This window comes from Osmia bicornis, chromosome 8, assembly GCF_907164935.1.
Source record: "Osmia bicornis bicornis chromosome 8, iOsmBic2.1, whole genome shotgun sequence".
In the NCBI taxonomy this organism is placed as follows: Eukaryota; Metazoa; Arthropoda; class Insecta; order Hymenoptera; family Megachilidae; genus Osmia; species Osmia bicornis.
Window position 1 is genome coordinate 8277473 of NC_060223.1, and position 816731 is coordinate 9094203.

The following is an 816731-nucleotide window of genomic DNA, read 5'->3' on the forward strand; positions in this document are numbered from 1 at the left end:
CAATGAGGGTGCAGCAAAACCTCGCTTTGCGCTAATATATGTATGTGCGTGTACATGTATGTTACGTGACGACCATTTGCAAAGGGAATCGAATGAAAGTGAGAAAATATAGAGAAAGATGAAGGAGGAGAGAACCGACGAGACAAGGATCAAGCGTGTTTTGTACGCGTGCAACAATGTCACTAGTTACGAATAACGAATAATTAGCGCGCGCCTAAAATTAATTCCGCGAGGCGTTCCGTTCGCGACCGAGGAGGATCACGACGTATCTCGTTGGAACGGCGATTAAGAACAAAAAAAAAAAAACGATTTAAAAAAGTGAATGTAAAAAGGAAAACGTTACGCAACAGTGACGACAAAAAAAAAAAGATATGGGAAACAGATACACATACACGCGAGAAACAAAATGTAACATTAGTAGGAAACCGTAATTTTTCATGCTCGTTTCTTGATCACACTACTCTAATTACCCAGATGTAATTTGTACTGTGTAACTATTACTATTTTTATGAATTTTTGTACATTTTTCTAATTATTTTGTATGATAATCCTTAGCGGAAAGAATGGCGAGTCTGGCACCCAGCTTCCCCCGATAGAAAACAAAAAAAAAAAGTGTTCAAATGATAAACGAGAGAAAAGAAAAGTGGAAAGGAGATAATGAAAGGGAAAATTAGCGGTAAGGGTAGTCGATACGCGAGACAAGTGTTGTTACGCGACGGTACTCGAACGCGATTGCGTTTTGGGGTTGATCAAGGGTGTCAGAGCAGAACGGATTTCAAATTCGATTTATATATAAAGCAAGGGGAAGCGAAAGAAGATTTTATTGCGCGTAGATCGTGACATTCAAAGAAAAGCCACAGTTATTGGATAGCGTAGTCCACCATTTGTCCATGTAGTTTATCTGCTCGCCTGTCTGTCTGTCTGTCTGTCTGTCTGTCTGTCTGTCTGTCTGTCTGTCTGTCTGTCTGTCTGTCTACCTCTTTGTGTATCTACCTGTAATGTATTATTTTTCATTACTTTTATACGCATTGCGTTACTTTGAACAAATGATAAAAAATCAAAAATACAAACTCGTTTTCCTGTTATTTATTTATTAGGGAAATCGAAAGAAATGATATTCGTTTGCAAACATAGAAAAGTTAAGGATGGAAAATAAAATGTCGATATTTTACGACTAGGGAGGAAGGAAGAGAGAGAGGGTGAGAGAGGGAGAGGGAAGAGAGGGAGAGACAGACGGTCAAAAAGAAAAACACAGTGGCAGAGAAAACCGAAAGACTCGCGTGTAAACGCGTAAGTTGAATGTGTGAACCTTCTTCGTGAGTTGACGACATGTTTGTTATTAATTATAAGAATCACCTTTTCTTTTTGTCTTGAATTTGAAATGCTATCAAATAGATCAATTCTTTCATGGAAATATGACTTTATGCTTTTACCCTTTCCTTTAAGAACATTGCTGCGTTACAAAGTAATCCTATTAATTATTGATAATATATAGTTTTTGATTTCACAGAGAAGTTCATTCGGAATTCTCCATCTTCTAATACTTACAAATTGCAAAATTAAATATTCTTAAAAATTGATAGTCGGTACACTGAATATAATTCAAATCGTCTACCATCTGTTAGGGAACGACGGAAACTACACGAAAACTTATCGACCGGAACTTAATCCCCGATGCATCGGGGTCCCAGACACCACGGATGCTATGTCGGTATCCAGTGTCACCGGTGCTTTGGGGTACCAGAAACCTCGGATGCCATATCGGTACGCAGTGTTTCGGTGCTTTGGGGTACCAGAAACCTCGGATGCCATATCGGTATGTAGCGTCCCTGGTGCTTCGGGGTCCTTAACACCCCAAGAGGATAGCAGCTCAGTATATAGAAAGCGCCAGCGATGTCTCGGGGTCCTTGACACCCCGGCTGCCATAATGCGGTAAGTAAAGAGTGTTTCCGGCGCTTCGGGGTCCCTGACACCCCAAGATATATTAGGTCAGTACACAGAAAGCGCTAGCGATGTATTGGGGTCCTTGACACCCCCGGCTGCCATAATGTCGATAAGCAAAGAGTGTCATCGGTGCTTCGGGGTCCCTGGCACCCCGGATGGTATAACACTGGTATGCAGAGATACTCACCCCTGGATAATATCAGGTCCGTATGAAGAGGGCACAACCTGTATAATTCTTTTCCAGAGTTTATTTAATTTACTTCATTTATTTTTTTTTGTTTATTAAATAAGCTTATCGAAGGGGAATAAAATTTATGATTATATCCCTCTTCCAGGACCCCATTTATTTTACTTTTTCCAGTTATTTATACAATTTTATCCCTCATTATAGGCCAAAGCCATCTCGGTATCCCTTACATCACTGCATTCCTTCCATCCCAACATTTCTTACATTCCAGCAACCCTTAAGAAACCATTTTTTTTTTTTTTTTTTTTTTTAACGTGGTGGAAATCTTCAGAAAGACACCTTCAGCCCCCCTGGGGAGGGGCCGGAGGTAGTGTGGGATTTTTACCCACTAAAACCACCACGGTGGCCTGCACTAGGGTGGAAGGGAGGGTGATTTGTCCCTCCGCCATGTGCCAAACTCCGCCGACATCGGGGGCCACACCCGATGTCGACACTCCTCGGGCCGCGTGCAGTGGAGACCGGGGCCCCAGCCCCGGACCCCTACGGAATTCCTTTACATCCCTCGTTCCCTTATATCTATGCATCCCTTACATCCGTGCATTCTTTTTATCCCTACATTCTTTTCATCCCTACATTCCTTTCATCTCTATATTCTTTTCATCCCTACATTCCTTACATCTCTTCATCCCTTAAATACCTAGATTCTTATCATCCCTTAAATCCCTACATTATTATCATCCCTACATTCTTTTCATCCCTACATTCCTTACATCTCTGCACTCCTTATAATAAATATATTATAAAGGCTGCTTCGAGTAAAGGTAAGTAAAGGTAAGTAAAGGTAAGTTAGAATTTCGCGAAAATTTCGAAAAAACAGCGCCCCCTAGCGGCAAAAATGCGAACTAAAATTTCGATGTCGAATCAGCGCCATCTGGATTTGAAAAAAGGAACTAAAACAAGTCGAAATTTTGGCCCTCTAGCGGCAAAAATGTGAACTAAAATTTCGATGTCGAATCAGCGCCATCTGGTTTTGAAAAAAGGAACTAAAACAAGTCGAAATTTTGGCCCTCTAGCGGCAAAAATGTGAACTAAAATTTCGATGTCGAATCAGCGCCATCTGGTTTTGAAAAAAGGAACTAAAACAGGTCGAAATTTTGGCCCTCTAGCGGCAAAAATGTGAACTAAAATTTCGATGTCGAATCAGCGCCATCTGGTTTTGAAAAAAGGAACTAAAACAAGTCGAAATTTTGGCCCTCTAGCGGCAAAAATGTGAACTAAATTTTCGATGCCGAATCAGCGCCCTCTGGTGGCGAAAAAAGGAACTAAATTTGTACAAAATCGCAGGCCTTATAGCCGCAAAAATGATATATATAAGTGATACAAGGATATAAAGGATACAGGTATGTAAGGGATGCAGGGATGTAAGGGACGTTGGGATATAAAGAAGACAGGAATGTGAGGAATGTAGAGATGTAAGGGATGTAGAGATGTGAGGAATACAGGGATGTAAGGGATGCAGAGATGTAAGGGATGCAGAGATGTAAGGGATGAAGAGATGTATGGAATGTCAGGATGAAAAGAATGCAGGGATGTAAGGAATGTAGGGATATAAGGGATGGAGCGATGTAAGGAATGTAGGGATGAAAAGAATGTAGAGATGAAAAGAATGAAGAGATGTAAGGGTTGCTGAGATGTAACGAATGCAGTGATATAAGGGTGCAGAGATATAGTGGAATCAGAGATATAAAGGGTGCGGACGGAAGTAATAAAATCAACACGTTTGTCCTAAGGAGTTTACTCAATAAGCTTAGAATATAATTACAGCAAATTAATGAACGCAGAAAATAAAATAAGGGTATATGTATACCTTTAGCTACCTACATGAAACTAGCCGGAAGGAATAAATGGGTCCTTGACACCCCGGATGTCACAATGTCTATAAGCAAAGAGTGTCAGTGGTGTTTCGGGGTCCCTGACACCCCAAGATGTATTAGGTAAGTATACTGAAAGCGCCAGCGATGTATCGGGGTCCCTGATACCCCAGATAATGTCAGGTCGGCATGCAGAGAACACCACTGGATGAAATCAGGTCCGTACGAACATTTTAATTAAGAATCCAGACTTAAAAAGAGGAGATCATGTAGCTAAAGGAGTAATTTAATTATAAAAACGCCATAATTTATGTAGATTTGTCGCATAAAAATAAATTAGTTCCCCGAAAACAAGTTTCACTTTAATTTACCATTGATTTATGTTAACGATCTCTAGTCGCCAGGCAAGGTACAATGTTCGCAATCATTAAATTGGTTTAAATCTATCGTTCAAATGAAACGCACATCAAACATAGGATCCATGAGCAAAGATTCGAATATCATTTTTTTATTAACGTTTTGTCAGTTACAATTTTGATTACATACATATAATGTGGATTCATCTTTAAACACATGTCGCTATGATACAAATGACGAGGATAAAAATTTGGAGTGCGTAAAAATGTAATTAGATGACAATTTTTTTTTTGTTTTCTTTTGCTTTGTTTCTTGCATTTCTTTCCTTCTTTCATTCTTATTTCTCCCCCATTATTACTTCATTGGTCATGGCGATGGGCCAACTTTGAATGTATATTAATATAATATACCTTAGCTGGCCCATGTCCACTTAGGGTAAACTTGTAATTACTCCTTTCGATCGCATTTTAAATCGTCCCTAATTCGCTAATATTTTGTTTTGTGTTTTTTTTTCTTTTTTGTTAATCTCCCCCTTTTCTTTTATACACTATGAATCGGTGCACGTTCGTCGCCCAAGACTGGTCCAGTAATAGCGATTGACCGACGCGTTGATCGAGAATCTCAAATATCTTTCACACCGACCACACAGGCACGGATTAGTGCCAAATTCAGAGGACAGAATATTTACAGATGAACAAACGGCTTGGCCAAGCATATTTCCGGTCTCTTGTGGACGTCACGCTTATGTACACGTTTTCTCGTCTCTCTTCAATTCATTCATCATTTCTTTCTCGTCGTTGATCCCTCGAATCTCTATCTTACTCTCGAACTTATCAAACGAAAATTTTATTAAAATTTAGAAAATGGGAACTACCAGTTAGAAAATAATTAAAAATTGAATGGAAACAGAGGATCGAATACTAATCAATCAATATTCTACTTTCGTTTAGACGCCGATCTTCCGAGGATCCGAAAATTTTGATGAAAGAAACAAGAATGTTTCTTCTTCGTGTTTGTAATTCGGCTGCTCAGTCCAAAAGGCCGCAAATAACACTTTCGAGTACGATACTTCTTGCTTATCCCTGAGCCAAAATCTACTTGGGACCTTTCTGACTCAGGACCGAAGTTTTCCCTTCTTTCTTTTTAGTCTCTTGTCGAATGAAATTCGCTTCAGTTGCTGTGGACGGAAAAGGAACGATCCTTCTTTCTGACAAATTTTTCTTAAACGTGAGTGAGGAGAAAGAAATCTTTTCGAAAGAAGAAACAGCGTCTCGACGACGAGATACACGATATAAAATCATAGAAATTCGATTTACGAAGGATTACCTTTCTATAAGTCACGATAATAAAATTGTAAATACGTTGTTTTATGAATAGGAACTGTTAAAAATAAAAAGAAAAATTTTCTCAGATATCTTTTGTGTTTCAAATTAAATGATAATGCGTTCTTAACCCTTTCGCTGCGGTACCTGATGCATAAGAATGGAAAATCGATGAAACCTGATAAATAATTTATTATTTAACTCGACGTTCAGCATCTCCATTGATGGTCGCATTAAATTCTAATGTGACGCGCAACGAAAGGATTTAGTTATTTCTTTTTTTTATCAAACGATATAAGAAGAGAGGGAGATCGATTATGATCGAGAAATCAACGAGGAACACAGATGCTACGAGCCATTTTCTACTTGTACGATCGATACTTTCACAGAGAGACGTCGTCGATCGCCCCGTCGTGTCCTCTCCCTTTTTTCCCACGAAATTTTAAAAACTAATTTGTATGATTCTTCTCAACCGGCCGAATAAAAAAGGCCGAGCGATGGCGAGGCTTCGAATTTCATTAAAAGAATAAAATAATTAGTAAAATCGTTTGGAATCGAGCGCATAAAAGGGTCGCTCGTAAATGGGTAATTAGATTAATTAATCGTAGAAATTCACGCATCACCCAAATACGAGCGGAGTGGCTATTCAAAGTGTTAAAATTCGAATCACCTTTGATCCTCGCCATCGCTTGGCTGCTTTGCGTGATTCGTTAAAATGCATCATCAAGATCTAACGCGTGATCCATATTTTTTTAAAATTCATGAAAAGCCTTGAAACACTTTGTACATGCTTCTGGGTCATCGATAGGAAACGAGAAATGAAAAGCTAGAAAAAAATAGAAAAAGAAAAGTTTGAAAATCTATGGAAACTTGATCGATGCACTTTATCATTGGTGACAAAGCGTGTCGCGTTGATTTTTCAAAATTTTACCCTCGACAGCGTCACGAGGCTGATCTGATCGGCCCGCATTCAGAGCTTCGCAACCCAAGCTGTTCTGTTTTTTTTTTTTTCTTCTATTTTATATAAATCCGGCTCCGTGTTTTATGTGTATTTCGTTAACAATTAAAAATTCATTATCTTTTGCTTCCTATTTTTTACTTATCGTTTCTCCTGTTGCATCACCTATTCCCACATCTTCGATCCTTCCTCTGTCGTTTAAATTCAATTCGCATTATTAGGGTATAATAATTAATTAATTGATGAATTAATTAATTATAATAGTGTCATTATAATTCGTAATAATATACAACATTTGTCAATAGATCATTTATCCTAAAACCCACCGCATGCTCGTGTCGAAATAATCGTTTGCATCTATTCTCCTTTTCTCGCACACCCACACACACACACGTACGTACATTTTTTCCTAACACATTCTTACATGGAAACACGCAGAGGCATACTTTCTTCGATTCTTCATCTTCATTTCTTTTACGAAACACCCTTTTCTCGTTTTCTTCGCACACTCTCACACGCCGTGGGACTGTACTGGCTTCACGCGTATCTTACCTATCTAATTCAATGATTTGTATTCGTTAGTGTTCGTGTATGTGTGTACGCGCGTGTCAAAAGCTTTTTTACTCGCACGTTTTTACCCGCTTTTCCTACCCCGTTCACCGCTCCATTTTTCCGAACGAGTTTCAAATTTTATTTCTACCGATCTTTTCGTCTAAAATTGAATACTAATCGAATTACAGTAAAAGAACGAAATGGAGCAGAGAACGGAGAGGAAGGAAGGATGGAAATTTCGGCGAGAAACAAACGGCGACGACCTCTTGCTCCTCGTACTGGATCACCGTATTCCCCCGTGGAAACAGAAAAAAAAGAGAACCCCTTTCTACAGTTCGTTCTCCGTTTTGTCACCTAAATGCGTGTGTGTCTGTCTGTCTGTCTGCGTGTGTGAACGATGCCTGTGCTCGATGAAGAAAAAGGCGATCGTGCGAAGTGGAAGCAACTACCCCCGGATAGCGCAGAGTTTATGGACGTGATGAAACGCCGACGTTCGTGCCCTCTTCCCCCACACAGTAATTGTCAATTAATTAACCAAATGGATTTTCCATCGAGTTTTCTCGCGGACCGTTTGTATCCCTGTCCGACGCGTCATTAATTAATTAATGGAAGAATAAATCTCCTGCGGTCGTTCTTAGCCGCGCTTTGAAAATTTTCACGCAACTCCGCTTCGAAGGGTACTTTGGTAGGTAAACATTTCTATAAATCCCCGCTTCGAAGGGCACTTCTTCGATCGGTAAAACTTAGCACGACTTCCGGAGGATGCAATGAACGTCGATCGTCGAATATTGAGACAAGAAAATGCCGGAAGAAATCGTGTATTCGCGGTGACACCAGTCGGGAGAGGTGAAGCCTAATAAATATACGCGAATAAAAACTAAAACGATGTTCCTTTCTTAAGAGAAACTATGATGTGCGAACAGGACGATCGTGACGGATCTGTAAATGACGATTGTACGCAACAGAGAAGAAGGCGAACAGCAGAAGAACGTGGACTTTGTTAGATTCAAAATGTCGCTATGTTTCACGCATTTTCGAATATATCCTCTCGGTATATGTAATGCCCCGTTATGCTTGTGCTCGAGAGCTTAAAACAGCGAAGGAAGAGAACACAACGAATCACGATGATTAATACAAAAAAATAGGAACAAACAGTGTAAGCATACAGTGTGAGGAACATATATATATATACACACATATATATATATATATATATCGTGTACAAACGTAACGCGCAAGGAACTTTATGCTAGAATGATTCACATTGTGTCGTACGCAATCCTGCTGTGTTAATGTTTCATTTTGAAAATCTTTCTTTTCTGTTCTCGATACGCGTGCCGTGTTACGAACGAAGGTAGATGGTCGCGGGGGTATTAAGTAACGATTGTCTCGCTGAACATCCGAAGCAAACGCATCATCCACACCGATGAACATGCTGTTCCCGACGATGTATCCTCCGCAAGGATCGCGCGAACCATTGGCTAAGAAAAAATGAAATAAGACGATAAAACCTGACAGCCTCGGCCGATCAACGTATCGACGACGAACTGGAAAATATTTTCATCAGCTATCCTGTCTGCACCTGGTCACACACGCGTAACGACGATAAAGGAAAGGACGAAAAGTTCGACAAGATTCGATACACGGGGCAATCAGGGCCTGTGCGTTGGCGTTCGATCGGGCTCCGCGCTTGTTAGAAATCTTTCAGCCTAACGTATGATCCGGTCTTCCTCTTACACACCCATATCCTCTCACATCCTACCGTTATGTACTCCACGCCGTATCCTCGCAACCACACTCTCCTACCTCGCATACGCTTGCACAATACGTACTTACGATATACCTCTTACAATATTTTTTTTTTTATATTCATTTATTCTATTAATTATATCAATACTGTTGACGGATAGAGATTCATTCACAGCTCGCACCAGAGCGAATGATCGTCTCTGCCGTGCGCGGCGTACCGTTTCATTTTCTTTTCTCAATAAACATTTACTTGCGTTCTATCTTGCATTTCTTCTTCTGTTTCCTCTTCTATGTCCCCTATCTCCCCCCCTACCCCCCACCCCCAAGAAAGCGTTTCACCGATACTTAAACTTCCTTCTACATTTTCTTACATACTTTGTTTTCTTTCGACGTAACGTCTTATCACACGCAAAACGCTTGGCCTCAGCGGCAAAACCAGAGGCCGTCACGGTTCTCGTCACGGCGCGTCGTTTCCGTCGATCCACCGCGAAGCGTACGAGCTTACGATACAGCCGATCCCTCGCCTTCCGGTATCCTGATTCACCCATCGAACTCGACGAACTCGGAAACACCGTGCACGCCTCCCCGTATACCGCCCGTTCGACAGGCGATCCGCCTCGAACGGGCACACGCGTGCGTCCATCTTCAGCCCCGAAATCGGGGTCGGTCACAGCACGAGACTAAAACTGCGAACAATGCGAACGACGCGTAAAAGCTAGTAAACGAAACGCGCACTTCTCTCTTTTGTACCGAGTCCTTCGCGTTCGTCGCGTTCGCCGTCGCGGGTCTGGATCCTCGGGAAGCAGAGCTGGTCCTCTAGGAGGAGGAGGAGGATCACTTGTGGCCACGCTGCGCGAGGAAGTATTCGATCTGTTGCAAACAGATCAGCTGCTGCATCAGGCTCTGCAACGGATCCTGGCCCTGGGACTGAGGTTGCTGCGCTTGCTGCAACGGTTGCGGCAATGTTCCAACCGGTGGTTGACCAACCGGCGGCAGCATAGCGCCAGCAGCCGACTGCTGCTCGGCCAACAATTGTCGCTGAAGCTGTTGCGCCTGGTAGTGAGCGACCGCGACCAATTCCGAGGATTCCATCCCCATGGATGCCGCAGCAGCGGCCGCGGCCGCGGCGTGACCCAGTTGAACGTGCTGTTCCGAACGATGATGGCTGGCCAGGGCGGCCGGATGACAGGCTGCCAACGGGTGTACACCGACGTGCGACAGTCTGCCGGCCGAACAACCGGACGAGGCCAGGTACGCGCCGGGGAGGTTGGGGTTCTCGCCCCGCTAGGGAGCCATGTTCTTGGGCCTGCGCCCCCGTCGCCCCCTGGTAGGGGGGCGCGGGGACTCCTGGCCTCACTGGCTCACCGCAGGGCTCTTCTTGTCTTGTTGCTGTTGACTGGCATCCTGAGACCCCTGTACACCCGTCGCTGCACCGCCTTGCCCGCCTTGTACTCCCTGGAACAGGTACGCGAGACCAGGGAACGCTTCAGTTTCGAGATCGGCCAGCGTGTATCCTGCATGGAAATTCACGAGACAGTGGAACGGTTACTACCTGACTACCAGGTCCTCCCTGTGGCGGGCCGGGACCACGGTCTGGCGGCCAAGAGTTGCCCGGTGTTGGTTCCGAATGGAACTGGTGGGGATGAGGTGGCGGTCCACCCTGAGTGTCGTGACTGTGAGGGTCCAGGCTGTTCGCCGCGTCGTACTGCGTGTTCTCCAGCCTTGTAATCAACCGCTCGTCCTCGTCGCCGAAGTCGCCACCCATCAGGGATGGTTCACCCACCACCATCACGTCCTGCGGAGAAAAATTTCGCGGATGAAGTAAACGTATTTCAGTATAGACGTGGACAGTTTCGTCCGGCGGACTCACCTGAGACGCTAGGGAAAAATTTGGACCGGGTGATCTCTTCTTGCTAGGTGCCGGAGGCGCGTTGTTGCCCGGCCCCGAGGTGCTACCCTTTCGCTTTCTTCGTTTACTAGCCGGCCTCTGCGATTCTGCAAGAACAGGTCCCGGATCAGGTCGTTAGATCGTGCAGGGGGAGGATATGCTAGCCATGTAGCAGCGCGCTAAGAAACTTCAGACCGCTACCCAGCTTTGGACCTTTATTTCGCGTCAAAGGTCTCTGACACACAGAAGCATGCATGCATCGATGGACGAACAGATAGACAGACGTATGTCTCTCGCGTCTCTGTCGTCCCTTTTTCCAACGAAAGCTACTCAAAAGAAGTCAGCACTCACGTCGAAGTGTCTTTTTACAGAGAAACACGCATCGCATCGCATCGCATCGATACGATCCTATATACGCTTGTTAACGCTCTCGGTTCCGTGATTTCGTCGACCTTGAAGAGAGGCAGGGCCGCGCAGGATGATCCGACGGGGGGATCGCGGGCTAAAAAGGAAGAGGAAACGCGGTGCACGCATACGCATGATAAAAAGGCTCGATAAGTGTTCGAGAAGAGGCGGTTTACGAGTCCAAGTGGCACGCAACGCGGGCGAACGAATCGGGGAAACATTGGAAAGCACTACGTTATCTACCGGCAACCATCGACCGTGAGACTCAAAGTTGCTCGATTCCGCGGAAACAGAAGCTTTTCATCCAAGCAGATACGATTCAAGGTTAACCCATTCAACCGATCGCTGAATCGTGGAAACAAACCGTAGCTTGTTTCCATGCTACTTTGCGAATTCGTATGCAACCACGATCGAGTCGTGCCGCAACATCGTGACCGGTAACGGTTGAGCGAAAAAAAACGGCAGGAAACTGGAATGCTCCCCCTGTTTCAACTACGTTAGCAACAACAGCAATTAGCAAGTGAAAGAAGAAGAAAGATACAAGAGGATCGATCGAGGAAAGGGAAATAGTTCTGGTCTTCGAAAGCAACTGGAACCGAGATTCGTAACGCGGCAAACGTTGGCCGACGACAAATTTCCGTCGTATCGCGATCGAAAAACGAATCCTGCGGTAGACTGGTCGGCCGTTTGGCTCCACTGGCTGGTGCTTCTCATGTAAAGCAACTGTTCGTCTACCTCTCTTACCCGGCGGGGCAATCATCCTCTGCCATTTCTGGAACAAGGTCGTCTTCAAGCAATCCCGTGGTGACAACGCGTACGCCTTGTGCCTCGACATTAGCTCCTGCATCGGTTCCAAGATCACGCATAACTGAAAACGGAAAAGAGAAAGATATTCTACGATTAAAAAAAGAAACCGTTCGGTATAGGGAGCGTATGAAAAAGGGTGTTAATACATCGTTAGGAGTAAATCGTGATAAAATGATATTCATCTAAAAGGGAAACGAAAATATTCGCTGGATACGGAGAAACGAAATAAACGCGAGAGCGTTATTTAATCCGACCCGACTTCGACAGGGAACTTATGCGAGCTATTAATATGAAAATTATCGTATACATCGTGTATAGCCCGGTTGAAAATAAACTTCCTAAAATATATTTCCACGGTGCGTAGCACACGCGAGTGCTGCGAGCAAATTAAATTTGGTTTATGTTTGCCGTGATAAAACTGAAATCCATTTTACATTATTATCGTGAGCGCGTAATTTCCTGTCTGCCTTTATATCATAATGACGACAATTAAAATAATCGATAACTCAGGGCGATTGGACGGAGAGGCGACGCGTTTCGAATTTATTTCAAATTACCAAATACCAAAATGAAAAAAAGGAAAAAAGAGAATTTTCCTAATTAAACAAAATATACAGAACTGATATTAAAAAACAAAGGGTACGAGTCGCGGATAAAAGAAACGTTTAAAGCGCGTTCCTAATTAGCCGAGTCTTTCTCAATCCCGTAACGAAGAACAACCGGACGTGGGTAGATTTTCTCTGACAGCTTTCGATCAACGACACAACAATCGTTTCAGCGAACAGAGAGTAACGATACGCGCGAGTGAAAGCGCTTCCGAGCGTGCAAAGAAGGTGGATCGTAAACCCGGATATACTGTCTGATACTTTCGCGAGACGATCACCTCGCGATACTTGGCCCATTTAGCCCTTTGCTTTCCATGTTTACATTTCACCTCGCCAACTGTTGTTCCGGCACAAATTTCACCGTGAGAATGTTCGCTATTTTATCGGGTACGAATTCACCAGGTTACAAGACACGGAGGAACTCGTAAAGCCGACGACACGGTTGACACGCCCGATGGCAAGGAGGTTTAGTTATACTTACCCTAAGGTAGTTCAGGGTAGAATTGGTGATGCCCTGCCTGGTAATGTTTTTGCTAAGCTGTTCGAGCATCGTCGGGTCCTGTTGCATACCGACCACAGACCTAGGCACCAGCTCCTTGTGCGTCCTCACAGCCATATGCCACGACTTTATCCTCATAAGGTCGTCAAACGTGAATTCCAATATTAATCTACCCTCCGTGCATACCTGGGAAACGAACATACACGTTTAAATGCCATCGAAACAATGGATGTTGTAGCAAAGTAACCTGTTCACCGGCAGAATGAATCGAGATCGAACGATTTACCTTCGTGAACATCGGTTTTCCGTGATGCGTGACCATTACGCAGTGATCACAGTCGAGGGTTATGCTTGTATTATGAAATGACTCCTTGGGGTGCTTCAAATTGTAGTAAAGTTCCGTCACTCCGCCCTCGAATATCGAGCGGAAGTACCTAGGTATTAACGTCCTACCTATCGCTGCAAGGATGAACAAACAGCTCGTTAGTTGACCGAAGGGTTAACATGTCTACCGATTGTCGGAATTTTTTCATAACTTTCTCGCTAACAAACGCGCCAGAGGGAAAAGTTGGGAAGTCGAGGTATTTCAAGAGAAAATTCAGTGAAAAGCTGTTGGAACTCGGTGGCTGACACTTACTGTATCTCTTGGGACCATCCTCCAAGCAAAACGAGAGGGTTAAGGTTGCGTCGTCCTCGAAGAATTCGGTCGCGAATGCGTCCCACCAGAGATTATCGCTCTCCTGTAACAAAAAAAGCAAACGGAAAGATTGTAATATCGAACACATCCGGTCAAACGATATCGAAGTTCCATAACAGCGGTTACTATCGAAAAGGTAAACAGAAACTAGATTCTCGACTCGGTGTTCGCCACTTCCGTTACAATTTTCCCTCATAATAGGAAAAGTTTACAAACGAACGCGTTTCAACTTCCTTTAAGAGAAAATTCATCGTCGTGGCGATGAGTTTCGAATGAAATTCAGGTGTGAATTATACCTGGTGAAAAGCATGATCGACAGACGTCGAAAACGTGAAACCGTTTCGGGACCGACGACATTATGACCGGCTCGGTACAACTATGTCCCTTCAACATATTCGTGTTACTCTACATATATATTGACGCGTTCGTCGCGGCATGAATATTTATAACGTCGATACGAAACGCTTGAAATTTTTACGTCGTAACCTCGTGAAAAATCGACCGGCTATGAACACGGAGGTTCGCTCGTCTCGTTTTCGAATCGCGCGAATAAGAGCGGATAAACACGCGGCACGTCTAAGTAGTCGGTTAAAGAAACAAAGTTGGACACGATATCGATCAGCTGTGACAACTGTACATCCTCTGTCGGACTTATAGAAGCGCTCTATAATTAATAAATTTTAAATGATCCATGGTAAATTGAATGGAAAAAATTAAGTTCAAGTTGAACGACCTGTTCTAACAACAACTGCAACAGTTTGATATCGTGACACGAAATCGAATGACAGGACTATCGGCGAGGGCTAAGTGACGGCATTAAACGTCGCGATTTACCGTCAGATGAAAACGTAGGGTAAGGGTTGCGGGCGAAGAAAAGACGTCGGGAGCGAGGCCACGCGCGGGAAAATAATAATAAGAGCGAAGGGAGAGAACGGTGTGGGTGGAAGCTGGATGCATAATTGAATGAAAGCGCAGCGAACAAGCGCGGCCAAGAGCCAAGGGGTAGTTCCTGCGACTAAGAGGGGGGGTGAAAATGCTATAATTTCAAGCCAGACAGTCATGCGTTATTCAGCAACGACCATAGGCTGGCTCTGTCTTCGCCTCGTCCTTTCCTCCACCCTCGTCCGCTTCTCCTATTCTCCTTTTCATTCCGATCCCCATGGACTTTCGCGTCTTCGAAGCGCACCCCCCTATCGGTATCCAGAAATGATTTCGTGTTCTCTAAATCGACGCTCGATCGATCCCGATGATTCGCGAAACACGAATCCGAGCGGACAATAGGAAGAGGCGCGTGGCCAGCCGAGATTTATTTCGGCCGCGTAAACCGCGCCGTGCCAAATCAAGCAAACTGTTGCCACTCTCGCGCAAATTGATATTTCTGGCAAGCGTACTGTTCCGTAGCGAGACGGAATCCGGTAGAGGGGAATAAAGACGAGGAGCAGTCGATCGGGATCGAGAAATAGATCGAACAGTGCTGGAAGTAACCCGCTGAGCACGGAAGACGAATGCCAAACGTTAAGTAATATCTCGAGCACGCTTCGCGAGAAGTTTCAACGAGATGAACGCTGATCGCGAGTAGAGTATACAGTCGTTCGGAGAGCTACTCGAGTTTCTAGATTTCTTCTTCCCGATTGGTTTGTTCGTTTAGAAGGAACGAACTTCAGGCTGGTTCACCTGTTAATGCCTTTGTAAAAATTTTCCATTCGTACAACCGCGAACGGTTCGATTCTCTCGTATCGCTATCGGCCTCTACGATCGTCATTATTTCAGTGATTGGTACTGCATTAATCATAATTACACGTGTCGCGGTTATTCGCGATATTCGTGTCGCTATCGTTGCCAGAAATTCCTAGCGCCTATAATTTAGTATATAATTATCGTTAACCTTCGATGGTATCCTAGAAAAATATTAGCTCGCAGGATCCTAGGGTAATTTATATCGCGAACGTGGGTACACAGAGAAAGCAATCCCTCGTTAATATGCAATTTTCGACTCGTCTCCGGTATCATTCTCGCGTTTCTTCATTGTCGTTACCTGGTAAAAACCGAGCACGACTTTGTAGCGGAAAACTTTCGAAACTTTTAATCAAACTGGCGCACTTCGAAGACACTAGCTCCGTGTACACGGAAGCTTGAATCGATACCAGCTAGTGTTCCTACGAATCAAGCAAACTGTTCGTTACCGGTGCGAATTCGTCGGAAAAAAGGAAACTGTAATTTGTAATTAATTAAAAATCTTTCTCCTTCCGATTGAAAATTGGAGGAATATTTCGATTTCTCGAATCACGTACGAGCGTTGTCCATGTACAGCGAGTAAAAAAGAAATCGGTACGGGCGATCGGCGGAGAAAAGCGCGAACGACACGCAAGAAATTCAATCTGGATTCTCTGCGACGCGAGACGGGCAGGGAAAAAGGCGGGGGTGAAAAAAGGGAAGGGAGGAAAATCCGTCGCGGCGCCGGAGACACACAAATCATCGCTGATTTCCACGATGTGCCCGGACAAAGCGGCGAAATACGCGCTCTTTCGGCCGGCGTATTAGCCAGAGTTAAATTCAATTTGTTCAGGCCGAAGTAGTCCTGCCGCAGACTGTATGTACACGTATACGCGCGAGATAGAGAGAGGAAAAACGGAAAAATCCAGGAACTGCATCGTAATAAGTGAAGCTGGAGCAGAAATGAATCAGGCGAATCAAAAATATCAATAAATTAAGATGAAATCTGATTTCTACTTTTCTGCTCGACACCCCTTTTTAGGACCTCGAGTTAAAATTAATCGGAAATTTATTTTAGGAAGATTCTACCCTTTTCTCTTACCCTTAGTTGAAGGAAGCCTAAGTTACTACCGAATAGAATATTAAAAAACCAACACATAATTTTCTGCTATTAATTCTCCAGGGTCCGTTGCCAATTTTTTTGCTAGCTTTCTACAAGAATTTGATGCTGGTAATAGGGGATTCTTTTTTTTCCAATCGTTGGCTCGTTTTCAGATCTTAAGGGTGGAATCGTGCCATCTCCTCCTCGGCTAAGATCTTGGAAGGAAGAACAGAAAAACACTGTTGAAATAAGAGTTTGATCATTCCGTTATGTTTCATAGAATGTGTAAGAGCGTTGTGCGACTAGGTGTAGATTCAAAGGGTGGTGGTAAAGCTGATCGAATCGTTGGAATCTATCTAAAGACTGATCGATATTCATACACAGTTTCTAATTTGATGCGCACAGTTCTGCCTTCTGTCGCCGATACAACTTATTGTTGAATCAGTATGATACGCTCGCAAATGTCTACACAAAAGTTAGAGAATGGTCGATTTTAGATATTTCGGGAACAATGTATCCTTTTCCTGTTACCGAGTAAAGTGAAACGATTTGTACGAATTTCAGAAATATTTCACAGGTGACGTAATTATAGAACAAAGATGAAATATAAATTAAAAGTAACTGAACGAACACAATAAAAGATGAAAGAAATCCAAATGTTTCCAAGTTTCGTCGTTCAATAAAGTCCAAATTAGAATAAGAATCGCTCAAGTATCTCAATTACACTAAATAATAAAAGTAATTCAACATTTATGAAATATGACCACTTGAATTTTCCAATGTTTCTTCTTGGATGAACAAGAAAGACACAGGTAGAAAACTAAGCCAAAAAACGAGATCATAAAGAAGAAAAAGAAGGAACACAATGGCAGGAGAGTCGTCAGCATCGTCGTGTGCTCGAGCCTCCCCGATTCCGGTTCGATTCCAGCGACAGAAAAGGAAAAAACGACGCGAAGAACCCGGCATATTTCCAACGTTAGCAGGTACTACCAACGTTCCACTCCGAAACTACTATTTCACCACGAATAAATATTTCTTCTGTCATCGATCCTACGATCCATCTCTCGCCGAACGTGTCTCGTCTTCGTCACTTTCATATCGGATAAATAATTTTATCAAAAATCGAAAAAGAATTGTATCTCTTCGTCATTTGTCAATACTTTGTCACCTTTAATTTTTCTCTATTAATTATTAATAAATTTAATTAAAATAAAGGAACACTGTCTTGTCTTTCTTCCCTGTCAATTCTTCGTCACCTTTGTTGCAGCTGCATCGATTCTCAAAAAAAAAAAAAAAAGAAAAATCAAACAACAACAACAAAAGGACTTGAAAAACAGAAGAGAAAAATGTATTATCAGAATTGTTCCCGGTCCTCGTCCCAGAAACGATTCACCGCCAATAATTTCATCCCTCTTCCTGTCCTTATCAACCCTCTCTCTTTCTTTCATTCCTCTCTGCAACTGCATTTTTTTCCCTTCCATTTTTCACCCCGGCTGGGCGTCGGTCTTTGTGCTGGCTGTACCAGTGCCGGGGTTGCCGTCGGCTTTTCACCAGGACTGTACCACCCTACTGTTGTTAGGGGGGTGTGGGGAGACTAGGGGTGGTATATGATCGTGTATATACGCCGGCGAGAAAGTATTGTCGCTGCGCTCCACCTCTCGATTTTCTTACGAAAATCATTTCGATCCGGTTAATCATCATCGATCCGGATAATTAGTATATGGAAAAATCGAGAAAATTCCTGGTAACACAACCATCATTTTTCAGAAATTTTCGTGAACGGTAAGGGTGGCGGATAGCAAGGAAGAGATTTCTCTCTGGACAGTCGAGCCAGGACAAAACTGTTCCGGCCGATCGGAGTATATACGGCCAGGGGCGGCGGCGAGAGGGGCGAGCCTGGGTGGGAGAACCAGGGGTTGGGGGGTACAATATGGGTTATCGAGGGGGCCCCACCCCCGGGGGAGAGCAGGGGCCCTCATTTTATTACCCAGGCTCCCATAGAGGTTCTCAACCGACCCTTACGCTTCTCTTCTCTCGACTTTCTCGTGCCGTCACTCTTCTACCACAGTGACTCGCATATTCCTTCAAATATTTTCTAATTCAAAAATCACTTTTCAAAACGATACTCCTCTATCTTGAGAAGCTTTTTCACACAGATTAATCAATTTATCAGAAATCTTTTAACACTTACGATATATCAAATTGAAGCCTAAAGTTTTATGAAAGTTTCATTGATATTCTTTCGCAGCTTGAGAATAAAATATTTTCGACATCTGAAAATGAATAAGAAATACTTTGCTTCTGAACTTGGAATGAAATAATTATTCGTCTTTGATAATATTACCCTAACTATCCATTTATACTTATTCTTCGTTCTCCGTTCTAGTCTCGATACGTTCTTTCCAGCTTCTTGGTATCGTTGATCGATGCGAATATTTCGTCGAGATATTTTTCAAAATGAACACGAACAACGCGGTAGAGGCACACCCCGACCGGATGCGTCGATGAATAATTCCATGAATTTCTCGGCATGCGTTATTTTTGCTCGCTCGAGTCGCGGTCGACACCGAAAACGCACGATGGGGTTGTTGTTTCGCGATTGAAAATTTTCCTCGCGTTGCGAATAATGTCATGGAACCGATTGGTCACTGACCGGACTCCTCGTTTCGCGTTCGCGACTAAGTGTTGGAAAATATATCGAGCTTACTTAAAAGTTGACATTTTGAAAAATGAATAGTAGAATAGTGAAAAGCTGTTCTCGGACAATCGACAAAATATTTTCGTCAGCTGTGGAACCACATTACAAAGTAATTTTCCAGATAACTTGGAGAGAAAAATTTGCAAATCTGACCTTCTCGCATCATCTTACTTCCTTCTTCTTCTTCTTCTTCTTCTTGTGTTTCGTTGTTCTTCCACGTTGTTTCGCGTTTCCACCCCCACGGCTTACGGCATACCGAGGAAACTTTTACGTAAACATCGGGACCGCCCTTTGCTCGCGTGTACCTGACGATATTGTGCGAAGGAAAAACAGCATCGTTCGAAGGATACGCTTCAGGAAGAACAGCCAGGATAATGTTTGTCTCCGTGGTCTGTTTCCGTGTTCTTTTCGACCGCGGAACACGCGATTCAATCCGCGATTAAACAGGATCTTTTATTCAAGCTTTGCTCGATACCGTATTGGGTCATAATATTGACTTACATTTGTCAAATAAAAATATCCAGACTTTTACGATTGGAATTATCAACTGGGAAATTTTATATTTTAATATTTTACAAATTGTAAACTAAGGGATGATAAATTAATGTAAGTACTGTTAATTTTAATTTTTCTCTAATTAAGCATTGCAATATCATTTTTCGACATTGTTCCGAGCAATGTCGACGATGTTGTTCACTTAGGTCCGACGTAAAATTACTCGATTCTGGGACAAGCATGATCGTTCGACGGACCGGGCCGAGTAATTGAGCAGGGAATTTCTCATCAGCGCTTTATTATCGGGGATTTACGCGATTTCGACTGTTTCGAAGCGAGTCAGGGAGGAGGATGTAGCGCGCGCAGCAAAGGCAGAAAAATTGCGAGGCTGTGCAATATAGATTTTCGCGATGAATACTCGCGGCGTCGGTGAATGTTCACAGCGGCGTACGACAGCTCGTCCCGAGCTTGTTTTCAAAATTAGAACTTTTCGAGCCACGACTTGCACGTTATTAAAAACTTTCCCTCCCTCTTTCAGCCCTCCCCGTTGCCCCTCGCTATTCTCTACATTACGAGACCGCGTTCTCTCAAAGTTGCAAAAAAGATTGGCAAGAAAATGTCGCGATACACCGAGAAATAATTACGCTTTCGCGTTCTCCCTACGAAATTACTCCTTCGAATTTAGATTTTTATTACGTCCTAACCCTTTCGCAACCTACCCTCATGATTTAACGCGATAAATCGCACGGATTTCGGTATAAAACCCCCCTTTTTTTTCCACTGAACACTATTATGGTAAAAAATTGAAGAACGAAAGATAACGAACGAAATAATTTTTCTGTCTGATTAGCCAGGTCTTAAGGGATCACGCCATCGCGAGGAAATACGATTATTTCGTCGTGGACAAAAATATGGGGAAGTGGCACGACTTTCGGTTACGAAACCCAGCCAAGGTAAATGAGATGTCGTCTGTCACGATGAGAATGCATCCTGTACATTTTCATATTCTTCAAAGTGCAACGATGAAAATGAGACTCTCCGCAGGAATTGCAGAGATTCTGAGGAATAAATTTTCGACGTGAATGAAAATGATTAGATGACAATGAACGGAGAAGCCGTCATGCGTACACCGGTCAACAAATGAATTTTATCCACAAACAATTAAACAATCAATCGGAACGCGACGACTTGCGTATGGATTTTCAGAAAATATACAGTGCCACGGGACAATGGGAATTCTATTTAATTATAGTTTCAATTTGCTGTTCGTTTAAACCGAATTGAATCGAATTTGCTTTCATTTCCTTGGAAAGAAAAAAAGACCCGGGAAAGTTGGTCGAAATAGCGGAAGAGCTATTTCTGGTGGAAAATTTCCGAATAACGAATCTTGATAATGATTATTATCTTCGAAAATTGAGCAGAAAGAGAAGAGAAAAAAAAATTGAATCGCTAATAAATCGATTGTTTCGTTTAATTCGACGAAGAAGACAGGTTGTCGAGAAAGCATGTGGTACTTCCGGTACCGAGTAACAAAACAACGCTTGGAATCTTTACCTTTCGATCGATGCGATCGTTTTGAAACATCCATTTCGCGTTCGCTACACCGAATCAAAAATATTAAACCGGATAACAAAAAGGAAACTGAATCCTCTCGTTTGCAATTTGTGATTACTGAAAAATATATTTTTTTCTAAGTATCGAATGAATCAATGTATGAAGAAAAGATTGCAACTTTGACGTCTCGTTAACGAAGAGAAAAGACTTCGGATGCATTTGATTCCGTGGAACGTGACGAAGCTCGGTGGAAAGAAACGGGCGTGCAGTTTCGGCTCGGTGAAGCGGAACGCGTGCCAGTATTTCTTTCTATGTATGTTGCAAAATCGCAGCCTAAACCTTGTCGAACCTACACCGATTTTCGCAATCCCCGCGTTCGAGCGGATTTCGCGGAAATTCGACTGCCTCTGATTTACAAGTTGGACGGGGCGCGATCGAACCGCGGAAATATCAGCGTTATTCGAAAGTATATCATTCCTTTTCTTTCCTCGGGAACACAGAAAAATTTTTCATTTTCCCCTGCAACAAATCAAATTCACGGAACCAAGTTTCCGCGGCGAGCAACTCCGTTCTAGCGAAAGGAACGAAAATTAAAACAAAAACGACGAAATAACCGAGTCAGCGTGTTCCCTGATTTTAATTCCCCTCTCGTCACCCCTTGTCTATCGCTCTCTTTCGCTTTGTTACCAGCCAGTTCCTTCTTGCACCGCGCAAACCAACCCCCGGGCACCCCCTCGACACGAACGTAACCCCAACGTAGGCAAAACTACGGCAAACTTCGCAGTAACGTACACGTAGACGTTCAAGAGTCTCTCCTCGCGACCGCAATGTAAAGATCCGCCATCGAATGCTGCTGTTCTCTCAATCGTTAATAATCCTTTCATCCCCCTCTACGACCCTCGTGAAATTCGATTTCCTATCTTTTTTTTCTTATTTTTCTCGACGTTGGATACCAAAAAAAAACCGGGAAACAAAATTTGTTAAATGAATTTGAGAACCACGAAAGAGGAAGCAAGGTAATTAGATGTCTTTATCGGTGTAATTTAGGGTGTATCGAAAGTGTTGGGTAGCAATTTCATTAACGCGAATTAAATTCCCCTTTTACAACGACTTACGTTCGACATCGTTGCCGGGATTCGAAGACATTGTTCATGCAAGAGGTACGATTTGTTCGAGCAGATTTGACCGGCTGAACTGCGGGGGCGAACCTAAATCGTAGTTATGCACTTAAGATCGGGCCGCAATCCTTCGGAATTATTCAGAATCGCTGGAGGAGCCATGAATCGAACAAGACCACCCAGGGACAGAAACAAAGTCTCCGAATGAATTGTTGAAAAGCACTCGAGGCGCTCGAGGGCTGGTCCCGAGAGGTCCGTGTCCGCTTGACGAATGCGTCGTGTCGCGTCGCGTCGCTTCGAAGCAGAACGAGCGCGAAGCGGGCGAGCTCGGTGTTCGCGCGGTTCTGACGGAAGTCGTCGAAGGAACAGCGGTGAACCGTGCACACGCACGCTGACAACCCGCAGATTCGACGATACGCCGGGCAAAAGATGATTTATGACCCGCGGACACGCCACGTCGTTTGCTCGACTCCTGCGAATCGTTCGCCGAGAGTGAACAACGAAACGGATCGAAGCAGAAGGGTTGAAAAAAGAAGAAAAAAATTAAAAGAGGGAAACTAAACGTCCGCCGATGTGAAATTTTTAAATATTTCACTAACTCGAAGAAATTAGCTTGGCCGTGTTAAAAGCCAGGATGAAACTTTGTTCGAAAGAAAATAAAAGGGTTAGAGAAGAGGATTAGCGGAGGCGCGGGGTCAAAAGTCGGTCGAAATTATCCGGCGAGGTTAATAAATGATACATAAACGATTCGGCAGGCTGGACGCGCGTGCTGGCAATAATGACCGAGTTCTCGAGTGACTAATGATTTCCCTCGACCCGATGACGGTCTGATACACTACTGTCGATATTTTATTTTCACTCTGGACGGTCAAGGTCGCCTATGAAACGAGTATGGCATTTCTTACCAGATGAAATTGATTGCGATCTTAATGGGTCGTTCTATAAATAACGTCGTTTGAAATTCAATCGATAGGATAATTATTCCGAAACCGATACGTAAGGATATGCGAAAATTCTTGTATTTGTAGGTTCGAACGATCCAGACCAGGACACAATGCTCGGACGACGAAGAAAGGATCCTGCAGGAGGAATTGAAAAAGAAGGAGTGAAAAAAGCGGTTCGAGACGGAAAGAAAGTAATAAGAGAAAAATAGACGGAGGAACGGAGAGGGTGCAAGGACAAAGGATGAGGTAGATGAAACGAAAACGAGCCTACACGGATTCGTGGAGGGTTCCGACGACGGATTTTCGATGGTTGTGTGCCTTTTCTGTTTCATAGCTCGTTAGCGACTCGACGCGTGCACAGTGCACTCGTTGCACTTGGAAATGCAGGTCAGTGCATCGCTTTCCGCGTGACCTAATCGCGATGCACGATATTTAGCAAGTATTTATTAGATTCGTTTCCAAGGATTTATTCTGTGTCACCAGAGTTATCCGGATAAAACTTGCTCCATTTCGTTTTAACAAATATGTTTCTAATTGCAATTAGAATAATTTTGCCTCAACAAATTATCGCGCAGCTTCCAAGGAAAGAAATGAAACGATGGCTCGATCTATGGCAGAGGGTTAATTGCAGGGTAACTTTTTACACGAATGTTCGCCACGTGACAAATGTAAACGAGCAAGTAGGCTGATAATATCGAGATCGCGAAGACCGGTTGTCCATCTGGCCCAGCGAGATTAATGAACGCGTTGCTTAGGTATCGGAGGCTCATTAAGACACATTAACCCCGGCCTCTTTTACCCTCCTCCCTTTTTTTTCGCGTTACCTTGTCCTAATGGCACATTGATCACTGTTGCCTCTAAGAAAAACGGGCAACTTTAGACCGAACCAGGAACAAGAATATTCGCGCGGCTGTTAGCGCAACAAATGCGCCGAAATCGATTCGTCGCGCTCCGTTAATTGATTCGAGGACGCTGTAATATGATTTCTTACGATTAAAATTCATGAATAATTTGTACGTTACTTATTCTGACACTCTAAAAAATGATAAACGTTCAAGTGCCACGTGAAAATCCTAGAAAATCCTTTTAGTTATTTTATATCCAATAAATTTACCATACCGTTATCCCGTTAAAATAAGCGAAAGATTATAATGAAAATGAATTTCAAGTACGTATCAAAAGGAATTAAGGTTTTTCGTAGATTCTGCGAAAGTCACAGGAAATCTATTAATCCCAGCTTGGCTGAAATCGACGGAACACTCGATAGTCGATAGTCCAGGGGAACGAGACGACATGTGCGCGAACGATAATCCGTTCCCGTGGATTGTATCTTATCGCTATTATCAGGAATCCCTGAAAGGAGAGCAAGTTTATCTAGCCGTTGTATATGGGCCAGATAATTTTACAATGCGCGGAATCGGGCGACTTTCGATTCCCTACGACTTTCATAACTCCTAATAAATCCGGTGTTAAATCGATCGCGAAGGAAAACACGAAACAGCGTAAAAATTAATTTTCTAACATTCGTAATTAAGAATCAATAGTCTTCTAATTACCGCGAGTACACCTGTTGAAAATATCGATGCAAAGTTACGCAACGAATACTTCGATTCTATCGACTTTATCTTTCGAGCGTATCGAAGAGAACCTAGTTTTGTAGAAAATAAATAATTTCCATTCCAAGTGTCGCGATTTCAAGGTGTCACCACCCCATCATCACTCCTAACGATCGTTTATTTCGTGACACTTAGAAAAGAAATGGTACATAGAAAAAAAGAAGGCGAAACGTTGGAAAATGAAATAATGTACTCACCTCGGTGCGCTGCTGTAACCTCTTGTTCAACTCGTAGAGCCTGTAGTCCGGTTGGCCAAAGTACGGAGTGTGCCTCCTGGGGACAGGCAACGATCTGTCAGATCAGACCGATCGGTCATGTTAGGTGTGCTGTGTACAGTGTGTTCTCTGGTGTGGGTCGCGTGTCGCATGCATGTAAACCGAAGGGGGTTCAACGTGCAAACGCGGACTTTCGTAAGCCGCCTCGAGCAATGCAACGAAATCGACGAAACGTGGCACAGATTCGCGAACACGAAACTTACGACTTTCACCGAGGAAACAACGATCGCTAACATACTCAATCTAGCTTGCTTCATGGGAATTTTCCTTCGAATTCCATTGAAATCTAACACCTTGACTTAGGATCTTCGTTCGCGATTCTGTGGAACCGATCCACTGGAAATTCTAAAATGATTTGCAACGGTATTTAATTTTTTCACCAGCAATTTATCCTTTCCGTCTTCCATTAACGCGAAGAACAAATTTTGTAGTAATAATGTCAGAGCGAAATGAATCCATCGGATCTATCGAAACGCGTACACGGCACACCCCTCCGTATCGTCGAACGACAGACTAATTCTTGAAAATTGGATTTGCGCTGTAATGCGTGCTCGTAATACGGACAATTGATTGGTGGCATCAAAATATTAGCGTTCGACTGACCGTTGGCAGGCAGCTGACAACCGGCTCCACCGTTCTCCGGAATTGTTATCGATTTTAATATCGACACCGGTCCATTAACGGTGTTCGAGCGCGTTCGATCGCGAAACTTACACGTGCCAACCGCGATACACCTTGACGCGTGCCGTGTCGCGATCCGACTGGTTCGATGATTATCCTGTTTTTCGTCCGAAGAGTCGGCGACCCACGGTACTTAGTTCCCTTTATCGTTGTTTACGTTTATAGGGAGAAACCTTGCAACCTTTTACCTTTAGCTATATAATCGAACAATGAAACGTAGGTTTGAACGAGATTTCACTGTTACGAACACGATAAAACGAGAATGGTGCATGTCGTTGGAAAGATCGATCGTGCCAGAAAGAACTTGGCCTTTCTAGTCTCCGGAGAATCACCGCTGTGGGACCTGACGACACGTCACTGCCGTTCCTGCGTGTGTGTACACTCAGCGGGGTGAATTTACCAGGGAAGGGTCGAGGCTCAAGGGTTGCAAGGGTAACCTACTGTCGTACATGGTTCACCAGGGACGAGCTCGACAAATTTCTCCTCCCATTCGTGTTCTGATTCATCTTGATCCTGAGCGATTCACCGAAAATCTACTGCTTTATTTCTTTCTATTTCTCGTTTCTTTTCCAACCCCTAGTTTCCCTCGTTCATTCAATTTTTTAATACCAACGAGAGAGTCGACATTTGACGAAGCGGAAACAAAGTTGATTATTAACCGGCTCGAATTACGTTAACTTTTTCATCGGTCGGTTAGCGCGTCGAAACAAAGGTTAACACACGTTCGTTTATAATTAATCGGCTTATTTTAGTTCGAAACGCGTGAATGTGGTATCGATCGAGTGCTACGTATGAAAAATTTTTAGGTCGCCTGTTTATTTATAAATAAGCAAACGAAGGATTAATAATAAACGAGGTATTATTGGTCACCGATCGAACCTCGGCCTGATAATTATAATTAATCATTTTCCAAATCGAGACAAATATTTTCTTTTTTTTTTTTTTTTCAATTTCGATCACTGGTGAAACTGTCATATAGGAAAAGAGACACGAGCGCTGGTTGACAGATCGAGCGTGTGGCGTAACATAAAACAGAATGGAAACGCGCTAATTTAGCCGACAACGTAATTTCACGTGAGGCACGTACGCGGCGTGTAGCCGCGTGCAATAATCCGAAACCGGCTCGCGTGGTACTCACCAAGTATCTCTCTCTCGTTCAAGACGTGCTCGCCACGATCGAACTAATTAATTCGTCGCACGGCAGAGCGGCGGGTTCGGTTGCACGCTCCCCAGAATTTTTTCCTTCTTCTCTGCCGTTCCCCGCGAAAGATCGTGACAGATCGTTCCTCCCGATACGGAACTAATCCCGATGAATGAAAAACTTTCAGCCGCGAGCAGCGCGTGTCACAGTTTCGCTGACCGATCTCGCATCGCTAAGAAGCATCGTCCCGATGAAAAGTGGACTTTTCAAACACGAAACTTTTCTTTCGTCGCTTCTCGACTCGATCTTCCGTCGATCGTGTCCGAATCCGCGAGAAACGCTTAGAAAGCACGGGGCAAGAGTGTCGCCGCGGGATTTTCGATGAGGTTCGCTCACCGGGTACACGGTCGTTATCAACTCGTGGGAGTTAATAGGTTTAGTTCGGCCGGCTAATGGGTGTCCCCGGTGCGGCGGGTCGCGTCGCGTCGGCAGGAAATCAGCTGACCGGCCAGCTGGTCATGGAAGAAGGTGCAGGAACCCGCTGGTTGAGAGCCGTCGCCTGCAGGGGTCTCAGATTGGGTTAGCAAAGGGCGCAGTTCAGACTGGAGGAGGGTGGCTGGTCGAGGGTGAGTCTGGTGCGCGGAGGGAGGAACGGGGTGTTATTAGGGGTTGCTCATGGGGTGGCACTGCGATCAATGCTGGGGAGTCATGCTAACCCCCCTTTCGAAGTCTATATATAGAAGAATCGCGCGCGCACACACACGTAAAGACCGACACACGGAGGCTACACAACCGATGTTGAGTAGCGATGGCCATTCGAATTCCTGTCTCGCGAGTTTCCGAGCGATTTGCTAGCACGCACCCCGCTTTCAAGTCGCTTCGAATATTATTCGGATTGATACGAGGCGAGGAGGAACCGGCCAGCAACGTGATTGCCGAAACGTGTTCCTTCGTCACCTAAGAGTTAATATTACTTGATTCTTTGTTCTATCATCCCCTTTGCCTTTCGTTCATTCTCAAAGGAGAAGTATACGCGTTTAGATTTCTATGGAAATGATTTTACACCCATTTGTTCGGGATGTTACTTGTTATCGCAGATCGACCGATAGACAATGTCCGACTCGGTTGATTAATCGAGGAATCTAGCGGAAGTTTTCAAGGTAAGCTGAAAGCGATTGAAAGAGCGTTAAAGCCATCGCTAGGGACGAAAGCGTCGGTGTGAATACGTAAGCCCAGGGGATGAGCGTCGGTCTTGCGGGAGAGACCCTCGGGAAGGGGGCTAACGAAACGCGACGTACACGTGTAAGCTTCATGGCCTCAAGTGGGATTTTTCCGAGCAACTTTGCTCTAATTTTCTAATCGTTAAAACCATTGATTCCGCAAGGGGGATATATTAAAAGATTATGAATACGAGTTTCGTACGTTGATTACTATTAAATTCATTATTTTTTACAGAAGTCTTTGTTTTTTGTTTAAGAAAATTTCATCGATAGATTTGTTCGACAAATTTTTATTCCGCTACCTACTCGATTTTCCAGAATGCCGCTGATGCCGAGGAACGGTTTAAGGAATGTTTACGAAGGTTGTTTTAAGGAAAAGCGGAACCACCGTGACAAGCGGCAAGGAACGTCTCTATAAAAACGCAAGAGAGCTCGTTACTTTAGGATTTATCGGCTCGTTGCTTTTATGCAGCGCCTTAAACGCGCGACAGGTCGCGTTCCCGCGCGAAACTATCGCAAATTGAACGGCAATCTATCCGAGGAACCCTTTAGCTACAGAAATTGTCCAGTTTACGAGGAAGAATTTGCATCGCGCCGATACAAGAATCCTCTTCATTCGCCGGCCGTGATAGTGGCTCGTAAAAATTTACTCGAAAAGAAAAGAAAAACGTCTTACACAATCGTAGAATGGATCGTTTTATTAGTTCCGCTTCTTCCTGCGGGTACTGGCCGAAGAAACCATCTCAATTATTGGCCCTACGTGTTATAAAACGTAGAAAAACACACGGCACGGCTTATCAGAGGAATACGTCGTTACGTAACATTCCTGCCCGATAAGAGCGTGCATTTATCGATCTTTGACACGAGCCGAGTAATCGTGTCGATAATTGAAACTACAGTTTCATTGAACGTGGAAAAGAAAAGGAAAGGCGTGCCGATACTTTCGTCTATAATTGACTTTCTCGATCTTTCAATGACCGAGATGCTTATCTATACGATTTTCGACCAGTCGAGAGGAGGAACTTTTGAAATTCGACTACTCGAAAAGTCGATCCAGTTTTAGCGAGAAATTATATTCAGCAGGTAAACGAAGCTCTTCCGTTATCGTTCATAGAGTTGTTAATCGATTTATCTACTTCGGAAGAATCTCAATTGAAGTTGAACGATCGAAACCCTCGAGAACCTGTTGCTGAGCGAAAAATCATTTCTATTATTTTTAATCGTAATTAAAATAAGGCAATCGCGAACTCTTCCATTAGATTACACGCAGAAAGTAAAGAGCGAGTCAGCTTTCCAACAGCAAGTCCCTTATACTTTCGTCGCTGGCGCAGCAGTAATCGCACCGTCGCTCTCGCGATTTATGTTCACCAGCAACGATACTTTATCCTCGATTCATCCTTCTATCATACTTTTTTCTCTTTTTTTCTTCGTCTGTTAATTAAACGCGAGTCGACTCTCCGCGTCTTCTATATTTCCGAAAGAAATTCAAAGGATCGAATGAATGAAAAATCGATTAGACTATTGATAAATCTTCCTCGAGATCGCTGGTGTACACCGAGTTCTGGAATTCGTCCGAAGTTTGCTCGTGGGAACAGAAAGCGATCCGACTTGTTAAGCGAACCGGAGAAAACCACGTTGGTCGTACGATGTGTGCCAGCCATAAAAGAGCAATAATCAGCGTGCCACGCCGGTTAGCGTTCAACTCGGCCAGTGGCCATTGCTGGAAAAGTGAACGGTGGTGCGCCTCTCCGTGACGAAATGCCGAGCAAAACGTACCTCGAATCGTGGCTTCTCTTCTCGCGATTATACTCGATTTAATTCACGTACCTTCTCTCGTCGTTCCTTAAACCAAGGAATTTTCAAACGATCCCCATCGGACCGGGAAAAGTTTACCGCTCTAGCAACGATAGCCAGAGTTGATCAACGTTCAACCCTTTCGTTACGCGTCCAGACTGGCCAAAAAGCGGTGTGTACGGTAGAACGAGTTTGAGGGTTTGCACTTTACCACGAATCGAGTTTACGTCTATTTGCTGCTTCACGCAATTTATCGCCCCTGCACGACAGTTACTTAATCCTTTACCCTCCGACCTGCACGATAAAACACATCGTTGGCAACAATTTCCGCGCTTTGCCGTAAGGTGGAAAAATTCGAATCGGAATCAAACTATTTAACGAAATTCATTCATTTCGCTTGCACGCTCCTTAAATTGCATTTCTCTCGAATATTCTAAGTAATTAAAATTATATTCAATATTTTGACCAACTCTTGGTAACGACAGAATCTTAATTGAAATGCAACACGAGAAATCAATGAGGGCGGAGTGTTCGAATTTTCCGACTAAAAATAAAACTCACCGTTCAGGTGTTTCGTTCTCGTGAAAATGTCACGTTGTCAGAATTTTTCCGATCAGAAATCAATGAAGTAACGTACACTGGGAGGAAATTTTCCATGCCGGTCGTGGTTAAACAAAGAGACGATATTTTCTGGAAAAGCTAAGAGAATGGGAAAAGATCGATAAAGGCCGCGACTTGGTGCAGCCTCCTCTCTTCCTGGATCCATCCATTTATTTGTTCGCGCTAAACGCGAGATCATTTCACCGCGGAGCGTGTTGGTTGCGTCGAGAGGAGACTAGCATGTGGCGTTTCACCGTTCTCTATGACGAAATCGCAGGCCAAGCCAGGCCAGGCCAGGCGAAACGGCCGTCTAGAATAGAAAGAAAAGAGATTCTCATTTCGCCATCGATACGGAACGAACCGCGAAATACGCATTCGCGGTTGGTCCCCGCTTTTGCATCAGAAACGCGCCGTTTCGCTGCTTTCGCTCTTCTGAAAATTCGAAAAGCACCCGTTTCTACTAAAATACAAAGGGCGTTTCATTCCTCATTTTTTCTCTTTATCTTCTTCTCTGTTTCGCAGCCGATTTATTATTAGTCGTTTCGTCAGTGTGACGCAAGGACGACGTTCGCCAGGCGAACACCGAGACTGCGTCGAAACTCTCCAGCTTATTTATCACTGTTCGTTGCGATTCGACGATGACAGTCTTACCGTGAATTTAACGCACGTTTATTGTCACAGGGGTCATCGGTAGCCGACATCTCGCGGTGTAATCAAATGTAACCTTTGGTATTTTGTTAATGATAAAGGGTAGAAAATTGATATAAATTAATGAATGAATTTCATTATGATTTGCGTATCGCTTCCGAAGAACGATGCGAAAAAAGTCAACGAATCGTTGTTGTTGTTTTTCTCAAAAGATTCAACGAAATATTAACAAATATTGCGTCTTTGCGCGTCGCGGGCAATAAAAGAAAAAATGTAAAATTCAGCGAGGTTCACGGTTTGGTCGCTAGTTCGTTCCGCCTGGCCTCTGACCCTAATGATTACGGGTATCAATTAGCGGTGCATGCCTCCTGGTAATGAGAGAGTCCAAAAGGCACACAAGCATAGCTGATAATTAACAACGTACGATAACGAAACGATCGACAGAACGAAAGTTCGGTAGGAAAGCGCGTACTCTTGACGGAAAACAGAAGATTGTAACAACGAAACGTTACAAAACGATGACACATCTGTTCCAGTTAAATTGCCGTGGGATTATTGGACTCGAAGATGTTACACGAACTTGAGGAACCGGTTTCGAAGAGTTCTAAAGACTAAAAAAGAAAAAGAATAAGAAAACTCGCGGGTCCAGCGTCGATCATTTACCCTTCTTCTTTCTTTTTTTTTTCGTGTGTCATCCATTCGACGTTTCCTTACAGTTTCCTCTTTTTCCTCTCGCGTACACGTGAAATTCTAACAAACGCGACAGCTACAACAATTTATTCATCGGTTAAGAAGTAAAAGAAAGTTTAACGGTGATGTTTGACCCGTCGAATTCCAAAGAGGACATCAGCCATCTGTTGAGCGAGAAAGATGAGTGATCTCTTGTCACTCGAGAGATCTTTTGTAATTGGAATCACGCCAGGCTTTAATAGTTACACTCGTTCGAACAACGTTACATAAAATGCCATTTGTTGTTGCTTCGGGTTGGCAATTTCTTTTAACGATCGTTTTAATAACCGGCTATCCCGTGTCGACAACCCTTGCACGGCTCTCTATCGTTTTTCACCATATCAAAATACAAATTTCAATTAAGTTTCTTAAAAATATAACACAATTTATTAACGCGATCTCGATGATTTTGAACGAAGGATGAAAGGGTGCCGTTTATGGCGTCACGTTAGGAGTATTTATACGGAAGTGACGGCACGATAAATCGGTAGTGTCACGGTCCATCGTTGTCCACGGGGTTGGAACGCTTATACCGGTTTACGAGCCGCGTCTGAAAGCTCCGCGGCCCACCTCCTCCAGCGGGTTTATTCGACGTACCTCGCTGATTTAGGGGAGAATCGATCGATCGAAAATTATCCCCGATCCCTGTTTTCTCTCCCTCTAAACATCCGCGAAATCTGGCCACCATTGAAAGGAACGTCGCACGACAAGAAATGGGACGCTGCTAAATATTTCTGAGGGAATTGCTGGATGATTATTATTTAATCACTCGAGTGCAGAAATACCTTCAAAATATAATTCTATAACTTTGTTTCACATCAGAGACTGGTTTCTATTATCGCGCTCTTATCGATCACCTACCTAGCAATGAATCACCGATAAAGGTGTAAATCACCGATGCGTGAATCAATCCGGAAAAATGTGCTCGATAATCAAGGAAACAAAGAAAGTGTTCAACGAAATCCCATGAGTTTTCCATGAGACTAAGACGTCGAAGAGGTAAGCCGAGCGGTGTTGCTGGTAAGCCGCGTGTGGGAGGCCGCTAATTTATTGTGCATTAACGTCACTTGTCTCTGACCACGCACCAGACGGCTCGTGGCTGTCCAGCGTGTATCGTCGCTTAACTTTCGGTCGTGAAACTAACAACCGTTTTAATTAGATAACGAGTGTAAAAAAATGTCGATAAGATTTCTCAAAGCGAAAATCATAGACGATGGACGTCGAAGAGAAGCGAAAGATTTGCGGGCAAGGAATGCGGTACATCCGCGGGAGAGGAAGCGGATCGGATTGACAGGTTCGTGACTTTCGAAGAGATGAGGCGAGAAACAGCGAGCGAGTAGAGCGGGGTCCAAGCATGCAACACGCGACGAGAAATCCTCGGCTTCCTCGCTCGCTCGTCCTTAATTGGGTTCGTGCCACCGCGTTAATAAATGCGGCCAGGCAAGTGCATTCTGCGCATTGCCAAGTCCGGCCACGCGTACCCCAGGCCCTTATAAAGGCTCAATCAGCCTGATCCCGATTGAGTCGTTAATTGCCTTAAAGAGGGCAAGGCCTTGTCTACGTTGCTAAAATGCAAAGCTGCTCTGACCATGCTCTGCCGCGCCGGTCGATCTCGCGGATTTCATTCAAGAAGAATCGAAGTTGATACGCGTACTTTTTGGTATCTTGAATTCTAATTGATTCTAATCTAACGGGAAAGCAAAAGGCATTTAGCAAACTTTGATATCCTGGAACGACCCATCGTATACCTGGTGCCAGGTATTTTCCTCGTGATACAAGGAATGTCGTCGTTTGCAAAAAAGAAAGAAGGGAAATAACGGACGCAGCGCCAAAGGCGTCTAGCCTTGCTTGGTGCATTACGAGGAAGGATGCATTTCCTTCCACCTTCGCCATTCCATTTTTACACGACCCGACCGAGATATATCTCCAATGACCCACCTACCTACCTACCCTAATGCAACCGTTCGCCGTTTAATAACCCGCTCGTAAAGGCACCGAAATGAATCATTCCGGCTCGTATCTTCTTTTACGCGTCTAATCCAGCCGCACGGACGGATTTACGGAAGAGATCGAAGGAGAAATCATTAGCCGAGTGGTAGGCTTTTAAGGAAGAGGACGTTCGTCAACGGGGAATAAAGATTTCGTAGAAGCTTTCTGGATCCTTAAGCACCGCGATAAACGAGGCACCGATCGAGCTTCGCGGTTTATAATCTATCAAGGGGGGGAAGCCAGAGAAATAAGTAGAAGCAAATAGAGAAGCCAGAAATGTCCCGTTTGATTCTCACCGAAGAATCCGTGTATCTAAGTTGAAAGAAGAATAAATAAATTATAAACCCTTTTCACTGAACGTATATTATTTCTCGTAAAGTGTTCTTGTTTTTTTAAAAAGTATTTTCCTTTTCCCTTCATCAAGGATTAATTTGAAGATGAGAGATCCAGGACACGGCGCATCGAGCACTTGACTCTCTGTCGCGTGAAGTAGGATGATTCCAGGACGAAGGACGTCGTTAGGTGGCACGCCGACAATGCAACGCTGAAGGCAGCAGGCATCGTTTCATGCATTATGAGAAAGGAAGCACTTCCCTCTACCAGCATCCCTCTATTCTCGGGCCAACGTGGCCCCCAGGCGCTTCCATAACTTCCTTCTTACCCCTTACTCTCTCTGCAACCCCGTAGATTTCCTCGTTGCCCGTCTAGTTTCCCTCTTTTCCCGTCTTTCTTTCCTCTCGCATCCCTTGATACGTTATACCGATCGCAAACTTTATTTTTTCATAAACCAACGGGACGAATTTCGGCCGTTCTTTGATCACTTTTAAATGAAATTCTATTTTCAGAATCAAAATATCAGCACCCAGGTGAAATTAAAATATTTTAGAATCGTATGTACTGAAAAGTTTCGAACGTTAGTTGCAGAGGACAAACGTTTCTTCCTGTTGCTGTTACCCCTTCTAGCTAAACACCCTGTCCCTCCCCTTTCAACCCTCTTTTTGGCACGGTGCGCTCGTTTTTACGGCACAGCCTCGGAAGTTTGCTCTCTCCCCTCGGTTTCGTTCAATGAAACTGGTGGATGGTTTTTTGGGGGGCTGGAACCCTGGCGCTCGATTTCAGCCAAATTTTCACGGTACTCTTCTAACGTAGGGTGTAAAAAATACAACACGGTATTAAACGATTTGTTATTACACAAGGCACGTCTTATTACACGTGTTAAGAAACCACGTTACAATGTCAACACGGGGAAAGATGTATTTATATATGATTCTAACCTTTATTGGCCTAACGTCGTAACAGATTCCTGACACTCTGAAATACCTTTCGGAAGACTCGACGGCTTGCGCGGGCTCTAAATAAACCCCGAACGCTATAAAACACAACGTCCAAGTCGACGTAGAACCAAAGAGTGAACATTCATTCGGGCCGTGCCAAGTTTTCCTCTTGCCAGAAAGAAACAATATCGAAGTCAAAGTCTCGCTGCCCGATTTCCTAGCTCGATCACGAAAAACTATAAAATTATTAATTATTATAATAAACGTTTTGGTATATTCATAATTCGACGTCTAATATTTTGCAATCCTATCCTTTGCATAATTTTTAAATCGCAATTAGAAGATCAATAATTTCATAGTGCTCGAGGTTCTCAAATATAATATAATTAAGAAGATTTTTCAATTTAAATGGGAAAATGTTCTAAAGAAAGTGAAATGTACATTCAAGGCACAATACGTGAATTCGTGGATCGCAACCGAGTTCGTGCATTGCGTAAGCAGAAGGAGAACACCGCGTTTGTTTGCACGCACGTGCGAGGACGGAATTAGCCAAGACCCGGTTGTCCCTCGGCGAACGGAGGAGAAGACTGGCCGGTCCGTTGTACTCCTGACCGAGGAGACTTCCTGACTGATCCAAGCACCCTTTCTCTCCTTCGTCCTGTGCCGCCTTACTGACGCGACCCGAACACATCGACGGAGTCTCTTCTGTAAACATGGCGCGACGCCTTGGCAGGCCAATTTTAGAATGTGTGCGCGTATACACAGGCACGCCGCCACCGAGACGTCTCCATTAATCGGGCGTCCAGAAATTTTCGTCGATACAGCCTTCTCTTGATCGAGAGAAATTTGACAGGATGATAAAAAAGGACGTTTAAAAATAGCGTAGAAAATTTCGGTTCGATTCAAACCGAGCGACAGAGGAATGTATTTTTAACCCGACTGTTTCTCGATCCCACGCATCGAGCGGAATAATTAAGACACATTTCGCAATTAATTCGAGCGCGATCCGGTAACGATAAGGTGAACCGGGAGTCGAGTCTCGGAGAACAGCAGCAAGTGGAACATGAGACGCGGATGAAGGAGCGACGGATGCGGTGAGAGGCACGTGCCTTCCTTGAACACGTGTAGCAAGTGCACAGCTTTCGTCGATACTTTCGCCACTCCTCCACCCTCGTCCCGGACAATTGTCCGAGTCTCAACGAGCTTTCAACCCTTCCTATGCGACAGCATTTGCACACAGCTACTTTTAATACTCGAGATGAGATCTGTTAGAGAATCGTCTAAAGCTAAATTGGTCGATTTGAAAGTAAAGCCTCTTTGAAAGAATCGAGAAAAATCCACATCGATCGAATCGATCGCACAGCGCGTCGAATTTAAATCCAACCCGTAGCTCGAGGAACGTGGGATCGTTTGAGATGCGAGCTGTACATTATCCGCGGCTGAGCGTGCCGTAGCGAGTCATGACAAGCGTGAAGAAGCGCGATCCGTTAAGGTGAGACGAGGTGTCGTCTGAACCGACACGAACCGCTGTTACAATATCGCGTGGCACGTGCCCTGTCCCCGGCCATCGGCTCCACCTTTTCCCTCTTCCGATCGTTGTTCGAGCAGATTTTAAATCGCCTGTCCGAGTGACAGTTTGACGCGTGCAAAACACTCCGAGCTGAATGTTTAAACTGGAAAAAACAAGCAGACGGACGGATGGTTTGCAAGTGAAATGAACCCTTTCGCTCCGAACGGCGTGTAAAAATATCATAAGTACGGAGAAAGGGTTGAAATATCCCTTTCGGATTACGAACGGGATACAAAGAGGACTGAGAAGTTTGTTTCGAAGAGGAATTTGCTGGCCGTTTCTCGTGACTCGTCAGGGTCTGAGAAATCCGTCCGGACTAATTCTGATGCGGCAAAGGGCAGTGGCCTTCGATTAATTTATTTCCGCCACGCGGGTGAGACGGCTCTTCGTTGCGGAGAAAAGGGAAGGAAAGTTATGATTTAGCGGGGAATAATCGGTCGGACGGTCGAGCGGATCTAAAAATACATCCGCGCGCGGTTTGATCTACTCGGGCTGGCGCAAGACCGATGCCAAGATAGGCTCGTCCTATGCTTCTTCATGGTTCCCGAGTTGACTGTGATGAATGTCTTGAAATTTCGCGACCACCTTCCTCCCGACCGTTCCGTCTTTCCATCGGCATCCGCGAACTCGTATTATCAGCGTTAAACGTTACACTGTCATTTGTAAAATAATAAAAATAAAATGCAATCGTTGAGAAACTTTTCCGTGTTGAATTATTTTTCTGTGCAAAGCAACCTATTTCTCATCGGACGCGTGCTAGCTGTTAAACCTATGAGCGAGATTTTACGCGGCGGCAATATTTCAAATCGAGTGGGCTGCTTGTGACAAGCCATTGAAAGGATCGGATATCTCCAGACAACCACTGCGAGAAATCTTATTAAGCTACTGATTCTAGCGCGATAAATTATGACGTAGTTATTATGACGATTATACACGGTAAGCAGTCGGAACAGGTGTGAATGAAAATTATAGAGAAGTATCTTTCGATGATCGGTATTCTAGATGTTTTTAAAGAATGAAAATCTAGCTGGATACAGTTGAAATTTGTAGACGATGGAACAAGAAAATCTACTCGACTGGTTACTAGACGATAAACCTAACGTGGAAAGTAAAGTCACGTACGATCTCCAAAAATAGTTCCACCCCAGGAAGTCGATGTTCGAGCTACGCATACGGTCTCCAAAAGTAGATTCCAGATGATTCGACTAATCGTCCTTCGCTTTAAACAATTTTACTAAATTCCACGAGGAATATCCTTTATAAAGAAAATTATCCAACGAAGGTGTCTCTTTAATTTCATGTTTCTAGTAGGTTATTAACAAAGCACAAAGTGTCGGGAGGGCCAAAGAACGTTCAACCACCTGCGTCCCCCTTGTTTCCCTGTTTCTCTCGATCCGCAAAGCCAGTGTAAACGCGGTTTGCAAAATGTCGCGCAACACTATGGACACGTCAGTGAATTATTCCTGGGATCCACGGTTTGTAGTGTCACCAGTTCGACGATACACCCACACATACCGAGCGATAGTGAATTTACGCATGAAACGAGGCCGACTCTCCGTGGAAGGCAGAGAATCCGCGAGACGCATAAATTGAGCCCTCCCTCTCTAATTTCCCTCATGAATATTCCCTCGTTATATCAATTAAAATCGCAGCGACGCCTGAATATTTATCGTGGCCACATAAATTTATTAGAGACCGCGTAACGAAGCATGGGAACCACCGATCGACCGCCGCGAACTTCGTCTTCTTTCGTTTGACCTGGCCAGAAGGAAAATACATTTTTTCTTTTTCTCTCCACGGTTTTCAACGCTTCTAAGCTCGTTTAACCGTTTCAAAATGGGTGTCGGAGGCGAAGAAGAAGAAAAAAAAAACACGAGGAGATTACGCTAGAAAAGAGTCATGTCCATTGGCGAAGAGCGCGACTCGTTAGAAGTCTCCTCCCCCACCAGAAGCGACGAAGCAACACCTAGCTGAACCTCGACTAATTACGCAACTGCTCACCTGCACTACCTGTCACGACGACTGATTCTCCCTCTCTTCTTTCCATTTTTTCGCTCTTTTCCGCGCCGAAGCAGAGTTTAGTTACGTCCGACACACGCGCCTTATCTCTGCGCCGAAACTAAGCAGCGTGATATTTAATAATAGAACGTTCCACTGACAGGGATAGCCTGCCAATCTCTTTAACCCGTTCCTTCTTATCTCATACTCCGCGAAATCACTGAGTACACACACGTTCCTTGAAATTTTTTCAATGACGATTTTTAAACAGCCGTGTGCAACACGCGTTGCAACGAGAAAGGAATTATGCCGATCGAAGGCACGTTCGATTATCACACCCTTAATAACTATTATTAAGTGTCTCGGTACACGTGTTCGTTTTCAACGTGCCACTTAACGCGTTATCTTTATTCCTGAATTTCGTATGGAAAATTCAAACAAATCAGAAAATTCCAGTATTGTATACCGCGAGATTAGATAATTAAGTACAACAGGTTTGATTCTGTTTTTCTATCGGGGACAGGGCAGAAGGGTTAACGCGAATTTCTTGAAGAAAATTTGCAAGAAGCGTGAAAAAGCATCGTTCGAGGCCCGCGATGTTATTATCGCAGTGTTGTTGTCATTGAAGTCTTTGTCATCGTTATCATTGCGCAACGAAGACCACCGAGGACGTAGTTAGCTCATAACCGCGCCAGTCAGACATTCAGGAACGTCCAATCGAATGGCTAGATTTTCATCTGACTGGCAATTATGAAAGAAAAAAAGGAAAGAAAAAAAGAAACAGAAAAAACCTGTGATCATCCTTCGTTTTGTGCGATTTGAACCCTTTGACTCTCGCATGATTCGACTGGAAATTATCTATGCGTTCCCTCGCGTGAAAGCATACGTGTACGACTTTCCTATCGGTGCGTCGAGTCTTGAGTTATGTTGATTTCCTCAAGGAAAATTACTCGAATGAAGTAATTTTATTTCAGCGCGGTTACAAGTACGTATTAATTTTCGAGATACCGTCGAAACTGATAAAGTAGGCAAATAGTGACATTGAATTGTCAAGAAATGAAGCGCTTCGATATTCAACCGTTACATCAGAGCTACGCTGTTAATTGATAACGTCGTGAGTAATAAAGAGAGTCATTGTTTGACTGGTTGGCGATCGGGAAAAATAATCTGTCGTTCCACTTACGTTTGAAAATAACGGGAGGCAAACTCGTGCATAATCGCAACGATTATATACGTTGAGAATGCGTTAAGAATCGACGGACGAACCAGGAAATATGAAATTATTTCATTTCAAACAGTCGGAATAAAAATTGGTAAAGAATTCTATTCGAGGGAATACCGAAATAATCTCGCGGTTATTCGAGAGGAGGTTCGTTATCGGTTCGATAAGGCATCGTCGATTCGCGAGAACGATGATCGCGTGGAAGCGGTCGCCGTTTCGTTTCGGGACTCGGTAGAAGTTTAAATCGGGAATGGCGGGCCAGGAGGCCGTCATGCGGGAGGCGCGATGGTATTTTTATCGGGCTAAATATAGGTAAACCTCCTATACGGAACGCCATAGCAGCGTGGAGGAACCGCAGAGGGTCGGCCCGTAACTACTCGTTAACCACGTACCCCGGGGTGTCCCGTGACCGCAAAAGAGCTTCCGCGAAAGAAAAAGAAAATAAACACCGAGGGAAAAAAGAAGGAAAAAGAGCCCGACCGCCCTGGGGCTTGATTAATTTTTAATCGAGGGACACGCGCGCTTGGTGTCGTGAATCGCGACCGAGCTCTTTCACGCCTAAGCGTTCACTGCATTTCCCTCAACAAACTCCCGTCCTCTTTCCAATTTACTCGTTTATCAATTGCAGTATTCGTTATTGGTTTAAGGAGCTCGTAATTTCTTCGTTTAATCGCTCAAGTAGTACGAACGTTATATACGTCCGACGAAAGGTAATTGTAAATCTAAAACTGTGTCGGAGAACGATTACTCGTTTATGAATTAGCTGAACCCTCGCGGCGAAAGGGTTAGGAAAAAAGGAAGAGATCACGGCGCGAAGGGGATGATTCGCGTGTCATTTACAGCACATTATCCAGCCCCGTAGGTGACCGCCGATTCTCGTTCTTGTCGTTCACGCGTCCACAGGCCGCGGTGGGGATTTTTGGAAACGGGATAGAAGTGACCGTAAACGGGCCACAGTGTGTAATCGTGCCGTCATAGGGTGGTGTCCCGCGACCGCAGAAGAGCCTGCACAAAGGGTGGACATGTAATTCGAGCCCCGATCCGAAGCGTCGCGTGGCCATCGAAACTGCAATTTTTTTTTTCCTATTTTCCCTCCCTCGCTCTCTTTGTTTTTTGTTTTTTTTTTTTCCTACCTCCACCCTGCATCTCGTTCGTTCACGCGGACGTTTTATTTTTCAGCTGGTTCGCGGCGATATTGACACGAGTGTCGACGATAAAAACTGATCGACACCGCGCGTCCACTTCTACCAGTTCGATGATTGATGGCCAACCCGGTCGCGTGCTTCTTTCCCTCTCGTTCTACTGATTCTATGACTTATAGAAATCCTCGATGAAAATCTTTGAGCAGTTTTGACCCTAAATAAATTTAACCCTCGACCTTCGAAAAATAATTCCATATCGCAATGATTTCCTATTGACCGATTTTCCCGTAAAACCGTGCAAACCGATTTTCAGGTGGAAACTACGATATCGGTTGAAAGTTCAGGTTGCTCGGTGAACTGGAGGTGGTTCGTTCTACCGGATAGCAGACTCCTTTAGCGGTTTAATCCACGCTCGCGAAACTACGCGCAACTTTTGTCGAACTTCTCTGCTCGAGGCGAGTGTCTCGAATTAAGGGCGCAGACGTCGTAACGAGAAACTTTCACCGAGCCACGCGACAGCCTGACGTTCCTCTCTTCGATATCTCGAAGGAAAATCGCTCCTGATTTTTCCGGCCGAGAAAAATAAGAAGAGTGCAACAGGTTCGAGGGGATCTTTTCCGCGATCGACAGGGAGTATCGCGATTTTTCAAGGGTCCCGTGGAAACGGAGAAAGAGGTAGAGACCGATCGTTGATGCAGGAAAGTATCTCGACTTTCGATCGCGTCGACCACGGGCGAGGGACTTTCAAAAGTAAAAGTTACCCGTTTCTGCTTCAATTTCTACTCTCCAATAATGAACACCTCGTTGCTCCGACGTTCTTCCGTTTCTTTGCTAATTTTTCTGTATCTTCGTGGTCCGTTCGCAGGACCAAATAGGGAACTGGGTTAGTCGAGTGGTACCAAAGTGTTTCGAGTTCCGTTCACGATTTCGTAGGTCGAATATGAAATACAATAAAATTCGATATAGGGGCTGGTGGGCGTAGATAATGGACGGGCACGGCGATTCGCTCCACTTTTCGTCGACTCGAGAATCGAGCATCCTCGCGGTTGGCCGCGATTCCAGGAGAAATCGAGAGAGCAACTCTTCTCGACTGACTCGAACGTTTGTTTCTAACGAAGACATTTCGCTAAAGAATCCTACTCGCGTTTAGAACACACCCGAATTACTCAGAAATTTAAAAAAAGAAATCATTTAACGCTAACTTAATGATATCGCATTCGTGTTCCTCTTTCTGGCAACACGTTTCGCACACGATTCGAGCATTTTCCCGAGCAACAGAACCCAGTTACAACTCGAAGAAACACGGGACGAATCGTTGCAAGAGTATCCTAGCACGAGCCAGTGTTTCGTCTCTTTCTCGAAGGAGCGGTGTAAAAACGCGGCCTTGCTCGGCACGCGGTACATGCGAACTCGCCCATCCAAGCTGATTCATTCCAAGGCGCTAGAAACAACTCGAGCACGGTGCACCGAGAAAGACTGGGACGGGAACGCGGAAAAAACGCGAATCAGAAACACAAAGTAGAACAGAAGGATACTCGCGACGCTGAACCATGGATTACGAGCGGGGGAACGCGACATGAATGAACAAAAAACGATTCCAGGAGATTACGAAGGGAGGGAAAAAAGGGATTACGGTGGGCCAGCAACCGATAAGTCGAGAGAAAACCCCGTAGGAACGGAAGCTACCGAGAAAGATGGGAAATAGGAGAAAGAAAGAAAGAAAGGTGGACGCGTATCGGTTCGAAATTCTTCAAGGTCCGTGCATCGTGTCTGCACGTGGGTTTCGTGGAACGACCAGCTAATAGGAAAAGCCTTTGCTACTATTGCTGTTGTGCAGGACGACGAACTCGAGCATGGTTCTGGCGATGGAAAGAACGTCGTTGCTACCGCCTCGTCCTTCGTCGACGAGTCGCGCGACTGCGCCGTTATAAATGCGGCTTGCGGTCGGAAATACGTGGGAACCTGCGGGAGAGGAGGCTCTTTTCCTTCGAATGTATTGGCGTGTTCGTGGGCTTCCTAGTGTGGGACCGAACGGAGCTGCCCGTTCCAACCTACTTTTCCAAGTTCCTTTATTCCTTTGCTATCAGTAACGTTTGTAACCGTTAAGCGTACCAAGAAATGGCACAGTTGAAATATTTTCCAAATTAAAAGGGAACGATGTTTAATTAATTTTATAATAAATCTGGGTGGAGGAGTGCTATTAGATATTAATCTTTGGAAAAGCTAATTGGAAGCGATCGGAAGGAAAGTTTGTTGTACAAATGAAATTGACTTATAGCTTTCGCTAGTGTCAGCCGTGAGACGGTGTTGTGTGCGCAACGTCCCGTGGGAATCCATACCCGACCGCGCCAAGTGCGATACAAAGGCGATCCTCCCGCCTGCCCTATGAATCCCTTCCGTGTTTTTCCACCCCAGACCACGTTGTTCCTGATTCGAAGAGGAATCGGAGAGAAATCCTGGCCCGGTATTCGACATATGGCGTCGTCGACAGAAGTGTTGCTCGATTTAGAAACTCTCGCTCCGTCCTTACAATCCTAAACCTTTCTCTTTCATTGTAAGCGGCCGACTGTTACAAGACGAATAAATGCAAATACCATTCGGCGTACACGGAACGACAATGGGAAAGCGATCTAGAAATTCAAAGAAAATACAAAATTTCTAAAGGATCTAAAAATAGTAGCCTCCTTATGAAATCGCGTTCGAGGTTTGTTCAACGACTTTCTCGAACTTCACCGCCATTCGCAACTTCGCGAACGTAAACGTCCTATACAGGACGGTGAAAGTTTTCCTTCGCTGCGAAACAACTAGAATACCACTTACGCAATCCGAGGCACGAGTATCGATTCGAAAAATGTAAACGAAAGACTTGCTAAGAGACATCGGAACGAAACAATGGTTAATTTTCGAATGTATCCAGAAAGGGATTGAGAAATTTCGATCCGAGCCCCGTCCGATGAATTCATTTTACCTTTCTTCGAGCAGTCCCGAAAGATCCGGACCGAAAATGAAATCATCGTGGAATGAAGACGCCGTTCCCGGTGACCTCGGGCACATTAGTGAGATCAGTTCTCGGTAGGTGATCACAGCGAGAAGGCACAAGCAGATTTGGCCCCGTGTGGACCACTCGAAACTGGTTCCTAAAAATGGTCCAGAGGTGTTCCACGCGCGACACACCGTACAGTCCGAGATAAAACGTCGCTGACGGAAGCACGAGGGACGATGGTTGGAAAGGTGGAGTCTACCTCCCACCGTTTCCATCGTCATCGTACCATGTGACTGGGTTACGGTAGCGCGTCTACGTTGCTCGGCATCCTTCCATGGATAAAAGAGGCCGAACAAATCCGGATTATGCCGCGAACTTGGACCATCCATTTCGACGGTTCACCCACGTGGCCCACTTCTAACGCGCGAAAATTCACGCTGACAGGAGAATTTTCAAAGATACGTTGATAATAGGAAAAATAATTCAACTATTCACCTTCCGATCTGTTCTATACTATGAATCTTTTGTCTGTTATCGAATTACGAAAAATATGTTGCATGTTAAACGAACGAGCTATCACGACAGGAAGTTTACAACTACACGGTCGAGAGACGATTACATTTTCAACAGATTAAACGTTGCCGATGGTGACCTTCCGGTGACGTAACGTCGGATGTCGATCTTACATCAACTGAAATTCAAATTCCTCTGACGCGATACGACGATTCCGACCTTAAAATAATACTGTATCAAGAGATCTTTTCTTTATCAGGGAAACGAAATATGGTTTTCAAGTTGGCCGCCAATAATTTGCACCCTCCGTTCGAATCTTCCACGCCGTGGAGAAGGGATTTATAAGCTATCAATTTATGGCGATTTTTATTGGCGAAAGGATTGAAAAATTCTGGTAAAATCGTCGAGTCTCTCGAAAAAGTTTCACGTGGAATCTCGAGACGAAAATTCGAAGAGCGCGAGAGAGGATGGCTTTTCGTAGTTTCCTGCGGCTTGAAGGGCTCATTCGAGAACTGCTTGACGACGAGCCACGCGACGTACCTTTCAAGGTGAACGGGATTCGTCTTTCGAAAAAAAAAAGGGAAAAAAAATAAAAATCCGTCCGAGGAATAAAGTGGAGGTGCTCTTTCTTCTCCTTCTTCTTCTCCCTCTCGCTCTTCCTCGCGCATGTTCCGAGAGCAGTCGGCTGTACGCGTTTCATCGACACGCGGGAAAATTAAAATCAATGGGAAAAATTTCGAAAATCGAAAGATTTTGGTCCCTGCCTCGTTTCTTATTTCTATCTGCTCGATGCTTTCTGCCAAAATATAAATTCCCCGTGTCGTGTAACAGCCGAATGATGCGTAACCAATTAACACTTTGAACGCCAAGCTAAATTTCTCGAAAAGCACATAACTTTATCCCCGATAAATCTCACCTAGATTGGGCGTACATCCAAGCATTTAACAAACATATTCCTGCGACAGTTAAACACCGATGAATTTCCAAAAACAAAGCGGAAGCCCAGCACCGACCATAACCTTCCTCATCGGGCAACCTTCTTTCACCGGTGGCCGGTCGGCCAGCAGTCTGAATCTCGCGTCGGAAAAAAGGAAGGAATCGCGATCGTGGCTGAAGGGACCACATCATGGCAACCGGACCTAAACGCCTCGGAGAAACTGGTCGAACGACATTTCCCGCGTCTCTCACAAGGTGCCGTGTGGTCAATTTCACCGGCAGGATTCCGCTTTCCAACTTCTTTCCTCGACTTTTCTTCGTCCACGCGTTGAGAGATACCCTACTGAACGAGGAGGCGCGAAAGGTACAGAAAGTGGATCTCTAAAAGAGAAATCTAAATACGCCTGTACAATTATCGATATCGAAATAAAGAATTTCTTTTCGAAATTACTCGAAGAGTTCGATTATTCAAAGTTTCCTATCCCTAGTACGAAGTCCAAGAGGAAGGAGAGTCGACAACAGCTCGAGGTAAGAATGCCTGCTGCGAGCTGAGGCGAGAGAGGTCCGAGCGGAAAGAGGAGAAATTCGAAGAGGTGGGAGATAGAGAGGAGAGGGGCGATACAGTAGGGGCGGGAGAGCAAAGAGAGAGAGGGGAAGAAGAGGAGGCGGCCTTGAGAACGCGGAGAGAGCAGAACGCGGGTCTAAGAAGAAGAACCAGAAGAAGAAGAAGAAGAAGAAGAGAGAAAGGAGAGACTAGCTGAGCCAACTCCAACGCCAACGAACTGCTTCACTGGCAAATCACTGACGGTTCTCATCCCAGCTTCGATTCTTCATCGGTGAATTAATGAACCGAGGACACGTAGGAGCGGCGCTCCACAGAGGCGCGGCTTTCTCAGCTCCAAGGAACTCTATACTTCGCCACACGCACAATGACACTTTTCCCAAAATCGTGGATAAAAGTCATTTGGTCTAATTAATTTATGAAGTGAAACGTAAACTTTTGATCCTACGATGATCCTTGCAATTCCCCGGACGAAATTCGAAAATCATTTGATCACACAGAGATTTAGACGATTTAAACGGTGTTGCTAGAGGCTGTTGTAACGTTGCACAGGTCGCAGATGCGAAGCATTATGCAACGACGATGATGTAAGGATCGCGACGTAAAACTGGGAGATCCGGAGACGCGAGTGCGACCAGTACGCTACGGAGCACGATTTCTTTGGTCCTACCTTCGTTCAACGTTTTCTCATCTCGATTTCATTTCACTGGCGCGCGTTGGAAACGATCTAGAGAAGAGGGAATTCGTATTTGGAGTAGGAGCGTGGCTCGCGGGATCGAAAACTAAAACGGAACACCTTGAGATCTCCGGAATTAGCTGGCAACAATCGACCGCGCGAACGATCGGATCCAAATTCTGAAATTCTGGCAAAGTAAATTATCAACCACGCGGAAAGCTCCATCTGCTGGATAGAACGATGCGAACGTAAAGATTCCAAAGGTAAATTTTTCAACGTACGCTGCGCGAAGTTAGATAATTATTCCGGTGACTTATCGCGGAAGCCAAGGAAACGGAACGTTCGCAAACGCAATCGTCGTAACGTCTCGGATCGGTGGAGCACTGTTTTATGTAACGGATAGGAAATATTTCGAAGAATACATTTCCTCCAATTACGCGACTCTTAATGCACCACTGTTCGCGGTAATGCAACGACGAGCTGCCGGAACTGATGTTGAAATTGGAGGTTTTCGAAAATGGTACCTAATAAAGTATCGTCGTTTAATGATGGGTATCGCGTGAATCAATATCGAGACGGGATGAAAATGAAGATGCAAATTCCATCGAGCTAAGATGCCGAAGAATTGGTAGAAAGATCGCGTTGAGATCCACTGGGTCGTGAGTGTGCGCGGCGCAGGTAGGTCGGTTGAACCCACGGCTCTCTACGGAATATACAGACACTTGGCGAGATTCGCGAGGTCACGTGCTGCATTTGGACAGCCAGTGCTAATTTCATTATTTATAGCTTTAAAGCTTTCGATTTGCCGATCGACCATTATTCCACCTCGCGATTTCTACGATTTTATCGCACAGAAGGAAAATGTCCAAAAAATGGACCCTGCCCCTATTTTGAGAAGAAGATCGAAAGTTTCGAAATTAACGCGTATCGAGTTAAAAAGCTCGACGACGACCGGTTGAAATCGATGATCGTTCGCGCGGATTCGAGCGATAACAATTTCATAGTTGGATAAACGACTAGCGTTATCACGCCTGGACGAGAAACTAGCAGAGATTCGAAGATAATTGGCCCCGATTCCCTCTGTTCCCCCGTTTGTTCCTTCGCGACGAGCGTCGTCGTTTCAATGGATTACCGATCGACGAAGGCTCGCGGTTCCTTGATTGAAAGCGGATTCTCTCGGTGTTGTATCCACTCGAAAAGTTGCAGACACTGCGGCGCGTCCGAGGTGTTAACAGCTGGTTTCGACGATAAGGATCTTCGCGGTCTGATAAACGACCGAGCAATCCTCTCTGTCTCTTTCCCGCTTCATCCTCTTGCGGCCTCTCGATGTCCCTAAGGGATTTCGCGTTACGAATACAAGAGGATTCGATTGACGTATCCGTGGATTGAAACGATCGGTATTTACAGGAAGAAATTCCTCCGAGTGCTCTCTCGTTTGCTTTGAATTTTAATTTACATACTCTTTAGACGATAAAAAAACTGGAGTAACCCGTTCAAGTGAGATCATCTTTGTAAGGAAAAACTTTCTTAATAAAAATATCTTGAAAATCGTATCTCGAAGTTCCATTTACCGGTCTGTCAAAGACTATCGACCAAATTGCACCTGTCGCCAAACACCTGTACATCCAAGTTCCTAAGGTAACCCATTGACTAAACGAGTCCTTTCTACCTCTCATTGTCACCTTGTCATCTTCTTAAGTTCATCCCTGTTACGCTCCCTCTCTTCATTTGACCAGCTTCCTACTGTTTTCTGAACACGCTCGGATACGCATACCTAAACCTGAACCTGGGGATTAGGTTCATCCGCTTCCTGAGCCGTCAGGCCGAAGGTTTGAAAGTAATTGGAATGGACGGAAGATGCTACTGCCCGTTAAATATCAAACTAGTCTCGATCTTACTTGAATCGTAATGAAATAAAAATCTGAACGTTCGTCGTTAGAAGGACGAGCGTGTGCACGCACGTGCATTCCACTTTTCAGGATTGCCTTGAACCTGGCCGGTTGCTCGAACAGTTTCACGTGAAACTGGAACCGTCCGACGATACGGCTTGATACGCTACCTGCACACGACTTTATGCGCTCAGCCCGCCAGGTATCTCCTCCTCGCGTGCCTTCCTTTTCCTTTCTCTCCGCTTCTTCCATCGTTCATCGATTCCTCGAGCACCGCGGCGTTTACACGAACCGCAAAAACCTCGCCAATTGCACGTTTGATCGTTCGAACCACTTTTGGTCCGTTGCTTGAGGTTTGATTGATCGGAAAACGCGCGGCAACTCGCGGCAAGACACTTGGAAAGTTTCGTTTCTCGATCCACCGGGTGCATCCTGCATTTTCATCGCACTTTGCACGAAAGATTCGTTGTTTCGGGTTATCGCTACGCTCGTAGAAAGGTTGAATAATATTTGGAGCGCAGAAATTGACGACGCTCGCGATACGAGGGCCTCGCAACGAGCCAAGGTGTCGATTCAGTTTGTCGCAAAGCGATCAAGGTCCTTCTTATCCTACCGAGAGGCCGCGATAAGATAAGCTCGGTGACGCCGTTCGACTTCCGACTGCATGCTCAGTCTCTCTTTCCCTCCTGTTATTTCTCCATCTGTTTCGTCAACTTTTGCTCTAATTTATCGTAAACGCTTATTTTTCACGATATTCCCTTCGACCATCTTTCGAGGGTGTTTGGAACGAAACGTTTCGACGAATCGTGCGAATGTACCAGCGTGGAACGCTTTATGTTAATGAACCCTGGCGATTACCCAGACGGGGCCAGCGAACAGGGAGATGATGTCGAGCCGATAGAGACGTCCAGACCGGATACGAGGAAGGTCGAAGGAGAAGAACCGGATAATCGTCACCGTGCTAGCCCGTGCACCGGCTTTTCTCTTATCGTCTCTGACCCTACCAGTCCGGTCGAAGCGTTCTCCAGACGAGGAAGGAAGTCGCGTTTTGCCAGCGTACACCTGCGTCAAAAGAGGCGCCTCCCACCTGCGGGCCACCTGAACTTACCGATAGAAACCCAGTCCGCGAGACTTTCAGAATGCACCTGACTCTCGCGAACCGTGCTCCTTTTTCGCCTGTCCACCGCGATAATTGGACGATAATACACTGATCGATCGTCGCTCCCAAAAATGGAGCTACTACTTTGAAATTCATCGATGGCCCCGGCGAAAGTTTCCAACAACCGTTATCCTCGATAGCCACGCGAACTGGAGTAACTGCTCTGGATATCATTTCGGAACGAAAGTTGAAAATAATCGTAAGGTTAGAAGCGAGGATCACTTTGTTAAAAATTCAAGAGGGTATCGCGCTGAACGCTTTCATTGAAAAATGATTAACGTCGATGTTAACGAGACAATTCGGTGTTGAACGAGAGAACAATTCAGCGGTGGCCAGGTTTCGAGACACGTTCGACCGCGCAACGGTCACCAGAAAGATCCTGGTCGAGCTATGATAACGGATTCTCCGGGTATACTGTTACTACGCCTGAGAGAGCGTACTAGCGAGAGATTGCTGAACGATTGGCACGGAACGAGAAGTATTAGGCTGTAAAAGAACCGTCTGAATCCGGTTGCGGCGAAAAATTTCAAACCTTCCTAACCGTTCATATCGCGTTTATTTCTTATTATTCAAGAACCACAGTGCGGCGCCTCCGTAAAATTTTCCCGCCCAAAAGTGTTCGTTCGAGTGAGTATCGCAGTTTGAGAATCCGCAAGTCTCAGCGAAGTAGACAGAAAGCAAACGTCGCGTTTCGCACGGAAATTTCTTCGTCCACGCGATACGCTTTCTTCAGGGTGGTCGCGTGACCCTTTTCTCAAAAGAAAGCACCGCCACACCGTTCGGTAAGCTCTTGCACGATCGCACGACCGGTGCTTCGCGTGATAAAAAGTTGTTACGCTCGATGTAATGGCGGATTACTTATTTATATCGGGGGGCTTGATCCCCCTAATCGTGCTAAGATTGATCTGAACCGTTGTCGTCGAACGGTAAGAGGGTTGTCGCGACCGCGTCCAATGTAAATTCGTCACAATGCGAGCCTATTTTTCTCCCTCCCATTGAGTATTGCACAGCTTGTACTTGATGAAAAAGCTTGAAGAAATCCGTGAAGGCTAAATTGCCGGCTACGTCAAACTTACGACAGAGGGAACAGACTTTACACCAGCCGTGAAAATGAGAGGTTACACGCGGATCTATGTAGATTTGCATAAATAAGCAAGCGAAGTTTACCGTTCTCCATTTCGAACACGCACACTGTTCGGGATAAAAGCTTTGTCTGTAAGCGACCACGTGAAATGTCCACGCGACCCTTTCGCGTAACAAAGTAAAAAGATCCGTCATTTAAGTCATGCCTATTAAATCGCACACTTTCTTGTTGAAAACCTTGCTACGACACGCGATCGACTGATTTTAACCGATAAGCATTAACCCACCGACGACCGTAAGCGTACTGATACGCCAAATGATTTATCAGAGATTTTCGTCGAGCCGACGCGTAACGAGGTTAATCGTCAGTGGGTCAAAGCGAAGAATAAGAAAGGTGGCGATGATGTTTTTACCTGAAGTAGTGCGATCCAAATGGCGAGCAATAAAAAGGGTCGTTGTGCATATGCGGTTGTCCGGGTACACCGGGTCCTTGGGGATGAGCATGCGGGCCCATCGGGCCGGTTGGTCCCGGACCGCACATCCCGGGTGCACCTTGCGGCTGCATACTAGCCGGGCCCATCATGCCTGCGGCTGGACCCATGGGATGCGGTCCAGGATGATGGGGCGAGCCAACCATGTGAGGACCAGGATGATGAGGATGCGGCGACGGTCCACCACCGCCCATGTGCGGATGAGGCGCGTGAGGGGAACCGGTCATCATACCGTGAGGTGGCATAGGGTGAGGACTCGGAGAGGCTCCGTTCAAATGGGGCCCACCAGTGACACCGCCGTGAGGCGTCGGTGGACCCCCGTGGGTCGGCGTGGTAGCCGGTTGCGGTGGCGGTAAACTAGGCGGTCCGGTAGGTCCTGAGGCCGCTAGTGGCGGCAGCGGGCCATTCGCCATATTGTTTAGCTGCGTCAGCGAAGCCGCCGCCGACGCCATCGCCTGCAAAGGATTCGTGGCGCCGTTCGTCGTGTTGACACCTAGTCCGCTGCTGTTGATACCCTGACCAGTGTTGTTGTTGTTGTTGTTGTTGTTGCTGTTGCCGTTGGTGGCGGAGCCAGCGGTGTTGGTGGCGTTGCTCACACCGCCGCCGAGAGATTGCAAGGAGGGCGGCAGCGGCGGCGAGCCGGCGGGGGGCGCTGCCGGGCCCCCGAGGCACCGGCCCGACGGACCGGGGGCGGTTACGCTGCTGGGCGCTACCGGCACGCCGGCGTGCAGTGGTATTCCACCTGGGGGGCGCTGTGCCACCCTTACCGGCATCACTCCCCCCTCCACGACGCCGTTCACCCTCTCCTCGAACTCCCGCCGGCTTGATGACTGAGGCTACGAGCGCGGGAATCTCTTCTCTACTACTCGATGCCGTGCAACTTCTCCTTCGCTGATAGTCCCGCTCAGAGATTTAGGCGCGCTGCCACCGAATCCTTTTTTTTTCCCCCCTTTCAATTCCTTTTCTTCAAATTGATCGACGCTCGACGACTCGTGTACACGATCAACGATCGAATACCAATCTTATTTAGAAACTCATCGATCACTCTGAGTAATCACTGCGAGCGGAGGTTCACCGTGGTCGATAAATCACTGCACTTCGCGCGTATACTTTTCCTGACGTGAACTCGAGCAACCACGTGCCCTTGGTACAGGCGCTTCGGACGGAAGGGACGGCCACCTCGTTTCAAGTTTCTCGATATACTCCTACTAGCAACACTTCGAATCAACATTCCTCGGACGAGTCCATCGTTGAACGCCGGTGTACTTTTCTTTCACTGGCAGGATTCGTTTTGTCTTGTATTTTTATCGCAGCCCACCCACACCAGGGTACACTCTTTCGATTCCTTCGATTCTGAATCGAGAAACGGCACGGTAACGCGTGCCACCTGTTCGCGTCTATCTAATCACCTATGTGCGGTTCCACCACCGAAACTTCAACATCTATGAAATCTGCGCGGAAACGACGCGTATCCTCGTCGAGAGACACGGTGCACTATTTCAAGCAATATATCGTCGACGCACTGGAAAACTCCGTTTACCATGGAATCACACACTTTGGTCAGCCTGTTTTTTTCCCGCACAATGACGCTGAACGCGAAATATCGACGATCACGGTTGCTCGTTTCGCTCGACTAAACTATTCTACGGGCGAGTAACTAAGAGCTAAGCAGCGGTAGTTAATGGCAGCGGTCAGCTAGGGATCCGCGGGGGCACGTGGCCGTCACGTCGTCGGCGTCGCGGTGCGCACCTACGTCGCGGACCAACGCTCCTCGTCTCCCGCCGCCCATCCTGCCGGCCTTCTTCTCCTCCTTCGGGCAACGCTTGCCACCGATTCCCCGCGGGAAGCTTAGCATCCCGTGTTGCCCGTTGATCTCTCAGTCGCCGCTTGCCGAGCCGAACGCTAAGCCCGCCTGAGCACGCTGCTGCTTTCCAACCGGATCGCCGCGTTCCCGCATAGTCCGCGCGACGAAAGCTTACTTACGAAAAATAATCGAGCCCACTTTTCTCGTCGATTACGCGAACGCCCCCGGCCACGATTTCCACTCCTACAAACGAAATTGCCGCCAGACGACTATCACAGACTAAGAACACTGCAAGCACCGCGATCACGCGCGCGCGCGCGCTCCTCTACACAAGATTACCACCAAAAGTGAACAAGAGAAGGCGAAGAAGAAGACGAAGAGGCTTGGAGGAAGGTACCGAGTGAAAGAGAGATAGGCATAGGTGGAAGAGGAACGCGGGACAACACACGTAGCAGCGTGTCACGATACAAGAAACGACACCGTCCGCGAATGCCTGTACACTCGACGAGAGCAATCGCGTTACTGCGGAGCAGCAGGCGTGGAGGCGCTGCGGTCGTTTTCGAGCTTTCGAGGACAGACACGACGCTTTGGAAGGGGAGAGCCACGCGAGGACAGAGGGTGGGGGAAAGTGAAGCGGAGCCACGGCGAAAGGAGCGTCGGAAGAGGGAGGCAGGCTCACGCACGCTTCGAAAGGTGGGGAGCCACGTGAGCGTCCGATGCCCGATGCCCGACGATGCCCGCCGTGTCCACGGAACCGACGCGACCAGACGCGAGACACGACGTGCCACCCCTTGCTACCTTTCAACCCCTTTTTTTTATTTCTTCCCTCGCCTTCACCCTTGCTTCGAATTCTTCGACCAACTCTCTTCAATTACCTCGCGAGATCCCTGATAATTTCCTTATTCTTATATCAAACCATTTGCAATTATCATAGAATGCATATATTGAGAAATTATTGGAGTAAAGACTGTGTGGTAAATCTGAAAGAAAAGAAAACGATAGCTGCCCCAAGGGATAAGCTTTTCTATTTGGCAAACGATCGGCGATTGAACGAGAAGCCGTACGTTCGTCAAAGTCCACTAAAAGGCGGTTTCACTTTCCGTGTGATCCAAATCGCCGGTGGTCCCGAGAAAACTGCGGAGGATTGATTCCGTTAAGATCACAGAAGCCCAGAAATCCGATTTATCGTGTTCGGGGTCAAGTTGAACGCATTTGTACGGGCGTGATGAAGAAGAATGGTCTACTGCCTTGACGCGCGGCGCGTGCGAAAACGACGACCATCGCTCCTACAACGTTCCACCTTATCAACCTTTTTCTTTCTCCAAATTGAATCATTCGAATTTCATTTTCCGACTGCCCAAGGCTTTCGAAAAGTCTGCAATTATAATTCGATCGATCAAAGAATTAACAGCGTCAAAATTAGAGTACTTTCTATTCGAAAGACTCGAAATTTTCGCAATAGACTTTCCCTGCTTTTTTCCTCGCGACCATTTTTCTTCATCCGGTTAATCTTCTCTCCGGTGCAACCGACTCGCGAGACCGTAGGATATTTCCTTACCGGACAGAACGATATCGAGTCGATTACTTTTTAATCCTAAGTTACTTCTCCGGTAATCCGGTTATTAAGTCGTCCCGGTCTTTTTCGAAACTAGATTTACGAAAAAAATGGCTCGTTGAAAGCTCAGGAATCCCTTCGTTCTCGGCCCTGAATTTTAGTCGAATAATAATAAGTTTAGTCGTAGGATATTGCTCGCTGCTCATTTCATTCGGATGCATTGAAAATTCTTTTCAGAAGCGGGAATAGAAGCTACTCCAGATCGTGAAGAGCGCGTGGAACAGGTTCGAAACGGTACAAAGCTAATAACGAGGCCCTAACCGCGACCTAAGGAACAGGACAGACTCAGGTAACTCGGTACTCCGGCTCGCAGGTAGAGTTTGAGACAACAGGTATCATTGTCCGAGGGCTAGCAGTGCCGCAAGGCGAACGTTTTACAAAGCACTGGAAATTCCAGGTACCCTCCCTCTGTCCTTTCACGGAAAATAAACTTTCCCTCCCCCTTGGTCGCCTCTTTTATCGAGAATCATCCAACCGGCTGATACACTTTCCACGATATACACGTTTCCTTCTTCGTTTACTTTCTTCGATTCGCGATACTCGTGCAGTTTCACTCGTACGTTCCACGAAGATGGCAAACTTCGACGAATAAGAGAAAAGGTACTTAGTCTAGTGTGTACCTTTTACTTTCAAGGTTCGTCATTGAAAGTTTTATTGTAGGTCTATTAATTTTCAGAGTACCGTTAGGTAGGGTCAGTCGTTTTTCGGGTGGTTTTCGAGTAGAGGAATTGAACTTAGTTTTGCAACTGAAAATATCATAGACTTCTAACGAAATTTCCTATTTCTACGCGTGGGTGGTTTCTGGTCTACGCGACGACCTTCTAGCAGAGTTCGGTCCTCCGATAGACTACCAAGAATTCCCTGGGACCATTAATCTGCTGCCTGCGACACCCAGGGCCCGAGTCTCGTTCCCTCCCCCTTTTTTCCCTTCAGTCACCCCCTCCATTTCGGGCCAGGTAAGCGTGGCCCAGACCGAACCGTGGCATTGTCCGAGAAACGTTGGTGAAACGAGTCAGGTTGTTGCACCGATCAGAAACCACTATCGCGACCGGAAGCTACCACGATCTTCCAGTTAAACGAAGGTAGGGGGTTAATCGGTCCGACGAGAGGGCGAGGTGCGTCGATTGTCCAGTAGAATACGAGAATAAATTAATGTCGTGAACGATTGCTTTCTGTCGTCTTTTTTAAAATGAAAATAGGGGAATGGTTATGGTGAAAGTACTTGGGATTATTTAGGGTGATTTGGGTTACGGTTCGCTCAAGGGTACTTAAACCTTTCAGGACAAGGGACAATGGATTTTCTAAGTAACATTGAACAGTACTTAGAACGGATTTAGTTTATGGGGAGTGATTTTATAGTACCTGAAGAAAACTGTACTTCAAGAAACTTAGATTCCTCGATAATGATAAATCAATCACTAATCAAGTGTCCCATCAAAATATCTTAACGAAAGGTGGTAGTTGGACGATCCAAGCAATTTTCCATAGGACAGGTTGATCCAGACGGTCCAGCAATGAACGTTCAGGTGACTGGTGAAAAGTTCGTCAGGCAAGAGAAGAGAAGAGAAGGTAAGGCGAGCAGACCGACAGGCGTCGCGCAAGAAGGAACAATTAGAGGCCAAATAAAGACGAAGAAGCGAGTCACAGTCGAGCGGGTTCGCAACGAGCGTGTGTGTGATTTCGGTCACGCCGTGCGCCTGTACGTTGACCCCCGTAGAACCAGAGGAGAGAACGGAAAAAAAACGAAGAAACACGGGTGCAGGCAGCTGAAAAAGGGAGAGAAAAAGAGCGGGATCGCGGCGGAAGGGAGAGAAAGAGGGAACTGAAGAAAGGTGAAGTAAGAAGGGGGGAATGTACGAAGGAACGAAGAGAGCATTTGCTCCTCACCGTTCCTTCTTTCTTCCTTCTCTGCACGGAGAGGGTTCCTCGACTCGCCTCGCGGTTCCAACTTGCTCGTTGCCACCACCGTGCGGAGAAGCCGAAGTAACCGAGCAAGATGGAACCACGATGGTGCAACGAGGAGAAACCATGCCGCGAAGAAGCTGGTAGGAAGAAAGAGAGCCTAAGCCCGAGGAGAAACGTTCAGAAGGCTGAGAACTCATTCGGAGAGCAATCGAGGTGTACACCGCACTGGATCGCCCGATCCTAGGTCATTCGGACCCAGCGTTAGATCCAATTCAAAACTGTCACGCTTTAGGTCAATTCAGAAATGTTAAGAAACTACCCCTTCGCGTACAAAATGCAAATTTCTGAAGGGATTGCGACAAAGGTTTCGATATCAAGGAATCATCGAACGGTATCGAAAACAGTACAAAGTGGCTTCTTTAAAGTAGAGTATCCTGTCGCGGCCGATAAGTAATCTTGTACCGGAACACTGGAGGCGTGGATACGAGCCCTTTAAGGGCAGTTCACGTGTATTCGACATGCGTATTACGCGTGCTCCACGGGATTTGTCACGCGCCGGCTAAACCTGCTCTCGCGATTACAAAGACCGCTCGAAATCGCTTTGTATTTCAATTTTAATTCTAATTCATGCGAACCACTTGTACTCTATGTAATTTTCATCGAGAATAAATCTAAATGAACCTAAGATACAGGGTGTTAGGAATTTACAGAGTATCGGGTGCGAAGACGCAATCTCGAGTCTCTGTGAATCAGATCGAATGGAAAGTTTGCTAGATCTCGATGAGACTGGTGTTCAAGCTGTGGCGACGATGTCGCCAAGGAGTTAGCGGACAGCTACGGGTTAGATTGAGGCTGATCGGGTAACCGCTAAGTATATCGAGCTTAGAGTACTTGAACGAGAGCCATCGATGGCCAAGGGTGCGATGCTTGTTTGCTCAATGACGCTGGGCTACCGAGGCGTTTACCGATCTACAGGTGACTTTCCTTATTCCTTCGGCCTGTCTCCTTTCCTTCGACGATTAATTGGCTTTTTAGGGCTGTTACGAACCGCAACGACGACTCGAGTACAAGACAAGCTTGTAGGGTGAAATTGAAATTCATTGTGCGTCGAGAAGAGAGCGTAAACGATGGGATAAGGAAAACGAGTTAACCTCGGTTTCCTCTGGAACTAAGTACCACTTTCTACTTTAATTCATCCTATTTTTCTTTATCTCCCAGGATAGAGGGATAAAGAAATTGTTTAGGGAGGGGAACGTATCGAAAGAACGTCGCGGAGGAGTAAACCGGTAATCTTTAGAGGTCATCTAATTATGCGGTAAAACAGCGTTAATTCGCGGTTAATTTCTTAACGAGATAACTCGTTGGCAAGGGAAAGGGTGGCGTGGTTAGAGCCTCTAATGGCTCCGCGTGGCTACGTCCGGCTAAATGAAAAAAAAAAAAAGGGAGAAAAAAATAAAACGACGAAAGAGGGAGAGGAGTGGATGAGAAAAGAAACGGCGAGAGCGGTGTGTTAATTAATTGGCGCGTAATTAAAAGCCACAGCGATACACCGTTAGTTAGCTTGTCCCCCGAGTCGATACACTTCAAAGAATCCGTGAAGCTGAAAGATATCGGTTTAGCAGGCGCTACCCCGCGACAAGTAGACTTCCTTTTTTCCTTCTGACACAGAACGTGAAACGGTGCGCGTGAAAAATCAGAGTAATTAAAAGAGAGAGGACAGGATGAAGATGATCGAGTGGACGGATCAAAGGGTGCGCGGATGATTCGAAAAAATTTTTGCCTCTGATCAAACACTCGACACTTTCCGTCGAGCACCGACTCTCTTTCCTGGACACAGTTTCATGTTCTGTTGCTTTTCGTCCTGAATGTCGTTGCTCTTCGACGATCTTGAAACTTCGAGATCTGTATTTTCGATAATATTTGAAAATCGTACTAAATCACACTATATTTCTATTGCCAGAGATATATGCATTGAATTAACTAAACTTTGTACGAAATTGTTGAATAAATGAAAAAGTACAAAATACGAGTCTTCAATTTTTTTTTTTACTACCTATCAATGTTTGAGCACAGGTAGAAAAGTGGAAGGGTTGCAGAATCTTCCATCAAAATTCCCGCTGTTTCTTCCGCATCGATGCCCATCGAAATAATCGATGTTAAGCCGTGCGTGGGCGGGATAATCCGCGTTTACAAAGCGCGAAACCGCGCCGAACGTAAAGATCAAAATAATTAAATGTCGCGATGACGTTACATCCGTCGTCACAACGGTCCTCGAGACGATACTCCGAAGCGTTCTCTTCTCGGAGATCATTAAAGGGACGAGCCTGACGAAGATCCACTCGACAGAAGCACAGGTGAAGAAGTTTTTTCTTCTTTTTTTTTATTACAAATATAGAAGAGAATCGCTTCACACTTTCAATCGGGGTCGCTTGAAAAAAATTGATGCGGTACGATCAAGATAACGATTACGAATCGATAGGCGTGAAATATTCATTTCGATAAATGATTTCGAAGAACGATGGTTGAACAAATTTTCGAATTCGAGTTTATTATTTGAATAGGAAAAAATAGAATCGTTTGCGAGAGGAAAAGCGTGATTTAGAGTTTGGTCCAGGCGTCATAAATAAGATTCATAAGCCATGCTCGTATCTATTACTTTTACCGCTTCCCTCAGCGGCCGTACGAGAAAAAACGACGGAAAACACGTGGGATCGAGGATTCCTCCGCGGAAAAGTTTCCCCCTTGCTTTTCGCTCCACTTTTGGCCTCCGAGATTATTCCCAGCCGACTTTGAAAGTGGCTACGAAGTTTTTACGAGCACGTCTTCTTTGATACTCTCAGCCGTCCCCTGTTTTCTAATTATACACCGATCCTAATTACATCGAACGGTTTGAAATCAGATACAAACTGTACGCGTTTAAATAATTTTTCGAATTAATTACCTTAGCTGAAAAAAACTAAATAAATCTCATCTATGAACCCAGGACTCGTGTATTAAACATAAAGAATATCAATCAGGTACGATGCTACTGTTAAATCATCCCTCGTGAAACAGTCAATTCATTTGTCTCGTCAAGAGAGGAGAACCTCTTGCAGTTTTCGAAATTCACAGCTGAGAACCACTGGCTACGCTCGGTCGAGTCTAGCGAGGGGGTGAGGAATGAAGGAAGGTGTGGGTAGGGGTGGGTAGACCAAGAGAGCAAGAGAAAGAGAAAAGGGAGAGAACGAAGCAGAGTGAGATAGAGATGAAGAGAGAGAGAGAGAGAACGAGAAATAGAGAGAAGGGTGCCGTAAGGGGGTTGGATGGAGTAAGAGGGGGGGAGCAGAGGTTGGTGCCAGGGTAGGTTTTGATCAATATCTCGCCCCCACCCCACACCACCCTTCGTGACGGTACACCATACCCCCACCAGAACCCCATCACCCGACCACCATGAATAACCAAGACCATATAGCGGCCTGCAGATTAAATACATCGTGGTACCATACGATCAAACCACCCTCGACCACCCAACCCTCCCCCTCTCGTACGTGCCCACCGCCTTCACCGCCACCTCCACCCACCCTCGACAACCCAACGACCCTCCTCTTTAACAGCTACCACCGCTTTCAACGTCGTCGACCATCGTGTTCCCGTAAGAACGACTGATTTGCCGCACCACCGAGCCGAAAGGGGTGGCCGTGAAGCGACGCAAGAGAGGTGGCCAGGGTGTGGTGTGTCCTACGTCTACCTACGTGTACGCCTGTATACGTATGGGATACGCACTAGCTACGGAAACCCCTTTTCCTCCGCATTCCGATCTCTCGCGTTTTCCCACGGGACTTTGCCCGTGCAAACGTACGCGGCAAGGACAACGTCCCTCGGGGGACAGTTTTGCGACACCAGCGGATCGCGAAACGACGGAAAAAGAACAACGTGTCCACGTGTTTCGAGAAAACTATCCGTGACTACGAGAGGAATGTAATCGACACTTTTCAGCTGAATTTCGCGACAGACGTGTCTTTGGTTAAAAATAATTATCAGTATCCGAGAATAATGAAATTTAGAGAGTAGAAGGGTGGGGAAGCAGGCTCGGTGGTTTGCTATTAGGCGCTAATTTAGTTGTAAGCTGTAGGGTTGTCAGGAATGAAAGGGGTCCTCGGGGACGATGTTCACCCTGATGGAGAAGCGTTCCTCCTGTTTCTTTAAGGAACGCGCATTAAAAGGGGATGGAAACGGACACGAAAGTGTAAAGAAATTCTTGAAATTTGATCTACACCGTCCCTCTTTCGTCCTGTCGACCCTTTTCTTTAAAAGTCACCACGACAAACTTTGCCAGACTTATACAGACGTTATCTCCTGTACAAGTCGAACCTTTCGCTTCTTCACCCTCGACAAATTGTGCCCGGCTCTATTTCCAGTGAAATTCGAAAGGATGGCACGATTAGTTTGACACCTTTCCGTCCCTAAACGCTACTCAACGTTGTACATACATGCTTTCGAGTATGTTTTAGCAGCCGAAAGGGTTGCAGCGATGTAATCGCGTTCGAAAACCTGTAGCTTTGCAGCAACCCGATTCGAGATACGGCGAGCGTACGTTGCCGCGCGTCAATGCTCGCGTATAAATCAAGTATAAACAATGTACGACAAGTATTAGCATTTCAATGAACGGTAGCGAGCGGCGGTAACGTTAATTTATCAGACGACGATATGCTTTTTACTATAACGCGTTACGATATCGCGTTGCTCACGTGGCCCGGTGCGTTGCGTCGCCACTTGTGTGATAACCGACCTCTTCGTTATCCACCGGTGGGTCGGTGCGTTAAGCGATAACGCTGTTTATTATCATCTTCGTAACTAATGCTCCGCAGTTAACCGTCTAATCTGCGACCAACGTATATCTCGCGCCATTAGAGAGCACATTTTGCAATGACCGCGCCATCTGTCACGAGTATTTTTCAACGACGAACGGTATCCTTATCGGTGATCCGTACGCGGACAGGTGTAAAACACACACCTTACTTTTCGATCATTCTACAGAGAGTTCGAGTCTCTAGAATTAGAAGTATTCGCACCTGATCGTCCATGCCGGTGATTACCTACACCTTCTCATCGAGTAAAAGTTTCACGCGCGATAAAGTCCGCTGATCCGATTAACACGTAATTGGTTAAGTTTCGACACGGTGAGTTTCCATCGGGAATTAGCGACAAGTTCATTTGCCATCGGTGTACCGCGCGTAAAAGCGCGACCTTGTTGGTCGTACGTTTCGTTAAAAATCATTAGGGACAAGGCGGAGATGTTCGAAACGACGAAGGGCAAAGAATTTTCACAGGGAACAGACGCGTCGAGACGCGGCCACGTCGCTTTTCCAGCCGCGATCGCCTCCGCTTCTAAGCGCATCACCGCCGACCGGTCTGTACGCTGTTATTGAAATACTTGCTTAGTACTTATTCGTACAAGTATTCGCGATCGAGCAGAGATGATAGGGCGGGATGAATAATTCGAGGTATAGTTCGCGGGAAACTATCGAAAAATCGATCTGACCGAAGTAACCGGGCGATCACGGAACTCAAGAACCCGTACAACTTCAAAAGCGGCTGTTTGTTGTTTCTCGCAGATTAGCAAACAGGTTTCCTCTCTGACAGACCATCCTCGCCGCGGATCTCTGTTTATTCGATGCACCGGCCGTGTGCAAGAAAGGAATTACCGGATTCAATCGAACTTGCTACGTTTTCATCGATTAGTGCCAAGATGCACCGTAGGAACCATCTACCTCTGCTTCTTCCTCGCCAAGCAATCGCCAAGTTTCGCGGCATCGAGGAAGGCGGTCATTTGTATAAACAGCTACGTCATCATGGTTCCGAGAGTTCTAGCGACGTTCACGCTTCGAAAATAGTACCGTGCACGCTATGGAATCAATTATTCCCTAGTGACCGGCGTTCCTGTGCCAATCAAATGTCCCTAGGTATCTCGAGACGTCCTTCGGACACGCAACAACAACAGGTACGGAGAAATGACTGGGAACCACTTCAGGGTATCGGTCTCTGGACATTTTTTGCAAAGTTACGCATTCGCTGATGAAATTGTTGGAAAACAGTGGGTGTATCCAGGAACGTAGAGGATGAAAAATGAAAGGAGCCCGTTTAATTTGGCAGAGTTGGAGCGAAAAGTGTTCACCAGGCAGCGTTTGGTAGCGGTAAAGCCAAGTCGTCGGTGACCGGCAACCCGAAGTGATCCATCGCTTTAAGGTTGAGCCCAGGTTCGTTGGTTCGCGGCTACGCCGTTGCTACTCAGGATTCCAGTTCCCTCCCCCTTCCCTCTGCCCCTCACCCAGGCCATCGTTCGTTCCAGCTCGGATTCCCGCACCCTCCGGCAAACCCAACCCAACGCGCCGGGAACCTGTTCCGCCCTTCCTCTCTCTTGTCGTTGTCTTCCTCTCTCCTCCTCCTCCTTCTCTCTTCTTTCCTTCTCTACAAACTACCTTTCTTTCTCTCGCCCTCTCTCTCTCTACCCAACACAAACACACGCACACCACTCCTGTTCGTTCTCTCTTTCGCTCCTACGCGTTCTCTAGCGTCGTGCTGCTGCACGTCTACAACCGTGGATATTACTGTTGCGTGTGGGACGAGGAGGGAGAGAACGAAACCCGGAGAGGGACGCCGGTGGAACAAGAAGAACGAAAAAGTGGGAGCGGGAGAGAAGGAAACAAAGTTCCGTGCACGTGCGTGTGCAAGAAAAGAAGAGCACCAGAGGAGTAAAGAGGGAAAAAGAGAGTAGATCCTACTGGAGAGAGCGAGCTGAGAGGAGAGAAAGAAACTCCGTGCACGCGCTGCCATTGTTTGCAGCGTGTGTCTTTCTAGCATTTTCTCTCTTCTCTTTCTCTCTCCTCTCCGCACCTCCGCGTTGCTTCGTTCTTTTTACCGTTTTTTTCTCTCTCCCCCCCCCCCCCCTTGCCCCTTGGACTCTGTTTTTCTCCTTTTTCTTCCAGTCGTTCGCTCTTGTTCCCTCTTTTCGAGGGGCTCTCCCCCGTTGCAGCTTCTTTTTTTCCCGGTTTCTGCCACGATTTTTGCCTATCGGAGTAAGCTAACCAACCGAATGGACTGTCGCAGCGACGAGGTGGCGCGAAAAGGATAGAGGAGGTGGAAAAATCGACGGAGGACGCAAGGTTACTGGAAGAAGGACGTAACTGGGCCGATGATCCTGGCGGAGAAAAAGAGGGAGAGACAGTGGGAGCCTCATCGACCTTTCTTTTCAGGTGCTGCGCTTTTTGTCTCGAACAAACGTGTCTCTTCTCTCCTACTACTCTCTCTCTTCTTGTACAACACATTTCTCTCGCTCTATGCTCGAGTGTTTCTAACGCCACGGGAGATCGGAGAGAAGACGTTACGAGGACGATGATCCCCGCGAGAACCGTGTTTCCCGCGCGCAACCAACCACGCTTTTGGCGGGAGATTCGAGCCCCGTCGTTCCCCGCGACTTCCAACTGCAAGCTAGCATCCCCCACCCGTCGAACGTTGAAATTTTCCGATCGACCTTCGACGAACGATGTATAAATTAAAGTTTAAACGTACTGCACGTCGAAGGAGCATCGAAGCGAAGGCAGCGTACTGCACCGAGCATGCAACAACACTACTGCACTCGCTCCATCGTGAAAAGGACGGACGAAGATTTTTCGAGCTTACCACTTCTAAACCAGTTTCCGTATACGCGTTCCCTTCCCTCCGAGCCCTCATCGTAGATACTCTTCTTCTTCTTTTCTACGACGCACAGCGTTTTGCACGGTTGTGTCGGTGCGAGGAGCAAGAGCAACAACGAGAGAGGGAACCAGGGAGATGCAACACTCGGACACTCGGTTTTTTCTGTCGCCTTTCAAACAGGTTTTACATTCGGCCAATATTGTCGTAGTAAAGTGTTCTTGTTTACCGTGTCGATAAGCTTGTCGCGTATCTTTTAAGCGGGTGCGCTTGTTGGGCGCCAATGGGAGCGAAGAAACCCGGGCCCGAAGGGGAAAAAGGACGGACCGCGCGTTCGAAGGGAGACGCAGGGTGACTCTTCAAGAAGAGTCCGAACGTGGAACGAAGAAACTGATAAAGAAGAAGTGCAAGAGGAAGGGACAACGAGGTCTCCACGCAGGAAGAAGGGAAAGAAGAAAAGTGGCAGGCCTACATTTCGGGATGTACACCGGACGGGGAGGAGTTCTTGTTATTTTTTTCCCCTTTCGTTCCTTTTCTCTTCCAACGATTGCTTTTCATTTTCTTCTTTTTCAACTCGTCTCCGATGTACCTTTCCTTTTTCTCGCCGCTTCCTCGCTACCGTCCAGCATTTTTCTTCCACGAGATCTTCGTCCTTCCTTTTTGCGTCACGCCACCCCTCTTTCTTTTTCTTGCCCTTCTTTCGCTGTGTAACCTGAAGAATGGTTGCGTCACTCGTCGTCGAGAGCGCCCCGTTAACGAAACGTGTCGACGACGCTCGTTCGTTTAACAACACGATTAATATGCAAACTCGTGTAGATGAGATCGCTCGTCTATAGGATTTAGAACGAGTCGACGATGAATAAAAGTAGTCGAGATTTATAAACGAACGAGAGAAAAAAAATTTAACCCCGTTTCTCAGCAGATCGAACTAGAGGATTAAGAAAAATGAACGAGAATAATTTTCCAAAATTTTCTGCCAATCGCGCTCGGATGTCTCGCGAATGCAAACTGATCCATAGATCGGTGTGCAGAAGTTGAACACAGAGATCGCTTTCTACATCGAATTCCCTCCCGTAAAGCTGGACCACAAATATCGGAGGAATTGGAAACTCGTCGATGGCGTTCCAGTCAGGGAATGCTACTTTCGTCAAAAGTGGAAGAATACGCGTAGCGAGGGGAGAATTCGAAGGCCTAGGGTGAGGACGCAGGATCAATTGAAACGCGCCATTACGCGAGAGAACTAAATAACCATGAAGAAGTATTTCCAGAGAATCGAAACGAATGTAATTGAAAATCAATTTTATCAACGTTTATAAATGTTTTTCAACTTATCCAAAGGGTGAAACTTTTCGTCAACAGATTCTCCCGGGAAGAAATAATGTAAGGTATGCATAAAGTCGGGTTTATAAGGAAAAACAGAAGCAGAGAACATCACCGAAACAACGGCGGAACGATGTCAGCGGGGCAAGCACGTGAATTAAGCGACGTTGGAAATTAACCCCCTTAAGCCACCCTCTAGATTTACCCCAGGTGCTCGTCAGTGTCCGACCCTGAAACCGTGAGCGTCGTAAACTCGCTGGCTCGTTCGTTTTACTGTCGTAAGAGGACTGGCCTCTGGAATCCCGTATGGCATTCGAACAGCAAGAATCGTGATTAAACATTAACAGGCTACCCTCTTAGGATTCTTCCAGCCTCTACGTCTCTGATTCTTCGCTTCCAAGGACCGTCATTAAAATCTATTAACCGGTACTCGAAAAAATCTTTGTCTTCCAGGTATACCAGTACTCTTTTTTCGCTATACAAATTAGCACCTTGATGATCGCTTCATTTTATTATAAAATAGAGCCTATAAACAAAGCCCGTTGGATAAGATTGTCTTTGAACAGTTTCACTATAGATAGTAAAGCTTAAACCTATAAATTTCCTAGTTACGACTGATAACTGCTACGCTAGCTAGAAGTGGGCCGAGGAACCGATTATCAAAGTCACGAATACGCGACAGTGGCCATCAAAGCGTTAACATCGAACGATAAATAAATTTACAACGAAACTTCTGCCCGGTATCGGAGAAGCTATCTTGGAGAAAAACAAGTTTACGCCGAAGCAACACGATCACCTGGAGAAGTCCAAGCGACCACTTAACCCTGATCGAGTAAGATTCTACCATAATGTAGAACGATAGGGTTGACTCCTCTTCGAGGAAACTCGAGCAACTTTCTCGGATCACCAGACGGACGAACCGGATCGACATCGATCGCTTATGATCTCGGCTACCTTCGAAGAAGCGTGAGACTTTAACCGAAGGTTACACGCCACGCAAGAGGGGGTTGGCTTGTTGTTGCTTGGCACGTGCACAGACAGGGTGAGAAGTGGAAGGACAAGAAGCGAGGAGACAACGTAGAGGATAGAAAGAGATAGGCTCTCGTGAAAATTACCGGGCCGACTATACGGCCCTGAAGAGCGCGTCATCCCCTTTAACTGGGGGATTGAATTTTTCCCCGACGTGGAGCTCCTGGCACAGGGTGCGCACGACTCTGCCGGCCTGAACCCACCCCAACTCGCCCACTCATCCTCCTGGTCCCTGACGGAGAAAGAGAAAAAGGGGTGGTGGCAGGAGTGTACGTGTACAGTCTGTCTCACAAGACCATACCCGTGATATTTACGAAATTCGGTATATAAAATAAAAGATCTTGATGTAACATTGTTCAATAAATTGTTATTTATATCGTACGTTTCGTCTTCCTTATTTCAATTATCCTAACTTACATTTTATTTTTTAATTGAACACGTTATCATTGATTATCGTCATTATAAAATTCAATGTAACCGAGTAATTAGAGAGAGGAAAAATTTTAAGTGCTATTGGGCAGAGTATTGGGAAGCTTAAATTGACCCGGTGACCCCCACGGCATGCATCGCCTTAGCGCGTTGACTGGCGCAGTAGAAATAGTACGGGGTAAGAAAGTTAAGATCACAGACCCTGAAGAGTGGACCTATTATTAGTGTTTTATATCTAATTCTGATTTCTATATAACATTTAACGGGAGAGATAAATTTTCATGAAGATGTCCTGGCTGCGCTCTTGTGAGACAGACTGTATGCGTGCGCGAGAGAAAGAGAGAAGAAGGGAGGAGGACCCATCCCCTTCTCCGCGGACAATAATTCTGCAGTGGTCGCAGAGGGTTGCCCGTGGCAACTCTTCAGCATTCTGTAGACGAGCTGACGAGACGAACGCGATGAAATTGTCTCTTGCTAAACCACCCGAAACCCTCGCCACCCGCACCATCATCCCTTTCTATCTCTCTCTTTCTATCTCGATACCGGTTGTACGTGGTTGTAGGAGGCAAAAAATGCAAGAGCAAAGAGGGTGGCGAGGGAACAGGCGGGTGAAAAAAATAGAGAGAGGGTGGACGGAGCGGAGAGGACGAGGGAGTGCAAAGTAACGGGGAACAGGGGTGGATTCGTTGGGAATTTCGCGTATCTTCGACGCCGGGGGTGGCCGCGTTTAATCCCTCGGGCTGTATGCGAGAAGAAAGAGTCCTGCGGGGGCTGCGATTAAGAATCGGAGGCCCTACTTTGGCCAATGTTTTTTTACTGCCGTCTTCAAAGCAACGAATATTCCGAGGGAGGGATGACGATGACGAAGGACGAGGAAAAGGGTGGATTTTTTTCATGGGATTGTTCGTTACGATCGATGATTCGTGGATATACAAAAAGCATGAATGAACATAAAAGATGAGTAACGCAATTGATAAACAAATCGAAGAGGAGTAAAGGGTGCGAAAAGTAAGAATTCCGGCGTCAAGTAGTACAACATGTAATATGTCGGACAATAATGCAATTTATACCCAAATCTCATTAAACTGAAACGAATCTTCCTTAATTCATTCACCTGTTTATCGACACGATAAATTCCTCCTCGTAGAAAATAAAAAACAATTCAAGCCCCGGGATCAATGGGGTCCTAGGATTCGAAAAAAAGAAGAGCGAGGAAATAAATTTGAAAAAACAAAAAGAAAATAGGAAAAGGAACGAGGAGAGACAGATAGAAGGGAGATCTTGAAAAGGTAGCCGATGTGTTCGCTTTGACGGATCTCCTCGCGTCGCCTCAACGACCAAGCGGATTAGCAGCGGATCGTATGCGTCCGTCCGTAAGGAACCGCTTCACGAAACTTGCACGGTAGCCAGAAAAAAGAAAGCTCGACTCGAAGAAGCGAGAACGGTAGCCGAAAGAAGGACCAGATTTATGTATAATAATTCGATCAACGATCCGCTAATCCGATGGAATATTTTGACACCAGACGACGGGAGACATCTTCTCCCGAATTAATTAATTACCTGACCGGTATTGCAGATACCGATACCTATCAATAACAATCGAACAAGTTAATATTAAATCACCCCATTCATTGTTTGGTAGCAAAATTTGCAAGAGTATCGAATGTTATCAGTGGCAAAGGATCCGGTGGGCTAAACGGTTTCACCGGTTTATCCTAAACGCTCCTAGAAACCGATTAATCCAAGCTGCCCGCGGCAAAGCTCCTTAATTTCACCGCAAATGATTATATGGAAACGAGTCACCACCGTTACGGTGTTCTTCCATATATCCATTTCGTATAAAGAGCTTAACGAGCGGATTACACGCGTACCATCGGATCGCGATAAAAGGAAGCCGCGTTGTCGTCGATTTGATACGGAACGCCCAGAGAAGCAACGTGTACCAGCAAAAGCGGAACCACGTGTGACCCGACAGTCTGCGCACAGTTTCCTCTACGCCGCGTTTGCGCCCTGATCACGGACTTGCCGCTACAACCAGCTCTCCATCCCCCTGCACGATTCGCGATCTGGAAACTAGCCCCAACGTCGTACGATCGTCTGAAATCTCGTCCAGCTGGCTGAACGAAAGTCTCAATTAAGAGGACGATCAAGATGCACCTCCTCATTAACACCCTAGCTTACAACTTCTGAAGCTAAGTTCAACTATTTGTTCTTTGGACACCTGGACATATTTTATACGTCCCTTTCAGAGTAAAACTATTGACGGCACTTTTTGCAAATGGACACTATGTGTGAAAGTGAAAATTTAAGAAAAATGAACAAATCTCCCGAACGTTCCAGTTTTGTTAACGATTGAACGAGATAGTTTCACGTCGTCATCTCTTCCTTCTCACCCTCTCCTCTTCGTCCCTGCCCGCCATAGCCAGCAGCAGGCCGAATCGCGTCTGCGGACGAGGTGGAATCATAGGGTGGTTCGAAAAGCTCGTGGAGAGGGAGCGAGCTGCTCCAGGGGAATCAGAGGACAATACTATCCCCGCTGACTCAGTTTATGGCTGATCATTCGACCCTGGCTCTTTCCGTCCCTCTCGCACCACCCTTCTGTCCAAGTACTACTATCTTTCTCTCCTCCCTCTTTTCCTCCTGTTTCCATCTACCCACATCTTCTAGTTCTCCTCTTCTCCTCTCCTCTTCTATGTACATAGAGATATGTATACTAGCGTACACACCGTTGCATGTGGTACGAGAAATGATCGCTTGTGTGCAGAAATATGTAGACACCCTCCGCGTACATATGTATAACGCGCATGTAAGATCATCTACAGGGTGAAGTGTTCGAACGGGAACCGTTTCAATGAATTTTGGAAAAAATCATTCTGCGTTTTTCATTCTTCACCTCCTTTCTGCTTTATGTTCCTCGTGAAGACGTTAATTTACTTAATTTCCCTGTGAGCCAACGACAGGTGTCCGCAGTGCCCCGCTTCCTCTTACACGATATTAAAGCATCGTATTTAAATAGGCGCGTGCATAATTCATGATCACGCGCAAATATCGCGAGAGTCCCAGCCTTTAAGGTCGTCCGAACGTGGACAGAAGGAATTATGGTCTACGTCTGGGTGCATATGGTCCGTCTAACTTTAGCGAATCATAAGGTTCGATGCAATTGTCGTTTCGAGAAACGATACTTTTAAGAAGGTTGGTGAAATAAAGAATCTCGCCGGTGTAGGACGCGAAAGGGAAAGTGTTAACGTTTCTTAAGGGTGTCGGAAGGTATCGGGAAGCCAGGTTACGAGCGATCGAAGCGGATGTTTGCGAGTGGAGCAAACGCGTGGTGGACGCGGCTTAAATCGATCAGCGTGAGTCAGAAGCAGCCTAAGAAACACGACTGGTGCATAGCCCGAGGGACGGTGAGCAGTGGCATGCAACAGGCCACTAGCTTCGTAGAAAGAGAAGCCCCTGTAGAAAGACTGTTCGGATCAAAGCACTTACCACGGTATTTATGCCCGTTCCTTGAACGCTCCTTACCGTCACAGGATAAAAACACGTTTCATTCATCGAGCCTGCTCGGGATCCTTAATTATCCTCGTTTCCTAATTAAAATTTCTCCCGGTTACGTGGAAACTTTTCAGCCGGAAAGGTGAAACGCTTGTTGCGATTTAAAACGGGAAGAACGGTTCGAAATACCTATTTGTAATTTATCGATTTTATCGCGAAACGAAAGACGACAATGTTATCATTTTCCTCGGTACTTTGCGAAGACACTCTTAACCCAATAACGCGGAATACGTTCGACCGATGTCATCGAGCGTGTATGCCCTTTTCATCCACGTTACAGGTAATTGCGAGGGTTAACGTAGTTAGCGGTTCGCGGTTGCGATAATGTGAACATCACGAGACCAACGGAGGAACGATCGCATCTATCTTTGTCACCGGGTGTTCTTGAAAATCACCTCAAAGGAAGAATTTATCGGTACGGAACATTTTCCTCGTGCCCGGTTGACACGTCCACTTAATTCATCCCTCGAAATGGCTAGTCAATGAAACACGACGCCTCGATCAATCATCCGTTATTTGTCTAAAAGACTGAAATCATTAACCGAGAATTTCGAACCGCTGTAACTCATCATCCGAGGCAGCGGAGATCCAAACTATCCGTTCGCTTCAAACACGAATACTTTTAGCAACGGCAATACGAACGAACGCGGACCTATTTTTAACGAACAAACTCCGAAGGAACCTCCGCTAAACCGGCGGGAAGCAAAAAGAAAAGAGGAGAAACGAAGGAACAAAACCAACATACCCTCGAAAGACAATTCCTCTATGCTCGTGGAAAGGTCCGAACGAAGAATCGCGGTGATAATTTATCGAATCCGTCATAACCGTGCAATAATTTACAGCGAAATTATGCAAACCGCGTGGGCGTGGCGTTCGATCGTGGAACAGTTGGGAAAAAGAAGAAGAAAGGAGAAGAAAAAAAATAATGGAAAGAGAAACGAGCAGAGTAACAGAGCTGGAATATGTGTGTGTCGAGTGGTCGACGCGTTCAGGGCACACAACATACAACGCTGAAACCACAACCGGCTTCGTGAAACGAATGTATTTATACGGTTTTATAACTTGTCCGGGTTACACCCACTTCTTAGTCGATAGATTTTTCCGCTGAATGCCTCTGTTATCCCGTGATATGTACGACGGATTCGAGACGTCCCTACGGGGGGAAAAAAGGACGAGGGACAAGAATGGGTAGAGGGTCTGGGCCAAGGGGTGGAAGATGAAACGTAGACGCGTGTATTATTTCCAACGGAAACGTTCTCATCAAGATTGTTCGACGGTGAACAAGGAGATTCTTCGCTCGCGACTCGAAACACCATTCGTAACTGTTTTGTCGTTCAGACAGAGAATATTTTCGGAGAATACCATTTATCCTCCCTCTACCGTCTTTCTATTATTCCCATTCCTCTACCACCAGTGTTTTCTCATTTCTTATACAAACATAGATTAAATTGTAACGAGTGATGAGAATTTGCTAAAGCGTTGAATTACTACTGTGCACCGGGAGAAAATTTTGCACAACTTAATTTTCATAACAGCGACGGGGGTGAACTGCCAGAAGACGTCAGAGTTGAGAGGGTAGCATGGGGGTTGAAAATAATTCGACAGACCAGCTTATTAAGATGGTTAACATTCATAATTCGAGGTGTGGGTGGAAAATAATAAAACTTTGCGCTCTGCCAGTATCGTTTTCGATATCGAAGCTCGAACTGCAGAAGAAGAAAATCGCGGAAATATTTTATGCGGTGATATTGACCCGTGCGAATACTCGAGCGTTGTCAAAGCACGGCTCCAAGGGGGCGAAATATTTTTTCGGGCTCGCTGCCAATTGCTGACGTGACCATCCACTGTGTCAGCAGTGCACGTCAGCGGCTTACGTAGCACGTACGTAAAAGGAGAACAGGAAATTTTTCTCGCTGACAAGAGAGAGAACCTAGCCTAGTCTTTGCCTCTTTACGATCCTCCTAAAAATAGAATCCATTGACAAGTTTACAGACCGTACGTGATTGATCAGTCTACGTGAAATTTCGTACGCGACCTCTATGTAATAAAGAAACAGATGGAAAAACTGGAAAAAATTCTAGATATTCTCTCGAACTGAAAATCTTATATACCTTCTGTCTGTCTCTACGAAACCGTAAGCGATATTCCTTAACGAAGCTTAATGAATTCGCAAGAAACGCGGTTTACCGAGGAAATCATCGATAGTCTAACATCCTCGTTCGCTGCTGGAAACGCCTAACGAGGCCCGTGCCACGGGGCGCTAATGACATTAGCAAAACTGTCAGCGGCAAGAGATAGAGGCTGTAACGGGCCCGCTCATTGCCGGTGTAAATATTTATTCACGTTGCTGCCGGGTAAAATTGAAAATCTTCATAATGCGGTGCCACCGCGGCGCATACTAAGTCTCGTATTAGCATATATCGCTTAAATCTTGATTCCTCTTTACGGTGTGATCGCGCAAGGAAAAAGGCTGCCTTTGAAGGTAACCATTAGGCAAGAAGAGGGAAAACGCGAGGAATTTCGTCTAATGAAATCACCTAACATTCTTCTTTCATCGTTTCGTCCTATACATCTAACTAGACTTCTCGCGTCTGTCTATGCAAAATACATTAGATAACATTTTCTCCTCAATCGAGAGCCAATTATAAAAATATCCTTCGACAAATATGATACTTTGCAAATGTATCTATCGACAAATGTTTTGAATTAAAGAAGAAGCTGCATTGAGAGTCACTGGCGGTCGCGTTGCACGACAAGTGCATCGTTGCACATGTATGAGTGACACGTTTACATGCACACGTATCCCTGACGATGTTCCATGCACGTACAGGGAACATTGCAGCGGCCGTTGGTGTGCACAGTGTCGATCCGAATGTAGAGTCACCGACACTCCTCGTCCTTTCATCCTGTACAAGGTGTTTCAAAAGCAGCTGATCGAATTCTAATTACACTCTACTTAGGTCTTTGTGAATTTTCTATCGTAATGATTAATTAATTAAAGGGCTATTAAAATTCCCTACTTCTACTCGATTCAGATTCGCATCAATTTCAATTTACTCTCATCGTCACTTTAATGATAAACTTTTGTTTGAAAAGGGTTTCGATGAACCCTTTACGTGGTTACGTTTAATCGAATTAAGCTTATTAATTGATTTATCAAGTGAAAATTTATTAAATGGATATCAAGGTCCCTCGTCTTAGAAAGATACATGAACGATGTGCTCTAAAAAGACAATGGCAGAAAAATGAAGAATCATGGTACGAAGCAACGCCTACGCAACGGCAAAGAATTACCTTCGAAAGAGAGAATATAAATGTGCGATCGATAAATTCTCCGAACGTGCATCAACGACTCCATTTTGCACAAATAACGTATATTTCCATTAATGAAGTGCCTTCGCCAGGCTGCCCTCCCTTGTTCCCCTGTAAAACATTAATGTATGCCGCAGTAAAACGTTCCCCTCGTCGCGAGAGGTGGAACAGGGATGGCAAAAAAAAAAATAAAAAATAAAAAATGGAAAGAAAAAAACAGGTGAATGCAACGCACCTACTACGATGAGTAAATACACGGTTTTTCGAAACGAAAATTGTTCCCGTCGTCCGCTGTTACGAGCATGCAATTAAATTTCATCAGAAACGGGAAGATTCTTCTCGGTAGCTTTTGAACGAGACTTGGATATTAAGGGATGTTTGCATTCTTCACCGGCGTGTATATTATTTTTCGTAAATACTCGAGTAAAGCGGACCATCGGTATAATTGAAGTAGGTAGCATCCGAACGAGACTACCCCGAGGAGTGGATAATTTAATATGATTAATATGCTTTTTAATAAATAATTTGATAGATCCATCAGAAAATTTTTCTCTGATAAGTTCGTTTCCTATCGATCCGAAGTAACCTTTCCATAGAATGATTTTCAACCTCGGCACCGCAAGATCCACCCTAAAAAACCTTATTCCAAATTCCAGAAACCCTTCCTGATAAACTAATATACTCGTTGAAACGACAAGCGATTCTCGCTTTCTCCGAAAGGAACCAGCTCGTAAATCCTCGGCTGCTATAAAAATTCCTGTTACCGGTATCGCGAACAACTCGTGCCGAACAAGAAAAGAGATTGATAGTTTACAAAATATTTCAACTTCCACTGTTAGGTGACTCACCCTGTACATGTACCAGGAATAAACGCGTGTATACATAGAGGCAGAGATAGGTGGACCAACACACGTGTCTCCGTACATAATGAGATATAACACGTACAGGTTCGCCAGCTATCCGGTGCGTGTGTGTAGGAGGTGAGGCAAGAGAAAGGGCAACGGGGTGTAGAAGGGGAAGAAGAGGTGGGAAAGGAAGAAGGTGGAGGTCGACGAAGGGTGGGATAAAAGGGGGGAAATGGAGGAGGTGGTGGTGCACGGCGAAAAGCCGCGGCGAAACTATTGTCCGACGATGTATTAACGAGCAGCGATGCTATTGACGTGGAATCGGTTCGAGCGCGTTGGAAAAAACGGAATGAACAAAAAGAAAAAAGCCAGCCGAGGAAAAAACGCAGCCGGTGAATATGCACGTGTCGGGTTGGACACGTCACTGCTGGACCTACAGACCGTGGATGTTAAAGATAAAAAAATAAAAAAATATAGAAAAACCATGGATCGACGACAGTTCTTTTTTTGCCTGTACCTTTATCCTATTCCCACACGAGGCTAATTTAACATTTGGATCGTTTAGAGAAAAAGAAGATGTTTCGACATCTTTTTAAGCTAACGCTTGTCCTTGATTCCAGTCTTCTCGAACTTGGTTGGAGATTTAGCATCTCGTTGCCAACCAGTCATTCAACGCGAATTCATGACGTGGAACTAGATTTTCGGGATCGAATCTTAAAATAGAAGATATATACGCGGGCTGTGCAACAGAACGATTCCATCGAGAACAGAAGAGAATCGAGAAGGCAACGGAGCTCTGTGAAAATATTAATAAACATTTTCTTTTTCCTCCTTTTCCTACGCGTTTTTTACGCTTTTGCTGGACGCGCAATTCAGCGTCGCGCAGCCCTTTCGAGAGGGTAAAATATTGCACCGAACGAACGACAGAAAAACGGAAAGACGGACAATAATTGTCCTTGGTAGAACGGGTCCAGGTTTCTGGCAAGGTGGACCAATTCATTGCCACCTAGTTGGGAAACTTCGACGTTCCCTGTTTCTTCTAACGATTTTCCATATTTTCCGACGGCGACATCGAACGGTTAGAACTGTCTCGAATTTTATATTATAGCCTCTACGGTTCTCTTTGAAAATTTTCTCCGGGAAAGGATAAAAGAAAAGTGAAAAGCACGTTTCCGTAACCGTGTTATCTGTTACGTTTGATAATTTCGATTTTCCTGGCAGAATTTTCACCGAAAACATGTTTATCCAGTGGCTACTTGCGCAAGGAATCGAAAAGATCGATACCGAAGTTCGATAGCGGGCATCGTCGACCGTCTAAAAATACAACGAATTCATAAAACTCGTCTCTCTCATCGAATGCGTATCCGCGTCGATTTTACCAGTCACGTTCTAAAAATTCGCTCCAGCCTTTCGTAATCCGATGCCAACTCTACTTACAGAATATTTCTTCGCCGGCGATTAGAATGGCAAAGCAGTTTCCTCAAAAATCTCGATTCGATGTCGCGTTATCGCCGATCGCGACATCGAACGCGATTTCTAATCATTTCCAAACGTTGAAGGTTCCCCGAAAATCGAAGACAAATAATAGGAACCTTCACCGTTATCAGAGTTTCGCGAATCGATGGTGAAATCGCGGGAATAATCGCGCGACTTCGTAACGTCGTTACGTCTCTGTCGAAGGACGGAATTTGTTAAAGATCGTAGAAACAAATAACCGCGAACACACGCCGCAAAGGATAGAAAGAAGAAGCAGGAGACTGAAACGGTAGCCGAAGAAGAGTTGGAGAGGAAAGGAAGGATACAACAATGGACAATTGTTGTTCATCCAGGAGCAACGTGAACTTTTGCGCCACAGGACAATGCTATTGCCGCGGGCTACGATGGACTAAACCTTGCCAGCTTTTACATCAGGATCGAGCTCGTCCTCCGTGAGTTTCTCCCTTCTCTCTTCGCGCGCACACCTTGCCAACCACCTCTACTTCTGGTTCACCTGGCTGGCAGAGGCGAGGCTCGAGCCCGCTTCCCAGAACGCATCTACATCTCGAGAAACCGGCCGAATTTTTATACTTCTAGACGGCGCGGGCCCGAAAACAAAACTACCTGTTTTCTGCCAATTACTGCCAGAGAGGTCCGACTGACCGGCAGAAGCTGATGTGTCGCTAACTGGACAACAGGGTATGGAAAAAAGGAGCGACAACGTTCCGTCGCTGAATAGAGCTTAAATTTAGATTTACCAATAATACTATTACCAGTTGTTAATTATCCCTACGTTGTGACAAATTTTTTTTCCAATTTTTCCACGACAATCTAATCTTTCATAAAACCGAACAAAAATTCATCTCCTCGCCACCTGAAACGCGATTAATTTCCTGTCCCTCCTCCCTCTCCGTACAGTTGAAAAATATTACGAATTTTCTGTTTGAAACGAGTTCAATTTATTTGCAAAGCAAAGCGTTTCCCTCTCGCCCGACCGGTGCGGATTTTATTAAAATTAGATCGTTCGAATTGAAACGGCAATGTTTGTTAATTAATTGCGATACGAGCAAGTGTCACGGATTGGTTTTAGTTTCCGTTTAGAAACAGAAACCAGACGGGGAGCGTGGTGTCCCTACGTCATTAATTTGACAGACGACCCCGGGACAACACAGTAGATGTCCAGCTCGTTCTACGTACGAACCGCTTCTGCTACTCGGTTAATTGACGCTTAATTGGCCGTAATTAAGTTAACTTCGCGAGCACGTGGCCCCCATCGCTGCTCGCTCCACGGAGATTGGCCACGCGCAAACAACACGGTTTAAGCAATTGCTCGGAGGAGAATTTAGAGTGCGCGATTTGTTAACGATCCGGCACGCTTATCCTCTACTTTCCGTAGAAATTATTTTCGATAAAGTATCTCGAAACTATCCGCGATATTGTCATTCGACTAGCTCGACTGTTCGTCCGGTAACGGAGTTGCTGATTGGCATGCAAAGGTCGAGTCGAAACCCAACAGACGTCTTGTTTGTTTCTTGCATTCTACGCTCATTCGAACATTGTTGCAATTTCCATGTTCTTATCGAAGTAGACAGAAGAGGCATGCGATGAATGCATAAAACCGAGTATATCGAACGGTTGCAATTAATTCATTAGCTCTTACCGTGCTGTACTATGCACGGATGCTTCTACCATGGCGCCAAAGAATTCTCGAATCATTCTTGAAAGAAGAAGAATCGTAATCGTGTAAGAAAACCAGTGGTCAGTGGACACGTGAAATCGGTCGAAGGCAGGTTGGCGCACGCGTTACCATCGATCAAGGATACCTGAACGAAGACGAAGGATACGAGTAGACCTCGAGTCAGGGTCAACCGAGAAGGTGGCGACCTAACCTCAAATCCCAGCCAGGTAATTCACCTCCACCTTGAATTCCGGCGTCTCGTGCGTATATGTAATCACCTGTCGCCGATGGAGACTGACCTTCTCCGCACACTTTCGCCCGCTTCACTTCACCGTGAAGCGAATACATTTGCATCTCGTTTCCTTCCAATATATTTTTCTCTCTTTTCCTCCTTCCTCCGCCACCATACTCCCACCAACTTTTCCCATTTTTTTCCCTCTCTTTTCGTGTTCGTTCGACAAAAGACGGGATGTTCGACGTCCTTGGAAACTGACTTGCCTCTCACGGTGTATAGCAGCACGGAATGGATCCCTTGTCCTTGCGGGTGCCGCGTCCGTTTTTAGATCGAGTTTCCTCTTCTATTTTTCAAGTCGCCTCTGAAAACCCGGCAGCCGGGTTCCTTCGTTTAATTGAATTTTCCATTTGCGGCAGTAATTAACGCTTCGACGATCGAATAGCTTATAGAATCGCTGTTTTGAAATGGTAGTGACAACTGTTCGATGGTATCGAGTTCCTGGTTCCAGAGTACCGGGTGTTAAATGGAGAACGGGAACCCGGGTTCCAGGCACCAGGAAATAAAGTCGTTCGACAGCGGTCGGCGTTCTCGCTCCCGTTTCTTTTTTGCACCGGCCGAGATCACTGACACTCACGGGATGAGAGGTCGACGCAATAATTAATCATTCGTCTCCGAAGCGGCGGCAAAAAAAGCGACAGCGGTAACGTGAACGGGGTACGAAAACATCGACACGCGGCAAACGAACCGTCTCCTACGAACGGCGATCTCGTATTCCACATCAACGCGACAAAGTATCGCCTTCCAAAGAAAGTAAAAAAGTCAGGAAACAAAAGCGCTTACGCCTGCTCGCGTGAAAAAAAAGGAACCGATACAACACGAGATTCGTGTCACCGCAACCAGATCGTTCTCCTTTTTTTTTTTTCTTCCTTCGTTTCTTCTCAATGGATCAGGAAAAAAGTGAGAACAGATTTTTTTCTTCTTGTTCTCCCTTGTAACACGTTTTTTTTTTCCTTTTTATCTCTACGGCTTGTTAAAAAGATAGAGGTAACCGGATAGCAGTAGCGACGAGTATATCGCCGCCTCTATTCATTCGGAATTTCTTATCTCGTCGAGCCGAGTCGCGTCAATAAAAACTGTTGTATCCTTAAAGGGTAACATGACACCGTGTTTGGAATTCTGTGCAACACACCGATGAATGAAATGTAAATACGTTCGCGGACCGTGTTGGTTGATGACTTCTTGCAAACTGCACTGGCGCTATCCCCTCCAATTTCATGGAACAACCCGTTCAACCATCGCTCAACTACTCACGAGTCGTTGAAAAGGGAAACGTTGATTTTTAAGGAGAGCTGTGAGAAAATTAACAGAAGATGCGGAGAACGGACGAGAGACCAAGTGATCCTTTCTTTCAACGAACCAGACCCGAGGACAAAGATTCCCCGGGAAATCAATTAACCTAACCGAGGATACGAGTCGTCGCCACTCGGATATCGAGCATCTCTTCCTTCTTTTTACGGCTAACTTCCTTGATTCCGTTTCCACCACGTGCTGGGTTAATGAAGCGGCGCCGAAAGGAACCGGAAAGAATTCAGCTGCACGGAGGAAGAGAGACGAGAGGGCTCGAGGCATAGAAAAGGAAGCTGTTCAGGGTTGACTGAGAGCGGGAACACGCGAGAAGAGAGCTTTAAAAGGCAATGGGGGCGACAAAAGTCAGCTAAAAGCGCCGCGGACCGCCGGTAGGCGCATGAATAATAATCTCTGATTAATAGAGCGCTAAGCTGCCGGTGACTCGGTGCATGAATGGACGTAGTACTATTAAGCGGCGCGTATATCATACCTGTGGCGATACCATGTAGTTTCGTGTTATTACATCAGACTTTCCCACCAGAATTCAGACACCCATCTCTTCGAGAATACGCGAACGATTTGAACGTCTAGAATTTTTTAAAAGGAAAACTATCGAATTTTCTGTGTTTCCTTTCATTTGGAAACTCGTGAAATTCTAGGCTAACATATTTGCTCCATTATTCTATAATTTACTTGCTACAATACCGAGGAACGCACCGGTGAAAACGGCGAGGGAGGAAATTTTGAATTTACGATAGAAATTTGATGTGTTACCTCAAAGTTGCACGAGCTCATAGAGGATTAATACTGTTTGAAGCTTTCGCAAGCGGTCTCCAAAAGGAAACTATTTCTATGATCATATCCGGAACATGAATACGGGTTCTCTGTAAAGAGTGTACCGATGAAGCCAGCTCCGATGTTATATTTCAAATGTAATTTACTTATATTTTAAATAGTGTTAAGTGTAATTCCATTGTTTTAGAATTTCGAATCGCTTTGATATTAGAAGTAAAAATAGAATGTGGAAAGACGGAGTGTAATTCGCGATTATAAAACACGATACCTCGGTCGGGTAATTCGTGAACAGTGTGGACGAACCTAAACGTGGTTATCATTGCAATAACAATAGCAAACAGACGGGCTGGTCATTAAGTTATAATTACGTCTAAATGCCGTGGCAAATTGTGCCGTTTTATTGGGCGATTTGCAACACGCGACAAATGTTTGTCAAAATAATGCACGATAATGTAATTTGCACTTTGCGATGACTGTTGCACGCGGAAACTTCTGTCACTAAATCTGTCAACTTTTCTACCTTACCATTCTATTTCTGTATTCTGTGAAATAATAAATTAATAGAAGACAATTTTCTTTTTATTTATACATCTTTTCACTGTTGAATGTATCCCGCAAAAACCTTTTCAATCTTTCCATACAATTTCCAACGAAATCACCCTGCATTACCGCAATCATCATCAAGAAAACACAGAGAACATTCAAAGACTTGCAGTTTCGAGTAAACTACCTGACTCGGGATTGAAGGGATAAAAATGAAGAATCAAAGAAACGCATTCAATCGCAACATTATTCAGCTAGGAAAAACAACGAGAACATTAACCCCGCTGGTTAATCGCGTCATCAGTCATTCCACGTCATCGTTTCAGGCGCCACCTAATTGGCACTCCGGCCTTTTCGCTCCCAGCCTCGATTCGCTTCACATTACGTTTATTCATTCGCGAAACGTTAACGTACTCGATAAGATTGCGAATCAACGCACTTTGATATCGGTATCGCTTCATTTCTAAACCTAACTCGAGATACTTATTCTAACCAGCTTTATTAACGACGAATTATAAAAACTAGCGTAGATAAGTGTCACAACTCATTACTGTTAAATTCGTCTAAAGTTTCACCCTACAATTTCGTCCCCGGTAAACCTACCCTATTATTTTGATGATACTTAGACTTCTTCTACTGTGAATGATTTCGAATGCCTGTTAATTAAGATTATACTTAAGTTTTCGAGCGTGCGACGTCGGAAAGGAAGACACCGGAAGGAAGTGCATACGGAAGCGGGGTAATTTCGGTTCTAACCGTGACCACGGTCATCGGCTGGTGGTTCGCCTACGTAATACGTAGTAGTACGTATAAGTGGTAGGTAGGTAGGTAGGTAGGTAGGTAGGTAGGTAGGTAGGTATGCGCAAACAGCAAACAAGAAGTAGCTACCGGCTGCTTCCACAGGTGGTCGTGTCACGAACTGACCCCACTCCAACCCTCTGTTACCCTCTCTTGCTCGCACTCCTACTTCCTTTCCCTTCTCTATCTCTCGCGATTCTCCAGAGTCCTGCTTGACCCGTGGCACGTCAGGTTAGCTGTGTAGGTCGCTAGTAGGTCGAGCTCGTGGTGGAAGGTAAGGGAGAAGGTGAGTTCGCGAGTGGCCACGTCGATTCGCAACGCTGTCCTACACTCTTCACCTAGTCAATTTTCTTCCCACCCTCTCTTATTTCCCTGCCCATGTTTTATTTTGTATGCTCGGATCTTGATACGTGTCTTCGGGATAGGGAAATTCATCTTGGACATCCCGGTATCGCGCGATGTCACTGTAAAATTTACACGTCCTCGTCTGGGGAGAATTTACGATCACCGCGGAGCCGTAAAATTCCCTAAGTGGCCGAGTTACGTAACTGAGACCCGAGGTCCAGTAAACTTTAATGGGAAGTCAAGGTCGGGGTGGGTGAATCTTTATACTTGCTAATCTTTCCATAAAAATGTAATCATTCGATGGAATTTAGAAACGAGAAAAATTGTAATTAGGGCGTCTGCTGGCTCTGCTCGCAGCCGGAGCTACCAGAATTGATCTAACACAGTGTCCCTTGTTGGGAGGATTATCCTAATCAGCTGAAATTAGAATGACGCAATTCGAAGTGGACGTTAACGATGAGATGCAATTGAAAGCATTATTCCACGCGTATTCAAACGAAAGAAGCTACTTCCTCGGTAGCAGCATTTAAAAGCAGAAAATGAAATTACAAAGCAACCTTCTCCCAGTAATTTTCCCCTAAACACTCTCTGGTTACTAAATAAACGCCGTACCTCCCACGGGTCGCCCTTTTATTAAACAATGTTTCTACTAATTTCAGTGCATAACCAGCAACAGCTTAACCACGCTGAAATAACAATAAACACTCGTTACCAGCTTGCTGTTACCCCAAATCAATTTTCCCTTTAACAACCTGCTGTAATAAGTATTTTATTCACACCTTCTGCTATTAAGATTATTACTTTCAATCATTCATGATCTTGTATAATAAAAACTGAAATTGCATTGCTCGAACGCGGTATAGAAAAATGTTCGATTCGAGTATCGTTGAAGACGACGAACGAAGGAGATAGAGTTATTGTGTTGATAAAATTATTATGTTCTCGGATTGATAATACGCGATGTATCGTTTGTTCGATTCACCATTCGGGGTTGCCGGCGTTGAAACGCAAATGGTCCAAGGGAAACGTTTCGAGTTGGTAGGAAGTCTGAGGGCAAAGGGAGAGAACCGGGTTGCATCGCACGGTTGCCCGGTTGCTTTCACTCGTAGGATGCTGAAGGCACTGCGGTTGCCATGGCAACCCACCACCACCGCAGCCCGATGTAATTATTTGAAAAACGCCCGCCGCAGCCCCATCCACCTTCGCCTACCACCCCCGCGGGGGTTGCTTGGTACAGGACGATGCAAAAGTAGCCGCGATCTTTTGCATCGAAACCACCCCCCGAAACGAACAATACATCCTAGCGTTAACCCTTTCAAGACGACGAACAAATCAATTCCTGGCATATCAAAATCAACCATTTGATATAATAAATTGATCTTCGATAGTTAATCACTGCCTCGTTAAGCCTTTCCGTTCGATAAAGTATCAGCTGACGATTGGAATACTTGTTCGAATAAATAATCAGAATCCTAATCGTATTTTACTTAATGATCGCGATCGTTCAGGTGACAGGTTCTTCCTGAGTTAGCGAACACCAACCACGTGTCCATGGTACGATTTAATTGATACGTATCTGTTTCCGGAAGCCGTATCCTACGTTATTGGTGCGTGGCGATCGCGTGGCACGCGTCACGAATTCATTAACTCGCCTCGAGATATAATTCCATCGGATATATGTACCCCCCTGGTCGTGTAACATTATTATCTTGCACCTACCAGTTTTATCAGGCGACGATGCCGGCTCGACAAAACCACGACAGCCACTTAAAATCTTGTTCGCCGTGGTGTCCATCACTCTTTCTCGGTCGCCGCTTTAATTGCCGGCATTTTAATCGCGGTACGTCATTCCGTTATTGCGGAACAAATTGCGCCACGATTGGCTGCCATTTGCCACCCTCTCCACCAGACAAATCTAACGTCGAATATCTCGGGAATTTCAAGGGAATATCGCGAAAAATAGCAGCGTTTTTCTTCAATGCCGGAAGTGACACAATTTTGTTGGCAAAAAGGGATGCACTCGGTCGAGAAAAAAAAAGGAAAAAAAGGTACGTGTAACGAGGATGTGTAGCTATTGTAACAAGTAGTCAATAGAACAACAGGCAGAAAGCTGCAAAATTGCTCTTGATAGAGAGTGTACGCGTGTTGCATCCCCTTTTCCTACCCTTCCTGTCTACCTGAATGCTCAACGGTGTACATAATACCGGCTGTCGAAGTCAAAAATCGCAGATAAACCGCGGAAAATTGATCACGAGCAACTTCGAGTTAAAATTCACAGGATTACGGTAGATCAGCAGAACTGGCAAACCTTCCAGATGTTTTCTTTCTAAATCACCGAAATTCTACCCTAAATATGACGCTCGATTTAACTACGATTGAAATAATTAAAAACGCGATGGGTCGCGAATTTAATCGTAAATCTAATAGGCTCTTGAAACAAACTTAACGACTCCACTATAATTAAAATCCTAAATTCCGAGGGGGTGAGACGGAGAAAACAATGTTCGCACGCGTACAACGTAATTTCACGGGTTTGATTGCTACGACAAAAGAATGAAAATATAACGAGGGAAACTTATCAATTTAATTGCTTCATTGATTCTCGCGCTTGGCAGAGAACGACCCTGGCGCAACATCATTATTTTTAATGCAACCGTCTAGTGGTCATAAATAATGAGAGGGGAGTTGTGTTTGTTTAAAATTTCGTTCGTCGGGATTATTCGTTTGTCGTTGGAATAACCGGTAAAAATGAATGTTTTCGCCTGTGACACGGTAATTCGAGGTAGAAAGGATTTATCTATCTCTGGAGAAATCGATTTTAATAAACACCAACCTTTTAATATTTTAATGCCGCGCGGATCTCCTCTAAAATTGAACACTGGTCAGATTGGGTACCGAAAATTAGCAAGATTGAATCTGGAGAATCTCCTCTTTTTTTTTTAAGTCTTCGACACTCGCGTAACTCGCAATTACAACGGTACATCCAACTACGGACGTGTTAATGAGTCCCAAGTGAAATCAGGCAGGAAAGACAGGATTAGTTCTCTCGATCGGTGATCGAAAAAGGTGCTTGAAAATGGTAATTAGTATTAACACTTCGAAGACCGCGCGGTTCCCTGGCATTTCAGACTCTTGTAACTCTAGATTACTTAGGAACTGAGTAACAGGTTTATGTTTCATAAAAATTAGCACGCGATACGACGGATATTAACAGAGTAGAAAAAAAGAAATGGTAATGTGAAATGTTAAAACCATGACATCAGTCGTCAAGGTGTTAGGGAAAAAATAAGTCCTCCAAGTATTACACCACGGACTCGACGGAATGAATGAAAATCTCCGGGCAATTCGAGACACAGCTCGGAAGAATGGAAGAAAATCGAAGGTGCATCGGTAAGCCTGTCTCCAGCAACGTGACGAAGGTGTTCGCGGATGAAGAGCGAGAGGTGAACCGAGAAGGTGGTCGAAAGAGAAGACGAAGAAGGAACAAGAGGAAGAGAGAGAAAGTTAGAGAGGTCCGTGGCGATGCTCACTTGTTGCTCGCTCGACTAATTGCCAAGTAATTGGCCCCGTACCCCGGGCTCGTATAAAGTTTGCTTCATTGTCTTTAATAACGCCGTGACCTGCGCTAATGGCTCACGTCGCATTCGTTGGCCGTGGAAGGGGGATGAAAAGAGGAGGCCAGGGAGGGTAAGCAAGCTTTCCACCAGAAGGATCGAGTAACTTGCGAAGAAAGAGCCGGAAATTGTTGAAGAAATGGAAAACGCGGCGGGAAACGCGCAAAGCCGAACGAAATAATCATTTCGCGTGGAATTCGATCCTCGTTGCGCTCGATTTCCTATTCTTTCTTTCCACGAGCTGCCGTTAATTGTTTCACCCCGCGAGTCTTCCGAAAGTTCCTCGCTATGACTTTAAATTGAACGTTTAACATAAACCAACTATACCGAGAAACTCTGATTGCTGTTCTTTCGGATCGCCTATGAAATCAGTGCACCAACTGCAATCCTTGCAATGCTATTCGAAAAACTTGGAGAACCTCGAGTATTTCACGTTCGTTCAAAGCGAACGGTCAAAAATCGTTTTGTCAACGTTCTACGAATTTGTATATTTTTTAAAAATTTAAGCTGATTGTAGTGGGAAGAGGGAGCCAGGTTACAGCATCCACGAGCCCCGGGAACGAGGACAATCCGTCTATGACCAGATGTGCGATTGTGCCAAGAATTGAGAGTGACTCATTCCCCGGTGGTACGTAAGGGAGGCAGAAACGTTCGAGGACCGATGCAGATGCACCGACAACACGCTGCATTCTAGCTAATTGTTTCTACGTGCCCACTCACCACGTGTCCATTATTTTTCAAACAACTTTGAAACCGACTTGCCCGTTCAACCGTAAACGCTATTTTTACGAAGAAAGCGAAGCCCGACCACGTCTTTCCGTTTTATCGAATCAAATGAATTTAGATGTTTTGAATATTCGTCGAAACTCGTCGATCCAGCTGTATTTTATCGATCAAGAATTCCTGAATATCGCGAACCTTGGAACGACGCCGATAAATTCGATCGACGAACAGGACGGAGAAAAGCATCGTTTAAAATCATCGTGGGCGGTCTGAGAAATGAATGTCCGCGCCGTTTTAGAATCACAGCTCAATGGGAAGGATTAGAACCGAATTGATAAAAGAATACTTGAAACATCTGAACGAAGATTTGAAGGAAAATTTAATTAGAAGAAAATATTTATCTTTCATGCTGGATGGATAGAAACGTTTCGAAACGGTGTTACACGGTCGATGAATAAAGAAGAATCGCAGGGAAAAGTCGTTCTAATGTAACGAATAGCAAAAGCGAGCAGATAGGTTCGTGGGTCGCTGACCATAGGCAACATTTAACGCTGGTGTACCGTTACACGCGGTCTGCGGGGTGCCAATCGTTTCTTATCCGGATTAAAACTCGTTAAGGCACCCTGTGCACACCCTCCGGGGTCAAAACACTTTATGATGCATAATTTATTCTGACCGAGGCGGGGTTCAGGTAACCAAAGACGCAAACCCGACCGCCGCTACTCGTCCTAATTTTTGTTTACTTCATGAAATACTAATCAGAATTAACCCCTTCGCGTATGATCCGCAACGGGAAATCGTGCACGCGAAGGTCCTTACGTGGCCAGGACATGACACCGAGGGCAAAGGATAAAATAGGAAGGAAGGAGAAGGAGCAGGAGACAGAGAATCTCAGCGACGCGCCGGCTAGACGGCATCGTAAACTTTCGTCGTGGAACTTTTGAATTTTAGTAAGAGCCGCTCTCTTTCTCTATCTCCGTTCCTTCCTCCGCTAAAGCTCATCCTGGTCTTATAAATTAGAGGTTCCCATTCTCCGTTACCGCATCGGACCCGCCGAATCCCGTTCAGCGTCGATTACGAACGAATCCTGGAACTTGCTACCCGTACCGGAAGATCGAAGCCTTGGAAGTAGCGATTCTAAGGGAGGATGGACAGAGGTCGCCAGGAGTGTCGAAAAAAAAGGACACGGGGTTTGCTTCCTGACCGAGCAATAACGAAAAAATGCATGGGGTCGGTCGTTGGAAAGTTTGCCGAGTTGACGACCAGGTGAGCGTGTACCTCGCTAGTCAATTCGTTCTTCATTCAAGTTTTCGAATAGAGATTTTATTAGGGTCATTCTAGAGAGCGACGAACGAAAGGGGTGAAAATTCAGGGACGATAAACTGATTCAAGACGGTGCTCGTTGCACCGCGATTTAACAAAATCATTTTTCACCTTATCGATCATTCGGAATGATCATCAGTGACGGACAACTGGCTTGCACGGAAACCTGACCGTCTGATCGTTGCTCACCGTGTACTTAGCATAGAAACGGCCTTCCGGGTCATAGGTATTCAGATTTTCTGTTTCTCGGCACCCAGTTTCCTCGAGGATTCGCGAAGGGTGCCCGGTAGCTTGGGCTGGGTGGCTCAGAGGGGGACAAGGATGAAGCAGCTACATGGTAGGAAGGGGTTTGAGACGAGAAGAGGTAGATCGTGGCAGTAAAGGAAGCACAGACAGACGGGTGTATAGAGAGAAAGAGCTGTAACGGAAAGAGTGGAAGAAAAAGGGACACGAAGAGAGAGAAAGAGAGAGGGTGAGAGGGGATAATTCCACGGCTAAATATCGGTAAAAATCAATACTATCTCTTTCCTCGGTGCACCGCCATCGCGGCTAATAATGCACGAGGAGAATATGGATCCTCCAGGAAAAAAGAAATTACGTATCTTTTTTTCGAACTTTCAATCGTTCTTTCTTAATTATGCATTTCCGTATCATGGCCGGAGAAAGTTTAGCAGGACATCAATCGTCGATTAACACTTCGACTACCATGCTCAAGTCACTGAGTTTCATCGAGTACCGCTTTTATTTATAAGAAATCTTATCGACTACTTTCATAGTATCTTCCTACTCCTATTATCTATTATTTCAATCACCTAATACGAATGCTTCTAATTAGGTAAACAAAAGAATTCCTCGAGGCGTGGGTGATGAACTCCCATGGAGAGAGTTCCGATAGGGAGATTTTCGAAACATAATCGTAATCATGGGCAAAGTCATAAATGAATTTTCTCTACCAACTGATGTGTTTTATAACATCGCAACACGGTTGGTAATTGTTGTTTGATATTAATTAAACAAATCCTTTTTCTCGAGGAAACAATGCAAAATGCAGGACTGCAAATGAGGACCACTCGGATAACAAATTAATTAACAATTAATTAATAATAGTATTTCCAAGCGCAACGAACTGAACCAAAGTTACAAATATTAATTTAACCCGTACGCGAGCTACGATTCGTACGCGTCAACTTTAATTACACCCTGTATTTTTCACGCGAAAGTTACTTATTGGATACTAATAATCAAATATTGATAAGGTATACAAAATATAAAATATTATTAAACATCTTAAGCTTCAATTTGCCGGCCTCTACCACGTGGAAACCGCGTTTCCTATCGTTTGAAGGCGAAAATCGAGAAACGATCAATGTTTTCAAGCACTGATTAAGAAGGTAAGTGCAGAGCTGACCTAAAACCGAAATACAGTATGGGGTAGCGATCAATTACCATGGCCCGTTGCGAGAACGCGGTATAAACAGACCCAGCTTGCGGCCAGAAGACCGCTATAAAGCGATACGAATTTCTGCTGCTCGTTTTCTCAAACGTTACCAGGAGTAACAGCGTGGAACCACGGCCTCGACCACGACCTGAGACAAACGGTAAGGAAACGCACGCCGTCGATGGGCAACGCTCACGAGGATCCCTTTTACACACGCGAACGGTGTAAACGCTTTGCTGGACGGACGCAGCCAGAGGAGCTGCTAGGGCCCAGACCGACGACGGATCGCCACCCCATCCTCGATTTTATACCTACACCTATAGCACCCCGTCCCGTTCCATCCCTTCTGCCCTCCCCTCCTCCAACCTCTACCTTGCGCTCGCTACCCAAACCCCTAGAAGCAAGGAACACTGGGAGAGGGTAGGTAGAGGATTCAAGTGGTTCTCAACGAAATTTTTTTTCCCCTGCATTTCGAAATTTAGGATAATCGTAAGACGTCGATTTATGAAATATTGTCCTTATGAAAGGTTTAATTTATTCTTTTTTATATCTGCATTATTCGTATGTTTCGAATGAAAAAAAAACCTCGAATCTCAAGATAGATAATTTGCAAAAGGAGATTGATGATCAAAATAAGAACGAAGCAAGAAAATAATTTACAGGTAATGTATGATATCTGTGAGAAATTAAAAGACAAAATATGAGAACCTTCGTACCACCCTTGCACCCCTCGAGCTCCCTCCACTCGTTGGTTCACCCGCCCTCCGTAACACAGGGTGGCTAGGAGGCTTTAGGGAGAAAAGGGGAGGTGGGTCGCGTACTACCTCCTACAAAAGTATACCGTCACCTCCCGCGGTACAATCCCTGCCAAGATTCTGACACGCCGTTATTTTATTCTCCGACTCTGCCCTCCCGCTCTCTACTTACCCCTTTTCAAACAATACGCGTCGCTGGTTACAATGCAATAAAAACAAAGAGAGAGAGAGAAAAAATGAGAGAGAGCAGGGAAAGAAGAAAAACGAGGAGAAGGAACAGACTACAAAAGTCCACTTCATTCTCGTTAATTTATCTTACTGCAATTCCTTCGTCGTGGAGTGAACTTGCCGCAAAGAATGGAAGGGGAAAGTGCGAACTAAGTTGCGACAGGTAGACAATTATTCAACGTCGAGAAAATTATAGGGCTACCGGGGGTTAATTAAACCGTGACAGAAATTAAAATTCATATTAACAGCGCCCGATACTCTCTCCACTTTTCCTAACAAATACGGATGGTACAGTAATCAAAGAAACACCACCGGAAAGCCACTTTCGACCATCAAACATTGCAGCAATTCAAATTAGAGCGCTAATGTTGGAACCAGGAAAACCTAACTTTCGATCACGCGGGATAAACATAGCAAAGACTGAAACTACCATTAGCAATGCATCAGTTTTCTCTCAACAGTTTACACGGATTCAAAGCACTTATAAACTTGCTACCGGTACGTGCCCACGCATTACAGAGCTTCCATACGAGAAAAGAGTATTACACGGTTAAAAAATGATATTCAGCGATCTTGCGAGAGAAGCTATTAAACAAGTTTTATTTTACTCAGGTCTAAAAAATTACTCGTTTAACGCGTTCGTTTCAACTCGAGACATTCGTCACAAAACTATTCGGAAAAACTGGTTCACGGTGTTTTAACTGGACCAGTCAACCCTCCGGATAAATTATAGACCGCGTTACAGTTTCGTCGAACTGTATGCACGATTTTCCGCCGAGGTTCGGACAGCAAGAACGCGGATAACGCGAATTTTTCGAACGCATCGATAATCTAGATCACAGATAAGCGAATCAGCGACACGGCTGCCAAGTTTAGCACGGAGAAATTTCACTGCCGGCGCCGTTCATTACAGGTTTCTTCGTCTGCGCGCGGCCAATTCTGGCTCGTACTGTTCGCAAAAACGATACTTAACAACGGGACAATATGTTTTCGCACGGTCTGGCAACGAGGGAGGAAAAAGTTTGGCAAACGGCTAAGAAAAATGCACTTGCAATCTCGATTTCATAGAATCGGATTTATCCAACCAGTGTTTCTCAGCTCGAGAAACTTTCATTGAACAACTGTTAACCCTTTCTATTAATATTCGCTCGATACTAAATTGAAGATTAGCTGCAACTCTTTTAAACGCTGGGTAAATTGTTGAAACATTTGTACCTGTTATCGTATGAAATAAAATGGAAAAGAAATTTCTTGTCTCGAATGTAACCGACTTCAAGAACGAGTTTCTCTGGTAAGAGAAGCATCGAGGACGATGCAACCGATCCAGGATCATTTCCAGAGGGCAAGAACGTAGCCCTGTCGAAGCAGGATTATCAGGCAAGAATGCGGACTAACCGGGACGCGAGTGATAAATAATGGTGGCTACCTGTGAACCGCGTTATCTAGGAATGTTTAGCAGCCTGACAACGCTCGACACGTTGCTTTACACGTTAATGGTGACGAGTTTTCGAGTATGCCGTTCGAAGCGACGATAGCTCGTCGATGATATCGCGTTTAAGAAATAAGAATATACGGATTCGTTTGCATATTCAATTCAAGACTTCTCTTTGATACGCGCTGTATCAATGCTGCGTGCAAACATTTCAAGCGCACACGCTTCGTTTTCGCTCGGGATTTAACGCAGAAACGATTGATTAGCATGCACTAATTAGATACTTTTTTCCATCGATTCGTTGCATTATACGATGGGTTACTGATTAGCTACGAAACTTGATTGCTTACCAATTAAGGACAACTTATTGACTGTCTTCTGGGTCTTAGAAATACCCATTTCTACATTTTCTTTAATAATTTTATATTTATATTAATAGTAATTATATACGTGAGTCCTTAATTGATAAGAAACGCATGCAAGAAATAAAATTTCCAAGACTCACCCTTGGTCCATCCTATCCACGGGTCCACCAGGTCCCATCATCGCTGGGTGGCCCGGTCCAATAGGTCCTGTCATCGGATGTCCAGGTCCAAACGGGCTTCCTGGTGGCATACCGTACTGAGGCCCACCGAACGGCTGTCCGTGCGAAGGAAAGTGCGGATTTCCTGCTCCAGGAGGTACGAAAGGTGGTCCCGAGGAGCCAGGTCGACCCACGAATTGAGGTGGTCCACCGGAGGGCGAGCCAAACGGGCTTGGTCCGGGCCCATTGTAAGGAGGCCCGGAATTGTTTGGCGGTGGAGGGAAGCCCGATGAATTCGGCGGTGGTCCTGGACCAGGGGTCGAGGAACCGCTTGGTGCTGGCGAGGCAGTGTACTGAGGTGTCGCTGAACCAGGAGGTGGTCCTTGGTAAGGTGGTGCGCCCGCTGGACTACCGGCACCACCGGGGAAAGGACTCGGTCCTTGAAATGCTGCATTGCTTGGTGGACCACCTGAACTATTGTACGGACCGGAGCCAGGGCCACCACCCTGGCCAACCGAGTTCGGTGTAAAGGGTGATGCCTCCGAGCCCGGTGGCGGGCCCTTCCACGAGGCTGGTGTTCCCGGATCCTCCAGTGTGGTAGTGGCTGCCAATGGCGTGTTTAGGCGGCTACAGCCTGAAATCATACGAATTTTCGGTTAGATACGGATTAATACTTATAATCAACTACCTAAAACAGTCAGTAAAATAATTTATTATACTTTGGTACTGTTTACACATTACTGACATACCTATTATATGTGAGAGTACAAGAATTAGTACAAGAATGTTGTAAAAATATTAATTCATAGACTGTATTTAATAATAAACTTGATTTTCCTTAAGCTACATACTGTTATAAGGCCAAAATTATTATTACTCAGTATTAAGCACTACGGTAATACTAAGATATTTCTGAGATATTACGTAACTGTTTTCTTATATATACTACAAGGTTTATATATAAAACATTATTCAGTTCCTTTATCTAAGCTTAGCATAACAATGCTTAATTCAGCTTTCTTGCGCTATGAATTACAAATAGAATCTGTCAATTCAATGTAAACAATAACCACAGTAATCATTATGCTCGCAACAAGAACTCATTCTAGTCCGACACAATATAATACATTGTACAAGATTAGTAAAAAAATTGTAGGTATACTAAGGAGCAAACAGAAATTACCATTGTTTGTTCCATTGGCCTTCATTGTCCTGTGATCATCCAGCTCATTCCATTGCACCGATCACCCACTGTGGTAGGAATCAGCACGCAGCAGAAACAGTTAATCTTTGTCAGTACACTGCACGCAACCGATCGAGCTCATGAAAATGTTGCGTATCAATTCCTCCGTAAACAGCGATTAATAGATTGCTTGAGAGTCACTTTAAGGTTATGTGCCGGTAACCTAACCTCTAACGTTGTTGGAACGCGATTCGCGAGTCCTACCGCCGCGAGAACACTTAAAACGCACGATGCACGATTCACGAAACTCTCGAAGAACAATGATTTGCAGTTTTTCGATAAAAGGTCTCGTGGAAGACCATGAAACCGATTGATAACAATAAGCACCTGTACGGTCGCGTTGCCGGCATTTTCACGGTGATATTTGACCTGTTTCAAGACGTTCCGCCAGTTTTCCAGTCGAGATCCAGGCGCGCACCCACTGTTAGGCGCGTGCACAGGTCCGACATCACACTAATCTTGATTCATTTTGCCGTCACATTGCAAAAAATTCGCGATCGTCCAAACACAAATGACCCGGTGCAAGAGAGAGAGAAGAGGCAAGCGCGAATAAACACCACCAGAGTCAACAGACGACCCTTGCCAGGGACGTAACGCGCAGGTGGCGCCACGTGACTCGCCTTCGTATATTTACCGAATACTCTTCGTATGATCACTAAATTCACCTCGTACAAACGACGATAATCACGCGAATCACGGGCTTGATTAATTTTTCATTAGCACAGAAACGTTTCTTCGCTTTTTTCAACTTCATCCCTTAACTTGATCGTAAACATTTGACGGTCGAAAGGTGTCGACACCGAAGCTCCGAAACGTCAAGTTTCTGTTGTCACGACAAGTTTTCGCGTGGTAAAATATCGAAAGCCCGTGAGGAGAGCGTGAAAATACGAAAAAAAATGTCACTAGCCTCCGACACTTTCACTCGCGATTTGTCACTCACACGTGCACCGTACGCAACGACTCGTGGAAGTACGCGTACGCACGTGCGCCAGGGGCGTAGCTAGCCGAGTACACGCACAACGGCTAGTAAACCGGACGAATAGCTCCCTCACGGACCACGTGTTCGCCCTTACTCTCCGTTCTACCTAGCTTACCCGCGCCCGGGTGTCAACTGGATTTCTTCCTCGGTCGTAGCCAGTAATTGTTATTCCACGGGTGAAAACCGAACGACGCTGCCATTTTTAGAAAACTAGCTGCATAAGCCGATGCGGCACCGACTGCCTGACACCCCGCCCAAACACACTGAAAGCACACCCCATCAAGGCACACACGTAGCAGCTTGATACTCGTTTTTTTTTTCAGGGTCGTTTGATCCGTTCACTGTATCTCTTAATTTCTCACGAACTAACCTCGACCGTTCGATACGCGTGTTACACGAGTATGCACCTGGTTTTGTTTTCACGGTTTTTTTTTTGTTTTTTTTTTTTAAGTCAAAACACCGGTTCAAGTAATCCGTTCGTATTGATTCCAAGCCGGGCTCTACCTTTCGCGTAATTACACGACTGATATTCCTTGCGCGTGCACCCGCAAACTTATCAACAGATTTTTTCCCTAGAAACTAGCACGGCTTTTTAGGCTATGTACGCCGATGCGTCTACGCGTTTCTTCGGCCCTCCCTGATTTGTGCGTCTACCGTCGGTGGACCGCGCGCGATTAATTCGAATCGCCGAGAGAGAGGAGTTATCGCTCTCGGACTGGCCGTAATTTCCGATCGATTAATCAAGAGGAAACTTTGGCAACGCGGTGTCGCCTGTTGCATGCGAGCAAAGCTGTGTGTACACGATGTGCAGCAACGTAATAGCGTTGATTTGTAAACAACGCGAGACGCTGTCTCGTACGCAAAGAGCGGTGCATCGCTGGTCGAAACCAGACGAGAAAGCAATCAACACCGAAAAGACACGACGCCACCCGTTTGTTATTTACCGCGACCAGCTTCCTTTGATTTTCGAATCGAGACCTCTCACCCCCTGCTAGAGAACCCGACTACTAACGGCGAGAAAAGACCGGTGCGTTCCTCGGAATCCCTGCAGGCGCACGGTCGAAAGTTGCGACTTTCTATGCAAGACGGGCAAGAAAGCGTGGCGCACAAAGAACACGCGTCACCAGGCGAGGATACGTCGAAGGAGCGATCAGGTAGGAAAGGCAATTACTGAAAACACACGCGTCACTCGCTGCCCATTCATGGACGACTCACAACACGCCGAGTTGCGTTTCAACGAACCGACTAAAAACTACGGATCGCGGATTGAAAGTAGCCCGAGATGATTGTTTCGCGAGAGGTATGCTCCGATTCACGGCTAAGACGTTGCTGAAACATGCAAGAACGACGCGAACAAGGCAGCTGTTCCACGTGGAGCGTCGCCCACGGATGCGTACGGCCCTGCGCCGAGAGCTGAACCCCCGACCGCAACGGGACTGCGCCTCGCCACAGTTACTCTTTTCTGTCACCGCCGCCGCCGCCGCCACCGCCGCCACCACCGCACTCGCCACTTTTACACGAGGAGAAAAAACAAAAAATGCTTCGTGGTTCGCGTTGGACCAAGGATCAAACGGTCCTGAACTCCTTCGCGTGACGGGGGGATCTCGAATGAGACGTAAGACCGCGATTGATCAAAGGACAAGCCGGAGGTGCGAAGAAGGATTCTTTTCAGAGGTGCAATGGCGCATTGGCCGCCACATTTTTTTTCTCGCTCCTCGCCGTTTCAAAGTCCCTCCCGTCGTGGGAGAGACTCAACACTCGCCAGTTGACAGTGTCACCCTAAAAATCAATAAGGGGTTCACCCTCGACCCTGCCCACCCTCTTCCTCCTCCTGCACCTTTCTCCACCTCCACCTCCTCCTCTTACGTCTCTTACTCTCTACGTTTATCCCAGGAACGTATAGCAGGGGGTCGATGGGTCGGCGAGGTTATGCTGGTCAGACGACCAGTCATTCTATTAGGCTGCGATGCGGCGTCAGGAGGCTTGCTAACCTTCAGACGCCACGTTCCACGAGAATCGTCCCTAAGATGGTCAGATATACCGAGTCGATTTTAGGAAATCTGTCTTTCCCACTTTTTTATAAATCGACCCAATCTGTTAAATGGATTTCAACGACGAGTCCTTTCTTTTAACTTTCTAGGATACCTAGGGTCGTTCACCCGACTGTTTTGCTTCCACTTTACTCATTAGAGTTTTCAACTTTGAATGTTCCTAGCTTTAATAAAAAATGGACGAATTTGAAAGAAAAGAATATCGAGCGAAGCCAGAAACGACCGAGTTGAAGCGAAAACCATTTACGTTTCCAAGCAACGTGAATTCATTTTTCCATTCGTTTCGTTGATACGAGCGCGTTCAAACAGCTATCGCGTTATGCTTCCTTGTTTCTTGGCGAGTCGTTCGAATAGAAAGGCGGCATCAACGGGAAACTATGCCGACCTACCTCACCATCGTGCGCCAACTACCAGAAAACGGAGGAGGATCGGTCCAGGGGGCCGGAAGTTACGCGTACCGGAGCACTTTCTAAAATTTTACGAGGCTAGATTGTTGTTTCTAGCGGTTGACTGCTATCATCGGCACCTGACACGAATTCGACAAGTAAATTGTGGCCTCGAATCACGAAACTAGCTCGATCGGTGGCGAAAGCATGCCTGCGAAGATTCTTCGGTAGCTAGGTGCTACCTTTCTCCGATTTTCTTCTCGATCTTACTAATGAACTAAAAATATTAATAAAAATATACCTGAAAGAAAAACGTTGCTCAGTTCCATCCTCCTTTTCTCCCATCGTACTCCCTCGTTGTTCTTCCGTCGTTCTTCGGATCCCAATTTCTTTAAATCACTTGCCTTCGCTAAAGAGACCTTTAACCCGACGCGGAATCACAAAGTGAATTTTCGGCTGATAAACGAGCGAAGGTCGTGGCTACCAGTCGAGGAGAAAGCCTCGAGCGTAAAGGCACGCTTCGCTCGCTGTCACGCGAGCAAGCCTGGCACACTGTAACGTCAGTACGCACGGCATCTCGATGTCTATCTGTTCGGTGAAGGCACGATTCGATAACCCGCGATTCGGGGTCAGTATGGCCGTCTTTTATATCCCGGAGACGGTGAAAAGTCGCCTTCAGTGACAGCTGATGTGTCGTAGTCGTTCAAAGCGAGGGACGCGTCAGTCCGAGCAAGAGGATAAAGAGAAGAAAAAAAGAACTTGGGTCCGTGCTTCGACTAACGAGGCCAGCTTTTCACGCGAAAGCTCAATGAGCGATACGCGTGTAATTAGAGACGCGAATGGCCACTAGAGAGTCTGGCAAATTACGTATCGACGGAGGTGTCCTTTTTTCTTCTCTGCTTGTTTCCACGTCAAATGCGACGCCTTTGATGGCAGACAGTGGGGATGCGTTCGTCGTTACGAAACACCGTGAAAGCGATGTCTGAAGTTTCTGGATTCGTTACTTCCTATGTATACGCGCGATATACTAAACGTACGATAAAAGGTTTCAAAGTTTTCTAGGTATATCGTGAATGTTTCGAGGATTCTGCAGCCATTGTTGCGTCTGTAGTTTCTGTACTCGCCGCTAGAGGAATCATAGCGGACCAACTTTCTCGCTAGTACTCGCTGCGCTGTCCATCCAAAGTCCATTTATCCAGTCTTTTGGCAGACCTGAAAAAAAGAAACAAATTGTTAGGAAAAATAAGGAAAAATACCGAGTATATCCCGGTTAATGTGTGACACCGATTTTTTTCGCACGATGCTAACTTCTTTCCCCGCAAAACCATACGGAAATATCTGCCACGAACGCGTGGCGAGTCGCGAGGTGAATGACAGCTGCGGACAGTTCGTACACAAGCATGTTCCACTGACCCTGGCTAAAACGATCCGAACGAACGAACTGAAACACCACCACGACCCTTGGCTGCACGTGTTCCCTCTCTCTTTCTCTTCCTCTCTTTCCCTGTTTCTCTGTTTCCCCTCGGAAGTGGACTTTCTGCACTTTTGCTCGACGCTATTCCCAACCCAGAACTGTCCGAAGGAAGCCGCACCGCTGTTCACCAAGATATTAGGATAAGTTTCATTCATACAAACTTTGGAACAAATCTCGACCTTCGGAAACCGCAAACTAGTAATGTCTACGAGCGGCGATCGAATTCGAGCAAATAAAAAATAACGTTTCTAGAATAATAATCGCCCATGACACCCAAACGATTAAGTCCCAGATTGTTCCAAGTTCCCTATCATGAATTCCCCCTTTCGTCACGATCACGTAAAACTGGTAGTTGATCACAAGAGATGTATGCATAAGACTACCAACCGAGGTGTTGGACTAGTATCATGTCAAAGCGATGAATAAATTATTTACCGAGTTCTAGCGACCACCCCATAATGTCCTAGCAAAAGAGTGAAGCACGAACTTCGCTTCCCTGTACAAAACTCTGAATTGCTTTTTCTTTTCAATTTTCATCTATGTGACATTCGTTGATCATCCAAAATGTTTGGCAAACAATAATTTAACAAGAAGATAGAGGCTGTAACTAGGACAACATGAAATGCAAAGTATGGCAACATCTCGTGAACAGTTCGCAGCTGTTCCTAAGTGGAGTCGGAAGCTTGGGAGTTCACGGCACTCAGAAACAAGTTGGATCTGCGGAAAGGCACGAAGGGAAGGCCAGAAGAGCAAGTTCGTGGTTGGCTGGAGCGGGGTGGCACGAGAAGGTGGATGGGAACGAGGTGCGGGGAAGAAGAGGTCGCGTATGAAAGAGGAAGGAGAATAGGTCGATACGGTAAACTATTGTTTGCTGGCTGAAGTGTTCACGAGAACTGGGCGGAAGACAGCCTCGGGTTGGTTACGTGTATTCCTCCAGTTCCCATGAAACGCAAAGATACGACATGCTCGTCGTTGCAACGATATTCAAACGCGTCTAAGAACCCCGACGCATCGTACCGATATTCGGGGATAAAAGAGAGACGCATATGACGTCACGTTTTAGTTCTTACGATCGACGGTGGACGTCGGTGACGTCATGGATTAGTTCTTACGGCTTGCGACGGATGGCGTTCGTGTGGATTATGCACACCAGCACCAGTGATTACAGATCCAAAAGACTGGACATGCCTTTATTTTCAAGGAGTTATGATTTTACAGGATCCCAGAGTCGTGTCATTTATCCTAGCTTAATGTGCGCCAGGCATAGGGACAAAACGAGATATTTCATGACGTCACTGGTCCCGATTTGCGTCCCCAAATATCGCAACACCGTCACAGGAAGCTATATATGCTAATGCGACTTCTATATACTACTTCTACCCATCATCATGCGACGCTAAAAAATAAGAGCGCTTATTTTTCCCTCTTCCCAAATCAAATAACTCGTAAAAAGTAGTTCGAAAAGTAGACCCCTATGCCATCTGGTAGAAAACAGCGGAAACTACTGGATAACCTACCGACCAATTTTCCGAAACGAGTGAACTAATGGCGCTATCTATTGAAAAGCATTGGAAACTATACTTAAATTCACTTGCATGGAACTTATCGAGGATAGAGAAGAAAAATACTTACTTACCTAAAACAAAAAATCAGCAGTAAGAAAAGCAGAGTGGAAATGATTTTACCGTCTGTTCATTACCTGCCATTATCGAACTGGTTAAACAAGTTAACACTTTACAGCCAGCGTAAAGAAATTTTAAATTTCGCGGCATTGGATCGTACATTCCGCGTCATCATTTGATTTTCTTTTCTTTTCTCATCGCTTTACCGAGTACCACGTGAGACGCGTAAACCGTAGAAATTGATATTGCTTTTTGCTTGTTAAGGCGATGCAACCGTTGAATACTTTACCAATCGAACCTAAAAACAACCAGCGTACAATGTTGCGATATTCGGCGACAAGACGGAACATTTCATTAGACGTCATAAGTAAGTAAGCACGTCCCTTTTTTATGACCCCGAATAACGCGTCGTTGGGCCCGGGTAGCAGTTCCATCCCTACCACCGGACCCTTGATCGTGATCGTCGGACACGGTGACATCCTAACCCGGCAGTTGAATTTCGAAACCCGTCCACGTTGGGTCGGTAGTCTTCGCTTGAGATCCTTGCAATATTTTACATTTTCGCGTCTTTTCCACCGAGTCTTTTCTTTAAAGACCGGTACGTGATTTTGGTGATATTTTAGAAGAAACGCGATACACATCCATCACGATGATGCATGTCTCGCTCATGCAACAACTTCCGATGCAAGTTCCACTGGTGCATCAACTTCCAATAATTCCGATGCCACAGGTGTCGCACTTCTTTTATCCGTACAACCCTAGTTTGGAAGACGAAATGAAGAGATTGTTTCATTTCAAGGTCGATGTACCAACCTCTCCGCCTGTCCAAAATGGTAAGTCATTTTTTTTTATAATTAATATCGTATCAGTTGAACGCGGAATTTGCTGGAGAAAAAACAGCTGAGGATCGATGACAAAGATCGACCCAGTTAAAATGTTTCATTATTTTCGGTTCAACTTCTAAGACTGTAATGTTCCGAGTGCAATATAGTGAAGCATAAAGCAATCACCTATTACGGTTTAAATTATTCTACGAATTATTTTGTTTCTATTACGAACAAAAATATCTTTTAAATTTGCAAAATCTATTATTTTATTTTAAAAAATTAACGCTGCTATACGCGTTTTAATTTTGAACCGTACATTCTGATGATATGTCATTATGCGTCATCAAATCGTGGTTTGATTGGCAAGTACCTTCTACAGTTTGTAAACAAACGAATCGATAAGAGGAATTCAGTATTCTAAAACGTGCCAGGGTTATAACTCGCCGTTAAAGATTCCTACAATTGTTTTTGCATCGTTCGATACTTCTAACTAAATTCTAATATTTTTCAAATGTAAATAATAATATTATTTTGATACGTGTTTGTCAGTGATGTTATTATTTCGAAACATACGTAACGAAAAAAGGGATTAACATTGTCGAATGACACCGAAGCTCTTCACATTTTACGAATGGATTTTAAACGAAACAACGTTGACGTACGGGTACTTTTATTATTTATTTTCTATCGAGATATCTAACGTCGTTTCTGCGTCGTTCGAAAAATTAGGACGAATTCTGTTTACATACCGTGAAACCTAATACTTTCGAGTCCGTTATTTTCTCTATTTGCGCGTCGCGAAACCGTCTTTGAAAAAGCCGAAATGGAATAAACGATATACGATTATTCGATGTCGTATATCTGTTTATTCATCATTCTTCGAATACCTTCGATGATATTCCGTTTCAAAGTACGCTAGTTATTGCTTGAAATATTACGTTTACAATTTTATTTAATAACTTCGTTAATGATACATTTCGGTTAATTAAAATCCTTGGAATTTTATTCGATGATTCTAGTGGAGGCTGTGATGGAAGAGTTTCGCCACAATGGACGAGATTTTGAATATTGCCCGGATGGGGACAATGCAGTATCAGAGATAACACCGCGTCGCAAGAAAAATAAGAAACCCGCGGCTACAGAATGCGTTTTCTGTAAAAACAATGGAGAAATGGAGTCTTACTACCGACAGCACACGTTGAAATACGAGGACGGTCGTGTATCGTGTCCAGTTTTAAGGTAAATTAAAATTCCAATTAAATCCTGTACGATTGAAACGAAAATCTCTAAATGATGTAAATTAATTTTTAAGAATTTTTGTATGCTTCTAAGAAACACGATATCTATTATACGCGTGTTCAGAATGTGCTAAGAGGGGCTGCCAGAGGAGTCATGTTATTTACACCTCTTTTTCTATGTGTTTTTAGGGCCTACAAGTGTCCAATTTGTGGTACGTGTGGCGATGATGCCCACACCATCAAGTACTGTCCCAAGAGGCCGAAGGGCCTAATCGACACGTACCAAACGGTGAACACCTTCAAGTTTCTGAAAAACTCGATTGGCAAACGACGTTCAAAGTAAGAACGCGCGTGGGCCTCTCGTGGGTGACGAGAAGCACCCAGGTGCCATAAGAAACTCTGCTTTTTCTCAAAGTCCTCGAAATGCAGATCTTTAGAGAATATTCGACTTCGAGCGTCTTTGCGTCATCGGCTGGCAGGTAACGCTGTTCGATGTGAACGAACCAAAGATAATAATCGTGCCAGGAATAAACGTATTCCTAACAGTTCGTGCAATTAAGTAAAATTAGTTTTCAAAACTAGAGACAAAGGATAGATCGATCGATATCTTACTATTCGTAGTAAGCGTTCAGATTTAACATCTTGAAAGACGAATTGTTGAGAGTATCTCAAATAGAGGCTGTATCCAAAGATCTTTGCTTAGATTCGTAAGTTAATTATTTATATCGAGTGTGCCATATAATAGTCTCGTTTGTTCCTGAACAAACTCATCATCGTTACGAAGAGAAATCATTTCGTATACCGCCAGTGCCTTGAGAAAAGAAATATGTTTGATAATTCAAAGATCTGATTTTTTAAACAAAATTCGTTTATGTACATTTACATCCATTGACCTTAGTATAACTTACTTGAATGTTACCCAATAATTCGTGAAAATCTTTACATTTCTTAAAGTATTTTCTTTTTGGAAAGATTTTTTTTTTAAATGTCTACGAGTACTGTGATAATGCGAATAAAGACTATCCATTTTTTATACAACAGCCATAGAGATTTGTCGTTCGTGGAAGTAAACTTTTTCGAGGAGAAGAGCGACGAACGTCCCTCGATTTGAGACAGTAAAATCACGTTTTTTTGATTTTAAGTTTTACACAAAGAACGTTTTTGAAAATTCGTTCGAACTATGTTCCGTGTTCTTGTCGTTCATTGATCCGTAACAGGGGTTAATTTTTCTTTTTCCTTTCATCGAGCAGTTCCAGTGAATTACACTTGATTAAGTTAAAAATTGTATTCTTACGGTAGACGATAATGCCATTGAACTTTGAAAATGACGTTTATAGAAAACGCGGTTCCCTGCCTTTTTTGTGGTTTGCTAAAATTTCTTTTGTACCTTGCAAGATTTACGGACGGAAAAGGTTCTTTCAATTGTGTCTTAAACGGACGACGAATGACCAACGACATGAAGTTCCTTTTAAAATTGCTACTCTTAACCCTTTGTAGGGTTCAAAGTAGGTCTCCTATATTCAAGCCTAATTTTTCACTATTTTAAACTTTCAAAAATCTAGAAAAATTCTATTTCTTAAAAAAATATAAAATTTCGCTTGTGCCTTCGACAACCCCAATTTTCTATTATAAAGGGTTCACTTTATACAAGTTTGCAGCTTTTTCCTTCAATTTTTTTTTAATTATTTCGACTCGGTGCTGCTTGTATTCGAGCAATAATTATGAAATAAATTTAACATCAATTCGAAGGCAACATTTTATGGAATTGTGAACGTGTGAAATCTCTCTTGTTCCTGCGTATTCGACCATGAGTTTTATCGAAGGTTATCGCAACAATGATACAACATATACATATTACATCTCTGTGCCCTTTTTTTTTTTGTTCGTTACTTCGATGACTGATGGCCGAATCGTTGCTCTTTCCAGGCAGAGGGTTTCTTTGTTCACAGTTGAAATGTAATTAACTGTGATTGCTGAAATTGAACGAAGAACAGAGCACCGTACATCGATTGGCAAATAAAAGCATGCAAACGTGTATTTTTTTGTTGGTCATTTTTCAATTAGTACTTAGTTCAGCATCATTAGTACGTCGTTCGAGAGAAGTGGGTAAAAAATCTTCATTAAGAAATCATACATAGTAGACGAACATATTTTCTCAGATTAACTGTAGGGATAGTACAGTAGGTTTAAGATGGAACAGTATTTTCAGATAATTTTGTATTGAAAAGAATTTGATGTTGAAATGAACCGTAGGTAAAGTTCAGTTCGATTTTCGGTATTCGTGTAACGTGTTCTAAAGCGTTTACACGTTTATTAAAAATAATCAACCAAATCTATAACAAAAACAGTACTGGTACACGGTATGTGAGTTGCTCAATTTATGAATTTGTTTTTTTATTCATAACCGAATTTCATATTATAAAGGGTTAAATTATGAGAGATAACAAACCCACGAATGTGCGTGTATTAATTGTTTGTTCGTACGGCTACGTTCCTATATACGTATAATAATTAGTAGTTTCATATTAGAATATATATGTGTGTTGAATAAGAGTACCACTTTTTGTTTCTTACGCAAATGTTTCCTTTTTCTTTTGTACAGTTCGTTTTTGAAAATTTCAATATTCGTTTATTAGGAATTATAGACTGCTGTTATTATAATAATTTTTTATAAAAATCTTTGTATCTAGAATATTTATATACTTGTATCTAGTAATCGTAAATAGTATTATTGTTCCAAAGAAACAATTGAGAATCTATATATATATATATATACGTAGAAGAAGAAGAAAGAAACATGTATTATGTAAGCATGAACTGACTGAAGATTATATTTTGCATCAACGTGTAAATTATAAGAGGGTGTGTAATTTTCCACTGGCGAGTGGAAAATTGACACAGAAGTAACGAGGCTACAATTTTCCTTCAGTAAAAATTCACATCGTCACCATTTTTTTAAATGATGGAAACTTCTGCCAAAAATATTTTTAAAAAATCAGTCTCGTTATTTTTCTGACATAGATTGTTGTGTTGTACGGTTGTTTGCAGTGAACTGCTGGCCTCGTATTAGGCACGCACACACGATGTAGATGATTCACAATTAAAAGCGAGATGACGTTACCGTAATCTGATGCCAGCACGGTTTACGATTAACACTGGCAATTGATAACGTAATAATAGCAGTTACAGAGAGCAGTTAAGGTTATTAATTTAATGTATTTCATGCTCATTCCATACTTGTTTCACCCCCGATATTATTACTGGCACAACCTTCGGGTTTGCTCCGTAGCAAGAATTGTACAAATGTTTCGTTTCAATTTCTAACAAGAGATAAATAAGATGCTTCATCACATTATACTCTACTCCATACATCAGTGGCGAATTATTGAATGACAATAATTGAACGGCAGATATTTTCAGTGTTATTGTTAGCTGAAAATTGATTTTTCAATTTCATAATTCTTTTTTTTTTTATTTACTTTAATCAGAGATACTTAATTATATTTTGATTTTGATCTTATTATCGCCGTTTACGTATTGTTAGTTTATATGCATCTTGAGTAGTATTGGCATAACATATAAATATATATTTATATAAATGTATACATATTTTTTTGTATCTGATTAATATTATTTCTTATCATTCATGTTATTATTATTGTATTATTGATAATATTATTGATGTGTTGCTATTTAAGTGTATATAATGTAATAATTTGTATTTTGTACGATTATAAATGTTTAAAAAAAAATTGCAACTTAAACCAAATTTTTTCATTTCTCCTATACATACCGTTTTTTTTTTTTTTTTAATATTAAGCTAACCAATCCTTTGTAACGTAATGGTAAAACGAGGTCATTTGTTTAAAGTCGAGCAAAAGCAATTTAGAATGTAATATCGTTTGGAATCAGCTGAATCGATCAAGAGGAAAATGTCAGAAAGATACCGCACTTTGTAAATGACCATAAAACATCACGTGACTACATATTTCATAGAAAATGTTCCCATTTTATACGCGTCGTCGACCACAAACCATTACTGTTTGATAAACGGAATTGTACACTAGTGCTTTTAAACATTATTCGTATGTTCTACTTTTTATTCCAAAAATTGATATCGGAAGTGATTTCATAAATAAATTAATTGCCAACGTTTTAATGCCATTTATCAAGTAAGTAGGTCACTCGTTATTCGAATAATTCTTTTGTACTATTCAATGGATACTCCTCAAGAATTTCATCTACCAAAGAGTCATACAAGGCAAGAACATTTTTATCTTCTTAGATCTTTGAGTCTGCAGGCAAACTGATGCGTTATCATTTGGAAAATTGACAATTGGTCCACGAGCGACAAAAGCAACGATTAAGCCTCGTATCTGAATCTGGATATTCCCCGTATGTTAGGAAATACCGTCGCATCCTGTATACATAAAACGTCGACTGGTGTAAAAAATCGTTCAATAGGGAACGAGCTACCGCTTAGAAAACAAGTCATGTTGCGGTTCTTTGGACTATTCATCATTCTAATAGTTTCTAACACGGTGTTACCGAAAGATCCGGATGAAATGGCAACAAGAAGGGTCGACCGCTCGTTTCACAGAGAATCACCCTCTTTATTTCTGTTCCACTTGCTGAAACTGAAAAAGGTTCAACAGATAGAGAAGGTTCCAACAACCCCGCCACCCACGGATTGCATCTGCGTACCCTATTACCTGTGCGACGCTAATCGTACCATAATCACGAATGGTGTTATAATAATCGACGTTAGGTGAGTTTTCCTAAATTGCAATCAATCGTATCCCTGAAAGCTATCATAGATCTTCGATTCAGGTATCGAAGATGCACAGGAGACTTGGAAGTGTGCTGTCGTCTACCAAACACCACGACCACGACCACAACTACTACCACTACTACTACCACTACCACTACAACAACAACTACGCCAAAACCCACAACAACTACTACAACTACGCCAAAACCCACAACAACTACTACAACTACTACAACTACTCCAAGACCCACCACAACCACCTCAACCCTTCCGCCTGTAATCTTCCCTTCATCAGAATCCCCGACTACATCGGTTTGCGTTTGCGTTCTGCCATCGCAATGCTATCCAGCTGGAACTATTGGTTCATCCGGAGAAGGTGTGATCAACCCCCGTTTGCAGAACGTTCAGTGTCCTAGTATCAATCAAGTGTGCTGCAGGCCAGAGAGTGTAATTCAGTACACTAATCCCACACAGACTTGTACATTGTGTGGGAACACGATCCAGTGCAGCAACGGGGTCGTTGTACCTGTGAACGTAGGGTCCGTTAATACCGTGGTGACTTCTGGTCAGTGTCCGGTGCCAACCGCCTGCTGTCAGGGGGTGAACCCTACATACGGGAACGGGATCCCAGTGGCGATAGGACCCGTTAGAAACCCTGGCACATCTCAAGAATGTTACTGCATGGCGAGCTGGCTATGCACGCCTGGAAACGCGGTCAGCATTGACGGAGCTGGCATCATCGACCCCAGGTTCACCGTTTGTGGTACCGCGGACCAGGTTTGTTGTCGAGCCAGCACAGTGAGCGCCCCAAGGACCCTCGATCTCCAGGGCCGAGGAGAAAGCATACTAAACGGAGAGACATCGTTTTCTCAAGTGGGATGCGGTGTTCAAAATAAGACGTACGCGCCAGGTAGAAAGTGAACCGTTTCATTGCACTTTATGGTGTTCGATAATTAGAACCAGATGTTTCTTTCGCAGCACAGCCTTACCCTGTGGACACAGGTAAGACCTATTTCGCCGAGTTCCCCTGGATGGTTGCCCTCCTAACATTACAATCGGACGGCAGGTACCTGTTCCAGTGCGGCGGATCCATGATTACCAATAAAGCTATTCTTACGGCTGCTCATTGTGTCGATAAGTAGGTCATATTAACGCTTCACTTTGTTACAACTCTTTGTGTATTATTTGTAATATGTAAAATTGTTAGTGAACGGAATGCACGATGGGTGGCACGATTCGGTCAGTGGGACTTGGAGTATCAACCCAGCGATCAACCAGTTCCCTATCAAACTGCCAACGTGAAAACTATAGTGATTCATCCTCAGTTTTACAGCAGCGCTTTGTTCAATGACATAGCAGTGGTCATTCTACATGACCCTGTTAAACAGAGTGTAAACGTTGCCCCGATTTGTGTGCCACAGCAGGGACTGATCTTTCCTACTGGCACGAGATGCATTGGAATCGGTTGGGGGAAAAATTCGTTTGGTAAAATAATTATTTTTCATCATTTTTTTTAATTAAATACGAGTTCGATTGTTAATCATTGATAATGATAGGTGGAACGTATCAGACCGGGCTAAGGAAAGTGGAACTTCCGATCGTCGATCGAAACGACTGTCAAAATCGTCTTCGAACAACGAAATTGGGACAGTATTTTCAATTGCACGGCTCGTTCATGTGTGCAGGTGGTGAAGAAAACAAGGACACGTGTCGCGGGGACGGTGGCGGACCTTTGGTCTGCCCTACAGCTACGGGACAATTCTTCCAGGTAATCGGATTAGTTACCTGATTTACCTTTTCCTAACTCCAAGTCAAGGTCGCCATATGCTTGCACGAAAAAATCAATCCCTCTATAAAAGAAGGCACAGTAACCCGAAAGTAAAGGGCCACTCGAAGAAAAAGTGTTCCAGCAGAAGCGTAAAAGGCTAACAATAAGACCATGCAGTAAACCAGTAAACCTGAATGCTTCTAATCAATAGAAACCTTTTTCGAAAAATTTGTAAGCATATGCACGATGTGCAATATAATAAGCTAAAAATGTGTTCACAATCTGTTTCAGGCTGGAATAGTGTCCTGGGGAATTGGCTGTGGCACATCGAATGTCCCTGCTGTTTATACAAACGTGGCGCAGTATATACAATGGATCGAACAACAATTAGCAACCTATGGAGCGTAACGAATAGAATAAATATATTTAACAAATTTCATCTAGTCGTTTTTGTTAATCTACGATACTGTATTTACTTTTGTAAAAATGAGTAAAATGAAATTGTTTTTCATTATAATCAATTATTATGAAGTATACTTCATTTTTATATCAATTCTATGGAAAAGTAACGTTCCAGTTTCAAGTCTTCCAATAGCCGTGATCGTCTAGTGGTTAGGACCCTACGTTGTGGCCGTAGTAACCCAGGTTCGAATCCTGGTCACGGCAATGTTGTACAGTTACATTGTCACGGTGGAAGTTTTCTTTTTTTATTATTCATTAACATAGGATTTTATTACACTAGAATTTATACGTATTGATTATTATTTATTTTTAAAAATGAATTTATTAATCAACTACGTGATTAAATTAATTATCCACGTACATATGTATTCATGATGCGAAGATCGCGATATAAATTATCGCGAAATCTACTTGTATTGTTAATAACTATTAGCGTAACGTTTATTTTACTATGCAATACATGTTTCTTTCTTTTTTTTAAAGCATGTTACTTTATTGTACTATATTATCACTGCTATTGACCCGACATCTGGTGAAAGACACACAAATGGTTATCAGACTAGTGATTAAAAAATTCTAAATAAGGAAAATGTGTATTTTCCAATGATATCAGCAGAATAAATTATTGCTTTATAATTTAATCATTCATTTGTTGTTTATTACCCTACTTTCTTTTATATGGAAGTAGATTCTTACTAGTTTTCTGACCCGTACGTTCTTAGAATTCAGGACTATGTTTGACCTTAGCATGAAACACATTCCGAGAAGGTATAGGAGGTATAGAATTTCCATGTTATCAAGTTTGAAATGAACCGTAGATGTAATTGAAAACACATCAGGTGTTTCATGACGTTAGGGAGAGGACGTCATAGGAAAAGGACGTCAGTGAAAAGGGAATTCTAGCTGTTCCGAAAAACCTTCCGAGAAATCTGTACCATAGTTGACTGAGATTTATGCGGGGAATTCCACCTGATTTGAATCGGTGAGGTCAGTACGCTGTTGGGCAAGTAAAAAGGCAAGTTACATACGTTCACCACTGAAACGTAGACACAAGAAATCCGAATTGGTAGGGGGAATTCTCGTAAATGCTGCCGCTGTGTATATGTATGTAAACGAAGATATCGCGGCTTCAGCGTCCAGCAAGTCGCAATCGAGCGCTGTTCTCTGAAGAAAGAAGTCTTTGCCTCACGCTTGGAATCAATTTGCGGTGAGTCTTTCATCTTTTCCGACATCACTCAACAATTGCAATGAAATTGTTTCATTTCTTCTGTCACCGTCGTGAAATTTGATCTCTTGATCGTTATATTTATGTTAGCAACTCCAAAGAATAATATATTTTTTTTAATTCTTATCCTTTTTAATCTTCGATAAAGAACATAATTATACATAACTCTTTTTTAGATAGCTTTTAGATTTTTTAAAGAATCTATAGTTTTTATAAAACTAGACACATCAAACGTGATTTTCAATTTGAAAATTATTTATAGAGCTGACGAACGTGTTCCAGAGATTTAACAGGTTTTTTGCACGTGTCCAAAATTTGGCTTTTGCGTGACAGAACTGTGTAATGTAATCAACGCATAAATTTACTTTAGGGTTTTCGTCCTTTTCAAGGGCCACTTATGGTGTTCGAGCCTCTTCCTCTCGAAAAGAAGAAATATCGTTCCAACGAAATTGTCCAAATTTTAAGTGCCTTTCGCGGGTATTATACTGATTATCGCGATTTATACTTGTTTATTATGATTCAATGTGTTCTCGAGTTCATCGTGTCACATAAATCTCATCAACAATCTTCTAATTCGTTTCCATGTTAGAAATATGAAGCGTTATCTAATTTTCTTCAGTTTGAACTTCGTGACCGTATGCTAAATTAGCAATTTTGTAGTATAACGGAATTAATCGACGTTATTCGGTGTGATCGCAGGTTTTAGCATCGTTCACCGAAAGATTGTATCGATATACCGGTTTAACGATCGGGCAACCAGTTCTCAGTTGAGGTCAGTGTCAAGAATTTTCAATTTGATTATAGCCCAAGATGCTTATGTAATTTGTGTTAAATACCGATTCATTCGATATTTATCGCTGCTTTTTTTCATTTAATTACGTGCAATTTAAATTGTATAAATGTACGGATAAAATAATTTCATTTCTGTAAATCATTTTGCAATATTTAATTCATAATTTAAAGAATAACCTTGCCAGAACGAAGTTCTTCGTGGTCGAACATTCAAATTTTCTAAGAACACGTCACGATGCTATTTATGGGATAAATGATTTTCGTTTTATTGTTTGTTTTTTATTTGACACTCTCGGAATGATTGCGATAGATCACGGAAACTCCGTACAGGAAAATTCTTGGAATTATCTCGGATAGACCTTTGCTCAACTATCTGTAAGGTTTACATGATCCACTGCTACAGTTTGATTATTTGTTTTCGATACGATACTGTGAAATATGTGTTTGAAGCGTACAAGCTGACGGAAGTGTTTTCCTTTTTCATCATTCTTTTATGCGGAGACAATGATCATTTTTTATTCTACGTTTACATAACGTTTATTAAGCATTAGCATAATATGACGACAAGTCTCATCATTCACGCGGTTCTATTTGAAATATTGTACAAACTGCCAGAAGGGAAACATACGTCGGTTTCTGCTTTTATATCCTTGTTGAAGCATTTCCGCGTTTCCGCGTCACTGGTTTCATTCGTGGCACTCTGAGGTCATCTTTATTTATGAGCAAAAAATTACTATAGTCAGCTAATAATTTCTCGCGATATGCTAGATGAAGATGCACATTAAAACGGGTAACCTTGATTGTTTTACGCTGTCTTGATACGCATATACGATATATCCGGTTTAAGTTTATATAATTCAGTGGTATCAGCGTAAACGACAAGCGACGTCGTTCGACCATTTCGTTCTTTGTCACCTCGTCCTCTTAAAATCGAACACGAAAAATCCACTTATGAAACCTAAAATACCGATTCGATTATTTTCAGAACCTCGAACGCAGCGATGCGAAGAATACTATTGACGCTAGCTTTGGCTGGCTATTGTTTAGCCGTGCCAGCCCCTCAAAAAGACAATTTGGACAGCTTGATACAAAGCGTGTTCGGACCAGGACCACAAAATCAAACGAACCCCCCGTCGATTCCAAATTCACAGAATCTCAACCAACAAAACAATACCGGCGATTTGAACTCTTTGATATCGAGTGTTTTCAACAGCGGAGGATCTACAACCCCAGGAACAATCCTAGGAACGCAGAACAACCCTAAACCACAGACAGATGATTGCCAATGCGTGCCGTACTATCAATGCCGGGAAGGTACCATTTTGGAAAATGGTGTGGGACTGATAGATATCAGGTCCGGTTTTGATGACAATATCGATAATCAGCCCAAATTGGGGTGAGTTCCAAAGAATAGTCTCAACGACGGGGAGAGAGTGTATTGGTTTCAGGTTGGAATGACAAGGGTTAAATTGATCATACCGACGTGTCGACTCGTCCTTGATTCATTGGTTTTCTTATATGTACAAGGGAGGTCAAGGTTTATTAATGCATGCTTAATTGTTTGAATTCAATGGCTAATTGCAAGAATGCATTCAAAAATTTGCAAACAGCTAACATTCCAGAAATGTTCTTGGTTTCTTAAATGATCGAACGTGTACGCCGTTTGAGACTGTCTTTGGATAATACCCTTCTGTATGTAAAGTAATATTTATCTCGCAATAAGCAACAAATAGTAACAATAAAAAGGAGAAAAAAATTTTGGTGCATGCTTAGCATGTTAACATTTCTATAGAAGCAGACGTTAAAGAGCAAGTAATTTATGAGCCTTCTTAATTTGTCCTTCGGAAACAGAGCTTTTGGGCCATGTGACAACTATTTGGACGTATGCTGTAAACCACCAGACAGGACAGATCCCGGAGAAAATGTTACACCACCACCCGTGACGAGAAAGGGCTGTGGACAAAGGAACGCCCAGGGTGTTGGTTTCAGGATCACTGGTGATAAAGACAACGAAGCTCAATTTGGCGAATTCCCATGGATGGTGGCAATTTTGAAAGAAGAAACTGTCGGCGAGGATAATCAGAAATTGAACGTTTATCAATGCGGAGGTTCATTGATTCACCCCCAAGCCGTTTTAACAGCCGCCCATTGCGTACAAGGGTAAGCAATCGATTATTTTATTCTTCCCCTCTTTCCTAACAAGTAATTTTGTTATAGTAAAAAGCCATCAGAATTGAGAATCCGTGCGGGAGAATGGGACACGCAAACCAAGAATGAAATTTTCCCTCATCAAGACCGCAACGTGCAAAACGTGGTAGTTCACGAAAAATTTCATTCCGGTGCTCTTTATAACGACTTTGCCATTTTGATATTGGCCGAGCCGGTAACTTTAGCGGAAAACGTGGATATCGTTTGTCTACCGGAACGTAACACGGTATTTGATAATGCTAGGTGCTTTGCCAGTGGCTGGGGAAAGGATATATTCGGTAAACATGTTAATTACTCCACCAATAGTATAGATTTCTTAAGGCTTTTAAAACCTTATTACCATTAAGTTCATCTGTTCAATTGTATACTGAATGTTTCAGGTAAAGAGGGTCATTATCAGGTAATATTAAAGAAAGTAGATCTACCTGTGGTCCCGCGTAACAGTTGTCAGAATAGCCTACGAAACACCAGATTGGGAAAGTACTTTACTTTGCACGAAAGTTTCATTTGCGCTGGCGGAGAGTCTGGTAAAGATACCTGCAAGGTAAAAATTTATTACACCTTAAGTCGAACAGTTAAAAGTGTCTTTAGATAATTAAAAAGTTACTTGGTGGTTTATTTTTCTGCTAATTGGGGTAATTTAATCTTTTCAGGGTGACGGAGGAAGTCCTCTTGTATGTCCGACTATAATGGATCCGAGCAGGTATTTGCAAGCAGGTATCGTGGCATGGGGTATCGGTTGTGGCGAGGACAGAACTCCAGGTGTCTATGCAAATATTGCCTATGTACGAGATTGGGTCGACGAACAAATGGCTTATTATAATCTAGATAATACTATTTATAGATATACGCCATAAACATAGACTGACTCCTTTTACGTATAGTTTTGTAAACTTTTATCGATCAAAATCATAGATGTTTTTTTTTCTTCACGGAAAGACTGCTCTATTATTCGTATGTGACTTTGAAAATTATAATAAATATGACAATAATTATTTTTACATTACTCGATAATAAAAAGAATCGACTAGTTTAACCTAAACTTGGATGGCATAGATCATTTTTCCTTCCCTTCCCTTTATGGTGAATGTGAATAACTTATAGAAAATTATTCAAAGGATAATAAAATTAAATTCAGCATTTAATAATGGTAATAAAAATGAAAATCTCTAGTAGGCATTTAGAAACTTAAAGTTTGCACGTGGTTACCAAATGAAACGGTTTATGGTCCCGCTATATGTACGAATGTTTTCCAGACCCGCTAAGAAACGGTACGATGTATTGTGTTTTAAAACTTCGATGCTTGAACTGTAAAAGCAAGCGTGTCTGGTTGTTTTCATTTTTAGAAAGTCATTGTGAACAATCTTTCGCTAAAATTGTCCACACGTGCTAGACACTTCTATAAGTTCGTCTCATAATAACAATCCTGATCTTTTAACCTTTTAACATCTGCGTTTCAAGAGGCTTATTTAGAAAAAGCCTTGTTGATTTGCTTCGAAGGTCGTCTAAATTACATTACGCATTTCATTTACAGTCCCATACGTGAATGTAAAAGTTTACAAATATCGCAATCTTAAATTAATTTTTATTTTAACCCTTTGCACTCGTATTTATATTTGAGAAGGCTACCGTTATTTATTTCTTTCATTTTATATATTCACACACATTTAAGCAGAAACTAAAAGAAAACATTGTAACAAGGGTCTCTAGAATGAAATACTAATGTAAATATATGTATAATAATAAAATGTCGGATGGCGATCATATGGTGACATACGAGTGGAAAGGGTTAATACTGTAGTATTAAAGTTCCCTCCAAGTACTTACCTTTGAGTAGCTATTATTAATTGTTTAGATAATGTAGGTAATCATTAGATGAGATTCAAGCTCATGGCGATTTCCGCAGGAAAAAATCGCGGAAAATGGACGCTTTACTGACACTTAATAACCCCCCGATCCGTAGAAAGACTCCGCCTCTAAAGTCCCAAAAGCGGGGGGCGAAAGCGTTGGGACTTCTAAGCTTCTCAGTTTCTTCCTCTCTGCCAATATCGATATATCGATGGTAGGTTGTTAGTCGCGCTAGTTACCCGTATAACTTAAACGTTTTTGCGCCGTGACGTAGAAAACAAGTACAGTTGTGTGTATATACGTTAATTAAATATATGTATATTTTATGATACATAGCATCGAAGGTGTAGAAATACATTCGGTGAAATTTCTTTTGTTTCTTTTTAATGGAATCAAAGGCGGTAAGTACAATCACGCGGCATATGTATAGTTGCACTACCTACATGTGCGCGTTCTTTGTGTGTTACTAAACACGTGTTACGTTTCATTGAAAAGTTGAAAGCGAAATATATAATGCAATAATTAATGTAATCCCAACATCCGAATAATGACTACATTATAATAGCATTCTGATTTTTACATCATCAGGATATTATATATATTTTTATATAAAACGTATCTTAGAAAGTAATATAATTCATAAAACAATCGCAATGGGGAGAAAAAGGAGACGAAATCATTGGCGCCGGCAATGGAAATCTATTACACAGATTAAACAAGATATATCTGTTAATGAGAACTCATTAAAGAAGGGATATATCAAAAATAAATATAAAGAAATCCTAGGTTCCAAAGAACCTATTGTTCTTCTAAAGAAACTACCAATAAAAGAGATATTATTGCCTAGACTTATAAATCAAAATTCACAAAATAATATCATTAAGCAAAATTATGAACAGAAACCAGAACATAGCAACCAAAAATTAAACAGTGTCAAGCCTATGCCTCATACACCAGACACAAGTAGATCTAAAAATCTATCCAGTTCATGGGGAATACTACATGGTAAGTATTATACTTTTTATCTTTTTTATGTTTCTTTTTTTTTTTTTTTTAATATTTTGATATTTAAATGTTTCAGATACAGATTTAAAAGAAAAAGCATTAAAAAATGATACAAAATTAAAGATTTGTTTAAATAAGATTAAACTGTGTGATAGAAATTTAAATGTTATAAGCCCTTCTGATAAATTAAAAACTGTTCATAAAAATGATTTGAAACAGAAAGTTCAACATACCCAGGTTGGAAGAAAGCCTAAGACTATTATAAATAATAAATTTAAGAGTAAGCAAAACCAAAAGACTTACAGAAATCTTGATATAAATGAAAATGAGAGCCTACATGGAAGTTCATTTTTTAATTTTGATAGTTTGTCACATAGTGATGTAGACCTTTCAGATAGAATTTTTGTTAAAAACTATATAATGAATAGATATTTGGCAGATTTAGAAAGATCAAGCACTCTTAATAATATTGTCAAAGAAACAAATGAATGTTGTATGAACAGTGAAAAAGAAAATTTATCATTGAAAAATGTAGAAAAAGATGTAACAAATTCTGTATGTGATACTCTTGATCAAAATGTGAAAAAAGTAAAGAAATTACCAACCATTATTAGGGAAGATATATTACCAAAATACTCTGTTAAACTCAGATTATCAAAGCAGGAAGTAAATCAGCCTTGTAATGAGGGTGCTAAATTTCATAGCAATGATATAAGTAATGAAATAAATTTTCAAGATTCTGGTTGTTCTACAGTTGTTCCAAAGAAGAGTAACATTACACATATAACTGAATGTTTGGAGATTAATAAAAAACAAAGTTTAAATTTAAAAAGAAAATTTGTTATACCCAAAATGCAGAAAAAAAATGCAGATTTTGATAAAGATGATAAAGAAGTTGATAAAGAAAACAATAAAAATACCTTATTTTACAAAAATACTTTAACAGATTTATTTAAACAAAATTGTTTAAACTTTGATCAAGACACTAATAGTCAGCCTTCAAAAAAAATAAAATTGGATAACAATAAGTGGCTTCAAAATTCTATTAATTTTGAATTGAATAATAATGGAATAATCCCTCAAATGACAACATCAAGTGGTTTAAATAATGTTGAATTAAATAGTGAGGAGGTAGTTACAGAAATTGATGAAACAAAGTCGAAAACGGATAAAGGTATTCCAGATTTTATGAAACAGAATCAAATTGAAAGTGTTGTGGGTATTCAGGATTGTAATTCACTACAGAATACAAAGGAACCTGAAGAAGTAGCATCAAATGCTTGTGAATTACCTAAGAAGAAGCAGTATCCAACCTCAGTAGAAGAGGATGATGATGATGATGACCGTATTTCTTTGTTTGCAGATTCAGAAATAATAAAAGAGTAATTATTTATATTTATTATTGTGTTTCTTAATAACTGGTTTCAATACTTTAAAAACTTTATAATATTTTCTATTAATTTTTTTAGGTATGGTTGTTCAACTCCCTCTCCAGCGCACGAAAAACCATATTATATGACTGATAAGTCGTTTGATAATTATTATAAAAGTAACAAATCTGAATTCAATGAAATGTACGAAAATAATAATGTAAGTAATACTACAAACGAAATAAAATTTCAACCAAGACTAAAATCAACAAACTCAAGGAAGAATACAGTAAACCAAAACTATTTACTCAGGACTGTATTTGCAGGAAGCTGTTATAAAATGATACAGACTGGCACATGTTATAATAATATGTGTCAGTTTAGTCACGGTGTATGTATCCGGTCATTTTTTTTATTACTTATTTTTTGAAGCAATATTGTTTAAATATTTTTTCCATTATGTATAATAACGCATGTTTTTGTTTATGTTATGCAGTTTCTGTATACTATGAACTTATTATATCGTAACGAGGAGCAAACGTTCTTTCTCGTGTTAGAGGAATTAGTATCAAACGGTCATATACGTTTTATTCAAAGAATATTTAAGGAGCTAGCACATAATTGTGCTTCTGACATTTTTTACGTGATAAAAATAGCAAAAAGGTTATTTGAATTAAACAGTATAACTAATGAAATAACAACTGATATCACTCAGTGCTTAAGAACAACGAGAAGATCTTTAAACATAATTAGCGATCGATTAGCCACTCTTGTAAACGAGTATGATTTCAAATTTATAAATTGGATCCTGAGTATTTCACAAAGTTTTATCGAATTTGGTACATACTGGGATACTTTTAGAAGTTTACTGCTGAAAACAACATATTTGGAACCACGGATTGTAGAGATTATTTTACAAGAATGTATCGTTACAAGAAGACATCTTCGCGATATAAATATCAACATTATATGTAAACTCGAAACCAATGTTTATTCTAAAATAAATGAACAATTATTATTAAATTTTAATAATTTAATCAAATGTAATGAGAATAATTCGGGGATAAAGCAAAATGTTACAGCAGAAACAAAAACATTACAGCAGAAAGATATTTCTTCCAAAACGAACAAAGAAGATAATAATAATAATAATAATAAAAATACAGGAAATGATCAAAATGTAATAATTCGTGTTAATACAAATTTTGAAACAGTTCATAAGACACCTATTTCTTTCGAAGCAAATAATGAAGATGCAGAAAATGGAAATACTTCTTTAACATTACACCCGATAGGTAAAAATTTAACCGAATAATTTACATTTTTATTTTTTTATATTTTATGTACCTACATATAATGTTATTCAAATTATCATATGCATTTTTCAGATGGTTTAGCAGAGCCTTCTTCTGCACTAGGAAGGCGAAAATTTTTTCCTTTTTATCAAGAAGTTCACAGGCTTCAGGAAGGACTTGAGAATAATGATTATGATCGTGTTATGAAAATCCTTAATTCAGTTCAAAAAAATCAAGGAACGCTTTTTGCAAATGCATGTTACCAAATTTTATCCAAAAAAATAATCCGTTCTCACCACCATCTGAGTAAACTGATTCCATACACAGGTAATGAAGAGTATGCTAAAAATTTTCGACTTCAATAAAATAAATGGCTAACTATACACGTATTTCGTATTCCCCTTTTTTCTTATTTTTATGTTTTGACATTTTGTTCATATTGACATATCATAATTGAACAATCGAAACAATTTATCATTTAAAAATATTCGTCAAAGCATACATTCATTAGTTTATTTTAAATGACAAATATTACATTTGTATTCATTCGTACATTTCTATTTGACTGACATAAGTTTAGGTGTATATAATGAATGTAATTTAATTTGTATGTTTTTATAAATTAACTTTTCTTCCTGAATAATCAGGAAAGTATAATCATTTGTATTCAAGAAAATATGAATAAAATAAAATTACTGAAATAAGTTACCGATGTTTATTTGAAAATATACCTAACTTAATGATTTTCTGGACATTACAGTCCGAACTGGGGCAACAAAAGTACTGTACAAAATACTGCTTGAAGTAGCAATTTCCATTTTGGCCCATCTGACTGCAGAAAATTACTGGGTGCTAGCATATACATTGCTTAAAAATGTATATGTTTTGTTAAAATACAAGATTAATGTACATCGATTAGATGCGACAACTATTATGCTATTTGCGGAGATTTATTTAGCAAATCAACAACCCATAAAAGCTTTAAAATTACTCAAACGTGAGTGAATTCTAGTATCAATTTAGACTGATAAACATATTAAATGAATTTGTTTTAACATGATTTATTTTTTCAGAGAGTAATATTATTCTCAGTTGCCGTTCCCAGTGGAATGTACGAAGTACAGAACAGGATAGTTATTTGAGAACACAAGTAATATCTTTACTATTAGATGAACTTTGTGAACTGTTTCCAGAACATGGATTTACTCTTTTTAGGATTCTAATCACGGAGCAGTTCAGTAACTTCTATCCAATAGGTGAGAAAATTATACAAGCCTACGATAAGTATAAATATTTAAACACATGTTATTTGTTTCAGACCTTGCGAGTTTCGCAAATAAAATCGTGTCGGTACTCATACAAAAAGAATATTACGAATACGTTATAGATGCTGGAATATTAGTTGATGATCAATCATTTACATTAAATACAATTACATTTCGGGCACTGATTGCTATATTAGTTAATCTGGATATGCAATTAGCTAAACAATTGTACCGAAAAGCAATGAATTTAGGGATATATTCTAGACCTCGGGTATGTTACGGAACCTGTAATTATTTATTTTAACATATTAACATATGTATTATACTTCTTATTGTTTGCGATTAGTTTCAGCCAATAACATTCCTCATCATAGATTCGGACTGGACAAGCGAAGAAATGTATCTTGGGATTTTTAATTTAATGAAACAACTCTTATTAAATATTGGACATGCAATTGAGCGTGTTTCTCCGAGACAGCTGTCGGTATATCTTATTTTTGAAGTAAGTTACAATTTTTTCTAGTACTTTGTTTTAAAAATACCATTAGTTCCATTAACTTTTATTTTATCCATAGAGCATCCCCTTAGAAAATCAGCTTAATTATGATACCGGAAAAAATCAGTGTAATAAAACGGTCGAAGCAAGCAGGTTGCTAATGCAACAAATGTTAAAACAAAAATTTGATCCGCCTATTTTAATGATGAAAACAAATAAAGACAAAGTATGTAGACTGAATAATAAAAGCGTTTTAGCGTATTTGCAAACTGAGCATTATGAATAATGTAACTCTGCATCTTTGTTTGTAATTTATAATCGGGTGTTTGATCACGACTAATAAAGGTGTTATAATTATATAACTCTTAATATTTTGGATAAAATGTTTAAATTTTACTTTTTGAAACTTGTAGTATGTAGTCTATCTACGTATAATACTCCAATTATTATTTAATTTTAAGTATAATTTTAATTCTTTACATTTAAATGTAATAATTGACAGATACAATTATATTTACATTATACATTGCTTATTACAAATTATAAAACATATGACGCAGTTTTTAGTTGAATATTCCGTGAAATAATAATGAATATTTTTCGTAGTATATGTAAAATATATTTAAAGGTGTATAGCTATCCATGCAATAAAATAGTTTTAAATAATAGTATTATAATTATCTTTCAGTGTATTTTGTACCTGTTCTTAATATTATGTGTGACATTTAAAAGCTCTGACCATACAGTTTATACCAATATGGTGTTATTACTTCGAAAATAAATTCTTAACACATTGGTATGAATATTCTGTATATGTTTTCATAGTATGCAATTAAACTCACTATTCATTTGCATAAAGCAAATATTATAATATAATACTGCATTACATTGTCCTACATTTCTTTCAAGGATTATTTATAACCGGTTAAAGTACCACAAAAATATAAATATGGGTAATGTAACATCTATAAAACTTTGTGTAAATTCAACAGATAATGTGTTAATAAAGAAGAATTAGAATTTCTAATTAATTTTACATAAACAGATAGCATTTGATTAATCAAATTCTGGTATATCATCAAAGGAATAACCAGGCACTTTCTGATAAGCTAAAACAGCCACCCTCATATGATAAGCCCCTGGTATAAACATTAAAATTCCTAAAATAATAACTGGCCACATACGGTCTGAATACTGTAAAAGATAAAAGTAATCATTAAACATGTGTTGTATCAACCAAGGTTTAGCACATTTTTGGCAGTTTGGGATGTCCTTTTAATAAGTCTTACCTTAGAATCAAAGTGTCCACTCACAATTAGGCTTCCCATGATAAGCATGATGGTACCTCCAATAAAAAGAAGAGCTGCTAATGTAATAGCTTTCCATGGTATTTTGACAGGTGGATTCACAAACTGTAAAAATTTTCAAACATTTTACCTTATAGAAAGTATAAAAAACTATATAAATAATATCTAACCTGAGAATCAATGAAACCATTATCTGTTTCGGTAAGCTGAGTATAATCCACGTTGCTAAATTGTTTGTCACCACCAAGTTTCCTTCTGGACATACTCAGTTTATGAATGTGATCTAAAAATTAACCAGAACAATTGCATTATCTTAATTATTATAATACAACAGTATGAATACGTACTGTTTTCCGGTTGTCCGAAAATAATGATTGTTCTACACTCAGTTAACTCTTATAACATTAAAATGTCATGGGTAATAATTTTATGCTACAATGAAATTTTGTTCTGTTATTTTTTTCTTTATTTTTTAAATGAGAAATAAATATAAATATGTATATAAGGTTATGTATTTATTGGCATTTACATAAAAGCACCACAGACGAGATATGAGATAGACTGATTACCAATAGAAATCTATATTCTACGGGCTACTTTATAAGAAAAGTTACATCGCATGAAGTCTATCGTATACCTTCTCTGTGTTAAAATTTAAGGTGAACACATTTCGAGGGACAATTGAAATAACTTATTCCTATGATTTCATAACTAATTTCCTATCGTTTGTTACTAAATATTATAACAAAAGTAGAGAAGGACATTTACCTGCACCAAAGCAGTTCGTCCACATATCAAGTCACAATTGTTATGCACTTATGACCAGAATATCATTCAATTCTTTTTCTTTTCTCAATTTCGATAATGCCAGATGATTTTTGAAAAGAACCATGCATATTTCAAGTTTATTGGGAACAACAGTATTAGTCTAATCTTTTACATGATTAAACAAATTCTAAAAGTACTTTGTACTGTGATTAGTGTATGTCGTTCACTGGTTGCGCGTCTTGATTTACAATTGACGAAAAACACTTGTTCGACAATTTACCACACGAAATGTTTCATCTGAATCTTTTAAACTTGAAATTTTTTATTACGATGCTCGTCAGTTAGCTGAATCGATCTGCAGGAATAAAGAGGTGGAGGAAGCTGGATTCTCCTGCGTTGCGACGTTCTACACAGTACCGTATAGCAATAAGGGGTTGTAAGTAGTAAGGATTTTTCAAGATAAACATTTAGAAAGAGGGCAGTGAAAGAAACATATATGTAAATATGAGAAATAGAAATTAATAATCCTAAATTTGATGAGAAAGTTAAGTAAAGAAAAGGAGAAAAATATACAGGATGTTGCCGATCTGGTGGCACAATTGAAAAGGGGATGAAGCTATACCGAAAAGTAGGTCCAAAGCTAGAGAGATATTTCTTGGTTTGAGGGTCTGTTTCTCAATAAACAGATAATGAAAATGCATCGACATTTTTACGTTATAAAAAGCGCCGAAAAATCGAAAAACATGTGGCGTCATCTACTGTTTGGTACTAACAGTGATTACAGATTCAAGAAGGGGTTATTGTGGGGTCTCAGATACCCCCAGCTAAAAATGAACTGTTTGTTATCGCCGATAGGGAGCGCAAAAAATACTTTGACTTTTAGTTCTCTTCGTTAACACCAGAGGGAACAACTGCAGCGTTTGTGCATCTCACAGTAGACCCAAAATGCACTTTTCTCTTCTAGTTTCTCCCTCTACCACCGGATGACTGCACCTGCATTGTTTTAAGGCGCGCTTCAATATAAAATCAAAATCAAAATACATGATGGTATTTAACGTAAAATAACATGCATTTTCTCCCTTTGATGAACTTTCTTATTAAATTTAGGATATATAATTGTTAGTTCCTGAGGTTCTAATCTTAAAAATAGGTGTTTTTTTATTACTCTTTGTGTTTTACTTAACAAACATCCCTGTATCATTAACAAAAACAATTAGTTTGTGCACCCTGTATATTCAAACTGTATTACCCTTTGCATGCTCGGCGTATTGGAGCAAACATGCTGTGTGCAGTACGATTACGAATATTTTGCACAATAGGGACGAAAGATTAAGGAAACGATGGGAAGAGACGATACGTCCTTCTGAATGTAAACTGCTAGATACAGTGTGAAGAAATAGCTCGATAAATGCGGTCACGTTTCGCTGGTATCTCTGCAAAAATATCGATTTCCACCTGCAAGGTCTAGTTAACCCCTTTTTAGGTTAACAAATCTAATAGTGTCACCTACCAACACATTTCATATCGTAATGGTATTTAATAAACATGTATAAACATTTCTATTTTATCTCGTTTTTAAGTAGACCTCATTAGTAATGATGAATTTCAATAGTTATGAAGTATTTATAGCTATTCACTATCGCTTATTAAAAGCCATTGGTTACAATGCTGTTAAAGAAAATTAAAATTCCTTCCATGAACTTTGATTTGACGCAAAAATTGGGTGGTTTCTGGTATCGGAGGATGACGATACGGCACTGCATCGATTATTGCACCTGCGCGAAGAGTACCGCGGCAGCGTTGGGTGCATGGAGGGTAACGGTGGCTCAGGGGTGGCAGTGCGGGTTCAGGGGGCAGCGAGGGCGGGTGCCTCCGTTGAAACTACCCCTTGACAACAGCCCACAACTGTTTCTCGCCGTTCTGACCGAATTTCACGCCGCGTAACTTTTATTTATTCTCGTATCTCGACTCACCCGGAGGAAGCAAGGATCACGCGACTCGTTCGTCCAGGTAAATCAGCCTTGTCCGAAAACCTTGCTCCGGTAAAACCAAGTGATTTCTCCACTTCGTGTCCATCCCCTTCACGCATCTTGTGGGTCTGCGTAGCACATCTAGAACGTCGGTAATAGTCGGTAAGTACGATTTCTCAAGATACAGTCACGTAATGAGGGTAATTACTGTTTATACATGACATCAGATCATGTCTCACGTATCGATGTACATCATTTATTGCATAGAAACTCGGACATTGCATGGGCTCACGGATGTAACGAATAATTATATTTGTCAGGTGACTGTATCTCGGGAAATCATGATCGCTGACGATTACTGACTTCGTACGCAGACCACAATCCGCATGAGGGGTATGTTCACAGAGTGGGGGAGAATCACTCGGTATACTGAAGCAACGTTTGGGCATCTTCGAGGTAAATCGACGCAACACGATGATGGTGTACGTGAAATAAGGGTTGGAGGTGGATACACGTATATCAGTGCAAAGGTGTCCACGAGTAATCGTTTCAGAAGACGATCCTTTCGCGGTGGTGTGCCCTTGTCTACTTGTTTGTCGCGCGTCGACTTGGGTCGCATAGTGCTTCCTGTTGTGACGTATACGTGACACCGGTGCGTGAGACTGTGCAAACAGTTGCTGCGAACTCGATGACTCTTCGAATGATCACGCTTGACACGCACCCGGGGATGCTGTGAACCTCTAACACGTATGGATTTACACTCGCGTTCATAAGTATCTGGATACTTGACCATCGAGACGATAGTACACATCATTTGCATTTACGTATCCGTACATTGCGTGTACTCGATGAACATTGTATCACGCGTAGAGTATAATGTACATTGATGAATGGTAATTGTTAATCAAGTACGATTTACATATAGAACAGACGATTATGTACATTATACGTTATCTGCGATATGCATAAACAGGATATCCACGTAAATGTCAGTGAATAGAAATTGGTCGAGCAGTAAATTGATTACTGCAAGAATGACATTTTCTTAATATAAAAGCATCTAGGTACTTCTGAAATGTCAGTGTATTTCGAATTGTTAGTATAATTTTAGTGTTCCTTCTATCTTCAATTATTTGATCAAGTTCGCACTTGGCCACTGGAGGCCTATCGTCCTTTAAGTTACGTCAGTCAGATACGGTAATACCTTTCCAGGACACAAACAGTTTTAGCTACTATTTTAATTATTAATGAAGAAAGTAAATTTTGCAGGGAGAAATAATTTATTGATCGTAGCTGGTTTGTTTGCGTGTATCAAACTTGGTAAACATCGAAGGCTTTTGTCAAAAACTTGTATCTGACGTTTATTCGTATAACTAATCGATATTGCTTGTATACGTTTTCTCTTCGGCTCAGGATTAATTAATCCCTTATATCGAAGGTTGCAACGTTGCTAGTATTTCTAATCTTCTCTTTCTCAATAAACTGCCCGTAATCTAATATTTCACGACCAAATATCTCGATAGATTTGTTCGAAATAAAAAGGGGGAACGAAAAGATGATAGAAGAAAGTAAATGCGCGTATGAGGATATGCCTAGGAGAAAACAGAGAAGACGAGTTATCTTAATTTCAATCAATGTCAGCTTCTTGTCATACTATTGATCACAATGATGTACCCCTTGTAGCGCGATGTTCGAACACACGTCGCGTTCACCGCAACAGAAGATTACCATTATCGGATAATAACGAGGAAAATATAGATCGCATCGATAGCTTAGATTTTGTTGACGATGCTCGTCGAATTAAATCATGTTAGACATTACACTGATAACGGTACTCGACCGATAATGCGTTTCAAACCCGTTGAAATGGATCCTTAACTTTCAAACTCACGATTACAAGCGTATAATTAAAATGATAATTTTTGAAAAAAAAAAAAATAATCAGGTTAATAATAAATATTATTAAATCTTAATAATGCGGAACAGTTCAAGGTGAAAACTATTCTAGATTTTTGTCCATCTTCGTACAATTTCCTCGACAGATTAAAGTAAATATAGTTTCTGTGTTTATAATTATCTCAATAATAATTATTTCCTTAGGAAATTCGTAATTCTTCCACTCTCTCCTCTATCGGGCACGATTGCAGGAAAGTTATTTCAGAGAATCAAGGGGGAGAAAAGGTAATTTGGTAGCGGGCGTACGCGTAGAGTCACGTGTTTTATGGGGTTTGAAAGTTTCTACCACTCATACAATGATCTCTCGGTAATTAGTTTCAGCATGGAGTGCCCCGAAGCGATGGAACGAGGACGGAACTTTCGTCTGCTAGCCGAGGAGGAGTTGCCTCGACTCTTAGACTTCCTTGCCGGCTATTTGCCTGAATCCTTAAAGGTGCGTGCAATTTTCCCTCCTGACTTTTATCCACCTTGCCTAGTGCTTACTTTTCAAAGTGTCAAATGTTTGGAATGAAAACATTTTTTCTTTCTTTTTCTTTTAAACTTGCAAGGAGTTTGCTTTTCGCAAGTTGCTTCTTCTCTAAGTTTCATCGCATGCGACAATATTAATGCTTATGACGATTGCAACATCAAATTTTGCTTCTCCTCTGATAAAAGAAGAAACGCAAAATCAACGAATCTTCCGCGATAGGGGTAGAGAAATTGTGTCATTCGCGGTGGCAGGATATCGTAGCGAAGTTCCCCTGGGAATATATCCCCGGTATATCGAGGGAATAAGATTACCGACGCAGAGGAAACGATCCTCTCGCAGTATTTCCGCCGTAACCCGGTCTAAGTGGTCGACCGTTGGGCTAGGTTAGTGTCAAGGTCGCAGCTGGTACACGCTGTTTTCTGCAGCGACCTTCTCCCAGCGATATTTGCACGCTGCGTCCTCGTAAATCCGCGCAAACGAACCTGCTGATCTCCTTTTTTTCTTTTTTTTAAAGAACCCCTCCGCTGGCGTTATAAAAGTACGATTCTAAAATGGATACACTTTTCATCTTGGATAACCAACGATTTTATGACATTCGCTTTGGATCAGTTTCAAGTATTATCGAGTCGTTCGGAGAATCTATGTAGAATCAAATGCGGTGTTGTTTCATGTTCGTTGAATTTACGGAAATTTATTCAGTCACACAAAATATCTAAAGATTTTTCATTCTTCTCGTGTGTTGATTCGATTCAAGTGTAATTTACTCTGCTGTGAACATACTTTGGCGTTTCTCGGACGAACTATAATCCCTTTACCGATACGTTTCAATGGGTCAGATGTGTGTGCACCGATTACGCGATACCAAAGCGTACACTCGCGTTTGTTACGACACACTCAACGATGTGTATAAAAGCTGATATTTTTTTTTTCTTCTTCTTTTTTATCGCTTTCACCGTCGTTCCGCCCCGTAGAACGGGTTGCCGTTTATTTTCACGCTGTTTGCAAGAAACTTTCTTACACACGTAACGACACCTTCTGTTTCAACTTTATTGTTGATGTTTATGTCCGTTCTTTATTGAGTGAATTCTTGCTTGATTTAAGTGGCTTAATCAAGTGGCTTTTATACTGGAAATTCGATTCAGGTGACATTTAAACCGTGAACTATTCCATGCAACGATCACAGAAATAACGAAAAAGTATATCACAATAATTGCTTTCGTTATTGATTCGTTACACGGATTCACGCGTCACTTGGTTTTTACTTTGTTAGTCGGTCAAATAAAATTTCAACATTTTCACGCGATTCGAAACACTGCAGTCTTGGATAGGTGTATGCATATACGTGACAGACACCTGTTAACACAAACGATACTCAGCCGGTAGAGTGTGATAATCGGTCGTCGAACACGTTTACGGGAGAAAGTTCGCAATAAACTTTGCCCACCTCTCCATCCGTAATTCATTTAACGCTAATGAAACTGTTCATCCGAAACGCTTTTTAAAACTTCACCGCGCAATTTTTAAGCTCCAATATTAAAGCGTACTTTGAACTTTCTAGATTCAAACTGTTTCCAATAATTTCTAGGGTTCCCTAGAAAAATCGACATTTCGAAATCGACCAGTTGATATGCAATCACCTAATAGTTAATGATTCTTCGGCTTTTTATACGCGATGAAAATGTTGCGAATTTTATTACCAGCAGATTCTTTTGGCCCCGATTTCTCCCTCTTTCACGGCTTTCACTCTCGAGCCAGCGAGTTTATCGATCTAAAAGAGTTTTGTTTCCTGCTCGTCGAGCGCCGTGAGGCTACCGGTGTTACAACCGTCAGCCACGCCACCTTGATTCTGGTACCGATGTGCAAGGTGTACCAGAGTCAAGGCCACGGTCGTGTTTCCGTCATTAATAACTTGCCGTCGATCTCGTAATCAGTCTATCATATCAACCAGCAGATTCCTTCCTGTCACTCGATGTTGTAATTCTTTAACGTTATCAAACTTCGATTGCTTATCAACGATCCCGCTGTATATCCTCTTTACGAATTATCTCGGTCGTTGAGATAACGTTTGCGAATGTTTGTAACTTCCTCCCGGTGCGCAAACTTTGAATGAATTGTCATTTTCAAAACTTTCGGAGCGTCTCCTGAGAAAGGACTCCTAATGTCTTTCTACTGAATTTCCAATTGTCAGAAACTGAATAGAGATTTGCTTGTACACGCTCGCAGACAGGATTTCCCTGTTCCTTTTGCCAATTCCATTTCGTGTTAGCAGTTTGCGCGTGATTCGGAAGATTTAACGATGCCCGTTGGTACTCGTGTTGCGAGCCATAATGCTTGGCAGGCACGAAACGATGCCGCATACCGAACGCGTCGTTTATCCCGGAATAAAGCTCCGGTGTAGCCGGCAAAAAGACAGGGTCAAGGCCGTGTCCACACGTGACGACGTATCGCACGTACTTCAGTACACATGTATTTTCGAATCCGCATTCGAATCGATGCTTCTTGCGCGTCATGCAATTCTCACGGCGATGCTTAACGAGCCGCGGCAATCAGACTGCGACATTCTTGACAATAGATCGAACAGCATTCGTGCAGCTGTTACAGAACCTCTGTCTTTCTTTTCTATGTTTCCGGCGAAGGGTTGGGAGAAGCGCAGGGGATGATACGCGTCCTTTCTTTCTTCTTTTCTTTTCTTTTACGGTGGAAAGTTACAGGGCGATAAAAGTACTCGTGCTTTTGAACAGGAGTTAGAAGATAGTTCTTTTTGTTCAAATAAATAAAGGTAAATTCGAAGGTTTACGAATTTCGATCATAAAAATAAAATTTTCTAAATTTTATCCTCCTCTTAGTTTTAGAATCACGATAAATTGACCAGCAACGGAAGTCTATATATTGAAAGTAATAAAGCTGCTGGATCTTGAAAATCCACAGCCATCGCGTTTACATACCCCGTTCTATTATTAACCTTAAGGCAAGTAAATTAGGTTGCATGACTCTTAACTCGTTTCAAACTTGCCATCAAGTTTGTTCAATCCTATTAAGTAGAATTTACGAAGGTGACTCTTGGCTCTTGCGAGAAGCTAAGTAATAAACCATCTTTACTTCATAAAAATAAATATCAAGAAGAGTCGAGGAAGAGAAGCAACGGAGGAAGTTTTAATAAACATCATTCGGTCGATTTTAAGCGAACGAGTCTGGCAGAAAGTTTAATATAAATTTAACTTTATCATTACAGTTAACTTTGATAGGGAATCAAATTGAACGAGCTAAGGTATCTTTAAATATTATTCCCAATATTGCTATTTAACTTTCATTTTGAAACGAATCGTTACCCTGCGTCTCGGTTGAAACGGTCTCCTTTTGGAGGCACATTTTTTCTCAAAGACATCAAATAAATTCGGACAATTCGTGCGGCCTTTCTCATTCGCCTTGTCGTTCCCGCTGCTTCTCGAGATCAAACCGGAGATATGTAAATTTCAAGCTGGTTATGCTTCACGTGCCGCGTGCGAAACACTTTATTACGGGACGACACATCTGTGACTTTGAATATTTCAAAAAAAAAAAACACGAAAGCACGCTTCTACTTTATACCTTCCGGAAGAACGATCGAACGATACGCGTACATCAACGTTTCCTTTATCGAAAAAATTCACGCATTCAAATGGAGGAGCACTTTCGATTTTCCTTTAAAAATATTTCAACGAGAAGGTCTTAGCCCGTTTGCTGGGCAAACACGGCAGTTTTTTGGTAAATGGGAAAGAAAATTTAATATGCAAGAGTATCAAAGGTAGCACGTGGTAGTTATTTCACGGGACAACGTCTGGAGCGTCGCCCTCGGCTAGATTCCTCTTCATCTAGCAACTTCTTCGTAAATATCTACCTTTTCATTTCGCGCGTTGCCTTCGAAATGAAAGAAACTTCCCCTTTAACCACCCCCGACACCTTGTGTTCTCCCAATTCTATCGTGAGATTAAAAGATTTTCAAGATTTCAAAGAGTTTAATTCTTCCTTTGTTTGCTAGACAATCGTCCATTTGGTAAATATGTAAGAAAATGTTGAAATTTCTATTTTATTCCAAGTTTCCATCGTAATGTCGTCTGTCTGTGTCACAGTTCCATCAAACACTGTTGACCTACATGCGGGACAGAGTATGGGACTTTCATTTCTACGTGGCTAACAACTGGCCCGAAGATGCTATCTGTTTACATTTTCCAGGCATGACACTATCTGTGAGTATATAAAATAAGTACTTATTCATTCGTTATTTTTTTTCTTCGATTACGATTAAACAGCGATCAATAACGCCAACACAATTGCTATTTTCTGTTGTCGAAGGATTCGTTTCCGTCACGAACATTGCGGAGAAATTTTTCGAAATAAATGTTACTACGATTTCTCTTTGGTTACAATTTTTTACAAGCTTCGAGAAAGCGGATTTAATTGTCAGACGGTTCCTGTGCTTCGAAAACGTGCATCGACGTGCAACAATCAAATACAATGCCAGTTTCATTGAATTTAAGAGAAGAAAATAAAGGAATAGGTAAATGGTCAATTTGTGACGAGAAAATTGAAGAGAAGAGGTAGTTTGCGTGTCTACTGCAAATTTATCTTGTTTCCTGTCGTATCGAGAAGGGGGTGCAGAAAAGTTGGCCCACATCCTTTCTTGGCTAACGTCCAATCTTTTTGTTTCACAGCCTTGCCAGTCCATTTCCTGACCTATCCCGCGACTCCTCTAATCTAGCTGATCCTATCCTCTTTAGTTAATTAACGTGTCCGCGATCCTGTGCGTTCGACGTGAATTGTTACCGTCACACGCTCCAACCAGTGTCCTTCCACCAAGTTACTCGATTCACAAATCAGAACGGGGATGAACTTTGATATTTCGAAATGAATTTACCGTTTCTACCGATTTCGAAGCTAGTAAATAAATCAAAGATTCGAGTTTAAAATAAATGAATATAAATCGAAGATTAATTAAGGTCACGGCAGTGAACCTAAATTTGTCGCTATAAATAATTTACGTAACGAACGATCTTTCGCAACTTTTCTTACTTCCAGCCTGAAGGATAATTAATAAAATAACCATTTCGTCCATTTTCAGCCACACGGTTTGCTGTTCGAGAGCGTGGGCGTGTTCTGCCCCAACGATCGACTGGAACTACTCAAGCTGTTAAGGGAGGAGGACATTCTGATCGACTGGTCGAAGCCTCTTTATATTAATTTCGTTCATTACGACATCGCCGAGGAGTTGACGCGTCTGTACGAGGGTACAGGTACCATCGACACCGTCGTAGGTGACGTCTACGTGTGCAAGGATTACGAAACCCTGAACAACGTCGGGGAGAGTGAAGAAGATACCGATCCCGACGTTCAGGTTCAACCCCTGAAGGCCGAACACGCGGAGGGTATCTACGAATTGTATCCAGCGAACGACATGGAGTGCCACGAGGTCTTCCTACGATTGATTAGGACCCTTCCAGCCGCTGGAGTGTTTGCGAAGGGTAGTCTGGCTGCTTGGATGGTTCAGTCTTATTACGGGGCTATGTTTTCCATGCAGACTAAACCAGAGTATCGGAGAAAGGGTTACGGTACGAAATTAGCAAGGTAAGCAAGATTTTTCTCTGGTATTGTACGAAGAATTGGGGTTCTTCAAAATAGATGTACCGATTTCATAATGAAAATAATCGTAGGTATTTGACGAAACGGGTGGTCGAGAAAGGTTATCAACCGTTCGTGGTGATTCGTCCTGAAAACGAAGCTAGTCAGAGCCTGTACAAGAAGCTGGGCTTCTGGAGGCTCTACCAAATAGTCCGTATGACGTTTATGCCCACCGAGTGGCAGGACGACGAAACCGAAACGAATCGTATCATGAGGGAGAACCTGGAGAACGCTGTCAGGCAGTTAACTATCGAACAGAAAGTGGTGGACGCGTTGAGAAGCGAAGAAGAGATTTCTATCAACGAGGAAATTATAGAAAACAAAGACGAGGTGGTGGAATCTTTGAACGACGAAGAGAATATCGAAATGATCGTCGAGGAACCCGAAGACAAAACGGAGAGTCAACAAGAGGAGATTATCGGGTCTGTTGAAGAAGGAGAAAGAATAGACATTACAGAATTGTCGGTGGAGGAAGAAACTAGCGGCGATGTTGTACCAGAAGACGAAGGAACTTCTGGTAACGATGACGGTAGTAATCAAGACGATGGGGGAACAGATGCCGGGGACTTGGATAATTAAATTATACGATTGGATTATTCGAGCAGAGGTCCATGATTTGTATCGCGTCGGTCGCTCGAGGGTGCGTTCTTCTCTTCAAGATCGACCCGGAGAAAGATTTGCCTCGCACGAGAATAGGAGAACGAGTTTCACCAGCGTTCGGAATATTATTATTTCAAATTCAATTTATATCTGTCGAAGAACGATTCGAGATGTATGCTAAAGTAGACGCAGTTACCTATTATTTTCGGGAGATTTATCGTCGATCGCTGACGAAACTCTAACCGAATAGTTTGTCACGAAGAAGAACTCTCGAGCGACGCCGTTTAACGGGTGACAGAGAAGAGATAAAAAAAGTTATTTTACGAAATTTAAACGATATATTACGGCACCGCGTTCGTGCGAGGCTTCGATTCGCGTACGAAGAGGCACGATTCTACGTACGGGTTCCTCATATCAGACTGTTCGAAGAATGTCGTGAAGGTCTCAGGAATCATCTAGACGTATCCTTTGAATTGCCAAGGTTATATTGTTTCAAAGTCTATCCGTACCGTGTCTGGTATCTTCTTGTTATATACGTATGTGTATATATTTCGGGATAAAAGCTGATTAATCCCAAGAATTTGAATCCGGAATCGAATATTTCTTCAAAAGTTACTCGAATGTTTTGTTAATTGTTTCTCTTATACTTTAATGGGAATTTGTATAAATACCCAATTTGTTGTCCATTGAATTAAAAAAAAAAAAATGTAACAGTACAAAGTTCAACGCGTTGATTCGACTTCTTGTTGCACAAAGAAAGTTAAAAATTTTAAACTATGAATACGTTAATTTATTTAGTGACCGAACTCTACGATAGACTTTGAGTAACAAAATGTTCGTATCCAAACGATAAATTGTTTGTTATATGTGTCATGAAAGATAAAGAAAAAAGAAGAAACAAACCGTGTGTGACGATAGAATATCAGCCACGAAATGCGCGACCGTTGTTAGAAAACTTTCGCGCTGAATCAGTCTGTGATTATAATTTCCTTATGTAAAGTAGCGTTTCGAGCAAAAATTCAGAAGCCTCGTGCGACCTCGACACGCTTTCCTTAATACAAGTAGAAGCCAATTACTGTGCCGGCGCCGTTCGACCCGTAGTAGTCAATTTTCTGCCACGTTCGATTATAACGATAACAGCTTCGATTTCAGCAACACGTTTCGATCATACAGGGTGTAGAGAAGAAAGTTTTCCTTCCGACCTTTCTTTTTTTCTATGGCTTTTCAAGCACACTTCTACAGGGTGTTACAAAATCGACCGACTCAACTTTACAATGTTCTTGTTATAATTTTACACTACTTACTATTTATTTTTATTAATAGAATATAATAGAAAATTAATGTTAGACTTTGCAACACCTTGTATATTTGATTGTATCTTCAATAAGAAAAAAAAAAATATATATATATTTAAATAATCGAGAATTTTGTCCAATCTCGATATTTCTTGTACTTCTACGCTTAAAATTTCGCAAGAATAATTGTTCGATCGATACGCACCGACGCAGCAATTGGTGTAGCGTGCGAGCCAATGATAATAAAATTATGAATAGCGACTATCATATAATTAATATTACAATTAGTTACAAAATATACGTTGTATGATATGGAAATATACCGCGCAAAAGGAAGCCTGGTCAGCCCGGCTACGCTTACCGAACGAGAACCATCTCTAGTGTCTAAGTATGTACGTAGTTAACACTATTTGTATCATTTTTTCTACGTTTCATAGGACGAGGATTAAATCGGTGCCGATATTAGAGGCGGGTAACGCGTAACCAGGAGAACACAGATTTTTGAGAACAAAGAATAAGAGGTCGAAGCTGGGACGTCCGGGCGATTCCTCGAAGGCCCTCAAAGACCCTCGTTTATTTTGGATTTTCGACGTTTCCGGGGGCCAGCTGTGATATTTTCCCCATTCCACTTACGCTATGGTCGCGGTACCAAGCTTAGATCTTAGGTAAGAATTGGTTGTCGTTGATGGGACACACCCGAAAATGCTCCTTGAATTCCATTGATGTTTTGCCATCGATATGCATCGCGTATCGTACAAAATTTCTACTTTCGTGTCCGTTACATTAACTGATAGTTGGAGGACCAACGGTATCGGGAATAATAACGCGAACAATTAACGACGAGCTTGTTGCGTATCAAATAGTCGATTTCGAAACGTAGAAAGTCCAATATAAATTGATGACATAAAACTATTGCGAAATAGCTCTTATGGCATATCAATTTAAAGCTAAAAGTTTCACGAAAATAACATTTGATATGCAACAATAACATAAGAAATGATTTACGTTTTGACCATCAAAGAATTTTAAAATTAATTGAAAGTACGGCAACATCAAAATCGTCCTCTGAGCATAAAGTATTTTAAAATACAAATTAATCGCACACGTTACCTCGACCTCGTTTCCAAATAGCGTGATATACACTGAAGTTCGTCATACAAGTTGTATTTAAAAAGAAGAAGAACAGTTTAAACGATTAGTTGATAAGAATTTGTGAAAATTGGAAACGATCGATCGGTTTAAACGTACGCGAAAAATCACCGTAATTTCCAGAATCGCTTTTGAATCGATAATTTTAGCTATTCCGAATCGTAACTGCGATTTAACCTGAGCCATATTCCCATTATTATTTCGTACACTTCCATCTATTATGCACAAGCTGGAATGGAATTCGCGAGTACAATTAACGACTAACCGGAACGGTTATTACGAGAGACACGGGAATCTCTTAATCGACCCAGCGAAACGAAAAGTGCATCGGGTGTCGTAGAATCGCGGATGCAAAACAGTCGAAAAACTGATCATAGTTCCTACAATTTTAATTATTTCTACCTTCAGAATTCTTTGTTGTAATCAATCGGTGCACTTTTCGATTCCGTCTCACCATGTCAATTACAAGCGTCATTTTTTGCGTCGCATCGTCGTTCATTAACACCAGAACATCGGTACAATTTAGATCAAATTAACGTTTCATAGCATGTACAGTATTTGTGTTTCGAAAATAATTTTAATTTCAGGTTTATATGTTCATAAATGTTTAAATGTCTTGTAGGTAATGTGAGTTCCATAAATACCGATCGTTCTAGTGTTAATGTACACTTAATGATCTATGACGAGTGCGTAGCTCGCACAAAACGATTTCTCGTAATGACCGGACGACATTTCATTCCGTTGCATAGGTTTCAATGGATTAATTATAAAATCTTAATTTGCTCTGAATTTCTCGCATCTGTTTAACAAACGATGACTAAAAACCTGTTAAGCAATTATATATTCTTTGTTACAAATACAGTATTTTAAAATAATAGAAACACGTATTTGCTAGCTTATTTTTGTTTTAATTTATATTTACATTAATTGAACAATTTTTGCTTCGATTCTGATCTGAAAAGAGAAAACACACAATCGGGAAATAGTTTCTTTTTTTTTTAAATTAAACTTTTGCAACGGATCGTAATGAAAAAAGTGTCTGAATGAAAGAGGTCTCGAACAGAAAGCAACAACGAACTAATTACTACCATGAAATTAATATGGATCCCGCATCTAGTTTGCTAATTCTAGCGCAACACAAGTCAATGTCTCGCGAAATAGGCCTAAAATCCGTCTGTTGACACCTAAACAGCACACTTTCTTCTACAATTATTGTAAATATATTATAATATACGTATATATATATATATATCCTTCCTATTTCCTCGTGCACGTTGCCTTCCGCTACAACAAACTCTTTGTCTGGAGCAACACTTAAACCTCTGTCGTGCGACATATGAAAGTTACACAAAACAAAGAAAATAATACTAAATAAATGGGAAAAGAAAGAAATTATATCAGAAATACAATAATGATCGCAGGTCTATCCCGTTGTAAACAGCGAGGGAACAGAGAGTTAACCTATGAAATGTCGATGTGCGCATATAAGTGCGTACAACGATTTGTATGTTGATAAAGGCGAATAATTCGCAGCGTGAAACGCGCTAGTTTTGTGACAATTGGACATTGGAAAAGAGCTTTGGGTAATAAATCGAACAAACAAATGATTTTTCAACGACTGTCTCATTTATTGTATACTCCCCACTATCGACACGCTTCTTCGGCGTACCTCGACCCATTAACGATTGTTTTCATTTCGTTCGAGTCAAATATCAATCGTTGAATTGTTTACCAAACCATTTGCAAATTTATTCGTCTGCGTATATCTAATGTCCGTTTCTCTCACTTACTTTAGTACAACTACAAGTTGACGGTGTCATTTTGCTTATACTACGGTTCGGTAAAAACACCATACGAATATCATCAGTTAATGAAATAAATCACACTTACGTTTAACGTAAAAACTAAGGGGAGTTCGCAAAACGCAATGGATGTACGGTTACGTTTCACCAACGTTGTATCTTGTTCTTCGTAAACACATAATACTTTATTTTAGGGTTAAGGTAATCGTGAACAACGATGCTTCTTCGTTGTTCGATACTTAATACTCGAAACTGTCAGTACTCACAAAACTGTTCATGATATATCACAATCTCTTGGAATTGGAGTAATAACTAGTATCGTCCTAACAATGAAACGTAAATCTCCCATGAAAATGCACAACCACTACAATCCTGTTAATTATTAGCGAAAATAGTTCACGAACTGCACAAATCTACACATCGTCGAGTGTAAGGTTAGAGCACAAAAATTTATTGCGTAGTCGTTTACTCGCAACGTTCGTCACAAATCAGTATCAAACCAATGTAATACTAGCCCGTATAAAACGTAATTATAATTGTGATAAAGTACTCATGTAAAAGACGCACTGAAGATCCAGCAGGAAACGAAGCACAGTAGAGATCTCGCAACGGTCCACCATGAACAGCTCGGAACGGAGAAACGTGAACGATAAGAGACGACAGGTGACTGGAAGCTGCGCCATGCGCGTTTCTCGCTCAACCTCGGCACCGCTCGAGCGCGGTCGTCGCCACTCGGGCGCCTCCGGCGGCGCGTGGTGGGGCGAGCAGTGTATCCGTGACGTCACATAATTAGAGTAAATACAAAGTAGTCTTGATGGGACAGCGGCGTGCGCCGCACCGTGAGTCGCTGGTCCGCGCGCGTCAAACGTATATCGTTTCGATACACGCACACCGCGTTTGTGTAGCTCGTGATATATCGCGCTATGTGCCGTCAGTGTGTGTGTGCCAAAGGATCCTAGATGACTGTGGGAATAGTGAGTGACAGTCGTGCAGCAAAGAAATGGAAAAGATAGAGGTGAGTTAATTATTATTTTGGTTAATGCGTGGTAATTATTAAAAAAAAAAGTTGTACGTGCCGGGTTAGTGTACGGATTCCGCGCGTCTCAGTTCTTTTTTCTTTCCCCGTTCGCTGTCGAATTCACCCGACGTGGGTTCTCGCTCTCGTCCGTAATGCAGAAGTGACAGCGTGGTGACGAGTGGGGGAAGGGGTAGTCAATGGAGGGGAGATGATCGTGTAGTTAGACATCTGGCAACGAATGCAATTGTGTGTATCTTCAATGTGCCACACTATTAGACGGACTGATTACTTCTCCCTTCTCCTACCTTATCAATCGCGTCGTCTTTCTCTGTTTCATTTTCATTTCTCTCTGTCAACTTTGTGATTCGACTTTTATCTCTCTCGCACGTTTCTTACCCGACCTCCCCCTCCCCCGTCGCTCTTATACTCCTCCTCCCCCAACTTCTACCCTACTCTCTGCTCTTTTTCTCTCTCGCTCGTTCATATGCTTGCTTACTTTTTCTCTCCGTTTACATATCTCACTCGCTCCTTCTCTTTCTCTCTCTCTCTCTTTATCTCGCTTATTCTACATCCATCTTTCTCGCTCTTCTGTTAGTACACTTTGTGCCTTTTTCTCTCTTTCCCTCTTTCGTGTTCTCTCATTCTCAGTTAGTGAGGTATTTATAGATGTGCCTTAACCCGATTTAACACAGCCACCTCGACTCGCATTGTCCTAACAACGATTTAATGAGGAATTACATTTTTTTTCCCGAATTCTTTCACCCTCGTGTATTTTAATCAAATATTTTTTCTGTGTCTATTTTTTTTTTTTCTCGTTCTCTTATGAATTATTTTAGTTTTAAATGCAAAACGAGGGTCAAAGGGGAAACACAACAGCACTATTCGTGCACATGTTCGAGAGTCGAATCGATAAGTACGTCCGTTATTATTAGGATGAAATATTATGGTACACCGGCAGATAAATAGAGCGTCGCTTGTTTAAAGGAAATTTTAACAACGTGTGCGTTTGGCTGTGTGAGAAAAATATATTTAGGAATAGGATTTCGTGGAAAGGATGTACAGTCGGATGAAAGGTTTTATGACAGGTTTTATTATCGACTATTTTTCTTTTTCGCCTTTCCTCTTTTGTTTATACTATGAAACCGATTAAATTGGTGTTATTTATTTACCACTCAAAGCACAGCAATAATTAACCCGTATGTTCCGATGATTCAATTACTGATTTGCTGAGAACAGTTTTTTTTTCCCCTGTTATTTTCTCGTATCTCCTGTGTGCTTTTCTCTTTTTATTTTCCCCACCGCTTCACTGATTCTCGTTCTCTCTCCCTCTCTTTCCATCTGGTATTCATTCGTTCTGGCTATCTTTGCTAGCAAACGAATTGAAAGTATATGTACATTTGAGAACTAAATCGATAATGTTGGGTCGCGAGTCACGGTTGGTAATTATATTGTATCAGTGCTGAAGCGGTGAATGTTATTTTTGTTATCATAACTCAGCTAAGTACATGATACACGCAAAGCGTTCTCTATTGTATTTTTTTTTTTTTTTTTTTATTTTCTTTCGTAACAAGTAGGCAACAAAACTTGTGCAGTTTTCGTCGCTTTTGTCCTCCGTATATAGTAACTTAAAATATTCTCTCTGGCTTTCGCGAATAAAGTGTGCTTTTTTCCGACGAGCTATTTAGCGTCCGTAGAAATTTCTATATCCTTTTTATTTTTTTCTTCTCTCTCTCGTCGCTTGCTGAAACGAGAAATACAAACTGTAAGAAATGTTACTGGCAAATGCAATAATAATCAGTGCGCCAACGAAAATTTCCATCCCCCTGCGACCTATATTCGGCCGTCTATGACGTAATAAAATTATATATTTACACGACACGATGCTATTTGGAGTATAAGTGAGCTACCGTAAAATCATGTTATTATACAATATTGAACGATCGTTTTATAAACTAGGTGTAACGTTTTGTGATAATATTAACCGTCATAGAGTCGTAAAATGTAGGTTAGTAATTATCCATCGTAGTTTACATTTAATATTTAACACTTACAACGTAGTTTAATGCGCGCTAATATTTGTTAACCTATATTTTAGTGTATAAGCGTATAAGATACAATCGCATATTAAAATATAGGTTATTAAATGTTAATGGATATTGAATACGTTTTATTTAATTTTAATCAATTCTGTTCAAACGATTCGCGTTTAATTAAATATTTCAATTGATGAATTAAATTTAAATAAACAGACAAATGAAAATAATTTAATAATTCGACAAAATTGATAATATACGTTTCAGAGAATGGCACGATTTAATTAAAGGGTTAAATGGAAATTTTTTTATGAACGATATTACGTCGGTTCTATTTATTAATTCCGCGCGTTGGATTAAATAATACGTGAATTGCGATTAAAATAATGCTCCGTCCTTGTGACAAACAAATACACCTATATTATTGTGTTTGTGTACGCGCGCGCGATTCAGAAGTCATAAAAAATAACAAAACATTTGTTTTACCTTGACTGTAATTTCCAACGCGATTCGTTTGGTATTGCAAAGCCGTTCAATATCTGCTTTAAATATAAACGCATTATCTTTCTACGATTTTTTTTTTTTATGATTCGTTCGCTCGAGAATCAAGGCTCTATTCGTAAAATTGCATTAAAATTGTTTCGAATAAAAGATCCATTTTTGCCATCGTGGAAATTGCGTCATTTGCTTGACATAGCAGCATTTACGTTTAAGGATTTCAATATTACACAAACGTATGACATCTCTAAAGAGATTAAACTCGGAATTTAGTGCGCGAGCTGTAATTCACGTCGTCGATAACTTCATAGCATTCGCCCAGGCCCGTATACACAACACGTAAAAACCTTTCTCACGGCCAATCAGTTTCTCGCTTGGATTTATGTAATATAATATTCGTTCTTGGTTGTTCTTGATTCTCTATTCGTGAACCACCGCCACGAACGCAAATATAGCTCCGATAAAAATACTGTTCGTGCTCGTAAGATAATTATCTCGTGATTCACCGAGCGTTGTTTCTTTTCTCGTTACGAGTCCTTAATAAATTTCGTAGTCGGTTACAGCCATGTTTTCATTCCTCCCTTTCTCTCTTTCTCTCTCTACATCTAAATAATATTTGAATTCGTCACGCACGCAAGTTCTTTCTTGCCATTATTTTTCATATACTATTTGTATTTTGTATTATACCTCATCCAGCAAAATTCTGAATTCCTGCTTTACATTTGTAATTATAATTTGTTTCGAGGTAGACACATGTTCCCACATACGTTCTAACCAGCTTTGATACAGGATATTCTAAACGGAAAACTATTCGAGAGGCGGAACACGTATAATTTCTTATCTTATTATTTTCCATGTATATTATATGTATCTTTTTTTCTCCTTCTTTTCCTTTCATTAATTTACTCGGTAATCGGCCGTGCATACATACGTATAATATCGCATACAGCCTGTGTTTACATGTCTCTCTCTCTCTTTCTCTCGCCTGACTCTTCCCCACTTCGGGCAACTTCGGGCGCATTCGTGTTGATACGCGTGACACGATGCGCACGCACGCCACCTCGTACAGCACGAGTCAAATTCAACGAACCGAGCGGGACAGGTGCTTCACTAACAATAGTGGTGTACTCCTTTGAAAATATACTTCAAATAATGATCGCGTCGCTAAGCGTACTTCCAGTTATCGCGTAAAGTTACTTGCCGTGCACGATACATGAACACACACACACATCCCTCGCATACCACAAAAACGGTAAGTTGAATAAATTTTATGATCTTTCAACGGCAAAGGAAATTAGCCGATAATTCATCCGCGTGCATGCGCTTGCTCCCGTTTGCCGGAATTCAATTGGTGATTCATAATTAAAATTTGTGTACACGCGACCGAGCATGTATTTATTCTTGCTCACGTTTGCCTATCGAATGCGTATCGAAAATCGTATAGATTTTCACGCGTTCTACCCGATCGAATATTCATGATCCCCGAGAAATGAAATTTAGGTTAGGTTATGTACTGTATTGGTTTAATGCTGTCCGATAAAGATGTTGTTTGATTGATTAGCTCATCGATTATCTTAGCATACTTGTTTCTTTTTCTACCAGATCGATATGTTTTAAAGATATTAGTACATAAAGATAAAAATATTAGTAGTTTTATAAATCTTGCTCGTCGAGTTGGCGTTGTTCGTTTCTTACTCCGATCCTAGTATGGCCCCACGGAAAACCTCCCGCTCTTTTCTGCTAACGACATTAAAGGAAAGTACCCCGTTGCTGCCTTAATGGAATTTACTTTTGTAGCTTCACGGAGCTCGCTCATACTTCGCAGAGTAAATTGCACCGCGAGGGTGGATCACGAAAAACAAGTGTCTCGATTTGACGCGAACAATGCGACGTTACTTTCCCCTAAAATTATTTCGCAAATTGGAAATTCAAAATATCTATCTAGGCAAATTAAAAAATCTCGACTGTTAGCATCAATTCAGTTAATTTTTACAAAATGAAGCTATTGTCCCGCCCCCTTGGCAGTAGGAGTTTAGGTCTAACTATAAATATGAAATTTTAAATGAAACATGGTTTTATCAATCTGCCTTTTCTCACTTGATAAATTGTTACACCGACTAACGCGTTTAGATTTGTTTGATCGCGTGCGCTGGGCACTCATCAAAATAAAGAGCTGATAAGAAGCTTTTCATACGATTCGAGATAACGCTATGAACAAGGAAACGGTTCTGTTGAATAGAATAATACCGGCATATGGTATGTGTTTACAACGCTGTATGATTTATCCTGGAAAATGGAAGCTTTATAAAATTATTTCATTAATAAGAAATTGACCGTACAGGTGTCGCAAATGAATTCATAACAACAATGCTAATTAAAAATATTACCCTATCGATAATTCATCGATATCATTTTATTTACAACGATATCCAATATTTTGATTACAAATATTCTACCATCTATAAAATTAAAAGTAATGGAAAATTTTGCATACTTTTAATTTGTTGTCGTTTTCTCGTTCAATTACCGGTTTCATGGAGTAAATGGTTAGTAAATTAACCGAACGTCGTCCTCGTTCGGTGAAATCCATGAAAAGCCGTTAGCGAAATTAATATTAATGAGTTGTTAATGATCATTGTTGCCCATCGACTCTTCTTTTTTTCTCCCTCTCCCTCTCTTCGTTCATAGTATATTTACTTGCTTTCCATCGGATTCATCGCTTCCAGCAAGAATTTCCGAACGATGTGAAAGTTTTAATTAACCCGTATTTTATAATTGTAATTTCCTTGCTATATAATATCGTATTATATATTGTCGTGTTCTTTCTGATGTATCAGCAATTGAAGCATTCCTAATTATACGGGAACTTGTGTTTATTGAGATCAATTGAATACGCGAGATAATGCGGTGCTCGTTTCCATCCGATTATTAAAACTCAATTAAATCGATATACACGTCGAGTTTGTCGCTTAAAAAACACCGGATAGAAATATCTACGTATCAGGAAATTTAATACCACCAATTGATTTAATGCTAAACCGGTTCGAAATTCTATCAATTCGTGATCGATTAAACGCATATTTCTAAATGAATCAATGTACAGGATGTTTCAAAAAGAAAGATACGTACTATAGTTTTGTTAAGTAGAATAAATTTCATTTTCAACAAGTTTACAGTACGATAAAACAGATCGATTTCTCTATGGAAATACGAATGCTATTTACTCGAAAACCGTATCGCAATAACAAAGGTAATTGCAACAAGGAATTGTAAATAGAAAAATCAATTTTATCTTAATTTATTTTAATTGTTAGCAAAATACAATTATGATAAAAGTTCACAAATTTTCAGATCATTTATACATTTTGTTTATTTTTTTCATTTTTACTTTGTTGTTTAAAATACTCCGTGACAAGCATTACTTCCATTATTTATGCACGATAACAGTACGATAACAGACTGCACCTGTCGTTATCGTTTTCAATTGTTCAAACGATTCACACATTGACTAACGTATAATGTATCTAGTACCTTTGTTATTGCATGTTTTCACAATATAATTTTTAGTTTTAAAATCAATGTTCCATTATTCTGTTTAATAAATTTAATTTTTTTTTGGGAGTGGTTGATGAATTCTTAAGAAAAATTTATGTTTCATTTGTGCACATTGGTAGAATAACGCTTGAAATTGTTAAAATAAGTAAAAATATTTGTTATAAGCGCGAGGAGAAAAGAAGCACTGAAAAATAACTCAGTTAACAGGTTCAATTGATTTCATAACTTTGACTAGTTGGAAACGCGGTCAGCCAGACTTTCCTTCGAGACTGTACTCTCCTCTCGACTAATTTTGCCGATTAGAATTTTAGCATGATGTACACTCTGCTACAAAAGTAACAACTCATACATTTTTCTTAGCAAATTACTACGCGCGCATTGTATCTTTTAATTATCGTTGCAAAATTTTCAACGAAGTTAAAATTTCATTTCAGAATATTTATTCGCAATATTTATCAGTGCAATTCGTAGAATCAATATTTCCATATCGTTCAATTTTATAATTTCTATCCACCAATTTTTTCAAAATGCTTGAAGCATGGAGGGTTACCGAAAAAAAAACCTTACAATTTACGGGGACATGTCAATACAAAAGGATTAATGGAAAAAACGAGCTGCCCTTCGAGGCATACGGTGTCGAATAATGGAGAATTTACGAGTCTATCGACGGTGGTTTGATATTCGAATCGCTGATAAAAGCACACGGTAGAAATACAGAAATAAATATAGAAAAAAAAGAGAGAGAGGAATAGGAAAATGAAAATGAAAAGGTACATTCCAATACACGTGTATACACACAAGATCCAAGCCCGGCAACTGTTCCCCTTTTTCAGGAAGTTGCCACAATAATAGAATGCATTTTCCATTTGTCCAATTCCCAGCAGTCATTACGTTCCGCCTCTCTATCGAGTTCCATCCCCCTGCCACCCTTTACACACACGTGAAATTACCAGTCGATGCACAAATATCGAGGTAAAAATTGCCTGTGTACAAATTTTTCACGAATTTACCCAGTTGGCTCGTGGCCTAACATCGAAGATAGGCTCGGACACGGATGAGAACATAGCAAGAAACATTGAGTGTAAACAGAGACACGATAGCTAATAAATCTATTCTGAAATTTATTAGACGGAATTACCAAATAGATCAATTTCAGTATTATAATTATCCATGATTTCTGAACAAATTGGGAGAGAAGTTAGGATGAGACAGAGAAAGGGATAATAATATACCTCCGCTGATGATTACTTGGACGAAATCGTCCTTGTATCTCGAATATACAAGAATTTCTGATTACACGTTGGGATAATTGAAAGTGGGAATATGAAATGGTAAACAGGGCGAATCTAGGACAGGCGAATGAATCATTCTTAATTGAACGTATTGTTGAACGAAAGCATGCTCTTCTTTCCCTTTATACATATTATATTTTTATGTTAAAATCATTGCTGTCATTTGCAATTTTATTAGACTGTCAAAGGGTTCAGAAAGGATATAAGAGGGTTGAACAGGTTATCGTCGTTACGTTCGATCTTCGATCGTCGCGATCGATCAAAACCGATCCACCTGCCTATGTCCTGTAATCGCGATCGACCATAAGGGAAGAGTATTATTTAAACACACCTGTGTGTGTGTGTGTGTGTGTATTTCTAGATAAATACTTGTGTCTCGACCTCTAGCATAATCGCAAGACACCTGGGGTTCGTTGCTGGTTAGCTGGTTGCTGAGAAACCGGTTCTCTACGATCGAAAAGAAAATTTCAATAATGATTATCACGTGTCTGTTTGGACGTTTCCTAGGCGAATGTTGTTTGTTCGATTAATTCGAAATTCCACGATTCAACGATTGATAACACCAAACTATGTTATTCTTCTTCTTTTTTTTTGAAATCATTGTATAATTTGAAAATAAAATGGTTAAGAATAGTAATTTTATTTCTACCAGCTATTTTGACCAGCTTTAATTTGAAGTTTACCGGAGATTTTTAGCCCGCCACCTATAACTTGTTAGATTTAGGTCAACCGTGTCCGTGCGCGTATTCTTGAAAGTTTCTTGGAGGAAAATTAAAACGAACACATCCAAATATTACCAGGATGGGTAACTGGAACTTTTAATTACATTTTATAGACCGTCGATAATTTATCTTAAGTTATTAAGCGTCTCGGTTTGCGAAACTTTCGCCGCTTCTAACGGATATGATTTTACGAACGTGTCGGATCAATAAGTCACAGCAACTTGTCTTGGATTACCAACTTTTCCAATTCCAAAAAACCCTTTCGGGTCTCCCTTGTGTATAATTCTCGAGCACTCTCAATCTTATAAAATTTAATCAGTCGTAAAATTTCGAATCGGATAAGTGGTTCGAATTGCTTTCCAAAATGAAAAAGAAAGGAAGGAAAAATATGTGGGTATTTACTTGATAAAGAGATGAAATGAAAAATTCATTTTGTCCCACTATTTTCGTGTTCTCTTGAAACGAGAAGCTGTTCGATCCCGAGCTAGCTGCGTCACGATTAATTTCTCGAAACCATGCTTTAAAGTTATTACAAAAGCTCCCCGAGGGATTTTGTGATTTCGCTCGCGCGACTCCCTTCGAACTGTCAGCCACCCACTTTTTGAGTGTCAGCTTATTTAACAGACCGTCCCAAGTGTGTACACACGTACACGCGTACACACGCTCTCCCTTTTACTCTCTGTTCCATCCTCTTTGCTTCTCATCGTCTTTACCATTTCTCCCTTTTCATCCGCTATTTTCTTGTTTTCCCAGCCACCTTGCTTTTGATCTTCTCGAATCTGTTGGAAAATCTTTGCCAGATGCTTGCCAGTTTATCACCTCGATTAAATTTCATTAGATTCTCCTAAGTTTTTTATATTCTATCGACAAATAGAGGATGGAATAGAAAGAGTACAACGGAGGTTAAATGAAAAATTCATCGCAATCGGATGCTCCCGTTTCATTTTCCGACCGGTGTAATGTAAAATCAGCTCGACCGAGGCAGCCTGTTTAGAGAGAACGTTGCAAATAATGGTGAACAGAGAGAACACTTTTGAAAGAGAAACGAACTGAATGCGATACGTGGGTGGCGAAAGATGCAGGAGGTATACCGTGCGCGGGGCAAGGGGGCTGAGATTAATCTGTATGCTAGAGAAAAAGATAGACGGACAGATAGATAAATAGACGGACGGAGGCAGAGTGAAAGAAAAGGAATGAAAAATAACGAATGATTATATAAATTAAGCCCGACACAACGGTACGAAGGGACTCTGAAACGGTCGAATGAAATCATCGTCGATTGTGTAATAATAGGCGAGCGTTGCCTGCAGGAAGCTGAATTTATGCGATTCAAACAATCTCGCGGGACAATTCTCGTGTAATTCGAATATAAAGTAATATCGTGCCATGAATAACACACTTTAATCGACGAAACTATGATTAATGCTGACTATTCAGTGTTCAGTTTTTTTCTTTTCCCCCTTTTTTTGCAAGTTTAAACAATTCGAAACCTTTTGAAAATTTAATAACACGTTAATTGTCGCTTTGAGTCACCCCGTATATTCAAAGTGATTACTAATCCATCCATGAGTCGATCGTTTCGTGGTATTTTAATAAATAACCGTTTTGATGTGAAATCACGACGTAGGAATGTGTAGACGAAATTCCTCGATGAAAAAAACGCGTTTTATTTCGCGAACAATGAAAGAAAATTTTTTATAAATTATACCTAAGTTCAGTCTAACGCATTCGGAATTAATTATTATCGAATAGTGTCGTTGCATAATTGACCAGATTGATTGTATTGTGTTGCAAATGTTTCCTGTATCGAGCCCGCGTTCACGTGAAATCGAATCGAACGGATAAACAATCTCGATTGATATCGATTTTCTATTTGTATAATACACCGTGTTTCCCCTACAATGTTTCATAACGTGCACACAAGAAACTTGGCTGCAAAATTTAACGTGTTTTCCCCCTTCTGGAAACTGAATAATTCCATCGCGACACGTAATCATTGTTTAAATAATTAATGAACCTATTGCTGATCTGACTAGAAAACGTTCGGTCGAGTTTGTTCGTTGGGGGGAAAAAAAAGTAGAAAACTCCGAGCTGATGCATCATTTCCTTTTTTTTTTCATTCCATAAAAAGAAAAGATAATGAAAGTATAATCAAATATTGAATTTATAAGTCGATCGAAAAGAAAAAAAAAAGGTCTCCGGTGACAATGTGCAATGTCGAAAACGTCTATAAACAAACGAAACGAGTGCATTAAAGTTGCTCGTCACGGAATAACCTAGATTCCTTTGAAACGTTTACCAGTTGTACATGTATGAGTGTTTTATTTCTTTCGTTGGTGATTTAATAACAAGTAAATGGAAAGGGAGACGTGAAGGGGAAGGGAAAGATGATCAGAATTTCAATTTACCTAGAGAATCCATTAAGAGTTGATAACAATTACGATTGTAATGTTGCAACGTACAGGGAACTAGAATCGTATGCAATGTCGCGGAACGATGTTCGTTTCTTGCAAAAGGTTAATTAATGTTTTACGTACTTGTCTATTACTTGTCTGTGCTAGCTACGGACAATCCGTGTGCATGCGCGACTGTATCCCCTGTTATTTCGTGTAAACGTTTAACGTGTGTAGGAAAAGAAAGTATAAACGCAAGCGGACAGGGAGAAAATTGCAATAATTAAGTATACAACGTTTACAATTAACAATTTCTGTTTATCGCTCGTTATTATATAGTATTTCCGAGGGTTTAATACATAGAAAAGATCACGAACGTCAGTGGATAGAGAAATTCCAATAATGAAGTCTACAGCGTTATAATTAATCGAGTTCGATGACCCGTGGACCCGAGCGGTTGCCAGCATAATTGATCGCGGTCTTTAAATTAACTGTATGTTAATTTTCAAGGTGATCAGAATTGGAAAATTAAAAAAAATGAAACATATTATCGTGCATGTTTTTTCACGTGCCTGTAAGAATAATCGTCGATCGATAAGATAAAATGAATGAAAGTAGGAGGTAGAAAAATATCAAGAAAATTAAATTAATTTTTCTTAATCGTTTGCAAACACCTGCTTAGTATAATTAAAAGAAGAAGGATAATCCTCGCGGTTGTATAGTTATTATTCATTTGTAATAAACGGAAAAGTGGTTGATTTAAGAGAGAGAAAGGAGGAAAGAAAAAAGGGACACTATTACTGATAAACGAAGTGAATAAATTAAAATGGAACGTTGCGAAATAACCTGGATTCTTTCAGCGTTCGGCAATATATTTCTTGCGCCAGGATTTAATAATAATACGATATCGGATCTATAAACGCGAATGCATTGCTCGTCGACACATGTGTGCATGCGTGTGTGTTGGTGCATTTGCGCGTGCGCTTTTGCCCCCCTACTGTGCCCCCCCCCCTCATCCCCACTTCATTGCAAACCACCACCGATTGCGCCCGATTGAGAAACAGAAACTGTCGTTGCGTTATCTATCTATGCGAAACTGCGTGTAGGTGCGGAAACAGTTTTCGCGATGCCTTTCGACGTGAATGAATCAAATTGCACAAGAATATCACCTTGCAAATCTTTCATTCTGAATTTTCAATTCTACGTTTTCACCTTTCGGTTGTCTGTTTTAAAATTTTTTAAATTGAAACTTTGTACCTTGAATCTTTTACCTTGAGACAGGAAGGAATATTGAAATAATTTTTTATTTATTATTTTGAAAGCAATATTCAGCCTGAAATGCTAAAGCGCATTAAATTCGAAGTTTTTATTAAACTGGTGCTGAACGGTACGACGGTACTGTTACCAAATAATAACGCGATATCTATTATTAGCATATAAACAATAGAAAACGCGATTATTGTTCCAGTGGTTGTATTTGCAAGCGAGTTATGTTGCAGCATCACTATTTCTATGGCGTATTATTACTCACACACGTACAATTGCATCATTAAGATACTATTTAACCGGCTTCACCGTTTAAAATTAATTACCTGGAAAGTTTCTTTTAGAAGAAGAAAAAACAAACGTGGAACTCGTTTCTTGCATTCTTCTGTATCAGCTTACCTCCTTTCGATGTGTCTGTACGATCTATTCGCTCGTCTTTTTGAATAATTCATTTTTTTTTTTTTTTTTTTTTCATTATCGGTGTAATAATAATGATCATGATTAATTGCAAAACACCTTCATAACTGTCCTAATCTAGCTGATACGATCACGTTTAGCTGATAATCGTTTATCAGCCAATAGTGTCGGAATGTTATCATCAATTGCTTTCAAAAATAAAACAAATTCTCTTCGTTAAGATAACACTTTGTAGCACATATTATTGTTTCTCTTTTTTCGTTTCAAAACATTATGCAATTAACGATTTCCTTTGTCAGATATGTTGGTTCTGTTTTTTTTTGTATTAAATTGTTGTTCAATTTACTGCTAGAAAGCTTTAGAAAATGTTATATTGTTTCATTGTAATTGAAACAAAGTGCGATTTCTTTATTTGCCAGCTTTTTGTCAGCGTTTGCATTTTCAGCCGGGCGTTTATCAAATATGTATCCTCCCGTCTGTTTTTACAAATCGGGCTGGCAGGGCTTTTCGAAATTCACTGAATTTTCCGCGCTTACGTTGACTAATCTGTTCGCTGGTCGAATTCGTTCGTTCATTATTTTTCGATTGTTGTTCGATTTCAACAGACTAATTTGTCGAGCCGTAATATCTGCTTCTTTCGCAACCATTCCCACTGTAATTTTGTAAATTTCGTTTAGATTAAATATTATTTTTCGTCTTGCGAAGAAGAAAGGAACAAGCTTCCATTCACCGACGAAATTTAGACATTAAAACGGCCAACAAACGGCGAGATTTTAAATGAAAAAATACGCGACATGAAAAAGAAAAAAAAAATCTCTAATTAAAACATAGAACTCTCCAGTTTCTCTCACAGTTTATAACATTAATAGAAATTACGTCAGACAGTTTCTACGGGCGAGACCATCAAAAAGACTTATTAAAGAGGCGTTTCAATCCGACTGGTAATTTCACGTTTCACAGGTTCCCAGTGAAAGAGGAAAAACAGGACAGCTTGCTGTGCTCGCTTTATTCGATAGAAATAATTCGACTAGCGAGTTTTGGTGCGCTCGAGTAATTAACCAGAGAAAATAAAAAGAAAAGAAGGAAAAAAAGAAATATATGAAAAGATAGAAAAAGATTAATGCTACATCTTTGAACGAGACGCGCGTAAATTATTTGAAATTCAGTTTGAAACGTAATCTGGTTCCATGGCGTAGAGTTGCAAGAAGTGGTTATCAAACTTTCATCACAAGATAATAATTTATGATTTGTAAACTCTCTTGATTATTCGAAGCTACGTTTGCCTTAAAAATTTAAACACTCACCTCGGCTCGTTCGCGCTACGCTGAAACGAATTAATTTGTGAAACTTTTCGAAATTTAAAATTCGTAACAAATGATTGTGCTGAAAATTAAATGTAAATTTGAAACACGAATATTACATTAAATTTTGTATAATCGAGTTTAGTTATTTTCATCAGAAGTTAATTACTTTAATTAAATTCTCGGTTTAAACAAGAATTTTCTTTTCCATTCTAATTAACCACACCTGATGGTTGATTAAAATTTTCAAGAAAAGACATAGGATCTTTTTCTTACTTTTCGAGCTGGTGTAATTTCAATCGGAGAAGGTCGAAACGAAAGAAAATAAGAGGAAATTAGAAAAAGAGAAGAAAAATGGAATACTTGTTTCCAAGCGTTCTAGTAAAAAGGATTAAATATTCTCGAGTGAATAAAACGTTTTTCATGGAATATCGCGAGATTTTTACCGGTGAAAAAGGGGAATGAGAAAAATTGTGTTTGCCCGTGTAATATGTTTTCATTGAAACCGCGTATGATTTAAAAATGTATTTGCTTCGCGCTCGTCCATCTCCTACTGCTCCAATATTTATTTATCAATATGGACGAATAAAATACAGGAGGAACGTGAAAGCGTGTATAATGTGAAAATAAAAGCTTTCCTTTTGGCGAATGTTTGATAACAACGTGGCATCCTTGTATAGGCTCTCCTTTTTATTTCTGTTTGAATGAAGTCGCTGGGCCATTCGTCATGTATCTTGAGTACCATTCGTTCTATAGCTTACAGGACTTTTCTTTACCTTAAAAAGAATACCTTGTTCTGCAACTCTTATGGCATTCAAGTTTTCTTATTTTTTTTTTTTTACATCGAGCCTTGATTTACATTGATGAGTTGGCATAATGAGAGGAGTTTTTTCATTTCTTTTTTCCTTCACTCGCAACTACTCTTAATTCATGCCGTATTGATACAAGAAAATATTCAGCAGCAAATGAGGATTCTGATAAATTAGAAAAATATTTCAAATTTTCAATTGAAATTATTATCGATTCCTCCTACCGGAAGTGGAACGGCATATTCTTAGCAAATTAAAAGAGAAGAGATGGCGAGTTGGCTGACACCCGGGGTTCGCGCGCTAAACGGCCAAATGAACGTTGATTATTCTCAAAAGAGGGCCCGGTTAGAGCAGGACCCAATTATATGAACTGAGAACCGGTTCCATTTTCGGAGCCATCTCACCCAAGGTGACTTCTGATCTCTCTCTGGTGTAGCAAGCCCCTAGGTATTGTGTGTCGACAGCTGAAAGAAGGAGGAAGGAAAAATCAAGGACCTTTACGGCCCCCGAATATCTTTCATTATCTATAAACTTCCGTTGTCTCTTCTCTGGAATGATAATGACGAGTCGGAACGGGTTGAGTTTCGCGAGAGAAACGAGTAACAAGATGCGAAAGCAAAGGTAGAAATAAAAAGAAGAAAAGTGATACGCGAGAATGCGAATGAGGAAAAAAGAAGAGAGGATATGTTGAAGATGTCACTTTTACCTTGGTGTATTTAGGTGCAGAATTTAGGTGCATTTCAATGTCTATCAAATTATATTTGAATTCTTTTCAATGCGGTTTTTCTTTCAAATATTTTCAAATATTAAATTTATGATAAGAACATTTAAAAATTAGGAGCCTATTTAAAGGCTAATGATTGACAGAAAACATTTCACACCGCGGTTCTTTTTCCTCAGGGATTGATACAAATTGCTCGATGCCAAATAGGAAAGATAGTTGGTACCGCAAAGGGTTAAATGCCTCGGCAAATGTTGCGTGAGGTGATGCGTTGACGAGTCAAGTGTGCCTATTCGTTGATTCGTGTTACAGAGAAAGTCGTGTGCGTGCACGGGTACCTGAGTCAAATTCCCCGTATATCGTGTATCGAGTGTGCATACACGTGTCTTTCCTCGTGTGTGTATTCCCCCCTCAATGTTGATTCACTCCTGTACACACACGCTACTCTACCGAGTCGTACGTGAGCTCGCGATAACGATGGATTTAATACGCTCTCAATCAGATCAAGTATCTTGAATCGCTTTTCATTTTAATCGAACGATTACAAATTAAGAATTTTTATAACATAGTTGTTACATTTAAAAAGAAAATTATTTTTGATTATTTATTGCTCTGAAACAAATACCTGCATATTTCAATTGTATTCTTTTTAAAAAAAGTCAATATTGTGTCTTCAACCTTTTGCATTTTATCTGAAATTAAATTAATTGAAAAATTTAGGATATTGCTATCGTTTAAATAAAAATGATAACTCATAACCATCGCTACCGGTAGAATCTGTGTGTGCGAATATAGCCTAAAGGCTGTTTCACAAACAGCGCTCGTCTCGCAATGGGGATCTAAATCCAAATGAAAATAGGAACACGTGTGTGAACGTTGTATATCGATTTCGGTGTAATACATAGGGCAGCGTGAATAAATTTCGAAACATACCGTGCAACGGTAAATACGAAGCTAGAAAATTGCTTCATTTTTTCATTTTTCTTTTTCCCCCTCGTAAATGATTGTAACGGATAAACGTTAAATAAATTTTCGAGAAAAAATGCTTGGGTGTTTTTGATGCAGTTTTGAAGCAAATATCGATCAATGAAATGGAATAAATTATTCGAGTAACAGAATATTTGCACAAGAAAAGCTTGTTTGTCTGTGTAATAAACGAGGAACTTCTTTTTAACAGACTGTCTACCGTGAATTTGCATCTAATAATTTAAATTTCAAAACCACTTAAATACTGAGTCAACCAGATCGCATTTACAACGCTAATCCATTTAGCTGAATGTAAAAACAAGAAATCGAGAACATATTTCATTTTATTTTCATCGTTACTCATTAGTTTTATATTAGTATCATATCATTTCGAAAGAAATTAATTAATCTGTATTCGTGGTTTCACCTTAATCTCAGGATTAAATAAAATTATTAATAACATTTCCTAATGAATTATTAATAATAATTAAGAAAGATGTCAGTTTTTATTTAAACGCTTATCTCTTATCATTGCTGTGCAACAAAGGCTTCAAATCGCCATTGTAAAGAAACTAATTAACTGCTATTGTTTTTCTTCTCATTATAGTTGATCGATAAACAAAAGTAAACAATCTATTTTTGCCTATATTTTTATCAATCTCCGAGTGGAGTCAAGGATACCAAAGCCGGCACACATTGTGCCTCATGATTATTAAACAGTCCTCGATCGTGTCTTTCTGTCCGCCGGCCAATCTGCATATTAGCTTTATTTATAACAGCTGCTGCGATTAATCACGAAATAAAATGTACGATGCACGGTTATAAGCACCGTGCGCCTATGTATTTACCGGACAAATCGATATTTTCGTTTCTATGTTCGAGCAACAACATCTGGATAATAATCAACTAAATAGAAAATGTAATATCCATTAGTAGCTATTTTAAAGGGGTTCTGTTTTATATTTCATTATAAATTAACGTTTCAATTCTTGATTAAAATCCTTCTTAAGGTAATTAAAATAAAAACATTTTATTTATCAAAATTTCGCTTCCCATTTAAAATATCATTTTAAGATAATTTGTTTTCCCTCTATATTTTACCCAACTCCGTTCGTAATCCGCGAATAATTCTTTTGTTATCTTCTCATCCGGTTGACGAATGAGCGCCACTGAGCATGACTGACAACGAGCATAAATAATAAACCGATCGTAACGTTTCGCGTGTGTACACGAATAAAATGTACTCGAACGAGGCATCGACAAGCAGTGTTGAATAATACATGGCGTTGTCGCTATATTCCACGATGCGACGACGAAATATTTGGCTGGGTCGGTACCCGATGGTAATTGGAGTGTGTGAGGGTAAATAATGAAGGCAGAAACGCTTCACGAAAATCCATGCACACCGGGCCAAGTGGACTACTACTGTGAACGGGTAATGGTAGCGGGGAATAGTTAAAAAGAAGTAGGGATAGGAGAAAGAGGAGAAAGAAAAAAAAAAAATATGTGAGGAGAGTCGGTAGATGCAATTGCGATATCAATGGCGTTGGGGTTTCGCAGACGATGCAGCTGTAGCAGAGAAACGAGATTAACGCTATAAATACCATTGGTGGTCGAGCCAGGCCGGATCGTGTCTTCTTGACCAACGCCGGAAACTTTTGGCCCCGACTGTACTCTTAAAACATTGGAAATAGTTATGGCAGCGGTGCTCATTCCACGGCAGCTATACTTTACGTTTATTGATTCAATTATGTAACGCGGACTCTCCTCGATTGATGCAGAGAGAGCATGTGCCTTCGATTAAGAGAAAATATATATATTTTTTTTATTCATCATTGATCGAATCAAACGCACTTTCTATCCGGTGTGCTATTAATTTAATTTAATTTTTTGTTCCATTTAACAATTTATTCATAAAGAATTTTTTTGTTGCAAATGAAAAATCATTTTTATGAAAATAAATTTGAATTCAATTTCAATTGGAACGTTACACAGGGAAATATTATTATTTCTCGTTATTATGATTATTTGCGAAGGGAATATAAAAAAGAAAAGATGGTTAAGTGGATGGTAGCATGTCTGGAGGAACGGATTATTACAGGCCTGACTTGGCGGACAATTAAACTCGATGCAATCGCAGTAGGAAATAGCCGTGCTATTGAAGTATTAGAGTTAACGAAGTAATTGTGCTTTTTTTTGCGAGCATCCCGCGATGTTTGTGTATCCTGAATCAGAATTGAAGAACCGTGACCATTATTTCCCGTCTGTATTTGAGCATTTAATCGTACCATCTTCCTTTTTCTCGACACAATAGAAAAATGATAATTTTGCATTGCAATTAAGAGAAGAGTGTATTTGAGGAAAGGTAAAAAGGGGGTTAGAATGTAAATCGTAGAACCTTTCCGTAGCTTTACCATCGACGATTCGTTCGATTTCAAATCGACCGTGATAAATAAAGCAAAAGAAGAAGAATTGGACAAGTTCTGGCTGCAAAAGTAGACGGTTCTATGGAGTCAGTCCGAAGCAATAAGATAAAGAGAGACAGGATACGAAAGGTGTTTTTCTTTTTCACTCGGTTCCTATTGGATATTCCGAATTACGATGGCAATCTTTTTCATTGCCGTGAAAGCTCGGGACATCGCATTTGCAATTCGATACGACGCGGTGTTTGAACTCGTATTAACTCACAGCTGCATGAAAAAGGTGAATACACCTTTTTTTGTTCATGAAAATTAAAATGGGGTTGGAAGTTTTACATTTTAGCTAAATTAAGAAATACTGCTGTAAATAAAAATAAAACTCACACTATAACGGTTCGAGTCTAAAGTACAGTTCTAAAATAGCGCTGGATTGAAAATTAAAATCGAATAGATTAGATAAGAATATCTAATAGTAACTTGATACTTATCTGTCTGTACACACGACACCTTGAATACGTATAGAATTTCAATATCGTGGAATTATATACTTTTTCTTAATATTCCAAACAATTCGATTTTGCCGCGCGGGTACTGAGTATGCGCAGTGTGCAGCGCGCGATGCGCTCTTGCATTCGAAATTGCATATAACGGATCGTTTATCCCCTTCTTCGTTTTCCTATGAGATAATAAACTTTTTTTCTTTCTTGAACAAACAACACGATAAATGAAAATCGGTGCTTGTACATTCGTCGTCAAAAATATCGAATTGAGTGAAAATGATATTTTCAACGACCTGATAAAACGTTTGCTGTATTACTTGAAGAAAACGTGAGCTACTTCTTATCTAAGCATAGCTGATTTTAAAGAGGCTCGTTTTTTAAATGTCACCACTCGATTATAAATAGCCGAGGCATAATCGTATCGATAATCCATAATTCTCGAAAGTTGACACGAAATTTGTATTAAAAGCATAAAATTGATACGTTTTATTTTTCAGCAGAACTGCCGCGGGAGAACCGCTTTTAAATGTACCTTGGAAAATTTATTGCTTTACCTTCATTAGTTTCCACGTTATCTGAATTTAAACACGCCGTGTGTCGTTTTTATTCACACTCTTAAACGAGCTCAAGGTTTATCAATCAATATCAACAGTCGGTTAAATATAATTTTTTTAAATATTCTCGAGGAGAGTGGAATGGATTCAATGTAAATAAGATATTCGAAATTCTTTATAGATGACTAAAAATTTGAAACTTATTTTTATTTTTACACAAAATAATATCGTGGAATTTGATTTAAATATTAATTTAATGAATATCAGAAAACGGTCGGTCATAATTTATAACACTTATTAAGAAACAATAGTGTTAGCGATAAATACGTCAGCTAAAAAGAGTACATTGTTACAAATGAGACCCTCTTGGCATGGGATATGAGTCATCTAACGACTTGTTTCACTCGACGAACATCCATAAAACCAAACTGACAGCCTACAAATAAGCATGCTCGACGGTCAGCCTTAAATGTTCTTTGCCGTTTCGCTGACAACGAAACGTTGCCTTATTTTTGCTCCTCGAATACCGCGTGAAACGAACAATAATTACTATTTACCGAGAAACGTTCAGCGAAACGGTTGCTTGGATCGCCTGCCAAGCAACTGTACTTACGTGTGTCTGTAAGAAATACGGAAAACTGGAAGAACGATAATGCTAATGAATGTTATTTATAACTTTCTAAGGATTTCAACCTTATAACAGATATACGGGTTATTAGTAAAATACCAGGAAATGATACTCAAACGAAGTCCAAATTAAATTTATAATTGTAGAAAGTGGTATTCGCGCTGATTTATCAATAATTTAATTTTAATTATTTTTGTTCCAGTTATTGGGCAGTGCTTGCTTCAGCCACGGCCCGTATACGTTTTACAAAGCGGTGAGGATAGGAAACGGTCGCGTCCTACGTTTAGGCAGCTTCTTTCTGACGAAATTGTGGAGCGATGCCGACTTGGTTAGCATCGGGGAACTTCAGCTTTTATGGATGGACAGTCGGGGGCCAAATCAACCTCTGGCATCTTTACGGCTCTACTTCTTGCCGGAGAACACCCCGGATGGTCGAAGGGACACGCACGGAGAGGTGAGTGATACCATCACCTTTATCTTATTCTTATTTTCTTCAATTTCGTCCATCTACTTTACATCGTCTTAGAACAAAAGATATAATTTATTTAGAACGAATTAATTCTTATAAAGAAAGAAAAAAAAAATCGTAGCTTCGATTCGACAAACAACTGGTCTTGATCCTAATTGAAAAACATACAACGCGAATAATTGTAAATTAACCGGTAATCTGCGAATAGCAGAGCGTGTCGTTTCACGAGGAGGAAATGTTCTTTCAACGTTGTAAACCGGTTTACGAGTTTTGTTTTCTATGTTGTTCGACCATTTCATCCGTAAAAATTTCCTCGAACTCGACTACTCCTTTTATTCGTCATTTTTTTTTGTCCCCATACGTTTTTCATTCGATCGATTAGTTAATTTTCTAATAATTAAATGATTAGAAGCGTGCGTTTTAATGTACCGGTTTTCCGCATTAGATACAAAAACAATTTATCGATTGTTGACATTAAAATGAAAAAAAAAAATATATTGAATTAAGAACAAGATCAGTTGCAAAAGATTGCATGAATATTAACGTTCGATGTTTTGTGCGATCGTCAAAAGCTGGATAAACGAGTTTTATGTAATTAAGCGAATTCATGTTATCGTGAAACGTGCATCAATAGAGAAACGGATTAACGTTCATCAGCACGTGGCCTGTACGTGTATTGCGTTTCATAAAACTAACATTTAAACCGGAGAATGCATTATTCATTACGTCATTTCTGCGGACAGTATTAGAACGTAACCTTGTCCGGCTCGTAGATACTTGTATTTCTGCATACAGTTACATAGTATAACAGAGTGTTGTTTTAAACACTTGAAACGATCGTGTTTCCACTGATTTTGCAACATATTTTTAATTGGAATTATTTTTTACAATCTACCACAGATTATCATATTTTGATGTATTTTTCCACTTTAAGGATGATTTCTACTTTTCAACAAATAATTATTATTCCTTTTTTCGAATACGAATGTCAGATTTGATTTCCTGCCACAGTGAAATTTTTTCTGTTCAACCAAAAAGGGGGAAAAAAAATTGTGATCGCTTTTTTCCTGCTATGCTATTCATTTTCTTTTTCGATTTCAACAACAATTTGGCAAACCACGTGAAAGAATCGCACGGGCGGTTTTTCGTTTGATTTTCATTAACAATAGTTGTAAAACCGACTCAACCGAAGGCGATAAAAATAGTGTTCCCATTTGAAGGTATAGATTCCACTTTATTACTAAATATTAACAAAATTTTGTAACTCTCGAGTGAATGATGCAAAATACCGTAGCATATTCCTTCATCAGAAATATCTGTTGCAATTAGCGAAATACCTTGCCAAACTTTACCCAAGTTTTCGAACGACCCTATGAATTTCATTGCTCGTCGTTTGTATAGTTACATCGTTCAAGTAATTGCTAGAACTTGCTAATTAACCAGATAATAATTGATAAAAGTTATATTAAATATTAGTAGAATAATACTGACTAACGATGAGGTTTACTTAAATATAAGTTCTGCAAACGCATTCATGAATTTAAAAAACAAAAAACGTGTTCAATTTCAATGATATTATTCGACTGCACGCTTGCGCTCTCGGTGGAAAAAAGAAAAATTCGATAACCACCGATACCTCGTTTTCACGTTCCTCTATTAGCAACCAGGATATAAATCTATATTTTGTTTTGTGAGTACCACCATGGAATTTCATGCATTTTTCAGCTCCACCATTCCAACTCCTGTTATTTTTTCCTCGTCCCAAGCATTATGCCTTGATTGGTTTATTTGATGAATTTTATTTTATTTTCCTTTAAAGCAAGAATTTTTTCATTCCGTTTTCGATAAATAATTGCACATCCGATTCCTGGATATTCGTCGAATTATTAATTAATATTTTGCTTGGATTCGTTCCACTGTAATTGCTAATTGTTACACGTTCGTGTTATCTCTGCCTCGCGCTAACGTTCATCAAAGATCAACACTGACACCGCAAATATTTATACACATCTTACACGATGATACAACGCAAACATACCATTCAAACTTCGAGTAAAGTTCCCTCGAAATTCCAAATGTTTCTTTTTTTTTCACCTTTTCTTTTTTTAATTATACCAAATGTTGAATTTCGTAATTAACACGTTAACTGCTTCATTAATATTGTAATTTCGAACGGGAATTCTTTATTCGAATAATTCGAGTAGTTGAGCTATTCAAGTCGTACAGCCCTATTAGAGGCCACTAGTCGGATGAAGAAAAGAAGGACTAGTGGAATAATCAAAAGCAGACTGTCGCGAAAGGAAACGGTCGTTAAAGAAGGAGACCATTAGCATGTCGTTAGCATAATACAAGGTGAATTTGATTCGGAGTATACGAATGTGCCCTGGACAATATCGTGCTAGCGGTAATCGTGTTATTATAAGACAGATTAATTCTAGTTTAAACGAGTACCATCGAACCTTTAACCCTTTTGCGGTCTACCGCGAATTCAACGTTTCGTTCCAGCAAAATGATAATTCAATGAATAATTAGGAATGTTATAATATCGTTGAAAAGAAAAAGAAGAAAAATTATTTATTACTCATCAAAATGTCATGCGCTTTATTTTTCATTTCATTATTGTTTCATCAAAAAAGGATGCACAGGAATTTTTAAATCGATTATCCGGTCGTAAAATAGAAGGGAGAAATAGAAAAAAGAATGAGAAGAGTTGAAAAAAGATAGGCGTGCCGTGCGGTATTGTTGAATATAACGTAAATATGAACTGCAAAGAGAAAATAGCAAAGAAGAGCGGGCAAAGTGTTGTTTTGCATGCGTTCCATCGCGATCGAACATACACGTGGCGAATATTTCATTGCACTCTGTCAGAAAACACTTTACGCTCGTTTATTTCCTCCCTGCTGAAGAAAAACGATAGAAAGAAATATAATAATTTGTTCCGGGAACGATAAAATTTATTTGCGCTAGTTTCTTCTGATATTTCGATATTTTCTTACCCTTTTTCGAACATTTCTTTCTGTTTTATTCGTTTGTCAAAGAGAATCTTAACACTCAATTTCCTTGGGAGTGTACCGGTACTTGAATATTAGGTTCACAAGCACTCAACCTGAGTTCTCGAGGTCTGAGTAGCTGAAAAGTGTGCTAGTACCAGAGTATTCAGCTCGACACAAAGTTTTAGAAGAAACAAACACTGGAAAGAAAATTTATTTTAAACGCGAATATTTAATACTAGGACTAAATACCGTGCGTCGCCGACTTTCCGGACGAATTCTTGGTATTTATAGGGGGGACATGGTGTCAGGAATACATTGAGAAAACAATTTTTAAGTCCTAATTTTATCAGTCTGATTTACTAAAGCTAGAAAAAATGATTAAAACTGCAGAAAATACATAAATTGTATTTCTAGTAATTTTGTAACGTTATAAACATAAAAATATTGCTTTCCCGAGGAACACTTCGTATGAAAATGCACGCAATTAACGTTTGCGACGCGAACTAAAGAAAACAAGAGAGAGTAAAAGAAAATTTCATTTAAACAGCGAGCCAACTAGTAGTGTAAACTTTTCCATTTTCTGTTCTTTAGAAATATTTTTCATTAAAAAAGAAAATTTGCTTACTCTGAATTTTTTTTTTCATTATAAAATATTGTAATACCGTTAATAAAAAGGAAAGAGAGAGAAAATATTCACTTTAATTTAAATTGATAATATGCATTCATAAAGGGAATTATTAATGGCTTTCATTGTGCGTTGAATGGGAACGCGAATATACAAAAATATAATTATTCGTTGCATTTGAATACAAATCAAATTGTTTTCAAGCCAGTACATAGAACGAACAATAAATTATTCGTGAAAAGCAACGAGAAATTAATGTACATGAAACGTGGAACGATCATCTAATGCAACTTTGTATTCGGGTTTGTACATACATGCATAAGTAGCAACGCACAAAAATCAATGCACTGTTTGCAAAGGCTCTTATTCAGAAGCGTGACTTACATAACGCATTCAGTGCAGTGGCAATGTTTCATACAAATATGACTTCGGTAAAGCCTTGTGCAAACTGGCGGAATAGTTCTCCACCACGACGATTACGCTTCTTTCGTCAGAATCTGAAATCCTTTTCTTCTTTTTCATTCGTACGATGAAATTGACAGGGACTCTTACATATGACCTCTTTTTTGCGTATAAGAAAGCTGAATTATTGAATTTTTATAGTTCCGGCGTTTTATATTAAATTAACCTTTCCTCTATCTCAAATAATTTATCATATAAATGGCTAGATTAACAGCTTGATGGATTGAATTAATTTAACAGGCGGTTTTCAGTGGCCGTATTTTAAAATGCAATCAAACCCTATTGATAAAATATTGGACGAACTGAATTGCGAGAATTAAAATTAAAATTTCAGAAAAAGTAAGTCTCAATTATTTTTTCTATGAAATCATATATTTTGTAATCGATGCAGTTTGTTATTCATTATTAAATTTTCCAACTTTCAAAAAAAATAATATCGAATGTTTCTCTTCGTTGAATATTATTATTATTCGAAATTTAATTATCATTTGAGCCAGTTTCGATTCTACAATGTACGGGATCGAATCTGTGAAACGAAATAATTAGGGAAATATTTAATTAAATTGTTAGTCTGCCCATTAACCCGTGCGAATCGATGAAACATTCAACTATGAACGCACGAATCCCGTGTATTAATTAAATTTAATTTCCACTGACTTTTTGTTTTCTCAGCGATACAAATAGCGAAGTCAGTATGAATTATAATTCTATTCGTATGACGCTGAGGATTACCGAATGCAATATTTCATCAACTCGGGAATTCCCGATTCTTCTATTTTTCTTCTTCTTCTCTGTACTCAATCAACGGTCGATTTTCCGCAAAATCTCGAAAACGATTTCCCCGCGAACAAGTACATTCCAATCACACATTCCGTGAAACGAATGATTCACTCTCGAAAGTGGTATTAAATCCACCAAACGTTTATACCGTGAAATTAGAATTGCCCTTTTTTTTTTCCTTTCCATTTGGAACGATTTTCTTCTACAATTTCTCAATGAAAGACACGTAATATCACATTTGTTTGTTTTGTGATTCTTCGGGTATTTATCGTTAACATCGTTATCGTTGATAGCCAGCGATATCAATTTAATTTTTCCTACACGAATATCAAGAATTTAATTTGGGTCAGTTGAATAAAAAAAAATGCAAATAGAAAAGAGAGAATTGAAAGGGTGCAGGGATGAATCAATTGTTAACGCGTTGAATAATCCATGTTATCGTTATTCCTATTACGTCGGTTAACGCGTTAAAACACATTGGACCGGATGAGAAGCCAGCATCAGGCTCGTAATACATTTCGCAGAGAATTTCGAGGAAGCATGGATGCCATTCGAGTCAGGTTTATTCCCATCTCTAGTGGTAGGGTGTTAGTACGTTGTTGCTGCAGCATGGTTCGTATGGTGTGGCCTGGAGGGTTAGATGGGGGTGGACCACCACAGGGGTGCCGAATGGAGGCTATGTACAAGGCTGTAGAGCTACTCTATATAGGTAAATGGAGAGAGAGTGAGAGAGAGAGATAGAGTCAGTGTTATTGGTTTTTGTTGCGCATGCCTACTGCTGGCGCCAATCTGGCGAATTATTAGGCAAGTTTAACTGGCCAGAGGTGAGATAGATTATGACAGGGAGTTGGTAATTTAATGGTCCCGTTACTCTCTCTCTCTCACTCTCTCTCCCCCACCCTAGTCCTTTCTCTCTCGCGTATTAATTGATTAATGTCTTTTTTTTTAGCTGACCAGGGTTATCGATTGAAAATCAATCGTCCTGTTATTGTAGATCAATTTGACATCGTATCGTGGAAATATTTTTATTTGCTCGAATAGGAGACCGAGTAAAAATACATCGTGTGCGTGGGTGGGTGAAAACTAAAGCTATTGATTTATGGAATAGCCGGGTAGATGGAAATTACCTAGAATTGTGATTCAGTTAAATTTTAATTAATAATTCTGCATATTGACCAACGTTAATAAAATAAAACAGAACACGTTATAAATTCCAATAAAATATCTCGTGTATGATGAAAAGTTCTGCGTATATCTAATATGTACATATTTTTTCTTTCATATTAATTAAAAATATGATTTTATTTTTTAATATTTCCCACGCTTTGCGTTTGCTAGAATTTCTCTTCGGGAAAATGTCCTGTACAGACGAGGGACGTTCGGTTCTCTGTCTTTTTCGTGAAGTGCAAAGACAAGAAAGAAATTGACCAATAAGTAGTCGATAGTAGGATCGAATCCGTGATGACCGTCAATTCTCTGGTCTTACGTCCCGTTTTATTGCTTTCTGTCGGGCTGCCAAGGAACTCGGTCGATGGCACAAAATGGATTTTGATGGGTAATCAAAGAGAACGATTTGAGGGCTCGTTGGAACGAACGCAAAGATTTATGAGCAGCGGTAAACGCGGGTTGCGTTTAATCTTATATACTACACGTTTACCTCTCGTCCCTTTTTTTTTCCTTTTCAACTCGAAGAAATTTTCTTTCCATTTCTTTTTTAACAATCCTCTTTCCAAAATTGCTCGCCCCGTTATCTCAGCTTCTGCTCGCTGTCCATCGTTTTCTCCTCTTCATCGTGGCCGTGCACTCGGGAGATCCTGAAAAGCCAATTCCACAGATAAGCAAACACCTGCAGCTCTCCCTGGCCGGTTCGAAACACGAAATTAGTGTATGCGAAACGCGTAACATCAACCAGATGCGAATTCATCGGTGAAACGAACGAACGAGAGGGAAAGTTTGCGTGTTGCCCAAGGGTGATTATCACTGTTAATTTTCATTACCATAAAGAATTTCAACAATTACAGATTTATTAAATTTAATATCGAAAAGAAAAATGAAAAATTTTGAATTAATTATGCAAAGATGTATCTCGAACGTGTCTAGAATAATGAGAATCGCTCGGCGAGAAGAAACTTCGATTAAAAGCACGAAAAAAAAAATAGGGAAAGAAAAGAAAAAGAGGGTAAAAAGTCGATTCCCCTCTGACGGAGGAGAATACAAAGATAATTCTTCTTGAAATATTTCCCTTTGGTGAAACGATTTTATATTATGTCAAGTCGCCTATTCAGCTCGTTGGCCAGTGTCGAGCAGTTACAGTCGTCTTTCTTCAAGGTCCTCCTCCTCCACCTCTTCTTCTTCCTCTTCTTTCTTCATGACCTCGTGCACGCTCATTCGCGTTGCTTTTACATCGGTGCTGCACGGTAATTGAATATTTGACGAGCGGCAAAAAAATCTGACACGTTTGGATCAATGTTAACCCTTTCACCGTTACAGAAAAAATTCACTGTAAAACAGGGGTTGAAATAAAAATGGATACTCTAATACCGTTATCACCTTTGAAATGAGTTTATTTAAATTTTCCTACATGGATATTTAACGAAGGGTGCTACTGGGAAAAGAAGTCAAGGTGGAAAGTAATTTTGTCCTTTACTGTACACATTACGTGTTTAGCCTGCATAGTTCTGGGTGGGATTGGATAATTCTAAACACAGTTGCACGAGTTGGTTGTGTAGTAACCTTTGACCAACTCCACAACTGTGTATGAACTCTCCCTAACCGAGAATGGAAGGGGTTCTCCAACCCTCTTCTTTCCCTTTTTCTTTCTTTATTTCTCTTTCAATCTCGCCTCTCTTTTCCTCCTAATTCGTTGCCTTTGCTTCTCTTTCACTCTCTCTCCCTTTCGCTCCGTCCCTTTTTCTCTCTCTGTCTTTTATTTCACCATTTAACTGTTTCTTTGTCGTACAACTTTGTATCTCGTTGTTTCCTTCTTGCTCGTTTACCCAGACAATTCCACTTTGTAAAATTTTCCTCTCTCCTTGTTCATCCTTCGACATTGATCCTTGCGTTTCATTTGCCGGGGATTGCTTCTTCTCGTTGTGTGTTTTCTAATAACGTTAGGTGCTCTTAAGTATGTACTTCTTTGTTCGTGAAAATATCCCGGCAATTTCATAAAGCTCGTTTTGAAAAGTTTCAAATAAACATGCACCTCGAGTGTTTTATTTTATTTACCGGGCAGAAAATTGCTTGCTTACAATCACGGACGTTTCATTATCGTTCTTCAACAAGCTTATTATTTATTTTTTCATAAATATCTCGTCGGAAAATTACCAACGTTCTATGCAAATGAATCGATCCGCCATTATTTTTGTATCCCTTTTTCCCTTCAAAAATCCACGGCAAACGAGTAGAATAACTGGAACGACAAACGTGACAATGCAAATAACATTCATGTCGAACGTTCAAGCGCAATACAGAGAATGTATCGATTAATAAACCGCTAAATGTCAGTAACAGAATGCCTGCTGCCCACCCCGTTGCTCGCACCCTTTCACCCTCTGACTAATAATATTGCAGTTCATACAGCATAACGCTGTATGTTTTGATACACAAGGCGATTGTAGGAAATACGGTAACGGAGTTTATGTAATAACACCATGTTGTATTATTGAATTACATGAAAGAGGTAAGAGAGAGTGGGATGCAGAGAGGTTCGGGTCTAGGGAAGATCGATAGCGAGTTAAAAGTAACAAACGCCACCTTCTATGGCTCATATTTTTATCGTTTACACCGAATGGTAGGATATTCCAACAGGAAGAAGGGAATCGTGGTGTATCACAATTCACGTACATAGCTAGATATTACGTTACTCGGATAAAGCTGATCAAACAACAACGAGAGAAGAAAGATTGATGAACTCTGTCGAAATTGAAACAGAGAAAAAGAAACGAACAGTCATCTGTTATTTTATTTATTTTTCTTCTTTTCAACGTGTTATTGCAAATTTTAAATTTTAATTTAACAAAAAAAAAGAGAAGATACAAATGAAGGTGTTAAATATTTTTATTTAAAATATTCTCTTGCAGAGTCTTTATTAAGCCGCAGAACTTATGCAGCAACCTAATATTATTCCTGTAATAGTGGGGCTTCGCGTAAGGGGAATTCATTGGTAGGTGAATGGTAAGGGGGTTGAATGAGAGAAAGAGAGAAATATAGAGGAAAGAAAAGAAGAAAATCGTCGGAGGTCTCTCATCGAAAGCAGCAAAGGCTTTTTTCTTATCGTGTTCTCATCATCGGAGTAGATGGAATATTAGACCCTCGACGGGAATACAATCGCGGTTTACGCCTATGGGGCTCGCCCTGTCGTCCATTAAAAGTCGTCGGCCCTTGTCTCCCTCCGTGAGGAGCACAAAAACCAGAAAACGTAAAAGGCATGGCACTCGTTCGAAACCAGTTCACGCTCCGGGGGAAGCTCCGCATGCCAAGAAAAATAGATCGTTAACGAATGAAAGAAAGTAGAAAACAAAAAAAAAAAAAAAACAAAAAAAAAAGAAATAGAGAAAAGAAAATATGAATCGAGCCTCGTCAGAAGGGGTTGCGAGGGAGGAGTCTAATAAAATTAACCTGTCCGCGTAATAATGAACGCGATAATGGCACACTCGCACTCGCGTGTGACACGTACGAAATTGTCAGCCGCGATAATCAACTGCCGTGTGTCCCTGTTTTGTCGAGAATCGTCAAACTAAAATCTAAATGGAAAAATTTCCATTTTTTTAATCGTTACGAATCTTTTTACCGAACGTGATTTACTCGAAACAAAAATGCTAGTTACGCCAATGGTTTTCAATAGAGTATTCTTTCCTTATATTACTTGTTTTCTTTATCATCGAACTGTGGAGGATCGATACATATACATATACATCGTGCATTGAATGGATTCGAATATTATCGAAACCTTTTACAAGTGTATTAGTGCAGCTGTGCGGAGGGTAAAAGAGGTGAAAGAGGGGCGAGTAAATATTTGACGTTAAGTATCGAGCTAAATTCACTCGAATTTGCCTTATCATTCTGTAAATTACCGTTAAACGATTAATAATTATCGATTTAGAAAATCCTCTGGTACTTGTACGTCGCTTATAACAAGGAAGGAAGGAAATGTTAGGGTAAACGTTCCGATAAATATTTCCGATTTCTTATTTAAAGCGCATTCGGAGAGATGAAAAAAAGAAAGGAAGAAAGTATTTGAAACACTTTGAATATTACACTGTGAAGTTTCTCGTGAAATCTCAGCTTCTGTTTTACCCACGACAGCTCGACGTGTTTCGTGTTACGAGTATAAACGGCGGGTTCGTAATAAAAGTAAAAAAGCTGCAGGTTTCGCTCGCATAGTCGCGTGCAAGTCATTTCAGTTTCCGGTGATTAGTTTTCACACGTGTTTGAATTTCATAAATTCTTCTTTTTTATAATCTAATATACTTAGATGTTTAGAAAGCTATAATAATTTTTATGAAAATAAAATTTCTATTGAATCAGAGGGATTAATTTCATAATTTATTTATTTTTTTAATTTTTATTTAATTTCATTTTTTTTTTTTTTTCGTTTATTATTATTATAATGAATGTAAACATTGATAAGGAAACTGTCAGGGTTTTCAATTTGCAGCAAGAAACATCGGTAATTAACAGAAGAGATAAAACGGTTTCATAATCTGTTCGAATTATGTAACATGATTATTATTCAAATCCATGCAGATATGTATGGGTGTATGTGTGTTTGGTTGGTGAGAGAGCTTCCCACGTGATCACTTGAAAACCTGCTTTATTGGAATTCTATTTCTGTTTGGCGCTACTCTACGCCAATGTGCCCTCCCGGACTCCAACTCTGTTGGCGAGAGGGGAGCGAAGAGTATTTCTAAAGTATCTCTAAGGCCTCATTGACCCATGAATCGTTCATCTTTGCATACCTTGTTCCTGATTTTCGCCTTTGACGGTGTAAATAGGGAGCCAATCGGATTGATCTAAATTTATGCGACTGTTTCAAAGCAATAAATCATTTTATATTTTCAAACGCGTATTCATATACGCTTGTTTGATACGAAATACATTTTTCTGTCTCTTTTTTTTTACATCGTTTCAGATATACGTATTTGCTTTTTCCAAAGGTTACATAATTTTGCCGCGAATATCGATGCATATTTTATGCTCAAAAGGAATATTTTAAATATTATCTGTATTTTCAGTAAATTGAATTTTCCTCGTAATTAAAATACGTTTAATTTCGTATTCAACGAATGCCTCTTTAATGCGTTTGAAAAATTGAAATTAATTAAAAATCGCGATATTTTTTTTTCGATATCTCCGCTTCAACCGCTAAAATGATTAGTTATTAGGAATTAAATGCATTCGCTAGACGTATGATTTCATTTATCCAGCGGATAATGAAATTATTAAATTATCGTATTATATACAAATTCAGCTTTCAAGATGCACTGCATTGCGACGTGCAGAAAGAGCGAGAAGGAGCGAGTAAAAAAGAGGAAATCGACTTACAAATTACGGCTCTTCTCGTACGAGTATCTTGTACATGTGCCGTATAATACTATAATGTATGTATCTAATGTAGGTATGTAAACACATATACTATATACCTATATATCGTATCTTGAGCTGGTTGGGAGTACGACGCGTTTCCATGGTAACCCATCCCTCCTATCAAATCTACCCCCACTATCCAACAAAATTTACCGTCTTCCTTTCTCTTTGATAGTTTCATCCCTTTCTATCCTGTTTCCGTTCCCGCTTGTCCTCTTGTTCTGTCACTCTGTCATCCACCCTTTCTGTTTCTCTTTCGCTCTCCCTCCCCCATCTGCCATTCTGTCTCTCCCATGTGTCTTTATCTCTCTATATTTCTGTTTTCCCTCTCCATCGAGTCACTAACTGTGTCTTTCTTACAGCTATCCGTTCCTGTTACACGTTCTCTTTCTCTCTTCTTTTCACTCAAGTGCACGTGTTTCTCTCTTTCTTTCTGTTTCATTCTCTTCCCCTTTTCTATCCCCCCTCTCGCCGTACTTCGCGCAGCCGGCCTTTTGCCACGGAAGAAAACTATTCATTGTCAATACTGGAGACCCCGACTCCCGACCATGAAACCAACTTTTTTTTTTTTTTTCACAAGGGGTGAATTCCCATTGCCGAGCCATATATACGTATCCTTTTTACTTTTTCCAAGGGACGATAATGACTTCAGGGATGATCTTTTAGGGCTGTAACCACCCCCCACCTTCGCTGTTAGGGGTGTATTAATAAGATGATTTGATATCTGTGCTTAAGATTACGTTTCCATACGTCTTTTTCGGGTGGACTTTTTTTTAAATTTGTGATCAATGATATTTTTGATTAATATTCTTAATTAATTAAGGGGAAGAATAATTTTCAATAGAAATATTTTGACACCGTATCAGTGGAAGATAAATGAAACCTTGGACTTGATTCACGACTTGTTATCAAACCGCGCAGGAGAGTCGTATGAATTGAAAACACTAATGACAACGTGGCCGTTGTTAATCGTGATTAATCCGCCTCGCGTCGTGATTTCCTGTCGTCGATGAATCATAAATCGTTCTACCCATGTTCACTTTATTGATAGATTCAGCACGAGGCTCCATTACAAGTGGTAATATTTCTTCGGTAACAAATTAAAATACTTATAAGGCGAGCGTTTTAAATAAATTAAACGAATAGATGAAAAATTTAATTTTCAATAGCTTACTCTTGGAAATTGTAAATTCTAGAATTTAGCGAGGAGAAGATTGATTTATGTTCGAATACGGGAACGTTGAAATTGCGCTTTAATACTGTACGGTGTAAGTAAAGTTTAATTGAATGAATGTTGTAATTTGTGCCTGGAGTTTCTCTTTCGAGAGGTAGTCAGGCAAACAAGAATAACTTTGCATGAAATCGATGAACGGAGGAACAGTCTAACTTCTCTTCTTGGTATTAAAAATTTCTGCGCTTCTGTATCGTTGAAATTTACGAGCAAATAAGTTTGCATTGTTAAAAAGAAGAAGAAGCAAAAAAAAAGGGGAGAAAACATTGAAATTGGAAGGAACGCTTTTGCCATTTTATCTGACAAACTTTAAATCACTCGATTCGATGGCAATTTAAATTTCATTTCAGTGGCAATCAGGCTCGATTAAAATATATTTTAATTAAAAAATTACTCGCTTATGAAAGGCATTGAAATAATGAACGCTTCACTGTTTAAGTTTTATCTAAAAATCAATAGCGTGCCGGGTAAGTTTCATAAATGAAAATCGTCCTAATTCAACGTTGCAAACCACAGCGCAGCACCAATTAAAGCAGCACTATTTTACATTCGTGTGCACCTGATTTTATCGCCGCTGTCAGGTAAGCACCGTCATTGCAATGGACTGTGCTGAAGAAGGAAGAAAAAGTGGAGGGGGCGCGCGTAGGTAGGGGAGATATTTATTAACCTTCCAAGTAATTGTAGATTCCGAATAATATACAGTCAAAGGAACGCGCAGGTGCTAGCGTAAGAGAAATGTTTCCACTCTCAGAACGAATCAAAATTGCGGCCTGAAAATTGACGAATCTAATTTCTTTTTAATCGAGCTTGTTTGCAAATTATATTTAATTAAGGGGCTAAATTGTTTGATAAAGACTTAGAAATTGCATTTAAAGAAAAAAAAAAAGGGAAAGGAGAAGGAGAATAACAAAACGGAGGTGCGTACGCGTCCTCATCGCGTTTGGAGCACCGCAAATTAATTACGACTCGCGGGAAAGAGTATCAAGAGAGACTGACAAAGACAGAGGGTGGGACTAGCTAGAGAAAAAAGAAAGAGAGAAGGGTGACGGAGAGACGGAGACAAAGTACGGTCTCGAATTCCATGTACCCACGTAATTCACGTTAATTGGTATTCAGAGGGGTTACCCGTAGCGAGTGTGTCTTTTGAAAACAAGCTGGATCCAACCCATCCAATGGCGAAAGCTCTTAAACCCAGTTCCTTTTCCTTCGGTAACTCGCTACACTTTTTCCACCCCCGCGCCTCCATCCATTTTTTCTTTCAACAGTCAGAAATCTTTTGTCCCAATAACTCTAGCACGGTGGAATAAGTCGTTTGTATCGTTTATACGACGTTTAAAAGGATAATTTTCGGAATCGAAAGATTTATAGGATCGTTGAATCGTGCGAAAGACTCGGCTCGGAATCAAAGCGCCATTCGGTTTGGTCGTTAAATCACGATTCCCATCGTACAGCAGAACGATTAGTTACTGTGGCGAAGTTCCTTGTGCGAAACATGCATTTGATCGCCGGCCTCACGTCGGTAATTCGCAACTATGACGGTAAAGTGCAGAACACACAGTTGCAAGTTCGCATTGAACGCACTAATATTGACCTGACACGATTTAATATGACACTCAAACTTCTGACAACACGTGTCGCGCATTATCCTTCCTATTATCATTATCGAGCAGAGAACCTGCATTAGAATCAACAATTTTGTTGTGGTAATCATTTCCATGCATTTTTCATTGCGCAAGTAACCGCGGCGATAGAGGGGAGCGAGAAAAAAAAAAACACGATTAATAGAGCAAAGAAAATCATCGTCTAGAATTATGCAATTCTCGATGAGAGGAATTGTTTTTTACAGAAGAGAAACTACTCGAGTCAGTGTTATTCACGGTACGGTTACTCATAATGTTCCGCGTTGATTTCGTTTACATATTTCTTTCTTTTTTTTTTTTCTTTATTGTCCTCGCGATCTTGATTATCCATGATTTGCCAAGATTACCTCTTTCTTTCGCCGCGTCTTCGTCCCTCCAATCGGCGACGTGCGAATTACTTGGCCAAGTACGTTCGCCGCGCGTTTATCCTCGAGTTTCAGATATTCTCGTGCGTTTTGCGATACTGTTAATTATCGAACCGCCTTAAAACGCCCCGCTAAGCGTTGACTTAACGGTACGATTAATTTACGAACGAAACGCTGGCAGCTTAAGAACAGAAATGTGAATGTTTATTTTAGGTGAGCTAGCAGTTAGCGTAATCAAAGACACACGGATGGGATAGGCGTAGAATTAAATTACATTTCATTTATTCGGCCTTGTTCGTGGTAATCAAACGGAATCGTACAATTCCTTGTACCGTGGATCGTTTTAAAGTAGTTTAAAGTAGACGTTGAAACCGACGCGGCGGGGTTGCCGAGAGAAAAAGGGTCGGAGGAAAAGAGGGAAGAAGGATGGAATTCGAGTTGATACAGGTCCTGGACGAGGAGGGAAAACAAAAGCAGCATTATTTGGGAATTTAGCTGTGCTGCGGCCTCGATCGATAATAATTCTTGCGCAACCGTACACCCAGCAAAAGTGTTACACAAAGCTTCCTTTTGCTTATCACTAGCTATCAGCAGGAAACACTTTCAACGTCGATCAGAATTTCTATTATAATTTCCCCAACGCTAAAGCAAACAAACGTATCAAAATGACGGTACGAAATAAGAGCGTTGTTCAAACAACTTAATAAAATATTAAAATCACATTCATTTTTATCTGTTAAATGTCATTAATCAGTTTCATGTATAAAAAGTTGATTTGCTTGTTTTTTACTTATTACAAGCAAAGATACGAGCAAGGTTTTACTGTTATCAAACAGTACTGTGTAAAAAAATTTATTTACTTGTTTTTTAATCGACGTAAGCGAGATTCAAAGTATTAGAAAAATGTATATAATGCAAACCAATTAAAAAAGAAAAATAACGATGAGATACACCAGACTGCTGATTTATTTGCTTTTAAAAAATCTGGTTAGTTTAAGTATAATGAATAGTAAGCCTGTTGAAATAAAATTGCGTTATTTTTCAACAGTTTAATCGCGAAGATAACTCTACAGTTCCCACGCCTAATTGTATTCATCAATTTTAATTAATTCGTCGTTCGTTAAAATTTGATCTTTTTCCTCTTTTTCACCCTCCCTCTGTCCCTCGTCGAAATTGCTGAAGCTGCCTCGAGAAATAATTTATTCGGAATGAAATTTATTAAACGCCTGTGAATTAGTGTATAATTCATGCATTTCGCGTGCATTTACTAATAATCCGCTTTAACATTCGACTTTTTTAAGGAATATTTGAAAAATGATTGAACGCTGTTTTCAGAACAAACAGGAAAAGAAAACATCCATTGAAATGTAGGAAATATGTTTTAATTAAATTGTTTTCGAAGAATCAAATTTCATTTTTAACAAATTTTCTTATTCGCCGACGAAAAAATGTTTTCATATTTTTACATTTTAAGGGGGCAAACGAAAAAGTTGAAATACGTTGGCAAAATTGAGAATATTTTTCATAGCTGACATAATCTAGCGTTTATTGTTCCAGAAAATGAAATATGACTCGAACGTAACGGAATTACGACGTTTTCCTGTAATAAAATTCTCTGTTTGTTAAAGAACTTTGTACCCAAGGCAAACACGAGTGCAGAAATTATTGAATTTACTATTGAAACATAGAAAATTCGCGGTAGGAAATTAATTAAATGTTTTAATTGCGCTGAGTGGATTGTGGAGTGAATAGAATCGAAATAACGTGCATAATACATGAGAATGATCGTTATAATTTTGCGAAAATCATAGGTAATGGTGGTACGAGGTTCGATGCACGTTAACACGCTACTCGAAGCTGCGAAACGTTATTTGTCTAGGGTCGATTATTCGCGCGAACTGCCTCTCCCTAATTACTTCGCCCGTAATGGACTTCAAAGAGTGTTTCCCGCGCGATGAACTCGTGAAACGTCGTTAACCCTTCGACAGGGTGCGCTGCCCTTTTTCGAGCACTTCTTTTCTTTCATTCTCTCCTTCTCTCTTTTCTTTTCTTTTCGAACTTGAGAGATAATTAAGTCGGTTAACTGGTTTACAATCTGAAACAGCACTTAATTGATATCGTCAACTTTCGATGGATCTATAAATCGATAAATTATCAACATTGTTTATTAAATCTCTTTGATATTGATAAGATGTTGTTCGAGCAAACTCGAGGCAATCGTAATCGAATTAAAGGAATCCAAACGGTGCTCTCGAGTAACAAGTTTCTTGTTACTTTTCTTCGGGGTGGTTGAGAAATTCGTGAGTTTTTCCTCGTGAACGAAATTGAATTCTAACTCGAGAAGATGTACGCGATAGAAGAAAGGGGGGAGAACCAGTCCGAGGGACGAATAAAAGCAGGTTGATAAACGTTTATCAGGGTGTATTATAAGTAGAAGGGAAGAGAGAAGATTGCAATTATCGTGAACCACGTTAAAATTAAATAAAATAAAATCAAGTAGACGAAAAAAGAGGAAGACACAAAAAAAAGAGTTGGTAGAAGAATAAAAGCTCGTTTCAAATAAATTTTGCTTCAGATGCTGCCGCGAGCTTTTGATGATCCTTCCCTTTTCTTCGTAAAAGGAGATTGGATTCCATCATGGTCGAGAATTTTACGAATAATAAAAGCTGCTTGTTGAAAATAATTCTTCAAGTAATAACCGACCGGCGAATAATAACAAGCAGCTTGAAAGTTACTATTTAAGAGAGAAATTTTAATTAATTCGCATTCGTTTATCTTGAGAAATAAAACGAGTTCGTCCGTTTGTGAGTATTCATTTGTTCGATGAATATTTTTAATGAAATACATATAGAAACGCTTTCTTTTTTCTCTCTCTCTCTCTCTCTCTTGTTTTAAGCGCAAATGTTTATACATTTTTGTTCAAATTCGTTGAATAACTTTATCGCCGACGCGTTGAATTAAAACAGGCAACGTTGAGTATAACGAAGCTTTAGTATTCACGTAATATACGTTCAAACACACACGCACACGTACGTAGCGTGCATTTCTCTTTATGAGTTCTGCATAGTCGTGAACTTAACGATTTTCCTGCGCGAAACAGATTCCAACGTTGAGAAATTCGTAGACACTCGACTCGTTGAAAATTCTCTCTATTTTCATCAAATAAATCTCTTGATACTCTTTCTTTATCATTATTTTCCTCTGAGTGGCATTTGAAAATTTCATATTTCCCACAAAAGATTATAATTCCATCTTTTTTCTTTTTCTCAAATAAAATTGTAAAAATCACCTCGGTGCATAAAAATGTCAGAATATTGCTCTCTTTTTTTTTTTTTAGAAAAGGGAAGTAATTAAAATTTGATATTAATTTAGTCGAAATGAAATTTTAATGAAAATAGAATCACGAATGATTCGCTGCTCAAAATAGATACGAAACGTTGAAACAATTGCTCTTTAATTACATTGTTAGCGTATTTCCTTCGAAAATCATTCGATCAGCCAGATAACGTATTACGTTGACAAACATAGTGGCGATTAGTGGGACGTTATACGCCAATGGTGATACAGGCGAGCCTGCAGTCTGTTTAAACTCATTGGCGTAACGTGGCATCGTGTTTCGCAGTGGTGCCCGTATGTAAATCCTGAAATTGTCTGCACGATTTGTGACTTACAGGTTGACAAATCGCCTCGGGCAAAATCACTCTGTACACCGTGCGCATTTCTTTTTTTATTATCCCCGCATAAATATCATTTTCGTTACGTAAACATTCTATTTAATTATACCTCTCCGATTGATAATTAATTTTCTCATTAAAATTTAATAATGAGAAAATAAATCAAATAATATATCTTCGCGGTGTAATTCATAAAATAAAGATTTCTCTTTATTTCCATTATTCATTTAATTTGCATTTCGATTGAATTCAATAATTACGTCACGATAGAGTTGCGAACGAACACTTTGTCCCACGATAAATGATGCATCGATTCGAAATTGTGGAATAAACTTTCAGCGAAGAAAGTGGAGGGGGAAAGAAAAATATTAAATTCGAGGTGAATCAAGGTTGCCTTTTCGACTTTTCTTTTTTATTTACGATTCTTTTTATTTTCCCCCGTACAATGTGACGGAATAACGGAGAAAGGTGCAGGGAATGCAACCACCAGTGCAGACGCCTATGTACCGTCCTTGGCAGTTTGCCGTGCTGTGAAATAATTGTCTGGCATCGCTTGGTTACACGCTTCCTTGTACCGACAATATTTACCCTGCCTGCTCGGAGAGGGTTTCACAATAATAGGAAAAAAGGTGACCCTCGCTATTCAGGCCCAAAGCGGTTATTTCTCACTATAATTTAATAACGGCTTGTATTTTGATAACGTTATTATTTCATGCGATTTCAAAGAGAATCACCTCCTTCCTTCTCAACGATTTGCACGCATCGAAATAGTTGGAAGGAAATTAGCGTTTGAATAACGCTACCGCTATGCACACACATGCGCGCCATCGTTATTACTGTTATTATTATCTAGGTTTATTTTAACGTGGTCGCATTTAACGGTACACCCATTAATGATCAATTAACCTTAAATTTCGAATGAAATATACGTACCTATTAATTTAGTAAATTGCACGCGTCTATTAATTTGACAAATGAATATAAATATTCATAAGCATAAAAATGAAAAATTTTAAAAATAATTAAATGAAATGCAGCGATAGTAATTTTTAAATAATTCGTTTATTTTTGTATTTAAATAAAATCAAAAATACAAGTTCGTTTTCAAAAACATTTTTCCATTCGTTAATGAAACACTGCACCGTTGTATTTGCCTGTTTGTCGAAGGATTTTCGAGGGTTTTCACGGCATGCGGGTGGTAAGCTATCAAATCAATGTTAGAAACACAGGAGGGAAGTAGAGAGCGGTGCGTTCTCTGAACAGTCGGGTCTCGCACAATACTTGAACACCTTCGTCTGCTTTAGTTCGTCTATTGCCTATTCTAGCCCGGCTGTCTCGTGAATTTTCAATCGAAAGCCGCGGCTTTCGAAGTTACTTGAATATTAACCAACCCGACGAGGGAATGACGAGTATGGATATTCGAAATGTTAGACATTGGAAAATCGATTGATTCGATAGGCCAGTCGATTCGCTGGAGCAATAAGAAAAACTTTGAAACGTGTTTTCGTCCTTCCAATGGTCTCGTCACATCATGGGTGGTCGGTTGGTTGGTTTGGTGCGCGCGCGCGTCTTCTTCTCCTCTCGCATTGCTTCTTGCAATGTGTGCCCGTGTTTACTCGAACGTTATAAATTTAAACTTCAAGCTAGCTGTAAATATTTATGAACGCTCGAGTCGCAAACGGTAATAGAACGCGAGGTAAAACATGATTAAAGTACAATAAACGTTTGCAATTGTCGTTAAGGTGAAATTTTACCGACAAGCGACAGCTTGACAACTGCTTGATCCTTTTAAATATTGGAAATTTTTCTTTAATTACTATCATTTTCTTCTGTATTCAATACCCATTATTTTTACGCAAGATGATTTTCATCATGCTTCCTCCAGTTCGAATTCGAACGATTTCGCATAAGATTCTCTTTCTAGACTGATTTATTTCTCTAATTTTTCTAATCCCTCTAATGATGTATTTCATCATTAAAACTGGGGTAAAACTAACGCCATCCCTTCGCTCGGAGGGTGGAAAACAAGGTGGGAAAAAAGAATTTGAAATAATAGTTAGTTAAAATTACAACGAGCGAGAATAACAATGGACGTGGATTTTCAAGGACCTTAAACAGTTTTAAACCTTCGACAGATTTTATTCAGATGTATGCGGAATATTCCATTGTATATTTTATACTACTCGAGTCGCTTTATTCCCATCACTGAGTCATAACGTGCTTGGTTGTAAAAAAAAAAAAATTCAATATTCCGTGGAAAGGTGTAGTGGTGGGCAAAAAGGGGAAGAAAAAAATAAGATACGAGTTCTAAAATACGCTCTGCGTGGGAATAAGGAGCAATGGGTTGTACGATGCTTTCACGATAATAAATAACTCTGCTATTAAAGTGCACTTTTATTGCAATTTTCTATGCTAGCCTCGAATATATATACTGTTACTTCAAGTTATTCTTATCGTTATTGGTGTATAATTCTTCATCCTTTTAAAATTATCATTTCTTCTATTAAAATTCTCCGTAAATTGAAATGAAATTTTTATTGAATTCGTTTAGTTTCCTTTGCAAGAGATCCAATCTATAGTATCATCTATGTGTACTTGGAATTTCAAACGTGTTATTAATGCTAGAGGGCACCGCTTTCCGTTGCATTAAATCAATCTCGAGCGTTATCATTGAATTATCATGGGTTCTCTATGATCCCCGGTTATACGTTTCAAATACCTTGAGTCTTTTTATATACCCATTACTATTTGACGATGTATACAGGTGTTGCTGCTTTTCTTAACCGCTTCACTGCCTACGAATACGCACCTAATTACACGCGACGACAATGACGAAATAAACAATGACGCGTTCTTGTACTGTAATACGCGTTGATATATTGTACTTCTTTGTCGTTACAGATTCGAGATAAGAGAAGGAATTTATGGAAAAAAATATGAAAACAAATTTTAAACGACGATAAAGATATAAAAATGATTAATGAACGAATAATTTGTACATTTCGTAATTAGTTCTGAACAATTACATTTAATTCGTAAGCAAGTTTGTTGAATATGTAACGCTTTGAGGGCGAAGTGAATTTGTTTGAAATTATAATTTAGTATAATGTAAGGGGAGCAGTTAATTTACAAAGAAACAGGCCAGTAGCCCTTTATTATCCGCAGGAAAATAATTAATTAGCGATGCGCTTTCGTGTCGGTTGTACAGCTGGTGCAATCATTCTTTGGCTGACTCAGCTGCTACGTAGCTGAAAGCGTTGCGAAGAAAAACATCAGTCGTATTAAAGATAGGCAACAAAAAAAAAAAAAAAATAAAGAAGAAGAAGAAAATACGACGGGCAAATGGATATTGTTTGGCATCAATTTGAAAGAATTTCTCTTTTAATTTTGTCTGTTGCTGTACGTGTGTTTCGATGGCCGCCAGCGGTCTGGCAATTCCTTCTACAATATTATTCCGATGACTTTTAAAATTGTTTTTCCAATTCAACGAAAAACTCGCTGATATCTGTGGAAATAAACATTAACATGGCGATTGAAAAATGTTTATTATCTTAGATATTATTTCGTTAATTTTTTAGATTTTTAATTTAAAAAATTTTAAAAATCTTAATTTTCTCAGCTTTTCTAATTCCCAAATGCTTGAACCTCTGGAACGAAAAATTATTCAGGTTACGCTCGTTTCCCCCAGCATTTCAGCCATTTAATGTCTCTTAAACTCCAACTCCGCTAAACCAACAAACGGCTGGCGTTTACTTGAAATTCAGATCGTAGATTCCAAATAATCTCGCGTTTGTTTCGTACGATATGACGCATATAGTTATAATTAATTACATCGGTATGACGTTCACGCGTGATAAAATATACTGCACAAACCGTGAGATAATCGAAAGCATAACTAAAAGGCCAGTAGAAAAGCGATAAAGTAGAGATACTAACCGGAAGTATCTTTTACATATCTTATCGTAAAAAAATCCACAAGAATTTTCATTTTCCTATCTTTCCCTTCCACCCATGGGAATTTTAATTTCAATCAAATTTCTCAATGTTACACCTAATATTTCCAAGAAAGATTTCGTCAACTTTTTAAACGTACTGTACTACCGGGCAAAGCTTCTTCGAGTAGAATTGCATGCGCGCGTGCATCCAGTGTACACACATACACGTTTGTGCAACGAGTATCCTTAAAGCGGAAAAGATTAACAAGCAAGAACAACCGGTGAGCGTATTGAATCGAACACATCGAGCTAGGTCGCGTAAAAATTCACGTACACATTAATAACCGAAGCATGCGAGGAAGCAAACAGGAACAAATGGAGCCTCGACGGATCGAAGAATTTCATTATCTCGAAGGGGTTATCTCGGGTCACCAAATAGCCTATCGTCGTTCATTCAGAGACCCATTTAATTACCAGAATTCCATTCAGCTTATGCCGTCACTTGGTTGCCGATTTACCGTCGTTTATTGCTCGTACGTGTACTTCTCCGTTTGTGTCCGCACGTAAACACGGGCATAGAGAGCAAACTGTTTCGGTGGGACATGGGGGAGGAGGTAGAGAGATGAGAAAGAGAGACAGAGAAATGCCGTGGGATCGGAATTTCTCGAGAACATTATTATCATTTGAAATTACGCGAGCGATTCGATTCGCTGTAATGCAGTCGCATAATTTTCTGCCGAGTGTACAGCTCCTATCGTTTATGTACTTACTTGCTCTGTGACGTACCGTACCTACACGTAAATAAAAGCATAGAAATTTATTAAATGGAGTGCAACGTCGTGGACGAGACACGAGCAACCAGAAGAAGAAACAAGTGTACGAATTTAATGTATTTTCATCGGTGTTTATATTCACCGGAGTTTTTGGAGTGGACAGGGAAATGGCTGGTAATTATTTAAATTCAGATTTCGATTACCATTAGACCGAATATCTTCGTCACTGATATTTATAATTATTTATCACTTCAATGCTCATTAATAATCTATACAAAAAAAAATAAATAAAATTTTTTAAATTAGAATGTGTTAAATTGTTCGTAAAACGTGTATTTAAATTTTTTGTGAAACGACGAAAGGTTTAATATATATTATTACTATTATCGCGGTTAAATTTTTTTTAGAAACTTATTAACGATCGTAACACGCCTACTCTCGACGTTTCATAAGGAATTCATAATTTTCGTCGAGCATGTATGTGTACGGTGTAAAGTTGTGTGCAGCTTCAAGTGGATACACATCACGATACACTGAAAGTTATTTATAATGCGCCGTTGGTCGTGGCCGAGGTTCAGACGCGAATTGTATATGATGGAATCGTGTGTATGATAGCTACCACTCGGGTACAGTACCGTGCAAAAGCTACCAGTTAACAATAAAATACAAACACACCAATATTATTCATTCGAATAATTAATGCAATTAACGTAAATGACTAATTATTTTTAATTATCGTTCCTTTTTTTTTTTTATTCATCGCCACTAGTTCGGACTAGTTTCAGATTTTCTTAATTCGAAATTCACTGTTGTAATTAAAATATACCGCTCGTTTTATTCAATCGTACAGTTCGATTAGTTTGCTGTACGATCTTGTCTTGGCCTCGTTACCCATCTGCTGTTATTATTGACGTTACTAATCCCTCTCTCTTCTTTCTCCTCTCTTCCTTCGCTTCTCCCTACTCTTCGTCTCTCTCTTCCTCCCTCGTTCAACTTGTCTGTCGTTAACCTCATCGTATTCATTTTATTACCGTGCTCGAGCGTTGTTATTTCATGTCTGCTAATTGTACTAATAAGTAGCGATAGGATCGAGCTCGTTACGTAGCCACGAATCCGATTCAATTCGAATAGAAAATTTTATTTCCTGCTATCGAAATAATTGCAAGTGGCTCGAAACGGGTTAGCTGGATTCTTTCACGGTGGTTGTCAACAAATTTTTTGATCGATGTGTACACGGTTCGAATAGCATGTCGAGAGGACGGTGTAATGTTTTCGAAATCGAGAGGCATCTTAACTGGACAACCGGGGACGACATTTCAGATACTGCAACGCCAATAACCATGTTTCTTTTTAATATGGTCCTTTAAAAAAAGAAATAAAAAGAAATTACTTTCCTTCTTCTGTTTACTTTCCGCGGACATTTTTATCGAATTCCTTTCTGTCCTCAACTTTTATTCGCGTTGAAAATAATTAGCTAAGTTTTCGCGCATCCGCGTAGTCATTAAACAGGAAGACGCGATGTTTAAGGTGAAAAAGAAAATTTTTATGACGTGACTAACACGCGATGATAGCTTAACGTCTTCTTTCCTTACTGTCCGGTTTTATATATCTTAATTATTCTAAAAATGAAATTTTACTAATCATTTTTTATCTCTTCTGTTTCAGGTACGGTGAACTTTCAGTTACTTACAGTGCGCTATGCTCGAGTTTCCCGACAGGTGAGATTTTTAACAGCAGCAATTTCATTTTTACGTACAATCGTTTGTTCTTATCTTCGCGTTGGTATCGAAACAAGTTGCTTTTAAAGCGAAATGAAAGAAGAAGAGGAAGAGAAAAGAAAGAATGTCTTGCTTCTCGATTAAAAAGTTTCAACAAAAATGGATTCGTTGCGGGCAGCGTAGAGAATTCAATTAAATTCTTATGAGTTCTTGTTTGAAGGATAAAAATCGAACGTTCCCTCTGTTCTCTATCGAGTCTCTCTGTTCCGGAAACGGGTCAGGCAAGTTTGCATAAACTTGATAAAGTCGAGGAATCTAACTCTCCTTGCCGTGTTAAAAATTTCAGTGAACTCATGGAACAGATAGAATTCAAGCTAGGAAAGAAGGTTGTGTTCTGGAATAATAATAAATCTGCCTTAATAAAACACTTCCGTTATTCAGCCGGCAAGTTTGCTTTAAAAAGAAACGAGAGACAAGCTGGATACAGAGAGCGAAGTGAAGAACTTGAAACCCTGTTTCTTGCTTGTTCGCAAAGACTCGTGAAATCCTTCTTACTCGAGATATTATTAAAATCGCGAACAAAATAATTTCGGGACTAAAAAATATTTGTTATTGCCCTTAACTTTAAAAATATAACATGTAGGATCTGGCAGGGTTAAAAATTTATCTTAGACCTTTTTTTTTTTTTTATAAATAGTTTCATCATTTTTATTTTTAATTATTTATTGCCCTAAAAAGAGTCAGATTTGACCTTACCGTGATACTCGAATTGTTTTCAACTTTGATTCCTCTTTTTCATTGGTATTAAAAGTTAACCGTTTCGTTTGTTTTATAGCGGAACAATGCAATAAGCAACTCGTTTCGTGTTTATTACTTAACGTATAGTACGGAATAACACAATTGAACGAGCGATGAGTCATAAAATTCTGATTCGATTACGCTTCGTGACTTTCTCTCCCAGTGGTCGGTCGCTCGTAACACCGCATATAAAGGATTTATTAAATTGTCATCGAGATCGTACGAGAAAATGGAAATGATTTTATAATTGGCTCGAAATTTAACCTTGGAAAAATATCAGAATCCCGTCGACGTTGCCGCGATGTTCGGCTCGAACAATTTCGGTTTCATAAAATTTTGCAAAATTTCTCTTTAAAATATTCCGATCATTTTTCTAGCCTTTTTTTTTTTATTTAACCATTCCATCGTTTTGACGTCTCGACGAGTAATCTACTTTCACGAGAATATTCGGCTCGCTGGAGGACTTGTTACCCGCTGCACGTTCAATGGGATACTTAACCCTTTTATATTCAAATTACTTCGCTTGTTGGGGAATGGTTTTTCTTGTTACGCGTTGACTTGATATGCAAAAGTGGATATAAATATGTTTTTTTTTTCTTTTCATATTGTAACTTTTTTTTTTACAAAAAATTGTGTATCTTTTTCTCTATTACTTTTTATTAAAATCAATACTCAATATTTGGGAACGTTGGTACGTTTCAAGCTTCGGACGAGATATTTATTTATTTCCGTTTTGCAAATTATTTTCGGTAACTCTCTGCGAAAAGCGTAATATTTCAACGAATTAAATGTTACAAAGGCTCGCAACTATTTGGGCTGAGTATAAATAGAATTGCAACATTCTATATCGTGTCTAGTGAAAAACAGCTGACACCAAATTGGCCGTGTGTCTTCATTGAATGTAACATCGCGTATAATAGGAACTGGGAGATTTTATTTCGCGAAATCGGAATAAACCCGAACGTTTCATCATCGGGCATCGTTATTAAACAACGGATTAACGAATGTATGGTAATAAAATGGCACGAATTTTCCGAAAGCGCGGCGGGCAAAGCTTGCGCCGTATAAAAGTGTTGGCTGTTGTGTTGGCTGCAATTTAATTACCGATCGATACGGCAATAAAACAGGAAATTAACTGTCACCGACGACGGGCTATGCTTGTGTGCGTCGTATAATTTATAGTCGATTGAATTGCATTTTTAGAATCCGACCGGTTATGAATAATTGTAGAAACAATTAACGTCTCTGTCCGTGGAAACTTACCTTGTTTTACGATCCATTTGCCGAATAATTTTCATTTTAATGCTGCATATACTTGCAACGTGCATTGAAATAATGTATTGAACCTATAATGGAAAGGAAATTTCAGATCCGGTTGAAATTTATTGCATCTTCTCATTTTCTGAACGTTGCAACTTCCAAATACGTGGCTGTAGGGATCGCTTATCTCTGTTTGCTATAAAATATTGCAAGTCCCATCAAAAAATTTTTTTTTTTTTTGGCATTGGAACTATCCATAAAAAATCACTCGATATTCTACCAATTCGTGGACAATTTCATCCATACTTCTTCGATCAACATCCGAAATTGCCTGCGCCTGTTATTAACGTGTTTGAATAATACCGGGTACATAGCGTTGGATCAATTTTCCGCTGGAAAATAGTGGAAACAATTGTCCATTTATCGCGACGAAATGTTCGCTGCGGTGCAAACAGAAATACGAGCTCGTCGAGTGCACAATAGCGTTGATTAGATAATCAAGTATTTATTACAACGATCAGAATAACACACGGTCCGGTCAGAGGCATAATGCACCTGGAAACGTGCGATTTGTGTCGAGGGAATGGGAAAAATCTTCGACGCCAATGGACAATGATTTATCATGTCTCCATTTACGCAATTATCGTCGCACGGGCAGACACGACACATCAGTGTGTGTGTGCGCGTGTGCGTAGACATCGCATAACGCGTATTCGTTTGTACGCGCGCTCTGAAACGAGGCGTAAAGTGAAGCGTAGACGAGGTATACCTGTTTCCACGGCTGTAAACATGCTAATTATGCAAGAGAGTTATGGTTTTGAGGTGGATTCGGATCAAAATCGTGTCACGCGATACGGTAGGAAGCGATGAAAAGCGTCAGGTGTTACACCTATGAAAAGAAAAAAAAAGAAAGGTATCTTGGAAGAATACTAAAAGTAAGATCGTTTCGTGTCAAAATAACAGAAAATATAGAAGAAAATTCCTTGAAAGAGACTGACACACGATTCAAGAAATAATCCGAGTGGAAAAGGAAAATAAGGAAAAAATTCTGAAGAAAAGATGAGAACGTAATGGACACACGGAGAGTCTTCGTTTACCTCTCATATTTTTCTCATTTTTCTTATCATCTGTGTATTTTTTTCTTTCTCTCTTTGTCATCTCGTAACCAAGCAAGCGATGAAAAATCACAATTACACTCGAGATTTATAACCGATGGCAACAATGTACCTTCTGCTCAAACATCGTATTTTCAATTACGAGGCTGTTTCATAAACTGGCAACCAGAGAGGAAGAACGTATCGTGTCAAGGACATAAACTATGAACGATTTAGTAGTACCACATTGGCGCTGTCTGCTTCAGTCTGCCGTTAATAGATTTAAATTAGATATCCTTAACTCGCTTCTTCTCTGCTAGATAATGTTCGACGAACGTTGTCGTATCCCTTCGCAATATTTAACTCTAGGAAACCGAAGGTAGAAACCTGTACGCACAGGGTGCGTCATCCGTGTTGAAAGCAATTGAGAAGAACGTTCAAAGGTTGACGGAGCATTAGTGTGTCAACCGGAGTCCGATGAGGTAAACTACAATTGCGACACGTCGGGACGAGAATTTCTGCATTCTTTAAAGTCGAACCCTCCGACAGTCAGAACCGGTAACAATGAAACAGGTTTCACCATATTTCGTCTAACGCATCAACTAGGCAAGTCGAAGTAACGAAAGCTATAATTATAACAAAAAGAAATTCTTTGATTAGCGAACAGTTATACGAGCACTCGCGAGAAAGTTACCGCGAATTATCCATCTGACGGCGAGAATGGAAAACATCGACGCGAAACGGTATATCTGAACGCTTTGATGCAAGATAATCGAAGAGATAGAGCATTATGAACGCATACGGAATAACGTTTAATTATCAGAAGGGGAACATTGAATCTGTTGCGTGTCGGGAGCAAATCGAATCTCGATGTCACGATTCACGATCAATTTAATGCTGGCCTGGACCGTGTGTTTCCAGAGATAAAATTCGTGCTTCCCGATAAGAGCACCGATCAGTAAATTCGGTGAATTTCATTGTTCTCCGATGGAGGACACTGAAATTAGGGGAGAGGAATAAATCCTTCTGTTGAGGGCTGACCGATTGATAAAAAAAAAAAGGGGAAAAATAAAAATTGCAGAAGCAATTAATTGAAACACTAAAAGTATTGAAAAAAAATTGTATAGAAAGAAAAATCTGTTACACATTTGTTCGCGGTGTACAATCGTATACAGGTTTCGTAGAGAACAGGAAATCGGAGTTAGGAGAGGGGACAAGCATAAGCGAGGCTGTTGCACGGAAATTACAGTGAATTACGGTTAATCAGATGGCGTGCATCTCACGCGTTTACGAGAAGGAAAGAAAGTAACGTTATTCACGGACACGGCCCATTAACCAAACGTTTGTTAATCGATCGACGTATGTTTCACCCGTGTACAGTTGCATTGAACATTAGGCGTCTCATTAGGACTCGGAGAAATTAACACTTCCGCTGTCATCAAGATTTTCACGATCCATACGTTATCATTTTCTTTTTTCGTTTCCATTATCAATTCCCATGGTCGATTTTTGAAATACGAGGGTGTTTCGTTGAAAAATGTTGCCGGGTGAAGTTGATCATCTGGACAACGCATCAACGAAATTAGTTTTAACGATTCGTTAGAAGCCTGAGGCTTTCGTACGTGCGCCCTATTGATTGGTTATCGGAATAATGGCTGGTCAGTGCGGGTAATTCGCGTAGCCAGTGTTGGTAATTCGTGGTTGTGGTGTTGGTAATTCGGTAGTATCGGCGTATCGGTGCCCCCGGCGACAACCCGACGCAGAATGTGCTCGTGAAAAGCGTTGTTAATACCGCATAAATTCCTCCGAACGATATTTATAACATTGAAAATCTTTAACTCGAGTCTTCCACTTCTTCCGTGATTCTTTTTCACGATCGCGACCGATGTTACGCGCGTGTCGCGAAAATAAACATTCGGTGGAATCGTTCGAAGTTTAAATTCAGCGCCAGGGAAGTTGATCACCCGTACCAGTAATTCTCTTTCCATCGCTTAAAAAAAGATTCATAAAAATTTTTATAAAAATTTCGGTAGCCGGTAATTTGTTAACCGAATAAAGGGAAGGATTTTATAACAGCAGGTTAACGCAAAAGTGCACTCGCGATTTAGGTACACGGATGACTAAGTCGAAATGCGATTTAACCATCGCGTAAATGGATGGTAATTGTTCCAATGAAGGGACACAGTGTACCGGAGCGTGTTCGTGATCAGGCAAATATTGGGTATACAAGCTAGATTATTATTTGTTTTATCGGCTGTCCCAACGAATTTGTATTGTACTCCACCCCCCCACCCTCCAATGAGTGCACGTGCCCGATGACATGCACCTATGCACACGTCAAACACAGGGATACGGAAAGAGTCGGTGAATCGTTTTTACCAGCGTACTATTCTTCGCCCCTCACCCCCTGCAACCCCTATAAAATGTGTCATTTACTGGACACGCAATCGACGTAATTGATAGAATATATTTTTTTTTCAAACTTACATAAATCAATTAAAGAGAAATACCTTATAGCTGATCATTTATATAGTAGCAAACAAGATGCTCATTTAGAATGTTCGAAGGAAGGATACCGCAAGAGTAATTCATATTAATCATGATGATATAAAGAAATAAAAAAAAAAGAAATTCTAAATGCACCAACGAATCGACTTCTGTAAATTCAAATCAGCATACAAAGTACAGGTTTAATGGGGAGAGAACATAAAAGACAGGAAGACCTTTAATGACAGCTGGAAATCTGGTCCCTCGATGTCCGCAGGAGAAGCGATAGCATCGTCGATATTCCCAATGCCTACGGTGAACTCGATAAACAGGTTTGCGTACGACGATGCAGATCGTTAAGGCACCATTGAAATCTGTATCTCATTGTTACTCACCGTTTATGTATCCCTTCCTTTCCGATCAACGTGGCTCGAATTCGATCAGGGATATTATTCAATCGGATGCATTAACTGATGTGCACCTCGTTGCACATTTTTCTAGGATTCTTATTTTAACCCTTTCACTTCGTATATAGGTTGCCCTTTAACCCGGATAAAGCGCTTGATGTAGAAAATTTATTAAATTTAATATTAAATTTTCAAGCGGGTCAATTTTTAAAATTTATTTTATTAAAGAAAATTAATAACGATAGAAGGGGAGAAGCAGAAGGCTACTGTATTGAAATTTTCGAAACAGTGTTTCCTCGACGGTCTAATAAAGTTTCACGGGTTCACTATTAACGGACGAAAATGCAAATAGCCGTGCAGCTTGATTCGCGTTTACGATAATTATTTTGCGTTGTATGCATAATAACGAAGCGACTGCGTGCATGCGTGCACTCGAAAAGTTGCCTGAGTGGAACGTATACCGAGTGACACGGTACAACTGAATGCATGATTCATGTGCCAATTATCGTTCGCACAGTTAAACGTGTTTTAGTATGTAACTTCTATACAGGGTGTTGAAAAATTACAATTTAACGAGTCGATCTAAATTAATTAATTACCGTACGTGACAGAAATATCGTTAACGCATAATTATCGGCTCGAGGAATTAAGAAGCTTAAGACACTCGATACCTTTCAATAAAAGGTAGAATACCTAGTCCTGGTAGAGAATAAACCTGGCTACGCCAATGTAACGAAGAAGGGGAAAGAGATGTGTAAACCAAAGAAAAAGATAGACTGTGACCCGAAAGAAGATACTAAATGGGCTAGTAGGAGGGGAAACGAAGGGGGATAGATAGAGACAGGTATAGAAAAGGTAAGAGAGATGAAGAGAGAGGATCAGATAGAGTAAATAAATAGATGAAGAAGGATGAAGTGAACAGATGGAGTGAATGACGGAACAAGAGGGGTGGCAAGTGATGCTAGGGATAGTGAAAGAGGCAAGAAGAGTACAAAAAAAAATGAAGACAAATAGACGTAAATTCAGACAAGGTGAACGAAAGAGAAAGACGACGAAACAATGAGCAACACTTCATTAAAGTGTGCGGGTGTACGAATATACTAGGTGTTCAAAAAATTTCGAATTAATTAAAAAAAATTTATTATCACTTTCAATTTATTTGATACATATTACATGGTAATTACACTATTCGTTTCTCTTACTCTTTAATTTCACCAGCTTACAATATCTTCCTCGGTCTTCTATTTTTTATCCTGTTTCCACTTTCGACCAGCTCTGATTTCTTCGTCTTGTTTCCTCGGGAAGAACATATGTGTGCCTGTCGTTCATGATGCGTGCATGTAACAGAGAACAGAAGGCATACACGATGAATATCATACTCGGTAAACGACTTGCACAAAAACCTCTGTAAACGGCGTTGCGTGCGCAGGAATATTGGAATTTTTCGCTGTCGATGGTATCTCCTTTAAGAAGGTCCCCGGATGGTGGGGAAATTCGCTGGAGAAAATTACTTTGGGATTTCTGCTGATACACTCTTCCCTTGAATTACGGAGATATGGACTTTATAGGGAGAGAGGATAAACTATTATGGAGGATCGCTGCTTTATTGTTTATTCAATAATTTGTCTCGATGATGGGTACTTTTTCTTTTCTTTTTCCCTTTAGCCCTTGATAAATATTGATATTACTTAATTTTTTTTTTTAGGTCTTATTCTTTTTTATTCGGTCATACGAAAGGAATACAAATTTTAAGAGATTATGTAAATTTAGATTTTAATATTTTTAGCATCTGTTTTTTAATTAAAAATTGGGGTAATTATTTACACTTCCGATTATTATCTTTGCACATCCGGTCAATGCTTTGTGGGTAACTAGTTCCTTTGATTTGCTGCCATACCGACAGTAGATATACTGGGTCGAATTCTGAACACTTTGAATACCGCGCTGATGTCATAACAAATCCTTTCTATTAATAATATCATTTCCGGTAAATATAGTATACTATTTTTATGATATGTAGTACGAACTTTCAAGTTTTTATTATTGATTAAGTAAGATCGTTTTCGCTAAAATAGATAATGAATTCTGATTAAAATTCATGGGCGAAAGCGTAAAAATTTTAATGAAAGTAATTAATTTCTTTTTCGTAATTTATCCGAGCGGTTTTAATTCACGGCTTGCAGTGAAAATATAGTGAAAAAGTATCAATTTTATGCACGGAACATAAATTTTATCGAACGGTCCTTCTATTATCTGGAATATCGTCAATAACGTTGGTCTTATTGTCGCCTTTGATCCCTTGATCCGATTCGATTCCTAAGGAGAAAGCGATTTTATGGTACGTTCCTAATTTATCGAACGTTTTATAATTCAGAAGCTGCTTCTTTTTTCACCCTTTCCCGTCCGGTTATTAACGTGATTTCATTCGATTTGTAGCCCGATTTAAAAATAGTCCGAGGTGTGCAGGTTAAATATTGAAATTCCACCAGAGGCTATATGTTTTAGTCAGAATAACATTCTGAGTGACATTAAACGCCGGCCAGATCAATATCTGCATTACGCTCTCTACAGAGAACGGGCTCGTAAAATAAATCTCCTGTCTGAAATGTTATTATTACTCACTCGAAGATAGATATTACAGAGTTAATACTTAGCGATCATTGTGATATCTTTGATCCACGCGTATCGTAATTGCAAATAACCATAGCCGAAATTGAAAATATGTAATTAAATCCAGGGAATACTTGCTTGATTGGGGATATTAACAATCAACAATCTTATTTTCTTTATAAATTCGTGGTTATGAAATTTAATCAATTTCCTTCCGGTTGATGCGCGAATAACATTTATAAAAGCCCACGTTTTTATTTATGCGGGAAATGGAATGAAAATAATTTTTTAATATTGCAGCATGAAATATTTTCGTCCAACGATTCTATATTCTGAGAATTATACGAGATTTATCGTTACAAAAACTCGTTATTCAAAATTTTATTACCACCCCCGCGTGTGGGTGAATGCATTTAAAAAGCACCATTTTTATTTACAAAGGAAATTAAATTGCAATAGTTTTTTAATATTACATCACGAGATATCCCCTTCATCACGATTTTATATTTTAAGAATTATATGAGATTTACTGTAATAAAAATTCGTTATTAAAAATTTTCACCGTACACTGCTTTCGCTGAAATTAAATATGAACATTTTTAATCGTACATTTTCACTTGCACGTAAAGAATAATCTAAAATGTGGAAAATGAAAAATGTTGGATTGATGCAACCGTTTGAAAAGTAATATTTTTATTTGCAAAGAACATGAAATTCCGGTTGATACTCTTTTAGCTGCAGTAACAAATTGAGTTTTAACCTTTGCACGGCTAAATTGTTTGAAAACTTGCAACTGAGAGGGAATTAGTGTCCATCAGCGCATAACTACTGTATATACTGCATGATGCATTCGAGCTTCTCCCACCCTTGTCTACGTTGGTGTTAGTAGGACGATGGTTGGGGGAGGTGGATACGACGATACAGGGCATCTGTTTTGTATGTGCAGCGTGAATTTGAACACGTGTTTCATTTAAATATTTGTACCTGAAACTCGAACGTCGCCAATTTACACGAAATACTATCCACAATCAGTAGACGACAATGGTATGTAAAAATTTCATTCTGAGCAATGGGTTCGAGGCGCATAAAATTTAAAAAAATTTTTAAATATAGAAAATTCTGTATTTATTTAACTGTAGAACAGGAACGCAGGTCACGTTGGAAACATGGCCAACATTCAACTAATCAATAACGTTACATTTAAGTTCATGCGTTATTCATGAACTCAAATATGATAATAAATATACAAATAATAATATCTCGTGATTAACATACCAAAGCATCGTTGATTATAAATATTTCCTCTAATTTAAAGATTAATTTATTTTCTCTTTTGTTTTTAATATATGTTTTAATATTCATAACAAAGATAGCGGAAAAATTGAATTCGCGATGTAATTAAAATTCAGAAAAATAACCCGGTAATGGTTGGGTTCGCGATCTGTTTAATTAAAGCTTTAATTAAGAGCATTCGAAATACACGCGACCGAATAATGAGATCGTGAAAAATCATTTTTCCCTGTTACGAAAAGTAGTCGAACGTAGGTGAAATAATGTAATCGTAAAATAAGAAGATTATATTGTTTCTCCAAAGTATTATCAAATGATTTTTCATTCCCTCTTGAAGCAACGTTAATGGAAAATTCGTGTGTACGTCGCAATATTCCATCCCTCCCCTTGTTTTAATGCAATATCGTATTCGAAATGCGTTGCAACTTCATTATGCATCTCCGTTCTCAATTATGCAACTTTGTCACAGAAATTTACAGACGAGCCAGATGACAGTGTTGAATTTTCATTGTACATTAAAATCCACTGGCGCTTTACAGAAACGAGAACAAAAAAAAAAAATGTGGAATTGTTTTAACGTTAATTAAATTTTATTACAATGTACCAACCTGGTTGTTTATACAATTGAATATATACATCACCGGTTTGGTTGGAGTGGCTCTAAACAACACGGTGTCCTCGACTAAATCGAAAATGTGTTACGTTAAAGCGTAACAGAGGGATACAAATCAATCATGTTAACGTTTACCAAATTAATTACACAACCGTGTAATTCTGTTGCGTTTTGGAGGGGCTTGAAAATTTCCATTCGATCTCTAGGATTTCGAGTTCGCGTTCAAATACGAATTCGTGAAAAGTTCATTTAATCGTTCGATTTTCATAGGGTTATTTTTCTCAAAATAGAAAGTTTTTAGAGGAAAACTTTCTCGACTCTTTTCAACGCGTTACATGTCAAAAAGGCTCGCTATTTCAATACGTACTCTAGCTTCTGTTCGAGAAATAGGCCAAGCAAATAACTTTGCATAAAATCGATGAGCACAACGAAACAACCTAACTTTGCCGTAGAGCGTACATTTTTATTTTTTTTTATTTTTCATGTACGCGTTCCTTGCAAATGGAATGTACAATGGGTGAAAAAGGAGCATAGCCGTACATCTAAATAACAGCGGGTATAAAGCTTAGAAAATATCGAATATTGTGGAAAATAAATTTTCATTCGAATAATGCTCCGCGTGATCCTCTTGAAATATCGTTCCATATCTAAAATTACATCGACGATGCGTATACAGTTTGTTTATTCAAGTTCACCGTTCGAAGCGAACTTAATTTCCACGTCATTGTGTGTTGCTCTAGAAAAGAAAGAGGAGCAAGCGACGTGAAACGAAATAAAATTGGAACAAGCTTTTCAGAAATAACATCGCGAAAAACAAGTGTTTGCAAACCGAGTCGTACGGGAGAGCGAACGTAGAAACATACGGAAAGAAATGGAGTCGAAACGATAAAGGGATTAAAAGCTGCGAAATTCGACGTACAGGACGTTTCAAAACACGCGGGATGTGTTTTTGATTTCACGATCACGCGTTTTGAATCACCTTGTACACCTCTGTCGAGGAAAAATACAGGTACGAGCGGAGGTATGCGTATATTCGGTTCATTTTATCAGCTCACGTGTAACTACCTGTCCGAGCTGCGGTCAAAACGTACAAATTCCTTCCCCACCCTTGATCGCTGGCTACCTCTGTTAATTTATTGTCTCCGTCAATGACAACTGGCCCTAAATAATAACTGCCTCGACTTTCTGCTCCTCGTTGTCCCTTTCTTTCATGCATACTTAAGATTATAAACGTTCGAGCAAGAAGGTGATCGTACACAGAGAGGGTTAAGAAAGGGACAACGAAACAGCTGAGAGAGACGAGCTGATAGGATGAACCCGAGTGCATAAGGGAGATGGATAACGGAAAAGAGAAGGAGATGGAGAACGGTCGAGCAAGCATATCCGGTCGTTGCCACGTCTAGAGCTCGTTCACTTGTTTTGTCTCTCCCCACTTGCTGCATCCACGTGTTAGGATGCATTCACACGGAAAGGCTGCTTTTGCTCGTAAAACCTGCTTTCCAGTTTCTCTGTTTGTTGCGGAGGGTTAATTGATGTTAGACACAGGATTAAGTCGAGATACCGCCGAAGTGTCGGTACTTGTACTCGTCTAATCGTGTCAAAATTAACGACTCCGTTTCATTGAAATTTTTTCTAGAATCATTACTTTCAGAGTTATCGAAATGATTTTTTTAAAGAATAAGATTGTATCGCTTTTACTTGGTTTCACTTTGCGTTTCAAATTAACAGCATAAATCCTTGAAGAGTCAAGGAAAGATAGTAGGTCGAGGATAAATTGAAACTCATCCAAACTTTGCTCGTCTTCAATCTTTTTACTACTGTTGAAAGTTGAAAAAGTACTAAAATACATTTTTATGAATTTCAACAAAAATATTTACCCGTACGTGTTTGTTAATACAAATTTAATATCCACTGTCAGACATGAAATATTAACTTTGAAATATTAATAAATATGTACATCCAATTTGATTTTTGACACGATATTGAGATTGATACGTAACGCAAACATTTGCTTACATTTTTTGTTAATGAAAATTTAATATCCCCCCGGGGGTCGGAAATATGACAATGTACTCTGACGATAATATTTCGTGAATTCATTTCTTCCATGGAACGCGTACCCTCCACTGGCTACGGACAATACTAAAACCGTTTCGTTAAACTAAGGTATTTAAGTGGAAACCCTGGGTCACAGGCAGGGGGGAAAATAGTGAAATTACTCCGGAGGTAATGTTACACGAGGCATTCTAAAAAATGGAAATTAAACCTTACAAGGGTATTACAATTATCAAGTTATTTTTATCTCGGACCCTTTCGTGTACTTAGCTCTTTACAAACTACCAGCGAAATTTTCATAATTAATAAGAATCACTGATTTTCCTTTTTTCCTTCTTTTTCCACGATGTTACTCGTGTCGATGACAAAAGGAAAATCAATTTCGATGTAGTTTCAGGTTAGGTAGGTAAATTCAAATTCAACAATCCGACATTCATGAACAGAAATTACATTCAGTTTCGTTTCACCGTGTAACAGCGTGGTTCATTAAAAAGCTATTGTGAAATAATGAATCGCTAAAGTACGGTTTCAACCTTTAATTACAATCCATAATACGTGCTGATGATCGTAAAATTGAAATAACGTTGATGAAATGAATGGAGAACAAAAGATGTTTAATGGAATATTGAATTATGTTTAATTGGAATTAAAGAAAAAGAAGTGTACGATAATTCGTTAATTATTATATTAATTTTAATAAAATTTTATTAACTTTATGTATTAATAAAAACATATGAAATTTAGCCAGAAACAATTTACAAAATTTTGTACCACGGTACACGTCACTTTTCTTTTTTCATGTTATTTTCATATTTTTCTTTTTGTGTATTTTTCTTTCCCGTTGTTCTTTTTCAACGCCCTCTTGCTAAAGCCTGTGTCCTCTAACCACTCTTCTTCCCATTTTATTTCTCCATTTTGCTTCTTCCAGTTCTCTTCTTCTTCACCTTTGCTTTTTCCCTACTTCTTCGTTCCTAGACAATATTTTACCAGCTTCCAGGTTGCTATAGTAACCACTCACGACTTGCAAGCTCTCGAAAGCCCGCGTGCTTCTCTTTTCATCTACAAACCTATATCCCTTCGCGATTTCTTTTGACCATTATGCAACGATTTGTCCCTGTTCCCTTCGCTACCCTCTCCCTCTTCTTCAGACTTCTACTAGAAAATTTCTATAACGGAAGTACGAAATTGTTGAAATTTTTCTACATATTTTTCCCCCCCTGACAAATGAATATATCTATCTTGTAGCGGAGAGAAAGAGGGAGAGGAAATGAACGATAGAGACCATAATGCATTACGTTCCACGTATTCTTATATGCTATATACCTTAATACGATGGGAATTGAAAAGATCCAATGGAATGTGTGTACAGGTTGTCTCAAAGAAAATGTACAGCTGGCCTTCCCCGTAGCTTTATTAATATTATTAAAATTAAGATTTGGAGAATTTCTGCTTCCCGTTAAGTCTGAAATTAATTTGCGAGAAAAGTAACCTGGTTTCGAATCTCATTGACTTCTTTTTTTGTAATGTACAAAATTGCAAATATACAAGGGCTTTGCATTTAGGAAATTGCTTTTCCACGAAGAACCGAGACAATTCCGTACGGTGAAATGAACTTTTATAGTAATTAATGCAAATTACTTTCGTTATGGTATAATTTATTTTATCTTTTACCTACTGAGAAATAATTGCAATTTTAGGCGATGCATTTTCCTTTCCTTCGCGATAAAGAAATATTTTTGATTGATATTTTCTAAATATTTTTAATTAAGATCAGGATATTTGAACTTTTAATTATCTGACCTCGACGAGAAAAATCCTTTTAATCGCGTAATTATGTACGCTTCATCGGATTAATAATTTCATTTTCAGACGTTCGTTTTCGTTGCAGCGCGAACAAAAACGCGCTGAGAAAGGGGATTAATTATCTTAATTAAAATTGCGACAGGCGACATTTAATGTTCGTTACTGTGAATGTTATTCTAATAAACTGCGCCAAGTAATGAGAAACTTTGAAATTAATAATAACACGTACCAGTTTATTCATTAATTCTTTTCTCTTTCAAAGTACAAGTTTGCATAAAATTTTTATGTTGGTTTTTTAACAAACTGAAGTTTATTATTTTACATCGTGCTTTTAAAATATAAATCTCTGGTATATCAATGAAATTATCATAACGATCATCACGCTGAAAATTTTATATCGACCGAAACACGTGCTCTGTTGCACTTTGTCGGTGCTGCAGCTTAATATAACTCTTCACGATAAATATAGCGTTGAATACCACCTCCGTGTGGTCGTTTCACATCCTACCACCAACAAATTTTATTTATAAATTTTCATCAACCCAATAGAGAAGTTGGAAAATAGAAGAGATTCTGAAAAGGTTGAAAAAGGAGAATGGTGTTTGTTTAAAAGCGTAGGAGCAATTTCATCGAACGATATTTATTATTCGGCCAGTTTTGTTGGATGATTGAAAAACAGAAGGGATGTTAATAACGTGCAATTGAAATCGAGCAGACGAGGAGGAAGAGAGAAGTACAGCTTTTCCATGGATCGATCGAAGCGTTGAGTGGTGGTTAAAATACGTTTGTTCATCGGGGCTATTCTACTACTGTCTCTCTTTATTCAGCCACCGGGTGCATTTCGCTATCTTACAGAATGGCCAATAGATGCATTCGATTCGACCGCAATGCTCTCTAGTCCTGTTCGTCGTTACTTTATACAACTTGAATCGAATTAAATCGGAGCGCCGAGGGGTCCTAACGAGGCGAACGTTTCCTTTAATTCACTCAAAATCAAATTCTCTATTGTTCTGTCGATAGAAAAGTTCGGTTTCGTTGTTGCAACAAAGTGGCACAAGATACTCTTCATTTTTAATTCGATTACCCTACCACATTTATTAATAATTCTAATTTTCTATTCAGATTGAATTTAATATTCGATACATTGTTTCATTTTAATAACATGCTATCGGTTTTAATTAGAATACATAATAAATTGATAAGCTAATAATAGATGTGGTAGGGATGCAGTTAACTCTGTACAGAGACCGAATTAGACCCCGAACAATTTCAAGTACATTATGCAAATTGTAACCCATGTCGCTGATCATTTATAACTGCAATTTATGAAATTGAATTTCCAGCGCAACAATGTTGTACTCAATTTGATATATTTGAGCTGTAGTAGTTCTTTAAATTAAATTGAATAGCTCGTTCGCGATTGGTAATCGTGTTTCAAAACTCATTTCACGGGATGTATAATGAGTTAAGCACGATTATTGAATAGGTAGCTTTTAATTACTTTTCAATTGAGTGAATAAATTTTTTACCAATGTAATTTTCTTAAATTATAAAATTGTTAAGATTCGGGACTTTTAATGGGACGCGTTGTTTTTGGGACAGCCTGTATTCGTAAAAGGACGCTCGTAAAAAGTTTTTTCCTTTCCAAAATGAAGCGACACTTAAACGTGAAAAGGCTCTTTTAAAGCAGCCTGAAGTTTGTTCGTATTTACGAGATTTCAGGCTGGACGTCATGCGGAATGAAAGATTGAGAGCACGAACAAAGTAAAGGGGTAATGTAAGAAGAGGAAAGGGAAAACGGTCTTGAAGAACGAAGAAGAGGGAAAGAAAACACGTTGAAGAGGGGAATGAGGAAGCGCGTTGAAACTTTTCTGGTCAACTGATCGTTGATTTAATCGAATTAATAGTGGAACAGAGAGTAAACTTACAAGGAGAACTCGATTAACGTCCTGATAGTATTTAAATGAACTCGATATTTTTCAATCTTTTTTACACATACCATAAAAGAGACCATGAATTATTATTTATATTTTACGAGCGTCTCAATTGATTCAACGCTCTTTCGTTTATCGTTTCGATAATATTTTTCTCTTTTATTAAGCAACATAAAATAATACATAAGAACGTTTCAGTAATTCAGGTATTACTTGCGATATTCCCTGGCGAGAAAATAAAATTCTATATTTTATCGGGAAAGTAAATTAAACTCGAACTCTGCTGCGAATACTTTTTCCACTTTCCCAAGTTTTCAACTTCTCTAAAAATCCCAGGGAACATTGAGAACGCGATATAAATTTCAATCGAATACTTTTCGTGTTACGCCTCTCCCGACCCCCTCAACTTTTGCTTCGAACTGTACATTTATAACTTAACTCTTGCCGCTCCTACATTTCATAGTGTTCAAATAACGCGAGAAAAGTTTTTGTATTTCGATAACAATGTAGAAATACGTACAGGTCGGTCCGTTAACAGGGGTCATAGAAAATCTTGATGATTTTAAACCCCAAGTACATTGAATAAATGCAAATTTGTCATTTCGAAAGTAACAAGAAGAAAAAAACTAGAGTCCAGCGTGTTTCTGGAAAAACACGTTGTTCTTCTGTTCCGTTGTACCACGAGGCACGCGCCAAAAGCATTGTTCCTTTTTTTTTTTTTTTTTTCTACCGGCCGGGAAACAAGAGTGGCTTTTCTTCCACGTGTAAACGGGACTTTATGCGTCGGTTATTCATACCGTCTCGTGTGTATACGTATATACGAGTCAGTGTCGTCGTACATTTACGCCTCTCATTCATACAGGGATAGAAGAGTATAAATACGCAGGCGCGTTCGCGAACACGTGCACGCAAACATTCAACGGGGACACGTAACGACCGTGTAAAATCTCTCCTCTTCTTTCTCACAGTACCCCACCATTCCCACCCATAATACCCCTTCTTCTTTTCATCCATTGCCATCCCTCCTCGTCATCGTTGCCTTTTTATTTATTTATGGAATACATTCCGAGATTCAATTTTGTCCTCGTCTATACTCCTACTCCCTCGACCCCCGTGTTTGTTCATTTCGTTTTATATTTTTCATGTTCATGCTGTTTCCTGCATTTTCTTGCTCCCTTTTTGCGGTACCTGCCTATGTATACGCTCTCTTATTTGTCCCGAGTAAGACACGTCGCTTTGTCGATGCTCTTGTTTGCCGAGTGTGTACCATCGTTTGGTAAACAGTTTTAAGGAATGCCTGGCAAACGTGTCTATAGGGAGTTTCAAAAGGGAGGCATCGAAGGGAGGAGCTAGGGAAATCCCGAAAAATTATTTAAAATTTTGTATATTAAAAAATAAATTTCATCAAGCAGAAATTGTAGAGAGGATACGATTAATAATCAGGTATAACAGTATTTTCGTTTGGTGCTTGGAAGCTTGAAGGTTTGAATTTTGGTGGCCGCATACGTAAGCGGATGCAGCACGATTAAACTTTAAAATGCAATTATCTCAAAATAACTGTGCACGGCAGTTAGCAAGTCTACGCTCAGTAGGGCAACGTAGCCCTTATAATTGCTCTGAATTAATACATCAAACAGCTGTATTATCTACTAGCAAGTGCTCTATATTATACAATACTGCTTGTAGTTGTAATTTCGTATTCCGTTTGAGAGTCTAACAAAATTCTCGTCTATTGTACTGAAAGTAATTTTAACTCAGTAATGTTTCAAGACACCATTAAGTCTCTCGAAACTTTCCAAATTTCTCATCAAAATTTTCGAAATATTAATTGAATGAATTGAAAACTTTTGCGACAGAGGGTATCGAATAATCATCACTAGTCGCGTGATGGTGTACCGTCTATTTCGAGAATTTCGTGTTCTGACAGAGCCGTTGAAGAGGTGGAATGAGCAATAACGAAATGGAAGTCGCTCATCTCGATTTTCGCGACCCGACATTCGCCGAGTATAACCATTCTCGATACGTGGCCATTTTCCCTTGTTCCTTCGTAAAAATTGTCCCGAATCTCATCGACTCAATGTAGCACCACATGTAGAAATATAAAAAATTCTCAGTTTCTAAATTTAATCCTTTCAACAATTAATTTTTCAAATTTTTTTTTTTTATATTCCATGGTTTAAAAAATTTCATATCTCCGAAGTTGAGCCAGTTGGACGACTTTCTCTGTCGAATAGTTTCGTCGCGAATTTTTCGCGTTTCTGTAAAATTCCCGGAAGTATTCGAGCTTCGTGTTCCGATACGCTTCGATTTCGAACTTTATTAATTAACTAGACTTCAGCTTTTCTTTCCGGCTCGCTCGAACAAAACAGAATGGATTTGTAACTGCATTAAACGAAAAAATTACCGTTTTCTATTGGGGGGTTTGCTTTCACCGTTTCTCAAGTTAGTAAATAACAAAAACGGGATTGAATGCAATTTCACAATCCAGATCGCAACAACTTCGACAAAGAGTTGTTTGTTATGCCTGAAAACTGTTCGAATCGTATCGAGTGGTTGCAAATTTTTAATGGCCTATCCGGCGTTCTTTTAATAATAACTTTGAACGTTCTACGCTTATTAAATAAGCACGAAGAATAAGAAGAAGGAGAATAAGATGGAAAAATTTGATTTCACCTTGGTAAGGATTTCGATGGCCAATGCGAACCGGGAACGTAATTAAAGTCCCTTTTCCGTAGGCTCGAATCTCCTTTAATATGTAAAACGAGTCAATTAGAATATCAAACGTGACCTCAAACGAGAGCATGCGCTGCTCTACTAAAATAGCCTGGATACACCACTTTACCAACTGTGTCTCCTTCTGACGAAAATCGTTTCACCTTCTGCAATCCTTCTCCGATTGCACCAAATTAAATTGCTTCTCACAATTAACAATCCTTTCACCTTGTTGTTTTTCTGCTTTCTGTTTCAGGTATGTCTTACATTTACTCGGTTAACATGCAACCGTGGGTAACCTTCATAGGCGAGAAAATGAAACGAGGTATCACGGTGTTGCTGCTCATTAGTAAGTTACAAATGAATGCTTATTAGTTGCTTAACAATGCGATCGAAACGAATTCAACGCGACTAGACTACTAGTAGTAGAAACGGGAACCGATAAGATGGTAGTAAAGTTGCTTAAACGTGGGAATAAATCGTTCTATGGGAGATTTAACGCTAAACACGTACGTACGAGCCGTAATTTGCATGCTTTTATGCGGTCTGAAGTTTACAACAACCGTACACGTGCCACTGTGCCGGAAAAGCTTGTTGTTTTTCTTACAAACGCTCGTTCGCGCCGATCGAAACGGATAAATTACCTCGTCGCTCAGCTGTTTCCCGTAATGAAAAAGTACTCACCGTATCGAATACCGGCACGATTTCATTTACAATCTCTATTCAGCACTCCGACTATCGAAGAACGGTCTTAATTACTCAGCTACAAAGAATGTTGCTGAATATTAGATCGTTGCATATCAAATGACCGATTTCGAAACGTGGAAAGCCTGCCACGATTTCATGAGACAAAAGTATCAGAAATTAAAGCTTAAGCGAAGATGGAATGAATAATGGAGCAATCAATTTACAGGGTGTTTCAAATATATCGTAATTACTGTTTTGTAATACTTTTGTGTCATTGTATCGTATCGAAAGTGAAATCGCTACACAATGGAATTTGTAAGCAACAAAACTGATACGTGCAATTTAAAAATGACGAGAAGAGCTTTTGAAAGATGGAGGCGTGGCTAGAATAAGTGGTGGGAAGAAGGTGGAAGAGTGGTAGGGATAGGGGCGACGTAAGGTGGAAAAGAAGTTGCAGTAAAATAAATTATGCAAAATACTTTCCTTCGTTGGAATATGAAATCATGCCGCGGAGTTCTCGTCACACGAGGCGGAAGAATTTACTTTTCTCGGACGAGTCGGGAATCGTGTAAGAAAAAAATCAATTCAATAAAGTTTCAATGATGGTTTATACACATCCTGAAATATTGATTGTATCGTTCGATAGAAAATACGTATTTCTAGTTAAGATAGAAGAGGAAATGAACTTGAGGTAAAATATTAGTTTCTCCTTCGAGTTCATCGTGGTTTCGTGTTATTCTTTGGCCTGTCGGAACTTTTGAATAGCATGCAGTGAGACACAAGTTTTATTTACTTTTGACGGGCGTAGGGTGAAGTTCCAGATTCTGTCCCGCCCCTTTCGATACGCCCCGGGAAATAAAACCTATTTGTCATCGTATACGTGTCATGATTTCGTGAAATGCTTTCACTGGATTCTACAAAGGTTATCTGATCGTTTTTCAACGTAATCTGATTGAATTTTAACCTTGTCAATCTTTTTCCTTGCCTTTGGGAAACTTTTCTTGCGATTAACCCTCTGAAAAATGAATTTTTCCTCATTTTTAATAAAAAGAAATAAAATTTAAAAAAATTTTCCATTACTTAAAAATAATAGAAAATAGGATTCGATAACAGAGTGTAGGATAGTTGGAGGATTGATTTCTTAAAACAAAGTAGATATATTATGAAACGTAAAAGGGGAAAGAAATTGTAGGAAGAGTGAGCGTATCGTGTAACAGGGACTGATGTGAGAGAGAGAGAACGACCAGTCACAGGGAATATAAACGGATTACATGCCTCGAATGCATTTCATTCGCCCCTCTGCCTTGTCCTCTTCACTTGAAACAGAAATACTCGGTCCTTTTCTACGAATACCTGCGGCCACGGATTTCTCGGACGATAATTAATGCGGAACGAGACACGTTCTTCTCCCTCTCACCCTGTTGGATTTTTGAATGAGTCACGTTTTTTGACAGCCACTAAATGAACCCCGTTAAACAAGTACTACGATGCTCGACTTCTGTCCTCTGATTTAATTGATTTCTTGCCAAAACGACGTTCAACCGGGACGTTTGTGAATATATCTCTTTGACTCTTGGCAATTCGTCTATTTTATATTTATAAATTTTTTAAGAGGCTAAATTTGATTTTTTATTAAAATTTTCTCAATATCTTTTAATCGATCGGCTCCACGAGTTTCCCACCCTACCTTCGAATGACATCAAACACACTGTACAGCGATGTAAACTGAGACCAAGTGTGGGTGGTGAACACACTGGCACACAAACACGTAGAAACTTAACGGTCAAAGCTTGTTACACTGTCACACAAATATGACACCGGGATCGAACGGAATTCAATACTGGTTTGAAATTTGTAATCAGATTGACGGCGAATTTCCGATGAATCGTGACAACATCATCTACATATATGGAGAGGACGGAGATATTCGGATGACAGATGCAAATGTAATCCGGCTTGCATTCCGTATATTATTTCACTTATACCCATGCATACGTGTTTGCCCGGTATATATTTGTCCGTACCCGTAGTGACACGATGAACATTATTGCACTGTAATTTTGCTACAATGCACTTTTCAACGTTTCCACGGCGTTTTATCGGAAACCGATAAGATTGAAATTATGGCTGGCAATATTAACCTTTCAACTAATATTACCCCGGGATCACGGTAATAGTTTTATTAAAAAAAGAAAAGGAAAATATAAAAGCGTGTATATAATCGATACTTCGAAGGGGGAGGATAAAAGTTTTTATCGAAAATGAAATGGGACTAAGATACGTCGAAAAAAAAAAAATAAATGAATGGATATTGAAATTTCATAAGTAAAATTTAGTATTATAATATTCGTTCTATATGGAAATTAATTGTAATTGTTATCGTTAATTAGCTATTAAAATTAATTTTTCTGTACACAAAATTAAAGGATTTCGAGGGTTAATCGACCAGTCGGATAAAAAATTTTAATCCATTGCTGTCCAATATTAAATTATCGCATTTTATCGAGACAAAAACCTGGTGCTTCTGGCATACAAGCGTTTTTAAAATGAAAGATAATGCCCTCGTGTCCGACCATTTATAAAACAGGCCGGTTTTTATTTTCCCTGAAAAATCTCATAGTGTGCGGAGATTCCTCGTCTCCCTGTTCACGATATTCTCCTTACTATCATTCCGAAAGGCGACACACGAGTAAGTGAATAGAATGATATATGTATCGTAGCGATAAAGTGTCTCCGTTTCATATACCGCAATATTTTCTCCGTAGCATGTCAAGCGTATTTTTCTTCGAGGAACAATTTCTTCTTTCGAACGAAAGTATCAAGCTGAGCAAAAAAACAAAAAAAAAAAAAAAAAATACGAGGGTATGTGTTCGCTATTAATCGTTTAACAGTGATAATCTTGGAAATAAATTCTTAATATATTTTTATCCCTCGCTTGATTAAGGAGATCCAATCATTTTTATTTTTATTTTTGCTGATTGTCCTACTCTTGGACATAACTTGATCCTCTGCATACCCTCGACTTATTTATCTCAGTAATTCTCAATAAACTACTCGCTTCCCTTGTCTCTTGCTTACTCATGAAGCAATAAAATGAATTTACTCCAATCTACAACCTCTTTCAGTGACCGACTCGTTTTATACATTAGTATTGCGCATTCATTTTTTCTCTCCTTTCGTATGCATTGTGATACGTGAATCTTCGACACAGAAAGTTAACAATAACCTTCTATCAAGGAAGGTTCTCGGATTATCACAAAGCGATGTGAAGAGAGGAAAACGAAAGCGTCGAAGGCCCTTTAAATTTTCATTATCGATATCCGATAACGGAGTGGTACTGTGATACGCGACTATCCAGATAATTTTCTCATTTGAAAATCCTTCTTTAAAAGAACGAATAATTAATTATTTATCAGGTATTATTTTCACTTTCGATAATTCAATCATAAAAATGTTGTCTTAAAATTCGATGTTTTATGCTTTTCAATGTGAAATTTTTCAAAGACTTAATTAATTCATTAATTAATTAAGCAGAATATCTGATATTATAATATCGTATTGCGATAGATGGAAATATTCTATAAACTTTTACGGTATCTCGCTTATCTAAATGATGGGGAATGCTGCAAAGCATTCTCGGTTAATTGCTATTGTAGAAGTAATCAGGAAGGAATTACGGCAACTAATTCAGGGATATTGCGTTTTCGTGAATCGCGGAGCTAATATGCGTCACGAGATACGATTCATCATTGTAAACTGGAATGCGATCATAGGTATTGTCGTCATTACCGTCATAGATGAACACGTTAACGTTGCTTTAATGTGAAATGAGTCACGGGGAAAGAGATATCGATATGCCACATAATCTATGATAACACGTATGTACACTTGACGTTTATATTCAAGATAAGCTCATGAAACATACACGGGATTATGTAGGAATTCGCTTGATAACAAACGATTGTGTCGGTCGTCGATAAAGAAGAATTTACATCTCATTTACAGTTTTCATTACTTTTTTTTCTTTTTTTAACATGATCTTAAGAACATACCGGGTGTTTGAAATTACAGAATCTCTCGACCGTACTTTAATTAATTTTTGTATAATTACTACTGTATACAAAGGGACATGATTTGAAGATCGCTAGATGTATTCAGTAGCTCGTTGGTGAAACGTAGCAATAACCGAGAGTGGTGAATTTTCATTTACTCAGCACCGTTACTTCCATTCCTGTATGCAGCAAGTATCATTTTGAATAGGAAACGAGCAAAGCGAGCCTCGTGCACACGTTTATCGCGTTTTACACGCCTTTTAAATAGTTGCATGAACGCATTTATAGAACGAGGATACGTATTTTCTTTTCAAAGTGAACGTTCAGCTGGTAAGTTCTTATTAACAAATGATATTTAATCTATAAATAATCGTGACCGTGTCCTATCGTAACTCGTGCTCGTTTTATAATATTAACTTTGCTCGTTTCTAACGCTGGTGTTAATTAATCGTTTCGCGATAACGCGAACAGAGCAACGTTTCGCAATTCAAGGCTGATTTAAATTAAAAGTCATTATCGTTCTCGATTGCTACACCGAAAGAATCTTCAGGAATATTGCGTCGCAAAACTTTGATCAATCACGGGTGTATAATATAATTGAATTAATCGCATCGTATTTCTTTTTCATTCCGTGTCGGAACGGATTAGTTGAAAATTAATTATTATTTTCGAGACGGTTCGTTAAAGTTATTAATTTTCATAGCCGATCCCGGACTATGGTATCCGTTTATTCCTGGCTTACTTTCACCTCGCCTGCTTTACCACATTCTTTGTTATTATTGAGAAAATTTACATTCATCAACGTCGTTTCACTTTATTGTTTCACGAGAATACAGTTTTCGGTAGTCCTGCTCGTTTGTTCTTAAACAACTTCGATGTAATAGTCCCTAACGAGCTATCTTCGAGGTGAACGGGTCGATCCATTAATTATCACGATTATTAGAATTTTAATCGGTATTAAACGGATATTTTTCCCGTCATTTTTTTGATATTTAATTCACTATGTTCGTAACGTTATTTACATATATTCGTATACGAACACATTCCAACATTTTCATCTCCGAATGTTAATAAATAACACACACGTGTTGGACTTCCGTTTTCAATATAATTAAATAATTTGTTAACAATTTTGGTACACAAAGGCTATCGGTGATTTCGCAAATGAATTTCGCGTATTGATTTTCATAAAGGTTCGATGCACAGGATCGATAGGAATTGGACTTTGACATATCGACGTGTAAGAGATTTAATGCAAAAACTGGCGTGATTTTCGAGAAATTGAAGTTGAACATTCGAGTCCATTTCGAAATTGGAACCGGTCAAAAACGGATACACACGGTGAATACGAGATAAATCAATTGAAACTGTATAAACGTACGTGCGTCGGATATAACACATGGAAACGAATAAAATGTTTAATGAAAATGACGTGAAATACACAGATTTTATTTCTCTATTTTACTGGTAAAATAATGTTAACAATTCACTGGGTCCTTTATGAGCGTGTCAGTTGCGCAACGTTTATTTATGCATTGCATTTTCCAACAGATGAAAAATACTTTGTAGAAGTTGTGTAACGTGATGTGGATAATTAAAATACAATGTAAAAGCCCGAACGCGTATCGAATTATGCAAACGGGCAAACAGTGTTCGTGCTTATTCAGAAACAAAACACGCCAGCTCGTACAATGCATTATTATTTGGAATTTACGACGGTACTCATGAGAACGATGGAAAAGGATGGAGTCGTATTCCTCTACACTTGTTATCTTATCGTGATCTCTAAAAGGGTTTCCAGCTCGGGAGGTGATCAAATATTGGGACGAGTTGAATCTCTTTGGGCAACGAATCGATTAAAAATTCCAATTCAGATCGAATCCACTGTAAACATTTATTTATTTATTTATTTATTTTTTCTGCTTTCCTCTTTTCGCAGAAATTATTAAAATCAAACTGTGGATATTTATAGAGGAATAATGCATCAAAAAATTGTATCTTTTTTTTCTGTGTCTTCTGATGTGTTATTAATTTATATATAAAGTTTCGTAGTCTAGTAATGAGTACGATGAAAAGAAGTAATTGGAAAAGAAAATAGTATTCGAATGGTATGAGAACCACTGCTTCGAGCAGGTTGACTGCCCCCTTCCTCTCCTCACCCCCTTACCCCGTTGATTTCATGCTATAGCGAAGCTCGTGTTACACGATGCAGCCCTATCTTCCGGCCAATCGATACGTACTTAATTAATTAACCCCTCCGTACGTATTTCGCATTATTGCTAATTGCAAATCCAACGAAATATACATTATTATAATTATTATGATAAGGCTTTACATAACGTTTATGTTTGCGTGAAGAGTGTACTTCTAGTTTATTTAGGGTTACTTATAGTCTACTTAGAATTATTTATAATCCAGTTAGAGTTATTACATTTTTTAGTCGATTTAAAATCTCCTTCCTTGCATCATATTATTTATATTAATATTTATTTTAATTTCCTTCGTTAACGAAGCTGTCGAGATAGCCATAATTAAAATTAAAATTAAAATTAAAATTAAAATTTCATTTTTATTTTCTAAATTTCAAGCTTAGATATTATATTCTATCGTTGAAAAATTTGACTGTCTAATTTTAGTCGAAGCACGGTTACACAAAATTCGTACGACTGGGTCACGATTGACCCAGTTTCGTGGTCGGTGAATTAAGAAATATTTTGTGCCGTTCTGCGGGGAGCGAAAGAGAAAATAAATAATAATGGTAACACGCGGCCGCCATTCTAGAGAATGTTTTTAATTAAAAGCGCTTTGAGCGTTGAATTTCGTTTTCCAATTACGAGAATAATTTTTCAGTAATAACGAAATTAGCGACGAAGAGAGGAAATATACAATTTTGTATATTTATGTTTGGGTAACTTAAATTATGTTTGTTTTTTGCCAAGTTAATTTCTTCGATTCGACGGGTAATAACGCGAATTTGTTTGCTCACAAGGTGGACACGCGATATTACCTTTGAGGTGAATGAATATTTATAAAATATTTCCCTACTAGAAAACTCTCCCCCGGTTCTTTGTTTTTTTTTTTTTCTTTTTTTTTCGAGAAAACAAATGGACAGGCGCGCGAGGGGAATATTAAACGGAATCCGTGGCGGTGCTCCACGAGAACGGAGGTACGGTTCAATTTTTCAAAAGTTCCAATTCACTTTGTTTGAATGGAGCCAGCTGAATGCACGTAAGATTACATTCTTAAAGTAATTTAAAGTTCGTGCCAAGTTTCTCGGGGTTCTCGTTGTTAAACAGCATTAACTCGGTATTGGAGTTGATTTTACGTAAAAAGAAACGAAAGAGGTGTATCTATAGAATTAAAGAGCTTCGACTCACCGGTAAATCTTGCTTACGTTCCTTCCTCCTTTTTCTTTTCTTTTTTTTTATACAATATATTCCTTGAGAACCACGGTTACACTGTTCTCTATCTCTCTCGGCTGGAAAGCGAACGTTTACGAGTCACTTTCTTAATTAACCCTTATCGTTACATACGATACTAGCGCGCATATAATATGTTTCAAAAAAGAATCTATTTATTTTCTATGTACCTCGCGTGTGCTTACAAAATACGTGTACACAGGCAATTACGGTAACATCGCGTATCATATTTCTCGACAAAATTTCCAATGGCGATTTCCATGTAATTAGAATAAGCATCCTCGTGTTAATACAGTGTCTAGGGGTTAGAGGAGGTTTTAGTAAACACCTAGTACATTATTACCCGTTAACACGCACGAACATGTCAAGAATTATGTAGATTTATTAGAAATTATTTAATAGGGATACGTTGGGTCGTGGTTCTCAACCGGTGGAGATAATTTAATAAAAAATGGTGGGTTATTAATAAAAATGAATAATTAATTTTTACATTTTTATTTTTATTATTATTGAATGGATAAAAGGATTAATCGAGGACATGTAGCATGGATTTCTATGAGGATGGTAAGAAAAAAGAGAGAACAGGTCGAATGAAAATGAATGTTCCCCCTCGATTCACTGACGAAAAAGCGAAACTTCTTCCAGCATAGCGGGGATTGTAATATTTATAGTGGAACATTAGGCAGGTATGGGAATCGTCCGTGTACAGTGGCTCGTAAAAGTTCGAACGAGGTCGTGGCTAGTATCCCCGTACATATACTCGGCTAGCCTTATTCGGGTCACTTCGTAACCCTTCGTGTGTCACTCGTGTTGTATTTTGTGGTTAGGTTAGTAACCGGAGAGCTGTCGGACTTTTGGTGAAATAATTTCGCCCTCCGCGTCTAATAATTACACCGCTCGCTTAGCTTAGGGAATTCTCCCGTTGGAAATTTTATGTCTTTCAAACTATTCGACGCTTCTTTTTCATTTTTCTACCGGTTAATATACTTTATTACATTTAGTCCATTGAAGTTTAATTAATTTCATTTTTAACCGGTTTTAAGCAGAAACTATCTTTTTATTCGTTCACGCGAAGGAATAAAAAGATATGTTTCAAGGATGCCTTTTTCTTTTTAAATAAATGATCTTCGGTTTACGAAGTTTTCCTTACGTGCTTCAAGGAATCAAGCAGCCTGTTCCGTTTCATTGAATTTGAATAAGCTTTGAGTAAGCTTAGCGATTATTTAAATGAAATTTCAATGAAGTCGACGAAAATATTGGATTTAAAGATAATTGCGAAGAGGAGAACGGAGAGAGCAGAGTTATTGATCCGAGGAGAGAGTCGGTGCATTTATGAAATTGCATTCATGAAACAGATAATATATATATATATATATTTTATAATCAAATAGAAAGGATACAAATTTCTAAAAGGACACACCCACGCTCCACTTTTGAATCAGAGGTCAAAGTTACTTCGACGAATTCGAGCAATAACTTCAAATCATTTTATCGAGAGCACAGAATCGAGAGTTATTCAAATATAACAGAATGGTATTGAAATAAAAGAATTTTCTGGAAACAACATTCAAAGCTCTATGGTTACCGAATTCCGATTTAAAAAATCCTTTTCTATACAAATTTTAAAACCATCGAGTATCAAATATAAAAAAGTAAATGAAAATTTTATACCATTCGTGTGGTAAGGGGTTAATAATTACTGGGATTAATTAAAATTTTCATACATCAAAAATGTTGGAAAAGTATCGTAGGATATATTTGTCGCGCGAAAATTACGAGTGGGCGGAGTCAAAGCGATGGTAGGAGGTGGCAGTGGCGGTGGTGGGGGCACGGCACGACCAATAATGACTTTTAATAAATTCAACTTGCAGAGCGTGAATGAAAATTCGTATTTTTCGCTGGGCCACGAATGAAACGATAATAATTGTTTAAGCTAATTGAGTCGAGGCTGAAAAATGATTTAACGGCCAACGGAATTTGAATTCATCATTCGACCAACGCATCCATATTTATCGAGCACTTTTATCGAGAAACTTTCCCCGTTCGAGGACAACCGGGGGGAAATTAATTCAATTTAGTTGCCGCGAGACAAAAGAATAATGGACCACGATTTAAATGCTATTGCAGATCTTGTCGTGAGTAATCAAATGGCTAAATTTAACTTTGTCATTAAAGAAGTCGAATATTTTCTTTTCTTATTTATTTTATATAAAATCAAGTCGATCGATACGCGAGATATATTATCTAAATAAAAATAGGTAAACTGTATTAAAATTTCTTAATTAATCTACAGCTCACAAAGATAGGTAAGCTCATAAAGATAAGCTAACTTATCAAAGCACAAGTAATATAAATAATATTTTTATGACTCACTTAACAATAAATCTACAAAAGGGGTTAAAATGACTTGTTTGGCGTCTCTTTAGTTGCGTTAGAAAATATTGATTTCTCTTGTATCTATAAATAATGCTTGTCATGTGATAAAATTTATATCCAGAGGCAGATTCCAACGTTCGCTTTTATTTAACCATCGTTTCGATTTTAATTCGTATAAATACATCATTTCTGTGAAAGAAGATATTAATTTTCCCATGTGCCGTATACGAAATTCGTTCGAAGAAATTCAATTAAATTCAACAAACATTACTGAAACATATTTCGTCGGAAAGTTAATATTTCTTATCGTTATATCTTTTTGCCATTTTCACGAGTTCTTGATTTTCCAAGAGAACTTTTCCAACGGTATTATTAAGCATTAAAGCGTGGCTTCTGTATCGATAAAGAAGGTACGTTTCACGATAACAGCCATACATAAAGCACGGATATTCCCGCAAGATTTCTGAAAAACGAAACAGAAGAGAACCAGGGGAACTCGTTTCCGTCGTAATTGAGATACAAGAAATCGTATTTTTATCTGTCCCGCTGTTTCAACTTAACTTTTTATTATATTCCAAAAGAAAAAAACAAACGAAAGCAATAATACTATTATTCTGAATATTACTAATGGACTGTATAAAATATTAGAGGAAAAAATTTCATTACTATATCCTTTCAGACTGGTATAAAGTCATCGTTATTTAATCAAATGAATAATATTAATTAAAAAACATGCAATTATTCTTGACATTTTTCTCTCCCTGAATTGCAACAGTTTTGTGATTAACAATGATTATTTTAGCGGTATAATGAAGCAAAATGTTGCTCAAGGGTAAAGTGACGTATCAGTTATTAAAACTTTAATCATTTCTATTTCAAAGTACAGACAAAGCTTAGCAAGCAGGCTGAGTACAGTCGATGGGAAAAGTTTTCCTCGAGAGGGAAAACTGGATCGATGCCTGTTTCGCTCGTGAACTGGTCGCTTTACGTAATATTAAAACTATTTCGGGACTTTGTTTCATATAATGAAGCAATTTGTAAAAAAGAAAAATTATTAGCAGAAATATCATTTTATAAAATATGAAATTCATTTTAAAACCGTATTTTATCACGGTGATTTATGGTGAATTTATTTTAATCCGTTTTTTAAAATTTGCTGCAGGATATTGTAAATTTATGATCCCATTTTAAAAGTATTTTTAGATTCTTGTGTTTCGATGTTTATCGTTCCACTGAAATTCTTTTTCTTGTTAATTTTTTTAGATCATGGAGAGAAAAAACGGAATGAATTTAAAAAAGGAAAAAAAGGAATAAGGGTTGTTTTCGAAGCGGGAAAACAATTTTGACAACTTTCCTCTACGAAGCTAAATAAAAGGGGGAAAAAACAATTCGCAATCGAACTGTTATTTACCAATTGAAATTGATTCACTTTTTATGTTTAAACCTCCATAGTTTTTTTTTTTACATGGGTACATGATTTTATGTATTTATAAATTAAAATCGATTCGTTTCTCTGTTGTTTTTTTAAATATATTTTTTCCAGTTTATTGCACGCGATCCTGGCGAATTGAACAAAATGAATATTTGAAACGTGTTACATGCATTTCTCGCGTAATTAAAATTAATACGATTAAAGGGTTATAATGGACATATAATGAATGCATGACTGCTGCCATTGGCAAACAAGACACGCTCGGTGCGGATTGAATAGAATCGTTGTAAATCAATTAATTAGTAATAATAGCAATTGTAAATGTAATTATCCGTTCCAAAAGCTAATATCATAATGACATTATTTGTTTCGTATCACCTGGATCAATACCGTGCGCCATTCGATGATACAAATTTTCCATTAATCATAGCTTCAGAAATTACCATCTTTTTCTTTATAATTACATTCCAAATTCACAGATTTCAAGGTTGAAAAACGAAGCAAAAAAAAAAATGAAAGCTAATTTACTCCGAAATTCTCTTGGTATAACGAAATGTTATTTCTAGATTACACGGTAAAGTGATGTTTCGAAAGAAATAGAGGCAGGAAAGGAAGAGATACAGCTAATTAAACGATACAATTAAGCACAAACTCGAAGATCCCCTGGAGAGATTCAATGTAATTCAATGTACTCTCCGTTGAATAAATTTTACGGGAACGTTTTCGAAATGATATGTTACAGGTCTTTGTTCTTGCTAGTGTATCGAACGTGGTGCCCATGGAAATGGTGAAATTCCATCGGAATAATTAAATAAAAGGACGTGTCGAGTGATAAAACTCGTTTCACGATGTTAACCAACGAATCGAACAAGTTTTATAGTGGCGAAGTAAGAGACAGAGACAAGTTCCTCTGAAATCACGTACTACCCCGTAATGGATGTGTTCTCCTCTCTCTGTATATACTTTTCTCTACGTGTACACCCGTTCTATGTAGCTACATACAACAGCTACATTTTGTTCGTGATTTCCATGGAGAGTTAACGTACTATATGTTCTTAGGTAGTTGGAGTATTATTGAAGTTTCTATACGTTCTCTAACGACCGAACAATGTTAAGAAACTTAGCGACAATATCGACAAACGGGGCTCAACTATGGGTGGAAGGGAATGAAAAATAGAGGCTTTTGTTATTTCCCCGCGTGCGCTCGTTTCGTTGGATAAATTCGTTTTAGAACCGATCGGACCGGTTAGTCTACTTAAAACGAAACATTCCTTCTCTCACGGAATAGAATTTTTCCTTTGCATTATTATATCTTTCATTACTATTCCTCGAAGATTCGGACTTTTATCGTAAAAAGGTCGAGCCACGAATTTTTCACGAGCTTTATCTTGCCTGACGGCAATAAACTTACTCTTTCTTTTTACTCGAGCAAATTGCATCGCGTACAATGTTGCCTTTTTTTCAAACAGTGAGATCATAAAATTCTTAGATAATTTATACAATTATCAGAAAGCGAATTAATTAATTACATCCAAGTATTTCTACGTAATCATCTGGGTGTCATCAGTGTCGTCGAATAATCGTTATTTGCAATAACACGAACCTCGCAATTCTTATTTTCAAAACAAAATTGTTCTAATATCTATTTTATTCTCCGTCGAATAAACTACGTTTCCCGGAAAATTCCCCGACGCGAAATATTAATAGGAAAAGTTATATTTTTAGGTGAATTATCATTCCGCTTGAACTTTAACCAGTAAATGCCGCGGAAATAATTTCGTTTCATTGTTTCCGGTGAGAAGTTGCGAATCTGTTGTAGAGTTTCTCTAATAATAATCGAGAGGTGCAACTCTTAAGTAGTCGCTGTTTAAATTATCGTGCAATTTGTTACTTTTCGTTGATTCCCCTCCGGGTCATTTATCTATTTTACTTAACCACCTCTCGAACGGTGCTTTTATGGCAATAAAACATTAGCAATTTATGGCGCGTCGAACGGGCTTAAAACCTTCCTGTTCATTACTGGAAGCTGGTGGAATCTTTTATGCGGTTGCATTTCTTTCATCAATCAACGTCTTGAAAGAATAACCCTGAAAGGGTATGAAAAATGACGAAAGAGAGGAGCCAGGTATCTACTTTACCTACAGATCCTTTCGTCGATCATCGCAATTGTCGACTGATAACGAGATGATCCTCTTAACAATCGTTTTTTTTCATAATAAAATACAAGTCAGTGGATACGGTTAATCGATATTTTTGATCAATGAGAATCTAACGTTTGATAACGCGCGAATCTAACAGTTAGTAAATTGAATGAGATTTTCGAAGTTTGTTGAAAAGTATTCCCAATAGAATAGTAGAAGTGCACTCTAGTGTAAAATCAATATTCAGTTTTTAGCAAGAATTCGGATGGTGAAAGCAACCGGAACGTGCTCGAGCGCAAACTCGAGCGAAGTGCACTACTTTCAAGATTTCTCAGGGGTTGTCCGATTTAAATCGAAAAAATGATTGATCGGGCAAACGTTTCTTGATCGTTTCGCCTTGTACTTCGAATATACACTGTTTCATTTTTCATTCGCGATAGATCAAGGAATTCTTGTTCCACGGTTTACAGATTATTAACACGTTTCTCTATCATTTTCAAATGATAAAATATAAATGAAAATAAATTTTTTCAACTCTAGTCGAACGGAATTTATATTGAAACGAAAGAAATTTTTAAAATTGTCTGAATAAAAGTACATTTTATTACGAGGGGGAAAATATCTTAAAGCCTTTGTCGAGAAAAGCCTTTGTAAACGCGAATAAATACTCTTGTACTTTATGTAGGTAATAGCAAGTGGATTGAGAACCACTGACGGTAAGTCATACCGCAGGAATAGCTTCCCCTCTAAAGTTGCATGACTCTGTTATGTATGTGGTCTATTATGTTTGCGACTTATAGAATAGCTTTCAGCTTGAGTAGCGTAAAGGTCCTATCACAACTGCAGTTTACTTTGCCTTCAAACTTTCCTCTTTAATACGCGTACGTTGTACCCGAGTATTGATCGACTCTACAAATTTATTATTTTCATATAATTAGTGTTCCCTAGTGTTTCCGGATAAAGGTAATTAATTATTCGACTGAACAATGATGAAATTAATTAATTACGATAATTAACGACGGGGTCGATGGAAAAATTTGAACAAGCAAGAATTGCTTTTTAACCGTTTCTAATTTTATCTACGTAGACGAAGAAGAAACGACGGTAAAAAGCAAATCGATTTAGAATTTATTCGCCGATACACCCGCGACGATCGACGAAATTTACGAGAGTGTACGGCGATATAATAGTCGCGGTAAAATTACACGTATAAATTCAAATTCATTTCGTACGGGGGTGGTGCTTTACGACGAAACGATTTTCGCGGCACGTACTTCAACGGGAATAAACATTTTATCACTGTCATCATTTATCTCGCTGGCTGACGGAGTTCCATCATTCCCGCCGCGTTTCTTTTCTTCTCTCTGTGTATCGAGCCTGTCTTATAGAATTTCAGACCCCGTGGCTTGCTTATACAACACGGAAAGTTATTGGAAAACTATTCGGGACGGAGCACCGAATATTACGGAATAAAGGGGGGAAACGATGGTGGTGGTGATGGGGATGGTGTATCGATGCTTCCATCAGGGAACCAGGATAAAATTCTTTTTCCACGAAACGTTACGTTTTTCATCCCAAATCGTTCGTCCGTTTATTTATTACCGATTCATGAGTAATAACTATTCGATAAACACTCGAGGAATCAAGGGACATTTTTGATCCGATCTCATCGGTTCGGTTAAGTTTCACCAGGCTGTTTAAGTTACCGGTCATTGCCGCGTCTATTAAAACGCCCTCTAGAGAGGTTTCCCGGTAAAAAATGAAACAGCTACTCACGAAGTCCCGATGAAACCAGTTCTCGATGGCCTCACACAATGTGCGGTGCATCGTAGAGCAAGATGAATTCCACGGTCGACGAAACTCCGTAGACTTTTCTCTCCTACCCTTGTTGTATGCACCGTACATACCGTGTATTATTATGCGCGTTCACCAACGTGTATGTAATACCGGTTTTAACGTGTACGCGTTAGAAGGTTTATCGAGTTGCAGTTTTCGCCGGGAATACATCGGCCGATGCAGAAGGAATGTTTTTCTTTTACTTGCCTCCGCGGTTTTCTTTTATTCCTTGCTGTCGTTTCACCGGCGAACGATATTGGAATAACTGTACGGTCATCCTCGGTCAATGATCGTTTTATCACATTTCCAGGCAAAATTTGTTTATTTATAGTAAACGGAACTAGTTTCTCGTGTATCTCCGTTTAAATATAATTTAATCAGCTCGAAATGATGGAAGGTAAAAGATAAATTTATTTATGTATATTAAAAGAGATTAGCTCGTTCGTGTTTTTTTTCCCCCCCTCTTTTAGATCCAATTCGAGTTTGGAATTGGCATTACATCACGTTTCACCATTCAGTTATCTCGCATAATTTATGTTTAATAGCCGGCTTTAATAATATGCTTTTACAAAGCACGCTTTACCATATTAATTTCGTTTCGCTTGTACGATTCCCAGCCCGTTAATTAATGTAATATATTATTAATTGTTGCCCGCTACGAGTTTCAATCACACATTGTGTTTCGTGGATTTATTTACGTGCAAAATAATTCCCGGTGCAATCGAATTATCATCGAAACTTGTTATTCGAACGGAAACGTATCGGTACCCCCTTTGTGCTTACGAAGTTTCAGTTACAGGATTTTTCCCTTTGTTTGCAAATATTATTGTAATAAATATTATCTCTTTAAATGGTACAATTCGACGTTACTTAGAAAGGTACATTTAAATCTCACTGTTCCTTCAACTCGTCACGTTTCACCTTTGTTTCCTTATCAAAAGATATCGCGAAGAATTAAGGAAAAACTTTGTTATCTTCGTTGCGTAACGGTTGCAAATAATAGATGCAAAGTTTGTCGAGAGTTTTTACTGAAACGAAACAAGCAACTTTAATCCCCTCTTTCTCTACCTTTCTCTCATTTATTCTGGAAAATGTAAACGTCACTTTATTATTATTATTATTATGCTCGCGTTGAGAATGTATGCTTTTATGAGCGTGCATTATATAACGTAGCCGGCAGGCAGGAGAGGAAAAGGGTTGGAAAAGTTTTCTGTAAGTAGTCTAGGACGTTCGTTTTAGTTGGTTTCACCTTACTCCCCTCTGCTGTTTCATTGAATTGCACCGAGAGAAACTAGCCGAGTTTCGGTGCTGTCCAAAATAATAAAATTGTTCGCCGGTATTTTAATTAGAAATTCGCGATGGTCGACGCGTATGCTCGTGCCGGGCGTTATCAAGGAATTAAGGGAATTAGATTATCGAGTGAAGTTAAGTGAAAATTACAGTATTCTCTTCGTTGCGTTCCTGCTAATTCAGTTTTCGTATGTAATTGAAACGCGTGCACGCAACGACCTTCTTTAAAGATACTTCGCGTGGAAGGATAGAGTAACCGGGTAATTTTATAAATTGCACCGCAATTATTTTTACCTCGATAAACGAGATAAAAAGAGTGCCGAATTCGCGTGAGATAATAATTCAAAATCAACGGGAAAACGAGTCGCGTTATCAGCGGCGAAATAGTTTTGACCACAACGGGATTCGGCGTGTCGACAGCACGAAATCCCTAAAAGGGGATTTCCTGACGCTTTTAACCAGTCAGTGAAGGCATTCCGCGAAAATGAACTCCCCAGGCCGGCGATTTATTTACGCAACCGAGTGGCGCGGCATTTTGTTTATCCAATAAATTTATCGTTTCACAGGACTCGTTTCGAGAGTTTCAAGTTTGCGAAATACAAAGAGCGCTATGCGAAGTCCATGGAAATGCGTTTGATCGATGATAAAAAAAAAAGAGAAAAAGAGAATGAAAAATAATCGCTCGCTGCTGGAGGCGACTAATTTTTGTAATAAATTGAAAAACATCTGGGAGATATTTGGAGAAGGACCGGTGGAAAATTGCTGAGCGCGTTAAAAGATAAAATTTGCATCGGTCCGGTGAAAACCGGCATTGGAATAATGAATAGAAATGAAACATAAAACGCGAGTTCCTCAGAACTTAGTCGAAAAGTAACTTTTTCTTTGCATGGAATTATAAGTTTTAAGTACGATGTTTAACTTCCGTGAAACTGTTCGAAGATTTCAAGCCACTGTAAAAACTAAAATATTGAGAAGTCAGCTCGCGGACTCCACGATAATTCGAAGTTTCATGATAACTTCAAGATTTTGTTTAATCTCGTTTTCCTTCATTTTTTATTTCAGGAAAATTAAAAGTGTTATAACGAGATTATTGTAAGAGAAAACTTTAAGTTCTTCAGTAAAAAAGTAACTAATTAAAAATTGCGAAATTTCCAAATATGATCATCGTTAATTTAAACAAAGGGAAGTTCTGTAATTTCGAGAGAGAAAATTCTTTCAAGAAATTCCGAGAAGACGTAATATTACCAGAGATAAAATTACGTAAATCGACGTACAATTCATGTCGAAATCTTATCTTTGGCACAGTTAATGGAATACAAGGAGCAACAGGCCATTCATCGAGATTTCATTGGACAGACGAAGAATAGAAGGCGTCCATTGTCGACGAAGAGTTATTAGTCATTATTATGAAGTCGTTCTGGCGTGTACACGAATTCTTCTTCATGGGGTTACTATATAATTTTGAGCGGCGAAAAAGAGGAGCCATTATGGCAAGTAGGGCGCGGCGGTAGAACGAACCGCTTAAAACGATTAAAAAGAACCCTTAATTGCTTTCCATTGACACAGCTCCAGAAGAGGGTTCAGCTCTGCTTATTTCCTTATCCTTTCCGATGCAACGGCTAATGATGTACCGTTTTAGTTATCCTCTCTATAACGGTGTATAATTAAGAAATTAGAGAATTGCTTAAAAAAAGATACTTAAAATAAATCTATGTCCCGATATGAGATAATACAACCAAAATGATGGGAACATACGTCGGGTTTATTTCTTTTTGAAAAGTAATTCTCATTCGTCGCACATGACCCCGACAGAAGCAAGCACGAAGACGTGGAAACACGAACAGAGAATGTGTACTAGACAGATAAAGAGGGTAAAAGGAGCAGAAAGAGAAGAGGAACAAGCCGGTAAAGGGATGAGAGAGAGAGAGGTGGGAGAAACAGAGGGTGGCTCGATCGATCCAGAAACACCGTGTGTAAACTACCAAGCATAATCAAATTCCTTTTACCTTCAATCCTCGCATACCGCTCTCGAGGTGCTACTGTTTTCATTCAAAACGAGCGAATTCAGTAAAAACTTGTTTCTCTATGACACGAAAGAGGTTGGAGGAGGAAAAAAATGGGGTATTCGGGGGGTTGACTTTGGTCGCGAAGAGGCCTTCACATTACGCGCGCTAATTACCAGCCCGGTTAATTGCGGCTGTTTACCACTAATTTCGGATCTCGCAATACGTACTCCCCCTTCGGAGCGCTACAAAAGTTTCCTCCTCTTTGCTTATTTGGCGATTTCTCGAGGATCGTCGTGGAAAAATCTCCGAGGTAAATTGAATCTATCTACTCAATGATGAAACGTGTTTGAATAAGTAAATTTGTAAAATGCCCAAAAGACGTTGATAAAAATTTTCAATAAAAATGAAATCTGTAATTGTACACGTGTAGCATAGAAGAGAATCACTGTAAATTTCATCGAGGATTTCCTAAGGGCAGATAAACGCGCAGCAATAGTTCATCAATTAGCCTAGTTTCGGTTACCATTGTTCCGCGTCGATCTGTACATGACCCGATGAAATATAGATCGGAACTTTTGGGTCACCCTATATTTCCTGAAAGCGCGCCATTCGCCCATCTACTACTACCGCGTGCTCCAGGGTTTAATCTAACAATGATTTATGCTTCACAGTGGCTCTCATGCTTATCGATTTTCAACCTGTCACGGCCGCTCGAAATTGATCCTGTTCCTAGTATTCTTCTGTCCAACCAACTTATTCGTTCCTTTTTTTTTAATTTTTTTATTTCCACTCTCAACTGGGACTGGTTCGCGGAATTTTATCCCCCTTTTTTCCCGTCCATTCTCTATGCGAATCGTTTTGTTACTCGTAGAATTGAAACAAAATGTTTCTTCGATGGTCCTCCGGATGGCTCTGTGATAGCACAGAGTGAAGAATTTGATTGTAGAATTGATATTTTTTTGAAACAAAAATTTTTTATACTTTCAACGTGGATATAATTTCTAAATTAATATTCGGAGAATGTAATTTACAAGGAAAGATGAGCGTCACTAGGAACCAACACGCTACATATTCCACTCTATGATTGTATTCCCCGCCTCCTTCATCCCCTCCGTCGACCTCTTCATCCCTTCTACAATTCCGCCCCATGAATGTATTATGTACGCTTGGCGAATATGTCAACTGCAGGATTGCGTATTTATACGATGAATTCTCTTGGATCTTTTTTACCCTCCTCCCTAATTTTCGGTTCTTCGAAATTAACCCTATTCTGCGCAAACGGGGGCGTTTTAATCGACGAATTTTCAACTTTACGATGTACGTTCGTCAGTTCCCAGGCAGATTCCAGACAATCAATTCAACCTTTTCGTTTCTGAATAACGTGTATATACGTAATTGAAAACCGACTGTCACTTGCCAAAGATATAATCGAGACTTCGAATTGATATCGAGCCACAATGGAAATATCCAAGAATTGAGCGTCGAAACAAATATTAAATAATTCATTTGTACGGGACAATGGATGTAACGGTGAAAGAGTTAACCCTTTGGATGACGAAAAATAATGAGAAATACTCTTGTCTCCTTTGGCTCGTTAAATTGGGTTTCAAATGATCCGCGTTCCTCTTTCGTTCGAGGGTTAAACGCGACAAATAATCAGTAGAAAGGAAGGATTTCTTTCCTTCTGTCGGTTTCGTGTCGTCGACGGGAGAACGTTTCCTAACGTCTATTTTAATTTAAGTTACAAAAGACTACTTTACGAAGTTGAGTGAAAGACGAGAGATAAAGGAGGTGGCTGGCACCGAGATGAGATTACCCAGATAGATAGAAAGTTTTCGCAGCTACGATAATAATATCACGAGCACGCTCGCGGAGTACACAAGTCGTTTATTACGTTTAATGCAATAAATTGTAGGTGGTAAATGGACGCGGGATCGTAGCGCGTTACACGAGACGAGGATGAGCCGGCATTAAGGGTCCGCCCTTGTCGCGGGGATACATCGTTATTAAAACGATGCGCGCGTTTCGGTGCCCTCGAAACAAACAAATCGAACGACGCATACATTATTGATCCTGCTACCTGGCGAAAATTCATACACCAGCTGAAAACACAATTTCCACGGTTATTTATTATTTTGTTCGCCAGGGAATTAATCAAAAACGGCTGGACAAGCGTGTCCAGCACGAATAGAGACGTAGGAGGATGACTTTTGCTTGTAACATTTAATTGAATTCCCAGCTGCAAATCATTTTACCAACGATAATGCGAAATTTATGTCGGTACGTCAATGATGAAGCTTTTCAATAATAATAATAACAATCGATTAGTATTACGAAGGTTCGTGAAAAATTGTGTGTTTGAAGAGCGAATAAAAAACGGACGATTAGTCGATTAAAAATTGAACGTTACCTCGAGATCCTACAGGGGTTGTATGAGAGAGAAGAGGAGTTGCGCAAACTTCAAATTACTTCCGCTGATACACCCAGCAGAAGTTCATTAACAATTCTTAGTGTTCTCTCTTGAGCCACAAACATCATTTGGACTTCTGCCATAAAACATTCCCCGAGTCGTCTTACCCTATCTTTTCGCTGGTTTAGCAGTTAACTGTGAACCCTTTTCATCCCGTCCCTTGATATTGGTTGTTAACCCCACCCAGGACTCGACTTAATCCATCCACGCCACTCTTTAATAGCCTCTTTGGAGACACGAGATCCACGCGAAACGAGAACAATTTTCTTCCCTTGACAAATATCGCGGTCGAATGTTCGTATAATTTTCCCATTCGATTTTTCACCCTCTTTCTAATTCACTCGACGCTAATTTTAATCAATTAAAATTTTACAATATTTTCGTAACAACGATTGAAATACACGCGTAAAAGCGAACCCGATCGTTCGAACTGATCACTTCGTATCCGCCACGACGGTAAACGTATACAATGTACATAACGAACGAGTTACGTGGTCTCGATAAAATCTTAATCAAACGCGCGTAATAACCGTGATCCACGATAAACTGGTTACTCGAGCGAAGCCAGTGTCGTCCACCGATGATTAGTAACGAAATCACTGATAGAAGAAAAAAAAGTCCCTGTCCATTATAATGTTCCATTTATCATGAGACATTATCGGCTGTTATACTTTGCCTGGGTCGTTCGGCGTCGGTGAATTGATAGGTTATCGGTGTGTTTAGGGTGGCAATGAATCCCCATAGCAACGTCGGAATACATTTCCACGTGATTCCGTGCATACTGTCCATGTCGTGAGTTTGGGGTTAGATCTGGCTCTGTGTCCGTGCCAACATTGCACTACCTTCTGGCGCATTGTTGCCCTTACACATGTGCACTGCTTTCCCTCTACCTTTCCCCCCTTCGATCCTACGAACATCTCCTCTCTTTCCCTCTGCTGACCCTTTAATCCCTCTATCGCTTTGTCTCTACCTAGCACACCCCAGCACTCCTCCCCCGAATCTCCCTACCTCTCCTGGCTCTCCCTCTTCTAGATACACATCTCGGATATGTGCAGTCAAGGGGAATGCACGGGTGTATAGAGCGAGTTTGTCTCATCTTCTGGATGCACAGACGACGGAAGTTGAGCAAATTTTCAGAGGGGTGCAAAATGAGATCGCGACTACCGTGCTCCGAACATTGCGACAACAGTTTTCGTTCGTTCCTTGATTGATTATCGTCCAATCGGGCCACGATTTTCCTCGACGTTTAAATTAATTAATTTGAAAACGAACAATATGAATATTTGAAGGAATTGCAAATTTTCCTTGGCGGAGGTCTCTTTGAGGAAAGTTTGCGCTTCAAACAGTAGGTCGATGGGTGTGTTAAATTGAATTTTGCAAAGTGCATACTTTGTCGAGGGGTTAGGTCCGGGCAGGGTTTCAGGGGTTGTTTGAAATATGCGCGTTTGAACGTTCCACCGCGAGATTTATTGAAATATCCATTGAGCCATTAATAAAACGTAACTTGGACTGCCTTTCCGCGTTGGTTTCATTAAAAATTTAAATGGACCGTGGACAAGCGAGATTTACTTATGCATACGAGAAGAGGTTGTACAACATTTTCACGGCGCGAATCACCGTCGGCCGATGGGCTGGCTAACAGCCCGGACAGAAAACAAACGTCTGCCGCTTAATACGAGGACAATTAATCGAATCGCTCCAATTGCCGGCGATCAATCGGACAGCAGAGGGGCATCGATGATGCAAAAGTGGCTTACGACTCGGAGCTGACTTCGATCGATCGCCGGCCCGTTTTCCAAAATTCACGGTCTTCTAATTGGATTTCGGTTAAGCACGTCGACCTCCGAACGATTGAAAAGCAAGAGATTACCAATTTCGGCGAAAGTTCCCGGACAAGTTTAAAACTGCATTTAAATATTTAAATAGAATCGAGTTGCGAGCTGAAACTGCCGCCATCAGTTTCACTACCGGCTTTAACGTGATTACAAAGTTTTCGCAGTTTACTCGCTCTCCCACCCCCGCCGAAACAACGCCGCCGAATGTAATACACGAATAATCAGCTACGATTCTCTGGCCGATAACAAACGAACAGAGGATGCCGGTATGTTAAAAATGACGCGAGAATTGACGGTGGTTTAATTAAAAACAATGCACGGGGAGAAAGAAGCAAGAGAATCGTGTTATCAGACGGACAGAAGGAGTCGATGCAAGATGCAGCGACCCTCTTAGGAAATCACGACAATAAATACGTGAAAAGGCGAACAGGACAAAGGAAGAGAAAGAAGAAGAAAAAGAAGAAGAAGGGGTTAAAGGAAAAAATAAAGAAGCATACGCGTCAGAAGATTCTTCTTTGTGCCACGATACCTCCTCTCGGTTACTATTCTGCTTCATCGTTTTTCGCGTGTCCCCGCGATTAAGACGAAGGGTTTGTTTTCAGAGCCGTGATTCAGGGGGTTGGCGAACGGGGAAAAGAGCGAGGCAAGCCTACCGAGCGAACCGGAAGCTCGACGAAGACGGGGAAATAGGACGGATGCGGTAACATGAAAGAGAGACGGAAGATCTTCTGTGAGACTGACAATGAGAGGAAACTAGCAGCAATGTACGTGACCGAGAGAGCCAGAAAGGGAGAGAATCCATGGCCAAGTGCTCGAGTAGCGATGGGAACAACGTGTTCTCGAACAGGCTTGGTAAAACAAGTTGTGCCCGCTGAAAGTTTTCAGAATAGATTCTAAATCATCCAAATTTCTCCTTCCACCTTCTTGCTTGATTAAAATAAATGAATGGGAAGATAAATAAAGTAGGAAAGGGGTTAATAATCGTTTCGTTTCATTTGTACAAAAGAGAGTAAGGATAGAGACATGTGCATTGTTTGCGTTGCCAAAAGAGACATCATTAATTCCATCGGTGATTCTCTGTTCAACTTCAGTTAGCCAAGTCAGCTGGCAATTGCAAAGCTATATAGGGGTTAAAACCTGGCCAGGTCGTATCGCTTGGCTCGAGGCTCTTCTCGCCGCTGGTAAATGGATTTGCCCGCGGAGCCATCGGGTTCAAGTGCATCCTCACAATTGCTCGTTGAATCTCAATTCTTTTCCGCGCGATTCGATTCTACGCTAACGAATCTTGCAGTTATATAACCTAATTGCGGTTCAACTACGCCGGCAAGTTTGCGACGTTAATTAAATGTAACAGCAAACTTGGCGTTGTACGCGAGCAAATATGATTACTATTTCGGTGCCGTTATACTCTATCTTACTAAAATTCATTTTAATCTATATCAATATCTTCTGAAAGAATTTTCTGAAAAATCAAATATCACAATTAAAAAGCTAGACGAACGACGAGCAGAAGAATTTATTTAGCATTCACTTTTCTTCAGTGATTTATGCTAGCTCGCACCGCTCGTACGAGATATATCCTCGCGGTGAACATTCGCGCAATAAATTTTATGCGATTCGACGGTCGGTACGCGAGTCATTACGAGTGTTACTCAATCTGGAAGGAATATACGAAGAGGGCAAATTGCATCTATCATTTTTTCAGTCTATTGTGCTCGCAGAGTTGTTTATTGCCGTTGTAATTCCACCCCCACCGTATGAATATTATTTTCTAGCATTCCCAAGTTATTCAAGCATCGTCGCGGCAACGTGGAATACTATAGAGGAATTAAATCGCATGAATCAGCAGAGGTCCAAGAGTTGGGTTAAACTTGGTGAAAATGACGTAGCCGCTAGCATCCAGCGGACAATTAAATTATCGTCGAAGCAGAGTAGATAATGATGCACTCGAGGACAACATAAACCACGAGTTACGTTCGCTGGATTATATGTGTATACATAACGAATACATAGGTGTTTTAGCTGCTACCCTCCCAGCGGATCTATGTAGGGTGGAACGGGTTGGAATTTATTAGGGGGGTTGTTTCACCGCTTCGAGGCAAACGTGTCTCCACCTGTCGGTAAAACAACTGTTCCAAGATTAGTCGGAACGGTAAAATAGGTTTCTACCTGGCAGGAGCAAGGGTGAAACTTTCGAACTCTATCAAAATGGGTAAACTCAATTATCGTCGGTTCTTTGCGTTCCATTTAGAGAACTTTGATTCAAACGGTAATTCCGTCTAGTACGAGCATACTGTTTCAACGTGGCCCAAAAAGTTTTTCCATAAAGAAAACAAGCCCGCGTATCGAAGTTGTACGACGAAACACGCGTAAAGAACTTTCTGTCCCACTTTCAAAGATGTAGGGAAGAAATACATATTTATAGCATTCGTAAGAGACGAGTTTACAGAAGATGTTTAGGAAGGAAAGATATTTTTTCATTTGAACAAAGAATAAAACATGGGGCGACTCTGAAGATTTATTATTAAGAAAATTATTTTCTTTTTGATTTCAGGACGAGGTGCTGACGATATCCGAGAAGGTGGTAGTCCGTGTTCACGACCTGGTTACCTGGTTATCACCGACCTTGGAATGGTCGTGGGGTCGGGAGGTGTCTTATCCACCGACACCCTCGTCTTCTCCGGAGAACAGCCCGTTGAGGTACGAGATACCTCAGCCCCAGGTGCTCACCGATCCTGGAATCGATTTCTCGGATGTCGAGAAGCAACAGAAGGAGTTCGAGAGCAACCATAACACGAGGAAGACGGAATGCGGTGCCCAAACGAAAGTGGTCGTGCTATCGTACCCGAGGTATTGCCGATATCGAGCCCTTCTACGTAGGCTCGAAGGTGCCGAACCGTCCTGGCTTTGCTCGTCCGTAGCAGCCGCCCTCGGCGGGTTCACCGCCACCCCGGGCACCAGGGTGCTCTTCTGCAGGGACACCTTTGACTACCCGGATCTAGAAACTCACGAACTCCTCTGCAATCATTTAGGTAGGTCGATGCACCTCTTCCTACTTTGCATTGGTAAATGAATGGGGGATAAAGTTTTTTATATAGATATGTAGGTGTTTTTCAGAGGACAGGTTTACCATCTTTGATTTTAATCAGAGAACTATTAAGAAAGTAACATCTATCTAAAATACATATTCTCAGGTCTCTCGAAACACTACTCCCGGGAAGCCCCGAAAATTTATACGTCAGTTTATATGATTCCTATTTAAAAAAATATTTGCTCTCTTTTTTTTAAATAGAGAATGTATTGATTTACATAACTCCTTATCGTCGCAAGTGTTTTAACGCTGATAACGGATAATCCAGGAAAGGAATTATATAATTATGAATTTCATTTGAATTTAAAGAAAATTCTTGGCAAAAAAAATATTTTATTGCACTTATCAAGAATTATACAGAATCAATTTAAATAATATGAGGGCTATAAAATAGAAACAATAGCGCATCTAGATTGGCCGGTGCGGAAAACGGTTGAGGACATTGACGATCGTGCTTTTTCGAACGCGAACATTACGTGGTGCGTTATTTTGTCGGCGAGACAGCTTTTAACAGTATCAGAATACAGTCGTGATCCGAAAGGAACGCATGTCCTCCGCCTTTAAATTTCCATCAGTCTCCTGCGTCTCAGCATTTTCATTTAAATCCGTTCTCTTTGCTATACTGTAAGAGGGAAACCGTTGATTACGTGATTGAAGTATTAATTATCGTGATTGTGATTTAATTAGCCTCAGTGATCGTACAGATTTTAATTGCTTGTAATGACAATAGTGATGAAGATCAAAAACAATAAAGTGGTATATTTCAATATAGGTGAGTGCTATCGAATGTTCAAAAGTATTTTTCATATTTTTTGTAAAAAAATCGGTTCATTTCTTTTTGGTGAAACGTGACACGTGCACGTGGAACACGCATGGACAAGTGTACAATGTATGCGAACTTGAATTGTGCATAACGTGATACAGATTCAATGATTTATTTTTCTTTTCTCTCACTGATGCAGAGATTTCATTTCAATTGCATTTAGTGAAATATTGCATTCTACAAAGGTTATTTTTTTTTTCATCGTCGATGAAATTTCATAAATTGTATAAAATGCAATTTCTACGATAACGAGACGGGATAAAAACGATAGAGTTCAGATAACACACACATACACACTGTTCGTGATCGTGTCGTAATCATAAGCGGATCGTCGTTTCGTGGTTTCGTCAAAATCTGCCTAACGCGTCGCGGCCGCGTCCTTATATCGTCGTAACAATCGAATATTCTCGACGTTTCTTTTTTTTTAATTTTACTCATTAGGGTAAACAGATTTTTACGCCCGTTGCTCGTTTTTGCAGACGCTGACGTTGCCTATTTGGCAACGATACGTGTAAATATTTCCGCGATCACACCGTTGTTGTCTCTCATGCATGGGTGGAGGAGAGTTCACGAACATCGATCAGCTGTTTCGAATTTAACATATCCGTGAACATTATTAACGCCTGCCTCCTACACTATTTATTTGTTAATATAACATAATGGAAGGATACATTTTATTATTAAATAATTATGTTAATAAATGAATGTATTATTTAAATACTAATTAGATTTCGTAAGTTCCTCTCGAAACTTCATTTTTCAATTCAAAGGAACAAACGAATGGTTGAAACATAAGTAAATGTATAATAAAACTGACTATTTTATGTCCAATTACGAGAGAATTAAGAGGGAACATGCAATCGTGATGCCGGTCTTTTAAACAGAAACGGAAATCGTGCGGGACACGAGTTATCGTGTTATTTAATCCCAATGGGGATCGTTTAGTTTCTTGGTACGATCTTGAAACAAACAATTCTCGTAACCGTCGATGGCAAACTATAAACTTGAATGTTTTATACCATTTTGTACCGTTTTCTATCTCTGTTTGCCCAAGGATTATTTGAACTCGTTAACTAAATCGCTTTTCAACCAGATAAAAGTTACAATAAAATTTGAGTAAAATAAAAATCGTCGAAGAGAGAAAATGGAACGTAGCAATTATGTATGAAAGCCATTGTAAAGCCATTTAAATTAATAAGTTGCGCATAACCATTGACGTTGTACAAGTTGAACGATTTTAATTTACCAATGCAAATATCTCTTGAATTTTACACCTTCCTCCCCGTATTACTAATTAATATTAATTACTAATAACGTTCGCGATCGTTTATTCGTATATTCAGCGCCGAAATTAAAAGGGCGACCAAGGAGGAAGCGTAAAAAGCGCAGCGCATCGCCTGGCGAGTCGAGCAACGAAAGCGAAGCCTCAGTTGCGTCTACCTCGAAGAGTGCACCATCGACGAATTCGAGCATGGTGGTGCAGGGCGTTGGTAGGCCACCATCGTCGGCTGTTCGACGTAGCGAGCGGAAAACAAGCGCGGAGGAGAAGAAGTTCCTGACGGACGTCCAGACTTTCATGAACTCGCGGGGTACGCCTGTCGGAACGATGCCACTGCTGGGCTACAGGCAGAGTCAGTATCTGAGTCATTTTTTTTTTTTTTACAAACCAATTGGCCACCACCTGTAGACGCGCTTTTCTTAACACTTTGCTTGAATCTGATTAAATTTAAACGACGATCGCAATCGGTACTGCTTCGAAGCTGACATACAGCAGTGTTTCCTTTTGACTGACACGCTTCTCACGATAATCGTATCGCTAGAACGACTACACAGAAGCGTCCAAGTAACGATGATAATGTTACTTTTGCAGTCGACCTCTTCCTGTTTTACACGAAGGTGCAACAGTTGGGTGGTTACGACTCGGTCAGCGCGGGCCGGTTATGGAAGACCGTCTACGACGATATCGGTGGTAACACGGGATCCACCAGTGCCGCGACAATCACTCGTCGGCATTACGAAAGGTAAGAACTCGATTACGAAAGGGGTAGCTAAGGTAAATAAATAATGTTCGATAATTGGGTTTGATCGGTGTACTTTGTGCGAACAGGTTACTGTTGCCTTACGAGAGGTACCAAAAGGGCGACGATGCAAAAGTTAAATTGACTCATGTAAGACGCGCGAAAAGTAACAGCGGGTCCGAAGAGTCCGAGGAGGTGAAGCAAGAACCGGGCGAACCGTATCCACCGGAAACGCCTCCGCCTATGGAAACGAACCTTCCCGCTGTAACTTCTCCTCTTCAACCAATTATATCTGCAACGGTAAGTATCGCGAGTTGGGATAATTAACCGGGCGATCGAATGTAAGTGAAAAATAAATTTCATTGTTGCAGCCCTTCCTTCCGGGTGAGAAACCGAAGACGGAAACTAGCAAGACGTCGTCGTTACGTAGCGTACGAGTGAAACCAGAACGATTGAAGTCGTTAAACACGATAATCGCGAACAGTACGTCGTCGCCCAGCCAGCAAACGAACCAACTGCCAAGCCCGCCACCTTCCTCGAACACGTCGATCTCGACGCCGAACAGTACACCCTCCACTACGCCGACGAACGGTACCGGAGGTCAGAGCGTTCTAGAGAGGCAATTGAACAGCCCTCTGATATCGCAACAAGTACCACCGTCGTGTTCTCCACCGGGTCTACCGGTCACCACGGTAGCGACAAATGCCTCTACGGTCGTTACCTTGACTCCGCCACCCGAGAAGGATATGAAGGAACTGAAATTAGACTCTAAACAAACCACCCTGCTGGCACAGGGTAAGGAGAACATACCGTTATTCGGTGAGAAGTCTATATTCGCCGAGAAGGCGATAGTGCCTCCTAGATCGCCAGAGGTGATCGATCTCGAGACGGAGAGCGACACTAGTAGGGACAAAATAATCATTCCCAGTTTCAAGAAACGCAAGCTCGAGATACTTCGCGAGGGTGGTCTCGAAGTCACTGCCGTTGACTTGGACACGCGGCCGAGCGTGATCCAAAGCAATCCTCCGGCTCCAGCGACCATGAAGTCCGAGGAAAAGCCGCCAATATCTTATCCGCTTCCAGTCACGCCTAACTCCATTCCCAAATTGATTTCCGTCACCGTGACACCGGACATCGGGCACATGTTGTCGTCGCCCCAAGAGCATCAGCATTCTCATCACCAAGCACGATTACAGACGCAGAGCAAACCGCCCCCTGTTCATCACAGTAATAATAATAATGTAACGACGAATAATAATAACAAGAATAATAACGCGGTGAACAGTCGCGTGATAAATCTCGGCACTTCAAACAACTCGGCGTTGTTGCAATTGTACGCGAACGCGAACGTACCACCACCTAGGTCGTCGACGGTGCCTCGTCGATTCGCGTGGCCGAGTCACCTCAGCCACGACGTCGTTCCACCCAGGGTGACACAGTCCAGGTCGATATTCGCACACAACGAAAAGATGGTTTACGGTGACCCGAAAGATATTCTCATCCCTCCAAAGTATCGTCCATCGTTGCAGCGTTTGCAACTCCAGCTGCAACAGATGCACGTGAACCACGAGTCAACGCACACCGGGGTCCTCGACCTGACCCAGAGGTCGAACGACAAGCCGGTATTCCCGAGGCCGAGCCTAGAAATAGTGAAAGTACCTGTAGTGCCGAGGCCTAATCCGTTGAACTTGGAGATGAGGAACTCGTCGGCGATCAAAGAGAAACCAACAGACTACTCGAAACGAAGTACCTTCCCCGGTTACCAGAACGTGCTTGATGGTCGAACGATGGCTTCGAACAACCTGGAGATCACGATCGTCAGTCCGAAACAGAAACATAGTCATATGAACGGGCCGACGTCGCACATGCGGGTACCGAGTCCGTCTAGGAACAACGTGGTACCCGCTCAGAGAAGGCAACACGCGAACGGCAAGTATACGACGAGGAGCGAGCCAGTTTCACCGTACACGCCGAGGAAACCGAGTCACCCCGTTATACCTAACGTACCTAATCTGAACCATTTGAACTGCGTCAATTCGTATCCAAGGATGGCGACGATGCAACAGCAGAACACCATCGACAGGAGAAAAAACGCGGATATGAGCGGTAGTAGAGAGCATCATCAGCATCAGCACCAGTACCAGCATCAGCATCATCAGCAGCGTCGAATCAGCGAAGGCGACAAGGCGTTGATGAATCAGCAGCAACAACAACAACAACACCAGCAACAGCACCAACCACAGCAACAGCAACCGGATGTCAGGCAATCGGATGCCGGCAGACGGCACAGTGTTCCAAGCATACCGTCGGGTTTCGTTCCTGCTGTACCGCAAAACAATCATCCAGCCTACGTTCCCCAACTGCCAAACACACCCGGCAAGTTCCTACCGATTCTTGACCCAATGTACTATTCCGCCTTCTACAACGGTTTGTTCCCGCCGCCGCCGATTCCGCCCACGGCTGCTACCTCCGCCTTTCTACCGCCAGAGTTCAGCGCGTACTACAAAGAACTACTTGCTTCCTCGCAACCAAGACTGGGGATGACGGGACAGCATCAGCCGGCTGTACCGACGTCTAAATAGACAATTGTGCGATCTCATGCGTGTTTTAGGGTGTCCACCTCTGCGTTTTAGCCAAGTAACGGTGGTTTAATTACACAATTTCTAAAGACATAAGATCCGTCGGATTTCCTCGCTACGAATTCGTATTTTCCGAGGACTTGTTCGTTCTTGCGTCGAGACGGATCGGTGAAACGACACGAGTGGATCCTCCGTGTATTTACGTGATCGTTTTAAGGATCTTTCGGTTTGAATCTTTAATCCTTGCGCACCGTTCGGGTCAAACATTTAATCTACCAGAAATCTATTAACACGTTCGCTACTCTAGCACCCGATACCGAGTGTGCTGATTTTAATTCAAAGGTCTTTTTTTGTGATACGAGTGTAAGAAACATTTGAGCGGTACCCAAGGGTTAATCGAATTCCAATGAAATTCGATTAGCGTACACGCGCATATCTGACTACGCTGTCGCCTATGCTGTTTTTCTAGTTTCGTAGGTTTCTTTTTGTTCTTGTGTTATTTTTTGATACTATCGCGACAGTGTTTGTTCTTTTTTTTCTTTTTTTTTTTTTTTGTTTCACATTCCTAGTAGCTGCAATAGAGGCACGTGCTCTGTTATGTATCATCGACATCAGGCGCTAAATTTTGTTCAACTGTATCATTCTTGCGGCTAATTGACATGCCCATGGAAATTAGTCAGCCTCCTGGGTGAAAAATCGTCGACCCGGCAGTATGTGATCACGACTAATGCACCGCTGATTCTAAGTCAATGTTTATTGCAACAATATTGATATCCATTCAGTATTCAATTTCTCTTCGATTTCATTCACAGTTTATATACAGGGGGTTGGGTTAGGGATGGGCATATTTGAGGAGGTGGTGGTCGAGATTATCCCGAACAATTTTCTCCTTTATCAAAATTTTCTGTGAGTCTTAGTTTTTGAATTATTATTGAAAAACATCGAGTGATCAAAGGCGTGTGCCATTCGCGCTGTGATTGATCAATGTTTTTTCACTAATAACTCGGAAACCAAATCTTTTCGAGAATTTTGGTAAAGAAGAAAATTGTTCAGGATAATCCCCTTCAAAGGACACCCACCCAGAACCGAACTCCGTGCATACAAGAAAAAGTACACTGATTGTCGTTGCGTGCTACTGCTGCCGTGATTATGCAATAAATTAGGTGATAATTTTTTATACGTAACAATAATACACGATGCTTCGTCGTAAGTCGAAACGAACGAGCGACTTTTTTCGCGTGTAACTTTCGTTCTTTTCTTTCTTTTTTTTTTTATATACATTTCGAAGAGAGATATTCGACGCTGTTAGAGAGAATAAAAAAAAACAATGAACGTACTAAAGCACTGTGATAACGATCAAGAAAAAAAGGGAAGAATACAGTTGACTTCTTTTTTTTCATACGTAAAGGAAAAAATACGACTTTTTTTCTACGTTTGTTCTTCACGAACCTTACGCGTATAGCCGCAACGTCGAATACAAGGGAATAATCGAATCGAAATAATAATTTTTTTTTTATATTTCTTTGTTTTTTAATTTTTAAAAAAAGTCTACGAGAGAAGTTGATCCGTTTCACCGTCGTAGGTCAGAATTCCTTCGTTTCGAACGTGCGATGTGATAACTAAAATAAAAATATATATATATACATAAAGAATAAATAAATAAAGAAAATATATATATGTATATGTGTATATGCGAGATCTTTAGCCGACGGATCGTAAAAACGTATAATTGTTTATTGTATAACGATCACACAATTCTTACGTAGTAATGATCGCGAAAACCCTAATTCTATTGTAATAAGTTTAGTTAAAACAATCAACAAAAAACCATTTTCATCGTACCAACACGTACATACACCACTACAAGAAAAGTACACACTGATCTTTAGTAGTCAGCTGTTAAACGAAATAAGTGCACGCAGAAAAAAAAAACGGTGTAATAGCAACGAGACACATTGTACATAATGTATATAATCAACGTATTCGTTAAGCTAGATAAATCCACCCCCACACACCCTCAACACACCCTTACTACGAATTCCTCTTGCATTATATCTTTCAACATTACGATAAAGAAAAGCGTTTAAGATTTAGTGAAATGTGTACAGGCTGTCTTATTTGAATGGCCAACGATGATCGCATTGCTGAGTCAAGTTTCTTGAGGTGCAAACTTGATATTTTCTACCAATATTTCTAAGACACCTTGTACATTCAATCTTCCTTAGGTAGATTGGGACATTTACATCCAAGTATAATTTTTGCACTGTTTAATTTTTCAAAAAATCAAGTGTTTCTTTTTTTTTAAACTATCTGCATCTAATATAGAGGGTGTTTCATTTGTCATCACCTTGAGTATCTCTGTTGTTGTTGAACGTATTAAAAATATTATTAGTAACAATTATATGATTCTAAGAGGTACGCGAAGTGTTATAAAACTACAAAGATATTCAAAGTGACCACCATAAATAAAACCCTTGCGAATAAAAGATTTCTTTTTCTAAACAGTGATCGAACATCGTTGGCCATCGACGATTCTGGTATGAAATAAATAAGAAAACTAAAAATGACGTGAGAGAAGAAACACCGATGGGTGTATCGATGTTAAGCGTAGACATATTCATAGAATTTGTTCGTTTTAGGATACTCTGATAACAGGAAAATCACAAAAATAAAATGTCAGATAACGTTTCAAGCATTCGTAATCCTAAGACGTGTACAAGAGTGTGAAAGATGGGAGGAGATCCTTCGCTGGGATCGTTCTTAGTAAAATCAGATTTCTAATATCGATGTCTTTCAAAAAAAATAAGTTGTTCATGTTTGGAGGTTCATTTACGAAAGAAAAAGAAGAGAAAGAAAGGGAGAGGAACGTGTGTGTGAAGTGTAGAGTTGTTTGCTAACTTATGATCGCGGTTTTTCATAAAGAGCTCCTCACCCGGCGCGTTCAAAAATTTCAAGTTAATTTAATTTTTCATTTGAATTTTTGGTGCTGATACCAGGCATTTGCGTCATTCTTAATTAGAAATATTATTGATATTCATATCATTATTAATAGTATTTGTATTCATTTCAACGCGTTAATTTGATCGTTTCAATATGAAAGAAGAAAAATGATTGATTACAGAAAAATTTCTTTTTCTTTTCTTTTCAAATATTCCATCGATCGTATGGTGCTATGTTGTAAAATATATCTAACGAAGCTTTTCCGTTTTATTTTTGTGCTTTTACTTTCGTTGACAAAAGAAAAACCGTCGGGAATCAGCGGAGACCGTGAACGATACGAAAGAACTACGATCTTAAGGTGTAGATCATCACGTCCAAGTCTGATGAATCGTAAAAGAAAAAAAGACTTCTGATTTTAAAACGTATGCGTGTAAACGTCGTGGTTCGTTGTGTGAAAATCGCGGGAAAAAGGAAGAGTTTCTTTTTCTCTTCGAAACGCGGCAAAGACGAACGAAAAAAAAAAGGGTGGAAGACAACAAAGTGAAGGGCTTGTGCGAGAATACGTGCCATAAAACTGCTTAGATAGTGACTTTGAAAATCGAACGATAACGATGGTCGTTTGTATGTGCTTTTAAACGAGCCCTTTATCGACTAGAAGAGACTCTAATAATGTGTAGTAAAAAAATTTCAGCGAGAAATGAAACAAAAAAAAAAAGAAAAAAAGAAAGAAAGCAACCATCGCAAGTGCAAAATTCCAATACGGAAGTTTTAATTTCTTTTTTTTTTGTTTTGTTACCGTGAATTGTTTATTTTGACGTCGAAAATAGAGCGAAGTATATTGGACGAAATGAGTGTGAACGAGTGTACGTGTACGGATGCGCGACTGTGTAAGAAAAAAAAGTAATTACAGAATGATTAATATTCGATGAAAGAAAGAAAAAGTTTATGTTCGTTTATTTTTTCTTTTGTTCTTCTTTGTGCGAGTTTCTCTTCATTTTTTGTACGTATAGAAGTGACTTTTTAGCGTAACCTTCGTTTCCCGATTTAATGATAATGATAATAATAATAATAATGATAATAATAATGATTATTATTACGATACAAATATTTTTTATTATATGGGCATTTCAGTTCCTAACATTGGAAATAAAACATCTACTATGAACGATTTTCTTATTGTTCGAACTCGAGCAAGCGTAAAAATGCGATACATATCGAAAGATTCGCGTGGTTATAAGATCGCTACCATTCTAGGTAAGTAAATTTTAAACAAAAAGGAAATAATTAGCGTGCTTATTTAAAAATGCATTTTAAGGCGATGTAAGCGTCAGTGATTACAGATCTAACAAGATCAGAGATTTCTTTGCTTTCAAGAGGTTTTCTTGCAACCCCTGTAACCCTTATAATAAATATATTATAAAACATATATTTATGGCAACTGGTTCGAGTAAAGGATAGTCTCGTGAGCTTATTTAGTAAGCAAAAAAAAATTAATAAGGTAAGTTAAATAACCACCGGAAATAAATTAGAGGACAATTATTATACTGGTTGTGCCTTCTAGGTACGGGTCTGATTTCATTCTGGGGTGTCTGGGACCCCGAAGCACTGGTAGCGCTCCGTGTATACCCACCTGTTTCTATCCAGGGGTGTCTAGGACCCCGAAGCACTACTGATGGCGCTCTGTGCATATCAAGGCATACATATACACTTATTTTATTTTCTGCGTTCATTTAATTTGCTGTAATTATCTTCTTAGCTTATTGAATAAACACCTGAAGCGAACGAACGTGTTGATTTTATTACTTCCGTCTGCACCCTTATATCACTGCATTCCTTACATCCCCGTAACCCTTTCTTCTCAGTATTCCTAACATCTCTGCATTCTTTTCATCCCTACATTCTTTTCATCTCCACATTCTTCTCATCCCTACATTCTTTTCATCCCTACATTCCTTACATCGCTTCATCCCCTATATCCCTACATACCTTACATCTCTTTATCTCTTATATCCCGACATTCCTTACATCTCTTCATCCCTTACATCCCTACATTCCTTACATCTCTTCATCCCTTACATCCCTGCATTCCTCACATCTCTACATCCCTTACATCTCTGCATTCCTCACATTCCTGCCTTCTTTATATCCCAACATCTCTTACATCCCTGCATCCCTTACATGCCTGTATCCTTTACATCCTTGTATCACTTATATATATAATTTTTGCGGCTATAAGGCATGCGATTTTATACAAATTTAGTTCCTTTGTTTGCCACCAGAGGGCGCTGATTCAACATCGAAATTTTAGTTCACATTTTTGCCGCCAGAGGGCCAAAATTTCGACTTGTTTTAGTTCCTTTTTCCAAAACCAGATGGCGCTGATTCGACATCGAAATTTTAGTTCACATTTTTGCCGCTAGAGGGCCAAAATTTCGACCTGTTTTAGTTCCTTTTTCCAAAACCAGATGGCGCTGATTCGACATCGAAATTTTAGTTCACATTTTTGCCGCCAGATGGCCAAAATTTCGACTTGTTTTAGTTCCTTTTTCCAAAACCAGATGGCGCTGAATCGACATCGAAGTTTTAGTTCAAATTTTTGCCGCTAGGGGGCGCTATTTTTCGAAATTTTCGCGAAATTCTAACTTACCTTTACTTACCTTTACTTACCTTTACTCCAAGCAGTCTTTATAATATATTTATTATAAGGGATGCAGAGATGTAAGGAATATAGGGATGAAAAGAAGGTAGGGATGGAAAGAATGTAGGGATGAAAAGAATGTAGGGATGTAAGGGATGGAAAGAATGTAGGGATGAAAAGAATGTAGGGATGTAAGGGATGAAGCGATGTAAGGAATGTAGGGATGAAAAGAATATGGGGATGTAAGGGATGAAGAGATGTAAGGAATGTAGGGATGAAACGAAAGTAGAGATGAAACGAATGTAGGGATCAAAGGAATGTAGGGATAAAAAGAATGCAAGATGTAAACGAATTTCGTAGGGGTTCGGGGCTGGGGCCCCGGTCTCCACGGCTCACGGCCCGTGGAGTGTCGGCATCGGGTGTGGCCCCTGATGTCAGCGGAGTTTGGCACATGACGGAGGGTCTTGGCACCCTCCCTAGCGCCCTAGTGCAGGCCACCGTGGTGGTTTTAGTGGGTAAGAATCCCACACTACCTCCGGCCCCTCCCCAGGGGGGCTGAAGGTGTCTTTCTGAAGATTTCCACCACGTTAAAAAAAAAAAAAAAAAAAAATATGGTACTTAGGGTTGCAGGAATGTAAAGAATTCTGGGATGGAAGGCATTCAGGGATGTAAGGAATACCGAGATGGTCTTGGTCTATAATAAGGGATAAAATTATATAAATAACTGGAAAAAGTAAAATAAATGGGGTTCTGGGCTGAGACCCAGAAGGGGGATATAATCATAAATTTTATTTCCCTTCGATAAGCATATTTAATAAGCAAAAAAAAATAAATGAAGTAAATTAAATAAACTCTGGAAAAAAATTATACAGGTTCTTCATACGGCCCTGATATTATCCAGGGGTGAGTATCTCTGCGTACCGACCTGATATCATAATGGGGTATTAAGGACCCCAAACGCCAGGGAGTATCACTATACCAATAGTATACCATCCGGGGTTCCAAGGACCCCGAAGCAACAGGGACTATCTTTACATGCCGCCATAATTTCATATTGGGGTCTCAGAAACCCCGAAGCACTACTTGTGGCGCTCTGTGCATACCTACCCGATTCCATCGTGGGGTGTCTGCAGAAGTTTATGCGGTTTTTAAAGATTGAATGTAGGACTACTTTTTACGAAGTATTTAATTTTGCATTTAAATTAATGTATAATGCTTTAATGTCACTTTATTAACTACAGACATACTTAAACCGAAATACTGTTAACCAATCTATCCACACCCTCCATAAACTTTTCAATATTCTCTACATTCAGAACACGTTTTTCTTATGCTGCCAGGGTATATAACTATAAAATAAATTAAAAAGTTTGCAGCACCATATAGTTTGCGGCACATAATCGATGCGCCAAAAAGGCTTAATAATTACAAAGAACAAAGCCCGAACAGTATTGAGATACCGTAGGAGTTCAAGAATTTTCTTTCCTCCCATTAAATATGGGCAAAGAATCTTAATTGAGCATATTCTCTTATTCGTTTCTTCTTTCTTTCACTCTTTCACTTTCTTTCATAATTTTTCATACACTTGCATTCACACTCAAATATCAAGGTAGCTAAGGATTAACGATACATGTAAATTGCAATTAATTAGCTTTCTCTGGCGAGCTTTAAATATCAAGGTCTTATGAAAAAAAAATGCAGCAAATGCTAAAAGACCTTTGCGAATGTTCTGATCTTAGAGTCAAAGCTTTGATTGCTTCCTTTCAAATTCTGAAAGAAAAATTAATTCCTCGCATCAGCTGCATTTTTTCCTAATCATTTACAGTCGTGAATATTTTACAGAATGTGCAATGATAAAAACAACAATTATACAATAACAGATCCCTAAATGATATATATGAACGAATTCATTAACATTCGTAATTAAATATTTTGCCGCTTCTACTTTGAAATAGTTGCAGCGCTTGTGCGTAAATCCTCCGCACGATAATCGTGCATCCAAATAAAAATATGAACAGCTGCAATTACGAGAGTAATATGCACTAGATCCAAGCGAGGGTTCAAGGATCAAATTGGTTACGAACAAATTAAGTTTCGCGATATTAATATACATCACCATGGTAAAAATGAACAAAACTTAGACTTTAAAGGAAGTGCAAGTTAATCTTTCTTGAAAGTAGAAAACGCAAGGTACGTCTCCTTCATCTCTGCTCCGTTCTAGTTTGAACCCTCTCTAATAGAAGCATATAAAATCGAAGAATTATCACACGCTAATGTTCAACAGCGTTTCGGATAAATTTGTCGTTACCGGGACCTTACAATTATCACCTACTGTTTTTACAAATATGCGCAGCAATTCGTTTTCTAATTCCTGTGAAAAATACCCAATTCGTACGATAGTTTCTGGTTTAATCTTTACGGTTCTCGTTAAACAATCGCTAACTAAGAAAATTTCAAGTGGCACTAGTCGACAGCTGCCTGAGTAAGTATCGTTTGCTGACTAGAATTCATTTCTTTCTCATTAAACGCAACCTCCTCCTTGTTTCATCACGCGCCCCTGACAAATCGCCTTACAAAACATCGAGACTACATTATAGAAAAGCTTAGAAACAGAATTCCATGCGATTTTCCTGGATATATCGGAGACACATCGCGTGTCTTTGTCGGTGAAATCTACGCTTGATCCTAAGCAACGCATTGATCGAGTGCAATAAGCACACTGCTTCCTTCCTCTCCTCTGATATCGTTCACCATTCCGTTATCATATACATATAAAAACTCGGTTCGAATCTTACTTGATGACCCGAATAACGTTATGCAATCGAAAGCAATTAGGTGAAACCACGAATCCTTTGGATGACCGTGAACAACGGTGCTATTTATGACAAACCATCGATTATTTAACAATTATTCATTTTGTCTTTTAAAGCCGATACTTTGAAATTCGATATACAGCTAGTATTAAAATAATAAAATACCAATGGCAAATAGAAAGAAACGTTAATTAAATTGTTAAAACTGCATATAAATCCTTTGGAGCAGAAGGTTTTAATATTTAATAAGGATACTCGAACGTAAATCGAGAAGAATTTCGTATCACGAGGCAAATATGTACAAACGATCCGAGTAATGCTAGTGCTAGCACACAACGTCGTTAGATGCATTATGCATTTATACGCGTTCCGTGAGATTTCGCTGCTGATCATGTATCGTTGCACTTCGTAGTGCGAGGACGATGTTCGCTCTTATTCCTTGATGCGATCAGCAGCCGTTCCTAAATTTCATGCCACCTTCTTCTTGCTTGTCTTCTTGCTGCGGGGGAGGGTAGCGAAGCTGGTTATCTGAAAAAATAAAACACAATGTTAGAAAAGAATATTTATCAAATAAATTGAACTTGAAAGTAGAAGCGTTAAAACACCTCACACGCCACGCTAGCTTTAAAGAAAGTTGCTTTCACGAGAAAACCAATTTTGTTGTGAAAGCAACGACTAACTTACAGGCACACGAAAGTATTCAAAATTTATATATATATTTTCTTTTCTAATAATAATCTACTCTATCTGTAATCCTTCGTCAACCTGTTGCTACTGTTCTGTTAGCGATGTCACAACATGCACACCCAGGGAACACAATAGGGAGTACCACTCGTTAAGCGATTAGTGATTTATCAAAGTAATCACAAAACACTCTAGAAATCATTTTCATACGATCTGAACGAATCGATCCGTTTCTCTTCTCCAGATATCCAGTATGGTAACGTGATTACAAAGAGTGAGGAGGGTGTGGAAGGATCAATGACAAGGGGTTTATTTAATTTGCCTATAGAAAACCAGTCAAACAGACCCGTCTAACTCTTAATTCTTACACTCGAAACATCAACGAAAGCTTCTTAATAAATATCTGATTCCAATCTTTTCCCAGCTTTAGGTGAACGAGACATCTCTCTGATCTGTGATTCCGAACTCATCGTCGCAGATGGTTTATCCTCGTTAATCTCAGTTTCCTTAGTTTCTTCTTTAACTTCGTTCACTTCATCTGCATCGTTGTTCGCCGCCAGAACATAACTGTCCGAACTGTTCGACGTATCATCAGTTTGCAAGTTTATCTCTCGATTCGAGCTCGAAAGCTTCGGCGCTAATTCGATGATCGTATCCTGCGAATCGATGCTGTTCGATCTGGATTCGGAAGCGCTGATATCTGAGACGGAATCCTCGGACTTGGCCGAGCCCTTCTGTTCTTTAGAAAAAGCACTGTGAAAGATATTTTTCGGGATCGTCAACAGTTTCGAGAAACCATCCTTGGTACGTTGTTTCTTCGACTTCTTCCCTTTCGGCTTCGCATCTGTGGCGTGAGCAATGAACACGTCCTTCGTTGAGCTAGTATTCGAGAACGTCTTTAAAGTCCCAGTTTTGATGACCAAAGTGGCTTTTAACGCGTTCTGGGAATCAGTTTCCTCCAGATCTTCTTCGCTTTTCGCGAGGGGAGCCTTCGGCGCCGGTTTCTTCTTGTATTTCCCTGCTCTACTCGCGTTCGAGGATGTCCAATCGTCCACGCACGAGGCGTTCTCGTTCTCTGAAACGTCCTTAATAACTATTAAATCTGTTGTCTCTGTAGATACCTTAACGTCTTCGGTATTCTCCACTTCCTTGATGTCCACATTCGACGACGAATCTTTTTCAGGTACGGTTATCTCCGTGACACTCGATTCTTGAGTGTGCACGATACTGTTAACAGCTTTGCGAGCATCACTGAGAAGCTGCTTCAGTTCGTCGAATTTATTCTGACACAGCTCGTCGCTTACCGTGCGATTCGAATCATCGACGGAATCTTCAGGGGCTGTCGATGGAACGTCTGTAATCTTTGCTTCAATTTCTTCGTCTTTTAATTTAATTTGTTCTACCTGTGCATCGTTATTTATGCTACTTATAGGCAACGGATGTTCAGCGACAGTTTTCGTTTCTATACTCTGAATAATTTGCACCTCCGCGACTGAAACGGGCTCGATTGATTCCGATTCCTTTCCACATGACTGCGGGCCTGATTGACTGGTATTTTCGTGCGAATGATCGTTGTTACCTGCGAGAAAGAGGCCACGATCGAGTTTGATATAATCAGCAACATTGCTGTTTTGCGAGAGCAGAAGCAAGATCTCGAGAGCTTGTTCAGGAGTCACGCGAGTCAAAGGTGACGGAAATGAGATGTTTGTGGAGGAATGAGGATCGTTGCCGTCGGTATCCTCTCCTGAGTCCTTCGGATCCCATAGAAAACCGATAAATATATTATTGAAATCGACGAGAAGCGACGAATCCGCGAAAAAAAAACGATCGAGTTTGAACGTCGAATCAAAGTTTAATAAGAAGCACTATTTTTAACATGAATTTACAAACGTCTGATTAAACCTTGATTCGCGTTTTTGTAGGAATTAAGCTGGTCGAATTTTTACTACCTCTGTGGTCTTCTTCGTGGCAGAGCGAGGTTTTGCCCGTGTTCTTGCACCGACGCTCGACGTTCGTACTAACGAGTCACCCTGCAACGTACGAGTGGATTGCAACGCTTCTCCGCTACTGTAACCGCTGGAAATATCGTCCGAGGACCTTATATTACTGGAATGAAACGAACGTGAATTTCTAACAATTACTTCTCGAAAGATTTACACCGATACAACAGGGGAAATGACGAAATCTACGTACGTTAAGCTAGCCGTTGGTTCCCTGGATCTCGGCTGTCTGACATCCACATCCACCTCGGAGAAGTACATCTCCACGCGGTTGCTACTCGACTGCGTGCGACGAGGACTGTAACTTCTTCTCCCGACGTGTTCTCTTCGACGAGGCTCCACTGGAAAACGTAAACGATCAATGCGGGTCTTAAAACGCTAACGTAAGATCGTGGTATCGTTTCGAAACGCATGAAAGACAAAGACGTTTCGAAATTTTCAAGAATTGGCAAGCGGTATAATCGGCCAATAACCTTCCATGTCCGTCTCGTCGTGCATGTGCGGCGTGTTTCTATTCTCGTCCTCCTTCTCGCCAGTCAGATCGCTCAGGCTGTAGCTTTTCTTCAGATGCTGCACCAAACCGCCACCACCCTGAAAAATTAATTCTCGGTATCTTTCAAGGTGTCCAAGAAACGCGATCGTTCGATTTTTATAGTTGCGTCGTTTGTTTAGCCCCTTCGTTACGGTTTGCATTATTCCGAGGAAACTTTGGTGCCTGCTGTAGCGGCTACAGTCTCGAGGAAGGGTTGCTACATTAACGATACTAATAGCTTTTACTATAGTTTACTAACCGTCTCGGTAAACGGTTTCGTAACGAAAGGGTTAAACAGCGAGAGTGCGAATTGACATCGACGGAGCGCAGCGTAGAAGTAGAACGAAAAAAGGAAAGCGCCTAGAGAATGGTAAAAAAGAAAAAGAAAAAACTGAAACTCTTACCAACCCGGAAAAAGGGTGTTAATGTGTTATCAGCCGTCAGTGGAGCGCGTGTACGATCTGTCCTATGTGTAGTTAGCGATCGAGCTAGGACTTCCGTGTTCGGCAATTCATACACGTTTTCTCGTCTCTCTTGTCTATCCGGATGCGATTCTTCCCTTTTTTTTTGCACACACTCTGGCCACCGAGTCAATTAGCTAGCGTTCAACGATAGAGCTGGGTTCTCTCTATCGACTGGAGCAACTCGTTCGACAGCATTTTGCCCGACACGAAGAGAAGAGGAATCGATAATCCCGCGTTTTCCCGCGAAAACGGAGAAAAGGGAGCAAATTTTGATCGGTAGGATACGTTTATTCGAAAAGAAAGAAAAAAAAATGAAACATATCGTCGTGCTATTATCTTATAAAATCTTTGGGATCGGATATAAAATCGTCTTACTTATATAATCTAAGATGTTCTTTCATCCGGTACGAAACTTTGGTTCCACTGGAACTGTTCCTCTTCCCGTGCTAACGTTAAACAAAAGTGTTCTATTCAAATTAAAAAACAAACGAAAAATGATCTGATCTTCGAAGTGTATTATGAACGGGAGAACAGTTTCCTCGTGTTACATCTCTCAGTGGTCGTTTCTTTCGAGTACCTTGGAAACACTACAGATTTGTGCGCAAAGGTAAGATCATACATTTCGTAAGCAGAACGCGTGACGAGATAACAGGTGTGCCATTACAAATTCTTTGTGAAAAATTATTTTATATCCATGCTATCGTATCAATAAGTCATCCAGTTATCTCAGCACACTACAGTCTTCAACTCTTTCTTTCGACTTTCAGCGCAATCGTAATTCGCATTAAAGATTGTCCTTAACTATTTCCTAGCCCTTTACCTACTATAAAACAGAAGTGCTCGACAGTTTATTTAAAGCTGAAAAGGCTGAACGATCCAGGCGCTAGAAATCGGCGACTATATAAAATACAAGTTCGTAAAAAGTTATATATAAAACTAAGAAAACATCATCGTACAAAGAAAATAATTTCTTGCATTAATACGAAAAAGAAATTATAAAAAAAAGAATTGTTTGATAAATTTATTCCGTCAAAATGTATGTCGATAGACTAAGATTTGTCGAGTCAACGATACGCAACGGAATTTCTGTTCCTCGTTAGAAATCCCGTCAAAAGGCACTGAGTTTCATTCGCATTCGCTAAAACTACTTTGAGCTCGCAGCAGTAGAAACGCATTAGACTACCCTTAAAACTATCAACGTAATCCTAAATAGTATAACAAAGTATATAAATCGCAGACATTGCGGAAAGACACACAGTTATTAATTTGATAAGATTCATCTAAACGCTATTCAAGAATTCAACCACCAAGCTTTGTTTCCTTCTTTTAAACTCGCCAAGTTGTTCCTCGTGAATCCTACTGATAAAAGAAAAGAAAAAGAAACTCACTTCACTAATTTTCAAATAATTAAAAAGAAAGGGATCCACCCAGGAAAACACCATCTTTTATGGTGGTGCTATTTTGATATTCCAGTAGAATCTCTTAATAATAAATTTGTTACCAATTACGATCAAGGGAATCTACGGCTTAAAAACAAACCCACACACTGGATATTAATCTTTTGTCTATCCAAAAATAATTAAAAAAAAAGAAATAAAGTAAGGAACGTTGCGTTGATTATTATAACGGGTCGTTTCGAGGAAAGTAATCAATCATCATCGTCGCTGTATTTAAAGTACACCATGGTGCTCTGGTGTGTCTTAGATCTGAGCCATTTGTCGTGAGACGAGGCAGAGTGGTGTCTTGCCAAGCGCGTCCGCTTCTGTTGCCCCTGCCTTTCCTGCATTTCCTCTCTTTCCTCCTCTTCGAACAATCTTAACTCTATCATATCCTCGTCGCAGTCCGTGCTGCTGTCCGATGCGTTCAGCATCTCTCCATCGAGAAGAAGATCGTGATGGCTAGTGGTGGAGCTCTGATCGGAGTTCGCGATTTCGTCCAGCTGACCGTCCAGCTGATCCGCTACCCTCTGCGAGGTCGAGGCTGGTACAGGTCTGGCCGAGCTAGAAACCCCCGAGGCCAATTGAGCGCCGCTCGTTGATGGTTCGTTTGGCACGTTTGCATTCAACTGCCGAAAAGGCTGAATCGCCCGGGATGCAATCGTTGACATTGTATTGATTTTTTTTTTTTTTTGTATTTTTTGTTTGTACATGTATGTGACCGTCGTGGAGCGTTTGTTTGATATATACAGATTGAACACACACGATGGACAGACGGATGGAAGACGCACGCGCGCACACACAGCCACGCATACGTACAACGGTGATGGTATTATAATTTTACTAAGCGACGATGTTTGTTAAAGGGACCCGAGATGACGGTCGTCGATGGTTAACGGATGTTTCGTGATGATGTCGACGTCGGTGTTTTTTTTATTTTATTTTTTGTTTTTGGTTTTGATTAGACGGCGTGCAGGATAGGCGTGCGGGGTGAACGAAAACATAAAATCAAGAAAAAAAACATCGAATGATTAGCTAGCTGGTGGTGGGGGACGATTGTCAAAAGCTGTTATTGAAGCGAGTTTACGATTTGTGAGATCAATGGATTTTTTGATATCGATCGTTTTGTTCGTGGAATAAAGAAAGTGTCGTCGGATGGAAACGAACGTACAAGACGATCGATTTCATTGTTACTGCACCGTTGTATGGATGGGTGTTTAGGTTCGAAAAATTTGGAACTTACCTTGATGGCGGTTTGCATTAGCACGGTGGTGGCGTAATTGACACCCTTGGTGCCGAGGTGTAACACCGCCGTGTAACCTTGCTCGGTTGCGCGAGCCAAAGCGTCGTCGATCTCAGCTTCGCGCCGGATCAAGGCTGGGTGAACGAACCGCCGATACAGGATGCTCGAACCTTTCGTCGCTGGGCTTAACAGCCATACTACTAGGATCGTCTTAATTTCATAATAAAAGGGGAACCTAGGGGAGAAAGAAGGAGAAAGCGTCGTTACGCGTCGAATCCTTCGGGGACCATTTCTTCTGTCGTTAGAATACAATGTCCTCTTTTTTTCGAACCAGGAAACAGGCGTGAAACGAGTGACGCACCGGTGAACCGCGAAGAAGGAAGAGGAAGGGGAGCAGGGAAAAAAGGGAAAAAAGAGAAAATCGTGACCATTGGGGTAGTCGGAGTGTTCAGGTAACGACAGATAGGAAAGGAGAAGGGAGGAGAGGAAAACAGCAGGGTATTCCCGGCTAGAAATACACGAGGAACCGTGGTGCTCTCTTTTTTGGTCGTAACCCGAGTATGAAGGGAGAGAATCTGGCACAGCAGGGAGGAACAGCAGAGACGGAAGACGAAAATGCTGGCAGAATCCTCAGAAGTGCATGTAAGCCAATATCCATCCAGGCCGAAATTAGACTTTCGGAATTCCCGATGGTGAGCCACGGACCGCGCGAGCGGGTTCGCCGCGGTTTATTGGCCCCGGCCAGCCCGAAATTTCACTCGCTTCCGGCGAGAAAAGGGTACCACGACCGATCCGCCGGCGCGAATTTCAACCCCTTCACCCTCGGGCTACGATGGAAACGAAATTCTACGATTCATTGTTCTCGCGGGGGCATGCTATTATCGCGGATCCACTTTGGAAAGATAACAATTAGGAGCATTTTAATATGCATCGCTCACCAAAAGCTGAAGAATACGTCTGTGAAGGTTTCCGCGCAAGTGAACAGCGCGAATACGATCCAATACATCATCCATTTCACCTGAAAATGTAAAAATACCAAATGCTCAACACGTGGGTTCTATGTGATTATGTAAAGAGCAACGTTCTTCCAAACGAACGTTTCAATTTTTAATCAAAAAGCCTCGATAAACATTTGCCGAGCAAAGTTTGCGTAGGAAACGATGTTCGATCGGGACGATGTTATCGGTTACATCGAACTTGCTCGAGCTAAACTCCCCTATTAATTAGGGATCGTCAAACATAATCGTTTCTAATGGAATGGAATATCAGTACTTTTCTCAGCGTGTGCTGTGTCGGTTCTGCATCGACGCTATCTCGGTATACTCACGTATTCCTTTACATTCTTCGTTCTAACCGCCTTGTAGGATGCGTAGGCCGGGTATAAATTGCCGAAGACTAATCTGAAAATTGGATATAACAGAATGTAAGTTAGAGGTCTGGGCATAAGGATAACCAGCAACGCGGCCAGGATTCGCAGCCGATCCAGGGTCATTCTCTTTGGGACTTGGTTCGCGCAGTATCGAACGCAAGAGAGCAAGCTTTCGGCGAATATTCGACGGGCACCGCTTTTACAGATCATCCAATCGAACGGATTTTCATCGAGATCGCCCATTCGAGGCTCGTCCGTTTTCGTTTCCATTCCACTTCGAACCACTCCTCTCTGCCTAGGATCTCCTCTTGGATTCGCTAACGATTCGCGATTTATCGAGTCGCTTCGAACGCTTTTCGATGCTCGTCGTCGTCGTGGTCGATACAATTCGACGCATCAAACTGTAACATCGAACGATAAATTTCCTTGAATATCAATCTTATTATCTTTGAGTCTTCTTTGAAAGAATTGCTTACAGATTCGAAGAAAAGATCGAGCCTGAGAGAGGTCGAATTCGGAAAGGCCACCGTCTGCTCGTGACTCGTTGGAAGATCGTGCAACGATCGATCGAATCAGGAATTTTCACTCGATCGAGGAAAATTCCACGCATCGGCTCCGATTCGATGCACTTGTTGCATCGTTCCTCGACCGACTGAATTGATTCGTTTCGACGAAAGAATCGCACTGACTATCTCGGCACTGTTCGATCGAAAGATGAGTACGAGGAGGTGGCTTGTTCCGCACGCGGATGCTTCCAGTTAAAGACTAAACTCGTATAGCTACGTTCTGCCGGCGTCGCGTCGCCTGCATCGGCGATCTACAGACTCTATTTTCGCGTCTTAAGGCGCTGTCGCGTGATGGAGCCACGAAATCGAGCCAACTTACAGCCTGGAAGTGATAACAACGAACCGCTTCGCTTCTGGTTCAACGAACCAATTCTGAAGAATTATTATTTAAGCGTCTAGGCTATGTTTCTAAACGTCTGGCTGACTGTGTTCTACTCTTTCAAGTTCAAGATCGCACATTGAATATACCCGCGAGACTGTTTGAAACGGATAGATGAAGGATCGGATCGCGGAACGAGCTTCTTCCAACGAGAATCGCGCGAAACTACAGTCGATTGCGCTTAGCAGGTAATTCAATGATTGTCACCAATGTCATTGTCATAGATTGCGTAACAGGGCGTCCTTTATGCGCAGTCGGTGGATACTATTCGCGTGTTAACAAGCGTTACGCGTTGAAATTCTTTTTTTACATCCATTTCGCGTAGATTCTGCGGTCGATCGACATTTGATAAGTCCTTGGCAGAGGACGAGTAGGCAAACAGCTGTTTAACCTTCCTATTACGATTGTGTAACCTTAGGTTAATCAAGTAATTCAATTAAAAGCATGTGGAAGAGACCTCTTCAGGGAGAAACGCTAACGGCCCGGATACTTCGGTGAACCTACGAGCACTAGTCACGAAATTAGAATACATACCGGGTCAACCAGTTCAGAACCACTACACGCAGCTGTGTTTATAAATACCAGAGGCTACGAAAGTTTGTCGGAATTTGTAACGAGTAATCTTAATCCATACATTGATTACCGTTCGATTAACAGAAATTTCTCGTTGGGTATGAACAGAGAAAGGTTCGCAACGGAAGTCGAAGAACAGTTATTGTTTTACAGATTGTCGAAAGGAAATTTACCTCCCCATTGTATTCTCGCGAGAGGTCTCGATGTCGTCGGGTTACGACCATTGTACCCCGATTAAATTCGAAAACGAACAGCCACGTTCGATGCAAACTCCCCTCCCGATTCCAACGTTTAATCAATGAATTTCTAAAACGTTTCACCACGAACAAAACCAAAAAACAGACCGGCACAGTGTTTTCTTTTCATAACAAAATGCATTCATACGGGGATTAAAAAAATAAGAGAAAGGCGGAAAATCTGGAACGAGTATTTTCATCTCGCGGAACGCAATTATTTCCCGTTCTATTTTTCAAACGTTCCGCGCGGAAATATGAAAAAAGCCCCATTCGAAATGATTACTTTCGTTTCAACAAACTTTCCTGGAATCCCCGTCGGTCGATAGAGAAAATCCTTGCTCTTGGTGCGCGAAAAAAAATGCGTCCATTCTGGCGCCGATCCGTATGCACTTTTCTAATTAAAGCAGCCTCCGAAAAAGAAAAAAAAAAAAATAAACAAGAAAGAGGAGAGAAGAAGTAAAGATGCGACGTGTTTCATTCGAAATAGGGTTCGATAACGGGAATACGTGTTCGATACTCGCGGCAAGAGGCAGCAACTTTTCATCTGGCTTCAGGGTCGACCCAGTTTTCTATTTTAATCGTGGCCCTTCGCCGGAGCCACAATTTCCCTCGGGTCCCTCTTTATTATCTCTTCTCCATTAATTAAAACTCCAACGGATAGGAGGATCACGATTAACGTTTTTTCTCCCCTCGTCTCGTTGAAACGTATCGGTTCGCGTATTCGAACGGAACTCGTGATCTGTCGCTATCGTATCGAGAACGGTTCTACGTTAATTTTTCACGAGCAAACGAGCGATGGCTAGCGTGCACGCGGTATAGCTGGCGAGCTAGACCGATTCATTTGGAGCGCTAATGAGCGAGGGACCGACGAAAACATCGTAACGAGGGCGTGTCCGGTTATTTTCAGACGAGGACGAGGAGCATCAACCCGATCCCGAGCTATCTAACGTCAGATTGCTATGTACCTGATAAAGAACGAGCTCGACGCTTGAAAAACTGCAACAACGCGATATATTTAGCTCGACGTTAATCTGCAGCTTCTTTAGACCGATATTTTCGGCGATTCCGTGCCAAAACACACTCGACGAGTCTCAACGTTAATGCGCTTTATTCGAGCGAGAGATCTCTTTCTTCGGGGGTGGCCGAGAAATGTAGCCTCAACTCCATTGTCTTTGGAACTTTTCCAAATTCACCGAGTGTCGTTTGACCGAGGATCTTTGAAATTGCAACGAAACACAGCGAACGATGTGTTCTACCGAGCCTGCCAGCTCATCATCCTTCAAGATGTCCCGTTTATCCGATCCTTTGTTTCTAGCGGTTGATTGAAACTTTTTCTCGACGCTGTTAATTAACTCGAAAGGTCTGCGAGACATTTTTAATAGGAAAAAGCAGAATCGTAAAACTCTTATTCAGAATGATACTGCTTCTAATCTCAAAAATTGGCCGGATCTTACGTTATTGCTAGTATTAAAAACACTTAATAACTTTCACCTTCGTGGCGATGATTTATGTACATGCGCGAGATATTGCCACGTCGCATGTAAACGGTCGCTTAATTACGAAGATTAATGGGCGCGACAAGGAGTCATGCGGGTAATCCATAACGGTGACGCGATGAAATCGACGTCGAAGGACTCGAGGAACTTGGACGAACGAGGGACAAAAGAAAGTCGAAAATATAATAATTCTCCCCGTTTGATTCACCGTTTCGATCGATTTATTGCTGCTTTCGATACAGTAGATCCCCCGTGTAACATGATGCAAAAATTGTGGCAGTGTACATATGTATAATACCCAGGAGTGTCCTAATAATTCATTAAATGTATACACTTATTAGTTAATGTATCCGCATATTAATTTCATAGATAAATGTAGGAAACTTTTACACCTTCGCTAACGAATTCGCTGGATACATTGATTATTAAACGTATACATTTATTCAATTATTACTCTTACATGTTATTATATGTTTTACGAATAAAAATCAACGATAAAATAGCGTGATACATAAATGACGTACATGACTTTCTAATTGAGACGCTGGTAGCGAAATTGTCGCGATATTCTCAGTTGATTAGCAAATGGTTATTTATCTTTAGCAACGTGAAATTCTTACGCAATGAAATCTTCTAAAATTACGAGCAACACGTGTACCGCCTCCGTTTTACCTTACGTCGAGACAAATGGATAGAAACGATAACATATTCGCTAACACTGAAAATTATAGTATCGTCTTGACTGTGTATAATGAAATTTATACGACTGCTCATTCTTACGTTCCCGTCGCGATCTTTAAAGGAGATGGCAAAAATACCACAGACACGGTGTTCACTGTCGAGACGCGTTTAAAAACTGGCAAATGAAAATTTCGGGAATAGTAACTCACCACCGTGGGCACGGCCACTGGTGTGGTACCTTTCAAAGGGCAAGTCATAATGAAACTTTAAATTTGAAATCAAAAATCAATTTGTACAGATACGAGATCTATCTTACGTAATCGACTTTCGCTTACTGGATCGGTAGTTAACCTTTGCAACAAAACTAATGGACAGAAGAGTTCGATAATCACGACGGAACGATAATGGGTTAAATTGTATGTCTCGTACACAATAACGATCGCTATTGTAACAGCGTTTCTTGCTTCCTTTCGAATGAAACGATTGAAACGTTGCCTTGCAACTGGTACAACATTGGCCTCAATCGCGAGAACCGTTCATCAGCTGATCGATAGATTAGTCACTGTACAAAAGATGTTCTTGCGATCTTGCAGATATCTTTAACCAGCTCTTCGAAATATCTCGCAAGCTTTGGAAACGAATACTTCCAGACAAATTTGTCGAGTTGGTGTTTTTGGCTTCGCTTTAGGACACGAATCGCTTTCTCTCGACCAGGTCGATCGGTTTTTCTGATTCTAAGCTTGCACGTACGACCGGTCCCTCGTGATTGTCACGCAGACCGACGTCGTTCCGGTGCAACGACCAGCTAAGCGATTCAACTAACGTTTTCTAAGTGGCGGACTCGAAGGAGCGGTTCCTTTCTTGCCGTGGTTGTCTCCCTTTCCGACTATTTTTCTCCGATCCCTCGGGATCTTCGCTCGTCTTTCGTCCCTTGACAAAGATGAATGGCGCACGGTATTCCGCTCGCGAACGAATTAATCAGTCGCCACCGTCGAGTTTCGGAAACTTTGAACCAGAGAAAAAAGAGAACAGGAAGGATTTCGTCCGAACGGTTCGTGGAATAAAGGAGAATCTTCCGTGAAGTATGAAATGTTGGTGAAATTCAGATGTAAAACACGATGACCCCGTCGCTGAGGTAGATCGTAATGCGATATCTTTGTCTTACGTTCGAAGACATATTCTGCACGAAACAACTAAAACGTTCCTATAAACACCTTTTTATAAACCGATCGACTATTCTTAAATCGACGGCAAGAACATTCGTTGAGAAATCGCAAGGAAAATCAAAGTTATCGAATATCCAGTCTCTTCGCAGGCTCTTCTCGTGTTTTCTGATGAAACTTCTTGAAAAACTTTTTACTCCCCCGGGTGATAATCAAAGCCTCTTGCTACATCGCGAAAACACGAGCTCCGATTTCTACTTGCTGCTATACAGACTTCTCCGGATCGAGTTGGCTGAACTTTTGGATGAGTTTCGAACTATAACCACCCTGAGTGCCGATTGAAAATTTCCCACCACCTTCTCGTTGGGAAGGTTCAAAAAAAAAAATCTCTGATACTCCAATTAAACTCTCTCGATTCAGGGATTCCGCGTCGATTGTCTTAAACGGTGAAACCATTCGGAAATTTCCAATCGTTTAAACGCTGCTCCTTTTAGCACCGATCCACTCGATTCTTCTCACAAATGATTTACGACTTTATAATTCTCGATTCTGCTCCAAGGTGTTTAGGAAACGGATCCCTGGCCAAATTCCACCTCGAAAATCGTCGAAATGCTGGGATGATGGACGATCCACGAGAACTGAACTCGCGTTCGTTTAAGCACGAGGAGATCTTTCTAGCTAGCCTTTCGTCGGATGTATGTTCCACGAGCGTCGCGACGCCCGAACTGGAAGCTGGCCACTTCTGCGCTTCGGTTTATATTTAAACAGCGGAGAGTAGCGGACGACTACAACGTCGAAGCGCCGTTCTTTCGACGGAGAGAAAAAGATCGTCGGCGAAAGAAGGCGAAAATCCAAAGGGAACAGTCATACAGAAATACCAGACGAAAAAATAAAGAAAAGAAAGAAACGGAAGGAGAAAAAAATTTAGCACCACTCGAGACGAAAACATCGACGGACAAAAGTTTCAGATTTACCAAAAGCGCTTCCCTTTGTGATTGAAAAATTCAAACAAAGGAAGAGTTTTCATCGCAATAATTGTTAACATTTATCTCTAAGGTTTCAAAATATTTAACCAAACTTCTACCGAGATGAAATATAAAGCTTCGAAGTGGAAGAAGAAAGCACACGCGTGTTGTTAGGAATGTTGGGAAATCCGTGCTATAAAAGACCCGCGAAACATGGATGGCGGTGAATCGCGGACCTCCCACGCGGTTCGCGCTCAACTTTCTCGAACGTGGCCAGCTTGCATATGCAAACCGAACTTTTAAGAACGCGTATCCGGTGAAAAGAGATTTCAATTCAAAGAATAAATTTGCAACCTACGAATTTTCTCTCGCGTCCCTGAAACAACCCGTTACAGAACAAAAAGCTCTTTCTCCCTTACTCTCGTTTGAATCCTCTTTCCGTTGGGTCATCTAACCAGCTCGAGGCTCGCCATCAGCCACCCAGAAAACGGATAAAAAAGGGAGTGCAGAGGGGCAAGGTGCGTCGGTAGAAAAAAAAAAGGAGAAAGACAAGGGACGAAAGAGGTAAGAAAAGAGTATTCATAGGGGGAGAAAAGGAGTGATAGAAGGAGGTAGGGATATATATCGCGGCGATACCAGGAGCGTAAAGGTCTCGAGGTACGCCCAAAGGGTCATCACCCCGACGAACCTCACGATGCCTCGGGTTCTGGCCGCCGCCAACCCTCCTCCGCTCTACCAAGCCTCCTGCTCTTTACCACACCCTCGTGACGTGCACTTTTGCTCCCTGGCGCGTCTCCAGGGACGAAGAAATATGGGCTGGCCTGCGAGAAAATGGCGTAATTATATACGAGGGCGGGAAAAAGGAGGGTGTAAATCAAAACCGCTCGCTCTTCTACTCTCCTTTACGCGATGCTTTCGGAGTCTCGAACCAAAAGAAATTGCGGAACGAGAGACGAACCGCCGACTCTCGTTATCTACCTGTGCGAACCAAGGGAAACGATCCTTGGTTCGATTGGCAAAAGCTATCGCATTTTCTTCCCCCTAAGGAATCGTTCGCTTTCGATGAAGTTTCAGACGAAAAATTGATGAGATTTTATAGGAGAAGAGTTATCAACGAAGGATTTACATAGTCATTTTCGGGAAATTTTAAGCTACAAATTGATATGCCACAAGTGCTGTTTCGCATTACTTTTATGTCACGAAATCGTGTTAGACTTTATAATCGTTCGCTCGGCAAATGGACACGATTACACCAGCGATTCTTCGTGATTCAAAGCGATCGCTTCCCTCGATATTTGACGTCAACGGGTTCTATGTTCCGTCGTGTTATTACGTTGCGTTCCGCTGAGCGTACGACACGGGGAGCCTCGACGAGTAGAAATCCGCGTAAAGAGGCCTCGAGCATTTCAAAAGGCTGCCAGGGCAACTGGGGACGGAAAAAAAACGTGAGAGGAAGAGAGAAGTTGCGTCGGTGTTGCGGTAATATGCTCGAGTACTTAGGATCCTCGACCCCGTGACGTCATTGCCCTCATTAGAATAATTAAGAATGCCGTTCGCTAATTACGATGCGGCTCGTTCGTCGTACTTTTTCATCCTCTGGCTCGCCAGTTCCGTCCTTCTTCACGGATCAACATAAAATGTCTGAGTGACCGACCGACGTCTTCCGACAATTTATTAAAATAAAAATCTCTGTCCCGGTTCTCTCTCGGCTCGGAGACAGGCAACTTTTCAACATATTTCAAACGCGATTCTATGCAAATGCCTGGCAACGAGCTGGTCGCGGTTCGAATCAGTCACCAACACCGATTACAACCACGAAAGAAGCATTTGTATCCATAGAAAGCCAGATACCTTTCAATAACATCGGGAATATAGGTCACAAAGTGAAACAGAGAAGCTAGGTAAACAGATTGAGCGCGTACACGTGTTGCACGAACGGACAAAGAAAGAGGAAAACAGACAGTCGATAGGTTTTATCTCGACCTGGTTGACGTAGCGTTCGGAAAATGAATCGTTGCACGTGGATTCGTTCCGCCTTTTACCGAGGTTTACTTTCCACGTTTCAACGTTCTTCACGAGAAAAATCATTCTGGACATGAACAAGAAAAGCAACCAAGCTGTACACAGCTGATTGGATGCTGAAGAGCGCGGTGCTGAGCTCTTCTGGAACGAAATATCGATTCATGGCGAACCGTCAGAGAACCATGCCACCCTTACAGCTGTAACAGGAGAACCAGAACAGAGAGGGAGGTGAAATAAAGAATATACGTCCTTGTCGAACCACCCTTTTATTGCCAACCACCGGGCCATCGATCCAACGACAGACCACGTTCCTCTGTTCTACCAAGAAATTATCCCTCAAAGTATTTTCCTCTTCGTCGAGATGACAGAGAATTATTTTGATGAAAAAATTCCGTTCGAATCGATCTAGGTCGAAACGATCGCTATTTAACCCGTCTTTGCACTTTCCGTATTGATCGTTCCTTTCAAAGTGCAAAGGGTTAACGTTTGATTTTTCTTTCAAGTCGTCGAACCCGATGAAACAGGGTTTCGCTCTTTCTCTCCCAATGGACAGAAGGAGTGTAGATAAACGAGAAGGAAGAAGCGAACGCTTTTAAACGTTCACACGTGGTCAGGATAGAACATATTGACGAAGTGAAAGGAAAATGGACTTGGGTAGCTTGAGCACACCGACCAGACAATGCTAAGCGGCATACAAAGACCGTGTCGAATACACGTGACTCATTGGCACTTAAACAATATAATAAAGAGTGGGATAACGTTGACATTATTGAGAGACAAAACATCAGGACACGGATGACCCGTTTTTCCCCTTTAATCTTAAAGTGAATAGGTACCATCTATAGTATTCCTTACTTATTTCTATGATATTAACACAAATTCGTAGACTATTACAAGGTTGTTCGAAGTAAAAAAAGATACGTTCGAACAGTCGAAGCCGACCTCGAACTGATCTATCCTAAGCCCTAATTATCGACTCGGCCGTAGTTGGCACGGTAACTAGTTGGATCAGCAAGCATTTCAGAGGTGGCCGTTATGTCCGATTTGGAATCAGCGTTTCTCCGTCTGTTCCAGTTTATTTTCAAGTGCAACCGGCATGAGTCACTAGCCTGCACGCGCCTGTTATCGGGGATTGTGAGTTTGCCAACAAAGCGTGTGCTTCCTAACGAGAGAATGCGCAACGCCACTTCACCATCGTGACGTAAAACTCTGCCGATCAGCTGATATCGAACCAACCCACATACACCCAGGGGAACCTTCGAAAAAGAAAGGTTTCGTGACCGCCGGCTGATATCTCTTACATTTTTCATCGTACCCTTTAAATAACAACGGTTTAAGTCTGTTGCTTAATTCCTGGCCCCGTTTGAGCTTGTTACTCGAATAGAGGACCTAGTTGAATTCTCCTTACACACACGTGTTTCGAACGTCTAAGAAATGACTAACGAAACGTTATTCCTGACAGATAAGATAAAACGTGTATATATTTCGTTATCGGTGACGCGACGGCACGTATGCGATCAGCTGACGGTGTCAACGGTCATCGAGAAAACAATGGCCATTATACCACGAAGGTCTCGCATTATGATTCTTCCTGTTTCGAACGAAGGGAGCGAGTTTTATCCTTCTTCAAGCGTGACCGAGTATTTTTAAACTGTCGGTATGCCCCGTATAGAAAACAAGTACGAGGAATAAAGAGCGAGTGACTGGGTGGACGTATGTGTGAACGTACACTAATCCAGACTATGGAACACGTCCAAACGTATTCGAATAAGTTCCATTGTGCCATTGAGCTAGTGTTCGCGATGGTGTGACATAGAGAAAAAAATGGATATTTCTGTGCTTAGGAAACTGTGGATTTTGTATAGTCATCTGAAGAAAACCCTGCCATAAATTGGGCCACGGTTTAGGATTTTTTACGATCGCGAGGAAGTAATGAAAAAGCGAAAAAAGAAGATAAAAACCCATATTCATCCAAGGAACAGCGAAGGACATCGCCCAACTTAGCAACAACGTCTTTCTCCTAAAACTCGTTTTGGTTTTAATTTTCATTTCAAAAGGCACCGCTGATCTAAAAACCTTATTTATTACCTACAATATGAAAGATAAGGAATAAAAATATAACTACCTTAAGAAAAATAAAAATATTTAAAATTATATCTACGACTTATTTTTGAAATTTATGCACAAATTTGTATATTTACATTGTGCGTTATAGATTCTCAACTAGAGATAAAAGTCACGGATTATGCGCAGGGTGTCGTAACACGAGTGTACGTCCGCAATGGTGGGGGTAGGCGCCTGGTGTTGAGACCCGAAAGTCAGAAGTTAGGTTAGGTTCGCGAGGAAATATAATGAAAGAAAATGCACTTTCACCGGTGTATGAAAAATCGGTATTGCATCGACGTTACTTATGCAAACACAGCGAAAGGGAACGTTTTGTTTGTATATCATAAGTATTCTTGTAACGCAACTTGACGCGTCCTAATTAAACTCGCGAATCTTTGTTTACCGTTCGCTTTCCTAATATGGAAATTGTACAGATTTTCTCTTACCTTTGTCAATCGAGATTTCGAAACGCCTCTCGACGCAGAAGCAATTAGCGTTTCGTCGTGGACTTTTAGTTTCGTCGATAAATCGATAGCTCGTACGGGTCGACCGTTAGCTATTTTCAAATGTAATTGTAACCAATGTTAGACGTCGCAGTGGAACTTGTAACCAAACATGGAAATCTTTCTTCGAATCGTGCTGCGACGACGCGATGACATAATTCCTTCACATCGAAACAGCTTCGTAAAGCTGATATCGTTTGATTTTTTTATCTTTCACTCGAAACACTGCACATTCGATCCGATACGCGTTATTCCACAAGCACACCGACTCGATGACACCCTTTTATTATTTCTTTGTCGAAAAGGGATAAAACAAAAAAGGACGGCAACTGCTGAACGATTTCGATGACTGTACGATGTTGATCCAAGAGACGCGGATAGACGAAAATATATTTGTAAAGAGTAAAATTATTCACGGGAGAGAGAAATGAAGGAAATCGGGACGTAAATTGGTAAACAGAATCGAAGAACCCTGGATTAACGATGGCGAGAATCCCAGACGCAGTTAACGTTTTCATCGTACTATTTTACGTCGTTCCCGGTAATATAGGATTGAAATACTCACATGACAAGTCGCGAGACGACAGAAGATATCATATTCACTGTTTTTTGGCGTTAACAAAGCGCGTTTGGTCGAAAGAAACGTACAATTAATGCGGACGGCCGTTAGTAGCACCGATCTTCACAGGTCAACCATGTTCGACTGGCAGTTGGCCGCTACTGCGCGTGTGGCGTCGCGTCGTGTTTTCGTCACGTGACTGCAGGGACGTGACTACCTGAAGCGTTCGGGCGCGAAATTCAAAACCCTAAAAGTACTGTTCGGATTTTCAATCTCTTCAAGTTTCTTTAAAGCGTTACAACGAAACCATAATTAAATTGTTATCAACTTTGTAATTAAAAAATACTAAACTTTAAGTCAATGTGTTAAGCTTTGCTATATCATTGTGATAGTTTACAATAAAGCACAATGATATCGATTTTCCTAAAATAAAATAAATTATAATAAACCTACAAATGCGCCTCTGGTTCCCGATGGTTTTTTGTGTTCAAACAATAGTCGAAGGGTATAAAAAGTGTAAGAAAAAGAGAATCGAACAGCCTTGGCTATCGGCAACTATAGAAGGCGCCTGATCACCCTCCGAGTCCGCCCCCATAACCCGATCCTCGCGTCGACACTTCACCCCTCTCCACCCGGAATTGCTGCCCCGCGTGCGTCTCGCTCGCGGTCGGTTCTACGGCCCTAGAGTTTCTCACCCCACGGTGATCGTGCGATGGGTGGCAGCAATGCGAGAGAACAGGCGCCGAGACGCCGGCGACGAGGTGAAGGGAGAAATGAACGCGAAGAGAAGAGAAGAGAAGAGAAGAAGCGAAAACACGATGATAGGAGAGAAGAGAAGAAAGGAGAAGAGATGAGTGGAAGGCGCCGAGAGGGAAGGGTGAGATGTGTGGCTAGAAGGGAGAGTAATAGTGGGTGAGGGGGGAGAGTATTGGTGGCGGCGCGGCGCGGCGCGGCTTACTTGGTTCGGGAGGTTCGGGTGGGGTGGAAGAGGCGGCCGAGGCGGCCGTGGCGGCGGATGAAGGGAAGAGGTGGTGCACTAGGAGGCGTGGGAGGGGGCACGAGCCGCGGGAAGGAGCCGTGCCTCCCTGCCGTCCGCCCGCAGTGCGCGCTACGCGATATCACTGGCCGGTCATGTGTGTGTCACTCTCACGTTTACACTGGTACCGTTCGGAGTGCTTGGTTACCGCGCTGCCGCCGCTGTTACCGTCAACCGAACAGTGTGTGCCCAGTATACACGGTGTGCGGCCGGAAGTTTAAAGTGTCTCCCGTTCCGTGTCCTGGACGTGGCGAGAGCTGGCGAAATCCTGTTGGTGCGGGCATCATCAACGGAGAGACGACGGAGCGCGCTGTAAAAGGGAAAGATCGGCTGCGTGGTGCGCGACGGAGGAAAAGGAAAAAAAAGAACGAAACGTCAACGGCGCGAGGGGGGGGTGGGGAGAACGAAGTGCATAGAAACACGGTTTCGGAGTTTTCGCTGTCTCTTCTCGTCCTCTCTTTATACGTACGTACGTGTATTCAGAGGAGCAAGGAGTGGCTGCTGTTGGTGGCCGATCGTCCAAACAACAGAGGAGAAGAGAAGAGAAAGAAGAGAGAGAAAGGAGAAAGATCGTGCGCGCCTCATGGCCCTGTTGTTTGTTGGTCCGACGTGATCACGAGGAGAAAGAGAAAAGGAGAGAGAGAGAGAGAGAGAGGAGAAGAGAGAAAGGTCCGAGTGACTGTGCTTGGTGTTTTGGTGGAAAAATAACGAAGTGGTGATCGGTGCTCGGTTTTTCTTCAACGCGATTCAGTGCTATAACGTGGGGTTTTTCTTTTTTGGGGGAGAGGCACGCTGGTTGGAGGTTCGGGATAGAAGAAAATAGAAGACTCTAAATAGACGAATAGGAGGAGAAAGAGGAGGTGGAGAAAGGGTGATTGGAAGACCCGGCTGGCGATCCGAATTCGCGGATTCGACACGCCGTGGTTGCCGATCCATAATATGGCGTACAAGTTTCGCGAAGAGATCGTGGGAAAGAGGTTTCTCTCGGTGAGTGGTTTCACCAAGCTAAAGGTGAATAAAATCAGTGAGTGGGGGTGGCGTGCAGGGGTGATTCGTGCTGCCAGTCACAGGGATAACAGCTGTCACGATCTTCAGGTGAGTTAATTGCGGAAAAATTCAACTCATTTCCTTGTTTAACAAACTCGACGACCAATTGTTGTCCGCGACACGTCGAGTCTACGCGGAGAATAACCTCGGTACGATGCATGCCGCCTATCTGGCATCGCGCGCGCGACACGCCGTTTCTGTTTACATTAGCGACCGACCTTTCGAATATTCGAACCTTACCTTCTACCTCGCCTCAACTCCGTTTCGATTCAACAAACTCTCTGTTCCTTTCTTTCGAACTTTATACGAACCTCATCCACCGTTAATTCGCGAGTTTGAACAATTAAACATTTCAATTAATTATATTGAAAAGACGAAAGATTTTCTTTCGTCAGGCTATCCAAATTTCGAATTGGAAGGAACACGGTTACATAAACATCGTATATTTTCGTTCCAAATGTACGTTTACATTTAATATGCATAGAACCATTTTTACAGACATTAATATTAATACTTACTTGACTTCTGACGGATTATTTGCTATTCAAATTCAGGAAAAAAAATTTCGTAACGTGGTCATTTCCATGCTAACTGTTATTATTTCAAGATTGTAAGCAAAATCATTCGAATTTCAGTTCACTTTAAATCGTCAAGAAATCGTTTGAAACATTATTCCACGTTTCACGTTGGAACTTGGTTCTTGTTATCAATCGAATACATATTTGTCGAGTCGAATATCGAAGTTGATCGAGAAACCGCGCGGCCGTTTTGATTCATAAAGCAGAAATAATTTGTTTTCGTCCAAAGAAAGTCAAGTCATTTTTAACTTTTACGAATCTTCGCTTCCACACATGTTTCTCATGCTGCAGACTCGATAAATATTTGGTAGACTGGTCGATTATCGGTAAAAAACAATTGGATAGGTGGCATCGAAATTTCAATAAGATTCTCTTCTTTGCATTATACGTGTTTCGAGTTGGGACACGATGAAGGCAAGGTTAATGGGTCGTGCGATTCATTGCTCGATAATGGAGCAAAACGTTTTTGTATGTTAATAACGACGTTTTCGTTCAGGCGAGATTAAAACAGAAAGAAAGCACAATCTATGGTGTCGATGAATCTCGAGACCATGTGACTTTAATGAAATTCAACATCAATTATGTCTAATTACCTTTTCGCCCAAAACTACGGGGGCCACTGTCTCGTTTATACGCGGTAAATGGTGCTCTCGTATCGGCACTTGTTGATTCTGATATTTTAAGGATGTCCTTACTAGAGTTGCTTACGAAGGGCGAAACTTGCGAAGTGGCTCTAGAGCATCTCTTCAAAGTATTTGCTATTGTAGAATCTATTCATTAATTTAGCGCGACCGAAGGTGTTACCATTTACAGAGGCGACATCGTAAGTGGAACGATACCATGGTGCGTTCACGATTCATTGAGAAGCAGGTTGGTCGAACTTGATCGGCGATAAGCAAGGTTAAACGGCCGCGAAGTTGTTGCCAAAACGCGAAGTGGGCCAAAGCTGGGCAGAGCGGCGCCGAATTTCGAGAAGCGAGCGTTAAGCATCGTGGCTTCTGCTAGATTATATAAGCTATCGCGCGGGAGCCGCTTACCTGAGAAATCCTCTCTCTCTCTCTCTCTCTCTTTTTTTTTGCTTTATCGCGACATCAAGTCATAACTATTTCAGTTTTCGAGGACGTTCCCGGTGCACGTACACGTGTATGCATACAGACGCGTGTACACGCGCCGCGAAACGCAAGCAGCTCGCATTACGCGGCTGGTATTTGTCAATTATATTTAAGCGTGGCCAAAGGCCACGATTGTGTCACTCTAAATATCACTGTCGGACGGTATCTCTATTTGTGATTCTTTTTAATCCTTTCACCGCCTCGTTCTTTGTAATTATTGCAAATCAGACGTTACGACAAAAAGGTTCTAAATTAGTATCCCGAGGTGGTTCTTCCAAAATAAATGTTCGTTAAATTTGAAATGAAATTTCAACATTAAGATTAATATTTATAACAGTGCAACGGGAACGTTAATATTCCATTTCGAGTAAGAGGCGAATCGTGTACACAGCAATGGAAATTATGGGACCGATAAAATTGTTTTGTTTCGAGGGAAAAGCAACATTAATTTCCCCTGTCATTCAGTTCGAATTATTTAAATATAATTCAAGTAGAACCTTTGGAACCGAAGTGCTTCCTATAAGTTACATTCGAGTATTAAATGTCCTATATAAATATTCTGATGGTGTTAATTACCCTTGCACTATCGACATTAATTGTTCCATCATATTTTCTGGAATATTTACTTTTTACTTGCCTGTACTCTACTTGGCATTGCAAGAGCTCTAGGTACTCTAAATGTTTTAGGCATCGCGTCGATCGTGGGGTAGTCCAGGTATTCTCGATGCTATAGGTGGTCTAAATATTGTACGTACTCCAGATTGACCGAGCTATTCTTGGTGTTTCAGGCATTGTGATTGCTATAATTTGAATATTCAGCCGGTACAAGGTATTTGGCACTGTTGGGCTACTCGGTGCTCTAGACATTGAACTTTTTGTCAAGTAATTTCAATGATTACATCACCGAAGGAAGAAAAACGCTTCCCACGCATGTACAATTTGGAAGGTTTCTTTGTATAAAGTCGGAGCGAACGAAGGGCCGATGTTCTCATGGATAATTTGCGGGAACGAAAGGTCCAAACGGTAGGAAATTACGCGAAAGTGTTAGGTTCAGGGCGCGTACGTAACTTCCCGACCGCAAATTTCGGGTTCCATAGTTGCCAATCATTTCGAGCAGAGGACTATCGTCTTCCTTGGCCCCCCCAGTCTCTTTTCTCGCTCGTGTTGGTGCAGCACGTTTCCTCGAGGATCCATGGGCACGTCGATGCACCTCGTACGTGCCGCATAACGGTGCTTCCCCATGGACACGGCTGGCAGGTGCACGAAAAAGGTGCTCCCCTTCGATTCTGTCACGAGAAAAGAACCCAGAGAGGGACCTTTGTCGTTTTCTTCCATCGAAGGAGCATCGATATTCGTTCTAGTTAAAAAGATCGGTACTAATTGAAAATAATAAAAGGTTAACAAGAGTATTGCTTGCGAGGTATGTGACACACGGTCGAAGTGCAACCTCACCCACGAGATTACGTCCTCCGTGGTAAAAGAAGCAGCCAGGAGGCCGAGGTCTTTCGTAATTTATGCTCCATTTGCTAAGAGGAATTCGAAGGAAAGCCAAGAGAATCCCGCCTGTGGAAAGACTGAGATTTCCTTCGTCCTTCCACTCTACTCCCCTACCTCTTCCCGCATCTATATATTCCCCTCTACTTCCACTCTTTTCTATCCAGCTTACTCTGTATAGACGAATTCCATTCACCTTAAGCTGTAATAAAACTGAGCACAGTGGCCGACGTCTTTGCGTCGCGTAAAGTGGAGCGTCGCGACGCTGATTCATTCGTGTAAAGGTAAAGGTAAAAGAGGCATGCGTTCTTTGCTTTCTGGAGACGTTTCATAGGTTCAAACGGTTCTTTTTGATCATGAAATCAATTTTCAATTTCTGTTGATATATCTTCTTATCTTCTACCCCTTAGGGGTTCAAAAAACTCTGTTCCCGTCGTTAAATACAGGGTTCAAAGACGCACTTTGTTACGGAATCCTTTTCTCGGTTATTGTTCCAGTTGTCCCTTACACCCTGTTGCTTTGAGGATCGACTCACAGCCGAACGATTCCAAAACTCTGAGTAGGAAAGGAACTCTCGTAGACGTAGTAACGTGGCTCGCTTAGGTCGTTAACTTGACTAACCGTTCGGTCGAGTCGAGTTAACGAGCTTTATTTGGTAAGTAGGAAAGCAGGGTCTTTCTTCCACGCGTGTTACGTTTTTATCTCGATGCTTTCCTACGGTTTGTTCTAATTCCATGGAACGATACACTTTCTACGATGATTGATCGAATTGCCATTCATCTTTCACGAGGTACGTGTACGTCAGAAGAGAAACGGTAGTCGTTATCATAATTTAAAAGAACCGAAATTGCTAGACTGACCAAGAAGGGTAACGGATTTCGTCACTTAACGGAGCGAGCTAGCTAACCGACTAAAACTGTTTCCTGCCCGAAATAGTTAATTGGCCAGATGGGGCGGATAGTCTAAGCACCGTGTGTCGCCTACTCTATTTTCTTTCACTCGAATTTGACCGTGCCTATGTTCGTTCGGTGCAAGGTCGCTTTCTTTAGTGATGTTACAAATTTGTACCTCGTGGGAATAGGACTTGAGCGAATTACATCGCGCGAAGGACCGAAATGTCGGGTTAGATATCCCAAGTGGTGCTATAAATTTGCAGAAAGTCGTCTGGAAAACAGAGTCGTACGTTACCTCCGCGCTCTTTGCCGTCGTAAGAATATTAGTTCGAGCGGAGGGTAATGTTTCAAAGCCGTGACAAGAGTGAATTGTTCGACGCAACAACGAACGAATCGACGAATCGGAAACGCATCGGTTCAACGACCTCTCGATCGAACCACGAAACCGCGTGAAATCCCGCGCCACGTTTCGCCGGCAGGGTATCAATTTCGTTGTGCAAATATACCTGCCCGATAATGACAGTAGTATTGTAATATTAAAATCCAGGTGCAATGGCCGTTGGAAGATGATCTTTACCCCAGCTCTTCCAACAAATCATTCATATTTTCCTTCAAAAGGTTGCCTACACGAGTCGTCGGTCGATCTCGAATTTATAAAAACAATATTAGCATAATAATCAACGAGGTCGTTAGCGAGATATCACACGTTGTTTATAAACAGTCGAAGAAGAGGTCAGTTTCTGAGAAGAACTGCTGAAAGGGTGAAATGTCGGAAACAAGGTCAGATTATTTATTATTTACGTGTGCCGAATTCGGTAGCGATGCTATTGCAGAATCCTGTATAGAAGAAAGATTTCGGTCCTGTTTGCTCGTCGATGTCGCGTTATGCAAGCTCCAGCACCCACGCGACCGGACACGCTTGCTCGCGCGACTTTCTACCGCGCGAAAACCGCAGCTGCGGTTCCTTACCACTGACTCACGGCTCTCCCTGACAGATTCCGGCGAAACGTGCCCGAAGGAACGCTCGTGGATCGCTAATGCGACCAATTTTTCATCGATAATCATCTCGTGAACCCGTCTCGTAGGGAAAGGGTTAAAAGTAGAAATCACGTTGAAAAGGTAGACGCGAGACTTGCCGCGCGGACACAGTCGGGCCGGATTTCCCGTTCGCGGTCAGACGAAAATTTCACGATGAAAAATAGCGGGCTCTTTCGGCCGGTGAACTGTAACGCGCGCAGACAATGCGCTTCGCGTTACATTTTGCTCGTTTTCCTCGTTCGGCTCCCATAGTTTCGCGACTACTTTGTCTCCGCGGGACAAAAGCGCTGCTGGACAATTCCCTGCTATTCGTCACGCTTTGGTTTTAACTTTTAAACGATCGCGAGATGTTCCGCGAACGTGTATCGTTTCGAAAAATGGACAATTTTATTAATCTTTGCTTGGATTACCAAATGTCAGACTCCAGTAGTAGAGCGTTAATTAAGGAGTACGGTAGGGAATTCAATCGAGTGTCCATTGTGTTGCTTCCCTTGTTGGAAATAAATAAACATACGGAAGAAGGGAGTCGAAGGTATCGCCATTCATTCGGGCTGGAAGTCTCGATAGACTCACCGCTCCGTCACATAGCATCAACCCACCTATTCAACGCCGACTCGTTGTAAACAATGACTTCGTGTCCGACCCAGATTCTAAGCCCACGTAGAAAGCGGACTCGCTTGCATAATCCGAACGAGCGGTGTATACATATACATATGCACGATGCTGGCTGCGTTCGTTCGTTCGTTCGTATGCCGACCTCACGACTCCAGACGAGTCTTACACCTGTACAGAACACCCACATTGCGTGAGCGTTACCCATCCACGAACCCTATCATTCTTATTTCATCGATCGTCACGAGTTTTCCGTTTACCTCATTCGCATCGAAGTTGATCTTTCGCGCCCTTCTATTTCGTGTAAGTATACAGGAAGATCTACGGTTCCGAGAGTTTCGCCACCTGGTCTCTCAGAATAAACACTCTGAATTGCCAGAGGAATACTTTGTCGTTAGATGAAAGCTTACGCCCGAATGCCTGGAATATGTATTTACATGAAACGTCGAGTTTCCTCGGCAAATGCCAGGAAAATGACGTCAAGCTAGATCTAGGTGAAAGAGAGGAGCGTGTAGCGAAGAAAGAAGCGTCACAGTTCTATCGGTATCGTCTGGCAGTGAAGCAGTCGTTCCCGTTAGCGCACCACTTTCACCCGGATCATCACGACCCGGATGATCGTGTCCCTCTAACGGAGGCCCCTCTTTTCACCTGCGATCGAAACGCGAATCTGCATCCGCGTACGAGGTCCAGGTATCCTCTTGTCTCGCGGCGAAACAATGGCTCGCGCGAAATGCTTGGCCGAGTCGCTCGGTTTTCGAGCGTGTTCCTCGGCCAGAGGGCACTGAAAAGAAGAGGAAGATGGCCTGGTGAACGGAGAGAAAGAGGGACAGTCGGACAATGAAAGACGAAAAGAGAAGAGACGGTCAAGAGAACAGGTTCCTGGCAGACCAGGCGACTAACCGCCAGAGACCCAGGTCACTCACCCAGATTCTACAAACAACCAAACACTCTCGGACCTCTCCTCGCTTTGCCTTCTTCTTCTTCTTCTCCGCTCCTTCTCGTTGTCTGTGCCTCTTCTTTAGATCTTCCTTTTGGAAAGCCAAGAACGTTCTGATGCACCAGGTCAAAGTCACTGTTCGGGCTCTTCTGTCTCGCAGACGGCTTGTTGTGCTGGACTATGGAACTAAAGTGGTTTCAACTGAACCTCTGAATTGCTCTGATATCTTTTATTTAAAAATTTAAAAAAGTGATTTGACTGACATTTAACCTTTAAAAAGACGAATACGAACCGTGCCTCCGTTCTTATGTAATTTCAATCTGATTCCTTTTTTTTTACCTTGATGGCAAATAGTAGAGCGATCGCGTGCGTGCACTTAAGACGAGTCAGTGCGCATTAACCGTTCGTGTATTTGACAAAGCTGAAACGAGATAAAAGTAGGAGACTTAGAAGACGGTCTTGCGCGTTGCGTCTCTTCAAGGTTGCCAGGAATCCATCTTCTTTATCTATTTTCACGCACGTTGAATTTCCTCTCGTCTAAGCTTACCTTAAAGACGAAAGTCTGATAGCAAATCTTCGGTGCTACCATTAAAATCATTTTACAAAAACATATTCAACACCGAGGGTTCAATTCTATCTAGACAGACTTGGCAGGCAATCGACCATAATCGACTCGCGTGCTATCGATCAAGGGTTAAGTAGATTCATGAGAATTGATCAGATCGTCTGGCGCACGGTTTCTCGCCGACTGGAACCTGCTGGAAATTTTCTTCTGCTGTCCATGAATGACGTTTGATCGATTCTGTCGTGACATTTGGCCGCGGCTCGAGACCTTTACTATCGTTCACGACCTGAACTCTCCACACTCCACGTTCCACGCTCGCTCTCTGTCGAGGGTAACACGCGTGCACTGTGGCACTGTGCACGAACGAGACGGCGTGAACCGGGGATGCTACTGTAATTGCATCACGTCCATTGCGCGCGGTGCATGCGCTGCACTCGCGGCCTCCGGTATAGATTTATTGCCCTTCTAATTATACCGTGTTATTCTCGCGAGCAAACGACACGGATCCGTACGACCTTTTCGACATTAGAAAACTTTTATCGCGATCCCGTGGACACGATACTGTACGCCCTCCAAAAACGAAAAGCATATTGCCATGAAATTTGTGAAAGAGTAAGAAATATCATTTATCTAAGAAAAGGTAACCGGACGAATCGTGAATCTACTTGAACGACATACTTTCTTTATCTACCCCGTTTGATTGGCTCCGAAGTGGTCGCGATGCTTCTCGTTATCGGTCGAGTGTACCGTTTTCACGCTTCGAACGAACGTGGCAGAAGAGTTAACGCCTGTCGGAACGAACTCTCGTGTCGCTTCCTCGAAAAGAAGGGTTACTCGATTTCGTTTGTTTCTTTATCTGTACGCGTGCCAAATACCGCACCGACCTGCTGCGATAACGATGACTTATCATCAGTTGCTTAACTTATCTCGACGACCTTTTTGCCCTCGTCGCTTCAGACGACTTCTGTTCGTCTTCGACGTTCACGCGAAGATCTGTCCCGTATTGCGAGTTCCGAAAATTTGGATGAAACGTCTCTTCTTTGTTCGATAATAGTCTTCCGTATGAATGACGTCGTTGGTGAAGTGTTTGATAGTAAAAAAAATAATTTCTAAAATTACAATTAAAATAAAAATTTTTTAATAACACCGATATTGTAATATGTAACAAGGCAAGTAGAGGCGTTGTAGTGGTGAAGGAATATGTAGGTTCAGCTCGGTGCAGCGAACGCAAGCGGCAGCAAACACGCACGTAGAAACACCTGGAGATATCCAGGATATACAGTTAGTCGACCTTGTCTGGATAACGTTAAAAAATAAAAACGTCACGCCGACGCGCGGTATTTATTGGCTTGCGCCATGGGGCCAGTGTGCTCGTTGACCACCGACGAAGCGGAAGAAAGGTAGAACGAGGGGATTTCAGTGAGGGAACCGAGGGGAAGTGAAGCGAGAAGCAGAGGTATACGGTGAAAGAATGCAGTTCTCGGTGCATTCCAAGTCACGTGCCGGACTCGACGGCCTGTAATTTTATTGTCGCGCGAAATATACAGTCGCAGGCCACTTAAATGGCCGGCTGTCCTCTTCGTTGTCTGCCACTCGCGATTCCTCGCAGGACTCGAGCTGCTAAATTACCAGTCTCGGTACAAACGGTTTTCTCTAATGCAACCAAGCGTTCTCGTTGCTACAGGAAACAGGAACACGGCCTTATTCTCCGCGTCAGAGAAACGCTTCCAGTCTCGATGAAACGTTAATTCCTACCTGCATTAATTTTTAAATTAACGTTCTTGAATTTTCTTTTTCCTTTTTTTTTTTTTAAATTGAAACCTTTCCTCGTGTCATGCCTCGCAAGAAGCGTTAAATGCAACGTGGCAAAAACTCGCGAACACGCTATAGTTTTCTTACCTTTTTGCCGCCTGGTTCGCGTGCAAGGGTGCGTTTAAAGGGATGTGTCCCAGCCCTTCGCGAACGCGTGCACGTGTGCCCTGTATCGTGTTATGTCACAGAAAACTGACCGTGTGTGAAGGCGCGCTCGTGCGAGTGGATCGAGGTCAATGACCCTGACGTGTGCACGGAACGTGGCGACGACCCTCGAATTTCCATACGTTGCCACCGGTCACCGTGACACCGGCAAAAATTCGAACGCCACGCGTTACCGTGCGGCTATCTTTCGGTTTTATCGATCTACATCGAGCGTATGCTCGCAATTACGTGGCGCGCGACCGAGAAGGCTTACGGAATTCGCACGGAAGCAAATTAACGTGGATACAAGTGACTGGTATGACGTTTTCTCGATTGCGGAATATCTTCATCCTTGGTAGGTTTATTTGTCAACGTCTGGATCGCAGTACAATTTTGTTTTCTTGAATACCGCGCAATGCAGGAATTGCTGCAATTCTTTGAATCCGTAAAGAATCTGGAAATAGATTTTAACTAGCGAAGAAGTGGAATATTCATTCTTTTTTCCTTATAGTAGTCGTATTATCGACCATATCCCAGGATGACAGGATATTTTGTAATTAAATTTCTTCTCGTAAGAAGAAATAAGCTACCACCCGCGGCAGAAAATTCCGCTTGATAAATGTCAGCTTGAAAGGGATAATAATTTCAGAAGAAGCATGGAAAACGTAATTTGCCAGTAACATTCATTGCTCGCATTTAGTAGCGTTCCATGCTACCTTTCTCGGCTTTATCCGAGTTTCTTCGTGAATAAAAACGGGAAGTACTTTTAACGAGCTTAATATTTTAAGCACGCTAGAGTGCATCGGTTTCGTTAGAAAAGTGCACGTTCTATCAAGAATTACAGATCGAAATTAACTGTTTAAGATAGAAATTTATCTTTCGCTCCACTTTGATCAGAGTCTTGAACTTCAGTCTAAATTTACACGGAAATTGTATTATTTATTTCCACAGTGAACGAATAAAACTTGCAGAATTTCCTGTTGGTGTTAAAAATCCTAAGGAGAACGTAAGCAATCGACTGACGTTCAAAGCGTTCGCTAAGTTTATTCGTGTTCGGTGTTCCCGTCAAGTTAATACGGGGAATTCGGTGTTTGCAACTCGCATCGAGCACCGCAAACGGAGTAGTACCCTTTGAAAAGTCGGCGAACAGCTTCCTCCCGCGAACAAAAACGGAATATCTAAAGTGGCCGCGTGTTAAAAGTGCACGCTCCAGTTTCTTTCGCGCTTTTTTGCACGGCTTTCGAACGTTTCACCGAGAAACTAGGCCTCGTATGTAATTTAAAAAAAAAAGACTCTCACGATACTCTCCTTTTCCTTCAAAATAAAAAAGACCAATATTTATTTTAAACGAACCGAAGCGAGAAAAATTCAGCGCTACGTTTGCTCTGCCGCTTTATTCCTGTTCTCTTTCGTTCTAAAATATTTCTCTTCCTTTCGTTTCTGAAAATCTATCACCGTTCTTCTTTTAACACCATTCGTCTATCTAGCGATTCAAACCGACAATTGATTTCATTTTAATTTTACGCTGAAACTCGGCTCCAAAATTGTTTATAAACCTGGCTGAGATGTCGAAGGAAAGCAAACGAATGGTTCGTTTCCAATGCTCGCGAGATCGTAACGATCGAACGAGAGCAACCAGGCCGGAGGACATTCGAGCGTGCACCTCTCTACGTATGCTCATTAGTTACTCGCTTTTGCGATCATTTGCAATTCAGCGACTCTCGATGCACGCTCGATCGGGCTCTCGTTTCTGCCATAGCTTTCGCGGAATTGTTGTTTCTTTAATGTTTCTTTAACTCGTTGATAACGTTGACTGGAATGAACATTTTTTCCTGGATGATTGGAATTCAATTTAGCCGAGGAAAATGAAAATTAATCGAATGATCGTTTAACGATCCGTATTATCGCGTGCCACGCTAAGCACGGAAGGCGTACCTGCCTGGTAAACTGATCGGACTCGGTTACCGACCTTAGACTTATCGTTAATTACACGGTCTTCCTCATTTTATCCTGATACGAAATAAAATCGATTCGATCGTTGAACGGTCGTATGTTTCTTTCACCGGTCCGATGTCCTATTATTAATCAGCGCTTCCCTGTACGTCCATCTATTATTATAACGATATCGTTCAACTGTCATTAATCGTTGGCAAGCAGGCGTTCGTTACGTAATGTCGGCTTAATATTAAACCAGCGTAGAAACCTGCAGCGTGCTAGTCACTTTCGCTTATTCGAACGGTCGAAGGTGTTGATGAAAGTGTCAGAACGAGCGAGTTCGCCACGCTTCGCGTGACAGCTGATTTTCCCTCGATCTCAGCGATTCGAAACTACCCTCCTAATGATGCACCGAGAAATCTTTTCGTTTAGTGAAATTTCAGGCAAAAGGAGGTTCAAAAATTTCTAGTTTCGCTGTAATCCGTAAATATGTAATAATAAAGTACGAACTCGCGTTTGGAGTTTCTACGCTCTGAATTTGAACGAACAAGTCGAGGAAGTTTCGCGCGAATACGAGTGGAAACAGTCGCCGTAAATATTAGACGAAATTACGAAGGATCTCTCTGGCGAAACAGTCCCACCGACGACGACGACTACGACGTCGTGGTCGTTCTCCAGGTGAATAGAAGTCGGACAAAAGGAGGCGGCTGCTAGGAAGGAGAGCAGAAAGGGGGCCAGGAAAGAAAGCTTGGAAGAAGAACAGAGAGGAGATCGTTATGGAAGCATAAAAAGCTTCGCGACGAGATAATAGCTCGCGAGAACGACGGAGAACCGGGCTTCGTGATGCATGCAAGAACGACGACAGAGAAAAGAGGGCCGAGAGAAGATGTGTACACGGACAAAAAAGTCCGGGAAGAAAGAGAACGAAACGAGGGAGATACAATTTTCCTATGTAGGCCAAAGGGCTGTGCCGTGATCAATAAAATTCATCTTGTCCTCTCCTGCTCCCTCTTTCTACCTGCCTCAGATTTGCTAATTTTCGCTTGATCTTGAAAATCTCTGTTGAAATTCACGCGTGACGAGATCCCGTTTCATTGATACTGGCGATGGTCCAGAATTCTGATTTATACAATTACCTTTTGTCAAGATTTACAGAAACGAGCAGAGATGAAAACTGAATTAGACGTTTCATAAACATTCTACGTGCAATCTTCTTTGAAGGTACAAGGGGATGTTCGGTTCGGCTATCCTCCTTGGCCCGATTTTCTTTCTCCATCGTGCCCTTGTGTCGCGTTACCTCTTTGTCCGACTTCACTTTCTTCCACGGGCAACTAGGCTAGCCGTAACACACGGCAGAAAAGTTTCCTCGCCGCCAGACCGAACTTCTTTCCTTTAATTCTCGCTCAGCTGACTACGACTCGCTTTCACCGTTCTTCGACCAACGACCACGCACGTGTTTCCCTCGCTCCGATACTCTGCGATGCTTTTAACACCACCTTCCGTGTTTTTCTACTTTATGATTTTTTTTTTTTTTTTTTTTAATAAAGCATCCCCTCGCAAAGAAGTTTCCGTATCGAGGAGCGAACGTCCTCGGGGCGTAATCGCGCCTGTGCCATGAACTCCCTCCGTCTGGGTGAAAACATAGGGAGGGACCTAGGTCAATTGTAGAGTGGCGTGTCTCGTCGGGAACGGTCGTAAAAATTTACGAGCAACGTATACAGCATTCGGCGGACACCGGCTAGACCAAGACTAGTACGTGTGTACATCTAGAGAAGATTGGAGTCTGACAAGAAGAAAAGAGAGCAACGAAAGAACACGGTGAAGAAGCAACACGCGAAAAAGGAGAAGGCTAAGGGAGCCACGAAGCAAGAGGAGGCGAGTTGCCATGGTGACCATCAAAGGCGCCGATCAGACACGAAGGGATGAAGTCCCCTTTTACCGTCGACTTTGTTACACAGAAGCTACCACCAGCCGGAAAATAGGTTCTGCACCGACCTCCGATAGTCTTCGCGAACCATTTCCCTCCTCCTCGAAACTGCCGCTGGGGCGGAAACTATTTTTCAAATCGAAAGAACCCTGAAAGATTATTCTCCCGTTCACTCTGGAAGATAGAATTCCGTTCGGACCTTTTTCTCTCGAATCGCCGGCGAATGTTCCATCCACGATTGCCGACTTGTTTCATAACTCGCCTGGTCAACTTTTCAAAATCAGTCGGCTTTCTGTAACGAATGGCATCTCGGAGGAATCCGTTCTCCGGCTAACGATCGATCAAGCGCTTTTAACGAGAGAACCGGCGTGCCAACACTTTCATCGGCAAGTTTCCAACGAGAAAATTGACGCGATAGAATGCGAGTGTCCTGCCCCTGGCTCTAAACTCGCTCACCTTCGTGTAATTGAACTTTACGAGGAGCGAACGAGCGGAGCAGATGTTTCAGACTCGAAATTCAATTACAACTTTGCTCTTCGTCGTGCGTCGATTGAATTCGATCGAAACCGGCGAACGATCGCGTTCAAACGAAAGCGGGTCACCGTCAGCGTTTCCTCGTGTTAGAACGAAGGATATTACAGGATACCTTGATAGGTGGTGGCTTTTTTTCTGGCGGACAAGACGCGATGAACCTGAAAAAAGTGCACCGACTCCCACGTAGCTCGCGGAGGGCCATCTCGAAAGAGTTGTACATAAAAATAGAGCCGGACAGTGCACGTGTGCCAACCCCTTCGCCTTTCCTTATACTTTCACGACTATTCTCGTCCCGCTCGACGACATTTTTCTCTCCAACTTTCAAAGAAAAACGTCTTTGCTTCTTTTCGAACGTACGTGTCGTTTCCTTTCGTCGACTCTTTCTCGAATATTTTTATGATAAAATAAACTTTGATATGGCAAAGCGTACGTCACTGAGGAAAAACCGTCGTCGTAAAGAAGACGTCGTTGTCCTAAATACGTCGAATGCCGTAGGGGTCACGGATGACCGGCACTCGACTCGTCAGTGACGCTATCATCGTCTACCAGTTAGAAATAAGCCACCAGGTGTGTCCTCTTTGACACACCGGTCGGCCGATCGTCTCTTTCTTGGAACAATCCTTTCGCAGGAACTTAGCCTTGACTTTTCGGCCACGACTAAAAAAAAAATCGTCGACCGCAAACGTACGACGGTTGAATAGCAATGCCCAATTGAGTCACTGGCAGTCTGGAACCGATGCAGTGCTCATGACTAACGGCTTGTTTACAACGCCGCGACCCTGTTCCTTTTTTCCCTGTGGCCCGGTGAACGAGGTCCAATAACGGAGCTTCTGCCACCGTTTACAGCAAACCCGTCGTCGCGTTGCTCTGGTATTTCTGCGATCTCGTTTCACGCGCGCTTCTCGCGATAACGATAAGCGTTCGACTTAATTTTTATTTCTATTTACTGATAATCTTATGGATCATCATTTCGAGGATGCTCCGAGCACGAATCTCTCCTCGCCTTGGCTTAGAAGCAGCCACGGTTTCCTGGAACTTTGTCCTGTATCCTCCGGCAAAGCCACCTTTCATCCCCCACATTAATCACATAAATCAGCTGTGAAAGTAGAAAGAAGAGGGAAGAGATTGGCGAGCAACGATGTCAGCGGAAGATGAAAATATAGAAACGTAAAAATAGCGACGCGACCGTAGGCTGTGTAGGGGTGGATGACACAGTGCGACGCGGCGGGGGTGGAGATTCGATATTTCGAGCCCTATCTGGGCGTTGCCCGGTAAAGCTTGTCCTGGAGGTGGACTCGATGAGAAAAGGGGGTGTGGAAGGGGGGGAGGATTTCAAGGGTGCTGAGTAACCATGGGTGCGCTGGAAAGGGGTGTGCTTCGGCCAAAGGCGGCTGGATTCGTTTTAATCAAACCCCTCGCACCCCGGCTACCCTCTCTGTTTCGAGGTGAGACTGGTCAGAGCCACGATGTCGCAACTACCACGAAAAAACCATGTCCTGTTTTTACCGCCTCTGTCTCCGACAACTCCCACTTTTGTCACAAACTTTTTTACCCGACCCTCTTTAATTTGGTATTGGTAAAAAATTCGTTGCGGGCGTGCTGGCTTCGAAAGACGAATTAATTTGCCTGATCAAGTTAAAGGGGATTTTAAATAATAGTTTTTCATTTCTGTGTTCGAATAAAAGCGTGCGAACAAGAAATCGAAATGAATTTTCGAAAGAATAGGACCGCGAACACGAACGATCGTGTTTCCGATAGAGGAATTCCGTTGCATCCCCTTTAAGGCAGGTCTCTCCATCCCCCGCAAATACCGGCTCGTCCATTCACTCTTGCCGCCCCACCGTGACGACCTCTGTCACGGGAAGTACTGTACAGGGGGTAATTTATTAAAGATACGTCATTGGAAAACTCATTAGGCACATCAGCCTCCTTCAGCCGCACCTCGCACACCTGGTAAAAATGAAATATATAAAACAAATCATCAATTTCGTCAGTGATCGATTTGCGATTATCTTGATACTGAAATCGTAAAAGATTAATCAGAATTATTTGCGTTCGAGCGACAGCAAAACAGTAGTTTAGGAAGTTTACTGATTGGAGAGCTGCGAAATGTTAACGAGAGTCATCGTATGTCAGATAATACCTGAGTCGAATAACGCGATAAGATTAGAAGACGGGACGTAATAAAGATATAGTTATTAAATTCTTTATCGTATGATTATCATTCGACGTTCAATTAAAGGCTGTTTTTGTCAGGCGTTTTATACTCTTGTTTGTGTCGCATTAATTTTGCTGATTCGTTTATGTCGAAGACAACCGTTAATTACAACAGTTTTTATAATTCCGTGTGTTTTCAGTCGCACGAACGCTGAAGAAATATTGTACTATCGGCTTGAATGGCCTATATTACACAGTATTCAGCCTGTTAAAGGGGTCCATATCCGATCTTCGAAGGCTGGCTATGTTTTGTCTCCGTTTCATTGTTCGAGGAAATATTATTGACGGTATCGACTCCAGGGATATTTGCTACAACAGATTCGTCCCACCTAACTTATTAATTGCAACACTCAAACTTAAGCATTTAGTGGTCAAAATGGTTATTTAATTCAATGAATCACTGCTGTGTTTAGCAAAGTTTGCGATAACCCTGATAGTTTATAGTTAAATTATTAGCAAATAGAGCAACGAATAGTCGATATTGCAAAGTGAATTTAATCGAAGACTTTTAAAAACTTTCTCATATTTGAACGTTCATTTATTTATTCACCTGCTCTCTGTAGTATTTTTCTTTCGATCGAGAGTTTTAACGAGTGAATTCCATTGAATCGACGGTGAAACGATCGGTTCATCCAAATTCATGAGACACCCAGTACATATAATCGAGTGTTGAACGGGGCTGCTAGTCGGAGTTGGAACCGACCGACCGCTGCAAGGTCAGGCGGTGGCCTCCAACTTCCGGTGGTGGTATTCTCACACATAGATAGAACGTACGTACGCAGCATAAAACTGGGTATTCCCCTTCCCCTCTCTTTCTTCTTCGCAACACCCACACCTCCCCCATCTTCCTTCTCGATCCTCCATCTCTTCCTCCTTTTCCTTTCCTTTTCCTTTTCTTTCAAGTCTCAACCATACTCTTCGTTCTCTAGCCATCCGAGTAACTAGCTTTCTTTATCCTCAACTTATCTCTTTGCGCTTGATGAACGTTTCACTTTCTCCGTCCAAGAGGTAGCTTGCTCCTTTCTTGCCGTTCGATTCGGTTACCAGCTCTCTCACGATTATTAATATTCCTCTTTTTCGAAACGGAATGCATAATGTACCGTGTAACAGCGTTTTTAAATCGAATCGTTTCGATAGAATCTATTTTTATACGAGCAAGGATTTACGCAAGCAACAGTTGTTCCTCTTTCTCGTCGCAAACGATGCGAAAGAACGCAGCTGGTCGTTGCACCTGTTCGCGTTTAACCTGTTAATCCTGTCGCGTTTCGATCGAGTGAATGGAAAGGAACGAGATCAATGTTTATATTTGAATAAAAATAGTTATAATTATTTGTCACGAAGAGGATGTTTCAAAGGATATTCAACACATATGTTGGCAATGATAATGATTCCCTATAGAACCGCGATCGATAGAGATTTTTTCTTCGGTCGGTTTCAATGGTTCCCTCGACGGCGAGAGAAAGCAACACCGAGGGGTTGGAAAGAAGTAGCCCTTTGTAACACCTGCCAGGCGTCTCTGGCTTGGTTCGATCGACCAACGAACCAACCAACCAACCATCTAGCCAGCCAACGCTAGGTAGCCGGAAAGAGGTCACCGCAAGCAGAGCCGCCACTCTTTTTCCCTTCTTCTCGGTGGTTCGCTCTCTTCGTCCAGCCTGTTCCTCTTCACGCGGCCTATTTTCGCGAAAATACACGGAGCGCCGCATGAAAAGCGGCCGTTGCAGCGAAACAGGGACAAAGAGGAACGAGAAACATAGGCTGGATGAGGATGAGGTGGGCGAAGAGGGAAGAAAGGTGCAGCAGGGGTCGATGCGAGCCAGCCTGTTGGAAAGAGAAGCTGATACCTAACGACCGCGCCACGAGGAATGGAAAAAAGATCTTTTGTCGAGAAGTGCGCGCCTCCCCCTCGTGTAACCATCCAGCACACGTATACACACCCTCTAACCACCACCCCCCCGGACCCACTCGTAATTCCCGGGGAAATAGGGTTCACGTTTCGACGAGAGCTCGTCCGCGCACATATCTCGTTTCTACCGTGCGTATTACTGCGCACTCTTCTACCCTTTACCCTCTGCCCTCTCGCCTCTGCAACCCTTCTTCTTCTTCTTCTTCTTCCTCTTCCTTCCAACGCGCACCATTCTGTTTTCGCGAATTTTCCCTGGAATCTCGGTCGATGACGATGCACACGTACACACGTTAATTTTCTTTTCTCCTATCTCTCCGATCGTATCGTATATCGCGCGATTAAAAAGGTATCGCGAAAACGCCGTTCGTCACGCTGGTAGATTTCTATTCGAGTTAAATAACAGTAATGACACGGCAACGAAGGAAGCAAATAATTTTAGAGCCGTTCAAGTGAGACACTTTTCTCTCTTGCGAGAGTTTCTACCCAGATCCAGGTGTCAGGGAAAAAATTGAATACGTCGTTGCATCGAAATCGAACGTCACACGGGTTGAAGAAAAATCTGTCCTTCGGTCACGGTGTGTTTTGCAGGGAAATCTTCTTCGAAAGAAGCCTTGAAACTCTTGGTCGCTCCAATTACCTTTACTTCGTTTACGCTTGGCCTAATTACCTTTATTTCGATTACGATCACTCCACTTACAACGGCCGATGAAAATTCACAGGATTTCGTTCCACTTTCGTTTGCGTATTTTTAATTTGAAAACGCGCGAAAATACGCAAGTCGCTGAAAATCGTGATTACGGTTTGCTGTTGCTACGTTCGTTGCTGGTATTCAGAGGTTCAGCAATACATCGAAATGCAACGAGAGATTTGCACGCATTGTACGCGTAGTACATCTTCCATTCTCCAGGACGAGGGAAGCCTCGTGTTTCCAACGCGTTTTCCAGCATTGTACGGGCGCATGGAACTCAGCCGCGAGCACGTGCGATGAATAATGGCAAAACTAATGACACACTGAGGGATTCGGGACAGCAACGGCACGAAATAAAGCCCGGGTACCATGGATGAGAATGGACCGTGACTTTTCTTTTACCTTCTTCTCCTCCGTCTCTTCGCGTCTGCTCGTATTCGCGGGGGACGTTGTTAACGCGGAAGGGTTGAAACAATACGAGACGTATTCTTTCTTTCTTTCGTTCGGCGAAGTTGAAGTACTCGGTGTTTTTTTCATCAGCGGACCCCGTCCTCGACGTGGTTGCTTTTTGTTCGTCGGACAGGATCATGGAATAACGAACGGGAATGCTCGAATACCGGCGGCTTATCTTTTCTTTCTTCTAAATCTCGATTTAAAGTCTGTATCGTATTGTTATTCTTTATTCATAAAAGCGGGGTTGACTGAAAGGAACCAGATTTATTTTACTTTCCCCTTCCAACCGAAAATTCAAGTACTATAACGAGTTCATCTCGACGAATGTTCGATTCTCGATCGGTGTCGCGAGCAGGAGGAAAATTGAAGCATTAATGCGGCTAAAATCGTACACACAATTGAGCCGAGTTTTCCGTAGTCGAGGTGCTCTCATTTCCACTGTTCGACACGAATTGATTCGATATTCGATCGACAGACGTCGCGCGATGACGCAAGCCACCCTTTGAAAGTGCTTTTCACGCAAGTGAAACGCCTGGCTGCCTGTTTGTCGCTGGAAGCCAACTTTCCCCCGTCCCTATTTTCCGGTGAACGCCTTTTCATTCTTCTCCTCTTTCGCCCCATTTTCCCGGTACCAAAACTTTCAACTTTTCGAGAAGTTTGTTGGCGAAACGATCGAGCGATCCAACGGAGCGCGCACTTTTTCTTTTTTGCCTTCGGAGAGGGAAACTCTTTTCTTCTTTCCAATTTTCCAAGGGTAAAGACTAATCGTTTTATTTTAATTCGTTCAGGCAACAACCTAACGGCACTCTTGTCATAATCGCGAGCAAGTTCATTCTCAACTATCAATCTCGATGGAGTAAAAAATGCGCGAGGTGTTCGGTAAAGGGCATCGCAAGGAAAAGTGAACGCTAGCACTTGAAACGATCGAGAAACGGTGTATATAAACTCGAGAGAACTAGCTCTAACGTAATCTTTAATGGTCCCTTACGCAACGAGGCGTCGAGGAACGGTCAATTCGATTTGATTCGATTCCGATTCCACACGGTGCAAAAGCATTTTTTTTTTTCTCCCCTCTCGTCACGAAATTCTTCGCACCTTTGCGCTCCGCTGGCGCAAAATCGTCGCGATTATCAGCTCGTGAACCGTGACGAAACGCGTCATCGTTCTTTCGCGCGTTCAAACGTGCACCACTGAACTGGAACACACACAGCAATACGTGTTTCCTATGGTGTATATTAAAAACGATTTATACGCGATGGAATTGAACGAAAAAGCTGTATCTCAACGTCTCCTCGCCGTACAATTTCTCTTCTTTAACGATTTACCAGCTTAGAATTTGTTGCGTACCGTTCGAATGTTAGAAAAGACGAGGCAAACAAAGTAATATAAAATTTTACTGGCTGAAGATAAAAAAAGGATTTTCACAATTTATAGAATTACCTTGAATAACCTTGGAAAATCTGCTATCAGGTCATCGTTCTTGCTCCTCATCGAGCTAAAATCCTGGGTAAAAAAGATTCATGATGCACAGGTTAAAAATGTTGCCAGTAACCTTGAAATGCCTCTGTTACGCCCACACTCGTTGAAGAAGGCAGAGCTCGCTGTTGGTTCTTTCGAAATCTTACGAAATTCGCTTGAATCGTTTCAGTTTCTTTTTTCTATTTTTAAGCAATCTCTATAGATAACGCTTGTTTTTAATGTTTCTCTCTTTTTCACCGTACAATTTGAAACACTACCGTCGGCCATAAGTAAAATATTCAGGTTTCTATTTAAGAAACGCGATCGTTACGATTTCGAATTTGATAACGACCTTTTTCCACGCCCCCGGGCATTGTTACACGGCTAGAGCGTGGATATGATAACGGTTAGAGTCACGAAAGGTTCGAAGGAACATCCGGTCAATGACCTCTATTTTGGGTTCGCTTTAAACTCCCCTCGGAAGAATGGGTATTCGATGCAAAGCTATGGTGCACTCAGATCAACCGGTAGCTCGAGTAACATGCAAATTTATTGAAATATCTTTTCGAACAGGCGTTTGGTAACTGTCCTGAAAAAACAAAGAAAAAAATTCACGAATGAAGAAGAAGAACGATTTTTGATTTTACGTTTGAGTTCGCTGTAATCTACTCTAACTCCTTATCAGTAGGGTATAATGAATTTTAATTAAACAATTATAAAATTTGAAATATGAATTTCATCATTGTTTGAACGGAGGGAAGAATAAACGCGCGTGTATCGTTCCGTCGTTCAAAGACGATAGGAACGAGATGAAACGGACCGCGGCGGCGCGGCGCGCGTTTCAAGAGTAGGTGGTGTGCAGGAGGTGGAGGTGGAGGCGGAGGTTAAAATCGTGGTCGAAGTCGGAGGTCGTGGTAGGGGAAGGTACGCGTAGGTAGTAGGAGAAGGTTGTGGTAGGTCGCGGGAACAAAATGGCCGATAGATGGTTGCCATGGTAACTTGACGGGCGGTGCCGAGAAGTTTCTTAGAGGCGGAGCTTTTCAAACTCGGCGGCCATTACTGGTCCCCACTCTGACAAGTATCGCCGTCTGCCGGTTCAATTTCAAACTGGTGAGCCTCGTTTCCCCGCGCTTTTACAACTTAGGATGCGCTACGAAGCTATTCGAATCGCTGGGAAACAATTTTATTTTTAATCAATTTGGTGTACCATTTTTATGACACACGTATCTGTTTTGTTAGCTAGATTTTCAATCATTTAAATGATTTCATTTTTAAGTATAAAATTTTGAAAGTAACAAGGGAATGGGAAAGTATGCGAAGTGAATTGGTGATGAAAAGTCGCGGTCGCTTTTATCGGGAGCAATCGACACATTGATCGCATTTATTAGGCCGACCTTCAATTAGCGATCACTCGCGGTCGCGCTCGTTCCCGGCTCCCTGGCGTCGAATTTATCGCGTTAACGAAGCCCCGAAGTAAACCGACCGCGAGAATCCACCCTTCCCTCCTCTGACCACCCTTTCGACACCGTTACTACTCCTGATTTATGAATAATGGATATTATTAATCAGCCTTCCTTTTCCATATGCGACGATTTAAACATAGAACGAAATTTTCCAATATAGAATCTTATGCCCCGTAACTTAATCTTTTCGCGATTCAAATTCGAATGTAGGTCGCCCATTGGAATCGGTTGCGAACCGAAAAATAAGGTTGAAAATAAGGACGAAGGGGTCAGAGGACTGTCGTGAATATCGTTTAAGAAGCGAAGAACAAAGCGCGATCGAATGTTGGCGGGGGCGGCAAAAGTCATCGAACCCATCGCAGTCGCTTAAACGAGTAAACGTGTTTGTTGCAGATCCTCGTAGAATACGACGACGTAGAGTGGCAAAGGAGAGAATGGTTGTCGCCACACAGGGACGCAGTGTTCTCCTTCTTTCTGGTGGAAAAAGGACTATATTGGGCCGAGCGACCTGACCCCAGGCATGCCAGTCTCATCGCCATCGATCACCACAATCACTCGAATAACAACCTCCATCACCACCATCACCACCATCATCATCGTATCAACGGGAAACCCCTGAGGGGTGCCACCGCTGTCGCAAATACTGTCGCCTGGCCTGCTCTTGTAAGTGTGTCAAATACTCTTCTCTTCTAATATGCAAAATATCGTGTCCGAAAGAAATCGAAACTCTCTGTACACGCGTGTATAACGTGTAACGTACGTGGGTAGCGACAGACTTGAATGAACAGCTTCTTATTTTTAGACGAGCAGCCGTTTAACGTTAGTCCTCGTAACGTTTAATTTTAGATGACCGGCCTTTGCTGCGTTCAAAGTTTATTCAAAGTTAAAATACAAAATATATATATCCGTGCAGCATAACCGTATTGTTTGGATACAAATGGAGAGAATGAATTATGCTTTGACATTACTTGCAGACGTTTTATCCCCTGGTGGCGCGTGCAGAATTGCCAGAAGACGCGATGCCTCTCGAATTCATGCAAGACAGGAGGTTGGACTTTGTCGATTACTCGAAACTGAAGCCGTTCACCGTGAGTATCCCATTTATGTAAATAGTAAAAAGATAGAATTTCGTTGGAACTGGTTCAATTTTTCTTTCGACGATTGACTAACCGATAAGGCGCGATGAGATCGTTAGCCGATTAAGTAGCACGCAAGTTTTCCGGCAAACCCGAGCAAAGCCACTTGACAACTAGAAACTTAGTTCGTTAGAGCAGGAAGGAAACTTGGGAGCAAGTTTCGAGGCTGTTGACCTATCCGACAGCCCTCGGGGAACTGTTGCCCTGTCTGCGAGCAAACCGTGCTCGAACGATGGTGGTTTTGTTCGGTGATGGAAACTCTTCGTGTATAGGTCATCTAAAACTCTCTTCCATCCTGATGATTTATTCATTTATTATTCTGGCTCGTTACAAAACTTTCGAGATTGCATTTATAATAGCTCGATACGCTTTCTCGATCGATTTTCCTGCAAAACTAAAAAGGTGGACGCGGTCGTGGAAGAGGTAGGCATGAAAAACGATATAATCGATCGAGTGGATGGTTGTTCGTTCGTCGGCAGGAACGATTCACCGTGCTGGAAAAAGTTTTTACGTTCGACCGGGTGGGCGAGGATGCGGGGAATTGTTTCCAAGTAATTAAACTAGCGGAACTTTTACCGTTAAAAGTTTTCCTAGCTGGCGGGGGATTGTAAGTCGTTCAAGCTATACAAGTTTCACGAACACTGTGGTCAGCTGGTTAGGTATTAACTCTTTCGATGCTATAAACTGCTCGACGAATGGGTATCGTTCTATACGTAACATTGTTGCGATAGATTCCTTAACGGGTTAACTTTTATGGAGGTCACCGACGATCGTTGGAAAATTATAAGTAGACAGCAAATTGAAAGCCTCAATTTAAAAATTAACCATTCGCGTCACGGGTTGACGACGATTCGTTTCGTCGATAACATTGGGGTCAGTAGAGATTGCCGTTGCACGGTCATCGCTCTTCACGCGTTTCATTATCGATTTCCTGATAACTGCAGCTGCACTTTCCCTTCGCTGTAAAGAAGCGGCTGGGAAAAAGAAAGAGAACGGTGACGAAGAAGCGCACCGAAAGAAACGGGATAGCAAAAAGAAGACGTAGGAAGGTTTCGAGAAAAAGAAAGAAAAGGGAGGGATGGCGAAGAAGTAACAATGGCTGAAAGGTGTTGTGCAGCGATAGAAGAAAGGCTAAAGGGTAAAAAGAAATATTCGCGGGCGCGTTAGAAAAATAAAGAAAGAAGGAGAAGAAAGTAGTGGTAGGAGTAGAAGAGTGGCGGGTCGAAATTGGTCGGTCGAGGCGCAAAAGAGCGACGAGTCTGCTGACCCTGAACTATAAATGCAACGGGTTCTTTCTGCCGGCTGTTTCGGGGCGCATAGCAATCTACTCGCATACCGAAGGAGGCGTGTAGACGCGTCGCGACGCCACGAGAAAGAAGCGAACACGTGGATTCGTTCGCGATTCCTACGGAGCCTCGTCGTTTCTTCCTACCTTTTGCTCTTGTTCCACCCTGGCCAGCTGCCGGTTTGTCGACGACTCACCAGCGTGCTCCAACATTGGCGAACGTTGGAGAACGGCCAACGCGAGGCGCCAACATATTCCCGTTCTGCCTAACGGTCCTTGGCAAACCTTGCGAGACAAGCGACACCGGCCTTTACATCAGTCTTTCTCCTCTCTCTTCTAACCCTTTCCTTCGTCGACATCTTCCCAATCCTATCGCTAGGGGTTAAAATTTCAACGAAGAACAAAGCTGCTTCTTAAACGACGATATTGCGTACACGTAACGTCGAGGAAATCGTCGACGGTCCTCGTAGAGACCGTTAAGTGCTGCCGACGTCTTCGGTAACAGCGTTATAATTGCCGTTATATGACTGCCATTATCGTGCATCACCGTCGTCATGCCTCGGATCGTGATTGCACAACGTGTCTGACGTAACGACGCGATCCTGACGTAAGGGAAACACTGACGCAACGTTTCCTCGCATGTTCGTACATTGTCTTCCCGTGGAATATCAGCGGGAATCAAGTCAATGGAACAATGCGTTCGCAACGATTCTATCGATTACCGAACCACTCTTGTTCCGCTAATTTATAATTGTGTTAAAAAATTGTTCATCGTCGCATTTTTCCTTTCGCGCGTTAAAGTTAACTCGTCAATTATTTCATCGACGCTTTGTTCCACGTCGTTTGTCAAGTCGGATCGATCGAACCAGAGAGAATAGTCGGGGAGATAAAATTCATTCCGTCGATGAAACGCAGAACTGTAACGAACCGCTGTCGAGGAAGAATTAATCGTTCAATTAGAATGCAAAATATCGCCTCGAGCAAGACCGATTTATTGGTGGAGAGCGATAGATATCGGCGTATCTTTCGTTTCGAAGAATGAAATGTGGTTAAAAATTCAGGAAATATATTGTTGTTCTAATTGTTTCAAGAAATATATCTCTCAGTTGATTATTCATCATATGATAACGAGGCTTCAACCGAGTGGTCGTTTTTGCAGCAGGACTGGGAGCTGACAAAGGGCTCGGTACCTTGGGCGAGCGCTGTCAGACGATGGGCAGAGATGCAGGATGGACAGAGGATCTTGCTGACCACGCCGAGTGTCCTGGTTGGTTTCAGGGTCGAGGTTTATCGGGCCGAGGGCACCACACAATGGTACACTGCCGTCATTGTCGGCTACAACGAGTCCACCAAGGTGAGATTCGCCCTCCGAATTCTCTTTTCATTAACTAAGGCCTTTGTTTCAATTATGAACTGGTTAGTCGATCCTCTTTCTCTATCAGACTACCTCGGTCAGGTATTCAAAGTAATACCATATAATGGGAATAGATAATAGAATCTCGAGGTAACTTTCACTCGTAATGAAAAGGAGTCGATCGAACGATTAACGAACGAACAAGAGGTTGGTTGGTTAAATTTTACGCAAGATACGCCGTCGTCGATCGGTCAAAGGCGTTGACAGAGAAGGCTGCGATCGTGACACTTCTTAACGAGCAGTCGTTCCATCGGATGCGATGGCTGGGACGACCTTTTAACCCTTAAATTGGCAGATACGCCACGACAGAGATTGCCAGGTTCCTGCCGTTGGGAGCGAACCATCTGCCTGCGCGATCTATAAATTGCTCGTGAAAAAGATTTATCGCCGTTCGGAAGTGGCTTGATGTTTCAATCGATCGCCCTCGAGTATTCGGGTCGACGGCAAAACGAACGATGCTTTCCCTGTTAACGTATCGTCCGTAGACGTCTCCTGCTAAAAATAAACCAAGCTTCTTTAACATTCGACAACTTTGCTATAATCGTCGGAGAATTCGTCACAGGCAGCTGGTCCTAACGAATCAATGTATGGTTTAATTGATTCGATGTAAAATAAATCGTTCGAACGACAACGCGAACGCGTTCGACCCATTTAATTATTGCTCATTCACGCTGGCTGCGATGCAATTTCAGGACTTGACTGTCACCGACGACACAGTTCTCGAGGATCACAACGAGGACCCCGGTTTAGTACAAATGCGGCTGATTGGCGACGGAGGTGAGTCACGAATGACCTTCGCGATGAATATTAATCCAGAATCGCGAATCATTCTCTCCACGATGGGATAGATAGAATGATTTTTCTGTCTCGATATCCTCTGAAGGATAGCTCGTTCTGACAGGCGATCTTCCTTAACTTTCATTAACCCTTTCGTTGCAAACGACCTATAAACTGATTGTAAAAATCTTGATCGCGTCAAATAATTAAAGGTCAATTTCTCTTCAATTTTTTTCTCATATTGGAATTCGATAGTATCGCGTGTCCCTTTGATAAAAAATAAAAAGGAAAACGAGAAAGTTCGAATAACGGTGTCAACTGAATCCTGTCCCTTTTTCTCACTTTTTGCAGTGGTGGAGAGCATCATGAGAGGCGAGGTCGTCGGCATGACACCGAGGAGGTCGAGGTCATCGACTGCTCTGACGCACGCGCTTGTTGTGGTGAGTGAAATGCAATTCCGTTCTATTATTAAATCGCTATGCAGTTTACGACAATAAACGGTCGGAACAGTGTGTCATACCGCAATTTTCGTTTTCTCTGTCGACACTGTTTTCGAGTTCGGGAACACTAAATCTCTGTTGACCGCGATATTGGTATCGGGCGAGAGAAATTTCCAAACTGGCTAAAATTTGAGGACAGAAATTAATAAAACCGCTGCTCGTCGACCGATGACTTGTTAACCGGTCTTCTACGGTTAACGGGTTAATACCTGTTCGACGATCGTGACGATCGACGGTTTCGAGTCACGAATCGAACGGTGCGATAACCCCGCGCAAGTAAACATGTAACTCGTGTAAAGATAACTTCCTCCCACTTAGGCTACCGTCTCTTTACTATATTTTATTCTAACGTATTCCTAGGATAAAAACTAGTTCGTAGACTTTGAATGTTCTATCTTTAGCCGGTGATTTAATTTTGCAAAAGGTATCAGTAAAACTTTGGACGAGTGGAACTTAGTAAAAAAGTCCTTGGCTTGACGGTTTCGCGCCTATAAGATAATGAGCAAGGTAACTTTCGACGTGTCGGACCACGTGTTATCACCTTATCGTTCGTTACCCGTGAACTCGCGATGTCTTTATTTATTCATTTCGTCATTAAGTATTTTGCTATGTACATACAGACGAATCCTAACAGGCTAGGATTAAAAACAGAAACATTGGAGAGCTAGTAGCAGGGGTGGCAAACGAATCGAGTGTTTCCCTTTAATGCGGGAAATCAATAAAGTCGTGTTTGCGGCACCCTCGAGCTTTCAGGAATCGGGAATAGAGTCCGTTGCTACCTTTGCGGCCGACTTCCGTTCGACGCGAACACGATTGCCCCACCTTCTTCGTGTCCTCTTCGCTCGATTTCCTGGCCAGACGCTAGTCGAACATACCAGACAGAATCTTTTCGATCCACACGATATCCGTCAACGGTAAATTCATGTTTTCATTGATTCTTGCATTTCTTTCCCTCTCTCTCTCTCTTTATAATTAAACGAAGCAATTGATGCAAATGTAAACTCGTTAAATTGTGCCTCGAATAGGATAACGAATCTGACTGGTGGAAAGTTGGTTGAAGGGATTAATTTAGAAAATTTGAAGAAATTTGTACGGGGTTCGCAATCATGCTAATTGCAGGAACGATCGCGGAATCGGTCGAGAAGTTGCCGATTGAACTGGAAAGCGGAGCTTTGGAAATGGTAATCAGAAGTCAGTTTTCAAAGTAACTTTGGTCTCGGTCGCAACAAGAGCGAAGCGTTAACCCCGGTTCCCTCCTTCTATCCTGCGCCCATCGTTTCGACAACTCGAAACTTTCTATCGTTAGCGAAGTAATTCTCTGAAAGTTTCGAATCCGACGTTGGCCGGAGTCGCCGGCGTCTGCACATACAGTTATTCCTTCTTTGAAATTTCTTCGTGTCCCGGGAAGAAACTTTCACGAAGAACTTCCCGAATTCTCTTCGTTCGGGTCGACCTTACAATCTCGTTAATGCGAGAGAAACCTCATCCAACCCCGAAACGCCCTCTCCGCCGGTCCTGTCGTTCATAAATCATTTTCTTTCCTTGAAACCCGTGGCCAGCTTACGATTATAACGAAACCTTAACCCTAACTTCGTAAAGTTTCAAACGTTTCTTCTTGTCTAATTCTCGCGGGACGAGAGAAAAAAAAAACAGAAGAGATTCAGAGAAATAGACGAAAGTCTGGAGCATGTTCGTTGGTAACACAGTCTTTAAAGTGGCTCTAATGGGCGTTTCGAAGAAGCATCTCGAAACTGGAGAGAGCAAGTTCCATTACGAGCGAGCAGTCGCTGGCTTAATCCCTTTCGGCGAGTTTTCGAACTCCTATAAGCCAGCTCGGAAACTTGCCGACTTACGGCTGTCACGAATTCCGCCAACTTTCCACGCACTCTTCGAACCAACTTCCGACAGCCGACTCGTTAGGATAGCACCAAGATCTTGAAAATTTACCAAAGAAACTTGCCTACCGTTGTTCGACCACCTTAACTCGCTTGTAAACCTCTAACGATAGTTTAACACGCGCCAGCTTCGTAACATTGAAAAATTTATCTCGATAAAGCGTAAAACGAGATTAGCGTTAATTGAACGAGAAGTCGATAATTGAAAAAAATATTTTGTCTTTCAAGTGTACCGTATCTGGTCGAATCGGTAGAGTTGGGAGATAAGCAGAGGAATTTATAGAATCGCTTATCCGAGGAAGACGCTGTTATTTTATCGGTTCGATTAATTTCTCAAGGAGAAGTATTTCATTTTCTTGGAAGGAAAGAAAAAGAAACGAGCTACGCGATGACAGATGTAATTTTTATCACGAACAAGTATTCTCGAAGGTTGCACAACGTATCATCGGATTGTTATCTGTAGTAAAGTGTAAAAATTATACAAGATAAGAAAATGATTACGCGGTTAGTCATAATTAAACCCTCGGAGTCTACGAATTCACCGAAGGACGTTCAACCATCGTTCTTTCACGATCGCAACAGTAGAATACAATCTTCTTCCCTTGCATTTCCGCCCTCGACAATATCGAACCCCGTGAAGGAACTCGGTCTACGGAAACACTCGCATTCCCTGTACGTGAGAAAAGGGGATAAGAGAGATCGGTAGTTCCCCTAGCAGTGGCTCGTTCCTCGTGTTTCTCATTAAATTCACCAACAGCTTCTTTAAAAAGAGGCCTCGAAGCGAGACCTGGCGTCGTTAATAAAACACGTTGCGAAGGGAAACGCGACGCTTGTTTTCCTAATCGGGAATTCGTTCGTTCAATTGAACCGCATCGCTCTAAAGACCGAATCACCGAAACACCGTCGATGAACGGATCGATTGGTCCGAATGTAAATATCGGGCAAACGGGTCCCATTGGAGAAAATTTGGCCGGTCGCCAATATATCTGTCGGACTCGCTCAAGTTCACCTGGAATGTCCGGCTCGTAAACTTTCCTCTTGTTTCTATCCGGTCGTTCGTCCCTTATCCCGTTCCTCGCTGCCATTTTCATCGGCCTCGTCTCATCTTTATACTCGGCTGGATATCTAGCCGCTGCGAAGGGTCGTTCAGCCAATAGGGGTGGTTGGCCGAGTGTACGACGAGCCGGCAGCTCTCGAAGAAAAGGATCGGAGCCTCGTGGCACGTGGGAGGACGAGCTGACAGGGGTTGGTCCGCGCGTGAGCGAGAACGATCAGGACATCGGCGAAAGGGAGAAAGATGGTCGAGGCTGGAAGAGAATGAAACGGGGATGGGAGGGAGGGAGGTAACGAAAGGAGGGGAGAATGCAGGCCTGGGGGTTAGAGTGGCAGAAAGAGAAAGGCGTAGAGGAGAAATGGTAACTCGAGGGATGAAAAGAGAGAGACGGGTTGAAGCTGCGAACCCAGAATGGGAATCGGCACTCGAGAATGGTAAAAGGGGGTGCGTAGCGTGGAAAGTAGGTGGGGCAGGGGTGGGTGGCTGGCTGGCTGGATGGGGTTGGGGCGGCGGTCGGTAGCTGTATTGATTCTCGGGCAGGTCATGCTGGTGGGGGTGTTGTCGACAGTGGGGGGGTGGCTGGTGGTTGGCGCGAAACACATCCCTGCCCGGCCAGAGCTAACGCAAAACATCAGCCTGTAAATTGGTTAATTTCGTTCCCGAACTATCTGAAATTCCGGCAAGTTTCGTTTCGCCTGTCTACGCTGAAGCTTGCATCCTTTGCTATTCAACTGTACACATTGCCCGATGTTCGTTCAATTTGCTAACCCATGGAACAACTTCCTCTTCGACGTTTTATTCTGTTTACGTTAGGGTGCGACGATCGCGATACAATTCAGGTTGAAAGGGGCACGGTGCACGCGAACGATCGTGCAGTCTGCCGGCTGTGAATCGTTGATCACCACGTCCAGGAACCACTTGGTTTTACCATTTATTACGTATCGACGGATATATCGCCGCTTATTAACACATCGAAGGTCGGACGTCTAAAATTAGACGCTACCAAGGCTGATGCTAGACGATTCATCGTTTAAACAAATTTTCAAGTGGAAATAAAAAAGATACAAGTACGAGGCGTTATAGCCTGATAGGCTATAGATTTTTAAACATCGATTACCCCTTTTCGAACATAGAATCGAGCTGGAATTCGGCCTGGAATTCCTCGAATCTATCAAACTGCCGACGATGCCTCCGTTCCTTTGTGTGCGACTCAATTTCGCGGTAATTAAATTTGCATCGGAAGTTTCATGAAAGTTTAATCGCGACTACGGGCCCGGGAGATGTCGGCTTCTACTAACGTTCGACTATTACGCTCGAGGAGAAGAAGTAATTCATTAAAATTCGTCGATACAAGAGGTGGAAAGAAAAGAAAAAAAGTAAAAAAACATTCGATGGAAAGACTCGGTAGAAAATTGCATTAATCGCGATACCAACTACCTTACCCTCAGTCCAGCACGCGTTTACGAATAAATTATTCAGGCCAAAGTGCCCCGGAGAATTTCGGTGCCGCGTCTCGCCAACTTTTCACCGATTATATTTGCGTTTCAAAACGCTTATCGTTTTCTGAGCGTTCCTAATTAACGGAGCAGCTAGCACGGCGCGGAAGTTTTGCGTAAAAGTTTCAAGAACCGCTTCGCATAAGATTGTTCTTGTAAACAATCGAAAACACTTTGTTCGAGCGAGTATAGAATTTTCAAATTGGTATTTCCATCGAGCGAAATTGCTTCTGAGACGGATAGTTAAACGAGACAAGTGAAATAGTGCTTCGAAAAGCGTGCACTCGAGAACTTTGTCTCGATTATTAGTTCTGCTCGTCTTAAGGAGTTACACGAAACGTTTCGCGCGAATTAACCCTGCAGGAGAGTCTTAACGATTCGATCCAGCCACGTCGGAGCTGACGGAGCGAATCACGTCACAGCCGATCTTCCGCGTTTCCACGAATCCAGCGTTATTTTCGAAGAGCGGAGATGGTAATGCCGGAGGTAGGATCATTTATTCCGTAGCATCCCGCGATAGATGGGGTTGACCCTGGCAATTTCTCCTTGAATCTCTCGTGGCGGAGGGTTGTTTGTCGCCCCTCCCTCGCGCCGACTCTCTCAATATTGTTGACGCGCGCGGAGGGTTGGAATTGCACGTGTACGTTGGTCGTCGGTGTGCTCTCGTGCAGCAGTCTGCTTGATTCTGTGTAGGTTACGTGTAGGTGTGCGCGCGTGTACACACACATTGATAACGGTAAGCACGTAGCATTGGCTGGCGCCAGAAGGCCTTCATCGCCCGTTCCACCTGTTTGTGCTGGAGTTTCCCCGCTTGGAAACTTTCAGTTCCCAACAACAAAGTTCCCGACTGGCCAAACTACTCCCGAATGACGTGCCGGATCGATACTTTGTAAGCCGCATAAATAAAGCCGGCACGCTCGTTCGCCGTACCTTCCGCGTTTCATCGTCTATGCATAGCAGTCTCAGTCTCATTCTCCTCGCGCACCACTGCCTAACCAATTTGCCGTTTTATCCATCCTGGAGAAATCTGAATTTCGGCTGAGTTTGCCACACACGATTCAACCGCGCGACCGCTAATTAGCGTCGAATAATCGTCGAAAAAGCAACTTGTTCTTTATCAAATAATGTTGTAATATATTGGATCGTGCTTTCGGTGGTCTCGGAAACGTAGGGTTTAGAATTCAAAGAATTCGAGAGACGAGGGTCAATGACTTTCGAGATACCGGAGGAAGTGGAGGCATCCTGGCGCGCATAAACATAAGGTGCCGTCGATACTTGACGATTGCACGCGTCCAGAGGATCGTTCTCGTAATATTTAAACGGAAAGCAACCGAGTGCTTTCACTTTTTATATTCTTCACGCGTTTTCTCGCGATTATGTCAGAAATGTAAACGTCAAGGTAGCAGCGGTGAGAATTCGAGAGGTTGAGGTCAACGACCGTTTCTAGATGTGGGACAAAGTAAAGGCGCGAGTTCCTCGAGGGCACGACTTACACCAGGAAGTCTGAAACGACGTCAAATATAAGGGGGTTAAGTGTGACAAATCTTTCTTATCGTTGCCCCGATGAACGATAAAGTGCGATCGATCGACGAGTTTTCTCGTTGCACGATCGAAGAGTTTGGCGAACGTTGGTCGGCCGAAAATAGCGGGGCTCCTGAACGGTATCGATTGCCAATAAATTCCGCGCGCACCCGTGCCCGGCAAAGCGTAAAGGTAGCCGTTTCGTTCACGGTCCGCCAGTTCACAATGGGTTTCCGCGTGCAATCTCGACTTCTGTTCGTCGCGTGCACCCGTACATACACGCTACTCGTAGATTAGCGTGCGGCAGTTTCTCGCAGGCCAGATTCGAAAGGAGGAGACGCGGTTCGTTCGAGCTCGAACGATGCGAACTTGCTCCAGATACCATCATCGATTCGTGAGATCTCGGAACAGCCAACCACAAAAGATCCTCTTCATTCTCCACTCTCTTCTTCTTTCCTCGCTGCTGCGCCGGGGACAGAAAGCTTAATAAATCTTCCGTCCGATTCCGACTGTGGGCGTAATGTTATGCAAACGATCGTGACGTTAGCTCGACGCGAAAAATTATACTATCAAATCGCTTGCCCCGTTCAATTCGACGTTCGAACGGTATTTTGATAAATAAAGTCGATCGCGTTAGACCATGGAATTGGTGATTTTCGCCAACGTTTGCAATCGTTATACGATGAGTAAATATTTATAAAACAACAGAACGGTCACGAATCGTTCTCGTGATCGTTTCCGGTGGTGCTCTCGAATCGAATCGGAGCGGAGCATCCTAGAGAGGGCGAAGATTGCGAGTAAACAAGGTTGCCGGAAAGAGAAAGCAGGATGGCAATAACGGAGGCGTACGAGGGCGAGAGAGAAAGAGCCCCGACAGTTTATCGGGTATGCATCAACGAGCCACGTTTGCAATATTATCGTCGCTCGCGTGACGCTCCCGGTTTTCGAAGGCGGCTGCTCGTTGCCTAGGGTCTCGAGATGGGGGTCGCGGCAACGGATAAGAGGGGAAAGGGTAGAGTATATCGGCTGGATAGTCCCGGCGAGAAGAGTAGAGGGGAGCGGTGTGTGGCTGGGCGGACGATGCGAGGCGCGCGGAGTGGTGGATCGTCGAAGCGGCGAGTGGTGGGGGGGAAAGGACGTGAACGTAGCTCGGAGGCTCCAGTAGACGGCAGCACTGCGGGGCGCGCGTATCGTACTTCGTGTCTGATCGTCTGCGCGTTTTTGTCTTTACACTTGTCGACTCACCGTCGTCGTCGTCTCGAGGGTGAAGGTGCCCCCACCCTCGCGGCTCACCCCACCTGGAAAGATTTGTCTATTGTTGCCGTCGTGCCGTGCCGTGTCGTATCGGCGCGTACGAGTAAGTGACGCTTCGTGCCGGTGTTTTATCCGGTGGGTTCGGTGCTTTTTTTCCCGTTCGATTTTCGAGTACCGAGTGCTCCACGTTCAGGAACACACGCGAGAAGGGTGCACGAAAGGGTTGGAAAATAGAAAGTAATAGAAAGAGAGAGAGAGAGCTAGAGGGGAGGTGGAGAAAGAAGAAGGTGATATTTTGTGATAATACCATCGGAGCTGGACCACGAAAAGATCGACGATTCGAGATGTGGCGATCGCGGCGGTTCGCTCTGAAGTTTGCTGCGCGTCGCTTCAACGCAAAGATTGCCGGGAGTTTCTTTGCTAATTTGACCAGTTCGTCGGACGGTAGCGGTGTTGGGCGGGGGCTGAGGTGTCAAAACCGAGGCTTTTGCTCGAACGTTTACGTTTAAATCAACTCGGATTGTCATCTTTGAATTCGTTTTTCACGCGAGTTGTGCGTTTTCGCGGATTTCGCGCGAGCCAGCCATATTTGACGCGCGTACGATCCGATCAGACCGCGGTGGAGTAGTTTGAGGTTATACGACTCGTGTTCGCTGTGTGATTTCGAATCGCGGAAAGAAATTGTGATTTACCGGGATATGTATACCGAGTCGCGAGTGAAATGCCCTCTGAATTGGCAACATTCCCGTATGTAGTGCTCTCGAAAAGACGCCACCGCGTTCCTAAGCGACCAGAGTACGGTACATCGTGTCGAGCGTGTCGAAAAGAAATAATCCGTTACGTTTCATCGTCCATCGGTATTGGCCGTTGTCGAACGGCAATTCAACTATCGATAAAACCTCGATCGTCGCGAGAATCGTTCGATCGATTTCGGGAAGGTCCTCTTCGAGAGGTCAGTGGATATCGAAGATGATTGTTGCAGTGAAGGAGTGAAGGGAAACGCGTCGTCTCAGGAAGATTCTCTAAGATTAATTTCGTGAAAAACATATGTTCGTATCGGTTTACTCGTGGCGCGTATCTAAATCGAAGCCGGCGCTCGGCAAAATGGTTGTGTGCTGTGTCAAGTAAGTGAAAGTCAAGCGCGACGGACCGCCATATTTTTCATGGATAAACGTGCACCACGGTGACCGGCTCGAACTGGTTTCACTCCCACCACCTCCAGCGCCACGAGACGTAAGTGTTTCATCGTTTCAAAGATTCTTCTCTGATTGCCACCTCCGCCTTTAATGGCGGATTTCACGCGATTACCTTATCAAGCCATTCGGGAAAATGGAACGTGATCGCAATAGAACATTGAATTACCCCGTTTAGAATTTTCCTTTGCATCCCCGCCATCGCGTGGCATGCCGTGCATCGCGAAACCAGACGCGCCGCTTAATTACCACGCGATGCTTATCGCTCGACCGCGTCAATTATAGCAGCGATATTAAAACACGGCCCGCTCGACAACGATACATGCCTCCCGAGGAATTCTAATCGCCTCAGGTTTCTCGAACAATGGGAATGCGTAATTACTCGCCAGCTCGTTTACCGGTTCAAGGAAAATTGGTAATTTACAATTAGCAGTTTTGCACTTTCAAAAATCGTTCCGAATCGTGCGTGATCTCGATTCATAATTATGATCAAATCGAAATAACTTGAAAAACACTCGTGACACGTTGGAAGTCTCCATCGTTTACCCGGATAATGTATGCAAAAGCATAGCTTGTTGTAACTCAAGAAAACCGGTGTGTAGTAAGAGAACATACCACTTCCGCGTCGATTGAAAACAGCATTAAGGCGACACTCGAGATAACACCGAGCTACAATTTCTCACTTGCAACAAGAAAAATAGACTTAACTTATTTCACACTCCTCCCAGTCGATAATTATTATCCACGAATCGAGTAATATAATCCTTTCGGTTCTAAACAGTAGACACTGGTTGCAATGAAAAACTGAAAAAGGAAAAAATTTTGACTTTTCCTCCTATCTGGTGGGATTCTGCCCCACTGTGCGTTACGTTGAAACTTTGTAGCCATACCGTGGATCCATTATACACGCGTGATAGGGAGGAGAGTGAAACGGGCGAAAGAGGAACAAAGAGGAAAGGCGAACGAGTCGGTGGAATGGGAGAAGAGGGAGACGGAACTATATGGTATAGAACGGAAGGAGCAAAAGGGTGGATGGGTTAGGTGGGTGGATGTATGGGTGCGCAACGGGTAAGGGAGAAAGATAGGAGAGTTTGGTGGAAGAGAACGAGAAGGACGAATGGTAGGGAAAATGAATTCTCGTTGGCAGTCAGATAACCCGGGTACGATCGATCGGAATATCTGCCGGTCTGTTGGCGTTACACACTCCGCTTACATAGAAACGCCGCTTATATATAGAACATCGGCCATGTGCCACTCGTGCATACGTATGTATGTACATATGTACGTATGGATGTCTACATAAACGCGTCTGCGACTCTTTGCGAACGTCGGGAACGCATGTACTATGCATGAATGCGTATACTGGGTGGCTCGATTTAGCCGCTACTTTTTTTCTTTCTTTTTCAAGGAAGCACGGAAACGAAACTTTTACCTGCCTCTTTGCTGAATTATTTTTTTTCCCCTCTTTGTTTTTCTTTCTTCCTTTTTTCCGCGTCTCGTTTTCTTTGACACGTTGACTGAGCCGAGAGTCGCCGGTGATTAAACCCTCGGCTACTTCACCGGTCATTTTCACTCAATCAGTAAACGAGTTTTTCCTGCTTTGCTCGACGGTAATAATTGCGATAAAAATGACCGGAAATGTGACTGATAAAGATGCGATCGATTAATAGATTAAGCTCGTTTTCTTTCTATCAATTTTTCACTCGCGAGTTCTTACTAATAGTTCTTCAACTGTTTCATTCGTCAAGAATTCTTGTTTGCCGTCTTATCGAATCACACCGTTTACCTGCGAATTGAAACGTGTTCAGTCATATTTAATCGCCGCTTTTACTAGCACGACGTAGCTCGTATTCCCAGAAGTCTCGTTTGCTCGCTGCTTGTTTGACAATTATTCATAAGTGGAAAACTTGTTTCGGGGGAAACTCGAATCGCAGTTAACCCTTTCGCAGACCGTAAGAAACGTATACAATTGTGATTGAATCAATTGAAATCGGTTCGCTCGTTCGAATAGAATTCTCCAAGGTTTCGTTGGAATAGGCTCGGCTAGCAAACGGTGTGTTAATGAGCGTGAATAAACGTGCCGTTATCAGTCGTTGTCACTTATCGTGCGTCAAGGTACACGAACCGAACAGACGGATCCCTCTTGACTGTCAATACCTCGCCGAGATACTTGACTTGTATGTGAGTCAAGTATGCGCATAGATAAAACCAGTCACGTCGACTGTTGTCGCATATCAGAAACGGGCAAACGATACGCCAGTTATGCGAATTCGCTCCGTATAATGCCTTTCCGAATACCTGTCTCGATCGTCTATTCATTTTTCGATGATCCTAGAATTCTTGGTTCGCCACGCGGTTAGATTCGGAATCCCGCGAGGGAGAATCGGGGGAAAAAGAGGAACGAACGCGTGGGCAACAAAGAAAAACGGGCTTGAAATATTCGTAGTCGTTTCTGGGCAGGGTGAAATGGCGAGGATACAGGGGCGAAGGGGTAAGAGGGTTCGTTGTGCATGGGTGGACCAGTTCACAGGCAGAAAAGAGCAACCGGTATCCGAGGAGAACCGGTATACTGGTTGGCCGCAAAGGTAGGCGGTAAAAATCGGTGAACAAGCGAGTTGGCCAGCTTTATCGTGTCACCCTTCGTGCCTGCATACACTATCGATCAAAAGTTTGGCTGCAAACGAGCGCGTTCGCGTGTAGCGAATCGACGACAAATGTGTCTATAACTCTTTTTTGCAGAATCAAGTTTTTCTTCGATTCCCAAATCATTTAAAAATCACTTTCACCATCGACCACTTGCTCGTTGATCATTAACAATTAGCGGGTAATCGATTAACCAAAAACTCTTGTTCCTTCTGTTGCACGCACCAGCGTTCAACTGTCTCGATTTATCGTGCGTCCATTAATTAAATTAACATATGCCGGGAAAAGGTGGTATCCGACTATATCCATCAGTAACTACGACATCGCTGCTAACGTACAACTTGGTCGATGCTTTAATGGCATTATAGGATCATCCGTGAGGGATTGTAACATTGCACCAGCTAGACAATACATATCTTTTAACCATTACGCTACCCTGTTACGTTTCCTACGATGCACGTTTATCAATTGCTGATATCATTCGTGTCGACGGATGATCGATAGTCTCTTTTATATTTCACGAGTGATTTCGACGCAAAGTATTATCGGTTCAAATGGAGGGTATGATTCATAGTCGACTCGTGCTAGTTCTCCTTGACCCTTTTCTTCTTGATTTAAATCTAACGGTGGTCGTCGGATACCGTGTTCTCTTCGTTTTAACTTGTAACGTCATACAAGTTAGCGACTTTTAACGACCATCCTTCGGACGAGGATAATATCCGGCGTTCAGGATTCTGCGCTCGGCCCACTTATTCCGCATTCCTGATGCAGAGGGGCTGAAAGTTGTGTCGTTGAGCATCGAGCCACGGTTCCGCCAATAGGCAGGGCGAACGAGAACGAAAGAGAGGGATGATGTAAGGGACACAAAGCCAAGAGCGACAGGGCGAACTATTTATTTCATGGGCTTCCCTCGTGTAGACGGGAGAGCCTCCCCTTTTAATGCTCGACTCTGTGTACACGAGTCGTACATCAGCGAGCGTAGCTACATAAGGGGAAGCGACGTCGGTATTCGAGGAAGGCACACACGAGGAGGCTACATAAGGGCCACATAATGTGCGTGGCCATGTGCATCCGGCGGAATGCTACGGCCTAGGTGAAATGCCTGGTCCCGTGCCAGAGACTTTAACCTCGATTCACAATAAAACAGGCTGGAGTCTTCTTTTCTGGCACTACGGCCAGGAGCAGGTCGTGACCCGGACTAGCGCCTTTTCAACCGTATCGCCAACGAGACGCGTTCGAATCGCGGATAAAGAGAACACGGTTAAAATTACGCCGGGAAATTGTAGTTTATTCCTTTTCTCCATGTTCCATGATAATATCTGAGTTTCATTCAGATTTCTGTTCAACGCCACCGAAGGCGAAAAATCTAACTTGTGAAACGCTTCTGCTGCGTTTATCTCCGGCACTGTCCACGCTGTCGCGTTTATCTACGGTAATAAATGCGCCAGTTGAACAAAGGCGCGAACCGCCCTATACCCCGTTTATCCGCAACCCTGTCCAGTCCCGTGTCGTAACTTTACGAGCGACAACAAAGAGACTAGACTGACGTGTTACGATCATCCATCCAGCCAGGGGGATATACGCGTACGGTAACAAAGGAGAGCGTTGTTCGATCGATCGAACCAACTCGAACGATATACACCCACGACAAAGTCTTGTTCTGACCTTTTCTAAAAGTATCCCCAGACGCAACCAACGAGAAATGATAAAAGTCGAGAGAGTAAAATTGAAAGAACTCCTTGTGTTTTTTTTTTTCTTTCGAAAGTAGCGAACTTTTGAACGAGTTGTAAAATAGCTGTTTGTCTTTCGCGAATCGCGTTCGAAACAGGAATCGCGAATCGTGCGGTATTTTTAGAGATTGCGATAGTTAAATAAACGAGTCTCTTTGGTATTTCAGCCACGACCTGGAAGGAGGCCCCGAGGACGTCCTGGAAACGCAGCACAGCTACAGACTACGCCCAGGATACAGAGCCCCATTTCGCAGCAGCTTGAAAAAGGTAGGACTTTCTCCGTCTATGAAAATTTAAACAGTTGCCTTGGATATTTGTCTCTGTCGCTCCATGACCAACACTTTCTTTCTAACAAATATTGATTCAATCTAATAGACTATTGCTATGATCGAACTGATTATCATATCGATCAGATAATGATACAGTAACGCGTACTATGTGCGTCATTTCTAGTTCAGCTGAAGAAATAATGATTACGTTAATGATGTGTCGTTCCAAGGCAACTGGTTAACACCTTGAAATGTTGTCGAATGATTTTGTGACCGAACAAATTATCATATTGATCCTGTATAGACAGAATCCGCGTCATTTCCAGTTCAGATAGATACCATGACGCAAATGATCCGTCATTTTAAGTCATCAAAGCTATTTGCGAATCCAAGAATCGAATCGATACTTTGACCTGGTTTACTCGCGGTAACATCTAACCTTTCCTCTGATCGTTTCGCAATTAATCGAGAAGGTAGTCGAGCAAAAGGAAAAGGTAGATTCCGTTTGCCAAACGCTGTTCTATAACTAAGTCTTCCGCATGGTTGACGAAGCGAGGTCAAGTAGGGGTTGTCGTCGTCGTCGAATCGAATCGAATCGAGTCGAAGCGAGGCCACGATCGACCCACCTACTCGAAGGTCAGACAAAGAGCTTTTAGGGCGACAGGGGAGCTGGTTCATTGATTAAGCCGATCCGAGGGACCGGTGTGGAATTAGGGCCGCCTTAAAATGCATCGCCTCGAGGGACAGAGAGGAAAGGCAAGGTATAAGAAGAGGGAAAGATAGGGATAGAGATAGGGAAGGGCTAAAGAAAGCTTGTCAGGGTGGGATAGAAAGATCTGTGTAGAGGCAGGGAGGCGTACCGAGGGGAATAAATGATTCGAAGAAGCGAGTAGGACCGGTCCACAAACAAAAGACTCGTTGCCAGGTCTGGCTGAATCTCTGGTCTGGTTTAAGGAGAGGGAGGGCTTCGAGAGGAGAAGAAAAGAATCCGTAGGAGAGATTTCAGACAGGAAGGAAGTGCTGACTCCGAACCAAGGGAAAGAGGGTGCTGATGTTGATGGAACGAACTCCGGGATTCTTAAGTCTTTGTGTCCGGAACGAACGCTTCTTAATCCCGCGTGTACCAACGTTTTCTATTTGTTGCTCCTTTTTTTTTTCTCCCCCTTTCATTCAGTTTGTCGCGATTCCTTCCTCTTCTTCTTCGACTTAATCGAACTTTCTTTCTTCCCTCGTGATATTAAATTTCGTATTCGTTCAGTGAACTTGTCGATCGATAGAAGATTTTCTTTAACGTGAATTTACAAAATTTCCATAACGGGAACAGTATAAAATTTAAGCGTACAGAAGTGACAAGGAGAGGAGGAAATTTCAACGTAATCCGATTTTCTTGGCGACACAACGAAGCAGCTTCAATTACGGAAGCTAGTGTATAGTCCCCGCTGGAAGTTTGCTACCACAATAGTATTCGCTCGGTAAAATTGATAAAAGACAATCACGTGATCCGACACAAGCAGATCGTTCTCGGTTGTGCTCTTAAATAGACCCACCATTGGGAAACTTTATTTCCAACTAGCTTCTCTTCTGATAGCCTTTGAATCAGCGAAGTTAATTGGCAGAACTAATTTAATCGTCAATTAGAGATATTCTTAGGTGTATAAACGGCATTAAACCTTTCTTCCGCTGAATTTCCTTTTCTACCTCGATTGTCTGCTCGTCAAACCTTTTCGATAGCTGCGAATGTCACTTCCCTCTTTTTTTTCGCTATAATTTTAGCAGCTAGCTATTGCTTTTGGCAATCGGAAATTTCCTTTTGTGCGCCTGAAAACTCGAATTAATTCTGCTCGAGTTATATAGACTCGATGCCAAGAAGTATACGTATAAGCGAATAAATATTTCTGAAAATACTTCCTCAATCTATGATTTTATGAAATTTTCTTGTCTCGTGACTCGAGTTCGTCATCTTTAAATGGACGTAGCCCGTCCGAGTTAGAAACCGTGACTGCACCCTTTCCCTCCTTTCCTCTTTTCCGTACGGAGAAACAAGCAAGCAAGCAGCAGGAAGTGAAGAGAGGAGCGAACGCATCGCAAAAGTCCCCTTACGTCAGCGGGCAAATATAACCGGCACGATTGCTCCTCTATTTCTTCGTCCTCGTTTCCTCCGCGTCCACTCCAACCTCTAGAGTACTTGACCACCTCGAAACCTCTCCGAAGCGTAAGCATCGGTCGCTCCTCTCTCCATTTACTTTTTACAATTTTTCAACCATTTTATTCTCGACGTATCGTCGATGCCGATAAACGAAATTTAAGAAATTTATCTCATTTAAATTTTGCTCATCGATCGTCGCCGGTAAATTCTCGAGTTTATCGATCTCGCGCGTGCAACCTAGAATCGCGGCAGGAATCTTCTATCGGATCGAGAAACGGAGTCTCTTTCTCTTTCTGGATGATCTCCGGGTCGCGTAGAAAGCAAAGAAATTTATACGTTCGTTCTGGGAAGGCTGTCCACTCTTTCACGAGGAAAGATTCAAAGGCGCGATCTTTCTTTCCGCGAGACTTCGGTGCAGGCGGACGGGCAGACCAGCCACGAGAGCGCGGGCATGCGCTAATAAAGTAACGAGGCCTCCTTTGAAGTGGGCTTGCGTCGCTGTAATTCCTCGCTTCGTCTCGGCTTTCTTCTCTTTTCTCCCCCTTTTTCGCCCTCTGTTTCCCCTACGAAAATAAACGCGACGCGTAAAACGCAAACCGGATGACACGTTGCTGAAAATACAACCGCGGACCACTAACGTATCCTCCTCAACCTCCTCCACTTCGTTACCCGATGATATTTCCTAGTAATTACGGAGGGAAACAGAGAAGACCAGCGACGGAGAAGAATTCTTTTCTATCCGAGGGAAAAGCCCTCGTTGCGTGAATATTTCAAACAGAAAGAACCACGCTGAGGGAGAATTAAATGGACGCTCGTTGAAAGTACTAAGCGTTAATTAGGGAAACGCGCGTTCATAGTTTTCCCCGTGGCCGTTGCTAATTAAACCAGTCGTCGTCGTTGCTTGTTTTTTAATTATTTGAACATCGAAAGAATGAAATTGAAAGGGAAAGAATTTCGAGACGAATTTCACCGGGCTTTCGAACTTTTCCGACAAATGACTAAAAGAATGTATCGAAGCGACAGTCGTTTCTGTAAGGTTTCGTGCAGTTGACGGTACAAGTTGAAAGAAGGTGATTCTACGTGAGAAGATAAGTCGACAAATGTAGGCTTCACTTTCGAGAAGATCGATCTGGAAAGCTCGTGTACTACGTTTAAACTCGATAGGAAGAAACGTTGTTCGATAATAATTTTGTTCGGTTACACAACGGCCTGTACGCGTAATAAACAGAATCGTTCGAACATTGTCGCGAAACGGGGGGATGCGGAGACTGATGAAGCGAAAGAGAGAAATGGGTGCAAGTGCAGCGATCTAAATAGCAGGGAAAAACGATGGTAGAGAAAGAGCGATAGGAAAGGGAGATTGGCCGGGAAACGAGATTGATAGCGGTTGCTGGTCGTGTGCACGGGTTTGCTTGGCAGTGTACCAATCCTGCTCGCGAGTCGTCGACACTCGTGTTCCCTCTTTCCTCTTGGCTGGCAACTTTTCAAAGTCGAGTAGTCGTCGTCGTCGTCGTCGTCGTCGTCGTCGTCGCCAGCGCTGCTTCTCGTGCTCGTTTCACGAAACGAAACGAAACGAAACTCCTGGTGCCTACCTGCCGTCAGCGTTCGAACGGCACACCGTGAGAACCGAGAGGCACTCGCGAGAACGGTAAATCGAGAGATTTATTGGAAATCTCGGCGAAAGGTGGCTCTTCGTGTTCGTTAAGATCCCTCGTGGAGCAATTCTGTCGAGCATAGCCGGTTCGTTCGTCGAGTTTCAACGGAAAAGTAGTGCTTTTCGATCCGTGACGATCGTTCTGATCTGATTCGTGGCCTGTTTAATGGAGTCGCTCGATGCTCTCGTTTCGTGATACGTACGTGTAACGGTCAGACGCGTCCCAGCCTCGATGCGAAGCGAAATCCCGAGACGATCCTCGAATAATTACCCGTTCTACCTGTTCAGCTGTGTCCGCGTGACGTAACCACGTAGAAAATAGTGAACAACCGCTTTCAAAGTTGTTTGCGATGCTAATGTTGGCTGGCACACGTGTGCTACGCGGATTAAAGCGTCTCGTTGAACAGCCTGTCGGATTCCCCTGTAATATATGCATTTAACATTAGATACATTTGCAACGTACGCTCGAATTGCAGGCTAGATAGCCACATGTCGACGCGAACGCATCTGGCGACCAATGACCGTCGTGTGTCATGTGAAAGCTGCTTATCAATGAATGAATGGGTTGTAAAAACGATGGGATTGAACCCGTTCGTGGTGAAAAATTATATTTAGAAGAACAAGTCAGCTGTTGTTCAGAGTAGTCGTTGATTGCTGAACGCGTTAATTGGTCGAACGAGCTGCGCTAATAATCTAGTGCCGCGATCGCGTTATCTTGAACCTCGTCGATAAAATGCAAAACACGTGACCATTGTCTAAAAGTCTCTTTGGACGATAAAAAACGAGGAAAATTGGACGTCTGTCGTGTTTCGATTCGTAGTTTCGCAGCGAAAAATCGGCGAGTTAAGGCTGTTCGCTCGTCGAAAACGTCCGGCGAATGCATAATTTCGAAGATCGATATCGGCCGTGTTGGAATACGCGTGTTCACGTATGCGCAGTTGCGCAATACCGTGACCAGACGGCATGCAACTGCAGGGAAAAGGGGGTCGAAGTTTTCCATTCCTCGGCTCGAACGTTCGCAGCATCGTCACGGTGTAAATGCCTATCCAGACGACAAGCAGCGACTTTTGAATGAACCCCGAACACTTCGGTGAGTCATTGCCCTATCGATCTACCTTGCTCCGAGTTGCAATTCGAATTGCTTAACCGTCGCTGGGTTGCATAATGGACGGTTGCGTGTCACGGTTAATGAAATCGAGGGAAACGCGTTTGACGACGGACGCGCGACGTCCGTCGAGGGAGAAGGAATTTCCGACCCGATCGATGAATTAATCTGGTTTCGCGTCGTCGAGCGAAAAAACGGGATGAGAGGACGCAAATGGAACGTGTAAACAGCGCCGTGTGTGTTCACCTTGCGAATCAATACTCGGCCGTGTCATTAAATTTGGACCTTTGATTCAAGCGGCGTGGAATTGCTCGCTCAGCCGAGACTTCGGCGTTTTTCGATGTTTCATGGATGGTATTCGGGTCAGTGAAAATCCACTAACACGATTTAACATAGGTCGCTTTCTACCCTCTCTAAGATTTCATTAAGGGGATCTTTTTTTTATTGTTTCCGCTAAGTCGCGCATCGATGTAATTTTTCAGGCAAGCACCAGGGTTCGATATTTCGGGAGACGCACAAATTTGCCGGAATTCCAGGTAACGGCAGAGGGAATTTTGAGGAAGTAGGAGGGGTGAAGGGTGGCGGGCGCGTTGCTGACGGGAGCGCGAGACGGAATCGAGCTAACTGAAAGTTAGTTTGCAACAATAATTATCCGAGTTCTGCAACTAGTGGGCGAAACGAGCGAGCCAAGTTTAAACCGGAACGAATATAACCGTCTAATTACCTAGGGATCGCCATCCACTTGTGTACAAAAACAAATTCGCCGACGACTTTCCCAACGAGTCAGTTTTCCACGTAATACTGTTCTTCGTCAGATCGTTCGTCAAGATTAAGTTACAAATTTTACTAAATCGTTGTTCGATTCCTGTCGCGATCTTGGAAACAGTTTCACGTGGATGTAGAAGCATCGATCTTACGGATTTTACGAGCCATCGCGGGATCCGTTGGTCTTTGAAGAACCAAGAAAGATCTGCTTTTAAGGGATCGTAAAGATCCTCGGCTATTCTATCCCCTTCGGCTCCGTTGGTCCAGCTTTTCTGTCGGAGAACTTTATCGCGTACGATCGCAAAGAGCAGCTTTGCGTTACGAATATTGATGACGTACAGACGGTTTGAGATCATCCCTGTAAGAAATACCCCCTGGACGAGCTTGTTCCTCGATCGATCAGTTTCCTGGAAACCGAGCTATCTTTGTAGAGATTCCGACGTGTAAAATTATTTAATTTATATCGTATATCGCGGAAAACTTTGACGCAGACGAAAAGAAAAGCGTTTTCAAGGAAACTTTGTCGAAGGAATCTCGTATGTTACGACTTCTCGATCCCCGGGGCACACCACTCCCTGAGAGGAACGCGCATTCGATCCTCGCACGTACAAACTTTACGAGAAACTTTGCCCGAGTAGTTTCTTCCTCCGTCTGGAAATCCTGGAATGCGCTTCGCAAACTTTCCCTCAGCTCTTATGAAACATTCTTCCCTTGCAGTCGTGTTGTCTGGCACGTTGAAAACGATTCGATTGGTTCACTTGGAAAACCTGATCACGAAAATTACAGAGCGATACTAGAGATTTCAATCAAATTACTAGCCATCGCTCGGGTACAGAGGGGTAAACTTGTACCCCACTAATCTTTCCTTCCATACAACTCGAAGTTTCTATGACAAACCATGAAAATGTCATTTTCAACGCTAACGTCGCCAAATATGTTCCTTTCTGTTGCTCGAGGGAACTCCTCGAGAAACACATAGTTTATTTTCTCTGTCTCCGCCCACTTGTCGGAAGTTTCTGCATTAAGAACTCCGTAGACGCGATTGCGCGTACCATCCGGAACAAACTTTCAGATGCTCGACTCCGTGCTTTCGATTGCTTCTCTTGTTTAGTTTTCCCTCTGTGCTGGCAATTTATCCGATTAGTCGCTCGAATCTTTGCAGCCGAGCATTTTGGACGAAATATTCTGGTACGTCTTCGTAATAGAAATATCACCTTCCTTAGGTTTTTACTTCACCCTTGAAAAATTACACCTACCTTTCGGTCGTTCCCAAGGAAATTGGACAACGTCCTTTTTTACGGTCGTTTGATTTGTTCTCGTTTCTGAACCGTAATGAGCTCTTTCCCGAAAAGGACAGAGGGAAACGAGGATACACGGTAAAAACGCTTGATCCTCCTCCTCTGTTATTCGAACGGATGACAAATGAAGCAGCTATCCATCTTTCGCCTTCGAATGATCAATCTATCGACCCTCCTAGAAAAATTTCCCGGCTTCTCGATAAGAATGGAAAAAGGAGCTGTTCACCCGCTACGCGTCGTTAATTCTGTTCGTGGCATAATCGAGGCCCGCGATAACGCATGTGGCACTTGAACGCATCGGCATGTAGGGCTCCCTTTAAATGACGCATCTGTGTGCAGGTTCGCTTCCCTCTGTTCCCCTCGATTCCCACCAGTGGTTGCATAATCGCTCGAAGCAGCCAAAGGCGGTCCCCGAGAGCAGCTGTTCATCGTTGAATTCCAGCGGACGTGCACCTTCCGTCCTCGCGCCCTAGCGCGTGTTGCCAGGGGTTGAGGTGCACGCAGGTGCAATCTGACGATGGCTGAGGCGAGTAGCAGGTGGTGCATGGCAGATATCGATGAGAGTATGCGTACGGGAATCTCTACCGATTTCTCCACTCTCCCGACAGTTAGGAGATTATCGAGGGTTAGACCTCGAAACAGGAGACCCTTTCTATTCGCCTGCGAGTCATCTAATTTCCTCTTCGTGATCCTTGATTCTAATCCTGACAGGACGATAATTCCCCTTAACTCTCGCATTATTATTAAAACAACCATTTCGATGAATAATTGAACCTCCATAAATGGCGAATCGTTTCAAGAGGCGATACTCGATTAATTATCTCGTTACCAGTACTCACGCGACAGGTGATTTTTGATCGCATTACGAACGAATGGGGGCTCGTTGCAGCTCGTTAAATCCGTCGTCTAAAGCGTATCGGATCTGAATTTCATCAAGAGGGGGCGGAGGCGAGGGGCAAAAAGGCGATAGAGCAGCAGTGAAGAAAATCGATGCGGGCCAGGATCGAATTCCAATTTGCACAGGTGGGCAGAGGAGAGTGGGTGGCATGGGTGTCGTGGGTGCAGACTGGGGGTCTGTGTTCGGCAAAACCGAAAGTGAGATTAGCTTCGTTCCGGCTGGCAGACCGCCAACTTCTCCCGTGCTCGGTGCTCCCGGTTTTATTGGGCTCCCGCACGCATGCACGCACGCAGACACGGTCCGGATTTCGCGCGACCCGCTATTCCCGTACATCCGGGTCCTGCTCCGACGGATATATCGGAGCGAAACCTTCTCTCTTTCTCTCCGTGTGCCTGGTGTCGCTTTATTCTTATAGATGGTCACATTTCGCCCCGGATTTATCGGCGTTTCTGTGGACACACTCGCGCCCGATTTTTCTCTACCTCTTCGTACCGGTAATTGGATCTACCGCTTGATTTAAGCCTTTCAACGCGCGAAATTTTGTCATCTAGGTCTTCGATTGTGTTGCGAAAATACGATCCCTAATTGCCCAATTCTTTCCTTGAAATAAAATTATATCGCCCGATATAGAATCAGCCCGAGGCAGTTGTCTTTGTTCCGCGCGAGCATCTTTCGATTTGGATCAAGTGAAAAAGCTTAGTGCTTTTCTCGACCTCGAGTTTCTTTGAGGACGGTAAAATTGCGGGCAGAGTAATCGCCCGGGGGTCAGCGTTCCGAGAGTAAAATCGTCCCTGGAGGCGAAAGCGTGCCGCTCGTAAAATCACGCGCGAGGTTAAACTTACGCCGGGAGCAATTACTTTCGGCGCCGCGGAGAGCGAGAATATTTTACGAGGTCGGCGAACGGAGAACTTGCAGAGAGATAGGCCGAACGAGAGCAAAGAGAAAGAGAGAGGCAGAGAAGAGGGTCGTTAAACGACGAGAACGTAAGGTTTCTCGTGGGTTTTGTGTTTTGCTCGTGTACCCTGTTTCCCTTTTCATTTTCCTTTTCCACTCTGCCCCTTTCTTGGGAACGCGAATCGCCGAATAACTGGTTACTCGAGTCATCAGGCATCCCTTGGGTTCAGCATCTTTCCCAGTATTTTCTTGAAATAGACGAACGAGTTTCGGGAATGCAACGAAAAGGGATTCGCGCGAATTTCCTATCTTTTCTTTTGCTACCTTTTCACCGGTACCCGATGATAAAATATTGAACCTTGAAAAGTGAGACGGCGTATGAAATAATAAAACATGCTTGACCGAATGACTAAGTGCATTGAAATTTCGCAGTTGTAGATTTAGGTAAATTCCAGCGATATACAAAGTGATTCACATATTTGTCCGCTTCGTAAATCTTACGAAACTCGGTGACATCATATTCCTCTTCTGAAACGGAGCGTCACTGTCCAGTCTGTTGCCTTTTTTTCCCTGTCTCGTTTTAACGAATATTCTCGTTATGTGTCATTAAAGCAACAGAATATGATTATTTTACGTGAATAAAATGAAGTCAGCTTCGTTTTTCGTTTTGGAAGGTTGTAAACAGCCACCTACGTGTAAGTCCATTTATGGTAGGAAAGAAACGGACAGAAAGCATTCCGATGACACAAGTTTCGATTACAAACAGACATAACGTTTCGCAAAACAAGACAAAGTTATCGCGCGCATAGAAATCCACCGTATAATCGAGTTTTGACGCGGATAAACCTTTTAATAGAAGGTGTTGGCGAATCGAGCGGGGTAACGGTTGATCGAAGTTGAAAATTGATCGGACAGCACATGATTGCAACTCGTTAAAGGGCTAAATGCATCTGCACGCGCGTCTCGCAGCTGCGCACGCTTTCGCGTGCATTATGCATGCACAATGCACGCGTTGCCGGGCGACGATGCGAGCCAGCCGAGTCAGGCACGCCCACCGTTTTCAACCTCGCACCGGCTCTCTCTCTCAACCTGGGATCGACTTTTATCTTCCGTTCCCGGCTGTTTAGCCTCTCCAACGAAGATCCGACATTCTAAAGACCCCACCCTAACGTTATTCCTTTGCATTTCCGATCGATCAAACAAATTAATTGGAATTCATCTGTTTGGAATCACGGGTCGATGATAAAATCTAAATTGAACACACCGTATTGAAGCTGCTCGGTTAATTAAGCTGTTTTTTTTTTTTATTCCGTCAGTCGCATCTTCGCCTCGCGATTCGGCTTTCACGGAAGCTTGGTTCATTTCCGTCTGTCCATCGAAATTCTACCCTCTGACGGGCAGGGAAAAAAAATATCTCTCGTTTATCCCGCCCCGTGTGGTTTAGACGATAGTCGAACAAAATTGCGTTCTACCCCTTCCCCGTCTGAACGAACGAATGAAAAAATAAAAAAAGGAAGGATGAGAAAATACACGCCACGCGTGGACAGAACCATCAACGAATAGCGAGCTAAACTAACGCGCGGAAAAACGATTGATCCTTAATGGAACGCGAGCTCCGCTAAAAATCACGGATTTTTTATCAATTTTTTTCGGTGTTGAAAATTGTTTAGCCAGGGAAGTTTGAATAAAATAAATATCTAGGCTCTGTAGACTGGTACTTCGTTCGAACGAACGCTTTAAACATAGATCGGCGTTAATTTATTTTAAAACCGCTGAAAATTATCCGATTTCGAAGCTTACGCTGCCTCGGTTATGGAGCTCAACGGAAATCCTGCTGGCGTAAACAACGTTGCAATTAATTCGATATTCTCGCGATAATTTAACGCTAGTTGCATTATTTTGCCTCTCGTTTAATTCGTCCCACGCTCTCGGCTTCTCTCTGCGTTCCTTCTTTGTTCGATGAACGAACGAATGGAAACGATAGCATCTGTTTCTTAAATAATAGAAAGAACGCGAATTCATAAGGATATATCAAACGATACGAAAGTATGTCGTTGAAACTCGAAAGAGCGGAGAACGAAGAGGAGATGGAAATCAGAATGCAAAATTCCATCGTGTGGGCTGTTTCTCACCCACACAGCAACGTGCTGTACTTATCGTTCCTCGACTCGGGATAGGAAAGCCCCTGCACGAGACACAGGAAAGGCTGTCCTAATTGCCAAGATCGACGTGAGTCAGCCCATTGTCATGTAGATTGTTCCCCGTAGACTGTAGACAAGCCAGAGAGACGGAATAGATTTTTTATTCTGACCAAAAGCAAGGAGAAGTGTGAAAAGATGTCGCAAAGCGCAGAGTCGAGGAAGTAAAATTCCTTAGATAACTTTAAGAGTGTTCTTCTTAAAGAGTACATAGACGTTCGTAGAATGAAATTTTGCCTACAATTTCGAATATCATTCGAATGAAATATTTCTTGCGCGTAGGTGGATATTGTATTCGTATTAACATACAATGGATAACACGATCGATAATAGAGAAATTGTATGCAATAAAGAAAGTACGGAACGAAACGTTTTCACCATGAGTTTTCGTTTCCACGAAAAGCGAGCTTGACAGTGTAACCAATTAATAACGAGAATATATCCTACGATCCCGACGTAAATTACGAGATTTTAATTTAAAACACGATGCAGAAATACTCTTTGATTTTCTAACAATGTGTACCGTCCTGTTATTAGTTAATTAATTTGCTCGGCTCGCGCTCTCCCTCGTTTCATTCGATTCCGTGCAGGGAAAGAGAAAAATTCGAAACGACGCTCTGTAATTTATAAATGAAAACCGCGTACAATGGAACAATTCGTATTGTTGCAGCGAAGGAATTATTTATTCTTCCCAACGGGCGGTGGCGGGCGATAAATGCATATTTAACTCGGGTGTCGAGGTGAAATTGTGTGTGCGAACGACACCCGTTGCACAACCGTCTCTCTCGCCACCTATCGCGTATCGTTCTTCGCTCTTCCTTCGCGAACAATGAGCCGTTTGTAATAGTTTTGTTCATTGATCTTAGATACCTGATGCTCGAACGAGATAATACATATTTTAAATTTCAATTAGCAATTGGTGTTTCTTCTTCTTCCGGGTCGTATTAAACTCGAATTAAAAGACTATCGCGGTAACTGCACGTGTTTTTATTAAAGAGTAAAGAAATTAGAAGAAATTAGATCGAAGGAACATCAAAAGAGGACGTTGTAGAATTATTAAAGGGCGGCGGGTTGGTATATTTACGATGGATCCTCTTTAAGGCAGCCACGGGGTTGAGAAAACGGGTCGATAACGCCGTCTCGAAACAACCCCCTTCCGGCAACCCCTCGTGCATTGTAACTACCGCCACAGCCTTGCCACGCGAGCCTACAAAGGAGAACGAGAGAGGAGGGAGCGGCTTGGCGCAGAGAAGGGGGATGCTCATTCAGAGTGGGCGCTGTGTTTATCGAGAGGGGTTGCTCGCGACCCTGCAAACACTGCCAAACGGACGAGACACGCGGCGTTCCTTTCTTCGTATTTGTTTTTGGCGTTGAGTTGCGCGCAAACATACTATCATTCTCTCTTTCTCTATTTCCTTTGTGTAAATTGCGTCAGAAGGATTTTTCTCGTCACGATAACGCTTCGAAATTTAAATTTAATTTAAAGCACGATCGTATATTGGCTCTTCTTCTAGTAGGAACGAGTTTCCGGGGGAATCTCGATGGTAGGGAAACGTTTGAGTAGACGGAATTCGTGGTTCGATCGCGGAGTTGAAATTACGGAGTAAACGGCGAATTATCGAAGTCGCCGGTTCAGCGTCCGCGGTTGACCGCCAATCTCGCTTCGCTTCTCGATCGGGCACGAAATTCTGTAGCAGGCTCGACTTGTTCCATCAGAAAATCGAGTTTAGATCTTTCTCTTCTCTCGTCGCAGGCGCCCGTAATCAACTTCCCTTTTAAGCGTTCGGCATTCGTCGGTTCTCTGATTACAGCAAAAAGCAAATTTCGTGTAGATAGCTCAAGCCAAGCTGCTCGTAAAACGCGAAACACCGCCATTTCGATCGGGAGGCATAAAATCGAAAACCGGATCCGCGTTATGGAACGCGAACAACCTGCAAGCAGGATCAACCTGTCGCCGGCACGTTGCATGTCGCCGTTTCAACTTTTTTCCTTTCCCTCTAGCCGTATGATTTTTCTTCATCTCGCGTTCGAGTAGGTAAACTCATCGTCCAACCGATTTCCACTCCATTACGACCCGGGGTAGTTGCAGTCTAACTGCAATAATAGACCGTGGCCTTTTTTCTTCCTCGCATGCGTCGAATGGTTGGCGCGTTTGTTGGTGGTTAGCCAAACATACGTATTTGCCGGAAGTTTTCTTAGCAGGACAAGCAGATTCTTAAAATAGCGGATATTTATTCATCGATCGATTTGCGACGATCACACGATAGGATACTTTTGCATTCCTGTTACGTGGCGCTAAATAAAAGACGAGGATTCCTGTAACAGCAACAGTCACGTCACCGATAAAAAGGGGTAAAGTGGCAGGAAATCTCCATGAATATCGGTGCGGCACGCTCGGCAAACATTTGTCGGCGAACGTTTCAACCGATTCGTGTTTCCTCTTCCTTACCTTCCATGCTTTCTCTCGCGTTACGTTTTTCCTCTTGTTCACATATTCCATTTCGAGATCGAGAGCTAGAATTTGTAATTTAATTAAATATGAAACTATCGTCTAGAAAAAACGTGGTTAACCCATTGAATCGATAACACGTTCATCGACGTTTATTTTTCGAGAAGCTCGAAAGGGTTGCCCGCCAACGATTCCCCTTGACTTTTATACCTCTTTTTCTCGGGTCGTTTCGTTTCTCTCGCTTGTTCGTTTCTCCGCTCGTTTTTTCCTCTTTGTCAGCGAAGAAAAACCGTGACGGCTGATTTATGCGGCTCTTCTTGGATTACCATGTTGAAGTTTTCTCCTTGGCCTTGTTTGGAACGCTTCGAGACACACAGCTGGACTTTAGCATTTGGGACAGGAAGCTGAGAAATTTCCAAACGTCCTTTGACCTTTCGGAATGGGAAACGATGAGACGGTGTCCTGTTTCTCATGATATTTTTTATTGATCGACTGTGTGAAATCGAATTTTTTCTTCTCATTCACCGGAAAGTAATGCTATTCAAAATTATTTTTTTACGCAATTTTGCACAGCCTTGAATTGTCCACGAATAAGCTCTTAATGACCTTGTTATCCACTTCCGTTCGCTCGTTCTAATTGCTCGACTCGATGCTGTAATGAATCGCGTGGTTAAAGCAGCGCAAACATGGAGATCGAATCGTTGTCTGCACGATTCCTTCCTTTTCCTATCTTTTGTTTTTTTTTAGCAGAGTTGGAATTGTAAACAGGATTAATCGAGCAATAACTGTTTAAGCATCGTAGAGTCGGAATATTAATGCGGGTCACTGTAACTCGGTTCACAGAGTTCGTCGATGTTTTCCTCGATCAATTTCGACGGATAAGAAATAATTGATAGAATCGCGTTTCTAATCGCGTGGAAACGAGTCACGAGGATCGATTTCCAAAGCATCGTGGCTCGATTGAATGAGAGATGGAAAGGAGAGCGAGGAGAGCGTGAGAGAGTCGCGGCGTGGTATCGCAGCTGCGACAGCAACCGGTTTGATAATGACGTGTTGAACGAGTAAACGAGATATCCTCGAGAATGGTGGCGGGCTGGTCGACGTGGAAGGCTCAAGGGAGAGCCAGCGAAAAAACAGACTCCTTTGCTCTTCGTCGATGCATTTACAAGTGGAATGGACCACGACCGTTAACCCTTTCATCGGTGAATTTTCGTAATGCGAGCCGGCCACCTGGAGAAACCTTCTTTTCTCGAGTTTCAACAAACTCTCCACAGCCCTGTTTGCATTGAAAGCTTTGTCCAGTGTCCTTTATAATCCTTCTTCCTTGAAAGGTCAATAAGTTATCCTGAAAATTGATCACAGGAAACGTTATCTCCGTTTTTCGTCGACAACTTCGTACCAAGATTCTTGCAAATTATATAACGCACTCGGGGTAATTACGTAACACACAAAACTGGCCGGCAACGTGTAAACTGCTAGTAAAGTGTAAATTGCTAGTAAAAATAATTGGTCGTTAAAGCAACAGTCGTCAAGGTCTTCGCGAGTATCCTCTATGCTCAGTTGATAGAGGAATTCAAATCAGCGAGCAACGAGGTCGTTGATTAAATTATTAATCGGTATCTACGCGAGTGATCGATAATGCTAATTGCACGAGCGACAATATCGCGTCGTTGCGACGCGGACGATCAGCCTTCGATTAAATTTGGAATCAGCGAGCATTTCGAACGAACCTCGAAGACGTTTCGATGTTCGAGAAAAGGTTTGTTGATAGGCGTTTAACGCTTCTGTAACGTATCAACGAGAGATTTCGAGGCACGAAATTCGATTCGCGTTTAAAAATAGCGCGGTAAACACGGCGCAGAGAGGACAGGTGTTTAAACATCTGGAGCTTCATACCACGAGCACAGTTTATACTTTGAAACTCTTACTTATCGAGGTATTCCTGGCATTCGAGTGTTACCGCGAATCCTTGACCGCCTTTGAGCAAGCTCATTCCATATTCCCTTCGTTGTTCCTTTTCATTTTGTTTATCGATTTCCATCGCTCCGCTCGTGCGGATAAGGTGCAGCTTTTAGACCCGCGTCTACATCGAGATTTAATTAGAATTTACGTCGATGAGGTAAATGGTAGTAAACGAGCAAGTGTTTAGCGGAGTAGTAATGGCAGTAAAGTAGGGCTTTACAATCTGCTTCAATATTTCCAAGCTTTCCTAAAGCACGACTTGTTCGTGAAACATGTGTGAATCGCGTGACTCACGTGTTCCACCTTGAACAAATTATTCTTTGCGTAACGCTAGCCGCGAATAATTGCCGTACGATAAGAATGCCGCGTATCGATCCTCCTCGTAATTGCTCCTCCTCAAAGATCGTGTCCAACTCGATTTATGCAACAAAGTAACAAAGTGAAAATTGATTTGTAACGTTTACAAGTCGAGGCTGTCGCTTAGTTTGCAAAACTCGCGCGGATCAAAGGTAAAGGCGGTAATTAACGAGTTGTTCGTTCGCGAAACAAGGAGAGAACGTTCGTTTACGACGAAACGATTCTTACGAAGGCCTTGAAGATCGAGAGACACCGGTTCGCTCGCAAATGGTTTCCTGTCGTTCTCGAAAGAAACACCTGGCGTTGGCTGAGGGAATAAATTGACCAGAATTTTTTAAATCGAACACCTTTTTCGATCGTGATCGTTCTTTTACTTGACTAACGTGAATGATTTTCTGTTTCAGGTAAATATCCATGATTGTTTCATTGCTTCCTAAGAGCCGTGCAATTTTCCCGAGTCGGTAAGTCGAATCAGTTTATCCTCCTCATGATAGATCAGGTTGTTACGAGTTATTTACCGCTACTACATCCAGGATGTAGTTTAGATAAAGCCTTTTTGCTTGGAAATCTATATGAAGGGATATATGAGCAACGAGATAAGGGCAGGAATATAAATAATTTTTTTATCCGTACGATCGCTCTCCTCGAGTTTTCCAATCAATTAATCGGACTGTGTTGCTGCTTTCGCGAACACATTATCCCAAGAAAATTTATCGGCGTCATCGAGCTCAGCCACGTCGTAACTTTCAATCTTATCGCCGTGGCGATTCATAAAATCCAGGCAATCACGTCACGTTACTCGTCGCGAACGTCCTCGTTTCATCGACGGCCTCGTAAAACGTAGAAAGCACAGAATACGCTATCCGTTCAAAGTCCAAAGTAGATAAATGCCCGCGTATCGTCGATAGACACAATAAAACAATGTTTATTTATAAAGCCAAGAGAAGCTTCGACTTGCGAACTGGTTTTCAACTTTAAACTATTCAAAGAGCGAACTGCATCGTTTATAATTTATCGCTCCGATTCGATATCTTGAATTACGCGTTGAAGAATTCAAATCTACGCGATTCTCCTCCGAAGAAGAATCTTACGTCCACCGAGACGAAAGAAAATAAACAAAGCTCGCGGATAAGAACCGAAACGATTCGATGCCACGGAATATTTTACGGCACCGGAATGGCTCGTGAATCAATTAATGTATATAAAAGTTGTATCATTTTTTTCATCTTGCTTGTACGGTCCCGACAAGGTTCTGGGGTGCGATGAACCGAGCGTATCGTCGCGATAACCCTGCCTTTCTCCCCGTAAATAGCTCGACTCCTCGGGGTTATCGGTTTCACCGCGAGCATGCAACGAAATCGCTGGTTTCCGGGTAACGCGATGACCGACGATCGCGTTGCTAAAAACCCCACTCTATATTTCGTCTTTTCTCACAGATGCACGAATGTGCTGAACACGTTGAACATCGTAAATACAATAAATAAAATATCGTGGCACGAGAGCGTGGTAGGTCGGAATCGTTTGAGAAAATCGCTTTCTCAGGCTTGGTTGAGGTTCGTTGCTGGATCGATCGTGGAGGATCGATCCCTCCCTCGGGGTTCTTCAGCTTTGCAAAGCAAGTTGTCGGACCAGATTTCGGTAGAGCCTCGATGAAGGCAGGTCCGGGACGGGTTTCGACGTTGACGAAGCAAAACCCGTCCCTCGTTCGTTCGATCCTCGATTCTCCATCGGGAGCCCTTTATTCCCTCGGGTAGAACGTGGCGAGGAGAAGAGGTCAATGCACAGAGGAACCTGTTCTTCGTAACAGGTACCGAATCGAGTTTTCCTTCTTCCTCGGCAGCGAATCGTTGAACCTTCCAAGTGCATCGTTCAATTTTTTAATACCAGAACAACCTACTTGAATTTACACCTGCTTTTAGATTGAAAATAAATTGAAAGTAAATTCATTTGAAACAAAGGATCTATAATCCGTCGATTCGAGAGGGTCGGTAGTTGGAGTGTTGAACGGAAACCTAGAAGGGTGTATTCCTATCGTTAGGCAGCTGTGCTTGTACGTTGCTCCGTTCGGGTCATTGAAGCTGCGATTAAAATTGTTTTCAATGAAACGAATCGAGAAAGGAGATAAAGAGCACGCTCTCTCGAGTATACGCGCTGTTATTTTGAAGTCGAAACACGATTAAAACGGTGAGATTAAAAGAAAGAAAATGGTGTTGTTAAATAGAGAGGCGTTATCGAAAAATGCGATGAATGTATTCAATACAACGTAGAATTACGGGTAGAACGCGTCGGAATAAAGGAGGAGAAGGGAAAAGAAGGTTAGAAGGGAAACGGTGAGGTAAAATGGTCTTGGTTGAAGAACGACCGCAAGAAGCGTGTGCGAGTCGGGGCAATTTCGATAATTGTATTCAACTGCCGTGTTTGGCTCGGAGAGGATCCTTTCTTCGTGTTTGGTCCCGCTAGAAAGAAAGCATTGGTTGGTTCTCCGGTGCAAAAAGAAGGCGAACGAGCGGCTCGTTCACAATGCAGCCGGAAACAGGTTTCGGGACTCTTAAATGGCTGGCAACTCGCCAGCCTGCTCGTAATACGTCTGCGACTAATGCTTCTCTCCCGCTCGGTTCTTCGTCTTCTCCCTTTCCGTTTCTTTTAACAGCCCCGGCTCTCTATCCGGTCGGCCTGTGTGTTAATTCTCCTCGTGGCATCGCCAGAGAGACCCCTCTCGTAAACAGCTCGTTTTTATCGCCTTGGCCCCCCGACGAGGCTCGATGAGTTGACGACCTTGACGATGGTTGCGACCAGTTGATCTCTCTTCCAGACCGTTCCTCGCCATATTAACCCTTTCGATATGGACGACGTGCATACAGGCGCACGGTGTAACGTAATACGTGCGATTCGCTTCAGGGATTCGCGTTAAAAATCTTTATTCGTGCCGGAGCTAATCAAACACCTTGTACACCTTAGCGTTCTCCTACGAGAGAGAACGAATCACGAGTTTCCACTTTATCGCTTTGATGCACGTTTACGATATTCTTCTGGCAAATTAGTTCAACGCGGGCACGCTTCGTATGCGCGAGCCGTTTAAGAGATTCCGCGAGGAAGCCAAGGAAGAAACGAAGAGTTTTGATCTGCCGCGCCGGCTGCTTAACGATGTAATTCGTGGTGGCCGATAACGACCACCCTTACGCAACGCGCGGTGCTTCGAGTGGCGGCAATTAGGGTAATTGCATTCCGCGTAGAAGAACGTGGGCGAACGAGGAAAACAGGCGAACGCCGAGAAACTGTACGGGAGGGGAACTCGAAGCGATTTGCAAGTCAAACGACCCCACCCTTTTTCCTCCCGTACTCTCTCCACCTTTCAAACCTTCCTTTACCGTCTTCCTCCTATACACCCCCTCGCCTCGCGTGCACGCCGAGCGGAAAAAGCACGGAAAATCCGTGGAACGAGACGAGAGTTTTGTAACGAGCCCGGCCGAGGCTCGGTCTCTTCTGAAAAACGACTCGACGGGATTATTTCTGCTCGACGTCGTTCAGGAAACGAGTCTCCTCCGATCTCCACCTTCGTCTACGTTTCTTTCGTTGTTCGGATAATCTGTAAATAATCTGTAATTGTATAATCGGAGAATTTCGTCGGAGAATCGGGCACGTTTTACCGTAAAATAAAGATAAAACGTCGGTTTCTGTGCATCGAGGTTGGTAGATTCGATGCTGAATATATCGGAGCAAGGAAGTTCCTTGAAATTCCTCCGAAGCTGAATTTCACGTAAGCACCCACGATCCCGAGTGGCTTTGTGCGATTTCTCTGTTGCCCACCTTCTCGCCCTTTCCTCCGTTCCCTTGATGGTCGGTGCGTCGAGTGGCGGGTCGGGCGGCTCTCGTCAAAGGACGAAAAAGGCGAAGGTCGAGACGCGGGGAGAGAAACCGGTTTTTAAATGGGCGCCGTAATTATTTCCCTCCGGTCGAACCGGAGGAATACCGCAGGATTTCTGGTCGATGTGTAACCGGCTGGCTAGAGGCCATTAAAGCTATGCAAAAGGATGAGCCGGTGCCGTTGTCCTTCTCCCCTGCTCTGCAGCTCTATCCAGTTACATAGAAGGCTCGTTCGAAAAGGTTTTGATCGATGCACTCGCTCTTCAAACGGAAAAGTTTCTTTCTTCCATGCATTTTTATCGCGATTCGAGAAGCACAAAACAACGCTTAATCGGTGTTATTATTCAGGCAACGCACTCGAAACGGAACGTGCCGATCTTCTGAAAACTTTGTCCCCGTACCGTGTCACGTTCCTTTCGAAAACGTGGAGATTCCTAGGAACCTCGTGTCCATGCATCGAGATACGGTATTAAAGAGATTCGAAATAGTCATTGAAGCAGACGAGTGAAAACCGAGCGAATCCGCGGCGAACAGATAATAAGAGCATGTGCATCCTCTACGTTTCCGCCGTTGCATTTTAATGCACTCCACGTTCCGGTGACTTTGCTGGGGATATTCAAGATTATTGCCCTCCGTTCCCTTTACACGAGGAAGGGACATTCGAGTCGGGTCGAGCTGCCGGGGATTGTGTTTCTCGCACGTGTGTACCAGACACGACCGGGACGTGTGTCCCCCAGGCTGCTCTCCCCTCGAATTCTTTAGCGAAACAATCGTTAATGCGACGACACGGAAGCACCGTGCTTGCATTTTGTACTGGGGATCGATCGAGCTTCCACACGCGAGCCTATAATAAAAACTTGACGAGTAGAATTTCATCTGTCACGCGTGCATCGTTGGACAAGTGTTTGCGTGTGCTGTTAAAGGAGGGAATTGCCTAGGTCTGATCTATACTTTGCAAACGGATCTTTGGATCGCAAATTGATGGATGTTTCGATCTTTTGTTTTTTGCATACGAATAATTTGTTACGTTCGATTGTGCGTTCTATTTGAGACAGGCTGTGTTTAACGATCGATCGGAGCATGGTGCTCGGTCATTTTTCTCCCTGTCCCTCTGCGTTGCTCCCACCCTCGAGAAAACGAGACTGCTATCCAGATCGCGGGCACGGATATCTGACTAAAGTCACGCGATCGTAATGCGGTGCCATTAACCCAGAATTCCTGGGGCACGAGGACGTAGGAAGAACGCCGTCTCTTCTTCTCTTTCCCTCAGTCGGGTCGCGTCGTTTTCTCCTCCTTGCCATTAGTCTTTCCTTCTCTTTCTACACTGTATTTCCCTGGTTGGCCTGCTCGACCGCTTGGCGAACCTATTTTGCCGTGGATGGAATTTCAAGACGGAACGGGAGGTAACCTTGAAGAGGTATGCCGACTCCACTGACCGAGGAGGGTTTAGAATTACCTCTCCACTTTCTGACGGTCGTCGGAGGGCGGAGACACTGCTGCGTGAAGCTTCTCCTCCCTAGGGACGTATCCAGATCGCGAGGCTTGTCTCTTCCCTTTCTGGTCCGGGCTTCGTGCTGCTCGCTCGTTCCATTCGTTCAGACCGTACTTGGAAATGAGTCAATTCTTGGACGTTAAAGGCTGGAAATCGCCGAAAGGCATCGTTACAATTTCTCATGGCAGATAACGATCGATCGAGTTTGAAATCTTGCGACAACCGAAAACAGAGGAAACGTTGTTGAAACGCCACCGTTCGCCTTTTATTTCCTTCCATCGACGATCGACCTCTTCGACCCTCGCGTTTCCCGTTCAATCTATTTCCACTCGGTTACCCTTTGTCCTCGCTTCTCGACACGATGAATTACAGAGTACCCTTTTTATCGAAACCTCTCCGGCGAAATGAGCAGCAAGGAAAAAGCTTGCGCTCCAAAACAACCGCATTCGTTCTACTTCCCAATTCCACGCCGAAGCCCCGAGCAAACGAACGAATACTTTTCTCAGCCCCCGGTGTACGTGAGAACATCTTCTTGTCGGCGATGAAAATAACAGAGAGAGGGAACAAGGTCGATTCGGGCCACGGTCGTTAAAGCTCCCTCGAGAGGAGAGAACGGCTGACCGAACGAACTAAGAAACTAAGGAACGAACGAACGAACCACTGCAGGCACCGTGTCGGTCCTCTCGTCCCTTATGGGATCTCTGGATCTGGTCGTTGGTTCGCAACCCACTCGCGGAATCACGATCGATCGGATCGTGGGCGGTCTGCATCCGGCTGAGGGAGAAACACGGTGTGCAGCAGAGTCGAGCGGAGATTCGGCGAAAACGGGTCCGCCAGGATGCAACTGCAGCGGTAAAAAAAACCGGTTTGTACGCGCCGGCTGATACACGAGGACTCTGGTCGCGAAAGAAGAACCCTCGTGCACCTCTCGCGGTCGTGTACCTGCCGCGAGCGGCCAGGAAAAAGCAAAACAAACGCATCCGTGATGTCCAGTCACGAAGTCTGGGGTGGGAGAAAAAAAAAAAATGTAATTGATTGGGTTCCTCGTGTACCGTACCGACCATTACGAGTCGTTAACGCGGACGATGGAGATGCTACGTCGTGTCGACTACCTCTGCTCCGTTTTATTGTTTTACTTCTCCTTTTTTCTCCTCTCTTTTAGTCGCCGCGCGATGGTTCGTGCTGGCCAACCAGCGAAACGAGGTTAATTCTTCTGGTTGCATAACTCGCGCGAGTAATAACCGGTGAAATTCTATGTCTCGTCGTCTTGTTTTCCCGTCCGGATTCTTATCGAAGCATAAACTGTAAACTTTTGGGCAAAATTCTTCGAAGTTCGATAACTTTGTTCGCTTTTACACGGACGGTGTATTTCGGGAAAGCTCGTACACCTTGGCGAGTTTGTGATACCGTTAATATACGACGGCAGGATCGTTGCATGCTCCGCCCACGCTAATCCCCGAAAATTATGACCGTTCTCGCGAGATCCGAGAGGCGTCTCGCGAACGCCTCCGCCAGATGCAAACGGTAATTTACTGTATTTATCGCAGTTTCGATTTCACGCAGTCGTGATTCGATAAGCGTTCTCAGGATTTTGCATGCTTCTTTCCGAGAGACTACAAAAGTCTATGCATCCAAAGATCCGTACTCGCTTTTCAGCTTTTGAACGTAAAAAAGAAATTACCCTCTCTCGATTATAATGAGAAAGTCTGTTAGCAACCGGTGCACTGACGTTTTTCATGCTATGCCGGTTACAAGGCACCGTTGCCTCCAAAGAAGCTTTTGGAGCTGAAAGAGCAATATCGCTTTTAATGGAAGATCGCTCCTGCTATCAGCGTCTTGGCGTAACGTTTAATCCGTAAAAAGCGCGATAACGGATACCTCCTTATCCGACGAGCAGCCGTGTGCCACGGCGACCTTCGCCACGCCAGGCCACGTAAACGAGCCGTATGTACTATCTTGTTCCAGCGTAGCTCGTAAAGCTTACGGTATCGGTTCGCTGTTACAGAGTTACAGCGTTACAAGGCGTCCGGTGCCGCATCGGATATCGCAAAACCAGCGCATAGTTCAATTAGGACAGCAATTACGGGCCAACCCTGTTAGCCCTGCAATTTGCTCGCTGAATCATTCGCATCGGTTCCGGTGTATCGTTTTAACCTCGATTCTACAACGCTCTTCTTTTTTAACTCTTTCGAACGTTACGTTACCTATCTTTCGGATGAAAAATAAAAATAATAAAAACATGAAAATGTTACTACCCGAGACGATATATCGGGCTGATCGATAATACATTATCGTCGACCTTCTGTTTGAAACAGGAACTGTCGGGCGCAATTAACGACGCGGATAGAATTGCAAATGATTTTCTTCGTATTCAATTATCGAGCAGTTTTTACGGGTATCGCCGGGAGGGGTGACGGCGAAGAACGTCGAGATCTCGGTACTTGTCGATTGAATTCCAAATCATTTGCATTTTAAATCGTCGGGACGTCGCTGTCCTTTACGGTCTATATTTTCTATGAAATGCAAAGTTTATTTTTATTCCATCATTCCGACGCGGAATCGATTAGATTTGCTGCACGTCGCGAGGAGTTAAAAAAGAAGGCTCTCGCTTGAATTCCTCGCGAGACGGTCTCTCGTGCAGGTATGTTTCGATTATTTTCGACTTGTTGCTGCAACACAATCTGATACCGGCAAAGATTAATCGGGTGGGTCGAAAATGAAAAACGACGAAAAGGTAGCGGTCCGTACGATCAATCTTCAGTCAACGGACATTGTTTCCATTCGCGTTCACGCGACTGTAGTTGCGCACCGATCTTTGCGCAGAAGCAAACACCGACTCGTGGCACGCTGGAAGCCGGTTCGCCTCCTTCAGTTGACCGCGCGATTATCTGCAGGCGTTTTCCTCTTTCGGTTCGATTCGTTTGCGGTGTCGTTGTCCTCCTGCGAGTGAAAAACTCGATCGTTGACCTGGAGTCGCGCGAACTCCACCTAGAACCACTTTCGCCGTTGACCCGTTTTCTCAGCTCGAATTACCTGGACGATTCTTCGAAAGAGCTCGATTATCGAGCGTTCGCATAACAGACTCGATGTATCGCGGATATGTTAATCACACACCGTTGCTTTTGCTTTAGTTACAATGAAACATTCTTTTGATTGTTTGAACACGCCGGTATTTTAGTACAGAGTAAAGTCGGACGCGATGTAGCGACGAAAGGCAGACGCAAAGCGTAAACGGAGCGATGAAATATCGTGTTAAAAAACAATTTCCGAACTCGATAAAATATACGAATTTGGAAAGGTGGTTCCTCGTTCGTGGCTTCGTCGCTCGGAGCCGCTCGGTCGTATTCGCGTACGCTCGTCCAGCCTCGGAACTCTCCGCGAGTAGATCGTATTCACGCGCGAACCTGCTTTCCGTCCGGCGTTTCTTGAAAATAGGGGATCATCTGGTGGTGTGTGCTTCGAACAAATGTGTAGTGAATCGGCATTGAACGTGTATCGACGGTGTCGAGATCGCGCTAAGTGGAAACAACCGTATTTTGTGACGTGATGATTACTGCAACTAAGCGGGATTACCTTCGAGTGAAAACCTAGTCTGGATTCTCAGGTAATGTGCTGCACAACTCTTAATACCGTTCGATCCGATTAAAGTCAGCGCGAAGCCTTTCAAGTGACAGCAGCTACGAGACAAGTGACAAGTTGCTGGCTCTCGTTGTTCAAAATGCCTTGCCGGCCATCATTGTTTTCCTCGATTATCCAATCTTTAAGTTTCAGATTATAGCGCATCTTTCGAGCATCGAATCAAACGCTTTTGCGTCGCGATCGAATCACCCGATGATTCACGAGCGAGAAGGAAAAAAATGTCGATTCTGATCGTTATCGCGAATTTCTATCGTCAAGGTGAGCCAGCCGATCGAAACCTCGTGTTACCTGTTATTATACGGATCATCGAACGAACTCGTTTTCCATCGAGCCGTGTAGAATGTAAAACGGTATCGTTGTCTCGTGTTTCGGTCGCGTATCGGCAACACGATAACGCACACACGTTAACTTTAATCGCGTACGATCTCGAAATGTTCGATTCGAAAGTAACCGAATTACTCGGCCGAAGGTTCAACCTCGAATTAAAGTGTACGTGCTCGATGATACACGAAATGAAAACAACCCTCAGGGATACGAAGTGAAATCAACCCCTCCTTCCCCGCTGTAGCGCGTGCAAAGAAACGGGGAAAAGCAGCAGGTGGTGCTTGGAATTTAAACACGGCCAGGCTTGCTCGAATTCCAAAGACGGAGTCGAAATTTCAAACACGATTTCAAGTTTGAAGAGCCAGTCGATCCTCGTCCACGGTATTAAATATTCCAGCGGATGGATCGAGAGGCAATCGAGAATGCATTAAAAGTTCGTCTGAAACGATTCCCCCTGTATCGTTTTCATTATTCATAAACCTTTGTCTTATAAAGGCATTAATAGCCTCGAAGCTTACAATTTAAATAGATAGGCGTTTTTCAAAATGAATCCCGTTTTATTCCCAGACCGTGTACACGATGGTTTCATCATTTCATCCACGTACAAGCGTATAAATCGTCGCGTTTCAAAGCGGAGTGATTCCTCGAGTCAATTAACCGAGTTCGATTCCGATCGAATCGTAAAACCAATTATCCAACGACCCGTCGTTCGTCGACGAGGGTTTTCTTATGAAGACATTAACTCTTTGGTTCGCATAGGCGCATTCAGAGCTTTTTTCACTCAAGGAGGGAACTCGAAGAGTGGCGTGCAGGTTGCGTGCGTGGTCGCGTCAGAAAAGACACACGCATACCGACGCATGGGTGCACGAACACATAGAAAAACATGCAGGGAAGGAGAAGACCCCCGGGGAACCCAGAAGCGGTCGTCCTTCGACGAAATAATTGCGGAACACGAGCCAGCTCACGCGCGTTTGCTCGCTCGCTCTCTTGCCGTTTAATGGCGGTATTCGCCTCGCGTACACTGTGCAGTCGTTATCCTCGATTTATGACCAGACCTGGCCTGAATCCTTATGCGGCGTTCGGTTAGGTACAGGTCCGCTGGAAAGGATAGTGGACGGTTTAAAGGAAGAGCTGGAGGAAGCTGTAAGTTCGGTATGGCCGTTACTCTCCATTTAGAGTGGCGCCTGCGAGTCGATCGATCGAGCCTCTATCGTCTCAACTCGAAGCTTTTCATCCCCTCGAAGTGCACTTTCATTAAAAATAATTATCCATTTAAACGTAGACGGTGCATTTGTCCCGGGTAAAAGTTCGCTTCACTTCTTGGAATCTCGCAATCCACTTTGGCATAAGAAACACGTGACGTTTCATGAAAAATATTTGACGAGTAAACAGAAATAATTTTTATCCCACGACACGTTTCGCAGCGTTATTCGATCCACCCTTCCAAAAGCGTGTAGAATCGAGACACACCACACGCGTACCGGCAAAACCTTTGGTTTCGGGTTAGCGGTGTTTAAAACCGGAGCAACGGTGGCAAGAAAAAGTTTGGATGCGACCCAAGTTAGAACGCTTTATGTTTTTTAGACACGGGGATTATTTTAGGGAGCCGGTGAATTCTATTCTCTGTCCTTTCCCCTTTTTTTCGCCTTTCTAAATCGTCGCGCTCTCGTTATTCTTTTTTCTTCTTTACCGGAATGCGCCGGTTCGCTGAAAAACAGCCGGCAGAGTTAACAGCGCTTCCAAGAAAATTTATTCGTTTAGTTTGCCAGTGCAGCGATTCGCAGGGAAATGTATCCCACGGGGAAGCGAGTCTTAAATCGTGGTGGCAATAATTTTAAAGGGAAATATTCCGTCCCTTTGACGAACGGAGGAAACCTCTTCACCTTTTCTCAACATCTGGGATCCAAACTTCTGCTCCAAAATTGTCAGCTCGTGAAACACGAAACCTCGAGATCACGGATCGTCTGTCGCGAAGGAACCTTGAACTCGAATGTCGGTTCTCAAGGACACGCGGGTATGCATATCAGAGCCAGATCCACGCAACAACGAGCCTTCTGTTCTCGCATGCACGTGTCCCTTTGTGCAACGTGTCTCGATGGGAATAAACATCGGGGCGTTTAAACTTTCCTTCGGATGTAACGTGCTTGCGCAACCTCTACCGCAATACAATCGGTACCAGCCAACATGAATATGTAATCAGCTACGTTATTGGCACGTGTGTGTCGCTGTTCGCTCGATAATTCAGCTGACCCTTCAATTACCGTAGAGAGGTAAGGACAGGTTTTTCTTTAAAGCTTGCGAAGGGTTGAAATTTACGAGCTGACTAGTTTCTCGGTCGAAATGTTGCCTCTTAATCAGACAATAGACGCGGTGTTTCGCGAGGGAAGCAGGTCCCTGCGCTAGTCGTCGAGGAGAAAGTTCTCCCTCTAATCCGAGGAGAATCGGTGTTAAGCCCTGGCGAATTAGTTTCTTCTCGAAACACGAATAGAGAGACGACTTAGGGATTGGAAGGTTGATGCGCGCGTGTGTGTGCAACAGCCCTCGTGCAGGGCCGTGCGGACATTCTGCAAACACGATGAGCTCTTCGAAGCAAGAGCAGAATGGTTTCACGGTCGATTCCCGAGAAAGCCGAGATAGGAGAAATAACAATGACGGGCAGGTAAGTCCGTGGTAAATGTTTACCTTTCCTAATTAAATGAAACCCCACCCACCTCTTTGCTCGGCGTAGTGCTTCCTTTCAACAGAGTACACCGTGTCTGCGTGTAGAATAGAAAGGATGTGCCCTGGCGAAATCATCGAGGGAGCAGAAAGAGATTAAGGGAATAAATAAAGGACGACTGGAAAAGCTTCGAGACACGTTGAATCATTCCTCGCGGAATTTCCTGTTGTAATTTTTGCCATTTAAGACTATTTTATTCGACTCTTGCAAAAGGTTTCATTCGCGGTGAAGGTGGCCATCGGTCGATCGTTTCTGAATGAGTCACACTTAGCTTATCGTGCAGAAAGTAAACCACCTCGTCGCACACTTTCCTGATAGTCGCCGCGCGTATTTTTACACCTTTTCAAAGCGTTACCACGAAAGTCGAACAAGATTATCTGCTTATTAAAAATTAGAACATACTCGTGATCGTTAGTGGCGGAAACGAGCTGAAGGTAAGAGAGTGAGGAAAAGGCTATTCCGGTCACGGTACGATGAGATCGACGTTACCTGCAAATTTTACACGCGTGTCCAGCACATGCACGCAAGTGCGTGTTTTCATGCGCAGCCAAAGCGTGTAACGCTCGTGTAGCGCCGTGATTAGACACGCCACGGGCTTCGTAGAACCGGTTCTCTCATTTTTCTTCATCTTCTTCTTCCTCTTCTCTCTATCAGTCGACCAGATGCTCGTCTCTTCTCCTTTCTCTTCGTCCGGTCGGGCTCGATTCTGGGTCGACATGAAAGAGGAGAGAAGATGGCGAGAAGCAGACTCGCAAAAAGGTTCGCGTTTCGTTCGTTTCGCCGTCGCGACTTTCTCCTTGCGTAATCGAACGCGAGACTTTCTTCTTCCTCTCTGGAAAACTAGGAACAAACTTGTCGTCGTCGTCTATCGTAGAAGTAGTTCGTTGCTCGGAGTTGTTGCCGAAAGTTGTGCTCGAGAAACATACTTATTTATCAAGGAAACTTTTACGAATTAATTGTTCCAAAGTTTTTCCAACCCCGATGAATTATTGATGAACCGATTCGCGTAATGAGTCCATATTTAGAATTGCTGTAAAAGTACTTATTTGATTCTTTTGTCTGTTAGTCGAGAAAACGGAGCGTGCTTTATGGCTCGTAGGAATTGAAGCGATTATACGAGGCCGCGAAGCGGATAAACAGAGAGATAGAGGCTTACATAACAATTCGACTTGGTCGTTTTTCTTTCAATTTACAAGTCGATAGAGAGGTGATTTCCGAGAAAGTTTACAGTTAGAGGTGACGCGTAAACTGTGCAACAACTGTGCAAATAGGCGCAAGAAGGCGTAGAAAGGGAAGATATAAAATAATTCGTTCTGTTATCGAACGAAAATATTGACTTGTCCCGATAAGATAGAGAAGCGCTGGTGCTCGATCGTTGCCAGCGTTCCTCAGATAATATTATAGCTCGCTCATTAACGAATATCGCGTCGCAACGATTCAACGTAATTTTCCATTCACGACGTTTCAATTCCGATGACACATCGTGTAACGAGTTGAACGGTAAAAACGTCGTCAAGGTGAAAACAACGATATCTGACATGACACTAATCATTAACCTTTTAACGTGTAATTAAATTACAAATAATTCCTTATCAACAATTCAACACTTCTTGAGAAAGATATCAAATCGTTGAATTATTAGAACTTTGATAAAATTTTAATCCCGACTGCATTCGATTTATTAATCATTGAACTATAGTTATCTGTAAAATATAGATAGCACGATATCGCGAAGCTTTCGTATAACAAGCAATATACAACGTTTTTACGTTTAGTTTTCTATTTGATCAGACTCCAAAAACAAAAGAAACAGTCGAGTTTTTCCACGGCGTTGGACAGTGTACGTAAAGTTACTAATTTGTCGAAAAACTTTGCCCAGGGAGTTTGTGTCGCTTCTGTAACGTCGCGACAGGAATTCATAATTTGTTTTAATTAATTGCCCTCTCTGCTCTATAACGATTCAAATTTCGCTTCGCGAGACAAACTTCCTCGTCATCGAGACGACGAATAATCGTCAACATAAACTTTGCACAACCTTCGAGATCGAAACTTTGAATTCGATCCGATCGATACGACAGGGATTATCGATGGAAATTGAAACGAAAGAATAGCGTGCCAAGTGTTTCCTATTAGTTTGACGAAAAGTAGGAAGAAATTACAGAATACGGTATATGCCGTAAATAACGTCGGTACAAGTTCGACGTAATGTCCCGTAATTGCAATCCACGTTTTACGTTAAGTGTACCCCACTGTAGGAATCAAGGTGAAAGTGTATTATTAGTTGCAGCACTAAATATACGCGGCACCCGCTGGAAGTATGTATTTTCCGTAATAGTACAACAATAGGATCATGTATAGGCGAACAAGCGAATCGAATTGGCCACGATGCAGCATTCGAATTTTACGACCGCGTTTCCTTTTCGTTTTATATCGGTTTTTATAGCTCCGAACGGATCGAACGAGCGAATGCGGTTCTTGTTTCCGAGGAAACGTTTCACATTTCTCCAAAGGATTTCAATTTTTCATCGTTTTTGGATCGTAAATAGATCGCTGGTAGCTCGACGCCCGGAAAGTAAAATGCTCGCTGGACAACTAGAACGATTCCATTGAAACAGTCATTAATAATCTTTTATTCATCGCTGTAACTTTGTGGCGACGCGCCAAATTGCTATTTTAAATTCATAGTTTACGTATCCTAATCACCTTTTCAATTTATAATACGTCCGAAAAATTTGAGTTACCAAGGAATGAAAAAGGGGGAAATGTTGGCAGGGTTAACGACAGAGGAAAAGAGTCGGTCAAAACGTGCTCATTAGCTTAATTAAGCCGACTCTTTGCGTAATGGCGAAAATACGGCGCGGATATGTGCAGACGAAAGGTAGACGATGCACAATGGTATAAATACACGTTGCATCAGGTCTCTTTTTTTCAAACTCGTTGTCGGTTAATTTACGAGTCGGCCGAACGTGTAACAAAAACTCGCTGGAATTATAATTAGCGAATCAACGAGTAGCACGAACAGAATCTACGGATTCCACGATCGTTACCGCTTGCATTAAAACCACGGGAATAGTTTTCACGGCCGTTGGGTGTAATCGGATGAGATTCAGCCAGCTAAAATCCGGTGCAAACTTTCAGCATTCAAGCTATTTCCTCGAACGTAAACAGATTCTCGGGAAGAAAAGTTTGCAGTTCGAGTATGCCTTTTGGGCACGGTTAGCCTTTCAATTCCAATACCTTTCGAATAATTTACGCAATGTAGTAGGTACGATCGTTGCCTGGCTAAAGTCAAAATGCAAAGAGTGAAAGACAAGAGCGAGAAAAGTGGTTAGGAGAAAAGCGTGGATTCGCAAAGGCTCAATCTCGTAAGCAGCATTGTAGGAAATTTGTGTTGGCCGTGTGGCATGATCTCCGTTCTCGAGAAGGGGAGAAGAATCGCGCTGGTAGATTCAGAGTCAGAGTCGGGGCCAGGAGCCGGGTTCAGCTTGCGACTACTTCGTGAATAATGCATGCCAGCCGCGAGCCCACGCCACCACGCTATATACGAAGATGCCAGACACGCTACTTGGAACCGGGCTTGTATCTGTATAGACACATAGAGAGACGGGGAGGGGCTTTCTATACAGGGTGTTTCATTGAAAATCAGTGCCCTCAAACGCTCACGAAACTCTCGCTCGACGTCGAAAGAATTTCAGATCACAGTTGAATGGCTTCTAGGAGCACGTAATTAAAAGAAATATGTAGTTCTATTTAAAAAATACATAGATTCGTTGATATTTAAAGGGACTGATTGAAATGGGACACTTTGTATAGCCGGGCTTATGTCCTCGCACATGTTCAACCAGCTCTCTCGACTATTTGTGTGTCGAGGCTCGTCGAAGCGTGTGCGAGAGGAAAGCAGGTAAAACGAGAAAGAGAGAGGAGAAACGTAAGTGCCATTGGGATTTACCAGCATTGTCCCTCCGTTGGGACACGTGCACACGGGAAGAGCTATCTCTCTGCCACGTTTTGGCTTTACACGAGATTGCGAAGGAAAATGCACGACACGTGTGCCAGTTTCCGGCACTGGACAATGATCGTACGCTCCGCGGTATCGAGCAGCTTCTTTTTGTTCCCGATTCATGGCAACTGGAATAGTAGTCCATCTCTTCGCCACGTGTTGTTATTTCGTAACTTCAGCACCTTGTTTCGGAGAATTCGAGAAAAGAAAAATAAAAAAGAAATTCACAGTGAATTTAAACGCTCCAAGCGTGTCGCGCTAAGCACGCATTGCTAACTTGTGCCAACGTGGCTTTCGTGGAAACGCAAAGTTCACGGTTTGGAGAGGTGCATGGAATTTCAAAGGACTCTAGCAACTTTGAAGTTCACGGATAAACTGACGTTAACTCGTCCAACAACGCGCCGGAATACCTAGTCGTCGCAGTTTCGCTCGATTACAGGAAGGGGAACGTGTTTTTCGCCGCTCGAAACATGAACAGGCTGTTCCGTGAAGTTGTGTACCAGTTTCGTCGAACAAACTCTATGCGAGTCGCGCCACGCCGCGTCTAAAGTTTCCCTGGTATCGTGCAACTTTTCCGATTGGTCACGTTCCTCGCGTTGAATCTCGCCGAGTCGTTGAAATTCAGATACCCGCGATTTTTGTTTTCACCTTCGGCTTAAAGCAGCTACAACTTTCTCCGAAAAATTGTCGGCGAAAAGTTTCCTCGTCGATACTTGCTTCTATCGTGTTTCAATTACAGATATGTATGTCATCATTTGACGTCTTGTACATATATTCTTTGGCTGACGCAGTTGCATCGTAGTTGTACGTGTTGTGTGTTATCTCGTTGCGCGATCGAGCATCCTCTCTCGCAATTTCCTCGGGAAAATCTGCGCTGTCTACAGCACGATACACGAGTTGATCTCGAAAGTCCTTTATAGCCTGGAATATTGGAATTGGTGATAAAAACATAGTCTTCGCGGAAGCGTGTTGTTTCGATCAAATCTAAATAAATCCGATTGGCTTTGAAGTTGATGTTTCATGCAACCAGTTTCCAGGGAAATCATGAAAATTCGAATAGAATATCGAGCGTGACGTTGAGAAAGAGGAGATTACGTTGCAGCGAATTAAATCATGGTCGGTGTAAAAAGGCTTTTTCCCAGGGCATGGTAATCGAAGCTTTATAAAGGAAAACGCACACAAGATCGACATTGTTTTCCCGCGGGTGTAATTTCTGTGACGGTGAAAATGCATAGAAGGGTGAAAGAGAAGCGCCACGATAGAGGGAAGAGGGAGAAAGAGATAGAGGGATGAGAAATGACTAAATAAAATCAATTAAAAAGTTTCGCCGCTTCGTCCAGGAGTCGGGGAGTTTTCATGAAGTTTTCCACCGTGCCCACTCCTCCGTGTATATAACGTCACAGTAGCATGCGAAACTTCTGCTATAAACTGACTATACACCAACACCAACGACCGATTCGTGGTAGTTTCGCTAACTTTCCGACTTTCGTGTCGAACTTGTTAATGGCTTTCTGTGGCGGCTCTCTGTTACCATCGCTTCGATGTTCTTTCAGCCCTCCCCTCTTCCTCTGTTTCTCTCGCTTTTCGATGAAACTATCTATGAATTTATCTACTCACCTATCGATATACTTACCTAACCGTACGGTTATAATAAATTTTCTGTCCCCATCGGTTGCGATAACAAATTCGTCCCTGTCCGTTTCGCGTAATCGAGCACAAGCCGTGTAGCCAGCAGCAGGCTTTCACCGCGATCGTTTCTCCTCGAAGTTCGAGAGCAAGAGTACAATTACCCGGCAGTTAAGTTGACGGTTATTAGCGGGGATTAGATCTTGGCCCGATTACGCTTCTCCCGTTTATCGTTCGATGCTAACCTCGATTTTCCGGGCTACCTCACGCGTCTGTTACGATAAAACAACCTTATTACGATTTTTAATAGAATATTCTTTGTTTGTTGCAGGTAAGGAGAGAAACATTCGTACAAGATCTAATTGTAAGTTAGGAAGTTGAAGCGCTTCATCGAAAGGTACTAGTAAGTCGACAAAAGAATGTAGTTAAATTTAGAGCAGACATTTTCTAGACTATATTTTTGCCCGCGACGCTTCGGTTCGTTTTAACAGAGACACCTTGAATTTCTATGAAGTGCAAGCCTATCCGATTACCCGTGCAAAGTCCGTGTAAAGCGAAACCGTATAGATGCTGCCGCGCCATCGTTCTTTCCCTCCTCCTTTCTCTTTTTCCCTGGCAAAATCGCTTCGCCAAGGCTTGGACGAGCGTCCAGGAAGCAACGAAGAACGCGATAACAGTTTCGGTTATCACGGTGAAACGCGATAACGCGCCACGTTCCTCGATAACAGCCTCCCTTCGTAAGCGAAAGATTAAACGCGATTTCGTGCACCTTTTCTCCTCGTTCCATTGTCACGTGTCTCTGAAGGAAATCCTATTAGAGAAGACTCTCCAAAATTTCTTTCAAACTCTTTATTTTATTTCACATTTTGTTCATTTCGTTGAAACGCGAGGGAGAAAGGCCCGTCTGAGAGCATCGCAGAAACTCGATCCGTTCGTGTAATTAAGAGCAGAACTTGTTTCGGACTTTGACTGGTAATCTTAATTACGATCTCGCGGCGACGTTATTAGCGCAAACGCTGCACTGTGCTCTCGTTATAATTTTTCGTTATCGTTTTACGAGACTGTGATAAAAGGTTCGTGTCAAACAGCAGCGTTAGCCGTTGCTTTGTTCCGATTTTAGAGATCAAAACCAGGTCATCTCCGGTATGGTTTTCACATACTGCTCGAAATTCGTGACAGGCTGTCGTCAACGCTGAATCGTGACGTTCTTCCTATCGATGGAAATTCGTTGCAATTAGAAACATGGGTTAATCTTAAAAAAGTAAAAACTTTTCTCTCCAAAGTGAGCAGAGGAAATTCGTTCCTCGCTGCTCGGAAAATCTGAATACAATTTTCCGCGTGTCCATCTGGTTGTGTATGTCCGCATGGAAATATCGCGTTCAGGGACGCCGCGCGTCGTTTTATCTCGAACAGATCCTCGGAGTGGTGTTGAATTTAAATAACAGGATTATCCGCGCGATAAATCTGCCTTGGCTATTTCCATTTTAATATCACGCTTATCTTGGCCGCGAGATCGTGACGAGACGTTTTAATTATCGAGTCGTGGAGGGACACCACGTGTGTTTTACCAACTCCTTCCTTCTTTGTTTCTCGCCTCCAAATGCCCAAGGAATTCGACGAAAGCTGAATCAATATTGACTTAAGCTACATTACGTCTACCAAACGAGACACTTAACCCAGATTTCCCCGAAAGATAATAGGAAGCCCCTTATGCGAATCGATAGATCGGTTCGAATTTTTTCTTCCCCGATCCGATTCCATTAGCCCGCACCGAATTCAACGGTCAACTGCAAATAAACTCCGCGCAAGTTTAACCCGATGGAATCAGGGTAGAGAAACGAGAGCGTTTATTTGCCGCTACCAAAGATTCCAAACACCTTCGATCAAAGATAGAATTCGGTACGTACAAACAATTTCGAAGCTCTAGGACAAATCGAACGACGGACAAATGTCTGAGGAAACGCCAGAAAACGATCATTCAGTTTTACCAGGACAATATAACACGTTCGTGTAATTTTACGAGCTTCATTCACCGAGGCTAATTCGCGCGTCAAGTGAAACAGAAATATTTTGTCGCTGCAAGGGAGGAATGTTTCCGATAATACTGACATTCCAACGATTACTTTTGGCATCGTGGGCATTGTGGCATGTATCGCCGAGTGGTATGCGTAATGGTTCGAAAGGAAACGAGAGGAGAAAGTGGACAATGACGAATAAGCATAGTCGTGCGATGCGGTTCAACCAGCTGGCCCGGTCTATCACGTTTACACGAAGCTGATAAATTATTTATCTCGCGACGTCTGGCCAACGGCCAAGATTTTCCGTCGCCTTCGGCTTCCATCGTTTCTTCGTCTATTTATACGCGTATGCGTTTGTCTTCTTCCCCTGTATCGTATTCGCATCAGCTGTCCTTCCTATCATTTTTTTTTTCGCTCTTCGACTCATCTTCTGTTCCCGTTTCTTCTTTCCTTCCTCAGCGATCTCGCTCGCTCTCGCGGCGCGTAACCTAAATTCACGCTCCTTGTCTCGGAAACAAAGACGCGAAAAAACCAGTTTATGGCTGAGCAGAAGAAACCGGTGTAGCCGGGCTGAAAAAAAGAAACACGAGAATTAGATAAAGAAGTCACACTATACCGGAACCGTGTTAGCGCCAAGTCCGAGCCGGTGATTCATCGTTTTTTTCCTTCGCTCGCAACCTCAACTGGTTCGAGAGGCGCCCAGTGTTTTTTTTTTCTGCTATCGTTATATTGCTTGTAACCGAGATATCGTGAAAAAACACGTTTGGTCGTCGACGTGGAAGGAAATACCGGTTTTTTCCGAGAATTCGTGGCGCTTCGGCTTTAACTGATCGCCGCGGCCTTTCTTGAATGAAACAAAAGGGTTTCTTTAAAGGGAATCGCTCGAAACGAACGCTTCGAAATCATTTAACCCCGTCTTGTCTAACATCTTTCTAATGAAATTAAACGAACAATTCGTGCGCTTTGTAATGATTTATCGGGTGAAAAGCGGGGGTTAAGTTCACCGCCATTATCTTTCTTCTTTGGAAACGGTTGAACGTTTCAAGCAATTTCGCGTGGATAATGTTGCAGCAGCGTTGTAGAAACAGTTTCCCGTGGATATTAAGGGAAACGCGAGAAACGAGCTGAAACGGAAGGAAGTGTGCGAATAGCAGAGGAAATGTGTACATAGCAAGAGGGAGGAAGAGGTTTAGAGAGAAACGAAATCGCTATCTTGATTGAAACATCGCGTTTGAATGATTCGCGCGATATCTCCGTGCATATCGACGCGTTTTCATGGGTTACGAGCAAGATAGAGAGGAAGAGATGGAGGAGGTTTGGAGATTGGAGGTGAAGGTGGAGAGAGGGGCTCCTTACGCTCCCTCCGATATGGCTGCTGCCCACGGACGTTACACCGCAATTACTCGACGGCGTATTGATCCGACGGCTTGCAGTCCCACGGTTCGCAGAATCCCTCGTTCGAGCAACCCTCCCTTTCTAGCCCGCTTTTCCTCTCGTTCCTGCTCCCACCGAGAAGAACACCCTTTCGTTTCGAGACGATGAACAAACGAGACGCGGGAAGAGGGCAGGCTAGGGAAGAGATGGACACGATTCGCCTAAATAATTCAAGCGAACGTTGGACAACTATCTTTTTGGCTATCTTGTAATTGAAAGAATTCGCTATTAAGGAAGCTGCAAGAAAGGATGATCGATTGGACAAACATGGAATCCTCAGCTTGCTATCCTACAAAGAGAAGAAAAAGAAGAGCGTAGTAGCAGAGGAATGGGAAGATTTCAACGGTGTGTAGGCATTACGGGACCGTGGCAATTATCCGGGACTTTCCTTTTGCACCTTGCCCCTTTCTAGTCCCACCGCCGTGTGTAGGGGGGGTCTGGTATACGTGTGTAGAGCAGCGTGCAGAGGGACGACAAATCGACTCGGGTCGGAGAACAAAACGAGCCACGGAACGGCTTTTCAGCCTCGCTGGTGCGTGCTGCACAGGCCACGAGACGATGGAAAGAGCCGGGGTCCAGTGAAGGAGGAGAAGCTGGAGAAGGAGGCGGTGGAGGAAAGGGTTATAACCGGGGTTTAATGAAACCAGTCGAGGTCCGTCAAACCGGTTCGGCTAGTTCTCCGTTTGCCACGTCCTCCCCTTTACCCTGGTTCTCCTGCTGGTTCGCTCAAAAGGAATCCCGGAGAGCAAGGCGGAACAGATATCGACCTCTCTCTTTCTCTCTGTTCAACAACTCCCTGCTTCCCTTGTCCTCCCCCCCCTTTCGCCCCCCTGACGGACTGCATATCTCAGACACAGATCGCCGCCAGTGACTCCTGCACTCGTCTGCCCGGTTGTGTGTAACCTTGCCTGCTCTGGGAGCGTTCGTCTGTGTGCATAGTGCATCCACACCAACATACTCGCGTCCGACTGCGTGAAATCCCCTTAACCGAGAGAGAGTACACCCACGACGACTGGGTCGAGAATTATGGCGCGGGGAGATCTCCGTATCCGCCCCTGTTTGATAGTCCCGTCGCGCGATATAAACCTCGCCGAGTTACCTCCTTCTCTTTTTCTCATCGTTTTCCCGCTGCTCACGTTATCGCCTTCTCTCTTTCCTCTCCATCCTTCGAAAGAAGAAAGAGGAACATGTATAGAACTCTTCCGGTACTCTCCGCGTAGGTGTTCCCCGAAGTGCGAACCAGCATCGAGAGTGGTTCGAGAAATCGTAACCGTCTCCTGACCCACTCCACCATTCGATCAGAGGTCGTTGATGCATCGAGGTCAACTGGTTTTCCTCCAATTTACGGCTGATATTTATATTCTTCGGATGACCCGGTGGAATTATCAAATAGGGCAAGAATCGATTAAAATAGGAATGCTTGGTAACGCGATAATTCCGACGAACGATCGAACGAACGGATTCGATGAATTATTTCAGTAATTAATCCTTTCCACGCTTTACACGACGGTTCCACGTTTAATCGCACATCGGCAGAATCGCTAATTATCAGTTGTATCCTGTAATTGAGTGCGTCGTTAACCGGTGACTGTGAGCGCACAGAAAATATTTCTCAACGACGCCGACGCGCGTTGTTTTACGCGTCGAGGGCATATTCGAAAGCGGCCGTGCATACAATGTTATCGGTTGGAAACTTTCATCTCGCTGTTTGCTCTAATTGCTGGCTCAGCCAGAAAGATTGGCAAACGTTATTTTCCCCCGTTAATGAGTAAACGCACGCGGCCGCCCACGTAATGACTGTTTTTAATAGGACCAACTTTCTGCCTGGCGAATGAAGCGCGCGAGTAATGACGGGTGGTAGCGGTGGCTGGCTCTTCGTGCAGCGTAACGCAATTATTTCTGTGGATACAGCGTCTGCCACCTGTTCTATTCGAATCCATGTCCCGACGCTTATTAACTGAATTAATTAGCTGCCGGAACGAGACGAGGGTGTAACAATAGTTACACAATCCGAACGATCGACGAGACCTTGTAACTTTGTACAAACGGCACGTGTCTTTCGTTTCACTCGCGTTTTTCTATTCTTTCATTCCGTTCAAAATCGTTCAAATTTACGATTCTTGATCCGATTTCAACGGAAAGGAATGCATTTGCGAATAGATTACGCACGCAGCTCGTTGCCTGTTCGCTTGTCGAAGAGGGTCGTGATTTACCGAGTTCAGGTATCCTCTACACGTTCACAGCCCACCTAGAGACGACCGTTCAATGACTCATCCTTCCTGGCGAGCCAGAAATCAGAGGTCAGCGTTCCTCTTTGACCATTTCCACCTAGCTAGTACGAGCATTGAAATGCTGATTCATTACCGACTCTGTCGGTGTAAGTTGTATAAAATTTGATGAAACTCGAAATTAAGGATTTTTAGATCAGTCGCATTGAATCGCTTGGTACGTCGATGTAGGTGTGTTCGCGATAAGTGTTTTTTTTTATATTTAAGCGGTAACCGATACGATAAAACCCCTATCGTCGCGTCGTATCAGTAGGCATATCAATACGGGTGTTGCGCAAATGTAAAGTCAGATTGGCGAGAACGTGGAAAAGTGGCGTTAAAATGGGTCAGTCTTTCGAAGAACAATAGAAGTGCAAAGATATTCATACGCACAGATTTCCGCTGCTTCTTCGAATCTGCGGAAAGTCTGGGGAAATTGCTGTTCGTTCTGGCATGCTCGCGAATCTCATTGGAATAACAGTATAACCGATACACAGTCGACAGGAAGTATCGAAAAACGAATCGAACCGTATCGAACGGCAGACAGAGGAGAGAAAGAGAGGGATCGGAGCTGGTTCCCTCGAAGTGCTCGTAAAAAACGTATTACCGCTCTCTTGAATCCCCATTTCCACGCACCCAGGGTCCCTGCCAAAAGCTACACTTTGCCCGACCGTTTGCGTCCGATACCGAGAAGCCTTTGAACCTAACGACGTTGTCTCTCCTCTCCTCTCCTCTCTCGGTCGTCGAAGTCACGTCGGCGCAGTTCCAGAAAAAACAAGGGAGACTTTCCGGCGTCGAGACGCGACATTAAAGTGGCCCATGACTCTGCTCTTTCCCTCTCGTTTCGTCTCTCTATACATCTCTTTCTCTTCTGCTCCGTTTCTGTGTCGAGAGAAAGAACGAGCAAGAGCACACACATCAGAAACTGTCTCGTCCAGGAATAACGACCGCCGCGTACATGCACGACCCCCGAAGCCATTGGCTGGCGTTAAACTCACTGAGTGTGGCCTCAGGGGAGGTCAATTGGTCGTGACGTCACTGGCGCAACACAATAAAATATAATGGCCGAGGCAGGCTAAGCAAAACACGCGACCGGTTCGTGACCCGAACAAGACTCCGTTTAGACCCTCTTTCTCCATCTCTGATGCTGCTTCTTCTTCCGTTCCTTGACTCGACTAAGCACCATCTTCTCCTTCAGGGGAACTAAATTCTCCCCGCCTGTTTCTCGATCAAGCCGAAAACTAGTTTACGCCCCCTTTTCTTTGGCGAAATTATGAGCGAGATCGGGACCTGCAGACCCCTGGTACCCAGGGGAATCAAGCAAATGGGGAATGTTGGCCAGTTCATGGTGGTAGAGCGGATAAAAACGCGAATCTTGTTAATTACAACGTGATAGCCTTTTCTCTTCGAGAAGAAATCGTGCCCTTCGAAGGTACGCATACCTGCTCGGAATCTATTCCTCAGGGTCTCGATAAGGGATCGTTTCAGAGTCGTAGATGGTCGGTATAACGTAGCTAACCCTTTTCAAGGTCTCGCCACGAATTTGAAGGGAAGGAAACAGAGAGGCATGTATAGCGAATCGCGAACATTTTACGCATACTTGTCGTTCATTCGTGCTCGTTAATGACCCCTTCGACGAGAGCAAACAGTTGTATTTGTCCTGCTGGTCTGACGAGATGGATAGGCTGGTTCTTGGAAACGCTGATCCGACTGCAACGCCTGTGTAATTAGCATGACGGCAAGGCGTACACGATCGTTGTCCGATAACCGTGCTTCGTGGAACGGTTATATCACGTCGATTCTCTTTGTGCTGTCATGCGTTTCGTTTTTCTTTTTTTCTTTCCTTTTTTCCTTTCTTTAATGAATCGTCGTATCACCAGACGTTGGCGTACGAGTCGAACAGATTCATTGGCGAAGGATCGATCGAGGGAAATTGCTTCGCTGAGAAACACGTATTTCATTTATTCGAAGCTGTTGCAATTTTCGAAGACTTTACGCGTCGTTTTCGTAATTAAATTGTTATTCCGTCGCGAGTCGTTGGAAATTGTCGAGATTGCCGGGCGCTTATCGATCGCGGGACAGTTATTAAAGCGAACGCGTGGCGTGGTTCGTAGGTAGCAGGAAACGATAAAGTCGAGGACACCCTGTAGATCGATCCGAGCCCCGGAGAGAGCTATTCGCAGGGGTTAGGTCAGGCCACAGGTACGTAGCTGGAAGCCGATGCGCCCGGTGCTCTTGCCAGTTCTCTCGCCAGTTCTACCGTTTACGACCTCCCATAAAGCCGAGAGCTAATAATGACTGACGATGGAACGTTTGCGATTCTCTCCACGGCACGAGCAATTAAACGGCCCTACGCTTCTCAAAGCTTACGAGCTCTGGAACGCGGGAGTAAAATCCTAACGCATCGACGAACTTTTCCCGAATGGAAACACGCTTGCAATTTTTACTCGCGAACGCCCGCGAGATCTAGTAGTGCACGTCAGATATTTATCGGTCTGTCGCAACTGGCCGTCTTCGATGTAATTATCGTTGGAGATATATCGGCGCAGCGGCCAGAAAGACAACGATAATTTATTAATAGAATATTACTCGTGAATCGTGTTTCAGTGACGCGGGAGCTCGATTTACCGCTGAACGCGCATTTGTCAGCGGTACGGATCGAACCGACGATAGCATTTGTAGAATCTGATTTGTAGCGAGCATAGGTGAGAGGTAGTTTTCGTTGGCGTTGCAAAAATCCTGGAACTGTCTAAGCGTGACCGTCGTTGTAGAATTATTTGTATCCTCGTTATGCTTCAAGGCCGAGTCGACGGTTAGACATTTGAAATTGAGAGTTTTAAGGTTTTCACGACACGGTTGACGATTTGTCACAGTTAATACCGTTTAAGGCAAACGTGTCCCAACCACTCTGGAGTCGCGTCTTATTAAGACGTACACGTCCCATTGGTCACGAAAGGGTAATAATTCAAACGGTATATACCGTACTCGTTATTTGTGCCTAGGAGGCAGCCTTCTAAATCGAGGATGCAACAGCGCGTGCGATAGTATACGGCGTGGATGGATGGGTTTGGCTAAAATCCGACAATAACCAGTGACAAAGCCATCGAATTGCATCGAAGTGTCCCCTGTACGGTTGCATCCATGTCGAGGGCCGTGCTCGTGACATTTTGTGTACGCACCAAACACGCTCACCAATCTCTCCCTTTCTCTGTCTCTGTTGCCCGTCCAGTTTACTCTCTGCTGCGGGTTTCGAGCATAGGTGCACTCTGTGGCCCGTGTAGGAGGTGGGGCATTCAGGCTTTATCGGTCGTAAACACGCGAGTAATTATCGTAGCCGGCCATCTTGGCCCGCTGGGCACGTCACATCCGGTCACTGACCATTCAATCGTTGCGATCCGAGCTACGGCTAATAAATAATTCAGAAACAATGGGGACATCTCTCGCCTTCGCCTCCGTTGAAAATCCAACCAGATCGTCCCGCCTCGTCCCTCGCCGCTTCTCATCGCATCGGCCATGGCCGTTAACCCCCTCGTACACTGGAATTACTGAATGAGAATTAACTGCCGCTTTCCGGCTCTTTGGCAAGTTCAAGGTTTTCTACGAGTTAAACAGCCGACGCGGCGTTGCTCGTTGCATGGATAAATCCGTGACATTTTCGCGTAAGTTACGCCTTGCCGTGTAATGGAACTGCTTGTCACGACAAGGACGCGAAAGTTAGAGAATCGTACGGTATTCTAATAGTGTGCAGGTACAACGAGTTGGCATTCGAATGGAATGCGGCTCCGATTGGTCGTGATATAATCTCCTTTCTATGGGCCTACCATTCCTCGACACGATCGTAAAGGCAGGCCATGCTTCTGTTTGTTATTTAAATGACACAGCTGTCTCTTATTATTCAAACGGAGTTTTTTCGAGTTTCTAAAAGGAAGAAAATCAGCCATCAGTGTCACGAATTCTATCGGAACTGGAATCGATCTGTCGTTCGCAGTGTGTCAAATGTTATCCAACTGGCTGTTTCGTAACGTGGGTTACGTTACGCGGAGTAAATAAGCCGGATAAGAAGGAAAGTTTTCGTCGGAGCATAAAACAACGATGATATAATTGAACGCTGACCGTGGTTCGTTAATCCGCCTTTCCTTCCCCGAAGTTCAACGTTGCGTGTTTCGGGTTTTTCTACTATGTCGTGGGGAGACAAAAGCGGCCAAGGGAAAAAGTAACCCCTAGGGAACCGGAAAAAATAAAACGAATAGAAGAAGAAACGAGACAAGATCCCTCTGGTTTGGAATTGCTTGGAATTCGTCACGTGTTGGCCATACGGAATCGGTTTTTATTTTTCTTTTCGAGGACCTCTCGCCGCTCTCGTAACTTTTCGACCTCGACGCGGTGTCACGTGGACGAGAAAAATGTCGTCGAGCAAGATGCACGATGTCGACGAACCGACTTGACCAGTGATTCTCAATCTTTTCTTACCATTTTACAACGAGTTCTTTTTTCGATGCAGACGATGCACGCGCACCTGCCATACGTAGACTCGAACGAACGTGTACGAGCCATTTAAGATGCAGGTGAAAGAAATCGAACTTGCTCGCTCGGATTGACCTAGTTCGTTTCCGCCGGCAATCGACGATCCCTTTATAAAAGACGTTCTACTTTAATTCGAGCGACGCCAGCTGAAACGTATCTACGAGGTCGATCGCGTTTGATCCTCGCGCTTTATTTTTGTTCTTCTTACCTTTCGTTTTTCTCAGCCGTTCGTATTACTCTTACGAACCAAACAGATCCAACTATCCATCCGAATTTTGGCCGTTTATTCGTTAGATTTATTCGACGAGAGGTCAGTACCACGCTCGAACGTTGGTAGAATTTGGCACGACAAGAGAAAGCGTTAGTAATGGTCGATAAAGCACAAGAAATCTGATACAACGGCGAGGGTATTCACCTCGAATTATTTGAAAAACACTAAATGTCATTGTACCATGGTGTCTTTGTTTAAAATCATCGATTTCGAGCGTCAGTTTCTTAAAACTAACATTCAAAATTCGATTTCTCGCGTTTCAGCAACGTCGATAAATCGGTCGATAGGAGATCGAGGCTGGTCGTTTTACGAGTAAATTAGGTAGTCGGTGCTCGGCTTGGCATGGGGCCTACGAGTCTCGGAAGAAGAATAAGAAAAGATGGAAGGAGGTCTTTGGCGAGTGTCCAACGCTTTTATTTTTATACCCGGTCCCCGGTGTCGTTCTCGCCGTCTTCACCCCTGATCGCCATTTTCTCTCGCTTTCGCAGCAGAATCGCTCCTTCTTCTTCTCGGTCCCGTTCGAAATAAGTTTATCAACAAACGCGCGCGGGAGATCCTCGCTCGTTGCAGGGAGCCCCGGCAGAAATAGAGCGTCTCTAAAATAAGCGTGCAAGAGGAGACTCTCGAACGTTTTCCGATCCCTTTCGCGTTGCCTTCGAGAAATCCCATTTCTTCATTCATTCCGCTATCGTTTCTCGTTTCCCCAACTTTACCCTCCCTCTATCTCGAACGGCTATTTCGTTCGATAGATTCGTAAAGCTGTCGCAAAGATTTACAACCGGCCGAAAATCTAGGAGAATCGCGTGTCGCTCGATTTAAAACGAGCAACTCCGCCGGATTAAGGGTAATCGAATTTCGAACGAACGATATCCCGATTAGAGACACTGCAAGGGCAAAGGGGATGATCGATAAAAGACGAAGGATAGATCGTTGCCAGGATTGAAAGACGAAGGGACCAGCTACCTGCGCGAAGTTTAGATTTTAACAAAGCGTTTAAATGGCCGGCAGGCTCGGTCAGCCGTGTCTAATTTCATCTGGACGAAAGCTGGCTAGGGACGAGTCGATATTCATCCTGGTATAGGGGCTGCTTTGTCCGTTTCGACAAAGAGAACCTATATAGTTAATGATGTTGTTGTTTGTTCTGAACTCTACCCTTCTGAAAAGGCCAGTTGCCTGAAGGTTTACAGTCGAACGAGGTCACGTTATTCCACGCTCGCAAATAATGCTACTTAGATTTTTAAACTTTTTAACCTCCACGCAATTTCGACCATCGTCCGAAACTGTCGCGATAAAATATGGCCTCCCGGTGGTCACCGATTTTTTTTTACGCTGACAAAATTCGCGACAGCCAGGAAGCATGCGACGAACTCGAAACGCGGATAAAAATTTCACCGGAATGAAAACTCGCATCCTGTTGGTCCCTTGGTGGCCAGAATCTTGGACAGACTTTTTGTTTCTTGCCGAATTTATAAAAATTTTCACCCGGAATAACAATCAGAGAACCGTTCCTTTGTTTGTTTTTTTTGGCATCGCGTACAACGATCGTGTCCGGAGTACGTTTCCTCCCGTGGTCCCCGTTTCTACGATGTCCGTGTCACGAGAATAACGGCGAGGCGAATTAAAATGTAAAGCAAAGTACGTTGGCGCTGTTCAATTACGCGCGAGCGTGTAATGCATGCAGAAGCGAGACGGGACATGAGGACAAACCGCAGCAGTCGCTAGGAAACGCGGTGCCGGAGCGGAGCAGCGTGGAGTTTGCGAACGCAGCCATCCGCGTTACACGCGCCTACTCTCCGCTACATAGAAGCACACGAGGCGCTCTGCGCATATCGGATAAACGCACCCCACGTATGCAACGCCGTTGCCCGCTCGAGTGCATCTCCCCCTCCGGGTAATAACAGTAAATCCTGAGTAATAAATCCCTCCCCTCTGTCCTCCGTGCCCCCTTGCTGCGCCGTCTCTCAACCTCTCGGCCTCTGCCTCCTCCACCTGTCCGTACCTACATACATACCGCCTCTCTCCTCTTCTCTCCTCGCGAGCGATTACTTGCCCGTCTAGTTCCCTTGCCGCCCAAAGCGTTTCTTCCCTGTTGACTCGTAACCTTGCAACTCATCCTCTTCCCACGTATCTCCGCGATTTTATTTATGGATTTATCGCTGAAACCCCGGAATAGAAATTTGGAAATTGAATAAAAATGAGACGAAATGCTTTTTCGCAAAGTTAGCAAGCAAGCGGCAAGAAGTTTTGCAAGGTCGCGAGAAGCCTCCGGCGTAGTCGTTAATACGCGATAAACAGGGCAGGTGCAGCGACCATTCACGTCCAATCAATCGACCTTAATCGGCAAGGTTGAACAAGGCTGCGCGAAATAGCCTGTCGGTTGCCGATAGGTGATCGATACCGCGTTCTAGACGACGCGCTTCGTGCTGTTTTTATTCTTTGGCCGAGCGTAGTCGACAGCCGATTCAATTAGAACACACTGCTAGTATATGTGGCTGACCCCGATGTTTAATCGTTGTGTTTCAGAGAAGAACACCGCGCGCAACAGTCGACGGACACGCGTTAGCGAGGGCGGTAATCGCGACAAGTTAGAGAAAGAGGGTGAGAGGAATTTGTCGACGCGATTAGAGGATCGGGAGAACAAGGGTCCACCGTCGGGCAGGCCCAACAATCGCATACCACGAAGCGTGTTGGAGGAGGCGAACAGTGGTTCGAGCAGCGCGTCGAAGCTGCGAAAACGGGGTACGACCGTGAAGAGTCCGGTCGAGAGCGCGTCGCAGAGGCCGGTACGACGAAGACCCAGGCCAGCCGGTCCGGAAACGAAAACAGACTCGGACGATCTAGAACGAAGCACGAGCGACGCGAAATCTCTCGAAAAAGAGGACCGTCTAAGCGGCAGATCCGAGGAAGAGGACCGAAGCGAGGAACAAGAGGAAGAGGAGAATCAGGAGGATCGTTGCGACCCACTGATCAAGAGGCTGAGGACGAGTCCGATCGCTAGAAAGCTTAGATCGGATCAGAAAGAAAAGAGTAGCGAAGACAACGCGCCGTCAGATCTAGAGGAAACGTCGGAAGAGGAAGAGAGAAATCGACAAAACGCGGAGAGCGGAAAGGTCGAAAAGCTCGAAGAGAACGAGGAAAGTCAGTCGAGAGAACGGGACAGAGAACCAGAGCCTCCGCCTCCGAACAAAGTAGATCCCGGAGGCGACACGGTTCTCGATCAGAAGCGGCAACTGGACGCGGAAAAGGAGGCTGGAACAGAGAATCGAGAGGACGGCAAGGAACAGGTGTTCGTGAATGGATCGCTGGTCGAGTCATCGTCGGTGGTCGGTGACAAAGCGAGCGTCCTCCTCGATGCCGAGCAGACGCTGCTGAAACCTGCGAGCGAGTCGAAAGTCAAAGGCATCGAGGAAGGAGGAGTGGAGGAGAGGAAAGAAGAGGAGGAAAAAGAGGAGCAGCGACGGGCAGAGGAGGAAGAGGAAGAGGATCGGTGCTCTCGGAAGAGCGGCGAGCTGACCACCGAGCTAGGCACGGAGGATAGCGTGGGTAGCGTAAGCGGTGCGAGGGCGGCAAGCGTCGAATCGGTCGTCGAACTGCTGGAGTCGAGTAGTCAGGACTCAGGCTCCGTGCTGGAGAGGCTGAGTCCGCTTAATAGCAGCGGCGGCGGCGGCTCTGCCAGGCAGAGCCTGCTCCTGGAGCAGCAACGGGAGCAGGAGCGAAACCGGCATAACGAGAGCCCCGTCATTCTAGCCGAGAGATTGAACAAGCCGCCACCGCCGGTCGCTGGTCATCATCATCATCACCTTCAGCAATACCATCAGCATCACCATCAACAGCCGCCGCCGCACCACCATCAGCAACAACGCTACTCCACCGACAGCCCGGTGATACACCATCATTCTCAGCCTCAGCATCAACAGCAGCTCCAACAGCAGCAACATCAGCATCAACAACAACACCAACAGCAACAGTTCCAGCATCAACATCAGCAGCAACAGCAGCTCCACCAGCAGCAGCAGCAGCAGCAGCATCGGGTAGCGAGCAGTCCGCATCAACACCAGGCGCAGCATCATCATCAGCTGGCCTCGTCAAGCCTCCTCGAGGTGCAACAGCAGTCTCACACATCGAGGGGCGGCGATGAGGCCAGCCTCATGGAAGTGGAGGCCGGGGCGGGTATACCTGGAAGCGGAGTGCTCTCTGGTGTACCGTCGGCGATCGGCATCCGAGCGATCGGAGCCGGGAGTGGCGCCGCGACTGGAACCTATGGAGACAGCGGCTCCGACAGCGGGGTAAGCTCGCTTAGGAGCGCCGGCTCCGGCGACGAGAGGAGCGGCAGCAGGAGCTCGGCGCTCAGCGTCGACGAGACCACCACCTCGTCGACGCCTACCGCGGCCGCGACGCCGGCCAGGGTCTGGCACGTGCAGAGCGTCCAGCACACCTCCTTACTGATGGCTCATCCCCAGGCACCGCCTAGCGCTGGACCGAGTTCAGCAGCCGCTGCAGCCACCGCACCACCGGTCGGATACCAGAGTCCGGCACCACCTGGACATCATCATCCCGCCGTCGCGTCCGAGATGCTCTGGAGGTCTCCTAGGTACCCGCCACTACCCCATTCGCTGCTAGCGCCTACACAGCCCAGTCCCGAGGAGGTGGTCGAGAGGGAGAGGATGATTCGGTGAGTCCATTTTATTTTCTTCTGCTTGCCTAACGAGGCCTTTGCTTTCTCAACGACTTATAGGTAATCCAGATAAGCGTTCGAAGAGATTCGCTTATGTCAGCGGCTCGTAAAACTCGGTTGCGTTCTATCAGTTAACCGCGAATACCGGTTGCTCGACCGTTTACTAATTAACGACCATTTTCTCGTTCCCGCGGACGAACAAAACCTCCGCTTCTTCGAGCTGCAGCTGCGTGTCGCGTTTCTTGCGCGACCTCAGCCTTTCGAGTATCCTTTGTTTGCTCTCGCGTGACTGTCGACTGTAAAAAAATGTCGGGGACGAAAAGGTGGCCAAGGTGGAAGGAGACGGACGTGGCCGCGCGTATTACCTGCCTGTGTTTCCGGACGACAGCTGTTGGACACCGTTGCCAACTTCCGTCGAGAATTATTGCGATAGACTAACTCGCTATCATACCGATGACCCGAAACTCGCCGCTTTCGGACGTAAATAAGTCTAACCACTTCCGTCGTCGTTCGAATCGGGTGTCGATGAAGTTATCTCGAAATTGACCTGTTCCGAAGACAAGCTTGCTCTTCTTTCCGAGAATATCTTAATCGGTGAAGTCACTTTTAGACGCGGGGTTTGTATTTTGGCTGCTCGGTGTGAATCATCGTTTTATTAGGAGCAGAAGTAAGAATTGCACGGTCGACTTGCGGTTCGTTCAGTAGATGCACTGTTGCAGCTCGATTACGCCCGCGACATTGGTATTGAACAGCAGCTCCGTTTGTTAGCTTCAACCGTGACGACTGCGGCGAAAATAAACCCCGTGCTTATTTGGCCCCGCGAGAACCCCGTGAAATATTCCGCGAGACGATGAAGAAGAACCGAGCAGACGGAATTGCCGTGGCGTAAATTCGTTTCATCAGGGAAATCGTGTCGACCATCCTACGCGCTCTTTTTGCCGGTTATCATTGACTTAACGACGAACATCAGCGAGTAAATTGCGACGTGGTCGTCGGTCATAGGTTCGGCTAATTTCGAACCATCAGATAGACACGTGCGTTTGGGCAAGTGTGTTTCGAACGGCAAAACTTTATTTATTTAGGGGACGTAAACCCATTATGTAACACGAAGGATGTGAAACTTTGAAGGGGAGGATGATGTATAAAATAATGGAACGCGTCTAACAGAATGAGTAGGGTGCATCGAAATTTTGGAGCTCCGTTAACGAGGAATTTGACACTATCTTGGCGCATAATCGGAACATAGTTGTGATTATTAAACGATACAGGGTGCCATTTTTATCATCCAGATTTTATCAAAATATTTTAATGTTTGTTTTATGATTTTTATTACAATTAAATATACATACATAAATTCTACTTTTAAACGGTAAGAAGGTTGGCACGTTGAAACTTTTGGTGAAGAACTTCCGTTTCCTCGAGTGGACGTTAGAAATCGTTCCAAGTAGGATCGAGCCAAACTGCGCGTATCTCGATCGATTAAAGACTGGCAATTTCGTGCTTGTTCTTCGAAAGAAATCCAGCTGCTATTATTCTGCTCCAAATACGAGCGATTACGTGGCCTGTCCGTGTAACGAGCACGATTTAACGCTTATGCAAGCTCCCTCGTAGACATTTTCGCGTGGAGAGATAACCACGGCAACAGAAACTGGCATTTGGGCACAAGGTCAGCCCCCGTTTCTTTTTCTTCTCTCTTCTCGTTGGAGGACCTCGTCCAAGATCGTTCCGAGACCGATACGAGGAGGAAAACGAATGGGCAGGAATGCTCTTGCAGGAAGCTATAAAAATACGTTAGTCGGTTCGAGTGGCAAGAAAAGATTGCCGTTCCCCTGTGTTAGAGAAGCAGCAACCTCGTCAAGGACCGCATCTGCATAGAAATATGGTCCCGCCACAGGCGGTTCCCAGTTTTTCCTAAATTGCTTTCTGCCCTTCTCTTCCTTCTTCATCTTCTCTTCTCCTCTTCTATTCTTTCGTACAATTCGCGCGGATGAAACGCGTTCGTCCGTTCAATTTTCAACGAGACCGTGTTCACTTTAGATTAGAAGGGAGGTGCTCGTTGAACGATTCATTTTTTATGGCGTTCGTTCCTTCAAGTGTTTGATCCTACTTTAGTTTAACAGAAGATGTATTTGATTTCTATCGAGTTATATCCGTCTCGAACTCCTTTTTTCACTCGTTTGACAATTCGAACGAGTTCGTTACGCAACCAATTGGTATCCATCTGGCGCGGACTTTCTTCGCAGGCCGTTTCAGTAGGGATGCCATTGAACAGAGCCCCGAGTACGAGTAATTTATCTCGAGGTCATCGCGTTATCGTCTCACGGGGGACGCGTTCAAAGGCCGAGTGGGCGAAACGCAGCCAATGATCGCCGCTCGTTATGCGGTTCACGTGGCACACGTCCATCAGCGTTCGCTATTTTACACGCTGGTCACGCACACGCGTGCAAAATCTGTCTGACACTCTGTTCCCTCTTCTCCTCTTGCTCCTTTCTCTCGACCTGTAATTACCTATCGTCTTCCAAATCTATTAAACGAGATCATATCAAAAACGCACCTGATACGGCGATACAAGTTGAGTTGCTACTTGAAAAAACAGAAAAGTACTCTTGTAACTATTCGATCGGAAAGATTTTGGAGTATCCTAGTGCTTGAAACGATGCCAACAAAATGTATTGTTGGGTTTGAAAAAAGGTCGTGAGAAAAAGGCAAGGGAAAGAGGAGTAGACAGAGAGGGAGACAGAGACCCATCATCAAGTTAATAGATTGAACGCGAAGGGAAAGAGGAAATTCAGCGTGTAACCGATTCCGAAGGTTCGTTCAGCTTCATTGAAGCTCTCCCGTGTCGGGAAAAAAATCAGCGTTGCGTCAATGACTTCCTATTTCCTCCTTACGTGGGCTTTATTCGGGTCACTGACTTAACGAGTGGAATCCAAAAGCCGAGAGCACATCGTATTCTCGGCTCGAAATCCTGTACACAAATAGCCCGGGGTATAATAACGCGCGAGATATAGCCCGTCTGCTATAATTGAAGCGACGTTCTGCTTAGGAACGCGCCGGATCAGACGTAAATATTTGATCCTGAAACGTTCCCTCGGCCCTCCACCCGGCTTCCGAAGAGTATGACGGTAACGCGATTAAGAATTCTCGCCGCGTCTGACCCGATGAATTTTAATTCGCTGCTTGATTAATTAATCGAAAGCCTCGATATATCGCGTCGTGCTCGAAATTGACACACTTGACGTGTTTCCGCTTGATCGTTCGTTACGTAACGAACAAGAAACGCTGACAGAAATCTTATGAAAAATTTCATGAAAATTAGCGAAATTCCGATTTCGTCCTGAGGTAACGAGATGGCAAGAAACGAACTCCAATTAAGCTTTCTAGAATTATTAACGGCGGTGTTAATGAACCGTAACTTCGTCAACGAGTAACGATGTATTTCCGTTTAGAAAGTTTAATCAGCTCGGTAGATTTCCTCGGTTTTAGCAGGATTCCTCTTCGAAACGGAAGAAGGAGATCCTCAGGAGTATCCTCGAGGCAGAAAAGGAAAATGAATCGGTCGCTTCTAATTCGAGAGACCATTAGAAAGGATGAGCATAGCTCGCAACCCTTTTTCTTTAGCAAAGGGGGGAGGAGGGCTAGGTCGAGGCTTTTCACGAGTGAAAGAACGCGCAACGAGATTTGCGTGGTCGAGAGCCATCAAATGCGTGACGCGCGCGTGCTTGCTATAGGCTGTAAGTGTAGGTGTGCGTGTACGTGCAAGTGGTTGAAGTGGCGAGCCCATTAGCGTGGATCATAAAGGTCCTCAACCTAGTGAGTCACTGCGGGTTAATAATCACTAGCTAGAACCACGCGAACATCCCCTCTCTCTCTCTCTCTATCTTCTTTTCTCTCCGTCTTGCAGTAACGCGTTCAAAGCGATTCACATCAATAGCGAAACGAAACGAAACGAACCTGCCTCGATTACGATGTCGCTTACACGTAACCTTACTTTCATCACCGCAATTTCACGGATGCGTCCACGGAAATTTATAATCGAACGGGAAACGTTCGATCGATGTAAAAACATTCGAAAAATTCGACCTTGCGCCATCTGGCAAAAAGAAACGACAGTTTCGTGGTAATACGAGGCAGCAGGTGTCCCGTGAAAAACGACAAACGAACGAGTTATGTTTTGAAACCGTGTGTTCCCCTTCTGTCGCTGCTATTATTTTAGAAACTTTGTGTGAGGCGTAAGATGACGATTGCAACATCTTTTTCCCCCGTTGTTTTTATATTAATACGATCTCCGAGAAAAAGAAATTTTCGCGTTTCGATCCGGCTTCTCGAAGACGAGCAACGACGAGTCGGGGTGATTTTTTACGAGGAAAGTAAAACGAAACGATCCATAAAACTGCGCGGCTGCAGTTCCATCTCTTTTCAGCCCGGTGCTGAAATCGCATAAACTTTGCAACAAACTTCCTCATCTCTAGTATCCGTTTTCCCGTCTGTGTGCTAGCCGGACAAAGTTAACGAAACGATCGTTGTCCGGGAACGTGGAATGGAACGCAGTTTAACGGCGGTTCCTTTTTACGATTCGGGGGAGTCTGGAATTTTTCTTCAACAATGAATGCGAATCGTGCGTATTTTCACGATCGACGACGTAGTATTTTGCCTGCTAAATCGTAAACTTTGCTCGAGTGTTAAAGCGTATCGTGGGTGACCGATTCCAGGACTTTCGATATGAAATCCGACCAAGATTGCGGACAAAAAGCCGCAACGATCGATCCTTCTATTTTACCAGGAATCGGGGAATCGCAGAATTCATCACGTGTCCTATATTCGACCTCGCCCCCATCCCTGCGGAGGATACGTGTCTGGTTTACAAACGCGACACACATACGGCCTGACCATAACCTGCTTCCAATCCTCGGATCGTGGCGCGATGATCGAACTTTTCCTTCTTCTTCTTCTTCTTTTTTTTCTGTTATTTTCGCTAGAACGCCGCGGACGTGAACGTCGTCGTCTCGTCTCTAAAAATACTCGGTAACCTAAGGTGGAGGTCGCGAGTGACGAGCAACGCGTCGGGAGGAGAGTCGATCGAAGAGCGAACACGAGGGAAAAACGTTGCGAGGGAGCCGCAGTGAAAGAGAGGGAGGAAGTCTTCGCGTAGGTGGTGAATCGGATTCGGATAAGTAGAAGGTCGGTCGGAGGGAAGGAAAAACCTTTGCGTCCGCAAAGTAAATCTAGAATCGCAGCCAAGGACGTTGCTCGATCCCTCGATGATTCCCCTCGAATTTATAGGAACGATTCGTGTCGCTTGATAAAGTCCGGGAAACCTTCCTCGAAGATGCTGGATCATGGAAGAGTGGAAAGAAAACGGTTAAACGAGAATCGTTGTTGGTCGTGATTAGAAAGAAACAACCAGTTGAAATGATAGGGGAAATGCGGTGAATCGTGACTGTGCGACAGAGTTGGAATCGATTCGCGGTTTAGTTGGTCGTGACGGTGTCGCCAAACCGCACTCTGCCGTGGCGGAAGAAGAACGTGGAACGCGTGTAAAGGACGGGAAGGGAACTCGATTTCGAGATCGACAGTGCGCGTCGGTTGTTTATCTCTCGTGAAAGGAGATTTAAAGCTCAGTCTGTGTTAATTTTAATTATCTTTCATCTTCCGTCGAGTGACATCTTTATTCCGGTCGCAATTATACGAGACGCGACTGGAAACACGACTGTTCACCGATTTGAATACCGGTCGTCGCGTTCCTGGTCCCGGAGGAGAGCAGGGAGTACGCGGTGTTAAACGTAACGCTAGAAACTAGAACAACCAGTTATCCGACTTGCTTCACGACTCGTCTCTGCGAACTTTCCTCCCTCCCTATCTCTGTTTCTTGCTCGAACACGCTAACCGCCTCGTCGTGACTGGATCTGGACGAGTGGGTATTCTAGGTTACAGATGCAGGCCGCTCGCTTCGTAAACTACCATGCTGTCCTCGTAAAATCCGTCTGTCCGTCGTCGTAATTATTCGCGGGGCTGAAACTTGTCGCGTAACGTGCTCGTTTTTCCTACGGGTATAACGTATTCGTCGCCGTAAATCTGGTATCGTGGATTGTAAAGATCATCGAACGGCAAACTTGGAGGAATTCACTTAGCGGCGCGAGTACCGAAACTGGCGGAAGTTCCGCCGATGGCGAAGCTAGCTCATCCGGTCGCCCTCGTCCTCGCGATCCCTTCCCCTATTTCAAGGAGCCGCGACGGGACACGCGTTCAGAATCCAGAATTTGTTCGCACAAGTGTCGAAGCGAGCGACACGGTGCCGAGAGGCCGATGCCTAGCACGTTCCAGCGGAATGCCTACGCGCGAGCGCCGTTCTTGCTCCGCCGAGTGGAATACCAAGTGGCGTGTCTCTCGCGCGACTCCGCTTCGACCGGCTTGCCCGTGTCTGCTGCCTGGCCTCTGGCTGCCGTTTAAATCGGCACACCAGGATCCTCGAAATTCTCCATTCCTTCCAACGGAACCTTCGCAAACAATCGAAACATGGCGATCCACTTTTCCAGTGATTACGTCGCGTCGTCTGCGAGAAATATGAAAGAAACCATTGAAGAAACGGCGCGAGCGATAGCCATCGATGACTGTCTGGCGGCTCCAAGAACGGGTTAAAATTGCACGTTTCTAATCGCAACGAATCATGGCGCTACTGGATGATACGGTAATTGACGCGCCGATCCTATCTTTCTGGGGTAAATTAATCTCGGGACGCAAGACGGGCTAGCTTGCGGGTCAATTAACATAACGGTGCTTTATCGCTCTGCTTCATCTATCCACCGGCGAAGAAACGATTTTACTCGGGAAAGTAGGCCTCCTCTGCTGGATCACGATTTCGATTTCGATTTCGATGAACGTACGCGTTATTCCACGAATGATGTTTACAATTTTCTTACGCGATGCGTTATCGTTTCAATTACGACTTTCTCTTCCAACTAACCGATTCGTGTCATCTCGTACGCATCGCTTCAAGTATAGTCCAAGGTGAATCGCTTCGAATCAGGTTTATCATCGATCTATTATTTTCTCTCTAGTGATTTTCTTGCGTTCTTGTTCGACACGAAACGGTAAATATCTCCAGCACGATGATGATGATGATGACCGTGGTGGTAGCGATGGGTACGTGAATGATTCTGGACACGGTGTAAGATCGAACGTAGCTGGACGAGAGTGAAGATCAGCCCGGAGGTCAGGTACGGCCCGCTTTCATCGTGCGGCACGAACCTTTGCGGTCTGGCCTCTTCCTTTTCTTCCCTTTCTTCCCTTTCTCTCGTTCCCGCTCCTCGCCGCTTCCTTTTTCTTCGTCTCTCGCCGGATACACAGCGTAGTTATGCGTTACACATACAGCCAGCCTGCATAATACATAACGTCTGAACGTAGGTAGGCGCTACATGGTCGGGTAAATGGGAGTCGAACCTGTCGAACCGGTTTCACCTTCCCTTCTACCTTCTTTTTACCTTCTTCTACCTTCTCCACCTCCTCCTACCTCTTTGCTCTTCGTGTTCTCCTGGCTGGAACGTTTTTCCCCTACCTCCTTCCGTTTCGTGCCGTGCTGTGCCGCCTCTTCAGGACAGACCATCGGCATCGGCAATCAGACCCTCTACCCACGATGGATATCGCTGCCTTTCCTCCTCGATTCTCCTGCCGTTGCAACCGGTTTAAATTTAGTGCGATGATTGCTCGGATCGCTTCGATTCCAACGTTTTTCCAGCACCGTGGTGCAGCCCCTTGCAGAATTCCAGCCCGAAGGATTTCTGACACTCCTTTTTTCATAGCGTTACAATTTCGTGTTCGATCCTAATAAATTCCAATCGACTGGAAGCCCTCGTCGCGTGTTCGATTTCCATTACGTTTCGTAATCGAGGGAGGAGCGACGAAAGTCCGAAACTGCCGAGGCGAGTAGCATTTCCGAGCTGTGATCGAGCCCGAGGGTTTACGGTCCGCCGTTGATCGGCAGGTTGCAGAAACCCAACGACGGGTTTGCGCGAGTGTGCGGGTAAGTGTGTTTACACGGTGTCGAGAAATTTGGAGAACGCTCTGCCTGTAATTTGACCGTGGTAAATGGACGGGGTGAAATTAGGGTCTGGTTATTACCGAGAACGAGGCTCTGATCGTCGGTGCGATTTTTGCAATTATATAACCCAGTCATCTTCCCTTTTCTCTTTCTCTCTGCATATGATTGCGAGCCATTAGGAACGCGGTGAACTACACCCGACAGAGAGCTGCCTCGATATGCACCGTTCAAACGAACACAATGGGATCAGTCTGGACGCAATAGTAATCTCGTTTGCTAACCGAGCTTTTCCAGTTCCACTTTCTGAAAACCGCCCCTCGAACCATTTCTTGTCTCGTGCAGCTTGCTTTGCCAATGGCTCCGACCCTCTTTTCCGCTTACCAACACGCGTACGCGCTCACAAAGCGCATAAAACTCGAGCGTGCGCGTTTCAACCACGTTTCCTCTTCTTTGTACAACGGCAATCTTTATTTGCTCTTGCACGAACTTTGCAGTTTCCATCGATCCGGTATTCGGAAGATCGGTTGTCGAAAAAGGTGGCGTTACGAAACGAAGAGAAAAGGGGCAAATGGAGGTCAGGTCGTGGATCGTATGCAAATTGCATCGGTTCCGAGTCGCGAAGAGGAGGGAGGGAAGCAAGCTGGTATCGCATCGTCGTCATCGGCGTGCATGACTAGTCGTAGACGAACGTAAAAGTACGCGCAACCCTGCCTTGGCCGAGTTTAGTGAAAATGGAACGATCGACGGCATCGCGAACCGAGACGGTGTTCTCTGTCGGCTGCGCGTGTGCCGTTTTCGAAATACGGAAGAACCTCGATCCGCTTTTGCGAAAAGTAAAAGTTTCCACTTGTTTTCTGTTTATCGCTAACAGCACCGCTAATAGATCACAGCTCCGAATTGCATGACCCTGTTTCTCACCTACTGAAATATAGAACAAACCGCGAACCGTATAAAGTGGTCGGATAAAAACTAGTTGGCAAAAGAAGAAAAAAGTTAGTTGGCCGTGTCAAGGTTCTTCGGTACGTCGTCCAAGTTGCCTTCGATAGGTGCGATAGAAACTCGCATTGGTCGATTTCAGATTGCGATGGAGTTTCAAGGTCTTCCCAGTGGACGATACTGGAAGAAACCCGGCGTGAAACTTTCGACTCGTTTATTCCATTTCGAACAGAGATGTTGCGAGGATCCGAATATTCGGTGTACCTCGAACACGGGATAGAATTTCCATGTTTTTTATACCATTTCGTTCTTGTTCCGTTGACGTCAGAATATCATCAGCGTGGAATTACACCTGACTTACGACCACGAACCGTTTAAAAAATCACTCGGACGGGTTCGTTTAGTCGAGGCCGAAAAAATTTCCTGGTATCCTCGGCAAATAGCTTTTTACGAGCGTAGTCGATCGAAGCGTCACTCGTTCCGGCTTTCTGGAACGGGTTTACGCGTTATAAAACGAGATTCGTGTAGCAGAGAGCCGGAGAGAGGAGGGTCACGAGAGAGGAGAGAGGGTTTTGTCGACAGACCCCGATGGTGGTTAGTTGCGCAAGCAACGTTCGAAGTTGCTTCCACGACGGGAACAGCAATCTTTTCTTTTTCTCTCTTTCTATCTTCCCGTTGCCCTCGTATCGTTAGCTTTCTCTCGGTCTCTGCTTCGCCACGCTGTGCAGCCTCGGCTGACTCAGTGTACCTGGGGCTTTTTATCGCGGCCCTCTCTTGGCATCCTTGGAATCGAGCGTAATTATCGAATTTTTGTCTAGAGGTATTTTTAGATGAGTCAACTCGTCTTCACCGGTCTGTGAATCAGTCGATTAAATGCAACGTGTCTATTTTATTATCGTCGTCGATCAGCCCACTTAAGACGACGAATTGTCCCATATTAATAAGGATGAGTCATTTGAATTTGTTTCTTATTATTCGTTACTTAGAAAAATCGCTTATTTTTCAAACGATTCGATGAGATGTTCCTCGTAAAATACCCGTGTTCCTCGAAATGCTACCCTCTGAAGGGTAGCAGGTAGCCGTGACCGTCAGCATAGAAACCCGACCGAAAGGGAAGGGAAGGGATTTGGTGAAAAAGAGAACGAAGAGAAACGTTCACGGACGCACACGTGAATCTCTCCACCCTCGGTCCCTGGAATGTATCGCGTCATCGCATCGAACTCGTTGGGGCGCCCAAACCTTTTCCCCTCCTCCTGTGCTCCTCCCTTTGCACCAGGTCGTTTCGTGCCACCCTTCGGTTGTTCCATCGTGTACACACAGCTTCATCGTCACAGCCGGCACAGCTGGTCTCGTGTTTCCGATGCTTTGTACGAAGGGGACATTTAATTTTTTCCAATCTAATCTTAAATTCTGTCCTTTTTTTCACTTTTAATAGACAGCGGAAGCAAGTTCGATCACGATAAAAGTCGTAATCGACCGATAAAACGCGAGTTCTCTTATTTATTACTTGTTTTTCTTTTTTCCGCGAGAACCGAGTCGATGCAAAGTAAAGATCGCTAGTGCAACGATTCTCAGCGGTTTTGTAACCGTTGTCCTTTTTTATCAGTTTTATCGTTCGGCGGGCTGTTCGCGGGGACAGCTGCCGTTATCGGGCGTACACTTTGGAATGTCACGCGCCGCCCGATACGTACGGTGCCGATAATGACACAAACGCAACGGTCGTCTGCCTTCCGCAAGCTTCACAGCCGGCCTTAAAACGCAGCTTTGCAACTGGACGCTGTTTATATCCTTTTCTGATTTCTCTCGTCGCAAAAATCGCCGTCCTTGGTATTCAAATGCAGGGCCGCGTATTTTTAAACATCGCGTAAACTCGAAGAATACGCAGAAGCTTTCTTCTCTTGCGTGTTTCATTTCTATTCCACCGACGTTTGTGTTCTTTCCCCTTCGTCTTTTAAACAAATCGTTTTGCGAGATATATTATTAATCGAAGACTATCGAAAAAAGTAGCGCATTCGTTGCAACGTGGTCAAAGTCATCGATTTAGATCAGTGACACAATACAAACGTACTCATACGGGCACCAGCATCATCCCGTTGCTCTTCGTGGCTCACGTTCGTGTTCTGTACACGATATTCCGTTCGTTATCTTCGTTTCTGAGAAAACAATTTTTTTCGCGGCTCTGATTAAAGACAGAGCAGGATGTGGGTGAAAGGTCGCGTACGCGTCGCAACGATAATGCGAAAAGTGTGTCGCTGATAGAACGAATCTTCATAGAATCATCGAAAATTGTCGCGTTCCAACGTAGAGAAAGTTTTCAGAAGAATTCGTTTCATTCTCCTTTCGCGAGATGAAGCTGGAAATAAAGTTTTCGGTCGTTGCGTTTAAGTTCTTGCCTTGCGAAAACTTTTCTTTGAAAATCTTCGCTTTTCTCGTTTAACTTTAGAATTTTAATTAAAACCTCACCGTTCTACGAACTCCAGTTACCTTTTATCGCGTTCAGAATAGAATCTATGGTACGAGCGTGACTCGATATTACGAGACAAAAAGTTAATATCGTCGTAAAAAGAAAACGGCGAAGGTTAACACTGAACACTGGTGTATTTCTCGTCCTCGATCGACAGCTTCGTTACGGTATCGAGTTGATCTAGGAACCGAATTAGATAGGCAAGAAATTTAATTTTCAATCACGCCGTGAATCACGTCCTTTGTCCGCCTGTTATATTTTACGTTTTGATATTACCGGATATCGAGCGAGTTCGATAGAACTGTTCGCAAATAGCAAGCGGTGATAACCTTTCCGCGATTATAACGGGGTTAGCATTTTATTTTTGGTCGTCACGGAGGAAAGTCGAGAGACCTCGTCGACGCTGCCAAGATGGTTCCCCATTCGCGTTCCAACGAAAGATAACGAAGGAAAACGTGGATGGATGACGAACAAATCGTCCGGCGGATCGAGCTAGAAACTTGGCATCAATTTTTTCTTTTCTCGGAACAATAGCAAACGCGGCGTTTGTGTTCATTACAATTCACCCGTTGATCGTTTCGTAATGATCCCGTTGAGAGGGCATACTTTATTAACGACGTCGATTAGGCAATTGTGTTTGAGCCGCGTTGCGTAACGCGGGTATAATTAAACGATACGTGCGAGTAGTTGACGGGTGCGTAACAGCAAGCATTACTCTCTTAACGGCTCGATAAATCGCGCCATTATCGCGTGCACGCGTTTGCTCTTGCCTTCGAAGTACCTAGACGACTCTTCCGATCATCTCGGATCGAGATTCATTCAAGCTCGCGTACCTACGAGAACACGTTTTCTGTCGACCGGGTATACAGTTACCTCCCTCTATCTTTTTCTCCCTGTCTCCATTTTCGTTTTTACTTTTTCGTCGCGCGGCAACGCGACGAGAGATAGCATCCTCGGGATAATCGGTTCACGATATTCAAATCGAACCTGTTCGATGGAGAAAAAAAAAGCACGAGGCCGTTTTTCAGCCGTCGAACCAGTGGAACGGGTTTCGGTTCGGGTCTCGTCCAGAACCTGTTTCTCGTGCCGTCGCCGTCGCTGACAGGTCTTGCCGGTTTTCACACCACTTCGTAATGTTCCGTCATCGGCCTGGATCGCGTACAAGTATCACGAAGCTCGCGATCTTAAGCTGTCCATCGATAACTGTTATTAAATGGCGTTAAATGGAACGGTCGACGTAGGTGATCACGATTATTGGCGCCATTCTCTTTACTCTGGTTATGTTTGAACAAATTTTTATTTTTTTTTTATTACATCGAATAACGAGACTACAATTCGTATGCCCTGAAAATTCTACTCCTTTGTAGATAAATGTTGTATCTTTCGGGTTTGGTCGAATATTACGCTTTCACCTAGGTGGCTACGCTTCCTCGAAGCGATCGGTTGCGGTGCTGGTCGGTTGGTGTACGGATAAAAAAGATCCCCCGGTGGAAGGCGCCGGTCCTCTGGGAGGATCTGGGTCGTTGGCTGTTATCCTAACGGTATAGGTGTACCGAGAGAGAAAGAGAATGAACGGGAGAGAAGGAGGCGCGTTTGCCAGCCAGCCAGCCAAGCAGTTAGCTTGTTGGTACACTGTAGGTGTATGAACGCGTGTACGTACGTATCGAGGGAAAGGATATTCGTAGCTAGAAACGAGATTCTGCCGTCGTTCGAACGATTCCTATCTAACGACCGCAGGACAGATATAGCCGGTTGAATAATTTATATCGAGGCTGGAAACCGCGGACGTGGCCGCGTTTGTTTGCAAATGTGGAAAAGGAAGATATTTAAATGGGCTACGACCGGTTGAAATGCCGCGTCGTTCGGCTACCGTTCGACCAATCTTGTTTAAATTCACCTACGTGCCCTCGCCAGCCGGTGCTTTAACCACGGATCGATGCATCGACCATCGAGCTTTTCATAGAAATCGTGTGCCATCTGTTCCGTTCGAATCGTGGAAAACGATAGCCAGACTTTGTCTCCCGTTGCGTTTCCAGTTAAACGAGAACGAGTCATATTCGAGGCGATTTAAATCTTATCGATACGGAGCCAGCTCGTACGTTCTCATCACGAGTACGGTCAGTGTTTCGTGCTCGTTTCTTCGAGCGTTTCGAGGATCGTTCGTCCATCGTCGAGTATCGTTAGCCTCCGACCTTCTCTCGCCATTATTCATCGGCATGCGCGTCTCTTTCGTGCCCGATACCGTTGACCTTCTACAGAAAACACTCTTGCCTTCGTTCTTGCTCGCTGGGTCGAGACACGCATTATTTTCTCCCTCTTCGAGCTGCTCCGCTTCGGCCACCGGCTCCTAACGCGACTACACGGCTGGATACCATACGAGCTTCGTAAATGCACCTACACGCGTATACGATGTAAAAGTGCGTGTGCCCCGGCGATGCGGCGGGTGCATGGTCCCCGGGAGACGCTTAAATGCGCTCCCAAGCGTGCAAACGCGCATGCGTATTCCTCTCCTCGGGTCGACGAGGTGCTGCTACTCCCCGCGACGTCTCGCTCTTCCCCCTTTTCTCTCTTTTCCCGCGATACGCTCTCCCAGTCCTGGCTGCGTGGAACCCGAACGATGGGAACGAAACTGTATCCTCGAAGTTGCGAAAAATCATTCGCATTCTGCGGCTGTGCGCCTAACTACCTTCATCGTATTATCTGCAATTGAGCAAATCATGTTTAGTTGGAAGATCGGTCAGGAAAAAAACGGCAGGGTGCGATAAACGCGTCAGGCAGGTTAGGCCGGTGGAGAATTTCGAGACTATCGGTCGAATCGGTCCCAGCAGTGGATAGATACGCGTTAACTGGTTTCTCGTCTAGCGATGCATGCAAGGTACACGCGTGTGTTCGTATCAAAGGCATACGTTATCTAGAAGAGGAAGGGTTAGGAGGGGATTGTGCAGCGGTAGTAGTGCGGCGATGCTTGTGGAGCGGCTCAGCCGGTGGTTACTCATGGCACATTGGCGCTGCACGGAGGCCTTTGACCTCCCGTTTCTCTCTACTTCTCCCTTGTGCTCGCTTGTCCACCCTCTCTATTCTCGTCTCGGTTTCTCTTTCCTCTTTCTCTCCTTCCTTCTCTCTCTCTTTCTCTTTCTGCTCCCTTCTTCCCGGTTCTCCATCGTATTACAGAGTGCGCACGGCAGTTCATCGTCGCTATTCCTCTCTTTTCTCCCGAGTGGAGTGACTAACACGTACACACGTATACAGAGAGAGAGAGAGAGAAAGAGGGCCGGGGGCGCGAGCGCGGGCAAACGTTCCCCTCCATCAGCTTCCCCTAACGGGCTAGCAAGTCTACTCGTCTCGTTTCCGCTCCTCTCTCGCCACGCACCCGCGGACGATTCTGCCGTCAGCCATTCCCCTTCCGTTCCATTCCGTTCCTTCGACTCGACCCGACTCGACTCGGCTCGAGTCTAGTCGAATCGAGTCGAGCGAGCACGGCCCGCTACGACCTGCATTCATCGCGCAACAAAACCTCCACGACTGCTCTCGACGATAAACGAAACCGTGCACTAAGTGTATTATAACCTCCCACGTTCCCTCCGCCGCTAAAGGTCATGCCTTAACGAGCCGCTTTTTTCCTACCTTTTCTTCTTCCTTCACCTTCTCCGCTGCGGTTCTCCTTCTCTTCCTGCCTGCCTCCTCCTCCTCTTTGTTGCTTCGCCAGACTGTCTCTCCTCTCTCGTTTCGGACGGCAAACGCCTCCGCTTCGCTCCGCGTCTCGTCGCGTCGCGTCGTGCTTTCTTCTCGTGGACGGCGACGCCTGGCAATTGCCATCCTTCGACGGCGACACGCCTCGACTTCGGGCCACCGTGTAGTTTCCTGAACGTGATCGATTTCGATTTCGGTGTGCGTGTCAGCGCGTCTCGCTTCGCCTCCTCGCGTTTCATTCGGAATGTATATGCTTTACCGAGTGCTTCTCAACCGGCTCCGGTCTCGGTGACCTCGGGGAAAAAGTATGCTTTTCAAGCTGCAGGTGATTGCACCGCGGCAGAAATTGTTAACGGTGCAAGCAGGTACACTTATCGAGTACGTGTGTTGCGTGACTTCCACACCCGCAAACGTACACCTGCCGACGCGACCCAACGTGTAATCTTCCCTCGAGCTATCTTATCTTCTGCCCGCCATACGACCTGACCTATCTTTTGCCTCCGATAAACGACGTTCCTTTCAAAGCTCCGCGGACTCGTTTCTAGTTCATAAAATTCTCTCGCGATAACCTTGAGCTACTTTCCACGCTTCTCAGTTCTTCGCTTTAATTTTCTATTAGCTACGATGAAAGTTTCGCCCCTGCGTTTCGTAGAAAGACAACTATTTTCAACGGAACGGCTTTGCAATTGCAACCGGTCCAAATCGTTGAAGGAATTCTATTGGAAGCGACGACCTCTCGTTAGCAGCACCCTGAACCAAGTCCAGACTAATGCGCCCTGTTAAGATCCCTCTCGCTCTGCTGGAAACTCGAGATCCATCCACTTTGGCGGAGGTATCCTGAAACACGGTTCTCGAGTTTCGAAAAGTGACAGGAATATAAAGAGCGGGGAGCGGTGTGTTCGATCAGGAGCAACCTGTCGCAACCGGTTGCTCCCAGGAAACGTTCGCTCCCGGTAAATACAGGGGGGACGCGTTCGAGCGACAACGTTTCCTCTGCTCTCTTCCTCAATGGCGAATCCGCGCTAAGGAATTCTTTTGTTCCGTCATTCATTGTGCCGTCAGCCTCGTTATTATGTAATCTCGGTACAAGAACGTACACTTCCGACGAGCTTATCGATTGGAACGCGCGCCGTTGCTGGACGTGCATTCACACGGAAACCAGAAAAACGTACGGGCAAAAGGAGTTAATTGATCGCGTTGCACAAAAACCTGTCTGCAAACTGTAACTGTGTGTACCGCTCACCTCCCCTTCGGACTTTTGAAACGTCGTTGCTTTCCCACAGGGCGTTTGCACGCCAGGAGAAGGGAGAAAACTCGTGTAAAACATCGATTTTCTCGACGGGCCAGACGGGCATCCGTGCTCGTGCACGGGAAATATGCTGCACGACCGGTTCGAAAAAGAAAGAGAAAATATAAACTGGGGGACAGGAGAGTTTTTTTTTTTTTTTTTTTGTCGAGTTTGATAATACTCCGCCGGTAATCCGGGTGTAACGAAATCTTCACCCTCGATAAATAAAAGCGTAACGCGGTGGTCCGCGTTATTTTTCCGTAACGTTCCAAGGGAATATATGGGTCATTTCGTATGGACGGCGCCGCGCATACGTCGGTGAAAAGCAGGAAGACGAACGGGGAATGAGAAAAAGGGAGAAGCAAGAACGAAAGCCGTGAGAGAGGAGAGGAGAGGAGAGGTTAGCTTTATGCTCGGGAGCGTGCATGCATGCGTGCGTGTTAGCGACGTAGCAGGAAACACGTACGCGACAACAAATGGTAATAATAAAAGGGGCTCGTTCGCCGGCGATCCATACCAAGTGACGATGCAGGAAGCGTGTGCGTGAGAGGCTGCACACACGAGCTGCGTTCCTCCGACAGCTCACGGAATGAGCTTTTATTTTTTTCCCTCGCTCGCACTGCCTACCGTTGCCGCTGTTGCACCGACACTTCGATCGCGAAAGTTTTTTCCGCGGATCGTTTCTTCTCTGGCAACCATTTGATCGACTTTACTCTTCAACGCACTGCGGTCAACTCTGCGCGTTGCACAGCCAGAGAGGTAGATTTTATTGGCACGTTTTCAACATCGAGGTAACTGGGATAGAATATAGAGTCGGCTGGTGGTAATCTCACCGAGGTCGCAACGTGTGAGACACCAGTGTTCCGTGCAAAACGAAACGCATTCTATGGGAAACGTTCAGGACTTGAATTTTGGAAATGCCACGAGAATTGAACGTGCTTGTGATAAAATTTCCAAAGTACCGGGTCTTGCACGGCCCTGCAGAAATCACTCGTCTGTGACGTGCAAGAAGGTATACACGCATTGGGGTCGCATGGCGAGTGTACCGGCCATCTTGGAAATAACGATCCCTGCATCTGCCCTACCACAGTGCAACCGGAATGCATTCGGAGCTCGTTGCCTTTCGGTGATACCTCGCATACCCTGTCGATCCTAAAACGGAGGGAATCGTGTCGGCGAGGTCGTGGCACGGTCCCGGGTAACAATATAACAGAGGATCGAGCTTCTCCCTGCTGTAGTTGTCCCGCAACTTTCCTACAACTTTAGTCTCGCGGATCGACCTTTTCAAGGTCGTGCTCCGACAGATTCCAAGGCCCGTGAAATTTCCAAGAAGCTCGGAATATCGTCGAGAAACTCGTCGTGGAAATTGGAAGCGCGTTTAACGAGTTCCGTAACTTTCTATCCAGGCTAACGAGGCCCGGGAGAGAATTCAGTTCCTCGAATTCCATTAACTTTCCTATATTCTCGATAGGAGAACAGGATTCAAATTTTTCACGTTGTTCAGACGAATTCCTAGTGCACGGATGATTTCTTTCAGTTGGTTCGGCGAACTCGCGATTGGAAGAGTGTGCCTGCGCCAGCTCATCAAAGTTGGCGACCGACGTAACGTTCTACTCATGCATAAGCGATCATGCGCTGAAACTTAATACGATCGTGTCGATAATACTCCTTGGTGGTGGCCAGAGAGACGTTCGTCAACTCTACAATTACCGTCGAAGGTTGTGGAAGTTAATCCTACGGGTAGCCGTGTCGAGCCATTGTAATATTTCCTCGCCATTCGTATTAGAACACGTCACTGACTCTTAAACTCGGTCTATAGAGTCTCTTTCGCCTGGCAATACGCCTGCATATCGGCTATAAATTACGGAAAAAGTTTATCGTCTGTTGCATCGAGGGTTTGTCAAATTCTTGAACGTGGAAACGGGCGAAAGCCGGGCGTGCCGCGATAGAAAGTGCATTAAACAAGAGGGAAAAAAAGGGAGCAGAAACGGGGTGAAACGGCTAGGTGGAGCATGGTCGCGTTCTCGTCCACCCACGGAAGAGCCGACACTAGATCGAATCGATAGTCACCGGTCTGAACGCGTACAAAGGGCTTTTGTGCTCGATGCACACGTGAGCACTGCGAACCAGTGTGCGCTTGTTGGCGCGCACGCGTCCACAGATATTCACCCTGTACGTGTGATCAGGGCTCAACCTCGATCAAGGCCATTTGTCCTTTATTGCGACAAAATCGAACCATTCGGAATTTACTTATTCCCTTTCCCCCCTTGTCCAATGTACGTCGGGATCCATTTCTGTGTCACGTGAACGATTTGCGCGGTAAATAGAATGTTTGATTAACTTTGTTGAAATGCTAGTTGTTAACTCTTCGGGCACTGCACTTTCGTGGCTTCCTCTGGTGTACTGCAGTTCCTCCGATACGCTGCACTGCTTTTCTCGACGTTAGAAAGATCAAAGGTTCTGTTTACCTAAAAGGACCGACCGGGTCATGTTGACTCGCATGATTTTCTTATCTCCGTACATGCTGAAGAAAATTAATAATTACTACTCGATGAGAATTACTTAACGCAATCGAAAAATTTATCTCGTATCGATACAAATGCAAGTAAACAAAGTCAGAATGTTACGGACGATAATACTTATCGGTATCGAAAATATACTTTTGGAAAGTTACGAGTGAGTCATTTTGACCCTACCCGGTCCTTTCGCCTATTAATTTTCCTTACCGATGGGATATCTCTCGTCTTTGTCAGCAATTTCTTCCATTCAAATGATATCATTTTATATTAAAGTTGATATTTCTATCAACTTTACAGTATAATCCGTGGAAAATAGGGATTCCGTTGGGAATCGAAGCCGAGGTCCTTCGCGTTGTAGTCACTCGCCTTATCTACTTCGCCAGTGCCAGCCCGCCATCGTCTACTCCCATAATTCCTCCTATTATTAGGGTCTGGAGGTCCCGATCCCACAATCGGCAGAGGCGATCGCGTTTTTTTTGTTAAATCGGCAAACCGGGCCAAGAGGATGCCGTCAGAAATTTGACGCGGGCTCGTTCGATTCTTCTTTTCATTGCCTTCCACTTGATGAATAATTGAACGGATCCGGCGGAGCAAAGATTGCAACAAGCTTTTTGCTAAACTCGTAGCCTACATTCATCGGGAATTATTGCATGAAATATGCATCGATTCTCGGAGAACGTGACGAGTCTGACTACTCGGTAAGCTTCCTCGTCGTCCGGGAATACGAGCAAGAAATATGCGAGCAGTTTATCGATCCCCGGTTGTTGGACATTATAACCCGTCACCACGAATGTGTGTGCACACTGCACGTGTAGATGGGAGCGCGTGTATGCGTGTTTGTGCATGCGTGCCTGATATACCTGAAGCGACAAGGTCAGCCGTGACACCGGCATAAAAATGCCGCTGTTGCACATTCTCCCGATAAGCTATCGTACGTGTCCAATGCGTGAAGAGTGTCAATGAAGGGGACAGCATATTTTCGACTCCTTTTTTTTCCCCCTCCTTTAACACGATCGCACCGAGAGCGTGCAATTTAACACCTCGTTTCGCGTAATTCGATATTCGTATCATCAACTCTACGAGCTATTAATTAACGTGCACGGGCTGGAATTATTTTTGTCGCGACTTTTAAACGCGAATCGATTTTCGCTCATCTCCCGTTCCATTTTTATATTTCATTTCCGCCATTAAATTTTAAAGCGACGTACATAATTGACGAAGTTTCGAACGATCGATTAGCGTAATGCGGCGAAAAAGATGGATTTCGAACACGAAATGCGGGCTTACTCGTGCAAATCTTTGTCCTTGAACGGTTGCAGAGTGCGTTCGCATGCGAACAGAGTGCGTGTGCGTGCGAGTGACGCGGCAGAACGATGCAACGCATGCGGGTGCAGGGTGCACATGCAAAACGCAGGCAGCTGCCGGGAATGCAGGAGACAGCAGACACTCGAAACGGGCACATTAATGTTCCCCTTCGGGCGTGTTACATAAACCAGCAGCAACCTCCTCTCTCTCTTTCTCTCTCTCTCTCTCTCTCTCTCTTTGCCCAGCTACTTACTACAAAGCCCACTGGAACATAGCTATTCCGCCGGTTTCCCGCGTGCCATTATTTACCAGTGGCAGGGAGATCCTGTTTGTTCCTCCGATTAAATAGGTCTGCTGGAATATTCCGTACGGTCTTCCATGTAGTTAATTCGCGACTAATGCGAGAATAATTCTTCTCTTCGGGTTTACGTGTATGCGTGTAAGCGCGCCTTGTTTTCCGCTTTGTCGAGTTTGCCGTGTCTCGTCTCGAGATTCGTGATTAATTAATACGCAACCTTCGAGCCGATAATGGTTACACGGGGTTCGAAGTCAAACGATTTCGATTTACATGAATCGTCACGCTCGAACGAGCCTCTAATTATTACTTATAGAGATTATTTTGCGCGACAAGCGTGTCTCTCTTTCTCTCTCTCTCTCGCAAGCTCCGTTCGGCATTTGAAATTCATGGAGATCCATTTATTCATTCGCGATACACGCTCTTCGATGGACTTGCATTCTACGATCAGATATTCTGGCAATTATGTAAAAATCTGGATGAATCTTTGTAATGGAAATGAAAGTCGACTCAGAAGTACGCTACGTTTGGTCGAGAATTTTCTTCGGACATCGATGTACGCGTTTTCGAGTCGTTCGAGCTCCCGAAGGAAAGGGTTCGAGACGGGATTAGTCATCGAGGAACGCTGACGCTTAATGCGTCGATTCGGAGGGATCGTCAAATACGCATGGACCAACGTTCGAGCAACGTCGTGGTCTGTATAGAGGATATTTATTGGCCAAGGTGGCGCAAATTGCGTCCGGGACGGACATAACGAGCCGTGTACCGGTACACGGTGATAAATTGTCGGGTCGAAGCACGGCCGCGCTCGGATAAGAAAAGATTCTTTCGCAAGCCCAAGGCGTAAAAAGTCGCGTAAACTCGCGCGCTATTAAGAAACTGCAGGCGCACGCGTGTGTGTCGGATTTTTCACGCGGAACAGCGTGACCGATACACGAGCAGCGGCGTTTTAACACAGAGATACCGTTCGAAACGGCATGTAAATATAGCCTCGCCGTTGACTTCCGATAAGAGCCAGCCTCATCTTATCTTTACGAGCGTCGAAGTTGACGAAGTTGATTCGATATGAATGTGAATATACATATACGTATAGCTCGCTCGTGGCATCGTGTTGGATTATAAGCGGAGATAACGGGCAGATTAGAGCGAGTGAAAATGGGAGACATCTGCGGCTGTACGGAATCGAAAGGACGTTTTTACGAGATACGAAGACGAAGAGCGGTTAATTTAAGAGGAACGTCGCACACTTCGCTTCGCTTCGCTCGATTCCGAATGGGAAGTTGGCAGATCGGGTCGCACGATTACTCGTCGTGCCTATGTACGTAACTCCCACGTTTCATCGTCCCGATAAAATCGGCCGGAGCGTGTACCGTCAAACGCGTGATACACACCGTGCGATACCTGTTTAAAGCACACCCGTGTGTCCGTGGAAAATAATTTCGCTTTACGTAATACCCCGAGCATAGTTCGAGCGGTGTATGAGATGGAAGGCGGAAACACGCGGCGTAAATGTAAACGAGATGCGTGGATCGAGCACGAATCTCGAGCCGTCTTTTCCTCGCCGCCATCGTACAGAGCAAGGACACTGTAAATAAAACCGTGCGATGCACAATGGAACGCATAGCGATGCACGGTGAATCGAGGTACAGAGCACCGATTCCACGCAGAGAGAAAGGCACGACAGATATAACTCGCGTCCATTTCGAGGACGTTCGCACGTGTGTGCGAACGTTACACGGTCGCCGAGTCCGCGGTAGAGGACTTTGCATAATAAAGGAGCAGGTTCGGTGGAAAAAGGTAAAAAAGCACAAAGAGGAACGGCAGAGGTTCGCCGTTGCGCGACCGAACGTCATTTCGCTTGGTCAGAGAGACTGAAAAGAAAGAAAAAAGGGTGAAAAAGCGAAGGAGAGCGCAAAACGGAGCAGAGCACGGTAGTGCAGCGGCAGCAACACGCGCGAGCACGTGTGCGTGAATGCACGCGGAATATTTTTTGCAGCAGTCAGAGCGGAGAGCCAGTCGTGCTCGAGTTGGCCGCGCTCGGTCGGTCGCCTTCGGTCACACACGTAGAAAGAGAAACGTGGCTCGAGGGAGAAAACATGGGAGAAGGAGATGAAGCGATAAAACGAGACGGCGGAGACGGGTTCGAAATAGGAGAGAGCAGGAGAGAAAGGATGTTAGGTGGAACCGTGGGTGTCGACGGGTCGGGAGAGACGGGAGAGACGGGAGAACCGGGAGTGACTGGGGCGGCGGGGTGGGCGCAGAGGGGCAGAGCAGGGCGACGTGGAGGCGCGGGCGCCCGCAGTGGGGCGAACGTCGGGGAAGTCTGGTCTGGCCGAGGGTGTGGTGGGGGGCAAGCTTTCCTCGGTGCCGCAGTAGAGTAGCGGCCTTCGACGCGATCTGATCTTGGTCCGCGTCGTGTTCTCTTTGCTTGTGTCAAGCTCTGTGTGCGTGTGTATGTGTGTGTGAGAACGGTGTACGCTGGCCATTTTCACTCCGTCGGAAATTACTTTTACCGTTTTACGCCAATTATCTTTCTACGCGAATTTCGAAGGAGGAGAGTGATCCAGTGCAAGGAAGAATCCATCGCGTCGCCTCTCTGCCTCTTCCTACGGAATATTACATAGATTGGATTTACTGTGCGATTGTGCGCGTTATCGAAATGTACCCGGTGACTGGAGGTGCAGCATCGGGCTAAAGAAGCCGTCGCCCTATCGTTTTCGCGTAGCGTGAAAAAGGAAATTCGTCGTGGCCGGTAGGAGTCACGTCGTTCCATTGTTCGTAGAGGAACACGGAGGGAGAGTAGCATCGGCGTATCGAACTGGTTCGCAGGAAAGCGTTACTCACGATTTTTCTTCTTCTCACCCGTAAAAAGGATTGCTCTTTCTCTTTTTCGATCGTGTGTTTTTTTTCCCCCGAGCGAGCGAGGGGCTCTCGTGGCAGATCCGGTGTTCTTCGAGATGGTGGTGCGGTAAAAGCGAAGCGCATCGAGTGCAGCAGTGCAGCCGCCGCGCGAAAGTAAGAAAAGAGAAAAGAAACGAATATCGCGGGTACCCATTGTTCGTCGGTCGATCAACGTCTGTTGCCAGCGCTTCGTAGCTGTTCGGCAAGCTTCGTAACCGATCGTATCCTGTGGCTACTCGGTACGGTTCTCTACTCGCGCGACGAGTGAGCTCATCGTCGCACGCAGTGCACGCCAGGGTGCTGCCGGTGTCTACGAAGAAGTTGGTGGTGTTTCTTGTTTTTTTTATTTCTTTTTCTTTACACGGTGATCATCGTTGTCGATAAGGTATCGTAAGCTAACCAAGAGGATACGAAGAAGAAACGGGTTGTGGCCGAGGCAGTGTGAAAATCGCGTGGTGCGTGCTATCTATCGTTGGATAAATAGTATTCAGTGAGGAAGATTGGTGCCCGGCCAAGTGACGCGCGCGTGATAAACGAGAATCGAAGGATATAGGAGAGGAGAGGAGATTTGATGAAACAGATAAGATCGAGAAAGTGATCGCTCCCGTTTAGAAGAAAGTCTCAGGGTGCGAGCGGTTCGAGAAGGAACGGGCTTCTCGTTCTCGTGAGACGGACTCGGCCGTCCCGAGAGATGAGCCGCACCGCAACAGAGTGTGCGGCTCGTACGATGAAGAGTGGCGCGACGAGGACGGGTGCGGTGATCGAGAACGAAAAATATGCGAGGACTATCAAGGTAGAAGCATGCCACCGGTGCTAGGAGGCGCGGCAATGGCGGTCCTTCCGGTAAGCCCGCAGACGGCCACGCAGGGTAACCCGCACCACCATCATAATCATCACGTACACCAGGGACAAACGCAAGTTTTACTCGCGGCCGCTGGCGTAGCCACGCAGGCCCAGCCGCAGCTGCTCTATCAGCCGTATAATTTGATGCCGGCGGGCAATTCACCCTCCCACCAAACCGCCTTCCAGCATCATCCGCATCACCATCATCATCATCATCATCAACAGCCGCAGCCGCAACAGCAGCAGCAGCAGCAGCAGCAGCAACAACAACAACAGCAACATCATCACCATCATCACCACCAACACCATCAACCACCGAGCCAGCAAACGAACTTTTTGCCAGGAGATATCGGTAACGCCGCCACCACGCTTACGCTGTAAGTCATTTTTCTCCCACTGGTCTCGACGTACAAAAGCGTCGCGCGAACTAGGTATATCGTTGAAATTTTCAAAGGAAATATCGTACAGCTCGATATTGTAAGCCGATGTAAGTTAATGACACGGTAAAAAGAAAAATTAGCTAACGAAAGAGCAACGAGCCGGTTGCGGTCGGGGTGTATCGACCGGTTACAGGTGCAATCGCCGTTCAGGTTCACCGAGTAGGTCATTCTCCGATAGGCTATGGAACGCTCGGCGAGAAAGAACCTCCTGGGAAAACGCGATCGCTTAGCCAGTAAAACTGGAAACGCGAATCCCATCGTGCCGTGACGCGTTACGCCGCGCCGACAGAAGGGATAATGGGAAACTTTGTATTCGACCGCGGTTTCGCCTGAATTACGATCCGCTTCTATTTTACCTACGAGTTTTATGCACGCTTCGAAACTTTCCGAACGATTGTACGCTGAATATAAATGCTCCTCGGCTGTTTATGGAAACACCGTTATGTTTTTAGGATCCACGACAGCGGGGCCGAAATTTTGGACTCTCGCGCGTTAAACGTTCCTCGAGGCGTGATCCGCAAGCGATGAATCGTAATTCCTCGGAAGCGGACAGATAACGTTCTAGATTAGAACGCGTCGATAAAATAATCAAGGAAGTAACGAATGCGTTCGCGGAATGGTGTTTTAATCGGCCAGCCCGGTCACGTTCAGTGAAATCGTTGAATTCTCAGCTTATTAAACTTCCCAGTAATTCGGAAAAACAGTGATAACCGGATCCGAATCGAAAAAATTAGCATAGCCTTTATATTTCTTCTGGCGTTTCAAGGTGAATTTTTCAAAGAAAACGAACGTTGTTCCGTGCAGTTCCGTTTGTCTTTCTTTCGCTCACGATCGAGGTATATATTCACTTTTGCTGAATATTCAGTCGGTCGCGATCGTAATCGCGTACAGCTGTTTCTTTGCGTTCGGGTAACGGTACCCGGTTTTGCTGGCGAGTAGTTCGAAAGAATCGCCGGTCGACGAGCCAGCACAGCGGATCTCCTCGATCTTCTCTTGTAAATCCTGTGAATGTAAGAAGCATGGTCGCTGTGCTAGTCTACACGCGAAACAACGAAAGGCTAGATGTTTGCAAACTGGTTTCACTCGCAATGTCGACGCCGTGGAGTTGCGTAATGTCCGGTACAACCTGAGCCTGATTTGTAATCCATGCTATTCGACGCGCGTCATTGCGCGTAATTAATTGGAATTCGTTCCATCGTGTCGTGTCTTGCGACGCGCAAACGATGTCTTTCGAACCTTACTAATAGCACGAAATTCGCTTGACCTTTTCGCTGTGAAATATTCTACCCACGTCTCGGGAATTCCTCGAAACTCGTTCAGAATTTTTCTCACTTTCCTCTTGGAAACGTGGGATCGAATTAAAGCGACGGTGTATTTCTTCGAATTCGTTCGATTCCCAGAACGACTGAATTTCCGTAGTTGAAACAGATGGCAATACTACTTAGTTTCCTCGACGTTCAACCTTCCTTCGAGACACTAGTTTTTCCTGGATGGTTTTTCCTTCGAAGGTGTGCGTAGGTAGGAGGTGGCGCGGTGATCGGTAGGTCGTAATCCTGTTGGAAAGAATCTCGATGGTAATCGATCGGAACGAGCCCCTCTCGATCGGCTCAACCCTGAACCGGAACACGGAGAAAACGTTTGATGGTCGAGTAGTCGAGCGAAACCGGGACTGGTTCAGCCGGGCACGGTTAATTAACCAGCCAGCCAGACAGCCGCCTTTCGTTTTCGAGCCATCGAGTTATTAAGTTGACGTGGCGCAAAAGCCGCCTTTTTTTTTCTCCTTACAGATAAATGAGTTTATCGAATTTTCCGAGCTTCCGTGCATAATCCAGCCAGTAAATTAAACAGCTTTGAAAGCCTTCTGTTCGCTCGACGAAACGATGCAGTACCATCGAACGATGCGATTTAATTGAAATACTTCAAACGTTCGTGAAAAGCTTTTCACAATTACGAAGGATCGTGTTTTTCAACGTGAAACTCGATGTTTCAGCTCGAGTTTATATCTCGAAACGGTCGGAACAGAGGAAATTCTTCTGGCTCGAAGCAACACCTCGGGGTTAAAAGACAGAGAAGAGTTTCTCGTTGCGTTTTGCCATCCCGACAGTAGGAATTCCGGTCTTGTCTTGTCAGTTAGCGGCGCAGACGATTTTTGCGAAGGCCGTTTGTCCCGGGGCTACGTTGACGGGAACGAAAGAGTGAAACGGGAGCAAGAGGAAGAGAAAAAAATAGAAGAAGACGGTGCTATAAACTGTGCGCGCCGTAATGGGCTCTGGGAAAAAGGTAACAATGCGGTTAATCGGGCGCCTGGCTCCTTCCTGAGGACCTGCAGGAAGCAAAGGGGGTGGCGATGGTAGGGGGGTTAGCCTTGGACGAGGGAGAGGAAAAAATTTCGAGACGCCAGCCATTTCTCCCTTTGTTAACGCGTACCAGAGGGGGGCCTCAGGTAAAGAGAAAGAAAGACGGAGAGGTTAAGGGAGAGGGAGAAATCACGAAAGTCTGCTGCCGCATTCTATGGAAATACACAAAGGCACGACTGGTCCTTTTGTTATCCCGAGGGTTTCTACCTGCCCTTCTCGACCGAGCCTCGGCTCGCGAACAATGTAACGCTTCGTGGAAAAAAAATCGGACGAGAGATAGAGAGGAGAGAGAAACACGGTCCATGAGAGGGAGGGAGGAGTTCGGAGAGACGGTTGTCCGACGATGCGTGCATATGTATTCTTCGAGGTCATCCGAGGTTATTCGAGGTCATTCGAGGTCGAACATAAGAGTTCCGAGAGGATGTCCCGTAATCGATACTGCTCGGGGTAAATCGTGAAACCCTCGCGCAGCATTGCGACTCTCTGTTAATTACGCTTTGCAGTCTGTTACGTTGCACAATCTTCGACTCTACCATGTCACTGACTTCGCTTTTCACTTTTTTCTCTTCTCGATCATTTGATTCACGAGTTGGAAGAAGCAGTTGGGAAATCCTTGAATTACCTAACGCTAATTGCACTTTCATCAAATCATTCATCGCGTCTCATAGCTGAATTCCTGGCGAGAGGTACGGGGCAATTCTGGCCCGCCAAGTTTAACCCACGGTAGTGCGTTCTCGACCTTCGATGAATGAAAATACTCGCCGGAGAGAGACCGGGTTCCTTTTCGATTTTATTTTTTCCTCGAGCCAATTCGCGGATAGAGGGAGGGAGAAGAGATCACGCATCGAATTCACTGAGAAAATAGAGGTTCGAACGAGCGGCAACTAACTTTGGCCTAATTTTGGCCCGCCCCTTTGATATTATTATTACTGCGTCGTTGGTCGAGTGTCGTCCGTGGCACAAAAGTATCCAGTTTATTTTTACTCGATCGTGAGAAAAATTTATTTCGCCTCGCCCTCGGGCACGTGTTCGTGTTTCGACAAACCGTGAATTCACCTGCGAATAATTCCCTGAAATTCGAGAGAATTTTCACGCAGAAAATCGCGTTTCTCTCGCATTGAATCAGCAGTTACATCGACACCCTGTATATCCGGCGGATCGTTGCGGTCGACGGTTTTCTTTCTCGATTTTCTGGCCAGTCCTCTTCCCCTTGCCTCCACCTCTGTGGCTGTTCCGCAGGCTGAATCACAACCGCAAATATCCTTCTCCGGGCAACTGGCTGTTACCAGTTGTGCCTCTCGCCGAAAGAGAAGCTTCGGCTGCGAGCAGAGCAACGAATCGGCAAAGAGAGAGGAGATCGTGCTGTACGAGTTGTCAGGAAAGAGAGGGATACAGATTATACAGCATAGTTAACGAGCACGGTCAGTCCATATATTTTACAATCGTTCTGCACTCGGCTGAGGCCACGATCTAGGTCAATAGAGAGCTCTCGATCTCTCTGGAACGTTTTATCGTCGTCTTACGTGGCTTAGCGAATCTAATTTTGTGGCTCGTTAAGGATCGCGTAAGAACGCGTACAGCGTGTGTCGAGTAGCGTTCAACGATCAAGCCTCGTTGCGATATTAGGCCAACTATCGATTAGAGATGTCTGTCTGGTCTGCTGCTCGAGGTCAGTTCCTCGTTCCAATTTCTGTCGCGCAAAGTTCCTGCACTTTTAGTTCGTTGCAAGTTTCGAATGCAGTCGAACGAGTTCGAGAGAATCGATGCTTCGATTCTTGTTTCGACACGTTCGGAAGAGACGATTCAGCAATTAACACTATTTCAGTGGTTCGCGAGCGTGATTCAGAAACGCGATAAACTTCTTCTCTGCGTGTTTCGTAATTCGAACGTCGGAAAGTGTCTCTGTCGCTAAATCCGACCGCGTTATCTCACGCTTCCGTATCTCGTGAAGCTTCTTCGAGCATTGTCAACCTTACGACTCGAGTCCGAAGGTCGCCACGCCATCGCTTCTTTACCCTTTTATACGTACGTCGTTATACACACACAAACGTGCTCCGTATCTCGAGCACACTCTCGACGCTATCGCGTGATGTTCATATTTCGCATCGTTCTTCCTTATCCCCGGTCCCGACGTCCTCGTGGACAAAATCGGTATTGTCAGTGGTATCGTGAACGGCGTATCTTATCAGCGTTACGCGCAGGTTGCGTTATCACTGTCAGAGGCAACGGGTCGAGGAGATATACCCTCGTCGCTCGGACTCTCCTCCGTCCGTTCTCTTTCACGCGTTTGTCGACGATTTCAAATTATTTCGTTTTCGAAAATTCAGATACGCGAGGTATCGCTAAAATTTCCAACGAAACGCTTTTGCGTCGAGTGGATAATGATTTAAATTTAATTTAAACTAATTATAGTTATAATTAGTCACGTGGAGGATTTACATCGAACGATAGTAAACCATATCGAACAGAATTGAATTGCAAAAAAAAAAGACGATACGCGTGATAATTTTGTCGCTCGGTTCAACAGATATAAGTTGTTTTCCCATGGTGGCGCTTATCGATTGCGTCTTCGTTCAAGAAGAATGTTTGTCGTATCGCGTAAGTAACGTGGCCCCTATCCATTTGACTTTCGGGGCTAGTTTTATCTCGACGGTAACGTAATAATACATATGGATTCGCGAGAATTCATCCTGTTTACGCATGGCCGACTCGCTCTTGACGTTACGAAACCCGCCGAGCAAGCAAACGTGTTATGAAATTCTCCGCGTCCCGTGAGTTTCTGTTTGCTCGAAAATAAAAAAAGAATATCCGTCGTGGTCGCGGATTCGTTCCACTCTTGCCGTTTCGTTCGAGACCGGAGCAAATATTGCGTCTGAGAATTCCAGCTCCAAATTGCGTATTTTCCTTGGCGGAAACGTTTGTCTAACGATCGCGCGCACTGAAATTCTTAGTTACATTTTTAATCACAGAGGACAAGCGTGAATTTTCAGAGACGCAACGGCGACGGGATAAAATTTGCACAGAGGTCTGCCGTGAATTTCGAACGAACAAATTGCAAATCGAGAGATCTATCGGAATCAAGGTGACGCTGTTTGAATTGCAGATAGCAGTTTCCGTTGCGTGGCAGGAATTCGCTCTTTTTTTTTTTTGTTCTTCCTGCGCAAACACTCGTCAATCTTCCCTTTCAGTGGACACGGGGAAAAATCGTTTTCCATTCGTTCGCGTCCTGCGATAGGAAAAAACGTATCCCGGATCATCCATCATCCCTAGGCTCTCTGTAAATATTTCCTGGTTGTTTTGCCACGCGTAAACGGGGACAAGTTTCTATCGGTTACACTCGGTTTTTGAAATCTTTGCCTTGGCTCGAACGGCAACGGCGTTGTTCCTCGAGTCGAAACAAGAAGCAGACATAAATTTCAGGGAGGAGGGAAAAACTGGGAGCGAGATTGCTTAGAAACTTCCGGGAAGTATGCAGAATTGCGGGGAAAAAGTTATTGCACTTGTTTCGCAAGTTTTTTGCCCGTCAGCCAGCGTATAATTCAAGTAGAAACACTCGTTGCCTTACTTTCAAGGCGGGAGAAACAGGATCGCAAGAGCAGACTTTAGATAATTTCCATAATACCGGTCCAGTAGTCTAGATCGCCGTTAACGCCGCCGCGCCGCGGTGAAATTACCGTGCTCTTGTTTCCAAGCTTAGCGGGTCGTAAAATTATTTCCGAAACGTTATCCATCATCGGTTGTCATTGCGTCGTTCCCGCGTTATCGCTTATCAGTCGGCGAAAACACTTTCGTGCACGACGACGCATAGGCGATTAACGCAGCCAACGACGAACAAATCGCTCGTTCCACGAGCATGTGAAATCTATTCTCGATGCTTCAGACGCGTCTAACGCGATCCTGTAACGCGTGTAATCGCGAGCTAAGCGAGTTGGTTAGCGATCGGATCGCGTGGAATTCGAGGAAGAAGATGGAAGTGGCTTCTCTTGGTTGGCTCGATTCCCAGCTGGCTTCGCGTGAGTAAGCGGGGGCGAAATGATTTCGCGTTTGGAATATCCAACGCGACGAGAACGTGCCGAGCAGGAGGAAAGAGAGAAACGAAGGAACGGTAAATTCCAAGGAACTCTTGGATTATTTTCGATATTCGGGTCAGTCGTTTTATTGCCAGTCATCCTGAGGTTCATCTTTTCCAACGAGACCAGTCTCTATCTCTATCTTTCTCTCTCTTGTTTGAATGATTCGATTGTTACACGATACTTACGTAAATCTCGAGCCATCAATTAAGTTCTTCGTACCGAAGAGCGTGTATACGCCTCCTCGAAATATTATCTGTATTTCTGAGATAAGAAGTAGAGAGTGAAATTCATAAAAAACAAAAAAGAAAAGGAAGACAAAGGTCGATCCAATTTCTGGATCGCCTTGATTTTTCGTTAACCATCCAACCTTCGTCGAATTGACTTGGATGCGCGAGAGTGTAACGTATTTTATGGGAGCTGACGTGGTTTGTACGTGTTCGTGATAGTCGGTAATAAAAGTCCGAGGTTACGAAGGTGCGCTTGATTGGCGAGTAAGGAGAGACAGAGAGAGAGGGAGAACAAGGTAGCTCGTAAAAGCCCGACAACAAGAACGAAGTTTCATACGATATATTCCCTGGTGGAAAGGTCAAAGGCTGTGGTTGTAATGCACCGATAGAAACTGGTTGATCGGCTGTGCACGTTCAACAACCTGGTGACCTTCCTCGGGCTATTCCACGCGAATATATATCTTGCTCTATTTTCGAACGGCGTGCTTACGCAAGTGTCGTTAAACGATCTCTACGTTTATATTTCGCACACTTACGTACCGTGCCAACGTCGACGCGTGTTTAACCGCATAACGGATCGAAAGTCTGTCGATTATGCTGTTTGCTGTTCTAAATGGGTCAATCGAATGTTTTCTCTGCGTCACATATCTGACTCAACGGGTTTCCTTAGTTTTCACGTTTATCGCGTGTTTAATTTGCGATCAAAACGAGACCTGTTTATACAGGGATTTCGTCTAACTGTTTCGAGAACAGTTCGAAGAAATCTTTGGAAATTAAAAAAAAAAAATGAATTGAATGGGGTTAAATCAGTGATGGGTATTTTGGAGCGCGTTGATTCGACGAAACAATTCGATTACTCGCTCGTGCAACGATACCACGCTCCGTTGGCACTCGTTTTGCCATTGCGATTTCTAAAATCGTGTATTTCATTCCGCGTTGGCCGTACGCCAGGCGTGTGTTTACGGAAATCTCGCGATGTACAGGCGCACAGAGTAAGATAAGGAGTCTGTAGTTCATCGAAAGACCGATTCTATTTACGGATGCAGAGAGAAAGCTGGCAGACAAAAGAGATTTCGCGGGGCTATCTTCGATGTATAAATGGCAACTTGTTTATAGAAACGCGATACTCGTGGCCTGTCTCGAAAAGAAGATCCCCTAGCTCCAAAGCGGATTCCATCGTTAATAGTTGCTGGTTCCGGTTCCCGTAACAGATTATCCGAATTTCGTGGAACGAGTTGTTCTTCGCTAATCCCGACTCATTATTCCGCCACGTGTTCCGTGAAATTTCTCTAAATGAAATCTCGCGGATCCTTTTGATTCTATCGCGAAACGCGTTCTTCTTTATTCCCAGATAGCTGTTATCCAACGCTGATCATCTGGATAATTAAAAATCGGATGGTCAATTGAGGATCCAGAATATTTTCCTTCTATATTCGGGGATTATATTCGAGTTCTTGGAATAGCATTAATTTTATTTTAACGAGACGAGCCATCAAACGACGTGCAAATGTTCGATTTCAATTGTCTCTTAATAATAGTACCTTTTGCGGTCTCGTCAAGTATTTAAAGACTATCGATGGTTTTATCTATAACAGGCGAGTGAGTTGCAAGATCGCCTCGTAATCTGTTCAAGAAAATTAACGGCAATTATTTCTAAATATACATAACCCGTTGAATATTTGAAGCGTTACGTCAAAATTAACTCGTCAAAGTCAAGTCTGTCTGGGAAAAACTTGTCCAAGGCTCGTCATTTCGAACTCGAGGGAAGACAAACTCAATTTGTCGGATTATTTTTTGGTCTTCGAGTTCGTTGACACGGAAAGGAGAAAGGCTGGCAATGGAAAGGGTGAAAACGGGCGCATATGTCGAATCTCTTCTTCTCTGTTCTTCCTCTATCAACCCTCGGGTGAACGATTACCAGCGTATGGATGTCGGAAACCCGACCTCATCCCCCTTAGAACCCCGTCATTATTCGATTTTACGTCGTTTCCAGTCTCTATTCAAGCCCCCGCTCTCTGTATTTCCCTGTGTGTGAAATCACCCTCCGATCGATCAACCGTATCAACCCTTGGAACCCACCCTCCCCCAACCGTTCGACCTTTTATGCCGGGTTTCGCTGGATTTATTGATCGTTCTTGGGCTTTCGCTGAAATATCCATGTCGAGAGACCAAACCTCCCCTTCTGCTGTACCCCTTTCATTTCACCCCAGGCCTCTCTTCCTTTCTCTCTGTTTTTTTTTTCACGTGGTATTTAAACGTTGGCAAAATTTTAGTTAGTCTCGGAAGAGGGTACGATCGGTTAAGCGGTGTTGGTGTTTCCAATTTTATTTCTTCGCAGATTATGGAAAATTTAATGCGACACAACTCGTCGATAAAATTGTGAGGATAAAGGTGTTCTCATGGACACAGGATTTTCCACCGTACATGTATAATTAGAAGACACGTATTTATGTAATGTCAGGAAGGAACACTCCGCTGTCTTATTTGTGGCTACTGCCTTTGAATTATTTTTAGACGTTTACGATTTCCGTGAACACGTTCACTGTCACGAGGATTATCAATGACCATCTGTTTCCATTAATTCGATATAGTGATTTTTAATATTAATGATTTTCACCAAATTTTGCAACGCCATTGAACGAGTTACCAGTGACGATGACTCGATTCTTGGATATAATCGATCGTCGTCATTGTGTGTCATGTGCATGAATATTTAACGGCTCTTGAATCAGCCCGTCTGAAACGTCATTAACGAATGCCAATTACGTGCCCTGTAAAACGTGTATTTATAATCGATTACTCCGTCTCGTTTATGCAACTCTGGTCTAGGAAAAGAAAAAAAAAAAGTTATTCCGAACAGGCGACCGCGAGGCACGCACGTCGATGCAGCCGGTATGAAATTGTAATGAAGCTGATGCATAAACCATTATCTCGTGATTTGCATTGAAGTGAAAGCAGTAAAAATCCAAACGCGTACGTTCTCTTTGGCATACCGAAGCTGCAATCGACGCCATCGATTTAATTTCGATCGAAAGAAACAAACTGTTAGCGTGGAAACTTGAACAATTAAACGGCATAAGATTAAGGAAACGCCACGAAATAATTTGAAAGAAACAATTGTAAATCACAATGTGGAGGGTGTTTTATAGGGCAGAAAATATATCGGTCTCGTTTTCCCAGGCTCCCGTGGGGCCAAACGAGCATTCTCCTATTCTCTGCGTTAAAAATAGAGCGAAAATAGTAAGACATTTTGGCACGTTTTGATCCCAGCGGAACCAATTTCGCGATCCTCGGCCACTCGTCAAAGCCTAAGCGGCGAATCTCATCGCGTATTCCGGGTTACCGGCATTGCCAACAACAATTTGACTCTGTTCCATTGCCAGTTGTCGCCTTTCCACGTCTCTAATATTGTGCTTAGGAGTGTTTAAACTCGGGTTTCATCTCTAAAGATAGCAACGGGCTAGCAATTATAAGCATTGCCCAGTTGGCCCGATCGTGAATAATTGTTGCGTTCTTTGCCGTCTCTGTAGCCAAAGGATGAACATTGTCGTTTGTTTATTACCACGCTTGTCTCTTTGAATTAATTGACAAATTTCCCTTCATCCCGATACGTTGCGATTACTATTTTTCTACGAACAACGCGGAAGAAAAAGAAGCCATCGTGACAATCAACGGGTTGTTAATCTTGCGTAACATTAACGCGACGAGTCTCAATTACGGTCTCGCGATAAAACGTCGAGTCAATGCGGCAACTGGTTACGCGTTTTCCCGCTCTCGTGCAAAGGTAAATCTGATTCGTGTTATTAAGGAGGATCGTGATCGTTCTGCCGTTTCCCGTTGCTTCTGAACACGTTAATGGATTCCCAGCAAACCGTGTAGTCAATGGCAGCCTGTCTTTTGCAAGGTTAGCGACATTTACAGAGACCGCCCGCGGCTCCTCGCACAGAACGAACTTTGTTAATTATAAAATTAAGGAATCGGACGTTGTCAACGCGGTCGGCCTTTGTAAATATCGAGAAACCTTCGCAAGGATGAGACGTAAAAGGCACTTTTGTTTTAATGGAAAACGAGCATGGTCTTTCCAGATTGCTGAACCGAACGAACGAATCGAGTTACTTCTTTGCCAGCGGTTGAAGTTCATTAATCGTTGAGCCGTTAATCCCGGCTTAAAAGCAGAACCGTACCTCGACACGGTAAATTGCTTTACATCAGGATCGTAATGGATAATGGCTGTTCGACCTCGCTGACTTCGCGATCCTTAATTTCGTTTATGATTCCTATAATCGAAACCGTTAACCCGATTACGTGATTCCAGCGTAGATTCCGTAGGTGTTCGTTTAAATTTAAACGACGACAGGTGTACCGTTTTAAACAAGAACATTGTTGCCCGGATAAACCAGTCGTTGGCGTTTTTATGTCGAGCTCGTCCGCAGAAACTATTTCCACAAGAGAGACAGGATATGGGAAAAGCTAGAACGAGGACACACACTAAATAATTAACTTCCATAGAATCGATGATTAATGTCTTCCGCATAGTACGCAAGAAATATCCGTGGAATCGATACGCACCTCGTGAAACTTTAATTGCAAGTAATTTCTGTCCATTTTTCCAAGGTCCTCGGTTCGAATCCCGGCGAGTCCAAAAAATTTTTTTTAACAATTTTTCGCTACAATTTAAAGGAATTTCATAGAAGATACCATTAAACCTTTTCTCCGAGATATATCTGCACCGAGGGAATAGAATTTCTCTAAATTGCATACTGATGCGATATCCCGCACAAAGGGGCTCGAGCGTGTGTGTCGCGTATCTGTTACATGAAAACTCGTCGGGTACGTGTGTTAGAGGTCCGTGTTGCTGGTAAACCCCAACCTGTCCGAATGATACATCGGTCGGCTGCAAACGTGTATTATCGTGTCCGTGAGACAACGAGCACTCCACCGGCAAAGATGGACGTGTTGCGTTTGTATGCGGCACGAAAACTCGTTTCGCGTCTCTTTCTCGTTTTTCTTCACCCGTCGTGCGCGTTTCCCGTCGTCTGTTATATTTGTTGCCGCGTTTCGGTCTGCGGTGAAATTACGTCACGTAGAAATCATGGTAATCACACAGTGGGTGCAGAAAGCGTAGGAATGCGAGCGCTAATTTGGCTCGCGCGATGTACTCGGACAGGCAAACCGTGCATTATGACTGTTATAAAAATGATACGAACGTGTGGATTTTTTTTTTATTAATCATATTCAAAATATGTCTTTCCTTAACGCAATTGCTGGATTGAAACGAACAGAAAAGAAGAATGCAACGTATGCGAGTAATAATCCAGTGACCTTTGGCAAGCTCGTTTTCCAGTCCAATTACGCCATAAAGAAAAGGCTGAGAAACACGTCAGTTAGGAAAGAATTTCATCCGGGCAAACGTTCATTCGTAATTCGCGTTAGGCGATTTCAAGGATACCAATCGTAGCCGAATGATACGAAGCTCGTAGTAGAAGAAGTTATTACGCAAGCGAATTCGCTTTCGAGCCGTAATACAAATTTAGTAAGAATTTGCATTCGACTTTGGATCGCGCTATTCATGCAATAAACGCTGCCTCGTCATCGCTGTTTTCATACGGTTATCTCGACACTTTGAAAAGAAGGTCACTGAATTTCAATGTATTATCTACGGAACTGTTTTGTGCCGCGCGCACGCTTATTTTAGCAATCCTTCCCTGTGGTAACCCAGAAGAGAACCCAGTGGACACTGCTCGTCGTGTGTTCTAACTTTGTCGAAGCATCGAGTCGAGGCGAAGTGGAGTCGAGTCACGTAAAACGAAAGCAAAAATAGGCTCGCAGCATTTCTAGTTGGTGAGCAAAGCGAGAGAGATAGAGAGAGGGAGATGGAAGGTGGTCAGGTCGCTCCGTTCCCCACAGGCGAGCAGCTCAGGTAAAATGGAAGGGAGGAAGAAGGTGAACAGACAGGTGTCTGGAAGCCATGTTGCTCGTCTCGTGCGCCTTCAGAATGTCAGCCTGACTAAGGTCGAATAAGGCGCACGAAGAAAGCGGTATTCAGCACATCCTACAAAATTCATGAGCCGTAAAATTCGAGCCTCGAGAGCACCCTCCCATCCTATTCTGTCTGGATAAGAGTGAAACGTATCGTTTTTCATCTTATCTCTCCTTTAACCGAAACACTTTCGATAATATCAAAATGCGTTACAGGATATTGTATTAATTCTTTATGCATAAGGCTTGATTCACGCTATAAATGCAAATCAAACTGACAGAAATGGTAACAGAAAACGCGTTTGCCTTCTCTTAAATGGTCTCGGCTACGTTTCGAACGGTGGCTTGATTCGAGGCAGAATATCGATACCGAGTATTATACAATTCGAGTCACGATCCGTAAACAACAGTGTCAACCGATCAATGGCCTCTTCAGGAAATTCGTCTTCTATGTTTCACCGAGTAACTCGAATAGATGTGCCTCTCGCTGACGTTACATTTATGAAAATAAATTACCTTAGTTTGGCCGAGAAAAGGGAAAGCGGGAAGGTCGAGACACATATTCGTGCCGATAAACGAAACAATCAACGAGAGCTGTCCACGTGGTACGCGTTTTAGAATCCTCTGTGAATTCGATCGTTAATCATTCTACTCGAATTCGTTTTCCTTTGGATATTTGCCAGCCGATCTGACCGTCTGGACCATTGAAAGAGCAGGTAACGTTTGTGTTTTCTCATAGTTTCCTCGAGGTACTAAATCGTTTAGCTGATTCTCCGTCTACCTTTATGTACCTTCCAAGTAATATATCAAGATTTCTCTCTCGAGTTCTCTTTCTTACCTGGCTCCCTAGTGACCTAGAAATTACCTAGAACCTATCTTACTTATTATCAGTATTTTAATGAGGCTTCGTAATCGAGTCGGAAGAAATTTCAAATATAGAGTATATTTCTTACTCTTCCAGGCTGGTTGCTCGAAACGGAATATCTCCTTGAATCTCGTTGCATAACGCGGGCATATCGAAGGCACAAAAAGAGGTCCTTGTAGGACCTGTCTCTCCTTCGTTCTCTCCCTCTGCTCGTTTCATACGTTTTCGCAAAAAGATGATGGTGTGTCGGTGGTGTGATACGAAAGGGGAACGAAAGAGGAACGATTCACTCGGGAACGAGGAGAGGCTCGAAGGAGCAAAAGAAAAAGAGGCCGCGAGGCAAGGATGCGTAAGGCCTTTTTTGGCGATATTCGCGTGGTGTGTTCTGGTTGCTTCGCCAGAGCCGGTCTTCCTCTCTCTGGTCAGTCCGGTCTCTCGAGCGACCGGATTTTTCAAAGGTTGCCCGCAACTCGAACCTGTCCTGTTCCCATACCGGACTGGTTTATCGACCGGCGACAACCAACGCGAAGACGTTGGCTCCCTTCTCGATCTGCTCGATTTTCTGACCAACCAGAAAAGAAAAGGAACGATGGAGAAGGAATTCCTGTCCCGTCGTCCTTCGAGCATCTCTCCACCGCACTGATTAATCCTCCAACTCTCGGACAAATAATTACGTACCCGCGTAATTAGGATTCCGTTGACGCGATAGGCGAGATTACGAGCGGTTTCGCGAACTCGCGTTAGCCTCGATATTTGATTAATCGTTCGCATATGGAATAAACATGCACGATGCACGCGGGTGCGTGCGTTCCAATCTCCGGCGTTTACTTTTGACCTTCGTACATTGCTTTCGATCGTTTTATCAAACAGTGAAAGCATTCTTCTCCGCGAAGAAATATCGTAGCTGTAAGACTTTCTCCGCTTCTAGTGGTTGTCACAAATACCAGCTGCAGTTTATTCGGTTATCGATAAAATAGTCGCGTTCGCGGTTGCCGATGAATGCAACCGACGGCCGAATAAGTCAGCCGCACGGTTGTTTTAGAGATGCAAATCGTACGGATGCAGAAACTGGTTTTCCGGTAGGTCTCCGAAGCGTGCAAATAATAAAACAGTGCGCTGATTCTCGGAACGGGTACGAGTCTCGCCGTTTCTCGTCTCCTCGTGGAAAATCCATCGGTCCGTTTCTCTTTTCTCCAACGGATGCAGTTCCTCCAGATGCATTTAGATCGCGGGCTCATTGTGCACGCGTGTTTGCGCGACAACAATACCGTCTGCTTTGCCATCGAGAATTCTACTGTGAAACCCGTGCGACCACTTTTGCGCCTTTTCCCAACAGACGGAATTTTTCCACGAGCCGTCTATGAAACTATTCGAACGGAGCAATGTCCCATCGTCTAAAAATTGATTTTTTTTTTTTTTTTGTTTCATTTCAAAAAAAGCAACGGTAAATTGTAAGAGATTATGTTTCGTCGGTCGAGTCAGGAAAGCAAACACGAGTAACAGATAACAGATAACCTCTCTTCGTACTTAAAAGAAGTAGATGGGGAAAAAAAGAAACGAGGGGAGAGGAGAACGTACGTTTCCCACCTGGTGTTGTCTGGCTAACGAGACGTTACGAGAAATCGTCGTTTTCTGTCTGAGCCCGTGTGTACGTGTGTTTTTGCCAATAACACGCGAAAAACAGCCGCGAAGCACGGCGAACGCGCACGAAACCCGCAAATATGTATTTATCGCGCGAATCCAACGCGAGTATTGTAAGGTCCGCCGAGCGAAAAGCGAGATAAACACGCGTGTTGCGCACGTAACAGTATAAATAACTTGCGCAAGCATTAATGAATGCTTATCTGGCTGAGTCTGTTAAAAAAAAAAAGTCACGATATATACGCCAGCCACCGTCGGCGTTTTATTATCGCGGTTCTCTTTTAATATCAGCCAGCGGGAGAGTACGTGTACGGAAACCTACGTACACTTGCGAAGCTCGGAAAATAATTGTATACGATCGTTCGGACTTTCCAGTTCACACGTTTCTTTGTGGCTGGTTTAACCCGTTCATTGCCGCGGGGGTCATCGACGATCGGCGTTAGGAATCTAACGAATGCTCGAGAGAGAAAAAAAATGAAGAAAATTACACAGGATCATTTCCATTATGATGATTGACGTCCGATATCTTGTTTCATAAAAGTTGATTTTGTTCGACGATCGAGAACAGCTGTGACTCTCGATCATTGTTGGTCATCGGTTCGTGATTCATAGGCTTTTCTTTTATGTAACCCCCTTTCCGACTGCGTTTCTCGTTGCATCGACGTAAATACTTGGAATTGCCTGCATATTCTACCCCTTTCGTGGATCGATTCGTCCTTCCTTGAACCTCGGTTACCTCGGTTTATAACACCTACACTATAAACCTGCACAATAGATAATGAGCATCGAGGAAAAGGGATAGGGTCTCGTTAGTAATAAACCCAATTGCTGTTATATTGGAGCAGCGCTATTTATTGAAAGGAACTTTTCGTACGGTATACATAATATAATAATAATACAGAAAATTTCTTTCTTAGGTTAGCTGAAAATTTGCGGCTAGGATGTACGAAGAGAAATATTCGGGAAGTTGCTGCATATGGTGTAACCTTGAAACTTTTCTGCTGGTGTTGCAGTGAGCGGCGAGAAGCGGAAGCGAAGCGTGAACGGGAGGCCAACATGGAAAGGGAGAGGCTGGAGAAGCAAAGGGCCGAACAGGCGGTTCACAAGCACTTCGAGGAGTCCTTCAGGCTGGCACAACAAAAGGTTAGTCAGCCTTTGCTTTACTGCCTGTTTTTCTCTTCGCCGCGCGTGTTTTTAATGAGCTCTACGGCCTCTGGTCCGCGTCTTTTGGAGCAGCGTGTCGAACAGATGCTCGACAAGAAAAAGAGAATCTCGACCTAGCATTATGCGCGTCGTCTTTAACCTTTTGCATGACAAGGAAGACAGGCTCGTTTCAGGCCTGCTATACACCGATAACGCGAACAACCGAGCCATCTGTTTATTTTACCAGTATGTAGTTCGAAGATCGTCTTTGTTATTACCTCTCGTCTGCGGCTGTTAAAAAACTAAGCGAACCGTTCGATGATTTCATTTGGCAGATCAATTGCATCTCGTTAATTTGAATTTGTATATATTTTACGTAGACGTTAATTAAACGTGCCTTCAGGAAGTTGAGTTTCGGGGTCAGGAGAAGTCCGTCAAGTTTAAAGCAGTCTCGTCTATTAGCAAGGACATCGCGATGCGTCATTACACTCCGCTTCTTCTATCGCGATCGAACGACAGGAGAAATATTTTCATCGCGTTCCAGCGAAGAATCGCCGTGAAACGTGTTTAACGATGCAGTTGGATTATGCAAGCAAAACGTCGGTCCAAGGGCGACGTCTCCGACGGTTCCGAGAAACCGGCTGCCACTTGTTTGCACCGGCATTCCTTGGAAGTTGTTGCAAATTTCCAAGTAGAATCTCGGAACCCGAGGCGATTCTCTCGTCGATCATTCTAATAGCAGTTGAAACGCCTGGAAAATCGATCTTATCGATCACGAAACCCGTTTGTATAGGCAATGCGACTAGTTTTAAAGCAGAACTTTTCCAACCGAATATTCCTCTACCAAATTCCCAGGACGGCGGTAACTCCTGAAACTTCCCTTTCCGGAATTTTACCCGGAAACTTTTGCAGGAACCTCGTCCTGTGGTAACGGGAAATTTTCCAAAGCTGAAACCGCTATTATCCCCCTCGTAAATTAAATTGAAGTTGCTAATTGTACAAATTCCATCGTGTTCTCGTGGCAGAATTGTAACCGTTGCTTTCGAAATAGATTGAAAACACGTAAGTACGAACGGAAAGTAAAATGGAACAGCGGAGGGAAGAAAACAAGAGAGGTTGTCGTGGTGGCGGTCGATCAACGGAGAGGCCACCACCCTCGTACCGAGAAAACAGGGATAATCCGAGAGAGAGAGAGAGCAAGAAAGAGATATCCTGTCCTCCCGGGGTTTTTCAGGCTCTGCTGCGTTTCCCTGGGAGAGAAGGGTGGGTTCCCAGAGCAGATACGGGTAGGGACACAGGATGCTGAGAGAGGAAGGGGAACAGAGAGGCAATCAATGCATTCCAGCACCTGCCTTTTGTGCGTGTTACAGCCCTGACAGTCACCCAAAACCTGCCCTGCTCTCTTGTGTACTTTGCTGCTGCTGTTGCCTGCCTGCCTGCCTGCCTGCCAGCCTCGTCCTCAGCGTTTCTCATTTTATTACCCCTCTTAATCTTCCTTTTTGCTTCTTTCAGACTTTTTTTTTCGTACAACCTCCACGTGTTTTTGTACTTGGCTGGAATTATAATTGGTGTCTGATGACGAGAGATTGTTTTTCAAACAGCTGTTGAACGTTATTCGTGTTTCCTATGGCGTGAGCAAATCTTACGCAACGAAGATAATCGCAAGTGGTAGAACTTTTGTAAACGAATCTTATCTCGACCCGATGGGAACCCGTATCATTGTTCATCGAAAACATCGTGTAAGATTACGTAGTTTCTCGCTTTCGGCTCCGACTGAAATTAGATATGGAAATTTTCAAACGAAATTATAATTATGTTAATTTGAACGAAGCGAAAACGTGGTAAATTGTTTTGTAAAAGAGGGAAATACGAAAAGTTGAGCACCACTGCGACCACGTTGCGACCACGTATGGGTGTATAAACCAGGCAAAGGGAGAGAGAGAGAGAAAGAAGGATCCTTTCACGCAGTGGCCCGAGAGCCCTACCTGCCCTTCCACCCTACGAAAATGTGTCCCGCCAGTCCTTCCCGAGCTCTCGTCCCGACCAGACGAATCGTATACACAAAGCCGAAATCGTGCCACTCGACTCGACGTATTCCCCCCAGTGTGTCGCGTTTTCAGTTCGTCACGACACAACTCGTCAGATAATTGCTGATAACTGTGCTTATTGGGCCGAGTGTTTTCCATTTCGCGGTTCAGATAAAGCGTGACCGAGTGTCTCAACGATAGGTCGATTCGTCGCAGCGTTCGAGAAAAACTCGAACGATTTCTACGTTTCGAATTTTCTCGCCGCGTTTGATTCTACGGAATTTCGTCGTGCGCAAAGTGTTACATCGGTAGATCAGTGAAATATACATGTTACTTTATTAAACATGTTTGAAAAGCATTTGGACTTTGGAATTACGATCTGAAAGGCAAAGGCGACAGGTCAGTTTTTATCGTTTTTAACGAACTAAATAACTATTATCGTTTCGTCGATCTAATAGTATTAAAGATTAATATTTCTGTCGAGTCACAGACGAATGATTGTTTCATTTTTAATAACGAAATTACTATGTCGACGCTACGGTTATTATTTTAAATAGAAGAAAGCGGAATGAAGCAAAGTTAGATATTGATGAGCTATTTCAAAAGTTTGTTTAGAATCTCGTGTGTTTATGCGATGACCTTGAAAAATTTGCAAGAGACAGAAGAGAAGCTCGATGATGGTGTTATGTTTGCAACGCGATAACGTCTATCCGGTATCCTCGATAACAATGTCACGGCAACTGTACGTTGTGTACAGAGCAACGGGCAGCGATAAATTCTTTTCCCCGTCGTCGGATCTCTCGAAATCGTTGAAAAGCTGCTCGATTCTTTTTCCACGATGGCATGTGTGTACATATATCTTATACGTTTCGCAAGGACGGACGTGAGACGAGAGAAAAGAAATACGTTTCTAGAGCGGTTTGAAGGCTGCGAGAGACGATGGAAAACTTGGCCTGATTTATGCGCGCCGCCTGGCTTTTATGCTCGCCTCCGTTTCGTGGAAGCTTCGAAAATTCTCTCTCTTTTTCTCCGCAAATTTAGCCAGTTTTATTTTCAGTTTGATAGAAGGAACGAGGCCCTCTCCTGCCCCTCCAGACAGGTTTCTTCGAATTTTTCCAACCGTTCCCGTGATTTTTCCATCTGTCTTGTTTAAGTAGTTGATCGGTTTTCAAGATTGTTTACACGCTCAAGTGCGCTCCTCGAAGTAAACCTTCGTATTTTAAATTCCTGATATTTTTCCAAAAGATTTTGTAGCGTTCGAGGGAAGGAAATAAATTGAATTTTTACGAGCAACTTTAACTTCGATCAGGTTACGAGTGGTTTTTAACGCTGCGGTACAGAGTGTCTCAATAAAATTTGCGCACACTTTATTACCCTTTATTTCAAAGTAGGACGTTGTATTTGTTTCGTTGAAACAATATCATTTCAGACAGAAATTCGGTATTTAACTCTTCGTACTCGGTATCGTATATTATGTCGCGTTCTAAAATGTTTGCTTTAGTACTCGGCGTATTAATCCCAATGATAAGTTAAATCTAATGTACAGAGCAAACAGACTGCAACGAGTCACCGTACAAGTTAAGATTGTCGCGCGGAAGATTAACAGAAAGTTGAAGCACCTACGTAGGAAAGATAGGCAGTCGAGATACAGTTCTCTGAAACTTGGATCGTTAACGTTTTTATCGGCGCCTATTACGTAAATACTTGATTTTATTTTTCTCGCGTAGAAATCCTTTAAACGTCGCTAACAATCGATTTTAGATGTCGCCGGCAGAGAACGAATTAGTCCTGACTTTGCGGTGAGCCGAGTGCATCGCTTTCCTCGATGCACAAATGTTTCACGGTGTTTATTCTAGCGACGAGCAAACAACGGGTCGGTTCCGATGCACATGCACGCTGCGCCCGTTTATTTATGTGACGAGGGCCGCGTGTGCGCGACCGTTTCCAGCTGACATTTGCAATGCAAAACTCGACCGGCACGAAGGTCATTAATTATGCACTTCATGGTACGCAACAATAGAGCTCTCTCGACGGTGTTTCGTTTCGTTTCGTTTCGTCTCGTCTCGTCTGCTCTCTTCTCCTCTCCTCTCCGTTCTTTTAGCATCGTCGTTTTCACGTCGATAGCTTTAAAGCGAATTAAAGCCGATATTACCGAAGAGAAATTCTACTTAAACCGTGATTCACTTTTATGAAATTCATTTTTCATTCTTCGACGAGGATATTCCTTGAATTTTGTTTCGATTTTCTAAAAGTTTCAAGCTTCAACACGGTGGAAAGGTGAAAATCGAGTTCCTTGGAACGTTTCCATCGACCTTTTACGAGTTCGTCGAACCGAACTGCAATTTTCCAAGTTTCTTTCCCCGGGAAGTTTCAGTTGCATTGCTGAAGCAAGCTTCAACTCGAGTCTCTGGTTTCGCGAAAAGTTTCTTGCTAAGAATATATAAACCATTTATAAACAGCGGACCGTTGCGGTAAACAAAGAATTAATTAAGAATCTCGATTCGCTTCGAGAGAGTCAGAAGTTGACGTGTTCAGCTGGGTAATCTTAGCCCGTTATGGCGTTAACTTAACGCGAGATGCGAAACTTCTAATTGGAACGTATTATTTATAAATGCACGATATACTCAAACGCACTTCCTCGTAAATTATGCCGACTAATTAGCCAGAGGGTTATCGTGGCGGTAATTAGTCGAGGTTACACATGCTCGTTACGCTACCTGACGCCTAAAGAAAGCTTCGTCTCTCACTTTCTTACGGAGTGATTCTAGTTCTGAATAATCGAAGCGGAGGTGAAAATTCTTTTCCGAAGATGGAACGCGAAGGAAAATCGACTCGTAATTCCGATGTAATTCTTCGGGCAACAGTGTGTCGGGACTTTCTTTTTCATTCTCTCAATGAATGACACTTTATCCGGCAGCAACAGAGGGAAGGCGTGTTCGAGTGATTCATGGCGTTCATTCAACGGCGTAAAGTTAGAAACCGTAACGAGCGTACGCGGTTCGTCGACTCCGTTTAATCCGTTCAACCGTGTTCCACATTGATCAGGCGTGAAAGTAAAAACGAACGATTATCCGGATCGAGAGAAACTATCGTGCTTGCTATTCGCGTGCCGCGCTCGTCCGCGTTGTGCAACGCGACGAGTCTTTCGGCATGTGAGAAGTCGGATAAATTAAAATGCACCGGATCGCTCAGAGCTGTCGCGGCTGACATTCGAGCACGTTTTTCCGCCCGGGGGGAATGCCTCGCGTTGCACCTGCCTTTTTTCTTCTTCTCCCTTGTTCTCTCCTGTCTGCACGAGTATCGAGGCAGTTCGTTGCTCCGTGCAGCTTTAAAGACAGGCTTTTGTCTTTTCTAAAGTCTCGAGTTAAAATTGCGTCGAGCGTATTTCGTGAAAGAAGCATGTTTACAGAACCACTCCCAAGGAATGAAATAAAGTATAAGCTCGGTTGGAGATTGAAAAGAAGAACGAAGGGAACCACCTGCCTTCCTCCTAACGTCTCTCGGCTCTAAGCAGAGCTTCCTCCGCCAGTTGCTCGTAAATTCGTTCTGTACCCACGCCTTCTAATCCCGTGCAAAGTTAATTACCGCGTGTCCTGGCCTCGTGGAAACTCCTACGATATTCCTTTCTCTCTCCCTCCCCTCGCTCTTCTCTCTGCATACGTGCATAAATCCTGCTTGTCTGCGCGTACACGCGTGCATCCCTTTACGATCAGCTTTGCTGCTCGGGTACAGTTACTCCCATGAAGCGTATATACCGGGCGTGTTCGAGAAACGATCCATTCTAGCTATTTATTAACGCTTTACCGAGTGGAATCCTCTTGCTGCGCCTTTTTTTTAATGTCAAGGGTTTGTTGGCTGAGAATCGATTGAAATATTTGAAATTATAAACGCGACGCACTGGGAATAAGATTTCCCTTTTGATTCGACGTGATTATATAGTTGAGAGATAAAAGCATGGTTCCGCTTTCGCGAAAGAAACCTTAGGGTGGGCAATTTTCGTGTCTCGACCCTGAAAGAAGAAGAACACATCCGGTGGAAATAATGGATCAGGTCAAAGCCCTGCCGAACAAACGGTCGAGAGGATTGAAAGGTATCAAGAATGGAGTTGCGGTGGTAAGAGATGGCAGCGATCTCGGGAATATCTTTTCGGTAGCATCCTTTTGTGTCTGGCTTTCGGTTAGCCCTATCCCTTGCCGGGGATCCTCATAATTGGGAAATAAATCGTGCCGCGGGGCAGGACACACGTTGCACCCATTCGGCAACCGCGTGGAATGATCTCGTTTCTAAAAGCACACCACACGCAGCCAGGCACGCACGAAACCGGCGTGGAAGTAATAACAGACGTCGAAATGGCGGGGAATGCGAGAGAAAGAGAGAAAGAGAATTGGCCGCGTGCACGGCATCGAATAAATAATTCATGAAACGATAAACACGCGCGGACGGATGCGTTATCCGGCCGCGCACGGTACAGTCACCTGCGTGTAATTTCGTCAATGATTTTATTAGTCGCCTCTCACTTCTCTCCTAGCGCGTTACCTTGTAATCGACGTTTCGAAATCGTGCGGATAATAAAGTCATTTCGATTTGTTTAAAACAAAAGTGGGATAATGAAACTTAGCGGTTGGAATAGTTGAAAAGACGTTTGCTCTGCTTCCCGGGAATGCAATTTCCCATTCCGTTTCTCTCGCAGCGACAACGATAAAATTGGTGGAAAGCCGAAAGGAAGGAATTTCGAAATTACGGGGAAGAAGAATGCCTGTCTCTAGTCTTTCCCCGTCCACTTTGTTTTCCAAGCGTTACCTTTCAATTCGACAGAGCGAAACGCGGTTACGGCCGAGTCCTGTCGCGAGAGGAGGGACAGAAAATGCGAACAGTCAGCAAGTACCCGGGTCTCGTCTGTGCTGACCGGGCACGTACATAGGAAACCTCGAGAGTAGTTTCTCCGCAGCTTCGTCAGCAACTTCTATCCTCGCTCTCTTACAGTCGTTTCGCTTGTGGAACCCGTCTGAAATTTAATGCGCCACGCCGTCCTCGCCACTCCGCTTTTACCTACCTTCTTCAAGCTTTCAAAACTTCGTTTTCAGCTCGAATTTAGACACGCTCGATTACCACCAGCCAACCCGATTTAATACACATTTCCTTTGGCTTTACTTTCCAAAGTTCCTCGTTAATTGTAAAATTGAGGTCGTTAGCCTCTTTTAAGTACGCGAATCGAATTTGACCTCGAAATTCCAGTCGATCGATCTAATATCGAATTCGATCGATGTCCTTCTCGTAAACAACCGGAGGGGTTTTGGTTTACTCAAAAATTCCCGTACAGTTATCGATCGAATAAATTCACGAATGTACAGCTGGCGAGTCACGTGATCGTTATCGAGTACGTGTTCGATCGGGAAACGGTGTGAATCGATCGATCAAACGGTGTTACGAAAGATTAGCAGACGCGTCGCTATTGGCGGCCGCGAGCGTGTCGAGTATAGGTGTAAAAAGAATCCCGGGGCTCCGGTTCCTTCTCCTCTTATCACCTATTATCTCACTAGCTATCTGTTTGCTGGAAGTATAAATATCCTATCTTGCGCCGTCTGTCGCGATAAGATAACACCTCTTTATATTATTCGCAAACAGTCGACGTAGCTTCGAATTCGATTCCATTTCCACCTCATCCTCCTCGACACCTTCTTTAACCCGTTAACTGATTCGTTTCTATTTTAACGAAGAAAATGATAGGAAAGGTGTTTATTCATTTCGAACAGTAATTATGAAGAAAAAGAGTTTATTCTAAATTGTGGAAAAATCATGTAGTTTTTTTTACAATCTGCTCATTTATCTTATCGCGATTTTTTGCTCTTTTCATTTCGCGATAATGTTTTGTCAGTTGGACTGATAAGACGGAATGAGATCAGAGCTGGTAAGCCGTTAAGTGGGTTCATGTATTTTGATTAAGTCGTTGCTATATCGAAGTTGGTGCTTTTGTCAATTATCGACGTTTCGTCATCCACCGGGAAACGAGACGGTTGTTACTTATTCGCGAAACGTACACGTAGCACGCTACTTGTTGGGAAAGACAGGAACTAGGTGTCTAGTTATATCTGTTGGAAGTTGAGGCAAAAGTTTGTTACCGAATCGATAAGGTCTGTGTAAAGTTGCAGTCATCCTTTGTCCTCGACGTCGTGACTCGTCGCCGTACGCTGTAAATGGAGATAAATCAACGCGATAACGCGTCTTATTTTCTGTTACTCGATAAGACACTCTCCGTAGGACTATCGCGAACAATAAATGTTTGTAATGTTTTTGTCGATATTGCCGTTGGAATCGTTCGATGACCGATTACCAGCGCGCATTGCATCCCGCTGACGCACCCGAGTAATTGAACCCTTTTGTCGTGCTATAAATAGCCGCAGATGTACATTTTTCCGTAACGATGACTTGGAAAAACTTTTGCAACTACTGGCAGCAGGGAAATAACGTAATCGTTTGTGTTTTTGTGATAGAGCAAAATAGCGTCGAATTTTTCCGAGGTTTTTCGAGGGAAAGCCAGCAGTCGAATCCGTGCCATTAAAATTTAAATAGACCGTAAGAGAGGGAAAGAGAAAGAGTTCCTTTTGCGGCTGGGGTGGGTAGAATCGACGAATAGATTAATTGAAGCGAGAGAGGGTGAAGCACGGTAGGGGATGATTTACTTTGGTACACGACGAACAACGAGAGTCACTCTTTTGTTTCAACCACCCCCGCATTAACGTGTCCCCTTTTCACGTTGCTCGTGCCTCGGTAAATAATGAATGGCCGAATATTATTGCGCAGCCAGACAGCGAATCGAGAACTGCACGGGGAAAAAGAAGAAGGGAAGGAAATGCCATGAGATATTCTGAAAATGTCAGCTCAGATACGAAGATACTTTTCGATTTTCTTTGCGATTTAGAAATTTCATCTGCTATTTTCGTCGCGTATCATCGGTCGAGAAATAGCAGCTTACGAAGAGGATTCGTAGCTGCGATTTCGATTTAGCCTTTTATCAGTACACTCTTCTTTTTCCCGGGAACAGCCGCGTTTCCGAACGATCGAAAACTTTCTTCTGCCGTCATTCACCCTGCGGCCGGATATTTTGGTCGCGTGTTATAAGCGGAATATTCCACGTTGGTCTTCCACTTTCCATTATATTTAACGCTCTCTGATCTCCGTCATGTTTCGAACCGACACGATGTTGTGTCTACGCTGCGCGTAGTGGAATTTCAAGCGTCAATTCGACGTTCGTGCCTCGTTAACGTTGTTATCTTGTCATTTCTGATACTATTCGCTTGCACACGTAATTCGTTCAGATGAAATTAAATCTAGGTCATTATTCGATAGATGTCGAGCTATTAAAATAGACGTGCATTTAATAAATCTTCTCTCTAACATCGATAACACTAATATCGTTGATATCGGACGATTTCGTTTCAAAGTTGCTTCGCGATGAGTCAAAGCAGGTTAGATTAGATTCGTTCGCGCTCGTTAGAAACGGCGGTGTTCGCGATACAACAGCCGTCTTTGGCTGATTATTGCGAAATACGAGTAAATTGATGCACGTTTAAAAAGCGTGACGACGAGAAGTGCCAAGTCCGTGTGCGTAGGCATCGTTCTGATCAATAAAACGAGCACGTTTTTCATTCGTGTGCGAGCCAGACGAAAATAGCCCGACCGATGCGGATCAAATATTTATCGGGTCCTTTTTAACCAGGCAATTATTAACGCGTAAGAAAGGTTACGAGTAAAGGGGCGAGAGGGGGGCTATCGTAATAAATATCTCGCCGTCGGTTAAAAATAATTAAACAGAGAAGAAGATCGGATACTTTGCCGAGGAGGTAATTTACGCATCGAAAGTCAGCTATAGGTAATTATATGGAGCAACAACGCGTAAGAGGCGAAAAAGGTGACGGAGGGAGAATCGCGCGAACGTCACGGTCGGGAACAAAAAGCAGATTAAGCGAACGTCACGGGTTAAGAGTTCAGGAAGAGAAAGTCAACGAACCAATGGCAGCCGGTGGTCCCTGATTGAGCCTGAATACCGTGTTCTGGCTTTTATTACGCGCGATCGTTCGCTCAGGGATTCGGGTTCGCGCACCGCGTGTCTCTCGCGCTTTTAACGAGCGTTTTACGAGCTTTTGTCCGAACCTCCTCTCTCAGCCCGGTTACCCCGCACCTTTTGTCGGGAATGCAATACGCGGACAAAACGCGCGCGTACATAATGCGGTACGCGGACAAAACACGCGTGCAATCTCGGCTGATACGCCGCACGGAGACAGGCTTGCAACGATTAAAAGAATACCGTCAGGGAAGTGGTTTATCTTCTTCGTCCTATTCTCTTTGTATTCTCGCTCTGTTTTCTCGCTGTTTAGCCGTTGCCTCGACTAGCGAGAACTCGTTTCCCAGCGAGCGCCGCTTCCTCGAGCGTGAATCTTGAATAGCGTCGGGAAAGGTAAACGGCTTTTCATATTTTCCCACTCTCAATCTCTGTAGGACTCGTCGTTGGTTAGACTCGATGTTCGTGCTTTGAAAAGGCATACGAGTTTCTGAATTTTATCCATTAGGCGAAGGGAACTTTGGAAAATGGTACGAGAGATACGTATCGAAGAATGATGCTAGCCGGGTAAACAGAGCACGTTGCTTGACATTTACTCACGGCTCGATTAGCATAGCGAACCTTCTCGGACGAGACTATAATTAGGCTGGTGGTCTGCTCTCGTCAGGCTGCTTAAAGCCTTCCTCTTTCCTTCTCTGTCTCCGTACGAGCCGTTACTTCTTCTCTTACTCCTTGTCGACGGATTTTCTCGGTACTCCGACCTTGACACAATCCTCTCTCGAACGCAGGTACTGTGTTTCCTCGTGAAAAATAGACGATCGTAATTATCGATACGTTTTAAGGGAAAATTCTCAGCAAGCCAGAAGCGAAAGCACGGTTCAGCGCGTGCGGTTAAGCGAGTCGTTGCACCGGTTGTCCGTTGCGGAACGGTTAAAAATAAACGCGCTTAAAATAAACATATTTTACCATCGAAACGCTAACGAAATGTTCGCGTCAACGCGAACCAACTGCTTTCTCTCGTCGTCACGGGCACGTTTCGAGCCGAAACTCGCGGGTACAACGAGAAATAACGTGACAGGAGAAACAGCAAACGGGCGTGACGATTCGGCAAATCGATTGGCAGTATTTATTGAAGTAGGTGCCTTATGCTCCACAGAAGAACATGCAGTCGACCTCGATGGCGTGGAACACGTTCATACCGTTGCCGCCACCAGGAAGCAGGCCTCACGGTGCCCCGCATTCCGGCATGACCGCTCACGTGGGTCACCATCATCCGGGACCAGGTGCGACCAGTGCGCATCCAGTGACGGTGGCGCAGCAACAGCAACGAGAACGAGAGGAACGGGAGAGAGAGCGAGAAAGAGAGAGGGAACGAGAGGCGAGAGAAAGAGACGCGAGGGAGCAAAGGCAACGAGAATCGGAGAATTTGGGGATAAGGGAACACCTGGCTGCGGCCGAGAGACTGCACAGGCAGGCAGAGGCTAGGGACCACATCGCGGCTCAACAGAGGGCCGCTTATTACGCGGCCACCGCACCTCCGACTCAACAGGTACGTTCATTTTTCTTTTCGATTCGATCCGAATACCGTCTTAACGATCATCGTCTCCGTTCCGATCGTTTCAGGTGTCTCGACCGTCGAGCGTACCCGTTAAAGACTATCCGCCTCCACCGGCGCACTCGAGGACCTCCAAGTCGTCGTTGCCCGTTGGTAGTATGCACGAGAAACCGCCGTCGGTGGTCGGTCCATCTCACAGTTCGCTACCGAAAGTCGAGCCGAACGTCGGTCTGTTCAGTTACTCGACGTACCAGCCGCAGACTTCGTACGCGATGCACGACATGAAGGTTAAAAGCGACGTGGGACAACCGCATAAGTCGATGACGAGTAAAAGCGGTATGGGCAGCGGTCTCGAGAGGGACCATCACGGCAGGGAAGTGTTACAGAATCCTCCGACGATGATGTCGGATCACAAGAGCTCGGTGATAGTGAAGAACGAGGGTCGGGAACTTCCGAAAGCACCGTCGTCGCAGCAACACTCGCCGAGCCCGAAAATCATGCCTTATTTGAACGTGCAGTCGGTACCGCCGCAACACAAACCGTACGAGTATAGGAGCCCAACGCAAAGTCCTCACCACCTTCACCACCTGGACGGTCTACAGGCGGCGAAGAGTATACCTCAGGGTCACCATAGAAGCAGTAGCGGGTCGACAACCACCACGCAATTACCCAGCCCTCACGGGCATCCACCGCCGCATTCGCACAATCGACAGTCACCGCATGCTCAGCATCCTCATCAGCCACCGCATCCGTCGCCACCCGAGCCGCGTTATCTCACCAGGCCGGAACCTGGCCTACCTTACGCTACTGCCAAGTCCTCGTATCCGTATCCGCATCCGCATCCGCCCACGGCATCGCCGACCTCGCATTACGCAGCGCCGGCGGGTTCGAAGCCGAAAGTAAGCAGCCCCGCGCCCCAACATATATACGGGAGACCGAATTCGGGCATCATGACCGGCACCCCGGTGTGTAGAGCCTCCGAACCGGCGGTCGCGGCACCGATACCTCTCACCTCGAAAGCCGGCAGCTCGCCTTACCAGCAAGTGCCTCACCATCACGGGGCGGCGCCTCCACCTTTGCCGCCACCGGCTCACAGTAGATCCGTCTACGATTCGAGAGGTTATCCCGGATCATTGCCGGCCGCGAAATTACCACCACCGCCGCTTCACAGTTCGCCACCGACCGCCACATCGGCGCCCCTCTCCAGGCCGATCGTGCATCCGGCTCATCACACCAGCCCTCATCAGCAACCACCCGGCCAGACGATACAGCACGCGCAACCTCAAATGCAAAACACCACCTTCCAGACGCAACCGTTGAATCTCGGCGTCGAGAGATCCGGTTCGCCCAAGAGGAAGGCGCCTACACCCTCGTTGACCGAGAATCCCGGTCAACCGGTGTCCCTCGAGGTCTGCAAGAAACGCAGAACCGAGGAGCCATCGCAACCGTTGTCCCTGCAGTGCGTAGGTCCACCGGTTCTTTCTCGAGTTAGCGAACCGAGCCCGCTGATCGCATCGGCCGCCACCTCGATCACCACCGTGGTCAACACCGCGGCGTTACTCGCCCAACCGAACAGTCAAAGCCAACAGGAACGAACCGCGACGGCGGTCAGTCCGGCGCCAAGAACCGCCAGCGGGGACGGTTCCGTACGACCGGCGAGCGCGGGAAGCGCGAGCTCGTTGAACCCTGCCACGGTCAGCGCCGCACCCAGCCCGGCACCCATACCTAGTCCGGCGCCCTCCACGGCGCCGAGTCCAGCGCCTAGCGCGCCCGGCACACCGGCCAAAGCCAATCCTACGATCGACAGCGAAAAGTCGAACAGTCCGGCACCGAGGCCGCCGAGCAGCACCAGCTATCCCGTTCACAAGCTGAAGAAGGCCTGGCTGCAGAGGCATTCCGGCGAGGATGGCACCGAGGACACCACCGGTGTCGTTGGTAGCGGTTCTTGCCTCACCTTGCCTTTGAACATCTCTCAAGCACCCTCTCAACCCTTGAACAACAAGGAACGCGACGCTACGTCGAACGTGACCAGCAACGCGACCACCACTTGCCTACCAAGCGCCGTCAATTCGATTCACAATATCGGTAGCATGGCGGTGAACAGCATCAACAAGAGCAAAGTGTCCGCCAAGAGCGGTCGAAAAACGACCAACAAGGAATCCCTGAACGGACACGCGACGGATACAAAAAATTTACAAGAAGACTCGTCCAGCAGCGACCCGGAGAGAAAGTCGCCGCCAAAAAGAAAGCCACCCAAGGTATCTATATGGATCGTACCTATATTTTCTGATCGTTTTCTTAGTATATCGCACTTTTTAGTATGTGTTTATCCGTACGGAAGAGCTGATTTCACCGTTGCACGTATTATCCTTACTTTTTGCATGCGCAAATAGATTACGTATCATTAACCAGCTGGAATTGGTTTCGTATATAGGTCATGTGTGTGCTCGATACCATTACTCTTCCTACCTATTCCCTCCCCCCTTTTAATTCTCTTCTCTGTTTATGCGTTTTTTTCCTCGTAATTACACTGGGAAATCATAAATCATTTATGAGTAACGGCACTTAATTATTGTTCGGTAATTGGTATTTAATGCTGCTGCTGGATATGGAATATGTAATGACTTTTTTCGTTTCGCGTTCAACGTCTATTTGTTTTCTATTATATACGGCATTATAACGATGTTAGTGATTTCGCCGTTCGCATTTCATCGCATACGTAACGATTAATGAATAATGTTAATTGATTCAATGGTAATCGTGAAGGAAAATAATTTCGCAAACAATTTCTGTTGCTCCTTTTTCTTTAACGCAAACTATTTATTTCGTCGTTTCTATCCTTTTTAAATCCACGATTCGAATTAGTGCATGCAGTGATATTTATTCGAATATCGAAAAATGTTGAATTGGCTGGTGAATAAAACGACACGTACCTATGTTGGTGTATAAGAATGTTGTCGTAGGACTTCTAAAATAGACGCAAAGCAGACGCACACGCGAGTTGGTAGTTCTTTTTTTGACAGTAGTTTCGGCAAGAGCATGAACTTCCTGACTACTTAATAATCTGTGCCCTGTGGTAGGTAAAACGAAAGAAAGGCGCCGCACGGAGGCAGCAAACCACCGCGGAAGATCAGCGGAGACGAAAGGAAGATAAACAAAGCGGAGGAGGAGGAGGAGGAGGAGGAGGTGGTGGCGGAGGTGGTGGAAATGGCGGAGGAAATGGAGCAGCAGCAGGAGGAGGAGGTGGCGGCGGTGGAGGAGCTGAAAGAGGAACAGGAGGAGCTGGTGCAGGAAGCGAGTCTAGTAACGAAAGCGAGGCCGGTTCCGCTAGCGATACTAGCGAACAGTTGGGTTCCATTCAACCAGCGTCCAGGGTTCGCCATACCACGGCCAATTCCAACAATTCCTCGGGAAACGGTTAGTTGACGTAGCTTCTTGTAAATGGACTTCCCGTCAGGTGAACTAACTATTCACTTGCAGGGTAAGTGATCCGCGTTCCATGGTCAGTACACTTAAACCTTTTTATAGAGCTGTGCGAGAACTCGAGATGTTCAGGAATAGACTTGAACCGGAAGCGATGTACATAAAATTTACCTTTATCTTCTTTTTGACCATTCAATTTTCTTTTTTTGACGATCCACGATTTCCTGACACTCTTTAGATTCGCCAAGCTCTCTAGAAATCTTTCTATAAACTTTTCTCTCGCACACTTACCCTGTTTTTATAATAGTAACAACGTTCACTTATCGCTGAAATGATGACATATCCGAGGATTGAAAATCCGTGATAGATAACTATATTATCGAGCTTTTTAACACTGAATCGCGTCGTTCGCGTAAACGCGTTCAAGTTCGACGCCGGTGGATGCCGTTCAAATAGATGGGAATCCTTTGTTCGATAGGAAATAACAAGGAACCGAGGAAACGGGGCAGAAGACCAAAGACTACAAAGGGTGGCAATGAATTGGGCGGGGAGGATCAACAGCCACGGCAAAAGAAAGAACGCAGAGACGACAGCGCGAGCGGCGGTAACAACGGGCCAGGTGGAAGCGGCGGAAGGGGTGATCCCTTTCGTCGACCTTCGATATCTCAGCTGAAAAAGACCGGTGATAGTTGGTTGCAAGACGGGGCTTGTTTCGAGGTCGCCCCGAAATTGGCGAAATGTCGTGAGTGCAGATGGACACCGCACCAACGCTCCAAAAATCTTCCACAAAACATTTTCTGCAGATTCTATGCATTCCGTAGATTACGGTATACCAAAAACGGACAATTGGCTATAGCTGGATTCAGTGATCCTCATAAAGATGCATCCGAGGTACGTTCGTCGACCTCTTTCCTTTTCACGTTAACCCTTTGACAATTCTATTAAAAGCAATCGTTTTTGCTTTTTTTTTTTATTGCAGGTGGATCTTCGATTATGGTTGCCTGGAAAGGATAATTCTGACACGAAGAAAGATGAGAAGTCTGACAAAAGCGATAAAGAGAAGGGAGACAAAGAAGACTTAGATCTGGAAATGGCTCACAGATTGCTTTGTCAAGTCGGTGATCAGCTTTGCGATCTGTTGCATCAGGAGAAGGATGCTCTTCAGCAACACATGGCAGAAGGTAAGTTCTTATTCTCTTCTCGATGTACATGGATATCGAATCTATATTTTTATGCCGTCAATTCTGAAACGCATAATACGCATTGGTATTTGTGTATCTTCGTGCATGTTTGATAATATCGTTGTTAACACCTTCGACTGCCATTATGAATTTCGCCAATGATCTTTTATTTACCCCTTCGTGAATTAAATTATTTAAGTGTTATACTTGTGTGAAATCCAAGCAAATGAGCAAAGAAAGCTGCTGCACTTTTCACGATTAATTTATTTGATTTCTTTTTCGTTACTTTATCCGAAAGATGAACTTCCTTTTCTCTTCACGCATGTTTCATTGTAATTGTAGATAGAAAGTTTCGCTTTGTCGAGTTCTCCCTTTGTTCGCATGATTTAACGCTTTGCGTATCGATTGTTTCTTCACCTTGACAGCAAGTTCGGGACTTGTAGACGGAACTGTGGCGTGGAAGAGAGTGGTCCAGGGTGTTCGAGAGATGTGCGACGTCTGCGAGACAACCCTATTCAATTACCACTGGGCTTGCGGTAAATGCGGTTTCGTTGTTTGCATCGATTGCTACAAGGTAAGAACATTTCTTCCTTCCAGTCAGACAGAACTTCCCTTTTTTTCTCTCTTCAAAGAATTCAATGATGAAAGTTATATTCGATTGAAAACTTGATGATAAGAATTATAGAAAAATCGAGCTTTTTAACACTGATACGATTCTCGATATCTTAATAATATAGAAAACTTGAATTTCATACCTAGAAAAGTCTCACGTGTAAATGTAATGATCATTAGGGACGCAAGAATGGAACGATCAAGATTTGGGGGGAAAGCGGAAAGGACAGGGATGACTTTTCCTGGCTGTTGTGCACGAATAGACAAGTACACGAACCAGAACGACTGATGCTCACGCAAATAATCGCTGGCGATAGCCTGATACACCTTGGACAACGATTGCACGAATGTAGAGCGGAATGGGGAATACCTCAGCACTGTGGTTGTTCGCTGATCGTACAAACTCCTGCAAACGATTATCTTCGAAATCTGATAAAAGGTGATTCGGTACCGGTTCTGAACGGTAATATTAAACAAGAAGTAAAGGAAGAGAAGAAGGTGAACGAATCGAACGGGTCGTCGGAGAGTAAGACGAACGGAGAAGACAAAAATTCACCGTTGAATTGGTTGGCGGATGTCGCGTTACAGAATCAAGATAAAAACGAAAGCGCTTCCAGTTCGGATTCCGACGAGGATCGGGACGGTAATTATTCCACGTTGAGGGAGCTGCTCATCCGACCGTCCCACAAGTCGAACGGCAGTGGATCTAGATCGAATTCACCGACGAACAATAGCAGCAACGCGAACGCTACCGCGGGAAATAACACGCAGAACAACGTATCGAAATCCGGTAAGAAGTCGAAAATGGACACGTTGGACGAGGTGATATCGAGCGTGATAGAGCACAGCGTGAAGAAGGAGAGGGAAGCTGGACTGGACGATGAGAAACCGAGGGAATTGAAGCATTTTGTAAGAAGATACAAATGGACACAGAAAGGAAGGGAACCATTGCCAATTCGAATTATGACGTTGACGGAAAGCAAGAGTTTATACCCGGATGTGCCGCACTCTTGGCTCTGCGATGGAAAGCTCCTCAGGTTAAACGATCCGAACAACCCGAACAACTACAGAATATTTCAAGATCAGTGGAAACGCGGACAACCGGTCATCGTGTCCGACGTTGCGAAGGCTTTAGACATGAACCTCTGGCATCCGGACTCGTTTGCCAGAGACTTCGGCGATGAAAAGAACGATCTGATCAATTGCATGACCGGGAATCTGGTTCCTAATCAGCCGATGCGCAAGTTCTGGGAAGGATTCGAGCATTTCTCGAAACGATTGAAGGACGAGCGTGGAAATCCGATGTTGCTGAAGCTAAAGGATTGGCCACCCGGCGAAGATTTCGCGGAACTGTTGCCATCGAGATTCGCGGATCTCATGAAAGTTTTACCCTTATCGGAATACACTCATCGAAACGGACGATTGAATTTAGCCAGTCGTCTACCGGACTGCTTCGTGAGACCAGATTTGGGACCTAAGATGTACAATGCTTACGGTTCGGCTCTTCATCCTAACAAAGGCACAACCAATCTTCATCTGGATATTTCCGACGCAGTGAACGTGATGGTTTACGTAGGCATTCCAAAGGATGCTGACAACGATGAACACGTTAAAGGTACTTGTTACTTTAGATTATATTTTATCCTAAATACTAGATAATACTTTCGCGGAATTAACAGTAAGGAAATTTATTAACTTTTACAGAAGCACTGAGAGCGATAGACGAAGCCGGCTGTGATATCCTGACACGGCGACGTGTTCGCGAACGTGGCGAAGCACCCGGTGCTTTATGGCACATTTACGCAGCTAGGGATGCTGATAAAATTCGTGATCTATTGAACGCGGTCGCGTTGGAACGTGGTGCTCGTTTGGAACCGCATCACGATCCGATTCACGATCAAAGCTGCTATCTCGATGGACCCCTACGAGAACGCTTGTATCGCGAATACGGTGTCGAAGGGTAGGCATTCACTTTTCTTCTCTCTTTTGCGATACGTAAAAATTGATATATTTTATTACACGAATTTTTGTCTTGCGCTATTACAGATACGCAATCGTGCAGTGTCTAGGCGACGCAGTATTCGTGCCAGCCGGCGCGCCGCATCAAGTCCGTAATCTTCACAATTGTATCAAAGTAGCCGAGGATTTTGTATCCCCAGAAAATGTATCGCACTGCTTCCATCTTACCCAAGAGTTCCGTGCATTATCGGACACCCACACCAACCACGAGGACAAGCTGCAAATTAAAAACATTATCTATCACGCTGTGAAGGATTCCTTGACCGTTCTGTCCAACATCAAGGAGGATACTCTTGCCAAACTGAAGACGAATAACGAGATAAAGAAGGAAGAGACGTAGCCCTAGGCCCCCTGTCGCGGTCGCAAGTACCGTTGATGATCATTGTTCGATTTAAAATCTCGCTGTCAACCGGCGAGTGATAACCTGTTGCCGCCCCTCGTTCGCTTTCCCGAACGGCGAATCAGCTGATCAGACCGGGAGGAATGGAGGATTTTTTCATCTAGGATGCTGTTCCGAAACCTGTTCCGAGGTGCAAGAATTTGTTGTGATATTTGACGAGTAACTCAAAAAGTTTGATTTTTTCGGTATTGGCTGAGCCAATGGAGATTATTCGTTGTTTCATTTGAATATTTCCTTTTTTCGTACAATATATATATCGTTTCCTTTGTCGAGCAACGTGCTGCTGGCGGACATGAAGTCCGCGAGTCTGTTTTATTTTTCTTTTTATTTTTCTCTCTTTTTTTCTTTTTTTTTTTTTTTTCTTCAATCGAGAAATACGATGGAGTCGTCGGTGCCATCGCGAACGCACCACGTCCATTACCATTGTGATACCAGAAGGGAGGACTTTGGATCATACATTATTTGTAATTACTTATATCGTGCCTGTATTCAGTACATACTGTCTATATTATATAAATGTAGATAATGGATTACTGTGTAATGAATTCTTACTAGCAACTATGAGAGGATTGTCTAGAGGTACCTTTGTGCAATTAGATGTCGATTTAAATTGTTAGCTGGATCAGTGATAATTGTCGATCCGCGTTACGTGCTCTCGTGATCTGGTGCTTTTGGTCTATAGAGCAAGGAAAGAAAGAAAGATAGAAAGCAACAAAGAAATTTGGCTTTGTCAGATGGCCGATATATATTTCTTATCAGATTCTTGTGTTCAACGCGACAAAGAACACAAGAGGATAACACTGCCTGTTTGTTCGCGCATCGATCCAGTGAAACGGATCGAACAGTTTGATTTTTACGCGTCCAGTACGTTCGTTGTAATATATAATATAATTGCAGTTCAGCTTTCTCGAGAGTATTTTTCCGTTCGTCATTTACCTCCGAAACATATATCGGCTATTAACGAACAAAGTCTGTTCGAAGGTTCGTATGACTGTGTCGTTTTGAAAAAGGCATCGGAACAAGAAAGAGTTAAAGAAATCTTTCGACGTTATTATGTCTATACGGGATGCAAGATCGATTTGAGAATAGACTTTATTGAATTTAATGTTTTTTATGATAGATTGAATTGACGTTGTGGCCCAGTGATGACCCAGTAATAAGGGTGAAAAGAAAACGAGAAAACAAACAAAAAAAAAGTAAGAAGAAACAAAGTAAAATGAGAATCATATTATTTTTGTCAAATCACGCAAAACCGTCTATCCGATAGAGCAGCGATATTCTAATTGTATTATAATTAATAATTAATAACTATGGTAACATTATTTAACGCGAAGTAATGCCTGTAATTTGACTTTCGAAGTGCCAATGTTTCGAACGACGCGGAACATCCTCGAGTGTTGTTCGCGCGTTTTGTATCGTACGGGCGTAAGAGTAAGTAAACGCGAGAGGAAGAGTAACAAATTCGAAATGAGGGAACAGAGTACAGATCAGTCGTGCAGAATTCGGTGATCAATTGAGAGGGAAATAGAGAGAGATCGAGTTCCTATCGTTCAACTTTTCTCGCAATCAAACGAACCGCTGCTATTCGCGACGCGTCCGGAGCTTCTCGAAACTCGTAGTCGTCCTCGATCGCCTTTCGATTTCCACGATTTTACGTTTCTTACTCCCGCAAGTTGGCTCATATCCCGCGATTCGATCAAATTTTCCGATGAAAAGAAAAAAGAAGAAGAAGATGAAGAAGAGAGGAGGGCAACGATTTTCGAGGACAATGGACTTACACACATAGATCCAAACACACCACGCGTATTACATATGTAGTTTAACGTCTCGATCGTCGGACGCGTTCTTTACGGCTGATATCCGTGCACGGGTGAAAAAGAAAGGAAAAATAACAAGAAGAAAAGAAATCTTTCACTGGAATCCTGGAAACCGCAATTTCTTTGATCTCAACGTTCGTCTAGCATACAACGACTTGATTAAAATAAATATTTAACGAGTAAATTTTTAAATATCTTATTAGATAAGAAGTAAGGTTTAACGCTACGGAAATTATTAAGTAACAAACGCAGTAAACAAAATGGCAAAAAAAGAAATACCCTTATTATTCACACAAGCGACACATGTTGGATAACCGATGATTAATTAAAAAGAAAAAAAAAAAATTATGTACATAAAGTTATTTAGATGAAAAAAAAAAAAACGGAAAAACTCGCGCATACTCTGTGTGTATTATTGCTACAGACGAAGCTATTATTATTTGTTCTCCCGCTAAACGTGTATGTAAATAACATTATTATACATATATAAATACGATGAAGCTTAGGTTTATAAGGGACAACACACGCTCCACGAACATGGACAAAAAAAATACACTTTACACTTGCGTAGGTAGATAGTTTATTATACCATTATTAATTATTATTATTATTATTAATAATTATTATTATTACTACGATTTAATTATTACGAGGAATATCGATATTTAAATGTTGCTGAATACGCGGCGAGGAAGAACACGATTAAACGATCGTGTCTCTTGTTGTATAAATGATAGCGTTTCGAAAGATTGCTTGTTGTGCGTGTGCTTGTATTTGCGTGAACGCGCGACGGTGTGCATGGTTGTTTTTTCTGAACGAAAAAATCCGAAAGGATGAGCGTGAGAACAAGGGGCCGTGTATTGGGGGCGGAGTGGAATGGATGAGACAATTGTACAGCCCTTAAACCTCCTACAAAACGAAAGAATATCCACCCCCAAAATAAGTCCCGCACTACCCCACCACCAGCCGCCCCCAGTCATAGCAATTATGAACCGCGGGCCGGCAGGTCTGAGTATAATTTTTTGTACTGTGTAAATGTAAGAACATACGTTTGAATAAGAAAAATGTTTATATTACAAAAAAAAAAAAAAAAAATTTCGTATTTCGTTATTTCCAGTGTTCGCTGCGCCCCCGAGAGGATCTTCGGTGACCATCAAGGGTGTAACGTTAGGATTGAAAGTTGGAGATTATTATAGAAGACTTGTTGCTTCTAGACGAGACGTTAACTTGTTGCTCCCTGGCAAAGATTCAATATTACACTAACTTTTACCTCGTGATACTTTCGCTAAGATGCTCAAACACCGTAGGATTTCCGACCTACATACGTTGAGCTACATGCTCGTGAAACTCCGAAATTAATAACACTGATTATTCATGGAAAGGTAATGTAGCTTAAATAATTGAACCAAAATCAATTTCCTTTGATATCTTTTATTTTAATAATAGATACAGTACATCGAACAATTGAGCCAGTTAAATACTATTCTTTCAAAGGTACCTGGATCTTTCGCGATCTTTTAAAATCATACCTAATTCCAATCTAGGTATTCGATCGATCGCATTGAAACACGTATCGATACGTGCCCGGATTTGAATATACATACATTACCAAGAGCGCTCTGCTTTCCGTTATACATAGGCGGAGTACGCACCTGTCCCGTTTCCGGCGTTTAATTCCCGCGGAATTCTATAAGAACCGGAAGGCTGGCGCAGTCTTTTTGATAGTTGCTATACTCGTCCAATGATACCATATCCGCCGCGAGAAGGACAGACAGAGCCGATAAACTATTGTAGAAAATCTCTGGTTAATGTCTATAGTACGGTAAGAGTGTTCGCCTACACAGTCACGCTCCCAAGATGGCGCTGAACCCGCGGGATAGAAAGAGAATCGAGCGTCCGTACGAGTCAGAACGGTTCTGCTATAGTTGAGCGTCGGACAATGAACGAGTGCCGGATCGATCTACTTGTTTTCGACGTGACTCGGATAAGTGAATCGTAGGGATCGCGTTGTGTGCGCTAGGTGGTCGAACAAAATGTGTAATCATAGACAGAGGATGGTTAGGCTAGACACGAAAATAATTACGTGCCAGTGCTGATTCTTCGGTTATGTCAGTGCGTTAAGTCAAAATGGCAGCCACGTTAACCGTCGAGCAAGAACAGGTAAGCGGTTTATCAATCGTTCCCTTCGACGTCTATCCATCGACGGGATAATTTTTCATCGTTTCGCGGGCTATGCGAAACAATAGTTCGTTCTTCATCTTTTCTTCCGTAATCTTTGCTACACCAGGTACGTGAGCGCGTAATATAAACATCGTTCGCTCTCTTTCATCTTCGAATCCTTCGAATTCTTTCCCGATGAATTTCAACGGAAATCGCTAGATAGAAATATGTACCATTCAATGGGCATTCACGAGAGCCAATTACCATCGTTTTCAGGGACGATTACTTTATTCGACGATGCATCGGTTAAACGAGCGCGATAGCTTCGCGTGTGTACTCCGAACTTTAATCGTCGATGTTTGTGCAACTAGATATACTGTCATCTCGAGAATAACATTCCGATTCTAAACGGCGCGGGATTTTTCTTCATTCGGGGAATGATTTATTTTTATTCGAATATCGTGTGGTAAGATAATAAATTAAATAATAATGATAAATAAAAAAGAAAAGTTTCTTCGCTCCGTAAGTAGCGATCAGGCACGCAAAAAGAGAAAGGTTAACTTTTCCTCCGTTTCAAAGTCGTCGGTAATTAAAAATGCAGAAAAATTGATCGACGTGATACTCGTTGTACTGGTTTCCATAAATACGACGATGCAAACTAGAAACTCCTATTCATGAGAAGTTTTATGAAAGTATCGATTCGCGATATTAAATTTCTTGACCCTGGAACGAACCTATCCATTTACCGTGCCGGACCCCGGCGAGCGTACTATGGCGGAAGTTGCCGGTGGGGAGGTAGCCGGGCACCGGAAGTTATATCGGTACTCAGGGCATGTACACAAATCATTGACGAATGACTCTTACACGTTTCGAAAGTAGAAATGGTGTGAGACTATTCGATTATTTAAAACGTCGCGAATGGCCTTCCTATCGATTAACTATCCTTCTCATAGTGTGTAATTAACGTTAATTACACGCGTGCGTAAGACCGGTCGAGTTGAAGAAAAAAGGAAACGATTCGATAATCTGTTCGTTTGGAAATCGCGTTTAATCGAACCGATGGATTCTACTCGCTCCTTTTGTATTTACATCCTCGATGTATTTTTCCTCTATTTCAATTACACATCAGAGTTCTCCTTTTGTCAATCGTACTAACAATCGTTGTTTTCATTTTCAGGCTACGAAAGAGTTTATCGAAGCTGTGAACAAGTGTAGAGCTGGTAGAAGAACCGGTCCGGTATCCTGGAGTACAGCAGTGAAATTTTTGACCGCAAGGAAATTTGAAGTCGCAAGAGCATTAGCCCTTTACGAACAGCACGAAGCTACCAGAAGGAGAGAAGGTCTTGCATTATTGTATCCGACTCAGGAACCTTTGCTCAGCGAATTACGCACAGGAAAATTTACTGTATTAGTAAGCGTCCTTAATTGATTGAACCGATTCAGTTTACTTGCCGTTTCTTCAATAGCATACCTGGCGGAAATGTTTCAGCCTTCAAGGGATGCTACAGGGGCAGCCATAGCTATTTTTACAGCACATTTGCACCTACCACAAAACACAACCCATCAAACGACGCTACAGGTATGTAGAATCATTGATACATCATAATATTATATACTTTACGTTCGACGCGCGGACGGAATGATTCATGCACGATTCAATGGCATATAATAAGATATGATACAATAGTTTCTTAATGGTTTCCTTATGAGAAAAGCATTTCTAATAATAGAACTTTCTTTGTCACGTTCCAGGGTGTTGTGTATCAATTGGATGCAGCTCTCGAAAGTGTAGAGACTCAAAAGCATGGTCTGGTATTTATTTATGACATGTCGGACAGCAAATATCAGAATTTCGACTATGATCTTTCACAAAAAATTCTTACTCTTCTAAAGGTAAGTCTCCCCACGTCTCTTCGTATCTTTATTCCAAGTAGAACAGGAAAAAAAAAACAGTATCATTCCGAATCGTTAAATTTAATTTGGTCTTTATAAATCGCTGTTAAAGCTCGAATAAATAAAAAGCGTTATTCTTAGCGGGGAAGGTTTACGTTTACCAGTGTACGAAAAATTCAACGGTCTTGATTCATTATCCGTTTCCGTGGATTTACATCTGTATTTGACGGAGTTCCGAGAAACAGAGGTTTTGTTGCTACTAGTGGATCGCTCCGAATACAGGCTATTATCTTTACACAGGAAATTTAATCAACATCTTTGCCTTTTATCCTTACCACGAACGAAATCAAATCGTGTAACGTAGACGCCGTTGTCGGTGCACGGCAAGATTATCACGTAAGAGCGCAGAGCGTAGGTGATATTTTTCAAGATATTTAAATGCTTTTTATACCATCGAATATTCGATTATGTAACATGCCGAGCAGCGTGCGTGTATGCAAAGTAAGTTCGAACCGTCTCGTACATAGAGGGGTGCATCTCAAAGAACCGGAAAGCTTAAGGGGTTGTTAACGCTCGACGAAAACCCGTTCGCAATTGCCCAGTGAACCGCACGGTACGCGTAGAACAAGGGAATTTCAAAGGTTTCATCCAGAATGACGCAATTATAGGATATTTATGAAAACTATATATAACAAGATTTCAACGTCATCGAATGCGAGATGAAAATAAACGTCATGTGTGGTCGATTGTTTACCAGGAAGCGAGGATAAAGTTGAAATTCTATTCTGGAACGGATAAAGCGCGCCTGATTTATAAAAAAAAAGACGCTCATTCAATTTTCACTTTATTACGCGTATTTATAGTTCTCAATGATAAATTTGATCCGTTCGTCGAGCTATCGCGATAAGCTATATCTCGAACTCGTCCCGTTCTCCAGAGAGTAAGTTTTGATTAAAATAAAAATTCGAGATAGGAATTACGACAAGCAATATTTTGTTTAAGTTCCCGGATTCTCGGTTAAAAATACTCTGTCGTTTTTATTCGCAACGAGTTGTTACAGGTTGATAACCTTCTCGTACGTAACGCAAGTTTTCCCGCGGTTACGGTTGCATTCAGCCAGGTGAATCCCGATGCATTTTCGGCTGACGCCGATGCACCGGCGCGCGCTTACAGTTGAGAGACACTGCGGTAATACGTCAGTGCATGTACGATTGCACCTTTGTCGTGGGGGGAAAAAGAAATTCGCGTAGGGGATGTTGGAGCCAGGCAGCGGTGGTAAAAAGAAGGAAGGGGTCGTCGGCGCGCATGCGCCTCTACGCGGGATAACGTCGCGACGCTCGCGGTCAGTAATCATCGTGACCCCTTTGCGGCATTATCGTGCATGGATCGGAAGAAGTTACAACCTGATTCCGCCGTCGGACCAGTGCGTATAATTCTCATCGAATCGTTCACGTCTGCCCGCACCTCCCGTACGTTCGTGCACATTTTACGACCGACCGATCACGTTGGCCAAGTAAAACGAAACATACAAGTTCAACGAGACTCTCCAAGTTCGCTTCGATCCGTGTCAACCGTGCGAAAACGGTTATACTAATTTCGCGTTATCGATTGACTGACCGAGTGCCGGCACTGATTTTACTTCCACCTCGTCTCGACGCCAACATACCATCCTGCTGATTAAACGGATTTCCATCGAGAGTGCTCAATTTTTTTTTTTTTCTCGCCGTTTTATCCGGATAAAATCTGAATTATGCTCGTTCGAGCTCTACGCTCCTAGAGAGCTTGATCGTCGAACGAGCTCGTGTCACCGATGCTCGAGAAAGAATTCGCTTACGTTGCACCTACTCACGATTTACGGTAAATGAAAAATTTTTATTTATCGATTGATTATTAAAATTCTCAGATACGATCCCTAACGATCCCTTGAAATGATTTCTACCGATCATTCGTATCGTTCGATTCAACCCCTTACCATCGGGGATACTTTGAAATCGTATCGATACGGTTGATAGTGTGAATATTCTGTTCGGTGGTGATTTCGCGGGGTTTCTATGCAGTAGGGTTTGGGCGCTCAACCTGGCAAAGGTGTAGTAGTACTGCTGACGTCGTTGCCGTTACGGTACTTCCGCCCTCTATACACACCACCGAGGGTACGGAGAGGGTTAAGTTACCGTGTTTCCTGTATTTTACATGCTCGAAAGCGAGACAGATTTTTCGCTCGTTACAACGGCTCTTCTAAATAGGCTGAAATCTTCGATGATAATCGAGCACGTACCACGAGATACTTCTGCCCTAGTTTTATCGAGTTCTACAACTGTTTAGATTAACTTAACACACGAGAGTAGCCTGTGTAATACGGTGCTTCGACGGTAAATTGGATCGAAAGTTCCGCCACGTATAACGTATAATCCTATGATTTTCCTCTAAAACGAATAAACTGTACGTACGTTAAACATAAATATACATATATACATATGTATTTGAGAATTGGCTGCAGTTGGCACTAAACAGGCTTCGGGTTTATATACCATTCTATTATTGCGCACTGTCTTTCAGAGGTCGGTTTTGAAAGTCGCTCCGTTTCGAAAATAAATTATGCAGTCACCTGACGCGAACGCTTTTTTAACAGCCTTCCTTTTGTGCTGGAGACAAGCGGTATTGTCCTACAGGAACGAAAGAATATGTTTCTGCAAACGAGATCTATATCTATCTCTCATACCTCTTATGTAACCTTGATTTATAAAAATATACACTGTATCGTGTAAATATCGATTATTTTCTATCTCTTTCTTTCTTTCCTTTCTGTTTACAATGCCTCCTGTTTGTTTAGCTTGGTAATAAACGCACGTGATCTCGTATGTGCCTTGCCTGGCAAGCCTATGTGCATGTACCATTACATAGTAGCTCGTCGTAAAGATTACCGATACTTGGTGTTAATTTTTAAATCCTCATTTAACATGTTTCAATGCATCGTTTAAAAAAAGAATCCCACTACTGTTTCAGGGTGGTTACCCGGCAAAATTGAAGAAAGTTTTAATAGTGACCGCGCCGTTATGGTTCAAGGCGCCGTTTAAGATCCTTCGATTATTCGTTCGTGAAAAATTGAGGGACAGAGTATTCACCGTATCCATTCCTCAATTAACGTTACACATCCCACGGGAATCATTACCGCATCGTTTGGGTGGCACGTTGGAGGTACAGCATGAGGCATGGCTGCTCCACTGTCTTAAATCCATGACAAACAGGGGCGGGGGTGAACTTTGCGAGGTTCGTCTTTAAAAATAAAAGAAGCACCTTTAATTTCATCGTCCTTATTCGTCATCGATGATACAAGATTGCTTTATGTTTCCAGGTTACCCCCAAAGTGGGTACTCCTCTTTCGCCCACATCGAAAAATCACACGGTTCATCAGAACCCGAATGGAACAACGGTTAGTAGCTCGACTAGTCCTATAATCGATAAGAGTAAAGTGAAAAATGGTATCTCGAATATCGGCGATATCGAGATCACGAATGGTGATGTATGGATGGGAAACGACGAAGCACCGTCTCCAGTTCAGCCTCCGTCCTCGGCTAGTTCAGGTTTTAGCGACGACGACAGCCTCCACGGTGATCTTGGCCTCCAGGCTGTTACCATGGAGCAACTTATCGAGGAGATACATTCGAGGGGACGCGCTGGACTCATAGCAGAGTACGCGGAAATTAGGCAAAGACCGCCGGAAGGTTCCTTCAACAACGCAAAGTACGTGGCAAGGTTTTTTATCCGATTAGAATTCACCGCAAACAAATAATTGAAATATCCTTTCAGATTAAGGTCTAATCAACCGAAGAATCGGTACACCGACGTACTTTGCTACGATCACAGTAGAGTTTGCCTGTCGCAAGTAGACGGTGACGCCACATCCGATTATATAAATGCTAATTTTGTTGATGGTTATAAGCAAAAGAATGCGTTTATCAGCACTCAGGGTCCCCTTCCGAAAACTTGTGGTGATTTTTGGAGGATGGTTTGGGAACAGCAAACGCTTGTCGTTGTTATGACTACTAGGTACATCGTCTTGTTACAACGCGTTCCCATATGATCCTTGATTGGAAAAGTTAGAGAAAATTTAATTCAGAGTGTTAAATTTAATTCGGGTTTCAGAGTGGTAGAACGAGGACGCACGAAATGTGCACAGTATTGGGGTCCAGAACCGGGCGACGAAGTACAAGCGGGTGGTTTCACGGTAACTACCCTCGAAGTCGATACCAATCCCGATTATACGATATCCATGCTTCTCCTTACAAACAACAAGGTACAGTAGAACCTTTGGATGAAACGAAAACCAAATCACTCGGTTTTTGAAAAGCAGCTACATCGTAGCGAACATGCGCGTCATAAATACGTTTTCTGTTTCAGACTGATGAGGCAAGAGAGGTTTGCCATATGCTGTACACAGCGTGGCCGGATTATGGTGTTCCACAGTCGGCCAGAGCTTTGCTACAGTTTCTAGCCTTAGTAAGACAACAACAAAATAAGTTACTAGCGAGCAGAGGTGATACATGGGCCGGACATCCCCGAGGACCACCGATAGTGGTGCACTGTAGTGCTGGCATAGGAAGGACAGGTATTTAGAGTGCACTTGGAGCGAACGCAGGTCTCGAAAGAATACCTGAACATGGCTTTACTAATGTGGGTATCGTGTCATTTGTTTATAGGAACGTTTTGTACGTTAGACATTTGCATATCGCGGCTAGAGGACACTGGGACCGTAGACATTCGCGGGACGGTGGAAAAAATTCGAGCACAGAGGGCCTACAGTATTCAAATGCCAGACCAATACGTGTTTTGTCATCGTGCTCTGGCGGAGTACGCGCTTTCCAGAGGGATGCTTAGCCCGCAACATCTTGCTATGTTACCTCCAACCATAGAAGAAGATTCTGACTAGAGTATTAAGCTCTATTATCATGTACCAGATTGATGTTCTTCCCGAGTATGCATAATAGTCTCCTCAAATAGCCTGTTTCTAGCTTAAATAACTGAAAGTTATTTTTTGCTATCATCTCCATCGATGTAATATTTCAGGTTTCTATTCTTCTGTTAGGCTATACGTTTAGAGAATAATCGAAAGAAGATGGACTAGTTTTTTCAAGGCCAAATCCGTGAACAGAAATTCGTCGTTTCTGTTCCTTGATATATATATTTTGCTCTGTGAGAAAAATTCGATGGTAAACGAGCGATGCGAAAGTTGCATCGTTCGAATCTCCTATTTTAACCCTCTCATATGTAAATTTTATTGTACATTCTGAAAGGTAACTACAAGTTATTTAAAACGCGTAAACTATAAATCGCCTTACTTTATAAACATTCCATTAAAAAAAAAAATGAAGAAAAAAGAAAAAAAAACAAATACTATGTCAATTAAATTAATATATATCTGTATGTATGTATGTATACAAGTGCGAATTATCCTATTTCATAGGTTTACAGGATCTTTCTTGTACTCTGTGTTACACGTATGAGGAGCAAAGTTGCAAGGCTTAACGCTCCCGGTCGATTGATACAATTTTATTAAAGCAAAGTAAACTTTTAAAATAATTGTTTAAAGGACATTATTTATTAGATTATTACCATAGAAGTTAGTATCTGTTGTCCGTACTGTTTCGTTCTCCTTCCGCTGTCGCTAAATATTTATTTTACATTTTATTGCTGTTCAAACTTTTACAAAGTGTAACGATTATATATATAGTTTTTCCTTTTTTTTTTTATTTTTATTATTATTAAATTAAACTCGCACCAAACAGCTATGAAGAGGGCAAAATGCTAATTGAATTGTTACTTCGCGATAGGTCTTTCATGCTTTCAACGTTTGTCACCAACTTAAATTACCAAGTACAAACTCGTAAGAATACATTGTTATAGAATCTTTATATGAGAGGGTTAAACTGGTAACCTTATCGAATCTGAAGACCTGTAAGTGTAACGAATCTAACAAAGATTTAATGAAATATAAATGTTAGAAGGAGTCACAAACTATGGGGAAAATGTGATCGAACGGTGGCCAATGGACAGTGTCACGGATATTTAAGAATCTACGAATATATTGTAACGCGTGGCAACGGCTTCAGCCATACAAAACGCTAAAATTAATCGACAATTGTATTAAGTAGGCATTTTTTTGGGGGTAACCAAAGATTAATCTCTCCTATATCATCTCAGATCATTGCAATTTAATTGGTTAACAGGGATTTCTAATCAGGGATCATCGTATAGATTAAAAACTACTTCCAATTCGATTAAGCATTAAGAAAATTAGAAATATTATAACGGAGTTGAAGTTTCAAAGGAAATAAATCGAATAACTTGCTATAGTTTACCTCGATAATCAAACGTGCTTCGTTATGGCAATGATAGAATTTTTTCCTCTTCACAATTTTAGCAAAGATACATTTGCAAATTTCTAAGTACGCTCTTCCATGAAAGTCTTCGTGTACTGTACGAATATAAGAGAAGGAACGATTGTAATTTATTATTTAGACTTCGTAGGATGCTGACGATCCTTTTAAACTCTGATGTAATTGCGTCGTGGGATGTGTACGTTTGATTTTAAGCGATTTTAGTTCATCGTGAGATCATTTTTTCTTTTACGCGAATCAGCCACTACTGAACATTGATGTCCGCGCAAGCAATCCGATGTCGTCGAACCCGTGTCTAAATTGTCCGGTTTCTAATCATCGCTGTCTAAACGTCTATTTGTTAAATATGCATAAATATATATACATATATATATATATTAAATAGTTACAGAGGCATAGTAATACTAAATTGTTGTTACGAAGACGATGTTGTGTATTTCGTGCGTCGTGAATTCAATGTATAATCGCGAATCTTAACACCTTACCTGCCATTCAGAATTGTAATTAAAAAAAACAGAAATCCGATATCTCGGTCAATATTAATTGCGTCTATCAGAAGGTTCATTAATGAATTTCCGGTTGGTAAGGTGTTAACGGAGACAACGTGAATTAATGATCGCGATGTCCGATATGTGATAGCCGTTAGAATTTCCTCGGCTCGTTTTTCCGTAATGTTTGTTCTTACGAACGCTGCCATGATAGCGTGAAGTTTTAATTACGATTTAATTGCGTTTCGTTTAAACGTCATAATCCTAAGATTTACCGTTCGACTTGTAATTAATAATTTAATAATCGCTTCGTTTTGCCATAACGCGTTACACGATGCCAAGAAATTCATTGGAACAAGGATCTTTTTAAAATAGAGAGAAGCATTCGCTTCCTCTTCTTGAGAAAATGAGAGAGAAAAAAAAAAAAGAAAAAGAAGCACTCGATGCGCGCGTATTTTGTGTACAGTCTTGTAATATTGCGCGCAAAGTTTAGCGTTTCAATTTTGATCAAAGTCTATCGATAGCGAACTGTTTTTGTTAGGACTATCTTCGAATTTTATATAACGAAAAAGCACTGTTGTACTAAATGCTTAGTCAGATTTAAAATAACTTTGAAAATTTTCAATGTATGCACGTTCCTCCTACTCTTGGGTTACCTTTTTAAAGGGCATGTTATCGGTACAATCACGTTTATTACTATTATTATTACTATTATTACTATTATAGTCATCAAGCATTAGTGTCATCGTCGTTATCATCGCAACTATTATATTTCTCATCGTATTACTATATTATATTTCTCTAACATTTGTAATTAGTCCACAATGCCCTTTTATATTATCTATATATTTATTAAAAAACAAAAGTTTATCTTCAAGTATTCGTACGATGTATATATACGCACATACTGTCACGAAATTTTAAACTTTACTTGGAACCTCCATGTTCTCAGGGCTTCAAATACAAAAGTGAAAGCGAAGAGAGTTGCTGAAGATTCTTTGATCGCACTTTTCTTGAAAATGTTACGTGTACCTTTCTTTTTTCATTTGAAAAAAAAAAACCAGATTATAATAACAATGTAGTCTGCGAATACGGAGGTTTTATCGCGGTTCTTTCGATTTTCTTGAATGCACGAAAGGAAAGGAGAATCGATGTTTTCGTAGTTTCTCTCTTTTTCACCCTCCAACCACCCTCTCTTTGATTAAGCGTGAATGTAACGTGTGATTTTATAGAAATTTGTGTGTGTCTATTTCATAATATTCTCAGGCGTGTGTCGGTACACGGAGAAAAGTGTGTTAACGAAAATAGAAATGAAAAGAAACCACCGGAACAGGTACCAAAGTTTTTGTAAGACAATTTCGAAAGGACGAATAACGTGTACTACTCTAGACCCATTTAGGATTAATTTCCCCTGTACGTTACTGAGAGCGATTAGTAACCGATTTAACAGTATTACATTATTCACAGTTTTACATTCGCAAAGTTTGTCCACGAAGAATGAGCTAAAGGTTTTCTTTTCCCTCCCGTAAGCTTTAAGGTACTTCGAGTATCCTCATCACTGACTAAATAAAGAGAAAATGAATAATCTGACGTTACGCATCTCTTCGAACGACTAGAGATCATTTAATGAAATATACCTGAAAAGTCGTTTTAATTTTTATATGACGAGACAAAGTAAGAAAGAACAAGAGTTAGGCGTGAAAGTTAGAGGAAGAAAATAATATCAAAATATTTTCTGGATAAACGAAAGAAAGGAAACGCAGTCTTTGTCGTTTAGTTGATCGACTATAACATTAGATAGCAAAACGTACTGAGATATTACAAAGAACAGAGATTTAAATTAAGATGGAAAGGAAAAAATTGTACATAAGAGTGACGTGACTTTAAAATGACTACCGCACATAAATGTATCTAATAATTATTTAATATATTGCAGATATAAATGGCAGTGGTCAATGTGTTTTTTGTCATCATTAAATTCCTACAATCATGCATACATTATCGAAGAGTGAAGGGTTGGAAATTCAAATTAAATCGACGCGCCTCCACGCGATGCGTATATGTTATTCCCCGTTATTCTAGTGATTTTATCGAGGATGTAGTGTCAGTCCTGCTCGGCGTCCCTCTGTTTGGAACTGTTATGTTGGCAGAGCTGTATAATTTAGACAGTTTAATTTTCAAAAGAGATCGTGTTGTTTTAAGTTTGGGATCGTAACGCGATGAAAGGATTTTCTTAATGTTATGATTATATTTTTAATAATCACCTAAGGTAGGCTTCATCATAAAATTCTTTACAATATCAAAGAAGAATTAAGTTCCAGGTGTTTATTTAGCAAGTTTTAAATATCTCTAAACATTCAAGTCCGTTATTTAAATACCGTTGATATAAAGGATCTCGAGTTTGACTTACCTGTTTATTAAAACTCAATGTGCTACATATTACATGAGAAAGTAATAGAATAATTTCCATAATGGGAAATTACGTTTCCAAGTTTTTTCCTTATAACCATATTATGGAAAAAGAAGAAATAAGAAATGCAACTTCTGAATTCAAAGATGAAATAAATGCTGAACATGAAATTATGCTCACTCCGCCATTAATTCCAAAAACACTACCAATTGATCCAAGATCAATAACAACTGGAATAGAAAGAACACCGATAGAGGTAGTCAATTGCACTCCAGTTGGATTAAATAGAAGAATATCGGCGATTCCAAAACACTTACAGAGTAAACCATATTTAGAAACAGATATGGATAAAATAATGGCATGTTTGACTCCAAAGAAACATTATCCATCAAAAATCTTAGAAAGTACAAAATTACAGTTTCCAGATATGGTAAGTTATTCGTGCCATATTTTTTTTTAGGATATATTGGTGTAAATGAGATGATACATTATTACTGTAAAATTTAATTCATTTATTTTAGCCAAATATGAATGAAATAAACCTTTTAACACCGGTACTTAATAATGCAAATAGTAAACAGAAAATTTCACCTATTCAGAAGGAAAGGTACAAAATTTTAGGGATCGATCCTAGATCTCCAGCTGCAAGTTTTGATAGAACTCCGATATTAATGCCAAAATCTATGGCACGTTTAAAAGCAAGGTCTAGAGAAGATCTGCACAGACAAGGCAGCTATGATACAGATATGTTTTATCCAAAATTCTCGTATTGTGAAATGTCATCAGAATACAGTGTCCCTGAAATACAAGCTTTACCTGATCTGACTACATGTACAGTAAAATCTTTAGATCTAAATGAAACTGAGCACGAGGGTACATCAAGCGAATCTGAATCATCAGATTCTATTTGTTCATTTGAAATTGAAACAGTTCCTGAAAATGGTAAGTAAACTAATGAAATCACATCATAATCTTATCTCAGTTAATTAACACACACTTGCAGTAGGAGAGGAACCATTAGAAAATCAAAGTGAAATTCAAATCACTTTAAAACAGAATAATAGCAGTGATGTATATATTAAAAAAGATGTAGAATCTAAAGAATTGAGCGTTAATGATAATGATACCATTGAAATATGGGAAGATACAGTGGTATTAGATAATGAAGATGTAATTATAACATTTGATGATAATAGCATCACCAAGGATATGCTATCATTGAAACTGTCTAAATCTGAAAATGCTACAGTAAAAGGAGATGCAGCTGTGAAAAGGAAGAAAGTCAAATCAGATATTAAAATGGATGAAAAGAAAGTTTTCAGTTCTAATGATAAAAATGATAATGAATCTATAAAGGTATTTTTATAATTTAATAATTATATTATGGGAAATCGATGTGTTATGAAAATATTCTTATTTTTAGACTCGAACTCCTCTCGGAAATCGTTCGAATAATGAGCAAATGCAAACATTGCTAACGAAATCTCCGCAACAGATATTCAGAAATAAAGGCATAACTCCAAAAATGTTACAGGAAAATACGCCACCCCATAAAAAGTATGTTACAAAATCTAAATTGAATGGTATGCAATGGGATCCAGATTCAACAGTTGTTATTTAATCGCTATCATTATAGGTAATAAAAAATTAAAATATAGCCTGTCCTTTTTATACGAATTTTTAACAAGGGTTTAGGTAATTGTAAAAAAAAGTGAATTAATTATAATTAATGTATTTATTAAATATAAAATAGTTTTTACAGTAAAATTTTCTTTATCATATTATACGGTTATTTCATTTGCATAGCCATGCGTATTTGAGACTTGGCTTCTTTAATTGAAACTTGAAGATCTTCGCTTGGTTGTATTAAATGTGATACACTAAACAATTATAAATGAAAGTTAATAATAATTTTGTATAACGAAATGTTTAAAAGTAATATGTGACATACCTTGGATTTTTTATTACAATCTTCTTTTTATCGTTATTATTTGATATTAATTTAATAGTGATACTATTCTGACCCTTTTTTGGATTGGAAAAAATATTCTTTGTAGAAGTATCCCACTTTACCACAGTACTTGTGTCTATAAGTTGAGGTCTAACAACTCTAACTTTGGCATTAGTATTAACAGGCTGTCCTTTATAATTTTTTCTTTTATTGCTTGTATGATCAGATTTTATTACAATTTCTTTAGATTCAGCTGTTTTAATAATAGTTTCAGTTGGATGGTATGGAGCATTCTCTTGATAACCCCATGATGTAGAAGGTAAACTAGGTTCAGACACAGGTCTTGGATCTATATTTTGTGGTATTCCATTATAAATAGATAATAATGTTTCTCCAGGATAATGTTGAGCTAGTCGTTCCTCTGTAAGTGGTAAAGCTGGTGTTCTTTTTTTTCTATGAAACTGTTCCCTGCAATTTATCATTTAATGTTTTAGAAATATGTATTCCTCTCATTATTGTGATAAATCTTTTATAACATACTTAGGAATAAATTTGTCAATATTTGGATTTTTTATATCCTGTTGATTTCTTTTTATGCGGATAAGCACATCCCGGCGACGTTGAGTCAATTTCGCTTTAGTTTCTGTTAAAGTTTCAAGCTCAGGTGCATAAAAAACATGTAGGGAACCTCCATAAAAATTTTTACCATCAATGAAACGTTTAGCTATTCTAAATTATATGCAACATAATTCACAAATATAAACTCAATTATTTGACTGAACAGTATATCAATAACATTATGGGTAAAATATAAACCTTGCACTCTGTATACGAGCATATTTTATATAATAAGCTTCTGTAAATTCTTCTGTGGGATATTCAGCCAATACATGTATTTTTTTAATACATCCATAAGGTTCAACAAGTTTCTTTACTTCTTCACCTAATTGGAGCTTAGGTACTCCACATACCATCAAATGTATTGATTCATCATTTATTGTATAAACCTGTTACACAGAGCTAGTGTGTCAAGGAAATATTACACAGAACAAGATTTTTACATACTGCAATCTATTATTAATTGACTATAAAATTATAAGAATTTCTAAAAACTTTATTTTATGGTATTTAATTGTACAACTAAATTACACAATACAACTTAAAGTTTAATTCTTAACACCTAAAACTTATGTAGAATAGGATACAAGTCCACAATGCTACCTTCACGGATGTTAATCTTTTTCCTTGTCTATAGGGTGGTCTTGTGTGACACAATTTTTGCTGAATGTGATGAGGAAGCTTTGTTATTATACATTTTTCATCCATAATGAGTATACTATTTATTGAAAACTTATTGTTTTATACCACTAGCTGAGGTTATATCTACATCAATGACCAGAGATGTAGAAGACTGGACATGGCTTGGACATGATTTAGGGGGTCCCAGACTACAGCCAGTATGATAATCATGCCTGTTTTAAGGCTGAATTATTATTGTAATTGTTTGACAAACTTATACTTACTTCATGCACTTTGGTAAATAAATCATTTGAAAAAAGCAACTGAGTTATTATTTAATTTACATAATTGCATTACTGAGTTATTTATTTAATGCTCGCAATTTCTTTTCTCAGCCATTTATTTAATTGACATAAATTTTTCTATCACATTCAATGTATGTAATTACTTAATTTCGTTCGGGGGTCCCTGATACCCCAGATGCCATAATATCGGCAGGCAGAGTGCTTCGGGGTCCCCAACACCCCAAGATGATTTTGGTCGGTATGCAGAAAGCGCCACTGATGCTTCGGGGTCCTTGGCACCCCGGATGGTATAATATTGGTATGCAGAGGTACTCATCCCTGGATAATATCAGGCCCGTATGAAGAGGGCACAACCTGTATAATTGTTTTTCAGAGTTTATTTAATTTACTTCATTTATTTTTTTTTGCTTATTAAATAAGCTCATCGAAGGGGAATAACATTTATGATTATATCCCTCTTCTGGGTCTCAGCCCAGCACCCCATTTATTTTACTTTTTCCAGTTATTTATATAATTTTATCCCTCATTACAGGCCAAGGCCATCTCGGTATCCCTTACATCCCTGCATTCCTTACATTCCTGCAACCCTTAAGCACCATTTTTTTTTTTTTTTTTTTTTTAACGTGGTGGAAATCTTCAGAAAGACACCTTCAGCCCCCCTGGGGAGGGGCCGAAGGTAGTGTGGGATTTTTACCCACTAAAACCACCACGGTGGCCTGCACTAGGGTGGAAGGGAGGGTGCTTCGTCCCTCCGCCATGTGCTAAACTCCGCCGACATCGGGGGCCACACCCGATGCCGAGACTCCTCTGCAGTGGAGATCGGGGCCCCAGCCCCGGACCCCTATGGAATTCCTTTACATCCCTCGTTTCGTTACATCTATGCATCGCTTACATCCTGGCATTCTTTTTATTCCTACATTCTTTTCATCCCTTAAATCTCTACATTATTATCGTCCCTACATTCTTTTCATCCCTACACTCTTCTCATCCGTACACTCTTTTCATCCCTACATTCCTAACATCTCTTCATCCCTATATTCTTTTCATCCCTACATTCCTTACATCGCTTCATCCCTTACATCCCTACATTCTTATCATCCCTACGCTCTTTCCATCCCTGCATTCCTTACATCTATGCATCCCTTATAATAATTATATTATGAAGACTGCTTCGAGTAAAGGTAAGTAAAGGTAAGTAAAGGTAAGTTAGAATTTCGCAAAAATTTCGAAAAATAGCGCCCCCTAGCGGCAAAAATGTGAACTAAAATTTCGATGTCGATTCAGCGCCATCTGGTTTTGGAAAAAGGAACTAAAACAAGTCGAAATTTTGGCCCTCTGGCGGCAAAAATGTGAACTAAAATTTCGATGTCGAATCAGCGCCATCTGGTTTTGGAAAAAGGAACTAAAACAAGTCGAAATTTTGGCCCTCTGGCGGCAAAAATGTGAACTAAAATTTCGATGTCGAATCAGCGCCATCTGGTTTTGGAAAAAGGAACTAAAACAAGTCGAAATTTTGGCCCTCTGGCGGCAAAAATGTGAACTAAAATTTCGATGTCGAATCAGCGCCATCTGGTTTTGGAAAAAGGAACTAAAACAAGTCAAAATTTTGGCCCTCTGGCGGCAAAAATGTGAACTAAAATTTCGATGTCGGATCAGCGCCCTCTGGTGGCGACCAAAGGAACTAAATTTGTATAAAATCGCAGGCCTTATAGCCGCGAAAATTATATATATAAGTGATACAAGGATGTAAAGGATACAGGCATGTAAGGGATGCAGGGATGTATGGGATGTTGGGACATAAAGAAGGCAGGAATGTGAGGAATGGAGAGATGTAAGGGATGTAGAGATGTTAGGAATGCAGGGATGTAAGGGATAAAGCGATGTAAGGAATGTAGGGAAGGAAAGAATGTATGGATGAAAAGAATGTGTGGATGAAAAGAATGTAAAGATGAAAAGAATGTAGGGATGAAAAGAATGTAGGGCTGAAGAGAATGTACGGATGAAAAGAATGCAGGGATGTAAGGGATGAAGAGATGTAAGGAATGTTGGGATGTAAGGGATAAAGATATGTAAGGAATGTCGGGATATAAGGGATGAAGCGATGTAAGGAATGTAGGGATGAAAAGAATGTCGAGATATAAGGGACGCAGAGATGTTAGGAATACTGAGATGTAAGGGTTGCTGGGATGTATGGAATGCAGTGATATAAGGGTGCAGACGTAATGAAGTCAACACGTTCTTCCTCCTAAGGAGTTTGTTCAATAAGCTAAGAAGATAATCACAGCAAATTAAATGAACGCAGAAAATAAAATATGGGTATATGTATGCCTTTAGCTACCTACATGTAGCTAGCCGGAAGGAATAAGAGAAAGAAAGGAACTTGGTTTACAATATTTATAAATAATATATAATATATAAAAATATATGAAATCATTTATCTTGTTATTTTTTTTATTTTATTATAAAAGAACTTCAGCATAATGACAGTTGCTCCAAAAAATTAAAAGAATGTTTGCCCATAGAATATGAAACATAGAAAATTTAAACGATTTCCGCTATACGTAACGCGCCGATACGCTCTCTTTTGGCAAGAGTCCTGAGTATACAGAGAGTGCCACCGATGCATCGGGGTCCCTGACACCCCGGATACCATAATGTCGGAATGGAAACAGTATCATAGGCGCTTCGGGGTCTCCGACACCCCGGATGCCATAATATCGGTATGGATAGAGCATACGATTATGATTACGAGGTTCATATGTACAAGGTGAACTAATTAATAAGTATGGGGTCTTTAATTATTTTCAAAACAAGACCATTAATTTTGTTGTCTTTTATTACGAATATTATACAATTTTACTTATATTTAAAAATTCTTACGCTCTTCTCAGATTTTTATTATTTTCATTAAACATACTGGAGTTCTGATGCCAGGAACCATTTCTTTCATTCACAATGCCATCCTGCAGTGAATCAATAATGGGATGCAACAATGCTAAACTGGGAATGTAGAAATCCGGACGGATTTCTTCGTTCAATTCTGCGTCCTTGATATTATCAAGGCCAGTTCCAACCATCAACTTTTGAAATCCGCACATCGTTCCAAATTTCATGTCGTAATTGATTCTGAAATGATGAGAAACCAGAGAAACAAATTTTTGTTCGTAATATCCAATAATCGCTCGATAATTTCCTGCCTCTGGGGCTCTCCTTACTTACGTATCACCGATGAACAAGCACCTCTTTGAATCCTTCACATTGCAGAGATCGAAAAGATAGCTCTTTAATACTTCGCTGGGTTTAGCACACTCGATGGGCGTTCTACCACTTTGTTTGGTAATTATTTCAATTAAAGGACCTGGGCCTGAACGAGAAAACAGCATGAATGGGACCTACCCTAACCCATAGTACAATAAAAAACTGTAAAATAAGTTTTAGAATTACCTAATATTTTTTTATCGATGTCATAAGTGATCCACTCGTCTTGAGCTCCGCAAAGATAAAGAACATCGTTCCTTTTCAAGCAAGATATCGCGAACGCTATTTTAGCCCAATTAAAGACTACAGAAAAATCAACAACAACGGCTTTGATCGATGGTCGATCTTCTAGACTCTTTATAGACGCGAACACGTCATCTTCGTCAACCTCGAGCTAATTCCCCAAAGAAGATACATAAATATAAATAATTTAATAAAGTAAATCTACATTTGCTTACATTTTCTGGAGACAATTTGATACCAGCGTCGATCAAAGTTTGTCGAAATGGTGTCGAAGCGATAACAAACGCCTCCTCTGTAAAATGAATCTTCTTCAGGTACCAGGAGACTACTTTTCCTGGAGTTATTACCTGTTCCTGCAAAAAATGTAGTATTAGAAATTAGAAATCCAAGAGAAAATACATAAACTTTTCTATCCTACTTTTGGCCCCAATAGGTTTCCTGTACTTAAATAAAATAATCAAACGACTCACCGGTTTCACTTCCAGTCGGTTCAACTTTAATGTCTCACAATACTTGTCGATGCTATTGGTGCCATTGTTGGTCACAAGGTACAGACTCTTCCCTAGTTCCTGTAGCCTCTTCAGGGTGTCAATGGCACCCGGTATCGGCTTCTGTAGGTACCAAATGACACCTGTTCCAACAACCAGAGCAGCCGAACGTCAAGTAATCAAGTATTAATTACGACTGTAATCTATAGAAATTAACTCACCATCGCAGTCCGACATGACGACGTCAAACGAACTCAAGAAATCCTGCGCCTGTTTCCTGCTCAGAAATTCTAGGTTCTTCGTGATGGACATGGTGATCAGCTGTTAAATAATGTTTCAATTTTCACGATCCAGCACTGGTGTACCATGTAGATTGATCGATGCGAGCAGACTAATGCTGACTAATGCTTCCAACTACGACCTACCACCATCGAAGTCACCGAGTCATTAAAGACCGATTACGTTACTGATAAGCGATTTTCACAACACTTTTTGCCTGACGAGGCATGATTCGACTGCCGCATATGACTGCGGCAAGGCTAAGGTCGGTATTATACTGGGCGCATGCCTGGAATGCTCGTTTTTATTTTTTAGAATCATAAGGAACGTTGATTTCGCGTGTGAATGTCACGAGACATACCGAGACACATGGTTACCGGAATCTCTAAGAACTGAAGGCTCGAACAAGTATCAGTCAGTTTAAGACGGAAAAGATATTTAAAGTTTAACAAACGAGATTCTAAATGCCAGCCACAAAAGAACGGATGTCGTGACCTTATAGAATTTACGAATCCGAGGCTTTTTGCAGCCGAACAATGGGTCAGAATATTGTCGATAACCTGGACCGATAGCAGCCGAGTGAGAGGATGATAATAGATTCGTTTCACATTTTCATAGATTAGAAGATAAGAAGATTATTAAATATTCTTTCAACTCATGGGTAACAGTTCAATTTTCAAGATAATAGAACGAAGATTTTCAATTATCTCTCTGTTCAGAGAAAAATAAACGGGAAGAGATACCGGTATGAATGATTGAACGCGTTTGGGTTAATAGAATTTCAATTTATTAAGTTTCTTCCCTAGCCGTCAGTGTCTTGATTCTCATTTACAAAGGTATTATATGACTGTAGTGATAGTAACTAATAATCGTTGATGGTAGTAATCAATAATAACCATAATCGTAATCAACGCAATAATAATAATAAGAATAATAATAAGAAGAATTACAATAATGATCGATTCGTAATTAATATATCAATCGAAATTCGTATCTTATAATCGTCGTCATCGCTCACGACGCGTATTTAATTAATTTCGCTCGTCCCTTGACGACGGGCCGTCGAAAATCATAAAGAAAGAGAGAATAAGGAGAAACATCTTACATAGTCACAGCGATGTAAAAAAAACTTTACCCGGCTGTTTAACGTAAAATTATTTATAATCGTATCTGACTAGAAAAAATCAACTCCCTTACGTTTCTTAACACGACGATACCGTACAATAATTCGTAGGCAAGCACGGATCCAGCTAAGACGGTGGTGGGGGAAAGGCGGGAAACGCCAAGTCGTCGAAAACGTGAAATAAAATTTGTCGACTTAAAAAGAAATGAATAATCGTTTCGTAGAGATGAAAATTATGCAGTTTTGGAATTCGATGTTGATCGAACGGTTTATAACTTTCCCCCATCATTTTGTTTCGAGAACCTGGATTCGTCCCTATTCGTAGGCTATCAAGTTAAACTTGTACACGTACATAGAAACATTCGTCGCACAACAAGCATGGGAACATGATGGACGTCGCCGTGGAATTTTTATCAATTTTCTTTCTATAAGAAAAAAGGAACGAATTAAATCAGTTGAAATCGTGATGAAAGTCGTGAATAACATGAATAAGGACAAATAAGTTGAAGATTTAATAACCATCGTTTAATCGTCTGACGACAGTCGAAACACGCTTTCGTTATAGCATCCTGAATCATACTAATCCGTGGTTCACGGATCTCGACTTTTAATGCTTCGAATATTCGTTACGCGCAGTTACAAACAATTTCATGACCAGTTAAAAACGATTCGATCCAATAATCTTTCGCTTCGATCGATTAACCCTTTATAGACTTAACAGACGGTTCTGGGTTAAGTCGAGAGCCGAGTTTCAGTTGGATTGAAAGTTAAATTGGATCAAAGTAAATCAGACAAATATTCCACTTAAGATCTAAAACTAGATTAGGCCGAAGTTAAAATTTCTGTTAAGTAAAATAATTGAAATTTAAGTCTGCGTCGAGATGAAGTTAAAGTCGACTAGGGTTGAAAGTTCTGTATAGGAACCGTGCTCTATAAAGGGTTAACTGGAATCATTCAGTCAGTGAATCGTTCTGGATTCTCGAATCGTTATAATGGTCAACAGTCTCATGATTACGTGGATTAATCGTGAGCGATTTGGTAGAAAGAAATAAAATTCGATTAGAGAGCATGTCGTTTGCTCGAGGAGACTCGGTATCAGCGATTTTAAGGAAGAATGGAGGAAAGGAGGAAGGACAAGATAGGTGGAAATGGTGGAGTAGCGCGATATTAGTGACATGACATCGTGAAGTCGGTAAAGTGTTTGGAATTTGACGAAAAATTACAGTTTTCGATCCTTGAAGAGTCTGAATCGTTGCCAAAAGTGTGTAAAATTAACAAGGAACTTAAGGAAAGTTCGCCTCTTACGGGGGGAACTACCAAAGTGTTACGCTCACTTATTAATGAAACTCTACCCCATTTTGGGGGCAGACGGTTAATTGTTTAAAAGACACGAACAATTAAAGTTAGTCACTCCTTACATTCTGAAGAATAACAAACTCACACAGAAATGGTTAGCCCTGTGGTTGAACACGACTCTAAAACTAGAGGTCCCCGGTTCAAATCCTTGACTTCTAATATTTCTTTTTAATGACAGTTTCTTTCGTCTTGAGTATCTTTTACAGCTGTGCTTTAGTCGTTGCATTTATTAATAATTCATTACATACGCTGCACTTTTTATAGAATTTAAATAATATTTACGATCCCGGTTCATACATTAACATCGCTACGGCATCATAAAACACGCGCTTATTTTTTATTACAACAGCAAATTTGTATATAACATGAAGATATATAAATAATATCAAAACTCAAATTGTAAGAAATAATTGTGTGCAATGTTAAGAAAGTATACGATGCTGTAACGATGTTAATGTATGTATTCAATGGAAAACATAATTTAAATTCTATAAAAAGTGCAGCGTATATAATGAATTATAATATGTAGTTAAAAAGAAACAAACTACCATTTAAAAAAAAATGTTAGGAATCAAGGATTTAAACCCTGCACCTTCAGATTGCAGGTCATGCGTTTAACCACGGAACTAACCATTTCCACCTGAGTTTTTTAAACTTCGCAATGTAAGGAGTAACTAATTTTCATTGTTAATATCTTTTAAACAATTAGCCGCCTATCCCCAACATAGGGTATAGACGTATTCAGCTCGACGAGCGTAACACTTGGGTAGTTTCCCTCGTTAGAAAGTTAAAAAGTTTCCTTACGACGTATGAATTCGACAAGATAGCGACGAAGGTTCTAAAGTACGGCAGTCGAAGGGTGATAAGATACACTGGAAGAGCGAGATTCCACGTTTCTCGTTGTTTCCAAAATAATTAAACCGACATCACATCACCAGGTAGCGGTACACCTACGCGAAGGGCGGCGGAGACGCAAGCATTCGGTTCGTCTACTTGCCAGTTTCGTCGGTTCGAAGCCTCAAAGCCACGATTAGGTGACGATTGTGTACGAAAACGACCATACGACGTGGTATCCGCGAGGATTAATAACGCTCCACGATAGAGTTAATAATTAGTTTACAACGGTTAGCAGCGCGTGGTTAACAATTAGAAACTCGACGTGCACGAGTGTCGGCCGCCTGTACCCTGATCGAAATGATCGAATGAAGGAAGATGACAATGATAGTCCCGGCAGTGACGATTTGCGCCAGCCACTAGCATGTGTATCAAGACAATAAACACTAGCAGCACTTCGCTTGATTCGTCTGGTATCGCGATCGACGGTGCTGCGATCGTTCCTCCTGGCCCCTGTGCCATAATCGCCAGATCAAACGAAACTACGATGCCAGATTTCAAAATAAAATAATTTCTTAGACATTTTAGTCAACTAATATTGATGATATCTTTACTCCAAGCTAAGAGAACCGTCATGGATCACCATCGATCGCGTTTAACGACGAATACGAACGAAACGGTGACGATGACGGTAACATTAGTGCCAGTAGTTAGTAACGGTAGTAACGTCTACGGTTAGCACAGATTAAACTGGGACTAGGCTGGCTGTAGTTAGATCCTCGTTAATCTCGTTTAATTTAAAGCGCTTACTAGTTTAGTCGTTGTTAGTTAATTACCTTGGTAAATAAGTAATTAGGCGTTAACTAGCGGTAGTCAGGAGTAACGTGGTAAAACTGTTATTAATATTAGGTAACACACTATAAAAGAAGTCTTTCTGGGTTGATCTCGGTGTTTCCTTAATTACAGTTTTTATAGTCCTCATACAAGTTTCTCCTTTCAATATTTTGTTCTTCCTGTTTTTGCCTTCCAGCCCGGTAGGTCCGTCAACTTATCGCCTCTCCAAGCAAGGTTTTATACGATCATCTCGTTCGGTCTTATTCAAAAAAGTACGAAGTAACCAGTGAACACTATACAGTTAGATCCGCTATTGATACGCGACATTGGCTCTGCCTATCGCCGCCCTGCTTTCAGGTATTCTACCTATCTACCGACCTACCTATCCTACCTACCTGATTACGAGACCTGTCTTGTCTATCTTGTCTAATCGGACGACGAACGACGCATGGATGATGCCTTGCGAACGACTCATTGCCAGATCAGTTGTTGGTGACTCGAAAAATAATACATTAGACCACTTTAAAATGCTACAAAATGAAGTTTAAACACTTAGGCCAGATAGGTTCCTGTCATCCTACTTTACAGGGTGATATAATTCAACGAATAAGAGTTTCTTGAGCAAAGAGTTCTAGATTTATGACAAATCAAGAAATAGAAGGCCATTTTTCTAGGCCAATTTTCCCACAGCTTTTCGTTGCAAATATAAATAATCTTTAAAAAGATCTTAAGCTAGGCGTAAAATCTGGCACCAAGGCATTCTACTTGTCTCCTCTCCTCTCCTCGTTCTAGACGCGACAACGCGTGTTACATCTAATGTACATTTTTAATTAGTATGTCCGCTAATCACCGACGTTTCTCGTTTTCTTTGTGCCAAACGCGTGCCTTTCCTCGAGATTAGTCGTCGTAAATGCTTAACACGATATCGATAATACAATAGGTAATACGATTCTATTTTATTTATCGTTAAATTGTATGCTAGTTTATACGATACGACGCGCCGATCTCTTCGTCCGACGAAGAACGAAAGAGAGGGAGAAAAGAGTTGATCATAATCTGAAATCGAACATGCCATTATCATCGTCATCATCATCCTTACACGTCGTTCGTCAATAAATTCATGTTACACGTTTTTTTTGTTCTTGTTGGTGTCGTTTTATGTTGTTCATTCGTTTGTTAAGTAATCAAAATCGCACGGCGAATAGTCTCGTTTTGTATAATATGTGTAATGTATGTATGTATAATACGTACGCCCTGTTAATTAGGTTGTCACTATATAACACGTTACACGTTCCTATATACAATCATAGCAACACAGCGTATCTGTCGATCAATGGCTTAATCAATGGCTTAATTAATTTACGATTTGCTCAGGCCGATGCACGCATTTTTCATCGATATCCTTTTTATACACAACATGCATATGTAAATATGTGTAATACATATGTGATGCACCTACGGAGTGCTCAAATGGTTTCTTATAGCTTCTTTGCTTCTTTCTTTGTTCGAGGAACTACGTTCTTTTTTTTTTTTTATCCATTGTCGACGCCTCGCATCACGAAGAATATAGATTCTGATCGAAAGTTTTGTCTTTGGGAAGATTCTTGGAGTGAAATTCCATTCTCAATATGATGAAAAGTTACAATTCGTGTGTATAGAATCATCGCCACTTCGCACCCATGTCTGAACACTTGGGTCGCGTGGCTGGTTGCTACTATGAAGGGGCCAACATTGGGATAAGTTCAATTAAAGTGAAAAGTAACATCGAGGACAGAGATTAATTCTCAAAATTGTGTCAAAGTTAGAGTTGAAATTATTTCCAGAATTGAAGTAAAGTGTGAAGAAAATTAATTGACAAAGAAAACAGCCACGAGACTCAAGAGAAACATTGTTCCTTCAAGTTAAATGAAATTCACCATCGGATGTGAAGCAGCACTGGTATCCACGCGACTAATAGGAGTTTTCTTTACAAATTAAGCCGTTACCGTTTAATTATTGCACATTGAACAAACGATTACGAATGCACATTATACATGTCCCTTTTTTCACGCTTCAGTTTTCTTTTTTTCAGAAGTATATTCACTCGTGTGTGCTTCACCGTTTCATTTGTTTATATATATATATATATTTATATGTTTCTCTCATTTTTAGTGCCTACTTATTGTTAATCAAGGAGGAATGTAGTCGTAGTGGTCGCATTGGGTTGAGCGAGATAAAGAATCGTTCGAGCGAGCCGGCACGTTCATCGTCCGGTGTACAACTAATAATTGAACAGGAGACTTAATTGCTCCGATGAAAGTTCGGACATGCTAACGATTATTTAACAATTCGTTTCACTGACATTAACTGAACGAAATTATTCGTTGAATAAATCTCTTCGCCTTGTCTCGCGACTCTGATGTCATTAAATCAACGTTAACTTTAATAATGTTCCAACGAAATTAAAACGATAAATACGTCCGTTTTTTCATCGAAAGCAAGAAGAGTCCGAGGGCCAGTGAAAGGCCTCGTTGTCCTCGGAGGCACAGGTTGCACGTTCGATGATTCGATTACAAATCTGGATCAAGCATAAACCAGTCAGCGTTTTCAATCAGAGAAACTGAACCAACCGTTTGGTACTTCCCTATTCTTAATCCTGCCTATACATATATCTCTTTTCTCATTCTCCCGAAACCCTCACACGAGAATAATTTAACCGCGTTATCCTAAAATAACGATCCTTAAACGTTACGACTTCCAAAGCGTACACTAATTACGTTTAATCATTTTTTTCCTTTCACAGAGCTACAATGCCGCGTGTCCGTGTTACGGCCACCCGTTATTATCGCGCGTTTACCTATATTGTTAGCGAGATATGATCATCCACGATAGAACGATACTTTTCTTTTTAATATAATATAATAATAAAGATCGTCTGAATAAATGACTCGTCAATATTTCACGCGTGATCCGTATCGAATATACATCATATATATATATACATATATAATATACATATATATATTTGCGTGTATAATAATAAGTTATATATATATATTTTTAGTACGGAGCTCTATGTATAACGATTTTCGTCCTTCATGTTGGGGATATTCAATTCCTTACGATAATTACTCTATTTATATCGTTTCTCGCGTGGTCCGCCATTGATGGAACAGGGGCATTATCGTTCACGATTACGGATTTCACTGGTACTGCCCCTTCCGATTAAAGACGGCAAGGACCACGGCAAAAATTTTATAATTTTATAAGGCCCAAATATTGTGCGCTACCTTTAGTTCGACGATGGAAAGTACGCGAAGTGATCGCGAAAGCTTGGAACGCTTGGACGCGCGTCTGGGCTCAGTTTCTCCGATTTATTCTGTTGGCCGAGCGGAAGTCTGGCGTTCAAGATTGCGACTAACTCATGCTTGACCCATTACCACACGCGGACAAAACACGACGTTGTTCTTCGTCGGAACGATCAAGTCTATAGTGGCTGCAAGATGCTGTCCCCGGTTGGTCGGCGTTGGCAGGCTCGTATTTGGCACACCCTAAACTCTCCGCTACGTTCACCGACGATACACCAGGCCAGTCGGTAGATCTATCTCGCTGAACACCAGCCTCGAAGCCTTCTGGCTATCCGGTAGGCGGACTAGAGGTTAGAATCCGACTCGAAATCTTTTCAAATACACACGTGTCCTTGCTTCAGTCGGTTAGCACAGACCACGGACGACGAAAAGCGCGACGATTCGACAAACGGTTGATCGTCAACCGGTAGCTCCTCTTTTCGGTCCTGCTCGCGTTTCTCTTCTCAGCACTCGACTCCCTAGGCGACACCCCCTAAGGGATGACCATAGAGAACAACGCCTGTCCGGTCAGGCTACTACGCCGGCCCGTGGGCCAGTCTTCGTGCTACACCCTCTGGAATGCCTTGCCAATGCAGAATTTCTGTCTCTTCTAGCTCTCCACGGAAGCAACGGGCTCAGGTAGCGCTGCCCCGCGCCATAGAGTCGTTGTCGTCGCTCCTCCGATGACGATTGTTCGACGACCGACGGTATCCGTCGGTCCCGACCACGTTGTCGCTGTTGCTGGTGGTGCTGCTGACAGATACAGTGTCTTCCGTGTCTGGGTCCGCCCCAGAGGGCACCAGCATGGTAAGTGGCGACGAAGACGACGAGGAGGAGGAGGATGAGGACGAGGTTGAGGGAGGAGAGGAGAAGGATGCGTTGCCTCGATGGTTGGTGAGGTTGCCCGCCGCTTTAGGGCGCTGTCGTCGTGGTGTAAGCGTAGGCGTTTGAGACTTGCCCGGAGCTTTGCCCGTCGTCGGCGACGACGTCGACGTGGATGCAACGCGCTCGTACGTCGACGACGACGCCGTCGTTGTTCCAGAGGGCAGCTGGTACCTGTCTGTAGGCACAGCTTGTTGTAGTTGCATTCCGACACGGAGGTCGTCCCTCTGTCGTTGTACTGGCTGCTGGGATTTTTGCAGGCTCCGTTGTGCTTTCCTGGCCACGTTGGACCCGCTTCTGGTGTTGGCGGACGAGGAAGAAGACGAGGATGACAGGGGGTAGGCGGTGCTGGTGACCGTTGCACCAGCTGAGCTGGTAGTTGTAACCGCTGATAGAGCTGCTTCCGGTGCACCGTCAGCCATCGGTGACCCCGCAGCGCTCGATAGGCCGCGTAGGTGAGACTCAGGAACAACGACTGGAGGACGTTGCTGCTCGTTGCTGCCCAAATCGCCAGCGCAGCCGTAATCGTAGCTGCAGCATAGCTGCCCGTCCTACGGAGAGGTTCGTTGGACACTGGGTTAGCCAACGACGGAACCAACGAACCAACCGGCTTTTGTTGTTCGTTTTGTTTTCTTTCGCCTTCTTCCGTATTCACGGGACACTCGTCCTCTCTCGAAACGAAAAGTCTTGGCGTTGCGATTGCGTGCATATCTTTTTTTTTTTTTTTTGGGTGCGTTGTGCGGTACATGAGGGGGCAAGAGATGACCAGAAGCGAAACATTGATACAGTGCCCAATTATACGAAACACCCTCTACTGTTCGTAGTGGAATAGTATTTAATCGAATTTAATGTGTTTTTTCATAAATTTTGAAAAGAGACAAGTATTCAAATTTGGCAACTATCTGAAACACCGTATCTAAAGGTGTACAAGTGTCGTTTGAAAAAATTGGATGCACCATTTTTGCGTGAAATTGTACCTTTGAACGTGCACAGCCGTACAGCGATTCTAGTGACTGAAAGTGACCGATATGTTGGTAAATTTGAACGAGAAAACTAAACAGGTCATCCTTATCGGAACGCAACGTGACTCCAAGACTTTTCGCGTCGCGGAAGGGTTAATTTAGGTAATCCTCCACATAGTATGTAATTCATTGTTTCGTTGAAACAGCACACGGTGTGTTCCGCAGTGGAGATAGGATATCCACGTGAAAATCCGTCGTTCGCCCGTTTCCTTTCTTCATGTCCGGTACGATACCTTTCTCTTTTCATCGTGACGATCGATAATGCATTGCTTTACGATCACAATTACAAGAAATCGACTCATGACAATCATGCTCTGACATTCGGGGGACAAAACAATGAATTTCCATAGTATGTATCTGACACCTGAATACAACGTGTCTGGGTTTCCACTACTTTCCGTCACGATTCTGGTAATATAATCGAATTTCAATCATTACACTACAAATTTTCAAAATTATGCTAACGCATTGACTGCTGTTGAATGTCAGCGGTGACCAGTACTATCAATTATAATCAAATAAAATTTTATATATGTATATTACATGTTAATTTTATGAATCTTACATGTTAAGTTGAAAGATAAAATAATTGTATTCTGCATATAGTAGACTTTTTATATTATTATCTGATGGACTTAAGCTTCGTATCTGAATAAATATGTAACTTTCAATATTTTTTACAATGCTTTATGCCAGAATCGTTGACGGACAATATTCGATAGACAGAGAGAAAGAGACTCTTGGTGCTTCTATCGAATCTCGAATGCAGATCAGAGGAGGGTGCAAAAGAGGCTCAAGTGTAACGAAACCATAATTGAAATAAAAAAGAAGATCGAAATAAAAGAGAAACGAACCAAAATGCAATCTGTGTGTTCGCTCGTGTGCGTGTGCGTGCGTCTGTCACCACGTGCGCCGTGCGCCCCGACCGATACCAATTTCAAATCCTTATATTTTTTTTTCCTCTCATATTTTATCATCAATGACGGTGTATCATCGAATGTGCCCGAATCAAATGACCCGTGTTGCTTGAAATTACTTGAATCGTTTAGCCAGAAGAGCGTGAGGTGAGTCGGTGCATGCGAATCTTTGTAAACGTGCAGTCAGCCATTAAGTACCAAGATGGAGGATCGTAAGTATCTTGATCGATCGATCGACAATCGTTTAATTACATTCGAAATAAAAATGAACAGATTATCGGTCGATGAAAGAAAGCGTAATTTTTGTATTACTGAAAATAATACAAAAATCCAGCGAATAGCAGTGTTATTCAAATTAAAAATGCAATTGAACAATTGTTGATACGTCGATCAAGAACAGTTTTTGTAAGATTTCAATGAAACATGCGACGTGCTCGCGTGACCCACAAATTGGGAAACCGGGGTCAATACAGTCTGGTGACCAGCGTGCGGCGAATAACGAACGCCAGAGACTTTTCTACGTATCAGGTTACACGCAGATCACTACTATGTAGAATCTAAATCAACGGTACACAGAATAAAGTAAAACTAAAAGAAAAATAAGATAGAATCAAGCACCAGTAGGGTGATTCATGGACGTAAGAATCTATGGACGAAGCCCAAAGTCTATCTCTATTAGAAGACGAGTGGAAGGTGGCTCCATCTACGCCACCGTAACTCCGGAGAAGCCAGTGGCTCCATCTACGCCACCGTAACTCCGGAGAAGCCAGTGGCTCCACCTACGCCACCGTAACTCGAAGAAGCCGATGGCTCCACCTACGCCACCTTAACTCCTGCTATACCAGAAGCAGATAGCAAATCCTCCGAATGCCTTACGAACACTGGCTCTGTTCACATATTCTTACGTTCATGGGGTGGCTTCGAAGAGCTAAGGCCACCCGAAGCAGGCAAAAGGAAAACGAAAGCACTCGAGCTCGTGATTTAGTCATGGACAATAAACAATAACAGTAAGAAGAGAGACATTAATTAAAAAAGAAGAATAGGCGGGTAGAAGAGATTATAGGTGAGGTAGAAGTGACGTGATTACCGATGCACACAACACGCGCTATTGCTCACCAATTGGGCGCAGTACGGCACCTGCAAGGATACCCATCGTTAGGCTAGTCAGGTTAGTCGTTCACGAGCAATGTGTCAATGTAAATATGTGTATATATATTATATATGTGTGTGTGTGTGTATGTATGTGTGTGTATAGTGATGGGGTTAAACAATTTCGCAGCATGTTTGTACAGCACTCGTTTCGCTCTTTCGTGTTTGCGTAGCACATTGACCCATTTCGTCTGGTCGATCCATTTAAATCATTTTTGTTAATCATACTTTCAGTTCAAAATTAGAAATTAATGATTCAATTTTTAAATCTAGTAAAATACTTCTAGGTATCCCTAGACGTGATTCAAGTAACTTCTCGGAAATCTTGTTTCATGTAACAGATTGTTTAAAGCTTTTTTCTTTTGTTACTCAATAATAGCGAATGGATCGACGAAAACGAGGGTATGTTACACGCTATGAAGTTGCTTTCGCTTTTGTTACGAGGCAAATGCGTATATGTAGAATACGATCCATGCAGGGCCGACCCGAAGCAGTGAGAGATTTTCAACATTGAGCCATAGTTCTTGTGGAGATCGATTGAAATTGATCAGAGTTTCGTTCTCTTTCTTTTTTTTTTTTGACGTTCGATCGTCTACATTTTTCGCGGCAGTGTTCAATCAGCCCGTTAATTTCAGTACGAAGTATTGGTTCCTTTGATTAACAAAAGAAAGCCCTTCAAGAAGGCTTCTCTAGGAAAAATGGCAATATGGTGGAAAGAGACCCCGCCTTCCTCTATCGACTTTCTCCCTAGGGAAGTCTACCATGCTCGACACTGTACAATTCTATTTTAACGATGGTACAAAGTCATCGATGCTGTCCAAGAAACCAATAAATCGCATCGATCGATCAAGATGCATCGAAAACAAATTGGTCGCGAAAGCTGTATTGTTTTCGTCCAAGCTATTTAACACCTGGTTCATACAGTGAGCGAGGGTCAAATAAAAAAAAAAAAGAACAGACTGTACGATTGGTTAAATCAATCACTACAGAAATAATAATAACGACAATAATAATGATTCTCGTTTCTACGTTACGGAAGAGAGTGTAATTACTCTGATCATTGGAGAGACATGCAAAACAGTACGTATATATATATATATACGGTGCTGAGCTTAAAATCTTCTTTTTCTCCGTACAGTATACGTGAAATACTAATAAATAATATGAACACTGCCGCGTGCAAGGCAGCCAACGAAATAAAATAGTACACATAATCTAAAGAAAAATATTAAGGCTAGCTTAGGGACGCCCCCGAACGTGTCGCTGAACGCTAGTACCTCCAGAACAAAGATTTTGGAATAATTTACATGTGGTGAGTACAGCTTCAGGTCGCATTATGACAAAGACTAGCATCACGCAATGGTAGTTCGTGCTGAGAGAATAATTTTTTTTGTTCAGATTATGTTTGATCTAAGTTAGTCTGGGTGAGGATAAGTTTAAGATGAGCTAAATGATACTAATTAGGATAGCGTCAATCAATTTTTCTCTCAACGTACGAAATACCAAAAATTGAACGCAAATAGCTTCGCAATGTTGACTCGCGTTATACACACCGCAAAAATAAATGGCATACTGAAAACAAAATCACAGTCAGCACGGTAAATACCTTGTAATTGTACAAGGATTACCTAGTGACATGGTAAAAAAAAAATGGCAGATAGACGAAAAAAGATAGAAAGAAAGAAAGAGCGAGAGAGAGAGAACAACGGTATACATATGGCTAAGTGGTGTGTGGCTTCCTTGTACACGTGGCGGACGAATCATTTTGTAAATGTTAAGATAAGTGCGATGACTAGTCCATTGTCCTAACATAATCTGATAAAAAAAGAAATTATTGGTATTATAAACACCTTTCGATTCTCTGGAACTCGTTGCAAATAAAAATGTTAAAATTGAGTATCCGAACTCCTTTACACATAATAGAAAAATATTTATGATTATTGTTTGATCAAGTTAGTTACACGAATGGTTCACTGCTGCCCATGCAACACGCAAGCGATGTTAATTAAAATTCGTTACAAAGAAAGCATGTACGCAAAACGGGGAATAGAAATATAGAAAGAAAGTTAAAGATGAAGAAAAAGGATATTGAATGATCCGCCACGTGTAACAGAATGTACACTGATTTTCATTTTTCACGATGGACGCCTGCCGCACAGCAACTGGTCGCACCTCGACGTGACACAGTGAGCGCAACTGTTCAAATACATGTATGTACATCACAGATTCACGGCTAAATAAAGGCGATACTTAACATTTCTTTGTTTTTCTTCATTTACTGACCTTGAGCTCTTGATTTCGCGCGAAAAGAGAGCGCGACGAGAAGAAACGCGTGGCTAGAATTTTTCTATAATGAGTGGAGGATCGGGCCATCGTTTATTCTCCGTCATTCGCCTCTCTCTTCCCTCACGAACCCCCCTATCCTATCCGAATCCTGTGAGACCGACGACTCTTCGGCCCCTCGACGCGTCGAGACCTGACGCCCTCCTTACCTTGCACTCGCACGTGGTGCACTTGTCATGGGGATCCTGCCAGGAGCTGCCACTGTCATGAACGATGCCGGAGTAACTGCAAGGCCTTGGACGTGTCAACATTGAGAGAGAAGTACCATTTCCGGGTAGTTCTCTCGCGCATGGATCGTCCTCGCAACGCGGACAACAGTCCCCGTCCTCCGTAACGGGATTCGAACAGCTAACCGGTGGACACTCCATCTGCCAGCAGTCTATTTCACCGTACTGTAACCAGCCAGAGGGGTGATCGTCACCGAAATTCAAATAAAACATGATTTGAAACTTAAATTGTCGAGGTTTATCATCGTTACCAGGCATTCGCAAGTCTGACACTGGTATATCCATCGTTCACCGCTCCTGAAGACTAGGTGATGAAGCTCCTGATGCCTGCAAGAGGCTGCAGGATCGCACTGAGGACAGCATTTGTCCCTGTGACTTCCAGGGGCGCTGCAGTCGCAAACGGGATCCCTACAGGTGATGACCCCGTCCTTGCAAGTACATCTTCTGCAAGGATTACCGGCTGGTGCCAGAGTCTCACCGTTTTTAACCTCTTGATTTTCGAACAAACAACCTGTGTAAATCAATGCAAACGTCCATTACTACATAACGATTCGTTTTACGATAAGTATCGACGAGAAACAAAAGTACACTCACTCAATCTACACTCTTCCGCGGTGTGATTGTCCTCCTGAGGCGGGCATACGCACTCGTATCCACCCTCGGTGTTGACGCACTTAGCGCTAGGGTGACACGTGTGCCTCCTCTCGATCGTTTGATCGTTACACTCGTCGATATCGAGACACTGGGTGCCTTGGGTGCTGTCGTGAAGGGCGCTTCTGTAACCGGGTTTGCAGCGGCAATAATACCATCCAGGCATATTGAAACAAGTTGACGACTGATGACAACGATGAAGATCGCTCGCGCACTCGTCCAGATCGAGCTCGCAACTGTTGCCTATGTAACCACGGCGACATGAACATTTTCCTGGCGCCACGCATTCGCCACCGTTCTGACAGGTCTGATTGCAGACCGCTGAAGAAAGCGGAAAAGAAGAGAAGAGGTTTTTAGTTGAAGCTTTGTCGATGCGAACCATTAGGACGGACGGTAGTAGTAGTAGTAGTAAAAGGAACGAGCAAGTGATAAAAAATGAAGCAAGGAAATGGAATACTGTACGTTTGCAGGTGTAGCCATCGCCAGTGTAGCCGTCCTTGCAGATGCAATAGTAACTGCCCGCGGTGTTCACACAGGTCGCGTGTTGGTCGCACGTGTGGTGGCCAGTCGCACACTCGTCGAGTTCGGCGCAGTTGAATTTGTCCACTCTATGGTAGCCCGGAAGACACTCGCACGTGTACGAGCCGATCACGTTCACGCATTTTGTATTAGCGTTGCAGTGATGACCTTCCGAGCCACCTTGTTGTTTACACTCGTCTATGTCTGTGGTGTCAACAGGTTAACCAGATCAGCATTGGTCGTTGGTTAATTTGTACGGTGCCATACAGGATGCTTCATTTTGTTCGCGTGAACTATGGGGGACAATTGCTTTTTGATACTTTCAATAATTTGAATCTATCTTGTCCGCGAGCAGGAATCCAACAGACTCGTTTTTAACCGGTGAGACAGGGATGATCATTTAGATTGAGGATTACAGGATCTAATTTAACTCTGACCGACGTATATCAGACCCCAGCTCACCGCAACTACACCGATCAACTCACAGGGCACCTGTGGATCCCACTCTTGGACTCTGCGACAGCACTCAAGCGATTAACATGCTCCAAGCAGTTAATAATAATGAAACACCCTGTATAAGCATTGAAACACCTTGGTTAGGTTACAGAGTTGCGATTGTCGCTGATTCAGGCGATTCGCAATTTGTTTAACAAGAAACACGAGGCATGTAATCGCAACTATGTAACCGCGTTCCTTGACAAGAAATGGCAAGAAAATCGATCCGGTGGCGCACCATTCGATCGGATACATAGATTTGTTAATTGCACAGGTAGAGAAAAAGTTAGAGATCAATTAGGTACCGTGACAGTTATGACCGTCCCCTTGGAAACCAATATCGCAGTGGCAGGCGTACGTTGTCTGCAGGTTCAGGCAGGATGCATTAGCGTGACACTTGTGGCCCTTCGCGCAGTAGTCCACCCCTGGTTAAATTTGGTTAGCAAAGGCGAATGCAGAGACAGTTAGAACATTCTATTAGCGATTTAGTAGTTTTGTTCAGCGGTAAAAGGCGATCGGAGTCGCTTTTCAGCAATCGCCCCTTTTTTTAGTTAAGTAGTAAACTGGCATGCTTGCCATTCGGTGAGGGGATCAGTCGAGAAACAGAGTAGGGAATAGTTTATTCAGAGGACATTTTGATACAACCAAATGACATAGAATGACATGCATCGATTTTTTTTTTGTTCGATATTTAATGAACTCTATTTGGGTCTAAACGCTACAACCCTTTATTAGCTTTCTTTAAATGAAAATGTTATGAGAGTTATGACGAAGCAATGAACGTACCTGGGCAGAATTTGCAGCATTCCTCGGCTACGCTGATCTGTTCGCTAGGAGGACAAGGCAATGGCGGACATCTGGTTTCCGTGTCAAATCTCTGGCAAGTGAAACTTCCGTCGAAACAGTCGCACTCGACGCACTGTTTCGGCGAGACTTTCTCGCCGTGATCGTAAATCACGCCATGCAAGTAACATTGTTCTGCAGACAACGAGCAATGTTCGAAATTAATTGGAATCGAGAGAAATGTTGGTTTTAGCGAAACACATAAATATTTAGAATTTCAATTCCCAAGTTTCCCCGCGAATCCATTTGTCATTATCATTAATTAATTATTTAATCGTCATTTGTTCGACCTAACTCTACAGTCGCTTCGAGTAGCGAAAATGTTAATCTCCTTAGAGCCCCAAATTCTAAAACCGCTATGAAGCTTATAAGCATATTCCAAGCAACGTTTCATGATTCTGTATTAGTGATGAGCTTACTCAAACAGATCGGACAGCACTGTCCTTGAGGAATGACAGGATTCTTGCAAGTGACAGCAGCACAGGGCGTTGGTCGGCACTCGATTTCACCATGGACACAGGAACACTGTTGGCAACCCTTTTCCCATGTGGCGCCGTCCTCGTGTACCGTGCCGTTTGCCCTGCACGATTTTTGGCACTCGCACTCCTCCACTCTGCTTATTCTGCCCTCTGCAGCGGCTAGCTAAAAGGAATGATGTCAGTGAGCTGGAAGGAACCCCAGGCTACGCGTCTACCGTGCACGTTGTACTCACTCTACGCGATAGTTCGTTCAGATTATGCATCAGCTGGTCGATCGTGTTTTGCAGTATAGAAAATTGACCGCAGGTGGGACAGGACGAATCGAGTTGGGGACACTGTGAAAGATAGCCATGGGGGCCGGGTATCAACTTCACATCCTGTAGAGCACCCTATGAAAATCGTATAAACTTGTCTCACTCGACGGTAAATGACCGCTTTACGATAGGATAAGCGATACATAAATAATATACATATATGAAATAATTGATGAGAAACCAAGAATATACCGTTGGTTAGCCTTTTTTAATATTTAAGTAAGTTAAGGAAAGGAAAAAAAGAAGACGTTTGACAAGACGAGGCAGGCCGTAATTGCAGATGTCCTCGTGAAAAATCATCGTTGACACTGCACCAGATAAAATTGGGTAAAGGGGATAGGGAAGAGGCAGTCGTACCTTGAAGAGAAAGTGCTTGACGTTTCTCTGTCCTACCCAGAGCTGAAGTTCAGGCAGAGTGAAATTTGTGTCAGGTGGTCCAGGCCTGAGCAACCGCCTGTACAATGGATGACAGTCGACGAGCAGCTCGACCTGCGAGCCGCTTACACTTAGGGCGACCCTGTGCCAGGTCCCGTCGGCCAGTCGGAAAGGAAACGTCTCCTCGTGGACCTTCCCGTCGCGACGGGATACGTAATGAAGTCGAAGCTCGTTCTTACGACCGCTGCTCTGCAGCTCCAAATATCTACAAAATAATTGTGTTTGTCCATATTATCCTAACAAATGTCCTACTTATTCCCTTTTTTTTTTCTAACTTTCTACGTAATAGTTTCGCTTATTGGGATCTACCGGTACGCATCCTGGTGACACAATTAGGCGGATAATTAACTGCATGAATTACTGTATAACTACATAATCGAATAACTTAACAGACCGTGCAATTCAATAACGCGGTTACAGAGTGTGGTACACGTTTGTAGATCGATTAGAACCGGTTTCGAGCTGTTAATTGAAACGTGTATATGGTATTAAATAGATTACGTGATTGAATCAGAAGGGAGTGGGATTGCGTGTAAGCATCGCGATATCAATTTTAAGCTTAACATAGATCACCCGCTAACCCTAACACGAAACTGAGCGAGATTATTCGATTGTCCTCGTTAATAAACGATACTGAAATTCCAATAGGTCATTATCATGCGTACATATGTGAATCGGTAATTTAATCTAACGCTTCGTTCGAAAATGGTAATAATCTCTGTGGCATGATTTATGGATGTGAAAAAGCACTAAATAAACATTTAATTCCGCTTAAACTGGCCGTGGTTTCTGCTCAGCGGAGCGTGTTAATTACCGTCTAATACGCGGACACGTAGATGCATGCATCCAATTTGTGTCAGCCAGGTCAAAACGACTAGACTGCTCTACTCACGTGGCAGCAGAGGGTGCGACTACTTTCGGGTTAAGTGTTCTCCTTTCGTCCCGGCTCAACAATTGACACAGTAACTTCCTTAACGTTACCTTTCTTACCTTTTTCACTTCGTTCGTACCTTTAAAGCCTTCGGTAATTCGTTTCCCGATCGTAATTACGTTCGACGACGCTCGATACGCTTTTACCTATCTTTTCAAAGACACTTGGAAGTCTAAGATTGTGACGCTATCAAGAAGCAGGGACAGAGTGGGAAAATTTTCAACCAGGATAAGGAATTTAACGTCGCATTTCTATTCGCGGATAGTTACAGAATTACGGTGTTGTTCGTGGCGGACGAGGAATGAAATTACACGTGGTCCATACTTATTGTTTCCATGCGAAAAGGCGACGATCGTCCCGGAATTGGTCTCCTCTTGTTTCAAAGCGGCTGCTATAGTGAATTCCGGAACCCGCCGGAGTAGCGTGACCGCACGTTCGAAGCTCGTCTGGTTCAGTCGCAGCTCCCTCTCCTCGCCTGAAGTAGTAAAACTCCATCATTTCTCCGCCCGGAGCATTTTTTATTACGTTACATCGTTATAGGCAGAAATTTTCCTACGTTTACGTTTCTAACCGTAAGCTGCACGAGCATTGTGATCATTACACTAAGAAAATTACTGGAAAAATATTTTTTATTATACTATAATAAAAAGCTGAATTAATATAATCGTCAGAATCAAATCGATTCCGTGAAATTCCAGAACATTGTTCTACTCGACGACAAAACAATTCTCGTGGATGTAGGTCAACCGAAATTTTTGCTGGGTCGCATCGATTTGTCCGATTCACGGTTCGTGCTCGCACGGTTACGTAATCGTAGCCACATGGAAATTCGATTGGCCACAGTGCCTGGCTTTATTACGTTCCTAACAATTCCAACAGATTTTGATACTATCTCGAAATATTTTGCCGTTGAATAAAAGGCAATGACACAAATCTAGGTAACCTAACTAAAAAGGACCTAATAAATGTCCAACAAATCCCAATTTATTTCTTCGAAAAACAGAGACCTAACTTAACTTAAGGAATCATAACCCAACCCGACAGTCGTAACAAAGGTAAGAAGGTCCCGCAAAAGTAACACTACACCCGGTGTATGCAACAAACTGTGCGCCATTAGGTCGCATCAAACACAGGCGATAAAGTTTCTCCTTGTCCTTCGATTAAGCACGCACGTCGCGACATTAATTGCTTCGACTTGTCGCGCCACTGAACCGTGTAATCCACGAGCATGATCCTGCTGCAACTGCAGCCAAGGAGAAAAAAAAGGTGGTACGCCAAAGGTGCACACGTTCCTTGCGCTGGCCAGGCTTCTCCTCGCGAGCCTCGAGTTTCAGCCACGCCGCGAGCTTAATAAAGTAACTGGAAACCATCGGAAGGGTCCACAACGAGCCGCCCAACGTGACTTCGAGGACCATCGAACACGTTCAACGCTAATTATCCACGTCCACGCTTCGTTAGGATGTAATGGACGAAACGGAAACCGTCCACAACCACCAGCCGTGTCGTAATCGTTCTTCGTCAAGTGGCACACGTATCGAAATTTCTTTTTAACCGGGAGGATACGATGGAGGGATGGGGGAAATGTCGAAGGGAAATTCGAGTGCTTAACGATGAAAAGAAAATGTTGCAGCTTTGTTAACCATGAAACTGAACTCAATAAATAGTTGGTATAGAAAATACAATTTTGTTATCATTCACAACTGCGAACCGTTCCCCATAGATTTCTATTTTCTCAGTGATGCATTACCAATAAATAAATATCGTCCCTGACAGATGATCAATGGAAAAGGAAACATGTTGAAATTGCTAGAGGCTCGCGATAGAAGCCATTGTAATTCTCCTCGAACAAAGGACGAGTATATACATTGGACACGTGTCCAGACTTTTCTCCGTACATGGAAAACAAGATTTCGCGATCCCCTTTTGTAGTTGGATAGGGAAACAGCACCGTTGGTCCTGAAATTGGGTGACCCCTTGGCTCTTCTCCCTCTCTTTAGGGGATTGCTTGATTTCATCTATAGGCTGTTTATTTCCAAAACGAATAACTTTCTACCCGACCATCTTCCCAGATGGTAAATTAATGTCGGTTCGAAAAGGTTCCTCTCTTTGATCATCCATCCGTGATCTAATTTCTAGAAACCACCCCTCCGGTGGAATAAATATCTTTCTCTTTGAATTTCTCTAAATTATGTCTTTTTCATGGATATTGGATTAATTTTTCTCTGATCGTGTGATCGCAATTTTTATTTTTCACACTTATTTTGCAAATATTAAATATTCATTGAATTCAAATAAATATTTCCGTAGGAAAAGAATTTGTAATTTGAATCCAATAGAATGTTCTGTAACTTCTATGAAACCATCGACAGAGGGTGTGCAGGGTGGTCTGGGTTAGGTAATTGAAATTTCGTTCGGGGAAAGCCCTGCTGACGATTACCCTTGGGCCAACCACCCCCGTATTCTCGTCGCTTTTCGCGGACGTTGCACCGTCGCCCACGCTTTTGCAACCCCCTGTTCATCGTCACGGTAGAGTGCAACGTTTACGGGGGTTGAAGCTAAATTGGATACACGATGCTACGCGGTGAATACCTTTTATTTTGCACGCGTTGCAATCTATTTATTGGATTCTATCCCTCGACACATATTAAATTGAAGAATCTCAAAGAAATATCTGAGCGACGGGTGGCACGATCAATTGTAAATTTCATTTTAATTTTTATCTCGCAAAAATGCTGTCAGTTTGCGAAACTGGAAAAGACAGGCAATAAAACTGGGGAATTCCCTCTGGTCTACCAATAGAGACAGGGCTATAAAACTGACCTTTCACAATATCGATTAATCGGTCGTTATGTAACCATCGTGTACCGTGATAAGCGCCAATTGTTTTTCTAGTTGATCACTTTCATGGTTCGAACAACGAAACGTTATTTGTGGCGGCTTTACCGAGAGAAGTGACTCTTTCGAGAGCCATTAAAAAAGGATTTATTGGATCCGATCGAATGGAAAGAGAACCGATGGTGAAATTTCGAGAGGGATCAAACATTCGAGCCGATAAAATACTTTTTATTTCTCTCGAGTGTTTATCGAACAACACTTGAATTTACGAGTCGAGATTCGTTCAAAAAGAATTGCACGTTTCATTGAATATTCCGTCCCCTCTATTTCGTCCCCAGCAGACTCATCGAAATTCCAATATGTTTCGTGCACACATATGTTATTTCGTGTCTCGATATACGAAACAAAAAATTGATGGCGATTTACGAAAAGCAATAATCGAGCTTATTGCCAGCAATGATTACCAGTCACCGCGGTTAGGAAAGATAGCTGGCGTTAGAAACGACCCTCTCTGATATGCAAATAAGGCTATATTCGGGTTAAGAGAACCCTCGCGAAGTGCTTTTCGGTTCTGCGCTCGTCACGAAATTTACTGCCCCCCGGTATAATCTGCACGCAATACCAGTGTAAATTGTACGAAATGATTTATCATCGTGTATCATCACCACCCCTTCACCCCCAGAGGGTAATATGAGTAATGTCGGTACAGCAACCGGGTAATTCGAACCGTTGAAATTTTATTTATTTCGTTTTATCATTTCAGAAATGAAATTATTAATCGCTTCGTTGAAAAGTGATAAACGTTATTGAATAAAATATTTTGACAAACGACTCACCATGAAGATAATAGGCTGGCTTTAACGTATTTAGGCCTTTCACCAGTGTAATATCCGTTGTATTGTGCAGCTGTAACGCTGCCAACAGGTCTATACATCCTCCAGGATCGCTGCCAGTTCTGGGCCTCGTGGCCGGGACACCGGAAGTCTCTTTTGTGACGCCAACATTGGCCCCCACCTCCGCCGCCGCTTCCTCTTTCTTGTTTGTCGTGCCAGACACTGAAAGCAAACCACATCGTAGCTTGTTAAACAATTGTCTAATTATCGTAGCGTTGATAGGATTATTTTAACCCTATATTAATAAATAACGAGGAGAGTTGGGTGAAAATTACACGCGTACAAAAATCGCCGACATCTCGAGATTCCATCATGTCAGATTGGCAAACGATTTGCCAAAGCCCACTTTTCACCCCTTTCCCTGGCTCGAGCCAGCTCGAGTGAACAGAGTCCCCACTCGAACAGCAATAAAGTTCAATGGCGTATTTCCACTCTCTGTCCCCCTGAAAAATGCTAAGAGCCATTCGAGCAGGAGCATCCATCATCGACTATCGTCGAGAGAATAGCAGAGGGTAGAGACGAAAGAAACGAAGATAAGGAAAGAAAAAAGAAGAGGCAGCAGAGGTAGTCCTCTCGAAACGTGCTACTATCGATCGACTCTACTCAGTCGACGCTCGTTATCGGTCTTTCCTCACTTTTCCTTCTTTCCCTGAAACTCCTTCCTCGATTCTTTATCCCCTACAAAACCCCCTCGTAAACACTTCGATTATTCGAAGATTGTTCTGAAAATATAAGTTTAATTCCGTTGAAAAATTAATGTTCCTAAATGTATTTCATTCGGGCTAACTCGGGATAATAGAATCGAAGAGTCAAAGCAAAGAATCGAAAGCTGAAAATAGCATTAACCCCTCGCGGAGCTGTGAAAGCTTCGAGAGAGAAGCCTTTTACCCCTTTCGATTTGTTCCAACGAACGGAAGAAAAGGAAAAGGATGACGAGCACTTCGTTAAAATGCGAATTCCAGAGACACTTGAATGCTAATTGACTGCGATTCAGTTGTTGCTCGGTGACGAATCAAGCGGACCATTGAAGAGCCGCGAAGGTAACTGCAACAACAAGGCGTAAACAACGCAGCCAGCCGCTTCTAAAACGGTCCGTGAATCGGTTTCCTCGGGTTGAAACGGTCGAGAAGAGAGGATCGAGGGTTCCTTTTTAATTGCGTAACGAGCAAGCCGCAAAAAACAAACACCGTGGAATATCTCTGTACCGTTTTCGAGCTGGAGAACAATCGCGGGATTTTGCGAGCGGGCATTAATCGGGCCAAATAGTCCGGTAAATTAATGGCGGTGGGCACGCTCGCTTTCCCGGCTAAAAGCGTTCTGCAACGAACGCGAGCTTCTCGCATCTTTGATCCATCGACGTAGCTGTTTTATTGGGTGCCCTGTGGTAAATCTTTCTCTTTGACCGCTAATTCCCCGGCTGTTCCATTGAACGTACCGAGAGAAGATTATTTTAGCGTTCGTGTCTTCGTTTTGCAACTTTCAAATGCGAACGACTATCGGTGGAAGAATTTCGATTACCTCCTCTCTTTCCTTTGCGATATTACCAGTCAAAGTTCATGGGCGTCGCTCGGTCGTCGGATCTGAGGGGTTAACGAACCGTCTTCGAATTTCCGAAAGGCGTCGCCTATGCTCATCTAAGACCGTCGTGCGCCACCGTACACGCTTTCTTGCGTCCGAAAACTCTCTTTCCCTGTGTTCGTACGTACGTCTGTGTGCGCGACGACGAACGAAACAGGATGGAACGAAACGGTGGCAGACTGCCGGGCGTCGCGACGCCCGCTATTGAACCGTACGCGGTATTATCGTTCGGTTAGACGGGCGACGAAGACGAAGGGTGGAGCACGATGTACATCTCTGAAAATGATTCTCGGCAATTGATCGATGCGACGTCTGCAAATGATGATGATTAATGAGCTTGAATAGATTCTTAAGATCCTTCGATGTACCAGGTGTTTGTCCAATGGATCGCTTCCGGCTGAGGATTGACTGAAACGACTGCTGACACCGGTGTCAAGTTCATCGTGGGCTGACGAGCATGACTGAATACGAAAGTCTTGTGTCATTTGATTGGTTGCCCTTTTGGGGTGATCTTTAGGTGGTCTTTTACGGTTGATTGCAACCTTGGAAAATATGACAACGGGAGGAGTATGTTTTTTAAAAAGATACTTTTAAAAATTGAAGATTACTATAGCGACTCGATACTGATCGCCTGTTGCATATGAAAAAAAATACTAAGCAAAAGGAAAATGAATACAGTAATCGTAGATGTACGAGTCGAAAGGTTTTGCAATGACCGTACATCCCTACAGAGCACTTTATCATCGAACGTTGTCCTGGCGGAAGGGTTAAAAGGGCGGCGTACGCGAGGGTGGTGAGCAATTTTCATTCACAGAGAGAGCAAGTAAATAGAAACGAAAGAAACGATTCGCGTGGACGAATGCCAGGAACTGCGGTCGAATCGATATTGCGCGACGGTCAAGCCGCGTGTGTCCAGCATAGGGAAAGCCATGCTCGTGTTGCACGACCCCATCGATCCACGGAGTTGAAAGCGTTCCACGCACACAGCCCGTTGAAACAACCCCCGGAAACGTCGATGAATTTCGTTAGATACGCACGTAAACCGAAGAGCCAGACGCGGTCGTTGGGACTTCCCGGAAGAAATGCCCGTTTCCCTCAGGCGGGGGTGGAAATTTCGTCTGCATCACGCGACAGACATACGGACAGACGTCGCCGATTATTGTCTCGGTGGCGAATAGAAACGAATGCAAGAAAAATTTCGGTTCGCGTGGTAATTGGTCTGGTTCGTTGGATCGATCGAAGGGTGGCGAAGGCTCATTCATGGAACGTTTTCTACAGAAAGAACCTTGCTGAAACACGTGATTCGCGATTTACAGAAGTTTCTTACGGACTACTGAACTTCCTGGAAAGTTCAATCGAAGCTATTCATATTTAATTAGATCGGTAATGGCTCGGTGCCAGTTTCTAAATATTTCACGACAGGTGTACATATTAATGTTGTTGGAGTTTCTTTCATGCAATCGGTAATAATGATCGGAGAAAGAGTAATGTATTATTTGGAAGTTCTAATGGACACGAAAGTTCCTAGAAAAATAAGCCAAACGTAAACTCGACCGATCGTACTTAAGTAGTAGGTCGCTTGTTCTACACGCAACGCTTCCAAAATTCAATTATAATTATTAGACACGATAATTATCAAAATCACTAATTACGAAACTCATTTATAAATAAAAAGTAATTTCAATTTCAATCTGTATTACTTCGTTACCTTGATACCCTCTCATCATCAATTGTGAAATTTGACAAAATCGAGCCAACTCACAGCACTCTAATTCTTTTTTAATTACGTTACACCACAATCGATATTTTATCACAACTTTCATCGCACGTAAGCCGTTTCCATTCAAGCGGAAACATAGAATTGATGAGAATCGTAAATGTACTCACTGGTGGGAAGTGTGTTTTTCGTTTGGGAGCCGGTGAAGGTGAGGCTGATCGGTAGGAGGAACAGCCAACAGAGTAGAACGGAGATGAAGGAGACGAATGAAATCGACATAACCGAAAAGCGATCGTTCCCGTGGCCAACGCGACACTAGGAGAACGAACAGCCCTATCGACGTAAAACCGTGCCGCGTTCGACTGGCATGCGTCGCTTTTTCGATTCACGCGCCGCCACCGGCCACTCACGATCGGATTTCGAAGCGTGCGGACGCGGCGGGTGGCGTGACCGATAGCGCCGAATTTCGCGAGATCATTGAAATTTCCTCGCCGATCGTGGAAGGGGGGAAAACGAACACGTGAGAAACAACCGACCGGCCATCGGATATCTCTCGTAGATCGAATTTCTACGATTGGAATTCCGTCGTGCCGACAGAAAATCTCGCCACGATCATTCGCTCGTCACCAGGGTCAAGGTTCTTTCAAGTTATTCTTCGAAAAGAAGATTTACACCACTTCGCGTTCCCAGGGAATCTGCAAGGATTCTTGAAAAGAATTTAACACTTCTTATTCAAACAACAGAGAGACAACAGTGAACATCCCACGAGTCAAAGAAACTCAAACATCATAAAAAAAAAAACAGAAAGAAAAGAAGGCGTTATCAACGGTTCTTATCCGACAGGTAGAACCAGTCGGCGAGAGAAGAACGTCGATTCAAGATCTTTCAAGATAGAGGGAGAAAAATGTGCCGAGATAAGAGGAAACAGGAAGAGACGGTGAACGTTTCTCGGGGCTGTTTTCACCGGTCAGACGAGCGCGACCGTTAACGTAACGCGTCAATATTTGGCGATAGTCGGCACTCTGCACACACGTTTGCCCAAAGAGATTAAGCCTATTTTACCCGCGCGTGCGTGCGTCAGGTGCTCAGCACGGCGAAGGCCCTCACGGATATTTAAGTCCACCTTGTGCTATTCTTAATGGACGTGTCGCTCGATCGGCCAGTCGCGAGAGAATTTCACCGTCGTTACTTTAGCATTGGGCTCCATGGCATTTAGAGCCATGTTTCTTTATCGCTTCACCTCAGCTTCCATAAGAGACATAAGAGTTTATAGAGATCGGGTAATTTCGTATCACTATAAGATTTAGAGTATTCTAGCCTTTGCTTTTATAGAGTTCCAAGGTGTGTCCTATAGAATTTGAAACTCCTAAGAAAATTGAACATCCGTGTTTCGCGTTAACGATAGAAGAAAAGAGTTCGGAGGCAAGGCCAGCCGGTATAGTACGTCCAAGTCAAATTTTTATCGTGCAATCCACTCGGTGGTCGCGTGCCACCTTTACGTTACGGAATAACACGAAAAGTCTTGATGAAAAATTTATGATAACAACCGTCGTTACGTAAATCCAACCGTGTATTTATATCCACGATCAATGAAATACCCATACAAGAGTATCCCTTTTCGAGGATTACGAACAATCGACTGTATATCGAAAAGAAAAATGATTTAGAAATTCTTATGAATTGTTCGAGAAGAGGGGGTTGAAAGGTCAAAGTCATCGACGGAGTGGCGATGGCGCCGATGGGTAAGAGACGTTGTTGGTCGACGGACAGACAGAAAAGAAAGGAGACGAGAGAAGACGAAAAGCCCGGGGACGAGGATGAGAATGCGACGTTTCGCGGTCGCAACAAAAGACTTTACGAGCCCGGCTACTATTTTCGAGGCGTGTTTCGCGAGTCCGCTTGAACGACGGCCGTTTTACAAGGGACAGGAGAAGCGTTATCCTCCTCCTCGTTCCTCTTCATCGTGGAACTTGAAGGTGTTCCCTTCGCGTTCCAGACCGCAAGAAAACACCGCCCCTTTCTCGTTTCATTCTGTACTATTAATGGTACCGTCGCGATTGCTGGCAACCTTTGATCTATATATTGCCTCGAACCGTCCATTGCTGGACGATCTATGAACGAGGTTGTTGTTTGTACACGGACGATTCGTTTAATGGAAGGGTTAATTTGGAACTTTGGATGATGATCCTCGAAGAGCTTGACATTCGACCATCATACAAGATGTCTAATAATAAGATTATAAATTTGTGAAATAGTGGAAGAAATTTAATGGATTTATTAAACGTTCGATTACCGGAGAAGAGAAATATGAATAGGAAGCAGTTCCATTGGAATCGTCATTTTTGCTCCATCAGGATCAGACGAAGCCCAACGATCCGTAAGGCGTCAGGTGCACGCGCCGTTGCAATTCGCTTGCGTTTGCACTCTGTCACCGACACAGCAACGAAATATCGTAAAGCAAAGCGTGTCACTGACAACCAGCAATCTATCCGTAATCTCGTTTGCGTTTCTCCTTTCTATTACGCAACGTTAGTTTCGTCAAATGTATATCAAATTCGTAAGAACGAAGGAGATGGAATAACAGTATCACGTGTTTACATTTATTTTATCGCAAGCATTACCAGCAAACTGTTAAACGATCGAACGTAATCAAGGGACGATTTTAAAGGAATCCTGTACTTCAATTTCCAAGCATGCTTTTAGCAAGCTTCCGGATTGACTCGTTCCCCGGAAGTGCTTTCCTTTTACTCACGAACGAATTCCAAATGGCCGTACTTCAGGGAACTACTTTAGAACACACGAGCCTTTTCATGCAACGAGTACACTTGCAGGAAAAGTGTACCATCGGCGCCACCGGGTGTAATCGTTCGAGAAGAAAGTAACCCCGGTGTTCGGTGTTTAACAAATCCTAACGCGTTTCGTTAACTAATCAGATTTTATAAAACGTCGAGAAGTAAAGAAACGTTTTTAAGAACATCTAAAAATTGACGAAATGATCTGAATTCGTGAAATAAAAGATCACGAGCTGAGACAAACGATGAATTGTTACCGACCAGAAAATATTTATCACAAAGGGCTGCTATTAATAAAAGCGATAACCTTGATCATTTTAAATACAATGAACCCGTTATGATCTCTCTAAAAGGCCAGCTTTTTTCATGGCCTTGCTCGTCCAATAAACGAAGATAGTTTGATCGATAGCCACCCCTTTATGATCAACGATATTATTAAATTCTTTGTTCTTTATGTCTCCTGAAAATCATTTCTTTCTACGGTTCACAGACCGTACAACGATAAGAAGCAATGTGGGGTAATTTATTAAAGAAAAAAGTCACAGACAATCTTAACTTCCTCTTCTCAAATACCCACTCTAAGAAAGTACATCCACGTCAAATCACTTCAAAGACCATCAATCAAGACCATCTTACCAATACCAGACCAGCATTACCCAGTGGTAGACCGAGGGTAAAAGGGGGATGAAACCGTTCGCGAAGGGGTGGCGCGAGAGATCCATCGAGTTTCATTCGTAAATTCGTACGAATCACTTCCGTTAGCCAGCCCTAAGCATTCAGCTAGTGGAAAGGACGAGGAGAAAACGAGGAGGGGGTTCCAGCTCGATTGATCCTGCGGGAAGAACAAAGAGGAGCGCAAAGTCCTACCTCTCGAATAAACGTGGTCGCTTAAAGGTTCCAACAAGAAGGCCGAAAATCCGTAGGGAGAAAGGCAGCTGCGAGGAGAAAAGGGAGCCAGGAGAGACAATTTTCGCGCGATTCATTCCAGCCCTCTTCTCTACCACGTCTCGTACCCGAAGCAGAGCTTTTCATCCCTTAGGAACGAACAGGAACGCACACCCCTGATGCTGGCCACTCGATAATGAGCAATTCGCTTTCCATTTCCCAGCCTTTTGTGCCGCCCTTTGTTGACGCGTGCCACAGACACACACCCCTCCTTCTCCCCCTACGCCCTTTTACTCCTCCTTCGGGACACACGGTGCGTTCGTTAACTTGCCGTTTCGTTAAGGGTGAAAAGGACGAAATTTCGGCGGATCAACGGGATTTCAGGGACCTTGGACGACACGCTGAAACGGGATTAGAGCTTCCTGATGGAGACGCGTGTCCGTCATGGGGGTGGTTGGATTTTTCGACGGGAACAGCTGGTTGTTTAACCATACAGGGGTGGTTTGATGCACAAAGAAAATCGATCAGAAGTTCGAAGGCGGAGGGTAAACCTACAAGTATGTTTCTCTAACGAAATAAAAGAAGAAATATTATATAGAAATTCCTGTGTATTTTAAACATTTCCTGTGTCTATGATGGGGTGATTGGGTCTTTGGATGGGTATCGATAATCAAGTAGTCTATTACAATTTCACGAGGACACTTTTAGTCGACTGATTCACTTTCTATAAACATTTTCAACTGGTGTATACAACGGGAATGGGCATCGATTATTTAAAGAACGGTGGCGTCGTCCACGATAGTGATTGATGGTTTACAGAAGAAATGTAGGTAAACACTATGACAAGTACTGAATAAATAATAGTTATTCGATTGTTGTGCGCAACTACTAGTGAATTTTTTCCAATTGTCAACTCGATGTAGGTTACTCCATTCTTGTTTTATGATTCTTCAAATGTTTGCCAAGCGTTCCAACTCTTTTTCCGATAGGCCAACAAAATTTCCGTTTCACGAACGTTTATCAACTCTTTACCAAAAATTCTACCAAGGTAACGAGATTTTTAACGAGCAAATCTGTCGTTCCCGAGGCTGAAAAGGGTTCGTGAGCATAATTATCGAGAATCGTTCGAATTCTTTTCATCACGAACACCCGTTTTAACCAATTACTTCGACCTTGACCCAGGCTCAGGTTACCGGTACTCGAATTATTCAGCGTTAAAGTGGTGTGCTTGAATTTTCATCGCTAATAACTTTAAATTCACTTCACCCTGAATCTCGCGTTAATCGTTCGTACCTCCATCCGATGAGAACTTCTTAATTTATCGTAGAAAAAAAGAAAATTTGCTGACGAATAAAATAAAATAGAAGCGTTAGGATATTCTATCTTTCATCCGAGTTACTAGCTTTCGAGTTTCTCATCACGTACGAAAGGGTAATTAAGGCGCGTGAACACCCCGTTTAACATCTGTTTCGAATTAGTAGCGGCGTTTTATAAGGAGAATTCGTGACAGGAAGGGAACGAAGGGTCTCATCAGGCACGTGCCAAGGAAGAAAGGTACTTGAAAGGTAGCGGTGCGTGAAGCTGAATCCCCTCGTGGTTACGATCCACCGTCAAATTAATTCTCTCCAAAAATGGAAACGAAAATGAAAAAGAATACGAAATGGCGAAATTTAATTAAAATTGTTTCTCCGTGGTACCGGCGTTCGAGGGTTAAATTTAATTCCAAGATTGTGTAGCACGATTTATGCCTGATATTTTCAACCCTAAACGATCTTGTTTTCCTTCACCGTCACGAATGCTTCGCTGTATTTCTCGCGTGAGCTATGGCGGAGATAGTTTTGCGAAAAGGGTATCGAGTGAAAGATACGGGTGGCCGGGTTGTGTCCGGGATTTTGCCGAGTTCACTGGCGCAATGCGGGGCAGCCAGACAACATGGCGCACCCTTCCCTTCACACGTACAATCGCACACACATGTAGCCTGTTACGTTCGTTTTCAGTCGACGTACCCTCGATTGCTTCTTCGGTCGTTCGAGTTACAGGAAAGTTTCTGCAAGTTCTCTTTCCTACGTTAACAATGAGAGGATTGTAATTAACGCTCTAATTCCCGTAACTCAAATCCCACAGACAATTTTATCCATCCCTGTCTTTCATTAATAAAATGATTCTAAGAGTCTTTGTTATAAAAAAAAATTCTTGATTGTTTAATGAACGACATTTGCAGAAATTGAAATTAATAACAATAGGAATTATGTTAAAAAGAGAAGAAAACTCGTACCACTACTTTAGCGTCACTTACGTAATCTCGAAATTACATGTCTCCGATCGACTGCACCTATTGTCTAACTCTTTCCTCTCTCCCAAATGGATGCAGACTTCTCTCCAGGACTCGTCCTCGTTTTCATCCAACTTCAGCCTACTTCCGAGCGATGCGGATCGGATTTTAGGGCAAATTCTCGTGAAAAACACAGTCCGAATGGATTTCTGACGCGGATCAACCGGGGTGCCGCTACAGCGGATGCAGCTCGACTGAAACGGTTTTCGTGGCACGGCTCGAGGTTACGCTAATGGGGTCTAGAGTCCTGCAGAGATCCTTGCCTTCTCGTCCTTGTTACCGCAGTCGATGAGAACGAAGATACGTGGCCGATTACAACTTCTATGAATTATTAACACGAAACTGTTGCGCATAAATCATTGGGGAATAGTTTTCCGGATTTTTTTCGTAATTAGTTCTTTAACGAGACAGAAATGGTAGTTCCTGTTATGTTTAACAGTAAGAGGGAGGACCGTTTGCGTTGTCATATGGGGAATGTATGGGACGCCAGGTGTTGCAAGGCGATCTGCTTATGTAACACCTGCCTCGCGGGAGGTATATCCATGGAATTCGCATAAATTATATGTCTCGTATATTCCTTTCTTGGTAAACAAATTTATGCTCCTTTCAAATCTGTCCGAGTAATTTATAATAAATGTTTCAATACTTAAATAAAATATAATTTATATAACGCTATAAGAAGTTGCTTGAAAAATTAATTAAAATACAATTCGAACTACAGAAATTTACCCCAAGGCTGTTCGATCTATTTCCACTTACGAAAATATCTCATGAACCCTCTGGAAAATTTATCATAGTTGAAAGGTGTCGAAAATAAGGGTCCTAAAAAAAGAATCCTCAAGAGAAAAACAAACAGCAACAAGATTTCGTAAAGAATCAAACTGAGTCTATTTTAAGGGAGTCCTAGACTTATGTACACTTCCAGAGACACATAAAGCAGGGAAGGAACAAACAATCTAAAGTAGATCGTGGAAGATCAGACGATCCTCGATGAATTTACAAGTCTGGGCCCATCTATCGAAACCCAGAACCAACAGACAAGAGCCAAAAATAATGTTCTCTTGAATTTATTCGATGCCGGTGTTTTTCTTTCTCGAGAAAAAGATAAAAGAAATATGGAGTAATATTACAAGTAAAACAAGATTAAAGTGAATTTACAAGTGTGGGCCCATCCATCGAAACCCAGAACCAACGAAATGATGCCAAAAATAATGTTCTCTTGAATTTATTCGATGCCAGTATTTTTCTTTCTCGAGAAGAAGATAAAAATATGGTGTAATATTACAAGTAAAACAAGATTAAAGAAAAAATTGTTTGAAATTTTCAATTTGTCAAGAAACAACGATAAATGTGTTGAAACGTGAAGAGTCTACGTAGAGGAAGATCGAAGTAGGTCATAGCTTCCAGATTCGGAATAATCTCTCGCCTTTTTCCCTTCTGTCGAGCCGCGCACCCCCTCGAATCCCCCCGGGAGCAGCGGCAGAAACGGGGCTTGAATTCATTATTTCCCGTTTCCACGGCCTCCCGGGGTAATTGCATTCGCTTTCGTCCGACCGTAATTTCGTGGCAGCCATCTTCGTGTTTTCCTTCAGCTACGAAGCTCCCCTTAGTTATCGAGCACCACCTGCAGCCTGTTTCTCTTTCTCCTTCAGGGTTACAGTACAGGGTTACAGGGAAAAACAGTAACGCATGGGATAAATGGCTTCTATTTATGGATTAGTTGCGTTTCCTATTGATAACAGAAGGGATAGGCTCGGTAATAAATTTCTACAACCCTAGAAATAATCTCCGAGGAACATACATTCCATTTTAAGGCTTCCAATCATGGAAGTATTAAAATTTAATTCCTCTGAACGGAAGTAATTATTACAAATCAATTCTTGTTCATAAACAGAACCTACCCTTAACTTTCCACCATCATTCACGTATAAAAGAGAAAATCACTAATGACACCAAGCTAGACAAGATGATCGAAGTATTCGTCCAGTAATCATCAACGATGATCCTGCAGAAAATATAGTGTTCATCGAATGTTAAGAAGATGAAACATCGTAGAACGTCTCACGACAGGATCAATCCAAGGAACGATTGCATGAAATTCGCGGCAATCTGTCGTCCCTTAGCGCTGAAATTTTCCCAGTGGTCGTGATCCTGTCCACAATACGCGACAATCATCGTATCCTCGAGGGGAACAGGCTCGATGACCTTGAACAGCGAAGACGAAGAGAAAGAAAGTCGACTCGATGGGAAATTGTCGTTGACGAGGGTGCTCCATTTGCTCGGGGTATCCTGTCGACTCATCGCGGGCTTCTTTTTTTTTATTCTCTTTCGTTTTTCTTCAACGATCCTACGACACTAGCGAAAATCCTTCGCGATTATTACCGCGATAGGGAACACGTCCTTGATGAGTCGAGGTCACCCTCGAGGATGCTGCTATAGCCCGTGAAAAGGAGATACCCCAGGGGTGCTCGTTGCGTCCTGGGCTAATCACGTCCACTTCTCGAAAGGATTCCAAACTGAAGAAGTCGCAATGAGTTCCAACGAATGGTTTTTTTTCTGCTGATAACAGGAGGTACGAGGAGAGGAACAGGACGAATGTCAAGGCTAGCTTTCAATTGCTTATCAAGCGGTTTCAGATTCTCCTTCATTGCATTTGATTAACTCGAAAGAGTTTCTTTTTTTCTATTTACTTATCAGATTGTTGCATGTCTAACCGAGTTCGAAATAATATCTCGGCTGTGAACCAACAGAATTCTGTTGGAACTTTCGATGGTTCCTCGCGTTGGAGAACACGATTTAAGTTCAGCCCCGTGTTTTCGCGGCCGATCGTCGACAAAATGTGCCGCAAATTTATTCGGCGAAGAGAACACTTTGAGACGAGACGAACCGTCCTTGATGCGACGCGACAAACACATTCGGTTATTCGAAATCGAGAGAAAAAACTTGGTCCCCGCCATCGATCCTCGTGTTTCGTCTCGACGGCCATTACATGCTTTATTTCGGCAAGAACATTCGAAGCGAAATAGAAACTTTCGTTTCGTATACTTTATTTTATAAAGAATTATTCTTGACCGAATATTTTTTCGTCTGTCGTTGAAGCAAGGCGCCATCAAAGAAGAGGAGACTCATAAATAACGAGCGAAAGGGAAGAGAGAAAAAGGTGACGATGAATCTGTTTATTGCCAGACGGAATAAAAATCATGACGATCGACGCGTGGAAGCAACGTGGTAATGTCAACGGCTCTCGCTATCACGCTAAAGAACCACTCGTCCTTCTACCGCCTGTCTTCTTCTTTCCATTCTCCCCCTTCGAACTTCTCTCATCAATTATAACAACTTTGCAATTCCCTTTTTGTCGTTCACTCGAACTCGTCGCTCTTTATCGCCTCTCATTTTTTCCTTCCCGCGAACGTCTGACGATTTAAATTTGGCGCGCGCGGCAATACGAGCGGGGCTCGTTAACTTTACTTTGCATCGTTAACGGGGCAATTAAAAGCGATTTGATTTATACGAAGTGGAAACGATGCGCGAACAGTAGGAAAGTGCCAAAACATTTCTAGATTGTTATCCTGTTCTTTATTATTCGATATTCTACTTTTCATTTTATAAATCTACAAAGGTTTCCAACTGAAAAAATTGCAGTCGATGATATTCAATTTTTTATTTTAAACCGAATCAACTGCCGCGTGAAATTTAAGAAAAGAAGAAGAGTACGGCGTCGTGAACGTTTAATTTACCATGAAAATTCTGAGTGGTCCGTGGTCCAAAATCGTACAGAGACTGGACGCCGTATTTTTAAACAAAGTCAGTCGTCTGGGTGGTTCTACTAGTAGCAAATAATTCTTTTTCTTTTTTCTTTTACGCTTTTGTGACACGGCGCCGTTTCAACGGGGGCGTAGGCGAGCTAGATTTATTCGCGCCGAACAACTCGCGGCGTCTGCACGGCGTCTGGAGTCGCGTCTCGCTCGTAAAATCATCGATCCCGAGCGGAATTGGCCGGCGCGAAAACGATTACGCGCATTTTTACGAGCCTCGACTTTTCGGTCTGTCTCGTTTGCACCATCTTCATTCTAACTCACGATCTCTGGATCATCGATGCCCGGCTACCGAGTTGATTGAAATACTCGCGTGAACGTTGCCCACCCGTGGGTCAACGAGCTGTCGACAGGATAATTTATGATTTTCACGATGAACGATAATTATCTAAACCGTGGAGGATTTTGATTTTGCGAAAAGCATATCGTGATATTTCAATGACTCCCTTGAATGAACTAATAAAATAAAAACATAGAGCATAAAGGAAGGATACAAAAATATAAACTGCAAGTAGACACGCAACATCTCCTATCACAGTCTACCTGGTCGTCTCGAAGAAACGGAAACGTCCATTCCACTTTCGTCCGAAACATCTTTATCGTCGGATCAGCGTGAGTAGATACGGTCGAGAAAAAGTCCTCGTCTCGACGACTATCGAGACTATTTACGAGAGAAAATCGAGAAGGCGGTGATGCTAGTCGGGCCAGTGGAAGAAGACATCGAGCAATGAAGATCCGGAGTCGGACGAGGTGTGTCGCGTGTGCGGGTGTACGTGTAACATAGTGGTCTATCAATTTCGCGGAGCTGGACGTTTACGAGGAGATCGTAAAGGCGACGTAATAGGCGTGCACGGTCGTATAGGCCTCCGTCGGGTGACCAGGAAATTCGATCGAGCGCGAAGGGTTTTACGTAAGTCGAGGTCCTTCGATCGGACACCGAGTTGCATCGTTTGTCGCAAACGATGGAATTCAACGTACGACCTCGAAATATCTATCGAATGTATTCCCCGTCGATGTTGTTTGATCGAAAGATATCGGCAGCTTGTATTTTCAGTCCATCGAAATCGCGACGTGTCTTATCCGAATAGCGTGGAAATAAATTATTGTTAAAATCGTTATACTCTAATGTTGCCGTATCAGCGGTAACGCGAAGAATACGTTGGTACGAAAAAGTTTGGTCTGGTACCAAAAACAACGGGTTGATATTGAAACGAAAATAATAGATCCATAAATTTCTGGAAGAAATCTTAAAAACAGTTGGCAATTCAAAATTATTCCATCGGCTCTATCCTCTCGCTGCTAATATTTCAAACGTTTCGGACAACGTTTTCACGCTGATTTCATTTGCATCGCTTTCGTTCGCTTTTCCTGAAATTGCAGCCAGGGTGGCAAACAGAGAGCGGGGGAGAAAAAAAAGGAAGAACTATGGCATAATCCTCTCGTATTTTCTCCAGCATACTACTCTTTATTCATTGCCTCTACATCTCGTACCGAGATTATTCAAGTGTTTTCCCCCTATCGAATTGTAAGCGAAAGTGATAAAGGAAAATTGAAAAATTTCCATTTTCCCTTGATACGTTAATCGTTGAATGGAACGGGAGTGAGAAAATTATTTATTAATTTCCATTCGGTCGATCATTATTTCGAAACGAAAATGCGACAAAGGCGGGAAATACGACGCGTGTCCTTCGAAATAATATTTCGAGAAACGTCATACGGTGGCCAGCTCTATTATCAGGCTACTTTATTAGTCTAGCTGGAAACCACGTGGGCTGAAATAGTATGCTAGCTAGAATATTTTTCTCGATGGTTTGCACGCGCGAGCACGGAACGACCGTGCCAGAAGTCCAATATACGGCTTGCCGGCATTTTCCAGGGAATTGTTACAACATGTCATGGATTACGATCGAAATTTCCGGTAGGAGGACGGTACCATAACTCATATTCCAAACAAACACCTTCAGGCCGGTGTAAAATCGGATACGTACGGGCGTTTGTTGTTGAAACGTACCCGCAAAATGCTGTGCAAGCCCACGTGAAATACGGCTTTCAATCGAACTTGAAGGGTCAGCTTTTCAAATAATCCAACATAAAACTCTGAAACTATGCAAATTAGGTTGAACAATTAGAAACAATTTTTATGTGTCATCTAGCGAAACACGATGGGAACAGTGAAATGTCTGTTAATTTAAGAATCCTCGTTAGTAAAAGGGGATTCCTTTGTTCCGTCGCGAATTTCTAAGAGGAAGCGGTTATCATAGGGTTAGAGGGAAGATGGTGGCCGTTTCAAAGGCATCCGGCCACCTGCGGAGCTTCATCACAGGCGTGGGTAGCCAAGTGCTAAAGGAAGAGCTGTCAAGAGAGATTCTGAAAAGCATTCAACGCATATGGAAACGAGATATCGTCGATAAACCTTCGTTTCACTTTCATTAACAACTACGAACCTCGGGTAACAGGTGCATCTTAAATGGTCATAAAAATTCTTTCGACAAGAAGTTATTCGTGTTCTCTTTCCTAATTAGCGATGGTACCTCAAAGTAACAAACGCGGTTCTGTTGAAGAGGAAATAAAGAAAGACAGAGAAAGAGGAATTGCAGATCGTTCTCTTTCCAGGGAACGTCGGAAATTCGCTAATTATAGATCGACTAGCAACCGAGGTGAACGCGTTTACCGTCGACGCCGACGGCCGCGACGACCACTCGCTTGGACTTGAACCAATCCTGACCTTCCCTGCTGCGTCGTGTCGACCTAGAAAATTGCGTGCGTCGTATCCGTCGCAACGTGACAGACCGCTAGGCCATATACAGTGCCGCGTCCCGCCGAATACCGCGACCGGAAGTACCAGCACGTCGTCCGCCGGTGATTCGAAATTCGATTATGTATAACCAGTGGACTTCTACCTGTTCCCCTTATCCATACACAGATAAATTCTATAAATTCTTCCGACATTAGACGCGTGAAATGTATGCGTACGGCATATCTAATGTTACTCTAAATATGTAAATTAGTCACCCTCATTCGCGTCATGGTGGTAGCAGGTTCGCATCGAAAATATTACTTATCGCGGCAGCGTTACGCTTCCGGTTCTCAATTTTCTTGGATTCAGTTTTATGCGATCGCGTTTCGGTTTCAATTACTACGCGACTTTCGGAACCGAACGGCTTAAATGTCGCGCTTGCATAATTTTTCCTTTTTTTTTTTCGTTACGAATTCGACCTTCGCGTTGCGTATACGGGAAAGAGTGCATAAAACGAGTGAGAAACGGAGAAAACGGATGAATCGAGTCGATTAAAAATGAAAATTATTCGAATCCATGAAACAATGCTGTACGTCATTAGATAATACCCAGGAGAATGTACCAAGACGACGGTAAATATAACCGCAAGGAATCTGACAAATTATTCACGAAATCTTCTATTTATATCGGTTATTAATCACCTAGACCTCTATGTCATCTCGTTCAAATGAATTTGGTGGGCCGTTTGGAAATCATCCAGGCGGTCGAGAAGGTTATGAAAGAAAAGTAACTGGGTTGGAATGGAGTAGCCGGCAGGCAAGTAGGCAGGCAGCAGTGAAATTTCTGAAGCTGAGCTTGCTGCGACCGTGACCTTACCGAATGCGTGTGGGCCGAAGCGTGTTGAAGCACGGTGGCGAAGGGTGGCGCAGAGACGAGGCTCAATCAAGAGAGGATGCGTGCCGCTAATTAGCAGCAATTGCCCTCACCGTCGCTGCAGGCATTAATATTCGGGCCTCATCGATATCCCCGTGACCCCGTTCAACCATCGGTCCCTTTTGCATCGATTGATCGCAATTTCAGCGCGGTACGATTCGTAGAATTCCACTTCTCCTTTTTTCCAACCGTATTCAAGTATTTTTATTGAGGGCAAGAGCATCATACGCAGGATGGGATTTCTTTCGTGACATCAGACAGCCAGCCTTTTTACTAGCGAGATTTTATTAAAACCTATTTACCAGAAGAAACGAGTAATTATTAATTCAAGCACGTTTCAAACAGATTGAAGTGGAACGAAGCGAGGAAAGAGAGACGGATAGAGGACGAATAAACGTTTGCTTTTCTCACCGTTAGAGCGCGAACAATCTGGAAGGAAAAACTAATTTCGATGGAAAGTAAGATAGAGTGACGGGTCGAGCCGATACCGGAAATGGAATAAGGCATGAGGAGAGAACAAAGCCGTGAAATGAAACTTTACTGTTTGAGCAAGATAAAGAGACCAACCGAGGTTTGCCTTCTCAAAGGACTGAAAGAATGCGGAGAATGGAAACATTGGAACAAAAGATAGCACCGAGTGCCAATTAAAATCGCGGCCAACGATTATTTCTTTCTAAAAGATTTGTGTGATGTTAAAGAAAGAGAGAGATACACGTGTAGAAGAAAGCTTGCAAAGCTGAAAGAAGAGAATCGAAAATTTTAAGAGTTGAATTAACTTAAAAACGTAACCTAATTTCAGATATCTTGATCGGTAACAATATCGGTTAACAGAATTTTAATGAAAGACACCGAGCCCCAATTTCAGCCTCTAACGAAGAGAAGAAGAAACAAGAGAGGAAAAGACATTGTAGAAAAAAGTTTCCAAGATTGAAAAGCAGTCCGATAAAAGAATTTCCCGTGGCTGAAGAAAGAATCAAGAAAAGGAGACGCGAGTGTCGAGGTAAAGAAAGCTTTCGGGGTTTTAAGGGGATAGAGAGGCAAGATGGCAGGTGTGGGTGATTGGGGGCGATCGATGAACCCCCGAGAAAAAGCTGGGCTTGCGGCGGTGGTGAAAGGGGTAAGAGGGCGACAGTAGGGGGTGGAGAGGGGCGTGTGCCACGAGGGTGCCACGAGGAGAACGGTGGATGTAAGGGGTGATAGGCCGGGGGCAGGAGGTCACTCGACTCTAGCTACCTCGCCTATGCGATTCCTTTATTTCTCTCTTCGACTAATATTAATCTATTAATCGAATACTTAAAATCTAACCCCTTCAAACGAAAGATGGTATCAGGAATTTTAAATAAACTGAAAATCTTATCTTATTCGTATTCGAATAAAATCAATTCGAACGAGAGGGAGTGGAATTTTTATTAATGTCTGAAGAATCTCTTGTGTTGACACATTTTCCAACAACGAAAGATCGTTGTCGTTGTTAAAAAATCGGCTGTTGTTTCCAGCTGACAGTTTCGATCGATTGAACAAACGTCGTAGAATTAAACTCACGATAAACTGCAGTTAGGAGGAAAAATCGATGCGATGAATTGCATTTACCAGGAAGAGATCAATACACGCTAAGGTTGAACAGAAGGCATGCCAAGATAAGGAACGTTAATATATAAAATCAAATTTAATACCATCGTTGATTCGAATACTACACCCCTCGATGCTTCGTTAAAATTTGAAACGCGAGCAAAATGTTTGTCTCGCAAAAGGAAAAGAAAAAAATGGATGGATCGTTTCGTACGATCGACCTCTACATGGGTCCGTGACCTCGGTATATACGGCACTATGTCCTCGCTGGATGTCATATTACTTATCGATACGAGTAGAATTCGACGCATGTAGAATTGCGGGCCGATCACTCTGGCCGTTGACGTTCTTAAATGGAAGTAATATTGGCCGGTTGATTTGGCAATAGATCAAACGTTGACTGGCGTTGAATCAAGACAACCACCTCTTTGTGTCGGTGTCAAGCATCGACACTTTCGATAGCCGAATTCCCCCTGGATGATGTCACGATCGATGCGGGCGATTTCGCGCCGCCAAATCGTGAGAACACCCGAATCGACTATACTGGCAGAGGTGTTACCCTTTTAACCCGTTGCCAATTTCTGATCGATTTAAATTCGTGGATGCTTGTTACAAACCGGTATTTCTATTTTTCTTTCGATAAGGAGGATCCTCCGCATAGATGGCGCGGCAATCGTAGCGCTGGTAACCCGATAAGGTTACCACTTTTCCAAGGAACGGGGTTGTGGCAACGTAATCGGAAGGGCATTGACTTCGTCGAGCTTGCAAATCGCCTCTGAGCCTGTAAATCGACCGTGTGATATCACGTTTCGCAAGCCGTGGCTCTGCTGCGCGAATAAGCTCGCCCACTGAACCGATCGGACAGACGAATCGTATCGATCCCTTCGCGATTCGATTGCTCGATATATCGAGGAAATTTCAGAATTTGTAGATAGCAAATAGGTATAGCAATTTGTAGAATTTCAAGCGTTACTTTAAGGTTTCCATAGCTTTAGGTTAAAGTGTTAACACCTTGACGGTCATGTACTAGTGACTTCCTTTTATTCTTTATACCAATATTTCTTACTGTATTGTATATTAATTATAATTTGAAAACAGGAATTTCGCAAATCATTCACTGTTCTACTTAACAATGCATTCTACTTTCGTCGAATTGCAGTAGTTCCGGAATGAGGTAAGCATTTCTTCTCCACTAACGGGGATAAAAATTGACAGATTATGCTTATGAACTGACACTGGCATTAGCGAGACCTAGAGGATTCAGATCATCGCGTGATAAAAGAAAACACAACGTCATCGTCGATCGATCAACTCGAATTCATCTAGAGAAAGAAATCGCCATTCTAAAAGAAACGAAGACTTTCATAGTTAAACTAACGAAGAACTGAAAGTTTAATCCCATTCATCGAATATTGATTGTCTGTTGGCGTTAAAATCGCTTCTCTCGTTTTCAGGCTAATTCCATTGCAAACAATTTAATTCCAAAGCAATTAACCCTCCCGCGAAGGGTCATTCCAATTTTTCCTTTTTCCACTCTCCAGAAAAAAAATGACCCGAATTGCCGGAAGAATATTAGCTTCCTTCTTTTTCCTCGTCGTAAATTCGAATGACCCCACTCAGTGCAATCATAGATATACGTGTTTTCGCAATTGCTAAGTGCATTAAAGGGTGTGCAAACAGAAAAAGAAGGGTTAGAGGGAAACGAATGAACAAACAGAAACACGATGAAAGCTTATTGCCAGTTGAACAACCCCTGCTCGAGAAACAATCTCATTATTCATTGTCACCCTTTCGTGATGTAACTTCGTTGAAATTGAAACAAACACCAGCTTTTTCTAGCTTTTTACGGATTACGAAAAACTTTCGTATGTTGAAAATAGAATAAAATTTAAATTGTTACCACCTCAATTGAATACAGTATTCTAACTTGCAATTATCAAATTCTACTGAAAATCGGAATCAGAAACAATTTAAAATCGCGTACAGTGGTTAGCTAGCCATACGATTGAAGCATAGCTGAAGTTGCTGGAGGCAATGGTGGTAATGCTTCCGGTGGTGTGGTGGTGGTGGTTGTAGTGGTGGTGGAAAGCGCTTCGACTGGTCGTTCTGGGAGGGTTGCATAATACAGCGAGCATCGAGCTGCCAGGGCGTTGACTTTGCAAGGCATTACGTTTCTTACGCTTTGCTTCTCCCCCATTGCTAATATCGCGCCCGTTGCTCCTCTTTTGCTTCGAACCCTCCGGATTACTCGGCCGACCCTGCCTTTTCCCGCCGATTATTATTACGCTGGTGATTTACAAAATAAAGTTGGAAATTGGAAAAATTGTGCTAATGTCCGTTCGTCAATCAAGACAGGGTAATTCGAGGGGGAAATTGTAAGGAACGTTATTGCTCTTTCTCGAAGAACAGAGGGTAGAATGAAGAATGGTAAATTGTCTTCACTGAAGGATACAGGACAACCTTAAGAATTTCAACTATACTATGACGAATATAGGGATACAAAGTACAACCAAGCACATGGTCGAAGCATCAACCGTGACAGCAGCTGTCATACACCGCTGCAACCATAACCACCACCATGCAACATTCACTAACATTTTTTCTGGACGCGTTTTCGCAGGTGTCTGCTTCCCTGCACCCTTGTACAACTACCCTATGCGATCTAGCTCCATCTCTCCCCTTCAAGCTGGTGCTCGTTTAATTAATAGCGACAGAGATAAGGTTCAAGGGCATTTCGCGTGAATCACTGGCTAATTGGGATCTAGTAATACCCTAGCGTCGATAAGCACTGTCACGTATCTATTGGGGTGGAAAATAATTCTTCGGGGTGCAGATGAGGTACTATGGGTCATTGATTGAATGAACCTTCAACGTGGTGCAACGATGGCACACGATGCTAAGGATTTATGGATCCTATAGGATTCTTATTTTGGGAGAAATTATTTAACGAAACAGTGTAAATTATCGTGTAATTAATTAAAAAATTCTAATATTTTCTACCAATACGATGCGCGTTCGCATTTCGAGGTCACGTGAACCTACGAACCGAGCGTCGAATTTGGGTCGCTGTCTTTTGTACGGGCAGAAAGGGTTGCCCTTTATTATTTTGAAACCAGTTCAGAGGGAACCCGAGCAAAGCGACAATGGAAGAATCGTATCCCTTTCGAATAGAATGAAAACCGCGGTGACAGGTACGATAATGCCTCTTTCAGAGAAAGTGCTCACCCTTCTACGGCACGGCAAAAGTTACGCGCTTTTATTCGACCGATTGAAATCTTATAGCGATGGTATTTCAATTGTCAGGGGTAAAGGGGGGAGTTGATTGTTTAAGCGATCGCAATAAAAGTAATTCAGTTCTCCCTGTGTATCTTATATTATTTGCATATCCTAATTCCTCTACGATCTATCTCAAATACTACAATGATCTTATTCAGATAAATTTCGCGAATGTTGGTGTTTGCAATTAAGTCTTATTCACACTTTCAGTCTCCTATCTAATCTTACTCATTATTGCTTGCTATATCACGCTAGTCTAGCGATTCAGTGGCGCCCATTTTTGCACGAAATGGAGGCACGAACGGGAAAGAGTACAACGATCATACTGTAAATGCACGAGACCATTACAATAAAACAGCCCCATTGGTTGGTCTGGCGCCTAGCCCCGCACAAAGGAAACCCTTCAGCTTTGTCACTGCGACTCGAAGAACAAGGAACATTCGTTGTTTACCGCGAACGTCTAATTTGCATAACGAGCACGATAACACTTTGAATAATTTATTATGAAAATGTTGGAAATCGTTGAGAAATTTTCTAATAAAAATTGTTCGAAGTAAGAATAAACGAGTTCGTTTTCGTTTACTTTTTATCAAGATTTCGTAAACGAAATTACAACAGGACTCGCCCTTCGATAAATGCAAAGCTCTAAGAAAAACCGAGAATTTTCTATGAGAACCAGACCATTCGACGCTCGTAATTCATTCTCACCGAGGGGTGAGTCAGAGACTATCAGTGTTCCCCTGTCTCGCAAGACACAGGCCAATCTCTCGATTTTACTTGATCGTAAATTAGATCTTCTCTTCGATTCTGGATGTCGGTATATTTGACAAAATTTCCGAACAATTTTTTCCAAAAATAACGCATGCCGCCTAAAGCCTTGGTTCCTTGGCTTGGAAATAAGTGAGAAAATAAAAGATAAATGCGCGAGCCAAAATGCAACATTTAACGCAACGCGTTCCAACGAGAAATTCTAATTAAACCGATGATGATAATTAATTATACCCTATTTATTTCATCGGCCGTCGGACACGGTTCCAAGTGTAGACAGCCGATATAGTTTAAAAGATATTTAAACGGTTTCTAAATGCTCTTTATTTACCGTAGGGTAACAGCTGCTTTCAAGTAAAAGCACGTTTGTCAGCGAATATCTAAATTTAAGAAGTGAGACCGCCATCGGTTCCTTGTAAATCGTGGAAAAACGTGTTGTTACCAACGGGCAAGAACGACGAGGAGGAAGAAGAAGGGAAGGTTGAACGCGAGACAAGATACACAAAGATTAGGATAGAAATAGATGAATAGACGAATAGAAGACAGACAGAGGGACAGCAGGAGGAATAAGTAGAGGGGGTTCAGCAGAGGGAGGTGTGGTATGCGAAAAAATACGTTGTTGGCACTTGGCTTCGGCAGACGACGAGATAAATAGCGCGCGTGGGTGCGGCTCGCCGATGTCTACGGGCCACACGCCACGTTTCCACCGGAACCAGTCAGCCACGGATCCCTCTGGCAAACCAGAGGGAGAAAAACATCGTGGTGGGAGACAAGGTGATTCCACACAGAACCTACTATTTCACTTCGAATTCTCTCAACTCCAATTTCCTACGAATCTTATAAAATAAAATCAGTTCTATTATTACCCACCCCCACCGAAACGCCTTGTCCAGAAAATTTCAATTAAGTAAAAATATTGAAATACAATTTATGATGCTGGATGAAATAATTCAGAGAGAAAAAGAAAAAGATGTCGAGGCTGAAGATGTGAAATTGTAACAGGACCCAGCGATCTTATTAATCGACGGAGAGGGAAAAAGTGGAAGACGATTCGGGGATGATAGTCACGAACGATTCGGGGCTGGAGTGCTAGGTGTGCATTCAGCGTTTTTTAGGTCGACGGTTTTTTTTTTCTCTCTTTTTTCTTCGAAGAACAGTAAAGTGGCGAGCAGTGACAGTAACCATATGACGCATTGCGTCAAAATCCAGTGTCGAGGAAACTGTTGCGCGAGATTCACTCTGCTCGACGGTTTTAACGCCTTCGATCGATCCGCGAGAACGTGTTAATCGAGCGATTAAAATAAAAACAAGATGTACTTGGAATAATTTCTCGAAAATATTTCTGTTCAAAGAGGTAGCGGAAAGTTGGAGTGGTAAAAGCAGGATCTTAGTAACACGCGTACCCTGTATAAACGCTCGAGTTAAACACGCTGCTAATTCTCTTATTTCCCCGGCGGGCAGACTACCCTGTTTACCTTTCGCGTTTCTCGCGGGCCGACAGCGTGTCTCGCGTTTCTGCAAATGCCAAAACTACGAGACAAATTGAGCTATCTAAACCGATCCCGTAATCCTTACCATTCCCACAGAACAGACATGTGTTTTATCGAACGCGTGGAATGTTTCCTTTAATCTTTCCTTTGGAAATTCTGAGCCTTTACTTTAAATCAACTCGGTAAAATGGTACCGCGTTGGGCTCGGAAATATCCGTTTGCATAATTAAGAGATAACTCATCGTACATTGAAAGAAAAATGAATATAATCGCAGAACGGTACTCGTTTGACAATGCAATCAAGGGTGAATGATAAAAGGTATAAAACTCACCGGGAGAAACAGCAATTGCAAGGAAGGCTGCGAGAGCGGCAAGCAGGAATATCCTAATCGCATTTCCGCCTGTTCGTCTTCTGGCTGGCCTTTGACCCGCGTGACAGGAGGCGGCGGCGCAGCCTGGCCTTGGCTGAACATCGAGTACCACGTAAGCCGGTTCTTCCCGCTGGAACAGCAGTTCCTGATCGGCGTCGACGTCCTTCGGGACGCCGGACGTCGTAGTAGCAGCGCGTCGTCGTGGTGATCGCGGCTGCTGAAGGTCGCTGGGACTGCAGCTACTGCCGGTACGGTCGATTACCGAACCGTAATACATGGCCTGCAGGGGCGACCACTGCCGTGCCACCGGGGGCTGCGCTCGTCAGCGAATCCTCACCGCCCCGCCTTGCGCAGGCGGGACTGTACCTTCGAAAGCACCTGCGGCGTCCACCACGACGACACAGAGCAACGAAGGACAGCCGCTGCAGCAAGGCATCACCACGACCCGGCTAAGAATCTAAGTCGTTACCACCAGAACACTCAGCACCAACCACCAACGACCAATTCTTCTCTCTTTCAGACGATCTATCTTCTCACCTCCAATCGTCGATTGGAGGAACGGTTGCATTCGATCTTGTTCGTACGGGACACTGTTACGTTCGTTCGTGATAAAACGGTTCGAATAACGACGGTGTAACATCAAGTTTAAAGGATAGTTGTGCAGCGAGGCGGTCCGCGTCGATTCCTCGCCTATGCACCGGGATCGTTTAATCACGCGCGTTCTTTCAAATTACCGTCAAGATTTAGCTACGCTGACGGCGTACTCTCGGAGCGACGGGTTACTCTAGAAACAACCGCTTGTTTCCGATATTTTCATTCTCTCCCCTTTGCTTCATCTTTCCGAGCGGCGAAAATGCACCAAGGACGACGACAACATACGACGGAGTTTGTTTTCGCCGCGTGTGCGTTGGTGGTACCCGCGAGTAGAACTCGCCGACAGACAGCAGACACCGATACGTATCTTCTCACCCCGACGGGCAACTCGACTTTGAAGAGGAACCACCGCGTGCGCTTACGGCACTCCTACGCCGCCTCGTCGGAGGGAAGAAACCCTTTAAACGAATAGCGTACACGCTATATTACCGGCGACGCGTCGCGTCGCGTCGCTACGTGTACGAGTGTGTGTTCCCCGTGCGTGTCAGGGGGACCAGGGGTTCGTCGCACTCCTTTTTTCTTCTTCTCTTCCTCTCCTCCTCTTTTAACCCCTTTTTGTTTTCTACCCGGTCCTCACGAATCGCTCCCGTTTGATCGAAGAAAGCGACGACACGTCCGGTTCTCTCGTCTCTCACTACCGCTCTTCACCACCGTGTGTCACACCTTCTTCTTCCTTCTCCTTCTCTTTCTTGCCCGACTGCTCGTACCTCTTTTAATCTTTATGCTCGATGAACAACGGCAGCAGCAGCGGCGACCGGCTGCAACTCGTCGTGTGTCCAGCGCGCCTGGACACTACCACCGTCCGGTAGGAAGTGTCGACTGCCACGAGGTGGACAGCTCTGCGAACCTCTGCCAACGGTAGCAGCACCAGCGACGACGACGTCGGCGGTGGCGGTGGCGGCGGCGGCGGTGACGGCGGTGACGGCGGTGGCGGTGGCAGTAGCAGCACCGACGGTGCTGGTATCAGTGGCGGTAGTAGAAGCACTGGCAGCTGCAGCTGGTGGTGCACCGGCGCATCCGCCTGCACCTCGCATTCGTGCTTGCACCTAGTCTCAACGAACAAAATATTCTCCCCGAAAAAAAGAGTGTCCTTTCCGTCTCCTTTATCCCCCTTTTCGTTGTCCTCCCCGGTAACAACTCTTTACACGACTCTAACGCCTGTCTGTTTACTAAGGGGATCGAATTGAACCGGTTGGATCCGTCCTCGTGGACTCTTCGACGTGTACTGACTACCCAAGCTCGTACCGGGTCTTCGCTTAACGCGTGTCGCGTTCGTTGGTGGATGCGTGCGTACACGCCGGCGTGTTGGTCAGCCAGTGAAGAGCGGCTCTGTTACGTACGACGAGGTGCTCGCTCGTCGCGCGACTGCTAGCGACCGGTGTTGTTCGGCTAGCTTCGGTGTCAAGCTCGCAACACTCTTCGCACACGCACGATTCGCGCGCAGCCTGTGTTATCGCTTGGCTAGTCCTATTTACGCTCGTTGTCGCTCTTTCAAAAGAGAGGACGAGTTGAAAAGCGGCTTTGCCTACAGCTAGACAACCTCTAGGATCGTTTGATTTCGAGGAACGGTCTATCGTCGTTCTGCCAGTACCAGCAGCGCCGCGACGTGCTTCGGCAGAACGTCGGGGACGCCCCTCGATACCCCACCGATGCCATCGGCCTGGCCCGAAATCGATGCCCCGCAACGCGACGTCTCGAAACCACCCCCTTTGCCCGACCTGTGCCATCAACGAAGCAACGCTATACTCCCCTCTCTATCTTTCCCTCTTTCGTTACCACCCTCTCCCTCTTTCTTCCTATTCCGACCATCCCCTTCTGTCTATACATCCCTCTCTCTCTTATCTATCTCTGTCTTCGTTTCTCGTGTTTTACCCTATAGTAGGCTGGCCGTTCCTACGCGTCCCACCGGGGCGAGTTTTCTTCGTGGATGAACGGATACGTATTCTCTTTTTACAGTCCGCTGCATGAATGGTGTCCCGTGAACGGTGGTATCGTATGACACGGATCGATCCCGGTAACTAATAGCCTCCATCGATTAAGAAACTTATACTTAAATTGGCGTTTGTAAAATACCCAACTTCCATCTCGATGACAATTTTTCAATTATTCCTACCATCTGCATTAAATTGATGAGATGTGCAATTCCCCTTTACCCGAAGGAGTTGGCCAATATATAATAGCTGGACGGGAGCACGTTACAAAAGGTTATTGCTGCGGCGCATCCGTAATTCGTAAAGTTGAACCGCGACCCATAAAGACTCACCCACAGTTTTTGCTGCTTTCATCCCGGTTGGCAAGCGATGCAAAAATCCTTTTATATCGAAATGGTCTGCGACGAATTTTCGGCTCCATACAAAATGGCTCCTCCCGGTGCACCTGCAAATAAACAAATGAATTAGCAAAAATATTCGTAAAATCGTCGATCTTAAACTACCCTCCCTCCTGTAATCGTGTGCCTATGCCCCGAAAACAGTGACCGAATAAAAAGGGACGATTACGTAACGAATAAGAGGGATCAAAAGGTGGAGCAGCGCAAAGAATTGAATAGTTCACGGGCGGTGCGCTCTTTCTATGGCCAATATCGCGTAACATCTCGGAAACGGTTCCAGTCAGCCGTAAAAGCTTAGGGTACCGATAAAACGTGCGGTCGCCAGCTTCACGGGAACACACGTCCTTCGAAATTTCGTGGAAAGCAGGACACGCCGCGCGTTCCATCCTCAGTCGCCTTGGAGATACTCCCAGCAGTCAGAGAGAGAGAGAAGAAGAGAGAGGAAGAGAGAGAGAGAAAGAGGAGTCAATAGACTCTACGTTGCGGCAGATGTACGTATCGATTTTGGAACGTTGATTCGCGCGTGTTCCAGAACGATACCGTTGCCCTCAACGCGGACACGTAGAGATGCTGGCGGTGGCAAGACGCTTCTTCAGATCGGACATTGCTTTTTCAGGTTCACTGTGGACGTGTCGCCGTTGGCAGCAGGCATACGGGACGAGCCAGGGGGTTTCGAGCACCTGGAGGCCACTGGGTGGCCGGCATTACCCTCGCCAGGTGGTTGCAACTTGTTGTTGCGAGCCCCCGCGAGCCGATTCTCTTGCGTACTTTTTTTTTCTTCTCTACGATTGTATCTATGATGTAACATTCAATAAATCTTGCACTGTTTTCAATATCTGTCTTGTTCAATTAATCGATACCTCTTAAATGAATCATCAGAAATTCAAGATTTCTAAGATTCTTGATAGAGAAGCTTATTTCGTACACCATTGGGTCGCTAGATAGAACTTTGCCCTCGATTCCACTGGACTCGCGTATAAATCCTATCATTCGGTCGATCAATAAGATCACCTTCGTGGAGCCTACGAATTTCGATTCGAACAGGGTTCAAGTTAGACGAGTTTCTCGGAAGTGAAAATTTACCATATCCATGAGAAAAAGTCGACCAATTTGCTGCGAAGGGTGTTACAGAAGCAAAACGCAATACCAGGAAGCGAGGACTAACGGTGAATGGTAAAAGGACAATCGTTCGAAAGCAGAACGAATCCGTCGGGGGATGGTATTGCATTATGCTGCATGGCCCTAAGGGAAATAGCAGAGTGGGCGATTCGCGCATTCGAAGGAAGAAAGTTCGTGGAAAGACACACGCAGCTGCGTTCATGGATCATTTACGATGCCCGTTACCCTTGGCGAGTTGATTGTTCACGGCTGAAAAGGAATACGTGGACGATCTTCCACAAAATAAAGGAACCTCCGTGTGGTCACCCTACGCCTGGCACGCGCCACGATCTACCTTTCTTTCCCTTTTTTTTTTTATTCCGTACGACCAGCCGTCGCCTTTCAGATCCGCAGGATAAGGAATCCTGTCTCTCCCTATGCAGCCAGGAAAATTTTTCAGAATGTTACAGTTCGTTACGAATCGCTTTGATATTCGATACAATTAAATCAGCGAAAATAAAATATCTAGACTTATAATTTCGAATAACAAAAAGTTGTTTAAAAAATTACACGAATACAGGGAGAAAAGAAGAGTTCTTTTTACGAATAAGTAAATAAACCAGGAATGAAGCAAGAGGAGAAAAAGAAACAATGCGTGTATTATTCTATGATGCACCCTACTGGTTAAACATATCGCTATTTCACCGGGGGGTGTTTTCTGAAGCTACCCTTGAGGATTTAAAGAAGCTGGGATAAATGGCACCCGGGGTTGCGCCGATTGCGCCACACGGATCACGATTCGAACGTCGATGATTACGGTCACAAAGAAGATGAAAAAACTGTACCGATCGGTTGTCATAATTAGTAAGAAAATCTACCGTATATCAGTTTCCAGAATCTCAATGTTTAATTGAAAAGGGAATCAATTGCATGGGGGGATTCATTAATAGAAAATGTTTAACAGTGAAAGGGTTAAATGAAAGAAAGATACGAAAGGGTTGTAAGTTGGGGGCTGACCGATACAAGTGGGACATTCAAGAAAGGGGTTAGGTCCCATACGATGACAACGGCAAAACTCGAAACGACGTCGTCGGACTTGGCTTCCGGCCATTTCCCAGCTATCGATCCACGAAGCGTTACGACGAAGCTGCCCTACGTGCAATTATAGGTGTATCGTGTGTATAATACGACCCTGGTACGTGCATAGCCAGAAGGGGTAGGTAAATCGTCGTCGGCGCACAAGGACGATCCCCAAAATTTGGCCGCGAAACTGGGATCGCGAAATTCCCCGATGGCCATTCGCGGAACGCGCTATTAAGGGCAACTGGGTTTATCGTTTAATGGATAATATCAAAAAAAAATCTTGAAAACGGGTCAGACTTTATTTTTCTACATTAACTCTCATGCATGATTCAAATTTAAATTGTCTCAAAATAAAAATGAAATATTTAATATCGCTCCACTAAGATAACGACAATTTAAACGTTTCATTTTCATTTCTCAAACTTTCATTACTTCTTCGAAAGATTACAAATTGCGCATACTTCAGACTCTACGAGTTTCTCAAATTACGTAAATGAACATTTGCATAGAAATGAAGATGATATTATTAATACCTGTCTCGAAGAATTCATTTGTGATTCTACAAACGATGCGACCAAAGAATTCTGGTTCCAGTGAAAATTTCTTCTAATATATTTCGGTGAAGTGGCGTGTAAGATACGGTCCACCCATCCTACGAATGTAACACACAAGGTGCGTTTCCACGTATGCGTGGAATCGATAACTGCGAATTAGTCTGACAGGCTGTCTGCCAGAACCATGTATACATGCATCTAAACGAAAAACCGTACCAATCGTATTAAAGTAATTATATCTCTAGTTTAATCAAATTAGACATTCGTATGAACTTACTGAGATAGAAAATTGTTGACTCATTACTTTCCAATTCTTCTGAATCTCTTCTAACTGTATTTTCTTCAATACGATGCTGTCACTAAATCTTGACTAAACTGTTAGCCCCCACCCCTCCAATGTACATCTATCGATACTGTACTGAATCGATTTGTATTGATCTCTTTTCAATTATCGATTACATTAAAAAATTAAAGATAGAATTAAATACACAAATATTTCTGAAGTCAATATTTAAATACAATACATTTCTTAGAAATATAAACATGTATAAATATAATTTTTTATTTACACAGATATTATTTATACATATTTTATTACTATACACTTTGACTTTTTAATTCAAATAAACAGAGTATCAATTTTTCACTTATAAATCAATAAATTTTTCCAATATAAATATTTATTATTATAATTTTTAATAAATTTAAACAATCAACCGTTTTTATTCGATACTATAGATCGAATCGATTCACCACCAATGGCGCTGAAAGCAGTACGACGAAACCGCGCCTTTTTACGCGAACGTTCCAAGTTTGAGATTCGAAATTGTTAAATTTTCCGCATTTCTGTACTGGAAGAATCGTGTTCTCTTACACACAAGTTGATATTAATATCTGAACACGTACTGAATAAGAGTGCAGTGTACTTTTCTACGAAGAACGTGTATTCACAACTCGTAATAACAAGAAAGAAACCATCCGACCTCCACGCCACGCTACCGCCATTCCATGCTCTTCTCATCGTAATGAAGAATTATACAAAGGCACTTCGGAAACAAACTGGTAAGTAGTTTTTAACACACAATATGTATATAGCAACAGTTTTTTTGAATAGTTCTTGTCAAACGTTTTAATTACATACAAACTTCTAACCGACAATCGTCGTTAATATAGTACAAAGCAAATTTTTAAATTACGTTTAAAAGTACAAATTCAAATACAAAATATAAAACTTACCACTATATCTTCTTCATTATCAGTTATACTGTGCTGTACAGAATAAATTTCTTGAGTCTGGTATAAAATTGAAGTATGAAAGTTTATGTTAGTTTAATAACAAAAATGGTAATGTTGATCCAACAGTGGCAAATGTGTGACTATTTAATATATTGTAGCACCACATTAAGCAAACTGTTATCATAAATCGCAATATGAATATAAATTGTTCAATATATCACAATATGAAAAGAATTTTCTTTTAACCAGCCTATAAATATTTGTGGTTTGTTATTAAAATACATAGAATTACAAATAATTTCTTTTTTGAAATCCAGTATCTTAGCTTTCTTTCTTCCACTGTGTAACTTTCTATAGTAATATGATTTCAATAACAATCTATTTACCATGGAAATATTACAATTTCTTAAAATATGATGTAGTTTAAATTATATTTCAATTAAAGAAATCAGCTACCTCTGCTAACTCCCTTGCTCTTGCTTGCTGGTGGGCCCAACGTGCCTCTGCAAGTTTATCAGTTAGTCCCCATTTTTCATGATAAATACGTTGTTTACAAGTTGGACACTTTTTACCACCTATAAACAAAAACAATCTTTTATTAATATCACAGAAATATAAATTGAATATATAAAAAATGTTACCATGGAATGGTGGAGTCTTCATATATGTCACAAGACAATGCAAATGAAATAAGTGTCCACAATATAGTCTTTCTATATGCATATCTGCATTTTCATTGGTTTCTGCATTTTCTGGGTTTGGTGGTAAACACATTTGCCTACATGATTGACAATGTTCTTGTGGCAAGGTCTTTACAGACCTAGATGAAGTAAATTAGATTTAGACTATAAAATCAATTATACACGATAAATACCAGTAATTTCACATACTTTACAAGAAAAGAAGTTACAGTATTTAGAGATGGTGATGGGGTGAAAGGAGCTTGAGATTTCTTTTTAAGGGGTGGTTCTACGCATTTTCTAGCTAACTCCTTTCCTTGTGCCAGAAAGTAGCGTCTAAAAAGTGGTGGAAAATTTGTATCTGCATCTTCCAATCTAAACATAAAAGAGTCATAGTATGAAAATAGTTTTCCTAGTTTAGCCTTCATCTATACATACTTCACACAAGCTGTTGGATAATTGTCCGGTACTTCAATCTTAGCTTTGAAATAATATAAACCTCGTTGGACTTTCAGGCCAATACAAGAATATTTCTGTTTCAATTTTAATTCATCCTCATTCTCCAAAGTCTTTTTTATGGTAGAAATTTCATCGTAACAACAAATTAAGGGATTTTCATCTATGAAATTACGAACAAATTTCAGTATTTGTAGTACCTATAATGATAACTTTTATGTAGTAAAATCATATAAAAAAGAAAAATGTTTATCCTTGGAAGATCAAAGTAATTCTCACCTGAGCTTTGCCTAGAAATTTCTTGCACTCCTTTTCACAAACTTCAGCCAGACCATCAAGTAACTTTACAGAGAGTGTCTTGCTTTTTAATTCAATTAATAGTGGTGTACGAGGATAGTCTTCTGAGAATTGAATACACACAATAATTGTCTTAAATTTTGTTTTTCTGTAAAGTATACCATTAATATGAGTAAACAATAAATTGAATACAATCAATGCTCAATGAATAGAATCTCTATGAAGAAACTTACGTTATTTCCACTCGCACCATTGTACGCACACAAGAGACGAGACGGCTACCTTCGACAACATTATGACAAAGTTTTGACACTTCTTGTAATTCATCATCGATAAAGCCCATGAGAAAACACAAATCAATTTTATCTTCTAATATAACAGCTACGATTATGTTAGAAAATCGAACCGAATTGATTAGAAAAATGGTACGGGAGCACTATCGCGTCCAGTTTCGCTCCTGTAAATTAGAATTATGTCATGCAATCACGATCAAGGTCAGTCAAAGAACCTAAACTCGTCTTACTCATCCCTGTTTTGAATCAACTACCTGTCAATACTGTACCTTTAAATATTTCAATAACACAGTGCAGTAAAAATCAGCGGAATAAGAAAAAAAACAACTTTAATTCATAATCAACGTTACTTTTTAATTTTCTTTTAAATACGATGCATCAAAGAGCTACGGAAATAATTTTAATGCGATAACTGCATCCAATCATCGCGTTGCGTAAAGTAGGAATGCAACAACTGTTTGCTCGTTTATTTAACAACCAACGGATTACATAATGTTTTATACATTATTGCCATATAATTACTTGTTGTTTATTTATCGTACTTATCTTCATAAGATCAAAACGATAATTCTATTATCTTTAGATTCAATTGGTCAATGCGTCCAATATGCGAAAGTATGGAGAGGTCGCTCTAGCCTTACCATACTCTATGCTCGATACCTAACCTATTTTGACGCACATGTTTACGGGAAATTCAAACGTGCTCCCGGAGGAATCATTCGTTAGTTCAAGAAATCATGTAAATGACTATAGTGACAGTAGTTTTTCCGTTACGGTAAGCTGAAAACATAACATAATGTCACGAATCGCCAACACAAGGGAGGTGATATTGACGAGCGACAGCACAGGTGAGCATTGGAGTGCCGCCTTGTGGGACCCGCGAACTGGTTCACTTTTATCGACCTACAAGCATGCCGGAGCCCTGACGCATCATACTCTGCAGCTTTTAAGCGACAGTTACGTGATCGGCGCCGATTTAACGAAGCCTCGCATCCACGTTTGGCCTTTGAACAGCCACAACCCGGTACCTAACCTCCGACTAACGACGCCAGGAAAGGTGACCGCCTTGTGCTCCACGCCGAATGGCGCTTACATTGTCGCAGCGATATCAGAGAAGCTGTTTTTATGGCAAGTGTGCAACGGACGCTTGCTAGGGAATTTATCGCAGCACTATCAGACAGTGAGCTGCTTGTCGTTCAGCAAAGACGGTTCGATTTTCGCCAGTGGCGCTGAAGATGGTTTGGTCTTCGTCTGGTCGTTGTACCGGGTGCTAAACGACGAGCGACCCACGGCGTTGCACGCCTTCTCGCATCATTCTTTACCGGTGAAGGATCTACAATTTGGGCACGCAGGTTCTCGAGCAAGATTATGCTCGGTGTCCTTGGATCGCACATGCAACGTCTACGATCCTGGCAGCGGATTACTACTCCTCACCCTAGTCTTCAACGTGCCACTCACTTCCGTTTGCCTGAACACAAAGGAAAGCGATCTATTCGTCGGCTGCACAGATGGAAGCATATACAGATTCAATCTGCACGAACCACCCCGAGGAATAGAGCATCACGTGCAAATTCGAAAGGACGATGACGCAGGACAGGCGGTGATTTTTCAAGGGCACAAATCGAGCGTAGTCACCCTATCCGTATCGATCGATTGCCGATACTTGCTGTCCGGTTCGATCAGCGGCGAAGTTCATCTCTGGGATATCGCTAGCCATCAGATTCTTAGAACCATCGATCACAAAGGACCGATCACCGCCGCCTTCTTCGCGAAACACTACGAGAACTTCCGGGTGACGGATCTTAAGCCCCGTTTGCAAGTTTCAAACCTGCAGCGAGTGGCTGACGAGGCGGGAAAGGAGAGTCTAATCGAGGTGGTATCACGAGATCAAAATCATGGGGAATTATTGGATTTCGAGTCGTATGTTGAGAACAGAGGCGATTCGAGGGGATCGGAGGATCGATCCTCTAGGAAGATTCTCGAGATGAGGGAGGAGATCGATAGACTGAAAGAAATTAACGCCGCCATTTATCAGTACAGCGTGAAACGGATCTTGAATAAAACGAACGGTACCAGTTCGTGAAAAGCCTGGATTACGTTCTACTTTATGGATAAGATTATCTCGAACCTACATTATTGAATTGTATCAACATTTTGTATGATAATTGATTATAATAAAGAGTACCTGTTGTTACGCTACATTTCTTTACCCCTTTTGATATTTAATATTTCTCTGAACATATCATATTGCGTCTTTTACGGCTAAATAATTCACGGCCATTTCATCCAAGTATCCGGCCATCGCGATACGGAACGTTGGAAAATGGAGGCTACCGCGATTTCATTTTACATTAAATTCGAATGGAAATCATAAAGATGCGCGCGAATGTTTGCGTGACACGTTCCAATAACTAAAGTGTGCAGATTTTACGATACGATAATATTAAAAAGTAAACGAGAAATCAGCTTTCAATAATTCGCTTTTAGAATTAAAATTTCAACCCCGAATTTCATCAATCTGTAATTTCTTAGTTAATTATTGCGAGTGCAAACAACAAGAGCAAACTGTTTGGCCGAAGTTATTTTTTCTCTCTCAAAATTCAGAGAAAATTCAGAGTAAAAACATACATAAAATAACTCACAGGATGAAAAAAGTAAATCGAAACACTCGAATACATAAAACGGGGATTTTCTCTTTTCCCAGCTTTATAAGCTACCGCAAATATTCCAGCTTTTAACATCGTTCGTATTAATTATACAAATGTGATGTTAAAAGAATTTGAATATAAATGAAAAATTTTAAGATAACTGTTAAACGCGGCTTCATTTTTGTTCGCATTAAATAGTTCATGTTCGTCGATTCTTTATGGTACATTTTCCGATGAAATAATTCGTCCATCGAAAACAGGATAAACCTGAATTTCAATCTCAATTTTTATTACAATTTCTCTTCCTTGTATTTTGTTGTGTTCCTCTTGTTATTGCCTAGTCTTTGTTCCTGAAAATCTTATTTTCGTCCACTAATTCGCAAAGCTGCAAACCTGTAAACAGTCACAATTTAATTACCCACAAATTCACAAGTTGTCAGTTCGATAACACATTAAATCCTCTGCTCCGCGGACCCAGAAATACCCCATAATCCATAACATAGTTGTAATAATAAGGCTTAATTGTTAATCCGTCATTAGTCATTTCCATAATCTTGCATCGCGCGAGGGATCACGAGATTCTCTCGTATTTTTCACTATGGCGGCTCCACCATAAACAGCGTTTTACCGTGGACGTAATTACGCTTGGAAAAACGGTACAACCGTGGAGCGACGTGATTTTAGCGACTGATCAATTCTGTCTGTTCTCTCGCCTGTACTCTCTGGCGGCTCGTGAACGCCGGGTCAAAATTACTTCGATCCAGGTGATAACTTTTAACGGCGAATTGTTAATTTCCCCGCGAAATGGTCCGCTACGTTACACGCCGAGATTATTTCAGTCGACTACGATGTTGTAAATTGAATCGAGAAGTCTTTTTCGTTTTTCAATTGGTTTGTTCTTTTTTATAATGCTGCGTATGAAACTGAGATTTGTTATCGTTATCGATTGCAAAATGAAAAAAGAAAATCTTCCATTTTATTATTGCAAACAAATATTTTGATTAATACTCTGAAAATACTGAGAATTTCATGTTGCACGTATTTCATTAAGAAGAATCGAATTTACAATTCGTCATTTTGCTCCGTTTCGCTACCGTGAGTTGCGTGAATCCTTTTATAGGATCCTTTCCCAACAATAACGAAACTCTTTCATTATTCGTTGCACAATGACCGGCAAGCATCGACGCAGTTTCACAGAAGAAAAAGGAGAAGAAAGTTTAAACGAAAGGCAGGCTCGCTGCCACGGGAATGAGAGAGGAAAAACAAGCAGCATGCCTGATTTCATCGCGTTCGCCAAATGAAAACTGCCTGTATTTCATCGACACGTATCCGAGGAACTCGTCGATAACGTTTTGCGGGTCTTCGCGTGGAATCGAAGAAAACTTATGTCGATATTAATGAGAACGAGTCAATGGGAGGAGTTAATATCACTTCGGAAGCTTCGTAAGCGTGTTCACTGCTGAAGAGACACTCTCAGTCTGGTCCCAGCCTCCTTGCCCAACATGAAAATTTTTCTTTCCTCCTTCATTCTTTAATTATCCGATTGAATTAAACCGTGCACCGGTGAACCCCATGGTAGCCGACGCGTTAAACGCTAAATATGGACCCATCCTGCTGTCTGCTTTGTATTCAAATGAGACGTAGCCGTGTGTAGGCGCGTGAGCAGATGCAAACGAGCATCCGACGAAATTAAATTAGGGCTAACGTAGCTACCTTAAGATAGAAAAGTTTGCATGGGAATGGCTGGCCACGGTTAGCGAACGAATCGATTCCAACGCGACCTCGATGAATCCAACCTCCGTGCCTCTATCCTCTTTGTTTCCTTGTGCTACGAGATCGATCGTCCGATTTTTCTATTCTTATTATGCTCGAGAAAGCCAGGGATATCTGAGGAGGCTGATAAAGAATCGGCTTGGTATCGGGCAAAACTATGGAACCGAGTTCGAATCGATACCATTTTTACTCTCGATTCTACTCCGCGAAGGTGTCTTCGCGAATCTATCGTATGCGAAATGAAAATGGCAACGATATCGTCTTTATACTTAGGATAAAATATTTCATTGTTCAAAGAGATTAAAGTATCCTCGTATGTTCCGCACAGCAGGAGCACGGGATATATCACGATCGGTTGAGTAATGCACCATAATCTGCGCCATTATGATCATATCACGCATTTATAAATCTTTATGCGATCCTATGCATACACCAGAGCTGTGCTACGCGTGCTAATGTGTATTTGGATTATAGCGAATAATCGTTACAATTATTTGCCTCTAAATAGATCGTGTCATCGTTCACATCATTCGAGTACTATTGTCCAGATCATCGACGTTAATTAACAAAAGAATTTAGTTTTACTTCGGAATTAAATCTGGATTATTAATGTAAGCAGAGTCTTGGAAGAAGAATTTTTTCTGATTTTTTTAAAAGCTTAAAATTAAGCTCTCTTACGGAGAGTTAAATAAACTTTGAAAATTAATTTTTCGTCTGTGAAAATATGAAATAGTGAAGAATATGTTTGCCTACAGAGGGTTAAATTAATTTTAGAAATTTTTTATTCATACGAGCAACATAACGAATTCGCTACGTTCGAGTTATTTTTGCATGAAAAGAAAGTTATTCCAAATATTTGCCCGAATTTTGCGATTAGCCCTTTGTGTTTTCCAGACCGTATTTTTACAGCGAAAAGATCCAAATTGCTTTCACTAAAAGAATGAAATCGAATCGCCAAGTAACTTATCAACTTTCTAACTTGAAATTTTTCAACCTTCCTATTCCACACTGCCAAGAGTTTCCTTCACGATTAAATTTACTGTTCGACTTAAAATAGTTGGTAAATAGGGTTTCTATTGCGCGAACAGTTAACGAAAGGCAGACTTTTTCTTTACGCTGCCTCAGAAATAATTGTATCGAAACTTTTTAACGGTTTGCAAACGGCCAGAACTGCTGGCCGTAGTAACGTATTGTTTCCGACTTTTACATGCATTTCCCAGGGGAGTTTTCCGGGAATTAAGAATCACGTTTGCCGGTTGAAACGGGCTGTTTGATAGTTCGTTGGACGCTGGTAACGAAATTGTTAGCCCAGAATTCGATTTTACGCTCTTTGATTTCTAAAGGTTATTCGTTGGACACTGGTTAGATTTCTACCACTGGTCACCCGTTCGATCAAACTAGAGCCTTTTAAACAAATTTTCAAGAGAATATCGAAAGAAAACAAATTTTAATCGATTTAAAATTTAGGTCGATTCACAGTTTCCTGAAACAACACTTTTTGCGTAAAAACTGGTTCGCGTTACGCATGTATGTCACATCAGAGACTTATAACAATTTTAACACGGTTGTATCCTTTTATGGTGATGTAGCCACAAGAGTTTTAACCGTGTAATCGTTGGCAATTTTGATTAAAGCGATTTTAACTTTAATTCAATTCTCCATTTTTCTCTTTCCCTCCACGCTTTCGTATAATCTGCCGGAATTTTATTATCCGCCTATTTTTTTTTTCGGCAACAATGTTATCGCGAATATTAAATGAAATTTCAACCCAAAAATCAATTCCACTTTATCTTGTAATTTCTGGTTGGAAATGAAAAACTCGCCCCTTTCGTTTTGTATCGTTGAATTAAATACAAGTGTGGTAAAACGGTTTCTGTTAATTGCAGAATACGATTCACGGGATATACATCGAACAGTATTAATTTTAATTGTTTCACAGTACATTTACGCATACCTTTGTTTGGGATTTAAGCTTTATACGCGTAGTCTGATCATTTCATAATTTGGAATAAATAGAAATTTATGAATCAGCTGTTATTTAATTTTTCAACAAGCAAATATTTGTAAAGGGTGTAACCATATTCAGCAAAAAAATATTAATATTTCTCTTCAAAATATTTTCATATTTGCTTCCACCCGGAGACCTAAAAAATGGTTATAAATGTTAATACCATTCCCTGAATCAAATGATTTACCTCGTCGTCTGGAAAACGAACGAAATCCGCTTCAGATTTTTTTTCTCGTCCCTAATGAGGAACAGGGTCTATGGTCTAAAGTTCAATCACCAACGAACGAACGTTCAAATAATGGTGACGGTGGTTGGTAGTGGAACGACACAGGGTGGTAGAATGCAAAACGAGGGGGGTTGAAGTTTCCGTGGGATCGGGGTGGTAAACCCCCGTTGGCTGGTCGTGGCGCAAGGTATAAAATCAGACGGCAACTACCTGGAGGTATTCAGTGTCGACGAGATCTTCTGCTCTGCCACGTCGCTTCATCGAATTTCGATCTGAAAGACCCGGGTATCGGTGCTGTAGCAATGAGAAATCACCTATTTGTAGTACTGATCGTTCTAATATTTTCTACTTCTCTCAACCGTAAGTGTACAAATCGATCGATCGATCCGACCGACGTCATTTTCTTTCCTTTTTTTTATCAATTTTCGTCTACCCTTATCGCAACAAGACTTTTTCCTATTTTTCATCGCTACGCGCTGATGAACTTGGTTGTACAACCTGATGCTTTCACGTTTTTCTTCGTCTTCTCGATGGTTTCTCTTGATTGATCAATTATTCTATGCTGGAACTTTCGTCGTTTACTTGGTGATCGGTGTTACGGGGCTGAAAGAAAGGATATCGTTGATTAATACCTCCCTTCGTATTGTTTTTGTCGAGTTAATTCGCGTGTCTTCGTGGCTGATAAAAAGTTAAATTATGGGGAATCGTGCAGAAAGGAATATTCTTGATTAGTATTTCCATTGCTGCCTTTTCTCACGTGATATTTCTTTTTTCCGCTAATTATTGGAAACTGGACGTGTCTCTTTGATGACCAGTTCAAACAGTCTCCATATATTACGTCCACGTATCCTTTGGACTGTTCTCCCTTTTTCTCTTTTAATTATTGGACGCCGGATGGCAAATGCATTCAATGAAATGAAATATTTTTTTTTCTTTACCATACTGCGATCTCGTTTACCTGAAATAATATAAATCGCGTTAATTGGATAATTTTGCAGATGGAGAGAAACTGAAGGCGAACGACCGAAGGGCGTCTGGGTTGATGGCCTATCCAAGGGTTGGCCGGTCCGATCAGCCGGTCTCAAACGTTAATTATAATCGGCATCGTGAAATGGAACCGGATACGGAAATGCAGTTTTACAACACACACGATTCGGATTTGGATTCTGCCTCGGAAAAGGATTACGAAGGTAAAACGCGGCCGTTGTAGCCGAAACAAGCTTGACATGCTTTTAAGCTTTCGTGTTTGGATCCAGTGAACTATAGCGAACTTTTCGCACCGTTTGGCCTTGGTACATTCTGGCCAATATTTCAAGTATTTTTGAGGAATTGAAACAATTTAACTGAAACATCCTGTATCTGATATTTCGATTAATCGATCAAAGAGATTCATTTACATATTTTTCCTTTGCCCGTAATACAAAGCAGGAAAGTGCAGTGTACAACTTACGTAGCCACATAAATTACCGTTTAATTCGTAGATTCACGCAACGTCATGTCGGTATTCAACGGAAGATCGATGAATCCGAAGCATTCTGATAAAATTCCAAAAGACTCGTCATGGTTGATCACCAAGGAGTATCGGCCCTGGCAGAAGATCGACGACGGTAGATCCCATTTCTCCAACTCCTTACTTCTGGCTCGAGGTAGGAAATTTTATTTAAAAAAAAAGAAGAGCATGCAGTTTCAATCGAACCCTTTCGTTGCGACCTAAAAATTGGGTCCATGTTAATATAAAAATGAAAAGAAGAACAGTGAATTGCATTCCTATTATGCTAACAGTGCATCTTGCTATACGTATCCATTTTCACTGCGCCAGTGATATAAATCAATAACGAACGAACCAAGAATTTTAATTGGAAATTCATAAAATATCCTCTGTACGTCGTACAACGGAAGGGTGAACTAAAAACAATTGAGTGGTTTCAAAGTTTGATTTTTCAACTTTAACCCTCGGTGAAAATAATCTGTCTTTATTCGATTGTTTACTACCGATTTGCTGGCAGCTTTTTCGAACGAATCTCCAGCAAAAAAAGAACCACACCACGTATTGCGAAACATTTTTGGCATTCGCGAAAATCCATCGCCATCGATACGTGAGCCGAGAACAAAACCGTGAGCCGCGTATCGTGAATGTTCTGTTGATTCCAATTTAATTTCTCGCCTCGTACGAATACTATTTCATTTCTCCTTCTATTATGGCGAACGCGTTACAAATGAATTTGCGATAAATAAAATCCTGTTAATGATTTATTTATTGAATCGGATATTTTTATATTCGAGAAATAGAATTTTTTTTACTTTCTTCTAAAAATTGTTAGGTTGAAGTTTTTTTCTAGGGTTGAAGTTTTATGATTTTTTCTTTCGTGTTGTTTGTGTTTGATTGTGAATTTCTTTCTGTATTATTTTGATAGAATATTTTATTTCTCTTTGGAGGCTTGTTTCTTCTCTGTGTATTGTGAAGATTTTGAAGTTATCGACTTGATTTCGTTTTTCGTTTCGTCGTCGATTTTTTCCTCATTTTGAATTATCGTCTTTAACATCCTGGTTTGTCCTCGAAAACGAAGCAACGTCTTCGTTTTTCTCACTTGTAGTTTCGTTTATTGGTTGATTCCAGGGTTTAGGAACAGCCAGATGAATGGATACACGCCGAGACTAGGACGTGAAAGCGACGCGGATCGAACATTCTGCAAATGATCTCGAAACGTGAACTTCGACCCCGGCCGGAAGTTGCACGATCTAACTTAATAATCTATCCTTAACTCGTGCCACTAAGTTTCGACATTGTTTCATCCCTTGCCTTACTCAAACTTTACCATAACTTAAGATAAAAAGAAAAGTGAAACCATATTTGAAGAATGAACTGTTGAATATTCATGACAATAAAGCTTTGAAATTCAATTTTGAATAATGAAGTGTGTTAGCATTAATATAATACAAACATCCTACTATTAATTTAGTATAATATACTTTGCTACATTTCCTGTATGAAGTACTAATTAATTTAGAAGTTTGATATTTTGCGAAGCTTAGATCACAGAAACTTTCCAAATTTAACCCTTATCGATCCAAAGTGTCTACGTAAACTTCTATTCGTAAAATTATCTAAAGGGCAAGGGATGAAATATACGTATGGAAAGCTTCAGGTCGAACGGTGAATCGATTCCATAGCCAAAAACGTGCTCGAGTACCATTTATCTGTATTTATTTCGATCATTGTGAAGTTATTGGCATGTAGATCGTTCAAAGAGTATTCGCTGACAGACGAAAGAAGGTAATAAAGCTGGTGAAATTACGTTCCTCGTTCAACAGCAACCTCCTCCTCCTGTTCGTCGAATGTATGTGCACCCATTCCATGTCTCTCCCAAACATATTGATCACGAATTTCCATTGAGTATTTTTTTTCTCTCCGATCGAATGATCGTTCAGATTCAGGGAATTAAATCTTCTGGAATTTTTCTTTCTTAACATCGTTCTCATTATCGTAACGTTAATGTTAATGGAATACAGAATTTCTATATAGAATGCTATTTATTTCAAGCATTGACTTGGTATATTATTATTCAAATTGTACACCGAGTGGTATAATTGGCGAGCAGATTGCAATAATTTAGCAAACACTGCTTCTGTTGTTTCCGTAAGACCAGATTTCCAATTACCACGGATCTGTTTCTCCCGTAACAGTGATAATCATCGCGTTGGTCAAATAAAACGTTTCGAATTTAGTTTAATGATTCGAGATGTGGCAATTAGTTGCTTGTTAAATGATTCAATGAATGGTAACGTTTTCAGTATATATCTAGGTGTGTTTCGTTGCCGAAGTTTAATTGATTATTACATGAAATTCAGGAGTTGCATAAAAGATAGTTTCGAAACTGACGAAAAATTCGAACGCGCGGATTTCAACCGATACTTGAAGAAAATAACTCGATCTGTGTAAAATTCAATCGTTTTATTAATTGACAAAGTGTTCATAATGGGCGGCGACGCTGTACACGCCAGCCACTCTATTTTTAATACGTGTACTGCGATAACAAATATGTACACACGTAGAGTACGTAACAAACTAGTGATACACCTCGAGAATGATTAGGGAGGGGAAGGTAACTCGGTAACTTTACTTCGTTTCTGTTTCCGCCACACGGAAAGAACCTCGATTTCTTTCATTTTCATTTCCATCGTTTCTTTATGTACAAACCACCCACAATTGGTGTGTATGTTGGCAACTAGAAGAGACTTAAGGTCTAACCGTCACGCACGCACTCACCATCGTCACCGTACACGCTTCTTTTCTCTGCGAGCAGCCATTTTGTACGTCGACCAAGCATGCAAGCCAGGCAGACAAGCGAACATACAGACACAAGGGGGTCGTCTTCGAAACTGTACGTGTCCATCCATCTATGCGAATTGCATCAAGAGAACTTGAAGAGAACTTACATTGGGGAGAAAGTCTTTGAAAATAAAGAAGGCATGAAAATTATTCGTTTGAGTATTTAACCCTTTCGTTGCTTAATATCCACTGTACCCTAAGAGCGACCTACAGTCACCCATTGCTAAGCACCCACTGCGTGCCAAGGATAACCATAGCCAGCTGCTGTGGTGAATACTGTTAAGTATTCATCACTGCGTGCATGGTAAAAGAATAAATGAAATGAATTGTATATAAAGGAAACCTGTTGTACGTAGCCACAAAAATGACTGGCGTCTGGTGTGCCCATATAGCGTATTAGTCTTCTGATAGAACACTGCTCTAGCAAGAGGGTTAACAAACGTATGGCTTCTGATGCGATAGAACGAAGTGCTAATAAGGGTTCGAATGTGAAAAATGTCTATGAGATTTGTGGATTGAATGGACAAACAAAAGATCAATATTATAATCCTTTGATACTCGTGATCGTTGGTATAATAAGAAAAGCTAAATGACAAATGAATGACTGATGAAACTTTGCCTTCTCGAAGTTTTGAGCTAACGAACAAGTTTGTCTTGCGATGATGATTTTGACTGAACGAACTTGCGATTCGAAAATGATTTTCATAGAGGTTGGAACGTGCAGTTTCGACACTCCATGTCTTATATAATCGAATAGACTGGACAGACATAACTGGATTGGATTCGATCAAATATTCTGTGTATACTACTTTCGTTAACCTGTCGGACGTCTTTAATATACGCACGAGATACAAACTTTCTAGGTCCCTGTATGCATACAACCTTACTCAAATGTACGCTCGAGGAATGGTATTTTGTTGATTAAAAATATGAGCCATTCGCTTACCAAGTGGCGATAACGAACGTTTCCTGGAAGCGAAGTTCTGAGCAAATTTAATGGGTCAGTCGTAAAAATGCGTTTTCATTTCATCTTCATTCAAACCTGGCAGTTATTATTTATTTATATCGCGTGAAAGTTCCGTTTCTTTTTTTTTCTCAGGATTAAATTAACTTTTCAACGTGTAGCTTTGTTGCGTCATTAAAATGTCACTCTTTATTCAAAAAGAAATAAAAGTGAATAACGTTTGACCATCTTAAAAATGTATACGTTCATCTTCGAATGATCGCTGTTGTACAACTACGATAACGATTGAAAATAAACGAATTACAAAAATCTCAACCATAATCCTCACGCCTCTGAAAGACTCGTCGATTATCAGAACAATTTTATCACACCGAAGAAACATCGAGGTCACTGTACGAGGTTCTTGGAAACTAAAAAAACATCACAGCCCATGAAACTCAAGAATTGTCCACGATGAAAAACGATGAAAGAAAAATGAACGATCAGAGTCAAGTTTTCACGCATAGTCTCTTGGTAGTCTCACCTGGTAGGCCCATGGCTCACCGTATAAAATGCGGGGTACACACCGTGTGGAAATACTGTCGACGACGAACACAATAATGAAGAAGACACCGTTTAAGGGAGGACGCGACTGAACGTTGAGGGAAGAAAAGCGACGGACGAGCTTTGAACAAGTATAACCGACTAGCCGGCACCCTCTACCCACTCCGACGTGTCTCAGAGGGATACGAACTCGTGCGGCGGTTGAATAATTCGGGGTGGCGGTGGAGGTGATAATCGTAGGTCCACGTCCGTCAATGAGAACGCGGAGCTCCCGTTAGCGGTCACACGGGGCCCCATATTGTCGTAAGGGGAACAGAGGTCGCTCGACCGTAATGCTCGTCGCGGTAGCGTCGCAAAACTGGACACGCTGCTTGCGGATGGTAAGGCTGAGGTGGTTTTGTTCATCGCACTGCTCGTGCCGTGAACCGGGATATCTAGCAAGTCGGGATAACAACGATCCGAAGAGTCCTGTGGCATCGACACAGAAATAAATATATTTCCGAAGATTCCAGCTGGCAGAACGCCACTGGTGAATTCAGGTGGCGGTGGCGGAAACATCGCGGTGCAGGGAACAGCCCTCATAGCGTTCACGGAACCACTTGTGACTTCCGGACGCAGTCTCTCGACAGTGACGGTAGCTGCGCTCATTGGATCGCAGATCGAGCCGCGTTCCGCAAGTTCCAAGTCACCTGTGCTGCAAGCCTCCACCAAACTACCGTGGCCACTACCTCGATCGTTGCTGTTTCCTGGAGTCGTGGTAGTCACGGAAAGATCGAGCAGCTTCTTTTCTTGGTCACCGAAGCTAGTACTACCTTGCAGTTTCACCTTCTCGCGGGCACTGTGTCGACGAGTCCCACCGCACACGCAAAGTGCTAACAATACCGCGGAAATGGAGGCGCACAATGCAGCGGCACCACCGCCAGCCAAACTGACCCATAACAACCAATTATCGCTTTGGGAAAGCGTGGGCGCTGTGTACACTCGCGGAATCGCCACACTGACCGTGTCCCTGGCTAGCCCGGCAATGTTCTTCGCGAAACAAGAATATTCTCCAGCGTCACCGTCACTTGCGTTGTAGACCGTCAGGTTATTCCACCTGTCCGTTATCCTCGCCGACGTAGACCGTTCGTTGTAGACTGTGCCGGCGTCCGAGGTCGCGTACGCAACGTAAGTTCCTGAATAAGTTTGCTCGGTCAGTTTCGTCGCGTTCACCGGGCCACCGTTCAATTGCCACCAGACTTCGGGTTCCGGATCTCCCGTAGCCAAACAAGCCAGGCTTAGATTGCCATTCGTCTCCTCCTGGATGCTACTAGCCAGCACAAACACTTCCGGCTCGCAAGCGAACTCAACGGGTTTCACATCCTCCCACTTGCGACCTTTCAGTCGTATCGGTGATGAACACACTTGAGGCACGGAGTACAATTTGCTGGGTCCGTCAGGTATCAACCAACTACGAAAGTCCCGAAGCCTACAATCGCAGCTCCACTGATTACCGTCCAACGTAAGAGTCTTTAAACGTGGCAAACTGGATATCACTGACGCCTCCAGATATTCCAGCTCGTTCTGATCCAACCTCAACGACTCCAGTCCAGTCAGATGAACGAACGCCTCCCCGTGGATCTCGGACAACGAACACCTCTGTAACTCTAGATTCCGCAAATGCTGCAGAATCGGGAACTGGTGGCTCCTCAGGTTGCCGAGAGGATTGCCGCTTAAAATTAGGATTCTCAGTCTTTCGTTGCCCAAGAACGTGCCCGGCTCCAGGCTCTTAACATGGTTGTCCGATAAGTCAATCTCAACCAAGATTCTCATGTCCCTGAAGGAATCTGAATGGATCTGGTGTATACCGGCATTCCTCAGGAACACCCTTTGTAAATTCAACAAACCGGAACGTTTGAAGACTTCTGCTTGCAACGCGGGAATCTTGTTCCCGGAGAGATCCAGCACCTGCATGTCGGGATCCAACGAGGCCGGAAGAGACGTTAAACCAGCGTCAGGACAGAGAGCAGACTTCTTGCCAGAAGTCCACTTGCATCGACACACTGCCGGGCAGTCGGTCCAATCCGGAAACGCGGCTGCTCGTGACAGTAAGGCGAACGTGCCCAGTAAAAAGAAGAGGGCTAACAGGATACGCCCTCGCAGAGGGTGCTGCTTTGGCCCTAACATGCCACAGATTCAGTTTCTCTTCTGCAGCTGTTATTTGTTCCTCTGGATCCTTCCCCTGCCGTTTAGAGATCTGTAAAGACAGAGGAAATCATTGACAGAACTCTATTGAAAATAAACACGGTGAACATGCAGGAGGACAAAGGCGAGTGCTAAACCCAAATTCCCTATGACTCGAAGTATGATTCGATTGTGCTCTGTTCAAGTGAAATACTACGTTAACTATAAAGATTACGTTTGGTGATGATAACTTTCCTCGATGCACACAGGCTGACCCAATTTAATTGTAACCCCGAGCGGTACCGATCCTCAGAACTTCTCAAACAGCGACCTACACGCACGTAATACTTTTATACATCGATTCTGGCTGTACTGCCGCTTTTTTAAAATTCCTCTTCTTCCTCGCTGTAAGCGTGCTTTGAACGTCACCGAATAATCGATGAACATGATAGATGGATATTTTTGGAAATTCGAATGGAACTGTTGTGTATATTGTGTTGAGTTGGAAGAAAAAGTGGAAGCATTGTGGTCGAAATGGAGAATGGTGGATCTTTTTAAAAAATCTCACGATCCCATGACTCAAAATCCATTCCCCCCCTTCTTTTTACATGTTACAATTTTGTCAATCGTACTACCATTTTCTCTTTGTTATACACAAGTTTTGATGGCACAAAAGCCGCTGCTGTTGCATTATTCTGCATCCTAGAACGTTTCAAACAAACCGAACTAAACTTTTCGAACAAAGAAACGGAACAAGCGTGCTGCGGAAAGCTTGTTTTCTCTTTCCTTTTTTTTTCTCGGTTGGAAACAAGGAAGCTAATTAACGAATTTTTTCGATACAAAGTAACGAATCACGTTCGAAAGTTCGGTGAATTAAACGGACATTCCCACCGATTCATAGATGACGGAATACTTTTGGCGATTCTAGTTAAATGTTTTGAAACTTCTGCCATATATAATTTGAATTGTTCCCGTTAGCGTGTAAAATTACGCGTGATAATTTCCGGATTAACACGCTCTCTGACACTGTTCCCTCGTTAGAGACAAAACGTCGCTACTTAACACGTTATTGTACGCCATTGGTTGAACCAACACTCGTATTCGTTAAATTTTAACGCCTCTACGCGACGAAACAATTAAGTAAACAGCAACGAAAATCCGGCTTTTATACGTGCAACCACGTACGGGTTAAATTCGGTTATTCATACATTTTTTTTTTAATTATAATCTAAGTTAAGATTTTAATTACGAACGTTTTTTATTCTTTAACGGTTTATATTTGAGGTCGTATAAACAAAGGTATTTTAGTGAAAGTTTATATTAAAATTTTCAATTTTTTCTTTGGAGAAATTTAATAAATTCGTAACATTTTACGAAGTATCTGTTCGTACAGAAGAAATTAAAATTAATGCTCTTAGATTGTGGCTGTTTCTTGGATGAAAAATTATTCCCTCGAATGTTTGAACGAAGTTGGTGAACTGAAATGAAGGATAATACAGAGTTATGATTAAAAGCAACCGTTTAAACGAAGAACAATAGACGAAAATGCTGATAATGTGTTGGACGAAGGAAACTATAACGTTCGTTACACAATTTCCATTCACCTAGTAGCCTGATATAATTAATCAGTGGGTTATAAACAGTACCCCTTAATAAATACTTTGAGTCTGTAACGGCACGATAATTTATTTACACAATTACGGATATTAATGACGCGCAATCGAAATGAAAGTTCGCGTTTGTGAAACGTGAAACGTTTTCAACTATATTTCGCGGTTCGAGTGAACCATATTAAGTGGACGTAAATAACCAAAATATCGATAAATTATCGGTTAAATTAGGGTTTACACGTGTTGTTCGAAACAGCAAAGATCAAAGTATCGAATTTATGGAGGATAAAAGTTGTAGCTCCTGTACTCTGCACCTTATGCATGGATCGATAACCGTTGTGCAAATATTTTTCATATAGTGGCCACTTTTAACGTTGTTTTCGTCGAAGGAAGTTAAATTAAAATTCAACGTAAAAAAAGAAAGAAATTTTGGAGCAGAGAAGCTATTATGATGAGAGAGAAATGTGTATTTTTCGAATTGAAAAATTGCATCGTTCTAAAATGATTAAAAAATAAATTCATAATGCATTTAACACAGTAACACGTATAATTAACGATCCCTTACTTCGTGTATTTAATAATTTACTAAATCCTTTTACTCGAAACATTGATTATTAAAGTGCGGAAGTTTATGAATTTATAACACATCAGAGGATACAAAAAGCATGCTACGAGTCTATAAAATATGCAAATCCTACGAATTATGGTAATACTTTCAATCAGCTGGAGAAAGAAGATAATTGATAAAAACATAAATTTGCATATTATGTTTAGAAAAATTAGATAAATTGCAAATAAGCAATAACCTTATATTCGTACAAGATTTCTTTTTCAACCTTCCTCTCCCTAAAGAGATTACCGAAGAACCAACGAACCAATACTTTACACCCCATCACACCATTACCCATCACCGCTCAGATTTCCTTCCAAACAAGAAAACATATTTATAATTTACCGAAAGGATATTTCTAGCATTGTTCGAGCGTCGCTATCGTGGATAAATATTGCAAGAAGTGCAAAAACATAGGAATTGAAGCAAGAAGAAAGAAAGAAAAGCAAGAGTATCTAAGTAAGAATAATGCTGTGCTTACACTTACTTGAGCGTCTGCTTTGGCCGCCACTAAGCATGCCGTCTGCGAATCTGAATGGAGCCGTCATGCTTGCGTGGACGCTTCCATTGTTTCTCGGGGACTTTCATTTCGCCGACCAGGCTCCTTGGTGCATCACAAAGCCATTGTTGCCCGTGACTTCTTAGATTTCATTCTGATTAAGTGCACTGGCCGTGCACGTTGGCCCACTTGTCGACCCGTTCCTCTTCCACCATTAATCTGCAACAAAAACAACGATCCTGCTGTAGTTGAAAAATTATGTAACCTCGGTACACTAGCTTCCTTCGTTAGTCTCGGACGTTTCATCAAAGTTAGACTAGATTGTTTGTATCGGTAGAATTCTTTTTTTTTTTTTTTTTTCGAGCATCCGGAAACAACGTGGCGTAAACGCCAGCCATACTTTTCCTACCAGCTTCCGGCTGCTCTCCGTGTTAAGGTATATTAATTGCTGACGTCTGCTAATGGTATGCTCGCGTAACGCCCGGTGAAATTTATATCGATCATAAATTAGCGAGAAAGTCGGCCGGGAGCGTGGCCAATAACTCTCGATGTCCCCGAATCTTCGGTAAGAGGACGCGACCGGAAATCTTTGGATCCGTTATCAATGAGAGGGATACCGGTGTGACTGAAAATTTCAGGGGGGGAGTATGTGTAGAGAAAATTGAGTAGATCGTTGAATTAAAGAACGAAGGGATTTTTAGGTAAGATTGTTAGAATTGAACGGTCGATTCGAGGCCGGCACGATTCTCGTTGCATCGTGTAGTACGCGTCACTCGACTCCCCCCAGAGCGAGGGAGCGAGCGAGCGAGCTTTCGAGTGCATCGACCGCGGCAAATTCGCTTATACACGTACTTGCATGAATCTGCGGATGCGACGAAAAATCCGTACGCTCGCTTCGCCGACCAATCCGCGGCGACGCTTAGTGGCTCGTTGAAATGTTAAACGCAAGAGAGCACACCGTTTCACTGTCTGTCTCTTCCTGGTTTATCCGTCTTCTTTCTTCATCCTACGAGTTTGTCTTCATTTCCTCTTACGATTCAATTATCTCCTGTTCGTCCTTTTTCCTTTGTTTATTCTACCCGTGGGAGTCGGCTTGTCACCTTGTACCTCGTTGGTGGATCAGTACGAACAGCACGTACGAGAGGACACCACTCGAGATTACGCAGGGGAGGCGGTCAGGTCGCGTGATATCGCGAAACGATGCGAACGGGTAAGAAACGTGGTAGCAACCCAGAGTAACGTCACCGATGCACTTGTCAGCTTCCTATCCACGCGTGTAGTCTCAGGCGTGCGAACGTGTGTTTGCCCGTTCTCACGAGAGGACATCCCCCACCTGAGCCGCGGGGTCGTCGACTGGCATCGACGAGTACTTTTCTATTATCCTCTCGGCCCGATCAATCAATCTCGTCGCACGAGACTCGACGACGATAAGAAGCTTTCGCACCGACCACCGACACCCTTCTCGCCGACCAGTCGAACGTCGAGGAAACGCGAACGTCGAGGATGCTGCGACCGCGTCGCTCCATCGAAGACTTTCATCCCCCCGGATAGCGTTCCTCTCGTTCAACTATCCCGAGAACAATCGCACGCACAGGGACACAGGCGCGTTGAACATATAGCTGGTACGCGAAACAGATTCACAGATTTCGAACGAGCCACCTTTCTACCAACGAGACAAAACTTCCGGCTGATTATTAATCCCCGCGATCGTGTCACGCACACGCCACAGAAACCTGCAGATATGCCGCAGAGGCCAGCGACACGATGCCACCTCCGTATCCCCGTGTCTGTTCCTCTCACTACCCCCTCCCACACCCTGTTGCCCCTCTACGATCAGAGCTCACCCTCCCGGTGGTCGTTTCGCCGCCCTCTCACTCGCTCGTTACCCCTTGCTGTCCCTTTTCGGCTCCCTTGCCGCAGACCCGTTCGCGGGCAGCACCGTCGAATTCTGGTTCAATGAAACTTATTCCCCTTTGCTGACACCCGCCACCACCAATCCCCCCCTCTCGCTACAGCCAACCTTTCGACCCTCCTCTGCCCTTTGGCGGTCGTAATCGCGCTCGTACCAACCCCTAAGATCCTACGGACCTTCTACCATCGCATCTGGACATCTTTGAATCTTACCCGTGATAACGTTTCCGGGTGGAATACGAAGGTTCTATGGGTACAAAACTGAAATTCGATGGGGGTAGAAGCTTTAATCAAGAGTTAGGACAAAGCGAAGATGCCGATGACTCGATCGATCGTGCCAGGCAGAAGAGACAACCAAGGGTTGCTTCCATTACTTCAGATATCTAACTTATCAACAGAAACGACAAGTTGAACTTCGTGGAAAGTACCACAGTTTTGGTTCGTGTCGCTACTACCATTAGTTAGGGAACCCTATAGATCAGTGGATATACTTCCAGGGAAATTTTGCGGATCTACATTCTCCCCTACTTGTTCTTCTTTTGTGTATGTACTCGTTAACTTATCATAAACTCTACGAATGATTGTTAGTGATGGAATAGCAAGAATCAGGTAGTCGCAGGGTTTATCTGTACTATAGAGACCCATGGAAAGTGGTAGATGACCGAAAGGTGGATGGTAGAGCCTAGGTCACATTGCTAGAGTAAGTAGTAGAGTATACTAGCGCCAGTAGGAACAGTCCCTTAGCTCTTACTTGTGTAAAGTCAGATAGCACCATAATCCCTCCATATCAGTCCAATGTTCTAGAGCTAGTATACTCTACTAATGTAACCATCCCTATCAATATCCTTCCCCAAACATGTCTAACCTGCTAGTAGCTTTACTGCTATAATCCTAAGATCCCTTACTCTTGCCCTTATTGCTCCCCTCGAGTTCCTTAAAATAAACACACTAATTGAGCACTCCTAATCACGACGTACACCATTGCTGTCCAAAATTTCCCCCTTGAGACAGTGGTCTTATCAGCTAGTCTTCCTCTACTTATATCACCATTTCTGACCCCGAAGCTTATCTCGTGACAAACCTTAACACCCTGCAGTTACAGTAGGGCATCTCATAGCCAGGTCTGACGATAGGGTCGCGCGAAAAAGAGGATGTGGAGCAGAGAATCAATGGGATTATTCACGTAGTCTCACGTGTACAGAAAATAGGGTTTCGATGTCGCCACTTCCTTCTACGTTTTCAGCATTTTATTACAAGAATATAGTATAAACTTTCGCTCGATAGTGTGTATGTGTATACGTATGCATGTGGATGTCAACATGTACCTGTATGCATGTAGGTAGATATGTATGCGCGTGTTTGTGATTTTGGTGTGTACGCGTGCTTTCATCACGCGTGAATCTTGTTTCATTTTTTTTTTCCTTTTTTTTTTTATACATATAGAATCTCGCGTTACTATTTCTTACTGTTCCTGTGGAAACCCACCCCCTCCGTAGCATCACCATCGACCCCCGGACGCAGGCCACGATAGTCATAGCTTTCTTCGATAGTTGATCGATATACGTATAATAATATATCTTGCGTTTAATTCTTACGTTTACCTTATCTCCGCTAAATTGTTACTCTATATATATGTATATATATAGGTATATCTTCTGTGTCTGTTTTGTATGTCTGTGTCTGGGTTTTTCATTTTTTTTGTTTTTTCTTTTTTCTTTTGTTCACGTTACTGGAAACATACTTGGCAAATTCACGTCTAATAGTTACAACGAAGCAGTGTTTTTTTTTTATCTTGTTCTTCTCTTTTACCTTTCTCGTTTTTTTTTTTTGTTCCGTTCATTCATCCTCTGTCTCGTTCACTCGTTCTCTTGCACTCATTCTATCTCTCTTTCGATCTTAAAGATCTGCTCGAATCGATCATATTTTTTTTCTTTCTTTTTTTAATTGATATGTCAGTGAGTTCTTATCCTCTTAACAGCGTAGTTCCAACTCGTCCCAGGGAAAGCGTAGTTAAATGCGAACGCCAATCGTCCCCGTCGTTCGCCACGGGGTTATTTCCAGCTATTAGCTGTAAAAATCGGTTAGAAAATCGTCAGTTTTGGAAGGATATTCTTAACGTTTCGCTATTTGGGAAATGGGTTAAGTCCACGTTCGAATATATTTTTCATCTTCACATAGAGAAACTTGATCTTGAAATTTTTCGAAATTATTGGAGGTTCCTAAAATAATAATTTCGCCAAATTACGACAGTCTACCATTGTAGTTGCGACTACAACCGTAGAGGTATAAAATTAGTCTCTGTACAACATCAAAGCACTGTACCCAATGGACTTTCCCGTTTCCCTTAGAAAGCAACGCGAACACCCTTTCATACCTTTGTAATATATGTCTCTATTCATCGTCGGGCAGTTCTTCGGTCCCTGAAGAGCAAGAAGTTCGACACAATTAGCACCTGATTGTACAGTTCAAAGCTCACGGTCTCTTTCTCTCGTGTCGGTTCTTTTATTTTTTCATCTATGCGCATTTGTATATCGTACCTGAACATTAAAGTCGATGTTCGTTCGAACGGGACGATGATGAAGCGGTTGCGGAGGTCTGAAGTTATTCCCAAGCGGCGCGTTCGGATGATCCTTGTCCCCTTGCATTAATTGTCGCAGAGCGAGAAGCTGAAATGATAAACAAGAGAACGAATTCGATGAATAAGTGATTTGTTTTTTTTCATCTTTTCACGTTTTCATCGTATATTTAGATTCTTCGTTTCGTCTTCGAATTAAATTACATCAATCAAATGGTGCTAAATACAGAAGGTTTGTTAGCAGTTTTCATTTTTAGTTTCAACGGAAAAGCAATCAATTTTCGTGAAACTTTCAAGCGAACCGACAAAACGAGCGCAAACAATGAATCAAAAAGTTTCACGAACGAAACTGATTTATCCCAAGCGGTATCGATTACTTTTTGATCGATGATTTCGTCGAGTTTCTGGCGGTGAAACGCAACCATAGGGATGCATTTTTAATAAATTTAGCTAGGAAAGCAACGGTGGCGTGCGAGGAATTATACTTGCTAAAGCGGAGATTTCGTGGCTAGTATTTTTCGGGACCGACTAGCCTGAACGACATCAAAGGGATGCAAAATAAGCGAGCACACAATGTGTTGTTCGTTACGTCGAGAAAAAAGAGAGAAATAAAAAATAAAAGTCCGCGAGGGAAACCACGATGCTGCGGTGCGACGCGTGTATCGAATATTTTAAAGCTTATCGCACCCTGTTTAAAGTGAAAACACATTCAGAGTGATCCATATTTATGCAAGATTTTCTTCCAACTGCAATCTCGTTAGAGAAAAAAGGAACTTATATACATTTTAACGTGGAATGCAAAATTCTCTCCAACATTTTTAAAAAAATTCTAATTCGTTATTTCTAGCGGAAATCAATATTTTTCATCCCTTTTTCCATTCGATAAAATAACATTAAATATTATCCGATATTCGGCGGATAAAACACGTCCGGTCTCTGTTCGATTCGAGTAATATTAAAATAGGAAGGCAGAATCGTAAATAAGCGACGACGTGGTACGACAGGGTTTTTTGATTTTCGAGAACGCGAGCGGAAATCGGACGCATGTAAACGATCCATTTGGCTGATTGATCCGCTGCCAGATATCCATTATGCCGCGAATGAAAATGCCATCCGTCCACCGGCTGAAACGTTTTGAAAAATCATGCTCGAGATGCAATTGAGATTGCAGCCGCGTCATTTCCGCGAACGATGGATCGCTGGGACCGGCAAACGACAGCCGGCGCATCGTTCAAAAAATCGTTTACACTGCCAGTAAATTATTTTTCCATTTCGGTGTTTACGGTATTTCCTTTTGTCAGATTGTAAAAAAAAATTTTCAATTACCACGCTGAATATCCCAGAAACACGATCAATTATTTCGCATAGCAACAGCAGGAAAGTTATTTGAAAACAAAATTGCTATCGATTCGATTAATTTACTGAACTCGATCGTTGTTTCATCGACTGTAATTCGGGGAAACGGTGAAAATGAACGAGGAATGAGGAGAGAAAAAAAAACGCATTAAGACATCAAGAGCACGTGATCCCGTGACGATAAAGAACCCACGTAAACCAATTTCCTCGGGGCCGTGCGTGCTAGCGAGATTCTAACTTGCCCCTGGCCACGCGAAATCGTTAAAAGAACATCAGAAAGTACTTTCGTGCGTGAGCAACCGCGATTCTTCGCGTCCTCCATGGCCAGATACGATCCTCGTTAGTAACGTTTCAACGGAAACGAAATAAAAAGAATTCCAGGCTGAAGGACCAACTTCGTATTGCATCCACCTGACAGATGCACCAATTCTCCAAATGGAACTTGCATTCTTTCTTTCCATGCGTCAACTTGTATCTTAATAGCGAAACGATTTCACGGCGCGAATTAGGGGGACTTATGATTGACCTATTCTACTTAAAAAAATGAGGATTTCATTTCTACGCGTTTCGATTGGCAAGGCGAGAACTAAACTTACATACGGTATTCGATACGGTAGAAACCGTGGCGTGGATTAATGAAATAGGCATGATTGATTCCTCACCTGCTGCTTGGTGATGTATATCGGCTTGTTCAGGATGATCCACGTGGTGGTCTCGTGGCAGGCCGGCATAGTTGTGGAGCCGTCGTACGTCATGTAATATTTCGTGTCCGGCAAGAGTTCCCGCACCACGAAACGCTTAATCTCCATCGCCTGGCCTGCGTGCAAATCAGTTCGATCGATAACGTTTTAGATCCGACACGAGCACCGTGACGCGCATACCTATCCAATTAACATGGACGTTCCTATGCACATGCTTAATATCTACACTCGCGTGCAACGATGATTTTTTCTGTTTAAAAGAAAATCTGAAAGAATAGGAGAACTTTCTGTTGTTCTCTTACCAGGAAAAGACATCATTGCATCGCGGTGCTATTATTTTTATTATTTAAATTGGTATTAAGAATTTTAATTTCCTTAAATCACGTTCCGTTATCAGATTTTTAATTAACCGACGTAATTAATAGAACTTTTCAGGGACTAAAAAATGACACGATTTTCATTTCTTTATCTCTGTCGTTATTTTCATCGAAGCCCTTTCGCTCAGCAATTGAAACCAATTACTCGCAATTAATTTCAGTTCGTAGAGGAAGACGGTCGTGCAAACGATTTCAATTGAAATTTAACCCCCGAGTAGAATTTAATATCTGGAATCCTTTAACTTATTAACGTTCAATTTTCTTCTTAAATGCTTCCCTTTTTTGAGGCACATTGAAAGCTTGAAATTTGGAATTTGGCATTGCCTCACCTCCGTATCTGATTTTATCCAGCTGTTCAGTGAATATTCGTAGCTCAGGGTTCGAGAGATCTCCAACCTGAAAGGCAACCAGCAGATATCGCTTTCGATCTTTTTTTTTTCTCTCGTGAAAACTGACGTGAAAGATTAGTCGTGTACCTGAAGGAGAAGGGACACCGCCACGATGCCCTGCGCCCTGTGCAACGCATCCGAGAAATTGTTATACAGCTGCGAGTTGAATCCGAATATTTGTAGCTGTTAAAAGAAATCATTATAAATCATTTTTTTTATATATCCCATATAAAATTAGTACGGATATCCTGTATAAAGATAGGCACGTCGAGGAAAATGTTAGTGTGGTCGGTTACGAAGGTGTGGCCGTGTCTATAAATCGTCTTAGGGGATGAAATAGGGTATGTGAAGGGTGGTGGATACTAAGGGTGTAAAACATATTGCGTGATTTCAGACACCCTATCATTGGCCCCTTGAAATTTTAATAAAATTTTGTTGGCTTGTTCAAGGGTTGATGTAAGGGTTGAACGATCAGATCTTTCGTGAAAATTATAACTTGATGTATTTTAAATTTAATAATTGCATGTGATGGTTTTTAAAAAATCTAATCTTAGTTTATCGCGAAAGAAAAATTCAACTGTAAGATTTTCCACCGCGTCCGTGAAGCTTTTGTTTCATTTCTTTGTTCTTTCTGACAGCTTCGTGATATGATTAATTTTGCAGAATTATCAAGCATACATATCCACGCGTGAACTTTACACGTGTGTCGGTGTGTGTCCCACTTTACCCTAAAGCGTTCAAACTTTCGGCTATTAATAAATTTCTAGCAGGCAAATATCGCAAAATGAGGCTGATGGAAGATTGGAAATTTCACGTTGAAAATATCTTCAAATAAGGTCGATCGAATACGAAAAGTGAATTAGTAACAAAATGATGATAAATCGATCAATTTCACTTTCGGTTACGAATACCTTAAAATTATTTCAGACGATTAACAGACATCAAAATTATTCCCTTGAAACGAATTTAAAACGAGAAAGTTGCTTATCGATTATCAGAAGAAACTTTTCATATTGGCAAAGTTTCATGTATATGTAATTTTTCTTTTTTCAAGGCAACTTTTTCTTCCCCTTGGTTGCACTCAACACACTGTATCAGCTCAGAAAAACTATTAAAGGCTATACGTTTCACGCCACATATATCTCAAATTCTATACTAGTAACCTAGTTCGCTAGTCTGACCTAGTTAAGAGATTAATACCTGAAACTGGTGGAAAAATAGAAACGGCACGGCTTTCACGTTAATCAGCTACGCTTACGTGATCGAGTAAATAAAAATCGTTCGTTCTTTTAATGAAACCGGCACAGGAATCCGGATAGATTTCCTATCTGGGAGTATTTGGATGGATATAGTCGAAAGGATCAATAATCGTACTTCTATCAGGGTTGCTTTTAGATAGAAGGGTGATTATCTTGAGTAGCTGATTTAAAGATTACCTGAAATTACAACCCTCGAAGATCTTCTTTGTACAATGTGCTAATTTTACCTTTATCAGACACCTATCAAATTCTTCGTCTATTATAAATTTTGCTTCTTAAAATGAAAATCTTTTTAAAAGATAAAGCGATTCTCAGAATAGAAATTTTGTTAGAATAAATCAATTTTCCAAGATGCAGACGAAGTTAAATAATTCAAAGTTCTGTAAAGATAGGAATTCTTGTTGGATGGATCATCTGCAATACCATCTTTCTCACAAGTTTTCGTATAACTTATTCGTCTAAATGTATATGTACACTTTCTCATCTGAATCACGATAAAATTATTCGACAACCATGCTCGCGTTCGATACGAGAATAAATATAACGTACCTCCGCCGGAAAGGCATGCCCATCGACGGTATGCTCGCTACCGGTCCGATCGTCCAGTCCAAAGTGCAGATGGATCTCGTGGAACTGATAACGATAACTGAGAGGTCCCCCAGATATGTTAACCGGATGTCGCGTATCGTTGTCCACCGCGAACACCACACTGTGACCTGTGTTGGCGAGAACACCACCGACCCTGTGCTTGTCCAGGTGAAGGGGTTGTAGATTCGGGTCGAAGAGTAGCCTGGATGGTTCCAGGTTCACCGGTGATTGTCGTCTGCCCTTGTGACACAGCCACCATTCCGGATTGATGAGACCCCAGAAGCCAGGACCTTTCGAACCGAGCCGATTAAACAGTCGAACGCGGCTTTCGAGCATCGATTAACGCGCCCACCCTTGAGACTACTAACAAGTTCGAAACGAAGTTTCCAGCAGACTAAACCCCGGGATTAGCAGGCAAAGGAGACGGCCCGGTGGGTGGCATGAAATTATTCAAGAAGGGAAGTAAGTTCGAGATGCAAGTTTACGATTCAACGAAACGGGACACGATTAGGAGACTGGCAGGGTTGAAACGTATTTTGCTGGATGCTTCAATTTGAAACACACTGGTTGATGATCTCTTAACTTCGATGTTATCTGCTTAGGCTACTTGATAATGAAATAAATAAAAGAAGCTGGGATGGCCAGCGAATTTATCACCCCTCTGCTCGGTGGTCTGATAAACCATCCCATAATAATTAATATGTAATCTGTACATCGATACATAATTAAGGGGAGAAAGTATGGGATTCCTTACCGGAAATACCGTCATAGGTCCACCATTCTTCCCAGCTGACGGGCCTAGATTCTGCAAATAGTTCATTATCAAGAATCCGTGCAACATCATTTAGGCGACAGCAGTCCTTAACCCAGAACTAGTTGCCGCAAGTCAAGTGGCAAGGATATTCGGCCACACTTCACCGAATAACGAGCTACTCGTCTCAATTATACACTTTCTTACAACAGTCCGCTCGAAAGCAATTGGCCCACTCAAGGTCATCTTCCCATTCTACCCTTAGAGACAATATCACGCGAATGAATCCTCCCTTAATCATCTTCCTTTATGCTTTTCTGCATGTACGTCAAATTAAAAGTTATTTTAAAAAATGATGAAGCATTTCGACCCGAATCCCTTGAAAGGACTCTAAACCATTTGTACCAAGTTTATTCCTTGATAACGGAGAGAGTCAGTCAGTTAACTTCAAGCAGACTGTACCTATTTCTGATGGGAATTTTTTAAAACCTGGCGTATAAAAGCAAAGAAGGTTAAGGACCACTGGTACAAAGTACGAAAGGTAACCATAAAAGTACCTTGTATCAAAACGATCACAAACACTCCCCAGACGCCCAGGAAGACGGAACTGAATGGGGCCATTCCTTGCGCTGCGCGATCTTCGTCAATTGCACATCATTCGGCTCAATTCTACAAAGCAAAGAAACGAAAAACACGATTCTAGTCGATCCTCGAAGACACGTGTTCGCGAATCATCCACGTGACCGTACAACCCTGTTCCGAAGTTGGGTCTTTGTAGCGTAAGATCGATCAACCGCGGAGACAACAGTGGGGATCAACGTGATCCGAACTCCGCGAGAACTTTTCCACCCCCGCAAAGACAAAGAAAGAAAGTTTCGTAGAAACGACAACGACAACGGAGTAAGGACGATCGATCGACGAGCACGCAGGAATGCCAGGACGAGTAGACTTTTAATTATCAACGGTCACGCGAACCTGTTCGATCCGAGGATCGCAACAGTAGGAACGATAGGCTACTGAACCTAGGCCAACCGTACTACTCGAGGCCGACATGTGTAGCAGCCGATAAGGGTGACTCTTCTAGAAGAAAGAAAAGACAAATCTGCAGTCATCTTTGTCGTGGAGGACGCTCGAAAGGGGGCGGGGTTGCTCCTCGACTACCCCCTCTACTCTGGCCCATTCTGTGTGAAGTCCACTCCACCCCATTGCACGCCGCGGCTGTATTCTTAGGTCAGGAAAACTCGAGTAGACACCCTTGGAAAGTCGATCGATCGATACGATCCGATCCGATCTTTGTGGATATCGTAGCCACCGGATCGGCAGAACGTGGCGAGTGTCTCTAACCTACACTGGCGTACAAGATAAGAGGCACTCCGAGTGCGATGACTCGGCTCTCCAACATCTGCTCCCTCGTTTTTCTTTCGCTAGAACACCATTCCGTCACGTTTCTTCCTCGAATTCGACCGTCTAGTTAAGTTTCACCGCGTGCAAATTGCTTCTTTCCTTTACACGGATCTCTACTCTGAACGCGCTTTGACGAATCTCGCGTGAAGAAGTGCGGTAACGCCGGTGAACCGCGTCTCTCTCCTCGCGTCTAGTCGCTTCGGTTTTTAATTAGACTCGATTCGGAACCATCGATCGATCTCATCGGATTTATTACCAACTTTCGCGTCCCCGTCTCGTCGACGGTGTCTAATCGAGCGAGAAGGCATCAACGAGCCTTCCTCTCTCTTCGATCGTTTCACTCGAAAGCAATTATAGAACCGGCAGGATTTTCGATTTCGATGGAGCTTCAATCGTGCTCGAAATAGCATCGTTTGATTCCCGATTACTTTCGGACCTGAGGGTTAACACTACTTTAGATTCTTTTTTTTTTCATCGTTCGTCGAGATGAATTTAAGCGTGCGATCGAAAGAACGAAAGAGAATAATTATTCCATCTTACCACTAGCAGAGTGCAACGACTCGACTCACGGTTCCCGCTCCTGCGTCGACTCGTCCCATGGACACCGTCTAGATGCTTCAGTTCGATCCTTAATCCTTCTACCTATCCTAATCCTTGACCAACCCGTAGAATTATCACCGAATCGAAGGTACACATTAGCCCCGTACACACACTCCCGCATATACACAAGTTTCGGAGGGTGACAGTGTCCTGTCAGAGCGGAGATGAGCCGAGTCGGTGCCGTTCGAGCGTGACGATACCCTAGAAGGGGGATATACGTTGCTGGTACTAGAACCGAGTTGACCCCGATCGAATAGTTGCTGCTGTCCTATCCCCTGGCTTGACCAGGAATCGCGCGAACGTAACGGAAGCGGAAAAAGCGCGAACGAGCCGCCAGGAGGAGAGACAGAGGCGAGCCGCGTAGGGTCGGTCGGCCGCGAGTGACTGGTGGGAGAGGACGAGCGTGCGAATCGATCGGCAAAACGCGCGATGCGATGGTGCGGCCAAAATTTCGCGTGACAAGTAAACGGGTATGGCTCCTGCGCGAAATCAATAAACGACGATCGACGAAGGACCTGAAGCAACTGGACAGAAATCCTGGCACACCGGGATGCCGTGTTGCCTGTGGCGTGCAACCCCTAGCCAGCCGGAAGCGTTTCTTTCGGCCGATACTGACCGTGGACGACGAAAAGGACCACGTCGCCTTGCTTCTCCTTCCTTCTTCTTCTTCTTATTCTTCTTCAACCGCCTCCTCCTCTCGCTTCTTCGCCGGCAGCACACCACTTAGCCACCACTTGTACGTTACGCCAGCAGACACCACCGAATCCCGGAACGAACGGACCACGCGAGTCAGTCAATGCGCCTCCACCAACGGCAGCAGCCTGATGACAGGCGAAACGCGAGCCAAGCAGCCTATTTTTTTTTTTTTTTTTCTCCTCTCCCTCACGGGATATACAGAATAATTTTGTTAAAAAGCGGTCTGCGCCTTGCGAAGGAACGACGAAGGAGGAACGACTGCCCTATGAGACCAGTGTATACGTTCCTCCTTCTCCCTCTCTCCTCCACCCTCCGTCTGTCCTTCTCTGTCCCTCCCGTCACAAGCCGATCCGTACTCCATCTAGATCTCTGTCAGCCGTGTTCCGGAGGCTGATGGAACGCATGCGCGACCGCGTATCCTTTTCTCTCGCTCTTCCACCCTTCGTGAGCGGGCTAGTTCGAGCTCGTTCTCTCCTCCGGCCTCCGGCCCTCCTCGACGTTCACCAAGAGCCCACATCGATGCTTCCGGACACGGGCAACCAGCGTTTCGCGCCTCCACGCGCGCTTCCTCCGACTCCGACCATCCTCGTCCACCGGCAGGACGTCTGCGCACTTCTCGGCCCAGGACGAAGCGAAGCAAGGATGGTTCCTCGCCTCCTTCGGGACGAGGTACACCTGTGCCTCGCTAACTACTAGCGACCTACTCCAGACATTCTTTCGACCTAACGTTTCGCTTTCCAACCGTACGATTTTATTTATTTATATACCCTTGTTACGTTGTTATTTCAGAGAGGATAAAAAGAACAGAAATTTAACAAAAGCATCAATGGATGTTACAGTAATTGGATAATTAGAGTTGTTTGTTTCGAATCGACTGACCTAGTCTTTTCCCTAGCCACTCTGCGATGATCAGAGATTCTCTTTGAGGGAAATTAAATTGCTTACGAAACATTTTTCAACCCTCCTTTTACTTCGAGGGAAATGCTTCGAGTAGTTTATCCCGGAATTTGGTCAGACGTACCCCGTTTCACTCTTGTTTGGAATAATTAGCAATTTGATCGTTTAATTTAACTTCCGCGGGACGTTTCTACTTGAAGTAATTAACAACGTTATCGATCAAATCAATCGGGGGAACTGTTTTTTTATTTTACTCGACCGTTTGAAACAACGAAGTTAGGATAGTCGGAAACACGGAGTTGGAGAGAGTTACAGCTCGGAACAATTAACAACCTTGCTGTTAAATTTAGCCAGCTATTTTCTATTCCGCCTCTCATGTCGGCACAAAGGATTTTAAATAATTAACCAGGCTGATTGAACGTAGCCGGTTGAATTTCATTTGGAAACCCGAAGATCCGAGGTGATCGGTATACCAGTTACCGATCTCTTCGTTCCAGAGGCTATTCTAAGTTTCCTAGCTTCCACTTATTGTGTCACGGCTATTACTGTTCACCGACGTTCGAACAGTCGGGCTGATTAATTCGATCAATCGTCTCGCGTCATCCGATAGATGCAATTAATTACAGCCTCTTTAATCGCACGTTTTAATCTCAACAGCTCGGAATATAATTAAATGAAAACTTTCAGAACTTCCAACTCGAAGCCGTAAGTCTAAAGTCGTAAGTCGTAGATAAAAGGTAAAAGAAGAAAATGGTAATACGAGCAATCTAAAATATTATTTTACAAAATTGAACGAATCAAGCGACCATAAGGAAGAGATAAATTGACGAAAGGAATTTAAGTCAAAGTTAGTCCTGGCTTAGATCAATGATGTCCCTGATCTTTCGGAAAGGTCTATCGACGAGCGTGTCACGATATTAGGGTGTAATTTTAAGCTGATGCTTGGTGTTTCGCCAACGTAAGCAGCGCCACGTGACCAGGCAGGATCTCCAGCACGGATACACCGAAAAGCTCCTGACTGGTCGACTACGCGGAGCCGCTTATCGATTTTCAAAGCGGCATTGCCCGAAACGCCGCTTTCCAGGCCTCGTCGTTCCTCCGGTTCACCGTGCACCGACGTGAAATAGAAGAACCCTAACTCGATCATGCCCTTGGAATACCATGATACACCAACGTTCTTGAAGAGACTTCGAAATTGGTCAAAAAATGGTATACCCTGAGGAACGACGAATTTTTGGTACTTGAAGCTGATTTGATTAAGAAATTGATCGATTGATTATTCAGAATGATGATAGTCAACGAAGGATTCATTTTACTCTTCTCTTTTTTTTTTAATTCTGTGAGATGCATTTGCATAAAATGCAGGATGAATGTAAATGTGAAAAGCTGGTCGAAAAAAATCGATCGCACATAAGCCCTGCGAGAAAATCGTTGCGCCCCCTTAATCAGGAGCTCGTAGCCCCAATTACAAATGTCAGCACGTGACAGGGTAGGTGGTGACTAAAAGACTTCGCCCGTGTTTTTCAGCTTCATTAGAGATCGACATTTGCTCTGCCACAGGTTCAGACTTGTCTCAGTGACAGCAAAAAAGAATCTAGATTTTTCTTGATAATTGCAAATAACATACATCGAGTACGGTATTGTACTCGATAAAATGAAATAATTTTTGCAAGTTTTTGCATTTTTATCAAAGTTTCTATCATTAAATCAGGGCCAGGATTTTTTAATCCCCGATGAATCGGGAATAAGTTGGTGAAATGTAAAGAAATTGGTGGGCAGAAAAACGTTGGCATTTTCCAGAAGGAAAATCCTCGTTCCGACGTGAAACTTCGTCAATTTTAGCGAATCCCCAGGCATCGAGTTGAAGCAAGCAGTCGGTCGCGATAGCCATGCATCCGAATGTCTATGCACGCGGCTGCAACTGATTGCTCCCCCCCCCCCTTACTCTCACCCTCCCCATCCTTCCATCACTCCAGCACGAAGCTTGCTTGCTTGCTTGCTGGCCGACTAGATATTGAATTCACTGCGAAAACTTATGTTTGTTTTATTCATGCCGATGCGACGGGACAGCAATGATTATGGGTTATCGATGCTGTTCGACGTGACGGTCGCTTATGGCTATGCAAAAACCTCTGGCTAAATATTCTCACACGGGGAAGAAAAATTCGATGTTTGCCCAGCCATGGCGTTTTCCTGTCACGCCTTCGACATTCTGGCAATCGTAGGAGTGATGCAAACATTTCCATCCCGTATGAATAGTGTTACGAGGTATCTTAAAATACACGGTGAAATACGTATCTTCTCATAGCGAAGGGACATTCTACTTTTGTGTCGAGATTCTTCAACGAGGAAATATTTAAACTGGGATGGGAAAGGCACGAGATTCGAGGGGGTGGTATTGGATGTATTTGGAAAATTGATTGATCGGTACAGGGGTGTTTGGCAGGCTTTCAATACCGATAGACGGAGAAAGGAAATGCCTTTTTTTAACTTTACAAGGTTGGTTTAACAATGTTCTTGTTGGTCGTGTAAAATCAATGTTAAATCTCTCCACTATTTTAGTTGATATTATTATTTTCTAAACACGGAACGTACGTTGTTATGGCGCTCTTTAACATTTTACAAATACCTGAACGAAACTGTTATATACCGTACCGCTCCTCAAATTCCAGTAAATTTACAATAAAATTCTACCTCGATACGATACAACCGTCCTTTCTAGAATTTCCACGAACCAACAATTCATTGTTTTCGTATAAAAATCGAAGGAAGAGCGGCTGAAATCCGACGATAAAGTAAAAAAGAGGAAACTGAAAAGCAACGAGTTTCAGCTGAGACGGCAAAGGAAATTCCTCTTTGTTGAGAAGGTAAAAATAAAAATATCATCGTGTCCGATGGGAAAAACGAAGACTAGGTTCAATGTAAAGGCTTTCGGCGACAATAATGCGCTCTGTAACGAAGTAATGACAACGGATTATTGGCCGCGAAGGCAATATCCTGTCATCTGTTTCTGTTTCTCGCCACGAAATGGACGTACATTTTCCCCGGGCGTATCTTACAGGCAATATATCACGAGCTATCGACAACGCAGGCCCCGTGTAATTAAAGGGACGTCACTGCTTTTGGAAACACGCCCCAACTTTCCGCCCAAGGCATTTCCTCTTTTCTTTCTTTCCTTTTTTTCAACTACGGTTCCGAGGAAATTGTAAGTTTCGTTTTACCTCTTTGCCACTATTGGTTTTTCTTATTCTGTCATTGAAAAATAATCATTTTAAAATGGCAAAATTAATAACAGAATCATTAAAAAAATTAGTAAAGTATAAAAAATTTGCATATACATCTATACTTCCATGCTTTTATAAAGAATCCAAGAAGAGTAAGAAACTTTTGACGATTCTCTATCGCAAACCACGCTTTAGGCTGTTTTAATCTGATTCTCGGTTTCCCATCTCCCTTTTCTCTCGTCGCTGTACCACTAAGAACGGTCTAAAAAGAAAGTGAAAAAAAAGAAACGAGGAAAATTTGTTTTGACGAAGGAGATGCATTAGTGATGCAAATGTAGTTACGTCCGGAATTTTGACGTGACTTTCCGACAGAGAAAATTTTGGCTCGCTTTCAAATTGATCTATCTTTCATAGCGCATTGCAATAACTAAAAAAGAAGAAATACAGAATTTCGTCGAAGTGAATTTGATTTCCATCCAAATCACCATTTTGTGATTCGATAAACGTCACATGACAAAAGTTACATTCTTTTTTTTTTTGTTTTTTAAATCGACGTTTGAATTCGACGAACGTTTCCGCCGGAACTCGACCGGAACCATATATTTTTCCAACGAATTTCACCGGATCGACTTGACAGACTCTTGAATAAGGGACGGCGATCGTTAATTAGCGTTTCTATGGGTTGGCAGAAGTTGCCACTGAATAGATTTTAAGGTGCGGTTAATTTACCATGAATCTAATTTCAAGTTCTAATCGGATTTGAATTTAATTCACTCTTAATTTATATCTAATCCGCAGCTGTTCTAATTTCAATTTAATCCATAGACGCCGTGCTTATCGTCAACTCTAACTCCATATTAGTTTCATTTCAGAGACACCGTAAGTTAAGCTTTACCTAAGTCAAGTCTTCTCTTTAAACTTGCTATCAAGACCAAGGGGATGTCTATGAAAGGTTGCAACCCTAGATCCCACTTTCCAAAGTTCTCCCTTCTAAGACTTCCATTTACAATTAAAAATATTACATGAAATTCTTTTATCGTGACTCTTTTTCTTTACAATTGAAATTAACGTTTTGGATAGAGCTAAGTCACCATTGACCATACGTCGTCGAACAATTAAATGAAACCCAACGATCGTTACCAATGAACGAAACTCACCCTCTGATTTCTTTCACGAGGTACCATCTCTCCGTGTATTATGCAAAAGTTTTCAATGGTATACGACGTACATGGCCGCGCACAATCGTTAGTAGGGAAACTCAATACCAGCCAGCTCGTATTATCAACTCTATCCTCCGCGTATGTACGTACGTGTGTGTATATACACGTGTAACTTGACAAAGAATGCAACCACGAAAGCGAAATGCACAGGGCGCATAGAACGGCGGGCCGCAGACAAATGTCGATGGCGAGCAACAAGTGTCGAGGGGTCTTACTTCTGACAATGAGCAGAAAATCTGGCCGACTGGAATATACGAGGCGACCGACACGAGAAGTAACGAGAATTCGTCGTTAAATCTTACCACGTCCAGAATGAACCCAATTGTTCTCAAAGCACGAGAATAGATTATTCTTCGCAAGACAGTAATGTCGTAAATGGCAAATTATCCTTGGGCCAGTGAATTACAATGGACTCTCGTTATATCGCCACCAACGAGAGTGTAAAAGTGAAAAATTCTACCGTAAGGAGTCGTTCTTTTTTTTTCTCTCTCTCTCTCTCTCTCCTCTCGTTTTCATTTGAAAAAGTAGAACACAGTAATATCACGCGAGAGTATCATGAATCAACATACCGGTATCGTAATTGATAATTTGATAAGTGTCGCGCTTTCCGGCGAACCGTTTTGTCGTTTTTTCCGCTCGGTTACGCCGCGAATTTCGACCCCGTTTCTTATTACGTGCCTCCGTCACGTTTCCTAAGGAACCTCGATTGCTATCGCGATCAGATATCACGCTCCTCCAGCTGGTCGACATGAAACCATGGAACGTTGAATTTCTTTGCTGGACGATGAAGATTGGGGGGATATCAATGAGGTAATTGAGGCGTAGGAGGTCACCGATCACCAGAATCACGAATTTAATCTAATTGAGCGATTTAAACGGCAAAGAAGCTGCTTTTTCTTCTTTCTTTAAAGAACCCTTGATCAGCGTTTAATACATTAGAAAAATTTGTAAAATTTCATTAGTTTTTGAATCACGTCGCGTTCAATTATCCAGAGAAAGACCATTCGAAACGTAATCAATAAAATGAAAGATCCGACGACTTTAACGAAACTTGAAGAGTCTGGTAGGAAATAAAACCAGAAGGGAAGAATTATTGAATGGATGTCCCGACGGAAGTAACTTTACGAGAGCCGATGAATCTTGTGTCAAATGAAATGTGAAAAACTTGTCGAATAAAGGTCTCGCGTAATTTTACGAGAGCCAACGAGTTCTCCATCAAATGAAATGTGAAATAATCTCTGAATGAAACTGTTCTGCTCGAACGAGGCTTGATTTACGTGCAATACTGAAAGCACCCAGTTCTGGATAACCCAAGATGAGTAAAATATGAAAGAGAAAGCAGGTACATTTTTATAGAGTCATTTTGGAGTACACGAAACCCTTCAAATATCAGCACAAGAATATTAGGATCCATACTGATAATTTTACACCTTCTGTAACAACTTGTATTATAAATAGGAAGCAGTCAACGAAGTTTTCTACGACATCTTCCTCTCGCGTAGTCATGATTAGGAGGACACCTGATGGGTGCCATGATGATCTGCCTCTCTTCCCCGATACCAGCTTCAACATCGGTATCCATATCAAGTTCCTCGGTGGTCGTGGTACTCGTGGTGGTCGTTTGCACCCACGGTGGCTCGAGGATAAAGTTCAGTTTCTCCCTGACCGTGTCACCGATTTTTTCTCCCATGTCCTTCAACCTCTCCTCGAACGTCCTAAAGAGCAGAGGCTTCTCCGGTAGGAAGAATCCTTCGGACAGAGGCATCGACGCGACCAGCAGAAGGCAGGCTAGATAAAAGCAGTGAACTTGAAGTCCCATTCTCGTCGTTTCCCCACGGACCTTGAAACGGGAAGAAATTATTGTCAAAGACGCACAGTCGATGAGAAAGAGGAGGGAACGAACGATATTTCACGACCATGCTCAACGACCGACCGAGATATCTCGTATGGTATGGCTTGTATCAGGAGTTAGTAGCTGTATTCGAGGCAAGTGTGAGAGATAAAGTTCTTCCACGGTGCCCTTTCGTTGACGAACGACGCCAGGAAACTTTCCGGGAGACAAAAAAAAACTTTTTCTGGGATAGAAGCCTTTAATGGGCTCTGAGAAAGTTACGACTCTGGTATATTTCTACCTTTAGCGCTAATATTTTTACGTATTATAGTCAGTGACTTCGTTTTAATGAAACATTATGAGAAGAGCCTACCTTTCACTGAAATTTCGAAACGAAGATCCTTCCTGTGAACAAACTTCTCTTCTATGTTTCGTCAAATCAATATCACAACCTGTAGAAACGAGTCAGAGAAACACAATTGACAAATCCTCTGGTGGAACAAAGCGTACGGAGGTTGTTGAACAATTATTCAACGATTTATTAGCCGGGGTCGGATGCTTTTTCTCGTTGCCAGGTCGACGACACCAGCGTATCTCCCGCGAACCCCCGGAAGACTATAAGACCCCGTACCCCATAACTTTTCACCACCGTACAATGAAATAAAGCAGTGGAACAGGGTGCAGTCCGGCGTTCACGGCTCGAGTAACTCGTACAAACAGCACGATCGTTCTGAAAGCAACGACAATGACAGTGTAGAGAGAGAAGAAGAAGCTAGGCCAGCAATTTCTGTCGTCACGGCGTATCATTTCTTTTTTTATCGGGGTCAAGAGTGCACTCCGTTATCTGTGCCGGGAATTTGTATCGGGATAAATTGTTTTTACCAGATATATCTACCGGCCCCGTTTCTAGATCGTTGTTATCTATCGTGGCCTAGATCGTTCTCCGCTTCTTCCTCGACGCGTTAATCCTTTTGTTCCAGCTACCTGTTCGTTTTTACCTCTTTAGAGCTAATCTTTGCTCGTTACCATCTTCCTCCAGTTTCTCCTTGAATATTCTAATACTCGAAAATTCAGAAACTTCGACAGGAAGCGTCTTTTCAGATTCTCGCCATCGCCGCGCACAATTTCATCCAAATTATCGCGTTTAATTGGACTCGAGGTGGAAAAAGAGCCGCGAGTTTTGTCGCTGAGGAATTCAAAGGCTCGCCTTTCCTAAAGTTTACCACGTTCTTTAAATACACGAAGGTGGTCCGCTTCAAGAGATCCGCTGAAGTACTGGGCTTTTCTCTGGTCGTTAAGTCCTCCCCCTCGCGTGCTAGGATCGACGCCGATGTCGATCCTGGGCCGTTTCCGACCTCGGCAAGTGTAGACTCCCGAGTGTATGAAGATCAGAACGTGAATTCCAAAGACGATGTTTATTTTGGACGCTGAGCTACCGACGAAACCGGAAGACTCGGTATCGCGCTCGAGAGAGAGATAATCCCTTTGCATCAACACTCAATGAATAAGCCGTGACAAGCGATTCATGCGTTGCAATTTACGACGAATTTCTAGAATTTTAATAATTATCATTGATCATGCATCAGGCGATCCCGTGTTTTTTTCTATCTCCTCGCGATGCAAGCAGTACTTATCAATTATGACGTTCGCGATGCATAAACATGATGAATAATGATGTGAAATAACTTTCCCAGTTCTGTACACTCTTCACAATTGGCTAAAAATTCTGAAAAAGAGAAAAATTAAAAAATGTTGATAAAGAGTTTAGATGATGGTTGAAAATCTCCGGTTGGTTGGCTGAAAGTGTAAAGACACGTTTCACAAGCGAGATAGAGGATGGGAGAAAAATTGACCAGGGGAATTTGTAGTTGGAAGAATACAAGAGATATCTTCGGTATAGATCTGGCCGCGGGTGACAATGGCGGCCACAGCTATTGGCCCGTTTCACAAGCACGGCCCATATCAATACCCTTTTGTTGCACATGACTGAGTCCGGGATAAAATCCCTCTTGCCCGTTTTCTCTGGTCATGCCGGCAGAAAGCCGAGAAATAATGCGCAAACTTCTACTCAGACGAAATCCTTTGGAAAAATATTTCTTACGCTTCTATGGAACACCTCGAGCGTGGTCGAAACGCTTTTTGTCTGAGAAACGTTATATATATATATATTGTTTCAGCCAGCCAAGAGTATTCAACAAACTTTTCAACCAACCATTTAAATATCTGTTCAAACGAACAATTAAAAATATAATTCTATAAAAAGAATTAACTTCGTTTTACAATTTCTTTATATTTTCACTTGATAATCAAGTGCATACAGATGTTCATTGATCTGTCGAATCAATATGGTATCACCGGTATCAGAGTAATTCGTAGTGCAATGAATCTAATAATCGGGATGAATGATCAATCTGTTAAATCTGTTATCAGTATCAACGATCTGAATTATCATAACGAAATCCGTGCAAAAGTGGATGTTGTTACGTCCGTGACATGGTATTCAAATGATGAACAGATTGTAGGTCAGCGTTGAATATTGTATGAGTTGTTTGGATGGCAAAGTTGAATTTATTACGTAAACTTCACACACCAGAGGCCTACGACACGATGCTTGAACCGTGGGGTGATAATACGGTTCGTTAAATCTTGAAAAATTTATAACCATCTTGATTGCAAAAATATTCCACCGGAATAATGATTAAACAACGCGGCTACTTTATTAGAGCAACACTTTTGTTCGTCGTTGTTCCTTTACCCGTTACTTTTCATCGAACTTTCCTCTTTTTCTTTTCCGACTTTTCAAGTTCTTTCAACTTTTTCATCTTTCGAAACTTTTCACTGTTTGACAAACATTCATCAATTGATGAACATCAATTAATCGTCAGTGATAGGCAATTAAAACATCAAATTTTCTTTATCGAGAAACGATCCTCCGGCGCGATTTGAAGTTCGATCAAAATTCCTGATACGAATTTTGTACACGTACGTGAGTGATGGATTTTCGTGTCAGCGTTTTCAAACTTTACATTGCAAAAATATTGTTGAATTTTGCATGATCGACTATCGGCGAGTTATTACAACAACGTTTGTATCGAATATTCTCTATAACGCAAAGTACACACGGTTGTATGCAATCTTCCATGCATACCCGTCCCTCCTCTTCCCTCCACCTTTCGGTAACTTCAAAGTTGCAGGAGTTTGTAAGGTAGCAAACAACGGTGAATCAATGATTAAACACCGTTTATTACCAGAGTACACTGTCGTGTTGCTTTGAAATATTTATGGAACTCGGGAGATTGGATGCAAAACCATTGATTCGCACTACTTTACTGCAACTTCAAAGGTGCAGTTTAGTGAAACAACAAACGACAGTGGGTTAATGACTGTAATGTTTAGTTTCAAAGCATTTCGTTAGATAGTATCAAAATATTTGAGGAGAAGAAGGTGGCTGCATAACCGTTGACTTGTACTACTTGCACAGGACTTCAAAGCTGTCGGAGCTTGTAAAACAACAAACAACGATGAACTTATAATTATAATATATGTTCTCAAAGCGTACTATCGTGTAATATTGTGATATTTTGAAAAAATTGAAATTGGATGCGAAAGCATTGATCTATACTACTTGCAGTATCACTATTGAGCTTCATTTTCAATTTTATCATGAAATTATGGAAAATTCTGTTGAATATAGAAAAAAATCTTGATGAAATATCGGTTTATAATCCAACTGCAAATTCTGAAGACGTTTCTCGACAGATTTATTGCTCCACCTTCGATGTCTCCATAATCTTCATACTTGTCTCAACGTCCCTTTCTTTCTTCCTCCCTCTTCCCACGGAATTGCTTTCGTATCCGGGTTTCATTTTCTATTCCCTTATATTTCCGTAGCTTGAAGACTTTTTATTTCCCCTTGTACACGACAAATCTTTCCTCTTTCCTTCTATATTTCCGTTTTTCGTGTATCTTCCCGCACCTGAGCCTCGGGCATTAACGCTTCACCTCTCTGTTTTCGGTCATTTTTCAATTTCATTCCGTGTAAACTTACGTTTCCTATAATTTTACTAATTTTCACCGAGTACAAGTTTCATTCGATGAACGATAGGGGGGCATAAAAGGGCACGGATCAAAAGGAAAGGTTAGACGAAATCTATTTACGAGAAAATGGATTCGTTTATTACCAGAGATTACGTAAACCCTATTACGAGGAAGATCTAGAAAAGAGGTTATCCAGTGACTATAGAGCTCTGCTCCTCGGACTGTAAATAACTTGATTGCGAATGCCAGCGTTCGACAAAAGATACGTTCAAGTGATATTCGATTTAACCCTACGGGGGGTGGTACACTTCCCTCTTTATACGAACGCTTTTCGATGCATTTTCGATGAAACACTGGCTGACTCAAATTAATTTCCTCCGAGTTATTGTTTCGGCTCCCGTGTTCCAGTTACCGACTCGAAAACTTTCCACCCTCTGAAATGTGCCTGTGTACCGTAATAATATTAACTTTTGAACGGAAAATAGGAAATAATAATAATTTCAACAGAATTAAGTATTTCAAAAATTACAATCCGACAATAATATATTGTCGCCATCGAAAAGTGAATGGCACTCGACAGAAAAGAATCCCTTCCGGGGAAAAAAAAAAACATTCTACGTTGGAACTTTGTTGAGGCACAGTAATTTTACCCCCGTTTTAATGATCCTGCCGCGATGTTACTACAGCCTCGAAGTAGTTTCCGATGCGAAGTCGTGGCCCTAATAAACGCCATTCAAAAGTCCCGCGATGAGAGAGAAAAAAAAAAGAAGAAAACGCGAGGGGAAAAAAGTGGAGGAGAAGCAGCGCCTCTTCAACTTGCTCGAATAAGAAGATTTAATGAGCTTATTATACGCGAATTAATGTACACTAATAACACGTTCCTCGAGCCACTCGACACGATGAACACTCGGTAACGATTCCTCGAGCAACGACGCTGTTTTATTTGCACATCGACCTGTCAACTATCTCAAGTGAGGAGGAGGACGTGCTATCACCTTTGAAGTTTCCATCACCGTCTTAAACTAGATTATTCGGCTAACATCAACAGCATTTACTAGAACTAGCTTTCAACCGGATACGTGGATATTTTCTTTACGAAATGGATATCATTCCGTGATTTGAATAAAATTTTGTGGATTCTCGAGGACCCACTGTCGCGAAATTAAAATCATCAAAGAAGACTGATTCGATTGGGTAACCCCGCTGTGTACCACAGGTTTTATCCTCTTTTTTCCACGAATATCAACGTCTTGTCGATCACGAGGCAAACTCGTCGAACCAGCTGTAAGCATCGTTTGAGATGCAAAACAACGTTTGACATTAACGAGCGTGTGTACACGTGTACCCGGCACCTGTGCAAAACGAATGAAAATGTCCCGTGGATGAAGAGGTCTCAGGCTAGCGCACAATAGAGGGCTGGATATTGAAAATTTATCGGTGGCAGAATGAGTGGATGAACCTTAGCCAGGGCTATTTGTCGGAAATTGAAATATCGAATTTTAGATAGTACAAAGACGAGCTGCCGCTTTAATACTCAATCACACGCGAAACATTGAAAGATTTCTTCTTTTTTTTTATTCTTTTTAAATTTCGAAGCTTACTGATTTTTCAAGGATGCTCGATAAAGCCGGTTTTCGATGAGATACAAGTATAATTAATTTCAATTGTCATTGTCTGAAAATTCAGGAGAATAGAAATTCAAGGTAGCAATATGGGAATGCAAAGGATACGATAATTTCTTCGCGAAACTTTCGACATTTCTAGTCGACTGATCAAATTCCAAGGTGAAAAGTTCAGTTTGGCCAGCGTTGACCTAGAATATCTGACGGAAGAAACGGGACGAAAGCGAACAGGTACCCGCAGAGAAGGCGAGGCGATAACAAAGCTCTCGCGAAGAACGGAATTGTCGTGAAATCCTTTGAAATACGACCGCACACCGTCTCGATGTGTTCTTTGCTGGTTGGCTGCGAGATTTCCGTTAGCTTCGCGAATCTTTTTCAACGGCATGGCTACTCGACCCTTTCGAATTATCGATCTTCATTGTTGGGGCCACGGATGGGAGCGGATTATTATGCGCCACGGAGAGGAGTCTCTCTCCTTCGTACCTTTTTCTCTTGCTACACCATCTTTCCTTCTTTTTTCATCTTCTCGCGCCAGAAATCGCGTAAACGAACGCCGGGAATTATTAAGCACCAACCCTGAATAAAAAAATTTTCAATTAATTCTATTGTCATTGAAAAGAATTCATTTCCGTTCGCACTTTAGAAAATCAAATGCTTTCTTTTTGACAGTTAGTCGAATTTCCCGATTATATTTCATTTCAGTACAGATATTCAACGTTTTTAACGTAGATTGGAATTCCTTTTTTTTTGAAATTTTAATCAACCGTTTCTAAATGGAGCTGATGAATAGAAATATAAAAAGTTCACGCACACGGTGAATTCGCAGAACGTTTATAAACGTTATTTAGAAGGTAGCCAGCTGGTTTTTCAATAAAAACGCTCGCTCGAAACGGGAACCGATTAACGATACGTCAGAGGAACTTTACGAGCTGTTGAAATATTGCCTTCTAAAAGCGATATTGTTCCTGAACTCTATACCCTGTAAAACTTCCTCCATTATTTCATTTGCCGTATTTAACGATCGTAGCAACGGGAAGTTTCGCGGTTACCTTGAGAGCTCGTAATCGCTTCTGATCGATAACCATTCCGCCGACTGGATCGAATTTATGTTCAACAGAAAAGGAAAAAAATAAAAGAAAAATCTTTCTCGACACCTTTGGCGCAATTAAGGAGATCAGAAGAGCCCTTGTTAAGGAATCAAAAGAATTCTACTGGTGCTACTTTTACAGAATAAAATTTCCATGTTTCGCGGCTGGCTAATCAAAACATCGCTACTGAACATTTTCAAACGGATGGCAAAACAGTTTTCGCTCGCATTAAATAGTCTCGTCGTCCCATTCAATTATCAGCGTCGCGTCGCAACGAAAAGTAAATATCTCGCGAAAGTTTCGCGGAATCAGCAAAATTGTACGAGCGCAAACATCTGCGCCCGTCGACGCTCGGACATCGTATTTGTCCATCAAGTTTATTTCCGCGTGAACTCGGTAATTTATTCCCATGCACATTCAATTTCATCATTTCACCGAGAAATTCACCGCGCGGAAAAACTCCCTGCCAAAGCGATATCATTGTTTAACGTGTAATTTCATGTACTTCCATGATTAAAACTCTTTATCCGGCATTTTAAAAGAAAATGAAAGGAATAATCTTCTTGGATATTTGAAACGTATAGTATAGTTTGATCTTCGTTTGTACGTTCTTAAAGAGATCGTTGAAATAAAGGGGTCGAATTAAAACAGCGTCGATCCGCGAATGGATCCAGGAAAATTCCAAGTTTACAGGGACAAGAATGAATGTATTCGTTCGACGAAAGTTGGCCATCTTAAGAACGCGATGCTGGCAGCTGTACATAATCAAAAAATGGAACAAAAGGATGCTCCACTTTCGACTGATTGTCCGGAGTTTGAAAGAAAGTAATGTTGTAGAAAATCAGGCCATAATGCGGCCGCTAAAGGGAAACGCGGAAGGATCCATTCGGAAATTGTGTTTCTAATCTACAGCTTTACCTTTGCCATTAACACAGGGGGAAAAGTAAACCTTTCTTTTTCGTTTTCACATTTCTTTGAAAGCGAATCTTTGCGAATTACACTATTTATTATTTTATAAAAGTGGTATTCTTCCTTGATAACTTTTCAAATGTAAAAGTTCCACCCTTAGAAAAAGTAGCGATATCTTCAAAATATATAATTCTAAGTATCCAAGGTTGTAATTTAAAGAAGAAAATGGTAATTGATTAAGCACCACCGAGAAAAGGCTTCCTTTCATTTTCTGCTTTTGTTGATAATAAAGTAATAACCCTTTTGAAATGATTCCGCCACAAAGTGGCACTACTAGCCCCATCTACTAACAAGTCGTTGAAACCTAATAAATGGCATCGAATCTGTAATACCGACCCCAATCGATATAGTAGAATGCGATAAGAAAATGCATCATTTGATTGCGTAGCATCTACTTATCTTATCGCTGGAAGGTATAGATTCTTAGAATATTCATTAGTAGCATTTGTTCATTGTATGCTAGACATTCTCTTGCTAACAAACAGTGTACGCAAAAGCAGCACGCTCGATGAGTTAACGCGTTTCATGTGAATTTACACGTGTCATTGTTAATATTTCACGCAGTTTAATTATGGATAAGAGTTTACAACAATGCTTGGAACTGTTGAAAGAAAACGAGAACCAGATACGAAACGATGCCGAGGGTGCATTGTTAACTATCTGTCAAAATATTTTGTCACATCCAAATGACAAACAATATAGAAAGGTGTTGCTCGACGATCCTTTAGTTATACAGAAATTACTTCCTGCCACTGGTGCTATGGAATGTCTGTTTGATATTGGTTTCGTTGAGGTAATTGTATTAGGCTGATTAATGACAAACAAGGAAATTTGCTATATAAATTTTTATTTTAAAGGCCACTGACTGTCTCTCCTTACCGCAAGAAGTACCTCTAACAAAGCTACAAGCTTTGGAAAGTCTGCTTGCCAAAAATGCGATCAAAGCAAATTCTTCAAAAGTCCATACCGATAAATCTGCAGCCTATGATTTGTTACCTCAAACGTGTAGTAAAAGAGAGAAAGAATTTTTAACAGGGATTATAGTACGTTCTAAAAGTGTTCTGAGATACGAAGATGAAAGACTTCAGGAAAAGGCAAGAAAAATAATACCATTTGCAGAGCTTGAACTTGCAACAATGAAAAGGATGAGAGAACTACAAAAGTAATAACTCTTTACAGATGAAACACTATAGTTGATAATGTATTTCATACATTAAATCTTCTCTTATAGGCATATGAAATTAACTGAAAAGGAAAAGACTACCAAAAAGGAATACACTGAAGATGACATAGAGGATGTAAAAGAGTTGTTTCTAATGGAACTTTTGCATTGGTTTAAATATGAATTTTTTTCATGGGTGGAGGGTCTAAAGTGTTCTACATGTTCCTCAGAATGTAAATATGAGATGGTAGTAGAGTCTCATGATCCTAGATGTTCGCGGATAGAAATACAAAAGTAAATCAATATATTCCGACATTCAATTAATTTGATATGATTATTATTACTTAAATAATAATAAGCATAATCAATATTACTTTAGATGTCCTAATTGTGGAACGATGGTTAAATTTCCGCGCTATTGTGATCCAGAACCATTGTTAATTTCACGACGCGGACGTTGCGGAGAATGGGCTAATGTATTCACACTATTCTGTAGAGCATTAGGATACGATGCAAGATTTGTACATGATGAAACAGATCACGTTTGGACAGAGGTGTGTAATGACCACTGCCCTTATATTAATGAAAAATATATTGAAAGGTACTCTATGATAAACAAATTCTTAATGCAGAAATTTTCGTCGTCCTGATACTCATCAATGACTACACCCATGAAAAAATTATATTGACAATAGGATGTTGATATTTTAGGTGTGGTCCATGCGTGAAAAACGATGGATTCACGTAGATCCATGCGAGGACGTCATGGATCGGCCATTGATGTATGAAAAAGGTTGGAAAAAGAAATTAACGTATGTTATCGCATTTTCAAAAGATGAGATACAAGATGTTACTTGGCGTTATACACGCGATCTACCAGGTGTATTGAAAAGAAGAAAACTCTGTTCTGAAACTAAATTACTAGAATTTATTGAATCGTTAAATAAATATCGTCAATCTTCCCACAATTATAGTCCTTCTCGTAGACAGTACGTAATAAAACGAAGGCTCATGGAACTCGTGGAATTGTTACATGTGCCCAAAGGACAAAATTCTGATGACGATGATAATAATTATCAAGGACGATCCACTGGTTCTTACGAGTGGAAATTAGCGCGAGGAGAGATTTCCCAAGTATGAAATTAGAAATTAAATATTTGGTTTAATTAAAACATGGTAATATTTACCGCATCTTTCAGGCAAACGTGACGGCTAATTATTCTTGGGATGTTTCAAAGTACGGCGATACATTCCACTTATGCTATTTTGTCGTTCAAGATGAATACAGGGTAATAAATAATGATTGTGAAGTAATAGAAAATATATCTGGTTGGCAGCATGGGGTGTACGAAACACAAGGTGGAATATTCCGTAAATTAGAACACGATTGGAAAATGGTATATTTAGCTCGTTCTCCAGGAACTGGTTGTGGCAAAGTAGAATGGAATTTAGTAGTATCGAATCAAAATTTATGCATTAAGACCGTTAGTTTAAAAGCTTTAGTAAAAGTATTTCACGAGGCTAGTATATCCTGGGAAATAGAAGGGTTTTTTGATAAAACGGACCAAACTAAATCAACTATATTTCCTATCAATGATTGTACCAACTATTATACAGAAGAGTTGAAGGGATCGATAAAACTGATTATTAGGGCGAAAGTTTCCGGTGGTCAAGGTGATTCCGCATGGCAACATGCACAACTTTTTCGGCAAAGTTTAAAAAGCGAAGGAGAACCGTCTCTGTTAATTGACATTCAATTGGAAAATCGGTAATCATAAAATCAATTTATTAGAAATGGTATTTAATACGAGAACTTTCCTTATACACATTATAATAGCAGTATATATTAATAACATGGACCTGAATAATTATGATTCTCCTATGAAGAATACAAAATAAATAAAAATATTTCACATTTGAAATTGTTTCTCCTCAAAAGAAAAATGATGTATTTAGTTGCAAATAAAGACAAGTCTTTGTGACTTGACAACTTTGAAAATGTTTATTTCGTGTACAAAATAAACAGACTAGTGATGGCACTTTATAAAGGGATTCGAGTTCGGATAACATTGTTTAACATTGATTTCGTAAGCTCTAACAATATCTGAACACAACATCTGTTGTCACATGAAGTTAGAAATTTGTTTCGAAATCATCAATATTTTCTAATGAAATTATTCGTTTTTCTTTAGTTTATAATATATTTATATATGTCGTTGTGTTGCATTTAATACAGAATATTCAAGTTGCAAAGTTGCAAAATACTAACGTTAAAATATCAGTGTGCTTTTCCTTGATATAACTTGAAAAATCCCAAGTTATACGATATACGAATCAGCAAAAATAGTGACATACGAGTTGTCGATAAAGAAGTAGCATTAGAGAAAATTTATTGCGTTCGTACGCAAAAATGCATAAATAACAGAAAAATATTATATATCACAACGTATAAAGATACAGAATGGAACATTGTTACTGAAATCTATACCTTGCAGAATGCAGCGTGAGCTAGATATATTTTTGCAATACATTTGTTGAAATAAATCTCTCATCTACCGTGCAATATATTTTTCAAATAAAAGTACCGGAACACTATCCCGGCCTAATGTTTATGTATTTACATATCTTTAGCGTATATCCCAGCACCAATGAAGTCTCTTAATACCGTCATAGTTTTATGCGTACGTCGCATATAATAATATATTCCGTACATACAAAAAATATTTAATATCTACATTGTTACAGAACATTAACGACTATTTAAGTAATGAATTTTCGTCCCAGTCATGTTCAATGACCCATTCAATTAATACTAAATAATATTGCTGGAAAATGATGTATAAAATAACAAATAGGCACTGGTATTCTGAGACCGTACATGATTCACTGTAACTTCTGTAACTGTTTGGTCATCGTATTTGTACCATCTGAATGAACAATACATTAATGCTGTTAATATATGTTCAAAATAGAAAATATTATTTACTTACTTGTTTTGAGCAGCATTTTTACAGAAAGCCGTGTAATGACCACCTTCCATGGTTCCATAATGATTCGACATTGCATAGAGACTGTAACTGTAATTACGCATATTCGAAATGGTGTTGCTGTCCGCCACCAAATACGGTTTTAAATTGAAGCCCGTAAGAGGGAAATCGACAGCGGTGCTTCTTTTCTCGAGCCACCCACCGCTTTCAGCGAAACGATTTAAATGTATTACTATGATAGGCGCTAATTTAACGAAATCGAATTTCTTCGTTGCTTCTCGAGACGTCTGACATTTCGGGCATTTCCATCCAACTACCTTTTGCCCGCTTACAAATTTCAAAATACAGTCCTATAAATCAAATCAATCAGTGAATTGAATAACTATTTGCAATAATAAATTGCAAATGAAAGTTTACGTTTAATGTACACCGGTTAGCATGAGGTAACGATGTAGTCAAACTATTAAAAGTTTCATAAGTAGTACTGCTTTGCTTGCAAATGCTACACGTAATGGTAGATCTTAGCTGCCCAAAGAATAAATCGGATATGATGGATCTTTTCGATTCCATGGCTTTGTCCCACGCTTTTTCGGCAATCGTCATTTCGGATGGTATCTTAGAGTTCTAGATATAAAATGAAAATTAGAAACTCGATCTAGTGATTAAAAGTATATGAAATTTTACCTTCTTCAGATCATTGTGCATCCAGTCCAAAAGGAACGTAAGGAACTCGTGGGAATCTTGTTGCTCGTAACTTTCAAACTGTAATTTGTACTGTCCCACGACGATCTAATTCAGAGTTTAATTAAGAACGACATCGTCAAAAGAAAAATTCATTTGCACAAAATGATTACCTTGAGGTCAAGCGGAGATATACTCTTATATTGTCCTCTCCAAAGAGCTTTGATCACTTGAGCTACCTCTTCAACAACCTGTCCCTGGGTGGTGTTATCGTTATTTGTATTAAGATCGTCGACGTACAAATTATCCATTAAATAATTGGCTAGATGCGTGGTATTACTTAAACATTGTATAATACTGTTCATGTAACACGAGTTTCCCAAGTTCTTTAATCCTGTAATACCTGGATGCTGTAATAGAAGTAAAAACACTGAATACTTCATATACTTTCATTGTATAAGATCAAATACTTTTAAATATCATACATTGAGTGCATTAGTTGATCACTGAACATATTATATTCGGAGTAACATTAATTTCTTTTTATGCAATGAAGCTTACAAAAAATGCTGTCTCTTCCCTATGCTCGCAGATTACCTTTTTAAAATAGTAAACTTTAAAATTTGGCCCAAATTTTCTGGACAAGTTAACCATCATTTGTTCACAACTTATTTAATCATAAAATAGGAGATTCGCGTTCATTCACGTGCTTTAAGGATACATTATCCACAGGTTGAGTATCATTCAACATTCTATAATACAATAAACATAAACGTATTCACGAATTCGATATTGATTTTTTTTTTTCACCAGCTTCTAATTAAAAAGTTACGCCAAGTAACGGCGTACATTGACAACATTTAGTGACGATAGTCGGATAAATACTGATGCATATATCGCGATGCATTGTTCCGGAAAGGTTCGGATAAATTGGATTGAGAAGCCATATAGGTACAATATGTTTCTTTCTTCCTATATGTACCCCCTACGCAGGATTGATAAATAATGCGTCTTTAGTTTTTCTTTTAGCTTTTCTTGATTTTTAACATTTATATATTAAACATAGGTATATACTATACGTTAGATTAATTAGGAATTACAATTGTCGATTACTGGGCATTTGATAGGTGTTATTTTCATTCATACACGTGGATTGCAAGCACGTGGATGTCAGCGATTACCGATTAAATACGCAGAAGCTTCTAACGACGAACCGATCAATTTTTATGTTATTAAGAATTACCAGCACAATGACACTTACGACACTTCCATGAACAGGTGTCATTCTTTCTTCGCGATTCGCCCAACTGAGATGAGACAGTTTATTATCGGTATAAGTTCCACTTTGATACGGGGATGGTTGTGGCTTCGAACTTCTGTCTATCTGTGGTGCTTTGCGATCTATTAACTATTTGATGAAAATAATATCTTTGAAATACGATATCCTTTGTAATATATTTTTATAATAGTAAATTTACATACCTGTAACAAATTTGGACTGGAATACGATCGTTCCAAACCACCTATTGATGAATTATTATTCATTTTCAAGGGTTCTTTGTGAGTGTTACTTTCATTTTCTTTCGATGATAAGTCTTTGTAATTAATTTTTGAAGCTTTCCTGAAAAATTAACCGATATCATTATAAATAATCATTTAATCTTGATGTCATACTTGAAACTTACTCGCGTATTTTCGATCGCTCCGCGGATATATCTCTCGTACGATGTTTAAATACAGCAAGACTAAGCTTAAGCTTGTCCTGTTCATTTTCTTCTGTAAAATTCAATTTGATTGGATCCGCTAATACGTTATACTTGGTAAGATCATCTTCCAGTTTTTTATATTCATTTTGCTATTGGATCAAATGAAAGCTATTTCAGTTTCGAGCATGATACACTCGATACAAAGATAAATTAGTGATCAATATTTCTCACCTTCTCTTTCAATTTCAACTGAAGAGTCTTTAAATTATCGCGAATATATTCTTCTTCGTTTAAACTTTTGTGTTTGGTACCATCTTGCATACACAAAGCACGTTCCTCTTCTAAAATTTCTTCTTCCAACACTTGCTTGCTTTTAGCGAGTTCTTTCAATCGTCTCATTAATTTCAACACTACTTTCGATTCCAACGTGCTCGTGTTCAAAGAAACTGGTTTATTGCTTCTGTCCACAGTCGGTTTTGCAGATACATCATTCTTTTTCGTAATACTTAACGATCTTCTGTGTTGCAGTTTTGATGAATTATTATCATGCTGTCTCAAAATTGGATTACTTTTAGGAATTTTCTCTACATCAACAGTGGAATTCGTAAAGTTGCTAGACTGCATAGAAACGTTATCGCCATCTGTATCCATATGTTCGTGCCAAATTTCTTCGTCTGATACGTTACTTTTATTTGTAACATTTTCTTTATTCGCGACTTTTGGATTTGTTTTGCTATCGCGCATTTTAATATTTTCTTCCTCGTCCAAATGTATCCATTCGGGGTATTCTATATTATCTAATATCTCGTCTGGAACGTTACTTGATGCAGGCTCTGTTACATTTGGGTTTGTCGTGAACGCTGGATAACGCGTCAACCATTCTGCATAGCCACCATTCAAAATTGTAATCTTCTTATACTTTATACCAGGATCCCAATCTTCTAAAATTTTTCTTAGTATGTTTAAATGATTATCCGATGTCAATGTCTTACTTGATGTATTCCAATCAAGTAGAATTATAACATCAACATACTGAGCTCCTCTGTGTCTAAATAAACTTAAAGATTTTTTATCTTTATGAATATAATTTTCGAAATGCGACGTTAACGCACTGAAATAAAAATTCTAGATAATTATATTTGGACAAACGGAATGCTAAAACATTATTTCCTATGCATTTTACCTACCCAGGTTTAATTATAGTGTTTGGAATGTTAACAGATTTATCAGACATTATCCTAGAAACTTCATATTGAGACTTGGGTCTGATATCAATGATTAAATATCTACCATCATCTTTATGCATTAATTGAAACAACTGATCACAGTTTATAATCTCTTCATTATCACCAACCAATGGATCTCTGGTTGGTGTTTCAGGTAATTTTAAAGGGCCATCAACTGTAGACATAGGAGAATCAATTCCTGTTTCATTGTCTATGTCCATTTTTTCTATGCTGCTACTTTTTTCTGATTTCTGTTTTATCTGTTTATATCTTGCATTTAATCTTTCATCCAAGTCTTTAAGTATTTTCCTTGCCTCGTTGATCTACAAGAAACATTAATATGTTTTATTTGCTCACGCAAAGTATTGAGTATCAGCTTTAAAGTAACACCTCAAAACTTCACATTTAGAATACCTTTATCTGTGAATGATAAGTTTAATAAAGCATACGCCACTTCCCACCTGATTGAAATGCATATTCGATAAGGAGAATGTTTTGCCATCTTTATATTCCTGTGTACTTTTCAACCATTCTATGCAATTTAGCCATCTCTTTAACATGATGAACTGGTTTTCCTTATCCCCCTGTATCCTTGCAGTTTCAGCTAAATTATACATTTCAGGTAACCTTTTGAAAATATCAGATGGCCTCTTGTCTTTGAAATTGATCGCAGCCTTTAGCAACAAATCTTTTATGCTTGTGTAACGTAAAGATCCTCTGTCAGACATGTTTATCACAATGCTGCAATGGGTTTTCAGTAAATGGGTTTAGTGTGCTGAACACTGTTCTCTTTGTATTCTGTTTCAACCTCCAAAATAAGAGAGAAGTCATTTACTGCCTTGAATCATACTCAAAATCATAAATACGTACGATTTCGATACAAAAATGTTATTCCGTTGCTACTACTCAGAATAATGTGTAAGCAGCACCTCAATGTGACATTTTTAACAATTAACAGAAACGTCAGGTTTTTATAAACACTTTTAATTAATGAAATTTTCAGGTTGAAGCGATGTTCTACCGCTTTCAGTGATTATAGATAATAGAAAACTGGACATGCCTTTGTTTTCGAGGGGTCATGATTTAGGGGATCCCAGACACCCCCAGATGAGATTAGAGCCAGTATGATAATCGTGCCTGTTTTACCAGTCCCTCTTTTACGGCACCTCGAACTGACAATTGAAAAGACACAATTTTTACTTCCATAGATTCCATTTTTTTTTTAAATTATTCAAAATCCGAACAAAACATACTAAAATATTATTAAAATAATTGACAACCCCTGTTTCGAAAAATCGATCGGTAAGTTGTTGTGTAGTTTCCATCGTTTCTGAACAGATGACGCAGGAGTCGAATTCTGATCATTTTACCGATCATTGATCCTTAAAAAATATTTAATTTTTCAATTTGTATGCATTAGAACAGATAAAGGTTTCATAATGAAGCCTTTGATAACATCGCACCAACATATATGGAGAAGTATATATGCTAATACGACTTGTGCACTTCGTGCGGTGTAACCAACGTAGCATCGGTCATAAATGACCCACGGGATTCATAGCTTTCTGTCCTTTCCTCTCTAGCGATTCCTATGGTTCAAGTTTTAATCTACACGGCCATTTTTGCCCTACCTCTGGCACCGTTGATCGCTAGTCGGAAATGAGAGAGGGACACGGCTGAACCGACTAAGCCGCGCATCGGTCAAGATCATCGTTCTGCAGGTGCGCGAGGATTATGCAAGCACATTCGGTAGGATTTTATTTTCTATCTTATTCTAACTCATTAATCGCTTCATTTTGCCGCATTTTAGTCAAAAATCATCCATAGAATAGTATTTAAACTTTGATGCTTGAAATTTTTAGTGACATTTACTAAAAACATAGTTGTATTTCAAATTCCAATTTGGATGATTTTAGATGATTCTCTGTCAATTATAGTTGCGCTAGTACTATATATGTCAAATTACTTTAATTGCTGATTAAAGTGTAATAAAACAAGTGATATTATATTCTAAATGTATAATGTTAAGTAATAAACTTGAGGAGGGTAATAGATAGTGGTTGGAGGGAGAGATCGTTAAGTGTCTCAGAGTGACAAAAAAAGCTTCGAAAGACACGCGTGGGTGTGTATTCGTGGAATTTTCCAATTTTTCGAAACGTGTTTAGAATTATAAGTCGGATCAGGGGTATTTGAAGTTGCACCTTGATATTGATAAAACGTCGAGTGATAGCGTGCTGATAGATGATATAGTGAAATTTGTACAATCAGGGCGAAGATTAAAGAATGCACATTAAAAATCTGATCCGTGAATAATCAAAATTTTTTAATTATACTTCTGTCAATTTTCTTTGAACTTCGATAACAAATTGACAAGCATTACTGGCTATCTAGATAGATTTAAATAAATGCTATATTTTAAAGCATTCGTGCTCTTTGGACTATTGAAAACAGGGACGAAATATAAATAATTTAACTTAAGCCTCTACCGGGGAATTCGATTAAGAAACAATGGCACAATACTCTATTGTGGTGTCACGTGTTCAGAAGCTAAGCTTCTCAGATAACAAGTTAACAAAATCAAAAGATTTGCCACCTTTATTTCGAATGTCACGAAAGAGTTAAAAGAAAAATGGTATAAAGTTGCAGGTGAATACTATATCAATAAAGTTAACCGAAAAGTAATTAAATTAAAAATATTTCTAAAAGTATAAAGTATTTATTTTAAGTTAGCAAAATTATGTCACTTGTTAAAATTCTAAAAATATAGTAGCTAATAATCACGGCTTATCTAATCTCTATTACAAAAGATACGAGATAACGTCACAACAAATTAGCAATTCATATTTTAATTTAATTAAACGTCTACCGTTGATCTTTATTCTTACTTACTAATAAATAATTTACACCTGCCGATACATTTTTCAATGAAAAATCGGCTGATCCTCAGGATTGGCGCTCGACGATAATCGTAACATGCAGTTTCGCGATCGTTTTCGTGGCGTTCGTCTGGAGCGTGAGGAAAAATTCATCGGAAAAAGAGAAACAACCGAAGAAAGACGAAAAAGAGAAACAACCGAAGAAAGTCGAAAAAGAGAAAGCGGATATCGTTAACGGAACTATCAGTCACGGAAACGACGCGAACGATGAACCGGAAGAAGAGGAACAGACCGAGGATGACACGATTTCCGAACTACCCGATCCTAATTGGGTAAAAGTGGGTCAAGTTAGAGAACTGTATATATATCCATTGAAATCTGGGCGTGGAAAAGAATTGAGGGATAGCAATTTCACGGAATACGGAATTTCCGTGGAAAATCAGGGGTTCACCCTCCGAGACAGGTAATTAATTGATCTCACCCCCTGCTTCGCGCACATTTAATGTTAAAACAATTTGAAAACTTGATATCTTCTGTTGTTTCACGTGTACCGTTGTTCCATTGAAATTTTATCTCTCATTCATTATCTTTTAATTATCACCAGCATACACACCAGTGATTCACACTTGTTTGCGTTAAATAATTTTTCTTTTCGACCTACTTTATTATAATTTGCAGGTCCGTTTCTACCCTAAATAAAACATAAGATTAACCAATGGAATTTAAAAGGCGAATCTTTCACTGTTCATCAGAATGTTTCTAGTGTACAACGAGGAGACTGGTCGTTTTCAAACTGGCAGACAATATCCTACATTGATTCTCGTCAGTCTATCAGCTGTCGATGAATCGAGGGTGAAATTGGAAGCGGTAGGGATGCCCAGGGTGATCTTCACCGTGCCAAAGTCTTTGGAGAACAGTATCGAAGCCGTTCAATGCAAAATGTGGTGGGGCGAGCCGGTAAAATGTATCGATTGTGGACAAGAACCTGCTGAATGGATATCAAGGTTTGCAAACCTTTGCTTATTTCTCCGATAACTAATATCTAGGAAGAGATAAGTCTGGCAAAAAGTAAATATAACGAGAGAAGGACTAAGTAGAATAATGGCAAAATAAAATATAACAAAGTATATTAAAAATAATCGAAACGATTCTTTTCAGGTTCTTAACCGGAACGAATTCAGGTCTCCGTTTAGGGTACACGATGATGGACAAAAGAGACCTATTCAAAGAGCCCTGGAAAAAGTACACCGAGGTGTACCAAACGATCAGAAACGAGGATACTGTAACTACATTTCTTAAACCAAATGTCAAATTTATTTCTTTATTAATTAAGAAAGAAACAATTATCCTGTAGGGGTTGTTCTGCGACCTAGCGAGTTACATGTTGATGACCGTGCAATCTGTGGACAAGTTGAATGAGAAATTAGAGACACCAGTGCCGGCGTTACAATTCCGTCCAAATATTTTACTCTACACGAAGGAAGCATTCTCGGAAGACGATTGGGAATGGATAAAAATCGGCGAACGAGCTGTTGTTAGAAACGTCAAACCATGTACACGGTATAGTAGAAGATTTTGAGAGACAGCGATGTGGCAAAGTGTGATGTTGTAATTAAAAGAATCGAGATTCCTGCGCTTTGTATAAATCGGCAAACTCATCTACTTGTTAATTACAAAATAATCATTCATGTCAAGCACTGTATCTGTAAACGTCCTGTCTGATCCAGGTGTAAGTTTGTGCTTGTGAATCCAGATAATGGAGTAATGGACGACGAAGAGCCATTGAAGACTTTAAAAACGTACGGTTTTTTTAATCTTTTTTTTTATTGAATTTTTCACAGAAACGGGGAACCTTGATCGCAAAAATACCCTACTATAGTCTAATTTACCATTAATCTTCTTTCATCGTTACATTTATCATTTTTCTATTTATCGAAGCTTAAGATTTTAAAACAGGCTTTAAATAATTGTTAGTTGTTAAAACGAAAAATCTGTTGCTTCTATGCTATGTGATGTTGATCCAGTTTTCTGTGCTTGGTTGTTACTTAATTTTTCTATTTTATGAATTCTAGATTTAGGCAATTAACAGATCCAAAACGCCTTGCTTTGGAAGGAACCGCACCCAAGATGGGAATCTACTGTGGATTATACGTCCCTGGAAAAGTGAAAATCGACGATGATGTCTTCGTTCACATTCCTAATAAATCATCGATCGAATCGAATCATCGTGAAACGAAATAGAAGTTAAAAAGTACGAACAGTAACTTGCTTCCAAAGGCCTTTCTTTTTATGAAAGTAGATCAATTAAAATTGTTGAATTTTTGCAAGTATATAATAAGAAATAGTACCTTCAGAGGAACAATTTGTGAATAGTTCCTGAAAGGAAGACAATACGATATACGATTTTTATGATGAATTATTGCTGACAAAAAGCTTTATAATATACACTGGGTGTCTCAAAAATATACAACGAAAAGTTATTCTTAAAGAAACTTCCAATAATCTTCTAATACTTCAAGACACCCTATAGACACGTAAAAGAATTGTTACATCAAATAAAGTTCCAATTGTTACAAATATGTTGTTAAATAATTTTCTTCTTATTTCTTTATCCTAACTTCTTGTTCCTTACATACTTTTATTCTTTTTCACTATTTGCCACTTAGAAATTTTAATAAACGCAACCTGTGTCGTTCTTGATTTCTCCTCCAAGTTTTGCTTTCAGATATACGATCGTGAAAGAGGACCCTGGAGCAAATGATGATCTCGTTGGAAACGCAATTGCATCGTAAACTGACACAGAGTGGTCAGAGGCCGGATTAGATAAGAAGAAATGAGTAAAGAGTAGGGGAACACGTATAACGTTCACGATCCTCGTCTCTTTCAGTCGTTTCATTCTTTGAGACGCGTTACGTTCACTCACGATGCTGTTCCATTCATTGTTAGCTTCTATCGTTACGACTTTCTGGCTCGTCGATGTATCCTGTCAGGATGGTAAGAGAAAATTCTATTTAAAATCATTTTCTTGCTTTTCTTAAAGGGGTACGTCCACTGTGAAGGGTGATCTTTAGGAATTTCTGTTAGAAATACTTTTCTTTCCATTTTCATATTCAGAATGATTTCATCTTGTACATGTAATTGTAAAGAAAAAGATTAAGAAGAAAGGTGAAAACTTGCACAGCTTTTCAGGCTACTCTGGGCCACGTGAAACCCCGGATTTCACCGGAAGTGCAGGCTGAAGCGGCTAAGGGTGTCGCTGAAAGGCTTCTGGGCATCGAACGGGCACGATTGTTCGCGATGACTGTAGATCCTAACTGTGGACCCATTGGAAAAGATACCTTTGTGGTAACATGCATAAGAAACGTCCCACTTTACTGATCTCTCATTTTTTCACATCTCTATTATATCTTAAATTTGTCTTTCAGATAAGGAAAAATTCCCTCGAGCAAATTGAGATTGTTGGTACTTCCGGTGTGGCTGTGACTTGGGGTTTGCATTACTACTTGAAACGCTATTGCAACATTCATGTATCATGGGAGGGCAACCAACTGAATCTCCCAAACACTCTGCCAAATGTTAATGTAAATGTCACATCGAACGACAGGTAGAAAAAAATCATTTTTCTCTTACATTTTTTTCAATTTATTTCTTCGTTTACTCGAAGTTTGATCTGTACAGGTTCAGGTACTATCAGAACGTGTGCACCCTTGGGTACAGTTCTGCATGGTGGAAATGGGACGATTGGGAAAGGAACATCGACTGGATGGTCCTTAATGGAATCAATTTGGCTCTTGCTTTTAATGGACAAGAGGCTATCTGGGAGAGAGTATACCTCCAATTGAATTTCACTCGAGACGAGATTAACGATCACTTTGGAGGACCTGCGTTTTTGCCTTGGTAATAGAGATCTCTCTGCTTCGACGGTATTTCGAACGGCAAATATTGAAATCAAGGTTTTATGTATTACACCATGTATCCACATACATATTAATTTGTTGCTGATAGACTTAGGAATATTTATCTCTTTCACTTGATGATAAGACACTTGTTCTCGCGTGTATCAGACATTGCATCTCAATGGAAAATATTTCTTTATGTAATACACAGGGTATTAGTTAATTTTCTTCGCAATATCGAATCTTAGAATTAAAGTTCAATAAATTTGATAATAGGTAATTTGGTAATTTAATATCTTTTTGTTAAGATATAGGATAGGAAATCCTAGGGAACCCTAGAATCTCTCACCACTCGTTACACGATGAAATTTCGAAGTGAAATTATAAAATAAATTTCTGTAGGTCTAGAATGGGCAATATTCGTGGTTTCGGCGGTCCATTAACCCCTACTTGGCACGAACAATCGATTCGCCTGCAACATCAAATCCTTCAAAGGATGAGGAGCCTAGGAATGACACCTGTTCTACCTGCATTCGCAGGACACGTGCCCAGAGCATTTCCCAGATTGTTCCCCAAAGCGAATGTCACCAAGCTTTCATCTTGGAATCAATTTTCAGATAAATATTGTTGGTGAGCAGTATCAATCAATTGTTTCTAGTAAGATAAGTTATCAGGAAATGATAATCTTGCTGTTTAGCAAACTCCTGAAGATGAAGTATATAAGATATATATTGACCCAAAAATAAGCACAATGTTAGAAAGTTTAATTTTGTTGCAGCCCTTATCTTCTGACACCCACAGATCCACTGTTTCAACAAATTGGACAACAGTTTCTGAAAACTGTAAGTGAAATTTTCAAATTTGGAAATAATGTATTTACTTTTGCGATTCGTATTTTGTAGTACATCGAGGAGTTTGGTACCGATCATGTGTACAATTGCGATACTTTCAATGAAAACGAGCCGTACACCAGTGAACTGAAGTTCTTAAAAAATGTTGGACACTCGATTTTCGCGGCTATGAACAATGTTGATCCAAACGCGATATGGTAATACTTGAATTTTTAATTTAATTCTTTCGTCTAACAATTCTCTGATATGTAATTATTATTAAAGGCTGATGCAAGGCTGGTTGTTCTTCCACGATTTATTGTTCTGGACAGAACCTAGGGTCGAAGCTTTCTTAACTTCAGTACCGGTGGTGAGAAGCAGGATAAAATAATTCTAAATTATTTCTTCTTTTGAAATTTCTTCGTTGAAACGTTATTCTTCTTGTTCCAGGGAAGACTGATAGTGTTGGACCTTCAATCCGAACAATTTCCTCAGTACACTAGATTGAAATCGTATTATGGGCAGCCATTCATTTGGTGCATGTTGCACAACTTTGGTGGCACTCTTGGAATGTTTGGTTCAGCTCAAATTATTAATTACGTAGGTTTATTTATTAATTTTAAGCTGATTTCTGGGGAATCATTTAAATTGCTTCTGGTAATCGTGGACGTTGTTAAATTAAAATTACCCCTTTCATAGCGAGTCTTCGAAGGAAGAAGTATGAAGAACAGTACAATGATTGGAACAGGTTTAACGCCAGAGGGTATCAATCAAAATTATGTTATCTACGAATTGATGAATGAGATGGCTTATCGTCGGAAACCGGTCAATTTAGACAACTGGTAAAATAAAATATTTCTGAATCTTTTACGATAAGAATAAATCAATGTATATATAATTCCCAGGTTCGAGAACTATGCTAGTAGAAGATACGGTGTTTGGAACGAGTATGCTGTGATAGCATGGAAGAATTTAGGGAAGACCGTGTATAATTATAATGGTTACCAAAAAATTCGAGGGAAATATGTAATTAGTCAACGACCAAGCTTAAATCTCTCACCTTGGGTAAGTGAAAAGCTTTTGATGCGGAGTTTGCGAAAGATTTTTAATTATTTATACAGAAATATGATTGTAGACGTGGTACAAACGTGAGACATTCTACAACACGTGGTACGTCTTTCTTCAAGCAAGGCATGGAAGAAGAAATAGCACCCTGTATAGACACGATGTGGTTGATTTAACGAGACAAGCCCTTCAATTAAAAGCAGACGAAATCTACCCTGCTTTGGTTGATTCGTTTAAAAAGAAGAACGTTACTGGGTTCAAGTAAGTTCTATGTTCTAGTTTAAATTTAAACTCAAACACGAATTCATTGTAAATTTTTTATTCTATTTGTATAGATACCATGCTGATTCACTCCTGGAATTATTCGACGACTTAGAATTAATATTAGCATCCGGGAAGAACTTCCTGTTGGGTAGATGGATAGAATCAGCCAAAAGTCTGGCTGGCAACGATGAGGAACTACGTCTCTACGAATACAATGCAAGAAACCAGATTACATTATGGGGACCACGAGGAGAGATAAGAGACTATGCGAACAAACAATGGTCCGGAATTGCTGCGGATTACTTCAAACGACGTTGGGCCATTTTCCTCGATAGTCTTGAGAACGTTCTGACTAAAGGGACGACGTTAAATACCACAAGAATCAACGAGCGAATATTTCAAGAAGTAGAGGAGCCATTCACTCTTTCCACTAAACTTTATCCAACGGATGAGATAGGTATTGTTTTTAATTTTCTTTTGATAAAGTTTCAATGTTCCAAACATTTGTTTGCTGCAGGTGACTGTATTGATATAGCAACGAATCTTCTGTCCAAATGGTATAAAACATCGTACAAAGACAGTAAAACGTTAACAATGAATAGGAGACGAGAATGGGAAAGAGTATAAGGACTGCTGTTAAGAATTATAATTGGCTCTAGTTAATTTGAGATCATCCTACTAGTCACGTCGATTACAAATATTTTTAAATGTTTACAAAAATGCTCAAACATTATATAATTAAGAAAAAAGTGTAATTTTCATTGAATTATTATATTTAAGAAAATAAAGAACTATCAAAATAAACGCTTGACAAACTTGTATTTTAAAAAGACCGCCATAAATTAAATATTTTTAAAATTCGATCCTAGCGCCATCTATGCAGAAACGGTGAAAACGGCGGGGGTCCTTAGAACCCCAAGATACAATTTTGGTGTGCAGAATCGATAGTGCCTTGGGGCCCTTAGAACCCCGAGCGGATATGATTTTGGTATGCAGAATCGATAGTGCTTCGGGGTCCTTAGAACCCCGAGAGGATATAATTTTGGTATACAGAATCTAAGGTACTCGGGGTCCTTAGAACCCCACGATACAATTTTGGTATACAGCATCTAAGGCACTCGGGGTCCTTAGAACCCCACGATACAATTTTGGTATGCAGAATCATTTGCGCTTCGGGGTCTTCAGTACCCCGAGAGGATATAATTTTGGTATACAGAATCTAAGGTACTCGGGGTCCTTAGAACCCCACGATACAATTTTGGTATACAGAATCTAACGCACTCGGGGTCCTTAGAACCCCACGATACAATTTTGGTATGCAGAATCATTTGCGCTTTGGGGTCTTCAGTACCCCGTGAGGATATAATTTTGGTATACAGAATCTAAGGTACTCGGGGTCCTTAGAACCCCCCGATACAATTTAGGTATGCAGAATCATTTGCGCTTCGGGGTCTTCAGTACCCCAAGAGGATATAATTTTGGTATGCAGAATCATTTGCGCTTCGGGGTCTTCGGTACCCCGAGAGGATATAATTTTGGTATACAGAATCTAAGGTACTCGGGGTCCTTAGAACCCCATGATGTAATTTCGGTATGCAGAATCATTTGCGCTTCGGGGTCTTCGGTACCCCGAGAGAATATAATTTTGGTATACAGAATCAAAGGTACTCGGGGTCCTCAGAACCCCATGATGTAATTTCGGTACGCAGAATCATTCGCGCTTCGGGGTCTTCGGTACCCCGAGAGGATATAATTTTGGTATACAGAATCAAAGGTACTCGGGGTCCTCAGAACCCCATGATGTAATTTCGGTACGCAGAATCATTCGCGCTTCGGGGTCTTCGGTACCCCGAGAGAATATAATTTTGGTATACAGAATCAAAGGTACTCGGGGTCCTCAGAACCCCATGATGTAATTTCGGTATGCAGAATCATTTGCGCTTCGGGGTCTTCAGTACCCCGTGAGGATATAATTTTGGTATACAGAATCTAAGGTGCTCGGGGTCCTTAGAACCCCATGGTATAACTTTAGTATGCAGAATCACTTGTGCATCGGGTTCCTTAGAACCCCATGATACAATTTTGGTGTGCAGAACCATTTGTGCTTCGGGGTCTTCAGTACCCCGAGAGGTTATAATTTTGGTATACAGAATCGTTGGTGTTTCGGGGTCCTTAGAACCCCAAAATGATGTCAGGTCGGTATCTAGAAAGCGTGAAACAGTAGGAAACAGTAGATGGCACCACTGGTATTTCAAGAAAAAAATTTTATGAAATTTAATTCTTCCATACCTAAGGCGAAATTATTATAAATTATTTATTTGAATAGAACTTTATAAGTACTAAATGCATTTTCCTGTTTTGAATGTGTGTATAATTAATTATTTTGTGAATAGTGGTCCAGCCACACTTCCGGTATGGCGCTATTTTTAAAATATGAAATTCAAATATTCCTGCAGGACAATAATTGACACGCATGCACGAGTTACTTTGTAAAGATCATTATTATTGATAAAAGGACACTCTACAACTGTCGAATAAAATTACAAGAATGGAAACAACAAGAGGACGAAGGGAGAAGTCAAAAGTTATTTCTACAATTTGTAAAAAAAAGAAGTAGAGGAATTACATATAGTACACGGTTCGTGTTCAAAGTTTAATTAGTGAAATATTGGGCAAGAAAGTACTTCGCTCCTTATCAAAGTTCGTCTTCACTGGTCGAAGAATATTGGCAGTATAGAGGATTAAACGGAACCTCATTCGACTGCCTTTTATTCGAAGTGAAAATAATAAAGGAAATTTTGTCTATTTATTTGATTGTCGAGAAAATGAATTTACGATTCGAAAGATGGACTCGACAGTTCGAGTTTGATTAGGTTCATACTTTTTGGTCGTCTAGTCCAGTCAACGACCTCTTAACAATCACGATTCGACGATCTCTTCTTCATTAATCATTCAATAATGGACCCTCGATTGATCAATCTTGGACAATCTATCGTTCGAGTGGAAAATTTGGAGTCTAAATTCCATTGCCACCTTGCATTTTGAATTCAATTGTTGCCTTTCTTAGCTCAATTACCCTACTTAACATTTCAAAAGACCCAGATTATCAAGATTTTATTACCTTCCTTGTGCCCCCCTTATTTTTATTTATTGAATTTGAACAAATTTCAACAAGTGTATCAATCGAAAGTCCCATCAACTTATCCATAATTCGTCTGATTGCTAGTAGATTAAGAAAAGGGTGCATATCTAGTACGAGGTACAAAATATCTTGTGCATTTCGTAAGAGCATTCCGTAACGTGAGGATACACCTATTACTATTAATGGTGCATTATTAATTGTGTACATAAATGATTTATCACATTAAGTCATTCCATAAATTCACCTACGTCTTATTATAATGTTCACCCTATTTGTCTGTCAGACACAATTTTGAATTTTCCTATTAAAATATATTGTTAAATTTATAATTAAATAACTTTGGATAAAATTTACATTTGGAATGACTTAATACTTCGAACACCCTTGTACACAATTTTAGTCTGTAAAGAGTACTTCTGGAGATACGTAATATATTTTTTTTTGGAGATTAGGAAAAACTTTGCACATATTCCTTAGATTATGTTACGAACATTTTGAGCATCATAAATTTCAAAAATACAGTTAGTTTTTTATGTGTTAAAATTCGAAAAAGTACTTAGAATACTCTGAGATTTTAAGAATAGAGAAGAAATTTTTATTTTTTAGAGAAGAAACGTTACTATTAGATAGTTGATAGTAAAACTTGTTAAAGTATTCGAGAAAAGCTTACTCTTTGATACATAGAAAGCAATATAGAAAGACAGCAAGATAGAAAGATTATAGCTATAGTGCCTGAAAATTGATTTTTATGCCATTTCGAAAGGAATAATATTATGTACCTTCAGAAATATCGTAAATGTAAGATTCTAGTCTTTTTTATAACATACATACCCGTAACGATTAAACGCAAATAATCTATCAATAGGCAATCATGTACTTTGCCAATTAAATGAGAATTAAATTAGGGAACACCAGGAAATTCTTGGATTCTGAACAAATTTTAATGTTAAACATTAAAGGCACTTCTTTTAACACCTTTGCAATTCTACACGAAGAATTTGCTAATTAATTGCAAATGCAGGAAGTAAAAATAATCAGCTGAAGTTAGAGAAAAATTCAAAGATCACCCATCGATAGAGAATCTGTGGATTTTCAGAAAAGTATTCTTACAATTACCGATCGATAGTCGATAATAAACATTCATTAATACCTTTGAAATCGGATGTCCGCTTTTTATTTTTATTCTGTTTCCTGTAAGGACCCGTAATTCTGTGCAGTTCCAAAGGAATTCGTGAGGTCAGGACGTGATATGATCGTCGAACGTATCCGGTCGCGAGGTTCGACGAAAATCGGTTAAATTCAATACGCGCTTATGGTCCCCGGATATAAATTAAGGTCCAACGAAATCACGAATTTTAACTTTGGTTTGCGTTCGCTTGGTCGCGTGCTTCGCACTGAACAAATCTACCAATAATTAAAACTTTTATATATTTATTACATGCTACTTTTATGTACACGCCACTCGATTTCGTCGGCGGCTTCGATTTCGCGCGGTTCGAGAAAGGCGATCACTCGATTGAAAGCAAATAGAAAATTTCTAGTCTCCTTGAAATTTTCAATTACTCGAAACATTTAGATTCGAAATTTCCCGAGTTGTTACAAGCTGTATTTTCCCTGAGTCTTAACATCAACAACTGGCTTCGTTTCCGCTGTTCCTTTAGCTCAAACAAAGCTTCCTTTGTTCAAACAATTCTACAGATGGCGAAGCGAATTTAAGACGAGCTTGTTACTTGTAACGCGACGGTAAACTTCCCTTGAAATTAACTGAGCGAATTTCGTGGGACGTTAATGCATTTTAAGTTGTATACATTACCGTCTTGGAAATTTATACGGTACGATAATCATCTAAATTCGGTGATCGTCTTTGACGAACCACTTTCTGGACCACTTAAAAACCGTATATGAAATCAAGTTTAAGTTGCTTGAAAATTAAACAGAATTTCTTGAAAAGGAATCAGTTACACCTTTATCGTTACAATTGGAAATTAGGAAATTTTCAAAGCGTCAAGTTTTTGATTTTATATTGCAATTTTGCTGACGTTCGAAGAACCCTTTGATGTTTTCAATATTTTAAAATAAAACTACTTCGCGTGAATTCAATACGCTTTCATTCAACGTAAATTGAATCAAAAGCAACGCGTAATCACGTGAGAGCTTCCTTTTGGAAAAAAGTAAACTGAAATAGTGGACTTTTAATTTTTATACAAATTGGAATCGGTTTGGATTTTTACGATAAAGGTTGGAACGATTGATAAATAAAAATTTACAGAACGTGGACACGCGAAACCCACGAAATATCATTGTTTAATGTAAAAGTACGAAATTGTTGGTTTGATCGCATCACAGAATGATCGAGAAAGAATCGATAAATATTTTTCTGCAAACGACGTCGTTGTCTCAACAGGCTTTGTCTTCTCTAGCCTCTTTTATTTCACCAAGTACTCGCTAAAGTGCATATAAAATACATCTACGATCTTTCGATCTCTAATTATCGCTAATTTACGCTAAAATTCGTAAGTAAAATGCCGTACCGGTAATTCCAGTCGACTTTCGAATGCCCTGTCAATTATTTCTAAATTTTATTTTTCGCAGAAACTTCATGGAAAATGAAGTCTTCTCGAAAAATAAAGTGTAAAAGGATTAACTAGCACGATCGAAAGTGTCTTTATCCTATCTAAACCATCTTCAGAATGTACATTAAATTACTTTTTACAGCTGTTTCTCGTTTCACCGAAACGATTTCACTCGAAAACCTCCGCTGACATTCAAAAAACTTCTGTAAAATTCGTTACCTTCGAGTCTCGGTAATCGTGGAAATAGCTGGCGACGCGTACAAAGTCGAATTTTCAACAGCGAGGCGCGCAATCAGATCGCATGTCAGTTAGAAACACGACATGGTAATTATCGCACGACACCAGCATGAAAAATTATTCCGCGTGTGTGATTTAACGACGATTATCATTCGGTAGTCTCGAACATTCACGAAAATCTGTGCACATTTTATAAAAATTCTTGTACGAAATTGAAACTGAATAAATTAAAATTAAAATTCGTTAATGCCTTGATTTCCGGACCCACGATTTCTTCCCCGAGCGTTGCAAAAATTGATTACACCTGTCGGATTATCGATTACGAATTCGGCTCATACCGTGTCGAGCAATCGTATTGCTCGTTGTTCTTTCTGTATTCATCCGAGTTTCTCAATAGTATCACCGTTTCTCGATTTCCGCTTCTTGATGGGACGCCTCCGTGACCGGTGGTAGAGGAGTGTCTATGGATATTTGTCTGGAAATGATTGAAAGAAAAATTTGTTCCAAAGACTCTTTTAACTATTAGCACAACCCAGAGTCCCTACAGTTACTGCATCAATCGACGTAATCGAATCGTGAAGAATCAATGCCTCGAGATTGTTTACCTGCCGTTTGTTTGCCAGTCATAAGAATCCGGAGCGGAATTGCTTCTGCCTGTCCTGTGAAATCGTTCCGTCTTCGAGTTCCTGATCCTCTCTCTGGATGCCCCGTTCTCGTCCGACCTCCCCGAGGGGGATAATTCGATGCTATCAGTCGGGGTATCGACGCACGCTGTTTTCCCGCTCTTCTTCGACAGAAAAGGATTCTGGGGACGAGAAAATCATTCGTCGTTTCATACTATTCTAATTCGAATCTCAACGAATTCCGGCAAAAATCATACGACCCTTGGGAAAAGAAGATGAAGGAAGAGGGATGAAAGAAACAAAAAAAGGGAGGAAATGATGGTTCGAGCTTTATGACGCTACGAACCACAGAGTTATTGCCGTGTTTACGGAGCCGTCAACCTTCCTTGAACCCGACTGATATTGACTGGCTGCTCATCAAATAATAAGGCCAGAGACGTGGCGCCGTGGCGAGAGCGTCAGGCAGCTTTTCCACGCGATGAGATCGTCTACGAGAGAGGATGGTGGCCGCGTCATAAACAGAGAGACCGAGGCTTGACCTCTTGTTCAGGCTCGACGGGACGAGAGATCAAATATCGGTCGCAATTGGAATTCAATGGTCGTGGAACCATGCCGTGATGATACTGCTATCAATTATTCTCTCTATCGTATTTGTCGTGAAACTTTTAAATTAAGATATTTCTTTATCACCCAATTAGACAAGAGTCAAAATGATCCTCGTCCAGGTGTTCAAGTTTAAACGTTAATTTATTTTCGAACAAACTCAGGATTTCCTACCCTCTATCGCTTCATTTTCGGTTGGAAAGGTTTGTTCAATCGACGAACATTCTGTTAGCTATTCAAAGAATCAGGAATCAAGTGGATTTTTATAGCTGACTGCACTTTATTCCCCTTTTACCGTCTTCGTAGTAAAGGGCGAATAATCTTACATGAATGTGAAGCACCACCTTCGCATACACTGTAATTATATTCCAGGTAACTATTGAAACTTTGACGATACGAAAGGATCTTTAATGACTTGGAGCATTAAGAGCAGTGTTCGTCAGTTTGAGAGAAGACTTCTTTACTTGAAATATTTAACGCGCGAAAACGACGTTTTACTCGCGGAACGAACTAATACGTCCGACACGTGACGGGATTATTAATTAAAGTCCAGTAGATATCGTAGAAATTTCGTCGGCTATTTCGAGAGTTTTCAGCCAGCGAGCCAGGATTAATCGAAGGTCTATCGGATACCGATAATTGCCGTTCGCAATTCGCAGTTGAACTTTGAAGCGACGCGACGAAATGGAAAGTAAAATCGAGCGGAAGAAACAATTGGAATTGTCTTACTTGAAAGCTGTGCTGCTTCAGCATAGTTTTGATGAGGATCAGAGTGTCCAGCTTTGGTATCCTCGTGACGACACGTTCGACTTCCTCGTCGGTAACAGTGACCGGAAGCCGGCAATTATCAGCCTCGCTCGGCAGTGGTTCAGCACCGTCGTTGGTCAGCCATGGGTGTTCCTTCACCTCTGACAAGCTGATCCTTTTCTCAGGATCTTTGTCTAACATTTTTGAGATCAATTCGCGAAGATTCTTAGAGAGTACGGGTTTCTCAGGAAATTTCAATGGTTCCGTACGAACTGCCGCTTGCACGCCGATTATACTTCCGGCACCGTCCCATGGCACCCTTCCGGTCACTAGGGAGTACAGCGTCGCACCCATCGACCAGATATCGCACGGCTGGAAAATGATCACCAAATTTCTTATCGATTAAAAATCAACCTTTCATAGAAAAATTTGTAACTCGGTCGAAATGATAAAAATTTTAATGTAGAATCTTTTTTCTCTCAAGAGAAAGGAATCATAAAAATAATAATATTCAGGTGGGCTGTGATTATTGGAACGTTAGAAATAGAAAAGAAGACGAGCATTAACCCGATTCCTTGAACAGACAAGTTTCCGTACTTCAAGTTCACTTGCATATTTCACGAGAACGCGAGAAATCGATGTCGACTGGCGAGCGACGCGGCTCGTTTCCGGTGACGCGTTCCGTTTCTTCGCGTGTGTACCTTGACGTTAAACGTGCCCTCAAACTTTTCGATAAGAAACTTGGATTCGTTGGTTCACCGTTCCTCGCGGCCAACCTTGACCCTATCGACTGCTGAATCTCTTTTCACGATTACGTAAACTGAACGTACGACAGGCAATATCGGTTTACGAAATTTTTCTGTCGAATAAAATTTTCTCATTTTAATGTAAATTTTGTAAATGAGTGAATATATCATAATAACTCGTTTTTATTTACCCTATTTCACGAAAAAGAAGTGACGAAAGACTGTCCATTCCCAGTCTGAAAACCAGTGCCTGAATAGATTAATCCTTTAATTAACAGACGGATTTTATAGCTTATGAATATTAACTCTAGTAATTACAACATTTTTCAAAGCGTATAAAAACGTAGAAGAAATTTTTAACGATATTCATCGCTAATGGGACTTCGATCAAGGCTGACGCTTTGCTGGCTTTTTTTTATCGCGAAATATATGCAAACGAATGGTGGCACTGGTGTTTAATATTCTGGAATTTTTGGGAAAATTTCAGGTAGAAACATTTCAACGATAATTTCACGTTAAAAAGAAGTAAATGCAAATTAGAAGATATCTCCCTCAAAAAAAAAAATAAATTTCATTTTTGAAGATTAAAACCTATCACCCTGTAAATAAATGACCTTGAAACCTCGATAGGTAACCTTGAGGGAAAACCATCAACGTATGAAGACATCGAACACGATTGAACGAGCCGCGTCATAATTCGTCATCGTTCATAAATACGGGGTGAAATCGAAAATCGATAGGTCGAACAACCCATCGATATTACCGGCCGTGCTACTTACAGTTCCGGAATAATGGGCGCCAGGTGTGGTCGTTTCGGGTGCCGCGAATGCCGGGGTACCAGCTGGCCCGGATAACAATTCACCGGAAGCTCTCAGTTCCGCGCTGACGCCCAGGTCGGCGATCTTAATGCGACCGTCGCTGTCCACCAACAAGTTACTCGGTTTTATATCCCGATGAACAATCCTCTGGTAGTGTACTGTAAAAAGAAAACTTTGAATTTAAACGAAAGTTCAACCCTCGGACGGCGGACCATGGAGAAAGACTTACGATATTCCACCCCCATGACAACGTCGCGAAATTTCTTCCTAGCTGTTTCTTCGTCCAGGGGTTTATCAGCGGGTATCTGTAGAATTTCACCCCTCTGGACTAGTTCGAAAACAAGGTAAAGATTGTCTTCGTCCGGGTCGTCGAGCACCTCCACCAGCTTCACGACATTAGGGTGATCCAATTTCTTCAGCAAAGCAATTTCCCTGTAGACCTTCGCCAAAGGGTTAGCGGCACCCTTCCTACCAGGTGCCATTCTACCAAATATTCCAGCTTTCTTCATCAGCTTCTTCTTACTGAGAATCTTCATCGCGTAGTGGGTATCGTCCTCCTCGTTGTAAGCCAGCTTTACGATCCCATAGGAACCCTGCACCGTGGAATAAGAAAACGTTTCATTTTAAAGAAGAAGCCGTTGTCTCGCATTTCGATGTCTCGGACGAGTAGTTCACCAGAGTTGCGATAATACGTTTCAATCGATAACTCCTTGCAGAATTCCGTTCACGTGGAACTACTTCGAGCAAGAACGTTGGGAAAATTAACGGAAAGAAGGAGAAGAAGGTAGAAGGAAACGTGGCTAACTTTGAAAGTTTCTTTGGTCGCGGAACGTATACGAGAAGTTGTTTCGACAGGAAAGAAAGAGCAAAAAGAAGAGTCTCTTATATCTTGTTCTGAAGAACGAACTTTTCAATTCGATTCCTTCTTTTCAATTGTAGATTAAATTGATTAACTAATGAGATAATAAATTTACAGACATTTTTGTTTAGAAAAGAAATACATCCCATAATACATTCCTGTTGAAACAAACAAAAATGTTCTATCTCACCTGTCCAATGTTATCCAACAGCTTATACTGGTTCAGCTGTAAAGCTCCTTGCCTATTATCAATGGAGACCCTTCTACTCTCCCTGAGGGGTCTCCTTCTGTTTCGGGGTGATCCCTGTGGGCTACCATACGGCGAATACGGACAGTAAGGATAAATGGGTCTCACTGTCACGTTGGATGTGTCCCCAAGGTATCTCTGACTCGTGCCCACCTCACCGGACGAGCAAACAGTCCTGATGGATGAATCCTCGCCGACTTCCGTCGATGCCAACGCTTGGATATCGCTGGACACGCTACTTTTCAACATCGAGACATTCGTAGATCGATTCGGCGATCTTGAAGACAAATCCCTAGGGTCTTTAGACGATGCTGTTACGTCGTTCTGCTTGCTCATCTGAAAGGATATCCTCCTGTTCAATTGCAATTCGCAATCGATCCTGTCTTCGGATTGAGTAGACATTAACCGATACATTTTGATCGATCGAGGAAGGACACTCAACTGAAGGTCCTGTTTCTGGATAGATTTTTCTTTGGTTCGATGCGTCGGAGGTTCGCGGATTGATTTATCTTCGATATCGGTACCGATAGGTCTGTGCTGTTCGATAGCGATCACTTTTGATCGATCGATAGACTGATCAGGTTTATCGGAGAGTTTGCTGCTCGATAGGGACGAGGATAGTAATCGATGAACCTGCTGATTAGACGCAGTTCTCGATGGAGATGTCGAGAGGTGACTGATCGATTGGCTGAGAGAGGAAACGTCGAAGATACTCGAAGACACATCCTGGTGCCTCGATATCGATACGTCTTCGGTTAGGTCGTTTAGACCGTACAGGTTATCCGAACTTTCTTGTCTGGAGTGCATTTCATCCCTAGGGATTTCCTTCGCCTCTTCGATGTTCGGCATTTCGAGTCCCGCGCCGGACGCCTTCCTGTGGATCTCCGTGGTAGGCATCCTTTCACAGTCCACCACTTCCTCGGTTAGGCTCTCCTCGGCTCTCCCAATGATCACCCTAGAGTTCAAGCGTTTCGGACCCGCGGATGATCTCCTTCGCTCCTTCAGAAACGAAGACAAGTCTTGGAGAACGTCTACGGACGACGAGTTCCTTCTGTCCTCGTCGAAGGTGCCCAGGTTACTCGCGTATCCGCTGCTCTCTCTTCTTGGTCTGATGATCCTAGGTGCCCTGGCCCTCAGGATCTCCCGGAGAGCGGGTAGTCCTTCCGCTTCCTCTAAGAACAGGGCGCTGTCCTTGCGAACCTCGACGATCTCCTGGTCCGAGTTGTCTTCAGGGCTGGACGGAATCCTGGTTGAATCCTCGCGATTACTGAACTTTAGGAGCGTCGATTCTTTGACAACGGGTAATTTAATACTCGCTTTGCCCTCGAAATCGATAGGTCTGTCTGGCTCTTGGTCTTTCGGGCTTGGCGACTTCCTGGTTAGATCCTCCTGGACGAAATACTTGGAATCCCGGCTTTTGATAGGGAGATTCAAAGGTTGAGACTCCGCTACGGTCGAATAGCGAAATCGAAGAGCTTCTTTGCTGCTTTTAGATTTCCCTTCGATTTTTCGAAGCTGACCGAACTGCTCGGCAGACGTGCCCGAGTCTAATGGAAAGACTATGTTCCCGGAAGTGTCCAGAGATAAATTTAAGTCTCTCGAATCTGCGGGAGCTGTGAGTGACTTTGAAATGCACCCTGGCGATTCTTCGTCGATCGCGCTGTGTCTGTAATAAAAAATCAACGATCGACGTTAACGTTTACACTTTAGATTTCTAGCCGGAAAATTGATTCTTCGAACGGTACTCGGAAATGGAGATTTATACAGATGTCGAAGCGTTTTTATGGGTACGCGAGTTTGAAAGGATTCGGTATGGATGCATTTCGGGAGAATAACCCGACGAATGTCAGAGAAACGGATTCGCGAATCCGCGGGAGCGAATTGAATTTCCCTGGAAAACAAGCTGAACTTTTCGAGAGCCGTAGCGAGCTCGAAAGTCGACAGAAACAACAGTTCAATCTGTGTTTGACATTCAATCGACGTTTCTCGCTCGACTTCGTCACGCTTCGCATCACTGCCTCTGTTCAGAATCATCCATCCACCGTGAATCATTTTAAAGAACGTCTCTTATTTCCTTCAAAGGTTGCGAGAGGGTGAGTGTCATTTAAATATCATATTTTCGTCGTTCTAATTGACGCGATCTCAATTGCAAATCAGCATTAAGACGCGTACGATCGCGGCTCGTTTCGTTGAGGATTTAATGAGCTTCGCTCCCCGGAGGCTGAAACTTCCGGTCGGATTGCTCACGAAATCCCTGCTTAATCGTAAATCTGCCTCTGGCTACTGATATTCTCACTGGCACACCGATTCTTTATCGTTCCACCTTTCTTTTCCCTCCAACGCCACGCGAGTTATCGATATTTATCAACGGTACTAATTACGACTAATTACGTCGCGCGTCGAGGAGGGAAATAATTGAAACGAAAACATGTGAAACGAGGATTTTTCAACGAGCCACGATAAGGGTTCGATTTGACTTGGAAATAACGCTTGCTACGCGGATCAATTGTTCGACTAGAACTAGGCCAACGAATATACCAGAGAATCTACATTCAGTCAGTCTCGCACGAGTTTCAGCAGCTTCCTCGTTTGTCATCCGCGTATCTGACCGAATTAGAGCCCCGGTACAATTAGTAACACTAGCTCATTGAAATTCTACGAACATCTCCGGCTGGATTCTTTGAAGAATATCACCGATTCAAGTAGCGGAACTCTGGGGAACAGCGAACGTGTTAACTCGTTTTGGCAAAGTTTCGTAGCTTCGTTACAGCAACTAGAACGCGGATGCACGGGTTTAATAAAACTCGAAGGGAAGTTACCTAATTAAATGAAGTGGTGGTGCAACAACTCTAAACAAAAATTAATATTCTTTCGCGCAAATATTTTACAATTTCATCGGAATCTGGGTGAAATATTAATTACCGTCGGTAACCGAGTTAATTACCATTAACGCGCAGAGTTTCAATTCAGCAGAGGTAAATTACTTCATTTTCTATCCAGGCTACAATCGAGGCGCGAACCATTTCGTTTCTCGTTTCGAAAACAAACCGCTCGAAATTTCGCGGTTCGATTCGGTTAATGGAATTCACTGTACTAAAAAAAAGAAGAAAACGTATCTGAAAACTCGTGCAGTTTTTTCTGTTAGGTGAATGTTACGTTCGCGCGCGTACGTGAGTAGCATTCGCGAGTCGGACAGGTGCAAACGCGATGCACATTCCGTTTTGTTACGTGCTTGTCATATGTAATTTAGAAGAACAGAGAGTACTATCCATGATTTTCCCCAGTTATTCTAAAGATTAATTATCAAAGATATTTTGAAAGATATTTTTAACGAAAAAAGGGGTGGTTCTGTCGAGTACGTATTACGATGAAAAGCCTAAAATCTTAGACGCGGCGTGATTGATGGAAAGAAGCTACGAAACACGAACTACGCGCTGGGATAACCGGGCGTCGCGACGCCAATTCGGAAATTGGATCGCTTCGCGATAATTTACGAGACCCTTAGGAAATTCAGTCGGTGAGTTCGACGCGTGTACGCGACGGAACGCGTCCTCGTCTCCCGTGAGAAATACGATCGCAAACTTTGCTCCACGTTCGAAAGGTACGTGATGCATCTCCCACGAAGACTCTCCCGTATCCTTCGACGCGAACAAGTGTCATTTTCTAACGAACCGTCTTAATTAAAGGAAAAATCATGTTACATGCAGCTTTGATGAAAGATAAGGATGACAGTCGACAAAGATCGCTAATTTAATTAATTTCAGTAAGGTAATGAGAGGTGTAGAAAAAATCTGTTACGTTACCTGAAACTGATTAGGAATTCTTAATGAAACGACAGCCACAAAGAGAGGAGCAACCACGTTTGGCAACTTCTATTTACCAAATGTTTCCTCGCCAATGGTACACGTAAGCAGATAATAGCCGACGATAATTAGTATCGAGGTTGACAGTAGCGTTCAATGTTCTGACCTCACTTTTGACGTGTAGATAAACGAGGCGAACAAACAAGGCAACGCGTCCGACATCGTTTCGCGCGTGGGATAAACACAACGCAATTTCGATCGAAAAGAATCCCGCCTGAGGCTCATCGTCTAGAAATGTCACCGTTTAATTAACTGTCGCGAACGTGGGCGACGAGATTGTGATTAAGAAGCTGCCAGCATGCGGTTGGGAAAAGGTATCGACGGAGAAACGCGCGAGGGAATTCCTAATGATGATCTGTCAGCGACCAAGTTCCAAGTTTTCGAACTTCGAAACTTATAGTCTGCCAATTTTGAAACTTTTCAACTTTCGAAGTTTGCAATTTTCGGATTTTAGTATTCTAAACTCTTAGTCGATTTTCAAATGAAAGCTTGCAAATTTTCGATCCTTAAAATTTAGGAAGTTTGCAATTTTCTAACTTGCAATCTCGAATAATGGAACTTTAGAAATTTGCAAATTTAGAACTCGAGAATCTTAAGGGAAATATTTTTGTTACATTATCTTTCACATTGTTTCGAATCACGGTTACGACACGAATTTATCCATATAATGGCAACAAGGTCGTCGATAACGTAACATGCCCAAAATGTGCTTTGCTCAAGGATCCCCGTCAACGTCGACAATAGGCTCTTTCGTTCACAAAGTTGTGATTAAGAAACGTTTATAAAAACGATATCGACGATTTAATGGAACTGAAGCAATGTCCGGAGGTTATCGTTTTAGGTACGTAGTCATAACAGGATTAATCATTCTGCATTCCATTATTTAGCCTATCGTCTGATATATTATGATTTAGAATTATCAACTAGGTTAACCGACGATATAATTCAGTATAGTTGAAAACAGAACGTTTGAAGCAATGAAATAATTGAAACATAAATTAACTTGTACCTCTGAGATTATTATAGAAAATAAATAAAATGCAGATGGACTTTGGCATTGACCTGATAATGACACCCAACAGGAATTTAATAGCTTTAGCAAAAGCTTCGAAGAAGCATATGCAACTTTACACCGAATGTTGAACGATTATCCGCTTTCCGTCGTTTCAACAGAATTTCTATCCTTCTATTGTTAAGAACTTGATGTACAGCCATTGAAGAGATCGTTTGGGATGATAGAATCCCTTGAAGTATTGAGATTCTCTGAACTTTTCGAACTCCTATTCCCTGTTCGCGACTGCTATTGTGTTCTCATCATCCTGTTCCCAAACTTTGCTAATATTATTGCCATTCAATCGATTCAGGAAAATTAGAGAATAAACAAAAGGGCGACGGAAGAACGTGTTTCAACGGGAATAAAACTTTCTTTCGAATGGAAATCGAATCAAAGAGTTTTAAATCTCTATGAATAGACTTCTAGAAGCTCTTTTCGAACTTTCCATTTACCGAATGCTTATTTCAGCGCAAGTGACCGACGCGACGGATTAGAGGCGACTTGTAATGCGCTTATCGTTCGATCAACTTGAGGGTTGAGATTTAGAGCCAACAGGCTGAAACACTCGAAATCGCGATTGCTCAGATCGCGAGGATGGTTTCGTTCCAATTTCGTGCTATTCCTAGCACTTTGGATCGTGAAACTCTAAAACTCCACAGTTCTAAGAATCTTGAAATTTTAGAGCATCAGGATTCCAAAAATTCTACGAATTATGGAACTCTAGTGGACCGAAACATTTAAAATTCCAAGATTTCTAAAACTTCAGAAATCATGGAACTCCAGGAATTCAGAAACTAGGACTTTAGAATTAGGTAATTCTAAAATTATAAGATTATACGAAGTTTGGTACTCAACAGAATTTTAATATACCTTCTTTCACCTGCGTTTCACCTTGTACACTCGATTAGGAATGAACTCTAGCGGAATTTTGCACGATTCATTGGTCGATGAACGATCAATCGCTTTGTATGTTGCAGTCTATTTTATTGGTGCCGTAATAAATTACGGAATGCGATGAGTAGCACTGGCAGAACGACGCGTATCGATTACGCATGACACCATTTGTCTTTTCTCATGGCAGATTCAATAAAGTTCTGTCGATGCACCGATTAAACTAATACCGATATGTTCGCAACGTCTACAAATATGACGAATTGAAATTTTCCCTCGCCTTTTCTCTGATCGAAAACTCCTGATATTCCGTCCAGTTCTTTCTTAAATTCGAATACAATTTTATTCTTGAATTGTGATCGTCGTTTCCACTTATTTTCCATAATGCCTTATTTTAAAGTATGATCGTTAAAAGTTATTCCTATGCACTTGAAATATATCTGAAAATAAAATACGAAACCGAAATAAAACATTTTTCGCGTCATATGTATAAATCATGAGAGTCGAATGGAAGAAATCAAAATCTTTTTTTTTCCTCGTTCTTCCACATTGAAATACGATTTATTTATTGCAGAGAAAAATACGAGACTAGAAAGAAGGAAAGGTTAAACGAGAATACGAAAGATGTAAATACTTTCAGAAAGATATCGTATTATCTTGCGATTACGGTTTCGCATTCTGCATTAATTAAACTTCGAAAAGTTTTACAGCTGCCGATCTTTCCTAACTAATTTACTTAGGCTTATTTATATGTATACCATCGCTGTATGCAAAAATATTCGCCCATCTTATTGAACGTTCAATCTCTCACATCCGTGGAAAGTTCGTATTGCTTTCCAACGACAACATTGAAATGTTTTAAGATAATACGTAAAAGGTTCTATAAATACATCCTACTCTGTGGGACTTATTCATCTGAATAACTGAATAAGAATATCTGAGAAGTTGGAAAAGTTGCAAATTTCAATTTTAGGAAGGTAACGTCATAGGATTTCTGCAGGAATTCTAAAATTTAGGAAACTTTAGGAAACAAGCTTTGGAACTTTGGGGCTTGGAAATTTTAGTGCTATGCAAGGATTGGAAATTTTGGAATTTTAGAATTTTAGAATTTTAGAATTAGACAAAGCTTAGAACTTTGGAACTTTAGAACTATAGATCTTTAGTGATCTAGAGCTCTGGAGCTTCGAAATTTTAGAGTCTTCGGATCCATGGAGCTATAAAACTTTCGAACCCTGAAGCCTCCAAATTTCGAAACTGTAAAATTTCATAAGAGAACATTGAAACCCTAGAATTCCAGAACGACAGAATTGCGTTTCACGTTACCCGCTTAACTGTGCACGACACGTACTTAACATTTAACTTTTCAAGCGTAACTGTTAGCACCGCTTGCATGGTTTCATTATCTGTAACACTTGTGTAAACATATGCGTCACATGTACCAGGCACAAACACGTGAAAGTTAAGTAAACCGTACACAATACCGCGGCATCAATTACTGACGTGAATTGATTCGCTTGTTAAGGATGATCCTTCGTCAGATTTTTTTTTTAATTACTCGTCTCGGTGGTCAACCATATCAAACAATGTTTTGCCTCCATATAAAATCAAACAGAAATTTGTGACGTTGACTAGATACAATTTTGAAAGGGAGCGATATTTTTTAATTATCGCATATCAGATCGTTGTATTAATAAATATTTTGACGCGGGTGCTGCAAACAGTGATTGCGTAATGGGAATGCAATCAGTTGGAAATTTCGAAAGAAGAATAAATATTTGAGAAATCTGCGCAATCTCGTTCGTTCGCGCTTCATATTTTGCCTTGAAACTGTTTAACAATTTATACGATCGGTAAAATATTGAAAATTTATCAGCAAGGTGATTAACATTCGAATGAAAAGAAAAATTAAATAACGTTCGAAGGCTTTACTTCCCGTAGAAAATTTTAAAATATTGATTTTCAGCAAGTTGTCATCTGGAAATCTCGTTACTGTCAAATCGAGAACTTTTCCTGAAGAATTTCAAGAGGAAAGAAGATCAACGTTCTCTTACCAAAGTTCATCTTTTCAAATTCAAACAGGTTGGCATTAGCATAGCTGAAGAGAAAGAATCGCTGGTCGAACTTTGGTATTCAGAATAGAAATAAACGCTATTTCAATTCTTCCAATTTCACCAAAACCTTCACAAAGGAGACAGAGAAGCACGTGCGACGATTCAAAAGTCTAAGTTCACCGGTATTCGGGTCAAACTATATCGTATTTAATTCTAAAAATCAAAAATAAAACGATCCTCGAATACTTTAATTAAAACAATTCTTCATCACCATCAGTAGAAACAATCACTTAACTCAAAAACTAACAATGAAGATTCGAAGTGTCTCGCCTTTTATTAAATTTTCACTGTAATAAAAAATAAATCATTTTTCCTTTTTCAGTGTCTATCCATAGTTTCAATCGTCTCCATCTCACCATTTTCCCCTGACCAATAGAAACATATAAACACTAGTCTGAAGGCAGAGCTCACCGTTTTTAATCAAACATTCAACAGAACCGCTAGGAACAGATGGACACTGATATACACACTACCTGCCAAGTCAGAACTGCGGGGATTTCTATATTTCGACACTGCGTATCAGAAGATCCTCGATGGCACAAGTCTCTACTTCCGGCCAGCAGCCGCATCAGAGACAGACTCACGGTGTTCCTCTGTCTCGTACGTGGCAGACTGTCCGCGTCGACCGCGTGTTAGTCCCACCACTGCTTCTTGTTCATCGTATCGTGTACAATATTTCTAGCCTATCGTAGCCTCCTAACCTTTGCTAGCCTCCTAGGGACCATTGCGCAACGACGAAAAAAAGAACGATGGCAATCCCTTTCTCTTCGTGCCTGAAAGGTTGCTCCACGATAATTGGTACGCTGTACTCTGATTTCGGAAGCTTGGTATTTTGGAGCTTTGGATCTTCGAACCTTGGGATCTTGAAAACATCTGGTATCCTCCTAGGTACCATTTTCAAAATAATCAAAATTCTGATTTTGAAAGCTCGGTACTTTGGAGCTTTGGATCTTGGAACCTTGGAATCTTGAAAACATCTGGTACCCTCCTAGGTACCATTTTCAAAATAATCAAAATTCTGATTTTGAAAGCTCGGTACTTTGGAGCTTTGGATCTTGGAACCTTGGAATCTTGAAAACATCTGGTACCCTCCTAGGTACCATTTTCAAAATAATCAAAATTCTGATTTTGAAAGCTCGGTACTTTGGAGCTTTGGATCTTGGAACCTTGGAATTTTTGAACTTGAAAGCATTTGGAACTCTCTTAGGTACCATTTTCGAAATAACCAAAGTTCTCCGCGACCACAAATTAAATCGTAAAGATTCTAAGCATTACAGCCGACATTATCGTAAATTCAACCAGTAGTTAATGTTTCGCAAAACTGCACCGGAAGGTTTACAGGAAATTATAACCACGCCAAAGGAATTAACTACTTCGACTTGTCGTAAATTATCATCGTGGCAAAAAAGGGTAGAAATTTAGAGTTTCGACCATGCTGGCCTCGTGCCATTGTCTCGTTTTGGCTTCTATCAACGAAGTTATCGGACCATGCGACACTCGTTTCTGTTCCATAGAAAGTATTTCGTTCGATGCTGCGGCAAAGTTGGTTAGAGAAGAATATATAAAATAAAATTTATAAAATCTGCAGCTGCATACAGATCTAACGGGGTCATTACAAGACCGTTTTGTAACAAAGTCCATGGACCATCAACGAACTGACACGCGTCAGTTAATGACAGTCGGTGTGACTTTTTGAGCACAACCATTAATCTTACGTTTTTATGAGCTCAATAATAGTTACCTAGAATTAGAATCTGTTTTCTCGCGTTTAATGAAGACGGACTAGATTTCCTCTGACGACTTATAACAGACTGTAACCATTTTTTAATACTGTTTTACCATTCTATTTAACTTCGAAGCCTTTGGAACTGTGAAACTTTAGAGATTCGATAAGCGTAAAATTCTGAGAGAATCCTAAATTAATCTCGTTTCAGAAGTACAGAGCTACGTTTCCTAGTATTACTATCTATACAAATCCTTGGTCCTTGTTGAGGATATCCACGGTAGTACTGATCAGAGATGGAACTAAAGCAGCTTGATCCTTCTCTACGCTCCATGGAAACGGAGGAATCAACAGATTCACGTGGGAAGCAATCACTGATCATGCAATACACGTTTCTATCGTATGTGAAACACTAAACTAACCATGTTGCAGTAATGAAAGCGTAATAAAGGATGCTATATAATCCTGGGAATTTAGCACAGATTAAAGACGAGTTAACGAGTCATTTGCATGACTAACAATTTATGGGGTAATCACATATTTATCGAAAGATCTTTGCCTTGAATCGTGACATCCTTAAAATGACAATGTAATAATGTATGTACTTTGATGAAAAATACAGTAGTTAATACTTAAAGAAACCGAGACCATTAATCATAAGTATTAAAGGAAGTTGTTAAACGTTTAAATAATTGTACAAATGCGATACGCAACATTAAATCAACTAAGTAGTCGCGATAACGCCAAGGTAATGGAAAAAAAAAAGAAATGAGATGGAATTCCTAGGTGGGTCACGCAATATGTAAATTTGCCAGACACCATATATTATTCTCGACGTATTGTGTCCGAGCATGACTTAGAAACACGTAGACTCATAAATTTCGATGAATTATGCGAATTCGCATTACTCATTTACTCGAATAAGCGAGCTTTCAGATACGAACAGTACTTACCAACGTATCACGCATAGTATCGCGTGAAACACGGTAGTTATATCAAAGTCAGAAATGTAGAAAACCATTTGAAATGAAACATGAAATATGTTGAAATGTTACACGGGAGATGAATTGGCAATAATGATATTTTTGATTAAATTTCAGAGGCCTTTCCCGAACAGCAACGCCTACACTCTACGGACACCTTAGGGTACCACTACGCAATTTTATTATGAAAGCTTTAGACCTCTGAAAATTTGGGTCATCGACGTCACAGATACTTTAGAGCTGTGAAACTTTAAAGTTTTCGACATTCTCAGCGTTAGATCTTTCAAAGTTTGCAATTCTGGAACTTCGGAGCCTTGGAACCCCGGAAAAAATTTAAAAACCACGGAAACGAGATGATATAAAAAAAATTTATCGTTAAAATCATCTATCGGCCGATCGTGCCAGGCAGCTGGTACCCGTAGGTTAGAAACGAGAGTTAGAAAGATGAAACGGCGACGTGTCGGCGTGGCTGAAATGGGATTACCTCGCGTATATGGGCGAGCACGTTCGTGAAAAGCTCGTTTTAACGCGCTCCATCGAACCGGAAGCATTGCGAAGGCTGACTGAAAAGTGAAACACAGAGGAAACGGGCATAGTCGCATCCCCCGCACGCGGTTAACCCTTTCCTTCTATACGTTCATTTTAGTCGGTAACAAAGCGAGAGAATTTTGTGATTGAAAGCGATCTCGTTTGGTTAGCTACGATTCCGGATGATTGAAACTCGAAACCTTAGAGCTCGATAACTTTGCCACTATGCGAGGGTTGGAACTTTGAAACTTTGAAATCTCGAAGCTCTGGAATATCAGGGCTTTAGAATAACTTTGGAATGTTGCCACTTTGGAATTTCTGAACTCTCTTTCTACTCGCCCATTTCGGTCGTTATCTATGATTGAAAATTGCAACCACATCAATTAGCTAGGTACGATTAACTGTTGATTTATCGCGTAATGTACTATCTCCGTCGAGGCTGCGTAGCATGGCCGTAGTAAGAAGGGAAATCCTTGAAGCAAAAATGGAAATACTCTGCTGGTTGTGTACACGCGCTCGGTTAGGTAACGAAAGCGCCGGTAAATCCGGGTCAAACGAAGAAACGCGTTTGATTGTGCGGTGAGAAAAATAGAGTAGCTGATAGGGACATCCTTTCGGAGACAGGTCTCCATTTATTTTCTCCCATAAAAACGAACGGTAGTTCAATCAAGTAATTCTGGTCTGAATTCTTCATTTATTTGTTCAGTGGAAAATCGAAACCGTACTCAATGTTCTATAAATTACTCTACTATTTTACGTTTCGAAAAAGATACGAATTCAAATGGTCATTCAGAAATTCGAATATTTTCCCTCTCTAGATCATCCTAGCTACCGATCTTATCGTCCGGAGTCGCGTCGGAGGTGGCAGAATTTGACAAATATGCGGCACGAATGCGGGCCATCTCGTGCTACGTGTAACCGGGGACGATATTAATCATCACGGCCCGATAATTCACACTACGTGCCGTAGACAAAATGCATCGCGTCCCGTGCAGGAAACAGAGAATAGAATAGAAATTCCAGCCGCGCGATGCATCGCGTTTGCAAACGATAATTCAACCTAGCTGGCGTTGATTCTCTTTCGCGCGTATGTAAGGTGCTTTTACCGAGTCCAAGGTGAAAACGTTATCAATTCACGAAAAAAAAAGAAGGCTGAATGTCCTTGACGGATAACAAAGGGAATGAAAAAACATCCGAATGCCTAGGTAGACGAAGCGTTCTGTGGCTGACGTCGGGAAGGAGCAATTATTTAGACGAGCTCCGTGCCGCCTTCGCGACTATCGATCGTCTTCGAAACAAGGTTAAAAATATCTATTTGCATGTCGAGATGCATTATGGTACATTAGAGGCGTGCTTCTTGATTCCGGACACCGTCGAGACTTTTTTTTTTTCGACCACCAACCGATCCAACGAAGGTCGGGGTCAGTCGAAACGAAATTTATCGCTTGGGAAACGAACCTCTTTGCGGTCCGCGATCAACGATCCAACGATTAGGCGCGCCCGACACGCGAGGGCTTAATGTGTTATCGCACTGACAGCTCGAGACTATGGGGGTGGTCGCAAACTTGGGGGTTTCTGGGCTCCTCGATTCCGAGTTCGCTCGACCGAATGTTTACAGACTTGCGGTTTTGTCTGACTTTGCGACTTACAAATGATAGATCGTAGGATGTTACGTGTTGAAAAATGTACTCACTTTGGTATATCGCCGATCTTTGGTGGACGACACTTCCGCGGAGGGACATCTCCCCATATATTGTACGCTGAAAAATAATTAAAAAAAAAAAACACTTTGTTAATTTAATTATCGTGATTCAAGTATCGTCTAACATTCGATCGTTTCCATAAAATCATATAAATATCATCGTTCTATTAAATGAAAAACCACCGATAATTAAACCTTCCGCCACGTGCCATCCAGATCCAATTTATTGCAAGTAATTGGATCGTAAATGAAATCAAGCCAATGATTAAAAACGGATACGGAGATCGTGTCTAATGAACCGAGCGCTCTTTGAGACTCGACCATATCGATTAGCAAACTCGTTAGAAGTTCGCGAAGACGGAAGAGATGGACAGGGGAAAGTGAATGACTTTTGCTAATTCGAAACTCGGAAGTCGAAGATTCAACCCTGAACCTTTGCTTTCCGAGGAACTTCGTTGCCACGTTATTGAACACGCTGAGTGATAATTGATTGAAAAGGGGTCGGTGATCAAAGCTAGACAACCCCTTCATCCCCTTAGATCGACACCGTGTAAAGTCCGTTTAATCCTTCAACGACAAACACAAGTGAATTGTAAATTTTTTATCAAACGAAATTTCTGATCTGTGCCACGATCTGATTTCCAGAAAATTGAACGGATTAATTCAATTTTTCTCTCCATGAAATTTACCATCGTCCTTCGACTCGAACGAATTCACCCTACGGCGATATTCATTAACTAACCCAATTACAAAAACTTCTCACCGACTGGTCGGCGTCGATCGTGTCTCGAAGGTTACCTGTTAACCCCTTTCGCCCCTTTTCCACCCACCTACTCTCGGTGTTAGAAATTTCGTTAGCGCCTTGATGTAGCCACCAGACGATAATTATACGATAATTAATCCCCCGGAGGATCGGTGATGCTATAGCTTTCGCGTTTTCCGTCACGCCACTCCGTGAAAATCTCTACGCTTGTAAAAGCAACGATCAACGATATGTACAGGGTGTCCACGAAATAACGACAGAGGAAATTTTTTAACTAATTTCAAAACTACTCGGAAATCGCTTCCTTTTTTCTGTTTAACGAAGCGCACAGAGCAACAAAGGCTAAGAAATCTGTTAAATACACGATTGTAACAGAGAAACGAGATCGTGACAGTATGGGTCAGTTGCAATTACTCCGCAGACGACTCCTAGGCACAAGTCAATTGTTAAATCGCCAAGGGACCACGAATCGTTTGAAGCCGGACCCGTGTCCGCATTATCTCGGTCATATCCTCTTTTCCGTCTATAACCAGCGTTGGTTAACTTCAACCGGACCGTTGGAATCGTTTCAGTGACAGACACACACACAGAGATATCGATCCGAATGACGATGGAAAAATAATTGCCGAGATTGCGATCGCTCTACTTCATATCGAGTGCTTCTGTTCGCGAAACAACGGACATCCTTTGAGAAACAGATACCTGACTGTTTACCTGCTCGTTTTAGTTTCTTCGGGATGAACAGAAGCTTGCAATTAAATTTCTTTCTACCGATCCTGAGATTACTATATCGCTATATTGTGTTAGCAACACTGGGTTCTTGAATTATTCAATTTTTACATTTGCAACGTAGAACAATAATTCTCTTCCTGTACTTTCAACGATATTAATTCTTGTAAATCAAACAGGAGGATGTACGACTGTACGTGTGTATTACCTTGACACACTTCCGGAATTAAAGGGATGCGTATGCGCGAGCATATACACAGAGTTGCTAATCATCCCCGCTACCCGATGCGATATATCATAGAAAATATTCCACGAAAATGAGCTACATCGAAATTTCGAACTTTCCAAACGAGGTTGAGCGAAATTTCAAACTCTCCTAAAAACTGAATCGTTAAGTAACCCGCAAACTTTGAAACCTCTTCAATTTCCGCCTCAAAGCTTTCTGTAAGTACTTTAAAGAGTGAAATATCAGTTTTTTTTTTTTTATATTTAAGATAAAATACTTTTTCGTCGAGGGATTGAAATATAGGAAGCACGTGTTCGATAGAAATAAGAAGCAGACAAGTAGCGTATTAAAGTGAACGTCAGCCAGGGTTAATCGATTAAGAGGTCGACATTTGAAGCGACTAGCTTTCGTGTATCGACCATGAAGAGTGTTTGACAAGCTCGATCCTATCGCGAACAAGTGGATATTCAAATATTCGAACACGTCATCGATCGTTCTTAACGCGTTCACGAGGATCTAAGGAGGGAATAATGTTGACGCAAAGCCATTAATATTAACTGTATCCTTGCGTCTTTTATAAATCATTCGTGACGAAAGTACGTCCTCTCGGTTGTTCGTGAAACTTTAACAAACCTTGAATAAAAGATAGATCAACCCGAGGTAAGCATCTCGGAGTCTTGAAATGCTAAAATGTACAACAGTAAGTTTCGTTCGTTTTAAATAAAAATATTACCATATTGTTACGTTTCTCTATTGTTTCTCGTTCGTTAAAGTTCAAGATACCCCATAACATCCCTTTCACCTCGTAATCGATAGGAACACGAGTGTATCAAATCGTCAACGTTGTTTACACATCATAGGTGTACCGAAGCTCGTCTGCGATCGACAAGCAACTTCATTAATCAATGTAAACTCGATTAAGAATCACGAAACACCTCCTCTCCCTTTCGATCTGTCGACCTTCTGACCTATTTGCTTCCACCCTGCCAGAGTTGTAGGCACCTTAAGAGGGTAAGAACACAGGGATCAGGGGTGGCTAATTGATATCTACAAATTTTCCCTTGGCATGGATTTACCTTCGAACATCGATACCGTACCAATTCTGGTCTCGTTGTCGGTTGTTCGTCGAATAACAATCAGAGAAATTGTACAACAGAAATTTCAGGGGATTGCTGTTTGTTTGACTTACCGGAATATCAATTAAAATTTTAGAGTTGGCAGTATTTAATTAGAGAGAGAATATTGTTGTTGTTGCAGCATTTCGTGTTTCGGTTAATTACAATGTTGTAATTATAACTGCAGGGTATTTTTTCTGCAGGGACGCGTTTAAAGTAGGCAATTTAAATTCTGCGGAAGGCTAAGTTACCGAAAGGAACCGTTTTAATTACGGTCTTCTGAAATAAAAAAAAAGTCGCCTCGGAAGAGAATCGTTGCGAACGAAGACAACTTAATTGTTTTCTCTTTATTGATTCGAAGAACGTAGCCAGGTTTTCTCGTCGACACTTCGCAAACAGTACAGTTTCCCTCATTAGATTTCGTTCGTTGTCCGGATATTCAAATAAACTCTAACGAAGCGAATTGCAGTGTTTACGAAACGTTGGAAAATACATCGGAATACGTGACGACCATACGAATATTCGTAAGACAGGAAAACTTGAACCCTCCAAGATCTGGGTCACGATTCACTCACCGTCGCTCAACGGTTACCGCTTTACCCGCGTTTTAATTCAACTTGCCAAACTTTCGTTTCGTTAATTATCATTTTCGAGTAGAGATCTAAACCATTCGTTAAACACAAATTATTTCGTTCATGTTTAAAGACGGTCGATCGGCTCGATTCCCTAAAGGTTTTAGATTAATTAATATCATTTAATTGACTTGCCGACGAGTAATATGCGCGACCGATTGGATTGCGGATAATCAATAACGTCGTTTCATTGCGTACGAGTACGCGGTGCATATTCACGAACCTCCGCACAGCGGATCCAACCGGTTGCAGTTGATTATTTTCTGGTAATTTCCCAATCATGATACCGTTTGAAAGCCGTGGGTGGAATAGAAACAACGTCCTTTCCAATCGTGTATGTTTCGATTTACTTGCTAAATACGAACCGTACACGGTCTTTGGGAATAAATCTATTAATCGTTTCACGGCTAAAGGTAAATTACGGATCGTCAGATTTCTACGGCTACGTGGATTAAAGGATTTAACGGATTATCGAGGTGATAATTAGCGAATTTGCGGAAAATAGAAAATAGTTTCACTAACCTTCCATAGTCATATTATCGCCCAGCTTCATTTCGATGCTTCTAATGGTCCCACGTTATCCCAGCGTCTGGTAAAACGATCTTTCTTCGATGGAAATGAAAGCGTTTCAACGTGTCAACGTCACTCGCTTCAGAATTGCCTTTAAATCAGGGCTATCCAATTAGCTGATGCCGATTTCCGATCTCTACGCCGTTCGTTTTTTCGCCCAACGAGCTTTCTTCACCCTCGTTAGACGATCCGTCGCTGTAGCAGCGATCGAACGCTCGTACCGAACCATAATTAACGTCGTTCCTGGTTGACCAATCGAATTATCAAGCGATCGAACGTTCCACTTGGCCATTGACAGTCGAACGAAACGATAAATCGTCATTTCCCTCGATCGAGGCTACCTTTGAATCGCGAAAGGTCATCGTGACGAGACATTTTTATCGAAATTTCAATTCCTTCCTTTTATTCGAACTGATTTATTCGTCGGACGGAGAGTCCTTCGTGAAGACGGCGATCGCGAACCTGTTGGCAAAACAATTAATTGTCTTGAAGATGTGTTACAATGTTTTGAAGCATATAATATTATTAACATTTTAGAACATTTCACTGGATGTGAAAGTTTCGTTATTATAATGGAATTTTATCTTTTTTTCTTGCGAATGCAGCGTCGAGAAATATATTTCACGTTCTCGTAACAACACTTTGCTGTAAAAGCACTTCTGTCTACGCGATATTTCATAATTTGGTCAGGTGGTTGTAAAAAGCATTCTAATCTTAAGGTATGACGAGATTGTTTAGGAAAAAAAGGAAAATATAAAACAAAACGTGTTTTAACGAGAACCTCAGAGCCATTTATTGCGATACTTGGAGCGATTCACGAGTGTTTCTGTAAACAGAAAATCGCTCGTTTGCATAAAATTCAAAAAGAATTCGAGAGCCAGCATCGTAAAAATAAATCATGATAAGGAAAGATATTCTCGGTGGTATACGGGTGATAACGTTGAACGTTATCGTTCAAAGGAAACTCGCGAGCTTTAATATTACATCTCCTGACGTTGGGAAACGTTTTAATTTCTCATGAATAAACGTTAGACACGAATTAAAAAAGAAAAACTGTAACGTAGAATATTCTCGTGAAGAAGCATTGCTCAAAAACAATTCTAAATATTCCAAATTCGTAAGCTTGCGTGTCATAATCGAACGGAATTAAGACCAAATTCGTCGAATTGTCGCTTCTCGTTGCTACAAAACTGGGTTAGGTCACGTTAATTGAACCGATATTTATTTTTAATTGACCCCGATGCTTCGTCGTTTTCTTTTTCATCTTGACTATGACGTAGAAATTTCTGAAAACCTGTTTACACGAGAATCTCACTCGACAATTTCGAGCAATCAAACTTTCAACGAGGCAACTATCGATAAAAATAGAATAAAGTACAAAATACCGCGAAGAGATTGAAAAGTTACCCCGATACCTGAAAATTCCGACACGCCATGCGAATGAAAGTTTCGCAAATATAGAGTAACAAAGAAAGCATAGACGAATGTATGCACGACGATTTCTGGTAATGTTTTTCTCCGTCGGTGTTTCGTGGAAAACTTTTCCGAGCTTTTCGCTCGCGGTTTCCTTCAGGGTTAAGCCGCGAGGTAAAGGCAAGAGACAAGTTCACCGGAAGCCCAAGGGGTTGCTTTTCGTCCGCGGCTTCCTTTTCCAGCGAGTTTATACGTGCGCGATAAGCGCGTATCGTGGCACGCCCTTTCGTATTCCGGGAACGTTTCCGACTTCCTCGTAAATTTCGACCGTGAGAAGCTTAGTAAGTAAGGCGAACAGCATACTGTACCTACTTCAACTACATCGAATCACTGGGAAAGGGGTGTGTATCGCGATCTAAGGAAGACCGATGAGAACGATATTGGTTTCTTTAAAACATTCATCGACTCAGCGGAGATGGACTTATCAATTTTCTCTAAAATTTTACCTCGCTAGTTAAAGTAAAAAATGAACGATTTCGTATGCCTTATATAGCCCTATCTACCCCTTATTAAAAATGAAAGATTCCAAAAAGTTTCCGAAAATAAGGAATAAGAAACTCATAAAAAAAATCGACGTATAACAGGGATTGTAGACATCCTTTAACCTCGGCCTCATTGCTATTCCTCGTGTTTGACAGTATTGTACGCAGTGAAAAAAAAGGATACGAGGGTTCGAATGTATTGAAGAAAGATAAATTCAGCCGGCTCAACGGGAAGATGAATAAAGACAGGGATGATGAAGCGGGAGGAAAACGGAGCACGGAAACAAAAGACGATGCGATAAAGGAAAGGAAAGAAGAGAAATTGCAGGATATAAAAGGGGAAAATGAATGTAGGTGTTACATCTGAGGACAGCCTTTTGTTTTCCTGGCACCGATTGGTTCGTCGCTCACCCCCTAGGACGATTTACCAAAATCCTAGCCAAGTCGAAATGAAGTTGCTTGATTTTCAATTTAGAAAAACGCCTCCAGATATTAAATTCAAAAGGGTGATTCTGATTTTTCGAGGGTTGGAAAATGAAATTCGCAGAAATTATAGGAGCGAGATTGTCCGGGATAAAAGCAGCACTAAATGAAGGAATTAAGTATAAGAGGCGACTACTTAGGGCCCCTTTCTAATCTTACGTTTAGAAAACATGCAAAATATTTGGAAAATATGTACATGAATAAGAAACATTTTCCGTCTGTTTTGACATGAAACTCGTACAGAGAGGCAAGTGAAAAATACGAATAGAAGTCTGATGGAGAATAAACAAACCTAGTACCCACTTTGCCGGCTGAGAAAGAGAGACGGCACTGTTTATTTGAATTTCTTTCGTCGAATGCATAAAGTCGACGAGCTGCCGTAGCCACTTGAGAGATTTTCATGAATTTTAATGCTGTTTAGCTGTGCAAATCGGACTGGTTACGAGCATGCATGTCGTGTACTACAAATGAAAGTAGATTGCCTGACGAGTTGTCTTCTGGCTTGTTAAAAACGTTCTTCTTTTACGCGACACTATTCCATCGTCTGTTTATCTCAAAAAATAATGTTCGTATTTGCGTTAGCCGGAGTATAGTAGCTTCTTTAAATCATCTTTTAATATAACGAACCGTCTGTGCTCCTTCATGAAAATACGAGATAATAAATGTAACGACTAACATCGCTTTCTTTACTCTCTCCTTCTCTTTCTTCTTATTTTTTCACTTGAAACTCTAAATTACAAGGCGAAAATCTTGTAATTTAAAAATCCTAAGTTGCAACGTGTAAATTTTGCAATTACAGATTTTCATATATTTGAAAAATAAATATCTCCACAGTCTGAAATTACATTTTAATCCAAGGATTAAATTGAACATGAAATCGTTAATAATTCTCATCGTCAAATATTTCAATTTTCATCTAAAAAATCATTCTTTCGGTACATTTCTCAACCAGCAAAGAATCGAGGCAGCAGCTCGATATTATACAAGGAACGCGTATCATCCGACGGAATAATAGAGCAAACGGAAACGCAAGAAGAGAATTGTTGATGTATATCATGCTCTATAGGGGGGATCCGATCGAATACCGTTCAATTATCAATGAATTACGTCACTGGGTCGTTTATTTGTCGTGGCAAATGTCAAAAACAAGAAGGCACAAGTCGGCCTGGTGACGCAAGTACACGCGAGTACCAAAAAGGTCACTGTCCACCACCCATCGCGAAACAAAAGGGAGAATCAAAGGATAGAGACCCTGAAGAACCCTCGTTCGCCGCTTCCGCCTCGAGGCTAGTAGTTTCATCCATGCAAGGTCAGCCGCGATTCAATAAGTACCAAATACAAGAGCTCAAAGGTCAAGTATTTTAGGCAGCTCCTTTTATAATTGAATGGACACTAAACTGCATGGTAAAAAGGGGTGAGTCATGAACCAAGGGATGAGAATTTTTTTTTTTTTAAGAACAGGCAGAATTCTTTTGGATAAAATTAAACTGGAATACAGTGGTAAATTCGTGGTATTAACTAGGACAATGGTGAATTAACACATCAGCTGTTCAAATTCACAGATTTAATTTCCAAGGAAATGGGTACCTGAATTCTCCAACAGACGATTATTTCAGAGTTCATCCAGTTTGGAAGAAACAGTCGTGAAAGCATTTCAAGTATCGATCGATCAAACCTATCTCGAAATATAACTCGTTTTATTACGAACCGATACATCATGTAAGAGGGAGGCAAAGGGAAAAGGAACGAAGGAAGATTCACCGAATGGATGAGTTTTCCCTTTGAAGGGCCAGCAATCTCTAAAGACGGCAACGATTGCAAACAATCCTTCGGTTACACAAACGGAAATGGAGACAAAATAAATCCTCCCCCTTCCCGATATTACTTCTCCATTATATTGAATTGCCAATTAAAGCTACAATCTGTAGATTTGTAATATAATAAAGGCTATAATATGTTATATAGACGCAGTTTTACAAGCTTTATCAAGCATTCTAATATAAGCACAAATTCAATATCTTTTTCTTTTTGCAGCTATTCAAAGTTTACGAAGGAAAAATCGTTTATCGCTCAAGGCGAAACTCGTTTCACCCACGTTATCGCGTTCAAGAACCGGAAGTCCTCGGGATTAAAGACGGTCACGTGAGGCAGCGGCGCGATCCTGACTAACATTTCAAATCCTTTTCAAATAGATCGATTTTAGAATAATTTCAGTTTAATTATTACACATCAATCGAGTACCTTGGCAATTTTTATTAACTTTAATAGATATCTTCGAGGATTATTAGGTGGATAAAAAATCATCCGGTTCCTGTTATCGAAATTCCTACCAATAATATTTTTCTCGATAAATCTCACGTTTCTCTGATCACGTTACCGATCGCAATATCGACTTGCATACAACAGGAAAGTTGGAAAAGAATAGGCGAAGAAAGAGAGGGAAAGATAAAATTGTTTGCCGAGTAAATTTGAATGGTCCAAAATTTAATTTCGATGGTAGTCGAACGAATAAATGTTCAAAGCTCTTCTACAATGGGAACCGTTCGTATCGATTCGTCGAACCAACTCGTAAAACAAACTTTTTCCAATTTGCATTATCCCAGTGGCGAATGTTGAATAGTTTCGCGTTATTTTGCATAAAACATTTCCTTTATCACCCGGAAAGGATGCATCTTATCAAATAATCATAACTATAAAATCTACGATACTACGATTGTACCGCTAAACAAATAAGAATATTTATTCTGTACATGTATTAATAATAACGTTCTATCGTGGAAAGGGAAGAAAATTTTGCTGCAGTGAAAGAGAAGAATACAATTGAACAACTTCCAAAAATAATGCTACGATCCTTGCCAAATATTTCAGGAAGCTGGAACCGTATCCCGGAAGTTGTTCGATTGTCACAGTTAACAATGAAATTTCCGTTCGATTGTCGATTCAATTTGTAGGAAAAACGAACGGATTATAATATATAGCTATTATAAATCAACGAAACGATAGCATTAATTCAACAAATAAACAATAGATAAATAATCATAACAAATTGAGGGCTGCATTTATATTTTGATTTATTTATAATAGCTATAATTTGGAATAATATTTTGCATTATATTATACAGAGAATATTAATATTATAAAAAACAGATATTGTTCAGTAGTATAAAATAAAATTGTCTATAGGAGTTGAAGTCAGTGATAAGTGCCAAGCGATGGCAGTCTCAACCTAACCTAACTGAAATCTCAAAAACCCGCGCATTTCACTTGGACGCCATATTGCTTTTCAAACCACCTATATCGTTTCCCTCGCCGAGTGGTTAGAATAAAATATCTATTCTAAGTTCTATACCGTTTATTGTACGCATATAATATAATTATGTACGCTTATAAACATTAATAAAGAGAAGACTAATTAAGAATGAAATCCTGCTTTACTTACTCGACAGGAAGAAAGCAATCCACAATCAACTCCTTCCGGGCTGACCTCCCTGTACTTTCTTTCTCTTTCATCCCTCCTGGACGAATAAAGGCGATATCCCTTCTTCCCGAGACGAAAGGGAAAGGGATTGTTCCAGTAGCACGGTCGATTAACCGAGTTTCAATTCGAAGGGAACACACGCAGTAGTATAGAACGAATAAAACAAAACGAAACACAACACGCGAGGACAAAGTTGGAAAACTTCGTTACATGCGAAATATTCTGTTCGACAGACTGTTACTCGAATGATGTTTCTGTTTATATACCGATCGCGTCTCGCTTTCGTACACGTTGTTTATCACGCGTCCGAACCAAGAGCAACGATACACATCTACCTCGGTCGACTGACGAGCCTCGACTGCCGCCCCTCGCGCTTCAGCTATATCCCCACTACTACTCTTTCCCCCACCACTTTTCCCGGTATATGTATTATATGTACGAATTTGTCAACCCTTTCGCATCCCCGAAGATGGAACGAAGGGGTTGATAATACGGACTTCTTTTTCTGTATGATAAAAATAAAGACAAACGGTGTTTTGTTATTTATGATGAAACACTTTAATCGCAATAATTTGCATACCTTTCATATTTTCTTGTTACGGTAAGCGGTAAATTTTAATGTACGTTTTAACGAATTATAACCCTTGTAATTTATTAGCTTTTTTTCGTAATGGGAAATGCAAACTTTGAATATAATAGTTTGATAATCACAGGCTTCATGGTTTCTATGGATTAAGCAAAACCTACTTACAGGATTACATTACAAGGGCTCCTCTAATATATCCTGTAATATTAATTTTCTAAGCTACAACTGATCATTGCTGTATTACATAGAAATGGACCAGAGGATAAGGGTTTTATACACAAGATAATAATATAAAGTATCAAATGAAATTGCTTACCCTTTAAAGGGTTGACTAACCACGTGTTCCACTTTACGTGTGCATCGTCGAAAGAACAAGAACCGTGGAACTTTCTTGCCGTTCAATTTGTGCAATAATTACACCGTTAATTACACTCCATCACAGAGGAGAATCGACGAGACTGGCACTCGAGGGAACTTCATCCCACCGAGACATCGGCTAATTGTCTAATCTCCCTGTTAATTCCTCGCGATAACGACAGGCGTGGCTAATCCGGCAACCTTCTTCCTGGTTTAAGCAGCGAAACAGATGCCGTGAGGCAAGCAACTTCCGCTGTATTATGAGCGAAGCATGCTAAACTCGCGGGACCACCCTGGAATTCTGACGCAAACTTAAGATTTCTAGACCTAAGGTGCTTAGGTCTTGAAAATGGACGAGCTAGAAGCCGGTGTCCCATCTTTTCCCGATGTGGTTTATCGATTGACGCCTACGTTATTAAAGCCCCGACACGGCTGTTTGCCGTGTTTTTAAGCGAGCTTTCACGCTAAAGGTGCAGCGAACGTGCAGCTAAGCTATCTGTTCAAAACAATTCCGTTCGCACCTTCTTTTTCACTTTTTATCTGATCGTACACGCTACAAACGAATCGTCTGGACACAAGATTTCTATGTTCAACCCTTTTACTAGTGATATATTTTTACTGAATTTTTAATACTATGTTTGCATTCGTACGAGTCTGTAATTATCAAACTAGTTCGTTTCTAAAGAGAGCGGAATGGCTTTTAAGTCAATGAATTCTTCATCAATGAAAGATGAAACCATACGAGTAAATGAATCCCTGGATTGGTTTAAACTTCCTTTCTTTTGCCCTCGTGAATCACCACCGACCGATACACCCACGGGATATATTTGTTCTGTAATTAAATGTCATTTCAACGTGTCCACCCTCAAAACGGGTTTTACGTGGAAATTGAAAGCTCATAATTTGTCGACAAAGGGAGCTGTACTTAAACATTTTGTTTTCGAATTTCGAAATCGGAAAATACCGATTCCCGGAACTGGATATGTTTGACAAATAAATGTCGATCTGATTTTCTGGGTTCGTTAACGAAACAGCGACAGAATTGTTAATTTTTCAGACTGCCATTGGTTTTTGAAAGGAAAAAAAGTTGATATGATCGAAAAACGGTATACCGTGTGAGAAAGAATTTCTTTTCAGCTCGAAAGCTGCTTATTTATTGAAAGCTTTCTCCTGCGTCTTCACCTAAACCTAAAAGACACGAACAACCCAGAATATTTCCACTTTTTCCCTCACACGTTCCACGAGAATTATCCGCTTACTTTATTTGCTCTCGAAATTTGCTTTCTTCTTTTCACCCCCTTTCAACCGTTCAGTTTATTCACCATCTTCGAATCGTCTTTAGTTAATAGAAAAATTTCGATTAACCTCTCTTTATTGAAGCCCTTATTAAACAATCAGATTTAATTCATTTAATTTCACACTCTTCAGAATAAACCTAACGCTATCTGACCACCGTACATCTATCTCAGAGATATCTACCTCTATCTCAACGAACCCACTTCCGGAAGTGGGTCTACTTCCTCCTGTACGCCACAGGATAATCAGTGAGCAGGCTTCCTGTCGAAAGGATCGTCCCAGAAGCTGCTGGAATTCCTCCCTTACTCTCTACCCAACCATTATTACCATCAAAAAATCCCGCAGGTTCTAATCTGTTAGCGTAAAATCCTGGCTCGTTTATACCCTCGACGTGTAGCAAATTATTCCCGCCGGTCAATTGTCTGGCTTTGATATCCTGACGAGTCTTCAAGCCAAGATTATTCAGTGTTTCTTTCAATTGAAGCACCCCGTTTTGCAAGAGAGACTGAGGGTTGATTTGAGACAACGGTGCCAGAAGCCAGGTGAGGAAGCCTGGTTTCACGGTGGTAGATCCTTCAGACTGTAAATTCCAAGGATTTCCACGTTATTTAAATTCTGAAACCGTGTTAAATATAAAATAGAAGAAACGTAAAAGACGATGCTTCCAGTTTAATGTTATTGGATTAGAGAGGGCAGAACGTGTGATTAAAGTATAAATAAGTTCCCCTTTATGGTTCGTGCCGTGTCAAACATAAAGTAGAATATATAGTTGTCGCGGAATGAACCGAATTCCAGTTTTATTATATTTTATTACCACGAATAAAAGCTTGCTCCTGGATTTTATTACGCGTTTCCGAGGTGTTTCGTTGAAACTTTCCACCGTCTCGACTTTCTTTCAATAATTCTTACACGTGTTACTTACGTTTTGAACAGTTACGTTTGCCAGAGTTAACGTAGTATCCCCATCCGAGTTTCTTAATTCTATCGAACCATGATCGATCCTGTTGATCGAATCGCCAATCGATCGATCCATGGGTTTCGTATACACTCCAAAAATCTGTATATTTATTATTAAACAATTGAAATTATTAACGTTAATAATAAACGAGAGAAATTATTACCATCAAGATCAACAGGAAAACTGCATCGAATTGCATGGTTTCCAAAAATTGTACCACTGTTCTAAGAATAAGAACACGTCGATGGATTTCCACGAAAAGCAATATTCGAAATGCAACTGCATGAAGCATTGCCCTAACAGCGAGGCTTCAATATATAGCATTTCCTACTCATATGATTCCCTTTATCGAATGCTGGTACCCTCATGCCTCTCAGATAAGAACGCAATTACCAAATGCTGAAAGATCTTTTCTATAGGGGTTACTAACCTTATTGGTATTACGAAATTTTAATACATATCCAGTGAGAAGAGTTCAGGAAGTGAAAAATTGAAATAAAGGAGGCTCTTATCGAAGGCCTTCGACTTTGGAAGAAGCCATGGTGAATCTAAGAAGAAAGTTAATTCCTCCCTTAGGAGGATTTTAGGAACATCCTAAGAACCTAATCTCATTTTCCCCTACGATTCCTCGTTAACAGACTCTACACTGCACTCGAGTGTACAGAATTGACCGACACACGTGTTGAGAACCGGTTGCCGATCTTTCCGATTCCATTCTATGGACACCCATAACCGAATCGCCTTGAAGGTCCACCTCCGCTCGTTCTTTTTCACTACTAAAGAAATCCTCAGCAACGGCCTTGTGCAAGGTCGCGGTCTACCGAGAACGAAAGTCTGGATCACCCGCTACCGAATTCACTTTCGATCGTGTCCATGGGAACGATGCTTTTGAACGAGACCGGTGGAAAAAGGTAAACGAGGTAAATGGTTCTCGAGTTTGTGGAATTATCGTAAAGCTACCGTATCATCGGCGATCTCTCGATCGCGGAATGAGTCGCACGCATAGCGGAAAAAGGATCGGCCGGTTCACGGACACGCGATGCATACCGATCGCAACTTAATTTAAGTGTCACGATGCCCGGCTACGACTCGTTCTTCCTCGTCCAAAGCGATCGTCGACACACTCCTGCGAACCTACGTACGTTCGCGTGTGCGACCAGGTATGATTGTAGGTGTGCGACCAGCCGAGGACGAGCTGAAACCGTTACCAGCCTTTTCGAGACCAGTCTCGTGGCGTCGCTCGATCGCGAACCTTGATCCGAGGAAGGAAAACAGAAGAATCCGAGGACCCTGTGCTTTTTCTCAAACGACCTACCGTTGCTACTCGCGATTCCACGACGAACTGGCGCAGTCTGATCGCGCTTTAAAGACCGACGGGTCGATAATGGGACCAAGTTGCCGCCTCCTTTGATATTCATCATTTTCGTGATCGTCCAACTACCGATTTTTCAACGGCCGAGCAAATTTCGGAGGGAAAACATGAAGGCAATTTGCGGTTTCATCCTGATTCTATTGTTTCGACAGGTAAAAAATTGCAGTAATGTGAATTTTATTTCGCGGAAGATACGATTAACATAATCGTAGCAAAGATTCTTGTCACCTCTATAAATAAAATGAAGAAGTATGATTATGTTGAACGGTTATTCGAACGTTTTTGCGATCCATTTTTTTCTGTCTTTAACGTCATAGCTCGTCTTAATAAGAAAGAAACGGTTTCTCGGAAAGAAGAACTTCGTTAGAATAATTAATGCTCAGTTATAGCTCAGTTTGCTTGAATCCAACCTTGAAGCAATTATACAAAATTTTGTCGTTTCAGGCAATCAGCGGAATCATTAGAAATCCACCAGCATTTTCGAAGCCCGTTTACTCAGACTCGTATCTTCCTGCAGCCATGCAGGTGAGTATCATTAATTAGATAAAAAACTGTTCAAGTATGCTTCGTACATGAATAAAGGATCATTTTGGCCTCAGGTGATATTTCATGCCGTCGAGCAACTGAAACTTCTGCAATCGGAAGAGACTTCGGAAGTCTCAATCGTAACGAGCAGCTCGAAACCACCCATCAATGATCCGATACAAAATGAGCAATCAACCACTGAAAAATTTCAAACTACACCCACGAGTACGTCAACGATCCCACAGGAGGGGATAAACAGCGACGAAGAAGAATCAAACGTGAATGAAACGTCTAAAGGGATGGAAAATTCGACGAAGACGATCGAAGTTAAAGAAGAATACATTAAGGCTACGTCGAGCCAACCCATCGAGGATTCCAGTCATCAAGAGTTGCCTGAGATTAACCAAGAAACGCCAGAAGCGAACTACGCGACCCCAGAGACGAATTACGAAGCTTCGGAACAGGTGCATAATGTCCAAGAGTCGAATCAAGAAGTTCCTGAAGAAAATCACGAATCGACCGTCTCCTCCGAGGTTACAAAAACTTCGTTGATCAAAGAAGCGACTGCCAATTCTTCTGGTTCCTCTTTGGAAGAGGATGGTAACAAAGAAGATAAAAAGAAACCGACCATCGAGAGTGTGGTACAAGGTGTCTACGAAATTTTGAAACCAACCACGTCAAAATTTCTAGACGAAGACGGTGATGTTTCTGGGGAATCGAAGATGTTAGGAGTCAGTGTGGAGAAACTGGAGGGCATAGAAGATGAAGAGGATGAGAACAGGTGAAATATTATTTCATATTCCACTTTGAATAGATCAACGAAAAGAAACAAAAAATCTAATGATGCATCTTAATTGTCTTTTTACAGATTTACGCGTCTGGGTGAAAAGGTGACCCAAGTTCCAAGGCCAAGCTTAAGCAGCTACTTGCGACGCTCCAATGTGAGACCAAGCGCGACTCTTCAGCAACTGGCGAACCTTTACGACTCCCTCAGCAAAGACGCGAGGAAGCAAGGATTCGGCAAATACACAGGATACTCCGACGAGGTTCTGAACACCCTCGAAACATCGGCAGAGGGTGGAATCGGGTCGCAGTTAAAAAAAATCCTGGACAAAGTGTTAGAAAGAAACGAGTTGACGAGGGACGACGCTAAGACCAGGACTCATCAAGCTGTTCGCGATCTTAATAATCCTTCGAGCACCCTCAATAAGGAACTGAGACCTATATTGCCTTTACGATACTCGCCCTAACTTCAGAGTATATTTCAATTTGTCTTCTTTCCGAGGACATCGAAAAATAATAATTAAGAAGAAAATTATTTATATTGTTTCTTTCCCCTTTTTAATTCTTACTGAAGATCTCACCGTTCGTTAGCGATATTAAAATCAATACTATAAATGTGATGTAACCGAGATTACTATTCATGTATAATTAATACTGAATAAAAATTTCAAATATGATTAGTTGACTCATTAAACCGCAATGCTGATTAATGAATAATAATGATACTGACTCATGCTCGATTTTTTGGCAATGAAAAAGCAATGATTCATACATTTCTTTAGAAAAATTCTATAATATTGTTATTAAAATTAGGCTCTGAAAGTTATTACAAAATACTTTCGTATAACGTTGCAAATAGAACTTACCTAACAACATCCCAATATTTCGCAACGTTTTAATTAACGAAGTCTCCCTTGAAACACCATGTTTCACTTGCAAAATACCAAACAGTTCCACGGTCAAAATTCCGCTGTTACCCATCCGTAATCCGTGAAATTGATTTTTTCTTTCAATCCGCCTTGACCCAAGGGACGATATTGTTTATTGGTCGGGCAATATGAGCTGGCAGAGTCCACGGAATAGTGTTACGTGCTTCGGGTAAGAATATCGTTGGGCAACATCGTGTCAATGGTTTGTTCACAGGGCAACGACGTAGGCAGAAGACAATAGAAACAAGTGCTTCATTGAATTAGGTGTATCGAAACTCTACGCCATTGTATTGCGCGATGGTATAAATGGGTTTTGAAATCAATGGGTCCTCCAGTCGTTGCTTCGCTTCGTCCGAAAGGAATCATTGAAAGAGAACAGCTGATCGTGCCATCCTAAGGGTACCATGAAAATTATTCTTCTGGCATTTTGCTTTCTTTGCGTGAGTTATTGTTTTCTGATATTCCTCGGTGTTAGGTGAAGTGGATTATATTGAAGCTTTCATTTTACAAAATTTCATTTCTACCGGGAGTCTAACGTCAAACTGAAACATTACCGTGTGATATTAATGTTAATAAAAATACAAAGAAATTGTTACATGTTTTCAGCTCTCCGCGATGAGAGTGCGATCGAAGCCACAGATAACTAGACTCTATCCGATCCAAGAAATGATCGAACGTGAGCAAACGAACACCGAGACGAAGCCTCTGGACAAATTATTAGGAAAATTGCGAGCCACGTACAACTTCGTGTTTCGAAAGCCAGAGAACACGAGTAACGTGGAGAAAATTTTGGCCAAGGATGCGCCTGACCCCGACGTTCAAACGTTGAAATCGATTTGGCTGAATCGAATGGAACAATACCGGAGGATTAACCAGGACGCGGAGAAATCACGTGAACCAGAAAGGACATATTTGTCCGACGACGATTGGGTGAACGATATTCAACCGTTGGATCGTTTGGAACCATTGGAGTTTGACGAGGAAGATATGGAAGATAAAAATCGGGACGTGGAGTTTGTTACCCCGAGGAATGGCTTTCAACTTCCGGTCACCCTGAGCCGCCATCTCGTCGAATGGCTTGGCTCGCTTTTGGGAATTACTTATGGAGTTTACTCGAAATTGGCTAGAGTCATTTATACTAATAATACCGTGACAAATAATTAGGAACTCATTTTATATACGTATCTAAGTTTGGACAAAGAACATTATTATCTGCTGTAACCTATGGTCTTTCAATAAAATTTAAGTAAAAATATTTTTGTTGTCTTTTTAAAACATTCGTTGCTTGTTTTATCACGCGAATTCAATATATAATTAAACACAGAACGAATGTTTTCTTGACACTTATTTTATTCAAAAATATCTTGGTCTGAAAAATACATGTGTTACCTCTTGTTCGTTCATTTTCATTTTCTTTTTTCTTTCTTTTGGTATATCATTGTATCATACAATAACAATCGCTCGTCGAGTAACACGTAGTTGCAAATGCAATGTATCCATTGTTAAAATAATTCATCATTGTATCGTCTTAACTATGATGCTCGTGCGAATGGCCACACGCACAAGCATCCTTACGCTAATCAATTAACATTCGTGGAAAGATCAAACGCCGTTTTCTTAACCCAGGACAGTAAGATAGAAATGATTTTTCTCTTAAAAATTCATCGAGTTTTAAGAAATTATTCGATTGTTACCATCCTGGGTTAAGGAGATCGGGTGGTTGAAAGAAGTTCAGAAGGAAGAGATAAAATACTGCTATTTTCACGAACATTCAAAGTCTTTGGTTCTATGATAACGCGGTAAAAGCCTTATCTTAGTGCAGGCCTGCACAGCAAGTTGCCCCACGGGGCATTTATCCTTTCGTTTGAGCCTATGGATAATCAAATGACGGGAGAGACAGACGAGAATTGGGAATAGAGGACGAAATTTCCACTGGAGGCATTTAATTTGCTAACCAAATCTATGGGAAATCATATGATGAAAATTCGATCATAACAATGAATAGTAGGAAAGGAAAGAAGTTGCCCCAAGGGCACCTAATTTGGACAATCCTCAAACCTATTATGTATTAATTACGTTGCTTCTGCCCATGGATGCCATCAATGCCCGACACCACACTTGCTGTGCAGGCCTGGCTTAGTGCCATCCGCAATTACTCTTGTTCTAATCTCAAACATTCAAACATTTGAAAAAATCTTGAACAATCGCAGATGGAAGGGGTTCAACGAGGATACCGTCGTCCATCGTTGATTTAGGTTGTCAAGAAATTAGTATGAATAATTTCATACTACAATATAGAATTTTTCTATAGATTCAATATTTAACGAAGTAATTAATTTCTCCATAGGTTGATTAAAATAACTATTTTATCTGAAGGAAGGGATAAAGTTTCAATAGTTTCATTTTGTAACATTAGCCCTCGTCGTTAAATGGCATGACTAATAAAGAATATTTAGTGTGTTTTATGCGAGACTGCATACGTTAACCCGTAAAAAATTATTTAAAATTCTAATTTTTCGACAACCGTTCGATTTTAAGATCGTTTCCTTGAGCAATATTATCTACCTCCGCTCGCATTCGTAAGACTATTAAGAATAAATATTAGAAAAAAATGTCTGGCGGAAAGATTTCGATTTCGATTTTGGAACCTTAACTCTTTCATGCATTATAGTTGTCTGCGATAAAAAAAATCCCAAAATAATACTTTTCGCTCTAATTCGATCGTTTCTATTCTTTGGTACATGGGAATAGAAAAGATTCCATAAAATTCAGTAAAATCATCTGTAAAACCTTTGTAAAACAATAAAAGTTCCATTTACTGATAAATTAATCTAAAAAAAGGTATCAATGAAAAGTGATTATAAAAAAATTAAAAATTTCTTCCGCATGAAAAAGTTAAAAACGAAATTCATCGTGACGAGTGAAGAAGCCTAATATTCTTCAAATATCCGGTTATGATAAATGAACACGGACGAATCAGAGATCAAAGAGAGTTCAAACAACGCACCTATCAAGTCTTTGTCAGGTAAAATTTGTAATAGCACTTATATACACGAAATTATCCTATTAATTTCATAACATTTATCGGCAGTATTCTATTATTTTCTATTGGTACTCGTTCAGAGACATTGTTTATCCTAATGGCAGATTGGCTTTTTATTACCATTGCTAATAAAAAAGAAAACTGCACTCGAAATTCGTACTCGCGGAGAAGAAAAACAAGAAAAAAATGTCTTTGTACGAAACTCGAGTTTCATCCCCATTGTTGTCATCGTCATAGACTAGAACCAGTAAACAAACTATTTTCTTTAAAGCTAGTTTACACGAGACAGTCACGGTGTGCACTTAAAAGTTACTTCACCCCCTATTTTTTTTTCCTCTTTTATGTATTTCTTATAACGCGTTTACTAATTTAGACTCTCTCAGGCTCTATTACTGTTTAGCGGACGATCCCGAAGAATGAAATATTGATATTTCATTCAAGCAATGGAACTTAACTATAGTTCATAGCTCTTCAACGCGTGTCCGCTTTGAATACAAATATAAGGTACTGCTTGCTTGCATACTAATTGCTAAATCGTGATCGAAAGTTTCATGAATTCTCCCTTCTCGGAATGAGAACCTGACTAATCCTTTAAGTTAATTTTTATGAAAAAATTCAGATCAATACATACCAATTAGAAACTCAACTTAATTGCACCTGAATACCTTCAGCTAGCTCAATTACCATTTCTTCCTTTTTTTTTTACCTTTTGTATTTCTTCAAGTTCTAGAATATACTCCAATTCCTAGTACACGTCTAACACGTAATTTTCTATTTTGTGCTAACTCCAACGCCCCTCGTTAAACAGCCTTTATTGCTTTGGATTTTAGACGAGTTTTGTCTACGACTAAGATGGCATTAAGTACCTTGTATTCTGAGGCAGAATCTCGTTCATATTAACAGCCTGTTGCTGCAACACGTTCGCCTCCTTCATCGCTTGTTCTTTAAACGTCGAGAAGGTGTGCAACAAATTCTGATCTTTTTGAAGGTTCTGAATGTACTGAAGGAAATTAGGCTCTTGTTTGATAAAGCTACCATCCTTCAATACGAAACTAACTTCCTGTTTAGGCATATTGGAAACTTCGGGAGCCTTATCAAAGGATTCCTTCTGCTCGACGAAAAATGGCTCCTTCTTCATTCTATTTCTTCTGATTCCTAAATGCGTTTGAGTATGTTTATTCAAGTGATCCTTCCTGGAGAAGGCCTTTTGGCACACTGAGCAGGAGAAATTCTTGTCGCCAGAATGTATAACGTAATGCCTCGTTAAATGTTCGTTCCTCTTGAACGCTTTTTGACACACCGGACATTTGAACGGTCTCTCGTCCGAATGGCCACGCATGTGTTGATCTAGATGCTCTTTTCGTTTCAACATAGCGCCACACTCTTTGCATTGATACTTACGTTCCTGAAAAATTAAATTCACGTTGATTTAACACGTCTACATTTGTGACTGAACATGTTTGGGATAATAGATACATACTTGTATGTGAACTTGTATGTGTTGCTCGATTTCCGTCTTATCCGGAAATGCTAAATTGCACTCTGGACAACAATAGAGAGTCGAACCATCTAACCCAACGCTAATTTTTATTTCACCGGTTTTTGCCCGGAATTTCATTTTCTTCTCAGTTTTTGGAGAATCCGTTTGTATCTGCTGTTCAACCTTAATAGTTTGTACCGTATTTTCGTTCTCTTGTGGGCTCTCTATGTGCACATTCAGATCATTTGGATTAATAGACACCATCATCTGATCCGAATTCATGTAAGTGTTCCCATTTTGCAACTGAGTATTTCTGAACACAGGAACACTGGGAATGTTGAGAATGTTGTTTTGAGAGTGTTCCACCTTCTCCTCCTCTGTTTTTTCCTTCTTCACTTGCTCTGTTTGCAACTTAATTAATTGCTGCAATGTTAGTGGAAGAGTAGTGGCTTGTAATTTTTGGAAGTACTCTGCCATGGCACTTTGTTGCTGTAGTTGAACTTGAGAATCTTGCTGAAATATTATATCTTTAATTTAACAGATGCATGTACAACTTTCTAAACATTTAAGCTACTAAAGTAAAGCCATCTACCATAGTTGGGGGTTTCATCTCATTTTCACTCCTCGTATCTAAATCTTGTTTTATATTCTCAGGTTGAGATGTCGATGGCAAATACATATTAGGTATGATCCTTACTGGCAAATTATTTGACTGAACGCTAAGTATTGAATTATTTTGATTGTAATTAGGAATGTTGATAGTTTGAATGCCCTGCTTTTCACAAAGTTGCATCAAAGTGTTTGGATCTGGCCATGCAAGTATTGGTCCTGCATATTTGTTAGTTGAATTCACCTGAAATAAAAAATCTTATTAGTACATATAAGAATCGATTAAAAACAATAGATGTTTCATTCATTAAGATCATCAATCTTACAAATAAACTCTGTTTTGCGTGATTTACTGGGGCGGTCGTATAAACAAGCGTTTGTTCGATTTGAGTATGATCACCGCTTGTAAATTTCGACAAGGGAATTACGTTTGAACGGGATGTTAATTCCGAAAATTGCGGGAGGGATCCATGGACAAGATTGTTCCCCGAAAAATCCATTTTGCCGCTGATGAACGTGATAAAATACGCGCGCCTTTGTGATTAAAACATGCGAACGTTTCTAACCTATATCTACCGCGAGTAACAAACACAAGCGATGGCTATTATCACGTTTTCAGTCTCATATTTCTCGAGCCGCGTGAAAATACACAGGATACCGTCGAGACGAAACATCGGTGGATAAACACGAGACGACTAATTAAATTAAAAATTTCTTGAGGAGCGACGATACATTACAACGTACGCCGCGTCCTACGCGATGCTCCAACATGGCTGCAATAAAGCACTATCTCTGAAACTGCATCTACCATCTTTCAATATGCCAAAAATCCTTCTGAAACTATCAATTGGGACACACCCACCTTTGCACCAGTTAATCATACATATATCTTTTAGAAAAATAATGTAAAACAATGAAACATTTTTATTTACTTTCAAAAAAAATGTGCAAGGAAAAAAATGAGTTTATTACTTTGGCAAGACTGAGATGCATCTTTCTGTTTACAAAAGACGCCTGACATACTTCAATTACTAGAAAACCAAAATAAACACTTCATCGTAGGTTTTTCTCCCCGAGACAAAATAAGAAAATACATAAAATTAATAATTAAAAATGGTATTAACTTATGGATGAGAGTTTGAATGAGCGAATAAATAGGTTACGAGAGAGAAGTCGATTTTTCTTAGCACAGGTAGAGGCGAATTCTAAAAAGGTTAAGGAACTTAGAGAACTATATTCACAAAGTTTGTGAGTATTAATTATAATTATGTATCATTCGAATATTGTTCATGACCTTAACTATTCTGTCACTTACAGGTCATCAAGAGAAGGCTATAAAACTTGTACAGATGAACCTAGCTTACTCAATAAAAGAAGTATTAAATCATGGAAACTAAGAAATGATTCCAAAGGAGTTGGAGCTGCTTTATGTTCAGATTACTTCTGTAATAGTCCAAGACAGCCATCTGCATCAATGCCTAATATACCAACAACCAAAAGATTGTTAACATCCACAAAAAAACATTCTGAAAATCAATGCTGCTTAGAGCACATTAACAGAAAGCCAGTAAAAGAATGTTACTGCAATCCTAATAACAGAAAAATTCAGTTAAGATCAGGGAGAACCCAACATAAGCAACGTTCACCTTGCAAATACCATAAAAGTCACACATATACTAGTGCAGTGACTATAGAAGATAATGAGAAACAACTCTTAACATCACCAATTAGTTGTGAAACTTTAAGAAGGTTACAGAAAATAGACTATGCACCCAGGTCTCAATTCTTGCAAAATGTCCAGAGCAAAGTTTCTCTCTTACAATCAACAGCTGCTAAAGGAGATTGCCCAGAAATATGCTCCAGATCGCAATACTATCATGAATTTATGTCTAAACAAGCCAAACCTCAGGATGAAAAGTCAGAAAGAAAGAATCACTTGACAAACTCTGAATCATTACCTAAAATGTCCATAACTTTGGATCCTAGTAAAAGTAAAAGTTCTGAACTGGAGAATGTAGATAGGCTTAGCAAAGGAATTCAAGTGTCTTTGAAGAAACAACCAAAACCAAAGGCTGTGGTCAAAAGAACACTCTCCTCTAAGAAATCTGTACCTGATTTAAAAAAGTCAAGTTCGAAATTATCGACTAAGAGTAAAAGGATATCTATTAACAAGGACTGCCCGTGTTGCCATAATAATAAGTCACACTATTCTAAAACTACTCCTGAAAATCACGTCGTTCCAGGAGATTACCAACCTACGGTCTGCATAAATAAAGACCAAGAAGAAATTGATAAAGAATATCTTTCCGACCAAGAGATCAGAGAATTAAGAAAATTTCGAGAACAGAATTACTTCGATACCCATGGATCGAATCATACTTTAGTCTCGTCTAAGTCCTCTGGTTCGCTAGAACAATATTTTCTAAACGACAGACTGTTTCCGGAAGCCGCGAAGAGGATCCACAAGAAGGACTTGGTTGTAACAATGCCAGCTTGTGCCACCGTGCAACGAAAACGAATACACTATTTTCCTCGCTACATTGTTCGTCAAGAGAAAAACAATTTCAATAGCAATTGCAAGAAGAAGCGCTACCAATCGTGTCCTTTAACCGGTCATGCTATTGATCTTGGGATCACAAAAATTAGGTCCCCTTTAAACAGCTTAGCTCTTAAGTACCAGAAACGACTGCCTTGATTAAATTTATAGAAAATACTTAGATCGATCGTGTTCGGTAGCACGTGAATTTTGTATAGAACTTTGAATGTAAATTGTATTTATAAAATCATGTATGTACGTAGAATCTTGTAGAATCTACTGTTTTTCGTGGCCATGATGGATTCGTGACCTGTAACGAGTTCAAGCTCGCGGAATGTAAATTTTTATTGAATAAAAGATGCCCAATGAAGATGCTGTTCTTTTACTCGTAATGTGTCAATAGTTAGACTCTGTGCTCTTAAATTTAAGTACTCTGGAACTTTTCCCTTCTCTATACTTCTCTATAGACACCAAGGATGTTACGTATTTATCTATTCATCTGTAAGACGAATTGTTTCATTATGCGCATAGCGGAAAAGGAAAAAAGATTCCATCTTTGCATGCAGCTCGAGCACGAGAAGAAAAAGAAGCATGAAGAATTGTTCTTTGGTAAATTATAAGTACGTGATGACCATGACTAAATAGTCTAACCAGTGTGTGCACCTTCTGTGACCTTCATTCTTTGAGACGAAAATTTGTTTCTTCGAAAAGACATTTTTATTTTTTTTTATTTTAAAAAGTGGCATCTTTTTTAGAGGATAGATCACGTACTTTAACTTTCCGTCTGAAACTTTCTAGAATCAGGATTTTTCGGGATTAATAATGAACGGGCTTGTTAATTGATTTTTGGTCAAGAACGTCGATTATGTAATTAAATATTCGTTTATGGAACATTGAACCTATAGGACGTCGAGCTCATTAAATACCGATACGTCGTGTTAAGGAGCAACATCGTTAATGAAATACTTGGTACAAACGAAAACTGGTTTCTTGGTTTCTCAACGAAACAGAAAAATGATTGAGAAATAATCCAACGATCAAGAGTGTAATAAAGGGTTTATAATAAATGAGAAGGGGGCAAGGATATTTAGATTTACGTAGAAACAAAAGAGTTTCTTATTCGCGAAGAAGGTGTTGCTGAAAAACAATGCTGGTTAATGCATTTCGTTGTTGAATAAATTAAAGCTGGAACAGGACATCAGTATTTACTTCTATGTGATTCATTCCTATATCGCGCGTTATCTGGTGTTAAATGTTGAAGAGAAAATGCGATTGCACTTTAAGCTTTTAACATCCAGAAAACCTGTCGCCCTTGCGAGGTGATTTACTGATGCGGCTTCGCTTGTGATGGAAAACAACTCGATTAGGTTCCATTTGTCACATTGTAAAGTTAGCATTCAGTTTTGCGAACGGAGGTTTTTATGGTGTTTCGTAACCATCATTTAACTATTTAATTGCTCGGTTTCGCGGTTACCTTGTTATCCCTTCTTCTTCATTTTGTTGATTTCAGACAAAGAAGAAGAATTATATATCCTTTTTCTAATTTTTGAAGAGATTTCATCTTCGTCTTTCCTCTTTGCAATTTCCAACTCAAGGAATTTCATTTTCATATCGCACATACTTTATGCAACAAACATCAATTTGTAATTATAGTTTGGTTTCACAGTTGCCTTGATATTTATTCTTCCTTGATACCATTTCGCGCTTTTTGTCTTGTTAAATTACACTTGTAGATACAGAACGATTCAAATGAAAGTATAGAGTTTCTGATGATATATCAATTAGCAGACATTGTTGATGAATGTCATTAAGAGGAAAACCTCATTAAGAGGTTTCTAGAATGTTAGAAGTCCTAAGACCATGAACTGAGTTTGGTGAAGGGCCAAAGACGGTCAGAAAAGCTAAAAAACAAGGTTGCAGACCGGTCGATGACATTTGACAAGGCAAAATCCGTCATTTTTACGATGATGACCGTGAACGATCGTGGGACAACAACTTTCGCGTCATCCACCGGAAATTTTTGATCACCTTTCGATCAGAATTCTTCCATTTGAATGAACAGAATAATTTATGTAATATTTAAAATATTAATTCACTTAATAATAAATTATACTGATTTCTGATCACTTCTATCTACGAAGATTTCATCATTAAAATAATTGGATCTGAGCGAATAACAATCATCGTCTGAAATTTATGTAAATCAGTCACGAGTATTCAATTTTCTTGCACTGGTCTTATCTTGTTATTTTTCTGGCATCTGATGCCTTTATTTAAGCGAAAATCTCTTACATCATCATATCATTTCATTGATGCAAATTGTTAAAAGTGTAAATGAAAAATAATTGCAATCAATGATTCTTGCACAATTGTTGCACTCAATGGAAATTTTGTAAAAAATATTATAACATCGGATTGTCATAAAAAAATAAACTCAATGGTATTCGCAGTGATCGATTTAAATTTCAAATTCATCGATCAATAATTATTGACACGGTGTTACTCATTGCTAACGTCTATCATTAGCTACAAAAAACAGATATCGTCTTTTTTAGCAAAGACTTTGTGCAACTTCGTATTGGATTAACATTGTTTGAGATCAATGAACCTTGAAGGAGCCCTCGATGACCGTGAATTAATAACCTTGCTCATTTTCGAACCAGGGAAAGCTATGCATATTTAATCGAGCGTTCATAGTCTATCAAGGTAATAAATCGATGATGTATCAATTTTACATCAATTACCGAAGGATCGATCCTACTGACTCTTGGCGAACGCACTCTGCGATAGGATTTAGGCCTTGATGATGTCGATTTCAAAATATAATTTTCCCTAATTATTAGTTAATGCCGCACTACCATAAGAACTCTAATTAAGTGTTGGTAATGAGTTCTCGAAACTTCATTAAAGTTACAATACAATAGATTTATTTAAACACGCGTGATTTCCCTCAAATCGTTTTTTCGATATTTTGCATCCTTTTGTTTTTATCGTATTGAATCATCTTTATGTATCAATAACCATACAAAACTCCTTCTACCACTTTTTCTATCCTTTTTAATGGACAGATGACACTTTACATATCTTAGTTGACCGCAGACAGATGTTTGTTAAGTTTTTTCTACTTAAAATATTTATATCTATAGCAAAATAATTATTGCTCGTTTTTCAAGTTGATTAATGAAAAAACATTTAGTCACTAAATATTTAATACCTACTGTTTTTCATATAGTTCCTATGACGCGCAAGCGACCTTTCAGTAGAAGAAAAATAATAACTAATCAGGTGTATAATAAACAACTTGTCTGGATAACATCAGACGATGCAATTTATCGTACCTAGGACTTGCATAATTGCTTCAACTGGAATGAAACAGAGTATGCACTTGTGTGTCTTTTACGAAATCATTTCTTAAAGAAATTCTAATTAACTAAGAACGTAATTAATTATCCAGCAGCAATTTTAACATCCACTTTCCTGATAAAAATAATGGAAATAGTAATTTTTTAAGTACACACGATTACCGAATAATTTGTCGTGATCTAATTTCGAAGATGTTCACGTTTCACCAAGAAAATCATGATTAAATGAAATCACTGTACAAATACAGGGACGGAAATTAATTCGGTCAATAAATGTCTCGAGGAGTTGGCTCGCGACGTTCAAAAGGGAGAAAAAGCAAAAGGAGCAACGAGCAAACTCGTGTGCATGCAAAGCACTTTTACTTTCAAAGTGAATACTTTCAACAGAGGATAAAGGAACCACCGAAAAAGAAAAACAACTAGTTTTTCTCCTTCGTTTGAACCCCTTCATTGTAATATCTACCAAGCAATAATTGCCTAATGTCGTATCATTCGATGTAAAAAGTTAAACATCAGAATCACCGGTATAAACATGTAGATAATAATTTCTATTTTATTATTTAAGAATGAAAATTTCAGGAAATAATGAAAGATTATATATTACAACATTAAATTGGAGCCTAACTGGAAGTCGTGAATGGAAGCACGTATAACAAAAAAAATTTTCCATTTTTTAAGTGAATCATCTCGAGTGACCATGTATTAATCCGTTTTAAATATAATATGAAATGGTTATTTTTTTATTTTTTTCATAATCTTGTAAGAAAGACGCAAAAGTTTCCTGTTAGCCCGATGGTGGGGTGATGGTGCTGCTTAAATAGACTGCATCAATGAACGTTTCTTTCAGTCCACATTCAACTGTCCGAAGGAATTATCATCGGGAAGAAGCTACAGAAATCGTGAATTGTTTATCGAGGAGATTAAAGGACCGATTTAACAATGAAGAGGATTTCTATAACTTTGATCGTTGCGACGGTCCTGTTGTCGATGGTCCTTGCAGTTGATTTACGTGAGTTACTTATTTCTCTATTTCTAATCAACAATGAAAATCAATAGATTTTCTTATAACTTAGCTTTTTGTTTCTTGAGTGATACTGTTAACGACACCCTTGATTATTATCATTTTTATCGATTCCAATAGAAAATCGAATTCTTTCAACTGGGGTGCAGTGCAAGTGCACATGCATCAACATCAAAACAATGAACAAATTAAATTCATGGAAAATCCTTTTCACTGTCGATAAATCAAATCTATTATTTTCTGACATCTGAGTTTTGTTTACTGGACATACAAAAAATGTTCTCTATCTTTCATTTATTAAGAATCAATTTAAGAGCCACGTGTTGCACACGAATCTCTGGATTAAGGTCAATGTCGTGAAACGAAACGAAAATGGCCCACGAGATTTTAGGATAAAAAAGTAGTAAAAAGTGTAAAGTGGTAGGTAATGGTATCCCAGTGAAACGGTCAATTGATTTTTCGCGACTCGATCGAAAAGTTATTAGACCACTTAAAGAGAAAGTCAATTCCGAGCTTCAGTTCGGCTTCTCGTAACTGGTGCTGCACTTTATTGGATCCACTGCAACCCGTTTACGTAACCCTTGTTCGCGACATTTTTGTCATTTATTTCTTTTTTTTTTCCAGCGAGCACCTTCAAGATATGCAATAGAACGCTACCAGAAAAGGAGTACTACGAATGCATCAGTAATTCGGCGAAAAATGCCATTGTTTCATTGGCTGGAGGTAAGTGCATTTATTTTTTTTTGTGGGATGAAGAAATCACAGTAATGCATTTTGTAAACATGAGAAACGAAGGATACTAATGATTTTGCAATCCTTCAAATTGATTAAAATTAATGAACTGTAGAATTTAGATTCACACGAGATAAATCTGTGCTGAATAATTTATGCAATTAGCTATTTAATATCGAGGTGAGAAAGATACAAGTGGAATTTTTTTAACTATCACTATTTCCTAAACTCTTCAAAATCAATTTTGAGTCTACGTTGACAAAAAGATTCCTAAGATCCTGAACGAAAATGCGTGATTGCTTAATCGTTCGGTGTACCATTAAATGAACTATTGAACTTTATGAACGGTCAAACAACCACTCGAATAATAGTCATTATCGCGGTACTATATAGTTACCGTCGAGTTGTCATTATGCCACCGGTTACATAACTATTTCACCTGACCGATCGTGTTCTCCACTGTATCGTGGAATTTTCATTGAGAAACAGGTATCTCCGTTGCTTTTACTATCAAACGTGTACTTTTCATTTAATCGTATTTTTAATGTTTGATTATTATTAAATAATCATCACACTCACAATTAGTGTTCTTCTAATGCAAACTTTCTAATGCAAAATTCATTAGTTTTCAATTTTCTTTAGAAATCAAAGCAATTCCAAGTGAAACTCATTCCTTCTTCTTTCAACATCAACACATGCTACTTTTTACACACATTTTCTTTCTCCTTTCATGATCGATTATGCGATCCTATGAACCGATTTCTGCGTTGATTTCACCGGAGCAATGCATTTCCTCAAAACGGGCATTAGTTTCTCCGACATAATCGCGAGTAGCAATTTGCAGATGTTCTCATTTTTCTGAGCCTTTGACAAAAGCTGAACCACAAGGAGTCTCCCAGTACGTATTAACATAATGTTTTATCGTTGCAGGTTTGAAAAGTTTCAAGATCCTTCCGATAGAACCGCTGGCTGTGGACAGCGTGAAAATTGGTGAATCCCAAGGATCTGTCACGCTTAAGCAAGAATACAAAAACATCAAACTGTATGGCCTCACGAAGCAGCTTCAAATTCAGAACTACCAGTAAGTTGTTAAAATCCTTTCTCCTATTCTTAAGCTTTAATTAGGAAGCTTATGATGGGAGTTGGGAGATCTCCTTGGGTTTCTCTACTTGTAAGCTTACGAGTTGCAAGTCGAAACTCTCCTCATTAGGTTTCTCTGCTCATAGCTTCACAATGATGTATTACATTCCTCAATTACACTGCCTCAAATGCAAGTATGAAAATGAGGCAGCTAGTATATACCGAGTCAGTTATTTACGGTCCGAGGCGGAATCATGAAGATTACAAAAACGGCTCGTAAATAAAATTAATCCAATACGAATGGTCTACTCGTTAGAACTTATGCAATCATTCGCGAAAGAACTTCATGATGTGCATCGATGATCATGTTTGTAAAAGACCACCAAATATGACTGCGACGACACGTCGGTTTATAGTTGTCAACAATATGTAGCATATGATCGTTCGTGTTATTGTATTAAAAATAGACGTCATTTGCGTAGAAACAACGAAAGTAAAAACTAATTCGTTGAATTGTTACGTAGTAATTAAATCCAAGGTATTGCAATGATTAATTCTTCTTCTTCCTGTTTATTCCTTTTTTCTTCAGCATCGACTGGGACAAGTGTATACTGTCGTCGGATTCTTTAAATCCTCAGGTGGACTTTGTCGCTGATTACAAAGTCGATGGTAGAATATTACTGTTGCCCATCAGAGGTTCTGGCAAATCTAACATCACCATGTGTGGGTATATTCGGTAGTAGCTTAAGAAAATTTTGGTGTAACAATTTTTACCTGGATTATCTATTTTTCAGACGATCTAAAGACTCACAACACCATATACTGTGAGAAATATCAGAAGAACGGAGAGACTTATTTGAGAGTGAAGAAATTCGGGGTGAAATTCTCCCCTGCTCGCGTGACATTACGGTTCGAAAATCTTTTCGACGGTGACAGTGTCTTAGGTAAATAAAATCATGTAACGCTCTTTTTTACGGAATATAAATAGCATTAAAATAGCTTTTACATTAAATTTAAATCTAAATTAATAAACTGCATTATCATGTTTTCAAACTTGTCAAAGGTATCACTACAGAAGATATGTAATTTCTGTTTTCTTTCATAAATTCATAAATATTTGAAGCTACTAATTTAATATGCACGTCGAGCAGTAATAACAATTATCTTTTTTCCATTTGCACTGAGAAATATTATCCTAGTTATTCATCGAGGTTATCGTTAAGATTGAAAAAAACGACGATGCGTTTAACATTTCAATCTTTCTATTATACTGACTGTATATAAAATGTTTAAAACATGACTGATACGTTTAATTAAGTCTAATGTATTCATACCTTTCTTTTCCATTCTAGGTGAGCAAATGAATCGTTTCATCAACGAGAACTCTGACTTGCTCTTCAAGGAACTCCAGGCGCCTTACGAAGAAACTTTCGGTTTAGTTTTCGCAAAAATTACAAACGAAATATACAGTCGTATACCATTCAACAAAATCTTCCCCCCACCGTAAATTTAATACTCATCAATTTTGTACATGTGTAAAACTCATTGAGACTTATTTTGTAAAATAAATCTGAATAAAATATTTTCACGTGCCAAAAATGTAATATATTTATGTTATATGAATAAGTATCAGGATTAAAATAAAGAAACTGTTTAAATATTCCCATGAAAATTATTACAGTTTATATTCTTTACAGTGTAATTATATTATTTTATAATTACAGTGTAATTACTTACCGACTGCCGCAGAGTTAGTCGGATAAGTCGTCGAGTAGTTTTTGTCAATGTAAGATAAATGAAACTTATCCAATATGTATAAAATAAACGACATTGTTTATTTTTTTTAGCTATTAAAAAAATGTATAACGAATTCAGATACAATCTTATTAACTAAATCGTGGAATTATTTAAAAAAATGTTACGTCAACGTGTATTACTAAGAGATGAAGTATTGTTCCGGATTTTAAAAAGTAAAAGTCCAACTGCAAACAGGATTTGTAGCAAACTGGTATCTATCAATGCAAAATTTACTTTAAGCTATAATTTATATATGTATTTTCATACATTATACATAGTATTTGTGATAACCTTTGTATCAAATTTTTAAACGGTTAGGTTTCTTTTACTGTTTATATGATGTTATAAATTGTTATTCTAGAACCACAATGTGAAAAACATTGTCTTATTATCAGAAGATGAACTTTGTGAACTTTGGCAACACGTGAAAAGTATATTGTTTGAAGCTAAAAAGTTGTACACACGGTCATCAAACAATGATAGGTATACAAAAGTAAGTTCATTTATATAAATTTAATAAAGTCATCATCATTTTAAGTCATATTTCATCCTAATATTTCTATTATAATTTTAGGAATATAGTGTGATGATCAAATTAATCCGTTCAATAACTGCCATAACACTTGAGACAATTACACAACGAATGTTTATACCTAATCTTCTATTACAAAATGTAATGTTGTTACATTCCATTATATTTCCTAATATAAAAAATGAACAGGTTGGTATTTTATGACCATGCTTCTTATCTCTAACAAATTTCAAGTAACAACATTTTTCTAGGTCAAAAATGAAATATCGTGTCTTTTGGAAAACTGGTGGAAATTAGACATGATATGGAAAGAGAAAGTGATAACAAATGCTTTAATATACCTCATCCAAAACTGTAAATCTTCATTGGTAATTCTACATTAAGCAAATCATATAACATATGTGTAAATTGCTGATGTTAACATGATTCACTTTGGTTTTAGTTACATGTAAAACGTTTATACGAGATAAAGTCTAGTATTATATTATTAAAATCTACTAAAGATGTACAAGAATTACTTAAACTTGTTAGAGAGAATACTGTAATGTCATTTGAAGAAGGTCGGATGTTGTTACTACACTTGTTTACACTTGGGGAGCAATATATCTTGGTACATACTCTAATAATGCAATGACATATCAATTTATATGAGATTTAATGTTAACTTTTCTAGGGAATCCATAATAATGTGAAGGTAGTACTACAAGATATTGGACGTAATTATATTACCAGATATGCAGACTTATATGTTGCAGCGTGGTTGAATACGTCGAGAAAATTGAAAAAATTTATTGTTGAAAATTGTTTTCAAGATATTATTTTTCATTGTTTTCATACGCATAGAGATTCCAGGGGAAGGGGGAAACTCGGGAAAAATCTGCTTTCATTTTTGACTGCTATTCATCATAATAAAAATCAAACAGTAAGACTAATGATTCATAGTCAATGTAAACCTTTACTTTGGAAGCATTTAAAGGTATTAATAAAAAGAAATATATGTACGCATACACGTATGTACATGTTTTTGCATGAATTCTGGATATAATTATTTTCACAGGGACCTGGTTCTTACACTAGATGTAATGCAATAGAAATTCTTTTCATTACAAGTTCTATACATTTTACGTATGCTATACAAGCTAGATATAGAACTTATCTTGAAAAATATTATGAGATGATAACTGATCTTCTAAATGATTCCGATTATGAAGTTTGTAATATTACCATGACCGTAAGCTTTATATCGACAATTTGATACCCCAAACGTTTCAATTAAAATTGTACCTAATTATTAATATCCTATAATTTTAAACGTTCTCAGGGTCTTTTCAAAATGTTAGAAAAGTATTGGAATCATGTTCCAAACAGCTACATTCACAATTGGTTAAACATTTTACTACGTTATACAAAATATTCCAGCAATTCTGAAATGAGAGCAAATGTTTTCATTGGTTTAAAAAATTTATTAGTTCATAAACGATCGCATAAGATAATTAAGGATTTTCTACGAAATTTTTCATACAGCATTTACGATGAAGATAGCGCGGTACTAGATGCGCTAATCAAACTTCTTTGGCACGTACAAAATCAATTTGAAATGCCGTTTTGGAATGTAATACCTTTAACATACATTCTTGATCGCTTAGAGGTGCCTAACATAATTATAGTAACATGTGCATTGTTGGAAACACGATGTTATAATATTATGATTTTCAGACTACTCAAAATATATTTTTATTGCGTGAATTAATAAAACTCATTTGGTCATGTATATCGTTAAATAATGCAGATTATAGTTACATGACAGATGAAATCACACACGTAGGAATGACAAATTTAAATGCTATTAGAAGGTTTTGTCTTCACTCTACATCTGTTATAAACTGCAATCAGTCAGTGAAAATTATTGAAACCATTTTATCTATAATGAAAGAGGAAATGCAATGCTTAACTTTAAAAAAAATATCGGAGAAAGATTGCAATAAAAAATTGAAACTCAATAATGAAGAAAGCAATTGCAAAGATGGTAAAAATTTATATGATTGAATTACATATTCAGATGAAACACTAACAGTTTAATTTTTAGTGAAATATATAAACGATTTCGAAGAAGATCTCGGTTATAAAGAAATGCAAATATATGTCGATGTTATTGCTATATTGTTACTAAATAACGTTGAGAACATAGAAAAAGGGAATTTCAACACAGAGAAAACAAATATTTTGCAAATAACTGCAAGTATATTGCCGGAATTTTTTAAGTATTTTGAGGTGGGTGATTTAAAGATTATTCCCATTGTTTAAATTATACAACTATAAGTAATTTTCTTTTTAGGGAACTTCAATAAATCAATCGATAATATTTTTATTCTCTGTCATACCTCCAAAGTTTTTCCTAAACTGCAATGAAATCGCAGAAATGTTAGTACAACAACTGTATGATCCCAATACTTGTGATGATACAGTTCTTACAATTATATATGGTCTCATAAAGTGGAATAAAGGAGACACAATCTTATTTGCATTGACGAATGTTTTTGCGAAATCTTTAGATATAAATCCGCAACATAACGAGGTACAAATAATGCTTCACAAATATTTATAATAATAAATTTAAAAAATTATTATTGTTCCAGAACCCTATTGACTCAGCTGTGTTTAAAATAGATGAGCAAGGTTTGGAATTAAGTTTACGTATTTTCAAACATTTGCTACATATCGAGCATCGATCGGTTCTAATAAATAAGTATCATGAAAATCTACTCAGGTTTTGGAAAAATTTAGATAGATTAAAAATTTTCATTGAAAAAGAATTAAGCAACGACTCCAATATGCATGGCGTGAAATCCAAAGATTTAATTGTATCATATTTTAAAGAGTATGTATCGATGACCTCTTTGTTACATAAAGAAGATGTGTTTGATGCATCACAACATTTCTCAGAAATTTTGTTATGGGTTAAAAGGTATGAAAACTAATTGGATATTTTTATTACTTTTTGTTGTAATATAATAATTTAAATGTTATTTTCAATATAGGATACTGATACCACATATATCGCACATAGACGTGGATGCTATAGAGAACTACTCCACTTGTATGGATTTAATAAAAATTACTTTTGATATCTCAAATTTATTACTAAAAGGGTGTAATAGTACCCCAAAATTATGTTGCGATATCGTACTTTTATACTGCCGTTGTTTATCTACCGAAATCGGCGTTGCTTTCCTGAATAATGCATTTGATGCAATAATGATTGCATTAGATTTTAGTAAAATAGCTTACGAAAATCAAGAACCAAATTTAATAAATATAGTTGTACCAAATTTTGTATATGTTACAATGATTACTTTATCTAAATGTAAGAAAGATATTCTAATTAAATATACGAACGTAAGTACACTTGAAATAATTTTTAAAAATATTACCCCTATTAAATTATCTGATTTATTGATTGCAGAATTTGATAGTATTGCGCGAATTGACACAGAAGTACTTTTCTATAATTAAAAGTATTTTTAACGATCAAGACATGTGTCTCCCATATATAACCATTATGCTTAATGTTGCAATTAGCAGCATAAGCACAGAGATGACTCGTCTACTTCAAAGTACAACTACTGTAGAAAAAAGTATTTTAACTATGACTTTCCCTTATTTAGCGAAGAAAATATTAAAAATTATTTTAGACATAAAAAAATACCAAAAACTAAGTATACAGGTATTAACGGGAGCAATAACTAATTATACGAAAGTAAGTATCTTTAGATAGACTATGTAATAGCCTACATATTACTGATAATATATTTTCGTATATTTCAGATTGACATGCTTTCCGCGTTAGTTGTGATACATCGGATGCTTAAATCATCTCATAAAAAAGTTATCAATAAACTTAAAAATATAACACTAGCATCCAAAGCACACAACCAGAATCAGTCTTATTACACTTCATTTGATAGGTACCATTAATTTTCATTTATCGTAACAATATTATATTATGTTACCGATGATTATATTATAAAAATAAAAAATCTTACCTTTTCAGATCCATATGTGATGCAACGAATATAGTTATAGATGCTATACTAAACCGATGATAAATAATGCATTATTTATTTAACAAGAGGCGTATTTTTAATATATATAAGATATGTATATGTTATGTAATTAACAATTTAAGCAGATGATATAACTTCCGTGATATTTTTTTACATTTTATAGAATGCATTTAATTATTCATTTACATAACATAAAAAAGATATTTTTATACGAAAACTAAAAGTACAAACTTTATAAAATTAGTTCTTATAAATCGAATCTTTTGTGTTATATACTGATAAAATAACAATACTAAGGAGATTTTATCATTTCCACGTTGTAAAAATATATTCTATTTATAGAAATGCAGTTTTTATACAATAATTAAAACATACTTACCTTTTTACATATTCACTACCCAGAAAACGTGATATTTCGCATTTGCCTCACCGCAGCTACAACTCTGGCGTTACATCCGGAACTTCCGGTTTGATAATCTTCCGGCGATAATCTCAATAAAAGGGACATATGTTGCAAATTTTCTGACAAAGATAAACCAAGTTCTTCTAGCACATTACCAAGGTAATCTATAAAATATATTATGTGGATAATGTGAAATATTTTAAGCCTCTTTTTAAATAGTTTGGTACAATAGCCGATATACCTATGTCCGTAGCAAGTTGTTTGCAGGCGGCAGAGCTTAGAAATTGACAAATTCCTAGAGTCTGATCCAGAAACATCTGACATGTTCCTTTAGCAATAATATCCAACAAGATACCCGTAAATCCGGATTCAGTTGTACCCTGCGCATACTGAGGATCTGCTGCTTTTAGCGCTTGATTGAGACTCGGATTTTCTCTAAGCAAGAACGGTTCCAAATGTTGCGGTAACGTCATCAAATACTGCCCAACCTGTGTTATATATTCTTGAGGTGCAAAACTATAATCAGGTAAGTCTGCGCTTAAATGAGTCATTTTATTTGTTTCGGTCGACCATGCGGGCGCCTTTTGTACTAATAATAACTGAGTAAAAATAGGAGCAAATATCACTTCGTATGTCGCACGATGTAAATCCGAGCACAATTTGTGAATAGATTTTATTATAGCATCAAGAATTGTTTCTTCCTCTGCAAGAGAAAATGATTATATCAAGTATGAAACAGTAGTTTTATGCTGTTCGAGGCTTCCGGGTGTAGTTTTATTCTCGTACAGGAGTTCGTTATTACCTTTTTGGAAAGATGAAACCAAATTTTCTAGGTCTGTTTGATTCGATGTATTCAAAAGTAATTTTTTGTATTGATTGAAAACACTATCAGTCGTACTTTGTAATTTATTATTAGCCTCGGTTATATCGATTACCAAACACTTTTCAAACTGTTGTACTTGGCCCAAAAGATCGCCTATTTAAATCAAGATATAAGAATTTTGTGACAAAAAAAAATTACGGCAAACAATGATATATATGCTACCTATAGTTTGCATCAAAGTGAGACACATTTGAAACAAGTTCCAATCCTCGTGTTTCACTTTCTTGCGTTCCAATTGCCGTATGGTTGCTTGATACTTATCAAGGTATTTATTAAAGTAAGTCTACAAACACGAATAAAATGTTACTACTTATTCGATAAAAGTGATTAACTTGCCCTAGAATCTTTGGCCGAGTAACGTACATTTAAAGATTTTAGTAAACCAGGATATCCACAACCATCTGTAAACAGTTTACATCTTTTATTTGCTTCATTGGCATACTCCATTACTCTCGAAATGCTAAGGGAAAGAGTACTGATTGTATCACTTAAATCATCTTGGGTACAATCGATAGATTGTAACTGATGTTCTAGTTGTGCAGTTTCATAAACATGATACTTAACAACATATGGAACATAAGGTGAATATATTGCTTGCGCTAATGACAACAATTTCGAATTCTGTAATTTTCCGTGCGAAGATGATTCGATAACACCCTGTAGGTTCACTACAAAATGTCTTGTGATTTGTTTAAGTTCGAGCAATAGCGACAATTGCATAGCATTTGAATGCTGTTTCAAAACTGATTCTATACATTCTGGAATGCCTGGATCTAAACTTCTTAGAAGATCAGCATACACTTCGACTATAATGTCAACTGAAGTATTTGGAAATACTTGATGGCACCATTTCACTTGATCATTCCAAGTGGACAACAGCTTATCATAATAAGTATGTAACCAGTAGGAAACATTTTCATCTTGAGCTAACTCGATAGTTCTACGCCATTCTTGTCCCAACGAGATTTTCAAACAGTTGTGATAATACTTAAGGAGTTGTGGTAACCGGTCCATTTTACTAAATATGTCCACATAAACTTTAGACTCTTCTAAATTTGCAGCAGTAAATGCTTGTACCAATCTTGGACTAGCCATTGCTTCTAAACGATTTTTTAAACCTTCCAGTTGCAACTTTTTATCTTCATAATCAACAACATTCACAAGCATTGCCAGTGATTTTTGCATACTGAACAATTTGTTTGCAATAGCTTCTATATCACCTGATTCAAATACCTATAACATTGAAATTAATATAAGGAAAAATCCGTTTATCCTATTTCTACTATGTAATATACCTCCTCAACATCATTGGCCAATACAGTCCAATTATCAGCCTCGTGTAAACCTTGTTTGGCAGTCTGTAAATCTGTTTTTATCTTATCTATCCTTTCTAATGTTGCCATTGATGATGCAGTGTCTTTTTCAACCTAGAAAGAAGAAACAAATATTAATGTTATAAGAATTTTAGCTATATAGGTAGTTTTCCAAGGAAAATCCTTTTTATTAAACAGTAAAACCTTTTCTATTTCTTGTTTAACAGCAACCATTTTTTCACTTAAAGCTATGGCTTCTTGCTGTAAAAGTTGAGTATCCCTTAGAACCCTTGGTAAACTTGAGAGTACAGACTGACTGGTCTCTTCCAAAGCACCATTGACTTGTTGCACATATAATTGTAACTTCATTACTAGGGATGAAACAAATGCCTATAATATTCAAAAAAATATTATTTCAAATGACCTATAATTTCATTATCAAATGAAGTCATATATTAGTTGTGCAAAGTTGTTGGATTATCTGAAAAATCATTTTTATAATTCTCTAAAAGTATCAAACAAACTAGAAACTAAAATACATTTTTTCTTTGCAATATGGTAAAAAAAAATCATCAAAAAAGAAACACGGTGTCATTGACCGCGGTGCACTAGAAGCCGTCAGTTTAGTTACTGACTGTACTGGTGCAACTGAAATTTAAAAACACGAAGAGAATCGGCGCAATCCAGAACACCATCATTGAACACAACTTACATCCTTATTTTCTTGTGCCTCGGCGGATTTGAAAGTTTTGTTAATCCATTCTTTGACATCAAAAGTATCTTCGGAAAACGCGGACACATCCTGAAAGCATCGATTTAAGGTTAGGAATTATTTCATTTTTTATTTTCAAGAATTTTCTAAGATTTTACAAGAAATATCATAATCGTTTTAAAATCTTTGCGTTCGCATGACATAATAACAGTCCGAAGTAGATGTTCTTGCTTGGAAGTTTTTAATCTAAATAACATAAATTAACGAACGAAAAATATAAAAAAAAGGTTAAAGATGCACTGGCTTCGTGCTGCTTACCATTGTTTTAATTTTTAATTGCAACAAACTCGGTATATTATTGAAAAATAACAAATTATAAACGGTGCAACGTAGACGATGACGTTTTTAAGTATAGGGATGAAGTTTATTTTCTGTACGTTCTACTACTTTTTCCCTACCGCCGCATAGCGCAGAAGTAACTTGATTGCAGTTGGATCTCTTTGCTGCACTTTGTGCGTTTCGTGATACCGGGACCCAGATACGAGCTCTTATATTTTATAACGGATTACAACAAATTAGACTGTTTCTCGTTCCGTTACATCTGTATTGCAAATTATGTTTATAAATTATTCAGAAGCAGTGTTTGCAGAATACAACTACTCGACGGATCGATCGTGCAAATGTCGTGCAATATATGCTGCGGTTACGATACGCGATTCTAGGTTATCGTATTTCGTTCAATCAATGACTAAATACGAGAGAATCGCGAGAAATTTTTGATCGTTGTGCTCGCCGTACGATAGATTATTGATGATAATACTAGAAAATGAACGTTAAAGTAACAATGGTTCATGATAAAAATAAAAAACAACGATTAAATCGAGTGTTGTTCTTTTTTTTTATGAAAATTGTGACAAAATGACTTTTGTATCTCGGATTCCAGACGGATACTACTTATGCGGAAAAGGTCTTTCACTTCCTGAAAGACGCACTACTCTTTCACCCCGTCGCGATCATCACCGCTGTTTCCTCGGAACTCACAAGTTCGCGTTTGGGGATTCTGACTGGCTACCAAGATGCGGCAAATCGAAGAGGAAAAGGGAGAGAAAATGGAGAACAGCATGTTATCGGCCGCTTCCGGGCCCTTTGTTGATTGCCACGCCTCCGAGACTGCGTTTGCGCGTGACGATTTGCGCAACAGTTGGAAGTTGGAATTTTGCCTCGAAATAGCCTTAGCCTCGACGAAAATAAGGAGAGCTAGCTGAGCGGAACTGCAACACAACTGTACTTTGCCCTTTTCTTTGCGAGCGTTGAACGCATCGTCCCGATGAGCAAAGGCTACCTCTCAGGTTCAGCTATACACCTCGCATGTGTGTTCGTTTTTATACGTTACCGCGGACCTAATATGTACGTCATTAGATTATTCGAAGCATTCGCGATATTCGATTCGATACCTTATTTGCACTTGCCTCGAGATTATACGCGAATGAAATGTCAATAACTTGCGGCTTTTTTTCCTTTTCTTTTCATTTTCTTTCTTATATCGCAGATTTGAAATAATATCACGAAATTTGACGCTCTCTCAACGTGTAACGAGGAAATTATTCTTTCGCATAAAGTTGAACTTTATTACGGACGACAATCAGACTCAATCAGTAGAGTATATTAGAACCGTATGCATTTAATGTCGCATATAAAGTGCGTCGATCAGAAGTCCAATTTTGTAATCTCGCTGTGCATACGAATGCGTGCCGCTGATAAATTGCCCTTCAATTCGACTAGACTGGAACAATTTCAAAATCCTCCATCTTGATTTACCCTGTTACATCATCGAAAATAATGTTATCGTTCTTTTAATTATACGCCAACGTTAATCCTTTCTTTTTCTTAACGCATACGTTTAAAGAAAGCTTGCAATTATTTCATAACCTACGTATTGGTTCCATAATTTTGTTACAAGATTCTCCTTTGTAAATGCGAAGTAACAAGAATCGAGGGTAGAACAGAACCTTGCCTTTTGCAAAGCGTAAAAATTATGGAACCATTACCTTTCTACGGAAAAACCATTGTACCTGGTCCCAGGACGAGTACGCGATACAACGGCCCGTAGGAAGGGTAAGAGGTATCCTCGGCCTTGAAGCTTTACCAGCCAATCCCAAGCCTGTATTTGCAGACACAGGCCACGGGATTGGCTAAACGTTCTCCACGATACCAACCAACCTCCCAAGTGCTTCCGGTTGGGACAACAGACAGATTTCCCAAAAACCAGAGAATCGGTGAGTTCAGAGAACAGGTAACGTTGATTCTCTTTTTTACCTTCTCTTTCTCACTTCCAGACCAAGCACTCGTGTTTACGTCGATGCACTAACAGTCAAACAACGTGAAAACACTGCAAGTGGTTACCGACGCGCGATAAACGAACCACTCGACGAATTTACATCATTTTTTCTGCACGAAACTCTCCGATACTCCTCTGTCCTGTCGTCACCTATGCAGCACAGGGAACCGATTTTTTTTATCGATCAGCGAGCGTCTACGTTGCAATTCGGCCCGAATTGGTCCACCAACGTGCATTTCTGTGAAATACTGTCGACCTTTAGTCTATGGTACTGGGATTACATCTGGCTGCGATACAATACACTGGACCAGCCAATTATTTTTTTCTTTCTTATCTTAATTTCTAAAACACACCAATGCTTAAGCTCTTCAAGCTTCGATCCTGGTTTTTCTGCTTGACGAACCCTCAGACAATTACTCATAAAATTCAGGGCGAGTATTTGTGCTTAGGGTGAATGACTCCCTAATGCACGAATTCCGTAAGCACCACCTCCCGCTGTATAACCCCTCCCATATAGCGCTTTGTATTCATCGCTACTTATTGTTCGCTGTCATTTTAAATTACAACGATCCGACTCTTCGTTAAGTTTTTCGATCGAGAGAATCCAACGGTCAAACGTGTAACTTCATTTCATTCTCGTGGCTCGCTAAAACTTTTCAAAAACAATCAACGCTATCGTCTGGCACTTTGCAAAGTAAACGGAGCGAGGATGCTGCCGAATGAAATTAATGATCTTTCTTTCCAATTTAGTTCGGATACGATCGCTATAGAACTTGTTTCTATTCCATCATACACAACTATACCTCGGTAATTCTTTTCGAACGTACAAGATGGTGAGGTACGTTTCGTTCATCTAGTATACCATACAAGATCGACCGTTCCAAGGTAACAGGTCCTTAACCCATGGAACGACGATCTCGTTGAAAATCTTTCGTTAGGAGTAAGATTCGAATCTGTTTCGTGATGTTTGATTATCGCGTTCAATGGCAGAGACCTACGCTCATTTATGCGAGCGTGTGCTGGAGGAAGAAATTATTCAGCTGGTAACGACAGAGACTGTACCGAGTCCGCGCTACACTTCTGAGAAAATAAACTCTCCCGCGCTTCCTTCGTTGGCCGTAGGTTCGCGCAGCCACCTCGTGAATTCTGTTCCTCGAAGATCGAGTTGATTCGAATAGCCATGCTTCCCCCTGGGGACCCGTAAGGGGACGAGGCGAGCCTCTCGACTGCGCAATTCGCGTTGCAGGGAGAGGGAGAGAGAGAAAAGATGAAAAAAAGAAAAAAAAGAAAACGTAGAGACGATAAAAAGGTAAAAAGGAACGAGGCGAACGGGATATCGAATTTTTTTGCGGCCCCTCCTCGCTTTGCGCCTATATTGATTTTTAGAAATTCCTCGCGAGACGGCCGAACGAATGTATATAACGAACGAACATAGTAAAACGGATCGTAAGAGAGAAGAGAAAGAAACGAATTAAAACGAAACGAAACGAAGTGGACCGGAAAGAAACACACGGGTCTCGAGTCATCGCGTCGTAGGGCGGGTGTTAGGCGCCGTTACATAAAACCTTTTAATCGACTAACGTTTCGTATAAACGGCGAGGAGAACCAAACTCGGTTATTAAACCGTAGAGAATCGCGTAATTTTTTTTTCCACGAAACTTTTGAACCCAATCGTCCTTATAAGAGGTCTCTTCTGGTTGGTTTCAAATCAAACCGGAACACTTTTCTGTCTTTTTGTAAGGTGACGATGCGAATATTCGTTGCGTGATTTTATTAACGGATGTCCCGTTTTTCATAAGTTCCTTTACTGATTCATTGTGTACGATATGAATCCAGTCGTATTTTGATACGTTGAATACATTGTCTATTGCAAAATCCTGTGTGTATTTAAGATACTTGTTTTCGAACGGTAGGGAACAATTGAAAAACATGTTGCCCCTTAATTTGAAACAATGAAAGTAGAGATAATAGGAAATCGTGTAAACTATATTATCGATGCAGTAGTTCATTTTCTGTGTTTACATATGTCAATATTCGATAAAAACACAAGGCAAGAATCTTAACGTGTATCGTGGTATTTTAAAGGAAGCGTTGAGAATTTTATCGAATAAAAGACGTGAAATAATATCAAAGAGGGTGCTGTGAGCGTATTTAAAGGTATTAGCAAGATTTGTAAGAGTGTGTTTACAGCATTTGTTTCTAACAGCGGGAAAATTCCCACCCGCATTAGACATAATACGAGACGGTCCTGCTTATAGTCGAAAGCAATCGAAGGTAGTCGAAGTCATCCGAGGACAGTGGAAAATAGTGGGATGTTCCCCCTCCTTCGCTTCTAACCATCCCTCAGTCCCCCCCACCACTGGTCGTATCCCTTCTTTTACTCTCGACTCTCGGTAGTCTCGCTCTAGTGCTCTCTCTCCTTGTTTAACTCGTGTACGTTGACGGTTTTCTCAGTCGCTTCCTCCTCCCTCTCTGTCTTGCTGTGACTGGCTGTCTCCGTCTCTCATCCTTTCCGTCTTTGTCCGTCTCTGTTTCTCTTTCTTGCTCGTTCAGCTCGTTCTTAACGTCAAACCACTTAGGGCCGCGGACCTCGGCAGTCAGTCGATCTTTCCTAGCAGCAGCATTCCGGCATTTTCCACCTGATCGCGCGCGGGCGGTCCGGCAAACGCCATTTTGTTCGTCACGTCTCTTCGTCACGTCTCCTCGTTAGAGAGGATCCTCGTGCGTAAAACGTTTGTATGTGCCGCGCACCCTTCCACGCCCCGTGGGACACCTGCGTTATCAAAAACAACAAACGAACGCGACGCACTTTGTAACACACGCGCGTTGTTGTGTGGTGCTGGTGGTTTACTTCGATCGTTCCGTGTCAGGCAACAAGGAAAGGGACACATAGCAAACGAGAAAGGACGCCGGGTATTGTTTTTCCGTTGACGAGACCCGCACGGAACGGAGTGCGTGACCCCGCGTGGTGTTCTCTTCTTCGGTGCACGTTCTTCTTCGTTCTTCCTTCGACCACTGTAAGAACGACGCAGGAAAACAACACACGAGAAACGTGAGTACACAACAAATACATTTCATGCAAGCACGCGTCTTTACTGTCTTTCAGTTTGTCACACCCTCGAACATTAGATCTCTTGTTTTTTTCTGCCTGCATGGCATCGTCTGCCATGTTAGACCGGCGTCTCTTTCTCTTTCTCCCTCCTTTTCTCTCTCCTTCTCTTTTCACTCTCTCCCTTCTCGCGTTCTTCCCCTTCCTCGTCGCGCTTTTAAACCGCGCTCATTCCCCTCCGCCGCCTCGTCCAAACAGAAGCGTCGACACGAATTTTCCGATTGCAAATTTTAACGATAACGACGATGACGATGACAGTCCCGGTGAGAAACGATGAGGACGCCGCCTGTCAAGCCGACCCCTCGCCTTCATTGACGCGGCCGCGTGTTTTCGCGTAACTCGTTACATGTGTGCGCACGCTTATGTGTGCGCGCTGTCGAGCCTCGTCCGACCAAGCGGCGAGAGGGAGAATCTAGACGAGAGAAGGGAGCTGGAGGAAAGAGAGAAAGAGACGAAACGAGAACACGCTTGTAGAATGACACGAGTCAAAACGAAACGTCGTGCTTCGCGATTTTTACGCGAATGCGTATAACAGACGATTTCTTTTCCACGTCTTTTTCCCGTCAGCCTTTGCCTTTGCCTTTGCCTTTCCTGTCTTCGAACGACAGACATAACCTTAAAAAGCTCCGTAATTCATTCGAATCGCGCGTACGTACTCCTACGTAGGCGGGGTTCTTGACACTTGAACGTTACCGACGATTCAGCACGTGCACGCGTTCGATGCTCGAGAGATAGCGCATCAAAGTGTGTAACCGATCGAAGTATAATCGGAGCTTTGTTTATTTTTCGCGGTGCTAGCGAACTTAACACGAGAGATGAACGATCAAAGCCCGCGAAATTTCTTAAACTCGCTTCTGTTAGCGGGAAACACGTGGTCGAAATAAAAAGAGTTACATTCGTATCAAGAAATTGTGTACTGCGTCTCTTTGAGTTGCGAAATTTTTTGAATCGTTATGATTTCAAAGTGACTCATCGTTACGAATCAGATTAAGGAAGGAGCTTTCCATGAATACCGCCACGCAGTAAACGACGATGATAGTTAACTGTGCGCTGCTTATCACGTGGAAATTTTTTATTCTAGGAAAACCTTTAATCGGTTTTGTCGTTTTTGCGAAACGACTCGCAAACTACCAGAATAATTTACATAATAATTTAACGTATTACGTTGCGAGTCATTTACGTTTTCCGTTTTTTCTTTTCTTCGCGCGATCGTAACTCCGCGTTTTCTCGTCGGAACCAACATACACACAGGTTAGAAAATATTTTTCGCGCGCTATATTTGTGTTTATCGACGAATATCGCGAGTTACCATTGGCTCGAATAAAATCTTTATCGAAGGAACAACAACGTTACGTTGCTCGATTCTCTTTGTAGTATCTCTAATGATATACGTTGGACGATTTTGAAATTGTTATCTCGAAAGGAGAAAAATCACTCCGTACACAGGGTGTACTTTTCATTCGTTTTTTCCTTAAGAATTATCTCGTCCGTATCTTTTATAGTGGTTCCGTGGACGCGATGCGTCACAGCAAATTATTAAACTGTTCGAAAAAGAGCAACTACTTGACGTCATCGCAGACCACTTGCCTTATACGCAATTTTCTCTAACACGTGCAGCCGGTTACTTTAGTCGTCGGTGCGGTAATTTATGTCATCGGCGAGGCGACAACGGGTTTTTCCAAAAATAAAATGCGACCCGAACGATCGCCGTTACCGACACGTCGGAAAATTACCGATCGACATCACACGCGATCGCGTTACAAGCTTTTTCGTGGTTGACCATGGGAAATCGACACTTTCCACGTCCTGGTTATTTTTCATAGATTCTTTTTTTCTCCCCTCGCAGAAAAGAGAAAAACAGAAAATAAGTCACGCCATCGATCGGCAACGGCGGGATAAAAGCGAGAGGAGCGTGGATAGAGACGTTGAAACGCTTCTTGATCATTCTAGATTGTAAAGAGCCCCGCGATTACGCAATCGGCGTCGCCAGCATCAAACTTGAAATTTTCCAAATAAAAATTACAAATCTACGTTCTCTTTCACGTTTGGAAGAAAATAGAAGATATCGTTCGAAAGCTCGTGGGACGGTTGAATTTTACACGACCGTGAGTTTACTTAACTTTTCCTTTCATCTCGTATCAAATACCTTGTTAGGTGTCTAAGATTTGGTACTTTAACGCGTTACCGCAAGTTATGCCGCAAATAGGCGGTAAAATAGTTGTCGAGAAGTAAAGTTGCTACCACGCGGCGTGAAACGTGGTCTCTCGTTGTAACGATAGAGAAAAAGAAGAGTAGGAACTCGACTAATAAGTTGCAGCGACGATGACGACGACACGGCGACAATCGAAAGAGAGATCGATGTTTCGGATTGATCAGGAGGAGCAGCAGAGTGTACGAGCAAAACAAGTCGTCGCGTCGGGTCGATCGAGAAAAATAACACGACGATGTGGAGGAGAGCTCACGCAGCCATGCGGTTCCGAAGCATGCCGCGGCATATTACGGCTTGCCCGTCACGGTGCGAACGACCTCTTCTCTCCACTTGCCCGTTATCAACTAGTCTATCATTTAACTATGAAAATTATTTTTCCAACTCGTTCGCTTTCAACGTACCATCCACGTTTATCAGCGATTCGAAATTTATATTTCATATTTCGTTCGAGTTTCGAAAACAGCCAATTGCGCAATCGGAGGAAAAGATACGACACGTACGAGAGCGCACTGAACTCCGCGACGTTCCCGCCAAAAAATTCAGCGTTGCAACCGGAAATTACAATCGACCGGTGTCGGGTAGGTGGGGCTGGTTTTCAGCCTCTCTTCGAATCGCAATGAAAAACCGTTGATTCCAGACTTTATTCCCCCGCGAATAACAAATTGCGTATTTATCGAGGGCTTCTCGAATACACCATTGAATCGTACGGTACGCTAGTATGAACGCACACCAGCGTACAGACTGGATGCAGCAAACGATGGAGGTTTGGCGCGGAGCGACGCGACGCGGAGAGGCAAAAACTTGGTGGGGATTCGAGTCAATATCGAAGATAACCGTGCGAACGTCTTGACTCCGGCCCCGTTCAATCTTTTTCCGTGCCGTTGAAAAATGCGCGCTCTCCGTTGTGCGGCGTGTGCTGCTCCTATTCCCCTCTCGCTCATTCGTCCCGTTCCGTTCCGTTCCGTTCCGTTCCGTTCCGTTCCGTTCCGTTCCGTTCCGTTCCGCGCGTATTTCTGTAACGCGGGATAGTGACCCGCGTAAACGTTCGAAACGCTTGATATTATTTGCGTCGCCGTTACCGCTTCTCTTCGTCCCATTGTTGCAAACAGAGCGCGAGTATTAACAGAGAGAGAGAGAAACAGATAATTAGCTGTATCGTTTCTGTTATCGTTTTTATTCGTCGCCACCAGCAGCACGCTCTGTTTCGCGTGTAAATATTAAACGAAACGCTATAAGCGATTATGTACGCGTACGTACGTTACCTAGGCCTACACTTGGCCTAGGGAATTTTTCTTTCTTACTATTAATCTTTGTCTCTAAGCCAGAAAATAATACTGCAACTTTTTCTAACGCTCTTTTTTTTACTTCAAGTCTGTCTAACGAAGGTTTTTTCAGCTTTGTGTATAGGAGATTATATTTAATGACGAATCTTTCTTTTACCAAGGAATATTGTCGTTATTTTTTTTCCGTGTATCTCTAATCTAAACTTGTGAGGATGATTTATAACGTCATCGTTACTAGCACGTTTTTCCTAGTAAACAGTAATAAATAGGTCGTGACGAGTACCAGTTCCTTGGTTTATTTCTAAGCCCCCGGGAGGAGTACGAAGTTTATACTATTTTCGTTTTATTTTTATTTTTAACGGTAGTTTCTGCTTATGAAGAAATTTGGGTCTCGTAGAAAATAGATCAGAGAAAAAATTGTACGAAATTCGAAAGATTGCAAAAGCGGAGAGTGATGAAATTGAGCAAAGTAGATCGAATTTCAAAACACAGCCACTGTCTATCGATGTTCGGCTTTCTCTCCCTCTCGGCTCGTCTGGGCAAAAACTTTAAATTCCGTGGCGGGAATAATGCCGCGGGCGAAATTGCGAGTATGATTAATACCGTCCGAGGCAAAACTAAACGTTGACGTGGGCACCTATGGAAAAGTCGATAACTAACAAAAAAGAAAAAGAAAAAAATAGGCACACCAGCGGAATTAAGAGAAATTCCATGAGTCGTTCCTCAATTTATGTACCCGTGAAAGTTACTAGCGCGTGCGCGCACAACCACTAACGCTTTTTTCGCTATCGCGAAACTTGTGAAACGATTTTCAATTCATTTCACAGATTTCTCTGTGACTCGTTTCAGAAATATCATCCTACGAATAACCGCTAAACATTCCTACTTCTCTTTGTTTTTCGGAGTAAAAGTTCATCTTATCGTTTTTCTTTTGGTTAACATTCAGTTAGCGGAAAAGTAGGATGCCCGACGCGACGATTTCTCGATTTTCCATCAAATTATTCGCCCCGGTACGAGTTGCGTTTTCCCACGCGTTTCATGGCACACACCGCTTTCGCACGGTATAATTTCGCGAAACGATAGCCGTGCGTGTTGAACGAGTAAGTAGAAGAAGCAACCGCGGGGACAATTAAACGTCGATAGGATTGCGAGCAAGAGGTGTCGAACCGTATGCCGCAGAGGAAGGTTACTAATCTGCGGAAAAGGAAAAGAGGTGAATCTCTTGGTTTGTTGCACGATGCGCCACGGTGAAATCTCTTTGATTTTCACACGTTACGTCCAAAACAGTATTCAAGCGACGTTCACACGTCGCGACCGCAAACCGAATTGATTTTCAATGCTTCGTGAAAGATACCACCACTTTCGACACTTTCGAAACCATCAAAAACTTTCAAACATTTCTAATTTCGAACACCATCGCTATCCCCGATTTATGTTTTATTCGAATTCGTTCCACTTTAACAACCGTTCACTTTATGATTAGTAATTGATATTTCTTGACTGATGAAAAACAGATCCATGGATTTATAAAATTCCACTTTTGTGCATGACTTATTTCACTTCGCGTCATTGACGATACCTTATCAGGTATCGAGAAAATTTCCCGGTTAGATTCGCTGAAAATTCTTAGAACACGATCGCTTCGAAAAAGGTTGTATATTACTTGTTTCGTTGAAAAGTAGTTAGATTCGCGCTCGTTTCATTCCTTTTTCGAGAAACGAGTACAGCCTGGAAATTGTTTCCGCCGATAAGAGTGATTCATAAGGTCGTAAAATATAAATTATCGAGCAGACCTTCGTTGAAAAACAAAACAAAATTTGATACCGGTCTGCGATGCATCGCGTACAGTAATCGTTGCAAAGTCACAGAAACGTATCGTAGATTATTCGTATTTTTGCGAACGAACAAACAGGGAAAAATAGAAACTGCGTTCGCGTTGGCAAGTTTCGCGATTCCATCGCATCGGGGCAAAAGAGATAGAAGGAGGCCACTTTAGAATATATAAAGCTTCTCTTCGCGAGAAGAATAATCGTTCTTTGCGTTCCCCATGGCGTGCCATAAAGCGAGACCTCTTGGATCTCTGCCTGTTCGTTTTGCACGCGTTTCACCCGTGGAAGAAGCGTGTTTTTCCAAGAGGCTCCGGCGAATCCTCTTCGATCCGCGAAACGGCACTCTTTTCCTTTTCAAAGAGAAAAAAGTAACGGCAAGAGAAACTTGTTGTTGTTACTTATTCTCGTAGCATTGTTGCGTTCATCGAAGTAGCAAGGAAAAGAGTAGCGTTTGAATTTCACCGAGAAGAAAAGTTCCTTCTGTGAAACTGAATTAGTCGGATTTCCATGATTTAAGGGCCACTGGATAATCCGAAACGGAGAAGGAAATTACATCTTTCCTTTTACGTGCCTCTGAAGTAGCTGCGTTACCCGGCTGATAAGATATTCGAAAAAGAGATTCTTCGAGCTAAGATCTTTTCTTCGACCGATGCTTATTAACAAGCCTCAAGATACTCTTTACATTTCTTCCTCGAATATACAAGAGAAGAATGAGCTCGATTCGTGCAAATCCTTGGCACAGAATAGAGAAGAAAAAACGAAACAACAGTAAGAGTCCCGTGCAAAAAGGTGTTCTTCCTGAAAGTAGTCAGTTCACCGAGTCTGGGATACCGGAAGTAGCGGAACAAACCGCGAATGGTAGCTACGTGTCCTTCTCGGAGCAGTGAAATTTTCCTATCTGAAAGAGATACCGAGCTCCTCCTTTTCTACAGAAAAATACGATTCTGTTCTGCTGCTCTGTTGTTCAACAATAGAAAAAGCAAGTGTTGCGAGCGACGTGGTACACATTTTTCCCCCACCGAATTCCTCATTATGGAAATGAATTATGAATAATATATTCTTCCGGTTGTATCGTCAATTACGTATCGCTTCGTAATCCGTTCCGAATTCGATGCTTAAAAAAGGAAACGTAAGAAATAAATCGTGTCGCGGTCGGTTCGGTTTTTTCGACCGGTTAAATGGAACACACGCGTCGCAAATAGCGTCGATGCGATTTTTCCGGAAAAGGAAAGACGACGACGATGACGAGGAGGTGGGTTGCGTCGAAAATGCCACGGTTTTCTGCATATTTCAGCATGACGCCTCGTGTTTCGATCGATGGAAACGTCCATCGAGCGTGTTCCGCCTTAATTAAACCGCTCGATGGACGCGGTGTTTCGCGTCCTGTATCATCGGTGCCGTTGGAAACGCGTGTATCGTGACTTTTATCGCGAGCCGAAATTGAAACGACACCGAGCGCGCGATTATACGCGGTAAATTGAATCCTCGGATTTTTCGAAAACGGACAGCGAGCAATCGACAGGTGTGCTCGTTCAAATGAATTCCACGGGAACCCGATAAACACGTCGATCGTCCTGATTTTCGCGTTCCCGTTCGCCTTTTATTTATTTGTTTGTTTGAACATTCGGCCAGAAAGAGCCGTGTCGGTTACAGTAAAGTAACAGCGATTCGGAAAATCGTGGTTCGATAAAGCGATGCTCGTTCTCGATTAATTGACGAGTGTTTTTATACATAAATCAAAATGATTTTAAGTAACATCATAACGATCGAGTAGATGCTCGATTTATTAATCTTTTCCTCCGAATTCGTCTACTCGAAAGTTGCAGATTTTCCATTTTTAAACGACATCGACAGTCGAGCAGGGTAATTTTCTCTTTTCCCCGGTGCGAAGCAACCGCGAGCCAGCTCGCTAAAAGCAAAACTTTTCCCATTTAACCGGTACCACCTCTCACCGACCCGTGAGAGGAACGTAATGCCGTAAGATTTATAGAAAAACCGCGTCGAGGCTGATTTTTCCAGATAATAACTTTTCTCCCCTTCGTACCGCCTTCGTTACGGAAACGTTTCCCTTTCTTGCCAGTCTCGAGGGTTGCTTCAGGAAAAAAAAAGGAAAAACATAGACATTCCGAGATCTCCCGCAGTTTAAATCAAAACCGGTATCTAAATTTTCTTCTCCGGATCTCATTAAAATTCGAAAAGAAAATCAAATTCTACGAGTTTTCGTTCTACGAAGGAGAAGAAACTTGGAACAATCGCGCACGGTTCCGAAGAAAGTAGCAGTTTCTAATTAAATTCGATAATTATTCGTCGAAAATGACAAAACCGAATCGCCGAAGGTGGAGGCAAGCCGAGCGGAGACAAAAGTCGCCGGTTATTAAAAGACACAGCACGGAAGGAGCTGTCGCGAAATAACTTTCATTACAGAATCAAGTACGGAGAAACTTGGTAATCCTGAGTAAACAGAGGGTTAAGGGTCGTGTTTCACGCAGAGAAAGGGCGGAAGAAGAGTGGTGGACGGGTGAAAGTGTGTATTAGGGAGGAGGGATGAACGGATAGAGAGGAGGAAGAAGTGTTTGTGCGCGTAAGAGGGTGTTCTGGTGGGTGTCACGAGGGGTTGCAGAGGGAAGAAAACAGAGGGGGGAGGGGTTGCATAGGCTTCGATGGCTAAGGGAGGTATACAAAAGTATGATAAAGGGGCTGGCAGGAGAGGTGGATCGCGAAAGGGGTGTCCGTTGGTAACTCGTCAGGGGTAAAAGGAAAGGTGGGAGGTTGACGGCGGTGGCGGTGGTGGTGGCAAGCAACGAGGGTGGTGGAAGTGGAGAAAAGGGATTGTTTGAGAGCATCGACGACCAGACGGGGCCACTTGCCTCCGTTCGACACCCTCTTACGCGCCTACCACCCCACTACGCTGACGTCACGGACCAGCACACTTTTAAACGAATAATGCAAATTGATTTTGCGATTCCTGTCGTCGTCTACGCGCCTAGATGGCGACCGCCAATGCCTTTGTCGCGTTCAAAGACAACCTTTGTTCTACGACCAGTTGAAGAAAACTGGCTCTTCTCTCTCTCTCAATGATGCGCTTCGTTGACTTTGCACAGAAATCCTTACTTTTTTACTTTGAATTCGAACCGCTCGCTAATGGATTTCCCGCTTACAAAAATAGCAACCGATTTTGCGTTGTCAGTTCGATCTGATCGATCAACAATCGATCAGTGAAATTAAAATTTATTTAACGCGTTCTTCTTCCTCATTTTTTTCCTGCTACCTCGTCGGATTTACGCATCCTGCACGAACGATTGCAAGGTTACGAAGCCGGAAAAGTACCATGAAAGGGTGAAGAAACTTTGTATCGTCGATCCGAGCGTTGTTAGTTAACCTTTCGATATTTTTCGAGGAAATTCGCGTGGGCCTCGTTCGTTGGCCGACGCGTCTCCGAGAGTTTCTTGTTTTTCAAGGAATTTTTCACGCGTCGCGGTTATTGTTCATTCGTGACCTTCGATCGGCCCTAATGCATTCGCTGACTGGATTCGACGCGGCAAAAGAGAGGAGAACATGGAAAATGCTCGTTCGCGGCGCCATTATCTTTTCCCCGTCGCGTCGAAATTAAAATTTATACGGTGTGCACGGCGAAATGGAGCGATGCATCACTTCGGGTTCGTGCTATGGTGGTCGGATAAAAAACAAAAAAAAAGAAGTAAAAGACAGTTGGAATTTTCTCCTCCGCCCCCGTTTGTTAAGTTCGAAACTGTGTACCGATCGTTGTGTAGGGCATTTCGCTTTGAAAACCCTTCGAATCTCGTCGCGTTGCACTTTGTCCCGGCAAGCCGAAGTAATGATAGGTTTAATAGAGTTTCGATCGGTTAAGTGTTAAGAGCGGCACCGCGTGTACCGGTTCGATGAATTTGACGAAAACGAACGTTCAGTTGGCCGTTGCACAAGTACTGCTCGTTCAGAAATCAATTTAGCAGAAGTTAGAGCCGCACTCGTGGCTGTACGCTTTCGTTTCAGCGCCGTGGAATAATTTTGCAGAAAGTTGCTACGCGTTCGGCTCAGCCGAGCTGAAAACGAGACCGACCAACGCCGCGTGGAGGGTCGCGATTGAAGGGCGGAAAAACTTTTTCACGAGATGACGAGTGTCAATGCGACGAGTGTCATCGAGCATCCTGATCCCTGTGAACGGAATTGAAGTAAATTGTGCGCGTACACTCGTATCGAGCACGGTTCCATCGACTTTCGAATAATCGTTTAACCCTTTCACGCGGTAAGCCCTATCCGTTACACGGACATCGTTAACATTTTTTTCACCTAGCTATAGAAAATAATAATGGTACATTAAAACGGTGGATTAAAAGGTTAACAACCGTGCGGTCTCGTGTCGAAAATTGTTTTAAAATCAGCCTTTTTCCTCTCTGTCGAACAACGACACGCTGGCCGATTAACTACACGTATGTATAAACCGCGCCTGTGTTAACGCGACGTGAAAAGCGTTTATTATCGCGTCGGTTAATTAATTGATCGCGAAAAGACAGCGGCGATCAACGTGCCAACAGAAATAGCCACGGTTCGAGCGATTCAATGAAGCAGCTCGATTCCATCAACGAACGGCTAGCTGCAAGTCGAGAACATTGTAAAGCGACACCGTGATGCGTGTAGCCCGATATTGTTGCATGCAAATAATTGTTATACAGGGTGTCCCAACGAAAATAGAAAATTGAAACTAGAGCTGTTCAACATGGAATAAGAAGTTGGTGTAATTCTGATTATTTTGTTGAAAATTCTAGCAGGAATTCTTACGATTCTACGTTAATTTTCTCATGATACTGTCTCACGACGGTGCACACCAGTGACGCAACGCACCAATGAGATTCGAGTCTAAACGTTACACGAAACTGCGGTGCTCTCGTGTTCGGTGAAAAGTAATCCCCTTATAATCATTACACCATGTGTCTCTCGTTTCTCTCCCCCTTTCCTCCCTTTCTAACGTTCATTTCGCAATTCCACGAACGTCGTATAGCCATCCAACGTCGCTCGCAGTTTCCTCGATCCCTTTGGAATTTCAAGTATGCAATAATTTAATCCATCGTCTTTCCTTTAGTCCCGGCGCGGCAGCGTAGAAAGGTTAAATAGATTAATTGCTTAGGTCAGATCGATCGAGTATGACAGGGTGGGTAGTTCTCTCTCTCTCTCTCTCTCTCTCGGTCTCACTCTTTCGCCAGTGCTCACCCTCTCCCTCTCCTCCTCTGGATCCTCTTTATTCCTTTTTTCCTGCGCCTGGAAATTGCTATCGCTTTGAGAATTAAACCTGGACTCGGTTCACTCGCTTCGAACGAACAAAGGTGGTAGTGGGGGGGTGGTTGGTAGGAAAAGGCGGAAAGAAGAGAGGGATAGGGTGGTGATAGTAGGAGGTTGTGGGTGGTGGGGAAGAGCCATAACGATGATGCTCGTTATTCGAAAAAAGAAAGAAGAAAATATATCGCTGCCGAGGACTGTGATGAACGAGAAAGCAGAAGGCCGCGCCTGATATCGTTTTTTCGCTTTAATAAATCCCTCCTCCTTTTCTTCTTTCTCCTACGCTACCAACCCCTCTCCCCCCGTACTCTATGTACTTTTTATATTTTCTACGATTTTATTCCCGATGGCTTTCAAACGAACGCCGTTTCTTTCTCTCGTTGACTCGTAGACGGTATTGCAGAATCCCTGGCTAAGAAACGAGCTGCCTTCCTAATCAAAATTCCTTCCCGCGACGCGATAAGATACGTCGGGCGGTTTCGGTGAACGCGTTCTACCGGCCAAACGGGATGCAGTCCACCCCTTTCCGCTGACGTCGTCGTTTCACGAAAATCAAAATCATTTTAATAACGTATCATTTTCGTTTTGCGTCTTAGCGACGTATTTGAAGTATTCACGAAACCCCCTCCTCTGAATTTCGCATCTTTTTCCTTGATAATTAGATTTACAATGTGTTACGTGCCAACGGGATTGTTCGCCGATGAAAAGCTACACGTGAATAGGAGCAAAGTTAGACGGAAGTAAAAGGGGGACTGCCTTAATTAGACAGAATGGTCCGGTTCACATAACGCATCCTTTCGTGGTAGAAATAGACGTAGTACTCGCGGCCTGTCAACTTTTGTATGGATAACAAAACAGCCGTCAAATCGATCGCGCGACCCCGATGGTTGGTTTTATACTTGGACTCTACGTAGTTTCGTTTTCCTTCTACAATCCACGATGGGGCTTCTTGGTTCACGCACGAAAAGCCCGGGGACGGGTTACTACGACGAAATATAATCCCACGGCGGAGTTTCTTTTTCCTGCACTTCCACCCGGAAGTCGCACGCGTGCCCGGAAACGGGATTCGAACGGGGGATAGGTGTTTAAATTGAATACTTGGTATTTACAAGAACGTTTCGTTGAATTCTAAATGAAATCCAAGAAACGTCCTCGATTCGATCGAAAAAGACAAAGTTCCCGCGTTACGGGCAAAGAGCGACAAAGTTTCGCGTGTGATGGTAACGGGCGCAAAGTGTAACGTTACAGACCGGTGTACAGAGTTACACGGCCCGCGCAACCTACACAGATCGCGGGTGGCTGGTGTAACACGAAACTACGAGAGTTTCTCTCCGCGAGTGGTTGCACGATTAATCGTCGCCGAGCAGCGCGCACCACACCTACCTATCGATGATTAACGAGCAAGCAATTAGTCGATCCGTAGGCTTGTTTATGAGCCGAAAATTAGCCGTGTACGCGTCTTATCGTGGCGATCGTTGCGACGCGACGCGACGCGACGCGTCGGTGATTCGGCAATTACGAGGCCCATGGAATTTTCACCCCCCGTCCCTCTTCCCGTTCGTCGGTGCAGTCCTCTCGAAACGAAGAATCGATCCGTCGTTCGCGTCCCTCGGTTCGCTCCCCCTGAAAAAAGGCGAGGCAAAAGAATCGAAGTAAAAAAAAGAAAAAGGAAAAGAGAAAAAAGGAAAAAGGAAAGAGAAAGAGAAAAAGAGAGGAACCGACGGAGGATGAGGAGTAGGAGGAAGAGTGGCTGTAGTAGGAGGTGGGGGCGGGAGGGTGATGCGGGGGAAATGGCGAGATGGGGGAGAAAGCGAACGAACGAGGGAGAAGGCGGTTACGTACTCCTTCGAGGCAACGCAAGATGGATTTCCGCGAACTTCGAGCGGGCCTTAACTCGTGAAAAATGTCAAAGCGAGTAGAAGAATAGGCGGCTGGCAGGAGTACAGGGCACGGGACGGGAGGGGGTCTGACTGAAAAGGGTGACTGGTTGGCGAGGCAAAAGGGGTGCAAGACGAAGCATCGTCGTCGTCGTCGTTGAATCTCCGTGTGCCCGTTGTCCGTTCGCCGCGTATATACATGTATCCCCGCGTACTTAAGATCCAAAAGCGCGGCGCGGTAGTTGGAGAGGGGATAGCCTCGTGGGGAAGAAGGCTGTGCGAACAGTAGGAGGGGGGAATTGCATGACGGAGGGGTACCATCGCGTCGTTGGTAGGGATGATTGTCAAAACAGGGCTGCAAGACGCTACGAAAAATGTTCGTATTTATGGCACTATTTCCGCCGCTTCAAACTCCGATCCCCCCGTCCCTAAGGATCGTCCACCCCCGTCGTACCTCGCCTTGTCTCGACCCCTCGCGAAACTCTCCTTCCTTCCTCACCCCCTCTTTCTCTTTCTCTCTCGCTCTTTTTTTTTTTAACTTCCTCCCTTCTGCCTTCGTTTTCCAGAGTGCGCCGCGCGCTCGTTCTTACTTTTCTTGCTTTTCTCGTCTACTCCTCCACCGCCCTCATCGTCGGCCCACTCCCACCACGTCTTCCCGCGCCTCGATTCCCCTTCCTGTACGTTATATATCGCGTACCTCTCTACCCTACCTTCGCTCACCATCTCCCACTCCGTACGATTTCTCCCCACTCGCGGGCAACGACTTACCGGCGGGAGCACTCCCACCTCCGCGGCGCCACTTTAATGTACATTAATAAAAAGCAACAATCAATATCTTCCCCGTAAAAAATTTTAATCTATAACAGAGAGAATTCCGGCCCCTCCCGCATCTCCTACCACGATTCTTCTCTCTCTCTCTCTTTCTGTGACGTTCTTCCTCGCTCGCGCTCTCTTTTACTCTCTCTCCCCGTAGTTCCTGCTCGCTTTCTCTTTCTATCTCTTTCTCCTACCTCCCGCCCTCTTGAGGAAAGCGCCGCTACGAGTCGAGTCGAGCCCTCAGTATCGTATCTAGGCTCTACCGGTACCCCGTTCACGGAGTCAACGACGCGCCAAGTGCGTGTTGTCATTTCACTTTTCACACCGCCACGCGAACCCGCCCTTCGCGACTTCGTACACGTGCCCTTTTTCGCGCGCCCTTCGGAGCGCGTTTCCTCCGCGCACCACCCACTCGCTCCGCGCCGCTACTCTCACTCAATCCGTCTGTCCGTCCCTCTCTCCCTCGCTCCTCGGGTGCTTCTTTTCCGTCGCTCGGAAGTTAGACCCATCTTCTTTTATCTACCTCTTTTTTTTTTTTTTCACTCTCTCCTCGTCTCCCCCTGGTTCCTCTGCAAAGTCTGCCCCGTTACACGCCGACGGTACACACGCGTCGTATTCGGTGGGGAGCGGTTGTGCGTGCTGCTCGTTGTATATACACAGAACGCGCGGAAGTCGAAAATGTGACGAGGTAGGAGAGCGATGTACGTGCTCGTCGCGGATGTACGCGTAGTAAGGAAAAACATGCTTTTATAGCGTTTCCTTTTTAGTGATCGAGTGCGATTCTAACAGTGGAATAAAAAAAATAAAGAGAGATAATTAACGAGCGTTGTTGCCGTTTTTGCGTAATAAAATTGAGTCTTTGTTAATTCGGAGCATCGACCATAAACAGTTTCGATCGAACCTATTTAAATTCCAACCGAAGGAGGGAATCGCTTGGTAATCGCGTAACGAGCGCTGACCTTTCTTATCGGTTTCGTCGAATTGTTTTTCCGCAAAAGTTCAGCCGAGTATTTATCTGGCTACGATTGAGCGAGCCGAGAGAAGGGTACGCGGTAAAGAATACACGATTCTAAAATATCACGATTCGGTGCCTATCTGGCTACACTAATTTCACGTTCGTGTTATTACCAGGAGCGAGGGGCACGAGCCTCCTCTCGACCTGCGTTTCTTCTTCCCGGACAAAAGGGTACGGGAGTAGAGGCGCGGGCAAGAAGGAGAAACGCGAGGAACGAGAAAGACGAAGGGGAAGAAAGACGGATAGGAGGAAAGAATCGGGGAGTTTGAGAGGTGGGGAAGGGAGAAAGACAGGCGGTCTCGCGCATCTCTGCGCGCGACGAAGGCAACCGAGCTTCTTTGGACCTCAAGTGACTATAGTCGACTATTTTAACTTGAACACTATGTACTGTAGCGTATCTTGCCGCTGACTCGACGGAGACACTGTGCATTGTTATCTTCCGCTTTTTTTTTTTTTTCACTCCCCGTTTTCCTCGCATTCGTGTTGTGAGATTCATCGACACCGGTTGAAACGACCTATCTTAACGCTGCTCGAGTGTCTTACTAAAAAACAAAAGCGTCGATTAACTCTAACGCGAGATCGAGATACGATCGTGCTATGCGAGATTCTCGTCTATCCATTCAAACGTTGACTTTTTTACGCGCGTGCTTTCGTAGAAAGTTTCCAAGTTGTGCCAAGTGTGTCGAAAGAGAACCGCCTGTATAGTTCGAATCAAATTTGTGCCGCGCAACGACACTAGCACCGACGCACCCGACAGTGATTCACCACGTCCGGATCGAGGTCCGAGGTCTGGCGGAGACGTCGATCCTCCTCACGGAAATTGCAACTTTGACAGCTCCGACTACCGGCTATAATCGACCAAAAATAACGTACGTAATCGTACATTGTCCGTTTATTTCCTCGTTTCATTTTAAACTGTCGGTCGAACGAAACAAACCGGCGACAGGTTTCGAATAACAAACGATCGGGTACCCGCGATTTCTAACCTCTCGTCTCGGCAATCGTTCCTAGCGAATCTTCGAACGAAACCACACGCGCGAACGCATGCGTGCGCGAGCCTCCTTAACCGGATGACATTGCACCGGGATCTCTCGCCCCTGGCCGTGCCACGCGTAGGTCAGGTTAGAAACCTGTGCGAACGTTTCCGCGACGCATGTTGCCTCTTGTCTGCGCCATTGAACAGAGACGGTGTTATCGCGGTGCCGCGCACCACCGACAAAGATAATCTCGACGCAACAGAACGAGCGAGAGGTGCAGATGTAAGCTGACGGTTAAAAGAAAAAGAAAGGGAAACGACGCGGCGGGAGCGAGATACGATGCGAAAGAGAGAAAGAGAGAGGAAAGGAGAGCACGCGGCATGCTCGTAGCGTGGCAGCGTTTCGAGGTTCGTACGGGTGACTGAATGGAATGAGTCGTCCGTGGTAGCGAGGGGAAGGGTAAGGGTTGCACCAATAGAGTCGGCAGTTTTGTCAGGGCCGTGATGGTAGGGGGGTAAAGAAACGTTGGTAGGGGGCGAATTGACGGACTTACACACGTGCGTTCGAACCTTACGCTACGCGTACGCTCGTTGCGTTCACGCAGAATTGCGCGGTTCGAGCCGGATGAATCCCGCCTAGCAATGGGATCGATTCTGTCGCGATCCTTTGATCGTTTCTTAATTTCCTCCAATCGTAACAATTTCAATCGATGATTAACCTTCGGTTTAGAGTTACAATTTAAACGAATTAATTTAAACCCGAATTAAATTTACAATTTAAACCCGATACGATTGACGAAAATAAAATTTCTATGCTCGAGTATTATAAATATTAGAGGTACTAGATGACCTAGATTAAAAATTGAAAACTTACATCTAAGATTGATCGATTGATCGCGAGAGGGTCGTTCCCATCGCTGGCCCGCAATGGTACGTGGCCCATACGCGGACACATATGCACCCACGAATGTAACTCGTTTATTCTGTCGCTCCGTGCATACGTGCGCGTTGTGGATAACCAGCTGTGCGAATCGATCGCTCGTGGATTCGATTTTTCTCCTCTCCGTCGATGTTACGAACTGATAAGCGGTGACGTGACAAGATTTATTCAAGGGATCGACTAGGGAGCATCCGTTGCGTTCTCTGTTATTGTATTTATAGAGCACGAGTGTTTTGATTTTATTTTACTCCTAAGTGAAATGAAGTTTCATGTTTTAGAAACTTCGTATAAGTATTATTTCTTAGGTGCTCTTCGCATCGATCGCAAATTAACCTGATTGCTAGCATATTTAGCGTAAATAGGCTAATAGTTGAGCATACTGGAACATATGGTAGCTTTTAATAAGCTTAACGACGCGTGTCGCGATAATTTATTATATTTACCTATAATTGTAACCGTTCGCGAATAATAATACATCGTTTGCATAATCCCCCTCGTGTCTGGAATAGAAAACGCATGCAATTTTCCTCGACTCGTCTATCTCAGTCGATCGACTTATTTTTTCTCTTCTCCTTAGAAAAGTCGTACAATGCTTGTTAAATCGATCGTCCGTATACCGGTTTGCCCGCAGAAACGCTTGGTCATTGTAACAAACTTATCTTTCGTTGGAATTTTATAACTTCGTTCGTGACGATCGTCGACGAATTAATCACAATCGTTTATTTCATTGTGCCTTTGAAACTTTTACCATGGCCAATGAAAAATCGAAAAGTCCTTTACGATTTTGCAATATGTGGTTTCGTTTTCGAGATAGAGGAAATTGAAAATTGGTATTCGAGTATAGTGCCGATTGAAACGGAGCAGACGGAGAGTGGATAACCGAGGGCACGTTGTTCTAGGTATTTCGAGTGCAAGCATTCGAGTAATATTTCAGTCGGTTACATTTGGCAAATTAAAATGGTTTTCGATTTGTGATATAAATTATTATTAGCATTAATATGTTACAAATATTGATAAATTTGTTCCAAGGTAAAACGTTAGCAAGCACAGGAGGTATATCGAGTGTACGAATTTCTAGGACGGCAAGAATAGTCACGGAATTTAACTGGAACGTTTCTATTCTGGGCGGCGTTTGATGGCCACCGTTGTTATCCTCATTAAGCGCGACGAACCCGAAGTAAAAGTGTAAAAGGCACACGGGTCATTCGGTGGCTGCGAAAAGGGAAAGGCTCTGATCTCCGGACGAACGGTGGTCCGCCAGATCGAGAACTCGAATCCATTCGGCCCAGTCTCGAAGACCTGTTGCATTTTAACACGTTCCCGTACCGTGTGAAATTCACGGTATATACGTGCGAAACCTGATCAAAAAATTCTCATTTAATACTCGATTAGAAGAAAAAATTACAATTCCGTTGCATTCGTTTCAATTTTTCTTCCATTTTTCCTCCCCTTGCTTGCAACTGACTTTTCAAACTCAGTCCTGGAATTCTGTTTTAATTTTCTCCATTGTAAGAGAACTGCAGTCGAATTGCTGCGTTCGTTTCATTTTTCTGTCGTCTTTAAAATTAGGTCGTAGAATTTAATTTTAGTTCTCTCGATTGTAAGAATATTACAATTGTATTATATTTGTTACGCTTTCCTTTCGCTTTTCCCTCGTTCTGCTCCGATGCCGGATCGAAGAATATCTTTTCTCGCTTGATTTCAACTCAATTAAGAGCGCTAAATTTTAAACTTCCCCGGTCCCGTGCTAATGAAAATTTTATTTTATACGTCTCTCATCGTAATGCAAATGATGTTTCAAATTTCACGTATTCGAATTGGAATGATAGACCCGAGACGTTTATGAGTCACCGATAATGTTAATTGATTTTTTGAAAATTCAATGGATTCGTACGATAACGTGGCAATGTACGACCGAAGGAAAATTATTCTACGGCAACGAGATTACATTGACGTCAAGAATCGTTCGATCATCCGACATTCTATCGACTAAAATGATCAAGTTACTCGCGATGAATATGGAAATGAAATGTAATCGGTAAACATACTCGTTAATCGAATACGATTTTCGAGATCTTTTTTTTCTTCTCGTGAATATTTTTTGTTTTCTCCCATTTAGCAAAATTATTCCTCGCGCGTCGTTCGCAATCACCGTTCTGGCAAATTATCCGTGTATATCTGCGCGTGTATACATATATAGGATGTATCGAATAAGCAAATTGAACATTTTACATAATCTGTCACGTTTGCTCGACGATGGTCTTTCATGAAAAATCCAAGTGTTACATGCGCAACCTATCGAGCGTATTAATAAAAAAGGAAATATATACAAAAAGACACATAAACCAGTAAAAACTAGCATTTGCGTTGAAATAAGAAAATGTGCTAAAAAATCGTCGCGATGGAATCGTTAAATGAATAGAAGCCAAGACATCGGCTGTTATTTAAAGGCAAAACTTTTGGACTTTACTACCTATGTGTGTATGTAAGACAGTGGGGAAATGGAAAGTCGATCGATCGATCGATCGCAAAGGCTCGGTTCTCAAACTATAGTCACCGACAGACTGGTATCGTACTCCCACACAGATGGTTGACACGAATAATACGAGGATACGGTGCAACGCTTCGCGTTCCATGAAATATTAAGCGGAATTCGAGCGGGCCCCGTGTTTTTGCATGCACGTTTCCGCGTTTCGGTTCGCGGAGTTTTTTTTTCTGGATCGATAGAGCCGCGGCGAACAAGAAGAGGAAGAATGGAGGAGGTGGCTGTCGGTGCATAAACAAACGTCCTGTTTGCACATTTATTAAATGATTCTTGATACTCCTGCAATACCGCCGTGCACCGTGTACGTAATTTACGAGGCAATTTTTCAACCACACTCATTGCCATTGGTCGCGTGCATGTGACCCCTTCGATTTTTCATCGGCGAAACCCTGTCACGCTTGCCTTGATCACCGGTAATTTTCAATTTCTATTACAAAACCCGCCTTCATTACCATCGGTATCTCAAGTTTAGTGTAACGTCTTACCATACGTGGCCATTTCTACTTGCGACGATCAGCCACAGTAGATAGGCTAGCGCTTTAAGTCCCGCAGTAGATACGGACACTTGTTCAATTTTTTTTTTTCTCTTTCAACTTTGCTCCATTTTTATTTATAACGTACCGTGTTACTTCCGGTTGTTAACGTCGATCAATGACACCATTATTCTACTCGTGCACTCATTTTTCATAGTTTTGTATTTCTTTCTTAACTCGGTGAAATTATGCAGTTTCTATTATACCGATTAATGCGTTAACAAACATAATGTTTCGTACACATAATCGTGTTAGAAAGACACAGGAACAGAGAGATGTAGTGCAACGGGCAGCTGTTTACGAAACAGCTTGAACCGTGCAAACAAACGATCTCGTTCGACTCGATCGCTTCGAGTCGCGCTCGAGAACTCTAAAGCACACTTCCGCCGTTGATTCTGGCGTCATTAAGAGCGCGAGCCTCGGGCCCAAGCAACTCGAACTTCGCAGCCACGGAATGCCTGACTCGTTGCATCGTTCCACCGGAAGTTCCCGCTCTCTCGAGCTTTGAACTCGCGCCGCTGCTTTGAACGAGAAAAGGGAACAACGTGGCTCGTTCGTTCGCGACGTAGGTACTCGCGAAATTCTGGAAAAAAAAGAAAGAGAAAAAAAAACGGCAAAATAAGCTATAATTTCTTGGTTTTAGTTTCGCGACTCTGCTTTTAAACCCCTCAGACGACGAACCAACGTATGATCTCCTTTTTTTCATTTTCACTCTCCACACTTTGACGTTATTAAAGTAATAAAATTCTCTTGGCACGGAAAATAGTTCCACGGAAGGAACGATCTTCCGAGCGGAAAAAGAATGCGCGCGTTAAGGGGTTAACCAAGGTGGGCGACGAAGGACGTGACCTAGTCTGACGGTATCTCCGATACATGGAACAGGAGCGATCCTTGTCGGATGAACATATTTTTGTAATGGCACGGGCCATTTATATTTGGCACCGGCCGAACCTTTTCACTTTGTACGTCATTTGAAATCGCAATGAAAGTTCACCTGGATAAATAGAGTTCGCTGTTTCCGTGCGGCCTATTCTCGTATCTTTAGGGTGCCCGAAAAGAGTATCAACCCTTTTTTAACCAACGTGTATAAATAACCGTCGATTATATCCTAAAACGAGATCGTTTGCTCTCGTTTGAAATCTCGTCAGGGTACTTGTCTCTTCCTTTGTCTTCCGTTTCAAGGGCAGACTGAAAGGCGTCGTAGGAGATTTAGGAATTAGGTTTCTCGAAAATTTCCTTTCGGAACTGTTCTCTCGTCTCGATACCGAGAAACCATATGGTGAGCCAGGCTCAAATCCTAGAAGCTGTAAAGCACTTGCTCCTAAGAACTTCAAAGCACCGGGTTTAAGACTTTGACGGTGGTAAGGAGACGAATAATTGAACTTGTATCTTCGCTTGTCACCCTAGTTATCCCTAGCATACCCTAGCGTCTTTTCCGTCAGGCTAAGCATTAGGTATCGTACTCTAGGCTTCTGGCTTGTGTACGATGCACCTACAGAGCCTCGATCCACATATCCTGCCGTGTATATCCAGCAAAACACCATAGAAGAGCGAGGAAAACGAAGAGTTAGAACAAGGAGGAAAGGTGGAGGAAGATCGGAGAAGGACAGAGGCGAATGGTGATGGTGATGGTGATGGTGGTGGTGGCAATGGTGGAGGATGGGAGATTTTACAAAAAGCCAGGCAGAGAGCGGCCCCTTTCGTCGCGCGGACTCGGGGCTAAGGGGGGAGGGAGGAGGGGGTGCGGGGGTGGGGGAGCATCGAGGGGTCTGGGGAGAGGACGGACGACCTCGACGATGATACGACAAAAAATCAGATGCACGGCCATTGGCTGTTCTCAATTCGAATTATTGGCTTCCCCGGTCGCCGTTCGTCAGAGCCTCCCCGACCTTCTCGATACTCTTTCTCTCTCTCTCTTTCCCCCTTTTACCTCTTTTTCTCTTTTCCTCCGCGCTCTCCTACCACTTTTCCCTCTGCCTGCTCCACCGCCACCGCCGCCACCGCCGCCTCCACCACCGACGCCGCCGCCACCGTCTCCTCCGTCGAGCCTCCGTCTCCTCTTCTCTCTCTCTCTTTCTCTCCCTTCTGTGGAATGGGCGCCGGCGAGAAGGGCCGAAAAAACTTCGAAAAAAAAAATCCAATTTCGTTGCCATGGTGACCGGCGTGCGTTGACTTTGATAAAGATCCCCCGAACGAGCCACCTCCGCTTTTCTGCCTCCTCCGTCTACTGCTGCTCCGTCCTCTTCATCCTCCTGCTATACCGCCGTCGCTGCTGCTGCTGCTGCTGCTGCTGCTCCTCCACCTACTCCTCCTGGCTGGTTGGTACCCTCCGACACGACGCCGTCGCTTTCGTAGTTTCTCCGATTGTACGCACGCCCGTGCCTCCCTTGGATACATGTACGTGTTACCGGTACATAAACGCAGCTGCAGTATGTCCTCTTTGGATGTATTGTGCGCTCACGCGAGCAAACAACACCGGTGGATTCGTCGCGAAACGAACGGCCGTCGAGGGGTGAGGCCGAAGCCGGAGAGGCCAGCGAGCGGGCGGCGTGGTTTCGGTTGACCCATATCAAAAGGGGGGAGGTGTCTCCGGACGTTCCGCCGGTCGGGCTCGTTGAGTGGTTTGTTTGTTTCGAACGTCCGTTCGCTATCGGGGAGGGAATATACATTTTTTATTTACACGTCCGGAGGAATTTCGCGATATCCCGAAGACGCGTTATACCCAGCCACCCGTTGCCATTGCTACGGTCGTTATTAAAAAACAACCCTCCGACGATTGTCCCGACGCTTGACGCGACGTTTCGATCCCGCGCACCCTTCCATCGTCGTGTTTAATAATAATAATTTACCGAATAGAATTTCGCGTACAGAAATCGTGAGAACTGGTTACGGTATAATCTTATGCGTGGGTGTTCGGAGCGGGCGTTCGCGTCTCTCCCCACCAGGAGGGTGTCTGATTTTTATTTCGAAAAAGTTTTTTAATAAAAAAGTTAGCCGCACTACCCTATGCCACACGGGTAGACAGGCAGGCAGGCAGGCTCGGTTATACGACCAGGTGTATGGTATATACGAAGGTAGAATGGTGGAGGAGGTGAGAGGGTGGGGGCGACCGAGCCACCGGACCTAGCATTAAAAGTTTCACGGTGCTCGCGATATTTCATAACTTTCCTGTATTTCGAAAAACGTGCAGCCTCGACTAGTCGGATCCAGACAAGCCGCGGAATTTGTGTGCACGCGAAGCTTCCTCTTCTTCTTCCTCTTTGCTGCCCGCCTATCGCGATCAAACGCACGGAAATAGAGAGGAGAACTCTAGCTTCTAGGGATAGAATTTAGAACTTAAATTAGGGCTAGATATCTTGAATCAGGTACGCTGGGGGGGATTGAAAGGGTTAATAAGAAGAAACGCAAAGTAATTTTATTTGAATTTTATTTAAAAAAATCTCTCCCCAGGACGTCACACAGCCTGTTCTTTGTTTCTTCTTCTCGTTCTACTCCGGTCTTCCCTTTATTGTGTTTCCTTCGCTGTTGCCTGCTCGTTTCTTGTTCTTTCATTACGGTTCAAGTAAGCGGTGCTCGTTGCAGTGGTGCTCCGGTAGATACGTTCTAAAACGTTCGCGAATCCGGTTTCACGATCGTTGAAAATCATTGCAAATACCGTTGGAATATTCATTAAATTCGTTCGTAAATCGTTCTCCATTTTATCTTGATCACCGAACCCGTACGCTTCTGTTTCATTCCCATCGAGCCTCTGTCGCGTATATAAATCGTGAGACCCGTTGAGAGTTACTCGTACGACGCGATACTTTGTAACCAATATTCGAAATGGCCCTTCACTGGTTAAATGTGTCTCGTCGGAGTATAGTCCCTCGTAGGAATCGTATCCGCTCTGTCTCGACTGCAATCAAAGTATACGGGGTGTTCCGAAGGTTTCAGGATCCTGCACCTTTTCGTGTGTGCCAACAGGTGACGAGGAAATTCGTTTCCTAACCTCGTCACCTTCTCATTGTCAGTCTCTGTGTTAAGATGCTCTTAACATTGATTATACTTGTGTTCGCAAGCTTCTTCAGCTGGTCATTCGCATTCGCGTAACAAGGAAAATAAATTGGCCAATGAATTTTCATTCTGATCGTCGATTATAAGTAAGTGTATATATTCGTTTCGAGACACCCTGTGCATGAGCTTGCAACTACAAAAGGGTTAACACAGGCTGGTTTCAGTCATAAATGTACATAGTTTTTGCCACAGCTCGATACTTTATGGATATCGTTGGCAGATATCGGAAAAACGCTTGTGCATTTTGAATATTTTTCCGGAAAGCAAACTTCCTGCGTTCTCCGATGAAACCGTTGTTTCAATTTTAATTACAGACGAAATTGCATCGTGAATAATTCTTACTTTCAGACACGCTCGGATCATTGAAATTGTTCTGCTTTCAAGAAGGAACGCAATAAAATGAAAAAATAAGTCAACCATTCAGGACATTATCAGAGGGTTTCATATTATCTGTCGATGGTTTTACGGATTTTTAATTTATCCCAACCCTCTCGGTCTTTTTTTCTATTTCTCTACTTCTAAACGGAGCATCTTTTACCAGAGGAGACTAGATTGGCTATTCTTTCTTTCGATATTCTTCCCGACCGTCTTTCTAGCTTTCTTCTTTTTCCGAGACTTCAATTCGAGACTGTTTCTCTGCAAAGGGATGCTGGTGCTGGTGGTGGGTCGTCGAGAAACGACAACACGACCTCGCTGCTTCAGCTTAACCCGACTGCGTGCGTTTCTTTCACAACCGGTCACCCCTCTCGATTTCGATGCGTCTACCTGTGGACTACGCCCTCTTCTTCTTCTTCTCCTGAACCACCTTCTTTTACTCCTTTTTCATTTTTTTTTTTTTTTTTCTTTCTTTTGCGATACCCCTGCTGACTCGAGTCGGTAAACGCAGGAGGCAACGCGGCGCCCCTTTTCACGAGGACGTTCAGAAATTCCGTCGAGCAAAAAAGAAACGAAGCAGCCCTCCCTGCTTGGGAAAATTTGCCGTTTCTGCCGGCCAGAAACTGGATTTTATCCTCGCGATACCATAGATTCCTCGGTGCTCCTCAAAGGTTCGAATAATAATTATTTTTCCTCGGTCCCCGATAAATTGCAGCGTCGAAATCGGGCACAAACGGTGTTTCTTAATTTCTCACACGATACGGAATCGCGTTGGAAAATCGTAGAGTGAGAAAAAAAAGAAAAGAAGAACGGCACGAAAAAGGCTCGGTATCGAGCGCGGGAAAATGGGAAATAAAAAGCTGCACGACACAGTCTCTCTTTCTCTCGTTCCTTTTTACTCAAGTTAGCTGCTTAGGAAGCTAACGGAAGTTTTTCTGCACGGTTCGCGCGGTTGCGTATGAGTAACGGTGAAGTTGTAACACGTCCTCTTATCGTAACAGATTTATCGATTCAACGTTTACCATGCCGTGTTCGGTTTTTGCAGCGACGTCGGCAACGTTAGCTCCTCGTTAAATTTGCAATCGTTCAGGCTAACTCGACCGGCGCTACTTTCGGATTAAACCTTCAATTTCTTGCGCGTATTACCTAGGTAATTATAATATTAAACGCGAGCGTAATTACACGCGGAGATGATCTTGTTAGATCTCGTCTCGCTTATATTCATTCGTTAACGTTAATCGTTACTCCTTCAACCCCTTTTTTTCTATTATTTCACTGTTACGTAAACCGTGCCGAATCGATAGCTTGAGACACGTTACAAGATGCGTCATCGCGTCTTTAAACGCGTTACGAAACCAGACCTACGGAGGTCGATCCCGAACGGAGAAGGTGTACACGAAGAGAAACAGGGCCCGAAGCGCGATCGTGCAGAAGAGAGGCAACGGTAGTCGATCCGTCCAGTTAGGACAGGTCATGTCACGGCACGCTCCACGATTCATGCCTCTTTTGGCTGGAGTTACCGGCCACTTTTCAACTGGATCTTGTTCCCATCCATCGCGACCAGAAGCGACTCACAAGCATCCTAAGCTCAAACAATTCGCGAACAAAGAAATTCGCGAGTGTCTCTCTCTTCCCTAACTTCTTCCCTCCGTCTACCTTTTTTTTTGTTTTCCCTTTCCGTTGGATCGAGGGAGGCCACAGGGGTTTCTAGACGCTCGTAAAAAGGGAGGAATGCAAGCTACCGGACGGTCGTACGTCATTCTGTCCACAGTGTGGCGAGCTCTTTCTTCTTCGAGAATTTTGCCGATACCCCTTTTGATCTGGCGCGGAAACTACGGGAATTTATATTGGAAGAAAAATCTCGTTTGGTCGGTACATATTGAACTCGCACCCTTCGGTGACACCCTGGTGAACAGGAATCATGATTATAGAGAATAAAATCATTAAGTATCTTGGGGTAAGACGCGTTAAACACCGTTTCTCCTGGAAAGCAATAGCGAACGGGACAACAAGGAGGGTAATACCCTTGCTGCCGGTATCGTTACCACGATGTAACGCAACGAGGAACGAGCGGTCGTTCACGTCGTCGCTTGTCCTCTTGTTACACGAACTCATACAGCCGCGGTCTCCTCTGTGTATAAAGGTGTGCGGCAACGGCAAATGACACAGAGAGGAGGGTGCAGATAGGAAGGGGAATCCCTGTGCGAGAGATGGGGTGTCTCTGTGTGCGATGAATCCAACGTAAGTCGTGTTACTCGCCTCTTCTCTACACACATGTATAGACGAAGAGAGAAAGGGGAAGTAGGCGCGCGCGTGTTTGGTAGCTTTTGGAGAAGGGTGAAGTTGGCCGAGCTGAGCGGTGAGAGAAGCCGTGGAGAAGCGCGAATCGTGCGCCAGGGGAAGAAGGATGAATCATGGTGGGGTGGTCTCGAAAGGGTGGAGTGGGCGCGGGCTGTCTCTTTTGAGCCGGTGAACTTTGCCAAGTTCGAAACCGTCCGGAGGCCGTGGCGACTCACCCTCTGCCGTGCATTCGGCTTCCACTCTCCTTCTTCATCCCCTTCTTTCAGCCTATCACCCTGTCTCTCTTTCTCACTTACACCCCGTGTACGTGTACCGGCTATACGTCCGTTCTACAAGCCGTTTCAGCATACGTGCTGCAAAATAATCGAGACGCGGCTGATAGATAAGTGATCGCAAACAATTCGTTCCTATGATCGTAGAGTTCTTTGAATTTCAAATCGAATTTTAATTCGATTTCAAGCTATTTTTTCACGCATTCGGTATACAGAATTCGAAGAAACACTTTCGATGAAAAATGAAAAATCTTTTGACCGATGAAATGTATGGAGATTTGCAAAAGATAATTGATTAGAATAAAGTAGACAGCGGCTTTTGAAATGACCTGATAACACGTATGGTGGAACAGCCTGTATAGGTGTCTATCTCTGTTCCGTGGCCCCGTCTGTGTTCCTCCTTGTCGACGAGCGAGCGACCCCTACTCCTCCAGCCGCCCGCTTCGCCGTACCCTCTGAGCCGTCGTGGTATTATGGAAATTTTGAACCAATTCGAAAATCAATAGTCCCTGCCAGGAAGCCTCGAGGCGGCCTACGTTGCAACCACGCTCTTCCCTACAGTGTATCCAGGACCGAAAGTGGTAAGTCTTCTTGCCTTGTTCTGTCTTTAAGAGATCGGCCATTTTGGTACCTCTAACCCCGTCACGCGTGCCTTTATAAATCCTACCGATACTTGTGTCTCGACGATTTGAAAAGAAATCCGAAAGAAAGAAAGAAAGTAAAAGAGTTGAAGGAGGAGGTGGGGGGGAAGCTTTGATGAAAAAGAAGCTAGAAAGGAAGAATATATAAAAGAGGGAGAGAACGGGTCAAAATCGTTGGCAACGTCGGAGGCTTTTTCATTTGATGTGCATCGGATTCCGGGACGCTTGGAATCGCTTCGGTTCCCATGAGCCTCCACGGTGATCCAAGTAAAGGGATAGAGAAAGAGCAGAGGAGAGGGCGGCTCAAGAAGAGAGCCTGTCTGAGAGTGGGGAGAGCTTTTTTCGTTTTACAAACTGGTTCAATTTTTTCTCAAAAAGCGGGTGAACACCGCGGAAACCGGTTGTGTCTACGCCGACTCGGGACACGACTGGAGGAGGTGGAGGAGGAGGAGGTGGAGGAGGCGTTGGAGGGGAATGCTCTTCTCTTCTCTTTGGGTGATCCAGGTTCGTGTAGAGTGTGCTTCGTAGCCCCGTTCAACGAGTATCCTTCCTTCTTAATTGAACCAACCGATCCTATTGTGTCCGAGACTCTGACTCCAAAACGAAAATCCAATTTTCTCTTTCTAGCCAACTTTCTTTCACAACGTTTCGATCAACTCTTTCCTCCGTTCTTCGGGGTATTCGTGACGGGTAATAGATAGATTATTATCAATTTTCTAAATAACTTTATTGTAAGAATTGTAAGGCAATTGTATGTAGAAAACGTTTGGACAGGTAACAGTTTGTAAAGGGTGTTTGAAATTTCGTCCAACGTCTGACATCATTATGATAATAGCGGCGAAGCTTTAAGACGATTTGGAAAAGGCTTTTGTACATGACACACTTTTCCCTTTCGCGAAACCTACTCTGGAGAAGCCAACGCGAAGTAGGTTTCCATTAGCAACGACGTATTATTATTTAGCAGGCAGGCACGCTCTGAGAATGCAGAAGTCTCTTTTCAGTAACGTAAGCTTCGACTTACGGGCCTGCAAAAGTCAAACTCGACGGGTTCGGACGCACCGCGCCGTTCGTATTCGACAAAACTGGAAAGATTAATTGATCGATACGAAGCGATTCAAATTTAGCGCGAGTTTGTCATGTTTGCTGAAACGAAAGCGGGCCTGGAATATCGGGTTTTCTTAGAAATTCAGGTCAGAGGAAAAATTGGACACGATTTTATGAAAGAGGCTGGGAAACGTTGTTCGTTAGGTACTCTTTTTTAGTTTCGCGAAAGACGGCCACGAAGATCAGTAAAGTATGTCGCCTAGTAATTCTAGAGTGCACTTGACTAACGCTTGCTCACTCTGCTGATTTGCATTCGTATTGCAACGTACATGTGCCTCTACGAAGCGTAACTCAATACTTCATTTTCTTTTTTTCTTCTCTTTGCCTATGTACAACTTGTTGAAAACGTTACATCTTTGTCACTGCGTTTACAGTGAAGATATCTTGTTGACACGTACCCTCAGATATTTCCATAATGGATGTGTTTTCGAAATAGATTTCCTTGATTTTGTGGCGTGACGTTCGTTTACTCCAAAATAAAAAAACACACATCCCCTCCGCGAAATCCGTGACGAAAGAGGAACCACTTGTGGCTTCCATGCGTTTCCTCGCATCTCCCGGGCGAGATAATTCGGCGATGAGCAATGTTTGAAAACCATGCCAGGATGGCATTTCAGATAAACAAATTAGAGGAAAGTGTCTCGATGATCGGTCTAGATTTGTTGGAGAAAAAAATATTTTTTTAAATGATTCACTCCATGCCAGAATAAATCGAAAGTTCTTGTACCACTTTGCGATCTGTTGCTTCATTTTTGAAAAAGGAGCAATTGAAAATTAAATGCTCGACTTCCGGAGTGGTATACTTGTACCACCGGATGACTGAGCGATCAGCTGACGCGTACGATCAAAGAAGCTCGCGCTCACACTCGGATACATACGCACAGAGTAGGTAATACCAAACGCTAAGAGGTCATTCACTTTTGGCCCTTCTCGTAGCGCAACAAACGCTAGTGTAGATAATTTCTTATTGTTCGATAGCGTTCCCTGTGTGTGGGTACAGGTATGCGCGACCACGTGTTCAGCTATTCGCTATGCCTCCATAGGGTTAAACCGGACACCCCGGAAGTGGAATATCAAATTTTGAATAAGTCGAGTAACCGAGGAAACTTTTAAGGTGTACAATCTTCCACAGACGCCTCTCTGTCTACGCGTGTTTCAGAGTGATTCGAAATGATTATTAAGATATGCACTAGCGTATCGTGCGACTAGAAGAGATCAACGATAGCCTAGAACGAAACGAGTAGCTCCGTTCTGAAGCCGTTCCACGAGCTTCTGGATTGTTCTTCAAGATCGTTTCGCACGCGAGCGTGTGTTCTTGCGTTTTCATGTTTCACTCGGCACGTAGCTTCCGGTGGATGCGTTCTCCAGTTTATCAGCCAACTAGTTGCACGACCTCGTCGTCGAATTTTCTTTCGTCCACGAGATCCGACAGCTTTTCCTCGCCGCGTTCTCCGTCGACTTTCGTGCTCGAGAAATTCCCAAGGATCCGTGCGTTTTTCTGAAAAACTGTGTCGCTTCGGGTACGATCGGTCGGCCGAAGTTCCACGCTAAAGGTTATCAATACTGTTACGTATTTCTCGGCCAGTGGGGAGCTGCACGATAAGGCCTACTTGTAAAATTCCGATCTTTTCGAAAATATACACAATACCCGTTCCCCACGGAAATTTTCAATTTTCTCTTTTTGCCCGTTATCTCGCGATAAAAATTATTAACAAAGCACTCCGGTTCCCAAATGGGATCGATTTTAATCTACTCGTTTTGATTAAGTAAATTAATCAAATGGAACAAATGAAAAAAAAAAAAGGAGAACGAGGTTGGGTCAAAGGGTTGAAAAGGAGTTAAAACAACGATTTCTGGTCTCTTTCGTGGGAACAGGGTTGGACGAATGGAATTTCAGAAGGTTCTTCGGTTTTATCCACGAACGTCTTATCGTTCGCTAGTCGCACGAGCCTCCGTTTTCTCCACTGCCTCTTATCGTCGATTCGTGACGCATTACGTTGCATCTTCGACCCGCCCGCCAAACAACCCCCACTCGCTCGATTTCGTAAAATCGTTCTCATTTGAAGAAGATACACCAACTGGGAATATTGTTATTCTCCGTTAGCGCGTAACAAGAAAAGGCTGATAGGTCGTTCTGATCGTTTTAGAAATCCCCGATCACTATTCAAGGGTTGATTAACTCCAAACATCCTACGTGACTCGGTGTAAATGAAATGGAAGAAGAATAGCTTAGAGAAGTCAGATTGAACCTCGAAGATGCACGTATAGAGCGTTGCATCGCAACGGGCGGATTGCATCGGTGCACATTGCATCGCGTCGCGTCGCATCGGTTCGCAAGAAAGACGGTGGGAGGGGTGGTGGTTGGCGAATGTTCGCTCGGGAGGGGAGGTAGTCGGCCTAAGAAGGGGCTGTTGAAGGGGAGGAAAAAGGGATATGGAGGAGGGATAGAGTCGGTGGATGGTAGGAAGGAAAAGGAAGGCAGCGTCGGCGGCTGCGATGGCGGCTCGTCGTGCAGGGGGTGGGCGAGACGGGGGAGGCAAGAAGAGACACACGACGGTTTCGTGGCATTTGTAGCATTGTAGGTCGTTGAGTTTTATAACGTGACTCCTTAATTTCCGCGACTGGCGTTCGTCGCGGCCGCGAAAATCCTCTTTGCGATCGTCTTACCAATCCTCCTCCGGTTGCTCTCTTATCGTTCCTCGTTACCGTTCCCTCCTTAAGGGGATATTCTCATTTGCAAGCGAGAAAACTGTTTTCTTTCTTTTTCTCTTCTTACACGGTTATAGGATTGTTTAACGTTTCCGTATTAACACGATTATGTTCAGTGGTGGAAGGAAGGTTTTCTAAATGGCCGATCATTGAAAAATGGAAGATCCCTTAAGCAGCGATGAAGCGTTTACGAAGACGCGACTGGTACCCTTAACGGGCCTGGCAACTCTTTTTCCTCTCATTTTTCCCCCGGAGTCTCCTTCGTTTTTCCACGGTCTCTGACTGGATCGCGGGACGGGACCGGGACAAAGGCATCGTCTCGTGGTCGACCCTTGGAAACGAGACTTCACGCGGTAATTGCATGCTGATGTGTATGTGTGTGTGTGTGCTGTTGTTTTTTTATTTCTGCGGTTACACCGCACGGTTCACTCGAAGGTGCTCTAGTTGAAGTCGGTTCGTTCCCTTGAACGTGTTCTAATACCATGCTTCAACCGTGTCACGGTGGTTGGCTGGTTGTTGAAAACAACCTGCAACAACGGAGCGATCCAATACACCGACGAAGGAAACAATCGCTTTTGCCAGGTGAACGTTGCCTTTTTGTCGCGTGTCTGGAACAGGTGGCAATCATCGGCTGATTATGCGTAGGCATGCTAGCTCGAACGAGTTTTTACGCTGCAATTTTGAGGGTCGTCGGAAATATAAAGGATTCTCGCAAAGCGTTAATTACTAGGATGATAGTTTCAAGGGATTCTCCGTGATCGAGGTACACGCCGCATAGTGTCTTCGTTTCTTCGAGAACTTCCGGTAGCAAGCCGCATCCCGAACGTGACCAACGAGCTCCTCTCCTCGTTTCCTTTCCCTTTTAACCGGGTATCGTTTTCTCGTTGTTTTCGAGGGTGAACGCCGCCCCGGGAGGAAGTTGCGGCCCTCAGGTAACTTGACCGCGCTTCACCTTCCGATACGTGACTAGCGAGTCAATTTGAAAGCGAACTTTATTTATTCATGTATCATGTGAAATGTAGTCTATATCGATACCTTCGCGACACATATTCGCTCTTTCGATCGATACGATTGCTAGGATAGTAATAAATAAGATTCGCAACCTAAGAACAAGAGAGTTTGTCTCTTAAAGGACAGTTTTACAAGGAGCCCGACTTCCAACCGTGCTAACAACTCCGTTTTGTTTGTTGTTCCTTTCGCAATTCTTTTTACACGTTTTCCGTCCTCAAAGTGAGTATTTTTCAAGGATACTTTGAAGATTCTCGTTTAAAAAAGCGTGTCAGCTGTTCGAGTTAACAAGCTTTTCCTTTCCCTTTCCCTTTCTCGGACCTGGTTTTGGTTACTCTAACGCGATCACAAACCCGAGTGATTCCTGCGCGTTGTAGCACGCAATTGGCGAGTGCGGAAACGACTCTGCGCGCGTAATTATGCTCCTCTTTGATGTTCGTGTTCGTTGCGCGCCGCTCGCGAATACAATGGAGATAAAAAAAAAAAAGAAAAAAGGAAAAATAGTGGGGGAGAAAATAGAGAGGAAAACGGTGTTCCGTGTGGTGACGAGCAAAAGGGAAGCCCGCGTTTGAGTTTACGCCCGTTTCTTTTTTCTTCTCTCCCTTTCTCTCTTTTTTATTTTCGAAAAGACGAAGTTACGTTTTCCCGCTGTTCGCATTAAAAGCAACCGAGTTTACGCTTTCGTCTCGTCCCCTGCTCCCTCTGTCTCGCTTCTTTTTTCAACCACCAAAAATATTCATATAGTAAAGCAAAAAGCTTGCCCTTTTTCAAGCTTATCTTCCCTTTTTTCCTTCTCTCTCTCTATCTCCCTTTCGCTACTAAAAAGTTTATGAGCGTCCCGTGAAAATCTCGTTTTTATATAACAGGTAATTTCGAGAATTTACTTTCCCCGATGGACCGTGTACTCTGCGCTCACCTATTTATTTTCTTTTTCTTTTCTTGTTTCCTTTTTTCATCTAGAATTTTTAAGCCACGGTGCTTCGAAAAAAAACTTTCCAGGATATATGTTATACTTTGGGGGTGGTGGATATTAAACAGGAACTTTCGTAAATGAGAAATGTTACTCGTTTTTCTTTTTGTCGTAAAAGTTGTGCGTTAATATTAGTGGCAAATTAGTATTACTAAACTTTTCGCGGGTTCGATATAAAGAGAGCGTCGAGTTAGAGAAATTTAAATTGCAGTAGAAATCTCTGCGAAGGGTGAAAATCAACTGCGTTCGATGTAGTTTTCCAAACAGGGCGAAAAATAATTCCGCTCACGTAGATGTACACCTGTAAACATCGTCGACACCAGTGATTTCGATACCCCGTGGACGGGTTAGGTAGATGCACGGTGATTTTCAATTTTCCACGCGTTCGCGCGTTTATTTTCCCTTTACGAGTTCAACGATTTCGTCGCCACTTGTTGTGCCTGCGTATACCAGCATGGAAATCAATAGAATCTGCGATTTCACGTATCTGGCAACACGCGTGTACGCCTGTGTGCTGATCTTGCAACGAGGAATCTCCTCTTCACCAATTATCCGTCTTTCCCTGTTTTTCCATGAAAATACCAATTGAAAGAGAGTGAGAGAGAGAGAATCGTTGGTGCGATGTGGCACGTGCGTGCAGGAGGAAAAGCAAGCGAGCGTGTATACGCCCCCCTCGTGTGCACGAGCGAGAATCAGCGAGAGGGAAGGAGAGGACAGTTTTATCTTAGAAGCGATAAAGCCACTATCATCGTGGCTCTGGTTTGCGCGGCCCGTGTGTCGCGTTCCATGGTAAAAGTCCCTAGGAAACTCGGTCAGACCAAAGTATTTGTTGACTCGAGGATTTATGAACAATTTTCTTCTTCTTCAAAAAAAAATTGAAGATAATTTCTTTTCCTTATTTCTTGGAAATGTAACGTTTCAATGCTTCGCGGAAGCTACGCTCTTTCTTTTCTACATCGATCGATCAAGAAATATTTTATTATTAAAAGTATTCTAAAAATGGCATCGATGAATTTCTCGATGTTACCACAAACTTTCAATTTAAAAAAAAGAAAAAAGAAAAATCGCAATATCTGCGAAGCGTAATAAAACGTGGTATGCCTGTAATGTAAAAGTCCATTTAAAGCGTTAATCAGAGCAAGCAGATTCTATCAGAAATTTTTCCACTTCATTCCAGTTTGATCAGATCGCAGTCTAGTCGAATTTTCTTGAAAATCATCTGTTCGATGTTTTCATCGATCAAGCAGTCTCGAAGAATGCTTTTTGATCGTAGGCAGGATAAATTGAGACGGATGCACCGTGGAAGGTTGGATGAAACGGAAGGTCGAGTGCAAAGCCGTTTGTTTCGTTTGAAGAAAATAAACGGACCAAGCGCGGAGCAGAGGCGAACGTTCTCGTTTCGCGTATCTCCGTCTTCTCGTGGCAGTAACTCGCGACCGCGGAACCGTTATGCCCAACTATCGTTGCACGTATATGCAAGAGGATCTTCTTCTTCTTCTTCTTCTTCTTTTCGCCTGGTAGCAGAGAAGGGAAGCGAGATCACGATAGAAAAGGTAGCGTGGAAACGGGGAGGTACGCGCTTGGGAACTCGATGAAAAGGGCATCGAACCTGTCACGCTCAAAGAACTCCCCAGCTCGTACTGGAAATTTTCTCCGGAAGATTTCAAGTTAGTTTTCGTTGGGAAAACGGGCGCGATCGAGCGATAACCGTGACAGTAATACGCCACGTGTTGATTTCAATATCAAACACGTAGAAACGCAGACATTTTTGATGCGTTCCACCGATGCGTTTCGGAGCCGCTCGGTTTTATTCTCCTCTCTTCTGGAAAGTAGCTCCAATTCACAAGGATGGATGTTTTTATCGTGAATCGTGTTTGCGTTTGATCTTTCTTGACCTTCCGATGGTTCTTTCGAAAGAAAAAGGTCGTTTTTATCGGAGGAATCCTCGCGATATCTCCGCCAACACCGTCCGCATACTTTCAGCGTTTGCTTTTAGGTAGTTGGCGTTTCTTTTTTATCGGCGAACGCGAATTCCCGCCAAACTTTGCCCCGAAATTATTCGCAGTTGTTCCACAGTTAATTGCACAGTCTTGAGAAGTTTCATGGCTTCCCGTCTGCTGAAGTTTCAGCTTCGAACGATTGTCGTTGGCCTGCAGCTATTCAAAAGTATCCCAGAGTTATTTTCAATTGTTGCTCGCCAACTTTCCAAGGGATTCTTCTATTTTTTTTTCCCCTCCCTCTTCTAATATAGATCCAGCAACCCTTTGGTCCAGCCATTTAAAGGTTAATTAAACCGATTTTTACTCCGATCCATTTATCTCAACTTTCTTTTTTTTTCGCCTTCCACTTTTTCATCCCTTTCGAAACGAAAGTTTGGAGATTTTTCTTGTCGAAGAAGATAGCGAAGAAGCGTTTGCAAATTTCTTCCTCCGGAAACTTCGCCATTGATCACCCGCTGGTGTACACTTTTCCACCTTATGGCGTCGAACTTCGAGCTTCAAACTTCATTGTACTTTTGAAAAACACCATCGTGAACTCTTTACTGTTATCTCGAGCCTCGTCCTCTTTCCTATTTATTATTGATAATTCGCCAATTATCGCACAGTTCGTAAATCAGCCTAAGGGGGTGGCAAACGGACGCGTTTACGCACGGTTCGCGTGTTTTTACGATTACACGCTAGTAAAAAGCTTGGATCACCTGAATTGTAACAGTATTTTCTATCCTCTCGACGAAGCCACTCGGCTACGCGGCAACGAACGATTCGTTCGACGGAATAATCGAAGGAAAAAAAGGAAAGGAAGAAAGCTGGTTGAATTCACGAGTGGCTCGTTGAAACGTTTGAAAGTTCGAGGAACGATCGCGAATTAATCTTTCGATTAATTTCTAGGGCTCGTAACCCGTGAACGAGATAACACCGTCGAACTTTCAATTTAAAAAAAAAAAAAGAGAAATTCCTGTCGACGCTCTGAGAAACTTTGACGATCCCTTCCTTGTATTAATTTTCATATCTGCTTTAACAAGAAGTTTCAAATTAATGCGCCACCTTGATACGTACGTATTCCGGGAACAGAATTTAAAAGGAGAAACGACTTTGTATCCGAGGAAGGTTTTCAATCGTTTCTTTATTAATACACAGAGAGCCGAACGGTTTTTAAAGGAACTATAATTAAAAACGAGCTTCTTCTATTTTCTTTAATTTCTTCCCGGCGTTCCGTGCTCTCTTCTTTTAATTTGGGTTTTCAGTTTTAATTACTCCTGCGAGAGGGTGGCTCTTGTTCTTTCTCAGTATCTCATGAATAGAAATTTACTAAAATTATACCTTCGACGGGGGATGAAAGCTTCATCCCTGCTAGACTTTGCGAGAACGAATGCTTCAAACGTTAAATATATCCTCTTATTAAAAAAGAAAAGAAAAGTAACGGTGATTTTCTCTGATTACAGAACGTTATTTGTCTTTTCAGACGGAATTGGCATTTACAATTTTCACGACTCGAGCGCGATCAGTTTCTGATTATCTTATCGTATCGTCCGTTTGATGTCCGCGGAAGAAAGGAATGCGATTGTGATCGATCGAGCGTTCCGTTGGCGGAAGGTTTAACCCGATTTCCCAATTTGATCCGGATTTCCAAAAGGTCACGGTGCTTCGTCAGTCGGGCATTTTCTCAACGGGGAAAGGTATACTCTAATCCGATTCGTAAACACGATAGAAAGTATCCCGGGGAATGTAGGCTACCGTGCGGGCACGTGCTTTTGCCTACAATGTGCTTGCCTCTTCGTAAGTACAGAGACCTGAATACCTGGCTGACTCGAAAATGTTTGACATCCGGTTATCTCGTGTGTAAAACGACCTTTCGACGTACCACCGACGTTTTATCTTCTTCCAAAGTTAAAAAAAGGGAACGGAAGTGAGAAACACGTAGGAAAGAACAATGGATAGAAAAATTAAGGCATTCCTTCTCGGACTTTCCAATTTTTATTCCTTTCCTTGTTGTACGTGTCTCTTAATATTTATGGAACGACTAATTAAAGTTCAGAGTAAAACGAAACGTATCGGTATTAATTGGTACAAGCTGGCAATTAAAGACACGAGATCAGGAAACGGCGTTAACACGAACCTTAGACGATTTTCATCCCTGTCTTCAGCGTTTTCCGATAAACACGGAATTTATCGATTCCCACGATCTACGGAATTTTAAAACCGCAGTCGAGATGGTTTTAGATATTGTCCTCCATTCTTAGCTGGGAACGTTGACCAATTCGACTGTCGCGATTAAAAATTATCCCTTCGTTCGGAAACGTTATTTTTCCCTTCATTTGTTAAACGAGACAAACGTGATTACGATTTGTAACATCACGGCCCGCGTTTGTCGCCCTTTGTTAAAAACTTGACGAGGTCATAATCGAGAAATCGGGTTGAAATTCGCGGAATCAACTTTCCGATTTCATCCTTAATGGAACTTCATCAGCGGTTTGCCGGACTGATGAAAGCTGAACGTCGATATTCGACTTTCACGATTTTTACAAAGACAGAAGCCCGATAATTATGCTAATAGATACAAGCGGATCGCGTTAATCGTTTCCAGATAATGCAATGAGAGCTTCTTTTTCCATCGAGTTTGCTCGGAAACTTTCTTTCCTTTCCCTCTGCCCGAGGAAAGAATCCTAGGCATTCTTTCAAACCGATCCTGTCCTTCTCGGCTTCGTCCCCCCGACTGAAGTTGAAACAAGTAAGAAAAGATTTCATTATTCGACGAGTGGGTTCTTCTCTTCGTTCTGCTTTCTATCTTAATTAGTCGTTATAAAATGTTTGATTGCTTTCACGTTTCCTTCAACTCATAAGAATTTCATCCTTAACGTTTCCTATACTCGATGAAAACTCGTCAGACCCGTTAACCCTTTTTCTATCGTTTCTTTCTAATCTTCTAAGAATAATTAATAAAATATCGAAGGAAAATTGGAATAGATGTGTTTCTATTGAAATAACCGAGTGTTCTGTATGGTGTTACAGGGAAAAGTAAGCAAACGGACGCACCCGTTAAGGGAAGAGTAATTCAGTCGCGGTTTCGAGCTGATTCACGCGTAAATGCTTGGAATATCTTGGAAGTGAAGAGGGTTCATTCGTTGGAACGAGGGCCCGGGTCGGTTTGACATCGAGAACGAGCACGGCAACAGGCTTCGCAACCACCGTCACGTGGTAAGAAGCTTTCGCAGATTTTTCTCTTCAAATTTTCATCGGTCTCCCGAGAAACGGGAGCAACGGTTCAAACGTTCCGGAAGAGGTTCGAACAAAGTGTGTCTAACAGGAAGCGTAAATTACCATGGTTCGAAACGATCGTAATTTCAAAACGCAATTTCAACTGGATGAATGGCTAAGCTGAAGTATAATTGATTAGTCTGGTGTATCGTGGGAACGCGGGAACTGTTACCGTACGAATTGAATCGCAAACGATACGTCGACGGTACTTTTTTTTTCGAGATACCGTATACTATCGCGAGTAATTAAGATAGTTTCCTGTTAAGATACATTTTCTTGATTAAGTAAAATAATTTGGAACCTACGCTCGATGCACCCATCAAGATCCTAAAGGTTGTTAACAGAAAACTAACGTTTCAGAGGCGGGCGGGCGTGCGGAAGGAAGGAAGGAAGGAAGGAAGGAAGGAAGGAAGAAGGCGATTAGGGATCAGGTTTGAAGCAGAGGGTACGGATCTTGTGGCTGTGCCAGGTCCGCGCATGCTTCAGCAACGAGGCAGTTCAGTAACGACACCACCCGCGACGTCATCGTCCAACATGTTTCCCCAACAGTATTGTCTACGATGGAAGTACCATCACAGCAACCTACAGACCATGTTCTCACAGCTGCTCGAGCGGCAGGCTTATTGCGACGTCACCCTGGCCTGCGAGGGCAAGACTCTCCGAGCGCACAAGGTAAACAGAATATAAACAGCACAGACACACACGCGTACAGAAAATGTATAAGCTCTTTCAGGGAGATGAAAGAGGGTGTTGCTCGTCGCCACGTGTCTCTTCGTTTCGCGATGAAACTTTAACGAGCAATCCTCCTGCTGAGCGTGACAAATTCAATCATGGATTCTCCTCAAACTCCTCCCAAAGTCAATTTCCATCGATCGTTGTCCTTTTGTTCGGTTTCCATCACAATAGGTCGCGATTAAATCCTTTGTTTCTGTTTCGAAATCGTTCGACCAGCAAAGCTGATTAAATTCGAGACCCGAAGTTTTATCGTAAGACGATTCCTCGGAGTTAGACCTTTGAGTATTAGGTGAAAAAAAACATAGAGTTACTCTTACAACTACTTTATATTTTTATTGCAGCAAAGAGGATGCTTGTGTACCGTCATCTTTGCGACATCTTATCTGTGCAACAAGTTTTCGAGCATCGAACCGGTAGCAAAATGTTGCTTTTCTACCATTGAATAGGAACGACTCACTATCCGCCCTTTAATAGCGACCGCGTTTCACTCGATAGTCGTCTATTCGCTTTAAAATCCCTTTCTCTCGTGTACGCTCGGTTTCTATACGCTATTTTGCGTTTGAACATTTTTTTACAGCCGCTTGTTCGTTCATTCCGCGTCGTTTAACGCGTTACAGACGCATTGTATTATCGACCAGCACCCCGTGCCACTCCATTTTCACTTTCTGCAGATCGAACGTATACCTTTACGCGCTTTTCTACGACCAGAATATCTGCCCTCCTTTCGCTATGTAAGATACTTCGATTTCATTTACGCGATTCTTCTATTTCAACTATGCGCATATTAGGTTGTTGCATATCGAATGACTGATTTCGAAACATGGAAAGTCTGACACGATTTGATACATAACCGAAAGAAATATACGCCTTAACTTTTTATATACATATAACAAATAGAGAAATGATATTTCAGTAATTAAACTTCATCCCCTGATGAAAAGGAAAAAAAAAGAAAGTAGACGACAACTCGTACGACGAAGGCAATCTCGTTCAGTCTCCATTGACTCGGACGTTCCTCCCTCTTTCTTCCCCTCTGTATATATATATATATATATATTTGTTTTTTACCTCCCCTTTCGTACACGTGTCTCTGTATCGGTCCGCGGGCGGCCAGTGCCGTTCAACCACCCCTTTTCTCTCTCTGTAGGTACGTTTTTCTGCGTGCCCACCCCTCGGTGGCCGCGATGCCGCGCCGGGCGGAGAATTTCCTCGATTCGTCTTATTGCAAGTCGTGCAAGAGGCGGGAAAAAGAGGAACGAACCGAGCGAGATAACCGAGTCGAATTCAAAGAAAGATAGAGAGAGACAGAGATAAGAAATTGGAGAGGGGTGTAGACCACCCTCGCCCCAGCCCCGGGGAACATAAAACTTAACAAACGATCAATTTTCTGTTCTTTGTTTCTTACCAGCCTGGAACTACGGTATTTCGCCACTCTCTTCCCAACCCCTGCTTCGTACTTCACCGTCGAACCCCCAACCCTCACCTTATCCTACCCGATTCCACCCTTTCTTTTTTCTTGTTAAGAACCAGTCTACCGATACTGTCCCTTTTCTTTGTCTTTATTTCTTTCGAGACTCGCTCGACTCCTAGATAATATCTGCTCCAAGTGTGATCAAAATTTTATTATTTGTGGAACGATGAAATTTTAATTGCAATTTTAATTTTAAGTGTAACGTGAAAAATTGCAAATTTTGACAACACCAAAAATTCTAATAGACATTCTATGATTTTCAGCAGAAATTGGATTGAGAAGAAAAAAAATTAAGAAAATATTAAAAGGTCCGACACTTTCGTTCTCTCCTTGCTGTTCACTTTACCCTCTCACTTTCCCTGGTAATCTCGCTATCTTCTTCTTCTTTTCTTCCCTTCCAACCCGGTATCCTACGGAGAGCGGGGGTTGTTTCAACCCCCTCTATCTCTCCGGTCTCGCCCGCTACCCCTCCATATTTCCCTTTTTTGTATCTCTGTCTCGGTTGTGCGTCGAAACGAGCCGCGCAGAGGAGAGAGGCACTCTATCAAAGTAGAGTACGTTTGGCTTGGTTTATTTTTTACTTTGGGAGGGGTCCAAATTGTAAAATCAATACTTCCTCCTAAATTTAGAATGCCGCCACCAACGGCAACGACGCCGACGCGCGCGGGGCGGCCTTTTTCCTTCTTTCCTTTCGGCCTCTGCAACGGTGGTGGCGCGCGTCGCGACGCCAGCCCTGATCGCGTCATCGCGCTTCGGGACAAAAGTCGTGTGCCGCGACCGGTTCAAGGGGTTACACCGGTTACACGCGACAAGAACACTCGTCGACCGGAAGCTTTTTCTCTCGGTTCTCTATCCAATTACTTATCAGAATACTTGTAGCAATAGTATAATAATGTTTTCGCTGGTGCAACGGTACCGGTACTCTTTCAAGTACTTACGCGTCTCTCGATTGAAATGAACGCACAAGTGCGAGAGGTCAAAACACGAATGCATTTGAAGGCTTCTGGCGTTAAACAAACATGTTCGTCATGCCGTCAAACTGGTTTCAACTGTCTCGTTGATCCCATCGCTACTCACCGGGGTCAGAAATTACAGACAGCTGTTACCTTATCCCCTGCCACCTGTATCCAGGTGTGCCAATGATCGTAGATGCGATCGCTCTACGAATGCAGGAAAATTGAAACAATTTTTTTTTCCTTTATTTCTATGCTTCGTTGAACGAAGGTTAACACAATAGTCGGAATTAGGGGCGCGTAGAAGGGTAACATCGAAACGGTCGAAATCGGCTCCCTTCGATCGTATCCCGGCTTCACCGATGTTGCGGTTTGTTTTATAATACCGTTCCTCTCTTGTACGGGTTAAATATCGATTGACGTTCGATATGTAACGTTTTGCTCGTGGCATCCGAAGTCGTCTTTTTCGGTAGCTAAACCGATTTCGAACACCGGGAACGCTGATCTCTGATGCAGACAGCTGAATCTCGTTTTTCTTTTTTGTCATCGAATGAATAGACTCGGTATATTTTCGTGTTTCGAGCAGACAGATAAACGCGAACTGTTACAAAATTAAAGTATCAACGAGCCTTTGTTCGATTCGCCTTCTTTCGAATCGGTAGACACGTTCGGTGTAACCATCCGTCGTTCGAAGAAGCGCGATAAGACGGACAAATGAACTTTAACGTCCGTGAAAATCCGCTTAACTCTCGCTGCATTCGTTGACGGAGTCGTCGATAAATATTCACGTCGGATTGGATCGACGTTAAATTAGAAGTTGTCGAGCGAAACTGGATCGTCAAATACTTCGTTAACGCGTCACTCATACATACCTGAGTGACGCTTGAATTTCCATCGGAGTTCGTTGTCCATATTGTAAGGAATTGCACGGAGATTCTATATTTTATAAGCTGCAAATCTGTGCCTTTGTTTTCGAGATATCAACGATCGAAAATTGGGTATTCCACTCCCGGTAGCCGCAGTTCCTACAGGAGGAAGTTGAACCGACAACCGAAAGGCACGTTGCCCTAGGCCCTCGTTTACATAAACTCGCACACGTACCAAATTTTACCCATTTTTCGGCGCTTTACAACTTTCCTTCTTTACAACTTTCTGTATTATATATATTATTCGCATTGTCATCGAAGGAAAACATGACGGAACAGCGTTTTCCCATTTGGAACCGTGTCGAAGCGATAGAAAGACGCGATTTATCAATTGGACTATGCGACTCGTCGTTTTTCTCGTTGACTAACGTTTCATCGGTATCGAGTTTGCTGAAATAAATGCGATAACAAGTCGGCTCCCTTTCGCTGCGCTCTCGAAAAAGCTCGACGAGTCGAGTAATGCGAAGAGTCGTTCGAAAAATCAGACCGTTCTTACGATACAAACCACCCTGTCGACGATGTAAGAGGACAAGGTAAAAAAAAAAAAAAGAGAACAGAAGGAAACTCAATGATATTCTCTATAAAATTTGTTGGAAGTTTCTGTTCGCGATTCTTTCGCTTGTGAAACTTTTATAGAGAGAAAAGCGAGCAACAGCAGAACTCAAGGGCGCGCCCGGGCGGTCGTGTCGACTAACCGCATCGCGACCTATTTTTTCAAAAGCAGTTTTCAACTATAGACCAGATTCTATGTACCTTAAACGTCGGCTACTTTCTAGGTTAAATTTATTTTTCATTTGCGTGAAATCACGAACGATTATCGAGTGAATTTCACGAGGAAACTGTCGTTTTCTTTCGTTCCACGCGAATTGCAGAAATGTCGCGAAGTACGTAACCCTATGCTTGGTTCGCTCAGAATATTTTCAGAATCTTGCGAACGACCATTTGACAATGGCGAACGTTCGAGCACGGTTAATTAGTAAACCTCGTTAGTCATTCGCAAGGATGTTTCGTTACGCTATTTTTTTTTTTCTTTCGATCGACGACCAGTATGCGAATAACTGTCGTGTGCAACGACACATCGGGGTCAACTGTATCGATCAAGGCGACGCGAAGAAAACGACAGTGGGATTCCTGGCGTTCCGCGACCATGACGATGATATCTGCGCTCGTTCTCAGGTTCTCTCTTGTCAGCGGTTGATGCACGTTGCAACAACAACAACAACAACGCGGTGTGTGCCTCTCGGGTAATTATATACCACGACAGCAGAAGGGTTGCCAGGTGGCACAGGGTCGTTAAACCCGGACATCCTGTACTCGGAAAAAAACACGACGCTCCGCGTTTCCTACGTAACAAAAGTAGCTCTATATCGCTGATCGTTCTCATATAACAATCTAATAAGTTAATTATCAGCAAACACGCCGACGTTAATGCGCGAAAATTTTCTAACAAGTAAAATGAAAGGAAAGAAAAAGGAAAATTGTTCATCGTCCGAACACGCCCTCGACAAAGACTCAATTAACAACAGCGACGACCAAGCAAACAAAGCGTTCATTAAACGACGCGCGACCTGTGATAAAACAACAACGAAAACAAACGAAAAAAAAGGAGGAGGGTGAAAAAAAATAGAGGCAAAGAAGAGATCTACGTAAAACCAAGTGACACTAGGTGAAAAAGTGAAAACGCACAGCCCAGCGTCGACAGCGGGATGGAAAATCGGCGCGTCGGTGATTCTTCAAAAGCCAGGGTGGAAAAACACGCGCGCTCGAATTTTCCCCCGGCGCCAACGGCTCCATAGACGCTGAAAGAGATAGGAAATAAGGGAAAAGAGAGAGAATGAGTGCTCTCGCACGTGTTAATGGGATTTTACGAGCGTCGCGTGGCGAAGGAAAAGCCGTTTCACGAAATTAACACCCGCCGAAGCGAGTGAACTCGTAAAAAAAAAAAAAGGAGAAAAAAGGAAAAAGAAAAATACATCTACACGTGTGTGTATATAATCGATATTTTCGTACGGGCGTAAGTACTTTTTACACCCTCATCCCTTCTCTGTCCACCCCTTTTTGATTCTTCTCCTGGTCGTCTGCGTTCCCATTGAGTCACGTTTCTCTTCCCTCGGAAACACGCGCACACCGGTTCTCCCGCCATCGACATTGGCGTCGAATACGAAAGATTCATTTCTTTCACTAGCTTAATATTTTTCATTAGCTTCGATCTCGTCTATCGTTGCTACGGGCGGACATTTCTGCATCTTCGAACGCGACGCGCACCCCTTGTTCCGACTGTCTAACGCACTCCACGCTTCGATGAAACTTGTAATTTTTGTCTGCACGCGAGCAGAAAGCTGTTTTCAATACTGGTATAACAGTAGGGGAACATATGGTTAGGAGGTTGCCTCGTGGACGAGTGTTAATTGCTTCGCAGACGTTTCTGATTGAATGTCAGATGCGTAAGATCGCTTGATAAAAGAAAACGTAAAAGGAATTAGGGTTCCTTTGGATGGGAGGTTTGCCAAACTCGTTGTAGGTAGATTCGTTGACTGGTATCACTTGCAGGTAAGAAAATTCTGTATCCAAATAGTTACACGATAGTTGAATGAAAGATGAGAATTAAGAATAATTGATACAACTTCAGCGCTGGTTGGTTTCATTTTTAAAGCAGCGATGTTCAATGTAACGTGTCAACATCCGAATTACGAAGTAAGTGACACTGACAAACCGATGAACGATCGCGTTTTAAGATTAATCTTCCAGATGCGACGATAACTCGACGATTGGAGAGCGCTGAGTAACAAATTTAGAGTCTGAAAATTCTCTAACTACCTCGAATCGAGAAGTCTATCGCGATTTTTCCGAAAGAAAAATGCTTTCGAAATGTTCGCCGATAAAATTGTTACGCGTTGTTCGCACACGGTGTGCGAATTTGTTCTCGTTACCAAAACTCGAACAAGTTGTACTCACGTTTCCTCGGTTGTTAAACCGTTCGAGCGTGACAATTACAAATCAATGAAATCCCAGCGGGTTATTAGAAAATCAGCGCGTGACTACGTTCTACTTTGTAGATCGTAGACTTCCTTACGCCATTGCGATCGCGGGGACACGCAAGCAAAAGTCCCCCATATGCATGGCTGCACGTGCAAGTACAGACGGCGTATATATACGCGCATACATACGTTCAACTCGGACAATTGCATTTATCTTCTCTCTTTCTCGATTCCGGTTTCCTCCTTTTCTTTCCTCATCGTTCCACTATCGTTTCTCGCTCGCTCCTACCCCTTTCTGCATCTCCTTTTGCATTTGCATTTTTTCGTTCTTCTCCCTTTTTCTCGCCGATCTTCCTTCGCTGTTTATCATCTTCTTTCTTGATTTTATCTTTCTCATCATTTTCATTGTTCCCGTCTTTTTTTTTTTGTTTCTCCTTGACTTCAGATCCATTTTTGTCCTCCCTTTTCTCTTCTCCCTTTTTGTACCGCAACTGTTTTACTTCTTACTTCGATCGAAGAACTGTTTTTCTATACTTACAATTAGTCACGGGTTGATAAATAACAATGTAGAAAAAAAGATGAAGTCGTGAAGCTAAATAAGTTGGTCCACGGTTTACCATTTATGTACCCGGCAGAGTTGGTACCGCATTTACAAGCGGCTGAACTTGTGAACGCTCGAAACGATCGTGCTGCTTGCAAATACTGTAATAACATAGTCCGGAGAACGATATCCTTTCCCTTCTGTCGTCGAACATTGAAATTGCTAATATCACAGACGAGAAAGAGAGAGAGAGAGGGGGATTGGTTGAACGGTTTTGCGTGTTGACTGCAATTTTGTTGCCGAAGCGTTACATAATTTCCTGTAGCTTGAGAAAGGTACGAAACTTAAGCGAACCTAAATCTATCTTGATAAGGGAAACTTGGATTTAATTCGATCCGCTGTAGCCCGGTGATAAGAAAGATTCTTCGGTAGATCGAGTAATTTTGAATAATCTTGGCGAATAATTTTCCACGGAGGATTGTTTTCGATGCTAAGGTATGAATGATATCGATAAAGAAACGCGATGGCTCTTTTTTCGTCACCGTAGAATTCATTAATTTTCGTTCTTCATTCATGGACGCGATACGATGAACTCTAGAGATACCAAGTCAGTCACTGAAATGGAAATCGCGAATATGCATTATTTATGGAATTACGTAAGACGATTTCTTTTTTTTCTTTTTCGAGGCCAGAATTACTTCAGCTTTTTTGCTAATGCAAATGACACTCGATTTTCGACTTATTTCTACGGTGTCGTCGACCTTTTCTTGACGAGAACTTTCAGCTTTTTCAGGGACTCTGGCCTTGATCGAAACCTAGATCACTGTGCTTCTTTGATTTTTCGTGCTTACATCTCGATTATTATCAAAACGGAATATATTTATCATTTCAGCTCGGTCGTTAATTAATTTTCTTTCATTACTTTTCAACCTTATCATTTCATTAATCGTTTCATCCCTTTGAAGAACAACGACGACCTTATTCAGACTGTTTACCTCGTTTAGCGAAGAGATCTCTTTTACTCTCGAAACATTTCGTTAACGCGTTTAATTCCTTTCATCTCGCGATAGTTTTAACGAAACGCGGAGTGTTCTGATTTCCGGCAAGAAGCATGGAAAGGCCTGGGAAAGAAAAAAAGAGAAAAATCAACCTCGACGAAAGGGAGTCCTTGACGGGATCGGATTTAATTTCGCTTCATGGTTCCTTCTAACAACCTGGAAATTCTTTTTTTTTCTGGAGACTGTTAGAAATTACGAAACGTTACGGTCGCACGAGTTTACGAAGGCCTCGACGATTAGCGAAATCATCGAAATTCGGTGTTCCTTCGAGTCTCCCTTTTTATTTCAAGGCCACTCCCTTGGTCTAAGAAGTTTCTTTTTTCACCCTTCCGTTTCCGTTTCTTTGCTTCATGTTCGTCGGTCGTCAGAAACGGGAAACGCCTGAGCTATCGATCGAATTACGTAACTGCAGGCAGAGAGGCCGGTAATCTCGTTTTTCTAATGAACTTCTATAGAGAACGGAACGTTTCTCGGCTCGAGAGCCATAAACCATCCGCCATATTTTCGTTGTTCCATCAAAAATACGCTTCTCGATGGAGCGCGCGATCTTTGGATCACCGGTTGATCCGAAACTTTGTCAGAAGGGAGCTTTAAAGTGTTAGTTCCCACGTGTTACATCCTCCTGTGTGAAAAATAGAAAACGCGAGCCGGTTACGGTTTCTTTAAAAGGAAATAATAATAATAGATTATGCGATGAAACATCGTATTTATTATTTCTCCTGTACCGGTAAATGACAATGGACGAGTCGGAAGAGCGTACCTTCGCTTTCACGACGTCAACTTGGCTAATACATTGCTAGAAACGCAACAGTTCGCTAGAACTTCGAAACACTGTCTCCGATTCCATGGAGGCGTTGAAGTCTCCATGAAAGTTCCTTCGAAAAATTCGATGAACCTCTGTAAAATTTGGGGCGGCAATGACCGATGCTCGTCATGGAAGGCAAGATGTTAATTAGTAATTTAAACTTCCAGTTTGATGTGTTATATCAGTGGATCTCGCGATAATGTTATTGAAAGATTTCATTGTAAAAAAATGTGGTAAAAAAGCGACGTGAGCGATGACCTGCCATGGCAATCGACGTGTTAACAGTAAACAGCGAGGATACGTCGCCTATCATTCCATGCTTCTTTTAACCACCCTTCTTCTCCCACTGGTCCGTGCCTCCACCCACCCACCCCCGTCGATGGGGTGTGCACACGTAGGTACAATCGATTGCGTCTGCCAAGCTTTTACGCCGGGGAGAGAAAACCGGCGAATCGACAAATTCGACGCGGCGCACCCCCGTCTCCGAGGAGGAGGGAGGGGTCGTCGCTCACCACCGGCCCCGTCCATTTATATCCTCCTTCGTTCTCCTCTGTTCCTCAACCACCACCACCAACACCGCCGCCACCAGTCACCAGTCTTCTTCTATCCTCTATCTTCTCTCTTTCTCTATGTTTCTTTTTATTGCTATTTTCTTTTTTCTTCTTCTTCATCTTTTTTTTTTTTTTTTTATATTGCCGTCGAAAGACGAAGCACACCCCCGTTATGCACGATAAAAAGTTTAATGTCAGAGAAGACGTCGCGGCGATGGTGGATGGGTGGTGTTGGCGATGGTAGCGGTGGTGGTGGTGGGTCATGGAGGTGGCAGAGAAGAAGACGGGGTGTCGAGGGGGGGGATTGCAACACAGAGAGGTGGTCTGGAAGATTGTGAGTGTGAGAAGGGGTGTAGGCGCAGGTTCGACGGTGGAAGGGTGGTTCGGGGGGGTGGTTGAAAGTGCCCGGGGATCGTAATGACTCGATATGAAACCCGGGCAGTGCAATTTCTTTCTTCTTCTGCCCTTTCCTTCCTACCAACCCCCGCGTGCTCGCGCGTCTCGACGTCTTCCTCTTTTTTCATCGCAGTATTTCCCCATAAAAGCGGCCCGGCATAATAAAAAGCGTTATATAGCTGGCACTGAAAAGTAACGCGCCTCTTTCTTTCTCTTTCCTTATCTTGTTCAACCCGTGTACGTCTCTCTTTCCCTCATTCTGTCTGACTCGGCCGTGTGTGGGTGGAAGGGTGGCGGTACCGGAGGTGGGTGAGGTTACCCACGTACACGAAGAAACAGATACGACCGGGCATAAGGTCTTTTACGGCCTTATTTGCGGAGACGTAAAAATCGCGAAAATCAATACGGAACTTCTAACATTAAATATTCAGGCTATCGGCTGGGCGGGGCCGCGAGAGAGGCCAGACACTCTTTCGTACCTGAGAGTGTTCCTCCGCTTCCTTCATGGGAAACCATTCTTCCGCGATCGCGATACGCTCTCGCGTTGACTTTCCACCAGGGGCGAACCACCACCACCACCACCTTTCCACGACCATTCAAAGAAACTTTTCGTCCACCCGGCTCCCGTGCTCGTTCATTGTCCCGAGGAAAATTACTGTACCCAATTTCGACGATTATAATTGGGATTGTTTAACGCGTCGAACGCCGCCACGATGACCAGCGCCAGAACACAATTCGGTAACAAAGTTCAACGCGTTAATGTTCCCTTTGAATAATCGGCACGTCTCCCGAAATACCGGTATAGATATTATCACGGTAAAACAAAGGTTTCGACAAATCGTTTAAATCGAACAAATTTCCTCTCCGTTCTTCCCCCGATCGCGTTGCTGTAATTGTAATCCAGGATAGAACGACTACACGAATTTCCTTCCGGATTTTACATTTTTATTTCTATGAAATGTAAACCCAGGTCCATAAATCGCGCGCCCCCTTTTTTTTTTACTTTGTATTCAGTTTTTCTTCTTTTTGAAAAATATTTCTTTCCTTTTCTCCTCTGCCGTTATCCGCCCCCGGTTTCTGTATCGACTCGCGTACAACCACGTATTCGCGTAATTCCTTGAAAATTATTCTACGAAATAACAATGGAATTTTACATGCAAGTAAAATGAAGCAACTGAATGCACATTAATTCGTGCCACGGTATTGTTCCATTTGGAAAATAATAAAAGGAAGAAAGAAAAAAAGGAGCCCGTTTCGTTTTCGCAACGAATCATTTATTCCTTAAGCTTTTAAACGTAGCTACACACATATCCCAGACCGGCTCGATTTGTTTCCCTTTTATTCTCCATTTTTAGAACAAATGTTTTCGAATTACGACTCTTGCATTACAGTTAAAACGAAGTGTATCGAATCGTTCGATTTCCCCGCGATGAAACAATTCAACCAAATTGTGAGCGTCGAATTTGATTGCCGGTTACAGAAAGAACGTCGAATATTGCGCTTTTCCCTGGAAATAATTGCTCGGTTAAAGCGTTAATCGTTTCATATATCAAACAGCGTACCTTCAAAAGAAACGTTGAATATATATCCAGCCGAGCTCTCTCAGCGTTTTCGCTGATCGGTCTATACGTGCAAAATCGTTTTTAATCAGAACGAGCATCAAATATGCTATTCTTCTCGAAAAAAGCGTTAATCTCGTTCGCTATTTTACCTGTCTCGAATCGAAACCATTATGGAAATTTCAATGTTTGTTAATCGTTTTGTAGGAAAACTTATTTTCTACCTAGCCAGTGTCGATTGTAACGTGCCTGAAGGAGTATCTAATTAATTTACCTTTACGTAATACTTTTACGTAATTATACATAATTTTATCTTATTCCAATTACACTTTGAAAATTAGCGATTTTGCAGAAAAAAATGCTACAAGAACTTAATTATAATATAAATTAGTTCGAATAGACGTTTTAGGATCGATCGAGATGCTTGCAATTCCAAGATTATCTTTCCTCGTTCTTGGATAATTCTCAAAGTGCCATAAGTTTTTATTGGCGGGAAGTTAAAGATAAATTTCGAACGAGGGAAGTATCAAACGCGTTTTACGACCAATAAGAAAATTTCCAAATGATTCCGTCGTCGTTTCATCGAACAATTCTCACCGTAGTGGATATTGTTCTACGAAGTTTGTAGTTTCTGATGGGGATGAAAGTCGATGAAAATCCTGGTGCACGTGAAATTACATTGATAATGGAACGGAGAGTGTTTCGTTGACGCGCACGGGTTCGTGCATCAAACGCGTTTTATTCGCTCGAAAATTCCGAGAACGGGGAAATTTGCAGCCTCCTTCGCCAACGAGGAAAGTCATTTTTCGCGTGACGAAACACTTTGAATGGGTTTTCGAGAATCGTTTTCGAGGGAAACGTTGATTCACCGTCTGGCCATGTCTGATACGGGCGCGTTTCAAACCCGCGATACAATAAAACGGTCAACCCGATCAATTTAACGCGACAGTTTTATACACTGTTTAACAGTATGATATCGATATGTCGCCGAACTGAGTACTTAATCGACACCGAACGATCGTTTAAAACGTAGAAATCGCTAAATAAATGTCGTTCTCGTACGAAACTTCGTTCGCGAGATTATATTCATCGTATAACCAGTTTGACGTAAAACGGAGGGGAATAAAAAAAATAAAGAAGAGAAGGGAATAGGATCGAACCGGTCGACAGGACACTGACAGAGGATACGTCGTTTATAAACGACGGTAAATAAAATCAGGATTGACAGAAATACAAGTCGCGCTTGATGCTGCTTAAGCACGTGGGTGTGCGAAGCTGTTCTTGAATCGCCTTAAGCTCGTATCACATTCGTCCGAGCTGATCGATTCTCCGATCGATCGCTATTTAGTTTTCATTTTCCTCGGCATTTCACTTGACAGTTCGAAATCAGAGCGTCTTTATGAAATCTGAAGGAAATGGAACAGGACGATAACTCGGAAGACACTGATGCACTGTTCGCAATCAATGAAACGCGTATCGCGTCGAAGTAGATGCGCGATAATGAAATTTCCGAAACGAAAACATCGTCTCTCAGCGTAATTATGTAATGAGCTTTAAGCAGCGGCGAAAATGAGAGAAAAAAAAATCACGCTGGTCAGAGAGAGAAGCCTGTTCGTCGAGTGCTTCATTGACTTTCATGACAGATCTGCACGTGGTAGCCGGCTCGAGCGTCGAGCCGGAAATACATATTTTATCGGCGCTATTCGGAAGCGCCGCTTAAGAATTCGATCGTCTCTTGCGATCTACATTAGCACATTAATCACGTTTCGCGTGCACGTGTGTTTCTACAGGCTGTCACAACACAGGTGAACGTAACTTTTGCTAAGGGTAAATGTAGGGTGAGGAACGTTCCTCCAGTTGGGGAGAATTTAGATAAAATCCCTATCCCGTGAAACACCTTTGTTCCTCTACGATTCTGTGTACTTATTATGGTACACCCTGTATATCTGTAATACGAGTGACGCGGCAATTTGTTGAATAATTAAGAAAGATCGACGGGAAGTCGCGTTAGGTACCTACCCTTATCAAAGTCGGTGAATCAACGTTTGCCTGGCTCTTTAATTTTCGACGTCCTTGATTTTCTCCTGTTAAGTACATTGAACTGAAATATTTGTCAAGGACGTCGATCTACCCCGTGTAAACCGGTTTCCTCGTTGTAACAGTCGATTTTCAACGAGCATCGAAAGTTTCGATGTATCGCGATCGTGTTCCACTTCGTTAACTCATCCTCGTTCGTTCTTTTTTTCCCCCCCGTGTGTTCCAGGTGGTTCTGTCGGCGTGCAGCACATACTTTGACACAATTCTGTCTCAGTACGAGGAGAAGGACCCGATCGTCATCATGAGGGACGTGAAATTCTCGGATATCAAAGTTCTGGTCGAGTTCATGTACAAAGGAGAGATCAACATCGATCACGTGAGTGAATTTCTATTTATTTTTATTAGGAATACTTTACGATGCGACGGGATCGTTGGTGGATGAAAATGAAAAGCTGATTAAGGAAATAAAAGCTGCGGAAACGTAGCTCTTTGGTCGGTTTTAGAGACTCGATAGAAGACTTATTTACATCGTGGACATTATGAGGGCACTCGTGTACCGTTGGCTAGGGGAAAAGTGTCGCGGGGAAGCGGTTGGCCTCAATTTATTAATAATTGAAGACCTCGTGCTCTTCGAGCCATAGGACGCTTCAAAGCGACCCGCAGTTTCCCATTAATCCAGCCCAACCCACCATTTTCTCCCTTCGGGGCAAAAATCGTCGCGAAGATGCAATTTGTTTTCCCGTCAATCGTTTCTTTTCCTCCTTGTTCGGTCGTCGAACGAAAGTCACCGCTTTGTGCCGATTGAGCAGAAGTAGAAAAATCGAATCGGTTAATTAACGATTGATAGAGAAGTGGAAACGTTTGAAGGCTGTTCAACTAGTCGATAAAAGTCGAAGAGAAACGGATGCTTGTACAAAACGCGTTTTCTTCTTTGACTGCTACACTGAATCGCTTGATTCTTCTCTTTTCAGTTCGATTTAATCGGATACCTTCGATTTTACCTTCAACCTTTTTCACTCTTAATAGATTCGAATCTTTCTGTATTAGTCAGCTTGTAATTAACTTCATCTTTGTTTGTTTGTTTTTTTTTCGTTCTTTTCTTTTTCCTTGCACAGAAATGGATTAAAATTGTCGAGTTTCTGCAACGGTTCGTTACGATGTTTTGCAAGTGTCTCTTAATTATACGAATCTTTCGAAGTAATTGATTGAAACGGATAGTTGGACAGATATTTACGACTCGACAGTCAGCTGGAACGTTACAGTTTGCAGGAATTGGATTTAGGCTAGAAAGAGGATCTCTGAGAACGGCAATTTCTTATTCTTCCGTCTTTCTATTCGTGATCAAACGGTTAGGTTCGCGAGCTTTCTCCGACCACGTTTTTACCTGCGAAAAATCCGGCTACGGTGAAAATGAACGCACTCCCTCGTGCATCACGCCGAGCTCCGATCGATTGTTATTCACCTGAATCGAATTTGCATTATCCGCTCCTATCCGTGTGATTTCCTTTTTTTTTTTTTTTTAATTTTATTTTTACGTTTCCGCAGTCGAAAGCTGGCGCAAGATAAAACCGGTCGAAATTAAAATTTCAGCAAGAAATGGAACTAGTCGTCGAAGAATTTATTAAAACTTAAATAATAAAATAAAGTATTCCCTTTGTTGTTTTTATTCCAAAAGCGGGTTTAGGTTTTAGGATCGATTCCGTAATAGAAACCAGGCGTTACCGAGAAAAATCGGATCGTATCAAATTTAATGTCAAATGCAAATCAGAGATTCTCACGACTTTCCAACCGTTCCTTTTTTTTCCTTTTTCTTTTCTTTTATTTTCGTTCAATATTACTGCGAGAAGAAACGAAAGCGTACTCGCCATTTCTGAAATGTACACATTATTCCCGGGAGTGCGCCGCCGGAGACGCTGACCCACATAAGCATTTTTCCAATTCCGTTCGTGGCCGATAGAAAGCCGCGTGCACCGCGGCGACGACGGTGTTTGTAGAAAGTTCTCAATATTATTTAGCATTCTCTCGGTTGGTCTGGCATTATTGCGGTGAAAATTGGCAAATAATAATCGTTGGACCCGCCAGTTTCTGCCAATGCGTTCACCCAGCTGCCGTTCGCGACCCCGTTGTTCGATATCGATCTCCAATTTTTTTTTATTTTTCATTTTTTTTTTTTTTTTTTAATTTTCCATCCCTCTTTCACGAACGAAACCGATTCATTATTCGCTCCCTCGAGTGAATCCTCGGCCGAATCGGACACACGAGTTTGCCGGGCAAATTGAAGCGGCCAGGATTAATGGAATTACTAATTTTTACTCTTACCGCACGATCGCTTTTTCCTCTACCCTTTTTTTTTCCTCCCCCCCGCCATTGCCAGCTGCCGAGATAATTAGATTTATCCGGGTGTGCGAGCAGTTCCGAAGATTTCTTACCGTTCCGGGTGTTAGCGATATTAAAAATTCACTTGGTGTATCATGTTTCTAAAGTACCGATGGACAAGAAAGATTTTCATAGTCGTATCAAAGGAAATCACCCTCGCGTGTTGAATAAATCTTTCCGGCTGTTGGACCCGACTGATTAAAGTCGATCTTTCGTTGCAGACGAGATTGTCGTCTCTGTTGAAAACCGCGGAGGATCTGCACATCAAGGGTCTGGCAGAGGTGAGCTGGCGTAGCGATTCCACGCAGAACGAAATGAGCAACAGCGGTCACAGTCCCGGCGCGGCAACGCCAGGCGTCGAGACGGTCCTCAGGGAAGGAGACGCCGACGAGCCTCCACCCCCAAAACAGAGACGCAGAGGTCGTCCGCCTCTGGACGATCCACCCTCGGCTCACGATGTGTTCACACCGAAAATCACCTGCATCACCGGAAATGTATGTCAATTATATGGAATTATAAGCTATTTATTTTTATACATATTCGTACTAGATATTAGAGAAAAATTAATATAATTCGTGGCTCTCGGGGTAGTATTCTTGATTTTTTTCATCAACAATGTTTCGGTAACATCGAAAGTTAGCCTCTTCAGGGTTATACAGTAAGTAATACAGTAAGTTAGGATATTACATCGATTGCATTCGACGCTCGTCAGAGGCACATTTCCTCCCTGCGACGTGTCCAGTTAAAATCTGTTCGATTTCCCAGGAGGAAATGATGAGCGAGGGCGGTGACCATGAAAGTTGGGACGACGAGATGATGATGAACGAGAATAACGAAACGCCACTGCCGGTGGTAAGACATTTATCTCTTAAATCGCGAATCGTTTAAAAATCCGTTTCAATTAACCAGCTTCCGTCACGTTTTCCAGCTATCATACATGTCCAAAGACGAGAACATATCCGACCAGGAAAAGAAAGGTAGGCTATGAATTGAAAATCTGAATTGTACTTTTAAAATGAAATTTCTGAAATTTTCCAAGAATGGAATAGTGGAATATCGGAAATGGAATTGGGTTTCGGGCAATGTTATTGAACCTTATCGAATATTAGGGTACGTAGATATAGGCGCGAAGAATGTAACACGGTTCGATTTTGCTGCAGCGCCTACCACTCCCTCGAATTCCAACGCCACGAACCTATCGATCCCCGAGCAATTCCGAGACGTCGTGAAGATGAACGATTACCTGACGACAGGACGCCGCCAAGAGTTCTGGGAGGAGCCGTTCACGCGACGCGTTATGGATGCCATTAAGAGCAAAGAACTGGAAATGAAGACTGCCGCCGAGATACTTGGCGTGTCCTACGGAACCCTCTATGGCAGATATCGCGACAGTTATGGTTGCCTTAAACATCCGTATAGGTAAATGGAAGAGACACCACGAAATGCTTTTCTCCGTTCTTGATTGCCTTTTGTCGCGACCGGTTATTGCTGCATCCTTCGCGTTTTACGAGCACACACCGCATCTTCCCTCGGCCGCGTCCCACTTTAACACGATTGTAACCCGCGCGTCTCGTTTTATCCGTTAGTTGGGAATCTTCGTTTCACTTCCGGAATTATCATTCGATTTTTCCTCGCGACGAACATCCCGACCCTGACTTTGGTTTTTTCGCAAACCGCGTTTGTTCGCAGAGTAAGGGATTTCTGGTCCGAGCCAGGCCCAGCGGAGGTGTTGGCGAAATTACGAAGGAAAGAGATCACGTTGTTCCGCGCGGCCGAGTTCCTCAATGTGACCGTCCATACGTTGGCCACCTATCTGTCGACGCTTCAGGGTCCGGACAGAATCTCGTTGGCCGGTGATCTGAGCGTCGCGGCCAGCACGGTTGACGGTAACAACGAGGCAATGGAGAACAACGATTCGATGAACGACATCCTGCAGAAGATCAACGCGAACGTCGCTACGACCACAGGGACACCGACCACATCGACACCGATCAAAAGGGAGGGCGGTGGTTACATCGAGGTACCTACACCGGTACCAAAAGCTGCCACCTCTGTGCTGGAGAACAATCCTGACATAACGATCGTCAAGACGGAGAACATGCCTCGTAAACGGGAATACACGAAAGTCTCCAACACGGAGAACAACAACGCGAAGCTGATGAGCGGAGGCGCGGTTAGCGAGGTTACGCAACAGCAGCAGCAACAACAGCAACAGCCGAAGATCACCGACCCGTTGTCGTTAAACAACGACAACAGCAAACCCTAACTATTCAGGCCTTATCTGCAACCGGCGAATCCCCGTGCACCGAGCGCTAGCTACAGATCCGACCTGTGCCCGCGCAGATTCTATTCGAACGTGTTTACCCGCTTTCTCACCAATTTCCATTTGAAATAGAAGGTGGAATCACGTGTTGTCCCGTGTAGAAATTCTCTCGTCACCGTCAGCCAGAGCCCCTCGCTACCTGCCGAGATACCTTTAGACAATCTCGCGTCTTACATCGTCCCGTGGCATTGGCTGAATCGTTGCATCGTTGCATCGTTGCATCGTTGCATCGTTGCATCGAGACCAGAGGATGAAACGCGTCGCCGTGACGAGTACCCGGTGGATGATCTAGAGGCTGATAACCCACACGAGGACACCAGCGTCGGTACTTGGACGTTGAGCTGTGTCGAATCCAGGAATAAAGAAAAAGGGAGGGGTGATCCGTTCATTCCGATCGGTGCCTTTGGATCCGCCTGGATTCTCCCGTTGCGCCACCACCGATTCATCGTCGGTCGTGTTGAACCACACATAACAGGAACAGGAGAGATAGAGTGCGTTTGTCCGAGCTATAGAGAACAACTCCTTCGTAATGTTAGTACCTAGCGATATACGGTTCTTCGTTACTTCAAAATTGGTTCGCTTGATCGAAACGAAACAGTGACTAAAATTAAGTGGCAAAAAAAGAAAGGAAGAAGAAATCATGAATGATGAAGAGGATGAAGAGAAATCGTGTGTAATAAAAAAAAAAAACAGTTCAATCGAAGTTCCTTTTGAATAACGATGTAGGGTGTATCGCGAAAAGAATGCCTAGACTATTTTCTGCCGCATGTGTCTGTATGGTAGCACGTAAAGAGCGACAATATTATTCACCCGTAGACCCATGGGTATAGTGATCCCAGAGTGACAAGTCCTTCGAGAGATAGATGTTTCTCGTGCGATCGTCGTTTTTAAACAAACAAAGAAATAAACGAAACGGAACACTTGCACTTCTGCAAACGGGAGCCTTAAATCGTTCGAGCGTATTAGGGACGTTTTACGCACGCGTTCGCCGACGAGATTATTAATTTGTACTGTATATCTATTATTCGTTTATTTTTTTTTTTTATCGTGGCACGCTTTGCCAGTGTCGTAGGATGTTCTCGCGAGGAATCTTTAAACCGAATCACTTTTGTGAATCATACGTGAAACGTTCAAATTTTTGGATTCTACGCGCGAACAAAAAGAAGGAACGGTACAATTTTATGTTCTTCTTATTTTCTTTCTTCACGCTCACTGTCTTTATCTCTTTTTCTTCTGTGTTTATTGCACGTAGAGATATATATATATATGTATATTTTAGAAACATTATTGAATTTATACGCGTGAACTTTCTTTCTCTTTCTCTTTCTTTCCTTTTTTTTATACTTAGACGTTTTATTAAGGAAATTTTATTTAAACGATGATTGCTGGATATCGATGTCAAAGATGATCTATCTCGAAACGAAGATATATATATATATATATACACGCATAAACGTCCATTGTAAATATTGGTGCAATAGTAAGACCTAAAAAGGGAAAAAAAAAATGAAAAAAGTTGATCTTATTTATCGCGAAACGCGCGCGCGCCTTTAATCGATATTTTAAATGAGAAAGAAACGAAGGAGGAGCATGTGCTTTTTTTTTATAACGTCGTGCAATTGCGTTCGGGTCTTTTGCTTGTAAATTTGATAGGCAACCGAGGGAAAAAGAAAAAAGGGAAAAGAATGAAAAGGTATCCTTGCGATTTTCCGCAACTTTTAAGTTGTCTCTCGAAAATGAAAAAAAAAAGAAGGCGAGAGGAGATTCCGTACGTGCGTTACAATTTAATTTAAACCGTACTCCAGGAAGCACTGTTTCTTTTATTTTTCGTTATATATATTTTTTTTCTTTTTTTTGACTGGAACAAATATGAGTATTCCTGTTCGCTGAAGAAGAATGACAAAGCAAAAAGGAAGAAAAAAACCCACTAAGTAAGAAGAACTAATAGTATAGTAGAGGTATTCACGATATTGATATTTTTCGACGATATAAAGACTTAGTTACGTTTGAGAGAACTCATATTGCGCGCGAGAGAGAGAGAGCGAAAGAGAGAGAGAGAGAGAGAAGGGGGTACTTGTAAAGTAATCTGAGGTACGCGTAATTATTAAAATAACAGACAAGAGAAGAACGAATCTTCGACGAAAGAGGATGGGAATGGTAATGTTGAATGGAAGTGTGTTGTACATACAAAAAACCGTAGATTATAATAGAATGGTGGAGTGTGTGAAAAAAAAAAAACGCGAAAACACTGAGAATGTTATATATATATAGATATATATATCTATACATACTATACATATTCCTTATTCTCTAGAGGAAATTCTAAAATCGACTGACTATTAATGATAAAAAAAAAAAAGATGACGTTTAACAAACGATAAATTGCTCCGCGTGCAAGTGCAAGAGATAGCGTTGTACGTTTAAAGCGCGGAATCGAGTAGTATTTTCTTGGAAGAAAAAAAAAAAAGAAAATTGTAATCTATTTTGCGTTATACGGTTATTTCTTATTTTTTTGTTAATAAGCGAATGTATCGTTTTTTAGGCCGTCAGACCCAGAAGAACCGGAGGATCTCTCTCTTGATTACTTTACGAGTGCTCTGTACCGACCACTTTTTATTTTTTACCACGTATAAGTAATATCATTTTATTGCGATAACTTTGCACCGTTCAATGTAATGTACGTTTTCTTTATTTTTATTTTTAATTCGTGGACTATTCGAACGCCATCGAGAATGTAGATCTGTTTTTCATCTAATTATTTTTTTTTTTTTTCACTTCGTTTAATTTAACCATCGTCAAATTTACCATTGTGTCTCATCGAACATATTTTTGTATTAAGACTCTAGTAGCTTTTTCTTCCTCGTTCATTATCATTATTATTATTAGTTTCTTATCTCTTTTATTTTTTTTTTTTTTTTGTTTTAAGTAAAATAAGACTAAGACATACCAAATGAGAAATGTAAGGACAAGTTTTTGTTAGGTTAGTACTAAATATCGCATATCAAGAACGCAAGAATACAAAAATGCGGCTGAAGCACTCTTGTATTTGCCTATGCATGTCCCGGTGTTAAACGTGGCCGGGACGCACGAGGAGACCACTTTTACTCTAGCAAGAGTATACGACTAGAAGTATTAATATTTAATATTAATAATCAACGCGGATTGTCCAGAATGGATGGTCATGTTTTTGAGGATCAAACGTCGAGCCACATTGAACAAAAAAAAAAAAAAGAAAAAGAAAGAAAGAACAAACAAATAAGAATGAATGAAAAAGAATTCAGTTATCCTATTTCTCGGTACTTCGTTTTTTCTTTTTTTTTTTTTTTTTAAATTATTAATCGGCTATTGATCCTTGGAAAATTTCCTACTTCTTCTTTACCGTCCATAAGGACACCAAGTTACAACGCGTGTAGCCTATTATTTTTTTCTCCCACTTTCCTTTTATAACGCCTCTTTTATCTGAGACACGATGATTGTTTTTTTTTTTTAAACCTTCTTCGCAAGAGTACAAATCACAACGGTGGAATTTTTTTTTTTTTTTGTTAACCCTCTCGGTGCCGCGGACATCAGCGTCGAGAAGTATTCTTCCGTCTCCGGTACTGAAAGGGTTAACGGTTATCATCGAGACGATTAAACGAAGTTGTCGTTTCAGTTTGTTTCTTTTTTATGCGCTTCGTTTTCTCTAGTTTCTTATATTATTTTTAACCCTTTCGGTACGACGGCACGTTAATCGCAGTGGCCGAGAACCAACATACTTAAACTTTCAGAATTACGACACGATAGGAAATTATTATCGAATATATTTGTTACAGAAGTTTATATATTGCAACAGTTGTCAAGCGGAAATGCATATCTGAGTGTAGCCACTGTAATCACCGCTCAGACATACATGGTGTCCCGTTATTCTATAACCATTGATGATATAAAAAAATTTTTACGATAAGATAAGGATAAATGTTTTTTGAAAACGAATCCTTTTTTATGTTATTATTTTTAGAGACTGTTACTTCAACGTAGACACCCTGTATGCGAGGGTTAATTATTTATAATATAATAAAAATTCGACACAGAGTTCGTTTGCTGATTGCGTACAGCTAGGAACATAGATGGTTTTTCTCCAGTTAGGGAGAAAAGAGAAGAGATAAAACGAGTGGTGAAATACTTCTTTATAACGCACGACGGATGCTATATTCGCAAGCAATCTTTTATATTAAATTTTTATTTATTGAATATTTTAATTTTTTAAATTGTACTAATACAGAATAATCGAAAGGAAAATATATGTTTATTGTATAATTATTATTCTTCTCTTATACAATATAAAACCTAGAATTTCCTTTTGGATTATCACGGTATCACTTAAGTCTTGCAATCTCAACTTGGTGTAAAATAGATTGAAAGATTGGACCTTGTATAGGCCAGTATCCGTCGTACGAGGATAACACTTTTAATCCCGAACTGATTGAATGCATGAAGTAATATTACCTCATAGGGGTTGAAGGTGTTATTAGAGGGGAACTTACGTGCACGTGATTGTACAGTCGCGTGCATATATGGCTTCCCTCAGTTAGGAAAAATTATCAAAACCATCCCCTTATAGAGAAAACCATCTATCCTCGCGATTATACAATTGTAGAAACTTAGTTTTAAACAAATGCTGCCATTGTAAATCGTGAAAGCATCAATGGCCATCGATCGTGGTGTCCGATAATGATCGTACCGAAAGGGTTAACGAAGAGATGGCGCGTATGCGAAACCGTACGTCTCAAAGACTGATGGCCATTCATTTGGAGGTTCTTTTGTAATCGTAATCTCACACCGTGCGGTGATACGTCGACGATCACCCACGGTAAATCGACATTGTACGAGAAGACAGGACAAGACTAGCCTATTATTGGCGAACGATGATTTTGCCCGGTTCGTCCGCCGTGCGGGGCATCGTGCGATGAGACTAATGCGAAAAAAAAGAAAAGAAAAGTAAAGGAAAAAAAAAAAAGAAAAACAGAAAAACAAAAACTCGATATCATAATTATGTGTCGTTTGATATAAAACGAAGTAACGAGTATAGTATGTATCATCGTTTTATACACAACCTAATTATATCTACGTACACTATGTACATTCCTAGTATACACTGTGTCACGTACACAAAACATACACGTACACAAAACACAAGACGAATGATAAAGAAATGCATGGACCTATTGTATACGTGTACGCGCGCTAAGACGACGCGTGGTAATTCGCGCGTGTACATACGAATGAACGCGCGCGCTGGGGACACATACACATATAAATATATTTATAATAATTATTATACATATACATATAAATATATATATATATCTATTCCAAAACGGACCATCGCGACATCGACGTACGAAGATCATTCAAAGAAAAAAGAACAAAAAAAAAGATACAATACAAATGGGATAGAAGAAAAAGGGGGGAGGGGGGAGAAGTACGATGAGGAATTCCTGATTGACGATACGGGCGTAATTAAATAATAATACAGTGAAACTTCATTTAAAATGAAACAGGTTCAATTAATTCCTTGCATTGTGATTGATTTTTCTACCGATCAAAGAAACTGAATAACTGTAGATTACTTTAATGTTCATACCGTGTTCGCATTTGTTTAGTTCAATTCCATTTCTTTTTTTTTTTTTTTTTAATTTTATTTTACGTACTAATTCCAATTTGAAAACTCATAAAAGCTTTCAAACATAATTCCCTCGGTAATCCTTTTTTCGATAAACAAATGAAGTTCTACTGTATTCGTCGTTGATTTAAATAAACGAGCATTATAAAATTTCATTGTTGGGTGAACAGCATCGCCATTGTCAGTGTCTCATGTATAACGAACGCAATCGAGTCTGTCAATTTTTCAGATACGCGGAAACCTCCGTTCAGGGGGTAGGTGTATACGTATACAAAATACGAAGAACAATGTAATAAAAAGAAAAATGATAAAAAAAAAAAAGATAAGAAAGATACGCGCATGTATAGCAAAAGAGGTTGTTACACTTGAGCACAATAGAAGAGAACAAAGTATAACGAGTAATGAATATAGTTTTACACGAAGGCTTTATCGCCCGTTTAGTTTTATACCTGAGACACGAAGAAAAGGCTGAAACGGTTAGGTGATAAAGAAAAGCAACAAACAAACAAGCAAACAAAACAAATCAATTTCGAAGTCCTTCTTATTCTTTGTTCTCGTCCTTTCTCTCTTTTCCACTCTAGAAGAGATCCGATTTTTATTTGGCTTTTATAAATGGCAAATCATCGTACGTTCATTCATTTCATTAAAACTTTTTACTAATTTTATTTAACACGTTGACTGACAGCAAAGATAACCGTGTCAAGATAATATGGATCATTAAGGATATTAACACCTTATCTTCCGTTAGCGAATTAAATGGATAAGCACTATAGCTTTATAACTTAACAGTAATTAATTGGAAGGAATAATCTTTATATAATATTAAAAGCCAGTTTCTTATCGCATATCGGTACAGGGAGTAGTAATATAAGTACTTAACCCTTGAATAAACATTTGATGAATAGCAAAATTTTAATACACAACCACTGCCATCAAAAGGTCCATTAATGAGCTTCCGGTCGGTGAGGTGTTAAATCAAGTAAAATTTATTAATTTTCTTTTGACATAATTCAATTCTCACCTGTTCCAGTCAACGTGTTAACTTCAACCCTCGTATGACGAACCACTAAGGCAATCTTAATTTACTTTTTACTTCCCAGATTTTAAACTATTCCTTTTGATATCAATGTATAGAAGTATTTTGTTTAAAAATTTGTACGCTTGATTTTAATTAAATCGTCACGATTGACCTGGCTCGTCGTTCGAGGGTTGACACTCGCGTAGTAGGAAAAAATCATCGGAGAACGGGACGACGTGTCCCGATTTCTAAAAATAAAAAAACGACGTCTTTTTCTCCGTTTCACGTAAATATGTCGTGTTTTTTCTCTTAGCCAAAGTTTAGAATTTTCGTTTATCGTCGAATATTTCCTTCCGTGATCCACATCTTATTATATCTCTGTCCCACCTTTCTCTTCTTACCTCTTCCGACCACCCTCTTTTTATCATTCTATCTTTTTTCTCTTTTACACGCATAACACAATGATGGACACAGGACACATATATGTTTGACATATTATTATATTTACTATTATTTTAATTATGATTTCCCAGAAGTATATATTATCTTTAATAATCGTGGTAATTTTTAGACTAGAAGAACAATATATTTAGCGGATAGAGATTAAAAAAAAAAAGTATACATAACGAAATAAATATATATATATAAATATATACATATACATATATTATATATATATATTATTGATGAAATATTGAGATCGTAATTAGAAATTGGGACGAACGCATACAATGCTGAAAGACGATAAACGGTATTTACGCGTAAGAGGGTGTTGAATGATGAACAAAAAATAAAAAAAAAAATAAAAGAAAATGGTCGAGCAGATGGATTAAAAGCGGACTTGACCTTACTTTTGGTCAAGCTGCTCGCAGAGAATATTCAATGATTGAACAGAAAAAAATAAATAAATAAAAAAGAAAAAATGGAGATCAGTAAATGTAAATGTTTGTAAACAAATTATGAAACATTATTTGTTCAGTGCCTACATATTTACACAGTAACAATAAAGATGAAGAATTAGTGAATACCCTTTTGTCTCTTTTCTACCAGAAATAAATTAATACTTCGACATTTCGATCGTCAGAGATGCTTTATTGTGAGTGACCGCTTTTTTGGAATATTTTTATAAAATCATTATACTTACAATTTGATATTAAAAAGAAACCAGCGATAAATGGCGTATTTTTTTGCAGCCTAGAATTACTTGTACTCATTCACACGCTTAATTATATAATAATTCAATTGTAAAAACAGTCTCTGGACATGCCTTTGTTCTCGAAGGGTCATGATTTTAGTTGAAAAAGTATTAAAATAATTGTTTAACAAAATTGTATTTTAAAAAGACCGCCATAAATTAAAAACCAGCGCCATCTATACAAAAACGGCTAAAACTATTCGACGACTTATCGACCGACTTTAGGGAAAATGGCGGTCTAAGCCAACGTAGGGGAAGGTGCCCCGTCAGTAGGTATGATACCACGAGCCAGCAGACATCGTGCAACCGTCGAAGGGTGCGGATCTACCTGTCAAACATACGTATAACCTTATTTTATTTTCTGCGTTCGTTTAATTTGTTGTATTTATATTAAATAAATGCATTAAGGGATTGAACGTGTTGATTTTAATACTCCCTTACATTTATCCTCTCTCTTACATCCCAGCATCCCTTACATCACGGTTTCTTCCGCAACCCTTATACCCCTGCATCTCTTCGGCCGAACATTCGTTTTATTTCACTTTTTCCAGTTATTTATTATTTTATACCTTTTTATAGGCCAAAGCCCACCCTCTTTAGTTATTAATTATTTTATACTTTTCTATGAGCCAAAACCCAGTTGTTTAACATAGAGCGCCATCAGTAATTTGGGGTCCCTGACACCCCAGATGCTATAATGTCGGTAAGCAGAATCATAGGAGCTTGGGGTTCCTCAGAACCCGAAGATATAATTTTGGTATGCAGAATCATCGGAGCTGAGGAGTCCTTAGAACCCCTAGATGTAATTTTAGTATGCAGAATTGTCCGTGCATCGGGGTCCCTACACCCCGAATACCAAAATGTCGATATGCAAATAGTGTCACCGGTGCTTAGGGGTCCCAGATACCCCAGGTATTATAACATCGGTATGTAGTGACACGTATCGGCGTTTGGGGTCCTTAATACCCCAATATGATATCAGGTCAGTACACAGTGGGTGTCATTGGCGCAGCGGGGTCCCTAACACCCCAGGATGGCATCAGGTCCGTATAAAGAGGCCTCAACCAGTATAATAATTGTACTCTAATTTTTTTCCGGATTTTATTTAATTTACGTCATTTACTTTATTTGCTTATTAAATAAACTCATTGAAGGGGAATAACATTTACGACTGTATCCCTCTTCTGGGTCTCAGTCAAGGACCGCTATTATTTTACTTTTTCTAGTTATTTATATAATTGTATCCCTCATTATAGGCGAAGGCCATCCCAGTATCCCTTACATCCCGGCATTCCTTCCATCCCAGCATTCCTTACATCCCGGCACTCCATACATCCCTGCAAAACATTAAATCCTTTTTTTTTTTTTTTTTTTTTTTTTTAACGTGGTGGAAATCTTCAGAAAGACACCTCCAGCCCCCCTGGGGAGGGGCCGGAGGTAGTGTGGGATTTTTACCCACTAAAACCACCACGGTGGCCTGCACTAGGGCGGTAAGGAGGGTCCTTTGACCCTCCGCCATATGCTAAACTCCGCCGGAATCGGGGGCCACACCCGAAACCGGCGCTCCTCGCGCCGCGTACAGTGGAGACTGGGGCCCCAGCCCCGGACCCCTGCGGCATCCATTACATCCCTCATTCCGTTACATCTCTGCACCCCTTACATCCCTGCATTATTAACATCCCAGCATTTCTTACATCACTGCATCCTCTATATTCATTCTTTCTTCATATCCCTGAATCCTTTACATCTCTTTATCCCTTATATTCTAACATTCTTTACATCTCTTTATCACTTACATCTCTGCATCCCTGCGTTCTTGTCATCCCTTCATTCTTTTCATCCCTACACTATTTTCATCCCCACACTCTTTTCATCCCTACATTCTTTTCATCCCTACACTATTTTCATCCCTACACTCTTTTCATCCCTACATTCTTTTTATCCCTTCATTCTCTTCACCACTATATTCCTTACATCTTTTCATCCCTTACATTCCTACCTTTTTTATATCCCAACATCCCTTACATCCCTGCATCCCTTAATTTCGCGAAAATTTCGAAAAAACAGCGCCCTCTAGCGGCAAAAATGTGAACTAAAATTTCGATGTCGAATCAGCGCCATCTGGTTTTGGAAAAAGGAACTAAAACAAGTCGAAATTTTGGCCCTCTGGCGGCAAAAATGTGAACTAAAATTTCGATGTCGAATCAGCGCCATCTGGTTTTGAAAAAAGGAACTAAAACAAGTCGAAATTTTGGCCCTCTGGCGGCAAAAATGTGAACTAAAATTTCGATGTCGAATCAGCGCCATCTGGTTTTGGAAAAAGGAACTAAAACAAGTCGAAATTTTGGCCCTCTGGCGGCAAAAATGTGAACTAAAATTTCGATGTCGAATCAGCGCCATCTGGTTTTGGAAAAAGGAACTAAAACAAGTCGAAATTTTGGCCCTCTGGCGGGAAAAATGTGAACTAAAATTTCGATGTCGAATCAGCGCCATCTGGTTTTGGAAAAAGGAACTAAAACAAGTCGAAATTTTGGCCCTCTGGCGGCAAAAATGTGAACTAAAATTTCGATGTCGAGTCAGCGCCCTCTGGTGGCGAAAAAAGGAATTAACTTACCTTTACTTACCTTTACTTACCTTTACTCGAAGCAGTCTTTAGAATATATTTATTATAATGTTTGCAGGGATATAAGCGATGCAGGGATATAAGGAATGCAGGGATGACATGAATGTGGGGATGAAAAGAATGAAGGGATGAAAAGAGTGTAGGGATGTAAGGGATGAAGAAATGTAAGGAATGCAGGGATGAAAAGAATGTAGGGATGAAAAGACTATAGGGATGAAAAGGGTGTAGGGGTGAAGAGCAGGTTGGGATGAAAAGAATGTAGGGATGTACTGGATGAAGAGATGTAAGGAATGTCAGGATGTAAGGGATAAAGATATGTAAGGAATGTAGGGATGAAAAGAATGCACAGATGTAAGGGACGCAGAGATGTTAGGAATACTGAGATGTAAGGGTTGCTGGGATATAAGGAAAAAGTTTCGGCTCACATCACGACTGAAATAAAACTGCTAATTACAAAAGAAGTAATTTGTCACAAACGTTAAAAATACAATCAATCACAAACGATTTACAAACGAAAAACACTAAGAAAAATTAAAAATAATCATATTTTATTACTCCTTCCGGCTAGCTTCATGTAGGTGTGAGTAATGGCACCGACAGTATCTCGTCGGTGGTAATGGGATATAGTTTTTGATATAGAAGTAATCTGCTATTACCATCAGGGCGAGTTAGACTGTTGCGGTGCGAAGTGCTTCATATTTTTATACTTGGATACAGTAGATGACGTTCGTTTTCAAGGGACAAATTCAAAACCCCTTGAAAACAGGCATATCTGGTCTTGTTGGACTGCTAGAGACTGCTAGCAGTAGTGTACTCTACATGGAAATATACTCTGAATAGCTTTCGGCACCGACGAGCACTAACCAGACTAAACAGCTATCGTCACCTATGTGGTGAAAACCTAAACTGTTCGTTACTTTATCGGTAAATAAGATCGATAACATCGTTTATTAAAAAATGTATGTTTCTGTTTCCCTAGTTTGACCGTTCAGGATTAGATGGCACTATTTTTTTAAAGCGCGTCCTAATATTAAATTTAAAAATATTAATTACCAGATTATATATTCCAAAGTTAAGTTCTGTTATATTTTGTATAAAGAATATAAGACATATTAAAGTACACCATCTTTCTATATTCCTTACGTAAGAATCTTAAACTTTTTTGTAAAATAAAGCAAAGAGGAACGAAGGATCATACGATTTAACCCAAACGACAAATAAAGGTTTATTATCGTCCGACGATTTCTTGTTGAACTTTATCTTTACAAAACCGTATGTAGGTCCCCGGAATGACCACTGTAAATTGAGCAATTCCGATGCCGAATCAATAATGAGCCCATCCGTGTGCCTTATTTTCCCGTATCGATGATTGTATCGACGACATTGAGTCCTTTTTGGCAACGACCACTTTTTTAGCCCCCTTCCTCCCTTCTTTCTTCGTTGCCGTTACTCTCACGACGTCGCGTTTTTAGAATCACCTCTCTCACCGCGGGTGGTGTCGAACTCCGCTAGAGATAAAATGCACCCCGATGAGAACTCGCTATAAATTCTCAACGAGGGAAAATGAAAACTGCTTGACGTCCCGATACATTCATGGATAAAACTTTTCCTGGATGGGTCCCATCGAAGTTCGTACAGTTAAAAACGAAAAGATATTTTAAGGGAGAAAGTTAGTCTGAACGTCTTAAAATTATAAGTTATTTTACTTACACTGCATCGAGCATGGAGGGCTTCTAAGCACAATGGTTACTTTCTAGGGTTCCCTAGTAAGTTCTCCTCCTACATTTCCATTTTCTCTAGAGAAGTCTACCGTGTCCGGTATTATAAAAAGTTTAAACCAATTTGATAAGCTCGCCTTCCTCTACTTACATGTATAGAAATGAAACAGGTCTAATCCGAATTACTTTCAACAATTTAGTTCCACCAGTTTCGTACCACAATCCATCTCTCCCGGTATCTATTACAAAACATTCAACTGCATTGTGGCAATTCGAAAGGTAATTGTGGATACTCCGACACTATTGAACAGCATCATCAAAGCGATCGTTCTTTAACTGTAACAAATGGTTTTTATCGTGACAATGCAACAGGGAAACATGTCGATCGGGCATCTCTCGCGCGTATGGTTAGTTTCGCAATGGTTCGCGGAAGGTCGCCGACGTAAAGGATTGTCTGCTACTCTAGGCCGCTGAAACGCAGGTGTTTTCCGACATGAACGTCGCGACAAGGCTGCCCACGATGCCTACGAACGTATATCCGGTTGTCTGACTGCATGCGAGGACTTGCCTTTCGCAAGGCCGTCTCGACTTAGAGACTAGCAGCCCCTCTAGAAAGTGACAATTCGAATAAGTGAACACTCGCACACATTCAGACAGGTGTGTGTCAGATGAATTCTCCGATGCGTTCCCCGCATCTAGGGATTTCTTTTTCTTCCGACAAGGAAGACTCTTGCTCGACGTGGATTATTGTTGACTCGCGGAAATGCTGTCCGGTAAGCCTGGATTCGTGCAATTTCATTTATGAGTTTTATTTGTAATACAATATCATTCTTTGATTCTTAGAATACTTCCGTTATTAAGTACTGACAGCAGATATAGCCATTAAACACAGAGCAGTAATTGTCTCTCGTTGCTCTTTCATAACTCATCGCATGGTAGTTTGTTATTTAAGTACTCGAAGAATTTATTCGAGAAACAAAAAGAATGAGAAAAATATTGAAACCGGTCTCGACGATATAATCTATCTAGTCTTTGATGCTTCGTTTTAACTGCACCCTGAGGAACTCCGACAAACTGACATTCGTATGCGAAGTCACGTCTACGAGATATTTCGTTTGCCATAACATAGAAATCTTCCTGTTTTCGTTCCACCTACTCGGTATGCTCGCAACATTGTTACTTGCCGAAATTTCGCGTACGAAGGTTGCCCGTGCGCTTTCTCACCTTTTTCCTCGCGATCCAGTGGCCCGCGTAAGGATAGGACTGGTCGAACTTAATCATGGGACTAAGCGCCATATTAGGACACATGACTCACAGATGCATTATTGGTTAAAAAAGCGACAAAATGGCCTCTATCCTTGATGTTCCTCTAGATCGTGAAAGTCGAAAGGCAACGTTTTATACCATTCGCGTGTTAGGGATCTTTGAAAGCTTGTTTGAAACGAAAAGTCTAAACTGGAAGAATAATATCCCGATCAGAAGTTTCACGAGCATAATCTACATTTCGATTAGTCCGAAGTCCGAGCAGCGCAACGCTCGGAGACACTCTTACTAATCACAACTTTCACCTTTCTGCATAATCGCAAATCAAACGATCGCCAGTAGCTTTAGCTAGGCGCTTACCGCCTTGTTTACTCGGCTCGAAAACGAACCTGAATCCTAAATAATTCCACAGCCGGCGCGGTACAAGCCGCTTCGCTCTAATTTTGCAACAGGAAGCAATTCGCTGTCTCTGATTACCATCGGTGCAGCCGAACGTTCCCGGGATTTGCATCATGAAAGTTTCCCCTCTCCCCTCGTACCTGCGCAACGTTTACTCTTCTAAATCCATACCGGCGACAATTTTCGTTCGATCCTTGTTCCGCCACTCGCGGCACGCTTCCTCCTGGCCAGCTCGTTCCTGTTTCATAATCGTTCGTACCGCGAGGATCTAGCACGGTGGTGGTGCACGGCTTGCGGCACGATGTGTCTATAAACTATGTTAAACGTGTAAGCTTACCAAGAGCCGCTCTCACTTTTTCTGGCTGGCCTAGCCTGGCCCGGATAGGCCTCTATTTATCCGTCGTTCTTTGCCAGCGCGACTCGTGATACGGGTTACACAGAGAGAAGAGGAAGAAGAAGGAAGAAAGGCAGCGAGAGCCCCAGCCAGCGAGGCAGGAGGCAACCTAGGCGTGAGTCATCGTGAGACAAGATCTCGGCTAAGGAGGCGGCCTTGATGCCGCAAAACTGTTCGTAATATCGGCACGGGTCCATGGATCGTTGGCTTCGATCGTCGTTATGCCGATGCAATAGCGCCGTGGCTCTCCCTCCGGCAGAGACCCAGGGAGATCCTACTCGTCCTGGGAGGTAGTAGGAACTTTGCCTCATAGCCGTGTCTTTTTGCTCGAATTGTCTGTTGGAAGATTCGATACATTTTAAACAATCTCCAAATTCGAAAATGCAATCAATTTTTCATAAAGAAATTCAAGATACCGTGTCGAGCAATTCATCGTATTTTATGAGACAAAGCTGCTTCGAACTGGTCCAGCGAAGAGGCGGTTTAAAAAAATCGTATATCGAGCTTGTGGTAGCCTGGCGGCAAGGTTTGGCGGCGTTTCGCCTCATTTGTCGCGATGCACGAGGGGTTCGCGGATTATAATGGCACTCGACTCGGTACGAGCAGCCTTAAAGCGAGTGCCAATTATCGCTCCTCCGTCCTGACGAACGTCCCTCCCTCCCCCCGTTGGTCCCTTCGCCCCGTCGCCACGGTTGCTCCTTTTATTTCGATTCAACGGTAGCTCGCCGCGAAGGTAGCTCGCCGCAGCCTCGTGTATCCATTAATCGAGCGCGGAGGGAGCGGAATGCGAAAAGTCATGCTCCGGGAAAAGGGAGGCGGCAGTTTCTTAAAATACACTCGGGTAATTGAAGGGCACCGATCGCAAGAAACCAGAACCGCCTGCCGCCTTTTTCTCTCGTTTTTCTTACCCTTTTTTCTTTTTTTTTTCATTCTCTCACAGACGATCACGATCGTTAGCCAACGGGGAAAAAACACAGCCTCTCTCTGTGCGCTTTCTTCGCCGGGTCTCTAGCGTTAAGGGGCTACACGCATGCGCGATGCTCGCACTGGTTCCGTGATCATGCGCGTTTGTGATCCAAGCGCCGCTCTATGGGGGCATCCCCGTATCACCGCGTCTAGGGGATTCTTGGAGGTTTTTGCGAGCTCTAAGGGATACTTAGGAACCGAGAAACGTGTAACTTGACGCACCGTAATGAGCACCGTTTTTGTCGCGGATCACGAGCTTTAAGGTATCAAACGGCTTTTTCACTATATCTGGGACTCCTCGGTTGCAGGAAGTTCCGGTGAAATATTCTTTGAGAAACAAGTTGAAACTAGTCTGAGATGGTGTTGCTTGTTAAAGGACAGGTTTTCTTTTCACGCTGGGGAAAAAGTTGCTGTTTATTTCTTGCGATGTAACCAGTGTATCAATGGTGGAGGCGTGTTTTATAGCGGACTACCGTGATCACCTTAAGCCGCAAGCAGGTGCAAAAATATCGAACGTGAACTTAATTTGGTTTTAATCCAACGTACAGTTACCAGCAGCGTGTATAGATGTTTCTATTACACGTTTGTGAAATAAAAATTTACCATACCTATCAGGATCAAGAAGCCAAACGTGTTTGCTTTCTTAAGGCATAATTTTGATGTGGATCGTCGCGATCACCGTGTGTACGAGTCATCGAAGCCGTCCTTCGTGCGACGCTGACCGCGTGACTAATTTTAAGAATCGCTCGCGATTCTTTCGACCGAGATGGAGGACACGGCGCGCCGGGAGAACGGCGACAGAGAGAATCAGCGAACGCGGTCCTTAGGACTCCCCTAGAAGGCAGGATTTTTTCTGCGGAATTACCTGCGGAGGCCGAGAACGGATCACCTGGCAAGGATACACTTCCTATTAGCGCCACCGTGGCCGGCCGTATATGGCTTAAGGCGTATCTCGCGGGTCAACCGGTCGTGTAGCCGTTTGCCTGGACCAAGGTCACTTCCGAAATATCCGACCACTCCATTTGCTACTTCCAAACAGATCTTTCTGCTTCCCCTTTCGATCTAGACAATTCCGAAACGTTTCATTTTCCCTTCATAGCTGTTTAAGGTGAAATAATTAGAAAATCAAATCGTGTTTCATCGAAGGAGAACAAATAAGAACACGATGAAACGAATGTTATCGTTAGACAGTTGAAGAGTGATAAAAATCAGTGTTTCAACGTAACAGTCATGAAATTTCATGAGATCTCTTTATTACTCGAGGAGCGAGCTGGAATCGTAAAAGATCGCTACCGATTATCCTTACATAGGTGTCCTCGCAACGATACGACTGCGTTACCGCCCGAGTTACAGCCACTTTGTTGGGTGTTTTCACCCACAGATCTTGTAGTTACACTATTTATATCGGTTTACTACGTTTTTCCTTCCTTTTTATCGCCGCCTTATTAGGAAACACCGGCAGCAACGTAAGCTCGACTAATTTCAAATTACCTTGTCGAGCGACAGGCGAAACGAATGGCTATCCAGTTCTGGAGATTTATAAGATCCTTCGGTAAATTATGAATTTATTTCTGGATAATTGCTGCTTTTCGTATTTCCAACAATTCGATATCAGATTCGTATAACGAGGATCGCGGTTGATAATCGATTCGTTCGACATTTAAGAAGCGAGTAAAGGACCCTGGTGGCACTTCCGGCACGCTTCGAGCCGGCCGGCTGGTATGCAAAGTTGTGCTCGTCTTTTCGTCGTTCCCCTTTTGGCGCATACGCCGCAGGTCGAAAGTTCGTGCGACCGTGGCGATTATTTTCAACCCGGAACGAGCCGGCCTTTCGAATACCCTGACGTGTCACGTCAGACTATCTTTCATGCATCTTCGTTCCTAGAGAAGATCTGACCTATCGGCTTCGATCGGCTTCGATATTGACCGTCTTAATCGACTCTACGATCGCCAATTGTAAAAATGCCAAAGTTCATGGAAAGTACGGTCGTCAAAATGTTAATTACCAATCCAAGAGATAGATATACCGATTATAATATTCTTCGATTCATTTGAAATAATTGTATTATGTGGATCGTTCTAAAGTCAATCTCGTAACACCTCATTCACGCCGGCAACTTTCATTAAAGACACGAAGGTACGCCGTGTAATACTGTATGATTGCAAAATTGCACTGGTAATTTGAGAAACTGCAAATTGGAGTCGATCTAGTTTCCTCTCACATTCCGCCATCCATCTCTTAAGCAATTCTTCTCCTCTCCGAGGAATTTACATTTCGTATCCCCGACCATTTCCTCATTTTTCCTCCCTTCTAATTAATTACTGTTATTAAACTACTAAAAGTACTGGCCAGTACTTTTCTAATAAAGGAAAATTCTTTTCCAAATATTTAATGAGCACAGAAACTTAACCCTAATCTCACTTGTCGACGGTGTCACGCATCCTTTCACTCCCAAACGAGCAAGCAAAGGCAGAAATCAGAAATTGGTGTCCTATCTGTCGTCTGTGGACCACATTATCGACACCAGATCTAACAGCCTACCGAGCAACCAGTTAATCAGTAAACCGAACGATCATTTAAATTCATCGTACTGGCAAGCGTTTAGCTTAACCGAGCAACGTTTCCCACGCGTTTTCCTCTGTCCAAGTCGCATTCATCATTCTGCGTATTCTCTTAACCGTGAAGCAATAAGTTACTGAAAACAGATCGAAGAAAAAAAGAAATGAGAGAGAAGGTAACAGCTACACCGATACACGGCCAGCCTAATTAACATACTGCCGAACGAGACCGATTTAATATCTTCTTTTAACCGTGGACGCGAGGTGACACGAGGCTAAAGGAGGACCGGTGCTTCTCTCCACTTGTCGCCACGCTTATTGCCACAACTGGCCAATAACAAATCAATGACAAAGTAAAAACATCAATGGAGCCGAGATTGCACGTCCAACAGGGACGCTAACTGGTCCTGTTTGTAAACTAGTTCTACGTTCCCCTGTGATGTATTACCCCCGGTTACGTATCACGGTTTTCCTCCGCTTCTTTGTGCCATTCGGTCTGGACGCAGGTGTGGAAAGTTAATAAGGAATTCAGTTTCTCAATGTGTTCTTGATCTATTTCAAAATCAAGCACAATAAAATATTTTCATTTTCTTTAAGGAACTTCGCCCAAAAATTACTATAAATGTAATTACAAGAAAAGGGGAAGTTAAACTCGTCACTCGTCAAACGAGCCCCGATTAATTCCTTTCTTAAAATCTTCGTTGACCCTCGCGGGAACTAATTCTAGATTGGATTATGGCGGCAGGTGAGCCGCCCGGAGGCTTTATACGGCTCGACACGAGGACTACGTCCCGAAATGGTTGCTCCAAGGTTCCTCACTTCCGCGTGTCCCTTCCTTTTTTTTTCTCTCCTCGTTTCCTCTTGTTCCTCCCGTTCCGCGGAGTTTCGCGCCTTCTTCGCGCCCGTCATCGCGCGAACAGCTTCGCGCGCCGTACCGGGACCTTCGACGCGCCTTATACGATTCTACCGGCGCCAATACGCGCTCGCGCCTCGTGTCATCGTGTCGCGATGACGATTAAGCTCGATTTAATCGAGCAGCGCGGTTCGAGGCGACGCTGGGCAAAAATAGACTGGCGAATTTCGATTTACCCGTCTCTTAAGCTGATACGTGCCCTCGACAAGGTTCTTCAACCTACAATATTTGTTATCGATCGTGGAAAATATTTTTAATGCTCGAATACTGCGTAGTAGCTGGACCAAGAAATAGCCAATTAAGGATAAGTCGATGATTAACTAGCTGCACCTGAACGGTGCGCCCAACATGGCGCTAATAAGCTGCCATTATAAGACCATTTGTCGCAGCGAAACGATCTGCACGCGATCGAAATTGCATGCGGGAAAACTTTTCGCGTCAGATGAAAACGGAAACGGCAGCACGGTTCGTTTGTATTTATTAGCCGGAATATATCTCGCGACGAAATCGAGGCGTGTCTATCGCCGCGTCGGGCATACATCATCGACGTCAATCACGCCGATCGGATCGAGTGCATGCAAATAATCAACGATATCGCGGACGGTTAATTAAGAAACACGATAGGATACGAACGTGCCGTGGAAATGAATTTTTCCTATGCCATTTATTCGCGCGAAGCTATTTAGAGGTTGATCAGTACCGGATTGGGGACTTTGATGGTTCCAGAAGGCGACTACCAGTGTCTCGAACCTGCTTGTTCATTTAAATTTTCATGAAACTCAGGTTACACTTGGTATAGAAATTATCTTCTATCCGTATCGGAGCTAAGTATATTTACACCGTCTTTCGAACCACCCATGCAAGATTTCAGCGTATTCCGCTAGCTTTCGATGCCATTTACGACCGTCTTAATCCTACCCCTACTCGCGATTTGTCCGCTGTTCCGGGTCGGTCGCGAAAAAAAAAAAAAGGAACAAAATCGATCGAATCAGCTTCCTACGATCGCCAGGGGAACCTGTTATTAGCACACCGAAGTACGTAGAAAACTGGGTCTTCGATGTCGACATCCGGTCCCCGGTTAACCAGATTACGATACGCTCAGGATCGGTTGCCTAAAAATTCCAATACTGAGCCGCGTGGGCCGACAAACTTAGCCTTCCCTCCCGGCAGAAAATGTAATCTTAAAGCGCCATTGTTCCGTCTGTCAATTCTAATTGCGCGAACTACGCCAACGATATTCATTGAAATCTCGCTCCCTTCCTCCGCGTTCGACTTAGAACGCGTGGTACACCATGGAACGTGGATTAATCATTTTCAGCCACCTGGTTCCCCCCGTTACCCTTTTGCTTTATGATACATTTCATTTGCGAACAAACTACAGAAGTTGTGAGTACTTAATAGCAGCAATTAGTAATTCGTGATTAGTTACTTGTGGATTTTCCTATGAATCATCGAGTAATTTAAGTTTGGGTAGATTAAGATTTTAAGTTAGAATCTGGGTGGATTATGAAAAATATTCTTATCTATAATGTACTTCAGACTTCGTTTAATCGAACAGTAAATGAAAATTTTAAACAAATTGAATGTAAATTGAATGCATAAGTGAATTACCAGCACGAAGGTGAACGTGTAAATCATATTCTCGCGCGAGGAAAGAGAATAACGAACCTGAATCTCTTTCTTCCTTCTGTTTTTTCTTTTTTTATTCGATCTGCAACCTTGTTGGGTGACGTTCAAAGTTCTCATTCGAAACACTGCAATTTACCGTGTCATCAATAAACCGTATAAAGGTTCATTATGAACATGTGTCGACGCGTAATGGCGATTATTATTAATCATTTTTTCTCCCCATATTAACGCTATTAATCATTATCCTCGAAAAAGAAAGAACACAAAACTCTGCAAGTTAACGTTTGCCAAAAAAAAAAAAGAAAAAGAATTACCGAAGAGGACCCATAAATCGAACTGAAAGGCTATTGCTTAATGAATATTCATAAATGTGCACGACAACGAAATATAGGCGTAATTAATTATTTCGTTATGGAAAGATTTGGCGAAATTTCTTGTTGCAAATAATTCTACCCTTTTTCAGTATTGTTAGTAGTTTAAATCGTTACTCACAGTTGAAGCATCTTGCTCATCGCTGACGTTTTCTCGATGATCTTCATCCAGGAAGACCTCTTTAGCGACTCGTTGTCCAAGTCTGAAGAACTAACGCCACTTATGATGTTCATACAGACTCACGGGTAGCGTCATTAACTTCTCATTAGTGTCGCGACCGGCAGCGTGATGCCGAGGCTTCCCTCGTCGGCTGCATTTTCCCCTGTATACGACTGAGGTGAACATTTTAATTGGGAGGTCGTGAACTCGGTGGTCCTCGATGTCTGCGGTCTACCATCGTTCGCTGATGCATCTTCCTTCCTCTTCGATCATCATCAACGAAAGCGTGAATCGATCATCTTCAATTTGACTTTTAACGTCGAGATTAAGATAAATTCTATACCCAGGCTTCCTTTAAAAATACAGTCAAATATCTTATCTTTTATGCCACGCGTTAGATAACTTCAAGTTCTTTTGAAAAATTCGATTCTCTAATTCTTCTGAAGAGCATGCCAAAAGGAAGTGAATTAAATCGTAGCTATTTTAGAACGACTTTTCCCGGAGTCTTTGAAAGGAACCATAGTTGAAATTCCAAAGGACAGAGACGAGTTCTTTGGAGAACAGAGAACTTCAGGGTCGTCGATGACAGGCGGTAAAGGATGAGGCTGGTAGTAGGTTACGTGCTTGCCATATCGGTCGAAAGAACAGCCAGCCTTGGAGGTCCTTGCTCGAACGAAGGTCTACGAAATCGCAAACAACCACCGATCGTGCCGCTTGACAAGCGGCTGGGCCATTTTACTTCGAATCACGATGGACAACGACGGTGTTAACTTTATGAATGAAAGAAACTTCATACACGGTAGCTCGTTTCCGAGAAAATTATCGCGACTCACGCAGCTCGTTAATAAAATCTTGCTGACACTTCATTTTTTACTGAATTCGATTGGATCGTTGAATGTGTTAAAATGGATCATTGGCAAATATGAAAATTTCAAATACCTTTACGAACGGTCTGATCATCATTGACGATGACGGAAGGTACTGTGAGTAGAATAGGAAGATAGCCTATGTCGTTAACGAGTCACGGCATGGCAGGCTTTAGGGTGACTATCGTAGGTCTTCAAGGCAGTGTCTTGCTTCTTCGAGTAATCGACTTGAATCGAACTTTCTCGAGGAGGCAAGCGTGGCACGATTTCTCAGCCTATTATCATGTAAAGTCGATTAACAGTCGGTCGTTGACATCGGTTTGTCTTAGGTCGGGCTGCGAAGAAGCTTTAAAACTAACGCTTCCTCGCATCAATCATTCGCGATAAGATAAGGTATTACGCGTCGGGAAAACGACTAAATAGCTTGCTGAATCTCACGATAGACATTTCGCAAACCTGTCTATTCGATGCACGCGAGTCGCAGTAAACAGCAATAAACATATACGTGTTACGATATTAAACAGAGGCTCGGCTTCGACTCACATTTACCACCGGACTCGTGGGAGAAGCGTTTTTCCACCAGACTCGCCCAATGATTTCGCGTGTTTCCGCGTGTCTAGCACGATGTGGATCGGTCAACGTTTCACCGCTTATTATTTGCATATTTCTCGGGTTTCAATATCTGTCCAGCCGGCGCGGCACATCTGGCGTTCGAGGTGTGACCAGCTGTGATTTCCAGCTGAAAATCGTTGCCTTTCTCCATACTCTTTTGTTTAAATACCACCTAACCCGATACAACCTCCAACTAATCCCAGCATGTCATAATATCGAAGCCATAAACAGCTTTCGTAACGTAATGCGAAGACACACTACGTTCGCCAATTAAGCTACCAATGCAAATTCTAAAACTTTGCCTTCGTCAAAAATATCCCTTGTTTAAACGCGTCGAGAATGAAGCGTTCAGGTCTCCATCAATGAAAACCACATTCCTCCAGGAACAATTCTGGACGCAACACAAAGGAACATAAAACGCGACGCGAGAAAAGAAAAGATCGCCGATCGTAAAGCTCGACTGTTCGATGATCGTTGCCGAAGGTGCAACGATTACCCGAGGGTAGGACGTAGGCGGTTGTTACAGGGTCAGAAGAGGAACCGGAGGCACCTGCACGCCGCCCACTAGGCAGAAGATCGAGGGACGTCTATCGGTGGTCGTCCGATATTACTCGAGAAAACGGGTGAACATCTTAACCCTTAACTGGCTAATATATCATATCCGTTACGCCACTTTACCCGGTGATTTTCTTGCGATCCGGGGGGCGGTACCGGAACGATGTTATTAGGCTCGTCCATAAATTAACTCTCGCCAGTCTACGAAATGAGTAATCGTATTTTCAGAGAATATCGATGCGTCTCGGGAAAAAACTGAATCGATACTTAGAAAAATCTATCGGAAGCTAGACGCGACGAGCAAATGTACAAAGGATGGAAGAATAAATAGAATAATTGTGATTAATGCAGTCGCGACGCAAGGTGTATCGTTCACGGTCCACGGATCACCGGCGTACCTACTCGAGACAATTTGTCAACGTTTGGAATTTTAATGGTCGACAACCGCGGAGGTGGAGGAGCACCGGGCTCTCGGTGTATTATGTTTCGCGTTTTTCTCCCCCTTGGCCCGTGATAAAACGGTTAAGCCGACCAGGTGAAAGTACTCCCACGCTCTCGCGGCGATGACCTCAAGTCCGACCGAATTTGCGTCACAATTTTCATACGCGACGATCATCGGGACACTTTGAAAATTTCGCCAGAAATAGTATCTTCGACGCGAGTTTCACTTATCTCGAATAAACGTTCGGGCGTATTATGCAAGACGTGGGTGTGTCTTTGTCCCGGGATCGATTTTTAGAAATCTGTCGGTTTCTGAAATTCTTGGTTTATTAGTGGTATCAGTGATTGCTTTCAATTCTAATGGACATCGCGACCGTGTGGTTTATTGAAATCATTAGCACCTGTGATGTATAGGCAAATACGTTAGCTGTCGAGGGAAGAAGACGGCAGGTTGAATCGCGAAACGATTATTGCGAGAGCAGGAATTAAGCATGCAACCGGTCTCGAGATCGAGAAACGCGACGAAACGCGAAAACTCTGGTATGCATCGCGGGATCTTGTGTACATAGGACGTACGATGCAATTTCCATGAGGCTGCAACAGGCCAGAGTACGAAGAGAATGCGAAATGAACGGCGACGTATATACGTTCTTACCGTGCATGCTGTTCGTCGCGTTAAATGAGAATCATTAAGACGATTTAAATGGATTTTCTAATTGTCAGTCATTATTTCAGCAGTGTGTTGCCCTCGCTTCGACAATTTGCGAACCGGCTGCAAGCGATTCGCCACGGTATTCGCAGCTGCGGACCAGATTTTATCGCTGTCGCAACATCGGCTAGTGATAAAAGCGAATTACAGGCACGACGAGCTGCGATCTGCGTTTGCGACCACCTTTTTCTAAATTTCTTAGACGAAGGACAATTAACGTTGATAATAGATAGTTGATTAACGAAAGGAGTCTGTAAATTTTCTGTACGTTCAGTAGATGAATAAAAGATTTAAAAATAACAGAAGATCTAATATGTCAATCCTTCATCGCCTAATGACCAACATCCGAAACACCCAGAATCCCTAATACTCCCTTGACCCAATACCCGTCACCCTATTTTAAACGCGAACGTAACTACAAAAACAGCCCTAACCGTAAGTCATCATCGAGCAAAGCGTTCTTTGATCCTCGATGCATTGTTTCAACCCTGTGCGATACCAGCGGGAATCGTCAATCAGTGTTATTATCGAGGCTACCAGGGCTTATCATAAATCTAGCCGGCTGAACCATTTTAAAAACGACCCCTTCCGAGATTCCTGGAGGCAGGCAAGCGAAACACAGAGAAAGAGCCGCGTGCTGACTCACGGACACGTGCAGACACACGGTGGTGGACCATTGTTGGTCGTTGCTGGCACGGTCCGAGGAAGGAGAGCCGTCTCGCCATATGCGGCAAGGACGCCGATCACTGTTCTCCGTTGGACCTCGTACTTACATGATCGCGTGTTTACCTCTGCTTAGACCGCCGTTGTCCGCTGAAACCTTTGAAAAGCTCTTACAGGGCTAGCCGTCATCTATTCACTCGTTTCTTGCATAATCTTCACTCATTCGTGCAATTGTATCATGTTGGTATAGGATCATCGTGGGGATCTACGCGTTACTGAAAGTTAATAAGGATTAGAAATGTTGGAATTGTTAATAAAATGATAGGAATTACGTTTGCAGCCAAGTACCAGGAGATCCAGAAGATGGTCTCGAAGCAGTCAGGGTTGGAGATTTTAAAAGAATGCATTTCAGGAAGGATTCAGGTACGTTATCTGAAAAAGGAAAAATGAAATTATTAATATCTGTTAAAGCTTTTTATTATTTTTTTTCTTTTTAATGCAAGTTTTTTTTTTGTCTCTTTCAATTTACAACTTCTCGTAGATAAAATGATATAACATAACATACTCAACGTTGCGTATAATAATCGTAATAATAATCAATTATCATTATTGCATTGATAATAATGATAATAATAATAATCATCGCAATAATAATAATAATAATCGTAATTATAATAATAATAGCAATAGTTGCAATTCTTTGCAATAATAATATTAATATTGGTAATCATCGGTATTATTATTTGTCGTTGCGGATGAAAACCGCAGCTGCCTGGGGTTACGAAGCTTAGGCTTAAAAAGACGAGGGCGTTTACCCTCCCACCCATCCCTCCAAACGTGAAATCTACGAGCAATTTTGTAACCAATCTTCCGGTATAGATTGTAGCCTCTTTCTACCATTTCTTTTTTATCTATTCATTTTGTCAAGCTATTCGAACGTTCCTCCGTCTAGGGAAGATCGCGCTTTGTCGAATTTGAATTTTGATTATCCAAAGGTTCATCGAAGGTACATCGAGTACATAGAGAACTAAAAAAAAAAGAATCCACGCTTCGTTCGAACGGCACAGAGGCCACAAAAACTAGCCGGAAGATCACCTAATTCGTCTCACTAAAAAATAATTTCGTTCTCGCTATTTTTTCTGTATTTCATTTTATTTTTCCTTTTTTGTTTTTGTTTGTTCGTTTCGCGTTACGATCTCGTCAACAAAATAAACCTCTTTTCTCTGCTTCCCTGACGGAAGTGTACCTCTTAATTCGTAACAAGCAGAAGTGGCTTCGCTGGCGGGACGTCGATAGGTTGAGATTACGTTTAGGCCACACGCGAACAAGTATCTCTAGAGAACACAGTTATAAAAAATAGTTGCTCGACATTTCCTACCTTTTACATTTGCCAGGTTACGTTCGCGCGAGTGATTTTGGAAGGATTTTGTATTCAAGAGAATAAAAAGTATTCTTTTCCTAAAAAATCTACCGTATCGTTTATCTAGAAAATCTACGAAATGTTCTCATCCCTTTTCTTTTTTCGAAAAATTGCAAAAGGATCACGAGGTCCCGCCGGAAACGCCAGCTGCCGCAGGACACTTGATAAAAAATGCCGCTACACTCGCGTTTGGTATAAAAAACAGTGAAACATTGGAATGGCGTTTTGCATCGACACGTCACTATCTACAATAATTAATGCAGTCTGTTTTTCTTAATTTTTTTCAGGGGTTAATTTGATTTTTCGTCACGAAGAAATTCCTACCGAATCTCCTTTTTAGTTGTCTCCTAGTCGAATCCTAAACAAGGATCTATCATTCCGCTTCTCGTCGTCGTTTCTCTTTCCTTCATCGAGCGAACTCGCAACGCGTAAATAAATCGTCTTCAATAAATACAACCGATAGACTATATAAAATAAATAATTTCTGTCGGTCAGCCTTGGTCAGGCTGACCCTCGCAAACGTTCGAACATAGAAATTCTGACTGCGATACTCAAAATTCTCGTCGATCCCTCGACGACCTTCTGCGTCGGGGAAACGATCGTCGTCGAGGGATCGAGATTTACGCTCGTCGATCGTGATGCTACCGAGCTAAGAAAATCGCGAACACGCGTTACCCTTTCAAACTCTCCTGTGATCAAATGCTGCTTTTCTTTTGGTTGTTTAAAAAATTAGTACCAAGTAACAAGCAACTAGATAATTAGAGAAAAAAGAATCTTTCAATCATACCTGCACCTCTTAACATTCACACCAAACACCGTTCAGTCCGATTTATCAATCAATAATTCAGTCTCCGTTTAACATTGAAGAATCACACTTAACCCATTCACGAGCAAAAGGAAAACATGAAAAGTCATCGAGATGAAAAAGAAAAAAATGAAAGGAGCTATCGATCACGCAAAGCGTCGCGGCAAGAGAGAACCGAGCACAGGTCGCGTGTGTGTCCACGTTGCAAGGTGTAATCTCTCGTCTCGGATCAATCGACGAGCTGTCAGCCGGGGTGCAATTAACTGACTGGAAGCAAATCGATTGGGAAGCCATTAACGCAAGACACCGGCACCAGCTAATTGCCTGCACGAAATTCCCTGTGTACGTTCGCCAATTGAAATCGTCCGTCGACGAGACGAGTCTACTTCTCTTTACCTACCTGCCATCTTTCCATTTTTTTTTTTATATCGCTCACCTCACATACAGTCTTACTCGCATCACGAACGTTATACCTCGTTCAGCACCATCCAAGCACCACCCCGATATACGCGTCACTCCTACGAGCTTTCCGCTAACTGATTTCACCCCGTGCACCGTTAAGGCCCGTTAAGTTTCCCTCGAATCGGACGCCTTCGATCTGCGATCCCGCGGAAAGGTGGACTCTTTTCATCGGCAATCTAACTCGATTCGCTACGTTATCAGAGAAAAATAATCTGCTCTACGTGGAAAATAGTTGTGGGTCGTTTGAACGTTCGCGAGGTTTGAGGGGAATGCGGACTTAGGCCACTTCGTGAACACCTAGTGCACCTAGACAGTATTATTACTTACTTTCTGGGAGTGTTATATGTTAGTTGGTAAGCTCGATTTGAACCGCCATCCCTTAATAGGCCCAAGGTGTATCAACTCCACCTATCTCTAAAGTGTCACTTAAATCAATTAAGCACCCTCAATTCCAAAACAGTCTAATTAGTTCCTTCTAACTGGAACGCGTTCAGTCCACCCCTCGCGTGTCACCGTGATCATCGACAAACCCCCTGGTCAAAGATCGCTGAGATCGAGGACGTCGCGACGTTGAGAACCCGATGTACGCGCAGGTTAAGCATCGACGCGTTTACGCGAACACCTTTACAGTCTACCCACCCGGCGAAGCTTCACACGCTGTCCGACGCGACGGACATGGGCCTTTTGTACACCGGCGCGGGTATCCTCGAGAATCCACCCCTTTCCGAGGCGGCTTTCGGGTCCTTCCGAGGACTAGCCGCCATTTGATTGTCCTGTGGCAACGCTACCGTACCATTACCGTCTATCCACGCCCTGGTGAACTCCATGTTGGCATCGCCGGTCCCGTGCGACTGGTAGTCCCTCAGTAGGTCCTGCAGCTTCAGCACCACCTCGCGCTCGTCTTGCAGATGGCCCACCTTCTGAAGGATCTGTTCTAACAGAGGATTCGCTACCTTGGTAGGCGACGACTGAAGGGACCCGGTGGATGGCTTGATCCTTCGCCCGTTTCTGTCGTACTGGACACCGTTGGAACTTTGTCTGGGCAGACTCTGTCTGGCCGGGCTCTTCCTAGAGAAACTGGGCGTCGTGGTGCACGTGGCTGATCCCTGAGGATTCAGAAATGTGTCCGACTGGATGCTAGGCCTTTGCTTAGCCTGTCTACCGTTCCAGGTATTGCTACCGCTCACCGGAGACTGACAGCACTTTGGTACCGGTGACGATGCCTTGCTCAAGCTACCTGTTGGAGGCTTGCGAAGACTGTTCCGGATTGCACCTCGTTTCAAAGGACTTCCTTCCGGGCTGGAGTTACTGTCCCTTGGCGTCCTGCTGCCTGAAGAAGCTCTGGACACGTTGCTGTTCTCGCGGACTATGGAACCCGCGCGTGGAGTCCGGTCACCAGAGGAGGAGGCTACGCTTCTGGACGGTGAATTGCGCAGAGGACTCGCTGGACCTATTCGAGTCTTTCGTAGGCCGGTCTCGATGCTTTCTGTCTCTACGCAAGATCTTTCCTCTTGATCGGGCTTCGCGGGTTGCTCTGCAACATCAAAGTTAATCGATTGCTGGAGAACCGGAGGCAACAGGAGTGCTGGTTGAAAGTGAATTGATAATTTCAAACATAAGAAGTAGAGATACGTTAGAATTCGACTCTTTTATAAAAGGCAAAGCAGAAGTCGAAAGTGTAATAATCTGGAAATGAAAACAGAGACGTCAGGCGAAGGCAATTAACCTCGATGCTCTCGAGACGACGTGTATGCGCGATTCGACGAATCGAAAGCGCGATACGAGAAGCTAAAAGGTTCGATTATCATCTCGACTCGTCCCGTTCCTTCAGCTTGCCCACGCAGTGTGCTAAAACGGGAGATGTCTTCGGGCCCGTCGAAGGATCGTCGAATCCTAAATCGGCCGAGCGAAATCCACTCGAGTAAACTTGAAAGAACGCTTCGCTTGACATTTCAACGCGATTGCATGCGAAAACTATGCGAATGCTTGATTGTGTAACACGGATTACGTAAGCAGATTGGATGACAATCGCGCGTTTTGGATAAGGACGACCGGCATCGATGTTTGACGTTGTTTGAAAAGGTTGAAGGATGTTTGAAACGGCCAAAGATGCTTGGAAAGTTGCAAGCTGATCGTTCCGAGTGATTTTATACGATGTTACAGATCGTTCTTAACGTCTACCAGTTTGCAGAGGGTGGGCTGCATCGTTCAGCTCGGTTACATAATCTCTTTAGTTGAATTATCCATGCGCAAGTAGAAAAACGATTACATTGTAAGTTTATTGAGCGTAAAAAGTTATTGGCGAAGTCATGGCCAATTAGAGGGACATAAACGCGTTTTAAATCAGGAGAACCAGTTCGGAATCACGGGGTGCATCTTAATGGGACGTAGCATCGATGGTACGTTGCCAAATCGAATTTTGGCATGTAAAACTCGTTCATTGTGGAAGGAAACGTTTTGTATAAAATGAAAAGATTCCAAGGTAATATCGTGCATCGTTCAACGAATGATATAATTTTTAAGAAGGTAGATTCACTTGATTGGTACTCAACAAGGAACGGTCGGTACTCGATATCGATCGGAAGCAGTAGTTTGGTCTCGGTGACATTAAGAACTTTCCACAGACCACTGTTTCCCAACATTTTGGACCACCCTATAACTCATTAATATTCAAACTACACGAACATACACGTTATGGAGGCGAGTATACAGGTTGGCCTGACATTTAGCTGGTTCCGAAGTATTCCACGGAGGAGGGGAACCGTACGTACACGTGTGAGTATTTGTGCCGGAGCGTGGGCGATCTTCAACAACAACCTGTCCTCGGAACAATCGCCAGCGGTCGATCCTCGATAACGCTTACACGCTTTGCTTCGAATATAGCCCGGTGCGCGCGTTCCACGCACTTGACATACGCGATCTTCGGTCACGCGAATAAATAAAATGAAAATCTAACGACCGAAACTCGTGAAAATTCGTGCTAGACGGGACGATAATACCGGCCGCGAATCGATTGGCCTTCGACAAACGCGATGACGAACTCTAGAGGCAAGGAAAAATCAATTTCACGGCAAAATGTTTCGGCAACACCCACGAGTGGTTGTTCAAAGTAGGCCAGGCTAGAAAGTGAATAAGAAAAAACGTGAAAAGAGGCTGTGAAGGGATCGATCGACGAGGGAACGAGAAACACAAGAGGAACCGCACAATACCCCGTTTGTTCGTCCCCTTCTTCCCCGCGATCGCGACATCCACCCCCTGTTACCGTGTGCATATTAAACTGAATGACTGGCTTTGATCGAAACGTCGCGAGTATTTATGCGTTTTCTCCGCAGCGGGATGCGATTATCGCGATCTTGAGACGATTTCACTTGTCTCCGATCGCAAACACCCGACGAGTCTCTCGTTCGTTATGAAACGAGACACGGACGCGGTGACTCTAGATTTTAATTGCTGCGTCGAGCAACATTTAATGGGTATGGAAAGTCGTTAAAATGAAAATGTAACTACTTTTGTCATAATTTAATATCTCCTTGCTCAATTTTATTCCTTGATACTCGAATACCGATTATTCAATGTTGAGTACCCGATATCAAATAGCCTGTGACTTTAAAATAGAAGATGAACACTTTGGTGGCAAAAAAAGAAAGCATCATCCTGTAAATCAAAGGTGGAACGTGACCATCTATGCTTAAGAGGTACACGCAGCCTGCTACATCGGTTAACTTAACCAATATTACAACGCAATATTCACGTAAGAACCATCGAGAGCCCACGCAACACCCGTTGACCATAAATCAAGCCGCGAAAAGGTCCAAAGGAACGAATGAGATCGCCACGATTGGAGGCGACGAAAATAAAAAATGAAAGAAAAAGAAAAAATGTGACAAACAGCGCTCACTTTGACAATCGGCAACCGTGGGCGAGCCCTGCGTGCACGTTCCAGGATTTCCGTTGCTGCTGGGTGGCTGGACGGCTCCCAAACTTCGATAACCCTCGTCGGACATCTCGCTACAATTGTCCGAATGTTCTCCATCGCCGTGAGGAGATTTGCTGCTGTAATGCGCGTTACTCGTCACGTCTTTGCCGAAGTTCTCCAACACCGGCTCCTCCTTGATTGCCGGAGGGCTAGGAGTTGGACTACGACTGCTGGAATCTTCGCGACACTTGTAATTATAGATCGTCGGCTCGTACTTCGGCGTGTCGTCTTTCTCTACCGCCCTTCGAGCCACGCCACCCTCTACCACGTATCGTTTCGTGAATTCCTCGGACAGGGCAGTTTTCGCGCGATTTTCCTGCTGGAGATCTTTCCTTGCATCCTGCAGAACAGATCGGAGAACAACCGGTCAATTTAAAAATATTCTATCACCGATCTATACCTGGCCTGATCTACAACAGCCAAGTAACTCATCGCTTACCTTAATTTCCTGATGCCTTCCATGATGGGTCGGCGAGCGGGCATCCTCGTTCAAACTTCTGCTGGGCGAATCAACGACGCTGTATCCGATCCTCGCGTGTTCCCCTTTCGTCGCAGGGCTGTTCGATCTGAACTGTTGCGCCTTCGGGGTGGGCGATCTCGATCGTTGTTTCCCGAAATCGACAGGCTGGTGGCTCGGACTGGCGAGGAATTTCCTCTGTGGCGTGGGACTCCTCGACCGATTGATCTTCCTCTGCTCGTCGTTCGTCTGTTGTTTGCCGGCTGCTGGCTGGTGAGGCGTGGGCGATCGGGAACGATTGCTGGAAACGCTTCTGGCCGCGTGCAGCTGCGTCGACGGCTGATTCTGTATACCACCGGCGCAAGAACCGACGCTAGACGCCGAACTTCGCCGAGTTCTAGGAGGTGATCTGCGGATCAGCATCACGTTTCTTTCTTAACTAATTGGACCAGGCAATTATGCTAGTTGGCCACTAAACGCGAGTCCACTTTATTAAATAATTAACATTTCAATTTATTATAGCGGTCTTTGGCCCTTCTAAGCATATTTTGCCTGCCTCCTCTATACGATCAATTGTTAGAAAAGTACGCGTCAAAAATGTTAATGTATAAATTGTTAGTTTAAATACAAGAAAGATTTTCTGAAACTCGAAGTCTTTCCTTTCAACGCTCCATATAATTTCCCGAGGCTCGTGCATCGTGCTATCTCGAACAGGCGATAGAAAATCTCGACGGAATGAATGACTGCGGACAGATAAATGACACCTTAGAAGCAGAAAATTACTCACCTTTCGTAATGCACCTGCGCGCTGCCAAGGTCGAAGGACCCTCCAGCCTTTTGAATCAACTTCGCTGAGATCATCGAGCGATGCGCTGCAATGATGGAAAAAAAGAATGGAAAAATGGATGGGTACACATGCGACGCTGAACAGGTGATTACACAATCGAACACGATCGATATTTTTCTGCCGTTTTTTTTTCTTTTTCAAAGAACCTGAACGCGTCACTAAACGTCATTTTAAATTAATATCCATAGAATATGAATTTCTATAGGCTAGACATCTTTGAAAAAAAATGTCTTTCTTTTTAATGATGACCATGCTGAGCAAAACAAAGTTCTCGTATAATGCGGTAAAATGTAAGGGTTTACTTACAGGTTCTGCATCGACACGGGTCATGTTTGTCCAGATAGTGACTGAGGGTGTCCCAGCCTCCACCGACTCGCACCATAACGTGACTTCGTAGAATTCGCACGAAAATCAACACTTTTGTGTCTCCAATTCGATACTTTCCCTCGGATACACGGATCATAGGGAACTGGGTAGGGCAGGTGCACCTCTCAACCAGATCCCGAACCTGAAACAAAAAATTTCCAATTAAAATTAGTAATAATATTCGTAATTGCCATTGTCAGACTCGATAAGAATTTCCTTTTCACGATTAATAGACACGTCGGACAAACTCAATACCGTAGGAACAAGTTGACGGAACAAAGCAAAGCGAACACGAGTTTTCCGTTGCGTTCTTGACGCGTTTTTTTTTTTTTCATTTTTCATCATTTTTCGAACACGGAGTGAAAGCAGAAACTCCGCGCCCTATCTGTCTGTCTGTCAAACGCTCGCGGGCTCCGCGCGAGCGTAATTCCTCGCCGGTTTTATCCAGTCGCTTGTTAATTTCGTTCCGCCCGTCGTCGACGCGTGCTTTCTTTACGCGTATAAACGATTTGTTTTCTTTTCCTTTTTCGCATTTTTTTTTTTTCAGAAAGGAAACGAGGTGACGTTCAACGAAGCGAAGTCTGACTACGTGTCAATTCTCCGTTCGAAAATTACACGCTTGCAAATTGTAGCTTCACGGTCAAGATTTATGCCAACGTTGCAAATTGATTTTGTATGCTTCTCCTTCCTTTGTGTGCTGTTTTTTTTTAGTGATGTTACACAGATTTATCTTGATTTATGTTCTTTCTTTTTATTCGATGTGGAGATATTCTCGATTGACCCAGACAAGGGTTCGATAATTAATCACAATCAGTTTGAGAAAAATATTGAAATTTTTCGCAAGAGTGGTAAAAATCATTTATGATCTCAGGGAACACCCAAGATCCCGACAGAATTACACGATACGCTGAGACAAGCAGCCCCGTTATCCCAACACGGGGAGAACTTTCCTCTCGCGGCGTATTAAGTCGGCCGCGTTATTGATTACGCTCCGTTATCGGCGCGTCGAATCGGCTGATATAAATATATATCATTTACGTGCGAACACCCACAGGCGGGCGGTCTCCTGACACGAGGAACGGTGAAAATTATTTATTACCGGATCATAGAACCGCGCGAACCCGACTGATTCTTAGCCACGGGGCTGCTCTGCTCGAACAATTCCCTCCCTGCCTCTGCCGATGACATTTTTCTCCCGCCAAATGATTTACAATGCCGGCCACCGCGCAGCTTTCCTGAAATTTCCGACGAACAACACCCCTGTTCGGACGATCGATCGAAGGAAAATACTGCTCGCCGTGAGGCTACAACACTGTCTGCTCTGGTATTCAGAGTTTAATTCTGATTGGAGAGGGTTGCCAAGAAGAATGAGACGAATAAGGTTCAGGGGAAAGAGGAGACGTGTTTCATTCTAGGTTTAATTAGGGGATTCAGTGATGAAGGTGTGGCTGGGTTCCTGGGCCTCGTAACTGGAGGGTGGAGACGTCAATTCTTGAAACGTACTCGGTTTCGAAGGTAGAGGTGTGTTGAGAAAAAGAGCCGATATTCGAAATTATAGCATTTAAGTTTGATCGATATAGGCACCGAAGAATTTTTAATTCCTAAATTCTGATATTTTAATATTTTAATGCTCGAAAATTTATAGCTATATACCTACCTGTTTTAATACTCGACAAACGAGTTGCCTTTCCAATATTAATTAGTATAATTAAATGATAAGTACTTCTTGGGAATAGATCTATCTATATAATACCACTTAATCATCTCTGTTGAAGATCAATCTTCCACTTATTCGCAGCTTATTTAATCATAAAATCATAAAATCCTATCGATGTTTCGCGTCAGCTGTTTCGAAACGCTTGAAACGTCGAAGGTGGAAAATCACCGATTATCGAGGGAAAGGAAACGATGAACGATTTAATCGTCGACACGATCAGCCGATCGAGAATGCCAGAAGCGTACTCGTTGTTCCTGTTGACGTGGATAGTTTGCGTCACGTCGTTTCTTGTTCCAAATATTTCGTTTCTGGTGACGTTAAATGCTAGACGCACAGGATGTATCTGTCCCATAGTAATTAATAAATTATGCAAACCCATGGAAAGGTGTCGAGATCCAGGCAATCCTGACTCCAATAACAATTACCTGAATCGATGTAACGATACGTAACACCTGTTCGACATACTTTTACTATTACGATATCAACAAAAATGAAACGTTATCTATATCCGTTCGATCAATTCTTTTTCTAATGGTGAAGGGATTAAGATTTCTTCACATTTTTGCAAATTATATTTAATACAAAAAATGTCACATTAGAAGGGAGCGTCGACGTCGATTTTAATAATGCTACTCTCACAGGCGACCTTTCCTACTGTCCGCTTTGCGACACACCAATTGTCCACGACCTATTAACTTTGTAGGCTACATATTTCCTGCTCGACAACTATTTGTCTATCACGAATCAATGCTATCTTTATTATTTTACAACGATCAGAAGCTTGGAATGATAATGAATAAAAGAAAAATGAATTTTTCCACGATTCAAGTGGTCGATGAATTCGCATTCTCTTTCAGCTACCTGTGTCTCCGATGCACCCAACGAAGGGTGACGAAATTTCCTAATCACTCTCCCCTCTTCCACGCCCCCTTTCTCGACCAATGCACCGATAACGAACCGTATTCCGTATCGTTAGGTTAGCCTCTCTTACGTAAGTCGGCCTTGCATTATAGCATCATAACCATTCATCCTGTCCGCTCACCTGCAATGCGCCACGCGCTGCTTGTGTTCCCGAACGATACGCGACTGCACACAACCGACGACTAAACAAGAAACGTTAACCAATTTGGCTATCTCTTTGATTTTTAATTGGTATATGAATTTTTTGGAAAATTTGAAGAAATAAATTTGTCACCAGTCCGAAGTCAATTTTCTACGAAACGAAGGAAAATAATTCCATGAATTTTCCATTGGTTCCCGGTTCGAGGGAAAGTTTACTGGAACCTCTGAGAAAATCGTTTCACGAGAAATAGGAAGACTCGAGTCGCATTGCTAACCGAACTAATGAGACCAACGTAATTCCTCGTATCACGGGGTAATTACTGTTTACGCGATCGCGAGCATAGCTGTTACGGGACGACGATCGTTGCCTTCTTCCTTCTTCTATCGTTCGATCGCGAAAAATCTCGACTTTTACCGTGTCTCTTAGACGTCCATGATCCTGACGCGATCGAGCTTATTGAAAAACCAACACGCCTCTTCCGTGAAACGCTAATAATACGTCTTTATGGAAATTTTTACGAGCACCGTTCTTTTCGCTCAAGCGAAACACGTGTGTTCTGTGAGTATAAATAAACAACGTCTGCTTTTCGAGCAGAGAAAACGAAAACAACGAACCGGGAATAGTTTTTATTTTTCCAAGTAAAAATTTCAAATTGAAAGGGATCCAACGATAGAAGAATAACGCTTCGGGCGTGCAAATTGGTTCGCGTGAAGTTAACGAAGGAAACGCGAGATAGCAAATCGCGCACTTTATACCGGAAGTCGATCGCGAGAGGGAAGCGACAAGCGATCTGGAATAATTCCACGAGTAAGCTGAAACTGGCTGGAGAAAAATCCGAGAATTAATTCGACGGTGTTGCGTCTGTGTGGGTGGCGAACCATTCTCTCTTTCCAGCAAGAGTAATTCAATATTATTTTTACTCATACCGTAGATCGTTATCCGTGATCTTGACCTCGCTAAATAATGCTCTTCTCTCGATATTAATTTCATGCCTAAATTACGACAAGATGAAAATTTCCTTTAAAGCAAGAAGGATTAGCGCACCTGTGCTGAAGTTCACAGCGAGGTCAGGCGGCGAGGTAAGGAAAGTCCTATCAGAAGTTAGTTTCCTTGGCGTTGTTATGTTAATAGACACGTCGACACGCGGAAGTATGCTCGCGACACGAGTAGGAAAGGTTGTCGAACAAATGAGAAGATCCTTACGAGTTTATTGCCTGCCATCGATGAGATCGGCCTCATCGCCGATGGCTACCACACTGGAACACGCATCAACGCGTGTTTCCTTTCAACCAACTAGGATAATTTTAACCCTTAAAGTACCTAACGGGATGTCTTTCTAAATCCTAGAAAGACCAAGTAAAATTTATCAGAATTTTCACTTCCTTGCTAAATACCGATCAAGAGGAATTCGTGTAAAATAAGAAAAAAATGTCGTCGACATTTATTAACACGCTGTATACACAGCAGAGAAAGTGATGGAAGCTCCGTTGGAGATCCTGATCGCTATCTGGCCGGTATCGCCGGCAGCCGATCTTCCCAGGAAGATCGGCGCGAGGGGCGTTCTCGTGAGAAGACGGAACAGAGAGGAACGATCCGTGTTGCTGTTGGTTCCGTGATCGCGATCCACCGTGGTGTGTCTTGATCATGAAAATGAGTTGCGCTGCACGAGCTCGTTTTCCGGAGAAAATGAAAGTCCCCGGGGAGCTAGAAGATCGATGTCCCTTGGAATTCTCTTAGACAACAATGTTGCAGCTTCTCCGAAATTAATTCAAACGAGAAAGATTCACTTTCAAAGAGTCAAGGGTTAATATTTCCCTTACTATTTCACACGAGGTATAGCAGTCGAGTTTATTAAAACACCGACCTATTTTTTCATTTCAATCCATATCTATCAAGAAGCCGCATTAACGATAGATCTAAGAGGCTGTTAAAATCTTTGTTCTAGTTACGAATGTCCACAGAGAGACGCTTCTCTCCTTCTCCACCCTCTGTTGAAAGTTTTTAGATAAGAAAAAACAGGGTCTGTTCTGTTGACCCGATTTTCCTTTGTCTCCTGCAAATACTTCCAGATCTTTTCAATTGCAGACCGTTCCTTTCTTATCGAAGTGTACTCGCTTGTTCTATCAGTTGATTTACACTGTTCTTGCGCTTGAATAAACTGTGCGACGTATTTTAGAGATTGGAATTATTTGAAGATACCATTGCTCTTTATCTGATACGGAATTTGGGTTAAAAGGTCGCACTTAGAGTAGGATCCATTAAAATTGGAATGAAGATAATGTTTGAATGAACGATGAATTATTAGAGAAAATATGGCAATCAATGTACAGAAGGATGAACGAGCGAAGAAGGAACGTTTCCTGGTCGAGTATCGAGCAAAAAGTATTAAACAAGCCCTCGAGGGCGGACAATCCGGGCAAAGTGAAAAAGAACGATAGCTGCTTACTAATTAGGGCCGGTGCATTGATAAATCGGGCCGATTATTAAAAGTCATACGAACACGAAGGCGTGGCCCGCCTACACGACCCTTTTCTTTCTCCTTCTTCGGCCTCCTTCTTTTTGTTATCCTGCCAGGCTTGCGGTTTTGCGGCGGGCAAAAATCGCGCGACCGGAACGAGCTACGATCCCTTCTTCTTCTTACTCTTAATCGTGGACAATGGAAAATTGAAAATAGACATCGATATTTAGAAGAGGATCCGTAATTCGGTGTCTAGAATGATCGGATCTATGTCGCAGATCATTCGAACACCAGCATTGGTGCGGTCAAGCGTTTCAGAGAAGCTCGACTCCGCTTTGCACCGCGTCAACGCGAATGGAATCGTGAAAAAGCATTGCACAGCACACTCATTCGTGCATTCTTTTTCAATGCTTCCCGATCAATCTCGCACAATGGGACTCGTTCAAGCAAGCAGCTTTAGTTAGCGCGATTCGAGCAAAAAGAATTAATTAACGCGTTCGCACCTGACAGTTTTTCATTCAGCTCATTTTTAAACGGAATTAATAAAAGTTGTTCCTCGAACACTAATCTTTTGTTTTCGCAAACAGAAAAAACTTGGAAAATGTTCAAAGGATCCCAAGTGTTTAAAGAATCGATTATTTATGAAAGCGATTTATCGAAGTGTTTCTTGAAACTCCGTTTAACTGTTAAATGAGACATCAAGGAGAAACCAACACCCCATACATCAAAGTTAATTCAGCTATTGTAATCAATGCGCGCGTACAGCACGTGAAATGTAATATGCATCAGGCAATCGAATTCTTTTCTCCGATTTCCTTCGATCGTCTGATCGTGGCCAGTTAATGGTAATAGCGGGCACGATACGTCGATGCAAATCACAAGAAAATGTCCCGTACGATCGGCAGCTGTATAATAGATTGATTTTAAAGGCGTGCCCGCGCTGCTGCTATGCAATTACTCGATGATTCCTAGAAGCATCGATCTTAAAATGCGCGGTTATGAGCTTGGGAATCGTGTACAAGCGAGTCGTGAAAGGAAATCCTTTCGTTTTGTGGGAAAAACTCTCCTTTTTCCACTCGATCGAACGAGGATCGATTTGTAACAAATAGCAAGATTGAATTAATTTTTCATCACTCTCAGGCCGACTAAAAATATCGCTTCACGGATGACTGAATCGTGAAAAGAAATTCTTTCGTCTGCGAGGAAAATATCTAACGTTCTAGCAATGACATTTTTCTTCTTTGTAGAATTGTTCAATTGCTCAATTTTCAGGGAGATTGCAACGAGGCTGTAAAATGAAATCACGTGCAAGGTTCGTGAAAAATTCTTCGAGTCTCGAAGCGGAAATAAGACGAAAAGAGTCGTGCTGGCATGGGTGGACACACGAGCGAACAGCTGAGGTCGTAGCTCGCGGGACATTGCGCCGCGACGTATTGATTGCAGAGACGCCGGCGCCGCGACGCTGCTGGTCTCCGCCATAGAACCTGCGCCGCGAGGCGTCGTGTTTGCGGGAATTCACCTGTCGTGTGCGCGCCGATGCCGCAACGAATCGGAAATGGCAAATAAAAATACTCTAACTCATTATTTCTTTTCATTTACAATATCCTATTTACAAATTTTCTTCCTTCAGAAAAATTCTGTTTTGAAATATCCATCTTTAAGGGATGAAACAACCCCTATACCTTATCGCACGTGAAACTATTAATAATTCATTCGTTTTAAAATTCAACACCTGGCTAAAAGACGATGCTCTGTGCACACATTTGCCATTCGAAGAGGCCATCGACTTCACGAAGGACATTCGAATTTGAATTCGACGACTTTTCTGCGAAGGAGATTCCCGTGGACGAGCTGGGGCTTCCGAATAAGGAATTTTACGTCGAACTTTTATTTACGGTTCCCGTGTAACGCGTGGGTGAAGGATTCGGGGAAACTCGCTCGAGCAAATTTCGCGTAAACATCAATGTTTGGTTTAACGCCACGCCTTGTACATTCTTGAAAAAAATGATAATTGCCGCTTTATTGAAAATCATTTTTTGAAGACAGAAAAGTGAAAGATTAATAAGAGATGTCTCTTCACCCTAGCTCTAATATAGCAGGGTTGAAATATTTTGGCCTCTTGAAACAGCCCCTCACCCTACCGTTTATCCACTCTGCTCTATCTCGTACTTGCACTCGGTGAACATGCTAACGAGAATTCCGAGAGAGAAGCTCGAGAGGCTAAGAAATTCCGTAAAAAAGCCTGACGGAGTAAATTGGGTCAGGAAAGAAAACAGGAAAAAGAGAGAGAGATTAAAGCAGCGTATGACAAAGCTTTTCCTTTCTATTCAATATCCCAGGACAATTCATTATTCTATGAATACGTGATCTACATAAGTATGGGTCAATCGTGACCCAGAGAAATTTTAACGATTCGCATTTCACGTACAGACATGGACGAAGGGACAGGGGATTTGAAGTTCTTTGCTCAGAATGACATCTGTCGCACCCTTTTTATCGTCAACCGCTATTTATTTAGTCCCTTGTCTTCTTTGCATCACGAAATCGTGATTCGAATTTAATCGGATGCCTCGAGAAGCTTAAAAATAGCAGTCGGAACAATCGGATAAACATTTCTCGGAAAGTGGTTGCGAACGACGATAAATCTTCACGGAAAGAGCCTTACGACCACGGTTTATAAAACATTTTACAAGCCGTACAGTCTTTGTTTCATGTAATTCATTGGTTTACGATGTTTTTTCAGTGACTTCGTCAGAATTAAGTTCATGTAAACTGTCACAGTTCATTTGGAAAAGGAAGAAAATTAATTTCCAATAAAAATAAAATCCCTCCCTTTACCAATCTGCTATTCGATACAATTTCTCGGTAATTTTCTCAATTTTCCACGCTTTGACGACCTCTTCAAGTAACTCTATTACGTCAGTCATATAAAATGAACGAATTTGGAGAAGTGTCACCGTTTCCGTTCACCCCGATCGCAGGCCAGGCGGAAATCGGATTTCTGGTCAGCGCACCCTCCGACGTTCCCGGCAATCAAAGCCGTTTAGAAGCACTTCGAGTGCACTTTATTGGAATAACCTAGATGTTGCGATCGAGCCACGAGCAAAGGTGCCAACACCGCGTCGATTCCGCTTCAGGACACTCGACAGAGTTCTCGAGGGGCCACCAACTCAGGGGGTTAGTCGATTTTATTTTTTTTTTTTTCACAACCCCCGGCCATACGCAGTTCTAAACTCGAGTATTTGCGCAGAGATCCGACTTTAACACGAGTGTCTCGGTTCGTTGACATTCCGCGACGAGAAAACGCGAACAGCAATTAAAACGTTTGAATTGGTTGGCTCATGTTTTTTTTCTCCTCTTTTTTTTTTTGTTAGAGATGGTCTGCTGAGTTCCCAGACCGAGGATTAATTGGGGAAATCGAGTTTAGGACCATGAGTCACGAAATTTACTGCTCTAGCAAATTGTGGCTAATTATAGACAGAAGAATTTAGATTGTGGATTGTGGTAAACGAGTTTCATTTCATAAAGACGGATTACCGTGGAACGATGTATGTACTTAATTAATTGCCTACTATGTTAATGATACACTGCAACTCCTGTACTCTGATAACGCAAGAATTGAAAAATTGAACGGATTCGAAATTCGAAATGAAAGGTGTAAAGAAATCAAAGGAATGGTTTCTGTTGAAAGTTGCCGACTGCAAAGCCGATAAACAGTGATTAGCTAAGAGTGAGACCGCAGCCAGACCTTGCACGGCTCGGTAGCCTTCTCTTCTCCCTATCTCAGGCTAATTGCACGTAATAACTAACACCGCCGTGTCGAGAGAGACTCGGACGCCATTTATGGTAGTTTCTTTCGCTTCTTACAGCGGGCAAGGATCAAAGGGAACAGAGGAGTCGTTCTTTCTATCTTCTTTTTTTCTTCTCTCATGTCATCGGATTTGCCAAGTCGAACGAACGGAAGAGAGAATGTCAACGCATCTAGTGGAAAAGGTCTCCGTTCGATCGAGGAATTTCTCTCGATCGACGACTTCTCTAGCGAGTAATTAACGGTGAGTAATGACCAAGCCGCCTTGGGCATGGGCAAGTGCGAACGACCTAGATTCGCCTCCATTTGCGAGTACGGTGTCGCCTAACAGAATGACGATTTCTTCTATTTCTTTTTTTTTCTCTTTTTTTTAAGTGAAACATTTCACCTCGACGCGACGTTCTAATTTATTTTCTAACGAATAAATTTTTTCTTCGTATCACGAACGAGCCACGTGTAATTTCGTCAAGCTTTCTGCAACTTCCTCGGAAGTTCTTCGAGGCCATCTCCAAGAACTTATTACTCAGCTTAAAATCGATACGATCTCTTCGCGTGTAATTAGATAACGATTTATTATCAGAGTTTACGTACTCGAGGCAGCTGATTCGTCGTTGCGTCAATGATTCCAATGAAAAGAGAGAAAAATACATACGACAGATTCATTCGATGAGTAAGAAGCTAATATGACCCACGTTTACGATAAAGGATTTAAGACATTTGCTAACTTTAGACGCTCATAGAGATAGGTATAAATGAATCATGGGTGTTTTCAGAACGCAGGATACGTCAGTGTTAACAACAATACTCGGAAAACCGTCCTGCGCTCTCATTATATTTAGAAGACCCGCCAGGAAGTCGACAGTTTGCGAAACAAATGAAGTAGCTGAATCGAGAAGCAAAACTCGAACCAGTTTCTCTCGTTAACGATACTTATCGAGTAATAAAGATAAAGTTTGTTTACAGACGATCATCAAAACAGTGATCAGCAAAATTTTTAACTATCACAGTTTATAAGGAGATTGGTCTTTGGTTTTGTCAAAATTAAATTTCTTGTAAATTTTTTTAGTTCAGGATGTAAAAATAAAAAATTAGAAGGGAGACCTCGAAGGAATGAAATATCTGCAATATGAGGTCCACACGCGCGAGCTCACACTAGTACGCTGCTACTTATCACCGGAAATGAAACGTAGGACAAATATTAAGAAGTTGAGTCAATATTTCCCCACCGATAATGAGGCGTCTTCCGATAAAAGGAGATCCGAGGATGGCCCAAATTTTATCAATGAAACTATGAATAGATAGAAAGAAGAAATTCTATTTGTAATTGCAATAAAAGATTTAAGGGTAAACAAATTTGTTGAAATTCTAACAAGTAAATAACCATCATGATTACTTGTTTCGAAGGCAATTGTCGTGGTACACGCTTTCCTTCTTCCCTTTTATCGACTGTCCCTCGAGCAATTCACGGAGCCGATATATCCTTGAAGTGAAAGCAGCTTTCCTTTCGTGGAAAACTTGAAGACTTTGCGCTTGAACTTGATACAGAAATGGGCTAAAGCCGATCAATACGTCCTTTTGGCGCTTGCGAAGCAAAGCTCTCCTGTTAGAATAGCCTGCCGAGAGCATGGTTCCGTAAGCTTCGTTCCAGGCCACCATACCCGTCGTTATCATCATGGGAATCTCCATAGACACGGATATACAAGGAAAGAACGTCTAGACGAATTGATTTCTACCTTGACTTCGATTTCCAAACACCGAATTGTTAAATTTTCTCTTCTGATTCCATTCGAATGTGACAGACAAAATGGTCTCCAATATCTTGGAGACAATGAAAATAAGAAATCAATGTACAATTTACATATTATCGATAGAATTTCCTTCGTCTTACTGAACACAATAGAAACATAAACAAATCAATTGTTAACAATAGATTGCTAATCTTCTAAGATAAGGTATCATAAATAAGGGTCACTTTCTAAGATTACTACGACTGTACAGGATCAAAGTACAACTGAAAATTCTTTCTTAATAAACGTCAATAAATATTCTTGATCAAATACACGAAGTTCGGAACGATCGTTTACAAGTTCGCGAATTTTACGCGATTCTAGAAACTCATCGTGAAACACGTCAGGTAATTCCGCTGATTCACCGTAAGTAAAACTAACGTTGCGTGTTTTTCGGTGTTTAGATAAGATAGCCATGCTTGTCAGCCTCTCTAATCGACAGTTAAAACCTAACACTATGCATTTTTCGCGATTCGATACCTTCTACGACGCAGCTCGCGACTGGAAAGTACATAAAATGTTTGCGTGTAGCAAACCGAGACACGGTTGACCCAAATGTATTCACATAGATGGTACGACTAGAAGAATTCATTTATCCAATTGTCTATTTTACAGAGTTTCGTCTTTCCTTTAAATCGGAGCTTGCACAGGTATGCCTGTATGCAAATATGGAACCCATTAGGCGGAGTGTCAGATTTCTTGGCGTCCACGTATGAATTCTTGCGGGTATGTATCAGCGGATCGCTCTTCCCATTGAAAACATCGCGGGGCTATATTCAAACAGCGACGAGTTGGTAAATCTCTCGGATGTGTTTTAAAGCGCGTGCCGGGGATAAGTTTACAGAGCTTGCGAGAAAATGAGACGGTCTTCTCGTATCAAATCTTCATGAGAAATGTTTCGAATTCGAACAGATTGTTACTAGAGAGGGAAAGAGAGTTATATGCCTTGTCCAGATTATTCGGTAGCTATTATGAATACAAAGGGAAATCTACACAGGTCAATCTCCCTCGTGGGACTCGTGTATGGAAAATTAAATTCAATCCCTTGTCCCTTACGCAAAGTGGGTCATCCAAAATTGTCTAAAACGCGGATATTATAAATGAAAAATATTGCCTCGTTTCATGGAAGAGAATTTATATCAAAATTTCGACGATTTTGAAGAGCAGCGCAGAAAAAGTTGGTGAATTTACTCGGGAACTTAATAGTTCGACGCGGTACACGCGCGTTCATCGTCATCCTCGCGAAAAAGTCGGCTCCAAGTGTTTTCCAGCTCGTTCCAGCCGGAACTAACAGCTCCTCGCCGCTTTAACGCGGCTGAAAGGCCGCGTGTGTGCTTTCGAAAGCGACAAGAAACGCTCGTTAATTTGTTGCAGCGCAACGAATGCAGTTCCTCGCGTTCCCGATTTTATTTCTCGCGGCTTTCCTTCTTTGCTAAATTGCTGGGCATCCTTTGTTCCACTTTGCCGAGATACTTTAAACCGTTTTTAAATTTCGGACAATGGAAAAACCTCGCGATTTCAGGGCTTTCTTGTACACCGTTTCTTAAAATATAATTTTTTTTTTCGATATATGAACGTTTTTTTTGCACCAGCAAATTAAACTTTGTACGAATTTCAATAGTTAAATAGGAAGTGAACACGCCGATGAATAATGCTTGAGAAAATAATTGCCAAGGAGAAGTTTTGGTGAGTCATGGCTAACAGAAAGCACTAATCATACAATAATGTGTACACGAATATTGCACCGTAATATACTGATTACGAGAGCCATTGAGTGCACGATAATTTACTTTGAAATTCGATCAAGTTCAAGATCAGAATCCATGAAAAGTATCTTGCGGAAAAACTGATATTAATTAAATCTAATTAAAAATTATTCCATCGCGACCTCCCATGATATACAACGCGTTGACATAAAAATTAATGCAAAGAGCCTGGTCTCATTGAAAAGGCCGCCGATAAATAAAATCACGTTGTTGAACAAATTCAAAGTTGTACTCTTGTAATCAAACAATGCAACATTAAATAGCTCTTTGAGAGACTCGTTTAGAGAAGCTTGTTGCTTTGAAAATATTTCACCGAGCAACGTGTAACACAAATGGCCGATTGGTATCGAGCACGAAAAGTCAATCCTGGACGCCTAAGCAAATGTACGTAGGTACCTACACCGTAACGACTCCCACGTAAAAAGTAGGGTATTTACGATACGAGTTCCGCGACGAAATCGCGATCGGTTGTTGTCGGTCAAACCCCGAGAGCTCGCAATTACGCTTGTTCAACCCACGAACCCCGTTTACACCGTCGCGAATGCGTAACAAACGTTTAACCGGTGATTTAGTGGGCATTATCCTCGTAGAAATGGAAACGGTTCGAATCGGGTGCACCGTTTCGCGAACGCTTTTTCCTCGCGTGTCATGCTAATACGATTTACGAGACTCGCGCGCGTGAAACGAGCGGACCGCCACGGAAGAGAGTTATCAAAGCAACGTTTAAACTGTCGTTTCACGTGTACCGGCCTTTTTACAAGAAGTTTTTGCAACTCCTCAGGCCACCTGCGACGAAACTAAACCGTCGGATTCGAGCGTAAGATTGTACGAAAGGAAACGCGTAATTATATATATTAAAAATGTTGTAAAATTCTGTAGAATAACGTGGAGCTCGTATCGAATCGTCTAGAATTCGAAAACAAAGCATCGTCCGTTTTAATCCGCGAGATTCCAATTTATTTTTAACAAGCTGCGAGTATGAAAATAACTCGCACCCTTAGGTGCGTCCGAGTGAATATATTTGGCCGGCGCTCCCTATTGACCGTGAATATCACGGGATCAGGAATAAGAGAGTAGTTTTATTCGTATTCCGGCGTTGAAACACACGCGTCTTCCTAACGCTAATAATTCATGTTCCATAATTCATCAGGTGAATTTCCTTAGCCGGATATTCGCTATCCAAAACGGTCGAAACAGCTGCCGTATGTAACTTTAAGGAAAAAAAGATTTAATTCAAAGATAAACTGACTCACCATCTCGTCGAGGCTCTTCAGGTCGTTGGTGACGATCTGAGGTTGGGGTCCGTAGATGAGACAAGGTTCCTCCTGTTGCATATCCGCGTACTCGTCGTCGCTCTCTTCGTTCCCGCCATTTCCATGCGCCCCGTTCGCGGCTTTGTTCTCAGCCGCGATCTCTCGATCGATCTGTCTCTCCATCTGAACCAACATCGGCGCAAGCATACCGAATTTCGCACCCCTTCTAGCCACTTCCAGCAAGCACAGAATCACGTGCCGTTCGTTCTTCCGCATAATGAGGTCGTCCGTTTCGAACAAAAGACACTCGATGATACCGAGGCTGTTCCTGCACCAGCCAATGAAGTTGGACACGTTGTCGCGTGCAAAGAAGGTGCCGGCTTTCGCGTTCGGCAAGAAAGCCACGTCGCTCAGCTGCGACATCGGCAATGCCAGCGAAGAGGTTATCGATCGTGTCATCGAGATCTTCCGCGCTTGGCGACGTGCCACGTACTCGGCCGCCGACTTTCGTACGTTGTTCGCGTGCTGTGGACAAAAAACGGAACGGAAGCGGTTAGAGAGGATGATACGCTAATCATCCCGTGTGATCAAATTTAAAAGTCAACGCTGGAAGGTGGACGTTCAATTTAGGCTCTCAAAATGAAGGGTAGTGTAGGGAACAGAGAAAGAGGCGTTTCGTCTCGGGACCGCCAGCGAGAACAGACCAAATCTCATCGCCACCTGGCGGTCGCCGACCCGAACTAAGGGCGTCCCTTTTCCACTAAACGCCTACAGTAGTTTACTTTTAAACGAGAAAAGTCTGCATTGCCCCCAGGTGTACATGTTCATTCAGAGGCGCGAGATAGCCCCGTCTGACATTCACCGACTACACCTCGTTCGTTCTCGCCGCTTAAAGAGTCAAACAGCCACCGATAGCATCTTAACACCCGGCTAACTAATTGTTCCATTAATAACAACGGAGCACGTTCCTGCGAACGATAAATATTAAAGCCGCGAGAATATACGTGTATACTCCGCGGTATTCTTTGCCTCTTTTTTCTTTTTCTATTGTCGGTTGCTTAAGTAACCGCGTGCGATAATTGGATATCGAGACGATGTAAATGAGTTTGCTGTAACGAGCCACGCCGTTACGACTAAACGCCTAATAACAGGTTTATACGTCGCGGTTCTTCTCGTCTATCGTTTAAACGCCGTCGGGAATCTGTTATTTCGTCGACTAACGGCGGACGCCGATTTTTATCCGACGATTAATTGGAAGTGACCCGCGCCGTTGAGTCGCGCGAGTTTCACACGATGTGGGAATAAGAGAGGCTATTGTTTCTCAGCGGATCACAGACTTTGGAGCCAAGTTTCTTCTGGTCCAGATTCTACCATGTGCTTTGATTACTCAAACAGCTGTGCGTTGAGTTTTTTTAGACGTAGAAGAAATGCTGAGTAGATAAGGACTTTGGATAGGGACTCGGAATTTGAGTCAAATATAATTCGAACTATTCTCTCCCCGATGGTTCGAGTTTATTTTTAATAAGAAGAGTGTCGCGTTTCACGTGGCCCGATTCAAAGCTAACAAAGATAAAAAAGAATTTCGCGAGAAAGATCAACAGTGGACATAAAATATCCAGTGTCGACAGATTTCCATTAACGTAGCTCTACATAAGTAACTTTATACTCGGTCCACAATGAAACTCGACAGATGTGGTTTCCATCGCGACAGAAGCCACTTGATATTTAAAAAAGAAAAAGCGATCCCTATACTTTGTAACAGTCGGTTAATTGTAGCTTGATGAATATTGGTCACATTAGACGAGTTACATAATGGATGTAATTTTCAGATCGAGTTTAACAGAGGTCGTTGCTTTCATCGTATATACTAGCAAACTTCTATTCAGACCACGTGTCTGCCATCGACGATAATCCAACTATACAAACTACTTGATAAAGCAGTTAAAGAGGTCAGCTGGCAGACGCTGATCGATTGTTCCGTAACTCTTCATTTCCTGTCCCGATACGCTGCCGTGAATTTCAATAATCGTCAGCGAGAAGACGCCGGCCAATATTTCAGTTAACTCAAACACGCTTCTCAACGACTGTTCCGTTTATTTTTCACAAGTTTTCGAGCGAAACGACTGTAAATCATTCGAAATCGGTTAGAGGAATGGCATTCGCGTTATCAACCGGTGCATATCGGCAAGAATTTAGGACAAGCTTTCGATCGTGTCATTTTTTTAAGTCTCTCCCTGTCTACGACGGGTATCTCGTTTTCCACGCTCGCACGTGGAGCCCATAAGGCGATGGTATGCCGGCGGTTCCACAGCCGGAGCCGTACGACAACTCGTAAAAATTCTATCTAACAGCATCCGGTCCGCTGTCCCGCCTCGATACCTCCCCAGGGATAATATAGAGATTAGGCGAACGTGTCAACGGCCTGCTCGCTTGTAACGAGTCACCATTTCGCTCTCGTGCTTCGAAAGATCCTCGCCCTATCAAACGGAGAATCGAGTGGGCAACTTGCGCGTTTCCCTTCTCCAAAATAGTTTCTTCTTATTTTCTCGTTGATTGGCCGAATTTCGATCGAGCGAATCGCTCATTTGAATTCGTTTCTTTTTTTAGAAAACCGTACGAAACTGGAAAGGAGAAACACCAATAAAGGCGAAGCTGAATATGGGATATAACTGTTCCTGAAATTAGCTTTCTCTTCGCTATTTTCACGTGCTAGCCTCGAGACACGGAGACTCTGGTATTGGCGTTCTATCGTTTCCCGAGGAATTTCGGACGGGTTAAATTTGATTAAGATTAGTACTTGTAACATGATTTGTTGCAAAGATAATAATAACACTTTTCATTCATGAATTTCAATCTTTGCACAACCACAACCGACCTTTCCATTAAACCGGCAATCTATTTAACACTCCCCCAGCGTAAAGAATAACCCGGTTGCGAGAGGTAAAGCAGACATAATTTCTCTTAAATACCGAAACAAATCACCGGTACGATCTCGATTGCATAAATAAGAGGCGGGTTATCGGCGGACAGATCGCGGTTTCCATCAATCGCTGCTCGAGCTTCGATTCCCCGTGACCGTGCAGAACCGGCGAACAGAAAAGGGTTATCACGATTTTCTCGTAATTCGCAGCGTAACAGAGTCGTTCTAACCGTTCGTCGAGTCGCTAAATCGCCGGTTAAACGTCCGGCCATCCGTGCAATAACCGTGGAAAATGAGCGTAACATCGCGTGAAGAAGGCGCCACGCGGTCTTTCCATTGCACCCTCGTTTTCCCTGGTAATTGCACGAGAAACTGCGAAAACAAGATTACTAGAAAAACATTTGCTCTACCATGGAACGGTTCGATCGGGATCGTAAAATGTTTATCTTAACATTCGAAGAGAAAGGTAGCTCTAAATGAAAATTTATATCGCAATATTTTTTTAATATTTGCTCGTGACGTTCTAAGTAATTTTTGGTTGGCAATAAAACAGCGGGGTGAACGAAACGAATGAGAACCTCTGAGGGAAGAAGAGCAAGAGAAGCGTGAAGAAGAGTGTAGAAGTGCGGCGCATGGTAATACGCGCTTGGCAGATGAGAGTTTGACGGCAGGATGTCACATTATGTGGCCTGTGACCCCCTCGTGTCGTCTACCCGCCACTACTGTGGGCAAATGCGCTTAATGAAAATGGCTGGTGCACATTCAACATTGTAAATTAGAGCGGCTTCGCAAGAGGAACGGCCCAAGGGACAACAGCGGCTCGTCGTTAACAGTAATGTCGCGGAGAAAAGGGTAACGCGGGGTGCCGTTTGTTTTATTTAACTCGCGTTCCTGACGATCTTCGACCGCTGCTTTTCATCCAGCAACGGGAAGAGAAAACAGAATGCCTATTGTCACGGTCGAGAAATTGAAAGAAATCAGTCAAGATTTTACCTTTTTCTCCCCCCACCCTCTGTGAAAAACCTTTGTTCTTCCATTTGAAGCTGTTAGAAACTTCGCTTTTCCGACCTCGCTTTTCCCCGGAATAAAAACTTCAATTACAGTTAACCATTGTAACCGCTACCAGTTGTAATTACGAGCGTCGCGTGCTGCTAGCAGTCGCTACGAAAACGAGACAGCTTCTGTTATATACTTCTTCAGTTTCTTATGCATACACGATTGTTTAGCTGGCATTCTTCTCGAGCACGTTCGCGCTGTTCGACATCGTCAGGCTCTTTAAACAGATATCACCGGGATGATTCATGACACTTCCGGCACGCGCATTGTGATCAAAAGACATTCTATCAGAACCGTGTAGGCAATTCCATATTCAATTGTTTGCAATTTATTTCTATTCATTGGCGGAGGAGAAATAAAAATTCGACTCGCCTCGCTGGGATTCGTAGAGAAAATTAATGAAGAAATGAAAAATCTGTTAACTGTTCATCGATAAATTTATCGGGTTTAGATTCTGTACTAATCGAGGGACAAGTTAATCAAGCTATTCGAAACAATCAAGTCCAGCACCGCTGCGCAATTCGATGACATTTTTATTCGCCGCACGATATCATTTCTCCTATGCTGTTATCTTGTTACGTTGATCCGACAACAGGCCTCGATACGCTATCTCCAATAACTATGTACAGTCATTAATTACGAGCTAGATTATTTTGCCTGGCAATTGTGCGCTCAATTACTTAATAGTCCCCCCGTGCTCCTTCTTACTCGGGCCTAATGTCGATTACCCTGACGGCCGACACACGGTGGGAAAACTACTTGCAACCGGCTAAACACCACAATATATTATAACGAAACCAATACGAGGTAAATAGATATTTATGACACGACCGAGGGAACTACGAGTTCAATTGATTCATCTGGGGAAGATACTGGTGAAAATTATTTTATTAATAGTGTAAACGTTTGGTAGTCGAAGATCGTGGAAAGAATTGTTCTCTGTTTCAAGGAAAATCCGTGAAAAAGAATCTCGTTTCGCTTTCATACGATGCAACGAGCGTTTTACACCGACTGAAGAGCACTTTCCATCGGCTAATCCGTCTAGTCTGGTCTAGTCAGTCGTTTCAAGCTCGACTTGCTACACAGCGATACAAAAGCAAACGAAACAAAGCGACTCAACGTTTGCGACTTGTGGAGCTTTGGCAACAAACAGCGGCCGGTTTAAGCTTAAGGAATAATAGAGAATTATGTGCACGATAACGAAACAGGTGTTGTGGAAACATTAGAGATAGTAGAATAAAGTACTTAAACAATAAACTGGGGAAAGTGAACTTTGAGAAGTGAGAAACTGAGAAATTAGCAGCTGGAAAATTGGGAAATTAGCGATTAGAAATGAAATTAGATTGAACGAATTTCCTTCGCCTGATTCGGTTTCGATTTCACTGGCATATTTCACAGTATGTTGCACGCGAATACGTTCGCTATAGATCACGATGATTAATCTTAATTATCGAAGCATAACGAAGATTGATAATAAACAAGAAGCGAAAGATCAAACGCGGCAATATGTCTACAAGCGAATTGCTTCCGGTCTTAATTAAAATTCCGTCGACGACATCCCGACACAATAAGTCGATAAATCAAACGGCAAATCAATCTAATATGTTATCTGATATTCGTTTAAAAAATAGATCTAATAAAATTCTACTCGTGTACAACGAGATTAAACGAACTTTCCATTAATCAAATAGTAATTATATTAAGGGTATCATTATCGAAATCTTGAAATTATTTCCAATGGTACCTATATTGATAAAATGGCCAATTGTAAATTGAAATCGTAAGCATGTAATAAAGTTGTCCATTCGATTTATCTGAAATTAGACGTAGCTCTATAACATGCGAGCGTACAAATCCAGTTAACTTTGCATTGAATAACTTTCGGTTTCTCTGACCTCCATAGCCACACCATAAAATTCGATCGCAGATCTATGTAACGAGAAATCTTGTTATCTCAATCGAACATTCTCCACGTGAAAATGTACAATTTTTAATTTTTCCCAGTTGATCAAACAGCATTTCCATTTTCGCGTTAATGAAACTGTTTAAAGATACGTAAATCCTTCAGAGGTCCTAGATATTCCTACTTCTGTTCCTGTGCCATCACGTCGCATCATCGTTACCCTCGGATCTATTTTCGTCGCTTGTTTTTCCAACCCACCCCTAACCGTCTTCTTCCAGCGAGTTCGGGGGAAGGTCAGTATATTTAGATGAAGCAGCTGGAAAAAAAGGGCCGGATGGAAGGACGTCTGTCTGTTTATTTTCAACCTTTGCTATCCGATAAAAAAAAAATAGTACATCCGCGTCTCTGCTAGACAAATCGCTATTGATGTACCGCCCGAAAGGGGTGGTCGTTGAAACGTTTCGACGGAACCCGCTGCACTTCAACCCTTTCACGATAGTTTCTTTTGTACCGGGAACAGTTTGTCGGATACTAACAAGTGCGGCGAACGATAAACAAAAGTACAATGGCAGAGCAAAGTACGAGAAAGATTGTTTTTCTATGGTGAAATCATAAATTCAGGTCGGAGCAGAGAAGGTAATAAATTATTCGAAGGGTTGATAGAAACTGGTCTCGATTAGATTCGTCCTTGCCTGTTAAAAAAAAAATTTACGAATGGCCTTTCGAAAAGGATAATCAGCTAACAAGGACGGTCGCGCGAATGTCCTTTTATATGCAAATGTATGTAAAATCAGTGCGTGCCCGTTTCAGGTATACCTGGAATCGTGCGAAACAGAGAAGATCTACGCTTAGATAGGGAAATAATTGTGTCAGAATGCAAATCGCGAACTATTACGTGTCCTTTGTTACGTGATTTTTCTGGCAACCTCAGAGAATTTCATGTATTTTTCCACTTGAACATTCGTGGACTTCTAAACTATATAACATTCTAATTTATTGAAATATTTCTACGATTACCACTCTTTCCTAACTCATCTTCTGGTAAAGCTATTCCAACAACAAGGTCTCAATTTCAGGCAATTTCTCGGTTAAACGATCCCGGGGAAGTAACACTGTCCCCAATGAATGAAAGTCTGTAAATAGAACGAATTCAAGGCAGGATTTCATTTAAAGAGAAGGTTGATTCGATCCAAGATCCGAGCAACGTTACATCCTTTCATCTCTCCCTTCTCCCACCGTGACACAATTAATTTGCATGATTTGTGTGTTTATCGAGTAAGGACGCGCGACGCTGTTAATGCCAATTATGGCCAGGCGAGTTTCTTCCACTGTTTAATTGGTAAAAGAAATCATCTTCGTTCAGGAAAGCAATTCTTGGAAGTTGAAACGGGGACACGCGCGTTAGACAAAGTCGCCAGGCCTCGATTGCGCTCGTCGTAAATTCTAATTCATCGCGAGAAGGAACAAGGAAAGCAGACGTCGACAATTGCGGTTAATTAATCCCTCTTCGAGGACGACTTTGCCCGCCTTTGCCCTGTCCACGATTCAGCGAAAGGCTTCTTACGCGCGAAGGAACTACCGCGCGAGATACTAGGAATATTAAAATTAACTAAAGGTGATACTGAAAATTGGCGAATTTAAGTCTCTATCCATCTTTCAATTCCACAATTCCACTCGAGCCATTTTCGAACGTTGAGAAATAGAATGTTAGACAGGTTACAAGGCGAAACACGATCGTATCTGTTCCAGTCCCATAAATTGACCAATTTTTCCATCAAGTCCCATCGCGAACTGGAGGGTAAGGCGAGAGACAAGGGGGAAAGATAGCGAGCGTGTCTGGCGTGGCTCGTCCTTATTGAGAAGTCGAAGAGAAAAGAAGAAGAAAAAACGTGTCAGCCAGTGAGAACAAGCCGTATCGAGAGCACCGGGGGTCCTTATCGCGACACACGGGTACCTCGTAGCTTATTACCTTACCGCGCCCTTCTCTCCTTCGCTCTCGTCACGGCTCGTAAAGTCGACGTGGTCGCAAAAGGTGGCTCGCCAACAGGCTTCACCATCAGAAATTCCACGCGACTCGCCCGTCAGATGGTTCGACGGAGACGGAATAGAAAGAGAAATCTGTTGTAATCCTTTGCGGCCGCGATAGGGGCGCGTAGCCCGATATAGGTTTCCCTCGGGAAAATGATTTTATAATAATTTAACCAGTCGATCTCGAAAGAATCCTAGAAGAACCTAGACAGAACCTTGAAAAGGATCTAAGAAGATCTAAGATCTATCTTCATGGATGAAGAATATGGAAATCGAAGTTGCGCGAGACTGTACCGACCCGATTCTCTCTTTCTTCGTTTCTGTTCATCGATCTCGCTCTTTGTGGCTTGCTTTTATCGCGGCTGCCTACTCTAAATGTTTCTCTGGCATGAATTTATAACGACCACGGTGCACCGCCGCTAATAACGAGGCCCGATACCCAGCCGAGCGTTCTGTGCTCACTTGTTCCGCGCGCTGCCAATCGGATAGCCGTGGGCCAACGCCAAGCGGAATGGCACGCCGCTTCGTACTGGAAACTGGATGCATTCGGTCGGGTCGTGACGAGTACTGCAAGATTATTGCCACCAATAACAGTGGGAATAATTGAACCGAGAAAGGTGTTCGAAAATCACCTGTGCCCGATACAATGCATCCGAAATGATCGGTATCGGGGTTGAACGGACCCGGAATCGCCGATAGCTCGTAAGGATTCGTGATCGTTTCGTATCGGGTCCCACGAGTCCGGTGTCGCTCACGGCAGCTAATTACCAGAGAGCAACCTAGCAAGCTAGCTGCTAATCGGACCGGACAATCAAAGTGTCCGATGGCTGTCCGACACGATCCCGGGGCTGTCGCACTGTCAAACTAAATTCTGAAATCCGAACCATCGGTGTGGTACGCTGCTGTGTCGAAAGAACACGCGGCTGCCAGCTCTGTATCTAGCATATAAGATCGTGTGTGCCATTCAACGACGACGATAGAGTAGTTTCGCGTGTCGGATTGGCTGTCGCCAGCGCGAACGGGTAGCAACCACGGACTTTCACTGATCTACGAGCAACCGGCCGTTCGAGACCCCGATTCCTCCGCGATTCTCGTAGCCACGCTGCGTAAAATCGCTTCTCCTTCGCCGCATGGCGCTCCATTCATTGCCATAGGCACGCTCCGTACTCTACTTAACGAACCGTGCCCACCTTTTTTGCCAGCCACGGTAGCCGCTGTGTAATTTCCCCCCTGCTTTCATCCCCCGGGACGATTTTTCGGTAGAATAAAATTTTAAAATCTCAAAAATCATTGTCGGAACTGAGCGGAGTCTGATTGAATTGAATTCTCGTCGTTTGAAATTTATCGAGAGCCACATCGCCCTGAAACCGCGCGCGGAAAACGAGTTTCGAGCAGCGCCGCGAAACCGAGAATGTCGTCGCGAGAACGAGCTGGTGTGGCGATCATTAGCTACGAGAAAACTGGAAAAATCCACGACAGCCATGCTGATACGGGGATTATTATTAACTGTGCACCGTGTCGTTGATGATTGTGTTCCATGTTACATAAATAGCCAGGAACGGTATCGGTATTCCGTGATAAATTTCACGGAATTTACAATCGAGATAAAGGGAATTTGCATCGGGCGAAAATAACTAGCCGTCGTGTCTATAATGGCGTGCTTGAACGACGGCATAAGTTCGCTCGGTTTATGGCGGTGTACGGTTCAGGTTGAGGCGGGACTAGTTTATACGACACGAAACTATGTTGCCTATCCGAAATGTGAGTCGTAATGTCGGATAAAAAAAAAGAATCGATAGATTATCGATCAAATTGAAGCAAACTTGAAATATTACAATAAAACGTTCAAACGAGATTATAAAAATGTTCGTCTTGCAATGAAACGAGGTTCGAGTCGACGACCAACGACCAGTGGTATAAATTGACTACCAGCATCCGGATACCCGCATGTTGAATACCAACGCGAATAACCCTGGAACCCTGTAGGGTGCGGTACAAAAGTCCCTGAAAGCCGTGCAACTCGTTATCGACGACCTTGATACCCATGGAAGTCGATACGAACGTCTCAGGGTCGTGATACAGACGATACTGGATCGGTAGGACTCGATATTTCGAATTTACGAGATCCAGTACACTTAATTCTAGATTCGTATTCACGAGACTCGATAAGGACTAACTTAAACTTATGGTTTCGATACAAGCAATTCTGGATTCCATGGATTGAATTGGTTCTTGGCGAATTGACAGGGTCAAGAAAATGAAAAAAAAAAAAGAGAAAAACGATCGTTCGATCGATTCAAGCATATTTTCTGTTGCCGTTCTTCGTGTCACAGCGTTTCCTACACGCGCCGACTTAATTCGTAATTCAATCGACGTAGAAGCAAGAGCTTCCGGTGGACGTCACACGCATCCTTCTTCCTCTGTTTCACGAGCCGCGACTAAAGTACGTGTCCCATAGCATTTTATGCGTTTCTATTTAACGCTCGATTGTGTACGTACACGCGCTCGAACTTTAATCGAGCTTGGAATTTCCAAGAAGCTTCTTGAAATCGTTCAAACGCGATATATTTTAAAAATTTTTGATTACCTTTCCATCGATCGATCGTCGGTTAAAATGATACAAAGGAGAAAGTAGTTTTGTATTTCATTTTTGGAGGCGCATTAATTATATGTTTAATCACTTACCTTGCACAGAGCGACGCCAGTGTCCAGCCTGTCCATAAAATTGTCAACGTTGATTCTCAATTCCGGATACAAAGCGTTCAACCATTCGGCCAGGTCCTCCTTCATCGCGACCAGATACTCCTCCGAAGACTTGAAAGGTCTGTAAGACCTTGCTTCCAGAAGCACCGACATTTTGGCTGCTCGCTACCTGAAACAATATCATTTTCTCTTAGAATCTGTTCAAACTTATCAATAAAGATTTGTTAATATCCTTCTCGAAATTAATTTAAATACCTCAAGTATTCAAAACCTACGGCAAAATGAACGGTCTTTCGAATGTGACACGATTTCTAATGCGAACGTTCTCTCGCGGTGCGAACGTGAACTGCAGTAAGTGTGAACTAAACCTTTACACCAAGTTGCATGGTCCTTTTATAGGAAAAACCCATCGGCCACTTGGTAACCAATTAGAATTAAGAAATACCTTCCATTATGGACGGTCACCTCGTTGCCGGCCAATATGACCTGGAATACCGTTTACCTACCCCTCGGATTAAAGTATCGTCACTGTGGTTTTACCGTTTATTCAAATTACAAATAAGTTCTCTAATTTCCAAACTTAAATTTTAAAATTCTACTTTGTAAATTAACAGAGAAATAAAAAATTTGTTGGTAAAATTGATTTCATGACGCGAACGACCAATCGTCTATCATTTTAAAGCACACTACGGATGGGCAATAAAATTTCCAGGGATTTGCAACACAATGGTGATGGGTCTGTATCGTTGACTGCCCTAGAAACTCTCCCCCAGTTGACGCACCGGTTAAACCACCCCATAAGGCCGTTGTCTGTTGCTCAACGTATGAAAAGCCGTGCCATATCGCGTTCGTTGTTTGCCAGTCCCCTGGTTACCCTTCGAAAATCTCCGTTATTCTCATCAAGCGACGATGATCCGTGGCCGAAGCAGTTTCGACGGACCGTATTCTACCCCTTTGGGACCAGCTATCACATGGGATGAACCGCAGCACGGAGCTGGGCGACGATCGAGTTTGCAATTCGTTTCAATGAATTAGGGTACTCGCGTAAATTTCGTCCCCTCGATTGCTACCATTTGTAAATTTATCATTTTTCTACTTAACACCGAAATAACTCCTGACAGCTCATTTTACGACTCTGTAAATTCTCCACTTTCATAATTGTAATAATTTTATCTAATGCGCCAATAACTTGTTAATTCCGTGTAACCACCAGATGAAAAATTCGACTGGTTTTCTAGCTTAAAAGTGTTAACCGAATAGTTCCGCAATTTTAAAGCCTAGCTTACTGGTTGTACAATTAGATAGCCTGCTATAATAATTTCATAGCGTAATGGTCCGGACAAATAGTCTGCTGGTTGTACAATTTAATACCTAGTCTAGCGGTTTGGCATTCTGCTGGTGTATACTCCATTAGATCAACGCTTTAATAGTCTAGTTTTATGGCCAACGGTCCCATAGTCCTGTAATTTCATTTCAATAAATGCTATTTTGGTAATATTACAATGGAAACCTTTCACCTGTTACTTTCATATCCATATTCTTCCATATTCCATTATATTATATTTAAATTTCGACAAGAATCATTGTTCCTATTCGAGGCGGTTGATTGAAACAGAGAAGCGAAGGAAGGGCTGGTAGAAAAAGGAACCGAAGGACAAAGGGAGGAAAAGCATAAAGGCGAGTTCGTGCAGCAACATCGACGATCGTGGATTACCGTTTACAAAAGGTGACTGTAAAATGTCACCGTCTCGCGTTTCCCCGCGATGCAAAGCGTATGATTTACTCCTCGTTAACACCGCCTCGTTATTGTAAGCTTCTCGAGAGCCCGTAGATACCGCGAGACAGGTGTTTCGATTCTAAATGGCAAAGTGTAAATTTTCCTTTACCTAGATATTTATTCGGACGAGAATGAAATATTTCGAATGATGTACGCTGCGTGCATAAAATATTATTTTATTATTGCCTGTGATGGTTAAAATGCAAAAAAAAAACAAAAAGGGAAACAAAGAGGAAGGATAGAAACGAACGAGGCATAAATCGAGCCGTTTATTGCGAGGTGTCGAGGTCGAAAAATCACGGCGATGCGCGCTCGACCCGGAGGAATTACGATGCGATAGCGATCGGGTTTTGCCACAACTTGTGAAAGTGTTTGCTAGGTAGGTGTACACTAAACAAGCGTGTTTCGTTTTACAGTACGATACACTTCCTGCAATCCTTGCCTGCAGCTCTCCAATTCAATTTTCTAGCACCAGCAGCAACGGCAACTCTTTCGTTTTAGAGAAACGCGCGCGAGAGAGAAGCTCTCGTGGATTTACGATCCATAAAGCAAGCGTTGGCCAACTTGTCCGTCGATCGATTCGACGACAAAATAAGCAAAATATTGACGTTTTGACGAGTAAAAACCATGAACGACGATCGTAACTTTGCTTCGAAGAAAATAGCGATAGCGCACGAATAGGCAGGGTGTAAACTTCGCTTAATGGAGGAAGAATATGTAAATTAAATGGATAAATATATTTGACTTCGCGAGTGATAAATTGTTTGCTCAACGAGAGAAAGTTTTGTCGTCCGTGAGATATTGTAATTGAATATGTTAAACAGTTATGTCGACGTACATTTCAATTTTAATATTAATGTTAAGAATTACTTAATCTCCGCTCGCGTAGTTCCAGCGATTTTAATCCAGAAGATCGGAAATACAGAAATGCTAGGTCGAAAAGATCAAAGTGATGAAACTCGTTAATTAATCACTTGCAATTACCTCCGGCAACCCTTTTCCATTCATAACATCTCACTCGTTTCACCAGTACGTTCCCAATTAACCTCATTACCCGTTCTGCCATCAGCCAGAAATCTCGCGAGAGAAACAATGCCGCTGAAGAACGGCTACGAAAATGGAGTCGATCCATTCGCAAAGCCGCAAACAACATAGTTCGTTCATGAATTTCCATACCAACGTCTTTATTACGCGGTTTCTTTTCGAGCCAGCAGACCGGTCGACGTATAAGGAACGCGACCACGACCAAGTCGACCAATATAATCGAGAATCGAGAAGCAATATGCGCTGTCTAGCCTTCGGAAGCTTACTTACAGCTGTTTTTCCTCTTGATACTCGAATATTATTAAACACGAGTACCGGTGTAACTACCTACAATTTTTCTTTGGGATGGGTCAATTCAAATTTTCCCTAAATTTATTAGGGTTGTCGGTGTATCGACTAGGAACTTTACCGTCACAGTTTTCATAGCGAACAATAACTAGGCACCACCCTAATTTAACGGTAATTAATTTAACGGTACCCGTCAGGTACCCGATAGACCCCTAATCTACCCAAAATTATCCTAAATTTCCAATAGCAGCTCGTAAACTCATAAAGCAATTCTGATAAACAAAAACGAAAATTTCTAGAAACAAGCAGGTATGTCTATTAATTTTCTGGATCTATTGTTCCATCAAACTATAGTTATTAAAGTGGCTCAAGACTACTAAACCCTGTATCCTATAAAACGACACAAAATCAATGTTTCTAACTCCTTCTACTTTCTCCCTCGTTTATAAAGTAAAACGTACGAGCTGTACAGTCTCTTTTGTCGCAACATGCATCGCGATATACCGTTAGGATGAGCTAAGTACACCTTTAAAGTACGCTCACGTAGGTAAACTTACGAACTGGCTCTTTCACAGGGAGGACCATAGTCCGTACACCTTTTGATATTCCCTTCTTCTAGCGCGGTTCAATGGAATAATAAAAACCCTCCGGGCATGCACCCTTCTTTTTGATACCAACTATCTTCCGCCACGAGCGAAAGAAGAGTACACGTTTCTGTTGATATTACGATGGCGTTCAAGCTGGTATAAATTTTGTGTAATAATAATTAATCGTACACGTAATTATCCTCACACGAACGGGCAAATTATCGAGATTTATAAATCACGAATCAAACAGAACCGCCAACATTTCTAATCGGTTTATGGATTCGTCAGCATCGTAAATCGCGGCGAAATGTTATTTCAAGTGATAATTTCGCGACGGTAAATATGAATGAACGACGAATTCGAGCGGACGCGTGACGCCCGCAACGAGGCGCGCCGGCCAATTAATGGTCATTTGCTCTTTTACAGCCCATTAAATGTCAACTGGATCGGTCTTTCCTTTTTTTCTTTCTTTCTTTCTCTCGTCACGGATCCCTCAACGAGAATATCAGATTCTGCATATAACTAGAACCCAGCTGACACAGACCTTACGTAACCACGCTCGATACGTTGTAGTAATAATTATTCAGATTTCCTCGTTGACGAGGTGTACTTTTAAATTGCAACACCGAGTTGCTGACAATCGAAAGCTTTCCACGACGATATAAATCATAGCGAGTGCTGGGTAATAACCGGACGACTCCGTAAAGTCGAGCGTGCAAGCGAAAGAACACTCGTTGCTCCTTCATTTTTTATGACTCTTATCATAGTAAGAACGTAAGTCTTGTTACAAGATCTAGAATTCTTTTACAGAGCTATTCTAGGGCGTAGACTAGTCATTTCCCACGGTATTTACTACAATATATAAAAATATCCATCCCCTATAATTCTCTACGATATTAACCCTCGTTCCTTTCCAATTCCCAATTCCTCCCCTGACAATAGAATTCCGCGATTTATGCCTACTGCACTCGCGATATCGCAAGAAATTCGATCCTTCGTATGCCTTATCTGAATCGTCGCGTTTATGCATATAAGCCAGACGGAGGGAAAAGGGAGACAAGGGAAGGGCGTTGAATATAATTAGGTTGCAGCACGGATACAGGGCCAATAAAGTTTCCCCCGGCCCTCGGTGTCGTAACGCTTAACGATTTCATTCATTCGCGACGAACAGAGAAAATGAACCTGTTTCGAGGTACGTCGTTCGCTGGCATGCGCCGCGAATGCAAATGCATAGCGGGCCGGCTTATGGGCGCGCTCGAAATGCCTGCATCATAATGCCGTATAACGCGCGAACACGTCGAAGAAACGCAGTATCTCGGCACCGTATCACCGTCCCGTGATAACGTCCAAAACATTTCTCTGCTCGTTTGTCATCGTACACGTACGACGCCGTTGTAGCGGGGAAAATTGATCGAACCGCTGCTTTCGTGCGAGCCAACCCTCCTTTCGCGTTTTCTTTTTTCATTCGATGAGCGTTCGTAGATTACGGCGGGGATTCGGGGAAAATTATTGGTGCTTATCAAATGTAAATTTTACCCCGGTAACGCATGGACTTTAAATGATTTTTAACGCTGTAAAGGACGGGGTTTCACGTTTGGAAATAAGTCGCGAGGAAAAATGTAAAATCTAATATACGGAGGGAAGGCGATACTCGAGGAGGAATAGAAAGGTGTTCGACAGCTTGAAATCACGATGAAAAATCGGTTGGAAAATGTTAAAATATTCAAAGAGACACGATAAGCAGGCACACGGTGCAACGGAAACTGGATGATTGATCGAACTCGAGCAATAAACAAATACAAATTTAACCGACACGCCGATGGAATTCGTATTATCGATATACGCGAGCATGATTTTTCATTTTCTTTCGCGATAACTAAATCGCCAATAAATTATTCAACCTTACCAGACAACGTTCGGATCGTTTTCGTAATGTAATTATTTATGTAATCCGTAGGAATTTTTGTTCCTTTTTAAACGTGAATTATCTACCGTGGATCTAAAGCAAGCGTAAGTGAATTTTCCACATAAATTATCACGCGAACATAAATCCTTCTGGCATCTGAACCCGTGAGCTTCGGAACGAGTTGTACGACCGATGATTCGATTACAAAACTTTCAAATTAATTCCTTTAAACAAAGATTTCAAGCTGATTCTCTTCGCGAGAAAGCCCTATTTTCCTTATCGTTGAAAAGAAAAAGAAAATCCATTAACCCGAGCCACTTTTCTGCCATTTACAAAACGAAATAATACAACTTCGTTTCTGATCCTCTCAGCCGAAGAGGAATCGTCTCCGTCTGAACCACTCGAGCGGAATCTCATCCCCCTTCATAATCTTTCCGCTCGCGCCGAAGATAAAAGGCGAAAAAGGAAAGAGGAACGTTCTTTCTCGGGGAATAAAGAAAAAGAGGAAAGCGGCGTACAGGGCCTAAAATAGTGATCCGAAAGGAGGAGAACGAGAGCACGCGTGGAATCTTCGCGGTAAAGGCGAGAAGATAGGATACTGGTATGGGCGCGTGCGCAACAGCGAGCGACCAGGTGTGCACATGACCGTACGCTCGCGCCGGCGAAACTGACCGGCTGCTACTCGGCAGAAAATCTTGTGAATGAGTTGCTTCTCCATTCACTTTTAAATGGACTCGTTGGGGCGCGAGCGAACGCGCTTCCTTCTTCGCGCCAATTTTACCCCCTGCTGCACGCGAACCAGCGTATTTCACACCGATCCTTGTCTCCTTCCGATCGACAGCAAATTTCATTTCATTACCTAAACGATTGAGAGTAAAAACTCTCCGTTTTGGAATAATCTAATCAAAATCTATTCGTAATTAAGCCAACGACGATGAAAGAAGGAATTAAAAGAATCCTTTTCCTCGGATTAAGAATACAATCGAGTGAAAGCGGAAGAGATTAATGGAAACGAAGTGGGAACGTTCAAATAAATAGGGAATATATATAAGAGGAAAACGAGGCGCCGGATGGATAGATGGTTACGAAGATGGATACGGAGAGAGACGAGGCATTTGCATATTATGTCTTGATACACAGGTTCCGGGAATGCAAATAAGGCGGTTAAGAAAACTAGTAGGCAACCGTGCGCGCGTAAACAATGGCGATGAAAATATTTGCGCGACAAAGGGGAAAGTTGTGCCGGGAAATCCAGGTAGCAAAGAAAGCTGATTCGAGATCTTAACAAAAGTGGCGTTCGAACGGTGAAAAATGAAATGGCCACGTTCTAACGTGGAATCACCGACGAATGCATCCCGATCGCGAGAGGTATCAAAGGCCCGAGTCAAATGACCGCACGATCATGATTATTCATCGAGTTACAGCTCGTACAGGTCCGAGTTTTACGAGAGGTAGGGGGGAGAACGGTTTCGAAAGGCGTTACAGGGGTGGCGATTATCGGCAAAGTGCATCTGGCAAGTGCATCTAAAGCCCATCGAACTATCCGACAGGTATCTCGGGTACTGGTTTCGCGTTTCCACTGGTTGCAACCAGCACGAAATCTCATCGCGATCGAGCATGTTACAACCGAGCTTTGTCTTGGTCCCGCTCTTTTAATCTTGCATCTTCTATTCACGCTTACGTCGTGGCTCGCGACTTCCACGATCCTCCCCTATTGCCAATTCAATCGTAACGTGAATTATCGTCGGATAAATCAACGTGCTAATCCAACGTATAAAACCGTTCTTCGCCGCTTACATTGTTGAATTTTAATAAACAATTCTGTCGGTAATTTAGTATGCATCCTGAAACGTTATCTCTGTCCACGGTCTCATTTGCAAAGCAAAGTCTAACTATCCCGCGTGAGTGGCATTCTATCTTTGCGTCTGGTAATATCATTGTCCCCCACCTTAGCAACGCGACAGTATCATTCCACGGATACGATTTATTTGTTCCTAACACATGCAACACGTTAACGCGTTAATCGGCCCTCATTTGCCTTTTAAGAGTGTTTTCAAACGTGCTGAGGACAGGTGAGTCAGCGTCCAGCACTGAGAAAATTTATTAAGGCTTGTAAGGTAAAACCGCTTAAAAATAGACGTCAATAACAATCCGTGCAACGATAGAGAGATATCATTTAAAACGGCAACAAAATGTTAATGGAGTTACCTTTTTTTAACTGGTAAGGTTATTTGCAACTTTTTTCCCCGATAAAAGTTACTTCTCAAGGATGAGATATTTCAATGGTAATGGAACCTCGAATTTTATGATAGAAATATCAAGGTTGCAGACAATTGATTGCACTTTTTTTTTAAATTTGGAATCGATTAATTTTATTTGGAAAAATTCAAACTATGGAAAATTAAGTTTACCTTAAAATCAAGAAAAAAGTGCAATGTATCATTGCTTGTTAGCTAAAAGTTATCGTAATGCTAATTTAAATAACACTCGATCCACTGTTTGAGGAGTAATCATGTATAAACACACGGCAAATATTTACCGTGTTGAATCAATGAAAACTTTGTTTGATAGTGACATCTTTGAACCACCGTGTCTTTTATACTTATGATCGCATTAACCTGTTAAGAACCAGTTAGTAATGTTGCTTCAACGCCAGATTAATCTATAATGAGTCAACATTTAACGTAATTTTAAACACAATATCGTCATCGACAGACGTTTATCACGTATCTTTTTTTTCATACATCGCGAGATAAACCGGATTCGTTGACTGAATATGTAATATCTGGCTTGACGAAATCGTACTCAGTTTTATCAAAAATACGGTAATGACCATACTTTTATATTTAGACGGTTTACGTATATATAATCGAATTCTGTGTCGACGTAATATTCTAATAGTTGATGTCATTTTAATTATTTATATAAATAGATATATGCATATTGTGCTACGTGAAATAGCGTTTTTAATTTGAAAAGTATAGTACGTCAGAAACTACGGTCGCACGGAGCGAACCTAACCCCCCGTTTGACGGGCAAACGGCAAACGTCAAACGGCACGCAATTATCGCGAAGACGACAGTTCAATATTCCTCGACTAATAACAATAATTAGCCTGTAATTGGATGCAAATATGACGATTCAGCATAAAAGCTTGATAACTGAACAACGCAAATTCGAATAATTTTTACCGCCATTACGAAAGTACGGTCGCATGAAATTATATTTGAGACATCACTCACCTTTGTCAGCTGTATCCACGAGAGAAACCGTCTTCACGTATCCCTGGCAAGCACACGCGACGAGTCTCGCATCGACGAACGATTTAATTCAAAAATCGTCTCGATTTCTCGCCCACGAAACCGTTCTTTTACATCGAGCAAAGTGAAATACGACTTTCGCGTGTTACACGATCGATTCACCGCATTTGCGACTGACAGTTCTCACTTCGATGTCCCGTTGATTGCAATACGCGGTAGAAGCTCGATGACACCCTGCAGCAAATCGTGTCCTTCTCTCGTGGCTAATTATCAAGCAAGTTTGTGTGGAGTCGCTCGGTTTGTTTTCAATTTATACGATACACTTCACGACAACGCGCTGATACCCCATGCTCACGTTTCGCGGTCCAAACAGAGACTGAAGCGCCTAGCTACTATCCACCCGTATAAATGCCCCGCCGCAGCGTGAATGTAGTCGTCGATTCTCGCTGGGAGGGAACTGCGATATCTCGATTCTTCGCTAGGCGTCAGCACAATCCTAAGGGAAAATTAATAAATGTTAGATATATTATTAACTTATAAATAATAAATTTGTATGTTATAAACCTTAAGTATTAAATATTAAATTTTTACCGAAACAAGCATGAATTATTTAAATTCATGGAAATCCCTTTGTTCAAAGTATTATACAATTTTACTGGAGACCGACTTGATAATCATATTGCACATTAGAATATTTAACATAGATACAAATGTATATGTATGTACGTTTATACAGTTGTATTATTATCAATAAATGGATTGAAAAAACTTTGAATAAGCCTTCACTTCACTTTATAAGTTTCCCTCTATTGAGGGTGGCGTAATCTAAGGACTTGGATCTGTCCCTTTTTGCCCAACGAAAAGTTATCGGCCACGCGCATTATCGCGCCATTTTCAATTACATTATTTATGCTATATTCATACTTGTCCGTACTTTTAAATCTCACACTCTTCCTTTAAGTCCACTCATCTTACTCGCTCCTTTACATCCCCCTTTCAGTCGCCTCTTACGACAGGCAGGGGATACCGTGGCCGTATTCTAAGCCCCCCGAGCCACAGGGGGTTTGAATAAACCTTATAATTCAACCTAATATTTAAACACTGCGTGTTTTGAGAATGGTATCTCCTGCACTACCTAGTGGCGATTGGCAAAATTAATGAAATAGAAGAGCAATATTATATCAGTTTCAGTTGATATAGCAGAGATTATAACGTTCTTTACCTTCTGGAATGACCGTAGATGTCATTGCGGAAAAAGAATAAACTATAGACAATTTTCATTACGAATTTTACTATGAGACGACGATAAGTAGAGAAACAACGATACATATTTTATTTTACTAGCATTTCCAGATATTTTTGCGATATCGATTCAGGTCCTTTTTAAGCTTGAACATTCTAAAGAAACACGCGTTTTGTATTAAATTTTATGTAGTATTAACGGAATATATCGAATGTAACAGACAACGTAACAACATCTGAGGTTAAGTGGTACAGTACCATTTCTTATATCGAGATCTTTTTTTTTTAATCGCTTGATCATTCAGAAAAATGCCTGCACCAAATTCTATCAGCGTAGCTGTAATATGTTCTAGCAATATGAATAGAAGTATGGAAGCTCATGCTTTTCTGAGGTAATCAATCATATTTTACCATCAAATTGTGGTACTTTCACTATGGATATTATATAAAACAAAATGATTCATTTTTCTTTTTAGTAAAAAGGGATTCAACGTAAAATCTTTTGGTACTGGTGATAAAGTAAAACTTCCTGGAAATGCTCCTGATCGACCCAACATCTATGACTTTGGAACAACATACGATGAAATTTACAATGATCTTTTATCAAAGGACAAGCAATAGTATCCTAATAAATAACTTTTCTTTTCAGGCTGTGATTATAAGAATTGATTAACTTCTAAGAAAGACAAATATTTTTTTGAAATAATCATTTTTCCATTGAATTATTACAACTTTACATAATAAAAATGAACTGTTAAATAAAATCTGTTTGTTATTGTAATACAATGTTATAGGATAATTGAAATCAAATTCCTTAACTATAATATTAGCTACACCCAAAATGGTTTATTACATATGTTGGACAGAAACCGTAGAATAAAACCTAAACCAGAAAGGTTTCAGTTATCTAAGGACAAGTTTGATATCTTAATCACTTGCGAAGAACGTGTATATGACCAAGTAATTGAATGCATGGAATCCAGAACTCCAGAGGATAATCAGCCTGTGCATTTGATTAATATTGATATTCAAGATAATCATGAAGAAGCTACTGTTGGATCATTTCTCATTTGTGAATTAGTCACTGTGGTACCTTAAAATATATCTGAATTCATATTCTTTTTAATACACTTGCTCTAGATCATTTTTATCAAACGATGTATCATTTGTGTATGTTGCAGTTGGCCAATAGCGAGGACTTAGATAACGATATAGACGAATTACTTCACGAATTTGAATCGAAGTTTCAAAGAACAATTCTACATACCGTGCTTTTTTATTAAAAAGGCTTTCGTGTATTGAGAACCTGGTGTTTGTCGATAACGTAGCTTATGAAAAAAGAAAGCTAAATTATACGCTATAAATGTACTACCACATTTTCCGAATCAGATTATGTGGAAGGAATTTCGGTAGCGACAAATAGGAATTCAATCCGTGCTTCCTGTTTAACGAATCATTACTTTCCATAGAATATGTTTCAGAGATCTGCTGTTATGTTCTATATGGAATTATCTGCAATCTATGGCATGATATGAAAACAGCATCATTATGCTCATTTAATGATTTCGATCATTGATGAGCGTAATTAGAAAAATAAAGACAATGGATATAAATGATGAAAGATTTTAATTTTATAATATATGCGCGTATAAGTGATCCTTATATGTGTGTGTATTTTATTGTTAGAATGTATTTCTGGTACATAGAATTGATATGAATCTCTGGAGCACTTTTAAATTCGGAGATTTGTATATTACAAAATATGATCCGCTGTTATATAGCGAAAAGGCCTTCGATTCACACAATTTAAATGACGCATAGTACTAATATTCATGAATCAATGTCGATCGAGATGAGCATACAATCTTCTTGTTTTTTCACGTTTCTTTTTATTTGCATGTTTATTGATCTTTTTCCATGGTTTCTCTTCAAGTGTTAAACTCTTTGTCGAACCAATCATTGATACTGTATCCCTGGAAGATTACAATAATTACCAAATATTATCGAAAAACAAATTCGTGTAAAATGATCTATTACTTATTATTATATATTATTGTCAATAATTATACAAGGATGACTTTATGAAATAATAAATATACAATAATGTTACATACTTAGAATCATAACGGCATATACCGTGCATCTTTCCCATTACTCCCTTTACATGCGCGGCAGAATTATTGTTTTGGAAAAATACTTTATCCACATCTTCGGAAGTGACTTTACTTCCCTTATTTGCGCTTATTGTCTTAATCGGTACGTGTTTGTTCGTAGAATGAATTCTTTTTCGTGGAGGGAATGTATGGAATTTTTCTTGCTCTACCGTTGGCGGTGCGACACAATACAGTAGTTTACCGTTTACAAAATCTTTTAAAAGGTATCGACTCGAACGTGGATTGTCCGGTTGTCCATTTTGTGTCATGAAACCTCTATTATCTACAACGATGGAGTAAAATCGTTAACAAACTGTTATATTACTTAAGCAATATTTACATGAAAATACCTACATCCGTAGGCGTTTAAAATTTCTTCTGCAGTTGGGGGACGATCAGGATCTTCGCCTTCTAACGGTAGAGGTATCATGATACCATAAAGATCTTCTAAAATATGACGCGGTATTAAAGTACCGAGTAAGGTGACTGGTGGTACATGGTCTTTCATTTGATCAATAGGTAATATGCCATTTAAAATCATTTCTGCTTTTGTAGAAATAAAACTAGGCATTACTAATCCAGGACAATCGCATAAAAGTAAATCCTTATCCAAGAACAGTGTCTGGAAATGCTTTGTCTTTCCTGGTGTTGCTGAGACTGATACTTTTTTGTCCATTAATAAAGCATTAATTGTGGAACTTTTACCAACATTTGGATATCCTACTAAACCAATTGTTGAAACACCTTTTGTATATGTTTCACCTTTGTAAATTGTTTTGAAAAATGATACTAATTGATCTCTGCCTAATAACTCTGATGAATTTTGCACTTTTGTGTTGTCTTCTTTCTTATTTTGTTCATCTACTTTTTCAATGATAGTTTCTGGTGCAGGTAAATTACATTCATTGCCTTCAGGACAGACTTGTTCTTCAACTTCTAATTTAGAAATGTTATCTGTGTTCTCTGGATTAGTGCTATTACTACCATCATCTGCACTTTCATATTCACTTTCTGAAGCAAATTCTGAATTATATAAGGATTCATCACTGTGATCATTCTCATTCCCTTCACTTTCTACTTCACTATCTAGTTCATCTTCAGAACCTTCCTCCTCTATTATGTTTTTAGCCTTCTGTTCTTCAGATGCCAATGTGGCAGAAAAGAATGCAACTTGGACATTAATATCTGAAAAATATTTTGCCCACCCTTGTCTTTGCTCCTCTGTTAGGAAATCTGCTTTATTAATCAGTATCATATTCATTTTCTTTGGATCTACTTCCTTGACATACTCTTCCAAATCCTCACAACGAAAGAGCAAAGGATTCCTTGCATCAACAATTTGCACAATAACATCACTGCGTTCTACAACCCTCCATAGCTGCCTCCAAAATTCCAAATTTTTTTCATAAGGAGTTAACATCAATCCTTCTACTTCTTGTAACATAGAAAGTGAACGTCTCCATTCCAGGAATTCTTCTCTTTCTTTACTTTGCAGTTCCTGGGCAGTTGTGGTACTATCCCATTTTGGTCTTCTGGGTATTTTCAAGAATACTTTATTTTTTCTTTGCGACTCCAATACCTGTTCTTTTTCATCTTTCGAAAGTAATCCTATACCGCTCTTTGGATTAACGAACTTAATATTCAACTTTTCGGCATAGAATTCAGTCCCCGCTAATTCCGCGGTAGAAAGAAACTCTTGAAAAGAATTTTCTTCGGTAACAGATTGAAGATTAAGACGTCCCCAGTCGTATCCATCGTTTATTTCAGCCGTATGAAGCTAATTCAAATCATAATTTCAAAATAATAAAGATTATTTAACAGATTTTATACACGTGCATTAGAATAGAAGGTTATAAATAAAAGCATTACCTTACCATAGACGAGCCAACATTTTTTCTATTTCTCGAAGAACCGAAACGATCTCTGATCAAAGCTTTGCCTAAATTACCACCTTCTGCTTTTCCTTTTTTACCCATTATATATTAAATCTAGTGTTTCGGAATAATATAAGACAAGGTTAATCTATAATAACAAAACACAGCCATCAAATGTCGGAAGTAGCGCAACATCCGCATAAACGAAACGTCAAACAATTATTATAATATATATTTATTAACTAGATCGTAACCATTACGTATCGGAAAAGATAACTTAGAATCCATATGATTTGATAATATGATGAAATACCTATTTAGGGTAGAATGAAGATATATATCATACAATTGAACTATACATATATATGATCACTTAAACCTATAGCTATACATCTCAAAATGTAGGATTGCGATAGAAACTCAATCGAATGATTCTGCGTCTTATTCCATTTTTATTAATAATCGATAGGTAAACTGTTGTGGTTCACAATTTCTCGACAACCAACAACAATTACGAAACGTTCAACATGCTCCACATGCTTTTCTACCCTATTCTCGCGCGCTCATCAATTCTCAAAATTGGAACAAGAAAATTCATTTCGCAAGGCAGCTTGTGAACAGTTTTTGTTTTCATTCATCATTTTTTTTTTTTTTTTTTTTTTTGGAATAATATTAGTGTATCGGTTATGCATATATTATATATTACAATTCTGCGGTTTTATCCATCGCGCTTGTACATTCTATGCGCAAGTGTTGCAAGACGCAGAGGAGAGGTCGCACTTGCCCCGACGAGCAATGCTCATGGTTTTTAGAAATCTAGCCATCTAATAAGGATAATCAGTCGCTTCTCTGGTAAAGGACAGTTCTCCCAAATAAAGGTTCCTTCCAAAAGAAAATATACTTTCATTCAAATACACTGTACTAACGTCCCATTTCGAGTTTCCTTAACGAGGAGTATAAAATGGCTTGCAACATTTCTGACATGGGCCCTTACTTTTTTTTTTTTTACACTGCAATGCATTTACAGAGTACCCACCGTTCTACGTATATAATTCTTTATCGATAACTGTACAATCTACAACGTCACTTTGTATGAGACGACGAACGGTAGTCTGTTAACGTATACGCAACACAGACATTTCAACGATCACTTCAATAATTATCTCTTCCTCTGATGCCTCGTGGTGGATCACCATCGCGTCCTCTACCGCGATTGTTGTATCCACTCCTTCCCATATTATTGTCGCTAGGACCTCGGTTCATTCCACGGTTAGGTCCGAGTTTATTTCCGAAATTACCGAAATTCGCATTAAAATTACTTGGTGGATTCTGGCCGGGATTCTGACCACGGAAACCTGGACCGAAGCCTGGTCGATCGAAATTCGGTGGACCAGAATTTGGTCCTCGGAAGTTTGGTAAACCCTGAAAACTACTACCGAACGGTCCTTGATTTGGTCCGAACGGAGGCAAAGGACTCGGCCTGAAATGTTGATTAGGGCCAAAATTACCGTTCGGTGGTCTGAAATTAGGACCGAAGTTTCCAGGTGGTGGGCCACCGGGTCCAAAACCGGGATGCATGCCAGGATGGTGCATCATATGCATTGGACCATCAATTCCTTGCATACCAGGATGCAATGGTTTATTCTGCATTGGATGCTGGGACATGTTCGGATGTGGCACTAAACTTGGAATGGGAGGAGGCATGTTGGGATTGATGTTTTGCATGTTGTGATGACTCGACATGTGAGATATGCTATTGCCTAAATGAGGCATATTATTACTCATACCAGATCCTAGACCTATAGACATGTTATCACGTTTATCGAAATTGCCTGAAAAACCACCGTCCCCTTTTCGAGGACCATCGTTCATCGTTTTCTCGTCGTCCCATCGCGAATTACCATCCCGATCTCTATCATCGTAAATGTCGTTGTCTAAAGGTTTTTTCAATGAGAACCCATGAGAACTCCTGAAGTCCTTATCACCGTAATTACTCCTTACGTCGTAATCGGAACGTGAACTAGGCCTACCAGGTCCGCTAGATATGTTAAATCGTAAGTCCTCGTCACGATTCATATTCCTCGCGTTGTCACCGTGTGAAATTTTCCTGAGATCTTCGTCTTGTCCACCGTGGAAAGAGCTGTTCTCGTTTGAGTGTTGATTCGATTTTGTTCCAGTGTACCTCAAATCAGTATCACTGGATTGCGAATCTTCCGTTATTATTCCGCCGAAGACAGGTTGATGAATCTTTGATGTTCGATCGCTAGCACCACCGTCGCTCCAACCAATGAGCTGATCAAATTTACGCTTTCCACCGCGATTCAGAGCTTTCAGCAGCTCTGGGTTTTGAGCGAATTTGGAACTAGGTAAAGGAGGAGGAAGTTCGATATCGGGAACTTTGGAATAATCTATTTCACCATCGTCTTGTAAATAATCCTCAGATTCGTCTATGTTATCTGGCGGACCCACGACATCACGCAACTCTTCGATTTCTCCCGAGAATACCAGCTTATTTATTGCATCGTTTCCTTTGCTAATCGCCTCTGCTAGTTTAGAACCGGCTGTAACATTCGTGGTGAAAAATGATCGTCTTTTTTGAATAAAAATTATAAAAATATATTAAACGGTACTTACGTTCAACGGGAATCATTTTCCCATACAATATAATACCATTAGGTGTCACTTCGTTTAGAGGCACCGCACCTGGTGTAGTTTCAATCAATTGATTCACAAATGCATTTAAAGCTTCAACTTGTTCCATATCTTCCGCTTCCATCTCGTTCCATTGTGCTTGGAAATTTCTTGGAATCGGCTTGCTATATGGAACCTTTTTATTAGCAAACTTTTTGCCTTCATCCACAGCATGATCCAAATCCAAGCCAGGAATCCCACCGCTTTTATCTTCTGGTTCACCATCGGCATTGATCCTATCTTCCGGTCCCATACCAGGTATAACAGCTGCTTCATCAGCTATAAAACAATTAAACCGTTAATAAATAAACTGTTTTGTTCGAATATATTTTCCCTGTAATATATACCAATTTCATGATCATCTATGCCAGCTTGGCCTGCAGGTAAAGTGTTGAGATTATATTTATCTCTCATTAAATCGCCAGGCCTATTTCGAGTCCAGAATTTCGAGGTATGATCATTGCTTCCGGAACAAAGAATATGTCCCAATGGGTGCCAAGCCAACGTCCAAACTATACTGTCGTGAGCTTGTTCTATGGCGCCAACTTCCTTGTCGGCTCTGAAAAATAATTGCAATGTATAAAATGTATTTAAAAAAAGATTACAAAGTAAAACAACAGAAGTGTAAGGAACGTACCCAACGTGCCAGAATAAAATAGCTCCGTCGCTGCCACCGCTACAAAACAGACCCTCGTGACTCGGATGCCACGCAACGCTAGAGGCTTCCTTTTTGTGACCACGAAATGTCTGAACTTCTTGACTTAAATTTCGTAGATCAAATAACTTAAGCAAATGATCTCGCGATGCAGTTACCAGCCAGTTTCCGTTTTCGTTCCATTTCACATCCATAACTGTGGACTTGTGAGCATGTAAAGTTGCAAGAGATTGCCCAGTCTTTGGATCCCATAATTTAACCGGTTGTTGATTATCTTTACTTCCAGAAATGACTAGACTTTTTTGTGGATGCCAGTGTACACACTTCACGTCTGCTCCATGACCTAAAAAAGGATTATATCAGTAGCTATTCTAATAAAGTTTGATATTAAAGAATTCTTCAAAGTATAAAAATCATACAAAATCTGTTGTAATATATTGATTAACTGTAATATGGTACATACCCCGAAGAATTCGTTCTTCGTGGCAGCGAAGAAAGTCCCAAATTCTGACTGTTCCATCATCACTGCATGTTGCCAGCTTGTGATCCGTTGGACTGAAACTACCCACCCAAAAAACAAACGTTATATTCAAACAATACGCTGTTATACAATTAGGAAGCGATTCTTTATTTGCAAATGCTCACAATGAAAAATCATCAATAAAATAAATATTCGAATGTTATGGAATGTAGTATATATTTCAGTTTCATTATTCCATTTAGGCACATGTATAAAGGTCAGTATTTAAAAAGAATAAAATAATGTAATAGAAGATTGTCTACACATTGAATTTTATTAACTTTTACTCAAGTTATCATTTTATAAGTGCAATATACCTCAAGTGGAAGAAAACAAGATTTCAACAGATAATCGTCTAAAATATTATAGTACACCTTACGGACATTATCATGGCACGACTCAGAACATGATGCATTAAATATTGAAATTAAAATTGAAATATATAATGACTTACATTTATTACTGATTTGTCATTTTGCTCTAAAGAAGTACTACTTCATGCAATATTTATGTATGGACGAAGCAAGCAAATTCTTATGATATCTGTTGGATAATACATTTGTACATTTAAGCATGCAATTTTGTTAAATCTTAAATGTGATGTATTGTGTAAAAGGTAATTAAAATCCTATAAGATTCAAACAGTCAACTAACTCTTTTTTTATTTAAATTACCTAAATAAATAACTATTCTTTTATAATTATTGATGAACTTTCTGTATGATTCTTCCTGAAAGTTCAATATAAACGATACAGGCGCGAAAAACATATATAGCAACACATAAAAATATCGAAATAAATTTCACTTTTGGGTCAGTTTTAAAAGTTCATGTATTCATTGAACAATGTTATCATGATACTATTAAAATTAATAACATATCAGTAATGGACTTTACTATAAAATGCACTTTGAGGAATAGCAGACATCAGTAATAAAAGGAAGATCTATGTGTAAATCTCGTAAATAAACAAAAAACCATCTTCGACAGTCATATCTGGCACTCAAAAGTCATTGCTAATCAAGCAATAAACTATTCCTTTAAAATGAAAACGGAATCTCTCTTTGATGCCACATGACCATCGAGCGATATACCAAGAGTGATATTTTTTAAAAGTTTAACATTTATTGCACAAAAAAAATGTCCGAAGTGTACATGAATTTTATTAATCTCTCTGTTACTCTCTCTCTCTCTCTCATCTGCAAAAGGGCACAAGTGACACAAATAGAAGAAGAAATACTTTATTTTTATTGTCAAAACCAAATAATACTGCGATATCTTTATTGAACCTTATTGAAACTTGGATGATGTAAAGAAGGACACAGGATATTTATTTTTATTATAATTCCATGGGAATCTCGACTAGGTATTGCTGCATATATTTCTTGTTTGTTTATTCGTAATTCTAAAAGTATACATTTTTACCCGATAGTCTGACCATATAAACTCCGTAAACCATGAGCCATAAGGACCTAACTTTATTCTTTAGTTATTTACTCCACTTCTGCCTTAACATTTGCTGATATAACAGTGTAAAATAATAAATTCATGCTACTATGATCTACCGGACCGTTTAAATTTATTTAGGTCCCTAAGACTCTAAGAATACAAGTGCGTATCGTTATGATCCGTAAAAGTATAGAAAATTTTTCAAAAATTCAACATAGTCTTGGAAACCTGTTACATACTCAATTTTTTAAACCTAACACATTTATTTAAATAAAAGCAACCGGAACTACCTGTATACTGTCACTCAGTGTTTGTAATATTATTGTATCACATCTGTTTTTTTTTTTCTTTTTAAATATAGAACGGAATATTTAACGACATAGATATTTATCGTTAAAAAAAATTTTATTTAAAAAATGTTAATTTACAGAACAGTCGATAGTAACGCGGATGAAAAGTACCCCATAATGTAAAAATTTATTTTTATCACAGACTTTGTATCAGAAAATTTTGAAGGCCCCAAAAATTACAGATCTCCTGCATGCCTGCTATCAGAAATTTGTTCAAATACAATTTATCGAAAACTGTAGAGATCACCTGTGTACCCATACAAGAATTACTACTGCCAGAACAGAAGTATTATAAAACCAGAAAAGGAAGAGAATGAGAGTCACGTCCAATATCTTAACTACAGCAAGGATGGACGGATCACCGATAACAGTGGCGCAAGAGACGTAAGGACTAGTGTGGTGGATGGTATACCTGAGTCCTCTAATCGCTTCTTTGTGCGCCTGAAACATCTTGACGTTGTTCATATTGCTCTGCCAATACTTCACGTAGCCTGCATGATCTCCTGTGACCATCCAGCTCTCATTGTGTGACCATACCATTGTTCTTACCGGGCTATCATGTGCCTACGCAAACAAAATTAATTTTTTTTTTTTTTTAAGTAACAATGTTAATTTTAACTGAGGTGTTAAAAATTTGTGTTCGAACGAACATTTTTAACAACAAATTTATGAAAACATCGAAACATCATTATCGAATTATTATTGAAACCAATAAAATACCTGTAAAATAGTTTCAAAATTAAAAGTGAGGCCATTCCATAGAGTAAATTCTCCGCTCGATGCACCAGTAACAAGACGTCTACCCTCTGGTGTCCAAGCCATGCAAAAGATCGGGCAACGCATTTTATTTGTTGCAGTCTTCACAAATCTTGTGGTGACTGCATTTATTGGATTGTCAACATAACTAGGTGGTGGAAGTAAATCAGGATAATACATCACATCTGGCTGAAGAGCACGTCTGTCCCTATAGTCCCTCTGCCATACTCGATTCTGTGCATAAAATTTATTGTATCATTAGTATTTATCTTTGATATAATAAAGTTTTATTAAATAAACTGAGAATTATACCTCTAAGCTCTTTATGATGGCAGAATTATAATCCACTGTCTTTCTCATAACAGACTTCCGAAGTCTTTTACCATCAAATTCATCTTGTAAAGTATCCTGGCCAGCAGCAATGATCTTAGGAGCATGATATGGTCTAAATGGTTTAAAGAAACCACGAGCTCCATCTCTGTGATTGGTATATCGATGCTGATAGCTTCCAGAGGTATTTATGGTAGTTAAATTAGGAGGTGGAGCTGATAAGTTTGGAGCAGCAGGAGGTGGTACTGACATATTAGGTAAACTTATAGCTGGAGGAGGATTTGCAAATTGAGTATTTGCAGACATAACTGAATAATTTATAAAACACTACAGTAACTTTAAATATATAAAAGAAAGTATAAACTAAATGGACAATGAAGGATAAACATGTTTGTTGCTCAATATTGTTTAATGCTGCTATGCTGAAGCCATTGCAGTTAATTCTGTAAATAAAAATAAAATACATTTTTCATTAATATTTTATTAAATATTTTTATAATCTCAATAGTATCTTATTAGTTTCCATATTTAATTCACATATGGATTCAATATAGTTGTTTAATTACTTAATAAGGTGAAAACATTTTAATGCCGATTAAATCATTTATTATTAACTTTATTAAACTAATTAAAGAAATGGATTATATTAATCTTCATAAGTCAGCTGTTTTAATACAACATTTTTAACTCAAATTCAGACCTACAATATGCAGACACAATTAAGTACAAAATGAACTTTCACAATGTGTGAAAATTTAATATCAACTTTTTAATAAAGATATTCTATATTTTGTGTTATTATTGTAGAGTTTAGGTATTCCAGAGTTAATGTATTATCAATATTTGTAAATTAATACTAATAACTACTTTTGTTGAAATTGAACACCTATAAAGGTTAGACGATATATTTTCTAGGGAAGTCAATAATTTTATTATTATGGGTTTTATTAAAATTCTAAATACTTATAATACAAGCTAAAACATGTTTATAAAAATTAATGAACAACCTGCTTAGAAATTCTGAATAAATGTGTTCTGATGCAGTTAACACTGTAAAATCTTTAAAATATACACGACCACTTATTTTCACCGATTATATAAAAATGTTTCCGAAACAATCAATGATATATACGAATTAAAGTAATTACTCAAAACATTACTCGATAAAAATATCGATAATTTGCGTGTTCTACTTCTACCGAATTAATTTAAACGCAACGAACAAACAGCAAGAGAATTGTATGTCCGCTTTGGACGCCATTACTCTTCTGGGCGATGACATCCGTTTTGTGCGCAGCTACTTCCGACAGTGTTGTAAATTTTTGTAATACTGCTACAAAGTGTTACAATAATTTCTTTCAATTAACATGAAAACGATCAAAAATAATTTAACGAAATAGAAAGATACAAAAAATGTGGTTTAATAGCTTTGCTATATGAACTAATAACAAAAATATGCGAAGAACAGTAGGGACTTTTATGATTTCTAATTCTAAAAACTGCGTATTCAGCATGTTATGTATCAGCGACTACAAATACAGAAAGACTGGCCATGCTTTATTTTCGATGGGTTCAGATTTTGGGGATCCCAAACACCCATATCCGCAGTTAGGTGCCGCCGAGGGTCTTGTTATACCTACTCTTTGCCTCAAGTTTCGAATTTCAAATGATTCAGTGCTAAGTTCACAATGTTGGAATGCGTACCGTTTTATGTTTTCAGCTGATATTACGAAAGATTAATTTCTATAAGACAAATAAGATGGGCAAGACAATAATTCAACAAAGTGCAGTTATTGTTTTATTCATCTGTTATCTTTACTTATCTCATATAGAATCTGCGATGATCATGGAATCAAGTAAGTTAAAACTAACCTATTGGATTTGTAAATTTGCCGATTCTAATATTACTTGAAAAAAAAGTTGTACGATTGATAAGACAACAACGATAAGATCGCTACGTTTTTCCAGCCTTGTACTGTCTTTGAGATGAGCTAATTAATAAATTTTAATTGAACATACACATGAAAATATAGTTGTATCTTCTTTTTCCAGCACACTTTTTAAAACCAGAGGACGTTTATGAAAATGACAAACCTGGATTACAGATATTTTGTCACAATGCTAATTCCAAGTATTTGATACACATGTGGAGAAGTTTAACAGTAAGAGATTGATGTTTTGAATGATCTATGTTAGTTGCATATCATATCAGCACCATTGTATGTTTTTAATTTATAGATGCATTTAAATACAAACATAAATAATTATGATATTTATGATGGAAAAAGTCCACAAGAAGTGATGGAAAAGCATGATGATAATCAAAGATCTTGGAACTTTAATTTCTTTAGTACAAAAAGACCCAATAAATTTAAGATGAATCCATTTGAGGATGTATGTGTTGGTGTATATGTGTATCCTTCAAACTCACACAAATACAGAATAAGTATGACACAAACACGTGAGTATAACAATCAGATCAATTATTTTGTAATGATTGCAAGCCATTTAAATTTTACTCTTTCATCAATAGCTATGGACATCTCCAATCTGATATTAATGTTACTTGGTGCTATGATATATTGGAGCGCTCGTAAATTAAGCGGAAATCCTATATTTTATTATGTATGCGGGATTACGCTCGGAGTTACTACTTCAATTATAATTCTAGTATACTTTGTTAGCAAACTACTACCAAGGGTAATTGATTTGTCGTTATATTTTACTCCAAACCATTAACTTTTATAAGCTTAACACGCGTATATATTTAAAGGGTAAACTTATGTATCTGATGGTTGCCACTGGTTGGACAATGAGCTTTTATCTCATCCAAGCGTTATGGGACAACGCTCGATTAATCGCAGTACAATACAGAGAATACGTCACTTGGTACATACTGTTAACATCTCTGATCAGTTTCGTAATTTGTTATCGTTTCGGTCCAGTTACAAATGTTAGGACGAAGAAGCTTATCGAATGGTGCTTACAGGTTTGTATTTCTTTATGTTAATAGCTAACTATTTGAAATCAATTAACGTTTATTTCGTTTGTTCAGATAGCGGGATTAATTATGATGTACTATAGCAGTTATTTTCACGAAGCATCATTCTTTTCCTGCGTCGTCATTGTTCTTCTTTACAATTTTCCAATCGTACTGATTCGAAGAGGGAGAAGTTATTGGTGAGTCAAGTTGATCGGTAATACAAAGTTTGTTAAGTCTTCTACAGATAAATAAATATGTTGCATTTTGTTACGTTTTGTACTATTATCAATAAATGATTTTTGCATTTTATCTATTGTATTTAGTTTTCTCTTGTATTATGCAAAATCCATTTAAAACCTGTCGAAGTATTAATTGCAGCGGCAACAGTAACATAATAAATTGTTTAAAAAGAAAGTATCTATGTTACATGTCTGCTCGCACACGATCAGGAAGAGCATGTTTCCTGACAGAAGGAGGTTGTTAACCGAGAATGAGTATCGTATAGAAGGAATAAAAGAAACGAACAAAGCGTTAAACGAACTGAAAGGATACTGTTCCAGTCCCGACTGTAATCCATGGAAGACAGTTCTAAAATTAAAAGATCCAATCAGGTTATTATATAGACACAAAAGCTGGTGTAATGCTGGTGTAATGAGGATTTGAATAAAAATAACGCCTGTTTTTAGATTTGCCAAATTTATGGAAGGTGAATCGCATTTGTCGGAAGACGAATCGCGAGAATACGATGCTGAGATCACAAGAATTATAGAGGAATGCGAGTATACGGACGAGGAAGATGATTTTTAACGAAATTTACGCAAGGTAACTACCCTTTTATTAAGACTATTGCCGACAAGTACAAAATGATGTAAATACGTACAGGGGATTTCGTCAAATTTCATACGACATTCGTAGACGTTCGAATTGTAAGAAATAAAACGTTTACTGACTTAGAATCATTTCATGTAAAATAGTTATTTAAAATGTTTTTTTCAATAAAACCGGTGACCACGATCTAATTGTTAGTTGGGTACAAGTAGGTACAGACTTTCCCGTCGATGTTCGAATCGATTCAACAACTGTTTCGCAGTCGTATTTTATCCAATTCACAACAATTTCAGTAGATAAGTGGAAAGTGGTATGTGGAAGCGCGAACTAGTCGTTAAGATCCATGTCGTGACTTGTTAAAATTTGTCACAGCCCTTCGCGATCGTATTCTTATCTTGTTTGCGTGACTGCGATTGACCGTATTCATTACCCCATACATCCCCTCCTATAGTTTGTTCCAGTTATACTTCTGCGAATACGATTTCATACCTTAGTTCGTTCCAATTAATTTCCATTTCATCGAGGGAAAATATGTTTGAAATGCAAGCTACGCGTCGTTTGTACACACGTGTTACGGGCTAGAGATTTTCACGTGTAACGAGGGGAGAGTCGTGGAATACCTACCACCGCGAGATAAACGAGAAAAAGCGAAAGCTTTGTTCAAGAAACCGAATGTGGGTCAGTAATCATCGGAGTCTCCGTTTCTCTTTCTCCTTCTTTCTTTCCTGTTGGATGGACGGAATAAAAGCAGGACGGTGATTGTCGCACGAACAGCGACCATTTGTTAGTTTTTCCGCCTCCTCCGGGCTTTCCACTTTCCTCTTGTTTCGGTACGACTGGTTTTCGCGCTTCCAACATCCCAGTTATTACTTGGCCGTGCAAACAGCTTGGTCCTGTCGTTCCAGGGAATCGGGAACACGTAATAACACGCGAACCCGAGTATCTCGATCCTCCTAGTCTCCCGTTTCTTCATTTCGCTGGTTAACGCGAGAAATTCCAAAGGAAGCAACGCGTGTCCGTACGATTCGCTTAGATCGTACATGGCATTCTTGACGTTTCACCGACTGCAAGAAACGTCTTGAATCTCGCTTCTTCTCGAATGCACGGTAAATCGTGATCGGGCGGCAAACAACATCGACAGGTGGTCGTCAATCGGACACCTTGCAAAAAGCTTCGCCATCGAGGCGTGTGCGTGCGGCTTCGCCACGTTCACTCGATTGATCATATTGGATTACAAATTGCCGCGGAACGCCCATACATTACCAGCTACAATCACGCGAACCAATAAGTTCCGCCTTCCTTTTATGCATCTCGATCTTTTCTATCGCATCAAACCTAAGATTTTACCTATTTCGTATGCTTTTACTTTGGAGAACCGATTTGGCGATTTCTCAAATTTCTTTTTAAAAATCGCATCGATAAATACACGCGTGTAGGCGCGGATGATGGAGGCGGTACGGGTACAAGGTGTCGTAAGCCGAGCGTAGAAAATGTTTTGCGAGAGCATGGTACATTATATCGAAAGGTAAATCGTGCACGACCAAGCGGTCGGAGGAAGCCACGTGATCGGCAGGTGGGATTGGTGGCGGTCCAAAGGGCAGAAGCAGGATCAATAAGACAAAGACTGGTTTTCCGTGATGCATGGCGCACCTGCTCTTCGGACCGACGCGAGCAGAGCTAATTCGATCTGTTTCGCGATCCTTTATCCGAAAATCTCGAGGCTTTTGCCGATCGACCGAGTTCGACGATGCTTGACGCGTCGCGTGACATCGCGAATGTAGAAGGAGAATTTGTTTTGCCAAGCTGTTTCGACGTGTGATATCGTCGCTTTCGAAGGACACACCGATGTACAGAGCGAAACGAGGCGAGGGGAGGATGAGAAATGTGAAATTGGCCGAGATACCGAGTCCATGGCCAAGTTTGTCCGCGGTACGCGTTTCGAACAAACAACACCGACACTGTGCATCCAATTATACGGGCGAGCGAACACGGTGCATCACCTTCTCTTTACGATTTCATTTCGATGCTTTAATGCTTTTGCGAGGATCGTTTGAGAAAAACCGGGGACCAGTGGGCCGCGACCTTCCGAGGAAGGAAGGCTAGATCCTCGAGAGGGTGCTACCAAGGGTCCCGAAGGGACTGGCCGAGCGCGTGCCATCTGCCGACTAGTTTTCTTCGAGTACCGGTTGCCCTTTACCTTCGAAAACTTGCATAGCCGACAGCCTTTTAAATCGACTACTTTGGCAATCACGGTCAGCTGCCTAGTCGGCGTCCTTTTCCGGGACCCGAACGTCTTCCTTTCTCCTCTCTTTTCGCTCGCTTTCTTCCCGACCATTCCTCCTCACCCTTTCCTTCTTTATTCCTCTTCCACGACCCCGATCCCAGATGAACAAAGACGGAAAGGAAGACCAGGAACAAAGACGCACGCTCCTTGCTGTCTGGAAATTCTACACTCCTATCAGACGCGTCTACGACTTTTGAAAAAGGAAGAAAAGAAAAATGGCAGGAGCAAACATTTAGATAACGCAATGCAATTTGGCGTCGCTTAAGGAAGAGGTCGAATGCCGCGGAGAAAGAAAGGACACCTTGATGTACCTTAAAAGAAACGCGTCAGAGGAGGACGGAGAGAAAGCAAGAAGAGATTAAAGGTTGGTGATCTTGCCACGAACTCGGCAGCTTCTCTCATCGATCTGACCTTCCTTACCAAACAATTACTTCCTCTTCGCAAAGTATAACCAGAGTAGAAATCGCTCTTACGACGCCTGTTATAATTCGAACGCCTATAATGAAAAGATACAGGCCAAGCATACTTGTAACGAGTTTCGTTTAATAACTTTCCCGAATCGCTTTTAACGAGCAAGCTAACTCGTCCGAGCTTTTGAGTTTCCGAGTTGCCAGCAAATTTACTTTACCAGTCTAATTCCGCGCGAGTCGAGCACGCTCGCGATTCCTCGTTTCCCGCTCTCGGAGTTTGGAAATTTTCCATCCGGATTGTTTTCTAATCTTCTCGAAGATTAATTAGAAATGTTTGAAACGTTGGAAATATTTCCGTGTAACCGTGTACCGAGTTCCTGATACAATTTCGTTAGTTCGAACTCTGGTACAGAGGCGGATACCAGTTATTGTTCGAAGAACCGTGGTATCGCGGTTTCACGGAGCAACCAACTTGCCGTGTTAGTCAGAATTATCGTTTAAAATGTCGTCAACCTCGAGCAGCCTGACCGGACGTTATGAAAATACGATAAATACGTATATCCTGTTGGAACGAACGCGACTCGCAAATATCATTGTTCTCCGGGTGTTTCGCGTCATCCGGTGCAATTTTGCGTTTGACAGCTACCGCGCGGGTGCCATTAAAAATGGCACAGACGCTCTGTTATCGCGTACTCGCGAGGCATCGTATCGTTTACGTAGCAAAGGATAAGAGACGTAGCGATGAAAAGGAGGGAAGAATAAAGCATTCGTTTACGGGGCTCGCTGGTTTTTCTCTTCCTTCGTCGTTCTACCGTATACACCGAACGATTCTTCTAGGACGAGTGGCGACGGCACTTTACTTCCTCCTCCTCCCACACATCCGTAACTACTCGCGTTAGATCGTGGTGAACAGCGACCAAGAGCAATCTCGGTAAAACGCTGATGGAGGAGGTCGATGCATTCGCCGCGAATCAGGTCGCGTTTCTCAAAGGCGTACGTTTAAAGAGCAAACAATGGACGGGAAGAACTGGACGCGGTTTTCGCGCTCTTCTCGATCCTACGTACGAAGGATCCGTTTTCATTAGCGCATATACAGGCACCGTGTATTCGCAGCGGCTCGGGGTGCTTGTAAATTGAAAAAGTTTAACGATGCTTCGTGCACGGCCAAGTAGTTGGTTGTTAACCGTTTACGTCTCTCTCGAATCGACCGGTCGATGGTGAACTTAACTTGCTTTCTTCTGTGGCCAGGGAGAAAAAAAACGTAACGGATGAAGCGAGAAAGGAGGGAAAACTGTGAGAAGAAACCGGAAGCGAGGGAGCAAGATGATGGATCGAAGGGGAAAGGAAGAAAGGAGATCGGAAATACCGGAAGGATCAAGAGAGACGAACGAACGGAAGAAGAAGAGAAGAGAGAGAGACACTGAAGGGGCGTAGGGAAACTGCGAAAAGGCCGGGAAATACAGGAAATACGGGAAATACGGGAGAAACGAAGAGTGGTGAGTATAAATGGAGGGTGGTTGATAGGGATGGAAAGGATGGGGTGACGAAGAGAGGATGAGTGGTGAGTCAGTGAAACGAGAGGCGCGGAGAAATGGCTTTCCATCGCTCGTTCCGAGGAGATATTTCAAATTATTCGCTTTCGTTTAAATCGATGCGCAAACGGAATCGTTATTCGACCCTTCTTTAGTTTCACAAACGAAACGCAAACAGGATGTTCCTTCGAAACTCGAAATTCTACCGTTCGACCAACGGAGAAATTGAAAATCTTACGCAACGATTAACATTTTCAACGCGATACGAATCGATCAACGCTTTGGCGTGATCTCACCGCGTACAGGCAAGTCTGGTAAAATCGATACTGCTGTTTTTCAACGCAGGTCACTGCTTTCGTAACTCGTTCGGAGCAAGTCCGAACAGCTGCAAGATACATTCACTTTTCATAAGTTCCCTCGCTCGGAAAAAGGATACACTTACGGTAGAGCGACCGGTGCGAACCGTGGAGATTACGCGATAGCGGTTGCTATAGCCGCGCGCCGATCCTTTATCGAAATTCGTCAGATTTGGAAATACAGTACGATTTTCCAGAACGGCTGAATTTCACGATTGCGAGATCCGTTCCGACGAACGAATCCTCGTCAATCGTCGTACGCGTAATCGCAACTACGCGGTAATTAAGATCCAGATACGGATACCGTTCGGTTGTAAACTAGTTCGGTAACGAGAGAGAAAGCTAGAAGGGGTTGGAAACAGGGAGCAATAAATTGAAAACAGCTTAGGAGACTGCGACGGCGGGATTCTAAGCAATTCGATTACACGTAGATCCGCTTGTTATCCGTGAAATAAAAAAAAATAAAAAAATAAAAAAAGGTAAAGAAAGAAAAGAAGGTCGATAAAAGAGTATAGAAGCGGCGGGTGCGGTGAGGCGGTGGCGGAGGTTCTCGGAGTCGCGAGGAGAGAACCCCTGTAGCGCAACGAGCGTGTGCAGCGTGCAGCGGGCAACGAGCAGCAAGCGGCAGGACAAGTAGCCAAGGAGAGTGGGGGTAAAAAAGGTTGGACGAGCCAATCGGAGACGCGGGTGCGCGGCACAGATGCGCGCTAGAATTCGAGCCGCCGCGCCGGGCTGCTCAGAGCGAGCGTGGACGTTTGCCGCGTCGTATCCTTTGCTTTTTACGTTCGACTCCACTTTGCTCCTTTCTACTCGCAACACACGCTCGCGAGTCACTCCCGTTCTCGGTTCACGATTACTTCGTTCCCCGATTCTCGGTTCCCTTCCGATCCCCTCGTGCTAGTCACCCCTTTTTCAAATTCCATCTCGACCGATTCCTGTCGTCGCGAGTGTTCCGTTCAAATCGGATCAAGGACATCCTGGTGTCACGTGAATTTCGATCAGGGACACGTAAGATTCGCCAGGACTTCCGGGCGAGCCGAGTGTGCGAAGCAACGAAAGTCAGTGCCGTTGCGGAGCGAACGATCGGATATGATAGATCACCGGGACGCGTGTCAAGGATGTAGAATCGGAATTGTGTCATCGGCCATCGGTCCTCTCAGCCCGCTAGTGTGAGAATTCGAGCTATGGAATCATCGTTGTTCCCGTTCACCTCCGTTGCCTTTTTGTTTTCGCCGAACCGAACCGGATCGAATCCGCGGACAAGAATGTAAGGATTGTAGACGGGGAACCCGCGAGTGTCAGCTTCCAGCGAGATTTCATCGATTTCAACTGTAACCGAGGCATCCGCGTTCGCTGCTGAATTCGCAGTCGGAGCAGAAAGGTCAGTGCACGTTTTATCGTGTTTCGTTTATCGATCGTCACGGTACACCGGACAGTTGAAAAGTATAAAAGCATCGTTAAAAGTAATCGAATGGAAGCGGTGCTTTTTTGCGCGTCGCGTCGCCTCGCTAACATGCTTTCTCATCGCATCGTTTATTTCGCGCGAATCCGATCACGCGCGAGTCGGATCGGCGATCGATCCTGAGAAATAGGCGTGTCGATGCGCGCCTAAAAACCCTATCCTTGTATACTAATGTCGAGAGCGTGGCAGATCGATTCGGCGACCGATAAGAATGATAAAATTCCTTCGAGACGAGCGTCGTTCGTCGCGAGAGCGAAACGGAACGAAACATGGCTTAAGGAGCTTCTCCGGGCGTAATTAAGATCGATAGCCGGAGATTAGATTGGCTCGCGGAGGCGGAAACTGCGACCGCGGTGAGACCGAGGATTCGACGAGGATTCTCGGGAGGTCGGGTGAGGACACGGGTCGAGTCGGGTAGACCCGGGTCGGCGCTCGATGCACCAGCAACGGGAGAGTAAGCGTGAAACGCGCACCATCGCGATCGCGAAGCTTCGTGACACCGAACGGGTTGTCCTTCCTTCGCACCTCCGAATTTAGATTCGAGCGTGCAGAAACCAGCTTACAATGTTAGACGGAAGCGCGTGCAGCCAGCGTCGCGATCGGCACTGCGTTCACGCTCTGAATTAGATTAAGCTACGTTGTAAGTTCTCTCTCTGTAAAGTGGATTACCTGAGGTTACGTACGAAAACCGTTTACTGAAATTCGCGATCGTGCTTGCATGCTCTTAGCTCGACGTTGCACCGATTGACCTTTCGGTCGGTCCCGCGATCGATCATTTCCCCTCGAATCGTACGTTCAACCGGTTAGCTTCGGATGTTAATGAACGACGCAACGCGCGCATCGAAGATTGATAATTATCCTCGTTCGCTCTCGTGAAAGTCAGCCTACCGTAAAGTTCTCGGTCGTTCATTCATCGTTAGCGCGTTGCGTAATAATTACAGCTGGCACGTGCCGCGTACTGTGCATTACCGGTGTCGCCGATTTACCGATGTTTCCTCCGGGTATGAATCCAAGAATCCAACACTCGGTGGTTAACTAGGATATCAGGATAGCGGAATATCGTTGAGCCGAAGGAGGGTTAAACGGTGGAAAGAGCGTATTTACCATCTTCGCCCCATCTCCGAGCTTACAGCTATAAAGAAGCTCCTCGAGAGCTTCCCTTAGTCGTGCCGTTTCTTTTCTTTCGCGAAAGCAAACCGTTGATTATTCGAGAAACCTTCTTCCCGATTATCAGGTCCGATTCGATATCAAACCAGCCAAATCTAGAGAGAAAGGGGCGAAGGTTAACGATATTGGCGACATCGGGTTAAAGATCCTTCTTCGATGGAAGCTCGTTATCGATAATTAATTTCGTTAGGAGGCTTGATCGCTCCGGCAACAGCAGACCGGCACCCCGTGCTCGATTAATTTCATCCGAGTGTAGCACGATGGAATTTCGCTCGATTCTCGTCTTTGCTCGCGTGCAATTTGCATTAGTGCACGCTCAATTATACGATACACGGTACGTTTGAGAGAGGAAGCCGCGAAACGATCGCACCCAGGGTGTTTCGCCGTGAGTCGCAGGCGAAACTGCAAATTCGCAAATCCGATTTCATTCGCGTGTACGATCGGACCGACATCCTTCCGCCCTAACGCCTGTCGCTGTTCCAGCAAACTCGGCGTGCGTGGCTGAAGCTAATCCATTAATTCTAATACAGCGAAACCGTGCGCTGTAATCATACTTCTTTGGAAAATGAAAGAAAGATCCTCTTCGTGGCCGTGCACGCTTGGCCTTAACCGACTAACGATAACTCTTTAGCGGGGAAATTATCGAAAGCGATCGCTGAACGTAGCTGATGACCTCGTACGTGACGCGAAATTAAAGTATGCCAATTTAAGAACGCTTCCTTTGTTGACGCGTACCTCGCATCGAACGCGTGTTACGACCTCGTAATCCTTTTTCGACTACCAAAATTTCTTTCTCGTTTATCGTTTCCGGTAATTAAAGAGGAGAAACGAGCCGAGAGATCGACACGCGCCTCGAGTGTGGCCCCCTTGAGATATCGCGATTGTCACCCGTATCTCTCCTGTAATTTACTTGAACCCTTTCGAAATCATCGGCTATAATTTCCGCCTTTTTTCTTTTCTTTACGCGACAATCGAGAACGCTCCTGTTTTCCCGGGGTCCCCTTTTGAAAAATATCGAATACGCATTCCGATTCAACCGCGTTGTTAAAATAATCACACGGTGGTCACGGTGTAATGCGGAAGTCACTTGGAAAGGAAACGATTAAAGTGCAACGTTGAAACGCGCAACGCAACCGGTCCCTAGGATTCTAGAAGACACGCTGGAAGCAAGATGTTCCCGTGTTTCACAGCTAAATAGCAATTTACCGAGCCGCGTATTCTCTAACTTTCCGTTTCTTTGTCTCTTCATTGTCCGTCATCGTCTTTGTACGAAATCTGTCATGACTTTTTGAACGTCGTCGCGTCGTTAAACGCTAACGACTGCATTCTTCCGCAGGCACGAATCTCTAGTTAGGGTAGAGAACTGCCTGCGGGGTTATTTTAGTCTTTTCCTACACCCCTGTTGAACCGAGCTGGAAAAAGAGAAACGAGACCCTATGCCGGATAAATTTATCGCCGTCGACGACTTGCAATCGGTCGCGAGGGGCAATCCCAGAAAGGACAAGGATTTTTCCTGAAAAAAAATCGACGATCGCTGAATCTCGCGTTTCTTTTCAGTCCAGCTGATTCCCGATTACGTACTTGTTGCACGGTATTTCTACTTAAACTTTACCGGCGGATTGATCGCGGCGAACAAAAGCACGCGGCCGTCCATTATTCGAGGGAAAACGCACTTCGGATGGGGTGTGGAGCGCGTAATTAAAACACGGTAAATTTTAGCGGGCATGGGGCCAAATTCGTTCAGCATCGAGATGACGAGTAATCGCGCGAGAGAAACACCGTGGTACCACACGGTTATGCATCCCGTTCTTGGCACTCGATTTTCTATCAACCATCTCGACCAGATGAATTCCTCTATCTATACTTATAGCAACTATGCACATACGTTGGAACGCTGGAACGTACGAAGGAAGAAGGCGTAAAGACGCGTCGGTAGAACGCGTAAGCGCCAAGGGAAGGAGGACGAAAAGCCGGTCTTCGTAGGAACACCTGCTCCGCAGGTATGCGATCCTTTCCACTCTTCTTTCTTCGGGCTTTGCTTCACCGCTCGGATTTCTTCCCGTGCTTCTGTGCTTCCTTATCGGTTCCAACTGTCGACGCGTGCCCGTTCCCCGAACCTTTGCTTGCACCCCCGAAAAAATTCAATTTCCTTTCCATTCTCTCAAAGGAAAAAGGATTTCCTTTCTGTTCTCTCTAACGCGAATTAATCGTCCTTAAATCGTAACTCGGTACTCGAAAATCTGACTGTTTCTTAATCGTTATTCCGGTTCGGCTGACTTTCACGGCAGAGTTACATTAACGGGAGGGGAGGATGGAAATCAGCGACGAGGCAAAAGGCGAAACACCTGCCTGCTCGTCTCGACGCCTACCGCGAACTCCTGCTTTGTCCTTTTCTCTTCCCTGCCCACGGACCACGATAGCGCTTACAAACAGCACCTTTCCGCCTCTCCCTCGTCAAACGTGCTCCTCGATTTTATTTTCAACGAGTTTGAAAACTGGTCGCTCTCTCGGTTCGCCGGGCACGCTCCTCTTCGATACGGTATCTCATTTATCTGCTTATAAACGCGTCGGTTGACGCGGTATTAACGGCGATAAGTGGATGGGTACACGGTGATCAAATCGTGGACCCCGTATATTTTCGTAACATCATACGGTGTAACGTTTCTTTTCCCATCGAACATGCATGAAAATTTTTAGCCGGTGAGAAGACTTTGTTCTTGGTCCACGAAGCAATCTGCCTACGCCCTGCGCCCTAGGTGACCGTCGTAACTCGGCCGTCGGCCGGTATATGTGCCGGTAACTCGATAGCCGAAGCTTGGCTGCACAGTTTCGAGCACGTTGCTCCGGCAAACTCCATTGTTTCTGGCCAGTTTATCGTAACCCAACGCTTATTGTGCATTCCGCGCCACGCTGCTTTTCCTCTCTTCCTAGCCGGACAAACCGCGCTCGCCTTCTTGTCTTTTCGCTTCTCTTTAACGTCCACCCCTCGGTCGGTTCGCGGTAGTTACGGAATAAAATTCGTCGCGACCACGGTTTCGTACCGAAACAGGGCACCGAGAGGGAAAAGCTGAAGCTTTCCTAGCCGGGAAACTTTAACGCGAACGATCGATAACGGTTAACGCGAAAACTTGCGTGCTGACCTGCTGCGGGGCTATTTCTAACCGATCGATATAGTAAAAGCCCTCCGCATTCTACAACGGCTGAAGAATAGCCTCGGTACCGAGCTGCCTGGGGACCAGCCACCTCAATTATCCTCCTTCTCACGGTTCGATAGAGAAACGGAAAACAAATGCGGAATTACCCCCTTTGCGATGACCCGATAAACCACCCTTCTCACCGTCTTCTTTTACCCCATACGCTCTTTCACCCTTCTTCTTCTTCTCCTCTGAAACAACTGATTTACGTAAACAACGCGTGAATAGCCTAGGTGAAAATTATCTGAAAATTAATTAAGTTTTCTTAGTAACCACTCTTCTTTAAAGGGAAAGTGGAAGAAATAAGGAAAACCGAGTCGATGATTGAACGTAGCGCAACTCGAGCATCTTTCAGCATCGTCGCGCGTACACTCTCGCGCAATCAGCCACGGTGCTATAATCGGCCCAGGAACTTGACAGTGACGTAAGAATGTAGGTCAAGGGGCGAGGTACCATCGATGTTTACCGTCGCCTCGCTCAAAGGAACTAATTTTCTGCAAATTACACGCCAATTTCCTTCGTCTCCCTTCTGTATTGCTCTCCGTGCACCACTTTCCTCAGTCTCCGTACTCGGACGTTCAAAGATCCTTCGAAACCTCAGAATTTCCATTACCAACGCTAGCCGGTTTCTAGTTGCGAAGCAAAGCTGAAAAGCCACGGTACGATGAACAAAAGCGAAACTTTAACTCGGACGAAACGCGACCCCGTGCGAAACTTTGGGACACGAAATTTCTTCAGATCGGTTCGAAAGAGTAAAAAACCCGGGTATGACAGCATCTCGCTCCAGATTTTCACCGATCCGCGCTTCGCACGGGAAGATGTATTCGCTTACGCGTTTTCCACTCGACTTACCGGCAACTCGATACACCCCTATTTAATATCCGCCTGCAAGTGACACGTACGCTAGAGACTCGTTGTTATCGTTCCACCGAAACCGGCAAAGACGAATCTCAACGAAGCATTCAACCGGTGAAAACGCATCGATCGCCGACCGGCTGTTCCGAACAGAATTCATCGAAAGAACAGTACGGAATTCTAAAGAAAATCGCGGTATTTTTACAACTAGGGCTGTATCTATGTACGCGACAATTTATGCAGGTTACGCCATCAGGATCGATCGCACAGGGTCTTGACTTCTCTGTCAGATAACGCGGTACTCGAATTTATCGAATTTATCGAATCTATCCAAGTACGTTAGCGAGCTGTCGCGCGGTGTACACAAGCAAGTACTTGTTCGGTTTGCCTAATGAGATTTACCGGTATCCAATTATCTAAAGTGCTTTCCCGATGGTCGCTTCAACTCCTATCAATCAAATTTCCCTCCGACCAACGGCCGGCTCGGTTTCGCTGCTTTACGCGTTTACTTTCGCCAATGAATTTCATCGATGCAGAAATATGAGTGCAGCGGGGGAGGCTACCGATTCGTTGGCTACCTTTGAACTTTCTCTCGTAGGGCTGGTTAATTGTGGTCGTTAATCGCGTTGCGATAAATCCGGTAAACTTGGAATTATTTTTTTCGAACCATGTTTCGCGAGGGTTCGAAGGGTTTCGAGCGTGCAATGACACGCTTTTAGTTTAATGCGTGCGTCTCCTTTGGACCAGGCTAGACCAGATAAGATCGATGCGATGCGACCGCGGTGTCCGCGTTAATATTCAACGAACCTTTTCAGCCGCACCTTTTTCACCGCTACCGAGCTGTCGACCTACGGCTCGTAAAGATCATCCCCCTCGCCACGCCAGGAAAAATAACCAAATACCTGCTGAGGGGGATGCGAATCAAAGCTGCTTCGAAACGTATCGTTATCATAGAGCTTTCCTCCGATGTTTTTCCGACGCCCAATCGTAATTAAATTCCGACCATCGAACAAGTGATCGAACGCGGTTTGCCTTCGGCTATCTAGGAATTTTCTCATCCTTTGCTGTAGAGAATATTTCACCCTTGGGATAAATTTAACCCGCGATATCGTAAAGAACGAGAGTTTCTTTGAAAAGGTGTGTGTCATAATGTTGTACGAGGTATCAAGTTTACGATGAGATACCGCTTTTGCAACCACAGGAACGCACACGTTTACGCGTACATCCTATACGAAAGGTTAGGTACACGATCAGGAAGGAAGCGTTGGACGCCAACCGCAGACTAATTGAATTCTTCTCATTATCTCGTACAAAGGATAGCTACGTATGCACCTTCCTCTTTCCGCCTCCTCCTCTTCGCTTCTCCAATCTGCTCGCTGTTCTTTTCCTTCTGTACGTATCGTACGATACTTCCACTTATGCTAAATTCAATTCTACCGATGCTTCTTTCCGTTTCCCTCTTTTTTACTCTGGCTTGTTTCCCGAATATGCAGTTTAATATTTCGTTTTTTACCTCGAAACGTTCTTCTATTCTATTTTCTGTCGTAATCGCTTAATCGAGCAGCTATCTATCCTTTTTTTTCCCATCATAGATGATATTTACAGACCGAAGGGCTGCGAGTCGGAACACCAGCCCCATCCGTAATTCGCATATTACGCGGGTAATTGAATTGTTTCCCGATAACAACAAGCCCCGTTCTTCGTCCTCGTCAAGCTGCGTATTCACCGACGATCGCGCACAGATTAACAAGTTTCTGGCGTTTGTCAACCGAGTAATTACTCGCTTTCGAGTAGCTCCTTTCCATTCCTCTCCCTATTGCCACCCTTCCGGCGCGGTGCGGCCTTTAAATCTTTCTTCTTTCCACCCATCCTCTTCATTTTCCTCCCCCTTTCTCCTATTCACGTGAAAATTCCTCGCACACCGCGGGACTATTTTAATTCGTAGAAGGCATTCGAAAAATTCACTGCATTCGCTCTCGTTGTTCGTTTCAACGGTCTCTCGTTCGCTGTATTTTTCAACGCACCGAGGATCGAGTGGTTTTTTATCGGAAATTCAATCGGATCTAATTCGGCAAATTATGGGTAAGGGTGGGCCGGAAGTGGAGGGCGCTCGCGAAGATAACGATAATGGATACCCACGAAACTCGGTGAACTCCGAGCATCGACAAGATCTCGCCTGTCCGTCTCGAGCGTTGCGGTACGCTCGACGATTTACCCTGCGATCAGCCTTTGGTTAAATTGTACGCCGATGCGCATAAATTTGCATAAACAATTGTGGGAGTGGATCGCCGAAATGCAAAGCGTGCACCGTTCCGTGACGATGCCGTTCCTCTTCTTTTCCGTTGCATCCTCCGCAGTTGATAACAAACAGAGCCAAAGTTTCGGTGTTCCGCAAGCGTTTAATCCACCCCGACACCTTCTGCATCCTGTCCCGAGGGTCGTGGCTGACATTTAGCCGACCTTTTCGTGACAAGAGACGATAGCAAGGCGCGACGAAAATGTCATCGAGTTAGAGAAAAGTTGGTTACGCGTTTCACCGATTGATTAAAATAATCAAACGGGAATCCTTTTGTTTTACCTTCTCGAACGGAAAACCCCGATCGATTCGACGTTTCGTTTATCTTTCGACGAGGATTACCCCGACTATTGGCTCCTTTCCTCGCCGTCATCGACGTCTTCTTTTCCTTTTACGAGGCGGATTTGCGCGTAGCAACGTCGGCCGATTTTGACGCGTACGAACAGCTTCCCACCCTCGAGCCACGTCTTTGCCCGGATCCTAGAAAGAGGAAGGCAATCACTTTGGGATTTTATTCCGGATTACTCTCGGCCAAAGAGAGAGACAGCCAGAGCTGTTCTATCGCAGCGGATTAAACGGAGACTTTTGGTAAGCAAATCTCGCTTCCTTCCTCGCTTCTTTGCACGATTCCGCTGCCGCGTATCGTATCGCGGAAGAAGCGAGGAGCAGACGCGTTTTCAACGGTCCTCGTCTCGAGGCTGACCGAGTAAAAGGTATCGAATCGATCTCGATGGAGCAGCATCAAACGACGCGGAACCGCTGAAAATCTCTGACACGGTCGTTGACACCGGCGAAGATAGGAAAACGACGCGAGTCTACCTGGAAGCAAATCGAAGCTTATTGAACGTTCCCCGATGAAACGTTAAATTTAATGGGAAAATTTTCGATTCCATGGAATACGAGTCGAAAGGGAGTGGTCTCGATCGAGCGCAAAAGTGGAGAAACCTGAGACACACACGCGGTAGACACGCGTATCGACGCCTCGCGCCGGATAAACGACGCGTATTCGCGCGTACTTCGACGCCGGCCGTTCAGGGAGTAGAAAGTCCGACGCGACGTCCTCTTACGTGACATCCGGATGTCCGGACGTTCGTAACTGTGCCGTCAACAAATGTCACTCGAAGCTGGCTGTGGAATCGTTATGAGAACGCGTACCAACGATATCCTGGACGAAAAAGGATCACGTCGGACAAGCTTTTCCTTTTCAATTACAGAGGCTGGTAATTCGATCGACGGTGTAAATTGGCTTGATTTTTCACGTCGAATTGGCCGTAACAAAATACAGCGACACCCTCGTGACGGGATTCGCAAGCGCGTCAAGTTTCGCGTCGGCTCTCCGCTAATCGTATTTACGATTTGCCGTTCGACACGCTCGAAAAGCAAGTTAAGCGAGAACGAAGCATCGCGTGACTCTCGTTTCCCGTAACTCTTCGTGGTTGCACCGAATAACCGGTACTGCCGGACAACCGTGTACAAACGTCGCCTCCTGGATGAAACTAGCGCGCACCTCGTAGATAGCAGAGTTCCTTCCTCGAAAACGATATTAACGTTTAACGGAAGATCGATAAACGATTATGTCGCAGCGAGACGGCCATTGAAATAGAAAATATACGGCTTCCGTCGTTAGCCGTCTTTCCGACGAACCTACGAGCCGCAGGGCATCGTCGCGTAAATCAGCAACGCGAATCATCGCTGCCATAACCGTTTCAAACGTTTCCCTACTTTCGGTCTATCGACGTTTTAATCCTGACGTGAACCGTCTGGTCGCGTTTCCGCGGCGGTATAGCTTCGATTAATCCACCCCTTTCGACGATCGGCCGTCTTTCGCTCGCGGGAAACGATCGGACTCGATCCCTCGTCGCCGCAAAACTAATTACCTTCGCAAACGCATCGATATTCCGTTCCCGAATTAATCCGCTGAGGAAGGAAGCTTCGCTTTCAGTCGGATTATCAGGCTTTCCGATGTAATCTCTCCGATGGGAAGAAACATTATTTATCGGCCAGCCGAGCTAGGATCCTTTTCAACAGTTTCGTCGTAGGAAAAGGAATCGCGATTCGTGGAAATTAGAGTGCTCGGGCTCGTCGAATCGAGCGCGGTTAGGAAATCGATTTCCGAACGAAAAGCACCGTTTAAAGGGGTTAAAAGTGTAATTACAGGGCGGTCGAGCGAACGATTTGCATAATGCGGGTATTACGCGAAGCTGCTGGGATTTGCCGCGGCAACACGGCGAATCGATATCGCGGCGATAAACGCGGGTACCATTGTCGGGCATCGGCCACGAAAAACTTACCCTCTGGCTCGCGAGTCGCGTACCGCTTACGACGCACGCGTTCATCCTCGCAAGTCTGATCGATAGATACCGCGGAAACCGGTCGGGATCTTGTAAACCGGAGTCTTCCCGCACCTATGAACCCCAGGTCGCGAACTCTCCTAACGCGATTAAGAATCCCGTCGCTCGTTCGCTTCAGACTCGACGAGGTTGCTTCGACGATCTCTAAATTCCAGATACTTGCCTTTCCTCTGTCGCAACAGGCAGCACGCTCGATCGGTTCCCGTTGTCTTTTCAATTATTCTACACCCGGCAACCTTCCAGCGAAGCGGAGAAATTTCCGTCGGCTAATTACGGCACGGCTGTCAGTCCCGATCGCAGACAAGACTGACGCGAAAACTGACGTTCACCGCGTCCTACCTCCGGTTTCCTTCTTTGCGATTTATTATTCGCGGTGCTGATTCTAAAATTTCTTTTTCCTTCGGTTTGGGAAACGCGAAATTGGAGATCGGTATCTGATAATATGCATCAGTATCGGAATCGGGTATTGATTGAAGGGTACAACGAGGATGGGGCGAGAGAAGGAGGAACCAGAGAGCCGTAGGGAGAGAAGCGAGGGTCGATGACTGTCGAAAGGGACTGCGATAAAAGGGAGGAAGGACCGGAGGGTGGGAATGACTATTGCTTTGCTCGCTGTCCGCTAATAATTGTCGTTGTTCCGTGGAGAAACGGAGTGGCGCGTTCTAAGTCACGCTAGATGTAAAGAGATCGATAATTGTCCAATTACGGTACGAGATTCCTTTGGTATAGCGCGACTTTGAAAAGCAATTTGGATTTCGGGTGATCAAGCAGACGATTTCGTTAATAACTAGGATGATGGTGGTAATTGAGAAGGTGGAACTAAATTTTCGTCTAACGGAACAGGACTCTGGCAGTTTCCAATCGCGGTTTATAGCATCCCGAGGCTATCCCGAATCCAGGATGGCTCGCTCGAATCGAGGGTGAATCTCGAGAGTGAGTCATCCTCGCAACCCCGTGAACTTTCCTAACTTTCTTCGGGGAATGTCTTAAGGGGCGATGACTCACCGATGCCGATCGAAGAGCCTCGACCAAGCATCCTCGCCAGTGTCGCGATCTAATTGTTGCTTTTCGCCTGTACCCGCCCGTTCTTTTGCTAAATTCCCCGCCTACTTCCTCTTCCGCTTCACGCGTACGAAATACGTATCGGCGCCCTTCCAGGAGACAAAGAATTCCGGTGTCGGCAGCTATGGTTTTATCGATTTGCCAAGGAAAGGCTGGCAGCAACGCCAGAAGACATTCTTCCCAGCTGTGTTTCGTGAATCTCGCGGAAACACGTGCTTCGAACGATCATTTTTTCCTCCCAAGCTCCTTTCATTTTCCGTTCGTTCGCGCGATATTCCATTCGAAAAAACAGCTCCTTGTTTAACGGAGGAAATTCCGTACGTAAACCGCTCGATGATTTCGAAAGGAAACGTAAATAATTAAACGTTCCATAAAAGCGTGATCGACTCGCGCGTGTTCCAAGAATACAGCGGCTGGAACAGTGCCGGGGTGTTGATAGTGGCATGGTTTTGGTAAAACACCGATTCCATTGAACCCCGCGGACTAAATTTAACCCTATCTATAAAATATACTCCGTTTCCGTTCATAAGTCACTCCCCTCAGTTCGTTTACCGCGCCTCTCAATCACGCGTTGTTTCCCAGCCGTCGAATGGTAGAGCTTTTTTTACCGCCAGATAGATCGCAAACGGATCGATCTGTAAATCTGAAAACGAAGTAGGAAAAGGAAGGTTCGTTTCACGGCGAAGTTTCATGACGGTATCGGTTTGTTTTTTCAGCTGGTAAACGACACGCAGGAAATCAAGTTTTCCGAGGGTTAGAAACACGGGGATGAAAACGTTTGCGAGCCGGGAGAAGTTTCGATGGAAAATCGATTTCCGGCCAGAGCTGTAGGATCCCGGTGCCGCGAGTGACACAGTCCCCGTGGTTTTCGTTGTCCGCTTTGTTCCCGCTGGAAAACGGAAGATCGATGGAATATCGAAGCGAAGCTTGGACGTTTCCGCAGTAACTTTGTTCCGTTTTGCGTTCATTTGCACGTACCTCTATTCGGAATTCATCGATGCGTTGGAAATGCTCGGAACGTCCCCTGTTCGCGCGTTCGTCGATGGAAATTCAATTCTACCAGCCGGAGGAGTCGGTGATTTCAAAGTCGAGCGTGTAATTAAAAGTCGTCGAGACGAGCAATATCGCTAGCACCGCGATCGTTGCTTAATTAATACTCGTCCGAGATTGAAAATCGAGACGTCGATTACCGTTTTCTCGCGACTGTGTTTCATCGGAAACAACCCTTACCGTTGACCGAGTATCGGTTCTAGGAAAGAGGAACCCTGCGCTTTTTCTCGATCTCGACCGATTGGAATCGGTAAATTTTCGATAATGAACGTGGACGATGAATGGGACGGTGATAGGTTGAATCTCCCGACGCATCACCGAATTCAACCTGCTCTCTATCACCCTACCAATCGCGCCAATTACCACGTACGTAACTCGGCGAGAATTTACGGTCGCGCGATCGTCTATAGGGAAGATCGGGCTATTTCGGTGCGGACACAGCGAAACCAAACATAAAGCGAAAATGGAACGAGCGGGCTATGGGAATGAACGGTGCACGCGATGCGTAACCGGGGACCCCGTCTACGCAAATAGCCGAGCGACTTGAACGGGTAGAACTCGACCTCTTTACAGCCTACACGCGTTTCTGATCGCACGTGCGCGTCTCGCGATCATTACCATCTATTCCATGGATCATAGATCGAACGCGAAAACGATTTACCCGCGTCGATTGCACTTTCGTTCCCTTTCGTTTCACCGAACGGGAAGAAACTCGAGTCATTTTCCAGCCCCCGTTCCATAAGGGCAAGCGTTCGTTGGCAACTTTCCAATTGGATTTTTCTACGAATAGCCGCGATCTTCCTCTGGTTCGTGACTTTCTTCCGGCTCGATACGACCAGGGTAAATTGGAAGGAGCAACGCGGGCTGTACAGTGTGTTCGAACGATCGATCGCGTGCCCGTGGTCGTCGATAATTGAGGCGTCGATGTCCAACTGGACGCGCGAATTGTGTGTATATACGCGATACATGCAGGCGCTAGCGGCGCGCTACCCGTTGGCAGCCCGCCAACCACTCGTCGCTCTCGATGCCTTCGGTGTTGACCGACAAACAAAAGGGACCTCGATGCATTGTCCTCGAGCATCGAATGCAGGTCGAGGATTCATCCGCCATCCACCGGCCACCTACCGTCCCACCGATATCTCTAACTCGCTCTATCGTTCTCCAATAACTTTCCTCTCTTCCGAATAATGATTTTCCACCCCCCTTCCTTGCAATCTCATGACGCGCGAATACACGCCAAGGGAATTTGACGCACGATTAAATCGAATTCGATAGAGCGTGTTGCGGCAAACTTTTCTTCTTCGTTTTTTTATTAGTCCTGCAAAGGAGAGACAAATTGCCGGAAACTGGGAGGGAAAGAAAAAATAAGGTTTCGATCGTCGAGACGACTGCGGATTAACGTTAACCAGACTAATCGAGTGGCAGGTCAGGTAGCGGCGAAGGGTTGCGAAACGGTTGATCGACGCGAGCATGAAACAGCAATCGCGGCTTTTAACGCGCCACCTCCTTCTCCGCTCAATTTCCTCCCTTTTCCTATCGTTATACCCGACTGCGAACAAGGATCAATCGATGCTCCATTTTCCTCGATTTTTCCTCGAAACCGATTCGGAGAATCGGATGGAAAAACGATAGGTAGATACCCGGGTTAAATCGTTTCCAGGCAATTTCGAACACTCCTCTTCTGCTTCTCCTCGCTACGTAAGCGGTTAACTTGGAGGCGTGCCGGAAACGGAAATAACGAGCGACAACGCGATACATACCGCGTTGGTGCACGCGAATAAACGCTTGTCTCGAGATAAATCATCTCCTCGAAATTGCCGTAAAATGCAAATTAATTCGTTCACGGTTTCTACCTTGGAACGGAGCGCTCGAGATATACGATGTACGTAGCCCATGACCAGTTGGTTTCTTAATCAAAAGGTCGTAATGAAATGTACGAAACTCGTTGCTCTCTCGGTGTATAACACGGTTCGCCTTTTCCATTAGAGACTAAACTCTAACATCGAGGAGAAGGACGTGCACCGATCGATGCAACCGCTGCAGCGGTTAATTAACGTTCTCCGATGTTTGCATCGCGATGCACAAGATCGATAAGCGAACGTCAAATATCGGGCTGCGATTTACTCTGATTAATTCTACTCGCGAATAGAGATCCTCGATACATTTGTCTAAGATTTTCGCGTTAAACAGGATCGAAAAAGAATAAGGGCAAACTCGAAGTCGGACGACAATACTGTTGTTGGAGGTAACGAACCCAGCGGTGCGCTAACACGCGGCTATGAAAAACGCGGAGGCCATTGTGAAGGGAACAAAGGGAAAGAAAGGCACTGCGGCGAATGCACTATTGGAACGTACACGCGGGGAGAGAGAAAACTGTAGGCACTTTGCGTCTTTTCGCTGTCGTTACAAGCGTAAAACGCTCCATAGAAAACGAGAGGGTGGATACGTTTGGAAAAGTTCATTGTTCTGTTTCGTTAGTATACGTTGATAACGAGTGATAGAATGTAAAATATAAAGCGATCGAATCTCTGCTTTGCATTCCAGATTTCAACGGTGTCTAAAACGCATTTCCGGCTCGACGTCGGCGTCGACGACGACGGCGGTTCTTCTCCGTTCGGTGAGTAGATCGCTTTGACGCGTTGACGGATTACTCGGGAGGACGATATTGCCGGGGCACAATCATTTCACGGATCACGGTACCGTTGTGCCTTTCGCTGTTCGTATCGTCGCGACATTATCGAGAATCGCGGCCTCGACAATGGTACCGGTAACAAAGCTTTCCACCGTTCTTTTCTCATTTTCCAACATACAGATATTTTCTCTTCTCAAAGTTTTCGAAACTTTATGGAGAAATTCGACGTCGAAAACACGCGAAGGGAATGGATCGAGGAAACATTCTACTACGATTCCTCGAGGGTGGCTTTGTTCTCGTCTAGTCACGGCACTGAAATAGCCTAAGAACTTGTAATTTCATCAGAATTCGTTTTACTCGCCCTTCTGGACGCCTTCTTTTTCCCCTGAGAAAGAGAACGTAGGGCGTAAGACGTAGGGTGTACGACCCTTGTCGCAAGCCAGATGGTTCCTCTTCCAGGTCCGCGCGATTTCCCATTACCCTGTCGGCCATTCGTCTACGCGGGTTTCCTTGACGGACCATTGCCATCCGGAGATTCCCCTTCGCGGGAAAGCGTTACTTATCATTCGACGCGTTCCGATCAATTATTTACCGGACTCGTACAACGATATCCAATTTAACCCCCGTCGCGTTTCATCATACGCGATTTCCAGCCGTTTATCGGCTCGTGGAGCGAGGACCGGATCGATCCTCCGCTCGTTTCAGTTTCGTAGGAAACTGAACACAGGAAATATATCTTCCAGTAGAGAATAAAAGGCTGACAAATAGGTCAGCCACCTAGAGATTACGTTTACGGCATCGGAAATGATTGCGCTCTGTGAAAATAGACCTTCCCTCCCTCTCCGTTTCCTTTCTTCCCCGTTGTCCCGTTCTCGCTCCGGTTTTCTTAGTCGGCGCGAGATCAAACGCAAAAGGGGTGCTTTCATTTTCTCCGTTCGGGTCAGTTTCCTCGGCAAGATAGTCTCCGTGGCACGACGTTCTCTTTTCGAGCCTTCTGGTAATGTAAGAACGAGCGACGTATAACCATAAAGGAAATTCTACCCGAGTAATCTTCTCGAGAACGCTGCAGCTTCTGTCGTTAAAGAAGCGAGATACAAAAGAAAGATTCGGTTTGATCGGGGATCGCGGAAAGGAAAATTCGTTGAAACGCGAAGTTGTCTTTTCAGATTCGTCAAAGTTACAAAGTTCGCTACTCGGAGCACCGCTGAATTCCCTGTTTTCTGGATCCACGGGAAGGTGACTGAACATTCCTTCGGCATTTAATCCCGCTGCGTTCGTCGCGCGGTTTGCGAATCACGCGCGCTCAGCCAATTCCCTCTCGAAGCATTCGAGACTCTCGACTCTCTGTTAAAGGGGTGAAAAACAGAGACAGAACACGCTGCGGCAACGATCATCGCTTTGCCCTTTTCCTCCATGCGTGCGCCCGATTTCCCAACCCTTTCCTTTATCCGTCAGCACGACAGAAAAAATACACAGAAATCGAATGCACGGCTAACTTTTCGACAATCCCGTCGCGTACGCGATTCTACCGAGATTCCGTTTCCCCCGGATGTCAGACAGACCAGCCATTATCTCTTAACGATGTTTGCACAACTCTCGCCGCGAAATTTTCCGAGATAATTAACGTCGGCGCCACCATTCATTAACGAAACCCCGGTAACGTGGCCCCCGCTATCTTTCGAAGCCGATAGACGAAGTATCCTCCTTCCGCTCGTTTGCTCCTATCCTTGGAGAATAAAAAAATAAAAAACCGTGATACGTTCGATCGCGAATATCGAGGGATCGACCTGTTGGTCGTGTGCTCGATAAGCGAGAAATGTGCATCGTTGTCTGAGAAAGAGGTAACAGTTAACCCGTACGAGGGGTTCTCAAGGACCTTGAGAGCTAAGGGGAGTTTCATCTACGGGAGGGAGGGAAAGGGATACTCGTAAAGGCACTAGAATTATCACGGTACGCTAGCCCTCCTCTGTTCCGGCTCTTTTGTATCGTTCACTAGCACGATTGTCGTCGGTAGACGCAACTACGCAATCATATTCGTGGTGGTGAGCTTTGTCGTTCCTTCAACCGGCAAACGCATCGAGATCCTCGCGGTTCGAAACGGAAAGAATCTCGAAACGTGACTTCTCTCGAACAATTTCACGCGTCCCCATTTTCCTTCGCTCCCCTTTTCCTCTTACCCGCCGCTTATCGGCAAACGACTTTTAACCGAGCTTCGTGAGTTTGACGACGCGAGTTCGACGAGTTTTCCTTAAAAAAAGGAAAAAATTTCTTTGGCTAATTCGATCGACCTTTTCATTTGTTTCAGGTAACTCACAATCAGTAACCGCCAAACATGCCAAAGCTTCGCGTCGAGCGTTCTGAACAAACTCGTTCGAATCAGTAATACGTTCGAAAGGGAAGGAAGCAGAATAATACTCGGTAATTAGAATACTTGACGCGTTCATGCATTCCCGTGCGTGCGCCAGTCGATTGTCCGATGATAATTGATCTTTGCACGCGCCGCGTTCCCTTCCTCGAGTTCGATCGACGAATCTGCTCCCAGAGGAGCGTAAAACTCGAGGCTTTACAGTAGCGTGTGGTCGCGGAGGGTCGAAGGGCGCGAGGGCGTAGCCGAAGGGTTCGAGGGAAGCCCATCTAGCTGTCGAGTTTTCCGAGCAGCCAAGGGTATTCCGGTTTAATTGCTCGAGCACGATTCGATCTACTTCATTCGATCGATTCTACTTTTTCTCTAAAAAATGAATTTATCAATTCACCAATTTCCCGGGGTCGGATAAAACCGTATTTCGTTGTGAAATTGCATCAAAGCGTTTGCAAAATACGCGAAGAAGGAAGAGAAAAAGCACGGGCGTAGATGTTTTAACCCCGCGGGCAACGGTGTATAAAGAGGGGGAAAGGGTATATCCGGCGGGAGCAAGGAAAACGTGGAAAAGGGAACAAAGTGTCCCAAGAGGCCGAGTGGGCTGACAGATATAAAACGTGGAAACGACGTCGAGTTAGAAGACAACGACTCCCTCTTTAACCGTGCAACAACCCGTTGAAAATGGCGACGATTCTCTTTTTTTAATTATAATACATGGACTTCTTTCCCAGGAGCAAGATGTCAATGACGGGAAGCTTGATGGGCTACGAGAACAACAACGAAGTGAATCAAGCGAAATGTAAGAAACCGTTGAAACCGCTTCCGATAGTGTCCAGCATAAATTCGAGCGGTGTTTCGAGCACCGCGAAAACGAGGAAGCCACGAAGATCGAGCAGACAGAGTTCCTGTATACGAGGCCACGTGAACAACCTGTGGTCCGTTTGGTACGGCATTTTAGCGGTCGCGTTTCAGGCTTACATCGGGCTGAGATACGCGAAACGTTTCGCCGGTGAGTCGAGTATTTCGCGCCTCTTTCATTCCATTCCGCGGGGAAAGTAATTTGGAAAGTTTCGATCGTTGTTACAGCGTACTTGTCGTTACCATGGCCAGCGGACGCACCTCCGCCGAAGGTAGAACTGTACGCGTGTCTGGTGCTGGCCGGTACCGGGGTGGTGCTTCTTCCGGTTCTGCTCGGCGCGGCGTTCCTCAAGCTCGGCAACCTGGCCAACGACGGAGTGAAACTGGGCCGCCACTTGAGCGCGTGCTCCCGCGACCCACCCTCGTCGCTGCTCACCAACAATCTCGACCACAGTAAGTACATCGTCTACCTTTTGTACGATCCGTCGTTCGAACGGTGGTCGCAACGTATGCCGCCAAAAATACTCTGTCCCGAGGGCCGACTGATCCGTCCTCGGTTCGCTCGCAGGTTTGGCAAATAATTTATGGAGGCACGGAGGTCCCACCGCGGCCTTTCTACACCTTTGCACGGCTATGTGCTTCCTGTTACCCTCGCTGCTCATGGAAGCCAGGCTGATACACGCTGGATTTCTGCCAAAAGGTAATAACGCACGAAACTAACAGCTTCCGCGCTCGAGTGCCGTTTTTCAAGTACCATTCTCCTCCCTCTCTCGATTCGTCAAATCGATCATTGGCCGACTGAATTACCAACGCGAGATTCGAGGTAGAATCGAATAAGTAGTACGAGTCAATGTATCGTCGGACGAAATAGAACCGGGACGAGGTAAAAGTCTTTTAAAAGGAAAACTATAAACGTCGTCGGGACGGTCGTTGAAAAACCCTTGCGAAAATAGCTTAAAACGAAGGAACCTAGACTTTTCGGTTCGTTTGTTCGGTGGTACCGGTGTAATTTCTTTGAAAACTGGCTGCCTTTGAAAAATTTCATCCCTTAACGAGACGGAGAAAACGGGGGAAAAACGAGTAAAGGCGTGGACCATCTTTCGACGTCCCGTTGTGCGGCCGAACAGAAAGGTAGCCGGTAACGTCGTTTGGAATATTGAAACAGAGGGAGCAAATATTTTCCTTCGCATCCACTCGGAACGGCTGGGGCTTTTTTCTAGGAAACCACGCGCATTTTTATTCTCATCTTCGCGGCAAGTTGAACAATGTATGTAATTTGCAAACAGACGCAGTAACCACAGCGTGTCTATCCGGTGTTTTATTTGTTGAGAAAGAAAATAAAGAAGAAGGGTAACTAATCGGCCTGCCGTTAGGTTCCGAACACTATCGCCACGGTGTAGAGCGACTCGCGCACGTAGAAAGGACGGATGGGGGATGGGATAGGGAAGTAGGGGGAGCGTGGTCGGGATGTAACAGGGCAACTTCGTCCTGACTACGTCCTGGTTCGCGTATTGATCGGCCAGGTGTGTGCATACGGTTTGCCGCAGGATTCCTCGTCTCTAGAATCCTTCCTCGAATCGTCTAGCCGGGAGAGAGAAGTCTCTCCTTCCCTTCGACAAATTAGTCGTACGCGTAATCTCCGTTACCTTAGTTTTACCGATCGATCAAACCCTTCCGACCTTCTTTTCTCCAAAGATACACGGTTTTATCCTCGAAAAATTCCGAAGGTACGAATGAACTTCCTATTTTGCAGAAGCGATATGGCGTACGGATTTGGATTGGCTAGTGATTCACCGGGATCGACTGGTTGTATCGAGCTTCATGAACCCGAACGTGAACCTTAGCATTCTGACCGGTTTCATAACTCCTCAACCTTTCGTTACCCTGACACCCGACGACGAACCGAACGACGTAGTTACCACCTTCTCAGATCTGGATGTCGTCGAGAAAACGATCGAAACTAAAAGTCGCGAGACTACCAACAATTTTCTCGGCTTGTTTCGACCACCGAGCACCGGCCTACCGCCACCCAACGCGCCAACTTCCAGTCCCAGCACTACTTCCGGTTCGCTCACCAACTCTATCGCCACCTCCTCGATCGATCCATCGACCACGAGGGCGACGAAAACTAGCGCCAGCACGACTAGGTCGTCGACAACGTCCGCGACGTCGACGACGATGAAATTCAGGGAAATGGAGGAATCGGAAACGACGATCGCGAGGACGACCTTACCACCCTTGTTCCCTTCGTCCACACCGAGTACTTCGAAGAGCACCACCGTCAAAAATGGATATCCAACCAGGCGACCCACCCCCAAGACGATTCTTAGGAATAATAATCTAAAGAATAGGTCGAAGACGAAAAATTTCACCAGACCTTCGACGACGATCAGACCGAGCAGAACGACCGTCGTCTCCGCTGGAAACATGACGGCTCAGAGTATGTCCCTGACGATGAACAGTCTGGCTGATTTGGATCATCCGGAGAAATTGAACCTCGAATTTCAACCCGGTAAGATTTTTACTATTTTCATTCTTCTTCTGTTACCTCGTCTAATTATAAAGTCTTCCCTTCTGATTTCTGTTCTCCTCAGCCGAATCTTACGGACCCATCACCTTGGAGTACCTGAATTACGCGATCGCTCTTGGCGTGTACTCCGTCAGGTATCCCGCGGTGTTCTGGTCGTGCAACAAAGCATTGGGCACCATTTTCAGTTTTCAATTGGTCATTAATTCCGCCCAGAGCTTGCTAGCTTACGTTGGAATGTCTGTTCTTTACAAGGTAAGTAACTTCGATAGAGAAAAAGGTGGGACATCCATTCACGCTACTGTATCTTAGGTTCAAGTAATGGGACCTTTGAAAGTGTTGCCTGTTCTTCGGCAACAGTATCGGACGATTTCCACCAGCAGCAGTATATCAACGATATTCGGAGACTCTTACTTTTTATTAAATCCACACGTCACTCTGGTACTTTTCGCTCTGTCTTCTCTGTTGGTACTGTGTTCCAGCATGGTGATGTACTTTTATGCTTACGGCAGGTGAGTTTTGCAGTTGTCTGATAATTGTCAACCTCGAAATCCTGACTATTTATGAACTTATCTTATTTTATTTCCAGATTCACGGCGTTCCTGAATCAGGAACGCGAACGTCGAGTGATCCTGTCGAAGGAGAATCGCGACAAGAACGGCTGGGTTTATTTTATCCATTGCACGGCTCTTTGCGTGTTTCTAGCGATCGCGATATGTAGCGCGCCGTTGTTGTACGATTACAGCGTCGTTTATCGAGGCAGTTTGGACGGTGCCATATTGGCCTGCATCGTCGCCACCGTTCTCCATTTGTTCCTCTGGCTGGTGATGTGGATCTTCCTCACCATTAAACAACGGTGGACGTTTAAATTGAGGGTGACGATCGGTCGCGCGACCGTCAGATCGGCGAGATCGGTGAAGCTGGTGACCGACGTGGATCTTTTGTCGGCGAGGGACGAAGAAGACGGTACCAGCGCGCCATTGCTGGTGGTTGGTAACGGCAGAACGTACACTATTGCCGACGCCTCCCCGAAGAAGGCCATCATGAGCGTGATACAGAAGGCGGCGATCGAAAGGAAAGCGCGCTCCCAAGGTAACGAACTCTTCACCCAAAGTCCATCGAGAGACCTGCAAAGATCGATTTCTTAATTAGATTTAATCCTCAGGAAACAATGATTCGGTCGACGGAGAATCGACGGTCGACGACGAACAGATCTATTGGTTGAGACCAAAATTACGACCGTCGCCCACCAGGTCGCCGAGCGACGCGAACGGTGTGGCGAACACGGAAAAGGGTTGGCTGAACAAGAAATTCAAGCCCAAGGTCACCTTTAACGACCTGCCTAGTACGTCAGGCTCGCGGTAACTACCCTCCTCCCTCCTCTTGGTGTCTTTCGATGCGTCTCGCTGTCTGCGTGTCTTCCTGTCCGCTTCTCTTCTCTTCTTTCCTTTTCCACTTCTATCTCTACTTTCATTCTAATCGACTCGTTTATCATTCGACTTATTCGATTCCTTAGGGAATCTCTTGCTTTAGCTACTATCTACTTTTGCCAGGCTTACTACTGCTCTGCCCTCGATTCCTACTTGTAATCTTTCTTTATTTCCATCAATCGTTTGTGCGCTTTGGAATAAAGTATTAAAAGTCGTTGGCTCTTCGAAGTTGATATCAAACAGCAATTGCATTAAGGTAATTAAAAATTAACCCCGAAGAGTTAACGTAAGGCCAACTCGCTGTCGCTTATCTCTGTCTGTAATCTTCTGCTTTGGTGATAATATTCAAGGTACTTAGGATCGGTAGTTAAAGATTTCGAATCATCAATGTTAGACCATCACCGTGTTTCTTCACTTTCTCTTCTCTTTCTCTTCTGTCTTTTTTTTTCTATCTCGTCCTTTCTGTCCTCGCTAACCACCCCTGTCTGTCTACCTCTGTTTCTTACGTATACTCGTCCCTGTAATCAAACAAAGGAATACCTGTAATCCACTGTCCACAACATTGTAACGTAGTTCCATGTGCGTTTCGTTTTCAGTAATAAGGGAAAAATCCGACGAGGGACCGGCGATGGGGGTCCCGAAGACGACGGAGACTACGCCACGCTACGGGAACTTCCGCTGATGACGTCACTGGATCCGGCCGATGATTCAACGTCAGAGGAGAACAAGGTACTCGATCGTTTCCTGCTTCTTTCTTTTACTTTTCTTTCGTAATCCAAGCGACTTGGTGCTTCCCTCTTGGTCATCGCATCTACGCAAAATATCGTTCACTTTTAAAATAGGTCTCACAGACCGTATCGTCTAACCCGTTTCGGCTTTTAATCAAAGTTTCTTTTGCTTTTGACAGTGGGGAAGATGGCTGATATCCCGTAGGGACGGTATACCTAAATTTGGAGACGTAAGGCGCACCAAAATGTGTTCTCCTATTTGTTTTTTTTTTCTCTTTTTTTTCTTCTCTCGTTTGATTTGAACGCATCGAATTAACGTTAACGTTCTTTAATTACACGCGTGCGTTTATGTGGGTTTTTTGAATTGCGCACTAACATACGTTTAGCGTAGAAAAGTAGAATTTGAAGTACAACTGTTAAACGGAAGCTAATAACACACTACTTTCTTTGACTGTCGCGATCGGATTCGGACGTTGGTGCACGTTCAGCCTTGCGCTTATCTTTGCCTCTACTTTCTCCGAGTTACGTGTTCTCATAAATTATTCGAAATTCTCTAAAACTTCAGATACCGAAAACGATTCGACACAAAACCGTCACACGCAACATAGCTTGTCCTGTTTGTTTCTCGTTGTTAGAAAAAAGTGCTGGTACTTCGGTGTTTATAGAACAATAGGTTGACTAGCAACGCTGCACGTGTCGTGAAACTCGAATCGTACGAGCATTATTACTTCCTACTTGGCCCTATTCGCTATCCCTTTCCCACGTCCTCCCTCCGTTTTATTTTCATTTCCCTTGGTCCCCGATTTTCAAAGAGGAAAGTCCCTTTTTAACGGTGGGACGAAATTTTGCATTAGGTTGGATAAAAGATTAACCGTTGCAAACGTTTCAACAGCTACTCGAATGCGTGAACGACGACCAGGTGACTTACTACGCGAGCGCAAATCGCGATCTACAACCTTCGGAAGGGGACCCCTCGCCATTGTTGACACCAGACCCTTTGCCCGATCCCACCTCGGAGCCACTTCCACTGCCACCCCCGACTCCAACTTCTGCACCGAGCACCGAAGTTGTTACGACGTCACTAACCGCTAACACCCAGGTACTAACAATCTTCTGGTCTCTGATTCACCCTTGCGCTTTAAATCCTTCTACGAGACACGCGCGTAACAATTAGCGAACGGTAGGTGATGAAGCTAACAGCTAGACTAAAGATAAACGGATCGATAGATTTTCAGAATGGAAGTAAACGGAAAAAGTGGTGGTTCGTTTCAGACAAACGGAGGGCAAACGCCGCGATGCTTGCGTCGAGCAGACTCGGGGATGCCACACGAAGAACTGACACCACGTTCGGACTCTTCGAACTCTCCGCCGATGGATACCGTGACCGGTTGCGGTGGAGCAGGCTCGGTCACCGGGCACAGTAACACCAGTAGCCACAGCGAGACATCTTCGAGCGGTGTGCACAGTAACGCAAGCAACGCGAGCAATGCCAGCAACGGTAGCTGCCAGCGACGAGCGACCAGCGTGGACGATCTAACCGGGGAACAACGGAATTGCGAAGATTCGCGAGAACAATGGCGCAGTTGTTCCCTTCAACGAGGCGTGCAACCGCCTACCGGTCCCGGTACCGCCACCTTCTTATCGAACACCGGTCGAGCCGGGACCAGTCAAGCCTTCGCTTCGCCGCAGTACGCGAACCACGTGCCATTGTTTGTTAACTCGAACTCGAATTCCAGTTCGAACTCGAGCGCGAATTTAAACGCGAGTGTAAACGCGAACGTGAATGGAAACGCTAGCGCCAGCGAGGTGGTGAACGCGACCGGTGGTTGTCCGGCGGTTATCGTGGAAAATCCAAACGAGGCGACCGTGGTTATACGTCGCAAATTGTCGAGAACGAAGCTGACGGAACCGTTGAATCCTAACGAGGAACCGTTCGGTCGGTCCACCAATATGAGAATGGTGTCTTTCACGGAGAGCAACGATGTCCGCGTGCACACGGCATCCGCGACTCTTCCCCATTACCCGACCCAACCCGCGGTTACCTTCCCTCATTGCTCCACCATGCCTTTGCCTCACGGTTCCCACAGCATGGCAGGTTCGCACATGGCCGGCTCGAGCGGAAGCTGCGGTTCGGTACCGAGACACGCTTTCGTTCCGCCTCAGGTTCACGCGACCGTTCCCGCTCACACCACCCTACCCTCCCATCACAACGGTGTCAGACTTCTGCACCCTACCCCGCAAAGCAACCCTTTCGTCAAGAGATTCCCCCCTGTACAGATGCACGGGCAGCCCTGGGCTCTGCCCGGCGCCCTGCCCGGTCACCACACGTTTCCCCAAGCGCCGCAGAACAACGGCAAGCTGACAGCCGCCGCTCAAATCCGACAGACCGATCGAGACTCGGCCAACTTCTCCATGGCCAGCAGCGGCGACTCCGACACGTGTTTGCCTCATTGAATCGAACGCGCGGACCGTCAGCTTCGTCTATCTTTCACCGCTTTTCACTTCCCGCTACTCTATTCTTGCTCTCGCGGTTGCTTTTCGCGACACTCGATCGACGAGAATGCGCGCTTCTTCTCCGGATCTTTCGAAGACTGAAAAGGTTTCCGAAAGGGCTAGGAATTTCGTACCCTTTGCCCGACGCAACCCCCACTACATATCATATCCCTCGCGAATTCAAGCACCAAAGAGAAGAACGTCTGACGCGTTACGTTTTTATTTTTATTAATACCACTGTTCGTCAGCACCCAACTTCTCGGCAGTTCTTCCATATCAACGATCTGTAACGTGGTACAGGTTCGTCAATTGAAAAAGGAACCAAACGGATACGTTTGTGCGTCGACGATCTATATCCTAACGCTAACGTATATACATATATGTATACTTATAACCACACGTATTTAAAGAGAAAAAAAAATGTACGAGACTCGTCGCAAACATATCTTCCGCGAGTCGACGCTACAACTGTTCGCGCTTCTAACGATACCGTGTAAAGTATCTACCGATCTTTCGACACAGTGGAAACCTTTTCGCTCTTCGAAGTTCTACGCGTTACCGTGCTTTCGTTCAACGTCGCTCAACGGGTAGAACGGATCAAGCGAAGGCGAAGCGATGAGAATTGAAACGTAACTTTTCTTTGTAAATTTTCTTCGGACACCTATTGATCTTACTCGTTTCATTTCGTTTCGTTTCAACGAGACAAGTATCTTGGGAAACCTATTCGATCTTCGTCGTACGTCCTCTTAATTTTATTTATTTTTTAATGTATATTTATTTCTCCTTTCGTTTTGTAAATAGGATTGTCGTTTGAAGTTAAAAAACACGACAAAGAAGGAGAGAAGAGGAAACGAAAGAATGAATAAAGGATAGAGCGTAAGGGTTGGTCGCAAAGCGACCGGTTAACTAGTATTAATCTGTAGGCATGTAAGTTCGCGATGCGATTGGTCGCTGATTGTTAAAAAGCGTTCGAGAAAGAACGGGTTACTGCCATTGATACTCGCGCGGATCTTTGGATATCCATGATATTCGCTTAATTTCGTCGACTGCCACGTTCTCTCGTCCCGTTCCGCGAGCATTCGAGCGCTCGAAAAGCACCCGCTTTCTTCTCTTGCGATCCACCTCTGCGATCCATTGTCTGCGATATCCAAGCGAAATATCGCCTTTGCGTTTTCTTTCACGTTTGCGTTCGCGTTCTCGGCAATTTTATCTTCTAGACGGGATCGAAGGATACACGATCGGTAGGAGGAGATGCGCGGACGAACGATAACGTTCGCCACCTTAACGACGACTAAGGAATCGAAAGAGAAAAAAAAGAAAAAACGAATCTGTACAATATCGACGCAACGAGGATATTCTGTTCGTCGCGTGTATATCGAAAACGACCGTTCTTCCTTCCAAGATATAATGCGGATAACGAGATGTATTCGCGCGTACAAAGTGTTTCTAAATCGCGTTAGACAAGAGGCGACGCTGTTCTTAAGGTCATAATGCACCAATTAGCGAAAGACAGATTCGTCGATAGAAAGCAATTAGCAGTTTAGACTTCTTTACGTTTCTTTCTTTTCAACTAACGCGATCGCCTCTGAACAATACGTAGACGTCTGAAGACGTTTCGAACTAAACGGAGCTCAAGCAAATGCGACAAATTTATTTTTCACTACCTTGCGGTCGTTTCGAACGGAGAAAATCGAAACACTTTAACCCGGTGCGTACAAATGCGTTTCCCGTAGTATTTCCTAAAACAAAGACGGAATCGAGATCGCGATTCGCTGGAGCATCGAATGAAAACCGAACTTGTACAGCTGTCTTTTTATACGTGATCGTGCTCGTAGAAATTTAAATCGTATTTTTTACGCACTTTTTCGAAACGGACTCGGAATTCGAAACGTTCCCGTCGGATGTATCTCGTAGATCGGTTAGATTGTTAGACGGTCCGGTCCGTTTTGGCTTTCGAAACAAGACGGATACCCGCAGCTTTCTCGAGTTTTTCCTGTTTCCGATCGATTAACCGAATATATCGGCGATCGATCGGAACCCGCTACCGACGTAGCCTTATGGCTTTCGCGTTTCCGATCCGTCAGGACGCCTGGCGTCCTACCGACAGCTAGGATCGGAAGAGGAAAGCACGTTTCGGCCTCGCAGACGCCAACAGAATCGAACGCTTTTTCTATCGCAAGGAAACCTTCCTTTCCTCGATGCGAGCCAAACGAACATAGATATCCTTCATAGATATTTTCTTATTTTTTCACGAACGAATTAGCCCTCGTGGAAGTAATAGGACCGCGTGTAAGATATCGTCGCGAATAGTAGAAAAATCGGTGAAAGGAGTTTAGCGAACACGGAGTTGCTCGAACCTCGTAAAATCTTTGTTTGATGAGCGAAGAAATGCTTGAAACTTTTTATAATCCCCATCCCTCGTCCTCGGTAGGATCGGTTAGACAAATTTCTCCTCCGACAAATCGGAAAAGATTCAAATCTATTCTTCTAGGATCAGAAAGCATCGATACGGGTGCAGTTAAAGCTTTATGGTGTCGAGTTTCTCGATCGAAAGCTTAAATGAACCTGCAAACGATAAAGCTTTCACTGTATTTGAAAATATTTTTCCATGCGAAACACATTCGTACACGCGCCCAATCTAAACGCCTTCTTCTGAATGTGTCGATACGATATAAAACGTGCGATCGCGTTAATCTCGGTTTCGTCTTTGTGGGACAGATTATACCTAAGCGTAATTGTAAGAAAAGAAAACGCGTCGACGATCGAGTAGATAATTAATAAAAAGGGAACGAAACGACGATCGCGTTGCGATCGATGGAAAACATATCACGACGGAAGGACCACTCGTTACTTCGGTAACGTATCGTGCCGCGTGTAATGTAGAACGAGAGTAATTAGACGGTGTATCAATTTCGAGCGATGCAACGCGATTGATTTTTTTCATTTACGTTTCGTTCGACTTGCCATTTCGCGGGTATCATCGCGTTCGTTAACGGTCGTCGGCGTGCTCGTCATTATCATCGCTATCATCGACATCATCATCAACGGAGGAAGAGTGATAGAAGCAGAGGAAACACTGAGAACAATAACAACTGCAACAGCAATAGCAACGAAAGCGTAAGCAACAAAGTTTTGGAAGAAAAAGAAAAAGAAGACAACTCGGATCATATCGATGCTGCGACTCGCAGAAATATTTTTTTACCGTTTATCGTCAAGCGTCTTTGCTATTCTGTTCGTTTTAGATCCGGCTAGAAGCGAAATGCGCGCAAACCTGTACGGTCAGAAAGGTCCGAAGGGGGTAGTTTCCGCGAAAAGGATCGACAAGAATCTTGGGGATCATCGGGATGCTTCGGGGGTCAAAGAGTAAATGTGCGTACGTTTGCGTGTGAAAATGCGGGGTATGCGTGAATGAGCGTTTCATTCAACCCGTTCATCGTCGACGATCCCTCCGAAGGTTGTAAATAATTCAGAGCGGAATGATAATTCGTGGCCAAGGCGAGAGACAAAGAGCGAGGATATACGATGGAAGTAAGCGACGAAAGGCGCGAAAAAAAAAAAAAAATGAAACGGATATGTACGAATAATTGTATAAAGACTGATTAGACTAACCTTGGTATTTATTCTAATTCGCAGTTAAACGCTATCGCTTTGCGCGCTCTCGAATACTCACGGAGCTCGATACCAAAGCTATTCATTCCCATGGAAAAGCTTCCATTTTTCTCTTGTTCTTTGACTCGTAACATTTCCCACCCTCGACTCGACCCATTTTCGTCGGCGTCGCTCGCTCTTTATCTCCGGGTTCCACCGAAACTGCGTTATATCCCTATTTCTTTAACGCTTCATCGAAAAAAAGAAAGCAGTTTTCTTCTGTTTAATCGAAAATGTACATCGAATAAGAAAAGAACGTGGGGGAAAAGAAAATTCGGTGGAACGTGGTGTTTTTGCGTATCGTTCATGTCTTTTCTAATCGTTCCCCGTGATTAATGCTCCTGTTCCGCATTGTTGTTCCATACAAAACGCGATTCGTTCGGATACAGAGCAAAGAGAAAAAGAAAAATGGTATGCGCGATCATAACAGCGACATTATTATCGTCACAACGTATCAATATTATTCGACGCATCGTATAAGCAAGTAAACTAGATGTAAACTTTGTATATTCATTTACCAAGAGAATAAAGATAAATTATTCGAAAATAAAACAGCGGCCAAACGAAACGTGTATCTTCTATTCAATGATCGATAATCATCGACACGTCGATTATTATTGAAACGATCAAAAAGTTAGAAGAGCGGTGTGAAATAAAAATTGTTCTTTCCGATTTAATATTTCTTTTTTTCTTATATTAATAAATTGATCGGTATAACTCGTTCACCGCTCTTCTTATCCTCCCCAGCCTCAGTTACCCTTACCTTCTCAACAACTTTCTTAACAATTCATTCGTTCGTACATTTATATATTTATATTTATATTTATTTTATTTCCTTAGGACATTGGTAAAACAATTATTTACATAACGCTGTAATAATATACTATGACTAGACGTATTGACGCGTTAGGACTGTCTTGGAAGTATTTTTCTAACAACGAGAGAAACAATGTCAATGTCAACAGAGGGAGGCTCGGTTCGCGATTCTCCAGGAATTAATTACGTCCGAGTGCAATTTTGTCGCTTATCCACACGAAGAAAGTGGAAAAGCAGTGGGTTCGTTGTAAATGCGTTCTCTATCTTCGCTCGAGTCGTTCGTTGATCGTTTAAATCGTAATCCGTATCTACTAAATCTACTTTGTAACAGACGAAGATCGTGCTACGCGTTATTATGTCGTGTAAATTAACACGTAACGTGGTATAAAATGCTAGGCGATTCTATGCTTTCGATCGGGGCCGCTATTCTATACGGAACGCTTCATCCCTAAATTCATCCCTTTCCGATCGATATCGACCCTTAATTCCTGTAGAACGCGGCAATAACGTGGAACGCGCGAAGCGTTCGAAAATCGTGTGCGAGGTCTACGAAAATGTGACGCTGCCATTAACGTAGAAAAAACGACAAACGACCACAGATCGCTGGCTCGGACAAAGGGGAGGAAAAACCGCGTAAACGAAGTCATTTTCCAAACTGTACCCCGGACACACATCTATTCGCTGGGACAAGATACCGGCAGATACAGGGTGTTCGACAACAGATGGGTAAAATTTTAAGGGGCGATTCTAGGAATCAAGATAAGACGAAAATCAAGAATAGTGTTTGCGGCTTTGTTTTCCAGTAATTAACGTTTCAAAATTCGAGTAAAAAGCACCTGAAACGTCAGGTCAACGGGTTGCAGGTTTCAGGCGCTTTTTACTCGAATTTTTTAACGTTAATTACTGGAAAACAAAGCCGCAAACGCTATTTCGTTATTCTTGATTTTCGTTTTATTTTCATCCCTAGAATCACCCCTTAAAATTTTGCCCACCTGTTGTCGAACATGTATTCCCACGGGATGAACGATGCAGAGGCCAACTAAACGCACGACACGTATACTTATACATAACGTGTATACATAGATGAATACATGCGTAGGTGTATACGCGTGTACATGCGACGATATAAAATCTACGGTCATCAAGTGAACGATCCGAGTGAATCGGGCCGATTTCGACTAAACGACGCGTTATCGTCTCTTTATCAAGATGTTCTCTTCCCTTTTCGTTGATCGCTCGTTCGAAAATTGGCGGACGATAAATAGGTCCGAAGGACGGGTACGTGGATTTCGATACAACATATGGTATTGACTTTGATTCGTACGAGCTACGCGTATTAAGGGCACCCAACAATTGATCGCAGTTGCGCTAAAGAGTATTCTCACAGTCTAAAGATAATCTACCTAAGATAATATACGTATATAGATATATATACTACTAATTGATCGCGACAACGGCAGCCTTTTCGTCGATATATAATCACCAATTTTCGAACGTACTAATTGCTCGGACAAGAAACGCGTCGTTTCGTTCGTCCATCGACCGATCGCCTAATTTACAATAACGTTTTCGTTCAATCGCGGCTTATCCTCCACCCTTCCCTTTCTTTTTCCATTTCACGTATGTACACGCGTGTAATTGGAATCGATTCGGTCGATCGATCGATTCGAGCACCTCGTTACGCTACCAAGTACGTATCAATTCGCCTGAAGCGCTAACGATATAACGTAGTGAACAAACACGTTCGACAATCATAAAAATTTAAGCTTCTTATCTTACACTATTTTTATGTATACGTAACGTGTATGCACGGGTATGTGTGTGCGCACACGTGCCGCACCTTTGCTGCATATCTAACTGCATCGACAGGAGACGCGTGCGCGTACATATACATTGATGCGTAAAGTTTACGCTAAAACGTCTGCACAATCCTTTTTCGTTTCTTTGCCGCCTCGATTGTCGCGAAAATCGACTAGAGTACAGTGGACTCTGGTTATATCGCCGCAGACGCAGCTGTAGGGGGTGAAGATTCGTGATGCTTCCAAGCTTTCGTTTGGAAAAGGAGGAGAGATAAAAGTGTATCGTTTTCGTAGACTACTAGTGTGCTTGAAAAATTGCGTGAAGAACAAATTGCTCGCATGGCAATATAACTAGAGTCTACTGTATACGAAGCAGCATGGATCGCGATCGACGCGAGGCGACGGATCGCGGAATTTTCGAAACGAAACTACCCCTCGCTTATCGATCTCGAGGATCGCGCAGCGTAACACCTTGTAGATACTTTCATCGGATAAGGCTGCGTTAATTATTGTCTCTTTTGTTTATCGTTCGTGCTCGTTGAAGATTTAATTCGCGCATTCCTTTCAAGCTTCATCCTTTTCTCGACTTCCCCACGAACCGATCCTTCGACACTATTGCGCCTATCTTCTTCTCGATCCTTGCTCGTTGGTCCGTTCAACCACCGCATCGGGATCGCGGGAAATTATATTTTCTTATTTTCACGATTGTCCGTTCGATGCTTTACTCAACCGGCCGGCAATCGTTACTTCGTTTACAATTTTAGCCATCCGTTGCTCGAACAGAGACGACGGGCGAAATAAAATCAAGAAGAGGGAACGACGAGGAAGACGAAGAAGAAACGAATAAATTACTCTATAATTTACGATGTTTTTCGAAAGACGAGCTCGATACCGTAGAAAAATAAATTTCAATCGAACCGGATGGAAGTACGAAAGCGTTCGGGTCGTTTATAGTATTAATTATCTTTCGATGGCGATCGATAAGGCGCTTCTTTACGGAATTGCAGACTTATTTTTCGAATTAGCGAGAATTCAGGCCTTTCGTTCCTCCAAGCTATTTTCTCGCTATCGGAACGATCCTCGATGGTAAAATAATTTTCTAGAATAGAATACTTGGAAAATATTCTGGAGCTCGTTGGAAGAAAGGTGGAAACGAATGGAAGGACGAAAGCGAACGAACGAATGGAAGGACGAAAGCGAACGAACGAACGAACGAACACGCGGACGGACAAACGAGTCTATGCATAAATTTAAAGAAAATCGAAGAGACCGGTTCGTTGTCGTTGATCGCGGAAAACATTGTGCGTCCGTCGTATTCATAGCCAGCTACCCGCGTAACCGACCCTATTCCTAAACGTATCTACCTATTCGTTGCTGACTACGCGCGTCTAATCAGATAAAATACGTGTACGGCTCGAATACAGAGAGCGATGATCGCTAATGCTACAAACGAGCCAGGACGCGTGGCTTATCTTACGATACAATGCGAGGAGAATCGCGTTGAAAAAGTTTTACCGCGATAATTCCCTAATCGTGCGATTCATTTTAGCGAGAAAGACTTTCGACGAAACTCTAAAGGAGATAATTGGTGAGTATTTGTTTTATTCGTAAACTGCCCGATACGGTAGGGAACAACGGGGAAGAGTCGAACGAGCAGAAAGTATAAAAAAGTATAAAACGATGAAAGGAAGAAGAAAGTTTCTATACACGTGTATAATATATTATTTAAACTAGATTTAGGCGAACACAGCTACCCGTAACGTTTACGGCTACGGCTACGAGCTAGATTAATCGCGTTGGTCAACGAGAGTCGTATCGATCGCGTTTATTTTTTTATTATATCCGACCAGATCGAATCGCGCGATCGACGTTGCGATCTCTCTCTGCGTCCACGCTACATCGCCAAACGAACCCTTTACACCTTCGATCGTTCCTCTTAATACTGATTAATGTATTGTCCGTTTAAGCGATTCCAAATTCACGCACGCATACGGCGCGCATATTCAACGATTTACACCTTCTCGTTTTCTTTTTTTTTCTATTTTTTAATTTTGGAAGAAGACGTTCGATAACATCGATACCGCTGGAAGCGACAGTTTATCATTACGACGCGACGAGCACCGACGAAATTAATAGTGTCTTATCAACCTTCCCCCAACCCGGTTTATTCCCGCGTGAACGACAAAACCACGTCGCGTCGCGCCAGTTTATTATCCGGCCAGGCGCTTCAATTCCAAGGCAAAACGGTACGAATCGACCGCTTTTTCTCCTCGCTTTAGCTTTTCTGTATTTCTCGATTCCAATTCAAAGCAACGGTAGAATTTTCCAAGATAAAGAAACGAGGAAAAGGGATGAAGTAGGCTAGGACGAGAGTAAGAAGTAGGCTAGGTCGAGATAGAATAGGGACGGGGAGAAAGGGTGGAAGAAAAGCATCGCGTTTTATCGAACGAATACAACGCGTACCGATGAACACGTAACGTCGAGTCGCGTCCGTTTAAAAGGCGCTTTTGCATACGGGAGGATTCATCTCGCCGAAAACGTTTAACTCGTAAAGCGAGGCGAACACGATAAACACCAAGTACCAAAGCATCAATACCACTCCGTATCGTCGGTCCAACTTCCAGCCGTTCAAGTGGGTTGCCAGTACCAAGAATACCACCGTCGACAACAAAGACAACGTGGAATACGTCAAACCTGGTGGCGGAACAAAATCGGGAGAACAATACATTCAAGTACACGTACACTTACTCTCCTGTTTTTCAACTTACCTCGACTGGTGACGTTCACGTGCGAACCCGGCTGAATCATAGCCGTCTGGATGAACCAAGGAAGTCCCAGACAGACCAGTATATCGAACACGTTACTTCCGACCGCGTTGCTCACCGCCATGTCACCCAGGCCCTCCTTGATCACCGCCAACGAGGAGAGCGCGTCCGGCACGCTGACACCGGCCGCGACGAACGTCAAACCCATCACCGTGTCCGGTATACCTAGAGTACTGCCTACGAAACGAAAGAAGCAATTCAGATCTATCGAAGAAAGCTTCGGACAAAGAGGAAAGCCGCTAACCGATGATCGTGATCATCCACACCATGATGTAACTATAGAAACTGATCCAAACCATGGACACGCAGAACGTGAAGGGATACCAGTTTCGAAACTTCTCTTGTCGGCAATCGGGCATGGTGGCTCGACACAAGAAATGAATCGGATAAACCAAACCCCAGGTGAACAGAGACCATTGGCTTCCGTCGGTCGGCCTTTCCAACGGGGATACTTCGTTAGGATCCGGCTCTTTCGCTTTGTAATACTCCGGCTGTTTCCGGGTCGGAGGTTCGTTCGTTTCGGGACCACCCGGTGGTCCGGCTGCTCCTGCCGTTCCTCCTATTTCTCCTATGAGAATGGAATAATGATTCAGAGAAGATTTTGGAAAATCGTGGCTCCTTCGTTTACCTTCCTGCATTTTATCGAACTGATCCGTGACCGGCGAACTCGGACCCGTATAAGATAATCGATCCTCCTGTAACGATTTATAGCTAACCAGGGCGCTCTCTTCCGCAGGTTCGTCGTCCTTTGGCAAGAAGGGTATATCGTAAGATTTTGCCCAGCGTTCCAGTCTCGCGTTGAAAGAAAGCGCGACGCAGTAGACGCCGTACATGATCAACATGAAAAGAGACTCCGTCCTATAATATTGAAATCGTTATATTTTCTTGTATGTAAAAGGGTCTTCCCTCCGTATATGATTAAATAAATAAATATGCTTTTTTTTATCTTACCAAGATATCGATTCGTTGTAAATTGTACCGAGCATCACGAGTATCGAAACGGCGTAGAAGAAACAATCTCGACAGAGAGGCCACCAGTTCAATTTGGACGCCGTGGTGGTGCACAGCCCGCAGATGGAGATGACGAACATTATGTTGAACACCGCGCTACCGATCACTCCGCTCACCTGTCACGAACCATTACTAATTTCCTCCTGTTAATGAAATGAAAGAAGCTTCCCTTACCCCGATATCGTCCTTGGCGAAGAAGACGCCGATCACGACGGTCGCCAATTCCGGGGCCGAAGAACCGGCGGCCATGAAGGTTGCACCGGCGACATCCGGAGACAGTCGTAGTTCTGCGAGCAAATAAAATATCGACCATCGTTTCATATTTATAGATTTGAAAGATCGAGCGTGAGACACGCACGCGCTATAATGCGACAGACGTCAATCATCCGTCGCCCATCCGCGTCCCCCCTGTAAGGCGTTTTATTACGTTTCCATCAGCAGATGATATCGGAGTTTGCAAATATTTTTCGAATAAGAAAAACCGATCAGCTTCGAAGGGAGAACGTTCGTTTACCTTCGCAGATTCTGTCCAAACTGGAGACGAAGTAATCGTCGCAGACGATGGCCAGGCCAAGAAACGTGTAAACTGCGACTAGGATATGGATGATCAGTCCACCGTGTTTTCTAGCGTTTGGGCCCATTAAAGGTCGCGGAAACTGCTCGATGGCCGGTGGCGAACAATTTTCCCGTCGAGGTCTCCAAGTGGCGCGTTCGTATTTCATCGTGGTCGTCGTCGGCACCTAAAATCTCGAATAACGAATACCTCTTGTAGGCGCTACGGTTCAACTCAGCTCTCGCAACCGTTTCGTTCGAAAGAAAAAGCGGAAACAGCAGGATTTTCAGAAGAGGCGGAAGATATAAAAGGAAAATACCGCGTTCAGCGTCTCACCGTTGTTGTTCTTGGAACGTTCTTCAGTGAATGCAATCCCGCATCTTTCCCCCGTATTTCCTCTTGCGATTGTCCCTGCACCTTCCCCGATTTTCCTCGCGACGGCTTTTCTTCTGATTTCGACGGTTTCTCCGCCTTCGGTGGCTCGATATTCGTTTCCTCCGCGATCATTGGCAACTCCGAGGTAGATTCTACCGTCGAGTTGACCTCCTGCTCCGTGGTATCCGGATAGGAGACCGCTTCCTCGGTCACATTCTCCGATGTTACGTACTGGACCAGTACGTAGACGAGGAACAATCCTATACGCAGTGGCCATCGTTTGCGTCGCGAATTACGCAATTGGTTCCTCATCGTTCTCGACTGAAACAACTGTATTTACCGATTTTCATCGCGTCGTTAAAAATTCTACGAACGCGTGTACCGATCAATTTCTTTCTAATTAAATTCATACTTTCGTTAAGACAAGATGCGTTACGTAAGATTCATCGATATGCGAAATGTTTCGCGTCTCGCGTTTCAATGCCAAACGGCTTTACGTAGGATAAAATATAGAGGGAAGATTAAAATATGTTCATTCGGTGTCTGACAGTGTACACGCGCACACGCATTCACGTGCGCGAAACGCACGTGCAACTTTGCCTAATGTACGCGAAAATATTTGTACAGTTAATTATTCAGACCCACGTGTCTCTGAATACTTCGAGTACCAGGACCATTTCAATGATCCCTAGGAGAATATTTCGCGATCGGTTACGCCTTTGGAAGCCTCTAGTCTCGTCTCGTCTCGACCATCGTTGACCCCGAACGAGATACGCTTTGAATACGAACTTTGTTGCTGATACGATAAAAAAAGGCGAGAGATTATTGAATTTCGATCGAAAAGTATTACCTAGATTCGCCGTCGAAGCGTTGGTGCGGTCTATTGGAAGTAATTGCAAACGATATATAGGTGAATAGGTATTTCAAGTTGAAACACGCGAAACGATAATCAAGTTTCGAAGGGCGTTTCTTCGAGAAGAAAACGATCAAGATTAAAAGGCGACGGAGTTTCGTAGGAAATTTCTTTCTGCAAACACTTACGTCACGCAATCGAATGGTTACACCGATGCTCTACCCTGCGATTCGATAACTATACCCACCGAAACGAGGGTTCGAAGTAAATAAAATTACGTGGCGCGATTAGTGCGGGCGAGCGTAAAAGCGCGTGCATAGCAAAGTGGCAGTGAAAGTGACCCAATTCGAGGTTCCGAGCGATCGTTAAACGTCGACACGAGACCACGTACATATCGTACACGTACACGATTAAACTCGCCGCCCGGCTACGGATTACGGCTTACCCCTTTCTCCGATACGTTGCACATCGTTCGTCAGCGGATCGTACGACGGTACCGGTCGTAAGACACCGGTCCTCTAGACGCGGACACGAGAAAAGGCAAACGATTAGTCGGTAGGACCGAGCACTCGGTGTCGCGTTTACACCAGCCGAACGCGTGCGTGCAAACAACCCCCTTTCTAACGCGACGGAACGCGACCGGGCGACGACGAGTCGCCGTTCTTTCTCTGTCACTCTTCTCGACGATAACACTCGATCTATGTTATTTGTACTAGAACGTCGTAGCACACTGTCGCCGCGCGTCCTACTCGAATTATCGATTTACATAAAAGCTGTGGGTTACGGGTGCGTTGCGTTCTCGACGTGTTCGCGCGCCGCGTAGGCGTAGGCGGCGGCGGTAGCGGACTCCTCCTCCGCTTCTTCGTTAGCCAGCAGGCCTGCTTACTCAACCACCCTCGAGTTAATATCGCCTTCGCAACCCCTGCTACTCATCCTCGATCTTACGTTCGTTCTAGCTCCGAGATACATAGAAAAATTTGACGATATATAGAATACGATGTTCACCCTCATCCCTTACTATTTTTCTTTTTTAATTATTTTTACTTTCGACCGTCTTGCGTCCCGTTTCCCCTCCTCCTCTCTCTTTTATCTCCACCCTCTTTCGCTCGATTACTGTCCTTTCCCCTTTTCTTTGACCTTTACTTCCACCCTCTCCCTCGTTCAGAGGGTTTTCTATTTCACAAGAACAGACAGGACACCGCCTAATGTCGATACACGGTTCTCGCTTCAACGATCACTACTGCTATCTATGTACCTTCCATCGACCGATATACCCTTTATCGTTCGCCACTCGGCTGCGAGCGCCGTTCACCCCGTTTATGTGTTATTCGCGTACTACCCTCGGACCCACTGCCTCGCTCTCATCCTTTCCTCTTCTTCTCGCCATCCCCCTCTTCAGCCTACATACACACACGTACACTTATTCCTTTCCTTTTGTTCGCATCCCTCTGATACCAAGTATCGCGTGGATACGCGTGCGCGTCCCTGTTGGAATCTCGGTGATGGCAATACACGGTAATGTGTTTCGTCGAAACGAATTACAACTTGGGATTAGAGAATTCCCAGTTACAAAAAGAAAACGAACGAGACTGAGCTGGAAAAGGAGTGGCAAACTACCCCTATGATACGCGAGAAAAAATGTATAGAAATTATGGATATAAACTTATATTTTCATCGTGTCTTTTGTATTCCTTCGTATTTACTTAACATTTCCAACATATTTCATTTATGCGATTTAGAAAAATGCAAATTCGCCGAAATGCAATGTCCTACTGTTTCTTTTCTTACTAATTACAATTTACAAATTGCAATTACCATGGTTACATTAAATCAACGCAATACAACAAACGACACGCTTTCGTACATAAACTTATCGCACGCGCGGACAGACGCGTACGAAACAAGCAAATAATGTGAAGGGTATTATTGCGTGTACGAAAACGTAGAAAAGTACTTACCATTTACCGTTAATAACATTTGCATTTGATCAGTAGTTGCGATATTAAAGGCACGCACGAGGTATAGCCATGGACAGGGTATAGGATTCATCAATCGCGTAATGCTTTTATTTTTCTTGTCTCGAGCCTTGCCGAGCTTTACAGCCCCTTACCATTTTCCTATCACGTCCTACTGTATCGGTCGTGACAGGTCTTATCTCGCAGCGCTGTTGATGGTAAGAATTGAAATTAAAAAAACAACGATAAACGTTTGTTGTACGAAACAAAATTTTAACGTAAAAATGTATCGCATGGAAAGTATAAGCAAATAATCGAAATAATAATTGTACCAATCTCAATATCTCCGTCCAATAGCTATCGTCGTGACATTTTCATTTTTATTACAATTAACGAGCAGCACACAGCATTCCAGTAAAATTAACACAATTTATAAATATGTTCTGTGACACGCGTTCAAGTTCATCCCTCTGGAACGTATACCGATAATATTAAATCTATTAACTTTGATTCTGATTGAACTTTACAGAATAACCACCGCTATTTGGATCCTTTTGCAATTCGAAATTATTCGTGGAAAGTCCGAAAGGTTTCAAAACCATGTTTCCTAAGTCCTTCAGTTTTCCGAGCATTTCAGTTTTCAATTTTTCATTTCTTTCTTGGATCAATGGAGGTAATCTCTGGAAACGTTTAACGAACGATTAGCGTTTACGATAATTATTAATTAGAAAAGGATGTCATTTCGTCGCAATTACCCGAACTCCGTAATTTGCTTCCGTATGTGCTGGATCGAACGTTAGCACCTTCTTATAATCCTCTAGAGCTTCATCTAATTTTTCTGCTTCTTCGTACAACTGAGCTCTCCTAACATAGGCTTTCACATAACTTGGGTTCAATTCTATGGCCTTTGTGCAATCAGATATTGCTGATTCTTTATCCTATTTAAATTATAGAAGATTAATAATAGAACTTTATCTCCAAACTTCCAATTGGAATCTTGTTAATGATATTCCACCGATCAAATAACATTACCAGAGATTTAGACTTTGCAGCAGCTCTGTTGGCATACAAAATGGATCTTTCTTTGTCATATGCTAAGGGACAAGTCTGCAATCCTTGTGTATACATAGATATCGCCTCTGTATAATCTCCCTTTTTGAAAAAATCATTTCCTTTGTTTTTCAATTGCTCAGCCTCCTCTTTGAGAAGCTGGAAAGGCATGCAAGATTAGTGTTAGGTGTACATGCAGGTAGGTACACGCAAATGTGAGTTATAAGTATACAAACTTCTTTTTCGCTTTCAGAAAGTCCAACTTCTCTATCTTTTAACAACTCCTCGTCGACAAAATCATTTGGAACTTCGTGTTTATCGGTTGTTTTGTGTTCGACATCGTTGTCACTGTCGTCTGTGACAAGTTTACAAGGATCGTCCGCTAAATTGCTATTGTTCACTATTGACTTTGCATTACTGTCTTTTGATGCGGAGTTTTCATCTACCTTGATACAAGAACCTTCTAGATCTTTCGTGAGCTCCTCTATGATCTGTTCGTTTGTTTTTAAGTTTTCGGATTTAGTGTCCATCGCAGTAGCGTCTTTTTATCTCGATGACTTTACACTTTGTTTAAACATATACAACTCAGTTCCTTAAGGTTATACTAGCTACATCATCGCACGCATCGAGAGCAGACGACTGAAATTATCTGTCAACGACCGTTGCCAGAAATAAGGCGAAAATGGCTGCATGCATCCTTCGGTGAATCAGCGACTACAGATAAAAGAAGACCAGACATGGCTTTGTTCTCGAGGGATCATGATTTTCAGGGGTCCCAAAGACCCCAGATGAAATTAGATCTATCTGCAGAGAGCACAGATAGTATGATAATCGTGCCTGTTTTACCAGCCCCATGTTTCGAGAAATCAATCGATAACTTGTCGAGTAGTTTGAGTCTTTTTTGAAAAGAAGACGCCAATTTCAATATTGTCTAACTTTTTGACGATTTGGGTAAAATAAGGTGAACTCCGAATTCCGTATCGGTAAAACAGGCCATGTTTGATCGAAAATCAAGCTGAACAGAAACTGATTTAAGCGTCACCTGAATTATTGCATCCAACTAACGGCATGCTATACTACGTTACCTTTCGCAAATACCTAAATGACACATGAATGCTATATGTATAAGTACATAATTAAACAATACTGACCATGCATTCATTATTATTAATTTTCTTTCCATAAAATTGTATTTACAATGTGGTACACTTCAGAATCTTAAAGACATAGTTCCTGAAAAAAATATAACAGCGATTAAATAGAAAAAAAGCATTTTCGCAGCCAATTCGCTCGTATTATTTGCTGCATAATTAATAAATATACCATAGAAATAATGATACAGTTATTAATTAGTCATCAAATAATAACGATTGCCCAGGTCTCACCACGGGGAGGTTGCTGCGGGTGGAGACCCGCCCTACCTCATCCCATCCACCCTCCATTTATGCAAATTTTTATTTTTATTCAATAACATCATCCTCTTGGTGCACATTTGCAAAACGTCTCGACTGTTGTGCAAACGAACAACAAAAGGAGCATTATTTTTATTCACTACCTACCTATCTACTTATCTATACATATATTTACGTAGATTTTTGCTTTTTATTCCTATCTCAATATTTTTTAATTTTGATTTTGATTACAGATCTGTAATTAATAAATATGCAATTGCATATTTGTCCTACATACTTATATTACTAAGAATACCTCTCTATAGGAGCGCTCGTAATTATATTAAAAATTCGCTTAAATCTAACGCTTCCTAATTAAACACTGCAGTGTTTGACGATTATATCCTAATGCCTACATACATAAATAAGTCCAATGAATTTGTTGATTTTGTTGTTCTCACCAGAATACTTCCTAAAATGAAACTGAAAATGATTAAACATAATTTAAGAAAATAATAAGGCTCGTGTAGCCTTAATCATAAATTTACAACCTGCCTGAAATAAACAGAAAAGGATTAAATACAATTTTCGAAAATAGTACGGTTTAAATATTACCACTTATAGGAATCAGTTTTCCTTTTCAATCATTTTCACCTTGGATGCATTGAATTCCATTTATGGCCGCTAGATTTTATATTACATTACTTCCAGTCGATTATCCGATATTATTATTTCATACTTCCTATAAAGATATTTTTCTGTAACAGAAACTGATTAATTGAATCCAGATAAAGACAAAGAAAAATTAATACCTGGAAAGAAGATACATTAGTAACAATAAAATTTTATAAAAGTCAGAGTGGTTGTTAATAACTCAAAATCAATTTGATACGAAATATGAATTTAAAGCAAACTTCAGTACCAAAATAAAGAGGAAAAAATTCAGAAAAATATATATTTGAGTTAAGTGATTTGAGTTAAGAACATTAATTATTTCATTTTATTGTATTTAATATTCGTTCATTTCGCGACAAATAGCACACAATATTTTAATTGAAACAACTGTCTTTTACTGCAATATACAGTACGTACAACCACGACTCTACTCGACTTTATTGCATTATATTATTCAATCCACCTTTCAATGCAAATTTATTGTAAATGAAAAAACTGGAAAGAAAACCACGAGTGGACTTTGCTTTTGAGGAAAAGAATTTGAAAATTTATAAAAGTAATTTAATTAGCTTCTCCGTAAGCTTAAAACAAAACATCGCGATTAAAAATTAAAACTGAACAACCTTAACAACAATCATCCACTACTTTTGTTTAAACAAAGTACAATTAAAATTAAATAAGCAATTTCAAATGAACAAATATTCCTTGAAATAATTTATCACCAATCATCACAAAATAAAATGAACTTTCATTTTAAATAAGACTTTGAATAAAGTTCTATTTAAAACTTTATCGTATTTAATAATATTCTGAAAACATTAAATTCATATATTATTTAACAGTATTTCCAACAACCGAATGCTCAAAATTTTCAACATTAAAAAAAGGGGAAAAAAAAAGAATGGGGGCATGGCAGTGGGAGGGAGGGTGCAGGGGAAGCTGAAAAGAAAAGTTTGACTGCCCATAAGAGCAATCCCTAAGCAAACCCTATAAAACAAACCGAAATCATACGCAACACTAATTTCAAAATTGCAAACATTCTGAACTATGACAAAACATCGGCTGGCAACGAAGGGTCTCACGCCCCCTAGTCTTACGCCAGACGCTACATACCACCCACCCCGCCTGGACGTCGTAACGCCAGGACAGGATGCACCCCTTCGCTAAGAGCGCTACCCGCCCGTCCAACACGTTGCATCCAACGGTGTCAGATTGACGGACGCCCATAGTATAGACAAAAGGACTGCAGTTTAGAATATGGTAACATATTTTCATATGTTCCGTATTCTAAAACTGCGCCTGCAAAGGCCTAGTAATGCATGGGTTTGTCTCCCATGAGATGGTGTTCACGGTCTCAGGCCGCGGAATCCTTAAAAGGACTCCCACCGAATGTGAGTCATAGTTACTTCCACTAATTTAATAACAATCGCGAATTCATCCGCAACACTAATTTCATTAATTATATAATATGTACAAAAGCGTACGCGTGAAGGCTGCTCCATTATGCGCAACACTAAGCTGAAAAAAAGAGAAAAAAGAAAAAACGCGAACTGTAACGCAACACTACTCAAATCTACCGAATTTTGTAAGACGCAACACTAATCTAAAAAAGGGGTACAGCCAATCCAAGGCTGTACCACGGCAGCTGGTCCATAGCTGCCTTATGGACCATGGCAACTCCACTGGATCGTTTTTGGGCATTTCTAATGCAAAACGCGAATATTCATTACCGCAACACTAATTAGCAGGGAACTCTATAAACTAATGCAAAGCAATCGCGTATTTATAAGTCGCAACACTGGGAAACAATCGCGCTAATGTCTATCGCAACGCTATCTTTAACAGACATGCAATTAAAATGCAGAAAAGGGGGATTCTCAAACCGTGAATTTTTTACTCGCAACACTAATTTCATTAATTATATAATATGTACAAAAGCGTACGCGTGAAGGCTGCTCCATTATACGCAACACTAAGCTGAAAAAAAGAAAAAAAGAGAAAACGCGAATTGTAACGCAACACTACTCAAATCTACCGAATTTTGTAAGACGCAACACTAATCTAAAAAAGGGGTACAGCCAATCCAAGGCTGTATCACGGCAGCTTGTCCATAGCTGCCTTATGGACCATGGCAACTCCACTGGATCGTTTTTGGGCATTTCATCATATATCGCAACTCTAATGCAAAACGCGAATATTCATTATCGCAACACTAATTAGCAGGGAACTCTATAAACTAATGCAAAGCAATCGCGTATTTATAAGTCGCAACACTGGGAAACAATCGCGCTTATGTCATTCGCAACGCTATCTTTAACAGACATGCAATTAAAATGCAAAAAAGGGGGATTCTCAAACCGTGAACCTTTTACTCGCAACACTAAAGCAATGAACATTAAAAAAAGCATAACTCTGAAAAATCTTAAAGCAATCAACATTGAAAAGTTAAATTCTATTTTAAAGCAATGCAAGAAAGAAACGCGATACTTAAAGTTCGCAACACTAAATGAAAATCGCGATAATCATGCATACGCAACATTAAATTGAACCGTGATCGATATTCATTCGCAACACTAAATTGAACCGTGGTCAATATTCGCAACACTAAATTGAAAACGCGATTTGCCCAAAATCATGGGGGTCACGGGCCCCCTCTTGTCCTGAAATTACAAAACTACAACTACAGGCAAGCACAGTGACAAAGTAGTAACGATAATGATTTCCCATCCTTTCTTTCAAAAGGATGCAAAATCATTAGTAGTTCCCCTCTTGAAAGACAGTTTGTCGGGGCGCTTCGGCATATAGCCTTTTCTTTCTTCGGGTGGTCCACCCACCTGAAACTTATATCTAAAGCTCGAGACTTGCAAATTCGCAAAAAAAAAAAAAACAATCAACAAAAAAGAAAAATCACGAAACTCTAATTGACACGTGGACGAAAGAGGACTTTATACATATAAGTCGTTGTTCGTGCACACGTGCCGTGCTCGAGCAGAACTTGTGCGTTTCGTGCCATCGCGACCGCGTATGACGACTTATGAAGTCGCCAAAAATTTGAAAAATTGTACAGATAGAATCGAAGGCGAACGACATACTCCGTTCGTATCGATAGTATCGTCAATTCTTCAAATATATTCCAGGTACAGGTTGATCACGCGAAATCGCGCCTACCCGACCAAGAGACTGTGACAACCTGTCCCGGCCGTACCTACTTACAATCTATCACACACACCAGAAGGTATACTACCTACCTACCTAACGCTATATTTAAAAAAGGCAAAATCACATTCTCACAAAAATTCATTCCACGACCCCCATACACTCCACCCGGGCGCAATACCTACACTAGAGAGAACGTCCCGGGACGCCTCCGACACCCGAGTTTCATCTCACATCACACTCTACGGTACGTACCATTTTTCACTGAAATCGTCTGGCAAGGCTAGCAATCATTGCGTATAATGATAATTACAAAATTTAATTAACTACTTTGATATCGAATATAGAATATATTTCATAATAATGGTAATAATCATGGTAATAGTAATGGTAATAATAGTATTTGGTTTGTACGTTCATTGTACATCTTATTGAATAAAATATTATTTCAAATTAAAAGTTAAATGAAAAAGTTATTAAACCGACGCAATCCCACAGCCTAAAAACACACGCACCATATGTGGAAATTACGTCGTGCACGATATACTAACACAATGCCAGCCGCTTATTAATTATTATTCTTATGAACTAGGTCATCGTGCCCATTGCCTCTACCCATCCAAGTAGCACCTGAGCACGTGAATGGGCTTTGGCAATAAACACGGAAGGGGTTAAACCTGAAAATCCTGATCTACAAACATGATTAGTACATAAACATCTAACGGGCTAATATTTCACTATTTTAATTTAATAAAAGTGACTCGACTTTGTAAATATAAAGCTTTAAGAACAAATACTGAAAAGTAAAATAGAGCAACTATGACGCAAACATGGTGCACTGCTAATATCAGCTGGCAACGAAGGGTCTCACGCCTCCTAGTCTTACGCCAGACGCTACATACCACCCACCCCGCCTGGACGTCGTAACGCCAGGACAGAATGCACCCCTTCGCTAAGAGCGCTACCCGCCCGTCCAACACGTTGCATCCAACGGTGTCAGATTGACGGACGCCCATAGTATAGACAAAAGGACTACAGTTTAGAATATGGTAACATATTTTCATATGTTCCGTATTCTAAAACTGCGCCTGCAAAGGCCTAGTAATGCATGGGTTTGTCTCCCATGAGATGGTGTTCACGGTCTTATGCCGCGGAATCCTTGTAACTAATTTGATTAAATAAATAAAACATTGGATTGAGTTTAAAAACCAAAAGGATTCCCACCGAATACTAGTCAGTGCATCGTCACATTTACTCCCGCGCTGGAAATTTTTCGCAACACTAATTTAAGAAATGCAAAATTCTAATAAAAATGAATTTAATGTCTCTAATTAAGAATTCTTTGAAGTGAAAAAAGAATTTATTGTGAAAATTAATAAAACATCCTCGGGCGATTCCCTCCTCAGAGTGAATTTTCAAGAATACGCAAAATGTGTTGAAATAGATCACTCTGGCTTGGAAATCTACCCGTCACGAATTGTCTTCTTGCACATAAATTGTTCAATTTTTCATGAACGTGTAATTGAACTTTACTACGCGTAAAAAATTCTCAAATTATATTTGAATTTGCAATGTATAAAATGTAATTAAATCAATGTAATAGCATCATTAATATGTATATCCAGTATACATATTACATATTACTATCAATATTATATTGCTTTGAAACTTCGCAATAATTAAGTCAGACAAACTAAATAAAATTGTTTCGGTATTAAAATATTTCATATTCCACATTTAAAAACATTTACATAAGAGCATTCATATATTTCAAAAATATCTGTTGGAATATGTGGAATTAAAATGATATTAAAACGCGGAATGCAAGAAGACCTAACCTGAACTAAATGAAATAAAACACAATAAAAATGTTACTACTCATGGGTATAATCATACCCATGGTCACTGTGCTAGCTACTCACGTATACAACCAGTACCCGTGCCGATTTGGACCATTCGTCCTACGGCATGATTGGGTACCAGAGGAACCATAAATCATGCAACTCACCGTTCGCAGATATACTCTTCTTCCGACAGTCAACAACTAGGTAGGAGGATGCTCACCAGGTAGGAGGATGCACACCGGGTAGGAGGTTGCCTTACAGGAGAAGACGGAAGCCATCAGGAATGTCCAGGAACTCGCCAAAGTTCAAAAATTCATCTGTAACAAAAAAAGAGGAATTACGGTTAATTATGAAAATTATAAATTCTTATTGTAATAAAATTATATATAAATTTGGAATTTATTAAATATTAGCAATGAAAAATAACTCTCAATTATCAAGTGTTGAAATTGTAAATTATTCTACTTGAATTAAAATTAATTAAATAAAGTAATAAGATACTTACACTCTTTCCTTATGGAGCAACGCCCAAGACTCCTCTTCAGTGGTGCCGTGACTCTAATACCGGACATAACGAGCAATAAACAAAAAAAATTAAAAATAAAAATATAGATATAAAGTACTAGAAACGCGACCGTGAATAATTTCCGGCGAACAATTATAGAGACTCTACTTTCGCGATGGAAAAAGAAAAATCAGAGCCGCGATGCTCTAGGAAATATTTTACAATACGCAGCAAACACTGACTCTACTTTCGCGTGATTCCTAATCATACAAACGCAACTCTATTCAGGGCCAGTTCGCCCTTGCAAAAATCAAAACATTGGAAGTATGTTCGTACAAACACTGACTCTACCGACCGCATTGCGCGCGGCCACAACAATTTCTGGAAGAAAAGATTAGTGAGGAGGTTGGGGATGGGTGGAAATATACAAAACAAAACCAACATTCTTCTTATTGAACGTTCGTTAAGGAAATACTGTTATGTGTAAATGGAAATATCTACGAACACGAATATTATTGAAGCTGAATATTGATCCTAGATTATCTTGTAATAACGAAATGTATTAAATAATTGTTGATAATTATTTCAATGAATATTACAAGGATAAAAAATCATTGTTAAATACATATAATAAACTATTTTATTAAAGCAGTGGATTTTTGTTGTTAAGATTGTAAGCATATTAAAAATTGTTGGAAATTCTATTACGTAGTAATTTATAAATTATCTAATTCTTTTCAATAAGCAAAATCCAATAATTAATCATGCTTAAACAGCATGTGATTTAAAAACGTGATTCTATTTTAATTTAAACTTGCATCGAAAACTGGATATTATAATATAATTACTACGGTTTAACAAAAATAGATTGTTTAAAATAATTTATAATTGCAGAAGAAAAGCAATCATTTGCAGTAAAATACGAATTATTTCAATTTTGTTCTAATTTAAAACAAATCTATTAAAATACTAGACGAAATTTTCTAATAAAATGAAACATTAATGATACTTTTTGTATTAATTGATAAAAACAAAATTCTAATTTTTTCTTCCTCGACTTTGATACCAATTAATTATTAAAAATGCTTACACTTAACAACGACTCAAAAAAAGCAGTAATAAATGTTGATAATTGATTATAATAAATCAAAACGTTACCAATTATATTATATACCCTTTACAAAATTATATTTCGAACCAATATCAATGGCGTCGTATCCCATGGCGCCTTTTTGAACTCAAATAAATATCTGTAACAAATAAAAAATAAAAATTTATGCAAATTAAGTTTAACCAACAAATAAACAAACGATCGAAGTCGATAATTTATGCAAATTATTTAAATGAATAGACTGTGCGTACTTTTGTATGGCTTATACGGGAGCACGACCTCGACAGGTCTTCTCGCTTCGAAGCTCGAGAGAGCAATGGCGAGACCTTCCTTTCCATCGTAGACCGGTCGGCATTTCGGCAAAACTCGGCAATGTTCGGTATATTCTGCTATCGGCCGATACCTAAGCAAGTTCACGAACACGTCTAAACAGGAACAATATTACGATGCTCAAGAAAAGACGTTATTAAATTAAAAACAGCAAATTGTGTGAAACAATATGAAAAACATTCGATAATGTTTAGGAATTTAACGATATAAAAGAGAAAATAATTCAGATTCTGCAGTTTCACTCTTATTGTACATTCCCGGCGAGAGCAAAAATTTTCAACTCATGTATTTGTGAAGAAAACGCCGAATTAATGTCAAAGATCAAGAATTCAGACTTCTCTTCGATGTTTCTTTCTGTTTTTTGTACTTTTAACACCCAATCGGCAATTTAATTTAGTATTTAAAGATAATTTAATCTTACCT

At 42.2% G+C, this 816731-nt stretch overlaps 46 protein-coding genes, 4 long non-coding RNA genes and 1 other non-coding gene across 118 annotated transcripts; 26 read left to right on the forward strand and 25 right to left on the reverse strand.

Moving 5' to 3' along the window:
* Window positions 1-4484: 4484 nt before the first annotated feature.
* Window positions 4485-10224, reverse strand: LOC123988041 (oligodendrocyte transcription factor 2-like; the record flags this gene model as incomplete). The annotated part of the gene is made up of 1 exon (XM_046286676.1): window positions 4485-10224. A coding segment is annotated over one exon (450 nt), but the record flags the coding sequence as incomplete, so codon positions are not given.
* LOC114873759 (LIM domain-binding protein 2) lies at window positions 10135-98258 on the reverse strand. Of its 6 annotated transcripts, none has more exons than XM_046286914.1 (10): window positions 97352-98258; window positions 92374-93025; window positions 25279-25354; window positions 13782-13884; window positions 13431-13603; window positions 13127-13330; window positions 11969-12101; window positions 10811-10935; window positions 10493-10735; window positions 10135-10395 (listed from the first exon to the last, which is right to left on the reverse strand). In XM_046286914.1, exons 1-10 carry the CDS (start codon window positions 97377-97379, stop codon window positions 10294-10296), a joined length of 1839 nt encoding a protein of 612 aa, XP_046142870.1. In that variant the 5' UTR covers window positions 97380-98258; the 3' UTR covers window positions 10135-10293. The 6 variants fall into 6 exon arrangements, with proteins under 6 accessions (XP_046142870.1, XP_046142869.1, XP_029038249.1 ...); XM_046286913.1 differs by having other exon boundaries at window positions 25279-25372; XM_029182416.2 differs by lacking the exon at window positions 97352-98258 and adding an exon at window positions 93575-95050 and having other exon boundaries at window positions 25279-25372.
* LOC123988091 lies at window positions 78313-81240 on the forward strand. Its single transcript, XR_006829633.1, has 2 exons — window positions 78313-78519; window positions 79678-81240. It is a non-coding gene; the product is annotated as an uncharacterized LOC123988091 (long non-coding RNA).
* Window positions 98259-100610: 2352 nt separating the features above from the next.
* On the forward strand, window positions 100611-103535 carry LOC114873741 (protein nanos). Its single transcript, XM_029182382.2, has 3 exons — window positions 100611-100979; window positions 101993-102212; window positions 102401-103535. The coding sequence occupies exons 1-3, from the start codon at window positions 100796-100798 to the stop codon at window positions 102552-102554; spliced, it is 558 nt and encodes a 185-aa protein (XP_029038215.1). The 5' UTR covers window positions 100611-100795; the 3' UTR covers window positions 102555-103535.
* Window positions 103536-106512: 2977 nt separating this feature from the next.
* LOC114873709 (phenoloxidase-activating enzyme-like) lies at window positions 106513-109219 on the forward strand. The gene is made up of 6 exons (XM_029182317.2): window positions 106513-106979; window positions 107042-107892; window positions 107961-108120; window positions 108190-108467; window positions 108539-108750; window positions 109042-109219. The coding sequence occupies exons 1-6, from the start codon at window positions 106609-106611 to the stop codon at window positions 109156-109158; spliced, it is 1989 nt and encodes a 662-aa protein (XP_029038150.2). The 5' UTR covers window positions 106513-106608; the 3' UTR covers window positions 109159-109219.
* A 125-nt stretch (window positions 109220-109344) lies between these two features.
* Trnah-gug lies at window positions 109345-109416 on the forward strand. Its single transcript has one exon. It is a non-coding gene; the product is annotated as a tRNA-His (tRNA).
* Window positions 109417-110313: 897 nt separating this feature from the next.
* LOC114873710 (phenoloxidase-activating factor 2-like) lies at window positions 110314-114438 on the forward strand. 3 transcript variants are annotated; one of them, XM_029182319.2, is made up of 7 exons: window positions 110328-110419; window positions 111137-111209; window positions 112215-112625; window positions 113081-113389; window positions 113447-113715; window positions 113818-113981; window positions 114091-114438. In XM_029182319.2, exons 3-7 carry the CDS (start codon window positions 112231-112233, stop codon window positions 114292-114294), a joined length of 1341 nt encoding a protein of 446 aa, XP_029038152.1. In that variant the 5' UTR covers window positions 110328-110419; window positions 111137-111209; window positions 112215-112230; the 3' UTR covers window positions 114295-114438. The 3 variants fall into 3 exon arrangements, with proteins under 3 accessions (XP_029038151.1, XP_029038153.1, XP_029038152.1); XM_029182318.2 differs by lacking the exon at window positions 111137-111209 and having other exon boundaries at window positions 110314-110419; XM_029182320.2 differs by lacking the exon at window positions 111137-111209 and having other exon boundaries at window positions 110314-110419; window positions 112215-112583.
* Window positions 114439-115270: 832 nt separating this feature from the next.
* On the forward strand, window positions 115271-121110 carry LOC114873749 (reticulocyte-binding protein homolog 1-like). 3 transcript variants are annotated; one of them, XM_029182391.2, is made up of 11 exons: window positions 115271-115686; window positions 115874-116290; window positions 116367-117672; window positions 117760-118051; window positions 118157-118955; window positions 119049-119282; window positions 119716-119952; window positions 120029-120211; window positions 120274-120491; window positions 120567-120722; window positions 120796-121110. In XM_029182391.2, exons 1-11 carry the CDS (start codon window positions 115611-115613, stop codon window positions 121000-121002), a joined length of 4125 nt encoding a protein of 1374 aa, XP_029038224.2. In that variant the 5' UTR covers window positions 115271-115610; the 3' UTR covers window positions 121003-121110. The 3 variants fall into 3 exon arrangements, with proteins under 3 accessions (XP_029038224.2, XP_029038226.2, XP_029038227.2); XM_029182393.2 differs by having other exon boundaries at window positions 115910-116290; XM_029182394.2 differs by having other exon boundaries at window positions 115271-116290.
* A 272-nt stretch (window positions 121111-121382) lies between these two features.
* LOC114873752 (transmembrane protein 230) lies at window positions 121383-138465 on the reverse strand. 6 transcript variants are annotated; one of them, XM_046286822.1, is made up of 5 exons: window positions 122792-123160; window positions 122371-122455; window positions 122194-122306; window positions 122006-122128; window positions 121383-121910 (listed from the first exon to the last, which is right to left on the reverse strand). In XM_046286822.1, exons 3-5 carry the CDS (start codon window positions 122284-122286, stop codon window positions 121773-121775), a joined length of 354 nt encoding a protein of 117 aa, XP_046142778.1. In that variant the 5' UTR covers window positions 122287-122306; window positions 122371-122455; window positions 122792-123160; the 3' UTR covers window positions 121383-121772. The 6 variants fall into 6 exon arrangements, with proteins under 6 accessions (XP_046142778.1, XP_029038234.1, XP_029038238.1 ...); XM_029182401.2 differs by lacking the exons at window positions 122371-122455; window positions 122792-123160 and adding an exon at window positions 138238-138465; XM_029182405.1 differs by lacking the exons at window positions 122371-122455; window positions 122792-123160 and adding an exon at window positions 138255-138337.
* On the forward strand, window positions 124525-137500 carry LOC114873751. Of its 4 annotated transcripts, XM_029182398.2 has the most exons (7): window positions 124839-124923; window positions 125082-125508; window positions 126862-126942; window positions 127033-127150; window positions 131296-131412; window positions 132285-132787; window positions 132874-137500. In XM_029182398.2, exons 4-7 carry the CDS (start codon window positions 127040-127042, stop codon window positions 133418-133420), a joined length of 1278 nt encoding a protein of 425 aa, XP_029038231.1. In that variant the 5' UTR covers window positions 124839-124923; window positions 125082-125508; window positions 126862-126942; window positions 127033-127039; the 3' UTR covers window positions 133421-137500. The 4 variants fall into 4 exon arrangements, with proteins under 4 accessions (XP_029038230.1, XP_029038233.1, XP_029038231.1 ...); XM_029182400.2 differs by lacking the exons at window positions 124839-124923; window positions 125082-125508 and adding an exon at window positions 124726-124801; XM_029182399.2 differs by lacking the exon at window positions 126862-126942.
* Window positions 138466-138616: 151 nt separating the features above from the next.
* Window positions 138617-239253, forward strand: LOC114873750. Of its 2 annotated transcripts, none has more exons than XM_029182396.2 (7): window positions 138617-138702; window positions 158983-159234; window positions 229192-229669; window positions 231895-232182; window positions 232422-232572; window positions 232659-232869; window positions 232941-239253. In XM_029182396.2, the coding sequence occupies exons 1-7, from the start codon at window positions 138688-138690 to the stop codon at window positions 235149-235151; spliced, it is 3606 nt and encodes a 1201-aa protein (XP_029038229.2). In that variant the 5' UTR covers window positions 138617-138687; the 3' UTR covers window positions 235152-239253. The 2 variants fall into 2 exon arrangements, with proteins under 2 accessions (XP_029038229.2, XP_029038228.2); XM_029182395.2 differs by lacking the exon at window positions 138617-138702 and adding an exon at window positions 142343-142488.
* A 2675-nt stretch (window positions 239254-241928) lies between these two features.
* On the reverse strand, window positions 241929-262690 carry LOC114873697 (receptor expression-enhancing protein 4-like). 5 transcript variants are annotated; one of them, XM_046286632.1, is made up of 9 exons: window positions 262523-262690; window positions 251226-251668; window positions 250837-250916; window positions 249899-250133; window positions 246697-246814; window positions 246417-246564; window positions 246173-246329; window positions 245345-245974; window positions 241929-244067 (listed from the first exon to the last, which is right to left on the reverse strand). In XM_046286632.1, exons 2-9 carry the CDS (start codon window positions 251535-251537, stop codon window positions 244008-244010), a joined length of 1740 nt encoding a protein of 579 aa, XP_046142588.1. In that variant the 5' UTR covers window positions 251538-251668; window positions 262523-262690; the 3' UTR covers window positions 241929-244007. The 5 variants fall into 5 exon arrangements, with proteins under 5 accessions (XP_046142588.1, XP_046142590.1, XP_046142589.1 ...); XM_046286634.1 differs by having other exon boundaries at window positions 251226-251298; window positions 262523-262689; XM_046286633.1 differs by lacking the exon at window positions 262523-262690 and adding an exon at window positions 251744-252405 and having other exon boundaries at window positions 246173-246299.
* An 875-nt stretch (window positions 262691-263565) lies between these two features.
* On the forward strand, window positions 263566-415558 carry LOC114873724 (serine/arginine repetitive matrix protein 2). Of its 5 annotated transcripts, XM_029182353.2 has the most exons (19): window positions 263568-264647; window positions 286759-287028; window positions 287340-287453; window positions 289946-290140; window positions 290893-290977; window positions 291329-291417; window positions 304431-304530; window positions 350960-352722; window positions 352897-353108; window positions 393986-394115; window positions 405340-405750; window positions 405825-408014; window positions 408837-409173; window positions 409658-410070; window positions 410159-410360; window positions 410786-410934; window positions 411153-412587; window positions 412677-412932; window positions 413019-415558. In XM_029182353.2, exons 1-19 carry the CDS (start codon window positions 264492-264494, stop codon window positions 413329-413331), a joined length of 8820 nt encoding a protein of 2939 aa, XP_029038186.2. In that variant the 5' UTR covers window positions 263568-264491; the 3' UTR covers window positions 413332-415558. The 5 variants fall into 5 exon arrangements, with proteins under 5 accessions (XP_029038185.2, XP_029038181.2, XP_029038183.2 ...); XM_029182352.2 differs by having other exon boundaries at window positions 263566-264647; window positions 350960-353108; window positions 410804-410934; XM_029182348.2 differs by having other exon boundaries at window positions 263567-264647; window positions 350960-353108.
* Window positions 365818-375877, reverse strand: LOC114873729. Its single transcript, XR_003788981.2, has 2 exons — window positions 370045-375877; window positions 365818-367249 (listed from the first exon to the last, which is right to left on the reverse strand). It is a non-coding gene; the product is annotated as an uncharacterized LOC114873729 (long non-coding RNA).
* Window positions 415559-417070: 1512 nt separating the features above from the next.
* LOC114873725 (tyrosine-protein phosphatase non-receptor type 9) lies at window positions 417071-428092 on the forward strand. 2 transcript variants are annotated; one of them, XM_029182354.2, is made up of 10 exons: window positions 417071-417368; window positions 418546-418779; window positions 418858-418947; window positions 419121-419261; window positions 422265-422528; window positions 422614-423002; window positions 423069-423308; window positions 423405-423555; window positions 423660-423867; window positions 423959-428092. In XM_029182354.2, exons 1-10 carry the CDS (start codon window positions 417336-417338, stop codon window positions 424186-424188), a joined length of 1980 nt encoding a protein of 659 aa, XP_029038187.1. In that variant the 5' UTR covers window positions 417071-417335; the 3' UTR covers window positions 424189-428092. The 2 variants fall into 2 exon arrangements, with proteins under 2 accessions (XP_029038187.1, XP_029038188.1); XM_029182355.2 differs by lacking the exon at window positions 422265-422528 and having other exon boundaries at window positions 417078-417368.
* Window positions 428093-428213: 121 nt separating this feature from the next.
* LOC114873726 lies at window positions 428214-430856 on the forward strand. Of its 3 annotated transcripts, XM_029182356.2 has the most exons (5): window positions 428256-428984; window positions 429076-429496; window positions 429558-429910; window positions 429978-430190; window positions 430774-430856. In XM_029182356.2, the coding sequence occupies exons 1-4, from the start codon at window positions 428616-428618 to the stop codon at window positions 430173-430175; spliced, it is 1341 nt and encodes a 446-aa protein (XP_029038189.1). In that variant the 5' UTR covers window positions 428256-428615; the 3' UTR covers window positions 430176-430190; window positions 430774-430856. The 3 variants fall into 3 exon arrangements, with proteins under 3 accessions (XP_029038191.1, XP_029038189.1, XP_029038190.1); XM_029182358.2 differs by lacking the exon at window positions 430774-430856 and having other exon boundaries at window positions 428214-428984; window positions 429561-429910; window positions 429978-430266; XM_029182357.2 differs by lacking the exon at window positions 430774-430856 and having other exon boundaries at window positions 428258-428984; window positions 429978-430265.
* Window positions 430271-432224, reverse strand: LOC114873727 (RNA-binding protein 48). Of its 4 annotated transcripts, none has more exons than XM_029182360.2 (6): window positions 431871-432224; window positions 431711-431786; window positions 431322-431512; window positions 431046-431234; window positions 430506-430973; window positions 430271-430434 (listed from the first exon to the last, which is right to left on the reverse strand). In XM_029182360.2, the coding sequence occupies exons 3-6, from the start codon at window positions 431477-431479 to the stop codon at window positions 430344-430346; spliced, it is 906 nt and encodes a 301-aa protein (XP_029038193.1). In that variant the 5' UTR covers window positions 431480-431512; window positions 431711-431786; window positions 431871-432224; the 3' UTR covers window positions 430271-430343. The 4 variants fall into 4 exon arrangements, with proteins under 4 accessions (XP_029038193.1, XP_046142738.1, XP_029038192.1 ...); XM_046286782.1 differs by having other exon boundaries at window positions 431727-431953; window positions 432029-432068; XM_029182359.2 differs by having other exon boundaries at window positions 431727-432224.
* A 2649-nt stretch (window positions 432225-434873) lies between these two features.
* LOC114873757 (4-nitrophenylphosphatase-like) lies at window positions 434874-436704 on the reverse strand. The gene is made up of 6 exons (XM_029182412.2): window positions 436260-436704; window positions 436021-436181; window positions 435766-435903; window positions 435494-435701; window positions 435269-435413; window positions 434874-435175 (listed from the first exon to the last, which is right to left on the reverse strand). The coding sequence occupies exons 1-6, from the start codon at window positions 436348-436350 to the stop codon at window positions 434926-434928; spliced, it is 993 nt and encodes a 330-aa protein (XP_029038245.1). The 5' UTR covers window positions 436351-436704; the 3' UTR covers window positions 434874-434925.
* A 383-nt stretch (window positions 436705-437087) lies between these two features.
* Window positions 437088-484343, reverse strand: LOC114873754 (protein kinase C-binding protein NELL1-like). Of its 5 annotated transcripts, none has more exons than XM_046286903.1 (14): window positions 482950-484343; window positions 458669-458887; window positions 455322-455472; window positions 453989-454271; window positions 453551-453706; window positions 453258-453480; window positions 452782-452973; window positions 452301-452420; window positions 451444-451704; window positions 450925-451302; window positions 450582-450841; window positions 450253-450495; window positions 447728-447748; window positions 437088-445223 (listed from the first exon to the last, which is right to left on the reverse strand). In XM_046286903.1, exons 1-14 carry the CDS (start codon window positions 483263-483265, stop codon window positions 444426-444428), a joined length of 3621 nt encoding a protein of 1206 aa, XP_046142859.1. In that variant the 5' UTR covers window positions 483266-484343; the 3' UTR covers window positions 437088-444425. The 5 variants fall into 5 exon arrangements, with proteins under 5 accessions (XP_046142859.1, XP_029038240.2, XP_046142862.1 ...); XM_029182407.2 differs by having other exon boundaries at window positions 447699-447748; XM_046286906.1 differs by lacking the exon at window positions 482950-484343 and adding an exon at window positions 462191-462335 and having other exon boundaries at window positions 447699-447748.
* Window positions 484344-484349: 6 nt separating this feature from the next.
* LOC123988090 (type IV secretion system protein virB10-like) lies at window positions 484350-489141 on the reverse strand. 2 transcript variants are annotated; one of them, XM_046286909.1, is made up of 4 exons: window positions 488984-489141; window positions 488686-488904; window positions 485906-486018; window positions 484350-484688 (listed from the first exon to the last, which is right to left on the reverse strand). In XM_046286909.1, exons 2-4 carry the CDS (start codon window positions 488701-488703, stop codon window positions 484355-484357), a joined length of 465 nt encoding a protein of 154 aa, XP_046142865.1. In that variant the 5' UTR covers window positions 488704-488904; window positions 488984-489141; the 3' UTR covers window positions 484350-484354. The 2 variants fall into 2 exon arrangements, with proteins under 2 accessions (XP_046142865.1, XP_046142864.1); XM_046286908.1 differs by lacking the exon at window positions 488686-488904.
* Window positions 489142-489794: 653 nt separating this feature from the next.
* Window positions 489795-492105, reverse strand: LOC114873756. Of its 3 annotated transcripts, none has more exons than XM_029182409.2 (8): window positions 491938-492105; window positions 491609-491832; window positions 491358-491523; window positions 491061-491278; window positions 490833-490997; window positions 490584-490762; window positions 490399-490517; window positions 489795-489975 (listed from the first exon to the last, which is right to left on the reverse strand). In XM_029182409.2, the coding sequence occupies exons 2-8, from the start codon at window positions 491716-491718 to the stop codon at window positions 489919-489921; spliced, it is 1014 nt and encodes a 337-aa protein (XP_029038242.1). In that variant the 5' UTR covers window positions 491719-491832; window positions 491938-492105; the 3' UTR covers window positions 489795-489918. The 3 variants fall into 3 exon arrangements, with proteins under 3 accessions (XP_029038242.1, XP_029038243.1, XP_046142863.1); XM_029182410.2 differs by having other exon boundaries at window positions 491923-492105; XM_046286907.1 differs by having other exon boundaries at window positions 489795-490517; window positions 491938-492103.
* Window positions 492106-492328: 223 nt separating this feature from the next.
* LOC114873755 (WD repeat-containing protein 18) lies at window positions 492329-493867 on the forward strand. The gene has a single exon (XM_029182408.2). The coding sequence runs from the start codon at window positions 492465-492467 to the stop codon at window positions 493749-493751; it is 1287 nt and encodes a 428-aa protein (XP_029038241.1). The 5' UTR covers window positions 492329-492464; the 3' UTR covers window positions 493752-493867.
* A 4693-nt stretch (window positions 493868-498560) lies between these two features.
* On the forward strand, window positions 498561-501618 carry LOC114873758 (CAPA peptides-like). The gene is made up of 4 exons (XM_029182413.1): window positions 498561-498683; window positions 499322-499513; window positions 499805-499969; window positions 500941-501618. The coding sequence occupies exons 1-4, from the start codon at window positions 498626-498628 to the stop codon at window positions 501018-501020; spliced, it is 495 nt and encodes a 164-aa protein (XP_029038246.1). The 5' UTR covers window positions 498561-498625; the 3' UTR covers window positions 501021-501618.
* A 747-nt stretch (window positions 501619-502365) lies between these two features.
* LOC114873721 (leucine-rich repeat-containing protein 24-like) lies at window positions 502366-510186 on the reverse strand. The gene is made up of 3 exons (XM_029182345.2): window positions 509895-510186; window positions 509031-509261; window positions 502366-506396 (listed from the first exon to the last, which is right to left on the reverse strand). Exon 3 carries the CDS (start codon window positions 506324-506326, stop codon window positions 504335-504337), a length of 1992 nt encoding a protein of 663 aa, XP_029038178.1. The 5' UTR covers window positions 506327-506396; window positions 509031-509261; window positions 509895-510186; the 3' UTR covers window positions 502366-504334.
* A 2013-nt stretch (window positions 510187-512199) lies between these two features.
* LOC114873722 (carbonic anhydrase-related protein 10) lies at window positions 512200-528233 on the reverse strand. Of its 3 annotated transcripts, none has more exons than XM_029182346.2 (10): window positions 521570-528233; window positions 519507-519618; window positions 518953-519003; window positions 518160-518488; window positions 516439-516534; window positions 516292-516358; window positions 515547-515701; window positions 513491-513619; window positions 513328-513373; window positions 512200-513021 (listed from the first exon to the last, which is right to left on the reverse strand). In XM_029182346.2, exons 2-10 carry the CDS (start codon window positions 519568-519570, stop codon window positions 513005-513007), a joined length of 954 nt encoding a protein of 317 aa, XP_029038179.1. In that variant the 5' UTR covers window positions 519571-519618; window positions 521570-528233; the 3' UTR covers window positions 512200-513004. The 3 variants fall into 3 exon arrangements, with proteins under 3 accessions (XP_029038179.1, XP_029038180.1, XP_046142676.1); XM_029182347.2 differs by lacking the exon at window positions 521570-528233 and adding an exon at window positions 520894-521553; XM_046286720.1 differs by lacking the exon at window positions 521570-528233 and having other exon boundaries at window positions 519507-520886.
* Window positions 528234-528333: 100 nt separating this feature from the next.
* On the reverse strand, window positions 528334-530480 carry LOC114873717 (secapin-like). Of its 2 annotated transcripts, XM_029182341.2 has the most exons (3): window positions 529704-530261; window positions 529195-529551; window positions 528334-528830 (listed from the first exon to the last, which is right to left on the reverse strand). In XM_029182341.2, exon 3 carries the CDS (start codon window positions 528807-528809, stop codon window positions 528456-528458), a length of 354 nt encoding a protein of 117 aa, XP_029038174.1. In that variant the 5' UTR covers window positions 528810-528830; window positions 529195-529551; window positions 529704-530261; the 3' UTR covers window positions 528334-528455. The 2 variants fall into 2 exon arrangements, with proteins under 2 accessions (XP_029038174.1, XP_029038175.2); XM_029182342.2 differs by lacking the exon at window positions 528334-528830 and having other exon boundaries at window positions 529197-529551; window positions 530045-530480.
* Window positions 530481-536943: 6463 nt separating this feature from the next.
* LOC114873701 (peptide-N(4)-(N-acetyl-beta-glucosaminyl)asparagine amidase) lies at window positions 536944-539705 on the forward strand. The gene is made up of 6 exons (XM_029182308.2): window positions 536944-537331; window positions 537396-537700; window positions 537770-537994; window positions 538080-538254; window positions 538412-538834; window positions 538900-539705. Exons 1-6 carry the CDS (start codon window positions 537110-537112, stop codon window positions 539470-539472), a joined length of 1923 nt encoding a protein of 640 aa, XP_029038141.2. The 5' UTR covers window positions 536944-537109; the 3' UTR covers window positions 539473-539705.
* Window positions 539706-540189: 484 nt separating this feature from the next.
* On the reverse strand, window positions 540190-549945 carry LOC114873699 (ubiquitin carboxyl-terminal hydrolase 8-like). 4 transcript variants are annotated; one of them, XM_029182302.2, is made up of 12 exons: window positions 549813-549945; window positions 544762-545472; window positions 544262-544623; window positions 543306-544185; window positions 543054-543223; window positions 542851-542989; window positions 542630-542776; window positions 541542-541778; window positions 541372-541476; window positions 541105-541311; window positions 540691-541037; window positions 540190-540627 (listed from the first exon to the last, which is right to left on the reverse strand). In XM_029182302.2, exons 2-12 carry the CDS (start codon window positions 545026-545028, stop codon window positions 540513-540515), a joined length of 2976 nt encoding a protein of 991 aa, XP_029038135.1. In that variant the 5' UTR covers window positions 545029-545472; window positions 549813-549945; the 3' UTR covers window positions 540190-540512. The 4 variants fall into 4 exon arrangements, with proteins under 4 accessions (XP_029038135.1, XP_029038137.1, XP_029038136.1 ...); XM_029182304.2 differs by lacking the exon at window positions 549813-549945 and having other exon boundaries at window positions 544762-545041; window positions 545171-545354; XM_029182303.2 differs by lacking the exon at window positions 549813-549945 and having other exon boundaries at window positions 544762-545108; window positions 545171-545352.
* Window positions 545947-549753, forward strand: LOC114873702 (mitochondrial amidoxime-reducing component 1-like). Of its 2 annotated transcripts, XM_029182310.2 has the most exons (7): window positions 545947-546049; window positions 547248-547639; window positions 547929-548180; window positions 548335-548458; window positions 548531-548736; window positions 548904-548975; window positions 549249-549753. In XM_029182310.2, the coding sequence occupies exons 1-7, from the start codon at window positions 546035-546037 to the stop codon at window positions 549415-549417; spliced, it is 1230 nt and encodes a 409-aa protein (XP_029038143.2). In that variant the 5' UTR covers window positions 545947-546034; the 3' UTR covers window positions 549418-549753. The 2 variants fall into 2 exon arrangements, with proteins under 2 accessions (XP_029038143.2, XP_029038142.2); XM_029182309.2 differs by lacking the exon at window positions 548904-548975.
* Window positions 549946-550012: 67 nt separating the features above from the next.
* Window positions 550013-553976, forward strand: LOC114873700 (alpha-N-acetylglucosaminidase). The gene is made up of 14 exons (XM_029182307.2): window positions 550013-550170; window positions 550358-550521; window positions 550602-550780; window positions 550855-551073; window positions 551475-551702; window positions 551851-551914; window positions 551975-552120; window positions 552188-552272; window positions 552353-552502; window positions 552602-552744; window positions 552808-552967; window positions 553038-553228; window positions 553303-553688; window positions 553749-553976. The coding sequence occupies exons 1-14, from the start codon at window positions 550101-550103 to the stop codon at window positions 553856-553858; spliced, it is 2295 nt and encodes a 764-aa protein (XP_029038140.1). The 5' UTR covers window positions 550013-550100; the 3' UTR covers window positions 553859-553976.
* Window positions 553977-555713: 1737 nt separating this feature from the next.
* On the reverse strand, window positions 555714-586978 carry LOC114873731 (mitogen-activated protein kinase kinase kinase 3). The gene is made up of 9 exons (XM_029182366.2): window positions 586594-586978; window positions 580669-581178; window positions 576673-576739; window positions 563770-565492; window positions 562950-563313; window positions 562682-562878; window positions 561139-561528; window positions 559789-559988; window positions 555714-559658 (listed from the first exon to the last, which is right to left on the reverse strand). The coding sequence occupies exons 2-9, from the start codon at window positions 580697-580699 to the stop codon at window positions 559583-559585; spliced, it is 3048 nt and encodes a 1015-aa protein (XP_029038199.2). The 5' UTR covers window positions 580700-581178; window positions 586594-586978; the 3' UTR covers window positions 555714-559582.
* A 1998-nt stretch (window positions 586979-588976) lies between these two features.
* Window positions 588977-590028, reverse strand: LOC114873719. The gene is made up of 3 exons (XM_046286677.1): window positions 589993-590028; window positions 589794-589928; window positions 588977-589451 (listed from the first exon to the last, which is right to left on the reverse strand). The coding sequence occupies exons 1-3, from the start codon at window positions 590026-590028 to the stop codon at window positions 589089-589091; spliced, it is 534 nt and encodes a 177-aa protein (XP_046142633.1). The 3' UTR covers window positions 588977-589088.
* A 961-nt stretch (window positions 590029-590989) lies between these two features.
* LOC114873736 lies at window positions 590990-593186 on the forward strand. The gene is made up of 4 exons (XM_029182379.2): window positions 590990-591353; window positions 591646-591726; window positions 591801-592507; window positions 592595-593186. Exons 1-4 carry the CDS (start codon window positions 591309-591311, stop codon window positions 592974-592976), a joined length of 1215 nt encoding a protein of 404 aa, XP_029038212.2. The 5' UTR covers window positions 590990-591308; the 3' UTR covers window positions 592977-593186.
* A 602-nt stretch (window positions 593187-593788) lies between these two features.
* On the forward strand, window positions 593789-594655 carry LOC114873738. Its single transcript, XM_029182381.2, has 2 exons — window positions 593789-593878; window positions 594045-594655. The coding sequence occupies exons 1-2, from the start codon at window positions 593843-593845 to the stop codon at window positions 594600-594602; spliced, it is 594 nt and encodes a 197-aa protein (XP_029038214.1). The 5' UTR covers window positions 593789-593842; the 3' UTR covers window positions 594603-594655.
* Window positions 593844-599458, reverse strand: LOC114873734 (zinc finger protein 431-like). 2 transcript variants are annotated; one of them, XM_029182376.2, is made up of 5 exons: window positions 598897-599458; window positions 598554-598814; window positions 597962-598474; window positions 597348-597886; window positions 593844-593980 (listed from the first exon to the last, which is right to left on the reverse strand). In XM_029182376.2, exons 1-5 carry the CDS (start codon window positions 599068-599070, stop codon window positions 593959-593961), a joined length of 1509 nt encoding a protein of 502 aa, XP_029038209.1. In that variant the 5' UTR covers window positions 599071-599458; the 3' UTR covers window positions 593844-593958. The 2 variants fall into 2 exon arrangements, with proteins under 2 accessions (XP_029038209.1, XP_046142726.1); XM_046286770.1 differs by lacking the exon at window positions 593844-593980 and having other exon boundaries at window positions 594779-597886; window positions 598897-599450.
* A 108-nt stretch (window positions 599459-599566) lies between these two features.
* LOC114873735 lies at window positions 599567-601476 on the forward strand. Of its 2 annotated transcripts, none has more exons than XM_029182377.2 (2): window positions 599567-599818; window positions 599888-601476. In XM_029182377.2, the coding sequence occupies exons 1-2, from the start codon at window positions 599697-599699 to the stop codon at window positions 601263-601265; spliced, it is 1500 nt and encodes a 499-aa protein (XP_029038210.2). In that variant the 5' UTR covers window positions 599567-599696; the 3' UTR covers window positions 601266-601476. The 2 variants fall into 2 exon arrangements, with proteins under 2 accessions (XP_029038210.2, XP_029038211.2); XM_029182378.2 differs by having other exon boundaries at window positions 599692-599783.
* A 3821-nt stretch (window positions 601477-605297) lies between these two features.
* Window positions 605298-608912, forward strand: LOC114873737 (protein takeout-like). Its single transcript, XM_029182380.2, has 6 exons — window positions 605298-605477; window positions 606114-606212; window positions 607152-607302; window positions 607891-608024; window positions 608096-608245; window positions 608654-608912. Exons 1-6 carry the CDS (start codon window positions 605408-605410, stop codon window positions 608806-608808), a joined length of 759 nt encoding a protein of 252 aa, XP_029038213.2. The 5' UTR covers window positions 605298-605407; the 3' UTR covers window positions 608809-608912.
* A 105-nt stretch (window positions 608913-609017) lies between these two features.
* Window positions 609018-614039, forward strand: LOC114873730 (condensin-2 complex subunit G2-like). 2 transcript variants are annotated; one of them, XM_029182363.2, is made up of 17 exons: window positions 609028-609087; window positions 609149-609309; window positions 609460-609591; window positions 609673-609819; window positions 609882-609998; window positions 610073-610240; window positions 610304-610606; window positions 610688-610861; window positions 610952-611278; window positions 611347-611656; window positions 611717-611901; window positions 611966-612205; window positions 612267-612595; window positions 612669-613026; window positions 613094-613387; window positions 613456-613595; window positions 613682-614039. In XM_029182363.2, exons 2-17 carry the CDS (start codon window positions 609217-609219, stop codon window positions 613731-613733), a joined length of 3369 nt encoding a protein of 1122 aa, XP_029038196.2. In that variant the 5' UTR covers window positions 609028-609087; window positions 609149-609216; the 3' UTR covers window positions 613734-614039. The 2 variants fall into 2 exon arrangements, with proteins under 2 accessions (XP_029038198.2, XP_029038196.2); XM_029182365.2 differs by having other exon boundaries at window positions 609018-609309; window positions 610325-610606.
* LOC114873732 (conserved oligomeric Golgi complex subunit 7) lies at window positions 613973-618019 on the reverse strand. 2 transcript variants are annotated; one of them, XM_029182367.2, is made up of 10 exons: window positions 617929-618019; window positions 617324-617606; window positions 617006-617095; window positions 616498-616683; window positions 616276-616407; window positions 615344-616213; window positions 615143-615263; window positions 614900-615073; window positions 614339-614800; window positions 613973-614261 (listed from the first exon to the last, which is right to left on the reverse strand). In XM_029182367.2, the coding sequence occupies exons 2-10, from the start codon at window positions 617324-617326 to the stop codon at window positions 614089-614091; spliced, it is 2211 nt and encodes a 736-aa protein (XP_029038200.1). In that variant the 5' UTR covers window positions 617327-617606; window positions 617929-618019; the 3' UTR covers window positions 613973-614088. The 2 variants fall into 2 exon arrangements, with proteins under 2 accessions (XP_029038200.1, XP_046142723.1); XM_046286767.1 differs by having other exon boundaries at window positions 617324-617955.
* On the forward strand, window positions 617025-618884 carry LOC114873740. The gene is made up of 2 exons (XR_003788982.2): window positions 617025-617114; window positions 617949-618884. It is a non-coding gene; the product is annotated as an uncharacterized LOC114873740 (long non-coding RNA).
* Window positions 618885-619107: 223 nt separating this feature from the next.
* On the forward strand, window positions 619108-680658 carry LOC114873733. 6 transcript variants are annotated; one of them, XM_029182368.2, is made up of 10 exons: window positions 619108-619281; window positions 619342-622395; window positions 660210-660395; window positions 660816-661127; window positions 674692-674841; window positions 677063-677335; window positions 677607-677693; window positions 677770-677818; window positions 678002-678260; window positions 678531-680658. In XM_029182368.2, the coding sequence occupies exons 4-10, from the start codon at window positions 660933-660935 to the stop codon at window positions 679105-679107; spliced, it is 1590 nt and encodes a 529-aa protein (XP_029038201.1). In that variant the 5' UTR covers window positions 619108-619281; window positions 619342-622395; window positions 660210-660395; window positions 660816-660932; the 3' UTR covers window positions 679108-680658. The 6 variants fall into 6 exon arrangements, with proteins under 6 accessions (XP_029038201.1, XP_029038207.1, XP_029038208.1 ...); XM_029182371.2 differs by lacking the exons at window positions 619108-619281; window positions 619342-622395 and adding exons at window positions 636065-636803; window positions 636890-637642; XM_029182374.2 differs by lacking the exon at window positions 619342-622395.
* A 4148-nt stretch (window positions 680659-684806) lies between these two features.
* Window positions 684807-687639, reverse strand: LOC123988050. The gene is made up of 2 exons (XR_006829620.1): window positions 687481-687639; window positions 684807-687367 (listed from the first exon to the last, which is right to left on the reverse strand). It is a non-coding gene; the product is annotated as an uncharacterized LOC123988050 (long non-coding RNA).
* A 3325-nt stretch (window positions 687640-690964) lies between these two features.
* Window positions 690965-700174, reverse strand: LOC114873742. 3 transcript variants are annotated; one of them, XR_003788983.2, is made up of 3 exons: window positions 699995-700174; window positions 693380-693772; window positions 692166-693280 (listed from the first exon to the last, which is right to left on the reverse strand). XR_003788983.2 is itself a non-coding variant. In XM_029182384.2 (2 exons), the coding sequence occupies exons 1-2, from the start codon at window positions 700105-700107 to the stop codon at window positions 692045-692047; spliced, it is 228 nt and encodes a 75-aa protein (XP_029038217.1). In that variant the 5' UTR covers window positions 700108-700174; the 3' UTR covers window positions 690965-692044. The 3 variants fall into 3 exon arrangements, 2 of the variants coding, with proteins under 2 accessions (XP_029038217.1, XP_046142728.1); XM_029182384.2 differs by lacking the exons at window positions 692166-693280; window positions 693380-693772 and adding an exon at window positions 690965-692159; XM_046286772.1 differs by having other exon boundaries at window positions 692166-693772.
* A 4873-nt stretch (window positions 700175-705047) lies between these two features.
* Window positions 705048-746574, reverse strand: LOC114873716 (GAS2-like protein pickled eggs). Of its 2 annotated transcripts, none has more exons than XM_029182340.2 (9): window positions 746128-746574; window positions 745519-746032; window positions 736657-736843; window positions 726065-726589; window positions 712153-712354; window positions 711787-711871; window positions 710982-711396; window positions 710465-710882; window positions 705048-708100 (listed from the first exon to the last, which is right to left on the reverse strand). In XM_029182340.2, exons 3-9 carry the CDS (start codon window positions 736825-736827, stop codon window positions 707217-707219), a joined length of 2700 nt encoding a protein of 899 aa, XP_029038173.1. In that variant the 5' UTR covers window positions 736828-736843; window positions 745519-746032; window positions 746128-746574; the 3' UTR covers window positions 705048-707216. The 2 variants fall into 2 exon arrangements, with proteins under 2 accessions (XP_029038173.1, XP_029038171.1); XM_029182338.2 differs by having other exon boundaries at window positions 710982-711408; window positions 746128-746573.
* A 220-nt stretch (window positions 746575-746794) lies between these two features.
* On the forward strand, window positions 746795-748293 carry LOC114873706 (RNA polymerase II subunit A C-terminal domain phosphatase SSU72). Its single transcript, XM_029182314.2, has 4 exons — window positions 746795-747170; window positions 747255-747398; window positions 747609-747867; window positions 747960-748293. Exons 1-4 carry the CDS (start codon window positions 747088-747090, stop codon window positions 748059-748061), a joined length of 588 nt encoding a protein of 195 aa, XP_029038147.1. The 5' UTR covers window positions 746795-747087; the 3' UTR covers window positions 748062-748293.
* Window positions 748294-748387: 94 nt separating this feature from the next.
* On the reverse strand, window positions 748388-751205 carry LOC114873704 (large subunit GTPase 1 homolog). The gene is made up of 5 exons (XM_029182312.1): window positions 751119-751205; window positions 750806-750953; window positions 749286-750708; window positions 748893-749214; window positions 748388-748751 (listed from the first exon to the last, which is right to left on the reverse strand). The coding sequence occupies exons 2-5, from the start codon at window positions 750905-750907 to the stop codon at window positions 748616-748618; spliced, it is 1983 nt and encodes a 660-aa protein (XP_029038145.1). The 5' UTR covers window positions 750908-750953; window positions 751119-751205; the 3' UTR covers window positions 748388-748615.
* A 29-nt stretch (window positions 751206-751234) lies between these two features.
* On the reverse strand, window positions 751235-759032 carry LOC114873703. Its single transcript, XM_029182311.2, has 9 exons — window positions 758562-759032; window positions 757537-757997; window positions 757189-757458; window positions 756881-757032; window positions 754615-754712; window positions 754134-754494; window positions 753844-754055; window positions 753440-753775; window positions 751235-753366 (listed from the first exon to the last, which is right to left on the reverse strand). The coding sequence occupies exons 2-9, from the start codon at window positions 757858-757860 to the stop codon at window positions 751958-751960; spliced, it is 3162 nt and encodes a 1053-aa protein (XP_029038144.1). The 5' UTR covers window positions 757861-757997; window positions 758562-759032; the 3' UTR covers window positions 751235-751957.
* Window positions 759033-759149: 117 nt separating this feature from the next.
* Window positions 759150-761360, forward strand: LOC114873705 (nuclear envelope integral membrane protein 1). Its single transcript, XM_029182313.2, has 8 exons — window positions 759150-759410; window positions 759607-759716; window positions 759793-760015; window positions 760088-760254; window positions 760328-760543; window positions 760610-760734; window positions 760987-761148; window positions 761224-761360. The coding sequence occupies exons 1-8, from the start codon at window positions 759251-759253 to the stop codon at window positions 761342-761344; spliced, it is 1284 nt and encodes a 427-aa protein (XP_029038146.1). The 5' UTR covers window positions 759150-759250; the 3' UTR covers window positions 761345-761360.
* Window positions 761361-761646: 286 nt separating this feature from the next.
* Window positions 761647-797806, forward strand: LOC114873714 (protein tincar). Of its 6 annotated transcripts, none has more exons than XM_029182334.2 (15): window positions 761647-764013; window positions 765308-765555; window positions 784322-784434; window positions 785107-785384; window positions 785462-785686; window positions 785802-785933; window positions 786987-787745; window positions 787828-788015; window positions 788073-788272; window positions 788350-788852; window positions 788926-789121; window positions 789787-789919; window positions 790098-790148; window positions 790811-791017; window positions 791191-797806. In XM_029182334.2, the coding sequence occupies exons 4-15, from the start codon at window positions 785114-785116 to the stop codon at window positions 792370-792372; spliced, it is 4047 nt and encodes a 1348-aa protein (XP_029038167.2). In that variant the 5' UTR covers window positions 761647-764013; window positions 765308-765555; window positions 784322-784434; window positions 785107-785113; the 3' UTR covers window positions 792373-797806. The 6 variants fall into 6 exon arrangements, with proteins under 6 accessions (XP_029038167.2, XP_029038165.2, XP_029038169.2 ...); XM_029182332.2 differs by lacking the exons at window positions 761647-764013; window positions 765308-765555 and adding exons at window positions 766707-767328; window positions 781929-782001; XM_029182336.2 differs by lacking the exons at window positions 761647-764013; window positions 765308-765555; window positions 790811-791017 and adding exons at window positions 766707-767328; window positions 781929-782001.
* Window positions 797805-805907, reverse strand: LOC114873712 (probable sodium/potassium/calcium exchanger CG1090). Of its 5 annotated transcripts, XM_046286805.1 has the most exons (10): window positions 805547-805907; window positions 804737-805243; window positions 803400-803768; window positions 803025-803250; window positions 802685-802797; window positions 802451-802626; window positions 802128-802357; window positions 801744-802067; window positions 801443-801676; window positions 797805-801368 (listed from the first exon to the last, which is right to left on the reverse strand). In XM_046286805.1, the coding sequence occupies exons 2-10, from the start codon at window positions 804758-804760 to the stop codon at window positions 801169-801171; spliced, it is 1896 nt and encodes a 631-aa protein (XP_046142761.1). In that variant the 5' UTR covers window positions 804761-805243; window positions 805547-805907; the 3' UTR covers window positions 797805-801168. The 5 variants fall into 5 exon arrangements, with proteins under 5 accessions (XP_046142761.1, XP_046142762.1, XP_046142764.1 ...); XM_046286806.1 differs by lacking the exon at window positions 804737-805243; XM_046286808.1 differs by lacking the exons at window positions 804737-805243; window positions 805547-805907 and adding an exon at window positions 804480-804724.
* A 662-nt stretch (window positions 805908-806569) lies between these two features.
* On the reverse strand, window positions 806570-808009 carry LOC114873713 (tetratricopeptide repeat protein 1). Its single transcript, XM_029182331.2, has 4 exons — window positions 807533-808009; window positions 807279-807455; window positions 807002-807184; window positions 806570-806926 (listed from the first exon to the last, which is right to left on the reverse strand). The coding sequence occupies exons 1-4, from the start codon at window positions 807824-807826 to the stop codon at window positions 806747-806749; spliced, it is 834 nt and encodes a 277-aa protein (XP_029038164.1). The 5' UTR covers window positions 807827-808009; the 3' UTR covers window positions 806570-806746.
* Window positions 808010-816731: the final 8722 nt, after the last annotated feature.

Coding starts and splice junctions, on each gene's coding strand:
- LOC114873759 (XM_046286912.1), bottom strand. CDS start 52,429: ATGCCGGTAAGGGTGGCACAGCGCCCCCCAGGTGGAATACCACTGCAC. Junction 13,604..13,781: donor GGATGGTCCCAAGAGATACA/GTAAGTGTCAGC, acceptor TCATCCTTGCAG/CGATAGGTAGGACGTTAATA. Junction 13,331..13,430: donor GAAAACCGATGTTCACGAAG/GTAAATCGTTCG, acceptor TTCGTTTCCCAG/GTATGCACGGAGGGTAGATT.
- LOC114873741 (XM_029182382.2), top strand. CDS start 100,796: ATGATGCATGTCTCGCTCATGCAACAACTTCCGATGCAAGTTCCACTG. Junction 100,980..101,992: donor CTCTCCGCCTGTCCAAAATG/GTAAGTCATTTT, acceptor CGATGATTCTAG/TGGAGGCTGTGATGGAAGAG. Junction 102,213..102,400: donor GTATCGTGTCCAGTTTTAAG/GTAAATTAAAAT, acceptor ATGTGTTTTTAG/GGCCTACAAGTGTCCAATTT.
- LOC114873709 (XM_029182317.2), top strand. CDS start 106,609: ATGTTAGGAAATACCGTCGCATCCTGTATACATAAAACGTCGACTGGT. Junction 107,893..107,960: donor AAATAAGACGTACGCGCCAG/GTAGAAAGTGAA, acceptor TTTCTTTCGCAG/CACAGCCTTACCCTGTGGAC. Junction 108,468..108,538: donor TTGGGGGAAAAATTCGTTTG/GTAAAATAATTA, acceptor TGATAATGATAG/GTGGAACGTATCAGACCGGG.
- LOC114873710 (XM_029182318.2), top strand. CDS start 112,231: ATGCGAAGAATACTATTGACGCTAGCTTTGGCTGGCTATTGTTTAGCC. Junction 112,626..113,080: donor GATAATCAGCCCAAATTGGG/GTGAGTTCCAAA, acceptor CTTCGGAAACAG/AGCTTTTGGGCCATGTGACA. Junction 113,390..113,446: donor GCCGCCCATTGCGTACAAGG/GTAAGCAATCGA, acceptor ATTTTGTTATAG/TAAAAAGCCATCAGAATTGA.
- LOC114873749 (XM_029182391.2), top strand. CDS start 115,611: ATGATACATAGCATCGAAGGTGTAGAAATACATTCGGTGAAATTTCTT. Junction 119,283..119,715: donor TAAACTGATTCCATACACAG/GTAATGAAGAGT, acceptor TGGACATTACAG/TCCGAACTGGGGCAACAAAA. Junction 120,212..120,273: donor CAGTAACTTCTATCCAATAG/GTGAGAAAATTA, acceptor TATTTGTTTCAG/ACCTTGCGAGTTTCGCAAAT.
- LOC114873751 (XM_029182397.2), top strand. CDS start 127,040: ATGGAGTGCCCCGAAGCGATGGAACGAGGACGGAACTTTCGTCTGCTA. Junction 131,413..132,284: donor TTCCAGGCATGACACTATCT/GTGAGTATATAA, acceptor GTCCATTTTCAG/CCACACGGTTTGCTGTTCGA. Junction 132,788..132,873: donor TACGGTACGAAATTAGCAAG/GTAAGCAAGATT, acceptor AAATAATCGTAG/GTATTTGACGAAACGGGTGG.
- LOC114873752 (XM_029182401.2), bottom strand. CDS start 138,370: ATGGCGCAGCTTCCAGTCACCTGTCGTCTCTTATCGTTCACGTTTCTC. Junction 122,307..138,237: donor TCAGTGCGTCTTTTACATGA/GTACTTTATCAC, acceptor GTTAATTTTTAG/ATCACATTCATAAACTGAGT. Junction 121,911..122,005: donor GTGGACACTTTGATTCTAAG/GTAAGACTTATT, acceptor TATCTTTTACAG/TATTCAGACCGTATGTGGCC.
- LOC114873750 (XM_029182395.2), top strand. CDS start 142,450: ATGAACACACACACACATCCCTCGCATACCACAAAAACG. Junction 229,670..231,894: donor ACTCCTCTGCAATCATTTAG/GTAGGTCGATGC, acceptor TCGTATATTCAG/CGCCGAAATTAAAAGGGCGA. Junction 232,870..232,940: donor AACCAATTATATCTGCAACG/GTAAGTATCGCG, acceptor TCATTGTTGCAG/CCCTTCCTTCCGGGTGAGAA.
- LOC114873697 (XM_046286632.1), bottom strand. CDS start 251,537: ATGGAAACGAAAACGGACGAGCCTCGAATGGGCGATCTCGATGAAAAT. Junction 246,565..246,696: donor CGACGAGACGGACATGGAAG/GTTATTGGCCGA, acceptor TACGTTTTCCAG/TGGAGCCTCGTCGAAGAGAA. Junction 244,068..245,344: donor AGAATACCGAAGACGTTAAG/GTATCTACAGAG, acceptor TTATTTTTTCAG/ATAACCAGCTTCGCTACCCT.
- LOC114873724 (XM_029182348.2), top strand. CDS start 264,492: ATGGCGTACAAGTTTCGCGAAGAGATCGTGGGAAAGAGGTTTCTCTCG. Junction 287,454..289,945: donor CGAAACTGAAGCCGTTCACC/GTGAGTATCCCA, acceptor TCGTTTTTGCAG/CAGGACTGGGAGCTGACAAA. Junction 405,751..405,824: donor CCGCACCTCCGACTCAACAG/GTACGTTCATTT, acceptor CGATCGTTTCAG/GTGTCTCGACCGTCGAGCGT.
- LOC114873725 (XM_029182354.2), top strand. CDS start 417,336: ATGGCAGCCACGTTAACCGTCGAGCAAGAACAG. Junction 419,262..422,264: donor AAATTCTTACTCTTCTAAAG/GTAAGTCTCCCC, acceptor CTACTGTTTCAG/GGTGGTTACCCGGCAAAATT. Junction 423,556..423,659: donor TTCTCCTTACAAACAACAAG/GTACAGTAGAAC, acceptor TTTCTGTTTCAG/ACTGATGAGGCAAGAGAGGT.
- LOC114873726 (XM_029182356.2), top strand. CDS start 428,616: ATGGGAAATTACGTTTCCAAGTTTTTTCCTTATAACCATATTATGGAA. Junction 428,985..429,075: donor AATTACAGTTTCCAGATATG/GTAAGTTATTCG, acceptor CATTTATTTTAG/CCAAATATGAATGAAATAAA. Junction 429,497..429,557: donor TGAAACAGTTCCTGAAAATG/GTAAGTAAACTA, acceptor ACACACTTGCAG/TAGGAGAGGAACCATTAGAA.
- LOC114873727 (XM_029182359.2), bottom strand. CDS start 431,831: ATGGATGAAAAATGTATAATAACAAAGCTTCCTCATCACATTCAGCAA. Junction 431,235..431,321: donor GCTCGTATACAGAGTGCAAG/GTTTATATTTTA, acceptor CATATAATTTAG/AATAGCTAAACGTTTCATTG. Junction 430,974..431,045: donor ATTGACAAATTTATTCCTAA/GTATGTTATAAA, acceptor GATAAATTGCAG/GGAACAGTTTCATAGAAAAA.
- LOC114873757 (XM_029182412.2), bottom strand. CDS start 436,350: ATGTCCATCACGAAGAACCTAGAATTTCTGAGCAGGAAACAGGCGCAG. Junction 435,904..436,020: donor ACCGACTGGAAGTGAAACCG/GTGAGTCGTTTG, acceptor CATTTTTTGCAG/GAACAGGTAATAACTCCAGG. Junction 435,414..435,493: donor CATCGATAAAAAAATATTAG/GTAATTCTAAAA, acceptor TTTCTCGTTCAG/GCCCAGGTCCTTTAATTGAA.
- LOC114873754 (XM_029182407.2), bottom strand. CDS start 483,265: ATGTATTACGGTTCGGTAATCGACCGTACCGGCAGTAGCTGCAGTCCC. Junction 453,481..453,550: donor TGAACGAACTATCGCGTAGA/GTGAGTACAACG, acceptor CATTCCTTTTAG/CTAGCCGCTGCAGAGGGCAG. Junction 445,224..447,698: donor AGCGCGTGTTGTGTGCATCG/GTAATCACGTCA, acceptor ACCTCTCCGTAG/GACGGGCAGCTATGCTGCAG.
- LOC123988090 (XM_046286908.1), bottom strand. CDS start 489,007: ATGAGTCAACAATTTTCTATCTCA. Junction 486,019..488,983: donor GTCAACAATTTTCTATCTCA/GTAAGTTCATAC, acceptor GTTTATTTGCAG/GTGCACCGGGAGGAGCCATT. Junction 484,689..485,905: donor GAAAGCAGCAAAAACTGTGG/GTGAGTCTTTAT, acceptor CGTTGAGACTAG/GTGCAAGCACGAATGCGAGG.
- LOC114873756 (XM_029182409.2), bottom strand. CDS start 491,718: ATGGGCTTTATCGATGATGAATTACAAGAAGTGTCAAAACTTTGTCAT. Junction 491,524..491,608: donor ATGGTGCGAGTGGAAATAAC/GTAAGTTTCTTC, acceptor TATACTTTACAG/AAAAACAAAATTTAAGACAA. Junction 490,763..490,832: donor GTAACTTCTTTTCTTGTAAA/GTATGTGAAATT, acceptor TACTTCATCTAG/GTCTGTAAAGACCTTGCCAC.
- LOC114873755 (XM_029182408.2), top strand. CDS start 492,465: ATGTCACGAATCGCCAACACAAGGGAGGTGATATTGACGAGCGACAGC.
- LOC114873758 (XM_029182413.1), top strand. CDS start 498,626: ATGAGAAATCACCTATTTGTAGTACTGATCGTTCTAATATTTTCTACT. Junction 499,514..499,804: donor CTCGGAAAAGGATTACGAAG/GTAAAACGCGGC, acceptor TTTAATTCGTAG/ATTCACGCAACGTCATGTCG. Junction 499,970..500,940: donor CTCCTTACTTCTGGCTCGAG/GTAGGAAATTTT, acceptor GGTTGATTCCAG/GGTTTAGGAACAGCCAGATG.
- LOC114873721 (XM_029182345.2), bottom strand. CDS start 506,326: ATGTTAGGGCCAAAGCAGCACCCTCTGCGAGGGCGTATCCTGTTAGCC.
- LOC114873722 (XM_029182346.2), bottom strand. CDS start 519,570: ATGGCCCCATTCAGTTCCGTCTTCCTGGGCGTCTGGGGAGTGTTTGTG. Junction 516,535..518,159: donor GGCATGCCTTTCCGGCGGAG/GTACGTTATATT, acceptor TTCTTTTAACAG/CTACAAATATTCGGATTCAA. Junction 516,359..516,438: donor CGGTGTCCCTTCTCCTTCAG/GTACACGACTAA, acceptor GTTGCCTTTCAG/GTTGGAGATCTCTCGAACCC.
- LOC114873717 (XM_029182341.2), bottom strand. CDS start 528,809: ATGGGACTTCAAGTTCACTGCTTTTATCTAGCCTGCCTTCTGCTGGTC.
- LOC114873701 (XM_029182308.2), top strand. CDS start 537,110: ATGGATAAGAGTTTACAACAATGCTTGGAACTGTTGAAAGAAAACGAG. Junction 537,332..537,395: donor TTGATATTGGTTTCGTTGAG/GTAATTGTATTA, acceptor TTTATTTTAAAG/GCCACTGACTGTCTCTCCTT. Junction 538,835..538,899: donor CGCGAGGAGAGATTTCCCAA/GTATGAAATTAG, acceptor CGCATCTTTCAG/GCAAACGTGACGGCTAATTA.
- LOC114873699 (XM_029182302.2), bottom strand. CDS start 545,028: ATGTCTGACAGAGGATCTTTACGTTACACAAGCATAAAAGATTTGTTG. Junction 544,186..544,261: donor AACACTATAATTAAACCTGG/GTAGGTAAAATG, acceptor TTTTTATTTCAG/TGCGTTAACGTCGCATTTCG. Junction 542,777..542,850: donor CCAGTCCAAATTTGTTACAG/GTATGTAAATTT, acceptor TTCATCAAATAG/TTAATAGATCGCAAAGCACC.
- LOC114873702 (XM_029182310.2), top strand. Junction 547,640..547,928: donor GGGTTCACCCTCCGAGACAG/GTAATTAATTGA, acceptor ACTGTTCATCAG/AATGTTTCTAGTGTACAACG. Junction 548,976..549,248: donor CCATTGAAGACTTTAAAAAC/GTACGGTTTTTT, acceptor TATGAATTCTAG/ATTTAGGCAATTAACAGATC.
- LOC114873700 (XM_029182307.2), top strand. CDS start 550,101: ATGCTGTTCCATTCATTGTTAGCTTCTATCGTTACGACTTTCTGGCTC. Junction 551,703..551,850: donor TTTTCAGATAAATATTGTTG/GTGAGCAGTATC, acceptor ATTTTGTTGCAG/CCCTTATCTTCTGACACCCA. Junction 552,121..552,187: donor GTTGATCCAAACGCGATATG/GTAATACTTGAA, acceptor TTATTATTAAAG/GCTGATGCAAGGCTGGTTGT.
- LOC114873731 (XM_029182366.2), bottom strand. CDS start 580,699: ATGAAGCTGGGCGATAATATGACTATGGAAG. Junction 576,740..580,668: donor CGATAATATGACTATGGAAG/GTTAGTGAAACT, acceptor ATTATTTTTCAG/CGTACAATATATGGGGAGAT. Junction 559,989..561,138: donor TGAAGCAGCACAGCTTTCAA/GTAAGACAATTC, acceptor TCTCGTCCCCAG/AATCCTTTTCTGTCGAAGAA.
- LOC114873719 (XM_046286677.1), bottom strand. CDS start 590,028: ATGCAATTCGATGCAGTTTTCCTGTTGATCTTGATG. Junction 589,929..589,992: donor TTTTCCTGTTGATCTTGATG/GTAATAATTTCT, acceptor ATAAATATACAG/ATTTTTGGAGTGTATACGAA. Junction 589,452..589,793: donor CAAACGTAACTGTTCAAAAC/GTAAGTAACACG, acceptor TGGAATTTACAG/TCTGAAGGATCTACCACCGT.
- LOC114873736 (XM_029182379.2), top strand. CDS start 591,309: ATGAAGGCAATTTGCGGTTTCATCCTGATTCTATTGTTTCGACAG. Junction 591,354..591,645: donor TGATTCTATTGTTTCGACAG/GTAAAAAATTGC, acceptor TTGTCGTTTCAG/GCAATCAGCGGAATCATTAG. Junction 592,508..592,594: donor GATGAAGAGGATGAGAACAG/GTGAAATATTAT, acceptor GTCTTTTTACAG/ATTTACGCGTCTGGGTGAAA.
- LOC114873738 (XM_029182381.2), top strand. CDS start 593,843: ATGAAAATTATTCTTCTGGCATTTTGCTTTCTTTGC. Junction 593,879..594,044: donor TGGCATTTTGCTTTCTTTGC/GTGAGTTATTGT, acceptor ACATGTTTTCAG/CTCTCCGCGATGAGAGTGCG.
- LOC114873734 (XM_029182376.2), bottom strand. CDS start 599,070: ATGGATTTTTCGGGGAACAATCTTGTCCATGGATCCCTCCCGCAATTT. Junction 597,887..597,961: donor ACATACAAGTTCACATACAA/GTATGTATCTAT, acceptor TTAATTTTTCAG/GAACGTAAGTATCAATGCAA. Junction 593,981..597,347: donor ATTCTGCCTCAGAATACAAG/GTACTTAATGCC, acceptor GTAATGTTTCAG/TTTGACGTTAGACTCCCGGT.
- LOC114873735 (XM_029182377.2), top strand. CDS start 599,697: ATGGATGAGAGTTTGAATGAGCGAATAAATAGGTTACGAGAGAGAAGT. Junction 599,819..599,887: donor GAACTATATTCACAAAGTTT/GTGAGTATTAAT, acceptor TGTCACTTACAG/GTCATCAAGAGAAGGCTATA.
- LOC114873737 (XM_029182380.2), top strand. CDS start 605,408: ATGAAGAGGATTTCTATAACTTTGATCGTTGCGACGGTCCTGTTGTCG. Junction 605,478..606,113: donor GGTCCTTGCAGTTGATTTAC/GTGAGTTACTTA, acceptor TTTTTTTTCCAG/CGAGCACCTTCAAGATATGC. Junction 606,213..607,151: donor CATTGTTTCATTGGCTGGAG/GTAAGTGCATTT, acceptor TTATCGTTGCAG/GTTTGAAAAGTTTCAAGATC.
- LOC114873730 (XM_029182363.2), top strand. CDS start 609,217: ATGTTACGTCAACGTGTATTACTAAGAGATGAAGTATTGTTCCGGATT. Junction 609,820..609,881: donor CTAATATAAAAAATGAACAG/GTTGGTATTTTA, acceptor ACATTTTTCTAG/GTCAAAAATGAAATATCGTG. Junction 613,596..613,681: donor TATTACACTTCATTTGATAG/GTACCATTAATT, acceptor TTACCTTTTCAG/ATCCATATGTGATGCAACGA.
- LOC114873732 (XM_029182367.2), bottom strand. Junction 614,801..614,899: donor GGTTTCATCTTTCCAAAAAG/GTAATAACGAAC, acceptor TTTCTCTTGCAG/AGGAAGAAACAATTCTTGAT. Junction 614,262..614,338: donor ACAACTTGCTACGGACATAG/GTATATCGGCTA, acceptor TATATTTTATAG/ATTACCTTGGTAATGTGCTA.
- LOC114873733 (XM_029182368.2), top strand. CDS start 660,933: ATGCTTCAGCAACGAGGCAGTTCAGTAACGACACCACCCGCGACGTCA. Junction 661,128..674,691: donor AGACTCTCCGAGCGCACAAG/GTAAACAGAATA, acceptor CGTGTGTTCCAG/GTGGTTCTGTCGGCGTGCAG. Junction 677,819..678,001: donor ATCCGACCAGGAAAAGAAAG/GTAGGCTATGAA, acceptor ATTTTGCTGCAG/CGCCTACCACTCCCTCGAAT.
- LOC114873742 (XM_046286772.1), bottom strand. CDS start 700,107: ATGAACATCATAAGTGGCGTTAGTTCTTCAGACTTGGACAACGAGTCG. Junction 693,773..699,994: donor ATGAGCAAGATGCTTCAACT/GTGAGTAACGAT, acceptor ATCTTCCAACAG/ACAATTCGAGCAAAAAGACA.
- LOC114873716 (XM_029182338.2), bottom strand. CDS start 736,827: ATGTCGGTGCTTCTGGAAGCAAGGTCTTACAGACCTTTCAAGTCTTCG. Junction 711,409..711,786: donor GCGCAGGTGCATTACGAAAG/GTGAGTAATTTT, acceptor GCTGATCCGCAG/ATCACCTCCTAGAACTCGGC. Junction 708,101..710,464: donor CACGGTTGCCGATTGTCAAA/GTGAGCGCTGTT, acceptor TTGATGTTGCAG/AGCAACCCGCGAAGCCCGAT.
- LOC114873706 (XM_029182314.2), top strand. CDS start 747,088: ATGCCTGCACCAAATTCTATCAGCGTAGCTGTAATATGTTCTAGCAAT. Junction 747,171..747,254: donor GAAGCTCATGCTTTTCTGAG/GTAATCAATCAT, acceptor TTTTCTTTTTAG/TAAAAAGGGATTCAACGTAA. Junction 747,868..747,959: donor TTTGTGAATTAGTCACTGTG/GTACCTTAAAAT, acceptor TGTATGTTGCAG/TTGGCCAATAGCGAGGACTT.
- LOC114873704 (XM_029182312.1), bottom strand. CDS start 750,907: ATGGGTAAAAAAGGAAAAGCAGAAGGTGGTAATTTAGGCAAAGCTTTG. Junction 750,709..750,805: donor AAAATGTTGGCTCGTCTATG/GTAAGGTAATGC, acceptor GATTTGAATTAG/CTTCATACGGCTGAAATAAA. Junction 748,752..748,892: donor ATATGCCGTTATGATTCTAA/GTATGTAACATT, acceptor GTAATCTTCCAG/GGATACAGTATCAATGATTG.
- LOC114873703 (XM_029182311.2), bottom strand. CDS start 757,860: ATGTCTGCAAATACTCAATTTGCAAATCCTCCTCCAGCTATAAGTTTA. Junction 757,459..757,536: donor CCATCATAAAGAGCTTAGAG/GTATAATTCTCA, acceptor TTTTATGCACAG/AATCGAGTATGGCAGAGGGA. Junction 753,367..753,439: donor GAAAATGATTCCCGTTGAAC/GTAAGTACCGTT, acceptor CGAATGTTACAG/CCGGTTCTAAACTAGCAGAG.
- LOC114873705 (XM_029182313.2), top strand. CDS start 759,251: ATGCGTACCGTTTTATGTTTTCAGCTGATATTACGAAAGATTAATTTC. Junction 759,411..759,606: donor TGCGATGATCATGGAATCAA/GTAAGTTAAAAC, acceptor TTCTTTTTCCAG/CACACTTTTTAAAACCAGAG. Junction 761,149..761,223: donor AAATTAAAAGATCCAATCAG/GTTATTATATAG, acceptor GCCTGTTTTTAG/ATTTGCCAAATTTATGGAAG.
- LOC114873714 (XM_029182334.2), top strand. CDS start 785,114: ATGTCAATGACGGGAAGCTTGATGGGCTACGAGAACAACAACGAAGTG. Junction 785,385..785,461: donor ATACGCGAAACGTTTCGCCG/GTGAGTCGAGTA, acceptor TCGTTGTTACAG/CGTACTTGTCGTTACCATGG. Junction 787,746..787,827: donor GAACCTCGAATTTCAACCCG/GTAAGATTTTTA, acceptor TGTTCTCCTCAG/CCGAATCTTACGGACCCATC.
- LOC114873712 (XM_046286805.1), bottom strand. CDS start 804,760: ATGTGCAACGTATCGGAGAAAGGG. Junction 801,677..801,743: donor GTGGATGATCACGATCATCG/GTTAGCGGCTTT, acceptor TTCGTTTCGTAG/GCAGTACTCTAGGTATACCG. Junction 801,369..801,442: donor CGTGAACGTCACCAGTCGAG/GTAAGTTGAAAA, acceptor TTCCGCCACCAG/GTTTGACGTATTCCACGTTG.
- LOC114873713 (XM_029182331.2), bottom strand. CDS start 807,826: ATGGACACTAAATCCGAAAACTTAAAAACAAACGAACAGATCATAGAG. Junction 807,185..807,278: donor CTGCAAAGTCTAAATCTCTG/GTAATGTTATTT, acceptor TAATTTAAATAG/GATAAAGAATCAGCAATATC. Junction 806,927..807,001: donor AAGCAAATTACGGAGTTCGG/GTAATTGCGACG, acceptor AAACGTTTCCAG/AGATTACCTCCATTGATCCA.